The sequence below is a fragment of the Plectropomus leopardus genome, chromosome 1, assembly GCF_026936395.1.
Source record: "Plectropomus leopardus strain MGB_pleo_1.0 chromosome 1, ASM2693639v1, whole genome shotgun sequence".
In the NCBI taxonomy this organism is placed as follows: Eukaryota; Metazoa; Chordata; class Actinopteri; order Perciformes; family Serranidae; genus Plectropomus; species Plectropomus leopardus.
The window spans coordinates 38,504,560-39,657,147 of record NC_142176.1 but is presented as its reverse complement, the minus strand read 5'-3'; the positions used below and the strand labels follow the sequence as shown (position 1 = coordinate 39,657,147).

Below are 1,152,588 nucleotides of genomic sequence, written 5' to 3'. Positions count from 1 at the left end.
GGCCGTACGCGCCCTGACGCCGAATTGATCTTGCAAAAGAAGCAGGGTGGCAGAGCGACCACTTCATTAGTCTCCCTGAGCTACAAATCACCTGCTAGTGCTGCGGCACTCAGAGGGACCGCTGTTACCTATGCTACATTACTACAGCCTCAACAGTCTAAAGTGACCGCCCATTCACACAGCCATTATGAGTGAGTTATGAAGCGATGCAAAAATATTCTCTATACATCCAGCATTACTGTGGGTCAAAGTCAACACTACTACGATAAATGTGCGGGCTTTAAGTACGGCATAATCCACAAAGTGGAAAGCCCTGCAGCTGGAGGCTCATTTGTTTTTTTTCTTGTATCAGTATGTGTAACTGCCTCCCCCTGGTGAATTTCCTTTTTAAAATGTGAAAGCAAGAAGGAAGTGAGATCACTTTCTCTTAAACAAAGGACTGATGTGCAGTGTATGCTTTGATTGTATTTTTACTGTCTTCTGTGCTGAATGTGTATCACAAAAGACAAACACACAGAACACGATATTTAAACTACAGGTGTCCCTATGAAGTAGATGATCTGATTATATTTTGGAGTGTACTGCTGCATGATTTTGCATATTAAAGAAGAAAGACAGAGAAGCATTAGGCAGCTCAAGTGTTTTTTGGTTTTTTTTGTTTGTTTGTTTGTTTAATCAGCTTTTTCATCACATTGTTGCTCAATTGGCTCAGTTTCTTGTTGTAAGTGCACATGACAGTCTCACAGGACTATCTGACAGGACAGCCCATTCTCACTCGGAACTCGCTTAATACATCTGCTCTGTCTGTGCTTTTGGCAAACAAGCATGACGCCAAAAGCCACCTTCCATATGTAACCAGAATGCAGCTGGATGCCATCAGATGAGAATGCACTTGGACAGAACCAGTGGCGTTGGTAGTATATGCCAGAGGATGGCATCATGTCCAGCAGCTTGAACATGAAATGCTGACGGACACAGCAGATAATAAGGCTACTGATAATGACATAATGCAAGGAGTGTGGGTGTGTTTATAGAGTGGGCAGGAGGGGAGGTGGAAGGGTTCCACCAACAACTAACTTTCATGTGGGATTCCGGTGTTCACTTTCTGTGTGGAAGTTTTTTTTTTGTTTTTTTTTACCTTACCATGTTGTTTTTTTGACTAAGCCTAACCATCCTTACAGAGGTTGGTTGCCAGGTGCTCATGTTGTGTATACATAAGGACCATGTGCAGCATTATCCCACCATGTCTATTTGTTGACATCACAGTAACAGCATTCCAGAGTGTAAACAGCTGGCGCGGAAGGATACCTAGAACGTCATAAATGGATGCAGAAGGTCACTGACAGTGAGAACACATTGGACAGGATGGTCTTAGGACGTCTGAAAGCAATGGTGATTTTCCAGTAGGATTTAATTTTACCTATAGTCCTTAAATTTGATTTTAAGGTCTCTACACATTTTGTTACTTTGACCAGCATCCATCATCAAGGTCAACTATAAACATGTTCTCATCCCAAGTTTCCACAAACTTATCAGTGCATTTCTGCATCTACATAGTATTTTTCTGCGTTTACTTTTTCTGTTCTGAGATACTGCTACTGTGATGTCAACACAAGCACATGGTGGGATTACACTGAACAGGGTTATGTTTAGGCAACAAAAGCATATGGCAACCAATGCCAGGACATGAACAACAGCACATTCTCCTGCATGAAAGTCAGAAGCCCCTCCCTTTGTGCTCCTTATATTATGTCCTTACAGGTAGCATTTCAACCTGATGACATATCATGTGGATGCAACAGGTTCCATCCAGCTGCGTTATCAAGTTACATCTCCTGTCTGCATATCTAACGGACCTGGCAGGTGCAGTCTGGCCAGCGGACTGCATATATTCTGTCTGACCGGCTTCTTAGCTCCAGCAGCGTATCATACAGAGGCAAAAAGTGGATTTTGGCATGGGGATCTTATGCCATAAAGCTTGCAAAAGTGGTGGTATTGGACCACCTCAGAATGAAGTATAAGGCAGTTAAGGTGGCAGGAAAGAGAATTGGAGTCACTGCAAAGCAAACTAGGACACATCAGATTAGTACTTGGAGCATTACCCATTGCATATCAACTGAAGGAAGCCATGGCAATTGCAAAATAGTTAAGGGACCCACAGAGGAAGGATGAAAACATTTAAGGTATATAGACCTAGCTTTGAAGTTTTGGCTTGACACAATGTGATGGATAAGACCCCATTGAGAATCAAACATGGGTGACTGTATCAACATATTTTACAAGTCTCTCTGTCTCACACTAAAATTTAACCCCTGAGTTTTAAAAAAATAAAAAGGGGTCAGCATTATTTTTAAAGGTCTCCGTGTTAGGGTTTCAAAATGTCGGAGTATTGTAGTGGCTAGGAGTAAATGCAGCATTTGTTATAAATGAAAACATATTAGTCTGGATGTTAATGCTTGTACACTGTTTGGTCAAATTAGTTTTCAAAAGTTTTGAGTGCTGGCAGGAGCTCATGACTGAATAAACATGCCTTCAGTCAAGAGGCACGTGGCATTGTGGTTCAGTAGCAATACCTATAGGTCACCCATACACACAGTAAACAACTCCATATTATTCTGTCAAAATAGCAGATGACTCATGCATTTAGATGTTTTATTTCAAGCTGACTGAAAACAAGCACTTAAGCTCTCATGGGTGAAAATCATTACCTTGATTAGCTAATGCAGGTCACAGGTGTTGCATTAGTAAACATGATGGTGAAAACTTATCAGACACTTTCTAAACTGTCCTGACAGAAGCCTTATCCATTAGTTATTTCAAGGATGCTTAAACCAGTGCCACAGAAACACTGTTACAAAGAGGTGCAGAAAAAAAACTGTTAAAAATACCAACATAATTAATAGGTGTCAAGACAGCCATCATTAACACCTGATTTAGATCAGACTTTGTTATTTTACTAACTATCAGGAGGCAAAAGGTAGACATTCAACTGTGTTCAAATTATTAAACATTATAGAGAGCTGAAAACATGATATTACATTAAATCATTACGTATTTTAAGCATTTTGTATTGTATTTGTATATGCATTTTTTTCCTGTTTTCTCACAATTTTGAATACTCCGTCTGCACCCCGTTGACCTATGGCTGCAGCCATATGCTACTTCCCCATACAACATGTCTTCATGTGACCAGCTACTTCTCTTCACCTCACAGCTACGAGCTTTATCCAGATGACTTCAAGGTGTCATACAATGGTTCAAATAACATACTATGAAAATGCACACACAAGAGTTTGTATGATATCTTACGAATTAGCGCACCACAAATTATGTTACATTCTTAACCTAGTGTTATGTTATTAATGTAAAGGTACAGAGGTAAGATTCTGGCAAGTATTGTAAAGTTACTGTGGTTATGTTTAGGTGAAGAAACATAGTGAGGACGTACCTTAAAAGGACTCAAAATTCATTCAGATTGTATAGGGTCCTGAACACCCAGCACATTCTCTTTCCAAAGTCATCAAATACTGCCACTTTTGCAGTGATTTTGGCCTAAGATACCAGCACCAAAAACAACCTTTCATGCCTCCATGACACACAGATGGACAGCTTCAGCTGAGAACACAGCTGTAGAGAACCGTCCAGAGAGATCTTATACTGCTGTGCCATGGCTGCTGCCATAGCAGCATGACACGCCGTCTGTGCACGTATCATGAACTCGCTTGGTGCCGTTCGGCTGTCCGTTGGCATGCGATAAAAACACCATGGTTTTGTCCAGCCATGTTCTCAGCTGATGCCATCCAGCATTATTCTGTGATGAAACGAGTGAGTGTTGGACCCAAATGCAGTACTCTGATGCTCAGGGACGGTTGGTAATAAACTTTATTTAAACCAACACAATTAAAGTCAATACTGCTCAGAGTCAATGGTGTGGAAAGTTCGTTCTTCAGGCTGAGAGCCCAAACAAAGTCTCTGGGAATCCCACGAAGAGAAGACACGAACCTTGCAGTTACTGCAGCTGGAGAGCAGGAAGCCCCGTAGCCCGTCGAGCCGACAACATGTGGTGAATGATCGTCGTCGGTTGAGCACAGGGATAGTCGAGGGCAGGCAGGAGTTCCGTAACCAGGAAAGCAGTCCGTGAAGGCAGCAGTACCGATGAGGAGAGAGCAGATGGATTGTCGAAGCCAGGCGGAGGAGACGTAACCAGGAGAGCAGTCAGGATTCCGAAACGCCGAAGCAGAGCACGTGGTCAGGGACAGAAGGCAGGTAGGTACACAAGGAGTCAGGCGAGGAGGGAATGTCGGGGACAGGCAGAGTCGGCGTCGGAAGATCTGGCAGAATATCGCTGGAGAGTCTCGCATAGTGCTGAAGAACAATCTGGCAGAGAGTGAGTGTGCTGGAGTGGCTTATATGCAGGGTTGATTGGTGATCAGTTGCAGCTGTGAGGTGAGCAGGCTGTGGAGGTGGGCGTGGTTTGCAGGTGGGGTGAGCAGAGGGAGGGTGAGTGGAAAAGTACTGGCAGCAGAGGAGGAGGAGGAGGCAGGCAGGCAGGTATACACCATGACAGAACCCCCCCCTCAAGGGATGGCCCCCGACGTCCCAAAACAGGTCCACCGAAGCCGGGTGGGAGGTGGGGGCCAGAATTCCTCGGAGACGTCCGAATTGAGCCCACCGTCATCAGAAGAGGAACCAACCTCCGGAGGAGCCGCAGGAACCCCCTCGACGCCCCCAGAAGTCCCGGAATCAGGAGGGGGACGAGGAGCAGAGTCACGCCCCAGGGCGGCATGGGAGGGCTTTTCAGGGTGCTGACGATGAAACTCCTCCACCATCCGAGCATCCAGGACCTGTCGGGCCGGCACCCACGATCTCTCCTCCAGGCCGTATCCCTCCCAGTCCGCCAGGTACTGGAGGCCCCTCCCACGGCGACGTGAGCGGAGCAGACGACGTACGGTGTACGCTGGGGCCCCATCGATGATCCGGGGAGGCGGAGGTGGCTGGGAGACGGGCTGGAGAGGGCTCTCTCTGACCGGCTTGATCCGAGAGACGTGGAACGTGGGGTGAATCCGCATCGAGCGAGGTAACCGGAGCCGAACCGCCGTGGGGTTGATGATGCAGGCGACCGGAAAGGGACCCACGAATTTGGGGGCCAATTTCCGGTCCACTCGAAGGGGGAGATCCCTGGTGGAGAGCCACACCTTCTGTCCCACCCGGTAGGAGGGAGCTTGGGAGCGGTGGCGGTTGGCAGCAGCAGCATAGCGACCAGTGGCCCGCAGCAGAGCAGTTCTGGCCTGTGCCCAGGTTTGGCGGCAGCGCCGGATGAATGCCTCCACCTACGGGTACGCCGTGTCCTTCTCCTGTTCGGGAAACAGAGGGGGCTGGAAGCCGTAAGCACACTGAAAAGGGGAGAGTCCAGTGGCAGAGCTGACCAGGGTATTGTGCACATATTCCACCCACATGAGCTGCGAGGACCAGGAGGCAGGATGAGTGGAAGCCATGCACCGGAGTGCCGTCTCCATCTCCTGGTTCATCCTCTCAGCTTGGCCGTTGGATTGGGGATGGTAACCAGAAGACAGACTGGTGGACGCTCCCAGGAGGTGGCAAAACTCCCTCCAGAACGCCGACGTGAACTGGGGCCCACGATCAGACACCACGTCGGTAGGGAGTCCGTGGAGTCTGAATACGTGGTCCAGCAACAAACAGGCAGTCTCTTTGGCAGATGGGAGTTTTGGCAGGGGCACAAAATGTGCCATTTTACTGAATCGGTCTACCACTGTCAGGATGGTGGTGTTTCCTCCTGACAGTGGCAAACCGGTAACAAAGTCCAAAGAAATATGAGACCACGGACGATGAGGCACAGGGAGGGGTCTCAGAAGGCCGGCAGGGGCTTGGCGAGGGGTCTTGTTCTGGCTGCAGACGGGACAAGCGTTCACAAAGTCCCTGGTGTCCTCATCCAGGGTGGCCCACCAGAACCGCCGCTGTAGGACCTCCTTGGTCCGAGCTATCCCCGGATGACAGGTGAGTCCGGAGTTGTGGGCCCACTGCAGTACCTCCGACCGGAATCCCCGAGGGACGAACAGGTGGTCCTGTGGACATGAGCTGGGCCCCGGCTGATCCTCCAGTGCGGTTTTGATCCACTCCTCGATCTCCCAAGTGAAGGTGGCCAGGAGACGGGAGGGGGGAAGAATATTGTCGGAGTGAGGGGAGTCCTCCTCCCCCACAAGAAACTGTCTTGACAAGGCATCGGGTTAGACATTTCGGGAACCGGGGCGATAGGAGAGCGTGAAGTTGAAGCGGGCGAAGAAGAGAGCCCACCGGGCTTGGCGAGAGTTCACCCGTTTGGCTGAGCGGATGTACTCGAGATTTTTATGATCAGTCCAGACGAGAAAGGGATCTCTGGTACCCTCCAGCCAGTGCCGCCACTCCTCCAATGCTAGCTTCACTGCTAGCAGTTCCCGATTCCCAATGTCATAATTCCTCTCCGCAGGAGACAGACGTCGGGAAAAGAAGGCACAGGTGTGCAACTTCCCATCTTCTGCCGAGCGTTGGGAAAGCACAGCCCCCACCCCCACATCGGAGGCGTCCACCTCCACCACGAACTGCCGGTCTGGGTCAGGGATGAGTAAGATGGGAGCTGAGCTGAAGCGTTCTTTCAGATGCTGGAAGGCCTTTTCTGCAGCTGTGGTCCAGCGGAACTGGGTCTTGGAAGAGGTGAGGGCAGTGAGAGGAGCGGCTACCGTGCTGTAGCCTCGAATGAAACGTCTGTAAAAGTTGGCGAACCCCAGGAACCGCTGCAGCTGCTTGCGTGAGTCAGGTACAGGCCAGGAGGACACAGCGGACACTTTGGTGGGGTCCATTTCCATGTGATTGTGGCTGATGATGTAACCCAAGAAGGCGACAGAAGAGGTGTGGAACTCACATTTTTCAGCCTTTATAAACAGAGAGTTCTCCAAGAGGCGCTGCAGCACTCTCTGTACATGATGAATGTGTTCTTGCTTGGACCGGGAAAAAATCAAAATATCGTCTAGATAGACGAAAACAAACTTATTCAGCATGTCTCTGAGCACATCATTTATGAGGGCTTGAAATACGGCTGGAGCGTTAGTGAGTCCAAAAGGCATTACCAAATATTCGTAATGTCCTGTAGGAGTGTTGAACGCCGTCTTCCACTCATCCCCCTCTCGAATGCGGACCAGGTGGTAGGCGTTGCGGAGATCTAGTTTGGTGAACACAGTGGAACCCTGCAACAGCTCGAAGGCAGAGGCGATGAGGGGAAGGGGGTAGCGGTTCTTTACTGTGATGTCATTCAGACCTCTGTAATCGATGCAGGGTCTGAGCGAACCGTCTTTCTTTCCCACGAAGAAAAATCCGGCCCCAGCGGGTGACGAGGAGGGTCGGATGATTCCGGAAGCCAAGGACTCAGAGATGTAGGTCTCCATGGCCTCCCTCTCAGGTGCGGACAGCGAGCAGAGGCGGCCCTTGGGAGGAACAGCCCCAGGCAGGAGATCGATGGCACAGTCATAAGGTCGATGAGGTGGTAGAGAGGTGGCTCGGGACTTGTTGAAGACCTCCCGAAAGTCGTGGTAATCAGAGGGCACCCCGGAGAGGTCTGGAGAGGAACTGGAGCTGACAGACGGTGCGGGCGTGACCCCTTGTTTGAGGCATATCTGCTGACAGGAAGGACTCCATGACAGAATCGATCCCGTGGCCCAGTCTAGGTGAGGATTATGGCGTCGCAGCCATGGATATCCAAGGATCAGTGGTACGTTGGGGGAATCCAGAACGTGAAACTGGATGGTTTCGTGATGTTCACCTGCCAGGAGCATGGAGAGAGGGACGGTCTGGTGAATGACGGCCCCCAGTAGATGTCCATCTAGTGCATGGGCCGGTATGGGACGAGAAAGGGGAACCTGATCAATCCCCAGCTGACGAGCGAGTTCTTTATCGATGAGGTTGACGTCGGCCCCAGAGTCAACGAAGGTAGCGAGGGTGTGGGTACCCTCTTTCAACAGGAGCTGGACGTGGAACAACGGACGAGGGTTAGGGACAGAGTTCTGGGATTGGCTCAGCAGGATGCCCCTCTCGACTGCTGAGCTCTCCCTTTTACCGGGCATTTGGAGACAAAATGGCCGGCCTGACCACAGTAAAGGCAGAGGTTTCCCCGTCGGCGTCTTTCCCGCTCTCCCTGCCGTTGATTCAGCAGCCCCCCTGTAGCATCGGGACCCACGGAGACGGGCCCAAATACCTTGCGAAGCTCCTCAGAAAACGCTTGAAACGACGCACAGGCTGGTGTGCCCCTCTCCCACTCCGCCGTTCCCCACAGGCGTGCTCTACCCGTGAGGTGGTTGATGGCGAAGGCAACCCGAGCCCCCTCCGTGGCGAATGTGTGGGGCTGCAGGGCGAACAGGATCGAGCAGTTGGTGATGAATGGATTGCACCCCTCTGGATCCCCGGCATAGCGTTCTGGCGCTCCCACACGCGGTTCTGATGCCATGCTGGGGGGGGGGCGTAGAAGGAGGAGCAGGAACAGCGTGCTGAGTTAACGATGTAGCCATCTGTTGAACCTGGTTGGCTAACAAGGTTAGTGCCCGTTCGAGAGCTGATGCAGACTGACGAGCCTCCGCCACGTTGGAGGTTAGCTGAGCCTCGTGTTGCTGGAGCATGCCCTCCACGCGGGCTAGGCAGGACTGCAGAGCATTGGAGTCTGCAGGGTCCATGACTGGCCAGATTGTACTGAAACGAGTGAGTGTTGGACCCAAATACAGTACTCTGATGCTCAGGGACGGTTGGTAATAAACTTTATTTAAACCAACACAATTAAAGTCAATACTGCTCAGAGGCAATGGTGTGGAAAGTTCGTTCTTCAGGCTGAGAGCCCAAACACAGTCTCTGGGAATCCCACGAAGAGAAGACACGAACCTTGCAGTTACTGCAGCTGGAGAGCAGGAAGCCCCGTAGCCCGTCGAGCCCACAACACGTGGTGAATGATCGTCGTCGGTTGAGCACAGGGATAGTCGAGGGCAGGCAGGAGTTCCGTAACCAGGAAAGCAGTCCGTGAAGGCAGCAGTACCGATGAGGAGAGAGCAGATGGATTGTCGAAGCCAGGCGGAGGAGATGTAACCAGGAGAGCAGTCAGGATTCCGAAACGCCGAAGCAGAGCACGTGGTCAGGGACAGAAGGCAGGTAGGTACACGAGGAGTCAGGCGAGGAGGGAATGTCGGGGACAGGCAGAGTCGGCGTCGGAAGATCTGGCAGAATATCGCTGGAGAGTCTCGCATAGTGCTGAAGAACAATCTGGCAGAGAGTGAGTGTGCTGGAGTGGCTTATATGCAGGGTTGATTGGTGATCAGTTGCAGCTGTGTGGTGAGCAGGCTGTGGAGGTGGGCGTGGTTTGCAGGTGGGGTGAGCAGAGGGAGGGTGAGTGGAAAAGTACTGGCAGCAGAGGAGGGGGAGGAGGCAGGCAGGCAGGTATACACCATGACATGTGATGCAAAAGTTGGCTTTTGGCATTGCACACTAACGCGGGCACAGACAGAGCAGAGGTATAAGATGAGTTCAGAATGAGAACAGGCTGACTCCCCTCTCCGCTCTTTATGGTGGTGGATGGAAAGTAGCCCTGCTCCTCAAAATTCCATTATTACACCCAACGCAACCCCTAACTCAGCTAAAATCCCATTTCATTTGTATTAGATCTGATAGATATATATATTTTTTTCTATTTATAAGGTGGTACTCACAATTAAGTTCCTATGCTGCCTTTCTCAATGTTCAGTGCTCATGCAAAAGTACAGAGGTCGGCATAGTTGATGGGAATGTTTCGCTTTCAACTTTCATGCAAGAGGCTGGAGTTGCCCTCCCATCACTTTCTTTCTTTTGTTATTGTTGTTTTTTTTTATCCACAATTATGACATTTTCCAGCTTCACATAAGTGTTTCAATTGCCTAACCTTAACTGTTAACCTCAATCTTTCCCTAACTTTTACCATTCCCTAGTTGTAGAAAGAAAGACATTTCAAAATGTTGGTGTTGAAAGTTACAAACATTCACATGGAATGTGTTTTTTAGGGTTTTGTAGAATTGTCAAATATATAAATGTTGTGCGGCATATGATGCATTTGCAAACATACATGCGTGATGGCTCTTTAGGGTATACAATAGCATTCCTAATCTAGTGCCACATAGCAAATAGTGACAACTACCTCTCACTTAAGGATGTCACAAGAACCGATTTCTCTGTACCATGCTGGTGCCAAAATTTTGAAAACCTGACAGTACTCGTTTTTCTCTAGTACCATAGGTACCAGCGATGCAATTCTTCCAGACCTGACATTGCAGCATATACACAGATAACTCTAGGCCACGGTTAGACCAGAGCGGCCCTACTAAAAATGTTTCCTTTACGTTTTAAAAAGAATCTGTGTTCATATGATAACATTGTGAAAACGATCCTCACGTACACTGATCCACAAAAACAACAGAAAACTCAGTAGTATGCCTGCCAGGCCAGTAGCTGGCGGTGTAACGTTGTAATGACACACCATAAAAGAACACCATGCACATGCGCAAAGTGCGGCCTTGATGTCACCGTTCTCAATAGATCTGTGCATTGCCAGTTTACATGGCGACAGAAGGGGTTGCGTTTTCTAAAGATTATACTCTGGAACCCGGTTTCAGAAGTTTGCGTTGTCAGGCCCCCAAAACGCCGTTGTCGTGTGAACAAAATTCCAACCAGCAACAAAAGTTTAACTTTTCATGCAAGAACCGTTATGGTAAATGGCCTCTTAGTCTGCTGTAAAATGCCAAAGACAGATGTAAAACACAGACAAGCATGGAAGAACAACAACTCGTGGAAGACGATGACAAGTGCAGCTGCAAAGAAAATGTGTTTTTCTGAGGCCAGTGCAAACTCCTGGTATACTGACATGCCTACTTCCACTATTTCTACACCCACAATGAGTATTTAGGGTTTGATCCTAGAAATCTAAGCCCAACTTTACTTCCACAACACAATTTAGAAAGGATTTTAAAATTTAGAGTAACAAAAAGGGTTTACGTCAGGGTGCTTGCTCAGCACTGCAGCAGGCCTCTTCCCACTTTGAAACACACTACCACACCACATAATTAGTCCAATATTTTCTTTATTCTAGCAGGCTCAGAGTAATGATGCCAAGCAGTCATAGAGAAGATGGAGCACTCACTAAAGACTTGCTTTGTGATCTCTGAGGAGGCAACTTCACAGAGGCAGGGCAGAGCGAAACAAAGTGCGAAGGCCTTCCATGTACACAAATCTTGTCAATGGTAATTGATTGCTGCTGGTCACCCGCACAGGACCCGGGACGAAATCAAGTGGCTTCTCCATAAAACAATGTCAAATATTGATGATATTTCTCTTCCCTGCCTCTAGAATGAATAGCCTCATCCTCCCTGTAGTTTTGATGAATGTTTGTTATTGCCTTCCCCTCTTGTTGTCTTTCTGATGTCATTTTGCTGCTTTGCTGGGATGGAGCAGTCTGCATTTTTTTACTACTTCGCTACAACCAAAACCAGCACTGACGTAACATAATTGCTGACCTAACTTCACATCAATATGAACTGGATGTAAATAAAACTGTGTGTGTTTCTTCAAGGGTAAAACCCAGTTTTAAATAACTTGTTGCCATGTCCTTGGTCTTGCCTGTGTCTTTTAATGGCTGATATCCCTTTTTTGTTATGACAGTCTTCTCCCTCAAACAAGACACAAAAGACATGGTGCCATGCCACAAACACAGCTTTGCCGCCACAGAAGGCAAAATAGTCAAGACATTTGACTTGGAAATACACAAAGCGAATTCAATGCCTCTCCAGCTCCTCTCTGCCTTTTTTCATCTGTTTCATCTGTCAACATCTCTCTCAAACAAACTATTCTCCCCTCCTCTTATTGTGTGTTTAAACTTGCATGCCCCCCCACAGCCTTCCACACTCTATTCCCTCAACTGTCAGTGTGAGAGGTCTAAAAGCTCGTCTGGTCCACTGTTTCACATCAGAAACGGTTTGTGTGTTTGTCAGTTCTGGGTCTTTGGGAGAATGAAACGAGAGAGACAGAGATAGAGAAGGAGGGGAAAAACAACATATGGAGTTTATGATGAATGTCGGAGGGGACAGTATATGTTCTCTGTGATGATGGGGGAGTGGGGGATTTTGGAAAACATACTGAATGTGACACACACACACACACACACACACACACACACACACACACACACACACAGACCAGTAGAGACACACATACACATACATTCTGACAGTCCCTGTCTGACTGGTGCAACTTAACAAATGCATCAGAAGGATAGGCATCAATTATTCACTCCTCTTGGTTTGGAAAAGTGCGTATCTCAGTGTGTTTATGCACACACTGTGGGGTTTGGGGGTGGCGTGTTGGTGGTGAAAGGGGGGGTCAAACAAGTCCCTCAAGGTTAGGCCCATTTGGAAAAGGAGGCCGGGCTAAACGCCAGACAGCGATGATACGAGTGCAGCATTGGTCCAAAGGGAATTTGGACTCCGGCAATGGAAAGATTTGCACCGAACACTGCAGAGGCACAGGGTGGGTGGGTGGGGGTACTGGGTCTTAGAGACAGGGGATCACATTGTACTGATCCTGCACCAGGGGAGAACATGAAAACAGGGACAACATCATGTCATTGCTTTTTTTAAAAATTAAAAATTGTTGAAACTACTTTTACTGAAAAGCTACCATTGCATACATGATTAACACCAAAAATGTAATGAGCAGTATGCTGTTGCTTTATTATTGATGGATCTGTTAAATATGCATTGCATTTTAGGATTTTCAGGAGAAGTAGTGTCACGTGGCGAGACTTTTCTGGTAAAGTCAGGCATTGCAGGGCAAACAGTCAACCAAGTATCAGAACTCCTTGTCATGAGTGGTAGAAAGCCACAGTCTGGTAGAAAATGTTTTGGCACAACAACAATAATAGAGAAATTATGCAGCAGTTTACATCAATGTTTTGTAGTTATGACAACTTCTGACAAAATCATGTTCAGCCAACTAATTAGATCAAGTAAGTAATTTAGCTTTTCTTTCTGTTGGAAAGGAAAGTCAAGTTTATTGATATGGCACCTTAACATACACAAACATTAATGAAAGTGCTTTATATTCAAGAGATAAGAAAAAAAATCTTATTTTACTCTTACTGTTTTATAACAGGACAGGCACATTTGATATTAGTGCAGGCAAGTTTTAAAAACATAACGTTGTTCCGACTGTTTTTCCATAATATAGAGAAGGAAATGTGAAGATGTACTTAATTACCATAATATTGATAATTTTTTTTATTTTTTAACTTTACAGTGTTTAAAAAGGTAGGTTGCAAGAATTAGATTTTCTTCAGTGATATATCCCTTATTTTTCAACTCCTGTGTTTTGTTAACATATACCCCACTTCTGCTTTTGTGATGATAATAATAATAATAATAATAATAATAATAATAATAATAATAATAATAATAGCAAAATTGACAAATTGTTTCCATTTCATTTATTTTCACCTTGTCTATTAAGGTGGTTATGCTTCTCTTTGCCACAAACTGGGTTTCCACATTTGAAGAAAAAAAAAAAAAGGTTAAATGACCATTAAACATTGTAACTACACCAAATATGGAAATAATTTATGTTTTATCTAATTAAAGCTTGTATAATTACAAGTTGAAACAAGAATATATTCTTGACAAAATTCCAGATACTTAAAAGATTTTCTCAGTGAAGACTTTTCTTTTGTTATTGTTTCGGGAAGAGTGTGTTCTGTATTAATGTGGCGGGATTTTTGATTTTTTTTTTTTTTTTTTAACTTCAGTAGATAGAACAATCAGAAGTACACGCAAAGTATATTAGGAGTCATACTGCAGTACACTTTTTTTTATGCCAGGTTGGAATTTGTGCGATGCATCGTGGCCACTACTGTTTTGCTGTTATAAAGAGTGTAAGTTTTCAGTTTCACAGCACAATATGATAACACAGTAAAAGCCATTGTGGTGCATTACAAGTACATACCTTTTTTTCACAGTGGGTGTATTAAAAGCAGATTGTGATAACTGCAATTTTCTCACGTTGTATCTATAATGGCACATAATTATTTTTAGCAGTGTTACCTTTATGCATTATTTACTTGTAAGATGGTATATGTTAAGACAATTAAAATAATTATTAACAACTCAAACCATTCACACAGTTTCTTGTTCCTCACATGAAGACTGTCGAGCATGGCAAACACACAAACATACAAGAGTGATGCCCTGAGACACATGTTGCTAGGACACAAGCACCAAGAGTGGTAGCAAGTGGTCTTTGTTTGTGCAGTGTGTGTATATGACTGTATGAGTGTTTAAGTATATGCATGTATTTGTGTGTGTGCGTGTGTGTGTGTGTGTGTGTGTGTGTCCATGAGTGTGTGCATGTGAGTGATAACCCGCCAAGGAGACTCAAAAGAGGCAGCTAATGGACTCCAACCGCGGAGCGCTTGTCACACAAACATTTCTGCTGTCAAAGCAGTTTATCACACGTAACACAATGAGACACCCCCACCTCCCCCCATACACACACACACATACACACACACGCACACACACACACACACACTCGCACATATGCACACACTGTCCCAAAGCAGCCATTTGTCCCAGCTTGCAGAGAGTGGATGGGAGGGGAGCAGAGCAGAGAACAAAGGAGAAGAGACAGTCAGAGAGAACAGTTGTGTTTTCACAGTTGTTTTAGCAAATTTGATGTGACAACATGAAAAAGAGGGCGTCTTGGCACTACACTGCTCCTGACTGAGCACATACTTGACCGTATGAGGATCGAGGTGTGCACAAGACTTTTTTTAATCAGCGTAAATGTTATGTGATAAACTGCGGTGCAATCAGTGTGTTTTACCTCTGGATAGGAAGCATATAGGGATAGATTTCATTTTATCAAAACAGTTTTATACACCTCATGCTTCAATACAAATATCAGTCGTGGGAAATAATATCAGTTGAACCTAAAGTGCATGTACACATATGTGTGTGTGTGTGTGTGTGGGTGTGTCTAGTAGCTTGTGTTGATCAGAGAAACAAAAGTGTCCATAATTAATGTCCACTTTTAAACTCAGAAGTGCCTCAGTGGCGGCGCTCACAGGACAATACTGAGTTCACACATATAGTATATGCACTCACACATATCTCTCTCTCTCTCTCTCTCTCTCTCTCTCTCTCTCACACACACACACACACACACACACACACACATTCATAGGCACATACACAAAACATATATTATCTCCAAAAATGTTATGCACTTTAAGACACAAAATTTATGCCCACCTAAACCGAGGCCCAGTTACTGTTCACTTCACAGACTGCAGAAACTTGGAAACGTCCCTATAAACCAGCACCATGATGTAATTTGAGGGAGGGTCATTAGCTTGATTACACTCACCTGTGCCTTCTCAGGCTATAACAGCTAGGTGAGGAGTTTCCTCATCCACCCACTTCCTCCAGCAGACATCTACCTTGAACTGTTGGTTTTGGTTTGGTTGTTTTTTTCATTTCAATATGTTTTAGTTTAAGAAATTATAGACATTTTTTTATAAATCTCTTGTGTGGACTCTCTCCTTGGAGCATTCACTGAGCCAGTTTGTAACAGTTCAGACTGCTTTCCTGACGCCCAAACTTTATTGGTCAATGTAGTCAGCCAACAACTAGAACTGTAATGCTTCTGATATCCAAATCTTGTCCTGTTGCCTATAGATTATTGATATATGTGCATATATCTCTTTATAAAGATTAATACCATATGGAAATATTTTTTCAAATCAATTCAAATCATCCACACTTTGCTTTGCAACATTAAAGGACAGACTTAGCCAATGCTGCAGAATGACTTGTTTATTAAAAAAATAAATAGATACAAAAAATTACATCTTAATAAGAAGATGAGGAAAAGGGGATTTCTGGCACACTTAATGAAAAGGCCTTTGGAGACATTGAATTTTAGATGAGCTTAAAGCCTCAAATGTAGCTGACCAGTCACACATCTCACTGCAGACTGCTCTCCTAATGAAGACAAGCAATCATTCTTATCAGTGAGAAGCTACATTCAGAGACATTTGTGGTAAAACTGGTTGATGATGTACTGTAAACCTTTAAAACAATGTCCTCCTGAATCAAAGGCTTTCTACCTCTCTATGCAATCAAAAGAATGTTGCATTTTTAGTTCTTGGTGCAGTCACACGGTGCACTTTAGCTTTCCAGATTGACTATTGTAAGCCAAGTATACAAGTTAAAGGAAAATCTTGCTGCTTTTCTTGTACTGTAGATTAGGATATTTTCCTTTCCATCTAATTTGGCTCAATATATCCGCACCAAGATCTAGGATAAAGTCCCTTCCCGAGAGAAGATTGTCAGATATGTTTCACTTTATGATGCTAGCTCATGTTTTTACATTTTAACAAACGTCTACATATTACAGTCTAGAACTGTGTATAGTGCACTATATAGTGTGTTTGCCATTTTGTAGTGGTGTCCCAATTCTCTGCTGCTAATTTCATCCACTATACAGTGCACTATAAAATACCCACAATGCACAGCAAATTTGAGTGTACATACAATGTACACTACATTCAACTCCTGTCTACCACAATGCAATGTGGTCGTATGTTTCCGGGGGAAAAAAATCCATTCAAAACGTAGTGTCCGAAATCTCGTTTGGTTATTCCCTATATAGTGCACTATTTAATACACACTACATGATGAATAGTGAGTGAGTGAATGAGGGGACAGTTTCGAACACAGCTTAGGTGTCCCTCTGCATCTGCTATTAACATTCCGGGATGCCGCTACTGTGATGTCAACATAAGCACATGGTAGGACCAGACTCCCACAAGAAAGTCTATTGTTTGTAGGACCGATCTACCTCCTTGATTCAGACTTGGTGTGGAAATAAGTTTGGGCCAAAAAAGAATGATGATTTAAGCAAAATGAACATGAGATAAAGACAAATCAGTTTGTGTTCTACTTTGCACAGGGTGTGGAGTGTGGAGAGAAAGTAGAGGACCAAGTTTATGTTTTGTTGGTGCATCAGCAGAGAAAGCAATGCAGCATTTCAGGGCTCCTTGGTGTAAAAAAGTTTGCGAAGCCCTGATATAAGATCTAAACAGCAGCAGATGTACACGAGAGAGAATTACCTGCATCAACTGTTTGAAACATATCTCAGTAATCCGCACACTTTTCCCTGATTTTCTCTCATATCTCGATTTTGCATCTATCCCTCCTTTACCCCTCCTCTGTATCTTTTTCCTCAGTTTCCCCTCCCTACCCCCGTCCACCCTCCCTGACCCTTCATCTCTCCACCCTCGCTCTCTTACGCACACACATACACACACACACTTTCTATGCCTTTCTCTGCATGGCTGGGCTAATTGAGTATCTAAACAAACTAATTAATCATGGGTGTCCAGTGAAGACGGACAGGTCCAGAGAGGTGATGTTCATCAACTGCCCCCCTCCCCCTCGCCCATTTTGTTTCCTTAATCCCCACTTGCAGTTTATTTTGCTGAATGCACCCCCCCCCACCCCCCACCCCCACCCCCCACACACACACACACACACACTCTTCTCCTCCTGTCCCACCCACCTCCCTCAAATCTCTTTGCCACAGCCAAGGTTATACCCGTATACACACTCATTCACTATTTATGATTTTGCATAGAGGATAAGTGCCCCTTCTCACCCCCTCCCCCTCCCCTTTTTCCTCTTTTCCTCTTCTCTTAGAGTCAGGGTATCTGGGTACATTAATCAAAAATAATGAATAAAATGATCAGCCTGACAATGTGGCGTAGCCTCCCCTCGGTTTCAGGAGGATAACCAACCAACTTTATTAATCAACATTTCCTGATTAATTGTTACAAAGTGTCATCCATAAATTTCCCTTCATTTTAATAGTACTTTGGCCAACACTAACAATATCCCCCGTGACCACAGATTTATTGAGGCCTTGGCCGATTTAAGAGAGGAGGGAAAAAGAGCGAGGGAAAGCGAAACAGAAGAGGAGGTACGGAAAACAACATCCCCTTTAACAATGCTTTGAATGCAGGACTGAGGCTGTGGGTAGATTTGTGGCTCCCGAACACTTAGTCTTCAGAATTGGCCTAATGGCAGTTTGGTAGCTACAGTGCGGCCCCATGGAGCTCTCTCTTCCCTCCTCTCTCTCTCTCTCTCTGTCCCTCTCTCTCTCTCTCCTTCCCCTGATAAGGTGAGGCGGCGGAGTAAACCATTACGGGTGACAGTTTCACTTTTCTCCCCCTAATTACTTGTTCCTGCCCATGTGGCATTTCTTAGAAAAATTTGTTGAATAATGACCGGCATTAAAATGGAGGCTCTTAAGAATTTATATGCACCGCCTTAATTCATCATGTACTTTCTTTATCTCCTGTGTAGATTTATATCCTGGCGTGTCGCAGGGCCCTCTGCCTTGTGACAGGGGCCGTCATCTCCTTAAGGGCACGGCATGTATATCAGTGACTGCCCCCCCCCCCAAACCACCACCACCCCTTTCATCCCCCTTCTTTTTTCCATCAGTGGGCCTTTCTCTGCAGGTATAGCGCAGACTGCTGGGAGGATTTGTCTCTCTTGTCGTTTGTCTGTTAGGTGATTGGAGCCGTGTCATAGATTTCTGTTTATGTGTGCTAGTTTTACAAGTGACTTGTCCTCTCCACTCCAATTAGACTGCTTGCTGTGACATCTTCTACTCTAACTGTGGACTGACAAGACTTTTGGTCACAAAGGGACTGTCTTAATATCACGTCAAGTGGAGTTATACCTCCTGTAATTCCAACAGATGAATACATGATTGATTGAGCTGGGAAATGCAACCATAGACTGTATATAAAAATGGACAACCTGACAGCTTCCCCAAAGTGTAAGTTTTCAATCTCAATCGCCCTCTGGTGTCTGACTGCAGTATAGGTCATAAAGCCCGCCTCTCCGCGTTAGTGAATGGAATTTTGAAAGAAAAATGTTTTCGATTACCTCCACACGTGTGACGTTTCAGGCATTAGGGCTAATGCCCAAAATGTCACACGCGTGGGGGAATCAAATACATTTTTATGGGAGCATGTAATAGTGTGCGGACTTCATTTGTTCTTTCAAATCTGTTTTTGCTTGGTCCAACACCTTATCACTTTTGGATGTGCACGCTGCTTGAATTTTTCTCCGTGAATGGAATTTAACCAAAGATGGTTTCTGTCACTGAAGGTAGTTCTCATCACCCTCATGATTGTTCAAGTGTTTGTTTTTATGATAAGTTCAAATTCAATTAGTTATTAAATAATACAAAACTTCCACCTTGATTAACAGCTGTAAAAGCCAATCCATGTACTTGCATTCAGTGGAGCTGCTCGGGACTGGTTGGATGGGTGATCTGGTGGGAACTCCCCCACCACAGAGATCATTACTGCACAGACTCCAGCTCTGAGTGAAATCAAACCTGCAAGATGACAATACCCGTGTCTTGGATATTTTAACCTTACTTTTGCATAGTGGGGGTAAGTGGGAGCGTGTTGTCCATCTTTATAAACAGTCTATGTGTGCAACCACTTGAAAAGATGAAAAGAGAACTAAAAAGTATCTGGTAGCCTAAACATCCAATGTCGTTTTTCCACCAAAATTGTACAGCCTTTGTACAAAATGTACAAAGGCTTTTAAACAAGGGTAAACCCAATAAAAATAGGTTAAAGACTCATTTCCCATTGCTGGTAGATCAGATCTGTGCACACGGCTCTGCAGCATACTAGTATGCCTTTCTGTGTGCGTGTGTATGTTTTTTTTATTTTTTTTATTTTTTTTTTCTGGTGTGTCATAATTTGACATCATGGACAGGTCCAAAAATTGATAAGTAAAAAGTAGAAGGCAGCATTCATGGAGGCCTGTAAAAATGGTGGTTACTTGTTTTTTATATTAAAGAGGTTTTGGGGGGAGTTTTTCTGTTGTCACTGTGAGGGTCCAAGGTTGTATGCCGTAAAGTCGTCTAAGGCAAATAGTAATTTGTGATAATGGGCTTTATAAATAACATTGAATTGAACTGAACATTTCTTACTTAGTCAGTCTCTCTTTTAAACTTGGTGTTGACAAATTTGGATCAATGTTTTAGTGCTGCTTGGATGGAGACAGATGGCATGTCGTGGTGACCTGTCATTTTGCAGGTTAAGGGGCTAAGATTTACATGTTCACCCAAGCGTTATGTTTCCATCAATGCCTATCAGAGGAGATAGGTACCCTTGACTACTGTATAGTCATTTGACCCAGGTGTGAACGCATCGTGTAACCTTTCCCATTACATTAAAAAAGCCAGATGTTAGCTGGTTGACTGCTTTTGTGCCTGTGGAAAGCGACAACAACTTAGGACACTAAACTTGTAAAAGCAGTGTTAATATCTACAAACAAGTGACATATGCCCCTCTCTTCATGACAGCAGGGTTTTCAACCTGTGTATGGCCATTGGGAACATTTTCGCTTTTTGACCTGGCAGAGCGACATGTTTTGTGAGCTAGTGTGTTTGGAGTGGAGATTAAGAATATACAAGCTGAGGGCAGAGTCTGTGCATATAAATACACCCCCACACACTTCTAGTGGGTCATAAGTAATGATTGAGAGAGATTACTTTTGTTTGTAATTTGTCTCAGATTTTAATTTCACCAGTGTATGAATTCTGTAATAAGAGTAACAAAAATGTTCAAGGTGACTTTTGTGAATATTTTTTTACAGACATCTATAATATGTGTACATCAGTAGGCTGGTTTCCATTAACCCTCAAATTGAGCAAATTGAAATTCCGAATATAAAATATGTCTAATTAAGTATATTAGTTTAATAAAGACTTTATCTTTATTAAATATTTATCACAAAAAAAGTTCTTACATTTGCACAATGTGCTATTTTAGGCAATTTGTAAAAGCCATATTTGCAAAACTGCAACAGAAACAGGTTTTTTCACTTTTATAGGTCACATGATGTACAAACTCCCAAGAATCCCTCATATGTGGCCGCTCCCACATATAAGGGGCTTGCCTTTTCATTTTCAGTCACATAACAGGACTATATTGCATAGGAAATAATGACGACTAGTGCGGTGGCTGCATAATAAACCTGCTGTTTTAAACATCCATCTCAATGATTCTTGGAATGTTATTGTGAGAGCAGAAGTCATATAACATCACTCAGTGGAAACATAGTCATCTTGGAATTGTGTTTTATTGATCTTTATATCACTTAAGTTTTGCACAAATGTCCAATTTGTCCCTTTTTCTCCAGCAGAGGTGATGACTGTTTGTACTGAAAGGATCAAAGTGGGATCTAAAATATTGATACTCAAGAAACCACACACTACATGTGCATCCACATATAATAAACAGGCTTCCATACATGTATAATACATGTTTATATTTGTGTGTGCATACCCATTTCCATTGGAACAATGGCAGAAGTTCCAAGCTAACACATCAGAAGAAGATAATATGAACTGATGAAGACACTGAGTCAACCCTTGTTCTGTTTAACACAGGCTGCACTCTATTTTGAATACTCCAGGAGAGTATCCCCTAAGAACCATGTCCATATTAGATGATTTTGTACTTTATGATTTATACTCAGTGCCAATGTTGCCAGTGCAGCGGGTGATTTGCCCCATTTGTGGTGAAGTGAAAAGTGAGAGCACTGAGATAGGAATGGTCGATGAGTGTGTAGTGCATGTGACTGTTATGAAGGGCAAAAAGACTTTGCTTGCAGTCAGAGACCTGCAATTAACATTCACAGTTTCATTTTTACGTAAATCTTAACTTGACTTTTACCTTCAGACGCTTTTGATAAGCACTTAAACCTGAAAAAAAAAAAAGATTAATTTCCTCTGAAAATGTGGAAAAAATATAATATATAATATAATGGGATTTTTCTTGTAACTTTTGACCAATTTCTTGCTAATTTTGGGTTATTTCTTGTGACGCTGCTTGTCCCCTTATTCACATGTTTATGAAAGAAATCGAGCCAATTTGCTCAGGCTTTAAAGGGTTATTTACCTAACCTTTACCATTTACTTAAACCATAAATCAATTGCCCTAACCAAAATATTTCTAAGACCTTTACTATACTGTAGCACAAAAAGAAATATTTAAAAAACCTTGACTTCAAACATAATCCAGGACTTTGCAGAATGACCCAATATTTCTCAGTCTCAATCTCATTTTTTCTTCTTTTCTTTTTTTCAAGTACAAGACACTTTTTACAATTTTCTTTTGCACCTGACAACATGGCATCATCACATCAAAGACTATCATCACCAATCTTTGCATCAAGAAACATCAACTTCTCCAAAGTGTTCAGCTCCTAGTTTCTACTACATTGTCACGCAAACACAGTAACACAGAGAAAACTCACAGAAAGCATATTAGCAATACAAACCTACAGCAAACATGTAATTTTGTAACCAACTGTTGCACTATAATGAAGTGCAAGACTGTGTCGGTGAATAAATGTAAAACCTGGAAGTCAGCAGTAGAGGAAGTAGTAGAAGTCAAGCAAAAGTACTAGTACTAGTAACTTTAAAAATACTTAAGCAACATTGAAAAAGTACTCAGGTATTATCAGAAAAAGCTATCTAATATATCAGTATATGTATATTCAAGTCAGATAAAAATGTCTACAGTGTTATACTAAGAGTATTTTGTTAAACTATTTCTCATGCAAAAATATGTTAGCAGGATTTTGTAGGGGTGTAATGGGTTAAAGGGCTGTTGATTATATGTGCATTATATGTGCTTTTTTTTTGTTTTTTTTTACTTCAGAAATGACTGAGGAACATGACACCAATAGTTGGACAAAACAAGCTGATAAGTAAAAATGGAAATAAAATAAATGGCATAAAATTACTTGAATAATTACAGTAAAAAGCAGCACATTCTCACATTTGACACCAAAAGTGACTTAAAAGAATATAAGACAATACATTTTTTGCTGATCATCCATTTGTTTCAACTCAAATTAAATACTGTTGGGTAGTTTAATATGTAACAAAGCTATGATGCTTTGTTAAATCAGGAGTCCATCCCTTTACTGCATGCATGCCTTAGAAAAAGGAAGTTCAAGAACTCTTGCAGACAGCACCAGTAGTGCCATATTATGCCTTTGCACTTTTGGAAATAATGTGATGTAATAAGGTCATCAAGAATTGCTTCAATTAGTGAAGACTAAATTTATGTGAATAACAATACATGTTATTCAGATTAATTTGAAATACATTTGCATGTATTGATTTAAGCTAAAATCAAGCATAAATGGATGAATTTTCCAAAATACAAATCCAAAATACTGCGTACCTACACATTTTTCTGTAACAGAGTAAAAGTCCACTTCATCCATAAATGTTAGCTATCCAGTGTCCAAAGATAAAATATGAATCTTTGCTTCTTTCTTTCCTGTCATATAAATTGATAAAATTTATACGGTACCTGCAGGATTCACCTTCCTTTCAAGGTTTTTTTTAGTGTTACCAGTTTGCAAAATCCAGGCTCAAGTGTAGACCATATAAAGCATACATGTAAATTATATAAACCGTCCTCAGGTAAAAACCAAGTACAATATCTCCTGTCCAATTAAAGAATCCCTCCAGTGAATACATTCGTCTCTACGCTGAATGTGAGCCGTGATCCGATCAACCCACATGTTGGGCTCTTCACTTCGGGTGACATTAGGCCTTGTGGGAATCTCTATGCTAATTGCATGCAAATTACATAATAGCTGACACATTTTTGATGGGAACATAAAATGAGTGACATTATAGAAGTGCACTCACTATACATTACTAACATCACATCAAAGCAGTATAGTACATCTCATCCTCTGGGTAACAATCACAGTTATGCCAGATATTGTGCACAAACAATTTGCTTTTTTTATATATTATATAATCCCTCCAGGATTTCACAGGTTGTTTTTGTGATTGCTGCAACCTGAAATGTCTGATTTCAATGAAGCTTTTCTAAAAAAAAATGTGATGCACATTGTAATATTTTTAGGTGTATATTTATTACAAGAGTTTTTTTTAAGCTAGAATTACAATGCATGCACAATATTATATGATTCTTTTTTTTTCTCATTATTGGTGTCAAATAATCTAAAAAAAAAAAAAAAAATCTTAGATAGCCCAATGTTTTCTTTTTCAAGTCTGAGCCATCCAGAAAGCTTGAGAAACAGCAAGGTCAATGAGGAAGAAGCAGGCCCAACCTATAGTAATGCAAGTGATATACAGGAAGAACAGGTTACATTATAGATGAAGCAGACAAAGATAAGAGAGAGACCACCATATGCTTCACAGCTTCACTGTCAGGTGAGAGAGATACTGTGCACCCTGTAGCTCCATTGTCAGGTGAGGGAGTGCCCTGTGTGCCTCTGACAGTTTGACAGCAATTGTGACATTTTATAGTTTAAGTTAAAAAAGCTCCCATATATATTTAATACAGTAATCTGTGTTCAATGTTCTAAAGTGGTTTGTTAAATTTGGTTGTGCGTCTCAAATGATAAGTGTCCTCACTATGACAGATGTTAAAATTTCCCTGCTGTGTGCTTCAAGAAAGGGCTCCACTTGAGGTTAGCTATAGGATGGCAAAATTAGATGGTCGTGCAGAATTTACAGGGATTGGCTGAATTTGCTTGAATTGTTTTGACTGAAACATCATGATATCCTGGACGGACTGCTATCTATCTTTTGCTAGAACACAGTTACTATAATAATCCATTGTGTTTGTAGGGTGGTTATTTTCCGAAGAATTTATACATACGATCACAGTTATGGTAAAAAGAAGAAAAACAGTAAATATTTATATCAGGACTGCATAGAATTACAGCATAGTTACAGTAAAAAAAAAAAAGTCACAAACATCAAGGTTACATACACTTACAACACTTAACTATAAGAAATTATGAAATAGTTAAAAATGCTCTCATCTCAGATTTTGCTTCAGCCGAACGTTAACACTTTTGTTGAAAATTTTAATATCTTGTGTTAATTTTATTTCTGTTAATAGTGTGTTCCACATTTTAGAGCCTTTAATGGAAAAAGCTAACTGCCCCAAGGAGGTCTTACGATGTGCGATTTTACAATTGCTGCTTGCTGTAAACCTGGTGCTCCTACCACTATTTGTATTTCATGTAATAGTTTCATGATAAGAAAAGATCCTGTAAATAATTTTGGTTGATATAAACCGTTTTCCACACCCTTTGACCTTTTAAAACACACAGCGACAACCCAATATAATCAATCTGATCTCATGACTTGAAGGGAAATGTTCCTCTGCGGTCTTTCCTTTATGAAAACAACATCCTATGAATCGATCCTCGAAATGAATGATGGAGAAAAATATGATAATATACCCCAGGTAGTGGAAAACGCTTCTATAATTAAATGTAGTGATAAAAACAATTTATCTGGAGCACTGTTTAGATGCATACACAAACAAACACACAAATAGCAGCGTTGTATGTATCAATCAGGTATGACAGCGTTTAAGTGTGAGGCTGTGACATGACAGGAGCTTCCTGCCAGGAGGCTTGTCTTTCTAATGACAGCCACTGCTCTGGAACGGAGACAATCTGGGAGGCAACACACACACACACACACGTATATATACGCACACACTCGGCCTTTGCCTCGATCTCTCTCTTTGATAACTATCACTGTCAAGGAGAGACAGAGCCCAATGTATGACAATTTGTTCATTATCATAGTGAATAGATTTTCACAGGCTCCCCCGCCAGTCTGCCACTGGCGGATAGATGAATATCAAACAGGCCTCTCCTTTGTCCTAGGGGCCAAATTTAGGAAATAACATCTCATCCTACTCTCTGCCTGCCTCTCTCTCTCTCTATCCTCCCCAGTAGGACCAGTGACACCTCAAGTACCCATCACTCAGCCCAGTGTGTGTGCGTATGTGTGTGTGTGTGTGTGTGTGTGAGAGAGAGAGAGAGAGAGAGAGAGAGAGAGAGAGAGAGAGAGAGAGAGAGAGAGAGAGAGAGCTATTCGTGTGCAATACTGAGGAGAAATAAGGAAATAGCTGCAGTTGGAGACAAACACTCAAAAACTATATTCAACAAGACAAAATCCTTATGAGAAGTGGAATAAACAAAAGCCTGTTGGTACGGTACAAAATCTAAAATGTCTGTGCAAGCACTGTAAAGCTATGACAATACTAAAATTATCTTTTTTCTTTATCATTTTAGTCCCAAAATAAAAATCTGTAAAACCTGTTTTGACAAGACTACACTAACTTTCTGACCCAGATCACACCGCTCTGTCAACACTAGAAACCCTCAGCAAACTGCTACACACATCTAGTATTTAGAGGGCTTATTTGTATAGTGATTCGAGTGGTTTCAATGTGCTATGACTGGCCTGTGAGCGGGTTTGTTATACAGTAATTCAGTAAAAATCATTGAGTGTAGAAACATCTGAGCGGCCTCTGTGGACATTTGATTTCTCATGTATGTAAGGAGATTGTGCAAGAAGTGATGCGTAAGCACTGATGTAGGAGCCAGGAAATGAGTTAAAATGAGACATGCAAACTAAACTATGTGCTCATTTTAAGCGTCTCAATGGTTAAATTATCGTACTTTATGGCAATTCTGGGGTTATTGATCATACATTGTACAGAGGGCAAAATTATTCTACAAATATGCTAATTATCGTACATCTGGCAACACTGAGTTTTAGTGTTTACTTCAGTAACTTGGTAATATCACAATGTAGCAAATAGAATAGAATGTGCATATTGAGAGAGCCAGCTGACCAATCAGAGCAGACTGGGCTTCTCAGGAGGTGGGACAGAAGCCCAGACAGGCTGTTTCAGATAAGAGGTGCTGCAGCAAAGGGGAGCATGAGACACATGATATATATATATATATATATATATATATATATATATATATATATTTTATTTTTTATTTATTATTTTTTTTAAACTTTCAAGTATGTAAACTTATTTTTCCCTTCTGTGTTCTTGTGCTCCTTTCCCTGCACCCGTGTTTCTCCCAGCCAGCTGCACACCAGTCCTGCATCAGCCTCGTTAGTCCTTCCCTGCTCGTCAGTTTCTCCCAACCAGTCAGCTCCCTGCCTGTTCTTCTGCCTCATCACCTTATTTCCCTCACCTGAGCCTCTCGCACTTCATCCCTTTGTCATTCTAGTTTGTAGTTAAGTCCTGGTTTTCACTTGAGTCTTTGCTGGATCCTTGCTTTGGTTGTGTGGTCTACAGTTAATGTTTCTTTGGATTACAAAATTATATTTTTGAGTTCCTGCTTATGTGATCACCTGCTCTGCATTACATGACAAGCATATAGAGTATAGGCAGGGTTAAAAGTTTGCCTGACTGTGTCTGAAAGTTAAAAAAATCTGCCTATCAGCACCCATGTTGCTTAGCCATTAATATGTTATATCTTATTTGTTTGATCCTGCAAAGACCGAGTGGTTAGATAACAAGCTGCACTTTTACATTCTTAGAATGTTGCTGTTATAATGTTACATGTAAGTCAGCATTTAGCCTTAAAGAAACATTATTTGAAATGACAAACATCCTTACAACGTTCTTTGAACATTGTATAAAATGCTGTCCTAAAAGCATTATTGCAAACTTGTTGGTAACGTTAGCCAGTGTTGTGGGAACATTCTCTGCTCGCTGTGACTCCTCTCCCAGGATTACTGATTTAAGTTTATTTATTAACCATCTACTTGGTCTCATCATATACAAGTTTTTCTGTATTGGCTATAAAGGTGCATTTCATAACAGCACTTTCAATCTATTTTTTCAGGAGCAGAAACAGATTCCTAGAACTAAATAGCATGGCGTCTTGGTATTGTGTCCATCAAGGAAGCAAAAGGGTGTGTATCAGCCCTGTCCGTTCAGTCCGATCACACTCAGTTGACTGTGGTGGTCCATTATTAAAACCTCTTCTAGGACAGCAGACAGGATAGAGATCCTAGACCTGTCAGGACCTGGCAACACAACTATTGTCAAGTATTGTTGTTCTCATACACACTGGCAAACACAGTCAGACCTCTGTTTCTGTTGCATTAGCCATTTGAAACCTGGATCGACATCAGTTTTTTTGTCCTGCATTCTGATGCCTTTAACGATCTGTTTATTTTAACTTTTTTATTTTTATTTGCCTTATTTCCAGGTAATTTTTGTATCAATGTATTGCTAATTATTTTGATATGTTTTTGGAGCATGTCCTGTGAAGTTGCTCCTCGCCTACTCCCCATGTTTTTTTTTTTAAAGAAATCCAACCAATTTACTCAGGTTTCAAATGGTTAATCTATTACACACATATAATACAGTGAAATAAAGAGGGAACAGGAGGACAAACAGTGAAACATAGGAGAAGATAATGAGATCAGATTGAAGCCATGAGTTCATCACTTCTTCTCTCCTCTTCACACTTGATTCTCTTCTCGCCTTTATCCTCTCTGCATTGCATAGACCTATTTATGATAGCTGCTTTCTCAAGTACACACTCAGCCCGTGTAAAAGCCACGCCAACAATCCCTTTTACCTACAAAGTTTTTTTTTAGTATGAGATAATTTATGAAAATGAAAATGACTTTTTGCTCATTTTGTTTAATGTATGCACTTTAACAATTAATAACCCAAGCGCTGGGAGATTTTCAACTAAAGGCCATTAATTTGTATAAATCTGCCAAGCTCTGACAGCAAGAGATTTTTTAAACTGATCTGAGGGAAAGTGAAATTATTCTCTAGCCTCGGGTTAAATATTACTTTTCTCCAGGACTTCTCCAGGTCCGCCGGCTCCTCGCCGGTTTCTGACCTTGTCATTGATCTACCTCTCCCTCACTTGCTCTCTATCTCCTTTTCTCTCACTGCGTTATCTGTTTGCATTATTTTTTGCTCATTTCTTTGGTTATCAGGGAGTGTTTTGTTTGTGAGTGGCCTCAAGGCCTTTTGAAACAGCTCCTTTTGAATCAAAATGTTCCTCCTGCGATGGCTGAAGGAGGGCCAATATGTCCTCCCACCAACTGAAAAAAAAAACCTTTTTAAGTACATTCTGATTCAAACTATTGTACCTATTTCTGACCTTAAAGTTACATTTAGACAATTTAATGTATCTATTAGGGAAAGATTTTATAATGTCATTAATAAATCATATTTTGTCCCATTACTTTGTAGACGATGGAAGAAAAATAAAACAACTTGAACTTGACTGATGTTCAAGTCAAACATTCTGTATATGCAGCATGTTTACCATTTAAATTTTAGTTGTGACATCTGCAACCTGGCAGACACATCAGTTTCTTCATTATGTTGAAAAAGATGGCATCGCATATCTACCAAAGCTTATTTACTGCCACAAATTTGTACACATATAGGACATATAGGACATATATATGTGTGTGTGTGTGTGTGTGTGTGTGTGTGTGTGTGTGTGTGTGTAAACAGACCGAACTAGGGACATTATCATCACTTAGCTAATGACTTGGAATCCTTATTTTTTTTGAACAGCTTATTTATATAAGGTGACTGGAGCAAAATCTCCTCACGTATGGAGAAAAATTGTCTGTCGATACATTGCATAAACCAAAAATGCAAACTGTCCTGTAAACAACAGCTACAGTGTAGAATTTTTATGAAGTTTAATTTTAAAAAAGACAATCATCCCCCTCTGCGCAGTTAACATCACTCCAAAGGACAACAGACTTTTTTTTTTTTTGTTGCATAACAAAGGTGAAATTTAGAATGAGGTTCATTTATTTGTTTATTGTCCTGTCTATGGGAACATGTATTTTGGGTTGATCACTTAAACCCATGAGGGTTGGGCACATGTTTGTGTGAATGAATAAAGAATTAATTAAAATCAATGATAGATAGTATGTCTGTATGTGTAGATTTTATTTTATTTATTTATTGCAATTTGTGTGAATTGACCTTTGATTGTATATGTCATGGTCTTTTGCAGCTTTTGGTCTAAAGGACATGTTGATATGAATATCTCTTATTCTTTCTGAGACATGAAGAAAAAAAAGCATGAGCAACTTGGTATGAAATGTCTGACAAATTGCAAAACAAAATAGTAAAAGGTGATGAGAGATGACCTCAGCATTAGCAAAACAAATAAATTAAAAAAAGAGAAAAAAAGCGAGAAAAATACATTTAGAATTATTTTTTAAATTTTAATTTGGCTTTTTTTTTACAGGTAATTTCCTAGTTTTGATATTTTACTTTTTAAAAAGATTTTAGTTAATTTTATTGTATATATTTTTTATATTTTTTTCAATAATTAATCTAATATTTGGGTCATTCCTTGTTAAGTTGCTCATTGCCTTCTTTACATGTTTTTGAAAGAAAGCCAGCATGCTTAGGTTTTAAAGGGTTAACCCCTGACTGATGCAGACTTTTGCAAGTTCATGAACATTTCTCCATGTGTCCTCTAAACAGCAGGTTTTTTTGCACTTCTTTTCTTGGTAAAAATCTTTTGGCTGATGTATTTTATTTTTTTATATTTAGAATTAACCAAATAAGAACTTTGGCACTATTGCTCAAGCAATCACAGAAAGGAATAATGCAGACAGACATCCAAACCATAAAGGACAGAAAGATGTCAGTGTATTGTAATGTACTGGCACTAAAGACTGAGGGATCAGGAAATAAGTGATTACCAGCACATAAATACCCAAAACCAAAACTTAAGCTTCTCCCAAGATTTCAGTGTAGTGTAGTGTAGTGCTGTTTTCAGCCTTTTCACCTCTCTGCTGCTGCCGGATTTGTTATCTAGATCAGAGCCATTTAGAGCCCTTCATTCATCATGTACGCCAGATTTGAAACCAGCCAAACAGAGGCTACACTTGCTGCACCCGCCAAAACACCTCCACTCTTCTAGGTCAAGGTCATGGAGTCATTCTGGCACCAAACTGCTCAAAGATGTTTTCAAGAGAGAAAGAAAAGCAAATTTCAAACTTAAACAAAAAACAATAATAAAAAAATGCAATGCATATTAACCCTCTGAAACCTGAAGTGACATTGCAACAATTCTTGCAATTTCATTCAAAAACATGGGAAAAAGGCAATGACCAACTTTGTACGAAATGTTCCACAAATTTAGTAGATTTAGAAAAAGATATATATATATATATATATATATATATATATATATATATGAAAAGTTAAAATGTCTGCAGAAAAAAAAGAGAAAAAATGAAAGGGAGAACCTATATGTGTAATTATCCTACTTATTTTTTTAAACCTTTTTTTAAAACATTTTTTAAACTAACTTACTAATTTCTTACTATTGCTTGCTTAAACATCCTGCTTTGCTCTTTTGTACACAGATGACAACACATAGTTGGAATTTTGTTTATTGATGTAATAGTTTTGCCATTTTGACCCTCTTAGCTCTTCCAAAATCAATACACAAAGTAAATTATGCTTACAGCTGCATTGATAACACTCTGGTTACATTTTTAAAATAATAGTGAAGTATTAAGACATCCCTCTCTCTCTGAAGCACGCAGCTTTACATTTTCACATAGGGCTCTTTACTGTTAATGGAAGCAAGTAGAACTGTCTTCAAGTGCATCAACTCTATTTTTCATTCAGTTTCCTAATTTCCGTCCATCTCCCTGCATCCTCCGCGTCTCCCCTCCTTCTCTCGCCCTCTCCTCCTACCGATAGTTTTTTAAGTTCAGATTCTGAGAGCATGTCTTCATTAGCTGCATTAACATTCACAGGCTGTAGTAAATTCTGACAGTGAAAAGGTCCCCGTAACCTTTAGTTGTGCAGAAATTTACTTCCCAAGAAAATTACAGCTGGCACTGTCTTAATTAATGCCCGCTTTCTTCTCCTGAAAACCCCGAGCCTGTCAGCTGGAGGAGGAGATGAGGAAGAAGAAGAAGAAACTAGAAAAAAACAGAGAATGGAAAGAAAAGAGAGAAGTAGGGGAAAGGAGAAGAGAATACGGTGGAAATTTCACTCGGCTAAATGGTTTTACTTACAGATGCGGGGTGGAAGACAGTGCATGGGAATAAAAAGTGGGGGATCGCGGCAGCATTCACAATATTGCTGTTTCTTGTGTTTATGTGCAAGAGTGTCGCACGGACGCCGGCTATTCCCCCCAGTAAGTAGATTCAGATTCAAATCTACACTATCTCGCGCACAACTCCCATCTACCCTCTTTCGCTTATTCTGTGCTTTTTGTCATCCAAAGTGGTATGAGAGAGAGAGAAGAGAGAGAGGCGAGGGGGGCTTTGAAGGAAACTAATACATATTTTATCCCAGGCTATCTCCTGGGTGCAGATGCTGCTTTGTCCCAGGCCCTCAGAGGAGGAGAATGGCTAAAGAACCAGAAATCCATCTTCACACTGGGGAAGCACAGCATCGCAATCCTGCACTGATTGGGCCACAAGCAAATTAGAATAAATACCAACATCCATCTGCATGGCAAATACAGCGCTAAACACTGTGTGTGAGTGTGTGTGTGTGTGTGTGTTTGGTGGGAGGACGGTGCGCTATGTGTGAGAGACTTTTTAGCTTTTAATGGAGGGAAAAGGATCACGCTCAGTGATAGTTCCCTGTCCCTAATTGTCCAAGCGACCTACTCTCGTGACTTGATCATGTTTCTCTCTCACTCGGTCTGGGCATCCACTGTGTCTCCCCCGCCCTTTTCTACCTCTACCCCACCTGCGCTCCCTCACCCTCCATCCATCTCCGCAGATGCTAATTAGAGAAGTGAGTCACAGCTCTGTTGATAGACAAATGTCAGCAATAGTCTCCAGTCACTTGGTAATTGCCTGAATCAAAGCCGCTGGGAGAGCAAAGATGATGAGGAGACACGACATTGTACACTCTGAGGGGTGTCTGTCTGCAAGTCTTCTAGCATCTACAAGTCAAATCGTCCCAGAAATCACAGACTTTGTAACATTTGCTGAGAATATTGTGAAGCACTTAGTGTTGGAAAACTGCATTTGAGGTTTGCACCTGGGTGGAATTTATTAAACAAAATGTGTGCTGTCGAGGTATAGTCCATCTCCCCACAGGCCATACCTGCAGACAGGACCCAGCAATCAAAAAGATCATCCTCGGCTCATGCAGTTATTAGCCAGGTGTGTCAAGGTGAAAAAAAAAATAAAAATGAAGGTTTGGCCTTTTCCATTTTTTTTCTTTCTTACTTCCCAACAAGGATTGGGACTTATTTAAGGATGGGGCGGTCATGGTTTAAGAAATAACTTCTTAAAGGAATTAAAGGAATACGTCAGCCTCAAAATCATTTGTATACAAATTAACCGTCCATTTTCATTTCGAAGTCGCTTTTGCAATGCTTTAAGATCCCAACAGCAAAAGCCAGCTTTTGTGTCCGCATGAAACATTGATAGACAGCGTCAGCTGAGAACAAAGCCGGACAGAGCCATCTGCCGTGTTATCATATGACGGCAGCCGGCCAGACAGCCGTACAACACCTGCCGCTCGAGCATCACTCACTACAGGAGGCATCAGTTAAGAACACAGTCGGACAAAAACTGTTACTTGCACATGATACACCGCTGAATGGCATATATTGCTGCTGGTAACGACATCACATAAGGAGCACAAAGGTCCCTTTAGGGCAGGTGGAAGGGGGGGTGAATGGGTCCCAGAAACCCCAGACATTCAAGCAGGAGTTCGCTGTTTGCTTCCTGTCTTAATGTCATGAATTTTTTTACTTCACGTAACCATGAACCTAACCAACCAGCATGTATATTTGTTGACATTTTGTCATTGGTTGCCATGTGCTTGTGTTTTGCAAACATAACCACATGCTGCATCATTCCACCATGTGCATTTGTTGTCATCACTGTCACTGCATCCTGTAATGTAAGGAACAGACACCTCCCCATGACTCTTAAGAGGACAATTGGTTATGGACAACAAATGAATGAATGAAAGAAAAAGAAAAATCAGTATAACGTCAGTTTGAGACAATAATTGCATTGGTAGAAGAAAAGAAAAAACTTTGTCTTCAAGTGTGTTTGTTTAAGTTTGTTGTTAATTTAGAACCTATTTCAAATTATGGGGAACAGTAATATCACTTGGCAACAAAGCAGGAAAAAAATGAAATATGATATATTTACATCAGAAAATTTCAAAGTAAAACATTTTTAATTATGTACACATTACATCTTCTCTGGAACACAAGACAACCACACATATTGTTTTAAGGAATTAAACAGAACCAGTGTACTTTACAATACTGGTGAGGCGAGCGTCCCCTTTCTGTTGTTTCTTTCTTCTCCATATTGGCATTTTCACAAGAAATAAACTAATACATTTCAAGGGGCTCCCACTTTCTTCACAACAAATGATTAAAGTATGAAGAAACTTTATCATAATACACAGGCTCATTTGACGAAAGGAGCGAGTCTTGCACCCTGTGAGTCGCTGGTCATTATTTTGTAACACATCGAGAACTTTGGGGGCGTCTAACGTCAAGTAGTTAGGACTTTATTTTTAACAAATGGGCAGCAAGCTTCAGGCTACTTGTTTAGCAGTCCACATATGACATCTCCATTAGAGGAACACCCTGACCGCTCTGCAGTAAATTCTCATGTCTCCTAATTATAAATCTTTGACTCTGGCCTTAGTTAGAACCACGAGAGTCTCTAAATAACATCTTGTGCCATCAAAGGGCTCCTTCTCTTCACCCTTCCTGCTTTTGTGCGATTTGGTGACTTTATGCGACTTGTACACATTAACATCTCTCCAGCTGCACATTTAGGTATACCAATTATATCAGCTAATCAAAACAATTAGGAATCTGAGAATTCCATGTCAAGCAGTGAGTCAGGTTATTAAAATAGGTGCCTAATGAATGTCAGTTTAACTAACACCTGATGCGTTGTTTTTTGGTGTGTGTGTGTGTGTGTGCACGCGCGCACAATGCTGACTTGCAGCACCACTGTTGCAATAGAAAGATAACACAAACTTTCCAGTTTTGTTTTGCCCGTGTTGATGCTTATCAGCTTACTTGAAAAGCTCTTTGCTGCTCAACAAAGCCATCTGATCCCAACAGGACTATATATATATATATATGTGTGTGTGTGTGTGTGTGTGTGTGTGTGTGTGTGTGTGTCTTTACAGTGGAAGAAACTTAGATTATGCCTTGCCTTACACACACACACATACACGCATTCTCATCTGGCTCCGTGTGTTACCTGTGATGATAAACGGCCCCAGATTTTAAGATTCCCATTTCTAATTTTCTGAGTGGAGAGGCAGGACTGTGGCGATTGATCAAATTGGGTAGTGAGTTAAGCTCGACCCCCACCATCCACCCCCCTCCACCTCCACCGCCATCACCACCATCCTCTACCTTCCTTTACTCTTTTTTTTCTCCCCCTCTCTTTTTCCTCCTTTTCCTGCCCAAAGACCTTCCTAAAATATTAAACTGGAGTTATGAATGGTCACTGCAGCCCCATCTATTAATATCTCCAAAATTGACAAAAAAATGATGCATTTGCATTGGGCGGGAGAGGAGAATTAGAAATGTGGTTTGTCCAAGGAGCCAGGTTTGATGGATGCAAATTACTGCCTTCACCTGAATTACTTCATCGCTTTGACATTGCTCCCTGACTGTAAAACACTGACTGACTCACACTAATATTCTATGAAAAATTGGATTAATAAAGATAAATATATTTACCTGCAGTGAAAGGATGAAAATTATGTTACTATTGCTACCAGTTCTGGACAACTGACATATCTTTCGCCCATGATTAGCTTTAAATTAAAAAAAATAAGATAAAATAAATAAATCATCAAATTCTGCTCTTTTGGACTCATTCTGTAATAGCTAACACTGAGTGTTTTGTCAATGGAATTTGAATTTGAATTTGAAGTATGACTGGACTGCACGATGTAATGGCCTTAGAAAAATGACACCTTTGGCACTTAGATTGGTTCCCTATGAGCCTCACTTCCACTATTCCGCTCTGTCTCGTGGGAAAAAAAATGAGGGTTGATTTACGGCACAGAGGAAGTTTGTCAACCTTTGTGCTGCTTGGTAGCAATCCCCCGTTAACAAAGAGTACCAATGAATATTAGAAAGCCCACATCATTATGTAATAGGTATTACAAGCTTGTTTATTTCATTCTGATAGCAGTTTGCTTTGTCTCTCCTAAGTGACTGAGTCATTGGAGCTGCTTAATGTTTTTTATTTGTTTGTTTTTTGACCATTTGTCGTTACTACCTTTGTTTGCTGCTGTGAGTAAATACTTAAAAGTGACATTTAGAAATACAGTATTATATATTATACTATATATTAGTCAAATTATTTTCAAGGCTCTGAGGAAAACATAAAGAAATGTGGTTGTCTTCGAGACAGCAGTGCAACATTTATGAAAAGTTGCCTGTCTACTTTAAGCCAATATTCAGCCTGACATATTTGGTATTGAACATTTTGGGAATCTTTCAAATTATGTTGGATTGATTTGAACAAAGTTTGGTTGTGCGGCATGTTTGTACTGCATGGCTTAAAGTGTTAAATAATGTAGTTTTCAATATATATGTAGAAGAAATGAATGAATGAATTCTATATTATATAAATATTTTGAAATATGATATATTTACAGAAGAAAATTACAAAATAAAACATTTTTATATATGTGCACATTATTGTTAACATTACATGAGATTAAGCATGAATAGAAGGATATATCTTTATAGCTATAGCTTTGAAATACTTGTGTATTTTGGAACATGATACTAAAGAACTGTAATGGATTTTGGGATTTTATGCAATATCTGACAATGAAATGAGAGACGAACCTGAACAAGCTGTTATTTTCTGTCATATCATCAATTCAGAGAGTAAAAAACTATTCATCATTACAACAAATGAAATCTCAATTTTCTCTTAGTTTTTAACATTTTATTGTAGCACCATAAATCCCAGCCAAGGTAACTGACAACTCATTGTTGACACTACAGTCAGGACAAAGCACTGAAAATGTGTAAGAAAGTGTTCTCATTACACGTTTCTGTGCTATAAAATACTGATTTTCTACTCTTATTTACTTTTTTTTTTTTTTTTACTTACAAGTTTCTTTGTGTCTTTAGCTTCTTTTCATGACATTGCCATTGTACATATAAAATACATTTAAAAAAATAAAATAAATATAAAACCAAGCCTGCTGGTACCCTGTCTGTACCCTGTAATCAATCACCGTATGATCTGGGTAATTAAAAAAACACACATTTGTACCTCTTTGTTTGTTGTTCTTCCCTTTTGCAAACAATTAGGTGCCCAGTAAGTATTTCAAAGGGAGCATATATGTACAAAATATATAATTCATGTGCTGTAATCTAAAGTGTTACCAGTGAATTAAATATCAGGCCACACATATTTCACAAATTCCAAACATTTGTTCCTTTTTTCTTAAAATAAAATAAAATAAAATAAAATAAAATAAAATAAAACAGAACCTATAAAAGCATCTTCATATTCTGCCATTACAACAACGCAGTGAAGTTTTTATATTCCCTCCTCCTTCATCTGTGGCGAGGCATATTGATTTGTACCTACCGGTGTTGCTCGGATTATACATTCATACACAAGTTCTCAGCACGTAGTCATTTGTTGAGCATGCATCTCGCACACAGGAAGCTGTGAGGACAACAAAAAGCTTTGGTTTCCCAGAGGGGATTGTACAGAGTGGTGAGGGAGTGAGGAAACGGGGCGGGGGGGGGGGGCTGTAGCGACTGAAGCGACTTTGTCTCAGGAGAGGAGCTCCTTCGATCTGATTATTTGGGAAGGACAAAGTGCTTTTGTTGATGAACAGTCGCTGTGATATCTGGGAGTTGGGAAATCGATGGGACGCACAGAGCTCTGGCTCATTGATCCTGGCCCCGGCATTGACAATCCATGGCCTGGTTAGCTATGCGAGAGAATGAGGCAAAATGAGCTACTTGTGAAAGTGTTTCTCTCTCTTTGTTGCATGCTGTAAATGCGGCGCCGTTATTGGTATCATTTGTATTGACAAGCTTGGCTCGGGAATGATTAATAATCACCCGTTCCAAAGTTTGAGCACTGTGTGAATTTGTCTGCATGCATGTGTGTGTGTGTGTGTCTGATACAGGTAAGGAGTTTTATGCTAATATGCATGTTTGCCTCTTTTCACTTCCCGCTTTGAAAGTACGAGCAAAACTTTGAAAAAGAAAGTAAAAATAAAAGATGAATAAAAGTAACACTGCATATTTTGTAGCATATTTCAATGCAGGAAAGACAGAGGGAAAGAGAGAGAGAGAAAGACTCAAATCACTCAAATGAGGGCCTCTCATTATTGGGCCCGGGCGTTGTTTGTCCAGGCAGCTTTTTCCTGGCACCTTGTTAGAGATGTCCACGGCTGGTAATTGGATCCGTCTTGCCATTAGAGTGGAGCCTCAGCTGACAGACGCTCAGACCGGAGAGACGCTTAAATGACAAATGTTCTCTCTCCTTCTAAAACCTGAGTGTAAAGCTGTGACGTCTCGTTATCGTCTCTCAGACGAGGTTTGAGGGCTCTGGCAATCAAGCGGGCTGCTTAAATCTACGAGCCTACAGCGGCGGGGAGGTGGGGAGGGGTGACTGACGCCGTGAGAAAGCTTTAAGTAAAAAGGGAGGATTTTTTTTTTTTTTTTGGTGTTTGTGGGTGTTTGGTGAGAGTAGCAGGAGGTTTACTTTTCTTTTTAATCAAGGGCCATCTTCACCTGTAAAGTGAGCAGATATAAGTCAGGTCCTGAAACATTTACTGCTCTAACTTCCAGTGTGAACCCTAAAACACAGATTATCATAAGCACAGATATGCATCTGAAATGTCAAAGTGAACGATCTTCAAATGGTTTCCACAATAAGTATTACTTGTTCAAGATTACACATATCATGTATGTTTTTTAGGATATGCTTATAATGTACTTGTACATTTTGCCTTATGAACACAATTTGAGTCCATGTTACACAGTGTAACCAACACGTTCTTATTCCAAGGTGTCACATGTTGTCGCTTTGCAGTGGACTTCCGAGTCTACTTATTACATTTTAGGTATCCTGCTGCGTCTGCTGTTGACGTTCCGTGATGCCACTTCAGATGCACATGGTGGGATTATGCTGCACCTGGTTATGTTTAGACAACATAAGCACATGGTAACCAACGTGGCAATGTCAACAAACACACATACTGGTGCAGATGGTTAGGATTAGAGGAAAGAGGCACATGATTAAGTGTAGAAAAAACCATCAAATTGAAATGGGACAGTAAAACTGGACTCCTGCATGAAAGTCTGGGGTTTGTTGAACCCAACCACTGCCCCACAGGTGCCCTCACACTTCTTATATTACGTCATTATCAGCAGTGTTTTAACCTGACACCATTCTGTGGTGAATAATGTGCACGTGACAAGTCCTATCTGACTACATTCTCAAGTGATGCCACCAGTCCACGTATCAGGCTGACGCGGCAGGTGCTGTCTGGCTGTCAAGTGGAATGTCATAACAACGTAGCTGGTTCTGTCTGTCATCCAGGGGTATATCATGGGCACACCAAAAGTGCCTTTTGGTGTCAGGATTTTATGCTAAAATTACTGCCAAAGTGGCAGTATATACAGTAATGCTTTCAGACTGAGAACAGGCTGTCGTTAGCCAATAGGGTTCAAACAAGTATACTGTTAGTGTAGTGTTTCCTACAGTATTACAATTTATGTGTGGCTGTAAAGGAGTCCCTTTTAATTCTGAGTCCCTCCTCTATTTTCTGAGGTTTTTGCAGGTCCATGAATTCAGCGCGGGCAAACTCTTCATGAGGTTATCTTTTTAGTTTGTTGAGTCTGATGGATAATTGATCAGTAGATCCGATCAAAACTGATCTTATCTGGTCAGATCGATGGATGAAAGGAGCAGGTGCTACAGAGGTGAGTGAAAACAAATGTTTAGACCCAGTGTAATCGATGATTAAGTTTCACTTTCACTGCACCTGACATTCTGCAGCTCCCTCTGTGCTCAGAGTACACTCTGCACTCCAAGAATGTGAATGAATAACCAGATGGTATATATATATATATATATATATATATATATATATATATATATATATATATATATATATATATATACTTCAACAGCGCTCCCTATGAACGGTCCGGTTCCAAAAATAGAAAATCGAGATGGTGCCAGATGTTTATATCAGGGACGGCCGCCACAGATAAATCAATATGTGGCAAACATAGTTATGAAGAGATATGATAAATGTATTATATCCTTAATACTGGCATTGTAGGACATTTTACACTAGACTGCCTTACAATAAACAGCTTACAACAGGGAAAGGTGGATTATCTTGAGTAACCGGGTCATGATTTCTGGAGAGAAACATTGCTGTGGAGTTTTAGAGAGGGCAGACATCTCTACAGCAGATATCTCTGTACTCCGCAAATCACACCAAAACAATCTGGACTGATAAAAATCACTAAAGGTAAGATTAAATTCTGTGGGGTTTTTTGGGGGGTGGGGTGGGGGTTGAACTGTCCTTTAAGTAAAGTTCAGAAACAAAAACGTCAATTCTCACACATGAAAGAAAGACGTGCTTTAATTTCATGTTTCAGGAAATCTTCTATTCATCAGTGAAATGCAATGAGCTGCGTTTGTTTTTGTTTTACTGTATGCAAATGAAACATCGAGAATGAAAGGGCTTTCCAATTAAGTATGTTTGACATTCGTCAGACATGAGCTGGTACAAGCATAAACTCCCAGATCCTGTACAACCATTTCCATATGGATCATGACTGGATCCCACAACGTGTTGGTTTAAAGAAACAAATTAAAGACATTTAAATGTGTTTGTTGTGTGGAACATTTAGACCATTTCATGCAGAATTGTTGAAGATATTTCACACTGAGAAGAGTTAGATGTGAATCCATACTGTGCAATAACAAAAGCTTAGACAGCAGTGTGAATAAATTGTTGAATGAATAAACATTTTTATGTGAGAACTTTGTTTTACCTTCTATTGTGCAAGATAAAGCTTTAATCTGAACAAGTCAAACCTGACTCAGCACTTATAAATGCAAACTAATATTCAGCTTTCTGTAGTCTTGGCATGGGGTGGCTGGACTGTGCAGCAAGTGGCATTCACTCTCCTTTATTAGTGAATTTTATGAGTCTGTTGAGAAGCCATGTTTCTCATTGCCTGCTACCTGCTTTCTAATGCAAACCTAGGATTTCTTGATCATAAGCAACTGATTACATTTGACTGATTTTGTGTGTTTTTTTTTTTTTTTTCTGCTGTAGAATGTGTTATATACCCATGTAAAGATTATGGTTTTGATTAAAGGTATACTTTGCTGAGTCTAAACCAGATTTGACTCCTAAAAGTGTGGGTAAAGGAAATGTGGTAATTTTTTCTCTATCTTCACCTAGATCTCCTTGCTCATTTGTCAGCAAAAATCTACCAAATTTTGTTTGAACTACAGATTGAACTACATCTTTGGACACCCAACACAACCACTGTCACACAGAGTAGAAGCAGGTAATCAGACAGACCTGCCCACATCTCTCTCACACTCTGACCAATGTCAAACTGTGAGACTTGTGCCTGGTTCGGACTACAAATTATCAGCCCGATTACCAGTTATCAGAGAGTCGCTTTCTGTTCCCTCCCTGTAGAACTAGTTTAATACAGAGGACAGTGCGTTATTGACCAATGGTGGCAAGTTTTTTGATCTCTGAAAGTAATACCGTGTTAAAAAGTTAAGATTGTATTTGTTTACACAAGAAATAGTGTAGAACACTATATATGATACAAATTTTTGAGGTCTTGATGAAATCAACTTTAAGCTATCCATATCATTTTTTAAATAATTCTTTAGTTATTTAGTTGAGGTATTAAAAGAGATTATGTAAAAGTGTTGCTTATTTATTTCCTTAAATGTTCTAGAAAACATATTTTAGAGTACTGTTTGGCTGCAATATGATGACGTTTATGAAGTGGACACCATACTGTTTCCTATATTGGTTGAAATTATCATAAAAGAGACTCAGATTGAACTGTTAAATTAAGCACTGCTGCTCAAATATAAGCATATATTCTGTCACAGCATTGCCTCTTTGTGGCCTAAAACATATTTTGGCTTACTGTTTAACTGTAATAAGAGATCAATGGTAGCAGCAGTGATATATTGTTTTCAGATGAGCCAAAAGCATCTTGCTTCATGACATCGAGCAATGGGAGATTGGTCAGTGTGGCGCAGTGCATTCTGGTTGTTGTCCTTTCTCTTTTTAGTTATTTTTTTCTGGTCATTTTCAACAATTTCAAAAGCATTTGCATCTTTCATACTGCATAGACACTCCAGTTTTCTTTTTAATTTTTCCAGCAGTGAAGGACTTCTTTAAATGTTAATAAATAAAGTTAATAAATGTTAATAAAAAGTTAATAAAGTTAACATAAGGCAACCTAACCTTCACCAAGGGCTGTGAGTGTCTAAACACAACAGTTTCAACATGCTTATCATCATGAGCCTTTTCACTTTATGTCAGCTTTATTATTGTGCTGCAAAACAAAAAATCTTCAAAGAGGATTAAAAGCATTGAAGGCAGGGCTGTTGGAGGGTGACAAGTGTAAAATTCTCACTAAAACTTAAGTCTGCTTAAGGTTAAGGTGCATGCTCGACTTTTTTCCCCATAAAATCCCTTGATTGAAAAAAGAGTGAGAAGAGATGTTGGCAACATGAAAAATGGAATGTTAATGTAGAAAAACTCAAGACAGATAAAAGCAGTTGCATGTCATATTTACATATTTACTTATAAGCCCAAAGTTGGAACATGCATGGAAAACCTGTGGCAATGATTCCTAAATGTCTTTTATGTATGGAACCAATTGCATGTGTCAGACTGTTAACATCAATGACTTCTCCAGACATGATTATCTTGACTTGAAGTCTAAATATGGTGTGTACAGTCATAGATGACAACAGAGTTTGTATACATTCCCACTCCAAATGATCCAACCTGTGAGGAAGCTCCGGAGGTTAAAAATCATTCCAAATGGGCTCACATGATGTTCGTGTGAAGGTTTGAGAGACAGATCTATCCGAGGAGCAGGTATCCAGTTGGTCCTCTTCCTGTTGTTCGCCTGTTGTTATTGTCTCCCCCAGCCAGCTATGGTTCGGATTAGCATAACTGACGGGCTTGTTTACATCTGCTGTAATTAAAGCGTGTGCTGTAAGCCATGAGTCATGCTCCATCTGCACTATGTCATCAAATGAGAGACGGAGATGCCGATGGAGAGGAGGAAGACAGAGAGACAGAGGGAGAGGAAGACAAAGATAAAAACATCATGGTCAGAGAAATGAGCTCAACTGAATGCACACATGATTAAATCTTACCAGCCAAACCTCTTCCTTCTCTTGCATCTGATCAACCTCCACATGTTGAGTCTCCATGAAAACTATAGCTCCAGGTGATATGTTTGACTGACCTCTCCATAAAATAAATGAATATAAATTAGGAGGAAAACAGGATTTATTTTTCAATCAGTGTATCCAACTGGAGTGTATATATTTTTGTGTAAGCACTGGTATTTAACCATATGAATTTAAAGCAGTTTGTTGATCCAAACGACACAAAATATATACTTTTTTACTTACCTGCCTACCTTATCTGGCAAATGCCAGAATGGCCAGCCCACCTTGTGTGCCGCAGGCCCGCTTGTCTCCCCCCACAGTAAATAAAATCTAGACAGATTTTTTGGGGGAGTTTTTTAGCCAACTGTTGTTGGTTCGAAAATCCAATGCTTTTTACCATGACATCACCATGTTTCCAGCTGGGATTGTGCCATCAATACTGGGTATTTTAAGCCTAAAGCTAACCACATTTACAACTGTATTGTTAAAACACAGAGAAACAAAAAGTTTCAATGTATCCACTACACAATAATGCACAAAAGTACAAGTGTAACATATCAGTGCTTTGTAGAATGTTCATGCAAACTTACTTTTTTTTTTTCTTCTCAGGCAATTGGGTTTATTATCCAGAGTAACTAAGACATTGTTACTAGAAAAAATATATATTTAGATAATATAGATATTTTATTATTTTGTATGCTGTGAGCACCACAACTTACATTACATACGTATATCCTCCATTAAAAAACAAAAGACAAATTAAACCAATGCTATCTGCATGAATACCACCACTTGTGATTTGGGAATCTGGTTCATTAAATGTAATACTAATTTTGCATTTGGTATCAAATGTTAGATTAATCTGCATATTGGCATAATTTGGTTTGTCTCTTTTGTGTTGGTTTTTGCAGTGCTTTTTAATTTTTTTTAATTTTTTTTTGTCATTTCAAGGCAGCTGATCTTTTTGAAGCTGCAGATTCATCCTCAAAAGTGTTGAGAAGTCATCCCAGTGGGCCATCTGTCTTGACCCCCCCCCACCCCCCCAAACTGGAAGGCCTCTCCTGCACTGCGACATTCACGTATGCACATGTGCAACGTTCAAACATTCATCCTCATACTCTGCAGAGTGGGACGCACAGGGCTGACAAAGAGGGAGGAAGGAGGCTTACAGAGAAGCAGGCATTGCACATACAACTGGCTGCCTCACAGGCAGTGAGCACACGTGTGTTTGCATCATGCACAGCTGTCATACTGAACTTTTACACTTCGATACCCTTTAAAGTGCCTATATTTACTGTGTGGAGTGAACAGTGAGCTACTTGGGGTATATGCAATACAACTTTAAATAGATTCTCAAACAGTAACATGCATACCTTTTCTCTCTCTTCTTTCTCTTCCTCCATCCCTCCCTCTCTTTCTCTCTCTCTCACAGGCTAAAGGTAATTCTTGCGTTTCGCTCCTTGTTGTTGCTATTATCTGCTTTATTGAGCACAGTGTCCACTGTGCACAATTCACGGCCATTTCCATAAAGCAGAGGCAAGGGGGGAGATATTAGAGGAGCAGCAAATGACTCATGACTTGGGAAGGAGGAGGGGAGGGCAGGGGGGATGTTGGGCCTTGGGGAACCTAGCATCCACTTTACCTTACCTGCATCTCTTGTTCCACAGCGTCTATGCCACCCCGCATGGTCGTTGCATGTCGATTTTCTCTCCTCTATACTCACTTTCTTCGTCTGCTTCACCTCCTCCTTGGGATGCTTGCTCCCCTTTCCCCCTCCTCCTCCCTCTTTCTCCTCCTCCACCTCATCCTCCTCTCTACCTCTGCATTGCAAACTCCAACATTAAATTGTGATAGATGAAGAGCGGAGGGCATTCATACAAATCAATGACTTTAGTGTATGTGTCATTAGCCTGCACCACGCAGCCAGCGGTCAGCGTCATAAATCACGCCATGATCGGCTGTCTGCCGTCCCGCGCCGCAGCTGCGCAAACTGCATGCATTAGCCCACACCGGTGTACCGACCCGAGCTGCTTACTTTAAAACAAGTAATAAGGCAAGGGGGGAGGAGAGGTGCTCTGTGGAGCTTCCACTTCATGAAAGATACCATGGAGTCTTTAGTGACTCAGTGAACTATAGCTGATGACTCAGCTGCACAGCTTTGTGTGCACCACAACAGCCAGGTAATGATGCTATGGGACCTTTGGAACTGAATGCTTTTTGTTTGTTTTTGAGTATGATGGAGGTAAGACAGTACGCATCATCAGCATGATACATGTGCTATGATATAGGCAAACATTTTTGCAAAAACAAATAAAAAAACAAATTAAACAAAGAGTGAAGAAAGTGCTAAAACAATGTATTTTTTTCCTCTTTTTTTCTGTTATATGATTTTAAACATATAATATTTACATGCATCTTTTTTTTTGTTGGGATAATATCTAATAATTTACCCTTGTCACCTTTTACTGTTTTTTTGCAGTTTGCGGGACATTACTTGCCAAGTTGCTCATTAAGTTTTTTTTTTTTTTTTTACCATATTTTTAAAATATATTTAACCAATTTCATTAGGTTTCATAGGTTTAAATACTTGTGAAAGTCACCTGAACACAGTACTGTAGAAATATATAATATATCATTAGGGATATAGTTTTCTTGACAAGTTTTTGAGTATTTTTTTAAAATAATCCTTCCCTCTTTTTTAAAAACACATTTTTAGATACTTTTCTCCTTTTACTAATTTCTTGTCATTTTTGGGACAATTCTTGCCAAGTTGATAATTTGCTTTTTCCCCCCATGTTTTTTGAAAGAAATTAAACCAATTTGCTCAGGTTTCGAAAAGCTTGCAAGAGGCTTCTGAACGCAGCACAAAAAATCTGATGTCAATCTAGGTTTCAAAGGGTTATTATTAATAATATTTCAACAAATAAATTCAGTTAAAATCCAGTAAATGCAAATCTTTGGGAATAATAATTATGATTTGACTATGGCGTAATAAGCTTCAACAGCTGCCTCATGCTGACTTCTCTCCGTGGAGACTTCCCCTGCAGCGCAGCTATATAAAAGTTTGACTTCACAGCAAGAAGATTGTGGCTAAAGGCATCATTAATCAAGGCCACTGCTCAATTAATCAAAAGAGGAGAGTCCTAGTCCTGCGACCCTGCTATCCAAACCAGAACCTGGGTGTCAATACTGGCCTCAGGGAAGCAGCCAGCCAGAACCACTGCACCAGTCCCAGTCAATAGAGAAGCCTGCAGATCAAGCTGTCCTCCCACACTATTGTCCAGGGGTAGCAGTCACTGTCGTCGTCCACCGTGGGATACATCACGTCGCCCAGTCGGCGAGGGGAGCACCAAAGGCGGTGCGGCTGTAATGTTAATAATAAAAACTATATTATTCAAAGTGCTGCTTATGAGAAACAAACTTTTGTGGCAGTCTCCTTTTTTCTCCGTGATGAAGCACTGGCTGCAGGAGGTTGTGAAAAGCTAAAAACAGAAACCTAATGAGGTGATTATGTGATACTGCAGGAATGATACAAGTTGTGCTTGAAACAATTTATGTGTAATGATGTTTAATAGAGCTGTGAGAACGTATAAATGAATCATATGAGCAAAGGCTAAAGCAGACTGAACAACAGCCTTAATATAAAAAAAAACATAATTGCTGATTTGTTGTCTCAAAACTTCTCTGCAATAGATATGGATATGAGTAGTACGTATGGATATATCAGTGGTAAAATGTATGATCTATAATTTAGTTTGATAAAAAGTTCTATTTTTTTTGTTCTTTTTTTAAGATGTGAGAGGAATGTCATTAGACATCTGGCCAGTATTTATAAAGAAAAGTTCATTTTTTACACTTCAAACAGCTGCCTCTCTGTGTGTTTTAAGTCAGTTTATCGGGAAAAAATAAAGTTTGTTTACTCAGAGCCCAATTGTATAAATAAAATACCCGAGCTCTGCAGAATAACTAGCCAAGTGCATCTCATGGGAGACACTCTGCATTTCATCTAAGGAAATTAAAAATAATCATCTATTTATGAACAAAGAAAAAAGACATGTTCTTCCCTTCCGAGTTTGTTTTACAATTCTCTGTCTTGTAAGAAAGTCAAGGAATCAATTATTTTTTTCTCCCCCCCTCACCCTCTTTTCTTTGTGAAATTTAGTGTAAGTCACTCATTTATTTGATATCTCGACATAATTTGATCTCTAAAGACTTGGGGAAGGCTGCTGATGAGAATGTCTTGTTTTAGCTCTCAACATCAAGGCTTTTCCAACAAAAGCTCAGCTCCATCAAGACCTCATTAATATCTGCCTTCATTTAGAGGCAATTGGTGACCGTGGCCGCGTGACGACTAACCTTGTTAGGGAGTTGAGCAGTTGATTTAAGGGCCAGCATTCATGGCTCTTAATTTAACGGACTTAGGTGTTTTTTTTTTGTTTTTTTCTCCTTGAAATCTGAGGAAATGTTGTAACAATGTAAAAAAGGATCCTGTTAACCAGCTTGCAATTGTGATAGTTCTTAAATAGTCCTCAGGATTTTGGCAAATTTATTATTTCTTTATTCATCTCTTTTCAATGTCATAAATATATATATATATATATATATACAAACTGATTTTTAAATGTGTTTACATTATGGTTTTAATGTCCTCACAAAAAAAAGAAAAAGTTATGGAATTTTATTTAGTTATTTGCATTTTTTATGTCCTTTAGGCTAGAATAACATTTTTTTAACAGACATATTACTTTAAAAACAAATCATGAGCTGTTATAATGCTTGTAATATCAAGTATGCCAACATATATCAAATGGTGACCATGGAATTAGTAGCCAGTATCAGTATGTATTTGTAGATTTTTACCATTCCACTTTGAAAACAAAAAGGTGAAAACAACATACTGATATAATTTCTTCCATCAAATGTACAATGCACTGTAAAAGGAAAATACATAAAACAGTTAGTGTGCGGCCTGCCTTAATTTTTTCAGTTGACTGGATTTGAGACGACAATCATTACAAAATTACCTCAACTTGTGTTTTCCATTTCAGTCAACTTAAAAATTTAAGGCAGCCCAGAAACTAACTTTTTTAAAGGTAAAACAAATAGTTAATATTTACAGTGTGGAATAACATTAAAAATATGGTGTTATGGACCTCATCCTTTTTTAATTGTTTAAAAAATGTCATTTTTCTATCTAAGCATCACTACATTTACCATAAAAGGTCAGTTTACAAGGCTTTATACAATTAAAAAAATCATGCTTATATCATACTTTCAGCTTATATATAATGAATATTATTAAATGTATTATTTAACAACAGCAAATGATCAGAAGTTATTTTATATCTTAACCACTTGTCAGATTGTATTACATTAGCTTTGCTTCACTACCTTTAAGCATAAAAGGCCAAATCAACCGTTTGTCAGAGCATGTTTTTAAAAACTTATTTGACCCTTATGAGATTTTTATTTTGTATGAAGTTACATAAATATGTTCTTTGAGACCTCTTAAACTATAACATGTTGAAAAAAAACATGCCTACTTTTAAAAGTCCCACCACTTACAGCCTTCATGTCTGATTATGAGTGCTTTAGTTGCTTCCTGCATGAGACACACTGAAAAGGCAGACTAATTTAGGAGACAGCGACATCTAGTGGATTGTTTTAGCCTAACATTCTTAAACCGAATGTACAGATAGCTCAGTGAGGTTAAGTTTTTTGTTTTGTTTTTTTTTTTGTTGTTGTCATTAATATGTTGTGACCGAAAATGTTCTCTAACAAAAGGTTGAGCAGGACCTCATTCAGTAATTAGTAAACCTGAAATAATCTGTATATTTTTAGTTAGAAATTTAGTTATTTCCCACAGTAGTATCCAGTGCTATTATTCAAAGTTGTTGAAAATGAAAAAATGCTTTCGCCTAAACCCAAAACCCAATCACATCTCTGAATTATATGTTTGTCTTTGTTACTATCAGGTTGCCGTTGTCATTTTTTGGTGAATATATTTCCTTAATCTCCCGCTGTGTCAGAGAGCATGCATTTGAATCTATCTCCACCACTATCTCTTCCCCTCACTGCCTCCCTCGCTCCCTCTCCTCAGTCCTGGGGTGATATATGGCCATTGACACCATTAGACAAAGGTATTATTAGCAGATTAGGCAGAGCGGGGGAGCAGGGATAGGGACATGGACCGGGGGCCATGTTTCTAAAGATGCCAGGCCCGTCGTTGGAATAACCCAGCGGCCCCCTTAACCACCGGCCCAATTACAGCTGCATCGCACTCGGCACACACAGCGGGTCATGGAGGACAGTGAATAAATATTCTCACATTATCTATACTGGAGGAAGGGAGCAGAGCACACGCGGGCCCACGGGGGATATGGCTGGCCCCGTTGGCCCTCAGACTGAGAAGGTCTGGGAAACACAGAAGGAGCGTAACTTCAATGAGAAACAGATTTTTAAAACCAGAATGGACCTGGTGTATTAAGATGTCTGCCAGCTGGGTTCCAAAAGCTGAAATCATCAAGTAATGTAATAATTATGTTGTAAAATATTGTAATTTAAAGAGGAACTATGCCCATTTTCTAAATTCATGCATATTATTCTTCGATCTAAGACCGTCCAAAACTATTATTAGACAAGAACAACTCTCCCGCAAATCCAAAACCTACAGAGCTCGAACTCAAATGTGTGATCATATTAAGTTTAAAGTCATGTTGCATTAACAACAACAACAATCACATCTGGGGAAGCAAATGGCATTCGATTTTAATGACCCAGTGTGTGAAATCACTCAGACTTGAGAATTTTCTTTGTCATTTTCAGATGTTACTATAATTTTCAATGATGTACACCTAGACTTACCTGATGTTTCTACTGCACATGTACAGTGCTGCTTATCAAGCATCTTTGATGAACTAAATACTACAATACTTTCACAGAAGCTAAGCAATATTGCTGTAAATGGGAACGCAGCAAATTATTATACATTTAATTAAACCAACTGAGGTAGAGTTAAAACAGGGAAGGGAAGAGCAGAAAAATATTCTAAATATGGCGTACACTTGATATGATGTTGATTTTATTAGGTGGGCCATTTTTAAGCAGCTAAAAATTAACTAACAAGGGTTTAGCTTGCTCAGCACTGTATCATTTTATGTTCATAACACGGGGATTTTCTACCAAGAAATTATTGTAAAAGAACATGGAAAAGACTTTCCTTTACGTTTTTGAAAAAAAAAAAAATCTGTGTTCATATGATAACACTGTGAAAACAATCCTCGTTTACATGGATTCACAAAAACAATTGAAAATGCTGTCATATGCATGCAAGACCCGTAGTTGGTGGTGTAACTTTGTGATGACTCACCATATAAGAACACCATGCACGCGTGAAGTGCGACTGTGACGTCACCGTTCTGACAGGATCCGTGCATTGCCAGTTTACACAGTGGAAGGGGTTGCGTTTTCAAAACATTACAATTTGATTGGATTATAATGATGGCTAGTGCGGTGGCTGCAATAGAGATAAACCTGCTCACATCCATTGCCATGCTTATTATTATATTATTACGAAAGGAGAGGTCACATAAAATCACTCAATTAAAAAGCACTTGTGCAGAATGATAACACCACCTTATTCTAAACACTGACAATTATTTATCACTTTTAACATATAATTATATTTATTGATTGATTGAAATTGATTGATATCATGTCAAAATATGCAGCAATGTGCCAACAAAGACAGGGAAGAAAAAGACTGCTTGGAAGTAAGCAAGGATGTAAACAATACTGGATTTACCTTAAAAAAAAATACACTTGACACATTTGACAAGTCACAGTGGGCTTAATGATACAATTATTGCATTTTGGTGTAAAAAACTAAATGTTAACATAACATAAAAAAATAAAAAGAACTCCTTTAAGAGAATAGAGATTTGTGTTTGTACTCTCCTGGTAACATAATGAATAAAATAAGCAAACTGTTCAAACTGTAAGACGAGAGGTGATAATAGAAAACATAACTATGAGAATACATAATCTTACTGTGCTAAATAAATTCATTTTCTTCCCACAAAACATAATTTTTCTCTTATATGATCCTGAGATGACACACTGGGCTATGGTACTTTTGTTTTTAATTATTTCTAAAGTGACATTTTGTACATACAAGGCTTTCAGCTGACAGCAAGAGTGTGAAAGTCTCTATTTCTTTCTTTCTTCCTCTCGTGCTCTTTCTCCCCTTGTTTTGCTTTTATCCTTTTAGTCTTGAAGGAGCCTAATGAGTATGTGCAGAGGGCCTCTCTCTCTCCCTGCCCTTAAATCAGTAATTGGTTTCAGCGCAGAGACTGTCAGGAAATTAACACATCACACGGTGACAGCTGTTCATTTTTTTCTGCGGCATTCTCCGTCATGTGAATGGCCGCTGATTTGCCGGAGAACATCACAAATGAGTGGTTGCTAATCAAGGGGCCACTCTCAAGGGCAGAGTACTGCCCTCTGCTTCCATTCTCTCTCTGCCCTAAGTAAGCAAATAAGTAAGTAAAGAAATAATTGCGGCGTGCTGTGCATGTGTGTATGTGTGTGTGCATTAGCTCACAGGTGGGTGTATGTTGGAGAGACAGGCTGCACTATGGGTAATACTGTTACAGTGTTTACAAAGCTTTACATTAGTGATTCCATATATAAACAGGTTAGCTGTCTGTGTCTGCAGAGGAGCTGTATTTTAAATGTGTAGATGCTCATAAACAATTAATTAGCCACTGATATTCAGTGTGGAAGTCTTTTCATCGGTGATGGGAGAAGTTACTTAAAGGGGGTCTATATGATATTCAAAGCATTATTAAAGCAGCAAATGATTTTCTATGATGGCATCCCGAGCAGAAAATAAATTTATATTACATCTGTGTGTGTTGTAAGCAGAGGATCTCTGTTTATTGTTGTGGTTGATGGTCGGGGTGTGTATGTAAGTGCATGTTATTCCTGCATTTATATACAAAAGAAAAAAGTTGTCTCATATTGCCACTTTGCAGTGGACTTATGCTCAAGGCATCCTTCTGCATCTGCAATTGACATTCCTGGATGCTGTTACCATGATGTCAACACAAGCACATGATGGGCAACAAAAATACATGCCAACCAATGCCGGGAAGTGAAGAAACAGACTTGCTGGCATGTATGGCTAGATTTAGGGTAAAGAGGCACATGGTAAAATCTAGAAAAAACCATCACATCCAGACAGGAAGCAAATACTGGACCCCTGTTCCACTCCCAACAGGGCACAACAGCATAGTGCCCACTCTGTCAGCCATTCTTGCACTATAATCTGCAAGCTGCAGGATCAGCCACCTCCATGTTGAGAACCATGTGCAGACAACCACTAAATCATAGAGATGCTCTAAATATAATACTGATATTCTTTAAGTAAAAGTAGAATTTTCCAAGTACTCTGTTACAAGTAAAAGTCTCTCTCTCTCTCTCTCTCTCTCTCTCTCTCTCTCTATATATATATATATATATATATATATATATATATATATATATATATATATATATATATATATATATAAAAAACCAGTCGCCTAAAACATGTTTTTAGAAATTGTAGTTAAAAGTATAAAGTATAAATAAGTACCTCAAGAATCTCAACATTGCATATGTCATGATCCTGGGTTTTGTTAATATTTTGTTGTCTTTTGGACTTTGTTTTAGGGTTTTCTGTTTGTGTTTTTCCTAGTTTCATCATGGTCGGCCTGTTTCCTGTTTTATTTTGTAGGTTTTTCTTCATGTGTCATGCCTTCTGTCACTCCATGCCTGTTTCCCTCCTGTTGTCTGTCACACCAGTCCTGCATCAGCCTCGTTAGTCCTTCCCTGCTCCTCAGTTTTCGACACCTTGATTTACATGAACATACTTAGTCATTCAACACTATCCCATGTATGTGTTGCTGACAATAAAGCAAAAATGGAAGAAGTACTGGAATCCTTTAGACGCAGCTATAATAAACATTTTTTTAAATAACGCTGAAATGCAATGTGAAAGATGCTGCAAGTTCAAATTAGTAACTAACTCTTGTTAGCTGATAACTCTTGTTTTGATTCAGTCTGAGTAACTGTACCTGTACCTGTACCTGAATATTTTCTTTGCTTCACTATGCATGTACAAAAAAAGAAGACACCCAATCCACAGTAAGGCTTCCCTCCTGGGTGCCAGCTGATGCAGGGTAAAACACACTAAACCAAAAATCAAAGTTCCACTGCACACCAGGACACTTGGATTGCCACTATTTCATTGACAGATCCCCTTCTTGTTTTAAGTGTACTAGTGTTAATAAACAGTTTCTGTCCTGGTGTGTGCCAGAACTCTGACTTTTGGATTACTAAACATGTATTCATGTGTTAATTCAGCCTCATTCATTCTCATGCTGTCCCTCTTGACAGAGAAGCTCCTCATTGATTGGGTCTATTTGCGTGATCACTTTGCCACTGATAAGACTGCCATTGTATCATTGTGATAGCATCAGTGAAACACTTGAGTTCATACCAAGGTTACATGAAAAGCTCACTTTATAAGGTGACTACATTTAGATGTGTTCAGTAGTTGGCATGATCAGGAGGTAATCTGATCGCATTGGTTTGAGGAGATAAAACTGAATAAAGACATAAAACTTGATTAAATGATAAGGAAGACTTCCAGAGTCAGTTGATCCTTAACCGGTGTGTGCTAAGTATGTGATTTGTGAAATTGCTAACGAATCTTCTGGTCCTACATTTTATTTTTAATTTACATACTGATGATTTCCTTTAATTCCCACAATATCTCAAAAAGAAAAAGAAGAACCCTGTTGAATTTAGGCAAATCATTTAGATGTTGTCTCACTCAAAATCCAACCTTTTACAGTATGTTTCTGTATTACATTCTCAATGGATTAACTTTGAGACAGCCTAAAATGGAAAAAAGTCTGCACAGATGGTCTTTGCATCGGGCTTAATTGATTTATTAAGAGAACTGTGTTCCAGGACAGCGTCCTGTGGTGGTCTCATTCCAAATGAAGTTTCTCCCTGACTGCATAAAAGTTCTTCAGACTTCAGCCCTTGGGTGCATAAAGAATGCACATTATAGTTGTTGGGCCTGCAGAGCATGTGCATGAGAGTCCCTCTCATCAACCCCTTGCACACATTAGCAAGCACATAATGTCTCGATATGGCTGTTCAAAGACACATTAATGTGTTAAAAAATAATATTAATAAACTGACCTTTACCTGTACTATGCCTTTCTGGTCGTCTGACCACTCCAAGCGCTTTGACACAGGTCATATTTACCCAATGACACACACATTCACACACTGATGACCAAGGCTACTGTATAAGGTGTCACCTGATCAGTGACCATTCTCACACACTCACACACCAATGGAACAAATGGAGCAATTTGGGGTTCAATATCTTGCCCAAGAATACTTTGTATATTTGTACAGGATATTTAAACGTGCAGACAAGAGGATGACTTCCATTTGGATGACCCACTCTTTCAGTGTGCATTATGTGACCTGCACAATCACAACCAACCTAATTTGATCTGTGTTTGAAATGAAGAATGCCTTTGAGGAATTTTTCAAAACAACTGAGAAGTGAAGCGGATGTGAAACTTTCTGTTAAATCAGCTATCACAGTAGTACTAAACCAACTGGATGGTATATTTTCACTTAAGGAAGAACAATCAACTGCACTGAAAGCTTTTCTTCGGAAGAAAGATGTGTTACTCACGCTTCCAGAAGGATTTATTAAAAGTTTATTATCATAATAAACCAGCTCATGTCTGCGCCCTTGCTCAGGCCATATCTTTTTTTTTTTCAACAAAGGAACATTAATAACGCACATGCTGGCATAGATGTTTAGGTTTAGTCAAAAGAGGCTCATGGTATGGTGTAGGAAAAAAACAAACAAACATAACATTCAGACAGGAGATGAACACCTGACTCCAGAATAAACGTCCCAGGTTTGTTGGATCCAACCACTGCCCCTACCACCCACCCTATAGGGACCATCTTATGTTGTTACCAGCAGTGATTCAACCTGGTACCGTCCAGAAAGCTACAAAAGGTGGCTTTTAGCACTGGGATCTCACACCTAAAACACTGCAAAAGCAACAGTATTTGAATACTTTGAAATGAGAATGGGCTGGTCACTCTGTTTATAGATTGCACTCAACATTTTGGAAAGGTTACATGAGAGAAAAAATCATGTCTGTTGAATACAGAGCTAAATGTAATTACCCTTAGCACAAATATTGAATGTAGAGGTAAACAGCTAGCCTGGCTCTGTTTCATGTCAGAAAAGAAAAAAAAAAGCTTTATAATATCTCTTAAACACACTGTGACACAATGTCGTTGCTTGTTTATTTCATGCAAATAGTGTAAAATCTTAATGTAAATATGTGTTAAGAGTTAAATGCTGTTACAATTTCCAAAATGGTGTCCTGTTCCTTTAAAATGTTGCCAAATTTGTTTTTGAGTATTCCTCTTTTCTCTGTGACATTACTACAAGGCACTCTGCTCCTAAAATGTGTGCACATGGTGTGAACTGTACATGAACACACAATGTGGATATTCTCAGCACCCTCTTGTATTACTATTATCAGTATAATTTTGATTTTTTAAAATATGTCTTCTTTTGATTTTGAAATTCTTTATTGGAAACTATGTGTGTATATGTGGACTAGTGTGAGGTAGTGTGCGCTTGTGTGTGCATGGGCACATGTCTCAAACAGAATGAGAGAAAGTGCGAGTGAGTCCAGGACATCTTATAAATCCCTCAAAAACTACAGCCGGATAATAGCCCAATTAACCTTTTCATTCTTCCCCACTCGTCAGCGAAATCCTTGCCCTCATTCGCTTTTTTCCCCCCTAATAAAATGAACTCCTTTTTCTCTGCTCTCATCCTTCTCCACCTGCCCATGAGATCAGAGCCAAATGAAGGGTGCTTGACCCTTCACACAATAAGGATTCCTACAAACGTACAAAAATACCCAGGTTTTATTCCTCTGATGTGATTTTCTCCCCTAACATCTCCTCTCTTTGTCTACGCTGACCTTATTTATGAAGGTGAGTACAGAGCGTGGAGGGCTACAATACAAGGTTACAGGAGTCGGGGAGAAAAAATCCAAATGTGAGGACACTTAGAGGAGGATGGAGAAGGTTGTCTGAAGGGGGTGGCTGTGTCGTGGGTTTAACACCCACAGCGGCAGCGTGGACAATACAACCTGGACTGAGTTTTTAACTTAAAGCCTCTGGGAACCCAAATCACTAAAAACTTTATGAATATGTAATTTTGGGTCTTACATGCATGATAAAAAGCATAAAACACGATCAGACATTAGCCTCCATTTAAATTTGAAATGCTGTCATTTTAGTTTTTTTCAGTTTCCTAAAGCTGGGTTGATTTTTGGCGTGGTTATCCCAGATCCACAGTATGTAAGATAGTTAAGACAATCAAAAATTCAAAGTCAGGCGTTGGTTGATTCTAATTTAACATGACAAATTAAAATCACTCCCTGAATGCTCCTATTGAAAGGAGCATTCAGGGAGCGCTGTACGGTGGTAAATTTGGAGGGCTGTTGGAATTGACCGTTTGGTTATCGCAGTGCACTCTGTGAGTGTCAGAGCGCACTCTGGGCACTCTGTCTAGGGAGAAGGAGCAGCAAAGCGCCGAACAGAGTGAATGTGTGATGAACTCAACCGCTGGTTAATTCATGGAGAAACAGAGCACTCTGTGGCTTCGAACAGCAGCTCTCTCATTTTAGTGTAGAGCGTCAGACTGGATTTAGAAATGCAGCGGGCTAGACAGAGGGCTAGAACCAACAGGGCTGTATTAGACCACAGAGAAGCTTCTTTCTCCAGGCTGTGAGACTCATAAAGTCCTCCTTCGATGCCAAAAGATGTAGCACGATTTAGGGCAGCATCAGATGGCTACCTAAATAACAATCTGTATGGCTTGGAACCACTAGAAGTAAATTGGAAAATCTGTTTTTTTTTCATGCATGCATTTTAGTGATGGCTGAATTGACCCTTTAATGTGAATCAAGCAATTTTCGGTATTCTACTGGGGATGACGATCCATATGGGGATGACGATATATATATATATATATATATATATATATATACATATATATATATGTATATATAAAGAATAACATATCCTGACTTTGGTCTTTCGTTTGGGTCAAACTAATACATGAAACTTATGTATTGTCCATCTGCATTGTTAGCTCCTGGTTGGTTTCTTTCAGTTTTAAGTGGCCATTAATAACCGGAACACACAAACACACACGCCTATAAACATGGTAAAAAGAGAAACGCATCAGTGGAAAACATTACAAGGTCAGTTTGTGTCACTCAGTGTGCATCTCGCCGTGTCTCCCGGTCCTTCATTGTCACCTTGCTCATCCTCACGTCCAGCTCCTTTCCTCCGCTGTCCATTTGCTTTGCTCAAGCCGTGCTGCCAACCAAAATAATTACATTATTAATGCACCATAAAATCAACACGTAAGTTAAAAAATAAAAATAAAGCAAGAAATTCCAGTGAAAATGACTGGGAATTTCTTAATTTAATACATTGAAACATTTTCCCCTTGAAATTCACAAAGCACAATTTTATTGACTTTAATTTGTGTTTGGAAAGGTCATTGTGATACTACTGACTTAAAACGGATGTTTCAGATTTTTTGAAATGGAGTTGAAATACTTCGCCAACTACTGTTTGTAATACACTGACTGGATATTAGTACATGTGGAGGGGAAACAATGAAATGTATTTTAGCCATCTTAAAAAATGTAACACCTAAAAAAAATTCAGATTAAGTTTATGTTATAACAAGCATTTTCATCCCTTTACTGTTCTGCCAGAAGGCCTATTTCAACCATTATTGGCCTCTGTTACCCATCTATTCTCTTTTCAAAGTACCCAGACTCCATTGAGAAAAACAAGAGTTTTAGCTCACTGATCATGAGAGCTGCTGGTCTCCCAATGCATCTATCAGTTAGTTAATTTGTGTTCTAAAATACACTTTTTAAAGAACAAAGCTGAACAGAAACACAAATGAAACACCTGTTGAAGGTAGTGGTAGCGCAGCAGCTCCTGTGTTTAGCAATGTTAACCCTTTGAAACCTGGATCGTCATCAGTTTTCTTGTGCCTTTCCTAAGCACTTAAACCTTTGAAGTATTGGGCTAAATTTGTGTGTTTTCTTTCAAACAAAACATGGGAAAAAAGGAAATGAGCAACTTTGCATTAAATGTCTCACAAATGGCAAAATAAATTGTATAAGGTGACTAGAAAATTGCCTTCAAATTAGCTTAAGAGAGAGAGAGAGATAGAGAGAGAGAGGGAGAGAGAGAGAGAGCGAGCGAGAGAGAGAGAGAGAGAGAGAGAGAGTCATTGGAACATTTTCAAATTACTAAGGGAAAATACCCCCAAAACTATATTTATGATTATTATAATTATCAGAAATTATTATTTATTTATATTTATTTTATTTTATTTTAGCACAATTTCATTTTTTCGTTCCTTTGCGTTTTTTCTTGTGGTCTGGCTAATTTCAGGTAATTCTTGTAACTTTTTTACTAATTTCTTGCTATTTTTTGGATTTCTTTTTTTTTTTTTAGTTGCTCGCTGCCTGCTTTCCATGTTTTTGATAGAAATCAAGTCAATTTCAGATTTCCAGGGGGTAAATCAATGTTTTTCTCAATGACATCTGGCCCTGAAGTGAATCATATCACATCTTAATTTTCTAATCATTGAAAATATAAGTTTGATGGCAAGGTTAAACAGTGAAAATATTCCAAACCTAGCATACACTTAAAATGATATTGATTTTTTTAGGTGGGATGTTTTTTAGGTATTTAAAATATAATTGGTTGCTGGCCCCCATCCACAGCAGTACATTGCTTAGCTTTCATGTCTGACTCCAACCTGCTTCTCCAAAATGGGGACGTCCTGACTGACATCTACTGATTGTAATATACTGTCTATGAATAAGTACTCCATAGAACCCCACTTCAAAAAAAGTCTGCACTATCCCTTTAAAAGTAACATGTTGAGAGGTGCAGCAGATATACAGTACACATTATATGTATGTACACATGACAGATGTCAACTCTCATTACTAAGGACAAACAATAAAAAGAAAAAGGAAAGAATATATCAGCATTTTCATTCCCTTAGGTCCTTATAGTATGTGTGTGCTGAAAACTGTGACACAAAGAAGTCTGTTGTGTGTGTGTTTCTGTTAGTACGAAAATGTGTTTGCATGTGTGAGTGACACCCCAAGGGTAGAAAATACAGTTATAGCGGGAGAAAGAGACAGAGAAAAAAAAAAGGAGGACAAGACAAAGAAACAAACTGTGATATTTCTTGATTTTGACAAGCGCCCTGCCAAGGTGAAATTGCGTCTGATGCTCGTCTGTGGCGCGACTCTGCCTTTCCCCACGTCGCCCTGTACATGAAGTTAGTGTTGTTTTCAATCTCATCTCTTTTCAAATGTGGCGCAGGGGCCGCGGAGAGAGGGTGGCTGCCGTGCCTGGCGTGTTGGGTGAAATTGGACTGCCTCTCCCCATTATTGTAAACATCATCCCACCAGACAGGCACGCGGGTCGCAGGGACGCAGGATGAGGGGGCCCTGCCTTGGAGAGATCTGCTAAAACACATCCATTAAGGCCCAAACTATTTTTGATTTACATGTTCAGACTCTTTAAAACTGTCACATCCACCCACCCTCCGCCTGCCTCTCCGTCCCCCCACACACACACACATACAAGCGACTGAAAAAGTGATGTTTCTTTTCCTTTCTTTTCCACTCCTTCTCTCTTGTTCCCAAGCGAGGAAAAATCCCCTCTCTTGGAATCAAGGGCAAAATAGCACAAGCCAGCCTCCGTAGTCTGGTAAATAATAGGCAGCCAATCGCACATGTTGGTTTCTACCTCATTACAGTGTATGCACAACTTAATGACCTTAACGTCGCCTGCAATCATCTGTCACGGCAGCAATTAATTTCATCCAGGGGCCCATGATGGTGGCAGACCATTTAAAGTTTCTCAAGTCATACTGTAATTTATATCAGGGATGGGAGGGGGTGCATATATGACAAACAGCATATAATGCTAAGTAGACAACAACAGAAAACATTCATTAAGAGATTCGAGGACAAAAAGAATGAGATAAAAAAGAAACAGAGAGAGAGGTAGAGAGGAAAGCCAAGGTTGAATCATAATTAGGAGGATAATGTGGCTTAAAAGTGAGAATATATTAACCTTAACTCTATCTGGCAAAACAATATGAGAACAATAAAGACTTGAGGATATGAGCAATAATTACAACGATCTTTCTGTAACATGGCTGTGCAAATAATAAAATTGGGAAGGTAGTGTAGCTTTAGAATGTTAAAACATGAGCAAATCAAAAAATACAAATGTACTGTTGCAGTTATTAGGGATTTTACGTCAATAAACAATACACATTTGTGTCCAACTCCTTTGTAACCTGAATAAGCTTTCTTGGGCTGCATTCAGTCGTCTTTCTCAAGAATTTAACCCTTTGAAAGTGGAGCACATTGACTGTCAAATAAAAAATAAATATCATTCAGAATGTGAAAAGGAGGTAATGAGCAACAAAGACATGAAAGAAATGATTCAAGAAAATTTCAAGAAATAAGTGAAAACTATCTGAAAATCATTTTAAAAAAAATATTATAAATAAAATACAAGAAAATTACCTCGAAAAAAATGGTTAAAAATTAAAATAAAAAGTTAAATCTAAAATCAAAATTACATAAGAAACTTTCAAAATAAAATCCAATGGTTATTTAATATAATTATATATTCTAATTATTAATTATAAATATTTATTTTTTTCCCTAGCTGTTTTCTTTTTCCCAAAAATATTATTCCCTTTTCTTACTGATTTCTTGAAGGAACATTTCTTACCAAGTTGCTCATTGCCTTTCCCCCCATGTTTTTAAAAAGAAATTGCACCAAGGTGGTCTGGGTTAAAAGGGTTAAATGGTTAAGTGTGGATCAGAAACGAAGTTGAATCTTCTCTTCATAAAAATCCCCTCCGTTGTTGCTCTGGGCCTTCTAAAAACTCACTACATCTTCACTTGTTTTAAATTATTGCATTTTCATGAAAGTCCCATTTGATGTGAATTTACTGATGTTATGGCTTCTGCTACAAATATCTCAGCAAGGTGCGTCTGTCGCCACTAGGCAGCCACCATAAAGAACGGAGCAGTAGCAGGCTTTGTGTGGATGGAGCGTACTGTAAGTCATGTATGATCTGAATGATAACTCTGTGCAGCGTCTCACAGGAGATAAAATAAGTAGAACAAACAATTATATGTACTCTCTTCTTTGTGACCATTTAGGTTAAAAAAAAAAAGAAGAAAGACTTATTATTTCCAGAAATAATGATGATGTACCCCCAGAATAAGATAAAAGGAAATATACATAAAAAATATTTAAATACTATAAATGAACCAAAGCATTTTACAAAAACACCCTCCTAAGCATTCTTTAGTTAAGAGTGAACAAGAGGAAGAAAAGAAGGCAAAGGAAATAGATATTCTATAAGTGCTCTTTAAGTACATATGATGTGGAATATTACCACAATCCAAAGATCTATGATTAGGTTCCTTTTTTTTGCTAAATAAGAGTATATTACACCATTTATCAAGCCGAGAGGAAATGGTGACGTGTCTTCTGCCTTCCATTCATCATGATTACAGTGGCATCAGTCCTAGTTTGTGTCTTTGGTCATGATGCAGTTTCCCTCTCTGGATATGTTGGAGTGTAAAGGCAAAAGGAAGGGAAATCCACTGTGGCATGTTTGACTGGCACAACATAAGGTCAGTTTGTGGGTTTTATAAAATGGCCAAGATATGAACTCTTTGTGTGTGTGTGTGTGTGTGTGTGTGTGTGTGTGTGTGTGCATGTGTTTAATTTAAAGTCATGAAATTATTTGTTGCCACCCTTTTGGTCTTGAGAGACGGCAGGAGAAAAAAAAAATAATATCACTGAAGAACTGCAGTACACACTATTTCTGTTACACAGTGCTATTCATATACCTTAATTTGCATACGTATGTGTGCAGTTTCCCTGTATCTCTGAAGGAAACCTCATAATTTTTTATTTCCTCTTTCTTTTCATCAAGCATACATATTTGGGGATATGAATAAATTATTTGGATATGAAAAGATAATGCATTCTAAAAAGATACAGCATCACATATTTGCAGAATACTTAGCCCATCCATACATGGTGTCACATGATTGACACAATTTGTCCTAAATGTCATATTACTTCTGCTTATGCTTCTTCTTAGTCATATATTCTGAACTGAGAAATATGACACACTACCTCTTGGTCTCCAACCCAAATGTAGCTTATCATCTTTTGCAAACTGAGTGACATCACCGAGGAGGAGGCACTAGGGGCCAAATTCTAGGAACAAGACTGTAAAATAATGACGCCTGAGGCTGTGTTTATGATATGGGTTGTCTTATGTTTGGAAAAAGAAGACAAAAACAAACTATGGCTTTTCCACCATTTCATCTAGCAGCATTGCCAAGTTTTTGTTTGTTTTCTTTTTTCAGGATGTTATGTTATGTTATGTCAGGACTTTTTGCATCAACCTATGACGTTTTAGGTATCCTTGTGCATCAGCTATTTACGCTCTGGGTTGCTGTTACAGTGATGCCAACAAATAAACATGTGGTGGGACTGTCACAGTGGTTGAGATTAGGCACCAAAGTCACAAATGGTTAGGTTCAGGCAAAAGAGGCACATGGTAAGGTGTAGAACAACAAACACACATCACTTGGGAAGCGTACGCCAAACTCCCACACGAAAGTCCCATCTATCTCCCCTCCCACCTGTCCTATTTGAGCACAATTGTGCTCCTTATATTACATGGTTATTGGCAGTGTTATTACCTGACATTGTCCTTGCTGCCCGTGCGCGTTGCATGTGGACAGTCTGCAGCCACCCGGCTGTCCACCAGAGTACAGTAGCAGTGCCACCAGTTCTGTCCGACCGCATTATCATCTGACGCACGTCGCATGTGGATGCAGAAGGTGGTATTTGGCATCACTCTTGTATGCTGAAAGCACTGACAGAGCAACGCTATTTGAGGAGTTCATACTGGAATGGGTTGGATGGGCTGGATGCAAATCGCATGAAAAGCTGTAATCGGTAAGTGTTTGAAAAGGGTAGGTTATTGAAAGGACCATCTGTTTTTAGATCATGGAAGTATAGTATGTTCTTCACTACCAGTGGAGCCAGCTGGCAAACCAAACTCTTGCCAAAGCCAGTTGGCCTTCAGTGCCTTTCTTTGCTCTTTATAACTGATGTTAGTGCAGAATATAGGCTAACTTCATTGTTAGTTATTTTACACAGTTGCCTCTTCATGTTGTCACACCAACCACTTCCCATTCTGAACTCATCAAATAGTTTGTCAGTGCTTTCAGCATATGAGTATGGCGCCATAAGCCACCTTCCGTGTCTTCATAAAACCCACACAGATCCATCAGATGATTTCGCGGTTGGACAGAATATATATATATATATATATATTATATATATATTATATATAATAACATATAAATGTTATTGTTTTGTGAGAAGATAAACTTTTAGGCATGAGGATATGGCAGAAGAAAAAAAATTAAGCAGTTTGAACAATTTCTAACAATTTCCAAAAATTATATATAAATAGATACAGATATTCTTTATTGTGCAATAGCAGCTTTGTGTTACTCCACTAATATACACAGTGTAAACAAGACAGTAAATAACATGGGGCACTGTGTCAGCAAAGATAATCTGGACTTTAAAATGGGTGCAGTAGTGACATCAGCCCATTGGCACCACCTTTAGGACATCAGAGCATTTACTGTGGCATCATTTTTACTGGGTGACATACTGAAGCTGGAGTTACAGTCAGGATTCAGTTCAGTGCTTGAAGAAAAAGAGGTGGAAGGAAAACAAAAGGTTGCACCATTTCTTTATTACAGAGAGGGATCTTAGGAAATGTGCCCACAGAGCTGAAGGAATACGGATGCTGCAGTTCTGATTCCTCCCATCTCTGCTCTTGATGACCTTCATCCTGTTATCCACTGGCCGGAGTTCAGCCTCCACTCACACTAACAACCACATGCAAACTCACAGGTCTGCAGCTAGTTAGAGGTATCTGCTTGCATCATATCTGGTGTTAATCTGACCGATCCCCTCGCTGCCAACACATTTCACAACCATGCATGATTATTATTTGTCAACAGCTACAAAAAAATTTCCAGCTTTTTTTCCTCCTCTCCATCTCTGCCCTCTCTAACACATCCGGCTTTGTTCACAGAGAGATTGTTGTGCAGTGACAGTTTCAAAACACAAAAATACAAATCAGGCCTTTGAAATCGCCTGAATAGAAGTTGCCAGTATCAATCAATTCGCCCGCCGCTCATCCCCTATGGACTATGACAAAAACATCTATCTTATCGCTGCTGCTTGCAATGATGCGGTTGCAGCCTCTTCAATCTGCAATGCAAAATTAACCCCAGTTTAATACAGACGCCGGGGAGGAAAGTGTGTGCGTGTAGAAATTCGATATAAAACATCGAGTTCAAACCCTGGGTGTCGTTCCATTACTTGTTTGTGCCGTCCTTGAAGAAGCTCGCACACGTTACAGCGGCGAGTTATGAATGACAGCTGAAGAAACTGCACAGTCTGAGAGGGAGTGTGCGTGTTTCGAGCGATGTGTGTGGGAATGCAAAGGAGAAGTATGTTTAGCTGGCAAAAATGACTTCCTCTTTGATGAAAAGGGCAGCGGAGGGTTGTGTGGAGAAGAGAGGATTTGAAATTGTCTCCCAGTGATTGTGATTGCCAAGCGCAGGGCCAGGGCCATTATATCACTGAATCTTTGTTAAGCAGCCCCTGAGAGTGGCTGACAGCATAATTAATCTTACCATATGAACAAAGGGACCCACTCAATAGTACTGAGGACGCTTATTAAAAAAATACTAAACACACGCTCAACCCACCCCCCTCTCCATTTTGCCCCTGCTTTCTTTTTTTTATAAAAAGAAGGAGACACTGAGCTGGTCGTGTCGAGGAAGGTGGCGTCATTATCTTTTTGTTTATTATGATTTTTTTTTTTTTTAAAGGGGATATGATATGAGGTAGAGGGCGGGTGTTGGTTGGTTGGAGGAGGGGGCAGCACCTGGCAGGATGATGGATCATTTCGTGCGACAGTGAACGATATTAAACAATAATAGTGTTTATGTGATACCGCCAACCAAATAGTTTTAATTAGAAATTTTAGATTAGCACAATCTTTCGCCTCACGTGAATATTCAACAGCAAGGGGGATAAGGAGATAATGTGGTTGCGCGGGACACCACCACACACACACACACACACACACACACACACACACACACACACACACACACACACACACACGAACACACTCACAGCATTGTCCTTATCACTTGCTGGGCTGGCCTGAAGATGAAAACAAAATTATCATTTTGTCAAGGAGGATTTGTTATCAGACTATAGATATTTTGATATTCTGATATTGAAATGATTTACATTTTTCTATAATAATGCTAGGGACACTTTTTCAGTCACAGTAGGGTTCAACAGTACTGTTGAAATCACTATCCCAACATCAATAAGGAGATTTTTTTTTTTTATATTCATTAATCACCAAAGTAATACAAAATTCCATAAAACATGCAAATTGATGTTAAAAGCATATGTGCCACTGTTACTCTTTTTTTATTAGTATGTATACAAATTTAAGAACTAGATTTTCTTAAAAATATTTACAATATATTTGGATAATAGAAATTTGTTTTAACTTAAAAGTTCGTGTTAAGGCTGCCTTAAAATTTGATTGAATTTGAGAAGACATGTTGTAGTCATTTTGTAATGATTGAGTTTGTCTTCTCAAATTCAGTCATCTTAAAAATTGAGGGCAGCCAGGGCACTAACTCTTTAATGTCAAAACAAATACTTTCTTTTTACAGTGCGGTAATATTATAGGATGCTGTTAGTTTTATTTATTTATTTTGGGGGCTTTAGAATCCTCGTGGCTTTTGCAAAAACAAACAAAAGAAAAAGTTTTGTTGTAAGTTATCTAGTTTTTTGTGCAAAATAACAGCAGTCCAGAATGTCCAAGTTGACTTAATTGATTTGTTTTGTAGTACATTATTTACAAATCTTTGACGGAACAGATTATAAAACACAGTCATTTCTGTATTGTCTGTGTGCTGAGGCCAATAAATTTTGATTTCTGCCCTCAAAAGACTCACACCACTATTGAATGCTCGATTTACAATCTCTACTTTATTGCATTAGAACAAGTTTTGTGCCTAAATTGGCTGCTTGTCCAATACTAAAAATGTTAAAATTCCAATATTATGCTCATTTTCAGGTTCGTACTTGTATTCCGGGTTTATACCAGAACATATTTACATGTTTTAATTTTCAAAATAAAATATATCTTTCGCATAATAACTGCTTAAACATACCTCCGTTCAATCTCCGTCTGAAACGCTCCATTTCAGTGTGCTTTGATTTCTCAGCATTATAGCCAGGAATGACTATAATGGCACTGCGGTGGCAGTTTGTACATTTATATAGTAGAGGTGTGACATCTCAACTTTATGGAAGTCCTTATGGCTCATTTAAAGGCACAGTGTCTGAATACTGACTGTCCATCCCTCTTCTGATTGAGAGTTTTGATACTTTCAAAGTCTTTATATAGCACTTATACCTGCTTTGTAGTGATTGAAAAGAGATAATAGAATTCTGACTTTTACAATATAAGATCTTTAAAGGTTGTGTTCAACAGTGTTTTATTTTTCACATCTTAAGTTTATTACCATGAGCATGAAGGGAGCCCTGTGTTGTTTCTGGAAATAATATTTGAAACATACTGAAGTTGGCTTTTTTATAAGAATATAGAAATATGTTAGGATCCTAGCTGTATCAAGTGATGTATGTAGGGTGCCCAACCCAAGGTTGAGAGACACTGATAGTCCCTTTGTATTTTGACTTATCATGGTAGGAAAACAACAAGTGCTACAAATAATATGAACAATATCTGTATTCAACTGTCCTTGTAAGGCATGACAGTTTTCCAGCATACACAATATCAGGACCCGAAAACTGAAACAGCTAAACAGAATTCAGTTTTATTATTTACAGCTGTGCTTTTCCTACTGTGTTATGTCAAAATGTCCTCCAAGATGCTCTGCAAGGGAGAGAGACCACCCATACATGTAGTGGTACTCTGGAATACATTACCTCTTAACATGAAGAACTAATTCAGATGAAAACTCGGAATTAAATATTTAATCAAATTATTAATCAAGTAAAATACCAGAGATGTATGGCTCTATTTTCCTGAACTAAATCTACACATAGAGTATTGGTGTCACAGTTGGTCTTACATGGGAGCACGACGTGAGATCGACAGAGATGAACAGTTACTTCATGGCAACTATTATTAAGTTCAAAATTTCTCTCAAATTGCTTTAATCTCTGCTGCTTTAATCAAACATGTCAGGGCTGAGTTCAACTACCTTCCCTCTTTCTTTTACTTTCTTTTCTTCCTCTTCTTCTTCCCCCTTTTTTTTCGTTTTTCTTTTCTGGTAAAATGTCAAGTTTTATATGTCAAGAGGAACAAAATTCTCTATCTAATTAATGGTTGAGATCACTGCTGTAGTGAACTACTGGGGACATTCACATACAAAATAAAATGTATTTGAGGTATCCCAGTGTGCAATTCTCCAGAATCAAGCAAAAGATAAGATAAAATGAAATAAAATGAATGTGTCAGTCGTTAGAAACCATCACAAAAAAATAATAAAAAATAAAAAATGAATAAGTTGGTGTCCTATTTTGATAGCACTATGTTTTAGTGCTCGATTGAGGGTGCTTGTTTTTAGGAACATTTTTGATAAAATTCAGATTCATTTGTGAATCAACTACAGTGGAATTAATCACAGTCCTTCAACACAAATCCCCTTAATCCATCCTTCGTCTCTTCCTTTCTCTCTCTCTCTCTCTGGGCCTAAACTGGACTCGGCCTGGCTAAAAGAGGGGTGGAGAAGTCTAATTCATCAGAAACAGGTCACACACACACACACACACACACACACACACACACACACACACACACACATACACACACACGCGCCTAGCTACTAGATCATTTCTGCAACCACAAAATCACTTTAATATATTCCCAGTGCTACTTTTGAATATTAATAAAATATCAATTATTAATTTTGCCTTTGGCATGGCAAGATATACAAGTTTTAATTAGTGTACTGTACTCTTTCACAATTAAAAAAATAATTGATGTCCATACATGCAGGCATTTTGCTGTGATGGTCTTTCTTGTTGTTGTCAACAGAGGAGGCGGTGAGATGGTGCGGGCACTCTCGCTTCCTCCTCTTGTCCGCAGTTCAGTTGCACTCCAGGCCCGAGGCCATCAAGTCCTATTTTGATAAAGTGCAACATCAAAACAAGATAATGAGACAGATTCGGGGCTTTCAAAAATGGAGGAGGGGAGGGCTGTGGAAGGAAGAAGGGACACTGATGAGAAGGACAAGATTCTGTTTATGCTCGGCGTTCGGATGATGCTGCTATTCAGACGCACTGGACTGGACTGACCTCACCAATCGCCAAAGAGATGGTTATCAGGGCGGCTTGTTTGGCTTTAAAATAATAATACAAATTAAAAAAACATGCAGCACTTCATTTATTTACTGACCAAGAGGAACTTTGAATATTTCAACATGTGTACAGATGCAGTATGAGGAGGCCTCGTGCCTTTATTTGACCTTCCAGCATGTTAGTTAGTGATCCTCTCTCTCTCTCTCTGTTGCCTTTGAGTGTGCATTTTTCCTCGTGTGTGTTCAGGCGGGTTAAAGTGTGTGTATGTATCCTCTGCATGGTGAAGTGGCAGATGGAAGTATGAGAAGCAGGAAATCTGCTCCTGTCCATGTCAGTTCTGCTCCACAGAGCTCTGATAACTGAATAATAATCCTCCAAGTCTGTCTGCTGCTCTCTGCGCTCTCATTTCCTTCCTTGTACATCTTCTGATTGTCTCTTAAAGGTTTGTTCTATCCAGGGGTTTAATTTGTGCCAGATCCTGCCTGATCCATCACATGGAACAATATGCTGCTTATGTAGCAGGTGCTACACTACAGCTCAGTGCTGTTTATGGCAGCTGTCATGCTTGTGTTGTCCGGTGTGTCCACTTTAGTTCTGCTGTGCTTTACGACTTTTTTTCCTACCTTGAAGCACCAGTTTCATCCCTAACCACTGCTCTCTAAACAAATTGCCAAATTTTATTTTGCTATCTTCCACCACTTCAGCTGATGCATTTCTGCCTTAGACTGCTTATTTTGAGCCAAAAATCTCACTCTGTCCTTTCAATTCTTCATTACGATGTATATTTTTCTTCGCTGTTCCGTCCCCAACTAGCCCTGTAGTTTTCTCATAACATCTCTTATTAGCTCTGTACAATAAAAAAACAGCTAAAGAGGACCTATAATGCTCATTTCCAGGTTCACACTTGTATTTTTGGTTTCTACTGGAATATGTAGACATGCTTTAATGATAAATATATAATATATATGAAATATAAATATATCATAATTTCTGTCCTGAAACAACTTTATTTACCTCATGGACTTTAATTACATCTGGACACCAGACCAAAGATGAAGCTTATCACCTGGTGCTTATGGGAAAAAAAAAGCGTTGTGGCTTCCAGGTTTACTTCCTCAGTATGTGGCCTAGTGAATACGTGCAGCTGTGTTTCTCCTGCTGGCCCCACCAACAAGTTCCTGCCCGGCTCATAGACTTTACATTGTAATGATATCATGGATTTTTAAATGACCTTTCTCAGCTTGAGTTAAGTATTATAAAAATAAAACCTCCATAGCACAAAAAAAAAGTTCAGAATAGAAAGTTCCATAAATTACTAGTTGCAGTTTGGGGTGTTTTGTCAACAGTTTTACAGAGGTGTCCTTTAGAGTGGTGGCCTTTGGGGAAAATGCTTTTTGGACCGCAGGTGATTTTTTCACTACAACACAGCAAAAGGCCACTGGGAAAAACTGTCTGCAAGGCTGAGTGGCTTGATTCACCATCAGTCTGATACGCTCGGTTTTAGGGCCTATCTCTTTAAGCCCCCCCCTCCAAAAAGTCCAATCAGCTCCGACTGGTCTCTGATGGGTCTTCCATATCTTCACCATCATGGTAGCATGGGGAATGACTGTAAATGAGAATAGCGCCTCTGTGAACACTGAGGCTGACTACATTTTAACTTCCCACCAGATAAGTAAACTTCCTGGTGCTGCCATCTCTGCAGTCACTCTCCTCCCAGTGAATGGCCAGATCAACATCTACTTGGTTAGAACAAGCTAACACAACAGTACCAGTGGCTAACATCCAACACTGAGCCGTTGAATGGTCCCAACAAACACCTTGAACACCAAATCGGCTTGACTCTGTTGTTAAATCCATTCATAACCTTTAGGTAATGTTAGCCGTGTGATGCTTACAGTTGCCCAATCACTGTGTGAGACCGGAAGGACTTTTACCAACTATCCTCAGTTATGACCTCACACCCCTGTGGCAACAGCTACAACCCATACAGTCTGTCATGTGGTGAAATTGAGCACGATGTATTTAAGGGAGTAAGCAGGTCAGCATCCCAAGATGCCACCAAGATGTCCAAAGTTATACTTCACACCTCTCCATTCACAGGATGGGTAGGCTTATTGAATAAAGTACTCTATTGGAATCAGTATGACTTTGATGGTTTTGATATTACATTTTTTTCAAACAATATCCAGCCAGCCCTACTTATCTTTGATTAATGTATAACACTTATAGGACAAAAATTAACTAAATACCATAAGCTGTACATCAAAATGTTAATGCTATTTTTCAATAAATAAAAATAACAACTCAGTTACAGTCCAAGGTGCTGTGAAAACACAATTCTAATTGAAGGTGACCAATTTGATCATAAGTACACTTTTATCAACATGAAACTGGATTTTGCACAAATGACAGTAAGTTGATGTTTTGGGAAATCTGAGTCTGTAATTTAAAGTGAAACTATGCAATTGTGTAATATGGACAAAATCAATCAAATTAAAAATGACATCATCATCTGAATGTGAAATAAGAATATAATAGAGTAAAAATAATGATACCAACCATCTTTTCCTCCTCTAAGGGTGTATGTGAGTGTGCATATGTGTTGAGATTTTGCAGCAGGAGGCCTGCCACCTCCAACGATTGACTAACTGCCAATAACCCCACTCAAAAACCAATTTCAAAGCTCTTCTCATCTACTTGCAAAAACAGAAAACATGGAGTGGAGAGTAAAAAGAAATCTAGAAGCAGGGGATTTACGACACACACATGCAGGAGAGGAAAAGGAGAGAGTAGACAGGAAGAGGAGAGTTTCACAGACTGCTCTAATGGTGTTGGCATGAGATTTGAGGGTTTAATATTGCATGCAGTTGGCTTTTTTTCTTTTTTTTGTGCAATTGACCAACATGACATGCCTAACTGTATAAATGGGCTGCTTTATGATGATAAGATCACTGGCTAATAAGATATTTATGTGACATGCTGACGGATCCATCTCCTCCCTTCCCCGTCCTGCCATCTTCACGCCTCACCGAGCCGGTGAGGATCAAACGCAAATTCTCCAAATGGGGTCGTTAAATGGAGAGGAAATTTAATAAATTAATACTTTTTTTTAGAGAAGGAGCTAAAAAAGAAAGATGGGAGAGAGAGAGAGAGAGAGAGAGAGAGAGAGAGAGAGAGAGAAAGGGAAGAAGTTTTTTATCCCTGACAAACAGTCCAAGTGACAGAGTGTTTAGAATATTTTCTTTTTTCTTCTTTTTGTACCTCAGTCGTCCATTTTGTCCCACCCTCAGCTCCCTCCCTTAAGCCCCTTCTGGGTGTTTACACAGGTTGTCATTTGGGAAAGGTGTCACATTTGTCATATTGTAGTTTAAATGAGGATCTTGTAATTTTATCATTATGATAAGAATGAAGCAAAAGTATTATCAAAAAGGATGCTTAAAAAACAAAGGAATCATTCAAGACAGTTCCTAAAAACTAATTGCTTGGTGACCTGTATGTCTGATCATTGGATCAATTAAGACATTCTAACACATTATCATCCCAACTTGTCAAACACCACTGCTTTGTAAGTGAACCCACATTTCTAAATACTCCTGCATCTGCACTGGACCATACATGCAGGCTGGCAATTGCAGCTTCCTATGCGTTATGTAGTTCAATACACTTCTGTTTTGACAAGGAATCTAAAGTTTCTGCTTGTTGTTACATGATTACAGTCTTTTTCAAAATTCACTTACGACGTAGGTAAAAAACTTTGTTGTGAGCTTTATTTCATTAGGTTTAGGCAACAAAAGCATAATGGTTAAGTTTAGGCAACAAAAAGATGTGGTTATGTTGAGGCAACAAAAGCATGTTTAAGGTTTGGACCACAGAAGACTTGGTTAGGTTCAGACAACTAAAGGAGGTGGTTGATTTGAGGCAACAAAAGCACTTGGTTATGTTAAGACAAGAAAAGAGCACAGTTAGGTTAAGACAAAAGAAGCAGACGGTTATGTTTGGGCAACAAAAATGAGTGGCTACGTTTGAGAAAAAAAAGCTCATGGATAATTTTAGAAAACAAAAACACCGGGTTAGGTTGAGGAAACAAAAGCGGGCAGTTTTGTTTAGGTAACAAAGGCATGTGGTTGGGTTTAGGTAATAGAAGTACATCGGTAAGTTTATGCAACAAAAACACAGGGTTAGGTTTATGCAACAAAAGTGCACGGATATGTTTAGGCAACAAAAGTGCATGGTTAGGTTTAGGTTACAAAAATAAGTGGATAGGTTTGGGCAACAAACGCACATGGTTAAGATTAGGAAACAAAAACATGTGGTCAGATTTAGGCAGCAAAAACGTGTTTAGATATGGGCAAGTTTAGGCAGCACAAGCACATGGTTAAGATGAGGCAATAAAGGCACATGGTTAGGTTGAGGCTACAAAACCATGGTTAGGTCTGGAAACAAATGCATGTGATTAGGTCTAAAAAACAAACAAAAAAAACCATCATGGTTTGGCTTTAAATTGACATGTGAGATGATCAACTGGCCCCTGGGTGAAAGACTTTGTTGGACCCATCTGCCCCCCCCACCCTCCAGCCCACCCACCCTATTGTGTCTTTCTAGCTCCTAATAGTATGGCAGTTGCTGGTGGTGTTACAAACTGACATTGCCTGGTGTGTATCATACCACAATAAAAGGAGCCCCTGTACATCTGCATCTGACATAGACGTCCACTGAAAGCACGGCACGAGTTGGGATGTTGCTTGCTGCAGATCAATCCGCCTCTAAAGGCTCCTGTGTACGTCCGCGACTGACAATGGCATTACTGACAGAGCAGTGGTACTTGACGAGTTGGGAATGCAAACAGGCTGGATATTCCTAAGTTATCCTTCTACTTTGTCACTTGAAATGTTGGTGTAAGCAGTTTGGAACTTTTCAAATGATATTACAAGCAGAAGTTGTAGCTTCTAGTGAAATGAATTCACAGTATTCGGATGTGGGCTGAAAACTGTAAGATCAACATAAAGTGAAGGGTTCCCAGGCAAGCTTTGACAACAGTGTACACAATAGTCTGTATGCTCCCAACCCTGCCACATATCACTGTATATGCTCGTATACAAACACATCCTCAGGAGTGGAGATATCCAGAGGGCCCAATTAGCCAGAGACATGAAGAGAGACACAGAGAGAGAGAGAGAGAGAGAGAGAGAGAGAGAGAGAGAGCATGTCTCACTGCGACTGGCTGTGCTTTTTGTCAACTGCCAACCTTCATGTTTGACTACAGGCCGCCTGTCAGCTCCTGCATGGCATCCATAACAACTTGAGACATACAGAAGAGAAGCAAATGCACACACATGCAAACACACACACACACACACACACACACACACACAGTCAGAGTCAACATGGCCATGCTAATTAGCTTGATGCCGATAATGAAGATGCCTGACACGCTAACGTCTTAGGAGTGATGCTTTTCGCGAGCAGTGTAAACACAAGTATGACACCCTCTGACCCCTCCTCCCACGCAAACACACCCTCATGCATACACAAGACACTTAACACACACTTCTGGCCGCAATTTAGTCTGGCATACACCCCCCACAAACACAAAGATGCATCCCACACAGCCACTGGCAGCTCTCTGCTCATTGGCATGGCATTTAGCACATCTGGGTGTAATCACCCAATGGGATTCACACCATAAAAAGCGAAAGATTCCCAGCATAAACACTTATTTTGCACAGGTCATGGCTCTGCCTGTGACACAATGGGAAAAAGCAAGTGTTAAAGGCTCATTCACATTAAAAATAAGGAGTCTGGTTGAGTTCTGGTCATATTTGGAGGATTTTTCTAAACCCACATTGTAACAATATTATACAGTTATATTGTGTAAATTTTGATGCCTTTTTCAAATTCAAACAGTAATGCACAGTTTTTTTTTTGTTTTTGTTTTCAAACTACAGTAAAACACTGTAGCCAATATTACTGTAGCAAAAATATGCACAAATTCTAACAGTAATGTAGGCTACAGTTTTTTTTTTTCAAAGTAAAGTAAAACAGTGTAAATTTGTATCCTTTTTGGAAGTAAATTCTAACAGTGATGTACCGTTTTGTTTGTTTGTTTGTTTTTCCAAAATAGAGTTAAACACTATAAATATTGATGCTTTTTTGAGTCAAATTCAAACAGAAATGATTTTTTTTTCAAATACAGTAAAACATTGTAAATCTTGATGCTTTTTGGAGCCAATATTACACTGTTAACATCATATTATGTTATAGAATACTGCAATTGATTCAACAGTAATATAATGTTAAAGTAATGTACGGTATAAAGTAACGGTAGGATGTCGGCAACTACAGCTGCTAGTAGTTTACCATCAATTTACAGGAAAATTTGTTACAATGCAGGTGTGAACCAAGAACCTGTACCCGATTCCACCAGTGCAGCGTGGTGGAAGATCATTTCCGCTCAAACGGTAGTCTGATTGAAAACAGTTACTCTTGCTTGAATAAAATTCATGCGTGAATGTCACATCACTGATGGCACTCTTGCATTGTTAATCATGATTTAAAGAGGATCATTGTCTGCAAAGAGGACATAAAATGCCCCATCAAGAACAGCTTTCAATCCCAATTTGATGCCACATGCTTAAACATATCTTTATAGAGTTGGGTCCTGTCAGTTCCATTTTGGTTTCCAGGGGCAAAATAGCACCAAGGTAAACCAATCTCCTATTGAACCTTATACCTCTTTTAAAATACAACTCTCTGTATCACTACTGTAAAAGCATGAGATTGTGTGTTTTGGTACTTAAACAATACCTAAAGAATAATGAGTCTCCTCAAGGGAAATGATTGAGCTGATCGCGTCCCATTAATTTCAGGAAAATCATAACTTGTATGCAATGTGGCCAGGGTCAAAGGGTGCAAATTGACTGAAATCATAAAGAATTAAATATATGTAAACTACATAATAATGAACAACAAAAGGCTTGCTTTTGTTGTTGGTCTGCTTGCTTGGCAGTCATCTGCTCTGGTGTGGCTGCTCCAGTTGTTTTTTGGTAGCTTGCTTCTCTTCTTTCTGTCACTCTGTATGTGGGGTAGCGACGTCGCGTTGTAGAGCCTGGGTAGACAGTATTTTTATTGGGTTTCTCTTAGGTGTAAATTCGGCAAGGTGATCCCGTATGAACACAGATGGAGAAAGTCGTCAGTCACCACCCACACCTGGTCCTATTCTGCGGCTGATGATAGCATGAATTATTTGTAGGAAAGGCATGTCTCGCAAAACTGACCCTTTATGGACCTGTCTACAGATTCCATAATGGCGCTATGGTAATTGCCCACATGGATGGGTTTACCCAAGTGAGCCACTGATAATATGTTTGGGTTATCTGGTATCTAGGTAACCCAAGCATAATTAATGTGGGACCCACTTGGGTAAACCCACCATGAGGGCAGTTGGGATGGGTAATTATGGAACTCGTGGATAATCCCCGTATTGGGTCCATAATTTAACCTATTTACTACTCCCAAGGGTCCCACACACAAATGTTGACAAGGTGGACAACTACCTGAGTGAAAACACCTTAAAGACTGAAAGCAGGACAAACATGCTTCCAAAAGAGATTATAAAAGTATGCCATGCTCACATTTACATGACAAAATGATAACTGATGGGCCACCTAAGGCAAAACAGGTAATATGCCAAAATAATCTTTTATGTTCCACTTAGCTTTTCTGCTAGTGAGTGGACCTTGGGGAAAGAGCAACTTTATTTACAAGGTCAAGAATGAACCTTCACGCTCTAGACTGGTATTGTACATTACCATCTGGCACTTTAACCACTTTTATTGAAGGCAGAAGTAGTACCATAGCCAAGGCAGTCAGGGTAAAGGAACAAGAAAGGTACACTGCTGATGAAAACTCATAAAAGCAAAGAGTTCCCACCACTGATTTGGTTGTATATGTATTTTTTTAAGGGAAAATCACATTTCACAAGACTTGACCAAGACATAAAATGACAAGAATATTAAGGTTGTGTGCCACACTGGCAATGGTGGTACATTTTTTGAGCATGTGAGGATTTCATAAGATCAGAGCATGAACTCATTCAAGAGCACAGAAAGGTAGTTCATCAGGGCAAAGGCACCTGTTCTAGTTTTTCCTCTCAACACACATACATGTACAAACGTGCACAAACAGTCACACACATACTCCTTCACACACCCTCTCTTTAAATCTCGGGGGAGCTGCCTGTGTACTCTATATTTATTATCAGGGGTGGCACTGTTGATAGATGAGATACCTACTCAATTACAAGGGCACAACATTGCCTTTCCAAGCTGATAGGGTGAAAAACTGGCTCCTTTCTTCTTCCCTTCGTTTTTTTTCTATCCCTCCATCAAGAAGGGAGATATACAACAATGTTGGGAGATACATCTCTCCAATGTGCTGAAACGGCCTGCACACAGAAAGCCCATCACCATACAAAGGACAGACAGGAACGGGTCAAATGGGAGAAGCGGTGACTTCCTTCAGCGTAGTATCCATCTAGGAGAGATTTCTTGCTGCCTTGTACCCAGCCACGGCATAGTATATAAACAAACATGGGACACACACATTCACACACACACAGAGACACAAGCATTGGCTGAGTGCAGCTGCAGCCAGGGGGCCCACAGCGGCATTAATCTCCATCCAGCTGAGATTTGTGAAGCTGGGAGATTGAGAGGAGGCCGATGATGCCGGCTGTTTCAAGGCGGACATTTTGGAAGCATGATGTTGAGCTATGTTCCTGCACCCGGCCGGGGGGGAGGCATCGACATATAAAATGGTTGTAAATTTGCATTAGGCTCAATCCATCATCATAGGATGTTGTGGGGTGGGGGTGGGGTGGTGGTGGTGGGGGATTGGGAGAGACACAGAGGCGAAGGGAGAGACTGTGAAAAAGCAGGAGGTAAAAGAGGGAGGCGGAGGAAGAGGAGGAGGGCAGTGGTGGGGCGGTTGTAGAGGAGGTGGTGCACCATTGAGCAGGCTGCTCCACTGTATGCTGCGGTGAGGCCGGCCCTCTCCTCCTCTCTGACAGATTCCTATTTAAGTGACTGTGAATGCAACAATTCCACAAATAATTTGTCAACCCGTGCACAGCTGAACTGGCTCTGAACCCGGCTCCCTCACTCTATCCTTTGCTCTCTTGCTCACTCGCTCCCTTGCCAGCAACCACAGAAGCAAAGAGATATTTGAAACTGTACATAGTCATACACAACACAAAAAACAGTCCCTTATTGGCTGATTGCGCTGTTTAATTGAGGTTGTTTTCTTTTGTTTGGTCTACTCGTTGTGTCTATAATGCTCGTTTAATGGCCTTCATAAAAGATAGATTTGTTTTTTGTAATTGGGGTCAATCCAGGTTGGGGTCCTAACACCTGTTTCAAATGTTATCACACCATTAAATGGCCGTTATCATTTGTTAGCACTACTATTATTATACTTCAGAAAGGGCAGACTGTACCTACCAAGGACAAAACCAAAAGTTTAGGCTAATATAGGTAGGTTTGTTTTGTATCTGATGTTACATATGTAAGTGGACTTATGTTTGTATGATGTTATGTGTTAAACATTAACTACATGATGTTAGTAAGGTAGATAAGTAACACAAATAAAAACAAGTCAAAAATTCACTTTTGGTGTGATATGGGACACAAACAAAGGCTTCCTGGATAAAAGTCCTGTGTTTCTTCAACCCATTCTAGCCTCATCCCTATGCAACTTCACCCTTTATCAAGCACAACCTTGCTAACTTATTAAATACATGGAACTGTCACAAACTGCAGTTCCTTGAATGGCCACCTGAATTTGGCTGGTGAAATGCCCAATTTTACAGCAGAAATAAACATGTTTACAGCCTGTTACGAAAAAAGAAAAAGAAAAAGCTCTAGGTCTTTGTAGCTTAGTTATATATCATAACCATGGTGTAAACCTAAGTTCCCCATAGTAGCCTATAGTAGCTGTAGCTATCACTATTTTACTGTGTTTTCAGTTAATAAAAAATAGCTGTAACATTTTGGTAGCCTAAACGAGTCTTGCTCAGCCTTTGGTTATATGAAAAGACCCTCTAAAAAGTCAAATATTCAGTGTTTCTAAGATGTATATTTTATTTTCATAATTTTAAATCAATGTTTCCACTACCAAGCTAACCAAGCTAGCAGCCAGCATTAGCTTCACCCTATAATCCTATATGGTAACCTTTGGCTCTAAAAATCCAAACTGCTGGTGGGCAAAATGCCAAACTTGAGACTTCAAAAGTGGAGTACACAAACCAATTGGTTACATCACAAGTGCTATATCCATTATTTTTATACCATTTTTCTATTTAAACTACTTAGTCCGACAGTTCCTTTGCTAGCGTCATTACCACTATGACCACTAGAAGCTGCCATCTCGCAATATACATAACTATAGAAGGTAGAGTAGGGCCATATTAAATCAGTGCTCCAAAGGACATTTAATGGGCAGATAACATATGAATTAGGTGGTGCTGAGGTGTACTTTACAGGTTTTACAGTAACATAACTTGTGGATAATTTTTATGATTTAATCAGATGACAAAAAGAAATGAGATAAAAAACAAATGCAGGTGCTTCCGTACAGGGTATAAGGGGTCACTGAATGGTTTGGTAAGCATGACCACACACTGTCATGCTGATTACACGCATAACAATTGAGCAGGAGAGAAGCAGAGTTGAGTGTGAAATATTTTAGATATAACAAGTTAAAAAATGGAAGTAAGAGATGACCTCAGACTACTGATGATGTTTATTCAGTAGATATTTTACACCATACAGTGGGTGTCTGGAAAGGTGGAATATTAAGAGGAGAGAGAGCTGAGGGGAAATGGAGAAAAAAGGCCTTAAGCAATGACTTCAGAGGGCATAGCAGAAAAGGGGAGAAAAAAAGTGTTCATTCATCATTATTGTCATGGGCTTTGGCAAATGATAATAATTTGTCTTCATCCCTATTTTTAGACAATGAGCCACAATAGCCATTTTGGCCAGATGGGAAAGAGGGCCTGTGTGAGCAATACGCTACATTTTGTTTGATGTTCTTTATATGGAATTTCTTAATTAGGACTCGCTGCCACCAGTGTCTGTTTCTGGACTATTATTTTAAACATGCATGTAGTTCAATGACACATTTAGATGTATGGCTCTATATATAAATAGTGTAGGTAGACTCTCATTTCTTTTGCAGCATATTTATATGGATAATGTGCTTGATTTCTTACCATGAAAGTTAATAATTTTACTTATGCTTTGGAGCAATAGGGGGAAACACTGATGGATGTCAATCATGCAGCTGTATGCAGATACACGAGTGAATCTTTGTATTAATCATTCAATAAATTAATGGATACAGACAATTGAAAAAAAAGGACATTAGCTAACAACACACAAAACCATTAATACTTACAATAATTGAGTCCCTGAGGCAAATTGATTTCCCAAAAGCATATAGTATACCTATAATCAAACAGCTATGATGGACAGAAGAGAAATGTTGGCATGGGACATGAAAGCATTATTAAAAGTCAGGAGGTGTGTTGTGTGTGCTACGTGACGGCCCTGTGTTTGTCCCTGCTGAGCCTGTAGGGAGGTCACGGTGTGAACTAGGATGGATGAAGATAAATAGGAGTGGAGCAGGACATATGGAGGAGGTATAATTGACATCTAATGTGCATGGTGACCCTGTGACTCGCAGGTTACCACCAGGCCACAGCATAAACACACTGCATTATTTGACTGGGATATAGATGCTTTGTGAAAACTGCAATTAAATTACCAATTTCTCCCTATTGCTACACTATACACCAAAATGAGACTCCATGTTCTGCTGATGCAAAAGGCTTGGACAGTCAATATAATATATTGTATATGTGTAAAAATTATCATACTTCAGTGTCAACTAGAGTTGCAAATTCTAAGCACTTTCCTTAATCAATTAATTGGTCGAAATTAACGATCGATTGATCGTTATTTAAAAAAAAAAAAAACATAAAAACTTTGCTTATTTCAAGCAATACCAAATGCATTTTATCCTCAGTCAAAGCTCATGGCAACATATTTGATATATTTTGACAGTATTTCATTGCCTATCGATTAATCGATTAACTTTCAAATGTTCAATTATATCCTTAATGACCAATTAATCGTTCATTGATTTTGGGGATTTTTCAGCAAATTTTTGGGAAAGGAAAAATACTGTATCCCTCTGCTGCTCCTTATCATATGGATGCTTTAACTGAACTTTGGTTACCCTATCATCTATTTTCTTGAGTTTAATAGACAAAGAAAAGAGCCACCAACTGAAACTTTAGCTCATGAAATGCTTGACAGTTGATCCCAATAGCTCCGAATAAGGATTATCTCACAAACCCAAAACCCAGAATGGCACTGGATGTTTGTCTGAAATCTGAGTCAATTACTCTGAATAAAAAGCACTGGCAGTTGGGCTTTGGGGAGTGTGTTTCCATCTGTGTTGATGGGGAGCATATGGTGACAACAAATGACGAGCTCTGGTCAACAAAAGCCAAGTTATTGTTACAAAGTTAATATCCTCCCAATCTTTATGCATTATTAACCCTCAGCATGAGTTGGATTGTTTAGCAGGATTAGTGTGGTTCAGTGTAATCAGATTGGAATCATAATAATGAAAGTGAAATAGCATGCACATTCGGTATCCTTCTGTTGTTGATATTCAGCTGCAATGATTTCAATTTGAAATTCATCACAAGTACTTTAATGAGGCGATTCAATAAGGGGTAAAAGCCCAGTTCACCTTACATTGAGTCAGATCTAATTATTGCAGCAACACGTTTAGTCACTGGTGGACTCAATTCAAACTTCAAATGTGTCCCATTTTAGTAGCAAAACATTTTTGTTTTAACTTCCTGTTTAGAATTTGGGAGCATCTACAACAAGACAGTCCTAAGCCAGCCCAGTCTCATAGAAATATATGACATGAACATGTGGGCACAAAATGTGTAAAAAATTACGTGATGGCAACACATTAACAATGTAAATGCAAAATCGCTTTCTCTGTGGTGGTGGGCACACAAAATAATAAAAAGGGCAATAAAGTCTACATAGGGGAGGTGTGAGGGGTTTTTGATGGGTCAAAAACCATGGACTCTCAACCAGAAGGCTGCTGTCTTTTCCATCCAAGTGCTTGATGTGAGTACTTCACGTAAATACTGACAGTATGTAAGTAATGTCACCTATGTTTCTTATGTAGTTATTCAGCTACCATGCATTGTAATACATCATAACCCTTTGAAACCTGAGCTAAATGGCCTTATTTTTTATTTTATTTTTTTCAAAAAAATGGGAAAAAGGCAATCAGCAACTTAAGAAGAAAAGACCCAAAAATTTGCAGGAAATCAGTAAAAAATACAAGCGAATTGTTTTTTTGTTTTTTTTTAAATAGCAAGAAAAGGACAAAAACAGAAAGTAAAAAAACAAACTGGAAAATGCTTTGGCGGAATAAAGTGCTTGAAATAATTCTGTAACATAATATATTCAATATATTTAATGATAATTTTGAATATAGTTTTCTGGACATTCCTGAAGTTATTTTTATTATTAAAAAAACAACAACAAAAAAATGATTCATTTCTTGAGATTTGCAGACCATTTCCAGCCAAATTGCTCATTGCCTTTTTTTCCCTCTCTTTTTTTGTAAAATAAATCAAATCAATTTGCTCAGGGTTTAAAGATTTAAATACATATGAAAGGTATCTGAACATCGCAGAAGAAATGTGATCAAATATCCAACTTTCCTTGCATTCCCTACAGATCTGTTTTTATTATTATTATTATTATTATTAGTAGTAGTAGTAGTAGTAGTAGTAGTAGTAGTAGTGGTAGTAGTAGTATTCTTTGGATGATTGGTTTTCTTGGTTTGGGGGTTTCAGTTTACTGTGTTTTCTCCTCCTGTGTTCCCGTGCTGCCTCTCTCTCTCTCTCTCTCTCTCTCTCTCTCTCTCACTGACTCATCTGCACACCTGCCCTACATCAGCCTTCCCCTTACCTAGGCTTCTCAGCCCTTTTTCTCCACCTGCACTTCATCCCCTCATCAGTCCAGTTTGTATTGTCCGGGTTTTCACTTCAGTCTTTGTTTTATCCTTGTTATGGTCATGTGATGTTCAGTTGCTGTTCCTTTGGTTAAAGAGTGATCTTTTTGAGTTCCTGACATCTCCTGCATTTGTTCTGCCTGCTCTGCATTGCAATATGTTAGTTTCAAACATTGTAAGTGCCATAACAATGTACCTTTTAATGGCCCTTAATTAGGGCCATCACCACATATGAATAGGGATGGGCAGCCATGATCCAAGGACAGTGATTTGTTATCTCTATCAACAGCTCAGTCCAAAAATGAAATCTTTTACAATGTTCAGATATATGAGTAGAAGTTGTGCAACAAAATCTTTAATTCAGGCTGCCAAGATGTATGGGTCTTGGGGGGTTTTGTTGCTGAAATACTAATATCAGTTCATATTGCACCAACAACCACGCCATGTTCAAATTCACTTAAATCCCCTTTCTTCCCCTTTCTGATGTTCAGTTTTAATGAGCAGTTGAACAGGTGTACCTATAAAGTTTTTTATTTTGTTTTATGTTGAAAAGAAGAATACAGATAACGATAGAAAAGAATAATTCTCCTCAAGAGCAGTTAATTCCTCACGCTGAAATTGAAACACCAAGGCCAGTTGTTCCCCACTGAGCACAAATCCATCCTCCCTCCACGCTGTAAGAGTGACATATCCTCTGGAACCCTCCCCTCTCTCTCCCTCTCTCTGTCTCTGTCCATTTCTCTCTCCTCCAACATTATCCTATCGGCTGCATCACTCCGACCAGTAATTTATAACACCTCCACTGTAGTCTCCCATTCCAGGGATGTACCAAGGGCTCTTAAGACGCTATTGATTTTTATTTGATTAAATGTCTTGCTGGTTTGCAGCAAATTAGCAAGAGTTTAATCAAATCACAATCGATATCTACTTAATAATCCCCCAACACACACCTCACGCAAAGTCAGGTAAAATTCACAACTGAATAATAGGGAGGAAAGAGAGTCAGGATAAAATGGCCGTGTTTGCATGGATATAAGTGGCTTGCATGTTAAATAGAGGACCTGTTTGCAAATGTTGGGTCTGGTTGTTTGGTTACATTATAGTGTGTTTCGTTGTTCTACACAAATGTGTACATACCAGCCTATGTTTATGCTCTGCACGATCATTTCCCATTAAATGCAGTAAAAGTAAAATCTGGATGCCTGAATGAATTTGAATTCTCAACACCCAATCTATAAAATTTCTTATTGGGTAAAAATCCCTAACATTGCTTGTAATAAAAGTAAAAGTGAAAATAAATACGTTTTTTGTTTTATTTTTTTTTTTGGCAAGATTTGCTGTAGGGCTACTATACTGACCAGCCACCACTCACCTAATCAAATATCTTGATTAATGCCTAAATTTAACAAAGGATTTTGAAGGTGGAAAAAATATTTTTTGGCAGTTTTGACAAACTTATTAAGAAAAAGGATACCTGGCATTATTATTAAATTGTATGACAATTATACAAACTGTTGGTGAACTATCACCTGCAGCAGCATGCCCTCTACAACATCAGGAAGATCAGACCCTTCCTGACCCAACAGGCCACACAGCTTCTGGTTCAGGCTCTTGTGATCTCACGCATTGACTACTGCAACTCTCTTCTGGCAGGCCTCCCTGCATGCTCATTCAAACCTCTTCAGATGATCCAGAATGCAGCAGCACGTCTGGTCTTCAACCAGCCCAAAAGAGCACATGTCACCCCGCTGCTAATTTCTCTTCACTGGCTTCCAGTGGCAGCCAGAATCAAATTCAAAGCACTTCTCTTGGCTTACAAAACAATCATAAGAACTGCTCCAGCCTACCTGGAATCCCTGATCCAGGTCTACTCTCTTTCTCGCCCACTACACTCTGCATGCGAAAGACGCCTGGTGCTTCCAGCCCAGCACGGCTCTAAATCTCTAGCCAGACTCTTCTCTTCTGTTGTTCCCAAATGGTGGAACAAACTTCCAAACTCTGTGCGTTCTGCTGAGTCCCTTTGTACTTTTAAGAGACAATTGAAAACTCAATTGTTCCGAGAACACCTAGGCACTTAACCTGACTCTTCTCCTCTTTGCCCTTTGGGGTAAATTAAGTCAGAAGGTCCAAAACCCAGCACCTAATGATTATCTAGCACTGACAAAGTTGTGTGATGTTGTATATTGACTGTCATCGTAAGTAGTGATACTGAGATTGCTGAATCTCAGATGCTGAGATCGCTACTGGTTATTACTTTGGTTTCAAAAAAAAAAAAAAAGGGGGAGGGGGGGGGCACTTCTTCTGCCACTAGATGGCAATACCTGTGACCAATCACACCTGATGCACTTTTTGCACTTACTAAGGGTTTTTTCCTTAAGTCTAAATTCTTGCTTGTGTTGTATGTCGCTTTGGATAAAAGTGTCTGCTAAATGAAATTGTAGAATTGTAGAGAATTGTAGCAGTAGTAAATTATTTAAATATTTCTATATTTTCATTAGTCTAGTGCCCCGGATCATTGTTTCCCTGATACTGATATGATCAGGTCCTTTTGCTTTAACCTAAATGCCGGACAAATGTTGTTCACAGAATTTTTTATTAAGGTGCACAATTTAAGTCTTTGAAAATTGGATCAGCATCACTTTTTATGTCCTCAGACACCCTTTACATGCTGTTTAACCCTTCAAAAACATGGGGAAAATAGGCAGCGAGCAACTTGAAAATAAATGCCCCACAAACTGCAAGAACATAGCGAAAAGTTAAGAGGAAATTAAGAGAAAATTAGTAAAGGGGGAAAATAGAGAAAAAAAAGTAGAAAACTATATTCAAAATAATTATACATATATATTTTAAATTGTGTTACAGAAAATAATGTATACATATTTTTTTTCAATTTTCAGGAATTTTTTAAAAATGTTTTTGTTTGTTTTTAACTTTCTTTTTTTGGGGGGTGCTTATTTTCAGGTAATTGTCTTGTAACTTTTTATTCATTTCTTGCTACGTTTGGGGCATGTCTTGTTTAGTTGCTCATTGCCTTCTTCTCACGTTTTTTTGCAAGAAATCAAACTAATTTGCCTAGGTCTCAAAGGGTTAAGGGCATATTGAAGTAAACTGACTGAACTGACTCAAGGGAAGGCTTCAGAGTATCCCCTCGTTTTTTGTTTTTTTTATATATATAATACCAACACAAGGTGTTCAGGTTTTTTGGCATCTCTCAGAAGTCAATTGAACAGATTGAATGAGACTAATCTACAGCAATGCAAGTGGCTTTTTTGAGTCGGTTATTTATAGAACTCAGTTGAGTGAAGCTATTGCAGTATTAACTGGATCTGCTTGGCCTGCAATCTATAGCCGCGACATCTTAATTAATATTATTACAGTAGCATGACTAAGAATAAAGAAGAAGTAGAAAAAATATTGAGTTTTTTGGCTTTGTGGTAAATTATTGAAAATGCAAGAAGGCAGAAACAATGTTTCTCTGGACTTCACCTAAAACAAAGAGTGATGCAGCCTTAGATACAAAACACGCTGGTGTTAATGGCAAAGTTCAAACAATACAAGACATCTCACATGTTCTCTGATAGAAGTCACATTTGGACTCTCTCTCTCTCTCACACACATACACACACACACACACAGACACTGTACCTCCCACCCCACTGTGAATCCCCCCTCTAGACATCAATCATTTTTATTGGCCATCTGTGAGAAGGCCTTTTCGAAATAGTGAAGTATCACTTTCGACGTCGCTACCGATATAGTACAGGCTGAGAGGCAGTGACTGATGTTTTGGTGCTGGCTGATATATGCTAACGCTCACTACAAAATCCACAAGGTTTTATTATTTTAACAAATATTTCAAACATTATAATAGCGTAACTTTAAATGCAAATAGTAGAGTATTGCCCATAATGTGCAATACTCATATGAGCCTTTTCTCTTTAAAAAAAAGAAAACAGCTTTTATTGTGGTTATAGGTCAGGGTTTCAGTTACTTCACTGTGTGGTTAACCACATGTAGAAAAGCCATAACCTGCTTTACACAATCCAAGCAGAGCTTATGGGGCCTGACAAACCAGTATCCCTCTGTGTGTGTGTGTGTGTGTGTGTGTGTGTGTGTAGTGCATGTATTTGATATATTCAAATTACACCCACCAAAATTCTCTCAAAAAATGCAAAATCACACTTAATTCACTGAATGCAACAGGGCCAAAATGCCTTGTCAGGACTTGGTATCATCCAAGATCTCTGGAAACTGTGTTGATGCACACAATCCAGAAGGGGACATCCTCATTACAAAACAGCATTCAAGGGAACAGGCATACTTTTTTTTTTTTTTTTTTTTCAGGCATACAAATTTACATGATAACGGCAATGCATATATATAATATTTTCCCTGCTCCCCCACTGCGCTCCAGTGTCACACCCGTTCATAAACCCATCTTTGTCTCTCATAGCTGGTAAACACAATTTATCATAATCCCTACGATTTTAACAAAGGCTGTCTCCAAAGTAATGGATGTTCAATGTAATTAATTAAACCTGCTTTGCCCATTCCAAGCACTCATAATGGAAATGGAGAATATTGATATTGCAATTGACAGATATTATTATGCGTTCAAAATTTGATTTTGGCCCATGTTTTGTTGTAATTACGGCACAATCATTGCATTTATCACTTGGGTTGCTTTTGCCAGATTTGTAGATCTGACGGTAAATAGTTCACCCCTCACCCTGAACCCCCTGATTCAGAATCAGAATCCAAATGAGAAAGAATGTTTTTCAACTGCAAAATATGTACAGGACTTTGTTGAGGTTATGAAGCAGAAACAAAAGTTTTATCTGCTTGGACTGTCTTTTCTGAGGTTTGTGGCTCCAAATTAAAAGAGTAATGAAAAACACAGTGTGGACAACAGCGAGACGCTTGGTCGTAAACTGACACAATGACAGCGCTTTTTGTATTATGTTAATTTTTGTATTATATTTGGTGTATTGTATTCATTTTCAAGTATTTCGTTTTTAAGTATAGAAAACCTCTGAATCACTGCAAGATATTTTGCAAATAAATTTACCATTTAGTGTTAATTTCAGAAATAAAAACTATGACAAAAAAATTTTTTGTCAATGACCTTTTTTTCCATGACTAAGATAAGGTGCTGACAAACTCAAAATAAATAAAATAAAAACAAATTAATTGTTTTTCAATGAAAGGACAAGATGGGACTGAAATGTTATTGGTGGGCAATCGGACCATATACTATGAGATCGGATTGCCAAAAGGTCGGGAAACCCCAGTAAATAGTTGGCACCATAGCAGTGTCAGCCAACTAGCACAACATTCTTTTCTGTAATTTGGCTGTAAATAAGCAGCAGAGAGTAGTGTTTGACTGTGGATGGTGTAGCTGTTAAATGGATTGGTGGACCTTCTGGTTAAGTGGCTGTTAGCAGCATGCCCCACTTGTTAGCTACTAAAAAACAGTAGAACCGGACTGGATCATCCCAGGACTACACTCAGATCTCGTCCAGACTGTCTAAGGCTCATGGTTTGTTTGAAATATGACAGGCAGTAGGAGGCTCTGTTATCTGTGAGTGTGAGTAAAGAGTCTGAACTCAGAGCAGTTTTCTGTGGCAGAACTACAAGCCCAGCTTTAATCATCAGCTCTGAGAGGACATGAGCGTAAACCTCAGACAAACATGTTGCACCTTTAAAAAGATCTACAGAGGGGGGGGGGGGAGTCATTTTCCTCCTGCTTTTTAACAATGAGATCAATAAGTTAGAGTTTACAGTGGACCTGGGTACAAACAGTTATTTATGGTCTGAAAGTTTGAGTTTTTAAGCTTTTCAAATGATGATCATGAATGGTGTGCTCATAAATCATCCCTTAAATCTGTCAAAACATGTGCCGGAGAAATATAAGTTTGTAAATGTGTACAAATCATTTGTAGCTGTAGGAAAAAAAAAAAGTCTAAATTTAATTTAAAAAACAACCTGTACTTTTAGGTTGATTTCATTCCATTCCAATTTTCTGATATCTGTAGGAGCCTAATTTAGTTATCTGAAAGAAAGAAAAAACTTTTTTTAACAAAAAAGTAATGACTTAAAATGAACCAAAATGGAATAACTTTTGATGCTTCACAAGAGAAGAACACAAAACAGAACATAAAACAAGGCACTATATGTGTGAGGTTTTGGTTAGGCTTAAGCAACACATACACTGTAGTTAAATTTCAAGAAGGTTGTGTATTGATTAAGCGATACAAAACACCTCAGTTCTTGTGTTTTTCTGACTTTTTTTTGTTACACCAAGACTACGGTCTTTCACTATTAACTAAAGAGTGCCTCAGCGTACCCAATAGAATGTTTAATAAAGCTACTTTATTTACTACTAGAAAATGTGCAAGATATCATATTGTTGCAGCAAGCAAATTTCCACCTTGTCAATGCACATTTTACTTAAATATTAACATATAAGTAAAATGTTCTGTGACTTGCACACATTAATTAACAACATTTTTTTGTCAAATTTGACTTTAAAAATTCTACGGGTGGTATTATGCTTACTCAAAACAAATGTTTTGTATAAATAAAGCTTATTGGAGAGAGGATTGCCAAAAACTTAAATCATGTTACATAAACCATGTAAAATACAATACGACTCACATGCAATCACTGAGTTAGCTTATTATGAAACAAACAAACAAACAAACAAACAAACAAAAAACAAAAACAATAAATGGCATGCCTAATTCAGACAGTCAGTAATTCTGCTAAAAACCTGTCAATAAATTCAGTCAGACCAGAGCAAAAAAAAGCCTAGGATTCAAAGTAAGGAATATATTTCATAAAGTAAAACCAATGAATGATCAATGATTCAACAAAACCCTTTATTTTTTCCTAAATAACAGCAAGTGTTCCCTTCACATCTGCCATCAATCTTAGAGGCTAACATTCAACCTCAAACCTGTCAATAAATTCAGTCAGACCAGAGCAAAAAAAAGCCTAGGATTCAAAGTAAGGAATATATTTCATAAAGTAAAACCAATGAATGATCAATGATTCAACAAAACCCTTTATTTTTTCCTAAATAACAGCAAGTGTTCCCTTCACATCTGCCATCAATCTTAGAGGCTAACATTCAACCTCAAACTGCTAAGAGTGAAAACTTTCCTGGTTTTATTTCCCCTCTTATTTTTCTCCCTCCTCTGCAACAGACAAAGTCAACCTCAATTTGTGTCAAGTGCCATTTTAAGACCCTGGGATTAAAGCTATAAAGTGGCGTCTGTCAGGGTCTTTGACGCCCTGGGGCCCCCCGCTAACATCTGAGAGCCAACGTGCCGTTGTTGGGTATCATCTCCCATCATATCATGTCAGCGGTGAGGAGACGGGCCGATGAGACAGGCAGCCTTCACAGGAGCTGACAGGGCTGATTCACATCAAGAGCGCTTCATCCACAGCCGGGGTCAATCGAAGCTGACTCCACGCCTCTCTCAGCCAAAAGTGGAAATCCATCCCAATGTGCATCACACAAGTGTTGTAGGGGGGCTGAGAGACTGATGCTTGGCAGTTTATGATGAAGACAGGATGATGTTAAAGAGTGTGGGTGATGGGGTTGAGAGGAGAAGGAAAATGGAAAAGAAAAACTCTGATGTTTGATATCATGTGCCACACAGAAGATAGGGGCAAGTGTCTGCTCCGATTATTGGGAAATAGATAAGTTTACAAGCATTCTGATCCAGTAACAACAGGCTATAGAGCTGAAACACCATACAATTAATGATAATGGATGTAGTCATCCCCATTTTGACAAACCACTCTTTTCTTATTAGCTTTATTTTTCCTGTGCATCAATACATAGACAAATGCTGCCCTTTTTAAAGACACTTGTTACTTAAATCAAAAGAAAGTCACTCTGGTTGGTACTGGATATTCAATTTTTTTTCTGTTTATCTTCTTTTTGCTGTTGATTGGGGACCACAAAACAAAACAAAAATATATTTTTTTTAGAAGAGTGTTTTCTTGGAAGCCTCCATAAAATATGATGCAATGTCCTCTTGAGTGCCCATCCACTGATGATGCCGTGCCATACAGACTGCGCTACATAACTTTCTGTCCTCTGGTGGTGCTCTCCCAACATGCAGCCACTGCCCTTTCTTTCACTTTTTTTGTTTTTTGATTGTCATTTCTGCCCTTCAGACAGCTTGATACAAAAGCTTTCCAAGATGAAAAAAACAAACTTTTTTGGTTAGTTGTTGCGCCTAAACAGATGCAATAAAACGAACAGGAGAATGAGGGGGATAAAAATCAATTCAGTTTGCTTTAAACAACTGGTGGAATTTCTTCGTTTGTTTGCACTGATTTAAAGTCATCTGACTTGTGTCTTCTGTAGAAAAAAAATCTAATTTGTTGAGCTTTGAGCTTCAGTGGGACCGGAGCCTTCGAGGGACAGAGACTGACATACGACATCAGTCCCTATAGCAGCTGTCACCGCATCACTTCCTCCTCCTGTTTTTCTCCACTCCTATCTCCTTTCTTTTCTCTCAGTGTGTCTGCTGGCCTGCCTCTCCTTATCACTCAAGGGTCTGCTAATTCACCAGCAAGGTTGCACTGATAAGCCTCTCTCCCTCTTTTCTCACTGAGTCTCTCCATCTCTCTCTCTCGCTCTGTGGATGGACAGGTCCCAGTGTCCTCTAACATGTGTCTGTCTGGATGTGACGGTGACACGAGGACCTGAGGGTGATAGCCCAGCTTGGCCTTGAATTAAGGAGCATTAGAGATACGCTGATAAAGTGACAGTGTCAGTGCTGGAGAAGGGAGGTGAATGAAAAAAAGGGGAGAGAAGGGCTGGAGAAGTGTAGAGAGGTTTGATGGAGGAGGGAGAAGAAAAAAGAGAAAATAAAAGGAAACATGCCATGACTGTGACTGACTGACCACATATACAGTATACTTAGTATACTCATTTAGGCCACGTTTACCCGGAAACAATCCACAGAAAACATCATATAAAGGGGCCAACACACTGAGAATGATAATTGATGTGCCTCATTGCCACATGTCAATTAGCCTATCGCCCACTGCAGGTGTCAGATTTGAAATGCTGTCACCAGTGAGCCAGCAGTATTTTAGAAAAGGGCTTGTCTGCTTGATTTGTCTTTGCTAAAGTTTACGTCTCAAGATTTATGGAATTAAAGTAATACAAAAACACTGCACATGGACATCAGGACATGCGCTAAATAGGTCTGTCATAAGTTAAGATGATAAGAAGTTTTCAGAGCATAATAAGTATTAAATTAATTTTTTTTTCTCTCTTTTTTGTATTTTTACATTTTACATGATTTTTTTAAATTATTTGGATCATTCCAGTTGGTTTTGCATATAAATGTACCATTCAGTGTGAATTTTGTGAACAAAAGCTATGCTAGAAAATGTTCATAATGGCTTTTTTTCCATGACTTAGATGAGAAACTGACAAGCTAAAAATAGATCTTTGATAATAAAAGCTACGTAGAAATATATGTTTTGTTTTCGTTGACTAGAAGGATGAGTTGTGATGAGATCACATCATGTTGTGGTAGCTCGTACTAACCGAGCAGAGAGAGCAGGAGGAAAATAGTATCAAATGGCATCGCATTTTGTGCAATTTTCACATGTCCCTAAAAAATACATCACAAAAGACACCTCTAAATATCACAACATGCACCCTGAATTTGTAAAAAAGCTACCATGAAAAAAAACCCACTTCATACAGGTACAATCCCAAAAACAATCCTTGAGGGACTGATTTTTACTAATATAATTTTAGATAATTATACAATTATTATACATTTTCTTGTCGACTTGGTTGTTGAGTCCTGATGCTATTCCCCAAAATCAAAATAAGGTCAAAGTAGAGGCGCCTGAGCAAGTTGATGCACCTCATAGAGATTTTGGTACATGTTTGGCCATTTAAAACGATAGGTGCTCCAAAACACACATTAGATGCTTTTTAGTGCAATTGGGCCTTTAAGGCTAAATACTGTGTGTGTGTGTGTGTGTGTGTGTGTGTGTGTGTGTGTGTGTGCGTATGTGTGTGTATGTTTTACTGTATAAGCTTGCAACACAGAAAGCCTGCATGTGTTTGTATGTGCCTGCGAGCATGTCTGTGTCTGTGACAACAGCCTGAGGTGTTTTGTGTGTATTGTCTTAGAAATGGTTCGCATGTGTGTGTGTGTGTGTGTGTCTGTGAGAGAGAGAGAGAGAGAGAGAGAGAGAGAGAGAGAGAGGTACTCTTCTGGAATAGCAGAGGCTCTTTTCTGCTCTGTTTCCTTTCTGTTTCCATCGTTTAGCCGGAGTAAGAAGATCTGTCTCAAGGTCGCTGCCCTTTGTTACCCAGCAGCCGCTGTAGAAGTAAAGACAGGAAACCTACTACTTCTAAAGAAGTCTATTTATTTATTGACACTCCACACTGAGTATGAACCAAAATCATCCAGTTAAAGGGCTGAATAATGTATCCTGTAGTCCCTAGTCTTTTCCTTTTTCATTTTATATTTATGTTTTATTAGGATCCCCATTAGCTGCCACTATTCTTCCTGGTGTCCTGCATATTCTTAACATATACAATGCATGACATAACATGCACAACAATTGTATGTAACATTCAACCATACAGACAAAACAAAAGGAAAAAAAAAGGAACCATAAATGTGGGAAAAAAACAAAAAACATTCCAATAATGATTTTTTTTTTTTTTCAGTAAGATAAAAGCACAACTGCTTTGTTACATTCCACAGGCACAACAGTAAATGAGCACATTTTCCTTTGCCCCAAACCTAATTGGCTTTCATGTTTTGTTGTATGGATTTATGGTGTGTAGTAGTAGTTGTTTACTGTAACATTAAATTGAACTCGTCTTGCAGCATACTTTAAGTCTTACGCATTTACATTTTGGGGAAAAATGTTTTTCTTTGTTACATTTGGATACACTCATTTTTATACTTATGTTTTCAGTACGGGTTGTAATTGATATACGTTACATTTGTTTTCTAATGTCCTCTTCACTGGAACCAATAATGGCTGAAGGAACAGTGGGCGACTAAACTCATGGAAATCACTCACTCATGTATACTCATGTATGCATGTACACATTATGTGCATTGTATGACTTTTAACATTTGGATTATGGTAAACCTTGTGTGTGAATTTAGAAAAAATAAATTCAACTTGTACCAAAACAGTCTTTAATATGTAACTTATTTTCTACCAGTTCCTTATGTTGCCAGAAACAACAATATCTTTTCCATGTATCCTAGATTAGTGATGAATCCTGCTGTGCAGTGTCCTGAAGTTAGGTATCAGTTATTCATAGCAGAGCTGAGAGGTACTCAGGGTGGCCTTTTGCTAAAATGCCACACCGATGTTAACCTATATATCTACACAATGATGAGTGGAGCCTCAGCTTCCCAATAAAATAATGGAAAAGGCAGAAATCCATTATAAAGGCAAATGTTACCTTTGCATGAGAATGGTGATCTGATTGCTGCAGCCAGCAATGTGAATTATGGTTGCACTGGAGGCTGCTGCTCTCTTGTGCATGTAGAGAGCAATCTATACATCCTTGCAGTGTGTGGAACATCTTGCCTGTGTCAGAAAGGATCTGTGTTTGTGTGTATTTATTCAGATGGAGCTCCCTCACTCTCTCTCACCAGCGCCCTACCTCAAAATCTATACCAATGTTGCTCATATTTACATGTATGTCTATGGAAGCTGTCAGTAGGTAATATATACAGTCTGTTAACTCCTGAGCTCAATTGAAGGTTTAGCACTGTGGAAAGGAGCAGCACAGAAGCAAGGAGAGTTACTCATTCACTTCCTCTTCTATGTTTTCCCTGTTCGGGACTTCAAATATAAAAGCGTCCACTTCAAATACTCACTTTTTTACCTTTTTGGCTGCCGGCACAGCTTAAACATTGACATGATTTCGTGATCACATGATTAACCCTTTGAAACCTGGAACGACATCAGTTTTCTTGTGCTGATTTCAAACACCTTCCACAAGCTATTTGACTCTTTGAAATGCAAGCAAATTAGTTTGAGTTCATTTGAAAACATGGGGTGGGGTGGGGGGTAGTCTGGTGACCTGTCCAGGGTATATCCCGCCTCTCACCCAATGACTGCTGGGATAGGCTCCAGCCCCCCCACGACCCTTACGAGGACAAGCAGTTATGGACAATGAATGAATGAAAAGGTTTTAAAAAGCGGGGGGCGTTATTAGAAAATTATCCAAAAAACATTCATATCATAATCATATATTTAAAATATATATTTACAATTATGTAACAGAAAAAAATGTAGAAAATAATTTTTTGTCTTATTTCTAGGTCATTTCCTTTTCTTTTTCTGTTTTTAAGCCTGCTGATTTTTGGGCCATGTATTTTGCTCAGGTTTTAATGGGTTAAAGGGACAATTCACCCACAAGTCTTCACATACTGCCACTTCCAGTGGACTTTTGCATTTACATAGTTACACTCAAGGTCTGCTGTTGATGTTCTAGGATGATGCTGCCGTGATCAATTAAAGTGCATGGTGGGATTGGGCTGTACTTGGTTTTGTTAACGCAACACAAGTTCATAGCAACCAACGGTGGGACATCAACAAAAGCACCTGCGAGCACAGATGGTTAGGTTCAGGCAAAAGAGGCACATGGTAAGATGTAGAAAAAAAACTTCACATTCAAACAAGAAGCAACACCCGACTCCCACATGGAGTTTGTTCGATCCATTAAATATAGGGACCTTCACAGTCTTTATATTATTTCGTTACTGGCAGCGTTTCAACCTGATGTCATCCAGTGATGTGTCATGCAGACATAACAGGTTCAATCCGGTCGCATTCTCAACTGATGCTGACTGTCCACGTATTATGCTGCTGTGGCAGATGCCATCATATAATAACTCCGTGAACAGTTCTATTTGGACGCATTCTCACATGACACTCTCCAGCAGCACATGACGCAGACATGAAAGGTGGCTTTTGGCGTCATAATTTTACGCCGAAATCACTGCAAAAGCAGCCATATTAGTAGAGAGAGTAGTCTGGGTGTAAAGAATTCGGTTGTGAGACAATGGACTGTCATCATCTAATCAATTATGCCCCTAACTCTTCAATCTACAGTTTTAATGTGTGGCTCATTTCATTACATTGTGACCATGTTGCATATTTAACATGTGACCTTTTAGTCCAACATAAAGCTGAGTTCACGGCTACGCTTTCACCCTTTCCACTTACAGTGCCGATGTCTCTTCTTATCCTCAATGACATGTCAAATAAAGGAGTATGAGTGGCCCCATAGTTGTTGTGTACATTGCCCATCTGATCGTTGCATTAGCCCTAATCCCCTCAGCCTTGCTGCCGTAGGGGCTTGAGTGGATGCTTCAACTTCTGCGGTCAGTCCATTCAAATCTCGTCTCATGACTTTCCTTTTTGCCGCCTGCCGCCACTTTTAATGAAGCTCGCTGGCCCCTTTAAGTCCCTCTGCATTTGACAGTAATGTGACACGGTAATACCCAATGATGGGGCCCTCCTTCCATCCACATCACCGATGAATAATATATATCTGCCGCCTTATAAACATAATACATTAGTTAGAGGAATGAGATGTGTGTGTTTGTGTGACACCTTTGCGTGCACAGATTAATTAAAGATGAATATATGCACATTTCTACCATTCTGACTGACACTAAAGGTAAAAATAAATAGGTTATCAATGAATAATTGACTGGAGGACGGGAACACTCACATCTCAGTCGCCCCTCTTAACTCGCTGGAAGTGAAGTGTCCACTAGGTCATCTCGCTTTGTCTCAGACAGCCGTGTTGTGCAGATTAAGGGCGAGAGAAGGGGCATTACAGGGAGTGCTAATAGGCTAAGCAGTGTTTTCCCAGGCAGAAAACTGGATGGAGGAACCCTCTGCCACACACACACACACACACACACACACACACATACACCAAGCCTTCTGGGTGACAGGGAGTGTGTGGAAGAAGCCACTCGGCACACAGTGCTGACTGGCACTTTGAATCAGCCTCAAATGTACTCAAGCTTCACGTCACATTTGTAAGGTTGATTCCAGTCTCGGCAAGTCACTGCGTTCGCATACGCCTCTGTCCACACATTAACATCCAGAGCATCCACACACACACACACGCTTACTAATACTCTCACACACTCTGGCGGGGTGAGTTTATCCTTCAGTGTTTGACCGTAGTAAAGAAGCTGCCAGTCATTCGTGCAGAAGCTCGTAAATCCACAGGAAGAAGGAAGTAAAAGGGGCCAATTACTTTTAGATCTCTGTCCCTCTAATAAGCCTGGTGAGTCACATAAACTTTCACCTTCCAGAACCTCCATCTCTTTTACTGGGACACCTCCTGTAAGTGTGTGTGTGGCTGGTTATGTGTGTATTGTCTGCTTGTTCAAAAGTGTATTTGCCCTCATGCATGTGTATGCATATGATTTATTTGCATCAACATGTGTCTGAGTGTAACGTCTTTCTGTGTGTATGTGTGTGTGTGTGTTATGAGTGACCAGCAGTGTAAAGGAGAATGAAGGAGAGAGCAGTGTATTTTACTACAAAGCCGATCGCCAAATGAAGGAGGTGGGAGAAATTGTCCTGTCAGTCAGAATCAGGCCTCAGCTCTGTGTGTGTGTGTGTGTGTGTGTGTGTGTGTGTGTGTGTGTGTGTGTGTGTGTGTGTGTGTGAGCAGATAGGAAGTCCATGGCCTCACTACTGAAGCTTGATCATGACCTTGATGTCCACTTAACTCACTAACTAACTTCAGGACCCAAACTGACCTGCCCTTTACGTCCAATAGATCTATTTTTCCTGATAGATGCTGCAACACACTCTGTATGTGATCGTTGTTTGCTGATTTTATATCTTTTCTTAGAAAGTCATACTTGTGTGTAGAGTAAAACACAATGGAATTGTAAAGTTGTCTTTATAAATGACGTCTGTTATAGAAAGCATGTGATATGATGCAATCCTGTTAATTGTGGACCACTATGATACACCACAAGGTATAAAACAATTAATTGTCACGCCCAGTGTTTGTCGATCTGATATTGTGTAGCTGAAACTAACCTGATGCATCAGATGGGCCAGCACGTTGTCACTCCGAACTCGTCACACAGTGCCACTCTGTCAGCACCTTCCATGTCAACCTAGGTATCCTTCTGCATCAGCCATTTACACTCCAGGATGCCGTTACGGTGATGTCAACAAATGCACATGTGATGAGATGAGGCAACACGGTCCTTATGTTTACACAACAGCACGGACCATCACGATGGTTAGGATTAGGCAAAAGAGGAACATGGTAAGGTGTAGAGAAAACACACACACAAGCATCCACATCGGAAGCGAACTCCCACGCAAAAGTCAGTAGTTTGTGGGACCCATCCATCCCCCTGCCCGCCCGCCCTATGAGTGCCTCGCTGTCCTTATATTATGTGATTATGCAGCATTATTACCAAATGCCATCCCTCAGCATTTCACGCCCATGCCACCGGTTTCCTCTGGCTGTGTTGTGAAGTGACGGCGTCTATGTGCTTTGCATAGCAGCCATTCGCAAGCTTACAATAACAACACCACCAATTCTGCCTGACTGCGTACTTGTGTGATGCTGTCCGTGTGTGTTGCATATGGACGCGGAAGGTGGCTTTGGCATGACATTTGTAGGCATTGTAAGCACTGACAGGGCGCTATTTGACGAGTTCAAAATGAGAACAGGTGGGTCAATCAGCTTCTAAGGCAGAGCTAAACACATTTACAATGTAAAAACAAACAAAAAAAGAACCAAACAATTTTGGTTTCTCTAGCTAATACCCCCGTTCATGATAAGTGTACAGGGGACAATTTCAAGACTTAAAGTTCCACATATTTAAGGGTGAGGCTGCTTAAGTAACAGGCTGTTTGTGAGGCGTAGCTCCAATCTATGAGTCAGATCCACCCCCTTATCCACAGCTCCAGCATCTTGTTCAAATATGATCACCTCTGGCTCCATATACAACTATACAAGTATTACCCCATTTCATACAACTGTGATCTTCAAATGATGCCAAAATGCATTCTTCCAATCTGAGCTCTCTATTAAAAGCTTAAGTTACGTACGTATATATAAAAACAACACTGAAAACAAAAAGAATAACAACAACAACCTCGACAGTGACACATCCTCAAACAGTGATATAAGCCACCGAGCTCCTGGCTACAGACTTCTCCTCGCCCCAACCCCCGGCCCAGCTCTTTGAGTTCAAAAAGAGAGCGGAAGGGATGAAATCTGAGTGCCTTTGACACATAGCCCATCCATATCCCTGCTCTGTCACTGCCTTTCCACTCCTATTCTCATTAGGGTAATGTGATTTTACAAAGTGGCAGTAAGGAGGGGAGATGAGGCGACAAACCGGAGTGGCTGCTTGACGTCTCATTGCATCGCGACAACTCATCCCAGCGCCGGATCCCTGATTGGCGGTCCCGCTGAACGCTACTGAGTCGTGAGCAAACGTGTCATTTCCGAACATTATTTCTGGCGATGATGGTGACTCTGTCACCCAAATGCACACACGCACACACACACTGACACAGACAGGCGGAAGATAAGAACAGAGGGGGAAAAAATGGTCAACATGTGAGCAACAGCTGCATTGAAAAGCTTCTAAAATTAGAAATTAAATCAAGCAGCCTCAGCAAGGAGGAATGAAATCATATGTGAGGAATACAGAGCAAAGACTAACACACTCAAAGGACTTGTTAAACCTTTGTTATCCCTCTACAGGACATGAAAGCATGTAGGACTTGTGGCAGAGTCAAGTTTTTTCTCCCTTGTTATATGTTGATCTGCAGGGCTGTGACTGCATCTCATATCATTTGCCAAGAAAAAAACTTTCACTTATTCTGCTGCACTGGACCGTATATCCACTAAGTTTTACCTTATGTGCCCCTCACTTTTTTTTTTCCTTGCTTGCTTTTCACCCAGGCATTATGTTTGCCAACTCCTCAACTTTGCACTCAATTTATCTCATAATTTAATTTGCAGGTCTATCAGAAATTAACTAAAGACCAAGTGTGCACACTATTTGATTTCAGCGACCCCCATGGCCTTGTTCTAAAATCTAACCCCAGCAGTGTTTACAGCCCAGAGATCCCGCCGCTGATGGTGCAGAAAATTTGCTCAAACATTCACGATCCCCAGAGCAGGACTTTGAATGACTTTGGATGACTTACTAACCTTTTCTCTGGCATGTTTCCTTATACAATGATGCATATGATATCCTTGGAATTTTGTTGCCCTATGAGTGGTAAAAGAAGGAAGAAGGTCAACAAACTTTGGAGGTGAAGGTTGAGTTGCTTAAAAACAGCAGCTACTATGAAGATTTCATCAGGTGGTTTGGACATGTTGCTGCTGATGGCATCATACAATTACTGCAGTGCATTTTTTGAATTTGCATCAGAGTTATGTGTCCTGTTGGCTCTAGACAAGGTCCGCCCATCCAGTGCAACAGCTTGATCCAGGATGATAGGGGTTAACTATGTCTCTGTGAAGATGTGTGCAGTGCAGTCTCTGATTTCCCATTGCTGAGTGAGCCTCAGTCGCTTCTCATCCACTTTATTCTCCTGCGACCGGACATTAGCCAAAAGAAGGCTTGGTAGAGGAACAGCTCTCGGTCCAAGTCGGGTAAATCTTGCCCCGATGCCGGCTCTCCTACCTCTATCCATCCAACGCTTTCAGTTTCATTTCTTCCCTCTGTTCTGACATCAATGCCATTGGTGGGGATACTCTCAAGGTCTGCTGCATTTAGTCCAAAACCCACACAACTTTTCTCAATGTTGATAAGTGCTTCTCTATCGTAGAAAAGTCATGCTTCAGCAGGAGGGGCCATAGAGTGGAAAAAGGTGGTGATTAGTGTAGGTAGGAGGTGATAGTCCACAATTTCACTGAGAGATTGTGGAGCCAGAGTGTTTGTGTTTAGTGCTAATTAGCATATTAGACTGTTAGCATGCTAACATGGTAATTAAAGACAGTAAACATGATAAAGCAGCTGACATTGGCATTTAACTCAGGGTGTCATGATTTAAGGTTTTGTGTTCAATTGTGGACTTTTTGGGTTTTCTTATATTTTCATGTAACTTGTGTTCTGTCTGTCAAAGTACAGTTGCGTTACTACACAGCCACATCTCACATGTGGTATCAGTAAGTGCTGCTCACATCGGATATTTTTTTTTCACATTTAAACACACAACATAGTTTTTCTTTAAGAGAGTTTCTCTAGAGATTTTAGCAAATGATACTCAGGTACAATTACAGAATTATCAGATAATTACCTTGAATGATCACTCTTCTTGTGCCTCCTCACACCATTTAAATCTCGAAGGTTGCTGCAAACCACATTTTGTATATGTGAATTGTTCATCAAAAATCAAAAGAAAACAGGAAATACTACATTATTACATTTATAATTTATCATATTTATAACCATTGTTATTATTATTATGGGACAGTAGATACTTTAAAACTACAGAGTAGTAAAGCGAGCAGAGTAACTGACTGAATCTCCTCAACAAAAGCACAACACTCCACAAACTGTCAGCTGCAACTATGTGAAGTGTTTTTCCTCTCTCTTAACCCAAAAGCAGTTTCACACACTTTTAATTATGACAGACGGGACTGAGCACACACCGCTCTGACAGCAGCGTCCACTAATTGACAAAGACATTAAAGAAAGGATATACTAATACCATTTGTATATGTCCACCATTCTCTGGGGGGTTGTGTATGTGCTGTGCGCTGATGTATAGATGAATCCTGTCAGTGCTGCAGCCATGCAACAAACAAGCACACAGGCAGACAAACACGTGGACAAACATCAAAATATGTTGTCTCCCGCCGGGGTTGACAGCCGATGTTCAAATCACTGCGAGCGTTTCTACATCGCTTTGTGTGAAACGCAACTCAAACACGACCACGTTGTTGATTTAACTTTTAATGCTTTGCCCGTCGAGCGAGCACCCACATCCCGCCCCTATCCCAACTCCACCTCCACTCCTCCACCGCCTCCTTCAAATTAATTAGGGGAGACGTTTCACAAATTAAGTTTATTCATATTGTCTGTTCGCTTGCTGCGACAGAATAAAATAATTTAAAAAAAGACCCCTGTACTTTTATAGCCCTACTGTTAGTGCTAACAATGGCTGTCACAAAGCAGATTTTTTTTTTTTTTTACACATACATACACACACGTATTCCAGCTCCACCCCTCCATTTGCCAAGCAGGGAAGAAAGTGGTGGTGCTGGGGCTGGAGCTTGACTTTGTTAATCGTCAGACGACAGCTTAACAGCTTGTGCAACCGTAATTAACGCCGCTTGAAATAAACGTGATGGTTTGCAGAGTGTGTGTGTGCATGTGTGTGTGTGATGGGGGTTGAGGGGAGAAACGTAGGAGCGGAAGGGGTAGGTGGGAAAAAAAAGAAAAAAACAATGTGGCAGTTGTAAAAAGTTGAAGAGAATCAAATAAATAATTCAGACAAAATGCCTCATCTGTCGCCTGCCATCTCAGGTGCAAGGCCCACCTGACTGAAGCAGCGCTCCTCTCCCTCCCTGTCTCTCCCTCTCCCCTCTGGCTGAATAATTCACGTACCCAAAGAAGCAAACGGTGACTTATAAAAGCCATTATTATGTTTAATAATGACTAATACATGTCTAAAGCAGGGGTTGTGAGTGGAGGGGGTTGTGCTCATCGAGGCAGGCGAGCCTTTCAGACTGAGCCAAATGGACTGATGAATGTTAGAAATGAGCTTCATGTTGCAGCGTACAGCACAGTTAGGGCCAGTCTATGCATATTCAACAGCGGCCTTAACATTTCACATCTGCATGTTGGTGCAGAAGGTGATTCAAAACAAAGGTCAGAGTACAGGATGAATACAGTGGGAGTGAAAGCACTCATTCTGTTTGGAGTGACACATTTGTTTGATGCATTCAGGAGTAAAAGTTTGAAGAAGTACTGATATGTGTTGACATTTGCAAGACAGCATGTACATAATATAATCTGACGCTATCCGAACCCAGTTTGGGGTTGTCTGGAAAGAAGTTGTTTCAATTTGCGGTGACTGCTTTTCTAGGCATTTTTTTTCTGCAGCAGAATATGTTTTGGGTTTTTTTTACTGGCAACCACCTTTTTTTGTCACTACTGACTTTTGTGTCATTGCATGCGGGTGTTTTTTATTTATTATATATTTAACCAGGTTGGTCCCATTGAGATTAAAAATCACTTTTTAGAGGGAGACTTGGCCAACATAGTCAGCAGTAAAAACACACAGTTGCAGACGCAAAGGTAGAAGATAGACAAAATATAAATCACATGAACTAAAATTTTTTATTAAAAAAAGAAGAAAAGAGAACTATCTATGAGTCAATAGAGAACTTTGTGGGAGTTAGTTGTACAACCAGGCAGGCTAAAAAATCAACATCCCAAAAAATCTGCCTCTAAGTCTTTCATTTTTGGTTTAAAAACACCAAACCACACCAGCTCTTTGAGTTTCAAGTTATTCCGCAACAAATTCCAGGCTGAGGCTGCAGAATACCCAAAAGCCATTAGTAACCTGTCACTGCTTTTCAATCAGCTTTTGTGCAGCAGAATGTGAAGGGTTTTTTGTCAACTGTCACCACTTTTCCAGTGACTTTTGTGTCACAGAATGTGTATGTTGTTTAGTAATCCGTCACCGCTTTTTCCAGCAGCTTTAGTGCAGCCGAACTTGTTTGTTTAGTGACCAGACGCTGCTTCTCCAGCGGCTTTTGTGTCACTGAATGTGTGTGCTTGTTAAAGGCCCATTGCTGCTTTTCTGGCAACTTTTGTGCAGCAGAACATGGTTGTTTTTTGACAACCTTCCCTGGGTTTCCAGCAACTTTTGTGTTACTTGAATGTGGGTACTTTTTGTGACTTGTCAGCACTTTTCCAGCAACTTTTAGCAGATGAAATTTTTTTTTTTTTTTTGCAACCTGTCACTGCTTTTCCTGTGGCTTTTGTATGGCATATAATGCTTTTTTAGTGACCAGACACTGCTTTGACCACAACATTTTTATGACCGAGTGTGGGTGTTTGTCAGTGGCCCTTAACTGCTCTTCCTGCGGCTTTGGGGGCTTTTTTCTGGCAACGTGTCACCATTTTTCCATTTGATTTTGTGACACCAAATCGTATTTTTAGCCAAAACATGATCTTTCCTTTTCATAACCAAGAGGTTTTTGTAAAATTTTAACTTAGCCGGTACTTAATAATGTACAAATGTCACAAATCTTTGGTTTGCAAAACAAGTTATGCCAACATAGTAATATTATAAAATGTGCTACAAAGTAATATTAATATTATTAAATTGATATTACGCTTGTTATAGCACATATAACATGTTTGTTTTGGATTACATAAAAGATGGCACTTTTAAGAAATAAAAAAATCATAAGGGTGAAAAATTGGATGATCTAGAGTACACCCCTTTGTTTCATCGTAGCTTTGCCACTGACACATATTTTACCAATTATTCGCTTGTCAACTTCAAAGAACTGTATCTGTATCTATAAAACCAGAACAATTCACTGTGTCACATACTGAGCGATAATTGCTACATCACTGTGACACTCAAAAGTTCTGTTTCATTATTGTAATCATTGCATTTAAAAGTTGAATTATACTTAGTGGTGACTGCTGTGTAGTTTTCTACTCATGGTAATCATGACAAATGACAGCTGGGAAGTTAAATCTGATGATTCAAGCTGAAGATATCATCTATTGATACTGTTGACTGCTCTCCATGTCTCCACCCTTGGCTACTGAGCTAATGTTGCAATCCTGCTATAAAATGAAGACAACTCCATCTGTCAGTCTGTCTGCATCCATTTTTCTCTTTGATGGGTTGCCCAATCAATCTGAAATTGCACATGGCCATCGGTAGAGACTGACGAAGCCATTTGTCTCATTCAACCACTGCCCATGCCCTTTTTGTATAAAAAAATGCCTCATAAATAATGATGACTTGCTGCTTCTTTTGTCTGTGGAGTCAATGAGTGGAAACACCATTGCCATTGCAAACCATAATGTAGTCAAAGGTTGAATTGCATGTTGAATAACAGAAATAAAGCACTATTTTTTCATTCTCTCACAGTGGTTAAAAACCTGTTGTTGCAAAGTAGATTCAGATTTTTTGGGCCTGTTTATTTGCATTTTTTGCAATGTCTGCATCAACACATATGTCTGTGGTCTGCACAAGGTTGTGGCACGCATATCCCATTAAGTCTGCATGTAGTTGCAGTGCACATATCCCCAGGAATGGACAAGTAGCTATAATGTTAGACTGTCAGAACAAATGCTGCCCAGCCTTGAATCCACAGAGATCCTAATTAAAGGTGATTTACTACCTGTTAGCATGTTGGTCGGTATTCAACTATCTAGCTATCTAGCTAGTGTGCAAGAACGCATAGGGCTAGAAAATGATATACATGTCTAATACATTGTTACAATGGCCTAAAATTCCAAAACCTTATTTATCAAAAAAATATCCCATTGACAGAAAGGCCATTTTTAACAGCCTGTTACCCCCAAAACAAAGGCTTCAAGTCCTGTTAGTTTCCCTGCAGTGTCTGAGCCAACAAGCCTGATGTTTTTACCAACTCATCACTGCTTTTCCAGCAGCTTTGCTGCCAGCAAACATGTTTTCTTCCCGGTCACACAGGTGATTTTTGTGCTTAAACCTACCCACACGTTCACGACAGTGTTGTTGAGAAATGTAACATATTTGTGGTTTACAGAAATGTACAATTCAAACTTTTTTCAGGCGATTGGCGACTGCAAGGAATGTGTTTTTTAGGAGACATGCGACTTTGGAGAAATGGATATTTTTGGGGGGAATAACAAGCTGTTGGAGAAATTAGTTTTCTGTCCATTGATACTTCTATTCACATTGAAAGGCTTTGAAATTGTGGGCCATTGGAACAATTAGCAGACCCTATCACCTCAAAAGCAGTGGATGGGAGATATATTAATGCTGTTGTTAGAACAGCAGGTGGAGACCTGGAGAGTCCAGAGTGTTCTAAGCTATGGATGCAATCACTGTTTCTGTTTCTGAAAGTTTAAGTAATGTCCGACCACCATTAGCTCGTCTGCTGTGATTCATTCATCAACATAACAAACTGGTCATCAGGATAGGATGTAACTCTTCCTCCAGAGTGTGTGTTTGTCACACTGGTGCATTTGAGACAATGCTGGCTGAGGAAAGTAGTGTAGCATTTTTTAATTTCTGCCTCCACCTGGTACCGCCTGGCATGAGAGCTTTGTCAGTAATAACACTAGATGTTTTATTGACCTCAGGCTCATCACTCTGTAGCGGTTTTTGAAAAAAAAAAAAAAAAGATGAACTCCTTGCCAACTTTTTGAATATTAAAATGGTTCAGAGTGATGTCTCTCTTTGACAAACCATCTTTGGCTAAGCCTACAGACACATTACAGTTTGCAGTGCATGTTTACAGCCTCTCACAGTTATTTAGTAGTTTGGCTTACTCATTAGATAAATGTAATACATATTAAAAAAAAATCCAGAAATGAGAAGCCTGCAGATACCATTGATTTAATGGGAGAAAACTGGGTGCAGAGGGTTGCAGTGACATTTTTTTGTTTTAACAGGGTCATTGTTGCAATGGCTTACTCAAATCCTGCAAAGTTTTACACTACAAGATTCGGAATTTTAAAAAAATAAGTGAATATTGTTCAACACTGTCAGTGACACATTACTGTATAGCAGAAAACATCAAAATTCTTGATGAAGCTTGATAAAGACATTAAAGAAAGGATTGATAAAATCTACAGTTTTAACCAATTAACCAAAAGCATGGACATAATAAATGTCAACATTTCAGCATGCAACAATGAACAAGGGGCCATCTTTCTATGGACTTACTGAATGATAATTGTGGGATTTTCTTTGGTGCAGCCTATATTTTGCCATGAGATGCCTCATAAGCAAAGCTTATTTTCACAAAACTGATTTGCAATAATTTGTAATTATTGGAATAATAATTGTTTTCAGGTGAAAAAATTTTTGGAAAGCCACATAAAATTATTTAGGTTTTTCGGATATTTATTTCCAGAAATATATTGTATTGTGTTAGCTATTTAGGGTTCAAGGTTTGTTTGTTTTTGTTTTTTAAATGTTTAAACACAGTTTTGTGCATACATATAGACAAATACAAAGTCAACAAGCAATTATATTAGATTAACATAAAACAAATGTAAATGTAAAAAAACAATAATCAATATGAAACAAGTAGAAAACAAACAAAAGACAACAAATACAACAAATATTGCATTGATCATTGGGTTTAACTTCATTTCAAATACATTGTGCAGGTTGCTATTTGGGTTAGTGTTATTTATTCTTTCTGTTGTTTTTTCATTTTACTTTCCTTCCTTCCTCTCAACAGAGTGGCTTGTCAGATATTGCACTTTTACTGATCTTGTTCAGTGGTTGTCTTAAATGTGTGGTGTCTAGTTTTGCCTCAATTGAAATTCTTTATTGGATATATTGTAAAAAATAAATAAATAAATAAATAAAATAGTAAATTGTTGTTTCCCAATGCCAAATGTTATGACAACTATCATAACTTAACCCTGGAAAATGGATCAGAGGTACTGTATAGAATGCATTGCACTGATGGGTCAAAAGACAAAAAAAGTTCAAATCCACTTAAGCTCAACAATTCCCTAATACAAAATGGAGTATAATAAATGACAAAATGTTTTAACAATGGTTCTTTTGAGTCACCGTGGAAGCAGGAGACTTGCAGCCTCTCAGGCCTTCCCCACCTCCTTATCAGGGTTAATGTGGTACACATGCTCTTCTTGTTCCGATGAGGCACTAACAGCCGACACAATACACTCTGCTGTTTACACATGCATGCAACTCTTCTAATTCCAAATTATCTTCTTTACCTCTCAGGTTAAACGAAAAACAACAAAAAAAGGATGTTAAGATTTATGAGTAACGAGTGAGCCAAAGAAAGAAAGTGAGAAAGATGGGCGTAGGTGGGTGCAAAATACTTTAGCATATAAATAAACCAATTCATCAAAAGCTTTTTCTACAAGAATAAACACTAATTTTCCTGACGATGACCCTGACAAATGGCTGCTGGATGGAGAGTGAAGTTACTACACGACAGCATGTGCACCGCATTGTGGTCATTCCAGCGACAAGGCACTGCTCAGCCAAGCAGGCGACTGGTGAGAACACCCCACAGCCACCTCCACATCCCCCTCTCTCTCTCTCCTCCATTCCTCCTCTCTCTATCTCTGCTCTAAACATCGCTCGGTGGGGCTAATAAACGGCCGGTGTCAAAAGCGTTGTCAGTCCATTCTTTGCTTGTTTGGGTTCATCTGGACTAGTGGGGTGGTGTGAGGAGGTGTTGCAGGGATGAAGGGAGGAGGGAGAGGAGAAAAGGCTACATGGGGGGGAGGTGGCGATAGAGAGGAGGTGGAGGCGGGAGTAAAGAAAGTGATAGGGTGATAGAGGTAGGAGAGGAGGAGAAGGAGGAGGAGGATCATGGGTGCAGCTCAGCTCAGCTCAGCGGCCCGCCTCTCCAGGAGGACCGGCGGGACCCATCGGCCCATCACTGGCGCTTTATTGATTTCTACCCAGTGTGCTCTTTGTCAAAAATCAGATACAGTGCGAGCCCTCTGGACCTCCTCACCTTTTAAAAGCACACGGAGAGCCTTTTATGTGCTGAACCGAGGCGTTTGTGCACGTGTAATGGTGTGCGATTGTGTGTTGTGCTCTTTGTCTGGGGGTCAGAGGGCTCCGTGATGGACCAAGAGGAGAGGGATGAGAGGAGCCTCGCCTACTGCACCTGTTATTGCGCTGTGAGCAGATTTCTTACCGAGACAAATATGTTTTGATGCTTTTTCATAGCTAGCTGTGTGCTATCATTGTTTTCTTGGCTTGGATGCAGTTTGGGCTCATTTTGGAAGAACAATGAGAGGCACGAATTCTTGTCTTTTTAATTGTCAGAGATCAGTGATTCTAGGGTCTCTAAGTGAAGGCCAACAAGTTATCAGTTAAAGCAGGTGAAAAAAAAGATCAACACAATGATTTTTTGTATGATTCATAGCATCAGCCAACATCATCACAATTCATGGTCGGACATTTTTAGTTCCAAATATGACAATACATCTAGGAGAAAAAAAAAGAAATGGTACTAATTGTCTTATAAAGGAGGCAGAAGATTAAACCTTTTACCTCTATGGCCGAAATGGTCTGCCAGTGGCTGTATTGGTATTTTTGCTATATCTTTTTTCTTTTTTTTTTTTTTTTTTTTGCAGGATCTTCAAATGCTTCACACCTATAAAATCTGTAAAATCTAAGGTAAAAGGTCATCAAAGTCAATGATCCATAATAATAGATCAAAAATATTGTAACTATCATTTAAAAAAATGATACAAAATGTTTTTTATGAGATTTTACAAAATGAAAACACCAAAATATATTGATCCAAAACATTTTTAAATGTAGAAACATAAACAAAATATGTCTCAAAAATCCAGATTGAGCTTTGTACATTACTGAGTTTCTGAGATCGGCAAATTTTATAAGCAGAGTGCAAAGGTGTTGTGATGAAGCAACGCGTTTTCCTCCAAAGTCGCCACATATTGCCGCTTCACAGTGAACCTCACAGTGGTCTACAAATTAGGCTCTACGTATCCTTCTGTGTCTGCTATTTATTCTCTGGGGTCCCTCTACCGTTATGTTAACACAAGTAGGTGGTGGAATGACACTCAGTGTGGTTATATTTAGGCAACCACAACTCCCGCCTATGGGGACCTTCGTGTTCCTTACATTGCGTCATTACCAGCAGCGGCTCAACTTGATGCCGTCCAGCAGCATATCATGCAGATGCAACAGGTTTTGTCCAACTGCGTGCTTTTAGTAATGCTGAGTGTCCGAGTATCATGCTGCCACAGCAGGTGCCATCTGGCCTCCAACGGCATATAATAACACTGCAAATGGTTCTGACTGGCCACATCCTCAGCTGACACCATCCAACAGTGTATCAAGCGGATGCAAAAAGCAGTTTTTAGCATCGGGATCTTGTGCTGAATTCAGTGGCATAAGGTAGTAATGACAGGCCCTTGTGCATGCTTGTTACTATGTGCCTAAACTATGTACAGTACACTCTTTTTGTGTTAAGATAACACCAATATACATATTACCCAGAAATCATTATTCATCATCAAGTGTAAATGACAAAAATACCAAAGAAAACAACATACAAACAAACATTAGTCATTTGATTGAGCAGTTTTTGTCATAGTTTTAGTTCTTATAGAATTAGCAAATTTTGTTGTAGATTGCTACTATTTTTTATCCCTTGTGTTTACTAGTACTTTTATTTATTCCAAACCTTTTTAGTGTCTATAGTTTATTTTTCTTATATTGCTGTAATCGCTATTTACTTGTTACTTTTTCCGTGCTATTTTAATCATGTCCTGTGAAGCACTTTGGGCTGCATGATTGTATTAAAAAACAATGCATATAAAAAAAGTTTGATTTGATTTATTGGAAAAAAAAAAAATAAAAAATTCAAAAGCATTCATTCCTCTGGCACCACCATGCATTTTGCACCGCAGGTATCATACTGCAGACTGCAGTATGATACCTGCGGTGCATGTCTGCAGTGACATCATTACTACTTAACTATGCTTTTTGCCACAAAAAGAAGGTTACGTAAGGTCATGAGGTGGTGATGGGGAAGACAGATGTCTCAGATTTGTGCTGCAAAAAACATGAATCCTCCATCTACTATGGTTATTTTTTTAGATCTATTTAAACAGAACAGTTTTAAAGGCTCTAAAAGCAAATTAAAGAGAACTTAAAAAAAAAATAGGTAGATGTAAACTGGAGGAGCAGGGGGATTGTAGTGGGCGGGGGTCCACTGTCCAACAACTACTCCGCCCCTCAGCACCCTGACTGCCCCTCCACCCTCGACACAGAAAAATATTATGCAGCAGCCGGGCTTCCATTGAATCCCAGTGATTCATTGCCCAATTTTAAACTGCCAAGCTGTTAAATTGCATCAGGTCTGCCAAAATTCATTCCAGGACTACGGAGGAGATATGAAAAATTAAATGTCATCTCGGCTACAGTGGAAAACTTTTACCTCTCCTCCTAGTGAGGGCAAGAATATGCTAGATTCTGTTATGATCGATGGCCACGCGGGACTACACTTAACCTACTTAGTGATGTCATGTTAGGCTGCAGCGCCTGTTTACTTTCAGCCAAATGACAGGAAGGCATAAACTTTATCAGCCACTGACATCAGCCCCTGCTCTCTCTCTCTCTCTCTCTCCAATTCTTCTCTTGGTCTCCATCTTTTTGTTGGTTCACAGAAGCATGATTCTATTTTTCACCCCTCATCGAGTCCCCTGCATTCATCAATGTGAAAGTGAGTTTGCAGTGGGGAATGACTATTTTAAAGACAGAAAGAGAGAGAGGGGAGTGTATGCCCATGTATGAGTTAACCTCAGCTTCATATCTGAATTAGAGAGAGAATCAGAATCAGAATCAGAATCGGGTTTTATTGCCAGGTGCATTTACACATAAAAGGAATTTGACTTGCTGTTTATGTGCAAAACAATTAACACAAAGGAAGATTAAATAGTTATTTTAAATACATTAAAATGAATGGTTAATAATAATAATGATAATGATACTCATCATCATCATCATGGTAATACTATGATAAAATACATATATATATATATATATATATATATATATATATATATAATCAATGTAGGCCATGTTAGCAAAAAGTTTATGTCATACATGGTAAAGTAATAATAATAACAATAATAATAATTACAATAATAATAATAATAATAATAATAATAATAATAATAATAATAATAATAATAATAATAATAATAATAATAATAATTATTATTATTATTATTATTATTATTATTATTATTATTATTATTATTATTATTATATTAAAATACATATAAAAAAATATAATAATCTTAGCCATGTTAGCAATCTCATACATTGGCGATAATATATCCTATGCAGGAGGTAATGTTGTGTTAAAATGTGATGTCATTACCATATTGTTTGATGTTATGTTATATTACTTTGTATAACTAACAGTGTTAGTGTGGAAATTACTTGACAAAGTTGCCAGGTCATTGATAATATCATATCACACTGGAGTTAAATTTCTGTGCATTTGCTAAAGAACAGGCAGATAGACTTCAGATTTTTCCCATTAAACAAAATTCTGTTGTCTATGGACGCCTTGAAAGACATGCAAAAAAAATAAATAAAATAAAATAAAATAAAAAAGTTTATTCCGTACGTGATCCTTAGTTTTGTTGTAGTTTATATGCTGTATTATTTTGAAGGTTATCTCCCTATGTGTCATGTCTTGTATTACTTCCTGTCTATGTCTGTTTTCTGCCTGTTTTCTGTCACACCTGTCCTCTATCAGTCTCATTAGTCTCTCTCTGCTCTCAGAGTCTTTCCTGCACACCTGCTCAGCATTAGTCTCGTTAGCTCCACCCTAGTGTTTCCTGTCACACCCTTGCTGTCAGCCAATCACAGTGTTTCCCTCCTTTTTCCGTGTCCACCTCCTCTAGCTGTGTCTTGCTCCTGTGATTCGTTTTCTGTGTATATATACCTGTGTCTTTCTACTTGTCCTCTGTCAGTTTGTCTGTGTTCATTACTCTTTGTCTCTGTATTCATGATGTCTTTACCTGCTCAGTCTCTCTTGTCGTGTTTTGGATTTTTTCAGTAGTTCATACTGTGTTCGTTGTTTCATACTGGTTGGTTTTCATTTCAGTTTTGAATCTTATTTCTTTTGTACTTTAAGTTTATTGCCTCCCTGTTTTTGGAAATTTTGAGCAGCATTTAAGTTTGCTGTGTGTTTAAAACACCTGCCTGCCTGCTCTTCTGCATTAGGCACCTCATTTTGAACTGCCACATAAAAGCATATAGGAGGTGAACCTGTTTAAACTAATAATAATGAGGAGTAAAAAAATTGAGCAGACACAAAAAGCTTGTCAGTCTCCTGAACTAATAAAAAATAAAGTAAATAAAGTAAAGTAAATAAAAATCTCGGTATTTTTAAAATGAAGGTTCTTTAAATGTGTAAAAATTGATCTGAAATAAGATGCTACACCTTTACTGATTACCTGAATTTAGTGAAATGAAATGTAAAAGTTCCCTGAACAGCCAACAGTTTGTTTTCATTTGTTCGTTGCAGCAATCTGTTTCTTCTACATGTTTGGCGCTTTGCACTCATTGATAGTTTTTTTTTTTTTTTTGCACTTCACAGTGCAAAACCTCTGAAGAGCACTTCTCAACAAAACAGTCTGTCAATTTGTATCAATTTCTTGAAATTGTTGCTGGATGACATTAAATGGTTTAAATGTCTCTAACAGCAGAATTTTTTTTTTATATCCTTTCCATCCTGATATTTTTTTTAATGAGTGCATCTTGATGAGAGATCCCTCCATGATCTTCACACAGTAAACACTGTCTCTCCCTCTCTGTCTCTGTCTCTCTTTCCCTGCTCCTGCTGCTTTACGCACTGCGAGGCGGCGATATTTATTATTACGAATATCATTTGTATTAATCACCAGGATAAATGACTGGTTTGGCTATCTGAATGCCTCATTTAGAGAAACTTGGCTCCCATGTCATGGTTATAAATTACAGGCAGGCCTGTGTTTCACCTGAGGCTCTCTCTCCTCCTTCTCCTCGGCTCCAGTCCCCTCCTGCATGTACACACACATGTACACACACGTACACACACATAGGCTGTTAGTGTGTTTCACATGTCAGACACACTGACGACGACGTGCAGGTGACATCAGTTCAAGGTACAATGTTATATGCACACAGAGGAAGCATGTTCACACACACTGATGGTGTTTACATGCACACAATACTATATCCCAGCAACATGAAGAATCACATAGTGACTTTATGATTATGAATTATTTGATGATGTGCTCCATTATCTTGTCAATCAGTTCATGAATGATATACTCTTAATCCTACTGTAGGCTATAAAACACAAGTTTGTCTTAGCCATAAAATGCATACTTCAGAGACTCAAAATCATGTTTCCATCTAATTCATACATTCTAAAGTCCTTCCAAAAGGTCTTATAAGCAGACGCTTTCAGATCATAATCTCTGACTGTGAAAGAACCAGAACAGTAAGCACAAATTATTGGTCCTTTCACAGCTAGTTAGGCCTTTAATTTACTGAGTTTTCTCAAACTACAGTATTCTAACAACAAAAAGTGTTGAAACAAAATCCGAACTGGTTGAAAATCAAGTGTTTAATATGTGAAAAAATAAAAGGCATCTGAGGCTTATAATTTAATAATTTTGATTTATTCTTTATAACTCACTGAAGCTGAGAAAAACTGTAAGCAAGTAACAGGGAAATGGCTGATGAATAGTGTCTCGGAAAATGGACCTTGTACAAATGAACACAGTGTTGTCCTTTCATGTTATTTCTTATGTGTTAATATTATTTTTATGGATATTGTATTGGCTCTTCTGTCTCTAGAGGGTCACATTAGAAACAAGCCTGTGGGCAGCTGCTCCACAGTTGCAGGTGTATGTGAGAACTGTCTTGAGGTTGAGCAGTTTTATGAGTTTTTCTATCTGTGATTGTCAAATGTATCTAATCTAATTAATCTAACAAATCTATCTAATGATATTTTGTGCTGAGTGATCAAATATGTTTGGAAAAAGAAATGGAGATGGTCTTTGAGCAGTTGGAACAGAACAATGAGGGGTTAAACTGGGCCTGAGCCCTCTTGCCCTCAGCTCCATCTCTTTCAGTATCACAGCGTTGTCACATTTTTTTGGCTTGAAACATTAGCTTTCAGAATCTGTCCTACGCTGACCAGAAATGAGTTTTGTGAACCATAAATTAAATGCAAAAAAATAAAAAAAATAGTCTGCCACTGGCAGTGTATTTGGATATCTGTATAATAGTCTTTTAGGTCTTCACAGTGCTTCATGAAGGTGAACTTTTTTCTCCCCTTAAATTAATTTTAAGGTTTGTTTAACCCAAATTATAAATATATCTATTTGTCTAAGACACATTTCACGAATAAAATGGAGGAAAGGATACTTACTTTGTGACACATTGAGAAATATTAAAATTCCACAGCAACATCTCTCAGACACAGTACATTTGTTGCAACAGTGAACATCTAAAGAACACAAAGTCTGCAGTTTTCACTGTAACTATTTTCTACTGTAGTAATAGTACCTATGAAAACTGTCACCAATGTGATCTCTGGAAAACAGCCCCACCAATATTCAAATCCCAACCACCAATCCCATTGGACAATAACTCCTGTCCTCACAAATCCCAATTTGACCACTGAGTACAAACATAGCGGCCTGTTCTCCCAACTCATCAAATAAGGCCGCTTTGTAGGTGATCAGCATCAGATAGTGGCTCAGTGAGGTAGTATGGTAAACAACTTTGGCAGTTCTCAAGTTATTTTCACCAAACAGGAAGAAATGTGATTTCACTATTTTGGATAGACTAAAAGTGTGCTAGAATGAATAAAAAAATTACTTTATTTCTGTGCCTGTATCATTGACCCTTTGAAACTTGAGCAAAATTAGCTGATTCCTTTCGAAAAGCTAGGAAGTCTGCATACTGAGGGTGGGAGGGGAGGTGGATAACTCCATCAAACTCTGGATTTTCATCTGTGAGCTTGCTCTTAGCCTTCCATTTAAATGTTTAGCCAAACTGTGATATTTTTTAAACCTAATCACCTGCTTTTGTAGCACATGGAAATTAATGTCGCAATAAAGTGTTTTACCTGCGTTGTAAGTGTATTTTGAAAAAGACTGGTAGCATGTAACAAGCTGAAACTGTAAATTTTCTGTGAAAATGGAGGTGTATTTTGAAAAGACACAATGCATAAAGCAAGCATAAATTGACACACTTGAATATTAACAGACGCCAGAGGATTCCTGTAGTGCATCATGTTAGTCAACTAACGCAGAGGTGGTATATGACGAGTTGGGATGAGAAGGTGTTGACATAGCATATGAAAGGTGACATTGGAAGATATCAATACATTCTAAAAATACAATTTTATAACATCTGTGTGGAATAAATAAGGCCATAAAACATTATTGATGGTTAACCCTTTGAATCTCGAGCAACATCACTTTTCTTGTGCTGCTTTTAGACGCCATTCACAAGTATTTAAACCTTTTAAATCTCAGCCCATTGGTGTGATTTCTTTCAAAAACATGTAAAAATAAATTTAAATTAATAAATTTGTAAATATAGCAAATTATTTTACAAAAGTTAGGGAAAAATGTCTCAGCTAAAAATTATATTTAGAATTATTGTAATTACATTTTAAAATCATGTTACATCATTTTAAAAAATTTTTTTGTTAATTTCCAGGCAATTTTCTTGTACCTAATTTCTAATTTCTTGCTAATTTTTGGTTCATTTCTTCTTTTGTTGCTCACTGCTTTCTATCATTTTTTTTTTTCCAGTTGCCACTTCCCTCAGATTTCAAAGGGTAAATAGTATGCCCTCTAAAGTTCTATAACAAAAGTATTGTATGTCATAGCTTTAATATGCGTTTAATAACAGGTCTTTTCATGTACAGAGAAATGTTTTTCCATTGCCAACACCCATTACAATAGGGGCTAAATGTCTCCACAGACTTTATAAAGACCTTCAATCCAGAGATCTACATTACAGTTAATTAGATAAACTAAACACCAAACACAACTTAACAATAAAATATCAAAAAACTATATAATATTAAGTCAGTACTAACTGTAATCTGTAAGTTTAGAAATATTTGAAGTAAAGAGTGTGAATCAAAAATATTACAAAGTTATAAATAATAATAAATAAATAATAGTTATAAAACTAATATTCTTTTAGATCCTCCATTGAGTCACATATTTCTACATGTATGAGCAAATCTCTTCTAGAGACACACACACACACACACACACACACACACACACACACACACACACACACACACACACACACACACACAGAAAAGGAATATGGTACACTGACAGGGAGACGAGATTTTTTTTTTTTTTTTTAGATGTGTATACTTTCTCCCCCATCCATATGCCACATTTCCATGTGATTAAATTATTCAGTGGTACAAACTACAATTATGCTTTATTAAAAATTATTAAAAATTCTCGCCAGGCTCCGCAGTTGTGAAAGAATTTATTGCCTGCTTGTTTTTCTAATTTGCATCATTGATTCTGGTGTTGTTTGAAAAGCAGTGATGATCCCTATAACTACTCTCTCTCTCTCTCTGTCTCTCCCTCTCTTTGATAGCGATGGGATGTATTAGTAGTGTGCGAGGAGGGGAGACGAGGGGCAGAACGAATGGCGTTTTCCTCCATCGATAGATGTGCGGGCGTCTGATTTTATTTACATGTGTTTATCAGCTTCACGAGTTGTGGGAGTGTGTTGTTGAGTAATTTCTATCTATTTATTTGTTTATTTATTTATAAGCTTTGAGAAAGTCCAGAAAGTAGGATGCGGGCCTCATTACACCCCCTCAACCCCCCACCACCCCCACCTACCCCCACTCGGAAAAAGATAAAACCCCAAAGTTATGAACATTTTTGAACACTAAAATAAGGGATCAAACTCTTATCTGCCGTTTTGCTTAAAGATGGCATTTCCATATATTAAATATACATGTGGAATTTACACTTCAAAGTTCGGCCCATTACGTGAGCCATTAGTTGCACTTGTAACGGCAGATCCCAATGGCCAGGTTATGAATGATTTAACAGCGAGTTAGTGTAAACTAGATTACATATTCCTTCAAAGCAGCCGTCTCCTCAGCATTTTGGGAAAGGGGTGGGGGGGTCGCGTGAGAGATGGACGGACTGTTAAAAAGATAAAAGAGCGAAGGGATGACACAGAAAGAGTTGGAGAGACAGAGGAGAGAGAGTGAGGGAGTGTATTGCGCCTCTCCCTCTCATTGCGTCTTGAATCCTGAGCAATGACTGGCTACTTTAGCAATTAAAATCCGGGGCAAAGACACAGCAGCTTGCTTTGGCCCAGAGACTGGCCCATTCATCATCCCAACTGCCATAAAATAGCACTAGATGGATTCTTTGATTTTAGCTTTGGAAGAACATAAATCAAAATCTAAACCACGGCCTGTCACAAGCATCACCAGAATTATCCATTTGAGAGAGAGAAGAGCTCGAGAAGGGTGGAGAGAGCGAGGAGGAGGAGAAGGAGGAGGTGGAGGGGAGACAGAGCAGGATCTAGTCTCATTGTTTCTCCTCCTCTTTACAGACAAACCCTCACACCCACCACCTATCCCCCTGTGTGACACCCTGGGTAATCTATAAGTGTCTCGTAATGAGGCTTTTTCTACAGTTCAACAGCGGCATTCATCAAGCATTACAGAGAGGAAGCCTAATCTGGAGTGCTTTGTCATTTCTTTTGGGGGGGAGTAGGGAACCTGGATAAGACAAAACGTGAATATCACTTCTAATACAATGCTATTAAAGGAGACAATGTGTATCCACAAAGAAATAATGCATTTTCATAAAATTCTAGCCAATACTGCAACGTGCAGAAATGTGTACTTTTAAGTAGTTTAAGCATTTTCAGATGTAGTTCAATCTATAAATAATTTTAAAAAATGTAACAACATAACTGCAGTGAAATCAGGTAAATCAGCAATTCTTAACAGAAATGTACCCCCCAAAAAACAAATTATTATTAAAAAAATGCAGATTGTCTGAATGATTAATACACACAAAATAGAAAAATTCTGAAAAAATGAGTAGAGAAATATGAGGAACGTGGGTGGTTCCTAACATGTAGGGTCACTGAAAATAATTTGGATCACATGCTCACTATCAGTTCAATCATCCATAGGTTTTGGAGCAAACTACTATATCACCCATGTTAGGTAGAAATTACATTTCTATTCTACTTAACTGCTTTGCAGAACAGATTTGATATGGCTACTAAAAGAAAATGTTTCAGTTAAATATGAATAAAGCCATCATGTCTTACGCTTCAAGTCATTGTTGACTTCTCCAGTCTTCAACTACGACCACCATTTTAAAATGAATTTAATTTATTAGCACACAAGATGTAATAAAAACAATTGGATACTAACAAACATAACATGGTTGAGAAACCCAAAGGGGCTTTTAGTAAAAACCTCCCCTCTGCAATTTACAATCCAATCAAATTCAGTCATTTTCTTCTTAACATGAAAATATACCAAATAAAGTAGTGGTTATAATAATCATAAATGTAGCAAACACATACACATAACACATCAACACAACTAATACATTAACTACAGCTCAGGTGTTTTTTTTATGTTAGACCTAAATGAGAATAATGATGGACATGGACAATGATGGTTTTAATAAAGGGAGGATTCATAGTAATGGTCTTCTGTATGTCAAAGCATTCTGAATTTTCGGATACTTTAAGTGTCTAAACTGAACCATTAAAAAAAAAAAAAAAAATCCATCTTGCCTCAGTTGCTCCAACCCCTTCTCATTCTGTATTTGTCAAATATTGCTACTTGGTCAGAGATTTTGCCTATGCCAAAAGCCACCTCACCACTGGACATTCAGTTTGAACTGTTGCTGCTGACAACATAATACACAGAGCTGGAAAGTCTTAAAAAGGTGGGGAGGTATGGTGGATGAAAACACCAGACTTTCACCCTGGAACCTGCTGTTTGTCTCCCATGTGTTTAGCCATATCTCTAAAACTACCCACTTGCATTTGGAAATAACTGACATACATTTTATTATTATTAAAAAAAAAAAAAAGGATGCATCTAACGAGTAAAAACTGTACATTTTCGGTGCAAATGTAACTTTGCAAATGTAAGCAATGCATTTAACTGGCATAAATTGATAATTTGCCACCCTGTCCTAGAGGGTCAACAACAGACGCAGGAAGACACCTATGAGCAATATGTAGACATAAACGGCACTGAGCAATATATAGATATTTGACAAGTCATGACGAGAATGTGTTGTTTGTTACAGGTGGATATTGCACAGAAAACAAACTGCAGTGAAATTTGTGAAATATGTAGTCATTGAGAATTTTCTTGTTTTGTATGAACACCGCAGAGATTGAGCCAAAAACCAGTTCACTGAATGTCTACTAAAGCTCCAAAACAGAGTCAATCCCCATAGACCTCATATGTTAAAATGCCCAACTTTGCAGCAGAAATAAATGTTTACAGCCCAGTACAAAACACAGTTTGGGTTTCTAAACTAATTTCAAAATTTGTCAAGTCTTAATATTAAAAGTTAAAGTATGGTCACTTTTGTCCCTCAAAAATCCAACATGGTTAAGGCCGAAATGCCTAGCTTGAGGCTTAAAAACGACAGTCCTAAAACCAATGGGTGATGTCATAGTAACCATTTTTTTGTACAGTGTATGATATGGCCCTAGCCACAAAATCTAGACAGGGATTTCTGACTAAAACATCATTTTTTTAATGCTTGCCAAAAAAAACACAGGTTTCTTTCAGGTTAAACATAAAGGTGAAGTTTTGGTTGTATTTAATCCGTAAATTTTAGGAAATAGGTTGATCTATTTAACAGCATTCTTATCAAAATGAGAAAATATATTTTTGAAGTTAGCTTTAACACCTGGATCGACGTTGGTTTTCTTTTGCTGTGTTCAGACATCTTTCATAAGTATTTAAAACCTTGTCACCTGAGAAATTTGGTATGATTTCTTTCGAAAACATGGGGAAAAAACAGCAATTTTGCAAAGAAATGTCCAAATTGCAAAAAATAGGTAAAAGGTGACAAAAAGAAAAAAAGGAGAAAATGTCTGTTCTTTTTTGTTGTTGTTTTGTATTTTTGTTTCTTTTAAGTAATTTTCTTATCTTTTTCTTTCTTTTTTTTTTTTTTTTTTTTACTAATTTCTTTCGAATATGTGTTCCCTTTCTTGTTAGGTTGCTCATTGCCTTTTCCTGATGTGTTTCAAAGAAATCAAGGCAATTTGCTCACAACACCTTATTAGAACACAAAGTTCTTTCCATTTAATTTGTCACCTATCCATATTTCATATCTTGTTTTCCATTTCTAAGAACCATTGTCAGTGTCCAAATGAATCTGTGTGAGAAACAGAATTATATAATGGAAGAAACATTACACCGTTGTCATTAGCTTCACCACTGAAACGCTTGGATGTTCTGAGGCATCGCTGATCTGAAGCAGTTGGAAATGTGACCAAAATAGATGAAACCATGGGGCGTTTGAAACCTGTCTGATGTGATTCTCTGAGGAATGTAGGTCACTCCATCAAGTGATCCTGAATAATCAAAGGATGACGTCCTGACACAGGGTTTCCATGTAATGAGAGATGACTGTAACTGGTATTGTTTGCTGTAAAAATAGTTGTCTTTCATAAAATTAATACCGAGCCAAAGGAGGAAGAGTAGCTGCTCTTCATCCTCACTGATTTCCATCTTCCTTAGTGTCCGCTGATTTTGGATTGCTCCATTTAGCTTTTCGCTAATACGCCACTTACTGAAATTCCAGCACAAAAACCAGACCTCATGTGATACTGTAGAGAGGTCAAGGTTTGAGATTGAAAGAGACATTGACGGAGACATTTGTCATCTTCTCATCATGAGATGCTTTACTATAACACTTCACCACAACTGTTTAATAGTCTACTTTCCTTTAAGCTCTGTGTTAAATTTACTGTACAGAGAGCTTTCTACATTCAGCTAACTGTGAGGGTGTGAAAGGTCAGCGTGGCATAAATTTCATCAATGTACATGTGTGAAGCTTACAAATGTTTCCCTCAAAAATGTATGACCTCAAAAACTGCTTGCCAAAAGTGAAGAACTACGCAGATGCCACATATTTTGTACACAACTTTGTACAACAGCTTTTAGAATCAAAAATGAAAAATGACTTGCCTTTATGTCGGTTGTCACTGTATTGTCGATTCTGCCATGTATGTTAAACTTACAGGAATTGTAAATACGTTTCCCACCTGCCCACGGTGCAAAGATTTATATATATATATATATATATATATATATATATATATATATATATATATATATACACATAGAATGAAATAATAGGGCATAAGAAAGAAAAATATTAAAGACATACTGTAAATAAATACCTACATATGCTGTATAAAATTACTGTAAAAAATAGCAAACAAACGAAAAACAAAACAACAAAACAACAAAAAGCGACCGGGAAAGGGGAGGGTAGATTAAGGCAACTGCAAAATGACTCAAAGTTCAGTCAAAGCTCAGTTACAAATTCGTGTCTCTGTGACCCATCCACTAACTCAATCTGCCTCCTTACAAGAGGGAGAAATATGCATCTGTTTTTAACATTCAGGTAGCATGGACAGCACTGTACTACCAACAGGTTCCTGTCCCAACCCGTCGCATGGTGCAGCTTTGTCAGTGGACTTCCTCATCTTTATATTATGAGTTAGTTATCCTTCTGCCTCTGTTGTTGATGCTCCAGGATGCTGCTACCGTGATGTCAACAAATGCACATGCGGATGACGCTGCATGTGATTGTGTTTAGGCAAAAACAGCACATGCAACAACATGGTAAGGAGTAGAAAAAACATCAAATTCTTTCTAGAAGTGAACACTGCACTCTTGCCCCACAAGCACCCTTGTGCTCCTTATATTAAGTTGTTACAGGCTTGGAACAAGCTGATGCCGTCCTGATGCATTTCATGCATTTCAGTGACAGGTTCCGTCCAGTGGTGTTGTCAAGTGATGCCTCCTGTGTGCGTATTAGACAGATGCAGCAGGTATAATAACAACTTGCCGGTTCTGTTCGGCTGCACTCTCACCTGAAACCTTCCAGCAGCATTTCATGCGTACAGTAAAAGTGCCCTTTGGCATTGTGCACTTATGCCAAAAGCACTGCCAGAGCAGCGATATATGATGAATTCGATGTGAGAACAGGCTGGTAACAATGTAGCTATAAGAAATTACAAAATGGAAATTGTTTTGAACACTTTGATGTTGAACAGTCAGAGAATATTTATTTTAATTTGCAACAGTAAATGCATTTTGAAAGAAACAAAAAAAATATCACCAATTTATTTCTTAATGAATTAAATGTGTTTTCCCTGCAAGATCCACTTTTTGCAATTAAAGGACAATTGCTATTTTGATGGTTTTGTTAAGAGTTAGTGCAAGTGACTCAAGAAAGTACATGTTAACCTTTTTTACTTTTTTTAGCCAAGGCCATGAGCTTTTATATAAACATTCATTAGGGGATTGTAGCCTGAATTGAGCCACATATGAGACACAGGACATGAATGATGGTTTCTGGTGTCATCTGTCCACCCTGACCACCTCCCTGAGACTTGTGCGTAATGTTTAGCAGTCCGTGAATTGACTCCATTTACCCTACAGCTGGTATAAACTGTTGTAATTCCTAGTCAAATGTGAAAAAATAACTATTAAAATGGTCCCAAACTAACCATTGGATGATTGTTTTCAGTAGCCAATGTGATGCTGTAATGTCTGCGTGCCGAATGCACACTCATTCCTCCCATATGAGCAAATGCCAATTCCTTTAACATCTGATCCTAAAGTGTTTGGTATTGATACAGTTTATCAAAGTCAAAAGATCCATCCGCTTCCATCAGTCCACAGCCCTGCCAATTCTTGCCCGTGTGCCTGCCGGGGCCCGGGATTAATCTTGGAGGGATTCGTTTGATTTGTGGTCCTCATTTGTATGTCTGTCTGTGAGAAAATGGAGGACAGCTGTCAATGCAGAGGCATTTGTCTCTGTCATCTCCTCCCCTCCTCCATCCCCCGTCCCTCTCTTGCCTCCATCCTTCTCTCTCTCTCTCTCTCTCTCTCTCTCTCTCTGTCCCTTTTCAATTCTCAGTCACTGAGCACTCCACAAGGCGTCTAAAAAATGGATAACTCCACTGTCTCGCCCACTTAAGAGCAGATTCAATCAAAAATAAAGCAACACATAAAATAACCTATTTTAATTCCCCCCAATGCGATGAGGACATTCAATTACCTCCTTGGAAAGGCGCGTTTTTCATGGTGGCGACAATTAAAGTCTTATTTAATGTTTAAAGCATATTACTTTTCTTTATTACACATCTCATAACAAAGTCAGCAGCCATCAAGGTGCAAAAAGCCCCCTATCCTTTTGTTTTGCATTTTATTGCAAAAGCTCATCAAAGCAGGAGACAATGGGAGGAATGTGAGAGAGTGTGTGCATGTGTGTGTGTGTGTGGCTGAAAAAAAGAGGGGCAATAAGCACTTACAGGGTACCATCTAATGTTTTTTAGTTCAATAGCCTGCATTTCTTGCATTTGCTGTAGTGTATTATTAAGACTGTTATGGATGGCAAATTATGTTATGAAAAAAAATGTGTGCACAAAACAACACAGTGTTAAAGCTGCATAGGTGTAGGCTACATTACTTTTACATGATATTACTGCATTACCTTTCTGGATTACTGGATTACATCAGTGAGTAGAAAAATGGTGGGGATTTGACATTAAATGATAAGACCTTTTTATACATCTTTAACCACTACAAATGATAAACACAATATGATTTTTATTTTCTTCATGGGTTCAGTCTTACATGGGTAATCATTGACAAAATACACAAAAATAAATTATTGAAAGTAGCCACTGATGTGTGAAAGACCACAGGAAGAAGACAAAGTGCAAATAAATAAATACATAAAACATGAAAATAAAATAAAAAGGACAATAAATCATTAGACCACAGATAAAGAGATATTCCAAAAAAAGTAAAAAACAACAAACACACAAACAAACACAGACACAGAAATAACCATATGCAGCTTCAAGGTGCCACCATACGCTGCAGCACCTCGACCACTAAACCTCCTCTGTACTACAAAGACCTAGAAGGAGGACAAACAACACACCAGCAAAAGAGGGAAGGATAGTATTCTCACAGAGGGAAATGAGACAAGACAAGACAAGGTACTTACAGACAGTTATAAGCCAAGGGCGAGGCAAACACTGCCTGAGACCTGCAGGAGGAAAGTAGTCCTGCAATTATATCATATTTGCTTGGCAATTATTCTCCTTTATGATGTTTTTTTTTTATTTACTTTTTTATTTTATTTTTTTATCTATTTTTTTCAGATGTCAAACAGGTTACGATTCAACTGCACTGAACATGTTTGTCATAACTGTGTTTTTTTTTTGTTGCATAAAGTTTAAAAATATTCAGTTTTTCCAGTCGCTTTTGGTTTGTTTGTTTGTTTTTACAGGAAGATTCCGTGCGAACACAGAAGACAGGTATATGGGAAAATGAAATCATCTGAATTAAGTTTTGCACACTGTCACTACTGGGTTTACATGAAACATCTACATTGTCATGAAGCATAAAACGTGCAGCTGTAACAACACATAAAAAAGAAAAGCCAAATCTCAAACACCTAAAAAATGATGTTAAAGAATTCTTAACAAACCTTAAAAAAAGCAGAATTCAGATACAAGTACTGATTTTTGTATATATTCTTAATTTATATTTACTTTAATTTAAAAAAAAAAAAAAAAAGACAGACAAGATGGGAAAGCAAAATAAGTAATTTTCAACAACAGGAACAATTGAAATCAAATATATGAGAGGCAGATCAGACAAAAAACAGTCTGAGTGTTGAAACTGAAAATATCCTTGCAACCTCACAGATTCACAAATCACATATTTAAAAAGACAATAACAAACAATAAATTGTATTCAGAAAATATGAAGTAAACATAGTAATATTCTGCAACATATACCCAATATTTGAAGCACTTATAATGAAGACTTACGTAAACAATTGGTACTATAGTATTTAAATAAATAAATTATAAAATAAGTAAGTAAACATGTCTTACACATGAGACATGTTGGAAAATTGCGCCTTAATAATATTTTGTTATGCATTTAACTACAGTGAAAAAATATTTCCAGTCCGCTGCATGGATACTTATTCCTGCAGCTACATCACCGTCTAATTTAGATCTATTGTAGTCCACTTTCCTTTTGTCAAGACTAATCATCAAAGATGATAATAAAATGAGAAAAAAAGCACAAAAAAGGAATCACATGTAAAACTTCAAACACATTGTCTTTGTCCTCCACATGTGTGCCTGCACACCTGTGAAATCTGCATATTTTAACAAAATGTGAAAGTGTTTGTTTTTCAGGAGGAATCACCTCTCCCCTCGGCCCCCGAGAGCAGAGTGGTGGCCATGCCGCTGCGGCTTGGCTAGACCTCTCACTTCATTGGCCCAATGAAATACAGTGTTCATTAGGCCATTGATCAACTAGTCTCATCCTGTCACAAGATTACAGCTGGCCAGCGCACCCACCTACACACACGCAAACACACACTCACACACACCTCTGTGGTGAGACACAGGGCTGGTAAGTGGGGTCAGAGGTGACTTGTAGTAATCCATCTAACCAGCGTGACAGCGGCAGCTAATAAATCACTTATTCATCGTTTAATCCATCGTCTGTCGCTACCAAACTCCCAGAAAACAATGCCTTCACAGAACACACTCCTTCCTGCACTGCAAGCCCGCATCCATACAGACAGGTGCACCACCGCAGCTCACAGCCTGCATGCACACAAAGCTGTTCACCAGCAAAAATTTTGTATCGTTGACTTTTTCACATCAAGTCCCTATATCAAATCACCTCATGCACATGAAACTAACCTGACATAAATAATGTTAATTAGACAGGAAGTGATTTTTTTCTGGTACCGAATGGCTTCAATAACCCATAATTCAGCATTGTTTCAAATAATCCGAAGCTAAACACCAGTTGATCGCACTTTTCAAAGCTGTTTTACTGAACATATACAGCGTTTGTTTGTGTGCCATCTGGTAAATGCTCTCCAGGATGTTACAGATAATTGCAAACAGATGCTTTTTTTTTCCTTGAAATAACAACTTTAAGTGCAGAAGAAGACAAACAATCCAGAATCCCAAATACATTTTGTGCTGTCACAGAGTTGAAGTCTCCAAAATGAAACACAGTGGAAGCAGGTTTATTTTGAAAATGTGCACAGCAGGTTCTACTGAATGTGCGCATATTTAGCGCCTGATTGACTGAAACAGCAGCTCATTACAGAGTCAGCTGCTGGACAGCCGATCCAGCAGGCGGAGGTGGTGTGGAAGATGTCTCTCATAAACACTGTGCTAATCACAGCAAGATGTATTCATGTCTCATTAAAAGACACAGAAGTGAAGTTGTATCCTTTTACATTTCATTGATGGTCAACATTAACCCCCTGTTACAAAATATCTGAATAGTGTGCTCATTAATAATTATTGTACCTATTTTTTAATTAACTTTTTTTTTTTTTTACATCAGGTTGCTTTCTATCCCCTATATTGTTATTACACCATTCATTTTAAGATATCTGACTTGGCTCAGGTATGTAGGTTCCCAACTCTCTATCTGATGCCATTTAGAGGTGTTTTTTTTTTTTTTTGTAAAATAGATTAGTTTTATTTAGTTTTTTTTTTCTCCCCCACAATTTCCCTTATAGTATATGCTAATTCCAACTGTGTAATGTTTACACCAGCTATTTTAGAGTTGAAATTTTTGTGCAAGAAAAATGGAAGCCATATTATTGCTTTACCCTTTGAAACCTGAAATGATGTCACTTTTCTTGCTTTTGGAACAAATTGGTGCAATTTCTTAAAATAAAGGGAAGAAAATGCAATATTTAATCCTTTGAACTGTGAGGCAAGTGGTGTAATTTCAGAAACATAGGGAAAAAAAATAATAAGGAACTTGGTATGAAATGTTCCAGAAATTACAAAAATAGTATATTTATAAAATAATTTTAAAATAACAGTTGTGTAAATGTTTATTTTTTTTTTATTAATTACAAAAATAGTATTATTGTTATTCTTCTTCTTATTATTATTCCTCTTCTTCTTCTTATTATTATTATTATTATTATTATTATTATTATTATTATTAATATATATATTTTTTTGCTCATTCTTTCCAGGAAACATTTTAAGAAATATCAGAATATTATTTGGAAATTTAATTCCTGTAAAGAAAGTGTTTTAAACATATTTTAAAATGATACAGAATTTTCTGTTGGCAGAAGCACAAATAATTACTGAAATACACTTGCTAAAAACAAATCATATTCAAGTACACCACTTGAATACTGTGGTAAATGTACTTAGTTACTTTCCACATCTGGTGGCTTTGATGAGAGCATAGATAGGGAACTGAAGCCTAAATTCATCCCCAAAGAAACTGGCATTTGAAAGAAAAACAAAGCACCGGAAATATTCTCTTCATAGCATACACACTTCATAGCATAATTATATTTTTAGGTAGGACTTGTTTAAGGTGGCTAACATACATTTTGTCATCGACCCCCATTCACAGCAGTGGTTTCTCAAAACTGGGGGAATGCTGACTAACATCTACTGAATGTATGACACATTCTCATCCCAATGCCAGGATGTCAACACGCAAATGCTAAATGCTGCTGGTGCATGCTGTCATGGATGGTCAGGATTAGGCGACAATCAAAATTGTTTAGGTTTTGGGGAAGGAGGCACATGGTAAGGTGTAGAAAAAAAAGTCACATTCAAACAAAAGGGGGGAAAACCGAGCTTCCGCATCAAAGCCTGGGTTTGTTCGGTCCATCCACTTTACCTCCCACCCACCCTTTGAGCATGCTCATGAAGTGGGTGGGTCCTCATATTACATCATCACCGGTGCGAAAGGTGCCTTTTGGTATCGTGTTATTGTACCAAAAGCACTGACAAAGTTGCATTATTTTAAGAACGTCTGGTCAGACTGTTGTCTGCTTCTCCAAACCTTGGGCATGCCAACTGATATCTACAGTAATAAAATGACTATGGATAGGTATCCCATTTAGCCCCACTTAACCCTTTAAATTTTGCATATCTGGCAGAATAATTGATCAGGCTCCATAAACCCTCTATAGTACTGTGTAGCTTCTAGATTACATAACCATGTTTGCCATTTTCACATATACAATACATCCTCAATTATGTTGCAATACTTTAAAAAAGAGCCAGGGCCCTAAAGAAATCAATAGCAGGGTTTATATTGTAACATGAGTTTCTGGAGGCTTTGTTGAGTCTCAAGACAAGAAAATGAGCTTGGGGAGTTAACCAGAAACTGGGGGAAAATGTCAAAAAAAAACAACAAAAAAAACTCATTATTTGTATGATTGTAATTTTAACTAATTTCTTGCTAATTTCTTTAAATTCTGTTTACTTTGTCTATTTTATGACCAAAAAACCCAAAACATTACAAACAACTGGCATCATAATGTGTACCAGAGAGAGATTTCATCTCTCCATTAATTATCTGGGTAACCAGCTCACCTTGTAGAACATGCCAACACATTCTCATCCCAGCTGATCACATGGTGCCACTTTGCTGTCAGCTTCCGGGTCTACAATATTACGCTGTATGTATCATTCTGCTTCTGCTGTTGATGTTGAACATGCATCCCATGTATTAAAGTCAAGGTTTGATTCCAACTGCTGGGTGTTTGCTGCATGTCATTCCTCCTCTCTCTCCTACCTTTCTGTTAAGTCTTCAGCTGTACTATCAAATAAAGGCAAAAAAAGCCTAAAAAAAAAAATTTAAAAAAAAAAAAAAAAAAACTGAAAAAATAAATAAAAGAACATAAACCTTGTAGTAAATGTGGCCCAGTGTCTTGCTGCACTGGTGCTGAATGAATGGCCTTAGGTTAACAGGAATTATGTTCAACCAGGATGAGACTTAACTCCAAGTTCTCCGCACAGTTCACACGTATAAAAAAAACCCCTCCAGTCTTTTGAATTAAGACCGCGTTCAAAACCCATTGCACTGCCCCCCATTCCAGCAGCCTTAATTTGGTCTTCCTCTCCTCGTCTCTACCCATCGCTCCTCTTAATTCACGCTCTTCCAAAGCATGTTGTCTCACCTGCCAAGAGAGAGAAAGGGGAGAAGGAACGGGCAGGGTAGACTGAGAGAGAAAAGAAAAGAGAGGGAGGGGGTAAAAGGGAAAAGGAAAGGGAGCTGATCGTACAGTTTAATTACCAGCCCTGACTTGTAAGTGCTCTGGTGGGGAACTACACGACCCAGCTACAAGAGACAGCTCAGCTCCATCCCATTAGAGTGGGAACAGAAGGATACGCCGCCGCCTGTTTCCTCTCACTGTCCTACAGTTCCTCACTCCGCTCCGGCCTCCTTCTCTCCACAGTTTTCTCCTTTCCTTCCCGTTTTCTCGACACTCCCACTTCTATCAGTTAACTTTGTTTAACAGGCATGTGGAGTACATAAAATAATTGCTTGCGAGATAAGGTCTCACTGTGGCATCCCCTTGTCTCCGTGATTGAAAGTCACTGGGTTAAGAACATGAGTAAGAGGTTAACGGTAATAAAAATAGCTATTATGCATATATTCCCTTCCAACGTGTCACTCTGAGAAAGTGAGAGAGGAAGAGAGGGAGAGAGAAGGAGGGAGGGATACTGGCACCTAATTACAAGGAGCGCACTTGGCTGCTTTTATCAGTAATTGGACTATATAGCCCTTCATTATAATTTACTTTCTCCCCCAAACTGTGATAATGCAGACAAGCAGAACTGAGTGGGCCTGTTAGTGGCCCAGAAACTGACACCAGTTAATGGTTAATTATAATGACTAAATTAAAGGAGTGACGGTGAGAGGGCACTGGATAAAGCTCAGGCACTTAATTTAACAGGATCACTATCAGAGAAAACTCATGAGTTCAAGATTGGAAATAGAAGAGAGACAAGAAAAGAAAATCTGAGGAGAAACTGGTGAGAGGAAAACAACGCAGAGTTTATTTGCGTGGGTTTTCACTAGTTGAGAGCGAGGAGCCATGGAGGTGAATGTGCATCCAGGGATTAAGAGACCTTTAATTGTCTGTTGCAGACCATGATTGAAAACAGGGTGAAAACATATTTTCATTTGGGAGTCCACTCGACAGAATGCATCTCGCTTTAAGCAATTACTGCGCGAGACAATGATACACACAGACAGACAAAGAGCTGTGTCCGTGGCAGGATGGAAAGAAACACACTTGCATCCATTGAGCCCTTAGCTGTTTTGCCTACTTCTGTCTCTGTCGTATTTTACAACACAATGATGCCCAAAGCAATCTGATCATTCTGCATGACTTTTCAGTAAAAAGTACAATTTTAAATTCAACACTTTGACATGATTGTCCTCCTAATCCCTAGACAGCCATTTTAGGCTGGTCGCAACAGCTAGAAATTCTAAGGGAGCTTTCACACCTGTTCGTTTGGAGCAGTTTCAAAACAGGGAGCATTTCCTCCTTTGACCAGGTGCGTTTGTGCATATGTGAACACAGCAAGAGGTCGTCTAAAAGGGGTGGTCTCGACTTGCTTCCAATCCAACCCTAGAGCAGTTTGCTCACACTGTAACCATGGAGGTACTTGGACTCCAAACACCAGGGTTACTATCACACTAAAGAAAACATCTAATTTAAATGATTAGGATCAATTACGAAGTGGTTATGGTTGAAAGGAGAACCTTTTTATCCATTTGAAACCTGAAGAAATTGATTTGATTTTTTTTCAAAACATAGGGAGAAGGCAACAAGGAACCAAAAAATTAGCAAGAAATTAATAAGAAGTTCCAAGAAAATTACTTGAAAAAAGCAAAAAGAAAAAGTAAAAAAAAATAGACCTCCTCCCCAAAAAGAGGGTTTTTTTTCTCTGTAACATAATTTCAAAATATACCTTCAATAATCCTAAATATAGTTTTCTGAACATTTTGTGGGGGGTTTAAAACTACTTTTACTTATTTCTTGCAATTTGTGGGACTTTTTTTGCTCATGGATCCCCCCCCCCATGTCTTTGAAAGAACTAAAACCCCATTGCACAAGTTCCAAAGAATTAAATAATTTGTGAAAGTCAATCCAGATTTCAAAGGGTTGAATGATTAATGGACATGTCTATGTCGTGATTTAACTGAGTCATGACTTTGCAAATCACACTTAATCAAAGTTAGTCAGTGCAAAACCTGTTTTTTTCTCAAAGTGGATGGGTAAGACGTTAAAATGCAGCCTTTGTCAGGTTTAAAATTGTTCAGTACTACTGCTCAATCTGTCTGCACCATGCCTCTCTTTCTCACACAACACACGCACACATGCAAGCATTCCAGTACTATGAGAGTCAATAAGAATCTGAACTGTCAGAGGCCTGACAGGATTTTTACCAACAACCTCACCATTGATAGCAACACACTCAAACACGACTCCCCGTCACATGCAGAATATCAACTAAGATGACACTTGATGTGTATTATCATAATCGTGCGATTACATGTGTATTTCAGATTTTCCTGCTTCAAATGTGAAGCGTGTGCAAGTGTGTGACACCGCTAAACTCTCACACACACACTCTCCTCTCTCTCCTCACACACACACACACACACACACACACAGTAAATCCGCAGCTTTGTGTTGCTGTCTCTTTTGGTCCCTCTGGCTTTGCCTTAGTGGAGTGGCTGCCCCTCTGATCCTTTTGCATCACACATCATTGGCACACTTTGCTACCAAGGTAATCATCATCATCATCATCATCATCATCATCGTGTTCAGCACCACCATCTTCATCTTCATCATTAAGCTGGATCAGAATCATCATCTTACACCCTTATGAAAAAACAGCCCTCCTGGTGGCATCCACCCGCACACACATGCAAACATCCCTGCTCGCACACACACACACACACACACACACATACGAAGTGGCGGATCATCGCTGCAGCTCTTTGGCTCTCCTCTAAAATCCCCTGCACCATCAAAGGGAAAGGCCTGTCTGTCATTCATGGGGGTGATTATGGGACTGAGTGACAGGGGACGACTGACACTAAGCGGCCGGGCTGAATGCACCTCCGTCAGGCCTGGCAGGTCTGGGTGACACCGGGGGCTGGGCTGCGTCCCTCACGTACGGGGATTAGCCTCGCCAGCTGCCATCTCAGCGCCACTCTGCTCTCAATCACACTAAGTGGCAAACACACACACTCACACACAGGCAACACACGAGGTGACGAGGATGCATACAGTGCAGCAGCATGAGGCGGTGGGCACATTTCACTGTACGGACACACAAAGGTGCACGCATGTTACATGTGTGTAGGGTACAGTCATATACTGCAGACGCACTGTATTAGTTCATCTGTCACCCCAAAAACTACTTCAGTATCAAATCCTGTTTTCTCCATATAATCTTTTCCTGCTCTCTCAAACTTTTTGTGTGCATTTATTTTTTTTTGCAATTAAAGGCATCACTTATTTCAAAACTTTTGCAAGTCAGAGCCCATTTAAACACACATGCAACTCACATTCAGCCGCATGCTGGTTGGACGTGGAAGGTGGCTTTTGGCATCACCCTCATACGCCGAAAGCACTGACAGAACAGCACTATTTGGCGAGTTCAGAATGGGCTGAAATAGCTACATTGGGTCTTTACACCCACATAGCAAAATTGGCTATGGACATCATAAACTAATAGCATCTGCAAAAAAAAAAAAAAAAAAGGAAAAACAAAAAAAAAACCCAATAAAATGCAATTAAAAAGTACAATAAAAAGTACTGTATGCTGCCACATTTATCATGTCTTCCACAAGAAGGTCTGTATAAAACAACATTAAAAAAGCAGCAGTGTCACACACAGATGTGACTGCAACATCTGTGGTTCAAGTCCAGACAGCATTTCTTCATGCATGTCACCCTCTTTTCATCACCATAAGAACATCACATGTATAAGTGGATAACAAAGAGCAAATTAATTCATTAAAAAACAAAAAAAACAAAACACAGACAACACTTCTGTGATGATGTTTCCCAAATGACATGTTGCTGCAGATTTTTCTCTCCCCTCTAGGTCATGCCCAGTGGCGGCTGGAGGGTAACAAAAGACATTTTCTTTTAATGTTGCATTATCCTTTTCTGTGACATTTGGACGAACTCAAAGAAACACTGAAGAGTGCTTGAGTATTGTTAATCGACTTGGTGCAGGGTATTTTTTTGCCTTTTCTGCCATGATTCAATTCGACAAGGACGATACCTTCCACGCCGAGCCATCAGCAAGCCTCATTTCACCTCTCAATGAGACAGACCGTAATGAGCAAGGCTGAAACCCAGATCACTCCTGCCCTCCCTCTCCCTCGCTCCCTCTCTGTCCTCCTCTACCTGCTGCTTTTTAACTGTACACCTCACTTCCCTCATTAACACCTGAACACCATACACAGACCCCCCCCCCTCACTTCTCCTTCCTTTTTCCCCTCCCATTCGTAACCTCTCTAACCTGGCAGACTGAACACCTTCGGCTTATTCAGCAGAGTCAAATGCCAGTCTCTTTCTCTTCGACAGCCACTCTTCTGCTCCCGTGCACTCACATTCACACCTCGCCTACCTCCTGGAAATGGGATTGTCTGGGAATCCGACTCTGCCTTTCCTCAACAGGATAATTGAAAATGGGACTGCAAGGGCAAATACAAAAAAAAAAAGAGAGAAAGCAAAATGCCACGTTTTTTTGAAACCCCTCTTTACTCACACCCTGCCTGTTGATATATAAATGGGACCAAACCAGTGGCATCACAGGAAAAAATGTTTATTTATTTATTTATTTCTAACTTTGGAATCACGATATAAACAAGCAAAAACTATGTAAATCCCTTGAAGCTACAGAAGACAAGTTTAAAATAAGCCACAGTGGCTTTGTAACGTGAATTTTTGTACCATCAGAGTACCTCAAGTCTGAAATATCATCTCAACACAAAGCATTTAGCAGCGAACCCAGAGGTCTGAGCTAGCACAGCCTACAGTCAGTGTAACAAACACCTGTATACTTTTAGAATTACAGAATAGCCCATGATTATATGATTTATTCAAGCTCAATGCACAGGAATGATCACATGTGATGGAATAGAAATGACAATTTGTGTTGTAAAAAGTGTTTTTTTGCTGACAGACAGGCTCTCTCAGACTTTCATTGATTCCATAACAAAAGTTAACGAGGGAAAAAACTTTATTGTTTTTGCTTCTTCTGTTGTTCAGATTTTCAACCAGATGATGAATCTGAGAACAATAAAGGATAAAAGTTAGGAGTGATGCAGCTGAGTTTAATCTCTAATCTGTCTTCCGTCCGAATAAAACTCCTCTGATGTTGTGATGCATCAGATCAGTCCGATCAGCTGTAGCTGCTGATTGGATATTATCAACTGATATCTCATCATGGGGCTGTTGCCGGTCGGCAAAAGACTTTTGTGAGGGCTGCTCCCATGTATTCTCGCTTCCCTCTCCTCTGAGATCCTCTTCTCTCCTCGACTCCTCCGGGTGCATTTAAGCAATTGGGACATCCTTAAGACCTTTGGTCTTGCTCGATTTCCAGGTCAAGATTGAGGATGGATGAGTCGAGAAGGGATATTGGGACTAACCCTCTGTGTTTGGATATAGTATGGAGAAAAGTTCTGACGCTGCCATCATATCTGATAAAGGTCTGTTAGACCAAAACATAATTTTATTCATTCAATAAATATGTCAACAGCAAGTGGGACAGTGTGGGTGTTTTGCAACAACTTGTGATGTCACCAAAACCAACGATTGTATGTGTGTTAAGTGTTATTGAAACTGTTACAAGGGAAGACATGGCTGTACTCTTTTTCATGCCATTCCTTTTGTGTGTGTGTGTGTGTGTGTGTGTGTGTGTTTGTTTGTTTGTGTGCCTCTCCAGGTGCCACCCTCCTCTCCTCCTCACCATGCAGAGAGTGATTGAGCACACCTGTGCTGAATCTGCTGATCAGGAGCAGGCAGCATATAAAGACTGAAGAAGCCAACTGTCAGAGCCAGTGTGTTTGAGTAGCAGCTGTTTGCTGGATTGCAAACTGTAGAAACTAGTTGTATTGCACTGTAATCAGTGATCTTTACTCCCATTTTGGAGGAGGGTGAACTTTTTATGTGTTTGATTGAGTTATTAATTTGGTTTTGGTTTCTCTGATTTTAAAGAAAGTAGTTTTGTGTTAGATTTTGAAGAAAAAAATAAATTACACCTTTTTGTTTATTCACCATTTCTCACATTTTCTTTTTTAGCCAGTTTCATTTTTATTGTTACTCGCTTCATCCCTTGAGCCTGATAGGGATATGTTACAGTTCGGAAGCTTGTGCGAACATGACAACCTCCCCTCCTTTGTTTCAGCCCTGTCCATATTTGGAAGTTATTATTCCCTCAACATCCATTACCCCTCAGAACTGCCATCAACCCTGGAGTCTCCTAAAAGTACTGTGTGGTAGTGTGGTTGATTTGAGGGGTAAAATGAATGGGATTCGCGGTACAACAATCGACAACTGGCAGAGTAGTCGTGAGAGTTCAGGAGAAAAGAGCCACTGGCATTACTAGTTTGAAATGTAACAGTTGAAACCTGAATTATTTAGCATGATTCCATTCAAATACATGGATATGCAGTGAGCAGCTTGATAAAAAAAAATACCCAAAAATTAGCAAGAAATTACTAAAAAGTCACAAGACAATTACCTGGAAAATAAAGAAAAAAAGTTAAAAAGAAAAAAACAAACAAGGAAATAACCAGGTGCTAATCATGGCAGAAAAGGCAAAAAAAATACCCTCCACCAAGTCCATTAACAATACTCAAGCACTCTTCAGTGTTTCTTTGAGTTCGTCCAAATGTCACAGAAAAGGATAATGCAACATTAAAAGAAAATGTCTAATGCTAAAAAGTTGAATAATAATTTTAAAAGTATTTATTTAGAACTATAGTTTTGGGGGCATTATCTCTATTTTAAAAAATAGAAGAAAAAAATTCTGATAACCTTTTTCTTTCACCTTTTACAAATTTCTTGCATTTTGCAGAACATTTTTTTGCCAAATTGTTGATGCCCCATTCCCACGTTTTTGAAAGAAATAAAACAAATTTACTCCCATTTTAGAAGTTTACATGCTTTTGAGAGGTATCTGAATGCAGCACAAGAAAACTGCTGTTGATCCAAGTTTCAAAGGGTTAAACCGTAAAATGTGCAGGATTTTCTGGAAAGTTCTTTGCATTTGTATTGTATTTTGTTCACAGTTATTCAGGCAACCACATCTCACACATTCTTGCAGATCAGTAGCCATTGGAAAATTTGTTTGCATTGCATATTTCTGCAAATCATGTTGCATATTTAATATGTATCATATCAACATTCTAAAGTGACATAATATATAGGCTGATTTTTGTCAGGAAGTGGAAGGCACAGTAGATAGCACTGAACTGAGCCAAGATGCCTGCCAAGCTGCAGACCACTGTCCAATACCAACACACCACAAAAGGCAGACCAGACCACCACAGAAGGCTTGTGTGTGTTGCGCCTGACTATTACTTTTATGCACTGCATGGACCAGAAAGTGAAATAAGTATCCGTGGTAATGAAAGCAGCACACAACCAAAAAAGTGAAAGAGAGGGCAGCGTGTCTTGTGTATAGCATTAAATGGATAGTTGGATGGATTTTTGAAGTGGGGCTGTATGAGATACTTATGCAGTGTCAGACTGTGTGTTAGAGACAGTGCAGCTGGGGGTTGGTACGCACCCCATGGCTCAACATAATCATGTAGGGGTTGATATCACAACATGTTTTAGCAACTTTAAAAAGGCCTGGCTAAAAAATACAATATCAGTCTAATGGCGCTTTTCCACTACATGGTACCAGCTCTACTCTACTCTTACTCACCATTTTTTTGGTTTTCGCCACAGAAAGATCACGCCATGGTCACTCGAGGAGTTGCAAACATTCCTCACCTTGCTAGCTACCGAATGTATCCAGCAAGTGTGAGTCTGTGTGTATGCCAAATTACGGGGGAGCTCGGCTCCCCTGAGACGTTCAGTAGGAGCTCTAAAAAATGGTTCACTTTTGTGTTATAGATTATATATTTTCTGCACATACAGGTTCCTGAAATAATAAAAAATAGAAGTAATATGTCAATGTTGGGTGTTTATTCGCTTATTACATTCTATTTCCGCATATCTGTATCTGAACATCACTATTTAACTTCCGTGTTTATTCCTGCTGCGACCAGCTATGCATGAAGCAGTGCTGCGCTCAACTTCCTACATTTACGTAGTCACCTTAACTCCTCCTCATCTGACAGAAGGAACCGAGAGAGAGAGGAAATGTACCGGCGGGTATTAGTAGAATCTTTTTCCGCAGTGACCGCGTGCTGCTGCACAATTTATTAATGTTACATGTTGTAGTAGTGGTGTGCACCGGAAAATGGGGCTCCCCCAAAGTGGGAGTGTCCCACGGCGTTGCTATGACCAGCTACACTGAGCCAGTACTATCTCCTGATGGAAAACAACCCCTAGAAAAGTACCTGATACCAAAGGCGAGAAGAGTACATGGATCTATTATAAATCTGGATACAGCTGTGGGGGGGGGGCTCGTTCATTCCTATGAGAGCTGCTCAGTGGCACATGGAGCAGAGAAAACTCTTTTTCTGGGTTTAGAAAAGTGTAAAATACCCGGATCTACTGGCCCATAGAGCATGCATAGAAGTGATTAACGACAGCCGAACACGGCCAAGTGTACCCGCGCATTGACTCCAACTCACTGGCTTGCTCACACAAGTTACTTAAGTCGAGTGCTCAAAGCGAACAGCGCTCGTTCACGAGCATTCCTCTGGTACTAGCTTAGCTTATTAGCAACAACAGCTGATCGGCAGTATAATGACAGTGGTGCTGTCGGTTTTAATATTTACGTGATAATCAGATAATGGTATATTTATCTCTCTCTACACACACACACAAATATACATACAACTTATCAGGGAATCATATCATAATCACGACCGGAGAAATTAAATGAACAGAATCAAAATGTCAGTCACTTTCTGTAACCGCTTGTCCTTCTAAGGGTCGCGGGGGGCTGGAGCCAATCCCAGCTGTCATCGGGCGGAAGGCAGGGTACACCCTGGACAGGTCGCCAGACTATCGCAGGGCTGACAACCATATGTGAGAGCAGCTGAAGATGTGAATACAGACAGACAACCATACACACTTACAGTCACACCTAAAGGCAATTTAGAGTCACCAATCAATCAGAATCAGAATCAGAATCAGAATACTTTATTCATCCCAAGGGAAATTCTGTTCGTAACAGTGCTCCACTCAACAACAACAAACAGGTAAGAAAAACAAGACAATGCACATAGTGCACATAATGACAGAATAAACCTGACCAGCATGTCTTTGGACTGTGGGACTGTGGGAGGAAGCCGGAGACCCCGGAAAGAACCCACGCAGACACGGGGAGAACATGCAAACTCCGCACAGAAGGGCCCCCGCCCACGGACCGAACCCCGTTCCAACCGGGTTTCGTACCAGGGACCCTCTCTCTGTTCCTGCTGTGAGGCAACAGCGCTAACCATGAGGCAACAGTGCTAACCATGATGCCCAGAATCAAAATGTGTTGTGCCCAAAAAAATATAATAAAAGGTGGTGCCTTGTAACATCGCCCCGTGCATTATTACACAGCTCAACTTTAAGTAAATACTACGTTCAACACCATTTAGTAACTGTCACTAGTGCTCTGCACTGCTTCCGGATAACCGGTAGTTGGAATACAGACCATAGACACGATGTACGGTCTCTGATACAGACATGGTAAGATGTCCATATTACAGGCTTTACAGCCAACAGTGTATGGATGTGTTGTAAAATGTTAAAAATTATGATTTATGATTCAAAAATATCCATTACTACGGCCGGCATGAAGCTTGTGTTGTGTCAGGGACTCCAAGAGTTACATGCGCGTTCACGCGGTAGAGTCCCACGGGTCCTGTGCGCGTTCATTTTATGTCTGGAGAAATACCGAATTCCAAATCTTGGAAATTCCAAATCTCTCGGAAAATAGTGCATTTTACGTATTTAGGACTTAATGTTTTCAATAATGGCTATTAAAAAATGTGTTCCTTAAAGTTAGCGTCTCAAAAAAATTATCCAGTGATTTAATGAGGTCTCTTTCCCATTGTTAACCAAATGGGGAAAAGTCTTTCTGGGCCAGTGTGCATCATGTGACGCTGTAGTTCTACTTTCGGCCACTATGTAAATTTTGCTTCAGAGTGTGGTGCACTTCTTGGGGGCCTGGTAGAGTAGAGCTGGTACCATGCAGTGAAAAAGCATCATAAGATGACGCTGTATTGAGAGTGTTTTGAAGTTGAAGTTTTGTTACAGATCAGCCACTAAAAGCAATTTCTGAACCGAACAACTGATAGGTGTTGTGCCAGAAAGTGATCGTCTGCCAGAAACCGATTGCTGTCCACAGGAGCGCTTGCAACCTGTCAAAGCTGTATTGCCCAGTATTCACATCTTCAGCTGCTCTCACATTGATCATACAGTCGTAGCATATAAATATACATAACTTTATGTCTGTGGTAAGAGCATAGGAGAGCCTTTGTGGAACTTTAATGTTTCTTGAAACCCAATTTTCACGCGTTTGCGATTTATAGTTGATCATGTATGACATTTACATGATTACAGACAATATTGTTGTTCCCATTGTTTGTATGTGTTTAATATGTCTAAAATCTCAATTACATTTGGAAGATAGTCTATTGTACTTTACAGATGGGTAATGTAAAAATATGTATTATCTCCTATTATCCATATGAGCCTGTATTATTTTACCTGTTCTGTGCCTGAGATTATAACCACTCCAGTCCTTTTTATCTCCTTTTACCTGTTGAAATACCTTGAAGAGCCAATACACCACATAAAAATCTGCAAAAAAGTGATTGCAGGTCCTTGATGAGAATGTGTTGGAATATCAGGTGTAAATGCAAAGGCCCATGATCGGCTTTATGAAGTACCTTTAATATACAGTATGTTAGTATGGTATGAATGGAAAAGAGGAGTCCAAAGTGTTTGTTGTCTGAATATGCAGATATAGGGGAGGGAAGGGAGCAGAAATTAGCAAATATTTCAATTTTCATTGCAGACCGTTTTTGATTTATATCAATTTTGCCTTCCATCAGGTGCCATATCATAGAGGAAGGTAATAACCCAGAAATAACCTCGTTATGGAGACAGCACCGCGGTCTGGGCACAATGAACTCAGAGCTGAAGAATTAGTGACCTGGAAAGTGGCAGGGAGAGTTAATGGCATTAGCTACATCAGACACGCAGAGAGAGAAAGGGAGAAAGAAAGAGAGAGAGAGAGCAGGAATCATTGCCACCATCACAAAGGAAGGACGCATAAAAATTAAAATGAAAATAAAAGAAAGGATCCTCTGATGGCTCATTGTTCTTTTTCCCTTATCACGGTGCCTTTTGATATAAAGAACACAGCCCTGTTATAAGTATTTTACCATCAGCATTATTATTATCACTGCTGTTTGAAATAGAAGTGCAGCTATTCTTATTGTTTTTGAGTCTAATTAGTGGGAAATGGGGGTGGAAAAAAATGTAAAGTAGGCTGTTAATGAATTATTTCCTTTCATGTATTTTATAGCGCATCTTTTGTTGTTTGTGGATTTGACGTGCACACACACTTCACACAGTCTTTTTACCTGCTGACAGGCTGCGTGCGCTGTGTAAATATGCGTGAGTGCGTGCATGTGCTGTACAATGCGGTGACAAGATACGAGAGGAAGCACATGTTTGTTTGCTTGTTTGTTTGCAAGTCTCTCGTACATTAACGAGGGTGCACGAGTTGCTCTTGCTAATGTGTAAGGCTGAATTTTCACATGAAAAGACAAAACTGGAATAAAAACTGATACAACAATCTGGCAAACGAAGGCAAATGGAATTATCTGTATATCAGCAGCTGTTGGTCCTGTGTTCTTTGAAAAAAAAAAAAAAGTCCTTCATGTCTGCTGTGTTATCACTCCAGAAATGCTTTTGGACCAGGACGAGGACAATTAACGGCTAAAAATTCTGGATATTACGAAGTAATCACCTCTTTGATATCCGACATCAATACAACTTTGGACACTTTGATATATGAGCCTGCCTTGATGAGCCCAGTGAATACATTAAAAATATGTTTAATTAGCATTTCAAATCAGTGGCACTCAACTAAAAAAGAATATACAATAAAGGAGAAATATGGCTGAGTAGTGCTTGTGTGTGTGTGTGTGTGTGTGTGTGTGTGTGTGTGCGTGTGCGTGTGTGTGTGTATGTGTGTGTGAGGTGGGGGCGGGTGAACAAATTAGTCGTGGGTTTGATGAACAAAGAGACTGGCCTCAGAACAAAGCACGTGTTTTAGCCTTGTGCCTTTCACCTTCTCCATTCATTTTGAGGCCAACCGAATCAAAACGATCCTCCGGGCCTCCTTTTTTTGATTTCTTCATCGCTCTCATGTAAGGGAAAAAAAAAAGAAAATTCTGTCTCTAATTAATGTGACCTTATGAATTTTTAATAAAGCCAGATCCCTTCTTTGAAAATGCAGTGGGGAGCCTTGAAGTACATGTGTCAGTATTTGCACTTAGCTGCGAGGAAGAAAGGGGGAGAAAATCTGACTTTGGTTGAACTAGTTTTTGATGAATAACTGATGTACATTTTATCCTATTTCCTTCATTTTGATTTTCTTCACTCAGCGCACTTGTGCGTCTTCAGATCACTGGAAATGATTGACAGATCAAGACTGTTGGGGTAAAATGATTGCTATTGCCTTATTTATTTTATTTTTTTTCCCAAGATGTAATGCCATGCCAAAGATGAAGTTAAGATTTCAAACTGTTCAAAGTGAATTTCAGATGAGGTGTAATTCAATGGAAAATATAAAATGTCAGTCTCAATTCTGCACTGGGAGAAGAGAGGGATTCTCAACACTCCGCTGGCTTGCACACGCTCTCATCTGGCTCGGGCTACGCTCGGGCGTCTCTCTTTTCTATTCCTGTCCATTTTTCCTGTGCTTTCAGTAAAAAACAAACTAAAGAGTAGACACCTTGATATCAACCAATTCAAGCAGTTATCACTCTTTACATTTTCCATGTATTCGTATTATGTACAAATTCACTTCTGAAAATGAAAGTGTCAAAAAATGTACAGAAACAGAGATTTAGTTGTACACGGACAACTGTGTACAACTGAATCTGTGTGGGTTTGGTCCTGAAAACATGATAAATCAACAAGTTCTCCAAATTATATAAAAAAGTAGTGTTTCATGACTCTGTGTAAAAAAAACAATAAAAAAAATCTGTTTTATGATGTAAAAATGCTATGGATAAGATTTGTCTCAGCCCTTTGCTGCATGTCATTCCCTCTCTCTCCCCCTTTCAAACTCATGCTGTCCTATCAATTAAAAGCAAAAATGCCCTAAAAAAATATCTGCATCCACCCTGACCTCTTCAGCATATCTCACTCTTCAGTAATGTCACAGGCCTACCTCATTTGCCCGCATCATAATTACTATGTCCATGACAGGCCTTTGTCACTTCAGTGTAACATGTCGTTTTGGGGAGCTTGCTGAGACAACTGATGCTGTTGATCTTGGAAGGACAGTCTCTGATACATTTTACAGGTTTTTAATTAATGCTGTCTTTAGTTGGTCTGGTGCGGACCAAAACGGCGGTACGGAGACCTTCCTTAGGAGGTGGTCTCGGTACAGCTACCAGCGAACTCTGGTACGGTTTGTTTGTAAAGTGAAAGCACCCGACCTCGATCCACCCCAACTATCTGGCGTTACTCCACGAGTTTGAGCTAAAAAGGCTCCCCTAGTTCACTTCGCTTCACTTTCAAACCTTGTCGTTTGTTGAGAGTGGTACATACAAACGACAACGAATGCAACGACCAGCACCAGGAACAACAGGCGTAGTTGTTGTGGCTCCATTGTGCACATTTATTTCTCTTTACTTCTCAGCACTTCTTTTTCCAGTCAAGACCCGGGAGTCATGCAAACATGACACTATGCGCTTATTTTTCCGTCCGGGAGTCATGGAAACATGACGCTCCGCCAGTTGTGCGGCCTTTGGACCAGAGTAAAAACAAAGGTGTGTGAAAGCGAGCTGTACTAGCTGAAAAATGAAACAACGTATAATTTTTGCATCTGGTGTACACCAAGGGACTGCTCTAACATGTGAAAACTACCTCAAATGTATAAAAAAAGATAAGCATACATGATTTCAGTATCAAAAGGAATGCCATTCTCCGCCCAAACGGCTTTGTAGCCTATGATTCTGAAACATGTTAAATTTGCACGTTAGAAATGTATTAACATTTCCAAAGAGAAGAGATAGTGTACAAGCTGACTTTGTTGGTGAGAAGGGGGAGGGGACGGTGGATGGTGTGACACCTAGGTGAGACACCTGCCAAGCTGCAGCACACTTGTGACCACTTTTTGGGATAACTAAAAACAAAACTTGAGGAACCTGTCACATGCACATGAAACGTGGAGGGACAGCATCAGATTTAAACGCTGCCAGTGACGATGTAGCATAAGGAGGGTGAGTGCGACTATACGGCGGGCGGGAGGGGTGGTCAGCATCACTCCAGAAAATACACTTTGTTCTGGTTTAGTACACACTGAGTGACCTGTAAATATACTGAGCATCAATATTCTAACTTTATATACAGACTATATTATAAACTTAATAATTTCATGATATGTGACCCGCCTCTAGAAAACCAGCAACAAGTCGGCCCGGCACAAGTCGTGTAAACAAAAAAAATCGATTTCTTTTTTTTTCATTTCGTGATTTTTGTTTTTTTGCAGAATATGCAAGTTGAAATCACGAAGAAGCCGTTCCATGCTTCAAATAACAGTATTGGGGGCCTTAAAACCATAAACTTTGTATTTGAATTTGGGTTGTTTTAGGGGAAAAGCTGGTTCCTAGTTGGGGGTGTGGTGATACCGCTGTAAATTAGTTTACTGGATTTCTTTGGCTATTCATGTGCTTTTGTTCCTTTTCTCAGCCAATCAGCTGCACGTTAAAGAGGAACCACATGGCTACTTAAGCAGTCGCTCCTGCATTTAAAATAGGCTAGTAACTGTTGCTGCTACTTCTGGAAGCTGTGTGTGTTTTCATCATTGAATGAAGATGGAGCAGGAAAAACGAATTGCAGAAGAACTAAATCGGGACTGTCACAGCGCAAATATTTGGCAGTAGTTCTTCAAGATGCTTCTGGTCATGCTGAAGCTGATCTCACTTCTGATTCTGAACCCAAACTAGGAGATGAAACTGAACAAATTGATGACAGCAAAATGCTACAGCAGAAGAAAGGAGAATTCTCTCCTCTGGACACAGTTGTGTAGCCGAAAACTTTTTCCAGAGCTTATGTACAACATACGCATGGATTCTTTGGCGACCGAAAGAGAGTGGCAGGACATTAGAATAAAACAGGCTTACAGTAGTTACTTCTGAGATGACTACATCCACCAAGAAGCCTGTGACGAAAAGAAAGCACCCCTGAACTTGTTATCTGATTGGAGGCAATGAAGTCTGCAGGGCTACTTTTCAGTTTCTTATGGGGTTAGTTTTCATTAACGTCCAAATTATCTACGCTATGTTTGTGTTCATTTAAAGTCACATACAGAGATTACAAACTGTTTTTCATTCTAGAAGCTATCATTTAATAATCCACTGTGAGTTTAATAAATGTCCAAGTTATCTAGCTAGCTAGCTAGCTCAGTATTGTTGTTTCAAAATGCCATGATACACTCATTGAAACTGTGAGCATCTGCTATTAATTTGAATCATTGGAAAGCTTAGAAACTACACTTTCAGAATCTGTAAATAACTCAAAATGCCCCTCTGATGACTTGTTCCTGGTTTTTCCATGGCTGGACACATATTTATAATTTCACATACTAGACTATGAATAGGAACTACTACATTCACAAAACATATTGTACACAACACATACACATTCTGACACTGTCCTCAGCCTTTGCATTCATTATTATCTGTAATCATTTGGATGCATACATTCACACCTTTAATTGGCTTTTTCAGACAAATATACATTAGTGGAGCTCTTTGTCTATACCGAGTGTGTGTGCATATAGCAGACAGTCGCACTGAACTGCCATATACAACAGGGAATTTTCCAAATTCTGCTTAACATATGGAACTTCAAATTAATAAACTTTTATTTATTTATCTTTCATTTTTGTGTTTAACCCTGTGGGGTCTCTGTCTTATTTATAGTTGTCTGTATTGTTTAGGCAGGCATGCAAATATATTATGTATTTTACATATTTGGGTGAATGAAATAATGAAAGATGTCTTTGTTGGCAGCTTTGCTCCATTTGTTTATGAGAACAGAAAAAAGTATCTGTGATGGAAAAGCTTTTGAAAAAGCACTTTCTCTTTAGCAATTTCTTTTTCTCTCCCTATTTTCCTTCACTAGTTGACACTAATGGTCTCTTATAGCAACAAAGAGTGCGTGGGGGGCCTTTGGCTTTGGGTAGTCTGATAGGATAGCTGTCATTAAAACCAAAACATTAGTAATAGCTAGTAAAACTCAGCTATTAATCTGCAGCAGGCTCCAGTGTGGCTGCCACAGCTAATGAACATAGCGATCGGTGTATCTGTCCGTCTCTCTACCAACTCTGTCAGAGAGCGGTCAGAGGTCAAATGGCTTAATGCTGCATGTGTGGGAGGTGTGTACAGGGCATCTGTCTGAACAGCAGGTCGTAGAGGAGGAGTGAGCAGAGACAGAGAGGAGAAGGTACAATCTTTATGCTGTTAGTGTCTGGGCCACTGACACAACAGAAGACCATGGAGAATCATTCATAACAGTGCTTCCATGTTTCCCACAGAATTAGGCAGATTCAGCATTTTGTTTTTGTTTGTTTGTTTGTTGTTTTTTTTTTTTTTTTTTTGCAACTTGTGTGTTCGTGTCCCTTTTTGTGTCCCCTCTCTATATTTGCTTTGAAAGCAGCATGGGAACAACTCTTCTGGACTTTTTCTTTTCTCAGCAGCAATTTGAGGAGTTTGAGTCATGTGATGGATGACTGGTGCTCATCCTGCCAGATCGATGGATTAGGGGAGCAGCTGCTGCAGAGGCGAGTGACAGCAAACTTAGAACCTAGTAACCTAGTGCACCTGATTTTCTGCTGCAATCTGTGTCAAAACAACACATTCTCAGTAAAACTTGTCACATATCAGACATAGACGTAAATAGCTTGGTCAGTGCTATTTACGTCTACATATAATAGCCATTCTCACTCAACTCAACTCATCTTATCAAATAGCGCCACTCTTTCACTACTTTTGGTCTATGAGCGGAACACCAAAAGCCACCTTTTGCGTCAAACCGGAACCTGATTGGAAGACGTCAGATGACAATGCGCTCTGACAGAACTTTTGGCATTGTTATTATATGCTGACAGATGGCTCGATGGCACCGGGGGCATCAACATGCAGCACGCACAGGCGAGGTCACTTGAGAACAAGGCTGGACAGAACCAATTACGTATTTTTAACTGATGCCGCCCACCGGTATATCATACCACAGTGACAAGGGCCGTCCAGCTGTCCAGCTGACCAGCGGTGTGTCATACTGCCACAAATGGTCTTGTCTGGCTGTGTAAACTGACTCGTTTGCCAGTGTATCATTCTGCCACAAAAGGTGACTTTTGTGTTCAGACACAGATGCTAAAAGTTACCTTTTGCAGCAGAATGATACAGAATGATATCTTTCAGCCTCTTTGAACACAAATAGACTCAAAGACTGTGGAGCAACATATAATCAACCTTAAAAAGTGTGGAGTAATGAAAAATCAATCTGAATACACAAACATATTCCGATTGCGTGCCCACTGAACAATCAAGGTCCAAATTTATATAATGCATACATGGCAGGAGATGTTTTTATCATGGCAGGCCACCACAACTAAACAAATGAGTGAGAAACCTGCATAATGTTGTTAATTTGGAGAAGCAGACTCCTCCTTGAATGTCATCTATCTTGATTTTATTATCAGATCACCATCACGATCCTGAAAGTAACTTTTAACATCTCCCCTCTGGACACCTTGACCACCCTGCAGTTTCTTTTGCAATCTGAAAGGAAAATGTGTAAGATCTACAGCATGTGACTTTACCTAAAGTCGAGCTCTGACTGAATTTGTAATCTATAGGCATGTGTTATCACCCCCACCCCATGATTGTGGAGCTACATCACCCATAATGATAAATCAAGGTTTTTTTTTTTTTTTTGGTAAGAACAGGGGTACAAAAGACACAAAGACAAGCCTGGCACAGCTGGAATGGCACACACCCCCGCGCAGCCATCATCACCCGCTCGCCCCTCTCTGGCACTCTCTCCGAGGGGTTTATAATTGATTTAGGGGGCAGGCGATAAAGATCGATGTCAGTCTGCCTCAGCTGCGACACCAAGAGAGTCGCAGTTGCATCATGTGACGGAAGACAGCAGCCTATTACGGAGGCACAATCAAATATTTGTAGCATCCGGACACACTTGTTATTTATTCATGCTAATACAAGTATATTAAAGAAGCTAAACAGGGTTAGTGCTCCATCACTCACAGGGGGAATCAGCCGAAGCATTTATCAGGACCTCGGGTACAACTCCCCTTGGCCAAGTCTCCCTTCACATACGGCGTGCTAACTGACAGACTGAGGTGGATAATGGGCCCTGATTTGTATGCATAGGGTTGCCACTGTCATTTCTTTATGGTTGGTTTGCAAATAATGCATGATTTGGGACTTGAGCATCAAGAGGAGACTTTTCCTGTATGTACGGGTAGCCGCGAGCACACACACAAAAAACACACACAAATGCATGCACATTCACATCCGTGTGTGCACATTCACATATGCACACCCCTACTGGAATTCCTCTGCGGATTTTGCCTGTTATTGACGACACTCGCCGAGAGAGCGTCTTCATTAGGCAAACACTGATGCTGATGTGTGTGATGGATTTTTGTAACTACGAGTGTACGAACAGGAGCAGCCACCATTCCTCAACTGTTTTACACCATTAACAGCGCCTCCCCACCCTTTGTCAGCCCATAAAACCAAGACTTCAGATATATTATGTTTTAATACCCGCTTATAAAGGAAAACATAAAAATGCAAAATGCAATATCCAGGAGCTGTCACTTTGATAAACAAAGCTGAATATTGATCTGTCTCTAAATTGGAGCGTGGGGGGGGGGGACAATAATGTTAGATTCCCAGTAACATGAAATTACATGCTGAAACAGAGTGCGCTCTGCTTTGGCCTGTCACCATCCAGCTGTACAGCAGTTTCTCAAACGAGGTAAACCAGAGTCCCACAAAGCCAAAAGGAAGCTGCAGAATGAGTTACGCTAGAGCACAAACAGTCATTTTCTCCACAACAAATCCAGGATGATGGAGTGAGGTGTGGGGTGTACTGTGGATAGAATGAAACAGATGTGCATGTTGAATCAACCAGTTCATTAAATTATCGTTTCTAATCAATGGTGATAGAAGTAAATATCCATGCAACTTTAAGGTGCACAGACATGAGAGGCAGATAACAAAGCTCCAGCAACACTTCATTCACATCAGTGCATACAGTATAAATAGATTTATATATAGAAGTATTAATGTATTATTTTAAAGTGTAATAGCACACTTGTGTGTTTTTTTAAAGTATTTTTATAGTCTAACACAATTTGGAGGCACCATTTGGAAAAATACCTCCTCCAATATCAACACGTTATCATCCCAACTGTTCACATGGTGCAGCTCTGTCACTGGCTTTTCGCGTCTTTTGCGCCTCATGACATTTCAGGTATCCTTCTGTGTCAGCTGTTTGTGCTCTGGGATGCAGTTTATGTGAGCAATAAAAACATTTGTGATAAATGGGATTTTTTTTTCCAAATTGTCATTTCCATTCTGTATATTTCACATTTGTAATTTTAAATTTGACAGTTACTGGAAACTGCCTATTGTTTTCTGAAATTCCTCACAGTTTGACCATTTGTTTTTCACATGTACCTTCAAGGCAGTCTATCTGATAAAATAAAGCAGGAGGATTCCTGATATAACAACAATACCAGCTGAGTTTGCGTTGTAGTATACTTTTTATTTATTGTAAAAATCAGGGTACCCACCAGTGTTGCCAAATGTGCAATAATTGTCATATTTATACAATAATTTTGCCCTTTGTACAATGCGCAATCAATAATTCCAAAATCGCCATAATGTACGGTAATTTGACCATTGTGACACTTAAAATGAGCACTTAGCTTAGTTTACATGTCTCATTTTAACTCATTTCCTGACTCCTACATTTGTGTTTATGCATCACCTCTCATATGATCTCCTTACAAGCAATCGCATTTGGTGTGGGCCATGATGACATGAAGGTTCATTGACCTCCCACCATTTAATTTACCTATCGTATCCCGTGATTGTGCCATTATGCCACTGTGCCACTGTGTTTCTGCATTTATTTGTCTAATTCTCTTCAGTAGTGATGATCGAGTGGAAGATATATTTCATATTCATATTGACATTTTACATTGTGCTGTGTTGTATTTTTTAACTTTTTGTAAATGCTATTCTGTTTTTTTACAGGTGAGGTCTCTAGGTCCCACCTGCACATGTAACTGTTTTATATATTTGTTTCTGTTTTAATAAATTGTGTGAAGGCTTAGCCTTCACACAATTTATCCAGGAGAGTCTGTATGTCCCTCATGTGAAGGCCCCTCCGCTAGTTTCCTTAGCCAGGTTTCTCTGCTACTGCTGAGTGTTGTGTCATTGCAGGGCTGCAGACTTGATGAGCCCTAATCAAGTGTCATGGGACACACCTGGGTCTAGTGTGCCAGCATGCATATAAGACAGGCAGCAGTCAGTCTTTGGCTGGCAGACCTCCTCACCACTCTTTTGCTTTCTTTGTTTTTGCAGTGCAGCAGCCCTGCAGCACATTTTCACCCATCCATCCCCTCAATACTGACTCTACAGATTCATTGTGAACCTATTTGTGCAATTTGTTTGACTTATTCTGCTTACTTTAAGTCATTAAAACTTTTATTGGTTATTTTTTCCTGTGTTTCTCACTCTAACCTAAGAGCTGGGTTTTGACACTCAGATTTACACACTGCATCAACATTGCTACAGCAATGAGAGTTTGCAACTGGAGCGAGACAAATCAGCTGTGCAACATGCTAACACTAACTTCAACAGGCTAATCTGCAAAATACACAGTGAAACAACATAAAAATGGCAAAACTGACATTTTTCAAGTTTGAGGTTGATATGGTATAGGTATAAATCCATTCAGAGCTTTAGTTATTGAAGTTATTCTTGCTGTCTGCTAACCCTCATTGAGACAGTTTTCCAATTGTTTGAGGCAAAATAAAGTTAATTCACTGAGTTTTTCACATTCTCGGATGATGGGAGAACACAAAAACTGTTCTATTGGTTCCTGCAGCCAGCAACAATTTGTTTGTTTGCTCAAAGCATGTTACAAGGTACAAAATAGTGCATTTTCAAACAAAACTACACAGGGCAATGCATGGAGAAGCCAGTCTGGCTTTTTGGAATACACATTTTGTGATAGACAGAAAAAATAAAAATGTGAGGGTGTTTTTCTTTCTCATACTTTGGGATCTCTAGACATACTGGGCACACATATGTATGTTGAAAAGTCATGAAAAATTTCAACATTTTGAAGAATATGTGACAATCGTCTGCCCAAAACTCAACCTTCAACTGTGTTTTCACACTTAATGAGGATAACTTTTCCATGATTTGAATCAGAATTTGAAGTATTTCCATGAAATAGCCATACATGCATCAGTATGTCCAAGCAGCAGGTTACACTGATAGCGCTGACACTTTGGCCTTGTGTGTCAATCCATCCGCCAGCACATCTGAGCTCTTTAACCTCTGTGTATTTTGGTCTGACACCAGTTTTTGAAATGTCTTGTTCTGCCAGACCGTCTGATGGCTGTCTGAGTCGATTTGTCAGAAACATCCGGGGTGAAGCGATAACAAACTGCATGCTAACTCCCATGCTACCCCCTGCATGAAAAAAAAATCTCCCTTTCTCTAACAAGGCGTACAGGCCCATACCTAGAGAGTTAGCGCTTCATGTCTTCGACAAATGGACTTACACCTCTCCCTCCATCTCCCGCTCTAGCAGAGCTCAAGGAAGGCAGGCACCCGTCTACTTCCCTCCGTCTCTCTCTATATTAAATCGACCAATCAGGGGGTGTCAGTCATGCATCCCAGCTCGCGGCTGACAAGTTGGCAGTTGCGATGCAAGAGCGGTTCATTCATTCCGATGACACTCTGCCAATATCTGTATGGTGGAAGCCGCACGTCTCTGCCTTTTTGCTCTTAGTCAGTGGAAACAGATTCGCAGGCAGACAGGGAGGGAGAGAGAGGAGCATCGAACCGAGCAGAATTAAAAGCTTTGACTGTAAGTTTTCAGATCCGGGGTGTCTGACTTGCCAGTTTGAAGTGTGACTGATAACGCGGGAGGAAAGGAAACAGCTTGTCTTCCTGCCAGCAAAGCTCAATCTTTAATGTTTGTGGATAGCAAAGTGTAATAGCGTGCTTGTGTGTTTAGGCTTGTTGTAGAAACTTGGGGGCATATTGATGTAGCCAGGAGGGTGCTGAGCCTGAGCAAGGGTTGCTCACTGGGCTTGAACTGTTACCAGAGGGGGCCCTTTGGGGCCTCAGAGCATCACCAATAATCACAAACACAACCACCATGACATCAACTCAAAGTCTTCTGAATTCCAGGATAAACAGCCACACTTTACTCTCCCGCTTCTCCTGAACTCTTTCATTGTCATATTTATTGACACTTCTAATGAGTAGCTGTCAAGAGAATCGCATCAAAGATCTTCTTAAAGCTGCATTCACCTGATTCCAAACATACCGCCTGCATAGGGCTCCTTCCCAAGAATAATTCGAATAAAAACAGCACCTTCTGTACGGTATAGAAACATCACAAATAACGATCTCCTGCCCACATCTGTGAAGCAGAAAGTAAACTCTAAAAGTTGAAAGCCAATGTCACCACTAGTGATTCCTTGGAGTATTAGCTGTGAAGTTGTGGAATTGAAAAAAAAAAAAAAGCCAAACAACACCTTTTCTAAAACGTATGCGTCTAAATGCTGATAATTGTGTTTTCCAGCGCCGTATGTTTTTAGAATCCACGATGAGTTCAGATGCTTTGCTTCTAATGAGAGACCTGTCCCAAGTGGGTCAAAGCATTCTCGGTAAAACGGCTAATTAAGTGGCAATTAACCAGTGCTGTCTGCCAGAAAACTAAACATAGTCAGGGCAATTTAGTTAGAACGTGCCCAAATGGCTGCTTGTTAGTCCAACCACTGCAGCATTAGCTGGAAAAAAAATCACACAGATTCTTTTATTTTTCCTGAAATGAGATTAGAAAACTACAAAACAAAATTGATCTCTGACTTTACTCCTTTGAAATGATAAATGATTATGAATCAGGTCAAACAAGGATATGGGAGAGAGAGAAGGGGGGATGTGAGAAAAGAAAGGGATTGGACGCAGAGAAGGCAATACATGAGATGCATGTTTTGTCTTAAGTGGGATACATATGGGCCCTAACACTGGGTGACAGAGTGTGTGATGTTTTCCTATCTTTCATTATCAAGCAGCCGGCCCCGGCCGCCAGGCATTACCTGTTGACGACCGAGTGGACCACCGACCTGATGGACAGATGGATGGGATCGTTGATGAATGTCTGGCAGGTGCTTTGTCAGTCTGGAAGGCAATCTAAAACCCAGGGAGAGGGGAGAAACCACTTAGACTCCAGGGACACCTCTAGCGTCTCTTACACAACTCAAAATCCCACCTACCCCCACTCCTACTCCCAACAGCCCCTCCTTTTGCAATCAAATTACAGTCTTACATGTGGTATTAATGAGTCTGTTTCACAATGCTTTTGTCACCTATAATGGCAGGCGATGTCGCTCCAATATCAGCTGGGTCTAATTTAGAAAAATGCCCATAGAGGAGGTCAATCTCCTCTCTCATACGTGATGACTGATAGATCCAATACCTCTAGAATCAGATAAAACTTTGACAAATGGCCCCGCGCTGGCCTGAGCGGTGCTGAAGAGGACGGCAGGGAGCCGACTAGCTGCTGTGTCCATGGCCAGCCCTGTCGCTCTATCCCATCAGACCAGCTCTGGCTTTGATCAATGGGGCCACAGTTCAGACACACACACAGAGACAGGTCTTAGGCCCGTCATCACATGATTAAAAGGCCTAAAGGATATTGCTTTCACACCATTCACCCCACCAAAAAAAAAAAAAAACTTCATCAAAGTAACAGCATCCTCCCTTCACTACTTTTCACCTTCTCTGTTTTTTTTCTCTCTGCATGCAAATATGGATTGATTAGAGGACGCTAAGTAATATGAGATAGATTTCACCTTCCCCTTACTCATGTCCTCTCCTACTGAGCAAAGGGAGAAGAATCTCTCTCTTCTACTTGTTATTGTTGTTTTGCATCTAGCTCCAGCCACAGGACACCCGCTGCCCTAACCTTGCATTAATCACAGCCCGGCTGATAAATCGACCCGCCGATTAGCATGATAGATAGCCCAAAATGTAAATACAAGCACACATTGCTAATTGGCCCCATCTACCTGGAGACACATAGTTGCTCTTTCAACTTGGAGGATAACTTTGGCCTGGCGGGCACGGCTCTCGATCATTAAAGAGATGTAGAGTTATCATCTGTTTGTGAATCTCTCTCCTTGTACGATTTCTCTTTCGATTTTTCCTCCAGCTTTCTGTCCCCCCGTGTATGCTGATTTATACATTCGGTTTGTGGGGAAAAGATGGCACCTGCACGCTGACTGTTATAACGGATGGTATGGAAGGTAGTTAAGGGGCTAACATACTATTGATCAGCGGGGGAAATCAATTGACAGCACATACACACAAAACTGCAGAAGAGCATCTGACTACACACTCAACAACAGCAGTTGCAACACACACGTTTCTGTGAGACAACTTGTGTTTGTACAGGGAGAATGCTTGATGTTGGAGTAAGTTACCATCGGCTTGGCTGCAGGGGCTTGCGCATGTGTGTGTCGGGGTGTGTGTTTGTTACACGGTATATGAGGGGATCAAGTGTCTCTAGTTTCATTTCCTCTCACCCCTGTTTGCTCTGCCAAAGAAAACAAGGCTTCATAAACTCTCTGAGTTCAGCTGCGGAAATCTCCCTGTCTGTTTTGGCAGTAGACAAGTTATAGAGTTCACTTCCAGTTTCCGCTTTGTAAAGAAAAAAAAACTGTAAAAGGCCCTGCCATGGCCCCCTGAAGTAGGTGAAAATGAAATTAGATGATATCTTTTTTGTGGAAAGAAAGAAAGAAACTTTGGAGAATTAAAATTGCCAAGTAATCAATCCTAGCAGTCATCAGCCTAATAAATCTCGACATTATCAATCCTGATTCAAATATAAAGGAGATTGCCATACATTAAAACTGGGACTTCGTATAATGTATTTCTTAAATTTTCACTATTTTACAAGTTTTCCTTTATTGCACAGAGCACATTAAAACCTGCAATAACTGAGTTGGGGGGATAATTCTTTCCTAGTTTTCCCATTGTGATTTGATGCATTATAAAAATATTGATCTAAGCTGCTTCAAAGAGCAGTCTCATCTTTGCAGGACGAATTTAAACTTTAGCTGACGTCAAGATGAGGGAGCAAAAGCTTTTAAAGCACCTTCACTAAATAGGGTTTGGGGAATGACGTACATAAATTACATGTGACTGAAGGTTGCCTCTGAGTCAGGAGAAAACATATGACATCTTGACAAGGTATGATCATGATTACCCAAGATGGAGGAAAAAGTGCTCAAAGTGTGGCAGAAATCCCCAAAACAAAAACACTGACAGAAGAAGAAGAAGAGGAAGGCAGTAGTATAAAAATAGTTGGAGTAGCCTCTTACAGAAGAAGTAGTCAAAGTATGGTATCAAGGATGAATCTAGGGAGCCAGTGTGATAAAAGTGTGGCTTTTTTGGAGAGATGACACATTTGATGCATGGAATTAGGACAGTATTGTAATGTACTGATAAGCATCTACTTGCCTAAAGACACACTGCGAGTGTGGTGTTCAAATAGAAATCAATAATTGTGTTTTGATGCAGGAAATATGCAATGCACTAGGGGTCGACTGATTATCAGCCTGGCCAATCACTTGGGCAAATATCTGGCATTTTCCCAATTATCTGTATCGGTATTTTATTTTAATGTTCACCAATAAACAGTGCAAAGATAGCATCAGCATGGAAGGAACTTTTACTTTGTAAAACCTCAGGGATCTTTTGTTTATTTATTCATCCTTTATTTAAATTTTCACTTGACTTTATAAAAAAAGTTACAGGGAACTTGATGTATATGATGTTGGATGTTTCAGTTTTGATTAAAAATTTGACAAAGGCATTTAAACAAAGTTTTGTGTTGGAGTTTGTTATATTCCAAATTCTAAATATTGACAGAAAAACTTAATTTTCATTATAAATGCACATCGCTTCCAATATTGGTTATCAGTCTCATTAACTACTAATGATCCCTATTGGTATCGGCCCTAAAAAAAACAATATCGGTTGACTCCTACGAGGGGTTGACAGATTATCAGTCTGGCCGATTATTGGGGCCCGTATTTGGCATTTTGCCAATTATCTGTATCGGTATATTTTTTTAATGTTTGCCAATAAAATTCATTAATTAAAAAGTGCAAAGAAAGTGTCAGCATGGGAGGAACTTTTACTTTGTAAAACCTCAGGGAGATTTTTTTATTCATTGATTTTTTATTTGAATTTTCACTTGACTTTATAAAAAAAAGGTGCTGGAAACTTGACGAACATTTCAGTTTTGATTAAATTGTTGCCAAAAGAAATTTAAACAAGAAATTTATATACTATAGTCTAAATTTTGACAGAAAAACTTCATTTTTATTGTAAATGCATATCAGTTCCTAATATTGGTTATCAGTCTCATTAAAAAATCGAATTGAAAAAACAATATCCATCAACCCCTACAATGCACTGCCCTCTACATTTATGGGCAACGGAAATGACTTGCATGATAGACTGCAGAGTGAAAAGGAAAGTTTTGCATATGGGCAACAGAACTGTCTAAGCAAAATTTACTTTTTCTCTTGCTCTAATAAAGGAGGCTGCCGCCACACAGTGCTTACTGAAGATGCAGTTCAGTAAAACTAAGAGTAAAATTTCCAAATGCAGCCTGGAGAGTTGGATACATTACAACTTTTAAAGACAAACAAAAACTTTGTATGTAAATTTGGAGAAAATAAAAAAAATCTGGAGAAAATAAAGCTTTTATGTTGAGAGTCCCTTCCAGTTGGAATAATTTCCCTGTAAATATTTGTTTTCTACCTCAATTTTCCATATCCCAAAATGTTTTATCTTAAAAACAAAGATTGCAGCAACAAAACAAATAGCCAATGTAAAATGATACTCTACATGGAATTGTTGGCACAAAGCCTGATTTTGATTAACGGGAAATAGAAAAACCTACCAGCCCACCTGAATGTATAGAACAGTGTGATGAAACATATACATTAAGAAAAATAAATGATTTTTTATTGAGAAGAATGAGTTGAATGTGTTCTACCTGACAAGGTAGAATAAAATAATGATTGACTCTTCATAACACTGAAACAACTGTATTGACATCTCAGACATCCTTTTTTATTAGTATTCATGTAATTTATTGATCTTTTATTTATTTGCTTGTTTGCCTGTTATTTCTTTCACTAATTGTATGTATATGTCTATATGCACATGCTCTTTGCACTTAAGAATTTCCAGGCATAGTTGTTCATGTATATGTATTTTGAACAAAAAACAAAGAAACAAACAGAAGCTAAAAAAAAAAAAAAAAAGATTACTTGCTTTGAGTCCTCTTATTTAGTGCAATAAAACCACCATGGATAGCCTTTACCCATTTGGTTAGAATACCATTGTTTAGTCTATACAACCTGCCCCTCTTGGCTATGTTCACATTTGGCATTTTTGACTGCTATTGCATGAAGATGCATGCAAGTGTAAATTGCATATTAATGAATACCACTGACTTTTAAATTAGCATAGTGAAAATGTAACTTTTTCTCCCTGCTTCCCTCCTCCTGCTCTTCCAACATGTCTGCCTGTCTCGCAGCCACGGCAGCACTTATATCCTCCATGTGTTTCAGCCCGGTGAGGAAGCTCTTGTCTGTGACCACTGTATGCAAAACGTGGCATTAGTCACCAGCTAGCCTCCACTGACACGCCTGCAGTGTGAGGGAGATTAATGCCTACTCGGGACACTTTATTATTCTCTCTCCCTTCCTCTCTTCCTCAGTCTCTCTCTCCCACTCTTTCCGTCTTTCTGCCCCTCCAACCGGCCACACAATTAATTGTCTGCTGCGTGCCTCCCTCCTCTCCTTCCATTGCTCTATCCCTCCCTCCCTCTTTCTCTTGCCAGAGTGACAGATGTGGAGAGGTACATGATATGGAGGGGAGAGATGAAGGTAGGGATGTGTGTTTAAGTGTGTGTCTGTGTAGGTGGGTGTGGGTGGGTGGGTGGAGCAGAGCAGGAACACATGCTTTTGGCCTTGACAAGCACCTCCCATCCTTGGCCTACCCTTTCCTGCCATTGCACACACACACACACACACACACACACACACACACACACACACACACACAAACTCCCACTAACCAAGGCTGTCCCTGCTGGCCAAAGCTGTGGCAAGTTTTAGGCAGAGATACTGTATCAGTTTTATGACTTACTAGACTGACTGTGAATTTTATGTGACTTTATATTTTCAGAGTACTTTTCACACTCCACTTTTACTATAAAACCTCCATGGTGCTATTTTAAAGAGGTCTTTGAGAAAAAAAAGTGTGTCTCTATAAAGAAAAGTAAGTGAAGACAGCACAGCATAGTGGGAAGGCAAGTACAGTCTGACATCCAAACTTTAAAGTAAGTGTTGGATTAGTTTGTGTGACAACTTTAGACTGCCAAATGCATGTTACATTTTTGTTGTTTTTTGGACTAAAATCATGAGTTTGTCCATTACAGCTGACCCCATCAGACCCCATCCCTGTCTGGGAGTTGAGACACTGCAAGGGTCATGATGATTTCCAAGACAGAAGAGGAAGTAAAACATAGTTCTGCTGATTGTTGGGTTGGTACAAGTAGTCGGTCCGCCTGTCATTTTGGTCCAGACTAAAGTTTCTCAACTGCTACTAAATGTAGCATAGCATATAATGCTTCTCTTCCTTTTGGTTTCACGAGGCGGAATCTTGAAGACTTATTTGATTCCTCAATTATTACTCTAGTGCCGCAATGAGGCTGACATTCTTCTAGTAAAAAGTCAACAGGTATATATTGCTATGAAACATAGCAATATATACCTATAAACATTTCAGGTCTTATTGGATGACCATCCACTAAGACAGTAATGGCCATAATGGCTTTGGTCAATCCCAAATATTCATCTAGTGCCAAAAGCAGGTCAAAATTTTTACTTATCCAATGAAAAATCAAACCAAATCTATCATCTAACAGATAGATTTGGTAAAACATTCTTATGCTTCCAAGATGATGTAGCCTGTTTTTACTCTGAACTTGTCAAAAAGCGCCTCTTTCAATTTATGACACCAAAAGTCACCTTCTGTGTCCAACCAGAGCACAGCTGGATGGTCAATGTCAATGTATTTAACATGCTGCAAATACAACACCATTGAACTTTAGAATTTTGTCCAAGCACCATTTTTTAAGTTTGCATTGCAGTTATAAACAGTGATTAAACGGTTGGCTGGGTAAAACAAACTTGTATTCACTGGTTTAAGATCAAGCATGTTCTTTTACATTTTTACATACTAAACTGTTGTCATGTATTTAACTACATGGCAAATTATATAAGTCAACACCTATTCAAATAAGTTTATATTTTGCAACACAAATACATTACTGTCACTTCCAGATACACAGAGAAGTAAATGCTACCATCTACATTGCTCATTTTTTGGCAGGAGGTTGGTTGCAATTCAGAGCGCAAAATAAAAAAATCTGCAAAACAATCACGTTTTTTGGCTGAACTGAGTTGAAACCATCTCAAGTGCGTGGAAGTATTTTACCTTATCTATGTCCATGGCTGAATGGTAAGGAGGAATACAGGTAATGTTAGAGTGCATTACTTCCTAATAAATCACATAAACAGGCTTGCTTTTTGTACAGTGTCTCCCCCGTCTGAGAAAGGTTAAATAGTCCTCTGATGTTACATCTGTACTTGTTAAAGACAGAATATCTCCGATATGTGCCTTCATCTGTTAACCCCACACACTTAGCATACCTTAGTCTGCAGTGGCCATAATTTACGTCAAGTGGTTTGACAGGGAGACAAGACTAAGAGGGAGAGAGAAGAGGGGAGGGGAGTTTGAAAAGTAGCACTGAGGAAGCTGACAGGACGCCACACAAACTGTTAGCTATGAAAGCCTTCATATAACTCCACGTTTTCACAGAGAGATGCTGAACAGACGTTGCGTTTAACTGTACATGTACACCTACACACACCCCACTGATCAGAAAACGTGACATTGCGTGATATTTCAGCCATGAGAAGAAAAAAAAAAGAGAGAGAGATAGCAAACATCCTTTAAAAGTTGACATTAGGTATTCAGACGCCAGAGAGCAAAGTGCCGGCAATTAAACCAATCAATCTTGTTGTTGCTCTGGAGCCAACATCTGGTCCAGTGGTCCTGGTAGACCGCTGTCTGGGGGTGGGTGTGAGCATTTGGGCTGGACAGACACTTTGAGCTGTCCTTCAGTGATCTCTCTCCCTCTCTCAAACACACACACACACACACAATCACAAATAGAGAAATGACTAGAAAAAATGTTCAGATACACACACACACACACACACACACACACACACACATCCTTGTCCCAGGTCCGTATGGGCCTGATGTCAGCTGGTTCTGCTGTGTTGTTTCCTTTGTTATAAATAACAACAGGCCACCTGGACTCCTCCAGCCCGTTACCACTGCCCTGGCATATGTGTGTGTGTGTGTATGTGTGTGTGTGTGTGTGAGAGAGAGATAGAGTGTGTGTGTATGTATGCGTGTGCGCACACACTGCAAGGTCTTAATGATCCCCCAGGCTAGCTAGGCTGAGTCGAGGCTCAAAGCAGAGCAGAGCACCTCATCCTGGGCTAATGGGACAATGGAGGATTGCTTGCATGCGTTTGTGTGTGTGTGCATGTGTGTGTGTTAGCATGAGCATCTGCGAAAATGTAAGTTTATGTGTGTATGCATGGAGAGTGTTTACGTGCGTACACATGAACACATGTGTTGTACATATAAGAATGTTCATGCGTTTGTGTGTGTGTGTGTGTGTCTTTGTGTGTGTGTGTGTGTGTTAATGGGACGGTGGAGGATTGGTTGGAGGACTGACTGGTGGCAGAGACGGATGGCCTGGGACAGAGACTGTGCTGACAACCAGTGAATACGGGGCAACGTTGCAGAAAGGTCAACGCCGCACACGCACGCTCTTTTACACACACACACACACACACACACACACACACACACACACGCACACACACAAAATAATGTCAGGAGAGGAAAAATAGGGGAGGTGTAAAAAGTGTGTGTGCCTGGTCCCTGCTTATGTGACTTTCAAAGTTTTGCTGGTGTGTGTCCGTGCGTGTTTAAGTATGAATGTGTTTGGTGCATATTTGAGGGAAGAGGAAAGTCCTATTTGCATTAAGACCTTCATTCTGTAAGTCACAATTAAACTAATGAGTAGCTTGAGTGATTTTTAATGCAACAACTCTGCATGTATTTTAATACCCAGTTCCCAAATTAAAAAAAAGGATCATCGCATGTTAATGGAAATTGATGTACAGATGTGTAAGAAATAAGAGGGAAAACCTAAATAAATGAGTAGACAAATGCAAATGCTTTCATATAGGAAGCAATGGGTCATGGAGTGGTTTGATAAATCATCTGCTTTGGCCTTCACCGTCACTCTCAACCCAAATGAATGCTTTCTGAGCAAAAGTGCCAGAAACACCAAAGCACAACATTAGCTCCATTGATGTATAAAGAGAACTGAATACAGCATTGGAAGAGGTGCACTAGCCGGGTCATTTTGCAAGTGTTGTATATCCACTGATTTGCGGACGTCTCTTTCGCCATGTAACCTAACAGGAAAACATCTTTTTGGGCCCAATGACATCACATCACAGATGTTTTTTCCACTCTTGGGCCACCACAAAAACTGCCTTAAAGCCTAACACACTTACTGGGGACATGGCATGTTGGTCTAACATGTTTACATCTGTTTTTAAAGTCCAGTTTCAGTCGGACTATCACACTAATTCGACTATTTCTAACATCATCTGAATGTACTGATTGACTGCTGTGTGTAAAGTAACTTCCAATAATATTTATGCAAGTGTACAGCGTCCACTTTATAACCTGACACTTATCACTGTTACCCTGCTGATTACACTCATTCCAACGCCATTTGCTGATGCAGCTTCCTCCACCACACAAACCTCCTTATGAGGTATTTTGTGTTGTTGATATAACTAAGATTTACGCTTATGTATGTTTACTCGGGGCGATTGGCCCTCTCAGCAGAATCCTCGTTGCACTCCTCAGAGAGTGCCGTCAAACAGCAGAGACACCAAATCAAAATGGTCCATTGGTTGATGTGAATATCTGACTGACTTCCTAAGAACCTACACGGGCATAAGGCTATCTTCTTTTCCCATTAAAATATTCAGGAAATGGAATTGTTAACACTGGTAGTGTTCTGCTCTAAAATCATATGTTTTTCCTCCAGGTTTTAGAGTCTCTGTTTAACATGCAGTTAGAGGTTAATTCCAATATTACACTGTTTTGTTTTTAAAAATATACAAATCAAGGCAGTTTAATATGCCATAAATGTAAAGTTGGCCATTTTTTTTGTTATAGAATTAAAAAATAAAACACAGTCAGTGGGCAGGTTTCCATGACAGATTTTCTCAAAAATTAAGCAAAATTTTCGAAATGTCGATAAAACACAATAGCGAGATGACTGTGTTTCCACTGAGTGATGTTATGCGAATTCTCCTCTTGTGATAACATTCCAAGAAGCATGACGATGGATGTTCAAAACATTATCAAGTTTATTTTTAGTGCAGTCACCACACTCGCCATCATTATTTCCAATCCAAGGCCACGTAGGCATGCTATGCGGTTGATAATGGAAAGGCAAGCCCCCAATGCATGGGAGTGGCCATGTATGAGGGATTTCTGGGAGGTGATAGTCCACGATTTCACAGAGGAATTGTGGATTCGAAACTTCCGGATGATCATTTTTTGAAGAGTTATGTGATGCAATAACATGTCTTGTCGTGCCTGCTGCATCATGAGGGAGCCAGTTCCTATTGACAAGCACCTTAATGCAAGAGTAAAAACTTTTTTTCAATATTTTTTTAGAAATTGATGCATTTCCATTAGGCATATTTTATATTTGCAATTTCAAGAGTTCATCTTCATGCCTGCATTTATAAAGGTGTTTCTACAGTACTACTTCCTGTTTTAGAGCCAGTAATAGGTTCCCAATTATAACAGGACTCACATTCAAAGCTGGATATCTGACAATTCTGTGTCATTTAAAAGGTAAGCAAGCAATGTGAACTGTGAAATGCAGAGTACAAAACATTTTTTTGCCACCTTAGTTTCCTTGTGACTTCTGTTTATGGTTTGTTTCACTCTGATGCAACCATTTTTTGGTTAGTTGTTCACGTGCCATTTAGAATCTAAAACTCTCTACACGCTTTTCTTCCCGGCAGGAGAATGAAACAGTATATCTGATAATCCCAACACCACAACACTACACTGTTCCTTCCATGCGCCACACTCACTTATTGATTATAAAATAACACCAATTCGGAGATATGAAGGTGGTTGAGGAAAGGCTAATCTTCATGATCTCTGAGTTTGTGTGAATGTGTGTATGCCAGGGGGGAAGTCTCTGTGGTCTGGAGCATATGTCTGGCCGTGCTAAAGTCACAGGGTTAAGTAGGATTCAGACTGGGGAATACACTGCTGCAGATCTGGCACTAATACAGCAGCACGCTACCACCAACACATGCATGAGTGCACAGTAGCACTGAGGTGTCAGAGCGCTGTTTAGACCATAAACGCCCACATTAAGGCCAAACCACCATGATAATCTCACATACACACCTCTGTACTCAAAATAGTGGGGTGTATGAAAAATAACGATATCGCTCATGAGAGAGAATTACAGTGTTGAATGCAGTATTTGAATATAGTATTTTTTTTCAATGATTATAATTATGTGTATAGTATATTGGTTTGTGTTTGTGCAAGCAACCTACACACAAAATGGAAATGCACACACAAATGAGCTCTGTGTATGAACATAGTGATTAAATGTTCTGCTTTACCTGCTAGATTGTAAAAAGAAAAAAGGGATAAGGAAAGGCATACTAAGGGCAGGAAGGTCCCTTGTGTATGTGTATGTGTGTTTGAGTGTGTGTTTGGAGTTGTCCCAGCCTTAACATTTTGGTCCAGCTGGGTCAGTGTCCATCCTCATGCACCAACCCCCAGGCGGTGACATCCAGACCCTTGATCTCCATTTCTTTCTGCCACACAAACACATTTTCTGCAACCTGCAATAGATGATGATTGTAATCTAAAATAAATGAAAGGGAAAAACACAGGAGAGGGGAGGGCGGGCAAGCGGGTGGGGCATGGAAAGAGGACAGGAGGGACGGGGGGATCAGAAGGGAGAGAGACAGAGAGCATTATCACCTTGGCCGAGCATCAGGAGTTAGAAAAAAAACAAAAGAGTGGGAGAGAGAAAAGAAGGTCCACGGGCAAATTCATCTTCCCCTGCTACAATCAATCTCTGGCCAAAAGAAATACACAATAACTAGGCAGGAAGAGGCCAAGATTAATGGGCCACCGACATCTCCACTGACCAGCATCCACCTCCACCCAATACCACCTCTCCCTCTCTCTCTCTCTCTCTCTCTCTCTCTCTCTCCCTCTTTCACATGCCCTCTTTCTTTCCTCAGCCTGTCTCTCTCACCCCATCCCTCTTTCTCCCCTCACACTTTTGCTCTCCGTCTCCCAGAAAATCCCTGTACTTTTTTCTCCCCCCATGCACACCAGCCCCTCCCCCTCCTCCTCCTCCTCCCCCCACGCACACCTTGTCTCTGCCACATGCCGTGATCGATCGTTTCTGCTGACTGTTTAACAAGTGCATTAGCAAGCTTTAATGAGAGCGGCCAGTCACTGAGCAAATGCATGCAAGGGCAAACAAGGCCAGGCATGCCCACTAACTCTCAGCGTTCCAGCGTGGAGCAAAAGGGAGGAGTGGATTTCCCTCAACATGAGGATAATCTTTTGGACATCATTTAACTTTAAAGTTGTCTTGAAAGACATGTTAAATATCGAGCTTACATTTGTATATAAAAATGTTTCAGAAGACCACAGAAACAAGTCAGCAGTGGATCAACGACTGACAAACTCAACTAGAAAGTTATCTATACATTAAAAGAGTTAATTTGTTGTTTAGTTAATAATATTAACATATGGAGTGACATGTGAGGTGACTATTGAAACCAATAGTTCACGTTAGGAAAAATAAATGTGTAATGAGAACTCAAAACTAGGGAAAGGGTTCAAATGTTAAAAGCAAACAAAAGACTCCAGAAATTTCAAATAAGTGCCACTGAGACATTTTTGGACTGCTGTTCATTTCAGATATAAACTATTCCATATGCTTTTTTACTCTAAACTGTCACAAGAGGCAGGTTTCCATTCACCCTCAAATTGTGCAAACTGAAATTGGGGAATAAAATATGCCTGATGGAAACACAAACGAATAAATAAACAAACAAAAAAACAACTCCCAATTATTGCAAAAAAAGTTTTTAAACTCATGAAGTGGTATTTCAAGCGATTTGAAAATGCCATATTTTGCAAAACTGCAATGGAGACATCGTTTTGGCTTTTGTAGGTCACATGATGCTAAGCGCTTGTCAGTAGGAACTGACTCCCTCAGGCATGATGCAGCAGGCACTACAAGAGGTGTTATTGCATCACATAACTCTTCAAAACTTAAGCAGATAATCCAGAAGATCTGAATCCACAATTCCTCTGTGAAATCATGGACTATCACCTCCCAGAAATCCCTACCTCCAAGAAATTTGCTCCCACATATAAGGGACTTGCCTTTGCTTTTTCGACCGTTGTCAAAAGGCAGCTTTTGGTGTCTGGATCTTACACCAGAAGCACTGCAAAAGCAGTGGTATTTGAATGAGAAGAGGCTGGTTAAATATCCGGAATTCTGAGGAGGATAGTGGGGACCAGTCTATTTTTTCCATCTCTTTTGAGTTCATCCTAATTGCCTACCTGTCTATATGCCTGTTACCTGTGTGCCTGCCTACCTACTGACTGGCCTGTCAGTCTGCATACTTGTATCTGTATTTGCTTGTAGTGAAATGTAAACTGTTGTTATACGTTATACATGTTGTTGTACATCCATTGTGTACTTGTTGTGACCATTCTCGTCCTGGTGGATGATGAATGATTCATTGGCGGTTACCTGAAATAGAAATGCCATAACAGCTGTGTGTTTATAGAGTGTTTAACAAGGGCTTTGAATGTTGCTTAGCCAATCATAACTGAGGACCTGAGCTATCCATTTTATGAAGCATATTTTTTCTCACCTGTGTAAGCCATACTCTTCGATGCCAATTAAAAAAATATATACGGCTGCATGAAACCAAAATAAAGTGGCAGATCAAACCCTGGCCTTTATTTCTCAGCCCGTCCACACGCTCTGGTTGGAATACCCATTGACTGGGTGAAAATGACATTAGTGCTTTAATTAAACACTCTCCATAGAGATGCCAGAGAGTAATGATCCCCCCTTCAGACAAATGAGAGAGGAGTGTGAATATAAAAGTCATTTCTTATTATTGCTGCTAACAAGAAATTGTCACAACATCACTTATTGACAACTCCGACACAGAGATTCTTCAAGCCTGTTGTGTGGAATAAATGGAGGTGGAATGTAAAGGTGGCATCAGCTTTGTTCTTCATTGTTGTTTTAGTTATCACCTGTTTTTTTAATTTTTTTTATTTGAAGTTTTCTAAAAAATAAAAACCCAAAAGAATTTCTATAACTACCCCAACTTTCTGACCCTGTCCACTTTCTTGGATATTCATTTGAACTTTTCATTGTAATCAGTTATTTTATATATAGTATTTAATGTGAACCATGTCTCAACTATCCTGGTGTCACCCTTTGCTACATTATTTTACACAGCGGGGCAATAACCCATTGGAGGGTTATAATTCTAAAAGTTTTATCTATGTTTGTTTGGGTTTTTTTCTGAATCTAAAATGTATATGCCTATATTTTTGGATTATTATCACTGAGCATTTGTAAGTAACCTCTGTGGCATGGTGGAGCAATGGTTCACACTGTCGCCTCACAGCAAGAGGTTTCAAAGCCTAATTGTTGACTGTCTTAATGTGTAGATGTGAGCATGAATGGTTTATGTCTGGCGACCTGACTAGTTTGTAGCCCACCTCTCGCCCAGTGTCTGCTAGGATAGCCTCCAAACTTCCACCCCAACCCAGAGACCCTAAATAGGAAGAGCAGTTACGGATAATAGATGTATGGAATATTCTTTAGCAAAATAGACAATATGACTTTTTGGACTTTGGACAAACAACTTTTTTTTTTTTTTACTATTCAATGCATCATATTTTACAGGCTGGTTATATAATGTGTTGTATAAAAATGTTCTTAGTAACTCTAATCTAGATTATCCTCCAAAATATGGCTACAAAGCTTAATTGTCGCAAGCTTAAGCAATATTTACACTTATAAAAAGGCAGTGATCTATTGGCTGTTCTAGTGGCTGTAGTAATTTTGATGGATGCAAAGGAGGAAGTCAGGTGACTTAGTATAAAGAGTGACACATACAGAGGAGGTCAGGATGGATGGATTGGTCAAAAAACACAGGACTTTGACCCAGGAGACCCATGTGAAACCAAAAGACAGCATTTAGTTATTTTAACTATGTAACATCACTAAACTTGAGTTACATAACAAATGCCATTGTCAAACCCAAACCATGATCTCTCTTTAAACCTAACCAAGTCCATTTGTTACCTAAACCTAAAACATTACCACATGTTTAAAATTGCGACCTTCAGTGGTCATGAAAGACATTTTCTGTCATTTACATGTAAGGATGTGTTGATCTCCTGCAATCAGTTGGGGGATAATTTAGGAAACACCTCTGTTGGTTGTGTTGAGGCCTTAATACACCAAGCAAAGTGGTCAAAGTTGGGCTGTCAGTGAGCCCCCATGGCTCTAGTCTTTGTGATGTGTCCCGCACAGTTGGCACTCCTCTGCCCTTGTTTTCTTTTTCCCTACCAATTCAACATATTAAATCGGCGATGGAGATGGTGTAGCCTGTCAGTAAATGAAATCACTCTGATTGGCAGTTCAGCTCAGCGCAAAAAAAAAGAGAGGGAGTAAGATCAAAACAAACTTGTCATATTAGATCATTTTTTATAGTTCATTTTCCGTAAGCCATTGCACTTTTTAGCAGAAACATGTCCTGATGCTTTGTGTCATTGTTCACTGCCGCATAGTAAATATGCTTTGTTCGTACACCTTGGATTATGTTGTTGATGTGTTAACTGGCTAACTAGCATGGTCTTTTAGTTTCCTTTTTCAAATTAATGACAACTGCCACCTAATTATTTCCTCTCCCACATGCGCAGAACATACGTTCTGGCTGGCTTTTGGCTGTAGTCTCTACAATGTGTTCATGTACAACTTTTTGGCTTAGAAACAAGACACATGAGGCAACACAACAGTGATTTTTTGTCGCCGCTAGATCTTTGTGGCCTGGGCCTTTAAAGAGTTGTTGTATGTGTTGGACAACTTGTTGCTCTGTTGGATAAGTCACATGTGGAATACAAGCATAAAGCATAAAATAGGAATAGTAAAGTACTTCAAAAGTGTACTTAAGATAAACAACATAGCTACATTCCACCACTGTTGAGCACAGTAGGGGCATGCCTGACCACACTGGACTCGACTGGAAGGCTGCCTCCAACTATGAACCCTGTTCACTGAAGCAATGAGGATGTATGAGGTGGCAAAACCCAGCCACAGAAGGGAAGGAAACAGGATCAAGTGCAAATGAATGTAAGATCTGCTGCCCATGTAAAAATTATCATAAAGTAAACAACTCTGCAAAATGCAATATAGCATTGTGCAGTGATTGTATGAAATGCTTCTTGCTGTTTTTGTTATTTTCCCCCCAAAAGAGTGCTTAAAATAACACACATTACAAATCTTCAATAATCCTATCCTGAATTTTAAACATATTTTTATATTGTGCAAAATTATGAAGACAACATAAACTAAAGTACTGTCTGTATGTATTTTCTATGTATTGTGGGTGCAAAATACAAAAGTGTTAGTCATAGTGATTATATATCTGAAAGTTAAGAAACTGTAAATTTGATTGTAACACCATGAAAGAAAAAGTAGGTTTATACATTTTTTTTTTTTTTTTTCAGGAATAGGTTACCAAACACACCAACACACTAACCCACAGCTTTCTCAAAAACATCATTTTCTTCTTTATTTCCCTTAAAAGAGCTTATCTTCACAGAACTAGCTCTACTTACTGAGATGCACACCATAGATCCAGGGCATGATGATTTATGCCAGCCTAAAAAGGCCTGTAAACTCCACTATTGAATATAAAAAAGTAAGAAAACCAAGTTTCACCGGGTTTAGCCTGCATCGCATCTCGAGCTGGAATAAAAGTACAGGAGATAGCGAGGATAATAAATGAATCTGTTTGAAATCTATCTGTTCCTTATCAACATCATGGGAAAGCGCTACATTCAGACTTCCAATGGCTTTGGGTTGTGGTGAGTGTCATTATATATACTGTATATCAAAGAAATCATATCTGCTTCATTGTTTTACAGTGCATGCAGCCAGCTCCGCTATAAGTAACTGGTCCTATCAGCAAACACAGCCCCAGCTGCCCTATGGGAGAAAATAACAAGCCTACATGGTGAGTGTGTTCATGGCCACATTTGTTATCTCTGTTTTTGGATTTTCTATGTGCCTGTGTATGCGCAGTCTGTAAGTTAAGTGTGTGTTTGTATGTGTGTGTGTTTTTCCACGGGCCCAAGAGATCACAGAGAAGGCAAGGACTGGTAGAGAGCAGGTCCCCAGCCCACAGAGGTAAAAATTCATTTCTTGAGAGCCATATATCAACGGGCATTTGTTTAATGAGCGCCAGAGTGGAAAGATGTATAGAACATGTCAGGCGTCCACTTGCAATGCGTTGTGGGTAGCAGATAGCATCACAGAGTGTGACCGCTCACTCTGTCTCCCTGCTCGCCTCTTTTATCTCCAGCCTCCCTCTCCCCATTATAAATGAGAGACATAAGGGAACAAGAGGTAAAAATAATGGAGAAGAAAGGGGAGAAGAAAGAGGAAAACACACTCAAAGTCTGTCTGCACCAAATGTCTATACATATTAGCAAAAACACGCAAGTTGCAGGTATACAAACATGATGCAGAGATACTAAATCGGAAGTAAAGGGAGATGCACATATGCAGGAGCAAAAGTGGGAAGAAATTTGAAGTTTATGGAGGAAACCTGTTCTTTAGCAATCTGTCTTAGCGAGGTATTAGCAGCTGATCTGCATTAATTTGTTTTTTTATCAGTCACACCTCAGCATGAGTCTTACACACACACACACACACACACACACACACATACAGACACATCGGCGTGCTCCCTGGCATGCCTAACTAACCTGTATTTCCCCTCCCGGCAGATCCCCCTGCCTTTGTTAAGATATGTAAATGGGATGCATGGGGAGGACGTGTGGGTAATTAATTGTAACTGGGGGGATAATGTTGCGCTGTCAGAGATGTCTCTGGTTTGTGTAACATTTTTTAAGAGTAATGTGGTTAAACTGGGAGTGTCTGTTAGCGCTCAGTCTTAATTATACCGTGCTGGGAATGCTAAGGCTTAGCTAGCCTGCTCCCCTCCCTCCACAGTTCTTTGTCTATGTATGTATGTGTGTGTCTCAGCAAAGAAAGGGGGAAATATATTATGCCAACTTTGTGTGCAAACAAATGGAGTTCCTCATCAGCTGTAAAAAATGATTCTTTGAATGGAACAGGCATATTTTAATGGGAAAGATTTTAGTAATAAAATCACAGTGTAATGTAATATATAACACAGAACATCAGATCAGAGCGGCAAGAATCTTGGTTAGCCCAACAACGGAGTTTATGTTTTTAACAGGAAAAATCGATACAGCATAGTATTGTAATATTTTGCACGGCAATATTGTATCAATACACAGACACCAAGTATTGATTTTTTTTTATGTAAGTCATCAACATTTCAAATACAAATCAAACTTTTGGTAGCCTACTTGAAAAATAAAACCAAGTGCTTTTTTAAAGTCCACTAGATAAAATGCGCTGCAATAAAAATGACTTAAATAAGATGGACAGACTGAAAATGTATTATATAAAACAAATTTTGCCAAAGTTTTCCTTTGGGAACATAATTTGCAGTTGAAAAAAGGTAACAAATCACAATATACTGCAGTACTCAGTATATTGCAAAAGATTTGAAATCACAATAAAATTGTTTCATGACTTAACTATTGTAATCAAAATTGAATTCATTGGGCGCTTAGTGAATTAACATGAAGTTAAAATGAAAAAAAAAAGAAAAGTCTAAAAAGTCTGGACTTATTTCTTTAAAAAAAGTTGTAACAGTCCAGTCCAAAAAATAATGTAAATAAATGTTAAAAATGAAGAGCAGTAAAGAGGGGAGCGGTTTCTCTGGAGCTGTACCCACTGATCAAGTTCATTTTTGCTCTGTTTAACACAACCCTCCCCTCTCCGGCTGTACTCATGCATTGTTTGTGCAGTTTTCTACAAACATTAATGCACTAAAATTTGTATATATCATATGTAATCAGGACCCATTAATTTATGTATAACCCATGGATATGGGAAGGCTGCAACCATGTGAATAATGCATTGATAGGCGTGAAGAAGGATCCTGTAAACAGGCAGATTGGGGCGGTGGATAGGTCAGCAAACACAGGATCTTTCCCCAGGGCTTTTCCCAGGAGACCGCTGCTTGGAACCTCAGTTTAAGTTATGTCTTGGCCACATTTTCTTTTCCTAAACCCAACTAGAGCAACTTTACTTGCCTAAACGTATCCTCTGTAACTCTACTTTGAGAACATAACTTTACATCAGATATGTAACATAATTTATGGATGTTATTTTGAAGGATATCTTACAAACCGTTGTGTGTGCATTTTCATGGGATATCATATGAACCATTGTATGAGGCTACGTCGCCCCTCTTCAGCCCCAACTAGCGATGAAAAGGCTGATTTGTAGTTGTGTGAAGGCTCCACAAAGAGCTTACTCCATAGTTTATGCCACTGTGAACATTTATATTTGCACAGTGGTATGTCAGGGTCATTCTGCACCACCAAAACGTTAATTTGCAGAGGGGTTGCTGTGCAACTGTTGATTAAAGTTTGATTAATATAGCTTACAAGCATAAAACATGGCGTAAACAACATTTTTAAAAAGTCCAAAATTCTGCTTCATTAAAACTCAAAAGGTTCACAGACAAAAATGTTGTTTGCCAACACATTCTCATCCCAACTCATCAGATGGTGCTGCTCTGTCAGTGATCTTCTTATAATGTTTAATGTGTCCTTATGTGTTAGATGTTTACACTCAGAGATTCCGCTTCCGTGAGGTCAACAAATGCCTACCAATCCCACCTCATACTCTGCAGTCCAGCAACAGAGGACTTTATACTCTAAAAGTTTATAGACAAAAGAGATAACAACTATTAAAAAAAAATGGGAAAACGTGACTTTAGAAGACAGGATTTAATGGATATGGACAAAACTAAGTTACAATGACATACTGCTGCACATTGTAGTTTTTCAATGATCACAAATTATATTTTGAGTTCTCATGGATCCTGATCTGTCTTGGAATAAACCTCAAGAACATGCTGTTTCAGAACAACTGACGAAAAAAAAACTGTTGAATTAAAGATTGCATTGAATAACAGAAGCTAGTGAGATAGAGATTAGCTGGGACAAGACATCATGACTTTTGTTCTCTATGGCCTAAAAGCAAGTGGGTTCCTCATCAAAGTAATGGCGCACAGAGATTTAGACTGCACATACAACAGAAAATATGTGTGAACAATGATTGGGTGGGACAGCCTTTTCCATCTCATGCCATTTTCTCACAAGCAACAACACTTTCTACATACAGTGAGTCCCATCCCTGCAAGTAATGTCAACCACAACATGCTTTCTCTCTCACTCTCTATCTGTCTTCCCCTCTCACACACACATCAGTACGCACCGTCAGCTGAAGCATGTTAACCAGGGTGTGAAAGCCCATCAGAGTTTGTACTGTAAATGAAGTCAGTGTGTGGAGAAGGGAATGACAGTGAATGCAACACTCACACACAATGTGCACACACAAACACATTGTTTAGACTTTAATACACTGGAGCTAAAAGCTTATTCAGGTTCCTATTCCTAATGGCCTCAGCAACACTGTACCTGACACCAGACTGTGTTTGGGACATGCCACAAAATGTGACCTTTTCAGAAAGGAATGAAAAGCCTGCCAAGGACAAAAATGGTAATATGATTTTGTCAGTGTCTTTTAATTTCCTTTCTACTCCCCATTTAATGAAATGATTCCATGTATTTGCATTGGAATTTTGTAGTTTGTTTGAGTAACTTCAGTTTCTCAATGAAAGCCATTTAACCCCCCCCCCCCAATAAAAAGACCATATGGGTCATATGTGCAAGCAGCTTATTTTGACCCATATTTCCATTGGGCAGCGACCTCTAGTGGTTGCACTAATTATGAGGGGAGCAAAGGAGGATGTCAGGTGACATAGAATAAAGATCAACAAAGGGTGGTGTTAGGGACAGTGGATAGGTCAAACAAACACAGGACTTTTACCCCATGTTAAACCAATTATCAACATTCAGTAATTAAATGAGTCAAAACAGGACTGTAACCAGTTCACAATGCTAACCACATGTCTGAATTTTCAACCAGTAGTATGTGCACCTGTCACTGTTACTCTCCAATGGTCATGCTGTTTTGGGATTTGGGCCATATGTCTGTTGGGAGTCATTGAAAAAATGATCTCTGTTGCCCTCTCTAGGTTGGCCCAAAGCAAGGGAGTTCAAGTACCTTGCTCACAAGTGAGGGTAAAATGGACTGTGAGATCGACAGGCGGTATGGCACGACATCAACAGTGGTGTGATGGCTGTGCCGAATTGTTGTGGTAAATAGGGAGCTGAGCCTGAAGGAAAAGCTTTCGATTTTAGCAGCAAATTTAGGTCCCAGCCCTCACCTGTGGTCATGAGCTTTGGTTTGGGAAATGGATCGGGATGCCTCTACATCAGCTACTAAACTGATAAGTTGGCAACACTTCAAATGCAGTTGCCCATTTACATCCATATGCCAATTATAGAACCTGAAGTTTTTATAAAAAAAATAGTTAGTTTCAATTATTTGAGAAAGAATAATTGAATGTTCACATTTTACTGCCAGTAAAGTTGCAGATGCTCTTTTATCCAGACAGAGATATGAACAGAGAGACCTAGTATCATGTTTCTGCTCTGTGGAAACAATGAATGAAGCCCTCACATTATCTTGCCAAAGTAGTGGAACTCAGTCCTGATTAAAATTGGGGTTGGACTTCATCACTCTATATTCCTTAAATGCCCTATCCTGTTACAATTAGTTTCTCCTTGAATCAAATCACTCATCTCATCTGTCCTTCAATTATAGGGACAGCTCCCAGCATGGCGGGCAGAGTAAAGCAGTCAGCACTAAGAGCGTTCGTTTAGCTCACCTGTCCGTCAAAAACTGCCATCCGGAAGGCCTCGCCTATTCCTGTCATCTCTATTACGGCCCTGCCTTCTCAGTATCCTCTGTTTTGATGTGTCCAGTCTCAACCTTTTAATACATGCCAAAGTGTCAGTCCTTGTCTTATCAGGCTTACCTCTACTTTCTGCGCGCACGATGTCTCTTGGTCTCAGTCGGTGCCTCAACTTCCTTGATGTTCTTCTCTGTCACCCCAGTCTCCCTCCACTGCCAGTTTGACTCAGTTAACGTCCCCTGGATATGATGCCAATGAGGGGTGATAGAACATAAGGTGACAGGATGGAGCAGTGTGTGTGTGTGTGTGTGTTTGTGTGGTGTGTGTCTGGACAGTGCTAACTTAGTAAGCAGTGGCCAGTCCGGCAGTGTGTGGTGTGGTGGCCTGAGCACAGCAGGAGCTGTACTCGTCTTTTTTCATTCTTTCATGTGTGAGCGTCCTTCACCTCAGGGGACAGTCAGGAGAAAGATCAAAGAGACAGGCTAAAAAAAAAGGCTGGGGGGAAGGTGTTTGGTGGGGCAGGACTTTGGAGTGGTAAATAAGTGAACTAACAGAATGCCAGGGTCTACCCTGATAGACGCAGTGGGGAATTTGTACTTTATGTATTTTTTAACCAATGGGTTCATTGATTTTCATGTGGTGATAATCATAGTCATTACACAGGGCAGTGTTGTAGCTTATCAAAATAAGCATAGTAAATGCAAGTGCACTTTGCATCACTCCTTCCCACATGCACGCAGGAATTCATTTTTTGCTGAGGGGTGCTGTGCAGTATAAATACGTTAAATAAGTTTAAACTAATACATAATAAGGTAAAAATGTTACATATATATGGAACATAAAAAGAACCATTGCTCTATAGAAGTGGTACCAAATTCTCATATCTCAGCAACTACTAATGTGTACAATGGTATAACAATCCAACATGGACTCTGTAACTTCCTGTTTTATTTTGTTGTGTTATGTGTTTTTTCCTTGTTTCTGTGAGTTTCTTCCTCACTTTGTTGTGCACTACCTGCTTCCAATCAGTGAATCACCTGTGTCTTGTCTTTAAACCCTGCTCACTCGCTCACCTACTGCCAGTTTGTCTTGTACTCCAGTTATCTTGCATACCAGCCTTTCTCTTGGTGGTTTCTCCTCCATATGACTTCAGCTTGTTTTTTGACTTTTGAGTTTTGCTTGTTCACTTTAAGTTTTGCTGCCCAAGAATCTGAAAGAAACCAAACCCATTTGCTCAGGTTTCAAATGTTTAAATGCTTGTGAAAGGTGCCTTAATGCTACATAAGAAAACTTATTTCTATCCAGGCTTCAAAGGGTTAAGCAACTGATATACGATGTATTGATAAATGAGCTTTAGAGATGTTCGCAGGCTTACTTTAAATGTTTAACAAAGTCAAGCAGCTACCTCCAGTTTGTGTGCAAATCATGTTCTAGCTTCACCCTGACATAAAAGTGGCATCAGTCTTTTCAGTAGCTCTTGTAAAAAAAGAAAAAAAAAAAGTTCCTTTCTTCCTTTGAAACCTGAGAAAATTATTTTCTTTCAAACACAGGTGGCAATAAGCAACAAAAGAAGTGACCTCAAAATTAGCAAGAAATTACTTTAAAAAAAGTACACGAAAATTACCTGAAAATTAGTATTAAAAAAAGAAAAAAGAAAGGGAAGAGAACAAAAAAGGCAAACAACCGTAAAAAGCTCTTAAAATTTAGAATAACTCTAAGATATAAAAAATATATTTTTATATCTAAACATTTTTGCCTAGCTTTTTTTTTTTTAAGTTCCTGTGTTTTTTATGAAAAAAAAAAACCAAACCTGCACCACTTTGCTTAGGGTTCAAAGTTTTAAATACTTGTGAAAGTAGCACAAGAAAAGTGATGTCACTCCAGGTTTCAAAGGGTTAACCTCCTTTTAAAAGAAGCATTAAAGTCCCAGAACTGGGGGAGGGGGATCTTCTTATGTGGAATTCTGAAGAAGCCCTAAAAGCATAGCTCCTTGTTTCTTTCTTTTCAGCTTGGTTTATGAAGAATAATTTAGTTTCTATAGTCCTGACATGATTTGCTTACTGATATAATGTTTGTTCATGGTGTGTCGCACTTTTATTTAACAAGAAAAAGCCCTCCAAATCCCATAAAGACACGTCACTGAGACTGTTTCACTGGATTCATGCCCATAGCCGTACAGTCCCAGTGTGGGTCAGCCAGGCTCATATATCTCCCTGTGTATTTACAACACTTTCTGCATCACTCTCCTTGTCCCTGCCCAGGTAGCTGTTTTCCACCAAATGAACAATCTTTATAGACGTGCAGCCGCCATAACAGGCCTGATTTCCAGCACTGGTGTGGGCTGTGTAAGTCTCTGGGAATTGTCAGGCTTCCTGCTCGACAAATCAGCCCTAACATATGATGTTTGGGGTGCAATTTTTATTCCTGTTTGACTGGCCAACTACCCGGAGGTAATGGGATGTTGGGGGCGGAAAAGGAAAACTGCTGGCGGGAAATGCATTTGCGCCGCCCGTGTGTGTGTGTTTGTGTGAAGTCTGATTGATCGATGCAACGTCCGCTCTCCATTTATATCTCGCTTATTCAGGATTGGTTAAGTTTAGGAAAAATGATTCTGGGGGAAAAAAATGGAGGAAGAGAGCATGAGAGAAGAGATACAGTGGCAGATTACAATGAGGCAAGCTCGTACATCTAAGCTGGGGCTGGGGTGTCTGTCATGGAGGGGTAGTGAATTCTCTGTGAATGTTAAGTTATCTAAATGAAAATCAATAATGTGTGTGTATGCCAGTGTTTCACTAGTGAGGGGTGGCCGAGAATGAGGGCCGAAGAGGAGGGCAAGGAGGTGCCTGAGTGTGTGTTTGGCATGAGGAGAATGATCCAACTTATCAGAGACAAGTCAGTGGTTTAACATCAGCTATGTGTGGGAACTGTTTGTATTACATCAACCATATTAAAACATACATGGATGTGCACGTGTTTATGTGCAGGAATTTGCATATACCTGTTTGCATATCTGAACAGAAGCCCACTTCAATCCCTCACACATACCAGCCACTGGAGAAATATTTTGCCGGTCACGGTTGAGCACCTGCTCACCTGTCAGCATCTGTAGAATTATTTCATCCCACTGGCAATTAGCACAACGCTGGCTGCCGTAATGAGTGTCACCAATGCTGCTCAAGTGCACTGCTTTGAGATATGACTAATCAGGTGCAGCTCTGTGCTTTTCGCTCACTGAACGAGCCTCAGGAATTCCGCAAATCTTGTGGCTTAAAGGGAGGTATTTAGGGGTTTGCATTGCCACACATTTGTCTTAAATGCAGGAAATGTAAAAGAGGCAGCCCGACCCCCTGAAAATTTAAGGACCTAACTCATGAAATTGTCAGACAACGCAAATGCAACTTGAACGTTGAACCAAAGTGCAAGTTGTCCACTTTTTCATGTTATTAGCAGTGACAAAATGATAAATATTTTTATAATCTGGATATATTAATTGAGAATTTTTAAAGATGAGAATCACACTGCTTCTGTAAATCCAGGTTTCCCATTCCTGGAATGTATCATTCTGTATTATGTGGTTTTTTTTTGTTTGTTTGGGTTTTTTTTTTAATACAAAAGTTCAAAACTTGTCATAGAAATAAGTATGCTATTGGCTTAAAACTTACCGACAGTCAGTTTTAAAATGCATTACAGCTTATAGTTCCAGCAAAATGAAATGTCATTCCAAAAAATGTGTTTTTTTAAAGAATTAAAGAATTTAAAGAATTTAATACACACTTATTTTCTCATTTTGATATGTCCCACAAACAGTAGCTGATTTCTTTGCATATCAACTGGTGTGTGAGAACTTACAAATTATCCCTTTTCATTTATCTGCATGAATGTCAGCCCAGTCATTAACTGTTTATGCTCTGAGGTGCCATTACCTTGATTTCAACAAATAAACATAGTGGGAAGATGCAACATGTCTTTATGTTTACACAACAGCACATCGCAACCACCACAGACATCAATATGATTAGGATTAGGCAGCAAAGTTGTAGATTCCTAGGTTTAGGCTAAAAAGGCACGTGGTAAGTTGCAGAAAGAAAAAAACACAGGAAGTGAACTCCACACTTCTGCACTGAAGTCAGTTGTTTGTGGAACCCATCCATTTCCCGACCTGCCTGTCAAATAGCGCACCTTATATTGTGTTGTTACTCATGGTTCTGTCCAGCCGTGTTCTGTGTGTTGCATGTGGACATGCCTGGTGCCATCCAGCCATCCGCTGGCGTATAATAACAACACCATGGGTTCTGTCCAAGCCCTTTTTCATCTGAGCTGCACTCCAAGTGGATGTGGAAGCTGGCTTTTGGCGTCATGCTCATATGCCAAAAGCACTGATAGAGTATACGTATTTGACGAGTTTAGAGTGAGAACTGGCTGAAAATGTTTTTTTTATAGCCATTGCAATACCACGAGTGGGAAAAACGGTCTGCTTTCCTTGGGACCTGTTTGCAACCAATCCAGCACCCTATATGCTGCCTCCTTACGCAGACTATTTCCTTCTTTACTTTAAGTGTGGTGTATTACTTTTTGTTGGAATATTTATGAACGGTACATGAGAACAACCTGAGCGTATCCATGGTTTGCAGAAACGAACAGTGCAACACAAACATTTATTCTGACAACAAAACAACAAAAAAACAAAATGATCCAGTCCCCTCTAAAAGGAGTTAAGTATAAAACATATTCCACAGTCTCCTCAAAGTAAGCGTTCTAGAAGTTATTGTAGTGTCAATAGCACTACAGATATAGTTTACATAAAAATATGACTGTGTGCAGCTTTGGATGTGCTCACCACACACACACACATGGCCTGTGAGGAAGACATAGTTGGCAAGAGGACACCCGCGGGGCGGGAAAGTGGGAGTAGACAGAGTAGGACAGTGTATTAGGGAGACGTTCTAATGTTAAATCCCCCCCCCCATTCTCATTCCCCTGCTTTCCCTGCCTTAGTGCCACTGCTGCTGAGTGTGTGAGAGAAAGAGAGAGAGAAAGGAAATTTCTCCATTGCAGAGGCAGTCAGGCAGAGGACAGCAGAGAGGGAGAATAAATCAGCCCCAGTCTGGTCTCTGGTGACCACCCGCGGCAAGGGAATAGTGCAGAAAGACAGAGCAAGAGGAGGGAGGGGGTGTAGAGAGTGTCAGCAAGGGCTCGGACTACAGAGGAATAATGTCCTTTTACTGTATGTCCCTCTCCACCTGGCCCCCAGTGTGCCGTCCAAATCTACCTTCACTCATTCCATGTCACAGTCCCACCCCTTCAATGAACCCACTCATGTCTGCGCACACACATTCCTACACTTCCCGTGACAGATTAGAATTGCCCCAACTCCATCGGCCAGCAAAACAGTGTCTGATTTGGCAAATGGTCAAAGTGGCCATTATGTGGCAATAGAGAGGCCGTGTGAGGGAAGATCAGGGAGGGAAGAGAAGGACAAAGGGAGAGCAGGGGACGAGCGACAGATTAGCCCATTGAGAAGTTAGAAAGTGCACTACCTAACCACAGGAAGGAGACTGTTATTATAAGAACCAATCATGAGGGCAATCTCAAGGAGGGAAGAAACATTTTAGAACGACTGCCAGTGCACATCATATACTCATGTACGCAGAAATTTCTGACTTCTTTATTGCAGCATAAATATAGTTCTAGTCAAATAAAACTTTAAAATAATATATGTAATCGTGCATTTATGAGTGTGCATTTACGAGTTTGTTTATGTGTTGCAGTGTGCTTGAATGCATTTGAATTTACATTGTGTACATGTATATTGTTACTGCAATGTTTTATGAAATGCTGGGATGTAAACAGCATCAGTGTATTGATGCAATCCTTTCCGTGGGGTTACAGTATAAAGTAGAAATGGATAGAAGAAAGTTGCAGAAACATTTTTTCTAAATTATCATTTTCATTAAAAAAGAAATGTATACACGGTATTTGTTGCAAAGATAAAAATTAATCTTAATGTTTAAAGAATGGCCTAAGGTGTTTTTCACATTTAATTAGACAGATTTTGAACGAGCGTAGATCATGGTAGTGAGAGTATTTAACAGTTTGAAAACTGGGTAAATTTACTTGATTGGTTTCAAAAACATGGGAAGGCGATGAGCTAAACTAAAGAAGGAATGACACAAAAATGAGCAAAAAGTTAGTTAAAATGACCTGAAAATTAGCTGAAGGTTTTCTTTAAATAATATTTTAGATCTACTATTTTTTTTTTTTAACTTGCAGGACATTTTGTGCCAAGTTGCTCACCGCCCTTTTCCTGTTTTTTGTTTGTTTGTTTGTTTGTTTGTTTGTTTTGTTTTGTTTTTGTTTTGTTATAAAGGGCCTCAGAATACAACACAAAAAAGCAATGGCGATCCAGGTTTTGAAGGGTCAAGTGGTATTGAAGTTTCAATTGATGGACGTGTTTGGTGGAATTTTTCCTACACACACGCATGCAAACATGCACACACACACACACACACACACACACACGCACACACACTCTGTCCTGCCAGGTTTACATTCACAGTTTTACCCGGGCCTCCTCTCTCCCTGAGCTGTGTTTCATCTTAAGTGAGTTTATTGAAGGCAAGTCAGTGTTTTTTCTCCCTGAAAGAAAAGCAGGAAAGAAAGGCAAACTGAGACAGCCAGAGAGAATACCAGCCTATAGCCAACCCATAGGACACATTTAGTAATCCTTCCAATGATGTCCAGGGCCCAGTGATGGTTACCAGACCTGCAAATACCCCCACAAACGCACACACACACAATCCATTTTTATTGTATTTGGGTCTGCAGCGTTGTATTTCCTGCCCTCTCTTAGCGCCACACACACACTGCACTCGAAAACAAAAATCCATATTATCGACCGGCCAGTGTCACCACAATTATTCTTTTGAAACAGCCATTGAAAACAAATTACATCTGCACTGCGTTTTCATCCGATTGCTCTGGGTGAGCAATGCTCAATGGCTGGGTCGGCCCTGCCTCCGCCGACCCTCACACCCCTCCCCATAGGTTTGCTGTCTATAGCATGGTGCTGCTAACGACTGGTCTCTGTGTGTAAGAGTATGTGTACGTATATATATATGTGTGTGTGTGTGTGAAATAATCTGGTAAAGGTTGCCAAGGGAAAAAAAAGAACTAAGAGAGGTGGTTAAGGGTAACAAAAAATGTCAAGAAAGCATAAAAATTTTGTTGACTATTTCCTTAATACTGACAAAATACCATCACCATGATCAGTTATTGATGCTGTTTTTTTTTTTTTACAAATAAAAAGTCCTGCATTCAAAGTGTCACTGAAAAAAAAGTAGTGATATCAGGCATGCAGTTGCAGTTGAAGTATCAAGAGTAAAAAATAATAATTATAGTCACTCACAATGGCTATTGCCAAAGTTAAATTATTATATAAAATATTATTGTTTACTTATAACTGATGCATTAACATTTTTAAATCAAGTGTATATATATAAGTCTATCTATCTATCTATCTATCTATCTATCTATATATATATAATGGTTATATATTTTAAAATGAAAAACTATTTTTTATATGTATGATTTTTGCTTTCTAATTTCTTTCTACTTTTTGGGTCATTTCTTGTTAAGTTGCTCATTACCTTCTTTCCATTGTTTTTTTTTTCCCCTAAAACCTGCACAACCTCAGCTCAAAAAAAATAAACCATAATAATTGTTAAAATCATTGAAATGGTGTCATTAAATAAAATAATATGAAAATCAGACCTAGTTTTGTGTCAGATTTTTACTAAATAGAAACACAAAACTTACTGATCCCATTTAAACATAAAAACATAAATATTTCATTTTAAAGTTGATTTAAATGCATTCAGTTATACAAAAGAGATATACCATGTATCTTTTGAGATACGCTGCTATTTTGTAGCAGTGTCATTGTAATCAGTGTCAGATTATGGAATGGATTGATCACTCAGGCACTGTGGTGTTTTTTGATAACCAATCATTTTACTGAGCAGACAGCAGTTCAGATTATAAATAAGATAACTGCTTGTATTTGGGATACAACTAGTGCTCATTTTCATTATCAATTAATCTGAGATTTATATTCTTAATTTACCCTTTAAACGGTTATATTACTGTAGATCATTGCATTGTTATATAGAAGCTCGGATTAAAATGGAAACTAGGGGTGGCTTCATACCAGTTTTCACCAGTGTGTATATGTGTGTGTGAATGGGTGAATGTGACATGTAGTGTGAAAGCGCTTTGAGTTGTTGGAAGACTAGAAAAGTGCTATACAAGTGCATGTCTTTGTACTAGATTATCATGGCAAAAAGAGTTCATGATAATGATATTATTGGGCTATCTATCAACAAAAAATAATGATTCTAATGCTACCAGTTAAATGCATATTTAAAATTGTTCATTGTGAATTTAGTCTTGATTTTGGCAAATTAATTAGTCTCAAAATATGACTATAGGGAGGTGAAAAGAAAATCTATAAGCATAACTACAAAAGCGTAGAAAAATAAACAATTGCACTCAATGGACAGTGAAAAGGCAACCAGATTGTGTTGGAGGAGGGAGACAAAGGGATGAAAATAAGATGAAAACAGGATGAAATTGAAATGATTTACATAATATGAACATACATGTATTACTAATATGATATAAATATAGCCTATCATTTTTAAATATCACAGTCATCGATACTGGTATATTGCGACACCCCTAAAAACACTCAAATAAAGTATTAAAGTACCTTAAAAATGTACGGTACAGTGCTTGAGTAAAGATACTTTGTTACTCTCCATCACAGGTCATTAACACATGTAAAACTGCAATGATTAATAGATTCAACAGAAAAGCTTGATTTAAGCTTCTTTGCTTGTCTTGAATTATATTTAATTTAATATCTATTGGTCTAAAGGTTAGCCAAAACATTTGAAAATGACACTTTGGAATTTGGGACACTGGGATAGATATTTTACATTATTTTTATAATGTTTAATTGACAAAACAGTTTATTGAGAAGGTAATTTAAAATGATTGCATAATGGAAATAATCATAAATTGCAGCCCCAGTACAAGTAATCACTATGTAATATTGGATTTATATTTTGTTTGAAATCTAAGCTGCTCTCTGTTCAGTAAAATGATCGGCTGTCTGTCGTGTTAAATAATCATATATCGGCACTATCATTGATTATTCTGCGAGAGCCCCACTGAGGGGCAGCATGATTGCCAGCCCACCATCCCACCACCATTACATCTAACTGCGTTACTCCATCTAACAATATTAGCTCAAGCTCTGCAGCACACAAGCTGCTTCCAATAGCCTCAGTCCAGCGGTGCCATGTGACAATGGGAGAAAACAACAACTAATATCCACCCAGCACAGTTGGTAATTAATCCTGGCTCGGCTTCCCTCGGCCATGGAGTACAGCAAAGGCTAGAAGGCAGGATCCCTTTGTTAAGCTTTGACCACACAAGTCACCTCACCGGCCCTCCCGAAGCGGGGAAACGCCAACTTTGGAGTATTAAGAAAACCAATAGCCTTGTTGACATGAACACGGAGGCCTAACCCCCGCAGCCTCCTCATATGAAGCATTGATTTTTCTGTCCGGCCGCAGCACTAAACCCATTCATTCTCTGTGGCCGATCGCAACATTTGCGCGGAATGCAAGCGCCCTACACACACAGACACACAAACACAAACACAGACAACACACACAGAGTCCTGGCTAAATTCTCCTTTCATCCTCTCAGTCTTACCTTGGGGGTGGAAAGTTGAGGATTAAAGTCACCCCTCCTCCTCCTGGTTCCACCATCACCCCAGCACTGAGCACACACACAAACACACACACACACGCACACACACACACACACACACACACACACACACACACACACAGGTACATGAGTAAACATGCACACAGTATGAAGCAGTGCAGAGAGGCCAAAGGGGAGGTGAGGTTAAACGTGTTGGGGTGAAGCTGAGGGGAGTCAACCTCTTGATGTTTGGGATGCAGGTCACTGATTTACACCACGGGATTCTCTCGGAGGCAAGCAAACACAATAGCACGGCCCACCGCAGGCAAAACTCTTATCACACAGACTGGCAAAGGTTTCACGATTAGCCATCGCTCACCTCCACGGTTTAGTGGGGAGTTGTTGTCGGCCATTCTTTCTATGTCTTTCTCATTTCCTTGTTTTCTCTTTTTCCATCTTTATTGTCCCATTTCCTCAGTAGTGAGGATTATGTATGTCTCTCTGTCTCTTTTAACCTCTTCTTACCATCTCCTCATGCCTCACACTGCAATAAAATCTGCCCAGCAACAGAAAATGTTCATGATCTTTTTTTCAAGGCTTGATTAACCCTTTGAAATCTGAGCAAATGGGCTTGATTTCATTCAAAAGTATGGGAAGAAGGAAATGAACAACAAAAGAAGACATGACCCAAACATAAGCAAGAAATTAGTAAAAAAGTATGAGAACAATACTAGAAAATTAGGGTTTTTTTAAAGAAACAAAAAACAAAAAAAGGAAATGGCCTGCATAAAGTACAAAAAACAAAACAAAAAAATGTTGTTAAATATGGTTGTAGAAATATACATATATTTTTCACCTATTTTTCTTTTTTCCCTAGATATTTTCCCCTAGCTTTTTAAAAATAATTTTCTAAATCTACCAATGTCTTGAAATTTGTGGAACATGTCCCATCAAGTTGCTTATTGCCTTTTTACTGCGTTTTTTTTTTTTTGCTTTTCTGAAAGGAATGATACCAACTTGGTTGGGGTTCAAAGGTTTAAATACTTATGAAAGGCATCAGAAAGCAGCACAAGAAAAGTGATGTCACTCCAGGTTTCAAAGGGTCAACTTTAGCATCACATATGCCACTAAAAATGTAAGATGTGGACAATAAGTTGGACAGACAGATGTAACCGAAATGATCTGAATGTGTGATGTAAGACGAGAGATGCATAAAATCAAAGAAAAAGGCTGTATAGAATGGGGAGGAAGAACTATCATTTGCTCAATTAGCATTGGCACATTAGTAAAAGCACAATATCACAACTGCACAATTGGCTCGGCTCCCTCCAGGACACGCCGTGAGACATTCAGAGACATTAGCATAGGGCGAGCTAACGAAGAAAAAAGACGAAAGGAAAGGAAATTAAAAGAGCAGCACATTTTCAAAGCGTTGGTTGTACCCAATGTCATTAAACATTTATGGAAGGCTCCCCTCAGTATGATGAGCAGTTTGGTTGTAGGGAAGATGTGTTGCAGAACAAGTGTTGTGTGTGTGTGTGTGTGTGTGTAGGGGGGTGGGGGGACTCTTCCTTGAAGTGTTTTGTCTAATTTTCTCTGACTTTTATTGTAAAATAAGAATAGGAGAAAGTTTGCTAATTGAGTTACTACCAGAACTGGAACCAGCTATCACCTGTAAGTGACACAGTGGCCCATTTTGCAAAGAAATCCCAAGAATCCTAAAATCCCATTAAGATGTAATGAAGGTCCAAGTCTCTGCAAAGTGAAGGGAAGCCTTTAAGAGCTGTTTCCAAAGGAAAATCAACATATAGAAATACATAGTACACGTAAGGCAATTAAATTATATCTCGATATATGTAGTTTGCCATTTCTTTGATTTTATTTATTTATATAGACAACATATATTAATTTACATTTCTGTTGATGTGCCAGCATGAGCCAGCTGGCTTATTTCCAGCAGCAGTAACATAGGTGGTTAGATGTCGAAATGACAAGAAAAGTTACAAAACCTGCATGTACAAGACAGAAATCATGCAAAGCAACAGGAAGAAGCAAATGATTGATGCAACCAACCTGTTTTTTTGATGCTCTGAGCATCTGCCATTGAAGAGTGGGAAAATCTGCACAGGGTGGCAGGAGGAAAGGTGGTCAAACAAACTCTGGGAGACCACTGTTCATTTCCCATATGACACAAAAAGTGTATCAAGTTATTTTAGTAACATATATACACATGACGTATGTTGTATGATGTAAGTTTTAGTAACAAACATAATCATTTTAACCATGGTGTTACTTTACTTTTCCTAATTATGTGCACTTTTTGCGTAAACCTAAAGGAGCAAACCTAAAAATGACAGGGTTTTTTTTACCTATGTTCTACGTTGAAAATAGACTATATGCATTAAATGAGTGGATAGTGTATATTTAAAGTTTATTTTGATGTGATACGATGCATGTAATGGCCATAAATTCACATTTTGTCCATCAACGTCCAAAACAGACACTGGAAGCTATCACAGGCCATTGTTCATGTTCTTTTTTAGTTATTACATGAGCTGTGGTAGCAGCTGCAAGGAGCACTTAAGGTTTGTCATGTCAAATGTGGAAATAGATTGATTCCAGGACTTTTTTTTTATGTAATCCTTGGTGGTTTGGCACAGAAAGCTGATGGTTAAATTTTAAGCTGGCTTTGAGAAAACTCTGATCAGCTCAGAGGTTTCACCGAAACAGCCATCACCGCACATGTTTGACTTTTTCATAAAATCTGAGATGTGGATGGCGATTTAAGGTCTGAAAGCATGCTAAGGTTATGATTGTGCCATATTTGGGTCCTACATGTATTCTGGTTATTTTACAATGGCCTTGTTACCCTCAAGTTTGGTCTACTTCAGGCATTACCTGCAACTACGGAAAACAGAAATCCTTTTGTCTTCCCACAGTTAGTAAAAATACTCTTTGTTAATCCAGCCCATGCTTATTCTGAACTTAATGAGCATGGGCTCATTAAAAAAGTGTCACCTTGTCAGTGCTTTTGGCGTAAGAGCACGACACCAAAAGGCATCTTTGGCGTGCACATGAAATGCCACTGGACAGGAGAGGACATAGCTGGACAGAACTAGTCAAGGTGTTATTATACACTGGCAGGTCAGGTGGCTGGATAGCATGTGTGAATGAAACATGTCAGGATGGCGTCAGGGTTGAAACTCTGCCTGTAACAACGTAATATAAGGAGCACATGGGCACGTATAGGGCGGATAGGTCGCGAAAACCTGGACTTTAATGCAGGAGCCCAGTGTTTTCTTCCCGTTAGAGTTTGATGGGGTTTTTTTTCTTAAGCCTTAGCATGTGCCTCCTTCCCTTAATCCTAACCATCCATGACAGCATGTGCATGAATTTATGTCCCAGTGTTGGTTGCCATGTGCTGTTGTTGCCTAAACATAACCATGTGCAGTGTCATCCCACTGTGTGCATTTGTTGACATCACAGTAGCGGCATCCCGGAACATAAAAAGAAGACATAGTAGGATACCTGAAACGTAATATGTGGAAGCAAAAGTCCACCAACATAGTTGCATTAAGTGAAGACTTAAGATTATGTGTGTGTGTGTGTGTGTGTGTGTGTGTGTGTGTTAGCTGACCTTGACATTTTAAGACTTGCTGAAACCACATCAGCTAACTGCACAGAGGATCTACATTAACCATGGCAAAAAGTTTAAATTGAACCTTAAAATCAACATGCAGATAGCATGTGCCACACTTTTCAGACTAAGCAGAATTGGTGGTGTTGAAAAACATTTACTAATTCATGTGACTTAGTCTCAACACACTGTGACTTGAACTGTAGAAAAGTACAATACTTGTTCTTAAAAGTACTTTAGTAAAAGTAATATCAAAGATTTGTAAAAAAAAAAAAAAAATAGTATTGCACACAGCATTCAAAAAATCACCACTTGCTGTATATTCACTGCTGATTATTTCCCTCTGAATGTTTTAATTAACCTTCACTATCTTCCTCTCTGTTGTCTTTTCAGAGTGGCAGGCTGACACAAACCAATCAGTCCCTCCATTCATCTCTTTAGCTTTTCCTTTAATGCTCAGCCAAACTCTCCCGGCAGATCAGCCCTGGATCCACATCAAACTGCAACTCATCCACCTGCACATTTACAGACATACACACAATGATACTACACACACATGGTAACACATGCAGTATGGGCATATACACACGGTCATGTACACACATACTGTACAGACACCCACACACACACAAACACCTACCCATAAATACTCACACTTGTCTGTATAAACAAGAAAGCACATTCATATTAGAGGTGTTGAAATGAATCGTTTCTAAGATGCATCGCAATGGGGACGTGGACTATTCTGCATCGAGCAGCACATAATCAGTTATAGCCACGAAACATTGCTTGTTGATTTTTCAACAGTGGCTGGACAATAAGTTCTACAGTTAAAAAGAACTTCCTGGTGTCAACCATTAATTCAATGTTTAAACGTTTATGTTAACATTAAAATATTTGTTTTATGAGGAAGTACACAGCACCACATTAACTACTTGAAATTGGATGCAATTTTAGTATTTCCAGTTGTAAATACTACCGTTGTCTGCTGTATGTAGACTCAAGTCATTTTTTGTAATGTTTGCCAACTTCAGAACATTTAGTTTCCCTTCTTATAGCAGAAGATAGCTGCTGGAAGTGACAGCTAGACTGCAGAGGCATTAGTTTTTCTTTTTTTTTTGGAACATTATTATTTGATCTGTAAAGATATCTTTAATTAATAAAAAAGGGGAGTTCATATTTATCTAACTGCTTGTATTAATTGATGAAAAAGTAGTTATGAGCATTAATGAAAAATTGAGGAGGCAATGCATCTCAATGCATCATGGAATCGAATCAAATTGAATTGTTGATCATAATCGAATTGCATTGTGAGACCAGTGAAGATGCACAGCCCTAATTCATATACAAACATACTGTAGATAAATGACTACAGTTTTTTCAACAAACATATATTTGGCAATGCTGCAGTTTTATTTATTTTTTATTTATCAATTTATTGATTTTCATGATTACTGCCAGCAATGATGACCTTTACAATGACAATATTACCAAAAATTTGGAGAACTGGAATTTTCCCTTGAAGGTCAGCTGTCAAATATCCACCCAACTCTGAACATCATATGAACCCATTACTGAGAACATTTTTATTGTAGTTCTGTATGCATGTTTTATTGATGTATAGAACTGCTGTGTGACTTTCTGGGATTTTATGTGAGTCTCGTGGGTGTGAATGTTTTTTCATGTTATTGGAGCAACCCTACCGAAACAAATTTTCTGTCACTATGTGATAGACAATAAAGTTTTGAATCTTGAATCTTGAACTACCAAACTCTGTTCCTTGTTGTATGCCATTTTTTGCATTTTTATGAGTAATTTCTATTGAAAATCGTATGTTCAAGGAGGGGGGAACATGTTTTTTCCTCTTCTGCATCTCACTGTTCTCTCCTGTTGTCCACATCAGCTCAGCTTTAATTTTTTTTTATTGAGATAAAGGCCTCGGACCTGTGTGTGCCGTGTTAGATTCCACTAGTGTAAACAGCAAGAACGTGACATGGATCTTGATCACAGAATCGCTTTGGGGACGCGTGGCTCATGGAAGCAGATGCCATTTATTCATTTTATTTTCCTTCCTTCTCTTTTCAACATGCTGCGTTGGCCAGTGTAAATTGCAGATAGGGGGGAGTTCGGGAAAAGGCGGCGGTTGTTGCTGCCCTGGGATATTTATCCCTGGAAAATTTTCACTGGAGATATTGTGTGATCTCTCCTTAACTCTGACAGAGAAATAGAGAGAATGCTGAGGGAAAAATAGAAATTGTAATCACAGTATGCTTGAGGGAAATGCATGCAGCTCACAAGAGGGAGAAAAAAAGACCCATTACGTCCAGAGACTTTTTCTTTGTGAAGAACTGAAAAGAAACTAGCATTGCACTTTAAGTAATCAGAGCATGTACCACTGAGACCATAGGAACAATGTGTTAATGCAGCTTAATCTCTAACGCCAAGGGGATACACACCACACACAGTTTGACTAGATGTTTCTTTCCTGAACTCTGTATGCTGGTATTACATTATGGGAACAGGGATTTGGAATTAGGCTCATTCTATGAACATGAAATGCACCGTGATTTGCAACAAAGCGATACACAGTTGTGTCATCAATATAAAAAAGTGCATAAAGGAAGGAATCAGAGTCCGCAGATTGGAAAATCTCTGGTACAATGGGACCAAAGAAAAAAGCTTCTTTGTTGTTGTTGAGTTATCTAAACAGTATATTTTGAACAATTTACAGAGTCTTAGTCATGGCAATATTAGCTGCAATGATTAATCAATATTACAATTACAATTTGAAATTACTATGTATAGAAGGAAAGCTGTATCTTATAGTGATGATCCCACAGAAAATTGTCACACCACTTTGCAATTATGTTCTCAGCGTAATGGCTTTTGTGCTTCCACTGAAAGCCTGTTCGTTATTTTGTTTAGTTTTTAGTGGAAAAGGTCTAATTAACCCACTGAGCGCTATCCACATTGCACTCAATTTCAGACACACAGAGGTAATGACTAGGCTACCTGATGTTAGCTCAGGAGTTAAACAAGACCAAAAAGGAGCTAAGTAGGGAACCGATATTTTTGTTCATATGTACATGCCTACTATACGTGACTAAACACAACCAGAAATCTGCTCCCATTCATTTGCTATTGGAAGCTACTGATTCCCTGTACAAAGCATGCTGGGATACCTGCGATGCGAATCATGTTGGCCGCGTGAGGAGTGAGGAGGCAGTGACAATTTCAAAAATTCAAACAGTGCTCACATCAATACAATATCAATATATAATATCAATACAGCCACTTTCTAAAGAGCTCTAAGAAGGAAACAGAAAAATACCAAAGTGGCACATTCTCTGGTAGAGAGGGGGGTGGGATATTGTAGATGGATACAAGCAACCAGTGGAGCAGGAGAGACGTAAACTGAGCCAAACTGGCCACATATAGTGGGCATGCACCTTTATATTCTTTAGCTAGCTAGATGCACAATCCTTCCAGGATTTCGGGGCTGGTTTGGAGATTGTTGCAGCCTGAGATTTTTTTTTCTTCCCTGTCACTTTCTCATTATCGTTATTCATATTATTTTGGTAATATTATTTTATTTTTATTTTCTAAAGCTTTGAATCAAATTGAATTGAATTGCATTGCATCACATTGCATTGCATTGAACTGCATTGAACAAAGTGAAAAAACATACCATACACTAGCTTGTATCACACCTGGAAATGAAACGAAGCAATGGAGTTTCAGGATAATGTGGTGCATTCAGATGTTGGAGTCAGCAGGCAGATTTGGTAGCTGCAAGTGTGTGTCTCTCTGTGTGTATTTGTGTGTGACAGAGCAGACAGTGAGCAGCCGGTCCACAGACTCATAGACAGGGTGTAGGAGGTGACTGATGACCACCATCACATCACTATCAGCTCTCCGTAAGACTCAATAAACACACACAAACACACACACACACACACACACACACACACAGAGTAAACATGGAAGATGGAGCTCTCGAGAATAACCCAACATGGACGGAGAGGCACATCTGATCTGTGAAGCGGAATTTAAATCCAAATATCCTGCAAATAGCGTTACAAATAATTACATTTGGTCAGCCGATACAGCAGTTTGGATCAGCCAAGCTCAGTATTATTTCACATTTCAAGTAGGCTACACATAAAGTTCACCTGTTTTTGACTGTTCTCAAGATGCTGTATGCATGAATTGAGCTCCATTATGAGATTCATCAGATTAGATCTGAAAAAAACACAATCAAGGAAACAAATCATTGTGTGCGCAGAGGTCATTTTCATCTTCATTTCCTCCTTCCCTCTGTGGCATTAAAGCTGCTCACTCTCGAGTGTCAGCAAACTGCTCTTTCAAACAGCCCTCTGAGTGAATTACAATTTTCTTTTCTTTCCCTCTCTTTTCTCGCATTTTTTCGCTCTCCTTTTTCTGATGGGCCACTGAACCCTTTCCTTGGCTGTGTATGCACCAGCAAACATGCTGATACGATCTTAAAGGTCATGTTCTTTTCACGTTGACAGAGGCCTTCCAAAACTTTGACGAGGGGGTCCCTCTAAAGGAGAGCACTGTTACACCACAGCAGCAGCAGCAGCAACTCAAGCTGAAGCCACACTGATTAATGCTCTACATCAAAGCCCTTTTTCCTATTCAACCTGCATTTCCGGAGGTAGCCATGCTGAACCAGGATGGCCCATCAGCCCTGGTGTTTTGCGCTTCCTGATCGTATTCATTGAGACGTAAAAGGATAAACTGATTATCATTGATGAGCAGCATGTGGCTTTACTTCTGGAGCTACTACGCCATCCAAACATGTAAAATGAGCTAAAAGCTTAGTAGGTGTCCTTCTGATACACTATTGACGCCTCCATAACACCACAATTAACCCTCTGTGGTGCACATTTTGTTGAAAGTTGGTAAAAAGATGTATGTAATTTTTGTTTGTTTGTTTTCATAAAATACACCCAATATGCATAATTTAAAAATATATATATGTATGTATATACAGTATATATATGATTTTATTTATATTTTACAGTAGAGTTTTTGGGGCAGGCTACACTTTTGGGTATGTTATTGTATGTTGTATGTATGCAAATTGGCTTGAATTATTTTGGCTTTGAATTTTTAAATATGGGAGAAAAGGCAATAATCAACTTCAGAAGAAAAGTAAAGCCAAAGAGTAAAAAAAAAAATTTAAAAATCCTGAAAAGTAGCCCAAAAAAAAAACAAAACAAGGGGAGAGTAAAAAACAAAAGCAGGCAAGGAAATTATGTGACAATAAGTGCTTGAAAATGACAATAATTCTGCAACATAATTTCAAATAAATAACTATGGTGATTATAACTTTAGTTTCTGGATATTTTTCCCTAACTTTGAAAAAAATATTTTTTTAAATCTGCTATTTCTTGCAATTTGCAGAATTTTTCTAATCAACTTGCTCATTGTCTTTTTCCCCAAGTTTTCAAAAGAAATCAAACCAATTTTCTCATGTCAAGCCTGGCCTTGGATGACTCGTGTTTCTGTGCGAGTGAGATTTTTGTTTATTTTTTCCAGTCGTTTTTGTGTGTTTTGGCTGTGTGCCTGTTGAATGTTGTTTTTTCTCTTCCTTGTTCTCTCCCCACCCCCTCTCTGCACTCCTTCACTCTACTCACCTGGTGGCACTCATCAATCAACGCACCTGTCTACAATTAAGCCAGCAACCTACAAGAGAGCCAGCTCCACCATCATTCCCTACCAGATTGTTGCCGTGCATGGTTTGTTGTGTGACATGTCCAGCTCAATACAGATCTTCATCTTTGACCGCTAGCCGGTTTGTTTTTTGCTAAGACCAGTTTTTGGAAACATGAATCTTGCCTAACCTCAGCCAGTTATCTTGTTTACATTCACCTGCACAATTCACTTATTGTGAACTCTTTGTGAATTAAGGGCAAAAAGGAAAAAGGAGTTTATTGTTTAAAACTTTAGAGATAATTTTATTCCATACACATGGAAGATTTCCAAAAAACAACTTAAATAGAAAAACATTTTAAAAAAGGAGCTCTCTTCATAAGTTTGTTTGTCCCATAGTTGCCCTCAGGCAACTCTGTCCCACTGTGGAATAGCCCATAGAAATCAATGTGTTAATGAGCGTAAGCATATTTCAGCAAACTTAACACAAACAATCTATCAAACAAAACTCTCATAACCCTCTTTCAAACAAGGTAGAGAGTTATATTACGTTTATGTTTTTTATTTGTTTTACATTGAAATGCCTGTTTTCAGTTTCCTGGTGTGCATCTTTCCTGACAGACTGTATGTTGCCACCATCTTCTGTGTTGTTGCTTGGTTGCTTGCAGCTTGTTGTCTTCCAAACTTCTAAATTCTGATTCATCTAATAATTTTACCCTCTTCTTTTTTGGAGAGTGATAAAATGGAGGAAGCAAAAGTGGAGTAAATGGAAGAAAAGTGCATGCAAAATATGAGCATACAGACTCACAAAGTGCACCGTTATAGGATATTATACAGTGTCATAGCCTAAACTTTAATTAAACAAACATTATTAAACTTATCCAGGTTAATTTATAGGTTTAAAAATAGAACTTTGACTGTTATGCATTTGAACCGTATATAAACCTTAATACACTGTATTAAAAATTGTCATGGTGGGATTCCATAATGTTGCCTCAAGGCAACATTTGCATTTTTTTTAACAATTAACAAAACAAAAACAAAAAAACACATTAAACGATAATAAAGTAAACTTTAGTCATCTACTACTGTCATCCATTTTATCCAGATTATAAAATAACAGAAAAAGATGTTTTCAAACTATTTTTATGTTGATGGAGCTGAACCATGCCAGGAAGGCCCCAAAAAATGGACTCAACATAGCCTCCAGAAAGTCATAACACAATATGAGCAGTGCCATTGGTTTCCTTAGAGCCCTGGCTCTTTCCAAAAGAGGGATAATAACTTTTTGGTATATAGGATGTGTATCAGTCCAAAGAAAATGCCGTTCAGGTAGTACATGCAGGTAAAATGTGTGTGTGTGTGTGTGTGTGTGTGTGTGTGTGTGTGTGTGTGTGTGTGCGAGTGTGTGCGTATGTGTTTGTGAAGCTTGGTGTACATTGTTTGGTGCATGTGTGTATATGTTTGTGTCAATGTTGGACTCCTCTCACCCGACAGCTCCTCTCTTCCCTGCCTTGTTTTTAAAAGGCAACCATAATGGCCGGTAAGGACAGCCTTAAGAGCTGCTGGCAGCTTGAAGCTTGACGCAACCAAAGGTCATTGATTCCCCCCCTCCTCAACGTGTGCTCGCTCTCTTTTTTTAAACAATTCATCGAGATTTTGGCATTTTGTGAACACACACAGGACAGCTCACCGACAAGCCGACCTTGACAGCGAATTGGATAAATAAACCTTCAATTTAGCCGCTCTCCTCCACTCCCTTCCCCAGCGCAGCTCGCCGGCTCAGGCAGCGAGTCCCACCGGGAGCCTTCACCTATCCATATCGTTCAGCCCACGCTCGGCTCGGCTGGGCTCTCCCCTCCCTCTCTCCTAGCCTGTCTAGCGGAGCTGCCCTCAGTGCTGTGACAAACACGGCCTTAAAGATAAGCTAATAGCCCCCTTGCGCTCGAGTCAAAGTCAATCCTCGCGGCACGTCGGAAATTTAATGCCAATTCCATCTCTCAACCCCGTCCATCCCATTTCCACAGCCGACACCGTACCCTCCGCCTCTGTCTCTGCCTGCCTCCATCAAACCCTTTACCGCGAGACACAAACACACGGGGCAACGCAGACATGCACTGACATGCATGCAAACACACACTTCTCCATACCTATCAGATGGGCTTCACCATCCCGGGGGAGAGGCAGGGAGTGAGAGCACTACTCCATAACGGGTAATGACATGGCATTTAATGATACTGTCCAAAATGATGCGGGCCTCTGCCGACAGCTACGGCTGCTCTGCATGGAGGCCGTGCAGCCGTGGAGAGCCAGATAAGCTTGGCTGGGCCTGTTCCGTGGGTGTGTGTGTGTGTGTTCGTGCTTCCCTAACACGGCAGAGGCAATACTGTATCTTTCACTCGTCCTGTCACCTGATAGGGTGTGACATATGCCTCTGCCGCACACTGCCGTCATTCCTCCCATCGCCTCTCCACCCCCATCTCCTCTTTTCTCCTTTCATTTGTTCTCTCCTCATCCCTGTTCTTCTCTTATTTCTTTACACACTGTAAAAAAAGTGTATTTCTATAAAACAATAGCTGAAAGTATGTTCTCTTTGCAGCACTATAGTGTCAATGGATGATGATCATAAGGCTAATAACACAAGGTAGATTTATTAGTCATTTTTTTAAGCCAAGTCTAAAAAATGAAATTACAATTTGTCCTTGATCCTGCTACATCTTTGGAGTTGAAGGAGGAGTTGATTAAAATCACAAGCTGCTATGGAGAGTCCATTAGGTTGCTTGGGCATGTTGCTGCTGATACAATACAATTCCTGCAGTGCAATTTTTGAATTTGCATCAGAGTCTTGTGTCCTGTCAGCTCTGAATAAGGTCCATCCATGCAGTGCAACAGCTTGATCTGGGATGTCAGGGGTTAACCATGTCTCTGTGAAGATGTGCGCAGAGCAGTCTCTGATGTCCTGTTGCTGAGTGAGCCTTAATCGCATCTCATCCACTCCACTCTCCTGCGATGGGACATTAGCCAGAAGAAGGCTTGGTAGAGGAACAGCTCTCAATCGAAGTTGGGTCAACCTCGCCCTGATGTCAGTTCTCCTCCCTCTCTTCATCCAGCGCTTTCGGTTTTGTTTCTCCCCTCTGGTCTGACTGGCTGCTTGGTGTATGCAGATGGTGCAAAACCTCTCACGGTCTGCTGCATTCAGTCTAAACCACACACAACTTTTCCCAATGTTGATCAATGCTTCTCTATCGTAGAAAAGTCCTGCCTCAGCAGAAGGAGCCATGGAGTCAAAAAAAATAGAAAAATGTAGCAAAAAAGCAGCAATGATTTGAGGAGCTACTGGCTGCTGCATCTGCATGCGCTGTTATTGTCATAGACAGTCAACAGCCAGTCTGGACAAAAGAATACATTGCGTGTGTGTGTGTGTGTGTGTGTGTGTGTGTGTGTGTGTGTGTGTTTTATATGTTACAACCCTGCATCACATAGACATTCACACTGTGGTGTGAAAGTCACTTGGTGTCGCTTCAGTGCACATTTCCAGCCTTCAACACATCCAGAAAGCTATATAGACACCATCTTATCTGATCCTCTGCATAAGAGAGATTCAGCAGACAAAGTGCATATATTTCGAAGAGTGAGTTTACACCAACAGGCAATATTACACAGTTTAAAATGCACTGCACTGACTGTGTGGATTAGGTGATAAAGGGGGCTGAAAACTGAAACGTATGACAACGGAAATGTCATTAGGATCTGCAGTGTTAAACCAGAAGTGCTGGTGCTGATAGGCCTTATGAAGCACTCGTCAATGTGACAAGTCTCCCAACTCATACCGCCACATAGGTTGTCTGTTCCTACTCTCTAATACCACCCAATGTGGTTTAGTTTAGGAAAAGAATCATGATTTGGGTTCAGATATATGTGTTTGTTATATAACTTATGTAACGTCACATCATCACGTTATGTACTTAATGTGACGTGACGACAGAACAAGGTGATGTTAAGAAGTTAAAGTGACGTTATGTATGTACTTGAGTAAAAAAAACAATACAATAACTTTTGGTTTCACACAGGACCTGAACACGTTTCCTGGGTGAAAGTCCTGTGTTTTTTTCATCCACTACAGTGTCTTCCCTATGCAGACTTTTCTTGCTTCAGACTGTCATCTGACTTTACAATAAACATTCATTTCTGTAAGCTTCTTGTACAAACAGCCTATGGTGCTGTTTTTGGGAGAGGACACAGTGTAACTTTTAGAACATAAATGACAAAATCTATAGACAAATAAGAATTTAATTGAAAACAATCACATAATCTAATGTATAACCCCTCAGAAAGTGCAGCATTTTAAAGCCTTATTTCTTTTATACTTTTATATGTCTTGGTATGACTCTGATGGAATTCTGTCCCCTGATGACAGATCTTTATTAAGTTCAGCTAGTGGTGTGATAGGCCTGGTGGAATGATGACTTTCCCACTGGGAAAATCCACATGAACGGCCTTCATGTCGGAAAAAACAACCTGTCAACTGTGAAATAATTTTATAACACAAGTTGCCAACTTGACATGATGAATGCAAAAATATGGCAGGCAAAAGTCAATATTTGATCTTCAGTTGCTTGCTATAGCCAAGATCAAATTGAGGCAGCTGCTCTGCATGGGTCCAGTTTTGAAAATGAGCCAATTTCTGGACCTCATCAGACCTGTTAATGAACAACCAAAACTTGTAGTTTGACCTGTGATCAAACACGCTCAGAGCAGGCTGCTGACTTTGGCAGTGTGGGCAGAAGCTCATGATGCTAGTGTACTGTAAGGCTGCAGAGATACAAATGAATTAAATAAATGCTGAATATATACTTGTGTCTCCACCTGCTCAGTACATGCACAGAACTTTCCAAAATCCCAATCTTCCTGACAGCATGTATAGCACAGTATTTATATCCTCTGATATGATATGGGATTGAATAGAAACCGCTAGTCTATGCACCAGAAAACTCAGGAGCAGCGATCATTAAAATTTAAAGGGCTACCTTTTTTCTTTCTTTTGTTCTTTTGTTTTTTTTTGTTTTTTGGGGGGTTTTTTTGCACCTAAAGCAAATCAAGCCACCTTTGAGATATAAGTGGCCCAATTGCTATACTTTCTGTATTTTGGTAAAATGATGCTGATAAGAAGGACTACAGTAGGCTACTATTTGATTTTCATTTCTTCTGTAATGGTTCTTTCCCCTCTTTCTTCTCCATCAATTTAATCTAAGCCACATATGAAGCTTTTTTTCAGTGGTGGTAACAGAATTTATAGACACATTGTCTACCAATAAATATGCTAAAGTACTTGAAACAGATTTACATTAGCACTGGCCTGACATTGCATACCAGTGTACATAGGCCTGGTGCTTTTCAGTGTGTGTATGTGCATAGCCTGCATGCATGTGTGTCACCCACTTGACTGTTTCTGACAGCCATAATGACACCTCAGGGTGTTGAAAGTAAAACACAACCTCCAGCTAAAGCCAGTCTGGCTGTGATAATGAGTGGCTTGCTCTCAGCGCACTGACAGACGCAGAAGAAATCTGTGTAGGCAACTCAATCAGGTAATTAGACCGAACCTACAATGCCAGGTAATAAGTGTTTAGGTAGAGCTAACAGCTACCCTTCTACACCTCAGCGGCATTCAGCCTGTAGTAGGTTAAGTGCCACTTTCTTAAGAGGGTAGAGAGCGGGCGTATAGTGGAGTGTGTGTCTGTATGCACAATAGGCATACGGCTGTGTGTGTCTGTCTCAAAGAATTGGCATTACTCGGCATGACATTGATCAGAAGGTCCTATGTAAATACAGGCGTTAACAAGATTTGTGTTTGCTTGCCTGTGTGTATTCGTGTGTGTGTGTGTGTGTGTGTGTGCATGGCTGCATGTCAGGTGTGTGTATCTCCAGAGTATATGAAGCCCTGAGGGCAGCCCTGGGGCTCGCCTCCGGCATCTGTTCTTACACCGACAAGAGCAAGACACACTAAGACTGTACCCTGCAGCCAAGCTATCTAAACACACACACACACTAACAGAGAGTGGGAGCCCACTAACCTTTTCAAAAATCATGCATGACGTTACAAACAATTACAGAGAGGCAGCTTGGCATGGAATGCCAAGATACCGCAACCCTCATCTCTGTCTTACAAGGCCGCTGCTTTTCAAAGACTGCAGGGCAAATTCGTGAGGGGAAATGATGTAATATAAGATGGTGAGGTCTGGGAGTTTGTTATTCCTCCTCTGTCTTGTTTATGAATGCATAGATCAAATGTAACCAATGCCCACAATATAACTAAGATGTAACCATCTCTGCAACTTTTCCACAAAAAAAATGTGTAACTATAGCGAAAAAGTCTTTGTCTTCCTTGAACATCAGCCACCTTTAAAAGGTTAATGTGATCTAGTTTTAAACTTCCGTAAGTTCGGGAGACTCACATAAGTCAGATTTAAAGTTGAAATAGCAGACCTGAGATATCTTCACGTTTAGTCTCTTGGGTTCAGACACCAAAAGGTGGCATCCTACATAACCAATCCAATCCAACTGCCAGAATAAATGTGGGCATTGTGCATTTCTGCAAACCATGGATATTTACCATTTGTATGTTATTATGCACCAGATATGTTCAAGCTTCACGTTTCTCCACATTTCAGCAACATTGGGTTATGTGTAGGAAAAGATCATAGTTTTGATTAAAATACCCAGTTTTTGTGCCAAAATTATGTATGACAATACTGACAATGTCTCACTTAAAAACAACCAGTTTTGTTGTTTGTTGGTCTTGAACATTGGCCTGCATGCACTGCCATATTGCTGTGATGTCAACAGGACAACTCTATCTACATGGATCTCGCCCAAGTTTCAATTTGGAATCTAGACTTGAATGTCTGTTACATTGCACTTTTCCGAGTCAGAGGTAATTTTTTCTCGAGTTCAGTGTATAATGGAATGAAGCAATATACAGGAAATCAGAACTACGTCACTTTAGATATATTGATATGATGTATATAAAATGAACATATGTAATGTGCTTGAGATTTGCAGACTGTGGCGACTGAACTAACCAGTTGCATTATTTTGGTAGATCCTCCCTGGCTGGTGAATGCCCTCACAGTTCCTAACCCTCAGTTTGTAACTTAGGCTTTCTTTCCTAAATGTGTTGTTTCCAAGTCATTCTTAAGAGCTTCTCCTTTTCTTGCCTCCTGTTTTCACCTCCTATCCTCATGCACTCCTCTGATGTTTATATCACATGGACAAATAACTGTAGCAGGATTGTTAGAAATGCAAGCAGCTGACCCAAGCATCACAAATCAGCCTCCTCTCCCTCTCTCTTTTTCTCTCTTTCTGTCTCTTACTCCCTGTGTCCCTCTCTTGCTTTCATGTTGCCATCACTCACGAGGCTGAGCAGATATATTACAGGCAGAATTACTGGGTGGCTGACACAAATGAGGGAGGCCTGGGAACCTGAAGTGAACTAATTACAGCCTTGGCCCCTGTCCTTAAAGCTGGGGAAACACTTTCCTACACCAAGGACTGTTGTTACAGCGCAAGCTCTCTCTGCTGAAACAGAAACAAAGCACATACCTCCACTTGTGGGAAAGTGTGTGTGTGTGTGCATGCATGTAGGTGCAACTGAATTACAGATCTCAGAGGTCAATAGAAGATTTGCATCATTTTGCATTAAGTTTCATAAAGCTAATACCATAAAACTTCAGGTATAAGCCTCTCCCAATCAAACCCCCAGTCCCTTTTACTAGTCCTGTGTGGCTAAACATTTTGACAAATAAAGGCCTGTCTCAATTAGAGACCCAGTCTATTTGCCATGCAGTTCATTTTTATAGAAGTTCTTGGATGTATAAAACTGGGTTGTTGGCTTCCTGCTGGAGATAACATTAGTTAGCTACTTCGGCCACACATACAATATTTATATATTTAAACTTTTGTCAATATGGACAAACTACTCACAGTGTTAGCTTGGTACACCTCCCGGTCAGTTCTTCTTTTGTTGCTTATTACCTTCTCCCCATGTTTTTGAAAGAGACAAATAAAGCCAATTTGACCAAGTTTCAAAGGCTTAAATAAATAATTTAATATCATTTCCATCTTTGCTGAGAACTTCTGTGTGAAATGAATTAAAAGCCTGTCCCATATAGACGCCTATCCCAAATATAAGCCTGTTGAGTTCAGTGATTTAAGCAAATAATAGCTCAGGCTATCACTTGAAGTTTAACGGTATGTTATTTTGCTGTCTAATTTTTTCTAACTGCGACACTAATACTATTTCACAACACAAAGCAAGACAGTTCATCAAACTTCAATCAATCCTTTTAGAAGAAACCAACTTTCAGTTCAAAGTTTATTCATGAAATACACAAAGACCTTTAAAAGTATGAGAGATGTTTCTTTGAATCACAGTCATCAATTTTCAAGCCAACTGAAGGTCAACCATCAGTCACAAGGCAGGTTTCTTTTAACCCTAAAATTGGGCAAAGTGAAATTATGAATATAAATTACATTTTTTTGTAAATCATTTTGTTAGAATCATTTTTAGAGACCTGAAAAAGTAATAATTATTAAAGAGTAAGCACATATTTATTGACCATATGTTTTTTCTTCCTTTCACTCCTTAAAATCTTCTTGTGTTCCCCCAAATTTGCCTGGAGGTCTGGACCCCCAGGTCGGGAACAACCAAGTGCACCTGAAATGTCAGTTTCTCTCACTAGGGTTTGTAAAAACCTGTATGATAGTCTGACTTCTCACGTTTCTGCCCCATGTGACTCTGATTCAATTTTATTCCAGATTTTAACAAGAACATTTCACACGAGTCTACTCATGTCATAAAGGCAAACCCCCTCAAACCCCCTTAGATTAGATTACACTTTAAAACCCTCAAATAAATGACGGATAAACAAAAGTCTTTTCAGGTGGATAAGCCCCTCCTTAAGGCAAAGTAACCACCAAACCTATTCAAAATTAAATAAAAAGCCGTCTTTTGAAATAAAACCTCACTTTGCCAAAACCACACGGCAACTAAACAAATGATTATTATCACAAATAAAACTGCATTGGAAGTTTGGCTGAAATTGAGGATTGAAATCCTACCACATCAGACAGAAACAACTTCTGTGTAATCTGTATATCTAATAATGATACTAATGTAACCCAGATACTATATACAGATTTGTCCCTCCTTCCTCTCTTGCTGCTTCCTCAGTTCCTCCCTGTCAGCGCTTGCTAGTTCAGCTGGGGTTGGTTTCTCTGCCCCTTTTCTTAATTGGCGTTAAAGATGCCCAGGGCCCCAGAAACACACACAAAACCCAACACACACATACACACACACACACACACACACACACACACACACACACACACACACACACAAACACACACGCAGTGACTCTCCGCTGCTTTACAGTGGCAGAGGAGAGTGGCTGACGTGTGGGAAAATTAGCCTTGGGTGTAGAGAAAGGGGGAAAAAAAGCCTCTGAAGCAGTCCTTTGCGGGATAAAAACTGCAATGATGGCGAATATTCTGCTCTTAATTACTGCCTGTTTACTTTGCCCTCCCCCAGCCTTTTAACCCCCCCTACCAGCCACCACCCCCACCCATGTTTTCTACTTTCTCACCCCTCACCTCCCTCTCTTCCTGCTGCACCCCCAGCGGGTGTCTGCCACAGAACCTGCAACTCTTACAAAGGGGATAAAACAAAAGAAATTAAAAAAAAAACTTTGCTCCTAAAGAGGAGGGAAGGGTTAGTGTGGAGGTGTAGGTGGCAGACTTTTCCTTTTTGATGTAAGTCAATTAACAACACAGTAACTCATATTTAACAGCTCATCCCCAATAATCAGCTCTTGGAGCTAAAAATGTCTAAAACTTAGTCGTTTCAAATGGACCTTGCGCAGAATAATTATACCGTTTGTGCAGTTGGCGATCTGTACAAGCCACCATCACCTTCATCCCTCTATACTCCTCCCACAGACACACACACACACACACACACACGCACACACACACGCACAAATCAATCTTGTGGCTCCCTATTGCTGGTCTCTGAAGAGAGGCACATCTTGGAAGCCACAGCAGGGTTCACAGGTTCACTATTGACCCGGTGCATGGACTCAGACTGAGAGTACGAGTCCCTCTCTCTCTCTCTCTCTCTCTCTCTCTCTCACACACACACACACACACACACACACACACACACACACACAAACAAAACAGACCTACCCAGGCCATACCCCTGAGACATCAGACCAGGTTGCTTTGTTCTGGACCTTCCTGTGTACAGCACACAGGTAAGGTTTAGGATACCATAAAAAGGTGGTGACCATGTGCCTGACCATACACAGCATGAATCTAAGAGAAACTACGAAAATCACTCAAATTGCACTGATAAAAAAAAAGAAACAAACAACAGTAAAACTGGACTTGGCTTTCACCCTTGCTGGCAATATTGTTTAAAACCAGTAACTAGCATTTGCTGCGTGGTATACCTTTTGAAATCACTGGTTGATAACCAACATTTTCTCAATCCGAGTCGTCACATGTTGCCGCTTTGCAGCTGACTTATGCTTCTACATATTACTTTATACCTTTAAGGTCCCTCTGAGTCTTCGATTTTTGTTTCAGGATGCTGCAATGGAGATATCAACACAAGCACATGGTGGGATGGCGCTGCATGTGGTTATGTTTTGACAACACAAGCACATGACAACCAATGCGAGAATGTCAATAAAAGCACATGCTGGCACAGATGGTTAGGACAAGGGGCAGGAGGCTCATAGTACGGTGTAGAGAAAAAATATCACATTCAGATGGGAAGCAAACACCAGACTCCCACATGGAAGTCCAGGGTTTGTTAGATCAATCCACCACCCCTAACCACCCTATAGGCTCCCTTGCTCTCTTTATATTATGTTGGAATGGCTGTGGCTCAGAGATATATAATTCTTATAATTGGAAGGTCAGCAATTTGATTCCCAGCTCCTCCAGGCAACATGCTGAAGTATCCTTGTGCAAGATACTGCACCCAATACTGCGCCATTGGAGTGTGAGTGCGTGTGAATGGTTACTGAGTAGCAGGTGGTGAATGGGTGAATGTGACATGTCATGTGAAAGCTGTGTTCTCAACTGATGCCGACCGTCTGCGTATCATACAGATGCCGTAGGTGTCATCCGGCCATCTGCTGGCTTATAAGAACACTGTAACTGGCCACGTTCTCAGCTGGTGACATCAAGCGGCATATCATGCAGATGCAAGACGACTTCTGAAGGCGACAGGCTGACCATTGTGAAGTTGTGAAATGTGGCCAATAGTGTGTCCTGAGGAGATTTATTCGTTCGTATTATTTCACAAACACAGTTCATACACGCTACTGTCATGCCATTTTACATTATGACAATAAGTAAGGTGAGACCTTAAAAAAAAAATGTCCATAGCATACATATTTAAATCATATTTTTGTTAAATCAATCTACTTGATTTACCTTACGCAGCATTGATATATATTTTGTAAAACTGTAATGATTTCTACTATATTTCCTTTCATATCAAAATACCAAATGCAACATATGCATGTAATAATATATTTTCTTCCAGTTTACCAGGAGAGTAAACACATGTGGTCATGTAGTGTGTTTTTTCTCCTTAAGCTTCGTTCCTCCTGAGTTTTGGATGGTGGGTGGGGGTGGGCTTAGAAATATTTCCCTGTCCCCCAGTGTGCGCGATGCTGTATTAAAGCCATATTTCGCATCACACTTGGCAGATATATGGGGTGTCTTAAACAATATGAACTATGTGTTAAGAAATAAATTGCTTACACCACTAGAATTCTTACAGGAACACTTCAATCCAGACCCCCAAGACCATCCAGATCATTATTTCTTGCACATTTTCCCCAGTGCAAGCAGACATGGGTACTGATTGTAATAAAACACACTGTGTGAAGGTGGGGGGTCGGGTTGTGGGAAGGCTACCATGACAGTGACAGCGCTGCATGCCATTCATCTTCTTCATTTACACTCCAGGATTTCGGCGTTCTCAGCAGCGACTGTATTCGACATGCCTGTTTCAAGTCAACGTTGTTTTATTTTAAAGGCGGTTAATTTTAAGAGTTGTAGCCATATTTTCACTGTCCATCTGTCTTTCTGTGTGTGTAAGTATTTGTGAGACTTAGTGAGCACCTCCTCTCATGAGTTCAGTCAGGAGTTGCTGGGACGGGAAGCACAGAGGCCCATTTTGGGGTTTTGTGTGTGTGCTTTTGTCTGTAAAGGGATGCTGGCTCGAAGAGAGCAGCATGCTTTCTCCATGTTAACATGCCTGATGCATAAATCTACTCAACGAGCTATGGATAGTCGCAGAACCTGAGAGACACACACCCACTGTACACATTTAATGCATCCTCTCTCTGTCCTATTTGCTTGTGTTCCTCTGTGGCTTTACAATGCACAGCAAGATAGCCAACATTCAATTAATTCTACTGTTATGTTGCAGGTCAAATTGACCCAGTTCAAAGTTTAAAAATATTTTTAATAATTTTTGGAGCATGAAACCACACACACAAGAAAACTGTTCTCTCCTCGTCCAGGTTTCTTGTTGTAAAATTTGTAAACTTTGTTAAAAAGAAAATTAAATGTAGTTTTTAGATGTAAATTTGAATTTAAAGGGTCAGTTTGATACCTAACAGAAAGGATGAGTTGTTTGAATTAATCAACCTGACCCTGAACTTATTTAAAAAATGCTGGGAAAAAAAGAATTTGTTGAAACAAAAGTGGTGATGTCTATATATATATATATATATTTTTTTACAATTGTACAGAAAAACAAACAACAACAAAAAACGGTTTATTTGCAGAAAATGTGTATTTAAAGTTTATGCCACATAGTATGAGCTGCAACATAGTTTTTTTTTAAAATTTGATTCCAGCTCTTGAGTTCTCACCACTATATATGAAAGTGTCTAATTTTACCACAGCGGTCAGTGGGGAAATTAGACAAGAGAAACTGCACCATCTGCATTTTTGAATTTAACAACCCAAAGATGGTGATTTATGTAGTGTATGAAAGGTGTAGTGTAGGTACTACACTCAAACGTCATCCTAAAGTGAGCCACATGCTGACCTGTACACATTGTAGGGGGACTCTAAATTCACTCTGAGATGTTTTGTAGAAACTGAATTCAGCTCAGTGGGAAAGGAAAGACACAGGACAATACATGACCTGAGAGTTCTCAGCAGGATATAAAATAAAATGTTCAGCCTGATAGCCTTTTTCATAGTGTTATTCATATTCATTGTAATGTATTTTCTCCTCTTGTCCATTCCAAATGCTGTGAAACTTTTGGAGTTTTGAGGGTTTTTTTTTTTCTTTAATCCTTTGAAACCTAAGCAAATCAGTTTGATTTCTTTCACTGACTCAAAGAAACGTCTCTGAAAAATAATTCAGATGGGTCTTGTATTGTCACCTGAACATTATTATGAAAACTATTTAGTTATAGAACAAATGTGATTCCAAGACACAGAGTTAAAAAAACAAAAGCACTTGTGAAAATCCTAGAAAGCATACTGTGAAATGAATTCAGTGAATTCAGAATTTCCTCTGAAAAGGCCTAAAGTTCAAGAGCTGACTATCAGGAGGTGGAAGGTGAAGTGTCCCACAGCATATAAAAGTAACAAAATACATCAAGTGTCAGCCCCACTCTTAAGCCCGGTATACACTGTACAATTTTGGGCTGTCCAAGATGAAAGATGACCATCGTGAAAGAAACGTGGCCATATCTTTGGTCGTGGCTCTAAAATGGTGGTCCTACATCGGTTCAAGGATGGCTACTGTCACAGTTTAGCAATCAAAGACAGCCTTGAACAAAATACTGTCAGAAATATGGGATAACCATCTCACTGTCTGACCTACATCTATTGACCAACCAATCGAAAAGCAGCATAAGAGAACGCATTGATCAGTGCAAAACTGCTAAATGCTGAATACTTATAGATTCTAATACTTACTCCAAGCTCTCATTGCAAAATTAGCGTGCCAAGTTGGCCTCTTTTCCCAAGCCACGACTGCATCTACATTCTCCTCCTCCTCCTCATCTTCTTCAGACTTTTTTTGACTCAATAAATGCCACTGTAGCAAAGGTTCAATTAGTTTGTTTCCATTTTGCTCTGACTACTACAGCAGTGTAGATGGATGGGTCATGCTGATGGCGTTTTGTTCTTGCATACTGACGTCAATGGTTGTGGCCTGCAAATCAGTTAGTGATGTGATCGCACAGGCTGCATACATCAGTCTTGGTGTCATACCCAAGTTTATCGAGATCCATGTCGCAGAGTGTAGGTTGCACTAAACTTATAAGAAGGTGTCAGGCATATATTGGTAACTAGGCTAAAGCATGCACCTAATTTTTGAATGTCCTTATAAAAGACATAAGACTAAATGAGATGAAACAAATGAACATGGACAGTAATTCTATCTTAATCAATTATCTGCACCAACTACACTTCCCACAGTCAAATGATGGCAGATTCTTTACAAATCAGGGGGTTGATTGAGCTCAGTTCAAGATACAATTCTACCCTAACCACAAAACCCCTGACAAGCCATTTTTTTCCTCTTTGGTTGTCCTTCTAAATCTCTAAACATGTCAAACCTCATCCTAAAATTTGTTTAAGTGATCTATTTATCTCATATGCCAGGATTCCACTTTTTGTGCAAAGATGATAAGGCTCATAAAAGATGATAAAGGGACAGCGGTGGAAGGCGGTTCCTCTGGACTATAGCTTCCCATTCTTCACTGCCAAATTTAAACAAGCTTTAGATCACCAGCTGTATTCATCTGCGCCGAAGACAACTGCTAACAACCCCGCTCCACTCGTCAGATCTCAATCCCCCCAGAGATATAACACTCGCCTGTCTAATATCTATGACTCCAGCCGCCCACTCTCACTCCCCAAAAAGCATTGACTGATGTCGAACACCATCCAACACCCCCAGCACATGTCCCAAAGATTTTTCCACCCTGCCACTGAGCCCAAATCCCTGAGCAGCGCTGTTATGCTGGCTGTCAAACACCAACAACGGCTCTTGTTTTCGGCTGTTTGTTTCAATCTTTGCCGTCAAAGCCAGAGTGATGCTTTGTTGTGGTTAACCAGGGTTTGTCATTGTTTGGATAATGGATAAAGAAGAAGTTGCCTGGGGCTACAGGTGGTCTTGACCACGAACCATAAAGAAAAATTTACAAAATGCCCCTTATGGAAATCTCTTGATTTTAGGTTTTGTCTGTTTTAGTTTTTTTGTTTTATTTCTTGAACTGAAATGTCATATTGTTAAAGTGAATCTCAAGGATAGAATTGACTGTTGGTCAGGCTGATGCAGATCTGTTGAGGTTGAAAATAAAAAAGGTACAAATCTATCATTGAGTACTGCCTAAAATGATAGACGAAGAAGTCTAATAAAAAAAAAAACAACTTGAATTTAGGTGTAATATTTTCCAATTTCCGAGTTAAAGTTGCTTAGCTTTTTTTCATACCCACTAAATCTGTTACATCTATTGCCAGTCAAATTAATTGGAAAACTTTTGATGAACATGGAAAATCAATACGTTCTCATCTCATGTTGTCACATGTTGCCGCTTTGTAGTGAACTTCTGCTTCTATATATTATGTTTTAGGTATCCTCCTGCGTCTGCTGTTGACATTCAGGGATGGCGCTACTGTGATGTCAACAAATGCACATGGTGGGATGACATTGCACGTGGTTATGTTTAGACAACACAAGCACATGGTAACAAATGCACATGCTGGCAGAAATGGTTAAGATTAGGTAAAAATGGCACATGTTAAGGTCTAGAAAAAAACAGTACATTACACAGGAAGTGAACACTGAACTCCTACATGAAGGTCAAGGGTTTGTTGGACTCACCCACTGTCCCTCCACCCACCCTCTAGGCACCTTCATGCTCCTTATATAAGGATATACCAGCAGCAGCTTTTCAACTTGATGCTGTCCAGCAGCACATCATAAGGACACAACAGGTTTTGTTTGGCAGCGTTATCAATTGACGCCACCCAGGTACTTTTAAATTGGTACTACATGACCAGAGAAGCCAGATAGAAAGAACTGTGGCAACCTACAACTACCAGAACCCACTGTGCCAAACTAGACCAATCAGCACTCCTGCTGGCAGGTGATTTAATGTTAACTCATTCATTTGGCACAATGGTGGCTGGCTGATAACAAACTATCTTCTATTACAGTTAAATGATGAGCTAAAACATGTTTCAGAAAATATCTGAGGTGAGAAATAGAAAAAAACTGTAACGGAATCTTGGTTAATATTTGATCAAGACTTTTTGTTGAAGACCACCTGACATATATTGTTATGTTATACTAGTTATTTGTCATTGATTATACATTTTAGTATCATGAGGATTTTGATTTCCGCGTCCTGAGTTTTCAGCGCTTCTTTGTTGCCCTTATTTATTTAGTCATGTTTCTTGTTTTATTCTGTTATATTCTCCTTATGTGTAATTTCCTGTTTTTTTTGTTTGTTGTCTTATATTGATGACTTTGTTTGAGGGTTTTTCTGTTTGTGTTTCCTTGTTTCATGTATTCATTCATGTTTAATTTATATTCTGTTTCATTTTAAAAAGCAAGGTCCTCATGTGTCATGTCTTGTATTACTTCCTGCCCATGTCTGTTTCCCACCTGTTTTCTGTCACACCTGTCCCCTTATCTGTCTCGTGTGTTGAGTTGCATATTCCTTGCCTAACATGTTTTCCAAAACATGTTTTAGTTCACCGTTTGATACGAGATCTGGCTGGTTGCCATACTGTACACAGATAAGTCCACATTATGTCAGGCGAATAGATTTCTCAGGAGTTGTAGGCTGTGTCTTTCTACTGCATAGACGGCCTATTTTTGTGAGGGCCTTTCTTATGTCAGTGAAATACTTCATAATAATAGTGCTTTTTGTTCCTGGAATTTGGTTCTTGTTACCTGTTAGCACTGGAACTCCATCTTGTAAGCCTCCATTGCTTCTGCATTCATTTATCCTGAACTGTGATAAAGTGAAGGGGGTTTCTCTCTTGATCCACTTCTATACTCTTGTGTCTGTGGCAGCGCCATGGGTGGCGGGCAATACAAAGATGTGGAAGTACAGCCGGTAGTTCTTTCGAGAGCCCATGAAACTCCAAAAGATGACACAAAACACATCATCTAGCGGAGTTTCGCTTTGAGGGAAGCAGGGAAATCTAGGCACTGGTTAGATGAACAAAGGTCATCACAGGTCATTGACACACACTACCCACAGTGGTTACATACATACCAGTAGTTCCCTATTGTTCAGAATATGACAGTATTCTGAATTTGATTTGATTGTCATATAAAGAGCATATTCCATTTAAATATTTCAAATCAGGCTGTTTTCCAATTAAGACATGTTGGATACTCTGGTACTAGTCAGGTTTTAGAAGCATTGTTTGCACTTGTACAGCCATTTCAGAAAATTCATCTTAACTAGGTTTTTTTTTAGAGCAGTTTGTACCACACAGTCTCTCATTTGTTTATGGTTGGCGCCGTGCGTTGTCATGGATATGTTGTACTCAGACCAGCTCGCCAACATCTTGCATAGGGGTAGAGATGCATGCAAAAGGAAATCCCACAATTCTGGTTGGAGAAACACATTTAAAAGACTTAAAAAAGATATCAAAAGGTTTTTGATATGCGCAAATATCACGACACCGACCTTTTTAACAGGGAAGGAAAGAGAGAGACCAACAAGTCTGCCGCTGGTAGGAAATTGTGAAAAAAATCCAATTTCGATGCAAAGGATCATAATGACAAGCAGCTCCAGCTTTTTTTTTACTTTTCAGTATTTTGATGTTATAAACAACATGTTTACGGCACTTAAATCAGAGGATGCACGGCTGCATGTAAATGGGAATGTTAGTGGAATACTAATTTTCATTAAACGTGTAACCAGCTTAGTAGGAATATTGTCTTTTTCGGAATAAGGGCAAATAACTGACTTTTTTTTTAAGATTATTTTTTGGGCTTTTTATTGCCCTTAATGGACAGGACCGTTCTGAGAGTGAAAGGGGGAGAGGGGGCGGGGGGACATGCAGCAAAGGGCTGAGGCTGGAATTGAACCTGCAGCAACTACGGCAAGGATACGACCCTTGCACATGGGACACCGCTCTATCCACTGAACCATCAGGCGCCTTGACTCTTTTGTGCATGTGAACACACTCAGTGTTTTGATACAAAGTTGGTTGAAAATTGGTTTTGATTATCCCTTTGATGAGATATTGCATTTAGTCGTGGAAATTGGTGGAACAGCAGTGACGTCAGGACTTTAACTCTCTATAGGACTGACATTGGTGGAAAATCTGATATTCTAAAAAAAACAAGTGTTTCATCTAACACCCACGGTAATGTTAAGCTCGGAAGTGAAGGTAACAGACAAGACAGACTTTTTTGGCCACATTACAGCAAAGACTATTCCGAGAACCCAGTCCTTTTCCACCCCCAATATCCCCCTACATTTTCATAATTTTCTCCTTCTCAATCAAATAAACTGTCCTCTTCTCACCCCCCCCCCCCCTTGACATTATGAGAAAACAAAAGGAAGAGGAAAGAAAGGGGGAAGAGGGGGGGGGGCGGTAGACAGACGCGACAGAGGCCTCGGTGACATGCTCTCTCCAGACCCGCGGCTCTATTTCTTTCAAACCCTGCCAAACTTTTGAAGAGGCACCCTTTCTCTCAGCTTATAAATCGCCTCCCTATTCGCTCCATCAAAAAGAGCACAAACACACACAGACACACACACACACACACACACACACACACTTATCATATCGAGGCATACACACAGTATGCACACACCTCTCCAGGCTGCAGAAATCTTGGCAGATCCCCTCTGACAGACAGGCAGGAAGATCAGAGCGAGGTGAATGATGGAGAGGGAGGCAGAGGGAAGAGGGATGGAGGGGTGAGGGATAACAATCAAATGAATGACAGAATACAGGTGTTTGGGTTTGCTAGACAACCTCTTGGCTGCCTCCACTCCCTCCAGCACCCGATGGTATCAGACTACTCCGCCGTTATTGGCCGCCAGTCTCGAGAAGCCAGACAGCGAGCTTCAGCTGCGGTGGAGCAATGATAAACTGAAGAGCAGGAGGAGGAGGGAAAGAGGGGGGCCGGGGGGAGAAAGAGGTGTTTGACAATGAGTGAGAGAGCGAGAGCTCCTCTTCAGAAACATCCCTCCCTCTGTTGCTAACATTTGGCTGAACTTTCAGATGGGATCCTCCCTCATGACTTCTCCTCTGTAAGGTCAGACGGAGAGAGAGAGAGCAGACTGGAACAAGAAAGTACAGTAAAGGAGGTGGCAGAGAGAGGTAGCATTCAAACAAGAGAAAGGACAGGGGTGAGGGTATTACAGACTAAAAGGGATGTTTGGTGTGGTGATAGATAAGGGAATTTGGGTTAGAAAAACTGTCAGGTTTCACAATTTTTCTGTCAAAGTGGGCTAAAGATACAAGTAAAAAACGTTTTGCCAAACAGGTTTTCTTTGAACAGAAAACCAACATTGCAAAAGTCTCAGGAATGAAGATTGACTTACATTATCTGGCAACAAAAGCGAGCAACGATCAGAGTGAAAGTACAGTGCTGCCATGAGTGACTCAGTGTCTGGAAATAACATCTAAATTTATCCCACATGAAGCAATACAAACTTTAAAAGAGAGGACAAAGAGAAGAAGTGTAATGCAGTCTCAACTCTTTTGGTAGGCTGGTTTGAGTAGGCTTTGTGTTGGACAATTTTGCTGGACCTGGCAACACTGCTCAGTGGTGTTGTCATAGGATGGACTCTTTCATAATTGTTGGCAGTCACATCAATCAGCCAAAACATTAAAACCAATAAGACATGAAGTGAATTAAATTGATCATCTTCTTATAATGTCGTGTTAAGCTGGGAAACCTTGGAATTATTGTGGATGCCATGAATTTGCCTTTCGAAAAGTTGTTTGTGCAAAGTATAGTAAGGTCTTTAGACATATTTCTCCACATTTTATTGAACATAAGTTACTAGTTGATGGTTACACAAGTGACTGGACAGTGTATTTGAATTACAGACTACAGGGGAAAAGTCTTTGTTGATTCTTTCCTGTTGCTATAGCATATGAAGTCATCACCTTGCACTGTATGCCATTATGTAGATAAGAAGGAAACTGTTTAACTGCACACAGATAGGCAGACAAAACCATCCTGCATAACAAGAACATGAGCATTTAGCTTGAAGAAATCAATTTGGATAAAACATTGACCCCAGTAAAGATTAGAGACATAAACAGGAGGGAAGGAGGATACACATAATCCCCTTTCCATTCCATTTTTCTTTGCCTCTGTATTTCCTTTCTCTCTGCTGAATGCTAATTCTTTTCTGCAGCACGCCAAAGCTCACAATGGATAATCTGTATGGTAATAGAACTGCTTGAGCCCAACTTAACACATAAATGTGTCAGAAACTCAGTCGGAATACAAAAAAAAGGGAGAGAGGAGAACATGAAAATGAATCCCCTGGTCTCAAAAACCCTGCCATGATATTCAGAGGTATTAATTTCTAATTCCACATTTTCCATGTTCAGATGTTCAGGAAAGAGGACTAATAGCTGAAATTATATTTGGTAATAATTCATGCGGAGTGGACTCCCTTTGAGCACTGGAGGGACCCGGCTCTAATTCATCAGAAGGAATCAGATAACAGCTCTGTGATATCCGTGTTTTAAAACATCTGCTGCTTGCTCAACGTTTCATCAGGGAGCATGTTTCAAAAAAATATGACCAGAAAATCAATCAGACCACTGTAAACGGATAGGCATCAACACATTCCATGGTCCTGACGGTGGTATTATATTCATTTTTTTACAGTTGTTTGTAGATCGTGATATATTAATTATAAAATGTTCCATATATCACTCCCATGTCACATTTACCAAGACAAATAGATGAGTGTCCTGTTTACAAGCACTGAGGATGCACATGCAGCAGGGGGGTAGAAAACTCATTGCCACAATGTCATTATATGTTATGTTAAAGGAGCTGTATGCAACAATCAGAGCATATATATGATTAAATGTCTGGGGCTGGAAAGTCTGCAAACAGTTGGCTGAGCTTGCAGTCAGCAGCTAATGATGCTAACTCAACACCCAGTGCTAACAACAGCAATAGTGTTGAGTGGCAGTGCCAACACATTCTCATCCCAACTCATGAAACATTGCTGCTTGGTCAGTATTGTTTATGTCTACACAACGCGCTAGGTATCCTCCTCCATCTGTTAGTGACGTTCCAGGATTGTGTGTCAATTTATTCCTGTTAAATGCATGTCTTTTCAAAATAAACTTCCATTTTCACAGGAACTGTTCAGCTTATAATTGTTGCATACTGTCTTTTAAAGATAACTTACAACCTTGGTGAAACATCTCATATATATATATATTTATTTCCTTGTGCAACACAAGCATGTGGTTAGGTTTAGAAAAAAAAATCATATATTGGATGAACATTCCTTGGGGAAGCAAGCAGTGGGCTCAGGGTTGAAAGTAAGGGGTTTGTTGGACCCATCCACTGCTCTTCCTGCCTGCCCTATAGGAACTTTCCAGCTCCTTATATCATGTCGTGACCAGCACTGTTTCAGACCAACATACCACCATGACAGGCGCCATCCGACCACATTATAATCCAGGCCAATGTGTAAGTTGGCTTTTGTTGTCAGTGTATGACCCCAAAATCACTGACCAAGCCATTTGATGACTTGGGAATATGAATGGGTGAAACATGCACGCGCTGTCAACGCAGCTACTACAACAAACCACAGAGAACAATCCCTACAACGTAATATGGAAGTCCACTGCAAATAGCCAATATGTGACTTGGGATGAGAATGTGTTGCATACAAACAGAACTATGTCACTTTAGAAATGTTGATATTATACAAATGACACATACAAATGTAACATTGTTGTGATGTGCAGAAACACACCTTGCCTTTTATGGTAAGTGGGCCGGAGAATTGCATCTCAAAAACAAAAATCTTTACCACACACTACACTTTGACAGACTTGGCTCTTGTTACAGTAGCTAACAAGATAAATGGAATTCCGGTGAGAGCTGGCAGCTAGTAACAGTGATAATGCTAAGAGTGATTACATCAAGTTAATTCTCCCCTCACCCTGTTAGCATTAAAAAGCAATATTATCACACATGAATGTTCCTGCTTTTTCTGCCTGCTACACATGGTAAAAGAGCACAGAGGCTCTTACTGGAAAACAAATGTTTCTTTCTCACCAATTTTAGAGCAAAACTTTCCAGTATCACACAACATTTGTATAGCTAATCCTGGACTCAAAGATAAACTAGAGGTTTTCTTATTCTGGTTGTTTTAACATGTCCCACCCTTTACATTTGTGCATTGTGCGCTACAAAAAAAACCTCCCCATGTTGATCTCAACATGAGCTTTTGGTCAGCCTGGCTTATTTTCAACTCCATCATGCAGGTGCATTTTCAGCTGCAACATCAGGTGACTGCTCAGTACTAATGTGTAATTTTATATAGCAGCATTTCGCCCTAATGTAATGAGTATGGTGAGGCTGGACAGTAGCAGTGAAAAGAGTAATGAACGCCAGGTGAAGTGTACCAGAGCAAGCCCCTCAGTGTGACTGCAGCACTGAGAAACCTGACAATATGTATTGTTATTGTTACAGCAAAGTCCGTCGGGGCAGTAATAAAGTCAGGACAATTATATTGCTACAGGGGGAGATGCAACACAATTTCATGCTGCACCTACAGCTTAGGCGCTTTATGGGAAAACAATATCAATGGTACTGTCATCAAATATTTAAATCACGTGAAATTTAAGGAAATGTATTAAGTAGATTACACATTTTTAACATTATCACTGGGTCACTAATCTGAGGGATCACATGAGTTCCAGTTGTGGAGAACAGAACTACAAAAACAGATATAATACCCTGAATTGGCAGAAATTAATTATGCACTTTGATCATTATGAGCAATAAGAATTAAAGAAAAAATAATGAGGAGGACTATAATATAGGGTTTTTAGTGTAGTCTACATTTAGAAGTGCTGCGTGTGTAAAGATCTTCTCCAAGCTTTGAGGTTTGTATAGCCTCTAATATTAAGAGAGAGAGATAAAAAAGGGGGGAAGAAATATAAGAGGTAACAAAGAGTGGGGGGAGCCCACCACCACCTCCTCTCCCACCACCTACAAAGCTCGCTTTGTTAATTAGCCCGTACCACATCAGCGTTTTCAAATGAAACCTTTTGGATATGCCTCATCACAGGGAGATCTTGTCTGTTGGAAAGGAGGACACAGGAAAACGGAAGTGCGGAAATGAGAGTCCTTGCCTGTGTGCAGTGGTGGATGAAGCACCTGACAGCCATACTTGAGTAAAAGTACAGATATCTTCACAGAAAATGGCTCCAGTACAAGTTAGAGTCACCTATTAGAATATGACTTAAGTGTTTAAGTATTCCTTTCACACGTCTTTCATTATCATTTAAACCTTTGTACCCTGCACACATTGGTGCGATTTCTTTCAAAAACATGGTGGGAAAGGCACTGAGCAGTTTGGTAATAAATGTTTCACAAATTGCAAGAAATTAGTAGATTTAGAAAATTCTTTATAAAAAGCTAGGGGAAAATGTCTAAGGAAAAAAACAAGAAAAAACATATTTTGGGGTCATTTCTTCTGTCATCACTCATTGCATTCTTCCCATGTTTTCAAAAGCAATCAAGGCAATGCGCTTAGGTTTCAAAGGGTTAAAAGTACTGAAAGTAAAAGTACAAGTAAATACTATTGATAAAAGAGCAACTGGTTTCAATTTTTGAGAGTTGTGAAGTTTATTTCTTTGCAACATACACCACCTTAAAAATGGAGTCTACATAAATATTTCCATAACTATACCACATGATTACTGTAATCCAGTTTTTCCGCTTCTCCCATGCCACCATTTGCCTCTTCCTCCCTCCTTTTCTGTTTTATGGTAACAAAAATGCTAAGGGAAAAGTGTTTATGGAAAAGTACACATTTTGTTTGAGAATTGTAGTAAAGTGAGAGCTGATTAAAATATATAAACTCAAAAAAAGTACAGATGCTACCTTAAAAAAAATGAATCCTTTGAAACCTTGAGCAACATCACTTTCCTGCTGTTTTCAGATGACTTTCAAAAGTATTTAAATCTTTTAAGCCTGGACACATTGGTGCGGTTTCGTTCAAAACATGGGAAAAAGACATTGAGCAACTTGCCAATAAATGTATAACAAACAAAAAATGATGATCACAATTACATATTCAAAAGTATGTTACAAATTATTAGTGTGTGTTTTTTAAACTTTCTTTTATTAATTTCATCTTATATACTAATTTTCAGGTAATTTTCTTGAATTTTTAACTTTCTCTGCTAAATTTTGGGTCATTTCTTCTTTTTATTGCCTTCTTCATATGATTTTCAAAGAAATCAAGCCAATTTGCAACCGTTTCAAGGGGTTAAGCACCACAACAAAGTCTTATTACTTTGTTACATTACACCGCTGCCTACGTGTTCATCTCAAATTTTACTTGGGATATTTCTGTATGCATTCCTATTTGAGAATTATAGATTTGTGTATGACTGGCATCTTATTTGGTGTGTGTGTGTGCTAGTGTGTGCTTGTGTGTGTGTGTGTGTGTGTGTGTGTGTGTGTGTCTCTGTGTGTGTGTGTGTGCTAGTGTGTGTGTGTGTGTGTGTGTGTGTGTGTGCGCATGTGTGCTTGCACTAAAAAGGCCCACGCCTCTCCGCTTGTGTATACAGGCGGTAGATGTGTCTCACTTCTTAAGCAGCCCGCTAATCACACAAATTATTGCTTCCAATTAGCGCTGTGGTAGTAATTAATTCCCCCACTATCACATCGTTTAGCGCGCTTTCACACCATGGCACCTGTTTTCCCCCAATCCTGCCACCCCTGTTTGTTTATTCCATAGACATTATTTGCATTCAGAGGTTTAATGAACAGTTTAAAGTCGTGTGCCACAGGTGTAGGGATGTTCTGAAGGCACCAAGGGTCATGGACAATGGGACTACAAAGCTGGGGAAGACTCCCTCAGAGAGCGTTCCTTACACTAACAGTGACTGTGCCCTCCCTTCCTCCCCCACCTCTCTAATATGGATTAATAAAGTGATAACGCTCTTTGTTAATTAATATGAGCATGCAGTACTAATTACTTTGCTGTACGACAAGCAAGCTGTTGAACCCGTAAAAGGAATGGTGTCAGATCGGGCTGGCGATGCTACAACGCCGGGGCTGTGTTCTGACTAGTAATGGAGTACAGAGGGCAGACAGAGGGAGAGAGAGGGAGGAGAGGGGAGAGCGAGCGAGGTTTGTGAATAATCACAATGCAATCAAGTAGCTGTGATATTCATAAGAGCTGTTGAATATGCAGAAGAAGATAGGCTTTGCCAGTCAACAGTCAATGGCAGGCCCACACACACACATGCTGCAGAGATGAGGAGGAGAGCAAAGGAGAGCACATAATAGTTCTGTGGATGCTTTACAGCTGGCCAGGAAGGAATCAACTACTTTCAGTGGCTTTATTTGCTAGATGTGACATTTCCTGCAGTTTTGGTCGTGCCAGAAGGCCAACGCTCAGTCCAAAACTAAACTCTCATGCAAACCATTGGAGGCTTTATGTTTGATTGCTCTTATGACACATGGTTAACACTCATTCTAACTCACTTTGACTGACTTATGATTAATTTGATTTGGTTTGCCATAATGTATAGACAGTTCTGTAAATATGTCTAGGAAATTTGCCTGTTCCACTTTTTAAAGATATATATTTTTTAATTACAAAAAAAAGTCATCAATACTGCTGTAATGTCTGCTGAAAAAATACAGGTTGGAGGGGCAGGGCCATTAATGAGAAAACTGATGTCAAGTCCTTATATATATGTATATATTATCATATATACATACATATCATTTTATTTCTTAGTTTATTTTTATTTAGGTTTTTTTAATTATTTTTAAGTAGCTCTTATTTTAGTATTTATTATTTATTAGTTTTTTTAAGTATTTGTTTTTCATTATTTAGTCTTTATCATTTTATTTGCATTTAATTAATTATGTCCTCTTCTTATTATCTTATTTTTTGAATTTTATTACTTCATATTTATTTTTTATTTCATTTTATTTTGTTGTGAATAAGGGTGTTGTACTTAAATTTACCATTTAAAATTTACATTATATATATATATTTATTATTTTTTTTTTAATTTGCCTTTTTTTCAACAAACAAGTTCATGAATAAATAAAGGCTTCTGCATTTTTAAAACAGTGGAGAAGGTGTAGAAACAGCATGTATACATATGTAAAATTTACAGAAAGAATAACTGAACAGTTAATTTATTCAATAAACCAAGAAAAAATTATATCTTACCTTTGGTTTTTGGTCAAACATTGTTTGAGAATGGTGATGGTTGCATTGGGGGACGTGTGATTTCAGTAAATCTAAAATCATGGTTACAGACCTGGTTTTGAGGGAATGGGTGTTTTGTTTTCTCTTTTTTTACTAGGGTCCAAGAAGCACATCTGATTATATGACTATAGCTGCAAGATTGTCCCTTTATAGCTCATCTATAACTTACTGTTTTAAATATTCTTCATTTTTTTGGCAATTATTTTTCAAATAAATCAAAAGTCACACAAAAAAACTTTTTTTTTTTTAATTGAAGAGGAGGAGATTCCTTAAGAGAAGCAGTCTGATGCCGTTCTTTGGCAGTTCTTCAGTGGTAAATTACAGTACATGTGAGCAGGAACATGTAACTTTCTCTTGTATTACATGAACGGAGCGGCTCGATCCTCAGTTTGTTGCTTTCATAACACCCAGATCTGTTTCCTTGCACACTCCTCCCCCTACTGGTGTAAATCCATAATCTGTGGAGCTAACCATATGTTGTGTACTCATTAACATATTGATATCTGTTATCTATAATTCATGGGAACATGTTTTGAAATTGATAGTCAAAGTAAGATGCTGTATTTTGATTCTGCCAGGGTGCACAGGAAGCACATATTTCAGCTGTTTAGTTGCATGAACAGTAAAAGCAATATTACCCTTTTTTAATATGTGTATGTTTAAATGTGTATACGCTCTTAACATGGGTTCCTGCTGCTGTGTTTAACTAATGGGGGAAAAAAAGATTGGAAAGGATCAGTTAAAATCTGTGAGCCTTTTTAGGTGCTTTCATCAAAGATTATTTTACAAGGAGAGGGGGATAAAGGGATAAAAAGACATTACTTTTATGGATATTTCTGACAGTTTTAGACAGAAAATATTATTAGGAAGTAAAATTGACACTTGGAAAGATACTCCCAAAGAAGTGCACATCACTGCATAATGCCTTTGTCCCCTGCACTAAATTACTGTGTGTAGAATGAGCCCTTGTGGAACAAGTTTCTATAAGGTTGAGGATACAAAAATGTGTCCTTGCTTCATGCGTCTCCAAATTAAAATCTCTTTGAAGTCAGCAGCTAAAAAAAATGTTCCCATTGGAGTCAAGAGGAAATAAAGACAGCAAAGCACTTGTGTGGAAAAGTTTACGAAGCCTTCATTTCTTTTATGTATTAGGAAAAAAAAGAAATTACTGCCAGTTGAGAAGTAAAATCATGTTTTTATTGAGATAACAATAGAAACACTCGAAAATTACTGTCTTGATTTTTTTGCCACCATCAGTAACACAAATATCTAAGCGTAGTGGGTCAGACAAGGCGTAAGAAACAAGTTGCATCTCCCATCTACAGGCGGCTGCAGAGATGAGGAGGATGGGAAGAAGGAGGAGGAGGAGGAGGAGGAGGAGGAGGAAGTACTGCACCGTATGTAGTAGCCGAGCCAGTTTGATGAGAATTAACGGCACTAGAAGACGGTGATTTTTTGACAATGGCTATTAAGAATTAATCAGGCGAGCGCTCAATAATTAATCGTGCTTCCCAAAGTCCCCTATTAATTTTTGATCCTCTCCGTCCCCGTCCATTATTTGCATGAAATCAAACGAAAGTTCTAAATAATGTGCTGCTTGAGTGACAGCAGAGTCTTTATCCTGGGGAAAACATCTCGATGTAAAGCGGCCGGGTTAGAGGGCCTGTTGTTATGTGAACTGTTGCGCTTTAGGAATCCTGAGTTAATAAGAAGATATTTGACAGGACTGCTTAACCTCCTAAAATATCATGTTCATGACTCATTTATTGAAATATGGAGTCTTTAGATCATGCATTTCTTAAAATAAGTGAATGGTCTGTAAATAGGGTGCAATAATGTCACTTGTTTATAGTGAAATAGATGCTTGTTATTCATTTGTATGCATTTTTTAAAAAAAAGTTGAAGCTACATTTAAAGCAATAAGAAATAAATCAACCAAGAAAAGACACTACGTCTTAAAAAACAATAAATGTGAGACATGGCTGTGTGTACCAAAATTGAGATCTGCTGTTCAAGAATATATTGACAAACACATCTCAAGTTGTTGCCTTTAATAAGCTCTGGCTGAGAAAAAAAGCTGCATTCTCATTGTAATTATTCTATAACCACTGCTGGATTCCTTTGATTTATGTAGTAAATGCGTTTTTAATAAAAGTGCACAAGGAGAGGGGAAAAAAGAGAGCGGCAAAAAAAGAGACGAGAGGAGGGATGATGTGAGGGAGCGGGAGAGACGGGAGATGTTGACTGTCAGTAGTAGTCAAAGATAAATCACATTTTATCTTTGCTGCAAAACATTGTAATGACAAAAAAAAAAAAAGAACAGCTCACTGTCCGATAGTGGAAGTAGGCTAAATCATTACAACTGTCTTTTATCAGAGACAAAACTAATACCCTTGATTCAAAGTAACAGCAGAGCGGTCATTAGGGTATTATATGTAGCCTAAAGCAATGGTGTCAGCCTCCCTATGCTAATGGGACCATGCCCTGGAAAAATTAGCATGGAGCTCTCTGGGGCGCAGAGATCACCTTGCTCTCTCGCTCTCCACTGTTGTTCTCGTTAAATATAAAGAGTGGTGCTCATCCCCATTTTTAAACCCATGACACCTGCGTTTACAAAAGGAATGACACAAAATTACAACTTATTTGATTTTCATTTTTTTCTTTATTCTTTTGACTAAATGTTTTCATTTTCACAACTTGCAGGTAATCAGGGCAATAAAAAACAGGACGAGTTTATCACTTGTTTGGCACCTAAATCAAGTTACGTTTTGATTATACTTTACTTTACTTTAAAGTATAATACCTAAAATATCATGCTTTGTTAAAAATGATGACCCAACGGGAAGTACTGTAATTAAAGTAGTAGTTAATGAATTGTTACTATTTTTATAGTTGTTCATACTATTAAGTGTTTTAATGTGTTTTAATCATGTGTTTGTCTATTGTGTGTCCTAGGATTTTTTTCCCAAAAAAATACAAGTCATTTATCAATGCATCTGTGTTGTCCTTGAACCTCAGCTGCTGTGACAACTTGAATTTCCATGTGTGCAATCAATAACGTTTACCTTATCTTAATGTCATTTGAACCAGCTAATGTACAACTTTAAAGTACTGCTTACATGTAAATTAATTGATAATAATAATCCAGTTGCAGTATTATTCACTTGCAATTTTAGTTTTACCTCAGTAAAATATTTTAATATGTGTTTTACCACTGTTTTGTCACATTTTTTAAAATGACTGAAAGCTGCAAAAAACAAACAAAAAAAAAAGATCAACACTGAGTTTCACCTTATACTGTAATTTATAACGCATGTGAAAGGGATTTATTCAAAATCAACAGCATTGCTTTACAATGACAGTTGTTCCATATAGATACAATTACAGAAGCTCCTTGAATATGACACAGAAGTTGGAACTGTAGAGGCCACACCAGTCTATCCCGCAATCTGTTTTTACTGCACTACAATTTACATAACATTACTCATAAGAGAGGACAGTGCAGCAGCAGTGCATTAAAAAAAAGGACTTTTTTAATAGTTACATTTACAGTTTGATTTTATAAGTCAGACAAAATGAAATCAAAAGATCTGTTCTTTGCCAAATGCATGCATACTGAGCATATTCAGTCTTATGTACTTATATACACATACCGCACTACACTGCAAATTATACAAGGCATTCATGCTCATGTTTGACTTAACAAACAACATTAAGGATGACAAACAATTTGCCAATCAAGCCTAGGTTATTGGGCTTAAATTTAATTTAAACACTATATGGCACAATACAGAGGTGCTTTAAAACTGTCTCTGCATGTGCTGTGTGCTTCCATCTGTGTGTTTTCATGGCACCGGCAGCATGGAGCAACTCTGTGTTGCTGTGTGTCTGCCTGAGATATTGCCCCTCCTTGGTCTGTACATTCTGTGTGGAAGAATGCAGTTTTGTGTCTTCGTGTGGTAGAGGTGCATGATTGTGAATGTGTGTGTGCGTGTGTGTGTGTGTGTGTGTGTGTGTGTGTGTGTGTGTGTGTGTGTGTGTGTGTGTGTGTGTGTGTGTGTGTGTGTGTGTGTGTGTGTGTGTCCGTGCAGGAGGCTGTGTGAATATGAGTTGCAGAGTGAATATAGATCAGTCTCCCACAGGCTAAGTGAGATGGCTGCTGTAATATCCCCCAATTACACACAGATCAGCCCCTGACCAACCACCCACTCCTGTCACTGGTCATCACGCGTGTGTAAGTGTGTGTGTGTGTGTGTCAGAGCGAGGAGTTTGGGGATAGAAGGTGTAAATGTATGTACTCTCGGTGAGCGTGTTTAAACCAAACCTTTGAGCGCTAAATGGAAGATGGCAGCACTGATATAGCTCTCCATAGTAATCAATCCATTACAAGGAAAAGGTGTATATGTTTGTGTTTACATGTAGAGCTGAAGCTGCGTCTGAAGCAGAGCATCAGTGTGTGTGTGTGTGTGTATGTGTATGTGTGTGTTTGTGTGCATATATCTGTATCTGTAGGTAAATGTGTGGATGTGTTCTTTTCATTCTTGAATTCTTGTGTACGTACTGTTTGTATGACATGCATCTTTACCAGCAGGGTGGTAAGTGTGCATGAGAATGGATTTAAACTTGGATCTGTGAGGCAAAGCAGATTTATTGTAAAACTGACAAGATAAGACCCTGCCTAATTGTGTCTTAAATTTTCTTTTTTCTTTTTTCCCCCCTTTCACAAAATATATTTAAACACTTTTAAAATGTTTTTGGATTAAACATAATTGCTGCTTGCAATTTATTCTTTTTTTTCTTATTTTTTTTTTTTTTACAGTTTATAAGTGTGACAATGTTATACTAAGGCTGGGCAGTAAAACAAATTCATCACTATAATGAATCTCACACTGACTTAAATTTAATTGTACTTTTAACACATTTTAATGAAAGAATTGTCTGAATCCAATATAGTAACAACAGATAAGAGCTAAAACAACCAGATAAAATACACACCAGAAAAACATGTAAGCTAGAACAAGACCAGGATATGCTGTGTTCTGGTGTTGTGGTAATCCATGGTTTCTGGTTGTAAAATAATTCAACTGTAGTTTTGGCTGCAGTTGCTTCTGTTTTTTAGAAATTAAATCTACTACACACACACATTCATTAATGCCATCGGTGACGTTGATGGTGAAGTCCTGGAATGTATATAATATATAGTATTATAATAATATGTTGATAGAAATGTAAAATTAGATTTATACTGAAGACAGAAAGGAGGTTTGGGTTGATGGTTGGTTATAAAAAGCATGTTGGCACGTTAGATCGTGCACACAAGTTCTAAGCAATATTTTTGCAGCTCAACAACGGTCAGACAGATGTTAGGCTACTGTGCTGATGCAGCCCAGTCGCCAGAAGTAAATATTAACACTGCACATTATGTAAACAATGGAAACGTCACATTTTTATGTTTGATTGGTATCACGCCAGTGTTTCTAAAGTAACACACAATTCTTTATAGAACGGTTCTTATGATATCCTATAAATAAGCCCCCCATGAATGTTGTTATGACCTTAACATACAGTTACATAATCAACATAAAATTATGTAGGTTAGGTTTAGGCAACTAAAGTTATGCTGGTTAGGTTTAGGAAAAGACATATGGTGAGTACATACCTTAAAATTACGGTTCTAAATTTGCGTCTCCAGGGGAAAAGTGTGGGAAAGGCCTCCAGGGACTGCTTTCCTGTTTACTTCCTGTCAGCACATATGTACAAATTTAGGTGCATTACTATTCATACAAAAATGTACAAACAGTGATGTAGTTCAGATTACAGTAATATAAACTGACTTAAATGGGAAGTGGAAGGGATGGTGGTTGTCGTAACATCTATGTGAGACAGCTACCAAGCTGCAGACCAACAGAGACCAAAGCTCAACACCAACAAACAACAGAACTGGTTGTTTTTTAACAAAAAATCAGCAGCATTTCCACTGTGATTGTGCCTCTAAAACTGGGTATTGTTCAGCAGGATATTACTGCTTTTCAGCCATGACTGTGGCAGCAAAACCAGATATTTTAAGCTAAATATGATCTTTCCCTGACTATAACAAGTGGTATTAGTGCCTACACCTCACTACATGTTAACCAGTGTTGAAACATGAAGAAACCCAAAGCTTTAATTTATCTGCTACAAAATTACGTACAAATGTTACATACCCATGATTTGTAGAAACATACCACATTTAAACCAGTGATTGTGTTTGCTGAAGATGTTGATATTTCTGTTAATGTCTATGTGTGTGTGTGTGTGTGTGTGTGCGCGCGCACCCTCCTCCTGCCTGCTCTGACCTGTAGGCACATTACGTTATTTCTGCTGAACTCACAAGAGCTCTTTGAGATGCTGCGGTGATTGTAGCGGAAACTGGACATTCTCTCTCTCTGTTTCTCTCTCTCTCGTACTCTCACACACACACACACACACACACACACACACACAACAGCAGAAGCTGCAGATCAGTCTGGGGACTAGCCACTGCCGGCAGTGTCTAATTGCTCTCAGAGGAGAATGAGATGCTCGGAAGAAAACTGGTGCAGATCCACCTCCTCTCTTTTTTTTCATCTCATGTATTCAGCGGCCTTTGTTTTCTCTTTCCTCTTTCTTCCCTCCATGTTTCGGTTCCTCCCATTCTGCCCATCAGTTTGTGAGCGGCGACTCCATCATTCATTCTGATTGTGGAGTTAAGGAGAAAGAGTTGGAGATGGAGAGAGTTACAGAAAGAGAGCGAGAGAGAGAGAAGAGGGCCTTTATTAAACCTGCTGCTAATTGAGATAGCACGAAAATAATGGGGAGTGACACTTTAATGAAGACATGCTACGTGTTACCACTTCTTCCTTCCTTCCCCTCCACCACGGAGAGGAGGAGGAGGAGGTACAATGAAGAGAATAAAGAAGTGGGGAGGGATGAGGAGAGCATGAAGAAAGATTGAAGGAGGGTACGAGCTTCAACTGTTTTATTGCAAAACGAAAAAAAAAGAAGAGTAAAGACAGAACTGATACCGGCTCGCATCTCATGCTGTAATATGTTTTCAGTGGCACGTCAAAAGTAAGAGTTAAAGGGAGTTATGGGCAGGGATATTGTTCTATCACGTTAAAACACAATTATGTTTCATCAGGGTGATTGCATTGCACACTTGCAATAGACTGCTCTTTGTACTTTGCTGCCATGCAACATTTCTGTGTGTTTCTGTGCTATCCCCCCACCAGAAAGAAAGAACAAAAAGAAAAACTGTCGAAGCCAAAACAGGGAGCGCGATTAGAGAACGTATTCCCGGGTGAAATTCCTTCTATTCGGTTACGGCACTCAAAATCTGACATGAGATGACAATCATTGGATTTGGTCAGGAGGGTGATTTGAAGAAAGCAGCGCTTCATAATACGTCAATGCAACAGACATGAGGAAAACAATAAAAGCAGTTTTTTGGGGACTTTACACCTAATAACAAATCACAGACATTCAAGATTTGTTGTGGTGCATCATAGTGAGTGTTTTTAATGCAGTGAGGTAGAATGTGCTGCAGTTTAACAAATGTCATTCAAATCTATCTTTTCAAATATAATAGCAAGGTTTGACAATAGTGGTCTAAAGTGTTACATGGTTACTTTTAAAACATATTTCACTTGAAATTACTGTATACATGCCTTCAAATGCAATATGTAACATATTCCATTAGATTATTCAGATAAAGTAATGTATTCTAATACTCTGGATTTCATACAGAATAATGGAAAATTGTCTGTCCGTCTGGTTCTTCAATTTCCATGTCAAAAACCAACATGTTCTCACAAGTTATCATATGTTGCCTTTTGCAGTGGACTTCTGCATCTACATATTACACTCTAGGTATCCTTCTGCATCTGATCCTTACATTTTGGGATGTTGCCACAGTGAAACCAACACAAGCACATGGTGGGATGAGACTGCAAGTGCTTATGTTTGGGCAACAATAGCCTGCATGCACACATGCTGGTTGGGATGGTAAGCATTAGGGAAAGGAGGCACATGATAAGGTGTGGGGAAAAAAAAAAACATCCCAAGAACCCACTGATTTGTCCTCATACAAACAGAAACTTGCTTCCTTTACCTCTTCCTTGCAGTCCGCTAAGAAAGCCTTCTATCAGAACAAGATCTGTGTTGCTACTGATTCCAGAAAACTGTTTATGGTGTTTAACTCCTTGCTTTCTCCTTCAGCTGCTCAGCCTTCCACTACACTGACTCCAGACATGTTTTCCTCCTTTTTCACTGAAAAGGTGGCTGCAATCAGCAACCAGTTCTCTGAGCCTGACCGGCCCAGTCAGCTCAAATCCACTACTGCTGCTTCACTCTGCTCTTTTCACTCCTCTGACCGAGGATGAGGATGTTTCTTTGCTAAACCTAACCAAAGTAACCCAAAGTAACTGTTTAACTTCTTGGAAGGTCATTTATGGACTGCTAGGTCTTAGGATGTCATACAAATTGTTGTATGAGGATACCTTGACCTATCAGCTGTGTGCTCAGCTGGACACGGAACCACCTAAAAGATAGGTGAGCACTTTCTTACTTTCTACGTTTTTTACTTTTTAAACAGAAATCACACATTTTAGATTGTGATGCTTAGTGAAAATGACCAACAGCCATCAGCAAGTATGTTGTTATTAGCAATGGTCATTTAGCTCCATGGTGATCTCCCTCCATGCAGGTGTTAACTTATTTAGGTGTGTAGATAACTTTTCAATTCAACTTTACGTATCAGGTGTTCTTCATCCATTGTGGAGCTTTCAAAGCAAGCAACAGAAATAAATAGAAACCGGACCTCCGCAGCGCTGCGTCACTTCCAGCCAGTAAAAAAACACTACAGTCAAACTGACATTTGTGTTGCAGTCAGTTAAGACATGGTGTTAGAGCAAATAAACCGAACAGCAACTGTATTCAGAATACAACCAATTTAAACTGTAGTTGTAACAGAGCACTAAATAACACTATTACTTGTATTCCATTATTCCCCAACCTTGCATATAAGCCACAGGAACCATCTGTAAAATACATTTTGAGTTAGATTATGTGCATCTGTGTGCATTTGTGTGTATCCAAGCACCATGTTACTCAAAAGTTTCAAATACTGCAGATGGATGGGAGCAGTGTCCTGCTGAGATTGAAAAGTATGACTGGAGGATGACTGCCCACGCTCACCCCAATCTGCAAGCCACCAACCCTGACACACACACACACACACACACACACACGTACACAAACACCTACATACACACGACCATGCCTCCCTCCTGCACTGTGGATGAATATGAAATAAGAAAACAGGTATAAATATTTATGAAATGCATTATTCTTTGGCTTTTTTTGCTAAAGCAGAGGTGAGCATGATTTGGCCCTGTCTCTCTCTGTTTTGCACCCTCTTTGCAAAAGCCGGGCAATATAGAGTCACAGGCAAACCACAGCTGTTAACCACACACACACACACACACACACACACACACACACACACACACACACACAGTGAAAGAAAACACATAACCAAGAGCTTAACTGAAACACTGTATCTGTATGGGTATAAAGGTGCATCTGTTACGTCTGCCTGTAAAAGAGCTTTCTGGGAGACCTGCCAATTTACACAGTGTCAACCCCTCAGCCACTCACACGCACACACACACTGATAAATACACACCTAACTACATATAGCAACCCAGAGTGTACACATACACATACTGATGATTTGTGAAGAATTTAATGAGTTCTATGGCAGAAAAGCGCCCAGACAGTTTTCTCTCTTCGCGTTATCAAAAGGGTGGTGATATAATTTCAAACTTTGTCAAAAAATATGATCAGTGATGTCTAAATCCCATAATTTGTGATCATATAGTTCAAGAAACTTTGTCAGAAAGGGTCTATGTTAGCCAGGCACATCACAAAGCGAAAGAATTACATTTTGTTTTATATTTAAAGATATGTGTATTTTTTAAGATTTGTAAAATAGATCATACTATTCTTGATTGGTCTACAAAAGAAGCGTCATTTGTCAGTGGATCAGTTTCAATGCTGCAGGGTGTTACCACTCAGTCAGGAGCAGCCAAAGTGAGTTGTTTGATGAAGAGGTAACAGGTTGTACATCTCCAACTCCGTAAGGTAACAAACTTTACTCCCCAGCTCTTGTGGAAAACTACTGGGTCCGTAAGCAACAGGAAATCAGATGGTAGTTGCTCCTTGCATAATGGTGAAAGACTAACAACTTACTGACTTCTTGATTAAAACAATGTGAGGTTATTTGACTGCACAGAGGTACATTAGCTGCTCTGCTGTTCTGAGTAGTTGCTCAAGGAGTGTTTGCTGGTGTTACCACGGTAACCACAGATGTAATCTGGATTTATTTCTTAAAGGGCATTAAACTCCTGTAAAACACCAATTTGAGGCTTACACAAAGTGAATTGACTGCTATTCTTGTTGCACTTTTTAGTAAATGTACATGCATTTTAAAGATGAATTGTTTTTTTTTTCATGTTTGTCTAAATATTTTTCTTAAAAAAGATGCGCAGATGACTAGAACCGGGATGTATTAGCTGGAAAACACAATGGGGGCATAGCATTAAGCCCAAATTCAAGGTTGATAAAAAAAATTCCTTAAGCCTTTGACATGTTTTTTTTCCAGATGTTTTCCAAAACAAAGATGATAAAACAATCTACTGTAGAGAAAAACAAATCAATGACGACACAAATGTCTTTTTAAGAGCTTAAAATCACTTCAAGTTCCTACATGAAACTGCTCACAACAAGGTCTGTGGATTATAACAGGTTGTGATTTCTCGTTGTTGTTGTTGTTGTTGTTGTTGTTGTTGTTGTTGTTGTTGTTGTTTTGTTGTTGTTGTTGAAGAAGACATCTCTGTGGCCAGTATCTCCAATACTACAGATAAGAGGGCGATTTGCCGTTTCTGGGTTAACTGCCCCTTTAAGGATTCTAACTTAAAGAATTATTTCTTGGAGACAGGCAAGTACAGTAATAGATAACAACATGACAGAATGGAGAAAAGAGGAAGATTTTTTGAATCGCTCATGGTTTGATATGTTGCACAGTTCCTCAACCCTTTGAAACTTGAGCAAATTTCAGTTCAGTTTCTTTCAGAAACATGGGGAGAGGGCAATGAGCGACAAGACATGGCCCAAAAATTGTAGCAAAAAAAAAAAAGTAAAAAAAAGTTACAAGAAAAATACCTAAAACTAAACAAAAAAAAGTAATTATTATAACAATTATAAAATTATTATAATTATAAATATATTTTTCTGGACATTTTTTCCCTATTTTATAGGATAATTTTCTGATCATCCTCTCCTGTTTTTTAAAACTAAGTTTTAAGTAATTTTCTTTTTTCTTGTTGCCTTTTTTCCCCTTGTTTTTTTTTTTTTTTAAATATCCAACAAATTTTGCTCAGGGTTCCAAGGGTCAAATAGCTTGTGAAAGTCATCTGAATGCAGCACAAGTACAATGGATGTCAATCAGGGTTTCAAAGGGTTAATCACTAGCATCTGAATGTGTTGTGTGCTTGAATTGCATTCACTGCTTCGCTGCTATTGCTTGCGTAACAAGTAACTTAAGAGCAACTGATAAGTAGAAACAACCACCCCCTGTACTAATGTCTTATTCATTTATTTGTCTTGACTTCGCTTTGATTATGGATCAATCTCAGTGTGTCTGATCCCTCAACAGGCGTCTTCAAAAGGCTGCTCAACGTGCCACTACATGCTGCCAGTCAGTGGGATGGTGGTCTCACTCCCCTCAGTTGTGACAATAACATTTAGGATGGTGCTTATGAAAAGCTTTTCACCATGTTGTGCATCCAGCAGTTTCAGCTTGATGAAGACTGTCAGGTGGTTAACAATACTACAAATGTCAGTAAAATCCACATACACACTAATACAAATCATCCCGCAGCCGTGTGGGTAAAACATCCTCGGTAAACTGCAGAGAAAATAAAGTTATTACGTCCCTCTCCTCCCAGCCTCTGTGTCTTTCTTCTAATTCCTATGTCCTCCAGTGTGATGGTAAAAAATGAGGCTCCTTACGCAGCGAGCTGCAGCTTTTTTGATTGAAGTGAGTGATTTTCCCCGGCCACACACCTGCGTAAAACAGATGATAATGCTGTTGGAGTCATTTACTGTGACTTTACTATGATGAATATGAGCAGCGCTTTCTCATCATGCAAATGTGGCTGCGCAGAACCCCCCCACCCCCACCCCCTTCTCTGGGGAGAACTATTTTTGCAGCATTACAAAGAAAGATTACCCATAACCAAGTGATTCAAACTCTTTATCGGTGAATGTAAACTCGCCCTTTACTATTGCCATGACTGTTATTATTATTTGTTTTGGGTATAACACTATATTTAATATGATATTGTGCATTGCGAGGCCTAACTGTGGGCTGCGGTGCCACCATGCAGCCATACTTAGATTGATAGGAACACATAATCATTATTAGACAGTCTCCACTGTCACATAGCCTCTAGCTTAAATGTCTCCTTCTTTCCTTCTGTCTATCCCTTCTGCCAGTCTTTTCTCCCTCTACCTCTCTCCCTCTAATAGCCCTTCATTTCCTCTGCCCATTGCCCCTGCAGGCCACATGTAATACTCTGAGTGACCCGACTGGCTGGGAATACACCAAATTTGGTGTGCACACACACACACACACACACACACACACATACATTGATACAGAGAATAAGACAGTCAGCCTTATAGGTCTTCTTCCGCCACTAAATGTCACCTGTCAACCAAGACTGGTGGAGACAAAGAAAGGAGTGTGTGTGTGTGTGTGTGTGTGTGAGGGGTATCCAGAAAACTATATCTATATAAATACACACTGTGCTGCTGATACACAAGTTAAAAATACAGCTAACAATGCCTGTGAATTCACTGTTCCATGGAGAGATAAACAGTGATATAGATATAGCAATCATGAACAATTGAAAAACTTTATAATATTATATGGCCCTTTTATTGATCACCATAATGTAAACGATCACCGGCAAAAATCAAAAGCAACTTCTTTTTTTGCTTTATTATTCATGGTGTGTAGAAGGGTTGCTAATGAATTTGATTTTCTTTTTTTATTATTATTTAATTATGATTATTATTGCAAGAGACAGAACACCAACAAAACTAGTAAACACCAACATGACAACTACAACATGAAATAAAAACAGTGAAAACAGGTCAGTTAACAAAATTTATACAAAGGCTGACAATGTTGATTTGATGCTGGTGAAAGCGGGGTGAGCGTGTGGGTATGTTTGTGTGGGTGTGTGTGCAAAGAAAAGAAATATACTGTATATAATTGCAGGCTATTCCTTTTGTTGAATAAACAAGAGGGTGAAAATATTTAAGAATTTGTCATAGACTGCATTTCATGAAGTTTCCCCAATCTCAACAATTCACAAAATTTAAGCAATTATTTTAGTGAGTCTTTTGCCCCAGGTGTTTAAGGACTGCATTGCGGTTATTTTGTTTTTTTGATTAAAACACACTGAATAAACTGCACAGTAATATTTGACCCACCCTACTCTGTTAGAAGTCACGTTTCACAGTGTTCTGTGACATCACAATATATCATAGATAAATCAACAGTTACCAATTAGTGTAAAGTCCACAAATTATTATTTTTTTTTTTTTTATTTTTTAAGTTTTATGGCTGAAAAGTATACTAAAACATGTTTAAAAAAAAACAGTTGAGGCAGTCGACAGCTGTTTTAAAAGACTGCTTCCTGATTATAGTAAATATCATTAGAAGCAGTAGGACGAGGTGGAGGTGGATATGCTTTTCTTTTCACAGATTATTGGTCATGTACTTCTTTCAGAACATAATGACAGTTTCCAGCAAATATGACAACAAGTTATTTTTGTAAAACTTACTAACTGAAGCTTTAACTGTTGTTTAGCACATGCACCATTAATCTGGAGAACTACTTGTATACATACTATATCTGATCTCTTCTCTGGAATACTGATCCAATATCATCTCGCAAGTTCTGATATCAGAGCACACTTTAAGAGAGGTGCGATTACAATGCAACAAGACAAACCACACCAGGGATACAGCTATTCCATCACCGCTGCTATCTTGTTTCATCATTGTCATAAGCACATTTCTCTTCTGCCATTTGAAAACATATTACCCTTGCATGCTATCATAGATTTGATAGCAAGGAGCTCGACTTCCCTGTTTTGATATTTATAAATAGTTGCATCGGGGGATTGGACATTGTTCTCTCTCTCGCACAGGCGTCTGTGTGTGTGTGTGTGTGTGTGTGTGTGTGTGTGTGTGTGTGTGTGTACATGGTGAGGGATGGAACAGTGTGTGTCATAAGTAACTGACCTGGGACTCCCCCATGTTTAATCTGAGAGCAAAACAGAACTCATCTGCAGGCTGAATATTGAGTATCTGAGCATCCTTCTCTCTCTCTCTCTCTCTCCCACACACACATACACACACACACACACACAGATATGCCTATGTCAGTGTCGGGAGAATGAAAGTAATGTTTGCCTCTGGAAAAGCCTTTACAAAATGAACAAGAGGCTGGGTCTTCTAATAAATTACCCCGTGGGATATGAGCTTTGTGTTTCCCAGCCAGTCCTCCTCCACCTCTAAAACTACTTAATGCTCTCAGCTTTGACTCATACATTGTTCCCACAGTTTAAACTCTTGCTGTTGCCTTAAGATATGCTGTAGGTGTACGTTCACTCACTGTATTAGTCTCATTGTTGGCTCCAGCAGCCTCTGCTCTACATAGACTTCTACAATGAAAGTGAAAAACAGTGACAGTGATTCTTTTCACACAAGGTCCTTTATAAGAGTATGAACCTTTTTTTTTTTAATTTTCCTTTATGTAGATCAATCTTAAATAAAGTAAAGTAGATTTTGCAATTTTTCTAAAAAACTGAGGGTCAGGTATATGAAACAGCATAAGCCTTTCAGCCTTGCAGTTTGCACTCAGTTTGAATGTAAACAACCTCTGCATTCATTAAAGCAGCAATTTTCAGGAAAAGGTCTTGTGCATTATGAAGGGATAGCTCTAATGCTTGGCCCTGCTTGGTACACTGTGCGATTTTGTCTCAGACAAAAGGTGACCATCATGAAAGAAACATGGCGATGTCTTTGGTCATGGCTCTAAAACGCTGCTCCTATGTTGCACAGTGAGAGAAGTTTGAGGATGACTGTTGTCACGGTCATGCCATCAAAGACAGGCTGGATGAAATTCTTAAAATTCGCACTGTGTGACTGCTGTTATAACCTACATCTACGAACCTACAAAAATGCAACATGAAAAGACAGATTCATCAGTACGACACTGCTAAATGTAGATGCTAATACTTACTTCGAGCTTTTGTTGAAAATTGGCATGCCAAGTTGGCCTGTTTTCCTCAGCAACGCCCACATCCATATTCTCCTCCTTTTCCTTTTCATCAGATTTTTTCTGACACACATAAATGCCACGATACCACAATAAGGGCTTGATTTGTTTGTTTACATTTTGGTTTCCCCACTACCGTGACGTAGACTGATGACACACGTCAAAGACGTTTTGTTCTTGTGTATTGATGGACCTATGTGGTAGACTGAAAATCAGTAGGTGATGTCATTGTACAGTCTGCATATATCACACTTGGTGTTTTGGCATGAGTGTGACACCAAAAGTCACCTTCTGCGTCCAACCTGAACGCAGCTAGATGGTGTTACATGAAAACACACTCGGTCAGGCATTGTTATTATACACTGAAAGATGACCAGATGTCACCAGATGTGGCCACATGCAATATGCACAAGTGGCGTCAGGTAATAACATTGCCGGTAACAATGTTATACAAAGTGTGCAAGTGTGCTTATAGAGAGTGGGTGGGGAGGTGGATGGGTACCACAAAATAACTTACTCTTGTGCAGGAGCCTGGAGTTCACTTCCTGTGTGTTTTTTTTTTTCCTAAACCTTACCATGCGCATATTTTTCATAATCCTAATCATCGTGACATTCTATGTTGTGTCATCCCACTATGTGCATTTATTGACATCACAGTAACAGCATCATGGTAAACAGCTCATGCATAAGGATACCTAAAATGTCATAAGTAGACTCAGAGAGTCACTGACAGAGCGGCACCGTATGACGAGGTGGGATGAGAACATGTTGAACGTGGAAACTTTAATCACCATAATGTTCCTGTGAAAAATTCTCAGATGGGGTTTCAGCCTAATGTGAGTCTGCTTGAGGCTGTGTGACTTGAGAACCACTGTCTCTGAGCATCTGTGCATGTTTCATCTGCATACAGTGAAATGACAGGCAGATGTCAGCTGATACAGTGTGTGTCAGTAGAAAGGTATAGCAGAAGTGATCGGGATGGATAAGGGGACTGGCACAAGGAAAGAAAGTTTTTTAAAAAATGACTTTTCATTTGCGCCTTGCTCTTTATCTCTCCGTCTCTCTCTCCCCCACCTCCAGTGTGTCGTTCTCCCTCTGATCATTAGGAAGTTTTAATTAAAGACCAGAGGATTATTCTAGTGGCCTGCAGTCTTTCACCTTCTCTCATCATCATTTCCACTCCTTCACTCCCATTTCTCCCCTCGCTCTGTGGCTCTTCAGGTTATGTGTGTGTGCATGTGTGTGTGTGCATGTGTGTGTGTGTGCGTGTGTGTGTGTGTGTGTGTCAGGGAGCAGCATTTGTTAAAGAGCGGTGATCAAAGCTTCCACCTACAGTGCCTGTGATCTCTTTCTTTATCGCTCTCTCTCTCTCTCTCTGTCTCTCTCTCTCTGTCTCTCTCTCTCGCTCTCTCTGTCTGTCTCTCTCTCTCTCTCTCTGTCTCTCTCTCTCTGTCTCTCTCTCTCGCTCTCTCTGTCTGTCTCTCTCTAGGTCAGAAGCAGATGTCTTAAGTCTCCAACATATCAGGGAGTTGTGTGAATTAGTATCAGTATTAAACAAAGAGAGGATGCAGTGAAAGGTTTGTTCAAATGTTCAACTCAAACTTAAAAACATACATACTTAGAGTCTCACTGTTTTTTTTTTCATTTTTCATATTTTGCAGCGGAATATATATATTTATTTTTTTAATATCTTGCATGCCTGTTTTGGTATCATATTTTCACACTTTTTTTACAGCAAATATGGTGTCATACATTGGACGGCAGAGCCCAAAGCTGTTTTTTTTATAGATACAGATGTAGGCGAATGGATTAAATTATTCGTCTTTTTCATTTATTCATTTGTATTTATTTATTCACAAATAATACATTAGACATTTATATTTGTTTATGAAATTAAATATTGGCAAAGTCATCTGTGATTGGCTATAGAATGATTTAAGTCGTGCTTAAAAAGTAACTGGTGTTGACTTGTTGGCAGCAGTAAACGGGAAACACGTGTCAAGTTTCTGTTCATGTTTATGTCCACTTCCTGTTTTATTTTGAAATGTGTTATCATTGCGTTTAGTACTACTTTTGCTCCTGAGTTTTCCCAGCCCTTGTTGATGACCTCATGTGTTTCACCTGTTTCACTCACCTTTGTGTAATCAGCCTTTGTGTATTCAAAGCCCAGTGTTTCCTCCCCCCAATTGTCAGATTGTCATTGTGGCCATTGCATGTTCATGCTCTACAGCCTTTATTCTTGCCTCTGCTTGGATTTATAGACTGTATTTCTTATTTGATTTCCCTGAACTGATTTTTCTGCCTCTACTGGTTGCCTACATGTCTATGACCCCCTGATCTCCTCAGTAGTGAAACTGAAAAGTTGAAGCCAGCTGGACTTTGACTGGTAGCACGTCACACCCATCAGCAACAAGTGTCAGGCTTTAGTTTGTAGCTTCATTTCTGGAGGAGTCTTCTCCCCTCATACACTTGCCGATTCGAGTATGTACCCCTCATACATTTAGAGATTTCTGTTACAACTTGCCACACCAACTGGCCCCAACTCGTGCTGACCAGGGGACAGCCTGGATAGTCATGCAGTGTATCCCCAACTTCAGCCATGTGATAGTCTGGCCACCTGTCCAGGTTGGACCCTACCTCTCACTTAACGTCAGCTGAGACAGGCTCCAGCCCATCAGCAGCCCTAAAAAACATAGGGGGTTTTGGATAATGCTTACTAAGGTTAAACTGGGGATTTATATGAAGGTTTAAAAATTTGAATTGAGGCCCATGTTTAGCTACCTTTTTGAGATTCCTCTTGTTGCAATAAACTCAGCACTCGAGCTGTGCCAGCGAGTCACCACTCTCTCGAGGCTGGCTGATCAGTTTACCTGTTGATCATGTTCTAAAGCAATGTCATTGAAGCAGCAGTTGATAAAATAAATGTAAATATAAATTCTGATCTCCAGTAGTTTTATGTCAAGAATATTTTACTACAGTAAAACATCAGGGAGAGGGTGTGTGCTTTCAAGAAAGCAATGGGCGTATTATGTGAGTATTTCTGCACGGGGGTTTATGCATCATGTCTTTGCACTCAAATATGATGAACGCAGTGAGGGCAGGTTTAGCAGCTGTACAGGAGGGTTTGTGTAATTGTGTTGAAGGTGTATAGAAACTGCATACAGGGACTGTCAGGTGTGTGACTGATCCCAGCAGTACACACCCTGCAGGGAGTGGACACTTACTCCTGCTAAACACACCTGAGATTATCACTTTGTATGTTATAGTATGGTGACTGATATTGCAACACACTGCCATAGACTCCACTGCACTTGTGAGGACTTTTAACATCACCATCATTTTTCACTGAACTAGAAAAGCCATCACGCAGTTGTATGCTTCTGTACACCAGTCAAGTTTTACTTACACTTTACGTCCGTGTCTGTGAAAACTTCACATCTTCACACACATCCACACATCTCCCCCCCCAGCAGAAAAGATGAGGACTTTTACAATCAGCACAGTTTCAAGGTGGACACCCAAAATTAGTGTCACAAATTCAGTAACTGACTAAATGTCTCCCCCTTTGTTCCTGAAATATGAAACTGAGTCATGGCCAGAAGTGTTTTTGCAGAGCATTACCATGTCACAGTTGACCTCTGACCTCTTACATATAAAATATCAGAACTTCATCATTACATCCTCTGAGACATTTGTGTGAAATCTGACCATGTGAATTCTTGAGCTGTGGCCAAAAACGTCTTTTATAAAGTCATCATGACGGACAAGGTCATGGTGGGACATTTCATCATTGAGTCCACTCAAATGTTTGTGCCAAATTAAGGTGTTCTTGAGATATCACTTTTACAAGAAAGAGACGAATGCAAGGTCAGCGTGACTTTGACCTTTGAGCACCAACATCTAATTAGTTTATCCTTGACTCCACTGAAATGTTGTGTGAAGTTTGAAGAAATTCCCCCAAGGTGCTCATGAGATAACACATTCATAAGAATGAGATGGCTGTAAGGTCACAGTGACCTTTACCTTTGACCTATGACCACCAAAATCTAATCACTTTATCCTCGATTCTAATTGAATAGTAGTGCCAAATTTGTAGAAATTTCCTCAGAGTGTTATTGAGATATTGAAGATTAGGGAAATTCCATCAAGGGTGCTCATGAAATAATGCGTTTACAAGAATGAGTTGGATATAAGGTCACATTGACCTTGACCTTTGACCTATGACCAAGAAATCTAATCATTTCATCCTTGAGACTACATGAACGTTTGTGCCAAATTTAAAGAAATGTCCTCATGGTGTTCTGAGATTGTGTTCACAAAAATGAGATGCACAGGTTCACGGGCACCTTGATCTTTTACTACCAAAATCAAATGAGCTCATCCTTGAATCCAAGTGGATGTTTGTGCTAAATTTAAAGAAATTTCCTCAAGGTGTTCTTTAGATATTGTGTTTACAAGAATGGGCCAGCCAGATGCAGACATGCAGACAGACAACCCAAAAACATAATGGCTTTGGCCTCGTCTATCACCGGGGCAGAGGCATAAAAAGCAGTCTTTACCCTAAAACAAAGCTGTTAATATCATTGTCTTCCAGAAGTGGCAAAGATCATAATGTCCTCACTTTGGAGGACAAGAACATGAACACACACTTTAATCCCTCATTGTGTCACATCAACTATCCTAAAAAAAGTAGTTTATTTTTGTCAAAATCCCAAAGCCCTCAAGCACGCCATCCATCTTGAACTTCCACCCTCCATCAATTACATCGTCCACAGCGTCAGAGGACGACTACAGCAGACACCTAATCACACACCTTTAAAGTATTGGCCTGTCTGCACGCTTTGTCCCTGTGAAAAGAGGACAGGGGAAAAAAGAACAATGGGACAAAGAGAAATGAGGAAGTATGAGTTTGGTGTGGGGGGTGAGGGTGCTGTCAGATGCTCCCTTGGGTGTTTGGTATGGCAGTTGTCATAACACAGTGTCCAAAGGTGATTTTTAACTTTGTATCATGTGTAGTGAATGAAAAGAACTGAAGTCATTGTTTTACATCAATCCAAGCTGATATGTATTTACATTAAAATGTCAGTAATTACTTTGGGATCCATCCATCCATCACTTTCTGTTTCTATGTGACTTTGTGTGTCTGGCAGATGCGACAAACAAGTGTGTTTGTGTGCGCTTCAGTATGCACGCATGAGTTTCATGTCTCCACACACCGTTGCACCACGCACTCACACACTTCCATGGCCAGGAGGTGTTTGTTTCTCTTTTAAATGGGCAACACGCCATATGTGTGGTCATTAGTCTAAAGACCGTCCTTCAGCCGCACCAGAGGACAACGTGTCAATGAGTAGATTAACTAGCTACCGGTGTTCCCCGGCTTTACTAAAGGACCTTGAATTATAGCAACTTTCACTTTGTTTCGTTCCCATCAATTTTATGGAAAATATCACACAAATCACAAATGCCATGACCGATGCGTGGCTTTAGGGGAAAATACCCGAGCATTTGTTTTTAAGCATGCGACCACGGAAAAAAACTGACGGCGTTGCGGTGACGTGTTATTGCAGGAAGAGAGAAAATAATTGGAAACGGCGTTTCACGGAACATAGGATCAATTTGTATGTTTGCCTTAACTTGTGTTGCGGTTTAACGCGGAGCAAGGCGCTGCTCTTTGCTCCACTCAAGGTTTTTAACCCCTATTAGACTGAGGCCCTGCTGACACCGTGTCCTACTGTAGCTACAGTAAATTGCCAATTTGGAACCTTATATCTGCCCCAGTCCTCTCTGTGTCCATTATAGGAGATTCATTGTTTGGCCGCCGTGTCTCTGTCACACACACACATACATTACATACCGGCACACACATCCACCTTCACAAATACATACACACACAAATGCACACAATTATACTTCCTATCATATTGATGAACACCATAAAGATACAAACAAATACATATTGTTAAAAGACAGAAGACTTCCTGCTCTCAGGTGTGTAACGTGCATTAAAACATATACACAACCATCCACTATATTTTGCTGTTTTAGAGAGATGTACATAAACATTGTAATGAAACACATATTCAGTGGCTAAAAAGCTTTAGTCAGATTTTTAGTATGCTAAAAATTAAAGTCTATCTGCCTTTTTTTTTTACTTTCAGGCTGTCACAGACTAAGTGCATTATGAGTTTCATGGTTCTATCTCATTTTTGTTTATTGCAAATTGCAAATTGCCCCCAATCTCCCCTACTTGGGACAAGTCCTATCAAAAACATTTGACCTGACCTTAAAAAAATGAGTCAAAAAAAAAAAAAAAAGTCAACATGGACCATTTAATTATTGTGATGTCTATTGTTGGAACTCTTTCAAAAATTAAAGTCTGAATATCTGATAATGCACATTATACATTTATTGATTTTTTTGTCTTTGTAGTGTAACTTAAAAATGTAGCCTATGAGTTAAATTTTGGGTGTAGTTTAGTGTAAGTTCATTTGTGGTTTTTAGTGACTCCATGCAGTTTGGGCACATGACACAGTGATAAAAACTTAATCAGCAGCAGTGGCATCAATTCACATGTCTTCTCACAAAGACAACATGGACTCACACGCACAAATATCATCCAGTGGTCGCACAAATATAAAAACAGCACTTTTGTGTGAGCCCCCATGTACACACACATGCTCATACATTTAGTCCAAATAATTGAACCCCCCCCCCCCAAACACACACACACACACACAGAGGATGTGGTATCCAGTAGACACAGGGCCTTACCTGGGCCCTGCTAGTCCTGGGCCTGTCACTGTGTATGGACCGACCCATTTATCATGTAATCTGGAGGGGAGAATGGACGGGGCACTATCAGCAATCTGCTATTGATCCACGCCTGGGGCCCCAGCTATTGTTCATCTGTAGCCCTCGACTGGCACCCAGCATTAATGAAAGAAACTAAACAATGCATAGCAATCAGACACCCCCCAAATCACCGTCTCCCCTCTCTGTGTCTAAAGAGAGAGAGGACAGCAGCTGGTGGGGGGTTAAAGAAGAGAAACAGCAGAAAGAGATAGAAAGAAAAGTTTTTTTTTCAGTTTTAGAAGAAAACTTTTGTTATTATGTTTCTCTTTGAGAAGGTGTGAGCGGGGGGAGAAAAACACATTTATCATGTCAGAGATGGCGCATATCATCCCTGACCCTGAGCACCAGACGACTCAGTTGATATCGAAGACGCCTATTGAATAATGCTCAACGGCATCCTTAGCCTAGGAAATAGAGATGTATGGTAAATCGGTACAATTGAGGGCTCCTCAGACCATTTCGACTGGATTTTTGTAAGTTTCTGCTCTGAATATTGGCCAAATACTGACGAAGTTTGGGTGTTTTGGTCTTTGGTCTTTTGACATTTTCCTTATGTCTTTGAATGCAAGCTTGGCAGGGGTCAGGGAATGTATTTCATTAAACATGCACACAGACAGTTGAGTGGAGCTTGTTCAGTTATTTAAAATTATGTTCCTCAAGTTCTGTAAAGCAGGTATTGAGAAAGTTTTACAATCAACCCAAATACAGGAGAATTTCTGGTGGAGTTTCTATTCTTGATTCAGATGTCAGCTTGATGGATGGGATTAAAACAACAAAGAAACTCTGTTGTAAACAACAAAATAGGGCACCTGTCAGTGTCCTCAAAAACAACCCACATGATCATGTGTGCAGGAAGGTGGGTGCTGAGGGCTCTACAGCTCCCCCTATTGACAAGGGATAAAACAACAAATCCTGTAAATAGTAGGCTATTTTACCATGACTAATGACTATCTGAATCTTTGTTTTTTTTTAAAATTTTGAATGGCATATAAGGTGCCTGTAAAAAATATATATATAAAAAAAGAAGAAAAAGTCAGTTGATTCCTCCAATCTGACATAAAAATGTGATTGTGATGTTATTCTCATTCAGTGATAAGCACATTTCAGTCCTATAGATTCTTCACAATAAAAGTGCCTCATTATTTTTTTATGTAAACGCTTTTATTCTGAAGCAGTAAAATAAGGAAATGTTTTCATTGGCAGTTGCAGAACAGACTCTTGCACTGTCCTGTCTTCATGATAAAAATTTGCACTGCTACACTGTACTACACACTGTCTACACAACTGCAAGCAGTTGTGTAGACAGCAACTACTGCAACTACTTTTTAAAACTGTATGTACCACTATTTTTTATTCCATTTGTATTTTTTTGTACAGTATATTGATCTTTTATCTATTATATGTTATTCTACTTGACCTTTCATGCATGCAACTTTTACCCTTGTACTTACCCTTATACTGCTGCAAAACTTGAATTTCCCCTTTGGGGATCAATAAAGGATTATCTTATGTTACGTTATCTTATCTTATCTTATCTTATCTTATCTTATCTTATCTTATCTTATCTTAACAGAGGACCAAACAGAAACCAAAATACTAACAAATGCCTCATCAAAGAACACCTGTTTACATCTATCTATATCCCCATGGACTCACAAAACCATTCACACACACATACATACACACACACACTCACAGCATGTAGACAGATTTGCTTTTTCGAATGACTGAAAAGATGTTGCACCTGTAAGATGTAAAAGTGGACCCGATCTGGACCAATCAGGGTCCAGTGTGTAGGAATCTGGGCCATTTTCCAGAGCTCTTGTTTCCAGGCAGATGAGATGCTGATTTATCCATGGAGGCTCCATTGTCATGTTGCGGTAGGAAGTATGCCAGCCACTAAAGCACAGGACCCACATGACTCGGGAACTCATCTGTCGCTCCTGTCATGAAATAACAACATACACCCTGCACCAAAATATACTCAAATACACACAAAAAATAGGCTTATAGAGATTTATACAGAGACTAGTACACACACATAATGCCCATTTATAAAAGCAGACAGTGAGGAATCTCAGTTTACCCATACTGTGTTAGTGTAGTGTGTGTGTGTGTGTGTGTGTGTGTGTGTGTGTGTGTGTGTGTGTGGGTGGGTGGGTGTGTGCGCTGACATCTTAAGGATGTGTGAGAGAAATACTTGAGAAACTAGAACTTATTAGAAGAAAAGAAAGAAGATGGAATGTGCATTTAAAGGCTGTGGGAACTTATTTCTCAGCAAGCGTCTTACTACAAATGATGTGTTACAACAAAAACACACTTTTCTGCAAAAGTTAAAGAAGTTTTGGTTACTTCACATCAAATAATTCTGTATTCTTTTTTCTTTCTTGTCCCTGGTTTAACATGGGTGCGGTGCAGCTGGAAAATGGTGACATCATGTATTTGGTGCATTAATCAGGATTTAGCTACCTTTAAATCAAAATGTGATGACAGCTGGTGTGTCGCTTGGCTTTTATTCATTCAAATCTGTCGCCCATGCAGTCCCAATGCAGCAGATTAGTCCTTCTTAAACCTTAATCAGTATTTAGCATGCGGTTATTCCCAAGGCTAAAAAATGAAGCCAGTGAAGAAATGCAAAAAAACTGCAGTACCTCTAATGGCCACTTAGGGCTGGCTCCAAAACTGAATTAATCCCCACAGACCTCTATGTTAGAATGCCCAACTTTTCAGCAGATTTCTATAGCTAATTTCAACATTCATGAAAACTGTCTGGGGGATTTCTTTTTAGGGGCTCACCTGTTTACATTTAACAAATCTTAAAGTTATGTATAATTAAGGGCATGGCTGCTCGAGTGCCAGACAGTTTGCAAGGATTCGCTACAGTCTGTGAGTCAGATCCATCCATTGAATTGAATAATACCTAAATACTGGACCAAAAAGAGTGCCTATTCATTATGATAAAAACAACAAGTGTGCACAACTCCAAAAATCTCTCTTAGTATAAAAAGGTGCACCATTGTGGCAGACTGCTCTCATTCCAAACTTGTAAAATAGCTTTCTCTGTGCTTTCAGTGTAAGAGCACAATGCCAAAAAGCACCTTTCAATTGCACATGGAACGCCGCTAGAGGGCATTTGGTGAGAATGCTACGGGACAGAACCAGACATGGTGTTATTACACGCTGGAGGCCAGCAGGACAGCACCTACTGCGTCAGCCCGATATCGCACACAGGTGACATCACATGAGAACGCAGCTGGACGAAACCTATCATGTGCACCTGAAACATGGGGTGATGTTGTCACATTGAAATGCCGTGGGCAACAACGTAATATAAGGAGAACAAAGCACCTACAGCGCGGGTGGGAGGGGCAGTGAATGGGTTGAATAAACCTGGAGTTTGATGCAGGAGTCCAGTGTTCACGTTCCCGTTTGAATGTTTTTTTTCTACACCTACCCATGTGCCTTCTTCCCCTAATCCCAACCCTCAGTGCCAGCATGTGAGTTTGCTGACGTCCCAGCGTTAGTTGCCATGTGGTGTTGCCAAAAAATCACCACATGCAGCATCATCCCACCATGTGCTTTTGTTGACATCATGGTAGCAGCATCCAAAAACATAAAGAGCAGACACAGAAAGATATCTACAACAGAATATTTAGAAGTCTACTGTGAAGCTGCGACGACTTGAAAATTTGACGATGGCAAAAATCAGAAAACAAAGAACCAGCACAAGAGAAAATGTATTTAATATTGTGTGAGTTTTCAATTTGTTTCCTGATTAGCGCCTTTTTTATTCTAATGGAGTTGCTTTCCTGGTGCATGCACCAAAAAAGTTTCTACTTCAGGGTTTACTTCTGCGGTATGCACAAGAAAAATTGAGTATGCGGCTCATTGAATATGCCCAGTAGAGTTTCTCCCGCTGGCCCCAGCCATGAGTTCCCTCTCTGCTCATACACTTTACACTGTGATGATTGATGATTTAGAAATCGCTTTTCTCAGTTTGAGGAAGGTATTACAAATATAAACCACATGAAAAATTCACATAGAAGATTCATAACTGAGCTTGTTTGCAGTTTGAGGTGTCCTGTCAACAGTTTTACAGATGTGTCTTTCATAATGGTGACCTATGGGGAAAATGCTTTTTGGACAACAGGGGATTTTTTTCACTGCAATACCATAAGTGGCCACTGAAAATAAAATTGCTACCAAGCTAAGACGTTCTCCTGGGGGCCCGGATCCCCACCCCCAGCTCAAGCCTTTCATCTATGATCTCTTGTCTCTTTTAGCAGCTAGAGAGACACTCCCTCTGGAGTTTACCAAAACTGAGCTAAAAGAAGAGTGAATATTGCACTTACACTGGTGAGTTACTCCAAATAGAATAAAATAAAATTAAAACATCAAGCACTCTAGCAGCAACATTTTAATCTAAGTTTTAGGCATTTTAGCAAGCAACAAATGTCATGTTTTTTTCAATATCACTCTTTTTTTCCTGCCACATTCAAAAAATAAAAGCTTTGTCATACTAGAGCTTAGTCTGTCTGGTTGGTTGTGCACAATTCTCTATGTGGAAATAGTCTCTCTTCCGCTCTCTCTCTCTCTCTCTCACTCTCATAAAGCAGTGTGATTGCCCATAGCATCACCATCTGCCAGCTAGCACAAGGTGAAACACTAAGCACTCTAGTGGGATGAATGAGTGATAGGAGTGTGAGTGCTGCGAGTGTGTGTGCATTCCCACGTTATACACACACAAACACACACACACACACACACAAACGCACCTATCCTCATCGTTAACCCTGGTGTAAACAGCTCAGTCTTATCATTGCTGTGGTGACAGTCTGCTGGCAGGCAGACAGAGACAGACAATAAGTTAGCCAGGCAGTCACACAGAAAGTTAGTCAGTCAGTAAAGCCTGAATCACACTGTAAGATTTAGAAGCACTATTTATCCATGGTGATGGATTTTCAAGAGTCTGCAATGATCTGTGCAAATTAGGGCCGATCTTCATGAACAGTCAGCACGAATCAAGTTGCAGCTTGCAAGCTCAACATTAAATTTTCCTTCTGTCCAGAATAGATAATTGTGGTTTCCAGCTAGATTGTGGAAATTCTTATGGTAATCCTGCAGTTTTGCGTCAAATTCTTGTTTATCGATGAATACTGTGATTGAATGCGCGTAGAACTCATCCTGAAGAATTTTAAATCTTGTAGTGCTTTCCTGGCTTAGAGCTTACCACTTTAATAGAGTCAAACAGAAAAAGAGAAAAAAAAAACACAATCATTGTTCTCTGCAAGCTTGGTGGCAAAAATGTGGAGATCCACTGGTTAAATTCTGTGCAGCAAGCGTCAGATACCCCCTTGGCTCCTCCAGAACTCCATGTCCAAATATCACTGCTGTCAGGTGCAAAGCTCCTATCTCCAAAATTGCTATTTTTCAGGAATTAAAAAGAACTGCTGTGTTTTAAAAGGGTCCAATGAAGATAGGAGGTTTAGACATAACACAAGTTTTTTTTTTTTTAAATACAGTTCATTGGTTGAGAAATTGTAAAACCCACTGACAGACATAGAGGGGGACCAAGGGAATTAATTTCTGAAAAAAGTGAAACACAAAGGTGTTTTCTGATCTAACACCTCTCTATTGGCAGAACATTGTCAAAACTACTTTTGTCATGTTTGTGAGAGAGAGTAAATGCAAGACTCCTGTCTGTCCCCTCCTGCTCTCCATGATCTTCTTTAGTATACTGTTTTAATGCTGCTGAATTCACAATCCAATTTTTCTCATTAGCATACTTTTCTGCGTCTGTTGTCAGACAACGAAACGAGTATGAAGTTTAATTGCAGCTCATAAATACTATCTTGATCAGCAGTCATTGCCAAGCTGCTGAGCTGCAGATGAAATCGTTATTTTACGATCACTACATCGTCAGTGATCGTGCCTCACAGTGTGACATGAACAGAAATTTAAGATGGTTTTTCTTACGATTGTAAACTCTTCTGAGACAGCGTAACTTGTGAGAGGCCTCAAGTCATGAAGTCAGAGAGGGAGAAAGATAGACAGTCAGACAGGCAATGGAGAAGTGAGACAGTGGGTAAGTCAGGTAGACAGACAATCAGGGGGTAAGTCAGACTGATATGTATCCTCCCCCGAGGGCTCCAGGGGGAAGGGGCTGTGGGAGAGGCAGCAGCCAGGAGATAAGGCTCTCACGTGGGGCTGCTGTCGTGTAATTCCCCCTCTAATACAGCCGGGCCCTGGTTCTCAGCTCAGCCCTGATCTGCACAACCTCTCCTGAGACTCAGCTGTCACAACCCAACGCTGCCACGACTCTGAGCAGCAACACACACACACACACACACACACACAGAAAGGTGCTTAAGCGTTTGCATGAGTGTGTGCGTGTCAGAGAAGGAGAGCCAGCTCTGAGCCATGTGTGTCATTTTCCATGAGAAGCTCAGGCAGGTTGCGGCTAAAGCCAGACAAGTTCCTAGAGGGAGAGAGGATCAAGGCACAGCAAGGGTTACTCAGATCTGTGTGCTTACAGTATATACAGCTGTGTGTCGACTCTGTCTCTCTGTCTGACTGTGTGTGTGTGTGTGTGTGTGTGTGTGTCTGTTCTCATACATAGACATAAGGATGTGCTGTCTCTGTCTGCTGCAAAAAAAAGAGTCCATCCCAACAAGTTATTTTCACTTGAGTCCTCAAAGTCTCCACGCCTTCATAAACCACTGAGGCTGCCGAGCAAACCAGCCTTCTACTGGTGTCAAATCAGAGTACCTTGCTCAAGGGCACCTCAACTTTAGCAAGTCACCTTAAATTTACATGAAGAGACTGTGTTAATTATTAGTTTTTTTTTTTAAAGACATTGGACAGTTTAGGTGAGTCTAAGTCCAACCCAATCGTCAGAATAAATATTGGAATTTAAGTTTCTGAATGCCACAGATTCAGTTGTACAATATATATTATGGTTATGGTTAGGAAAACACGATGATCTGGAAATACATTCACATCTCAATAAAAAACATTTATTTTACTGATACTATGCCGCCTGGAAAAACAGTAATGGGTTGCTAAACAACACCCACAACTGGTGGGTAAAAAACTGCTAGAAATGCAACAATGACTTGCTTAAAATCAGCTGGTTTGCTGTTTGTCTGCCTGGACATCTTGGTTTTTTGGAGCCAAAAATAACCTTATATGGCCAAGAGGTGCTGTGTGAGGGGTAGATCTGACTGAGAAGCCCTATCCACAGCCTGTCTTTAATTATGCATAACTTCAAGCCTTCATAAAATTTAAGCAAGTTGATTTTTTTTTTAAATTTCACTTTGTGGCACTTTTGTATTGGCTTCATTTTTCCGCCCTGGAGTTTGTCACTAGGTTTCAATCAGTGGTCTGCAGTTTGGCAGGCATCTCACCTTGGTGCCAGGCCATCTGCCATCTCCTCCACCTATGGATGACAACATCAGCGTATATACTACGTCATTTTAAGAACATTATTAAGATGTTCATAACCCCCAAAAAAAAAAAAAAACTGGGACCCCAGATAAGAGATTGTTTCCCTTTCTACATCTGATAATAATCAGTGTGACCACATACACAAACTCAAATAGGTGGTAGTGTAAGAGAAATGATGCTTTGATAACTTAATATTATTTCTAATGCAAAATAACAGTAACATTGTAGAAAAAAAAAAGAAAAATGGTTTTGACCAAATGTTGTGAAAAAGCATTGTCATTGAACATACTCTGGAATAGGATTCGCTTTTCACCTGCCAGCACATTAGTTATGTTTTATTTGTGACTCATTGTTTGTGTTTGTTTGGGATGGGAGAAGGAATATGGGACTGCAGCTTCATCTGTATTGCTTGCATGTTCCTGGTTATTAATATGTCCCACATTAATAATCATATGTGACCATATTTAATGTTACATAGCTCCCTCTGGTATGGAGATATTACAACTGGCCAAGTCATCTATCATCCTCTCTCTGCACCCCCCACCCTCCCCCCCACGCACACACACATTCATACGGTATGATCCTACTGGTCAGCACTCACTGCTGCCACACGTTGTTTAATTATCAACATATCATGGAACCATCTTTTTCTCACACTTGCATACCACACTTACATGCATGCTCACGCTGCTCAACACAGCAAGATCTTACAAAGAGCTCCACTATTTTAGGTACTTTTACACCCACTTGCTAAATATTAGATGGCTATGACAGGTCCAATCACATTGCATGCAGAATTGAATTAACTGTTTTTAGATACAGATTGCATGTTACTACCAGTTGCAAATTTCATTTAAGACAAATTGACCCAGTCCAGCAGTGCTTCTACAGTATGCAACCCACATCCGTCATTATTCCATAAAATGGCAAATAAGTTCTGAAAAATAGGCTCAGAGTGTGGTTAACTGTCTACTTCCTTTTCAGAATGAAGCCGAGTGGTATGAAGACATCATCTTGTGTCGAACTACGGTATGCAGTAACACCTCTGCTCTGCTGGTAAGCATTCACAACTGACTTAAAACTGCAGCGTACAGTAGGATGATGCATAGTGCAGAAATTGGGAGATAGCTTCTAGTTTATAGTAAAAGCATCTGCAAGGAAAGGAGGGAGAGGAGGGCGGGAATGAGAGAGCAGTGAGGTCCAGATGAAAGGGAGGATTTTAGTGCGATTAGTGTTATTGAGAGCCAGTTCACAGACAGACATAAAGACTGTTTAACATGCAGACAGAGTGTTTAAGCCAGGGGATAATGACAGTGGATACTTGGTCCTCGCTATCAAATTCCCTTCTTTGATTTCACACATACCCTTTTTCACCAACATGGAATCAGTCCCGTTCTGGTTACCTCACCAAATTTTAACCCTTTAACACCTTCAGATCCTGCTGTAGCATGTTCCACGCTGAAGGGGCAGATCAGAAAATGTCTTTTGGCCAAGCTCTGCAGGTAATGAGGGAACACTAAAGGTAAGAAATGCCTGGGAGCGTAAGCTATTACTGCACTGTTTGTGTGACATGTAGGAGGATAAATATGATGGCAGCAGTCCAAGGATGGATTTGTAAATTAAGTTATACCAATGCAAAAGTGTTGCCTCTACTTTTTACTTCCATTGAGCGTTGTGTAACATCCTCAGGATTACAGTGGTTCCACTCTCTTCCAAACTGGTGATAATGCAGGATGCTTCACATGATAGCACCAAGGTTCCAAAAATCCTGAACCAGTTCAAGAACAAGAATTAATTGGTGGAAAATGCATTGCATGTTTGGGCACTGGGAAGTGAGTTGTTCATCATCTTGCTCAAAAACACTTCAACTTGTTGTTGAGAGAGGAGCAATAGTACTCATTAAGTCCTTGTGAGAGGATCAAATCATCAAAGTTCTGGTTAAAACTCTCAAATCTTTAGTCTCAAGAGAGAAAAAGAGACACAAGTGGACACAGACAGGACTGGATTGCAGCAGATAGCATCACCGAGCTATTTCCTCTCCCATCAGCCTCCAGTACTCCAAGAAAAAAAAGAGTTGATTTAAATCCTACATCACCTTCCATTGTCTAGTCCATCACTAACACTTAGGACTGTATCCACATTGCCCAATGCCTCACCTTCTGTCTGCTCTCACCACTAAGATGTCCTCTTACACACCAATGATGAGCCTGTTTCCAGAGTTCCAGGCTGACGCAAGGAGGCACAATGACATGCACATACTTTGGAAATGCGGAACACACAACAAATGAGACAGCAGATACAGCAGATATGGACACAAACACGCTCAGAGCAGACGTATTTGATGAGTTTATAAAGAGACCGGGCTGCAAACACATGCAGACGAAAACACAATTGCAAACCTAAAACCCCATTTACAGAAAAAAGTGGACATGTCCATAAGCAAGAAGCAGACAACATACCAGAAACATTGTATATTTAAATAATTAAAGTAATATCTAAAAAAAATTCCAAAAATGACAAATGTACATTCTACTACTGATAATCTTTAAGATTTACAGTAGCAATTAAACTGGAGACACTTCAAGAATTCTTTAAAATATCAGCTTTTATAAAGAAATCAAATCAAATCAAATTAAGTCAGTTAAATTTGTGGAGTTCAGAATCAGAAACTAGATTTAGAGGTGTTGCAGGTAAAGACCTGGCTGTGCCCTTTTTTAGTGCCTGCTTCCTATTTGCGTGTGTGTGTGTGTGCAAAGAGTGATTGAGCACACATATGCCTAATCTACTGATTAGGAGCAGGCAGTATATAAGGACTGCAGAAGTCAGATGTTGGAGCCAGTGGGTCAGTGTGGTAGCGTCGCTGCTGTGTGTTGGATTGTAGACCAAAGAATCTTGTAGTGCAGTCAGCGATCTTTCACTCCCACCTGGAAGGAGGGAGGTGAACTTTTGGTTAAATTTTAAATTATACATTCAATTCTTGAATGAACGTTTTAACATTTTTGAGGACAGTTTTTTTTTTTTTGCAAATAAATCACAACTTTTGCTCCTACACTTTTTTCTACACTTATTTCCTGATTGGGGGACATAACAGGAGGACTTAATAGTCCACTCAACATATGACACCCTCTTTCCTTAGGACCTTGGATGAGGCCTTTCTGTGCCTACACATGGTGGGAATGCCCATAAAGACAGATGCTATTTTCAAACCAACTGACTGATAAAAGAAAATAATGCACAGCCTGTTTAGACTGCAACCATACAGTGTTGTGAATACTGAGCCTGCTCTCATTTTGAACTTGTAAAATATCGCCCCTTTGTTAGTGCTTTTGGTGCAAGAGCACAACACAGATGACACCTGCCATGTCCACTTGATACTCACATAAGCAACTGCAGAAAGGGTGGAGACAGCAATGGCGTCAGTTGAGGTCATATCTTCTGATGGCCTGGATGGTCCTTCTCCAGTTTCTGCTTGATGTTCTTTTGTTTACCCCTCCTCACATCATTGTGGCTTTTTCTGCATTGCAAACTGTTTTGGAGGTTTCAGAAAATGATGACACCAGCACTGCCATGTCCTTACATACTTGCTTTTGCTCTGCTGCTTTTGGTGGATTTCTGCTGCTTCTGTAAATGATCTATCTGCATTCCTTCACCTTGCTCACAAGCAGATCGGTCCTCTCACATCTGTATTTTGCCAAATCCGTCATTTAGATTGCAATCTGCCAAGTCCGGGCTTTTAAAGAGTATGAGAGCTGACGCACAGATTGGTTAATTTACGTTCTGTCCAAAACATTCATATGACTAATTCAGAGTCTAAATATAGACCCTTTGAGTCATGCAACACACTTTGCACCTAGATTTTCCACTGTTTAACGAGCAAAATGGCACTCCGGTACGCCCTAAAGGCATTTGTGCCATGCTCTTTACACCATACACTACCTTAGTATTCTGCTATACAAAGGCTGTTTCAATCAGCAAAGACAGGCGGATGAAGTGAATATAACTGTTCTTTAAGATTACAGTTGTACAGAGCAGAAAAACTTGGCACTTGGACTTCATGAGGACATTTTGCGATCAAGGGGCATGTTAGCAACCAGGCAATTCCCCATGAAGTCCAGAAACTAGTGGTGGTGACAACTGATGACTGAGACTGATGGCTGATAATGCTGATGAATCAGCAAAGACTAGGCCGTGATGGGGAGGTGTACACGACTGCAGCATGAAAGACCAACTGACAGAGAGAGAACCTAAATTAAAGCAAGAAGTAAAAAGTACAGCTAACTCAATTTTTGACAACTACCGACAACAACAACAAGAAATGAATGAGCATGCCCGTGAGGAGAGAATGGCAAATGGTATGAGAAATAAATTACAGGTCTAGAATGCAAAAATATATTCTTCCTGACTGACCTTTCACCAAAGCAACATTTAGCCATGTATTTTAACCACTTCTTCTGTATTATGTCATACCTTCAGTTAGCCTTACTGCCAATTATAGCTTATGTTGCAGTTTTTTTATTAAAGACATAAATGTTTTGGCATGCACTGCCCTGGACTAAAAGTGCCCTATTTCAGTATTTACTGGATCTGCCATTACTATTGAATTGAAAATCCACTCTGAATGAAATTGTGACAAAAAATTCCAATGCTATACCATCTGGGCAGCAGTGTCCAATTTAAAGTGCCTGTCACTCTAATGCAAGTTTCAAAGCCACATTAAGCAAAACTATTATTTATGGCCATTTGGAAGCCAGCTGTATCCAATGCACAGAGGCATATAACCTGCTCAGAGCCGAGAGCACAATGAGCACCAGAATGAGTCATACATCCAGATGGGTTTACATTTGGAGAAAGACTCTTTCCTCCAGCCAGACCAAATGTGTCCATGTCGAGCTATTAGATACACATGCTGGTGGATCTGTAACAGGCCGCCGCCATTCAGTAGTTAGGTCTGATTATTGCATTGTCGGCTGTTTGAATTGATGCAGATGGTAAAGATTAAGTTAATAATACCTCTTTACACATAGCTTCCATGTTTTAGCCCATTAAATACTAATTGCACTAATTTATTGATTTCCTACCCTAGAGACTTGTTAGAAAATATGATCCATTGTTATGAACTTTGTATCATTTTCTGACAAAGTTCTAATCATCCTTTTGCTAAGAATTTACAACTATCCCATGCAACCCTCTTCCACTTCTCTACCTCCAGTTTTCATCACCACCAGCAACAGAATGTGTCCAGCTTTGGGTCCTTTTAATGAGCTCATATGGAGTCCTGCTTGCAGGTCACATCCATCGAGATATTTAGCTGCAGGATCAGTGGAACCACTTGTATGAACAGATTTATTCTTAAGTGGCAAGTCCGCATGATTTAAGAGAACTTGCTGAAATTACCACTTTAGAATTTTCTGTTGGGCAAAAACCAAATCCCCAGGCCTGTTGTATGAATCATGTACAGAGATTTTGCTTCTCCACAGCTCATGGTGAGTGTGCCAGGTCTGGAAATAATCCAGATTTTTAGATTTTATTGGCATACTTTGGCATGGGAGCTTTAGTAATTTTTCTAGGAAAGTTTTCCGACTCAAACAACTGTCTTTGTGCAAATTGCTGTCCAGGGGAACAAACCCTGCACTCAACAATGTAAAAATCACCTGCTGTATAATGGTCTCCTGTCCGCCTCTGTCAATGTCAAGCCCCACTATGTCATTGGCAACTTTGCTTTGGAAAGTCAATATCTACATTTTTATATCCATTATGTCTTTCTTGAACAGTACAACATGCAAATGCTCCCAGAATCAGTACATTTGAAGTGAAAAGCATGACACATAGGCAGATAGATCATGATAAGAGTTCTCGATTTTTGAATTTAAAGACAGGCGGCAAGGGTCAAAAGTGGGGAAAGACTCTGAAATGGTAGACTTATCCAAAGAGGTTTGGCAGAAAATAATCAAGCCGTGGGTCAGCCTACTGCATGTACGTCAGGCAGGTCTGAGGGCACCTGTTGGACAGGTAGAAAAAGACAATGAAGGGCCTGGGAAAGTGGGAATGTGGCCGATGGAAGGGTCACAGAGGCAGAGTGGGCAAAAAGAAACACATCTGAGGTTGACATTGTCACACAGCACCACTCTGACGATACATCATTGGAAGATGGAGCAGGACATTACGTTTCACACTGGTTCTCCTTTTATTAGGCTTTGATAACATTTTTTAGAATAACACTTGCCCATAAATAGACTAGAACAAGTAGCCTTCAGTCAAACACTTTGGGATGGGGTTCAGTATGCCAATGATCAAATGTACACCTGCTTATGAGCAAATCAGTTTCATCAGGTTAAAATTTGAGTTGACATCTGTTCACATCTGAATCCTTAGCAGTTCCAGTACCTAAAATTCAGTCTGGGTACCCAACTGTACCTTTTTTGGTACTTTAATGTAATTTCAAACAAGCTAGAAGTGATGTAGTACACTAAATGCAATTCTGCTCCTCTGGTCTTTTCTAAGAAAGCATAGAGCTAATCTTGGAGCCATCATGGAGCTCCATGTCTCCTGGCTTTGGAGTGCTTCTGCCTCCAAAGTTGAACCTGGTACCTCTATCTCTAAAGTTGAAGCCTGCAGCTCTGCAGAGCTCCGTCACCAGCTCCAAGCATTGAAGCTTCGTGGCTGGCTATGAGGCACTACGTGGCCCTTTTGCCTTTCGTCTAAATCCAGCATGTTCACCCAGATGTACTCTTGTACTCTCAGGGTCTGACATTTGGCACTGATGGATTTAACGTGAATCGATATTAGGTAGTAGTGCCGTAATTTGGTCAGTACCTTTTAAAAGTATTTTAAAAGAATACTTTCTTTTTACAGTAAGTATTCAGCCTGAGTTGAAATAAGTAATTTATGACAAGTTTGTGTAGTTAAGAGAGTCTGTTGAAAATGACTCATTCAAGACATCATGGAAATGTTAAAAGTGTGCCCCTCTTTCAATCTCCTGACTGAAACACACTGCCCTTGGCTGCCACACAGCAACAGTTTTAATGTTTGAAAATCATTATTTTTCACAGAACCTATGTCAGCTTATTGTTTGTCGTCTGAGTTAGTTTTTTCAACAAAACTGTGCATGCACCTCTTTCAGTAAGTGGATCTTGTCATTGAAAGCATCCTCTATCCTCTGTATGTTTTTAAGGCCTCATTAAAATGAACTGCAACTAATAGCATCCAAGAGTTTAAATCGATTTTAAAACATATTAATTTTTGTTCTTTTAAGTGTTTATCTTACTTTGTCGAGCCAGTGTAAATGTCCTCACACAAACAACCACAAAACAGACATTTGAACTTGCCAGATATTCCCTTCCCAGCATTCTCCACTGCATCCACATGAGGTTTTTCTTCCTGCTCCCACCTCATTCTAAACAGCCCAAGAGCTGTGGTCTTTCTCAATGCCGGGTCATTATGTTCACATCCTTTTATCATTTGCATATAGACAGTCTCCACAAATACCTGTAGTCACAACAGCACGCTCTCCTCAATTTGCTACTATATTGGAGTGCACACACACCCGTGCACGCACACAGGCACAAACAAACACAGATGCATTCACACACACACACACACACACACACACACACACAGTACAAGGTAGAGACTGTGATTTGTTTGTGACCTCCAAAACTTCTTTTTATCCGTACTTCTGTCTCATAAAAATGAGTCAGATCACACACAGATACAGCAAAAGAAGTGTCCAAACACACACACAGACATACATAATACACACACACACACACTTCTCTGATCATACAGACCCCAGACAAGGTGAATGAGAATTACCCAGAGGACCTTGCCAGAAACCTTCAGGCTGACACCAATGCCCTATGCAGCTTCAGTAAGTGTGTGTTAGTGTGGACCTACGCATGTGTGTATGTGTGTGAGGAAGAGCAACACATGTGTATGAACATGTGTGTCCTTTAAAATGTAATAGTGCATTTCAAAATCTGCTACACAAAGCACATTCTTAAAGTATGGCTTGTCCATTTACACAAACATTTGACGGGGTGCCTCCAGGTCAGGAGAGCTTTTTAAAATACATCACCTCTCTCTCTCTCTCTCTCTCTCTCTCTCTCTCTCTCTCTCTCTCTCTCTCTGTCTGGACAATGCCTGGGGCATCTGAAGGTTGACCTGTGTCTTCCCTCGCTCCCTCGGTCTTCCCCTCTGTCCACCGCTTGAACAGCAGGGTAGGGTCACCGTCCTTTTCTATTTCATCCGAAGATATTAGCTGTTTGAAAATGATAAATGTGACATTGGGAGAGAATCTGTTTAGGCTTTAATAATCAGAGAGAATGGTCATTGCCAACCCCCCACCCACACAAGCCTTCCACTAAACTTGTTCAGGGCTTGATGACCTTCCAGCAGGTAAAAACAAATTAAACACACAATGCTGTCTTTGAGTCAGATCTGCAATCGGAGGTTGTCTCAAGGACGAACTGGCTTCAGGCTGCTGTACACACACACACACACACACACACACACACACACACACACACACACACACACACTCTGACAGAGCCTCCATACCACACAATGATGCACCCCCAAAGATTCTTTTCTACAGCTGTATGTCTATTCATTTTCTTCTGCAAATTTACCAACTCTTAACAACAAAAAGGACATCCTGAAAAATAGCAATACCAAACAGCAATACCAGTAATGAATTCTGACTAAGTAAAACAAAAATAATCAAATGACTCAGTAAACAAATTAAGCCTACTTAAAGTGGATGAACAATTGTTAAGAATTATAAAGAAATTACAATGAACTTAAGTAACAAAAGACAGGAAATGAACAAGCTTTCAAACCTTAACTGCAAATTTTTAATTTGTCACGCCATTCCAAAAGCAAACACCAGCAGTTCTGATCTGACCTGTCCATAGTTGAGGTTTGGTCACGTTTAGTCAGTTAGAACTACTTGGTTCAGGGTAGTAATTTACTGTAGTCATGGTTAAAAGAAACCAATGTTGACCATAGGTAGGACATGTGACTGGAACCACTTGTCTCTGTTGTCAAACACTTTATACAACCAAAGATCAGTCATGATCACCACCCTAAGTGGTCCATTCACCAATAAGCACTGGAGATCCAAAGGAACTAGACCTCAAAGAAATGCGCTGGCACCATCCACTAAGAGTCAAAGAGCCAAAAGGTGGCCCATGGCACGACTTGGCAAATTAAGAAAGTTCAACTTTATGGAAATGTACCTTGACAACAAGCTGATTACAAACAATCACAGTAGTCTAGAATGTTTTGTAAAACTTAGATGTGTTTTTCTCCCTTCCGAGAAATAAAGAATTTTAAAAAACTTAGAAGAAAGCTGATGGTTCCATTTAGTGCCTTCTAGTGCAAACACTTTGTCATTCCAGGCAGAAAGTAGACACCTGTAAGATCACATAAATAACTTTGGAGGTATAACTCACTGCGTGACAACTGGGAGGAAAAAAGTATTGCTTTGACTTTTACACTAATGTTTGGATAGGGAACACTAATTGACCAAATCATAGAGTAATGTAGATAAGGCTGAGCTCACAGAATGGGCATGGGAGAGCCTGCCTCTTGGAATCTGTATGTTTGAAAAAAGCCTAAGAGGTTTTGTGATTGCATTACATCACATAACATATGTGCACAAGGGGCCACCGGCCAAGACAACATGAAAATTTCATAGAGTGGTGCAGAAATGACTTTTTTTTTTTTTTTGGCCATCCCAAACATTAAAAATACCTTGGTTACTTCAACAAAAGTGCAATGGGATTTTTCCATTGGATTTTATATTATTACAGAAAATAAAGTCTGTGGTGAATAAAACTATATGATAGCAACACACTGTAAATGAAACCATGTTTTGTTGAAGCATAAATGCAATCACCGGATCTAAAAAGCTACGGACGAACTACATCATGGTCACATAACCATCACACCAAGTATTCAAAGCCGTGTTTAGCAGCATGAAGTTCTGTACTTACATTATTATCAACCACTTTTTAAGACACGTCGTAGAATAAAATGTGAAAGTCTAATTTCACATTTTGATTTATTTCAGGCATCTTACCAAAAACCCCTTCAAAAAACACAATAACATAAAGACAACGTGCCCAAAGAACAGACATGGTAACTAATTTCCAAGTTTCAGAACTCATTTTTTCAGCAGTCTATTGTGGACTGATTTCTCAGGTAAGAATTATACAAAACTCAAAGTCAAAGAATTACATTGTTTTAAGGTTAGGATTAGAGGTTTGGATTAGATTAAAGTTTCATTGTGCATCAGCTGGGAAGTCTGTTAAATATGTCACACTAAACCATCATGGCTGTGACACCATAAATTGGCACATTTGAGTATTTGCTTGTGGATAAATACATTTATTTGTTTTGATCCCCATTAAACATATCCCATATCAACCCCTATGCCCAATTTTGTGTGATATATCCTAATGTAAGCCTAAAATTAGGTTGACAGATGGATGGAAATGCAGCTTGTGCTGTGGATGAAAATCATCGGAGGCATCTTGCAGATTTTACAGGCTGAGGCACACACCACTGCACTGTGGGTACAAATTTGGCCAGTATTTTTTTTTACAAAATGTCATGAGAAATGACAGTTCAAGGGTTTGTATCTCTGGTGCTTAGAAAAAAAAAAAAAACATATGATCAAAATGTTGGTTGTGCTTTGGATTACACACAATCATTTCCAGAACCTTATGTGTGACAGCCAAAAAAATGCAGGATTGCATGCGCACACACTCACTCTCTCTTTCTCTCTCTCTCTCTCTCAGAGAGGGTTGCAAAGAGTTGTTTGAAGATAAATAGCATTAAGAGCTGGAAATACACACATTCTGTTTACCTGTTTGCTGTATTCACCCACCGTTGCCAACAAGCCTTTTATTTGTTCTTTCATGTTCCCTGCTCTTATTTCATGCGGGAAACTACACCTCAGATCAAAAAGACGAAAGAACCAACAAGCAGCTTTGAGATATTTACACATGTTGCTGCGTGTGTGTGTTAAGTCACTGTCTTCCCACCTGTTTGACTGTGATGTCTTTTGCTGGTAAATACTCCACTGTGTTTAAAGAGCTAATCACTAACTTTGCCTGAAGGGGTTAGAGGTCATCAACCAGGAGTCAGCAGACGACCAAAGAAAGATCAAGGAGGATGTCCATTTCTGATACCAAAGACAATCCTTGAACGTAGACAGGGGTGACAGTTCCCCTGCATTCATCATGTAATCAGTATTGCACAAATATGCGAGGAAGTATTTTTTTTTTAATTAAAATGGTTTGATTATATTTCTGAAAATGTGGAGAAAACTTTAAAACATCATTTAGATCATCATGTAGCGACATAAATCTTACAATACTACACCAATTTTAGGAAAGCATGATGTTTATTTTTCACGTAAATGTAGAGTATTAACAGTGAATTTTTTTACACATGCACGCATAGAATGTAAAATGCCTGTATCGTCAGGCTTTACCTTAGGCCCCAGTTTTGTGTCGTGTATTATACGCCACAGTATGGGTGAAGGTGGGAAGGAGGAGGGGGATATTAAGCATCAAACCGAGGGCTGGTAAAATGATTCCTTATGAAAAGCTACAAAAGAAGAGGTGGGAGTGTGTTTCTGTTTTCCACCCCAACCACCCACCTTCCACCCGCCTCCACCCCAAGCAAAGACAAAGCGTGTAATAATTACAAGGCCAAGACACAATGCGGTGTCGGTTGTGGCACGGGGAGAGCTGAGCTGTAGCTATCACACTGGCAGATAAATTCAACGCACAATTATTCATCCGGGGACTATGGCATGTAGATTAATGAGTTTGATAACCCGGAGCTTTGCACTGAGCTCCAGCCTGCCGTCGTCATCATCCTCGCCTCGCTTTCTCTTTCTCTCTGTCTCCAGCTCACAGCTACTGATAGGAGAGCAACAGAATGGAGAGGTGGTCATCAGTAGGTGGATGTGTTCACAAGGACAGACAGATGAGGGAAGATGGGGGAAGTCCTTCAAGGCCAGGACATTTGGTTGGTACTCACTTCTGCAACAGGTTTGTTTAGGCATAGCACTTCAGTTATTGTTAAACTGACACACAGCAAGTGCAGCGAAATCCGTGTGTTTTATTCGTAAATTCAACTTGTGTTTTTTCCCCTTCCAAAACAGTCAGCAACAAGCATGACTTAAAATGCAACCCATCTTCTTTGTAGCTTCTGTGTTGTTCCCACTTTACGACCTCAAAGCACATGAACACAACCAAGTCAGAAAAATGACTTCCCAAAATGACTTCCCAACTCAGAAACAAGAGTGAGTGTTTAACAAGAGGTTGAAAGTTGTTTTCAGTATATACAGTATATACACATACACATATATATATACACATATATATACACATACATATACAAATACAAATATATATATATATATATATATATATATATATATATATATATATATATATATATATATATATATATATATGATATTATGGGTTTTTTTTAACGTAATTTTTATATTTAATCTAGGTCACTCTACATAGACAGCAGTTAACATTAATATCATATTACACTTAACATGTGATCAAAAATTGATATTTAATATGTGAATTAATTAAATTGAAATGAATTTCCCTTTACTAGTGTGAAGCCTTGTCTCCATGGCTGTCCAGTATATCCAGCCATGTCTCCGTGAAACAGGACAAACTGCAGTCTCTGTGAGCACACTGGCTGTTCACCAAAGCGGTCCCTTCATCCACCTTGTTGGCGAATGACCTCACGTTCCCCCTGATAATTGATGGAGGAGGGGGTTTAAATTCCCTGTGCCTTTCCATCCTTTCTCTGACCGACTCTCCGCCATGGTGTCACTATCTCCATATCTCCTCTGGTATGTGTGCTGACAGAACTCCAGCTCTGTGCCAGCAGCCCAGGAGCTGGCATGGATGTAAGCTACTATCGTCTCCAGGTAACTTGAACTCCACCAGTTATACCAGAACTAAAAAGTTGCAGTTGTGCACACAAGCTTATAGAAAGTGCTAGTGATTAAGGAGATTAGGAGTTTAAAGTAGAAAAGTCCTAAAATAAGGATAGTAACAAGAGAGGTGCTTCAACAGGCTGGTGGTCAGACTTACCTGTAACCATGTGACACATGAGAACCATTAATTTTCATTTGGAGAAAAGCTAATTTCATTCTTGTTTCAGTTACTACAGTATTCTATTTTTAGAACATGAAATTTCCCTTTATAGTTGCAGTTGTATCAGTTCTGATCACCGTTAAGACTACACAGCCAGTGATGTAAGAAGAGGAACACAAATAGGTGATGCAGATCCTTGTCGGTGTGGATTAATTGTGCGTCGATCTGTTGGTAATGCCTCAGAGCTCCAGCTCTTCCTCACTCTATACAGACAAGTGAAGGCGAGAGCTGTGCACTGGTGTCTTTATTTGTCTTTATTCACTGTTCTACTGTTAACAACAGCACTAAAAAAATCTGGATGCTGCAGTACATAACTCCATCAATGTTCGGCTCAGTAATCCACAGGGATAAGAGAGACGTCCATAACATATATTGGCAATAACTGTGTTTGTCTTATAATTTTCTTATTAATTAACTGCTTACCAAAAGCTGGTAATGTCTGTTGGATGACAGAATTATAATAACTGTTTGTGTATGTGTGTTGGTCTTTACTTGTGTGCTAAAATGAGAGCCTGCTCGTGTGCATTACTAACTGCTCCTTGCATGTTAGTTTAGTGTGCTGCCATTAGTTTGTGTTGGCTTGGATTTAAGAGTACATGTGTGTTTGCGGGTATGTATGGGTGTATGTGCACTACATGTTTATGTGCGTTGGGATTGTGGGGCATGCTGGTGTTGAAGGGTTTCTGTCCCAGGACGGCCATAATGGATGGAGACAGAGACTTCCCAGATGGTAGACAGAGGAGGGGACGACCTACACGGCAACCAACAACAAGAGAAAAACAAGATAGATACACACGGGAGGTGTGTGTGTGGGGGGGTGTTTGTGTGTGGAGGGGATAGCCAGTTTATGAAGCCACCAGTAGCTCTTTGTCCTTAAACAGAATTAAACAATCCATCGAAAGTATTCCACCATTAAAATCTACAGCCTCAAATAAGCTCGCCTAAGCTGTCTTAATGTGAAAACACATCTTTTCCTCTCTGTGTTAGCCTTCCATCCACATGAAGCCAAATACAATGGCTCCCCAGTGTGACCTTGAACCCTCAGAAGATCTTTATAAAATCCTCATTGCTTCTGATCTGACCTAAATCAGGTCTTATTCTCTACACTAGTGGTGCTTTACTTACAGCCCACAGGCCAGATCTCCTGATAGGGTACCCCCAACCATTTTCTAGTTCACGATTAAACTTAGTTGATTCACAATGAAAGTTGTTTTTGTAGTATTAGCATACATAAGGAGCCAGATCTCCCAATGTCCTAAAATCCTAGGGCTATCCTGAATTCCTAGAAATGTCTTAAAATCTTAAAAACATCCTTAAGTCCTAGAAATATCCTCAAGTCATAAAGTCCCAAGTCATGGAAATGTCTACAATTCTACAAACATCCTAATGTACCAGAAACATCCTAAAATCTGAGATGCCCTAAAATCCTAAAAATGTACCAAACTTCCAGGAAAGTCCTTACATCCTCAAAAGGTCCTTAAATCTTAGGAACATCCTAAAATCGTAGAAATATCCTAAAACCCTGGAAACGTCCTGAAATCCTACAAACATCTTTAAATCCAACAAACATCTTTAAATTCTAGAAACATCCTTAGATCTTAGAAATACTTACAGAGTTGCTGTGATTGGCCCCTGGCCTCACTTTGCAAAAGTGACCCCCAAGCAAAGAAAGTTTAGAATCCCTCCCCTACACACTTTGCATTTGGACAAACCCTTTATCACAAAAATATATTATTTAGTTTGTTTAGTACAAGAACACACACACACTGCTGAGGAAAACATGTATGAAGATAATCGTATTAAAAGGAGGGGTCCCGTTTAAAACTGCCCTGGTGTTAATGGACTAGAAGGATTCTTTCTTTCTGACAACTGCATTTATGCCGGAGAGACACAAGCAAACGCATATGAATCAGTATGCATGTATACACACTCAAACACACACCTCCTGTCAAACACACACACCATTTAAAGCGGTAAAGTGCAGTCTCATCGGAGTGGCAGGCAGACATCCTGAATAAAATGGAGTGGCATTAATATTAATACCAGTAAAGTGCCTTTATAATCAGACAGTGGCCTGTCAGCTGGCCAAGTGGGGCAGCTAGTATGGGGCAGCTAGCATGTCACACGTGTGTGTGTGTACACACACACGCACACAGTGAAGTGTTGCTGACTGAGAGACGCATGCATATAATACTGTACAACATGCAAATAACAACACACACAACATACTTTCTTACCCTGTATTTTACACACACTGTATGCATTGCCACATGCAAACAAGTTAATTTTCATGTACATAGTAACACACACGCACACACACGTACACAAACAATGGCATACCAGCTGCAGTTAGCAAGAGCTAACACAGAGGCAGCAACTAACACGCAACATTGAGCTCCCTCAGCGAGAATTTTTTTTGTTCTAAAAATGTTCTGAGAATGTTTAAATGCAACCACTGAATGTTTTACTAACATTTTCAGTGGCAAGTTTTCATTATGTTCCCAGGACATTCTTCTTAAACTTCGGGCAACATTCTCTATAAACATCAAAACATGTTTGTTTGTTTTTTTGTTGTTAATATATAATATTACATAACATTTTCATTTTACAAAAAGATCTGTAATCTCAGTCCTAAGTAACATTTTCTGAATGTATGCTTTGAGAACGTTCTCCCTTTGTTCTCATGTAACATTGTGTGAACATTTTATAAAAGAACATTCTTTGATCTGTCACGTCTTAGCATTTACAAAATATCCTCAGAATGTTGCAGTTGCAGTATGTTGCAGACATAGCAGAAGTGTTACGTCTAAGTCAACATTTAACCTTATAGAAACATTATCTGAAATGATAAACATCCTTAAAAAATTCTTTGAACATTAGATTAAAATGATTTCTTCAAAACTTTATTGCAACTTGTAGGTAAAGTTAGCCAATGTTGTGGGAATATTTCCTGCTAGCTGGACTGTTTCTCATCAGGTTTTTCGAGACTATTTTCCAATGTGGTCATTAAAACCTTGATAATGGAATTGTATTCCAAATATGCTGCATTCTAAAACAAAATTAATACAACTGGCAGAGGCCATATGTTTGGGTCGTAAAAAGCCCTAACATGAAATGTAAAGTAAGCTGACCCTGTGGCCACAGTAGGCCCTCTGAGACAAGTAAGGTGTGCAAAACAGATCCATGGACACAGCAACCACACATGCATTCCTACTTTTCTTGAAATCTGCGAGCTGATATGCCTGATTCATCGAATATTCAGTGTGCACACACCTCCCACAGCGGGGAACAGGCCTGGCTCTGAGGTTGTAAATAAAATACTGGCTGATGTTTCCAAAGAAGCTCCAAAGGGAGACGGGGAGCTCCAGAGCTGGCCGTGTCCATAAAACAGTGAAATACTGTGAGAGGTGATGGCAGGAGCTACGAGACAAGACGCTCTGAGCATTTCCAGATGGACCTGACCACCACCAGGCTGGAACACCCACCAAACTGTGGGGAGCAGGAGACCGAGAGGCTCCTCAGGTATTCACTCCCTCTGGAAGACATTCTGTTGGTCTGATCTGTGTTATGAGAACAATTGCCACTGTAACATTTTGTGGCCAAAAGATGAAACCTTAGAAATGGATCAGAAGCAAAAAAAAAAAAAAGCCATTGTGAACAGGAAACAGACCAGAACTAAAAGGAAACAGTGTATCTTTTTTTTCTTTTGAATGAAACAAATAAACTGAACTTAAGATGTAAAAGTGCCCTAATAAGACTAAAGTTTCCATTACAGATTCACTTGTCATAATAGTGCTTTAAATAGGGTATTTACATAAAATCTATGATGGCGCCGCTTATTCTGCTGTGATCTCTATGAAATAACAATATAGTAACTTTCTTGAGTGTTGCAGATGTCGATATGTTTATCGTTGACATCATGCGAAACTGTAAGTTTACACGATACTATTTCAAAAGGCCCAACTTTGGTGACTACAAAGTTCTGGAAATGCAATGATGAGCCACTAAAAAAAACAACTGTTTTTTTGTTTGTTGGTCAAGCTCAAGCTGTCTTGATGCTGGGTTTTACTTAAAGTATGTTATCTCATGGATTTTGTTTTGAAGGTTTTCTGTTTATAATAATAATAATAATAGTAATCATAATTATAATAAAGGTTATTTATATACCACTTATCAAAACCAATGTTACAAAGTGCTTTACACTTAAAATCACAAAGGACACACACAGGATTTTTTAAAATTACAACACAAAAGAAAAATGTAAAATCAGTGGTTGAATTATACTAGAAACAGTGCTGTGCAAGATTTAAGTGCAATTTCAGAAGTAAGGTAAAATATTTTTTCTTTTTTATTATCTTATAAAAAGAAATTATAGGAATGCCTTTTGATAAAAATACGTTTTTAAAAGTGATTTTAAAGAAGATCTTGTATTCATCTATGTTTAGTCTGGCTGTTTAATTTTGTAGGTTATCATTTCATGTTGTATGTTGTGTTTTACTTCCTGCCTCTGTCTGTTTGCTGTCACATTTGTCCTCTATCAGTCTCATTAGTCCTTCCTGCTTTCAGTCTTCCCTACACACCCAATCAGCATTAGTCTCATTAGCTCCACCCTAGTGTTTCCTGCCACGCTCTTGCTGCCAGCCAATCACTGTTTCCCTCCTTTTGCCCGTATCCACCTTCTCCAGCTGTGTCTTGTTCCTCTGATTAGTTTGCTGTGTGAATTTCGCTGTCCTTTGTCAGTTTTTCTGTGTTCATGTTGTTGTTCCCTGCTCTGTTTCTTGCTCATTCTCTTATGTTCAGTTTTAGATTCCTTCCCTAAATTCATCTCTGTGTTCATCCTGTCATCCTGCTTTGTTTTAGTTTAGTTTTGCTTCTTTCTTTTGTACTTTTTTTTTTTTTTTGGTGCTTGCCTGTTTTAGAGGCTGTCACCTGGATTGACGTCAGAATTCTTGTGCTACATATAGAAGCCTTTCACAAGCTGTTAGACCCTCTGAAATTGCAGCAAATTGGTTTGATTTCTTTCTGAAACGTGGGGAAAAAAGCCATGAGCAACTTGGAAAGATACGTCCCACAAATTGCAAGAAATGACTAAAATGTGAAAGGAAAATAACTTTAAAAAAGGGATAATTCAGCACTTTTTAAAAGTTTTTTTTTCATATTTTCACATTTTTTCCTCATTTTTGTTATCTTGCTTTTTGCCTACTGCCCATGTATTTGAAAGACATGAAACAATTTGCTCAGGTTTCAGAGAGTTAAAGCTCACATTTTGTGTTTAAGCCTCCTATCTGCCTGCTGTTCTGTGTGTTGAACTGAAACCTAACAGAAACATTGATCTGATAGTTATAAAACATACAAATGAAACATTCTCATCCCAAATCGTCACATGGTGCCACTTTCTCAGTGACCTTCCGCATCTTTTTATAAAGTTTTAGGCATCCTTCTGTGTCAGCTGTTTATGCTCCAGGATGCCACTACCATGATGTCAACAAAGACCTATGATGGGATGATAAAGCATGCTCCTTATGTTAACACATGAGCACATGGCAAATAGCACAGACTGTCACGATGGTTTGGTTCAGGCAAAAAAGGCACATACTGAGGTGTAGAAAAGAAACCCTCACTGTTTGACATAGGAAGCAAACACCACTTTCCCACATGAAAGTCTGTGGGACCCATCTACCTTCAGCCCCCACCCACCCGCTAAGGCCTTCACGCTTATTATTTTACATTGTCACCAGCAGCAAGTCAATCTGACGCCGCCCTACTGCATTTCATGTGCGGAAATCATATGGATGCACCTGGTGCCGTCTAGCCGTTCGCCAGCGTATGATAACACCACCGGTTCACGTTCTCAGCTGACGCTGCCCAGCTGCGCTCCAAGTGGACACAAAAGGTGGCCTTTGCACTGATAAGTTCGGAATGAGCATGATCTCTAACTACAGGGAATCCAGCACATAATAAGAGTAAAATAAGGTGTTTTTGACCGTTAAACCATTTAAACAAGTTATTTTAGAAACCTTAAATATGGATATGAACCTGAAATTGAGCATGAAAGGTCCACTTTGAATAAAAGGCCGAGACTAAAGGAAAAGAGGAGGGAGATGATGTAAATGTAGCGGTAGGCAAGAAAAGAAGAAATAAGAAAGAAATAGAGAGCATTTCTGACTGTGTTACTGATAGAATGTCAGCTCCAATATGGTGCCATGTGAGCGAGGCACTCTTGTCACTGTCTGTCTTTCTGTTACAAGCAGACAGATCCCACTTAAGAGACACGCACAGGTTCACTCTCACACACACACACACCTGCAGACTCACTCATCCACTCATGAATAAGTTCTTAAAGAGCAGGTGCACATCAGCTGTGATGTGTTCCTGCTAAATGTCTCCTCAGGAGGCTGTAAATATTCTATCAGCCTGCCTGTCATTGAAAAGGAAGAGTCATAATGAAGCATTAAGATCATTTTCTATTCATGTGACAACATTAGCCCCTTCTATAAGCAAACTCAAATATTTATCAGAATAAGAAATATATAAAAAACTCAATCAGCAGTGATGTAAAATGGACCAAAAAGATTAAAAAGGGAGGAAAAATAAAACACATGAAAAGAGGGCCTCTAATAATAGCACCCAGATTGGGTATGGTGGCAGCATTCTGGTTGGCTGGTTTTTATTGCTTGTTATTAGATCCTGGCAAAACAATTATTAATCTTATAATTTTTTCCTGCTTTTGCTGGTAACACAGAAGAATTAAAACAGTGCCCTTGGGCTGCACAGTCCTACTGTAGTGATTAAAAACAGGAAATTGTGATGCATAAACTATTAGACAAAGCCGTAATCAGATTCATTAATTTCCTTCATTTCTAAGGGCTCACAGGTTTCTTAAAGTGACACAGCCCTTAAAATAGAGATGCATGTGGAAATGTGCACTGATGACACCAAGCTTGTGCAGATAAGTATGCTCTGATTGTATGATTTCTATCAATACTGATTATGCAATATGGTGGTGCAAATCAGGGATTTATCTGCAGTGTCATCTCAGTTCAGTATAGCAATTAAGTGAGTATTACAGCTGTAATACAATTTCATTTGGATACAGTACTGGTTATTTAAAGTCTTAAAGTATCTTAATGAGCAACACTTAAGAAATTAAAGCTGTCATATGTAGATTTCTAGCACGGTGGTTGATGATGATTTGTTGAAAAGTGAGACAGCTCCAGTGAAAATTGGATTTCATTGCAAGGCTTTCAACACGCCTTTGTGAAAAAAAATCAGGTGTGAAATGTAATTTTTAAGTGCCCTGGCACCCCCACAGACATGTATAAATGATAGCCATGACAGCCATGATGTCACCCATTGGTTTGTGGATGGCCCTTATGAAGCCTCAAGTTTGGCACTTTTTTTTTGGAGGCAGATGTGACTATATTTGGATGAGAGGCTGGACTGTGGAGAAGCGAGGGGTGGATCTGACTCACAGAGACACCTTGCAGACAGCCTGTCACTCAAGCAGCCCCGCCCTCAAATATACGTAACTTTTGGCCTGACTAAAGGTTAACGGGTGAGTTATATATAAAAGAAAAAAAATCCCCCCCCTGAGCAGTTGTGTTCAGTTGTGAATTCTCTGGTGTACCAGGAATGGATGTATTATAAGGAATTGGAACACAGCATTAGGGGTGGGGCCTCGTTCATTCCTCTGAGAGCTATTGATTGGCACATGAAACAGGAAAAGCTCTTTCTGGGTGTAGAATTGTGAAAAATATCCAGATCTACTGGCCCAAAGAGCATGCATACTAGAAACTCACAGCAGCCGAGTTGTACATGTAGTTTTACATGTATGCAGACATTTATTTGCCAAAATTACATTTTTTCATGTGAACTGAAACATCTAACATGGAACTTTTTGATTTCATATAAAGAAAGAGATATATTCAATAAAAGCCGACATTCTGTAATAGATGCAGGTACATATATATATATATATATATATATATATATATATATATATATATATATATATATATATATATATATATATATATATATATATATATATATATATATATATATATATATATATATATATATATATATATATATATATATATATATATATATATATATAGTAACAGACACACACACACACACACTAAAGAGGAATACAGATGAGTGAGAATGACAGAGAGAAAGAAGCCCTTGAAAACCAGATGAAAAATTACAACTAGGAGTGACCACAATCAATTCTGAAACACTGCACAAAATTAATTAGGTTTCTGCATGGAGGGTGTGTGTGAGTGTGTGCGTACATATATGTGTGCGTCATTTGTCTCTGTGCTTCACCACTGCCACTATGCTGTTGAGAAGGCAGAGAGGGGAGAGGAGGGGGTTCAGCTCTCTCTCTCTCACCCCACCTCATCCCTCTTCAGCCCAAATGATTAACTACAAATTACTGATCTCACAACACAACAGCACTGGATGTGTGAGTGAACGTGTGCATGAGAGCCATACATCAATATCAATAACAGTGGCAACTAGTGACAAGTTACTCACATGTATTAGTTATATTCACAGATGCAGACAGCTACAGATGCACATACATGTAGGCAAAAGGCCAGGACGCAGCAGCATGTGGAACAGCACGTTTCTGACTGAAATCAGCTCATTTCTATGAAAAAGGCCCCAAAATATTTGGTTTTCGGTGAATATACATTAATTTTTGCCTTTGCATTGGACTCAATTTTGATTGGAGAAATATTCAGTGTTGGGGGCAAAGACTGAACGTGGAAGTGCATCATATCATCTATTGGCTATTTATTTATACATTTTATTCTGTTTCACATTTTTACTGCTTCCTTTTTTTTGACTAATTATTTTATACATTTCCCCTACTTCCTACATCATTTTGTTATTTTTAGTATATTAATTATCTTACTTTGTGCTGTTATCCTTTCATTCACCTCATAATTACTGTTTGAGTAATTTATTTTAGTGTTTATTTTTGTACTTATTTATTGTTAGTATTATTTATTTGTTTGTTTATTTATTTATTTATATATTTTATCTATAGGTTAAAAGCTGCTAATGCTATCATGACACCAGCTAACCACTAGCTTGCCAGTCACAGAACTCGCCAAGTAGCCCTGCAAGTGAAGCTAACAGCACCGCCTATTTTGCAAGATGTCCTTAATTATTTTAACCGCTCCACGTCCTAGTTTTACCAAAGTTTTACTCACATCAACACATGAAGTCACTGACACTTTTCTCTTTTTTTTTTACACAGATGTCTCACCATGTATACACACCCATTAACACAAACTTGCATTCTCACACTTGCTGTATCTTATTCTGGGCTACACACACACACACACACACACACACACACACACAGCGGAGAAGGTAGCGCTCATAGTGTCTTTCATTCAGCACTTTGCTCTGTCAGTAAAGATATTCCACTTAAAACAGCGAACCTTCTGAAGTCCTCATCAGAAGAGAAGTCCACGCTTTCATAAAGCTGAGACACAATTAAATACAAAAAAGATGCTTTTATCAACACAGCACTTCAACACACTCGCACACTCATCCATACACACAAACACCCTCCAGTCTCCTACCCTGTGAACTTCAATCCATCGCTCTAACTTGCGGACAAAAGGGACCAGAATTTCTTTGGAGTGCGTACGGACATAAAAAAACATGATGTCTCGACTTGTCGGGGAAGCGAGGGCCCAGACGGTTCCAGCGCTCAGGGGGCCTCTATGATCTGATATCTTTTTAATTAACGGTATCCCATTCAGCCACTTGAAGGAACAAAATAAAAAGGGAAAGAGAGAGAAAGAGGGAGAGACTTAAGTTTTGACAGCTCTAATTAATGAGCATGGAGGCAAAAAAAGCTAAAAAAAAAAAAGAAGAAAAAGAGAAGAGAAGATGAGCTGATCTCATGGCGGACTGGTGAAGGATTCATTAGACAGGCTGGTCCATCTGAAAGACATCAAACACTTGTCTCGCTCCCTCCTCTATACTTGTTTTTTTTTCTCTCTCTATTTTCAGTCTTTTCTTTAGACTCATAATACTTGATTTTTTTGCAGGAAAGTGATGGAAGAAAATGGAAAAGGAGGACATGAAAAGAGAAAGAGGAAGAGTGGCTGAAGATGTAAGAAAAATGAAAGGAGAAGAGAGGAAAAAAGAGGTGGGAGGGGAGAGAAGAGGGAGAGATGGAGGAGGTGGTGGAGGAGGAGGTGGGGGACGGAGCCCAGAGCTGCCTCTTCACAACAGGGGAGATGAATGACTTTTTACCTCTGGACACTGGGCCTTAATGAAACCTCCAGAGGCCAAACAATGGCATCTCTGACACAAACACACACACACACACACACACACACACACACACACACACACACACACACACACACACACAAACACACATTCACAAAAGCACACACTACATGTGGGTATACTCTCATGCACACTACTATACAAACAGCAAGAGAGATGGACATTCATGAACACACACACTCAAAGTATAAACCCCAGTGGACGTACACAAAAAAACATGCCAATACACAAACTGCCAGGCATATTCGCATGATCGCAAATGGACTCCGACAAAGCAGTGAGCAAACAATAAATGGATAAACACAGTAACAGAAAAAAACACACTCGCACACACAAATTCACTGCATCACACACACTGGCACAAAAACACAATCAGGCACAAACCGAACTCACACCTCTCTGATTAAAGCGGGACAGAGCAGCAGTGGTGCTTGTGGTGGAGACACAGTCGGAGACATGGAGGCCACCTCTGGTGAAGCAGGTCAAAGAGACCGAGTTCACGTAACCCTTTTACCTGAATCAACAGCTGTATTCTTGTGCTGCATTCACAAGCCTTCCACAAGCTTTTAAACCTCTGAAACATGAGCAAACTGGTTTGACTTCTTTCAGAAACATGTGGAAAAAAGCAAGCAGCAATTTGGCAAGAAATGTCCTGCACAATGCAAGACATTTAAGACATTTCTACAAGGTGAAAACATGAAAAGGGGAGAAAACATTATTAAAATTTGTATATATATATATATACAAATTGGGAGACAGAGACACGGAGGGAGAGAAAATACAATCTACAAGCACTAAAATTTGCATTTAAATAAATCATTTATATATTTCTTAAAAATATATATTTTAGTTTTGGTGTGTGTGTCACAGGTCATTTCCTAGTTTATTTTCTTTTTTAGGTAATTTTCATGTAACTTTATGCAAATTTCTTGCTCATTTTGGGTAATTTTTTGTTAAGTTGCTGATTGCCAATTTTCTAAGGTTTCAAAGGGTTAACAGCCCAAAATCCCATAATAGCAGCACGGCTGTAAACCTCCAATCTTCTGCCAGAGAGCCAGGATCTTCTATATGTCTGTAACCTGAAAGGATTCTGTAATTGTTTGTTGTCACTGTTTAAATTCTGCAAAGTCACGTAATTGTTTATTTTCCAGTTTCTACATGTTAGGTAATATATTGTTGCACTTATTCATATGTCATGCTTTACAGGCAATTGCTTTGTTTCAGTACACATTTGTATGCATGTGTCATGTTGTGCGGTGCTATGAAAGATACAATTGAGATGCATTATAGGAAATGTGTTTTTTGTGGCTTTGACCTATACCTGAGACTAAAGACCTATTCCCTCTGGACAAAAAAATACACAAAACACCCACTAACATATACCATCTGGCTTTTATTTTAGTGGAAAGGTTCAAATCAACATTCACTCCCAGGACAAATAATTTTGCAGTACTCGTGCATAGCTATTGGCTCCAGCTTCGATCGGATCCAATCAGCAGTGATGGAGATATGACATCCATGTGGACCCGTTAAATTTCACCCTTCTTGTGATACCACAAACTTCGACTGTTCCATTCCAAGTGGCACTCGAACACAATTCAAAATCATACAGCAAGACTAAATAAGTAACAGATATTTAAAAGAGGTAACAACCGTAACATTTTCAAAGGCTTCCATGGCGCTTTATTGTTTACTGGCCCGGTTTTCCAGCAGTTTTGTGATGCCCAACATGAAACACCAGAAAAGAATAAAAGAAAGGCATACCACTGGCAATGGAAAAGTCTATGCTATCACCAACAGTTTGCATTTAGAAAACCTGCATGTATGCGCTTATTTTGGTGGAATAAAGGTATAAACTGATATCTCAAAAGGCGGGTTTCCATTACAGATTTGCGCAAAACTTAAGCAATATTTTTTTTAAAACAATTACGAGATGAAATGAAATGAAATGATTGTTTCCACTGAGTGATGTTATGCGACTTGTCTTCCATGATAGCATTCCAAGAGGCATGGCGATGGATGTTCAAAACAATAGTAGGTTTATTTCAGTTGCAGCCCCCGCATTAGCTGCCATTTTTTCCGATCGAAGACGATGTAGGTGTGTTATGGAGCGATAATGGAAAAGCAAGCCCCTCCTATTTGGGAGCGGCCGTGTATGAGGGATTTCTGGTATGTGATAGTCCTCAATTTCACGGATGAACTGTGGGTTCAAAATTTCTGGGTGATCCTCTCAACTTTTGAAGAGTTATTGTATGCAATAACAATTCTTGTATTTTATATTGGTAATTTCAATTTGCACTATTTAAAGGTTAATGGAAACCTGTCTAATGTGTGGGATGCTACATTTCTGCAGTGCATCTTAAAATAAAGGGAAATTCTCTAATTTTTCAGTCTGTCCAACATCAGGATAGATGGAAAGATAGCCAAAACTATGATAATTAATTTCAAGTTTAAGTTAAATTTTCCACTAAGTGGTGAAATTACTAGGTCATATGCAGCACCCTATTTTTCTCTGTTTTCATCACTGATCATTTGCTGTATCCCATTACTGCATGACAGTTTCTCCATGAAGATCACAGAAGTTTAACATGAATGCTGCAATCCAGGAGCATTTGCCCTCTTGAAATTAAATTTCCTCATACTTCTTATGATGGACACAATGGACTCTTATGGGTCCCTCAAATGATTCAACTGTGGAAACAAATTGTCCTTGAAAAGCTATACTTGGTCCAAGTGTTTCCAGGTCGCAGCCCGTCCGGCTCAGTTATGATAATAACCTTTTATCCGCCGGACTGCGTCAGAACCGAGAGGGTTGAAAAGTTTTGGGAGTGACATGATTGATTCCTTCCAACTTCCTCGGCCTTTTCCAGACTACATTTGCAGAGTCAATCACCAGCAGGGAGTGATTTATTGGCACTGCTGGCATTTCCGTGGTACGCCGCCACTGCCTGCCACCGCCCGCCACTGCCCGCCCACCACCGCCACCTCCCAGTCTATCCATCCCTCCCTCTAATACCCTCAATTAATGCATCAAGGCAAGCGTCGGGTTATCGTTCCCCATCCTCCTCCACCCTCCTCTCCTGCACTCCGATGTCCCTCCATCCCTCCATCCCTCCATCCCTCTCCATCATTCTAAATTAAAGGGAGCTGCATGGGTAGCTCTTATCTGCTCTTATGAATATGCAGGCGCCTCTTATCCGTTGGCTAAGCGGCAGGTAAAATGGCTGCTTCAGCTCCACATATGGCATAAAAATGACTTTGTTTTTGGGGTTTGGATGGCAAAATGGTTTGGACAGGAAACACTCATTCACTCATGTTCATTTGACCTCTTCATCTGTGGCATGATGATATGTCATGAAGTAACAGTGTATTTCCATTAATTCATTGAATACATCCTGACAGGTGACTTTTAACCTGTCTTTTAAGTGATCTTTTTTTTTTCCTTCTTTTTGCTGTGAGTCCATAAAATTCTTCTAATACCTGTAAGTTCATGGGGGGGGGGGGTAAAGTAATTATTTTTGCAAAATATTATTATCGAGATTATTTGTCTGGATCTAAATCAGTGGTGAGATATAACCACTTCACTTATCACTTTAGTATTTTCTTTTCATGCATCTTTATACTTTTATTCCATCACATTTCAGCAGGGAATGTTTTACTTTTTACTTCATTTATCTGACAGTAACTATAGTCCCTAGTTACTGTACAAATTAAGATTTTTGCTCACAAAAAAAACAAGTACGGCTAAAATGATTAGTTGATTAATCACTTAGCCAGTTTACATATAATTAACCCTTTGGGCTTGATTTCTTTCAAAAACATGGAAAGAAGGCAATGAGATAAAAAATTGCAAGAAATGTGTTAAAAAAAAAAAGTTGCAAGATGCAAATTACCTGAATCTGCACAAAATAAGGAGAGAAAAATTACAGGAAAACATGTTTAATGCAGGACTTGTTTTTGTGACACAGTATTTTCAGAGCGTGGTATTAGCACTTTTACTTAAGTAATGGAACTGCATACTACTTCCCCCACTGATTTTATTACACTTTCACTACAGGAAATCTACTACTTTTGCCTTTTTTCCACTGCAATTTTTTTAAACATAAAAATATGAAAAGCCATGTTTTTTTTGATCAACTTTCCATGTTATAATAAAATCATCATGGTTTTTAATTGTTTCCTGATGTTAAAAAATATGAGGATTCTTTTAACCTACTAAGGAACTCTTAATCCTCCCATTTGTCTGATAAAATTCAAATCCAGTAGAATTGGAAATACTCTTAATGAGGAACATAACATCCAAACTTCAACAACATGAGGATATTTCTTCTGAATGCAGCTACAACAATAAGGAAAACCCCAAAGATAATGTACCTCCTTTGAGACCAAAGTGTATCCATATGACGACAGATGACAGATGGTGATTCAGGAACTATTTTTGTGGATTTACCATCTGTTCCATTTTACTCATCGTTCCACTTTTTTTTCTTTTTTTTCCCCACACATGCTTTGTGGACACTTTCTTTGCTGCTTCTTCATGTGGGCTTCTTTTTTTTTGGTCACGTGATGCATGTTTTAAGACTGTGACTGATCCAATGTAACAAAAGCAAAAAAGAAAATAGTGATCGTTTAACTGTACACCCTGAGAAAATGTATAAAATGAATAAATACATGAAGTAAAATGATAATAATAATAATAATAATAGTAATAAAAATAACATGCTATAACCATTGATATCAATGCAGAAAAAAATGCATTAAAAGGTAAAAACAAATGCATTTTTATTTCTTGCTTGAAGTTATCACTGCATTTACAATATTGACAATAACTGCTTTAAAATTTGTGTTTCTGTATAAGAAAGCTCAGCTTGCATGACTCGATCTCACAAAGACGATGAGGTAATAATTCCGTTCTTCACAGTATCATAAGCAGCAGATGCAGAGCAAATTTTGAATAAACCTTTTCATATGCCAACAGAGGGACATTTTAATAGTTTTATATCTGAAAGAAGAATGCATCACCCGTTTTAAATCGTTAGTTAAGTCCTGGTTTGAGGCACATCCAGCAATCAAAGGTACAGTGAAAGAAGAGAATGAAAGAGAGAGATTTTTCCTTCAACAAAAGAGAGCGAGGGCTGGGAAAATTACAGGAGACTTACTGCCATGGACAACAGCACCATCTATAGGATGTTAATGAAAGCAACAAAGAAAACATAAATTTAAATCTCTCCATTCTTGCTCTTTCAAAAGATCTTATTGTAGCAAAGGAAGCAAGGCAGATAGTAAGAGGGGGGTAATGGGAAAATGGAGGAAATTATGGAAAATAGCAAAGAAAGGACAAAAGGTAGAAGAGCAAACAAGACAGGGACAGAGTAAAGAAAGTAAGAGAAAAAGGAATGAAAGAAGAGAGAGAGGAAGGAAGGAAGGATAACAACGATGTTAACAGAGGAGAGGAAAGAGGGAAAAAACTAAAGTATGAGGGGAGAAGGGAGAAGGTAGTAATAAAGAAAATTCAAACACATGCTGAGAATATGTAAAGAAGAACTGAAGAAAAATGATTTTTTAAAAAGAAGGAAGACACTGTGGAAGGAAATGAAGAAGGAAAACCAGGAGGAAGGAAGTTGACAGGAGCGATGATGATGGAAAAGAAGAGGGGAGGAAGGATCAAGAGACTGGAGAAAAGAAGGGAGGGTAAAGAAGGTAATTTTACAGAAGCGTGGAGCTGCCAGGCCAAAAAAAAAACAGTTCAGTATTAAAATTTGCTTGTTATAACAAGATGTTTTTCATATTTTTACGACATATTTTCACATTTTTACAAGATACTTTCATGTTATCGCAAGATGATTTTCACATTTTTACAAAATGTTTCTTATGTGATAACAAGATATTTTCATGTTATTAGAAGATATTTTCACATTTTTTCACATTTTCACGTATATTCATGCTTTTACAATATATATTCATGTTAAATCAAGATATCTTCCCATTTTTAGAACATATTTTCATATTGTAACACAATGTTTTTATGTCATAACAAGACACATTTCTTATTTTGACAAGATATTTTCATGTTTTTACAAGATATTTTCACGATGTTTAACAAGAAAACCTTTCTTGTTAAAACAATATACTTATTTACCTTCTTATAACATGAAAATATTTCATGTTATTACATAAAACATTTCACAGTATGACAAGATAAATAACTTTGCTGTTAAAATAAGAGCATGTTCATGCTAAAACTTCTTGTTATAAAATGAAAAATTTCTTGCAAAAATGTGAAAAACATGTTATAAAAAGAAACTTTCCATGTTTCATGTTAGGTTTGTTTTTGTTGTTTTTCTCTGTTTCCTGGCCTGGCAGTTCTATGCTTCTGTGAAAGTTAACCAAAAAGGGGAAAGATAATGAGGAAGGAACATGTGGAATAATAATAAGTGCATAATTGTGAAGATCCAACATATCAAGGAAAGGAGTGTTAAAAGGAAGAAGAGAGGGGCTGAGGGAAAGAATCAAAAATTAGAGAAAAAAAACAGAAAATTGGTTCCCACTTTAATTCAAAGACAAAAAACATCTTGAAGTCATTGTTTGTTTAAAAACACATATATGTTTATCTTGTTTATTTGTTGCATTATCTCCTTTTGTACTGTAGTTGAGGCCTCCAGTAAGTTTGACACCTGACTGAACCTCCTCACCTCCCTCTGTCTCATCCGTTTGTCTCATTACCCCGCAGACCAAACAGAGGACTGTTCCATGTCAGGGGGAATATGGGGGGGAGGGAACGGATGGAGAGGGCCTGCAGGCTCTGTGTCACTCACATCAGCAGAGGTGTCAGTGAATTTGACATATGTCTGATATGTATGTGTAACACACACACACACACACACAAGCACACATTCATAAACACACACAAACTCTTCAATGCTTCTTCATAGCCAAGGGCCTACCGTTGGCTACTCCGTCATTTCACACACTTTAGAGCTGTAGCCTCAGGCAGCCAACAAGCCAACCCCCTGCTTCCAAACACACACACACACACATACATGCGAACATGAATAATAGGGGACTATCTAAGTGTACTATCCAAGAGGGAACCTTTATTAGCAGTCATTTTAAAAATACAAAACTAGAATTGAAAATTTACTTTTGAGGTCTTCTTTCACAATATTACTGCAAATGTGATTTTTACAAATTTTTAAAGAAATTGCCAAGAGGGACCTGAAGCCTTGTGACGTCTGCCTATCAAAGGGGGGACATCCATATACTGCAGTCAAACTGGTTTATCCTGGTTCTCTCACCTATAGAGTGCTTCTTTTTCACTAAAACTTCATTTGTATCTTTAAAAATGGGTATGTAAACTTTATTGCTTGCAATATATCAACATTTTTTGTGATAATAAATATTACAGAAATAATACTTGCCAAAGCAAAGTATATCTTTTAAAGAAGGCTCCCATAATCCTGTGAATTCAGTTTTATCTTACTATTTACTGTTAATAACTTTATTGTTGTCTTTGTTTTATATGTATAGATATATATATATATATATATATATATATATATATATATATATATATATATATATATATATATATATATATTTAGACCAGACCAATTGTAACTACCAATGTATCACCAAAAATTCAGAAAAATAAATCTATAAGCGAGTAACATTATACATAAAATGATCAATATATAATTACTTATTTTAATAAATAATATATTTATTTTAATTAGTTAATCACTATAAAATGATTTAACACAAGTCTGTGACTAATCCTTAAAAGCTGTTTGCTTCCAAAAGAAAGATCAAACTGTGACATGACAGATGAGCTCAGGTCCAGAGAGAGAAGTCAGTGGCGTTTCTGGATTTTGTTGAATCTGGCTTTCCTTAACATAGTAGAGTCTTAAATTGCATTTATAGATGCAGTGATGAACTGTGTCACTGTCAGTGGTTTTCAGTGTCCCTAAGCTCATTTTGTGATATCATGTTGGTATTTAATGCAGTGCAGCTTTATGGGTCAAAGGTCATGGCCATTCATTTTGGTTTTAGCCTTGTCCTTTTATGCAGAGAGATTTCTCAAGGTTCTCTAAATCTTTTCATGCTATTATAGCAGATAGTTAATGGATTTGAACAACAAATATCTTGTTTTGTAATGTATTCCTTTGTGTTCACAATAGTTTTTCAGTGATGGATGAAACACCTGTGTTTGATGGTATATTTAGCATTATCTAATCTAGACCCCATTCAAAGATGTTTGTTTTTAATGACTACAGTCTGTAACACATACTACACACACTGGCATGCAACATTGTCACAGTGCACAGAGAGTGTGCGTGAAGTGAAAGAGCACATAATAAATGTTCGATAAGTTCACAATGACACTCAACAGCTTTACAGGACTTTACATTCCAGTATTGTAAGCTGAAACTTTTCTTTAGCATAAAGTTTAACTGGTATGTTAGTGTTTTTGATGGGCATTGAAATGGGTGATGAGCCACCAACAACTCATCTCTCCAAAACCATCACAACAGGATACACATCTATGAATGGGCCTTCATAATCGACTTCTGTTTGTACTCTTTGAACTTTGCACTCTAAAAGAAAAAAAAAAATGTCCACACTCCATTTCCTTTTGTAAGAAAACTAAAAAGGAGTTTTAAATTAAATTATGTAACATCAAACTTTGACTTGACCTTTAAAATTGTTCAATTTCAAAATACTTACTGACCAGTTTTCACAAGTAGTGAATGTCAATCAAGTTTTCAATATACTTGTGTTCTCAGTCTGTACTTAAAGAAATGCAACTTGTTTTGTTGGTGCATTACAGAAGAAGGTCCACCCTTGGAAGTAGGATATAATGACATGAGTCCACTGTTGGCTGGTACATAATGTCACAAGTTCCTTCTTAGATAGCGGAGTGACATTCACTCAACCATGTAAAAGCACATACAAACATATTTAATAATACTTGTGAAAAAATCTCATCTGAATAATGTTACATTTCTTCTTCAAATATGATTTGTTAGTATGTTTGTGTAACAGAATATAAAGGCTCAACTTTGTAAGGCTGGCTTAACCTTTTATGGCTTGATACTGTATTAATGGGAAATTATGCCCATTTCTAAAATACATACATATTATTTCTATGATCTAAGGCAGTCTAAAAACATTAGTAAACATAGGGCAACTCGCTCCCATATCCAAAAACTGGAGTGCTTGTGATGTCATGTGATATAAAGTGTAGAGAGTTGCTCCATTGATATGAAATTGTGAAAGATTTTTCTAGATAACACTGAGAACAGCCAGAACAATGTTATAAGTATGTAGAACATTTTCTGTTACAGAACTGACAACACCAATATAATAAAGTTCATTTGGGTTTAAGGGATAACAAACATTCTTTGGTCCCCAAAATTAGGCTCTCGATGAGCAGAAGGAGCAGCTCAGACTTTATACTTCATGACATTACAAGTCTGAGACTTCTTTCTCTAGTGTCTAGATCAGAGATATCACACATACTAGCTGATCCCTTGGCCATGGAAAAACATACTTGGAATTCCTACTTTAGATGTTCACCTTTACAATGAAGGGTTTCCCAGAAAGGACCAAAACGATATAAAAGGTCAGCAATAGTATTTGCTGATTAATCATAAAATAGATTTATTATCAGACTTTTACTGGAAATTCCCATTAAGAAGTTATTACAAGCACAGGATCTCTTTTACAATGTATATGCGTGCTTTCAATTTATATGCATAAGAATGCATTTCTTTGTTGATCAACATTACAGAAAAAGGGCCACACATATAGAATGCGGCCGGTGGTCCCAAGTTGGCTGCAGTACATAATGACTTTACAAGTTCCCTTTGGATAGGACAGAGTGATATTCACACTCCACCATAGATTAATGAAAAGAAATAGAAAGGTGCATTTTGTAAAGAGAAAATATCTAATACAAAATGTATCTATTCAGTAAAGCTTCTCATTGTTTAGTAAATTGGCACCAGAAATGTTGCCATTGTAGCTTTAAAATAAAGGCTATAATGTGAACACAATTATAACTTGTCTTAGTATATTCACTGTGGCGTGACAGATGAGCTCAGGTCCGGGGAAGTTGGCAGTGTTTCTGGATTTTGCTGATATCTGGCTTTCACTTTGCATAGTTAAGTCTTAATTTGCATTTATAGATACAGGCTCCTTTTCATGCTATTATGATAGGTAATGGATTTGAACACCAAATATCTTGTTTTGTAATGTGTTCCATTGTATTCAAAATGAATAGTTTTTAGTGATGGATGAAACACCTGTGTTTGTAAGTGTATTTAGCATTATCTAATCTAGACCCCATTCAAAGATGTTTGTTTTAATGACTACAGTCTATAACATATACTACACACACTGGCATGCAACATTGTCACAGTGCACAAAAGAGTGTGCATGAAGTGAAAGGCACATAATAAATAATATAATACGATAAGTTCACAATGACACTCAGCTTTACAGGACTTTAAATTCCAGTATTGTGAACTAAACCTTTCTTTAGCACTTAAAGTTTAACTGGTATGTTAGTGTTTTGATGGGCATTGAAATGGTGATGAGCCACCAACACCTCATCTCAAAACCATCACAGCAGGATACACATCTATGAATGGGCCTTCACTAGTTATCTTCTGTTGACCCCATTCAAAGAGGTTTGTGCAACCCAGAACTAAGTTTTATTATTGTTATATCTATTTTTGGTTGTTTTTTGATAACTATAGTTGGTAACACATAGAGTTGTAAATTAGTTGGCAAATACAGGGCTGGTATACAACATTGTCACTGCAACTGAAGTGTGCATGAAGGCATGTGAGATTGCTAAAATAAGTTTTACATTGACACTCAACTTTACAGGTCTTTACATTTCCAGTGTTGTCAACTGGAAACAACTCTTTAGCACTTAAGTTTAACTAATGTTAATGTGTTTCTGATGGCCATTAGCGTTAAAAATTCAGACAAACAGAGCCACTGAGCCAAGATGCCCTACTGCTTTGAGGGCCACTTAATAAATAATTACCTTTCAATTATTTCAGTGATATTACATGTGGTTATTATGTCACTTCCCAGCAGATGTTTCTTCATGTGAAAAACATGTTTAACTCCTTTTGAATAGCTTGTAGTCAATTGTGCAATTGACGACAAATGGAATTCTGCTTGTATTTCTACTCTTTACAGTTTAACATTATCTTACCCAACATCCACTTGTTTAACACAGGAAGAGGAAAAAGCCATGTTTCAGTCAGATACAACATCTAGGATATGAAGTAAGCAACCCTGAAGCCCAATGTGTAATGTCCTCCACGACCATAACGACCATCGTCAGCTAGAAGAAACCATCCCCGCACTGCAGGAATCAAGGCCTGACAGATTTTCACAGGCTGACTTGCAGAATCAAACCCTCACCCACTGCAGGTCACTCACTTCTCAGTGGCAGCAGTCTCACTGTTCAACACTCAAAGTTAGGATCTGAGAATCATATGGGTGCTGGTCACTCCACCTCTTCAGTGTAGAAGAAATTACATATTTTTGTCCACTTCATCAACTGAAGGCCAAGTAAATATAAAATATAGCTATAAAACTGTGTGTGAATGTAATAAAGACAGATTGCTTTCTAAAGAATGCACAAAACCATTGAATCAAATGTACATAGATCATACAGAGATGAATAACATTTTTTCACACATATGAATACTCAGCCTCTTTTAGGGATGCATCTTACTCCATAAATGTGGTAATTTTACGTGTGGTATCATCTTTCTGAAGCTGGCAATACTGTATTATATAGGCATCATTAATAATTTGTTAACTGACTGTTAATTATACTTTTGTCAATACCTTGATAACCAATGAAGAAATGATAACTAATTAACTTTACCCATTATAAGTAATGTTATAGATTGTTATTTTATTAGTCAAATACCAAGACTTATACAGTCTTGTATAAATACATAAACTAAGTATTAATGGTTTCCAACTAATTTGTAAACCTTTGTAAAAACAAAAAAGTAAATTATACAATATAAATATCTCTTGGATAGATAGACCAAATATTTATAACACTTTGTTAACTAATTAATAGTTGGTTTGAAAACTGTTTATAAACATTGTTTGGATGGTTTCTATAAAGTTGCAACTGCTAATGGTAATAAACTGTTAAACTGTTAACAAATACCATGTGAGATCTTGAAATACTATTTGGAAGACCATTATAAAGTTGCAGTTACTATTTAAATCTTTTGAGTCACTTAATAAATAATGTCTTTCTAAGCACTTTGTATGATTATACATACATGTTTGCCCTTCATTAAATTTTTAATAGGTTACAAAAGTTGCAAAACAACAATAACCCACTACATTTATCTTTGGCTCAAAGTTGCATGTCAACATTGACTTTCTGTTCATATATGTTTAAAATGATAATCACACAATCAGGACACAAACATGTACTCTTGTAGCTCACCTATAAAACATTTAAAAAGGGCCAAATTAGTTTTACTCCATACAATCAATGACCATTGACAACATTTAACTATCTAGATAATGTTTGTATATGCTTTACAGAGTATCTAATTCTGTAGTATTTTTTTACCTCTTTAGTTAAAACAGAACCTTTTATTATAATTAGAATAATGAAATGTAAACTTGAGGCAATAACCTGTGCAACATCAAAATGGTATGTCATGAAATAACAGATGTAATCATTAGGTAACTGAATATGTTCAACTACTTAAATATCCATAATAGTACAAGTTTGAAAAAAAAAAACAGTATTTAAAATGGGAATTAAAGTGGAGAATTGTATACCTCTCCATTACAATTTCAGGGTGTTCTTCCCAATAATCCAGGGATGTTGTACTAACCAAGATAAGCAGTGTACTACTTATTAAACCCAGGATGGGAGAATAAGCCATGTTTCAGTCAGTCTAAATCAGATACAGCATCTTGGATATGAAAGTTAGCAAACCCCTTAGCTCAATGTGTCATGTGCTATGACAACCATCGTCAGCTAGAAGAAACCATCCCCGCACTGCAGGGAATCAAGGCCTGACAGATTTTCACAGACTGACTTGCACAGGAGTCAAACCCCTCACTCACTGCAGGTCACTCACTTCTCAGTGGCAGCAGTCTCCACTGTTCAACATTCAAGTTAGGATCTGAAGAATCATATGGGTGCTGGTCCTCACCTCTTCAGTGTAGAGGAAATTACATATTTTGTCAGCTTCATCAACTGAAGGCTCATAAATCTAACAATATATCTATAACACCATGTGATTGCTTACTTAATAATGCAGAGCACCACTGAATCAAATGTTTAACATCTTAGAGATGAACAACAATTTTTCACAAACAAATGAATATTTAACCTCCTTTAGGGATGCATTTCGCTCCATAAATGTGCTGATAATTTTACATGTCAGTGTCATCTTTCCTAAGCTGGCTGTTAACAGACTGTTAATTTCACTTTGTCAATACTACTTGATAACTAATAAATAAATTGCAACTACTGATGAGTACGCTGATACACTGATACACTACTGATGGTATATTGTTAAACTGTTAAAAATACCATGTAGTGGATCTTGACATATTAATGTTGAGGGCCATTTTAAAGTTGCATTTGCTGTTTTAAATCTTACAGTCACTTAAAAATGCTTTTGTTTCTCAGCGCTGTGTTAAGCATGCCTACGTTTGCCCCATTAAATGTTTTATAGGTTGAAAACTATTTATTTTCATATATAAGTTCAAACTGATTTATGACCAAACCTTTTAAATTTATATCACTGCAGCTCAAATGAAAAGGGTTCAGGAGGTGAAAAATGGACTACATAAATTCAACATTACAGATCAATATAAAACCTATGTTACAAAACTACAATAATCCACCATGTTTTTCTTTGGCTCAATGTTGCATTCTGACATTTTATTTCTGTTTCCTGAATATGTTTAACATGATGATCAGGCGATCACTCTTACTCTTTTAGTTTTGTTTTACTCCTATAGTTGAAACCAAACCTTTTATTATTATGATTAGAACAATTAAATGTTAACTTGGCACAATAAACTATGTAACATCACAATGGTTTGCCATGAAATTCATGTAATTATTAGGTAATTAAATATGTTCAAATATTTAACTATCCAGTAAAAAAGTACTACTTTTGTATCAGTATTCAAGCTAGTGGGAATTTGAGTGGAGAATTATATGCCCAATCTGTAAACTTTTAGGATGTTCTTCCCAATAATCCAGAGATGTTGTACCAGCTAAAATAAGCACTGTGTGCCACTTGCTTAACCAGGACAGGGGACAGACCCATGTCTCAGGCAGTCAGAGTTGGATGTAACATTCTAGCTAATATAAATTAGCATCTCTGAAGCTTAATATTGGGGCCTATTGACCATCGTCAACAACAAAGAAACCAACCCCACACTGCAGAGAATCAAGGCCTGGCACAGAGCTGCACACGCTGACCCCTCACCCTCTCCAAGGTCACTCATTTCTCAGAGGCAACTTTAAAGGCACATGGGTGCTGGACACTCCACTCAGTCAATGTGGAGGATTGTTTAATGCTTACATCATAAACTAAAAACCCTTTAAGGAATTTGAAATTCTTCATATAAACCAAAACTGTGTTGAATAATAATAAGTCCCTCTGGTCACTGCAGCATGCACACAGAGAGATGGCAAATCATTTAATCCAATACAAAATGAGTAGTCAGCCTCTGTTAAAGATAATCCATAAATGTGGGTAATTTTGCATGCCAGTACACCCATTTAAAAACTCTCAGTTCCCTCTCCTACAACAGAAGACTTTAAAGGTCATACAGCAGAGACAATCCAATCCAAATCTCTCAGCGTTATTTTTTATTTTATTGCTTGAAAGTGAATCCTATTTGATCTAGTTCTGCAGTTTTTTGTATTGTTGGCTGTTTTATATTTCTTTAGTTGTTTTAGTAGTTGTAGTTGTTTTGGTTTTCTTGAGATCTAGTAATGTGTATATACAATTTTGTCTGTCTAATGCAGATTTAAGATTAATTTAAAACATTGGAGAAAATATAAAACAAAACAAAACAAAACAACACAAGAAGTGTCATTTTGTACAGGCCAAGAGGGACAAAGTGTGGACTGACTTTCCTTTTAGAATTTAAAGTTAAAGTACAGCCAAAAGTACAGCCAAAAACCTATAGAATTTGAAATAGTTCATCTCAGCAGTTGAACAGAGGGTTTCAGAGGTTAATCATTCCTCTAACTGACTTATCCTGTAACGGAGACAAACTGATTGCTCACAAAACCTCCCATATTATAAATACCATTAAAGATTGCTCTAGTCATTTATATCATGATGGGTTGTCAATGTGTTTTCAACACAAGGTAAAAAGGAGCACACTATTAAACAACAGCCCAAAAACTTATTCAGGTGCACTGATTCAAAAAGCAATGTCACGAAAAACTAAAATGATATTTCTATCTCCAATTTCTAAAAAATAAATAATTTTATTATTACATTTTGTAAGATTATTTTCTTTGAACAATAATGCATCTAACTTCTTTTCCTATTCTTTTGTCATTTATCCATGTTGAAATGGAATGTCACTCTATACTATATATCTAAGATGGAACTTGTGTCATTATATACCAGCCAACAGTGGACTCATGTCACTTTATACAACTCAAGTGGACCTCTTTTCTGTAATGTGGAGCGACAAATAAAATGGATTCCTATAGATGGGCACACATACATTTGGATTTCAACCATAACAATAATGCCAAATTCAGCTGATTCCTGTGAATTCTGGGAGACCCTGCAATTTTGTTAAATCACTGCAACTATACAGAATTCTTAACTATTTAAACGGTTAAAATCTGATTTTCACTGTATGTCTGCCCACAACTAATCCACTCAGTTCCTCAGTTTGCCCTCTAAGTATTTCTGAGTGGCTCTGATGTTTTACAAAGAAGACTTTGGACCAACAAAGCTATTTTAAATTATTTGCTTCATTTTATGCAAATATTGGCTCTGAAAAGGCATCATTCAATGATGATGAAACTTTATTCCCTTTTTAAAAAAAAAATAACATTTTTGTTTTAATATTCTTTTCCCAATAGAAAAAAACTTTAAATCCTCAAAAATAAAACCTAAAACTTGCATGGCATTTTTTTGCTTGTAAAAACTGTTAAATGGAAGTTTTGATAAATCCATCCATATTCTCAAGTGATGCTAGCCACGCAAGATGTATGCAGATGTGCTTTCTTTCGTGCTGTCTGGCTGTCTACTGGCGTATAATAACAATGCCGCTGGCTCTGTCCGGCTATGTTCTCATCTCATCATCCTGCCATGATCCAGATTGATGCAGGTATGCCAAAAGCACTGACAGAGGAATGTATTTGAAAAGTTAACAATGAGAATGGACTGGGGTAGCTCCCTTTTAAACACAGTGTCAAGCTATAAAATGGTAAAGAACATCTGCGGCTGAGCCTTTATATTCAGTTACAAAATACATACTTACAGATCCTTTTAGAAGCAAAAAAAAATTACATGATTTAGTTTAGATATATTTACAAGTAACTTGTATGTACCAGCCAACTGTGGACCCCTGTTGCTTTATACTACACAAGTGTGGACCTCTTTGCCTGTAGAGTAGATCAACCAAATAAAATGCATTCCTGTGATTATAGAAAAAAAAACATATGTACATTGTAAGATTGACAGAAATCTAGTGCTTCTAATTGCATCTAAAACTCAAAGGGAGTTTTGGAGGATTGAGCTAATCTCAAGGTTAAGTTAAATTCTGATAATAAACTAATTTAAGCAATTCATTAAAATTAGTAAAGATCTTGCTGGTATTTTCTCTCCACATTTTCTTTTTCTACCCTTATTATTATTATTATTATTATTATTATTATTATTATTGTTATTTCTCCTTTCTTTAGATTTAAAATATTTCCTTGCCCTCTGGAAGCACATTGTAATAAAACAGTGTCAAGCTAGATGGTTAAGCCATCCACCTAAAACTGAGCCTTTATAGTTTGTTATAAAATATTAGTTATAATTATAATAATCACAGTCATTGTAATCATAGTTGAGGAATAATTTTGAATTATTTAGGTGAGATTCTTTTTTGTGTAAGTTTTATCTATCTCATTTTATTTATTCTTTTTACATGGTGGAGTGTGAGCGTCCTCCATGCTATCAGAGGAACTAATTGTCATTATGTACCAGCCAACAGTGGACTCATGTTGCATTATCCTATGTTTGGACATGTTTTTTCTATAATGTGCACCCACAAACAAATTACATTTCTATCGTACAGACTGAGTGTATATTGAGTATATTGAAAACTTGATTGACATTCAGTGCTCGTGAAAACTGGTCCAGGTCAGTATCGTCAGGGACTGAACAACTTTAAAGGTCTAGTCAAGGTCTGATGTTACATCATTTTACATAATTAAACCTAAAAGAAAAAAATCTTACTGCTGATCATTTTATGTAAAGGTTTATTCTGCTTGGATTATAGTTTTCTTGCTTTTTTTAAGGCTCTAAAATACTGATTTCTCTCCTGCCTTCTGGGTAGCCCTTTATTTTAATACAGTATAGAGCTTAAAACTTATGAAATCACCTAAAGCCAAGCCTTGAATTTTAATGCAAAGACTAATAACAAATCACTTTTCAGGAGACTGGTGTCTTTATTAACCCTATCATGCTATTTGTATCATATTTGATACATTACATTCTGTGGCCTTCATGTCACCCACATTAACATTACTAAAGCCTGTTTAACGGCCCATCTGCAGTCTGAAAGGCTGCTGGGGAGAGGAGTGTTAAAAGCGATGTGTGTGAATGGGTCGTTCAAATACCAGCTCCAACCAGGAGGGAGAGCTCTGAATATGGATATAAACACTCACACACACTTTGGTCCCCTCTTGGCAAAATCTGAAAAATTTCACCAGAGGCCATAACACATGATTTTATGATGATTTAGAGCATGTCCAAGTGGGGACTTAAAAAATGTCCCCTGTTAGTTTTGCCGTTCCCTGTTGGTGACTGTGTAACGATGAGTATGTTCCCTGTTATATATATGCGCGAGTGCACACACACACACACACACACACACACACACACACACACACACACATACAGCGGGCACAAACACAGGATCCCAATCCCACTAACATGCTCCCTTTAATGAGCAGCACACAGATATGTATGGACATGTTTGTGTGTTTGTTTGGAATATAGGCCAACATTATTCCTCTGAATCACACAAATGAGTCGTGAGTCCATCAGCATGGATATACTGTACATGTAAACCAGTATGGATGAGCGTGTTTGCTGTTTACCATCTGAGGAATGTGGTTTGTAGATCAGCATTCAAGCGAATCTGACTCAATTTCATTACATTTTGCACAATTTTGTGTCAAATATTCCAGATGAAACTGGTGAAATATGATTCTATTAACAAAAACTGTATCCTTTGATAAGAAAGATCTGTCCATCATTTCAAGATGTATTTTGTGATTCTTGAGAAAGATTGATATTTGAACTCAGAGACACCCCTCCCAAAAGTGCTGACTCTTTCCTGTTTAAAATAAAAGTCCTCTGACAACGTCTCCATCGACAGAATCCCATCCCTTGTTGACACAAGGCATTTTATTGCGCAACATTCGCAGGACCGTGCTCTTGACAATGCAGGAGCTTGCACAACTTCATAAAAAAGTTAAGTATATTATAATTTTGAAAATATAGTACTCATGGCAGCAGCCAGCCCTGCAGAAGCGTCGTAGCAACAACGCTGCCAGTGTGAAAACACCGCAAGTGTGCGAGACGTTGCAGTTGGGCGAGGTTGTCGTCATGCGCTGCTTACGCATGCAGTGTGTTCCAGGTGTTACACACCAAGGACATGTGGAGAATATTGAATTCCCACATGAAAGTTTTAGGTTTCTTTGATGCATCCACAACCCTGCCCGCCCGCAACAAGCTCCATTCAACGACATTCTGAACCGATACTGACCGTCTGTGTATTATTCTGCCATGGCAGGTGCCGTCCAGCCCTCCGGCAGCATATAATAGAACCACAAACAGTTCTGTCCGCCCGCATTCTCAGCTGACGACATCCAGCTGTGTATCATGCAGTTGCGAGAGGTGGCTGTTGGCGTCGGGATCTTATGCCAAAAGCATTGCAAAAGCGGTGGTATTTGATGACTTCGGAATGAGAATAGGATGGGTTTCTGAGACAAACAAAAGCAGACATTTTTAACAAGAGTTTAGGACCAGACATGTTTGCAGGAACCACATTGGGTATTTCCAGCTGAAACTAAAAATCAAAACAAGAATAAATGTAAAGGTTTGACATATCCCAGCATATGAAGCATACAAATGTAGCGTGTCTGTGGTTTGCAGAAAAATGCGAATTGTTCTGTTGATTGAGTTGAAAGGTTTGAAAACTTTTTTGTTATATCTGTTTTGGGTTTTTTTTCTTTTCCTTTTTTTTTGGTGTCAGAGGTATGAGAAGTAAAACAATATTAACTTTTTCAGAACATCAAGCCAAACAGAGCGTTATTTAAACTTACCTCAGTGCCAATACACCTGTTCCATGTTGTCTTGCGTCCAGTGATTTATTTATAAATAAATTCATATGACAGACTTTCTTCCACCTCAAACAGGTGTGAAAAAGTTTAGGTAATTATTTTAGTGAATTTTACCACTGGCATTCGGCTTATCTTAACGCTCCACTCAGTTACAGTATCATAATGTGCACAAAAAAATCCTGCATCAATTAAAACCCAACCAGCCTTACATCTTTTCTTCCTTTCATGCCTTAAATTCTTTACCTACAGGTTGATCACGCCTGACGCCTTCCCATTTCACGGTAAATAAAAAATAAAATTCTGCCACACCATTGCTGTTCCTCCTACTTAATACCGGCTTCCAGTTCACCCCAATTAAACATGAGCTCCGGCTGCCCTTTATAAAACATCACCTTCCTCATGACAAATTAAACATTACTATTAAAGCTAAAGATTGAATTAAAAGAACCTCTCTCTCTCTAACTGTTCTTCCACTCAGCAATAACCCCGGCTCTAATTAGCAGCAGGGCTGAATCTCCAGACTGATGTGGTTCAGACCAATTTGTCTGTGTTATTACCTGGGTGACATTCAGCTCTGCTGCTTTTACATATTTGCAGGGTTTATTCTCTAAAAACAGATTTTAGACTCTACAACAGAGTGAACTGATTTTGTATCTTCCTGTAAAATCCAGCTGGTGTAAAGCTGTCCTGTCAGCTTCAACCTCTGCCACTCCATTCACCTCTGGTCTCCATCATAACCAGTTGGTTCTTCTGGTGAGCTCACCAGCAGTCCTGCTTCATATCACATCCATTAGCATTGTTTTTCACCACAAGTGTCCAGACTCTTCTGGGCGGATATTTATATGCAGCTCATGGCATCACCACTGCTATAAAAAGATAGCGTCACAATGGGGTCTAATCAACAGACTCTTTGCATTTTTCTTCAACTTTTCCTATTGTGCTCAAAATATGCAATTAATTAACCCTTTGAAACCAACTTGGAAAGAAATGTCCCACAAATTGCAAGAAATTAGTAAGGTAAAAAGAAGATTACCTTAAAAAAAAGTTCAAAAAGAGGATTATTAAAATATGATCCCCCCAAATATAGGGGAAAAACCAGCAAGCCATATTTCTAACAATAATTCTATGTTTAAATTTGTGTTTCAGAGGTCATTTTCATGTATGTTTCTGTTTCTGTGTGGCTTTTTTTGTTTGTTTGTTTGTCTGCTTTTTTTTTATACTTCTTTGTGATTATTTTCAGGAAAAATAAATTTTCTGGAAACTTTTGGGGTCATTTCTTGCTAAGTTGCTTGATACCCTCTCCCCATGTTTTTGAAAGAGGTCAAAACAGTTTGCTCAGGTTTCAGAGGGTTAATTTAATGACTCTTTAAACTCTCTCTCAAATAAGACTCCTGACTGTCTTGATTAACATTAATAAGCATAAAATGGAACTCAAGGCCAAACTCTAACCATCAATGGTTTGCAGCTGTGGTTCTATTTGTAGGAGTACAGCTTATTTCAAATTTCCATTTTGATTTTTTTTCACAGTACATCATCATCCAGTTGTATGAAAATGTTCCATCATTGAGTGTCATGTGCTTTAAAAAAACACTTATAAATGTACCTTCTACCTTCTTGTGTTGCCTAAACATAACCACATGCAGTGTAAACCCACCATGTGCTTGTGTAGACAGTAGCAACATACCAAAATGTCAGTAGCAGACGCAAAAGGATACCTAGAGTGTAATATGTAAACACAGTGGTCCACTGCAAAGCAGCAATATGTGACAACTTGGGATAAGAGCATGTCGTGGAGGCTGTTTGGATCATATCCAGCCTGATGGAGGGCTCCTCTACTAACAGCTGATGTGACGGAAAATGTCAGTTCTGAGCAGTTTACTGTAGCTGCTGTGCAGATGCATGTGCATACTGTACATATTCATACATACATACATTGTAGGTGCCATTCATAACACTCAAGGTCACCTGACAAGGTGAAAAACACAACAGTAAAACAACAGATGAAATGAAGACACATTTAAAGTGTGTAAAATCATAATATATTCCCCAACTGTTGCAGGTGACAGGTGGCTGTGCCCTTTTTCATCTCTGTGTCTGTGTTCATTTCCTCCTCACCGTGCAGAGAGTGATTGAGCACACCTGTGCTTAATCTGCTGATCAGGAGCAGGCAGCATATAAGGACCGAAGAAGCCAAATGTCAGAGCCAGTTGGGCAGTGTGGGAGTGTGGGTGCTCTGTGGGTGCTCTGTGGGTGCTCTGTGGGTGCTCTGTGGGTGCTCTGGCTGTGTGTGGCTGTGTGTGGCTGTGTGTGGGTGGGTGTATGTGTGGGTGTGTGTGTGCTGTGTGTCTGCTGTGTGTCCAAATGCAGACTGAGGAAGCTAGCTGTAGTGCATTAGAATATGTGATATGTTGCATTAGAAACAAATATACTAATTTAAACCCAAACCATGATCTTATATTTCCAAACCTAAGCACAGTACGCGTGTAACAAGCAGAAACTGACACACCGTCCTTGACACTTGAGGTAAAATTCTTAAATGATGAATAGACCAGCACTTGTATAGTGCTTTTCTAGTGGTTCAACTACTTGTAGTGCTTTCACACTACAAGTCACATGCATCCATTCACACATACATTCATGCACTGGTGGCCAAGGTTACCACACAAGGTGCCACCTGCCGCTCAACTTTGAAACAGTCACACACCAATGGAACAGCCTTTAGAAGCATTTTGAGGTACAGTATCTTGCCCAAGGATACTTCAGACGGAGATCAAAACCACCAACCCTCCGATTAGTGGACAACCCGCTCTACCACCTGAGCCTCAGCCGCCCTCGAGAGGAGAGGACTACCCAGAGAATCACAGTTTGAAGTGTAGAACCACTTAAAAAAAACATCTGTTTGATGAGCTGGGAGTGAGAATGTGTTGGCTGGGGGCTTTTAATGAAAAATCAGGGGATCACCAAAGTAATGAGGATTCATCTTTTAGGCATCATGAATATCTGTACCAAATTTCGTGGTAATCCCTTCCATAGTTGTCAATGTACTTGTATATGTCAGGTTTGATGGTTGCACCAACCAACATTGCTATCTCCAAAGCAACACAGCTGGGTGCTAAAATGTGATCATAACTGACAAACTTTTTTTTTCTTTGTTTTTTTAATAGATTTTTTTGTTGTTACAATCATCCAACAGAAAGTCTTTTGTTCTCAGGAGAAAGAAAGAACAGTTGTTGGGGAATGGTCAGCGAGGTCTGATTCACAGTCCTAACCTGGTCTGAATATGGGCTCCATATTTCCTCAGCATTTGAACTCGGGACACATAATCATACAGTCTTATTGGACCATCCATTCAAAAATTGTCATCTAGCCCGCAACATAAAAGCCTGGGCCCCTGACCTGCCCACCTATGGCTCCATCCCCAGCTCTCACAGCATCTGGAAATATCAAATGCATAATTCACATTTCTGCAACAATGACCAGTTAAAAAACAACAACACACTCCATCTGAAGCTGTTATTGCTCATACTAAATCACACATGGCTGTACAGACAAATTGGTCTGACCGGAATGGGCCGAACTGGGCGGAAGAAATAGTCGTTCAATGCACGACAAACAGGCCACACACAGGACTATACCTGCCACACGCGCGCGCGCACACACACGCACGCACACACGCACGCATACACACACACACACACACACACACACACACACAGAGCTCTGGTTAAAAAGCCAGCGGCTACAGAGGTGATGAGCTTTTTTTTTTCTCTCTGAAGCCTAATGGAGTGTTTGCTACTATGTTTACTAGCCTTAAACATGTCATAAACAACGCTAATAGGGTCAGCTCTGCATGTCTGGGGTCAGTGCCAACATCAGTGAGAGCGAGCGAGGAGGAGGATCGCAGCTAGGCACGATAAAATCTCCACAACCTCCGAGCTTGTGCACTTAGCGTCCTCAGTTTAAGCTATGTGCATGTTGTATATCACGTGCAATATAAACTGTGAAGTGGGAAATATTGACTGTATGTCACCTGGTAAATGTCAAATATTGACATTTACAAGGACAATTATGAGAATAGAGGCACGGATATTCCTTACAAGTGTCGCACTGCAATAACATTCAAGGTCAAGGTTCAGGTTGCCATTGGATACACAGCCATGCAGACTGTATGCTGGTAAAAAAAAAAAAAATGAGGAAAGAATAAATGCTTCAGTATTCACTTTCAAAGGTTATTATCCAAACTGTGTAAGGATTATCCATATTGCATACTGGAGGAATGAAGTTTAGTGAGTTATCACACCTGCCATCAAGCTTGTTGCAATTATAACTGTGTGTGTGTGTGTGTGTGTGTGTATGCAGAGTGTGTGTTTTCCTCCAGCTCATGTCTAGACATGTATCCGAGTGGCCAAGATGTGCGTCAGTGTGCCTGACTCATTAGGACACATTAACAGTGATTTCATTGGGGCTGACGCCAACGTCTCCGTCTCATCCCAAATGAAAAGGGACGCAATGACAGCGCACACACACACACCAGAAAAGGATAGCTCCTTCGAAAGACGAGGGGGGAATAGTCCAAGCTGAAGAAACAAGATGTGTGTGTGTGTGTGTGTGTGTTTTCTTTTTTCATCTCTAGATAACAGAATTGCAGCGTGACAAACTCAAAACCCCTCGCTTTCCGCCCAAGGCCACGTTAATTGCATTAATTTGCTCTGACAATTGCACAACAGGAAAAGAAAAGACAAGGGAGTGGGAGTGTGGCTGGGTTGGAGTGTGTGTGTGTGTGTGTGTGTGTGTGTGTGTGTATGTGTGTATTTGGAGCTGAACTGCTCTTGTCATTTTTCAGCGATGATTAAATTAGCAACAAGAGTTCTGTCTGGCTATAATCAATCATTAGCCTCTCTCCCGTGCCACCCAATATCACCAAAACCATATTTTCCCCACTTGAGGACAAAATGCTTCTTGATTGTGTGGCACACTTGTCTATAAATATATCAGACAGACCAGTCGTTCCCTGCAGTATTGAGTTTGAGGGCTTTTTTTTTTTTTTTGCCTTTCTCACAACATGATTGTGTGTGTTGGGGGTAGGGGTGTAAATGTGTTTGTTTGGAGTGTGTGTCCGGGGTTCTTTAAAGAGTAAACATCTGTTAGAGCAGTTCTAGAGACAGATCAGTGACCTGAATACAACGAGGCCATGGCTGGCCAATTCAGCAATAAGAAACAGATCAGCACTTGAACTGTTAACTGTCTCCATCCTTTACCCCTTAATTTGGATAAGTAAAAACTTAAGTAAGAAATGATCAAATCTAGTAAATAAAGTATAAATTTAGTCTGCAAAAAAACATAACAGCTGCCAAAAAAATGCTAAGGTGGGCTTATTTTATTCGTTTCCATTTGTATTATTCTTTCATACTGTGTCAATTCATTGACAGATTGCACAGTGCTCATATGGCAGTTTCAGGGATGGCCCTAGACTTTCGGGGCCCTACGCAGATTTGATGGGGGGCCCATCATTGTCATTTGCTGACATTTTACATGTCACTGAAACAAAATGTGTGTTGTAAATATTAGTTTAAGCCCACATTTCGCTCTCATGGTGTTTATCTTTTTTTTTCATGACTAGAGGGATAGTTCTGTTTTATCCTGTCATTAAAGTTGTAAACACTGACACACGCTTTGATAAAAGGGGGGAGGCAGGGGGGCTTGCATTATATGCTGAGCCTTTGCAACTTTTGTGGTGAATGTACAAGTCCACCTTGCTCAGCTTGTAATACATTTTATGCATCCTTGGGGGCCCTCTGCTGGCTATAGGCATCCTTAAAGGCTGCTTAGTTTGCTTATGCATTGGACCGGCTCTGGATTGTTTCAACCAGCCTGCATAGACAACTAAAACAGCCTGACTTTTGGTTTGATGTGCCACCCCAAGATTGTCCACATATGGCCACCCCTGGTCAACACTGCTGGCCATACAACTGGCATGACTAGCGATTCTGCAATCCCAGCCCAGGCTATGAATTTTGTATACTGCACCTTTATGATATTCTTGGAAACAAAAAATTTTTCAACAAAGATTTCATCATTAAGTTTCAATCGAAAAAGGCAGACCTAGAAAAAATAGAAAGACAGTACCACATAGGAAATGTAATCTCTACAGTTCTACTCTTCTCTTTGCACTTTGTCAAATCTGTTTTTGATATGGCCATTCTCTTAAGTGCTAAACCACTGTTTTTCAAAATGATATCATATTGATATAGATCACATATTCAAAGACAAGTTTCATGATTCAAACTGATCTTGATAATTTTGCCCTTACCATACTTTTTCCTCCCATGAACGCAATCATTTAGTGCAACTAGTGCATCCCAGTGAGCAGCACAGAGCTCCATCCTCCTGAACCCGTACATAATGTCACGTCGGAACCCATATCAACTTGATCGTTGTGTTCGGGGTCATTGCTGATGGTGATAGTCAGACAGGGGCCATTGCTCGCTGTGGTGCCTTGGTGCCGTGGTGATTTGTAAGCCGATTTGTTCCTTTATTTCCCCTGGCCATACACATGCAGTCACAGGGCCTTTATACTCACAAACACACACTCGCACATACACAGAGTGAGCAAAACACACAAAGGCCCTCCCAGAGGACAATCTGTTCTGAATCGCATTACAGCTATTTCCCATTCTGTAGGTGGGGACTGGCCCCAGCAGAAATCAAATATTTATCATGTTGTATTAACCCCCACTGCTGCCCTTCACAAACACACACCATAGGTCCTTACACTGCCTCTACACACTGAATTCATTATCCTATTAGGCCATAGCTCAGGCACTGCGGCTGGTGTGTGTGTAAACAGATGCACATACATGAGAATGTGTCTGTGTGTGAACATACACACACACATACACACACACACACACACACACACACAGAAATTCTCATATAGCCAGTAGCCTGTTGTTGTTGGGCCAGTTAGCTGTAATGCAGTATATGTTATAAATAATATAAATCACATCTAGTTCTCCAACTGAATCCACATAGCTGTCAGTCTACTGTTGCTCTGATCAAAATATATAAATAAATAAAAATAAAAATAGTAGTATGATGCAAAATGAAAAAAAAATCAAGATATAAAAATATCTTCACCTGTTAAATAAAGAGCATATATATGACACAATCAGTCAGTAATATCCATGCACTTTGTTTCTGTCTTTTTCAAGGTGCCACTTTTATTTGATGATTTATTCAGAGTTTTATTTAGTGTGGTTCTAATCATGTGAAATTGAGTTATTGTGTCTTATGTTATTATTTTGTAGTTCACTGTTGTGGCTTCCTATACAAAATCAAGTTTAACCTCAATGCCTTCTTGGTCAAATAATGACGTAACAAAACATTTAAATTGTTTTGTTTTATATTGAGAAGATTAAGACCGAATTACATATATTTACAAGGATGACAAAAAAATGACTTTTTCTTCACTGTGGTCTTTAATGTACTACGATTGAAATGTCTATCTGGCAGGACAATATAGTATTTCCAACAACGACAAAATATAAAATATCACAAAATTGCAACTCGTTGAAGGGAAAAAAGAGGTGATACAACTGGTCTACACATCCAAAATTTTCATATCACCTACTTCTTATTATTATTTTCAAAAAATTACCTGAGTTCATTAATCAAGATTACAAAAAATAGAATTTTAAAATTGCTCTCTTTGCAAACAAACCAGGGTTTTGCAGAACTGTCACATGATAGTGTTCTTGTCTTGCTATTCAATCTCACCCACCACCCAGTCCTGGTCCCAGTTATATTGCAGTGGTATAGATCAGAGCGTTGAGCCACGTTATCAAGGTCACGACTAAATTTTGAGTCAGTCACGAACAAACCCCCATTTTATATCACTAAATAATTCATTTAAACCATTTTTTTAGATAAATGAAAATCTGAACAAACATCAGTGCAATGTCACCTCATACAACAGTTTGTATGATGTCTTTTGAATTAGAGCTGACAAATGATATGACATACATAATAATCTAATGTTAGTTTGTATTGCCTCTAATGAATAATGCAAGATACCTGTTTGTGAGGGAATTTTTTTTTTCTCACAATGTTTTTGCCTACCACTGGATGAGTTGATGTCCGTCATGTAGCAAATTTTATGAACAGCAGACTGTCTGAAATATGTGGGTTCCATGACAAATATAACCACCCTCAGTTCAGGAGAGGCAGTATACCTGCTTGGTCGAAAACAGTTACAAGTGTTTCTTTTTTTTTCCCATGATTGTATTTCATTTGTTATTTATGACATCTATTGCACGTCTGTCCATCCTGGAAGAGGGATCCCTCATCATCCTCTACCGCTCTTCCTGAGGTTTCTTCCTTTTTTTTCCCCCGGTTACAGGGGTTCTTTTTCTGAAGTTTTTCCTTTGATGATGTGGGGGTCTAAGGGCGGAGGGATGTCGTACACTGTAAAGCCCTCTTGGCAAACCATTTTTTGTGATAATGGGCTCTATAAATAAAATTGAATTGACTTGAATTGTAGGGGTCATTTTTCAGAGATTTTCCTGGAAAATAAAATGACAATTAAAACTTCTATAAAACGATCAATTCTAAAATTCTTATCAAAGTGTTTGTCTTGACTGAGGTGATTATCCAAGGGTGGGAGGATTCATATTACACTTTGTATCACTGTTCAGTTACTCACTTAAAATGTTGATTTATTATCCAAGCTAAGCATGTGTCATTGAAACCATAGACTGTATATAAAGATGGACGATACGCCCCCACTTACCCCCCCAAGTGAGGTTAAAATATCCCAGATATGGGCATTGCCATCGTGCAAGGTTGATGTCATCGAGAACCAGAGACTGTGCAGTAGTGATATCCACGGTGGGGGAGATGTCACAAATACACCATCTAACCATTTACTAGCAGCTCCATTGAATGCTAGCGCACGGATTAGCTGTAACAGCTGTCAATTGTGGCTTAAAATCCCCTTTTTGTATAATTTAATAACTCATTAAAACTGAACTTATCATAAAAACAAACACTTGAACAAACATCAGGGTGCTGAGAATTACCTTCAGTGACAGAAACCATCTTTGGGAAAAATGTATTTGCTGTTTACTTTGAGTTTTTTGTTTGGCCTATGCCCCATTTTACTAACATGGAGAGGCGGGCTCAATGACTTATACTGCAGTCAGACACCAGGGGGCGATTATGATTAAAAGTTACACTTTGGGGGAACTGTCATGTCGTTCATCTTTATAACTCCATGATTGAAACCAGCAGTCCACTGAGGACACATGGATGACTCCTGAGTCCGCATTCTCATCAAATAAGTGATGAGTCCATCTTAAACATTTTTCTGTATTTGTTTAACTTCTAAAGACACAATAGAAAAGTTTGTCTGGGTTGAGCGTTGAATACATCTGGATGTTTATTGAATTTCTGCAAAGCAGACATTTATCTTCCTCTGAGTTTCCCTGCCTGGACCACAGAGAGAGGACAAACACACACACACAATCAAAGCTGTCCTGTTTTTGGGGCTCTCCTGCCCTTCTCTCTCTCATCAGCTCACCTTCTCTCTCCAGCAGCAGCAGCAGCAGTATCAGTGGTGGATACATCACGCAGCCACACATTGTTATAATCAATAAGCTGGTTGTTATGGTGATCAAACTGCATCCTTTTTTTCCCTCCCTATGGCAGGTCAAGACTAATGTACCTTGTCATGGCATGTGATGATAAAGTGTCTTATTACCCAACAAGCAGGAATTTTAAGATTACTATGAATATCTTAAGGAATCAATCTGACTCTGTTCAGTCTGCGCTGCTTTTGACCTAGTTGGCGGAATGTTTGTTTGTGTGCTTTCTGTGCATGCTTGTTCATACATATTTGCAGTTGTGTGCATGTTTGTGTCCAGGAGCTACTCAACTGCTGAATGAAACAAATTGAATCATGGGATTTTTTTTGTGCGTGTGTATGTGTGTTTTTATGTGTGTTTGAGTAGTTTGCTAACTTTTCCTCCTCTTTGTCCTAAACTCTCCATACTGGAGGGTAAAAAGGCAATTAGAAGCAGTGAAAAACAACTGCAGCATCTCCCGCCAACATCCATCTCAGTCCTGCTGCTACAAAAGCCAACTGGTCGGGCCGTCCACCCCTGTTAGCTGCGAGGTGTTAAGGACAGATTTATCGATGTAAATATTTTGACTCCTTGACTTTGGAGATAACTCCAACTTTACGAGGTAATATTTCCACCCCGTTTCTTTTTTTACATTAGGTGAATATTGCACTTAAAACTCCACCATTTAATTATTTGCACCGGCCCAATAAACATGACTTTATGGTGTCCATAAATCACACAAACAAAAACACACTTCACACTGTTAATCTCACATATTCCACCATAAAGCAGCGTCTATAAAAAAAAGATGTGTTTTACACCAAATGTGTGTCGCTGAATACCTTAAGTAAATGCAATAAATGTGGCAAGCACGGTGTATAAATCTCACATGCTGCATGTTGTTAATTTGATACATTAGGCAATAATTTGTTATAAATAATTGTTTATTAGCCGGACCATCCTGGACCAAGGCCTAATGATATGTACTTTGCAAGTTTTAAGGGAGGTTCCAATCAGCGCACAACTTTCCAGCAGCAGGAGCGTTTATTAAAAGTAAAGATAAAATCATTGCAGTTTAAATATTCGTATAATTCAAGACAACCAATCATTAAAATGATGGAATTCAAAAAAAGGTTTAATTGCTCCTCTAAAAATGGATTTTAATACTAAGAGCGCACAATTTTTTTCAGATGTTTAAAATGTGATTATTCCCTCTCACACATAAGCATGCAGGGTTTCATATGGTATTACATTGGCCTTTAACCCTTTAAAACCTGGATCGACATCAGTTTTATTGTGCTGTATTCAGACGCCTTTCAATATAAAACTTTGAAACATGAGCAGATTGGTTTGATTTCTTTCAAATACATTAGAAAAAGGGCAATGAGCAACTTAGCATGAAATATTCCACACGTTGCATCAAAACATCAGTAAAAGAAGGCAAAAAAACAGTGGCTTTTTTTTAAGAATATCATTAGAAAATTTTCAGATAACTAGGAAAAAAGTCAAGAAATATATATTCATAGTTATGTATTTAAAATTAGGCAACAGGAATATATTTGTGTATATATATATATATATATATATATATATAGAAAGAGAGAGAGAAGGAGAGAGAGAGAGAGAGGGGAGAGAGTATGAAGTAAGAATTATTTATATTAAATAAATATTAAAATATTTATATTATTTTATTTTAGAACCTTTTTTAGGTCATTTCCTATTTTTATTTTTTTATTTTATTTATTTTTTTGCTAATTTAATTGCTTATTTTCTTGCCAATTTTTGGGGTCATTTCATTTTAAGTTGCTTGTTGCCTTCTTTCCATGTGTTTGAAGGAAATCAAACCAATATGCTCACGTTTCAAAGTGTTAAAAGTGTCATATTTTAACAAATAAACTCTTAAGTTCCACTGTGCTTACAGGGCCCTGTTTTGGTGGTAATAAAATTGAAAACAAATGGAATCTGCCAACCATGATGTTTGCAAACGTGAACAAGTAGCCCACATATGGCCCGCTCTCCACTATCTATTCACTTATTTATTAATTCGCTCCATTTTATTCACTCGCTCTCTTGATCAATAAGTAATTAATTTCCCTGGCTGAGGGAAAACAGGCCCTATAATGTCGCTAATGTCGCTCCTGCCTCCGACTTTTCTTCTTTCTTTTTTTTGTTTGAAAACTTCAAATTTAAATTGGAGAGTGAGAAAGGAAAGGCGATAAATAGATGTCTCTCGCCTCGATTTCTCCTAACAGGGAATGAGTGTTTCTTTGGCTGTGTTCTTCCTTACTGATAGCGGACAGCATCTCATGATAATATTGCATTTGTTTTGTTGGAGGGGAGCCAAGGACAGAGGAGTGGGAGAGCAACTTTGAATTGAGTTACTGTACAGTTAAGTTACTCTGTAGGTCTTTTTTTAACTTACTTTCAGCTTCTTTTTTTCATGGACATACTCAGGCTCTTTTGCAAAGTCAACTAAACTCATTTAATTTGAAGTGCACACAATAATTTGACTTCATTTAAGAAATTCTGAAATTTAAACTGTTGCTGCAATACATTAGACTGGGAAACTGTTCTTACAATCTGTACTCATTTTGCAATATGTAGTATTTTCTGATTTAAAAAGGGGATCATGGGTCCAGACATCCAAACCCTTATGCCAGATGACACACTTCTCTGAGTAAAACACATTTAAGACTTTATTTTTTATTTTTTAATCAATCTCACTCCTAATCATTCCAGAGACCCAGCAATTAATATTTGTCCTCTGTGGGGGACAAAACACAGAGGCCTTTATTTATAGCAACATCCATGCAGTCTGTTAGAACAGAACACATCCTCTGCTTTAGTCCCCCCCTTCCTCCCAAACAGGGTTTAAGGTAGTAAAGGAGATCAGTGATTAAATTTATCATAAGGATGTTTTTAATGTATCTCTTTATTTATGAGAGTCTGTTTTACATAAAGTTAAAAGTGCATGTTAATTTTAAACCTTTCAAAATGCACATTTTAACCATTTTCTATACTTCAGCAGACAGAGCACTGAGTGAGGCAGGACAAGTTTTCATGAAAATGATTGAGGAAAAGTCGGACATAGATTATTTGTCATATGCACATACACACACACACACTGTGTATAATCAGTTAAAAACATGCAGGTACCTCAAAAACTGTATTTCTTGAGCATGAATTTTATTATGTCATTCTGTACAGTTTTTGGAAAAGATTAACCCAATGTCAAGTGTTATAAAATGTTTTAAAACATAAATGAATTGCATTTTGAAGAAAAAAATATTTGTGAAATGTATCTTACAACTGTATTAACTCAATTATGTTCTAAATAAAAGAATCAAATCTTTTTATATCCAGGTCTCTAGGGATTAAAGCTTCTTTTTCTTGTTAAGTTCTTTTTTTTTTTTCTTGTAACACTTCCATGTTATGTCTCGTTGTGTGAAATATTATGTTTGGTCGTTGAATGTGTATGAGAATATGAATGAGAACAAATAAGCAGCATAGTACCTGTGTTGTCACAAAAAGATTTATTATAATCATGTATGTAATTTAACTTTCAGCCACTTTTACGGGTTGAGTTAATGGATCAAGGCAATGCTTATTGTGAAAAACTGCATGCCTCACCTAAACCCTAACTCTAACCCACTGATTCCTACTGAAGATTCAAATTTTTAAAATGGCTCACAAAATGTATACTTTCATTTTTTAAAAAGGCTCAGTGATTTACTAAAACAGCTGGGCATTGTAGTTTGTTGTAAACATTATTTAAACAAGAGATTAATCTACATTTGGTGCTCTATTGAGTGTGTCCAGCAGCAAGACATTGTCTGTAGGACTGACTCAGTGTCTGGCTGTATCCATGGTAATAAAGGAACATTTTACTCAAAGTGGTTAATTTATGTCTTTGAAATATTTTTTGGACACAACACTTATATAAATCAGGCTTTGAATACAAAAAAAACTTCAGACACATAGTATAAACTGAACGAGAACTTAAAACACCCAGAAAAAAAATTCTAAATTCTAAAACAGTAACTCCACGGTCCACAGCAGGTCCACCCTGGCAAACACACTGGCACGACTCGCAGCGATCCCCTCCCCTCAGCTGCAGCCCCGCACAGCCCGGGCTCCTCCAATTCCTCTGTAATAACATGATTCGTATATTTGATATGGCCTAGATAGATCATGAAGACGCATTATTCCCATTCCTCAAGTGAAAGCATTATTATGCCATGCTGTTGTTGTTGTTGTTGTTGTTGTTGTTGTTAGTGCTGGTGTTTTGGTGTAGAGGTCACTCGATTTTTCTTCTCCAGGTGAACCGTGGCCGTGAGATTGGCCGGGGCAACAGAAAGAGAAATCACAGCAGAGAGGAAGGGAAATCGGATCAGCGAGCACAATAAAGCAGCAACTCCAAAGAAAATGACCTGGGAAGCAAGCCACATGCCCACCTCTCACAGTGTGTGTGTGTGTGTGTGTGTGTTTGTGGAATATATTTTAAGGGGGGGAAGAAGGACTGCGATACATATAACTACAGGCTGTCGTTTTGTTTGCTCACTCCCGTGGCAAAATGGAGGACATACATCGTCTCTTATTGCCTAAAAAAAAAAAAAAAAAAAAGGAATCGGAAAAAAAGGGGGACCCACAATGCAATTCCAGTTGCCCTTGGGTGTGGCATGGCGCTGGTCACTCAGGGAGTGTGCCGCAGGAGTCACATGGCTCAGATGGATCGCATCAATTTGCTACAAAAACAATCGCCCCCACCCGTACACCTCCCTCTCCCTCTCTCTCTCTCTTTCTCCCTCCCTCTTTCATATATTCTTCCTTCTCATCCCTCTTTCTCTACCTTCTCTCACTCCATCATCACATAATAGAAGAGAAGAACAAAATCCACAGCCTGACCTCTCTCTTCATCCCCATTTTCTCACTTTTTCTCCCTCGGCTACCCTCTCCATCCACTCTGCACTCTTTCTTTTTGCCTCTCTCATCCTTTCTTTCCAGCATGTATTCTTTTTTTTCACTCTTCTTTTTTTTACTTACTTATTATCTACTTAATGCATATCTACTGCTTCACATTTACATATGAAATCATAATAAAATTTGATAACTCCATTCTCCATCAGAAACATATCTCTTTTTTCAATGTTTCATTTTTTTCTCTCCATTTTGTGTTTCTCTCCTCATAAATTTACATCACTTTATATCCTTTAATCTACTGGAAATGCGATTCACTGGTATGTTGAGAAAATAAACTCATGTTAGCAAAGGACATATCTCAAGGTTAATATTTTCAACTGATGATTGATATTAATAAGAGAGAAAAAATCATTGTTATTAGTGCTATCAGCAATGATATAAAAACACTCAATAACAATTTGGTTCAATTCATATTCTCTTTTGTGTTTCTGTCTGTCTCTGCTGTTCACCTGCCACTGACCTGAAGGCCACTACTGCCACCCTGTGGTCGTGTTTGGGACAGCAGAAGGAAAGTTCACAGTGTAAAACTGATGCCGATGTTGAGTCGAGGAGGAAATTTGCAGCACCAGATAACACAAGTTGAGGTTTTGTGTTGACATGATGAGTGTTTCATTTGTATTTCAGATTGATTAAATGACCTGTTTACAATACAGGGCTGAGAGCTGCATTTCGATAGGTGACCACACTGGTGTGACAATGAGATATGATGATTAGATTTTTGTGCCCTTGTATATAACCCAAACAATAAGCAGACATATCCAAAACATGTTATGTTTTCACTGATAAACTGTTTGTTAGTTTGTGAAACGGAAAGGGAACTGTGTTTCCCCTCTTTCACCACAACGGAAACGATTTTATTCTGATTCCTGCACATAATTTCGAACAGCTCAGAGCATTTTGACCAACAATATATGTAGGACTCAGAAAGTTGCTTCTCAGCTGAAACAAAAAAAACCAGCAGATTTTCCTTCCCCAAAAATATAAAAGCATGATGACAATCAGTGGTCATGTCATATTGTGTAGGTTGGAAAGAGATGATAGAAAAGCAACAATAGAGAAGTCAAGTGAGAAATCTTCAGACAAAAAAGAGCATGTAATTGTCTTATAAAAAGTTGATTCATGCTTGCTTGGGGGTTTAAAAACAAATATCTTTAATAACAGGACAAAAGTTTTCAGGTATTTAACGTAATTCATAATTTTTCTACTGTTTGCGGTGCATTGTGTAATGCCCTCCATTGATGACACGTCCACGATTACAATGAAAAACTGTATGAAACGCAAGCAGATTGCAATTTAAAATCGCTCTATTACTGTTCTTGTAGTCTTAAAGTGCAGTTATTAATGATGCATCTGAACAGTGAGTGAAACTATAAATGATGGGGCATTCTAAACTGCTTATTATTCAATATATATCAAATATATATATATATATATTATAATATTTCTGTTCATGTTTTGTTTAGTTTTGTTAAAAATGGGCAGGGTTCTGCTGCAAAAACCCAACTTATTACTGCACCTCAATTTAGAATGTAGCGTTATTTTTTATCAAAATGCAGTGGTAGTTGTGGGGTTGTTTTTCTGTAAGCGGTCCACTGTCAAATCTAAAAGCATCACACTTACGCAGTCCTGACGATGTAGATTAGCGCTAAACTCTTAATAACTAGTATGTGAAGATCTATTTTGTTTTTTTTCCCTTTCACTTTGTTCACCTTGTTTTAATGTTAAAGAGAAATCCCTGAGCTTTCAGGGGTTGTATGTGACAGTTTACAGTATCAAACAGCACTAACAACACATGAGATCACATCTTCAGTTTCTGAATACAGATGAACAAGTTTTTTTTTGGCACTAGTTTAGCACTGTGAAGTGAGGACACCCTTATGATGTTAGATGATGTCTAAAATTGGCACATTTCTTTTCTTTGCTGGCGTAAATCTTACAGAATCTTCTGCATCCATGGGCCTATAGAGAAGGCGCACTCAAGACATCCACCAGTCGAGCATGTAATTTCTATTTAAGCACTCTGCTTACTTAAATATAATTTAAAAAATTTAGTCATGTGGCTTTTCTAGACTTTAAAAAAGTTATCAGACCGAATGGATCAAATTCTGGTAGTAAAATGATTCAATTTACAGTTTCGCGAGGTTGTGACTCCGAACGATGTATCCACTGATTTATGGATGTCTGTTTCCCGAAGTAAGTCTATGGGAGACTTACTACTAAGTCTTTTAGGGCGCCATGGTAACACATGACTGACCTGGAAGTTTAAATTCAACAGTTTGGGCACAATGACGAATTCTAATTGTTATAATTATACATTTAAGAGTAAGTGACAGACAAAAAATGATACAAAAAATATATGTATATATATAAATATATATATGTATATTTTCAGCCCTTTTTTTGGCAGGTCATTTTCTTGTTTTCGTTTTTTTACTTTTCTATTTTTGCTTATTTTCAGGCATTGTTCTTGTCATTTTTGGCAAACTTGTCACTCATTTTTGGGCTATGTCTTGTTAAGTTGCTCATTGTCTTCTGTGTTTTTGGAAGACATAAGGCCAATTTGCTCAGGTTTCAAAGGGTTAAAGAGACTGATATTAAGGATGTCTCTAACTATATGGAGGTGGATAAATCTCTGGAGTTTAATTCAATGAATTATTGAATTCATGAATTGACATCAAGTAACAAGTAAAAGCACACACACACACACACACACACACACTCAAGGTCCCTTTACTAGCTTTTTCTATACCTTTCATGGTCTTCTTCATCATATGGAGTATGTCAGATGGTCAGATGGTCCAAGTGACACCTCAGCTGTCATCATGTGACCTGGAGCTTCACAGTTTGTTGTACTGGACTAAGTAAACTCTCCACTGAGGATAACAGTGAGAAGCAGCTGAAAGTCGACCTTAAGGTTGTTTTTTTGTTTTGTTTTGTTTTTTGCTGGTAAATTCCTCTTAATTTGCTATGTGTTGGGACCCACTGAGACACATATCTCTTTCAAGCAATGAGTCCAAAGCAAAGACATGTAAACACAAATAAATTAAACCTTCAGCTACACTTTTGCTTTTCCTTCTCCATGTTTCTTGCTTTACAGCTCCATAGTGTGTCCTCTCATTCACATTCAATCAATCCCTGCTCAGCCCGGCAGTTGGGGAAAAAATAATAAACCCTGAAATAATAGCTTAAACTGAAGTATTACTTTAATACTTCAATAGAAATAACCTGGTTCCAACATTTTGAAAGGAGCAGGCTGAGTTGCCTGAGGCTACGCTGTAATGTGTGAGTGAAAGTATATGGGCTGTCACTTCAGATTAGAGAACAGCCTCAGTGTGCCTTTGACGGAGAGGCAACGGGGGTAATAGAAGGTGGAAGGAATTACAGTTCATAAAAATCACATATGAATGGACACAGCCCACAATGAAAGATGTCATTTTCAGGACACGCTTGTTTTACACCAATTGGGCCTCAATTACATTGTGTGTGTGCGTGTGTGTGTGTGTGTGTGTGTGTGTGTGCGATGCAGAGGATTTGTGTTTAACATCTACATAAGGGTGTATGCTATTTCCACTGCAAATTCATCTACAATAAACTTTTACAAATAATTGGCTTGTATGGCTCTGTCTTTTGAGCAGTTTTAAGATTCCAGTCACCAAATATTTCACATGCCACTTGAAAACAGTTAGTGAACCTTTCTGTTAAAAAATATTGTTTTTATTATTATTATTATTATTATTATTATTATTATTATTATTAATAATAATAATAATAATAATAATAATAATAATGATAACACCAGCATCATTGTTAGCATTACAGAGAACTAATTTAAAGGATCTGGAATTTGTTAACTCAGTCTACGATGACAAACAATAAGACTTCAGTATCATCTTTTAATTATACATATCTTCATCTGCAGAAATATACGGCATCAGAAATAAACATAGTGCTCCTACCTTTTGCGGTAATGAAGCTGGTGAATATATACTACCAAAACCAAAGAAAAATCAACTTTCCCTTTCATTTTGGTGATCTTCCTTGTCTTTTTAAGTCCCTTCTTCTATGTGCTCTGGGATTGCCATCATGATGATTTACATATAAAGTCAAAAAGATCAGTCAGCATCATCCTGGGTCCGAACCAAATCAAAATGACCGCAAGGTCAGCAGACCATTTAGCGAGAGCAAGAAACCAAATTGCCCGAAAAATGCTCGACATGAAATGTTCCCCCTGACCTAAAAAATGTATCTAAAAAATAATAAAAAATAAAAGAGGGCGAGAGAGTAAATCATTAAAGATACTGGGAAAAAATATCAAGAAAACTTCATATATATTCTAAATTAGGTTACAGGGGAAAATATTAATTTAAATATCTTATTTTTATTTTTATCACTTTTTCATGCCATTTCCTAATTTCTTTTTGCTTCTTTCTTGCTAATTTCAGGTGAAATTCTTACAACATTTCTCAGCTCTTCTCAGACAGATTCCACAGTGTCTTTGTTTGTTTTTCAAACAAACAAACAAAATTAGATAAGTAAGAAAGAAAAATACCTCTACATATCTCTCTTTTAAAAATGTAAAATCTTGAACGGCATATTGCACTGTAGTAAAAGGTTGTGGTGAGTTTCCCCCTATAGTGCATTGTATTGGTACTCTTATTACTTAGCCTAAAATAAAATAAGATAAGATAAGATAAGATAAGATAAGATAAGATAAGATAAGATAAGATAAGATAAGATAAGATAAGATAAGATAAGATAAGATAAGATAAGATAAGATAAGATAAGATAAGATAAGATGAAATGAATAGTCTTTTGGTTCAAACATGTTGTTGCCACTTTCCTGTTACAGCATTCCACTGTGGATCAGGTGGAAACAGATCGACCTACAGAAGCATTGACCTTTCATCCTTTCGTAGTTAATGTTTACAGGGTTAATGATCATTTACAATAAATGAGAACATATCTCTACTTCCTTATGGCTTCTTGTGCTGGCTTCAGATATGACCGTAATCTACATGAGAAATACATCCTCCTCCACAATTTTATACAATAATTTTATTTCATAACATAGAGTTGCTGTTTTCAGGCAAACATTGTACAGTACATACACATCACAGTGTACTTTCTTCTCTTCCAAGTGTCAGTGAAATTTTAAAAAATAATGACAGGTTGAAGCAAGACACTAATTCAAGTTTTAGTATGTTTTCATGGTTGTGTTAAAAGTGAAAATATAAATAATGGAAAAAGGTCTGGTGTACAGAGAACAGAGAAAGCTGCTTAGGCAGATTAGGCAGATTTTTGGGGTGCAGTCAAAACATACAAAATATAAATAAATAAATAATAGTGTAAGTAGTGTGAATTATTGACAGATTTTTCTTTAATTATTGTTTATCACTATATGGTGAATATTATTATATTCATTATATTATTATAAAAAGAATAAAGGAAAACAAGGGATTAAAAAAAATAAAATAAAAAAATAAATGTTTCCAGGTATCTCCCTCACAGGGAACAGACTAACCTGCTACACCTCAATAAACACATTGCAAACAACCGTGAATACATAGTCTACCTGAACTTTTAAAGACAGACCTCATAACACAACAGGACAAAATACATTGGTCCTGTCCCACAGCCATGTTATTGTTCTACTGGAATTCTACTGTTCTACTGAATCCAAACTGGATTAAAGTACACATTTCCATGAAACCCACTGATGAGATGTTAAAGTATTTTTCAAGGAGACAGACAGTCATGCTCTGCCCCACAAAACATGTTACCTGAGCACACTTCCTTATTCTGGGCTGGTTAAATCACAATTGTTCAGATTCCAGGATGTTTTCTACAGGGAAATTTCAAAAGGCCACTAAAGTGTTGTTTTCAATTTAGACCACTAGAGGACACTGTCGGTCTCTCCCGTAGCCTGTGATCTCTCCTTATAAATTGCTTAAACCTTTCTGTCAGTGTCTCCTATCGGTTATTTTTATTTATTTTTTTTTAGAAGTAGGCTACATACTCTTTGTCAACACTGAAAGTTATCGGAGTGATTAAAAACAGTTTTAATAATTTGACAAACGGAACTGAGCTGCCCCAGGGCCACAGAATCCCTAAGAACTATTGCTTTCATGACACATTAATAACTGCATTACAAAATATTATGGAAAAACATGAAATTCCCTTGAAAAGTAGTAAAAAGAAAAAAAATCAAGTAAAATGAAAATAATATGCCAACTTTTTACCTGGTTGCCACCTCCTGGCACACGAACCGGCCTAAATTAGCAAAATGATGCAGCCTTTTTTTTTTTTATCACAGACTATAGTCTTGAGGATGGGGGAACAAAAAGCTCTACCTTATTCTCTGCAATATTCCATTTATTTTATGTACTAAACTCAAGTACAAGTAAGACATAAACTCTATTACAGCAAAAAAAAAAAAAAACATAAAAACCTAATCTAATGAGCACACATACCCCATACCTTTAAAAGAGTTGAATTAAGCTATTTCTCATCCAACTCTGCTGAATTGAAAGGGACTTGGCAGCATGCTCTAGTACGAACACTTTGCTCCTGCAGCCATAATCACATCAAATGCAATGCCATTTCAGTGTAACCAGATAGTCCTATGAATCTTCATATATATATTTATAGATATCTAGATAGATAGATAGAAATATAGAGACTATTTTAGGGCCACATTGAGGGAAATTATTTTATTTTATTTTTTTCAGACTTTAAGACATAATATTATGAGAAAACAAGAAGAAAACTTCCCATAGTGGCTGAACAAAGCTAACTCACCGGTCATAATCTTTGAAATTTGTGTTCATAATTTTGGGGGTATAAGCCTTGAGCAGTATTTCTCCGTTTAACTTTGTCTGTAAACGGTCACTTCATTTACATAATTTCACTCAAACCCCTGAAAGCACCGCTCCACAGTCGGAATCGGTCTTTAACGAGCAGCACTTAAAGGCAGCATCAGATAACCTGTCAGTCATTGCCCAGCGCCGGTCACCTGACCCAAACTCCAAGTCACGTGACTGATATTCCATCCTCGCCATTTTGCAATGTGGGAGAGAGGGAGGCCACTTTTTATGGCCAACGAATAAAACAAAGCAGGTTTATGTGTTGAGGACAAAGAGCGTCGAGCCTTTCCGTGTCAGTGAGTATGTTTTCATTAAAATACAGCCACGCGCTCCTCCGTCACACATTAACCGGAAAGATAATTAAAATGCCCTTGTACATTCATGTGTGCCACTGCTAGCACTGTGTGAGACTCGTGTGCGTGTGTGTGTGTGTGTGTGTGTGTGTGTGTGTGTTTGAATAGCAGGCAGCAAGCTGTGAAGCTAGCTGTGAAGTTAACAGTGCTGCCTTTCGCTCACATTTCGTGTTTTCTTTTTATTAAAATGTTTTTTGGGGTCGTAGCAGCTCCAGCCTGTTAGCTAGCATTAGCCGGTACATTTAGCCAAGTGTTTTTTCGGGGTGTCAGTGGGAGTTGGGAGGCTGTGTTCAACTTCATCCTGCAGGGGAGTGAAAGTGGATGAAATATTTTTAGATCCTGACATAACAGGTGCTCATCTGAGACTGGTTAAAGCACATGATGGTGCCTGTACTCACCACTGTCACATTCAGCCTCCTAAAAATGTATCAAATGTTCCACGGCAGGCTTAGTTTTTTATCTTTGCAACTTTACCTGACCATGAGTTGTTTTATTTGGCACATATCCATTGCTTGCAAAAGACATTTCTAATAGAGAAAGTATTTTATAAAGACTGAATTATTCTTGCATCCAGTATTAATCACACCAGGCCAGTTTCTGTCATGCTGGAGAGCAGCCAATAACTGTTGCATGTGGTGACTCTTCTCCATCTATGCATCCTACTGTTGTGATGCAGTCGCTCAGAAGCAGAAGTGGGAGAAAGAGGAAGGTGATTTGTGGTTAGAAAGTGAGAAAGAGGAAAGTTTTGGATTTGTAGACATAAAAGGAATTCGGCCACATGACTTATGCCTATTTCCCCTCAGGCTTAGTTTGTAAACAGATGCACATGGTGTGCAGTGTTTGCAAGCCTGTCTATTGACCAATAGTGACAGAGCTTATCATGAATGAGTTAAGCTATCAGGCTTATCATGGTGGTCATTTGGGCTACTTCCCTTTTCTTCTTAACAGCCAATGCCCTTGTTTCATCCTTGGTAAATACTGTAGTAAAATGTGTCAGTATGGGCAATTATAGATTTCTTTTTTTGGCTGAAAAAACAAAACTTCTTATAAAATATTAATAATTTTCTTAAAGGAAGACCACATCCTCATTTGTTAATGTAAGTAATAGAATCAGTGGTCACCGTTAGATTTTTGCCGTGTGTTTTAATTGCTTTTACTCAATTTATCTATGCAAAGCTCATGATGCCAGACTGACTCGCTAAATTATTACCTTTAAACCAGGGAGAACGATAATATCAGCATGTCATTGGTATCAGCTAGGGATGATAAAAATTATTTGACGATCGATATATCGGTTGGTAAGAATTTAATTGAACATGTGAAATTTAATCAATTCATTGAGAGACTATGTATTTCAGTTAAAATATATGCAATATGTTGCTGTGAGCTATGATTGAGGAAGAAAATGCTCATGATACTGTTTTAAAGAAATAAAGGTTTCATGATTTTTCAAACAGTTAATTGCTTAATAGATCGTTTATTTTACCCGTAATTGATTAAGGGAAGTGTTTATAATTTGCAGCCCTAGTATCAGCAGATATTGGCTTTAAAATGAAATACTGCCAACATGCTGATTTCTGCTGATGTAATAAACCAATGTATTTATGTATGTACGTATGTATGCTTGTATGCCTTTTATGTATGCACATGTGTACTTATATATATATATTATATATTCAATTTCATATATCCCTTCTTTAAACACAAAATGCTGTGCTAATAAAGCTGGGCAATAAGGAGAGAATCAAATATCACCTTTTTTTTTAATCAATATTTTTAAATTAATATTGTGATAGTAATGCAGGGTTTACTTTATGAGGTGGTTTTAAATGTGTTGGGATATGCTGAGTATTGCATTAAATAATTTTGGTATTTATTACCTTTTTCAACTGCAGATTATGTCATAATTAAGGCATATAATAGAACAGCTAGAACGGTCTCGCAAGTTCAGAAAATGACATTACTGTAAGGAATCCTTTTAAACCAGAAAAAGACAATCCCTATGATATTACAATATCCAAAGTCTAAAGTGATATCTAGCCTCATATCACAATGTCGATATAATATCAATATAATGTCCAGCCCTATGTGCTAACATACAAAGTGCAGAACACTAAATTACATGTTCAGTCCTCAAAGTAAAGACGTGTATTATTATTAGTTTCAGTGCTTTTTACTAAGCATATACTGTATAATTCACTGAACATGCAACATGCATTTGCAGGCCTTTTCTCCTTGTTTCAACATCATATCAAGGTATTACTTGCCCACCACTGGAGGTTTGAAAAAAGGAAAAATACATGCACACAAACTAGTCTATTAACAAGCCTGTAGAGATACCTGATATTGATAACTTAATATTGTTAGTAGCAGTGCTTTTATAGTTCAATTATATCAGGGTTTCCCACACGTTCATTCATTTAATACATCTGCAACCATATATTGATTTTATATTTTTGTAACCTGACTTGTCATAAGGAGCACTATTAGAATATGTGTGTGTGTGTGTGTGTGTGTGTGTGTGTGTGTTTGTGTGTATATATATATATATGCATATATATGCATATATATATTATATATGCGGTTTGGTTATGAATTACTCCTCTCAGAGGGCTGAGCGTACTGTGGGCACAGACGGAGCAAGCAGCACAATGCAAGGCTCGGTGAAAGTGAAAAGTCTAATATTTGCTTTCACTCCCTCTGCAGCAGCTGCTCCTCTCATCTAAACAGCTCTGATTTTAATTCAGTGGGAAACACAGTAATTCACAAGTGAACTTAAATTATATACAAATGTGTTGATAATCACAATTTTCAAGTCACTTATCAAACATCCTCAATTTCCAGCCCCTCAACTATGAAGATTGGCTTTGAGTTTTTGACCAGACAAATTAATCAAGTCTCTGTGGTCTCGAGCAAATTGTTTGTCACTGTTTTCTAGCATTTCAAACACAATGAACAGGTTGATAAAAATACTACAGGTATACCATAGACAGATATTCTATAGTGATTACGATTTGCTGTAAAAAAAATTTTCCTTCATTTAATAAATCATTTGTGTGAGTCGTTGGTGTGGATTGACAGATACAATTCTGGACTTTTCCAAATTTTACTTAAAAAAACTGTATCCATATTAGTAGCAAAGGATCACATCTGTTAAAACCTAGTGTATCACAAAGCACCACCCAGTTAACAGTCATTTCTTTCTTCCTGCTGTCTGCCAGGTCATGGAGGAGATCAGCAATGTAGCTGTGCTCATCACACAGTCCTCCGCTGCCTCCTCTTCCTCCTCCACTCCGTCAGCACTCCGTCAGGGATCCCTCTCTCAAACCCAAACCCAGCATGAGGTGGACGCCTCCCAGAGTTTTCAGCAGAAACAAGCTGCAGATTCTCTCATCCAGGTCATTGAGAAGCTCAGCAAAATCGTGGAGAAGCGGCCCCAGCGCCGCTGCACCTTGGCAGGACAGAAACGAGCCTCTTCTGCGGGGGGAGGAGGAGGAGGAGGTGAGGAAGGGGCCAGGGGCAGCAGAGGAGGCTCTCCCTACACGAAAATTAAAAGGAACTTTAAGGGGCAAGAGAGCGCAGAGGAGGTGCGATTAGATGGCAGCGCGGCTGATGGCGTTCTTCCTTCTGCCGTGTCAGGTGAAAGTAACGTCACCTCCATGGTCACGGAGGTAACCAGCAACCACAAGCGGACAGTGACTTGCTATCAGTGCAGCCTGTGCCCCTATCTCTCCCAAACACTGCCCCTGCTGAAAGAGCACCTGAAACAACACAACGAGCAGCACAGTGACCTCATCCTCATGTGCTCCGAGTGTCGATTTACCTCCAGAGACCAGAGGCAGCTCGAGGCACATGTCAGGCTGCACTTTGACAACGGTGGCAACCTGAGAAGTAATTCTACTCAGACGGATACCTACAGCCAGTGCAAAGAAGAGGACTTAGGAAGGCCGGATGGGGACTGGACCAGGAGCAGTGGCAGTATTGAAACTGAGGTAATCAAAAGTTCATCGGACGGTTCCAAGGAGCTACCACAGAAAAAGAAATGGTATAGCTACGAGGAGTATGGACTCTACCGCTGCCTGATCTGCAGCTATGTGTGCAGCCAGCAACGAATGCTCAAGACCCACGCATGGAAGCACGCTGGCCTAGTTGACTGCTCTTATCCTATCTTCGAGGAAGAAGAGGGAGTTTCCACAAGGAGAGAGGCAGCAGCTAACACTCCTGCAACCAGGGAGGAAATAGTTGTTCTTTCTCCAGTTCTTCAAGATAAAAGCCTGCAAAAGCTGCCCACTGCCTTCAAGCTCCAGCTCTGTGTGCCAATGGCTGTAGAGAACAAACAGCATGTGTTAAATCATCTGGTTTCCAATGAAAGTCCAAAAACAGAAGAAGAGGAGCAAAGTGTGTATCCTATCAAAGACCTGACTTCTGAGGAGCCCATGGTGGAGGTGCAGGTGACAACAGAGGCGGAGGCTGAGGTGGAGATTGGTGGTCACCATGATAGCACCTCTGTCACGGACAGCCTACTGTCATCAGCTCAGAAGATTATCAACAGCAGTCCCAACAGCGCCGGCCATATCAACGTGATTGTAGAACGCCTTCCGTCAGCTGAGGATTCAGTCATGGCTACTAACCCACTTCTGCTCAGCCCAGATGTGGACAGGGACAAGAACTTACTGGATGCCGAGGAGGAGGAGCGGGGCCATGTGGTGGCTGTTAAGGAGGAGGTGGTCTCTGACTGCAGTGTGAGTAGCAACACAGAGAGTCCGCCATTAGCAGCCGATATTAAACCCTCAATCAGTAGCGACTCTCCACGTGATGAGAATATCCCCCCAGCTGGTCGCAAGAGGACTCATTCTGAGTCGCTCCGCCTGCACTCCTTGGCAGCTGAGGTGCTGGTCGCTATGCCTATGAGGACCCCTGAGCTTCCCACCTCCAGCGCTAAGGTAAGTCTGAAGACAATTACAGCCCAGGCACAGAGCCCAAACACAAAACCGGTAGAGGTGACCTCAGCTGGACAGAAGGATTCTGATGCTGGGACGACAGCAGCTCTGTTGGACTTGGAGCTTCATAGCGAGGGCAGAGAGGAAGATTTAGGCTCCCTGTGTCTGGCTGAAGAAGATGAGGAGAGCCCTACCACTAAAGCAGGCATCAGCCTGTCACTGCTCACTGTCATCGAAAGGCTCAGAGAGCGCTCAGACCAGAATGCCTCCGATGAGGATATCTTAAGAGAGCTCCAGGACAACGCACAGTTCCAAAACGGAGCCGTTGCTGGTGTGGTCACAGGGAACGGAGCTGGGAGTTACATGTGCAGCATCCCAGGGATGGACGGGTTGGTCGCATCACCTGACGGTGGTCTGGTGGACTACATCCCCGGCAACGAAAGACCGTATCGGTGCCGCCTGTGTCGCTACAGCAGCGGCAATAAGGGCTATATTAAACAGCACCTACGGGTGCACAGGCAGAGGCAGCCGTATCAGTGTCCCATCTGTGAGCACATTGCCTCGGACAGTAAGGACCTGGAGAGCCACATGATCCACCACTGTAAGACCAGGATGTACCAGTGCAAGCAGTGCCCAGATGCCTTCCACTACAAGGTGAGGAGACGGCAACGCTCATGCACATCTTTCAGTCCTGACACTCAGTAATCAGATTGTTAAATAAATGAACTATAATGATTAGAGTTTCAGGGAATCCTTTGAGATAAGCTTGGCTCGAGGCTAATGGCGTTCCAAAAATGTGAAAGGGTTATATTCAAGGTTGTTCAAATACAAATGATTGAATCTGTACACATTCAAAGTTAGTGCAATGACTGAATGGCTTCAAAACAGTTCAGTAATTTCATATAATGTAGATTTCTTTGTTTCCAAAAAAAAAAAAAAATCAACAATCAAAAACACTTGTATTGGCTATGGGCCAAATTGTTATTTCGGGTTATTGCTATCAACCCAGAATTTCAAAATCAGTCAACCTTTTTTTTTTTGTTGTTCTTTTTTTCATCAACTGAATTACGAGTTTGAGCATTTTGTGGAGTTTAAAAGCAGTTTCAATGTGTTTCAATTAGTTAAGTCCTCTCATATATGCGCACACACACACACATACAGTATATACAGTATGTAAATAATAGAGGATTTTATCCATAGCACCTGTTTCTAAATCAAAGGAAATTGAGAAGTAAACAGGCGATTATGGTCTTTAATCACCACAGTCTGAGAGAGGACGTGACAGTTTTTAATTGTAACACAGCAAAGGTCACAGAGTATCTTATGTAATAATCTCAGAAGATAAATGTTTTGATTTCTTTAAAAAAATATCTGTGTTGAATACATACCCAGTATTGGCAGATTCTTTGTCTTTGCACTTGTTTTTGTGCTAAGATTGTATATGCAGAGAGTTTGACATCTGCAGTGACATATGTTAGTGTGTGTGTGTGAGACACAACACCAGCATTATTTTTGCTGTGAGACTTGTCTCCCGTCAGCATCTGTTTTTGTCTCACAGCCACCCAAACACTAAAGATGAGTTCAGACCTAAAGAGATAAGTCAAAGTACCAGCGTTTGAGCTTTGGTTTGATGATGAAGGAGAAGGAGAAACTATTGATCCTTAATGCTATCATGGGAGTCCAGTGCCCATGTGCAGCAGAGATTATTCATCATTCACCGAGTTCATCATATTATCCAGCAGCTTTGGGAGCCGGGCTAACAAGCTAATTGTGAAAGGAAAAGTCTGTTCTATTACACCTGTATGGCGCATCACTGACTCTGTTTAAATGCACACTAATATTCTATTATTCTGAATATGACAGTATTCCCAGTTTGATACTGATCATCATGTAAACAACATATTTTGTTTGGATATTCCAAATTTGGCCTTTTCCCAAAAGTTGCATTTTCCCATTAGACCATGGGATATGCTGATATTACTCTGGTTTTAGAAGCATTCTTTGACTACTAATATTGCGCTGCCTGTTTATGTTGTTATGGATACAATGTACCAAAACCAACTCACCAATAGTAGAAAGACGGTGGGGGGGGGGGGATGCATGCCCAAAAGAAAAGCTCACATTTGTGATTGAAAGGGAGAGACACTCCTATTTTGAAACATTATGAAAGACTTGAATATTAACATGTTTATAGACATACACAAACATCACAGTTCAGTTTGAGGGAATGAAAGAGGAAAGCTATTTTTGCACGGTCCAACAAGTCGCTGGTGGAAAACTTTGTAAAAATCCTATTTTAATGCAAAGAAGCAAAATGTTTTGCTAAACAACATGTAAGGGGACGCTAATTGATTTCATAGCTACATGTAAACAGGAATATTAGAGTTGAATATTCATTTTCATTAACCCTTTAAACAGTCTAGTGGGAATGTTGTCTTTTTCGGAATAAGTGTAAAAATATGAATATTTTGTCCGTATAAACATAGTCACTGAAAATCACTGCGTGCCAATCAACACTCCACGATATGCCTATAGTCTATATATTTTGTTGGGACTGACTTGTGCCAAACAGCATTTTGTCATAAAATATTTCAGAAGAAAACAGGTTTCTCATCTTTTTCTCCATACCTCCATATCTGCTGTGCCATTAAATGTATGTTGCATCACATAGAGGCCACAAAAGACCCCTTTAAATAATTAGACCAACTATTATGCTACATTTACTTATTTTGCCTTGTCAGCTATTTATTATCAATGATAATAATAATCTTATTCATAATAATCATAGTAATTTTAATAATAGTAATTTAAAAAATCTTTATTTGTATAGCACCTTTCATAAATAAAATGCAACTCAAAATGCTTTACATGCAGGAGTGCTAAAATGTAAAACCTGACAATATATATATAAAAAAAAATATATATATGTGTGTGTGTGTGTGTGTGTGTGTGTGTGTGTGTGTATATATATATATATATATGTATGTATAAATCAATAAATAAATTAAAATCATGATACAACACATGGATGCCATAATTTTAACTGGAAATAATTTAAAGGCCAGAGGTGGAAAACAAATTAAAGAAATATAAATTTAAAAGAAACATTAAACAACAAAAGTCAAATCCGTTTAGCTAGTAGATTAGTTTTTATTTTGCTGGCAGGTTGGTCCAAAGTTGGTAAAATATATATCTGAAAAGCTGTTTTGAATGTTAACTGCATGTATTCCAATTTAAGTGTGCATAAATTGTATCATTTGTGTGTGTATGTGTGTGTTTTCCTTAGAGTCAGTTAAGAAGTCATGAAAGGGAGCATCACAGCTTCAGCGGTGACATGGCAGCCCTCACACGGGTCACTGAAACAGTGGCCATGGCGGAGGAAGCTGAACGGGTAACAGACGAAGGTAAGACATGTTTTTATGGTCTCATTATGTATTAGGATATGAAGATAAGATAATTTCTGCTGAGATATTTACTAGCTGCCACACATCTTCATGAGAGCTACTCCTCCATGCCAGTGTTCTTGTGTTGCCACATACTGCCATGTGATTTTCTCAGTGTTTTCAGAAAGGTGTAGATCTGTTCCATTTGTTTCATCTCTGTTACAGAATGTGGTATGCAGAAGATGTATAAGTGTGATGTGTGTGACTACACCAGCTCGACATATGTTGGAGTGAGGAACCACCGCAGGATTCATAACTCTGACAAGCCTTATAGGTAAGTTTTTTTTAAAAAAAACTTGACATGCACCACTCTCACTAATAAACCCAACTGATACCATTTACTAGGGCTGTGTTTCGGTACTCGATATCTTTAGGGTATCGTCTGAAAAAAAACTCAGTACCAAGTAGTAATGAAGGTTTTCAGTCAAACAATACCTGCATTCCATCCCTTTTCTAACCAGATCTAGAATTTTTTTTTTTAATGTTTTCTAATCATTCTTGGATTTAATGTGATGTGTGATTGGCCCACTTCTGCAGCAGCTTCAGCTCATACAGTCTGTGGTGTGGTGAAGTTGAGCGCAGAGTTCAGTATGCCGAGATGCAATCGAGCATTGTAAAGTATGGCTGTGCTCCACTTTTTAAATGCACTAGTGTTAAATATCACTCGGATAGAGAGAAGTGGCATTGTCATTTTATGCAATGAATGCTTCTATGCTATGCTTTTATGCTTCTATTTAGATGATGGATATTGAATTTAGTGAAAACAAAACTATAACAAGGCAGCAAATGAAGAACTAGAGTAGTTTCGGTGTCACTGTACGGGTACTGGTAGTGATGCTAATATCATGATTTTTTCATCAATACCCAGCCCTTACACTCAAAGACAAATTTTGGATGATGTAATGTCCACAGTAGGTCTTAGGAATGTGATAAACAGAGGCCCCATGTTACGATATTATCATGCTTTTGTGATTTTAAATGTTTTGCGATATGCTGGTTCAGTGTTTCCCATTAATAACAAAGACTATGGCCGGCTGCCACTGTTAATTAAAAGCCGTATTAAAACAGCGTTGGGTTATTTATAGCGCAGTAACAGCAGAGATGCGCAGCAGAACATCAGGCACATAAAAGTGAAACTGAACCGTTCATTCTGCTGAGTCTAAAACTGTCTTTCACTAACAAAAATCTGCAAATACCTCCTCTTATCTATCTATCTGATCAGCTGTGAACAAATCAACAGATCAGTTTTCCACCCCACGAGTGACATTCAGCTGCAAAGGAGATAAAAGAACTCTGCCTGCTGCGCTGCATTCATGGACCTGCAAAGATATCGGACATTAGAGGGACACCACAGATAGAGTGACACAAAAACATCTATTGTGATCTATTACCTTTTTTTTCAACTGTAAATTAAGTCCCCAAAAGTAAAATTTCTCCGCATTTGTTTTATTTAATAAGATAAAGTTTTTCACTTCAATCATTTGTATTGGAGCAAAATGTGTCTAGTGGACTGAAAGAGCATTCAAAAGTTCAAAAGTTTAATTTGTGTGTGCAATATTAATAATTTATATACTAGATTTGTTGTCTGTGTATCAATACAATATTGCCACACAAAATATTACAATACTATGCTGTTTACCTCCTCCCCTATTAGGTTTTGGGTTAGAATTTAGATTTTTTTTTTTTTATAATAACAAAAGCTCTGGAGCACCTGGATAAGAATGGCATATCTTTCATATCTGTATGGGAATGGAACAAGCATATGAAGTAATTAAAAACATCAGAAACTAACTGATTTTTCTATCACAACTCCAGATTCAAGGACAATATCAGCATTTCATTTAGAAATACTGTTAATAAAATCAATGATTACTGTGGAAACAACAAATCATTGTGTTGTATGATGATACGCAACTATGGCACACAGTGAATGCTAGCATATACTGTATATTAGACTGGGATGGGACCTCAATGTTTCCTGTTCATTTTACCAAATGATACACTTAAACTAGTACTGTCGATATCATACTGTAGTTTTCACATAGCCAGACAAGGTAATATTGTTCTTATTACAGCATTTATGGTCATAGTCAAACATGCCATGATAGCAGTTCCAGTGGAAAGCACTTTGACACTGTTTGTGTTTCATTCTACCTCCTTTAAAAGTTTTGGATTTTGTTAGTTTTAGACGACAAACATTGTTGGTTTTGCAATCACACCGAGTGATATTTTTTGATTATGTTAACAGTAGTTGCAGAAATTACATATGACATTTAGCTGTAATGACAGGGCATTAATGAAGCAGACACCAATCTGTATTTTTTGGAGACTGATTGCATATTTTTGGGGACTGATTACACATTTCCTATCTGTTGCAAATTGGAACAGACTTCTGTGTTAATTATTTTGCAGACATTATCCTGCCTTAGAGGGGATTTAGATTAGGAGCTTTACATCGGTTTCAGAGATTTGCAATTCTTAGTTTTTTACTACATATTAGAACTGAAACTTCAGTCGAATGTCTGGTAAAATATTGATTCACTTAAAGTAAGTGAACAGAATATATGTTTAGCATTCAGTGTGATTTCTGTGGCTCTATTGTGTCCTGTGAAGTAGTGTTAGTGGTCACTTAATATTGCATTTCAGTTTTCAGTTCCTGTTTCAGCCAGAACCAGATAGTTGCCAGATTATGAGTCTCACTTTTGATCTGCTGGTTCCTATTCAAGTTCTTGACCTGTACTTGTTATTTCAGAAAGGTCCATTAGATGGCAGTACATGCCCGGTAATGCTCAGCCCAGAACAGCGATCTCACTATTGAGGCTCAGTCACACTCTCTCTAGGCGTAACTGACTGCTTCTCTATCCCCCACTCCGCATTAGCACTCAGCATTTGTGTTAACACAAGGCTGCCATGAGTTGTGAACACATTCAGATGTTTGCGTCAGCTTTCTTAACAGCTTGCTGTCGCCTGTGCTCTAAGGTTAAATGTACGTATAAAAATACACACACGACAGGATTTTTTTTCTGCTCTAGAAAAGGTCAGATACAATCTAATTGCTGTTTCTAAGCAGAATGGTAAACCCTCCTTTTGGCCAATGGTGTGAGAACAGAAGTAGAAAATATTCTATGATTCAGATATAATTATTATATATAAAAGTGCACTGAAAAAGATTAAAACGAGAGAGCATGCAAACTTGGGTAAGAAAGAAAATAGCTGTAGATGCCTGAAAAAAGCAGATCTGGCGGAAAGACAGCAATGTGTACTCACATGTGTAAGCACTGTTGCTTTTGTGTCTACACACTTTTACCCTCGCCCTTTTGCTTTCATGAGGATAGATGACATCATACTTTAAACATTATACTTTAAATGCTGACATGCAGAGATACTTTTTTTGCCTTTGCAAAGTGTTCGGATCTATCAAACTATGCGTTGGAGTCAGGGCCAGCACATGCACTTTTGCTGATCTAGGCAAGAAACAATTATGCCGCCCCTCTATTTGCAATGCACCATACCAGCAATAACACACAAAGGCCAAAAACGCATCAAGCAAAAAACAGCAACAACAAACACTAGATTGCTTACACGTCACGCAAATGGGCAGTACAAGTACTTAATATAAGTGTCAACAGTATCAAAGTATGCATGATTCATCATGCAGGCATTTCATAATAACTTCAATAACCTGGTTTTAAATTCCGTACAGCAAAGTGATGACTACACAAAGGTATTTCTTAAAAATAATACATCAGCTCTTCAAACTAAATAATACCAGTGCAAATCTCTCTATATTTAACACTTTCTGCAGTGGTGCATCCAACATATATGACTAATAGACTGCAACTTCATGACTAGAGGGCAAAGAAAGCTTACCTTTCAGAAGTACACACAGCGTTTTGCAAGGCCAAACTTAGGTCCAACTCTTTCCACTCGTGAAAACCTTACACATGCTCAACTGATTTTTCATAGTCACCAAGGATGCTTGACATATTTCCAAATCTTTAACACCGTCTCCTGAAAGAGCTTGCTTTCTCTCACTTCCAAAAAAATGTTTATAACAAAGGCACAACGCAACATCTTTTCTTGATGAATAAACGAGCCAGGGCCTTTTTAGGCTCCCTTTTTGTCAACATCCAACTATGATGAAACACAGAAATCTTTCAGACAATAATGTTCCCTGATCCCTTAGACTTGCATTCACATGTAAAGATTTTTTTTTTCCCCCAAAGACAGTCAAACTTGGTGTCAGTTGGTGCAGCTTGATTGACACGTTTCGACAATTCAGTGTATCAACAGAAAGTGTAGATTAGTATGCTAGGAGCCTGGACTTACTGCTTTTGGTTACTGTGTGATTTTACGCATGAATAGTTGGCACACATTTCGCCTGCTAAGATGCCGCCCAAGGCAACTGCCTAGTTAACCTATATGGATGTGTGGCCGTGGTTGCAGACTATTGACACTGTAATGTAGACCGAGACATTTACACGTAGTAAAAGAAAGCATTTATATCTAAAAGAAATGTTGAACTGCAAATTGGAACTGCAGTTTGGTCTATAGATGTAATGGCCACAGCACATGTTCTGTTGCTTTTTCTCTATACTTCAGCACATTTAACATGAAATTAAACTAAGACTGACATTAAGCTTTAATTACAGCACAGATGGATAATGACAGGGTTACTGTTTTACACCCAATCTGGATGTAAACACCCTCAAATTAAAGCTGAAAAAGTGCCAGTGTCCTAGGACTTGCAGACTGCACGCATTTACAATGTATTATAAACATTGTGCCACATGTTCAGCCTTTCATTTTACCAAAAATGTCTTGCGCTGTTTCAAATGTCAACGTGTATGCGCTGTTCCTTTGCATTATGTCTTCAGGCATGACTGTGAACACATGAGCTGTTGTGTGTCTGTTCACAGCAGCTGTGAGAGGCGTGTACCAGTCTACAGTCCCCTGCTAAAACACCAATGCAATACTTTAATAGGAGCTACAATATGCAATTAGTGGAATTAGCGTAAAAGGCCCCAATAGGCAACATTTTATGGTAATACAGATTGTCTCTGTTAGCATCTCAAATTTTGATAGCATAACAATAGAATGTGAAGGGAAGCCACAGACTGGACTAATGCTCATATTTAACTATTCCCTCCTTTGTTATTAACAGAGATGTAATTGGCATAGAGAGCAAAAATGCCCATCCTAATTATGTTTCAGGGACTAAAGCTCTATTGGTATTCATTGCTCTCTCCACTGAAATCAAATGCCAAAACATTTCCATTTAAAGTGCTCACTGTGCTGTTCTGTGCTGCACTGCACTAGATCATAAACCTTTACACAAGAGTCATTTGGAAAGGCATGATGTTGCTTATTGTATCTATATAAAGTGAAAGAAATTGAAGGGAGAGTATCACAGCTGCATTCTGAAGATGTCTGATGCCGCATTATAGGCTGTTTGCATCTGCTTATGATTACAATTTTCTGTGAATGTAATTATTTGTGGTGATGTGTCTGTGTTGTAGCGCTAGGGGAGACGCAAAGACGAAAAGCATCGCTGCTGTGCGACGCATTTTTCTGCTGGTTTTTCAGGCGTACATAAAGTTAAAGTATATTTTACTTTTCTGCTCAAGGAGCGGAGTCGCACCGCTTGTTAGTGTTACTTTTATCCACATGCACGCAGCCTCTCTCCACAGGCACTTCCTGTTTTTTCCAGATGCGTTTCCAAGGTGTTTTTGGAGCGGTTTTGCTTGTCATGATGCGTCTCAGTGTGATCTTCCCTTTAGTGGTCAGTGAATACTGCATTTGAACTTTTGAAGATTATATTTTGGGCTTTTTTTTGCCTTTGTTTGATATTACATGCAGCAAAGGGCTGAGGCTGGAATCAAACCCGCAGCCACTGTAGCAAGGATTTAGTCTCTGTATATGAGGTGCCCGCTCTACCAACTCAGCTGCTGGGCACCAAGCATTTGAACTTTTAATATGTTAAGGTGTTATCCTCTGGAAACACAGTGTGTAATTCAAACAATAGTCTGACATTTGCTAAATTAGATGTGAAGATTGAGCAGTGTTGAGTCTCTACAATAAATCTAAATCTACAACCAACTAGCGTGGCCTAGCACAAAGACTGGACACAGTAAACAGTTAGCCTGGCTCAGTCCTAACATAACAAAAATTTGCCTTTTAGCACCTCTAACACTCACTAATTACATATTATATCTTGTTTCTCCATTCCATACAAAAACTGGAGCGTAAAAATGCCAATTTGCTTTTTTTACAGGAGGTTATGCATTTGACTATGTCTTGGCTTAGAACAGTTACTTTCTGGTGTCTCAGCCATGCACCATTATATATGTTTGTCCCTTTGTATCATCTTGGGGTTTTTGTGGGTCTGTGAACGCAGCGCAGGCGGAGCTCTCCATGCGTTCCTTTTATTCCTCCGCAGAAGTCTGTGACCCGCGGGGTGAATAATTGATCCATTGACCTGTTCAGAACTAATCAGAACGATGGATGAGAGGTGCAGCTGCTACGGGCTAATGGAGACGTTTACACCCAACAAAGTGAACAGTTTCTATTTCAGTGCAGCTGATGTTCCACTGCTCCATCTGCACCCAGAGTACGCTGTGCACTCCAAGAGTGGGATGCAATGAAAAACCGAACAGTAGATATATTTTAACAGCGCCCCGAATGAGCAGCCCAGCTCCAAAAATAAGAAAGCTATTTGTGGTGGCACGTGTTGTAATCGTGGCAGGCCGCCACAAAACCATTGCAATAAAATTAAATGGTGATACAATTTCACAGTTAAAGTAAACCTAAACACTAATTTTAGTCTACTCCTGTACCACAAATGTACTTCTCTACTGTGTTCAAAACAGTTGTAATTAATCCAAATACAGCCTATACACTGCCTCCATGTCAGATTTTTGCCCACTCTAAATGTCTAAAGCTGGACGCAGTGTCTCAGAATGTCTTTAGGTTTGCCTCGTTTTCCTTCAGGCAAGGCTACTTTATTTTCAGCTCTCACAACAAGCCACAGGCAGCACAATAATTACACATAAATGTATTTGTTATGATGTAGTAGAAAGTTCTCTCCTTGTGTTCCAAATGATCCACAGGACAGTGTTGTTGGAATACAGAGATTGAGTAATCATACCACCCTGGCCATTGCAGTATTCTTGTAGTAACACGTATGATAGAAGCTAAAATATGAGGAAAAGGGGACTGATCAACATGCATAAAAATGCAATTATAAAAAAAAAAAGATAATTATTATGAAAGATTTATTTCTTTTTAATATTTGGAAAAGTAACGCTTCATCCAATTTAGTGTTAATAAAATGAATTTGAGCAATTACTCTCTAATGAAACAATGTTCTCTAAGACTGAATTGTTTTCTTCTTGGTCAGTCAGATCCATCTTTTTAGTATTCTAGCCCCAGTAAATCTCGCATTATCAAGTGCAAGTCTTTGTTTTGTCTGACTTTACTTTAACGCTGTGCAAGTGGCTGTGAGCGGAGCGTAGCCTCTGTCTGAAGACCTTGTGCAGCATTTGCCTCTGAGCAACTTAAAGGCCAGTTTCATCTTCCAACCGCAACATCCAAAGTACAACAAAGTCGAAAACATTGTGAGTTATTGTTTTTCTTAAAGTGGCAATTTCCTCTCTGTTTGGCTGTAAATCCCTTATCTCCCTTTAGGCTTCGAGTGTAAAGAAGCAAAACGAAGACCTCAAAAGGCAGAGTGTTTAAATGTTGACTCTTTGGACTGCTCTTTTAAAATTCTACAGCATAAACTTCTTAAAAATGCTGTACCATAATTTTTGTCAACATCTGGAACGATGACTTTTTTGACTGTTTCTTGCATATTCTATATTATAATGTTCTTCAAAATGCTATACCATGACCTTTTTTGACATTTGGAACGATGAATTTTTCGACTATTTTTTCCACATGCTATAGTATGGCGTTTTGCGATATACTATAGTATGACTTTTTTCAACATTTTAAATGTTGACTTTTTGGACTGTTCATTTGAAATTCTACACCAAAAAACTTCTTCGAAATGCTATACTATGACTTTTTTGACATTTAGAATGATAAATTCCTAGCCCATACCCTAGCCCCAACCCTGACCCCACATCCAAACCCTACTATGGTTAGCCATTTTTCAACATTTAAAATGTTGACTTTTTGGGCCTTTCTTTTGACATTCTACACTATAATATTCTTCTAAATGCTGTACCATAAGTTTTATTGACATCTGGAACAATGACTTTTCCAGCCGTTTTTTCCACATGCTATAGCATGGAGTATCCTCTCATACTAAACTATAACTTTTTTTCAACTTTTTCTTTTTTTTTTAAGATTATTTTTTGGAGGCATTTTCCCTTTTATTTATAGGGCAGTTAAACAGAGGGACAGGAAAGCAGGGGGAGAGAAGGAGATATGACATGCAGCAAAGCATGTAAGCCGGACTCAAACCTGGGTCACTGCAAGGCTTTAGGCATGTGGGGTGCACACTGGATCTGACGAGCTACAGGCTGTCCTGATCTTTCAACACTTTTAATGTTCCCTCTGTGGAGCCTTTCTTCCGCATTGTATAATATATATAATGTATAATTGTATAATGTTCTTCAAAGTGCTATACTATGACTTTTTTTTTTCATTTGTAACAATGAATTTTTAGACCATTTTTTCCTCATGCTATAGTATGCCGTTTTGCAACATACTTTCATTTGACTTTTTTCAACATTTTAACTCAACGCTCTATCTCCATGTTCACTCATCTCTCACCTCTGTTTTCTCCATCTGCCAGGTGCTGTAGCTGTGATTTTGCCACCACTAACATGAACAGTTTAAAGAGCCACATGAAGAGGCACCCTCAGGAGCACCAGGCCGTGCAGCTGCTGGAGCAGTACAGGTGAGAAACCTCAGACACAAATCCACCACAGAGAGGAATGATAGGAATGACCACTGGACCTCTGAGGTGCGAATGAAAAGCTGTACCTCACCAACAGAAGTTATCAGAATCTATGTGTCTCTTGTGGTGCCAGCAGCCTGGAAAGTTGAGAAATAAGCTTCCTTTTTTAAAGGTCAATTTTTATTTCTTTTCCATGGCAGTATACAAGGATATATCCCGTGCTTTGGGTTTACATTTAAACAAATAAATCGGCATTTTAGATAATCATATAGCTACTCATTACATTTGGAATTTTGCCAATTATCTGTATTGCCGTTTTATTTTAATGAGTGCTGATGAAATTAGTTAAAACTGCAAAGAAAGTGTCATCATAGGAGGAACTTTTACTTTGTTAACATCAGGGAGCTAGTTTTATTTATTCATTTTTTATTTAAATTTAGTAAGATTCATTTTAAAAAAGTTGCAAGGAAGTTGCTATATATGATGTTGAAAGTCTCAGTTTTGATTAAACATTTGCTGAAGGCATTCCAGCAAAGATTTTTGCAGTTTGTTATATTCCAAATTCTAAATATTGCCAGAAAGATTTTCATTTTTATTGTGAATGCCTATCAGTTCCAGATATCGGTTATCAGTCTCATTAACTACTTATAATCGGTATCGGCCCTGAAAAAACGGTATCGGTCGGCCCCTGGGTTGCATGCACATACTTGTACAAACATACATATACATGCTTGTACAAAGAAATACATACATCTTCACATTACAAATATATTTCTGAAATAAGCTTCTGATTGCAAGATTATTGGCTGGTGCTTGGAGAGAGAAGAGGAGTGATAACTGTGTCCTCCTTAAAATGTTACATTTCCTCAACCTTGAGCAAGGCGCTGATTGCTGATTTCCACTTATTCAGTCATCAGTACCTGCGAGCCTGGAATGCCCACGTTTCCATACGGCAGATATAGCACAGACAATGCTGTTCTTTGTCTGACGAGTGATTTAGCACCGCACATAATGAGGTAGGAGGAGGACATGAGAGGGACTGATTTGAGTAAGAACGGCCACAACGAAAGCATATTCTGACTATAACCCTATACCATTTCTTATTTTTTTTTTGGGGGGGGGGGTTAACATTAGACACCTTCGCTATTGTCAGCCTGTTGCAATATTTATGTAAATATAAAAAATAAACAGATTCCATTTAAAGAGTTCATTAAGACATGATCCATTACTCCTCTGATTTTGTGAAATGACTTCACTGGTGTGCTGTAAATCCTCTTTCGTTGCTCCGCTCTTCGTCTCTGCCTGTAAAGCTCAGTATCCCCTGTGGAGTCCTGAGTCAGGATGATTCCTCTTGATAGAAAGTAGGAGAAGGATTAGTCAAACCTCAGCAGGCATATTAAATCAACCTCGACTTGATCCGCTCTCACTCTGTCGCTCATCTCCTCTCCTTTTGTTCTTCTAATTTCCCCCCGTCTCTTCCAGGTGCTCTCTGTGTGGCTATGTGTGCAGTCATCCCCCGTCCCTCAAATCACACATGTGGAAGCACGCCGGAGACCAGAACTACAACTACGAGCAAGTTAACAAAGCCATTAACGAGGCCATCTCCCAGAGCAGCCGGTAAACAGATTAACTCGAGTTCAGTGAAATCTGCACTCTGTCTTTCTTCGAGGTTTCATGTCTGGATTTGCAAATATCGACGGTATATAAGCTGTTCTATAAATTAACACCTTTGACTGTAATACAATGACATGTAGCACTAGTTCTCACTAACTGTTTCTGAACATACAAATTCCTCTGAAATCATGTGAACTTTTTTTCATTTGAAGCAACTTTTGGATATTATCAGGCAGTAGATGATTTTTAGCTCTGTACATGTTTTGAACCATTTTTTGGGCTGCTTTGCAGTGTCAGCACTTCCAAAACTAGAACTCTGCAGGATTCCCCATTATTGAATCAGGCTTCCACCAAAAGGACGTGCACACACATCTGCATTTGTAAAACAGCCAGTAGGAACACCCTCCTCTTGAAATGACCTTTGATTGGCCAGTCCCCCATCTTGGGCGAGATTTTCTGAAAACAGCCTGAAAAGAGAGCCAAGAGCAGGTGTCTAGTTTTCTCTTAAACCACTTGAATCACAATTATGCTTGAAGTTTATTATGGGATTTTTGCTCAGTGATGCCAAAATCAAGCTGCCTACCCCAGTTTTTGGTTTGATTTCTTTCAAAAACATTGGGTGAAAAAAAACAACTTCAAAAGACAAGATCCAAAAATGAGCAAAAATGCTTTAAATAGTTTCAAGAAAATTATCTGAAAATAAGCACAAAATAAATAAGGAAAAAACAAATACCAACAAGAAATTCCCCTAAAAACTGCTGAAAAAAAGTATATATGTATGTTTATTTTACATATTTTTTAAATGATTTTCTGTAACATTATTGTTGATACAAAATTATTATAATTACAAACATGGTTTTCTGAAAATGTTCCCATATTTCTTCTTTTTTATTTTTATGATGTTCCTTACAGTAAAAGCCTAAATAGTTTATTCCACAATTTTTAGCACGCTATGTAAAAAGTTGCTGAGTGCAGCTTTAAGTGAAGTATTTTCTGCAAGTTGTACAGGTCTATAAATATTGCACTTAATTTGTGTGCCCTTTCAATCAATGCAGATTGTTAGATTTGTTTGACACTGGCACTAACAAGCTTTAAAAACTGCGGTGAGTCTCCTTTGAATGTGCAAATGTCTCTATTAAATGTATGCTTTCTTTTAACCAATAAGCTAATATTTGAAAAACTAATTAAAACTTAAGATGGCTTTTGTAAGACAGTTTAAATTCTGAAAAAAACATCTGACACTTGGCCACTTTTAAAGGTTAAATGAACATGTGTTTGTTCCTCACTGTACTCACTGTTCATGGTTTACAAGCCCAAAGAGTGAAACCAGTAACTGCCAGCTGTCTGAAAACACACGCTGTATCACAGGGATAATAGATTATGGGCAGTGAAGAACTTAATACATCAATCATCCAACAGATGTCAAAAACCAAGAAAAGTACACAGGCAATTAGAAATGGACCTCAGCGGGCCAACAGACCTCAAGAGTGAGATTTACAACTTAATCTGGCTCCCTCTGTTGTTGTGTTCTTCGTCAGTGATTTCATCTTTTATTTCCTTCAGAGCTCCTCAGAAGTTGTCAGCAGTGTTGGAGTCGATGGCAGAGCGTGCTGTGGTGGCCCCGCCCTCAAAGGACAGAGCAAAGGGCCCAGTGGAGCCACCCCCAGCACCCACATCAGTGACGACAACAACAACAGCAGCATCTGGCCTGGCTGTGGACAGCTCAGCGGGCTTACCCACACCCATCCAGGACCCCTCACAGTGGCCGGGTGAATCTCTGAGCCCACAGGGGAAGGAGCCTGCACAGCTCCAGTCCCAGACCCAGCCACGCACAGGCCAGGCCCACATCCCCGGCCCCGGCATGGAATACTGCGTGCTCTTGTTCTGCTGCTGTATCTGCGGCTTTGAGTCGACCAGCAAAGAGCGACTGATGGAACACATGAAGGAGCACGAGGGCGACATCATCAGCATCATCCTCAACAAGGAGCAGCAGCAACCAGAAGCACAAGTCGGCCTCCAAACAGCAGAGTGAGAGCCCCCTCCCTCTCTTTTCTATTAACACTGACCCTTCACTCTTACAACCATCTGCTGCCAACAAAAGTATTTCACTCTTGTTTCTTTACCTCAAGGTGGTTCAGTGGATAAAAAGGTGTAAGCATTTCACATCTATTGTACTATAGCAGCTCATTGTCATTACTCAGAATGTTCTCTGGTTAGGTTGGTTGTGGTGTCCAAGGGTTAAAAATGCTATTCAACGCAGACTCCTTGAATGGGTGTCGAGAAAACATATGAAATTATTTTCTGAGTGGCATATCCTTCAAAAGGAATGTAAAAAAAAAAGCATATATAATGAAAACAATGTTATAATCCATTAAAAAGACGCAAATGTGTCTGTAGGGAATTTATTTCAGTTTCAAGGGACAAGCCTGAGTTCGAATCCAAGTCTATTTTTCAATACACAGGGACAAGTTCATACCTCACAAAACCATACAATCCCTCAGTAAAAGTGGAAAGAACAGATTCACATATTTTCCAGTCTAATTCATATATTGACCGTAAGGCAGCTCTTTTATTGCTACTGTAATATTTAATGTATTTGATGCAACACGGTTGAGGCTCTAGCCTAGTTAAGGAGGTACGTGTTCACACTCACCAATGCCTAAAGGCATGGATCACAGCTTGAATATAGTTTAATATTTATCCGTTTATTTGTATGCATGTTTCTTTTATGCCATTTAAAGAGGCAAATGTTAATAATTATTTGCATTTTTGTATGTATGAGTGACTGTAATTTTACCTGTTGGGTGGTTTATAAAGAAAAGTAGCGTCTTTAGAGAAGACGGTTGTAGTTTTCAAAGGAGGAGCGGAAGTTGACCAGAGCAAAGTGGAAATGATTGTAGTCTCCCGACGACAGTTATGGGTTCAAAGGGATAGTTCATAATTTTTGAAGTGAGGTTGTATGGGGTGCTCACCGGTAGTCAGTGTGTTTCATACAGTAGATGTCAGTCGGCACGCCCCCAGTTTGGAGAAGCAGGCAGGAGTCTGAAACGAAGCTAAGCAACGTACTCCTGTGGATGGGACCAGCAGCAAAAACTATTGTAGACACCTAAGAAAAAATGATATCAGTTCAAGTATACGTTACATAGAGAGAATTTTCAGTGCTTAACCTTTCCGTCTGACACTCTGCTCTGACAGAGAAGCCATTAACTGTTTGCGTTCTCCATCCATGCTCGCATCAAGGCCACCAGATTTTATTGACCAAAACAGTTCTTTAGCTCGCTGAACACAGGAGCTGCTGGTCAACTGCTGCTTCAGTTAGCTGGTTAGTGTTATTCTATGGCTATGGTGAATCCAAACTAACCATTTGAACCATTTGGAACATGAGCAAGTAAGTTTTATTTCTTTCAAACACACAGGAAGACGTTGCAAGCTATTAGTTACAAGAAATTTACCTGGAATTTAGCATAAAAAAGAAAATAGAAAAAAAAAATTAAAATAACCCCAAACAAAAAACTAAATAGATCATATATTTAATAATAATTAAAATAATCATCATCATAAATATAGTTCTCTGGATAGTTTTCCCTATATTTAATTCCCCTCTTCTTTTTAAAACTAATTTGCAGGTCAATTTCTTAATTTCTTGTCACCTTTTCCTGATTTCTTGCAATTTTTGGGATATCTCTTTCCAAGTTACTCATTTCCTTTATAGCTATGTTATAAAATAAAGAAAGAAAGAAACAGAAGAAACAAAAAATAAAACAAAATTAAACCAGTTTTCTCAGTTTTAAAGGTTTAAACGCATGTGGGAGATGGCATTCCAGGTTTCAAAGGGTTAGACAAACAGCTCCTGTGTTGAGCAATGTAAAATTACTTTTATTCTCTCAATATAGTGTGGCCTTGAAGAGAGGGATATAACAGTTTCATTTTCCCATTGGAAATCAGTGTGACATTAAGGTACAGCAGTGAAAAAGCTCATTATAGCAAACACTTGTGTGACTTTTTTTTAGGTGGTTAAGATCAATTTTGTTGCTGGCCCCCATCCACAGCAGTACATTGCTTAGCTTTCATGTTGGACACCAGCCTGCTTCTTCAATCTGGGGAGCCTGCTGTGCGATATCTACTGTTTGTAATATACTGTTTATGGTTATGTACCCCATACAACCCCACGTGAAAAAAATCTGCACTATCCCTTTAAGGCACGTGGACAAAAGGAATGTTCCAAAGGGAAGTTAGCATAGGTAGGGCTGTTAATTTAATCGGTGCCTGAATATTTGAAAGCAGGAAGATGTGCTGAATCACCTGTTTTCACTTGTGATTGTGGTGCTCGGCTCGCTTTTAGAGTTGTCTTTGAGGGTATAGCCTGTTTTTTTAAGCCCATGCAATTTCCATTGTATATAATAACATTTTTATAATAACCTTTGCTCTTTCTGTTAGTGTTTTTAAAATACAAACTTTCTAGTGTCAAACTTGAAAATGGCCGCTGTTCCAGTTCAACAAACCTGACATACTAAGACATGGATGTGAAAATAAAGTTTGGATGGTGATATGTTTATTTCTGAGGTTTATTGGCACAGTTCTCCTGTGTGCTCTCATGCGATTGACGGGAGGCAGGAGTGTAATACTATCGTAATATCAGATCTTTCTTGTGATGGATTAACTCTGCGTGGAAGTTATTTTTCATAAAGAATGAACAGCAGCAGATGGCTTTTTTTCTGAAAGGACAAAAATTGAACCCTAATATCTCAGCTAATGCTGACTGTGCAGAGAAGTGGTTGAATGTGAGGATAATAATGTAGTCATCCACATGCGTGTTCGAAACAACCAAAATATGTCTAAATGTAGATTCAAACGGTGCCATTGGGACATGCTGCCATCACTGGAGAGCCTTACAGGAAAACATTCCTGTTTCTGCTGCAATCTTGCCAAAAAAAAACATCAGCATTGCATCTAAACATTGAAATCAGCAGCAAATTAAACATAGATTGAAGATAATTCTTTGTGTCTCAAGCGTTGTGTATCGCACCGTCCCATCAGGCAGCCATCAGCATGTGATCCACATACACACGCTGCACACGCTGAGGAAATTAAGATAAAATGGAATATCCATAATTCATCTCCCCTGCCTTCTTCACCTGACATAACAGAGTGAAATTGTGTCTTCACATATGTGTAGCATCGTGGCTAAATTAAATCTCAAAGACCTGGAATTCTCATTATGAGAGACGGGAAAAATTGTCCGGCTTTTAATTGACAGGGCCACGTGGCAGAATTAAGTTGATAATGTGTTTAAATCAAAAACTTAAATAAAAGTGGGACTTTACTGCTCCTCCTGAACGATTAACCTGCATGTAAATGAGCCGTGAGAATTAAATACTGGACAGACCAGACACACCGCAGCCCTCTGCTCTCTGTCCGATCATTTGTTAAACTGACAGCTCAGCTTACAGCCCAGCCCCCTCATCTCTCTGAGCCACCGTACTTACCATAGTGAGCACACAGTTTTATTTTCCAATGAGGTATTACTACCAAAAATAGTTTTGATAATCTGGCTAAACTGTTGTTTGTTTAAATTTATCTGATTGTGTTTTTTGTTCTTTGGTGCATTTGGAAATTTCATCATGCTCTAAAAGCTTAATAGTTGAATGGTGTGCCACATATTTTTGTTACTGTCAGCAAATCCCACAAAAAGACCAAAACCAACAATGCATTACTCCACTGGAACTCAATTTACAGCCTGCGGGCTACATTTTGCCAGTGATAGACTGCAGGGTGGCCTGCAAACAATTTTCTACTTGACAATAGACAGCGTTCCAATAACCCTCAAATTGCACAAATTGAAATTGGAAATAAAAAATGCAAATAGTCAGTTTAAAAACAACTCTGTTTATCGCAAAATCGTTTTTGTGCTTGCATGAGGTGGTACTTCTGACAATTCGAAAAAGCCATATTTTGTAAAACTGCAATGGAAACACTTTTTTTGGCTTTTCTAGGTCACATGATGCTATGGCTATGTGCTTGTGCAGTGTCTCTGGGACTGACATAAACTGCACTGTGGTCGTGTACAAGTGGTACAAGAGCGAATATAGAGGAATACGATATATCAGGCTCTGGATGCAAATACAATAGTATCACCAGTAGGATACATTTGTCATTGGCTTTGGTCTTTTCACAGGAGTTGTTGAAAATCAAAATCCAGGGGTGGTGTACTCAGTTTTCTAACAAAAAGACATGATCACCAAGGCTGCAAAAAAAAATAACATCTAAGCAGTAATAAGCTCTCTGAACTCTGGCTGCACGGTGCTGGTGTTCACAATAACTTGACACTGTAAAGAGCAGCAAAGTCAGCACTGCAGTGTGTCAGCCAGACATGGAGAAAAATAACAAGTAGTCATGATCTATGAATTTTTATACCGAGCTTTGATTATAACAATATAGTATTTTAAGTAAAGCAAAATGATGTCCGATATCTACGATTATTTTAGTAAGTGAAGACCATACTTGTACTGTATGGTGGGGCTAAATAACATCTTGGGTCGTTCCCCTGGTGGCAGATGCATTTAGGTCAAGCAGGATTTTTCATGCTGTGATATTTTCCATCTGCTGTCACAAATTGCAAAAGTGTGTCAACACAGGCAGCAGACACTGCGAGTATGAAAAGCAAGTGTCTGCTGCCTCTGAGAGCATTCACCAGAGCATTCACCACAGTCTGTCAGATTTAATTCACACCACAACTACAGAACTTTGTGCCAAATTAGCTTATTTAAGAGGAAAATAAATGTTTGGAGGTTTTTTGTCTTGGTTTATTGTGCCTTTCAGTTTGAGGTATTATTTGTATGTAAGCTAAAATGTTGACCTCTCTGCCAAAACTTCAGTCACATGTCTGCATGCTCTTGATGTAGATCCATGTTTTATTTTCACATTAGTCAGCTGGTGGTATTGAGGGCAACTATTGTGACATTTCACGTTGTGTATTATATCACACTTATGTAGGTTTTCCATATAATCCATTTTGTTTGTTTTATTCAGCAGTTTTGGCAACACTGAAACAATAAACCAAGTATGTGAAACAGCTCTTAAATTATTAACAATGAGCTCAAACACTTTCCTAATGTATTTTAAGTGTATATATTGTAGATGAATACTGCAGAACCTTAAAACTGACTTTTTTAAATATATAATCTATTTTTTAATGATCTTGTTAAAAAAAAACCCAATTGAAACAAAAAAAGTTTTAGAATGAATTTTGGCTTGTTCTTATTTACTCCCAGTCTGTTTGATGGATAACTGACAGTTTTAAGCTAATTATTGCAAACTGGGCTGCGTGCATTTAAACCAAAGGAGGCTGAAAAGATAACATGTCTGTCCTGATCAGTGTATTTTTGCTCAAAGTCAATTTTGTAATGCGGTTCAACATGGAACTGCTTCTGACAACAGTGAGACACTTGCTCTATGTTTATTTATTTTTAGAACATCATAGGCAGTATTATGTCACTACTTTGCCATTGTATTTTTGGTAATAAAGACTGAGAAGTAAATGACTGCTTTTTGTCTCTGGTCATGTTTGTTAGATGATTGGATGCCTTTGAATATTTAAATGCAATAATATAAATATTTAACAGTAAATTTAAGTAAATTTAACCTTTTTTGCTTGTTCAGACTAATCTAAATCAAATCTATTTTTTAACAGTTGTTTTGTTTTTACCATGTTTAGAAAAACATTACATTAAAAATAAGTATTGTATGATAATAACTCTACTTGCAAAGGTAGTAGAGCATTATAGAGCTGCTTAAATCCTAATTCATTTCTGTGTTTAAGGACTCATTACTGGGGTTCTCCATATGAGAGCTTTTAATCAATCTAGGTTGTTTTGGTGTGACGCTCACACCAACACTATCTAGACTGATAAATAGCACTACAGATTTCAAGAAAAATCTGCTAAATTTTTATTTGGGGATGAACTGTCCCTTCCTTCGGATCAGCACTGGCCCACTAAGACTGACAGCTTTCCAACCCTATCAGATTCATAAAAACAATAAATCATGTAATTCAGTGAACGACTTTGACTCTTGCATACAGCTGAGTATTTGACTAACGAGTCCTATGTGCTCTCACGGCGTTTGATTCAGATTCTGATCGTCCGACAGCAGCGCAGTGAGACAGACAAACAGACAGACAGACAGAACAGAGCTTCTCCTCACAACAACAACGTGTCTGAGTGAACAAACAGCCAAATATTCAGTGGTGGAAAGTAACTTCTTTAGACTTCTACAGATTACTTTGTTTTAGTTTCAAGATTAGCCAGACTTTGAATGGAATTATTTTAAAACACCAGGAGGCATAGCTCCAGTTGCTTGCACTGTGCTCTCCTTATTATTACCAGGGGCAGGTGTAGTGGGGGGCCTGGGAGCACAGGCACATTGCTTTATTTTCAACCTTTCTCTAACTGGGGATGTTGGCAGGCTGTTGGCAGCTATAGAGGAAGTAGGCCTACTCAAATAATGATAATATAATATAATATATATAATATAATAATAATTATAAATATTAAAAATGCATTATTTTCAGAATTTCAACTCCTTAAGGCCATGTTTATGCTATGTTTTTTAAAACACACACACACACACACACCGCACACACACACACACAAAATTAATTATTTTCAGTATGCTTCGTGCTTAGTAGATTTTTTTTATCATCACAGCCTAGGATATTTCAGTAATTAGCAGCAACATTGATTTGGATACATTAGTATTTTTTGGGCAATGTCAAAAACTCACACTCATATCACTTTTCACACAAAGTGCGCTTTTCAGAAATCAGGTAATAAAAAATATACATTTATATGATTTTCTACTTTTACTTAGTTTATTTTTTTTTAATCAACATCACTCCTTATCATGAATATTAGATATTCATTCATTTTTTTAGAATTTTAACCCTTTAATGCATCCTTGTTAACAATGTAAAAATATCATGAATAATTATAATACATTCGAAACAAGGACCATTAATTGGCATAATGAGTTGTTTTTTTTTTATAATACTTGTACCTTTACAATGTAAGGTTTCAAATGCATTTGTTTGATTTTCAGTGGAGTATACTCACAATGTGATAATTGTAGTTTTACTTAAAGGGACAGTTCAGTCCAAAATCTGAATACATATTTTTCCTGTTACCTGTAGCTCTGTTTATTCATCTAGATTTTCATGGTGTGAGATGTTTGGATATCTGCTGTAGAGATGTCTTCCTTCTCTCCAGTATAATAGAACTAAATTGGCACTCAGCTTACAGAGCTCAAAGCACAAAAAAAATTGAAAAACTCAATAGCAATGTCTCTTTTAAAAAACCATGACCCAGTCACTCAAGCTAACCCACAGACCTTGTGAGCTGTTTCAAGTATTTTTTTTAACTACACTCGCCAGCTGAATCACCACATACGTATTTGGCACTTTGAGCACAGAGAGCCAAGTGCCATCTAGTTCCATTATATTGAAAAGAAGGCAGACATCTCTACAGCTAATATCTCGAACACTCAGCAACTTGCAATCTAGATTGACAAGTAGCACTACAGGTAAGAGGAAACAAGTATTTTTGATTTTGGGGTGTGTCAGCTTAAGTGTTAGTGCTGAGTAAAATTGGAGTGATAGTGTTGGAAAGAGTAGAACTGTACATTATAAATCGAGCTGGTGTCAGCTGAAATAGAGGCCCTGAAAGAAATCTGTGTCTGTGTATAAAATGAAAGAAAATGCCAGTTGTACTGTCAGCTGAAGTGCACTGAATGCAGATAAACAGCAAAATTAAAGAACAAATGAAATCAGTGGATCTGGCAGTTGAAACAGATAAAAGGCATAAGGTGTTTAATGTGCTTTAGACCTGCACAGCTCGCTCTCGAAATAATGTTATAAAACTGTCTTGTCTTATGAGAGTGTAAAACATTTTTTCTCCTTGCTATTCTTTTATACAGCACTACTGCAGGCATAAGGTTAGGTTTTTTCTTTTGACAAGGCCAGGCTTTTTTACTTGAAAATATTTTAAACACTTCATTACACTGTTATGCAAGGCTGTTTGCAAGGTTAACGTTTAATTAAATTTCTTGGACACAAAGGGAAAAGAATTCAAGTGCAGTTAATAGACTTTCTTTTTACTCTTGTTCTTCTCCATTTTTACAATTATTTATTGAGTAAGATCAGAGAAACTCTTGTCAAACAAAGAATATACAAAAAAGTAATAAACGGAAAAACGAATGACAATAACAATAATGATATTATGGTAATCATTATTGTCACTGAGTATATACTGAAGAAGCAAAGTTGATAATTATGGTCACTGCTTAGGCAGATATTACAATAAAATATTACAAAATCATATTAATCATATATCAACATTGTCTATACCACAACATTGAGGGCCTGGTAATTAGATTGCGTTATGCAACTTGACTGCTGAGAGGGGAACTTTTCCTCTCTTATACCAGGAAACCACACACTTTCAGAATGTAGCTCCTTGAAGTCTGGGTAAAGTGAATTCAGAGAACTGTTTCAAAACACATTCTACATGTTGGAAACTGATTGTTGAAAACATGTTATAAAGACCCTTTATTATGTAGTGGAGTTAGACGATTGACTGTTTTTTCACCATTTTCCTGTTTTTTGGGCGGGCCTAAAACCAAAGCTGGATGATACAGTGGAGCTATTCTCAGCATAACCCCGCCCCTGACAATGTAGCAGTATAAAAACGAAAGGCATAATTAACATCGTCCCACAATTGGGTGTGGCCTCCGCTCCTCCAGTGGACACACCCCCAGCATTTCAGATCAGAGAATACTGTGCATTTTTTCATGATTTTGAGACCTTCTTTTACATAAGTGGAGATTTTTTTTGGTCATTCAAATTTGGTCAGGTGTTAATTAACACATCTTTCTGTGATGTGACAAACTCAGAACACATGTTAATTATCACTTTAAGTTAATGACGACCCTCTAGACCTGACTCGGATCCTGCAACAGAAATACCCCTTTCCCACCAAAATGAGTGTATATGTGGGTTTTTCAAACACGGGTAAACCTGCTAAATATAAATAGGCGATAGACTGCATTTGCACTGCCAGTGAACACACCGCTGGAGCACAAGTCAGAGGTCTTTGAAAACTTTTCAGTGGCTTCTTCTCTTTATATATCACTTTCTTATTCAGACCCTCTGTCAAACTCAGTGCAGATGTATTTGGATTGGTGTTTTAGCACTGAGAGGAAAGGGATGGTTATTATTGATGTTGCATTAGCAGGTTCTTTGTGCAGTGGGAATGAGGTTAAAGAAGAGCATCAGAACAAACACACAGCAGGACATGTAGTGGAATCAGGCCCTCCGACAGGGGTGGGTGGGTTAAAGTGTACAGATGACCCTGTCCCAGGGCCAAGGCTGGGCGCCATTGAAAGGGTGTGATAGAGGACAGCTTTGTCTTGAAGACCTAGACTATACAATACAGAGGGAATGCAAGAATACAAAGTCAGATGAGCCTGCTTGAGATATATGAATGTTTGCAGAAAGGTAAGAATGAAGAGTTTTAACCATATTTATGTTCCTAGACCTGAACCCAAAGCATTCATGACTGCCCATAAGTAATCCCATTCCAAAGCTTTTTTCTGCATCTAAGTAAAAATTGCCCAAGGTTTTGTCTGAGATGAAGTCGAATCAATGATGTGTGGTAGACATTTAAAATTATTGGAAGTTGGACAGCTTTTTATTAAAGCTTGATCCAGATGAACTAAATACGATAAGCACTTGTCAAATGTAACCAATAGCACTTCAGCAAAATAAATTGGAATTATTACTATAGCTGGAGCAGTATGAGAGCTCTTTATTACCTTTTAGAGGCAAAGTGATTAGGGCTGCTTTTTTTATCTCTGGAAAGATCCAGGAACTAAAGAGAAGTTGGATGAATAAAGAATTGTAGGGCTTATTAAATAGAGTGGATACCATTTAGGCCAGGGGGATTTGTTTTTAGACATCAGATCAAGATCAACTTTCAGCTCTGTTGGGGAGATAGGAGAGTCTAATTGTGCTACATGCTCTGAGGGAGACAGTAGTTCTATGGACTCTAAGAAAGCGTTTGTTGAATCTGGATAACAATTAGACTCAGAGGTGCTTCAAGTGGTCAAAGAAAATACCATGTATTGAGGGTAGAGAGTCATCACTGTTTTCAGTCTAAATGGCAATAATGGATGCTAAGTGTCCTAATTTTCTAAGACTCAAAATGAAGTAGTCTGCTTGGCATTTCAGCTGTCTTAGTCTTAGTCTTCTTGTTTTGCTGCCAAGTACTCAGATAAAGAAACCCAGCTCTTAAAATCTGATAAATCTTTCTATTATGATCTCCCCTTGAAATCCCTCTGCCTCTCCTGAGTTCCCTTGGTCTTTTTATCAGTTTCAAGGATGCTTATTTTGTCTTTAAGTCTATGGTTACATTTTCTGTTCAGAATATTTTGAACAATATGAAAAACAGATATGCTCATGTAAATGAGGCATAAATTCTTGGTTCTGTACACGAGATTTGTTGAAATACCAGCTACAGGAGTGGGGGTATCACACAGGAAGATACAAGCTGGAAAGTAATCTGATGGACTATGGAGTATACATGTGTTGGTAAAAAAGTGAGAAAATGAAGAAGAAATCAATTCTGGAATATGGCAGGTGGTGGGTGAGACAAAGTTGTCTTTGATAGTAGGATTTAATTAACGCCAGATGATCAGTGATGTTTTGTCTTTGTAAGAATGACTAATGTACTTAGATGAAAGATCACATGAGTCAACTTTTACCACACCAGCTCCTCCATTCAATTTCATCTTTATGATTGTAAGAACTCTTTGGGGCTCAGGAATATGAGATAACTGCATATTTTGAAATATATGAACTATGAACTATGAACATCATCTTATTCAAGTTCTTAAAAGACAGTGATACCTATGTTTTTATCCCTCAGATAATCTAAATATTAGATTTTTTTATTTGGAGAGTTGAGGCGTCCTGCATTTGTCCTAATGAGTTAAAGAATTACCATGTATCTGCAAAAAAATCTGAAATAAAGTTGAGGTAGGAAAAGAAATATCTATGTAGATCAGAAAAAGCTCAGTAAAAATCTAGGTTTGAACCCAGAGTTGACTCAAAGATGAGAAGAGGCAGAAGTGAAAACCAGGCAGAGGATATGAGGCAAACTTATCCAACAGAGCATCAGGCTACAGACCACTTGAAAACATAACAAGCAAACTCAGGCAGAGAAAATGTCGGGAGGCAGAAGCTAGGGAGGGGAATGTATGGAGGAGGGCTCAATTTGTTCTTATTCTGATATTTTCAAATAGCAATGCTTTGTCACACCCCCTGACATGTCATAGTGACACACAGGACACTCTTTAGTCTACCTGTGTGATGTACAGCTGATAAATACTTGATAAATTTTGTGTAGCAGCCATGGTTAGATTTAAAAAAGAGATCATGTTTTGTCTTACATAATGTAATGTGATGTAAAAACAGCAAATGCGTGACATCAGTGTGCGATGGCCCATAAGTAAGTTACATAAAGTTAAATTAACCTTTAGAAGCCTGAGCAAATTGGTTTGATTTCTTGAGAAGGCAATGATCAACTTAACAAGACATGGACCTAAACTCAGCAAAACATTAAAAAAAAATGCAAAAGAATTATCTGAAAATAAGTATGAGGTTATGTGTTTGTTAGGTTTGTTTTTGACTCTTTTTTTTCTATATATTGTATATATATACAATATATATATATATATATGTGTGTGTGTGTGTGTGTGTGTGTGTGTGTATATGTATATATATATATATTTTAAATTATTCTCCTCTCTTTCATATTGTAGGTAATTTTCTTGTCACCTTTTACTTATTTCTAATAATAATTTGATCAGCTTTCAAAGGGTAAAATAGCTTGTAAATGGGCACCTGATGGCAGCACGAGAAAACTGATGTTGATCCAAGTTACAAAGGGTTAAAACAACAATGACCATAGGTTTTCCATGTTTCCCATTTACTTTTTACCCATCCACCTCTTCTACCTCTATACTATAGGCTTTTTGTCTATCTTTGTACTACATTAGTTGCTTTCAGCTTCCAGTTTTGCTGTGGATGGCTTTTACATTGGGGTTGAAAGCCTTGGCGCATCTCATAAGGACTATCCCACACCGAGGGGCGTGACAAAGTGTCGATATTTGACGTTGTGGTGATGAGAAAGGGCAGGTGGGCCGTCAGTAACTATGAATGGCTGGAACACAGGTCTTACTGCGGGCCAGGGAGGAGTCACAGTATCTGGAACAACAAGAGAGTTAGTACATGGCGGGAGGAAAAGCAGACAATGTGGCTGTCACTGTGACAAGCTGCTGGTCTCTCATGATGTAGTCATTGCTAGGATTAAAGAGCAGGTGGACAGAGAAAAACAAAAGAAGAAACACAAAATGTAACCTTTAACAAGAAAGGAACAAAAGCTGTCTGATGGGAATGTAATTTTAGATATATTAAGGCAGATGTGCCACAAACAAAACCCAGGCCATAATGGGGTTAATGGCAGATACAAGCAAAGGCTATGGACAAATCAAGGGTGTCATTCAGATTTAAAGATATAGGTAGTCATGCTCGAAAAGGAATAAGAATGTTCCTATAGTGTTATATAATATCAAGTAGACTAGGGCTGGGTGATAAATCGATTTCACTGATTAATTCAAATTTGTGGTTTAGGATGATTTTTTAAATTGCAAATCTCAAATTTCTCCTCCGCCGCTCTTTTTGGGCCTCCGTAGTTCACAGTTGGCTGCCCCCTCCCCCCATGCTTACCTCACACACGATAACATTAAAGAAAGGATTAATGACAATGAAGTAGGGCTGCAGCTATTGATTATTTTGGTAAGCGAGTAATCTACCAATTATTCTTGCAATTAATTGAGTAATTGGACATGTGCACTGAAATGTTTTCATTAAATTACTTTTGCTTCATTAAGGGTAATAGTAATATACAGACAAGACAATACAACAGTATTAGGTCCCTTATAATGATCGAGCAACTAATTTCCTTTTCCTTAAAAAAAGAAATCAATGGTTTTACAGTGTTTCCCCTGGAATTTTTTTTAAGTCTGGTGGTGCGCACTGAAACACCCTAAACAGATGCGATGCCAGGGATGACTTACTGGCGTGGTAGGCTTCAGTCCGATGGCATAGGGGATCAGCAGTTCAGTTAATTGCATTCGAATTTTTGTTCACCCAGTATTTTCAATTATATATCTATCTATCTATGTATCTACATCTATCAGTCTATACATATATACATTATTACATTACACATATTCGCAGCGTTAGCTACCAGCGGATCAGTGTGAGAGTTTAATGAATCAGCTGATGTCTCGCACGGTAAACAGTGCTGCTAAACTAGTAGCACTTGAGACAGTCAGGTTTTGCCACGCCGTGCAAGTGTGTGTGTGTGTGTGTGTGAGTGACACAGAGCAGCAGAGCAGTGCCCCTAAACATTCACCCATCTTCAGAACCTAACGAGATTTACTTGCATTTGGTGCTCGGCGGGTGTTAATATTGGACCCAACTGACAGTTTTTACAATAATTTCAAAGCACAGTAATCACACATGGTTATCATGCTAATCACAATTTAAATTATATTACTAACTGTCAGGGAATTTTACCGTGTTTATCGTGATAGCCTGTAACTGTTACATCCCTAGTCAAAGGTCACTGTGACCTCACGATTTTGGCCATAACCCAAGAATCCATACACTAATTATGACGAAATTTCACACAAATGTCTAATAGGATATAATGATGAAGTGATGACATTTCTTATCCAAAAGGTCAAAGGTCAGCTTCACTGTGTCATCATAATTCAATATTTGGAAAGATACTGAATTGTTGACACTTTTCTTGGGTGCCCACTTTGAAACTGTGCCGATTGTATAGATCATCTGTGCTGCCTGGTTAGAGATGTGTGTGGAGCATCCATGTTTTCACAGACATGGATGTCAACTGTGTGACCAACTTGACTGGTTTCATGGACGTATACAACCGTTAATTCTAGTTTTTATAAATAAGTAATTACTCAGAGTCCAGCAGTGCAGTGATAAACCAAACTAGTACTTCACACACAAGCACAAACATATACACCCGCATACACATTCTCTTTTTTTAAAAGAAAAAAAAGCCTGTTTCTGTAATCCTTTCAGCTTTAAAATGAAACCCTGACTGCACACGCAGGAAGAAATCAGCCAAGTCTATTCATTTTCTTCACAGGATCAAGTTTTCTATCTAAACCTTTTATTAAGGACCCACCATGAAAGTGGAGGAAAAAAAGTGAAATGAGGCAAAGAAAGAATCGAGCATGAAGAGTAGTTGGGGATACTCTTGAATCAGTTCAGGGGACAAGAGTCTGCTTTTCAACTTGTTTAATGGTTAATTCCAAGATTTCTTTGCTCCATGAACCTTGTTTTGTGTTACAGTGAGTGAAAAAGGAAACGGATTTTTGATCCAATTGTGGCTAAAGGGATGCCGATTGGGGATACTGGCAGAGGCAAGAGTTATCTTTAATGGGCCATCTTTTTGCAGTTTCACTCTCTTGCTTGGGATGACAAGACTTAGAGAAATTAAAGGAGGGAGGAGGCATAAAGGGACAAGTTTGGACTGAGTGTAAGTGTACCCACAAGGAAATGATCCAAGAACCACAGGGACCAGAGTCCAAATCTGTTTTCTTCTCCAATAATCCTTCTTTCCAACAAGAGTCCAGCCAATTTATTTTCTTAAATCTCTTTGATAATCTTTGTGTCTTTCATGTAAGTCCTTACACGCTCCCTTCTGTTTAAATGCCCTGCACATTCTTCCACATTGCCTGTTTGCTGTCTCAAGGGTACTTGTCAAGGAAGGTGTCCCATTTCTTTGTGCAGTCATGGGTTGTGTACATATGGATGTGTAGAAGTAAGAGTTAATAAATCTGATAGATTTTAAGTGTACACTGCATTTGAATATTTGCTCCTCTTCACCTTCCACAACAGTTGATGGAGGCAATGATAGAGAAGCAGCTCCACTGTTCAGTGGAATAAAATTACTGTTTTTCTCAACTGAGTCTGGTGTTTTTGAAATAACGGCTTCAAATCCCCATCTGTAAGGGCTGTTTTACAGCAAGGTTAAGTGGTGAAAATATTCTAAATATAGTGTAGGCTACACTTAAACTGATATTAATTTTTTGAGGTGTCTTAAAATTAATCAGTGAAGGCAGAGTTTGCTCAGCGCTGTTTGATTATATGTATGTGACACAGTGGTTTTCTACCCCAAAGTTACTGTAAATAAACAGCTGTGATTTATCTTGCAGATAGTAAGATGCACCTACATTGGGGTTCACAATGCACGTATGTACCAGGACTTAGGAAGGTGTGAGGCTGAACTGTGTGTGCAATAAACTGAAATATGCCTTCAGCAGCACGGGCACTGAAGGATCAACTGGCAGAAGAGCTGCATCATCTGTAACCTGCTAAGCATACAGACTAGCTTTGTGCATGAATTATTTAACTTTATTCTTGGTTGTGGTAAAATAAAATATTATAGTCAACTCTTTAAAAAATGAAAACCTATTAACATGCTAACTGAAACCATAGAGTACTCAAAACTTACCAAAATAAAATTTAAAATATACAGAATATGTCTTTAGTTTTACAGTTTTTTGATTTGATTAAAACTGTCAACATGATGGAGCTTTGGTTTTATTGACACTACATGACTCAAAAATCAAAACTAGAACTACACATTTATAAACAAAGAAAAAACTAACAAAGCAAAATGATTGGCAGCAAAAATAACTAAACATTTAAGCCAAAATAGAAAATGTTAAAAAAAATCAAAACTGAATAAATCAAAACTAAATATATATTTTTTTAGATAAACAACTAATAAACTCAAACAAAATATTTTTTTAAAATAAATAAAACAATACATCAATAAACTAAAATGACAAATATTATCAAAATAATAAACACTAAATTAAGCCTCTGAGTTTTGGTCCACCTGGACTTTTTGTGTAATAATGCACTTAAAACCTCAGTCTCTCAGTGCACAATGAAGTTATATACATCTTTTTTTTTCAGGACAACCTGGGCTATCATAATATTTAGGCTGCAGTGATGTCACTTGAATGCACAAATAGTTATGAGACCATCAAGACAAAAGAAAAAACAAGACGGAAATTGAATTGTACAGATCTTGAGTGATAAATCACCCAGAGGTATTATGTACAAGTTTTTTTGCTGTAGAAAACCTTTCTCCTAAGTGTTGGGAATCTGAAAGTGAAAAAATAAACATTAAAGCTATTATAGTTCAAAAAATGGATACTGTTCTCTGAAAAAAGTCCCACCGTTTTTTTTGCAGTTGTTTGTGTGTCTCATTATCTGTGCCATTCTGCAAAGCAGCTCCTCTCTGTGATGCTGCAGAAGGCCACATCACATCCCTGACACTTCAGAGAGGGCCCTGATCCTCCTGCCTGCTCTGCTTGCAGTCAACACAGAGTTTATATCCATATGAGGCCCTCGTGCTTGTTACGCTGTCTCCTGATTTACCCTTGTCTCATTACAATTATTATTATTATCATTATTATAGGGACTACCAGCATTTATTCTAATGCAGGAGGCGCTGCTAATAACACAGAGTGATAGATACAGCAGGATTAGACCAATCACAATGCAGTTTGCTTCAGATGACGTCTGGCAGTGAAAGCGGATACAAAGCGTCGGTCGGTCTTCCGATTGGATGACAAGACCAAAACAAACCTCTGACCTCTCTCCAAAGGAACTATGGGAAATCAATATGGCGTTTAGCATCGATGCTAATATGCTTTTATCACTGAAATATGATTAAAATATGGACGAAAGACACCCAATACCGGATCTGTCATCACGGATTTATTGAACAGCATCCCGTAAAAACACCCGATTTCCAGGGCCAAATAAAGAGGCTTCTTGAAGAGCTACGCTGCATCGGCATCCCCGTGAAAGGCACAGCCGGGAGCTTCACACTGCCGAAGAAAGTAAGACGATCCGACATACGGTCGCAGAGTTAGGACACTTTACATAAAGTGGAACACGTTGTAGTCGCCGGCGACTACGTCGGGCTCATTTATTTTTGTAAGGAAAACTGGACGCCCATTTAGGTACAGGAATTACAGTGTATATAACAGTTCAAACGATTGATTATTTAGCCCGCCCATCTCCAGTCCCCCATATCCCCCAATGCTCTTAGCACAAAGGGTGGAGGCTGCGATGTCGTCAGTCGAGGTCATATATTCTGGCTTGGATGGTCCTCATCCCGTTTCTGCTTGATTTTTACGCTGAGCTTCTCCGTACATCGTTGTATGTTTTTCTGCATTTCAAGGCAGTTCTGGAGGTTCCAGAAAATGAGATCTGCACCGTTACGTCCTCCAATGCCTGTTTTACCTCTGCTGCTTTTGGTGGATTTCTGCTGCATCAGTAAATTATCTGTTTGTGTGCCTACACCTCGCGCACAAGCAGATCGGTTTCTTTAGCAGAAAACCTCTCGCATCTGTAATTTGCCAAATTCACAATTTACATTGCAATATGCCACGTCCTGGCACCCCTAGCTTTTAAAGGGCTTGGGAACTAGCACACAGATTGGTCTCCAACCAAAACATGCGCTGCAGATCTAGATGATCTGCAGCGCATGTTGCATAAATGGGATCTGACTGGAAAGCTGAGTCTCTTGAGTCCAATTGTATTCATGTGTGATGATGTTAGCCCAGATAGTAGCCATTTTATTGTAGCGTGACCATTTTTTAAAACATGACCTCTTTATTTAAAGTGACCTACTGTAACCCCTGGGATAACCAAAATCAAATGAAACTTTACAGCCACAAACAAGAGACCTTAGGTGCATGGCTTTCCTGATAATGTCTTCTGTGGGACATATAAAGTCCATCTTTGCCTGAATAAGGACAAAGCTTGTTTTTTCAGCTACCACAGTTCACCAAAGATGTAATGAAAGGATTCATATTTAAGAACAAAAAAAAAAGGTTGAAGTGTTCCAATTGCAATAAAACGTGTATGTATTTGTTTCAAAAAAAAAATACTTACCATAAATGACTGACGTATCAAATATGACAAAAAAAATTATTTCTATATATGCAATTTTTTTTTTCAAAATATCTCTGCATTTTGTTAAAAGGGCCCATAAACACTTCCGTGTGGGCCATGGTTCATTAAAGCTGGACGCTATATTTTGCACAGTGCAATTCAATATCTTTCAAACTCCACTCCCCAACTTTTTAAGGAGGCTTTCTATTAAAATAAGGTGTCTTGAAGCCCAAACTGAGATAACTGCTGACATTATCACAATTCATCTCTCAGACATTTAAAAGTCTCTTTCACAGGTAGTGGGTTTTATAAACTGTCCACAAGATTAGTAGCCGTCAACATGACAAGTAAACTGAATACATGGTTAAAATCCCTGTCCCTTCAAGAGGCAATGCTGGTCTCAAACATTTGTTGTGTTCAAACATAAATCAAGACAAAAATAAGGTATCCTAAGTTTGTATTTATTCTCAGAGGTGAAATTCGGTATTTGTAGCAATACAAGACAAAAAATGTGTACAGCTAAGTTTGATTTTTTAAATTTTTTTTAATCAACATATTAGAGTATTCAATTTTAGTTAAAAGGCCTTATTGCACAAATCACAATTTGCCACAGAGGGCTTTGCTGCATATGACATCCCTCTGTCCTAAGACCCTCACAACGCATAAGGAAAAACTCCCCATCAAACCCCTTTATCAGGGAAAAAAGGGGTAGAAACCTCAGGAAGAGCAAATGAGGAGGGATCCCTCTTCCAGGATGGACAGACTTGTAATAGATGTCATGTGTAGAGGACAGAGCAACATTATGAAATTACATCAAAGCATTTAACAAAATAATGAGAATTTAGAGACAGGACTTCATTTAACCTCTGAGAGAGGGGCCCCACTGGAGATCCCAGTGTAACTCAGGGACCAGATCCAACTGGAACTTGGAGATGGGGTCCTCAGAGACTGGGGGACTCTTGGTGACATGACCTTACTGGTACTAAGATGGGATCCCACCGTAACTCGAAGATGGGGCCCTCAGGGACTTGATAATTGGGAAAAGAACTTCACTGGAACTCAGGGATAGGACCCCATTGCAGTCTACATCTACAGAGTTGGAGCCCTATTAGGTGACAGCCATGGAGGTTTCATTCACAGACTGGACCCCACTGACACTCTGAGACCCTTTGAGAAAAGATGCCAGAGGTACTTGGAGATGTAACTCTCAGAGACAGGACCTCACTTGAACTTTGGAATGGAATCTCACTGGAACTCAGAGATAGGGCCCTCAGAGAGGGGACCCTCCGAGAAGGGACCCCACTGGAAGTCGAAGACGGGACTAAACTGCAACTCCGAAACAGAATCCTGCTGAAACTCGGAGATTCCAAGACAGGATCCCACTGGAACTCTGAGATGGGATCATCAGAGAAGGGACCTCACTGGAACTCAGGTACAGGACCCCACGGCAGGACGTCCACAGAGAGAGAGCCTCAGTAGATGACAGCCATGGAGGGGTGACCCCACTGGAACTCAGGAACTTGATTCAAAACTGGCAATCCATGACCTGACTACAGGTTGGAACCCTTGAGAGCAAAGCAGGGAGCCAGTGACAGCGTAGCTAAGGTGGAGGCAGGCAATGGGACAGTAAGGCAGGAGTCTGGTGGGAACAGGGAACCAGGAGATTGCTGGAGCTCAGCAGGAATAGCACGGGATTGCTGCAGCTCATCACAGACAGGAACTTTGGAGCGCTGCAGCTCAGCACGGTCAGATGTGTGCTGTTCCGCCAACTAGACTTGGCATCTGCCAGGATCCCCAACTTAGGTATAGACTTGGCATCTACCAGGATCCCTGACACTGGAACTGACTCAGGGTCAGGCGATAGCAGGGGGCTTAGCAGATAGCAGATAGTTAGCTAAATAAAACGAGGTTCCATAAGGTTTCATTGTGATATGTCCAAAATCAAGAGTAAGAAAATCTCGTTTTTGGTGTGAAAATTGAAATGTGTAGTAGACATGGAATTACAACCTGTTTAACATCCTATCATGACCTCTGATTGTCTTATAATACATAATTAAAATAACTGATGCCAAGATTATAGTAAATATTTAAATCAAAATATATTTTTTTAAATGTTGCTTTGCTTTTCCACCAAATAATAGAAAAGTATTGATAATGGTATTGAGAAGGACTCTGATTGTTAAGGGGTCTTGATAATGGTATTAATATAAATAAAAACTATTAATCCCCATCCCTATCGAAGGCTAGTCACCTCAGGAGCAAAACGTGATTGGAGGCTAGCAGGCTTACAAGGAAGTTGAAAGCTGTGGACCTGGGACTAAGGCTTGAGCTGGTTGCTGGGGACCTACGATTGAGGCTTGGGCTGGTTGCTGGCTTGACAGGCTCTGGGTTTCTTTGCACATGGTCTGGAAATATGATTACAGCACAGGACCCCCAGACAGGTGCCCAAGAATGGGTAGGGTTAAGGGCTGGATGCAGCTCAAGAGCTGATGGCTACATGCTCATGAATCCAAGCCATTCCGACTGTAGTGCAGACTGAGAGCTGGATGACTGGGCATGCAACAACCAGGGGGTGACCATGTATGCAGAAATGTGACAGTGGTTCTATCTGAGCCAATGATGGTACTGTTGCTCTTCTAAGGTGTCTTGCCAGTCAGGGTCTTCGACAAGACACTTCCTAAGGAAATCTCTGCAGCCTGGAAAGGAAGAGAGCAGGAGATCACATGTTTAATTGGTGGCTCAATGATTCATTGGTTAACAAGCATCATTTTCAAAGATTTAAAGATTTAGATGTTGATTTATTTTTTGAATAGCAGATAATAGTAACACAAAACACATTCATTCCATCAAACAAAAACTTTCAAACAGGTGCTTTGAATTTCACAGTGCTCATGACATTTATAAAAATTAGCAACATCTCTTTTCACAAACAGTGTACAAAACAGTGTACGAATCACAAATTTTAGAATACTTGATCTACAGCAGGGGTTCTCAAACTTAATATTCAAATGACCAAATTTCATTTTTAATCAAGGCCAAAGGTCCAAAATGATTGTTGATAAGGTAGTACGCCCTGTACCCTGGCCACTTGGCGAGAGGCCTCAGTAGCTCTCTCTTTCACTGTGTCATAGTGCTCACAAACAACTTTTTTGTTGATTCATAGGAAAGAAGTTTGTTTTCCCACCTTGGTATTCTGAGGACATTGCTGTTTGAAATGTCTGTGCTTTGTGTCTTAGTAGTGTTAAACATTTGCACTTTTCACAACTCCAACACATGGGCTTCGTGCTGGATGGGGCAAAATAAACATATTTCTCTGTCCACTCGTTTTTCTCTGTCAACTTTTTTTTCTTTGTACATTAGGACAGTGACATTCTGACCGTATTGGTGACGTAATGTGCACTGACAGAATATGTCATATGTGTCTCTTTTTTGTGCCCGCAGGACAGAACATGAAAGCCCGTTTGCCATTAACTAACTTGCTAATTTTGAATGGACCCCTGTTAGTCTCTCCTTTAACTCCGACATGCAATGAATTAAACATCATACGCTCGCTGGCTCCTAATAAGACAACATTCTACAAAACTAACAATTTATTGATAAGTATAAAACTTTTTTTTTCCAAAGTAGGAAACATACACTTCGTGATATTGTATTATTGCATTCCTAATACGAGGTGTGTTGCCATCCAGTCCAGATCCGGACCGGAGACTGGCCTTTAAGAATGATCTACAGATTTAAGGGAGCACATTTTACAGTGGGACTTTCTCTTTAAAAGAAAGTCGTACCACTGAGAAGTTTTCTCTCTTAACCCTCTATGGTACGCACTATGATCCCAGTTGGTAAAAAAATGTTTGGGGTGTTTTTTTGTCTTAAAATAGACCAAGTAAACATAATGAAGAGACATTTTCATAAAATATTATTTTTTTAATAGTTTTTAGGGTTCGTTGCCATATGGCAACACCGTACCATAATGGAAAGTAATGAAAACATGAGAGTTTTGTTTAAAATTGTATGTAACATTTATTTTAAAACTCATGTTATAGTATAAACAATCCCCAGTAGCCTGAACAGGCGTCAAGTAAAGTGTTACCCATTTTACACTCTCTTACTGGTAATACCTGTCACTTCACTTTCATCCTCACTGTCCTCCCTCTCCTCACTGTCTCCATTGCCCTCACTGTCTCTGTCCTCACTGTCCCCACTGTCCTCATTCTCTGGCTCATAATCTTCATCCGTCTCACTGTCTTCATCACTCTCACTCTGTGTTTCCAGCAGCTCATTTTCCTCGTCACTGAATTCTTTGTCATCTTCACTATCATCTAGTGGGAGGGCTAGTTCAGCCTTTTTCCACGATGTACCATAAAAAAAAATTTGCATTCATTCTGTAAATGGAAGAAAGATGTGTCAAATATCATCATATGCAATGTGGAAAGGACTCACAAAGTGCATTATTATAGTTTATAGACTATAGAAGATCAGTGTACACCAATGCAATTGCAAAGTAGGCCTATATACAAAATGTTATCAACATGCCAGGCTAGCAATCCATAATGGTACGGTGTTGCCATATGGCAACGTACACATTTTTAACATTTTCTATTATTTATTGATCGACTACAGTGCAAGAAACTACATGATAATGAACTTAACTAACCTATTGTTGAGTGTATATTTTTTTTCCCGTTGAAAAACTTCAAAAAAACACTTTTTTTGTTGAATTTTTAGGCGTCAAATGGTGAGGCTCCTCCCGTCATTGATGTCTGCAGAAAAGGGTTTCAAAATGGCCTATAGAAAGTAATGTGACAAATTTAAACACTGCTATTGGTTTACTTAGAACCCCACCTCTTTTTTAATGCATTGCATCATAACTTAGGATGTATTATCTGTGTGTAGAAGGCTTAAAATGGGGTTGTTGCCATGTGGTAACGCTGTACCATAGAGGGTATATCCACATGCTGTGTTTGTTGAAGAGGTGTTGCGGTTGAATTGCACACAATAAATAAATTGCAAAAACCTGCAGCAATAAATTTAATATTAATGAATTTACTAGCTACTGATGTCTTAGTCACAAACAGAACCTCTGCAGATAAAACTGCAAATCTGCATGACTAGATTTTACAAAAACTTCAAAAGTGTTGCAGTGCATTGAAGTTGGCCTGGTATGCTCTGTTTATAAACCATTCTGGAGGAGCTTTGGAGAAGATACCTAAAGTACACAAACAAGGAGGGAGACAGTCAGAGACAATCAGAATTCAAAAAACAATAATTTAGAACAGCATGAGAATCTTTGTTTAGATTAGATTAGATTAGACATATTTTGCCAAGTTGCTTACTGCACTCATTAATTAAATACAAAAGGATCTCTTAAGCTCCAGAATTCACTTTTTAAATTTGAGTGTTAGAGTATTTTAAGTTTGAGTATTTTGTGTGCATAAGATGAAGTTTCAGATCTTTAACATAGAGGTCCTGTGTGCATGATTTAGTGACATCTAATGGTGAGGTTGGAGAGGTTAAACTTTTCCTTTGTGCCAAGTGTGAAGGAGAACTACACTGGCCAGTGTGAAAATGCATATGTAGAGTCATTATCATTATTTGTAAAAGTCAGTGTTTCATCTGTTCTTTTATTACAAAGCAAACTAAACAAATCAAAATCAAATCTGGGCATATCTAACAGAAAGAACAAATCCTTACCAACAAAAAAAGGAATAAAGGGGGGAAACCCCTAAATATAAATAAAATACAACCCAAGTATGAATTAAATAGCACATTTTCATTAAAAGGGAGGTTGGTAGGATAGAATATAAAATTTCCCATGGTAATAATTAATACTTGCCATTAAAGATTGAAAAAAGTAATGTCCTTCATTATTCATTATGAACGATTTATCAAGTATCGGCCTTGTCTGACTCTAGACAGTGGTGGAGAATAGTCCTTGAAGTGCCAATGGAGCCTGCTAGTGCATGTCTAACTTTTTATTTTGATGTACCTGGTGCTGGTAGAGACCTGTCTCCTAATCACCAAAATTGGGAGATTTTGGCAATGGTTTACCACTCTCCAATACTTTTATTTTATCCTTTCCAAGGTGGGAAATGGTCAAAGTACTTTTCATACTTCAACATTGTTAGTTTTCTGTTGGTATGAAAAATCATCCTTTCCTTGATTATTGCACTGATTTTGAAACAACAACAACAACAACAACAACAACAACAACAACAACAACAACAACAATAATAATAATAATAATAATAATAATAATAATAATAATGATGATGATGATGACTTTATTTATATACTAGCACCTTTAAAAACAGAGTTTACAAAGTGCTTTGACAAACAAAACAAAGCTGAGACACACAGGCAGTGATACAACAACAGAAAGCCAAACAGACCTATTGAACACAAGTGAGAAGAAACTAGGGTAGTGTCAGGATAAAATTAAAACAAGAGAACAAAAAATGCAAGATGCAGGATGCATAATGTCAGTATAAAATAATACAAAGAAATAGACCAAAAACAACCACAGCAACAATAACAGCAATCAAATTGCAAATGAAAAGGAAAAAAAAAAGCAGTCAAATAGCCATTACAACTTTATTGTGCAGAGAGATGAATGCCTCCTCATCCTTCAGTCAGTTCTTTGACACAAGAGCTACTAAGATTTCAAGGGAAATCAAGGACAGGAGCACACTGGTTCGTTTACAGCTTTTAATTGTGCAAACAGACTATCATTTCAACACTGCTTTGCCTTCACCAGAATCTAAGAGAGCAGATAATAGAGTGGTGAAGGGATGACATATTTTTGTAGGCCAACCAGGAAGTTGGCATTGCACTGGTACCCTCATCAAAAACTTTATGGGATTTTTGAATGGGATTTGGGATTATTGCCAAAAAAAAGAAGCTTTCTGAACACAAATTTATGAAGTTTACACGTTTTGTTTAGCATGATAATCTTCACAGATGAACACAATTTTTGTTTGTTTTGAAGCGTAAATGAAATTGCCAGAAGCAAAAAGCTATTGTTAGGCTATACACGAACTACATTGCTGTTGCACGACTTTAACATCACAACTACAAACCTCAAAAATTCAAAACTCAGGTTTAATGGTTAATCCAATTCAATTTTATATAAATTAATATATACAATGCATTTTGTTATTTGATGATACTGTGATTTTATTCAGTTCTATTTTTATTATATTGAACGTACTATTCATTTTTTATACCATATATTATTGTTGTTTTGATAAGTATTTATTATATGTATTTATTTTAATAATTTATTTTTCAATTTTATTAAGTAAATTATATTAATATTTTATGTTATATTTATATTATATTATACTTCCACTGGATTGTTTTTTATATGCATTTATTTATTTTTTCTCATTTATTAATAGATGTTTATTATCTGACATTTCTCCCCAGATTTCTGTTATATTACACTGACTTTTGCACTTTTTGCAACGTATTATACAAGGAAAAGTGCTTGTTTTTATTTTAATAAATGTAATCATATTGTTAACTTATTCTGTGGCCTATAATATATAATTTTTTGCAACAGTATTTCTTAGTGTGACTGTTAAAGGGTTAAAAGTCAGTCACAGCACAATACTGGTTCCCAATTTACCATTAAACAAACAAACAAAAAAAACCAATACAACCAAACAATAAAAAATAAAAACCCACTAGTGTTCTCACATCCAGTCAACTTAAACTGTGAGGCAGCCCGTACTCTTTTAAGTTGAAACTGCTTCTCTCTACTGTTACCAGATATTTCCAGTGGACATATTGTATGGAAACAATACAAGCAAAACAGTTTCTGTGTTTCGATTCAATTTCATTTGACTTTATTTCAGAAACATAGGTCCACTGATATGTTTAACTGTAGTCGTAGCTACAAGGGAGACTCCACTTCTTTTCCACCTCTCTCGTCCTATTGTCCCCTGCCATCCGGAGAGATGTCTGTCCCTTCCAGCGCTCGTCTGCTTCAAACTCCTGCTCTTCACAAAAGTGACAATTTACACTTTTATTTTGAAGGCCGGCTCTCTTGTGTTCCGGTATTGTCCCGCGGTAGTGCGGTATGAAGCTGACCGATAAATTCTAACAGGAGGGAAAAAGAGGAGAGGAAAATGAAAGAGCGAGGGAAATAGAGAGAAACAGGGAGAGAGAGGGAGGTAGAAGAGAGCTGTCGGACCGTCCTACCAGCCGCTGCTCTAGAGGAGGGTGAGGCTTAAAAATGTATCGTCGGAGCAAATCGTTTTTTGTCTTTGTTGCTGTCAAGACAGAAAGAAAAGCTGGCGTCCATAACGGGGCGCGAGCCTTTATGCAAAATGCACATTCATGATAATAAGGCTGTAGAAGTGTGCTACACAAGAGGAGTTTCAATCTATCTTGTCGTAGTTTGTGGTATTGTGTGCCTCACTGTTCGCCTCACTGCTAGTTTCCTAATATTTATAAAGGGACTTGTATATTTGCTGTTTGGCGTACGCTACGTCCTGGTTTAAACACGGTAGGATTCGGGGAGTTTGCCGGTGATGTGGATGCTGTCGATGTTGATAGATGAGGTCTGGTGTTTCACGTTACTGTGGCCGCGACGTGAGCAGGAAATGCCGCTGTAAGCAGGCCTGTCCAGCCCATCTATCAGACTGAATGAACGTCTGCAGACAGTGAAGGAAAACAAACGTTGTTTGCTTTGGCTCAGATTGCAGTAGTGCACATGCTGTTAGTGTGTGGGTTGACACATGCCTGCGTATATGTGTGTCTTGTGTTAATCATATCTGTGTGCGTAATCAGACACAACCCCCTCCTGTCTGCTTGTTGCAGTGTTTCAACATGACAGCCCTGCGTCAGAGGAAGGGCAGCAAGGGGAAGGAGCCCCCTCTGGGTGCAGAGTTTCAGTCGCAACAGCACAACTGTTGCACCGATCATCATCCAGAGAAGATCTTGCATGGTGAGTGAGCCATCCTCCCACAACAGCTGGTTTTTATACACCGTTTTAGGGGGCAGCAACAATGTGGCCTAGTGATAAGGAAAGCGCCCTTTGACCGAGGGGTCAGCGTAGTTGGCAGCCATCCACCTTGCTGAGGTGTCCTTGAGCCAGATCTAGCTCCAGGGCAGTGTTCTGTATCTGACCCTGGCCTCTGACCTGCTGTAGGTGCGCAACGCAAAGAAAAGTTTTTCAAAGAAATACAACTGTTTCAAAACTCACTCTGCTGGTTAAAGATTGCACTCCTACACCTTTTGCGCCCATGCATATGCAGTTTAATTTTGCTTGAGTTGCAACCTCAGAGGACATCATGCATAATGAACTGAGGTGTTTTGTCTGCATTTTACAGATAAAAAAAAGAAAGAAAAGAAACTATCAACCCCTTAATGCCTGGATCAACATACGTTTGAATGTGCTGCATGCAGATAGCTTTCAAAAGCATTTAAACCTCTGACACCTTATAAAATTGGTTTGATTTATTTCCAAGAGAATCAAAAAGACACACACATCCCGTAGTGGGTGCTGGATCCAAGATAAACCAAAATGTGAAAAAATAGAGGTCTTCACACCGGGGAGCTACCCTTAATTTTATTCTGTGAAATAAGTGACGTTTAGAGCTAAAAAACGCTCTTCCTCAGACTCCCTAAAAATTCTCTAAATTACTTGGACCCCTCTTTCCATGTTTTTGAAAAAAATCAAGCCAATTTGCTCAAGTATCAAAGGGTTCAAAGTAGTTACTTGTACTATGCAGTCCCTTTCCCACAGCACAAAAAACACTAATGGTTTTTAACATCTGGCTTTTTTATTTCATTGGAAAGGTTACAATTGGAATTCACTCTCAAGTCAAATGACTGCAGGAGTCACAGGTTTTTATCTGCTCCAGCTCTGAATGACTTCCATTGGCAGTGATGGAAATACAACACCGCCCCCCTTTATCGGCGAGATGCAATGATTGGCTGTCAAAAAATACCGTCTGTCTCCAGTCAAGCAGCACTCGAACATCATTCCTAATTGGTCTGCACTGAGGTTGAAAGAGAGACTGAACATTTGCAATGGCCTCCATGCTGCTTCCTAGTGTTTACTAACCTGTTTTCCACCCCTGACCGCTTGACCTGAAGCTGTCTCAGTCAGCTGAGGGGTCACCAACTGATGATTTGGATCTCCCACTTTAGCCCTACTAACCACTGAGCGTGCGCTTTGCATTAATAGTGAGAAATCACTATTCAACACGGGAACAGATCTCAATACAACACTGGTCCCCATGTTTAAACAATATTGTGCCCTCTATATGATATCATCTCTTCAGTGTGGTCGGAACACACTTTTTATTTCTGATGTGGTCACATCGAACAAGGTTGTTCTGCAGCATCCACAATATGAGGACCCTGAAACTGAAGCCGCTAAGTGGAACTGAGCCATCATTCACTTCATAATTTACACCTGTGCCTTTCCCACTTTTATATCTCAGTGTCATCGGTACAAAAGCCCTGCATGAAAAATGTGTATATTGCTCATGTTTTATTTTTTAAAAAAATTATTCAAATTTCATTTGACACTACACAAGTATTTTACCAATATATAGTGGCGCTGCAGAGGGAGGATGTGTTTAATGATCGGTGGGTACAGCTCCAGAGAAAGCAGCTGCCCTCCACTGTGCGACTGTGTCCAACATTAAGTGTATTGTTCTGCATTTTAACACATATTTCAGGGTTGCTGGCTCTCATGCTCCTGGCGTGTGACACACGCTTTCACTGCCAGTTTCACGCTCTCATGACACCAAAACAAATCTCACACCAAAATATTGCGACAGCAGAAGTGTTGAACAATCATGTAATGCAGTGAACAACTTTGACCTGAGAATATAACTGAGTATTTGACAACCAAGCGGCGTTACGTTATCGTGGATCAAACAGATGATTGTCTGACAGCAGCGCAGTACGACAGACAGAGTGGAGCGCCAAAGTGTATGAATGAACAAACAGACAGATATTCAGCAGTGGAAAGTGACTTCTTTAGACTTCTAAAGACTATTTTGTTTTAGTTTCCGGTTTGGTCAGACTTCGGCTGGAATTATTTAGAAACACCAGGACACATTGCTCCGTGTTTCATCCAGATGCTCAAGCTGAGCTCTCATTATTATTAGCAGGGCAGACGTAGTGGGGGGCTTGGGGCCACAGGCACATTGCCATTGTCAACCTTTCTCTTAATTTAATATGAAATATCCCTAAAATATGTCTTCAGTGTACTCAGTGATAGTAAAGAAGTCCCTGAAGGAAAAATGTTGGGAACCTGGTTCAGCCATATACTACATTTTAATTTAGTCTTGTTTTGATACAAAGCTGGTTGAAAGTCGGCAAAGTATCCCTTTGATGACTTGTTTATGTTCCCGCAGGAGACTGGTCATGGGGGGCGATAATCTGGACTTCGGTTGGTTGGTCTGTGTCTGTTGGCCTTGGCCTGCTGTGCTGTATCTACATGGCCACACTGCATGAGAACGACCTGTGGTTCTCCAACATAAAGGTAAATGCCCATAATTGTTACAGTCTTTAGGTCAAGTCATTGTTTTCCTTCGAATTTTGTTGATGCTGCTATTAAGGAGTCAGTGAGGAGGGCCTTACAGAGGTGTGCCTTGGGGTTCAAACAGACAACTAGTAAGATAATGTAAGGTTGTCGGGTGTCTCTTAATTTTCTACATCCAATTGAATGTTTGACCATCTTAATAGGGGTCGCTGTGCCTTTTCGTCAAAGTTAATGTTGTTAATAATACCTGTGCTTATCCATCTACAACAAGTCAAAAAGTGTGCCGTGAAAAACAGTCCCTTGCAGCAACAGCAGTGGCACTACAGGCAGCACTTAAAAATTCTCTGAATTATATATTTTAAATAATGTCACTGAAAAAGGAAAAACAAAAAAAGTGAAGAAAAGGACTTTCTTTTGATAATTGTTTTTGTTTTTTTTCACTTTAACTTTTATCTTATTTTCGGGTAATTTTCTTGTAACTTTTTACCAATTTCTTGCCATTTCCAATTTTCAGCCATTTCTTGTTAAATTGCTCGTTTCCCTCTTGCCATGTTTTTAAAAGAAATCAAGCCAGTTTGCTCAGGTATCAAAGGGTTAAAATGAATGTTATTTATTCTATGTAGCCCATTTCCTACTAATACTTGTTAACATCTGGCTTTTCAGTCAGCTATTATAAGGATTAGACAATGAGACTGTCATTTATTTCTTTGTCAGTGACGGCGCAAAAAATATTATAGCAGGTTACATAGACATGAACAGATGCTTAAAGAGACAGTTTACCCCCAAGTCAAAAAATACATATTTTCTTCTTAACTGTAGTGTTATTCATCAGTGTAGATTGTTTTGGTGTAAATTGCAGAATGTTGGAGATAGCAGCTGTAGAGATGTCTGCCTTCTCTCCAGGATAGTGGAACTAGATGGCACTCACCTTGTGGTGAGCGAAGCACCAAAAAAGTACATTGGAAAACTCAGCAGCAGTGTCTTTTTCCAGAAATCATGACCTGGTTACTCAAGATAATCCAGAGACCTTGTTGTAAGCACTTTCATGTAGGAACTATTTTCCTTCTACATCTGCCAACCATATCATCGCACAGAAGGAAGCGTGCGTTTGCTCATAGACAAGAGGCTTGTGCTTGTGACAAGCTCATAAGTGGTGCTAAGTGAGCTGGCAGTAGATGCACTCCTTTTTTTGTGCAGTGATACGGTTGCTCAGGTGTTGTTCGGTTGAAAGGAAATAGTCCCCAAGTGAAACTGCTCATAACAAGGGCTAAGGATGACCTTGAGTGTATTAAATTGTTTTTACTATTGGGTGAACTATCCCTTAAAAAAAATCATAACATGATCTTTACCAAGAGTACATCATGTGCTCACGATCAGAGTTTTGACTTTACCAACAGACCAGCATCGCCTCAAGGAACTGCAGTAGTCTCATGCTGCTCTCTGGTCTAAACCATGTAAAGACACTTGGCTAGTGGTGGTAGTTGAACAGGTTAGTCAGTGTAAAACACTTGATTATTTCTCAAGATTGAGAAAAAGCTCACAGTGTTTTTTGGCCACGATGTAGTGTACAGTTTACTTATTAGTCTCGACAGAAAATTAGGTCCACGCTCAAAGGGTGGATTTTTTTTGCCACCTGTTTTTTTGTTTATCCTTGAAGTGTCTATTTTTAGATTCTGCCAGGTCCAAGGGTGAAATAATGTCCCATGGGATTTATTTTTAACCCTTCATTACCTGTATCCTGAATTCGAGCCTGAAAAAAAATGGAAAAGGCATAACTTTTAAGTTTACAAATGAACACATTTTCCTGTACAATTCTGTACAATTCCCAAGGAATTCAATAAAATTGCTGTTTTTTTTATGTCTAAACACATCTTGACTCTGTATCAGGACAAAAGGCAAGAAAACAAGCAGAAACTGTTTAAATCACATCTACAGTGCTGTGAAAAAGCATTTGCCCCCTTACCGAATTCTTACTTTTTTGCACCTTTGTCACTCAGCCATTTCAGATCAAGCAAACTTAAATATAAGTTTATAAGATAACTCACAAGTAAACACAAAATGCAGTTTTAAGTGCAGAGTTTATTTATTTAGGGAAAAAAAGCCATGTGAACCTACATGACCCATGTGAAAAAGTTATTGCCCCCTACACCAAATAACAGGTTGAACCACCTTTAGCAGCAACAACTGCAGTCGAGCGTTTGCGATAACTGGCAATGAGTCTTTCACATCGCTGTGGAGGAATTTTGGCCCACTCTTCTTTGCAGAATTGTTTTAAATCAGCCACATTGGAGGGTTCCCGAGCATGAACCACCTTTTTAAGGTCATGCCACAGCATCTCAATTGGGTTCAGGTCTGGACTTTGACTAGGCCACTCCAAAACCCTCATTTTGTTTTTTTTTTTAAGCCATTCAGAAGTGGATTTGCTGGTTTGCTTTGGATCATTGTCCTGCTGCAGAACCCAAGTGCGGTTCAGCTTGAGGTCACGAACTGATGGCCGGACATTCTCCTTCAGGATTTGTTGGTAGAGAGCAGAGTTCATGGTTCCTTCAATCACAGCAAGTCGTCCAGGTCCTGAAGCAGCAAAGCAGCCCCAAACCATCACACTACCACCACCACCATGTTTCACTGCTGGCATGATGTTCTTTTTATCAAAGCAAGGCCACACTTTTATCAAGCAAGTGAGGCCTGCAGTTGTTTAGGTGTTGTTCTGGGTTCCTTTGTGACCTCTTGGATCAGTCGTCGCTGTGCTCTTGGGGTACTTTTTGTAGGCCGGCCACTCCTGGGAAGGTTCACCACTGTTCCATGCTTTCTCCATTTGTGGATAATGGCTCTCACTGTGGTTCGCTGGAGTCCCAAAGATTTAGAAATGGCTTTGTAACCTTTTCCAGACTGAGACATGTCAATTACTTTTCTTCTGATCTGCTCTGGAATTTCTTTGGATCGCGTCATGATGTCTTGGGTTCAATATGGCCGACCTCACCCTGTCAGACAGGTTCTTTTTAAGTGATCTCTTGATTTGAAAGGTCTGGCAGCATTCAGACTGGGGTGTGGCTATGGAATTGAACTCAGTTTTCCACAATAATATGATTAATCACAATTGCCTCATCATTTAACAAGGGGGGCAATTATTTTTTCACACAGGATCATGTAGGTTTGGATAGTATTTTTCTCTTAACAAATAAAATCTTCACAGAAAAACAGCATTTTATGTTTACTTGGGTTATCTTTGTTTAATATTTAAATTTGTTTGATGATCTGAAACAGTTGAGTGTGACACACATGCAAAAAAAGTAAGAAGTCAGGAAGGGGGCAAATACTTTTTCACAGCACTGTATATTTTCTTTCTTTATTATAACCTCTAAGGTCCACTGTTGTAAAATTGCCACATCTATTTGAAAATGTAGTAGTACCTATTCCTGACTGAATATATGGTTTGGAAGGTTTGTTTTTTTGACAAATGCTTGTAACTGCATGGGAGCTGTTTAAAGTTTCAATAAGTAATACTCTGACCACTCACTAAATACAAGAGCTGAATAACCAAGAAAACAGGTTCATCATGATCTGCCCTGTTCTTCTAATGATTCTAATGAATTGGCTATTACCTGCCATAGCTGTAGGCCAATGATTTTATTGAATTAATTAATTAATTAATTATTTTTTTTTTTACATATGGACTAGATCAGTGGTTCTCAACCTTTTTCTTGTCAAGGACTCTTGACGAGATACACACTAGGTCATGGACCCCCATTTGATAAAATATTGCATCTGAAAAGATTTGGATTGTTAGTTCCAGACTTCCAGACAGATTTAGTTTTCAACTAAAGATGAGGAAATATCTGTTGATAACGTAAGACCAATAATCAGAGCAGTTGCTTGTACAACTCTTACCCACATTGGGTTCACTCCTATAGTGAATGAATTAGTGAAAATAAACTTTCCCCTTTTTTCTGGGGTTCTCTTGAACTCACTCAAAGACCCCTAGTTGGAAACACCTGGACTAGATAATACAGGTGTTATTTTTGGTATATTCTGAAGTCAGTTTGAACTAAAATGAGGCATGGTCATCATCCGAGGAGCAAACATGACCGGACAAATAAAAATTGGCAGATTTTTATGGGGAATTATGTAGGGCTGTAGCAAATTGGCCAAAGCTTTGAAGCTTCATTCATAATAATGACACTTGATTTCTAAATCAACATTCGAATATTGTACAGCTTCTTTTTGTTTCTGCATGTCTATTCATTCAGTTTAAACCTGGTATTTCTGCACAGTTGCAAATAAAGATAAGGTTACACCAATACTATTAGTTTTACATTATTTGTAGAATTAAATTTCAGTGGAGGCTGCAAAGGATTGTTTCCCACTCCTGTGATACAAACATTGCCAATAAGTCCAAAACATTGTGAGGTTCAAAAGTCAAAATCTTTTGAAAAAGATAGACATGCTCAACCAGTTTTAAAAAATATTCTGCTTCAATACATATTTATTGCCGTTTAGCCTTTCAAAAACACCATTTTTCACAGCAGTAAAAAGCTGTTTTCTCCCCCACTCGTCTCACACAAATTGAGACATGCACCTGTACTAACAGGGTGGTCTATGAGCAATCTAACAGCACCATATGTTACATTTATTCATTAAAGTAATTCTATTTATTAAGAAAAGTAACTAAAGAATTCTAATGGATGACTGTTCAAAGTGAGGATTTTTTAATAAGGAGTGGTTTTTTTTTGTTTTTTTTGTGGGGGTGATAATGTCTTAAAATATGACAACTGACATACAGAGCTTTATTAGGTACAGTCCGCAAATTTTATGACTTGCTCTTTATACCGGAATGGAGCAAATTAGTGTTGCTATTTACCAGAGTTGTGAATATTAACATAAATATTACGTAAATATTTATAACCAATCATTATCTGATGACTTGCTGCCAAGTCCTTTGTCCACTGATGCTGTTACATAATAAGTATGTAGACGTCTCAGTGGATTAGTAAGAACTGTAAACTTACTGCCTGTATATCTCCCTGACATTTGAACACTGAGTTTGTGCCAGCTCAGGAGAAAGATCTGGAAATGTTATACACATGGAGCCTTTTATGTCTTTTATGAGGCGCTTGTTAAGAAGCAGCAGAGATGGGTGGATTGATGTACCTGGCACTTTTATGTGGAGGTTATCTAAGGATTTGACATCCATTTGTGAGATTCACCAACCATATCACAGATGTGGATATTCACAGATGGAAAATCTCTGCTGGTTTTAACATTTAAAAGCTGAAAAGATTCCACACACATATTTTGCGTATCTCAAAAGGAAATGTAGCTGCAACATGAGTGCCAATCAGACACATCCCCTCAACCAGTGTTTGGTGTTAAAACACATCATAAACACTTCATCCTGAAGTGGGATGATTGTTTTTCCATGAGCTACAGCAGATTGATTTTCGAGGCCTTCAGATGAACCACATGAAGTCTTAAAACACCGGGACGACTGATGGTTACACAGACCTTTTTAGAGTCTGTTCAGTGTTTGTTGTACAGCAACAGAACATTGTGCCCTGCCAGAAGTGATGTCATTTTTAAATCCCCCTTCCAAAGCTTCACCAGTGCTCTCGTTCAGACTGAGATATACATAGCAGACTGCGATGTGGTTGACATGGCAGAACAGATCGCTCTGTCAGAATCATAACTGGGGCGAAATGTAAATGAACATTCATTTACATCTTTTGTTTTTGTTTTTGCCTAATTTAGCGGTGCAGTAATAGTCTTTTCTTTTGGTAGATGAAAGAGTCAACCATTGAAAGGAATGCAGGTCACACGGTGTGTCCTGGTTAGGTCTTATGTTGTGTGGTTTGCATATGAAGTTACGATACTATAGGATTCATTTTTGTAACAAAATGGCTCTGAAGGTTAATACCATAAGTAGGGGTGTCAGGTTTAAATTCCAACATTCAGATCCAGTCTAAGATCGTGTTGCAATAATATATATAGCGCTCCTAATAAATGGTCCTGCTGCAGATGTTTTAATCATGGCAGGCATTCAAAAAAATGAATGTGGGGGAAACCCTGACAGTTACGGCTACATAAATAAACTTTTCTGCAGCCATAAGTGAGTAGTGGTGAGGGCAGAATAAAGAAGAAATTAAAAGATAAAATTAAAATGAAAATAGACAACATCACATAAAAGCAAGTCTATGAAAATGGGTTTTAAGAAGTGATTTAAAAGAAATCACTGATTCTGCCAGCCTTATCTCCTCGGGCAGGTGGTTCCAAAGCTGAGGGGCCCTGATAGCAAAGGCACGGTCGCCTTTAATTTTAAAGCCTCAACTGTGGAGCAACCAGAAGGGCCCCACCCAAGGATCTAAGGCTGTGAACTGGCTCATTAAGGGTCAGATATGGGTAACATTTAGCCTTAATAAAGTGTAAATAGTTTAGCTATATTTAAGTCCTTTATTTATTTATTTTTTTTACATTTGTTTTAAAAACACTGTCTTTAGAGGGGTTTTTCCAATTATAAAAGATAATACATGTAAACAAAATAGTATTGGCAGCAAATATGGTATAACCTTAAAATGAAAAGGCAAATCGAAAACAAACAAACAAACAAACAAACAAAAAAAAAATAGGCAATGATAATGATCATGATAATAATAATTATTAATACTGGGATCAGTAACAGATGTTACAGCCGTCACAATGTGTAGAAATCTTGAAGATTACATGGGCTGCAATCTTTTATATTCATATTTCTGATTTGCCCAGACCCCACTCCTGTCTTTAGGTTTTATTGGTCTTAATTAACATTTTGTTTCAAAAAGTCCATGAAGCTCCCTAAGATATTCTCAAAAACTGCCAGCTTTCCTTTTGTAACGTATGTTAGTTTCTCCAGCAATACGTGTTGATAAATCCTTAGTAATATTTTACACCTGGTTTGTTCATATCATTTCATCCTATGGGTATTTGAATTCGCCCCTGTACAGTTGTCATGAATGTTGAAATTAGCTATAGAGACCAAACCCGTTTTTTGTTGTCTTTTTTGCACCAGACTGTAAACATATTTATTTCTGCTGTAGTAGCTGCATTTTTCACAATGTTGGCAGCACTAGCTGTGCTCACACTGCTAACGGTGCTTAAGGGTGAACATATCCGATAGCAGTTGTCCCTTGCAGCAACAGCAGTGGCAGTGGATAACAGTTGAGTTTCTTTCTGCAGATATTGCTTCAGATTTTGTAGAAGCATTGTCCTGATCACAGAATGGTCTTTCCTTTTTTGTGTAGAACAAAAGAATTGGAAATCAAACAAAACAACTAAGCGAGCAGGCCCTCCAAAATTTCTCCAAAACTCAAAATTTGTCTCATCTGTCGGTGGTAACCGGCAGCCAGGTGCTTCATCTGTTTCTCATGCAAATGTGCAACACATCTTGACCCACATAGAGGCAATCTGCACAGGATAATTTGTGAGTTTTTGTCACAGAGAGACAAAGCAGCACATCCACTTAATTGAGAGCAATCTGTACCAACACAGTTTGCGGTCCTATCCTGGTTTGTGCGTGCGTGTGTGTATGTGTGTGTGTGTGAGTGTGAAGGGAAGGAGCAGACAGATGCTTTCATTCATAATAAATGCAAGTCACTTTACAGGCCTGGCGAACATTTCCCTGAAATGTTCTCATATAAGTGGGCTCCTGGCTGACATCATCGCACATTGCACGCACATGTGGGTGTGCATGTGTGTGTGTGCAGTGTTCCCTTCTGGTAATGCTATCAAAGCCTCTGTCTAAGACAGCACTCACACAGAGCTGGCTGAATGTGAAAATGCTGTTTACATGTCAAAGCAATGTGGGTCCACATGAGGCTATTTTAGTGAGGATCTCTGTCAACACTAAAAAGCCCAAATAATAGGAAAACCGTTAAATCTAAGGTTGGACAATGATAAAATTTTTTCCGATGCCGTTGCAAAATTGATACTTTTGATACAGTGGCAATGCCTAAATGGTGCCTGAAAACAACGAAAACAAACACAAAATGACCATTAACGACACAACAAAGAGCTTTTTTTTTTGAGGAAAGCCACATTTGAATTTGAAATTGAACAATAAATTAACTCTTGACAGTTTAAAGCAGTGTTTCCCAGTTGGTGGGTCACGGGTCCATTCTCCATTAGCCATAAGTGACTCAAGAACATGTCAGATTTGTAAAAAAAAGGCACTAGGTACTTTATTTTGAAGTACAGTGAATTTTTGGCACAGAGCTTTTATTTTGAAGGCTGCTGTTCAGCTACTATTTTATTACCCTGTTCTAGGTATTATTTGGCCTATTAACATGCTGCGCCTTTGCAGTGTTTTTATTCCAATAATCCTGAAGAAATAATATGCACATAGTTGATTTCATTGCTTTATTTGCTCAGTTTTAAGTAATTGCACTTTACATTTGCAATATGTTTTATGTCTTTGTGATCTAAACCTACATGTTTCATACATTTTGTGAAATAAAATGAATTATGTGGCCGTTTGTCATATGTGGGGACCTTGAAATAGGTTCTGTCGACAAATTCATTTAATACACATAATTAAAAAACCCAAATCCAACTACAGTAATTGAACACTGAATAACAGTTGCAGTACTAGTAACAGAAAAATACATTTTGAGTTGGGATCAATAATTGTCTCCCCAACTCAGGAGAAACATGTCTCAGTTATCTGTTATCTGCAGGGATTTTCACTACAATAGCTGGTCTACCTTAACAGTCCACCTTAAGGGAGCCTGGTCAAATTAACTTCACTCCCTAATTTAAGGGAGTGAAGTTGATCTTCTTCACTTTAATCAGCAGGTGAGAAGAAAAAAACTGGAACTTGTTGGATCTTGAGGAGTTGTAGCATTTATTCACAGACAATTAGCCAAAACTGTACACACATTGCACTTCTGCGTTTAACTTCATATTTTCTGTAACCGAGTGAAATATTAGGAAGGTATGGAATACTACATACCGCCCAAGCTTAATTGGCACTGGGTTTTGGTGCCCAACCCCAGTTAAGACCCAAGTATATTTCATCGTTACTGCTTGTTGGACGATCAAAGTGCTTCAGAAATGTCCTCCTCCTACAGCATTCTAATGTTAGTTTGCTTGGGGGTTTGTCTGACAATTTTAGTAACTTTCCGAAATAGACATTTCAGCATTCACAGTCACCAGTCCACTAGTTTTGTGGAGGTGAGAAAAGAAGCTGATCAAAGCGAGTACAACACTATGAATGTTTTCCAGGATAGATTGGAAAATTTGTGTCCCCGGAATCATCTCCCCCAAAATGATGGCCAACTTTTCACTCTGCCTTCCCCCCCAACAAGTTTTATGAGCTTGATCTTTTGGCATAATGCAGCTCTTGGGCTTTGTTCAGACGACACTCTCAATCATTATAGTGAGGCCACTGCACTGACTCAGCAGGGGTGCTGACACAAAAGGCTTCAGTCGCAAAACAATTGATCATCTGACAAAATAGTCCAAACTTGCTCAACTTTTGTCTTCAACCAACAAGGGGCTGTGTGTACCAATCAAATTTGTGCAATAGCATATTCCAGCTAGCTTACTTTTTTTAGGTTAGCAAAGGTTTTTTTTTCAATGTGAATGGCATATTAGGTCCATTAGTCTTGCAGTTGTAGAGAGGGAGGATAAAGTGCTCTTGACATGATGGAGCTGTCGGCCAGTTTGTAAACATTTGTCTTTTTAACCTTACTGGTGTACATCCCATATGTGACAATTTTAAAGCTTGTGTTGGAGGGCAAAAACCTCCAGCTCAGTGTAGAAAGAGGGCCAACATTATGGAAAAAAGAAATATTTTCCTTTTTAGTCAGCATAATGTGACCATGCTCTAAATGCAGTATGTGCTATGTTGTCCAGCGAACCACTCGTGCACTTTTCCAGCTGTACCAAATGTTGTAGTATATATCACAGTGTTGATGATGTGGTTATGTCAGCTGAGGCTGCAGTTTGACCTTACCTTGAACCTCTAACTGTTGCTCCCTCAGCTAGTTCAGATTTTTTGTATTTTATTTCCCGCCTGCAGAGATCCACTGTCACTCTCTCTCTCTCTCTCTCTCTCTCTCTCTCTCTCTCTCTCTCTCTCTCTCACTTGCACCTATCCACTTACTTTCTCACACACACACACACACACACACACACACACACACACACACACACACACACACACGTTTGCTCTCCTAAGTGTGTCCAGGTCAAGTTGAATGGAAAGGACCGTGAAACATGCTGGAAAGTAATTTGGGAGTTTGGAAGTCTGTCTTCTTGGTGTTTGTACTTGGCGGTTGTTGCCGCCTGACCTCACCCTACATGACTGATGGTATCAAAATGTTGGCAGTCTGTGGAGAAGCTGTTGTTAAACTGAAAGGGGACTGGTTTTAATAATCTCACATGTGGCTTCCTCAGCCAGTGTGTTGCAAAGGGAATGTGGTAGCAGTGTTAGCCTCAGGTCAAAGGGCCTGCAGGGTTTATTATCAAGTTCTTCACACTGTTTCTCTCTGTCTCTTTCACACACACACACACACACACACACACACCACTTTTCTAATGTTTTGGACGTAATCCGATCTCTTTAATTCATCAGGTGTGAAGCCATGTTTGTGACGGCCCCCGAGCAGAGTAGAGCTTATATCATACATGTGCTTACGGCTTGACGCCGGTTCCAGATCCACAAACCCTTTGACAAATGTTCCCCGCATTTTCCGAATGACGTTCCAACTTGTTCCCCCTCGCTTGTCCCCACCCCCATTCCATCTTATTCTTTTCCTGTGTGCATGTGTGCTTTTATAGACAAGAGGTCACCAGTAGTGACTGTCTTTCCTCTCCCTCCCTCTGTCTGCTCCAGTTATCTACAGCCCAGCCTGTTAGTAGACTTACTGTGGCTCAGTCTTTAGGCTTGCTTTTCTCTTCAGACTTTGCTGATTTGTTGAAAAAGATTACTGCGTGTTTGTTGGAGTTCAGGGGAGGCAGATGTCAGTCCTTGTTAAAGCTCTGGATGACATAAAGCAGAGGAAATGCGGAGCAAGGCCAACGCTGGACGGACCCTCACTTGGATTCTTCAAGCACCATCAGAGAGACGGGAGTTATTCAAAGAGCCGTGAAGAGGAAATGTTAACGGAGAGAAACAGAGAGAAGAGGATCGGTGCCTTCTGAGCAGTGAGCTAGCTTTCAGGGTAATGAGCAATGTGTGAACTTGTTAACTAGGCCTATTCTCTTTGACCTTAATTTAAACTGAGGATTAGCCATCTCATCAGAGTTCTTGGTGAAAAGCCAAGGCTTGTTTTGCCTCGAGCAAACTCAAAAGAAGGATTGGGAAAGAAACTAGCTGCTCATTCCCTCGGAGAAAGCTTTTGCATATTTCCTTTGGCAAGGAACGTGAAGCGATTAAAAAGCTAATTTATTTGGACCGACTTCAAGAAAAGAAAAAACACACCGCATTTACATTTATTGCCATAATGGATTTGGATCAGTTGTATGGCTCAGCCCAGGAGCATGCTGTTTATCTACCTGAATTCAGCTCATCAAAGGATCCAAGAACTTATTGATAATCTCCGTTTTCTCAAGCAATGGAGCTCCGTAAGAGAGCAAAGCTGAGCAAACTGCAACATAATTCAGGCCTCTCACAGGATGCAGCAGCTGAAGGGAGATGCAGCAGTGACATGATGTCGGGGACAAAACGGTCTGATGCCTCACAGGAGGGCATTAAGCAGGTCTCTCTGCATGAAGGATCCGGTACTTGTTCCGGTTCAGGCATTCTTCCCCGGTGGCCTTGGCGACAGCGTGTTTCCATGGCAGCCGGGCTGTTATTAGCGGGGCTGCTGGCACTGACTCAGGCCTGGTGTGTCAATGCCATACACGAGAATCTGCTGTGGTTCTCTCAGCTCACGGTAGGAGTTATATACTGTGTTTATTTGAAACTTTGATTAAGAGAGCACTTTGCAGACAAGCTCTCAGTTACAGTCACAGCTGCAGTGTGAGTTTCAGGTTGGTGACATGGTGCAAATAAAAAACGTTTTCGGTGAGAAGATATATATGTTTTATTTTTTCTTCATTGCTTGCCTCCATTGTCCTCTTTGTTGTTATTAGCAGCCATGCTGAATGAATCCTTGATCCTTGACCAGTTCAGTTTATAGAATATCATATAAAACTATGTATATACAAAAAAAAAAAATGTTCTCACCTATAAGGCATCCTGCTGTGCCTCACTTGAGGAGAAAGTAGAAACTTAGTTTCTGTTTCAAAAAGGCACTATAACTCTTCAAAAAAACTGCAGAGAAATGCTTTACAACAGTATTACTAATGGGAATAATAGGATAACTCAATATATAATCATATTGGCCACAATAACAGTCATATCATTAAACAGTCAGTAGTACAACACAGGAATGAATCATAAACAGCACTTATTCATTTCTGAGTTCTCTTGTACAGTACTATCAGCAGATCACAGTATTCACAGCAAAAGTTCACGTTATTGTTTTTTTTTCTTTTTTTTTTTTTTTTTTACAGCATGTGCCATTAACATGTCACCAGTTGAGATCTCGTCCAGTAGTTGTAGGGTTGATGGTTCAGTCTTTATTGTCTTCTTGTCCTGACCTGTCATATCATAGTGTCTTGAGCAAGACACCAATTCCAACTTTCTCCTGATGGCCACCTCAGCAACATAAATGCAAAATTACAAATTCTAAAGTGCTTTGTCTGCTCAGTTGGAGAAATGCTATATAAATGCTGCCCATTAACAATTTACCATGCCAATCAGTCTTAAACTGACAAAAGAAAAATGGAAACGTCATAAGTTAAACAGGCCCTATGCAAAGTTTTGCATGTATGAGTTGGCTGGACCTGTTTCTTAACATGTAAGTGGCTGAGGCAGCAACTTGGAGCTAAAGTGTTGTGGAACTTGTTGTAGAAAGGAGCCGCTACGCTAATGTGTCGACGTCCAAATAGCAATATTCACAGTTTGAGCGCAGTACCAAGTTGCAGCAGTGAGTTAGCCAGTGTGAGACACACATGCACTAAAATGAAATGCATCCACAGCTTGACTACCTTACAACAGCAAGAGAATCTTGGAGTACAACACAGGGAAGTAGTGTGACTTCTGACTTCACTATATCTTCACATTTACTCAGCAAATAGTGGCTTGCTGCTGTAATAATGCTAAGAATATTGTATACAGAAACTTTAAGAGATGTCTTGCAAATATTGTCAATATTAGTGATAATAAAGTAGTCAAAGAGCATGAGAATATAGGTGTTGCTGTGATGGGACTTTGCTAAGGTTACTAAACTTCAAAGGCGTGCACTTTCCCACCCTCTAAGGTTCAACAAAATGAATTTGAGTCAGAACGATGTCAAGCACAGCCTTTACATGCCTGCTGTGTCTCAGGAAGAAGTCTAGTTTACACCACCTTTACGGGTGGACCAGTGCTGTGGAGGGTCCTAAAGGTGAAAACTTACTTTATTTCTATGAACATTGTTTTCACGCCTGGGGCTGTCATTGTGTTAACAGTGTCAGTCTCTTTTCTTTGTGATTTTGTTCATCATTTCTGATGTGTGTTGTAGCGAGCAACATAGAGTTAATACTAGTTTGTATCTAAAATGTTATCTCTGTGTTACAGTGGTTCTTTATTGTAATCCTCGGGTCTCAAAACCCTGCTTCTAAAATGCTCCAAATCCTTTTTTAGGGTGGCTGAAATAAGCTGTATTGCTGAGCCCATCCACTGCAGTACATTGCTTATGTTCCCTGTCAGACTCCAGCCTACTTCTCCAAAATTTGGGGTGTGCAGACCACCATCTACTGTATGTTATATACATTGACTATTGAGAAGTACCCCATACAACCCCACTTCAAAAAACCAAAACTATCCCTTTAAGGATTTTTGTGTCCATTATTTGTTTTAAATGGTCTTTTTTGTAAGGGATGAGCTTTTAATCATAAGTCATTACTGGAAAAATCTGACCTAAATGGCATGCTGATGGTACTCAGAAATATGCTTTGGTTTTTAATAAGCAGATTTCAAGATCACTTCAAATGACTTCATTCAGCTGTGGAGAGACAGTAATACTGGATACTTCCAGTTATGTCTCATATCCAATATGTCAAAGAAATATATCACTATAGTCAGAGATGGCATTTTTCAGTTGAGCACAGCTGTAGAAGTGGACATGATAGATGGCTGATTATGTTAATCTTCTGCAGCTGGTTGTTCACTGTTTGCTGTGTGTTTTTACCCCCCGGTGGAGCTGTAATGATGCATGGCAAACAGGAAATCTCTTGGGAGGACATCATCTAAGCATCTACACACACACACACACACACACACACACACACACACACGCACACACACACACACACACACACACACACACACACACACACCGTGTTACCTGTATTATTGTTACTGTCGAGGATTACGAGTGTATTAGCTGCTTTGCCTCTATCCTCCATGTTTCTGTCATGCTTTGCCAGGATATCTGTTTTCCATATTTCAGAAAATACAAGCCTTTGATTTCATACAACTTGAAATCCCCTTTTTGCTTTCAGGAAGTGGAGCGGGAGATCTCATTTCGGACAGAGTGTGGACTGTACTACTCCTACTACAAGCAAATGCTGCAGGCCCCCTCCATACAGGAAGGTATGCTCTATATTCATGGGGATATCATTTTTCTATCACACCAATACTGGCCTTTAATTGAACTGATCAAATATCAGCCAGTCCATTTATGTCATCTTTGATTTTATTAGTCTAATTTGCTTTTCATCTGACCTATACAGCTTTATCTATTCACAGTTGAGTAGCTGTAAAAAAACCTTTGCAGTCCTATCAAACTTTCTCCATGCTGAAGCCATGTGGACAGGACTCTATTAAGAGAGATACCCCCTATATAGTTTATCACCGGTTTATCCAAAATATTATATTGATTCTTTGTACAACAATGAGGGATGGGGTCCGAAACCTGGTTCTATTTAGCACCTGGTTGCGCTTTAACGTTTGAGCTTATTGATAGTACCGCTATGGAGTCCTGTGGGTCCTGTAACGTAACATTACATTTTAAGTCGAGTCACAATCTATATCCAGTCACTGGTCCGCAGACATTGATTGTCCGATAGAGTATTTGAATGCAATTGAATGCAACCAAACGAAGAAGAAATCTGGTGGCCAAGGGGGCGAACACAACCCGCATGGCCAAGCACATCAACATTGTACATGAAATTAAAGCTAAATGCAGTACCTTTGGCTTAAAAAAACTTCCTCAGCTCTGTCTTCTGCTGCTGCTGCTGCTGCACAGTCGGCACAGTCTTCATCATCATCCGCTCACAGCAGCAGTGGTAAGCACACCCAAACTCTGGAGCAAGTCCCGTCAGTTAAAAATAGAATTCAAATGTTGAAATCGGAATTGAAATCAGCAGAATAAGACCCAGTTAGTTAAATAAAAAAGGTTCCATAAGGTTTCATTATGATGTATTCAAGGGTGACTTAGTAAAATGACTATAAGGAAAAGGTAAATAAAATGTCATCATGATGTGTTCACATCATGAATCATAAATCAAGAAAAATAAGATTAAGTTTTTGGACAGTTTTTTGGGTGAGAAATATGTTTTCTCAGCGATATAAACGAAACAGTCACTCGTTAAGCAATAAAAGCAAAATCAACTCTGTTAAAAACCTATTGACGCCTCGTCTTTCCACCAAATAAAAGAAAAGTATTGATACTGGTACTGATAAAGACTCAGACCTTAATCCAAAAATTTACGATCCCCATCCCTAAAAATAGTACAATATCTGACAAAATCACAAAGTACTTTCTTTGTCATTTGTAGTTTGTGGTTTTTAAGAGGGAGAAAAAATCTATTAAAACCATAAACCAAGTTTGGTGTGATAATCTGAGATTTTATTTTTAGGCCATATCGCCCAGCCCTATATTATAGTTATTGCAGCATGGTCTTCAAAATTCAAAATGTCCAATCCTGACAAAATGGACATTGTTTTCTTACGTGGACAGAGACATCAGGTGGCTGTCTCTTCCCTCTCTTACAAGGAAAAAGAAACTTTTTCCTCCCTTTTTCCAACCAGACCAAACAAATCACTGCAGTTTCTCGTGATGCACAGTCTGGTCCGAGGGAAATTGGTCTAATTATTTGTTCCCATTATCATGTAAAATTCCTAGTTGGAAACAGGCCTAATTTTCCACTATGGCAAATAATTAAGCCGTAAGCTAATCAGTTGAGGAACTGGCTGACCTCTCTTTCTGTCTCACTCTGTGCTCACTTCTCTTCCTGTCAGCAGAACAGCTTGGTATGCACAAACTACAGTGGTTTATGGGTTAGGCAGGGAAAAGAAAAATGTAGGGATGGCATCATGGAAGAAATAAGAAAATAAAAGATTGATTTGGCAAAGAAAAAAAGGGTGAGATGGGAGAAAGTAAAAAGGATGGAAGGAGAAGGACGGAAAGATATACAGTAGACTCAAGGATGAGAGGCACAAGGACAGAAGGATGAAGGGGCTAAGAGAGGTAAGAAGGATCAAAATAAGAAAGGGAGGAAGGACAGAGGGAAGGACAAAGACAAGGGATAAAGCAAAAATGACAGTATGAAAGGAAGATAAAAAGGAATGAATGAAGCGGAGTGGGCCGTGTGTGTGGGTAGTAATGTGTACTTTGTTTATGGAAAACGGTGCTGGTTTTTATGGTCTTACATGGATCAAGAACACAGCAGTGATCAGGCTGACACGTCCCTGCCTGCAGCACAGACTCAGCTCTCTGCTGCAAGTTTGGTGTCACGCTTCGTTCCAGTCAAACCAAATGCATAATAATGATACTGCTCCCAGTGTCCAATTTGGAACAATGACAGTAGTGTGTGTGTGTGTGCGCACACACACTAAAAATAACATCAGTACCAGCCTTTTTGCATGGAATGATAATGCCATTGTTAAAGGATAATTCTGGTTTGTTACAACTTGGGTCATGTTTGAGTAGTTTTTGCCAGTAATACTTCCCAAAGTACTTTGCTGTAAATTACTGAAAAGCAATAAGAAAGGGCAAGAGAAATTATCCATCAGATAGGTTGTAAGCAAACCCTCAGTTTAACCTTGTTTGAAAGAGAGACCAAATGTGAATGGTAAAATTTTAACCATAGAAGTTTACTGACCATTCTGTGAATTGAGGGATTATTACCCTCTGATTCTACTGGGTGCTTGTTGATGAAGTTATGTCTACGATGCTGATTTGCTCCATCCTCCATGCAGCTTTGTATCCACCACGAGTGTCCGTGAGCATCTCAGAAGCTTGGTGTCCTGCCGACTGATACTGTAGACCTGCTGAGATTGTGCTTATTTTGTCATTTTCCCTTGATTTTGTTGTCATTTTTCCTTGAATTTTATGATTCTACCATTGCAGAGTAGACTACATATATAAATGCTTTCCTTTTCTGTCTGTTTCACCTATGTTTATTGATGTTTTTGCCCACTTTGCACACCACCATTGTCTAGAACATCCGCGATCGGCTTCAGAACAGACATTTCTGGTACCTTCAAGCAGGGCTACATAATTATTGCCAAAATCATAATCGCAATTACCTTGATCAGTATTGTGATCATGATCATTTATCATGATTATTAATTGTTTGTCAGGACAAAATATTTTTATTGCACTTAACATTTGGATAAACAGAACACTGCTCTCACTTCCATGTTGCGCTACATTTCTGCTAATGTAATAATCTTTGAATCAAAGTAAGACTCAAAAAAGCTTCATCATCACAGGCATTCAGTGCATCTTCAGTGGATACATATCATAGTATGACGCCTATACATTTTGTGGGATTTGAACTTTTTGCAGTGTCACCGTAAATCTGAGTTGACACTGGACATGAACCAGGATTAATGATAATGGAACAGTGACATTCGCAACGTTATTCTTCCTGGCCTCCATGCATTTATAGCACTGCAGACTGTGTTTTTTTAAGGTTATGTTGCTTTGCTGCGCAGACACAAGACCTGTGCAGGCCTTGCATATGGTTTGTTTTATCCCAAGAATAAACAATGGATGATTTTAATTTTGCCCGTCTGCAGTGGCAACAGCAAAGTTTTTTACAGGCTGCAGCGACATGACAGCTCTTCAGAAAAGAAGGCTGCTTTGAGTTTGGGGAATGCATGAGTTTTCTATGAGCGGGGCACAAATTTTAAACTACATTGTTGCAGCTGATCATGTTCATTTGATAGTTAGAAGTCAAAACAGTGACCCCAATTAATATTTGTTTAATTGTTCAGTCCTACCTTCATGTGTTCATATCGAAAAAAACAATCTGGTTTAACTGTTGAATTGTGTACAACATCAACCTGTCATCTGGCGTTTCTTTCTCTGTTTTATTTTGTCGTACCTGATGCCCCATTCTCCGATTTCAGCATTTATTTTGATGAGATAGTATCACCACTGATAGAAATAATGTCCAAAACTACAGATACAAGACCCAAAATGTAATGAACTTGAATCAGCCTTTTTAGCGTGCAATAACACGTTTTGGCCACTTGTGGGGAGCAGAAACACGCTATGAGCCTAAAACTGTAGTATTACCTTCTAAGTTAATATGGCAAACTTGTTTGAAAACAATGGTTTCTCAACACATCCAGCAAATAAGCAGAAGTAGCACTTGCCACATTTAATATCCAAAAGGTCAAAGGTCAACTTCACAGTGACATCATTATGTTCTGCAAAAACACCATTAATCAATACCAGGTGTGATTGTGACCATATTACACATTTATTTAGATTCTAAGGCGGTGATATCTGTAATCTTGGATGCCGACCGTGAAACTGTGCTGATTGTATAGATTTGTTGTTTAGCAGAGGTGGTATATGAGGAAAAATGTCATGCCTGCACACTTGTGTGGCACTCCATGCCACACAATCTTATTTAAAATAACGTTTCAGTCTTGCTTGAATCCTCATCAGGTAACATGTTTAAAAAGAGTAAACTGCACCTATATTCATCGATATTGCACACCAAGAGGCCGACGAGCTCTATGGTGGCAGGTGTGGTTAACCATCTGAACCACTAAAGGTGGCAGAATTGACAATCAACAATTACATAAATTACATAGAAAAAACAGCAGTGTCATGGCATTAAAAAACATCAAACATATCTTAATGGATAAAAACATTATATCAAGATTCTTTATATCAAAATCCATCATCAGTCTACGTTCCCTACGTTCAAAGTAGCAGAGGTTTTATGCCACTAAGATCTTGACGCATCTGCTCCTATGATCAGTTTATCCACATATCCCATATGTCATTTACTGTATGAAATAACTCCAGTGTTGTTATTTTTTTTCAATTTTATTTCATAATTTATTTTATGAAGTTACCTTTCGGTACATGCGCTATAAAACGCTGTGAGTACAGCTGATATATTTAGGTTTTTAGGTGAATAGCAGTGTATCAGTGCTTAGTTGTTTTTTTTTTTTTTAATTGAGCAAAGAAAGCAAAGTGTGAGGGCTTCCAATGAATGCATTGATGGATTTAGAAACCCTTGTGCTCACAGCAATTATAGAATTAAATCCAAGCAGAACAAACTGTGGTTTTAGCGGTCGACAGAAATTTTAAACACTCTCATTGTTCTTTTACAGTAGCATCATACTCTGTAAATTAGCAAAGTGAGCTTTAAGAAACTTTCATACCTCCTCTTCCCAATAATAATTTCCTAATATCAGTCAAAGTCACTGTGAAGACATGGTGGCATTTTTTAAATCGTGTGTGTGTGTGTGTGTGTGTGTGTGTGTGTGTGTGTGTGTGTGTGTGTGTGTGTGTGTTTCTTTGTGTGTGTGTGTGTGTGTGTGTGTGTGTGTGTGTGTGTGTGTGTGTGTGTGTTCCTTCCCAGGGCTCTCCGATTTGATCCATGACAACTTGACAGAATCCAAGAGGACCATTAATCTCCTGCAGCGAATGAATATCTACCAGGAGGTCTTCCTCAGTATTCTATACAGAGTACTGCCCATACAGGTAACACATCTCTCAGCTGTCATCTATTTACTGTTGGCTTGTTAAACACAGGAGATTAGAGTAATGACCGCCACACTTCAAAATGATCGACTGTCTCCGTGACTTTTCTTGTCATCTTAGCCTTGAAACAAATCGGTCTCGATGTGTGAAAAAAGTAAAAAATGATATCACACTCCACTATTTTCTTTTGTCATGATGATTAACAAAGTCCAGTATCAGGTTTTAACAAAAGCCCCACTCATGACTGAATCGTAATCAGAAATCATAATCAGAAATACTTTGATTGTGGTTCATTACAGTCGCTCTGATGCCAGCATAGAGAATTATTGCAAGTTGAAATAAGTACCAGCACAAGCACAAAATATAAAAATATTGTACCTATAACATGTTTTTTTTTTTTTTTTACTGTAATCTGTAGCTTTTATTACCAGGTCACTTTGCTGTGTTCCTTCTGCCAATAGAAATTAGCCTTTTGGCTACAATTGGGTGCATTTACATTTTATTTAAAAAATTTTCATTAATGTACATTGTCCCTCTATAACAAATAAAGGCAAATGAATAAATAAATAAATACAGTAAAAGTAAACAATAAGTAAATATTGAAAAAAAATAAGTATGTATAATATGCTGAGTATGTAAGTGTGTACAAATATAAATGTAAAGAAATACAGTAAAAGACAATCAGCAATATGTGAATATTTAAATTATAATATGGATAATGTGTTGAGTGTGTAAGATACAAAATGTGCCTACATTGCAATGTATAAAACTATCCTGCAAGTTCAAAATATAAAAATATAAGTGTGTGTGCAATAAATCATAAGAATATATCCAATATATAACAATAAGAATATATACAAAAAGGAGCAGGACTGCAACTATAATGCACTACATTAACTGTTCATGCCGAGGCTGTCTTGATTGCTATCAGAGTTAAGGCTAACATTAGCAACTCACTCCAGCTCTTTATGGATTTGGGGAAATTTACAAGCAGTCTTAGTGTTACTTAAACTAATTCTGACCTTTTGGTAGTTGTATCCCTTTATTTTTCAATGAAAAGTCACTTCAGCCGCCTTCAAGTTCTCGCTACTGTTATGAATAATAGTCATTTTAGGAGACTGTTAGACGTTTGAGGTGCTGTGGCATTTTACATTTTGGTCTTTAAAGCTGACATGGCTCGGTACACTTGCGCTTGTCACGCTGGAGGAAAAGGTTTCTATATTGGCATATCAATTAACTGAGAAACAGTTACTTAGCTGGATCTCAGTGTGACACGAGCGCCACGAAGTGAAATATCAGACCAAACTCTGAAAATGTCCCTGAGTGCCTGAATCACTCGTCATTGCAGTCATCTCTCGGTATGTTCATTTGCAGTGCCTAATGAACTAATGCTGTCTGTGTATGTGTATGTGTATGTGTGTGTGTGTGTGTGTGTGTGTGTGTGTGTGTGTGTGTGTGTGTTTGTGTGTGTGTTTGTGTGTTTGTTTCAGTCATATCTGGAGCCTGTGTATTTCTACATTTACACAGTGTTCTCGCTCCAAGCGGTGTATGTGATCGCTCTGTACCTCACAGCATGGCTCCTGTCTGGTTCCTGGCTGGCTGGTGGGCTCACTGGGGTCTGGTACATCCTCAACAGGTGTGTAATGACAGTGTGTGTGTGCTTGAGACAGTGTTAGGGGTGGGAGTGTTATGCTCCTTTAAGACATGCACTTGACTCAGTAAATGATATGGCAGTTTTACATGTCAGGGAAAGATGGTTAATTTTCTTATTTTGGATCCCCACTGAAGCCTGACGAACCATGTTGTTTAAACAAAGCCTCAAAATTCTGTGTAAACCATTTTTAGATTGCAATATTAGTTCAACAGCTGTTACTTATTTTGTGATGGGAGTGCATACAAAAACCCCCAGTAAGAATGAAAAAAAACAAAAACAAACTTACTTCTTCCATGTTTTTCCCTCTCTACTTTATAAGAGACATATTTTCCTCATTTTCAGGTTCATACTTGTGTGTTTACTAGGGCTGCACCTGTCAATTATTTTTTTCTCGATTGATATAAGAATTATTTTTCGATAAGTCTAATCTAATGACTAATGTATATATATTTTTTAAATCACTTTATTGACATATTAATTAATTTACCAACAAAATAAGATATCTAGTACTTGTCTCATTAATATTTAAATAATTTTGTGCAATTGTCTTCTTGATAATTTACATGTCACTGATGTTATGATATTATTATTATTATTATTATTATTATCATTATCATTATCATTATCATTATCATTATCATTATTATTATCATCATAGACCCTTTTTAGCATATACCAGATAAGAAAAAATAAAGGACCTTAAACTCAAGGATTGCTGTGAGACATTAATCAATTTCATCACTATATTATCACTGAGGCCCTCTCCCTGAGCTGGAGAATCAGCATGTTTTCATACGTAATTGATTTAAAATTTTAAATGGTTATGACATGGATTTATGTCACCACCGGAGTAGGCTAATGTTCATTTTGGAAAACCACCAGCGAATGTTTCTTTGCATCAGTTTGGGAAAAAGAAAAGAAGTGAAATGATTCACAGACTATAACAACAGTCACAGACTGTAAAAGTGCTCTGTAGCAATAGTTTAAGCTGTTTTCACACTCGTGCACAGCCGTTAAAGTAAACAGAAAAGATTAACTGGATGAATAACAATGTTAGGTGAAGCATGGTGACTACTACAAATAGAAACACATTCCATATGATGATATTCCTTATCTATCATGCCTTGGTGGGGACAAAATATGAACAGGACAGTGCTGTCTTGCTGCCGTCATGAGAAAATGCTCCGCAGTGCTTTCGCTTGGGGTTTCAGTGGAGAGCAGCTGTACCCTGTGGGAAGTCATTTCAGCTTGTTCTTTGGAAACTGTGCTCACATATGCATGAGACTGTTATCATCTCTATCAACATCATCATAGAGAGCAATTACTAATTTCACACCTACCATTATTGTAATATGACATGCATCTGTTTCTATTGTTCTGTGCCCCCCCCCCCTCCCCCCCTCTCTTTCTCTTTCCTTTTTTGCCATGATTGTATTTCACTTGCTATTTACGACATCTATTGCTCGTCTGTCCGTCCTGGAAGAGGGATCCCTCACTATCCTCTACCGCTCTTCCTGAGGTTTCTTCCTCTTTTTTTTCCCCGTTACAGGGGTTCTTTTTGGGGAGTTTTTCCTTGGGTGATGTGAGGGTCTAAGGGCAGAGGGATGTCGTACACTGTAAAGCCCTCTGAGGCAAACCTTGTTTTGTGATAATGGGCTATATAAATAAAACTGACTTGACTTGACTTGCTCCAACTGAGCACAGCTTACCATATTGCGACACACTGATGCACATTTTGCTAATGGACGTATTTCTGTAATCGATTATGTCGACAAATCGCCCAAGCCTTAATATTCATATGCTTTAATGTTAAAAAATACTTTATTTAACTCATATTGTCCACGCTCAAACACATTTTTTCACCCTGTGAGAAACACCCTTTTTAGCACCTGTCTCTTGAAAAAGCCCAGTTGTCCTCTGATTGATCTGCGTCTCAGGGTCTTGTGTATCTTCTGTGTCTCTGCACCATTATTGCAGTTGGGGTCTGACCTCAAAAGAGTATAGTGGGATTTTCTGCCATGATGAAACACAACAGGACATTTTCCAGGATTAGTATGATCCGAAATGGAGTAGAAATTAACAACATCCAGTACCAACACTACGTGTTTTCCTGTTGTTAGCATGTAGCTGTATGTCACAGTGTAGGCTACATATCTTAAAACTTGCAGGGTGCCTCAGGCAGATGACCATACTGAGAAATGTGTCAAACTTTGGCCACATTTAATGTGATCATCTGACGATTCCAAAAGGTACGCAAGTGATCAAACGATCCATGCCCTCTCCAATATATCTGACATTTATTGACTTACTTTTGTGAATGTGTGGTGGGTGTTTGTTTGTTTTTTAAATCGCTTTTTTAGGCCCTATGCAAAATCAGGGCATAAAACACTTATTCACACCTCTTTTTAATATATTTACTTAAGTATATATCATTAGTGACCAACTCTTGATATTATGCTGAAATCATTTATTTCCTTGTAGGCCTTGATAACTAATTTGATCACACTTCCACAGTGAAATCTCTTTTGATTTCTGCCCTTTAAAAAATGCCTAGCTGCATGTATGTGAAGATTTAATGCGTCCCCAAATCATGTTATTGCCTCAGATTCTGCAAATAAAAAACAAACCCTAGCTGTACTTCGTTTTCTACAGCAAAATGGGCTTTGATTTCTTTTTCTGCTTATTTAATAAATCCCTGTTTTAAAATAGTCATAAGCTTTTAATACATTTACATATTTCTATTTCACTTTGCAAGGCTTTGTATAAAAAGAACAGTCAAATGAACAGATTAAGCATTCACAAGGTCCTCATTAAGACAGCAGTGCAGTAAAGGTCACATTGAGTCATGATTTCTCCTACACAAGGAAAATCAATCATTTTAATGAACCACTTTAGCAGCAACTTTTTGTGAATAAGGCAATTTTAATAGTTTCTAGTTCTTTTATGTCAGGTGTGATGTTTTTAAATGTTTTCTTTTCCCTCACATTTGAATGAGAAAAAAAAGTTGCTCTAGAATAGCAAGTACTCCTGAACCTTCTCTCATGCCAGCTGCTCACAGAGTGAAAATCCAGCATAGACTTTACCCACAAAATAAATATTGTGTGTGTTTAGTGTGCTAAAAAGAATTCAATCAGTGTGTCACGTTCAGTAAATCACAAAACTGATAGGGAACTTCACTGGATCCATAGCGATTTATTTTCATGTAGTATGGTCAGGGTTAAAGACTCAGTGTCATTTTGTAAATACACTGCCTTCAAGTAGATAAAGCAGTTTTTTTCCTTATAAATCTAATCAAAGCGACTGATGTCTCTTGTGTCTCTTTCTGTCTGTATCTTGAAAGGAATACCTCGCCCACAAAATGACCTATTAAATACCTACTGTAAACCAGGTTTTTGTTGAATTTGAGAAGAAAACGTTGTGTTTTTCACATGCCTCCATGGTGAGGGAACAATCCACAAACTGAGAAAATACTTGATGAAGTAAAGAGGCCTGCATTTAACAACAGTAAAACTGTATCAAAACATCTATTTAAAACTGTCATACGATTCATGAAGTGTAAGTCTCATTTATCCAGGTGTAGCAAGAGTTAGAGTTAATGGATGTTTTAATATAGTTTTGCCACTTTTCTTCAATTTATCAATTTTTTATGGATTTTTGTATCAATTTTTTATTTTATTTTATTTTATTTTATTGTATTTTATTGTATTTTATTTTATTTTATTTATTTTTGGGAGGGCATGTTTTATTTCATTTAACAAAGACAGAGAGATGACAGTTCATTATACAGTTATTCCCACTTTCCTTTACGCACTCAAGCCTTTCCCTCCACAACCACCCTCTACCCCATGGCGAGAGTAACTAAGAGAGAAAACAAACAAAAAAAATTATCATTCATGAATAAATAAGACACAAAAACACATAAAAAACAAAAGTATAAAAGCAATGGAAAAAGAAAACAAAAACTTTTTCTAAGATTTACAAAGATAAATATGATTTGATTGATATTTTGATGAAAATCCAGTTGAAAATCAGTGTAAACAATATATATGGCCATATAGGACAAATGCATTATATCAAAGCTTTATCAACCACTAGTAGCGAAAACTGCTTTTCTTGCCATAAAATCTAGATGTGGCTGCCGTATTTTAAAATAGACCTGACTCTGAAATCTTTTTTTTTAAGCGATATTTTATTGAACTTTTTTTTCAATTAAAGTGTCCACTATGGTCATTAAATCACATGACTCATAATGTATGTACAGTATCTCACAAAAGTGAGTACACCCCTCACATATTTGTAAATATTTTATTATATCTTTTCATGGGACAACACTGAAGAAATGACACTTTGCCACAATATAAAGTAGTCAGTGTACAGCTTGTATAACATCTGTAAAGTAGTCAGTGTACAGCTTGTATAACATCTGGGAGAGAAAATGGCTAATTGGGCCCAATTTGGACATTTTCACTTAGGGGTGTACTCACTTTTGTTGCCAGTGGTTCACACATTAATGGCTGTGTGCTGAGTTATTTAGAGGGGACAGTAAATTTACACTGTTGTACAAGCTGTACACTGACTACTTTACATTGTGGCAAAGTGTCATTTCTTCAGTGTTGTCCCATGAGAAGATATAATAAAGTATTTACAAAAATGTGAGGGGTGTACTTAGTTTTGTGAGATACTATATATATGTATATGTATATATATATATATATATATATATATATATATATATATATATATATATATATATACACAGTGTGTCTTTCAATGTTCACTCCACCACCAGCCAAAATAAAAAAAGAGGGATGACCACTAAGAGCTTCCCATTATTTTTTAACAACATTGATTAAGGCTTGTATTTTGTCATTAGAGGAGTGAAAACATGGTAAATGATCCAGTCTGTTGCACTGAATGGGTTAAGTATGTGATTGTGTGTGTGTTGAATCTGTGTTCTGTCTGCAGTAGCCGGTGAAAGAAAGAATGTCAGTCTGGAAATGAGCATGTTTCTGTGTTGTTTTAATAGAAACAGCAACATTTCTGTTCTTGAAAGACAAATGCAGTCTTCCTGGAATTTACTGTCGAAAGCATAGTTGCGGCACGTAAATCCTGTAAAATTATAATCATTTCCTGCATTTCTGTTTGGGTGCAGATTAGATGAGATGGTGTTTGAATCAGTAAATTTAGAAGTTGTTGGCAGTCAGACTCTGTTATCTTTGGACAGGCTAGCTGTTTTCCCTCGTTGCCAGTCTTACAGACATGAAAGTGGTATCAGCATTTTAATCTTACTCTAACAGAAAGAGAAATAAGCAAATTTCCCATAATGTTGAATCTTTTACAACTTCAGAAAACTTTGCCATGATCAAAAAGAAAACAGCAGAGTTTGAAGTATATTAGTATTTCACTCAAAAGTCACTGAAGCTTGTATATCACGATGTACTACTAGGAGGTAAAAAGGAAACTCAGAGAGGTCAAAAACAACTACAGGGAGAAGATTGAGGTCAAAATGGGGCAGAACAGTGTGAAGGAGGTGTAGGGTAGGATGAAATGAATGACAGGCTGCAGGAAGCCTGCATCCTTGACACCCCCCCCACCCCACCCCACATATTGAGGCTGCATGTCTGGGTCCTCACCTATCATCTCTGCCCCCATTCACACCTCTGCTGGGGAACCTGCTCTCCTCCACACATTGAAAACCACCAACACCATAGAGAACATTCTTACCTCCCACACTCTCAGTAAACCCCGAACTTCAGAGGACGGCCCCCTCACCTTCCGTCTCTTGACCCAAAATTTACATGGAATAGCAAGATGCTGTTATCTTCCTGAGGAGTCATACAAGTATAATGAGGTAGAAATCAAAAAAGAACTGGACTGGTCTCATAAGACTGAGGCCATCTTCAGAAAGGGACAGAGCAGATTTGGATCTTTCAGCGGGTGTAACAAAAGATCCTCTACGAGTCTGTAGTAGTCAGTGCACTGTTCTTTGCAGTAGTCTGCTCTAGGGGTATCAAGAGAAACTATACGTTGGCACTAAGTCGAAGTTTAGTGCAGCTTCAATGTGCGACATGTATCTTAGGTACAATACCAAGTTTGATATATACTGTATAATAACATCATCAACTGAATTGCAGGCCACAACCTATGTTAGGCTACAGCCTATGTCCATAGATGTCATTACGCATTAACAAAAGGTCAGTGTGCGCTGTCCATCGACACAGGTGTAGTGGTAAGAGAAAAACGTAAACAAACAAATCGAGCTCTTGCTATAGTATCAATTATGTGTGTCGAAAAAAAAAGTCTGAAGAGGAGGAGGTGGAAAATAGAGAGAAGAGGGAGAAGAGGTCAACTTGGCACGCCAATTTTGCAAGTATTGGCATCAGTTAGCAGTTAGCATGCACTAGCAGAGTTGCGCTGATCAGTGCGTCATTTCATGCTGTGTTTCCTTTGGTTGGTTAGTAGATTTAGGTTGTAACAGGAGTCACACAAAGAAATGGTCATCCCAATTTTCTGACAGAATTTTATCCCAGGCTGTCTTTGATCGCACAACTGTGACAAAGGCCATCCTTGAACCTCGATTACTGTGTGATGTATGACCACCGTTTTAGAGCCACGACGAAAGATATCACCACGTTTCCTTCACAATGGTTATCTCTTGTCTGTGGCAGTCCAAAATCGCACAGTGTAAATGCGATAAAAGGAAGAAGAACTTGTAGAGTGAGGAGGCATTGGCAGGCCCCTGGGAAGTGTGCCAGGCTTTGAAGCCAATTTCATTGCGGTCAAACAGTGGAATTACAACTTCTGTGCCTGTCAAGTGATGCCATGTGGCCCAGCTTTTTCCATAGACTTACACTGGGAAAGACATGTATGAAATTAGTGGCTACATTTGTTTGAGGGCCAAAGCCCTTGTGAAATGACTTGTTTTCCCATCAGGATTAAACTCAGTCAGTACATTCACATTTGGAAAGTTAATGAGAGCCCTACAATTAACCCTTTGAAACCTGGGAGAATTTGTTTGATTTCCTGCAAAAATAAGGGTAGAAGGCAATGAGCAACACAACAACACATGGCCCAAAATATTGCAAAAAAATGTAAAAATATTACAAGAAAATTACCTGAAAATAAGAACACAAAAAAGAAAGAAAGAGAGGGAAATAAAAATAAAACATTAACAAAAAAAGACCCAAAAAGGGCTGAAAATTGGAAAAAAAAATACATGTATACATTGTTGTTTTTTTAACATACCATTAAATATGTAATTATAATTACAATTATAATCATTTCTGGACATTTTTCATGTATTTTGTTTTATTAACAATCTCTTTTTTTGTAAAAACTGCTTTTCAGGTCTTTTCTTGTCAATTTTTACCTATTTAATGCAATGTGCATTTCTTGCTAAGTTGCTCACTGCCTTTTCCTGCTTTGCCAGGGGATGACTTTAGTGCGTTACTTTATCGATCCAGTGATGCGGAAGCAGCGCAGATCATCTGGTTAATATAATACTGAATGTTGACATAAATCCTGTAGATTCATGCCTCGCTGAGCAACTTTTGTAGGCCCTTAAATGCTGTATCTAGGTCTCTTTAATACAACCATGGGTACTGAGGGGCTATTATACTCTGAGCGCTTTACAATTGGCATTTTTTGGGGTCATTCAGAGTTGAAAAATGTTCATCTTTGGGTAAAACGCTGCTCTCATCACGGTCATTTTTTACCCAGCCGCCTAATGACAGTGGAGGAGGGACGAATAGCTTACCACAAAGACCGTTTAAGATGGTCAACAAGTTGGTAAGGAAGGCCATATTGTGGTTGGGCTGGAACTGTACAGTGTGGAGGCAGAGGCAGAGAGAGGGATGGAGGACAAAATCAGAGCCATACGAGACAACACCTCTCATTCTCTACTTGATGAGCTTCTGCAGAGGAGCAGCTCGTTCAGCCATAAAATCATCTCACTCCGTGTAAAAAGGAGCGACTCAGGGGCTCATTTATGCCAACTGCAGTCAGTCTGTACAACAGCTATGGAGGCATCAGACTATGACATCACTTTGATCTGCCAGCCCCTGGATATTCATTACCTGTTCATCCTATCTTGTCTAACTCCTCTGGTTGTTTTACAGCTTCAGCACACAATTTACAGGAAGTTTGAATAGTGCAGTACTTTTTTTGTATTTCACTGTGAGTTGGACATTTTGATATTACTTAATCTATAAAACTGATTGTCACCATCCAACTTTCTCTCTCTCTCTCTTTCTTTCCTATTAGGGTAGATACAACTCGTGTGGAGTTCACCATCTCCCTGAGAGAGAACTGGTCTTTACCCTTCCTAGCGCTGCAGGTCGCCGCCATCACCTGTTACCTCAGGCCTCAGCTCACCGGCTTACAGCAGGTACACAAACTCACACTAAACCAAAGCTATGAGCACACTGATCGGCCTTGAACCCTCAACCCATCTGCTCATTAATCTAGCATTTCTAAAGGAGGCAGCAGGGTTGAGTGACCTCCGTATGTTGGTGTGTGTGCTTCCCTCCTCAGAAGGTGATGGTGTGGTTAATGTACGTGACGACGTTCTGTTTCTGCCTGACGTGGCAGTTCAACCAGTTTATCCTGCTTGTTCAGGCTCTCATCGTATACACCCTGGACTGTGTCGACTTCTTAACAACTGTACAGGTATGGCTACAAGACTGGCCGGATCGTTAAAGGGTCAGTTCCACTGATATTTAATACGAGCTGGATACTGGACTCCAAACTAGCGTCCATTCAGCTGACAGACAATTGCTTTGTTTTAGTTGGTGACTTAACATCTTGCTAGCTCGTTTGCCATGTTCATAATACTGTTGTTGAGCTCTTAAGAGTATATCTATGGCCCTTTCGTTGTTCATGAGGAGCTCATGCTCTGGTTGCAGTAACAATCTTCCTTTCAATTATCCTCTGAAAAAGATAACGTTTGTTCAGTATCTTTAAAGTTATCACAAATGTCAATGATTTTCTTTTGAACATAAAATTATCTGCCCTCCAATTTAAGCTTTGAACATTTCCTATAGCGTGCAGTAGCTTATGTCAGGGGAAGTATTAGTTTCAAAGAAAAATATTAGTTTATCTACCTATATCTATCTATCTATATATCTATATATCTATATCTATATCTATATCTATATCTATATCTATCTATCTATCTATATATATATCTATATCTATATCTATCTATATATATCTATATCTATATCTATATCTATATCTATATATATATATATATATATATATATTTTAGCCAGTATCACAGGGATGTTGCATGGTGTTTCTTAAACAATTATGAATCATCCATCCTGCCCTTGGCAGTGCAGGCACCCTAGAATATGAACGTCATTCTCAGTTTCATCTAGCTCATACAACAAAAAGTCTGTCCTCCTCCCTGCTCCCTATCTTCTTAATATTACAAAGTAACCTGTTCAGGAAAATCAACGACAAAGTGTTTTAAAGAAAATAAGGATTTTAACTTATTAGATCAGGGATGAGCGTGTAAAATGTCCCAAATTAAATATATTTTTCGTATGTCTCTGATTAGGCGTCTTAACAAGTCTATTCCAAAGATGAATCATTTGACATTTATCTCTGATTGATGTTCTGAGGTTCCATCCCGAATCTCCACTAATGGCCAAAACTGATGGACTCCCAAAAAAAGATTGAATAGCTCAAGGATGCTTAGTCTTACAAGTTGTATGGTCACAGATTCCCCAATAGTGCACTTTTCTCTTGCTGTTGTCTGCATTAATGCGACATAGAGGATACTGGCTGAAGTTTTACAGCATTCAGTTTGTTTGCATGTACACTTCAGGCCATTTAACTGGACTAGTGTCTTTGTCCCAGCATACAAGCAGCGGGGGAGAATCCATTTATTGACGGAAGTATGTCTGACCTCACCATGGCGGGTGGAGATATGTCCTCTTTTAGCTAGTTGCAATACACCTGTGTTATTTATACAGACTATGGTATGGATCGAATCACAATCGTAACTGTTAATTTACAATAACTTCTGGATAGAAAACCACTGTGTTACATACATACGGTATAATCAAACGGCACTGAGCAAACTCTGCCTTCACTTAAGCCACCTTAAAAAAACAATATCAGTTTAAGTGTAGCCTAGGCTATATTTAGAATATTTTCACCGCCTTACCTTGCCCTAAAATAGTCCTTACTGATGGGAATTTGAAGCCATTATTTCAAAAACACCAGACTCCATTAAGAAATTTTACTCCACTGAACGGCAGAGTCACTGGTTTACTGCCGCCTCCATCAGCTGCTGTGGTAAGAGGTAAAGAGGAACAGATATTCAAATGTTGTGTGCACTTAAACTGATATTGATTTTTTAAAGTGGCTAGTATGTTTTCTTGTGACCCCGTCCTCAGCAATACATCACTTGGCTTCTGTGCTGGTGTTGTGGGACTGTACTTTATTTTTCAGACAAGGGGGCGTGGCTAGTGTGTGATTTTTTTTTTTTTAAAGAAATATAAAGTCCTACCTTTATAAGTATGTATGTCCCTCACCTTAGGCAAAATTAAAAACACAAGTCCCTCCTCAGTGCTTACATTTAAAAAAAAAAATGCTTGACCCGTTTTACAGCACCCCTCCCCTCATCATAAGTAATGAACAGTCCCTATCCCTAACCGCCGAGGGAGGCCGGCGTGGCGACGAGGAGCACGTGAAGAACTTTTGTTCTAGTAAAGTCTGACTGAGGTGTTTACATGATGGAACAGCTCAACTTCCAATTGAATTATCTTAGTGTGTTAGTCCGATTTTGAGAAATTTGATTTATTCTGATTTCAGTCGGATAAACTTGTTTACATCTATTTTAAAAGTCCAGTTTCAGTCAGACTAACACTTTCTCTAGCATCATGTAAATGTACTGAGTATCTGTGTGTTTGTGTAGGTGACCACTCTGTACCTGGTTCAAGTGAGCAGTCTGCTGACTGTGTGGCTCCTCCAGTTCTGTAACTCCATGATACTGGGATCACTGGTCCTGAGCTTCATCGTGGCTGCACTCTTCATCAGACACTGCCAGGTTAGTTTGTTTGTGTGTGTGTGTGTGTGTGTGTGTGTGTGTGTGTGTGTGTGTGTGTGTGTGTGTGTGTTTGTATATTTCAGAGAATAAAAATAAAATTTTACAACTAAAAAAGCAGGCATTTGGATCAGAGAATTAATATAACACTGTTGGTGTATCAAGGTCCCGCAGAGGAAGATCCAGACAGTTGTGGTGGCTTGTTTACAAAACACAGATGGAAGATTAACCTGCATGATGTGAAGAGCCCTGTGCTGCAGTCTGTTTTTGCAGAAGTTAATTTCACTTTGTATTCTGGGTACACATTTTCCTGTCAGGTCTAAATGTAATTTAGTTAAATCAGATCTTATCACAGTAACAATTACAGAAACCTTTAATGTGACAGGATGAAAGTGGAATGGAGAGAGAGAGAGATGGAGGAAGGCTGAGAATCACAAATTGCAAAGAGCGATTTCATCTCTGGCGTTAGATAATTTGTATACAGTAACACAGTCTCTTATTGTGAAATGTTTTATAATATATCGGCATGTTTATTGCTTTGTAATATGTTTTAAAGGTTTGGACTGGAGTCATATTACTTTGATCAATCAGTCTCAAGTTATGAATCTGGTGACTTTAGACAAACGGCTCCACTTTAACTTTTGACTTTGCTTGACTTGATATCCTCCCTAACACATGTTGCTTTATGTTGTTTAAAAGAAAATGAAAAAAAAAAGTTTTTTCTGTTTGAAATGAAAAACTCCTGACAGATTATTACATAAGCTGCAGCTAATTAATATTAATGGAAAAATGAAACTTTGGGCTGCTCGCTGATGTGCAGGCTGGTGTTTGTGCAAGGCCAAACAGAAATTGTCAGACAAAAGAAATACACTCTGTAAGATGAGTCTGTTATCAGGAGTGGGCAGGGTGTTTTTTGTAGTCCAACAAGACCAATGTCAGTTAAACTTTCATTCCTGTGATCAGCTTAATAAGAATAAAAGCCAACATAAAGTGCAGACCTCATTTAAATCATTGCATTTTATTCCTCTGCAACTTCTGTTTCAAATGACATAGTTGAAGACACATGGATTCAAAGTTAGATTTGATAAATTGATATCTAATCCAGGGCTGTACATTGGGACATACACCTATGTTGCATGTGCTTCACAAAGTCTGCTGTAGCACCTGTTACAGACAGCTTTGCGCTGCATGTGTGAGACAGAGATGCTGGTTTGTTTTGAGGTGAGGCTTTGTGTGCTCGCTTGTTTGTGTGTGAGGTGAATTGATAGCACATTTCTACTCTGCTTGGTACATATAATTTATGCTGCGATGGTTAGACAGCGCCTGGGTGACGAGCGACAGGCTATGTACCCGCTGATGTGTGTTCTACCCACATTAGCCTGTTGATATGAGTCAGCCGTCACTCTGTCACTGTTAGAGAATCGAGTCTGCAGTTTAGTTCATACACTTCACTGATAAACCAGAGAACTGCATCAAAGACAATCCTCCCCTCTCTCCCCTCAAATACTTGTGTACTATACATGTAGCCTGTATCCCAGTAAGAAAAGGGAAGCAATAGCTTTAACACTAAGTTTAAACTTTTCCCTCAATAGATGGTATTTATAATACCTGGTTTTAGGGGGCACTACAGCCCCTTCAGCACCCTCACCTGCTTTGTCCATGTTATCGGCATGGGTGATAATAAATTAATAATACAGATATTCTACTTTTTGTCAGTACTGTGTTTAGTTTAAAGGATATGGGAAATTGCTTTTTAACCCTTTGAAACCTTGATTGACATCAAATTTGTTATGGTATGTTAAGATGCCTTTCACAGGAATTTCAACTTGATTCTTCTAAATTTGTGCTACAGTTTTGTGGCCTTTGCTACAAAACTTTCAACTTCTGTAGCACCAATGCATGTCCATCCAGTCAGTAAAAAAAATAGTAAAGACATAAAAGACCAAAAAAGAAAAAAAAGGGAGCACCCCACTTTCTTTGCTTAACTGAGACAATACTCAGGTCCCTCTGTTGCTGGCAGTGTCACTTTTAGTGACTAAAAAGAATTTAATGTGAAACTTCATGAAGAATATAATAGTGAATGTGTTAACTCATCTCTTGTTGCCATTGATGCAGTCCGGTCTGAAGACAGGAGGCCTGCTGGTTCGTCTGGGCAAACTGGTTCTCCACAGCACCATGGTTCTCCTCCTCACCCTCACCATCAACTACCTGGCCAAGGTGCTCCTCTTCTTCTTCTTCTTCTTCTTCTTCTTCTTCTTCTTCTTCTTCTTCTTCTTCTTCTTCTTCTTCTTCTTCTTCTTCTTCCCTGGCTCTTATCCTTCCTCACTCTTCCTCTCATTTTCTATCTGTTGCCCCTTTTCTCCTCACCTGTCTGCTCTGGTATTATTTTTTGTTCTCTCATCTCACTCCTTTTCCCTCCTCTGCTCCTCCTTTCCTTCCCTTACTGCTGCTTCATTACCCCTTCTCTTCCCTGTTACACTCCACCCTTCCACCTCTCTCGACCGCAGCCCTCCTCTCCTCCTCATATATTTCTAAAACCTGTAGGTATGATGTAAGCTCATCGTATGATCTCAGCTTAAATAACTTATTTATACATCTCAGCATGCTGATCTTTGGCCTCGACAAGATGACCTTATCTGTGTGTGTGTGTGTGTGTGTGTGTGTGTGTGCGTGTGCGTGTGTGTGTGTGTGTGTGTGTGTGTGTGTGTGTGTGTTTACAGAAAGCACTTCAGCTCAGATCAGACGAACACATCTTTAAATTCATCAAGTCAAAGTTTGCCTTGGGGCCCACGAGGTATGAACACACACTCATAGATGAATACACACAGTGTACACACACACAAACAGATCCGGGTGTTGTTGAACAAAGTCACACTTTACTTAAATGAATCCATATTTAGCCATAAGGATGCATAGTCTTACACAGAGAGTTCACAGTCTGCACCCCCACACACACACACACACACACCTCTTGACTTGATCCAGCTTGACTGTATTATTCACTCAGCACCAGTATTGTAGCACCTGGAGTGTTAGTGTGTGTGAATAATATATGCTGCGGTAACTCCATCAGGCCTTCCATCGATCACAGAGTGTGTGTGTGTGTGTGTGTGTGTTGAGCGGCTCAGCCACTGGATAGCTGCTCCGGGGTGGCAGATAACACAGCTCACAACCCAACACCACACAACTCGCCCTTCAATTATTCAGGAGGCTGGAAAATGCTATGCTCACACTTGGTTCTCTCTCTCTCTCTCTATCCCTGCCTCTCCCTCTGTTCTTGTTTCTCTCACTAGCTGTGACTTATTTCTCTGATGGTTTCTGTTTTTGTATGCCCTCAAATTTGTGATATCTCAATTCCAGGGATGGGACGATATACGATTTTATAGTAGATCATGATTAAAAAACAATAATTGTGAATATCGTGTCAAGCAGTATCAAAAAAAAACAAACTAAATGCTACACCGCCAACAAAGACTCTCTGCAAAAACAACCATTAGCATATTTCATATTAAAAGATGTCATACCATTTTGAATAGTCAAAAAGCCTAGCTTTTTAATACTGTTTTGATTTGTTATTTTTCACAAAAAGGATTTTCACCAAAAAAAGATGTGTCTTACCTGTGTTGCTATACAAGAATTTGTTTCTTCACCAAATGTAAGTGCCAGTGCCATTTTGAGAGTTTTAATAACATGGTGAATTGCAAGTATTTTTGACGGGATAATGGTCACTTGGAATTTTCATATTGTCCCATGCCTTCTTCATTCTTAGTTTGGTTACTTATCAGCACAGCTGTTGGCCAGAAGCAGCCAATGCAATGAGGAAAACATGAACTCTGAAAATATTCAAGTACAGATCAGTTACGTTAGAAAGAATGAATTATTTTTTTTAAATTCATGTTGTTTTATAGTTATTCAAGATTATTCTATCAATCACCAGGCATGTGATAAGCAACTAAATGCTGTTATTGGGAACAAAGTCCTTTCTGTTAAAATTGTTGATCCACTTCAGTTTTTTTTTTTCCAAAGTTGAAATGTGTCACTACTGCAGATAACTACACATGTACATCCCGAACTCATAGACATGGTTTTCAAAAGTAATGTTACACAGAAAGTAAAGTTAAAATTAGAAAACTGAACACTTCTTAGTATAGCTTGCATTCGAACAAGCACAAGAGAGAGGGAGATGCCCCTGCAGTACTGGTGATTTGTTTACTTCTGGTACTTTCTTGGATTTATGCATATAAGTGTGTTATTTCACCTCATATCAATTCTGATCTTAGTTTCGACTCTCTGCTCATGTTTGCTTTATTTCAAAAGTGCATTATTGATCAAGATCACTTCATTAAAAATATATTCTCAAACTACAAACATTCATGGAACCAAATTACTTACTTCTACCTTAGCCTGAATTAGTGAAGTCATATTTAAGGATGTAGATCCTGGGTAGTTACTGTAGCATGAGTGCCGTTAACAGAAATTTAAACTTCACCATTAGAATAACCAAAAGATGATTCACCACACACTGATTTATAGACAAGTGAGAAACAAGGCAATGAATGTGTTAGCACCAAATACTTATACCATAGACTGTTGTAATTACTAACAAGTAAGTTTGCTCCCTCCTTTCTGTGTCATCTTCATATTTTTTATGCCCCCACCACTTCCTCTTTGTTGGTTTCATCCCCCCTGCTGCAGGGATTTCGATGCCAATCTGTATCTGTGTGAGGAGGCCTTTGGCCTACTGCCCCTTGACACACTGGAGCGTCTGGCTGGCACCCTGCTGCTGTACCCCTACATCCTCTCACTGCTGCTGCTCAGCGGCATGTTGGCAGTGGCTGCACTGCAGAACCTGAGGTAGGCTGAAGGGGGAGAGAAGATGTCCTTGTGCAACTCTTTAAAACTCACTGATGTCACATGAAAAGAAGCATTTGGCAGCTCCGTGTTGGAGGAGGTACATGGCAATATACCCATAATGTTTCAATGAATCAGACAGTTGAAAGTATAATTTTCAAGTTTTCCCCTTAGCGTATTCTATTGATGTAAATTATCAGGTGGCAGCTGAGTGCTCTCCTCCATCTGTCCTTGTGTTTGTTTCTCTGTTTACAACATAACTGAGAGTTAATGACCAGTTTGGTATGAAGTTTGTGAGTGTGTGTATTTATCTTTCCAACAGAAGGTAACCTATTGATTTTTAAGTGACCTTATGACTTTTCTTCGATAGCACAAGATTCGGGCCAGACATTGGCTACAACAAAAGCACAGTGTTGACTTTAAGTACTAAACAACCTGAATATTTGTAAGGCTTCAGTGAAGGTCTGCACTTTTATTGCAACAAAATATTCTAAAATCAGACAGCTTGAATGTGAAAGGAGTGGGAAATTTTAGTGCCTTTCAGCTCCTACTGTTTTGGTTCCATCTCTGCTCTCATCAGCACCGTTTCTAGATGCATCAGGCAGCTGTTCTGTGTGCAAAAGCTTTTTAAGTTCAACACAGTGCACCACCTGTCCAACACCAAACTGCAGACAGGCACAGATAGTGACTAGCTGGTGAATGTAGTGAAGCATCAGAAAAAGAGCTAAATATACAGAGGTGGTGGAGACCAAAACAGAGCTAAAAGGACTTTATCAGGTGGCCAAAACATGACTCCAAATGAATGCTAATTTTGCTCTGCCTTTTATGTAAATAAAATGCTAACTAGTTTTTCATATCTACTTAAAAGTTGGTAATACGTGTATATATGCAGGTTTAACAAATTCTAGTGTTGAAAAGTTATTTCAGGCACTGGCTTCACTAGTACAGTGGATGTCAATGTTTTTCATGTCAAAGACCCCTAAATAATACACTTTAAGTCACAGACTCCCATTTCATTAGATTTCAGTTCCATCTAATAACATTTTGGTAATTAGATTTCATTTATTTATTTTACTTCATTTAAAAGGGACCATGTAGAGTTTAAAACATAGATGTTACCATTGATGCACTGTATCAGATTATATCTTAGAGCTAATTCATTAATTTGCAGTCCCTTAGCAGGTCAGAACAAATACACAGCACAATGACATAATACAAAGACGTACAAGAAGACAAAAAGAAAAGACACACACAAGACAAATAACACACACAATAGCACATGATATAAAGTCTTACAAATAAGAAGACACAAGACAGACAATACAACATGAAACTAGACAAAAAGCAAACCACTTCCAAAACACAGAATAAATACTACAAACAATAGTGCATCGCAAATGAAAGCTTGTCAAATTAAAACAAGTTATAAAGGCAAGAGGTCAAGGTCAGTGAGTACAGAGCTGAGCAGGTTTTAACCGTCTTTGATGAGGTTGATATGATTAAGACCAGAATTCTGTAGGTGTCAGCTACAGTTGGGGAGTTCACAGAGAAGAAAGTAAGACAGAATGGTCAGGTTTACGAATCTTACTCACATTGGGCCCAATTTTATTGTGAATAAAATACTGAAAAAAATATTCTTCATTTTCTTGGGCCCCATTGGTTTCCCTCAAGGACCTTTTGGGTCCTCAGAACCCCTGTTTGAGAACAGCACTAGCACACATGTCTTGAAACTGCCCGAGGATTGTTAATTATTGGACTGAAATATTCCAAACTCTGTCCAAGGTTTCACAGAAGCAACTCAAACCAGACCAAGTCCTGGCAGTGTTTGAATGAAAGAAGTTGATTTTGTTAAATTGGAAACAGAAAAACCCACCAGCCCACTGAACTTTGCTGAAGATGTGATGAAGCATTTACAATAAATAAAAAAAAAAACAAAACAATTTTCACTGAGAGGAAAGATGAACACGTTCTATTCGATATTGCTCGCTTTTATGGACTATTTCAATAGAAGAAACCCATGACTGATTATTGATAATGTGTTTTCTATGATAATACGATGAATTGAATTTAACTGATATTGACAATGATCTTTCTGACATCCTTTTTTTTTGTTTTAGGTTTTTTTCTCCTTTGCACTGATACAGTAAATGTACATATGAATTCAAAAGATGTGCACTTAAAAAAACCCTCAAAAAACTCCAATAAACAGAAAATGAAAAAATCAGTCGAGTGCAACTCATATAGACTGATATTGTGATTTATTTATTTATATATTAATCTTTAATTAACCAGAAAAAAAATCTTTTTTTCAAAAGTTTCCTGGCCAAGGCAGGCAGCAACAGAACTAACAGACTGACAACATGGAACAAAAACACAAAATCAAAATATACAGCTCCAAAGCAATGACATAAAACACGAAAAGGAATAAATAAACCATAAAAACACCCTGACATTGGCATGTAGAAGATGACATACAGAAGTCCTGCAAGAGTTCTTAAAACGGCCTTGAAGAACCAGTGAGTGCAGCTTAAAGTCTTTCCTGCAGAAGATTCCACATATATGGAGCTGCATACATAAAGGCTCTTTTAACAAACTCCATACAAACCCTGGGTATGAATAATAATAATGGTAATATGGATCTTAGTCACATGTTATCAAAGCTGAAAATCATGATCTTACAGATTTCTTGTCCTCATGTGTTTGTAGCAGAGTGATAGATTAGGTTTGCACTAAAAGTCAGCCACTATGTAATCCTCAAACTTGGCTGAAACTAAAATATAGTGGGCAAGAAAAGGAGTGTCATTGTAGAGGAGGGCATCAGGATGGCTAACATGAGTCAGAAACCCAGTGGTAGTCACTGTGCTCATGACTCTGCTGCACATCACTGCAGATTTAGTAATAGCATTATTGCTTCATGCTCTGGAAAACAGAGTATTCTACCAGCTGCCTTTCAGAGCTTCATTTGCTTGTGGTGCAAGGTGAAGGACCACATTGAACTAATCACATTAGCATATCAACTCGCCCTCTGCTGTTGGAGGGCGAGAATACTAACCTCATAGAACAAAGGGCTATTTGGCAATTCAAGAATTAATTCAATCCAGTTTACCTCACCTCACATACTAGGAAGAGCCAGATTGGATTTATATTCAAATGGAAGCCAGTGTCCGTCTGATTTGGTGCGGGAGGCCAAATTGTTGGAGTGACATCATTGCCCCCGGGCCTTTCTCTGTTTGTCTGCGTGCTGACTCCTGCAGACACAAACGGTCGTGGGTGTGCATCATTGCGTGTCTCCTTGTGCGCAAACAGCTAATGAAATCTGAATAACGGCTACTGAAATCTGAATAATCTGAATAATATCAATTCCACCCACCTACCCTTCTGCCTCTCTTCACAAGCGTCTGGCTGTAATGTTTTATGTATCACTGTTGTCTTTTGTCTCATTGCCTTTTTTTTTGTTTCTCAGCAGACCCAGAGGAGGTTCAGCTGAGGAGAGGAAAGGAGCTGCAGATGGGCGAGTGGTGGCTCTCCGTCCAGATGTGGCCTATAATCTATTGCATACACTGTTCTATGGCCTCCTGGCTTTCAGCACTATGAGGTGAGCTCATGCACACGTAATTGCAGGATCATTTGCAAACAGATATCTGGACTGACATACACTCCCAAGTAGTCACGTTGGTTTAATTCCCAGACAGGGACTCTTCAAATGTACTTTTGCACTTGAAGGCTTGATTCTTGATTGTGCATGCTCACGAGCAGATGCTGGGATCCTGGTGAGTGCCTCTCGAAAGCTTTTCACCAAGTGTCTGAGTGGTCCACTTTAGCCTTGATCAGCCCTCCACGCCAAGCACCATCCCACAGTGGCTTGTCTTGCAGGCCTTTATGCACTGCAACTCTGCAACTACATAGACATTACTCAGAGGAGCTGTACGTGAGTACGCAAATGCCCAAATCATATGTACTGGACATTAAACAGACTTTACCCTGTCAGTCTGTGTCATGTCCAATTGAGTTCATGTGTGAGTAGAGCAAGATATTATATGAAGAATTCACAGTAAGCAAGTGCATTTGTTGGTGATGTTTTTATCATCCACTGTTGAGAAACCGGAGGGATAAGAACATCCAAGGGTGAAAAAGAAGGGTCATTTACATCCTTCTGTCCATCCATCCGTTCTTATCAATGCATTATTTTCAGAACGCCGGATGTGATGACGTTCTGTAGTCTCATTTGACCACTTCTTTTAAGACACATAGAAGCTTTAAAGTTCGCAAATAGGGTATTTCGATTTATTTTATGTCGAAGAAGAAAACATGAAAGTCTCTTTAACTTGTGTTAATCACTGACTTTATTTTAGATTTCTAACCAAAAAACAATTAAAAAAAAGCCATTGACCTGGAAATGAGGGAACCCAAGGTGCTGAAATGCTAATTCATTTCTGAGTTTTAGGACTCATTACTGGGGTTCTCTATTTAAGAGCTCTGCCTTACGGAGCACATCTTTTCCTTCGGCCTGATGAGATATCCCTCCAACAGCAGCACCCAACAGCAGCACCTTCAGCACTAGTAACAGAAGAAAACAAAGTAGAATAACTTGGTCAAAATGACTGTACAAAAGTAATCTAAATTTATGCAATTTGCTTTGGAAAAGCTAGAAAAGACACCTTCCTCCGGCTGCTTACAACAGCCCCATGAACAATACTGCACGAGGAGAAATCCAAAGCTTATTTGGCCTGCTCTGCCTGGTTACAGATACTCGGTTATGATTAGGTATTCACTGTTTGGGGCAAAGGATTTAGCAAGTGGTCAACTGTGGTCACACAATGTCTTGACTGCATGTAACCCTTATGAGGTCATTTGTAAACCTATTCACGAAATTGGGCTGGGAAGATGCTGGACCATGTCACATGCCAAGTTGGAAAGTCAGAATGAAATTGCTATTTATAAACTTGAGTCACAAGCCTATAATGAAAAGTATACAGTACGTGGCACAGTTTACTGTGATGTATTTCACCCTGTGTATTGCTCCTTTTTCCAAAATTAGCCTCATTAGTCTTCTCTCTCATTTTTCTCATCTGTTTTTTGTTGCTTCTCTCTCCTGTTGGCACACACATACACGGCGGGCTGTTTCTGCGGTTCACCTAACTGCATCATCTGTTGGCAGGTTGTCTCTGTGGAACAGCACCACCACTGGGGCTCCAGTTACAGATGCCAGACTCTGGCTGTGGGGCTAGAGCCCTGACACCAGCGCTGGCACCGAGGCTTTACCATTGAACAGAAACATCTTTCTTGTGGTTGCCTTTCATATTCAGCCACTTCTTCTTAATTCCCAGAATGTTTCAGCTCCAGGAGCTGGCAGGGTTTGCTGCTGCTGTGACATGCTGGCTCCTGACAAATTTGCTCTTATTTGTCACACCAGAACTATGACCACCAAACAATATCGGCTGACTGGCCTTCACCTCTCCAACAGCTGCCTTAATTTTCCACTCAGTGTAGGTTCTCTTTTTGATATACAGTCTTTGCCCTCCATTTTCCCTTGCTTAGAAATGTTTTGTGATTCTTAAACATTTTCTCAAGTGTTTTGATATTGTTCGCTTCTGTTGTCATGCATTTGTATGTGTTTAAATAGTAACATCTGCCCCCCAGAAAATCGATTTAACATCTCTCCCTGCTGTAATGAAGTAGAGGTGTACTCCAGGGGGCAGTGGCATGACTTTTGGGTGTGGTTACAGGTGCAACAAAGCACATTTTAGCACTTAACTTGGTCAGAGGTACAGGTGGGATGAAAATATTGATATGGTTTTATATCATATACGTTTCTCTTGCAACATGTTATTGAAACACTGGAGGCAAATATCAATATCTTTACTAAATCATGCAGGCGGTCCAATCTGATTCTTCTGCCAGTTTGACTTACAAAAATCACCACTTCATGAGTCCTTGTGGTTGCTCTAATCAAATGGATTAGAGCAGAGTGAACGGTTTACATGCTGTGAAAAAGAAAACCACCTGAGGAAACAGGCACACAGTTCGAACAGTTGGTGAAAACAAATTTTACAATCAAAGTCTTCTTTTTAATTGAAGGTCTTGGCCTACTTCAGATTTTACAGCACAGACGAGACAAATAAAATCAGTTAAGACTGGAGAATATGAACTGAGAATATAAGAACTGTCTCATGCATGTAAATAACATGGGCAAAACAACACACATACAAAGCCACCCTATTTGCAAACAGCTTATGCTACCACAACTGTAATTCTGCCTACAATGAAAACAATGTTTAAAGCAAAGTTTCCTTGTTTTCCTTAAAACTCCAGAACTGTTGTAGGGGTATTTGTTCTTCTTCAGTCACACAGACATTGTGATGTATAGTAGACGATTGTCTCACATTGCAGTATTGCAGAATGGCTGTTTTGTGATACTGTACTTATTGTGGGCAACGTATCATGATAGTGTTATATGGTTAGCAAGTCCAGCTCTAGACAGAGGTTACACTAGGCAGGTTTGTATTACAGATTTGCGTAAAACTTCGGTCTCAGTCTCTTCCTCTGCCAACACATCCAAAGCCAGGTTTTTTAGGATGTCATGTGATTCTTTTTTGTACATCATGTGACCTATAAATGTAGAAAAAAGTATTTGCATTGCAATTTTGCAAAATATGGCTTTTCAGAATCGCCTAAAATAATACCTCATGCAAGTGTAAAAACATTTTTTTTTGTTTTGTTTTTTCAAAAGACGTGCCTAATGGCATATTTTATATTCATAATTTCAATTTGTGCAATTTGAGGGTTAATGAAAATGGGCCTTCTGTCTTGAATCTCTTCCCCACAGAGGGCAGCAATTCAACTGCTTTTGAAACAAGCTGCAACCTCCGAGGCTGAAAAATAAAGCTTATGTGGAAGTGCCAAAAAAGTGCAGGTCATCAAATGGCTACTTGGGGCTTGCTTCAAAATAGTCAGTCCTCATAGAACCCCATGTTAAAATCCCCAACTTTACAGCAGATATAAACATGTTTACAGCCTGGTACAAAAACTGGTTTTGGTCTCTATAGTTAATTTTAAACATTCATTACAACTATACAGGGAGTGCATTTCTATATAACATACCTTTTTATGTTTTATTAAGGCCCAAAGTTACACAAATATAAGGGCGGGGCAGCTTGTTGCAGTCTCTGAGTCAGATCCACCCCTCGATTCTCCAAAGCTATAACTTCTCCTTCAAATATGGTCACATCTGTCGCCACAAAACCAAAATGGTGGTGGCTACCCCATTTCAGGAGGTGATGTTGCTAAATCAGTCAATAAAAGTCAGTTTACAAAAGATGTTGACTATTATTATCATTGATATTGTATACTAAAGTTGTAGCAAAGCCTCAGAAATATTCAAAAATATTTCAAGGACATTATCAGTTAGTAATAGGAAGGTGCTTGTAGATGGCTGCTTTTATAGGAGAGGAGGAGTTTTCTGTTATTAAATGAAAAATCTCATGTGACCTCCAATTTGTTTCTGCTTCTTGATTTTTTACTAGGTTTACCTCATTAATCATTTTCTTTAGAACGTCAGAATACCAGGGCCTCTGTACTGCTTGAGCAACTATTCCTGTACTGCTAAAACAACCGTACAAGTTGTGGTATTACCCTACAATAATCAGTGGATAATTTCACTTTTGAGTTCTACATAATACCTTTCTGCTTCAGTTGTGGGTCTCGAAAACCTACAGTGTTGTATTTGCATAGTGCCTCATTATTAGCACTTCAGTGTCACACAACTACGTGGCATGCAGTTTTTCCCCATTTCACATTTATAATCATAAGCACAACAACCCTGCCAGACCTGACTCCCAGCTTTAATGTGTAATTGTCAAGTGTTTTTTTGTTGCCAGCATCATCAGTACATTTCTTAGGTTGAGCACATTTCAAGCTGCACACACAGGCTGCCATGCCTGACATCCATGACTCATTATTGTGAAAGTATAATTGTCTTTTAACTTTAGACTCTTTGTGACGACTGTCAAGAAAAGCACAGAGATTACAGTTGGAATCATTACTTCTTTCCATTGTACTAAAAGAAACCTTCAATCACTGAGTCAAAGAGAGAAGGGGAACATTCTCATATCTGGTTTGTTCATACCAACATGGAGACACAGGTTTTCTAAAACTTCACTTTAGTAGCACATTGTGTTCTTGTTGTAATTAGAGTATATGTGGTGTGCAGGATTCGGAATAGTATGGAATGGGCTGTAAATTTTTTTGTATACATAGTTCATACAAAGCATTCCTGTCACAGTCAGGAATTAAAGAACTGATTGAATTCACACAAAAGCAGACAAATCTGAAAGCTTTTCATACCGCAGCAGCCAGGTAGTGCAGAAACTGACACTTTTGATTTCAGCACTTTCTCGAAAATGCTGATGAAGAGCGAAAGGCCAAAAGTGCAGAGAGCCATTCGTTTCCATCAGACAGCTCCTTTGCATTAAAAAGTAGCGAGATTTATTTCCGTGAGCCTGCACTTCTTTATGCCTCCCTTCTCTCTCATGGCTCCATCGCTGTACCTGTCAACAATTTTTCAGCTCATTTAATTTTCTCAATCCTCCCTCTTTTAATGTGCTTCTTATTTATTTAGAATGCTAATTTATGTGCTTTCAGACCTTAGATAGACCTTTGATAACAATGCTGTGTTTTATAGACTAAATTAAGTTTAACCACATTGGAACAGCTTCACTAAGTCCTCCCTCCACTAAAGACAGTTTGGTTGTCCTATTTAAATATAATGTTCTTTAATGGCTTGAGGGAACATCCTGAAGTCCAAGCATCAGCATGAAAGAACAGCATTTTTACCTACTGTCTGTTTGTCCCAGGGTTCCCACAGATCCTTAAAATGTTTTAAAAGGCATTGAATTCATTCATCTAAAAAAAGACCTACTTGTCATTATACTGACTTAAAGTAATCATTAAAAGGTCTTAAAAATGCTCAGACATGGAAAGTAGGATTTTATGAATTGTTCTTTTTCTGTTATTGCGTTGTGAAATCTCAAAATAATTGTTAACATCTGTTGTTTCTTTTGTTAAATAATTTAATACATTCCTTTTCTTAAACTTGAAAGGGATTCCAAGCAGTGGAATCTCAAATGCAGATTGAAAAACACAAAATTGCCAAGAAGAAAGGCCTGAAATGCCAGATATATCCAACTTCTGTTGGTAAACCAAAAATAAACTTTAATAATAATATAATGTGTTCATTGTCTTCCATGTTTTCCACTTTCAAAAAAGGGTTATTTTCTCAACATTCGATGTAGATAATACAACTTTTCACTGGATAAAAAGGTAATGTTTTATGTTACAATAAACATTTGGGCATTAGAAAATTGGTCTTAGACTTGATGTCGAGTGACATTACAAATGTTCAAAAAAAGTCTTAAGTCTACCTTGCCTTTGTCTACAGGAACCCCGGTTTGTCCTTCAAAAATGATACAGGCACACACGTACACACACATCATCAGATATTTCCCAAATGTTATCAGTTTGCTGCTTTACTTACACAAAAAGTTTATGGTAAGAGGAAATGTGACCAGGTGAAACATTAAAAAAAAAAAAAGAAATTAATACCCAACACTGCTTGATATGTGTTCTCTCTGTGTCCCCCTCTCGATCCAGGATGAAGTATATCTGGACTGGCCACATGTGTGCAGTCGCGGCCTACGGTGTGTTTGGAAAGGAGTTGTGGACTCTTGTTCTCAACACTTTCAGCTGCAACACTAAAGTTCTGGTACGTGCTCACAACAACTGCACATCTAGCACACACATCATTTTTTGACATTTTTACATGTGACATATTTTTTTTGAAAACTACGTTCAATTAACAGAATAGTTGTTTCATCAAGCACATTTTATTTTAAAGCTTCAGTTATCAGTATTCCATATATATTTGCCTCCATGCTGGCAATAGCTGTGGCCGTAGGCATTATGTTTTTGGGTTGTCCTTCCCTTTCTTGTGAGTGCAACATCTCAAGAACGCCTTGAAGGAACATCTTCAAACGTCCACTTGGACTCAAAGATAGAATAATTAGAATTTGGTGGTCAAAGATAACTTTTAACTCATTCCTGCCTTATTCTCTTGAACGCAATGTCTAAAGAACACATTGAGGGAATGCCAACAAATTTGGCGCAAAGGTCCTCTTGGACTCAATAACAAACTGAATTGATTGTGGTAGTCAAAGGTCAAGGTCACTGTGACCTCATGTCCGTGCCATTGTCATGAACTCAAGAAACCCTTGAGTGAATTTCAGATGTGGCACAAACATCCACTTGGACTCAAGAATGAACCTCTTACAATCTGGTGGTCTAAGGTCAAAGCCACTGTCCTCATGTCTGTCTGATTCTTGTGAGCTTGATATCTCAGAAAGGTCTGGATGGAATTTTCTTAGATTTGGCACAAACGTTCATTTGGACTTGAGAATGGACTGCTTAGATTTTGGTGGTCCACACTATTTCTCTTGCCCACTTTAAATAGTCCAGTTTAACATCAGTTCTGTGTTGCTGATCACTGGATATTCACACTAAGGCATTCACTGTTCAAGTACCTCACACAAATGTTTTGAGCATTTGGAAAGAGATTTTTCTTTCCTCAGTTTGTTAACCAGATTCCGTCTGGTCAAGGGATTGGATTGAGCACCTTCCAATCAGAAACCAGCTTCTATAAGCTTCATTTCATACACATTTCAAGTGTATAGCTTGGCCAACTATGTTTAAGTCTTCCTGATCCAGCGGAAGTAGCTGTTTTTGAAGAGTACTAAATGATCTTTCAATACAAACACAATGTTTGTGTTTCAGTAACAGTAATGTTTTTTTTTTCAGTATCTTAGTAGTAGCTATAGAACCGTGCTGTCATTAAAAAAAAAAAAAAAACACCAAACACATTTGAGCAGAGGTAGCTAACATTGTGCCCCTAAGCGCGTGGTCGCCGCAGGGAGCCAGTGAGTCACCCTCGGGGCACTTTCTAAAAATAACTGAAACACTTGCACGTCCTTGTTAAATCAAAGCTTAGTGCAGCCATATACTAACATTTATGGTAAATACATTCAAACTGCCCAGACTGAGGGTAGCATCTACATGCTAACCCCAGATTTCTGAAAACAACTGTAAGATTTTATATTTCATGTTTTAAATGATAATTTTAGGTTATTAAAGAAACAAGGTGAGCAAATGTTCGAGGTAATGTTGGAGAACTGACTAGTACTTAGCTGCACCACTGAGTTGCTTTATTTAGTGTTTTTACCCATTTAAATCTCTGAGACCATTTGTTTTTGGAGAGGAAAAGACATGGATAATCCAGCCCTCAAAAAAAAAATGAAAATGATAATTACATTTGAGTTGAGGACATTTCCGACTACACATACACACACAAAATCAAGCATTTTTACTGTATTAATCTAGACATATTCCGAAGTAAAAGTCTCATAAATGTAATATTGTAAGATTATTGTAAGATTAGCAAAGCAATAATTAAACTTGCATGTTTAAATATATAATGTGTGTTTTCCCATGATCACATGGTAAAACATTATTAATAATAATTGTGAGGAATACTTAAGGGAAATCCATGAACAGAGACAGACATGCTTGTAATATTTGTAGCCTATTTAATGCATAAAAGTCTTTATTTAAAGTTAAACCAAGCAAATTTTGTTATTTAAACAGATTATATCAACAAAAATTAGCCCTCCAGGTGGCTCTTAGTCTTTAAAAAGGTTGCCCCCCCCTGCTTTAAAGCATCAGTGTGGAGCAGCCTTACAAGACCTTTAAATGGAATGTTCTTATTGTTCAGATCAGGAAATATGTGAACAAAGATAAAGTGAACATGACTAAGCTCAAAACGCATTGAGGTTCTAGTGACAATCAACATCATATCCATCATCAGTCTCCAGTGAGCTTGACACTGATCTGAACTGTGACAGCACTATTGTGAGACAGTCTTAAAAGATGTCCTTTTTTGCCTCTTTTCTGTGATTTGCTGCTTTGACCTGAAGCTGAATTGTCACACAGCCTTATGAGCAGTTGCTTTTGACTCCGCAGCCTGCACTCTGGCCAGGTGATAACATTGCCAGTGAGGCCACTAGGTGTCAGTGTGGTCATAACATGACAACAGCAGGGATCAGATAAGAAGTGAGCAGTGCTGCTCTGTCTGTCGGTTATCACTGTGTTATCTCATTCTTCCCTCGTCTTCATTTTGAGGTATAACTCTGACTCTCTCACTTTCTCCATTTGATTCTCTCATTTCATTATAGCTGTTTTCTGTCTCATTCCGCAGTTAAGGCTCGTCAGATACGCAGTTCCACTGTTGATGATCGGTTGCCTGTATTACAAGGTATGCCATCTTCTAGGTGGGTTATGTTCATCATTTTATTGTTGGTTTTAGTGCAGAAACGCTTGTAAAAACTGTGTGCGACGATATGAGAAAAGGAAAATACCTGAAATGGAAGTTATGGAAGAAAATGATAAGCAGTTGGATCATAACAGAAATAATTCATTTTTCCCTTTAAAGAGTCTAAATTGTTGTCACACACTCTATTATATTCAGCGAGGTAATACGGTGTTAATCAAGATCTATCACTAAGTTTGATGCTGTGCTTTATGGCCTTAATGAACGCTAAAACAGGCTTTACATCACCTGTCTCTGTTTGTCTCCCTCTAGTTCTGGCCCAAGCTGATGGAAGAGTTATCAGAACTGAGGGAGTTTTATGATCCAGACACTGTGGAGCTCATGACCTGGATTAGGTACACACATACAAACACCCACACTCACAGATCCAGAGCACTCATCAAATTGAAGCAAATCTGATTAGCTTGTTTCCGCAGATAAAGTTTCACTTTGTCTGATGCCCTTGATTAGTCTGTGTGTGTATGCGAGCATGCGTGTTTACATGTGTATCGGCGCTTGTTTGCGGGGGAGTCTGCCCGATGAGTGATGAGAGCCGATGGGTCTCCATGAATAAGACTCGCGGGTGCTGGAAAGGACCCAGCTGTTGGCAGAGCTACACCCACCTCGGGGTCTCGGCGGCCGGGCTTTCGATCAAGAGCGTCACCGCGATGGGATCAGAGATTGGGCTGTGATTTGGAACAGCTCTGTACTGCGGCTGCAGCGTGTGTGTAGTTTTGTGTTTGCACATCTGTGTGTGTCTGGATGTGAGGCGTGGGGCTTAGCAGTCTATAGTGCATACCATATAACAGCAGCTACAATGTCTGGCCAAGGACACATCACATCACATTCAGTCCGTCCTCCCATTTTTCCTGTCGCTTTTCTCTTGTATACTCCATTCAGACCAGCACAGGGAAGTGAGAATAGCTGAATTGATGCATGATCTGATGGGGTTAACGGGTATCATTCCTCCGTCAGACCTGTTTTGATCATTGGTCTGCACTGTGAATAGGCGTAGTAAGCTCAAAAGTCAACTTACTTATCAGTTAACAAGAAAGCAATTAATGTCCAACAGCAGATATTATCCACTGTGATTTATCCCCTTTACCATGTGCAACCACCACACGAATCAATCAATCATTTCTTCATCCTATGGAAGTGTTACAAGGTGCAACTTCATTGAAATGTGATCCCATTGTCCATCTAACTTGTAAACTGTAATTTAGTCCCTTTTGTGTCTTCTTCCATTGTTGGCTGCCACTTCCTTTACTGTCCATGTTTTTCTGGATGGTTCTGGTAATCCATGGTGTCTGGTTGAGGAATGATTCAATTGTCTACATATCCCGACCCCAACAAGACAGTTGCATGGTTGCTCCTCTCAAACATGGGTAGTGCCTCTCTGCGGCCGCCTCTGAAGTTTCAAACTTGATGGCATGGAAATGGGGTTGAAACTCAAACGATTTTTGAGCTTAGAATATTTGATAATATGTACTGGTCCCAAAGGTCAAACATGGACTTCCCATGGTTTTTTTTTTGTTTATATTTGATTTTGATCTGAGTTATAATATAAATGCATATTTTATTTTCTTGCTTCTATGTTACTCATAAAAATTAAAAAATATATGAAATAATGATCACCCAAAAGACTTGATGAGACCATCTTGTGATGGGATCATTCCAGACGTGATGCAGCAATTCGCAACTTAAAACAAATGTGGTCCAGCTGCATTAAGGTGGGTATCCAGTGTCCCCTTTCTTACTTCCTACCCCCATACATCTGTCCTACTTGCTTGGATCACACCCACCTTCAAACTCCTCAACTCTCTCAACTACATACTGTACCTGTCAGGTTCTCTGACTGCATCTTGTGTGGCTGTGGCGCTATCACATTGACAAAATCTGTCCGCACACAGACAAACAGATATGAAAACACCTTGCAATACTCAAAACTGCCTTTATGGTTGTTTCCACTATTAAAAGTTTCACCTAGACCACATTCCACCATGATAACACACACACACACACACACACACACACACACACACACACACACAGCTGTCATAACTGTGTCATGGCTGGTAAAAGTTATTGGGGTTCATATGAAAGGCCTATATTATATGAAGGCAGAAATGCCAGAAAATATGCCGTAAAAAGTCTGGATTGTTTGCACCAGTGAAAACTGTTACATACTTGTTGTCTGTGCAGTTTGCTGTGTGAAATGAGTGAAGAATGATGTGTTTAACCTGCTTTGTGCAGCAGACATATGTGAATGTGTAGATTGCACAGGATTATATAATTTATGTTTAGTTTTGAATAGGAAGCCTTTTGTGAATGTTTGCCTTTATGCACTCAGAGTCCTCAGTCGTACACACAAAGCATTCATGTCCCACCCAAACACACTGAGTCTGGATCAGCTTACAGGGCTTTCAACAGCTTTTACAAATGGTTTGCTAATAGCCATTATTTTCAACCAAAGTAAAAATCTTAAACTTTTTTGGGGGGAAAAAAATCCTCTGTCACTGTTTCCATGTTTTCTTTCGTGTTATACTCGTCAGGATGTTTAGACAACATTTTGATGATTGGCCAAAACTCTCCATCAAAACAAAATGCTGATTCAAAAGCTTAAAAGGGCAAAATCAGAACCAGTTAAGATTTAAGTCTTTCCCATAGATGATCACTGTAGTTCACGTCCATACTGAATTAGTCATAATTGAAAGCTCATTATTTCCATCCCATCATCATCAGCATGATGACACTGAGTGGACCAGATGTGATTTTAAAGAAATGGCCAATTTCGGTCTAATCCTATTAGACAGATAGTGGAGCAGAAGGAGGGGGAGAGGGAGATGGATAGGAAGACAGAGGAGGAGAGGTTGGGATTTTGAATGTATTTGTGTGTGTGACACGGGTTCCCTTCCCTCCGGAGCTAATCCCATTAGGCTGTGAGGATTAGGGGCTGCCTAGAGTTACCTTGGTTGGGGCTGAGAGCAGGGCGGAGCGCTAAGCTTCTTGCTGCTGCGCTAATTACATTCCAGATGAAAGTGTTGAGATGGGGTGGGGGGGTTCATGTTACGCTGTATTCTCCAGCGGAGGCTATTTAGTTTTACATGGACACATGATGAGAGAGTCTCAGACTGTGGCATAATAAGGGGCAGAACAAAGATTGGTACATGCATATAGAAGAGAGTATATTTCTGGGCCGACTGGCGTATTTATGTAAAGCTGCAGGGGACTCATTGCGGTAATTCTAGCTGCAGGGGATGTGTTGCGTGTATGAATCACATACGACTAATAAATTTTGCAGAAAAGGATTGAAAGTGGAAATGAAACACTGAACAATGTGACTGGTTCATTCAATTTTTCTATCTAGGTGAGATATGATTATACAATCACACTTGATATTCTCCTAGATTTGCAAGAAGTCTCAATAGTATTTCACTTTCTTGCCAGTAGGGGGCAGACATATTTCAGCAAATTAGTTGGTGGCATTACAAAAAATGGTTGTTTACTGGGAATAGGGATGGATACTGAAACCATTACTAAAGACCAGAGCATTGATACGCTCTGATGTTTCTTGTTTATTTAGGTTACATAAAAGTTATCTTTTACAATTTTTATCTCACCACTTTGTTTCTAATTTGCAACAAGATTAAGACATTAGTCTGGATTGCATTTTCACTCTTCAATCCAGATGAGACCTCTGTGTGTCGGAGCCCGCAGCCTGCTGCATGTGCAAGGGGCGGGGCAGGGTCAGGTCTGCCACTATAGCCACTTTTACACAGAGATCGCTATAGGGCTGTAACAAAGACCCTCCTTTATACCACCCCTTCATTTTTACACAGCTGTTTACAGCACTGTTCCTACCTACGTTCCAGTCTCAGAGGCAAGACCGCTCTGCCCCCTTCCTTCCGCGATCGGACATTAATACAGAATGGTGAGGCGGTCTAACAGCATGATTGTCTTAAACAGGCAGTGTAAAAATGCAGTTTCTGTCACACTCACACACAGGAGCCCTGCTCTCAGTGACTCACTCCAAAGCCTTATACTTCACAAGAGTTGTCGCCGACACCACTCGTTGCCACAAGTATGAGAGCTCTTTCGCATGTAAGGGCGAAAACACAAGTAAACTTCGCAAATCATCTTGCAAAAGTGCATCACATGCAGGTGAGAGATGCACAAGTTTTAACCATCTAGCTAGTCGTTCACCAACCATTACCCCATCCACCTCAGCCCTGAGGTTGCCATTAGTTGAAACCTGAGGAAAAACAGTGGTAGAGGTGGCTGTAAATTCAAGAAAATGTTTTAAAATTACCATACCTTATTTTCATACCTATACCCTTATTTTCTTTTTAATTTGAAACTTCCATACAAACAAAAAACAACTGACTTTCATCAGATAACAAAACATTTTGACATTTCTGTCAAAATGGAGGCATGAAGTTTCCATAATTTGTGGGTTTCTGTATTTACATCTTAATTCTCCTTCATGTCAGCTCAAGTTAACCTGAGAGGCAGCTGGATTAACAAGAATCAAGAGAGCACAGGAGAATCCAGCTCTGATTTGCATCGTAGCCTGAATAGCTCTACAGTAGAAACAGTATTGCCAAATCTCTACCAGTGGACACATTTCTACTGTCCCATATATGCCGTCATATTGCCCAACCCTATGCAGGAGGATCTTTGTTTGTTTTATTTTACTTCTTTCGTAATGAGGTAGCAATGTCCTTTACAAGGATAAAATCTTTTGAGTTTTTTCCCCAATACTTATTCCTAAAAAGACAATCTGAAATTAGAATTAGGATTCTGTTTAGGAAAGGATAGAGTTATAAATTTAAAAGATGAATTTTGAGATTGAATAAGGGTTATACTAGAGGTAAGACTACAAGAGCTAATGATACATGTCCTAGCCTCATGAGAATAACAGAATATGTGTGAAACAGGTTGGTGAGGAGATTATCATAAGGCCCAGAGGAATCAATCATGAGCCTGGACTTCACAGGTTTGAAGAACTGAGGGTGGCTTAGGTTAACGCGATAACAAGCGGTAGAGGTTCATCTTTGCACAACCATAATTCAAAAGTTTCCACTTGATAACAGCAGCGGCTCGACGGCTCAGCTGTGGCCTGATACTCCTTTCTAAATGGACAGTCAATAAATCAATAGCAATGCCTGGTTGTTCCACTGCCTCCAACTCTGAGTTATAGTTGTGAGTGTGCAGTTTTTAAAGTCACCAATATCGCTTCTGTCTGGCCCATGAGCCCAGCTTCTCTGCTCATCTATATCTTCAACCTTTTTTTGCACACTTGTGTTGCAAAAGCAGCCTTGTGTCGATCAACAAAGAAAAAATGAAGAAGTGCTTATTAGCAGCAGCTTCACCACTCTTCTGTCAGACATATGAACTCGATGCTGGGCTTGCAAGTCTTACATGTGCAGCATGAAGAGGAGCTGCTTAACACTTTGAAACCAGAGCAAATTGGCTTGATATCTTTCAAAAGCATGAGAAGAAGGCAGTGAGCAAGGAAAGAAGAAATGACCCAAAAATTAACAAAAAATTGGTAAAAAGTATAAGAAAAATACCAGAAAAATAGCAACAACAAAAAAAGCCACACAAAAATACAACAAAGACATGACCTTGGAAAAAGTGCTTAAAAGTTATAAAAATTAAAAATTAAAAAAAATAAATGATAGCTATATTTTTCTCCTTAGTTTTTCTTTTTTTGCCTAGATATTTTTCCCTTTTTATAAATTATTTTCTAAATCTATGAAGTTCTTGCAAGTTGTGGAACATTTCTCATCAAATTGCTCAGGTTTCAGGTTTCAAAGGTTTAAATACTTGTGAGAGGTGTGAAAGCAGCACAAGAAAAGGGTTAAACTCAGGAACATGTTCAGTATAAACACACGCTTCTAAGACTGTCAGGGATCAGATAGCCACAGTCCACACTGCAGTGCACTGCAGGCTAGAACTGGACTCAGCAACAAAGCTTGTGACATTTCATAGTACAGATGAGAATCAGGAATGGGTTAAGTTGTATTTCGAATGTTGCTGCTGGAAAGATTTGTTTGATTTTGACCATATGAGCCAAAAATAGAAAACAAGTAGATCAATTTCTCTCCTCTTTTCTTGTTTTCTCCCCCCAAACGGCACTCATCATACATATTTCAGCAAATACAGAGGTCATCTGATAATATCAGTCCCTTGTGAATCTTTGAATCATTGAAGGATTCCTTGTTTTTCTCCTCCTGCTCCCCCCTCTCTTCTTCTGGGTCGAGATATACAGTCTGTGGTCGAGAATTATGAAGGCTGCGGTGAAAATTATTAATGAGAGCTTTGACAGCAGTTTTGCTGCAAATTCAGGAAGCTCATCTAGCTACTCAGCATGGAGAGCCATTCAGAGACGGAGCAGGCTGAAATGAAAGAGTCAGCATATTTGAGTGAAACACACTTTGTTTATCACACAAGTTCTCACGCTTAAGCACGAAAATAGGTCATTTGTCAGGGCCTTCTAGAAGACCTTTATGGCCATTACAAAAATGACTCTGCTGACATTTTCTGATAGCAATATGGAGTCCCAACATTGACAAAACGTAGCAAACAGTAATTAGACAAGTCCAAAATATGTATGAATACATCAGTGAGTAATATTGTTGGTTAAATAATTTAAATGGAGTGTTAACAAGAATACACATTACCCTTTATCTCCAATCACTTTGTTAAAAAAATATGAATTAAAACTAAATATATTGTACTGTTTTATTTATCTTTCACTTTTCCCCTCAACTTCTTAGTTTTCCATTATTTTGGCCTTGACACATATTAAATCTATGTTTATTCCTCATTGTAATGTATCCATGCATGTCCAGAGCAGTGATTGGTCTGGTTTTGCATGCCTAGTTGAGAGAACCATGTGGCTAATGAGCTTAAAGGAATACATCAACCAGCAAATGACCTTTTGTATATCAGCTGCTTTCCCTGTGTGATTGTGAATTTATGACGCAGCTTTATTGTTCTTGCATGCCTCAAATGAACAAAGAATACAAAAACTGAATTAGATTGGATTAGATCTTTATTTGTCCAGAATGTGGAAGATTGTCTTTGGCTTCACAAAAACATGATGACATGGATTACAAACAAAACAACATTTAAAAACAAAGAGATTAAGAGAGCGCTTAAAGAAAATAAAGACATCACCACCATTAGCATTGTTCATTAATAGAAAACATTATTTAAAAAAAAAAAAGAGAAAAAAGTTAAAAATGTTAACATTATCATTTCATGAACTGACATACAGGACAGTATTCAAAAATTAAAGTTTCATTCCATATAATTTCACCATTTGCGCACTTAAAACGAAACCCTCATTTAATCCAGTGGTATGTTTAATGCTTCCATATCGACAGTACTGAACTGAAAGTGAAACTTGATTTATGCTCTTTTCAAAGCCAGACTCCATTGATGAAAACAGTATTGTTACCTTGCTGAACACGCAAGCTACTGGTCTACTGCTGTCTCAATTGGTAGTTTGTTTGTGTTGTTGTTTAACTTTGTATGTAAAATGACTGTTTTTTTTCAGTGGAGTTTGGCTTTGAGGAGAGCTTCGATAGGTTTCACTTGTGGTTCAGTTCAGAAAGTTCCGAGCATACAACTGGATAAATGAGACTTGGATTACACTGCATGAGTTGTTTCAATTTGTAAACTGGAGTGTGTCTATGGAGCCACAACTGAAATCTGATGGATGGCCATCCAAGGTTCCTCCAAATTATGATTGGCTGTCTGCCCAGTCAGTTTGAACTTTTTGATGAATGAACTAAATTTTTGTTTATAGGTGCAATTCTGTCTTAAACCTGAGAGGCAGTAATGTTCCAGAATAATGTCTAGCCTGCTAAGAAGCCACAGAAGAGGAAGCTGTTTTGATTTGGAGTGAAAATGTGGAGGGATTTTTTATTTAACATATTTGGTGTCACACTGATGTGTTATGATTTTTTAGGTCTAGTAGATTAAAGTAGGTATGGGTAGTGGAGACAAAATTGGTAAGTTAATGCTATGCTGACAAGTGTGCCCGCAGCAGCGCTCATACTTAATGTCACCCCTGCAAAAGTCAGTGCCCCACTTAGGCCACCCTAGTAATAATAGTCTGGACATGACACTGTTTGTGAACAAATGTTCTGATACAGTTTTGCTGCAGCTAGACCCCTGTGGCTTCAATTTATCATGAATTTTCTCTGTTTTTGGATTCTTAGCTCACCGTGCAGGCATGTAACAGGGTGGATAATTGCTACACAAAATGTCATTTGGGGCTTGAGTATTACTTTAACTTGAAAACAACGGCAGCTAAACACGATAAGAACCAGCCTTTTCAGCTAACATTACCTATTGTTAATGCTGAAGCTATTTTTTCTTTATTGAAACCACAGCAGCCAGTGTAGGTAATGTTAATCTTGTATATATTGTATAAAGCTGTAGCAACACAGTAAACTTTTTGAACAGTAGCTTAAGCTTTTTAGCAAACTGTTTTGGGTTTTTTATAATATTCTGTCTCTGCCTTCTGCCATTACTGACAGAGAATACTCATTTTAAAAAATGCGTATTGTTACTGATCAGATTGACCAGTCCTGTCAGTGTTCTGCTGCCCGCTGTCTCGATACGTTAAGCTCCTAACTCACATTAGGTCCCCAGATAATTCTAGTGCATTCAAAATCAAGCTCATTACTCTCTCTGCAGCTCAGACTTGTTTTGTACATCTGTCTCGTGTCCATTTGTCTGTCCAGTTAAAACAAATTACCTTATCCATTCTTGGGAAACATGCCACTACTCATCTGAAAAAAAAATCTTTCTGTAAAAATCCATTTTTCGCCTCTCTCTGTGAAACTGTATCCTCACCATTTTTTAACACTGTCTGCTCGCTCTTTGTCTGCCTCGCTCTCTCGCTCTCTCGCTCCCTTAATTGTCTTCCTGTCGTCCCGCTCTTTGTCGTGTTTTAAATTGTCTGAATTAGCAGCATTTTGCCTAATCCTTAAATGGGGAAAGTGCGGCACTGTGTGTGTGTGTTTGTGTGTGTGTGTGTGTGTGTGTGTGTGTGTGTGTGTGTGTGTGTGTGTGTGTGACATTTTAACTCAGAGATAGTCAGAAGGGGAGAGAGAGAGAGATGTCCTTGATCGAACTACATACCCCTCAATCAGAAGTGAGCCTTCAGTAGAAAATCTATGGCCTGGCACATTTTTAATAACTCTTCCAGTTAGGGTTGGGCCAGTGTGAAAATTTTCAAACCAGTTTGATATTAAGCCAAACACCGGACTGGGCCAGTTTACCAGGTTTCCAGCTTGACTCAGCAGGGGCGGCTGTGGCTCACAGGTAGAGCGGGTCATCCTCTAATCAAAAGGTCAGCGGTTAGGTATCCTCCAGGCAACATGTCGAAGTATCCTTGGGCAAGATACTCAACCTCAAGTTGCTCCCGATGCTATGAGTGCGTGTGAATGGTTACTGAGTAGCAGGTGGTACCATGTATGGTAGCCTCAGTCACCAATATGTGAATGTAAGTGTGAATGGGTGAATGTGACATGTAGTGTGAAGGTGCTTTGAGTGGTCAAAAAGACAGAAAAATGCTATACAAGTGCAGTCCATTTACCTTTTAGCAGCCGCTTTTCAGAGGACGTCTGACTATTGTACAGCATCGTGTAACACCAAAGCTCTCTCACTCTGCACTGAACCCATTAAAAATACAATCTTACGAGATGTAAACACACCACATAGCTATCAGCTGTGCGCTTCAGATCAGGCTGGAGACATAACCACTAAAGAGATGAGTGGATAGCCGACTTGCTATCTTCCTACATTTGTAATGTTACTTTTTCTATTAGAAAACACATGTTTAATATTGTGATATTGATTGCAAATTACATACAAGATAGCAATCAGTGAGTAACGTATTTTTAGCGATGGTCACTTACCTCAGCAGAAACTTTCAGCTTCCCGGAGATCTCCCTCCATCTCTTAACCCATTTGAACTTCATGAGTCAGCAGAGCTCCTTGACAACACCTTGTTAGACAGCTAACAAAGTTGTAAATTGGGCATAACATAGTCATTTTGTGACTACAGGTTTATCAGTTTTGATGGCAAATGCTGGCTTGCTCTTAAACATCTCAACTCTTTAAGACCACCCTTTCAAACATTTAAAAACCATTGACCGTGACATTTTAAAAGATTTTTTTTGTATTTTAATTGTATTATTTATTAGGGGTAGGGGGGGTTGACACAGCATAGTATCATGATATTTTGTGGTGCAGTATTGTATCAACACAAGAATGTGAAGTATTAAAGAATGTTTAGGTATAAATTATTTATATTGGAAACAGAAATTAATTTTTTTGTAGTCCACAAGAGTAATAAAATCCATTGCTTTTCAGTCCACAAGATATATTTGCCGCAAAAAAAAAGAAAAATAAATTGGCCCGTTTAGTTGGCACCTTGGCAACTTTAGTGCATTTATGAACAAACAGGGTTCTTACGGTCATGGAAATGTTATTTTGTTATGTTATGTTATCAAAGTTATGGAAAAGTAATAGAAAAGTAACATTACTGCAAATATATTTTCTGTAGCATTCAACATAATGTAGCTCAAATATGCATCAGTGGTTTCTTTACTTTCTCTCCACATTGCGTCTCTCCCTGCATGTGTGCCAGCTAGCTGGAATCATGTTTCAATAGAGTTTGAATCTGATATAATTCAAGCCATGCAAGTAGGGGAAAAAAGTATTATAGGTCATTGAAAAATCATGGAAAAGTTTTGAACTATCCATCAAAATGTGTGGAAACCCTGAACATATAAGGCTATTATGTTAATCACATTGTCATATACAAATGCAATTTTAGTTGGATTTAGCCTGTGATGTAAGCTACTTTTTCAAATTGCCAAAATGTGTCATAATGATAGATGCCAGTTCAGTCGGTTTGCATAAAATCAAACTGGTTAAGCTCTTGCACCTGACTGGACTGGCAAAACTGGAAATGGACCAAACCAAAAAAGTCTTGACAGTTAGTCTTACAGATTGTGAACTTTCCATCTAACTAGTGAATATATGTACATGGGTCTAATTGCATGCTTTATCAAAGTAGAGCTTTTTAATGTGGTATCTATTTCATCTGTTTGACATGTTTGCTAAAAAGGGAGATCATATCTACTGAACCTATATTCATATGTATTATTTTTTTGGAATTTAGCTATTTTAAACATTCCAGTCCAGTCTTGATTATGTGGAGCACTGCTGTCTCAGTGCCAGCACTGCTGGCAACAGCAAAAGCTACAGACATTCACTCAATACTCAGTTAATGTCATTATTTCATTTGTATAATGTCAGTCGTATAAGTTGATGAATGTAACTAAACTTGGAGGTAATGGAAGTGACTGTCTGGGATGCATTGAGTGATTAAATTCACACAATCAAAGACAGATGACAGGCAGAAATGGAAATGATCCACTTCTACTACAGGTCAGAGGGCCAAAACATCAACCCACACATCCACCAGAGAGTACAGAGTGCATATGTGCACATCCACTCGAGCAAATGCTTTTATCTCTTACATATGGCTTGTGGCTAGTCATTACTGTGCCACACACACACACACACACACACACACACACACAGCATACAGTAGGATATATGCAGCAGCCTGTGCTTAGGATTTCTGTATAGCTGGACTTTAATATCTATAATGATGTGTTTGCATGTATGAGCTCTGCTTATTATTGGGTCTGAGGCTCCCTCTTCTCCACTCTCTGTAAATTTGAGTGTTTACATATGTAAAAAAAAAAAAAATTCTGTGTAATGGTTTACTGGATGTGATGCTGGATGTATATTATTGCATGACCTCTGTTGGTAGAATGATTTGAATCTGAAATTTGTCGCTCGTGACTACACTCACTGTAACTAAGGGTGCTCTGATCAGAATTCTGGGTGCTGATCAGTGATTGCTGGAGTTTGCTGGAGATTGCAGTATTGGCCAGTTCCAATCACAGATAACAAGGTCTATTTAAATCATTTCACAGGCTTTGTGCAGTCATAGAAAACCTGGAAAAGTTATGGAATTTGATAATAGCAAATTCCAGGCCTGGAAAAGTTTTGGAAAACAAAATATACCATCAGAGTTTTTGAGTGGTCACGGAATTTTGTTTCACAAATCTGTATAAGAACACATGACGTGTTCAAGGACAATTTAAAAATCCAACAATTTAATTTCTGTTCTTACAGTTTCTGGCTGTGATAATGGTGCTATTTTGAGTGATTTTTAAAGAAAACATACCTTCCAAACCTGCGGGCCTGCTGGTTCACAAGGCAATCAAGCCTCGTCATGATGGAGAGAAAGTTGACAACAAGGTGTGTAGATTATCTTGAGTAACCAGGTTAAGATTTCTGTTTCTTGCTTGCCTCACAAAGAGCATATCTTGTTTTTATGTCAATTTCTTCATTAGTAAAACAGGGGTGAGGTATGTGTCATTGCTGCTTTTACAGACAGCTAAAATCAGTCTTGTAAAACCACACAGGACTGATGTCTCCAATCAGCTGTTTGATTAAAACGAAGAAAAAGGTCAGCCAGTCTTCCTGTCACATAATAGTTACACCTGAGGGTCAGAGTGTTCAGTATTCTTGATTATTTCGACCAGCGTTGTCAATCGTAGCTCTGTTCTCTCTGCAGGCACAAGTTTACATTAAACATGACCCCAAGGTTAACATTACAAGTAAAAGTTGCGTGTGTGTACGTGTGTTTTCCTAATAGAGGCCAATTAAAGTCAAGGTTGGTTACCACAAACGGATTAAGTTGCAAACACATACACGGCAAGTTGTCATAAAGCTTGTTAACATGCCAAATGCTCGCATGGTTTGCCCTCATACCCGCAGTCTTTTCTACAGTAACTGTACAGCTTTCGTCATCTCTTTGTGATTTAATTTGTCTGTACAAAGAATGTTTTTGTACTTGGTCCTGGTGGAGATAGCTGCTGTCCTTGAAGCCACATCTCTGAAAGAAACTTTTAAATGCCATCAATATGTCCCAATTATTGCAGCAAATGCAGAAAACAAAAGAATGCAGACTGAATAATAAAGCCAGAAAAAAACTAAAGCAAAATTCAATCAAACTTTTCTAATGACTGCATGCACCTGTGAATACCCTCCAAACCTTTTCATCTTCTTCAAACCTCAAACCATCGTTTTGGGGTAGATTTTTTTTGTCCATTTCCCTCTTCTCTCTCTCTTGTTTTAACCTCACTCACAAAGCTCTAAAACACACTGTTCATCAAAAGACTTGTTATGGTTTATATTATCTATGTATTTACAGCAGTGAATGATGTGTCCTTCTGTCTCCCTTCTCTCTCTGTTGCTCCACAGCACAAAGACCCCTAAGCGGGCCGTATTTGCAGGCAGCATGCAGCTGCTGGCTGGCATCAAGCTGTGCACAGGCAGAGTCCTCACCAACCACCCCCATTATGAAGATAAAGAGCTGCGGGAGAGGACCAAACAGGTACTGTAGGCTGCACCATACTGTCAGACATACACAGGGGTGTGGAAACAACCAGAGGGACTGTGAGATAACACAAACACAATAAATAGAAAATTTCAACTCCGAAGTAAATACTAGATGATAATTACTGTGTCAGCTATACAAGTGAGTCATGTTGATTTGAATGCCATTTCAAGCTTAAAGGGAATCATAGTCATAGCTTCAATTAGGGGCATGGGGGTTAGTAGTAGTGGTGTGGTTAGTGTGTAGGGTTGTAGAGTGTGCGTTGTTGTGGGAGGTAATTGTTCTTGTCCTAACTGAGGGAATGTGTAAATTTAGTGTTCAGAAGGAACTGCTGGAGAATAAATGTGTCAGATGGGTTATTTGGGCATAATGTGCATTTTTCTAATTCTATGTATTCCATAAACCATCCTTTGTATTTGGTAATATGAATATTATGTTGGATTTTAATAGTGATTTGCATAAGATTTGGATATCAGTATTAATTCCATGTAAAGAGTATTCAGCACCAAACATCCTACATTTGAACGTTTTTTTAAAAAATCCTATTTTTGTGTAGAGCTGCGTGCAGGTAGGAGTGGACAAAATATCAAATATACTCCTAGTATCTCAGTTTGTTCCACCTCCGATATATAAAATGGCTATATGGAAGAACATTGAGTATAAGTAAAAATTGTCATGTTCCTTATAAATAACCGGCGTTTCGGTTCTCTCGCTCACTCCTGCAGCTCTTGGCCTCTCACAGACACACACATACAAAGCAGGGCCTTTGCAGAGCTCCAGACGGTAACTATTTCATTGCTTTTTGCGACTATGAGATATGCAGATACTGTTAATATATGAACTGGGGCGCTGATAGTTTGTTTCCTGCTTACAGTGAATTAATCATCAAGTTTAATGGCCCTGCGTTAACAGTCTAACTTAATTTGTGGTAGTGGCGGTAGTGTGAGCAGGGGAGGTGTGTGTTTGCAGAGCTTCGATTGCGACTATTTAGTCACATTTTGCAACCATGGAGCAGGTGCGATTTGGAAATATTTGGAGATACTTGCAGTATCAGTTTAACTTTGTAGTTATGCTAAAATCCAGCTGTTGACAGGAAGTTCCAAGTGCACAGCAAAAACATCAACATTTCTGGCCCAAGATGAGTCTGGTCCTTCAAAATAAAAGCACCGTAGGTCCCACTTTAATTTATTTAATTATAACAATACTTTTTAAAATTTCATCATAAAAGTACTTTATTTAACTCTCTTATAACGGTATTTTATTAAATGTTATTAGTGTATTGAACTTTATTATATGGCAGTAGCTACTTTATTTAACTTTATTGTAACTGCAGTTCATTCAATCATTTTGTATTTTAGTAGTTAACATTAGTTTAGAGGACATTTAAAGATATCGAGATATATAATGTGTATCCGACATAGCCTTACAATATCGCAACATTTTAAAGTCATATTGCCCACCCCTACGTACAGGGTATTGCTTCCCTCAGCCCCCTTCTTTGATATCATGAGGTTAATTTTGGTTTAAATATTTATTTTCTGTCATAAATTGAACATGACAAATATATTGTAGAACAGGCATCACCAACTGCCAGACCTATTCAACTAAAATTCCAGTTACTAAAATTTTCTCCCAGCAAGGTCCGATACCTAAAATCATTATCACAATTGAACATTTTACTTCAATCACCATATATAAACGATTATTTGGCTTTTTCCTTTTTTTCTGTTGTTTGTTTTTAGCCCTCATAGTTCACTGACAGTTTCATTTGACCATGGTGTGTTGGAGTGTAATAGACATGTAATTTATTATTTTTAAACTTTAAGCGTTATATAAAAATGAAAAGCTCCATTTTAAACAAACTTCAGGTACATTGAATTACATTGTGCTGATAATAGGCCAACTTCTCCTGACTGCAGGACTCTGACTTGAACCTCTGTGAATCCTCTGTGAAATGTCTGTGTTATTAATCATTTTACTCAGGAAAAAAAAACAAATTTTGAGTAGGCCTACTTCTCCTATAGCTGCCAACAGCCTGCCAACATTCCCAGTTAGAGAAAGGGTGAAAATAAGGTCATGTGCTTGTGGCCCCAGGCCCCCAAAACATTACATCTGCCCCTGGTAATAATAATGAGAGCTTAGCACGTGCGGCTGGATGAGACACGGAGTGATGCGTCCTGGTGTTTTTAAATAATTCCATCCAAAGTCGAATTAAACCTGAAACTAACACAAAGTAGTCTGTAGATGACACTTTCCACCTCCACCTCTGCAAATCTGGCTGTTTCAGACACTTTGGTGCTGTGAGGAGAAGCTCTGGCCTGTTTTTCTGTCTCACTGCGCTGCTGTCGGACCATCAGCCGTTTTATCCGCAATAATGAAACGCTGTGGAAGCACATTCGATTTGGTTGTCAGACACTCAGCTGTTCTAGAGTCAAAGCCGTTCACTGCATTTGGTTCGTTGTGGCTCTATTCTTAATATCATTGGCTGTTCGTTTGTCTGTCAAAACATGGCTGGAATGCGTCCTATCCACATTCTATCGACTACGTCTCATATTTCAATCGAGAAAAAAGTTATTTCATGATTGACATCGTTATTATTTTATTGCCCAGCCCTAATGAGACTGTTTTTTTTTATTTGGCTTTTTTTTTGACAGGATAGGGTAGTGTAAAAAGGGAAAAGAGAGGGATTAAGATTGAACCCACAGCCACTTTCCTAGTGTATGGGGCTCCTGCTTGACCTGGTGAACTATTGGGCACCCCTCCTAATGGGTTTAATGACAGAGCGCAGCCATTACCGTGTTAGTGTGTGACACAAAATCACACTTAATGAACTGAAAGAGAACCTTTTCATACAGTCTAAAGCAGCCATAGACAGTACGTATTCATTCAATAATAGATAAACCACATTAAATGTTCATTTTTGACACTGATATAAACACAACTAACTGTTTGTGACTCTCCTCCTGCCTGTGCATCATGTCCTCACAGACAGGCAAAGTGAGTTTTGAAGTCAGTGATACAAAAAACGTGATGCTTTGCATTTTAGAGCTGAAAAATGGCTCTCACTCGCCATTCATTAACAATGTGACCATGCTGGAGTAGGAGAAGAGTATGGTAGGGATTTAGGGGGTGTTTTGACCACCAGAATAGGGTTTCTATCTTTTGGCTGCAATGTTGTGTCGTCAAGCATTCAGCGGACAAGTCTCTTTCCTGATGACTGATGTGTGACAGCTCTGACTGCCAAGGTTGCCATGATTTCCACTAGTTTTCCTCCAGACCCCCTCCTTTCTGCTCCTGTCTCTATATTCATGGTGTCAGTGGAACTTGGAGAAAACCACGACTTTTCACTCAAGGTAAAACACTCTCAGCTCAAGCACATGCGCTTTACCTCCACCTGACTGTGAAGTGCTCAGAGTAAGGATGCCACTGTGTGGAAATTTTTCCACCAGTTGAAGTCGCGCCAACACAGGTGTTACTGATAAAACTTAACTTTTTACAAGAAAAGATATTCGTGTATGTGACTTAATATTTGTAGAGCCTTTACTTCAATCTTTAATGTTGATCTTTAGATCTTCCTTTACTTTGGACAAAACATAATGCTAAAGTTATTGGGTGGAGCCTCCATCTTCCTCTTCATCTCCCTCCTCTCGCATTGGGTGCACTCTCTCCTCGAATATGACCACTTCATATTTTGTCATCCTCTTGGACGCTGCAACATTCAGGTCGTAGCCACCCTGATAGTGTGGGTCAATGAATGTCGCCTTGCGCCTAAGGTCCCGCTGCTGCTACTCAGAGGAGACACCTTCAGTTAATAATTGTAGCATCCATCCTCTGAGTAAGTATTGATAGCACGCTTTAGTAGGTTTCTGATTTGATGAGGGCAGTGATTTGGGGAAAAGAACGAAATGGGTTTGATGTTTTTTTTCAAAGCAAAATGGTGGTTGGCAGGTAAAGAAGTGTAATTGAACAAGAACATTTTCATTCCTTAGTTTATGAAAAAACTGTTTTTTTTTATTCATGTCATTGTTTATCATTCAAATTTGCAATGACGTGAGACTGCAAACTGAAAAATCTGTAAAAAATACTTTGTGAACTTTGTGACATGTAAGTTACATCAAACTGATGTAACATACAAACTGATAACGCACTGAAACTTGTGGTAACTACAAGAGTGTTAAAGTGTAGATACAGATCATTTGATGCTTCTTTTCTTTGTTGCCATTTCTTGTAGTTACATAAAACCATAAGCTATTGTTTCTGTCTCTGGAATCAAAGCCTTTTCCCAGAATTTGAGTTTTAATGGCAGAGGATCAGTATTATATGACTGCATCCCCTCATTCATCCGTCTCACTCAGTGCCAGTGTCGTGCATGAGAGACAAGGGACTTGTCTGCAGATGGGGGCCAGTGACCTGCAGTGACTGTGTGAATGAATATGGCGATCAGAAGAAGTACTTAGAACAATGTGCATCCATTAAGTCGGACTGAATAGTTAGGTGGGGAAAATGGAGCCTTAAAATGCTGTGCTCCAGTAAGGAGAAATAAATGGTGAGTGCTTCTTAGTAATGTACGTGAGACATGCTGCACAAGAGCTTTGTTTTTGCAAAGGGCTTTCATTAATGGAAAAATACACTCTCTAAATCAAACCGAGTAAATGATCAGTTGATTCTGTTTATTTTACTTATGCTGTTGTTTTTTAATATACTGCATCCAAACTGTTTTCAAATTTTTTTGTGAATTCTCTTCACATCCAAGATTGACTGGATTGTAGGAATTAAAAATATGAAACTTGACATCCAAAAAGTCTGATCACAAAACACACAGCCACACACTGCTGATGAAAAAGATGAAAAAGTAAATTAGCTTCACTGTTATTCATTTGTGTCTGTGTCTGTTTTCTCCACAATGAGCAGGATGTAATGTGTGGGTCATCTCTTGGGTAGATGAGCTTATATTTTGCCTCCCAGTGGGAAGTCAGGCGAGCTCAGCCTCTGGCCAGGCCTGAGCTTAGCATGGAGCTCATTAATGATCCACGACACTGGTGCAGACCTTCTGGGCTCTGTGTGTGTGTGTGTGTGTGTGTGTGTGTGTGTGTGTGTGTGTGTGTGTGTGTGTGTGTGTGTGTGTGTGTGTGTGTGTGTGTGTGTGGGTGTGTGTGTGTGTGTGTGTGTGCGCGCACGCGCAGGAAACTGTAAAATGCATTTTTAAACATTTGTTAGAACCTTAATGATGTTTCACAAAGTTATTCATTAGTGGACAAAGACCACTGTTTTTTTTTTCATTGTCTGTTTTCTGAATTAATTCACACACCCAGCAGTTATACATTCCGAATTGGGAAGCAGTTGCTGAAAATTAGTTGACATGCCCAATACATTATTTATGTACACTTTATTGGGAGGATTTTTGAGGGCACTATATAGCGCATAAATGTCACACTCAGAATGTGGACATTCAAATAAAATGCTGAGGGTAAATCTAGCGCATTATGTAGGGAAAAGGGAGTCATTTCAGTCACAGCCATGGTCTGAATTTGGTGTAGAAACTTGCACGTTGGTTTGTCACTTCGATTTTCCACGCCTCATTTAAACCAAAGCCCATTGAAACACTTCTGGCTTGTTTTGTCCCTGATAAACAATACAGTTCTTATGGGTCGTCTATTTAAATGTGTTGTTGTGTGAAATTATTATTTATTATAATTTGTTATGCTACAAAAAAAGATGAACCATGACAGATTTAAGAAAGTTGAACTCCGTTTTGTTTTAACACTTTTGTTTTGGTTCTCCCTCCGATTTGTTTTCAGCAACATTCTATAATTGAATCTAAACCAACGTTCATCAAAAATGTAATTCAGAAAATAAATTTGTCTGGTAATTGAGTTCCAGGAGAGAAGTTTTCTCCTTCCAACAATATTGGTGTTAAATTATAGAGCTAGATGATCTTTAGGGAGAAAAGCAATCAAAACTCCACACAAACATAAATAAACCCAATTTTATTGTGTGTGTGTTTTGCAGGTGTATCAGGTGTATGCTCGCCAGTCCCCGGAGGACGTCCATGACATCCTGAGGGCCATCGGGGCCGACTATGTGGTACTGGAAAACAGCATCTGTTACGAGCGGAGGCACCGGCGGGGCTGCAGACTGAGGGACCTGCTCGACCTGGCCAACGGACATGTTAGTGGCATTTGTTTATCGTGACTGTGTGTGTGTGTGTGTGTGTGTGTGTGTGTGTGTGTGTGTGTGTGTGTGTGTGTGTGTGTGTGTGTGTGTGTGTGTGTGTGGCTGCATGTGCTGTACCCTCTGCCAACTTCTGTGACTAGGTGAAAGCTCTCAGCCTCCACAGAGATCAATAGTCTCACTTCTCATCCCCGAGTCACTGTCTCTCACTTTCTCACCGTCGCTTGCTCTTTCATTCGCCATTCCCTCGCCACCTCCCCACCTTCTCCCCAACCACCACCTCCTCCCTCCATCTTGCCTTATTTTGATGTTAGATGCGGCACACTGGCTATTTGGATTACCAGAGGCGAGACAAGCCTCAGTCTGGCTGTCTGGCTCAGTGTGGTGTAAGACACATGAAACACAGAGCCGGTGTGTGTCTGTGTTTGTGACAGCGTAAATGTCACACAGCATACACAACACATCTGACATGTAGACAGCTTTATTGAAGAAACGCTGTGCTTACATCTGTTTGTTCTTCCCTTTCTCCCTTACCTTCCTTTGTTTTTTTCTTTCTTACTTTCTTGTCTTTCATTTTCTTTTCCATCGTTTTTTTTCTTTTTTCTTCTTTTAATTCTATGTCAATATCTATATCTCTCTATATATACTGTATGTGCTCTTCCTTTCTTTGTTTCTTTCTTGCTTTCTTCTCCTCTTTAAATTACCTTTTCCATCTTATCTCTGACTGAAGTGGATATGAGACTTGAAACGGAATCTGAATTCTACTCTACATTCTCGTGCTGTGTCTATTTCTTCAAACAGCAGGTGGTCCTAATGATTTACATGAATGAATATCAAAAAAGACAAAACAAAAACTTGCAAACTATGGCTTTTAAAGCCCTGAAAACCTGGGACTGTGTTCAGAAACATTGTGAGAATACTCCTAGCTAGCTCCTAACTTTGCCTAAAAGAATTCTAACAAGGAGTCCTAGCTGAGGAATGATTTAGGAAAATTCTGAGTAACTCTGAGCTAGGAATGGACAGAAACTTTTACCTTAACCCTTATTTCCACTGGACAAAAAACCTGCCAGCACCCACTAATATGCAGCTTTTTAATGTAGAAAGTGTACAGTCTGCATTTACTCCCGTGTCAAATGAAGCAGCAGTAGTCTGCAGTGGTATTTATCGCCTCCGGCTCCAATTGACATTGATGGGAACACAACACTTGGGGTAGACAGGCTAATTTCAGCTCTTAACAGGCGAGATTCAGTGACGCTCCACAACTAATTACTCTTTGTCTCCTCCGAAGCAACATTGACCCACATTTTTCTTGAAAGATAGACTGAATAAGAAAAAAAATATATAAAGAGAAGTAACCAATGTACATTTTTTACAGACCTCTGTCCATGCTGCTTTCTCCCTTTTTCCTGTGCTCCAGTCTGTCCGTGATCTTGAACAGACACACCAAAAAATCTCACACGCATACAAAGAGCACACTTGTCTGCTGCAGAGCCATGTACACAGTTTTGCTTTACTGGCAATATGAAAGCAGTCTATTAGTGGGTTTACCCATGCACAAGCTAATTTTAGTGGAAAAAGGGTATTAGTGAGGAGGTTTGATTGACCCTGTTGCCATAAGTGATGCCTTCTTTTAAAAGGTGTGATTGGTTGATCCAAAAGAAAGAAAGAAAGAAAAAGAAATTTGCGCTTAATGGGGCATTGAATTTAATGCCGCAAACATCTGTTAAATAAATGGTTAGGCCATACTTAGCCAACAAAAGGTTTGAAAACAGACTACTACTACTACTACTGCTACTTGTGAAATAGTCCATTCACATGCTGATAGTTACTATATATTTAGGGCCTGAGCACCTAGCAGTTGGAATTATTATTTTTATGCTAAATGTATCGCATTTATGGAGGTCAAAACATGCTCAAAAGTTTATAAAAACTTGGTACACATCTCCATCCTGGTGAAAAATTTCATATTTTGGTGGTTTTGCAAACAGGTGTGGCAAAATGACTCCACAGTGCCCCCTAACTTGTAGCCCCAATGACCAGTTTCACCTACAAATACGAAAATCTGTACAATTAGGTATCATGTCCAGACGTACAAAAAAGCCTCTTGGACCCACCCCCCAAACCCAACAGGAAGTAGGCCATTTTTAATGTTGTGCTCACTTTTGGCGCTTTCCACCTTTTGTACTCTTGCGAACTTGTCCTACAGGATTAATCCAATCGACTTCAAATTTGGTGTGTACAAACTTAAGCCCTTAGTGATGAAAACTTATCGAAGGTCTGTGCAAACTTTTACAGTTTTCCTGTGGCGCAGTATAGAATTTTGATGTTTCACCATAAAACAGGAAATTGCCTGAAACTTCATAGGTTGAGGGTCCGTCCTGAACACATCTGTATGACAATATCCACTATCTGTAATTGCGCCAGCTACTGGCAAAAGGAAGTAAGCCTTGCAAGACAGTTATGTTTTAATTTACATAAAATTTTCATGGTTTGGTCTACAAATGATGTACACCAAGATGACGTGGAATTTATGTGCCCTCCAGTGCCCTCTAGTGGGTGCTGGAAATACTACATCATGTAAAATAGGGTCCAGACTCTCTGCGTGCATTATCCGACTTTCACAGAAGTGAACAACCACATTAGCAGGAGTTCACCAGAACCCCGACATACATGGGGGTGTAAGGGCCCTTTCATAGCTGCCTGCAGCTTTAATTTTTGCTTTGGTTTTCAACTGGTTGGGGGAGGAGGGACATCTAGGTCACTTCTTAAATGAAGGGAAGGTTACCATCTACACATACAAGCCACATTGTTTTAATTAAAGCTTGTTGAAAATCAGCAAATTATAACTGTCATCTGGCATTCTGAGAATATTTTTACTACCTCTTTTACTACCCATTTGTATTTTTTTCTTTTGCCAAAGAAACTCTTTAGCCTGATTGATGATAGAGTGCTTGGCACTTTTAAAGAGTGTTGCTTTACAAAAATAAGAGCAGTGCAATGTTTTCAATTTAGATTTCATTTGTCTTCATGAAGCCCCTTAATAATTTGGTTCAGTAAATATCTGCCATCAGTCAGCCTGGTGAGGACAGTTTGGCCATCAGCTGCCCTTTTAGCTCTGCAGGAGCTGCTGCTGACCGACCCCTGCTTCAGTAGACATGACGATGGTAGTAATCACAAACAACCAATCACACTGGGCAACAAAATATGAAGTTCGTGACATAACAAAATTTTCCAGGTGCGTAACATTAAGAAAAAGAGTTGAGCAACACCTTTTTCTGTAAAATACGTCATTTCTGTTGAGCTGCAGTCATCAAATCAGGCTTCATGCCTCTTAAAAGTCCTCCTTCCAACTTCCTTTTTTTTTTTTTTACCTTCAGAGCTCTCTTAAGGGATCTAGACTTAAAAGCAAGGGGAAATTCTGTCATAGTTCTAAAAATTTCCTCACAAGGGGCAGCTCTTTGTACCAGAAACATTATGAAAATGGCCCTAGGTTTAAAATCATCATAAAATTAAAATCAAGTATTGATCCATGATATGAAATATTATATATATAACTAAATAAGTAACAATCAATTACTGAAAAAAAAAAAACTTCTTTACATTCTGCATCACAGTTTGATCAGGCTGGATTGGCAGTTTCCTGGAAACATGAGCGTTATGACACACTGTACCATGACTTTAAAAAAAATGTATTTTATATCACACCATTCTATGAGTTTTTAAAGGACTTTTCCATGACATAATATACTGTGACTTTTTAATGACATATTTTATTCTAACTTTTTAATGACTTTTATGGCATACTACACTAATTTTTCAAGACTTTTTTTTTTTTATCACATTCTATTCGATAGGCTGTGAGAGGCTGTCGGTCACCCTGCTGTTGGTGTTGGTGTTGGTGTTTATTTATAGCAGCTAACTGCCTGTTAATGATGTTTTGATTACCATGTCCCTTTTAAGGACATACATTAGTGTTAGCCCTCCGTCACTCTCGTTGCTAGTGATGATTATGTTTTCATTCTCTGTGCCATCAGATCATGGACGGACCAGGAGAGAATGACCCAGACCTTGTCCCTGCCTCCCACCCTCGATTCTGTGAGGCCATCAAGACAGACACAGCAGCTTACACTGCTCTGTTCACCAGGACATTCCAGAACAAAACCTTCCATGTGTACCGGATCAAGAAGAAACGCAAGAAAAGTGCCAAGAGCTCGACAGAGCCCAGCGCGACTCAGTAGCAGGAACAGGGTTGCAAGAACCCCCCCACCCCCACCCCACCCCCACCCCCCCATCCCGTCAGAGGCCAGAGGGGAGAGACATGGAGGAGAAGAAGAGATAAAAGCACTGAGTCCTCACTGTTCCTCTGTCTCCTCTGCACTGTGCCCAGCTGTGATCATGCCCATTATTTTTTTAATACATCGCTCTGTGAACTGTGGTGTTAGAGCAGTGTGCCGGTTCAAGCTTGGGGCTGCATTGTTTTAGTTAGTGGAGTGTGGAAGCACCTATATGAGTGCTGCTTTGGGCTATTCTGTGTTCTACCACCCACCCTGCCCTTCTCCCAGCTCTCACTGGTGCAGAAAAACAGACACAGAAATGACTTTAAGGCCTGTGATCAGCATCTGGAGCACCACAAGCAACTACTAATCAATTACTTTCATTTGTATAAATCATTTCTGCTCATCATCTGGAGATGAACGGTCACTGCTACTTCCAAATACAGTATTTACAATTATTGTTTTCTTCTCATGCAGGGTAGACCCCAGGTTCAGTAACATTAATCAAATTTACATCAAATCAAAATTTTTCTTTTAACACATTTAAGTAACACAAGTGATAAATAAATTGAAGTCAAAAGTTAAAACTTGACATTCAATACTCAATACATAAAACAAGCATTTACAGAATTACAGTGCATTACATACTGGATTATTGCTATTAAGCTCTTCTTTGCTAATGAAAAAAGGGAGACAAAACTAAAGATTTGATGAAATTACTAAATCTAGGTACTTTTAGAGTTTTTCTTTTACAAACATAACACACGTTGGGAAAGTGCAAGTTGCCAATGCAAATCTGACTTATATCTGTCATGAAGTTTTTTTTTATCAGAACTTGATAAACAAGCAAACTTTATGAATGTGCCATATTTGAATAGTGTTGGTTAAAACAGCAATGGGCTCTTTTTATATACCCCCAATTTTTTTTTTTTTTTTTTTTTGAAGATCTAACTGGAACTACCCAGAAAAAATATTTCTTGCATCGACTAAACCGTTCCAACTCGTGGTCAACAAGCTTTTTTTCATAGCTTTCAACTGCATTTGTGGATTGCTCTGTTGTCAAGGAAATTGGCACAGCAAATTCATGAATTTATCTGCATGGCTTTACAAAAGATTTGGTTAGAGATGCTTGGTGCTTCAGCGACTACTTGAAGGGCTAGTTTCTTTTGCTGGTAAGCTACCCATTAACAGGTTCGCCAGCTGAGACATGCTAGCATGACTTAGTCACAATAGCTCACAGAGATTCTTTTTATGTTTTTCTGTACTGTGCTGTGGCATTCTGTTCTCGGTTTTGTACAGAAATTCATTCAATGAAGAGTTTAATTAAAGTGGGGGAGGGGGACCTCTAATGAAGCTTTTTAATTGCCCAGGTAGCTTGGTTGCTTACCATTCCTTTTTCATGGAGCTGTTTACACTCAAAATAGGTGTTAAAGTGCATGGTGCCAAACAGCTAATAAGCTACAAGAGCTCCTTCCATTTGTGACTCTTTGGCTCTTTGTTCATCCAGAGTTTGGCACTGTAAGGCACACATTTGTGACTCAAGTTCACCAGAGTAGAAATTAAAAAATTCACATGAATTTACCTTACTTCTGCAAGCAAAGTGACTATTGGTGTGGCTGGGCTTTTGTGATGTCATCCACAGATGCTAGTGGTAAATGGCAAACCCTAGCAAACACAGAGATGTTGAATGTTGTTTGAGCGTCCAATCAAGACGTCCTGTTTTGGTTCAAAAATAGTTACAAAATTAAAATTGTGCCATCATCCATGGATATTACCTGACCATTAGCTGGCGTATGACATTGACACGAAAGGGCCTATTGAGCTGTTCGGTTTAAGTTTATGTACACGGTACGCATTCAACCGCTTAATACATCCTATGAACTGAAAATAAAAAGTCAATTGAGTATAAAAATAATACGCCAGTGTTGACTCAAACAGGACACAAACCCCAGTCTCCAGGGGTAAAGTCCTGTGCTTAATGGATTCATCCACCACTTTTTGTTCTTAACACTACATCACCTGACTTTCTGGCTGTTTATCTTTGAGAATTTCTGTGTTTTTTCTTTCAAATTCATGACTTAATAGACTGAATCACTGTGATGTCACGCTAACAACAACAATCACTCCCAGGTAGACAACTGGGATTGTTTTGAATTGCAGAGATATGTGAAATTGGCAGACTTTTGCATTTCTGTTTCCATTTTCAGCTGTAACTGTAACATGTAAAGATATATAGGTAAACATGGTGGTGTGATAAATGTGACATTGCTGCTGTGCTTATTTTAGGTAGTTTGTTGCTTCGCTTTCATCTTCGATATACCAAATCTACTAGCACACTAGCTTAACAAAGTACAGCTGTGGACAGGGCTGTAGTAAAATGTATTTTAGCAATCTAAAACACACATCAGTGTAATTGTACGCTATATTTGAACATTTGCTTCACTTTTTCACTCTTCTTCACTCTTTACCTTACACACTAACTGATCATGGCCGCTGTAGACCAGCTACTCAGTGTTATACTGAGTAAAATTATGTTTTTGTCAGTGGCGTTTGGCAACTTCAATTCATACTTTGAAAAGGCTGTCTAACAGCAAGGTAAAGCTGTGAAAATATTTTAAATATTGCGTACACGTAAGCTGTTATTGACCTTATGTTTTGGTGGGCGTTTTTTTAGCGGGCTAGTTAAGGCAGTGTATGCAACACAATTATTTTCTACCTGGAAGTTGTTGTAAATAAGCATTGTGATTCGCTCTATAATATCAGAGTATTCAAGGTATTTACATGTAAATTTGTGAGTTTGATCTTCGAGATTCTAAGTTTTTTCCCTAGCTCTGTATTTTTTGTTTTTATTTTTGTTTTGTTTTTAATCTACGATGGCCCTAATTTGCCGTAATACTCTTGACCTTGAAAATTGTTGTGATCCCAACTCAAGGTCCACTTACTAGCTTTCTGCAGAGCTTTCAACCACATCACACAGCCCACTAAAAGTGCTTAGGATGTACCAGATCCATCACCATGATAACTTAGCAAATTCCACCCACTGATGATGACTGTATTTTTGGTTGAAAGCTTCAAAAAAATAAAAAAGAAAAAAAAAAGAAAGGAACTTGAGCTGGGCATGTATGGTTAAACTACTATTTCCAGGGTCAGACATTATTGTTCCATATTGCTTTTTAGAGAAGTTTTTTTTTTGTTTTTAAGTACATTACTCGCCGAAAACTTGATGGTGTGCTGATGTCCTATGTGCAGCTAGTGGAATAAAAAGACAGCTGGGGGTCTTACCAGCTGTTGTATCTGTGAGGGAAAGCCACACCGACCAGTAGCTGGACTCTGTTGGCACTTTTTTTTGCTTGCCACATTTGGATCGGCTGTGATAGATGCTATCAATTACCCCTGAACAGAGACCGGAAATAATTTTGTTAGTTTCAATTCCCGCCCGGGTTGGAAACAGGTTCCACTGGTGCTTAAATGTGTTTTTGCTGTAAAACTGAGGTCAAAGCTGGTACCAAGTGATATTTGTGACATTGTTGTTGTTGTTGCTGTCGGCTCTGCGATTCTCATCAGCGGCAGCCTCAACCTTTTCACTCTCTCTTCTATCTCCCACACACACAGCCACAAACACACATGAATAATGTAAGTGGCGAGGAAATTGCAGCAGGCTGACAACGACGCTGATTCCCCGCCGCAATCCAAAATAGTTTGTGATAGAGAGCGAGAGAGGGGGCCAACACTTGCATATCAAACTGAGGCTTTGTGGTTGAAAAAGAAGGTGGGGAGGAGAAGGGGGGCGTGGGGAGGGGAGGAAAGGCTCATGTTTAAACAGCAGAGGAGAGATGAGAGCACGGATTCACAATGATCTGAACCCCCTTCCTCATTCTGTGTTTCTTCTTTAGAACCAAAGGGAAAAGCAGAGACAAAGAGGTGATTGAAAGGCTGGAGCCGTGTCTGTAATTATGGGGTGGCCAGTCAGAGTTGCCTGCTACATGAGCCATTAGGTTGGTTCAGCACACACACATATTTCTCCCTCTCGGTCTGCCTATATTTGTACACTTGTTAATAAGGACCTCTGTCTTTGATAATCAGCACACTCGCAGATGCATCAACACTCCTGCACACAGTTGTTGTGTTGCTTTTGAAAGTGTGCTGTTCGTTAACCGTGCCGCCTCATTGTAATGCATACCGATGGGATCAGTGTGGAAAAAGCACCACTCGGTCTCCCCCTCTCCCGCCTTCATATTGGATGTTTAATTTAGGAGATGTCTGATTGCTTTATTTGAGAGCGAAGTGATTCCATTATGTTTGTCTAATAAGAGTGTACTGATGTAATTTTTTTCAGCATTCTTAATTTCCATACATATTGGGATTAGTAGTTCATTGGGAGGCACGCTGTCTGCCTATGGTTTGTCTAAATGAAAAGGGTATGAAGAAATCCATTAACTTGTATGCAGTTGTAAAATTAAACTCGCAGCTTCATTTAGGCACCTTTTTTAAAAAGAAAACTCATCGATGTTACTGAATCAAATGGCACCACTTGGACTCTTATTTTTGCTTGTGAATAGAACAGTTAGAATAAAGACAGAGAAATTTAATAGAAATTCCTAATTAACCAAACTAAACTATAATGAGGGAGGGATAAAGGATAAATGTCAACGATATGTTGATATTGATCAGTGACTTATTCAGTGACTATTTTATAGCCTTGCTTTTATCTAATTTAGTTTGTCTTTTAATGCATCTTTTAATTTATTTATTTATTGTGGCCTGAGCATGTTTAATTCTGTTAATAGTACTATTATTTCTATGCTAACAGCTTATATTCTTTGAATTGTAGTTACTCTTACTGGTTTGTTTGGTAATTGTTTTTATCTGTATTTCTCATTAACGCCTACCTTCCCTTTAATATGCTTTTGCCACAGATCTCCTGTTTAATTCTTTGAATTTTGACTTTGGCCTTAGTTCAGCAGTATTGTTTGGCTTTTATAGTTATGTTGCAAAGCAGAGGCAAGAAACCCTTCTTGCTTCAGCTTTGCCTTGTTTGTCAAAGCACTTTGTATATTAAGTACAGTTTGCAAGGAGGAATGTGATTGCCTCAGACATGTGAAAAGCCATGTTCACGTTCAGTCTGTATATTTATTAGGTCATCATACCATCAAGTAAAAGCCTACCTATACTATCTATGCTATGATTTTTTGATTTTGATTTTTTTACCATTTTTACACAACTTTGGAAAATGTACTATACTATGACTGTTTTTCTGCTATTTTGGACAGTAAACTATACTGTGACATTTTTGGACTACATGCTATAAAATGACTTTCTTTTTATGCCATTTTGTAGGAAATGGAATAGTATCACATTTCTATGTCATTTGGATGACATACTGTAGTATGACTTTTTATTTAGTTCTTACATACCATACTGTATACGATTTTTTTAATGCCAATTTCGAAGACATTCTTTAGTATGTCTCTTTTATGCTATTTTGGATGATATAGTATAGTATTAAGTTTTTAGGCCATTTTGACATTATTATGATGTTTATGCAGTTTATTCATTATTTTTAATGTTTGTTTTCATGCTTTTTAAGGTTTAATCATAGTTAAAATGGAGGGCTTGGCTCCACACTATAAAACAATAAGAAATATGTGAAAAAAATAAGGGCGGCACGGTGGCGTCGTGGTAAGCACTGTTGCTCACAGCAAAAGGTTGGACCAACCTGGTTGGAAACCGGGTTGGTCTGTGGGCAGGGGCCCTTCTGTGTGGAGTTTGCATGTTCTCCCCGTGTCTGCGTGGGTTCTCTCCGGGGTCTCCGGCTTCCTCCCACAGTCCAAAGACATGCAGCTCAGGTTAATTGGTGACTCTAAATTGCCCTTAGGTGGGACTTTGAGCATGAAAGGTTGTCTGTGTATACATGTTGGTCCTGCGATAGTCCAGGGTGTACCCTGCCGTCCGCCCTATGATAGCTGGGAATGGCATCAGCCTCCCCGCGACCCTTGCAAGGACAGGCAGTTACGGAAAATGAATGAATGAATGAAAAAATCATTGCATACATGTACAGTTGTGGAGCTCTGATTGGTATATAATGTCTAAGTGGTTTGAAGAAATGTTTTACCTTTTCACTGTCTTGTCAAATGTTTGTCAAATTTGAGTTTGGAATCTAGAACTACACACAAAAATCTGAATTCATTTACTATCTTAATTTGTTCTCCCTGAACTGTAAGGCTATGTATTTCTGATTGACTATCTGATTTGTTTTTTTATTATACCCCATTCATATGTGATGATAATAGTATGAGAGCCCCAGCAGGCTCAGGGCCCCAACAAAGGCGAAGACCCACACACAGTGCATCCAGAACCAAGCCAGGTGACGCACCATCCAGCTCTCCACTGCGGACCGGAGCCACAGCCAGCTCGGTAGGAGGCCTTTATCCCAGCATGTTGTAATTGTTTGTAGATTGTGTTATCACAGGTGGTCCCAGATTTAGTTAAATATCAGCGGCAAGTAGTATCAGGAAGAATGTTATCTTTGAGGTGTGCCAGTTGTTATACTGATGGGAGGATCTGTCAGATTTGGATTGTCTGTTTTGTAGTCCGTGTCATATGCTGATTGTGTACACAATAGTTTGCCCATATCCGAGAAAAATCTGTTTGTGTTTCCAGAAGAGAGTCCTGTCATCCCATTGTATAGAGTTTGATTTAAGTATGTTTCTACATCAAGTCCATGACATATTGGTATTAGGAGTAGCCAGCAACACAGCAGCAGCATGTAAACTTTTCATTTGCCTGCATGTCAGATTTTTGAATGCCTTCCCTTAGTGGGCCGTTTCTTTGCGTCATTGTTAATCAGTTGAAAAGCACTTTTGAAAACAGTATTAAAAATAATGCGTAGCAGCAGGATAAGTATTACTAACTGCATTAGAGTGGAGCCGAATTAACCACCTCCATCCTCTGCTACCATGTTGATGTCGTCCAAAATGGCATAAAGGAACCTAAGTATAAAATGATGTCCAAATTGTCATTAAAAAGGGTCATATTATAGTTTGTCATCCAAAACGGCAGAAAAACGCTATCTTTTATTATGTTGTCCAAACGGCATGAAAATGTCAAAGTATAGAATGTGGTCCTACATGGCATAAATATGTTGTAATATAATATGTCCTTGATAATGGCAGAAAAATTCATATACATTTCATATTTCGTCCAAAATGCCATAAACACATTGCACTGTAGTGTTTCATTCAGAATGGTGTAAAGTCATAGTATAGTATGTCATCTGAAAATCACAAAAAACAAGATAGTATGTCGACCAGCAATGACAAAAAAAGCGACAGAATAGTATGTTGTCCAAAAATCATAAAAAAGGACATAGTATAGTATGTTGTCCAAAAATGATAAAAAATGACAGTATAACAGAAACTCACAAAAACATGATAGTATTGTATGTCTTCAAACCATGTCTACCAAAAAGTCATAGTATAGTTTTTCGTCAGAAATTTCACCAAAACGTCATAGTATAGAATGTGGTCAAAAGTCTGACTTAAACGTCATTGTATAGTGTGAGGTCAAAAATCTGACCAAAACATCATAGTATTGAATGTTTTCAAAAATCTGACATAAACTTCATAGTAGAGTATGTAGTCATAATTCGGACCAAAATGTCATAGTTTAGTACGTCGTCAAAATCTCACCAAAACATCATAGTATAGGATGTTGTCAAAAATCTCATTAAAACGTCATTGTTGTCTTCAAACATCTGACCAAAAATGTCATAATATAATATGTCTTCATAAATATCACAAAAACATCATAGTATAGTATGTCGTCAACAGTCTCACAAAACGTCATGATAAAGTAAATAGTCAAAAATCGGACAAAAAAGTGTATTATGTTGTCACAAATCTGACCAAAACGTCACAGTATAATATGTGGTCAAAAATTTCACCAAAACATCATAGTAAAGTGCATGGTCAAAAATCTGACAAAAATGTCATTGTGTAATATGTTGTCAAAAATCTGACCAAAACGTGATAGTTTAGTATGTCTTCATAAATCTGAACAAAACTTCATAGATTAATATGTGGTCAGAAATCTGACCAAAACGTCATAGTACAGTATGTTGTCAAAAATATCTCAAAAATGTCATGGTATAGTATGTGGTCAAAAATTTCACCAAAATGTGAAGTACAGTATGTCTTCCAAAATATCACAAAAACGTTGTAGTATAGCATGTCGTCAAAATTATGACCAAAACATCATAGTATAGTATCTGGTCAAAAATCTGACCAAAACGTCATGGTAAAGTATATTGTCGATAATCTGACCAAAATGTCATAGTATAGTATGTCGTCAGAACGGCGATGGACGAAATTCACAATGACGTTTTGGTCAGATTTTTGACGACATGCTATACTGACGTTCTTGTCACATTTTGGACAACATACAATACTATGACCTTTTTGTCAGATTTTTGCCGACATACTATACTATGATGTTTTGGTCAGATTTTTGTGCGCATACTATCCCATGCATTTTGGTCAGATTTTTTACCACATCTACAGTATGAAGTTCTGGACAGATTTTTGATGACATACTACACTATTACATTTTGGTCAGATTTTTGACGACATAATATACTAGTGTTTCCCACTAAAAGACTATGGCGGGCCGCCAAAGTCTAATTTTCCTCGCCATAGTCTCAGTGGAGCTGGACTGTTAATTAAGAGACATATTAAAAGTGAAACTTAACCGTTCATTCTGCTAGGCCAAAAAGTCTTTTACTTACAAAAATCTGCAAATACCTCCTCTTATCTATCGATCTGTTCAGGTGTAAACATATCAAGGAGATGAAAGAACTCTGCTTGCTGTGGAAAAAACTGAGTATGGCGTTTTGGATCTTTTTTCAACATGCTATATTATGATGTTTTTGGAAATTTATTTCAACATTCTATACTATGACCTGTCTCGACATGCTGTTTTATGTGGTTTTCGGTCATTTTTTGGACATGCTATATTATGATGTTTTTGTACATTTTTATCAACAGTCTATGCTATTGCCTTATCTTGCTTAGACTCTGTGTTAGACGGTATATGTAACTCCCATAAAAGGGAGTGAGGTAACTGTAGCTTTTGATTTATGCTTTTGACATTTTTATCTTTGAATAAAGCCTGCCTTGAGCAGTTTTAACCTTTTTTCTACCATTCCTGGGTGTTCGCCTTTTCATCCTTCAGAGAATGTGGTGAGTGTCTAAAAGACAAAAACAAGACAAAAAAGGAACAGGTGGCCGGAAAAAAAGGAAACTTTCAGTTTGCTGCTTGGCTTGTTTTTTATATTTTGACATTTTTCGCCATAGTATAGTATGATGTTTTCGGTTTTTTATCAACATGCTATATTATGGTGTTTTTGGCAGTTTTTTTTTTTGTTTTTTTTTTTACATACTATGATGTGTCTCAGCATGCTACTTTATGTGTTTTTCAGCTGTTTTTTTGCACATGTCAAATTTTAAAATTTTTTGCCGTGATATATTATGGCATTTTTGGTTGTTTTTCCAACATACTATATTATGGTGTTTTGGGTCTTTTTTTGCAACATGCTATGCCATGACGTCTCTCTGCATGTTATTTTAAGTGGTTTTAAACTGTTTTGGGACATGTCATATTGTGTCATATTTTGCCATACTACTGTATGGCATTTTCGTTGGGTTACTTTGCAAAGTTCTATGCCATGACTTGTCTCGGCATGCTGTTTTATGTGGGTTTTGGGACATGTCACTTTTTTGACATTTTTCGCTGTACTATGATTTCACATTTTCAGTTGTTTTTTTTGACATGCAATATCATGGAGTTCTGGGTAATTTTGCAACATTCCATGCCATGATGTGTCTCAGCATGCTATTTAAGTGGTTTTCAGCTGTTTTTTGGACATGTCATATTTTGCCATTTTTCGCCATACTATAGTATGACATGTTCGGTCTTTATTTTAACATGCTATATTATGGTGTTTTGGGCCGATTTTGCAACATTCTTTTCTATGATGTGTCTTGGCATTCTATTTTATGTGGTTTTAAGCTATTATTTGGACATGTCATATTTTGACATTTTTCACCATACTGTAGTATGGCATCTTCGGTTGTTTTTTCAACATGGTGTTTTGGGCCGTTTTTGTAACATTGTATACCTTGACTAGTCTTGGCATGCTCTTTTATGTGGTTTTCAACTATTTTGGGGACATGTCATATTTTGACTATTTTCGCCATACTTTAATAAGGCTTTTTTTGTCTGTTTGTCAACATGCATATTTTGCCATACCATTGTATGGCATTTTCAGTTGTTTTTTTTATGCTGTTTTGAGGTGTTTTCATATATTTTTGGGACATGTCATATTTTGACATTTTTGACATACTATAGCCTTGCCTTTTCGCTCATTTTTTCAACATGCTTTTTCTTGGTGTTTTTGGCCGTTTTTAAAACACACTATGATATAGCGTTTATCAGCGGTCCCTTTTATGCTGTTTTGAGGTGTTTTCAGCTGTTTTAGGGACATCTCATATTTTGACATTTTTGACATACTATAGCATTGCTTGTTCGCCCATTTTTTCAACATGCTGTATTTTGGTGTTTTGGGCTATTTAAAAAAAAAACTATGCTATGGCATGTCTCAACAGTCTCTTTTGTGCTGTTTTAAGGTATTTTCAGCTGTTTTTGGGACATCTCATATTTTGACATTTTTTGACATACTATAGCCTTCCTTTTGGCTCATTTTTTCAACATGGTTTTATATGGTGTTTTTGGCCGTTTTTAAAACAAACTATGCTATGGCGTGTCTCAGCAGGCTCTTTGATGCTGTTTTCGGGTGTTTTCAGCTGTTTTTGGAACATGTCATATTTTGACATTTTTGCCATACTATAGCCTTGCTTTTTCGCTCATTTTTTCAACATGCTTTTTTATGGTGTTTTTGGCCGTGTTTGAAACAAACTGTGTCAAAGCATGTCTTAATGGGCTCTTTTATGCTGTTTTGAGGTGTTTTCAGCTGTTTTTGGGACATGTCATATTTTGACATTTTTGGCCAACATGGTTTTATATGATGTTTTTGGCCGTTTTTAAAACAAACGATGCTATGGCGTGTCTCAGGAGGCTCTTTTATCTTTTTTTGAGGTGTTTTCATATATTTTTGGAACATGTCAAATTTTGACATTTTTGACATACTGTGGTGAGCAGTGACTTTAAACAGGACTGAAGACAGTGAACTTCTCTCATCTGCGAGGGCTTTTATTTCGAAAAGGCTCACAAGCAGGAAATCTTCAACAACACCCCGCAGGCTGGGGACCTGAGGCCATGGCGGCCAAAACCCGCCCCACTCACGGTTCCCCCACACATATAACTAATAATGAACAAGACAGGCAGAACGGAACAAAACTAGTAAATTACATTAACAACATAGAACAGATTAACTCAAATAAGCCCATAACATAACCCCAGAACAATAACCCAGCATGCCTTGCGGCATGCAGAATAGAGCAGCATAACAGCGACCCCAGGATCGCTACAATACTATAGCCTTGATTTTACACTCATTTTTTCAACATGCTATATTTTGGGGGTTTTGGCCGTTTTTAAAACAAACTATGCTACAGCGTGTCTCAGGAGGCTCTTTTATCCTGTTTTGAGGTGTTTTCATATATTTTTGGGACATCTCATATTTTGACATTTTTGCCATACTATAGCCTTGCTTTTCGCTCATTTTTTCAAAATGCTACATTTTGGTGTTTTTGGCCATTTTTAAAACAAACTATGCTATGGCGTGTCTCAACAGTCTCTTTTATGCTGTTTTGAGGTGTTTTCAGCTGTTTTTGGGACATGTCATATTTTGACATTTTTGCCATACTATAGCCTTGATTTTACACTCATTTTTTCAACATGCTATATTTTGGTGTTTTTGGCCGTTTTTAAAACAAACTATGCTATGGCGTGTCTCAGCAGGCTCTTTTATGCTGTTTTCGGGTGTTTTCAGCTGTTTTTGGGACATGTCATATTTTGACATTTTTGCCATACTATAGCCTTGCTTTTTCGCTCATTTTGTCAACATGCTATATGTTTGTGTTTTGGGCTATTTTTTAAAAAAAAAAAAACAAACTATGCTATGGCGTGTCTCAACAGTCTCTTTTATGCTGTTTTGAGGTGTTTTCAGCTGTTTTTGGGACATGTCATATTTTGACATTTTTGCCATACTATAGCCTTGACTTTTCACTCATTTTTTCAACATGCTTTTTTATGGTGTTTTTAGCCGTTTTTGAAACAAACTATGTCAAAGCATGTCTTAATAGGGTCTTTTATTATGCTGTTTTGAGGTGTTTTCAGCTGTTTTTGGGACATGTCATATTTTGACATTTTTGACATACTATAGCCTTGCTTTTTTGCTCATTTTTTCAACATGCTATATTTTGTTTTTTTTGGCCTTTTTAAAAACAAACTATGCTACGGCATGTCTCGGGAGGCTCTTTTATCCTGTTTTGAGGTGTTTTCATATATTTTTGGGACATCTCATATTTTGACATTTTTGACATACTATAGCCTTGCTTTTCGCTCATTTTTTCAACATGCTTTTTTATGGTGTTTTTGGCCGTTTTTGAAACAAACTATGTCAAAGCATGTCTTAATAGGGTGTTTTATTATCCTGTTTTGAGGTGTTTTCAGCTGTTTTTGGAACATGACATATTTTGACATTTTTGCCATACTATAGCCTTGCTTTTTCGCTCATTTTGTCAACATGCTATATGTTTGTGTTTTGGGCTATTTTTAAAAAAAAAAAAAACAAACTATGCTATGGCGTGTCTCAACAGTCTCTTTTATGCTGTTTTGAGGTGTTTTCAGCTGTTTTTGGGACATGTCATATTTTGACATTTTTGACATGCTATAGCCTTGACTTTTCGCTCATTTTTTCAACGTGCTTTTTTATGGTTTTTTTGGCCGTTTTTGAAACAAACTATGTCAAAGCATGTCTTAATAGGGTGTTTTATTATGCTGTTTTGAGGTGTTTTCAGCTGTTTTTGGGACATGTCATATTTTGACATTTTTGACATACTATAGCCTTGCTTTTTCGCTCATTTTTTCAACATGGTTTTATATGATGCTTTTGGTCATTTTTAAAACAAACTATGCTATGGCATGTCTCAGCAGGCTTTTTTATGCTGTTTTGAGGTGTTTTCAGCTGTTTTTGGAACATGTCATATTTTGACATTTTTGCCATACTATAGCCTTGACTTTTCACTCATTTTTTCAACATGCTTTTTTATGGTGTTTTTGGCCGTTTTTGAAACAAACTATGTCAAAGCATGTCTTAATAGGGTGTTTTATTATGCTGTTTTGAGGTGTTTTCAGCTGTTTTTGGGACATGTCATATTTTGACATTTTTGACATACTATAGCCTTGCTTTTTTGCTCATTTTTTCAACATGCTATATTTTGTTTTTTTTGGCCTTTTTAAAAACAAACTATGCTACGGCATGTCTCGGGAGGCTCTTTTATGCTGTTTTGAGGTGTTTTCATATGTTTTTGGGACATCTCATATTTTGACATTTTTGACATACTATAGCCTTGCTTTTCGCTCATTTTTTCAACATGCTTTTTTATGGTGTTTTTGGCCGTTTTTGAAACAAACTATGTCAAAGCATGTCTTAATAGGGTGTTTTATTATCCTGTTTTGAGGTGTTTTCAGCTGTTTTTGGAACATGACATATTTTGACATTTTTGCCATACTATAGACTTGACTTTTCGCTCATTTTTTCAACGTGCTTTTTTACGTTTTTTTTGGCCGTTTTTGAAACAAACTATGTCAAAGCATGTCTTAATAGGGTGTTTTATTATGCTGTTTTGAGGTGTTTTCAGCTGTTTTCAGCTGTTTTTGGGACATGTCATATTTTGACATTTTTGACATACTATAGCCTTGCTTTTTCGCTCATTTTTTCAACATGGTTTTATAGGATGTTTTTGGCCGTTTTTAAGACAAACTATGCTATGGCGTGTCTCAGAAGGCTCTTTTATGCTGTTTTGAGGTGTTTTCAGCTGTTTTTGGAACATGTCATATTTTGACATTTTTGCCATACTATAGCCTTGACTTTTCGCTCATTTTTTCAACATGCTATATTTTGGGTTTTTTTGGCCTGTTTTAAAACAAACTATGCTACAGCGTGTCTCAGGAGGCTCTTTTATCCTGTTTTGAGGTGTTTTCATATATTTTTGGGACATCTCATATTTTGACATTTTTGCCATACTATAGCCTTGCTTTTCGCTCATTTTTTCAACATGCCACATTTTGGTGTTTTTTGGCCATTTTTAAAACAAACTATGCTAAGGCATGTCTTAATAGGCTCTTTTATTGTGTTCTGAGGTGTTTTCAGTTGTTTTTGGGACATGTCATATTTTGACATTTTTGACATGCTATGCTTTTTTGCTCATTTTGTCAACATGCTATATTTTGGTGTTTTGGGCTATTTTTTTTTTTAAAAAAAAAACTATGCTATGGCGTGTCTCAACAGTCTCTTTTATGCTGTTTTGAGGTGTTTTCAGCTGTTTTTGGGACATGTCATATTTTGACATTTTTTGCCATACTATAGCCTTGCTTGTTCGCTCATTTTTTCAACATGCTATATTTTGGAGTTTTTGGACGTTTTTAAAACAAGGTATGCTATGGCGTGTCTCAGCAGGCTTTTTTATGCTGTTTTGAGGTGTTTCCAGTTGTTTTTGGGACATGTCATATTTTGACATTTTTGACATTCTATAGCCATGCTTTGTTGCTCATTTTTTCAACATGCTATATTTTGGAGTTTTTGGACGTTTTTAAAACAAGGTATGCCAATACGCTCTTTTATGCTGTTTTGACGTGTTTTCAGCTGGTTTTGGTACATGTCTCATTTTGACATTTTTGCCATACTATAGCCTTGCTTTTTCGCGCATTTTGTCAACATGCTATATTTTGGTGTTTTGGGCTATTTTTAAAAAAAAAAAACTATGCTATGGCGTGTCTCAACAGTCTCTTTCATGCTGTTTTGAGGTGTTTTCAGCTGTTTTCGGGATATGTCACATTTTGACATTTTTGACATACTATAACCATGCTTTGTTGCTCATTTTTTCAACTTGCTATATTTTGGAGTTTTTGGACATTTTTTAAACAAGGTGTGCCAAGGCATGTCTTAATACGCTCTTTTATGCTGTTTTGACGTGTTTTCAGGTGGTTTTGGTAAATGTCTTATTTTGACATTTTTGACATCCTATAGCCTTGCTTTTTCGCTCATTTTGTCAACATGCTATATTTTGGTGTTTTGGGCTATTTAAAAAAAAACAAAAAAAAAAAACTATGGTATGGCGTGTCTTTTATGCTGTTTTGAGGTGTTTTCAGCTGTTTTTGGGACATTTTTACATTTTTGCCGTACTATAGCGTTGCTTTTTCGCTCATTTTTTCAACATGCTTTTTTATGAGTTTTTTTGGACGTTTTTAAAACAAACTATTCTACAGCGTGTCTCAGCAGGCTCTTTTATGCTGTTTTAAGGTGTTCTCAGCTGTTTTTGGACCATGTCATATTTTGACATTTTTGCCATACTATAGCCTTGCTTTGTCGCTCATTTTTTCAACATGCTATATTTTGGTGTTTTTGGCCGTTTTTTCAACATCCTATGCTATGACGTGTCTCGGCATGCTATTTTATGTGGTTTCCAGCTGGTATTTGTACATGTCATGTTTGGATATTTTGTTGCCATATAATAGTATGCCATTTTTGGTAGTTTTTTCAACATGCTATATTTTGGTTTTTTTGGCCGATTTTGCAACATCCTATGCAATGATGTGTCTTGGCATGCTATTTTATGCGGTTTTCAGCTGTTTTTGGGACATGTCATATTTGTAAACTTTTGAGTTTTTGACATGCTATACTATGGTGTATGGGGCTGTTTTTGCAACATTCTTTGCTATGACATGCTTTGGCATGCTATTTTATTTGGTTTTTAGCCGTCATATTATGATGTTTTTGGACATTTTTTTGACATTCTTTACTATGACTTTTCTCGCCATGCTATACTATGTGGTTTTCAGCTTTATTTTGGATATGTCATATTTTGACGTTTTTTCACCACACTATAGTATGGTAGTGTTTCCCATTAATAACAAAGACTATGGTGGAACCACAAAAACGCTGGATATTAGAGTGACATCAGAGACCATGCCCCATAGATACACCCCCCAAAATACCCAAAACAACAACATATTATAGTGTTGTCTACCAAAAATCACCCAAAACGCAAAACGTCATAGTATAGTATTCATTCATTGGGTTGTGTGTGTGTGTGTGTGTGTGGGGGGGGGGGGACATGGTATAGGGCATGGTATAGTATGACATCCAAAAATCATAGAAAAAGACATTGTATGGTACGTAATCAAAAAAATCATAAAAAAAACAACATAGTATAGCATGTTGTCCAAAAAACAAACAAAAAAAAACGGCATAGTATTTACGGCAAAAATAACATTGCATAGTATGTTATATAGTAACACAGTATAGTATGTCATCCAAAAATTATTAAACAGCATAGTATAATAATTCATCCAAAAACCATAACACAATTTCATAGTATAATATGTCGCCCATAAATCACTAAAAACAGCATAGTATAGTATGTCCTCCAAAAATCATTAAATTTCATTGTATAATATGTCCTCCAAAAATCATAAAACAAACCTCATAATTTAATATGTTGTCCAAAAATCACAAAAAACAACATAGTATAGTATGTCGTCCATAAATAACAAAAATGAATGAATATTTTATTTCGAACATGTAAACATAACATAACAGGAAAAAGAAAAAGTTATGCATTTACAAGCAGACAAAAGAATTGAATATACAAAAGAAAATAATAGAAAAAAAAGCTCAACATTTATGATTTGATTTACATATCCAAAAAGGAGTGGGAAGAAGTGCAAACTTGTATAACCCCACCCCTTCTCCTATTCACTGATGGTTAATTATTCAGCTTCCCTATTTATATACCCTGTACAATATTCAATTGTCTAAGGCTTGCTCCAAGGCACTGTACGGATTTCTAGCACTTATTTCTAATACCAATATACATATTATTAGAAAAATATTTATCTGAATACAATATATAAACTCTCATATGTAATTCCTCTATACTACTTTTTTTTGTCTTAAAGATCTTTAAGTATGTATACACCAGTACAATCAAAGAAAAAGAAAAATATACCTGAAGGTTAATGAGGAAGAGACAAACGACACAAATTAATGAATTAATAAATGATGAACAGTACAGAATGCGGAGTGATTTGTGAATTAAAACCTGCCTTGCTTTATCTAGTACTGCAATACTTCTTGATACTTGTTTGATGTGTGTTGATGTGTGATGTGTGATTTCGAGTTTATTTCATCATCCATTATAACACCAAGAAATTTTGTTTCATTTACTCTTTCAATATTATTACCATCTATTTGAACATATACCTGTTTACTTTCTCTCCAGTTTCCAAAGAGCATCATTTTTGCATTGTTTTGCTTAAGTTTGATGTTAAATTATTCTAATCAAACTATGTTTTTAATTTCTGCAAATCATTGCCAGAGCAAAAGATGCTTGTATTATCAGCAAACAATACAGGCTTCAACACTTTGGATATATGGCACGTCTTTAATGTATAAGATAAACAATTTAGGGCTCAATACTGACCTCTGGGGGACACCACAAACAATGTCTAAATATAATGAGAGATGACTTTCCATCTTAACAGACTGCCCTCTGTGAGATAAGTTGCTCCTCACCCATTCCAAAACGTTACACCTGATGCCATACCCTTCCAGTTTTTTGAGTAATATGTAATGGTATAAAGCTTTATTTAGATCAATAAATATTCCTGCTGCAAACTGTTTTTGTTCTATGAAGTTAGTGATGTCTTTTACTGAATCTAATAATGCTGTGATGTAGATCTTCTTTTTTTCTAAATCAATCCTGACATTCTGAGAGAAGTTTGTGCTTATTGATGAATTTGTCCAATAAGCTACGGAAGAGTTTTTCAAGTATTTTAGAGAATTGTGGGACAAATGAAACAGGTCAGTAATTAGTGAAGTGATGTTTTTCTCTGGATTTGTATAATGGAATGACCTTAGCTATTTTCATATTGTCAGGAAATGGGCCGGTTTGGAATGATTAATACAGATGTATGTGAGTGGCTTTGAGATCTCATGAATAACCTGTTTCACAATAATCATATCTTCACAGTGTTTTTTGTTTTTACATTTCATAACAGTGTCTACAATTTTACTCTCATGCACCTCTGAGAAAATTTGAACTTACGTTTCAGTCTATGCAGTTCTCATTCCTCCGTTCAGAAGTCATCTGCTCAGCGATTTTCCTTGCTAAGTCAGGTCCAGTACTCCAAAAAAAAAAATAAAAATAAAAAAAAATAAATTATTAAAGTTATGCACCACATCTTTCATATTATGATTTTCTTTGTTGTCAACAATAAAATATTTTGTGTAACCAATATGTTTAGAGTAATTTCTCATAATATTATTTAGTAGTTTCCATATTTCTTTGACATTATTTTTATCATCTAACAATTTATTATAACAATCTTTCCTACTACACTTATAATATTTGATCATTTGTTTTTATACTTTTTTAGAAAGATGTGTATAGTTTTGTATCCTGTTAACTTCTTTTACAGGGCAGTGTTTATCATATAATTCTTTGAATATCTTAATATATATAATTAATTTATATGCCATTATATGCCATTTATATGTCATTGTAAATTATATTCACGTTTTGTACCATTAATTCATTTTGAAATGCAGTTATTGATTCTTCTGTTCTCATCCTCCTGTATTCAGTTTTCTGATATGGTAGATCTATAATTATAATCATATCTTACAAAAACTGGTAAATGGTCGCTTATGTCACTAATTAGCAGTCCGCTTATCGTTTTGTTTTCAATCTTGTTGGTGAAAATATTGTCAATCAGAGTAGCACAGTGGGAAGTGATTTTTGAAAATAAGTTCATACTGTATATTATATTGATAAATTAATTTGTCATTATTATTATTATTATTATTATGTGATTATTTGGGTTAAGTAGATCAATATAGTCTCCACAGAATAACTTTACTTTTTGTTTTTGTTTTTTGTGATAATTTCTTCCATCCAGCCCATAAACAGTTCTATATGTGAGCCTGGTGTCCGATATATAAATATATTATGTTTTTATTCCTTATAAATTTCAACTGTTATGCACTCAAGTGTATTGGTAATAACAGTTATCATACTGTCCAACACCCTGAATATACAAATATGTTGCTACTACTCCTCCACTTTTATTTTGTTGATCAATAATTCACATCCATCCAGCTCAAAGTCCATCCCTTTGTCCATGTTGATCAATGTTTCTGATATGGCGATAACATTGAATGGTTGAGTAAATTGTTGCAAATAGTCTATGATGTTTGTGAAGTTTGCATACATACTTCTGCTATTAATGTGTATTATTGCCATCTATATTCATTTGAATATACTGTTCATCTGCAATTGTTGTTTGTGGAATTATTGTCCGGGTCTATTTTGTGCTCGATATCCTGTAATTGGTATATTGAAACGTTTGCAGCCCATTAATCTATTCAGACAGATTGCTTCTGTCTTCAGATGTAAATGAATGAGTTCTTTTTGAGTGTGTCATGGTTGTGCGAATAATGTTGTGTTACCTCATGGTCCAGCTCATTGTGCTCAATGATATTTGTCCAGCTCTTCGATGCTTCTCAAAACCACATCATTGGCCTGTTTTTTTTTCTATTTTTTTGGATAGCGTGCTTTCATGGCAAAGTCTGCATTGTGCTTTGTGAGGTGCTTGTTGATGTAAACATTTTATCCTTTAAGTTTCCTTCCTTGTTTTAGCAGTGAAATTTGGTGCTTTCTATTCATAAACCTCATGATGACAGCTGGTTTATCGTTGCTGTTTCTCCTGGGACAAGGGTGGCATACCTCAATGTCGTTACAGTCCAGCTCTATGCCTTTAGATCCCTATCCCTTTCTGTTGCAGCCTCACAGCAGAAACCTCCTCCATCAGACAGAAGAGCGACTTTTAATGTCGTCATCTTCCTCTGCTGACGGCGCCTTCTCCAGACCCATATTGCCTGGTTGTGCTGTTTGTTATAGCACTGTCAGCTGTTAGCTGGCTGGTCAGCTTTTAGCTTAGCGGCTAGTTAGCTAGTTCACAACTAGCTCCGCTCTCATTCTTTCAGTCCTTATTCAGAATCGTTGTATTTCACCAAGCCAGGGTCAAAGCGAAGATCGCAACGTTCAATATCCGAAATCAATGGTCAATAAATCCAGAAAATAAGTTAGACGCCAGCCATCATAACACAGAACACACAGCAACAATGACCTCTGTACACACAGTAGTAAATATATATAATAGCATGTCTTCCAAAAATCATAAAAAACAACATAATATAGTATGTTATCAAGAAATCACAAAGAATTACGTAGTATAGTTTTTGCTACAGAAATCACCAAAAACTACACAGTATAGTATGTCTTCCAAAAACCCCCCAAAACCCCTAACAGTACAGTGTCATCCAAAATCCCCCCAAAAAGGATGTAGTATAGTATGTCATTCAAAAATCACAAAAATCAACAGTAAATTATGAAAAAACATCTGTAGTATTAAAGAAGACCCATGATAACTGAGGAAAAAAGTTACCAGGAAAGCACTGATGCAGCCATGAACAATATCTATCTATCTATCTATCTATCTATCTATCTATCTATCTATCTATCTATCTATCTATCTATCTATCTCTCTCTATATAAACTATTAGAAAATATTGTCTTAATTCCTAGATAGTACAGAATGATGATTTGGCTGTTACTAACATAACCTTTGGATAACTGCAATTGTAACTTGAATTGATGGGTAATAGAGGAAATTTTCTATGAAATTCTAGTCTACTTTCTGTGGAAATACAGTTATTTCAGAGGGAGTACCAACATAAACCAGTCACAACTACTACTACTACATTTATTCGGTCATCATACCATTGAGTAATAGTCTATTATATCTATAATGAGAACAGTGGTATTAACGAGCTCTAAAACATTGATTTCATCATGGCCTCAAAATAGTCTGTTGAGGCTCAGGAGGTCTTTACAGCTACATTGTCATAATCTTTTTAAATAGGCTGAAAATCATATTTTCAAAAATCTAATTGGCTTAAAGTTTGAATACTGTGGAGGTGTAATCAATAAGAACTATAGAGTGTAAATGCAGCGGTTAAAAGTATAGGCATCTGCAGATATTTTTGTAAACATGTTACTGGTATCAGAAATGTTCACATCAGTATACCCTCACTTTTTAGTCTGTCTTACTGTTGCATGTATGCTAATGTTGTGCTATAAAGCATATGTATGCAGATTACAGAGTGCACAATTACTCACCGTGCGAACAGCAGTGATTGGCGTATGACGCATTTAGGTCGCAGAAGTGGCACTCAAAACTTTTTTTTTTTTTTACTCTTCAGTTTCTTCTCTCAGATGCAGTCATGATTCAGCACAGTCACTGGTGCAAACAAATGAATTTATTGAGAAAAAAACAAAAACAAAGCAAATACAAAACACTTACGTAACTGTCCAAAACTCATCACCATCTTGATGATAAAAAAAACACATGTTCGGTTTTATTTCTTTTATTTTCTCAGTAGCTGCACATTTTAAATTTATGTGGTGCTTTCTTTGACAAAAAGCAATAAATGTAATTAATCTATCTTTATATTTACAAATGATGTAAAAACATTAACTTTGTTCACAACATGTCTGCACCTGCAACACAACATTTAAGAAGCTGTTTTATGGTACAAATGAATGGTGGTGGGGAGTGACAGCTGCAGAGAGAGAAGTGTAGCATGAAGCATCATCCTTCACCAGTCTGTGTGGCTCAGGCTCGGCCCCTCTCTACTGAGGAATAAAAAAAGAAAAAGCATCCCTCTTTAGGAAATCCCCACTGTCTTTACAAAAAAATAAGAAAAAGCCTGTGTGTCTTACCTTTCAAGCATCATCCCACAGTGGACTGAACCCTCACCTGACCGCCAAGTCTCTTTATTTTTAAAAGCTGAATTGTTGCCCTGGCTTTTAAGAAAATAGCGTGTTTCTGGAAAGCTGCAATCTGGGAATCGACTCCTCTGTCGACTTTCTTTCTTTTTTTTTTAAAGTACCCGCAATCCTTTGGTTTTTTCCAGCATGACAGCAAGCCATCAGCTCCTATTAGGATTAGTGGCCTGACATGTTTTCACACACTCCTACCCTTTAACTGCTCTCTGCCGACAGGCTCGGCTCTGCCAGCGCCGAGAAGAATAAAAAGAGCATGATGAGAGCGCTGCTGTGTCTTCCAGCAGAATACAGTGCCTGAAATGCCAGGAGAAGCCAATCGGCTTTTTGGAGGATTGCAGGGAGGCAGGGTGGGTAGTGGTGGGATGAGGTTAGGACACATGACTTTTATATTTATGCCATTTGCTGTGCAACAAAGCGTTTCAGCAGAAAACCACTGCTCCCAGCATCACCTCTGTCTCTACAGCTCCCTTCAAAGCCACTAAGCTCCATGGTGGCACATTTCACCGCAGAGCCAGGCACGGTAAGATGGTTCCTCCCTTTCTTGTTTGCTCCCTGATTCAGCCCTCAACCCTGCAATCATCCCTCTTATAAAAGGTGAAAAGAACAGGTCCTTTCCAAACACCTCTTTCCCGTCACCGCTTTATTATTCCCTTCTCCTTCTCTTTACTCAAATTGTTCTCACCGGTTTCATAACAGCAGGAGTTTTCGAGTTTAGGGGAAAAAAAACCATCCATCAAACTGATGTAAAAAGGAAGGCAAACAACAGGAACAACTTCACAACTTGGATGGTAACTGCACACTTATTATTTTCCAGCAATTTCAGTCCATTTTCCTTCAATCAGGAATAATTTAGCAAGGGACAATAGGTAAATGCGTGTTTAAAAGGCCTATGGCATGTGTATTACAGCTCAGAACTATATGTTAATAATCACTATAAATCTCCTGCATCCTCCTCTTTCCGTTTGTATTTATTAAGCAGTCACCTTGGAAAGCCATTTGACATAGTTTGTATTCTACCGTGAAATCATCTGTTAAAATAGTCTCTCGCAGCCGCCACATTTGGTATGCCTGAGGAAGAGCGCACGTGGAACAGAGCAACAGAGCAAGTATTTCCTCCCTCCCGCAGTCCGCACGTCCGCTCCCATTTCTTTGTTACAAAGCTGTTTGAATTTTTGTGTACCCTCCCCTGGGTGAGGAGGAACGCGCAGCGGAGGAGCGCGGATGAGAATAGGAAATCACATGAAGACGAAGGCGCAGTAGTAAGTAGAAAGCTTGATGTCTTACAACCCACGGAGCATTGAAACTTGAAACATCCAACCAATACAGAATTACTCAACCCAGTGAAGGACACATTACCAGAAGAAAAGAAGAATAATCTCACCCTGCAACCCAGTGCTGGTCGGAGCACTTTTTTTCTCTTACAAACATTGACAGAAGCTGTGTACAGCCAGGCAGCGAGAACACAATGTGTCCACTATATACTGAAAATCCAGACACACGGGCTACTCAGAATGATCCCACTCATCTTCACTGCCGCATCATGGAACAGCTCAGAGCAGGATATAGCAAGAGTCCTTTGTTTATTTACAAAGAATTCATTCAGCAGCAAGGTGCTTAAAAATACATTTTATGTGGCATTGATTCGCTCAGGTACAAAAAATAACCTGGCCAAAATATTTTGATTTCACATTTGAGGCCTTCAGCTGACACTCATCCAGAGCAGCTCACAATGAGTGGTAGAAAATAGAGGAAATTTGGGGGTTTTAGCGGCTGTGACTGGAACAGATTTTTCTGACAGTGAAGCTAAGCTCCATCATGATGAGTAGCCCGGCTACAAAGTGACGTTCTGAAGCCTTTAACCTGACTGGCAGGTTTGATAATGTCTGCTCCTGCAAAATTTTGTCGTCTAAGGTAGAGGAAGTGCAGAGCGACAGGCTCTTTTCACAGGGACACTTTCATCTGCCACCATGCTGATTGACGGGGCTCATCATCCAGTAAATACAACACCTTCTGTGTCAGTGAGCGAGGGGTGTGGAGAGATCTCTCTGTCAGTCAGTCTCTCGCTGTTTTCCTGCCTCTGCAGTCGCTGAGCATCCGCTAATTGATTGTTTTGGGATGGCCCGCTCTCAGGGTCCGATCAGTTTTGACATGTGTGAGCTCAGAGGTCGCTGGCCTCGGCTCGCTCGTACAATGCCCGCAGCTTCTCGAAGCGAGGCCCCCACTCCCCGAGAGTCTCCTCCCTCCTCCCCTCTCCTCCTCCTTCCCCACTGCTCCCTCCATCCAGCCCTGCCGAGCTGAAGGAGCTGAGGGAGCCGGCGGGCGAGCCACCTCCCTCTGTGGAGAACACCTGCAGGGAGTCAAAAGGCCCCGTGTCCGGATGCTGGTCGGCATCGCGGATGATCTCGCACAGGTAGCGGGCCAGGTCCTGGCTGGAGAAGGACAGGGAGCGGCGCGCTAGCTGGGAGGGGCGGGCCTGGCCCTGCGCAGGGAGTCTGGTGGGGGGGACGTCCCTGCGGAGGCTGGTGGTGGTGGTGGCAGTGGAGGTGGTGGAGGCTGCAGAGGGAGGCAGAGTGGTGGAGCTGGTGGTCCGGCTGAGGGAGTCCAGTGGCTGGGCGGAGGGCGGGGCAGGGGACGCCTGGTGGAGGAGGTGATGGTGGTGGTGGAGTGGAGGAGGAGGGTGGTGCAGGGCTCTGGAGCGGCAGTACTGCACCGACTGCGCCGGGCTCGGCTGGAGAGACTTCTGCAGCTCCGCCATGTCGTAGGCGTTCTAACCACACAAATATACACGTTTATTCACACACACACACACACACACACACGGAAAGCAGAGGGAAAGTCCCAGTTAGAACAGAAACTGCAAAAAAATGAGAGCAAGCAGAAGAATGAGCCAGAGTGAAAGACAGAATGTTTTTGGGGGGAGATGAGGCAGAAAAGAATGAAATATGACAGAGAGAGAGCAGAAAAATGAAGAGAGAGCAGAAAAACAATCAGCTCTCCCCATAACATTTACTGTGAATGTTCCACCTATTTAAGTTTCCAATCTATCTCCATTTACTGTCTCACAGAAGTCATCGTAATTTTATCGTATGTGAAAGTGTGAGAGGGAGGCCGAAGAGATAAAAAAATATGAGTGGAGGTGATTGAGAAAGGAGATGGAGGGTTTCTCTCTTTCTATCCATCTCTTATATGAACTGCTGCGCTGGGGTTTAGGAGCCGCCATTACTTTCATATATACTCTAACAGCCTATCACTTTAGTGCTAATGTGATTCCACCAAATCTGTAACCACGGCAGCAGAGACAAGATAAAAAAATAAACGGAGGGATGTAGGAGGAGGAGGAAGAAATGATACGCACAGAGGAGGTGTGGGTCGCTTTGTAAAACTGATTATGTGATGAGTGGAAAGTGCTGATTTTATTCCTCCAGAGAGTTTTCAAACAAGACTCTTGAGAATTAACTGCAGCATCTGCTCTGCTATAGGTGATCAGGACCGTTTGTGTGTGTGTGTGTGTGTGTGTGTGTGTGTGTGTGGGGGGGGTGAGAGAGAGAGAGAGACAGAGAGAGAGTTTTGTATGTTTGGCTGTAGGTGATTTATAGTACAGAGGACAGGACTTTTAGGGTTTTGGGGGGACTGACAAGGTGTCGCAACAATCTGTGTATGCAAGTCATTTTTCTACTGTGTGTATGTCTGTGTGTGTGTACGTGTTGCAACATGTGTTTGTCTCGATCAAAGGCGTGATATTATGCAAGCTCTTAAGTACTGTTGAGTGCTTGTGGGTTATAGTGGCTGTTGGAGAGAGGAGATAAGGATTTTGCGTGGGCCTAATTAAAACACTAGAGCGTGCGTGTGTGTGTGCGTGCATGCATGCACGCACACACACACACACACACACACACACACACACACAGAGTGAATAATTCTATTCCAAACTGAATTGACTCGATCCACAATAAAACTGCTACCTTGCATCCACGACTAAGCATTTGCAAATAAAAGCTATCTTAAAAAGAGTGCAGTTGGAAACATTTCACCGGCATGACAGCACAGAGTGCAACATTCAGTACAATAGTGTATCACATGTAACATTGTAGGCCTATGCTTGCAAGAAATGTGGGTGCGTCAATTTTGTTTACATAAATATGTTAAGTATGTTCATCAAAGACCTTTTTTGCATTACAAAGGTGATACTCTGATGGACTAAAATAAGTCTTTGATATAAAAACTGATAAAAATGTATGTTTTGTTTTTTCGTTGCCGAGACGAGATGAGACTAAAATGTTAAAGTAGTAGTTAAAAGTAGTGGTGTATTGGACCATATGAGCAGTATGCACTGTTGGGAGGGATACTTTTAAAAAATCCATTACAGATTACTGAAGAAATGCTATAAAATGGAATTTGTAATGCATTCCATTAGTTACTCAAACTAAGTCATGTTTTCTAAATACTTTGGATTACTTCTGGAATACTTCAAAATCAATCATCTAGCTGAGCTCATTTGTGTCCTGTGTTTTCCTGTATTAAACACAACAGCATGAACAAAAACAACACCAGATATGCAACTGCACATAGTTACACGCATTGCACACAACACCTATTGCACTCACCCAGTAATAAAAACACATACTGCACACGCCCAGTAAAAACAAACAAACAAAAAAAAAACCCTTTAACTTCATGACTCAGCTGTTTGCAGAGCTTTCCAAGCGAGCGATAGGAATAAATAGAGACAGGGCGTCGGCCAAAAGTCAAGCTCAAAGCAGCCAGCAGCCAGTTAACATTTTAACTGAAAACAATAATATCGAACTGGTGGTGGCTCGGGTCACGTTCAGTTAGATGACAGTGTTAGAGCAAATAAAACTAGAACAAATACCGTAATTCCTTTCAGCAATCTATTTTAAAGACAGTAACTGTATTTAGAATATCACCAATTTAAACTGTAACTGTAGCAAAATACAGTTACTCATATTTTGTGTTCTAAATACTTAACTTAGTGACCAGTGTTACTTTAATTCCCAACCCCGGCAGCTTGAGATCAGAGCACCCTTAAATGGTCAGTGCCGGATTGTTTTGCTAGCTGGCAAATAACCCTCACACCTGAACAGCCATTAGAACAAGTTGCGAGTTGATATTTCGCAGTAAATAAACAGCTGTGTGTGTCTGACTGAATGGTGAAGCTGTTGAATGGATTTGTTATGTTTTTTTGGTTGCAGCTGTGGCTGTTACCTTGACAGGCAGGTCTGTGGCAGGGCTGAAAATCCAGTTTTAATCATTTACTCTGTCAGAGGACATGAGTTTAAACCTCCAGACTAACATGTTGCAGTTTTAGACAGAAACTCACACTGAAATAAAATACATATTTATATATTTAGCCTCTCTACAGAAAACCCGGGTACAAATATTTGTCTAGTTATCTCAAATTATTTATGGTCTGAAAGTTTAAGATGTTGAGCTTTTCAAACTATCAGGAGTAAGAGTGTGCTTCAAATCATCCTTTAAACCTGTCAAAACCTTGCTAGAGAAATGCAAGTTTGCAAATGTTTAGGAATAATATTCATTTGTAGAAAAACTTCCAACACCTTTATAAGCCCAATCTAATTAGTTTACAGTAAGCAAAACATTTTGACTGAAAGTAATGACTAATAGTTGATTAAAATGCAATTAGGTTTTGTCCACTAAAGTATGAGATCACTTAAATTTGACAAAAACTAATACTTTTGCTAATGATTGAGAGTATCTCAAAATTACCATTGCTTCTGCGTTAAGGTGAATTTATCCTCCTAAAACTAGTCTTTAAACCTTCCTTGTAACTGTGCACGACACGTGTGTGTGCGTGTGTGTGTGTGTGTGTGTATGTGTGTGTGCAAGCGGTGTACCTGGTCCTCCTCCCCGCCTCCCTCCTCGTCATAGTTGAGGACGTTCTCTCGGATGTCCTCCCAGCCGTCGTGGTGGGCTGAGACGTGGTAAACGCCCTCTTTGAGGCCTTTGTAGCTCCTCCAGCGAGTGTAGAGGAAAATGCCCAACAGCAGCACTGGAGAAAAGACAGAAAGTTGATGGAGACTAATCAATGCAGGCATTAGTATTACAATCTCAGTGATTAAAATCCTGCAGCCAGTTAAGGAATGGCCCCAAAGAGAGGTGCTGTTTGATGGAGTTGGCCTTGAGTAACGTTTGCCAAAAAATGTGAGCAGAAATGTGATGAGTTGGAGGGTTCAACTGATAATGATGTTTTAGGGTTCAAGCTAACAGGAGTTATTTTACTGCTGCTCTTTGGCAAAATATATTCAAGGATTTCAAGGAGTGTTTGCAACAGGTACCTTTTTACTCAAGTGATGTGTTGGTGGCCAGAAGTACTTTACACACACACTTCAGTCAAAAACTTTCCAAGCAACACCCCCCTTATCTTATTCTATTTACTGGTGGAAAGGAGAAGTCAAAGACTCCCGGGGTTGGCGAAATTGAGTATCTGTGCGTCCCCAGGAGACCAGTTCTTCCTGAGCCGCTGTTTTTGGAAGCTGAATTGACAACAACAAACAAACTGTGCCCAAGACTCAACCTTATTCACTTGTTGATATGGTAACTGTGTTAGCAAACAACCTATTTACAACTCCAGCCGATACGGAACAACATTAGCATTTATTTGGAGTCGTGTTTGTGTCTACAGCACTTTTTTTGATGCAACAAGAGAGCAATTAGTCGAGCAGTTAACAAAAATGGTGGTGGTTAAATGATGAGAAGCTGCAACCTGAGGTGGAGTGCCAGGTAACCAGAAATCAGAATCAGAAATACTTTATTGGTCCACAGGGGGAACTGTGGTTTGTTGCAGTCACTCTGATGCCAGCATAGAGAATTATAGCAAGTAGAAATAAGTGGACAAGAATGTAAAAATAGAAATGTACAAATACAAATACAGTAATAGTAACCAATTAGTACAATATGTAAATATTGAAACAAAATTAAAGATTAAAGTGTGTATAATATGCTGTGTATGTAAGTGTAAAAATCTAAATTTGAAAAAATACAGTAACAGACAATTAGCACTAATATGTGAATATTTAATTACAATGTGGATACTATGCTGAGTGTGTAAAGTGTGTAAAATATAAAAAAGTGTGTAAAATATAATAATGTGCTTTATGCTGCAATACAATGCATAAAACTACTATGTAAGCTCATAATAAAAAAAATAAAAAAGTGTGTGCAAAGCTACAATGAACAACAGAGAATGTTGTTATTGTAAGAATAATAATAACAATAATAATATATACAATACAATATAGAGCTGGAAGAATATATTGCAACTAGATTTTCTGACAGCCTTTCAAGCTTTTGAAGGGTAAAACTTGAAATGCAAAGTATGTAGGCAAGAATTTGTTTACCATTTACCAACTTCCCACATGGCAAACGACTTGAAATGGGTAAGTGCATAAAAGCTATGGTGACCATTCTGCAGTTATCTGGGCAGAATGCAGAAAATAAGCCTCTTCACATGGCTATAATATGATATGTATATCTCTGCAAGGCCCATCACATGCACAGTAGCACAGATGACTCCAGCTTGTCAACATCAACCAAGAAAACTTTAGGCCTGTGAATATGATTTAGGATACAGGGTTTCATCCCTTCAGATCCCCCATCCATTCCAATAGACAAATCTGCTCTAGGATGTCTAGATCTATGACTGCTGCTGTCTGACTCCACCAAAATGCACAAACTTTTTTTATCGGATGTCTTTAAGGTAATCACAGTGTTCCATGTTATCTATAGTGGACTGCAGGAGAGCAAGCCCCTTTTTAAAACAAGCATGGCTAACTGTGAGGAAAGGAGGAAAGGCCAGGCACATTTAAGTCTATAAATCATATTGTTAAAGTACATAATTTGAACATAAGACATTAGAGTGTCACTGGAAAATGAACAGGAAAATACTTTAAATGGGGAAATAGTTACTGACACAATCAGTTATAATGTATTCTATTGATTATGATCACTTCTATCTATCTACACATATCACTTCACTTCTTTATAAAAGAACAAAAACCCAGAAATTATTGACATATGACTGCATTTTGAGTACAAATCCATCATTACAAATCATATAGTATTGGAACATAATTGCGTTCTGAATGGGTTGAGAAACCAATAAAAACTCTGGAGCCAGGGTACACTGTACGTAAAAGAGACACCGCTATGCATGTGTTGTTGGCAAAATATGACAGAATGACAGACACGGTTATAGAGCAAATTAAGCACAGTGCAGTAGTAACTTTCACCACACACATTTGGACGTCACAGCAAATGGAAGCTTACATGACAGTGACTGCCCATTTTATTACACATGACTGGCGACTGGAGGAAATGAGATGGGGGGAGAGTCACAATGCAGCAAACATCGACTGAGCAAAGTCATGGATGCTTTTGACATTCCAGGAGAAAGGCTAGTGGCTGTCGTACTGTTTAGGCATTTTTTAAAAATGATATTAAAGTACAGATAGATCTGGAGCACAATTTTTGTAAGACAAACTTCTTACTTTAAAATTCATATGAGGAATTAAGATGGTTTATGATATGGAAATAGTGCTTGTCAAGAGTTTTAAATTTGATTTAATTGAGAAAAAAAGTCTGCATTTTCCAAATTTGAATAAAGGAATATGCTCAGTATGTGCATCTATCACAGGAACTTTTCTTTAGTCTATTTTTTTTCTCTCTAAAACAACATTTAAATTATGCTGGTCTCCAGTGACTCCTGGAATAACAGTAATGACGCATTGTGTTGCAATAGTAACATACTGCTTAAAGGTTTCATTCAGTTTCCCCTCTATAATGTTGGTCAGTGACTTAATAGAAGAGCTCGACATAACTGGCTAAAACATATCAGATTTCCAATTATTAAAGACTATTACTCACATGAGGCCACTTAAAATGCAGATTCTTCACATCCTCATTCCCTTACAATTGCCAGTTTCTCTATGGTTAAAGGTAATTATAACTGTGTGATTGGATGACAGGCCTCGCAGGCGTAGAACGTTAAGTTATCGCCACTGAAGGCAGTGCTGACAGCGTTTGGTTGTAAATTACATCCGTAGATTCAAAGAATGCTAATGATGCCCTGACCAATGGAATCAGACACAATTTGTGGCCTGACGTTTGATTAGAGCTACTCGTGTTCCCGCTACTAATTGACAGCTTTAAAAATGTGAATTAGTCACATTTAACGTGTATGCTGATGTCAGGAGGTGTTAAGCTACAGAACTCAGGAGTATTTGCTTTAAGTTTCACTTCAAAATGCTGAAGTGATTCTGTTCAAGTAAAAAGCAGATCACATGCATCACACACCAACGGGCACACATGCACACTTCAACCAATCTGCATATATTTCCCTCTCTAGCATTGCAGTGACCTTTGCAGATGTGTAACAAATCCCCAGTGTCTTGTCTCATCCCTTTCACCTCTTGCCTTAGTTAACACTTTACAATTCAGTAGCCCCTCCATATTAACCTGTTTTACACCAACCCACCCACACACTCACTGTTCTCTCTGCCATTATTTTTTCCTTTTAATTCAGCTGAGCTTTTTTTCCCCTCTAATCAAACAGCTGAATCAAAAGCACTTTTTCCCTGCAGAACTGCAATAGGAGCAACTTGTAGAATCTGGTGTGCAATGTTGAGATAATATTTAATAATCCACGACCCCATATCATTAATTGAGCCTGACTGAATTCTTTTTGGAGTCATTCTCCTTTTTTTTCAAATCTATTTTTGAAAACACTGCTCTATACATAGGAGAGCAGTGTTTAATCACATTTGAGAGCAGCAGCATTCACAAACCGCAAACGAATTCGACTGGCAGTGCTATAAATACCCTGCCTGCTAAAATCCTATTAATCTGAGGTAAGACATCAATGTGAAAAAATCTGCGATTTTAAACAATTCAAATGCATCTTTTTAACACTTAGTGCTCCTGTCTCTCCTTCTTCATCAACCTCTGCTTTTTCTTCTCTAATCCACACGTATTTCTTCTACATCACAACTAAAACCTGGCAGCCAATCCATCATGTAAGCACACCAACAGACAGCACTCAAACTCCCCGTGAATTGATAACACCCCATTAAACAGCCCACCCTCTGACAACTCTGTAAGAGTAAATTCACTCAGCCAGAAACCAGCTGCACAGTACAAGAGGAAAAATCAATATTCATTTACTGTCAACTTGTCCCCCTCACCACAACTCCAGTGTCTGACAGATTTATAAGATGAAATTGTTTCAAGAGATTCACTGTTTCATTTTTAGAGTGGCATTATGGCTTTTAATGGCAGCGAACAAGAAGTAGGGAAAAAGATAAACTGTGAGACAGACTTTGTTCTGGCAGGAGACGTGTCTGACTGCGGCAGAGAGTGGCCTTGATGTTAGAGAGGCAGTGAATTGGCAAAAACAAGGTCACAGGTTCAGCCCCCTGCCTCGACTGCAATGGTCCTCATTTACTGTGGGGTGCCCTGAGCTTCCCAGAGACAGACAAACAGTGTTGAGGAGCAGCTGGTCAAACAGCCTCAAGGTTTCCAAACTAATGGATGATATGAGGCTTGATTCCTTACTGCTGGATCATATTAAATATTATAAATGAGCTATCTGCTGACAGAATGAGACAATGACAGAACTCATTATTTAATAAATTGATAAATTAATACAAATACAAAAAAACAAAACGTACCATTTCCATCCACCCAAAAACTGCAAAATGCACAGCAGCAAAAATCAAAGCAAAGCAAGTCCCTGTTTTGTTTTGTTAGCATGTGCAAGAAGACACATATAGTATCTCACAAAAGTGAGTACACCCCTCACATTTTTGTAAATACTTTATATCTTTTCATGGGACAACACTGAAGAAATGACAACAATGTAAAGTAGTCAGTGTACAGCTTGTATAAGAGTGTAAATTTACTGTCCCCTCTAAATAACTCAGCACACAGCCATTAATGTGTGAACCACTGGCAACAAAAGTGAGTACACCCCTAAGTGAAAATGTCCAAGTTGGGCCCAATTAGCCATTTTCCCTCCCAGATGTCATGTGACTCATTAGTGTTACAAGGTCTAAGGTGTGAATGGGGAGCAGGTGTGTTAAATTTGGTGTTATCGCTCTCACACTCTGTCATACTGGTCACTGGAAGTTCAACATGGCACCTGGAGGATCTGAAAAAAAGAATTGTCGCTCTACATAAAGATGGCCTAGGCTATAAGAAGACTGCCAACACCCTGAAACTGAGCTGCAGCACGGTGGCCAAGACCATACAGCGGTGTAACAGGACAGGTTTCCACTCGGAACAGGCCTCGCCATGGTCGACCAAAGACGTTGAGTGCATGTGCTCAGCGTCATAGTCAGAGGTTGTCTTTGGAAAATAGACGTATGAGTGCTGCCAGCATTGCTGCAGAGGTTGAAGGGGTGGGGGGTCAGCCTGTCAGTGCTCAGACCATACGCCGCACACTGCATCAAATTGGTCTGCATGGCTGTCATCCCAGAAGGAAGCCTCTTCTAAAGATGATGTGCAAGAGAGCCCACAAAGGTTGCCACTGGAATCCTCTCCACTCCCCCATGAAGACATCATGGGGTTGGTGGATGTTAGAGACCTTGTGCTCCTCCTCCTTCCGTTTGAGGACGCCCCACAGATGCTCAATAGGATTTAGGTCTGGAGACATGCTTGGCCAGTCCATCCCCTTTACCCTCAGCTTCTTCAGCAAGGCAGTGGTCATCTTGGAGGTGTGTTTGCGGTCGTTATCATGTTGGAATACTGCCCTGCGGCCCAGTTTCTGAAGGGAGGGGATCATGCTCTGCTTCAGTATGTCACAGTACATGCTGGCATTCATGGTTCCCTCAATGAACTGTAGCTCCCCAGTGCCGGCAGCACTCATGCAGCCCCAGACCATGACACTCCCACCACCATGCTTGACTGTAGGCAAGACACACTTGTCTTTGTACTCCTCGCCTAGTTGCCGCCACACATGCTTGACACCATCTGAATCAAATAGGTTTATCTTGGTCTCATCAGACCACAGCACATGGTCCCAGTAATCCATGTCCTTAGTCTGCTTGTCTTCAGCAAACTGTTTGTGGGCTCTCTTGTGCATCATCTTTAGAAGAGGCTTCCTTCTGGGATGACAGCCATGCAGACCAATTTGATGCAGTGTGCGGCGTATGGTCTGAGCACTGACAGGCTGACCCCCCACCCCTTCAACCTCTGCAGCAATGCTGGCAGCACTCATACGTCTATTTTCCAAAGACAACCTCTGACTATGACGCTGAGCACATGCACTCAACGTCTTTGGTCGACCATGGCGAGGCCTGTTCCGAGTGGAAACCTGTCCTGTTACACCGCTGTATGGTCTTGGCCACCGTACTGCAGCTCAGTTTCAGGGTGTTGGCAGTCTTCTTATAGCCTAGGCCAGGCATGTCAAACTGGTCCACAGGGGGGCCGGTGTGGCTGCAGGTTTTGTTTCCAACCAAGTAGCAGCACACCAGACTTGACTCATTTAATCAACTGATCTCCGTCTTCAGACAGTTGATTGGTCAAACTGTGTGCTCTTGGTTGGTTGGCACAAAAACCTGCAGCCACACTGACCCCCCTGTGGACCAGTTTGACATGCCTGGCCTAGGCCATCTTTATGTAGAGCGACAATTCTTTTTTTCAGATCCTCACAGAGTTCTTTGACACCAGGTGCCATGTTGAACTTCCAGTGACCAGTATGACAGAGTGTGAGAGCGATAACACCAAATTTAACACACCTGCTCCCCATTCACACCTGAGACCTTGTAACACTAATGAGTCACATGACATCTGGGAGGGAAAATGGCTAATTGGGCCCAACTTGGACATTTTCAATTAGGGGTGTACTCACTTTTGTTGCCAGTGGTTCACACATTAATGGCTGTGTGCTGAGTTATTTAGAGGGGGCAGTAAATTTACACTGTTGTACAAGCTGTACACTGACTACTTTACATTGTGGCAAAGTGTCATTTCTTCAGTGTTGTCCCATGAAAAGATATAATAAAATATTTACAAAAATGTGAGGGCTGTACTTACTTTTGTAAGATACTGTATATAAGCATACGGCAATGCAATTTTAAAAATAAAATCTATTGATGGATTCAAGCGATTTCACTGATAGACACATGTTGGTGATCAAATGGCACAAACATAGTAATTCAGCAGCAAAAGGCAAGAAAGAAGAAGACGGCTAGCTAACATTAATCTAAGTGATGCAGGTTTTAAAATAGTTACATACAATGCATTTTGGGCAAAAAGAGTGGGCAAGCTTGTAGCTTACTACATACTAAATTTAAATGAAATGGTTTCCAACACTGAAAGATGATTGCAACGATATTCATCCTATCCTCTGATTGATATTGAAACACAAGCAGTCAGGTGATAATAAATACAACAATGCTTTGATTTGAACAGGACACACACACACACACATATATATAATATATATATATATATATATATATATATATCTCAACTAATCAACTATTCTTTGAAATCCCTGCTACATACAGTTACTTCCTACAACCTACTACTAACTAATTGACTTGACTATTTGCAGCCTTGCATTAATATCAGTGATTTTTGAGTTCCAATACATTTTATCTGTTCTGTTTGATTATATCACTTATTGAAAATAATAAGATTTTATTGTTGGGTACTTTATTTATTTCTAAACTCTGTACTTGGCTCTAATTTAAGCATTTATTTCATGTAAAGCAACTCTGTTTTGAAACTTGCTGTATAAATAACATGCTTATTTATTAATACATCAAAATATACTGTATCTCCAGATTCTTAAAAATTCCTACTTTGGAATAGCCTGCACTGTAAAAAGTTGTTCTCTTTCAGTGTGACTGGCACATGGCTGATTAGGTTAGAAATCAAGATGTAGTATAAGATACATACACCCTAGGATATGTGGATGCTCAAACAAGCAAAACACTTTACATGGACTCCATTATGACTTTCTCTCCCTCACTTGGGTGTGAAAATATACAGCAAAATCCAGCATGTGAACAAAAACACACAATGAAAACTGATCTCGAACTGCTGTGAGGATGACCGTACCATACTGCAAGAACCAATATGCTCTGTGAATTAGAGCTTGTACCTATATAAGGGGGAAAACAGCCTATAGATAGACTGAAGCAAAGAAACTGCAAATATAAGAGGTCTGTTACTGCTTGGTGTAAGGTGGAGTTTATGTGTTTTTGTGTGTACACCCCACTCCCATTTGTACTGTGTGCCTGTGTTTGTGTGCGTGTTTGTGTGTGTAGAAGTGGCTAGTGTGGGCTCCATGGGGAAGTGAGCGAGGAAGCTGGAGGTCAGGGCATACAAGATGAATCTGCCCTGTTCAAAGGCCCTCTCTAGAGGGCAGACAGAGAAATGGAGAATTTGATCGGCATTGTGTGTATTTGTGCACGCGCGCGCACGTTTGTGTGAGCAAGCCTGAAAAGAGAGATTATGTGTTTATTTGTTTACACTGCCTCCAAGGTCCTGTGGTCTCTTTGACCATCACTCTTCTTTTTTTTGGGGGTTTAACTTTCTCACTCTTTCCGCTTAACTTGTACTCCTTCCTTATACTTACCCTCTCTCAGTCTAACCTCCTTTAACTAGATTTTTTCTTGGCTTTTAACAACAACCACCATGATAGGTCAAACCCCTAAGCTACTCCTGAACCTCCAGAAGATGCCTTGGGCTATCTGCACCACTCTAGATTTTACAAACTCCCCCCCTAAACCAATCCACTTCCAAATGTCATTGCCACAGTCCTAAAAAGTTCCGGAGCTGTTTGAAATGATCCAGTTTTTAAGGAACACATCCCAGTTCGCAATGACTTTTGCACACATTTTTAACTACAAAAGGGAAAATGTCTCAAAAATGAAAAGACAGATGTCAATTGAATGTCCTGCCGAGGCCGCTAAAAACATCTAACACTGCTCCTTTATTTAAGAGCGGACGCAGAGTGAGGCAGTGTGCGGCTAACTGATGAGCAGGGAAATCCATTGTATCTCGAGCAGTTCAAATGGCGGTGAATGAGTGTGCTTGTAATGGGATTTCCAGTCAGACAATCAATAGCCAAGCTGCATCGCAATGAGATCAGAGTCTATGAGTACATCAACACAAGTCAATAATATCATATGGATTTTAGCCTCATCAAACTATAATTCTGTTTACTGCAGTCATCTGTTTCTGCAAGCTCGATTTATCACTGCTCTGCTTCTCCCTGTTCTTTTCTCTGTGCCATCATTTGACCAACTCAGGATTCTTTAGGCCAGCGCCAATACGTTTCTGCTAATAACCTGCTTAAAGTGTAATGACCTTTTCGCAGGTTTCTGGATTAAATGACTATGTCTACGGGAAAATGATAGAGCTGAGCAATATCACCGACTGCTTATAGGTGTTGAGTTTCTTTCAAGCTCCCACACTGTTTAGGAGCACAAACCATCACTCAATTGCAGTCTTCGCACAGACTTTCATTCCAAAAGTAAATGTGTCCCCAGCGGTTTTTCTGAATTTGTGTCACCGTTTTAACTCAAAGGGCAGTAAAGCTCTCCATGGAAACCTAATATAATACTCCAAAGCCAATATCTGTCCAATATATCAGCTTAGTCCACATCTGTTCTCTACCTTTTGCTCTATTGTTGTTTTCTCAAAGTAGCTGTGCTAAGTGTCACTTTCTATCTTTTCTTCTCTCCATTGGTCTCGTTATCAATCTAATGGTGTCCTTCTTTAACACACTGCTCCTCTTCTTGTAAATATAGTCTCAATAGTGTAAAGCTTGTTTCTCAGCTGTGCTCTTACAAAGATGTTGCTGTGAGTAGACCTTTATACTGACATGCACACCACTTTCAGGGACATGTTAAACTATAGCACACAAACTGGCAGGAAGGGGAACTTTTGCACTGCAGGTGTATGGTTTCAGAATAGGTACTTCACAAAGCACTAATAATTCTCTGTGTGTATTTTCCCTATATACCTCACATCGGCATGCGTCTCAGATTGCTGAACTTTGTTGTTGTTGAGTTCAGGTGTATATTCACATCCTAGGGCATGTGGATTTTTAGTTTGTCCAAAGCAGCTATGGAGGTGTTCAGAGATGCATTTGGTCACATTACTGTTAAAATATAAATGCAATGAGTGTCCAGTCCAAACAGCAACTGCAGAGATGAATTATCAATGGACGGTTAAGTTTTGGAAAATGTACTCTCATCAAAAAATGTGGTTGCAGATTTGCAATCTGCTGTTAGCGCTGTTAGCTTGTTTACTTTATCACATGAATGTTAATGTCACACTGAGCCCCGTTCAAACTGTAAAACTTTGCATGAAAAAAAAAAAAAAACACAAAACAAATCACCAAATATTTGTATTAAATAGCCAAATCTAATTTGACTGATGTAATTCTGAGTCAGGTACAGCTCTATTATTTTCCTCAGGAGTTGGTTGAAACCAAAACAGAGCTAAAAGGAGAGTGAGTAAATCACAGTGCCAAACGAATGCTGATATAGCATCTGGTGGATTTTTAAATGGCCATCTGTTAAGGACGGTTTTGTGGATACCTGGCCCTTATGGGACCTGATAGGTTGGGCCGGGTTTGGACCAGTATTTGCAAAACATGTTTGGATTCAGGTTGTGTTTAGCCTATGACAGACATAATATCATTGTTGTGCTAATTCTTGTTTAGTGCGGGGCTTTGTTATTTATGTGACGACCTACGAATGCAAAGGCTATTCCACACAGGAAAATATTCAAGTAAGTTACTGGAGGATGTGAAAAAAAAAAATGTCATCAACTAACATAACCTGTCTTCAGTGATGTCCCAAGCAAGCTCAGTGTACTTGCCTGCACCGTTCTGGCCATTCTAGCTAGAAGCAGCAACGGCGAGCAGAGCTTTAGGGTTACTTGGAGAGTAATTCAGTGGACAGGGCAGCAGTAGATGTTGCATTGGATGCTGTCATCTTCTACGAGAACTCCAGATAAATCAAGATGAAGATGAAGATTAAACATATGCAAACATTAATACTATCATTTATAACTGCTAATAACATTGCATAATCAGCTTTACTGGCCAAGTATGCTTACACAAACATAATGTGTGTGTTTTAAAACAAATCTACTGATATAAACCTATATAAAACAATACCTTTTGACGGTCATTTACAAGGTGCTACATGTGTAATGATTGTATACAGGCAAGCTGTAACCATGGTAACAAGAGCATGGCAGGGAGAAACTCTGCAGCACATTAACTGTATCAGGCTCGGGTTGGGTTGGGACAATAAAAAACAGAATGCATGTTGGGTTTGGTTAGGGCTCAGTTACTACTCTGTCAGGCATGGGTCGAGTTCAGACAGATCATATGCACCCAAAGCAGCTTGTTTCATTTCCATCAAGTGGCAATCAGATCAAAAAAGAAAGTATCCAAACATGTGGCATTCATCTTTCAATAGGATCTGTTTAAAAAGGACCTATTGTGCTTTTTCTTATTTTCTGTCCTTTACACAATGTTACAATGCTGGCTGCTGATACTAAACATGGCCAAAGTTTAAATAATGACCATTGAGTACTGAGTACTCTGTTTCAAAAGTTATTTTCTACTTTCAAGACCAGCTGACATCAGCTAGTGACTAATTTCTTTTTATGGTCATCTGCTCCAAGCATATGACTGCAACTACTCACATTACTTAGCCTATACTGCTACATATAACTACTTGCTTACATCAGCCAAACCTAATCTTAGTTGCCAATATTACTTATTTTTTGTGGTTATCAGATCATATTACTGCTGGAACATGTCTGGTGTGTGAGGACTTTGGTTTTTAAGCTTTTATGGGTGAATTTCCATGGTAGAATACGTTACAGTCATTCTCCAGCTACAATGACAGTGTAGAGAGACTGAGATGGGCTGTTTTGGGACCTACTTTAACAGACAGATGTGCAAAAACAGAGCATTTCAGTCAGAGGTTAGACATTTTATACATTATTGTTTGTTATAGTGGCAAAAAGATCCAGCAATTGTCTAAAGAACATTCAGATAAAACAACTGGTCATCAAAAGCCTATGATGCCAAGACAAGTGAACACTGGGATGAACAGCAACACACAAGTGCAGAGAGAAGCATCAACCCACTGACTTTGGGCAGTTGGGGACTGAGCAGAAGTTTTCATCCTAACAAAAAAACCAAACACCTGCGACCTGAAATCATCCAAAATACCATCAGCAATCATGCTTCCTACCCTATCCAACACATTCTCTATGGTGCTTAAAAGCAATGCTGCATCACATATACTGTATGTGTTAAGAGAGAGAGAGTGGGAGAGAAAGAAGGAAGGAACGAAAGAAAGTGCCTCTCCAATCACCTTCATAAAAACCTCCAGTTACCCAAGACACACACCCACACACGCACACACAGACTCGCACACACCAAACCCTTAACCTATAGTCAGCCCGCAGAGTACATTTCCCAGCCCCCCACACGTTAGCAAAAGCATCAGAGTCATGTTTCATAGAAAAGTAGATAAACTCCACCATAAGGCACGCAGAGATCATTCTCTTCAAAATGGCTACTGGGTCTGTAGGACCCACAGCCCTGATCTTGATTCTGCGGCTCAGCCACATAGCCAGCTTTGCCTGACTAAACAGGAAGTTCAGCAGCACAATGACTGCCCTGAGTACACAAGGCCCAGGATGAAGCTCCCCACACAGGAGGTCTCCCAAAACATCACACACAAACCCTTGAGGAAACACAGAACACCAGTGACTCTGACAGTGGTCAAAAACATGGCTAACACTTTCAGACACTCCACATGCTGGCCCCCTCTAGCTAACCTCAGGGTTGTGCAGCAGCTTCTGTGCCGCCTGGACCCGAAAAGCCACGATTTGTCTCTCAAGGTCGATCAGGCCCTGCCCCCTCTCTGGTGCAGGCAGTTAGAGCACTACAGCCTTCAACCAGTGATTTCCAGACCAGAAAAAGTCCACAATTTTTTTCTGGATGTCTGCCAGGAAGCCACTGGGAGTATTAAGAACAGCCAGTTGATGCCACAAGGAGGAACCCACCAGGTTGATAATGCACCCTCCCCCTGTAAGATAAGTGAGGTAATAGCCACTTCCACCTAGTCAGCCTTGCCACCATTTCCTGCGCTACACCCTCCCAGTTCTCACTGACCCACCTCCCTGTGCCTAAATACACCCCCAGCAGCTTAAGGCCAGCCTCGCCATACTGCAGTCCACCTGGTAACTGTGGCAAAGCTCGGCCCCTCCAAGTCCTACACTGCAGTTCTTCACTTTTGTCCCAGTTCAACATGGCTGAATCAACCCTCTGATACACAATGAGGTTGTCCTCCACTGCCTAGATGTCCTCTCCATCCCTGACAAAAACGGTCAGATCATCTGCATAGGGCAGACACACAGATCGGCCTGTCAATCCCAATCTCAGGACAAGCACTTGGCAACCATTTTGCAGTCTACAGAAAGCAAAGCTACAGGCCTCCAGGTCCTGAGCTTGCTTAAGTCCCCTTTCTTTGGCAGGAGAGCCAGAACTGCCTGCTGGCAACTCAGGAGAAGCTTCCTCACCCTGTTGCACTCACGAACAACACGAAACACATCCTGACCAACAATGCCCAGAATGCCTTAGAAAAGTCCACCATCAGACCATCAACCCCTGGGGCACGGCCTGGAGTCACCTGGGAGACTGCTTTGGACAGCTCACCAAAGGTCAGAGGGGAGTCCAGGTTAGTTCGTTGTGTTAATGAAAGCTGGAGAAGATCCTCCAGCAATGTCTCTGTACACACAGGGTCACATAGTTCAGAACCATACAGTTCAGAATAAAACCGCAGCAGGACAGCATCTCCCCTATCACATGTGACATGCCTGTTTGCTAACCGCAGACAATGCATTTGCTCTTGTTCCTAAAACTTCTTCTCCAAGCCAAAGAAAAAGGAGCTAGGAGCATCCATTTCTCTCAGCATGGCAAATCTAGCTCCCACAAGCATGCTCTTTGTTCTGTCGTGGAGGCAAATCCCCAGATCCTTGGGCAGCTCTGAAAAATTCTTTCAGAGCCCCCCACTATCACTCCCCATCAACTCAACCTCCACCTGCCCAATGCTCCAAAAGTCTCAAGGGCCCATCTGGACTCAGTTGTGGAAAAGGCAGTATACTGCTGACAGAAAAGCCTTATCTGGGCCTGACTTGTATCCCACCACTGAATCAGGGACTCAAACTGACCCTCTCTCTTCCTCCAACTCTCCCAAAACTCTTAAAAAACTGGCGCAAAAGATGGCATCTTGTAAAAACTTTACGTTAAATTTCCAATAAGCAGAGCAGCGGGGCCCTAGTGAGATAACTAAATGTGCAGCTACAAAATGGTGATCAGTAAAAACAAACTGGGCAGATTCAGCTTTCTCTAACCTGTTGCTATGCTGACTGAAAATATAAAGGCGGTCAAGCCCAGCTGCACTTACCCTGTCCTTCAGCACGTTGACCCAGGTAAAATGCCTTGCTTGTGGGTTCGCCATGTGTCCACTAAATCACTGGCCCCTATTACATTCCTTAAAGCAGCTGCAGACCCAGGATGAAGCTCCCCCCACTTCTATCCACGGTGGGGTCCACAGTGTAGTTCCAGTCACCCCTAACACCAGCGCCACATCAGGGTTCAGAGCTTACAGCCTAAACAACACTATCCTTTCCCTGCCTGTATTAGGAGCATACATGTTAATGAACACAAACTCCCTGTCCTGGATGCAAGCGCTCACCAACAGCAGCCTGCCTTTTCACACCTCCCTCTGAGAGAGGACGCTTACCCCTAAACCTGGAGAAAACAGGATTGCCACCCCTGCACTAACATTTGTGCCATGACTCATTACCAAGCTCCCCTCCAGCTGAACCTCCTGTCAGCCTAATTACCAACATCACTATTCGTCTCTTGTAAGAACATGACACTCACATTTTTATGTTTAACATATTTGAAAACCAACCCCTTTTTTACCCCATCTCTGGTTCCATTAACATTGAGGGAGCGTACACATAGGACCTCCATGAGAGAGAGGAGGAAGAAAAAAAAAACAGAAACCAGAAGAGAAGCCCCACTGGCAGATGTGATCCATGTGACTTATTCATTTAACGCCAAACTAAATAATAAACTTTTCCTCACATTAGTGACCCATTTATTCAAACAAAATGTATTCCTGGGTGTCATCAGAAAAGAGTCAGTACTCTTAACAGTGTGACTTGTGGATCTCAGGAACTTCTCTTTGTCTGGGAGGAACCCCTTCAGAGAAAGCTCTTTTTGTTTTTTGTCACTTTCAGGAACTGGCTGAGCTCCTTCACTGTATACAGCTTGTCCTTTCCCTGCCCCTCCACCTCAGAGTCAGATACTGATGAGAACTCATCATCTGTCCCTCCACCCTCAAGCTCCATCTGATCCTCCTCCACCTGCTGGCTCCCCTCACTCACTAGACCACATCTCCGCCCTACAACAAGGGTCTTATCCTGAGCCAATAGCTCCCCGAGGGCCCCCCCTGTTCCTCCACTGTGTCCTTCACCCCCTCCACAGGCCCACCACCCTCACTCACCTCTCCAAAACCCTCACCCAGCCCCCTCTCCTGACTCTCCTTGCTCCGGCCCTGGCCCACTCTCACCTGTCCGCCTGGCTCCGTCAATAGCCGCCTGCTCGTCCGTCTCCTCCACCCCGCCTGTCCCTGCCCACTGCTCCGCCTCACTCACAGCAGGGCCCTCATGTGTAGCCTGCTTTAATTTATGTAAGGCTTCTCCCTCTGCATACTTTGCATACGCACACGGGAACCTCTTGTGTCCGATGTCCCTGCACTCAAAACACCCCTGACTGTCAATGTTCGTGTAAACACCTGTCTTTGGAGCCACAGGACATGCTTCAGCCCTGGGTCTTTACACCCAAGAGTGATTGGCTTGACCCGCTGGCAAACCTCCCGAAATGGAGAAGTTCTTTTGCCAGAGCATCGATTTTAATAGCAACCCTCATAGCCAGAGCTGACAGTGGCAACATGGCTACCATAACCCTGTTTTGCCCAGATACCACTTCTTCAGAAACACCACCACAGCTTTATTCATCCTCGATGCATAAGACAGATTATTGCATCAAAACATCCTCCCCCGTGATGCTGCTCTCTGGTACACACATCACTCCATGACGGAGAGACATGCCCCCCCCCCAAATGCGAGGCCATGCTGATCGCAACACATCGTCTCCCCTCCTTCCCAAAAAAACACTATAACCCCCCTCCCTGCTCCATCACCCAACGTGTGTACCACTTAAACCACTAAAATAGAAGAAAACTCATCTCAGTGTGCAAAAAGAAAATAAAGAAAGGAAAAAAAAACTAACCAAAGGAAAGGAAATGGACGAAAAGCTTAGCGCAAACCCTGCACACACCCCCCTCCCCAGGAAGGAGTCAGGAAGACAGAGACGGAGAAAGAAAGAAAGAAAGAAAGAAAGAAAGAATACCTATTTTTCAGTTCATGGGGAATTAGGTCATGGGTTGTAAAAAAAAATCCTTAGATATAAGATAGACACACACTAACCTGAACAAAATATATATATATTAAGTTCTCAGCATAATTGGGAATGAAATTCTCCAATTTTAGAGCACAAACTTCCATCATTAAGACATTACCTCCTGAACCTGTGTTGGTCAAGTCCCAATAGGAAGTCATAATGATGGTTCTCACAGGGTACAAGAGCAGCACAGGAACACTGGGAAATGATTTCATTTAGACTGTAAATGCATTTGAAATTATGTTGTGTATATTTTTACTTTGTGGAAACTAAGCTTATTTCCTTAGTGAGGAACTCAGTTTGTGGGTGACTCAAGATGAAGAGTTAACTTGGTTTATTTGAACTTTGTTGAAGTTTGTCACTGATGCAAGTTTGCTGGACTTTTGCCTTTGACCTATCTTATTAGCTGCGATTATGAAGATAACATTTCTCCAATCCATCTTAACTGTTCACAAGGACGCTAAATAAATGAATCCAAAATGGTGCGCTTTTAAATGCCCCAAAGGAATCAATCAGGAAATAACTTCATTGACTTGTGCAAAGATGTTCTGCCTGCTTTAAAGTGCCTCATCTGCCTGAAATATAACTGAAGTTCTTTTTAAAACTTTTCTTTTTAACCTCATTGAGAAAAATATTTATTCAAAAGATAAAGTTTAGCAGGGCAAGGGATAGTACACTGAGTTAATATAATTTACAAGTAAGTAACCTAAGTGTGACCCAGGTTATTTTCTGTAGTTATGAATTACAGTTGTCCCCTAAACACCTCACCGGCAATCAGCTGACATTACAATTTAGCGATTTTCTCTCAACCTCCCATTTGCCGGCTACGGCAGTGGCAATAACAGTTTTTATGTCCAGCAGCTCCACATCACAGCCTGTAACAACAATATCACACAAGGCTATCGTTTCAAAATCAAAGAAAGCATATATTCGGCAGAGCACTAACATGAGAATGTGGCACTATCAGAGCGGCCATGAATGATCTCTGTTAAAATCAGCAGCAGGAGGCTCTTAGATAGGTTGTGTTCGTATGCACCAGCTGTGTCCCCTAATGTTACCCTGACGTGGGGCCAATGTGTGCAGAAAGATTATTTGATTTCCTTATGATAACAAGAGAAACAACGGGATATGGATATTCAGTGCTAAAAATTTCAAACTGAATGAATTATGTAAGGATCACAACACTCTTGTTAACTGGATTAAAAATTCTTTCTGATTGGTTCCATTCAGGTCAGTCTTTTCCAACGGAGGTGGTTCCATGGGGCGTTTTTATTCTGAATGGGCTATTAATCTAGTTTTTAGTGGAACATTATGGTCATTGTAAGTGCACTTATTGAGTGAGAGGCAGGACAAATACTGTATGTAGGAGAACTGGATATAGTTCCAAGATCATAGAATATTAGTTGAGTACTTGCAGACACTGAAAAAGTGCTTCAGGAGTTTGTGTTGTTTTAGATTTTTAAGTCTTTCTTCACGTACACCTTGTTGTGATGTGGCACTTTGGGACTTTCTACAAATGTCAGTATTTTTGAAATATATGGTAAATAGTGTTTTATTATTAAAAGGATGAAAAGAGTGTCTGGGGAAATATAAGAAAAGCTTATTTTTTTGTGTCAGACAGCTGCAGGGGTGTGCCCTGTCTGTCTTTGAGTGACTAACGTTATTGTTAGAATGTATGATGCTCAGGAATCACTGCACAGCCCAGTGAAGCTCCTGGGGCTCCGGTACAACCTGGACAGTTTTGTTAGAGGGCTGACGCACATCAGCAGAAATCCACATTCACTTAACCTTCATGTCAGTAAACTACGGAAAAGGGTCAGAACATGCATTTTCCTAAACGCCTCACAGACTGAATGCATACATTAACCACTTCACTCTCCTTTCACAGGAAAAAGAGCAGCCTTCCCTATCAGACTAATTATCTTTGACTTACATTGCCTGAGTTGATAATAATGTACTCACGTACTCCTCAGCAGTACATCCAGCGCCACATGAGTTAAGTAGGTATTAATGTACTTTCAGCTGGAGAGATCTGGGTATTCTGTGGAATATGAAGACAGATTTGGTGGGAGACTCAATAAGGGGCTACCTATGCTGTGTTTAGTCAAGATTAAAATGGGTTTGGGCCCTGAGCTTGCTGCTGCGCTGTTAGACCACTGCCGTTTGAAGCACTTACACAGCAAAGATTAACTCTGCTCTAATCATTTAAGTGAAATTGACTATGTTTTGCTTTTTGGCATTGTACGCTGATTGTCTGAATTTTTTGTGTGTTCATCTTGATGCTGCTGTTTAAGGCAGATCTCTGTAAGGAAAAAAAAGATGGTGAATTTAAAGCCCAAAAACCACTGTTAAACTGTTCAACTGCACTTGATCAGACAAACTAGCACATCAAACCTTTGTTGCATGTTACGCTGCTTTACTGTTTGTAAGGCATGCTGGTATTAATAAACTATTTTTAACCCTTTTGGTGCTATTACTTGTATACCTTTACTCAAATAGGATCTTTAACAACCTTTTATTATATCAGTGTTTCGACACTGGAGTATTACACTGACTTATTTTCACAGATATTCGTTGTTTGTTAAACGTGGTTAATACTGTTTTACTTAGTTAAAGATCTGCCAAATAATAATTTGGTTTTCTCAAGTGTTTGATATCGATCAGCAGAGGAGAGCGTCATGGTTTCAAATATTGAAGGTTTGAAGGCCTGTAGTGAACTTTATCAACACTTTAGGAAGAAATTAGATCTAGACAGTTAAAACAGGAGAAGTGATAGAAGGGAGGAGTGTATTTTTCCTGCTTTGACGGTCAAGCACCGCACCCCTTTTTTTCACAGGAGTTATAACCACAGTGAAGTCGAAGGACTTGGATCTTTTGGGGTCTTTTTTTTGGCTTTTTTGGCTTTTTGGCACTTTTGGCACTTTGGACTCTTTAGCTTGTGCTGTAGCCCTGAGATGCTGTGAGCTGCTGTTTATCTACCTTGAAAGAGAGAACTTTTGAAAATGCCCATGCTTCACGTGTTCTAAATGACGATTTAGAACCAGAGGACTTTACTAGAGAGAGACTGAGACAAAGAGAGACTTCGAATGAGAGGAAGCCTGATAAGCTGTCATCGTGATCTCATCTCAGCCACATGAGGTCTCAGAAGATGATCCAGCTGTTCATGAAGAGAAAAAGATGGAGGAAACAAACTCAAGTCGAGTTTGCAATGTTCAAACCGACCAAGGCCAGCCAACCGAACTGCACGAGCGTAACCGAGCTGCCCGTCCAGTGTCCTCACAAAGGCCACACTACAGCTTTCCAGAACAAACTGTTTCCCTGGCATCAATACTTCTGAGGAAGGTGAAACGATCTTTCCTGTGCTATTATGGGGTTGATGCTCTTAAATGATAGGGACACACAGGAAGTGTTAGACCGAGGTTAGGATCTTCCATTAATACAATTATGGGTTATTCTCTGATCAGGCCTCTTCTTTATCTTTTCCTTCAGTGTTTTATGGGATAGGTTTCCTCTCTGCTGCTGATGCTTGACATTGCCTTTTCTTTAATCTTAACTTTTCATCTGCTTGATCATCTTGCACTATTTCAGTGCACCTGATCAAGTCCAGATGTCACACCTAATTCAGTTCCTCACTGGTTTTCATCCCCTCATTTTTATTGTCACTTCATTTATGAGTTTGTTGTTCATTTAGTCATTTTATTCACTTTGTGTCTTGGTTGTATTCACTGTTTCATCATTTATCCATACTTACTCTTAAACTCAGTCATTTGTGGTCTTTTACAAGTAGTTTTGATGTGTAGTGAGTAGTTCAATAAACCTTTCATTTATAAAGACACTTGATCTTGTGATGTGTGTGTGTATGATGTCAGGTCCTTGTACAACTGGAAAAAGAACTCTGTACCAAACCTGAGAGACTTGAGAGTCATGAGACTAGATTAATCTATAAGGTAAAATGGGCTATCAACCTTTCTATCTTAATGGGTGGTGCTCCGAGGTTTTAAACTCTAATTTTTAATGTAAACTTATTGTTCCTGATAGCTGAAGTTGAGTCTCATTACTCCACTTCATCTTTATACCAATTCATGTTTCTGAGTCATAATTTTGCATTATGAGTTATAGGTAAGGATTTTCGGCATTGATTTATTAATTAATTAATCATTTTAATTAATTGCTAATTAATTAATACATCCCCCATTTAAACCGATACACCTGCTCAGGAAAGCTGGGAAAAACACACAACAAAGAAGAAAGGAAGGACACAAAACAAGCTAAAGGTATCAATTAAAGAGTAGAGTACGTATGAAATGTACAGCGCTGAAAAGGTATCCACGTTGTCACCTTTCAACATGCAACTCGTTTGCCACATGCTAACGTGTTTGGTATATAATGTAATTGGTCAACTGGCAGAAGGTCCAATAGCAACTAGCTGAAAGGGGGCATATTGCTACTTACTGTGGCGGAGTCAAACATACTTCTGTCAATAAATTGATCCTCTCCCCTTGCTAGTATACTGGGATAAGAGCAGTAGTCCAACTGAATGGCCTAATTGGGGTTTAACTGTAGCTCAACTTAACTGTGCAAGTAAACATACTGACTGTAATCCACAGCAGCTTGTCATTTTAACTCATAAGAGTCTGCTCACTGATTGCTTTGCACATTGCTTTGAAATAAAGAGATTTGTTTGTTTTGAAGCTTAGCAAATTCAAACCATCAACAGAACCAGCTTTTAGAACCAATGACCCAATTCATAATCACCTTAGTTAAACGAGATTTGGCTGTTCAATACAAATATTCAATCATTTCTTCTATTTTTCCCTTATGGAGTTTGAACAAGGTTTGGCGGGACGTTCAGGGAGACAGCGACATTCACTTTATACAGTAAACAAGCCCAGTTAGCCCTCCGAGCTGATGCGCGCTAACTATACTAATGATAGATCCGAAATTAGCTGCACTGACAGACAAAAAATTATTAAAATCAATACACAACTGCTCGACTAGAAGAATCTCAGTCGACTAAAGGGTTTGATATTTTGATTTTTTCGACTTCTGTGTACGGGAAGAAAAAAATGTTGATTACTGTCATCCGTCTCAAACTAAACCTGCTATTTTTCTGAAATGCAGCTCTCCATTAATTAGGGACTACTCTACATATGTTAGTTTGAATCTCCCTCATATACTTAAGTGTTTGTTCAGTCCTCTTTCAAACTCTCAACGGTAACCTTGGAAACATATTCACCTTGAAGGACTCTGGTGTGATTGAATCAATGCAGCAATCACTGAACTGACTGCTTGGCTCATCTGGGAGAGGAGATTGTACGGATATATTCAGTATGTGACTCATTGACCAACATCTGTGTCCTTAATCTGATATCCTTTTTTAATCTCTGCGCTCTGAGTCCATTTGAATGCTTAAGACCCCATAAAACCACCATAGTGGCGGTTTGGTATGTTAGACAGTGGGCAGTGTTTTAAATATTTAACAGGGGGGATGACCCTGCCCCCTCCCACCCCCATACTGATTCTGAATTGCCTGTGGGAAGGATGAGCATGTAAGAGTCTGTCCATTCTTGATTAAGCTGTGTTTTTGCTGACCACTTATGTGAAATTACTTCTCTTTGACTTTTTTCTCAGTGTTGTCCCACATCTTTTTTTTGTTGTTTTTTTTCCCTCTGCGTGTGTGTGTGTGTGTGTGTCATTCACTCGAGACACGATGCTTATCAAAATGCACAAAACTGATTGGCTAGGAAGCATCATTTGAGATGATTTATGCCACTGGTCTGTGAGTTTTCAGGGCTACAAAGGCTTTGCCAGTTAAAAAAGAAATGCATTGTCAAAATTTAATAATTCTCTATAATTCATTGATTATAGGTCTGGACATGGACCACAGTCTGCCTGTTAGTGATCGTTGAGGGTATGGAGAGGAACAGCATGTTAAAACATTTTTCTTATTTTACCAACAAGGGGGACAGTGTCCCCTACTCACATCGCACACTTGTAAAACATTATCACAAATTAAAGGGCTTGCAAGGTTTTGAGACATATTTTCTGGTGTCTTAATATCAGTAACTCAACTACTTGCTCATTTTACATCTACAGTTATGAAAATTTAGAGCTAACTATAGTCAAATCCTTTCTCAATGACTGGACAGAGTGAATGTCTGCTGCTTGTCTCTAGGAATTTTAGGCTATTCAGCGATTGCTGTGATGGTTAACTGGTGAATGTACCAGAATGTACCATAATGGCAAGTTTCAATGCTTGCATTAAGCCATCTGAAAGATTGACTGTTTAACTGAAGAAATTACATGATTTATTTTATAATTCTCACTACACTTTCCATGTTTGCTTGTTTGTCTTAGGCGATCTCATGAGGGCCTGTGTCCACATAGCATTTTTTTCTTTTTTTCTTTCTTTTCCCCCTTTCTCCTGTTTGGCTGTTTGGTGCACTTCAAGTATAAAATCTCACCAGTAATGTCACTTTTAGCTAGGCTACTGTTGCAACAGAGACAGAAAAGCCCATCTGTGGGAGCAGATCAGCCAGTAGACACTGGATGTGGCTGTTGACTTTGTGCTTCACTGTACCGCTGTGAGTTTGATGTTCAGTGTTTCGACAACCCTCTGTTATTTTAGTCTGACGTTTGCTTACTAGCTTGTGTTAATGTCAATATATTGTTGTCATAGAAACAAAACCCACTGCAGTGCATTATAAACAAAAAAATTGCTGGGAGTGCGCTCTAATGACGGGCTGGGAAGAAACTCTCCCCACCACCCTGCCACTGTTTTTCTGCTTGAGAAAAAAACACTAGGTGGACACAGGCCCTCAGTGCACCAATAAGTTGACTGGAGGAAATCACATTAAACCTGTAATTTACCAAACTAGCTACTTCACAATGAAAAGTTGTTAAACTACATCTCTCGATTTTTTTTAGCTTGTCAACGTAAAGATACTTTCAAAAATTAGTTCAACTACATCGAAACTTCATCACAGGAAATGATCACAATCTGAGTCTGGAGTCTCATATTGTTAGACAGAGACACAACTGAACTGAAGCCAAGTAAAGTGAAAGTGTGCTTGATACAGGGAATAGTGCAGGCCAATCCTCTCCTAGGCAGCCTGAGGATGTGTTTTAAGGAGAGGAAAGGGAGCAACTGTTTGGGTGGAATCAGGAAAATGCTAAACTTTAAGGGAAAGTCAGAGTATTTGATCACAGACATCTTGGTTGCAAACCAGAGGTGGTTTTAGTCAAAGAGCGAGTGATTATCATGAAATGACAACTGTGGCCATTGAGCTGTTGAATTGTGCCTGATTGTATGGAAAAAAGGAAGAAAAGAAAAACAGAACAAAAGGTCATTAGAATACAGAAGTAGTTACCTACTGAAAAAGCTACAGAGATTTGAACGCAATTAAATAAGTAATTGAACCACATGTAGTTACCTATGTCCCAACACTGCCACTAAATGAGTTGAAGCGTATTTAAATCTGTATATGACAGGTTGAAGCATGCACCACTACCTTTCAAAACATAAGCCTTAATGATTCTTTTCACATCAGCATGGCCATGGGGGTCACCATGACGTTAATCATGTCATCTTACTATGTTTGACTCAGCTTCTGTGTAGTCTCGCCTCTCTTTATGAAAGAGATCTGCACCACAGATGCAGGTAAGGACATATGCATACTGTAATGCAGTATTGACTGCAGTAAGTATTGACTACTGGACTTGTGGGAAAATCTAAACGAAAGCATAATTCATTTCATAATTGTTTCCTGATGTCAAATTTGTTTAACAAACTGCAATCTGCAATCTAATTACAGCAACGACAAAGTGTGGCTCCTAAGAGCTTAATGTTATATTGGTAATGTAAAAACATAACCAAAAACAAAAGTGCCAACCTCTGTTTTAGGTTTTAGATTTTAATTTTAATTTTTCGAAATGCTTTTTTATTACCTTCATTTATCATTTTCAAATTAAAAGTTTATTTCCTTCTAACATGTTTTCTATACCGCCTGACCATAAATATATTAGTTGTGTTGAAAGTTTTATTTACTTTTTACTTTAATTTCATCTTAAACTATCCCCGAAGATTAGTAAAGATGAACAGTTTATTTTCCACTGGATTGAACATCCCAAGTTAAAGTGATAATTTACTCACAGCAGTTCTATGTGTTGCTATTTAATAGATGCATTAAACCTGTATTGTTTTCTGCAAAAGAAAGGAGCAGGAAGGGCCTCGGAGGGAATGTAAGGGAAAGTAAATGATTCCTAATGGTGAAAAAAATTCGAATGTCAATATCAAAACATCAGTAATAAATTGAGTTAAGAGCACGCCACAAAAATGTTAAGATAGAGAAATAGCAATTGAGGCTTGAGGCGAGGGCGAGGAGGTGCATGTAAAGAGGGGATGATATTTACACATAGCTATAAACGTGTAGAAGCCAAAATAAGCACAGAGAATAAATGAATTCTCATTGTTGAGCACCAAATCAATATTCAAGCTACACGATAAATTCAAAGGGCTAGGTTATTAATCATTGATATTGTCAAGAGACGGCCGATCGGACTTTGACTTGGCATGTAGCCGTGCTGACATTTCTCAGCGAGAAACTTTGTGCTGAACTCACAACCCCAAAAGAGAACCCTGGGGACCGTCCCCCGGTCAGCACTGCTGGTCTCTCAGTTCCATCATTGGAGGAGTAAAAGAATGACTCAGAGACTGCTTTTTGGATGAAATTGCTCAGATCAGGGGCATCAACTCAACCTCATTAATAAGGAATGGCAGTCAATACATCTAATGTAATCTGCTATTTTAGTTTTCAAAATGGCGAAAAGTATTTGGAAAATATGGATGCACTGATAAATCAGCTATACATCGGTATCAGCCGATATTCGCCTTGTTTACTGTCAATGGCCCATTGCTAAAGAAGATGGAATTCTCTGATGGCACTGGACCATGCTTTTCTGTTGTGTTGCGTTAACTTTTTGCAGGCTAAAAAGCAGGGCTCGAGACTAAAGGCCTCCATCACCCTTGAGAAAATAGAAAAATATGTTTGGGAAGAAGAGAGATCTTTCCTGGGATGCCTTCAGGAGGAAAGGATACAGTAAAGTCACTATCAACGAGTCAGAGGATGCATCTATTGTTTCTCCGATATAGCAACATGTTGAATAAGGAGGTGAGCTAGTCAATGTTAGCTGTTAGTCGCCTGTGGACAGAACAAACAGCTCAAGTTACACCGAGGTACATTTTAATGCATTCAAGCTCTATTCAGTAAAAATAAGTATTAGGTGAAGATAAATTGTAACATTCTCATTATGTTTTTACATGTAATCTTGTAAAAGGTATTTTTTGTGAGAAACTTGAATAAATGCAACTGTTTGAAGGAGAAATTTGTAACTGTTTTCGAAGCAATATAAAATGGATATTAGATGGGGAATTCTGATATATTATGTATAGTGAAAAGGCTCATTAAAATATTATTTATTAATGACTGATTGATTAAGGTTATTTTTAAAGGTTGTTTCACAGACTAAATGGCTTTTTAAAAGTTTTGTTCTGTTTTGTTCGGGGGCTAAATAACAACAAAACAAAATCAACAGAGCAAAGAAAGCCAAACTCTTATCTTAAACATCAATTTTGGCCCTGATTTTTTCCTAATTCTTGCATTGCATCCCCATTAGAAAAGCAGGATATATGACATAAAATAAACATCTAAAAAAGGTAGCATCAGTCATAAATGTTCCATAAGTTTAATTCATTTTAAAAATTATTTCCGTGAATATTTTTCAGTTTGAAGATCTTATCAAAGACTCTACAGCCTTCATATTAACAGCTCTGTAAGCTTTGAGCTAAAAACTAACATCGGCTTGCTTACATGGTCCCAATAGCAATGCATATTGACATTTAGCAGGTAATCTTTACCATGCTCACTAAATGAATTGACTGTGTCACCATGGTAACATTTGCTATTCAGCATGTAAAAGTCAAATTCCTAAACCAAAGTATTGGACATTTGAAAACATCAACATGATGACTATAGGAAAAGACAGGGGACACCACAGATATTTAAATTTATAGTGTGGGGAACTTGAAAAGCTGCACAAACATTTATGGCAATCAATCCAATAGTTATTAGAGATATTTCAGTCTGAACCGAAATCCAAGTCAAATGGCTGTGATACGGTTATTGCCAAATTTTGATGCATACACCCCTTCAGTATGTAGCCTCACTTTTCAGAGTTGACCATTCAAGACTGGACAATAAGATCAAAGAGAATGACCTAATATGAATTCTGCTTTAGAGTAGATTTTGTCTTTAATCTTCACCCATCATAGCCTTCTCAAAGAACAGCCAATTTTTCCTTCAAGCACTGCATCAAGAGAGTTGCTGCCCTCCTTTTGTTCTTGCTATTCAAACATTTGGAGTCCGTACAAGCAATATTGAAAGACAGCTTTAGAAAAAAAAAAGTCTCACTTGCTGCTATTTAAATTTCAGACCGAGGAACGCTTGACCGATCGAGCACGGAATACTTCACCGATTGAAATTACTACCAAAGCCCTTGGAGCATTGATCTCAATTTCTGCAGGTTTGGGTAAACAGCACCTTATACGCCTACAAATCAAGTAATTAACACTTAAAAAAGAACTGAGCCTCAGCAGGATCAAGGTCAGATGTCGCATTTAATAGGAGCCCAAAGCCAAGTTTGAAGAGAGATATTGTGGAATGAAGGTGAGGAGAAGAGAAAGGAGAAATGATCATTTGAACAGCGTCTGTCTGGTCTCAGGGTGGGAAGGAGGTGCCCTCTGAATCACCAATGAGACATGCAGACATGGCCGGCAGCAGTGTGACATTGACACCATCCTTCTCAGTACTACGAATCTCCTGCTTCTCCCTTCTCTCACTGTGTTGCGCGCTGCCTCCGCTTTGTAATCTTTTCAGCTCCCTCTTGTTTTCGTCTGGTATTGTGCTGTGTCCTGTTTTATTCTGTACTTCTCTGATCTGTTTTCTTCTCTTGTACTGCGCTGTGTCTCATACTGCTCTTTACTGTTCTGTTGTATTGTCCTCAATTAAACAAGGGGAACATGTCATCCTACTGACAACTCATTCTCCGTGTACGACTGTGCCCGAGGCACTTTCTCAGCAGAGGATCCTTTAGGAATAGGAACACAGAGATAAAGGTACAGGAAGATGAATATTCAACAAGCAAAACAGACAGGCAGACAGCAAAAATGTGGATTTGAACAATAGACAACCAGACAGCAGTGTGTTGCAGTCCATCCACCCACAGGCCACAGGAAATGCTTGCACAATACAACTCCATAAGTTTACTAGCTGTAGTCATAACCTACGATTCCTCCGGTGACTTTCTTGCCTTTAACGACTTTTATATTCATGAAGCCCTTCCTTTGGACTGTGTACGTTACTTCCTAATTCAAGGGTTTTCAAAGTGTGACACAAGGCTGGTTTCCATTTTAACCCTCAAATTGTGCAAATTGAAATTGCAAATATAAAATACGCCTAATGGAAAAATGTCAATTTCATAAAAAACAACTATTTAGTGCAAAAAAAAGTTTTTACGCTCGCAAAACTGCAATGGAAACACTTTTTTGGCGTTTATAGGTCTCATGATGCTATGGCTTTGTGCTTGTTAGTAGGAACTGACTCCCTCGTGATGCAGCAGGTGCTACAAGAGCTGTTATGCATCACATAACTCTTCAAAAGTTGAGCGGATCATGAATCCACAATTCCTCTGTGAAATTGTGAACTACCGCTTCCCAGAAATCCCTCATACATGGCCACTCTCACATATAAGGGGCATTCTTTTCCATTATCACTCACATAACATGCCTTGCCTTGGATTGGAAATAATGATGGCTAGTGCGGTGGCTGCAATAGAAATAAACCTGCTAATGTTTTGATAAACCATCACCAAGCTTCATGGAAAGTTATTGCAAGAGGAAAAGTCGCATAACATTGCATGAGAAGTTGTGTAACATCACTCAATGGAAACGCAGTCATCTTGCAAATGTGTTTATCAGTATTTTGAAAATATTGCTTAAGTTTTGTGCAAATCTGTACTGGAAACCTACCTACTGTTGGCCCCCTCTCCCATAAAACCGGCATGTACCAGTCCCTTACATTTAACTCAGCAACTCAGCAGTGAAAATTGATCACCTGTAGTTATATTGCATTGTTTTAACTAATGGCCCTTAATTCTTATCCCAGTTCTTTATCTCTCTCTCTGATTGTATATTGTGAATGCAACTATGTGTGTTTTTCCGTGTGTATTTTTTTGGTAGCTTTAACATGCTGCTCTTCACTAATTGCCCCTTGTGGCATTAATAAAGTTGTTTGAACTGAATTGAATTGAATAGTTGTCTAGCCTTCTTGCCAGTGAGATAATGTTCTACGTCTGGGCTGCGGACGGTATGAATGGTTCTGACATTTAAGATACTCCCCTTAAATGCATTAAAGCTCCCATTAACCCCATGTTTTACCTGAGCTTGCTGGTTTCACTAATTTGCACAAAAAAAGGATGTGGCTGCACTGAGAGATGTGCGTGAAGATGATGAGTCAATGCTAAAAGGAGACCCAATTATTACATCCAATTCAACATGGAGTATGTTGTCAGGTTCATGTTAGTGTGATTACATTGTCCCTTGGGTCTTGCCATACCTTGAGCAACAAGGCTCTGAGGGTAAAGTAAAGTGCTAATTATCAAAGAAACGTCTAGTACATCATTAAAAAAACATCTGGAACACTATTTTCATCATCATTATAATGTGCGTGTGTGTGCTTGTGTGTGTGTGTGTGTGTGTGTGTTGGGGGGGGGTGGTGTTCAAGAGAGATTTTTTTTACAGGTCTGGATTCCAGGTCTGTGCTGTACTCTGGCCTTTCTACAATATAAAGTTTTCTATCTCAATTTCAAGTAAATGAATTCATGTGTTAATGCAATGATTTCTGTTGTGTTTTTTTTCTTTTTATGTAGGAGTCTTATTTTTCTTATTTAAAAAGTTGTTTTTCATGATTTTCAAAGGTATGCATCCTTTAAGTGTGTGCAAGTGCTAGATGTGGGCTCCTGTCTGACAATTTAAACTTTTTAAGACATTTTTTAACCAAGTTTTGACTGTTTTTGAGACAAATCGTCTTTTTCTTATTTAATCATGGCAGGTGAGCATAAAGGTAAGTAGTATGTATGTGGTCCAATGCAGAAGTACGTTTTAAAGAGGAATGTGGTTTTTAGAGTGAATTAGATTAATCCACATCTAACCAGCCAGGAAGCGTAAGTAAAAAGTACAAAGACAGCGTTAGGTTCAGTGGTAGGTTTAACGATTTGTAACATCACAAACACAGACTTATATGCAAAAGAGCTTGACTCATTGGATAAAATGTTTGTGGCAATTGAGACTTCACAAATTCAAATTTAAGACTATTTGACTTTAAAGCGTAGTATTTATAAAACTTAATCCAAGACATTTTAGGGCTTTTAAAGAACTTGAGGACACCCTGGTCCAATGGTTAATATGCAGCTTTAATTTACTATGACATTTTTTCTTCAGTGACACTAAAACATTTTTGAATTTTATTTTGAGGTTATAGGGTTTGCTGTAGTGGTGGTGTGAGTGTGGTAAGGTGGTGGGAATCGGGATGAAAAAATGATGGGAACACAGCTTGGTGTACAGCTTGGCCACATACAGCATGTGCTGTATTATATTGTGTTGCTGCATCTGCACAGAGTCTGTGTGTCCTAAATGTTTACAGTGGAGATGGTTAGTGGTAAGTTATTATGAAAATAATCATAAATAAAGCAATAATGAGAACAGACCCCAGGCTGACAAATACCAGAATTTCCCTTTTAAGTCCTATGGTGGAGTAATTTCTGATCCTGGTTGGGGTCCTCTTTCACACTTAAGCAGGTTTGTTTCTTAGGGGGAGGTGAGATTCTTATAAGCACACACAAACACAACAAAGCCCCCCTGCTGTGCAATTATCCGCATATTAGTGTATGTGGAACATGCAGTAGATGCAATAGCTACCTAGTAAGGCCATGAAGCAGATGCAGATGGCAAAGAGGGAGCTGAAGCTCAGGCCCACTTCCTCCCTGTAGATGGCCAGTGTTGTCTCGCAGTGGCGTCCTCTGTAACCCTCAGGGCAGTGGCAGGTGAATTTGGAGGGTGACTGGGCAACACAGGTCCCCCGGTGACAAGGCCGTGTAGCACAGAGGGTATAGACACAGGACTTTCTGGTCCCATTCACACGGATCATGTGGCCTGGAGGACATCTGAGGAGAGGGGTAAGACAGGGACAACGGGGGAGGGGAAAGAGAGAGAAAAATGAAGGAATCATAAACAATGTTAAGCCCATTATTGTTAACTTTGTACATAAATGTCCAATGCGGTATTTCCAAACCATTAAAATGCACTTTTTTTGTAGTGATAATTTGAAAGAACTTTTAGATACAGCAGAAAAGGAAGGGAAATCTCTAACAAAAAAAAAAAAAAAAAAAAAAAGCTTTGAATTTAAAAGAGCTGTATACAACATTCAGGACATTAATGTAGCAGCAAAATACTGTTTGCTATGTCAACATGTAATGGTGTTATGGTATCGTGAGAGAAAAACGAAGACACACTCCCTCTGTGTGTGTTATTATCAGAGCTTATCTGTGTTTTTGTTTTGGTAGAGCATCCGGCTGTTAGCTCATGCGAGTCACTATGTGTGTATCCCACTGACTAGTTAATCGCCACAGTAATGTGCTGATACTCAGGTTACTGCTGATAATGCTGTACAGGCTATGATCCATAACTATGCTCAATGTCACATACAGCTCCCTTAACAAACTATCACTGAACTTCAGACTGAATTCACTTGAAAAACTAAATTCAACATTTTTGGGGTATCAGGCAAAAAATCCAAAAAGCAGACACATGATTGATGATATTGGAATAGGAAGAGTGTCTGTAATTACATTTCTGGGTGTGATAATGGATAATAAATGATGCTGGAAACCACCTATAAATTATATCAAAGCAAAAGTTTCAAAGTCATTTTCCACACTGTATAAAAAATTGGGGTTTTCTAACTCAAGCTTTCACACCGCTCCTTTTTAGTCCCAGACAAAACCTGAACCAACAGACCAACTGTTTATTAAATTAAAGACTCAAAAATTGAGAGATTTTGTCAGCTTTAAATGGCACAAATCATGTATGAAGTTAAATATAAGTTATTACCTGAAAAGTATCCAAATGTTTGAAATGAGAGAAAAGTCGATATGTACTACTGTCGTAGTACTACTATACAGTCATGTATAAATTTCAATTCCAATTTCAACATAAACATTGAGATCGCTTAGTTGTGCATAACACCAGATTTTGATTAAGTGAATGTGTAATAATCTCTCTGAGGAAATGTGTTGTTACCAAAGCAGTTTCAGCAGCATCAAAGAAAAACACAGCATGTAAACAAAAATAGAATAAAGAGGGGGATAAAACTAATCATATTGGACAGCTACAGTGTTAGAATATAAAATGGAGATGAATAGAGGATAAAAAAAAATGTCTTTTTGAATGTTTATTATCATTTCACAGTGTGAAAAAAAAGTGAACCCATCTCCTTGAATCATTCCACAGACACTCACCTCAACAGAGAATAAACTGGAGGACATAAAAATGCTGACTGTGGCACTGGCGGTAACAAGGATGATTTTATGCAGACAGGGGCACATTTTCTGCCTCACTTCAGAAAGCACCACTATAATTAAAAGCTCATTTGGGTGTAACAGCTCAAACAAACATTTTACGAGCCCATTAATTCCGTATCCCTTTCAATGTCTGTGGAGCAGCTCCAGGCTGTACATTTTGATGACATCAGAGATGAGTCTTGCCTCTGGTCTCAAGAGATTCCTTCATGCTTATAAATATTGACTCAACTTTACTATGAAATAGCAGCATTGTATTCAAGAGCACTCTGTAATTTATCTCATAATTGTTCCTCTTCCAAAGTAAAACTCATCCAGACAAGATATTAAAGGGTTAACTTACTGCATCAACTCTGTCTCCTATGAATTATGTTCATATGCAATAAATTCCTTGAGCAATTCACATTCACTGGTAACATTTTGGAGGTTTGGGTTGTTGGATGGGGGCGGTAAGTGTCTTGCTTTGACTTCCTGTATCCATAGATATAAATAAAAGTTTTATCATGAACAATGATGGAAAAACACTTTTCCATGAGAACACGTTTCTTGTTTTTATGGTACTGCATAAAACACTTACACTTGCTTTAGTTTCAGTAGTTGAGAGAGATATTTAGGTCTAATTTTTGATGATGATACGTGTATCATCAGTTTAAGTAGTTGTAATCATATAAACCTCACATTAGATCAAAACATATACTGAAAATGCCATGGATGATACACTATACTTTTGGGAAGTACATTCTGTTGGTGAACAATTACTTGTACTTGTTTGTGTAACATTCACAACTTCTCTCTACTCTCCATCTTGGACAACATGCAGGTGTTTGGAGATGTAACAGTGCCGAATGAGTGGAACACACAGTAAAGTTTTTTGCCGCTCTACTTAAGATTGGCTGCATAACTTACGTAAGGGATTTACTGATTGTTTTTCCAGCATTTTAACACACACTACGGTACATTTATTCCCATGAAAGCATTCAGGTAGGACTCCTCTGGCCTAGTTTGACTTTTGCCGTAAGGGCCAATACAAATTGGAACAACTTGTCCAAGACAACCAAAGTCAGAAACCATTTTCATAACACTGTTCAAATTTAGAAATTACTATTCTTATTGTTGATTTAAATAACAGCTATCTTGATAATGAGACAAAGAGAGAGAGAGAGAGGGATGCTGTTTGAAAACCAACATTTTAATATGTAATTAACTGTGGGTGGGATTATTGTACCATGACAAATGCTCATCTTTCAGTATTCATTATGGCTGGTTAGAATCTGTGTAGGAGTTGGATGCCTATCAGTCAACAAATAACACTTCTCTTTGGCTGATCATTTCAACCAATTTTCACCAAAAGATCAGACGATTTTTAAAGAGAAATCTTTGTAATTTTAATGCTGTCACACAACATGTGTTTTCTGTTGCACCTGAGATTATGCTTTTGATAACAGTCAGTGAAAACAGGAAAATGAAAAAGAATTGCTCATCCTGCTGCAGATCAGCTAGGGTGCCTTCAAATTATAATAATAACAAAATTGTGCACTGCAAAGGAGCTTTTTAAAACTTTTATTCAACATTACTTTTTGTTTTTGACAGCTATACTCCAAAACTGACCAGCGCTAAGACCTGCCCCTTTCAGTTATTGCTGCGAGGCATGCTTCATGTATTAGCATGATACTTTAAGTTATTATTATTAAGCAAACCACTTTGACATGTGGAAAAATGAAAATCATGGTTGCTACATTATGACTGGCTGATTGCTGTTTAGGTAAGGTATTTACCAGTCAACTGAATACTATAACCTTCTTTATTACATTAATATTCAAAGTAATGATAAAACTCAGTTTTGTGTTGTGTGCAAAACTGCCTTCTTTTTACATTAAAATCAAAAGTAACAATGGAAAATCACTGTTTTTGTGTTTATTTGAGCCCAAAGGAGAGGGGTTATCGACACAACAATATGTTTTTATCCAGCTATTTGGCTGTGCCTCCTTGTGTATGAGGTATCAAACACTTGGGCTTGTAGGACTCGCTGCCAACTCTTAACTACTCTCTAATCATTTTCCAAGGTTTAGGTCAAGTGGTAAAAAGAGAACAAGACGAACAAACAAGCATGGTGGGGATGGAGGGGGAGATGAGTGTGTATGTGTGTGTGAAAATGTTACATGGGTTAAAAAAAAAACTGAGCAAGAGTGAGAAAGATGAGAGCCATAAGAACCAAGAAATAAAGGAGAAGAGTGCGAAAATGAGAGCCATTGTAAAAAAAGTAAATACATTTTTAAAATGGGTCGGTGGATGGATGATGTGGGTGAGTGGATCAGAGGAGTGGGGAAAAAGGTACATGCAAGATGAAAAGCTTGGCTGCACAGACTGAATTGAGACTGATGTTTCCAATGGCAAAAAAAAAAATGCTGAGATTAGTGCATGTGGATAAGAGCACTTGGTGTTTGATTCAGTCTGTGCCACAAGAGAGGGTTGTTAGTTTACTGCGGCTTTTCATCGCATGACATTTTCCATTTCCTGCTGACAAACAGACCTACCCTCAGACAGGGAGTCATACAGTAGTGCATGTGAAATGTTGATCAAGCAAAAGTGAGAATCCCATCAGGGTCAGAGGGCTGGTATAATAATATTTTTTTCACCTACGACATTTTAGGCGTTTAGCTTAGTGACTGAGCAGATGGGGCTTACTGTGTTATTCATTGCCTTTTTAAGAAGGACATGAACACACTGGCTCTAGTGGGAATTTAAGTTTTAAAGTCTCTCTGAGGCCATGTGCAGACTGACAATCACCACCACACCACAGTCATAGTGGAGTGGGGGTGTTATGACAGTGAGTTCTGGCAGAGAGACACAACAGATCCTGGCTTCACTTTCTCTGCAGTGTCGTCATGAGCCGCACTTACACTGCCTGTTCAAGGTAGGAATAACAGGCCATTAAGCCGCCTCGCCATTCTGTCTAAATGACGTCCATGTAAAATGTAAAGCCAGACACCATGGGCTGCACGGGTGTGACTGTTAGAAAAAGCATAAAAAAGCAAGTCATTTGTGGCATAACTTAACCCCTCGAAGCCTGAGCAAAGTGGCTTGACCCAAAAAATAGCAAAAAATAGCCCAAAAAAAAGCAAGAAAATTAACTAAAATTTGTAAAACAGAAAAAAATAGAAAATTAATTTTAAAAAAAATAAGTGCTCAAATATAATATAACTTTGTTAATTTTTTTTGTCCAATATATATATATATATATATATATATATATATATATATATATATATATATATATATATATATATATATATATATATATATATATATATATATATATATATAATATTATATATAATTTTTTTTTACCTTGCTTTTTCCTTTTTTCCCCTAGACATTTTCCCTAGCCTTTTTAAAATATTTTTCTAATCCACTAATTTCCAACGATTTATGGGGCATTTCTTATCAAGTGGCTTATTGCCTTTTTTCCAAGTTTTTGAAAGAAACTGGACCAATTTGCTCACGGTTCAAAGGTTTGAATGCTTGTCACTTGGATGTCCCTCCAGGTCTAAAAAGGGTGAATAAAAAAATGGCTGAATAAATCAATTAAAGCCTAAACTTTAAAACAATAAAATAAAATAAAAGTGGAAGTTTTCGGAGACCTTTCTCACCTTCCTGCACTAGGGTTTGTCTCTAAACCCAGCTACAGTTGAGTGAGTGACTGCTTATGCTGCTGGAGCACTGACGCACACTGTCATGTCTTTCCTCAAAAAAAAAGAGACGAAAGGGATAGAACGCAAAATGACTTTGTTAAAATAAAAAAAGAAATACATTTTAAAAAATTCAAAAGGTGTGAAAGGACATGCAAGATAGGTAGGTAGGATGTGGTACCCACAGAGACTGCATTTGCATAGAGCCCAGATTTTGGTGCAACACCCCTGGGTGTCAGCCAGCAAGTCACCCTGCTAGCTAATCATGTTTACTTCAAGATCACCAAGGTAGAGAGAGACGTTGTTGTTGTGACAACTTGCCAAAGCTGTAAAGTCCTCCCTCAAAGAGTATAAACTGTTCCTGCTGTGTCATTATGTTTGATAAGCCTTCAAACTGGACATCCTGGTTTGTATTTCATCCCCTCACCAGTAACCTGTAGCAACATGCACGCCAGCACAGCCTGAAATAACTCAGTCTGCCATCCAAATGCAGAATTTCTATTTTTATGCTAAGTGATGCACACAAATTATTTGGTGCATTTGGAGTTTATTTGGACAATTCAATTGCCAGAATCCAGCAGACACACACATGTGCACAGGCTGGTTGAAATAAACGTGCGACGTCACATGGAGCACTGTAGGACTGACTTTGAAGCTGCTACACAGTATATCTCCTCTGTCAGGCAGGCTGAGGGGGAATTTGAGTTCACATGACACTCTGCCTATGACTAAGAAGATGAATGAGTCCACTTGCTCATTTGTTTTTCAAAGAGCAGATATCAATTTCAAATGAAAACCAAATAAACAAATAATTTGTAATGACCTTTAACCAGTCTGGAACTTAGAGATTGGCTGGCAGTCACATCACATTTCTTGTCATTTCAGCCTGTGGTTTTCAATCAAGGACCTGAGCAGCCAGGGACAAGAAAGACAAGCGAATTCAAGCTTTGTTTGTACACTAACATCCACAGTCCCTCAATGACAGTTAACCAGACAATCGGGCATGTAGAAAAAGGTAGAGTAAGGTCTGAAAGACTGCATTTGAAGAGTTGACACATTGTTAGCTGCAGTCAATTTGTGATCTCTACACATATTATCCAGAGTGATCATCTAACGCTCTGACCCTCCGAAAGAGTCAGAGCGGCTGACACAATCAGTAATCAACTGGTGCTTCCACCAGAGCCAAATAACATAGTAAACAAGTGCAAACACAGCAGTGAGTTAAAATTGTTACGATGGAAAAGATGAAGACACTTTTTTGTTCATTCACAGGCTGCATCAGCGATGGTGGGAGGGACGTTCACCACTGCATCTCACAGTCAACCCACTGATACAGTTCCACATCAATTTTATCATTAAACATCATTAGCGGGCAAATTCTGCTGGCTGTTTTATAATATCTGACAGTGCACAAGCATTAATATAACAGGAAGTTATGTTTAGTTCCTTTTAGTTAACATGCTGAGTGCAAAATGTTTTGCTATATATTTATTCATTTTACGCATACAGTTGGCATAAAAATCCAGAACTGGTTATACATTTTATTTGATGCTTTATAAGTCCCTGTTGTCACTGTCACTTCAAGTGTTACAATCACCAGATTGCTTTCTATCATGCTGCCTTTTTTCTGATTGTTCTTTTTATTTAAACGGACAATAATTGGGTGCCACAGTTTCCTGTAGACAGCTTCCTTATGCATAGATAAGCAACTGCTTCCTGTGCCATAAAATTATTGTAATGTAATCTTACATTTCCATGGCTTTACAGTATAAGAAAGTTAGAATAGAGTCATGGGGAGGCTTTTTCTTCAACACATTTCCTATGTTTTCACGTGAGTCAGGACGAGGCAGTCACAACGTGCATTTATGTGGCTATGGTCAAAATTAATGCCATGGTCAAAAGCTGAACTAGGAATTCCGCCATGCTGATGTATGCCTCTGTGAACAAGTCAAGTTGAACTTACAGTTTACATCCATGTCTGTTAAAACATGGGTGCTTCACACATAGCTCAGCTGCACAGCACAGCTGACCTTTGACCCCTCGGATATAAAATGTTAAAGAATCGTCTGTAGATTCTTTGCGACTTTTGTGTGAAACTGTCAGATAATGGATTTTTGAGTTATGGCCAAAAACATGTTTTCTGAGGTCACCATGACCTTGACCTTTGACCTTCAACCACCATATTCTAATCAGGTCATTCTTGAGTCCAAGAGGATGTTTGTGCCAAATTTCAGGAAACCCTTACGGCATTCTTTAGGTAATACGTTCACAAAAAATTAGATGGATGCAAGGTCACAGTGACCTTGACCGTATAACACCGAATTCTAGTCAGCGTATCCTTGAGTCAATGTTTGTGCCAAATTTGAAGAAATTTCTGCAAGGTGTTCATGACATATAGCTTTCACAAAAATGAAACAAAAGCAAGGTCAGCTTGACTTTGACCTTTGACCACCAAAATCTAATCTGTTCATCCTTGAGTGCAAATGGATGTTTGTGTTAAATTTGATATTGTGTTCACAACAATGGGCCGGACAGACTGACAACTCAAAAACATAATGCCTCTGGCCTCTGCCATCGCCAGCATGGAGGCATAAGAGTAAGAGTGAGTTGGTTAATATGGAGCCCCTTTGGCGTCACGTTAGGAAAAAAAAATAATTAAAAAAATCAAATTGTAAACACACTGACTAAGGCCCTGGGTGTTATAACTGTTGGTAATTTTCACTGGTTTTGTTAAAAAAATGTCAAAGTAAAACCATGAGTACAAATCGTGACTGTGAGAGCATACATCACAAAACCATTTGCACACATTTATGCAATTTTTTTTTTGTTCGACCATGTGAACCCAGAGGGACTTGGTAGGTTTTAAGGCATGTGTCTTTATGCCTTTGTGTCAAATTGATGTCCAAGTGTGAATGTACTGGAATGTGCAGTTACAGTCATGTGGTGTGTGTGTACCTGCATTCGTGCACTCTCCACAAGTCAACACAGGTGAAGGGGGGGCTACACTGGTTCCTTTTGCAGGAGTCTGACGAGCACCCAAGGGAGAGGCCTTGTACGCTGACCTGGGAAACCCCATCTCGCGGCTGGCTGTCAAGCGGCATGTAGCGACCATTGAGGCGTATGTCCCTCATGCAGCCTGCAGGGAGAGAAATAGGAAAGAGCTCAATTGCAAAAGAAATACATTGTTTTTTACCTACAAGTACACAATATTGAATTAGATAGAGTTTTTCCTAATGTACCTGGTAAACAAATGAACCATAAGTTCTTGATAGATTACTGGCTCCAGTTCTGACACTCACAGCTTAAATACACCCTGTTTTGTTTGTGAAAATGTTTCATTGAGTTTCTTGGGGTAAGGTGTTTATAGCAGCATGTTAAAATGCCATTCATACTGTTCGAGGAAATCTCTGCAGGCAAAGATTTGCATACATGTTGGAAATTGTATAATGTGCTCCATGGTGCACTGATCGCTGTGCTGTTTACACATGTCACTGCTTCGCTGCTTCTCCTGAGACACTGACCAATGGGAAGTTAATATATTTGAAAGGCTGTTTGCAAAATGCTACACTCAGATAACAACACACATTGCAAATGGGGAGAGATGTTTGTAAGGTCTGCAGGACCTGGATCAGTGATACTTAATTTATTGCCAAATCTGACCCCTGATAGGATGCCAGGTGTGTCCTTATCTATTTTCTAATTCACAATAAAAATAAGGTGATTCACACTTGGAATTGGTTTAGTACTTTTAGTATACATAAGGTGTATTTTGATACTGTGCATGGCACAGCATCAAAATAGAGCTTGTTTGTCAAAAAAAGTGCCAGTGGAGGATCCCACACAACCTTCGACAGAAGTCCTAACTAATGTCCTAAAAGCCTAGAAAGGTCGTGAAATTGTAAGAATATCTTTAAATTCAAGAAATGTAATAAATCAGAGAAATTTTGTTAAATTCTAGAAAAGTCCTAAAATCTGAAAAACGTCCTAAAGTCCTTAAAATATCCTAAGATTCTCTAAAGGCCCTAAAATCCCAGAAGTGTTCTAAAATCCCAGACATTTCTTAAACTCTGAGAAACATGCTACAATCCTTGAAATGTCTTAAAATCCTAGGAATGTCCTGAAATCTTAGAAACATCCTAAAATCCCGGAAACATCCTAAAATCCAAGAAATGTCCTTAAATCTTGGAAATGTCCTAAAATCCTTGAAATGTAATTATTCATTAGGCTTTGGGTCTTGGTTTCATAGGTTTGGCCATTGTTTCTATCATTAATTACAGCAACATGACAGAGGTTTGGTAACATGGTGACAATGCTAAACAGGAGAATGCGTAGACAATCAGACACATTTTAATTAAAGGTTACCCAAAGGACAAGGTTGAACAATACAATCCTTATCCAAACTTCCCATTGTTAGCATCCATCAAAATGTATACACCGATTGACCTGATTCAGAGAGAAGGAGCTGTACACTACATTTAGAGCAAGATCTAAGATTCAGAGTATGAGCCGGGACTGTCGCACACAGCTCTCAACATGGAGCAAAGACGATCTATACAATCACCGCAGTTTCAAGGGGGGCACCCAAAATTAGTGTCACCAATACAGTATGTGACTAATATCTCCTCTTCTGTTACAGACTTCTGCTTTTAAATTATGGACATTAAAATGTTTTTGTAGAACATAACTATGTCACAGTTGACCTTTGACCCCTTAAATACAAAATGGCAATTCTTCTACATATCCTATGAGACCTTTGTGTGAACTTTTGAGAGTATGAATGGCCAAAAACATGTTTTATGGGGTCACCGTGACCTTTGATCTTTGATCACAAGATTCTATTTATTTTTTCTTGAGTGCAAGTGGATGTTTGTGCCAAATTTGAGGAAACTCCCTTAAGGCCATCTTCAGCTATAACATTCATGAAAATTAGATGGATGCAAGGTCATAGTGACCTTGACCTCAAAACACCAAATTCTAATCAGCTCATCCTTGAGTCAACATTTGTGCAAAATTTGAGGAAATTTACTCAACATGTTTATGAGATATTGTTTTCACAAGAATGAAATATACAAGGTCACCCTGACTGTGACCTCTGACCACCAAAATGTAATCGGATCATCCCTGAAAATTTCCTCAAGGTGTTCATGAGATAATGTGTTTACAAGAATAAGACGGATGCAAGGTCACAATGAACTTGACCTTTGACCATCAATATCTAATCAGTTCATCCTTGAGTCCAAATGGATGTTTGTTTTAATGTAAGGAAATCGCAGCGAGGTGCTCTTAAGAATGTGTTCACAACGATGGGCCGGATGGAGGGACAACTCAAAAACATAATGCCTCTGGCCTGAGCTATCTTCTGCAAGGAGGAGTGTCATTGCCATGACGAAGGGGTACTTTGTTCACAGTGGTGTTAGGGTGGGTGATGCATGTAAAGTAGCATCCACATGATTGCCAGAACACTGTCTTGTAAAGAGATGATCATAGTTATTAATTTCATCTGTCAGTGCTTTGAATGTTTTGGCTGATCAGTGTATACAGCATTGATATTTTATGTCTAGACTCCGACCTTGGCACTTCCTCAAATTACCCATCTGTGGGTAATCAGGGGTGTCTTTGACACATTACAATCAGTTGTGAATGCTTTGATCGATAACTTTGTCCTGATTGTCAGATATGTGTCCCTTACAGCTTTTTGTTCTCATTATATTCTTAAAATTTCAGTAGCAATGCTGTTATTTAATTAAATTAGTTACTTTCACTGTCACTCCTAAAATAAGCTTTCATTCAATCAATTAATCAACCAATAATGGCTCAACAACCACCAATAATTTTACTGACCTTGAATTCTCTAAAATAAACTCTTAAATACATGACATGAACGTAAAATGATTTCTGGCTTATTTGCATAGGTACAATAAATACACTTTTTATTTTTAAGATTATTTTTTTGGGCTTTTACTGCCTTTAATTGATAGGACAGTGTGAGCGTGAAAGGGGTATAGAGAGAGAGGGAGACATGCAGCAAAGGGCTGAGGCCAGACTCGAACCTGCAGCCGCTGTGGCGAGGACACAGCCTCTGCACATGGGGCACCCCTAAACACACTTCTTTATCCTGGACTACCAGCTGATCTAGTTACAAATAAAATTGCAACTTGCACTGTGCTGAGTTACTAATAACTCATATTTACACATTAAACTGAAATCCAACTCAAAATATAAAAATGCTTGGTGCTGTTACTGTAGAGCAGAGTACCTGAGTTTTGATTACCAGTAGTAAAGGTAATGTCTAAAGGTCTTCCAGCAATTATGTCTAAACTCTGTGTCGGTAGTGTTGCAAAGGTTACCATGAAGCAACAGAGCAACACTTGAGGACATGTTTCTGATCTTTTTTTTTAATGTTTTCATCGCTTAATTACTGAGTTGGTATATTCAGTTCAACATCTCACTACCCCTCTGCCAGTATTTGAAAAGAGACATTAACAAAAGTAATTGCAAATACAGACACGGCGTCACGTACACCCTCCCTGCCACCATCTATCACGTCTGGCTCTTTTGAAGGGATATGCTTTTAAAGTCCATTTAATAAACACACGCATTGTCTTTTACTGCCTGAGGCACAGCTGTCGAACTCCAGGGAGCTCTCTCTCTCTGTCTCTTCCTATCTGTTTCTCTTTCTCTCTCTCTCTGCGTCTGAATCTCTCCATAGTTATGACCTCTTTCTCTCTCACACACTGCTATAGTATCTTGCCTTTTTTAGCCTAAATCCTAGACCTTCTTTTCGCTCTTAAGACTCTATCAGCGGCCAGTTCTCACACCGAACTCATCACATAGCTCTGCTCTGTCAGTGCTTTTGGTGTACGCGCATGATGCCAAAAGCCAACTTCCACATCCAACCAGAGCTGCTGGACGGCATCAGATGAGAATGTGGGCAGACAGAACCGGTGGTGTTGTTTTGTATGCTGCTGACGTCACATGAGAACATAACCAGACAGAACCAGTCGTGTGTTTATGAAATGCTGAAGGACAACGTCAAGTAATAACCCTACCGGTAATGATGTAATCGGTTGCTATGGCGATGGCAGCGCATGTAGATACAGCAGCCAGTAGCTCCTCGAATCCTTGCTACTTTTTGACCATATTTTTCTTTTTTTTTTTTTTTAACTCTATGGCACCCTCTGCTGAAGCACAAGTTAGAGAAGCACTTATCAACATCAGGAAAAGTTGTGTGGGGTTTGGACTGAATACAGCAGACCATGAGAGTATTCCCACCAACGTCATATGCCAGCAACCAGTCAGACCAGAGTAAAGAAATGAAACCGAAAGCACCAGACGAAGAGAGGGAGGACAGCCAGCATCAGGGCGAGGCTGACCTTAGTTTGACGACCAACTGGCTAATGTCTGGTTACAGGAATATAATGGATGAGATGCAATTAAGGCTCACTCAGCAACAGGAGATCAGAGACTGCTCTGCACACATATTCACAGAGATATAGTTAATCCCTAACATCCCATATCTAGCTGTTGTACTGGATGGGCAGGCCTTGTTCAAAGCTGACAGGACACAAGACTCTGATGGAAATTTTAAAAAATGCACTGCAGGAATTATATGTTGCCACCAGAAGCAACATGCCCAAGCGACCTGATGGAATTTTCATAGTAGCTGCTGATTTTAATCAACTCATCCTTCAACTCCAAAGATGTAGCAGGATCAAGGACAAATTGTAATTACATCCTAAATCCTGTTTAAAAATTTACCTTGCACCTTGTAATTCAAGGAGCATGAGTGCACTTATAGGGAGGGTGGATGGGACCCACAAACAACTGACTTTTGTACGAAGAGTCCAGGGTTCACTAGAGTGGACGTGTGTTTTTTATGTTTTTTTCTATACCTTACCATGTGCCTCTTTTGCCTAAACCTAGCCAAGTGTGACTTTGTTGACTAATCCCAACCACCGTGATGGTCCACATTTAGTAAACATAAGGACTATGCTGTGACATCACCATGGGATGCATCATCCCTCCATGTGCATTTGTTAACATCACAGTACTGGCATCCCCCAGCATAAACAGTTGACACAGAAGGATAACTAAAATGTCATAGGTAGACATGGAAGGTCACTGATAGAGCAGCATCAAACTTAAAATTTACAAAAAAAACTGTATAATGACTCATTCAGAAATCTGTAAAAAAAAAAAAAAAAAAAAGCCAAATCCTTATGTTTGGTGATAGATCATTCAGATTTTGTAGCCTGACCCATAGAACAAGCTAGCAATCAGTGCATGCTGCTGCTGTTTCTGTTGATTTATTCATAACAATGGAGTGATAATGTTAAAACTAACAGTTTAAAAAAAGGGTTCAGCATTTTGGGAAATATGCTTATTCTTTTTCTCGCTGAGAGTTAGATGAGAACATCATTTGTATATCTGTGTAAATATGAAGCTAAGACTGAGCTAAGCTAAAAATGGTTAAATTTAGCTTGGCATAAAAAAATCAAGAAAATCAGGGGAAATCAGTAGCCTCTACAGTCTTTACAAAAAAACTAAAATGTAAAAGAAGAACCAATTCATTAAACAAAAATTTGCAAATGCCACCCAAACGTTAAAACAGAGATTGTCCTCCCAAGGACGAAAGCCGAAGGGGCACTTGCCAATTCAGCAAATAGGGAGGTCAGGATGAATGGATAGGTCAACAACATATGAGACATGAGTTTTACACATAATTCTTTCATCCATACCATGTTTCCTAGCCCTTGACAAAGTACTTCATCTAACTCTTTGTGCCTAAAGCTAACCAAACCTTGACCATGAGTCATAGGTAAGAACCTACAAGGATTGTTCACAACTGAATCTCTTGAACGTTATTCGGAGTCCTAATGAATGATTTTTGTTGTTTTTTTGTTCAGCATAGAGTTAAATAAGAGGTCAAATGCAAGACAGAATCTTTTGTGTGGGTGAATCTAAAAAGATATTGCTTCAAGGACACACACAATCGTGCAAACTTATTGCAACAAAACAGGCACACTTGCTGATTACATCTTAACAAAAGCTCTTCTTTTACACTTAAACTAACATCTCTCTCACTCACACATACAAATAGTATCGCATATGCACAAACACACAAACACACACACACACACACGCACGCACACGCACACACACACACACACACAATCCTTTTACTCCGCAGCCCCTCCATACACCCAGCTGTGCATACTGCCATCATCCCAGCTAACAATGAAGATGCATTTAGGAGAATAAGCCATTAAACTGTCATATCAATCAACCATTAACACATATAATGTCACAATCCTCCTTTGAAAAGAGTATGTAGAATGTATGACTAGATAACAGGACTTATTTCTGGTAGCACTTTCCAGGAGGAATTCACATGCCCTGAACCACACTATCTTCGTCACTGTAACACACAGCAAACACATCATATTATCTGGTACTCCCACACACACGGGATATATACAATTCGGCATGAATAATGTTTGGATTGATTTTAGCATTGTATGGCGTCAGTTCTGTACTGAGAGGGACATCCAGGAAGATTGATACTGTTGTGTGTTGCAACCCTTCCCCATTCTCTACTGAAATGTTTACCTCTTTACAGCCGGGCACTCATCTGCCAAAGATTTTAAAGGAACACTATTGAACGACACACAAAATAATCCCTTTTTTTGTCCTACTTTTGAAAAATAAATCTAGCAGTGCTCTTCTGTACAAAATAATAAAACATGGTCCTTGGCAAAAGCACCAGGGTGAGTACAAACAAGGTGATAATTGGGATGGTGTGCCATCACCAATCCTAGCCATTAGAAATTTAAAAGAATCTAAATTATCAAGCACTTTGGGTCTCCTTTTTATGTGATATTCTTTTCTTATCTATTTGTCTACTGAGAGAAGAGATTGTTAAAATCCTCTGCCATGTTTGTGTTGCTCAAAGTATTTTTTTGTTTTTGTTTTTTTTTTTTCAACTGGTGTTATTGCCAGTACTTAAGATAACATTTTCTCTAGCAGCTGGAAGCTAACCTGGGTCAAACTGACCAGTAAGAACCAGGTTCTGCATAGATTCAATCTTTCTATAGCCATAACCACTTATCCTATTAAGGGCCACAAGGGGGTTGGAGCCTATCCAGGCAGAGGTGAGAGATGAGGTCGCCATAGAGACAAACAACCTTTCACACTCACAGTCACACCTACAGGCAATTAAGAGTCGCAAACTAACCTATGGAAAGAAGTCGGAGAATGCTGACAGAGGGAGTACATGTAAACTCAGCACAGATGGGCCACTCCACCAAAGGTTTGAACCCCAGAACCCTCTTGCTGTGAAGCGATAGCGCTAACCACTACACTCCGCTGCTGCCAGCTATCCCTTCCACCAACTTGGAGCTGGTTCCGTTTCTGTTCCCGCACCTTATTTTGAACCGTTCAGAGCATTTTGAGGAAAAATAAAGTGGCCTGAAAACCTGAACCTGAAAAGTTGGTTCTTGGCTGGAGCCAACCCCCTCCTCCCAGAAAAAAAAGAACAGAACTGTTTTTTCTTGATCTGAACTGTGATGAAATCAGTGGGCACATCATATTTTGCATGTTAATAGGAGAGGATAGAAAAGGCAGAAATGGAGAAGTCAAGTGAGTCACTGACAGGAAATATGTGCAGTGGTCTCATTAATAGTTGGTGTATGCTTGTTTTTTGGAGTAAAATCAATTATTTGTAGTGACAGAACAAAAGTTTATCTGCAATTTTGCTTCTACTGTTTCGCTTGTGCATCCTTCCATGCCTTCTGTTGCCTATACATCCTTGATTACAAGGGTTCCACTCAAAGCTGTTGGAAACACAGGCTGGTTCACTGGGTGACACTAAGGTTCCAAATATCCTGAACGGAACCGGTTCAAGAAGCAGAGCTATTTTGGTGGAAAAAAGGGTAAAAATATACCTTAAGTGTCTTAAACCAGTTTTGTTTACATTGTTTTTTGCTGTGGACCATACACTTTCAGATCATATCAACTGACTCCAGATGGGTGTAGAAATCAGCCTGCTGTTTGCAGTCTCAATAACCATTGGCCTTCCAAGCTATCACTTTCTTATCCTATTCCTGTGCCTGTAGAAGGTGTGACTGCATAATAATGGAGTTTTCTTCCCAAGTGTTTTCCTCTCGTTGTTTTTAGCACTGTCGGAACATTGTTGATTCAGTGCCATCAACTGAGAACATCGTGGGTAGACAGGAAAATGAACAGGTGAAAGCAGCAACTTTACAGAGCTGAGAAGAAATAAATGACATGGAAGTATTCATGCACTGCAGCTCAGAAATCCTCATTAGTGAGGCTGATTCAAGATGTATAAAGCCATTATTTTAGTGCTTGTAAAATGAAGTATAGGGCCATTATTCAGTCTTAACACAATTCCAGCACTGAATGTTTTCACTAATGAATTGATCAAACTAGTTGGGCATATTTTAAAGCTGTTATGTATGAAGATGGCAACACATAAAAAACAGAAGGGAGAGCAGAAGGAAATGCAATAAAAACAAAACTGCTATACTCAGGCAGCTGTCCACATATGGTAAATCCTGAAGTTCGAAATTTAGGAGGTTTTGTTAGAAATGTCAGCACCTGCACATGTAATTGTTGGTATTGGTATTATTCTGTGCTATGGAATGTTAAAAATTTCTACTTATTGTCCAGTTAACAAGTTGTCCTTGGGTCTGTGGCTGCTCCAGCTGCTCCCGTGCCAACGCACTTTACAGTTTCAGAGTTTGAATGCAAGCTGAAGTAAAGTGTGCTCACACAAGGTAATACTGCAAAGAGCTTGGAATTCAGCCTACAGTACTACATGTACGTGAGGGGAAGGCAACAAGCAACTTAACAAGACATGGTCTGAAAATTTCCAAAATAAAAGTTACAAAAAATTATGTGAAAATGAGAAAAAAAAAACTTGTGCTTAATATTTATATATATATATATATATGCGTGTGTGTGTGTGTGTGTGTGTGTGTGTGTATTTTTCCTGTAACATAATTTTGAATATAAAATTATTGTTATTATTCAATATCATAAATTGGCGGGATATTTTTCCATATCTTTTTGCATACATTTCAACCACCACCCCCCCAGCTTTAAAAAGGTCACATGGCCTGTGAAAGGCATCTGAAAGCAGCACAAGAAAAATGATGTCAATCCTGATTTCGAAGGGTAACTGACAGAAAATTCAGTGAAAAGCGTTTGAAGCTTTCTCAGATAAACACTTGCAGATGCTCTAAGCTCAATGTGCTGACGTTACCTACCCTGAAAGCTCTTGTTTATTCCAGAGGGGAAGGTGTTTCCCACCATCACCACAGTGGGGTCAATGACGATTTCTTTACTTCGGCCCCGTGAGACTGCGACCTCCCGCTGCCCTCCACCACCATCCAGTCGCAGCATCATCTCGTTGTCATGGCGATCTAGGAAAACCTCGTGCCATTCACCGTTGTCCAGGCGATAGGTGGGTAGTGTTAGGTTGTAGTCCCCATCCCCGAGGTTGTAGAAAACACAGAGGAGGCCCTGGAAGATCTTCAATTGGAAAGAGGACAGATAGTATGAGGCTTACAGGTTCAGCTTATCTTTGACTTCAGATGTTTGCTCTTGAATTAAATGTGTTATTTTTGTGAGCCAAATTTCAATCGCATTGCCACATCCTAGGATATTGTTGCTGGTCAAACAAATGTGTGATTGATTTAAATAACTAATATTGACCATTCCTACCATAATGAGTCAAAACTAATAAACTGGTTGCAGCAAGTTGTTAATCAATCTATCCTGTATCATTCTCTGAGAAGGGAATAAAAACAAATACTCACTGGTTAGCAGGCATTCGTTGATGCAGCTACATTGGGAGGTTTCCCATTTCTGCTTTTTCCATACGTTTTACTGTATGTGAAGAGTGTTTTTTTGTTTTGTTTTTTAAATATTATACCATCCATCATCAAAGGAGCCAGATATTCCTTTTTTGCACCTTTGAACCTTTGTTACTATAAATCATGCAGAGATTTATAAAGAACAGTGATGATGAAAGGTCCTATGGTTATTAATCAAGGCTGTAAACTTCTGGTCTGTTGGTAGATATGCTCTTCTCCGACCAAATTCTCTGGTTGTACAATCACTGGTGTTACTTCAACAAGGCTGAATGTACGTCACAGTGTTTCTTTTTGCAGCTGAAAAATGACAGATGTTGTTGTTTAGCATTTGTGGTACAGCTGATGACAATGACAAGCGCAGCGTTTTATCCAAAGTTAAGAGTTTTTCCACTCTCATTTTTAATAGATATATATATATATAACAGAAGACATGAAGAGATAACCTGCGGATTTGTTTTCCCATGCACTGATCAATTGTTTTAAGAGTAGAATTTCAGTCGAAGGTTTTCTTTTGTTGATTACAGCCATTTCAGAAAAATAATCATAATTGTCAGATGAATGACCCTAATTTTGTTTTTGTTGCAGTCTTATCATGCCAACAGACTGTGTGTAGCATTATCTTCCATCCAAGTAAATAAATTAAACAGTTACTTATAGCTTAGGCTTAGAATAAAGAGAAATGTTTTAATACCAGGCAGCAACCTGTTGACTTTGGGACATTTATTTATCACAATGAGATATCTGCAAACAGTTAAATCCTTACATCAAACTACAACAGTCATATTTCCACAGTACATGAAGGCCTGGCAGATGACCAAAATAAACATGTAAGCCTCCCCAGCTTTGGCTAAGCGTGGCCACTGGCATTGTGTTGTATGCTATAAGTGCACTGGTCTAACACAGCAAAACCAAAACAAAACACTTGAACAAAATGGGGCAAAAATCTTGGCAGGTCCAGCTTGAGTTCTACATGTGCACTGTCATAAACTGATTACAGTAGCATAATTGAGCAGAGACCATGCATAATAATCATACATCTTGGCACAATATCAAAAGCATCATTAATAATATTCAATGTTTTGTGAAATACAAAAAGTGACTGCAGTAATTATTGATTAAATCAAAGAATTGGAACAATTTCCTTCCAAAGCACATCTGCCATCTGTCTCTTTGAGCTGAAAAAAGCACCAAATGTAGTTTTTTGATACTTTGAGTGGCACAAATGGCATTCAGCTCCTTTGTTTCCGGGACAGCGGCAGAAGTCTCAGCGGCACAGATCTCAAAACCTCAGCAAATCAATTCAAAACCATCTACACGGCAAGATACCACTGAGGGTAAGTAGGAAATATGTTGAACTGACTCGAGTCCAAGTCTCTGCTTTTAAAGCTAATAGGGATTAGGAGAAAGAAAAGATTTTACTTGGCTGGTAAAAGACTGGATCAATAGGCCAATTTGGCCAGAAAGCCAGATCAACTCCCTGGGGGTGAGCAAATACAGGGAAAATGAAAAAGGCCTGTATAGTAAACTGACATTGCCACTGTTCTATGACGGTGCAATCTAAAGTAAACCTCCTTATAGAATTAATGGAAATATGAAAACACAAAATCGCCATGATAAAGGTTCGAGCTCCCAGCCACCTCTACCCCAGAATTTTGTCTGCTAAGCCATGTCCACGCGACATGTTTTGCAATAATATGATCACAAAGCACTGAGGGGAAAGCTAGTTGTCATTTGGGCTATTGCTATGGGCTGAAAATAAATTTTAAATGAGGCAACACAATGGTAAAGCTGACATTCTAACTTACAAGTTGTTGACTTGTGCAAACATGGCCTGCTGTCTCTCTTAGACACTCTCACACACACACACACACACACACACACACACACACACACACACACACACGCACACACACACACACACACACACACACACACACACACATACACACAGAAAGTCCAGCTCTGAGATGACCTCTTGTTTATGAAAAGTGAGAATGAGGGAGAAAATAAACACGTTTACACAACAAGCTGTTTCTTTCTGCCCTCAGATCCATTTAGGCTTGGCTGTGATGATAATCGCATGTCTATCACAGGGCAATATTCATTAAAATAAATCCGGGAGTCTGTGTTTCTTTCTGTGCGAGTGTGTGTGTGTGTGTGTGTGTGTGTGTGTGTGTGTGTCCAAGACAATAAGTCTGACGGCCGTTTTAAGAGAAATAGGGTAGTGGGTGGGTCGTCCTCATTTCAATTTCAAACCGTTTCCTCCAAGTGTCCCACTGAGCATAATTTTCTCCCCTCCATCTTTCTCTGCCATTGCTGCCACGTAAACAGAGGACTGAGATGAGAAGGGCAGAGAGACAGAAAGAGATGTGAGGAGAAAGGAAAAGTGGGTGGCTACCATTAATGCTCTCACTCCTTCTCCACATAATAAAGACAAGTTTTTTGGGGAGAACTTTGCCAAAAAAAGACAGAGCAACCATCACCTGTCAGCTCTCGTTGCATCCATCTACCAATTTGTAAACTGTCTTTTTTTTAAATCACTGTCCGCCATATCAAGCCCCTCTCTTTTCCTTTTTCCATCCATGTCTCCCTCAGACGCTCCTTTTCTTCTTGAAGCAGGAGGGTAAAGTGCTGGACGGCTCCAAAGTTGTTCCGTTGGAGAACCGTGGCTCATTTCAAGGCTGTGTGATGAAGTATTAATTATATTTAGAATCCACTGGGGCAGTGCTTTTTTAACCAGACACACTCACAGCCACCTGATTTTACCCCCAATTAAAGCTGAACGGAATGGAGCAATTTGACTCCTGCTTCGCTCCCTGGGTGGTGCATGAGTGTGTGTGTTCGCGAATGTGTGTGTGTGTGCTTGCAGTAGCGCAATACACTAGGTGTGCATAAAGGTGTGTGACTCCATTTTTGAGCAAACAGTCCCACTGCAGGGACAGTATGGTTCCCCCAGATGCTTCCCGTGACAGACTGCTCTCGATGCTGCAGCCTTTCGTCGCAGCAGATGTGTGCCGATGATGTGTTAATCTAACCTCCTCTCATGATTAAATAATGAGTGCAAATACAGATTATGTGCATATATGACTTGGTTTATGCAATTTTTTCCTCACCTTAAATTATACTGGGAAATGAAACCGATCTCTTCCCTCATTACTGGCAATAAATATATACATTCGTACTTTCTCCACTCCTATTTTCTCACCTCTAGAGATCTCACCTGCAGTCCCCTGCTTTAGAGAATAGATATTGATTTGATCATAAAATATATATATATAAATAAAAAACACCTCAAGCTCCAGTTCGGCCTTGATCTGAGGCATTGTTAAAGCAAAGATTCCCCATAATTTACAAGTAATTACCTATGTTCCTGAAAGAACTGTGTAGTCTGGTGCCATATACAGAGAAAGTTGGGACAGTGGACCCCATTCACCAGAATCTTTTTTTCTTAAATTTGCAAAAAAAAAAAAAAAGCATGTGTTGCTGCCTTGCCTAGATTCACTTAACAATTCTCATTACATTACATAACATTATATGTACAGGCATTTAGGCTTTTAAATTTCATCTGTGTCTATTCATACTGGTGAGGTATATTGTAAACTTCATCTCAATAAAGTAAGATATGAGTAAAGTAAATATGAGACATGGTATTTTTTAGCTTGCAACATTCATTTGTGATGTCAAAAGTGTACACTTTAATGATTAACAATGCACCTGTAAACTCTGTAATGACTCCCACCACCATCTCCACTGGAGGCAATAATAACCATTGTATAATATGCTGAACTGTTGAATAATAATTTCCTCTGCGTAGTGTTTATTAATAAGCTTCATTCTGTACTTTTTAATAATATCCTCCAATCTTTCATACAGTATCTAATAATAATGTGCATTATGTACTCAAGTCAGTGCCTGCCTATAATATGAAAAAACTGAAAAAAAGCTTCAGAAGGAAGGGAGAAAGGAAATCCAGTTAACATCACAGCCAAGAGGAAATGTTTTGGTCGATTAAGCTGGGACTCATGGTCCAAATGGACTTAATACTGAATCTTATGAGTGATAATTCAAATAATGAATTTGTATTATGGTCTACAGTTTTCTTGTTTTCATCAGTTGTAAGTAAATCTTAAATTTGGACATAAAAAAGTGTTTGTTTTAACCACATGTTCAACTGTACTACCTGCCAAAACTGACTCAAAATACATGTTGTCTTCTTTAATGCTCTTGTTATGTCTTCACAATGAGGGCAACTGAAAATAAAAGGACAGTCAGACAGATGCCAGCAAACCTGAGATGTGGGAAGCACAAATGTGAGATGGAGGAAGAAAAAGAAAGGAAAGAAGTGATGATGGAGAGAAAAGAAACTGAAATAATGGGGAATAAAGGGTGCAGCTTTACTGAGCTGAGAAGCAACAGCAAAATATCAGACTTGTCAAACCTGCATGCCGACAGCACACCATTAACCTGCAACATTATTCTACCTGACAGGACATCCAATTGCTGACTGATTCTGATCTTAAATTAAACCTCCACCTTACAGTCTGCCAGTCTGTAGTATTCAGTGTCATTTATTTATTAAATTTAGCCCACCTTCCTGCAACCTGCCTGTCCTCTATAAATGTCAGTTAAGAGCTTCCCTTCATTACATAGACTGACTCTGAAAAGGTCATAGTATTGGCATATATGCTTTCAGTGACAGTTGTACTCTGAAATTAGAAAGCCACAGGAACAAATAAAGAAAGACAAATACAGGTTCATTATTTTAAGACCTGTTTCCAGGCTTGTGGTTGAATGATGAAAATAAGCTCCAATGGCACTATGTTATTCACCAAATTATTAGCTGCTTCTGGTGTCCACATCTGTCAGGGAGCACATCGCAGGGGGTTTAAATATACACCTTAATGGCTTGAATAACAGCTTGAAATAGACACCATGGTGAGCATAACAGTCAATGAACTGAACAGTGGACACAGACTTTGGGGTTTTGGTGCTTGTGTGATAAGTTAATGATCAGTGAGGTCTGGGCACTGCAGTAGATTTTTCACTTAACATAGGAGTTAAAAATATGAAAAAACAAAACTGTTGTATGATACATGTTATTTGTTATATATATCATATTTATTTATATGACACTTGCTATATTTTGGGGGCTTAATGAGAACATACAAAATGTAAGAGAGAACATATGCTGTCATTTAATGCATACTGTTCTCATACCGAGGGTGTTAAGTACAGCATCCTGCTCTGAGGCCCTCAGCTGGTGTTATTTCCAACACATAAAGCACCCTACAGCATCTGTGTGAGACGCACTGGGCCTTCAGCTAACTCCTATGTAAAATCACGAGCTGATTTTTTTTTTTTTTTTTAACCACATAACATAGTTACTGGCCTACAGTTTGATATACACTGACAACAGGGAAATACGACCTGCCACCATAACTATGTTTGTTGGACAATATATTATCCCATAAAAAATTGCAACAACATTTCCGTCATTTTAGAGACCATTTCATACCAGTGTTATAATAATAATATAATAGCTTTGTGTATGTGTGTGTGTGTGTGTGTGTGTGGTGGTGGTGGGGGGGGGTGCATCGTATATTTATGCAATCCACAAATACATTACATTTTTTGGTATATGAGCTGAGTTTGTCATCTAGAGGTGCATGTGATGGTGGATAACAAGACTCCTGCCAGGCTACAGACCACTGTTTAAAGCCTGTTTGATGTAGCGATCATTGCAGTTTTTCAAACAGCTTTGTAGTCACCAAATGTCTGTTGACATATTCTGTTCTGAGATTTTCCATGGACTTCAGCGCTGAAATACTCATTATTTGAATATTTTGGAGTGAAGATGTTCTTAAGCTCTCAATGCCTGTGAGGTTGAGCTGATCTTTTATATGGATTTGGATTTTTGCTTTCTATAAATTGCCATTTAATCAAAGCAAACTACACAACTAACTACTTGCAGCATTTGAGAAGAAACAAATGTATCCTCTCATTTAAGAGTTGTTTCTTTCTAATTTATCCATTCTTGCAAAAAGATTTAATCCTCATAAGGAGTGCAAAAGCAGAATGTAGAAAGTCAAAATACTGCAATCCGAAATCCAAGAGAGGAGAAAGAAGCTCAGAGTAAAGAAATGTAACATCCCCAGCTAACCATGTTGTTGGAATGCAAGTCACACGCAAACAGCAGAAACAAAGGGCTCCTCACATTGTGAGTTTGCAGCCAGCCAAGAGTAACGCATGCTAATTCCTCCCTCTGATTAAAAGCAAACAGAACTATTACAGTGAAAAACATAATCCTAGAAGGCAATATGGTAATATTTCAGTCAGAGAACATTGCAGGGTTTCCACTGTTTCACTGAAGGGGGCGGGGGGGTACTTTATAGGATTACACACATTTCCACGCTGTCTCCACCCTGGAATAAATGCACTATTTATGGTGGATAAATAATGTGAACCCGTTCCCCATGTGGCTGTGCAGAGGGAGCGGTGTGCCATTTAAATAAGGTTCTGTATGTAACTTTCAGAAAATCCTGGTTATTAACAACATCGTTGACCATGGAGAGAAATGCAGTCAGCACCCTGTTGCTCGTGCTTCAGCTCTGTGGGTGCGAGCAAGCAACTGGGCATTGACCAAGTAACGTGACATACATGAGACTGAACGTGACTGATGGCATTGTGTTAATAGAATGCCTGAAAACAAAGGCTGTTGCAGCAGGGCTCCACGGTGAAGCATTTCCAAAGTACATGTGCTCCCAAATGAATAACATTAGGATCACACAAAGAGTATTAGGAGCACAGTACAAATTGTTCCAATACAGAGTTTAATAAACCATTAACTGCACACATATTTGGCAGGAGAGAATACAGTGAGGGCAGCCACGATGCAGCGGTGGTCAGCTGTGATCTCGTGTCCAAACATTGTTCCAAACCAGAAGTTGGTTCTGCAATACATTTTTTTTCTCTCTCTGTGAGTGGCTGGTAGGGGAAAACATTTTTTTTTACCGGCCAGAATGACAAATTGCCATTTTTGTTTCATATATAAATTTGTTACAGTGCATTTCATTGAGATAATAATGTTGAGGGCAAACTTAAACAAGATGCCAGAGCAAAATCTGAAGCAAAATTTTTAAAATATATTAAACAAAGCATCACACCAAAGCCTCAGTATGTGAATAAGTTCCCTCTGGTAAGCACTGATGTGCTGCCTATGTCTAGGGATTTTATTGTGAAAGGTAAGAAGAGAGCAACAGACTGGACGTAAATGATAGTTTAGTGGATCAGCTGATGTCCGGTACAGTACACAGTACTGCAGCGCTTGACACAATCATGTGTCACTGCACCAAAATGTCAGGTGTGATCACCAAAAATGTGACTTTATGCGTGGGGGATCTGCCTCCTGTGTGGCAGATTGCCTTCCTACATTTACTCACTAAATGAAAAATGTACTCGCATATGGTGCTGGGTGGGTGATCAGTTTGGACCCTGCTTGTGAATGTCCCTCACTCAAATCCTCTTCCCCCTCCCCTCTTCACCGGGAATAAAAATGAACAGGCTTTATGATAAAGTTAGTGTTTTTGAAGTTGGTCTCACCACATCCTGTGTCAGTCATTACAAATTAAAAGCCCTCTAGTTAAAAAAAAAAACTTCTGTTACTCGCACACTGTGCTCCTATATTATTTTTCCAGTGTGCACATATCAATTTTGAGACACAATTTCAAGTAAACTGCTTGCACTGTAGAGCAAGCTACAAGGTGCAAAGTAGATTTATTAGTAATATTTGAACAGTTTTAAAAAAAAATGTTTATGTGTTTTGTTTGTAGTTGAAGGAGTTATACAGTCTCACAGCCAGGGGAATTAAGCCCAGTGCAGGAAACAAGAAAGTTTGGGAAAGGTCTCAGTTTTAAAGTTACATTACAATCAATTCACCTATAGGCAACAAAAAAATCTATGAATTGATATAGAACGTTACATACAGAACCTTTAATAGGATATTTGGGAGTGGGTGGATAGGACTGAGACAGACAGATGGCAGACAGGGATCAGAGGAGAGGTTGTACTGTAACAGCGGCTGGTATCGATAATAATCATTGTTTCAGACAGTGATGTTGGATCAATACCTGTGGTAACAGCGTAGGATGAGAAGCAGAGCTAGGAAGGTATTCAGTGCTCCCAGAAAGAAAGTCAAGGGGGGAAAGGATGGAAAAAAAAGACACAGAAGGAGGCTAGCAAATAACAAATATGAGCAAGCAATTCAAGTGTGAGCAGAGCAACCAGAGGGAAATAAGAGTGGGAGAAATGAAGCCTTAAAGACAAATAACCAAATAATACAGTTAATGTATTCCGTCCGTGCAGCTCGCTTTCAACGTCAATCTAAATCATCTGCACCGCTAATACACCGCATGAGAACCACTATTTTCTTCAACTATAAATTCAGATTGTATTAAAGCCTGACAACACTTTAAACTGAGAGTATATTTATGGTACATTGCATTAAATCATTTTATCTAAAATGCAAGACAAAGCAGAATAAAACACAAATCCCCATTTAAAGGAATAGTTCTGCAGTTTGGGAAATTCACTAGTTGGCTTTGTTTTCAAAAGTGAAATGAGAGAATTAGTGGAGGTACAGATCAGTATTGGGAACAGGATCTACATTCTGGTTGTGCTATGGCTCAGTCACAGTCAACAGCCTATAAACATAGGCATTCGTGTAAATTCAATTGCAAGCAGCTCATAGAAAAATAGAAAATGGTGATGAAAAGAAATTATGCATTTCCACCAGCAGGTCGTTTCAGAAGAGTTCGGTATGCATTTTTTCAGTTTCCATATGAAAAGTTTTGGATGGTACCTTAAATATGTTTGGAACCGTTCCCATTTTTGGTCACCCCTCTGCATGGGGTACCTAGCACACAGATCCAGTACAGGTGGAGCTAGAAACACTGCAGTCTGTTGATTGTACAATAGAGAACATAGACTGCATATAAAGTGCTCCCACTAAACCCTGCTGTGCTTAAGTGAGGCTGAAATATCCAGGATATGGGTGCTGCCATTTTGTGCTGATTATGTCATTGAGACCTGGAGTCTGCACAGTAGTGATATCTGGGGTGGGGGAGTTACCGCCAAAACACCCGTCTGACCAATCCAAAGTAGCTGGATGGATTGGCACACACAGCTGTCAATCATGGCGGAAAAGCCCGCTTTTTTTTTTTTTATAATTTAATAACTCAATAAAACTGAACTTACTATAAAAAACAATCACTTGAATAAACATCAGGGTGATGAGAACTACCTTAAAAGTGTCGGTATCTATCTTTGGGAAAATTCTTTAGCAGTACTTAGAGTTTTCAGTTTAGCCTGTGTCCCAGTCACTAACATGGAGGGGAGGGCTTTTTGGCCTATACTGCAGTCAGACACCAAGGGGCCATGGAGATTGAAAAGTTACACTTTGGGGGAGCTGTCATGTTGCCCATCTTATTTACAGTCTACGGTAGAGAATAAACACCTTTTTTAACCAATGCTCATACCATGCAAGTTTTCATACATTAGTATACTATAACTATTAAATGAAAGGCTGTTTTGCAGCCTCTAGCAGCAGCAGCAGACTGAGAAAAAAATAAGTTAAGTTCGACTGCTGGCAACTTTTAAGGTAGAATGCTTATTTGAATTGCTACTCAATGCATTAACACACCTTAAATTTTAATATGACATCTTTTAGCACTCCATCTGTTTTTATTGTCTCTCTTGGATGACATACACTTTTTGTGCTGTTAATTACCACCAGATTGTGTGAACGGATGTTCTAATCCTCATTCTGAGAAAAAAATGTGTCGGGGTTTGTCACTCATGCGCTTAACCCCTGCTCTCGCCTGACAAGGCGTTAATGCACTACCAGCTATTTATAAATGTCCATAGAGAGAAACTTTATGTTTAATACATATCAGCTGATACAACTTAGTTTATATATCAGTTTTATTTTTTAATTATTTATTTTTGAATTCTGGATATTCTACTTTTTCCTCAAGCAAAAAAGTCTCAGAAATCTCAGCCCCAGAGTGACTTGCACAACAGGACTTAAACAAAAATATGTGGGAGGAATTGCTCCCACTATTGCTCCCACTATGTGGGAGGAATTGTTGTCACTCTCTCCTCTGTCCAGCAGCACTCATTGTATCTCCTTGTTCCTTAAGAGTGAAGTCTGCACCCTGTTCATCATCCACAGAATTTGGCTGCAGGGCGACTTTTTTATAGCAGACAGAAAAAGCAGTGTATTGACCAATATATGATCGCCATATATTTTTGTTTAAGTCCTGTTGTGCAAGTCACTCTGGGGCTGAGATTTCTTTTTTGCTTGAGGAAAAAGTGGAATATCCAGAATTCCAAAATAAATAATTAAAAAATAAAACTGATATATAAACTAAGTTGTATCAGCTGATATGTATTAAACATAAAGTCTCTCTCTACAGTACTCTCTGTGGTGGAAATGCTCCACAGATCTAGGGTCTAGGTACCGAGTCTTAAGTACTTTTTGTTCCAAAGGTAATACGCTAAAAGCCTTTGGTGAAAATGCAACTGTAGTGGTCAAAAAAGACGCTCTGAAGTTGGTGCTGATGGCCATTACCACACATACAGTTGGGCTCAAGTGGACATTGGTTATAAACATATAAAAAGAAAATTAGCTATTAATTAGAGCTAAACAATTAACGTGTGTTTGTTTAACCAGCAGATTAATAGCAATTGAATGCAATAGCAGTTGGTGGTTTTAAAGGACGACTTATTGCTGTAAGTTTGTGATAGTTGGTTATTCGCCATCACCACAACAATACAAGAGAGAAAGCTGAAGCCAGCTTCACTCCTTCCTGTATTTAAAGTGGGATAAACACAACACTGAACGGACTGTGTGGCTATTGAGACTGCTAATCCTGAACAAAAAGAAAACTTGTAATTTTCAAAGCACCCATTGAGGGTGAACTGCACCCTTAACTTTGCTCCTGTGGTATTTGCATTTACTTAAATTAGGTAATATGCAGACATCTGCAAAATTGTCCCTTTTTTATGCAAATAAGCCTCATTGTAATAAAAGTCCAGTTCTCAAAGATCAAAGCTAACAGCCTAATGCAGTTACAGTTAAATTATCAGCTTCTTCAGAGACACTATATCCCAAGATGGCACCTATTCAGCCTGATGAGAATCGATCGCCTGGCGCATATGCCAAAAAAAAATCTAGCTTCCGGGTTTACTTCAAAGGTATGTAGCCCACTGAATATGTGCAGTAGTGTTTCTCCTGCTGGCTCCGCCCCCAAGTTACAGCTCAGCCCAAAGACTTTATGTTGAAATGAAGTCAGATTTTGAAGCAGTTTTTCTCGGCTTGTGAAAAGATTTACATATATAATGAAAAATTAATTTTAAAAAAGAGTCATAACTGACCTCATTGCAGTTTGAGGTGTCCTGTCATCAGTTCTACCGATGGCTCTTTTGCAACGGTGGTCTATTGCAAAAATGCTCTTTGGGCCACAGGGAATACTTTTTTTGCTGCAATACTGTGGGTGGCCAGTGGAAAAATATTGGAAGCATGGCTGAGCAACGTTCCTGGGGGCCAGACTTTTCAGTGATCAAGGCAACAGCGATAATAGCCAGGTGAAGGCAACTCACCAGTCAGGACCCGTAGCTTGTGTTCAGAAAATTTTATTTTAATTCTTCTGACATTTTTCTGTCTACTGTGTTCTTGGCACAAAGGCAAAATTTACACTTTGCCAAATGGATCATTGTAATCTGCAAGTTACATAAAGCTGCATATCTTTGTGGGCATGTTTGAATTGTAATTTCATTAGCGTAATATCTTTTGTGGTTCTGACAGAGATGAGACAGATAGCAGTTACAAGTGATGCCCGAATCATAGTGCTATCAACTGCTCCAATTCACTCTGAATTTGCCTGTGAATGCGCAAGAGCTGCCAATGACAACATGTGTTGCAACGTGTTTTCATCCCAAGTCATCACATATTTCTGCTTTGCAGTGGACTTACACGTCTATGTATATGTATTACACTCTAGGTACCCTTCTGCATCTGCTGTTGATGTTACGGGATGCACTACCGTGATGTCAACACAAGCACATGCGGGGATTATGCTGCACATGGTTATGTTTAGGCAACAAAAGCACATGGAGACCAACAGTGGGACGTTAACAGACGCACATGCTGGCACGGATGGTTAGGATTAGGCAAAAGTAGCACATAGGTGTAAACAAAAAACATCTCATTTATACAGCAACTGAACACCGGACTCCAGCAAAAAAGTGTTGTTTTTTTTTATCCATCCATGGCCCCTCCCAACCACCTGTAGGGACCTTCATGCTCCTTATATAATTTTGTTACCAGCAGCATTTTAACCTGACACCATCCAGGATTGTGCAATGCGGACAGGTTCTGTCCAGCTGCGTTCTCAACTGCTCATCTGCGTATCATGCCTCTGTGGCAGGTGCCGTCTGGCTACATATAATAACACTGCGGATGGTTCTGTCTGGCTGCATTCTCAGCTGAGGACACTCAGCAGCGTATGAAAGTTGGCTTTTGACATCGGGATATTACAGCAAAAGCACTGCAAAAGTGGCGCTATATGACAACTTTGCAATGACAATGGGCTGGGTGATGATATGACATAAATGAAAAGAAGTGTAAGCTAGTTATCCTAGCTTGTGTCTTGACACACCGAATTATGTGGGCCTGTTAAAAAAAAAAAAAAAGGATAAAATACCCGTATGTTCTTTAGTCACTATTCCTTTCATGGCTTACTGGGGCATGCACAATATGCAGCATGATGCGATAAATAATGTCAGCTTTAATAACTTTCACAGGGACATTTGGGAAAAATCTTTGTAGCTTTGTCAGGTGTTATTGTGTTCAACTGCTTTTTTCCTGTTTACAACCTGTTTGCAACCGAGCTGCTCGATAGGAAACATGACAGCCATAGAAACTATGTATTGTAAGTGCAGTTTATGATTGAAGAAAATGACTGCTGTTACTTTATAGGATGGAAGGAACAGGAGACATATTCACTCGATTCAAAATTGTGCAAAAACAGGTTTGTTTTTGTACACAACCAAAATACACAAATACCGAAGCTTTCAGTCTTTTATCACAGTCTACCCGCCCCGCACACACACACACACACACACACACTCACAAAGCACTCTTACCTCTAGTCGTATGTATTCACTCTGCTCCTTCGAGATGAGATTTAGGATAGTGCTGCTGTGTTTGCGGGTTCGAACCAGGACTTGAACCCATGTCCTCCGAGCCGGCAGCGGGGACGCCAGCTGGAAATGCGCATGACTGTGCCCATCAAAGGAATACTCTGGGACCTCTGGTGTTGGTACACAAAGACAAACACACACAGACAGACAGACACAAAAGTCAGATAGTGCTATTATTGAAAATAAACACAATTAAAGTTTTAAAAGCAACACAGGACATTTCATCCAATTAGACCACGCTTCACTCCAGAGGGAAGTGACCTCACTTAACTTCAGCTGAATCCGTTTCACAAGTCCCTAAATTCTCCTTCTATGCAGAGAGCTGGTGGCGGGACAGAATATGCAAAATACTCAAGATAGAATATGTATGTGTGGTTTAGCTTGGGTTATGCTTGGTTCTTCTTTCTTAGGCCCCCGTTCCCAGAAGTGGATTTTGTGCATGCCAGGCAGACTAAACCAAGCACACCTAAAATGTTTTCGAAGCCATTCTTCCATCTCATAGCGTATGCAAGTTAAATTTTTGTCCGTTGATCGCTTCCACACCTCTCCCTCTTTGTCTCTCTCCCATGTAACTTTGACAAAGTTGAGCGGTTCATGAAATCCTGCTTGAAGGCAATGTCAGATTGCACAACTCTGGTTTCTCCAAGGCATACGATATGCAACTGTTTAACCGTATCTTCTCAAAACTCCATCTTGAGTTTCACTACCAACAGCCACAGAGCTGTTTGGTTGGGATTTGTGGACATAAAGTCATATGAAAACCATCAATTTTAAACTTATATTCTTTCCTTTCATAGAAAGAAAGATCATTCAGTTGTGGTTGCCTTTTGAAAGCAACTGCGACAAAAGGAAAAACATGAGAATATTTTCTTTCTAAGCTGTTTTCTTTCCTTTTTTTTTTTTACTGCTCTTTAAATTTGTTGTAGATGCTCTTTCTTCCTATTATTACCACGCATCTTATGGGAAGAGAATGCAGAGATAAAAATGGATCCAATAAGTATTATATCCAGTGCAGAGCCTGCAGTGGGCTTTAGATTGTAACATACTGTTGAAAATGGACTGAAGGCTGCAGTATGGCTTGTATTACGAAAGCACATTTCTGCTTTTTAGTCTCCTGATTGTCACAATGAAAGAGAGACAACTACTGTGATTACTGTTTCAAAGCAGCAAAATCCTCCCTATCATTATGTTAAACCACTGTGCAGTGTTGTGGCGTTTGACAAACTTTCAGTTTCATGTATTTGGTACCCATAACTGGATTCTTTCATGTGCAATAAAACCCACACACTAGACTCTTTTATGTGCAATAACACTTATTTATACTGACAATAATTAATACTCATTTGCACTGTTAAATTTGTATTGTTTTTATCACTGCTCATTCTTAGATTCCATTGTTTTTTTATTGTATTTATTTGTTACTTTTACTGTTGTAGATACAAGTGTTTTTTTGTTTTTTTCAGTGCTGCTTTTACCTGGACCCCAGTACTTAGTTTTGTTCTCTCTTTTGTACCTCTTGTTTTGGAATAACAACACACCTTTTTATCTTGAATTCCCTGAAACAAAACATACCAACCACCCAAGCCTCTTTCATTTTTCTCACAAGATTTTTTTTTTTTTTTTTCAGTCTGAAAGTCAACTAAGTGAGTAAGAACATAATGTTGGGTTTACACTGAACAAAATTTGTCTGTTTCACAATTGTCATTGCATCAGATTAGGCAATTAAGGAGTCATAATATTTTGCCATGACTGAGCCAAGAGACATGGTAGACTACACATTTTGATCCCCAACCAATCAAAGCTTGCTGTCTTTCATGATGTCAATAGCAGTGTTCATGATGTTGGCTGTGCTGTGTTTAGAACAAGTTTTTAAAAAAAAGGAACAATGACTGACCTTTCCCCACAGTTCTGCCTGCAGCACCAGCAACATCTTAATTTTCACATCATTTCTCTTTGGCTTCACCACATTTATAGCTGCACATAGAAGAGGGCTCTGTCCTCCTATTGGTCAAAGTTTTGTTTTGGTCTGTCCGTTCGACATCACGGACAGACCAAAGAACTACATATACGATACTATACTATACTATACTATACTATACTATACTATACTATACTGTATATATACAAAATATACTTTAGCTAAGGCATCTCCAGGCATAATCTGGGTATGTGGCAAGTTCAAAACAGCATTCAGGGGCTGTTCTTTAAAAGAGTAACTACACCCGCCATTCTAGCTTGAGTGCCTCCTTTCTGGAATGTGAAAAAAAGTCTCAAAAATGGGCAGGGATGGGAGGGGCGCTAAAACACACCCAGGCACCCAATGATGCTATCTCTCGATCCATAGCATCCTGCGCAGTGGGTGGCAAGAGGGAGGTCGCAGGGTAGCAGGGGTGATGAAAGCACCAGGACCAGTCAATAGCTTTCGCTTTAACACCTTTAGAGGGCAGTCACTATGCATAATTATAACACACACACACACACACACACACACACATATACATACATATATACATATGTATGTATGTATGTGTGTATGTGTGTATATGTGTATATATATATATATTGCTTTTCAACTAAAAAAGTGGTTAGGGGTTCTTTAAATCTCTCAGTAGAGAGATAAAATAAAATTATGGATGACAGAAAATAAGGGAGAGAAAGACGCACCAAAAGTCCCCTTCTGGAGTTCAATCAGGGATGTTACATTACATGGTGGGCATTATAACTCCAAAGCCAATAAAGAGGATATTTTTTTAATTTTCATTTTCTTTGTGTTGCCAAGTTGCCAGGTATTTTCAAAGGCACCTACATGCAATCCAGATAAATCGCAGTCTGCAAGTGAGAATCCTGTTTAAAAAAACGCACATCATTTTTTCCTTGTTTTTCAAAGTTTGCCAAAATCATTCATGCGCCCCTGGTTGGTCATTGACTCCACAGCTTGCTGCCTCTTTAAACATATGAATCATCGAAAATATGGAGAGTGATTCATTCAGATTCCTTCATTCATACATCTGAGACAGTCTTTTCAGAGTGCGACACTGTGCGGTTCACAAGATGAGAACCAAACAAGACTGTGAGGCCCGGCAGAGAGTGCTGCACTCAGCAGAAAACATCTCTGGAGGTGCTCTCCTCAATCTGCAGGACGTGCACAACGGGTGGTGCAGGAGGGTTATTAAAGATCCCATCTCAATCCAACAACAGTGTCTTCCAACTGCTGCAGTCAGGCAAACGCCTCCACAGCCATAAGGTCGACACAGAGAAGCTCACAAAGAGCTGCTTTCTTCAGGCAACAAGTATCATTAGTATGGATGCTGCTGAGGGTCTGCATGCTGCTCTCTGAGTATGATGAGAATTACACAAGGATGATGAATAATCCACTAAGAAAAAGGCAAGTGCTTGACCTACAGTATATACTTTATGCATGAATTTACAAATAGAGTACATCCCACCTGCATGCAGTATGCACTGTATACTGTTAATATTAGAAAGGCAAAGCTGCAGGTGATAACATAAGTAATTTTGGTGTCTGCAGTCCATTCAATCCTCTTTTACTATTTCAGGTAACACATTTACAAAATGGGAGGTTCCCACCTTTAATCTTTATGAAGACATTCACAATAAATTCATGTCGGCTAGATTTAATACAGCACTGGAGACTGACACTTTACACTGCAAATAAAACAACTGGGTTTACTCGCTTCGCATCCCCGAGGCTGTGAGCGAAAACAGCCTATAAGCTGTTAATGCTTCTTATTTTACCCTCTTTAATCTTCAGATGAAACTGACCATCTCATTTGACTGTGCTACAAAGCTGGAGCTAGAAAGGGCAATGTGCATTTGCAAACTGTGCCTATTGTTAGTGTGATTATAATATGGCCTTTAGATCCACATATTTAAAACAAATAATAATGGTATCATTATTCATAATTTACATAGTGAGGTTCATATCTGAATGCTGTTTCAGGTGAGAAAACATCTATTTCATCTAATTTTTGCCCTTTAAGGCACATCAGTGAGCACTCCTCTGTTGGTATGAGTCAGAAAAGCATGATTTTGTGCTCATTCTCAGGGGAATTATCCAAGGGACAATCTGCAGTCTGATTGATGGCTTTGGATCAATAGTTTTGCAGAAAAATGGGGAAAAGTAACAAAATCACTTTTGCACCAAGTGCATATAACATAATATCAATAGCATGAATGTCACAAAATGCATAAAATATTATTTAGTACTTGTTTAAAATTGAGCATAATTAGTTATGTTTAAAATCTGTGAAATACTACCATCATTGTTTGCAGGATGATGTGCATAACAGCGTCTGTTTTGACACTTGCTGCTGCAGCTTGGGTTTGCAAACTTGTTGTATAACTGTCTCAATAAAGTAGATTTAAACACAAAACTAAAATTATGACTATGCCACCACAACTCTACCCAACTTCTGCAAGCGTTAAGCCAAGGATCAATTTATTTTTCTGGGACATGGGTGATTTAGTTTTGTGCTGATGGTGCAATCTAACACAAATTTTATGTATTTCTTTATTACATGAGTCCAAAAATCTTTGGCTTACCCTCTTCACACTGGTGTCCTGTGTATCCCGGCACACACTGGCAGCTGAAGGAGCCCCACTCGCCGTGACAGCGACCCCGGTGGCCGCAGGACGGATAGCCCATGTTGACACAGCTGCTGTCAGTGGTCAGGCAGCCCGGAGAGCTGGACTGCGAGTCGGCCGGGGAGCCCAAATCATACAGCTGAACGCAGTAGATAGAGGAGAGGAGATGAAGGGTTAGAACAGATGAGGGGGGGGAGATATGGGGGTGAAATGAGAAGGGGATGGAGGGAAGATGAACAGAGAGAAGAAAGGAGAGGAGGAGATGTGAGAGAACAGCATTAGAAAGGGAAGAAAAAGCAAAGTGGAGATGAGAAGCTGGGAAACGGGGAAAGTTGCCAATGGACAGTTTGTGACAAACAAACAGGAGAGAAAAAAGCAACATGACAGAAGAGAAAGGGAATTGGGGAAGACACAGGACAGACAGGTAGGGGGTAAGTAGCCAGAGGCAAGAGTCAGAGTTTTTTAAAGAAGAAAATAAAGTCAAACAGAGTGAAAATGGGGAAAAAAGGAAACTTTCAAACGTGTTGAAGGACATGGGCTCAGGGTACACTGTGGCCTTCTCTACTTTTTCAGTCTTTCTTTCTATACCCTCTCTGTCTGTCTCTTCCCACAGCAATGAAACCAAACACTGGACAAATCTTCTAACGGACAAACAGCATGGCCGCCTGCATAGAAAGCTGAAAGGACGAGGGGACCTTGAACACCTAAATTTGTGTCCCTCACAAAACCATGCCATAAAAGACATTAATATGTTCAATCTCGTCTCTGCCGAACCGAACTTTATGAGATCTGTTGGAGCTGCGGTGAGGACGCACAAATACAAAGGATCGTAAAAACTGACTGTGAGTCACGCCGCCCAGGAGTTGCTGATTGGCTCTGACCTCCAGCAAAAAGGCATCTTACTGGTTGCTGACCTGTAAAAGCTACAGCTCTTTTGTCTGGACCGATTGTGTTGATTGCGGAAAAGTGAAACACAGATGTTAGCAATCAATGACTGAACAACACATCAAGATGTCTGCAATTGATTGGACTATGTATCTGTGTCACTGTGGTGTGTATTTTTGTTTCTGAACACAAAAAAATTGGACAGTTATACGAGATGAATGCAAAAATACACCTGCGTCTGCTTAAATGACAAATTTTGGCTTCTGCTGAGCGGACTGACATACCGCCACACAGAGACGCCGTAGGATGCCCTATTTGCCAAGATTAATTTTAGGTGTAGGGTATGAAAATATCTCAGCCCACAGGATGAGAAACACAAATTCTACAATAAAACACAGAGTATACAGCTGTGAGTGTGTTGTGCAGTGAGCGAGGTGATGTGATGGAGAGCGACATGCAGAACACAGGCTCAATGCCAGGCTGAAAGAGCACAGTATTTGAATGTCAGATTAACACAGTTTGGAAAATACAGATGAATTACAAAATACATTAAATCCTAAAATACAGTGAGGTGTCTTAGTAATGTGTTGGGTGCCAGGAGAGCTTGAGTACTACTTTGCAAATGGGCAAAAGTTTGGAGACATCCCAACTTTGTACCCATATGTGATTGATGAACTCCTCAGTCCAAAACCATAACAGCCACCACTCTTCTGGGAAGCTTTCCACAAGATTTTGGAAGCTGTCTTCAGGGATTTGCTCCCCCAAGACCATTCGTGAGGTTGGACACTAGTGCTGGCCAACCAGGCCTGGATCGCAGTTAGTCCAGTTCATCCCAAAGGTGTTGGATAGGGTTGAGATCAGGACCAGGTCAAGTTATTCCACACCAAACTAATCTTCCTTAATAGACCTGAATTTGTGCACAGCTGCATTCTCACCCCTGAACCAAGCAAAGGGACTTTACCACAGAGTTGAAAGAACATTATGTCTAAAATAGTATTTTCTTTTTCTTAAGATTTTTTTTTGGAGATATCCTTATCATTGAGTAAACTGACAACCCCAACTGACATGTTTTAGAGATATTTCCTCATGCATTCAATGCATAACAATTAACAGTAAAGAGTAACTGATAAGCGGTACAATTTACTTAAATGCCTAACTGCAGAGGATTTGTGCAAAAATGACTGATTATGATGAATTTTGAGCAAATTATCTCCTCTGTATATTGCTTTAGTTTTCCTGATATTTTAGGAACTCTATAGCATTATCTTTATTACCTATTTTAAAAACAATTTTAACAATCAAACATACTTAATAAGCTTGTTTTTTGGAAAAATGTGTTTTTTAATTTGTTTTTTAAAAACTTTTTTTTTGCTTAACCACTGTTATTAGCTAACTATTTTTGTAAAGCAGGACGAGACTGTAGAGACTGCAGAAAGTAGAGCATCTGTTAACAGCTCGTGTTCAGGTATTCACTCCGCGCATCTTTCTTTACATTTATATCGTGTGTAACGTGCACAAATAGAGACAAAATGAGCTTAGAGTATGAATGGAAGGCTCTGTCTGTATCCATATTCTTATTCAATGTTAAAAATATTTGAACCTTAAGAGAATCGATATCTAATGAGAGGAAAATCACATCTCATTTATTCCTATTTTTCCATGAAGTTGTACTGGAATACATTGAATCATTAAGACCATGATTTTCCTGAAATAAACATGCAGCAGCAACATTTATTTTTGCAGAACTATGACGACTGTTTTTAGCATTGGTTATGAATGTTCCACAATGTCTGTTAATGTCAAACTTTCTGCTGAGCAACAATACAAATCCAACTTCAATTTAAAGCTACTTGCATTCAAAATACCAGTAGCCCAACCTCTGTAATGGCAAACCTCCATACTTAAAAAATGGAGTGACAGTTTTGTCAAAACAACCCAAAAATTTAAAGCGGTAATGTTAGACTGAGAGCTGAAGGGAGACAGACAAGCAGAATAATGACAGGACGAGGATGGAGAGTTATAAAAATATAGCGAATGACAGCCAGAGGGAAGACACCCAACTCCAGAATAGAAACATAATTATAAAATTAAAAAAAAAAAAAAAATCCTGTCTCTTTTCCTGGACACAGCCTCACGTTCGCCCCTGCCTTCAGCCCTGTCTACTTTGCTGTCCTCTTCATCCACACTACCACACTGTTTCCACACTGCCATGCATCACACTTCGACAGGTTTAATGGAGGAGACACAGACCTGACACGCTGCATCTCTTTCTGGCTCCAAAACAGAAACATGGAAATGTAGAAAATACAGAGATGCCCAAAGGAAATACAGTACAGGCCCACTCACAGCAGACACAGCCAGATTAATCAGAGGATCTAGTAATATATCAATATATACTAAGAGACACAGTGAAGCAAAATCACAAAAACATCAGGACACATCCAAAGAAACAGACACATGCAGAGTATACAGCAGGTGTGCCTATCAATGCCAACTACCTTTACCATATCGCAGGCACACACACCTCAAGGGAAACTGATAAAAATGTCACACATTAGCACATGCTGTGATGATAAGAACAACACCACCAAATAAACAAAAAAAGAGACAAAATAAAAAAAAAATCATACAATGCCGGAACATGTCCATCAACATTATTAATCATCACTACGCCTACTGTTGCTTGCTCTTTGGAGATTTATTATCCTCATGTCCTCCCACACACATCATGCAGATTTCTCTCATTAGTACATAGCGTTAGTGCAGCCTCCCGCTACGTCTCCAGCTAAGGTACACCACACCAACTGCAAGCCTTGAGCATTGCAACAGGAGAAGCATGTATCCCCTAATATCCACACTTTTGAGATTTAACAACTTCATAGAGCTTCAAAGGTCTACAGGAGACAGTTCTGAGTTCTAACCTGCCAGCTAGGTTTAAGCCCTTCTGTGCTGAGTTCCTCTCTGTGCCTGTGTGGGTTTTCTTCAGGTGCCCAGGTTAGGTTATTGGTGAATTTCTGGTAGATGTGAATGATTGTTTGTCTCTATGTGTCAGTGCTGTGATGGATTGGTGAACTTTCCATGGTGTGTCCTACCTTTGCCCAACATCAGCTGGGGTCAGCTCCAGCATCCTATGACCCTCTAAAGCAGTGAAACTCAGCTTATGGCTTGCAGGCCAAATCTGGCCCATGATTAAGTGCCGGGTGGCCCTCCAAAATGTCCTGAAATCTCAGAAACGTCCAAAATTCCTAGGAATGTGTTGAAGTCCTAAAAATGTCCTTAAATCCTAGAAACATCCTAAAATCCTGGACATGTCCTGAATTCTGAGACACATGCTAAAATCCAAGAAATGTCCTAAAATCAAAGAAACATCCTTAAATCTGAGAAATATCCCAAAACACTAGAAATGTCCTGAAATCTTAAAAACATCCCGAAATCTAAGACATGTCCTGAAATCCTTAACATATCCTGAAATCTTAGAAACATCCTTAAGTCCTAGAAATGTCCTTAATTCCTAGAAAAATCCTTATGTAGTGTAATGTCATGTAGAAAAAGACATATGGGGCAGCTGCAACTGTCCCCTGGCCTCTTGTCATTTTTCAAAAGTGGCCCCCAAGCAATGCAGGTTGAGTATCCCTGCTCTAAAGTTAAGTAGGTATAGCTGGTGGATATAATATATGAATGGATACACATAAAGTGTGTTTATGGAGGGAACAAGATTACAATTCTAACAGCCACACTCACCATGCCTAGAGGCACTGTGGCTCCTTACACCTAACAGGACTGCTAGACAAAAGTGGTTTGAACTAAGTGACTGGCAAAGTAACTGACAAAAGCTCATACATGCACATACACAAACTTGTCACACTGTTGGATGGAGGATGGATCCCGACAGCATGAGTGGGCGACCACAAAAGAGCAAAAAAATACATGACTACACACTCACAAAAACACACATACAAACACACACTTATATACAGTTTAAAAACAAACATTAAAATAGAAGAGAGAGAATAGAACATTTTGTCTAACAGCTGACAATGACAAGAACTCCCACACACTGTCCCGTTCATGCATGAAATTTATTTGATTACAGTGTTTTGGTCTGTCTGACCTTTACCAGGTATACTGGCAGCATCACAGCACTTCCATGTACTGGAGAAAGTGTTGGGAAGGTTACTTTTGAAATGTAATAGCTTACAGGTGACTAGTTATTCTGTTAAAAATGCAAAAAGTAAAGCAACTACATTAACTATGTCATCAAAGTTATACATATATATGTATATATACATGTGCTTTACCTTTTGATGACTTTTCTAACATATGTTTTAAACTGGGCAGTAAAGCACAAAAATGTCTACAATAGGCCAACATTTTTTTTAGAAACTGTAATTTAATATATGTGTGTGTATATACATATATATATATACACACACACACACGTATATATACATGTGCTTTAACTTTGTTTCTTTATCTTTTTTCATTGTTAATTTAAGACTTGACACATTAATTGATGGAGGTCTAGGTGATCATCAGTCAAATCAATCTTTGTAGTCCTTTGACTGGATGATTATCTATCAATCTATATCCATCTATCCATATTCATATATATATATATATATATATATATATTCATATATATATATATATATATATTTTTTTTTTTTCCCGTGATTCTGCCCATATTGTAATCTGATAAATATTTCAGCAGTAAAGGAGACAGTGTGCGGTAATTTTTGTTATTGTTTTCAACATTGCACCTTCATCTGACGCACCTGTTACACATTCAGGTGCACAGAAATATTGTTTTTAAAAATTAACAGCTGGCAGACATTTCTATTAAACTTAGAAAATTATGCAATTATATGAGTGAGTGGCACCTGCCCCATTAGTGTGCATACATACATATGTATGCTGTTTGTGATGATACTGATCTCATTACTGCTGGTGGTGATATTGGAAAGCCGAGTTTGGTGAATTTGTAGTTGCAGAGGCAGTTACGTTTGGCTGTTTGCCTTTAATTTGATCTTCCACTTTACACCTGGCTCTGTTAGTTCACCCCAAAACATGGCTTTGATCAAATGTGTGACTCAGCTTTAATATAGTCCTGCGCAGCAAAAAAGCATATCAGCGCTGGTCGTCTTTTTATAGAACATGCATTTATCCCAGATTGTCCAATTTACCATTTGAAACCCCAAAAACATTAAAACCCAGTCCAGATCAGCTCCAAAAGTGCCAGTGGTTACTCTATTCTCTTGAAATTAAGCAGTCACTGCTGCAGTGTTCAATGCTGTTGCAAGCACTAATTTAGCAAGAAGAACCTGTCAAAGCTTCTTTTGCATCCCATGAAAGTGTCATAAAATATGAGAATCCATGCTCCTCTCCCAATCTCCTTCTTTGCACAGAGAGTGCAAAAATGTCATTTTTAGTTTCCAAGTATTTAGATGCAGAGTACATTTTACACCAGGTGTAAATTAAGTCTTAATCGCAATGTAAGCAACAGATGCAAGCAAAGAGAGTGAGAAATTATCACTCGAGGGACAAAAGTAGTAGTGCTCCTCAAAGACTGAAGTGTTAAACATTGCCTATTTAGAGCAGTAAGCTTAAAATCTTTCAAACATAAACATTTCTTTTCTAAATACCAGTTATGTCAGGCAAGACTCCATTTTTGACTGGCAGGGGTGAAATTTATCACTTAGTCATAGGTTTATTTGAAGCAGAGCCAAAATTTTAAGCTTTAGAAGGCAGCAGGTTCACAAAAGGCTATCATACCTGGGGCCAGTGTTCATACAGAAACTGTTTGGGTTTTGTTGGGGTTGGGCTCCGATTGTCATGGTTGAGCATAGAGTCCTTGACTTTTTAAGTCCAACAGAGCAGTGGAAGGTTACTTGAAAGTCCTGACTTGAAGTCAGATTGGGCAGAAGTGGAAAGGTTTTCATTCAATTTCACCCTTGGACGACACGTATGTAATATTTGAAAGCACTTTGAGGTTTCAGTTAAAAGCGTAAAAAAGCATCTCTTACATGGCACAAGGGTACTGTGACTGTAGAAACCTGCTATTAATCCATTTATCAGCTAGAGTGCAGGCGTGAGTTGGATTTAGCATGAATGCTGGTGTGCTAATGCTTGTGTGGATATGTGTGTCATTGACACAGGTACAAGTGTGTTACCTTGCTGTCCACGATGAGGTTGCGGATGCAGCCGGTGAAGTGTTTGTGCTGAAGCTGAGGGTAGATGTAGGGAATGTCCTCGTTCACGCCACCGAGCTGGAGCACCTGGCTCATGTTCAAGTGTCTAAAAAACACACACATATGGGAAATATTGCCAATCGGGGCTCATATTACACATAATACATGCACTGCCATATCTATATTATGTGGGTACTAACAACCTTATTCACAGCAGCCATTTTTGCTGGTCATAGTTGGAACAGCACAGGTGAAACTGTTAACATTAATAGTGGCTCAGTTCCATTTTGTGTGCCAATAAGCTATTCCAACGAGGCAGCAGGCACGATGCCAGGACCTTCCTTAAATGGAATGCAGCTAACATTAATGCTAATAAATACACATGTGCTTTTACTACTAGGACTGCTGTGAAAAAAGGTCTATTTTTTAGAAAGAATTGAAAATCCAAAGCTACGTCATGAAATTGTAGACACATAGGAACTAAAAAAAAAAAAAAATCAATCAGACATTTTTTGGCATTCCTTTAGTTTCCAACCACCTCATTCTAATCAAGCCTTTTACCTTGGATAAACCAAACATGTCAGCCACAAACTAAAGCTGTTACAGCTGAACAAGCAGTAAACACAACACATTGTCATATTATTGCCTTATAAATTTTTGGGGGCAAATATGCTACTAGTAATCTAGTGATTATTGCCTTATAAATTTTTGGGGGCAAATATGCTACTAGCGATCTCTTAGACATCAAAAGTACTGATATGCACAGCTTTTTCTTAAAGTCCACAATACCATCAAAACTTAATAAAATCTCATATTCTAGAAATTTATTTATTATAAGCCCCATCAGTCAACGTATAGTTTATAACTAGTCAAGAGAATCCATCAGACACTTGACACTTATAATTCATTATAAGTCACATCTATGCTTTATGACTGTTGATGTAGTGTTTCATCAAGCATTATGTGCATTTATGAGTGTGTTCATAAAGCATTATGAATACATTAGAAAACACTATGAATGCCCTCATGATGCAATATAGATGTGGCATTCATAGAAAGTGTTACCAAAAAAAACCATCAAATTCAGACGGGAAAACACCAGACTCCTACATGAACGTCCGGGGTTTGTTGCAACAATCCACCTATAGATGCCCTTTTGCTTTTCTTATTATACTTGACATATCATGCGGATGGGAAAGGTGGCTTTTTTTTTTTTTTAAGATATCTTTTGGGCTTTTGTTGCCTTTATTAGATATAGCGTGAACGGGGGTGACGACATGCAGCAAAGGGCCAAGGCCAGACTCGAAACCCGGTACTGCTTGGGGAGAGGATACAACCGCTGTACATGGAGTTCCCACTCTACCAACTGAGCCAGGCACCCGGGAAAGATGGCTTTTGGTGTCTGGATCGTACAATAAAAGCACTGTCAAAGCTACAGTATTTGACGGCTTAGGAAGTGAACGGGCAGGATATATACACTGCGACATACTTCTAGTGGGTCATAAGTGATGAGGTATTACTTTTGTTTGAGCCAACACATTGTTTATAGGGAAAATCCCGCACTGTGTATTTTTAAGATATGCACTTTGGATTTTGTTTGTGCACAAAAACAGTTTGATTAAATATATTAATGATTTTAAACGTGGCCCCCCATACTGAATAACCTTGACACAGACATTCTCCTTCACATCCCAACTCATAAAATCACACTTGAAATATGTGTGTGTATGTGTGGATTCAGGTGTTTGTGTGTACCTGTCAGTGTTGGGTGTAACGCCCGTCACTTCACAGGAAGAGTGGTCCTCAGTGGTCAACCAGCTGCCTAGTCCTTCCATTTCCATCACAGCTGCCCCTGAACAGCGATCAAGGGTGAAACGCACTTCCTGGAGAAAACACACAAAAAAGTACATCCTGTATGAAACTAAAAATCTCAGAGAAACTCAATGAATGAATGTAGCCTCTGTTTCTCTGTATTTCCATAATGACATGCCTCCTGTTGCTCTCAAGTGTTTTTTTACCATGAACACTTAAGTGGGAGCTGCTTCTCTAACTCACTTTTCCTACATTAGTGCACATTACTCTGCTGCTATCCGCTATGTTTCCTGTTAATGCAAAAACAAGACGTCACATCTTGAACCAGCATATTCCAATAATTGTGCAATTTGTGTATACGAGTAAAGAGAAAGGTGCTCAAGCAGGAGCCATGACAACCTATTTCCAAACAGCGAGAGCAATTTACTACAACAAGTAGTTCATTCTCATTAACAATTGTCCTACTAATAGAGACTTTTGGCTAGAGAAGCAGGCAACATTAAAGTAACAATAAAAGAGGGATCAAACACACATATTCATCTGATCTTTTTGGACATAAGTTTAATTTTTGCTTTCTCATACAGTACATTACAGTTTTTTTTATTAGAAATTTGATCCACAGGTACCCTGACCGCCAAAATGACCAAAATGATATAATAATTAGTCTTTGTGTATTAGCATGTGTTTCTAACCATTACAACCATGACAAAACAAATCACTTCCGAGTTAATTTTTTCACATTGCTGATAAAAGCTTTCATACTTGTTAAAAAAAATAATATTATATCTATCTATATATCTATATCTATATATATATATATATATATATATATATATATATATATATATATATATATATATATACATATATATATATTATAATATTTGTGCTGCAATATTTATGTCAGATATTTTAGGAGGAACGAATCCCCCCAAACCACCATTTTTAGCAATATATAGGGGTATTTAGTTGTGTTTTCAAGATTTGAGTTGAAAAATGAGTCACTATGCATAAAAATATGCATAGCGACTGCCCTCTAAAGGTTAAAACTTGGCTTTTGCAGTTGAGCTTTGCTAATGTCTGATCCTTATAGCAGGAGCCTGCTTTCATCACCAACCCTGTCGCTGCCCACTCATCAGCTACTTTGTGGGTTTTGGGAGGGGGGACAGGGAGGTGCTGTTGATTGAGAGTTAGCACAACTGGATGATGGGGCATGTCTAGGGCCCCCTACCAGCCTTGCCCAGTTTTGAGACTTCAAAAAAATTTAATTCTACAGAGGAGGCACTCAAGCCAAAAGTGGGGGGATTAGTTAGTCTTTCAAGTTGTAAGTGAGTTTAGGGCACAGAGTTAAAACCTAAAAAAAGTATACCAGTTTCTGAAACTAAAAAGTTGCTGTTCATACTTTGAATAATGCTTTGTAGACATAATAAATTAAAAATGGGCCAATAACATTCCTGTATTCTTATCCTATCTCTCGTGGATTTTCCATGACGTTTTATGAGTGTTTCAGTTCAGGTTAACCAAACTTTTCCAAGAGCTCCTTTCAACCTGATGAACACCACCTGTTCATGAGTAACTGCACATTCACAAGAATTGATCGCTGACATAATCAACCCCCTCCCCCACACACACACACACAGAAAATCAGCCTGTTCGGCTCCGTTTCTGAGCAAGGTTTATTCAGAAAAATGTTACCCTTGAGTACAAATCTGGGTTTGGCAGCTAAAATTGTTATGGGAAGTGGTGTTTGAAACATTAAAAAAAAAACAACAACAAACAAACCAACAAAAAAAGAATTACTGCCTGATGGTAAGATGCATCTAGTCAAGTTTCAGTTTACAGCCACATCCGTCCAGACTCTTATGTAGCCATGATAGTAGACAGTTCTTCAAATATAGATCTTGCTGCAAACAACAAACAAACAAATACAAATACATACAAATTCGAAAACTTGGATGTTTTACACACATCTTCAACCCAGCAATATTAATGATCTATACAATCAAAGCTTAAAATTGAACACCAGATTAGTGTCACCAATTAATGTTTGACTAAATGTCTCCCCTTCTGTTCCTGAGTTATGGTGTTGAATAACAACCCGAGAAATATGTTTTTGCAGTGAAGTTGACCTTTGAACTCAGGGATATAAAATGTCATCACTTCATTATTTTATACTGTTAGACATTTTTGTGCCCTTTGGGAAATTTTGATGTTATAAGCATGTGAATTCTTAAGTTACGGCCGAAACTGTGTTTTAGGAGGTCACCTTTGACCACCAAAATTAGTTCTTCCTTGAGTCCAAGTAAACGTTTGTGTCAAATTTGAAGAAATGCTTTGAAGGCATTGCTGAGACATCATGCTCACGAGAATAGCACGGACATATGGATGGACAAGCCAAAAACATTAGAAAAAGTAATTCAGACAGCAGTAATTTATATCCTGTTGTTGAAAAACTGACAAAAACATAAAATGTTTAGCATAATCAGTAGTAGTATTAGAGAGCAGTACTGTGACACAGTATAGACAGTATGCAATGTTACACTGTCGGGGACAACTGAGGATGTTCCCCTAGACAGCAACTTGCTTAAAGACCTTGAAACAGCTTTCGCAATGAGAGAATTTCCCTAACTGCTACTGAACTGTGTAATTTGCCACACCAATAAAACCATAGAATTAACATTAACTCTGGGGCACTTTTTAAAAAATCTTTAAACAGTGAAATGTAAGAGGAATATTCCCTACTCCAAGCTCTTAATTTTACTTTAAAACAAGCATCAACAGGGGCTTAATATGCCTGCAATATATACCTGCTGTGCCAGCTGATTGCTCAGTAGCATCAATTAGGTTGACGATGTCACATAAACAGTAGAGGTTTATAGGATTTAACATGCTCATACTGTATGCACTAAAAATGTCAGGTCTTTCCAAGTCTTGGGACCACAGGCTTGACATCTGCAACTGCATCAGTGTAAGTTATTCGAATACTGCACTGCATGCCATCCAGTTGTCATACTGTACAGCAACTATTTCAGACAAAAACAAATGCTTTGGTTCACCAATATCTGATTCTTTGCTAAATTTTAGATATTGTTAGAAAACACTGCATATGGTTAGATGGCTAGATTTTTGGCTGATGAATCGTTATGTAAATCTACAGCTAGCAGCTCTGTCCTTGCTGCTTTTTATTTCACAGGGTCATACAATAGGGTGTCCCTGGGACGACATTTTTTTGTAGGCCAACCCAAAAGCTAATTATTATAGATAATAGAAAAAAAAAAAAGACCCAACTCTTTCGTAAACAAACATTAATGATACTTACATGTTTTGTAAAGCAAGATAATCTTCACAAATGAACACCACTTTCAGGATTTTTGAAGCCTAAATGTAATCGGCATAAATAAAAAGTTAATGTTAGGCTATAACGAACTACACTCCAGTTGTGTCGCCACCGCTCAGAGGCTGTAGCGCAGTGTTTGGAGCAGTTTGATGTGAAACTTTCTGTAGTCTCATTTAGCCACTTTGTTAGCAACCGTCTTTTTTAAGACACATAAAAGACCGTTGTGAGACAGGTTAGCTTTGGGGCAGCTGTCTCAGAGGTAGAGCAGGTCTTCCTCTAATCTTCAGGTTGGAAGTTCAATCCCAAGCTCCTCTGGTCAACGCGTCGAAGTATTCTTGGGCAAGATACTGAGCCCCAAATTGCTCCTGATGGCTGTTCTATCAGTGTCAGTGTGTATGAATGGCACCTTGTACGGTAAGCCTTGGCCAACAGATTGTGACTGTGTGTGTTAAAGTGACTCGTAGTGTGAAAGCACTTTGAGTGGTCAAAATAACAAGAAAGTGCTATACAAATGCAGGTCCACAGGTGGGGCATTTACTGACATATTTTATGTCATATTATATTTTATGACAAAACATGAAAGTCTCTTAAGCTTGTGTTAACCACAGACCTTATTGACGGCTTCTAACCAAAAACCCATTCAAAAAAGCCATTGACTTAGAGACGAGGGAGCCTGAGGTGCTGAAATGCAAATCGGGACTCATCTGGATGCACATCTGCCATTCTGGACAAATGAACAGATTCACGTGATTGAGACAAGCATTGTTATGATGCAGAATAATCCCTGTTGCAATGACTAAAATGTCAATGAATTATTGTATTCATGCAATTATGAATAATGATGTCACATTAGCCAAAGTGTTGTTGCATTCATGCATTGGTTTGGCTGCCCTCATTCTCAATACTGAGCAAAAGCACGCTGTGTTTGTGCATGCGTCAGTGCAAAGCCAAACCTAAAGAAGTTATGTCCTTTCATGAAAAAGAAAGTGAATGAATAAAAAAAAGATCAACAAAACTGCTGCATTTCTGTCACAATGATCGCATGGTATTGAATGGAGCCGTTTGGTAAATAACACAGATTGTACACACATTTTAGTGGCAGACTAGTGGCGAGGCTAGGTTCCTGATGGCATTATTAAAATGATTAGACTGCACTTTAGGTGGTGTACACAGTGTCTTTTTGAAGGAGGGGTTGGGGAACATTAGGAGTCTTTGAGTAACCAGCTAAATGAAGCACATTTAAGTATGTCGTGAGTGTGATTATTGAGTTTAAGGTCCGAAAAAGGGTTTTGATGGGGCTGATATGAAAAGGCTTTTAGTTTGGCGGAGTGCTGACAAAATTCTGACTCAGTCCTATGCTTTTACTGAAGTGGCCCTTATCAATGTGGAGATGAGTTTTCCAGAACAGGGTTTAGGCAGTCCAGCTGCTCCAAGGTGTCGTAAGCTGGGAGTGAGACTGTAAAGCTTGAAGCTTTCAGACTGGGTTACATCAAAGACTCTAAAAATAGCATCAGCGACTGTCTTCTTGATATTTAAGAGGTGCAAGAGCTATAAGACAATGGTAATGTGTGAGTCCTTGGAGGTGAAGAGCTTTGCGTGCTCCCCAGTCAAATGAAGATTAGCTTAATTTCACTCTAATTTAATTCACCAGACAGAAGATAATGTCAAAGGAGGGCCATTGCAATAATTTGTCTCGCTCTCACTGCCATTGTCTTCCTTTGTACTTTACAGTTCAGTTACTTCTGCAATACTATATCACTAAGTAACACCTTACCCATATCGGTCCCTAATAACCATATCAGAGAGGTCTGGATGGAGCTAAATGGGTGATATTTGGTGTCTGTATCATGAAATGATATTTAAGCCTCAGCTGCAAAGTTAATATGGAGAGAAATGTGTTTATGTTCATAACAATGTCAGGAATAATTCATAGATTGTATCTAATGAGAACATTTAGACTGTGTGTTGTTTCTCGCATGAGGCCCATTGTGTGATATTTTCAAACAATTTTTTTCTTATTTTTGATATTATATTGTAATATATTATATTTTGTCTGTATTTTGTAAGTACCCATTGCTTTTTGGGATTCACTAATGTTTTCACTTGCTCATCTCTCATGTAAGAGAGCACTCCTACCAAGACAAGAGAAAAACATTGTGTGTTCAAGGTTCACAAATTGTTGTTGTAATGATCATATATAAAATGTCCGATGGTCCCAATCTATCAGCCAAACCAAGAAATCAGTTAACCTCTACCAACTACCTGTATCAATGTGTTTACTGTGGTGCTCTTAGAATTATGCAAAGAAAATGGCCAAACCTAGTTACATAAATGACATACAAAGTTTGAATGTGTAAAAGTGGCAAAATGCTGAACATAAAGATTGCCCAATGATAGGAAGTATAATTTCCAACATGCCATCTGCAGGATGTAAAACTAAACTAAAGCAGCAATCAGTTTCGTGCGTCTGATTAACTAAAGCAAAAATCCAAATCTTTGGCTAGGTCTGCACAAAGTATTATGAAATGTTGGGGTGTAATACTACCTCTTTATCTGTGCATCACTCTTTTTGGGATATCTTACAATAAGGTGAAAACTGGAATCATAACCAAGCAATGCATTTCTTGTAAAAGCAAGTTTTGACTCAGATTAAGAGGAATTGTGGCATCTAACATTGATCAAAAGTTACACTGCCTCTTTGTTTTTTTCTCAGTTGAGAGTAACATACAAAGCAGCAGTCACACTATATTCTTACATCTTGTATGATACCAAAGACACTGTTACATCCACTGTCAGTTTTTTCCAAAAGCAGGAGACAAAATCAGCATCTCAAGTTGACCCAAGTTGAAATGTCTTTTCCGAGACTGCAGTCAACAGACACGCCCTGACTGGATACAAATTTTCACTATGCATCTTTTAGCATGTAGACAAGCATGTATTCAAGAAGCATGCAAGTTGTGTGCAGCCAACCGTTTCCCAGTAAAAATGTAGTTGCCAAGGCAAGATTCTTTCATAAGTACCTGCAAACTGCATAAATTGATGTCAATCTGAGGCCAAAGGTGTGGGTGGATGTTCAGTAAACCATCACCAGTGCAGTTCAGCACTACAACCACAACACTGTGTTAGTGGTTTCACACCTTTCTTTTTCTGCCTCATCCACAGACACGTTCAGCACTAGTGTCCTCTACTTTAAAAGAGATTATTTGTTTGAAAGTGCCTTTGTGCAATCTCAGAGGACATAAAGAAGGACTTAATAACAGCAGCTGAAATGCACCTGAACTCTCCCCAGTGACAGCTCAGAAATACACATTTTAATTTCTTTCCTTGTATAAGTAAGTGGCAGGTCTTAGCTAAATTAGGGCAAATAAGGTCATTCATCTGAATGATCCATTTAAATTGCAAGCCATATTACATCTGTTTAAAATAGTTTAATGCAGGAAAATGTTTGATATTGGTGACGGCATTAAGAGTGTGAAATTGAAAGAAAGAAAAAGAAAAACAACATGTTTCCACCTGCCAGTATAGCTCAGTGTGAAGACACTTTATACTCATCTGCTAAATAGCTTAATATATGGTGGTATGTGTAAATTAGGTGAAGCGTCCTACCTTGCTGTTGCTGCGGACATCTAGCCGATGCCATCGTCTGTCTGCCACATTCACGTTGCCTGGCAACTGTAGCACCACTGTGCCAGAGCCATGGTTGATCTTTAAGGTGGGGGTCCCATCTATTAGCTCTGGATGGAGCGAGATGAAGAGATAGACAGGGAGGATTGGTGAGAGGTGAGGTTATTTTGAAATCATTAGACTTAAGAAATATTAAGTTTTGAGAGCTGCAATCAAAAGTTTTCATTTAAAGATGTTGACAACAAATATTTGGTGTCAGTATTCAAGACTCTGAAACAGCGCTAAAACCATCTTAAGTAACTAAAACATGCCAAAGACTAATTTAGTGTAAAAAACTTTTAACCCTTTAACCTTTAACAATCACACTAAGAAATACCTTTGCAAAAAAGTATACAACACAATAGACCATAGAATATGTTAACACATCATAACATCATGCATCATTTTTTAAGGAGAAAACCTCCAAAACATATACCTTGTATAATGCATGTAAAAAGTGCAAAGGTCTTTGTGATATAATAGAAATCTGAAAATTAAAGTAACCACATACAAAAAAATAAATAAAAATGAATAAACAAAAATGAAAAGGTACAAATTCAAATAAATCTAGTCAAATAAATCTTTAAAATAAAAATGTGGTAAAAGACAAATAGTCAATTTTACATGATAAAAATCTGAAAATAACTAATAACTTAATAAATTAAATAAATAAACAAACAAAATCAATTTAAAACATAAACAAATAAAAATAAATATAAATAATAATGAATCTTGTTAATCTTTTTAATCTTTTTAAAATGTATGGTAGAAAAAACAAAAGTAATAATAAAATTGAATAGAATTATAATACTAAAATCTATCCATGTAAAATGAAATTAGGTTTTGCCAAGTTTTTAATACAGCAATTTGATCACAAAAATAAACGTCAGCCGTGCGGTTACAATGCCTGTTAAAGGGTGCTGACAGTGTTTTAGATAACTTCGCAGATATTATCTCTGAATATTAACTTTAATGAGGATTATTGCACAGAGCTTGTGGTCAAGTCATCTTTTCTTCACATCTCATGGCAGTCAACAAACATCAGACACAAGTTATTACATTCTATTTTCTGACTTACTCAAATGGGAAATTAAAAGTTAATGAAGTGGTTAAGACTGCTTGTGGGCTTGGTACTGTGTAAGGAATTATGGGAAAGCATGTCTACCAATCAGCACTGGCAATCCATCACCATGCATGCTGAACTTCAAGAGTTCATGTGGACACATAACACTGAACACTTTGGATCGCTGTGTGTCTGCTTACAGTACAGTACAGTGTGGTGGCTGCAGTGACCTCTCGCTTTATGCTTGTCTTCAAAGAAAATCAGAACAGACTCATTGCTTTCTGAATGTCAGTTTCTTGACATAAATAAGTCTACTTTAAGTCCTCTAGTTGTTTCCACAGAATGGCCAAATATTCTCAAGGGACCTTTTTTACTAAGTCAAAAACATAAAACTGATTATAATATTTTTTTTTCTTCCTGTATGTTGGAGTTTACCAAGGTGAACGAGAGGGTAGCCTCCCTCCGACTTCGGGTGGGGGGACAGATCCTGACTGTTGTTTGTGCCTATGGTCCAAACGGCAGTGCAGAGTATCCACCCTTTTTGGAGTCCTTAGAGGGGGTGCTGGAGAGTGCTCCTTCTGGGGATTCCCTCGTTCTGCTGGGGGACTTCAACATTCACGTAAGCAACAACAGTGATATCTGGAGGGGCGTGATCGGAAGGAATGACCACCCCCGAAACTGAGTGGTGTTTTGTTAATGGACTTCTGTGCTCGCCACAGACTGTTCATAACAAACACTATAAGGGTAGGTCAAGCATAAGGGTGTCCGTATGTGCACTTGGCATCAGGACACCCTAGGCCGCAGTTCGATGACGGACTTTGTAGTCATGTCGTTGGACTTGCGGCCGCATGCCTTTGACACTCGGGTGAAGAGATGGGTAGAGCTGTCAACTGATCACCACCTGGTGGTTAGTTGGCTCCAATGGTGGGGGAGGATGGAGGTCAGACGTCGCAGACCCATTGTAAGGGTCCGCTGGGAACGTCTGGCAGAGTCTCCCGTCAGAAGGAGCTTCAACTCCCACCTCCAGGAGAGCTTCGACCATGTCCTGGGGGAGGCTGGGGACATTGAGTCCGAGTGGGCCATGTTCTGTGCCTCCATTGTTGTGGTGGCCGAGCGGCAACACCTGAACATTGGTGGACTCCGGCGGTGAGGGGTGCCGTCAAGCTGAAGAAGGAGTCCTATTGGGCCTTCTTGGCCTTTGGGACTCCAGAGGCAGCAGAAAGATATCAGCAGGCCAAGAGGAGTGCAAAATTGCATGGACATCGGGTGCAGTGCCTCTGGACTGGCAGACCGGGGTGGTGGTCCCTCTTTTTACGAAGGGGGATCGGAGAGTGTGTTCCAACTATAGGGGGATCACACTCCTCAGCCTCCCTGGGAAGGTCTATTCAGGGGTACTGAAGAGGAGTGTCCGCCGGATAGTCGAACCTCGGAATCAGGAGGAGCAATGCGGTTTTCGTCCTGGTCGTGGAACTGTGGACCAGCTCTGGACCCTTGGCAGGATCCTTAGGGGTGCATGGGAGTTTGCCCGCCACATGTGCTTTATGGACTTGGAGAAGGCATTCGACCATGTCCCTCGGGGAGTCCTGTGGGGGATTCTCCGAGAATATGGGGGTATCAGACCCCCTTGATACGAGCCTTCCGTTACCTGTATGACTGGTGCTAGAGCTTGGTCCGCATTGCCGGCAGTAAGTCGGACTCGTTTCCGGTGAGGGTTGGACTCCGCCAGGGCTGCCCTTTGTCACTAATTCTGTTTGTAACTCTTATGGACAGATTTTCTAGGCGCAGCCAGGGTGTTGAGGGGGTCTGGTGTGGTGACCTCAGGAATCAGTCGCTGCTTTTCGCTGCAGATGATGTGGTCCTGTTTGCTTCATCAGGCCAAAGGCAACTTTCAGAGCTTAAAAATGAAGCCAATGCTGAATTGCCAAAAAGTGCAGTTCCTCCTATTGGCCACTAGAGGCTCGCTCCAGCAGCCAGTCAGTATTCCATAAACCCCCATGTTAAAATGTCCATCTTTACAGCAGAAAAAAACATGGTAACAGCCTGGTACAAAAAAACAGTTTTTGTCTCAATATTCAATTTGATCATTCCTTACATCTGTATGGGGGTACATTTCTGTACAACTCAATTGAATTTGATTAAGGCTTAAAGTTTTGCATAACCAATGGCGTGGCTGCTTTGAGTGACATGTGCGTTCCATCAGCTGACGAGTTTGAAAACCACTGTCAGTGTAGGTAGTGTAAATATGGCGTAATCCTAGATTCACAGAGTAGCCTGAGCCATAGCTGTCACCATTTTAGAGTTTGTTTTTTTTAAGTTCCTGAAAGTTGACTAACATTTTGGTTACCTTAAAAGACCCTCTAAGCAGTCGTGTATTCATATTTTTCAAAGTACATTTTGGTTCTATGGTTTTAAGCCCGTTTATTGCTAGTAAAAAACAGTCTTACCAAAGTTAATAGCTGTAAATACACTGTGCTGACTAAGCTAGCAGCTAGCATTAGGGTTATCTTCACACTCATGCTCAAATATGGTCACTAATGGCTCCATAAAATAAATGAATAAATAAGATGAAATAAAACAAAAAAACATGGGGATGGCCAAAATGATAAACTAAAAGCTTCGAATTGGTCTACAATCTAATGCTAGCTACCTCAGTTATTTTATACAGTCTATGGTGCTGAAGTCTTTCCTATCATGACTCATGCAGTTGACCATTTCATTGAGCACTGCTCCCTCTTTTCATTTATCCACACTCTGTATTTCCTGTGGCAAATATGTGTATTTCTTATGGCAAAGCTTGAGACAACAGAGTGATGTTTTTCTATTCAATTCAGAGAGTATAGAAAAAGTTCAATTGTTGATGCAGTGACTTCAAAAAAACATATTGTAATTATGTTGTTTTGAAATTATGGTTTATGTCAAGAGTGTGGTTTGTCTCTGTTGGCTGTATTCAATTAAAAATAATAATAGGCCGTCACCGTTCATGTCCAATAACTCATTCTTCCTAATTTTCCCTGCTGACACCCTGAAGCTACCCTCAGCACCCAGTGTGTAAATTAGGGATTCAGTTTCCACTAAACTATTTGAACTAATGTTTCATTTTGAGCGCTCCCGTTTGGTGCTTTGCTGGTTAACTCCTAGTCTTGAAAGCTGGAGCAGTTACAGTATATGATAGAATTATAATAACACCGAAACAAAACTCGAGTGTGAGTTCCGCTAACTTCTGCACTATGACATTTGTCTTCATGCTTGAGTCAGTAGAAGTTGGAAGTCAAAAGAAGCTGACAAGAATCATATTCCCTTCTTACTGCTGTTCACTCTGCTGTGTGTCTGACTTCAGCTGAGCTTTCGTCATCCCTCTTGCTGCATCTCTTGCAATGTCAGTCTGTCTATCAGAACTCTTTCATCTCTAGTCTCTCTCTTTTACCTCCTGCCTGGCTTCACTCTTTCATTAACTTTTTCACCGTAACTGACATTTTTACATTGGGCTGCTTTCAAATAACACTTTCGACTGACATTTTGCTTTTCACTGTGCTTTTGTGAGACCCGTTTTCTATCACGTATGGGATGCATAGATTCTTAATGTCTGTCTGCAGTAACAGTATCACCACCTTCTCAAATGATGTCATGTCGTAAATCTTCACCTTGAGCAAGAAGAAATTAGGTGTTGTTGAGTACATGAGATGCGGCTCTACTCTAATTGCCTTGTCAAGGCTGGGATGTGCCATTGTGATGAGTGCCCCATACTTCATTATGCTGCCTCATATACAAGTAAAAAAGAAAAGCCAAAGCCCTGGCTATGTAATTTTTTCAAGCCACAGTGACTGCAAGTTTGTTGTTAGCCTCTCTTTTCCTCTCAACTTTCCGTCAATTACCTGCAAGTTGATTTAGCCCACTCAGGCTGCAAGATGAGTTGCTGCTGCACTTCAGGAATGATCCAATTAATTTTAATACATTGGCTGAGGCCAGACAAGTGACCAAAACGAATAGAGCAAATTCAATATATCAGTTCAATCCAAAGCCTCCCTTCTTTGTTTAACTTGTACTTTATCGTCTTTAGGCTCTACCTCACTCTTCGCACATTTCAGTGACCTCATTCACTCCTTGCTCTCATTTCCTGTCCTGTCTGGGACCCCTCATTTCTTTTCTTTTTTATCTGGCACATCTCTGTCTTTCAATCTCCATTCTTCATGCTACCCATTTCCATCCCTCAGGGAAATTTCCCTCTTTCTTGAACTCCAATGTGTGCTAATGGTATCACCCCAGAACCTCTCTTTGCGCCAGCACTGGTGCAGCAAGATATTTCAGAGCTGGCAGTTCACTTAGAGCCTCAAAGCACACCTGCGTAAGTCTTTACCTTTTCACAGATGAGCATACTTGTACACATGAAATGTGTGTAACGGCCCCGTGTATACTAGATATAGCTTTGTGCAAAAAAGTGCACACACACACATTCACACACCCAAAACCAGTTAAAAGGTAGATTGACCAACCAACCGTCTGGCACGGCTAAGGAGCCTTCTTGTCAAGACTGACGTGACATTTTCCCGTGAGATGAAGACTGACTTCACAGGTCTCAAAGGAGAGGAGGGGAGAAGTGAAGCAGTGAGGAGCGAGAGAAAAATCAGTGATGGGGGCAACATGGAGCTGTGAGAGTCAAAAGTAAGTCAGCAAAGGAAAAAAAAAAAGATGAGAAAATCGAGGAGAAAGGGACATGGGGAAAGTAAGAGTAGAGGAGGAGAAACAATAGTGAGGACTTAGAGAGGAGAGATTAGGAGCAAGTGTGATTGAGCATAAAGCTGGGATAAAGGCCAAGTTATGAAATGGCAGATGACAGGTGGGATGATGGACTATGAGGTAAATAAATGAAAAATGAACAATGCGGAGAAGACAAAAGGAAGCAACAGGAGGTGATGAGCAGAGAGGAACATGATGGATCAAACAGAGGACAAATAGGAAGCAGATGGAGGATGCAAAGAAAGAAGTTGGGGATAAGCTGAAGTCCTCATCAAAAGAGTCAGAATCAAGCGTTTTCTTTGATTTATTCATTTTTTAAATTATTTTTGTTAATGAGTGAAACAGGCTTGCAGCAATTAAAGTTGTTTGTACAAACACTATTATGAAGCAGAATTATTCATCAATGATGCCAACTAAAATCTGTTATGAAACAAGATTTTTTTTTTTACCAAGTGCTGTTTTTGTACCCTCCAAAAACTATGAGTTGTGGCACTGCAAGCCAGGGAGATCATGCCTGTCAGTTCTAATCAAATAAATTTCACTAAACAGCACTGTTATTTTAAACAACTTTAACCCTTCCTGTTTTCACTTCCAATTCTTTAATATAACAGCAGTCACAGTGGGCATTTTATTGCAACACAAGTTCGTTTATTTTTGATACTTTAACTACAACATACTGACAATATTCACATTTACTAAAGTAGGATTTTGAATGCACTATTGTTTAACCCTTTAAAACCTGGAGCAGAATCACTTTTCTTGTGCTGCTCTCAGATGCCTTTCACAAGTATTTAAACCTTTTGAATCCTAAGCAAATTGGTGTGATTTCTTTCAAAAACACGGGGAAAAGGCATTTAGCACCATGGTAAGCAATGTTTTACAAATTGCAAATTGAAAAACAAGGGGAAAACTATATTTATAATTATAATGATAATATATTTAAAATTACGTTTCTTTGTTTATTTTTTGTATTAATTTTCAAGAAATGTTCACGTATTTTTTTTATCAATTTCTTGCAAATTTTGGGGTCATTTCTTCTTTTGTTGCTCATTGCATTCTTCCCACGTTTTTGAAAGGAATCAAGCTAATTTGCTCAGATTACTAAATTGTTAAATATTGACACTTGGTCAGTAACCCTTTTGTTGAAAAAGACAGAGGAAAACACATTTGTTTCAGATCAACCCAGAGGGGACACTAACAGATGAGCAGTTGCTGCCAGAGTAAAGATTTACCTGGAGTCAGTTTATTTGTGGCCGACAACTTCGCACAGGATTTGGGGCACCTGACACAGCACAGCAGCACCCCCCTGCTGTCCCGCAGTTAGCCTACTGATTTCAATTTGCAACTTTGCCGTACAGTCTGATATTGGTGATGTTTTTAAAGCTATGTAGGGTTATGCATAGAGTCTCAAATGCTCTCAAACGTCATCTGAATAGCGTTGTGAGGTTTCCCATCAAAGTGGAGCATGATAAGCACTCAAAATACTTTTTCCCAATTGCTGGAATCCCCAAACTGTGAAGAGTCATACACAGTAGGTATTCATGCGCATATTCAAGCCCCTGCTAGACATGAAGATCAGTTTGCGAACAGAGAGAATTACCATTCTCAAATCTACTTTTAGAAAAATGTCTCCCTTTTGTTTTGCCTATTCATCAAGTGGTGTTTTTGGACATTAAAAGTCATTTTGAATGCTTCTATTAAACATCACAAAAAAAAAAAAAATCCTGGGGTGATGTTGGCAACTGTTAAATTTTTATTACGGATTTAAACTGTACTGTAGTAAACAGCTTTGTTTTTTGTTTTTTTCTTATCTAAATAATCAGTAGGAGTTTAAGTTGTTAAATTGTTTAAGACAGTCTTGCAACTGTCAAACAATTTACTTGACAAAGGGAAAATAATATCTTAAAAGAACCCTTTATCACAAAATCTCAAGATGCTTTATGCAACTGATTTTTAAACATTTGTTTCAGATTGGAGTTTGGGATAAAGTTTAAGTGCTGCCATTACTGGGGATGCGCCATCTGATCTGTTGGATTGGTATCAGGCCTGATAGTGAACTTATTAAGTTGATCGAGTATCAGTCAGACATGATCGATCCCGATGAAATATTTTGGGTTTTTTTCTGTGCTCCAGTTATTGTGAGATCATTTGATGTGTTAAATCACAGCTGTCAGCTTTCACTTGCTGCATGTGCTTTACATCAAATGCATTTTAATGTTAAGGTATGGGAGCCCTAGTTTCATTGGCATTCAGCTAACATGACCAAAGGTTAACTGTGTTATGTTGTCCAGGGTATATTTTCTACTCTTTTGCTCAGACACTTGTTTGCAAACATTGCATGGATGGAGTTATGTTTGATCTAACTTTATGTATGAAAAATCTTAAGAGGAGAGCAGCTCAGAAAAATAAGACAAGACATTGCATCTTATCAACAACAAACATTCGTTAACTAGAGTTAAAAAAGAAAACCACTTCAGAGGAGCTCTGCAGGAATAGTCGAGCAGGGGGGAAAAGAGAAAAGTCAGATCCGCAAACGTAAAATGCTTAGATAAGGAGTAAAAGCATGTAATGAAGCTGAAAGACATCGTTCCTCTCAGCTGTCTGTTGACACACCAAAACAGCAAGCGCAGCATCGGCTTTGATCAATGTCCTTTACCTCAAATTCAGCGATGTGTGCAAGGTCTGTATTTATTCAAACCAATCAAGTCTGATAGAGAACTTAGGGGAGAAGAGAGAACTGGTATCAAATATGTGTTTACACAAGGCCTGAGTTTAAGGTTGGGTACAAAAACTTGTATGACTGGTGCCTATCAGATCGAATTATAAAAGATTTTGGTTCCAGACTGTGCGAAACAAGTGCACTGTTGTAAGAACAAAAAAAAAAAAATGCGTATGAGGTAAGGAATATAAAGTTACACATAACAGTGCTTTGTTTGTACAGTTTAAGCTATTTGTTGTGAATGAATGCTCTAAATCCTCTTTATCCAAGCCAAGTTCCTGTGTCTTGCTTGCCCCCTGATCACTGAAATGGAAGGGGTTAGCCCCAAAATCAGCCTTCCACTGGAACACAGCCAGGCTCACTTTAAGATCCAGTAGTAAAATTAATCAAGATTTAGTGGCATCTAGTGGTGAGAGGTCTAACGTTGAGCCACATGATCTCTTCCTTTCCAAAAATACCGACCTGGTGATTTAAACCCATAAAAACACTGAATAAAGCAGTTTTACATAAAAAATCATTACTTTTTTTTTTATACATTGCTCTCGTTGTGGAGGGACTCCTAACTGTTGTGCCTAACCCCAAAATGTCCTGATCTAGAGCCAGTGTTGGGTTCATCCATTCTGGGCTACAGTAGAAACATGGTGGTGGTGGTGGTGGTGAAAAAAAAGAAAATCCTACAGCCTTATAGCAGCATAAAATCCTGCCTGTCAGCATCCCTATGGCTAGCATGAGAACTGCTGAACTTCTGTCTTGTTGCTTTGGTTAAGTTAAATAGAAGTAAAGTGAGTAAATGAGCTACACAGACACATACAAACAGAAATGGATAAATAAGAAAGAAAAAGAAAAGCTGAAAAGTTGAGCTGGGTGTGCAGCAGGCTGGCAGGCCAAAAGGGAACATCTTCATAGAAGCCAGCACGCCTTTTAAATGCTCTGGGTGTACCAGGGTTAGGACAAGACTTTGCTCTTAAAGGGCACATCCAAACGACCAGGCTTCTTTTCTGCTACTCATACGTAATTCATTACCTCCTACTCTAAGAACGACAAGGGGGAGAGAGGGAGAGAGAGAGAGAGAGAGTATGCTTTGTTTGCAAGGAGAGTTTCAACTCCAACAGAGTTTGGGGCTCTTAAATATGAAAAATGTCCTCTTCTGACCGCCTGAGGATACACAGGAGTCAAACCGAGAGCATATGGACTGCATAAACAGCATTACAAATCACACTGCAATACACATACACCCACCAATCACCCACACACACACACAAGCAGTCATATATACACTAATGCCCACAAAAGTCAGCCTGTGTACGAATCAGCAGGCGATGCAGCAAGTGCAGAGCAGTGAGCTTCTTGTATAAACGATCTGTCAGCTAGCTAGCCAGCCCCACAGCCGATGCATATTGGATCTCTGCAACCAGCAGCAGTTGCTATTTGAAAGCAGTTGCAGTGCTAAGCTGGGGGTTCTACTCCAAAACAACTCTGTGGAAACTGAACGTTATGCCAGAGTGAATCTCTGTGTTTCTGTGTGCTGTTACTTTCTAGATCGCTTTTCTTCCATTTTTATCTAACTACAGTGTTAAGAACACATTCCTGTTTCGTTCACAGGAAAGACTTGAAAAGCAAGTAAACATACACACACACACACGCACGCGCACGCACACACACACGCACACGCACACACACACACACACACACACACACACACACACACACACACACACACACACACACGCGCGCACACACACATACACTCGCCAATTCTTATCTGGCGTCGTACCGGCAAACTTTCTCCATTCTTCAAGGGTGTTGTAATTACACAAATTTAATTTGTCTTGTTAATTTGTCTATTGATTGGACAAGCACTGGCCTCTGGCTGGTAGTCTTTGCATGCATGTATGTGTGTGTGAGAGTAAGAGAGTCCTGTGTGTTTCATCAAGCACCTCAGAGCAGGTCGAATGCTTCCAGCCATGTTTGTCATTTATTGTTGATCTCGCTGGACACAAATCATTACCGTGACAATCACTCTTACTAATACTGAGGTCAAAGTGTGTCACTGCTGATCATGATGCTAAGTGAGCCAGTTACATAGTACGTCATACCAGGGGTATTGATAAAACTGTCTTTATCTGACAGTGAAAAGTACAAAGCTTGGGCAAATTATGTAATGCACCTTTCTTAATATGTGTTAACTTTATTCCAAACTAAAATTATCACCTAGTGATTGCATGTCTCCAGTCAATCAGTCAAGCTGCAGTTATACTTCACAGACATGTCTGTAAAAACATGGATACTTCACACACATCTTCCCAATGGCAGCAGAAAAGATCTATTAAATGAACTCTTGAGTTATGGTCAAATTTAAGGACATTCCCTCTAGGCATTGTTGAGATATTACATTTATGAGAATGAGACAGATGCAATGTCACAGTGACCTTGACCTTAAACCACCAAAATTTAATCAGTTCATCTCTGAGGACAAATGGACTTTGACTTTGCCCTAATAAAAAGAAATTCCCTCACAACTTTCTTGAGAGATCGCATTGACTAGAATGGCACAGACAAACGGACAACCGAAAAACATCCAAAATTGATTTACTGGTGTCTCCTGGAGCCAGCTGCACCAGCTGGTCTTAATTAAGCCTGGTCATAACTAAGTTGATCTTTGTTAAGACCAGTCTTTTAAACGGACTCTACATTTTCAAACTTCAAGTTTTCAGTCCTAATCTCAGCTACGCCCAGCCTTGATAATTCCCTGCAACTATGGCTGTTGTTGAGCAGAGCCTGTGTTGCTAGGATACATTAAAATACTCCCGCTGTCTTGCTAATGCATAGCTAATTATTTATCATTTGCTGCAACGTTATTTTTTAAAATCAGAGAAAAAGAAAAGCGACTTTCATGGACACAAAGATTTTATAGAGCTGTACAGGAAAGACGTGTATGTGTTTGACTGACGGCAGCTGGCATGTGGAGCTCCACATGAAAAGAAAGAAAAAGGAAACAAAGCTGGCCTGCAACTCTTGCACAGACAGAGTGCTGTTAGCAGTGGTATTGAAAAATAAGGACCACACGAGCATCTAAACGGACCAAAATGACATTTGCCGATAAGCTTGCTTGTCAATGCACAACACACATACATTCAAAAGTACATGCCATCCAGTTTTACTGCATTACATGAACACCAAACACAGCACACACAGCACATAGCCACAACATATTCCACCTTTAACATGTTGGTAAATATATATGTTACTGTTGCTTAATGTGCTGCTTTTGACCAGCTAATTAGCTTGCTATCTTGCTCCATAACAGACATTTGTGGTGCACTTTTCACCGCTGAGCACTCGACAAGCTGACATGAAGGACAAGATGAGTGTGTTTGTATGTTAGCCAGAAAAAGAGGAGACTTTAGAAGGAACGCTAATGGGGGTTGCTGTTCAACTTTTGTGGCTCTTATGCTGTGTATCAGGCTGCTAATATAAAGAAACAGTTGAGATTTGCAACCAGCCCATATTAAGGGAAAACAAAACTACAGGAAATCAATGAACCTACATAAGAAGAGTCCAGTCTTTCTTGTCAGGTTAGCCATTTGCCCCAATGTCCAGTCAATATCTAAGCAATTATGCGAATTTCCCAAAATGTCTGTGGGTTTAAACATGCAGAATTTGCACACAGCTAACTGACAGGCAGCGTTGAAAGCAACCAACAAAATAAATAGATTATAGATTTATCCATCTAAAAATTGTGAAAACTGGCTTGTTGCTGCGGAATCCAAATGAACTGATAGCGTTTAGCCTATATCAAATAAAAATAATCCATAACTGAAAAGACGCAGACATTACTTTTCTTTGGCAGAGCTGTGTTTTTTGTTTTTTTTTAATTCATAAAGACAACCATACTTTCTACATGCATCCACAATGTCACAGGATGGGGAAAAATATATGTGCTATTTGTAATGACCATGAAACATTGATTAAACACACATTTCTATGCAGTCAACAAATCATATCCATCGCAAATCTGACATGACCTTGCGGTGATAGAGGTATAAATACCCCGTGTAAGTATATAACAGATCAGATCAGCACTGAGAAACATCCCCCAAGATAGTGACAGGTGGCAGTGATAACGTCAAAGTAAATACCCGTCAGATAGGCTGGTGGGGCAGCTAGGACAGTGTCATACTTGTCAAAGATGTAATGACAAAATAGAAGCAAGAGCACGTGTTCACCGGGGAACTTAAGGGCCATAAATATACCCAGTGGAAGTGATGCATAGTAAATTCCACTCAACTAAATCCTATCTTGACACAAGCTGGACACCAGCCACATGTTAATAGCAGGGGTCTCTTTTTGTCCTTCCAGCACTGCAGCTTTTATGGACACATAATAAAAAGAATTACCTCGCCTGGTTACAGAGTGACACCCGCTCATGTGTTTAATATCCCTTGTGTAAGCCTTGTGGAGGAGAGGCAGCTTTATACAAACAACTGTGCCTGTGTGCTTGTGATGTTATTAGCTGTAAATGCCTATTAGCTGTTCTAAAGCACTGGTAGTTGATAATGGTTTCCAGCTAAACTAATGATAATGGCCATGTAAATTAGCATGAAAATACACTTTGCTGTAAGGGTTGGTTGCATATTGGATTCTGTTATGCTGCTTTTACAGCAGACTCCATGTGTAGCAGCTACAATATCGGATTTACCAAAAGCCAAGAAAGTTCCTGCAAACCAGTGTGGGACTAAGGATCCACTGATCTGGATCGATGCATCAATTCAATGATCAGCGATCCAATATCTAGGGCTGTGCACAACTTAGAAAAGTAGAAAAGGTAACTACGCTAACAACGGTTCTTAAATTTAAAACAACATTTTCTGCCAATACTACATATCAAAACTGTATTACTTTGCTATGAGCTGTAAATTCACCACCTCTAATTAACAGACGTGTTTGCGCAGATACAGCTTAGTGAGGCTGCTACATTTGTGCTTGTTTGTGTGATAGGTTGCACTTCATGATCAAAGGTTGCTCTACACTCATGAATAATATATCTGTAAAGTATTGTTCGATGGAACTAAATATTGTTCTTTGAACTGCTGCTGCTTTTGTGCTGGGAATTTGCTCCATGCATAGAAATGTGCAACAAGAGCTTAGCTTGGAACAAAATGACTCTGAATTGTTCAACAAAATGCCTTCATGTAAATTTCAGGCTCCATAAATTAATAAACAATATTTACATGCTGCTGAAGTAAATGGGTTGAAGGGAACATCCGTTGTTCTGATCCTAACGAGAACACCAGAGGTCAGTTTAGGTATGGGCATTATCATGTCTTATATGTGCAAAAACACCCAAACTACACTAGCTCTGTTATTACCATGTAATCTTCTCTCCCTAAGCGGCCGCAGATTGGATGTAGAACACAGTTATGTTCCCAGGGTGTGTTTGTGTGTGTGTGTGCGCGTGTGTGCGTGTGTGCGTGTGTGTGTGTGTGTGTGTGTGTTTTGAGTGCTTTACACCTTCTCTGGTCTACACAGCAGGGCTGGCTTGGTACAGCTGCCCTGCAGCAGGATAAAGGGTGACTGAGTGGGCGGCTTTGGAAAAGCAAACCAGCATCTAAGAAGCTGAAGGTCTCTGTGTGGAAATGTGTGTGTGAAGCAGTGGGAAATATGATCAGGCTCAATAGGCAGCATCCCATAACAAGGCTTAATAACAAGGTGAACAATGTCTCTCTCTCACACACACACACACACACGTGTGCGCACGCACACACACACACACACACACACACACACACACACACACACACAATAGTGATGGTGTCAAAATGAAAATTCTGGAGGTATATTAGTAGTTTTTCATGTACCACTTGACATTCATGAATCAAAAAGCAGTTCAGGTTGTACAACAGTCTCCTCAGCCTCCGTTCCCTCAAATCCATATTTCACCTCTCGTTTCCTCTGAAATTATTCTGTAATAACCCTTTTTAGACTAACATATCAACTTGAAATCATGCCACAGGTGCAGTGCAGCCTCCCCTCACTTTCTACTTTCTAGCACAGCTCTTGTACTTTTAACACATTCATGTCGGGATGAGACCCTCAGCATTCAGTTCACCACCTGTTTGATTTTAGAGAGATCACCCCATTTTGACTGATTCCTCTTGTAATTATGCATCAATCCACTCTGGCTCTTTGAGCTTCAACTTGAGGGCCGGATGCTTGATGCCGTGCGCTTAGGTTGAGGTTGAAAAGAACGTCCTGTTCCTTTGTGCCCACACTAATCATATTATTCAAAAAGTTGTTGTTTTTGTTGTTTTGTTTTGTGTTTGTTGTTAAGCTGCGTCAGCTTAACGTCAAAATAAACAGTCAGTCCATCAATGTTGTGCTTTTTCCCTTATGCTCGTCTTCTTTGTTCTTTATGCTGTTTGCTCACTGTTACACTGATGAAGGAGGCTCACTGCCCTTCTTAAAATCTAACAGGAAATAGTGGTGTGCCATATCATATCATTCACCATTATTTTGGTATATTATTTAATGTGATAGGAAAAAAAATAATATCCTGATAATGGCAATATTCCAACTTGCTGACATAATGATGTTAGGTGTACCATTAAACATACCAAAAACAAGCATGGCTGAGAGTGAAATTGCTACAAGTGAATGTTGTTGTTTACAGACTACAGAAATGAGAGATTATTTTTGTTTAGGTTTTACTGCATGTTTGAAATCAAACTGAGAGGTAAGACTTTAATACTTATTTTATTGCAACTGTATGTTCTTGAAATGAATAATAAAATATTTCTGGTTTTAATATTATTATCATTATTATTATTATTATTATTATTAGTAGTAGTAGTAGTAGTAGTAGTAGTCATGTCATGTCATCAAGCATATTGTTGAAAATATTGTTGACATATTGTCATATTATTTTAAGGCCACCACTAACAAGCATGCAGGATTTATTGGTTATTTTTGTTTTGTTTTAGCTTTAATAGCTTTTGGCCTTTATATGCTTTGTGACTGGATGTAATCTAATCAGCTCCCCTGTAGAAGGAAAGTGAGGCTCACTGAAAGAATTATTGTTAGCTTTTATACCATTTTCTTTTTTTTTTTGTTCTTTTCATGTGTCTCAATTGAACATACAGTGTGCAGTATACACAATGCTTTCCACATGTCTGACTGTCTCATATTTAATATGCTTTGACAATATATCTATGAATAGTTTCTAGAATACTTCCTATGAATACTGAAGTACAAAGTTTGTAGTATAGGTGGGCTTTTGCAATATATGGTGCCAATATTATTCCTTTTATTAAAAATCAGATATTGGTCATTCATTGTTGTTCATATCTGATATGACAGAGGTTCATCCTGGACTGTGGATGGTGCAGATTTTTAATAATATTTGTATATCAGATGGCTTTGTGCATTTGGTGTCTCAGCACAGAAAACCTTTGTTGTGTGCATACGGATGAATTATAACACTCTGAAACCTGCCTTACCTTGTCTAAAAGAACCATTAAATAAAATGATAATAATAAAGTTAAAGTTAAATTAGTTAAATAATTATCATTAGTTGTTAAGGAGGTGGTTGCTGTTTGGGAAATGTTTGTTTCATGATGGTCCTAAAAGATAATTCTGGTTTCTTCACACTTTATATTCTACTGTCTACTGTCTGGAAAAGGTTAACAAAACTCCAAACTTATTTCAAAGAGAAAGCAAAGGAGAAAGTTAAAATTACTCCTGTAAAATTTAATTCGCTATAAGCATATATCAAGTACAACTCTGATCTACCATACCAATATTTTGGGTTTGCTGATTTAGGGATCTGCCTCCAAATAACATGGATTAGATAATATGTCTAAAAGGCTTTCTTACAATCGGTCTGACCACTTGTGCTTTTGCTCATGTGATCTGCTTCAGAGGTCAAATGGCCTCAAAAGTCTCACTTTCTGTTTGGTTTTGTTAATTTGATTAATTTCACATTTGTTACACCACTAAATGATAAAATAAACTAAGGCACATTCTGTATTATAAGCTAATGTTATGGACCCATCTTTACTCTTAAGTTGCATTGCTTTGTAAATAATCTAATTAATAAAAGCTGTTTGATCAAACTACCACAAACTACTTTAGTAGTATAGTAAAGCTGCCATAGGACGCTTGATGTATATGCTCTGAACCATGGTTCAAAATATAAAGGAGTAGCTATGGGGTCTCGTCTCCTTGAAAGAGAAATTAGCTCCTGAGTCCTCATTTAAGGACCTAAAGAAGGAGCTCTAACAGACCATCATTTTCGTTACCTTTTTTTTTTTTTGTCAGTTTTTTTGTATGTGTTAAACATGAAGTTTCAATCCTATATTTTAAGGTTGTTGGCACAGTTTGAAGCATATGTTGTAGCAGAGTGAGAAAGTGAGGGAGGATGAGCTCAGAGCTGACAGGTGTTGATTATCAAAGCAGTGGAGGCGGTATAAATGTACAATGTAGATTTCACTTTGACTGTGAATAAACACTGCAGCCCCTCAAGACCCAAGTACAGTTCCCTTGTCTTGCTGGGTAAAATGTAGAGTCTCAGCCCCAAAGTGAATATTAGCTTCAGCTCTGGAGGCTACAACTACCCTGAGCCTTGCAACTGTGATCTGAAGTTGACACAAGACGTATTTCTATTTGGCAATGTCATTGAATTGGCAGGTCAACCCAGCCATGCAGACTGGCTCCAAAAATATAATAACAAAAACCACATTGTAAAAAAAAAAAAAAACCCAGCATGCTCCTTTAAAGACATTAATAATATCAACAGTCATTATTGTGTATAGACACAAACATTACGGGTGCAGATGATTATGTATCAACAGCTTCCATGTGCAAATACTGGATTAAGCCTTAACGCATGATCATAACACTGTTTGGTACAATAATAGACTTACATACATGTGCATGAATGCATTCATGCAGTTATTTTAAGCTCCAGCACAGTCTTGTCTTGCTGATGGATTTCGTACATGCAGTGGGTGAACCTTGAAACAAGTTAATTAGAGCTCTAAATATGTACAGCCTGACTCTAATTGCACAAGCACAGTGACAAAAGAGCATTAACTCGCTGAACCCATTAACTCTTTAGGATCCAATAACACATGCTAGCTGGCTTTCAGAAGCACACAGAGCCTCTGACACCAACCAAAGCTGAAGATATAACGCAGGATTTACACTGCAAACCTGCTTATAACACACACAGACACAAATACACAACATGTCCGGCTCTCTGGATGGACCTCACCTCCCACACATATTACTTTGGCAGTGATGGAACAACAGCATCTCTCTCAAGAGAGAGGACCAATGCAAGGGAAGAAGTAGCGAGAGAGACAAGTAGGCGTTAGTCTCTCAGATTAAAACAGTAAATATACCAAGATGTACAAGACATTTTGTTCTCGGTTTCAGTCTGTCTATAATTCCCGCCTGCTGCCCTCAATTCAACAAGCTTTATTGTCTTTCAACTTCAACAATATTGCCACAGCAACAAAGGAAACGACTGACATTTTCCCTCAAGAGCTGCAGATGTAAACCTGCCGAGGCTCAGTTCACACACACGTACAGATCTATATATCATAGTGAGTAGCAGGAGTGTGTGCAAGTGTCTGTCTGCTGCACATCTTTTCCTCCTTTCCTAAATTAGCATTTGTGTAAAAACAGAATTGTATAAATGGGAATCAAAGCAGTGCACATCAAAATGCATGGGGTGTCAGCTTTAATAAGATCAAAATCACAGAGTGTATGTGTGCAGATTGTGTAAGAGCGACTGTCACTGCCTAATCCTCAGGTCGTGGCAAGTTAATACACACAGGGAATTAAACCTGAGATGGATTTCCGTTTTTGTCTACAAACAATCCTTAGTCTACAGGCTAAGTGGAAGAGGGAGTTTGGAGGTGATATAGGGTGTATTTCTGCAGTCTGATCATTTGTTCTGTCCATTCCTGTTTCTGTCTTCCCGAATGATGACAACATATACAATATACTGTCAGTCAGCATGTCCCTTTATAATAGTCTCCCAGTGTTTCTCTCTCTCCCTCTGTCTCCCTCTGTCTCCCTCTGTCTCCCTCTGTCTCCCTCTGTCTCTGTGTGTGTAAGGGTTTGGTCACAGCAGGACTCATTTACGCATCTTTGCTAGTGTTAATTTTATTAAAATGTTTGCATTATAAGGCCACTACAACGTCACTTCACTATGCCATCTTTGCATTTTTACATGGACCCAAAAAATTGCAGCATCAGTCTGCTTCAGTGTGTAATTTTTAACAGCATGCCGGCATTGTGGAAACACAAGAACCACAACAGGCATGATATTTAAAGGGATAGTTTGGGATTTTTTTGAGATACTTATGTATAGTTATTGTACTACATACAGTAGCTGGTGGTCGGCATGCTCCTGGTTTGCAGAAACAGGCGATGCACATGCCCAAATGTAAGTATTACCGTGTTGCACAGAGAGGTTGATATCGAAATGGATTTTACTCACTTTAAAAAAAGACCTACCTGAAAGAAACAATATCAGTCTAAGTGCATGCTTTATTAAGAGTGTTTTATACAGTGTGACATAGCCCTACCTTTTGGCACTACATGTTCTCCGTGTATAACTTCTGTATTCCTACCCAGAGGCCTAGTTGATCCATGCACTGTATTACTCTATGGGATTTCTAGGTTTCTAAAGATTTCACATGAATGTGTCTTTCAAGGCTTTTCAAGGAAGAAAGAAAAACTGCTGTGGCCAGTTACACTAAATATAGACATCAACACTTCACCTGCAAGACTGAGATAACTGTTTTTACAGTGAACATTTATCTCAGGATTATATAAAACCAACAGAGACACTGGAGAGCAACCAAAATTACACTTAATACCCACAGATACATGAAACCACTCACCAAGCACCAAGTAAAGTGCAAAGTGCCGATATCTTCTGATTCTGATTCTGACTAAAAGATCCTGAGGTTGTGTTGTTACCAAGTAAGGCAAGCAGCAACTTTCTGTGTTTACAGTCCACAGTTAGCTTCAGCTTCCACCGCTTTTACATAAGTTTCTCCTCTGTCTCATTTTCTGCCCATTCAGTCTCCTTTCCTCTCTGTAATCTGGTTCATTAAGTATTCCTTTGTCTCCACTATGGGCTCCATTTCATTGCTGCTGTCATAATACTCTTATATTTGTTGTGTCTTTCATAAACGGCTGATAGTTTGACTCAAACAGCCGACCGCCGGCTTGATACCATGGTCCGCTCAGCTAGGCTTGTGCACAGGATTACGGAAATTAGATTGTTGAAAAATGTAGCACCAAAAGAAAGGGCTGTGTGACGGCGAGATAGAGTAGTAAAAATACTCTAAATATAGCATCTGCTTAGACTGATATCGTATTTTTTAAGGTAGGCTTTTTTAAAACTGGCTAAAACATGTTTTAACAATGGCATTAATGTTGCAGTAACAGTCATTTACCATCTCTGTTATATGACTGATTTCATCCTCTGCTCGGAGGGTAAAGTGCTCCCAAATCTCAACGTTTTTCTAATTAGTGGACATTTTTGGCCATCTTTTTTTCTTTTCCAATTTCCTGCAGTTGGTTGCACACATAACATGTTGTCAAAGCGTCACACCTGTCCTGCCTGCTGTCCTTTTCACACATAAACCATTGCAGTGCTGTTACTACCTCCCCTGCTAGCTTAAAGGGGAAAAAAATCTGTCCCCCAGTTCCTCCATCATATCTTTTATACAGATCGGTGAAGCAGAATAACAGCGCAATATTCCTGTGTAAAAGTGAGTACAAGAGTAAAAGGGGCTATAGACTCATGGGGACATGTCGCACAGGACTAAGACTACATAAAAAAAGATTGCTGGCAAAATTAACATTATTCAGACTTGGTGATATTATGAGCATACTCACAGGGCTAGATTATGAATTGCTGAGCACTGTAAAATCTGACAAGTTGAGCTTACTTAAAAAAATCTAAGAAACCAATTGCCTTGGAAATTTAAGTAAATATAACTGTTAGTCTTTATACGTACATTATATGTTATTGTTAAGTTTACTTAAAATTTAGTCATATTTACTTAATTTTGAAAAGTTGTTGCAACTTAAAAATTTACTAAAATTTACTTTAAACTTAAAAAGTTTAATTAAATCAGTCTTCCTAAATTTTAGCAACTTCAGTAAGTTATTGAAGAGGAAAAACAGCTCTCCAAGTTAACACGGTTTCTAACAGCAACATAACTTATTGTCTCAACACAGACATGAAGTTATTGTCCTGTTACCATGGTCACTAATGGCACAATAAGCTCATCCATTTTGTGAGATGAGAAAAAAAAGGCCTAAAAGATGTATTTGTGCCATTCAGTCCTGTGTCATAACTGTCAGCAAGCCCTGCCTATTTGCTGGAGTCACAGTAGCTCCCAGAGGTTTATTATTTTTTCTTTGTACTAGGCCATTTACTCCTATTTTGTTCTCAGCATTGGACACCATTTCATTCAATAAGGAGTTTTATTAAAGAGGGAAAAAGCTGCATCGCTGGTGGGACAATAAGTTCACATAACTGCTGTCTCATAATTGTCTGTCAAGAGTTCTTCTTTTATGGGAACAGTTTATATTTTAACAGAGTAGGTTAAATAAAAGAGATCAGCAACACAGTTAACACACTATAACAGCATTCCCCTGTTTGAACTCTCCAGCTCTCCGCTCCCTGAAAGGTCAGCACTGTCAAAACTGCTTGCTTTTAGTCTGTGGCACAAATTTGCTTTTCCAAGTTAGTTTAAGTTGAATTCCACGGTGGATTCCACTGGAATTTATTGATGTAGCCGCTGAATTTTGACAATTTAAATGCTGGTGCTTGACACTAGGTTGGTTTCCTTTAACCCTCAAATTGCACAAATTGAAACTGCGAATATAAAAGACACCCAATAGAAGCTTGTCAAAAAAACCCTCCAATTTATCGCAAAAAAAAGTTTTTAAGCTTGCATTAGGGGGTATTTCAGGTGATTTTAAAAAGCCATATTTTGCAAAACTGCAAAAGAAACACTTTTTGGCCTTTCTAGGTCACATGATGCTATGGCTATGTGCTTGTTGGTAGGAACTGGCTCCCTCAGGCATGATGCAGCAGGCGCATAACTCTTCAAAAGTTGAGTGGATCATCTGAAAGTTCTGAATATACAATTCCTCTGTGAAATTGTGGACTATCAGCTCCCAGAAATCCCTTATACATGGGTCCCATTATCACTCCATAACACAGCATTGCCCTTTATTGAAAAAAATTCAACAAGTGCAGTGGCTGCAATAGAAATAAACCTCCTAATGTTTTGAACATCCATCGCCATGTTTCCTGAAATGTTACCACGAGAGGAGAAGTTGCATAACATCATTTATTGGAAACACAGTCATCTTGCGATTGTGTTTTATCTCCATTTCAAAAATATTGATTAAGTTTACTGCAAATCTGTAATGGTAACCAGCTAACTACAGTCCAGCTGTTTGCATTTTTTTTTTCCCCATATATACCCCCACCCCCACTCTCTGATGACCTCAAGAACCCCTTCATCACCAACCATCATGCTCCAAATGATATCAAACTGGATTTAATTTAATACTATTTATCATAAAGACCAAATCACATTTATTTTCAATAACTTTCTGGTAGAAAACCTTTGCATCACAAACATTAAATCAAACAGCGCTGAGTAAATGCTGCCTCAGTTGGTTAGTTTTTTTGCCACCTAAAAAGAAGTCCCATCAAAGAAAATGAGTGTGCACATATGACCTTTGCGACAAGTAACTGAGGCCGTTATCTCAAAACCATCAGGATCCATAGACAAAACAGTCATTTTACCTCCCAGAACACTGGAGTTTCTGGATTACCACTGCCTCAATTAGTTAGTGCGTAAAGTACAGCAGATAAAATATACAAATTACGATAAACTTACACCAATATTAATTTCTTCAAGTGGAAAACTAGGTTTTTAGCTAGTACATTGCTCATCTTCCCTGCCACTAAGATTTGGTTTATCAGAGACAATATATAAACATCACAAAGCACTGTTTATCTTTAAACATTCCAGTTACTGCTGAAATGATAACAGAAATAAACAAGTAAAAACATATATCTGCATGCAAAATTGGAGGTGGAGGTGATTGTTGTTGTCAGTGCCATGTCACAGTGAGTTGGTCTATACAACAGAACACTTAGAATATTTTGTCAAACAACTGAATTCTCTATGACTGTGTTTGATCAACTTTTTTTTCTACATGTTAAAACACAGCATGAAGTCACATCATTCCATCAAGTATTCATTTGTCATCTGAGTGCTCCCTCACACTAAGGACATTTGCCTGCTGCCCCATAAAGGTCAAATTAATTATATACAAAGTTAAAGTAATTTCCTCCACCTCATCTCAGTAACATTAGTTGTAAAATGGGATGAGTTTTGAATGAGAGCCAGATGGGATATATGTTATTAAGCTTGAGATGTCTCCTACCTATGGCCATGAAGTCCTCTTGATCCCAGGCCTGCAGCTGAGCTAAGGGTCCGCTGTACAGCAGCAGTCCATCAACCACGTCTGTGATGAACTCAAGCGACACGTGGCTCTCAAAACAAGGCATCATGGGAGGAAACCAGGCATAGCCGTTGCCGTGGAAACTGTGCTTGTTCTGCTGGCACTCAGGCCCCTCGAACTGAGCTGGGCATTGGCACCTTTGGGAGAAAAAGAAATGAAAAGGCCAAAATTACATGAATTAGTGAGGGCAATACATATTCTTTGAGGTTTTTTTTATGCAATTACTTGACAATTTCATTTTCTTGACAATTTGGTTACTTTATTTGAATCGAAACAACTCCCATTTTTTGAACCACTTACTGTATTTTGTTCTTTCAACTCTTTTTTTCTGCACTCCGTCGCTGAAAGTCTAGTTGTTTTCTCCTCTAAGACAGCCTTCTCCCCTCGGCTATCTCTCTCTCAATCCATCTGTTTCACTGATGCAGATGTTCTCATTAGTGGCAGAACCACAGGGAGAATCACTACATCACTAGGAAACTCTTCTCTATGTATTTCCATTTTTATGCATCCAAGTGCTTATTTATCCTACTGCTCAAAATTTCACCTCTCACCACCTGTCTTCAACAAAGTTTCATCCTCTGATTTATGAATACAAAACCTTTCTCTTATTCGTCTTTGTTTCAAAGCTTCCCTACATGTTCTAGGCTCTTATCGCAACCATACCATGTGATCATTTCTTTTTTTTTTAAACATGTGGCTCATTTATCTCACCCATTCAAAATATATATTTTAGTTTTATACATGGCATTTGGTTTAAGGCTGATTTTAAACAAACAAAACAATTAGAAGCCAGATATTTTCAAAGGAGCAAAACTAAAAGAAGCCCTCTGAAATTCCAAATGTGAAGACTTGTTGCATCCAGTTGGGTTTAATGTAGAAGTATAAAGCAACAAAACTAGTAAAGTGAGAGTAAAGCTGATTGTACAGAAATGTTTAACACTAGCTTAAAAGAAACATTGTGATAGCTGTGTCCACAGCCACATAATGGGCACATGGTTCACACACTCACCCACATCATAACCACGTGTTCAGTTACCTTAATTTGCAGCCACTTAAATTACATACAACACTCAGTTTAAAATGAATTTAATAGCACTTGATGTAGTTCACATTGTTTTGTTATGTTGCTACACGTTTGTGAGTTATTAACGTCTTTGAATTACCTGAGTTTGAGTGTGTTCACTTCCTGGTTGGAGTTTGCCAAAAGATGGCACTGAGGGCAGAGCCTGTTTTTATCCAGAGGGCCATCCCACGGATCAAACCAAGAGCTCTGACATCATGGGGGGAATAATTCTCTGTTTTAGTTGTTGTTTAATTTGGCCTGATCAGCCAGTATATATGTTGCCCCAGTGTCTCATTCTGTTCGGTCTGTAAAGCCTTTGTTCTTGTGTTTTGACTGCTTGGTCCATAACAGACATAAAATACCTTGCTAAATACCCAACTTGTGAACTTTGAAGTTTTTATGGGATTTGAAATGAACTGAAATTAATCAATCAATGAATTAATTGGCTAGTTGACGCGTAAAAAAAGGGTTTGTAAAATCATGATTGACAGCCATGTGTGGATAGGTGTGCTCACCATCAAAGGTGCTGTTCACGATTTGGTTAATTTCCACTTCCCAATAACAACTGTGCAGCCTCTGGCTCCAAAAGCACAAGATGTGTTGCCTATCTTTAAAGAAAGTCTATTGTAGAAATATAAGTCATTTTTCCAGATAATAATCATAGTGTCACGGATAGTAGAACTACTGTTAAGAAACTTAGAAGAAAAGATTTGTTTTTATCTGCCTTTTATCTATCTTTGAAAATATTATTAGTGTTGATTGTCTATTTACTGGTGTCAAAACAACACTGGAGCCTCTCAGGGGCCCTCCTGCCTGTTAAAGGTTTGTGCAAATATGACTGTCTCAAAATACAGTAACTGCACTGCACATTGAGCACTGAGCTCCATCAAATCTGTGTGGACTTTTTCATTTTATTTCACATAATAAATCTAAACTCTGTGAGGTGTCACTGTACAGGAGATACACTGAAAGGTGCATTCATTCTCACCATCTGCTGCCATATTTTGTTATTTACTTTAATGAATAGAAAGGTTGCATCCAGGCACTGTGCACATAATAATGCCACTACAGCAAATACTGTGAAACATTCCATTTAGGCAGCAGACATTTGACAGGAGAAGAAAAATCTTTTAGAGAAAACAGAGTTTGGACTTTTACTTACAGTGGAATACAAATGCTTTGACAGATTTGATGGAGCTCGGGGCTCATCCAGAAGACAGCTCCTTCATTTCAAATGATTTGAATGGATAAACATGAAATCTCTCTGTTTCAGCTTTTCTGTCTGAAGAACAGACTGTCAACTCAAATTAGATCTTGACTGATCCTGCTGAAGTGACGGGGCAATTAATGATTATGAATAACTAATACTGTTGCTGTGCCACATGCGTCAAGTCTGCACAGCCCATTATTAATTTGGAGAGAAGTGATTTGTTCCTACTGCTTAGTGATGGCTGAAGCTATCACTGGTGATGGAAAAAGGAGGGGCAATAAGACTTTCTGTCCCCTCACTTTCTGGTGCAATGGCTTGGTAACTTTATTAACATGAGCTTTGCAGCGCGGTGTGGGCAGATCACAGCCAGTGGCCCCTGCCAAGTGATTCATAAGCACACCAAACACACTTTTTGGTTATATTGTGACCAGGCTCCATTGTAGGCACATTATGACACACTTGGGTGAGATCAGAAAAACTGCATTACTAAATGTGGGTTCAGTAGAGGCTTAGGTACTGTTTAGAGCATTTTACATGCTTTTCATTCTTAATTTTTTATTCATTTTGGCCATGTTTATGCATATGGCATAAACTTAGGCAAGGTTGTGTGCTGTGCTGTGATAATAAAACATATACTTTTCATGTAGTATACTGAAAATAATTATTTTTGTGTGTGTATGTGTTTCTACTTAAAAACATAGTGGCATTATGATAAAAACCTGGAAAATTCTTCTCAACTAATTAATATTTAATATTAATGATTAGGACAGTAGAGATTAATATTAATGTGTAATATTATTCAGAGCTTGATTTTGAAAAGCGCAGAGCGATACAATTGCGTGTAGTAGTACATCAGGCCCTAAGGGTTAATCACAGAGCTCTCCCCGCCACAATGCACTGACAGTTTGGGAATCATGTGGAGAGTTTTCCTCTGAGGAAACTTGTTGTTGTCTTGGACACAAATAAAGCTTTGAGTAATTCACAATTTTTTTTAAAGTGTTTCAAGGCATCTATCTCCAACATGGCTGTCAATGTGCACAAGAAACTGTGATGAAACTGTTTAATGAAAGTACATGTTTGATGTGCACAGGGGGTTCTGTGGTTATTTTACAACACTGATACTGGGTGCACAAAATGTAACCAGCGGATCTGCAGTATCTGTGTGCAGCATCACTCCAGTTAGAGTGAAGCTGGGACAGATACCTGCTGCCTTCAAATGACTGTAAAGAGAGTCACAAGTGCAAAGGAAAGGCCTTCAGTATTGTACTAAGGAGCACATATACAGAAACATAAATGCTGATGTTTACATGTTGAAAAGAACGCTTTCCTGCGCCTGCAAGCTATCATACCATAAAACTACCACAAACAAACAAAGATGGAGCACACAGTGAAATGACATCACGAGACATAATCTTCATTTTTTCCTCCTATTTGACCTCCTCTTCTTAAAGTGATAGACGGCGGCTCATGCCATCAATCTTATTAAATCAAAAGCATGAATCAGTAATTTGTGTGCACAAATCATTAAATTGAGAGCACTACTGACTACATAGTGTGCATGCAATTCTTGCATGTTCCTGGATTTCATTTGTGTTTAAAAAGAAGTAGTATTGGCAGACAGCACCATGAAATAGACTATACTTTCCTATTAATTTTCTCAAATCGCAGAAATTGAAGAAGCTGAATTTTTGTGATCATGTCCAAACTACAATACACAAAGAATCAATTTTACATTTTTCAAACATAATCAGTAAATAAATCAAATAACACGTACATATTGTAGTTCAATTGGAAATTGTCACTATATATTGCAATCGTGCACGTTTTATGATGTTCAAAATGCATTATAGTCTTGAAAAGGACTAAATGAAGCACAGAGAAGCATCCACAGTATAAAGAAGTTCTTGCTGTTTAAGTACATGAAACACCTTACTGTAGTTTATATTAGTGAACAGTTCTCTTCTGTATGGATGAAATATCTAACTGTTCTGTCTGTGACAAGACAAATGCACCACAGAGAAGCAGAATTAACCCACAAAATAATCGGCGAACGCTGATTTTTTTTTTTTACCTTTTCTATCGGTACTCAAGGCTCTACACAAACAGCAAATCATATTCTCTAATTTATGATTCTCAGCATTTCTCCTTTCACCCTCCTCCACTGAGTAGTTGTAAATGAATCTGATGAGAAAAACTTCCACTGTTTCGGCTAAATAAAAATTCCCCCCACATAATCCACCTGTTGTTAGTAATTACAAAATATACTAATTGCACACACAGCCTCCATCCTGACTTCACTCACAAACACACAGCTAAGAGAAAAAAAATATTTCTCCTGGGCAATTGCTCTGCTCCTAATACGTGAGTTTTTCATTGGTTTACCTCATTCACACTTTAGCTGTTTCTCAACATATTCTGACTTTTAGCTCTGTGGCTCCTGCAAAACCACACAAAGATGTGTGTCTGCAATATCATGTGCATTCACAGATGCACACACACACATCTCATTGGTGTTCTGCAGACAGCTCATTTCTCATCCAAGTTGTTCCTTCGTTGTCGCTGCTCATTTTCTTGCATCTGCTCTCTCCCAGGATTGAAAGACGACAGACGAATGCACACACGCAGTTAGAAATTACAAAGCTCACGTAAAATACATGACGCTTTTGCAAATAAAAACCGGACATGTCGTTTCTCTGCCTTGAGACACAGTTCGCATGAATAGAAACATGTTAAGGGGATGCTAATAAAATGTGCAAACACAACAACAGAGTGAGCAGAAATGAAATGGGAGGATATTTAAATGAGAAGACATGCATGTGCTTGTATGTCTGTATTTTGGTGTGTGTGTTGCAGAGTGCAGTACTGAGAGTCTGTGAAGTGTCGCTCAACCTAATTGTCCCTTTGGTGTCACTTAAACTAAATATTCAATTCCCCTCACTTTATGTGTGTGAAAATGTGAACTATAATGATGATTCCGCTATTGAGCATAAATTTCCCTTTTTTTTTTTTTTTTCCAGAGAGGCTAAAACTGCTTTCTGACATATTTGTGGTAAAAAAATCTAATCTCTTCCTGATTGTGTCTCTCAGCTGCATGGCTGCAGAAGTATCTGGTCCTGATCAGTTCACACAGCTTTTATACATTCTCAAAGTTGAGAACACACAGTTAACCCTTTGAAACCTGGATCATCATCACTTTGTGATGTGTTCAAATGCCTTTCACAAGCTATTTGACCCTTTGAAATCCAAGCAAATTGGTTTGATTTCTTTAAAAAGTGTGTGTGGGGGCGGGGAAGCAATGACCAACTTGGCGAGAGATTTGTAAAAGGCGAAAGAAAATGACCTGAAAATTTGCTTTTACAAAAGGAGGAGAATTATAAGAAAATAGTCAAAAAATGAAAATAAATAAATAAAAAAGTTAAGAAAATATCCAGAATAATATTTATAATTAGTCTAATTATATATTTTTTAAAAAAGTATGTTACAGAACAAAAAAGTATACATGTTTTTTTTTCTTTTTTTTCTGGTAATTTTCTTTTCTTTTAACTTTTTTTTGTTGCTTATTTTCGGGTAATTTTCTTTTTTACCAATTTCTTGCTTGGGGGTTAAATTCAAAATAACTTGCTAACAACTTGCACTTTAAATAGCTGTTTGAATACTGAATAAAAAAGAGCTCAGAGCTTTTACTCATTACAATAAGTAATTTAAATTTCCATTTTCCACAAACTGTGACTAAACAGCTGATTTTGGTTTCTGGTTCATTGATGTAGGTCTCAAGTACAAACAATATCTTAAGATATTTTATTGATAGGAAAATTTGAAACTGATTGGCAAACGACCAGACTGTTAAAACTCGCAGCACGTGACATCAGCACCTTGCAGGCAGTATTGGACACTAAGACATTATTTAGAAAAGAGTTTTATTTGTGTAAATACTTCTTTTAGCGACGATCAATATAAGGGGTTTCAATTAAAATCCAGTAATTCTGCTTATTATTCCCAGTAATATTTCTTTCCCCCACATTTAAGTTGATTAAAGGCACCTTTGATGGAGCATGAGCTAAGTATTAACAGTTATTTAACAAGTGATGCCGCTAATTATTTTTGCTGTTGAGTAATTAGTACAGTTATGTAAATATTTTGTTTTTTTTAAATAAGCTACTTTTAAGGTGTAAGCACTGCATAATCCAAATCCCTAAACAGAGAAACATACTGAACATGAGGTAATGTAGACAGTATTTAAAACACAGATGGGACAAAGCAATTGCTAACAACAGCTGTCCTTCACTAATAGTTCCACTTCTCCTCAGCCTGTATTGTTACACAATACATCCCAGACAACACCAGGAGTGTGTTTAGACCTTGTATTAGCGTGCATTTTGGTGATCTGAACACAGGTGGACAGCTGAGTCACATCACTGTTTACCCCTTGTCTCCTGCTGACCACTCTCCTGCTAGTCTACAAATGTTGAGTGTTAAAACTATAAATTAATGCTAGCTAATGTTTATTTGTTTTTTCTTTTTCTTTTTTTCCCCAACCTTCCTTTGTTTGAATACTTCCTATCAAGACATGACTATTCAATGTTAAAAAAATACTTCCAGAAGCTCTACACCTTTAGACTGTTCACAAAGAACCACACATTTATCAGGCTGTGTATGAGTGTGTGTGATTGATGGCACCAAGAAAACATCCATGCCTGTATTTCCATTTTGGCAATGTCATCCTAATTCTCCGAACGCAAGACAATCTGAGACATAGTTTTATTCACAATGGCCAAACCCTCCAATCCTCTTAAGGCAGCTTTGTTTTGCTCATTCGCTGTCTGCTGGGAATTGTGTTTGTTAACCAGGAGCTGTAATCCCACCCCAAACCCCCTCACTCGCCTAATCTCATTATTAATCCCAGTGCCTCGATTATCTGCATGTTCCTCCTTCAATCTTGGGCCGTAATCTGTTTGTGAATGTTGGGATGTGTTTGAGTTTGGGTCATATCTGAAAGCCTCCGGTATAGAAATCTTTCTTACGGCAGTTTTATCTTTTATTATCTCTTATTGTACTGACGTGTTATTTTGTCTCCCTTCGCTTATCTTGTGCTCTCTTATTTTTTACTCTTCTCTCCTTTTACTCTTTTCTCTCTGCATTGCTCTGCTGTAACATTTTCCTAATTTCCATAATTTTTCTTCTCCCACTTCTATCCTCATTTTCGCCATCCCTGACACCCCATGACTCGCCTCCTCTCCTCCTCTGAACCTGGAGAATCACACAGCAGATGTTACAGAGCTCAGGTACCGGAGTGTGATTGAAAATGTGACAATCATACGGCATCTGTGTCTCAGGGTTGACACCTTTGCCTGCCTTGCCCTGTTCTCCACTGTCATCTCTTTGGCTGAGACTTTACAAAGAAACATTTTTGGCACTTTCATTCTGGTCCACATTCACTTGTCACAACAGATATGCAGCATGTGGTATTTTAAAAACAGCAAAAACTGCATTTAATCATTCACAAACTCATTTTTCAACATTTTCATTTATGTTTAGGCTGTTTTTCTCTCTCTCTGCAGTTTAGGGTAGGCGTTAAGAATAATATTGCCAACAGGGAAAGATTTCACTGTTCAAAACACTGAGTTTCAAAGGATTCCAGAAGTTTCAATTAAAGCAAAATGTACTGTTTATACAATATAGGAATTTAGTAAAATCTATGTAATCATGCCTCATCAGCAACATCATAAAAATGTGAAGTTCATCCTGTCTAGTCTAGTCTATCTGCTCTGTCAGTATGGTATCCAGGTAATAATCCAGACATCTTAACATGCAAAGCAATGCAACATTGTTTGCAGATTAGATGAACAGAGTGAATGGGAGGTGGAGAAAAATGTCCACATCTCTAATAACTGTGTATTTGTCTGTGTTTGCGTGCATGTGTGTAATCCAGGGATTATCCAGTCATCCTGCTCTGGACCAGTGGTGAGCCACATTACACGCTGGCTCCTGCCTGCCAGACTGAAATCCTGCACTTTTCACTCACTGCTTCTAATTAAATGAAGCTGAAGGGTAAAATTAACTTCTACAAGACATAGTGAGAAAGCTTGGTGGACGTGTGTGCGATAAGACATTGTGTTCATCTGCTCTCACATATGTTCAGAGGGAGTGTGTACTGCATGTGTGTGGGGGGCTGAACATGCTTATCCGTGCTGGTACATCAGGGTTAAAAAGTATTTGAACATCTTAAGCACAGCACACCTGCAGTAGCAGCCGCTACAATGATTTTTTCTGTGAAAATTCTGCTGAAGTCTGATGCATGTGTATGGGCTTCACTGGTTCCCTGCTGGTGTATGGCAAACAGAGACGTTGCTCTGCACATTATCATTTCAAAGCTGAAATCTGTAATTTATTAAAGCATTCATCATAATTAAAAGTAAAAGTCAAACTGAAATGATACTTTTCAGTGTCACAAGGTGGTTGGGGAAAGTGTCTGTGGAGTGGCAGATCAGTCCGATTTTTAAAAAAGGGGACCCCAAATGTGTGCTCCAATTAACAGGGAATCACACTGCTCAGCCTCCCCATGGAAAGTTTGGGGAGGAGCAATGTAGATTGGATCCTGGTTGTGGAACAGTGGATCAGCTGTGGGGGGTCATGGGAGTTTGCTTATCTAGTCAACATGTCTTTCGATGACATGGAGAAGGCTTAAGATTGTGCAAGTCCTTGTATAATCAAAGAGAGAGCTGTTCTTGTATACTTGGCACAAAGCCAAGCGTGTTTTCAGTGGGTTTGGCCTCTGCCAAGGTTGTCACTCGTCCAGATTGGGGACCTCGGAATTGCGTCTCTGCTTTTTGCAGATAATGTGGTTCTGATGGCTTTATCGGACTTTTACCCACAGCGTGTATTGGGGGTGGGGGGTGGGGTGCAGCTTGAATGTGAAGCAGTGGGGAGGTGAGTCAATGCCTCCAAGTTTGAGGCCATAATTCTCCACTGAAATACATGGCATTGCTCTCTCTGGGTTAAGAGTGAATTACTGCTACTGAACTGAGAAGTTCACATAGCTTAGAGTCTTAATCATGACTGAGCCCTAAAATGAAGCAGAAGATAGACAGGTGGTTTGGTGTGGTGTCAGCAGTGCTGTGGGCATTAAGCCGGTTTGTTGTGGTAAAGAAGGAGCTGAGCTGGAAGGCAAATACCTCTTTTTACCAGTCAACCTACGCTCTAACCATTACCTACGGTCATGAGCTTTTGGTAGTGACAGAGAGAATGAGAACACGGACTGAAGCGGCCAACATGAGCTTCCACCGAGGATGGCTGGGCTCAGACTTAGAAATAGGGTGAGGAGCTACAACACCTGGAGGGAGCTCGCAGTAGAGCTGCTGCTCCTCCCGGTCAGAGGTGCCAGTTGAGATGGTTCCAGCAACTGACTGCGATGCTTCCTGGGTGCCTCCTATCTGAAGCACTCTAGGCACATCCAACTGGTAGGAAGCCATGGGGTAGACCCAGATCATGCTGGAGGGATTATATCTCATCTGACCTGAGAATGTCTTGGATCCCACAGGGCAAGATGGAAAAGATGGAAAAGGTTATTGCAGAAAGATGTCTGGAATGCTTTGCATAGCCTGCTGCCCCTGCAACCTGGCCCAGAATGAGTCGATGATAATGGACGGATGGACGGACGAACGAATTGATGGAAATAAACATGTTTTGTTGTATTCTGCCACAGCATACAGATCTGCTGTATACTTGATATGAACGTTGTTTTTTTTTAAGAAAAGAAAATTCCCCCCCACAATTGAGAAAGGTATGCTGTATGTTTTGTGCTACATTCAGCTTTGTGATAGCACCCGTGTCTGTCCATATACAAGTGAGAATGATGTTTTGTCCACATAGATACAGTTAATAATTTAATTTCAAATTGACTTGCACAAAGCAGTAACTGTCAACACTCTATCACTGGCTGACAGTGACACTGACTAAGTCAGATAACAGCTGCAACAGAAGACAAAAGACAATTCTGACTTCAACCTACATCAGCTTTTATATGTCCTCTCTATCAAAAAGCATGGGCATGTCTTGAATTGCTACTTGGCTTGCCGAACGAGCTACCAAAAAACATCCAGTGAGAGAGGTGCTAACATAATTTGTTAGGCTGAATAAGTAATTAGCCACTCAGTTGTAGAATATTTGTTAGTTAAAAAAAAACTCGGCTAAGTAAAAGAACAGTCAGTTGGTCAAAAGTATGGCTCTTATTACTTTGCAGCCACTGCTTAAAAATCTCTGCATCGAGTTAATTTACTGTTACCAGGGCAAGTTTGATCACATTGAGTCGTACACGTGTTGACTCGTGTGTGATCACAATTTTTATCACAGTGATGTTTGACTGTAAAGAGGGATGTTTTATAACATTTCAGTTAGACTTCAAACAGGGATATTTACTGTTGCGGAACATGCTGTCTATGTGCTGCTATTTAAACCCACTGCCAGGTGGTATCTTGTCTCCTTTCAGGCTGATAATTCCACTTGCATGTTCAAACCAGAACCAAGAAGTGATACAACTGGGGTCATTTTGGTAGTTTCACCCAATTACATCAGCAATAAAAGAAAGATAGTAGACACATTTTTAGGAATTAAGTGGCGTGGCTCTTTGGATGGCAAAGACAGTCAATCGAGCAGACGTTTGGTCGGTCGGTCGGTTGCTTTGGTCTGGACAGAAATTTCTCAAAACCTACTGGATGACTTTACATGAAATATTGTACAGACATTTGTGATACCAAATGATGATCTTCTGACTCGCATCACCAGCAGGTTGACATTTTTTCCTTTTAGTAAAATGTCTTGAAAACGGCTGTATGAATTGCAATGGAATTTAGTACAAATGACCATGGTGCCCAGAGGATAAAACCTAAAAGCTTTGATGTTCCTTTAACTTTTCATCCAATGCCACCAAGAGCTCAAAGTTCCCTTTTATCCAGTCAAATGTCTCAAAATCTAGAGGACAGACTGACATGCATTTTGGACAGACATTAACAGTTGCTAAGAAAAATATCCTGAGACTGATCCCCTGACTTTTCCTTTAGTTCCACCAGCAGGTTGGCATTTGTGGATTTTATTAAAATGTCTTGACAACTATTGGTTTGGCGATCACATTAATGCCAAAGTATTTACAAAAATTTATGGTATTCCTATTTTTTTTTCAGGTCTAGCTTGTGTTAAATACTAACCTGCGGCTAGCTGTTCAAATGAATTTGCATTATCATCTAAACTTGTGTGTTAGTATATATAGCAATTAGCTTTAGTTCTGTCTGCTTGACACTTAGTAATATCTCCCTGAAAAACTAACATGATACCAGAAAACAGAAGTTGCAGTGCTACAAAAAGTTAAAAAGAAAAAAATGAAAATAAAATAAAGCTAACAAGACTACATCGAGGCTGACTCTGGATGGTTTTGCAATCTGTGTTGAAATCAAAACATCATTTTGTTTACCTAACAACTCTGGAGGGTAACAATGTAGAGAATATTTCATCTTTATTCTTGAGCCATTGCCAGTGTGAGAAATGACTCTTCATTTCATCATAACATTCAAATTCTGGAGTAACAGTTGAGACAGTGATAAAAGCTTAGGTCCAGGCATTGGTGTTTCATTTAATTGGTTGCAAAGAGCCCTTCACTTCCACCATTAAAGATCCGAGCCTGAGGACACGCAGAGCATCAGGCTGAATTACACAAAGTTAAATAGGGTCACCATGTCTTCTCTACCACTAGAAGCACCAAAGAGCTTATTTCATCATCATGTTTGTAGATAAAAGGATTTGTTGAAATGCTCTTACCCCACTTTTGGCCTTGTTTACAGAGTGATTTATGCTAATGAAGACACCCTCTTTTAGTTCACTTGTTTGCCGGGGAATTCGAAACAAGAACTGGCAGGATGTGACAGCTAACATGCTAGATTTTTCATCTAGTAGGAGGTTGTGAAAGGTTTGTTTCTATTTATAACGCGAAGAAACACAGGAGCAAACAAGAGCTGTATATGCTGAGTTAGACTCTGCCAAGTATACTTTGAAAATTTCATTTTTCATCTGCAAGTCAGACTCCATAACAGAAGGGAGGCCAGGCAGTTAAACCCTGTCAGGAAAGGCAACACTGATGTCTGCATCCACGGAGGCCTTGTAAACAAAATGCTATAAAAACCAAATGCTGAAAAATCTGAGCCCCTGGCAGTTGATGCTAAATTGAAGCCTGTGCTTTTATATAGGCAATGTGGGGGAAATACACTGCAGTTTTGACAATGAACCATTGGATGAAGGACACGTGACTAGAAGAGTGAAATCTTGGATTTAATTGTCGTACTGTGGAATGTAAGAAAGGCCAGGGAGGGTAAACTGTTTAATATTCCTTAAAAAAGCTGCTTTGTTTGCTGGAAGCTAACCTTTAACTGAACTGTCCAGTTTGTGTTATTTCCAGAGCTTGCAGTTGAGAATAAGGTTTCAGAGTTTATGGGCCTTTCATTTAACCTTTAAAGACAAATCTTGAAAAGAAAAGGGACGGCAGATCGAGATAATATGACTGAATGATCCCATTCAAAATCCTTTGCATGAGCTCACACACTGATTTACTGTCTATATTGAATCTTCCAACGGTATTCAGGGTTTTGTTTGAAGTGTTTTAATATCCCCTCTAAATCTACACTTGTCCTCTAAATTTGGCACACCATAACTATTACATGGGGGAGGATTTGTAAGTTTTGTCTCATATAGACAAATATAATTTCCAGCAATCTCCTTTTCCCTTGTACATCAGCTTGACATTGTGGTATTACCCTTGTATCAGTAATGGTGGCTTCTCTGTCAACATGTCAAAGCCTCAAAGAAAACTCTTGTTCCATTTTCAGCTCATTTCCTGTCTAGCTCGACTTGCTTTTCATGCTTAAGTCTGCATAATTTCCATTTTGCTCTTTTGCTGGGCATGCGAGGGCCCATATGGATGCCCAATACATTTGTATTAAAGGATAAATGCGACAGCCATTCAAGTGTTGAATTGCTGCTTGAGGCCAGGGAGACACATACCAGCTTGGGCATCGGGAGGTTGGTACTAATAAGGGTCTTTTTTTGGCAAACCGTCTCCAGCTGTCTCCACGTAATTTTCCCCAGATTCTAGAATCCAGGAATATAAAGGCCGGTGTGTGTGTGGGAAGAGTTTGATGCGAGGTAATGTGAAGAGTAAATATAATCTTGACGTATCTGTATTTCTTGCTGTATTAAACCATTCTGGTGTTAATACATTTTTTAATACATTACGTGAAGATAGCCTGAAATGAAATTACTGATTATAGAAAGAGTAGCTGAAATGTTCCTCAGCATTCTTCTCTTTTAAGTAAGCCTTGTACTTATTGGTATATCCTCTAGGAAGTTAATTTTAAACTTTGAATCCACACTCCCTCCTCTGTCTTAGAAAAGCAGACATTCATATTAAAGGTTTTCATGAAAGTTGTGGCCCTGATCTAAAACAGACTTTTGCAAAATACAACCAAACCTCACAGTAAAGGCCCAGTTCTAAATTGACCAAATTATAAATAAACCTCAGCTACAGTGTGTTTGACCAAAACAGACTTAAACAAAAAGGGAGCAGTAAAACTGACAATTGTGTTTTGCCCTGCCAATTAAAATGAAACACACAAGTCTTGCTTTCACTTCACCATTCAGTCCGCACAGTACAATCTCCACAGGGAAAATAAAGGATCAATTTACATCACAAAAAAAAGTGTTTCCCTGGCAGCTATGGATAGCTATCTCCAGTTACATTTGAGTATCAGTGTAATTCTCTGCTGTTACTATTCCCAGGAGCAGATATGGTGGACGGTTGAAAAACTACAGTCACTGTGGAAACTGTGGTCATTGGTATGCTCCAAAAAAAAAAGAGAAAAAGCGACAAGAAAATGTTACACTGTTGTGCAAGGCAGTAACGATGAAATTACAATGTGGATGACACTTCTGTCCGAGCACTAAACATTGTTTTACTATAGTACATATAAAGTCTGAATCCCGAATAAGATATCCTGCGTGCACTTTGCAAGTGAGCGGCCTGCTAGGATATTGACAGACAGCAGCCACCCCAGCCAGAGTCTGTTCACCCTGCTGCCATCCTGGAAAAGATATAGACATATCCGCAGCTTCTTTCCCCAGGCTGTGAGAACCCTAAACGAGAATCCTCCACTGCCGTTTTGATATTTTTTTAAACTACTTTAAAAAAGGACAAATCTACCTTGTACCTTGCAGTTCCATGGCAGCATTGGGAATGTTGCATTTCATCCACATCTCTGTCAGAGACTTGATGCAACACTTCTTCATGCCCTGCTGCCATTTTACTCTCAGTCTTAGCTCGTCTATTGTGTTAACAAGTGATTTGTGAGAAGGATAGTGTGTCCCCTTTGACTGAGTTGGGTGCCCTAGTCTTGTCTTGGTTACTAGGAAACAATTATGTTTGATTAGGTTCTACAAGGACCCCTTGATTTAAATGCGGCTAACTTGCTAAGCTATGTTTCCGCTGTTTTGAGCAGAAATCAAAATAATAACCAAGGATATAGTTTCCGATGAGGATGGAAAAAAAAATGTAAATTTTGGTTCTTCTCACTTTTATTGTTTCAGGTCGATGTTCTAAAACTAAAATCATCATATGAATGTGCAACTAATCCAAATAAGACGAGAGAAGTCTTTGGAAAGATCTTGATATTTTAATCTGAGTTGCTCTCAGTTATTTCACATGTGCTGATCTGAAGTCTAATTTAACTAGTTGGAGGTTTTATGCTGTATGCAACCTGAAAGGAATACTAGCTTTGCATTGCACAGCTCAAGAAATGTATTTGTGCAATATGCATTTTGCTGATGCATGTACAGTATATAAAGAGTTTTTTTTTAAATAAATGGTAGTGACTGCAGTCATGTAGTGCCTCAATGACAGAGTTCTAACTTTGCCAAACAAAATAAAGGTGAGCAACATTACATTACTGTTCCAATAAGCAGCCTCAAACATACTAGATGCAACTACATTCTTATTGCACTTTGGCCAACACTGCCAACACCTCACTGTTCAAATTCTAAAAAGTTTCAGGGATGCTGAGCTGTAGCAGCTGTTAACAACTGTAGCAAGGTTAAAAAATTCCCTTCAGCATGAATAAAAATACTAATTGCAACTTCATTTTAATTCACCTCATCTTCAGTTGCAACACACCAGTGAGAAACAGCATAGTTTGCTCTTAATGAGCAAAATAAGTGTGAAAAGACCTGGGAGTGCAAATTAGAAGCTCAGCAGTTATGGGATTATTGCAACATTTGCTGCCACAGTATTAAATAAAAGTTTCCTTTAGTGGCACTGGGCAGGTCGTTCGTTTTGATGTTTTTATTTCTTTCACATTTTTTAATCACTGACATCAGTTCAGAGAGAGTTTGCCTCTAAACTAAACACAACACAGGCACACTCGTACACTGTGGCACACCAACACCACAGGCATTTCCCCTTCATCTCTCCCTCACAGTCTCAAAAGCATTTGCTTTGAGGTCATGTTCACTTCTTCATTTCCTTCTAATTTCTCCATTCACTTCCATCTTCTCCCCTGCTCTCTCTCTTGTTAAATATCATACCAGTCTTCATTAACCAGAGCCAGACATGACTGAATGCTGGAAATGGATGACTTGTTGAGTTTAGGCTCAAGAGCATTGAATGTGATAAAAACTCATTGTCTTTGTGTTGGTATTTCTCTAATTCATACCATTGAACTTCTTTGCAGTTGGGATATAAACAACATCAGCCAAATTGGATTACTACATCACTTCTTTCCTACATAACTTCATCTTAAAGAAGTATTTCACCGATATAAAGAAGGCCCTTACATTAAAACTAGGCTGTCCATGCAGTGGAAAGACACAAACACTTTTGAAATTGTTACTACATGACCAGCTAAAACACAGGAAAAGGAGGCTTTTGCTCAAGAGGTAGAAAGCCTACAACTACCAACATATTACCACCTTATTACCGCACCTGCTGGTGGGTGACATGTTGTGGAAACAATGGCAGCCGGTTGGAACTCCTATTAAAGTTGAATGGTAAGCAAAAACAGGTTTCTGAAAGCATTTGAGGCAAGAAATATGCAACTCAGTAACAGAGTGTTGGTTTATATTTGATCAGCGATCTCTATATCTTTGGCCTCTGCTTTCACTGTGAAGTAAGCAGTATGATGCCCATTTCCTGTTTACAATACGTTTCTGAAAAAAATTTAAGCAAAAAATAGGCAGTGCAGTAACAATATCTTGATTTACATCCAATCAACACTGTCTAGTACAATGGTTTTATCGGATGTGGTCTGTCTTTGAAAGACAGAGAGAAAGGCGGGTGTGTCTCTTGTGTATGTGGCCACATGAAAACGTGCAGGAACAGCCCGTAGTTGGCGCAACAGCACGAGAGCTACTGGTGTTGTGCCAAAGGGAGTGATATCTAGGCATCTAAAGATCATCATACACAGTTTATCTACACATACTACCCAAATGGTTTTGATACAAAGATGGTAGAAAATCAGCAAAGTAGCCCTTTGTGCTTTGCCCACTGTAGTGCCCAGCCATCAGAATTTTCTCCCTGCCCAACTGTTAAAAGAGTTCATTTATGTTTACCACAGTTATCAACCACAATCTCCCATTAAACCAGTCACAACCCCAAACACGTCATGCAGGTGAAACCAACCTGTAATCCGCTCATGGAAAGGAAACTGATGGCGTTGTGATCATTCCCATGGATGTGTGTGTGTATTTCTCTGTCTGAGTTTATCCAAGAGTTACAGCATTTAAAGAGTTAAAGCTAATAAACGCTAAAGCTAATATTTTTTTTTTTGTGTGTGTGTGTGTGTGTGTGTGTGTGTGTGTCAGATCTCTCACATTTGGCACCAGGTTTCCTATTTTTCTACTACAACAAGCATTTTTTTTTCCCAAATTCACTGATGGATGTATACTGTAACTTGTGCACTGCACATGCAGCCTGAATCCCAGTAAGAAAAGGGAAACATGATAGTTTGAACACTGAGTTGAAACTTATGAGTTGATGTTTTTTTTTTAAATTTTTTTTTTATAAAACCTATCTTTAAAAGGCACTACAGCCCCCTCCACACTCCTACTTCTTCTGTCCATGCTATGTACATGCATAACAATATTAAAAAAATAGCCTTAAGATATTTAAAACAATGTTTTCCTTTTTTTCGAGTTCTATATTTGAAAGGTTATGGAAAAGGACTTCTTGAACTTGCCCCAATGGAATTTAAACTGTCTCAACGACCACAAACTTATTTTATACTTTTATTCTTGTGTTACAATGCTTTGGCCTGTGCCATCAAAATTTCAATCTCTGTAACATCGGTGCGATGTTAAAAAAGTTCACATACAGTCCTGTTATCTCAGCTGTTCATTTCATCAGATCTTTAGGTTGTTGTGTGTTCATGTAGGTCAGTTCTGCATCGGCACAGAGACCCCACAACAACAAACTCATGTTTTTCCCAGCAGCTGATGGACAGAAATTTTAAATACTTTCTTGTAACACTGCTTTCAGTGCAGAGTGGGCTACTGGAAACTAAATGGGCCCAGCGTTTGACCTAAAATATCACAGCCCTGGCATACCGCCAGACCAACGAGACCCCCGTGCCAGGCCTAAACATTTGCAAAGTTTGCATAGGACGGCAAGTACAATGTATTTTTTGCCCTTAGGAGCTATGAGCCATGACCCGCCCTAACGTGCCTCTGATTGGCTAGTTTTCTGTGCCTTCTTTGGTTAAACTGTGTTACAAGAGTGGAGTGGCTTCTTTAGAGACAGGGAAGTGTGTGTATGTCAATACAAGTGTGTGTACTGTATGTGTGTTTATGTTTAATCCATGCACTTTCCAAAGTGCATGGATTAAACGCTGATAGTGACTTCACTCATTTCACGTCAGTTGTGTGACACTCAAAACAATTTATCCACTATTTTAGCACGGCAATCATAGACCGAAGCTGCAGCGAGTTAGAGGCTCGCTGCTTCAAGCTGCGAAAAAAGTCACAGACATAACAGCAGCGAATCCTGTCAATTTTCAAAATAAAACACCCTGTGCAGATTGTTTTATTTTAATAAATCAACGACAGCGAGCAATGACGTACGGATCTACGCATGTGTAAACAGTGATGTTTACTCTCACTGGCAGAATAGGCGACGGCAGGTTTACATTACTTCAGTGGGGAAAAGGCAAAGAAGGTCATAGATGAGCTAAATGACCTTAGTACCACCACCCAAAAAGAAAAAAAAACTGTAACACCCACTCCGATATATTCACCTTTTTGTCAAGTGAGCCAGGGAACAAAAACAAAGATGGGAAAGGAGAATGATGCCTTGGTGACATTTTTCTCAAAGAGTGAAGTGTAGCAGTGAATTATACATACTTTTTACTATTTTGAAAATATCTACAGATTATTCAGACATTCTCTCCTGTGTTCACTTTGAAATTGAATGATTGAATATTTCAAAGCAAATGATTAAATTGCTGATCCTCTGTGCCATCAGACTGAAGCCAACCACACCAATAAGTCATCCCAGGCGTCACATATGTTAAAGGTTTTATCGGTGTGTACCACCCAGCATGAAAAAATTCAAAATAAAACACCGTGGGCTCATCTTAAGGTTTGAAAAACTCATATTATATTTATAGGCAACTGTAAGTAATAATTGTACCAATTTTCCATAATTTAGCTACCATTCATATCATAATCGTATCAGTGCATTTCTCCAGTTTAGTGTAAGTACCAACATTGATCCATCCAAGAACAGAATTAACAGATAATCCAACTACACTATCCATCATGTTACATATTGAAGTAGAATACATCCAGAATGACATGGATGATGGCATAATGTTGAAAGGGCTTGCGAGATATAAACCATGTGGCAAAATTTTGTGTCATTTTGAAGCTGTCATGATAGTTGCTTTTGTACAATGTGAAATGAGAAGTGGCAATACACTTATTTTTATACATTAGGATATTCCATTGTACTGGAGTGGTGAGCGATGCTGCACAAACAGTGATGATACCGTTATTTTGAACGGCAGCAATGTGCTAATTTTCCTGTGACAGTTGCACTATGCTAATGAGGTTAATAAATGGACATGGAATAGTTTTGTCATTAGAAAATGTCTTATTTAACTAAATACAGACAATGCTAATATATGGAGATTTATTGGTGCTTTATGTGTACTGTGCTGTAAATAACTCAAGTGCTGCAATCTGTGTGGCAGTTTTTCAGACCCAATGGCCCTCATAATGAGGCTTCAGATGAAGACAAAGGTTAAAAAAATTATCTCAAATTTTAACCTTCATGGACAAGCAACAACAAAGAAGATGAAGAGGAACAGAGAGGAAAGAGAACAAAATATAAAGAGGAGAGCCTCCAGTAGTAAAATAATAAAAAAGCATATTAAATCTGTTCCCTATATTGATTCAACTGTAATACACTCACTAAATAACTCAAAAAAGGGGGGTACAATTATGTCCAAAAAAAGCCTTTGTGCAATCTCCTTTTGTCCAAGTTCACCCTGTCTCAATCTGTTGTCCTCTTAAACCACAGTTACACTCTGGGATTCAGCAAGTAATAAAAGCTAAAATCATTTTAGTGACTTTTTAAGAAAACCAATGAAAGAATGAAATATTGCATGAATGATATATATATATATATATATATATATATATATATATATATATATATATATATATATATATAGATATATAGATATATATATATATATAGATATAGACTAATAAATGAAACAAACTTAATACATACATTAATGTGTTTTTACATATATCCATGCTGGGAATTAAGTGTCAACATAATTTTTCAGTAAAATTAATCCAAAGCGATACTACCACATTTACATCTTAACAATTTCAGAGTATTGTATCATCGTATTCATTTATTCATATGTCTATTTTTAGTCAATTTCCATTTTAGTCATATCTGAGTTGCAAGTTGTCTCCTGTAAATGATTGTCTTTTTTGGTGTGATAAAGTCAGAGTAAAAGGAGAATTGAAGAAAAAAAAATCTGTTTCTGTTTGTAATTCTTGCACACTCTCCAACTTCAGAGCATGCACTTATCAACATTTTGTAATTGGTGACTATAATAATGTAACAGGAATAACTGGAAAACTCATTTGTTGTATAACAAGGAAAAAGTTTTTCTACCTCTCAAGTTATCTCTACCCCTCAGGCTCTATTTTGGGTGTGGCGGTTATTTTTAACTCACCTGTAGCCATGCTGAGTGTCCACACACACGCCACCATTGAAGCAGGGGTTTCTGGGATATGCAGTGCAGGGCTGATGGGACTGCTCTCTGCCTGGGCAGGAGCACATGGCGGTAGATTCCACTGTCACAGACACAAGACTCATGGTCCCACAGTCCACGACCGTTGGTGTATCCCGCACATTCAAAACATTGGTGCAGCCGCCGGCCCCAGCACACTCTGAGCTAGGACACTCATCAACTCGGACTTGGAACACGCTGACCTGCAGAAATGACTGCAGCTAGATGGAGAAAGACAGAGAAGAAGAAACCAGATATTGGCTATTGACATGATATCGGTAAAACACAAGGTAAAACTTTGTTTGTACTTTTATTGTTACATTGCGAGCGTTATCTTCCTTTTGAGTAGTACAGTACAGGGGTGTGTATCCTCATTGGCAAAGGCTCTTATACCTACCGGTAGGAGATGCTAGTGCATTGACAACAATCCTCCACCAGCTTCTCACCCACAAACACCTCCAACTGTGTTCAGTCATGGGCACAGAGAAGCCAGAAGCACTATAGTTTAGTAATGAATCCAGGTTTCTGCAGTAGTGGGCGAGTGCATTTTAATATTTTATATAACTTTATTATTCATCACTTAAAATGTAATTTTAAAAAAGCCTGGATTTGCTACCACATAATGAAACAATACTTGTTAGTACTTGAGTAAGTGTCCCTTTAGGCTCAGGAGCTATCACAGTATTACGGTACACAAAGGTATTTAGAAATCCTGATGGTATGATGTTCAGCACCTTCAAAAATAAAAATGCTCCTCTTACTATTAAACGGATATGGAGATGCTGTACTGAAGATGTATTGTATGTAGTGCACAGCACAAGACACCAGAGGTCAGTCTCTAGTCGTGGAACAGGCAGCTGCACTGAGAAGGAAGGCGACTGCGAGCGCTGGGGTTAGGGCTAAAAAAGCTAAGAGAGCTGGTGGTGAAGTAGCAAACACGCTGCTTGAGTGGTCGCCATGGGCACCAGGTAGTATACCTCATACCCCTGTGAAATGTCAGGAAGGTATGGAGGCATGTGAGTATAGATAACATAAAAAGCCTGCTTCCCTCAATAATAATTCAGAGCATATGTGCCTTTTATGATCTAGGCATGATAAAACACTGTAGAGCTATTATAGTAAAGTAGCTTCAGGCATGACATATGCTCACGGTTTAGCCACTGAAGACTCATGGTTTGGGTTTAGTTTGGCTAAATCTTTTGTTGTTGATTTTTGGCACTTTTTCTGTTTCATTTTAGTTATTAAGTTTAATTTAAATTTCCACAGTATTCATTACTTCTACTAAAAAAGGCATGAAAAAGAGTAGATCTGAATTTTAGTACATTCTGATACAGTCAGGAAGTATGGAAGTCAATTTTCATCAGTGAGATTAAAAAAATGAATTGGCAACTTTTAAAATTTAATGACTTAATATCACAATAACTATTTGAGAGTTTCTCTTATATTAAAATAAAGTTTCTCAATATTGTCGGATAACATAGCAAAACATTGAGATAAGTCAGTCATCATGTTGTTATACTAACTAATTTTGAAATACTACATCATTATTTTTCAGAAAGTCTTTTATTATTTTTGGATACTATGGCATAACACTGAGATAAGTAAGTCATTAAGGTGCTATAACAACTCATTTTGAACGACTCATTATTTTTATAAAGTCTGTTATTATAACAATGAGATATTTATATTATTTTGAGCTACTAAGATATTATTGTTAGAAAGTTGCTCATTAGTTTAAGATATTAGCTCATTATTTCAAGAACAATTATCCATTATATTAACTTAAAGGATCATTTTTCATTACAATTGGAAATGGACTTCAATAAGGAAATATATACTGTGATACCACATTTAACTGTAACACAGGAACATACTTTAGATGTAAGTCCAACATGAATGCAACAAACATGTTAACTGCAGATAGCAGGTAAGCTCTTGATATGTCTGACTGCTTCCCAATAATCTGTGAACATACTTTGATTTTTAATCAGTATTTGATGCATTCCATCTGTACCTGAGCAGACATCCATCCATAATATCAGCTGTTACTGTAAGTAAGTACTGTTGTAAGTGCAAATGTATGCGTAGAAAATGATGTCTGGCTAATCTAGTTTAAACAGACCAATAAACCCATGTGTATACACAACAACACAGCGATTAACAACAGAATGCTGATGGGGAAAGTGTAGGTTCAATGTGAGAATGTATTACAGTACAGTAGGCAGTTTGGGTCTAAGAACTCAAGCTGTTTTTCTGCACTAGTTCCTGAAAAAGTGGGCTAAAAGGTGATGAGGCAGAAAGGAAACTATGGCTCTCCAGGTTGAGCGGTTTGATAAAGCGCTGAAAGGGAAAATGGAAATGAAATTGAATATGTACAGCAGTATTGTGGAGGAAGTGGGTATGTGTCGCTGTGTGTATGTGTGTGTGTGTGTGTGTGTGTGTGTATTCGGATGCGCTGTCCTTGGCTGGTTAGAGTGACACCGGCCAAAAGGATTACTACAGTTTACACACACATGCTTTTACTCCTGTAGAGAAGCCATGCACGCATAGACACACATCTATGCAACACACAGACACACAAACGGAGCCACTCAATGTGAATCTTGCTGAACCGAAAGAGGGTGACTTCATGCTCAATGTTCTGGACTGATTGGACCTCAATCAGTGTGACTGGATTGTGCTCACTAACCATGCAGTTCACATCTATTCCACTTATTCCACCAAATGGCCTGTGCCGCAGTGGCTGTGTCTTTGATACAGGTTGTGTTTATGGATCATTGATAGGGCTGACTAATGTCTTAAATCAGTTGAGCTTTAAACACTGTGCATTTGCCAGTATGAGTAGTGGTGGATCCTTTCAAACGATCTGCTTTCATTTGACCTACTGTCGTCATTACTATATTCCCTCGATTGTCAAATCGGACACAAATGCTTCTATTCATTGGTTTTCCTCGGCTGTAATGCTCCTGTGAGTATGTACAGCCTTGTACATATTAGATTAAACACTGAGGGCCTTGTGTGGGCATGTAATGATGGAATGGGGCCTATGACTTATCATATACTTTATCTATAAACCTTCTTTCCAATGCTCTTTGTGCCAGTGGGTGTGACGTGATGGTATGTTTGGCTTGACTGATCAACCTAATATACTGGGGTGTTGGTGTCGATTGCTCCACAGAAGGGATTTGTTTACAGTACAGTGTAGTGTATAAAATGATTACTGTATAGTAGGTGTTGAAGGTATGTCCAATTAATGTGCTTGTGTTAAGAATTGCTGTCCTGAAAACCTGTTAAATCTATAAAAGACATGATACAAAAATGTTTCTCTGACAGTTAAAATAAAAATGTAGAAAACAAATAAAGGTACAAGAAAACTAAGATAGCACCATGCTCCCCAGCAATGTATATTCAGGTATAAGACACACTGTCTTGCACCTGAATGTAGGAGAAAATATTGTGAAAGGCTATATCAATTTGGCAAGAAAAAATAGATTTCTGTGTTTGGAACATCAGTGCTTAGCCTTTAAAATAAGGCAAAATTCTCACTTTGTCATTCAGAACAAGTCCGGTGGAAAGGCAACAATCCAATGTTGTCCACACATACAAGAGACATGGAACTGCATTCCATGGCACACGCCTTTATTAAAATTGATGTAGGCAGTAACATAAGCACATAAGCAAGTTACAGTCATTGTTGCTTTAATCCCCATTTTTTAGGGGATTTATTGAAATAATAAAAACAGAAAATAATGCTACCCTTACACTTTAAAGACTTCACTTTACAGTTTTATTTGGATGCAGTTACATTTATTACCTGCATATCTGATCACAGAAATTATACGTACAAGTAGGGGCTGGGCGATAAAACGATACCGATATCGATCACGAAATAACTTTGAAATATGAGAATTAGTTAATAGAATGTCGATAGGACGCATTCCAGAAATGTTTTGAAAGAACAAAACGAACAGCCAATGATATTAAGAATAGAGCCACAACGAACCAAATGCAGTGAACGGCTTTGACTCTAGAACAGCTGAGTGTCTGACAACCGAATCGAATGTGCTTCCACAGCGTTTCATTATTGCGGATAAAACGGCTGATGGTCCGACAGCAGCGCAGTGAGACAGAAAAACAGGCCAGAGCTTCTCCTCACAGCACCAAAGTGTCTGAAACAGCCAGATTTGCAGAGGTGGAGGTGGAAAGTGTCATCTACAGACTACTTTGTGTTAGTTTCAGGTTTAATTCGACTTTGGATGGAATTATTTAAAAACACCAGGACGCATCACTCCGTGTCTCATCCAGCCGCACGTGCTAAGCTCTCATTATTATTACCAGGGGCAGATGTAATGTTTTGGGGGCCTGGGGCCACAAGCACATGACCTTATTTTCACCCTTTCTCTAACTGGGAATGTTGGCAGGCTGTTGGCAGCTATAGGAGAAGTAGGCCTACTCAAAATTTGTTTTGTTTTTTTCCTGAGTAAAATAATTAATAGCACAGACATTTCACAGAGGATTCACAGAGGTTCAAGTCAGAGTCCTGCAGTCAGGAGAAGTTGGCCTATTATCAGCACAATGTGCTTAAATTTACCTGAAGTTTGTTTAAAATGGAGCTTTTCATTTTTATTTAATGCTGGAAAGTTTAATAAGTAACAATAAATCGCGTTTATCACACTCCAACGCACCATGGTCAACTGTCAGTGAACTATGGGGGCAAAAAACAAACAAACAAAAAAAATGCAGAAGGCAGGAAGCAAAAAAAAAATTCATTAAAATGAATTGTTCATTAATCGTAATCGAAGTAGAATGTTCACTTAATCTTGATCTTGATTTTAGGTATGAGTTTCGGACCTTTTCTGGGTGGAAATTTCAGTAACTGGACCTCTTTGAATTTTAGTTGAATAGGTCCGGCAGTTGGTGGTGCCTGTACAGTATATCTGTCATGTTCAGTGTCTGACAGAAAATATATATTTAAACCAAAATTAACCTTATGATATCTTCATATCTCACTTAGGAACCTTTAAGCTTGACAGAAATAGTGATTTGATGTATACTGTGATATACTTCGATATTGACTGATATGAAAAAAAGATAGCGTGATAAGACTTTTTTCCATATCGCCCAGCCCTACATACAAGGCAGTGTGTCACTTTTATAAAAGGAGAGGGCATCTGGTGTGTAAAGTGTACCATTTAGCCAGAATAAGGTAAGGAGCCATATGTTGAAGGTGAAGGTCAGCAGGGTGGTGGGGGATAGGTTTTAATGTTGTACTTTGAAGTAGTTACAAATGCGTTATGTATTGTACTTTTGAAAACTTTAATTCTGACATTGTTGGAACTTCGTGGAGAGTGATGGTAAATGGACCTCTGCTTGTATAGGGCTTTCCTAGTCATTTTGACCACTCAAAGCGCTCCACACTTTTAGTCACATTCGCTCACTCAAACACACACACACACGTTACACACTGGTGACTAAGGCTAGCAAACATAGTGGCACCTGCCACTCAGTTTTTATACATTCACAGGCACTCACACACCGATGGAACGACCATCAGGAGTAGTTTGGGGTTCAGTATATTGCCCAAGGCGATTAGATCTTCACCTCTGAGCCACAGCCGTAATATCATCACAGGTGCAAAATGGAACCAGTATTTGGCCGACAGAAAAAAAACAAACAAACAAAAAAACCCATCTAGTTTCTCTAGATATTTTCCTACATTTCTTAAAAAAATAAAGAATACCTATTAGCACTGCAATCACTTTAAACTGACTGTTACAAGTTGAAGTATAATATTTTTCCGACACATTTTTACATTTGTTTCATACTCCAAAAAGTCTGGGAGGAGAAATACCTCAAAGTAAGAAGCTAAAAAATCAGCACTGATGGAGAAATGTTAAAAAAAAAAAAGACTTTCGGTCAATATGTTTTCTCCTCCTGTAGGTCAAGGTCTACGCCGCCTCCTTCCCAGCTCAGGACAAGAGATCCTTCAAATCCTTGACATTAAAAGCCAATGAGGCACATACAAGTAGTTTAGAAATGTCGACAGTGGAAGAAAGAGGAAGAGATAGAAGAGGAGTAGGGGGAGATTATTAGGGGTGTAGGAGACGCAGGGAGTACAGACATGAGGGAGACATGTAGGGGTAAGGGGTGGGTTGTGGTGGAGTCAGCGTCATGCTCCGTGTCAGTTGGTTAAAAAGCTGTTGGGGAACAGCACACAGGTAAACCTACAAAAATCATTTGAGTTTTGAGTTTTGAGTTTTGAGTTTTGTTTGCAAGCTCCAGACTCCATCATATACAGTGTTCCCACACATTTTCATGGACAAAATTTCAATACTTTTCCATGACTCAGGACTCATAAAAAAAACCTGAATTTTTAAATAGAAAATAAAAAAGATGACAAAAATGACCAAAGATGACAGATTTCAAACTCTATTCAAACATGATTTGAGCTACCATGCATACAGGAGGGGAGATGCAGAACGCAACAGAGAGTAAATGAAGACCATAACCCCCCGTCTGTTTTCAGGTTGGGCTGTGCTCTGCTTTGTGTCATTGTTCTTCTATGAGATAGATTACATTTTGAAATATATATATATATATATATATATATATCCCTGCTCAACAGTCTCCTCTAAATGTGTCTCTCCATAAAACACTTTGTCCTTCACTGGAGTCTTAACCCCAAAGTATACATGTTTGGAAATGATTCCCATCTTTTGAACACAGTCTCCCACATGTTGAGGAAATGTACAGCAAGGCATACATTGGATCCTTCAAAGGCAGAACAGTGTGTATAGCACTCAACAAAAGATCAGAGGGACGTATTGTGTCTTGGACTATTGTTCCTCTGCACTGAGAAGCTTTTACAATCCTCTCCCACTGCCCTCAGGGCCACATTAACAAGATGAACCTTGGTATCAGAGAGCCATACCAATGATTTTTAAAAAGTCGAAAACCAATGTAGTGTCATTAAAAGTCAAGCGGAGCGCACCAGATTGAAAACACTGAGGGATAACTTCCATTATTGAGGGAGAGCTGAGAGAAATGGAGAGACATAGGGAATAAAGTCTTTTTTTTCAAATCTCCTACTTCTGAGGCATTACTGGAGAATTGAGAACATTAATAATAAGCGCTGCTTCATCTTCTGCACCCCTCCCCCCTCATTCCCCCTCTCCTCCTCCACCTTACTCCTCTATCTCTCCAGCTCTCGTTCACCCTCTCCATCGCCACGCTTCACATCTCATTCTGATCAATGTCTTCTTCGGAGAACCTGGCTGAATTCAGATGAAACGCTCGGCGCTCTCCTCACAAATCACACCTGAAAGCCTGGGCTACCTCTGCGCTTGCACATCTCCCTCTCCCTCTCTGCTTTTCTCTGCTGCCGTGCTTTTCTCATCCTTAAAACTTAATCATGCACTTGCATGCTTTTCTCCACATCTGTAATCTTTCGCCTCTTTGCTTCCTCGAAAATAGTCACATGAAACAAAGAGAGGGTACCCGGGGAGAAGCAAAGAGAGGGGCAATGGGTCGAGTGGGGTCATTGGCCTGAACTGACCACCATGGCCATGACTGAGCCGTGCACTCACACTGTTTCCGCCCCTAACAGACACACACATGCAAATGTAGGCTGGCTCATCATTCCCTCTGAGGACACCGGGTCAAGCTCTCTCTCTCCCTCTCTCCCTGCTGCTGAAATGCTTACAATTTAACTTTCTACGGTTCTCTATCTCTCACACACACACGCACACGCACACACACACAAACACAGGTCTCGTACTCCCATTCAGACTTTTGAAACGTGAAATGAGGTCTGACTGAAGCCAGCGGCCAGAGAGTGGCGGTGTGATGAAGTGAAACGTTTGTTTTTCCTACATAATGATATGCTTTTTATGTTTTCAGTTTTGCTCAGCCTGCCCTCTCCAGTGGGTGAAATGTAATTTATTAAGACAATGTATGACTATATGTGGGAAGATCTAATTTTACACACCTTTTGACAGACACAGTTCTGATGGAGTTTTAGGTTGTTTTTTTTTCTTCCCATGACTGCAACAGCCAGCGTATTACAGACATAATCCACACTGTGCATTTCTGTTAGAGTCAAATTGGGTTGGATTTAAAAGGATGTTCCACACTCATGGACTATGAAGAAAGTACAAATAACAGTTTTTTTTTTTTTTCCTGAATTGGCCCAGAAAAAAAAAAAACTGTCCAAGACAATGGTCTGAATCAGGCCCCATTTCCCCCTGTCCTAAATAACAGAAACCGTTTGACTGCTTATTCTAGGTAGAGGATGATCTGTAGAGACCAACATATATCACTGACACTAAAGAGAAGTCAAAAATGGTCACAGCAGGGGGTCTGTTCACACAAACTATACAAGCTGTGTCTTTGTCAATATGAGTTAGTCTTTTTGGGATAAAGGGGAGAGAGATGTGGCATATGAATCAACCATCAATTAAGAAACACCATTTAAGGTTTAGCGTTTTTAGACAAGGTAGCAGTGGGATTATTTATCTCTGTATTACTATTTTAATATTTTTTTGTTCCAAAGACACGCATGTCAGGGTAATTGGTGACTCGGAATTGCCGGTATGTGTGCATGTGAGCATGACTGGTTGTCTGTCTATATGTGTCAGCCCTGCCATAGTCCGGCACCCTGTCCAGGGTGTACCCCGCCTCTCACCCAGTGACAGCTAGGATAGGCTCCAGCCCCCCATGATCCTTACGAGGACAAGCAGTTACGGATAATGAATGAATAATTTGCATCTAAGTGACAACACTATGTGAATGCAAGTTAGTATGTTCCCAAACATATTTACTGATGAACTTTCAAACTTTTCCATAATTTTCCCCTTTACCCCATTTTATGACACTATTTAAGTGGTTTAAAATAGGTGGGCCTGTTTAGCGATACAGCCATACATTTTTAAACACACATCCTCCAAGCATTTGCAGATAAGCAAACTGCTGGCACTTGCTAACTTTCACTAGGCAAGTTCCCATTAACCCTAATACTGCACAAATTGAAATTGTGAATATAAAATACACCGAATAGAAACACATCAATTTCGAAAAACATATTTCAGAACACTGCAATGGAAACACTTATTTTGTATTTATAGGTCAAATGATGCTATGGCTTTTTGCTTGTCGGTAGGAACTGGCTCCCTCGGAAATGGTGCAGTAGGAGCTATAAGGGATGTTATTGCATTGCATAACTCTTCAAAAGTTGAGCGGACCATTCAGAAGTTTTAAACCCATAATTCCTCTGTGAAATCATGGACAATCACCTGAAACCCATCATACGAGGCCGCTCTCATGTGTAAGGGACTTGCCTTTCCATTATGGCTCCATAACATGCCTATGTTGCCTTCTATTGGAAATAATGACAGCTAATGCGGTGGCTGCAATAGAAATGAAGCTGCTAATGTTTTGAACATCCATCACCATGCCTCCTGGAGTGTTACTGCAAGAGAAGTCACATAACATCACTCACTGAAAATGCAGTCATCTCGAAATTGTGTTTTATCGACATTTCGAAAATACGAAATACGCTTCAGTTTTGCAAAACTGTAATGGAAACCCACTAACAGGCTCATTAGACATTCCTGCTGCCAATGAGCTGCATATTCTAATAGACCAGACCAGTACATGTGGGCACTTGTCAATATGTCAAGACCACAGCTCTTTCTGGGGGATAAAAAAACCCAAAGATCTTATGGATATCAATGCAATATGAGATGTGTTTGATTTATAACTTTTGCTTTATGCATTTATTTCTTCAAAAAAAAAAAAAAAAACCTTGCCTGAAACCAAATATACATGATATCTTAATAAATGAAAGTGGATTGCTGTCATGTCCTGTCAGAATTTCTCCGTCCAATTGGATCAATGACCTGACACACTGGCTTAAAGATATCCAGATAGCCACATTCAAATTCATTTTGTATTTTGTAGTAGGGGTATTGGAATATATACCATTCAGTTATGCACTGCACCCAACTGTCAGAGCACAGAGCACACTCCAGAGAAAGATGGAGCAGCAGAATGACAGGTGCAGTGACAGTGAAACTTAAATGTTTATTGTGCTGGGTCTAACAGTTTGCTTTCACTCACTCTGTAGCAACATCGATCTGACCAACTCTGACCTGATCGACTGCTCAATTAATCCAACCTGCAACTCAAACTTCTCAGTTTTAGAGAGGGAACAGAGAATGACAAGGAAGGGAAACATGCATACATAAACACACACACACACACACACACACACACACACACACACACACACACACGCAAACACACACACACACACACACACACAATTAAAAAACAGGTAGTTTGAGAAAAAATAATTCTAAAGTCTGCATTCATAATTGCAACCATGACAGGCCGTTCCTCTGTCTGGTCAGCTACGCACCCTGATGCCCTATTAGCAATCAGTGTTCTCTTTATTGACTTAAAAACAAAAAAATTCTAGTGAGCCATGCTGAACAGATAATTACAACACCACATAATCTGAGAGGTAATGCGTTGACAGCATGCTGAAAAGGAAAAAGAAAATACTTTGTCTACTTTTGCAAGCAAAATATAAAATGTGTCCTTTGTTTGCATGTGTAAAATCTGCTATTAAAAGGGTCGATTAAAACAGATATCACATCCAGACAGGACACACTGAGACACCTTTATATAAAAAGACAATACACAATAGAAGCCACATTAAAAGGAGCACTTGGGACTTGATGGTGAGGACTGCATCAAGGCTGAAAAAATAGATATAAAGTGCTGTTTGCTGAGGTACCAAGCTGGCTTCAAAGAGTGGCTGTCCTTACTGATTAAGATATTTTACCACAACGGGGAAAACGGTTTTCTATAGATGTTTTTCTTTGCGCAGGGGACTCTGTTTCTTTGCTCTGAGGGCAGCAGCTGAAAGTGGTGATTGAAGAGATTGCTGTGGTCGTCTAAGATTTTGCCTTTGAAACATTGGTCTGCTTTGCCATTGTGATACAACAGTGGGGTTTGTTTGCAGTCCCTAATTGCAACAGAAATTGCTTATAAGACCTGGACAAATGTGGTGAGTGTATTTACAAATACAGCTACTAACATAACCATGACAACAAAATAGCGATAGCAGTATGAGCACAGTCTCAAACTGGTACTTGCTTATATCCAACTATTTCTTCATGAGCTTATTGTTAGCATAGCATAAAGCTGCCCAGGGTTGCAGGATAACAGGTTAATTAAAAGTGTTCAGTGTGACAGTTTGTAAGAACTACTCGGTCCTACCTTTTATCAGGGCCTTCTATGGTAGAGACAATGTCTCAAATTCATTGTTCTGCTATCAGTTGTGTAGATGCCTGACCTTTGTGTGTTTTCAGTTGCCTGTGCATTTCTTTTTCTTGATGAGGACATGGCTTGAGATGTCTGGATGATTTTTATGCTGTGATGTATTTTTGTTTTTTAATATCATGGGTGTGTTTATCTTTGTTTTTGTTTTGTTCACATATACTCACCAGAGGTGAGAGAAGAGGAAATAAGTTGGGGAATAGGAGGGGTCAGAGTCGCTGTTTGGGAAGTTGGGAATTTCTGCAAAAGGACTTTAAGTGTCATCTGCAGACTGTGGATTTATCCTATGTGTCACGCCTGAACCTTTGCTACCAGTGGGACCTGTGTGGAGTTTGCGTGGCTTCGGTGCTTTGTTGGGCTGTGGCGGCTCCACACTCATGGACCAGACTCATCAAGAGGACTTTTGGAGGATTGCTTTCTTTTGTTTTCGTTTGTTTTTTGCCTGCCCAAGCATGGAAGCAGCTTGGACTTTGTCGAGGGACTTTTGATGGACATTTGGGGAGGACTGTGTGTCAAGCGTTTGTCGGGCTTCCTATGGTGAGGCTTCCGCTATTGTTTTCTGTTGTCTCCGCCTGACGCAGGCGTGATTTCAATGGTATTTTTTTCAATACAAGATAATCTAAGCCTTCCTATGTTTTCTTTCATTAATGTAAAATCACATAGCACATTTAGACACCTAAAATAATGGAGTTTTCCCCCTACATTTGAAGCTACATCCAGATACGTGATTCAATTCCAGCTGATCAGATCTGATCCGCCCGCAACCTGTTTTTGTAGTGTGTGTATTTTTTTTTACTTTGTGAGTTAGTTTGTTACAAGTTGTCTGGCAGTCCATGTGACTTTTTTGACAGCTCTTGATCTGTTCAAAAGTAAGTAATATAAAAACCTTAATAAACGAGACCTTTTTTCTGGTTTGAATGGGACCATACAGTGACAAAAGATACAGCAGAAAGTATTGTGACACATTTTCCGTTGTTTTACTCACGCTCCAGCTCACTGGTTTTGAAATAAAATGACTATGAGGTTAAAGTGACAACTCTGAGTTTTAATTGGAGACTTTTTATGTTCTAACCAGAAGAACTGTGAAGGAACTGTAGCCCTGTTTATGCACACTCCAAAATTTAAAAGAAGAAAAGAAAATAATTGGGAAAGACTGCATAAAGTCAAATAACGTCATTTAATTTTTGGTATCAAATCCTCTGCAGTAAATAACTTATTTTTATGGAAGTATTTGACAAAAACAGACATCAGCACAGACTTGTCTTTGCTTGTTTCAATGGCTCATTGCCTTGAGTCCTCTTTTCAGGAAGTCCTAAAAGCATTTCTGTTAATAAAACTCTCAAGTTGAAAGTGTTAGACACTGTATCAACTATGAATAAAAACAGAATGCAATGGTTTGCAAAGACAGGGTATTTCATGTTCAAACTGCAAACCTTTTTGGTAAATATATCTACTTATTCTGTATATATATGTATATATTCATGTATGTACTCATTCATGTATATGTATATGTAATATGTAATGTGTATATAAACAGTATATGTATATACATACACATTCTATTTTAAACAACCATGACTGGGGCCCATTGTGCTGCTACTTTGTGTCAAAATTAGAGGAGTACATATCAAAACATTACTACAAAAAGAGCTGCTCAAAGATGTAGATGGTACATAAGTCGATCAAACCCCTAGGTGAGTTCACCGCTGTTGTGCATAAAGTGGTTGGATTAAAATCTAAACTGTTGAAAGCAGATAATGTTCATTCAGATAGGTGGAAATGGCTCAAAGAAAATCCAATGGAGAATAAGCAGCTGTTCGCTGGTAAAGAGAATTGTTCTCACAATGCTTCCATACCTAGAGGGGGATCATTTACTTGCTGGCACTTCTTAAAAACATTGTAGTGGGCATTTTGCACCTGCCTTTGATCTGCTTAAGGTTTCAAGAAGTGCTCCTCTAACTCGGTTTTCTTCATTTTTCACATGCATATTCCTGCCAATGTCCATGCATGCTGATGCCAGACTAGAGTCTGTGATTTATTTTCTTCTCAGAACTGACTAACAGAGTGCTGTCTGCATCATGTCATTCTCAGTTAGGCTTTAGTTGACAAATGTAAATGACTTGCAACTGTCAGATAATAAACAGTAGTCTGAATAGCATATTATTTAAGGGTATTACCATAAAAGCTCTGAATCTTGCAGAATTTGGGGCTGTGAAGCAGCTCTTCCTGTCAGTTTGTGATGCTAATGTTAGCTCAAGCTGCTAGTATGAAATGTTGTAAACAGAGTCATTTACAGGGCATCCATCAGATATCATTAAGCTAGTTTTATATTAACAGAGGCGACTCATCAGCAGTATGTCATGCTGACTTCCCTCTGGCTGATTGGTTTGAAAAATAATTTTAAAAAGTTAACTGTTGCGCTTTCTAGGTGTTTGATGATATTTAAATCACTAATACTGACCTGGAGTGTATTCAAAAAAACTAAACATAAAGCAATCAGAATTCAAATTGCAACAGGCCTTTCTCAGGTGTTACCAATATCATTGATAATGGCTTGTTTTATTCAAGTGCCCCAAAAAGCTGACATTAAGCCAGCATGCACAACGCCAGGACCCTGAGAAACTATGATATGTGAAAATGACCCCGGTGTAAAAGGCCCATTGCAGTATTGGTCTGAAAAGTTACAATCTCATAGTCATAGGTTTATGTAGGTTAATACTGGGGGTTTGTGGTGTTTCTGCATTACTGCAGTGTTTATAGTCAGTAATAATATAAATGACAAATGTGCATCCACCACCTGAGGTTTTAGTAAATAAACTACACTGTGGGTGATCACTTATGACGGATCTCAACACTGTCTTTGTATTGCCATTCTAACAAAGTATTAGATTTCCAATGCAGTGGAGATTTGTGCATGCTCATGTTTTTGGTGGATGGTGAACTGAGCACATCTGTTTATGTGTGCATCAGTGCTGTTCACTCTTGTGACAGTTAACCACGCTCATGCACTGTGTTTTGCAGCGCACAAAGATTTATTGCACCTAGCATGCTGGTATTGTGTTCAAGTCTGTTTCCTTGTAAATTAGGGTTTCCCTTCTGATAAAATGCATGGCGTCCCCTCTGTGGTTAAGTAAATGAAAAGATCTGGTTCAGATTAAGGTGAGGGGAAACACTGATGAGGAAACAATCACAACACCAGCATGGCAGGTGCAACTGATAGTTCAGACAACACAGCTACTGGTAACATTACTCCGGACTCCAGTTCATTTTTTGCCAGGGGTTTTGTAGGTAAATCAATACAGACGCCAATGGGGAAAAAAATTCTCACATTAGTATGCAAGTTGTGCTTGCCAGGTACCACCAGTCTCAGGAAATGTCTGCAGTTAAATAATGATTTGATTTTATCTTCATAATAAAAAAAGAAAATTTAAATAATTTCCTTTCATTTCATTCTACTTCATTTTTGTGAATGTGAATTTAGTTCAAAATTACATTTGTCAACTGTGAACTAGTTTATTCCAATCTGTGTTAAGTGACAACACTTGTGAAGTGTCTGTGTACAACACTGAACAGTATATCCACACATTTATAAAACTATTAGTTTGTTAAGGGGAAAGATCCATAAGAATAACTTAAGGTGTGAAGAGCTTCAGAAAATCTGCTCTTCATAACATATTGGATACTGGGGCATCCCAGTAGTTCACCTGATAAAGCATGCACCCAATGTACTAAGGCTTAACAGTGGTTTGATTTTGACCGACATGTCGTCCCATGTCCCTTTCGTGTCTTTGTTTGGCTGTACCCAACATAATCTACCAAAAAAAAAAAAAAAAAAGATAGCATAGCATGTATGGGCCAAGTAGAATATCATGCCCTACTCTGTTATTAAAAAATAATAGAAAAATAATTAGAAACAGGTGGAACTGGATTGTATAAATGAAGGGAGCAAAGCTTTCATTAAAAGCAACATCAGAAACAGCAGCTTGAATGGTGGCCCATCAACTCTGTGTACTAAATAACATCATGCATGTATATTTATTCATTCTTACAACTATAAATGTGCACTGATAAGCTTCTGCAATCAGCTGAAACCACCTGGATTAGTGACTTATTTCATTGGCTCATATAGAAACTCTATAAGAAACGGGTGAGATGATCAGTGTAGGGCAAGGTACGTATTGCGCAACGTCATGTCAGTGAATTCCACTTAGTATGGCACATCTCATGGCTAATAAATACATACATAAATTTTGTATACATAAATACAAATGCTCAACAGACTGTAATTGTTTAGGTGTAGTACAGTATTCCACCATAAATTAAAAATATTCAGTTCGCCTAACCTGCAGGTTAACAGATATCAATTAAGCTGCTCTACTTCAACAGATAACCAAAGAAAGAAGAGCCAAGCTCATAACACTGCACAAAAATATGCCAATCAAAATGTAAAAAGACATCTTTTACTGAGCAGTTATGGAAAAGAAGTGAGGTTGATGAGTTTGGAGGTAAAAGAGTTAAAGGTCTCTGTCATTCACTATGTGAATTGTCTGCTCTTGAATGAGACATGATGCAGATGAAAATGGCCTAAATCCATCCATTTCTCAGACACTTTAAATGCTCACTTGGCTTTGGCATCTTGTTTTCCTATCATGCACAACTCTTACCAAAGTGGTGGAGAATAAACACAGAAAGCTGTCAGGACAAATGAGCATCAACATATTGAAACATAAATACTTTTGATGTTTTTGTGTGTCTTGTTTTATGTCCATTGGCCTATTAAGGCTACAATGGAGAGTTGTTTTCAGGTGAGAGATCAGAAGGAAGTAAAGGACCCAGGTGGGAACAAAGAAAACTGTTGCTGCAGTGCTTATAAAAAGCAAATAATGCCATTCAAGCAGGTGAGAGGGGTTTCCTTCTTTATGTTGTATTAGACAAACAGATGCTTTGTTGTCCATCTCGAAGACATATATATATATATATATATATATATATATATGCACACACAAGCATATTCATTTGTAAAAAAAAAAAAAAAGTTAAAGTGTGCTTTTCCTTAGAAATAACCAAAGGTGAGAAACAGTTGATTGATGACAGTACTTGTTCACAGTTTTTACGGATGTCAGAGGTGTGTTGTTCTAAAAGTTACTTGTGCAGGGTGAGTCCAAGATATTTGACACACCGCTCTGTCTTAACAGTTTTATAACTGCTGCAATTGGGTTTGTGTACTATCTTGTGTGCAGAGACAATGTCCCACATTTTGACTGACATATTTGATTTGTTGGAATTTAACGCAGGCTCCAGCCAAAACATAGCCAAAGGCAAAACGGCTGCCTGCAACCAACAAGTGTCCCATATGGGATTTCATGGTGGCACACTCATTTAGTGCCTTTATAGTGCACTTGCTGACTGACGTGCGGTTGGTTGAATTCTGTTATGTAGACTATGTGCGTGTCATTCACGAGGTTGTGCTGTCAATCAGTCAAGTCTAGAGTGGGAACACAGTCACCAACAGATCAGCTTACAAAACCACCAGATTGTAAGGGATTTATTGTGTCTGCCTGAAGTATCGATATGGATAAAAGGCTAAAGAAAACAGCGACCTACCTTTTGTTTGTGTGCGGCCAGATAACCATGGATTTTCTCCGGCTGAAGGAAGGAGGGGCCACCGTGCACAGCAAAACGAACATCCAGCATCCGCTCCTTCACATCCATTAGGCTAAAGATGTTGACATCATCAGATGGAACGGAAAGCATCTCAGACAGGAAGTCCACCAGCAGCTCGTAGCGGCTCCGATGCTTCCCTCTCAATTCAATGAACTCTTTTGCTGTGATGTCTGAGAAGACACACACACACACACACACACACACACACACACACAATATTGAAATGGTAGACTATATAGAATTGGCCTCATTATTTCCACCCCTGCTCAAGGATAAATCCAATTATTTTCAAACTGGGCCCGAGTGCTCAACTAAAAAATAGTCCAGAACACTCAAGACTGGAGCTGTGATGATAAATTATTGAAAATGGCTCACTTTATCTAACAAAATCTTTTGTTTGGTTGGTCATTTGGGGTCTGCACTGTAAGTCTGTTTGTGTGTGTGTGTGTGTGTGCGTGTGTGTGTGTGTGTGTGTGAGTGTGTGTGCACATGAAGGTAGTGACTGGAAGTTGGATTTCAATGCCTTACTGTGCCAGTCAAAGGCAATTATGCTCTTATTTAAAGTTCAATTTCTAATCATACTCCACATCAGGCTCTTGAGGAAAAAGGGAATCTTGTTTCCCAAAAACAGTCCAACACCGAGTTGTATGTTTAAGCAGCAGATTTGACAGTAATATCCACAGAAACAGGTGCAAAGAACAAGGTCAACTTTAAGATTTATCTATTGACCCTCATCGAGATAAAGAACTGGTCGGATGTGTCACGGTTGAGATCAGGCCAAAGACCACCAGGAAAGAGCCTGGCACCTATTTTAACAACTTTAGGCCAATGTTACCCTCAAGCTACCCCTTCATACACTTGGGCCTCTAGTCTGGGTCCATGTTTAAAGCAGTAATGCTCTAACAAAATATAGGGCAGTTCACAGATAGGGATTTCCCCTCTCTAATCACTTCCAGACATGAGGAACTGCATGGCTGCAGACCTAATTTGATGGTTGCGAAAATGTGGACTTGAAAAGTCAGAGGCAGAGACGACAGTAGGGAAATGAAAAAAAAAAAAAAAAAAGCTTCTGAAATGGCAATGGCAAAGCTCATAAAGCCAATAGATTTGAAGAATGACTGGTCTTTGGTAAAATGTTGGTCCTCAATTTTGGCCAACCTGAGTTTAAAGATACAGGTATGTGCTGGCTTTGTGTTTCAGTTTTGCTTTTGGAGAACTCGCTTAAACGTAAACTATGCAGAAAGTGTTATCGCCAGCACAAGTTAACGTAAAAGCTAACCCCAGATTCATTCCGCTTGGTGTTTTGCTTTGCTATATTTGCATTTTTTCTGTGCTGTGTCAGTTATATTTTTAGCTCACTCTTATATGTGTGCCGCTTACAGTCTTATGGTTTATGACGTCTCAACTTCACCTGCGCACTGTTCTGCGAAACACCTCAAGCAGAGCAAAAAAAGAAGAAAATGGTAAAATGCAGACCGAGGGTAAAGTCTCTGCTGATAAATACACAGCCATACGCACGCACACACAAACACACACACACACACCCACACACACACACATACACACTTTAAGTAGATTGTAAATGACGATTGAGACTAACTACTTTTGTGTAATTCTGTTCATTTATTTATATTTTTTTTACAAGCAAATCCTGTATTGTATACCTTTAATGCAAAAGCACTTTCATCACACATAATACCTGTTTACCTGTTTAAGTAAGGGTAAAAAAAAAAGAAATCCCTAATAGCTGTAACTGTTACCAGCCATTACAATGCTGCAATGGCTGTTATCACCTTGTAAGTCTGTGTGTGCGTGTGTGTGTGTGGGTGTGTGTGTGTGTGTGTGTGTGTCATTACGGCGAAATGTGGTCCTGGTAAAATCAATTGCAGCAGAAAGAAATGTTGTTTTTTTCCCAGATACCATTACGGGTCCAAATTGCATCACACACAGGCAGTGAAATACACTGTTTACATTTGTCTATCTCATAGTTCATCTCCAGTTACCCCATCTATTACAGGTATGTTATAGTCTATAACAGTGAATTGTTTAAAACAATGCTTTTAAAGAATGTTTTGCATAGAAAATAACACTATATTATTTCTGCTCTTATTTTTTTATTTTTAATGTATTTTTTTCTCTTGAACACCCTGAAAAGAACCAAAAGGAATACCGTTAAAGTACTAGATCGATAAGCTGTATCAAAAAGAGTAGTGTTCCCATTAAAATCTTAACAATACCCATCTGTAGTCCCTCCTATAGTTGTGAAGAGATCCCTTTCTGACGTGAATAATGTAAGAGACGTGGTACTAAATACACAGTCCTTGTTCTCAGCAAAAATGCATTCTGAAGTTCAGCTAAAGCTAATACAGGGCTTCAGCAGTCGATTATCAGGTGGGAATCTCCAACAGTTAGGGTCTTGTTAGTGTGAGATTCCCTCCTTATGAATTCATAAAAGTAGAATTCAGTGCTGAAAAAGACACACAAGGACAGTGGGTTTGCCCTATGTCTTACATTAAAATCACATTAGGACATTAGGAAGAGATCTCTTCTCAGCCAGCATGAACAGGAAGAGCAAGTACTGTGCCCAGAAATTGTCTTCTTATACATGTGGGCATGTGGGTGTTGTTTTAAGACAGACTTGAAAAATTGTGAGCCTATTCTGCAGCTTGAGGACTGATTCCAAGGACTAACAAAAACTGCCCTATGTCATAAAAATATCTTCATAATCAGCATTCTGGGACTCAAACTGGTTCTCACAGAGACAGAAGTACAAGAACACACACACACACGTGTATATATAGAAAGGGTTGGGCATGGTGATTAGGTTTGTGAGTGTGTAGAGGGAGACAGAGCCTCGGCATTAAGAGACAAAACGGGGGCTCAGAATGGGCTCAGTGGATACAGCGTGAGGGATCGAGGCTAATGTCAACTCCCATCAGTCAGTCCAGCGGGAGAAACAAGGACACAGGCAGACAGAGAGACAGTCAGGAGGGATGGGGGCTGGGGGGAGAGGGTAGTAACTCCTAACACAGAGTGGCAGCCTTTGTACCTGGCTTTGATCCAACCTCACAATTCACGACTGCTTTCTCCTTCCCAGAGGCTTCATTGGAGTCGAGGCAGTGCTGCACAGACTCACTCCTGCCTGCAGACTTGTGATTCCACACAAATAGGTGCAAAAAAGGGACAAATATACTACTCATATAGTAGTATACTATTATGAGAAAGACTGAGACAAAAAAGACACTATCATGCTGGTCTTCCAGACATAAGCTTTAAAGGTGCTCTTTGGAACAAGTCAAGAAATTTAGGGCTTTTTTGAGGACTTTTGAAGTTTTGAGAACTACCCTGAAACATATCTGAAAGGAACTAACAGCCTCCACAAAAAAAGTAAAAAATAAGCAGATGTTACTATATTGTCTCCACTGAAAGTCAACTGCTGCCCTTTTCCATATGATTCTACTCAAGAAATACATTTATGCTTGGGAAGTGACAAACAGACAATTTAAAGGCAGAGAAAAAAAAAAACTACTGAGAACAAATTAAATAAGAAAAACAAACCACTGCAAAAAGTAAGGACTAAATTATCCTAGTTTGAATATAAAATGAAATGTGTTTATAGAAGTTTCTGTACTCTGCCTTTCTCAACTTTGTATCACAATACAGACAAAAACAGGTAGCTAATGAGGACGATGAAAACACACTGGTAATTAGCATATTTGTGTGCAGCAGTATGCAGATGGCACTCTGCTGAAACATAAATCTTTCCTCCCTTAACTTTATTCAATATGGACTGTTTTTGATGAAACAATTACTATTATTCATGATTTATTTTACTTTCTCATGTAATGCTGGAGGAGAACCAACAAATGTTTAAGATTCAAGAGTCCTGAGGGCAAATATACCTTTGTTTACATGACTTCAACTGAACAGAATACACTTTCAGTGTCTCTGAAACTCACTGAAGCAGATCGAAATTTGAGCAGGCCGAAAAGAAATGGTTGGCAAAGAGGACAAAAAAATGTGCATCTGCCCTGTGATTTAGACAAAAAATGTATGGGTTTTTACTTGGCCCATGCTGCACCCTTCCACCAAGTTTTCTGAAAATCAGGGGAGTGCTTTTTCTTTAATCCTGCTGACAAATAAAGGAACTGAACTGCAACATAACCTCCCCAATGGAGGTAATGGACTTAATATAATTAAGTCCTTAACACTTTGTAGGTGTATGTGATATCTGTCTTCAGGTGAAGCAGTAGTATGTCTATTTTATTACTGTCAAATCTATCTATGTACTCTGTTCCACTGATTTTATTTCAGGACTCCACTTAGTGATTAAAGGGAGAGCTCAGGGGAATAGTTTCATCCTGCCCAGAATCAGACAGAATGGTTGACTTCAGTTTAATCTCTGTCAAGTCAAAACACCAAATGAGCCACAGTTTTGACCACAAAGACCGCTGTCAGTTTGACAGCATTGTAAATTGAAAATCTTTTGAGTTCTGGACTGCCAGTTAGACAAAGCAAGTGATTCAAAGATGTCACCTTGTGCTTGGATTAACTGTAATGGGTGTTTTCTTCTGACATTCATATGTAGTAAATCAGAATGCCAGGGATGTAGTTGTGGAATTCAATCATTTTGGGAAACTTGGAAATTGACAAAAATGTAGCAGAAGTTGTAATATTGTGAGCTTTATAGCATGTTTACACCTGGTATCAACATGTGTTGGACGGATCATTATGTGTGTATGTCTACTCACACCTGGTATTGGCATGCGTCCCCAGTGACCGCTTTTGAATAAATCTCACTTTCCTGCTTTATATACGAATGGACTCGTATGGATTTCATTCACCCTCATTAGGAGACTGCTGCTGCAGGAGAGTGAACTCCCTGCTAGGGACAGTTTGTGTGAGTTGGTTCACGCACACACAGTGGCAGGGCTAACTGTAAGCATCACACAGCGAGCGTTATCTAATGGTTGTTTACCAGCTGAATGACAAAGTCAAGTCGTTTTGTGTCTGTGTTGGGACTGTTTAGTAGCTGCTGTTCTTGTTTTATTAATTTTATATACAACACTTATTTTTTACTACAGAGGTTTGGTGTGGTGCTTTCAGGCGTGCCCCTGTACCCCCCTCCCTTCCTGACGTTGGTCAACTCGACAGAGGAGTTTTTGCTTTTTAATTTTTTTTATTTTTGGAATTTAATCTTAATTAAATTTTATATTTATTAATGTATGATTTATATTTATGCAGATCTCAAATTCTTCTTAATTCCCTTAACAGTCACAAATTGTATTGTATTATGTATTTAATTAGAATTATTTTCCTATTCTTTTATTCCTTTGATCATCATTTTTAAATTTTTTATTCCCTCTTTATCACTCCACCAGGTGAGCTACCGGCAGCCCCAATTAATCATAATAAGATTAATTTATTATATTGAACATTCAGAATGACCCCTAAAGCAATAACTACAGAAGGGTTAGATTTGGTCGGCCAAATGCTTTGTTACTGTAATTGACACTTGAAACCTTTTTTTTTGTAAGTATGTCTCCCTTTTGTCAATGACTAAACTAAAGGTGAGATTCTCCGTCCAGGTGCATTTATTTTTTAATATCATAGATAAACAAATGTACACAAAAAGATAACAGTCAATTTTCATATTCCTCATGACCAGTAAACTGGCTTCGATGGGTAAAATGGTGCACTGCCCCTCTGATTGGTAATGGAAAAAGTCACTGCTTGCATTAGGGCTGGCCGATACAATATCGCAATATTTTTAGGCAACATCCCGAAACAAATTATATATTTTGATATTTTTAAGTCTCCTCTAAACTACTGTAAACTACTAAAATAAAAAAAAACTCATTAAATTAACCACAGTTACAAATGAAGTAGCTACTGCCATAAAATAAAGTTACATAAACTACCAGTAAAAAAAAAAAAGTTCAATAAAATACTGTTATAATGTTAAATAAAGTTAAGTATAAAGTTAAATAAAATACTGTTATAATAAAGTTAAATGAAGTTTTGTTAGAATCAAGTAAATCAAAACAGAACCCATGGTGCTTTTATTTTGAAGAACCCAGCTTGTCTTGGTTTGGAAGTGTGGATATGTTTTTCTGTGGACTTGAAGAGTCCGGTCAACAGTTGGAAAGTGTAACTGTGGTATGACAATTCATCCACTGCAAGCTGGAAACAAACTAACAGCTCTTCAGTTCATAGATTGATAGTATTTGCAAGTCATAGTGGTCCTCCATTGTCTAAAACCACGACTAACACAGACAGTCACAGGAGCAACATGAGTGACGACTAAAGGGTGAGATCAATAAAGGAGGTGAGAGAAGTTTAAGGTCTCACATACAATCACTGCAGTAACAACCGCGGGTATTTTTTCATCTCTGTGTATTGACACCCTGATGAACGAACTTCTTTTTGTGTTAAAGGACAATCTATTGGCAAGAGTAGCTGACTGTCCTTCTCTCTTCATCTTGAACACATACTGCATCAGTATGAAGTGTTTGTACTTATCATGTGCTTATGATTGTGCTTTCTCCCTGAGCACTATGCATTTCACTCTAAGCTCGTGTTTTATAGACATTTCAAGGACTTTTTGTTTACCACAGTTTTTACCTTTCCATCAATATTGAGAGAGAGAGAGGGGGAGTGGGAGAGGGAGGGAGCCTTAATCTCAGCAAGGCAGACTTAACTAGTGCTTTCTTTGTGCGTCCTCATTGCATTCCACATTTGTTCTTGAAATGGGATTTAGAATGTCAAGGAGGGTGTAAGTAATGCTATAAGTAGAATATTTTCATAATCCCCGAGACTGAGAATCAATGAGACTGTTTACTCCAAAGCTCCACATGGAAAAATAAAATCCTGGAAATGGCTTCTGTTACATATCCTCCGCACGCACGCACGCACGCACGCACGCACGCGCACACACACACACACACACACACAGTTTTGGTAGCTTGCCTACACCTCAGGATGATCTCAAAGTCATTAATCCTTGATATTACATTTTGCTTTGAAACCTCAAACTTATATTTTTGGTGAGTTTGTTCCTCGCTGAACAGGTTTAAAGTGATTTTGACACTGTATTCACAGCCGTGGCTGACACCCGTGCTCTCGAGCTCTCCAGTTAAGTCCCTCTGTTACAGCCAGGGCATATTAAATCAATACTCTGTGCAGCTAACAGCCCTTTGATGACAGTGGTGGCATTTAAACATTCTCAGTGAAGTGACCACCCATTAGGGATAGGTTGTTGACAAACTTAACCTTATTATTCTAAATCAAGTGGATAAAAAGTAGTTTCAATTGCAAAAACAAATCAAACTGAGGGCGGTTCCATAATTTATCTTAAACACACATTTGCTCGTCGGCATTTTGCGAATGGATTTAATTCCCTTACACAAATATTGAAATGTGGGTACCAGCTGTTCTCCACCATACCGTCTCTGGGTTTGTGCACATTAATTTACCTCAGCCCCATTTTCAGAATGAGGAGCAAATCCTTTTATCTACTTATATGAGGCTTGACTCTCCCTTCCGTCCTCTCCTTTCTCTCCCTCGACTCTCCTCCCATCTTTGGAGTGCACCCTCTGGCCTCCCCCTCTGCTTCTATTTCAATATCTCTGAAATCATAAAAATCCTTCAGCCATGTCCCATTTCTCTAAAGCGAATTTAATCCTGAGCAGACAGCCGATGTGCTGTACATCAGGTAATGATGGATGCTGCTCAACATGTGAGCAGAATGTGCTGGCTGAGCAAAACCTCTCCACTAATTATTTTGCCAGCATAAGTAATAGAAACAGGCTTTTCTGTGTGTGCGCCAACGACAACTGAGATCCCATGAGTCAGGGGAGAGGGATTAATAATGGGTGTAATCTTTTGCTAAGGAAACATCTTTAACTGAGAGTGTGACAGTGCTGTGAAACACTGCAAACAACACGAGCAAACACTAATCAGTGCTCATTAATTTTCTATGACTGGAGACAAGTGCGCAAATAATGACCACATTCTCCAACATTCCCTTGTCAGCACTATTAAAGGGATAGTTCAGACTTCTTGAAGTGGGGTTTTATGAGGTACTTATCCATAGTCAGTGTATTACCTACAGTAGGGTCCCCTCAATTTGGAGAGGTAAACAGGAGTACAGACATGGAAGCCGAGCAATGTACTGCTTTGGATGGGGGGCAGCGACAAATTTATTCAAGCCATCCAAAAAGAAGGCCCCCCTAAAAATATCAATATCAGTGTGTGCGTTGTTTTGGATTTATTTTCACTATTTTACCTTTTTGTCAGAGAGCCCTTTTACAACAGGTGAGCCGTTAATGGCGTTACATGTCTGTCTACGCTCTCTTCAAAGTCAAAAGACTCCACTGACAGAAAACAGTAATTTAAGCTAGCTAAACAAGGGAGCTATTGGTCTACTGCTGCATGGATCAGTTAGTTTGTGATATGTTGTGACTTGGGTGCATCCAAACAAACCCTTTTAGTCACAGAAATATCGGAATGCCATTAGATGTTGGCTTTTAAATAAAATATCAAAATTGGCCAACATGCTGATTTCTGTTGATATCACAAACACACATACACACGCATGCACGCACGCACACACACACACACACACACACACACACACACACACTGTATATATAGACAAAGTGAACATGTGCAAAACATCAAACCTCAATTAAAGTATTTTTCTTACTTTGCACAATGAACGCATAGAACCTGCATGTTGGCAAAAAAATCCAATATAATGCATTCCTAGGTACAAAATAAACTAACAAACCTACTAACTGATTGAGGCAGTGGTAGACCAGCAGCTCCTATGTTCAACAAGCTAAAATTACTGTTTTTGTCAGTGGAGTAGGGCTTGGAAGAGAGTGATATTATGGCTTTATTACCAGAAATTACAGTCTGATGGCAAAGTAAAAACATGATAATAATCTATTGTATGCATTAATGTACTTTTGCCGGCTGCACAAGAATTTACCCCTTGGGGAACAATAAAGATTTCTTGAACTTGAATATGCCATACACTTAAACTATTTTTTTTGTGTGATCTTTAGGTGGCTAAAATACAATATGTTGCTGCCCACTCCACAGTAGTACATTCTTTAGCTTCCATGTTGGTACTCCAGCCTGCTTCTCCAAACTGAGGACATACGTAATACACCCACTATGGATAAGTATCTCATACATCTAGACTTTGAAAGTTTTAAATGATCCATTTGAGTAAGTACAGTTTTCACCTTAAGGCAACATTGACTTTTATCAGCTAATCCCAAATTGATGTCGCTGAAGGTCCTACCTGTTGCTGTAATAGCATGAAGGGGTCAAGCACTTTTGCATGAATGTCAAAACAAAAGGGACACAAAGGAGTAGCGGATTAAAGTCAAGGAAAGTTTTTTGTGGACCTGAGCGTATCAGGATTTACAGTGTCAGCCCTAATGAGGAGAAAGGTCAGTTTCAGAATAAGTTATTACACTCCTGTGTAATGTTCAGAACTATGACTTAATTGCCCTTTACAGAATTCTGCATAGATATCTGGTCTTCACCGAATCCACTCAAGACAGGAAGTATGAGTGCTGTTAAAAGGGTGACTAAAATAATGTACATTCACTCAGTACACTTACATGCACAGTCAAGCTGAGCTACAGATGTAGTGTGATTTAATTGGACTACTGTCCTCGTCCCAGTATACAAGCACTGGGGGAGTCGATTCATTGTCCAGCTCTGCCATGGTAGGTGGCGAAATGCTCCCTTTCAACTAGTTGCTGATGGACCTTCTTCCGGTTGGCCTATTGCATCACATACCGAACAAGTTAGCAATTCACAAATGGTTTCATGTCAAATGGCAAAAACATGGATAACTTATATGCACTGTATATTTCATGTGTACTCTACACTTTACTTGGTGCCTTTGTCTTGCTTTGTTTTCTTCCCTTCTTCTTTAGTTTTTCCCGGCTTTCTTTTTCGAATTTAGGCTGTTAGACTGCCGGGTCAAAGCCTGGTGCAGGGACTGTGGAGCATGCGTAGAACGCCCTGGCCAGTTTAGGTCAAGTTGAGGTGTATACATCAAAGACTAAATCAACCCCCAACTGCATTATCTTGGCTTGTTAGTAGGACTGAAATCATACTAAGAGAAATTTCTCAAAGTTGGAATTCAAAAATTTTAGTTGGACTGACATAATATTTCAACTTTTTCTGACATCATGTAAATATACCGATTGATAAAGGATTGCTTGACTGTGGTAACTCAATAAACCAGACAAAATTATTTGACTGTATCTATATCTTAACTCTAGGGCCACTGGCTAGCTTTTAAGCACAAATTGTGTATTTGTGTCTGTGTAGGGTCAATCTTACCTGCCAAGCGGAGAGACCCTGAGTTGTAGATCGCCTCGTCTCGCAGTTCTCTTACGTGCACCGTGACAGAGGACACAGCATCTGGCCAAACTCCGTCAGACACACGAACCTGGAATTGATAGACACCTGGTGGAGCATTCTCCTTGATGATCAGGAAGCCTGTTCGCTTGTTCAGGATAAAGTAACTGAGGAAAGAAAAAAAAACAGTTAAAAGAATTGTACACTCCCAGCATTTCTGACCTATTGTTCTTCATCACACAGGCCGAGCCCTGTGCAGGCATGAATAACTTTAACCTCTCACCCTCAGAAATCAATACACTAAAAATTTACAGCCAAAGGCTAATCTGGTGAGCACAAAAAAAAACAAGTCCCTCACCCCAGCATCCACTTTTATGCAGTGACTTAAATGGCAATCTTCCACACAACAGTTCCTTTAAGGAGTATTTACTAATAATAACCAACACTGAAGAATTCTGCGATGACTGAGGTCATTGAAGTCGCCACCTCATGCAGCAATCTCCCGGCTAGTGCAGATCCCCAGAAGGCTTGAACACAATTTGTACAGGGTGCAAGACTGGCTGTTATGTTTTCAACATCCAATTTCACTGCAGGCGAACAGAGCGACTGCTGCGTGGCCCAGCCTAAGTTATTTTATAATGGCTCAGAGCCTGAGAGGGTCAAGCTGCTGAATCCATAGGACTGACCGCTGGCGTGGTACCAATTAGTCATTAGACCATTACCGACATCACAGTGAGTCTTCAGAGATCTTTAGTCTCAGTTATTTTTCCATAAAAGGTTAGCGTGTTAGCTGGCTGAATGGACATAAATGCTCAGTATGACTGCATGCTTAGTCCATTCAGCCAGAGTCAACTGGACCCAACACAATGCAGCATATTATGGCTCGTTCCTCTCAGGTAGTGACTCAGATTACCCAAAGGCTCTGCTGTTGGTATCCACTGTTGGTGTCCCAGCAGGGCATGCAGCCTTCTTACAATTTAACATGAAAAAATGTTATTGACATGGACCCTTTTTTGGGGGGTCATATGGTTTGGCTCATCCTTGGTTTTGTGCAATGTGAAAATTTCTAGTATCTCTTAGGGTGAGAAGTAGAAACTCAGCCCTATTTGATGGCTATGCCTAGGTTAATTTTATTTATGTATTTGTTTTAATTTAACCTTTATTTATACAGGTAATCTCACTGTGACAGAGTGTCTCATTCTCAAGAGACCTGTTTCCGACAACATACAATATAACAACAATTAGTTAAAAAAATACAGATTTATCAATGCAGTGCATATAACATTTAGGTGAAAGTGCCAAGTGGAAGCAGATTAAAAATACTCAAAACAGGAACACGTTTCCAAAAACACCTTTCCCAGTGCCCTTAAAATAAGTTTATAGAACCCTAATTAAGAATTAAATCCATATCAGATGTTTCCACGCCTCAAGATCTACATCCAACGCAGATGTTCAGTGCCAACAGAGTAAGTAGTGTGCCCTTCATGTTGTGGGATGAAAGGTTGGGGTGACGCATGAACATGTAGCAAGTCTGACATTCATGCAGGAGACTGGAGTTTGCACCACATCATAGACCCTGGCCATGATCTTTTTCGAACCTTAACCAAAAGTTTAAGTTGCTTAACCCTAACTATAACATAACAATGGTTAATTTAATAGCCACAATCTATCTCCCACTTTAATCATTCTGTATATGGCATGGTCTTGCATTGTAGAAAGACAGAATTTTAAAAAATCGGCAACAGGCACATATCAGGGATGTCCTGATAAAATGTTTTGGTCTTGATCCCATTCAGACACCTTTCATTGGATGTGTGCTGATACCGATGCCTATATGTTGCACCAATATATATTCCACACACAAAAATAACTGCAGTAACCTACTTAATCCAAATACTGGAATCCCTGGTGCAAAATGTTTAAAAGCTAAAATCATTGATATAAGATGGAAAGTTATACACTCACATTCCTGAAATCAATGCGATTCAAATTCTTTTGGGGTCAGGTTGTCTGTAGAAGACAAAGTATGCTGTTGATTATTTTATACATATCATATATTTTACATGATTGGAAAAAAAAGATTGCTTGTCCTAAACAATTTCATTGAAAATGTTTAATAAAGAGGAGGAGATGTGTCTGTTTGAGCTGTGTGATATAAAAGGCTGAATGCACAAGTAAGTCTCAACAGTGTTTCCCTGTCCAGTTGCCTGCAGAACTTGTTCCAACAGTTCAAGACGAAGACAGACAGACACAAATACTAATTCATCCCCTTTAGCCGTATCTTCTACTTAGTGTTTTATTCTGTGTTTTGGTGTTTACTCTGTTTTCTGCTGTAAACCAGTTGCCCTCTGGGACAATAATAGAAAGTGAGAGGAGACGATGCATTAGGGAGAGGAAGGTACGGGGGAAAATGAGACTGACTAATAGGCACAGAGACATGCAAGGAAGCAATTTCACTTGAGCCTTGTCTCCGTACTCCCCTAGTACAGTAAATGAGCTCATTCAAGTTTAATTACAGTGGAAATCCAAGACAGAACCTTGGCAAATCAAATAATAAACCACTTGTAGAGACAAGGGCCACATTAAGTCATTTTAAAGCATACGCTGTGCTGGGGAGATTATGTCTTAGGTCTAGCACTTAATTTCAGGTTTGACTAAGATAATTTACATCTCTACAAAAAATAACAATATTTTCCCACTTGGTATTTCCCAATTTGCTGAAGCCTGCTTTTTATGCCATTATGTCAATTACTTACACTATCAGCCACATTTATTCAAGTCAAAGTAGGACACTTGCAGTTAAACTTTTCCATAAGATGCATTGATGTGCTACATCAAAAAAAAATAAATAAATAAAAAATCATTTCTGTGCTGTTTGATTAACAACAAAGGAGATACAACTATAATACAACCTCTTGATCCAAAACACCAGAAATCGACTAACTTAAGTACACACACTGTGAACAATAACTGTGGCTGATTTGAAGCACTGAAATAAAAATATATAAAGCAGACCAGAATGAGCTTTGATCAGCTCCGCTCTGAGAAAATCCAGTACAGCAGCAGTAACACAATGCGTGCTGAACTTGACTAAGGTTTGAAACACCAAGAGATGAGAGCTGTCATGAAACGTTAATACCTCATAGTACACCCAGTCCCTTATACAGGCTGAACTTTGACTTTGAGAGAAAAAGGAGGAAAGTTTGTCATCTTGAGTTGAGCTCAGTTTTGAAGATGAACACTAAGGTGTCGTGGGGTGCCACTGTATGTGATTTTTGGCACTTCTGTGTGTGTGCATTTGGGCTAGTGTGTAAAAATAAAAAATGTATCTGCTCTGTGTGGCAGAGGGATGCCTTGAGGAGGCCATTTTCAGAAACAGGCCAGAGCCTCCACATCCTATCGCAGAAAACCAAGTAAAGCAGCAAAGACTGAAAAACAAGGAAAAGTAATGAATCACCTGAGAAGGATTGGAAACTGGACAGGATGGTGAGGCAATAAAGGAAAAAAAAAGTGGTAAAAAGACTGGACATAACTGAAGAAGAAGCGACAGAATTATGCTGTTCATCAGGGACGTAGGACTCTGATTGCTGACCACAGTGCCAACACAAAATTAGGCCTAATATCATCACTAAATGTATACAGAATAGATGGAAATTAAGTGTTGTGATACATTAGTTACAAATGCAAAAAGGCATTGGGAGGCAGAAAAGAAGTTATTGGATAGCAGCAGGGGCGTGTTTCGGGCCTGGCTATTGTGCTATAGCCATAGGTCTTTTTTATCAAAACAAATGCAAACACTGCGTTGCCAACTTGAAAATATTCTTGCTAGATTTATAGCAATGTGGGGCGCCCAGTAGCTCAGCCTGGCTTCAGCCCTTTGTTGCATGTCACCCCCCCCCACTTAGTCTGTCCTATCATTTAAAGGCTAAAAAGCTTAAAATAATCTTTAGATTCATAGCAACTTTTCGGACCCTTTTAGCGATTTGTTGCTGCTCTGAAAAAAACTCAGTCTGGGGCTAGCAGCACAGCCTCTCTCCTGTGAGCTCATTGGCTTTCCAAAGCTGTGGTGTGTGAGCTGCTGCCCACCTCCTCAAAGCCAAAATAAATTGTTGCCAAACGGCACACATCAAAACAGCCACAACTATGATTTTCTGTGTACAATCACTATACTGACGTAATATGGCTCAGGGGCATAAACGTAATGTGTGAAGGCTCATTTGTACTCCCTTTACATATGAAATTTAGCACCTAAGTTTCCAACATTGTAAATGTCAATGCCCTCATACTTCCACGCATCCTCTATGTTGGCATAAATAAAGCCAATAGATGGCACTAGAGGGCGCAGTCAAAAGTTCCTGACAACAGCACATGAGGCGTCAATGGAGGAGGTCGCAATAATGGACAGTTTAAAGGAGGCAGCATTTTAGATAGCAGTGAGCTGTGAGGCCTTTCAATACATCGCAACATGTTGATGGATAATTCTTTTCACTATATTACCGATTCATTCTGTTTCAGCATTTTTTAAATGTATTTGTTGAGTATTACTGTTGTATCTCGCTTGAACTACATAACACCATCCCATGATCTCTGGTGGTACTGCTCTGTTTCATTCGCAAATCAGCTGAAATAAACGCAGAGTACGGACAGAAGGTTCCATCAGTATCTAATGCTGATCAAAATGAGCCATAACACAGGTGTTCGCATCACTTTGAAAACTATCTCTTGACAAAGTATAGATCATCAAGATGCGCAGACCCATCATCTAGCACTAAGCAACAAACACTGCAGGCCATCAAAAGCATTTGGCCAGCGCTGCCTTCGAGAGAGATGATGATGGCTCTTTGACAGCCCTGAGTACGAGCCTAAAAGAGTGCAGTAAAAGAAACACACAAGGATACTTTATTGACTGCTTTCTGTTTTCATAATCACCTACTGAGCTTGTTGACTCTGTCTGGAAAACAAGCAAATATATATATATATATATATATATATATATATATATATATTATTTTTTTTTTTTTTTTAATAAAAAGGTCACCTTGACTGTAATTGCAGGTTCAGCGGAAATACATTCAAGCTGTAATATGATAGAATATACTGTACACATCCACAGATTGCTTCAATGACAAACTGAAACTCATCTGGCTGATGAGGCACTCACTTGAGACTATTCATGACACAGTTCTGATTAGAATATATTAGTTTTCCTAATTTCAGTTCAATGTTATTATACAGCCCAATACCATAAATAACAATTTGCCTCAAATGATATTTATATTTATACATTATACAACACCCTCTGTGCTTAGACCCTCACAGTGCAAAAAAATGGATGTTTTATGTCCAGAACTGACCAACATAATAAAATTTAAAGACAATGTAGATGACAAAATGATGCATAAACAAAATGAATACAATGCATTTTGTACAAATATGGTAATTAGTGGTTAGTGTGTCTGTGTGTGGATGGCCCTCTGCCTAAATCTGTGTTACAGCTCCCTTTCTCCTCTGACGTAAGTCAAATATGTGAGAATTCCAACATGAATGGTTCATGAAGACTTGCATTATGTACCTTGGCACGTGTCCTTCAAAGACGTATGTCTTGTTGTCCCAGTCATCAGGGTCAGGAGAGTAGACCTTTCCAAGCACTGTAGTTGGCATACGACCTGATAACAGAAAACACACCAGCTTATCAGTTGACCACTACATCTGCACTGGCCTTCCTTTTATTCAGGAAAATGTGTAAGAGCAGCTGTTGATTCTCAGCATGCGTATCTCCATGTATTTAAGTGTGTGAGTGTCTGTATTACTAAGACCCTTGAAAACCACTACAATAGGCAAATCAACAGGCAAACACAAATAGTACCAACAATGGAAAAAAAAACATTTTGAAGAAATTACAGGCTTGGATGTACGTGTATCTGGCTTCATTCACAATTACCTTTGAGCAGAGGGAAATGCATAACAGAAAATGTTGTTTGAATGCACAATGATTACAATCATGCTGTAAGAATGGCCGTTGCTTCCATTCTCTCTCCTTCAACTCCACACTCTTTGTGGGAATTATTCTGAAGGTACCCTTGAAAATTTAAAGGCAGACTCTGACATGTTGAATTCTAGCATGTTGTCAGGCATTCATGGCTTTCAATGGCAAAAACACTGATAATGCTATTCTATTTTCCCCACAAGTTTAGGTGTAAGAGTACGAACACAAGCTCTGGATTGTGACAAACAGATGAGTCAAAAAGGTCTTTCATTAGTTGGTGATAAGGGATGCAAATACTTGTTATTTTTGTAGAGCTGGTAATATTTAAGTCTAGAAAGGCCTGACTGCAGAACTGGTCAACAAAATAACATGTTTTGAATACAATTTAATCCTGCCAAAATTATGAGCAGGCGTTTTGTGACACAGTATCTTAGAATCACTATAGTCTGAGCCTAGATACTTTACTATGTGTGTACTATGTGGTTTGTTTTATATCTTTATTCTAGACGTGCAATGGGTTCAAGGGGAACAAACATTATAGATGTGATTAATTGCATGTCAAATCAAGCAATAACTTGCCTTTGTGATCCTTAGAATAGCACCATGGGAGTCATTTTGACTAACAACCAATCATGCAGACAGGGATAATGTGGTGACAGTGGGTGGACTGAGGTAGAGGTGAAAAATACAATAAAAATAGTCTGTGTGTCTCCAATACTTACTGCACACTGATCAGAAATTAATTGGCGAGCAGTGTCAGTTTCACTTACAGAGACAGAAAACTACTTTTGAGATCAAAGTTCAAAATGTGCTTGGAAAATGTGGGCGCGTTATGTAAATATAGCTAGTCTTTGAACAACAAATCCTAAAGACAGAGAGCTCTCACCTCTGTGACTATTGATGAATATTTTCTTCTCCCCAGCCACATGAGCGTGATCATTCTGGTCACCGATGGTCACTGTCAGGGTGCTGGTCACTGTTTTGGCTGGATGGCCGCTGTCGCTCATGATAATAGGAATGAGGAACTCTTTCTGGCGCTCACGGTCAAACGTCCTCAGAGCCGTTAGTGTCGCCGTGCCGTTCAGGTTGTCCTGGAGGTAGAAGTCATTGCTGTGGCGATACTCTGAGGGGACGGTGAAGTGAAAGGGCGGGCCATTCTCTAGAGAGTCCTGGTCCACAGCTCGGAGGAGTGTTGATGTTTGGTTCAACCTTACTACCTAAACAAGAAGGCAGAGCATGAGAGGTTGTGGCTTGCTAAGGTTTGTTATTTTTATCATCCATTTCTAAAATGAACACTTGTTCTACTTTCCTTCTTCCCAACTTCCTTCTTTTCACCAAATCATATCGTTATATCATTATGCTGAGACCAGCTGATCATTAGGCGTATCTCTCATTGCATGTTAACCCAGTCCAACCTACCTGTGGTCCGGCCACATTCTCAAAGACTATTGGTGCGTATGCCGCCTCAAACTCTGGTCCGTTATCGTTTACATCCAACAGCGGCAGCTGGACTGTGGCGCTGCCTGTTAGAGGTGGAACCCCATGATCGGTTGCCATGACGACCAAATAATGCTGCGATATCCTCTCCCGATCCAGAGGGCGTGCTACAGATAGTGCACCAGTCTGGTCAATGGTAAAGAGCCCATCGGGATCAGAGTCCTCTGATAGGCTATAGGTGATGTCGCGGTTCTGTCCTGAGTCAGAGTCACTGGCCACCAAACGTGCCACGCTTGTTCCCACACTAATGTCCTCAGGCAGCGGAGCGAGTGAGAGGAGGTGTGGAATGAAGACAGGAGCATGGTCATTATAGTCCTCCACCTCCACCACACAGTGCAGAAGGCTGGAGAAGTCCAGGTCTTCAACCTAAAATGAGAACCTCATATAGTATCACATGCCATACAAGTGCAGCAGAGGGAAGCTTCTGTCTTATCCGCCAAAACAGGCTGCTCTGCAATGACTCCAAGGCACCCTGCAGTAATTGTGATTGTAAATAGTTATCTTTTCTTTCTGAACAGTTTTATGATGTTCTGTGAAGTCAAAGGTTGGAATTTTCCACCAAGAGTTGCTCAAAAATAAAAAGAGTCAAACAATGGTCTAAACAGTCGTGATCACACTCCTTTTCTTATTTCTTTGCATTCTTAAAGCAGCATCACACCATCCGTACATCAGTGTGCACATGTGTGCCGCAGCTGCTGTTTATATCACTCAATAGCATTTCTGTTTATTTTTCAACAGCTTTCTCTAACTGACACCAATGTGAGAAGTAAGCTGGTGGAGCTTTATAGTTCTTGTTGGTAGCTGACATATGACACCTTCTGTGCCCTCTCTGACTGACTTTACAGTATATTCTCTACCCCTTGTATGTCTTAGTCTTAGGTTTTGACAGAGACAATGACAGCTTGATTTGAGGGATTTAGTAGCGCCAGTACCGGTTCACCCAATACGCACACTACGCGCGTTGCGTTGGGCCCCGCAAGCCAATAGGGCCCCGTGGAAAAAAAAAAAACATGACGACGTCACCGTCCGTCGTGCGCGTGTCCCACATTCCGCATTCCGCATCAGCCTAGCAAGAAAGCGTTTAGCACGCCACGATCATTGACTGTATAAGGCCACGATGAAGCGGAGTTATCCCTCCGGAAATGAAAAAAGGAGGAAGAAACAACATGAGAATGAACTGCGGGAACAGCAGTCAGGTAACTCTCATCTCTGGGTGGGAGAGTGGGAGGGACTTGTCTGTGTTTGACCTACATTAACAGGGCAGTGAGCCCTGGGTGAACCCCGGTCTCTGTGTGCATCTTGTTGGCTTCTATAATTTTAGTTGTAGTGTAGTTACAACTGCATTTAGACAAAATGGAAAATAATGGATAAATATTGACTAAGATTGAATTCTGTTTGCTTGGATAGCCCACAGGCAAAAATCGATGCAGATATCTTAGTAAATAAATAAAATTTGTGAACTTTTAATGGTGAGTTATTTCAAACATTACATACATGCATAATACTGTATGATTGTTTGTTTACACATTTAGTTTGATTTGATTTGGTCTGAATTTATTCGTAGTTAGACCAACAGGTGGCGACAGTGCAATATGTTTAAAGGGGGGATAAGTGGAAGCGCTGGGTGTCAGGTGCGACTGTTGAAAATTTTTGGAGTTCAGTTAGAAGGGCCCCTTAGCAGAATTTTGCCTAGGGCCCCATGGAGGTCTGAACCGGCTCTGAGTAGCGCTAAGGAAAACAAATAACTTTAAGGTTAGTGCTTATAAAATTATAAAATTATAAAATTTCTCAAATTTTTTTCAAATTTGAATTTTTTTCAAATTTTTCAAATTTTTTTTTTTCATTTTTTTTCTTTAAGTCTCAAAACCTTTCAGGAACATACTGTGAATGCGAATGAACCCAAACATCAGATTCCTTCTAAATTCCATTTCATATTTTCAACACTTGGATATCAAGAACCAACGCACTGGTCATCATCTGGCTTCTGCCAGTTTTGATTCAGACTCTCTCTTTCTTTATTTCCCTTTAAGATATGCTGCACAACTGTCACTTAAGGTTCCAACCACAAAAGTTAAGTTAAACTCTCTGAATTAAAGAGAGAAGTTGACTCAAGGTAACCCTCAATGGTGCGCGACTTTGTGGAACAGCTTCCACATACCTTCAGTGTGAGGTTGAACCTCTGCTCGCTGTGTCGTTCATAGTCCAGACGTTTCTTTAGCCTCAGGGTGCCGCGCTGCTCCTGCTTGTGACTGACCATGTAGAACTTCTGCTCTTGGTCTCCAGCCACAACACTAAAGGTCAGCTGGGCATTTTCTCCAGTGTCCCTGTCCTCTGCAGCAAGCTCCAGGACCTTATCACAAGCAATAATATTATGTGAACAAGGCAGTATTTCATTGGGACATTAGCTCGTAACATTTTTGACACATTAATTTAGATCTCTGTGAAGTGGCGGTGCATTTTTGACAATAGCAGAGTCGCAAAGTTTGAAACAGTGCAGAAGTTGTCATGACTGATGTGTTACATAAACAGCTGACACACAGTCTCTAGCACACATCACGTTCTGATTTAGTTTTGTTGTCATAAAGGAAGCAGCACCATATTGGCTCTAGGTTTCAGTGCCCAACCCTTGGCATACACTGTGTTCCCCAAACAAGGTTGTGGAGTGAGTGAAATAAGAGGGGAAAGAGTTTCTACAGAGCACACTGTCACCTATTTTTGTTTGCCCAAAGACTCTTTCATGAGCCTGACTGCAAAGTTATCAGAAACCCTGGACCCTGCTACAGTCAGCACTGCTGTGAGATTCTATACCACTGACATGTAACTGCTGAGCTCTTCCATAAGGCAACCGTTTTCTGCTGGAGTCAACAGAGATGAGCAGCCTGGCATTGGCTTTATTAGAACAACAGAACACCTGACTTGTATCTTGTAAATGAATCAAAATTGCTCACATGAGCCCAAACACATTTCCTGCTATCTGTTGTGTGGCCCACCCATTTAGAGTCACAGGTGCCTTGCTAACTGTTGTAACTTTGCTACATTTTCTTATATAATGGTGGTCTGTGGCAACAATTCTTTGTTTGTTTTTTTTTAATTGAGTGGTGGTGCCAAGTCTAGTTCTCTTTACATCCAGTGTTTTGCTGCTGCTCAGTCAGACATGTATTTCAGTTAAAAAAAAAAACCTAGCCAGAATTCAAAGCCTTCTTAAGATAGTCAGGAGCTAAATAACTTTGTGCTATGCAATAGTTTAGAAGTATTCATACAGTCTGTCTATTAGATTGATCTGAGCCATAGCCAGAGTATATCTTTGAGATGAGCTCCTTTCTTCTTCTACAAAAAAATATCTGAGTATCTGTGGCTTGACTTCAACACCAATCTCTAGTCTTGTGTTCTGCCACATACAGTCAATGTATGACATGGGAAGCTAAAGCAGTAAGCTACAAAGAAATGAAAGCTGCAAATGTCTGCAGAGTTGGGCTCTGAAATTATGATTAAATTATGATTAAATATCTCATTAATGTGTTTTCAGATTTGTGAAGATACCAAACGCTCTGTTATATATATGATGCAATCTCTTTAGTTTGTTTCAGTCAAATAACAAACAGGATTGCAGCAGCTCTTCTATGGAAAACCGGCCACAAAGGAGCTGCTTAAACTGCTTTAAACTTTACAAAAACAAACAAAAAAACCCATTTCTTAGACAGATGCCCTCAGTTGTTTATTGATTTCAGATTTCACCTGTTGCCATTGTTTTCATTTTTTAAATCTTGCAAGATATATTGTATCTAAGAAAGTCCATGAGTTACATTTCAAATCAGGAGTCAGGCACCTCAAAAGGTTTGTGTCCTAACTTAAATATTCTACTGAGAAGTGCTGCGCCTGCTGTAAACAGGAAGCTTTCTTAGGGTTTAAGGCAGACTGCTGAGTTTGCTTCCTTTGATGTTTTTTGTATTACTCTGTTGTGTGTTGCCTTTCTGGGAGATATTGGACACTGAAGTATAACAACATCCACTACCAAGTGTTTACATGTACAGAGGTAATTTAAAAGAAATTAAATATGGTTTAGGCTTCGGTTAATAGTTATATAAAATAAGATAATAAAATAGTACCTCATTAACTTGGGCATTAAGTTCAGCTCTGACCCACCTCTGCATTGGGCTCCGCATTCTCAGAGATCCTGGCCAGGCACGAGTGATCAGTGAATCTTGGAGCATGATCATTCACGTCCTTGATTTGAATGGTAGCAGTTCCAGTTCCCGTCATCCCTCCTCCATCTCTGGCCTCCACAACCAGGAGGTAGGACTCAACCTGCTCTCTGTCCAGACCGCCCATGGCTACAGTGATGGTCCCTGTGGTGGGGTTGATCGTGAACATTTCTGAGAAGGTAGGCACTCCTCCCACCTCGATGTTGGTGGCATCTAAACTACCCATAATCCTGTAGGAGAGCACAGCGTTCTGTCCTACAGCTGAGTCGTCCAGGTCGGTGGCTGTCATCTCCATCACGGACGTCCCCACGACCGAGTTCTCTGCTACGTCTCCGTGGCAGCTGGGAGAGCAGGTGAAGACGGGCGCATTGTCATTGATGTCCCACACATTGATGATGACGTCGGTGAAGCCTGTAAGACCTTCGCCACCCTCATCTGTGGCCAAGACGACAAAACGCCACACGGCACGCTCCTCGCGGTCCAGGGTCCGCTGGGCGTAGATCTTGCCTGTGACCTCATCAATTATGAATTCACTCTCGGCACCCTGGCCATGGAGGGAGTATCGCAGGGCCTCCTGGTCAGCGTCCTTATCTGGGTCAGACGCTGTTACCTACAACATCAAAGGGACAGTGAGACAGAGGAAGATGAGAGTGTAATCACTTTTTTTTACACTATTTAATTATTGAAATGCTGCTGACTTGGAGTGATATCTTGACTGGAAGCACTTCATAACTGCTCAGTGCAGTTATGAACTCCCCGGTAGGTAAACCTGGCAGAGATCCAAACTCCTCAACCCCAACCCCCACCTCTCCTGCCTCTCTTCTTCTGTCTGCTCTGTCTCACTCACCCTCAACACATCAACAGCAATTACACTCTGGGCAGGCCAAAGATGGTTCAATTTAGCACCATAATTGCTGTGTGATGTAGAGCCAAAATTAAAGTGTGTTTTTTTTTTTTTTTAAAGAGTAAGAAATGTGCTCTTACATATGATGAGAGAAAGGAGAGCACCAGTCTCAATATGAATAACTTCATTGTTGTGTCTTGTAGAGACATGGTTGACAATAATATTCAAAGTGAATTGTTAATTTAGAACTGTGCTAATCAAGTTGCATTAACACTTGTTAAAACACGTGTTCTTTTCATTAGGGTGATTTCTTATAAACCACACAGATTCAGGGTTCAAGCTTTACATCCAGCCTGAGCTACATAGTAATAAATAAAGACAGAACTAAATTAGGATGATCTCAATCTGAATTCAACTTCTGACATTTAAAGGCCAACTACACAGGATTTTCTTTAAAAAAAAAATAAACATAGACTCATACAAGAATAATCTTTCTCAATCAACACTCATGACTCACTAGAAGTGTGTGGTGGTGTGTTTATCTGCAAAGACTGTGCCCTCTGCCTGCATGTTTGTATATTCTTATATACTGCTGTGTCGGGAGTTTGTAGAGACCAGGTAGTAGCTGCACGCATCCAAGAAGAAGCTAAGAAAATTGCAGACACAGCGCCAAGGAAACAAAAATACAACAAGGCGAAATTCCATGCAGACAAAGCTCATTGCAAAACAAAAGTGAATCTGGGCTTGGTTTCACTGAAGGAGAGGATGGGATGAAGAATGATGCAGAGCTGGCCTGTTTTTTGTTGGACAAGTAGGTGCCAGCAGTTAGCATATTTACCTTCCTAACATAGCGACTTTTCCATTACAACAAATGTAAAGTTCCCACAATGGTTTCCTACACTGTCTCCATGGTACACCCTTAAAGAAGCTTGTAGGAATAAGAGAATTGATGGACTTACGGCAAAAGACAAATACAATATTAACAATAATATATCAATAAATAAAAAAACTGAACAAGTGTTTTTTTTTTTTTTTGCTGTTCAGAAAGACTAAACAACTCTATACACATTGAACAAAATGCAGGATTTTCAAACAAAAATGTAAAATATAACAATATAAAATGTATATTTTAAAGTTGGTCGGTCGGCAGGTCTTGAGTGTGCAATTGATTGTTTGTAAAGTTCAATTTCCTTTTGCTATAATTGCTATGCCTGTCAGACTTTCCATGTTCACAACAGGAAGATTTACCACTTGAAATGTTGAATATTTTTTTAAATAACAGGTCTGTTCCTGACAGAGGAACACAAAAGCAGCCTTTTCCATGAAGCTGGCAACTGGCAACACATACATGCATGATTTCGTTGATTTACTTTATTTAACCTTTATTTAACCCAGGTCCCACTGAAATAAAGAATCATTTTACAAGCGAAGGCAGTCAGAAGTGAAAACACAAAGTTGCAGACAGAGACACGAAGAGGGACAAAACAGTTCACTAGCACTTAAATTTGCATTACAAGGGAACGATGAGTCAAAAGTGAACTTCCTGGGAGTCAATTGTATAACCAGGCAGGCTAAAAACATCAACATCCTTTAGAATCTGCTTCTAAGTCTGTCATTATAGATTTAAAACATTTAACGAAACCAGCTCCTTGTGTTTCAAGTCATTTTGCAACAAATTCTATGCTGAGGGTGCAGAATACCCAAAAGCCCTTTTTCCAATTTCTGTCCTAGAAAGAGGTCCTGAGAACTCAGTGAATACTGTCCAGTATTTTTCTGCGTGACAAAAACACAAAGATAGTGTGGGAGCAGTACAAGAATTGCCCTGTATATTTAGGCAATATTATGCTGAGGCTTGCATTGCTGTGTAAAACTAGTTAATACTAGTTTTAAAGGAGCAAGGAAGAAATGATAGGTCAAACTCATTTTGCAGGGTAATGCAAGCTGTTTAGCTTGCATAGTTTTGACACACAAGACAGGTTAGATTTACACTTCAACAAATGGTCAATGCATGTGATAACACAGACAATATGTTAAGAAAACAGATGATTGCACAAACATTCACAAACTCTTTCTATAATAATTGGACAGTACCTGCAACACAAACACCGGTGAGCCATCCAGCTCCTCTGTTACGCTGCCGTAGTACTCGTTAACGGTGAACACCGGAGCTTCGTCATTCTTGTTAACCACGTTCACCGTCACAGTTGTGTAATCTTCCCATTTCCCATCTGAAGCCAGGACATGAAGCTTGTACCTGCACATAAGTTTCAGCTTTGTCAGGGGCTTTCTCAATATAAGCAGCACTAGATCCAAATTGAATTAAAAAAATTTTCTTAAACTTAATGTTTACAATCTATTAAGGCATAGCTCATCAAAAGTGGAGTTAAAAGCTAGAACTGCTGTCTGATTTTTATTTATTTTTAAGTTTCAGTCCTTTAGTGTTTTCGTGGCTTGTGTTTTTTTTTTATCTATTGTTGGTTTTTCATCTGTTTTTATCTGTTCTTTTAAACTTGTTTTTATTGTCTTGTTGCGTTATTCTTTTTTACAGTGAGCTGCTTGGTGCTTCAATTTCCTTCGGGATTAATAAAGTGAATCTTATCTAATCTAATGTAATCTAATCTAACATATACGGTACCAGAAAAAGAAATGAAGCAATACGACAGGAGAAAAGCACACTATATGTGTAAGGTAAATCCTTTGACCAACATTTACTTGTGTCAAAAAGCACATATTTGTGTCTGAAATGATTCTTTCCCTACCTTTTGTTCTGTTCATAGTCCAGAGGCTGAGCGATGAAGATAGTGCCCACCTCTGGTTCTACATCAAACACCCCTCCCGTGTTCCCTGATGTGATCTGGTAGCGCAGCTTTGCATTTCCACCTGCAGAACAGGACAAGATGGATAAATGATGAATGACAGCTTGTATAAATTAACCTTAGTTACTGACAAAGCAGCATATGGTTAGTAAGTGATGGAAAAAACAGGCCAGGAGCGTACGTCTTGTATTTGTAGCATGAAAGAGCTTTGGTGGATTGGAAGTCCCCATCTAGTCTATTGCTGTCTGTTTCTGTCAATCCACCAATCCGTCTTCCCTAACTGAGACGGATAGCATCAGCTTGCTTTAGCAGGCAGACGGGAATCAGATATCGAGTGTTTGGTGTCATCTGATTGTTATGAGTCTTTAAACAACAAGCAGCCTGTGCCCTTACAAAGGTGATTACTATACCAGCTGCATTAGAGGAGCATCCTCATGAAAGGATATCTATGAAGAAGTAAAATTGTAAAGCCGTGCACAGAAAAACTAAAGCCTGACCAACAATTTGTATCAGATGTTTACACCTCAAGACAATAACCTAACTGAAGCTTACTGTTACACAAATAAAGAAAAAAACATGTTCAAGAAGAAAACAAGAAAAAGGAATGCATTTTCATTTGATGCAGTTATTTTTGGCATACCTGGAACATCCACAAACTAGAATCAACACCTTGTGGTTGTATGTCTCCAACAACCAGACAAGTTACTGTTTAAATTTTGGGATTCACCAATGTTTTCTTATTTTTGCTTTTCTCTTAAGAGAACATTTTTCGAGTGGTCCAGAGCACTCAAAAAATTGCATTGATGCATTGATCCCAACGACTGTGATTTCAGTTACTGTGCGTCCCTCTGCTGACCAGAGGATTACTTTACTGCTTAAAGTCCTAAAATCTGATTAGATTATGAATTTTTTTTTTTGTTTATAATGCCATTTGTCATGCTTAACAGCATCGTTCAAATATTAATGATTCAAAGTTTTGAAATGATTTGAAATATTTGTCTAAGACCAAAGTGATGACTTTTATAGCAAATTTAAGTTTAAAAATCATTACGAATTATTAGAAGTCCATTAAGACCCAATTCAATAACAAAAGAAAAATGAAAACCATGGTATGGACACTTTTATGGTTTATGGTTTTTATGTATCAAAAATACTCAGTGCAGGTGTTATATCTTCTGCTGCTAAGGCTCTGGCTGCTGTTTTGAATATTACCATTCAACATTTGAAGCAATTTTGCTTCAAAAATTGCTTTAAATTTTGATGCTTTTGATTATTGCCATCAAAAAGTTGGCAATAATGGCATTCAAGATGTGTTTTTTGAGTGAAAGACAGATTAAAAGCCAGAAAACGTGATCAAAGTACTGAATGGAACGTCACAACTGTTCAAGGTCTTCAAGAGAAAATAGGAAAAAAAGAAAAAATAGAGATGAGTCTTCAACTACTACAAACAAAATACATATACAGCACACTATCACTGCATTTACAGCTTCTGTTAGGCTGTGTGCACAAGCTTAATTTCACCTAGTTTCATTACCATACTTGTCTAAAAAAACAGCATGAGCTCTCTTTAGAACCAAAGATGTGTCTACGTGCCTGTGTTCAATCACAAAAATGCTGCTATCAGGTTGTGTTGAATAGTCCTGAAAACTGATTACGATCCAGCAGGTCTTTTATTGCAGGTACAAGTGCTACAACTAATGTGCACTTATTAGCAGAGGAATGCCATAGAATTTAAATTGATGGTGTTTGTATTGACATAGAGGTATGTAAATATTCAGGAAAAGTAGCATTCCTGCACAATATACGAGCCAGGACCAACATTAATGAAGCTGTTAAGTATGACAAATGGTGTTATGAACAAATAAACTTAGAATCTAATCAGATTTTAGGACTTCAAGCGGCACAGTGCTGTTGCGTTGTCTCCCATAAGTCAGTAAAATTACAAGAATGCTTGAACACAAGCGGAATGTGGCGATTTTCATTGAATAATTAATAATCCATTGTTCCAAGCAATTGAAAATCATATTGCTGTGAGGTTACCCCTGCCTTCATCTCCAAAGTTCTTTCCACACCTCACTTAATATCTTTTTTTAAAGATGTGCAAAGCATCTTTAATAAAGTCTATTAGCTGCTGATCAACAAAATGTTCCCCCTCAATGCAATTACTGGTAAAGTGAAAGTCTGCATTTCAATCACCATTGCATCTACCAACCCTCATGTTAATATGAAAGGGAAAGGAGAACCCTCTGAAGACAAGATGAGATTTGCAGCTTATTAGCGAGATGAAAGTCAAGGAAGGGGAGAGGAGAACACACTAATCCAGATCGTTTTGTACCGTCTGTCTGTTGGCATTTTAAATGAGACATTAGGGGATATATGCAATTGCATCCCTGATTTTTTCAAGTTGTCTCAATCTCTTAAGTATTTAGAAAAGTGCTGGGACCCAAAGGACAACAGAAATGGCACAATGGGTAACACAGTGGTTAAAATAAACAAACAAATGGAGAGAAAATAATTGTTTTTTCCCAGTTGTACCAATTTTAAAACTCTTTTCATCTCCCTAGGTACTGTACTTTCCTGAAAGTGGAGTAGACAGATGAGAGCAGGAAGGGGAAGAGAGACACAGGCACAGACACAGAGGGCTGACAGGTGTTTCTAATCCCAAAGACATCAAACATTTCACTTTATATATGGCATTTCAAGAGAGATCTTTTATACTTGCTCCATTTTTTATCACCATTGTCCGCCCTGAACCATTATAGGGATATTTTGCTGACTTTCAACCAGCTTTGTATTAGGGTGGTGTATAAGGGCGGCACGGTGGCTCAGTGGTTAGCACTGTTGCCTCATAGCAAGAATATCCCGGATTCGATTTGCATGTTTTCCCCATGTCTGTGTGGGTTTCCTGTGGGGGCTCTGGTTTCCCTCACCACCATCAAAAACATGAACATTAGGTTAATACACCTGTCTGCACCTCTGACCAAGGCGCTGGCAGAGGATTTGACATCATGAATATTAAGGCTGTCAGCGTTAATCTGTTAATTGGGATGTGATTAAGGTCAGTAATTAACTTTTTTATTTTTTTTTTAATCACGTTTAATCAACATTCCTGTCTTTGAGAGGCTGTACCGGGGTTCAAAGCTAGCATGATGATCATTTGAAACTAGAAGATCTGAGAAATCCAGTGGTACCAACCATGTCATGCTAGCTTCTTAGGAAGGGGGATAAATAAGGCTCCAAAATTAGGCAAAATTTTGGCGATGGAAAAACAACATGGTCATTTCAAAGTGATACCTTGACCTCTGACCTTAAGATATCTGAATGAAAATGGGTTCTACCCATGAGTCTCCCCTTTACAGACATGCCCACTTTATGCTAGTCCCATGCAGTTTTTTGCTGTCATTTGATTCCTAATCAAGAAAATCTGGTAAGACCTGCTTCACCTTGTCAATATGGACTTAAAAACTGTTTTGTAATGCAAAATAACAGGATGGAAAACAAGCGATTACAAATTTGATATTTTGCAATTAAAAACATTAATCATTTGATAGTCCATATAAATATCATTTTAAACATTGCAAAATAATATATCAATCAAATATTAACAGTAGTTAATAAGATGAATAAGCTATCTCTCTCACACTTGGAAAAAAAACATATAAAATGGTAAAATTAGACAGTGACGATTAGATTATAAATCAATCATTTTTTTACTGCACTGCCTATTTCTGGCCTAAAATATCTTCAGAAACATACAAATTTACTGCCCTGTTTAGCTGTAATAGTGGGTGTTTGTGAATAGGAAGTGGGCGCGATACTGTTTCCTGCACAGTGAAAATGGAGGCCAAAAACTGAGATCAAATGGTGACACTGGCAGCACTGAGTAAATGTAAACCAAGACTGTTATTGCATTGCCTATTTCTAACCTCAAATTTTTTAGATTATTGTCTAATACGAGATTGTTTGTTGCCAGCTGGCCACCACTGGGTGAAAGTTCACAGTTTGCATTACATTAACCACCAGTAGGAGTGTTAATTGGTCTGGTATGGCACAGTGCATTCTGGTAGTTGTAGGTTTTCTGCCTTTTGAGCAGAAGTAAATGCCACAGTCCTTTTTGTCTTTTTTTCTGCAGTCATGTAGCACCAATTTCAAAAGTATTAGCATCTTTCTACTGCACAGATGCCCGTTTTATGTGGAACCCCTTGATGTTGGTGAAATACTTCTGAGAAGAAAACAGATACAAATGTACTGTAGCTTATAATAACATAGATAAAAAGGAAAAGTTTACAATTTTACAATTACAATTTTTGTGTACATGAACTATGATTCGTAGATTAGGTGTAACAATTGTACATGCTGATAAGCAGACAGAAAACCTGATACGGACAGAGCACAGCCTTGTAGGAGAGGACACTGTCATTTTGCTGATGACATGCATTAAAAATATGTTTGTGTATGTGTGTGTGTGTGATGACTTTTATATATACAGCATAGCAGAGCACAATGAATAACCTTCTTACAGCCAACATAAAAAAATTATTGCTTACTTTAACTCATTTTTGTCATGCTGACAACAACTAATACAAACATGCAATCAAATTTTAACTGGTTCTTGGTAGCTCCCAAGAGACTTACTTACAGTTCTTACTGCTTTTTTTTAATAACATTTCCTCTGATGAGCTAATATGACTATCTCGAAGGCTAAGTAGTTTATGTAGTCGTTTATTTGCAAATTGAGAAGTGACTGGAACATATTGAGCAAAATGATCAACAGCTGTTAAGTGGAACATGCTGTCATAGGGCATTAGTGGATGTCTCAATGCATTTTTTTTTTTTGTTTGGTTGTTTTTTTGGGTTTTCTGGGGGGGAACAATCACTCAAACTATTGAGTTTTCTGTGAGTCTAAGGTGGCAGCTGCTGTCCTCTTCCTCCTCCACCTTTCAAGCCTACAGGAGGTGAGAATTTGCTCCTGAAAGATTTTCAGTAGAGTGTTCTTTCAAGGGACTATATATGCAGCATTATAGCACATTCCTAAAGATCTATGAGAATTTATGGAGATGACTCAGTTGAAATGGCCATATATTTTTTTACTGCAAAGGTCTTGCTAATCTTTAGTTTCACTTGATTCAATAAAAAGACACCAAGGTCAGAAAAACATTTTGTTTTAGGAAGCATTTATACAGATTTCATAAGTTGGTAAGAGCACTGCTTATGTTGATCAGGGGTGGAGTGAGATGAGCTGAAATTTGAAGATTTCTAGACTGAAAATGAGACATAATGTGACCTTTCTAAATCTGAATATTGACCGGCTCTGGCTTTCAAACAGGATTCTCAACAGCATGCTTGCAGGGAGAATTCATCTGGACGTGGTTTAGACTAAACGCCATCAGCAGAAAATGCGTGAACACCATTGCCAGTCTCTAACTGGCTGAAATTCAGTTGGTTTGAATAATGATGACAGCTTAAAGTGTGAGTACCCTTTTCAATCAAACACTGACTTTCAATTCCTCTGTCTTGTTTTACATAGAGCCATTGCTTCACAGTCGGGACAAGTACAAATTTCACAGGCGAGCCATAACAGGCACAAAATGGGCCCCAGATGCCAGCCATTTGTTCCAACTCAAAAAGGAATAAATAGTGTCTGATAGTGCAAGGTAAAAATATGTACTCATGCAGGCTGAACTAAATACAGTGAAGGCAGCACACTGACTCAAGTACCAGGTTGGTAGAACAAGCGCTCTACCAACACAGGGACACAAGTTCAATCCCAGCAGTGGAGTTTCCACCTTGGACCCTTGTATACAATTTCAACATGAGCCACGAGCAGTAATGAGCACAAGCATTTATAATTAGACCTTTTTCTTTCATCCATCTCGCACACATATAAATGTATATTATCCCTTGGCTGGAAAGCCAGATGCATATTAAGCTTGCAGTCGTGTTTTTGTAAGAGCAATATATTCTTTCACACTATTATCTGCTGCTGAATCATCACTTGAACTTTCCTTCACATCAGAATTTTGGATCTGCTTTGGTATTCAGTAGTTATGTTTTCTTTTTAAAGAGAGAGAAAAAAAAAGGTAAGTTAGAGAGAGAGCATCTGGCTGCAACAATGGCTAACATGAACAACTATCACCAGACAAGGTTAGAAAGCTTATATTTGTGTACACTAGTGAGAGCTTTTCTGATGTTATCGCTCTCTTTTTCATACACACATACACACACACACACACACACACACACACACACACACAGGTCCACTACTTGTCTTCCTCCCAAGAAATTACAGTCATACGTAAATGCAGGGCATATTTTCAAGTCCAATTTTAGTTGCATCATCTCTAAAAATAGTCACACAAAGTAACGAGATGTTCTCATTCTGGATGTTGCTTGTGATCATCTTTCTAATATGACTGCATTATTAGACAGTATAAAACAATTTAATATATACAGTCCAGCAGACTAAAACTTGTAATACTAATACTAGGTACTATATAGTTTGTTCTGTCGACGTTCTGAGACAGACAATAGGGATCCTGACTAAAATGTGATTTCTTTCAAGGACACCCAGGAAGTAGTTTTCAATGTGTACTGCTGCCTTCTCTGGTTCTGTCACAGCATAGCATAATAAGCGACATATATGGGTGTTAAAGGTCAAACACTCAACATGCACACCAAAGAAGCATAAAGAAAAGTGTAGCTCATCGTGACAAGCTGATTATCTTCCACAAGGCCAAAAAGCTCAAGTGCTTAAGTTAAAAACAAAACAGCTAAAAGATTTAATTAGCTAAAGTAAGATTTTAGTCTCTTTTATCTATTTGACCTCTACTGGTACATTTTACATTTTTACTGAGTACGACACGATACATATTCCTCATGACAGTTTCAAACACTGATCAACTGCTCAAAAGGTGGCCATATCATAGCACACAAATGCAGCAATGCACCAACAAATACTGTGCAGAAGAAGAATACCAACTAAGCCAACAATTCTGTATTAAAAATATTTTCAGAAAAAACTGTCTGCAAATATTTTATCAGGAAGAAAATACATTTTACTAGGGCTGCGTAATTTGGCAAAAATATGACTTTTTCTTTTTTTTCAAATTAATCAATATTGATATTACATTATATAAAACTGCCAGTTGGAAGAGAATCCCAATAATGACTCAGACCTAGATAAAGCAAATGGTTCATTAGTTAAAGCAATATTAAGCAACTTTTAGTTGATTGTTGAGTCTCATTCCCAAGTTGTCAAAGACCGACCCTTGAGTTGGTGCTTCTGTCCGACCATCAGCCAAACATGTTGATATTTGACAACCTGAAAATGAGACTCAAAAAAATCAATTTAAAGTTGCCTAATGTTACCTTAAACATTAGAATATACTGAATTACATCTAATTAAACTTCAAACATACTTAAAAAAAAACAGCACAGTTATTTTCTTCTATTATAACTTAACAAAACAATGGTGTGGTTTCAGGGATTACACCTTTTCAGGTGTTGGCAAAGATAAGTTGTGTCTCAGGTCTTGGCTGGCAGCGACCGATGTTATATATCTCAAACTGTCTTAATGCGCTCTGTCCCTTATAATGTCCAAACCACTTTTAAATGAATGACTTCATGGTAGCTACTTTGTCAACAATTTCCTCAGCTTTTGAGGACAACAGGAGTTCACTTAAGTGTTCGAGGACTTAAGCGTAACAAGCTCTGTGTCTGTGTAAAACAAACCAGACGTGGATTAAGAGGAGGCAGCAAGTTACAGCAGACAGAGCTACCAGGAAAGCCGTCACAATTTAAAAGTTTGTGTTGATCAGACTGTCGCCCTTTTGCCATCTTATGGATGATGAGTACTGACATAGGTGATACCATTTAAGTATCTTTAAGTCTGTTGCGCTCCTCATGCTGTGTTCTCTGCTCTACAGTTAAACTGTGTCCACTTTGTGTGTGGAGTATAATCCCACCCATCTGCAAACGGCAGCGACACAGACAGCAGAGAAGACAGACGACACACTGACTGGCTGTTGTTGCGCTATTTGTCGTATAGCAGGCTATTGGACCCATTGATATCCAGTAAAAATGTCCAAACACTTATCAGCGTTATCAAGATAAATGTCCCTATGGGGATCATTTTTTTTTACCTGCCAATACGTTTTTCCAAAAGGACACACAATGCATTTTGATCAGTAACACTGCTTACAAATCCAAACTTTGTTCACAAGAAATCTCCACAGGGCACCTTTAAGGCTGCTGCTTTATCAGTCCCACCACTCAAGAAACCCCATAGGCAGTGATTTCCACCTAAAAGGCTATGATTAAACCCACTCAGCACCGCAACACCAGACTACCGACACGGTCAGCAAATACCTGGTGAAGAAATCCACACCAAAATATTTTCCTTAGGAGTTGGTGGGCAGAAATGTGAATCCATATAAATAATATGTGGGTCTGTGTTGGCTGGAGTTTAAGTGCAAACTGTTTGCCAACACTTTAGCCGTAACAACTGCATTTATCCAGTTAACTCTGTTCTGATAGCTAAATAAAGAGCCATCAGCCCCACTTCCACAATTCTTCTCTGCTCTGATGAAGTGGAACAGTTTTTGACTCTCATTCAGCTGTATCTTGATGTCTGATGCAGTCACACTTCTGTTATGCAACCCCTGGTCACTTAAAATGAGCAATTATCTTTTGATTTTGCTGTTGATCTATAACTACCGGACCTTTTCCGACAGATTTCTATCCAGTTACTACATTCCTTTTGATAGTGTAGGCTAGTGCTCAGCTTGAAGAGTTTTTTTTTTTCATTCCATAAAGAAATAATGGCCTTGTCTTTGCTGTCAGGAGCTTACAATTGCCTCTGGCCATGGCAGCTGAGTGTCTCGCCGTGCTCCACCACAAACCTAAATTGTTGTATTTAAAGGTCTTGGCAAGCTCGCCAATCCTAATGAGGATTCTTAATTAGTGCTCTATTAAAGGCAAGTGCACTGGAAATGTCAACCAGTTAGGCGTATGTAACTAATACAAAGTGTTTAAAGGGACAATTCACCACAAAATCTAGACTGTTTTGGTGTGTTGGGGAGTGTTGAAGATACTCTTCTTATTCAAGATTTTTTTTTTTATTTATTTTTTCCCAACCAAACTACACCAGCATATCAAATCACTACATGTGCATGATGATGAAGGTTCTCCAGGTCATGGTATCCTGCTATTTCATTGGCAACTCAAACTAGTCCAGTTGCCAATGTAACAGCACTTATGGATACCACATGTGCATCAACTGATGTCTTACCTATCACAACTGGAATAAGTAACATTACAGCTCAGCCAAGGAGGAAGCCATTAATGTTCACATCTCGTGCTGTCCTGAGCTCAATCCTCTCGTCCATGAGCAGATGAACACTTCCTTCTGCAATGTGATGCAGTTGGCAGGTGTAGATTGGAGGAAAGACAACAGTCACTACATGTAACTGCTCACAACGAGATCTGTGGATTATCTTGAGTAATTGGGTCATGATTTCTGGAAGGAGGCAGTGCTGTTGAGATTTTCAGATGTATAGACTAAGCGCTTTGAGCAACGCAACCTGAGTGCCATTTAGCTCCATTATATTGGAAAGAAGGCAGACATTAGGCCAAGGCCAATATCTCCAACACTCAGCAGCTCAAACCAAAACAATCTAGATTGATAAATAGCACCACGGGTAACAGGGAAAGTATGTATTTTTGATTTTGGGATGAACTGTACTTTTAACAATTTTAAATGGAAAAAAATCTAAATTCTTAAATTCCGCTTAACGTCAAAAATCTTGAATCTTACTTGTGTTGTCCCTGGCTCTAATCAGGAAACCACTGAACGGACGGGAATATATGGAAAAAGAATGTGCACCCTTTTTACTTGAGATTATAATTCATGACATGAGGGGCAACCATGTGGAAGAACGTGCCACAATAAACCTCGAGTTAATGGAGTCGCTGAAGCAGCTGACAAAACTGAGCACCACATTCTCAAGGTAAAAAGAAATGTTTGATAATTTAATAAAGTAGCCAGTGTTGATATTGAAAAACTGTTCAAAATACAAAGAAAAAGCAATGCCAGAGGACTCCAAGGACATGTACCAGCTGCAGCTGGCTTCTCAGTATCTACAGGGGTGCAACATCTTAACATTAAGAAATGTTTGCCTGAAGGGAAAAAAGCCCAAAGTGGTGAAAGTATTTCAGCGCTTGAGAGCTTTCCTTCCTCGAAAGGTTATACTGAATGGGTTCTTCTGCAGTTGCTGATTCAAACTCTGTGGTTTTCACGACTACATGACATGTTTTGTAGTGCAAATCTTTTTTTCCCCTCTCAAAGTAAAACGGGGTCAAACAAAAGCAATGAAGTGAGTTGTTTTTCTGGAGTGAAGGAAAAAAGAAACACTTTTTAAATGTTTGAGTAAATGTGGTCAATTATGGACTAACAGTACCAGCCCCACCATCAGTCCTACACTTTCCATATGGTATCTGCATCACCCTATTCAAAGAAACACACGCACCTATTCAAGTATGCATACTCCTTTATCCATGTCACCTACCTTCGTCCCCATCGTTGGCACTGACAGTGAGAATGGCGAAGCCTACATCAGCGTCCTCATCCACATCAACTTCATAGGATGTCTGTGCAAACGCTGGCTTGTTATCGTTCACGTCACTGATAAAAACACGAACATATGCTGTGTCTGAAAATAAAAAGATAAGAAAGAGAGAGATTCAGAGAGAGAGAGGAAGGCGATTATAAACATGAGGTTGTTCTTATTCTGTCAACGTGAACATGAACATCTGTCTATCTCTCTTAAGATAGCAACAATTTAGTCACTTTTCACCAGCACGCATGCTCACATACACACATATACATAGATGCAGGTAGGGAAGTAGACATTTGTTCATGCACACAGACGGAAACAAAAATAACATCCTTTTTTTTTCTTCCATCCACCGTTGTCTTCCACTTTTCTATTACATCTGTCATCTGTCTCCACTATTTCTGTCTATTTTACCATTAAATCTGGCTGTTTCTTTTTCCTTCAGCATCCGACCGCAGGCTGAAGCTGAGTACAAAGCACCCTGGGGGCATCAGTGTATCGCTCAGCAGTTGAGCAACCCAACATACTAAGCTCCCTTTGATATCTGCATCAAAACGAGCATAATTTGCAATACACGCTTCAAGATGAGATAAATTATTCAAGCCAGGGTGGAAGAGATGGTATACAGTTCATGGCACAGATAGCAAACTAATGCAGCCCTTGCAGCTATAACAAAACAAGTCGCAGATGCCAGAGCTTTGCACGTGTTCAGAATCTGTCAGAGACAGAGGGAGAAAGGTGGGGAGGGATAGAGGAAGAACACAGAAAGTGGATAAGCAGATGTAGCAGCCGTCCTCTCATCCTCCCTCTCATCTGTTAATGCTGCCTGCTCATCCACGTTTTCACACTTCTACAGACATGTATGTGTTAAAATCACACCCCCAGCCCCGCCCCAGACACTAGCCAGGAGAGCTTGTTAACTGCCTGTGAAAACTCTGCCTATCGAGGTTATTTTTGTCATGACTTGATTCTGTTGTCTCTAGTTTGTAACTTGTAGCTTGGTATGTGTGAGTCTATTTGTGCAGATGTGCAAAGTTATATACAGCAAATCTACACCCCCCCATGTAAGTTTTCTTTTTTTTTCTCATTTTTTTTTTTTTTTTTCAGATAAAACACAAGGGTCTGCACCTCGGGGATTTTGAGTAATGTTTAAGCCAATGTTTATGCATCAATAGGACGAGGTCAAAATCTAGTAAATGGCTGGACAGTGTATGAAACAATAGAGGACTTTAATTTGCTATGTTGTTGCAGTCCAGCCAAAAAATGCAAATGCATCTTAAAATAAAGAACAACATATAATCACCCAGCAGAAAGATCTTGCTTTCTCTGGCAGTAAACCCACTGATCGAGCTCCTTTTTACTCCATTTAACACAACTCTCCCCTCCTCAGCTCTGGCCAGTGATGTAAAGGCTGATTTATAGCAAGTGCCCTGCACCTATGTGAACATTTTCACCATAGATGTGTCATGATTTATACTTATGCGGAGGTTTTTCTTGGTTGTTCAGCAATTACACCATCTAAACACCATCTAAACACTAATTGGCAATGGGGTTTCTCTGCCACTTTGTTGAGTGGTGTCTGATACAACTAAAACACACATAAAACATGGCTTAATAGCAACAACATTAATCAAAAGTACAACATTTAGCTCTATTATAACTGACAATGCTCACTGACAAGACCAGCATTTTATGGTGGACCTGTTTTCCCCACATGTCCAACATGCTAACATTACTGACACATTCTTATGACATCTCCCATTGCATAAATTAGCCAAGCAGCCAGTGAACTTTTCCGTCTACTCAAATAAAGCCTGAGATAAATTACACAAAAGACTTCAAATGCTTTAATTCTTTGCAATTTATTGTTTCTTATCTGTGAAATTCACAAAGAAAGCTTTGCCTCTACCGAGGGAAATGGTTTTCAGTTGAAATAGTTGAAATAAATAGAAGGTTTGTGTCACCACAGCTCTGTCAGCACCTATTCATTCACATCAATAGGGAAACACCAACACACACATTAATGATCACTCCGACCAATGGCATGACTTCATCACTGACTCACAGACAGACTTTTGCAATTATAGGGATGGCCTCGCATTCTACAGGCCAGCCAAAAAAAACAGGTGACACAAGCCAAATTTAGTGTGAATTAACTAATACTGTTACATGCTTCCACTTTAATTTAAAAATTGTAAGAAATAATATAGAAAAAAAACACAGCTCTTGAAAATAACATATAATGAAATAAAATGAATGGAATATGTTTATTAGCTAGCTAATAAAATTACATAAAGTTAAATCAGTACTTGTACAAGTAAATATTTTAGACAAAGTAGCCCATGGGAACATTTGGGGGATAAGTAAGCATTTACCTCAGGCTTGCCTGTTATAATAGTTATCAGTGTTATGTTTTTGAAAAATATTCTAAAGTGGGAATTCATGACATGAAGACATGAAGCTTCAGTATCGAGCCATGCAGGTGAGGTATCCTCACATAACCAAAGCGATATCAAAATGCAGGTGAGCGCACAATCAATACTTTCTCACAGTAATAACAGTGATGAGAGCTGGCAGCCCTGCTTTACACCACTGTGGGAGCTAAAATTAACTGAACACACTCTGTTGGTGAGAATTGCAGCAAGGTGATCATTATGGAAAAGTCGATCCATCCAATGGAATCATGCGACCATCGTGCTATCGTGACAGACAAGTTCAATTGATTTTAAAAGGAGTTTGTTTGTTGCTAATGAGTTAATGAAACCCTAGCAAGTATTTCTGTAAAGCTACTTCTCAGGTAGAACTCTATTGTACAATTTACTGAAGCATAGAAGATTTTTAAGAAGTTATCAAGTACACAAAGATATTAAGATATAAGTAGGCTTCAATCAATCCAAACCAAAATATACAATTAATAAATAAGCAGTAATTACAATGAGGACTGCTACTGAATGCAAGGATATAATGTTTGTGTGGGGACTTGTTTCCAATGGAGAAGGTAAATAAACTGTTATAATTTTAGCTTGCTTAAGTACAAAAAATCAGCAGGAGGCAAAATCAGATATGCTGGTACTTAATTTTAGGGAGTAACAGCTCTATTCAAACAATAATCACAAATATCCTGGAAAACTTCAGACTGCATTCATTTCATAGGAAAAAGAAGTTCTTGCTCGGAGATTAGTGATATTTTAGTAATATTTTATAAGGGTGGCCAGATGGGAGCACTGAAATTCTTGGGGTGGCTCACCAAAACCAAAAGCCATAACTAAACTTCAGGTATCATGCTGTTGAAACAATAGGCTTGAACACTATATCAAAATGTAAAGTTAAGGAATTTAATACTGATTTTTTTTTTTTTTACAGTTTGTATTATTAATTATCTGATGTGTATAATACCAGTTGAGTTAACATTTTGAATTGAACTGACTGTTTAATAAGTTATGTTGGCGATTTATTGCTCTTCAAACGGGCTTTTCCTTTTCCTTAAAAAGACAAATATACATCATATACATCAAATATACATCATACATATACTTAGATTGTAAGGAACAAAACATATACTGGAAACAAGCCCACTCATCTTTAGGGAAGACTTATGGACAGACCCCATTTTCATTCAGATTTCTTGAGGTGCAAGTTCAAAGGAAACCTTGAAACAAATGACCACCCCTTTTTTTCTCTTGCCAAAATTTAGTCTAATTCTGAAACATTCCTCAGCCCCCTTCCCAACAACAGAAAGCAGTTAATGCATTACTCGTCTTGTTTCCCAGAATACCACTACCTTTTCACTGGCTTAAATAATGAGCACCCCACAGCCTCTTAAAACAGTAATGTTGGCTTCCAATTACATTTGCCAGGGGGGTCCAGATATTGTACAAAGGGGGGGCACAATACTCTGGCATGTCCTTGGAGGCCCCACTGTTGGAGATCACGGCTTTAACAGCAGAATTTGCTAAGCTGTAACAGAAGGAAGCCAGATATGAGAGAAAAACATTCTTTGATTTAAGGAGCATCAGGGGATAAATCAGATTTATATCAATTCTATCATTTTAAAATTAATTATTAATATTCTTCGAATAAAAAAAAAACCAACTCATTTCTTCAGCGATTGAGGGGAATAGTTTGGTATTCTGCCTTCAGTTTAATGAGAAAGGCTACATGCCATGCTGGTATGCTGCCATGCTCATATAAATCAAATTTTAATTTCTCTATTTTCTGTTTGTTTTAGAGCAAAGAGTAGAGATTTCCTAAAGATGGAGTTTTAAGGCCAGCAGCTCTTCAAGACGTGAGATTTTTTTTTCAACAGATATGATGTATGAATCTGTATTAAATATCTGTTAATTTTCCTGTCACCCATCCTTCTTCATGCCACCCCATTTAATATTCATAAGACATAAAAAAACAAACTCCCAGCTTCACTGCAGTCTCTCAGTCTCTGCTCTCTTTAATATTTAACTCCTGTTTACATTGCCACAAATGTCGTAGTGAGCCAAACCTGGAGAGAGGATCTGTTAATAATCTATGATCATATTTATTAAAAATATATCCTGGTCTGTCTTGCTGTTTATTCAACACCTCTCTCCATTCACCCATCTGTCTCAACATCTGTTCATTTCTCTGCGCCTCTCTATTCTACCATTGGAGCATGTATGCATTTCATCTGGCAGCAAATGAGAGAGAAATGGAGAGATGGAGCAAGAGAGGGAGACAGACTGAGAGAGAGAAAGATGGCCTTTGGTCATTCAGCAGGGAGAGATGAGCAGATGTGGGAAAGAGACAGAAAGAGGAAAACAGAGATTATTGCTGCCTTCAATGAAGATTTGGAGCTTTAAATGAAGTCTACAGAGCAGCTGTCTGCAGCTCTCTCCCCTTTTGTGCGCGTCCTTCTTTTCAGTCAGTGTAACGGCGGCCACCATCACAATATAAACAGGATTACAACACCGCTATCAACACAATCTTAATCATTTCTGCAATTACATCAATCTGTTCGTATATTTACATGAAAGCTGAATATTTAACAACCAATATAATTAAGTCTTGTTTAAAAATGAACTGCTACTACAGATCATATCTCAGAAAAACATCACATAGGTGATATAAAAGTCTGACAACTATTAAGCTGGACTGTTATCTTTGTTTAGATACATTTTAATTAGGGCTGTGTAGTTTTCCTTGTGTGTAGATGCACTGATAGCATGTAATGTAACTGCTTTAACTGCCAAATAAAAATGTTGAAGAAAAGCAATTGAGGTAATTCTTAATACAATAAATGGAAGATATTTTCAATGCTAACTTTAACTATACAATTCCTCCGTTGCACCTTTTATACATACATTTTGTGTTCTTTTAATCCATTTTTTAGTTTATATTTTTTATATCGTTTCCATATTCCATTTTATGTATTTTTCTTTGAAGTTAGTATTTTTTATTTTTCCTCTATGTTAATTGTTTTGCACCAAAAGTCAAATTCCTTGTGTGTAGATGTGCTTGGCAATAAATAAAAAAGTATGTGGACAGCCCTTCCAATTAGTGGTCCAGTGCCAATAGGTGCTTAAAATCAATCATACAGAAACAGAATCTGAATTTAGAAACATTTGCAGCAGAATGTGCAGAACTGAGGAGCTCACTGACTTTTGATTTGTCAATGTCAAAGATATTATGGATCCAAAAAGTCTGTTTGTCAAATTTCTTCCCTGCAAAATTTGTCCATTTTAGGAGCCATGACAGTTCAACGGTGAAGCAGCAGGCCACACAAGCTCACAGAGCTGGACTGAGTCACACCAGAATTCCAAACGGCCTGCAGAAGCAACATCAGGACCATGGTGGTTTGTGGGGAGCATCATGACATGGATTTCCTCAGGATACAAGCCTAAGATCACCATGCTCAGCACCATGGTTGTGCTGGTATAAAGTACAGCCAGATTTAACTCTGGAGCAGTGCAAATGTCAAGACTGTAATACTGATTCATGCTTTATGAATTGAAAAGCTGGGTTTGACATAATTATATCAGAAGAACAATGTCTGTCTGACAGCACAGTGCAAATTTAATTCTCAACACCTTTAACATGAAGCGGAATACTGACTGCGAGCCTAGCCTTATCAGCATCGGTGGCCAGCCTCACTAAAGTCCCCGTGGCTAAATGGGAGCAAATCCCTGAAGACAGGCTCCAGAATCAGATGGAGAGCCTCTGAGAAGCAGCAGAAGTTTGATGAGACATCACATGAGGGAGTGACGTTCAGGTGTTCACCAACTTTGTGGGCTACAGAAGTGGCTATCCCTTTTTGTAAGATATGGCTGCACATTTTTGGAGTACCGGTAAAAACCTGTTGGGGGTTAGTGAAATATTAAATGTTGGGGGTGGAGGGAAAAAATCAATACAGAATAGTGTTGTGATATTTTTGTGTGGCAATATTGCAGTTACACAGAAGCCAATAATATATATATACTGTATATATATATATATATATATATATATATATATAATTCTATAAATTATTATTATTGCAAATAGAAATTAAACTTTGGTGGCATGCTAGAAAAATAAAATTGATTACTTTTTCAGTCCACTACATACATGCGTTGCTGCAATAAAAATAAAGTGAGACGAAGAGACCGAAAACTTATTAGATAAAACAATTGTTGACAAAGTTTACCTTTGGAGATATAATTTGTAGTTCAAAAAAGGTATTGAATCTTATTAATAAATGTTATGGCAATATCGAAACAGGTTTAAAGTAGGGCTGGGGCAGCGTGTTGAGGTAATCGACGTAATCGATTATGTGAATACATCAATTCACATTAAGTGCGTCAGTGCATTGCACCGTTTCACAGAGGCACGCGTAATGTGAGTGTGAGCAGCGCCGAGCATGTTGTTTTTTGTATCGCCGCTCACGTATCAAGTTAGAGCGTGCACACTGCTCACCCGGGCAGCTCTTGTCAGGCGTGTCTGAGCTGCGTGTCAGCTGCAGCACATCTAGAGAAACAGTGGCTCTCCGTTTTTTTATGTCTGACACTCGCGTTTGTTGACTCTAAACCACTTTATACTGCAGTTTAAAGTCTCTCTGTCACAGAGATGAGGAAATACAACGATGTTTGTTAACCTCAACTTCCTTGCTTCCCTTTGTGTGGACAGAATGCCATCAGTTGCTGACACAATGCATTTTATTTTGAAACATTTACAGGATGGGGTTGTCAGCTGTGCAGGAGCTTGTATAACTTCATAAATGAGTGGAATATGTGCTTATAAATATGAAAATACAGCACTCATATCAGCAGGTATGCCTTAAGGCCCAGTTAAAGCTGTTCTATTTTGATGCAGAAAGAATAGACTAGTTATAATTATTTCTGTTAGAGAAAAGTTATAGTGTTATTCAAATTGCACTAATTTTACTGTAAGATGTTTTGTTGGACTGCTAGATTTGAGGTTTGTTACTGTAACAAAGAGTAACTGTTTTTGTTAATCCTCCTGAAAGTGACTTGAATTTTACATTGTTTTATTTATTTTGCTGTTGGATTGCTAAATGTAGATTGCACTACATTCCTTTTACTTGAGTGGAACAAGCTCTCGTATTAATTTTATTTTGGAGGGACTTTATATCAGACTGTAAAACACAGATTACCAGTTAAGACTGGGCTATTTTTTGTTGGGTAATAATGCCCAAAATGACAAGTTTTAAAATGTTAATTTCGGTAAATTCATTGTTATATTAATCGGGTAATAGAAAAATAATAGTTCCATCAATAAAAAAAATAATCGATAGATTAATTGATAAAAAAGTAATTGGTAGGCGCAGCCCTAGTTTAAAGTTGCGATAATATTGTATCATGACTTCAGTATTGTGATAATATCATATCTTGGGGCCTCTGGTGATTCCCAGCACTATTAAATGTCTATGCTTAAAAGTCTTAATTAATAATAATAATAATAATAATAATAATAATAATACATTTTATATATAAGCGCCCTTCTCAGCACTTCAGTTTCACCTCTATATTATTCTATATTCCTCATTGCTGACTGTCATAACACAGTGTCAGTTCAACCTAACTACCTCATGGCAGCTTTTACAGTACAATTACTGTTCTTGGTGCTAAAGCAGGACGTCATGATACTGGACAAACTGCCAAAACACAACAGCAAAAGAGCTTAACCATCAGCTCAGTCGCAGGTTGTTCTGTGAGGTGTCAGCCTAACTTACCAGAGTTGGGCTGTCCATGTTTGCCAGGCCGTGCAGACTCCCAGCCATCCACAGACTGAACCTCCAGTAGGTAGGAGCTTTTTGTCTCACGGTCAAACACAGTCTGTGAGTAGATGAATCCCAGCTCTGGGTCAATACGGAAATACTGGTGGTCTCCACTACGATCCTCCAGCAGGGAGTAGGAGATCTGGTGGATGGGGAGTTGGTCCAGACACAATTATATAAAGGGTCAGGTCCTTAAACACAGTTAAACAGTTTGGATATTCAAACACAGACAGGATGCATGTATTCAAAGAAATCTGAGTTGTAAACACAACTGAACATGCAGAGAAAACAGCATTACCACTTTGACCACTCTGTGTGTGTGTGTGTGTGTGTGTGTGTGTGTGTGTGTGTGTGTGTGTGTGTGTGTGTGTGTGTGTGTACTGTTCTCACCCTGCCATTGAGACCCAAGTCGAGGTCAGTGGCCGAAACCTGGAAAACCAAAGTTCCTGATTCTGCCCCTTCAGTGACGGAGGCCTCGTAGATGGAGTTGGTGAAAAATGGAACGTTGTCATTAACATCTGGAGAAGAAAGAGGATAATAAGAAAGAGTCTGCTTAATAAATGCACAAAAAATATTGCATTTTATGTTTGCTGGATTCAACAAAAACATAAAGTAGATGACTGATGGGGTCTTTGCAGGACCCATAACTGCTTGGAGTGCTCGGCGGTAACGTCCATCTAGCAATCTCCATACCTGCTTTTTACCAACAATTGGCTGTGGTAGCAGAGTTATCAATGAAAGGTATACTTCACCCCACAAATTACCATTTGTTTATCAAGCAATCACTTTGTGTTACACTAAACTTGTGAAGAAAACTTCTTCTCATGTAAAAATATCTAAAAATGGAGGAAAATTTTTGATGAATTGTAGTCATAGGGGTCTGTGTTTAACAACAGCAAAAACTAAATCAAACCATCCGTTTCCAAACTCCACTACAGCTCTTGCAATTAAATCCAAGTCTCACACATCCTGTCATATGCTCAATGCTTCCACAGACTGTATTGAATAATGGACGTAGCTATTGTGACATCAGCCATTGGTTTGTGGACTGCAGTTTTGAAGTCTTGAGTGTGGCATCTGTCATCTTGGTGTTTTGGAGCCAGAAATGACCATATCTGGACGAGGGGCTGGTGCTGTGGAGGAGCGAGGGGTGGAAGCTGAGGACAGGCAGCCCCAGCCTTAAACATGTGTAACTTCAGCCTTTTATAAAATGTTATCAGAGACCAAAACTGTTTTTTGTTCAAGATGGAAAACACGTTTATTTCTGTTGTGTGGTTGGCCATTTTAACATCGGGGTCCTCTGGATTGACTCTGTTTTGGAGTAGCTATGTGATTACCTGCAGATTTTAGCACCTCTACATTGGCTTCATTTTTCAGCCTCAGAGGTTGCCGCTTGTGTAATTCTCAAACTGACAGCCCTTTCTGAAAAGGAACCGAAATAAAAGCTAAACTTATCTATGGTCTCTTCAAAGCAAGACTCTATTGACAAAACCCTTGCTAAACACAGGAGCTGCTCGTCTATAACTAGCTCAGTCCCATAGTTTATTTCTGTTATCTTGCGGATTTACAAAAGTCACACAATAACAAACAAACTAAGTGATCAAGACAGCAGTAAACCACTGACTCCCATGCTCAGCGAGGTTAAATTACTGTTGTTGTCAGTGGAGTCTGGCTTTGAAGAGAGCATATATACGTTTTAACTTTTAGTTCACTACCCCATCACAAAGAGAAAAAAACTTAACTCTTTTTCACAAATTCAACTTGACACAGGTTGAGTCACTTATATAGAAATGGTCATTTACAAGGTTAAGTATTATTTTAAAAAGATAAATTATTACTTTTTAAAAGTATCTTACATTGAAAAAAAATTCCAAGTACAATCTTGGATTTTCAAAGGGGTATTATGTCTAGTCTACCACACTCTTCTCGCTCTGCCAACAAAGTTAAGCCACATTTTTCAGCTCATGCATATTGTTAAAGGGTTACTGCAGTTCAATTAGCATCTTTTGCTGAAAATTATTGCCTTTTGGAAAACAACACTTACTTGCCACTTATCCTAGATTATTTCAGCTCTAGTTCAAATGTCTAAATGGTTCTGCTAAAACATGTCTTTGCTTTTGGACCAGAATGCACCAGCATGGTTTCTGGGAACACCAAATACACAGAGCAGATTTATGTGGCTGCACCGCATTGACTTCCATCACATTTTAGAATTAAATTTAAGATCCTGTTAATGACATTTGAAGCCCTTCGAGGTTTGGATCCCTCGTACATTTCTGATCTTTTAACCCCATACTTTGTAACCTGACTCTTCAAAAGTGCTGACAAAATCCTTCTAGAAGTTCTGCAGTGTGACTCAAAACAAAGGGAGATTGTGCTTTTACTGTTTTAGCTCCAATATAATGGAACACGTTACAGTTAACTTCAGTGTATCTTGTCTTTACTGAACTTACAGTATGTTGAACTATGTGGAAAAGAAAATAACTTTTTAACTGTTGTACAGCGAAGACGTACACAAATAAAGATTGCATACTACTACCACCACTACAATTAATAGGTACAAGGTGGATTTATTTGTCTTTTTTTTAAAACATAGTTTTAAAAAAAATAAAAGAAATTTGCCCCTAAATCCTGCTACATCTTTTGGCGAGTTTATGAGTCTCACAGCCTGGGGAACGAAACTGCTCTACCACTACTACTACTACTTCTACTACCACTACTACTACTACTTCTACTACCACTACTACTACTACTACTTCTACTACCACCACTACTACTACTACTACTTCTACTACCACTACCACTACTACTACTACTACTACTACTACTACAACTGCAACTACCACTACCACTACTACTTCTACTATGACTACCACTACTACTATTAGTATTAGTAGTAAAAGTAATTTTAATAGTACTTAAAAAACTTGAAAATAAGGTCACTTTTGCCTGAACCCAATAAAACATAAACCAGCAAGACACTGCATTAGTCAATTAAATATGTGGAAGCGCTACTTTCGAGTAGATATCTTTTTATTGTGAAAGCCATATTTCTCCTGTTTACCTTGCAATCACTGTAACAAAAGATAAAATAATTGTCGATGTTACAACTTGCCAGAGTTGTAAATTTTGAACCGAAACCAGTGATCAGTGGTTTTGCATCCAGTAGCCTTCAAACTCTTTGATCTGTTACTGAAACTGAACTTCCTGGATGCTATTTCACTTCGTCCTAGTACCTGAAGCAACACACCTCCACAAACGCAGCCCATATGTATTGCTCTAATGCAGGGATGTCTGCAGTCTGAGCAAAGCTGAACTGCATTTTCTATGTGCTGATGAAATTTCCTTTTTAAATCAATACCTTTCTATTTTTCTGAAGCATTTTTAAGAGTAACTCTGTAGGTACTGAATATATTTAGGGAAGAAATTGGCAGCAGATATGAGAGTTACTTATTGTTGGTGCACATTGGCCTTCTGTCCTCCTTTAGATGCAGCCATGAAGCATCCTGAACTGTGATTGATTTTGGACCTTAATAAAGAAACAAGCCTGTAGCTATTGGAATAAAGGAGGACATCTATATCCCATACATACATTGTTGAGATTTGGCTGTTGGAGGGACTTAATAAGATTTCATCCTAGTTTTTTTTTTAATTTAACTTGTTTTGTGGGAGATATCATTTGGGAGACAAGAAACATTTTAGGGGATCAGCATTAGCACCATCCCTTGCAGGTTATAAGTTTCCTGTCGCTCTCACAACTGACTTAATAATGTCATTTTTGCTGTTTTAGTTATTTGTTCAAGCTGTGCTGGCGTCAATAGCACAGTCAAAGCATGCATTAGGCCAATCAATAATGGACACAAAATGTGCCTTTTCTTACATTAGTCAAAAGGGAGTTACATTATTCAATAAGATAAAGCAGGTATTACCAAGAAGCACTGAGACAGGAGGTGAACTCTGAAGTTTGCCTGAAAAGCAGAAGCCAAATTTGAACATAGTTGGTATAAGGCCAGAAGCATTACAGAAATGACTTGAATAGAGCAACACATTAAATCTAATGCTGCTCCCTGTGCCATTTTTTCCTTCCCTTTCTTCTGAGCAAATGTCTTAATCTATGAATTAAAAATGGGGCCTTAAATCCATTACAGACCTCCCTCCCTTCCTCAGCCGCAATGCCTCTGGAGGAGTCAAAGAGCTTTCTTATTAAGACAGATAAGCGAAGGGGGGGTGTAGAAGAGGGACAGAAAGGCAAGAGAAGGGAGAGGGTCTGTGCGAAATAATTATTTCTCACTGGATTAAGACCAATTTGATGGAATGGGGTGTGTGTGTGTGTGTGTGTGTGTGTGTGTGTGTGTGTGTGTGTGTGTGCGCGTATGTTGCAAAGGGGATTAAATTCAGGGGAGTTTGGGGCGTGTGGGGTAGGCAGAGTTATTCTGAGGAGAGAGGTCAGGGACTAGCTGACACCGTATTTAGCTGAGAAGATGCCGGTTTAAGCCTAGTTACCATGAGCTGCGCATTAACTAAAAGAATGACACCTGACTAAAGTCACCATATAAAGAAGTACCATCAAATTATGATAGACATGATATAGTGATAAATCGGTGAAAAAGCATGTTCTATGGCAAAGATGGGATAGAATAAGAGAGCAACTAGACTTGGAGTCCCTGGTGGAATCTCTTAGCAGAGGAGGCGAAGCAGTGGGGTTAAACATATATCTTGCACTCTTTGACTCATCACACTCACACCAGCTGGCGAGCTCTGTGAATAATTCAGATTTGTGTAGCTTTCGATTCCTAAGCTTTGAATCACTCTAATGGAAAACGTAGTTGGACTTGGAGAGGGTGCTATGATATGATTTACCCTTCTGTTCGTCCAAAATGCACTTCGTTTTTTACTCTGTCCATGTTTGGTTATGTGGCATATGCAGTTTAGAAAGAGCTAGTACACTGATGAAGTCCATGTTGAAAAATAAGAATAAGAAAGAGAAAACAGTAAGCACTTAGACAATAATTACTGTATTGATTCAAAACAACTTAGGTGATAATGATAAAAAATCACTAATGTGTGTCACTAACATGTTCATGGATTGTACTTTTTAAATAAATGAGCTGTCAGACCTTAACCTTTTCAATGTGGTGATATGTGGGAACCATTTTTTTTTTAATTGGTCCAGTATTGAGAAAGCACTGCAGCTGGCAGCCGCTGAACAAGTTGAAATGTTACCACTCGCATTGTGTTTTTGCTAGTGAAAGTATCAGCTTGTTATTATGAGAATCTGGTGACATTATAGAAAGAACCCTGCAGAGAAATGCAGACTTTTCCTCACCGTATGTTTGTTTTACTCTGTTTTATGACCAAGCCTTGCTGAAGAAGAAGTCTTTTTCTGAAATGCAGCAGTGACATGTTGCAGGAAGGTGGAAGAGTGGTGAGAGTGGTGAGAGTTAGATCGAGATAGGATTGCTGCTAGTAGTTTATTGTGTTGGCGTACAGAGAAAGAGAGAGATTTCCACTGTTGTCTACTTGTGTGAAGTCACTTCTTATGAGATTTTAGTCTTCAGTCTTGAGCCAGACTTGGGCACAATAACAGACAAACTAGCCAAAGACAAAGAAAGAAAAAAATTGACTGTAGGGTCCTTTCCATAATGTTGGAGGGAGCGCATAGTAACAATTTGAGCCTGTCATTGGAAAAAGCAAGCGCTTTCTAAAGAAATAAACTGACAGTGCACATATACCTCGAGGGTAGGGCTGGGCGAAATGGGCTGATACTTAAATAGCTCTATTTTGAGGCAAAATCTCGATACACAATGTATATCTTGATAATTTTTTTTTAAATCTCCCCAAAAGCTCCATTACTGCTAGAACTGGGAGACAGAATCGAACGTTACTTTTGTACCCTCTTTGATGTGACAATTTCTGATCAATAATCATTAGTAATGCAGATAATGACGAAGTGGGTCAAGGCAAGTATTAAAACAAGTAGAACTGATAAGTTGAGAAAAGTAAATCACTTGACTATATATCAGGTAAAAACACCATTTATTCCATATCCCGATTTAACAATATTTAATATCTAAGATGATATATAGTCTCATATCTCAATACGATATAACATTTTTATATAGCCCTGCCCAACCCGAGGGATTTCACTGTATATTTAAAAAAAATGTTGTTACCACAAGAGAAGATTGGGATCAGGTTGAAAAATGATGTAGTTTCCCTTTGACTGAGTCCAGAAGCCATTCAGTTTTTCAGTCAGCATGGCACCTAATGCTGCTTTAGACTGTTTTTGTTATTTATGTTCTAAAATGTCCATTAAGGTCACTGTGCAAATTAATCAAGTAAAATAATTTCTATTCTTCCATTAGCTTATAACTCAGCTGTTAAAAAACTTAATCATCAAACACCCAATTTGTCCTCTATTCCTGCAACCTTTGATAGTCACACATGAATCCCTACAAAACCTTTCACTTTACACAACAGCATCATAAAGGACACCATTGGGCATTTGTAAGACATACTTTTTTGATGCAATCAACTAATATTTATCTGTCACAAAAACACATTTATTCCCAAAGTTTTTTTTTTTCCTTCTCAATACTTCCTGTGCTCACCGACAACACATATTTTGCACATCTGTATGACTTTTGTGTTTTCTCAAACGTCTCCCTTTTTCCTTTACGCCTAGACGATATTTAGATTGTAATCTTAGTATGAAAGGTGTTTAACTGCATATTTATTAACTACACATCCATGTTTAATAAGTAATAATGAGTTTCATGTTTAAATGTGATAGCACGAAGTGTTGAGAAAACACATTGTGTGAAAACACGATTCACATTGAATTATACAGAGGCACAGTGGTACCCACAGATAATGTAATGCATGGTGGAGGAATGAAAACATACTTCAAACTAAACAATTAAAAAAGGCTCACCTGTAACATTGACATAAACCGTGGTGAATGCTGCCAGTGGCACAGCAGCAACATTCTGAGCTCGAACCCGCAGCATGAAGTTCCTGGTGGTCTCGTAGTCCAGGGGCTCTGCCACAAGGATGGAGGCCGACCCGTCTTCTCGGTTCGGGGTCAAGTAGAAACGAACCGGCATGTTGGTCTCTGGGACCATACCATCTTCCAAGTTGTAAGTTACCCTGGGATCTCCAAGTGGGGAAGTGGCTTTGATAGTCTGTTGGGAGCAAAGATTTAAGTCACATTTTCAATTTCATTTTGAACAACCAGGAAAATTTTTTGTAAATCAACCTGTTGAATGAGGCTATGGAACAGTTTTAATGTGGAGCTAAAACAATTTTCAAACATGAACCAGTTTAAAATAATGTATAAAAACATGATTTTCACGAGGTACAAGGATGAAGAGGGGGTTTGATAATGACCAGATGTTTGTGGGGCCACTGTTCATTTATTTGGTTACTTTATTATTATTTTTCCCTAGTTTATCTTCTTGTTTTTGCTGTAAATAATAATGATAAATTGTGGATATTTGATTTTGAGTATGATACTGTATGCATATATGTTTACGTTATTACAGTATAGGTTTAAATTAATAAGGAAGCTGGTTGATTAAAATTCAAAGACTTATGGAGAAAGGGTGGGATTAAATATGTTTGTACTTTTTCTCACTCCTTGTTGAATATGTACACCGAGTCATCATGTTTGATCATTTCTTTTGCTTTATGTTTTTCATTGTCTGTAAATATGTTGTTTTTTTTTTGTTTTGGCTGTCTGCTTGTTTGTATAATTATTATGTTTTTGTTTACATGTTTGAAACAAATTATATCAAATCAAATATAAGATGTTCCTCCATTTTAACCTGAACACCATTGTGGGACTTTCAGTGATGGTCTACAGCCAGGACCGGTCCCAGCAAAAAGCCATGTCAGTTGTTGTTGATGACATGAGGTAACATAACATTAGAAATGAAAGCTACACTGAAAGTTTCCCTGTTAGTCATCCTCCCAAATAAGTACAGACATTTTTAAACCCGAAATAACCTCTGTCAGCAGTAGATAGCGATATATAGCCCTGTATCCATGCTAACATACAGTGTATACTTTGTCATGTAACATATTGGCAAGTACTTGTATATGCAGTTGTCATTTTTCTTAAATTTAGTCACCCTGGATCACTTTTCTATTTTAAGTAAGCAATGACCAACAGAATCTTAAAAACTAATGGTTGTTTAAAGATAAAGATGAAGATAAAGATAAACTTTATTGTCTGTCCCAATCAGTGACAGAAATTCTCCTTTGACAAGGCTCCAGCAAAAAATATAACACATTATTAAACACACTTAAGACACATTCACACTCACAAAGCACAGACATTAAAAAGCAGCAGCAGATAAAAATATATAGTGGAGTGTCTATTTCATTTTGGTCAGAGTGGTTTTTGCAGAGGGGTTTGACAGAACTATTGCATGTTTCCAATTATCAATTTTGAGAGCTGGAAAAAAAAGCTGAATGCCAGTACAGAGCCTAAGGACAGGAACACAAAGGAGGACAGCTGCTGCTGCGCTTCAGTGGAAGTGTGCTTTCTAAATAGTGAAACATGATCTGCCCAGTGAAAAAAAAGTGTTTTATAGCCCATGATAATAAACACTAAAATATTAAGGCCGTAAGTCTCAAACTGTTAGACGAGACAACAACCCACTAAAATCCCATGGGATCAAAGGGAAATACACTCTGCTCTTCATTCTGTATTACCCATAAACTAATTAAGGAAAGGATTCACAGCTGATGCCATATACACCCCAATTAAAATCAAAAATGCCATCTCGGACATGATGCCGCTTGCCTAAGGGTGACCTAGCCGTATCCATTCAACCTGCAAAGCATAGCAGTTACAATAATGAGACACCCTATCAGGCATGCAGAATTGGCAAACATGCCTGACTACTGTATGTGCTGATTTAGGCCATAAAAGCCTCAAATTTCCATGGTGGAACTATTACAGCCTGCTGAGAGTCATCGCATCTTTGCATACCAGCCAAATAAACACTGAACTACCATCTCGATTAATACACTGCACTGCAGGGACCACGTTCTCCCTTTCCCCTCGCTCTATCAGCGCATCTCATAAACACATTCACATGTTCACACACAAGTATTCCCATGTAAAGCACTCTCCTCTGTCTTTTTATTTCCGTCTCTTGGATTTAAATATTCATCAGCAACTTTAATGGACTTAATTGCTTTCAAGAGATCCTTAGAAAATGCTGTTGATGAGATGAAAACGTGTTAGTGGCATGAGAAGGCAATGCCTGGGAATAATCTAATGAACCGACACTTGAGGATTCATTGTAACCAGTGCTGCTCGATTATGGCAAAATCATAATCACGATGATTTTGGTCAATATTGAGATGACAATTATTTACCATGATTACTCACTGACTTCATTCACTTCAAACATCAGGCATCTATTAAACTTTAAGCAAAAACTTGTCATTTTAATCGCAGATTTTATTGAACTCTAAATATAATTTAGCTGTCAATAGCTCACAGGCCAGAATTCTCACTGTAAAAGTTAAAGCACTTAATAAGAAAAATAAATATCACAAATGTTAGTAATGTAGCCTACTTTAATGCTTCACTGTATGACTCTGACCTGTTTATGATTTCCGAACTGCAGTTTTTGCGCATTTATACAGAACAGGCACATCTGAAGGCACACTGTTGTCAGGCTCAAGCCCTTTATGTTTTAGTTTGCTATTCTTTACAATGTACAGCAGTGGCAAAAAGTTTTGAGAATGACACAAATATTAATTTTCACAAAGTCTGCTGCCTCAGTTTTTATGCTGGCAATTTGCATATTCCAGAATGTTATGAAGAGGGATCAGATGAATTGTAATTAATTGCAAAGTCCCTCTTTGCCATGAAAATGAACTTAATCCTGGAAAAAAACATTTCCACTGCATTTCAGACCTGCCACAAAAGGACCAGCTGACATCACGTCAGTGATTCTCTCATGACATGTCATGTCACGCTGACTGAGTTAGAATAACAAACTGGAAGCTTTAAAACGAGGGTGGTGCTTGAAATCATTGTTCTTCCTCTGTTAACCATGGTTACCTGCAAGGAAACACATGCAGTCATCATTGCTTTGCACAAAAAGGGCTCCACAGGCAAGGATACCACTGCTAGTAAGATTGCACCTAAATCAACCATTTATCGGATCATCAAGAACTCAAAGGAGTGAGGTTCAGTTGTTGTGAGGAAGGCTTCAGGGTGGCCAAGAAAGTCCAGCAAGCGCCAGGACCGTCTCCTAAAGTTGATTCAGCTGCGGGATCGGGGCACCAACAGTACAGAGCTTATTCAGGAATGGCAGCAGGCAGGTGTGAGCGCATCTGCACGCACAGTGAGGCGAAGACTTTTGGAGGATGGCCTGCTGTCAAGAAGGGCAGCAAAGAAGCCACTTCTCTCCAGAAAAAACATCAGGGACAGACTGATATTCTGCAAAAGGTAAAGGGTTTGGACTGCTGAGGACTGGGGCAAAGTCATTTTCTCTGATGAATCCCCTTTCCGATTGTTTTGGGCATCCGGAAAAAAGCTTGTCCGGAGAAGAAAAGATGAGTGCTACCATCAGTCCTGTATCATGCCAACAATAAAGCATCCTGAGACCATTAATGTGTGGGGTTGCTTCTCAGTCAAGGGAGTAGGCTCACTCAAGATTTTGCATAAGAACATAGCCATGAACAAAGAATGGTACCAAAACACCTCAGAGAGCAACTTCTCCCAACCATCCAAGAACAGTTTGGTGACAAACAATGCCTTTTCCAGCATGATGATGTAGCACCTTGCCATAAGGCAAAAGTGATAACTAAGTGGCTCGGGGAACAAAACATTGAAATTCTGGGTCCATGGCCAGTAAACTCCCTAGACCTTAATTCCATTGAGAACTTGTGGTCAATCCTCAAGAGGCGGGTGGACAAACAAAAAAACACAAATTCTGACAAACTCCAAGCATTGATTATGCAAGAATGGGCTGCCATCAGTCAGGATGTGGCCCAGAAGTTGATTGACAACATGCCAGAGCGAACTGCAGAGGTCTTGAAAAAGAAGGGGCAACACCTTAATGTAATTGTCAATAAAAGCCTTTGAAACTTATGAAATGCTTGTAATTATACTTCAGTATACCATAGTAACATTTGACAAAAAGATCTAAAACACTGAAGCAGCAAACTTTGTGAAAACCAATACTTGTGCCATTCGCAAAGCTTTTGGCCACGGCTGTACAGTATTTGCCGTCAGGTCGGATATTAGCAACCAGCGATGAACACTCTAAAGCATTAATTAATTTTAAATTATTACTTTGGCATGGTACAAAGCTGCAGTGTGAGGCAGCCTCAACAGTAGGGAGAAGGACACATCTTCTAGTCTGTTTCTGTCTGATTCTGCTAATCGACACACTCAGGTGAAGGCATTGTAAATGATCGCTGGTTATTTCTACATAATAAAATCCTTAGAGGGTCTAAAAAGTCACTATATCTAGCAAGGAAGTTGTCACGTTAGTAACAATGATCGCTGTCAAGGAAAGGGATGCCCCAGATTTTTGACACCAGACAAAACAGAAGCATCATTGTGAAACAATGCGGCACAACAATCATTTCATCTTGTTTTCATTATTGTTAGAAACAAAAATCTTAATTGAAAATAAAATTCAATCAGTAGTCCAGCCCTACTCATAAGTGCACCAATAATGAAGCCTTATCAAAAGCACTGAGGCTGTTTTTAAATGTTTGCATTTTCCTACAGCTGTAGCTCCCCTGCCATCCCACAAAGTTGTTTCAGTTACATTCTTTTTCTGCTCAAAAGTGACTAAAACTGCTTGACATCTGTAATAAAATTTAATTCATCATTTAAAGTCTCTTATTAGGCAACACCACTGAAATATTTTCAGGAAGTATAAACATGTGTGTACATGTCTGCGTGCTTACAGTTGTGTGTCCTTTTGTGTGTGTGAGTATTTTTAGAGAGAGTGCTGGCTATAGCGTGTTTATTTCAGGAGTGTTGCTCTCTGTAGGTGCATGCCTGTGTCTGGATGCCTACTTGTTTATTCTTGTTTCTAATATTATTTATATGTCATTGCGGATGTGATGATGCACTTTTTTTTTCTTTTATTGGATTTGGAACAACATATTGCTGCACTGTAGCTGCACTATACTTTCATTTCTGTTTTTTTTTATTTCATTTGTTAATAATTTTGTCTTGTTTTTTTCATCTAATGTCATTCTATTTTATATTTATCTTTTTTTTAAATTCTGTATTAAATTGAGCTCTAATCCTTTTTGCCTCAGTAAAGCACTTTGCATTGAGCCAATTATTATTAGTTTTTTAACCTTTAGTTATTCACTGTTTCACTGAGCACCAAACACACTTTTGCACTTGGGGTTAAGGGCTTTGCTTAACGGTGGTAATGAGGGAAGAGAAAGCACTTCTTTATTTCTTTCCTCAACAGGATTTATCCTGCTTGTCCGCTGATTCATCATCATGAACGTTATGCGCTAACCATGTAACCATTACACTACTTATATTTCACTTATGGTACTTAAAAACATACAGAAACTGATCTATATACTGATCCCTGCAGTAAAACTATTACATTTTTATTATGCTTACAATTAATCTGACTATGGCATTGTATATATTCTGACTTTCAACCTTATTTGTGCTTTATTGTTATCTTAGACTTTTCTGTTTGCATTCTTTCAACTTTGCACCCAACTGCTGCACAGCAAATCACCCTAAGATAAATGAGGTTTTATCTTATCAAGCCTGCGACTGTTTCTCTGCCCTTTAGGCCACCACAGCCTCCTTGTCTGGAGATGCTGCAAAGTAACAAATGCCTTGTTTATTTTTGTTTGTTTATTTTATTTTTGTGTTGAAAATGCACAAATATGTTATACGTGTAAGGAAGCAGAGATAAAGAGACATATGGGTGCATTTCTATGTGTGTAAACTACCACCCTCCCACTCTGATGTACCACGATAGGTGTGTCTCGGACAGTGTTTTCTGGTATGACCACACTGTAGCTGTCTTTGTCCCACTGTGGAGGCTGATTCTTCACGTTGGTGATGGTGACGGACAGCTCCACTGCACTGCTCCTGTTCCCTCCGTCTGTAGCCACAATTTCCCTGGTGATGTACGTTCTCTGTGGCAAAAAGTGCATGTAGGTCAAAAGAAGAGGAGAGAGGATCACTTGGTGGTGTGTTCTCAAGTTGCAGATTAGTGTGACAAAGTGATAATTATAGCTTCCTTACAGACTGAGAAACAGTGTGTGAATCTAGATCACGCAGATTTCAACAGGCAATCCATTTTTTCACACATCTGCGTGGGGACAAACTGACAAACATACTTTAAGATAATTGTATTGACTGAAGTTGTATTGATTGTCCCACTGCAGAGTAGCAGAGTTTTGTAGCCCTTACAAGAGCAATTAGCTTTAGCCACTACAATCAGTGGAAATTGTCTGCTTTAGTAACTAAAGAAAAAAACTTAACCAAGAGACTGTGGGTTACTTGGCGTATGCTTGAGAACAAAAACAAACTATGATGGTAGAAGTTCACTTTTTTCTCTCAGTTTTGTTCATGGCCTTCTGCTTTATGCACCATGTGATGAAGGCCCTTTACACATTCCATCCCTTTAAATGTGTTTCAAATTCATGAGTGAAAGAATGGATTTTTCAGAGCCAGTTTTTTGCATGCCCTGAAATTAATTTCCAAGCTTTTTTTGTAGTAATGTAGTTTTAAAGTTCTATCTTTGCTGCTAGCAAATAACACAAGTGAGATTGTCACATTGGCAAAGCCTGAAATAAACATGTAGGCAGTGCCTGCTTGTGTATTATACTTTATGCAGTTGTACTCATTAGTGGGAAAGTTTTCCATCTTCAAACATGGATATGTTTTAGTGAACCATTCTCTCAGGCAAAAATACTGGCATGGTGCCATGTGTTGGTGTAAGTTGCAAGGTGCTGAGGATAGAGACATTCATTCCCCTGGCACTGGGGGATGATGAGCTGTTGCTTTTTGGGGCTTAATCACTGTGGCACTCATCTGAGGCACAGACTTGTTTTGCGCACAATACGTGGCAATTTCCTCTATTGCTTGTTCATGTTCCCACCAAGATTGTTTTTCTTGCTGCTAGTGAAGCAAGAGGTTAGAGGCAGTGAGATGAGGAAAATATCAGCAATGTTATTTCTCCTGATGCCAAAGGAAAGCCAGTGAGGACATTATCACATATTCAGGCTGCCAGTCTGCCACTGGCCACTGGACTTCTGCCCCCTCACTGTCAGCAATAAAGTGCTTGAATGCAAATATGCTTCTGGCCACAGGAGAAGTGGCATGCTGTTTTAGTTGCAATCTGACATTCATTGCTAGAATCTCATGAGTTCTTGAGTGAAGTTAGGACATTCCTAATTTTCTTGTAGTGCTTTTGTGCCAGTCTCAGCGGTCCTGCAGGTGTATTTAACCCTCGAGGTATCCTATCATCTTTGTGAAAAAGAATCCAAAAAGGTGAAAGACTGCAAAGCTTACTCCAACTGTTGCTGTGCGTATCTGCCACACTGAAAAAAAACAGCCAAAACACCTCCATAACAAATTGTTTGATGTAAGATTTTAAAATAGCAAGCTGAAACGACAACATTGGTTAGGTGTTATTCATTTGCACATAGTATGTGTGTACCTGAGAAATGGGCTGGTTGACATACACCCAGCCTGTCAGCGGGTTCACCCTGAGGTACTCTGGCTGTTCACTGGACATAGAGTATGTGACGGCTGCATTGGTGCCAAAGTCATCGTCATGAGCTGCTACCCGCAAGAAACTAGTCCCGATCATTGTGTCCTCTCGAAGGAAGTCTATTGAAGAAAAAGAAAAGGTGGTCTTTATGCCTCAGTGGTTCTATAAGGCTTTAATTTGAAGACTTTATACTTTATTCATTCATGTTACTTCAGAAAACACAAGCAATGAAGAAAAAGCCTTTTGACTGACAAAAACAACAACAACAAAAAACAAAACAAATCAACTCATTCAAAAATAATCCCTGTCAGTCATAACTGATGACCAACTAGCAGTTTGTGACGGTGTATTTACCAGCATGGCAGGTGTTCTGCCCTCTACCCTCTTTTATTTATTTTGAGTGTGTAGCCTCTAACCAATAACAATGCAGAGGTGGAGCCAGGAATTTATAAAAAAGATAGTGATCTCGTATTAGCAGCATCCAAAAATTACGGACAGAGTAGTTTAAAAGATATGCAAATAAAGCAAGTGAAATGCCAAGCAGACGAAGCTTGTTCCAAAACGGGAGTGAGTCTGGGGTTGGCTTTTACTTTCACTGGTGAGCGCTGAGGAGAGGAGGGGGATGAAGAGTGCTGCAGAGTTGGCCTGTTTTCTGTTGGACAGGTAGATGCTTGTGGTTAGCTGAGTTGGCTTGCTAAAGTATCGGCTCTTCCATTACAGCTAATTAAAGTTCTTACTGAGCAGCTTGCAGGGTACATACAAGCAGCTTAAGGAGGAGGGGCCGATTTAAAAGTTGTGTTTCCAAACAGTAGAAGCCAATTCCTTCATATTATACCTTTAAAAAGTTCTGAATGTAACACTCGAGCACTGTTATAGCAGCAAACCACTATTTGCTTTGTCGACATATAGTGGAGTAATGGCTCTCTGAGCAAAGAATAAAGTCATGCTCTGTGTGTATGTTTGTAACCCAAAATTCTCTGTGGTTATGCTGAGCCAGTCCGGCCACGTGTGCATGTTAGTGCAAGTGTTTTTCACACTGACCAGCTAGTCGCCATCTCGTAGCACTGCGCTCATACAGCAGGTACCGCTGATACCTGAATGGCTCTGTGGAAGCATAGCACCCAACCTCTAGTTCCCCCTGGTTAACACTGTTAGCTCTGTCAGCACTGTTGCTGTTGTTAAGCGCTACTGTATTTGTAAAGTTAGCACTGTTAGCTGCTCGCCACAGATTTGCACCGGATTCACACCGGACACAGAAGCAGTGCGTGACGACAACCTCGCCAAACTGCAGCATGTTTCATGCTTGTGGTGCTCACACTGGCAGTGTTGTGCAGTGACGCTTCTGCAGAGTTGTCTGCTGCTATGAGTTCTGTGTTTCAACATGTCTGAGCACTTCAACTTGTCAACAACACGGTCCTGCAAATATTTCAACTGTCACTGTCTACAGACATTGTCGGGGGCTTTTATTTTGAAATGGAAGCAGTAGTTAATGTAAACAGACATTTTTGTATTTCCTCATCTCTGTGACAGAAAGAGACTTTTAAACTGAAGTAAAAGGTGGTATAGAGTCAATATAATTATCAAAACATCATATTAACCTCTTGTGGCATGTGGAAAAAGTCAGCAAGCCACCATTTCTCTCGATTTGCGCAGCTGACACGCTGCTGAGATGTGCCTGATGAGCACTGTTCACACAGGCAGTGTAGCTGCTCTAATTTGTTAACACGGGCACCAAAAAAAAAATAAATAAATAAATAAATATTCAGAGATGCTCACACACTGCTTCTGCATCCAGTGTGAATCAGGCGTAAGCCAACTCCGTGTTGAAAGGCATGTAGACAACTCATATACTTTGAATTTCGCACAAAGCCCCTTTAAGAGACACATTGATTAATTTGACAAATAAGCAGCATAAAGAAACACTGCAAATACAACAGAATGAGAAAAAATGATAAAATACATAAACAAAGCATGCAGAAAAAAAAAAAGTTACATCACAACTGAGCCAAGACACATTAGTAAACGGCTAACATTGGGTGCAACCAATATCACTTGTCATATCCAAAAAATGCTAACACATTTGTAGCTTATTTTCACATTCATGTGGGGTTTATTTTTGTTTTGTCAAAATAGAGAAGATGCATTTCTTCATTTCTTGATTTTTGTGCATTTTCTTGTGTTTTCTTATTGTAAGTTTCAGTGAATTGAGCTCTCTGAGTTACCATACTTCACACTTCAATTATACAAATATCCACTTACACTCATATCGGATGTTCTCAAACTTGGGACTGTTGTCGTTTTGGTCCAGGATGAGGATGTTGAGCTGACAAATGCCAATCAGTGGGTCAGCTGCCTGGTCAGTGGCAGTCACTGTCACTGCATACTCCCGCTGGCGTTCACGATCAAATTTCCTGGCTGTCACAATTACTCCTGAAGACACAGAGATAACGAGGTTGATCAGACAGCTAAATCATACCAAATACCACTTGGTCTCATGTCCCCTGAGGATTTGCAATTTAACACTAAAATGATTTCCTCTGTTTGCCTTGAAGCTAAACTTTAAAGACAGCAGAGCAGATGAGAAGCAGAATAGGAGGGGGAATGGGAGTTTTTCAAAAGTAGTTATCATCAAATCCAAAGAGATTTTTGTTAATTAATTATTTTAGAATCTATTTTAGACATTTGCAACATTTCCTGCTTCACTAAAAATACTGTTGCTTTTGAGTTGAAAGGTATGTTTGGCACTTGTTATTCTTTATCCTTTGGCATTGCATCTAAATCTTTCACATGACAGAGAAGCTTTACTACATGTAAACATGCAAGCACAACATGGAAACCTGCCCCGTGCACCAGTTCTCTCCAGTTTTTGGTCTTGGGATTGTTGTTACCAACATATTTTCCTGGATCCTAAATCAAAGACATTATTACATTGTACACAGGTTTAAAATTCAATTTGTGAGATATTTGACTGCATTGTATGAATTCCTGTCAGTATTAAATGGTTAAGTGTGTTGATTTCTTGTGTACCACGAAAAAAACAGTATACTATTATGATTAGTACATCACACTGTATATCTATGGACACTGTAAAAATACAGTACGTGTGATTTTTTCAGAGGGGGTGACAATGAATGTGATACCTATTAATTGATTTTTTTTTCTACTTGTGTAAAACTTTTACAAAATCACTTGGCAAACACACTAAGTAGGAATCTGCATCTTATGAAGATAGTGATTTTTTTTATGTGAAGAACAAACATAAAAAAGAGACTGGCTTGATTCCAAATTCTGCAAATGTTTATAAAGAAAATAATGTGTTCTGGAAAGTTTCAGCCCTGCACTTTCAGAGATCTACATTAACTTTTTTCATCTTGTCAATATTGTTCGATTAAAAAATACCAAGCGGTGCATTTCATGAAGACAAAAAAAGAGAAAAACAAGCTGTCATGTGGCTAAGGCTGCTTGATTATTATTTTAATTTTATTATTTTTTTATGATTCCGACAAAATTTCAGAACTGAAAAATACAGTGATTTAGGATGAAGTATGCTTCAAAGACATTTTAAGTGGGGAAAAAGTGTAGTTTCTGGTTTGTGAATGCTAGTCAAAGGTTATGAAAACATTCTTTAGTGAGAGTTGTTACTGTGTATCTATTGCAGCCAACAGCGTTTGAGTTATGAATCTCTATTCTAGCTGCAAATTGACAATCACAGTTAAGTTATTCAGTCTAGTTTAAGCAAAGTTTTAGCTTTAAAGTGTAGACACCCATTACAGAAAGAATTCAGCCTGCAAAAGAATCCCCTCTGGAATAAAAGTGTGTGTACTCTTCTTTACGTGTATGACCATGCAAGTGAAAATATGTGTGTGTGTTTCAGTACCGGTGTCTGGGTGTATACTGAACGCCGGCACAGTGGAGTCTTTGTGCATGAAGCCGTATGTGACCCTGCCATTGGAGCCCTCGTCAGCATCCACAGCATGAACTTGCAGAACGAACGTCCCCGCTGGCTGGTTCTCCAGGACTGATGTGCTCTCTCGGTACTGCTGACACTGTGGAGAATGAGACAGCGGGCAGAGGTAGGAGGAAGAGAAGATCACAGTGATGTAAGTATGGAGAAACTTAGATCAATACTCCATTCTATCAAAACTGTAATCAAGAGTATGTGGGAGGAGGTAGAATGTTATTCATTTTGAAAGGACAGATTCAAGGTTATTTACTGGGACATTTTGATATAATAATGAAAAATACAAATAATGAAAGAAAGTACATGTCTAATTCCTGCACCATTTCCACCCATTTACTGTCTACATTTGCTTGTCCTGTGTAAGGTAGATTGTGATGGTGGGTTCAGGGGTCTTGAAGCCTATTCCAGCACCCGCTGGAAATGGTATTGGCAAAGGTGCTCAACAGCTGCTTGATGCTGTGCTCGCTGTACTTTGGTAAACATGAAAAATGTGCTGATCTTTTGGCACCTGCTTTGTTAAGTGCTGTCCAAAACATGTATTTCTTTATTGAAAATGGGGTATAAACGCTTCACAGTAAGGCAGCTGTGTACCAAAAAGTAGCCGCTTTTTTAGCTACATAAAAGATCAATCTGAGTGGGATGTTAACAAATATTTTTATATGAATTAGGTACATTTCTATCAGCTAAGTGAAACCTTTTTGGAATTAGTCCACAATAAAAATGGAAACACTTTAAAACACTTTCAATTTTTTTTTTTTTTTTTTTTTGCCCATGCTAATTAAAGGAGCTTTATGCAACACTCAGAGCATGTGGATTAATCAGAGTTAGAGCCACAGTTGTCTGCACAGGGCTGTCAACATGGAGGTGGCTGAGCCCGCTAGCAGCTAATGGTGCTTATAGTGTGAACAGTGTGGCAAAAGCACTGACAGAGCTAATGGTGTTAATATGAGGTGTGTTAACAGAGGGTGGGTGAAACGCTTTGTGGGTTTCTGCGTCCATTTTTACGGCTGCATTATTACGTTCTGGCTACCACAACAAAAAAACAGAGAAGCTCAGATTACAGAACACACACAGGGAGTGTGACTTCATTATCTGCTCAGGACGCCACTATTCCACTATCTTTACAGAGGACATAGTTAGTTCCAAGTTAATGCTCTGACTATGACAAACAACTCCTTTAAGACCAACTTATGTTGTGGCATGTTTGCAATTTTACAGTCTATTTTATTGCAATATAAACCACTCCTATAACTACAATAGGAGTTGTATACTGTTGAAAGTAGTGACAACTCAATAGTTGTAAAAGTCAGACACAGACAGAATTAAACATCCTGCATACTGTATGTGTAAGCAAAATGATTAAAAACTGAATGCAACACATGAACCTATAAGAGTTTTATCTGTACTGCATGCATTCAACACCTGTGTCTCCATTAGAGTACAATTCTGTTTAATTGAATAAAGAGGATTTAACAGGAATTCTTGTCAAAACAACTTCTATTTATGTGGAAAAAAAACCCAAAAACCCATGGATGTGCATACTAAAGATTTCCATATGCACTGAAGCCTGAGTTCTTTCTTTAAATCATGTTGTTTACCACATTTTTTAATCCTATGGTACTTCAAATCCTGCACCTTAGCACTCTTCCTATCTTCTATCATGCGACAATGCTTTACCTTTCTCCAACCTTTCCATCTGTAGTCATCAGAAGCTTTTCTACTTTTTGCCTCCAGTGCTTCACATTTTGCTTTATACCCCCCGCAGTTTACAGAAGTAAGCCAGGTGAGGGATTGCTGGTTTGGTATGCTGGTTTGTATGCAGGCTTTCACTCATGCAATTCATCAGAAGGGTCAAAGAGAGCGCTTTGTGTCACAAATGTTTGTTCAATGTGAATCCCAATGTGTAGACCAGACAATCAATATAAACAAGCACAAAGAAAGTTTAAACACAAGGAGATGTCCTGATCGCAGTGCCTCCTCACCAATTCTTTGATTTGCATGGAAAAAATCTCAAGGCGCATAGTGTCTGTTTCTTCGCTTCTTCTCCGCTTTTGAGAATAATTTCCAGTGAGAAACACGCAGTCTTTACTTAGAGGGAAGCACAGAAATCTTACTGAAAGCTGTGTTACACGAACAACATGAAGCTCTATATCGGTTAAACCAATGAGCCTGTGGTGAACTACCAGAGGAACAGAAGGTCCTATGTCCTGGTTGTTATCCAGGGAGAGAAAGTTAAGAGGGTGGACTAAATGACACAAAGTCATATTCCTTGTGTGTGCTCACATTTTGTCCAATAAAGTTAATTCTGATTGAACACAAAGTGGTAGCCATAACAGTAGCCAATATCTGATATACTGATATATATAACTCATGTGGCTGATAAGCAATGCCTATCTTGATATGTCCACTTTTTTTCCCCCACCTAATTTTAGTCAAGTCGCTTCTGTAGTGGAAATCACATCATATTATGCATTGTCTTATCATGATGGCCCAACAGCAGGTGGAGACATTAAATACAACACTTGCAGAAATCAGCTTGTCGGCGTATACCAATATTTCATTTTAAAGCCAATATCGGCCGATACTGATGATGTGCCAGTATTATCATGCAGCTCTAGTGTGGATGCTTCACACAAATCTTAAATTAACAATAAAAAATTACAATAACCAGTTTCAAGGTGGAAACCCAAGATAAGTGTCACCAATTTAGTGTCTGACCAAATATCTCCCCTCCCGTTTCTGAGTTATGGTGCTGAATTATGGCCAGAGAAGTGTTTCTGCAAAAATGTCACAGTGAATTGGACCTGTGAGCTTTTCAATATAGAATGTCAACACTTCAGTATTTAATCCTTGTAGACATTTGTGTGAAATTATGTCATAGTTAGCACACAAATTCTTGAATTATGACCACAAATATATTTTGTGAGGTCAGTGACTTTTGACCACCAAATCTGGTCAGCTCCTCTTGAGTCAAAGTGGAGGTTTGTGCCAAATTTAAAGAAATTCCCTCAAATTATTTCGGAGATATTGCTTTAGGGAGAACGGGATGGGCAGACAACCCCAAAACATGATGCCTTCAGTCACAGCTGTCACAAGCACAGAGACATAAAAATGTATGTGGATAAACCCATATTAGCGCAGGTCACAGAGGTATTGAAGGCTGATAAATGTAGTCAAGTCTGTTAGTTTCTGTAGTCTACTATTTGTGCCACTGGGAAATGCAGGATCCTGCCTCCTTGTATCTACCTCTCTGTGTATGTTTCTTGCTCCTTGTGTCTTGGATCACTGATCCAGCTCTGAGTTGCAGAGAAGCTATAGTGTGTTATAAGATTGGGCATCAAAACAAGATAAAAGGGCCTTTCTGCTTCAGTGTCCTGCTGCTGGCTGCCAGCGACAGAGGAAACACCAACTAACATCGGATGTCTTTACTAACTGAAAAACCAACTCAGCCTATTTTTACTTTTACTGTTCCAGAACTGCCTTTTTCCCTTGGTGTATTTGTCCACCTTTGACCAATTGTACACACATAAACTGCTGTTTGTCCACTTTTTCTCTTCCATCTGTTGTTGTTTTTTTGGATATATATGTTTCATCTGCTTCATTTATTGTTTTTTTCATCCTCAGTCATCTGTTTTACTTTTGATTTTTTTTAGGTGAATTGGAGGTCAGGGGTTTATTTGTCCGTTGCAATCAGCATTGCGCCCACAGAGAGAAAAGAATGAATCATACACTTGGAGTATGATGCCAGCAGGAGATTCCTGAGAGAGACAACTGCACATACAGAGCACATGAAACACGGTGGACCAGGAATTCCTCTCTTTTCTTCTTCTCTCTTTTCTCTTGGCTCTCATCTTGTCATCTGTCCCTCTGTTTCTTCCTGCTAAGAGGTGAAGCAGCAAGGGAAACACTTTGGTGCTCACTTTCCCCCAGGAGAGACTGAATAAGGTTTACTCAGCCAAGCCAGCGCTCCTAATCTTGGCTCGCGATACCTCGGGGGACTTGAAAAGTCACCTCATTTAAAATTGAGACATGGCTGGAAAAAAGGTGGAGACATAGCGCTTCCAGAGTGGGTCGGTCGGGATTTCTCCCACATCCCTCAAAGCTTTAATTAAAAGACTGAGATGATGTAGGAGAGAGACGAGAGAGCAGAGACGAGGGTCAAGTCGGCTAATCGCTCCTCCAGAGAGGAGAGATAGAGGCTAATAAACAGAGGACGTAGACAGACAAAGAGAGGGAGACAGAGGAGTGATAGAGCACAGTTACATGAGCTAGATGGAGACAGAAAAGGGAAATAGTAAAGAAAATGATAGAGTAAGAAGTCACTGAGATATATTTAAAAGTCCAGAAAGAAGACCATAAAATGGCATGGTAACCAGGTTAGCACACAGCACTACCTTTTCAAGGAAAAGCAGATATTGAGCAAGACTAAACAAGGTTTAATGATGTGAGCGTGCCAATGTTTGTCTTACCTTCTCAAAAACAGGCTTGTTGTTATTCACGTCGTCCACTCCCACGATGACCTGAGCTGTGGATGACAAAGGCTGAGGTCCGCCTGAGGCGTTGTCATCCGTTGCTGTAACATTAAGGACATATTCAACACCCTGGAGGTGTGGGGGCGGGCTGGAGCGCAGACGGATCAAACCTGCAACCAAACATAAGGATTGCCATGGTTAACACACGCTCATCCGGCTTTTATTTATAGATCATCAATAAGTACTGTCTGTCTACATGTTTAATTTCACTGCAACTATTAAAAGTGGATCCGGGATTTTGCAATGTTGCAATTGCAAAAGTTAACACCAAATTCAGATAATCCCTGTGAATTCTGCACAGCCTTGAAATTTTTTTCCAATCACCACAACTTTATGCAAATAGTGTATTGATCTGCGTCGTCCCTCCTTGCCTCGCTCTCTTTCTGTTTACCTTGAGACTACTGCCGCGCCTGGGACACAATCACACACTGACTGTTGGATAGCTGTTAGCATCACAAAGCTAACGTTTCCCAAACATTCATTTATAGTTGTAATGACAGAGTCGAGTTCTTGCATTAAGGTGATGCTCACTTACCTTAATGCAAGAACGTGAGGCCCCCCGCAGCTAACTCTGAGTGGAGCTTTCCTACATTACAGAGCAGGTGAGCTTTAACATCTTTCATAGTGAAGATACTTCAAATGCACAACTAAATTCAACATACCATTTTAGAACACTGGGTACTGGATCACTGTATTCAGTAACTTAGGGGTTCTAAACTTCACAAACTATAAAGCATCACACCCGCTGTCAAGCTGTTGGTGGCACACCAGGCTCTCCCTCACCTGACAGTGAAGCTGTGAGGTGTAAAATGGTCTTTCTGTTTCATTTGATGCTAAAACTACTGCTGTGTCTGCCTCATCTGTGTTCATTGTGTTCCTCCTTTAGATCACTGCATTTACAATCAGGTAGGAAAACTTTGCAGCAGTAAATATTTTCTTTTGAATATTTGTTTAATTTTATGTCAATACTAGCTCTGACAATGCATTTTTTCATACTGAAAAGAAAAAATTTCAAAAATCTGTGTGATGGTAGCAAAAAAAGCCTAATAATATTGCAACATGAACTGCATTTTTTTTTTTTTTTAGAAAAGCTGCCATCAAATCATGAATTTTAGGCCACAACAATCACAAAACAGAGGTTTTAGCCAGGTGCAAAGGAAAATCACCAGTACCAAAATGATAAGAACTGTGACTACAAAAAGCATTTCCAGTCCTCTCCTGATGTATCTAATATCAATTTACCAAACAAGTATTGAACAACCAGAACCTAAACTTAAATGTGATGTCTTTGATTCAAAGTAGTCCCTTCACCTCTCATCTAAATCTGCTATCCACAACCATTTTATTTTACATGTGAGGCTGGGAATGGATACGGCACCTATTGGTTTGACATGCCTGGATGCTTCATTGTGAAGCTAGCACTGATTAGGAAGAGGATTTCCTCTGTTTCTCATCAACTAAAAGCAGTTCTGTTTCAGATGAGATCTTAAAAAGGTTGAATTAAAAAACGCAGCCTACTTCTTGCATTATGTCCTGCCTCCTGAACCCCTTGCCTAAACCAAACAGAGTATTTCTAGAAGATGACAACACAACTGACATGACAATCTACTGTGCTACATGTGTGAAGGGGCAGTTCAAGAATACGTCCAGATTAATATTATTATTATTATTATTATTATTATTATTATCATTATTATTATTATTATTATTATTATTATTTACCAGTTTTGTTAATTGTGGTTTCATTTACTCAAGAATAATATACCTTTTTGGTTGCCAAATAGTAAAAAGCAACAGGTAAGATTTCTGTCAAATAAGGTAACACAGACTCATTGCCTTTACTGCACATGGACTGATCGTGCTGTCGTGCCTAGCTATCCCCCAAAGGCCTATTCATAGCCAGGAAAAACCCTGAAGCCTAGGGTGTATATTATGTACCAAGAGAAAGAAGATTGCTGCATTACTTCAAAATCTTGTGTCTGCAAAAGCATTGGCCAAATGACTGCAGCATAATGGTGTGTTTATGAGGCCTTGCAGCAAATGTGCCCTGTCTATACCCTCATTGTCAATCTATTTAATAAAGGTTAAAACGCCAAAAAAAATCTTACAAAGTTCAGTTTACAAACTCTTTTTGTTGTTTAAAGGAAAGTCACACTACCGATTGTATCTGTATGAATGAGTGCCAGCAAGGTAGTAAATTGGACTCTTCCATCATTACTGAGTAAACATGAGTAAGGGTCACTTGCCAAAACTTGCTAAAATGAACATTATTGTAAGATATGAACAGCTCTCCTCAAATGCCAGAAGATGAGCCTTTTAGGTAGCATCACATAAAAGAAAGACACGGAATTTTCAATTGCTAGAGATCATTGATCAGCTGTGGGTTTGGAGTGGACACAGCACTGACAGCAACCTCAAGGTATGAAATCTAAATGAAGTGATGAAATAATCCACACAATCAACATGATACCAGAGTAAAGTGAGAAGATTGAAAATAGTCCACATTATCTGTCACACTGTCTGTGCTGCTGCAAAGGCACAATAATTTCCTACAATGAGAAGAAAAAAGCCAATCCATCCGAGAGAGAAAGAGAGAGAGAGAGAGATGTTATTGGTTAACACATACATTCCTATTTTAGTTTTAGCTCTGAGAGAGATTGCATTAATTATGGCTACACAACATATGAATAGTTAAATTGATTGGTATTCCCTTTTAGCGCCATCATTCTGGCATTCCATTTCATCCTCTGTCTCTCTTTCTCTTTTACTGACTCTCTCTTTGAGTCCAGTGTAGGCGTCTCATCTGCATCCCACTCTCTGCTTTGAATGACTCTCCTCCACTCTGTATTCATCTCACCCTCTGGTGCTCTGTTTACTTTGTATGTGTGTTTGTGTGTGAGAGAGAGTGTGTGTGGGCTAGAAAGTGCGGACACACTTATTACATCCTCCTTATCTTCAGAGGCAGGGGCAGGTGCTGTGGCTGTGGCTGTCATGTGTTCACTTGGTTGCTGTTTCACAAGGGGCCCTGGAATTGGACTCATATGTACACTTATCATAGATATGTATGTGTGCTTGTACTATTCATCCTATCTCTGTTTACCAGACCAAAGGAACTGATGAGACAGATTGCAGCCAGACGGAGCATGATTTTCTTTTCTTTTCTTTTTGTGTGTGTGTGTGCGCGCGCACCTACTGCACCAGCATGGTACGTGCAAAAGGAAGATTTACATTATATTGATTTGCAGATGAGTCTTTGGAAATGATTGATAATGGAGACAAGACAAAAGCAAAGACAATTTCTGCTCTCCTCAAGTTAAAGCTGTACAAACTCAAAATTTCTGAGCTGCACATGTACAGTATGTCCCTTCTGTTTGCCTTTGAGTGTGCGTGCGTGCGTGTGTGTGTGCGTGTGTGTGTGTGTGTTGTACAAGAGATGGAAGATTGCCATGGAGGGGGTGTCTGCCTCGAGGTGTTTGTCACAATGGCTGGTTCCCTGGCACTGCTGTCCATGGTTAAGGGTTTGTGTAGGGGGTTGAGTGTGTGTTTGAGAGAGAGTGAGAGTGAAAAAGTGTGTGTGTTTAAGAGAGAGAGACAGTGTGTGTGTGTGTGTGTGTGTGTGTGTGTATGTGTGTGTAAGGGAAAGGGAAAGGGATAAAAATAGACAGGAAGAGAAAGAGAACGAGAGGGAGGTAATATGATTCCAATTTGTAGACGTAGAGGTGTAAGAGGAGGAAGCGCTGCCTCAAGAAAGATGTGTCATGCATAATGTCTGACACATAAAAATACATAAATATACTCACACACACACACTTACGCAGCAAAATACACACGAGTGCACACAAACACTTATACAAACCCTGCTGCAGAGGTTTATGCCACATATAATAAAGTCCAACAATGACTTTTTTTTTTTTTTTTTGAGGCCAGACTACAGCCAGCCAACACTATGCAGAGAAAACTGTAGGGCTGTTTTTAAAAAGCTTGTGTGTGGATTGTTATTATTATTTCTCACATGCATTGCAGTTTTCTGTTAAAGAAGTGCAGATTTTGTGGTAAACACAAATCCACCACATGCATGCATTTTTTTTTTTTTTCTGTTTTCAGTTCTATTAGTCTCGCAAAAATGTGCTAATTTTCACGACATTCTGTACACAGCACAGTTTGAATATGGTGTGTTGGATCAGAATTTTGATATTCTTTTTGACTGTGAAACACAAAAGGTGCTAGTACTGAAAATACACGTGACATAATTCTTAAATGCCAGAGGGCGCTTTCACACCTACAGTTCGATAGACTTGGTGTGATGAGAGGTTAAGTTGTAACATTGTTGCATTTTTCATGTGGTTCGGTGAGCGTTCACACTGCACTTTGAAGAAAGCAAACAACATGAGCAGCTGACAAGACAGAGAGTTTTCAAGCATTTCACTCTTTGTATAAGATGATTCCACAGACGACAAGCACAATACGGTCATAAGAAGTTATGGATTAGCACTGTTTTTGGTCAACTTCCTACATTTCTGTTAGATCGCGTTCTCCTCTAAAGTGAACCGAGCTCGTGCATTTGGACGCAACAGAGACAGACATTTATAAGCGGTCTGTACCAGAGTTCAACTGAGCTTTCATGACAACTCAAACCAACCAGACTGTAAGACAGTGCTCCACGATTCGTTTAAAAAGGAACCAAACACCTCCATTGTGAAAGCAACCTAAATTCTTATAGTTTCTGGAACAGCAAAGTCTTGCAGCCTTGCAGAAGTTACATTTTCTTATATCTTCAGTTTCCTAAAAATGCTACGACAGCGTATTTTATATTATTTACAAGACGTTTGTATCACTGAATTATGATCCTTCCTTAACCATGCAACTCTGACACACAAAAGAAGCAGATGACAAACAGGAAGACATCCATGAATCATTTATAGGAAAAGTTAATATTAAACCACAAGGGCATGCAGGCTGTGGTACATTATTAAAACATACAGTATCATAGTGCCTTGCTTTTATGTGATTGTTGTTCCCAGCCCTCATGTTGGTGCACTGTCAAGTTGAAATGAAATCTGGCTGAACAGACCCAGATACTACTTATGTGTTGGTCTTTTTTCTAATTCTGAGGAGGACTGTGTAATGTACAGATACATTGATATTCCCTTGTAGTTCATCGATGAAAAATTATAAAAGCATAACAAAAGCAGAAAAATAAGCAACCCAAAGATGGTGCCCTAAAGAGTTGTAGACTGCAGATTTTCCCAGCCCCTGAGCCACGGACCCATACTGGTCCTCTGAACACATGATATGTATACAGCATCTATACCCCAATGGCCCATCAGCTGAACAATCAATTATTTTTCTAACATGCAATAAAGATCAAACTGAGCAAGCCAGAGTTGGTACCATAACCACTTACTTTTGGTGTGCTAATCATGCTAAAATAAATAGAGTTCACTGCACCGGATCCAAGAGGAATGTCCTATCATGCCATCGGCTTTGATGCTCATCAACCAATCCTAATTTACCATCTACACACTTAACAGAACAGGCTTCTTCAGTGTATTCCATACAACCAACTACTCCTGCCAGCTGCTTTTCATTGGCCACCGGGGCAGCATATTGAAGTCTTTATTGGTGCCAATATGGCGCTGCACCTGAGTTTTGATACTAATACCAGAACAATGTTTTGTTTGATACATAACTTTGAATAATATATACATATTTTTCCCCACAAAACCCTTTGTTTCTTTATTTGGCACCTTTTTTTGATACATAACAGTAGAAACAAACAGGAAATGTAGGGGTAAAGGAAGGGGGATAACAGACCTTGGACCTAGCCTGGCCGCAGCTAATGGGTATCCAAGTTAACACACACACACACAAAAGAAAAGAACAATATGTAAAAAGGTACCTAATTAGACTTGTTATGTTGTTTTCACATAGAATGCCCAGAAAATTCACTAATCCACAAGGATGTTTACTTTTTTTCATTTGGCATAAGAAGCCAAAACTTCAGGATTTCAAGCTGTATAAGATGCCTCCTATGTTATGAAGAATTATTTCATTAAAGGTAAGACGCTATTGGAACAAATGTACAAGATGTAAGCTTATTCATGGCCTGGAAAGAGCAGATATGAATGACACACAATTTGTACCTCGACCTTTTGACCTTTTGACACAGTAGAAAGCTGTAAACTTCTTTATACTTTTTGTATAAAGAAGTTTACAGCTTTCTACTGTGGGGTCAAATATACAGTCAGTAGAAATTATTTATTATGATGAATTACACAATAAAGATAGTTGATTTCAGTATCAACTGGAATATAACTGGAATCATTTTCAGCATGGTTCTGTATGAGACATAACCCACCAATTACCTGTACACTTAAGGCTGCATCATGTTTCTTTGTATATAAACCCTGACTCTTGCTTTACCTTTCCTTCAGTACAAACAATGAAGCCTGCGTATGCAATTTACTCTGCTCTTTCTTTCATGTGGATCAGGTATCTAATTATGGACACTTATTGGACATGAGTATTGCTGACATTCAGCTGAGGTTTGGCCATTTCAGCATCTCCATGTATGCAGGCCAAATCTCCCACCTGGACGCCTTTACTACAATGAAAAAAAGCAATTTGCTCATACTCTGAAATGACAGTGGCCAGGATGGTGGGCTCTCACTTTCTAATTATCCAAATGTAAATAGGCCATTGTATGGTGCATGGCTGGGGCTGATAGGGGTTGCATTGTAGAATGGGTTTACAAGAGATCATGATAAATAAATTTAAAAAAATTAAAAATCACAAAATGGAGGTAGAATGAGACTAAAAATAGAACGACTGCTACAGAAAGAGAAACAGACCTAGGTCAACAAACAATGGTCACTGTCATGGACCTGCTGTTTCTCCTCCTCACCTGTTGCCAGTAGTTTTCCACTCACCCTCCCTCTGCTCTGCTCTACCTGTTAGCCACGCCCACTGCTGCAGCCTGCTCTCCCCACAGCTGCAGCCCATCACCAATCAACACAGTATTTAAGACTCTCCAGCCCGCTCACACTCTGCCAGATTGTTCCTCTGCATTATGCACGTCTTTCCAGCGATTACCTACCAGATCTCCCGTTGCCGACTCTGCCTGTTCCTGACCTGCTCTCCTCGCCTGACTCCCAGTGAACCTACCTGCCTTCTGTCCTCGACCACGTGCTCTGTTTCGGCGCTCTGGAAATCTGACGGCTCTCCTGGTAAAGACTCCTCCGCTCGGCTTCGACGTTTCTTCTGCCTGATCCCTGTCGGTGCTGTTACCTCCGCGGACGGACTTCCTGGTTACCGAACCCCTGCCTGCTCCCGACCATTCCTCTGCTCGATCCCCGTCGGCGTTCCAGCACGTGTTGACGGCTAGTGGAGCTACGGGGTTTCCTCCTCGCCAGCCACAGTGGGTACAAGCTTCGTTTCTTCGCTTCGTGGGAAACCCAGAGACATTACTAGGGTTGTCCGCTCGAAGAACGAACTCTCTGCCTGTAAGCTGAGCTTTAATTGTACTGGTTTAAATAAAAGTTATTACCAACCGAAAGAGCGTTTTGGTGTACTGCATCTGGGTCCTAAAACCACCCGTTACAGTCACAAAAGATAAATAAGTAAATTAACCACCCATTTAGCTGCAAATTATTTCAATACTGAAATTAATGCTGACATCAAATCTCCATGAGCCATTATTATTAACAGCATTTGGTACAATAGGTGGTTAATATTAGGGTTTGGTACCCAACCCCAGTGCCATTCATGGAAACTAGCTCCTATATGAGTGGAACCTACAGAACGGAATCATGACGCAGGTATCAGTTCCAGATAGTGTGAGTAGCGAGTGTGCTGCCGAGAGAAAAAGAGAACATGTGTGCTTGGGTGCCGGTGACAGAGAGGACCTGCAGTGACCGAAGAGCAGAGAGGTGAAATGTAGCTGTGTAATGTGTGAACACTTTAGGTTATTTGTCAGTAAATTAATGCTTCAACTCCTCAAGACCCAGGACAAGTGTCTTTGTTTTGTTTGCCATCTACTGCTTACAGCGAAGGGGATTAGCCCCTAAGTTTTTGAGCTAAGTTAGCTTCCAATTGGACCCTGATCAGGCTCCTTTTAAGATGGACGGTTAAGGTGGACTAGCTATCCTCGCTGCAGTAACATTCTCAGTCTCTCCTAAACAGATAATGGAGGGATGTCCGGCTGCTGAGTCTCTCCTAAGGTTAGGGAGACAATAATTATTTTGCTGTTATTAGTACTCTGACTGTTTAGTGTTAAACTGTTGTTGCTGGTTAAGGTTTTATTGATCATGTGAACATGCCATGTGAGTTTGTTCATAGTGATTTGTATTAATTAATATTTATATATCTAAGTGTACTTTAAACTGTTAAAAGGTAATACATTTAATTTCAAGTTCAAATTTGCCTTTTAAATAAAAGCCATTATTTCACATTGTTGGCCATTGTTTTGCACTTTTTTTTTTTTTTATCAGTTCAAGCAGCAGTACCTTTTAAAAAGCATAGTTTTGGAACCAGTCTAGGAAAACACCCAAACAATACTAAACCCTTCTAAATACACAGTAGGTGCTATTTTTGTGCATATGTTAAATGTCAAGGATGCTTGAAAACTGCTTGTTAGTGCTGTAATAGAGCATAGCCATACTATGAGCTAAATGCTAATTTCAGCATGCTAAGATGGTGTTTAGTGTGTTTACCATGGTTTACCTTGGTAAACACAAAGCACAGCTGAGTCTGTGGGAAGTGGCATTGGTTTTGCAGGAGATGACCATAAACCAACCAATGGATCACAATTTATCCTAAGGGGGACATAAATGTTGATACCAATTTAAGAACACTCCATCCAATACATTTTGAGATATTCACTTAAAACCGCAAATGTTAACATCAATGTATTTGACAAACAATTAGATGTTTGAATGGGTGAGCATAATGCCATAAGCAGACTGTTGGGAAAAAATCACCAACGTCCATAAAATTCATCTTCTGGGGACCATAAACATTTGTATGAATTTCAAAGCAATTCCTTTGATGGTTGTTGAAACATTTCAGTCTGGATCAAAGTGTTTGACCCATCAACTATTCGTTCATCCCTCATTTCCACTGCACAAAAAAAACCCTTACAACTGTTTACTGCTGGCTTTTTAATGCAATGAGAATGTGTTCGCATTCACACCTGGGTCAAATGACTGTAGTAGTCAGAGGGTTTTATCACCTCCGGCTCCAATTGGCTTTAATGTGATCTCAATGCTCATGTAAATGGTGTAATTTCAGCTCCATAACTGGCAAGATGCAATGATGCAACATCATTAATTATAATCAGTCTCCTCCTAAGCAGCGCAAAAACACTGATTCAAATACATCTGCAATGAGTTTGAAGGAGAGACTGAATAAGTAAGAGATATATGAAAAGGGAAAAACCCATTGAGAAGTTTTCAAAGACCTATGTTCCTGCCATTTACCTATCCCCTGTGACGTCACATGGACACACCAACAAAACAACCCCCCCTCCCCACACACACACACACACACACAAACACACACACACAAATACTGACAGAAAGGCAGTCTCGGGTTCATCCGCAGTGGGAATGCAGTCGATAACCTATATTTAGCGAGTTTGCCCGTGTTTGAAAAACCCATGTGTGCGCTAATTTTGGTGGGAAAGGGGTATAACACTGCTGTCTCTGGAGCCACACCCCTAACATGGTTAAAAACAGATATACTGGGTTTGATTTGCCTCCTCCATGATGCGATTGAAGTGATTGGAACCCTAGCTAATCTACAGACCTCAAAGTGTAAACTTTCCATTGTAACTACTTTCTAATGAAGAACTTGTAGTAGTACTGTTGATAGCGTCCTCTGTTAACTTTCAAGAGTAACAGGGGCATGGTCTCTGGAAAGACAGGCTGGTAAATTTGAATGTATTTTTTAATGCTTTGAGGATCACAAATCTAATTGCATTCACCTCGATTGTGCTGATGTGGAATGCAAATGTCAATGGCTTATATGCCCAGGTTTTGACTCAAAGATTTCTAAGTAACATTAATAATGCTAGCAGTGACAGCAGAATGGAATAGGCGAAACACGAAATAGAAGCAGTAATCAGTTTTATTTGGATTCCAAACATCAGAAAGCTGGCCCCTCGTGGCCCCTAGAATCATAAATTAGAATAATAATGAAAAAAGGCATGTATATCCCTACCAAAGATGCATTAAGAATGTAAGCACTCTTCCACCCGTCTCTCTCTCCACCCACGCCGCTCCAACAGTGCCGCGGAGTGCACTCATGCTTAATGAATTGAGACAGAAGGCCAGATAAATGTGACCAGTTCAGTAAAGGCAGCAGGCAGACACAGAAAGAGGCTACTGCCTGCTCGCTATGGTACATATACAGGGAGCACCAGAGGTGCCCTGTGGTCCAATCCCTGCTTCACTCTGCCTCTGGTTGGCATAAACATCTAATAGGGCCTAAAAGCCTTAGATGAGAGCAACACATGCTGGGTAAGTGGTTGAAAATGGGACATGGAAAAGGTTTTAGGACATTCTAAGAACAAAGCATACAGCAAGCGTCTGTTCTAATCTGTGAGATATGTGTCCCTGCAGTATGGGTTATGGCCCTGTGTATGTGCATAGCTCTTATTGTGGGTGTATGTGCTGGTCTGTATTACTGTGGATGCATGCTGTGCATACATGCTCTGTGTGGAATTCTGTGTAGGCCGCAAATACAGGTGTTTCTTCATGCTTATGGTCTGTGCTTTGTCTGTGCATGCCCGTGTGGATGAATTAAATCTAGAATTAGCTCTAGTCAGACTTTAGTAAAACTGGGTTTAAAATTAGCAAACAACAACAAAGCTGCCATGAAATGTCCTGCATACTGCAAGAAGATTTTAGATACAAAAAATATTTTGAAAAAAGTTCATTAAAACTGTCTAGAAAACTATATTTCTAGTTATCATAATTATATATTTAAAATACATTTACAGAATTATTATTATTCGAAGTACTTTCTTTCAGTCAGTTCCCTGTTTTTGTTTTGTGTGGTTTTTTTTTGTTTTTTTTGTTGTTTTTTTTTTTGTTACTTTCCCCATTGTTTTTTTTGTTTGTTTTGGGTTTATTTTGCTGATTTCACATACTTTTCTAGTACTTTATTTTTCCTAATTTTGTGCTATTTTTTGGGGTAATTTCTTCTTAAATTGCCCATCCCATGTTTTTGAAAGCCAATTTACTCAGGCTTCAAAGAGTTAAGCTTAAACCATGATTCAATCAGGTTTAATAATAATAATATTACATTTTATTTTTAGATCGCTTTCCACAATACTCAAAGACACTTAACAGAGACAAAAACAAAGTCAATTTAAGTCAGGAAAAAAACAAGCCAATAACAATAGGTATAAAAGTTAATATTTGTGGGTGTAATCAAGCCTAAGACTGTGTTTTTTTCCATGTCTACAAATGTTTCTCTGTGTGTGGGGGTGTTGCCACTAACAGGGCCAGCACATATCATGGCTTATCAGAGATGGAGAAGATGTTTCCTCGGGGGTCAGCGAGCAGCCGTCACTTCACATGAAAGCAGCCAGAAGGGAGGAAGTGGAAGGATGAAGCATGGGATGGGTGAGAGACAACACAGAGGACTCGGGACAAAGCAGGGTAGGGGGTAGGGGGTAGGGGGTTAGGTTAGGGGAGAGGGTTGGAGGAAGTGCTTCCTCAAGTCAACATCATGCCAACTTGAGACTGGAGTTAGGAGAGAAATAGGGAAGAGTGAAGACAAGGGATGAGAGATGGAGTGACAAATAAAGAAGAGGTTTAGAAGAGAGGGGAGTGGACTTGTGAAGGAGAGAAAAAGAGAATAGCAATGTATTTGCCAGAGGGTAGCAGGGACAAGAATGAGGGCAAAATAATGTGGGTTTGTTATATAAAGCAGGATCAGACACAGGTCAGCACATCAGACCAAACACAATAGATGGAGGCGAGCAGTTCAGGAGGAAAGACTAAATAATAGAAATAAAACAAGACAACAGGACAACTAATGCTACCCCTCCACAGGTTATCTAGGAGTCTTCACTGAAAACAAACTCACCTCCCTCTCAAGGAAATAGTCTTTTCCAAAATGCCATAAAACTTGGCTGAGAAAAAAAGGGAATGATTGAAGCTCGTTTATTGGCGCCAACATTTCCCCTTAGCTGTCAGTAAATACTTCCACCCCTTGGAGGAGGGTGAGTGGGTGTTTCTGTATTTATGGGTTTTAATAGGAAGAGCGTGATCATCCTATTGACCGTCCTGCTCAGATCCTAATGGGCACCTTAAATCTCAGGGAAACACACTGTATTCTGGGGTGAGTTACAGGCAAATTAACATGGAGAGGGAGGGCCGGCAGGGCTGCTTCTGCTGGAAGGGAGGAAAACAATCGCTTGAATGATTGTCAGACATTTAGGATGAGTTAGGGAGGGGGCAATGAGAGGGGAGAAGAGGCAATAAACGATTTCATCAGTAGCAGAGAGAGAATGAGGTGGGTTGGAGAGGGTGGGCAGAATCCAACATGCTTGCCTTCCATTATGAGAATCATAAAATAGTTTTAATGACCAAATATTGGGCTCTTTGAAACAAGATACTGGATTATATTACAAGCATTATAGTGTCACACTTTGGCTCACACATTTTGAGGCAGACAAATTGTGTAGTGCATTTGGTGTTTATCTGTATTAGGCTTACTGCCCCATGTGTGTGTGTGTGTGTGTGTGTGTGTGTGTGTGTGTGTGTGTGTGTGTGCATGTGTGATTATGACTGTCATTTGATGTACTGTAAATCTATCATTACTGAAGGTTTTTTTTTACTTTACCCTCATAGACTATTTGGTGCATTGTACGAGCTTTTCATTCTTCATTTTTTGATAATTTTGGCTGTGTTCATGCATATGGCATACATTTTGGCGTGATTGTGTATTTTTCTTTAATCTTGTAAATGTCAGCTCAGCTCCTACAATAAGTCTACAATACACTGTGTAAACAAAATTGTAACATTCATATGTTAAGTGCAAAAAACTGTGCCACTGAAACCCATTCAAACTGCAATTTCTGATCCCAAAGCCATCAAAGCATAAAAACATGCATCGTATTATTTCTGGGTGTCATTTTGGGCTTGTGCCTTGGAATTTGTAATTTTTACTATTTTCCACCTGATGATGTGCTGTATGACCCTTTTAACTCACTTGAATGTTAGCCGTCTACCCAAATCCTATTTACTGTATTTTTTATAATAACACTGATACAGTATAATTGAGTTGTCAAACCGAAACACTTAATCAATTAGCTGATCAACTGAAAATCTGTCTTTATTAATGGATTAAATGCTTCAAGGATATGTCTTTTCTTATATCTCCGTCCATTCCAATTTTGCCAGCTTGTTAGTGGCCTTCAATCCCAACCCCATCCCTTCATATTAAAGACATGGAGGTGACGTGAACAAGTTTTATTTTTATTATTTCAAGTGTGCATGCATGTTATAAGTTGCACTTGTGATTTAATAGAGTGCACTTGTGCTTTAGCGCTGGCAGCATTTTCCCCCAGACGCTGTGTGGATTCTGATGACGGATGAAGAAAGACTTACATTACAGGAATTATTTCTCACATTATATTACACATCATATATTAAACAAATCTTGCAGATTTTTTTAAATGCTTTTTAGGATCCACACTGGTTATTACTGCCATTAATTATTAGTTCAACAAAACTGAATAGCAGAAAAAAAAATGAGAAAGTAAGTAGTTCTCTCAGATTCATATTGTCAACTCACCAGTAAATTATTAAAGATAAAAGGAGTTAGCCCTATACATTACAGTTTTCTTTAAAGCAGTGTTTTTAGGTAGAGCCTCCCATGCAGGCATGTCTGATGTCATAACAATGTCTATGGCTGGCTCAAATATAAACTGCCATTTAAAAAAGTCCATGCCAAATTTGATGTGATTTTACCAATTTTTTAGAAAATAAAAAGGGAAAGTCACCTGGAGATACACTAGGGCACATTAAGGATATCCTCAAACATGAGGAAAATATGAATGTGTTAAAATGCATTTTGAGGTTACTTATCCTGCACAGTTATGTACAGTAGCCTAAAGTACAGTCACAGCATTTATAATCTTAATGAGGAACATTTTGAGCCTAAATCCACAGAAGACTATTTGACAACACCCTGCACTCTGGGAAGTTGGATCAAACTTAGACCAGAAATGGTTAAAAATGAATGCATAAATCTAAAGCCTTTCTCGGCTGCATCTTTCTTATCAATTTCCATTACAGTCACAACAACAGGATATTGATTCTGGACTGAACTAGGTGGTCAGTACAGTAGCTGACTATTGGCTTAGTTAATGAACCATTAATCAGTTATTATTACTTTTAAATCAAAAGATGAATCTGCAGTGAACATAATTAGTTGCAGCCACCTTCCAGTATTATCTCATAAAATTATGTTTAATTCCATTGATAAACTCTAATGATAGTGATAGTATGGATTAGCAGATGTACGGCTGAAGTGATCAATGTACGTTAAATGCAAATAATGTCAGCAGATGACATTAGCATCTAAACCGCAGAGAAGACAGCATGCACATGGAGTAATAAGCAGAAATTTTGCAGGCAAATTGGAAGATGTCCTCTAGACAGACACACAGACATTTAAATTTGCCTTTACACTGAACTTTAATACAAAGCTTGTCGGTTTGAAAATGCAAAGTTGAAATAAAAAGATAACCTTTAATAGGCAATGACGGGCAAACATTTTGGCAATGTGACCAAATGCCCAAGAGTCAAAGAATATAAATGGCAAAGCAAGCCTGTGCTCATCATTTGATAGCTGATGGAATCAAGTTATATGCTACAAGTCTTCTCCCTCCTCGATAAAATGACCGCTACAATCAGCTGACAGTGAATGTCATTGCTGGTGAACAGAGGAAATTGTGCCTTGAAGTTCTAAGTAATTGAATTTGTAAAAGTCATCGAATTACCCTATAATACGATATGCAGATTCAGAGGGGGTTGCAATTTACAAAGGGGTCAAACCACTATGAAATTGCCCCACCCCACCCATTTATCTGGTACACACACTCACACAGACACACACACAGAGCGTCATTAACGCAGTTTCCTATTTCACATTGCTTCTGGCATTGCTGCTCTTGCCTCAGAGGAAGTTGAGATGTGTGACTATAAACCTCAGACGGTATTTTGTTACAAAGGCACCGTGGAAACGCTCCTCACAGTATGGCTGATTATTCTAACGTCTCCATGACATGACCTGTCAGGATTTAAATATCCTTGACAAATCTTCTTGCAGTAAGAGGAAGGCTGGTGAAGCATCATCGCCCACAGAATAGTGGATACAGCGAAGGACATAAAACTATACTATACACATTATATGAAGCATATTTTCAGGACGCCCAAAGGCATGCTTGACAAACTGCAGAGCTTTTACATTTATACGGTGTACGTAAATATAGCAGGGAGGTCAGAGAGTAAAGCAGGGTGAAAATAACTGCAGAAAAAAACAATCTTTGTGGAGATATCAGAGTTTGCGCATAACGGTAATTTACGTGAATCGCACAATAACAGGCCCCTGAGCAGCCTAACGTTCTATTCTGATCTGTTCTAATAATAGAGCAAGGTAATATTATAGGGCAAGTGCAATACAGGAAGGCCATGTAACTTTCTTTTTTCATCTGCAGGTGACATCTAATTTGTGGTACCAGTTTGGACTGTCTTGTGTTTTTCATGCTGTATTTTTTGTATAATAAAGCTTGTGATTGCAGCTTTGTGTAGTACTGTAGCCCAGGACAAATTTCCCTCAGGGGACAATAAAGTTTATCTTGATCTTGCAGTGACAAACAGAAAGACACATTTGATTAATATGTTCATAAAAAATCACAACAATTATGACAATAATGGGGAGGGAGAGAAGAGGAAAAAAAGGCTCCAAGAGGGCATTTCCGGGCCACTTCTCACTCCAAAATTTTCAAATACATCCACTCTGTCAGTGCTTTCAGCATACAAGCGTGACGGCAAAAGTCACCCTTCGTGTCCTACTGGAATGCGGCTGGACAGCACCAGGCCCCTCCACATACAACCCACATGGACAGTGTCACTTGAGAACACAGCCAGACAGAACAGGTTGTGTGAGCATGAAACTCTGAAGGATTGCGTTAGGTAATAAGTGTGCCGGTCACTATGTAATATAAGGAGCATGATCGCGCTTATAGAGCAGGTAGGTGTGGAGGTGGATGGGTCCCACAAAAACTGACTTTCATGCGGGAGTCAAGAGTTCGCTTCCTGTGAAGATGGTTTTTCTATACCTTACCATGTGCCGTTTTTGCCGAGACCTAACCATCTGTGACTTTGTTGCCTAATACTAACCATCATGACAGCCATGTTGGTTGTCACGTGCTGTTACATAAACATAAGGACGTTGCAGTGTCATGCCACCATGTGTATTTGTTGACATCAGAGTAGCAGCATCCTGGAGCATAAACAGCTGACGCAAAAGGATACCTAAAACATCATAAGTAGACGTAGAAGGTCACTGACAGAGCGGCACCATGTGACGAGTTTGGATAAGAATGTTTTGACAATTCTCGGGTCAGGCCAGAGTTATAGGGACTTTATGTTCTTGTTTGAAAGGGACCCTCTCTCACCATAATGTCCCACTCTACACCATTGCCAGAAAATCCTCCCCAGCTATTTGTGCACTGTCTTTGCATTAAGATGTCTGTGTATTGCCGTGCTTGAAAAGTGATAAAAATGGAAATAAATAAACTGGCAATAATAACAATTAAATTCCATAAATACTTAGTTAAATGAGAACCAATGTGCAGATAAGAAGAACAAAAGAAAAAGGGCAGATGATTAAAAATGCAGCATGTCTGACCTTTTTGGCTGTCAATGATAAAGTTGCCCTCCTCGTTTCCTGTGGTGATCTTATAGGTGATACTGTCACCATCTGGGTCCTTCGCCAGCACTGTGGCAACAAGCGTGTTGGGGCCTGCGTCCTCCGAGACGAATGTCCGATATCTGATAAAACACAAAGTATTACACAGTCAACACCTTGCCTTCACTTCTCTGTGTCAGGACACATCTCCTTACATGACTGTAAAGGTGGAAATGAGTTACATTTGACAATTTTGTTTCAAATAAGTTCTAATTCTAATTCATGTTTGACCAGTGGTTCAATACATCAGCAGGAAGAACAAAAATGCTCATATGGAAACAGGCTGCAATACCCATATAAAAATATCAATTTACATGAATCATAGGTGAGTCACAAGCAAATGCATTTACAGAACAAGCAAAGGCACCAGTATGTTTGCCAAATTATAAATTAGGTCTGGGCAATATGGCTTTGATAATAATAAAGTGATATTTTAAGGCTATATCACAACCTTGATATTTTTAAATGTCCTTTAAACTAATGTTAACTCATAAATTCCAAAATTACTGAATGAACTGCAGTTACAATAAAGTTAACATAGCTACTGTAATATAATAAAGTTAAATACCAGACTGTTATAATGACATTTAAGAAAATGCAGTTATAAAGAAGTTAAATAAAGTACTTTTATAATGAAATTATAAAAAAAAAGTATTGTTATAATTAATCAAAGCGGAACCCATGGAGCTTTAATTTTGAAGAGCCCAGCTTGTCTCAGGCCAGAAGTGTCTATATTTTAGTTGTAGACTTGAAGCTTCCGGTCAACAGTTGGATGTTTGCATTAACAGACAGTTAAAAAGATACTATGGCGCCTTTAACCATGAGGATTTATTTACTGTGAGTGGGCAACAAACAGCTCTCCAGATCATATATTACTAATATTTGCAAGTCATACTGGTGCTGCGTAGTCGCAAAATGTGACTAAATAGACACAATCGGGGCTCTGCAAATACGAACACACACCTCACGACAGCCACTACCACTCATTTTGACTGTTAGGGCAGCACTATCAAACTTGACAACTAAAATCACTCTAAGCTGGAAACTAACAGCTCTCCAATTCATATATTAACAGTATTTGCAAGTCATAGTGGTGCACCACGGTCGCAAAATGTGACTTATAAATAAAAATAATAATGATAATAATAATAATAATAATAATAATAATAATAATAATAATAATAATAATAATAATATTAATAAATGATCACAGTCTGGAGTTCTACAAAAGCCCTGCTTTTTGTACACGTGTGTGTGTATGTGTGAGAGGCGATGAAACAGGGGAGAGAACGAGGGAACCCAAACACCGGTGGCATATAACAACGTGACAATTTCCACTCAATGTTCACGGTATAGTCATTTTATATATCGCATGTGGAACAAGCCACAATACATCGAGTATAGTCGATATATCGCCCACTATACATTATAACCCCATTAGTGTCAGTTCTAATTTAGTCATTCAGTGGACTAAAAAACAAGGGAATAAATGGTTACAAAATGTTAAAAGCAAAAATATGAGAGTGGAAGGATTAAAGACCTTCTGGATAAATCCCACTGCATGTGCCACAATAAACAGCATAAAAGCCTCAAAAACCACATCTCTGGTCATGTTCGCCTGAGATATTATGCCATTTCTTCAATCTGAAATGTGGTAAATACAGCAGGTCATGACTTTTTTTTCAGTCTGCTGAGTGATGGCTGGACCAGTGCTTGTGTTGCACACTGTGAGCAAAGAGAATTTCATCAAATGTTTACAACTGCAGCCACAAAAGTTCTAACTGTGACTTTCTCAAAAGGTAAGTGGTTCTCAGCTGTGATCCTGGGCACACAACACTGGCATTCAGAAATGGTTTCCAACAAAAGTGAACAGACTACATCTACTAAAAAAAAATCTACAAGTCAAATGTCATATGTTGGATGTGAGAGGTATCTTTTCTACACATAACCAGTTTCTTGTAACACCAGCGAGTTAATTGCTTTCATCATGAGCACCAGATGTTAATCAATCCCTGAGCAGCTGTAAAAATACAAACCAGTTAAGAGAAGCAGCATGCAGAACTACAGTGGGGCAAATTCAAAATAACATTAGAAATGCACTTTTGGAAGACATAAGGAAGGTTTACCACCAGCAGCACAGACATCCGACTGCCCACACCACCCAGCCTCCATTATAGAATACCTGCAATCTAACAACTTTCCGGGTGACAGACTGAGAGTATTGAGTAGGGGGGAGGCTGTGATATCAGTTTCCCTTTCCTGTGATAAGCCATAAAAACAAGACGGAGTAGGCAGTAGAATTCAATACATTTTTTGGTTGTGTTGGTGTTTTAAGGGTGTGTATGTGTGTTTTTGGCTTCTTTATCAGTGGGCAAGGGGAGGGGGAAAGAGTGCATTATTGACATAAAGTACATAATGTTTAGGTTAATACTTGTATGTAAGACCCTGACACACCAAGATGATGGTTGGTCGTTGATCAACATTGTGCCACTGGTGAAGTTTGGTGTGCCTGGGCATTAAGGTTTCTTCTGTAACATGTTAACATGCTTTACTGACAAAAAAAGCTTTTGTTTTCCTCATACTGTCTGTGCTGAAACACCAGTATTCACTTTCTGTCTAAATCACATTCTACCATGAAAAAGTACCACTAAAAGCTTCTAGACACAAACAGACATGTTCCAGCAGAATTCTGATCCAAAATCTGGCAGAAGTCAACAACATCCGCAAAAAAGATGACGTTTCCCACGTTAGCATGTATCAACATGCAGCAATGTAACACTTGCAGTAGCATAGTGCAGTCACAAGTTGATGTCGGCTTGTCTCTAAAATAGAGAAAATTAAAAAAAAAAACATTGGAAAGAGTATTCAGAACAGTCTGAAACCTTTTTTTGCCTACAAGGATTACTTTAACATGCACTTACTTCCTTGTCAGAAACTTAAACCACATTTCATGTACACATCTGACATTGTGATATCACATATATGACAGAAATACCCACGCACTCCTGTGGTCCATATGGCTAAGGTTAAGCGAGGTCTGTATTTTGCTCGAATATACTGATTTTCACCCCAGAATATGATGCACAATTTAACTACAACTTTACTCTTTGACACAGAAATGCAACACAGCACCACTAGCAGAAATGTACTGTGATGAACTCCTTTTCTTTCCTCTCTTAAATATTGTCACGTCATCCATCTAATCATTTGTTGAGATTTCGCTTTTCTGATGGATTTGAGAATGGGTTTATATGATGCGTGGCAAGGTGAGCCTCCCACAGCCAAAATACAATCAACACTTTCATGTGGAGCTGTCAACACAGCCTTCATAATTCTTGACCATTAAAGAGACTGGAGAAAACAAAAAAACCTTAACACTACTCCTAAAATACTGCTAAAATTGCCAAGCTACCAATGCATGTGGAATAAGGTTACTAATTTGTGGTGGAATTTTTATTTAACAAATTAAGCAAGGGATTAAGATTACAGACAACCTCCACAATTATTACAAATTACTACACAAGTAATGCTCACCCAGTGCAATTTGATGTTTAAGGCATTTCAGCATTAAAAGATGCTTTCCTGAGCAATGTACAAGAGTCTTATGATCTCATATTTGTGCAACAAACAAAAGCACTTAACCAGAAGGTCAAATACACAATGCTCATGCAATCCATCATTTACTATGATATAGAGAGTTACTTAAATGCTGGGACAGATACAAAACAGAACAAATGCTTTCACATTAGAATAGAACACATACAAGGTAGGGACTTGCAAACAAGATGCTTTTTAGAATGATGTATTCACAAAGGTGTGCATTTATTCATATATATATATATATATATATATATATATATATATCCCATTCAAACTAACTTGCCTTGACATGCATTTCTCATCTCTCATCAGCCCACGCATACCAAACTGAGCTCAGCTTCTTGCTCAGAAATTCCCCTTCAGTTTTGTCTTTGTATCTTAGAGTAGCACTTTGAACTTCAGCTTTGAACTCCCTTTTGGCCTAACACATACATCTCTGAACCACTGGTGTGCTTGAAAGCAAAACTTCTCTTGAAAGGCTGGCCTTTCTGCCTTGTTGACATGAGGTTCCCACTCTGCATTCTTTGGACATGTTTCAGCTGTCCTTGTGGGAATAGTAGTTTTAAACGCATCATACACCATGCCAGCCTCTCTGGGTCAATAGTTACACATCAAGAAGTACCTTGGCATTAGGATTAAGGCATTTTAATAATGAGATGTTATTCCAAATTTCGAATGGAGTACCTCTGCACTCTTCTAGTGTTTACATTAACACTGATTGATGAAAGATGATGACTAATATTCAAGCTAATATTCAAAGACAACTTGTTTTTTTTAAAGATTGAGCTTAACAATGATTTAAACAGTACAACACCAAATATAATATTTTTTTGCAGAAATGCAAATTGGCTTGTCCAAATGAACATGTATAAAGACTTGTGACTTGTTCTCAGACTATGACTTGTTCTCTGTGCAGTTGCCATTGGTTTAAAGGTGCATTATGTAATTTCCAGCCATCCAATCCAACAGAATGGGGGCGGTATTTCACCTTTTAAATTTTGGTCCACTACAGTGTCCATGCATTTGCAATTTACAGTCATCACTCATAAGTAAAGGCAACTCATAACTGACAGCAGAGCAAGAATACAGCCGGTAAAAATAAGGCTGCCATCTTGTGGGGTCCCCCCTGTCTAGTTTTTCAGTGTCATGCAGAAGTCTTACACAGATTCAATACGCAGTATACAAGATTATAACTACTGCATGTACACGCTTTGCACACATATCACCAAGGCTAGTATTATTAACAATAAAGCTACTCACGCAACTACAACACATCTCTGTCTTGGTCTCTGTCTTACTGAGCCAAGCCCTCATCCCCTACCTGACCAGGTTTTGGGGTGTGGCTGGGCGGGAGGTGGCTGAGTGGTGTCTCCACTGCGCTTTCATTGTTATTTCATGTTAAGACGGGAAAAAAGTGAAACAGCACCACCCACAAAGGCAGGCTTTCCCAGAGGCAGTACTTTTGTGTATTCTTTTTTGCGAATACATTTTTTGCTATTTAAATAATGAATACAAACATAGTACACTTTCAAATCGCATTTTTAGTGACAATAGCGAGTGAAAAAAAAAAAAATTAAAGATTTTTCAAGAGGCTTTCAGGGGATTTCAAGTGTCAATCAAAGGATCTCAGACAGTCCAAGACCCCCCGTATTTCTTACCCTGCTTACCAATCTGAAGGAAACATTGCAGGTTCAGCATCTAATCACATCTTTTTATTCTCCAAGAGCTGTCTCCAGCGTCGGAAAGCCACATCAATATTTACTCTAGTTTTGCTGTTTTTGACAGTGTTTCTTACACACTGACTAACTTCTTCACTGCAACTTCCAAGCTGTATACGTTGACTCTATTCTCCAGCTGGCTCAACTTCTTCATCCTCTCCTGCAGCACACTAGAGGCTGCAATGACCCACTATTGCCACTAAAGCCAGGATGTATTATTACAGAAGGGATGGTCCGTCCCTGGCTGCTCAGCAGTAGATATCTCTGCAAAACGATTAATAGGCATCTTTGACATACAGTCAAAGGTGTGACCTCTTCACACTCTGTTGATAGGGTTAGTTCATTTTTTTAAATGTTAGAAACTAAATTAATGTCCACATCCTCCATAATAATAATAATAATAATAATAATAATAATAATAATAATAATAATAATAATAATAATAATAATAGTTTTCATTTATATAACACGTTTCAAGCTCAAGCACGAAGTGCCTACCAAATAAAAAGGTTTACAGAACAAATAAGATGCCAGAAACCCATGTAGCCCCTCCCCTGCCCCCTTATGACATGAGCAAGAGTAAGAACGTCAAGAACATTAAAGCACATATTATAAAACAGCATTGCGCACATAAAACATGAGGGTGCAAGTAAAAAATATAATTTCATTAATAAGTAAATAGAATGTGGAAAAGAGAATTAAGCTCATTTAAGCAGATAAAAAGATAATAATGTACCTTTAACACTTTGACACTTAACAAGTGTCACTATCATAACCTGAGGGAGTAAGGCGGATCATTGCATTAGAGATGGAGACAGTGAAAAAAATGTGTCCTGTTGCATATTGTGTTTAAAGCTCAAAGTAAAAGATGGATGCTTTTTGCTGCCGTTTATCAATCATTACCTGCCCACATGTGCATGCACAGTCAAAATGCAGGTCTAGTAACTCTGACAGCCAGACATAAATGCGTATCCATCTGTCACTCCTCCCTTGTGACAAAGCCTATTCATTTTTCACTGAAAACAAGGCACTCTCATTAGGAGTTGAACACTGTGATCATGTTCTGTCACTGCCGTCTTTCTGCCTCAACAACTGTTGGACTAGTTCTGCCTGGGAAGATCAGCAATGTGCCACTCGTTTGCTCTGTTTGTAGAGTGTTGTTGCAGCATTTGAGTAATTTCAGCTTACACTCTGCAAGCCGCGCACTTCCCTGCAGATCGATACAGAAGTCAGGCAAGGGGAGAGGCTGTGCTATGTTTCTTTATTATGTAGTTTCTCTAAGGGTACATAGGTTGCATTGATCAAACAGCTTAAACTTGTGGTCTAAGGAAGCTATTTGAAAGATCATTAGATAATTGCTTGTATTTATCTCACCTGAGAGCCGAAAAGAACTAAGGCCTCCTTGTGCTTTTCTGCCTGCAATTTGATGGCTAAATTACAGATGCTGTCTGTGCAGTTGAATTTATGCATGACTCTTTCACACGGGTTACTAAGCCTCTTTTGTCCTGACTCCCCAAATTAACTCTACTTCTTCATTACAGATGCAGACAGAGTAATCATCATAGATTCAAAGGGAGCTGGCTAACAATTGGGCCTGTGCCTTAGCCCGAGAACCAGACAAATCTGCAAGCTCATGTCTTATTTGCTCTGGCAGATGCATCTGGTCCCTCCTTGGTTCAGACAGATTTACAGCGGACCTGGCCCACTTTGGGCTAATCACAAGAAATGGGCATTGGCATACAATGTCCAACAACTTGCAGGGCCTTGGCGCTTTACGCATAATGCGTGATGATGTAATATTTGGCGCATACATCCTTCATGGGAAAAAAACTACCAAAAGCATAAACATAGATCAGAGAGAAAGAGAAGAGCCATAGAGTGCCCCAGGTAGAGATGTAACGTTAAATAAATTTTCATATCATGATTATCATGACCAAAATTATCACGATAACTGATATTATCGCAAGATTGTTGAAATGTGCTGGAAAATGATCGAAAAGTACTGAAACACCCCCCACAAGTGGGGTATTTACTGACAGATTTTATGTCGTAGAACAAAACATGAAATTCTTTTTAACTTGTGTTAACAGCAGACTTTAGTTAAGGTTTCTAACAATAAGCAAATTTCCAGGTTTTAGAACTCATACCTGTGATACTCTATTAAGAAATTCAAATCAAGGATTTTCAAAACCAATAAAGATGCCTACAGCTGAGGTAGACTTACTATTGAAGTGCTATTTTTTAGGGCTGCACCTAACTTTATTATCTTTTTATTGATGAATCCATCGATTATTATTTTTTGATTAATTGATTAATCTATCAATTATTTTTTGATAAATCGATTAATCTATCACTTTTTTTATCATTAATCAAACTATTATTTTTCTATTACTCGATTAATTTAACAACAAATTTACCGTAAACAACATTTTAAAACTAGTCATACACTGCAGGGCATTATTCCCCAACAAAAAATAGCATGTCTTCTGGTAATCTGTGTTTTACTGTCTGATATAAAGTCCCTCCGAAATATAATTAATGGAAGAGCTTGTTACACTCAAGTAAATGGAATGTAGTGCTATATACATTTAGCAGTCCAACAGCAAAATAAATAAAATAAAACAATGTAAAATTCAAATAACAAAACAGTTACTCTTTGCTACAGTAACAAACCTCAAATCTAGAAGTCCAAAAAACATCTTACAGTAAAATTACAGTAAAAAGTTTTGAACTGTTGGTTACAGTTTTTATATACATTTTAAGTACAAAATAATCAAAAGGAAAAAATAAAGCTATTAATTGATTAAGTAGGATGATAAGTGTGTGACTTGAATTTGATTATTGACTTTGGAGATGGCAGTTTACAAAAAACACCTCCCCACAAGGTCTATTAAATAGTTGGTCTGGAGCTTTTGATTAAAACACACTATCTTCTCAAGAAAATAGCACCTGGGTAAACTATCTGCTGTGAGCAATTGTGTGCTACAATCTCCAAACAAATCTCCAGAACAACTGCTAAATGGACTTTGTGTTGATACTGTTTTGTCAGAAGCAATGTTTGCTTACTTAGAGAGAGCTGACACTGTTGTAACCAATGTTTCCACATCTGCCTTGCCAGAGAAATCTCTGTGACATAACTGTCAACCACTCTGCTCCACGAGAATCAACGTGCCACCCAACATGTGTGATTGTGCAGACTGTGCATGCCAACAAGAGCACTGATTTCACATATGTGGAACAAATCCACTAACAAAACAAAACTACCAAATGTAGTATGTCTGCAAGTGTTAACTCAAAATATTAAAAGTAAGTACACTGAAAAAGATAAGATGTACACACAATTCCCAATAATGACAGGGCAAAAAGGATAAATTCACAGCCTCTGTGTCTTTAACAGCATAAAAGCAGACCTATACAGTACATACATTGCTGGCCATTACATTTAAAATATTAAGCCAAGCATTATGTTGATTTCCAAACTACATACTGTGTAGATAATGATCCTTTGCTATGGCACATTTTTCAAAAGGCATTTTAAGGTTAATCTTACTTGACACTTACATCAACCTAACTTCAACAAATACCTCTCTCTAATGCTTTGAAGCAGATGCTTGTAGGCGTCTACTGCATGAGAACTGCTGTTGCGAGTGTCTGAGAGAGAGAAAGGGAGAGAGAGGAGAGATCAGGACAGATCACTGAGAGGAAGCAAAAAGCCAAGCAGTCAAGGAGCAGTGGTACGCCCTTCGCAATTTGGGCTCTACCACAACTCTAATTTGGTCAGATCAATGCTGCAGTCAATTGAAAACCAGCACAAACATATACCACAACAAACTAATTACTTTTTAACCTTTTTTGTTTTATTTTTTGTTTTAATTCCGTTGATCTGGGGAGAAAAATAGATGCGTCCCTTAGGCCGGTGCCTGATGTCAGTTGTGAAAATTAATTACTGAATTTAATTACTGAGTTCATTTAGTTTATCCAGATAAGGCAGAAATGGAGAATAGAGGAAAGAGAGTGGGTAATGGACTGTGTCTGTGTGAGTGTGTTGTGAATAGTTGTGGGTCAGGACAGTCAGCTGATCCGTCCAACTGCTGCTCACTGATTGTTTTATTTATTTGCTGGAAAGCAGCCTGATTCCCTATTAATCAGTGCTTACAATAGTATGTTTCCATTTGCTTGTTGAATTACGTGGACGCAGGGGTGGATGGGGCTGCTGGCGAGCAGCAGTAATAACTGTATCAGATGTGGCTGCAATATGGGCACTGAAGCAGCAGTGTTTGCTATAGCAAGATAATAAGTGAGGGCTCTGACATTTTAAATCTGGCATCTTATTAAAATGGGGGGTTAGATATGTGTGAGATAAGTGAGCAGAGTGTTTCATGTGAACCAGTTTATGAGAGTTGCCTCTGTTAATAGTCCCATGTCTGCTGGGCTCCTGTGTGTTTACCCTTATGGAGTTTGGAGGCTCAATGTGCTGAATCTTCAGTATGGTTTTTATAGATGGGAGGTAAAATAATCACTTACCGGGGGCTAAATAGTCGACTATTAGGCCATTTGATCTAAGGAGTCTGATTCAACTGCTAATCTCACAGTTAAATAGTAGCAGTTGTGGGAAAATTTGGTTATGAAAATAAAGACTATTCCATTAGGGCTGTGTAGGGGTGCTAAACATCTGGTTTTATACAGAATTTGCATGGTTTCTACAAATAAATTAAAGACTATTTAACTAACTGTCATCAATAGGCAATACCTGAAGAGTCGTATTCGACTGTGGAAATTGTTTGGGGATAATTCCATCACTTTCTAATATAAACTGTGTGCTAAAGCCAAAACTAATAGAATAACCTAAAAAAAATGGTCAATATGTGTACTTTCCCACTATTATCCTGATGATGATGTTTACACTGAACATAGAGAAACCTGGATATTTGTATGTGTAAATACAATTTTAACATCATGCAAGTGTGTGTGTGTTGGTGCAGCAGTGTGTTTGACTCTTCTGCATCTAGCCACTCTCAGTTATTTCTGTAAAGACAGAGTTGTCTCTAAAGGTGTGGATGGATTCTCTTGGCTTTAAAACTGGATTTGGCCGGAGTGACAATCTAATTTATCGGCATTGCAGGTGCAAAACTTTAACTTTAATTTTTAGCATGTAGGTGATACATACACCTACAGACTTAACCATTATATTTTTGTCTTTTTATTTATTTATTCTTTTTAACATACTTCATATGCATCTACACAGGTGGCAGATGTTGGTTAAGGTGTTTATATGCCAAAGTATCTCACATGCTACAGAAAGCATGATCTGGCTTCTGAAAACCAGGTAAGGACCTAAGACGTTTATAGGCCTGCCCCCACACTGCTCAGGTGAGGTCAGCCCCTTAAAGAAAGTAGATACCAGCTGCCAAGCATTAGGCATCCAAGAGACACAGCACCAAACAAAAGCAAATATAGCGAGGCAGAACACTAAATGGGAGTGACATGGTTTTGAGTGGTCATAATTTCTTGTTTTTAGCCATAGATTGCATATCTTAGAGCCTTTTGTTGGGTTCCGATGTTCATGAGTCAGGTGATGAAATTGTTTTCAACCAACTCACAGAGCTAAAGTTAATTAGGCTGCAGCAGCAGCTGATATTATCTACCGGTGACAGTTTTCATTTGAGCCGGCAAACTGACTGTCCACGACTAAAAATGAGAAGCCTGCTTTTGCTACCTCTGTGTGAAAAAAAGGTCCCACTGTCTTGGGAAACGACCTCTAATTTCAAGCTGTACATCTGGTACTGCTGTCATTGTAAACTGCATTAGTACAGAGTGAGCAGAGCTGGAAGCCTGACAAGTGTTTAGCAACACCTTCTGTCCTTTGTCCGTCTCAAACACCTGAAATCAATTCCTCCTGTTTTATCATATCATAAATAGTTTTAATAGAAATTTTTTGCACAAAATTGTTATCATGGAAAAATGATGTTCTTAATCTCTGAAGTCACAGAAACAAAAAAATACAGACATAAACACAAAAATACATACATGTAAGCTCCATAGACACACATGCAACAGCGGGAGAAGGCTTCCAGGGTGGTTTCCGTGGCAACAGGCAGGTGATGGTAGGTACAGTAATAAGGTCCTGATAGCAAAGTGACAGCATATAGATGAAAGCCCACTATTCTGTCACTCGGCAAGAAGCAAGAGCCATGCAGTGAAGAGGTAGATCTGAGAGTTAGAGTGTAGAACTTGTGGAAACATGAAAAAACAAATAGTTCTCTTTTCATTTACTTTCTCTTTCCCTCCATTCCTTCTTTCTCACCATCTTGCACTAACCGTCAATAACAAACATCACGTCATAGCCAGTTTCAAAAAGAAAGTTGCAATAACACCGACTTACACTGATAAGTATGATTTTTAGCCTTGCAGTCGATAATCACTGTGAACTGGCAGAACACACACTCTTGTGCAATCACACACATGGATACTCATTATCGCATGCTTCCAACTCCAAAAATCGATACAAATAGGCCAGATTTTCTGTCTCGATAATGATATATTTAATGACCTCTCTCTTTTTTTTTCATCTCTGTCCATCACATGCATTGACCCAACACACAATTGTGCGCAGTCTCTCCCACTGCCACACTACCCCCCCCCACACACACACACACACACACACACACACGCGCACGCACACAAAGTAATTCCCCTCCACCATAAACATAAACACATGCATATCAGATGCATGATGCATGAATGCACTTTATAACTACATCACTCTGTACATACCAATACCCCGCTTTGCTGGGACCTTCTCAATTACTGAGTACACACACATTCTGGAACACACGCAAGAGTGTGAGTGCAGGCTCGGGGCCTCCTGAGGGTGCTGGTGGGCATGGCTGATTGACCCTGCCTCACCAATCTGCCCAGCTCTCTGCCAGAAAATCAAGCAATTAAAAGATGCAGGCACCACAGCAGCACTGAAGGGGGGTGAGGTGGGGGGGCACTGGAAATGTGGGTAACGGCAGCTGCGATGTTGAATTGGGAAGCAGCTGTGAGGAGCTGACCTGACAAAGCAGGACACACACACATACACACACACACACTCTCTCTCTCTCGCTCACGCACACACACACACAGCTTTGGTTCTCTGTACTTTATATTCTTCACTAATAAATTGGTATGCAATTTATCCTCACCCATCACTCAGGTGGAAAGGCGTTAAGGTCCGACTCCAAAAGTCTTGAGTTCATTTTATTCAGCCTCTCTCTATGTTCACCATACACGCTTTAGCCTGTTATGTGCAGAGCCAGACTACATTTAGATGTATTTAAAGTGTATCTTTACCAGATAGTGACTGAACATTTTAATCAAAAGGAGAGAAGCGCAAATGAAAGAACTGCAACATTTTCCTCTAGACCCTGACCAAATAATTTTGCCAGACAACAGCTGAAAAACCACCAGGGCTACATTTAATGAATATTTTCAAAATTAATTAATATCTGGGATTTCTTCTCACACTCAGAGTGTCTACAGGTATCAGATGCTGACATTGACTGCTTTTTAAGACCTTTTCAATATAATATTTAACCAAATTTCTGTCTGATTTTTGGACAAAACATATTTTTCATATTCAGTCATTGCAGGTTAAATATAAAGGTAAGTACAGATGTAGTGTCATGCAGAGGTAGGTTTTATGTATGACTATGGTTATTAGAATGAGTTAGGTTAAGATACATTTTGCTAAAAGGTAAGAGTAAAGATAAAATCAGAAGACTATTAAGTTTAATCATAAGTTTAAACATCTGTAACATCAGAAATATGGACTTTCACACAAGAGAGCTTGACTGATTTTGACTAAAAGAAAGTAAAAGATGGATAAATACATTTTGATTTTTAAAAATGTGGCAATTAAGACCTCAGAAACTCAAATTTAAGACAATTTAATGACTTTTAAGGCCTAATATTTGTATAATTGAATTTAGGACTTTTAAAGGATCTGCATACACCCTGTTCACACTATATCTGAAAACCCAACTGTATGCAGCAACTCAAAAGTTTGAATGGTATATATGCACCCAAAATGGCTGCAGACTAACCTAGTTGGATCATTCTGGTACTCAAAAGAACTTAACCTAGAGAGGCTGACCCAGATTGTTTGTCTGCAGCAAGGGATCCTGGGCAATGCTGCTAACAACTAAAGTACAGCAGTATAGCATGGTGCAGTCGTGTGGTCCACCCTCAACAGCACAGACAAATCTAACACAGACTAAGAGGAGCTTATAACAGCTTTTGCATTTAAAGCTATCCCAGAGTTTCATCAGAATACTCAGTTTAATCTCCTTAACACTCACCAATTGCATGAGAACCAGAGGTTTAGAATCTCGACTCTTACTTACACGTGCTGGGAGAATTCAGGTGATTCATCGTTGACGTTAGCCATTCGAATGCGTACTGTAGTTGTGCCAGTTCGAGGGACCTCCCCCTTGTCAATGGCCATCACTACAAACTCGTACAGGTGGTTGGGCCTCTCGTAGTCCAGAGGCCCCGCAGGGAAGATGGTCCCATGAGGGGAAATGGTGAAGTCTGGACTCAGGGTGTAGTAGGTCAACTCTGCATTCTCTTCGGAGTCGCAATCATTGGCTGACACTAAAAATGATAACATAGAAATGAAGAGTAAATAAAAAAGAAGTTAGAGGGACAAATCAATCCCTATTTTTTCCTTTCTCTTCGAGGTATCGACAAATGCTGCGTTACAGCCAAAGTTAGAGGTTGGAATTTCCCAGTTGAAAGTTCTAACTTCCGACCGTCGTGCGTTTCATGTGTACAATGCCAAATGTTCAGAGTTGTCAGGAACACAGCATAATATAATGGTGGATTTAAGTGATTTCTAACACTAACACCATTACTCAGGCGGTATTTTCAAGAATAACACAGTAACGCCAACTATGAAACAGGGGTGTTGATTTGTATCATGGTCAGTTTATGTATGTGGCCTACATGAGCAGGGGTGTTATTCAAAACAACAGCATAACACTGGTTAGGAAATGGACATTGGAGAAAAATTACATTCCTGTTAGCATTTTTGTCCACAATCCTCACAAAATCAACGCCAAAAGTGTCTTGTAGTAGAGTAGAGAAGTAAAGTCCTAGCCACACTTTGTTGACTTTATCAGTCAACAAATCTGCAATGCATAATTTCTTGTGAGTACAATAAAGGTGATTAGAAATCAGGAAAATATGAAATCTTACAAGTGAAATTTCCCTGAGTACAGCATGAGGATTTCATGGGGATGAAGTAAAGTGAAGTTTAAGTTAGTTGTTGGAACAGTTTACAACAGCACATTGCAGTACAGTTTTAGCTTAAACTGAATTTTGCTAAGAAGTGTTTCAAATGTCTACATGTAACCAGTTGTTTCAATAACATTTAAATGGCTGTATTTCAGTAACATTCTAACGACTGCTTTTTAATTACATATCAAGGACTGTTTTTCAATAACATTTCGCCGACTGTATTTCAATAATATTTCAATGACTGTTTTTTAATGACTGTATTTCCATAACATTGTAATAACAGTGTTCCAGTGATATTCCAATGTTAAAATGGGCTTACACATTGTATTACTTCAGCAATGAATGGGGGCAAGGGCTGGCCTCCACAAATAATGGCTGTGCAGTGACTGAGCTTTCCTTTGAAAAACACTGGTACAAACACAATGCTAAATCACTATGCCCCCCCGCCCCCCCCTTTTCCGTCCTACTTCGGTTTCTTTAGAAAAAATAAAATAGCATCAGAAATCAGTTGCAACAAATGCAGTTCTTATGGCAATAAAGCATTCTTAATCCTTAAGTCCTGGTGAAAGAGAAAATAGTAGCTGCATGTACAATCTGTCTTTTATTGATGTAGAGCCAAGTTTTTTTGTTTTTTTTTTGTTTCTTGTATTTGAGCAAAGGCACTCAACATGAGCGGTAGATATCTATTCACTCCTCATGCTATGTGACCAAAGTGAAGATTGTAAAGCAAGTGCTGCCCCCACTGACTTAAATGTTCAGTTCCATAACACAAGGGGAGTAAGTGTTTATTTGCTCAGCATGCATTGAAAGGACTGTCATTTTGCAACATTTCTGTTTCTACATTACACATTGGGAATCCATGGAGCCTGGACTCACTTGCCCACAAATTGATTGCCTTGCTAAAACTGAAAAGATCCACCAGGGATTTGAATAAGCATATTTTCCGCTAACAAGTCATTTTGCCATCAAACTCTCAATTCTCCAATTCACCTTACATTGCATTTGGCTCGTGTCCATACACACACACACACACACACACACACACACACACACACACACACACACACAAACACCCATGAAAATAAATGAATACATACACACTTACATACACACATCAGCACTTTGTCTGACTTTGCCTAAACTAACTGTACCTCTTCATTGCTTTGGGAAAAGAACACACTTCAAATTTAAAATTTTAACAAAATACCAAAAAAACAAAAACGTCTTACTTTAATGAAAGACAATTTTATAAACGATGTCAGTGTTTATTCACATAATTTGTTTTATTTCATTATGTCAGTACCAGTCCAATTTTACTTGGAATATAATAGATTAATTGATTTTGTGGTAAAAGTGTTGTGGTATTAAATAAAATGTTTTTTTTTTTTGACTGTAGCCTCCAGTCTTTCATCATCCTGAATAACCATCAAATTAAACGAAATCAATTATTATTTTCAAAAGAAATCTTTCTTTATTAAATTGCAAGATGAAAGTGCCCTAAACCACAACGCTGCACTGCAATAGAGAACAACGTCACATTATTACTAATAGGAACACTAATATAATTTAGGTTGAGAGTACTAAAGAAGTTCATTCATTCATTCATTGGCCGTAAGTGCTTGTCCTCTTAAGGGTCGTGGGGGGGCTGGAGCCTATCCCAACTGTCATTGGGCAAGATGTGGGGTACATCCTGGACAGGTCGCCCGGTCCCCGCTCTCTTTCTCTTTCTTCTATGTCATTACTGTGATATCATTGTTTTTTTTTTTTATCTATTGCACGTCTGTCCATCCTGGCAGATGGATCCCTCCTCAGTCGCTCTTCCTGAGGATTCTACAGTTTTTTTCCCCTGTCACAGGGTTTTTTTAGGGGAGTTTTTCCTTAGGCGATTTGAGGGTCCAGTGACAGAGGGATGTTGTACGCTGTAAAGCCCTCTGAGGCAAATTATGATTTGTGATAATGGGCTTTATAAACAAAATTGACTACTGCAGGGCTGCAACCAATTATGCTCACTTTTAAGGTCACAAATTAACCTAACCTGCATGTCTTTGGAATGTGGGAGGAAGCCGGCGACCCCGGAGAAAAACCGCGCTGACACGGGGAGGACATGCAATCTACTATCGACACAGAAGGCCCCCCCCACCCTAACCCGGGTTCAAACCTGGGAACCTCTTGCTTTGAGGCGACAGTGCTAAGCACTACACCAACGTGCTGCCAGTGCAACAGAAATGACAAATCAAAATATGAGGATGCTTTCACACCTAACCTGTAACCTGATGGACCCATGTTGTTGATGATTATGGACAACACAACAGTCAGCAAAACTGTCCAAAGAATCAGTTGCCCATTCGTCTGAATGACTTTGTGCTTACGACTTTTGGGTCGTTAGTAATGAGCCTGACAAAAGCAGACCAAATTGACCAAACTGCATCCCAGTAAGTGTCACAGGAAACAAGACACGCTAGACTTATCAACACTGGACCTTTACTTTCGTTCACTCTGTTGGCATCATTTGACATAAACTGTCACATAACATTCTGAATGGTAAGCATGGACAGAATTCATTAGTGTTATTTGTTTTAAAAAACTGCACAAAAATCTGGAAAGCACAAGGGGAAAAGAGTGGATGGCAGGCTGAACGTGAAAGCTTATAGTAAACAAGTAAATTCCAAAAGCAATGTTATTCAGCCAAAGGTTTTTCAGCTGCTAGATGATAAGAAGAAATTATCTCAAAAGACAGAAGAAAAAAAACACTGTAATATATTGTCAACACTGTAAGCAGGATGGATGTTTCATCATTAAATTGCCATGAGCACTGGTTTAGAGCTGCTAAAATAGCTTCTCTATATGTATTATGTCACACTGCCTTCTTTTTAGCAGAGGAAAAACTACAACACTCAACTAAAACTGTATTAAATCTCATGTGGAAATGGAAATTTCATCCAGAATTGGCCACTTTTTACATTATAAATGATGGTGTTTGTAATGTCTTTTATTTAGATTTATGGTCAGATTTACAAACTGGATAAAGTCAGTTTACTTGTGTTTACTCTGCACTACTGTGTGGATTACAAGGACTGACATTTTTCTGAATTGTAACTGAAATGCAGCTGTTTTGCTGCTGTAAAGTGATGAATAACCTCCAATATCCAAAGACGATGGGTAGAAAATGGACTGCAGCACTAGTGTGCTGGTGCCTGGCCTACACTTCCTTGCAGTGGCCAAACACATGTCACATATGAGTCAATATTTAATTTACTAAGTACAGATTTGTACTCTTCAGAGCACCGTTTGAGCATGTATTTATCAGCAAGTCCTTCTGTAATCTTGAATCAGCATTGTTGTGCTGGCATCACTACATGGGGGGGGGGCACAGTACATTTCTGGCTGCATCCCCCAAGTCTGTCTGGCACATAATGATTTTGTAGTGAAGATGGAAACTGCAGGAGCCTCAGATCTCTATGGAAAGCGAGATAATTGGCTCGCTTGGTACTCTGCACTTTTTTCCCAACTTGGCGAAGTAGACATTTGTCCACTCTCACGATGGAACTGATTATGGGATTACTAGCACATGATTTAGCAAAACGATGCTGGATGCCCATTTCTCCCAGCTCATTTAATTTAATTCTGTGCCTTTTAACCTGTTTAATCAAGTAAGGGGAGAAATGAAGCATTTATTTTTGGGAGGTTGGGTGGTTGAGCTTTAGGTGCACTCAGAACTGGAACGGGTAGAATTGACTATATTTATTGTAACATGCATTCAAGCATTTCTGTTTTAAGGATTTTTTTTAATTTAATGAGAAAAACAGAAGAGCGTTTGGCAAAGGAGCATTCCGCATGGGCTATTTTCCAGCTCACCAAGTTTAAAAGCTAATTGCCTAAGTTCAAATTTGAAAATTGGGGAGTTTCTATTATACATATACTGTTTTAGATATCATAATAAACAGGAAACACTGCAAGATGTTTAATTTTAGTACTGGGAGCTCTTCGTATCCTTTTTCTTTTTTGTTTATTTCTTTTTTAACAAAGATACTCGCAAGGGTACTGACAACCTTATACCAACCCAAACGCTTTAACACATACATAAACTTGGCAATGCACACACACACACACACACACACACACACACACACACACACACACAGGAGCAGCACAGCAGGGTGAAATTTTTCGCCTCCCTTAGTGCACCTTCTGTGCCACCTACACCATACACCTCACTCCCTCATTCACTTATTAACTTTCCTCATTTGCCATGATGACAAAGTACCAATTTGTTCAATACTTTAATTTATGACGAAGTCCTGCAAAAACAGAGATAGTCGCTTCAGTCTCAGCTGCGCTTTGTGTTTTTATTGCTAATGATTAGGGCTGGGTATTTTCAAGAACCTCACAATTCAATTTAACTTTGATTCTTTGGGTCATGATTCGATTTGATTAGATTCGATATTGATCCGATTCGATTTCGATTCATTTCGATTCAATATTGATCCAGCTGCTTCGATTTTGATTCAGTTATGTGTGTTGATGTCAGAAATACCCAGATAATTCATTCGAATACCATCTGATGTGTGTTCAATAAAGCGTGCATTATCTGTATTGATTTAGAAAAAACTGACACCAAAACTTATTTTACCATTACATTATTCTTTATTAAATGAAAATTAAAACTAAAATAAATTTAAAGTACAGAAAAGTACACGTTTGCCTGAGCCGAACTTAACAAAGGTAATAAACATTTATGCGGGATTTATCTACCTGCATTTGTGTGTGATCCACAGCTTTAGCGTTAGCAACAGGTTGCAAAACATCTGCATGGTGTCGGCTGAAATGGCTACGTAGGTTTGTTGTATTGTTGCAGTGTTTTAACACTGACTCACGAGGCTCACACACGACTTAACTACTATCGACTTCGCATGTCCAAACGTCACTTTTTAATGTTGTCGGCGCTGATTTTAACACACTACTACCTCACGCTACTGTCACCATTTTAATGAATAACAATAATAAAAAATGACAATACTACTATAATTGATACGTTGATCCTAATAACTGTAATTTCACTAACTGTGCGTCCCTATGCTGACGGTGTAATTTAACCAAGTACATTAACTCAAGTACTGTACCTAAGTAAAAATCTGATGGACATTTACATTACTTAAGTATTTTAATCTCATGCCACTTTCCTATTATACTCCACTACACTTTAGAGGCAAATATGACAATTTTTCCTCCACTACTATTACTAGATCACTACTTTATAAGTTAGGAGTTATGTGCAAAAACCATATGAAAATATACAAGCGCAGCTGAAACAATTAGTAGATTGATTAGACAATTAAGTGCAATTTGCAAGCATGCACTGTGCACACATGAACTATGACATTCATTCATTCATTCATTCATTCATTTTCCGTAACCGCTTGTCCTTGTAAGGGTCGCGGGGGGGCTGGAGCCAATCCCAGCTGTCATTGGGCGGAAGGCGGGGTACACCCTGGGCAGGTCGCCAGACCATCGCAGGGCCGACACATATAGACAAACAACCATACACACTCACAGTCACACCTAAGGGCAATTTCGAGTCACCAATTAACCTGAGCTGCATGTCTTTGGACTGTGGGAGGAAGCCAGAGACCCCGGAGAGAACCCACGCAGACACGGGGAGAACATGCAAACTCCACACAGAAGGGCCCCCATGAACTATGACAATTTAATTAATTAATTATTTTTTAGGTAGATTAGATTAGATTAGATTAGATTAGATTAGATTAACTTTATTATCCACTTTAGTGGAAATTTGTCTTTGGCTTCGCCAATACATAATATTACAGACAAAAACAAATCATTAGATACATTAAACCATACAACAACAAAGAATTTGTACAAATAGACAGGAAACAGCAGCAAAAGATGAGAATATTATAACCTACAGAAAATGCACTTAGGTATGTACCTGTTCCTGTATATCTTTAACTGTGACAGCGTATTCAGTGGAGTATCTGCATATTCACTCAATGTCTAACTGGCTAGTGTCATATTGTACCTACTACATGCTCAGTGTATGCCAGTCAGCACTTCCGTAAAAGTCACTGTCTAGCTCCGCATTGTTATCACATCCTTGACGAATGTTTTGTTCCCATTTTACCTGTGTATGAAGCATCGAAGAATCATAATTACAAGCAAAATAATTATCTTTTCTCTCGTCTTTTATGGCTTTTTATGATAAATGTTGAATTGTAACAGGTATAATAAGGTACACTTTAGCACTTGTCTAGCTTTTCTGTTGATCTAGTTGCTATGTTTGCTATATCTGCTCTAACATTAGAATAAACTCATCATTTTTGTGTTTGTACTGAATGGATGTATGGCATCTGTCTTTTGATATAGTGGTCATCATGCCGTGCTCAATAGCTTTTTCATCTTGTACTTGTGGTGAGTGCTCTTTGCTAATTGTTTTAGTTGGCGCAGATTTTTTTTAAAGTACTTGATTCATATGCAACATGTCTTTGTCGCATACTAAAATGCTGTGAGTACTGTGACATGGCATACACAAAACACGCAACCCCTTCTCACTCTCTCAAGTAGAGTTTTGGCAAAGCATATTCCCATGAGCAGCAACAACTGAATAAAAGTATTAGGCCTATACAAGGAAAAAATGTTAATGTCACTACATCTCTTCTGTGTGCTGATCTACTGACGTATTCACATGTTAAAACCCTTAGTAGTTTAAGTACTATGTATTTAAAGCATAATTTGTTATTCCATTTATATTTGGTCAATTTGTTATGTTTTTTATTATTATAATTAGTATTATTTTCTCACATCTCTAATAAAGCAAGCCACTGCATTGGAGAACTTTCCCTATCCCAAGATCACAACACAGTCATGGTTATAAACAAATCACTGTTTAGAGGCAGCTCTTTTTTTTGCATTTGAAATGTTTTTCCTTTTGAGCTGCCTCCTAATGAAAAAGTGGAGACTGCTGCACAGTACAGCTAGCTGGAGTGACAACGTGTTATGGTTTATCATCACCCACTTTGTTCTTTAAAACACAAGTGTTGCTGAACTTTGACATTGTTTTCCAATCAGTGATGGGAAGGTTGCTTTAAAAATGTTACAGATTACTTGTTACCCAGTTATATACAAGGAATGTAACTACTTTAATTATTTAATTTTATCAAGTAATGTAATTTACTACATTTGATTACTTTTCTAGAAAATATTTTATATCAGGCATTAAAGCTGAGCATTTCGATGTTGACAGCATTTTCACCTCCAGTAAACAGGTTTTACACTGTAGCACATCAGAAAAGACTGTACAGTAGGGTTAGAGCCCTCTTCCTGAAGACAAAATATTATTGATTTTCCAGCACTGAAAGTCGCTCTCGTCCTCTACATGGAAACCTGCCTTGGTGTGGCTCGCTATGTGCAGGGATGGCAAACTCAAGCTGATTATTTATTTATTTATTTATTTTTTTATTCATGTTTTTATCAGACAACAGAGCATAAGAATCATTGACTACAACAATCATTACATCCATATAGTCAGCTCTCTGTCCTTATTTTTGTTTTTGGTTTTGAATAAGCAAAACAAACCGAACTACAAAACAGCTAGCACAAAAAACAAAAAAAAAACAAAAAAAAAACACAAACAAACAAACAAAAACAAAGTGCCTACAAACTTAACTTGACATCTGGGTATACTTGACTCGTGACTTTCACATCCAATACAGAATATACCTAACTCACAATATCTCACAAAGCAGATGCATCCTCTAAATATTGCAAAAAGGGACCCCAGACTTGGTTAAAGATATCTTCTCTCCCCTTAACTCTATAAGTTACCTGTTCATATAAAGCCATTTTGGTCATTTGTTCAGTCCATTCTTTAAAACAACAATCAATAGATGACTTCCAGTGCCTTAATATTATCCTACAGCCTGTTGTGGTGGCTAGACGCACCCATACTCTCTGTCTTCCAGTTAGATTTATGTTATCTGGTAAAAGACCCAAGATACACAAAGCTGGCGACTTAGAAACATTAATATGAAAAAGACCATTCAAGAGCTTAATGATCCCATCCCACAAGTGATCATTTTTTCCACATCCATACAGCATATGAACTAAAGTCCCTATTTCTTTCTGACATTTCCAACAAGTATCTTTGTCACTCAAGCTGATTATATTGACACACTATGGCTGGGAAATTAATCGAAAATTAATTGAAACTGACATTCTGAACCTTTAACAGTTGTAATCTTGCCCACATTGGTTATTTCGCCTTTTTTTTTTTTATTTTAAAATTCTGTTAATCCCTCACCATCCTGGGGTTGCTGACTCTAGAAATACAACTGAGTATTTGACAACCAAGTCGTGTGTGCTTTCACAGTGTTTTATTATCACGGAACAAACAGCATATCATCAAACAGCACAGCACAGCAAAAGAGACAGAGTGGAGTTTCTCCTCACAGCACTAAAGTGTCTGAATGCACCAACAGCCAAATGTTCAGCGGCAGGAAGGGACTTTTTTTTAAACGCTACAGACTAATTTGTTTTAGTTTCAGCTTCAGTCAGACTTGTACAGATTATTTACAAACACTAGAACACATCGCTCAGCGTCTCTTCCAGCTGCAAGCACTGAGCTCTCATTATTATTATCAGGGGCAGCTTTAGAGATCTGGGGGCCTGGGGCCACAGGCACATTGCCTTATTCTTAACTTTTCTCTAACTGGGAATGTTGGCAGGCTGTTGGCGGCTATAGAAGAAGTAGGCCGACTCAAAACCTTTTCCCCCAATAAAAACAATTAATAGCACAGAGCAGAAGTTCAAGTCAGTCTTACAGTAAGAGGTTGGTCTGTTATCAGCACCATGTACGTAAATTTACCTGACGTTTGTTTAAGATGGAGCTTTTGATTCTTGCATTATGCTGGATAGTTTAATAAATAATAATGCATAATGGTATTTGTTACAGTGCAACATACCATGGTTAAATTAAAGTGTAAATGTCCTTTTTATTTATTGGATAATAACACTGGATAATTTAATGATATATTGACTGCCAAACTATGAGGACAAAAAACAAAATAAAACAAAACAAAAAAGAAAATAATCATTCATTAATCATGTCCAATAAATTGTGATATTGATTTGAGGTCATATCACCCAGCTCTACAACACACAATTTTTTTTTTTTTAATTTGCTGATGAGAGGCAGTGCAAACAAGAGAACCAATCAAAAACAATGATTAAAAGTGCATACTGCCAAAAGAATGGAGCCTGTCTGGACGCAGAGACAGCTTCTGGTAAGCCATCCTAGCCTTGTTGGTTTTGCACTCAAATGTGTTACAAAAGCTTTGCTGACTTACCTTGTGTACAGAAATATATGAAAAAAGGCATTCACGCATGACGAAAAGATGCAAAGCCACAGAATAAATGTTATATCTTAGGTAAAATCTTTTTACTTAAATAATTATGTCTGGATTAAACTTCTTTACAATCACCAACATTTTGATTTGTAACTGTAATTTAATTACACTTTTTTTTTGATTACTTACAGATTATGATTAGATTCATTTTGCAATTAAATTATGTAACTACTTCAATGTGACCAAATGCACAGGCAAGCATATTGCTTTTTTGTGACAAGTTGGTTTTGCCCAGCCATAGGTAAGATAAAAATATATACCTTTGAAATTCACAAAATTGATAAAAACAGACTTGACTTTTACTTTAATTTGCACAATTCAATTTTCAGTTTTACTCAACTAAATTCTCTCTGCTACGTGCAATGTCAGCTGTTAAGACAATACGACTATTTTCACAGGATACAAAGTGATTTAACAGTTCAGCTGTTCTGTTTCATTTAGTGTTACACTGTGTGTTTGTAAACTGTGTGTATGTAACCCATTTTCCCCTTAATCAAATACGATATTTGAGTAATGGTGATAATGATGGTGATGAGGATGATTGTAATGATGCCAGCCAGAACACAGCACAAGTGTAAAAACAACAAAGCTTTGTATTGTGAATCCAACCCAAAAGTTTTCTGCCTGCAGCCTGAGTTAATGAGCACTTCCAATGAGGTGTCAAAACTGCAGTCATTAATAATTCACGTACTGCATGCAGTCTTTTATTTCCCTGCATTTTGTTCCTGTCAATACTCATTTGTAGCTCTGTTGGTGTTTCCATTTTTAGCCAACGGTAAGCAAACCTGTTTATTTTATTTGAAGCATCACTTTGTTTTGAGCTGTGAACAGAATGATCTTGAGCTGCTTTTAAAGTGGAAATATTGTTTTATTCGTTGTGCAATTTGAACCAATTGTTACGCTTTAAGATATTGAATTTATTTGAAATAGAATGTGCAGCCTTTATGCAGAGAGGTGTGAAATACTTTGCTGTCAGTTTTGTTGGCAACCTGTCAGAATCTGAAAAAGAGGGCTTCTCAGTGTTAAGTCACACTGTGCAGATCAAATTGTGATAAGTCAAACCCACAACAGTTACCATTTCCATTTCCTCACATAAGATGAAACTTAAGCGATCCCTGTGTGGAAATTGGGTCGTTACAGGAGAGGAGAGGCGAGAGCAGCTGCACTGATGGAAGTGCCGGTGATTTCACGGCTGCCAGTGCTGACAAGTACCTACTCAGTTTTCTGACCAGTCAAAACACATGAATGTTAAAAGAGCTCAGCCACTCTTGTTTCGCTCTGAAAGCCACTACAGCAGGGCTTCTAAAGCATTTACATAACACAGACCCCACACAGGCACACATTAGCCCACTGAGCTGCACCTGCTTTAGCTTTACTTCATGGGACTCATAAGGAAAAATATGGCGTGTTTTTTAAGAATTCCAGAATTTTACAACCACCTAATATGAATATAGCGAAAATAAAACACCTCTTGTGATTCACTGGGTTTATTCATTCAACCCAGACTGGAAAAAAACACACAGCACTGCAGCACACTCTCCTCAATAACATCATGATTTATGCATTATGTACTGTGTTTATCAGGTGTGTTTAAAGACAATCTTAATTAGAACACTAACATTTTTAAATTGCGTGGGAGTTTTTTAATTAGTGAAGTTAAATGGGAAAATAACACAAGCACAGCTTCCTTTGGTGCTTTTGTTTATGAGAACACATAAGCTATGAAAACAGCAAAGTGCATCTCCAAATCCCCCTTGCAAGTACGTTCAACAGAAAAACAACCACAAATGGAATGGAATTTTTGGTGTAAAATAATGTCATTTGATGTTGTCTAAAAACAAAAAGAAAGAAGTGCAGGAAAAACTAATGGGGATTTAAACAAGATGGGGGCTTTGGGATGTTAGACGATCTTTTGTGATTTGTACGGATGTCTCACCTTGCAGCAGGGACGTTGCTGTCGTCACAGTCTCTGGGACGCCGTCCTTGCTGTAAATAGACTGGAGGAACTCTGGAACGCAGTCGTTTTCATCCACAATAACAACTCGGACCTAAGAAAGAAATAAGAAGGAGAAAAGGGAAGATGGAGAGATAGAGAGAAACAGGAAGGAAGTCACAGAGAGAAGGGAGGGGCTTGGCATGAGTAAATGACTAGTCTGACCTTCATCACAGAGACTTTTCACTTAATTGTGGCTGTGCTGCACAGATTTGATCACTGCCAATTGCCATACAATACATGCCAATACATGTTAGATGCGTGTTAAACGTCATGTACACGTGGACAATGATAACCTTACAAATTGTAGCTGATGCAGTTTTTAGAGCCAGGCATCACAGTTTCCCTCTACCAGCTGCACTCTCCATGGAATGATGCAAACATCTGGCTGTTTCCTTTTCAAAGAGCTCTTTTTTTGACAACATACCACACTTTGTAGAAAATCCAAATGTTCTGTGCAATTTTAACATTGAACGCTTGAAGGCTGTTAGTCTCATGCTTTATAAAGGTTTAATCTGTTAACAAACATATCTTGTGTTGTTCAAATCTAAAAATAATCAAGGTTGTAACTTACAGCCTACAGATGGATCTAACAGGATGCTATTATTTTTTATGACTTGCCGTATATTCTTTGAAAGCTGCTGGAAACTTTTGACTTGACAGCATCTTTTTTTTTCACCACCCCCTGCTCCTGCCACCTGATCTCATCTACTTTCCAAATGCATTTCATCTCCAACAAGCTATCAAACACACACAAATTCTTGTCAAAAACTAAAAACTATAGAAAGAAAAATATATTATAGTGTAAGACTAAAAATGAGTGCAGAGTTTCTGCATCGCTGTTTTCATACATGTTTCAGTAATACTGTTACTGTATCTACATGCTAAAACTGCCCAGGCAATCACAAGTGGAAATGCTGGAGATTAAAAGTCACACTGGGTTGGTGTTATGAAAAATTTTTAAATCTGGGATTACTACTTCAGGCACTGTCCGGAATTGGTTTTCTTTGGGTCCGGAGTCGTTTTCATCTGTGAGTAACCCAAATTAACCCTATCCTTAACCAAAAAAAAGCCTCATCCCATCCGCCTCCAAAGGCATGCCCTGACCCTGATCCCTCTGGTTTATTTACCCCTCCTCAGCGAGGAAGCTTCTGTGGAGACGCTTCCTTCAGTAGGTCAGTGGAGAATGCAATCTTGTGCAATTTTTCAGAAGCCCTGAGCTAACGAATGAGAGTGGATCAGTGTGCAAAGATGAATTTGTATGGTGTGAGCATGTAGGTGTGTGTTTGTGTGTGTGTGTGTGTGCGTGTGCACGACACACTGGGCTGCTGCTCAGTTCATTAGGGGCATGAAGGCAAACACAGCATCTTCTACCAGATGTTGACTGCCTGCTTGCAGCAATCAGGAGGAATAAATAAAGACATGGGCTGACCCCCAGCCCCACTTCTACTCTTCCATATACCCACAGCAGTATAGACAAAAACACAGCTGACCACTCTCTGATACACACGCGCACACGCACACACACACACACACACACACACACACACACACACGCAAACACACTGTGAGTGGTGTGTAAATACCACTGGTATTAAATCCTGGTAGGTAAGATGAAGTCCTGTAATATCAGTTAATCCTTCAGCAAAGATCAGCTCCGAAGCAATGGACAACAAAATAAAATCTGACCATGTCAACTCCCTGAGGTGATTTGTGTGTGTTTGCTAGTGACTGTTAATCTCTGTTTGCCTGTGTGTGTGTGTGTGTGTTTGCATGGCAGAGAGTCAGCCTATGTGCCAGTATGATGGGGAATATCGAGGGTTCGACAAGACATATGAACAAATAGTACATGTGTGTACGAGGCTGAGGGAAAGCAAGATTGAATAAGAGGAGAGGGGAAGTCAGCCGTAATAAAGCAAGATGAGCTCAAACACACACACGCACACATGTGCGCGCACACACACACACACCTGGGGCAGCTGCAGACAGGTCTCAGGCTGGTTAGGTAACTAATGGTGCCGATGAGCTATCACTCCTGCAGGGAGAAACTTGGAAACTACCTGCAAATTAAAGTCATGCTCAGTGACTCCAGTCCACACAAATACAACACCTCTGTTCACTGTTGTGGCAGACAGAGACAGATTTCTGAGAGGTAGAATAAAATCAAAAGCAAAAGGACAGCTGAACAGGAACCGAAGCGATGGCATTATTTCTACAGTCTTTTTTTGGAAACTAATTAACACTGTCATTTTTTTTTTCTTTTTATACTGCTACTGCTATAGTCAACTTTAAAACTATAACAGGAAAAACAGAACGCTTTAAGTAATGAGATGCTGGGGCTTCATAAGAAGAAATTCCCTACTCTGAAATCCTCACTTATTTCGTTTTAGAAAGACATTTGGGATTTTTGGTATTACAGAAATGAACCTTTCTAACTGCATTTTAGTAAAAAAAAATCTTATCTTAGGATAGGAATTTAACTATTAAAGAACTGTCTTAATTTAGGGATTTCCCAAGTTAGGAATCCTAAATTAGGATGGCATAGACCCTGTCCTAAATTCAAAATAACTGCCAAAAATGGCAGCAGTACTGTTGTTCATACTAAATGACAAAGACAACAGCAATCAACAAGTAATTAACAATTAAATAACAATGAAGAAAATTTCCCGAAAAGGTTGGCTTTTCTCTCCTCCTCCGATACAATTAGTTCCTATGACCCAATATAGTTCAAACTGAATGCCCATTATTTATTGTCCATGACAGCGAGCTGGCTAGCCAGTGACAAGTGAGAGTGCTGACCGTATAATGGCTTGACCGTACCTACTGATACATTCTAGTCAAAGATACGGGCAGTCTGTGTACATTCTACATTCTAAACATAGATACAAGCATAACAGAATGAGTGGAGATTGAAAAATCAAATTTCCAGTTATATCAATGATGTAATAAGTTAGGGTGAGATAGGAGGTCTAAAATAGGATAGGACACAGCCATTAGATTAGGACTTGCTTCTGTTATAGAAGGACAGGATTTTTCCTCTCTTTGAAACTTAAGATTGCATGTACAGCAAGAGCCTCCAATCTAAGCAGTCTAAGGAGAGCTGCATTATTATATATAAATATATATAATGGAGTGCCCCAGGGATGACCTTTTTTTTCAACCATTGCATAGAGTTTTGATTATTGCAGAACATAAGCTCTGTAGCAAACAAACCTTCGTGATACTTACACATTTTGTTAATCAAGAAAATCTCCACAAATAAATAACCTCCCTCATGATTTTTGAAGTAAATACAATCGCAAATGCAATGTAAAGCTTTAAACAAATGTAGCGATCCTGGGGTCGCTGTTATGCTGCTCTATTCTGCATGCCGCAAGGCATGCTGGGTTATTGTTCTGGGGTTATGTTATGGGCTTATTTGAGTTAATCTGTTCTATGTTGTTAATGTAATTTACTAGTTTTGTTCCGTTCTGCCTGTCTTGTTCATTATTAGTTATATGTGTGGGGGAACCGTGAGTGGGGCGGGTTTTGGCCGCCATGGCCTCAGGTCCCCGGCCTGCAGAGTGTTGTTGAAGATTTCCTGCTTGTGAGCCTTTTCAAAATAAAAGCCCTCGCAGATGAGAGAAGTTCTCTGTCTTCATTCCTGTTTAAAGTCACTGCTCACCACATTGGTCTCAGAAGTGGGATGGCGTCTGCCTGACTACGAATGGAAAAAGATATCGAAGAACTTCAATGAGCCATCAACAGAAGTCTCAACCGCCTGTGGACCATGGTGCCGCGAGAAGAGCTGGCTGGCGGAGAGCATGCTCCCGATAATCCTGACGGCTCCAGCACACCAAGAGCTCGTCGCCCCCTAGCGGCTAGATGGAGCGTCGCAGATGGCGGAGAAGAAGACGTCGTGCTAGCCACTCCCGCCGCATTCACCGTCATCAAGAACACTGCCGTCAACCCCGAGGCTAACGCTAGCCTCCAGCCGCCGGCGACGGAGAGCGGAACGACAGCCAGAGCCCCCAAGCGGAGAACGCCGGCCAAGCTTCCCAAATACAGCGGAGAGAGAGCTCGCCCCGTATCTAGCTCAGACGGAGCTAGCAGCGCAGCAAAACGGCTGGAGCCCCGAAGAGACGGCGATCAGCCTCACCCTCGCGCTTGAAGGAAAGGCAGCCCGAGTGCTACTGGACCTCAACCCGGCGGAGCGGCAGGATCTACGAGCACTAACCACCGCGTTAGAGAGGAGATTCGGCGAGAGCCAATCAACCGATGAGAACCGGGAGCAACTAATTAGCCGCTGCCGCCGAGACGGAGAGAGGCTGGGAACCTTCGCCGCCGATGTACAACTACACGCCCGTCAAGGTTACCCTCACTTCGACGCGGATGTCCGAGCAGAGCTGGCCCTCCATGCATTCCTGAGAGGTCTCACACCGGAGAGACTCCGACAACACGTCAGCCTCGCTTCACCACGAACCCTCGGCGAGGCGCTGCAAGAAGCCGAGCGGGCGGAACGCGCGCTCACGCCCCTGGCGGCCCGGCACCTCAAGACTTTACTCCAAAGCCGCAGGTCAGAATGGCTGAATGCGGGAAAGAAGAGGAGAGAGAGCGGGAAACCAGGTCACCGGCTTCCCCGCGTCGCCGGCGCGCCGGATGCTATAGATGCCACGAGCCTGGCCATCTCGCGCGGAACTGCCCGGCTCCAACTCCGGGAAACGAGAAGAGAGTGGCGCTGTGAGGGAACCGCCACTCCAGATCACCCTCCCTCGCCAAGGACAGTGCACGCTGGTGGGTCGGTGCGGCCATGCCACGGGGCTGTACCTGCCCTGCCTTCTCGACAACCATTACTGCCAAGCATTAGTAGACACTGGGTCTACCATCTCGCTAGTGCGGCCGGGCCTCCTCCCCGGCACGACGGGCTGTCCCTCCGCAGCCTGGGATGCCACCGACGTCAAACTACTGACGGTCTCCGGTGAGAAGGTCGACATGGGCGGGAAGAAGCTGCTGACAGTACGTGTGGGTGGCCGGAGCGTGAGACACGAGTTCTGGCTCGCTAATATCCAGGCCCCGTGCATCATTGGCTTGGACCTGCTGAAGCGCTGGAGAGCACGCATCGACATCGCAGGGGAAAGCATCGCGCTGGGGCCCCGTACCCTTAAGCTTCGACCAAGCGAAGCAGAACAGTGCACGAGAGAGCGAGAAAACGGCTCCGCCACCGCTGAGCGAGAGAGTAGCTCCGCCGCCGCTAAGCGAGAGCAGAGTTCCGCTGAAGCCACGCCCCTCTCCAGCCTCCCCACGTCGAGACCCTCCGCACCGGCAGCCCCCACGCCGCTGACCGTGAACCCCTCCGCGGAGACCGCTGAAGCGATTGAAGACCTGTGGCAGCGTAGCAGTGAAGGGCTAACTCCACACCAGCAACAGCAGCTGAAGGCGCTTCTGGAGGAGCACAAAGACATCTTTGCAGCCAATGTTAAAGACTGCAGACAGACATCGCTGGTCCAACACCACATAGAGACCGGAGACGCACAGCCCATCCGTCTGCGTCCCCACCGGCTCGCGCTCACCAAACGACAAGCGGCGGACGAGATGATCCGCGAGATGCTGGAAGCCGGAGTGATAGAGCCCTCCGACAGCCCCTGGGCCACGCCAGTCGTACTGGTGAGAAGAAAAGGCGGTGGTTGGCGGTTCTGTGTGGATTACCGGCGGCTAAACGGCGTGACAAAGAAGGACTCTTACCCGCTGCCCCGCATCGATGATGTCCTCGACTACATCTCTGGGTCCAGCTGGTTCAGCTCCCTCGACCTCCGAAGCGGCTACTGGCAGGTGGAGCTGGCCCCCGAAGCAAGACCGAAGACCGCCTTCACCTTCGGGCAGGGGCTGTGGCAGTTCCGGGTCATGCCGTTCGGGCTCTGCAACGCACCGGCGACATTCGAGCGGCTGATGGAGAGAGTGCTGATGGCAGTCCCCCGAGAGCGGTGCGTGGTGTACCTCGACGACCTGCTGGTGCACGCTGACAGCTTTGACGGAGCCCTCGCCAATCTGAGAGAGGTCTTCGGACGCATCCGCGGGGCCGGACTGAGACTTCATCCCGGGAAATGCCGTCTGCTGAGCTGAGAGACAGAGTTCCTGGGGCACGTTGTCAGCGCTCAGGGCGTGGCCACCAACCCAGCCAAGGTGGTTGCGGTCCGGGACTGGCCGAGGCCGGCGAATGTCAGTGAGCTCTGGAGCTTCCTGGGTCTGGCATCCTACTACCGACGCTTCGTGAGAAACTTCGCCACCATCGCCAGCCCCCTTCACCGCCTGACAGATAAGGGCCGCCCCTTCGACTGGAACGACAGCTGCACAGCCGCCTTCCACAGACTCAAAGCCGCGCTGACAGAGGCTCCGGTCCTGGCTTATCCCTCGCCACAGCAGCCGTTCATTGTGGACACTGATGCCAGCAACGACGGTGTGGGGGCGGTGCTCTCGCAGGGTGAGGGAGAGGCGGAGAGAGTCGTGGCCTACTACAGCAGGGCTCTGAGCCGGGCGGAGAAGAACTACTGCGTCACTCACCGGGAGCTGTTGGCGGTCGTGCTGGCGCTGCGCCAGTTCCGGCCGTATCTGCTGGGCCGCCGTTTCCTCCTCCGCACAGACCACGCCTCGCTGACCTGGCTGATGAACTTCAAGAGCCCGGAGGGGCAGGTAGCCCGCTGGCTCGAGATCCTCCAAGAGTTCGATTTCGAGATCCGACACCGGGCGGGGCGGCAGCACAGCAACGCTGACGCTCTGTCCCGGCGTCCCTGCGCAGCGGCCGAGTGTCGCTACTGCCAGCGGCAGGACGAGCGGGGTCTCGAGGTCCAGAGCATGGCAGCGGTGAGTCTCACACAAGAAGGGGGGTTGGGACCCTCACTAACCTTTTCTGAGTTACAGCAACACCAGACTGCTGTCGAGACGCTGGCCCTGGTCCAAAGCTGGCTGGAGGCGGGGCAGCGACCGGAGTGGTCCGAGGTGTCCGCGGGAGGACCTAAGGTGAAGGCCTACCACTCCCAATAGGGAAATGTCGAGTCCCATGGGCGGCTGCTGTACCGGAGGTGGCAGGCGCCGGGCCGGGGTAATGACATCCTGCAGCTGCTGGTTCCCCGGGCACTCCGCTCTCAGGTCCTGCATACGGTCCACGGCTCGGTGGGGGCCGGTCACTACGGGATCGCCAAGACCCTGCACAGGCTCCGGGCGAGGTTCTACTGGCCAGGCTGCCGGAAGGACGTGGAGCTGCACGTGCACTGCTGCGACGTCTGCGCCGCCCAGAAGGGACCGAGCCAGCGGTCCCAGGCCCCGCTGCAGCAGTACCTGGTGGGGGCTCCCATGGAGCGAGTTGGTGTGGACATTTTGGGTCCGTTCCCCATCACCGAGGCCGGGAACCGTTATGTGCTCATGGCTATGGACTACTTCAAGAAGTGGCCCGAGGCGTACGCGGTTCCCGACCAAAGTGCATCGACGACGGCCGGGAAGCTGGTGGAAGAGATGTTCGCTCGCTTCGGGGTCCCAGATGAGCTGCACAGTGACCAGGGGCGGAACTTCGAGTCCCAGGTCTTCGGAGAAGTCTGCAGGCGCCTGGGTGTCCAAAAGACGAGGACGACGCCACTGCATCCACAGAGCGATGGGCTGGTGGAGCGGTTTAACCGCACCCTGGCCACCCAGCTTGCCACCCTCACCAGCCGGCACCAGAAAGACTGGGACCGCCACCTGCCCCTGGTCCTGTGGTCGTACCGCTTCGCGGTGCAGGAGTCCAGCCAGTGTACGCCGGCGGCGCTGCTGTTTGGCCGGGAGATCAGGACGCCAGTGGATTTGGTGTTTGGTTCCCCCCCAGAGCCTGAGATTGCTGGGGGAAAAGAGATGGACTACTTCAGAAGGCTGAGGGAGCGTCTGCACACAGTGCACGACTTCACGCGGCGAGCTCAGTCCAACGCTGGAGTCCGACAAAAGAGGGTCTATGACACACGGTGTCGTGGACGCGCCTTTGTTCCGGGCCAAAAGATCTGGGTGTACTGTCCGGTGAGAAAGAAGGGACTTTCACCGAAACTCTGCACACACTGGCAGGGCCCTGCTGAGGTAGTGGCTCGCCTCTCCGAGGTGGTCTATCGCGTCAGAATGCCCGATCGCGGACGTCTGGTGGTGCTGCACCAGGACCGGCTCTCCCCTTACCGGCCTCTGGCTCCGCCGGAGGTTGGGGACGCCGAGGAGGACAGAACTGAGACCGATGACATAGACTCTTTGCCAGGAGCGGCTACGGAGAGCCCTCGTCGTTCTACTCGCCGCCGGAGGCGGCCTGGACATTCAAGTGAGTTTCTGTTGGACGATGGGGTTAGTGGGGACACTTAAACCCTCGGGTGGGGGCTATGTAGCGATCCTGGGGTCGCTGTTATGCTGCTCTATTCTGCATGCCGCAAGGCATGCTGGGTTATTGTTCTGGGGTTATGTTATGGGCTTATTTGAGTTAATCTGTTCTATGTTGTTTATGTAATTTACTAGTTTTGTTCCGTTCTGCCTGTCTTGTTCATTATTAGTTATATGTGTGGGGGAACCGTGAGTGGGGCGGGTTTTGGCCGCCATGGCCTCAGGTCCCCGGCCTGCGGGGTGTTGTTGAAGATTTCCTGCTTGTGAGCCTTTTCAAAATAAAAGCCCTCGCAGATGAGAGAAGTTCTCTGTCTTCATTCCTGTTTAAAGTCACTGCTCGCCACACAAACTAAACCATGGGCAAATAAAAGCCTCAAAGTTAGGGTATTTACTGATGTATTTTATGACGTAGAACAAAACGTGACAGTGTCTTAAGCTTATGTTAACCACAGACCTAAATTCAAGGTTTTTACCAAAAACCCATTCAAAAAAATCATGGACTTTGAGACCAGAGAACCCCATGGGCTGACATGCAAAATCACTTCTGGGTTTTAGGACTCATTGTTGGGGCACTCTGTGCCAGAGATTGCAATTTTATATTGGTTGTCATTCTTAAGAGGGCGTGTCTTATGTAATATGTGCCAGCCTTAGGACAGACACAGGGTGTTGTGGGTTTAGTTTAGGTCTGTATCTGAATGTTAATCTAAATGAACTGAAACCAACATGATCTCAGTGCATGTTTGCTGGAATGAGAAGAGGACAGGATTAGACCTGAGCAGGGCTGGGAAACCATGTAGTTGAGTAAAAAGTATTTTACCAGTACTACCTGTACTGTGACAACTCCAAACCTACAGAGTGAACACAGCAAAGAAATAATACATAATGTGTCTTGATACAAAAAACCCAATGGCAGATTTTTTTTTTAATTTTTTTTTTTAGGCCTTGATAAGCTAAAGAAAAGATTCAAAATGTCTCACACTCCAAAATGAGAAAATCCAGTCACACCATCATCTGGATAAATCAGTCTTCTCAATCCATAAGTATTGAAGAAGTGGAATAGAACAGAAAGCTCCAGGGAAATAAGTGTCTACAGGATCATTCTTGTAGTTTAGAACTTAAGTTTTAAGCTATGAGCCTTTGCCATTTAAATATTATTAAAAAAAAACAGCCATATCAAAGGCAAAAGAGACAAAGCTTTATACCCTAATTTTAACTAGTGTCATATTTAAATGTATATGTGCTATTGCATGGAGCAAAGACATTGCACCGATAACTGCCAGCTACGAATCAGGCAAGCTTGACAAGGAGAGCCAAGTCAGAGCTGACAAGCGCTGGTCTTTTCCAAGGTGTGTAGGGGTGATGCCCTCAGAGCTGGTGAGAACATTAGACACAACAAGATGGAGAGGAAGGCCATCTTTGTGGTCAGGCTGGAACTGGACAGTGTGGAGCATGAAAGACCATATCAAAGACATCCTGGACAACACCTCTCATCCTCTCCATATTGAGTTTTCACAGGCTTCATTCAGCCACTGAATCATCCCACCCCGGTGTAAAACAAGAGCGCTGCAGGCACTGATTTGTACCTGCTGCCATCAGACTGTTCAACACCAATGGAAAGCACAGTCTATAACAGCACACAGCACACAAAGCCATTTCTCTACAGTGTCTGGTTTACTCGAGGCACTCTAGACCTTTCCCTTTGCACTGTCTCTCTGCTGGAGTGATTATATACCTTGCCAATCTGTTGATATATTTATTTTGTATATATTGTAATTTAAATAAGTGTGGCCCAAATCAATTTGATTTGCTGGTTGTTTGCTGTGGTACAACAACCGCATACAACATCGATGACATCTAATTCCTTTACATAATTCAGTATCACTGTGTTTGCCTGGGTACAGACCTTTGAATCCACCCACTCCGCAGAGTTGAAATGGAGTTCAACGCGTTGTCTGATATTGCGTCTGATTCAGCCAAACTGAGTGGAAAAAAAGTAAGCCTAACAAATCATTTAACTAGCTTCCAAATGGAATGTGTCATCAACCTTCATATTGCTATTGATAAACTTTCAAAGTCCGTGTAAAGTGAATTCAGAGATTTGTTTCAAAACACATTCTAAGTGTTGGAAACTGATAGTTGAAACCATGTTACAAAGACCCTTTACCATATAGTACTTAATTGTGGAGTTAGACGGTTGACTGTTTTTTCACCATTTTCCTGTTTTAAGATTTTTTGGGCGGGTCTAAAACCATAGCTTAATGATGCACTGGAGCTATAGTCAGCATAACCCCGCCCCTGACAATGTAGCAGTATAAAAACCAGAAGCATCATTAGCATAGTCCCGTGATTGGGCGTGGCCTCTGCCGTGACATAATCACAACACATCACAGCCTGTCCTATCACATACAATATTATATCTGATCTTCTATTCTATGTTATATTCATTTATTTACACTATAAGTCATGAAATGGATTATGGTATGCAGTATTCTTGTACTGGCTGACACCAAAGTCACTCTCGCCTCACATATGCCTTGCCACTTATCTTGGCTTCTCTTCAGTTTCAGAGTTGTTTTTAAAATTTTATTGATCACTTTTTAAAGCTCGTCTGGTTTCTGGCCCCAAACAACATAGCAGACATGTTAACCCCATATGAGCCTGTTCGCAGCCTTAGATCCTCGGCTAGTGCCCTTTTTGCCATTACAAAGTCGAGGCTTGAATTTAAAGGTGCCTTTGGCACCAGGTCTACTTGGTTTTGGAACGACCCACCTGAGGAATTAAAGGTCACAGAGACCTCTCAAAACCCATTTTATTGACTTACTTTTATGTGATGTCATCTTTTTATCTTTTTTTTTGTAGCAATTTTATCATTGCAATTGTTGTTATTTCCTTACTTCTTCATTCTTTTTGCTGTATGTATCGGCAGATATGTTCTCATGATCATTCCTATCTCTATTTCTTATTTTAATCTGTCTTCTTTCTGATATGTTGTTAATCTTGTGGAATTTTACCTCAATTTAGTTCTTTAGTTCAATATAACTGTTTGGCTTTTATTGTGGTGTTCGGCTTCTAATGACATATTGCCTCTGTGTTTCCTCTCTTTTGCTTTGCTTATTATCAAAGCACTTTGTAATCACTTTTTTTTAAAGGTGCTTTATGAATAGGTTATTATTATTATCATCATTATTGTTATTAGTAGTAGTAGTAGTAGTAGTAGTCGTTGTAGTTGTAGTATCATTATTTTATTTTTATTACTATATTACAGACTCATACTATGTCTCATATCCCATTATCCCATACAATATCATAAAGTACAACATTATCCTATGTTATGTTAATGTACTACATTGACTCTTGCATTATATACTATAATATATGTATTATATTGATACAGATGAACACCATTACAATATCACATTATATATTAGTCTGGTGTGTACTCTTCAAATAGACTTGTTGACTCTGCTGCTATTAATCCCACAACAGTCATTTTAATCAGCACAATTTGCTTGACCAGGTCATTTTTTCTCTTAATGCGCTTAGAGTTTCTATTTTATCCGCTTAATATTTTAGTTTATGTACCTCTAATTATTTATTCATTCTACTTTCTATACCAATCTGCATTTAGTTCTATCCTCATGCTGCTGCAAAAGCTAGATTTCCCCAGTTGTGACCAATAAAGATGTATCTTGCCCTACCTACTTTTTTATCCTATCTTGTCAGTTCTAACCATCAGCACATCTAATGAACAGCATTTTCACCTGGCTTTTACTTACTCACATACACAAAACTTGTTGTTTAATGTTGGAAATGTTCACGATGAAAGTGCTTTCAGGAAAAGACTATATAATGTATTTGCAATATGAATGCAAAATGTAACTTATTCCAAGGAATATTCTAAATGGTACTATGTCTGCTGTAACATATGAGCTAAAACGTGGGCTACCGTACAATCAGTCTACATGAACTACATTTTTAGCATGGAGCACTTGGGCTAATGTTAGGTACACCTGGATGGTTTGCCTGTTTGTGTTAAAATGTAACATGTCAGTTAGCCAAGAAAACATCTTAAACACAACAGCATAAATAAAGATCTTAGCATTAAGATTTTTCTTTAAAAAATAATTTAAAAAAAAAATTAAAACAGTAGGGAAGTAAATAGTATGAATATTTAAACAGCGGAGTGTTTATCTTGCCTCGTCACTGCCATGCCCTATAAACCACTTAACATTTGTTGTAGCCATTCTGCCCTCCATTATCCTCTTAATTGTTCCAATGTGATTTAATGATTGGTACCATAATTCTGTTCAGGAGGCAGAAAAGAGCACATATGGGGGCATTAAGGCTAATATAAGGCACAGAGCATTTGTAAAAGGTTTACCCTGTCAACAAGATTAGCCTGCACAACACCACTTTTCCACTGCTGAAACAGAGTACTCAGTATTAACCAGTAAAATATGGGAGCCAGAATTCAAATATTACAAAATGTTAATCTTATAGAACCATATAAATATTTTTTGAGATGGTATCACTAATTTACCCCACAAATCAACTTCATTCAAGGATCATCTTAAAATAAAACAAAATAAAATGAAGTATCGGTGCATTACACACACACACACACACACACACACACACACACACACACACACACACACACAGCACAGTTTCTATCTGGTGGTGCACTGCACAGACAGAGAGGCGGCTGTGGGGGCAGGGGTTGCAGTGTTGAGTAGGTGCTGGCTTTTCAGCGCTGATGGGACTGTACATGAGGATGTTCAAAAAGCTTACCCAGGCTCCAGAGGGCAAGCAGAGGGCTGAGGAGGCAGGCCACAGGGCAGCGTGGGCTGAGCAGGGCACACACCAACTCCCTACCAATTCATTTCTTTTGTTCCATTTTTCTTCTTTCCGTCTCTTCTCACCACTGAATCTAGTCATCCTCCTCTCATTCTACAGCTTTCTTCTTTCTCTGTCTATCTCCGTACAGGCTGTTGGTGCTCTGTGGTGTGCAGGGGCCCAGAGCAGAGCAGTTGAGGACAGATCGGTTCAGCAGGACATGTTTAAGCCCGAGGCCAAAGTAATGATGGAAACCAGACCAGATGCATCGATGCCTGCAGCGGTCAGCCGCTGTTCTCTCACTTCCTGACAACATAAGGAAATCACTGGGAATGCCAGCGCAGTCGTTCCAGATAGACAAGTCTATTTGAGTTTGACTGAAGACAATACTCAGTCTAATACTCGACATGAACAGTTGTCTCATAGGTTGAGGGTTTTAACCGTCTTTTACAATCAGTTTAGGTTAAAGGCATTCTACAACAACCCATGTGGCACTGATGAGTTCAAAATGCCTCCTATTAAACAAAAAAGAGACCAATCAGGACGCCTTAGAACCAAACAATCATTTTAACTGCCACATCCACAGCTATTACCATCCATACAGCAACTGTAAATCAATAACATTAAATCTAACAGCTTTTCAGCAGCCTTAATGCATGTCCAGCTCAAGGACGTTTCAGAGCAGTCTGGGATTTTATGACCATGTGTGGTTATTTTATTGTCTGTAAGATATATCATAATCACCACTAGTGACCACGATTCAACAGCCGTCTTCCAGCCAACTATCGCTGCATTGAGTCTACAATTCTGCCCAAGAAGTATGTGACAGTAGCTGGGTATACACCAGATCAAAGTCAGCCGTGCTACATGAGAAACAAGTAAAAGGACATCATCCCACTGGTAGAAGACTTATTAATTTGATGACTTGTCAGATAGAGTTTATAGCATGCTGTACAGACTGTGGAAGACTTGACAAGACAACCTTGTGATGTTCTTTGAGTTTTGAAGACTATCAAATCATTGAATTTGACAGTGGAACTGTGACTTGGATTTCACAACTCACATATAAACAGACACAAACCTCCGCTGCACTGCTCATGCTGTCCAGGCCCTCGCTGGCTCGCACTAATAGCAGGTAGCGATGCTGGTCGCTCTCGTAGTCAATAGGGCGGGTCAGGCTGATTTCGCCAGTCTCTGCTGAGATGGAGAAGAGACTGCTGGGATTGATGAGAAGGCTGTAGCTGATTGGTTTCTTCTGGAAGGACACAGCAGGTGTGACCAGGAAACTGGGAAGACATGGAGAAAAGTGTACCATTGACTGTCTGCAGGGGCAGAAGACAGCAAAGAATATATCAGCATGGTTAGAGTTAGATGTCTTCCAAACATTCTGTGGAGGACAATTTTGTATAGCAGATAGGCCTTTTACACTTTGAGAATGTAACAACCTATAATCTGGAATTATCGATACTCAAAACCGAAGAACCTCTAAGGCTTTTGTCATAGGATCTGCTTTGACTTTCCATTTTGGTGACATTATGGATTTATGGCAATAGAAAGGTGACAGTGGCACAAATATATTTACACACAATGGCCATCATTTATCAATGTAATGTGCGAAACAGCGCAGATCCCAGAGCAGAAATCATCTTACTACGGGGTTCCCATGAGCTTTACGAAATTTTGTTATCTTGCTGATCACAGTGTAGGAATGATCAGACATTGATAAATGTGGCAGTTTAAAACAATTTGAATAGCCTGCCCCAATACATTCCCAGTTTAGAGGCCTCGTCCTGAGAGGTTATGACATGGAGAGGCATAATATGACCAAGAGGAGAACATTCTCTGAACTAGAAATGGAAACTCTGACATCCTAAGGTTTGTTCTGTTTGACAGCCTAAAAAGTCAATCAAAGGAAGGGCGAAAAACTCTGCATGGAAATAAATCACTGCTGTGGTCAAGCCCATAGCCTACAAAATATTAATAATATTCATATAATAATGTTTTATGACAATATTCAAATAAAAATTAATAAATGACCCAAACAAAGGAGTTTGTGGCTTTGCATACCGAGTCTGCTTCTATCTCAGGCAAAACAGGTGGCAGAGGTGACACAGATACACCACCTGTGATGCAGCTTCCATTTATATCCACATTAAAAAATGCCAAGCATTGCATGGAAATAACCACGCACCCAGTTTTCTGTCGTAAGTTTGTTTCGTAAATGAGGGTGAATGACTTTTTGATACGACTATCATTAAATTCATGGTGGGTCTCCTACTGCAGTAGGAAGTTGACAGAATGGAGCAAAGAGTAAACGAGACCAGCACAAGGCCAGCGCTTACCCAACTCTCCAGTGCTGAGTGCCTCCCTCGAGACAGGAAGGCTGCCCCGAGGGATGCATCAGCAGCACCCGCTCTCTCTGCTTCGTACCGTCAAACAGAGAGGTGCAGGTAAAGAATCTGATGAGGGACGAAATGCAGTGTGCAGCTCAACCTTTTTTTTGTCCTCTTGCTTTTATTTAAGTTAATGACAAAAACATTTGCTACAGAAAACATTACAAGATTTTGTGAATAAACACATAAACACATAACCAAACATTACTAGACATAATGTTAACTTGTGCAAACTGTTCACAGCCTATACAGAGAAATAAATGACAGGGCAGCAAAACATTTAAGAGGCATATTGTTGATCACAATATCTCTTGCATCTTAAAACCCATTCTTTGTAGTGTGAAGTATGTTCCTTAGTACCACCTCAGGTGCAGTGGGCAACAATTGCTGCATGTTAAGTTAGGGAATGTTGAGTTGTAAGACTTGAGTATAGAAGAGGGAAATGGACAGGAGCAAAGACCGCTCACATATATGCAGAGTAGTCCGGATGTAAGTAGATTAGAAATAAGGCTCAATTCCAATATGAATGGAAGAATAAGTTGGTTAAATTTAGTCAAGTGGAGGAGATAAGATTTGATTAAAGTAGATTTGTGTACACCAACATGGACTGTAAATGAAAAAAAGAAGTGCAGAGCACATATCTGTATACCAGAGTAAAAGTAACTGAGCAGGTTAGAACTAAATAGAGTGAGGTCTTGGTTTTATAAATGTAGCTGAAAAAAATTATCATAGTATCAGAATACATGTCCAAATGCAGGTACTATACCACTGTATGAAATGGAAAATGTATGCATAATCCAAACTTCAAGTTGGACAACAAGCAAAAATCATGAAATAATGACACGCTATGTCCATATATTGTTACAATGACACAAATAATCACGAATTGATTAGAGTATTGATAAAACCATGTAATGTTAAAATAGAGCTGTTAAAAATATATTAAAATACCTGACAGCTAATGAGGAGTAGAGTAGAGAAGAGAACAGTAAAGTAAAGACAAGTACATTTCTGTACACAGTGTCCAGAGTGCTTTAAGAGGGGCGGAGGCATACAGGTGTAAAACGCTGAGCTGAGTTGTTGCTTGTTATTTATTAGACATGCTATCTAACCCTCACACAATTTCCCTGATGAAAGCCGTGTAAACAACAGACTGGAGTATCCACTTTATTGGTTTGCCAAATGTGTCAGTCAAATAAAGGAAGCTGGAAGGGGATAATGAGACCTATCCAAGGACACAAGTCCTAACTGTACCACTGTAGTCAGAGTCTGAGGCTGTATGTATGTGCATGTATGAGTGAGGATCCACACTATAATGTGTGAAGGCATGCAGAAATGTGTATATAATGTGACATGCATATTTAGACATACATCACACCGATACACTACATATGAATTGTGTAGATAGCATGCATTCCATTCATCATGGACCACTGCATTACAAAACAACAACGTGTGTAAGCGATGTACAAATCAATACTTAAAGGCAGTGCTTTTACTCGTGCACTGCATATCAACATGAAGATGTGTTAGCACTTCCAGATCATTTTTTTTCTTTAGCAGTTTACTGGCTTTGATACACTCTGCAGATGCAGACTTTGTCTATATTTGTGGTGACTTGAATAAACGTATTGCAAACAGAGATCATTTTTGCAGATGATATTTTTCTTAGAGTTGTAATGGTCAAGGGTGTAAATAAAAACGGAAGCCCTGTGTTGTTGTTTTTTTTAAATATTCTAAAAACTGTGTGCTTTAAGGGGTTAAATCCAAAAAATTACAACTTTACTTCTATTTATGAGGGGTAAAGTTGTTGCAGATTATAGCGTGACATCACCTACTGACTTAAAATTTGTCTTGAATGTAATGTCCACACACCATCTGATTTTGTTGAAAGGGTTGGATATGAAGTAGTCATTTGACTGATAATCATAGCAGGCTTCCTGTATGTGACATTTAGAGCATATCAATGATTCAGTGTCGTTGTCTGCACTTAGCCTTCAACATGGATGTGGCTGAGCAAGCAGTTAGCAGGTAACAGTGCTAACAAGGGCAACAGTGCTGATAAACGGCAACCTCTGTGCCCAACACAAAAGTGCCAAAAACCACAGTTCTTTGAATGGCCATTTGAGACTGGCTTCTGAAGCCAGTCAATCCCTCAGTCAATCCCCATGTTAAAATGACAAACTTTATGGCAGAAATAAACATGTTCACAGCCAGGTGCAAAAACATTTTTGTCTATTTCTTTAGCCCAGGGGTGGGGGATATATTGAAACGTGCTTGTTCAACGTGCAACACACAAAATGACTATATCACGAACAGCAAGTATAAAAAAACGCACAGTTAAGGATGGGCCACTTTGAGCGACAAGCTGTCTGCTAACAGTGTTCTTCTTCTCCCTTCACCCCTCACTTCTCACAGCACCTGCCTTTTGCCCTTTTGCCCAAATATGGTCACTTCTGGCTACAAAAAAAAAAAAAAAAACAAGATGGCAATGGCCAAAATGCCAAACTTAAAGCTTCCAACAGAGTCTACAAACAAATGGGTGACATCACAGTAGCTTTGTCCACTATTTTTACAGTGTATGTGCTGACAGATTGTGTAATTGACGGGGGAAACCAAAAAGTGGGTGCTTCTGAGAGGCCGCATTTTGCGGCAGTGGATTGGGACAGGTTAATGAGTGGTAACTACTATATGAAAGCGATGCAGAGCAGTGGTGACTAGCTAGGCAGTGTGATACACTGGGAGCCACGTGCACCATCATGCCTGGCCAGACTGTCTACCACAAAAGAGAACAGAGATGTTCTGATTACAACACACACACACACACACAGAGTGTGACTGTGACTCTGCTCAGGACGCCATTACTCCTCTATATCTTTACAGAGCTAATCGTTGTTTATGCTCTGAATGTTGCATTAATCTTCTTTAATAACTTTTAGAAGTAAGTTATAAGAAGGAATGGAAACTTTCCTGTTAATTTTCTTCCTTCTGAGATGTGCTGTTAGCCGCTTGTTGAGGTCATAGATCAACTGGAAAATGGCCAGAAAACTCAGGATAATGTGGAACATAGTTATAATCATCTTTATGACCTTCTGTATCATGAAATACAGAAATTCTCTGCAGTGTTAGGGTTGTTTTGTGGAAGCAGTGTAGAAAAAAATCAAACTTATTGGAATTAATAACTAAATGGGTTATGGTTAAACTTAAGGTCAGCAGAGAAAATGTTTCTTAATTGTTAGGACCAGAGCAAAATACGGAGAAAAAAAAAATGGAAAGAATCCTGTCAATTTAATTTCGATAAAAGGTTTAGGTTATTCAAGAGAGGACCAACTCTCCAGTTGGAGCAATTACAAATTAGCCATCCACAGCAATTTTAGAGTAAAATACATAAGCTGGATCCATACAACAGCAAGCTGATTCCAATGGAGATATTGTTGGAAAATGGTTAGTATCATTTGAAAGGACTACATACTGATGAAGTGGGGAAACCGAGTGTAATAATCTATGCATGTCATTGCCTTCTCTATGTATTAGTCAGTTCATAAATGACATCTGAAAATTTAAACATGAGCTTAAAAACTGGATAAGTAATACAGCAAATAACCCAAACTATATGCTGAACAGACGTTAAGTCAGGTGACTCAATGACACAAATCATTTTTGCTCAGACCAAAGCATTGATGCGTGTTATTCCATGCAAAAGAGCTGATTGGCTGGTCTGATCTTTGTTATCATAAATGCTAAAAGGCAGCAGGTGTGGGTAGAAACAAGTCTGCAATCTCTTAAAAAACATTTTTTATGTTAATATTATTGTTAAAAACAACTGAAATATAGACACATGTTGTGAGCAGATTACACGAGCATCTTACGAGTGTTGTATTAAAAACTATTGAAATAAAAGCTAGTCACCTCTTATATAAAGATGAGGGTGTGCACATCCTTGCACTAAGCAACAGCACTGGGACATTACATTTTATGTATTTTTTTAATTAATGTAACCTCGTTAAAAGAAAAACAATGGTAAATGAACTTAAAGGATTTTTATATCATGACAGTGGAGTCAGCAATTAAGTCAAAGTGAATGTCAAACAACCACCAGTCACACCTGATCACAGGTCACAACACTACACCCAAAATAACTGTTACTAAATGAGTTGATACATAAATGAATCATCACATACATCAATCACAGCACTCTATGATAATTCCAGTGTTGGCACCCATTAACAGACAGTGTGGTAGAAATGTGACTCTACCTCAGTTATAAATTATGTTCATTATTTAGGATATATATGTTTTTTGTTCTTTTTTTTAGTTTATCTCTCCACGTATTGACTGCAGCAGCAAAAGCGCTTCAAACACGCAACTTTTACTTTTAAGGACAGCTGTCTGACTCTCAAATTCCTTGTTCAATTTTTATTTTACAAGTTAGGTAATAGAACAAGTTGCAATGGATAAAACTTTTGTTGCACAATTTGGAAAGGTTAAAAAGGAAAAAGCAAAGCAGCATCACAATTACTTTTCTGGTTTAAGAAATAAAAAGCAACTGAACCCAGTGTACATCAATTCTGGAGGTCATGGAGGTTATCTTAAGGAAAGGACCAAGCATTTTTTTTTTGCTTTTTTTTAATCTCTGCATGTGTATGTATAAACTCACGGTTGTCCTTCAGGAGTGTTTTCTGGGATGGCGATGGTGAAGGAGGCATTGGTAAACTGTGGTGGCCGGGCTCCAGCCACCACAGAGACGACGACAGGAGCACTGCGGCTGCCAAGCCGGTCAGCAGCCACCACTGTCAGCAGGTATTCCCTGTCCCGCTGCAGGGGAAGGCCCGTTGTTCGCACCTGGCCGTTCTTCCTGTCAACTTCAAAACGACCATCACCACCTGCAGATCAAAGCAATATGTTTGCTCTCTGGAGTACCAGTTCCATTTCTATTAAAAAAAAATATATCACCTGTTTCCACATCCATCACTAGTGTAGTTTGTTTAATTACACATTTCCAAGTCCCCAACACTTTTTTTACCGAGATGCCATAACTTAACTTGTAGCATGAGTTTTGATGTATCACACATTAAAATTACTGGATTTGTTGAACAAGATATGGGAAAGCAATAGATCAAAGACAAGATAAAAATAAAATCAATATGCAGATAACAGTAGAACATAAAAAGAATACAAGCTAATACAGGTTCAAAATAGCTTTTTATGTATAATAGATAACCTAGTATGCTGTTGAGGCAAATGATACCTTCAAAAGCAATTTGAAGGAAATACTGAAAACACTGAAAGGTAAGAGGTGAGGTAAGATAGCTGTAGATGCAATTAAATCCTAGATATCAGCAGGATATTGGTAAGTAGAGTGATTTTCATTAAAATTTTCAGGAGATAAACTATAGAGATGCAATGGATTTTGTCATGATGTGAGTTGAAGCTGGGTTGATCTTGACCCTTTTCTTCCAGACTTCTGTCTGTGGTTTCATGTTGAGAATGCTTTCAGCATAAAAGGAGAAAATAGCAGTATCCATAACAAACTGCCTAGGTTACAGCTCAGAGTCATGCAGTGCAAAGGACTTCAAGGCAAGAGGCAGTGTAAATACTGCTGCTGTCAAGAGCTGTCAACAATACTGTAAACGCATGCCGAGTGTGTGACAGTAAGATGCTAAATATGACTGGACAGCCAGTTTTTCAAGTTGTTGAGATATGAGATGCAAAGAGCAGAAAGACTGAAACTGTTGAAATCCACAAACTGCCAGTAAGGGGTATGATAAGACTTCCAAATAAAACTTTTGTAAATGTGATGTAGTTATCATTTTTGACTCTGTGTGATAGAAGGCATCCTACTGAGTCTGATTCACAGTCAATCTTGCCTTCACAAAACAATTAAACCAGCATCAATTCAAATGACTGAAAAGTTTAGTCTAGACACTGACTTCAATGTTTATGTTTTTCTTGTCGTTTCTATTGTCAATTCATTCTCTGTCACCCCACGGGGAAAATTGGAATGACTGTCTCTTTATAAACAGTGGTTTAACAGATTCCAAAATGGGCAGAAGAAATCATTACATGGCAAACAATAAGACAAGCAATTATTTTTTCGTTGTGGAGAATTGAATTACATTACACTGGAAAAATAACTACATGTACATGAAATATTTAATGGCTCAGTGGAGGCTCAAGTTTCAATGAGCAACAGAAACAGACTTGATTTAGCATCATGGAAAATATTTATAAAGAGTGTTGATCTTGATACATTTATTCCCAAGGTATTCTACACCCCAATGATGAAACACTCCTCTAAAACCAAGCAAACTGTTGATGTAACCCAGACCTTTTTTGAAATGGGAACACCTATGGTGAAAACCTATGTTCAGAGGTTTTGTATATAAATCTATGTACTAATCTAAGTATTTTTATTAGTAAACACACTTTTTTTTAACAAGTGTGTTCTTTCCAAACTTAAAACTCTTTATCATAAAAGCTGAAATCTTATGACTTCAGATACAAACCTAGTGGTGGTGCCTTCCACAGGGTTAAGTACATTTGTACTTGTCATAGCAGAACGGGTCCTTTCAAATAAAATGTTTAACATTAGGACATGCAGGAGAAAAGAAAAAATAACCTACCATCAGACAGGAAGTACTCCACTTCACCGTTGTTCCCCTCATCCCCATCCTCAGCATGGAGCTTGTAGACCAGCGAGCCCGCAGGGGCATCAGGGGAAACCACGGCAAGGTAGGGAGCAGGAACCATGGTCCATTCTGGAATATTGTCATTTACATCTGTCACAGTCAACTCCACTCTGACCAAGTACCACTCTGGACCTGAAAAGAACAGGAGGGAGAAGAGGACAGTTTAGAGAGGGTTAGTCACGGTGACTGGTAAACCAATTATAAAGGCAGACACCATGTTTGATACAGTTTTTGCACAGTGATTTTAAGTTTATGTAAACTTTTCTTTGTTTGTTTGTTTTGTTTCTGGGAATAAAATGAATGTAAGGAACAAACCATTGCAACACATGAAGTAGTGGTTGAGGAAAGGGCATTTCATGCTTACAGTGAAGCTTGCAATGCTTGCAAAGTTCAGAAAGGCATCCTACTTGACTGGCTAGATCCATATTTTAGCAAGCAAATATTTGTCAGAGCAAGATGTGGGTTTGTATAATAAATTTACAAACACAATGCTGCATTCACAGTTACATTGTACCAAACAATATGTTTATGAATTTGGTAAGGGTACAGCCAATATAGGTTTCCACATTGGTCTGCTAGTCAAATTCAATACAAACAGATGGATGCCATCTTTGCTCTCATTAGTATTTCTTGTTTCTTTATGGACCATTTAGGAGCATTTCAAGCATCCTTGTTACACACAGACATACCAAATAGCTTGGTGTCAAGTTTAGACAAAAAGTGAATAAGGTTGTGCTCGCTTGTTGCATTATATTCTTAATTCAAATGTAAAAGTGAAAGGCGTTTTGTTTGTTTTTTCTTCTTGTGTGTCTTAGAGAGTTGTTTGTCTCAGTGAAGAGCACCACTCTGTTCTTCTCTGTCAGCCTGACAACTCTTCCAGCAGAGCAAACCCTGTGACAGTCAGCCAGCAATAGCCTACTCTTTTACTCCAACCGCCTGTGCTGCCCAGGAAAATAGACCATCATTACAGCAGTTGCTATATACTAGCTGGTTAAAGTAGCACTGCTGCCAGCTCAAAAAATAAATATGTGGACAAATCAGTGCCAAAAAGAAGTGGAGGAGAGCAGTTTGTACAAGTCTAAAAACTACTGTTGTGCATGCACAGTATTAAGTATTTCTCAGGTAGGAAACAAAAGCAAATGCTTCCCTGAAGACAAACAAACCTTTAATTTCGTTAATGTGAAGATTTTTTTAAATTTCTTTGTCAAAAAAGTAAACAAAATTTTTAGGTTATGAAGTTTGGGTTGGACAAGACACTTGAAGAAGTTACCATGGACTGGATTAGAAATAATACATTTTACCCCATTTTTTGACATTTCATGGACAATATTAATTAATCAAGAGGACAAGGCCCATATTATTAAGAAAAACTATGGCTGGTTGCAGCCATTTACTAATTAGGGTGCTCTGGATTTACAGCCTACTACACAAAGCAAAGCTCTGGTGCACCATAGGGATAAGCACCATGGACAACTCTTTAATCACGGCATGTGTAGTTTTATATAAGGCTCGGGCGGCATCTCGACATTAGGGTAAACCAGGGTATTGAGAAATCCCTAAGGTATATATATTTTTTAAAAATATAGACACATATATGCAGGCACTTCTCTTTCCACAAAACTCACTGAATGTGGTGCACAGCGCACACCACCAGTCTCTACTGGAACAGAGCTGAGCTTAAAGACACCGCAACACTTCGTGGTGCAGGGAGAAGTTACAAGACTGTAAACAGACTGTGGCCAGCAATGGCAGAGATCAATGGGAATGACAGCATGTTTTTTTTACATCTAACTTGGTAAATTAAGCATTTACGTCCAACAAATTGGACCTAATGATTTTTGGAAGAGTGGATTTACTAACAAGATTATGAGCAAGAGTAACCAATAAGGTTTGGGTGCGCTTTATTTAGTTTATCTCGAGTTTAATGAAGTGTCTTTTATGATAAACTGCGTCAAGTCTTTAATGACCGAGGGAAAGTTGAATTCAAATGTGCACAGTTGTATTTATCTTTTTTATAAGAAAAATAGGTGTGAGAATTACTTTTCCAAACATCTTGTGGGTTTCTATTGTGTATTCATTTGTCTGAAAAGCTAAAAGTGAAAAATTAAATATTACATACCGCCCAAGCCTATTTTATATCACTGTAACTGTATATATCACACTATAGTAATTGCTCTGTCAATTCAGTTAAGAAGTTTAAAATATCTATACTATGCTTCATCACAATGAATTAATTTCTCCTTTCTTATTTAGAACCTCAGTACTAACAAAATTCAAGTGCCTGACATGTGACAACACTTGGGTTAAAATTTAAAAACTCTAAACAGTAAAACTACAATTCTTTCAAAATGGAATCTTTGAGGCTCCAGAGAACAATAATTTCAGGTGTTACAGGTTTCTGTATTTACAATTTGCAAGATCGCATGAGGACTAAACCCTGATATACTACATAGCCTGCCCAGGATTGCTCCCGTGGTAAAAACGGCATTGCCAGATCTCTACCAGTGGATATATTGCTACAGTTGCACAATATATAACATCATATCACCCAACACTCTTGCACCACATATTATCAATGACTAACAATACCTTGTTTCGGGGATAAAGTTAAAAACGGTCCTTTATATAATTCTGGTGGAAAATTCAAGTTTTGTGCAACCAGTGATTAAGCAAAAAAAGGGAAAAATGCACAACAATATGTCATCTGGTATTTTTTTCTCATCTGTTTTTATTCATTTACTCTGGCTTCTCTTTAACTTTCATCTCCCTGTATATTCCTGAATGTGTCATGTGGACAACATACAATCAAAAAAATCTGAGAGGAGGCCATCTCTGCATCTCAACTAGTAATTATAATCAGTGTTGCACTATCTGCACCCGCAGTAAACAGCAATCAAATTGACACTAGCAAAACACACTATGGTCCCACACAGACCACATCAGTACACCCACTCACGCACACACACACAAAGAAGACGCTGCACAGCAGTGTTTGCTGATCGCAGCAGGGGAGCAAAGGAGTACTTTCAGGGCTGGAGCCCGAGGCTGGCTCTTTGTTATGTCAGTTTTGGTAGCTATTACACAAAAAAGGGGTGATTCTTATAACTAACTCTGCTACACTTATTGCATTTAGTGATGGCTGAACAACAGGTCCAGATGATGAATATACTGCATCTTTACGTTTCACATTCTCTGGCTACAAACTCAAGTAGTGAGCGGAGAAAATGCTTTTTTGATTGTACACTGAATGATGAGAGGTGGATAGAAAAACAAACAGAAGCATTTCCAGAGTAACAGGGTGCAATTAAGTAATATACAGCACAGCCAGAAAAAGAAGCTGGGAAAATGCGAGTTGAGTGTCGCATGAATAGGATTAAGAGTGAAACACAGAGGCTGAAAAATGACCCTGCGGTTGTTATAGAAACAGCAGAACAACGAAAAGTGGAAGATGGAAGAATTAAGAAGCAAACGAAAGAAGGAAACAATGAGTAAGCAACTGCATAAATCAATGGCATTAAAGAAGACAGGGAGAGAGGGAACATTGGAAAGAAAAACGTAAGCGGACATCAAAAGAAGACACAAGAGCAAAATTAACCAGCCACATCTTACAAAAAATAAAGCAATACACTTGACTCTGGGGTTCAACCAATGTATTTGTTGATGATCACTCTCTCCCTCTCACTCTCTCTCTGTATCTCCCCCTCTCTCTGTCTCCCTGCCTCCCTCCCTCCCTCCCTCCCTGTGGTCGTAACAGATTCAGAATTAATTGGCAAAAGGACAATGCAGCTTTGGGGAAGAAGGGACGGCATTACCCAGATAATAAATCACTGGGCTAATATACGGAGCACTATGCCAAAATGCATCACACACACACACACACACTCCTTTCTCACTAATAACGATCATCAGTGGATTAGTGGCTAATAAAGGACCATAGGGAGATACAGCTTGGTGCTACTGCTATCCCTCACACTAATGCATCTCACTGGATCTAATGATATGCTGCAATCCCTAGAAAAAGTGGGACCTGCAATTACTAATAATGCTACCGAAGGCTTTCCCGTGCCCACTGACCTCATTTGCTCCAATAGGTTGCAAGTCCACCCATTGCTACATGTTAATTCTCTCACAGCGCTTTCTTGTTATCTCATTCTCAGAGCACATACAGTATGTAATAACCATATGCACAAACACCCCTAATTAATAATGTAGGTTGTTTTTTTCTACTTTATGTTAATTGTGTTATGATTACAACAAGAAATTTAACTATGGTCATGGTTGGATTAAAGCTGTACTTTTTTTTTATTGCAAAGCCTTGCAAACATTTTATGCTGTGCCTGCCTTTGGAAGCCAATTAAAAAAAAAACTTGTTGTCGGCAGCATACGTTTCTGCAAACGACTGTTATGTTACATTTGTACATTTTATGTCAAGTTTTGTAAGATGACACACACGATTTGAAATTGACACCAGCCAAGAACCACAATCTGGTAGATTTTCTGTTTTGCGAGTAAATCTCAGAAAGCTATCTCTAACAGGGTCAGGTAATTATTCTGAATAGCCATGTAATAACAGCAACTATTCTCCAGAATCTCTGCTGCATTTTATTTCATTCAGGGGCACACTGCTCTGCTGCTCCTAAACTGCTCCTGGGCCGTCTGTGTCACACATCTAAATGGTGCAACTAAACCTGACTGTCTCGAGCGCTACGAGTTTCACTGTATGGGACATCAGCTTATTCACACACTATCCCTTGCCACCAGTCTGCTGGAAGCTAGTGTTGTGCCCAAACTCATCAAGGGAATAAAATAAAAACATGGAGGTCCCATAGTTTGAACCAAGATGGAAACTCTTTATTCCCTGTGCAAAAAATTGAAGTTTAACAGTATACACTCCACTCCATTCACATATTGATTATTGAATCATTGAAGTATTATTATTGAATGATTATTGAAATACTCAATTGGTGTTGGTATCATTTTAAAGGTACTGGTATAATAATGTTTTAAATAATACACAGTTCCAATAGTCGGAGAGTCAAAAAGTTAATTTTGGATACTGGTGACATAGTATGTGGGCTGACTTTTACACTGAGAGCTGGAAGAGATGATGGTTGGCGTGTCACCAGATGCCTGCCACGCTGCAGACCACGGTTCACGACCAACAAACAACAAAACACTTTCCTGCAGAATTATACTCAAAAAATAAGGGTAGTTTTTTTAGCAACATGTTACTTCTTGGGGATAATGCCATAAAAAGCAGGATTTTTTTTAACCAAGACAAAGACATTAGGTTTGGTAAGTGTGTTATCATGTGTGACAAAGAAAATGACCCTAGGCTCAGATTAGTGATCTGACTTAATGACTTAAATTATTATTATTTAAATAGCTACAGATTCAATTTCTGTTAACTGGCTTATCAACAAATCATTTGTGCTCTTTTTGCAAGACCTGCAAAAGGACTTTGAGGTGAGAGGAAATGTAGTGATAGAGGTGGATGATTATTATAAAACTGTCTGATCTTATTATCCCCTTCAGCAAAGCAAAAGACACTCAAACTAAAGTGACTTCTTTGGGTCAAGAAATAATGAGGTTTATAGAAAATGGGGTCTTACTTTTAAGATAAATTGGCATACTCAATACTACTGCAATCTCAAAGAGGCTATCATTCATCATGACCTTGGACTCATCCAAGGTATCACTATTAATGATGTGTTTACAACTGAAAGCTAAATGCAGCACAAAAGCAAGAGCTACAGTTAGTCTATTAGTCTTGAAAAACAAGTGTGGATATGGTATTAATACAGTTGGTGCTGGAAATGGCAAGAACTTGTATCTGTTGCCAGTTAATTTCTCCATAAATCAACAAATCAGTTTACCTATAATTGGATTGACTGCTCTATGATCCATCTTATGAAATAGATATATTTTACTGTTTGTAGCCTTTATGGAGCACTGTCTGTTCAAAGAAGGTTAGAACCAGGTCAGCTCCTTGACTATTCTTCTTCTAAATTAAAAACAAAACAGCTCTTCATACATAAGCAGTTAGAGGAATACATATTAAGAGGCACTTTAATAAATCCATTACTTTTACAAGTAGACATTAACAATAATAATAATAATAATAATAATAATAGATAGGACTTATCTAGACACACACAGACACTTTACATGGAATTGAAAATATATACCATCCTTGTTGGGTGATACTGAAGAGGTTACAAAGAGATAGATAGAAAGACATAAAGAGATTTAACTTCTGTTTCTGAAAATTCCCAACATACTTGGGATATTGTTATATAGTGAACCTGCTAGTTGAATGACTATTAGTTTTTTATTTGATGTCAATGCACTTTTATTCATCTTGGCTTGTTGCCATCAAACTTATCATTTCATCCTCACCTTCATATCTGTGAGGTCTATAAAATAACCTCCAACAGTTCAGATTCTAACTCTAATTATCACCACAGGAGGTTATATGCAAGGCTAACTTTGAGTAAGCCTTCAACTCTGTTGCTAACTACAGACAGAAAGGGCCTCATTATTCAACTTTATTATTGCGGGTTTGCTGATCAACTTATATGTGTCCTACACAGACAAAAATCTTAGCTTTTCTGTCAGGAAGTTTTCTCTCACCTCTGGGCAACTTCTTTCACTCAATCTTCAATGACTATGTATTTTTGCTTTCCTGTGACTGATCTTTCTGGAAATCTGAGGTGTGAAATACATTCACTACAGTTCTAAAATTTTTGTCTTCAATGAGTCAAAGGTAACTTTCCAACTGTGTAGCCCATTCTTGCCTGCCATACCTAACATCAAGTGAAAGATTCAAATAGAAGCCTAAAGCCAAAAACTGTTTTGAATCCAACTTCAGGCTATGGTATAACCCTAATGTTAGGCAAGATCTCCCAAACTGACTGCATACCCAAGGTCATTCTGACACAGATCCTTCCAAATATAAATATCCCTAAGCTTTTTGGGGAACCTCAGACTCTAGTGTAGGAGTACTTTCCTGTTGTTGTTGAAAACAACTGTCAACACTATAGCAAGTGGGAGGGATGGATTTACAGGGCTTTAAATGTGATTCTCTCACTCAGTGGACTAAATCACATGCACTCACACATCTCCTCCCATTTCTCAGGCTTTGATCAGTTTCTAATATAGTGAATGCAAGCTGCGACAGACCTTGCAGTCTACAGCTGTTTGATCTGACAGACAGCAAACTGTCTACCCTGCTGTGTCTCGCCCAATCATGTGGACTGTCTCTTTCACAGCAACTGAGCTGTGACACAAAACCATCAGAACAGTGCGAAATCAGTTATTACACCCATTATATCTTAAAACTTCCAGTTCAGGCTCTATTCAGGCTTTCATGAAGGTGGAAAACATGTCATATGGGCTTACTGAGCCTGATAAAGTTGTACATAACGAAGCACAGGCCCAGTTTGTGTTTTTCCAACCAAACTGTAGCACAGTTTTTATTTCTATGGCATCATTGTCCTCTCCCTCAAAACAAAGCTTGAAAATAAGAATAACACTTTTCAAACTTACACTGAGGTTTGTGAGGACTCATCACGATAGATGAACAGCAGCTGCCTTCTCGATATCTCACAATAAATACATAGTTTGCTTTATATAATTGAAGCGAGGCAAGTCAGATTATATTTGTTTTTTTTATTTGGCCTATTCTTAAAAAAATATGCCGTTGACATAATTTCATTAAAATAAACATTTCTCAGTTGTGTGTGCGTGTGTGCCTGTGTGTGCCCATGTGTGTGCATATGTGTGTGTGTGTGTGTGTGTGTGTGTTGGGGTTGGCAGAAGGGTGGCAACTTGGAGTTAGTCATCAGGCTCACCCTCGATGTCCATTTTTATTCACTACAAGGACAGACTGCTGTTTTTATTCATTTATTTTTTAATATGTCTTTTTTCATTGCTTGGGTATTTCTGGAACAATAAATCTGCCTAAATTAGAGTCAAAGTGTAAAAGGGTTACCAAGCACAAACAGAGGTTAAAAAATGGCCCATTTTATTCAAGGGCAGAATTGGTTACCTATAACAAAATATAAAAAGTAACTTTTTTTTTTTATCGCCAACTTTTTGGACAATTTATCATAGGTTAATGCCATTTGTTTAAAATTTGAAGAAGCTTTTTGTTTTTTGTACTCTTTGAGTATCTAAGGTTACATTTCTGAACTAAACAGCTGTCAAAACTTCATTCTTTAGAACCATGTGATGCAGCCATTTCAGTTAAGCTATTTTGTTTTTTTATTTCCTCAGAAAGCCAGAAAGGTGTCATTTTTTACTTAACACCTGCAGCTAATTCTCAAGCAGTACAGTATTGTTTTCCAAAGCTGATCCACAGTATGGGATCCTAGCCAATCTAGGCAGGTTTTGATGGATCAGTATTAGCTACATTATTCCCAATCCATTTCCTTCTCTTTTTGTTTGCTTTATGAGGCTCAGCAGTCCAGCTACAACAGATCAGACTGGATAAAGCATTTGGAGGAGGATTGAGTATAAAACTTTATTTTAATTAGTCCCATATAACTCAAAAGGGGCAAGGGATACTTTGGCAGAGAACTGCATAAACGGACTATAAGTACATTTAACTGCCTTTGAAAACGACTACACAGTTTATACATACTGTTTACTGAAAGCATGGATTATTATTTTTTTGACACTTTAAAAATCTGTCCCCTTTTGTCAGCACTTCTTTTCACAATAAGTAAACCTGTCAGCGGGAAGATAAATGGTATGATGACTGTTTAGATTGTTTAGGATGGTGAGTAAATGTAACTTTGATGGCCCCGTTGCGGTCAGGTAAAATTATTTTACTTGTGTTAGGCTGGTGTAAAAAAATTGTGTCACATTTGACTCAACAGCCACGTCCAAGTGGAACATAATGAGACTGAGGCAGACCACAAATGCAAGAGTAGTGACCTCATTCTGCTTGGTGGAAATAATGCACTTCTAAAACAGTTTATCAAGAGCTAACAAAGCCAAAATAAAAAGAAGCAGAGAGTGAAGCTGCACCACAATCAGTAGGACAACTGATATTGCTTTGTCTATATTTTTTGGTTCACCTACGGCTTCAAATCCAAATGTTGCCATTTTGGCACAGCGTAGTTTTCTTTGAGACTAATTTTATAATGTCTCCTTTCATCGCCCAAAAAAAATATGAACAAACACAGCATGTGGCAAGCGCATCCTTCCTCCTCTTACCTATAGTGCAATTTGATCTCCTTCATATTGCCAACTTTGGCTCACCAGTAAATTGTGCACACCCTGTCAGACACTAGTGGCACCATTAGTCCATTTCTAAACACGTTATTATGTTAATCTGGTTGTCCTATTGCTTATTACTAATGCAGTATATGTTGGATTATGTGCCCTGAAGCCATCAGCACAGGTTGCCACAATGCTTCATAATGACAAATCCAAGTTTAGGCAGTTTGCATAAAATCAAACCAGTTTACACTGGTACAGCAGACCAGACTAACAGATGCAGAAATCAGCCTGACTCTAATTTTAACACAGTGAGGATGGCTTCAGATTGTCTTTTGTTTACATCAAGACATGACTTTGTTAATTACATTTCATAAAGCAATACAAATGTGTATTATCAGTGGATTGGTCAATATGACACTTCTATACTCTAGAGATTCTGCTATCCCATTTAATTCCTCTGCAGCCCGCTGTGGCCAAAGTTTTAAAAAATAATTAGCAGACTGCTTAATGCCAGCATTGGATTAAAACGATTTTTGGATATGAAGTATGTCAATTTTATTTTGGTATTTATGGATTTACAGGGTTAGCCAAAAAACAAATTTCAATCCTGTTATTCCTGGTTATTATCTACCCATAAAATCACACATAAATTTGCAGAAAATGTACTGTTATACAATATATACTGGTATGGCAATATATAATTACATATAGAGGATCTGAATCGTGTCCAATGAAATAGGTTACAAAATTCTATAAAGATAAACTGTTAACTTGCCATATTGGTACAGCGTTAACTGTTAACTCATAGAGATAAGTTTGGAGATTTTTTTGGTTATAAATGTACTAATCTTCTCAGCATATGCATCGCAACATTTTTACAGTGCAGGATATTACATTTACAATATCCATTGATCAAAGTCTGGCTGCAGACTTTCTGGACTAAATCCCAAATATACACTGACCCTAGAAACACGATGTGGGATCAAAACTAAAATTCCATGTATGCACAAAAGCAAAAATATGCATTCCTATGTGTAAGTAGTTTAAGTTTATTTTAAGTTTATTTAATGTAGAGAAGAAGAATTTAAGAATAAGATAAAACCATAAAAACAATATATCAGTTTATTCACCACTGCTCTATGATGCTGCTAAAATAAAACTCAGAAAAAATGACTGACATAATGTGCAATATTTTTACAAATGTGTCTTATAATATAGAGTCCCAGCAGGTGTAAGATTCTATTATTTCCAGTGGTTTAGTGTTTAAAAAATCACCTTAACAAAAGCCACAATATCAAATATCAAATAATATCAAATAATCAAATACTACAGTACTTGTAGAATCAAAATGAATTTCGAAAAAGCACTCATATCGTTGTAGCACTAATGTGTACCTGCAAATAAGTGTGTATGGTAAAGGGCTGTACCTGACTCAGACTTATGCCAGTTGAATCGGATTTGGCTGTTTAATATGAATATTCGATGATTTGTTTTGTTATAATAATAATAATTATAATAATAATAATAGTTTACAAAAAGATTTAACGGGGCTCCGCAGGAAATTCTGTGTGACAGTGGCATCCTCGTAATATAATAAACAAGCTAAAGGTGCTAACAATGGATCATAAATGTGCAGCAACATCTTTTGCCAACACTGCACATCAACAAAAGCCAGAGATTGAGTCTCATTAACTTGCTGTGAGCTGTAAATTCACCGCTCCTTCATCTTACGGTGTGGTCTCTCGCATTCACTCCATGGCAAACTCTGGTGACCAAATGTCTCCAGAAGTACAATGCACAGAAAAAAAAGACTGCTTGACTTGAAGCAGTCTCAGTCGACTGAGGGTCTCCAACTGATGATTCAAGCCTTCGACTTTCAAGAGGCAGCACTAGTATAGTATCATATCTATGCATCATTGGATTTGACTATAATCTCTGTGAGAAAATCGCTTTGCCTAGGAGTGCAGTATGAAGCCAATTACAAAAAACATGGCACCAATTCACTGAAAAGTACACATCTTCAGCACATTATTACACAGTACATCAAGGAAACCACAGCAAAGTGTCACCACAAACAGGACATAGACACAATCAGACTAGATGGACAAATAAGTATCCAACTGCTTCTATCATTTCAAGAACACAGTTATGAGTCATATGATTCCTTCAGTAAAGTGCAAAGGGACAGCGCCAGCCAGATGGGCTTTTTCAAGTTGATGTTAGTGCTACACAGTATGAGTCAACTTTACAGAGAGCAAAGAAGATAGCAACAGGGCAAGGAACTCAGTCTTTTTTTCTGTTGGAGCTGATGTTCTTGATGAACCCTTTTTGTGTGTGCATGCTTGTATGTAAATACAATTTCAGTCATTACACAGCATGTTTCTACACAAGTAAGTGAGCATGTGTTTGTGAACCAAACACTGGGATGGAGCTTGAGGATGACGGATATGAAAGCACTCAGTTAACAGCTGATGAATCAAACACATGTCCCTCCTTCTCTTCCTCTGCTCTCCTCCAGTGACCCCAATCAGCATCTTTCTAACACTCTGCAACCTCATTTTTTCAATCTCTCTTTCCCCCTCCTGCTCTACATTGCACTGACAGTACTGAAGTTAAAATACAGAACTCCTCATTTTAATGCCCCCCCCCACCCCACACCCCCTTCTCTTACTCTCATCTCTGTTTCTCATTTAGCATTAACATGCAGCACAAACTATTCCAGTCTTTCAGCCACTGAAGAAGAGTTTTATTATATCTGACAACACCTGCATTGTGAGTGTGTGCGTGTGTGTGTGTGCGTGCATGTGTGTGTACAGTTGTGTGTCCTCGATACACACTCACATATTTGAAAAAGGAAGAAATGGAGTGCGACAAGAAAAGTGACAAGGAAGAAAAAGAAAGAAAGAAATAGAATAGGGAAGAAAAAGAAAGACCAACAGAGAGAGAGACAGAGATAGAGAGAAAGGGAGAAAGGGAGAAAGAGAAAGAGAGAGAGAGAGAGAGAGAGAGTACAGCAAAGAAGGCCAGTTTTAAATGTCTAATTAAATGTCCTCTGTGAGGATTACAAAGGCTATTTGGCCCTCACTGGTAACTGTTCCATCCATAATCTGTTTAAATGGAAAGCTGCCGCCGTCTTTGTGACTTTTTCACATTTTTACACGGAAAAGCCAATTAAATCCAAGGGATGAGAGAGAGAGAAAGAAAATCAAGCTTTAGTTCTTACACTAATTGCAAATGATACAAATGGTTAGCCAATAGTTTCACTGCTTATTCTTCCAGCACAGCTACTCATAATTGAAAATCTTCACACTGCCAATATTGTGCTCAAACAAATACACACACAAGTTGGCATGCACATTTATAGCAACACAACACAGTCACAGAAGTGCAAGAGCTAATTCAAAAAGCGATGTTAAGGCTGGCCAACATCAATTGAAATCAATATCACAATTAATTGTCGCATTTACATCAGTAACAACGAATGAACTCAGCATTTTAGTTGCTGCCATCAGGCCGCAGACTCTAAGTCTTGAAGGCTAAGAAGAGCAATTACAAAACAATCCTTTATCCCATCAGCTGCAACCATTCTCAATAACAGCCTGTTTCAACAGGCCCCCTCTCCTCCACCCACAACCAGCACCAACACTTACTTTATATGAAGGATATTTATATATTTATTGTTAAATATTGCTGAGTATTACACATTGTTTTCATGTTTTAATAGAGTAACATGCCAGTAATAAAACAATAGACTTTTATGACTGCCACTTGGTCACTTAAAATTATTGGATGCATAATTGCTGTATATCTGTATATTGTCTTGTATGGTATGTGTTGTCACGCCAGGGCCGAGGACAAATTCCAATGTTATGCTAATCTAATGGACAATAATGTAGATGAATGAACTACACTCGTCTTTAGGCCTAATGCACTACTTTTTTTTCAGCATGGCACATCCCTGAGAGTCACTATTGGGTCTTTATTGACATGAGTGAAAGCAGCAATGATCAAGTGAGTTCATTAACCAACAACAAGAGACTATGGACACAGGATATTTTCTTAGCCAGACAGCTGACAGTAAGAATATGGTGGGAGGAGGATTTTTTTCCCCTTTTTTATTGATTATTTCAACACAGGTTTGATGTTCTACTAAACTGTGATAATTTTTGGTCATAAGTCATAAGTAGTAGTAGTAATATCATTATTTAGAATTCATTTATCGTCATTTTTTTAAAAAAAAGAAGAAGAAAAAAGTATAATCAAATAACGCAGTTGATTACAGATTCAAAATAGCTGTGTCAATTTTCCGTTGATTGCACAGGCCCAGCATTAGCTTAACAAAGCCAATAATTGGTCAATCCCTTCATGAGATTACTCTACTTACCATCTGGATCTAGGACTATTTTACCAACTGTGATACCAGCTATTGTTTACAACCGCCGCTGTGTTGCTCCAGTTAGAAGGCATTAATCTCGATACCCCAGGTGACGCAAACCTCACAGCACAATAGGAAGACAATGTGTCCCTATTTAACAATCTACTAATTACTGAATCCTTTAATTAACTAAGAACTGTCTAATTTAGGTCAATGTGTGTGTGTGTGTGTGTGTGTGTGTGTGTGTGTGTGTGAGAGTGAGTTCAATTTACAGTTCAACTGAGGTAATCTCTATGATCTCCAACTTTACCAAGTCCTATTAAGGTGTGCTGGGGATTACAGCCTTCTGTCTCCTGTCTCTCTTACACTTTGCATGACCATTCAGGGCATAGCAAAGATTAAAATGAAAGCCAGTGCAGCATTTATTAAGCTAAAGTTTAAAAAGCAGCAGCTGTTCGCACAGTGCCAAATGCTCAGAGGGAGGTTGGCTGATGCAGTTGCCGTGGTCTAAAACAGAGAGCAAAAGCCACATATTATCTCAGTCATTATGCTAACAGCATAATGTCAACTGATGGGGAAAATCTTAAACCCATTTTTTTAGTCCAAACTAGAGTTTTCTTCTTTGTTTAAATGGTTCCCGAACACAGATTTTTGTTGCCTTAACTCAAACACATTTTTCAAATTGTAGAAAAGGTCCCACACCAACACATTTCGGCAAACAAAACTTTTGCCATTCAATGCCACTGAACCAACAATAAGAAAAAAAAAATTACTCCTGTGAGTTAAAAACCACACTGCAACTTTATCACCATGAGCCTGATATGAGAGAAAACTCCTTGGCACCTCAGCCACAATAAAATGTTGGCATTGTATCTTTCTGCTAGGGATGCACTGATCCGATAACAAGATCTGATATCGATCCCGTTTTTTTACAAAATAGCTGGATCTGGTATCGGTTGATTAGGCAGTTCCATTGGGCCGGTCCAGCAGTGAGTGTGTGCACGTGACAAATTCATGCATCCACTCTGTCTGTGTGAGCAGTGCTGGTCAGACTTGTTTCAGCTGCTTGTCAGCCGCAGTAAATCTAGAGAAACAGTGGCTTGCCGATTTTTTCCGCATGCTGCGCGCAGTCGTCAGAGGAATAGTGCAAATGGTGTTTTGACGATTACACTGACTCTATGCAACTTTTTCCTGCAGGTCAAAAGTCTTTCTCTGTCACAGAGATGAGGAAATACAGAGATGTCCATTTTACTCAAACTCCCCTGCTTCCGTTTCAATATATAAGTCAAAAGCTTACACGACTTCGTACTTGAGTGGAATATGTGGTTATAAATGTGAAAACACAGTACACATAGCTGCAGGCAGCCCTGAAAAAGTGTTGCAGCCACAAAAGGTCGATGTGAACACCACAAGCATTTGTTTATTCTCAGGTTCAGCTGCTATATTTTATCTGAATTCCTGTTTGCACTAAATATTTAAAAATAAGTTTGACTACCGTTTCTTTGTTTGATCACGTTATTTTAGCACTGTATTTATTCTCAGTTTCAATTGCTATATTCTATTTATTCTAAATCATTTTAAGAAATTTGATTCCTTTTTATTTTGAATTTGAATGCTGTTCGAAGTTGCTGCTGGTGCACAACTGTTGTCATTTTAATAACACGTTTATAAGTAACAATTCAGCACACTTATATCTATGTGCTAATTTTTTACATTTGTTACATTTTTGAGTATTGTTTAAGTCAAGCCTGATGCCTTTAGTCTCTTCCACATGGTGAGGTATACAGTTTATTAATTCAACAATGGTATTGGATCGCTATCGGGTATCGACTGATACGCAAAGCCAAGGTATCGGTATCGTGACTGGAAAAATCAGATCGGTGCATCCCTAGTCTCTGCAGACAATGAGTTACATTTGTATGTTTTAAATGTATGACAATTTAGATTACATGTATATGAGCCGATTTGGTAATCCAGAAGAGGAAGGGATGGTGGATGGCATGACACCGAGGCAAGAGGGCTGCCAAGCACCAGTCAGCAGCACACCACTGTTACCAGATTTTCTGACAATAGTACAGGGCATTTTTCAAAAATTGGGGACATTTTAAGCACTGTTTGTAACAATAAAAGCAAGTGTTTTTGTTTTTTTTTCTTCCCAAAAGTTAATCAAATTCCCAGCTGTGTTTGTAGTGACAAAAGTGGACAATTCTTAACGAGAGTTTGGGACGTTTCTAGCTGTGTTTGTAGCAACCAGCAATTTTTAAAGCAAAAATGCAAAACATTCTTTAATCACGGTTTTATATTTGTGAAAGTTTGCTGCTTTTCTTTCACTAATGTGATAGTTAACTGACTAACTTTCGCACTATTGGTGAGATAAAACAATGGATTTAGAAGGTTGCACTGGGCTTCAGGAAATAGTGAAAGCCAGACTTTTGTCACTTTTTTCTGACATTTCACAGGCCAAAAGATTAATTGATTAATTGATGGGAAAATCAGAGATTATTAGATTATGGCCATAAATAGTTACACACAGACATTCTTTTAAATATATTTAACTTGCTTAAACATATCTGCTAACTTTAGGTTCAATGTGTGCTGAGCAGCAGTATTATATAGAAAAACCTAAGAAAAACACTAAAAATCTAACATATTGGTGATTCTCAGTCATTTCAGGTCATTTCAAGAAGCCCCTCAAATGAGCAATGAAACATCTTCAAGAAACTCAAGTAAGTCCTGTTGTATTAAGAACTAAAATCATAACAACAATACTGCAAACAACCCAATAAACAGATAGTCCATAGCACTCAAGATCAAGATGAAAAAATAATAGCATGCCTTGTTTTTTTTTTTATTTCATGTGATATAAAGCAGGCCTATGTCATGTCATCTTTGTTTTTAATGTCTGAATTTCATCTTTTACTCTTACACACCAAAATGCAAGATAAAAAAAAAAAACAAAAACATTTACTGAATGACTGAATCATGTCAGAATCTCAGCTGCTCTCATCACCTTAATCTATTTTATCCCTTAAAGATACACAATAAAGTCAGTGCAATCAGTTTTCATGTCCGCGAACGACATTATTTATATACCAAGTCCTATTTGATCACACAAGGCTTTAATAGCCTAGCCCTGTAGAAGAGCTTCAATTACAGACAAAACATGTCCGCAGCTCCCCATCACTCCCCACAAATCTGCTTCCCTCTCATCACATCAGTAAATCAACCATTTCATTAAACAGAGCTTAAGTGAAGACACTCACAGACCTGTTTTTGATAAATGCATAATGGTGGTGAAGGAAAACACGTGTCCATAACAATCCGACTGCCTCATTTCATCTTGAATTATTATGATGACAATGAGGAATTACAGTGTCTAAATTTGTATTACCATTTGTGTCATCCCAGAGAGACTGGGTCTAAAATGCTCTTTCAATATAAGCTCACCAACAACTTTGGTCACACTATGTTCTCTAAAACATTGTTGATTTAGTAAGTAAAAATACTTCTATATCTGAGGATGCATGTTTGAGTAGTTTGTTTTGTTTGTCTTTACCTGCCAATTTCCCTACCTAATAAAAATACTTAGCACTCAATTGGTACCAATATGACAAAATTTGGAGAACAGCAGAACACTCGACTAGCTTTTGAACAAAAAAACATTAGCCTTAGGTAAAGTTCGGCTATTAAAAAAAAAACACTGAAACAAAACAGGTGTGGCAGCATGTTAACCAGCTAATGTTACAGTCAGGAGCATGACAAAGTATTGCCAGGACACACAACAGCTGACTGGTGCAGAAAGCTAACTCAGATACATGCACTCACCTTAACATTATCGTTAGCCGGTGGAGCCTCCTTGCTAGCTAGCTCCCTCCTTGCTCACGATGAAAAGACTAATAAAAACTAATAAATAATTCCAGTTTCTTGAGTTTGAAATTATATTCGTCCAGGTGTTGCTATATAACACTACTCTTAACTGTTGAAACATCACTTTTTTTGCTTGAAATACTGCAAAAAATGTCTTGGTCACTCAACAGGACAGTTGTTCTTCCACTTGCTCAACACCCTACTAAGCACAGGACACGCGCTGGTCCTTTATGGTGTGAGTTCAATTTCTGCATGCCTGCCCACCAGGGTGCTTAACCCTTTGAAACCTAGGCTTGGCTTCTTAGAAAAAAATAAAAATAAAAACATGTTCAGTTGTCAATGCACGATTTAAGAAGAAATATATAATTATGATATATTTAATTAATTATGAAGCTATCTTCATGTAATGAAACATGTACCATGGACTATTATGCATCTTGTTGCAAAGGTGTCATATAATCCCATGAGGGATGGGCCACTACGTGGCATGACACTAAAAAAAAGCACGCATTCATTCATTCATTCATTCATACACAGTAGTTCTCAGGACATTTTGTTCTAGCTTTTTTAAAAATAAATTTCAAAATGTACTAATTTCTTGCAATTTGCCATTTCTTGGCAATTTGCTCATTTCCTTTTTGCCGTGTTTTTTAAAGAAATTAAGAAATTGCACCAATTTTCTCAGGGTTCAAAGGTTAAAATACTTGTGAAAAACATCTGAATACAGCATAAGAGCAGTTATGTTGATCCAGTTTCCATATATATATATATATATATATATATATATATATATATATATATATATATAAGAAATACCCGCTTAGCAACACAGGGAGATCATGTTGTTTTGTTGTCATGTTGTTTTTTCAATATTCATATTCTTAGCTAAATAGGTAGCCTACCTAATAGCCTGCTGTAATGTAATATGCTTAATTTGTTAGCTGTCAGTGGAGAACAAATGAGAAAAATCACCTAGTTTTTGAGTTCTAAAGTAGGCTATGAAAGATTTCGCTTGGGGTTAAAATCCTCAAATTACCAAACAGTGTTCTGAGGAGCCAGGAACTTATGAGATAAGAATTTATAGCTTTCTATTTCTGTTAAGTTGTGACTTTTTTTCAAGGTCTTTAAAGCATATTTGCTTGCTGTGTTGCTTGGTTTGTTTTAGGGCTACAACTAGTGATTTTTTTTTTATATATTAATTTATCTTTTGACTGTGTTCTTGTCTGATCACTCATTTATTTGGTGTATAAAATATCAGAAAATAGTGAAAAAAATGCTTGTTGTAGTTCTCATAAGCCAAGGAGATATTTTAAAGTGTTTTAACTTCACTAACACCCAAAGATCTTCAGTTAACGGCCATACAATGTTCTTTATGTGAAGGAAAAACAAAAAAAAATATCACACTAGAGGAGCTGGAGCCAGCAGAAGTTTATCATTTTAGCCTGACAAAATTTAAAAACTAATACCAGATTACAATACTTATTTTTTCATTGATTGATTAATTACATTACTGTTGCAGATGTAGTTTGTCTGATGACAATTTCGTATTTTTCAGTAACTTATTAATTAAATTACTGTTTCAGATATAGTTTGTCTTATGACAATTTCATTTTTTTTTTAAATACAAAAAGTGGAAATCATGATGTTTAACTGCTCCTTTACATTGACTGACATTCTTAGATTAGCAACAGAAAACATCAGATATGCAGTTGTAGAGTTTTGTCTTTTGTCGCTTAGACTTTAGAGATAGAAATGGTGAATAGGGAGGAAAAGCCAGATATTCTTTCCACAGTCTCTCTCTTTCTAACTGGTTCTCCTGTCAAGTTTTCTCTGCTGTAGTAGAAAATGGGTGTTAATTGTTTCATCTCTCATCTGCACTGTGTTCCAGCAGTTGCAGAAGCCTAGTATAGGGTGAGGGTCCCTCAGATAATAAGAGATAAAACCATGATGGATCTGGCAATCTGATTGTTTGGGCTCACTGGGAATGGCAGTTGCAAACCAGTATGCTCTACGAAAATATGTACTCTGGTCCAAAACCTTAAGGCTGGCTTAGTTCATCTGGGAGAAAAATAAATGCAATGAGAGTGCAAAGGAAAGGAAAACCAACAATGAAAGAGAAAGCAGGCAGGAGAGCAAGTGAGTAAAAGATAAGAAACTGGGCAAATGATGTGGGTTGATGTGCATATGCATAGTGAAGCTGCCATTCGACTGCCTTTTCCATTAAACTAGGCACTTAAAATGAACAGTGATACATTATTTTTTGCTAGTTTTTAGGGTATAAAAAAATCAAATGTTGGACCATGTGTTCACTAGAGTGAAGTACGACACAAATAGATGGCTATTGTCATTAAATGAGGCAGGTGGGGGAGGTGGCTTCAAGTCAAATGCTACAACCCCCCCCTTCACTTTTCCGCAGCACCATAATGCCAACAAACAGCACAGCATGAAAGCGGCTAAACGGATTATTAAGCGGCTTATTAACGAGCAGGCGTGAGAGGATTAGCCGTGTTGCTTTGAAGTCAATCTGAGGAAAGAGAAATTGACTTGGAACGCACCACCTCTCTTTTCTCTCATTCACTTTTTTCTCTCCGCTTTCTACCCCTTTTTCTATTTTTGAGTTAATGAAAGTGGAGGGGAGAAAAAATCTCAGCAGACTTAGATGAGCGTGAGCAGTATAGAGAAACCAGCTCACCCACTCTGGAAATCATATATTAATCTATATCCAGCATTACTTTAGCACATTTTTCTACCTCTATTCAACTTCTGTTAATCATGCTACCTCTGTCAGAAGGCAAGAGTATTCAAATCATCAAACTATCCTTGAAAATGACATCCTCCTCATTCATTGATGAGGACCATTCAGATGTTCAACACATTAAGTCAAGCGTCAAAACTTAAAGAATGTATAAGGATACTGGGTCAAAAGAAAAGCGCATTAATTTGGAATGTCTCTTGATATAAACATTTATATCACTAATAATTGCTGATGTTAAGAGCTTCATTTTCCTTCACCTTTGAGCTTGAGAGTTGATTCACCCTGAAGAAAGCATGTATGCTAACAAAAATGGTGCTGAAGGTCCAAAAGCAGTTTTTAAAGGTGTTATACAGCTCCTTTGTCAAATAATGCTTTATAGAACCATCAGAGGTGCCGTAGTGCTGTATTGTTTTTAAATGGCTGAGTATAGAGGATCTTCACTTATACCAGATATTATCATGTACAAGTCAATATGCTTTTAAATGACACTTTTACTTAACATATGAATGGTTATTAATCATTTCATACAAAATATTGGCTAAAAGATTCAGGATCCTGTAGTAAATTCTTAATGAGAAAAACTATATTTCAAACCTGGAACATTTTTCATGCACACAGGGGGCAAGGAGGTTGAGAGACACTCCTTAACAGAGTAACAAATACACCCACTTTTGGATTAAGGGCCTCCTTTCCGGAGTGTGAAAAAAGTCTGAAAAATGGGCAGGGATGGGAGGGGGCGAAGATACACCCAGTCACCTAATTGTACCGTCTGTCAATCCACAGCACCTCCCTGCTCCACACACACACAAAGTAGTCAGTTGGTGAGAGGGCTTAACAACACATGGCCTAAAAAGTGGTAATTAAAGCAGGCTCCTTCTACCACGAACAGCTCATAGCAAAATTCTATTGCAATAGCAGGTTTCAGCCCAGCCCAGATGGCAGTCGCTATTTATATTTATATTATGACAAAATATGTAGAATTTTCATACTTTGCACTCAAATGTCAAAAGTTGGACCTGAATCAACACTTCTACACATATATACATATAGATAGATACGTACATATATGCAGAACATTGAATAGTGTTTATAGTTTGCTCAGGGACTATTTGGTTGGCAAAAGTAGTTAAGATGAAAAGTTTTAGTGGTTGAACTTCATTTGGTTCATACTATGTCCTCGTTTTGCTTCCTCTCCCCTCTTTTTCTGATTGAAAAGCCTTCCACACACACACCACACACACACACACACGCACACACACACACACACACACCACATACTTAATATAATAAGAGATTCTAAGCCCAAAATTATTCATTTTAAAAATTGTTGTCGTTGTTACTGTTACTGTTTGGCTTTTTTTCTTGTTTTTTGTCTAGTTTCACCGTTTGTCTTGTGCTGTGTCTGTTCATTAGTTTTTATATTGGTTACTTGTACAGTTTGTATTCATGTTGCTTATTTGTATAAATAGATTGCTAAAACTATGAGCCACTGCTTTATCACTGACCGTGTTCTGTGGGTTATGGGAAGTAAAAAGGATGCTGTTTTTGGAAGATGGTGATGCTGATTTCCCTAAAGGAGATTTTTCACTGCTGTGTTCACTTGAAATGAAATCCCATTCACCTCATTTATGTTGTGGTGGAGTGGGAAATCTTAAAAACTGGTCTCTCAAAATCCAAACAAATAAAACCAAATCTGTCTCCTTTAAGCCCCCACTGGGTGCATGCAATCTTTGACTTCAGACAGGGACGCTACGATCACACACACTGGAAAATATTGCTGCAGCTGGTCTGAAGTCTTGATGACATTTGATGTCTTCAGTCTTAAAAGTGTCCAATCTAGTTTGCAAGTTGGGTCCAGTCCAATTAGTGCAAAAACTGACCCAGAACAAATAATTCCTTTCTATCTTGTTATCCAAACTGTCAGCAGGAACCAAACCCTCACTGAATCACCCCTGTAATACTGTATGATTAAAAAGAAGCCACATTATTCAATTTTTAGACAGATATGAACTTCCTTTTGGTTTCCATCATCACCAAAATTCAAAATGATTCTAATTACAGCGGCAAAAGACAGTAGGAGTTAAGAACACCCATCCCTATGCCTCTGAGAACCAGTTAAGTCGCAGTTACAGTTTATATCCATGTCTGTGGCCCTTGGCAGCAGAGAGGATCTATATTAGCATAGATCCAAGGTAAACACCCAAGACCAGTGTCACTAAATTAGTCTCTAACCAAATTTCTCCCCTTCTGTACCTGAGTTATGACATTGAGTAATGAACAAAAGTGTTTTTTTTGCACAATTACAATTCTGTTATAATTAGTGTACAAATTCTTTAGCTATGGTCAAAAACATGTTTTGTGAGGTAACAGTGGCCTTGACAGTTGACTTTTGACCACCAAAATCTAATAAGTTCATGGTTGAGTCCAAGTGGATGTTTGTGTCAAATTAGAAGAAATTCCCTCAAAGTGCTCTTGAGATATCACTTTCACAAAAATGAGTGGAATGCGTAGTCACAGCGAACATGGACCACAAATATCTAATCAGTTCATCCTTGAGTCTACTTGTATATTTGTACCACATTTGAAGAAAATCCTTGAAAATGTTCTTGAGATATAGCTACACCAAAAAGGGACAAATGCAAGGTCACAGTTACCTTGACTTTAACCACCAAAATGGTTAAAGACGTTTGTGCAAAATTTGACAAATTCGCCTTGGAGTATTCTTGAGATATCGCATTCACCAAAATGAGACAAACAAGGTTACAGTGACCTTGATCTATAACCTATGACCACAGAAATCATACAGCTTCATTGATAAGTAAAAGTGGACGTTTGTGCCAAATTTTAAGAAAATCCCGAAAGGCACTATTGAGATAACGCATTCACTAGAATAAGATAGATGAGGTCATAGTGACCTTGACCTTTGACCCTTGACCACAAAAATCATATCAGTTGATTGTTAAGTCGAAGTGGACATTTGTGCCTAATTTGAAGGTATTCTTCAGGTATCATGTTAAACAGAATATGTGCAGGTAACCCACAACCATAATGCCTCCAGCCTCTGCCATCTATCAACAGCAGGGAGGCAAAAAAAAGACATGGGAGGCAAGAAGCTTGACTTTTGTTCAGGTTTCAGATCACCATCCTCCAGCTGAAGTGACCATACCAGACACCAGCATTTTATCTGCACAAATAAGGTCACTCAACAGCGTCTCAATGAGTGGGAGTGAAATGTGTATACTCTGTCGCCAGGAGTCTTCCCAAGAGCTGCTTTAAGAAAGCACTCTGACACATTTGGAGCACTTACATAGTTTCTTTGCCCATAGTGTAGCATCCGATATGTGAAGTCACACTATATAACAGGTAACTCATTATCTCATTTTTTTTTTTCTGTTTAGGGTGAAGGTATACGTGAACGTAATCCTCCCTAAGCACTATGGTGTTTTGTGTTGTTTTTTTTACAGCATATCCTTGTCACTAATTAGTGTCATATTTGTTATTTATTTTATTTTTACAAAGCACTGTTCACTTTACCCCAACACTGACGCTAATCAGCACTCTGATATGTTCCGGCAACAACTTCCAGTGTTTGTAGGTCACCCTAATCACCTCCCACTATGAGGCTTTGGGGCCCTGTGTTGACCATATCTGTCTGAGGGGAGCACATCACCCGGGAAGCAAAGGTATACAAGGTTAGCAGGGTCACTGCATTGCCAGCCCACATTTCACTGAACTTAAAAATAACTCACGGCATATAGAAAACATCTCAGCCAGCCACACACAAACCTGCTGTCTACAGACAAATACTGGGAACACTTGAGAACACTTTACTGAAATTGGCCCTCATTAATCATCAGTGCAAAATAATTTATTATAATTCAAGCAAGACATATAACACACAAATGAGAATATTTTACCAGGAACCTGCATAGTTAATAAATTACATTGAAATAAATGTAAATGTTTCATGTTTGTTTATGTATGTCATACATCTGTGCTTAATGACTTGATAATCTGCAGTGCAGATTACTATACACAGAATGTTATGTACTTGAAATAGCACAAAAAGAGCAAAACACTGTTTTTGAATACCAGTAAATATCTGACCCCTACCATTCAAATGCACATAAAATATTTATTGGTTTCAGCCAATAAAAATCCTGCTTGAAGTTTGACATTGGCCAAGATTCTGTTAAACCGATAAATGCTATTTGACACAAGCCAGCATGGCACACAGACAGCCAGAGATGTGAGTTAAAAAAATATTTCCATCTTTTCAAGGCTCTAAAAAATATTTTCTGACACAACTTTGTATGTGGTCCTGATTATGGACAGATTGGGCACAGATATGCACATAAGAGCAAGACAGAGCCTCTGTGGTTGTTTAATGTCCATTTAAAATAATTTTAAATGGACTCATCTTTTTTAGTCCCACTGTGGTCATGTTTTCTCTCCTTGTAGTTGTTTTGCCCATTTTTGTAGTTTATTTGTGTTTCCAAGCAGTTCTTTTGCATTTCTTTGTACTCTTTTTTTGTGTCTTTGTGGTCATTTTAAGTCTCTGTGGATGGTACTTATAAATTTCAGTGAAATTTTGAAAGGGCCTGTCCCCGGTAGGCCCTTTCAATAATCCAAAATAATCCAAATTGCCTTAAATTAGACAGGGTTTAATCCAAGAAAAAGTGATTTATCTGCACCAATAATGATTCAGCAATACAGAACACACACACATACACACAAACACTAACACACACTCTTAAATTTAAGATATTTTATGTATGTATGTATGTATGTATGTATGTATGTTTAAATATATATATATGTATATATATATATTTAAATATATATATATATATATATATATATATATATATATATATTTGTGTGTGTGTGTGTATATACATATCCAATTGAAATGCCTGAATATGCTAATATGCTTCAAAATTATTCATTGCTCTTTAAAAGGGCATACTTGCATTATTATTCTGTTATTATATTATCATTGTATCAATGGCATAAAATGGAAAAAATGACAAAAAATTTGTTCATTGCAATTAAATCTGCGACAATATATCATCCACAAAAGAGTTATTGTGACAGGCCTACATACACAGTTGATTTTGATTATTTAAGTCATTATTATTCAGTCAAATGGTCCATTTTATTGTGCATTACAAAATATAATAAAGGCGTGACATGAAAAAGTTGATTTTGTCTCATTTCTACATGGTAGAAAGATAAAACTGGAAAAATGAGACATATTCAGATCAGTGGGGTTTTTTTTAACCATGTTATAGAGGCTCTATATTTAATTAACCCACTAGTATCATAAGCGCTTCAGACACTAAGCAACTTCTCTCAGTATATGCATGGCTGAGGCTGAAACCCAATATATCAATAAGGTCTCAGTTTTCAGGGCCCGAAGAAGGTGAATCTTTGTTTACACTCATTAGTCACTATTGATTTAACATGGACCCATGTGAACTAATGGCTTGGAGTATGATTTCATTGTTCAGTGAGCAAATGTAACACAGAGGCGCATCTAAAAAGCCTTTGCGCTGCACTGCATTCTCTGAAATGTTCAGTCTGCTGCTGACGGAGATTAAAGCGCCCGACTATTGTGTCAACCTGGCACATCTGAAAGTGGATAACCGAGACTCAAGTCCACTTCAGCTTAGCTCACCCTGCTGTGATCCAAGATTAGCCACCTTGCAGAGTTAAGACTATTTTAGAATTTAACCCACTTAACCCTAGGCTAACCAGCAGAGGAAGAAGGGGGTTTATTTATTAACCTTAAGCCACCCAAGAAAGAATGTGCCGTGAATTTACAATGCGACTGGTGCTGACATGATAAAGCCCCCTCAAAATATAGTATCTTTTTTTTTTTTTTTACTGATGCTGACTCCGGTCTCCACCGTACTATGATCCAACTCCTGCCTCCAGCTTTGACAACCTCACCAAGGCTCAAGGGATCTATGTCTCCCTTCCCACAGTCTCCGGTGAGAATAGATATGCCATGTCATTGCATCAGCATCACTCAAATCACAAGTTTTTATTATTATTTTTAACATCATCTACATCCATGTCAGTGGGTCTATCTGCCTTTCCATCTGTATGGTTTGGAGCGATATCATGTTTGTGTCTCACTCATCTGCGTAGAGTGATGCGAAATGGCAAGTCGTCAGAGCGACAATCCGCTGTGGGCGAGGAGTGTCTGTCATTACAGAGGAAGCCAGTTGTTCAATGTGTGTGTGTGTGTGTGTGTGTGTGTGTGTGTGTGTGTGTGTGTCTGCGCATCCCACCGTGTTGCCAGGCCAGAAAATGCTTGTGTGTGCGAGTGTGTAAATTCAAGTACATGTAAGGACAACAGGATTTAGTTTTACCCAATAAAGCTCATGTGCAAACTCTAAACACTGGCACAGCTGATGCCCTCCAACACAGTCAGACACACAGAGCAAAGTGGACCCACGCAGCTGCTGCATCTTCTAAATTGTTCCTCCACATGTATGATTGCTACAATGAAACACACACTTGGATAAAAGGCAAGCAATTTATTCAAAGAATAGAATAAAATTGTTCCAAAAATGTATATAATTTGCATAAAATGCAGTCAAATTGGTGCAGGTTATGTTATCAAACTGTGATAAGTTATAGCCAATAGTAAAGTCACAGTTAAATTGTCATTATTTAGCTGTGTTGCATAAGTCAATGCGCGGAAAGACAGAAATAAAGAAAGAAAGGGAAAGAAAGAAAACATTGTATTTTTCATAAGAAAAACTAATTATGTAAACTTATATTAATTTGGTAACATTATTTTAAATTTGTCATTATGATAACTACCCATAAATATAGTTTTTCCCTATGATTTTCTTTTTCCCTAGACATTACCCCCTAGCCCCAATTTTCTAATCTACTAGTTTCTTGCTTTGTGAAACAATTCTTACCATGTTTTCCCATTGCCTTTTTCCCATGTTTTTTTTTTTTTCAAGAAATTGCACCAATTTGCTCTGGGTTTAAAGGTTTAATACTTGCAGAAGGTGTCTGGAATCAGCACAAGAAAAATGACCTCGTACCCAGTCTCCAACGATTGAAGAGGTCAGTGTACAGCTGAAGACACAGCAAGATTACTGGAGCAAGCTGGCCCAACAGCATGGTGTGTGTGTACGAGACGTTACGGGGGGACAAGTAGAGCGACCACGAAAAGCGAGTTAACCAGGGTAATGGTAAAACCTGCAACATCTGTTGTTGTTGGAAACTAAAGCATTCAGTTCATGTTGTGACCTGTTAGCATCTAGTACTGTACAGCTATAAGGTTCTGTGGAAATAAAATCCCCTAAACCTGAGTAGAAATAATGTTAGCAGAGGTACCTGTGTAGCAACAATGATACATTCTGATACAGTAAATGTGTAGTTCGTGCATCCTGTAGGTGCAGCAGCGGCCTTTGTTGATGTGTTTATCCTTGTGCTGTACAGAAAGTAAGAGGATTTATGTGTTGCCAGTTGTGGTGGCAGGGCTCATTCTGTGGTTAATAAATATCTCCAGAAAGATGATTTTAATTTGTCGGGAATGTTAAAATGAAAAGATAAATGTGTTGTATTGGTGCATATAATGCAGAATAATAAAAGATAACTGAAGTTCAAGTTCAACAAGTAGCAAGTTATTTTAACAAGTAAAATGTATTTACTGGCACTAACCTTGATAACTTTTGCATGCATTTTCTGTCCACACTCACACACAAATATTGCAGTATAACCCAGTATCACCACATACTACAAGCACTCAGATGACACTGCCATTGTAGGGCTGCTCAGTGACAATAACTCCATTACATTACTGCCTATCAACTTTCTGTTTCATTTCAACCGCCCCACCCCCCCACCCCCGGACAGGTTCCCACCTCTATCCATAACAAAACAGTTGAACAGGCTACCCATTTTAAAAACCTCAGACTCACCATAGACAATAAACTAACATTTGACCAACACATCACTGATATCCACAAACAGTCCCAGCAAAGACTCCATGTCATCTGCAAGCTCCGTACTCTCTGCTGACCCACGCCTTCTGTCACTCCTATACAACAGCATCATTCAACCCATTCTGCTGTACTGTTCTCCCTGTTTTTACAACAGGATCTCCATCACCAACAAGAACAAACTTACAAAAATCACACACAACGCATCCAAAATCATCAACCACCCCATTGCAGACCTTTCAGAACTCAACCACAGAGCTGTCATACGCCTTGCACGGACAATAACCAAGTTCTTGGATCACCCCCTCACCCAACACTTCATACTGCTGCCATCAGGCCGCAGGTACAGAACTTTGAGGCGGATTGCTGCATTTAATAAGTTGTGACCTTGTGGCAGTCCTCGTGTGTGATAATGTATGGATATATTGCTTGGGAAGAGGTGAATTATGGTGTTTGAGCATTGTATGATTTATGTTATATGTTACATGTGACAGATTGTGGAAACAAATTTCCCTATGGGACAATAAAGGCTATCTGTCCATCTATCTATCTATCTATCTATCTATCTATCTATCTATCTACCTGCCTATACACTAACAGGCTAACACCTCACACATGTTACATGTCTATTACCTGGCAATGACACAATTAGTGATGGGTGAAAATGACTTGGAGTGAAAACAAAGACTTTTCTCACTGGCCCGTCTGCTGTTATTAACAAAGAGTAGCAACTGAAGTGAATGAACGAGCCAGGGCCAATTAATTGGGCTCAAGTAGAGACCTCCGCCAGCCTCAGCCAGTGGTGCATTCATGTGCTGCTAGGATGGTCATTCTTTTGACTTCGGTGTGTTCAGAGGGTTTAAGTTGTAATATGGACATGGACACCACAAAGAAGATGTGATAACGCAGAGCAATGGATCAGATGAGTCATGATATGAACTACTTTTTTCACAGGAATGCAGCACAAGGCTAGACACAATCTAAAAAACATGATCTCATGCACAATACAATCACTTCTAAGTTTCCACATAATGTGCTGACTTGTATGACTCTAGACTCTTTGCCAGTTCTTCAGAAGAACACATTTGGAAATAAAATAAAAAAAAAAAAAAAATTGGTACTGATGAGCTTACTTCTAATCTCTGCTTGAGGATCGTGGCTCAGGGTTACATTAGCTGTGACTCACATAACAGACCCCAATGTCTGATCAAACTGTTGGCAACAGTTGTTTTGTGGCAGTCTAGGTGCAGGGTTTCGACCAAGCCCCCAGGAAGCACTTTGAAGCAATTTTTTTGTAGTGGCCAAATCATGGAATTACAACTCCTGAGTCTGTGACACGATGACATTGTAGGGCTGCCCCTTGAAAGTAGGAGATTTGAATCATCAGACAGAGACCCTGTAGTAGACTAAGAAGTGGAGCAGTCGATTTTTTGTTTTTTGTCATTGTTGTTGTTTACCAGGCCGTGTGCTGTGCAGTGTACTTCTGGGGTCAACTTTGCTGCAAAGTGCTCTTGGTCGTCACGCTTATCTTGGTAGGGGCTGCAGTGGATGCAATTCAGTGGATGCAATTCAGCAGACGTGATGCAGCAGCACAGAGGAGTAACTCTGCACTGTTAAGCCAGAGCTCCGAGTTAACATTATTTTCTCTTTTGTCCTCAGAAGTGCTGAATCTACAGCTCACAGCAGCTTAATATGACACAGTCTCTAGCTTATGTTTGATTTCTAGTGTTAGCAAAAAATGTTGTTGAACACTGCGGATCTGTTAGCTTGTGTACTATATTACATGAATGCTGCTGTAACACTGAAGGTCCTGCTAAGCTGATTCAAACTTTAAAACTTTTAATTAGAAAAAAAGCCCTGAATCATCTAATATTTGTATTTAACTTAACTTTTGCACTTGTCCTGCACGAGTGTCACAACCCCCCCCAAAAAATTACTCGTTTAACTAGCAGAATTTGATTTATTTGGTCCTACAAAAGTTGGGAATTCTAGAACTGCACAATTACATCATTTTATCTTCATTCAAATCAGTGGAGCATTAAACTGTAAATAGCCACTTGGCCAGCAGAAGTCTCTGGCACTTGCTCTATGGGCCCAATAATGCGGAAGCAGCACCTATCATCTGGATAATTTCAGACCCAAAGAGAGAGCTTCTTTAGCTTCATACACCACTGAGTAACTTTCATAGGCATGAATTGGGGTTGTGCCTTCAATGCTGTATCAAGGATTCGTAATACATCCAGGGTTTTTACAAAGAAAGGATTTCTGGAATGAATAAAACTTAATATTCTGGTTCCACTGCATCAGTTTGTTCCTTTTTTCAACCTGTCAAATGTGATTCAGACAATGTTAAAAGAAAAAAATCGAAAAATTAGTTGAGTACTCTTTAAGGCTTCCTGCATGCGCCTGACTGACTATAAATGTCGCTGTCCATGGTGCTGAAAAAGGTGTTGATTTTATTTTAACTGTCTGTACACCATGATGCAGATAAAAAATACATAAAATACGAAACATAAATGACACAAGCAATCCAATGGAAGCATTTAATCTGCTTAGAGTCATCATATTAAGAACAGTGCATCATAAAAACACGGCCTAATGTTCAGTCATCACAGTCTTCAAGCACTGAATTTTAGATGACACATATTACTTGGTGGAAGTAGGTATAAACAAAAAAAAAAAAAAAAACTGAGTGTGCTCTGAGTGATGTCGCTGTTTTGAGACAGACATTAAGCACAGACATTAAGCCCTTAAGCACAAATTGAGAATTCGCCTCAAATCACTTAGTGACAGGTCTTATTAGCTTCTGCAATAGCAGGAACATCGACAATTCATGCAGGTGTTTTCACTCTGTCAGGGACTCAGCGTTCTCATATCAGATCTCTATCAGCAACCAGAAATTCTCTGTCAAAGAAGACAAATAACCGACTACAGACAGACAGAGGACAATATGGAAACAGATAATCAATAAAAATAGCATTTAGGCTACACAGGGGGACAAATGTGTATCTTGTTTACTAGATTCAAGGCCACACTGACAAATAATGATAAAAAGAAATATAGTTTGACATCAGCAAAAGAAAAAGAAAAAAGTCTAGTAGCCCACACTTCTTTCCATCAAAGAGCTCTGCAGTGATCACTGTGACGGATATGTTGCACATCATTTCTATCTGGGCGATGACACTCTTACATGACAGAGAGGAGGAAGAGGAGAGTGAGGAGGAGGAGGAGGAGGATGGTAACAGAAATTGGCAGATGTAAATCTGCTGACAGATACATAACACTGAGCCAGTTGAGGACAGAGCAATAATATTTTTTAAGGAAAAAAACAGAGCCAAAAAGAGCCACTTCCACCAAAAATGTGATGGTCTATTGAAGCCATCACAAGCACTCTTGTATCAGAGAGACAAAGTTAGAAACAGAAAGCAAAAAATGCCGACCACTTTCAGCACAGTGGCCTTTGTCACCTAGATCCTGCACTTAGATCCTGCAGGATCTAGGTGCAGGATCACAGCGCAATGACGGAGGCCACTGTGCTGAAACATGTTGGCATTTTTTTCCTTTCTTTCTTTCATTTCCTAACTTTGTGTCTTTGATACAAGAGTGCCTGTGACCACTTCAAAAGACCACTCCACTGCATTTTAGGTATGCTGTTTTTTTTGTTGTTGTTTTTTTTCCAAGTATTTAAAACACCACAGAGCACCTTGTTTTACCGTAACAACTTGACATTCACTGAACACGCCAGTCTCCATTCAATATTTTTTAAGGATTTAAATAAATTGAATTGCTCCTCCGGTGGTTTTCCTCTTTAAACGCAGTTAATGTAATTATTTGGACTTTAGCCAATGCAGAATTTTACATGTACATACTTTCACTTTTTGTGGGTCAAATTGTGCGTGGTATTCTCGGCCTGATGCATTTATGGAACTATCGCGAGGGCCGAAGTTCAAGCATTTCGAGAAGCACACTTTATTTTTCTTTTGTCCTTGGAAAAGAACAAGTAATACAAACTCTTCTGATCAACTTGAGAAACCGACTGATTGCCACACAGGTGACAACAAACACCAGCATTGATTTCCCCTCCACCAAATTAATGATGGAAGAAAGAACTGGTGTGAAAACGGCAGTTCACCTCCTGTGGCTTGTAATCTGCTCTCACTCATCTCTCTAACTGCAACCTTCTCTCTCTTTCTCTTTCTTTACTCTCCTTTCAGTGGCTCTCTGTGCAGATGACTAATGCTGCAGCTTTGCAATAGGTTAAAGGCTGGGTTTGTGTTTCACTGCATGCCTGCCTTTTTACTTTTATCATATATCTTGAAGATCAGTTTAACCCTTTTAAACCTGGTTGGTCATCACTTTTCTTGTGATGTGTTGAGACACCTTTCACAGGTATTTAAACCTTCGGACATAGAGCTAATTGGTGAAATGTCTCTCAGAAACGTGGGAAAAAGACAATGATGAACTTCACATGAAGTGTGCACAAACTGCAAGAAATTATGAAATTTAGAAAATTCTTTTAAATAAAGCAAAAAAAAGATCAAATTACATAAAAACATTTTTATTATTTTATTATTTATTGACCATTTTGAAGCAGTTTTCCAGTTCATCCCCTTAATTAATTAAATAGTTAATTTATTTAAATTTTCTGGGTTTTTTTTTTTGTGTTGTTTTTTGTTTGTTGTTGTTGGGGTTTTTTGGGGATGGAGGGGGTTTATTTTCATGTAATTCACTTGTTTTTTTCTTTCAAATTTCTTGCTAAATTCTGGGTCATTTCTCCTTTACTTGCTCATGGCCTTTTCCCCATGAATTTGAAAGAAATTAAGTAGGTTTGCCCTGGTTTCAAAGGGTTTTAAGGATTTAAGGCACTCACATTTTCAAAGAGCTGTTTGAGGGTTTAATACTTGATTCCAAGGTTAAGGTAGGGCTGGGCAATATAGTATTAACAGCGATATAGTATATTGTAATGCATCAAGAGTCAACCATACAATGTTGTCACAATATTAATATCAAGATATTTGGTTAAACATATTGAGATCTTTGATTGTCTCCATATTGCAAAGCCCTCTGTAAAGATAAACATTTGGTCTAGATGAACAACAGCAGCTCCACCAGAACAAGAGCATTCTTCCAACCGTCTTGATCAAGGCTTCATCATTAACCAACTGCTATATGTTACTCGATTTAGAACTGGTTTTTAGCAGCAAAATGAGTTATCACTCTTGATTTGTATCAAAGTTAGAAATTCCAAGATCGTGAAAACGTTAAACCACACTAAGGTAGGTTTTGTAATAGGTTAAAAATCTGTAACCACATATTGCTATTGTAAACAACAGCAATTACTGTCAATGATACTATCATGATGATGAATTCGCAACAAAGATTAGGGACATTGTTTGACTTGAGTTCAACATTTGTAAAAGATACTTTGAGGAAGTGTTGATATTATTTGCTGCTCATGAGCAGGCCCCCAGAAAAGCTGCTTAGCCTTGCAGCTATTTTTTCCTAATGGCCGCATTATTGCAGCAAAAAAAAAAAAAAAAATCCCCTGCGGCCAAGAAAGCATTTTCCCCAAATAGCTATCATTATAAAAAAAGACACAGGACACCTCAAACTGCAAACAAGGTAAATTGTGAGTCTTTCTGTTATGAATTTTTGGATCCATGGTGATTTTATATTAGTGGTACTTTTCTCATGCTGAGAAAAGTGATTTAAAATCTCAAAAGTCTATGAGCTGAGCGGGAACTCACAGGCAGGCCAGTGGGAAAAACGATATTGTGCAAATTCAGCAGGCCGCATATTGCAGAAGTAAACCAGGAAGCTAGAAAACTTTTTCAGCATATGTACCAGAGGAGCAACTCCATTGGAATGAGTAGGTGCCATATTGGGGTCCAGATTCTGGACAATATTGTGGATCTAAGGTTATCAGGCTGTTGTGAGCCCACAGTATCACCTCTACCAGAACAGATTTTATTGACTTGAGGGATTACTGTTTTGCATTTACTATAATATTTGACACCTTGAGATTTTAATAAATGTGTCATGTAGATGAACAACACGTTCTCAACCCAAGTTGTCACATATTGCTGCTTAGTGGTGGACTTCTGCATCTACATATTACACTCTTAATATGTATCCTTCTGCATCTGCTCTTTATGCTCTGGAATGCCGCTAACGTGATGTCAGCAAATGCACATGATGGGATTACGTTGCACGTGGTAATGTTTAGGCAACAAAAACACATGCTGGCACGGATGGTTAGGATCAGGGGAAGGTGGCACATGGTAAGGTATTGAAAAAATCCCTATCACATTCAGATGGGAAGCGATCACCAGACTACTGCATGGACACATCCACCGCCCCCCCGCCCGTCCTATAGACGCCCTTGTGCTTCTTATATTATGTCGTTACCGACAGTGTTTCAACGACATGTTCTCAAGTGATGTGGTAGATGTTGTCTGGCCTTCTGGCCATCTTTTGGCGTATTATAATAACAACGCAACAGGTTCTGTCTGGCCACGTTATCACCTGAGGCTGTCAAGTGGTGTTTCATGCAGACGCCAAAGGTGCCAACAGAACCAATTAACTGATCTGCAAGGCCAGTAATGTTTAGGGGGTGGAGCTAGACTCTAGTGTCAGAGAGCAGGATGCTGTCAAAGATATGTATCATCTTGGACCATGTCTCTCACTCACTCCATGATGCGCTGGTCAGTCTCAGGAGCACATTCGGTGTCAGACTGAGATGCTGCAGAGCCAGAGGAAGTCATTCCTTCCTGTAGCCATCAAACTTTACAACTTTTCTGACACTCTGAGTCAACTGGCACTCGGACTTAATACACACATCTACAATTAAAATTCCATTATCACTTTTTTATACTTAAAATGTGCAACAGGGTTTTAAAGGTGCAATTTATATATATATATATCACTGTCTTAACTGCAATTTATGGTTGCAATATTTCAACCACAGCATTCCTCTGTGCAATTACACAAATTTGCAATATTTATTTCCAACTCTTAAATGTAGGCTAAATTTAACTTATGACACATTTTGTATATATTATATATATTCTTATTATTATTCTTACTTATGTATATTGCTGTTGTTTATTGTAGCATTGCACACATATTTATATTTTACATTTTACATTTTAGTATTTTTCTACATTGCACTGAAGCATAAGGCACAGTTTATATTTTACACAAAAAGTGGGGCTAATTTCTATGAGTGAATTTCTTTACATTTATATTTTTACACACTTTACATACATAGCATATTATACAGACTTTTATTTTTTTAATACTTATATACTAGTGCTAATTGTTTACTATAACTGTATTTGTATTTTATACTTATATTTTTATAAACTTGTGCTGGCATTTATTTGTACTTGCTATCATTCTCTATGCTGGCATCAGAGCGACTGTAATGAACCACAGTGTCTTCCCAGTGATAAAAGTATTTCTGATTTTGCCGTTGCGATCTTATGCCAAAAGCATGTGTTTTACAAGTCTGTAATGAGAACAGGCTGACATGAACTTAAATCAAACATTTTTTTATTTATTCCACTATAAATCATGACAGCACATCTAATTATTTTTGTATCACCCTGGTTATCTTGAAAAATATACATCTATATTTAAAATTGACAAGAGACGCTGAGATGCAGATAAATGGGAGATGAACTATATGGGATAGAAGAGGTTAAGGTAGGGTAAAGTTGAACAACACTTATGTGGATCTGCTCACCAAAACTGGGAAGGCAGACCAATGTTTGTCCATCAAGCTCCTCATTCATCACAATAAAAGGACAGTAGAATATTAGTGATTGTGACTGTACTGCAAGGATTCGGCCAGGTATGCAGTCATGATCCTTAAGGTCAAGGTTTAAAGATAATTAATGTGCAATGAAAACCAAGGTCCTCACAAGTGTAGAGATACAAATGTGTGTGTATGTGTGTGTGCATAGACCAATAGTCCCTTGGCGCCATGGTACAGGAAAGCAGGAATGCAAGAAATAAAAACAAAAAAAAACAATGTTAATATATATATATTATATATAAAAACTATGGAGTCAGCTTTTCAGAGAATCAGTTATAGACGTACAAGGACTCTCTCCAGTAGTTTTAAGCAACATTGAAGAGATAATGATATATATGAAGTTCCAAAAGTACAGAGTGTAAATACTGTTTCTGAAATTGAGGATAAAGCCAATATGACAAAAACGATGTGCACTGTCATAACTTTAAATGACAGAAGCAGTGCAAAGTGCAAACACACACAAATCAGCACATAGTACACGCTCGCACACACACACATACGCACACACACACACACACACACACACTGAGTCCCTCACTGGAGTCCCCCAGGAAATGGCCATCACTGTCAATTAGGATCACTCTGCACAGTGGCCGACGTACTTCACTACAGAAAACCATCTCTTGCTTTCTCTTTCTCTGTCACTCTCACACACACAAAGAACAAAAAAAAGGTAGAATAAAATGAGACACACATATTATGAATAGCAAAAACCTCATGGGATGCTGAGTCACTGAGAGCCCATTACAGTTCCACTGAGACTGAAGATGGTTTACAGGCACTTTAGGCTCTGGGAGCGCAGACAGATACACGTGCGCGCACACGCACACACACGCATGCACACGTACACGCACTCACACACACACACACGTGCACGCATGCTTACTTTAAACAAAAACATGACATCATGCACACACAAACTCCATCATCCAATCTACCCAAGGAAATGTGCAGCATCTCTGTTTGGATAGTGCAGTGCAAGACACTGGAGGCACTTTAATATATTTTAAATTCAATTGTGACAATAGTACAGCCCTGTCAGCTCTGGACACTGGAAATAAAGATCGGGTTAGATACTCGTACGTTAAAGCTGCACTGAAGCAAGACTTTGTGTAATGATACGCCCCTCATGTAGGTCTAAATGGCCACAGCAGCCTGCAACACATAACCAATATGCAATAACTCTACGTATACTAACAGATATGTGGTGTCTGATAGCTCCATCAAAGCAGGACTGAATGTAGATGTGTTGTCTCTCTCCTTCTTGGGCAATTGTTTGAACAGCAGGTTGGTTCGGGTGTCCCATATGCAGTTTACTGACACTTCCTCTCCCACTGACACCCCTTACTGGATCTCTACAACACTGTCTCAAGAATAGTGTGGGATAAACTGTGAAATATTACATAGATGATAGTAATGTGAGTTCACTGGGAAGAAAAAAAAATCTGGCATGGAGCACATAAAAAAAAGTTTGAGCTTCCCCTTTTCAAACTGGTTTTCTGTAGCGTGAGTGGTTCAACAAAACTTTAAAAAACTTTTTTAAAGAAGTACTTGTTTTTCTCTTCTCTAAGTCACTTTTACAGTCTGTGGAGATCCGTTTAAAATGTTTAGCCATGCAACATTTAAAACTTCTTTATCCTCTCAGTGCACATAAAGTCTAAAAAAAGCTATTTCAAAAAGCCATTGCAGTGAAAAATTACATTGTGCCCAGGTAACCAACAACAATAAAACTGGGCAAAGTGTTTCGATATCAAAACAAGTCTCAGATGGTGAAGTATTGCTCACCTCGGCCTGATTTTCATACCATTCTGGCAACATTGGTGCTGAATTAATCACCAAGTAAAGTCAGACCAAGAGACTAGAATGAGACATTTTATCTAGCCTAGCTTTCTCAACAGTAAAAATCTCTCAAACTACATCACGCTTCTCCTCTGTGCAGTGTGTTCGCTCACAACCATTACTGCAGTTTTGCATGAACAGACATTTTGTAACAACCTGTTTTTCATTCTATTTTCTGTTCCATATGATGAAGACTTAGCACTAATACAGTCAGTTGTAATACTTACTATAATATGTCATGGTGATGTTTTTGACGCATTACTTAACATATTGATCACATTGACAAAATGGGGTTCCCGTCATGTTGTATCAGTAGAACTGTAAAATAATGAACTGCAAAATAATGTGCGGGTTATATGTCTGGGATCTGGACATGTAGCTATATACAGTAAATATTGATATTTTAGGATTTTGGTGAGTCAGTTCTCTAAAATGATGGATGTGCAATATGTATATTTAACCTTCAGTTTACTAAGACTTAGAATTAATTGTGTTTAACTGTACATATTAACTTTCATAACTGTACACAGGTGGTTCTCAACCTTTTTTGTGTCTAGGATCCCTAAACTGATACACATTAGGTTCACAGACCAGGGATCTCCACCTGAAAAGTTTTGGCTGTTAGTTATGATTAAGACCAGAATTAATTTTCAACTCGACCTGCAACAAGCGCAATGATGAAAGCAAAAAATAGTCTTTTGAATTTTTTTTTTTTTGTCACCCCACAGCCAGTTACAGCCATATCATATTGTGAGGAGATACTAGTGGAGGAAGTGAAACTGTGACTCTCTCACATAGCGTTGACTTCTAGAGTGGATTAAATAGTGAAAATAAACTATTTCCCAATTTTCCAGGGAAGTTAACTTTGTACAACTGAGCCCAGAATAATTTCCCAGAGAGACAATAAAGTATATCACATCGTACGATATTGTACAACATCATATCATTTTGTATTGTATTGTATAATATTGCATCGTAACGTATCATATTGCATCACATCACATTGTACCGTACCGTGTAGCATCGCATCATATGTTATTACAGTGATCTTTAGAAGGATCTATATAATCTTTTGCACTTTGTATTGTCATGATGCATTTTATATTTTTACATATTTATGATCCGAACAACTGAGCCTGGAAGACAATAAAGATGGAGACAATAAAATATATCACTTTGTACAATATTATGCCAAAATGAACTATATCACATCTTTTCATATCGCATCAGATCATATTGTTTTGTATCGTATCATACCATACCATACCGTACCAGGTCCCATCGTATAGCTTTGTCTCATATTGTATCATACCGTACCGCACCGTACCGTACCGTACCGCATCGTATCGCATGGCATCGCATGGCATCGCATCGCATCGTATCCTATTGCATCGCATTGTATCACATCGCATCGTATCGTATCATATCGTATTGTATCGTATCGCATCGTATCGTATCATATCGTATTGTATCGTATCGCATCGTAATTGTATTGCATCATATAGTATCGCACTTTACTTATCATTTACTAGCAATGATCTTTATAATGATCTATTACAACCTTTTGCACTTTGTACTGTTACGATGTATTTTAGACTTTGACATGTTGACAGTTAAGTTGAATTTCATTTTATATCCAATGTAAAAAAATTATCTGTTCATTTTCGGGCTATTAGCCTTCCAACTTCGAAAAGTTCAAAAAGTCACACAACTAGTCAAATCGGAGGAAACTGACAATGAAATACAAAATATGAAAGCAGACTGTCAGGCAAATGGGCAGAACAACATTTATGCCATTTCTACTTGGGAACAAAAAACAGGCACCCCAACACACACACACACATACATACAGTAGATAAACATAGCCACAAACCACATCATTGTTCTGCCTTCTTCACACTCCGTGAGGCTTTCTTTCCCCTGACACTTCTCTCTCTCTCTCTTTCTCTCTCTCCCTCTCTCTCGCTCTCTCTCTCTCTCTCTCTCTCTCTCTCTCTCTCTCTCTCTAGCATTCTCTCTCTCTTGTCACCTCCCTTTTTCATCTGTCTATCGCCCACCCACTGTGCATGGGCAAACACACACACACACACACACACGCACACACACACACACACACACACACACACACACACAGACACACACACATCAACACCTCCGTGTCTGCACTTCTTTCTCGAAGAGAATGGCATAGAGTAAACACACAAAACACCATGTCTGTTTGTGTGTGTGCGTGCGTGTGTGTGTGTGTTCTTGCAAGTAAGTAAACATGCAGTGAACACTTCGAAATCATGACAGCAAAACAAGGAATGAGAGAAAGAGAATGAAAAATTGAGTCTTTGAAGGAAACTAAAAATGTTTGAGTGTATCAATGGGATGCATCACATTCCCTGCACTGTAACTAACACAGACAGAGACACAGACACACACACACACACACACAGGTGTACACTGAGCTCAAATCAAATGTCCAGATGATGTCTATCTGTTTTAAAAGTTTTCATTTTGTAATTATTATTATTATTTTGTATTTTGTTTCTACTCAGGTCATCCTTGAGCCCAAGTAGTCATTTGTGCCAATTTAAGGAAATTCCCTTCATGCGTTCCTGAAATGCAATATTCTCCAACATTAGATGGGTGCAGGACTTCGATATTGCCCCCCATTTCTAACATTGGAAGCACGTTTGGAAGGGATCTCCAGTGTAAACAAAAGGATCAGAAAAGCAAAACCTGTTTCACAGTGTATGTGACTATTGTTTTATGACTCCATAGAAAAATAAAGGTTATAGGTGCAATTATGGAAGAAACTGAATAAGAAACTAAAGTTGACTTTTAGTCAAAAATGGCATGCCGGCATCACTCTCTCATATCAAGGTCACAAAAGAGGTTTTGCAATGCCATGACAGCATCATGCTGCTTCCTTCTTATGTATGCATATGTAAACATATGCATACATAGGGTATGCTATATATATATATCTATATATATATATTTATATTGTAACCAAAAATCAGTGCCATACTAACATCACTCAACAACCATGTTACATGACTCTAGTAACCCAAAGCATTATGTTTTTTTCTAAGAGTATAACAACTTTAACCAAATGTTTCTATGAGTTTGACCAGGACACAGCTGTGTGTCACATACAGACATCAAAGGATGCATCTCATAGTGACTCAAAAGGATGCCTTTAGTATCACTATCACACATTGGGGGTGGGGGTTAGTAAGCGTCAGTATTGAACAACCTGCGATGAAAAAGAATTGTGACAGAAAGTATGTTTTTGTCTGTGCACTTAGGTGGGTAAGTGAGTGGGGCTCAGCTGGAAAAAGGTGATGTCATGGACTTAAGTGCACCAATCAGGATTTCACAATATTTGAATCAAAGTTTGATTACAGTTGATGGGTTTGCTCATATTGCCTAGAGATAATCAATCACATCTAATCGAATCAAACCCACACAGTACCAATAATTAGCTGAGTGTTAGGAGGGTTAATTATGAATAATTAATGTCGAACAATGCAATCTTTAAACTCTTCTTAAGTCATGGATAATGTTAAAGAGAATTGTGTATGAAACCATAGAGAAGTCAGGAGCTTTCAGGTAATCAACTCTGAAACTGACTGCCAAAAAGAGGCAAGATCTAGTCTCATTTTCTTTTTTGTATGTTAAAAGCCATGCTGCTGCACTTTTTGTACCACACTATTTTTGGCTCAAGCCTCAACACAATGAAATAAATGTAAATGTGACGATTTAAAATTACCTCAAGACAGGAAAGACCTGATTTTTGAGATGCTCCACAGTTGGAGGAAACTGCATCTGCATCGCATCCCCCTCCTTTCCTCTCGCTAACCTCCAGCATCTGCTGGCTACCCCGACCATAGATCCCAACACCCCAAGCCACACTCCCATTTTCGTACCATTGACCCAGATAAGTGTGAGTGAACACTATTGTTTAGAACAGCAGCCCGGGTAATTTCACCATTAGTCTCAATCAAAGACAACCAGCCTTTGGACCTCAGGCAAGTGTGTGCATGTGTGTGCGCGCCGCTGGACGTACTAGTGTCTAAGATAGAGTAATAAGACACCCCCGCCATCATCCCGGGGCCGCAGAGCTGTAGGAAAAAAAAAGATGAAAAGAAAATGAAGGGAGAAATAGACACAGAAAGCAAAGGGAGGAAGGAAGGAAAGAAAGGTGGAGGGGAAGAAAGCAAAGCCAGGGGATAGAGCAGAAAGATAGAGAGTTAAAAACAAACAGGGAAGAAGCATACATAAAAAAGTACAGATGCATGAGTAGAAAGGGAATGGGGGCAAAAATGTGAAATGGAGCACCTTAAAACCATTATGTTTACACACTGGTGTCGGGCTACACTCTCACACACACACCACTCAGAATAGCTGCTGGGCATTTGGCATCTTAGTGTTGCAGGATTGTGTATCTCCCACTTCTCAAACCATTGCACCATGCAGCCTTAATCTGTTATAGGCCCCTGCTTATAACCACAAGCATAAACGCACACAACATTTCCCTCTGGCTAAGTAGTATGTAGGTGCCATGGGAAATTCTGATGGATTGCGTGCAGCAAACACACACACACATACACACACACACACACACACACACACACACACACACACACTAACAAACAATCAGGCAAGCAGTGAACAGGGATGGACGAAGCTTATGCGACCTTCGGGGGTTTAGCCGCTCCTTGGTTGTATTGCAGCTTTTAGGAGCCCAGGGATTTGATTTAATAAAGGGATTTGTGAGCTGGGAATGGGAGCAGGGTGGGAGGAAGGAGGGAAGAAATGAAGAAGGAGGAGGTGGCAAAACAAATGGCACAGGGGAGGGAGGATGAGCGAGGATGATGATGATTGCGGTTATAATATTGATGAATGATGATGGTGCTGCTGGTGCTGATAGTGATCGCTATGTTGACTGGAATAATGATGAAGATGATTATAATGAAAACAGCAGCAATGATGATGACACTACTGCTGCTAAACGATGATTTCGCCAGTGGTTGTGATGGTATTAAGGATGCTAAAAACTCGCCCCTTTCACACACACATTCCACAATACTGCTGTAGAGAAGATGCTACAAACTTTGCTCTGAGTGCATAAAACCGTCATGTGTGTGATTTTAGATATCATGCTGGTGTTCTGGAAGTTAAAAAGTGTGGGTGCTTTCATACATAGTCATTCCAAGCACCAGAGCACACTTTGGCTTAAACTGGACCACTCATAAACTTAGAGCACTGTTAAAATATACTATTATACTACACTCTTGGAGTAGCAGAGCATCCTCTGGCACAAACTAGACTATTCCTAATTCCGGAGCACTGTTGAAACATAACATTTTGTTATTCAGAGCAACATACTTTTGGAATGGCAGAGTACATTCTGACACAGACTGAACTACTTCTATGTTCGGAGCACTGTGTAAAAATATTATTTGGTTATACAGAGCAACACCCTCTTGGAGAGGAAGAGCACACTTGCACAAACTGGACCATTTCTCAATTCAGAGCACTATTTTAATATGCCATTCAATTTTTTTTTTTTTTTGTAAGGGCACCACCACTCTTAAGAGCAGCAGTGAGTACTCTTGGCACTCTGTTTGAGAAGATGGAGCAGCAGACCGCCAAGCACAGTCAAAGTTAATTTTAAGTGTCCATAAATCTGTATAGAAAAAAAGTGAAAGTGATACTTAACTGTTCAAAGATTCATATACAAACAGAGCATTTTAATTCTTTAAAAACACTCTCATTTTAGTGTAGAATGTCAGATTGGATTAACAAATGCATTCCGTGTGGGTGCACGCAAGATGCCTTCATATTCCGTGTTCGTACCTTTTAATACAGAACGGCACAGCATTCCTACCTCGAACAAGGTGTGTAAAAGGGGCTATTAATTGCAGTTCTTCCAATAATGACAACTGCAATGATGATGACAATAATGATGAGAGGGATGGGATGAAGATGAAGGCAGAGGATTCAAGGTCTGCGGTAAATAGAAACTAAAATTTCCACAAACACATAGACTATCTCATCCTTTCTACCTGAGAATAATACTAATTAATTTTGCTTATCTTTCTTGTATCGTTTAGCATGAAGCTTGAGCTTTAACACTACACATTAAAATGACTGAATAATATTTAACATAAGCATCGCAATGGGGAAATCATCCATTTTTACCACGCAAAATCCCTGGAAAGTAGACTTAATGGTAGACAGACAGGGTGTTTTTAGGACACTATCAGTGGGAGGTTCAGACAGCATGTCATTTCATCTTCTCGAGCAATCATTGTTCTTTGCTCGGCAACAGGGAAGTCCCATCAGCCCGTGAGCCGGTAGACAAGAACAAATTGGATTCTAATCCCCCAAAATTACTGACACACTCCCACACACACACTCTCTCTGAGTCCCTTTCAAATACAAAAAGGATCACAGGTTTTAAAAAGCAAAACAGGTCTACTTGAATTCATAAGCGGTGCTTTACTTGTATATGTATACTGAAAGTACATCTATAACAGGACAATACCGCAAATACCCTTTGTAACAAGGCATAGCTTCTTTTATGCCAGTTTTGTTTGATTAGATTCCAAAGTAAACCAACTTGTTTCAGTCATTTCTTTCACATCAATAAGGCAAATAGTTTTATTTGGAGTTTCTACTAGAACATGTTAACATGCTTCAATGGTCAACCCACACACACACACACACACACACACACACACACACACACATGCAGGCGCATATGAAGAGCCACACGCACATGCACACACACACACACACACACACGCACACATACTTTTTCCTCATACTGTCAGTGCTGAATAACCTGGATCCATCCCCCCTCTGAAATGCTCCGTTTCAGTTTCTGTCTCATTAAACTCCCATCCCAGAAAAAGTCCAGTCTGCTTGATGAGCATTTATGGGTCTTCTGAACCCCGGTATTTCTACATCGGCATTGAAGCAGGGTGGATGAAAGTAATGGGGTACTTTCTACCTTGAAAATAATAAAATATTCTACACCAAAATCCTCACATACAGCAAACTGGAGGAAATCACTATGTTTTTATATATATTATAATTATATGGTTTACTTTTTTTTTTATTTTGTAAGTACTTCTTTCAAGTAATTTCTTTGTTGTTGTTTTTTAAACTTTTTTCTTTTCTTTTTTTTCTTCCAATTTTCCATCAATTTTCTTGTACTCTTGTTCTTTTTCAAATTTTTAGGCCATTTCTTCTTAATTTGCTAATTGCCCTCCTCCCATGGTTTTGAAAGAAATATAGCTAATGCTCAGGTGTCAAAAGGTTTACAACCAAGATTACATTTTTCCCAGATTAATTTAATCTTAATTAATTAACTTTATTTAGCAGTGTTGGGTACATAACATTAGCACTTGTAATAGTATGCCTGGTGTGGATGATTATATACAGATGTTAGATGTTGTCTCAGATGTAGAAAAAATTTGAATTACAGTATTTGGAACGGTATGAAACCTGAAGTTTTTGCACATAGGGATTATTTGACCACGTTTATTGTAAAATAGGGCTGGGGTGACGTGTCGATGTAATCAATTACGTGAATACATCGATTCACACTGTTCAGCACAGCACGCCTCATGAGAGCTTGAGCAGCGCCAAACCTGTTGTTTTTTTGTTTCGGCGCTCATATTATCAGCGATTGTCAGGTGCGTCTGAGCTGCGTGTAAGCTGCAGCACATCTATAGAAATGGTGGCTCACTGTTTTTTTTACGCGACACTTGTGTTTGTTGACTATATCACTTTATACTACAGTTTAAAGTCTCTCTCTGTCACAGAAATCAGCAAATACAAAGATTGCTTGTTTACCTCAACTTCCTTGCTTCCCTTTCAACACAAAAGCTATCTGACTGTGTCTTTGTGGACAGAATGCCATCAGCTGCTGATACAATGCATTTTATTTTGAAACATTTACAGGATGGGGTTGTCAGCTGTGCAGGAGCTTGTATAACTTCACAAATGAGTGGAATATGCACTTAAGGTTGAGGTTTGTTACTGTATAAAAGAGTAACTGTTCTCTTACTTCTTCTAAAAGTGATTTGAATTTTACATTGTTTTATTTATTTTGCTGTTGGCCTGCTAAATGTATATTGCACTACATTCCTTTTACTTGAGTGGAACAAGCTCTCGCATTAATTTTATTTTGGAGAGACTTTATATCAGACTGTAAAACACAGATTACCAGTTAAGACTGGGCTATTTTTTGTTGGGGAATAATGCCCTGCAGTGTATGACAAGTTTTAAAATGTTATTTTTTGGTAAATTCGTTGTTATATTAATCAAGTAATAAAAAAAATAATAGTTAGATCAATAAAAAAATAATCAATAGATTAATTGATAAAAAAAAATAATCATTAGGTGCAGCCCTATTATAAACATTAAGTGACAGCTGCCAAGGCTGACAAAAAGCCAATGCAGAGGTGCCAAAAAATGCAATTCCTCTAGTGGCCACTTGAGGCTCCAAAACAGGGTCACTTCCCATAGATTTGCATGATAAAGAGCCCAACTTTACAGCAGAAAAAAAAAACAACATGTTTACAGCCTGGTACAAAAATGGCTCTATGATCTATAGCTAGTTTCATTCATGATAACTGTATGGTGAATTATTCTATAACTCACCAGTTTACATCGGCCCAAAGTTACAAATTTTTAAGGCTGGGGCTGCTTGAGATGCAGGCTGTCTGCAAGGCATTGCTACAGCCTATGAGTCACATCTATCCCCTTGTTCCTCCACAGCTCTACCCTCTCACCCAAATATGGTCATTTCAGGCTCCAAAAGAAGTAGCTGTGTCTATTACTGCTACAGATTATGATGAGCATCCAACACTGTATCATTATGACAAAAAAATAAGGAAAGCACAAAAGGTCCCCTTAACTATTCAACATGCCAGGGATCAATTTTCTGTGTGACTCATTTTTTTTTTTTTAATGTAAATCCATTTGGTATTAGTGAAGTTTTCACAGACAACTGCCTCCCCAGGGTTTAAAACACATTGCTGATTATTCCAAAGGTCCCTTACTTTTAAAATCATTTCTCGTATGTATTAATTTGCTTTCCTTCTTTTACCTAAACTTTTCTCCTCCATAACATCAATGAGGAATATATTTTGACACTCTGGGATCAAAGAAAATGAAGCAGGGGCTGTCACTTTAATAGTTAACATTAATTCCTAAACATCTGTCGTAGAGTGACCACTAGCACTAATTGTACAAGTACGTGTAAAAATGTACAGTCAATTCTACATCTTAACATTTGGTCAAAGCAAGACCATGCAAGACAAAAAAACAAAAAACAAAAAAGCAATTCCCTCTTGGCAGAGTGGAGTTAGTTACAGCTGAGTAACTGACATTACGAAATCTTTTTTGCTGACTTTTTGTAACTTTTGCTCCTGTGCTGACCCATTTCAGTGGGTTTTCTCACAAGAGTAACATTACTGTACTGCACCAAGTTTTTTATTTGCTGCTTGTGGTTTCATTTCAGTTGCTTTCAGTTCAACACTGACGTTCTTGGAATGTCAATACCGCGATGTCAACACAAGCCCATGGTGGGATGACGCTGCATGTGGTTACGTCTAGGCAAAAAAAACACATAGAGACCACCATTGAGACATCAAACAAATGAATGGTTAGGATTAGGCAAAAGAGGCACATAGTACGCTGTAGAGAAAACCCATCACATTCAGAGGGAGGGGACCACAGACTCCTGCATGAAAGGTCAGGGTTTGTTGAACTCCTCCTGCCCTCTATAGGGGCCTTCATGCTCCTTATAATACATGCGTTCTCAACTGACACTGCCTGTCCGCGTATCATGCTGCCACGGCAGATGTTGACTGGTCATCCAGCAGCATATAAAAATATCATGAACAGTTCTGTCTGGCTGCATTCTCAGCTAACATCACCCAGTGGCATATCATACTGATGCAAAAGGTGGCTTTTGGTGTCAGGATCTTAGGACAAAAGCACTAACAAAGTTGCGGTATTTGACAATTTCGGAATGAGAAAAAGCTGCTCAGTCATGTTGCCTAATGATAATGATGTTTTTAAAGTAGCTGACTCATGGAAAGGATGGAAAGTACATGTGCCACTATCCTGTTATGGAGAATTTTGACCTAAACGACCACTGTTGAACAAAAGTTTGAGGAGTGCTTTCAGGATCAAGGGTCACTAACTGTCATTCTACAACACATGGGTGAACATAGAAATGCAAGTTGTGGTCCTGTTATGTTACACAAGAAAAAGATGTATGTCCAAAACAAAATATTTTTTTTTCTGATAGAGTAGAATAGAAAAGGAGATGATGAGTTTTATAGCCTGAGGAAAGAAGCTGCTCTGTGGTCTGGTGGTACGGCAGTATTGCTTGCCAGACGGCAGCAGGGTAAACAGGCTGTATCTGGGTGGGAATTGTCTTTAATATCCTTTGGGCTCTGTGCAGGCACTTTGCCCCACTGGTATCACTGATGCTCAATAGATGGGTACCAATGATGTTCTGGGCAGTCTTATTTGGCCGCAGCAGAGCATTACTCTTAAAACCATGCCAATTTGTAATGTTTCCAGTCAGGATGCTTTCAATTGCTCCTCTACAAAAAAAAAAAAAAAAGCTTTCCTTAGTTTTTTTTAAATACTGCTGTTTCTTACTGGGTGATGTTTGACCATGTTAGGTTTTCTGTGGTCCTGATTCCCAGGAACCTAATACTGATCATTTGCTCTCCCTTAGCTCCTTTAATGTAGAGAGGGGTGCATGTCTTTGATCAGCTCATTGGTTTTGCTGATGTTGAGCTGTAGGTTGTCTTCTGCGAAGATTCCTGACTTTCTCTCAATATGAATTGACATTGTTGTTTGAAATCTGGCTGATGATGTTTGTGTCATCTAAAACTCCAGCTCCCTCCATGTCAGAGATTGGAGTCATGGGTGTGCAGAGTGAACAGGAGGAGGCTGAGCACACAGCCCTGGGGGGCTCTGATGTTCACTAGAGTGGAGGAAGTGTGACCGCCATCAGAACTGCCTGGGGTCTGTTTGTAAGGAAGTCAAATATCCAGTTGCTGAGTGTGGTACTCAAGCCCAGAGTGCTAAGTTTGCCAATCAGTTTCATGGGGAAGATTGTACTGAATGCTGAACTGGAATCAACAAACAACATTCAGGTGTTGTTATTTTCAAGATGTGTGAGGGCTGAGTGAAGGACAGTGGAAATGGCATCCTCTATGAATCTGTTGGCTCTGAATGCACTGAATGAACTGCTTAGGGCCCAAACTGGCTGGGATGCTGTTTGTGTTTTTTTTTTGTAGTCATTTATACTAGACACTGTGGACTTTTTAAGTTCAGGGATGAGGGTGGCTGTCTGCAAGCAGGTAAGAACACTCTCCTGTGATAGTAATATGTTAAAATGTCAGTTATCCTATGAGGAAGATACAGTTAGTCTACTTGATCATTGGTCTTGCGTTAGACCAAATGTATTCAGCCATCCAGCCTTCATCAGTGCGTACAAAGGGGAATGCAATCACTAATTACTATGACTTCACTCTGAGTGGTCTCACACAGAGCCTAAAAGTCAATCAATGAGAATGTTTACATGCACAAAATAGTCCAGTTTTTCTCTTATTTTGAAAAAGACAATATTCCCACTAAGCTGTTTACATGACTAATGAACACAAATATTCCACTAACACTCCTGTTTACATTCAGTCATGCATATTCCAATTGATGTGCCCTAACAATTCAAAATATGGAAAAGTAGAACTGGAGCCACTTATAATTTTACTTTGCATCAAAATAGGATAAAAAAAAAAAATCCTACTAGGGAGGACTTGTTGGACTCCCTTCACCTTCTTGTGAAGGTCAGTGCTGTGATATTTGCACATTTCCAAAAACCTATGCTCACATCTCTCATAAAGTTCAAAAGCATGAGTGTTTCTCCTTCTGACAAGAAATGTGGGATTTTCTTTTGCATGCATCTCTACCCCACAGCTTTGCAAAATGTTGACGAGTTGGTTTGTGCACGACATATCCATGACAACACACAGAGCCGACCATAAACAGATAAGAGGGAGTATGTTGCAAACTAGGGAAAACAAACAAATAAACAAACAAAAAAAACAAACAAACAACTGAGACACATATTCCGCATTGGCTGTATACAAGTCCAAAATGTTCCTAAAACCAGAACAATGGCCAAATTCTGAATATTTACATGGATTATGTTGTTTACATGACCTGCATCAAATTCAGAATATTGTCATAGTCTGAATAATGGGGAAATATTGGTATGCATGTAACCGTAGCCACTGCTGAACACAGAAACTATACATTTTTGCCTGACGCCTATTAACTCAGACATTGAAAAACCGAATTACAAAAGCACCATTGTAATCACTGTGGACCAGAGGTTTCTCGCTGTTCATTAAACAGACCAATCGTTGTCGAAAATATGTGAGATCAAGCAAGAGAACATTTTATCATCCAAAAGATTCATCATTTGTATTCAAACCACATGTAATATTCAACACAACATAGTTATGAATATTTTTCACTTTATTCCTTGCAAACATAATACTGCGGTGACCTACAAAAAAAACTTTTAATAAAAATCACCACAGAAAAAAAGATTAGTTTTGGGTGGAATAAATACATGGTCTGGACTTTACAATGCTACCAGGTTTACAGAAAAAGGATTAAGCTATTTTCCTCATTCATGCAGAAAGATGAGGGTTTTTAGGTGACAAATCCAATAACAGTGCCATTGTAAAAGCAATTTTCCATAATTACCACCTCTGCGGTCGAGTCACACTTTTTAAATTCCAATACATTTTAGATCCTCAGTTTTGTGTCATTGTAATACTACAAGTGTTGTCATGTCCGCCTGCCTACTTGTGTGTTTTTATCTTTTGAGTGTTTGACCTATTGTGTTTGTTGCATTGACAGTATAGAAGATAAGATTATATGGGTAGTGTTGTTGCTGATATGATCTGATTATGTACCCCTTTCCTGCATATGAGTCACTGAATTTGTCATTTTTCACCATATTGCTGCATGAGGTTCATGATCTACATCATGAATAATGCATGCCTCAGGATTAAGTGTGTGTGAATCCTCCTTTACCAAGTGATCTCCCTGACTTCTTGACCTGATGTATGTAAACAAAGGAGGATGCTGGAAAATGTTCTTCTATATTCTGTCAGATGATGGAACAATCCAATGCTTCATGACTACAACCTTGATAGCTGAACTGAATGAATTGTAGGTTAAAACAGTAAAGTCTTTTTGTTTTGGTTTTCTTGAGAGACATCTTTTTTCTTTCCATTTTGTTCACAGTTTTAGTATCTGAGTGAAGGGATGACTCTAAATAACCCCTTTCTCTGAACTTAAGCAGCATTTTCTTCCTTTGTGAGGTGAATTCATCTTCTGTACTGCTAATGTGTTATAGCCAGACTCACAGGTATACTTCTTTTCAGGGACAACAAATGGTGACTCTAATGGCAATAGATTGTGTTCGTCTGTGTCTTTTTTCAAATGGTTTTGCTTATTCCTTTTCCATCTTCGACTAAATTAATATCCAGAAAATGTACAGATTTAAAGCTCATTTCCATAAAGAAATAGATTTATTCAGCTCACAAATTTCAAAAGGAAAAAAAAAACTTTAAAGTTCCTCTTCATTGCCTGACAACATCATTAACACCAATCCATCCATTTTTATCTGCTTATTTGGGCCTGGGTCGTAGGCCGAGCAAAGTACTCCAGACATCCCTCTCCCCAGCAACACTTTCCAGCTCCACCTGGGGGACCCTGAGGTGTTCCCAGGCCAGATGAAATATATAATCCCTCTAGCATGTTCTAGGATCTACTCCCTGGCCTCCTACCAGTTGGACTTGCCCAGAACACCTTTAACATAGACATAGATGGACCTGTTAATCAAAAGCTTTGCCGTGTGGCTTTGCTTTCTTGTCACCACAACAGTCCGAAGGATTGCTGCTGATGCTGCACCAAATCGCCTACCCATCTCATTCCTCCATTTTAACTTCAATCATGAACAAAATCCTGAGATACTTAAACTCTTTCCCCTGGAGCAGCAATTCTCTCCCAACACAGAGAGGGCAATCCACCAAGAACCATGACCTCAGACTTGGAGGTGCTGAATCTCATCCTAAATGCTTCACACTCACCTTCAAACAACCCATGCATGCTGGAGGTCACGATTCGTTGAAGCCAACAGAACCACATCATCCGCAAAAACCAGGACCCCGTCCTCCTGCGCCTTGAGATCCTCTCCATGAATATCAGAAACATAACTGGTGACAAGGGACAACCTTAGCAGAGGTCAACACCCTCTGAGTGTAAGGGCATAGCTCCCAGTTTGGTCAGAAATCATAAAAATATCATTTATAAATCTGGAGAAATGCTTGATAATCTGACTGGTTATTATTGTGAATGATGTCTTCCTCAAACTTGCCCATTAACAAGCACACACATGCACAAGCAGAAGGGGAACCCATTGCTACCTGAACAGTTTTAGATAGTAATCATTCACAAATAAACCACAAAAAACAGTTACGACATCAACTAGCTAGTTGGCACATGACCTTAATACACAGACAGGGATGTTATCAGGCCAAGTAGTTTCACTCATATTCACTCTCATCAGGGTTTTTCTCACATCCACTGTGGATACAAACAGCAGCCTGTCCTCTGAGGGTGGTGCATACTTAACAGCTGACTCTTTGTTGAGGAGATTAAAGTGAGTATAAACGGTGTTAAGCTCATCTTGCATTGTGGCCTAACACACGATGGGGCACTCCTGCTTTTGCAGCTACTGACATTCTGGATCGCCTTCATGTACTGTGTTGTTTAAAACCTGAGCTTTGTGAGCACATTATGAACCACTTACACAAGATGAAGCTCCAGTGATCCTGCACAGGTGAGGGTAATTAGTTAATTGACTCCATTCATCAGTCATAGCACAACATGTCAATGAAACAGTGGCAATTAGATGAAACCAATAATTAAGTAAAGCAATCACAAAACTCGTCCTTTAATAACATGCATTGACTATCTATGAAATACAATCCATGTGTGAAATATTAAATCAAGAAGATGGTCACGAACCTTGGTTAGAGTGTTTTTAGACTACACATCCAATAGGCTTCACATTATTTAAATACTGCACACAGGTGGTTTAAATGAGCTTTGTCTTTTCCTGACATAGACATGCTTATTTGCCTTTGTTCCTTTTTGCCCCAGATTGTTGCAATGTACTGTTTGTATAATTCAGTAAATCTACAGCGGCTCGGCTCGGAATGGTGCAACTAAAATTTTGAAAAGGATCAGCTGTCACCCCAACAACTGTCTACCTACAATGGTTGCCAGTTAAGTTAAAAAATTATTTAAGATTATTTTTTAAACTTTTGAGGCTCAACAAGGTTTGGCCCCAAGTTACCTTACTGAGCTACAGAACCTTAAATCCCCAAGCCTATCTTTGCTAGTTGTCCCTGGGTCAAGGCTGGTGAGCAAAGGTCCATCAGGGTCCGTAGCCTCTGGAATGATCTATATACAGGTATCTCTCTCTCTCTCTCTCTCTCTCTCTCTCTCTCTATATATATATATATATATATATATATATATATATATATATATATACATATATATATATAAATGCAAAGCTTATTTTCTTATCATAGTTCTTATCATGGTTTTTGTCACAGTAACTATATTATTATTAGTGGTTGCAGTTTCACAAATGTGGTAAACATTGTGAAATTGTTGCAGTCAGACCAAAACTATGTGGTTGGGTTTAGAAAAAAGATTATGGTTTAACGTAGCATAGTGTAACGTAGCATAACGTAAAGTAAGGTAACGTACCGTATCTTAGTATACTGTACCGTACTGAAACCGTACTGAATCTTGATGCATCTTAATGTAATATAACTGAATGTGATAAAACATAATGTCACGTAATTAAACATTACATGTCTGAAAAATGACTAACTAATGTTTTTAATTAACCAAATGTTTACTTTTCCTCTCACACGTGACATAAAAACTGGTCTCCTGGATAAAAGTCCTTTGTCTTGCCATGTGGGGACTACATTTATTACATTGCCTGGTTTTGGTTTTTTTTTGTTTGTTTTTTTTGTTGTTTTTTTTTTTTTTGCTCCTGTAGTAACTTTCATGGCCACTAGAGGCTGCCATCTAACAATAAACATACATTTGAATCAGAAATATTGTTTGCACATGTCATCTACGTGGACATATTAGAGCAGTCTCGATAGATGTAATGCAGTCTGTACAGACCCACACATATCGAAAGACATCTTATCAGGCATAATAATTAAAAACAACTTTGTTAGTGGTCAAGGGCTGAGCAAGGCCTTTAATATGCCATGCAGATTTGATTTGATAATCCAGTCACTAGAATTACTCTTAAACATCATCAACATGTGGTTAAATGATATTTCTGCATTTTAAAAAAAAAATGCTTTTAAATGTTCTTCAAATATAAAACTTATTTTTTCTTGCCCTGGTCAACAATTTGTGGTTTGTGAAATGTAGTTTTTTTTCTCTCTCCTCTTGATAAGAGTGCTCTCAACCACTTGTAAAATTTTCTCTTTTCTCTTTACCTTAGAGAAGAGCAAAAATAAGAAAACACAGATGAATCCCAAAAATCAGTGGGCACTAAAAAAATCAGAACAAATACGAGCAAAAATAAGAGAAAACTTGCTTTGGATAAGTTAAGGTTCCACATTAGTATAAGGAAAAAATGTCTTCCTATACGGAGGCATATATATTTTAACAAAAACACAGAAATTACCATAGCAAGTAGACAGGGCATGCATGTGCAAATATGCTTACATGTGAGTGTGTGAGAAATGATCCAAGACTGTGCACCTTCTACATCCAGAGAGGGGGGAGGAGGTTGCTGGTGTAATTGCATTTGTGACACAGAGGAAGACAAGCTGACTGGTTGCTTGTTACAAAGTTGGAATGAGCTGGAAGAAACTGCAGATGGAACTGTCTCTCACATGTGTTTGTGTCTGTGTGTGCAGGGCTCTGCTGGAATTTGCCCATGACCATTTAGAATGATCCCGAAGGCTCTGCTCTCCTCTCCGCTTCTTTCCTCTCTTTTTGTCTCCCCTGTTCCTGTACAGTCCTCCCCTCTCTCCTTGTTGACTTTCTTCTCATCTCCTCTCCTTCTCTCTCTCCTCTCTTCTTCTCCTTTTGCTTCTTGTCTCCTCCCCTCTCCTCTTGTCTCCTCTCCTCTCTTCTGTACTCTCCCCTCGTCTCGTCTCCTGTCCTGGTCTTTCCTCTCTCTCTCTTCTTTACTCCTCTCTTCTCCTCCCCTCTCTTCACTCCTTGTCTCCTCTCCTCCTTTCTCCTCCCTTCTTCTCTTCTCAAATGTTATCTCCTCCCCTCTTCTTGTCTCCTGTTTGCCTCTTTCCTTTCTTTTTGTCTCCTCTGTCTTTATCTTCTCACTTCGTGTCTCTCCTTTTCCTTCATCCATCCATCTATCCATCTTTGGAGAAAAACATTTCACAAACATATTAAAATGCTTTTGATGCTGCTCTCCCTGATTTGTGGAGACACAAGGACTGTGGCTTTGCTTTTCATATCTTTCCAGCCAAACACTGAGCTTACCAAGAATCGTACAAAAGGCCTGTTTACTTTCTGTGACCAAAACAAAAGATGAGTATTTTCTATGGTTGCCTGGTCCATGCTTTAATGATTTGTTTTGTGTATGCTGTGAATATTTTTCCGTTGACCTTTCGTTGAATTTGTTTTAAGTTTCACGTAATTCATTTTAATGGTCAGGCAGTGAAAAGTGTATGAGCGCATAGGGTTACACAATAGAAACTCAATTATTACAGCACACTGAAAGAGGGCACCCACTGAGAAGGTTTTTGTTTTGCTCCAGTAAAGTGAATAGACTTTCAGCATCTCCTGTACTGCACTTTGTACTGTAGGTGAAGTCTAATTGATGCAACACACCATCCTGATTTCTCACTGCAGTTTCTCCTCCCACCTCTCAGCTCCATTCTCTCCTTATCCCCTCCGACATGTGTCCTGTGGCCAGCAAACCTCCTGCCTAAGCTCTACCTCTTTCTGGTCAGCACTTTTCTCCTCTGATGTTCTTCTGTCTCTAAATGGTGTATTTTTTCTTTCATTACGTGCTCTTTGTTACCCATTCACAGGCCATTTCCCTTCTGATGCTCTGCATTGGAAAGGAGAGAAAATAGTGTTACTATTCAATAGAGGAAATTTAATGAAAGCTTTGTGCCATGGCAAGTGCTGCGGTACAATAATTCATCAGTGTATCCACGAAAACGAAGTGACTCACAACAGAGATTTTTTCTTCACTGTTATTCATTTTTTTAATTAAACAGTGACCGAACAACTCTTTGTTCTGTAAACATCTAACATATAGTGCAATGTTTGTTTCTCACGACTGGTTTACTTAAGCAATATTACACTTGAGGGTGTGCTTTAATGTCATCTGAGCACAACAGTGACGTGGTTAGGAGGTCTGCAAGTGTCACTGAAGTGCTCAAATGATGTTAAAGCACACCCTCGAGTCTAATATTGCGATTATACGACTATTACCAACAAAATAAAAATGTGCAATTAAAATGTATTTATGTTTTGGGGCAGTTAGTCTCAAAATTAAAACATTTTTTCCAAGGAAATACACCATGTCTGGCTAATTATTGGAAAGCAATCACCCACACCAGTTGAATAGTAATGAAACCTAGTTTACTGTTTCAGTAAGTAGGCCGACCCTAAGCAACAGCCTGTAAACATGTTTTCTTGTCCCTGTTGAGTCCTCAGCCAACTTGTGCTAATGCTTTCTAGAAATTGTGGGGTTTCCCAAACTAAATAAATACACCAGATATAAACAAATGCTTAGCTTGCTCAGTCTTATTACGACTAAGATATCTGCTAACAAAAAAGATTTTTCCACGTACAGATTTGATTACTCCATCCACAAACTTAACCTGTATTTTTAAGCTAGTGTCAAGGCACAGCTGATGGAGGATGCCAAACCTTTCCAATTTCTCAAGAGCGAGGTAAAGTCCAAAAGTCAAAATAAATGAAATAGACAGGTGCTCATCATTTCCTAAATTCACAACATGTTATCTCACGGAATGCTCTGCTTCAATCCACATTTGATGGTGTTTAGTCTTTCAAAAACGTTTTTACTGTGGTTCCAGTAACTTGGCCTATATTTCCCATCATGTCTCATGCTGGACTGAGTAGGTTTTACTGTTTTATGTTTCAAAATGCAAATGTCACTTTTTGTCAGTGTTTATAATGTGTCAGAACACGGTGGTTTGTGTTGGTTTTTGTCATCTTTGTGTTAGTTTATAGTTTCCACTATTATTACATTTGGCTGTTTCTTTTCATTATTTGAGCCGTAATTCACTGATGCTGTGGGAAATTCTTAGACACCAAGTTATCAATGCATTATGATACCACCCTAAAATGCTCCTTGCCACCCAACTGATGGAGTATTATTTTCAGTCATGAGGAAGTACTGTCATGCAGATTTGAGCACATTCTAGATGTCTTTTTGACCAATCAGATTGCTTGGTCAGAAATATCTGTATAATATTTGCTATTAGCTCAAATTTGCACACAACCTTCCATTCTGAGAAACTCACTCTGCAATCTACAGTCCATCTTTTTATTGTTGTTGGGTTCAAAATTAAATAAAACAAAAACTTTGCTTGTCTTTCACTTGTTTAACCCTTTAAAACCTAGTTCAACATCAGTATTAGCATGCCGGGTTTAGACACCTCTAAACTCCTTTGAAACCTGAGCAAATGGGTTTGATTTCTTTCAAAAACATTGGGAAAAAAAGACAATGACCAACTTGGCAAGAAATATCCCACGACAACACTGTTGTTTAGTTGCTCATTACATTCTCCCCATGTTTTTGAAAGAATCAAATCCAGGCTTCAGATGGTTAACTTACAGCTGTGTTAATCTTCACATTAACTTATTTCAGGCATAAATTTGCACGGAGCTGGAGTGTGCTTCTGGCATCACCGGGTACAGTCATATGTATCTGAATTCATAACAATATTTTGGGTAGTTTAACTTTTTCAAACTGACAATTCAGTGTCATCCTGCTAACAAAGTACTCCTTCTTAACTAAGTATGCCTTCTTGTTCTGTTTTTTTTAAAAAAAAAGAAAATAATAATTAATAAGAATAAAAATAATAAATTCTAATTCAAAGCAGAAAATAATAAACCAGAGGTCATATGGAGAAAACAATCAACCCTCACCTAAATCTAATCATTTGAGTGAATCAAAAAACGAAACAAAAACAAAACAAAACAAAACAAAAAACAATTGTGAAGATTCTGAACAAGCCCTCACACAGCACAGTACAGCAAACACTGTCAGTGTGCACATCAAATAAAGAGCAGCAAGAACTTAAATATGTGCACAGTGATTCATGGCAACGATGTGGACAGAAGCTTTGCACAGCTGAGTGTGGTCTTAAGGTCAGAAAATATGTTCACATCATATCGTTTTTCTGTCACATCACACTGAAAGCTACACCAGATGGCTTAGAATAGATATCTGTATCTCCTCTCTGTTCTATTCGATTCTATTCATTAACCAGTGTCAAATTGGCGCAGTGCAAACACAGAATGATTCATTCACTTCCTTTGAAGTGCATGTGCACGTGCATGTGTGTGTGAGTGTGTGTGTGTGTGTGTGTGTGTGTGTGTGTGTGTGTGTGTGTGTGTGTGTGTGTGTGTGTGTGTGTGTGTGTGTGTGTGTGTGTGTGTTGTCCGCACATCTGTTATCCTGTCAACATATTACACCCGGGTTATACTTCTCACATACACACAAACATGGAAACCTGAACACCATCGCACACAATAATAACAAGTTGCACATCTGCACTCTGATCATGTCCCCGCCAGGCAGGCGTACAATCAAAATTTAACGAGACTGATCCATCACACAACCGCTGATGCACACACACACACACACACACACACACACGTAGCACACAGATAATCTAGCTCCATAGCTCATCGGCCGACTTGTTTTTTTAATAGATAAACCTTGTGTGGTGTACTTTCATGTGCATTCACATTTCATATGCTTTCTTTGACAAGACAGGCGAGAAATATGTTCAGAGATTTAAAAAGCATTCCCTGCTCTAACACCTAAAATTATACAAGATAACATTTTTGTACTTACTCAACATACAGTATGGCACCCTTCCTACTGGTATTTTGGGTTTAACCCTTTGAAATCTTGGCGAATTGGCTTGATTTTTCTTCAAAAACATTGGAAGAAGGCAAAGAGCAACTTCCAAAAAAAGAAAAAAAAACAGAAACTAAAAAAACAAATTATAAAAAGTACACAGCAATTACTTGAAAATTAGCCCGTCTCTTTGAGCTAATTTTCTTTTTTTTTCTCATCGCTTTGTGTCTCTTTATGGTCATTTTAAGTCTTCCTTGTTGGAACATGTTAATTTGACATTTGAAATTTTTAAAGTTGAGGAATAAAATATACCGATTATGATTCTGAAAAGGGTGATTCTGCATGAGCACGTTTACATTCATTTCGATGAACATGCTTTTTCACTTGTGTGTCGAGTGAGTTTCTGAAGGCAGTATTTGTCTTTCTTTCTTTTCGTTGGTATTGCTTCTTTTATTTAAGTAACGGCTTGTGGGTATGTAAACGTAGATGGATGGTGCTCGGGCAATCATATCCCAAACTTTGCTGTCAACATGAACTATAATGTCTTGCTTCTATAGCATGCAGAAACTCACACTGGTGCACACACAGTGGTGCCAGTGAGAAACTCATGAAAGGCATGACATTTGTATGAATTTATCATTGTTAAAACAAACTAAATAAATAAATATAATGTTGGCTAGATAATCTATGAACACACAAACCAGCATTTTGGCAGGAGCAAGCGTCTTGCTATTCCCACTTGTAAAGAGCTTTGTACTAGCCAACTTAATTTGCACCATTGGATTTCAGAGCTGAGTTTTCATACAACCAGTCTGAAATATTGATCACTGCAGTGAAAAAAGATAAAAAATAATTTAAGTCTCCTTGAGATTCACATTCCTTAAACTCATGCCGTCTTTGTAATTTTACATTGAAGCCAAAGTCATCCTGTTAAGGAATAGATACATACCATAGCTTTAATAGAACAGGCTAAATAAACATTAAGGCATAATTGTAAAGGACTACTGATGTCAATTAGCAGTCCTGCTAACTCTGGCATACTTCCATTGATATTTATGCTAATGTCCACTAGTATGCTGTGTCACATTTAAATAAACATTAAATTAAATTAAATGAGTTTTCACCACTTTTGATTTGCTCATTACAAGATGTGGCAGCGCTTGCAGAAAAATACATAGGAGTCCGACCTTCCTCAGGTAAAGGCGGTTTAACCTTTTAAAACTTGAGCACACTGGCTTGATTTCTATAAACTAAAAGAAATGATGAAATTATGATATTAATGAAATTATTATAATTCTGTTGCATAGTTTTAAATGTGTAATTATGATAATTTTCTTTAATTATGAAAGTTTTCCTTATTTTGTTTCTCTCTAAATCTACAAATATCTTGTAATTTGTAGATTCTCTTTTCAAATTGCCCAATGCCTTTTCCAGCATGTTTTTGAAACCACTGAAATATGCTTAGGATTCAAAGGTTAAAATACTCGTGAAAAGTACCTGAAAGCAGCACAAGAAAAGTGATGTCACTCCAGGTTTCAAAGGTTTAATACACTAAATACAACATCTTGAAATATAGAAATTCTGTTTTTCTTCAATCTAAAGCATTTCCGAAATCAAGCAGCAAACACCAATACAATGCAAGCACAACAACAAAAAAGGTCACTGCTATCAGTATCCAATATACTGTATATCCAATACCAGAGCAGCACAAACATAGTGTGACCTCTCTCGTAAAGTCTACTTTGTCCATCTACTGCAGTGGCTAAGCATCTGCAATGCAGTGTGATTGGTGCTGAGACAGATCTGCAGCTGTAACCTTCTCATCGAGCTTTGAAACTGAATATTCAAACTTTACTTTAAGAAACAGTCATTACTGGCAGGCACTAAAACACTTTGGCTCTAGACTTCATTGTTAGACATTTACAGGTAATTAAGAGCCCTACAGCCAATCAGACATTAATATTCATTCAAAAACAGTGTTATAATTATCAAGCTTCACTATTGCTTAGAGGCCAATTACTCACACAAGGGTCCTTTGTGCCAAAGCATACACACACGCACACACACACATACACACACACACACACACATACACACACACACACACAAAAAGATGTGCTGTACATGCAACATGTGCACGACATCCAAGGAGAGTGAAGTAATAATGAGTTTAGATAAGTTTTACTTAAAAGCTGTAATATGTGATCTACTGTATTTCTGCAGAATAAAAAGATATTGTTTTGTGTCATTTCTGACATGACAATGGCTCTAGGGCTGGAGCATTTAATAGATCTTAGTTTGCCTGATTTTCTTACTGCTGAAAAGATAAGACTGTTTCTGGTCAAGCTTCACTCTTTGCCTATTTTAAAAGAAGTATATACGAAGATGTATTGTGTTTCTTTTTTGATGATCTCTGAACTTTTTGGAGGGCAAATAATTGGAGAAACTTGGCTTTGATTGTGAATAATAACATTTTTTGAAGCAGTACATAATGTGCCTTTTGTATCACCCCAGAATCCAATCTGAAATGGAAATGGAAGAAAGCTTAAAAATAAACTTGACAGTGCTAGGTCCCCCCTTGTCAAAATTAACTACAAAAATTGTGAAAGAAAAAGAAGTGTTTAAATGTTCCAGTGAATGGGAATGGCATTACAGCTCAGAGGATGGGCCTATCATTTCAACTTCATCAAGGCCAGTATTTTTCACATAGATGGAGAAAGATAAAGAAACTGAACTAAAATCTGCTTATGAGAAGGAGAAATAAACTTCTCTATGGGCTAATGAAAGACATTCCCTTGGGTTGCTGATGGTTAAAATAAGTTATTTATTATACAAGGAGAACCTTGATAGTTTTGAATGGCCTCAGATGTTCCAAAGACTGTAAACATAAAGATTTGAAAGTTTCTTTGTGACAGAATGAGAGCAGTGATGAAAAGGATTTACACATTGGACCCCAATTAAACAACTAAAATCTTTCAGAGGGCAGAGCACTAAAGGGAGGACTACAAAGCAACATGTTTTCTCAATACGTTTTCAGTGCTTTGTTGGCCTATGTTTTATACAGTACATAGGTTTTTATGATTGCTGCACAAGCCACCCACTCAACACAGAACTGCACATTACTGCAAGTCACTGATGTGAAGCACTTGTACATTGTAAGTTTAAACTTTACTTTTCTTAATGTTTCGACAACAGTGTGGTGAATGTGTGGTCGTGTTCAGGCACAAAAAACGCTTAGATCATGTTTTGACTCACATAACCACTTTTTTTTTTCCGCACAATCACAGCTTTAAATGCTGTCAGTAGGCAGGTTTCCGTTAATCCTCAAATTGCATGAATTTAAATTACAAATACAAAATACGCCTAATGAAAACCCGCCAATTTAAAAAAAAAAAACTTCCGTAAAATATTTTTACACTTGCTACACTCGTATTTCAGGTGATTCGATAAAGCTATATTTCAAAAAACTGCAATGAAAACAATTTTTTCGCTTTTCTAGATCATATGATCACGATGTGCAACACCAGGTGGCCGTAATGCGACTTTATGGATGCCAACCACCATTAAACGCAAAAAAGAAGAAGAAAAAGAAGAAGAAGAAAAAGAGGTACAAAAAAGAATGTCACATGACATTCTACAAAACATGGCGCGCTATGTGTGGACGCTGGAAGAGGCCGACATCTTCTTAACTCTTATACGGATTGTCATGGTTCCTGCATTCTCCTCCTCCCCCTCACTGCCAGTGTTTTTCCACTCACCTCACTCTGACCTGCTCTACCTGCCAGCCACGCCCACTGCTGCAGCCTGCTCTCCCTCAGCTGCAGCTCATCTCCAATCAGTCCGGTATTTAAGACACTCCAACACGTTCACTCACTGCCAGATTGTTCCTCTGCATTATGCACGACTCTCCAGCGTTTTCCTGCCAGATTTCCCGTTGCCGACCCAGCCTGTTCCCGACCAGCTCTCTGTGCCTGCCTCCCCGTGTACCTACCTGCCTTCTGTCCCCGACCACGTGCTCTGCTCCGGCGTTCCGGAAATCTGACGGCTCCACTGGCAAAGACCTCACCGCTCGACCACGACGATCCTCCTGCCTGCTCCTTGACGGTACCGTTGTTCCTTCGGACTGTTTTCCCGGCTACGGATCTTCTGCCTGTCCCCGACCAAGATTCAGTGCAATCCCCGACAACATTCCCACACGTGTTGTCGGCTCATCGAGCTACGGGGTTTCCTGCTCTCCGGCCACAGTAGGTTCAAGCTTCGTGTCTTCGCTTCGTGGGATTCCCAGAGACATTGTTTGGGCTAACCGCCTGAAGAACGAACTGAATATCTGTGGGCTGTTTTTCGTTTGTGTTGGTTTCAATAAAAGTCATTACCAACTATCTCTGAGTTTTGGCGTACTGCATCTGGGTTCTAACCAAGCCTGTTTCAGTACAATCTGGCCAAACATGGACCCAGCAGACTCCAACACTCTACAGTCTCGTCTAGCCCGCGTTGAGGGAATGCTCCAGCAGCACGAGGCACAGCTCTCTTCCAACGCGGCGGAGGCTCGTCATTCTGCTTCGGCGTTGGAGCGAGCATTAACCCTGCTGGTGAGCCAAGTTCAACAGATGGCAACCACGTTAACACAGCATGCCGTTCCTGGTTCAAGTCCTGTCCAGCCGGCTCCCAGCCCGGCGTCATCCCCCAGTTCCGCTCCTGAACCCCGGGTTGGGGCACCCGAACGTTACGCTGGGGATCCAGAGAGCTGCAATCCGTTCTTAACCAACTGCTCCATCCTGTTTGCTCTGCAGCCGCACACGTTCGCCACCGAGGGAGCCAAAGTGGCCTTCGCTATTAATCATCTCACTGGCCGAGCACGACTATGGGGAACAGCAGAGTGGGAGAGAGGTACACTAGCCTGTGTCTCGTTTCAAGCCTTCGCAGATGAGCTATGGAAGGTGTTTGGTCCCGTGCCTTTGGGTCCTGATGCCACCGGGGGGCTACTGAATCAGCGACAAGGAAGTCGGACAGTCGCCGACTTTGCTATTGATTTCAGAACTCAAGCTCGACAGAGTGACTGGAATTCGGCAGCCCAGTGTGACGCCTTTCTTAATGGGCTAGCACCGTATATCAAAGATGAATTGGTTTCGTTTGACCTCCCTCATTCGCTCGACGGTCTCATTGAACTGACCACGAGACTGGACAGGCAGATTCAGGCGAGGAGGAGGGAGCAGCGCCTGGAGGGAGGTCCTCACCGGCTTCCTGGTCACCAGTGGGGTTCTCCACCCACCACAGCGCTTCCAGCGGACCCGATCCAGGGAGGGACGGAGCCCATGCAGGTGGGTCGCACCAGGCTGACATCAGAGGAGCGTGAGAGACGGCGTCGGGGACGGCTCTGTCTCTACTGTGGACAAGCTGGACACTTCGTCTCCTGTTGTCCAGTAAAAGGGCAGGCTCAGCAGTTGAGAGGGGCATCCTGCTGAGCCGTTCCCAGAACTCTGTCCCCAGTCTTCGTCCCCTGTTCCATGTGCAGTTTCTGTTGGGTGAGAAATCTCACACCCTTGCCACATTCATAGACTCTGGGGCTGACGTGAATTTGATTGACGAGGAACTCGCTCGTCAGCTGGGATTAAAGCAGGTCCCACTACCACGCCCCGTCCCAGCCAACACTCTGGATGGTCATCTCCTGGGAACCGTGACTCATCAGACCAATCCCGTCTCCATGCTCCTGTCCGGCGAACACCACGAGACCATCCAGTTCCATATCCTGAGGTCCCCAGAACTGCCTTTGATCCTCGGATACCCCTGGCTCCATCGTCACAATCCTCATATAGACTGGTCCACCGGCTCGATTGTGGCATGGAGTCCCTCGTGCCAACAGATCTGTCTCCAACGGCCAAAACCACCCAGGGCGATCACCCACTCCTGTGCCACCCCAGATCTCTCAGGGGTGCCCACAGAGTACCACGACTACAGGGAGGTATTTAACAAGGCCAGGGCCACCTCTCTGCCGCCCCACCGTTCCTATGACTGCGCCATTGATCTTCTTCCCAGAGCTGCCCCTCCTAAGGGTCGTCTCTACTCTCTTTCCGCACCTGAAAGAGAGGCCATGGACACCTACATAAGAGACTCTTTGGCTAGCGGTATCATCCGGCCGTCCTCATCTCCTGCCGGGGCCGGTTTCTTCTTTGTGGGAAAGAAAGATGGTTCTCTTTGGCCCTGCATTGACTATAGGGGGTTGAACGAGATCACTGTGAAGAATCGTTACCCCCTCCCTCATAGCTTCAGCATTTGAATTACTACAAGGGGCAACCATCTTCACAAAACTCGATCTTCGCAACGCTTACCACCTGGTCCGCATCCGAGAGGGGGATGAGTGGAAGACGGCCTTCAACACTCCCACGGGACACTATGAGTATTTGGTGATGCCGTTCGGGCTCACCAATGCTCCTGCAGTCTTTCAGTCCCTAATTAACGACGTTCTCAGAGACTATCTCAACAAGTTTGTTTTCGTGTATCTGGACAATATTCTGATTTTTTCCCGGTCCAGACAAGAACACATCCATCATGTTCAGACTGTTCTGCAGCTTCTCCTCAAGAACTCCGTTTGTGAAGGCGGAGAAATGTGACTTCCACGCATCTTCTGTTTCCTTCCTTGGTTACATCATCGGCCACAATCGGATGGAGATGGACCCTGCAAAGGTCTCCGCCGTGACCTCATGGCCTGTTCCAGATTCCCGCAAACAGTTGCAACGATTCCTGGGGTTTGCCAACTTCTACAGAAGATTTATTCGTGGGTACAGCACGGTGGCAGCCCCCCTCACAGCACTTACCTCATCCAAGGTTCGATTCCGCTGGTCTCCTGAAGCTGACGACGCCTTTCAACACCTCAAGGGGCGCTTTAGTTCTGCTCCCATTCTCCTCATCCCCGACCCTGAAGGACAGTTCGTGGTGGAGGTCGACGCCTCGGATGTGGGGGTGGGAGCTGTCCTCTCCCAACGCTCGGCTGAAGATGGGAAGCTGCATCCGTGCGCTTTCTTCTCCCGACGACTGTCGCCAGCAGAGCGCAACTACGACATCGGCAACCGCAAGCTACTGGCGGTCAAGTTGGCGCTGGAGGAATGGCGACATTGACTGGAGGGCACCAGAGTACCCTTCCTCGTATGGACCGACCACAAGAATCTAGAGTACATCCGAACTGCCAAACGACTCAATTCTCGCCAGGCTCGTTGGGCCCTATTCTTCGCTCGCTTCTCATTCACCCTCTCATATCGGCCAGGTTCCCGTAACATCAAGCCCGACGCTCTGTCCCACCAGTTCCTGGAGGAGGAAGAGGCCTCACCCCTCCCTGACAGCATTCTTCCTGCCTCTCGACTCCTGGCATCCCTCACCTGGGAGGTTGAAGAACGCATCATGTCGGCATTGGAGCAACAGCTGGGTCCCAGTTCCTGTCCCCAGAACCGCCTGTTCGTTCCTGAAAAGTTCAGATCAGAGGTGTTACAGTGGGCCCACTCTTCTTGTCTTACCTGTCATCCTGGGATCACTCGTACCAGGGAGGTCCTGCAACGACGGTTCTGGTGGCCCACATTGGTCAACGACACGAAAGACTTTGTGAACTCCTGTCCTGTCTGCAACCAATGTAAGACCCCTACCCAAGCTCCCTTCAGCCAAGGAGACCGCAGGGTTGCTACTGGAGCATGTGATCCGGTTGCAAGGCATCCCTTCTGATGTGGTCTCCGATCGGGGTCCCCAGTTCACCTCAGCGTTCTGGAGAGAGTTCTGCCGGCTCCTGGGGGCGTCCACCAGCCTGTCCTCGGGGTATCACCCTCAATCCAATGGGCAGACAGAACGGATGAACCAGGAGATGGAGACAGCGTTGCGTTGCATGGCCTCTACTCACCCTGCCTCCTGATCATCGCAGCTCCTGTGGGTGGAATTCGCCCATAACACCCTCCAGAGTTCCGTCACTGGGCTCTCCCCCTTCCAGTGTGCTTATGGTTACCAGCCTCCTCTGTTTCCCGCTCAAGAGAGGGAGACGGCCTACCCTTCGGTGGAGCATTTCATCCGTCGCTGTCGCCAAACCTGGACCCGAGCCAGATCCACGCTGTTACGGGCTGCGGGTCACTACACCTCGGTGGCTAATCGTCGCCGCTCCCAGGCCCCCTCCTACCGGGTGGGCCAGAGGGTCTGGCTGTGTACCAGAGATCTTCCGCTGAGGGTGGACTCCCGAAAGCTGGCTCCGAAGTTCATCGGTCCATTCCCCGTCGAGAAGGTCATCAACCCAGTGGCGGTTCGTCTGAAGCTGCCTCGTACCATGAGAATCCACCCCACGTTCCACGTCTCCAGGGTCAAACCGGTCCGGGAGAGCCCCCTGCAGCCGGCCTCTCAGCCGCCTCCTCCTCCTCGACTCATCGAGGGGGCACTGGCTTACACGGTACGTCGGCTCCTTCGTTCCAGGCGCCGCGGCAGGGGTCTCCAATACCTTGTTGACTGGGAGGGGTACGGTCCGGAGAAGCGGTCCTGGGTTCCGGCTCGGCAGATCCTGGACAGCCAGCTCATTGAGGAGTTCCACCATCTCCATCCGGATCAGCCGTCCCGTGCAGCTCCCGGTCGTGGGTCCTCCGTCTCTGCCCGTCCTCCGTCTCCTGTTCCTGGACCTTCTGGGTTGGGGTCCTTCCCGATGGGTTCCGCGTCGCCGCTGGGGGTTGGTCCTCCTTCTGATGACGACGGCGACGACGTTGGTTCTGACGGCTCCAAGGAGTTCTGACCCTCCTCCGGGCCCCCTCCGCCCGCCCGGCTTCTGTGACCCTGGTTTGGGACGTCATGGGCCGTCCCTTGGGGGGGGGGGTTCTGTCATGGTTCCTTCATTCTCCTCCTCCCCCTCACTACCAGTGTTTTTCCACTCACCTCACTCTGACCTGCTCTACCTGCCAGCCACGCCCACTGCTGCAGCCTGCTCTCCCTCAGCTGCAGCTCATCTCCAATCAGTCCGGTATTTAAGACACTCCAACACGTTCACTCACTGCCAGATTGTTCCTCTGCATTATGCACGACTCTCCAGCGTTTTCCTGCCAGATTTCCAGTTGCCGACCCAGCCTGTTCCCGACCAGCTCTCTGTGCCTACCTCCCCGTGTACCTACCTGCCTTCTGTCCCCGACCACGTGCTTCGCTCTGGCGTTCCGGAAATCTGACGGCTCCACTGGCAAAGACCTCACCGCTCGACCACGACGATCCTCCTGCCTGCTCCTCGACGGTACCGTTGTTCCTTCGGACTGTTTTCGGATCTTCTGCCTGTCCCCAACCAAGATTCAGCGCAATCCCCGACAACATTCCCACACGTGTTGTCGGCTCGTCGAGCTACGGGGTTTCCTGCTCTCCAGCCACAGTAGGTTCAAGCTTCGTGTCTTCGCTTCGTGGGATTCCCAGAGACATTGTTTGGGCTAACCGCCTGAAGAATGAACTGAATATCTGTGGGCTGTTTTTCGTTTGTGTTGGTTTTAATAAAAGTCATTACCAACTATCTCTGAGTTTTGGCGTACTGCATCTGGGATCTAACCAAGCCCGTTTCACGGATAACAATTCACGCAAGAAATTACGGTGATATTAGATTGGCGTTATTGAGTGGCTACAATAGAAATCTGCTAACCTGCTAATGTTTTCAACATCCACCGCCGTGCTTCTTGGAATGTTACTGTGAGTGGAAAGTCGCATAACATCGCAAGAGAAGTTGCATAACATCACTCAATGGAAACACAGCAATTTAAAAATATATATATATCTATATATTTTTATTTAACTTCTGCACAAACTTTGGTGGATGATTGCTGATTGAAATGCCACCAATGTCGCAAATGTTTCACGGAAAACACCTGCTTTAGGGGGCACAAATGCTGCCAGCTTTGCTGCCAACGTCTAAATAAAAAGCACCCGCTTTTATTGGTACAATCGTTGCTGGAAATACTGCAGATGCCTCTCTAAAAAAACACCCACTTTTGTTGGGCCTACATGTATTCTACATGTATACATTACTGTAGCAAAAAGGGCATGTTTGCAAAAAGAAACAATACCAACATTTTCGTTTTGTGACTGGGCTGACATAGCACATATAAAGAAATGCTGTCAATGCTCATGACTGCTGTACTATTACAGTGATATGCTGTGTCTTCAGACATTTAATGTTAACACACTTACTTATAGTACAGATTACTTTGGTAAGGCCGATTTACCTAATCTTACTTTCCCTGCACTGATATACACAACATCAAAGGAACCTAGTATAAAAATCAAATGCTATGCTGAAGTGCCACAGAAGTTGTGACGTCAGGCTGAAGAACATGACTTGCTCACTTTCCATGCCTGGCACAACAGACTACCTCAAAAGGTAGCAGCTGTAGAGAGTATGGAGCAGTAGAACTCCCTTATTAAAACATACCATCAAAAAATCTAGATCCTTTGGGGTGTTGAGGTGGTGCATGCAGTGTACTCACATCCACCCCTGAGAGTTGTGTGCATGTCATTACCCTGTGCTGCTCCTGTCTGTCCTCTATTCAATTGGTGCAATAAAGGCAAAAAATGTCCTGCAAACACCAGAAATCATAGTTCTGCTTAGTAACAACAGTTCTACAAGCACGGCTTGAGACCGCTGACTGGGCTCTATAGTGTTGGCATTTCATTGTTTTTATGGATTCACTCACTGCATAATTTAGGAATACAGGATTTCAAGTTTCTTTTTCTCTGTATACTGATTTCAATACCTCAGCTCAGGGTTTCTGCCAATACAGATATCAATATTTTCTTTTCTCCACATTTAATATCTATAGACCACAGAGCGTGGGACACACAAAGAAAAAAATAAAGTAAGGTACCATGAGGCCGGGAAATACTGTGGTGTCAAAAGCTGACTAAAAGGTCAGCATCAGTCACAAAAAACATTTGTACTGCACATGCTCAATCAGTTAGACATAGCCCAATCAAATTCAAAAATGCCGTTAGCCCCTTGAAACCTGAGCAAAGAACTTGGGAAGAAGTTTCAAGTTAAAAGTACCAAGAAACTTATCTGAAGTTTAGCACAAAAAAATAAAAAACAAAATAAAAAAGGTAAAAAACAACAACAACAACAACAACAACAGAAAAATAAATGAATTTATAGACAAAACATTTAATAATTATTATGATAATTATAAGTATATATATAGTTTTCTGGACAGTTTTGCAGTTTTTATTACAATTTGTAGGGCATTTCTTGTCAAGTTGCTCAATGCCTTTTCAGTCATGTGTTCAAGGGGGGAAAAATCAATTTGCTGAGGTTTGAAAGATTAAAATGCATGTGACAGGTTCCTGAACGCAGTTAAAAAAACAAAACCAAAAAAGTGATGTCTTTCCAGGTTTCAGAGGGTTAAAAGGCTGCCCTTACCCGCCATCTGTATCTTGTCATCAGCATTGAGCTGTACCGCTCATACTGAAGCATGTTGAAAAGGGCAAACAACAGCATGCTTTTTCTGCATGAACTCGCCCACACCCTTAATGCAAAAGGTCATACATAGTTAGAACTCAAAACTATGATCCTAACCTTTCCTCCAATAAACACACAGCTTTGGTAGACAAAGAACTTGGCTTTCCTCTCAGCTGAGGGGAACGCAGCAATGTAACCATGATTGACAACAGCTTAATGCTTTGGCAGCATGATCTCATTCCTGGTAATATTTTACTGCTTGAGCATAAGCCCCGGTATTACTAAAATGTCACAGGGGGCATCCTTTTGCATGTGTTTTTTTTTTTTATACAGAAGGGATCGGCATTAAGAGGGGTTGTGTGGTTAGGTTTCAGCGACAAAATTCCTTGGTTATGGTTAGGGAAAGGTTGCAGATGTTGTTAAAAAAAAGATGGCTTTGATTGTCACAAACGCCGCACTGTTTGTTGGTCTCGAACACCATTCTTCTACTTCAGTCCAGTGTTTGTTGGACCCACCTCACTTCCTGCCCACTTTAAACGAACTTTCATGTCAGTTACACTACATTCGTCGCTCTAAGTGTAGAATCATGATGTTGACAGGTTCACATTGGTTTAGAGCCTAGTGCATCTCACACAGATGCTAAACTATGCCCCATTGTTCAAGATCTTTTTTGGACGCCCAGGGAGTGCAACACGTTCTCATCCCAAGTCATCACATATTGCCACTTTGCAGTGGACTTCTATGTCTACATCATAGACTGTAAATAAAGATGGATAATGCGCCCCCACTTATCCCCACTATGCTGAAGTGGGGTTAAAATATCCCAGATACAAGACTTTCTATCTTGCAAAGGTGATGTCATTGGGAGCCCTGCATTTGTGCAGTAGAGATTTCCGCGGTGGGGAGTTCCCGTCCAAACACATGTCCGACCAATCGCGTGCAGCTGCATTAAATGCGAGAGCGTGGATTGGCTGTAATGGCCGTCAAACACCACGGACCCCCCCCCCACCCCACCCCACCCCCTTTTTTTTTTTTTTATAATTTAATAACTCAATAAAACCGAAAGCTGATCATGAAAAAAAAAAAACACTTGAACAAACACCAGAGTGCTGAGAACTACCTTCAGTGACAGAACCTATCTTTGGGAAACATTTATTTATTGTGTACTGTCAGTTTTTAGTTCAGCCTATTACCATTCAATAACATGGAGGGGACCTGTACTGCAGTCAGACACCAGGGGGCAATCGAGACTGAACAACCTCACTTTGGGGGAGCTGTCATGTCATTCATCTTTCCATACAGTCTATGGTCTACATATTATGCTCTGTTATCCTTCTACTATCCTTCTACTACTCCTTCTGCTATTGATGTTTCAGGAAACCAATACATATTGGCATGGATGGTTAAGTTTAGGCAAAATAGGCACATGGTATGGTGTCCGGGGAAAAAAAACCCAAAAAACATTCAGACAGGGAGCAAACACCAAACTCCTGCATGAAAGTCCAGGGTTTGTTTGATCCATCCACCACATCCCCCGCCTGCACAATAGAGACCTTCAGTGTTTCAACCTAAAGGTTGTAATTTAGCATCAGCCAAATTCTGGTAAAATTTGTGAGGGGCAGCTCAATTTGCTTTTCTTACCAGCCAAAAAAAAAAAAAAATACAAACAAATAAAAAACAAACAAACAATGGTAGTCAACTGAGTGGCTCGCAGATTTTAGAATCCACCAGCCACAGTGGCAGGTGGATAAAAGTTAATATCCAACCGTGGTGAAAACGCTGCAGCAGCCTGCATCTGCTACATCTTCAATGTACCCGCAAGTTTAAGAGGCATCATACTAGTAGGGATGAAGTACTTCTGCATAACACAGAAAGCAGCTCCCTTGGAGGGGTCAAAAAGCACACAACCAGACGCTGCAAGAGGCTAAGCTGATTTCCACACCATAAAAAAGACAGTAAGAGAGTTAATTTCTTGATAAGTTGCTGCAAAGGAGGCGTTTCCATAATCAGAAAAAAACAGTCCTATTCACTCCTGGCCCTTTTAACAGGTGTAGCACTGCTCTATAGGCAGATGGCTGCAGTGCTCCTTCTGCCCCACAGCAAGAGATCATCTCAAATACAGCGGCCTGTCCCTAAGGGGGCTTGTCCAAGCTGGACATTGCATTATGACCACAAATTGGGCAAGCTGTTCTGAGGATCATCTGGATTCCATTTTTTTCATTAATCCGCAGCCCCCCAGCCACTGGGGACTGGATGCTTCGCAGGTGATGCTTGTGATTTCTCATCTGCATTTTCAGCCTGGAAAAAATCTTTTTAGCATGTACTTTATGCATGCAACCATGGCAACCAATGGTGCACTCTGTGGACCATGATCTATTCTCTGGTCTGGAACTTGATATGGAGGTCACCCAGATAAAGGTGGACTCCATGTAACTGTGCATATTTCCAAAATGAACAGTCACATATTTGAAGGGTTAGTCATTTACAGAGGGAAAAAAAACATGAAATGGCAAAAGGTCAGCTGGTGAAAATTTGATAATTTCACAAAGGTTGTAACAAACATTAGCTCTGCAGTGAATCCAACTGTGGAGGTGACATGAACCAAAAACATGTCACCAAATATTCATAATGTAATGGATCAAGCTTTCATTACACAACCGAGGACAGACATTCCAATGTGATTCATTAGACAAATGACAGAGTGTTCTCACACACACAGTCAGTGAAGGTACGGCGCCTGTTTAGTGATGATGATAACGACTTAGCCAATTCATTATGACACTCATAAAAGGTTTTTCTTTTTTAATTACAGCGTCATGCTGATGACTCTATGACATTTAAAAAGCCTCTAATTATTCTGCACAATGGAGGGACCATTAGAGGGGCAAAACCAAAAGCAATTTCAACATTTTAACACGGCCTTGTGGTGCCATTCACAGTTTGGCTCGCAGCAACAGATAAGAGAAAATGAGGGGAAGGTTTTTCAATAACTCCAGCACATCATCAAAAGCAGATCATCATCAAAGTTCATAGATTTCCAAAAGTAAATTTTGGATTAAATCAAAACTGACATTCAACAATGGTTTATTAAAACCAAAACCATGATTTTTCCCTAATCTGAACCTCTTATTGTAACTGCAACGCACTTTTTTTTAAAGCTAAATCACAATGTTTCCCTAACTTAGACCAAATGCTTATTTTACCCCAAACCGTAATCCTCTCCTAAATCCAGCCAATTTTTTTTTTGTCCAAAAACCCAACCAAATCTTAACCTTTCAATAGTTGCCGCTGTCAAATCATGAAAACTGATTGATTTCTCAACGCTGATTTGTAACTATTTCGGAATGCAAAGGCAAATGTTCCCGTAGATCAGAACAACTTTTTATGTGTCTTTCTTGTACTTTTTTCTCTTGCATTCATAATAATTCCAAAAAAGAATACACAGCCACCGGCAGTGTGTTTTTCTGGATAGGAATGAGTCATACAAAATTAACTAATAATCCAACTGACAAACACAGGCACAAAAAAAGAGGCAGCTGAACAGGTTTGATCTCAATTTTGCTGAGCGTCACTGCTTTGTAGTGCAAAACAGCAAACATCAACATGAATGAGTTGAAATTACCACATGAATGTAGGCTTCGGGACCTAATCATACAAATGTATCTTTGTGCAGAGCTTTTAGCAATTAAGAGAGGTAATGCTGTTTGCAGTCCATGGTAGATAGATAAAGTTAATGGTCACAGCGCTGTATCGCAGAGGAAATCAGGACTGTGGGAGAACGATCAAAAAGGTGCCAGCTGCTCCGGCCATGGAGAGCTGTTGGTGCAAAAACTCTGATCTCAGCTGCTGTGCAGAATAAAGCTTTTTTTTTCCCAATGATTACACTCTGTACTGTACTGTAATGCAAGGTGTTTAACAAGCTGTGCTACATACGTGGTGAAAACTGCAGCGCTTTCTATCTAGAAAGCACCTGAGAAACAATTTGTACTTGTTGGCAGATGTATTGTGAAGGATAATGAGTGTTCAGACGTCACTTGCTGTCTGAGGCTTTTTGACAACAACATGCGGAATGCCTTCTCTTCTTCTGTGGCTCTTGTCTGTTTGGTAGAATCGGATAAAAAGACATGGCACTGCAGACACCTACACCATGTAAACAAATGATTCTCAAGGACAGAAATATGAATTCTCTCCATGAAAAACAGCTTATTGAGTCATCAAAAAAAACTAAAAAGCAAATTGATTATCCTAACGTGGTTATGGCATGTCTCTATCAAAGACTCCCATTATTATCTCTTCAAATGACAATTTTAAAAGTGCAGCACACTCCAGACAAGATGAGTGTGCTTAAAATAAAAAAAGACCTAAATTAAGAAAATGGAAATTGAATGAGATGACTAGGTCTTGTTGAGAGAAGATAATTTAAAAATGCAGGCAAAAACAGTGGATAAAGAGATCATTTAATTAGATCTTGCTTCAAACACACACACACACACACATTAGTTAGAAATTGCAGCGAGAGACCAACAAGTCAACGTCTGTAATAATCTGAGAGCTATTTTATCATTTTATCTCGCCTCTCTGTTGCTTATCATATTTTATCGAGCTCTTTTTTTCGAGAGACACTGGGCAATAGCTTTGGCAGTGTATTTAGAGGAAGAGGATATCACACATTCAGGTCCATAATATACACACACACACGCACACACACGCACGCGTGCACGCACGCACGCACGCACGCACGCACGCACACACACACACACACACACACACACACACACCACCTACACTTCAGAGAGCATGAGGGAATATGGAAATGCAACTGATGTGACTGGTTGGAGGAAGAAAGTGTAAAAATAAAAATGGATTAAAAAAAAAAGACAAAAAACAGGGCCAGTGAAAATGACTTGCCTTGGAGAATCGAGCTTCAGTGAGATCCACAGTCGAGTCTGTCTCCTCTGATTGCTCTTCACACGAGATATCTCATGGCAGAAGGAAAGCAATCCGTGAGAAGAGGCCAGCGTCACAAAGCGGCAAGAGACTCGGTGCAATCAGACAATAGATGCAAAATGCTGTGGGACCAACTGAATGCACTTCAAACAACACCCGAGAGGGAAAAAAAGGAAGAAGGAAAAATGCAACTCAACCGACGGCAGCTGGGGCTCTTAAGCAATGTAGCATCTCACCCCCCCTAAAAAAGGAGCATGGCACTTTGATGTTCAGAGGCAACTCTTCTCTTAATACACTGCTCTACTAGCGGCTGATATTATTGGAGAAGACAGATAAAAGGTCTGGAGGGATTTTGACAGGTAGACAAGTGCTGTTTAACAAGGCAATCTACAGGGCAAACGGTTCGATGTTCCCTGACCGCATTGACTCTTCATCCCTCTGCGACAAAAAGGCTTTGAACTCCTCTTTCTCTCGCACGCACACACACACACACACACGCACACACACAGAACCATGGATTTATCCCCTCGTACGAGGCCATTAAGTGTCTGAACTGGCTGTGTCTGGGAGGCTGGATCAAGGACTGTATTTTTATTTTTATTTTTTCTCTCTAAACCGTGAAAAAGAGCTATGTTGCAGCTGCTACAAGTGAAACTTCTATTTACGCTCGCAAGATACTTCCCCAAAAGATACTTACTAAGCACCGCAGGGTCAGCTCAAGGTCAATGTGAAAAGCTTATAATGGCATCAACAGAGGCAGTATGAGCACAGATTTATCTGCTTGTGGTAGCTGGTGAGGATGGCAGGCATGGAAGTGATAGCACATTCAGTTCCACTGAAGATGAATGAAGATTACAGAAAGTAGCATCACTGTAACAACATAAATGTACTATACAATGGTTTTGCATCAAAGGCTTTGCTGTGTAACATTTGAAGGAGTTACTTTTCACACTACCCTGCTTTTACACAACTGAATAACTGCATGCTTTTAGTTATTTCATTTTTTTTTCTGTTGGCTTGTTTCTTTCAAAAACATGGGGAGAAGGCAGTCAGTAACTAAAACAAGAAAAGTCCCCAAAAATGCATAAAAAACTAGTAAAACATAATAGAAAATCACCTGAAAATGTGTTCAATTAAATATTAAAATCAAACAAACAAAACAAAACAAAAAAAACAAGACAAAGAAAGTAAAACAAATAAACAAAAAAATTACTGGGAAAGAGTGTGTATAGATTTTAATAATTCTGCATAATCTGTATAATTCGATTATTTTAAACATAGTTTTTTCCTACCCCCCATGTATTTCTCTCGAGCTTTTATTAAAGTTATTTTCTAAAGCTATTCATTTCTTGCAGTTTTGCAACATTTTCCACCAAGTTGCTCATTGACTTTCCCCACATGTTTGAAAGAAATCCCACCAGTTTGCTCAAGGCTCAAAGGTTTAAATACTTGTGAAAGGCATCTGAAAGCAACACAAGAAAAGTGATGTCACTCAAAGTTTTATAGGGTTACTGCCTGCTCCCCCTGTTGAAGAAACAATTGACCAGTGAGGACTCATTAATCAGCTGGATTGAATGGGGCAGAGTTCCCACAGTTATGGAATTAGAAAAAAAAAAAAGTTTTGGAAAAATGATGGAATTTTTTGTGTGTAATGAAATTGTTGTAGGAAACTTTTGTGGATAACTCTGCGTAATGTCACAAAACGACACATTTATTTTCTGTAGCTGTCCATGTGACTTTTATGTGTCAGAGTGTAATGTTTTGTTTGCCATCACGTATGATTCTTCTTTTTTCACTCTGCATTCTGTCTCTCCCTTCATGTATGCCAGCTAGCTGAAAAACACCTGGCAAATGGGAAAATCAAAAATATATATATTAGTGGTTCTTGAAAAGTCATGGAAAAGTTTTGAAACTGTATCCATCTCATTATCTCAGCTCATTATCTTAATACATTCATGCAAAATATTGCAATAAGTGACAGTGAGATCAACACAGCTGCACAGGTGGTTTAGAAACCAGAATCACAGCTTTGTGGTTGTATGCCTCCTCGTACCAGTCAAGTTGCAGTCAAATTTTACATCCATGTCCATGACAACATGGATGCTTCACACACATCTTCCCCACAGCAGCACAGATGACCTTTACTGTCAGCATAGTTTCAAGATGGACACCCAATATTAGAGTCACTGACTCAGTATCTGACCAAATGTCACTCCTTATGTTTGTGAGGCATGACGTTAAGTAATGGCCAGAAAAGTGTTTTTGCAGAACATTATGATGTTACCACTTTATCATTTCATCCTATGAGACATGGGTGTAACGTTTTGTCTCAGTTAGCCTGTTACTTCAAGGGTTTAGGCCAAAAACATTTTTGTGAGGTTGCGGTGACCTTGAACTTTGACCTTGGACAGCCAATTTCAAATCAGTTCATTTACCAGTCCAAGTGCATTTATGCCAAATTTGAAGATATTCCTTCATGGTGTACTTAAGATACTACTTTTATGAGAATGTGTTGGATGCAAGGTCACAGTGTACTTTGACCTGTAACCTCCACATCCTAATCAGTTCATCTGCGACTCAAAGTGGATTTTTCTGCCAAATTTGACGAAATTCCCTTATGAAGTTTTTGAGATAACAAATCAACAAGAATGAGACAGATGAAAGGTCACAGTGACCTTGACCTTTGACCATCAGATTCTTAGCAGTTTATCTTTGAGTGCAGGTAAATGTTTTTGCCAAAATTTGGAAAAAAACCTTCAGATGTTCTTAAGATATCATGTTCACAAGAATGAGACAGAAGGGGTCCCAGTGAGCATAACCTATGACCACCAACATCTGATCAGTTTGTTGTTGAGCCAAGTGGATTTATTTTTTTTATTTTTTTCCAAATTTGAATGAATTCCCTCAAGGAGCTCTTAAGATAATCATGTTCATGAGAATGGGATGGATGGATGGATGGATGGATGGATGGATGAATGGATGGATGGATGGATGGATGGATGGATGGATGGATGGATGGATGGAAAGATAACCCAAAACATGAAACAACTCTCAAATAATGTGCAGAAACTGCTGCTATGGTCGACAAAAAATTACTAATATGTCACCAAAACCAGAACCACGATGCAGACTGATAAGAGAAAGAGGGAAGGAAATGAGAATGCAATCTGTTATCATTCCATTGTTTTTCAGGGCCAGCACCGATTATTAGTACTTAATGTGACCAATAACAGATATCTGGAACTGTTGCATTTACAAAGAGCACTGATTGTGACAACAGCAACAAAGCTTTTTCTGCCATCACTGAACTTGTCTCATCTGTTTTAACTGCTTCTCCAGCCCTGATAAAGCCTCCATATTTTACAAACCAAACACATACAAAGAGTTTATAAAATATGATGGAATGTAATAAATTAAACTATCCAGGTCCTGCTCTCTTCTAACCAACAGTGACTACCTCTACAGCCCTGGTAAAGCCTGCAGCAAGCCCCACTGATCCAGCCTGCACTCTGCGCCTCTGCCAGCAAATGGGAGAAAGCTGGAGGTCAGCAGGGTCCATGCTCACTGCGCACAGCCAGGGGCCCTCTGTAGGCTTTCCTTCTGTGTCCACATACTCCAGGATGTGAAGCTGTGGACATCATGCCCCGGCTCTCTGAACATGTGTTCGCTATGACTGCATGAGCAACGCTTCTAGATCATCCATTGATCCATTCTCATCAACCTTCTTATTACCAGCCTCTCCGTGGCAGAATTTGATGCTGAGAGCAGCTGACGCAGTATAAGGAGTGAGAAACTCAGCATAGGGTGTGTGGTGATGGATGGGTCAAACAAACACAGACCTACACCCAGGAGACCTATGTCTGGTGTGAAAGCAAAAGCCAACATTGTTTTAACGTAGCATCACTTAACACTTAAAAAATACTTATTTTAAGCCAAACGCCTGTTGTTTTGAAACCCAATCAAGTAGTTTTATGCCTAAACCTTAGTGAGACTGTCTGAGAATGTTAATCATGTGTTATAACATTCATTCGGGAGAAAGCTGTGTGTGACATGCAGACCCTAAAAGATGCCTTTTGACAACCTGGGAAAGCATTTGGTAGAGCACATTTTGAGTCTATATCTTTTGAGTCTATGTCTTAATGAAAAATGTGTTGAATTCAACTTAACCTGATTAGGCTATCTCTACCATGTGGTTTAGGAATGTTATGCACAAAAAGTCCACTTCATGTCGCCGTGTCTTTAAATTATCTGCCTTTTCAGCTCGCCTCCCACAGGATGTTAGTAACAAAAATAGTCAAACTAGACATGAGGGCTCAGAGTGGTGGGATTTACAAAGATGGGCATTTTTACTTAACATATTATAGTTTCAGAGGTCTTATCATACAGATTTATAATACTTCATACAAAAAATAAAAGTATTATAGAGTCATATAACTTTTTAATAACATGCTCCACCAAACAGTTGATTGGGCCTTCTATGCTTTAGTGATAAAAGTGAAGCTAGTGAAATTAAGATGGACTATTTACAAAGATATAAATGAACTTCTGATCCTTCACTGTTGCTAATTGATACATTTAATGTTTTTCATTATATATGTGCTCAAACAATTTCATAAGTATTATTTTCTTACTGTCTAAAACCATGTTTTACTAAATAGTTGAATTATCCTTTTATGGTAAAAGTAGTGATGCTGAGATAATAAAGTTGAATTTTAAGAAATAAAAAAGCATGAATATTGAATTTTGGTAATGCCATATATTGAATTTAAGTCAATTTTATATTAGGTGAAATACATTTTCAGTATGACTTTTTTTTCACCATTTGTGAGAAATTTTCAAGGTAATGTTTTTGTAAATATACATTGAAATAATACTTGTACTGGTAGTACTACTAATTAGATGGTCACAAACTGAGATGTGTTGGTATAATATTACAAGCAATATAACAGTAAATAATTTGTGATTTTTTCTTTCAACCATTTGGTAGAGGCCTATATTTAAAAAACTATGGGCTCTGTTAAAAATTAATGATAATAATAATAATAATAATAATAATAATAATAATAGACCCAAGGACTTAAAAAATGCAAATAAAAAGTAAAGACCCCATTGCCTTTTTTCTTGGTGAGTACAAAGGGATACAAAACAATGTGACAAGGAGCGCATGATATTGATATGCAGATGAGATGTTAAAGTTTCTTAGAAATATAATTCTGTCTGGATTTATTAGCTTCTGAAAAGTGCATTTCAACCAAAATGGACCTCCATAAGATAAATAAAATATCTTTAAAGTCTGCTTTCTCTGTTTCCTCAGAGGTCAGATGTAAATGCTGCACATTTATATATCAAAGATCACTGAACTCGAAGCAAAAGCAATGTGTGAATTTACTTTGTCTCTGCGAGAAAATCCACTAATCACTGAGATTCCTTTGAAATATTGATTCTGGCACAAAAAGTTGTTGTTAAAAAGGCTGGTGTGCCCGAGCCCTTATACTAAAAAGCAGCTCATCATCTGTCTATTCCAAAGTTATGAAAAATACAAAATACATCCCTCTCTCTGCAGCGGAGGATTATTTTCCCTGTAAAGACTTATCAGACTCAGAGTGCAGCAAATGTAAAAGCTCTCATGAACTAGCTGCAGGCTGAATTATTATTGTGCTGTAGCAGCTGCTTACACACCATAGCAAAACAGACCAGGAACATTTCACAAATTGTGACTTTAAGGAGAAAAAAAAAAAGAAGGCAGATGCAATTGCATTTTCTTCTTCAAAGTCTGAGGCCTGCAGAGGCATTTGTTGGTCCTGTAAGAGCCTTTTTAGAGTGTGATTGTCATGACGTGAAAACGTGCGAGTGGGCGTTCTCACAAATGTATGTTGTCCAGACCTCACCATCCGTGGTGAGAATTTCATGCTTCGTGCTCATAGCCGTGTGGTGCACATGTGCACGTGCACCCATGCATAAGTATGTTCATGCCTCCGAACGATCATCCGCATCTCCCCGGCCGTTGCGGTGATGAATGACTGCGAGGCAGCCATTAACGAGTGCGCTTGACACAGAGAGGTCACGCTGTAAAGTAGACCCCAACGTGGCGTGGCTACGCCATCAGTCACGGTCGGCGGGTCAGACGGAAAGCAAGTGGGACACGCTTGGGCCTCAAACAGATAAACGACTCCAGCGCACCATGGAGGCAGTCATTGTTCTGCTCTGGACCATTGCTTTCCTCCCTCCCTGAATAGCTGGGTGTGGGGAGGGATGGACTATTATCTGTGGGTGGCAGTGAAAATAGACACTTACAGCATGTGCACACACAAGGAGAGCATGTGTATGTGTGTGAGCATGTATGTGCACTGTCTTTTTCTTGTGACAAGCTGGAGAATAAGCCGTCAAAATAAATTGGAATGACTGGCAACTCATTTCCCACAGAGAGAAAGGGGGGGGGGTGCAGAAGACAAGACAGGAATGAAAGATGAAGGGGAGGTGAGGAGAGAGAGGAGACAAGAAGGTGTGAGAGAAAAGAGGCGAGGCAGGAAGACATGGGGAGCAGAGTGAAGATGTAGGAGAAAATAAGAGGGAAAGGAGAGAAGTGGAAAGACAGCAGAGCAGTGACTACCTCTGAAAGGTCAGTGTCTCCTCTCTTCATTTGTCTCTCTGATTGAACTTGCCAATTAGCCACAGAGCTGCTGCATTCTGCACAGTGGATGGGAAACAACCTAATCAGGGCTTGGGAGAAGATAGAGACAGACCGAAGGGAAAGACATTTCAACAGGGTATAGTTAGAAAGTACCATTCATTCACATTACTGCGATTGCACTTAATTTCAGTTATTCAGCCATGTTTGCCTGACAGTCATTCATATTGGAATAGAGATGGATTTGATTGAGACCAGTTGGGAAATTAAGTGCACAATAGGCAAAAGAGAAATCATGGAAAGAAATGAAAAAAAAAAACAGATGGAGAGATAGAGATAGAGAGAGTTAGGCACCCCAGGTCGTTCAAACACTGACAGGAAGACAGACAGCAGATCGATGATGAGAGGATATAGTCGGCCGACGCAAATTGGCATGAGGAAGGAGGAAGGAAATGAGGAGGGACATGACAGAGCAGAATGTAAAACAGACAGACAAAAAGCTCCGGGTCTGACTGATGTGGAAGAACATTTCTGGAAGGGAATCACAGGTAGCTAATATTGTGTATGCACACCAACTGCATTAAAACGTAAAAGTTTTGATTCCCGTCAGGATTTGTAAGCTTCCAAAGAAGTGTTTTGTTCAACATAGGGCTCTCCAACTCTCCAGTGAAAGACTAATACAGTCCTTTCAAGGTTGACAGCTCCTTAAAGAACAATTTCAGCCTTTAAAATGCGAGCTATTAACAGCAGCTACTTTCTACTCAGGTTTTTAATTGTGTTTTTGTCTTTTCTCAAGCACATCTAACACATCAGCCTTAGTTTTTACAAGAGTTCAGGCCAATGTTCAACAAGCGTGCAGGGAGAAATTTATTGTATAAGAGCAAGAGAGTACTTTATCTCCCAGCAGCAGCCAATAACACAGAATGCAATGCAGCCAAGAGACTGAAAAGGCCTTCAGTTAGGAGGCGGGTGTCTAACTTGATCTGGACTGGAGAAACTCTTCATCTCTGGCTCTTCGTATCACTGAAGAAGATGAGGCATGCTGAGGTAAAGTGGCTAGTCTGAAAAGTGAAATGCAACATGGCATTACTCCAGAAAATATCTGTAACTGTTACTGTCTTTATTTTTTAGCAAAGCTAGCAATGTGGCTTCAGCAAGGTCAGTGTTGCTTAGTGTTGATGGTCCATCACTCACAGCTACTGGATCAACCTAATCGCCAGAATTTTATGTTAATATGTTATTTTGTAGCCAATATGTTAAAACTTTAAATTTCTTTACATTTTAACAATGCTGTGTTCATGATTAGGCAGAAAAAAAGCACCTGGTCATGTTCAGGAAAAGATGCCAAGGAGGATGCCGTGGTTTGATGCCACATTGCAGCTGATATGCAGCAACATCTCACTTAAAAACAATCGCCTTTGGTGGCATATTGCCGCTGAAAACAAAGCAATGTCTCACTAAAAATCAACTGGTTCTGATGACACAATTATTGCTGTAAATGCAGCAATGTCTTGCCAAAAAACACATTTTTTTGATGCCACATTTGCCACTCAAAAAAGCATCGATGTATTGCAAAAAGAAAGCCTTTGGTGGCACAATCACAGTCATAAATGCAGTGATGTCTTGCCAAAAATCAGTTGTTTTTGGTGGCAAAAATGGCACTGGAAACGCAGCGATGACTCGCTGAAAAACACCCAGTTTTGTTGTTGGTCTCAAAAAACTTTGCGCCAAGGTGTCACGGCATCCACTGTCCCCTCAGCCTCCAAATGATAAAGTCAGCTCATACACATGTCATGAGAACTGTGTCACTTTAGAAATGTTGATATGATATGTATGAAATGTATAAATAGGATTTACATTTACATTTTTTTTAGGCTGAATGACTAAACCATCATGAAATTTCAGCCAGACAATGTTTCCCAGAGGATGTTTTCCACTGACTGTGGTGATCCTCTGATTTTTCTTCCAACATGACATTGATGTTTTTGACAACTAGGATTGCCATTAAAAGCTGGTACTGATATTTAACTTCTTTAGAGGATGAATACTAATGACAATGGCGTTTGATGAGGTCATAATTTTTTAGGAAGCATTACCAACTTGTTTTATACTTCCACCTACTAGATTGGACTGGCACAAAAAGCATTAATTTTGCCATGAAATGTGGTATAGATATTCATGTCACTATCATGAAAACATCAGCACATTAGCATTGGAATCGTAAATGCATTTAGCCCAAATCCTCCTATGCCTCAGTACAGTCTAACAGTGTGGCTATAGACTTCTGCTGTCTTGTTGAAATACAATATATCATTGTATCTATAAAGCCAATCTAGTTACTTAGCTCAGTCAAGGATTGGCCCCCTTCATATTAAATGTTCATAAGAAAACACTTCTATTCAATTTTTTGGATCAAATATAATAACACTCTGGTGCATTCCGGTACATTCATTCAACTGTGAGAAAAGTAAGAAAGAAAAAAAGCCAGTGAAAAATTAAATTGTGGAAACAACAAGGATTGAGATATGATGAGAAGAAAAAGGGGGTCTGAAAAAAAAAGATGAAGAGCACAAAGAATAGGGACCAAAGAAAAAAAAAGGCAAGATGAATAATTGGATAAAGTTGAAAAATCTCTCAGTCACAATTCGCCGTCTCTCTCATATTCTGTTATCCAATCTCTTAACTGCATCATCACGAGCTGGATCTGAGACAGAGATCAAGGGCGCTAGACGTAAAAGAGAGAGAGAGAGAGAGAGAAGAGAGAGAGAGAGGACAGAGAGAGAGAGAGGAGAGAGAGAGAGAGAAAGAGTAAAGTTGAAGCAGAAAATAGGATTCACCAAGTCATCTGTTCCCTTCTTTCATTAAACCATCCATCCTCCACCCATTTCCCACTTCTCTGTCATTGGATAGTGTGTAACATACAAACACACACACACATATGCGCACACACAGTCATTGATGGGCTCTAAGCATTGCTGTGATCTCTCAGTCAGTGATATCGATCTACCCCAACTGGCAGCCTCTCTTTCTCTCGCTCCGACACACACACACACACACACACGCACACACACACACTGATAGGAAGATGGTGATGACAGTGACAGAACAGTCTCATCTGTGGCTGCTGTGGAGAACAACTGGCTGGCAGATACTTTGGTGACATATGTTTGTGTGTGTCTGCATGCGTGACCGCATCTCTGTGTGTCTGTGTGTCTGCGTGTGTGTGTGTGTGTGTGTGTGTGCATTCGTGCAAGGTTAGTAACAGCTCGGTATTCTGCGTGCAAGCAGCTTCACGGGTGATGTCTGCCCCTACATTGAGTTGATATCCAAACACAGACAATAAAACACATTTCTTTTTAATCTTTTCAATTTTCCTCTGCCTGTACATGAATGTATTACAGCAATTAAAAGCGTGGCCCCTTCTCCCTCGCACTGCGTCTCTTCCTCTACATTGAACATGACTGTACAGCAGTAATTAAGAGTGTGTTGTGTTACACACCACTGCTAATCCTGCAGAGCCAACTCAATCCACTGTGTTAGCAGATTACTGCTCACGGCATGGGCTCTTGTTATCGTACTTACGTGTGCGCGCGCGCGCACACACACACACACACACACACACACACACACACACACACACACACACACACACACACACACACACACACATGCCACAGACACCAGAAATTACACACACAATGAATTGTTTATGTGCTAAAGTGGGACTGCATCTTCTATGACACCTTCAGTCTGCAGTTACATTACCCTGACTATGCAATTTAGGATGACAAGTGTTCCCTAAATCTTTTTGAGTATGTTCATTGTGCGTGTTGTATGCCTGAGTTTGCAGGCTTGTTTGTGTGGAGCCGGCAGTGCTGCTTTAAAGGGGCCTCTGGGTTTACAAGGGTCCATGTTTTCACTCATTCACATCAAAGGCCTCACATATATGTTTGATGTGACCTTCAGAATGTCCTCGCAAGAGCACATCAGTACATTTTCAATGACAATATATGTTTATGTATATGCAGCAAAGGCCTTAAGTAGATAAATAAAGTGCGCTTGTTCATCTGGAGCAAAGGAAGGAATAAGGTGGTTGTTACGATGGCACGGTGTCTGGTGATGTTGACACAAATTGTGCAGAGAGAGAGAGGGATGGGGTTGTCTGGAGGTTATATCAATATATCAGACTTTAACACGTTTCCTTCTGACAGTCAACCGTTACAAAACAAGTATATTTTGATCCGACATCACATTAAAGGAATACTTCACCCACCAAATTAAAATTTGTGTATCATATACTCACCCCATGTTACAATAAATTTGTGAAGAAAATCTTGTTTTCCTCACGTCTCCATGGTGAACAAACAATACAAAAAAATAAACCAGAGGAAAGTCTTTATGAATTGAGGTCATAGGGGTCCACGTTTATCAACAGCAAAAAAATCCTTTTGAAAACTATCCAGTCGTATGCTCAGTCCCTCCCAAACAGACAGCCCTTTCCAACTGGGTGTCATGCTTCTGTGTCAGGTCATGTTTTTGTTATTTCTTTATTTTGTCCATTGCCTCTTAGTTTTATTTTGTTCAACTCTGTCTCATGTCATTTCAAATCCCTGCTGTGTGTTCCCCTAATGCATTTCACCTGTGTCTGATTGTTACACATGGACCCCTACGCCTTCAATTCATCATGAATTTTCACAATTTTTGAAATCTTTGTTTATTAGGGGCATGCAAGAAAAACAAGATTTTCCTTACAAATGAAACATAACACAGGGTGATTAATTTATAGGTTTAGGTAAAAAATAACTTAGTCAGCTTTAGGGAAAGACTGTGCAGATTTTGTGGCTCTATAGCAATACAGTACAAAATGTGATTAATTCATAATTCCCATGGCTGCTGGGGAGTAACAGGGGGCTTGTCAACAAAACCTAAACATAATTTTGTTTTGGGGCATTTGGTAAATCTTGATCTTTTTGCTTTCATATTTTCTCAAAGCAAGCTATCAAAAAAACCCAAATTGGTATCACATTTGATAATGATATTCAGGTAGTGTATTGACATAAAAAAAGAAATACAAATGATACAGAGTCCTAGTTTTGACACATTTTAACACTTTTTTTTTGGTCATGACTCTGGATTGTCATTTGAATCCATTATAAGTACCGAAATCCAAGCTAACAAAAGCAGGCCCACTCTGAAAAGCAGCAAGCTCCTTTCAAAGCCTACAGATGGTGAGTATTTAATACCCTATATAATTCCTTTAAGGTCATATTGTACAGCTGAAAACTCATAAGTCAGTATTCATAAGGCTCCCAACTTGCAAAAGTACATTACTGTGGATCACCTCTGAGTAACCTTCAGTGCATTGTCCATATATCCTTTATGACACCACCTATACTCCTGCCTGGTGTAATACAGGTGATGTGTTAACATCTGTGAGTGTATGTACTGTATATCAGTGCTAAACCTGGGAGGGAACTATAGTATAAACCTATTTTTCTCTGGTGCTGTTTTGTTCACATGAAAAGGAGAAAAACAGATCTAAAAATAAAAGCTCTGCATTGCTGAAGCAGTTTGAGCATAGTTATTCCCTCTGTTGAGTTAAAGAAATGTCAATACATTTGAAAAAAAGTAACTTCAGAGTTCACTTTATGTTCAAGCAGCGCATCTCAAGTGAAGGAGCTGTGGAAACAGACTCCGGCTCTGGAAAATTCACGGCAGGATTTCTAATACTCTGGGGTGGAGGGCTGACCCATAAAAGTCCTGCACCGGGGCCTGTTGTAACTGGCAGCCCCCGGCCACCTTCAGCTGTAGTGAACCTTTAGAAAAGTGACTATACAGATCTGCTTCTGGTGATATTGTCTGACTTGAAATCCCATTGACTTCTACATAACAACCTTGTTATAAGCTTATAATGTAGGCTTTGAGAGTGTTTCATGAGACCCTCAAGTCATAGCATTGAGCTATAGACCAGCTTGCAGTGCTTCAAACGAGGCTGTAAAAAATCCTTAGAGCTGGAGCTGTAAGTGTGGAAGTGACACTGAACTACCACTTTCTGAGTTCTTTACTTAGTTAAGGAGCATGTTGCCTTGCTGTCTGCTTTTTACATGAAGATGACCATGTATGAACTGACATTTAAAGGAACAGTTGACCTCAAAATAAAAAATAAAAAATGTTCTTCTTATCTGTAGTGCTATTTTTTTTAATTTAATCTAAGTATTTGAGATATTCAGCTCGTTTTTCATGCTCATACTAAAGACGTCAAAAACCACCACTTTTGTGGTGCTTTTGACGCAAGATCCTAACACCTAAAACCATCTGTTGCGTCCACACGATATGCCGCTGGGTGAATCAGCTGACAACGTTGCCGGACAAAACCAGTCGTGGTTTTATTATACACTGCTGACAGCCGGATGGTCAGCCTAATACAGGGATGGGTGATGTGACTTGAGAGTGTGGCTGGATGGAGCCTGACGCGTGCCCATGATACCCCACAGAATGGTGCCAGGTTGTAACACTGCCGGTAATGACCTCTAGGGTAGACAGCAGGGCCTGTGGATGGGTCCAACAAACCGCTGACTTCTATGCGAGAGACTAGTATTTGCTTTCCATCTGCATGTGATGTTTTCTTCTACAACTTACCATGTGCCTCTTTTGCCTTATCCTGAGCATCTATGCCAGCATGTTGCCATGTGGTTCTGTTGCCTAAACATAACCACATGCAGCCTTATCCCACCGTGTGGCTTGTGTTGACATCATGGTAGTGGTATCCCAGAATATCAAGAGCAGACACAGAGGCATACCTAGAGCATAATATTTAGACACGGAAGGTGTAAACCTCCTTGGTTGAGCTGTAATGTTAGTTAGCTCAGTAATGATTGGTGAGATAGCAGTAGATACACACTTCCTTCTGCGTGGTGATATAGTTGGCGGGTGCAGTTTTGGTAGAAAGAAAATAGTTCCTACATGAAACTGCTCACAACAGGGTCTGTGGATTATCTTAACTGAGTCATGATTTCTAGAAAGAAATATTGCTGTTGAGCTTTTAAAACTCAAGCTGATAACTCTACAACACCCAGCAAATGACACTAAAATAATCTAGATGATAAATAAAACTTGGAGGTGAACTATTTAAGTTTGATTAAGTCCAAATAGAAAATACAACAAGCTATCTTTTTGTGCTGCGGTGTTGTATGTTGCCATATCAACACTAAAAACTAAATGATCCAAACAGGCATGCTTTATTGTAGGTAATTTCATACCCAGTGTACTTGAACTACATATAAAAACAAAGAGGAAAACATTTTTTGAGGGTTATTTCATCGCTACTGCCAGACATTGACAATTCTGCAAAACACCAAATTAAATTCAGCGCCAGTGTTTTTATAATTCCCCTGTGGTGAGTAAAAGTATTTAGCTTTAGTTAAGGAAAAAGTAAATCAAATTAAATCAAATCAAAACTTTATTTATAGAGCACTTTTCATACATTTAATGTGGCACAGAGTGCTTCACAAGTTAAAAATACAAATATAAAACAACATCTAAACATCAGGTTAACGGTTTGTGACACAAAGTAAACTCCTGCATGAAAGTCAGACAGGCTGAACTCTCTTTCCCGAGCGTAACACCTCCTGCATTGACACTCAGCGCTGGCACTGGATCTAAATCGTGAGGTGTGTAATCATCCAAAATGAGCACAAATCCTCAGATGCTGGGTGTTTAAATGGCTGGTTAATGAGTTACCTCCTTTCCTTCTCTTTTCACTCCTTTTCACTTTAACTTTTCTTCATGGCAATGTGCCAGTTCTTTGGTGAAGAAATAGCGCTCTCTCAGTGTATGAAACACTTCAGTGATTTTAAACGAAGAGCCACACAGGATTAGTAGCGGAGCACGGGCAAAGATTAGCTGCAAAAGAAATTGCAGTGAGTTCAGGAGCTGACATCTCCACAATCACTTTTTTTCTGGATGGAAATTACACTACGGCCATGTGTATTCAGTTACAATGAAAAAAGGTTCCCACTTGAGGAATTTTCACTGCCGTCAAATAGCACTAAGCTCATAGCACAAGTCCTTTTAAATGCTTTGATGATCCAGTACCTTATTTCAGGCCAATGTCTGGCACCCCAAGTTTCTGATCAGTGAGGCAAAAGGCAGCTGTCGCGTTTTTGTTACATGAACCTGCATGCGACACAAGTTCTGCAAACACTGACACCAATATTACACTGTGCTGCTCAGCCGCTACTGATAGGACCCTTTCCTGTGACTACCCGCCCATTTAGGTGAAGTCGAGTTCACACTTCCAAGATACCATAACAGGTGCTGACAAGAAAAATAGAACCTGTGAGTATATAAAGCTAAAAGCAGATCACAAAGTGCTACAGAAACTGAGAAAAGATAAATGTCTATTGCTTCAGAACTTCATGGCAAAGTATTTCATCTATTTATCCTGCTCCTACTTGGGGTCGACCGATATTGGTTTTTCAGGGCCAATACCAATTATTAGTAGTTAATGAGACCCATAACCACTATTTGGAACCAATATGCATTTACAATAAAAATGAAAATCTTTCATCTTTTGTCAATATTAAGAATTTGGAATAACTCCAACACAAAGCCAGGTGAAAATTTAAATTAAAATGAATAAATAAAAATAGCTCCCTGAGGTTTTACAAAATGAAAGTTTCTCCTATGCTGACACTTCCTTTGCACTTTTTCATTCATTAATTTTATCAGCGACCATTAAAATAAAATAACGATACAGATAATCGGCAAAATGCCAAATATGGTACCCAATAATCAGCTAGGTCCATAATCTGTCGACCCCTAGCCCCTACTCTCCTTTAATATTAACAACCTGTGAAAGTCTCATTGTTGTATGGAGGAGATGTAATCCTTGAGAGCATTATATAGGTGAAACAAACAATTTAATTAATGATCCACATGCTTATTGTGACTGAAAAGACAAACTTCCAACTCCCTCCTGAACCATTTACTCAGGTACTTTCTCTCTTTGTCCTTTCTTGCATTCTCCCCGTCACCACAGTAATAATGTGCGACCACTACAGCTCCGACCTTTGTATCTCCTGTATTGCTCGCTTGTATTGCGGCTATTGAGGCAGTCAGCTAAAATGTAAATGGACAGTTCTCTTGCAGATGCGGCTATTACAGAGGTCTAATTTAACTGATTTGCCGTCGCACTCTGCCCCCGGGTGGAGCGGTTACAAGCTGATGGATGATCTGACAAACAACGTGGTACATGATCACAGTTCCGATCTGTGTTGGTGGCTACTGTGGCGGATAGAAAGAGGATGCGCACTTGTGGGATTTTAAAGTGTGTGTGTGTGTGTGTGTGTGTGTGTGTGTGCGTGTGTCTGAGAGAGAGAGAGAAGAGAGAAAGAGTGTGAGAGACAGAAAGAGTGGCTTCCAACTGTCTTTAATCAGATGAACTGCGTTCCTCTGGTTCAGACAGGAAATCAATCACAGTGAAGCACACCAATCACTACTCCTGTTTGGATGAGCCACGTCATGTATAGAATGTGTGTGTGTAGTTTTTTAAAAAATCATGTCTAAATAAGTCTCTATTTTACAGTCTCTCCAGGATTTCACGGCCTGTTTTTGTGATTGTTGCAGCCTGAAATGCCTGAATTCATGGCAGCTTTTCGAAAAAACTGTGATGCAAGTTGCAATATTTTTAGGCCCCTCCTTTTATTTTGCAATGAAAATGACAGGGCAAGTGAAAATTGCTAAAATCGTTGTAATGTTGTCTCAGATTCTGAGCTCAATGTTATGAGTGTTAACCCTTTGAAACCTGCAGCAATATCACTCTTTTGTGTTGTTTGTAGACACATTTCAAATTGTGTTCAAACCTTTGAGCAAATTGGTTTGATTTCAAAAACGGGGAAAAAAAGGAAATGAGTAATTCAGTAAGAAATGTTCCAGAAATTGCAAGACATACATTGATTTAGAAAGTAATTTTTTCAAAAGATGGGAAATGTAACAATATGATATAACAAAATTATGTAATTTTTTAAGAACTTTGGCAGGTCATTTCCTTTTTTTTAAACATTCTATTTAGTCCCCCCCCCCCCAATTCAAAATCAGGTCATTTTCTTTTACTTTTCCATTTTGTTATACTAACTTATACTTTTGGGACATTTCTTTTGCTCACCTAATTTCCATGTTTTAGAAAGAAATCAAGCCCATTTGCACAAGCTTCAGTGGTGCTTCCAATGAAATTAGAATCTATATGTGACAGTAGGGGGGTGGATGGGAGGGGGGCTGACAGCGTGCTGCTGAAGGACTGTGTCAGTGAGCTGCTGTCCTCCTGCTCTCTCAGCCCAGCCCGAGTTAACACAACAGCAGCAGCGAACACCAGACACCGTGCCATTAAACCCAAAAATGTCACACCAACAGCAAAACGGTTTGACTCATTAAACCAGTTGATAAACACTGGGTCATGTTAGCCATGTGATGCTAACAGTTATCTCTGACAGAGTGTGTGTGTGTGTGTGTGTGACTGTGCCACAGACACAGTAGTGCTGCCATCATAAACACAGAGAAAATACACAGCATGTTGCTCTACAATGACATGACATTTCTACTTATTTATATATATTTTTTGAGATTCAATTTTTTTTATTAATTTTGTCTTTTATACACAAATACAAATTATATAGATATAAAAGGATCCACAGTCAGAAAAAAAACAAAAAAAAACCAATATCAAACCACATTAGACAAGATAAAGTAGAAGCAACTGCAAAAAAGAGAAAAAAACAAAACATCCACCCCAGCACTATGATCTCTTCACATTTAATATTACATAGTTAAATTTGTGATAAAATGCAGTGATTGGGAAAAAATGCAAGGTTGTGCTGAATTCACTGGGATTGGCTGAATTATTTTGGCTGAATTTGTGGGATTGCAACACCACAAATAATTTTGTGCATATGTGTGTGTTTGCACTAGACTGTTGGCATGTGTGACTGCCACGACAACTCTTTTTTTTTTTTTTTACATGTGTTTGTATGTGTGTATTAAAGCAGTGGTGTATGGAAGGGGGGTGGAAGACATATTCAGACACTGTCTATTGATCTGTTTGACAGTCTCCTCATGTCTTTAACACGCTGCTGGATTGCACAATCACTCACATTGATAGCATTAGCCAGAGAGAGAGAGAGAGAGAGAGAGAGAGAGAGAGAGAGAGAGAAGAGAGAGAGAGTGAAATGAGTCTCCCTTGGAAAAAACAGTGACACTGAAAGAATAAGTGAAGAAAGGGTGAATAAAGTAGGCATATATCACCAACAGTGGTAAAATGTAATAGGGTGAAAAGAGCAGGGAGGGGAAAGGATTGGGATGAGAAAAAAAGGAATGTGAGAGAAAAAAACAGCAGGTGTGGACGTCGTGAGAGATAGATAGCAGTAAGGGATGAAAGAGGGCATGTGAAACCACAGGGAGAGAAGAGAAGAAAGGGGAAATATAGGAAGAAAATAGATTTGGTGCATGAGGTGTGGAAAACAAATCAGACAGGACGCTTGTGTGCCGTTTGATGGTCTCCGAGTGCGCAGTTGGAAGTGTGTATGTGGCCGTGACAAGTGCAAACACACACAGACACAAGATGGAAAGCAAACACTTCATCATGTTTTACATCGTGGGGAAAAAAAAGAAGGAAATATGTATGTGTATCCATGAGAAAAAAATCGAGATCTAGAGGAAGAGGAGCAAAAAGGAGCTCTCCTGTGTGCTCAGCATATTAGAGGAGGTGCTGCGGGGCAGTGCTCAGAGAGGGGGAGGTCTGACAATACACAGGCGTGCACACTCGTTTGATCCGTGTGCTGACCCTCACACTCACAATTACACACAGACACACGCAGACATTAATTGATCCCGCTGCAGCAAAAGCAGGCAGAAAGGCTCAACATGAGGAAGGTGCCCTGTGGCCTCTACCCACACACAAATAAATAGGCTTCTCATATTACAACAATGTACGCTTCAATTAGAAAGCAGCCGGCGATATGACTTAAGCATGGCACACGACCTTCACTGAGGAGTGGGAGGCATGGAAGAAAGAGGTTATCAACATCTTAACATCTAATTTATTTTAATAATGTGTTCTTTTTGCCATTAACCCTTCTGAGTGAGCGCTGAAGGATTTGGTATATACTCCCAAAATCTTTCTATAAGCAGTGAAGTTTATCACATGGTCTTTAGTAAGTCTTTAATCCTATAAAACCTGGATCGACATCAGTTTTCTTGTGCGTCACATGCTTTTTGCAAGTATTTAAACCTTTAAAACATGATTTCTTTTAAAAATGTGGAGAAAGTCCACAAGTTGGCATGAAATGTCCTGCAAAAAAATGATTAGAAGGTGACAGGAAAATGACCTAAAATTTAGCTTAAAATACTTAAAAATGATCAAATGACTTGGGGAGAAAAAAATAAATCAATTTATATTTATTACTTTATTTTGGTAGTTTTTTTTTTCAGGTAAATTGGTTTGTTTTTGTTCTCTCACCTTTCTCTCCTTTTTATTTTTTGCTAATTCAGGTAATTTTCTTGCAACTTATTATTTATTTATTTTATTTTTTTTTTACAAATTTCTCTCTAATTTTGGGGACATTTCTTGTTATGTTGCTCATTGCAGTCTTTCCACGTTTTTAAAAGAAATCAGGCGCATTTGCTCAGATTTCACAGGGTTAAAACCTGCTCATGTAAAAAACACCCACCAAGGTGATGCAACTGCCAAAGTCCCTTGGCTCATTTTCACGCCCAGTTGGTTTAAAGTAGTTATTTTGAGCCCTAGAGCCATTTTCTCCTTAGCTGAATTTGTTTGGACAAATGAGAGTCCAGGATACACAGCAAGGCTCAGTGAAGAAGCTGGTCAGACTCAGGGTGTTTTCCAAGCAACCTTGGAGCAATTAGTTTGCAGTGCAATGAGAATATATGAACCAAATATTGACACTAAAAGCGATGATCTGCCCCCTCTGATACTGACTCAATTCGATTACCACCGAAGAACGTGTTTGCAGAGAATTCTGCCTAGCAGTCGCACTTTTCCTAATTTGGATCAGAGTAAGTGGATGATAGATTTGTAAATGTTCTTGTTTTTGAGAAAATCTCTCACAAAGGTATTTATTTCAACAGCTGTGTCAAACCTGTTCTCATTCCTAGGTCGTCAAAAACTGACGCCTAGTCATGCCCCTCTGTGTGAAGGCGATGCACGGAGCCACCCTTGAGGTCCTCTATGTGACGCAAGGCTGAAACAGGTTGTATCACGTGGTTAATGTGTGAAACGGTTTAGACAACAAAACTGTTTTGACTTAGGAAAAAGGATCATGTTTTGAGGTGAAATAAGTAAGTTTGTTAGGTAACATAACATGATACATACATAACATAACATGACAACCTCCATGAGAGAAAAAAGCCAGACAGCGGTCCTACTGAGTCTTAAACATAAAAATGAGAACATCCAGCGCCAGCAGAAGGATGTAAAGAAAAAGAAGAACCACAGTAAACCCACTCAACCACTGAGAATCCCAAACAAGCAGGAGAAGAAGAACCAGATTAAAGTCTTGTTTTGTTTGACCCATCCAGCCTGTGAGGACTTTCTCGCTCTTTATTCTACCTCAGTTGCTCTCGGCGTCACGTTTTGCTACAGGTATTTTTTTTTTTTTTTTTAAACCCTTTGTTCACCATTTAGTGTATACATATAACCAAATACAAAGTCAACAAAGTGGTGATGTGGGTTTATGTCCGAGTTAGCTGGAGACCTGTTGCATTCCATAAAGATGCTGTAGGTTGCCCTCAGTGTGGATATCACATGCCAAGGGGTGTGAAAAAGCTTTGGGAATGAGAACAGGCTGGCTGCTTCATCTACCACAAAACATCACACCTCAGGTAATGTCACACAAGAACATATTAGCGGCAGATTTGAAAAAATACTGCTTTTTGATTAATTGACTTTCTCAACGTTTTCGTATCATGCACACAAAGTGCCCAATGGTCATGACTTTATGAGACGAAAAAAGTGCAATTGCACTGGTCACATATTGCATTCTGTTTCATTTCAAAATTCCAAATTTTACGGCTTGGTCTTAAAAAAAAGTATTCAGCCTTCTCTCCCAATCTTGACAAATACAATCTGCAACAGAATGTTTTTTTTTTTCTATCTGAAGCATGATTCAATTTATCATAGTTATCCAGTCAAAATAAATCAATCAAGAATTTATGTTATTTTACCCAAAAGCTCATCACTTATGTCCTGTTAAACAGGACAATGTAATAAAAAAAAATGGACCTCATTCTCAGTTTCACCCAGCTCACACAACAAACAAACTCTGTCCTCTGAAGTAGCATTAAAGCTGCCGTGTAACTGTGCACACAGGGTTCTTTGTCTTTTTTTTTAAATTATATGTCACATAAACTTTTAGATTGTAGCTGCTCGTTATGAAGCAATAAGTCAATGATATTTGTTTATAGCATATATCAACAGAGCATTTGTCTCTATAACTGTTAAACTTCCGCTCTGTATCTCCTAGATACCACAAAGTTACCAGTTCTGGAAAGGGAATGACACATTGTTCAAATAAAATAAAGATTTCAAACTCATCAGCCCATGCAGGGAAATATGTAATCACTCAAAGAAATCTATGTGTAATATGGGGAGCGAGCTTTTCTGGCAAGATTTCAGCAAACAATTGAGGACAAAACTGTCCACAGCCCATACTATTTTTGTAGCAATGACAGATGCTGCCAAGTAGTGAAGGCAGAAATATGAAATTATGGCAAATGTAAAGCAGTTGGAGTGCAAAACAGTGGATTATTTTTTGTTTGTTAACATATACATACACATGCATTTGGCTAAGGGCTACTACATATTATTGAATCAATTTAAAGAATAAATTAGTGATTTTTTTGGTTCAAATAATGATGCAAAAGGCAGCATTATCTATGTGTTTTTCCAACTGTTACTTAATCAGTTCTCATTCCCCATTGATTTATTTTCTTATTTTCACTGCCAATCCTGGCAAATGCTGCTTGTTCATTGGGAATTGAACCGCTAAGACTATGCTGGTAAGATATGACAAACTAATCCGTTATCACAATAATGGCAGCACCTTGATAGCAACATGAGGCAGTCATTCATTTTCACTTGTTTAATTTCCTTTTGATTGTTGTGTTCTGAGTCAATATTCCCCATATCAAGGCTTTATCTTGCAATTACCAACAGTAAGGCAAATCAATGCCATATTTTATCTTGGTGACTCAACTATCAAGGTTAGTTTCTATACAACAAGATTTTTATTTCTTTTTTTATTTCAAGTTATTCAGAATCACAATTTAGAGCTGAGCAGCTGAGGTGGCCAGGAGCATTTCATTCAATCTGACAAATACTTCCACTGTGAAAAACAAATTACTCAACTCTCAAAAAAGTCGACTTTCATACAGTAATGCCCCCATTCACCTCTGAATTTCATTCCCCACTTTAGGTATAAGCATTCATTAATCCATAAACCATGACAGGCTGTGATATATTGAAATTAATCTTCCAGTTTCTCGAATCACTGAGGTATTATATAGGCCCTCTGTCTGTAAACAAAAGAATAAAGCCGGCCTAGATTGGTTCTAACCCGATGCCCATTTTACTTGCTTTTATTGGCTGCAAGCCGTATTCATGAATGCCAACCTGCTATTTTCTGCTCTGCATGTTTGTTGAAGAGCTAAAACATGTAATAACTGCTAACACAGTAATCACATAGTTTCTTCTGTTGAGGCACTGAGCATTAGGGATGCTCTTTATTTCATGCTTAAAACTTTCAGTTGATGCAAAGACAGGCTTTGTAAAAATGAGTTTAAATGGCACATGGGATATACAGAAGCAGGAGGAAAAATCAGGTGAAAAAAATAGAAAAAAATGGATGAAAAAGACAAAACAAAAGCTTGGGGGAGCTACATGATAATATGGATTTGGTATTAATAGTTGCTGGCACTCTAATATCTGTCTCACTGCTTTACTTTACTGGCATTTAAATCATATGATGAAGGTCAGCGTGAACCAAACACTGCAGTTTGAACTATGTACTAATGTTGAAATATGCTGATTATAAAATGGTAACATGTCTGATGAGACTGGTGTTAAAATATATAAACGGTAGGTTGTAACTCAAAAGCACATGCCTGGCATTAAAGGAGCGGACGTAAACTTGTAAAACGGTCAAATTTCCATTAAAATTATGCTAAAAATCTAATTTATTGCTGAGAAACCAAAATTGATCTTGGCACAAAATGTTGATGTCAATTACAATGAATAATTCATAATGATTTTTTTTTCCTGGAAGACGTAAATATGCAAATGGACTAACACAATTACACTAAGGACCAGAATCACAGGTATTTCTGTCCAGCTTGTCTGTCTTCCCAGGAAATAAATGAATAATCAAGTCATTAATATCAAAATTTTGCACAATTGTCTGTTGTTGGTTGGTTGGATGGATGAAAGACGGATGGACAGATGGATGGGGTGTATGGGTAGGTAGGTAAGTACGTAGATAGATAGATAGATAGATAGATAGATAGATAGATAGATAGATAGATAGATAGATAGATAGATAGATATCTATAATGGCATGATGTTAATACTTCATCTCTCCTGCACGTTTCACTTTGTGTTTTAATTTTTTTTATTTTATTTTAATCTATATAAAGTAGACATACCACACACACGCACACACAAAACAAAATGTTCTTGCGCTTATTTATGCATCAATTTTTTTATCCAATGGATTGATGTTGATTTGAGTATCATTACTGATTTTTCTTTCTTGTTTATTCCATGCCAATAAAGCAAACTGAATTGAATACACAGATAGATGGATAGATGGATAGATAGATAGATAGATAGATAGATAGATAGATACAAATGTCCAGATAAGTTGGATCAGACATTAAACAGGCATTAACCTGCCAGATTTCTAATACAAAGTCAGTGTAGTGACTGAGCCTGCGTGTGGTCAGAGTGAGTGAGTCTAACTGGAGATTTGGGAACTTCTGTCAGAAATGGCCAAAGCCAAAATCATCACACAGATTTGAGGAATAGCAAGACTCTGTTGTTTCCTGTGTTCTGCAAACTCTACCGTGATCCCACCACTTACCTAAACTAAACGGACTACTTCCAGCAGGTGCAGGTTTTATTTCTAACATGGTAAATGAAGGATTCTTTTGGAGTTAGCACCGCACACCTATACTGTCATATACCGAACACCCCTGTGGAATTTCAGGAAGGTATGAAAAATTAGATACTGCCTCAGCCTAGTAAGAATATTATTCAATGCGTGACACTCTCGGAGGGCAGAGAGTACTCTGGGCACAGACAGAGCAGAATGGCAGACACAGTGAAAGCTGTTCATTAAATTATATAGAATGCTCTATTTCTTTGAACAGCAGTGCACTCATTTTAGTGTTATCCATTGTTCTTCCAACCTACTATAGAAACCGGCTGTATTACTATGGAAAGTGTGCATCCTGCAGACCAGCGCTGGATCTAAAAGTTTGCTTTCACTTGCCTCTGCAACAGCTGCTCCTCTAATCTATTGATCTGATCTGACCACAAACTGGTCCACTGGTCAATTCTCCACCTTGTGACTCAAACTCCATAGAGCTCTACTGAAGAAAAAGAAAATGGCAAAATCCTCTGAATTGGAAGAGGGGATATGAGATGATTACAAAGGGACATGCGCACACACACACACACACACACACACACACACACACACACACACACACACACACACACAAATGCCCTCCTCATCAGCTACTGCCACACATACATCTGTGGGGAACACTGAGGTGGGAATGCTTCTGACGCAGACAATCTCCGGAAACTCATATGAGTTGATATGAGAAAACAGCAATAGCTAGATAGATAGACAGATACTATACATGCTAGTGCAAGTTGTTTTTCCAGTGCTAGCAGCAGGTGTGAGGGCTCTGCTGTTTTCCAGCTCTTGGTGTTTGTGAGCTGCCATTGGATGCCTGCTACAGTGATGGTCACTGCCTCCTGTTCTGCGAGCCTGCAGTCATCTGCTTTCAGGTCCGTTAAGCACAGACCACTGGTGTTATGTGATGACTCTTTCTCACACCTTTCCCATCACTGATCAGTTACAACTTTTGGTGGTTTGCCTCTTGGTTTGATGCTGCACTACAGTAGCCCGTGAACCAGTGAATCTGCAAGCTCATATTTCATTTTCTGAGGCAGATGTGTCTGGTCCCACTCACATTCAGACAGATTTCCAGCCAGCCTCAGATCCACCAGGCCAGTGACAGCCATGTATCTAATATGGCATGGGTTTGATCCAATGAATGACAACTTATGAAGTCTTTGCGCCTTACACAAAATATATGTCATTTTTGGCTTGCATGACCTTGCACTGGGGACACTATAGCACACATTAACCTTCCTGATGAAAAAAAAATAATAATAATAATAAGCTTGAAAAGCTTAAGATGCTTAAGCTGGTTTACCAGCTTGTTTGACCAGTTAAGGGTATGTTTTTGCATAATTTCTGATGGTTTAGCTGCTTGTGATGGTCATGCTAGCTGGTTTATCCATTGAAGATCCTGTAAAATTGAAACTAAATCAATCTCCTCAAGTATGGATAAATTAGATAACAGTTTAATGGGGGTATTAAAAGCAAAGGGCATTAATCAGTTAAGTCTACTGTCATGGGATGGGATAGATTTTTTTTTATATTATGAAAACAATGAACTGGCAAATGACCATCAAAGGCCCCTTTGGCATGTCCAGCTTGATAGGCTGGCTACATCAGCCTGACAGGCTATTGGCCCACCGAGCTAAACCATCGAAGATCAGCAAGAACTGAGTCAGACCCATCAAAAACCATCTTCGACCAGCTAAAACGAACTAAAAAAAAGCAACCAGCATTAGATGTTTTTTTAGCTGGGTTTTCCAGCAGGTCTGGCTTAGTAAAGAGGAATACTGTTGAGGCATTGTCTAATTAAAACAACCTAGATGGCTGCAGCTGGTGTGGAACTCTGTGCCAGAGTACTATTTTCAAATTCTGATGACAAAAAGCAAACGCTCATTCACAGACCATTGTCTCTGCACACTGTTGTGTCTTTATATTTGACCATCACTCAGTGCTATGTCACGTTTTGCTGATCTGATTGGTTGAAAGTCTATCCAGTTGCGTCCAAAGGCGTTTTGATCTATTGTTTTTGATAACGCCCCTTGGAAATCCAAAATGAGCTGAGTGGATACACACTAAATTGCATTTGCAATTTGGTCTGGCAAAGCCAAGTTAACACTACAGCTGGTTCCTGGGAGAACAAGAGGGAAGTGTAAGAATTACACATGGACTGTTGGACATAATTAAACTAGCTGTAATAAAATTAAAGCTGTGTGACATTGGCGTATGCTAAACATGAAGCTACAGCCAGTTGCTGATTAGCTTAACTTAACATATAGACTGGGGAACAGACGGGGGATCAGCTAGCTGGCTACTCAGTTTACTTATCTGTTTTTGTAAAGACTGAAACACACAAGATATGGTAGGTAGGCAGATTTCATTAACCTTGCACAGCGACAGGCTAACTGTTTTCCCATGTTTCCAGTCTTTATGCTAAGCTAAGCTAAGCTAAACTAACTTTTTTCTGGCTGAAGGTCCATCTGTTACAGATGGGCATGACATTGGTATCAATCTTCCCATCCTTCTCTCTGTAGGAAACTGAATAACCAAATATATAAAATGTCAAATTATTCCTTTAACCAGATTCCAACATTTCATTTCATTAAAGGAAAACTAAACCAGTTGAAAAACAATATATTTGTGCTGCTGATTGATTCAGGTTCAAATCTTGACACTTGAGTGCAAAAAGTATTAAAATTTCACATACTGTGTTATAAATATGCATAGCGACTGTCCTCTAGAGGTTGAAACTTGGGTATTGCAATTGAATTTTGCTATTGGCTGATCCTGGTAGCAGAAGCCTGCTTTCATCACTGACTGAACCCCCTGTCATCATTCTGTTGCCACCCCAATTGACTCTTAGTATGTGTGCGGGGGCAGGGAGGTGCTGTGGATCAAGAGGCGGCATGATTGGGAGACAGGACATGTCCTAGTCCCCCTCCCAACCATGCCTCCTTTTGAGTCTTTTTTTCACATTTCAGGGAAGGGGCACTCAAGCCAAAAGTGGGGGGTTTAGTTACTCTTTAAAGGCAGTAAAACTTATACATGCATTTTTAGACAACGTTCTTTCTCTACGCCTTGATATTTTATCCCAGTAATTCATTATTTAGAATTTAACATTCACAATTCACAATATGATCAAGGCTCTTTGGTGCACTGCTCAAGCTGTTGTTCATTTCATCTCTTTTACTGTAGTTGAGCGGTTCAACCCACCATATGTCCCTTTTAACTTTTCTTCAACTAAACCTGTGCCCTTAGAACAGAATTTATCCCTTTGGCCTCTGCTTCTCATGTCTGGCTGCCAGAGCTGTAAGCCTTTGTGCAGCTGCCTCCAGGGCTTTGGTTATGGACAACGCATTGTACGTCTTTACCAGCCAGGTCCTGTCCTTCATCACTGCATCACTCTGTAGTTAAGCCAGTGTACTAACCTGTTCACCTGCTGTCTTCATATTGGGTCCCAGTTTTAGTTTCAAAGACACTATGGCTTTGGCTATAGCTTGACTTTCTACGCCTCAAACAATCGGGCTGCAATGAAAAAAAACTTTGAAAAATATACAATTGATGCATCAGTGCAATGACTGCTTACTTTGTGCATAATGTTACTGACGGAACAGATTTTTTAAATGTTCTCTGAAACAAGCATATCTTAAAATGGAAATTTGTGTTCTGTGCCTAAAATGTGTGAGGAATCCATCCCCACATGTGCATGGCAGATAAATAGACGTAGTTCTCTGACACTCATATAAAGCAAAGGAAGGAAACATTGTCAAGTGCCAGGTAAGGATACCTGTAACATTTGCCTGCAGCTCTGATGACACAGGTTCTATTCGAGATTTATGATATGTTGTATTCCGTTACTTGTTCCTGGCATGGCAATGCATCAGAAAGACTGATATATCTGAACAACTATCAGATGGATTGCCATAGAAATGTAGAGAAATATTCTTGGTCACAAGGGTATAAATAACCTACTGACTCTGGTGATTCCTTGACTTCTACTCTAGCACCAACAGTTGGTCAAAACTTACATTTTTGTTTAATATCTTTGCATCTGCATGATGGATTGGTAATCTTTTTGGTACAGACAATAAAGTTCCCCTGAATTGATCATCATAACTCTGGTGTTCCATTAAACCTTTCAGCAGGTCAAAATTTTACTGTGTCCAGTACTTTGGGTTGAGATCAAATGCTAAAAACTAATGACATTGCAATCAGCTTACAGCTATGCCTGGTGTTTAGTGATAATTAGCAAACATTAGCATGCTGATGTTGGCATTTAGGTCAAAACACTGTTGTGCCTCAGTACAGTCCTACAAATTCACTGATGTAACTAATTCTTAGTCTAATTAATAGGCTACCAAAACCTTAGCCCAAACTTCAGCCAAAGAAGTCTGACTGGAGGCCATTTCAAATGTTTGCTACGATAATAGCAAATGTGGGTGGAGGACTTCAACTTGACACAGCTCATGTCAACAACAATTTTCAAAAAACGTGAAGAGATCTCTGTTGTAAAATAGCATGAAAACCTAAACGTATGTTCAATGTAAGTGCTACCCACAGATAGGATATTCTAGTCTGACACTTAATCTAGTCGTTTTTTGTAAGCATTACAGAAGTATAGATTATGCACTTTAAATTTAAAAAAAGCAAATATTTACATCGCAATTGGAAAAAAAATGCAAGGTGTTCAAGAGGCAAAATCCAAGTGAAACACAACTGTAACAAATGTATTTTTCTGGCAGGAACACTTCTCATACACCTCGATTCTTTAGGTGACAGGTGAGCTTTTTAAACTCCAAAAGGTTTCTTTTGTCAGTGAGTAGAGGAAGGTCCTTAACATTAAAAGCAGTAATTTTAAGAGGTGATTTCTGAAAGGTGAGAAATTGAAATGGCTACCGACATGCCTAGTTGCTCATATCTGACATTAAACAATGAAAAGCTCTGAAAGTTCAGCATTGATGGATTGCAGGTCACTGCTGAATCAGGGCACAAGCCTGTCTCTAACCATTTTCAGTCTCAGACAATGTTGGCAGTCTATCCTGGTTTCTGCACTGCATTTGGGCCTGGATGCAAATCTGCCAAACTGGTCCGTGTCACGAAACATTTAGAAAGCACTGTTCTTACAGAACAGATGAGGATAAGCTCTAAGTGTTTCTGGTAGTGACAGATGGGGGAAGGAGTGAAAAGTCTATTGAATTTACTTCCATCATGTTTATCTTTTGTAAAGCCAGTCCAAGGGAGAAAGATGATAGCTTAACACGACTTTAAGACCCCCTCCAGTGAAAATCAAGTTTTTATCCTTGTTAACATGTCCATATCAATTTATTTTATTTTTTTTAGGCTACAAGACATATCAAGAAGTCTGCGGTGGCTGAGAATCTGACCTTGGAACTGTAGTGTAGCAATTAGAGTCTCAAGAACATGGATTCTGACTTACAGGTTTCATTACATAACAAACCAATGGAGCTGAGCCCATTACATTATGGTGAAACAAAAAGGCATCAGAGGGGATAACTTTCACAATAACTCATCGGATCTGGGGATCAGGAGCAAAGTTTATCTAACATTAAATGGACTTGCACTTGCAAGTGCCTTTCTAGTCATTCGACTGCTCAAAGCACTTTCACACTTCTTGTCATTCACCCAGTCACACACACATTCACATATTGGTGACTGTGGCAACTGTGCAAGGTGTCCCCTGACACTCAGTTTTGAAACCTTCAAACACACTCGCATACTGATGGCACAGACGCCAGGATCAACTTGGGATTCAGAATCTTGCCCAAGGGTACTTTGACATGTGGACAGAAGGACTCCACCACGGACCTTCCAATCAGTGGATGACCCGTTATACACCTGAGCCACAGCCACCACATTTGCAACACATTAATAGTTGTTTGAAAATGTAGTCAAGCCAAAGGCTCATGTTATCCATTACGATTTACAAGCAGAGGGTTATGTGTTTGATGAGCAGAGTAAAGGTGAGCATAGACACTCGAGCTGCAGGTGAGCGGCTGAGGGGAGGGGTTAATTTGCATATTCATAGGTCTGTGCATACAAAATGAGACAAAGGCGTAGAGTTACATCTAAGGCATTCTAGGCTTGAAGAGATTTTTTTATTGAAAAAAAAACAACAAAAAACTGATAAATATTTATTTTTGATGCAGAGAGATGAGTTTAAATCAATGCAAGGAGAGGAACTAAGAAAAATAACACCACACATGTCAAAAGACTACTCACTTTTTCTGTGTGTTTTTCTGCGTGTATATGTTTTCTTAACTTCATTTTTATACTTTAACTCCCTTTAATGTTTGAGCTTCAACTGATGCTTTAAGTTCATTCAACTGTTCAGCACATGCACTTGAAATACATCTCACCTCTTTCCAGCCTTTCCATTTCAACTATTCAATTACTTTCTGTCATTCTGTTTTCACTCCTATTTCAACCCAATTCAGTGCTTCAACCTGAGGAACAGCATTTCATTTAATGCCTCCAAATTCAGCTTTTACTATCATAGAAGACATTTAAAAATCTCTGAAGGTTAAACATGTTAAGCACATTAAAAATGTTTCACATGCTTTGTTTCTATTGCAATTTTTCTGAAACAAGCATGCATTGGTTTTCTTTTGATAATCTAGCTGTTATTATGCTCTTCATCCAACATGCTGCATTTAACACTTTTAACTACCCCCTTCATCCGAACAAACTCTGTACGACTGAGCTGTTGAGCTGTCTCATTTTGGGGTACCAAAGAGGGAGTAACAGTGTTTTCCATTCCTCTCTGTGCTCACAGCAGATCATACAGTAACGCTCTAGCAGCCATTGAACCACAGAACTATGCCAGTGAAAGCCAGCAATTCCACAGCACATTTGACAGTATCTGAGGCTGAGAATTGAGATTTCAACGAACTGCAGTTGGCAAAGTGTTGGTGAAAGATTTGGAGTCTTCAACCATTAGAGGTGCAGAACAATAACTTTCTGTCGAAGCAAAACAAAAAAACAATCCGAAATGCCTCTGGAAGCTAAATAATTGCAGTGATGGCAGTGCACAGTAACAATTCGATGTTTCCTCATGAACAATTTACATAAAAGACTCAAAGGCAATGGAAAAAAACAACATCAAGCATCATTGGGCACTGTAGAGCGTAATGGGGAACAGAGAGCAAGCAGTTAATGAAAGTGTGCTGTGACATGCAGAAACCACTGGATGAGCTGATCTTTGTGTGCTGACTGTGTGTATCTGTGACTGTGGGTTATGTGGTATTTTTTGTAAGACACCAAAAAGAAGTGCAATGAAATGAGCCAAAAAAAAAAAAATTCAAGTGTCTTTACGTTGCCTTTGTGTGGGTTAATGCAGTTACACATCCATGTGGACTCATTGTGTATGCATACATGTGTATGCATAGGAGGCCAAAAAATTGCTATTTATGCTTTTTGAGGGAAAAAATGGATGCAGACTCCGTTTCATCTCGATAAACCAAAGATAAGTAACATTAAGCTGCTAACAGGCTTCCCTCACTGCCATCTGTCTGGATATGGAATGGTAATTTGGCAACCGAGATATCACAATAAGCACAATGTTGTATTTTGTGGATGAATTTACAGTATGTGTGTGTTTGCAAGTGTGTATTGGTGTGTTTGTGTGTGCTAGAGATGTCAAATAATTGGATGCCAAAGCATTTCATGTGCATTTTCATGACTGTGAAGCTTAAAAGCACAGTTCATTTTGATCACCGTCTTAACACACTTTTTGTTAGTATGTGACGATGTGTATGTATGTGTGCGGTTGTTAGCGGCAGAAATCTGTGTGAGATCAGCCAACAGTTGTCTTGATTAAAGCCAGCTGTTTCTCTTCATTAACTAAAATCCCAAACAAGCTAGAACACACACATGCACAGGCGATCTGCACACATCCATGCACAGTCTTTTGAACAAAGAACGGGCACGTAATCCTGAAATTCTTTTTTTTTTTTTTTGGTTCTGTTATATTTCTATCGAGAAAATGACAGATCTTAATTGCAAAAAAACAAATCATGTTCACGCTAAGGCACTGAAACGCTAGTGATTTGTTTTGAATCATATCCATAAACCACAAATGTTTATAAGTAATTTAGGTATGTTATGAGAAAGCTTGTATTAGAAACTTTAAATTGCGTTTGATTTGAACAGTGTGTTGCTTTAAAATTAGCACAGAATTAGCATGGTGAGTAAAAAAATATGACAGCAGATGTCGGGACATATACAAAAAAAAAAAAAGAAGAAATTCCTATGTATAATCAGCTAAATTGAGGAAATTAACTGTATTGTAAATATTATACCTAAAACAATTTGAAGGGAGGCAAGCTCTGTCTTTAATGACACAAAGATGCAGCTCTGCTACAATGCGAAGGCAGATTCTCTTTCACATATAAATGTATGAGCGCATCTTTACACTTGGCATGAGAGGAACAGGAAATAATTAGAGAGGACAAAAGAAAAGAAAAAGAATTGAACCTTTCACCACACTGATGTTGGCAAAGCGGCGACTGATGCTGCAGTCTGCTGGCTCAAACTGGATTTCAAAAATACACTTCACATAACTCGCAGAGGATTTGTAAATGATGCGTTTCACATCTCTGACTAAAGTTAAGAAGTGTCAAACGGCTGAGTATAAATACTGCAGCAATTTGGAACAATCTGAAGAGGCTGTGCTTATAGAAAAATGATGACAACAATGAAGTCATGTTTGAAACAAATGGAATGAGTTTAATCTCAGTCAAGTGGCAGATATTTCTTTTAAGTCTCTAACAAGCAACGTTTTTGATATCAACACAAAATCAAACGTCTCCCCCTTGATGTAAAAGATGCACTGATACTGCTGATCCCACTGAGAATCAACACCCCGGTTACTTTGTGCAGCTTTGGGTTTGTTATTTTGGTTTATCAATGTGCAACGGTTCACATAGCAATAGAGCATGTTCTACAACCGTACCAATGAAAATCAGTGGCAAAGAAATTCAAGCATGGTAATATCCAGCGCTAGTCAAACATGTACTGGGGGTTTCAGGAGTTGGCATCAAATCAGACATAAAATGCATGAGAAAAATTGGACTAACATCCCACATGTGCCAAGAGTCCAGTGGAGTGCCTTTTGCTTTCATCTTGGTATTATATATTTAAAAAAGTACACTCAAGCTAGATCATGATACAAACTTTTATTTCTCTACTCTTTAAAATAATGTAGGTCTCCTGTCACAAAGGCTGCCAGAACATGTGATCAGTTTTTGCCGCAGAAGTGCATTATGATCATTATTTTAAGTGACATTATTATTTTATTGTCTATTTGATGCAGTGCTGGCTAGATAAGATAGTTTTTAGATAGAAAGATAGCTGGTTAACAGAAACATAGCAAGAGGACAAGATATGTTAAGAACTAAGTAGGGAAAGAAAAATTGGTGTTCTCAAAAAGTGAAAGCTCTGAAAAGGGACTTGTGTGTGACTGACCACATGAATCATTTAACTAATTATTGCAAATTAATAATTTCATTAATCATCATGCCAACGGGAGTAACTGCAGTCAAGGAACGGTGTCAGACCGGCTGTGTTAGAGTGGAGGAAGAACCTTTGGGGGAAATTAATGGAGCACTCACTTGGTGCTCCTCTAAGTGTTGGCACATTATTAAACGACTTGTGAAAATGAAGCGTTTGGGATATAAGAGGCTAGATGTGCACAGAGAGGCACAGGTTTATGATAGGAAAATAAAAAGCAGGGAATTGTGCTCTTGTTTGAAATGCAGAGCAGCTGTGCAGTAAAGGGAAATCCTAGTGGAAACAGTGGAGAAGAAAAACCTAGGAGATATTTATGCATGCGCAAAGGCAAGCTTGTTTTTGTTCCTTACTGTAGGAGGATGCGGCATTAGCACTTATTCATTTCCTCCTCGTCTTAACCATAACCACTTCATGCAGAACTCCAACCCTAAACATTTGTATGAGGATGCTCTATACTTACAAGAGTCTTATGTTAGTTTACCTGTGCTCTTTCAGGTTACACCCTGGGGATTTATACCGCCTCCGAAAGACCAACTATTTACTATGTAATGGTGTACCTTGTAGGGGTGTTCTGGCCCAAATTGGGTGTGAGTGGCGCTGCAAAATATTATTATTTCTTCATTATCAATTGATCAGCACGTTATTTCCTAAATTAATTATTTTGTTAATAAAATATCAGAAAACAGTGAAACATCTCCTTTGTCATTCCCAGAGCTCAAGGCAACATCTTAAATGATCATTTTCATCCCAACAGTCCCAAAATCCAAAACTATGCAGATTATTGTTACGTATAACACAGAAAAAATATTTACATTAAGGGACTTTGTCCGCATAGCGTTTTTTTTGTGTGTGTGTGTGTGTGTGTGTGTGTGTGTGTGTGACCGTCATCATCTTTTTAAAATTGTTCCCAATGACAAGAGAGATGTGGCCACATGAGCATTGACATCATTGTGTCTCTCACAAAATTAGAATATAAGGGCACATTTTTTGTATTTGTTTTTTAATTTGTGTGTGTGAGCATCCCTTGTCATCATTCTGTGTCCCTTCTCTAAATTCCGACTAAAAACATTATTTTAGGGCATTTTGGCCTTTAATAAAATGACAGCTGCAGACGGACAGGAAAGGAGGAAGAAAGAGAGAGAGAGGAAGACACGCAGCAAAGAGCAACTAGTAGGAATCGAAACCCATACTGCTGCAAAGGACTCAGCCTTCATAGGTCTCCACCAGGTGAGCTAGAGGTTTCCCCAAATTTGGATGTTTTTGCAAGCCGTAAACATAGCATGGGCAGAACTTCTCATGAGCTCTTTTTTTACCCTGCAGCAATTTGAGAAGTTTGAGTTACAGGGGGGATAATTGATCTGTCAATCTGGTCAGATCAGATCGATGGATGAAAGGAGGAGTTGTGGTAAAAAGCAGACTTTTAGACCCACTGCACCTGACGTTCTGCTGCTCCAACTGTGCCCAGAGTACGCTCTGCACTCCCAGAGTGTGGTGCCTCAAATAACTGAACAGTATATATATATATTCCATTAGTGCTCCTAATGAACGCTGGGATAAAGCGCTCCCCAGCAACCTGCCACAGCTTTTCATCCAGAGAGAAAGTGCAATGTGAACACATGTCCTAAGGAACATGAAAACATCAAGTTTTTGGATTTTTTTTCGTTGATCGACTAATCAATAAATCGACTTCTCAGTGCAGCTCCAGATGTGAGTACTCACAATGTTTTTTATAACCACACACACAAAACTGTAACACTGCTGAAGTTCAGCAGCACTTGTGGAGTGGGCAACTGATGCAGACAAGAAAAAAGGGTTATCTTAGATTCTGATATGTTGTGCTTCCAGCCTCACAAACACACACACACACACACACACACACACACACACACGTCTGTCCCTTGAAGGATCAGGTCAGAAGCTCTCTCTCTCTCTGTGTGTTAAACTGTGCCTCCACTCAAACTAAATCCCTAGAGTGAGAGTGAAAATGAGAGTGAGAAAGTAAGAGAGCAAGAAGGAGAGAGGGAGAGGAAGCGAGACAGAGAGACAGACAGAGAGAATGAGATGGGATTACAGGGATAATGCGAGCAGATGGAGGGAGGTCGAGGCTCCAGCAGGACTCTCCACTCCAAACGGATTAAAAGACTTCAACAGAGCTACCGACAACCCAACGGATGCTGCGTTCCTCGCGCTCGAGACACCGAGCTGAGCAGGGCTGGCCCCCCCTCCGCGCCGCCCGCTGCTAAACCCGGAAATGAGAACCTGCCGCCTTTCAGTGTGACGCAGTTAACAGTTAGGTCATGGAAATTAATTTCAATCTACTGCCTCTCTCTGACTTTCCTATCAAACTCATAAAAGGTTGGGCTTTTTTAAAAACCCATCGGTTTAGGTAACATTTACGCCGATCCCCATCTTTAAACTTTTCATTAGCATTGCATCCTTTCAAAGCAAAACACATCAGATCTACAAGCACCTAAGACGCACGGAAGATTCAATCATGCAAGCCAGCAATGGTCACAAAGGGATTTGGCCACATTACAAACAATATGTCACGTCTCTAATCCTCAAATGCATTAAGCCACTTTACATTTAATGTATAACTCATCCTATTATATCTGCTTGGATTTAACTGGATTACATATTAAAGTGCACTTTCTATGCACCAACTTTCCTTTTATAAAAATACTGATCCTGTCACTGCCTCTCATACATAGTATTTGCATCTTTCTCTTCTCATCAAAACTGACAATAAAACCTTGTTTTGTTTTGTTCCTCCTCTACCAATATCCTGACTATTTATTTCTGACAAGAATGTTATTTTTTTTGAGCTGTCTCCTGTGTTTGATTCCTGTTAATTTGTAAGAAAAAAAAATATAATAACGCAGTCTGTCAAAATAGAACTAAAAAACTAGTTAAACTTTTGACAGGGAAAAAACATCATCGAATGACGCATTCCATCGGCTGGTGAAATATGTTCTACTTGCTTGAAATTGAAGGAAAAAAAAGTTTGGAGACCTGCCTATAAAAAGGCATCTTGCCCATAAGTCCCAAACTGAGTGCCTCCTTAAAATCAAACAGGCGCTCAACATCTTCTGGTGCTCTATGAAGGAACTCTCGGAGGATGCTGTAATACTGCAACAGCAAAGTGTCACATTCGACACTGAAAACTTAATAGTTTTTCCATCAATATTAGTGTGTTTAACAAATAACAACATTGTTACTGGAAGAAGTGTTAATTAGCATCATGTTCCAGAAGCAGGCTCAGCTTCTTTGCTGCATCAGGACAGTTCACGTAAACCAATAGGTCACATTGATTAGGTCACTCTCCCAGTCAAATGCTGTTAACTGGTCTTAATGGCACAAGCTGCAGCTACAATTGTTCTTCCAATTAAGTTATACAGACAGACGGATAGATAGAACATTGTGCAAACTCATTCAGTGGTTTATACACTCCATATTTTATTCTCCAGTGCTCGGTGTCACAGTCAGTTAGCCCACTGCTTCATCCCTCCACATATGCATTTATTAATGTGAATGTGGCTGCATGTTAACTGGCTCTCTGTCTATCTGCTACCCGCTTCATCCGCAGGTGATAATTAACCTGTTGGTACGGTGGCCATAACGCACCGTGCGTCTACACTGACATCCCAGCATCTGTTGCTGCTGGCAGCAGCAGCGGCGGCGGCAGACACATTTGCACTGCCCTAATTTATCCAAGCACATGAATCATCATCAACACTGATGAATGTCACTCAGTTTAACCTCTATTGTAAACACCGGGCGCTCTGACACTGCTTAGCCTGATCATTCCTGGACTGGAGGATCGGGCCTGGTAAGGGCGTGGATGTGAGGCCGTCTGGGAATGCTGATGCTGTAAACTGAGGTAGAGAGGTACCTCGGCGGGTTGCTCTCACTTACCACAGCCATAGGATTTTTAGTTAGAAACCCACCACAGCTACCTTTTGGTTTCCTTATACCTCCAATACACAGCCCACATGACCTTACACCCTGATGTCAGCATGCCACACACACTGGCTGTCCTGTGACCCTAAATAAACAGTAAAATCTAAAAAATGTATTTTACAAGAAATATAATTAATAATAATAATAATAATAATAATAAATACAATATCAATAAATAAAATGAAAAATCTACAAAACGTATTGCCTTGGAAAATTTTGAGTTCTAAAATTGAGTTTGATGAAATTGAGTTCTATTTACTTAATTTTGTGAAGTTGTTGCAACTTAAAAATGGCTGTTGAAATACGTCAATCTTTCTTAATTTTAGCAACTTCTGAAAACCAAATTCACTGTGCCGCATATTTCTAATCCACTGGTTGCAAATTAGTCATACTAGTCATACTCTTAATCATATTAATAAAGCAGAACTTGCAGATCTCCTAACTTCATCATGGGCGAATCCTCTTTGTGATGATCAAGTTAAGTCAGACTAACTTGATTTACTTAAGTTGCCAACACTTAGAAAGAACAAGGTAACATCACTTGTCATTTTTAGGTTGCAAAGATTTCATATTAAGTAAATGCAGCTATATTTTAAGTAAACTTAATGCTTAGATAAAAAGTAGCCTAAACATAAATTAAGATTTTAAGTTTTCTGTACTTTCCCTTTTAAGGCAATTGGTTTCCAAGATTATTTTAAGTAGGATCAACTTTTCAGATTTTACAGTGTGGTTAGTAAAGTTTCAAATACAGTCCATGTAGGACAAATTTCACCAAAGGGATTAATCAAGTATAACATCGACACCTTTTATTTCTTTTATTTTTTATTTCCAAATACTTTTATTTTTTATGTCCAAATATATACTGTATCTGGTCCAGTGGATTCCAATCTCGAGTCCACGGACCCTGGGAAATAATTTAAGGGAAGTAAATTCGCTTTGCATAATGTGACAAAATCACCAGCACTAACGTGAAACAAGTTAAAGCTCTATGTAAAGCCACCCTCCCTCTCCGTGCGTATTTACGCACAGAATACAATTTGACAAATTCAACGACGGGATGCAAAGATTTGACCATGTTCATATATCGCTCAGCGGGCCTCAAAGTGAAAACACACGATACAAGAAATGTGTGCACAAACCGTCACGTTGAGTACTGTCTCTCACTTTCTCTCTCTCTCTCACTCACGCTCTACCACACACACACACCGGGTTGCGCGCTCTCTCTCTCCCGCGTGTGTTAGGTCTCTCGCTCACCTCTTTTATCCTGAACTTTGACGGTGATCTCCACCAGAGGCTCGGTCTCTCGGTCCAGTCTCCGTGATATGACTATATCCCCGCTGTCCCGGCTCACACTGACCGGTGAGCTCTCCACGTCGGGCTCCACCAGCTCAAACGCCGGTGACTGAAACCTCACCGGGTTCAGGTTCATCACCACTGAACCGATCCCCGCATCCTCGGACACGTTGATGAAAACGGGGCTGTCTGATTCCAGAACTGACCTGGACCTTCGCGGGGGGGCTTTGATTTGCGATTTCCGTTTTACCGTTTGGTGGTTCAGCGAGGGCGCCGCGGGCCACTGCCGTGGGTTGATCTCAACGACAAAGCTCTGGCTCGTGCGAGGCGGCCACCCGCGGTCCCTGGCAAACACTTTAAACTTAATCGGTTCATCCAGACCGAGGATGGAGTCCACCAGGAGAATGTCTCCGGTTTTAGGCACCGCGTAGAAACTCCCGTTTTTGGGTAAGGCGAAGTAGATAAGCTCCGCGTTTTTCCCGCTGTCATCGTCCCGCGCGGTGACCGTGTAGATCGCCGTGCGGAGCGCAGTGGCATCATCCAGGCTCAGCTTTACATCGGCACCTGGGAAGGTGGGCTGATGGTCGTTGGTGTCCAGGACGTCCACCTTGATGTTCGCCACCTCGGCGACAACCGGAGACTCCTCTTCTACTTCCCGGCAGAGTCCCGCACATTGCCCGCAACACAAACCAAGATTCAGCGCGTATTCAGCCCGCTCTTCCCTGTCCAGAACTCCAGAAGTCTTCAATAAAATATGTCCTCGTTTGTGGTGCGCAAAGACGCGGAAATTCTCGCTGCCGTCTCCCAGGAGTTTAAAGTGCGCTGCTAATTCCCCGGTGCCGCACAGCCTCTGCGAGTTGAGCCGCTTTAACGGGACGCTCAGCCCGTTGACCCGGGAGCCCGGGGACGAGTTCTCAAACACATGCCCGTGAAAGAAAGGTACCTGCTCCACGGTCCCGTTCCCCTGTGCGCACGAAACCAAAAAAGGCAGAAACGCGACCCAAATCATGACTGGATATCTCATTGGCTCCACTGCACTAAAGCGCTCGTGCCACGCCGAAATCCATGGATGCACTCGTTCCTTGGGGGTATTTCTCCTCTTTCTCTTTATGATCCGAAACTTCCATCAAATTGGAACACAGATTTCTGTCGGCGCCATGCTTCATTTCGACGCAGGAGAACTTTATCTCTGTGCGTTGGTGCTGTGCGTCCTCCTCTCCTGCTCTACACTGTCTGCTGCCTCACCAGCAGCGCTGTCTGTCTGTGCGCGTCCCAGGAAAAAAAAAAAAAGCTTCTTACAGCTCGAGTGCGCGCTTACCTCCATTCCCTTTCCTCGCTCTATTTTTTTCGTGCGTTGTTTCCGAGCGACCTCGCACAAGAGATTGCTCTTAATCTTGCGTTTGAGTTGCTGCAAACTGTGCGCGGAGACACACCGGCTCGCTTTATAGATGAATCACATCCCTTATAATAAGAAAATCAGTTTTCTTTGCCAGTGAAATGCGCTGGTGAGACGTGGTTCATCACGGGGGCACCATACGGAACCGACTGTTTTTACGCATGCATTGCCAAAGCATCCAGCGCAGTGCATCTGTAACAGACTGATGCAGCGGTGACTGACTCTTCTCTTGGAAATGAACTTCTCAGCAAAGAAGCTGCGAGTCGAATAAACTCGTGCGCGCGCACAAACACCCACACTGCCACCGCCGACAGCGTGTCCGTGTGTGTGTGTGTGTGTGTGCGCGCGCGCGCGTCTGTTTGTGTGTGTCGGGGATCCTCAGGGAAACAACCCTACCTCCCTTCTCCCAGTGATCAATGTCCAGTCTTGCACGTCCAGATCCATCACTCCTCTTTCCAATAACACGTCAGTCCATTGGATTAAAATAATGTAAAAATCGATCATTTTAAAACACCTCCAGGGGGGCAAAGAGAAAATAAAGGCTTACAGCTACAGGCAAGGACTCCAGAGCTGTCTTTGTGTCACAGAGAAGTGCCCTATTTGAACATGTTCATCACCCACTGTTTTTGTTATGGAGCTTTTGGTCTCCAGGGGACTGTGAGGTCTGTGTGGGTCTGTGTTGCGGGCAGATCTCCAGCAAAATGAAGAACAGTCTTGAATTTAATAAAACAGATATTCTCTCTCATAGGCTGTATCAGCTTTCACTTTCATATCTCTCCCCACATGTAGACAGAATTCAATACCACATAGAGGAAGGTTCAGAATCTGTCCAGAGTGTCCCTGCTAATAAATCCGAGACTGTCTGTGGAACTGAAGCATGCCGTACGGCCATTAGCCCATCCAAAGCACCAGTCTTCAATGTGCTTTTTGTGCTGTTTGAACTCCTACTCACTAAAACAGTGCAACCTGTGCAGTTTTAAAAGCTTAAAATCAGCAGTCCTTGGATAACACAAGTTCCGGGCTTTACATCCAAACTCTGCTCATACATTCAGTCAAAGTTTGCTTTTGTGTGGGACTGAATTTCCATCGGTGTTTAGCATAACATTTAAAATCCGGATGTGAAGGTGAACTCACTCTGCAGTGTTTCAAAAGTGAATGATTTGGATGTCAAGGGATACACACAATTTAGAAATCATAGACAGTTTATCAAAAAAAAAAAAAAAATGTGCCATGGGGAATGATTTGAAGATTGAGCCATGACCTTGATTTACATTTCATCATTATAACACACACCAGGCAGCCAAAACATTAAAACCACTGACAGGTGATGTGAATAACATTGCTCATCTCATAACAATGCAACATTCTGCTGGGAAACCTTTGGTCCTGGCTTTCATTCGGATGCCACCTGACATGCTCCACCTACCAGACCCATCTCTAGACGGCTTTGAATGGGGGAGCAGTTGGACATTCTGGTGGGTAATATGTCCCAATACGTAATATGATGTTATTCCTTAGGCACGCATGCTGGACTGTTTCATGTTTTTGACCAAAGTTTTTTTGATAAACAAGCTAATTTTTGTCCTTTGATGCATTATGGTGGCGATACTCTATACTCTATACTATACGATACTAATTTATAGCCCACAGGCTAAATCTGGCCCCCCATAGGGTGCCGGGTTGCCTCGCAACCATTTTATAATTCTCAATAAAAACAAAGTGATTCACACTAGGAACTGTTTTTGTACTTTAAGTAAACATAAGGTGCCGAGTACATAAAACAGCATCAGAATAAAGCTTGTTTGTGAAAAAAAGGTCCAAGCTCAGCCCCTATTGTCCTAAAATCGTAAAAAAAACATCCTAAAATCTGAGAAACGTGCTAAAATCCTAGAAATGTCCTAAATACCTAGAATTGTCCTAAAATCTGAGAAATGTCCTAAAATCCTAGAAATGTTCTAAAATTCCAGAAATGTCCTAAAATACAAGAAACGTCCTAAAATCTGAAAAATGTGTTAAAATCCTAGAAATGTCCTAAAATACAAGAAATGTCCTATATCCTAGAAATGTCCTAAAATCCTGAAAATATCCTAAAGTCCTAGAAACATGTAATGACAAGTTGGGTATCCTTGCTTTAGTGACAATAACTGCTCAAAGTGAGACTTTTCTAGGCTAAAGACACCTATGTTTGGTGTTAATTGGGCTGGTATTGCATTTGGAAAGGCAATGACCCCCCCCCCATGCCCATGCCTAGAACTGGCCTCGCCACCCAAAAACTGCGACAGACCAAGTGCCCCTCTTATGGCAACAGCACTCCCTGATGGCAGTGACCCCCTGGCAAGACTGTACACCATGACACGCCGTTAAAAACTGCTCAGCAATGGTTTAAGGAACGTGACAAAGAGCATAAGGTATTGACCTGGCCTGTAAATGAACCAGAACCCAATCTGATCAAGTATCCATGGGCCATGCTGGTAAACCCCCCTTGCAGTCCACAGGATTAAAAGGATCCGCCTCCGATGCCCTGGTGCCAGGCACCACAGGACGCCCCCCCCAGAGGTGCTCATGCCTTGACAGGTTAGAGCCAAGTCCAATCCAAGGAGCCCCCACTGTGGATCAGGACTCACAGATACTCAATCAGATTGAGATCTGGGGGATTTTGAGGTCAGGTTGACACACTGGGCTCTTTGTCATGTCCCTTGGCTCATTCCTGAGCAGTTTTTGCAGCGTGCACTTTCCTGCTGGGGGGCCACTGCCATCAAGGAGTGCCATGAGTTGCCATGAGTGGGGGTGCCTGGCCTGCATCAGTGTTTGGGTGGCTGGACTGTGTCAGGTGGCATCCACATGAATACCAGGACACAAAGTTTCTCAGCACTACGTTGCATTGTAACAAGATGATCAATGTTTTTTTTCGGTGCATACCTCAGGCATGATCCAATACACCTGTTCAAAAGAAATGACTGAAAACAAGTGAGTGCTGCATAAGCAGCTTGTGGCCTTGGCTACACTTGATGTTTTTTCCCCACTTGAAGCACATCTAATCCACCAGTGAGCTGGAGTAATTTCCTTTGTTTAAAGCAGCTTTACCTGCTCAAAGAGATAAGTAACCACACAGTAATCATATCAACACTAATTATTATTTATCTTAGCCCACAGGCACATTTTTTTCCTCCTTGTTTAAAAATACTTGACAATTTTAGATTTATGAATAATAATTAAACCACATTGTAATCACACCATGTAGACCCAGGAAAACAATTTAAATTAAGATTTTTTTTTCTGTCAAGAAAGTTAGCACCTTCATGGATTTGTTATGATGTAATGCCCGATAAAACATTATGCCTCACAGTGGGAAAAAAAGATAGGTCAGTTGAGTATTATAAAATCTGCAGTGGAGGAAATTTACTAATTCACTCAAGCAGTATTTACAAAAATACAACTTTGCACAACTGGGAGCTACTTCTATTTACTTGAGTCTATTCTTCTGCAACTGTAGTTACTCCCTCTCATTTCAGGACTGACACACAAACCACATAATCAATTAATAAAGTGCAATACATTACTATTGATTAACCCTTTAAGACCTGAGGAAACTGGCTTGATTTCTTTCAGAAACTTCGGAGGAAATGACAAGAAAAAAAATCCTCACTGAAAAAGGTTAAGGTAAAAACAAACAAAAAACAACAGCAATAAAAATAAGTAAATACTTAATTGAATCAAATAATATAGATAAAATAGTTAATAATAATAATATATTTTTTCCTGCATTTCTTTTATTATACGCTATGTTCTTATAATCTCTCTCTCTCTCTTACTCTCGGGACATCTCTTGCAAAGTTGCTTATTGCCCTTATAGTTATGTTTCCAAAATAAAACACATCAATTTGCTTAGGTTTCAAAGGTTTGAATGCATGTGAAAGGTGTCTGAATGCAGAAAACTGATGTTGTTACAGGTTTCACATGGTTTAACAAGTCAAAAGTGCATGAAGCTGTTTTATTGTCTAAAGCTGCTCTGAATGAATGATATCTCCAGAAGCTTCACCAGAAGCTTTTACTTTTGTTCGTCTGACAGCAGCAAAAAAAGATGTTAGCATTTCGTTGGCAGCCTCCTCATTCTCTGTCCCAGAAACGCTGGCTACAATCTTTATTGGATATAACATATATGGAGATGTTAGTGACGCGAATGCATAATACCAAGCAATCAACCATCTGTGCCTGGGCTTCCTTTACAGACAGTAAAAATTTTCTGTGTACACCCACCAGACTCTATATAATTATTATTAATTTATCTAATTATTTTTTTCTGTCTTTTTTATTTTTTATTTCTTAAGAAATAACTCCAATTTGCTTCAGAGGTTTACATTCTTGCGAAAAGCATCTGAATGCAGCACATGAAAAGTGATGTCGCTTCAGGTTTCAAATGGTTCAACATTTTATTCCTAAACTTCTGTATTTTACTTGGGTAATGAATTCAATGTTATGATGTGATTTAAACCCATTACTTTAAGTTGTATTTAGCATTTTACAGTATGGTATTGCAACTTTAAATTCTGACTTATCGATAGTTCTCTTTTAATTCAAATTTTAGTGCTCATGAATTATAATTTGTCCCCCTGTGTCTCCGTCTACATCTTTGTGTTTTCATTGCTTACTGTCTTGGTCTCCCTTGAAAAAGAGATTCTTAATCTCAATGGAACCAATCTGGTCAAATTAATTAATTAATTAATTAATTAAAGGAATACTTCATCCACAAAATCACCTTTCTTAAATCAATTAGTCGTGCCATGTGTGGCGAGAGGGGGGTGATGAGGTTTAAGAGTTTTTGGTCAGATGATACACCAAACCGACAACGCCACCTGGGGAGTTTCACCCCAGGAAATAGGTTTCATGCAAATTCACCGTTAAGGCACGCAGTTCGTTTCACTCAAGGCAGGAGACACGTTTCTGTACAAACAAGCATGCTCTTTATTTTAACAGTCAATTTAAAACGCTAAAACACCACTCACACAGGGACAAATCAGGGGGGACTAATTTAAAGCTGAGGCTTACCGGGGTGCGTGGGCTACCGACTGATGCGGAGGATCCCCAATCAAACATATAAACACTCAAACACACACGTGACGGTCACACACAACACACACTCTGTGAGGATACCCAAAACCCAAGGGAGCACGGCACACAAGAAAGGGGGGGAAACCCCGCCACCAGGTCACCACCACCACCACCGGACCTCAGCAACTAAAGGGAAAACAAAAGGAAATTAGTGGGGTCGCAACAAAATTCAACAAACAAATATCCAAAAATTATACAAATCAGAAACTAAACAACACAAACTACCAACCACAAACGAAAGAAATAAAGACAAATACTGAAAGAATAACCCTCTGCCCAACCAAAATGTCAAAACCCAAGAAATTAACAAATTAGGCCAGCAGGCAGAGAAACTAAGTAAGTAATGAGAACAAAACAAAGAAATAAACAAATGTGGGGAGGGAGCTAACCTCGCTATTAAATCACTGCATTAAAATTGTTAAAATGATGGAGATTAAAACCTTGGCGCAAACAGAGAAAACAAAAGAAAAGAAAACAGAAACAAAGCAACACAGAAAACAAAATAAAACAGAGACAAAGCAGCAGCGGTCCCCCGTAGCTGGCGGCTATATGTTGCTTTAGTTCAAGCCGCAAACCCGGTCCGCCGGTGCTGACGTCACTCACGCACTAGCGGCAGACGTCACTCACGCACCATCGGCAGACGTCACTCACGCACCATTAGCTGAGGGATAGGGATCTGAGGACCCGATAAATTTATCATCACTAAGTTTACATGTGCATAAGAAAGGCAAGGAATGCAGGAAGCTACCTACCAGTTAGCAGATCGACCACTATGACACACGCACACCAAAAGAAGAGAGAGAGGGTACCGCGCAGCTACCAGCGTCCATCTACAATCAGGCTAAAGTTAGCCGCGGTAATGACCAGTAACCGTGTAACAGGCAGAGAGGGAGACACTCACCACAGCAGGCCATTCAGGTGACACACACACGAGCCTGGGAAGCACCAAGTCGGCCACTCTGCAGCACAACACACAATCATTAGCTCCATGCTACGTGAAAAGCAGCAGGTGAGCAGACAAGCCGCGTTACCTGTCCGAAGCAAAACGTCCGGTGCGGAAATGACGTCACCCGTCAGGAACAGCGAAAGAGAGAGCTGGCAGGGAGGGATCACCCCTCTTATGGGTGAGGGCGCCTCCGGTGGTTGGCTGTGCCATTGCCAATTAGGCATGACAACTCACAGCTGTCTGTGCTGCCACACATGTAATGTTGAATTCATGAACAAACTTTTTCTTTCCTTGAATATCTTCACATAAAATAGCAAATATATGTATTGAGTGACTGATTGGGAACAATGTTTAACAACAGAAAAAAATAAAAATAAAATAAAATAAAAAACGTTACAAACTCTCGCAAGACTTGCAGCTAAATCTGAGTTAGCAAACAACTAGGTAAATGAGACATGCATCCAGTCGAAATTCAGTACTTCACAAACATATGTAATTTCACCAAAAAACCTTGGTATTGTTGTCTGACCTTGAAGAAGGCATATTGTAAATGTTTCATTTACAATATTTTAGTTCAGTTTAAGGGTTTAAGCAAAAATGCATGTGTTTTGGAAGTACTGAGCATACGCCTGGATAAATAAGATCTTCTTTTTTTTTAGGCGTAATTCTCCTTATTTTAAACTTATTTACCCTTATTTTTGACTTTTAGATTATACCGTGTGACCATTTGTAAACAGATGTTTCGATGCAGTTTTGCTTTTGATAAACTTAGACCTTAATCAATCAATAAATCAATATGTTTGCCGTTTTCTGGGGAAGCATACAAGGGAAACAAGGTTTTCTTTACAAATTCAAGGTAACGCAGCATGAAAAATGGTGAATGGTGAAGTATTCCTTTAAATAATATATACGTCTTCTCACATTGCAAGTATTACAGAATTACTTCCTGTACTAGTTATCTCTCAGCAGACAATTATATAAAATAGAGGTTACATAAGTGGGGTTGTTCGACTGGATTTGAATCTCATTGACTCATTAATTTTGACAGTAAAATTATTTAATTAATTTGTCATGAATAGAAGAAAAGGAATTGACTCTTAAAGAATATGATTTTTTGACTTGATGTACCCTGGACCTTTATGAGATCCTACCTGCATAATACATTTTGTGCAAGAGCTTTGTGTTGTACTTTTATCACACAGTGTTCTATTTCATTAAAAAGTGCAGTACAGTTTGCAATGTATTGTGGTATTCTGTATCGATTTGTTTTTTTGTCCTTGTCAAAAATTTAATTCTATTAATAGATAAACAAGTGATATTTCTCTGCAATATAATGTATGTGTCATATGAAGCGCATCGTCATAAACAAATTTTCAAAGCAAAAACATGCAGAGGAGGAAAAGAGAGCGACAGACAGAGATAGATTTGGTCAGCTGTTAAGCTTGACTGTGGAGTAATATTCCCCACTGTGGCAGTGACAACGGCTCAGTGAGCACCAGACTGAATCATCTCTTCCTCTCATCTCTTTGTGTCTATGTGTGCATCTTTGTGGGATTTAAAATAAAAACTCAATATGTATAAAGCATCCTCCCCGTAACTGTTTGCTTATTCATATTGCAGTCATGAGCCTGTCAGTATTACAGACAGCTTTTCAGCTGATCACGTCTCTGGAAAAGTCACATATTCTAGTCCGCAAGCCAATGGCCATTTGAAGACACGAGTACTGAAATCATATGACAAACAACACTGTCACACACTTGCTATTAAACTGGACTTTTTCAAGCATTCTCTGGGCTGAAATGCCATTGGGCAAAATAATATGATTGCAGTGCCACTTTACTTCAGCACAGTCAAGGAGGTTTGGCAGGGAGAGCAATGTTCAGAGGGTCAAAACACTTGTGGGTTTAAGTGCTTGTAACTCAGTCCACCTGGCAGAATAATGTCTCTCAAATAACAGCAGCACAAAAGAAAACCCAAGGGACAGTGAATGTATTTCAAAACCCACTATTTTTACTATCTGAAGTGTGTAAAAGATTCCATGTCCAGGTGTTTTTCTGATTCATTACGTTTACATGATAAAAAATAATTCTGTTAGTGTGACTCAAACTGGACTTTTAACATACATGTAAATATGTTAGTCTGACTGAAATTGTACAAAGCCAATTTTTTTTGAAGTCGGACTAACACACCTAGATAATGCAGTTAGGGGTTGATACTCTTTCATGTACACACCTCAATCGAACCTTAACTGGCTTAGGTGTTCTGTGCTCCCCACACTGGGCTTTGGCACCTGGAAGTCAAACAGCATAAATTCGCAGAAAGCCAGCAAAAAAAAAAAAGAAGAATGAAAAAAAAACGGAAGACAGACAAAGGTGAAGAGTAAAATGTAGAATACTTAAGATATATAGATTTCCGAAAAGTTATCCATGTTTTCACTGTTCGACATGCAACCTGTTTGCCACTTGCTAATTTGTTTGGTATGTGACGTAATGGGTCACCTGCACGAAGGTCCCATAGCAACTAGCTGAAAGGGGGCATACCTCCAACTACCATGGAGGAGTCAGATATACTCTGTCAATAAATCACTGCTCCCCCGTTGCTACAATACTGGGACAAGGACAGTAGTCCAATTAAATGGCCTAATCAAGGTATAGCTGTAGCTCCACTTAACTGTGCATGTAGACATACTGATTGTCAACAAATCTATTGGAAAGACCTGAACTAACAATTTGTTTCTACCCAGTCTGTGGTCCCCAGTCCACTGGTTCCCACAGAACAAATAAGTCTTTAAAACCAAGCGCAATAGTGTTGGGGACTATTTAGTTAGCAGTGGATTAATATACATTTGTTGCTCCAGTGAGAATTTTGGGGCGATAGGAAGTAGAAATTACTCATATCAAGCACAGTGCTTGTGTTCATGATAATAGAGGAACATAATAGCCAGTGCGATTGGCTGATTAGACAATGGATCAGCTGCAGAGGGGAATAAGTTATATCAGGCTTTAGAAATGCTTAATGCTCTTAATATTTGAATCAGTTGTCAGGATGAATATGTCTCTAGAAGTGTTATTTGCAAAAATGTGGGACACTAAAATTCCCAGGACAACGAGAATTATGATAATTTCAGTTCTTTCATATTTATGTGGTATCAGGTGACAAAAATATAACTAATTAAAGTAAGACTGATCATACTGTAGACTTATTGTGTCATATGTGCTGTCATGTGCAATCTATCAGACTGCATCATATGTCAGTGTTGGATGTCACTGAGTGGACCAAATCACATTTCTTTTTTATTTGAAAAGCTAGATATCAGCGTATTTCTCAGTAAGAGGTGAGAAAATTTATATTTTGTATTCAGAGTTGGCTGCAGTGACATTCAGTCAATGGTATTGTAACCCTATCATGAGAAAAAAAAAGGTGGCATTGTACATTTCTGCAAATACAGATACTGTACATTCAGACATTATTGTTCAGCAATTTAGTAATGTGGTTAATGTGTAGTTAGCTTTAGGCACAATATATATATATATATATATATATATATATATATATATATATATATATATATAAAAATATGGAACAGTAGACACTTGGTGAAAATATAATATATGCGCCTGGCTTCACTTCGAGCCACATGATATAAATGTTCTCATCCACACGTCGTTCTCATTCCAAATTGTAAAATGCTGCCATTTTGACAGTGCTTTTGGCATAAGCTCAAGACGGCAAAAGCCACGGTTTACTTTCGAAGAAATGTCACAGGTTAGTTACAGGTGAGGATGCAGGCAGAAAGAACCGTTTGTGGTGATACTTCATACTGGCGGACGACTTCTGCCGCATTACTTGAGAGTGTGGCTAGACATAACACGTTGTTTCTGCATAAAATGTTGTAGGACAACGTCAAGTTGAAGTTAACAACTTTGGAATGGGGACTGGCTGGCTGTCCAGGGACATTCCATACAGAAAATATGTGTGAGCCTTTAGCTTGGTTTGGGTTTTGTGGTTGGTTTAAAGCAGCTACCTTTTGTTGGCTTGCTAACATTAACCGCAGCTGCCAGCATGCAGGAATCACCTGGGTTAGCTGGCATAAAACACAAGCATTTTAATTCTACAGTACACATACTTAATACACAAGGAGAGTAATGCACCCAATTGTTGTTTACTAATGGGTAGTAAGTGAAGCAAAGCCATTTCTTCTTAAATGAGTTACAAGCAGTTAGTAATTTATCACAGTTTGACCAACTTGCCCGTCAAGAACTTAATTATATTTGATCTGGTTCAATTAGGTTCCTTTGTATCTCAGCAGCAACTTTGAGAAAACATTTAAAGTTATTCAAAAGAACATCCAGATGTAGCATCATATCATCATTGTTTCCCCCCTTCTAATCATGAATGTGGCATACCAATACTGTCATATTAAGATCCCTTGGCTGCCCTTGTCATAAAGTTTGGCCGCCTCCGACAGTGAGCAGCAAAGTGAGAATGGCTGGCACTGAACCTGTCATCTTCCATTCATTATCATGACAACTGACAGACTGCGCTGAGGATCATTCAAATCCATGCAGACCCACTAAATCTCAATAAAGTGGAACGTCAATCTGGCTCTGGCTCTACCAAGCAGTTTTCACGTTTGGGGTTTGTCCCCCTAGAACAAGAACAAGCTGTTAGATTGACACAACACACACTCCCCTAACTGCTATTGATTATTCTGCCCACCCATTTTAACAACCTACCCAGTCCTAATTCTCTTTCTATCTTTGTTTGTCCCCCTCTCGCACTGTCTTTCTCATTGCAAAACCAAATTTCAATTAATGGATTATCAGCTGTGGAACACTGTTGATCCCCCGAATCAGGCTCTTTCACAAATGAAGTATCAGCTTGGAGCCCGTTGAAGATGCACACACGCGGGAACAGATATAGCATTGCTGGAGTTTATAAAGTACTTGGCAGAGAAAAAGGAGGAAGGTGTGAGTTCATTATCCAGACCTACAATTTCTCTCTCTCCCACCTGCAACAGGCTAGCCATCAGGGGAAATATCTTGATAGGACGATAAAGAAAACAGAGGCAGGGAATATGCTCAGTAGTCCATTGGAGAGGCGCCAATTGGACTTCGCTGAAAACACAATCTGGAGATCCACTGGGCTGTAAATTGGCTGGGTATAATGTCAGTGTGTTTGCTTGTGTATGTTAGCTTGTGGGTGTGTCAGATAGTGAAGAGGAACACTCGGGAACACTAGCCTGGAGCTTTAAGTCTGCTAACCAAGCAAACAAACAAACACATAGTTCTGAATTCATATCTTGTTTGTCATGTTTACACATGAGGTTTACGCACTGTTTGTTGGAAATGTTGAATCTTTATAATGTTACTGCACACAGTAACATTTTTTCTCATGTAGGGGATTTGTTCGATTTCAAGAGCAATTGAAAAAGAAATGATCCAAAAAATTAGCAAGAAATTAGTGAGAAGTAGAAGAAAATCAATAGGGGGAAAAAAAAGTGAAAAGAAAAATAAATAAAATTAAATAAAAAAACACAAAATGATCTTACAAAATACTTTACATTTATAAGAATTTTGTAACCTACTTTCCAATATATAATTATGAAAATGATATAATATAATAATTATATATAGGTTTTCCCTAGCTTTCTTCTTTTTTTTTTCCCCCAAACATTTTTTCCTAACTGTTTTCTAATTTCTTCTAATGTCTTGACAATTCTAACCAAGGTGCTCATTGTCCTATTTTTCATGTTTTTGCCCCCCCCCCCAGAAATCACACCAGTTTGATCAGGGTGCAAAGTTTTACATACTTGTGAAAGGTGTTTGAAAAAAAACACAAGATGAGTGATATCGTTCCAGGTTTCAAAGTGGTAAAACTGAAAACAGTTCTTAAAACTGCAATTTAAAACTGGAGTCAAATGCCTTTTATGTGTACACACACACTTGGCCAATAATATCTGATTCTAAAATTGCTATCATCATTGAATAGTTGCTCATCGCCTTTTTCCTTAAGTGTGTGTTGGGGAAGCTTCTTGGTAGCATGGAAACACTGGTATGAAAATTCTGCAAGCTCTCTGTGCACATATTTGAATGCGGCTCCAACGCCAGGAGCTACTGGGTACAGGCTGAAACAAGGCTAAAAACATGGTGCCAGTAATTTTTCAAAACAACTTGGCATGTTGGGGCTTCAGGATACTTGGATTACTTTGGAAGAGGAGCATGGAGACATTTCGTGGTTTAATTATGTATCTTTTTAATGCTTGAATCCTGGACACCATTTGCTTCAATTGTTTGGGAGATGGGTGCAAAGTTTTTACCCTGTGAAACTACTGCAGTGTTTTGTGGACTTAAAAACATCATCCAACTTTCCATTGGCATGAAGCTGAGCAGATAATAACCTAATTTTCTTTTTTAGGTGAACTGTTCCTTAAAGAGAAATATATCTATTGAGTGCACGAAAAACATCCTAGATCTTTGTAACGGTTTGATGTTGCGGGAACCAGGTCGGTATGACAGGGTGAATGTGAACCATGCGAAGAACAAAGCCCACTGGGCTTGACGGGAGTTGAGTCTCTTGGCTGAGCGGATGTACTCGAGGTTCTTATGATCCGTCCAGACGAGGAAGGGGGTCTTGGTACCCTCTAGCCAATGTCTCCATTCCTCCAACGCCAACTTCACCGCCAACAGTTCCCGGTTGCCGATGTCATAGTTCCTCTCCGCCGGGGACAATCGTCGGGAGAAGAAAGCACAGGGATGAAGCTTCTGGTCCTCAGCAGACCGTTGAGAAAGGACAGCCCCCACGCCCACATCGGAAGCATCCACCTCCACCACGAACTGTCTCTTGGGGTCCGGGATCAGGAGAATGGGAGCCGAACTGAAACGTCTCTTGAAGAGCTGGAACGCTTCCTCCGCGGCCGGGGACCAACGGAAGGGGATCTTGCAGGAGGTGAGAGCAGTGAGAGGTGCCGCCACCGCACTGTAGCCTCGGATGAACCGCCTGTAGAAGTTAGCGAACCCCAGGAATCGTTGCAGCTGTTTGCAGGAATCAGGAACTGGCCAGGAGGTAACCGCTGAGACCTTGGCAGGGTCCATCTCCATGCAATTATGGCCAATGATATAGCCCAAGAAGGGGACAGAGGAGGCGTGGAACTCGCATTTCTCTGCCTTAACGAAGAGGGAGTTCTTTAACAGGCGTTGCAGGACTGTCTGGACGTGATGTATGTGTTCTTGCTTCGAGCGGGAGAAGATTAAGATGTCATCCAGGTACACGAATACGTATTTGTTAAGCAAGTCTCTGAGCACGTCATTGATGAGAGCCTGGAAAACGGCCGGGGCATTGGTGAGCCCGAAAGGCATCACCAGGTATTCGTAATGTCCCGTGGGAGTATTAAACGCCGTCTTCCATTCGTCCCCCTCACGGATCCGAACCAGGTGATAGGCGTTGCGGAGATCCAGGTTGGTGTAGATGGTGGACCCCTGGAGCAGTTCGAAGGCGGAAGCGATGAGGGGTAGAGGATAGCGGTTCTTTATAGTGATGTCGTTCAAACCCCGGTAGTCGATGCACGGCCTCAGGGAGCCATCTTTCTTGCCCACGAAGAAGAACCCTGCACCGGCGGGAGACGAGGAGGGCCGAATGATGCCGGAGGCCAAGACGTCCCCGATGTATGTGTCCATCGCCTCTCTCTCCGGTGCCGACAAGGAGTACAGGCGGCCCTTGGGAGGAACAGAGCCGGGAAGGAGGTCGATGGCGCAGTCGTAGGGCCGATGCGGAGGCAGTGACGTGGCCCTCGTCTTATTGAACACCTCCCGGAAATCATGGTACTCAGGGGGTACCTTAGAGAGGTCTGGAGTGGAACAGGAACTGGCAGGCGGCACGGGCGTGACGGTCTGTCGAAGGCAGATCTGGCAACAGGAGGGGCTCCAACCCAAAATGGACCCCGTGGACCAATCGATGTGGGGGTTGTGACGGCGAAGCCAGGGATAACCGAGGATCAGGGGAAGACTTGGAGATCTCAGAACGTGAAACCTGATTGTCTCGAGGTGCGTGCCAGACAGGAGCATTGAGATGGGTGTAGTCTGGTGAGTCACTCTCCACAGGAGATGGCCATCCAGAGCGCTGGCCGGTATGGGGCGGGGAAGAGGATCCAACTCAATCTCCAGCTGCCGGGCGAGTTCCTCATCAATGAGATTGACGTCGGCTCCGGAGTCAATAAAAGTAGCGAGGGTGTGAGATCCCTCCGCCAGCTGTAGCTGGACGTGAAACAGGGGCCGTTGATCAGGAGCAGAGTTTGAGTTCAGAGATCGGCTCAGCAGGATGCCCCTGTCTACTGCTGAGCCCTCCCTTTTGCCGGGCACCGAGAGACAAAATGGCCGGCCTGGCTACAGTAGAGACAGAGATTTCCCCGACGTCGTCTCTCCCGTTCTTCTGGCGTCAGACCGGTGCGACCCACCTGCATGGGCTCCGCTCCCGAGGGGTTCTCTGACAGGGGACCAGGGGTAGCGGGTGTCCCATGCTGGCGGATGGAGACCCGATGATTAGCTCCCTCCAGGCGTTGCTCTCTCCTTCTGGCCTGGATCCGTCTGTCCAACCTCGTAGTCAGTTCAATGAGCCCATCCAAAGAACCAGGGAGGTCGAACGAGACCAACTCGTCTTTAATGTACGGAGCCAGCCCGTTGAGGAAAGCGTCACACTGGGCCGCCATGTTCCAGTCGCTCAACTGGGCTTTGGTCCTAAAGTCAATGGCAAAATCTGCTACTGTTCGGTTCCCCTGTCTGACTCAGGAGGCTTCCGGTGGCGTCGGGTCCCGCTAGGACTGGTCCGAAAACCTTTCATAGCTCCTCCGCGAAGGCCTGGAAGGAGGCGCAGGCTGGCGTGCCTCTCTCCCACTCCGCCGTTCCCCACAAGCGTGCCCTGCCGGTGAGGTGGTTAATGGCAAAGGCAACTCTGGCTCCCTCTGTGGCGAAGGTATGTGGCTGCAGGGCAAACAGGATTGAGCAGTTTGTTAGAAACGGGCTGCAGCCCTCAGGATCCCCGGCATATCGTTCAGGAGCCCCTACCCGGGGTTCGGATACAGATCTAGGAGTTAGCGCCTGAGGTGGAGCAGGCGAGGCGGGAGCTGGAGCAGGAGGGGTGTGATGAGTCAGCGTGGTAGCCATCTGTTGTACTTGGGTGGCTAATAGGGTTAGCGCTCGTTCCAGCGCTGACACCGATTGGCGAGCTTCAGCCGCGTTGGAGGTGAGCTGAGCCTCGTGTTGCTGCAACATTCCCTCCACGCAGGCAAGACAGGACTGGAGAGCAGTGTTCTCTGCTGGGTCCATGTTTGGCCAGATCGTACTGTAACGGGTGTGGTGTGGACCCAGATGCAGTACACCGGTAAACAGGACTAGTTGGCAATGACGTTTATTTAAACCAACACAGATAATGCACGAAGGGAGGTGAAGCAGTACTGACAAATGTTCGTTCTTCGAGCGGAACGCCCAAACAAAGTCCCTGGAGAATGGACGATGGGAAGAGACGAAGCTTACTGCACTCGACGCCAGTGAGGATGAAATCCCGTTGTCCGACGAATCGGCGACACGTGTGGAGGTGCCGTCGAGGAGAGAGCGGAAGAGTGGTCGGGGACAGGCGGAGGTTTCGTAGCCAGCGGAGCAGTCCGTGAATGCAGCAGTACCGATGGGGATCAGGCAGAAGAATCGTCGGGGCCAGGCGGAGGAGTCGTTACCGGCAGAGCAGATCAGGAACGCCGAAGCAGAACACGTGGTCGGGGACAGAAGGCAGGTAGGTTTCCCAGGGAGCAGGCGAAGAGAGCAGGTCGGGGACAGGCAGGGTCGGCTTTGTGAGATCAGGCAGGTAAACGCTGGAAGGTCTTGCATAATGCGAAAGAACGATCTGGTGACGAGTGTGTGTGCTGAAGAGGCTTATATGCTGAACTGATTGCTGATGAGCTGCAGCTGAGAGGTGAGTGAGTCGGGGTGGCAGAGGAGGTGGGCATGGCTAGCAGGTAGAGAGGGTGAGTGGAAAAGTACTGGCAGAGTGGCAGGAGGTGGATGAGAGGCAGGAACCGTGACAATCTTTAGCTTAATCCCTTAAAAAATGGGAGCAAAAACAAAAGTGGTGCATTTAATTTATTTTTTTTTAGTTTATATATAATTTATGAATTCTCACATGGTCACACTTGTTGACAGGACAGGGTAATTTAACTCACAGTCTTTTATAGTCTGGTATTGTATTCAAAATTATTCCAGCAACTTCTGGAATGTCACTGAACAAAATATTGACAGCTCTTGGCATTTTTGGGCCCTACCAGTGAGGTGGATACAAAAATACTGTCGCCTGGGTAACAGTTGTACCTTTGCATCAACCCGCTCAAGCCAGCACACTGGACAGGACACTCCAGCTTCACTTCATGGAACTGACACTGACACTGCAACTGCTCAAATCGTGAAGAATATCAGAGGTCACGTACTCCGTGTCACTACACCAACCTTCTCTTTTAAGTTTTTTTTTTCTTTTTTTTCACTTTTTATAAGATAGCAATGGCAGGAAAATAAGGAGAAAGGGTAGGTGGCATGCAACAAAGGTCCCTGGCTGGATACAAACCAGGGCCCACATTTATCAGCAGATAAATAATAATTGAGTTATTGCACATATTTAATATGCCACCTGAGAATCAGATTTGTTGCATGATTGGTGTCAAAACCTACAAAAGTAATCTGTGACAAGTACTAGAAATTTAGTGCCATGCCTCATCTTGTGTTATTGGGAGATTTGGCAAACCATGCACTCTGCAGGGGGTATGTTTTCAAACAGCATGCTGAGACTTTTGGTAAGAGCACAGTGCCACTTTCCAAAACAGTTAGAGTTAGGACCTATGTCAGAACAAGTAACAAACGCACACAAACGCATCCCTGTGCACATCCAACTCTTGTCCAACTTGGGATGTTTGGCCATCGGCACACTCAAGCGCAAGGTTGGATAAATAACCGGCATTTCACAGCCATCAATGAGCAGGATCATTTAAGAGCAGAAATCCACCAAGAATGAGTGCTGATGCCTGGTATGAATTAAACATAGCGACTGTTGTTTTATCAGATTCCACACTGCAGATGATAAATGAGACGTTTACGTCACAGCATTACACCTGGTTGTCTCTCTTGGAAAACATGAGGATGTAAAAAACCTTGACACGCCACCTTATATCACCACTTCCTTTGACTAATGCAAGCCACAAGTTGTCATAGAGACATTCAGGCTGCAACCATCCTTTCCCCTATTCACAGGCCAGCAGGTCTACCTGAACCACAGGTCTTGACTACATGCTGACTGTAGGAATAGCATATAGGTATTGCAGAATGCCTATCCTGGTGTTGGTTTGAGTATAATTTGCACACTTTTTCAATGATTAATTTTATCAGCAATACTTAAAACCAAATGGCAATGCAGATAATCAGCAAAATGCCAAATATCGGCCCCGATAATCGCCCACGCCGATTAATATTTCTGCTGATGGGTGCTCAAAACAGTGTTTTTTTAAAAAAAAAACATTAAGGTCATGAATTGTATGTTATGTATTCATGTATATGTATAACTGCACCAACATAATAAAACTTAATGAGGTGACTGCAAATGAACAATAACAACTCTTAATAGCAAAATATAACTTTGATACAGCCAGCCGTCACTGGGAGCAGGCTACACAAACACACACACACACACACACACACACACACACACACAAAAGGAGTGAAGCAGCAGCTACTAAATATTCTCTCAGGAGAAGTTTAACTGGCAATATAACTTATACATCAGCAGGAAAAACAAAACAGGGCTGGAGAGGTCAGGAGGCCACATGAGCACGACTCTACATGCAACAAACAGCTCTGTCCATGCTCCTGAAATTTTAGCAACCCTATTCATAACATCTCTCTTGGCCTGACACAGGCAAAATAGTTATCAATCAATTCATCACGAACCATACGCAATGAAATGCATTGACACATAATACTCAATGCTACCAGAACTGTTTAGTAAAAAGGCTCACATGAACACAAATCATAGGCAGAGTGCACAAACAACACAGACACCTCCATGGCTGTGAGACACAGCTGCCACAATACAGTCATAACAAATGCAACATATCACTGCAGGCTTCAAGAGGACCGTTAACAAGCCAAACAAGTTAGAAAAGGCTACCTAAGCCGGTACACACGCATGCAGTAAAATACAATCCATTAACCAACAACATGTAGACCCACACAGCAGAGAAATAAAGTGGATTTGTTATTCACTCACCAAAGCTGAAGGGGCACTGCTGGAGGCACTGGGGGTGCCTCCAGTGGACGAAGTGGACGTCACACCTGCGGAAACAGTAACATCACTCATTATTGTGTTGATCACAAGTCTTTTTAAAACATGCAGTCACAATGCGCTTCACAAACACATGTACACACACTTAAAATAAATGAGTGAATGAGTTATTTTATAAAGTTTCAATAAATTACAGTATGGGACACAGTAAAATGAGGGACAAACAGCACCAAAACAAACAAAGAAAAAAACATGTGGAGTCGCTCTCTAGGAAGGCTTGCCTGTGATGGTGGGTTTTTAGTGGACGCTTAAAACAGTCAAAGGAGTCAGCAAATATGATGGACTGGGAAAGATTGTTCCAGAGGGTCAGGGCTAATGCAGCAAATGCATGATCACCTTTGTTTTTGTAGTTGGAGTTGGTGATGGATAAGAGGCCAAGATTTGAGGATCAGAGTGGTAGAGAAGTAAGGAACAAGGAGGTCGTGCAGTGTCTTGTATGTAATCAACAGGATCTTGTAGTTTAAAGTTCATACATAGTTGGCAGGTAATCTTATATTACTTTCAATGGCACACATTGGTGCAGGGTCTTCATCAGTGCCTATGCATTTCACTCAAGGGCGTGTCAAGGTAGTGGCCTAGTCACCCCTTGTGCCATTTATGTGGTGTCACTCCCTTGTGTTGTGATTGGTATGTCTATTGATCTTTTAAACAGAACTGTAAGCAGAAATATAAGACTGCAATTTTAGTTATTAAAGCAGGGTAGTGGTGACAAAAAATGGTAAATGAAAGCTATGCCAACATGCATGCCTTCAGCAGCGCTTATACTTAATGGCACCTATGCATACGTCAGTCTGAACGTCAGTCTAAAAAAGTCTGAACATGTCTGAAGCAGAGCGAGCAAAAAACGTCTGGATGCACACTTCAAGTTTAATAATGTTGCTAGCATGATCTAAAAGCTATAAACATCACCGCTGAACTTATAGAAGGCAGGATCCACTTGACTGTTACTGATGTCTCCCATCAAAGGCAGTAAAGCTGGTAGAGGAAAAATGTGAGCTGCTCAATACAAACCTCATGCAGCATCCAACCTCCAGTGGAGCTGGACAGGCCTACAGATATTCTTTTTTATATATTGCTGTACATTAGTGTGCTGTATGTTCGAATGAATCATTTTGTGAGAAAAGCAAAGGACTTAAGGGCAGTCAGTCAGAAAACTCCACCCAACTGAAACCGATGGCTCCTCTAAAGAGCGCACATTTACAAGTAAACCAATCATCATTACAGCGTCGAGCAGTTATATGACATGACTCACCTGTGCTGAGCTCTCCATCAGGCTGCTGCTTCTGTGCTCTCATGCAAGTCCTAATGCTTTATTCAGCCACTTTCTTCCAAGCTTCCCCTGAATGTTCTGTTTTTATGCACCACGCAGGGATTATGCACTCCTGGTCCAAGTCTAATGGAAGTGCAGCCATAAAAGCAGATCCAGCCATCACTATTGCTATGTTTTCACCATCAATAAACCTTTTAATATGAATGTATAAGTATGTGCATATAGCTGTTGCTTCCATGTGTCATGGGCTACATCTTCATGTTTTTTAAATGCTGAAAACATAGTAGTCATCATAACAGAGCACCTAATGGAGCATAAGAAGGCCTTTAGAGCATCAACCTGGAAAGCTATAAAAATGAACTGTATTGCCTGTCAATTTCAGCAGGCAGGACGTGGAAACTCAACGCTCTCCAAACTGCTCTGACTACTAATGGAGCCTCATAATTCCAAACTCTCTGTCCGCTTGCTTCGGAGAATAGAGCAGAAACTCAGTGGATACAATTCTGTTTTTACTTCCTTTTAATAATGCATGAAAGCGAATAGATTCATTTTCCCTCTCTGTTCAATATTTAAGTGCACAAGGCTAGCGCTGATCCTCAGTGAATCTGTGCCGCACTGAGCACCTCAGTAGGTGTCCCAATATCCCACTCTTGCTTCTCTGACACCATCTGAGACAGAGGAGTAATACTGTATGGACTCCCCGAGTAAAAGCGTACTGGGCCAGTGGATCATATCCACAAGCCGGCGCTTTTCAGGATCAGCCAGCAGGGGTATTAAACAGACATGGTTATCTACACTGTAAAAAATGACTGTAAAATTAAAATTATCAGGGAAGTGCTGCAAATCATGACATCATAAAACTAAATAGAAAAACAATGAAGCAGTGTACAGTTTTATATTTTATAATATTTTGTAAAGCACTGAACCGAGCAAAACAGTTCAATTTAAAGTAAGCCTGGGTCCTACATTTCCCACAATGTACACGGACACACACACAAACATCATCATGAATTACGATCTCTGTGACCGGTAAACTGAAGCTGACGTATTTAAGTGGTGGAGTGGCACTTTAAAGCAATTAAAAATTAATTTCAGTGGTTATAGACAAATTGTCACAGATTGTCATTATCAGACTCCTCTCCTTTAAAAGGGAGATTTTTTATATTACAGAAGAAAAACATGTTAGAGAGACATAATGACATTTCTTTGTAGAATTTACAGATTTCTGTATTTTTTTTAACTTAAAGTGTATTACATATTACAAATTCATTTTTTATGCTTTACAGAGAAATATGCAGTTTAAAAATTACAATGGATTTTAAAACATCTAAGTGTTACATTTGAATCATCTTTAAAACTTGAGCTTTCCTATTGATGTTCACTCTAAAAAATTAATAATAAAGTGTTATTGGCATAAATATTAAGACATTGACAAAAAAAAGTCATTTTACCTGTCAATAACAGCTATTTGAAATTGAAAGATAAATAATTATGATTTTCTAATGTGTAGATTTTCAAATATTTATTTATATGTCCACCTAATGTGGCTGGTTACGGAATTGCAGAAAATGTATTTTTGTCTTCCAAATGGACAGTGTAAATTTTAAAGTTTTCTGCTATTTGTAAGAAATTGAGAATTATGATAAGAGTAAATGAACACTGATTATATGTTCTCACTAGAATTTGAAACCTTTTTTTTGATGGATTAAACTTATAGTCTCTTTGGGGAAATTGGGAGGATAGTGTTTCAGTATAGGAGTGAAATAATAGCAAGTTGTTAATGAATAGAATAATAAAAAAAACATGAAAATGTGCTTATTAAAATCCTTTCATGGACAATTTGAAATGTTAATGCTTTGTGGTCGCTTAAGTCCCTTAATGATAATATGTATTGATGGCTGTTGCTACAACAACCCAGCCTCCAACCGCAGATGACAGAGAGGAAACGTGTGTAGAGAAGAGGTGATGTGAAGCGGGCTTAATGCAAGCTTAACTCAACACTAAGACTGAGTCAGGTAGGTCATATTCATGTTTAAACCTTAAAACAAAGTGACATCAGTGTTCTTGTGTTACTTTTAGATGCCTTTCACAAGTATTTCAGCCATTGAGCATGGAGAAATTGGTGTAATTTCTTTTGAAAACATCGGGGGGAAAAGGCAATGAGCAGCTTGGTCAGAAATGTTCCACAAATTGCAAGAAATTAGTAGATTTAGAGGATTATTATAAAAAAAAGAAGCCAGGGAAAATAAAATGAAAAAAAGCTAGAGAAAGCCAATTTGCTCAGGTTCCAAAGGGTAAATCCATAAAATGAAAACAATCACATGAACAAACAAACAAACAAACAAACAAACAAACAAACACACAACAACTTTGTGGCTGCTTGTGGGGATTTGCAAGTGAGAATATTTACAGGATGCTGTGGATATACCCCTCATACAGTAGCAACATGTATGCTTTCCATAACAGCCTATGAGTGTTGTAAGACAACTTTAGCTCCTGAGAATTTCACTTCCATTTAAAGCTGATGGACTTAAAAGTGCCAGATTTTAAAAAAGAATTATGAAAACTGGGGCAGCAAAGATCAAGACAAATATATCTACCTGATATACTAATAACCAATAAATGCCTCTGCTGGTGGATGATGTAATGCGAACTCCATTTGACACAATGGCAGCCGGCTGGTAACAAATGATCTTGTATCCAACGGAGTGGACGTCTGCACTGGTTAGATGGTTATCACAGTTAATTTACACAAATTACCCACATGGTTTTGTTACAGAACTGGTTGAAAATCAGTGAAGTATCCCTTTGATACACTTTCACCATATATTGATGCAGAAAAGGTACACATTGGTGTATAAAAAAATCAATGGAATGTAGTAAATTAAGTGTTTGATGCTAAAAACGTTCTAGCAGAGGACCCTCAGACCCTCTGCTGCATACGTGTCTATACCAATGTGGGAACAAAAGCTATGCCATGGGCTGGGAGATAAGTCAAGCCCCCGAACCTGGATCTTACATTTCCCACAATGCACACAGACACACACACAAATATCATCATAAATTAAGATCTTTGTGACCGGTAAACTGGAGTTGACATGTTAAATTGGTGGAGTGGCACTTTAAAGCAATTAAAAACTAATTTCAGTGGTTATAGACAAATTGTCACAGATTGTCATTAACAGACGCTTCTCCTTTGAATGAGAGCTTTTCATATTACAGAAGAAAAACATATTAGAGGGACAGATTGCAACTACTTTTCACTGTTATCAAATGCTTTTTTAAAAGTCTATATTCACTGTAACTCTTTTGTTATTTCTCTATTCAGAATTTTGGATTTCATGTAAATGTTTTTTACTAGTTATGACAAAATAATTTACCTTTTTTTTTTTTTTTTTTTTTGAATTTCAATTTCCAGTAATGCTCACACTTATTGAAGGGCAACAGAACTTGTTTGCCTCAGTGTGCCTCTACATCCCTATTTTTTTTTTCATGATGACATTTTATTTATTGATTTATTGTTTATATTTGTCTATTTTTCTGCTTAACAGTGTTGACTCATTTTATTCTATTATGTTTGGAACTTTGGGCTATACAATAACATGCCACTCTCTCTACCACTAGTAGTTATTATGTTAATCACTGTTCATGTATTTAGTGCTCACTCTAAATATTTTTCTATCTCTACATTCTCACTCAGAATTAAAGCCCCATGTGAATGAGATGTTGGACCTTCTGAGACTACACGTTTGGAAAGCAGCTCTACAGGGTTAAGGTAGGGTCAGTCTAATAGTGTCATATTTTATTTTTCATTTTAGATTTGCTGAGCATGGCTGCTTTCAGGAGTGTTTTTGAAGTAGGGTGGGTTTTAGGTAGTCAATCTAACCTATCCTAAGACTGTGAAGGGTAAATAACATTCTGAAAATGATCCCTTGCAATATTTCAGGTTATTATATTTGGCAATATCTTTCAACCCTTTGAAAGTTGTGAAAGGGTTGAAAGATGTCCCAAATTGTCTTTGGACAAGTTTCAAAAACATGAGAAGCCTTAGAAGAATCTTAGAAGAAATGACCCAGTAATTATCAAGAATATAGCAAACATTTCATGAAAATTAGCCAAAAAGAAAAACAACAAAAATCCCCAACCAAACAAACAAGCAAATGATGAAGTAAAAAAAAAAACTAAAAAGACAGCTTAAAAAATTTAAATATTCAGTAAAAATAATTTTAGATATATAATAAAGATTATTAAGCAAGCAGTTATGTTTCTCTTGCTTTAAAAAAATATAAATAAAAAAATTATATCTAATTTCTTGCCAAGTTTCCAAGGGTTAAGGCTACATGAGTTGGAAGAAGGTGACCATTTCATTGTGTGCTATGAGTAAACAGCTTTTTATTAAATAATTGGACTGCCATGATTTGGATTCTTCACCTGACCTCCTGGCCTTACTTTGGTGGTCAATCTTAAAATGATTTAGTGCAACAGAAAACCAGTTTAAGTCTGGTGGGGCTCTTTGCTGCACCTCTCGCTCGTTTCCTGTCACCTCTATACGATCGCTATTAGATAAAGGTTTAAAAAAAAGCCCCAAAAACCCAGCCGGCCCAATCACACATGGCAAGAATGGCTAAAAATGGCAATGTCGAGCGCACAGAAAATAAACAGAAAATGCTGTTTATTCAACATATGATGTAGTTACTTGGTAGTATTCTCACAGTATTAGAAGTACTTTTTAAAGTGTTATGTTATTGTAATTTCATTTTTGCCTTCATTATCTTTAAATATTTGAAATGCATTCATTAAGATTTAGTCATATTTGCATGCAACAGACTGCAGCTGCTGCCAAAAGCAGTTTGTTTAAACTGTCAGTGTGATTGCTTTTACAGATAATTCCTCATAATAATCTTGTTTGCGTAACAAGTCACTTAGTTGTGGAATTACCAAGATAATTTGTTTATGACCTGCTGCTATCAATACTGACTAAACCAATTATGGATGGAACTCTGGTTGATCAGATTACATTGAAATTACAACATGACTTTTAAATTTTAAATTGCAATGCACGATTTGACAGACAAATTGCTAGGCTGAAAATGATGTACGTCGTGAGCTGGTAATTGTGGATGAGGATACAGGCCATCCTGAGGACATTCAGTAATGAAGAGAGTCAACTTATAATTATTTTAAGACTTTTCAACTGGACTGTGTACATATTCCCCATGGATGTCACCATCTCTCACCCGATGGTTTGCACTGCATCCTGGGAGAGTAACTCAAGCCAAAAGGCCTAGGCAGTACAGAGTCATAGATTTTTTTGAGGTCACTCTGCAGCTGCCTGGTGTTGGTTGCATGTGATTTCATCAAAGTAGACACAATGGATCATTGTTGGGTGAAGCACTTCAGAGCAGAGGTAATTCCTCCTTGTTTTTCACATTTTTCACAGTTTTGGAGTGCCTGGATTTTCTTCTTGTTTATCCTGTTGGTTCCCGTTTTCCAAGTTTTTGACCTACGTTTGATCATAGCCTACAGAGCAACCAGTCATCTCTCTATTTTCTCATACTGCTTTTCCATCTCACTTTCACATTTCTGGTGTGTTGTCCACTGAAACTCACAGCAATGGCAAATATGACACATCATAATTTGACTGCTACCAGCAAGGTTACACTAAATGCCAAGTAACTAAGTTAACCTGAGGCATATGTGAGGGGTCTGAGTTTGACGCATTATCCAACAGGGTTGTGCATGAATGCTCTAAAAGAGCAGTTTAATTAAACATGCTCATATCATGAGTGAAGTGATCACTCGAGACAGTTGATGCTCGATTTACAAGGATATACTCCACATGACATGCCAACATAACCAGCCCGTTCTCATTATAAGCATGTAAAATAGCACTGCTTTATCAGTGCTTTTGGCGTAAGAGCGCAATACCAAAGGGCCCCTTTCTTTTATTCATGAACCAAGGGCTGGACGACGTCAGCTGAGAACGTGGATAATTATTTTACGCCGGCGGACAGTCACAAAGAACCTGGTGCGTCTGCACAATGCATACACAGGAGGTAACTTGACAGATAAAACCTGTTGCATGTGCATGAAACGCATCAGGACAGTGTCAGGTTGAAATGCTGCCAGTAACAGCATAACATAAGGAGCCCAGAGGGTGCCTGTAGGGCGGGATTGAAGGTAGAACAAACCTAGACTTTGATGCGGGAGTCCCGTGTTTGCTTCTCCTTTGAATGTGATGGGTTTTTTTCTACACCTTACCATGTGCCTCTTTCCCCTTATTCTAAGCATCACATCCCAGCGTTGGTTGCCATGTGCTTTTGTGTCCTAAACATAACCATCTGCAGTATCATTCCAACATGTGCTTGTGTTCAAATCAATCAAATCAAATCTTTATTTGTATGGCACTTTTCATACAAAGAGTAACACAAAGTGCCTCACAGAGATTAAAAACAATAACAGAAATGAAAAACATCAATGAAAATCAAGAAAAATACAGACAGCCTGACCCTCCCACCCCCACCTAGACGTACGCAACAACACACACACAATCATGTAGATATTCCCACACATATTCGCAAAGGCACCCGAACATCCACCCTTACCACCCACACACACGCACACATACACCAACACACACCAATTGTTACTAAAGAGACATGGCTAGGCACTGAGACCTGAGGCGAGGGAGAAGCTACCTTTGGGGGCCAACCTCACTGAGAGAGGTCACGGTCCAGCACCGCCGGGGCGCCGCCACAGAGACCATCCCAACCCGGGCGGACAGGAGTGCCCGCACCAAGATGCCGAGCCCTCTAGCCACCCGGGCCGAAACAGTCCACGGTACAGCACCCCCAATGGTGGACCAGAGACCACTCCCAGTCCGGTAGGCCCCGATGAGGAAACACTGGAGCTAAAAACTAACACAATAAAATAAGGTAAAGAACATAAAACCTAAGAACGTAAGGGACTGAAACAGTAAAATAAGACAAAGAATACAAGTGCACAGTAAAATAGATTAAAGGTTATAACCGCTAATAATTAGATAGATAAATAAATGGGAGACTAAAACAGTGGGATAAGATAAAATAAAAAAGGAGAATAAATAAATAAATAGTTAGTTAGTTAGTTAAAAGCCTGATTGAAAAGATGGGTCTTGAGCCTCTTTTTAAAAACCTCAACACTGTCTGTGATCCTGAGGTTCTCCGGGAGGCTGTTCCACAGACGGGGGCCATAGTAACTGAAAGCCGCCTCCCCATTTCTTTTAGAGCTAACTTGTGGTATGGTTAAAAGGCCAGTGCCGGAGGACCTCAGGGTCCGCGAGGGTTGATAAGGTAAAAGCAGCTCAGTTAGGTAAGAAGGCCCAAGACCTTTGAGACACTTAAAAACAAGTAAAAGAACCTTAAAATGTGTTGATCAGCAACATCCCAGAACATGAAGACCAGAAGCAGAGGGATACCTTAAATGAGACATTTAGATGTGGAAATCCACTGACAAAGCTGCAACATGCAACGACTTAGAATGAGAACGTGTTGACATAACGTACAACACAACACTGGAGGGCAAATCTTCTAAAAGTATTCCTGAATCCAGTTCATGTGGATATCTAAAGGGGTTTCATGAAAAATCCGAAAGTTAAATCTTCTAAAGGAAAAAAAAAACTAATATTTTCACGTAAATTGTGCCTGCCGGGTCTTAAAAAAACGTGAGCAAATCAAGTCAGCAACATCGGGAACAAATTAAAAATTAGACATTTGAAGCATCCAAACAGTCTTGAGAAATATCTGCATGTGAATAATGATCACAAGATTTAAGTTTAATTTAAAAAAAATGGAAGATGAAGATGAATGTAAATTATTTCATTTTGGGGGACCTGGTTTATTATTTGAGCTCTAGACTGTGAATATAAACTACTTCATTTTGGTGTGAACTGAACTTTCAGCTAACTGTTGACACACCACTGATAGTGTATGACATGAAAGCAGTTGGAAGTAAAAGTATGGCAATGGGAGGCAGAAGATTTAAATTTTGGGCAACTATGCTTAAGAGGCAACAGTTTAACACACGTCCTGAGGGGATTTTAATCAATGGAAGACAAATGCTCTCATACAGCCTAAAATTATTTGTGGATGACAAACACTTGTAATAATCACAGTTTGGTGCAGACTGCAAAACCTATCATTAGAACCATTGTGCTAATAACTTTGGGACAATAGTTGGGGCTTTTTGGATACACATGTGTGTTTGATATGACCCACTGTGTATTGGCTGACTTGTTGAATGGTTTGCTGGTTGGACGAGACGGGTTATGTGACTGGCAGAGATGATAATGAGCTTTGGCCAAACCCTGTGATTTATATTCCACATCCTCCTGACCATTTCACACATGGTGTGCCATGTTAGTACACCAATACAAGTGAAAATAAGAAATGTACTTGAACACATGCTTATTTAGTTTGCAGCCATGACCGAGCACTCCTCTTTACGTGTCTTTAAAATAGAATCTGTAGAGTGTGAATGACTTGAATGACTGAGCTTGGTGAGGTCAGTGAGCATTGCTGTTGCAGAGCTATAGACCCATTCACATTCTACAGCAAGAGCAGAGCTGATGCACACCGAGTTAACGCCGACTGTTTATACAAAGAGCATTACCGACTATTATCAAAAATAAATCTTGCTCAGGAGACAACTGTAATGGGACTGAATATTGACCGCATACAATATAAACTCATGTAAAAACACTATTTTGGGTCTCAGAAAATACTCTGAATTGAGTTTATATCCCAGCATGAACTTTGGTTCTATGTTCTTAGAATGTTAAAATGCAAAGTTCCAGTAATGTTTTCACCCGCAAGTTTTCTTTTAGTTCCCAGAACATTCTTTAGAAAGGTAGTGTAACATTCTCTAAAAACATCCTAAAAATGCTTGGTGATAACCCTCTAAAAATGTTTTTTTTCTAATGTTATGCCCTCAGATTCTTAAAATGTTTTAATGTTCACAGAATGTTATTTTAGAGTTAGGCTACTGTGCTTTCAAATACAAATACAAATACAAATGATTTGTGGAACCCCAGCTAGCAATATTAGGTTCTTAAATGTTCTATGAATCGTACAATGCAACCAATGCAATGTTTTAGTGACGTTTCTAGCTGCAAATTTTCTTAGTTCCCAGAACACTCTTGTTAATGTTGTCTTATTGTTCATAGTACATTTTCATTTAAAAAAAAAGAAAAAAAAAAAGCTCTGTAATCTCAGTTGTTTGCTCAATTGTTACAACTTGTAGGTAATTTTAGCCAATGTTGTGGGAACGTTCCCTGCTAGCTAGGATGTCAGGCTGTAAATGTTACTGATTAGTATTAAAGGCCATTAAGAATCAGTGAAGCCAGTGTGCAAAATAGAAGGGGGCTCAAAGCATTAATTCACACCTCGGACGTCAAGATGTCAAAACCCTTCTTAATATTTATCATCATCATTAATAATTTGAATTTACACGTGTTGGCATTGCCAGAGACGATGTTATTGTTTTTGTTTGTTTGTCGTTTGTCTAACAGGTTTGTGTTTTACACATGCAATTGTAAACTTTCTTGTATATGTTAAATCAAAAAGTGAAAAGAGGATTTGATGTCTTTTTTTTCATAGAACTTTATTTTTAAGTCAAATGTATTTGGACTTATTTATCCAACAGAGAATCAAACATTTGGAGATTTGCTACTCAAGGGGAGTTACCAGTTACATTCCAGTGTTGTATCATAACATTTAAATAATGAATTGAGGCATTCAGCCTGAGACAGCTGTTCTCAGTTTTGCACATGGTTTTAGTGAGGTGTGTGTGTGTATGTGTGTATCTGTGTCATCAAGCAAATCTGCACAGGAGAACACACAAGTAAATGTACAGATTGCCCTCAAAATTTTAATATGTTACTGCATTTTTATTTATTTATCTGTCAAATTTTTAACATTTATTTAGTTCCTTGTAGTGTGTCCCTACAGTTTTTGCATGTGCTGCCCAGAAGCTTTACAGGTGCAGTGGCTGCAGGACTCTAGCCCAGCTTTGAGTCTTACCCAACCAGCAGAGGTTAACATGGAAGCTTAGATTGACAAACTGTGCTTTATGTGTCTTTCTGCCTCTGCTGTTGACATTCCAGGATTCCACTATTGATGCCGGGATGTCAACAAAAGCACATGTTAAGATTACGCAACAAAAGCATTTGGTTATGATTAGGCAACAAAAGCACATGTTAAGATTACGCAACAAAAGCATTTGGTTATGATTAGGCAACAAAAGCACATGACAGCCAACGGTGGGAAGTCAATAAATGCACATGCTGGTGTGGATGGTTAGGATTAGGCAAAAGAGGCACATGGTAATGTGTAGAAAGAAAACATCACATTCAGACTGGAAGCCAAGAGCAGACTCCTGCATGAAGGCTGATGTTTGGTCAACCTCTCCTGCCTGCTCTATGGGGACCTTCATGCTCCTTATATCACATTGTTACCAGCAGCATTTCAACATGACGCCATCAAGCAGTGTATCATAAGGATGTGGCAGGTGCCGTTTTGCTGTCCGCCGGCTACATAACACCGTGGACGATTCTGTCCAGACGTGTTCTCAGGTCACACCGTCCAGCAGCAGATCATGCAGACATTAAAGTTGGCTTTTGGCATCTGGATCTTACGCTAAAAGTACAGTAAAAGTGGCAGTAATAGGAAATCTCGAAATGAGAACAGAATTGTAAAAGTTGTTCAGTCTCACCTATGATTCACACACATGCACACACACAAGTTAGCAGCACCAGCAAACAGAAAAAAGGCAGTGATCTTGGGAAATGGACTCATGGCTCTGCTTCAACTGAGAGCCAAACGACAGTCCACCAAAATTTCTGATATAAGAAATTCATCCAAACCTACACTGGCTGTTAGGGAGTGTTTGATCAGACCATGATTTATAATCTCTTCCTCCTGTACACCGCAGGGCAAACAGTGCACCATGAGGCTAAAATTTGGTCAGATTCAAAAAATGACATGTGGCTGAAAAATCGGGTCAGAAAAGGGTTCAGATCGTACAGTGTATGTCCATCTTAAATATTCAAAGTCAAATCTAACACAGTCTGGCACATTTCTAAATATGCTGAAAAATGTAAATTAAGAAAAATGTCCACAGTTATCCTACAATGTGCCAAAAGTTCTTAATATATTCAGACAACTAATGCCTCTCATTAAATATATCTTGTTGTGATTTGAGGTCAATAGGGCCTCAGGATTGGTTTTCAAGCAGGTCAGAAAGATGCTCTGCTTAACAAATTCAAATCCTTGCATTCTCTCAAGGACAACCTCATCACAGTCCTTGAAACTTTTTGCATTTCTGTCTTTTTCGCTATATTTCCCCCGAAGATCACAAAGCATTACCGCTGATTCGGGGGAGATATTTGGGCCAGTGGGCTCCCATGTCGTTTCTCTGGGACCATCACCATCGTCATCATCATCATCATCATTGCTGTGATGGGACTGTTGTTCTGCCTAAGTGACTCCATTTGGCCAATTAGCCCATCGCCAGGAAGTGCTCCTCTATTATTTTTCTCTCCTCCGCTTGATGAAACAATGTCAGGCAGAGGCATTTGTTAGCTGATTATACTACCGTGACATTCAACCGCATGACTCTGTTTAGAGCGACAAAATCTCATAAAACATGTAGCGGAATGAGAGTCGACAGTTGGTGATAGATTGAGGGAGAGTGAGGGGGGAAAGACAGCGAGAGGACTCAGTGCGTTCGCCCTTGGCTCCATGCGGCAGATTTTACAATAACAATTAGAGTGTGTGAGATATAAAAGCTAATGATCAGGTCTGTCATATTTGCATATGCAAAGAGCAGTGGGCTGATTGCTTGCACGAAACGGCACTTAGAGAGCGTAATTAGAGAAGTCTGGCGGTGGTGATGTCGACAGCCAGAACAGTGGAGAGATTCCCTCTTAATGAGGCTTGTCACGGTACGCTCTGCCTCAAGTCTCTGCGCCGTGACACTCACTCACACACACACACACACACACACACACACACACACACACACACACACACACGTTTACACAGATACACACACAAACACACACTTTAACCCCTGTCTACAGTCTGTAACCCAGTTTAGAACACATTTCTACTTTACTTACTCATGAAAGTCTACAGCTCCACAAACACTCACAGAAACACACACTTTCAGCCCTGTCCCCAGAATAGAATGCTGGCATTGTACATTTCTGCAAACCTCGGATATGTTACACTTGTACATTACACACTTATTATATCAGCATTTCCAAAGTTAGGTAAGTTAGATGACATGTATAGGAGCTGAGTTTCTCATCAGATGTTGGAGGGCATAGTTGATGACCTGACACCTCGGAGAGATGGCTGCCAAGACGCAGAAAGCAATAGACCACTGTTTCAACAAATGACAAGAACAGTTATTTAAAAGACACACTGGCGTATTTCCAGCAATGTTTGTCACTACAAAAACTGGTATTTAATGACATATTGCAACATTCCCAGCCATGTTTGTCGCTGCAAAAACTGGTACTATTTATGACATATTGCAGCCTTCCCAGCCATGTTTGTATTTAACTACATGTTAGGACTTTCCAGCAATGTTTGTTGCAACAAGAGCGGGTCTTTTTTAACACCACCTGAAGACATCTCTAGCCAAGTTTGTTGTGATGAAAAGTGGGTATTTTCTAACAACACATTAGGGCATTTTCAGCCAAGTTTGTTGCGACAAAGGCGGGTATCTTTTGACAACATGTAGGGATATTTCCAGCTATGCTTATTGCAACCAAAGTGGGTCTTTTTTTTAACACATCAGGACATTTCCAGCCATGTGTGTTGCAACAAAAGTGGGTATTTTTAATGACACATCAGAACAGTTTTAGCTATGTTTGTTGCGACAAAAGCAGGTATTTTTTAACAACACATTAAGATATTTCCAGCCATGTCTGTTGCAATAAAAGTGGGTATTTTTTTTAACAATATGTAAGGACATTCCCAGCCATGTGTGTTGCAATAAAAGCGTTTTTTTTTTTTTTCTAACAACATATAAGGGCATTTACAGCCATGTTTGTTGTGACAAAAGGGGGTATTTTTTAACACTGCAAGACATTTCAAGGCATGTTTGTTGCAGTAAAAGCTGATATTTTTTAACAACACATCAGAACATTTTAAGGTATGTTGTTGCAATAAAAGCTGATATTTATTTACAACATGACAGGACATTTCCAGACATGTTGGTTGAAACAAGAGCGGGTATTTTTTTTTTTTACGACATGTCGGCATGTTTCCAGACATATTTATTGCAGAGAAAAGCATCATGTTTGTTTAAGCCAAAACGTGATGTCGTCCAAACCTGAACCAAGTTATATTTGTGCCTAGTAAGCCACTGCATTGTCATATCATAAAATTAAAAAAACTAAAATGAAAAGAAATGTAAACATTCAACATATCAGCTACATATGAAATGTACAAATTAAACTTGGTGGTTTGTAGAGATGTTCAATTCCAACAATTACTCTGGAGATTGGATTGACACTTTAAATCAAATCAGGCACACAGGCAAAACAAACTCATACAGCTGTGTTAGGATATTCAGTCTAATTACAGGACATGCTGATATGGAACAGAGATTCTTCAAACGTCTTCCTCTTTCTCTTGCTGAAAGGAAATGATGATTTTTTTTTTGTTTATGTACAAAAATATTTTCTTTGCCTGGCTTTCTGTGGGCACTCCAATGTCTAAAAAATGTCTTTGCCGATTATTTCTTTTGTCTCGTCATCCATGCTGGCCGTCGCTACTTCCACTGTTTATTCCAAACAAACCACAGACTAAAAACCTGTCAATTCCTCAGTGGTGGAGAGTTTTTTACTGGCTACCAGGCACTTTGAGCCAGACTCATAAAGCTCTGTGGATATTCATGGATTAATAACTGTATTCACAAAAGCAGAAGTACACATTTAGAAACTCCTACATTCCAAGTGTGCTTTTTTATACTTCTCAGTCATTGTTAAATTTTGTGAACATGTCCCAGAATAGCTCCCACCCTCATAGCTGTCATTTATGGATGTCCACACACATCATTTTTATCTGGTTTTGGCATAAACTGGGCTTTTTCTGTCCTTGGTCCCTGCAGCACTGCCAACCAAAGCTACTTTGTCAGTATGCACAGTCATTACAGTACCTTACATGTATATGCCTGACCAGCAACCTCAACCTCTTGTGGTCTTATGAATAAGGACTGAAGCCTGTCCAACCATTACCAGACAAGAAATTCAATATCATTTTCGTTTCACATCTACTGAATTACATTCAACGATCAGTGGCAACATTTAATAAAAAAATTATCTTCCTACAATATCTGTGCAGTGCAACATCATCATGGTTATGGTTTGGAAAAGATCAAGCTTGCAGCAAATTGACTATGGTAAAGGAGGACACATAGGCAGCAAAAGTTAACCCTTTAGACTCTGGACACACATCAGTTTTGTTGTGCCAAGTTAATTGATTTGATTTATTTTGTAAGGAGAGAAAGGGAAAAATAAACATGGGAAAAAATGCAAAGAGCAACTTAGCAAACTGTCCCAAAAATGAAAGTAAATGTAAAAACACACAAATTAAATAAAATAAAAATAATATAATAAATACATAATAAAATAATAAATACATAAAAGAAAATGATTTGAACAATGGCTGTGGGTAAAAAAAAAAAAAGGAAAAAATGTACAGAAAACTATATTTATAAATATTAATATTATATACTGAAAATTATGTTCATGGAAAAACAAATGTTTTTTTTTGCACTTTCTTGAGAAAAGTTTCTTGTCTCCTCTTGTTTTTTACTTTTCTGTTTTTGCCTATTGTTAGGGAATTTTCTTGAAACTTTTTAATAATTTCTGGCAAATTTTGGGGCCATTTTCTGTTAAATTGCCCATTGCCTTCTTTCCATTTTTGCAAAATACATCAAGTCGATTCGAAGTTTCAAAGGGTTAAGGAAACATCATATGCATGGGTAAAAATTTATTTGTGAAAAGATATGGAGAGACTGTGGTCACGGTTTGAGGTAAACCATTTCTGACTGTTAGTAGGTAATGGAATGGAAACAGCAGTCTTCCATTTGTTTATAAAATCCAGTGTGACCACACTGGCTGTAAATGTACATTGTAAAATATTACATGTGTAGGATGTGAAATATGCAATTTTGTTCTTTTTATTCACCAACCAAAAGGCTGTTCTTTTCTTACTCTTTTCCTATGCACCATTTCAAGTGAATTTTTGGCTCATTCAAGAAAAACATAAAGCTATAAAGTCACGATTATTACTATCAGTCCTATATCATAAGCCCCTGCCCATGCATCTCTCTCTCACGCGTACATCTTTGCTGGGAGAAGCTACCACATGACAAAGGGACGGGAAAGAGTGAGGGGAGGAACCACAGAAAACACATCTTAATGGATATTTTCCTTTCCTCTGAAACATCATCTGAAGCAGTCCTGTAACAACTTTTTTTTTAATGGCATGAGGTTAACAGGTTAGAACCGCGCTCTCAATTGACGCCAACCATTCACATTTCATGCTGCCACGGCAGGTGCTGTCCAGCTGTCAGCTGCCATATAATAACACCGTGACCAGTTGTGTCCATGGGCATTCTCATCTGACGCCATCCAGCCGTGTATCATCCACATGATACACGGCTGATTGGTGGCTTTTGGTGTAAGGCTCTTACGCTGATTTATTTATTTATTTATTTATTTATCATTTTTTAAAATGTATTTATTTATTTTTCCTCTAAATTAATTAATTTTCTCTCCTGTCTGCCTAACCTTCTTTCTGTCCTTCTTATCTTCATTTTGTTAAATAATCTCTATGTTATTGTCTCCTCTTTTTTCTGCTCTCTCCCATGGATATCTTCGTAAGATAAGCCTTCAACCTACAGACATGCACACGCGCACGCACACACACACACAAACATAATCACTTACATACAAACTAAGCTTTCTGTCAAATGTTACCTTGTTCCCCCACTTGTCTTGATCCATTCTGTCTGTTTTCACATTGGTCACTTGTGTTGAACTACTGGTTTGTCACTTGTTTTGTATTGTATATTTCCAAGTTATTCATAAAATAAAGGGGGGAGGAAAGGATCAAAACCACTGCAAAAGTGCTGACACTGTGAAATATTTGTAAATGAGTGAGAGCATAAATAACAGTCAGAACAAAACTTTAGCTATTTACCTTCAAAAATCCACATAAATCTAACCTTTTACAAAACACAGAAATATCTCCTCCTAAGCAAAGAAACCAACCTGGTACTCTAGAAGTCTAATCCTCCAGGGGGCATATTCTTGCCACAAGATCAATTTCTCTCTACCTTTACCTTTATCAATCTGTCTCTCCCACCCTTTGCACTCCGCCTTTCTCTTAATCCATCTCTCTCTTCTACCTTCCCATTTATTTTGCTTTCACTCAATCTATCTCTCTCTGTCTTTTTTACAACCATTTATCTCTCCTTTCTTTCCTCCATCTATCTCTCCCCCTCCTCCCTATCTCTGTTTCTGCGGGTATTAAAATGCCTCATTTAGATCCATTTGAGCTCCTACACCGCCGCTTTCATTGCCTCGGTCAAAACTAGAGAGCATCTCATCAGCTTTGTGAAGATGAATCTGTCTGTCCTCTCTTTCCCCTGTTTGCCTCAGCAGAGAGATTAACAGATTATCCCTCTCTCCTACTGAAGAATGTCTGTTTGTCATGTTAAATAAAGGCGAGAGGTGGAGGGAAAGCAGATTTGGGGTGTTGCTAGAGTAGGTGTCATTAGATGGGGTCGAAAACTTGAAAGTGTGCTTGTAGCTTGTGTGCCCCACCTCCAGAGGACCGGCCACGGTCAGTATCTGAAGCAGACGCAAGGAAAATCCTGATCAGAGTGAATGTGAGTAAAATCGACATGTCAGTCATCATATGTTGCTATTTTGCAGTGAACTTCACCCTACTATATATCACACTCTAGGTATCCTTCTGCGTCTGCTGTTTATGTTCCGGGATGCCGCTACCGTGATTTCAACACAAGCACCACATTACTTCACAGGACTCAGTTTACCACTCTGCACCCAGATTCATTACTGGTAACAGTTAATCCACTCATCATTGCATTTTATATAATAAGGTGGGCTGAGCACCTTTATCTGTCAAAATAGATATGCACTGGTTGCTTTTCATTTATAAAGTCTTCAAAGACAACATGCCACAATACCTCAGCACTTTACTAAACTGGTCACATACGAACTGTTCTGCACGTTCAACTTACTGCTTAACGCTCAATGTGCCGCAGACAAATACTGAATTTGGAAAAACTGCTTTTAGTTTGTCTGCCTCATCTACCTGGAACAAATTACAACATACATTCAAACTCAACACATTGGCTACTGAAGGCCAGTTTAAAACTATGATTACCAATTACTTCGCATTTAAATATAACTGTTTTTAATGGTATTTGGCCTGTTGTTGTTGGTTCTTTGTGTTTTTTATGCATTTTGTGTTTTCTGTGCTCTCGACATCAACGAAAATGAGGGCTTGCCATCAATGATTCACCAAGACTTAAATAAAGGTTGAAAGAACAAATTAATTATTAGCATGGGATTACACTGCACACGGCAGCACATGGCAGCCAACACTGGGTTGTCATCAAAAGCACACGCTGACACAGATGGTAAAGGTTAGGGGAAGGAGGCACATGGCAGAAAAACAAAATAGACTCCTGCATGAAAGCCCAAGGTTTGCTGGACCCATCCACCTCCCCTCACACCCACCCGCCTTATAGGGACCATTGTGCTTCTTCTATCGCGTTGCTACCAGTAGCGTTTCAACCTGACATCATCCTTCTCTGTATCATGCGCACCCAACAGCTTCTGTATGGCTGCATTTTCAAGTGCCGCTGCCCATCCACCTGTCATTCTGCCTCTAACGGTTCTGTCAAGCCACAATCTCAGCTGAAGCTCTCTAGCGGCATATCATGCATGCGCAAAAGGTGGCATTTGGCATCGCACACCTAAAGCTCTGACCAGGCAGCAGTTTTTGATGAGATGTGGCTGGTCAAATTGTTGGGCTAATATCATCTCTGACTTTAACATACAACTGATTCAAGACTGCCATCATCCCTGTGATTAAAAAAGTCTGATGCGTCTAGTCTCAATGGCCACTGCACTGTGGTACGTACCCCCATCCTGCTGAAGTGCTTTGAAAAAAAACTGTTCTCCAGCACATCAACATCCCAGCCAGTTTGGACCCTAACCAGTTTGCATTCAAAGCCAACAGATTCACAGAGGATACCATTTCCACTGTCCTTCACTCAGCCCTCACACATCTTGAAAATAACAACACCTGAATGTTGTTTGTTGATTCCAGTTCAGCATTCAGTACAATCTTCCCCATAAACTGATTGGCAAACTTAGCACTCTGGGCTTGAGTACCACACTCAGCAACTGGATATTTGACTTCCTCACAAACAGACCCCAGGCAGTTCTGATTGGCGGTCACACTTCCTCCACTCTAGTGAACATCAGAGCCCCCCAGGGCTGTGTGCTCAGCCTCCTCCTGTTCACTCTGCACATCAACCACTGCAATCTCAGGCATGAATACTTCGTTGTGAAATTTGCGGACAACACCACCATCATTGACCAGATTACAAACAATGATGATAATTCATATCAAGAGGAAATCAACAATCTAGCACAGACAACAACCGACTGCTCAACGTCAGCAAAACCAAGATCGTTGATTTTAGAAACAAGGAAGTGAAGGCATGCACCGCTGTCCAATCAACGGAGCTTGGGTGGTGCAAGTGTTTTAGGTTCTTGGGAACCAGCATGACAGAGAACCTGACATGGTCAAACATCTCCACCCTGAAAGCTCAGAAATGGCTGTAGTTCTTAAGAAAACTTGAGAAAGCATAATTCCTGTGCCAAGTTCTTGTTAACTTTTACAGAGGAGCAATAGAAAGCATCCTGACTGGAAGACAACACCCACCCGAGCCACAGCCTGTTCACCCTGCTGCCGTCTGGCAAGCAATAGAGAAGTATCCGCTGCCATACCACCAGACAACAGAGCAGCTTCTTTCCTCAGGCTGTAAGACTCAACTCATCCTCCGTTCACTACAATAACACCTTTTTTTTTCTTGTGCAGCATAAAGGGACTACAACTTGCATTTCATTATGTAACACTTGTGTTATAGAATGACAGTAAATGGACCTTTGTACCTTTGTGGTGTCCTTAAAAACACAGATGATGTGCATTTTCCTGTTTTTATCTAGTCTCTTCTGTGACTTACCAGCTTTAATTCAGGCTACACAAGCAGCAGCATAACAATATATAAACAGCAATTCACAGACAATGCAATTCTGAAGGTTTCTGTTTGTTTTTTTTTTTTCTATCTCCTCTTCATTTTGACCTACTTCTCATTATTAATTTGGTCTGACAGTGTGTCAAGCTTAACATTCACAGATAGTGGATTGCTGGTAAATTGTCTTTTTCATACAGTAGTCTGTATTTTCAGAGAAAGTACTTTCACTTCATGGCAACCATGAAAATTTTGGAAATGCAGCGACCAGTTCTGTCTGGCCACATTCTCAACTGATGCCACCCGGTTGTATTTCATGCGGACTTGAAAGATGCCTTCTGGCATCTTATGCCAAAAGCACTGACACAATGGTGGTCGTTGGTTGATTAGCATCAAAGTGTTATATAAATTGCTCATTCAGGCTTCAAGACAGTCTTACAGCAGAATGTCACCGGGTCTATCCACAATGCGTTTTGGCCATGGCACAACCTCCAGAGCAATTCCCGGATGTTCGAGACAATGCTGGCGATTCCTCAGGGTGTGCTTTGGAGCGTCTCAGCAGAAAATACTTGCCGAGTATATTTATGCGAGAGGTGGACAGCAGTCAGGTCAAGCTGCAAAGAGCAGATTGTACCAGGCAGGAAAATAAGCAGCAGTGCGTCTAGTCAATTTTCAAAATAAAATGCCTTGCACTCGGGATCATGTTTCACTTAACTTTACATCCCTCAGTATTCTGTCCAGCAGGAGAAACAATGCTCTAATGCTAGCCATTGTACACGGAAAAGACAAAGAGCAGATAATAATTAAGAGCAGAACTGTATTTTTTAACAAAAACAGTTAAAATCTCCTATATTTCTACTTTGTTCATGACTGAATTATTAATTATTCATCTGTTAAATTATTAAGATGGATATGTTTTAACTACAACACAGCCACAAATCTTAATCTCTATTCCATGTATAACTGGATTTTTAAAAATACTAATCTGTATAATTATCAAGAGTATGATGTTGTTTGACTGAAAGACAGCAAAATTTCCTTGATCGACTTCATTCATGGCACAACAAAGTCGGTAAAAAACATCAATTAACATAATTTAAACAAACAGAAAAGGAAGTTATTTATATGTGTAGCCTACTCAGCCATGGTAGAGTCACAAAAATCAGGGAAAAATGACCACAAAATCAAAGGAAAATGCCGAAATAAGCACAATTTCAGCAAGTCTACAATATCAGCCGGCAAAACGCTCTGCCTCTGAAATGCTCACGGACGCTCACTGTAGGATATAGAGCCACTTGGAGGATGGAGCAAAACAGCGTCGCAGACATAATGTCATCGACACGCTGCCGGTGGAATAAAGGCGTAAGTACATCCAACAAGTACGCTGGTGGTGCCTTGATGATGCTTGTAATGGTGTTAACTAGTCCAGTGATTGATCGCAGGAGGCTGAAGCAGTCTGTCCAGCTGAAGAAGGCCTCTGGCATCAAGGACTGAGCAGAGACATATCACCAAGCTGACAGAAGAATCTAAGAAGACCTTATCTAAAGAAACAACAGCTTGGATGTGAGGATCACTCTCAGGTGTTTTTTGTACTTGTTGACTCAGGGGGGAAGCAGGTCATTACGGGGGCTGAGAAAAAAGGATGATCTATGGTATCGACATCATCAGACAGTTTAAAGTAATACTCAGAGGAAACCTTCAGCAGTCAAGGACCAAGGTCACAGTGACTAACACTGTGTCTACACAAGAGGAGAGCAGCATGTCAGCAGAGCAGCAGCTTCTGTCCTTCATTAGAGTCTACACAAGATGTGTTCTGCCACAGTACTGCTTTGTAAGGTCACCCACATTTTGACAGTTTTTGGCAGTGCTTATAGCCCAATACACAATCACTCTAGTTACTGTAATGTATGAAATATAAGAAAAAAGAAAAAAAAACTCAGTTTGTTATGTGAGGCAACTTCCTCAGGTCATCCCCCCATCAGTCAGTTGAAACAAGGATCACAAAATACCATTTAAAGAAAGAAGTGTGAGAATTCAGGAAGCAAGTTTGCTTTCTCGTTGAGCGTTAATGAAAAGATCAGCAACACTTTTTTTTTTTTTTTAATTAATTAAATTTTTTTTTTTAATTATATTTTGGGGCTTTACTAGCACATATATAATTTTCTGCACACCCAGCCCAACCCTGCAGTTGCAACTGGCCTGGTGCAGCATGAAAACTCTTGTCAAACATTTATGTACTATTAAGGCCAGAGTTTTTTCTCTCTCTTATGAATTGTTTTTTTTTTTTTTCAATTTCTGTGCAGGCTGTGGACAGTTTGGATGTTGCACACTGGGGACATAACTGTGAGATCTGCTGACTTTTTGCCTCCAATTTTTGAATTGGAACATGGTTAGTATCTGCACCTGTTTGAATTGGTCGAGAGCGCAATCTTCATTATGAGCATCTTATTCTGTCTGTGAGAGGGCTGTAGTTGTAGACGACCTGATTACCATTCATGTTGTTTCATTCATGAGAATGTTCTTGTTTTTATCTTCTTACTCCCTCTGCTGCTATGCACTCAGCATGTGCAAATAAGGTGCATGCTAAGTGTAAATGTCAACAGTGAGATGGATAATGTAGCAGGCATACGAAGTCTAAAAAACCAAGATGTGATGCTACTTATACAAGCACACATTTTGGGCTAAAGTGTTGAAATGTAGGCCGTTGTGTACTCGCATTACATCAGACAGTTTGTGTGAGTGTTAATGGTGATAATTTCCTAGACACTGATGTGCTGTGTTGATGACAAAATAACATGAAAAACATTTTTACTGTTTAAATTAAAATAAACAAAGTAAAAAACTAACAACAGCTCTATGAAAGTAATTCTCTAGTCACATATCTGGTAAAGTCAATGAGTGAATCTGCATTAATGTAATATTTTACAGTTCCTGCAGAGGAGCCTAATGAAGTTTCAGGCCATTGGCACAGAGAAGCAAACCCTCATTTTGGAATAAAGGTGACATCTGGTGCATTACCAATCAGACTGCACGGGAAACTCCAAAATTACAGGAATGGGTAGAGCAAGTTGAAGTTGTAAATATGGGCTGACTGGCTGGGTTGGGTAGGGCTCGGGCTAGGAGTTAAAAAAAAAAAAAGGTGCTCTTTGAGGGGTGTGGGTGGCTGTTTGGGGCAGGGTTAGGTGGGGGCTTCGTCAACTCAGGCTCAGTATTTTATGTGAAGATCTGCGATGGGCAAGGTTTGAGCTTCAACTCACACTGGCTGGTTCGGATCAAGTTATAATTTTTTTGGTCCGCTGACAACTCTAAATTAAGTTATCTTTACACAATACATCAGTCCTTTAAGTTTCTAAATATACAGACATAATCTTGTGCACATCAATATGAGCAAATAAAAAAAAAAAATAATACTTCAAACCCATAATATGAGAAACTGCATTAGTGTTATTGAGTATTTCCATATAATTGCAGGATGTAAGCACTAGTATTTTCTTTTTTAATCTTTATACTTGATACCTATAAAACTTGAATATTCTGTGTATTTATGTAGGTAAAACCATTAGTAAATAAATAGAGCAACTAACTATATTTAACAATAATGGCAGTGCACTTTCATTAGCTGTGTTAGCTACATAAACTAAGCAGTCTAACTCAGCTGACATAATTTGTATTATTGTTTTTTTTTGTTTTGTTTTTTTTCCTGAAGTTGTACAAGTAGTGAAGTACAAAGGTAACTTTACATGGAAAGTAAGGTCAAAATAGAAAATTTAACACTTTGGATTCAAATGTAGGCAATGTGTATCATAGGAAGATACCATCACAGTAATGGCGGCTTTTTACCTCAAGTGCTTTCCCCGATTTATCTGTACTGGAGAGGACTTGTGTGATTGGTTGCTGGTATCAAAACTAAATGCCAACAACTTTTCTAATACTTCCTGCAATGGGAGTCAACATTGTCAGTGAACATCATTAACAATGTAGAATAATTACATGTGATGATAGTCATTGACTGGCTTCAAAATGATCCAGATATAAGGTGGAATTGTTGTAAATTATTCCACCACTACAAACTGTGGAATACTAGAACCATCCAGAAACATGGACAATCATAGCAGCAGCCAGTAATGTAAGAAGACACAAAGAAAGACTAAATGCACAAGTTAAAGGAGCTGATGGACTCACATTTCACTCGATTTATACCTTGTATAATACAATATATAAATGATTGATTAAATGAATGATTACTTTGGAAGACATTTGCAGAGCTCCCCTCACACATGCACATTAGATACAGTATAAGAAAGCCAATCATAAAGGAACATTTTTACATCAAAAGAACGACTATTTCTATCTCTGTCTGACAGTTGAGAAATTTGCAGTGATAAGAAATGTAACCATGAATCACTTTCTCCTCATTGAGGATAATTCTCAGGAAATGTCAAAATTTACTAAAAAATAATAGATTTAAATAAGTGCACTCTAAATCCGGCTCACAGAATAATACCAATATAAAACAACAGAAATCATCTTATGCTGTCACTTTACTTTTTGGTTTACTTTATTTAATTTGGACAACACAGAGGTATTACAATTGTACACTTTTGCACGAGAACCAGATGTGCTGTGTTGAGGGTTTGCAATAAGATGCTAATATGCAGCACCTGTCTACAAGTGGCTTTAATTTTTATTTCCACTTTTTAATTCTTTTCTGGTTCTCAAGAACTTTTTGCTGTAAAATAATAACAATCTTGAGTCTATGACTAATGCTCTGCTTTGTATTTTTGTGAAAAGAACACCTTTTTGGGGAGACGGATGTTCATCATATTTGTAGTAAAATAGTTGTATAAAAGGCATGTTTCTGAGAGGTTTAGCACCAGCTCTCCAGACAGAAGCTCACACATACAGCTTTAGTTAGTAGCTGGTGTTGACCTTGACTTTATAACACCTCAGTGGGCCTTTGTGGATGTACAGTATGTGTGTGTGTGCGTGTTTGTAGAAGAGAGAGCTCACAATAAATCAATATACAGATTTTTTTTTTTTAAATCAAATTAGAGCATGCAGTACACAGACATACATGTCTGGATGTTTTACTTCATACACATACACTTTAATTAGGCTTTTGAGAGTGTGACGTCCCGCAGCCATGGAATAAATAGAAGAAGCCTTAATCTCTTCCATACATCAAACTGTACATCCTAACACAGTCTATTAGAATTCATTGATGTGTGCGTAACAATCCTTCTTCAAGAGTGATTTTACTTAAGTTAAATTGGGTTAGTTCATTTCATAATTGTTAACTAAATGAGAAACATAGGACTACAATAAGACCACATACCTAAACAAACAAAACAGGTTATTTTTTATTGCCTTACACAACAACTCTTCAGGGCATTTTCTGTCCCCATTGGCAGGACAGCTTTGCTACTAGAGTGTAATGCAAGTCCTGCTTTCATACTACCACAGACATGCACTTGTGGTCTGTCTCTTTATAACCTATAACCACGTTTTTTCCCTAACCTTAACTGAGAAGTTTTCATACCTCAAGCCATCCAAACCTTAACCAGTGAGGAGATATCAGATCAGAAACCAATCATATCAATCATTTTTATTACGGTCACAAGTGTTTTGGAAGTCATTGACAAACATGTATCTGCATCCTCGTATGAGGACATTACATTTTGGGTTTGCTGCACAATATACTTAATTTTCCTTAGACCTGTTGTCCTTGTGCTTGGACATTTTTTTTTTGTGTGTCAAAACACAATACTCTAATTCATACCAAAACAAGATGGCAGCCAATCCCAACACAAAAGTGGACTAGATACAAAAAATGATCAGACTATATGGTTGAAACTTGGTTGTTTATGCTTAATAACAAACACAACCATTTTTAGCAACAATAACAAGTTTACATGCTGTTAATAAGGAAGTACTCATTTAAGGACATTGGGACTGTATTGTTATACTTGCAGCATTTCACACGGGCCACTTAGGTTTGATAAACTGCCTCTATAGACAAAAAAGGACAAGAAAAATCTGCAGAAATATAGAGCAAGAAAAATCCCTACAGAGTCACAAAATGAAAAAAGTCATAAGGCTTTTTTTGGTATGTTCCATTTTTTGTAATTGCACAGCCATTCAGGCATTGAAATGAAGAGTTTTTAACAGTTTTAGACTTGAACAGTGACCCCTAACCCATAAGGTACAAAACATTGAACAAATGTTGAATTGTTCGCTTTTTTGTTTTTTTCACATGGATATCCAGGCATTTTTTTTCCAAAACCACTTACTCCTCAAAGACAATGCTTAGTTTCTTATACTTACCAGGTCCTAGAAATCCCAAATAGCTAAGAGAAATTAAAGATACATACCAAACTAAAGTTCGAGTCTCTGGAGGTTATGACAGGGATACCAGAAACACTTGTAGATTGTAGTGGAGGGCAATGGCATAAGAGGTACGGAAGAGATGATACTGATTAGCCAGTATCTATTATTTAACTAAAGGACAGTGTCTGACTGTTACATTGGCAGAGCAGTTCAAAACTAAGCCTCTATGGCTAGTTCATTCTCATTACCAACTCCTAAAATACCACCACTTGGTCAGTGTTTTGGGGAGAATGTGTTGCCGTGATCAGTGTTTTTTTTTTTTGTCTTTTCTTTTGGGGGGGGGCTCAAAATGTCTGCTGAACATATAATAGAAAGTGGAAAGTGGGATGACAGCCATCACTATCAAAAGGAAAGCATAGTGTTGCCATCCTCTGAGCAAAGACTTTCCAAAATTTGATCTTACTTTTGTTATCATAACTGAAAGCAGCCATCGATCAGTGTCAGGAAATATACAGAAGCAGTAGACCATGAACATCTCTTAGATGATCCAGGGCCTCAGTGCATCTAAGGGGCCACAGTCTGACATGGCGATAACTTTGGGAGGTGGGGTCTTTAGGGGTACATTTCCCCCCCTAGGTTAATTCTGCCATGATTAGATGCAGGGATTTTGCCACAGTTCCACAGAAGTGCAACAGAAAAAAAAAAAAAAATCTCTTTTTCCACCAAGTGTTGAGCGCAGAGTGCACAGCAGTGTAGAAGCAGTGTCCCGTAACTGCCGCCTCGGCCCTCAGGTCTGATCACCACTCAGCTCAACCATACCGCTACTTCACCAAGAAATATGTGTTTGTTTGTGCGTGTAGGCCGGCCAGATGCAGCACCACAGCTGGTGTGATTCTTTTTTTTTTCTGCAGAGTGTGGAGATATATTGAACTTTTGAAGCACCACAGCACAGATCAGCTAACTGCAACAGTTGACGAATCATTGCAGTGGTGTCCCAGCTACCAAAGCTGCACACCCTCCTACTCTGTGATGAGACTTGTCTCGCCGCTGCTCCATCTCCCCGTCTCAGCAAAAAAGCTGCAGCATTGTCTTCCTATTTACTAGCGCCTCTCTGTGAACAGCGCCCTAGGATCTTTATACACTGCTGCTCCTGAAAAAAAAAAAAAAAAAGGTTTGATGCAAATCTGTAATGTCAGACTCTTTATTTCCCCTTCTCTCTTTCACTCTCTCTCTCCTTATCTTGTTACCTCCTATTTCCCTCTCTTTACATACATAAACATGCAGAGATGACACAGAGTGATACATTGCATATGCACAGCTCACATGTAACATCATACAGTACAGAAAAGTGCCAGCACGAACACCCCCACAACGTACAGCCGATAAACAATAGGCAGCTCTTCAGTACAGGCACTATTTGTCACTTCCTATTTCACTGCTGCTTGGTTTAATCTTGGCCTAAGGTGCCAAATGTATTAAATCCACTAGAATTTACTTGCAACATGCTCTGCGGCTTCTCTCCAGCACAAAAGCACAAGGGCAATTTTCATATGTGTAGGCCGTGTAGGCGAACCTCTTCACATGTATTTCACATTGTAGAAAAAAAAAAATGAGCAAAGAGCTCCATGCAGTCACTCTACTAGCCAGAGTAACACTGGTAAAAAATGTTTTTAATCTTAACATCCCTTGGTATGTCTGCTGAAAACTTAAATCTTCAGCAAGAGGATCAATAAATTGTCTGTGTTTTTTCTTAGAATTGCTCCCCCAAACTGCATACAGTAAGTAAAATGAAGCTAAATCATCATGTTTTGCAAGCAGCAGTCATGCCTGGAAAACTGCCTACACAACATTCCTTCAACATGTAAAGTCCGACATAAAAAATATTAATTTAATTTTGGTCACAAAATAAAACAGCCTGTTCTCATTCCAAAGCCATCAAATACTATCGCTTTCACTGTGCTTTTGAGGTAAAATCCCGACACCAAAACCCAACAGGTTCTGTCTGGCTGCAGTAGGATGGCCTAAGGTTGCAATGCTGCCAGTAACGATGCAATATAAGGAGCAATAAGGGAGGTGGATGGGTCCAACAAACCCGGACTTTGATGCAGGAGTCTGGGGTTTGCTTCCTGTGTGAATGTGATGTTTTTTCTACACCTTACCAGAGGCCTCCTTTCCCTAAATCTAACCATCCATGGACTTTGTCCATGCCAACATGTGTGTTTGTTGCCAAGTGCTGTTGTTGCTTAAACTTAACCACATGCAGCATCATCCCACCTTGTACATTTGTTGACATCACAGTAGCGGCATCCTGGAATATAAAGAGCGTCTGAAGAAGTACACCAAAACGTAATATTTAGACACAAAAGTCCACTGACAAAGGTACATACGTGATGGCTTGAGATAAGAACATTTTGGAAAAGCTCTCATTTTGAAGTAAAGTAAAATAAAGTTAAATCATGTGTTGCAAGCAGCTGTTGTGCCTGGAAAACTACCTACACAACATTCCTGCAACCAGTCAGACAGAAAATATTAATTTCATTTTGCTCACAAAATCGAAAAATGGTTGGTTTGTATTTTGGCATGAATTTTCATGTAAATGTATTTTGGCATTAAGTCAGACACAACATACCATTATGAGTGCATGAGTGACAGCTCAAGAGGCGCATACACATAATTGTGCTCTATTTGGTGCTCTCAAAACCACGGGGTTTAAGGTGATGGAGAGTGTTGTCAGAGTATTAGTTACCACCCTGGCTTTCAGCACACAACCTCACACCCTTCCAGAGAACTATCAGCTCATTATCCCCACATATGCATGTACACACACACACACACACACACACACACACACACACACACACACACACACGCACACACACACACGCACACACATGCAAACACGCACACACAGCATCTTCCTCACTGGTGGCAGGATACTGATAGTGTTGTACAGACAACTAATGAGAACGTTCTTCAAGTCCATAACCTTTACCTGAGAAACGGTGCGTGTTTGTGTGTGTGCATTCCCTACCAGGGCCTGATATCTTGACAGGTGGAGAATAGGTTGCCATTCAAAAAGAAAAATAACAATAGGCATTTATGGTTTGTCAGCAAATTGAATCTGTAATGGAATGTTTAGAAACGAAAAAGAAAGTGAATGCTTTTCTTTCTTTGCTCTGGCTCTGCTGTGTGATGAACACTGTTACTGCCTCATCAAGTAGACCAATTGCAATATAGAAATTAATGTCAAAATTAGATTGGCTGGTTGAAATACCGTTATCTGGAACAAATAAGTTTCTCAGCAACAAAATTCTGCATCTGTTCAGTCAACAGGGTTTCTCTCTGTTTTCTCCTCTCCTCTACTGCATAGATCCTTATTTCTACCAACTTCTGATTAAACCTTTTATCCTGTTTTCTGCATATTTTGAAGTAATCGAGCGCAAAGCCGATGTCCCAGTCAACCGCTGTGTTGCTTTGAGTTCTAAAAATGATTTGAGAACATCATTTACCACAAGCACGTTATCCCATTTTTATAGTTTGTTTGCTGCAGTGAACAAGCACATGTTGTTGGACCCACACGGTTTGAACATTAAGTGAAAATAATCCAATTATATTATAAATTCTCACTCATGCCTGCACAACTCCTAAAGAGAGAGCAGCATCATTAACATGAGTGCAAGAGGCTGCTTCTTAGCATTCTGCGTTGGTTTACGGATGTTTAAGGTGAAGCATGTTGTCGTATATGACCGCAAAAAGGTCTTAAAGGACGGTCAGGGTGGATAGCTGGGTTTTCATGACTGCTATCTTTCTCTAAACTATGGAATCCCAAGGTGTTAAAAAAATAACACATTATGAAATAAATGATAAAATGGATAAATACTGACACAAAATTGTGAAATTTTTTTAAATATTTGTAAAACTCAGCTCATTAGTATGAAATCCACCCACATGCCAGGAAACAAATGTTGGCATTGCAAACCACAGATATGTTATAATTGTATGTTATTTTGTAGTGGATATGTGAAACTTTGCAATTTTAACAACACTGTGGTTGATGTGTGTTTAGCTTTGGGCACAAAATGGTTAGGAAAAGACCATGTTTGGCTTTATATACCCAGTTTGGGGGGCACAATTGCTGCTGGAAAACAGCAACAGGTTGCAAAAAAACACCTATTTTTGGTGCCTGAAACATCGCTGGAAAAACAGGCTAAAAAAAACACCTGGGTTTTGGGGCTGAAATGCAGCAAGAAACACAGCAATGACTCACTGAAAAACAACAGGCTTTGTGTTTTTTATTTATCTCAAACAGTGATCTGCAGCTTGGCAGTTATCTTGCCAAAGGTTCACACTTTCACCTCACATAAGCTTTCATTATTTTGCCTCTTTAGAAATGTTGATATGACACATATGAAACTAGTAAATGTGGAGAAACAAATAATGCCAACATTTCCTCCTGTTGACTAGGCTGATGAATCTGCTCAGCAACATCCAGTTACAACAGGGTTTGCCCTGTCTATGACCTCTTTGCCACAGGATAAAAAAATCTGCTAACACCAACTAATATCTGGCTTTAAATGCAGTGGGAATGTGTACGGTCGGCATGCACACTCAGGTCAAATGACTCTGCAGTAGAAGCGGTTATTTATCACTTCCAGCTCCAATCGGCATGGGAACACAACACCTGCGTAAACGGGGTCATTTCAACCAATGAGATACAATGATATGTGATCAATTACTGTCCGTCTCATCCCAAGCTGCACTCAAACATCTTTCCAAATGAGTCTGCACTGAGTTTGAAAGAGAGACTGAATAAGTAAGAGATATAGAAAGAGAAGAAACCACTGAAAAGTTTTCAAACACCTCTCTTCCTACTACTGTCTACAGTGTACCTGTTCTCCTGCCTATTTGTGACATCACATGGAAACACTAACAAAACAACCCACACACCCACACACACGCCAGATGAAAGAAAGGCAGAGTAATTTGCTGCTAGGGTGTACACACTTGCAGTGGGAATGCAGCCAATTGCCCATATTTAGTGGGTTTACCTGTTTTTAAAAAAACCCAAGTGCAGAAGTGTGCTAATTTTGATGGGAAAGGGGTATATCTATTTTTGACATGATGAAAAATGGCTTAATAAGATGAAACGTTCACAGTTGGTTTGTAACTGCACTTATGGTGTTTCAAAATAAAACGGTGCACCATAATGCATCGACGACAAGCAACAACCTCCGGGGTTAAAAAATGAAGCCAATGCGGAAGTGCCAAAAACTGCAGTTCCTCAGAAGGCCACTTGGGGTGAGCTCCTAGACAGAGTAAATCCTCACAGAACCCTTTTGTTAAAAAGCCTAACTTTATGGCAGAAATTAACATTTGCACACTCCACCAGCCCCCAACAGCTCCACCCACTTATCCAAATGTGGCCACTTCTGCCTCCAAAAAGACAACACGGAAATGGCCAAAAGATCAAACTCGAGGATTCAGATCAGCAGTCCACAAACCAATGGGTGACATCATGGTAGCTACATCCACTATTTTATACAGTCAATGACTGAAAAAAGCAGTCAGGTTTTCAATATGGGCAAAACTGTAAACTAAATTTATAAGATGCATCATTTGCTTTTCTCTGTCAATTTTGATGCCATATTTACATATTAAAATTCATTTGCTGTGTATCACACTTCTGAGATTGCTAGTCCAACAGAAGTTTCTTCTTAGGATGATCTGATCTGAACTGTCTACCCGTCATCATCATGGTGATGAGAGAGCAGCTATTAATGTGAGGATGTAGCCCAACCCTACACACCTCGCTGTGTACTATAATGGTTTCTGACAACCTGAGATCAAGGCACACTTGGCTACACTTTGCACTCTACACATTTTAGCAAACACAAAATTGCAATCTGTTTTTTGAGAAATTGCATTGACTGTGTCCTTTTTGTCCTTCTTTGCAGAGCTTTGAAAAGAAAAGTTTACCTTCTCCCTTAAAGTCTGTGTTTTGCTAATCTCCAAAGTTTACTTAGTTTTACAGCTTGAGCACGATCAGTTCAGCATGTCTCCAATTGTAGGTGTCCACGCAATTCTCTCTCCTCTTAATCCCTTTCATGGAATTTTATGTTTCGGCTGTGGTACCTCCACTCACAGCAGGAGAGCTAACAACTGATTTGTATGCCGCTGCGATCTGCCAGTTATTTCCTTTGGAGGATCAACAGAGCAGCCTTGTCGTACAACAAATTTGGTGTTAATGGAGGGCAGGATCAAGAGACTGACAAGAGAAATGGAGTATAAACAGTGTGAGAGGGCCACAAATCCTGTACTTAATCATTTTGTAAAGAACACAACCTTAATGATGGACCCCTTGTAGCTGTGGCTCTGCTTTTTCTGTTGAGGTATAGCTGGGATCCTGGCTTGAAACACCCAACTCAGCTATTTGAAACTGAATTCCACTAATGATAGTTACTGGATTAACTACTTATTAAAGATATGGGATGGTGACAGCTAGGTTGGAGACTTGTAGCATTTCTGACCCGATTATTATGTATTCTGGGGAGAAGCAATGGAGGGAAGGAATGCAAGGGAGAGCATTAAAACAGACCTCTCCTGTTGATTTATGAAACCAAAATCTGCATAATTGCCCACTGTTTTTAACAGCCAGAGGAAGTATGTCTTTGAGTAAGCCATGGCTGCTGCATGGCTGCTGTGTTCACAGGCACAACAGGCAGCACATGGATATAATCAGAAAATAATCAAAACATAAATGAGCAAATGTTCAGTCTGAAAATGAGTTTTTTTTTCTAATATTAGAAGATTAGAAGAAAGTGTAGCTTTGCGAGTCACACAGAATTATCAGGGTTTGATGAAATGGAAAAGTTTGATGAAGAAGAGCCATCCCACCCACATTTTGACTAAATCTCTTTAGGTCTTCATGCCTTCGCCCTCAGCTACTGCAGGGAATTACAGCATGTCTGTTGTTTTCATTGCACCACTGTGTCATGTGGGATAATGTGGCGGTTGGTCTCACCTCAGGTATTTGAATTGCAAAGCTACCACTGGCTTGAGTTGTACAAGCTGTTTTGATAAATCAGGGTTAAATGGATTGCATTTATATATCGCCTTTCTAGATTACCAGATTTACCCCTCTTTTACCCCACAAATTCCAGCCCGTTTTCACTCCGCAATCGTCAAAAAGCAAAGCTCTGTCAGTGCTTTCGGCATACAAGCGTGATACCAAAAAGCCACTTTACGTGTCCAACTGGACCGAGCGTCAGATGAGACCGGACAAAACCGGTGGCAGTGTTATTGTAGGCTGGTGCGTGGCCGGAAGGCACCAGGCATGTCTGCATGCAACAAGCACGGATGGCGTCACTTGAGAACGCAGACTGACATCAGTCAGACATCGATGGCGTTCTTATTACATGCTGGCAGGCGGCCTGATGGTATCAGGCGTGTCTACATGCAATGTGGACAGGCAGTGTCACTTGACAATGTGGCCAGATGGAACTAGTCGGGTGCAAATGAAACACTGAAGGACAGCGTCATGTAATAAGGCTGCCAGTAACCACGTAATATAAGGAGTGTGAATGCTCTCATAGGGCAGGCTTGGGGGTGGGGAGATGGATGGATCCCACAAATAAACAACTTTTGTGCTGGAGTTTGCTTCCTGTGTGGATTTATTTGTGTTTTTTTCTCTACACCTCACCATGTGCCTTTTTTGCTTAAACCTAACCATCTGTGACTTTTTTGCTCAGTCCTAACTATAGTGACAGTATGCGCTGTTGTACAAACATTCGGACCATAATGCCTTCTGCATGCTGTGACATCATGGTAACAGGCTGTGTCAAACCACCATGACGTCATTCCACCATGTGTATTTATTGATATCACCGTAACAGTATTCCAGAGCGTAAACAGCTGATACAGAAGGATATCTAAAACATCACAGACGCGGAAGGTCCTGGCAGAGCGGCACCATGTGACGAGTTCGGAGTGAGAATGTGTTGCAAATTCATATACCAATGGTGGCACAGCTGCCATGCAAAGCACTATTGTGTCTATCAGGAGGTACCTGGGGTTCTGTGTCTTGCTCAAGGACATTTTGACAAGCAGACAGGAGGAGACAAGGACAGAACTGCCAGCCTTTTGATAACAAAACGACCCGCTCTACCTCCTGAGCCACAGCCGCCAACTGAGCTCTGGTCCAGGGCACATAGGAATTGAAAATACAGTGTGTGTTGAGGCAATCCATAAAATCAAATGACGCACAGCACAGTGAGTTATTTGACAGCTTGTCGGTAAGGCCAACTACAACTGAAACACTAATATTTGTTGACAACCATACATGTGGATGTTTGGAAGACAAGTCAACTATATAGAGGTGATCGTTAAATGACTACTTGCCCCTTACATTATATACCTACACAGCTCCAACTCTTGTCCAAATATGGTTTTTTCTGGCCCCAGAAAACCAACATGAAGACGGCTGAAATGCCAAACTCGAGGCTTCAGAGCACCAATTCACAAAGCAGTGGGTGATATCACCATAGTTACTGTACATCCATTATTTATCCAGTCTATCATTAAGACATGCGTTTTGAGATTTTATTCAAGTTTTGAGGCTGTGTTTACACCAGTACACTGGTGGCAAACTTTTAAAATCCTTAAATCATTATGATTATTATGATATTACTATTTAAATGGCATGGCTGAAGGAGCATTTAATGTTGGGAGCATTTAATGAGTATGAAGGGCTGCATGTATTAGTATATTATTAATTTTCATCAGCCATGTAAACAGCCTAACAGGAATATTGTCTTTTTCTGAATTAGAGCAAAAAACGGAATATTTTGTGCACGTAATTGAAGTCACTGAGAGCTTAATGACATGCGCTCTTTTACACATACAGAATTTGATTTCAATGGTGTGGGCTATTTTGAAGTAGTCTGATATGTTCATCATAGTTTCTTTCAACATTGTCCGTTTTCTAATATTATATTTGTAATTAATCCAAATTTTCATTAAAAATGTTATATTTGTAATGTGTATTGTTTCCCTTGAGCCAGCATCAAACCTTTGTTACTCTTCCCTGACAATGTTGGTGGATTTTTTTTTAATACATTTTTTTATTCACTTAATTATTGTCAAAAGAAAAAGCTATTTTGATGCATATGGATTTTTCCAGTGAGTATTTAACAGCCTGTCAGTCACAGATCAAAGTTTATGATGCTTCACTAGAATTCCTGATCATCTGTATTCTGCTCAAGAAGCGGTAATGGCACATTTGCAATATGCATAACTTAAGAACAAGTGCTAATCGTATATGCTCAGGCTTAATTAATTTTAAACGCATCAATCATAGATCATCTCTGTAAGCAAGCCTGCGATGCTTGTGATATCTCAGTTACCGGAAGATTCATCTGTTTCCGCTGTGTGACCACGATCCAACAAACAACAGCTCATTTCAAGAGGGAACTCACACAGCATGACGATAAATAAAACAGAAAGCATTTACAGCTGCATTATCTCACGTTTCTTTTCTGCATTTTCTGTATTTTAAAGATTTAAACTTTGGCGACGTTTTAGACTGTTGAGTCGTGCTGGGCTGTCTGCCACACTCACACCGTGATTTGTAATTGCAATTTGACTTTCCTCAGCAACTGGCTCCTGTTCAGTGACCAAACATACATCGAAGTGACAGAATCTTTACTGAGATGGAAGATTTACTCAAAAGACATGTAAATTGTTAAAAAGTTATTTTATAAAGGTTGACAGACCAGCTTTTTCAGACCTTTTTTTCTTGTCAAAAAATAAACAAAAGTTTGCATGCTTTCTAAACAATAATCTCCTGTATACCAAAAATTCTGAAATACAGGCCTCTATTTACTCAATTGCAGAGCGAATAAAGGCCTTTTGCTTTTCATATTGTTGTCTCATTTTGTTTTTCTGACCAGGAAGAACTCTGAAATCAGAACTCTGCTATTTCTCAGTTTGTTTTTGGTCTTTCTTCTTTTTTTACATACTTTTTATTATTACGTGCAAATAACTACCAATAGAAATATTCCTATTCAATCAAGCAATCATTTGTCCCATGGAATGATTGTGTCAATTTCCCGGTGTATTTATTTCAGTGTAAATCTTATAGTGTATGATGTCATGAATAATGTATGAGCTGTGGAGATGGTGTTAACACACTAAAAAAGACTTTTGTTGATTTTAGTTTGCAATAATGATCTAATATTACAAAAAAAAACAAAACAAAAAAAAACAACAACTGCTAGGGTTCGAGCTCAGTTGGACTTGGACAGCAACTAGGATGGTTAATAAAGGGATAGCCTGACTTTTTTGGGCCCCTATCATGGCTCTATCATGGCATTGTTTTTTCGAGGCTCATTTCACGTCTACATGACTGTTGTTGAAAAAAGAAAAGAAAAAAATCAATTTATGTGCAGAGAGTTTTGAGAGAATCTTCATAGCGTGCATGGCTTAGAAGAAAAGAAGTCTGGGGTCTTTATAAATTCAGGGCACATTTTATCCACACATCCACCAGGATACTTTGTGAGTCTTTATCATTCTACCTATGTCCTTGGTGTGTGTTTGTTTGCCAGTGTGTTGCAGTCATTACCATTTCACTGTCTGTCCGGAGTTTGTTGTTTTGCTCTCACTGGGCCCATATCAAATCTCCATGTCAAAGAGAAATAGCGTCATGTAATTACTTGCTCCTGCTTACATGGGCACACACAAACACAGACTTTGATTACAACCCATATCTGCTTTGCCTTCACTGAGCATTTGCTTGCTGGTTAGCAAATAGTTTATCCCCACCTTACTCCCCCCAGCCATGCCATCTTGCTATGGGCAAACATGTTTCATTCCCTCCTCCATGTCTGCCTTTCAGTCTCTGTGTGTGCCTGTCTCTGAAAGACACACATACCGTGCAGTTGTAAAATTGATGCGCTTTCCCTGAGAGAAATTGTGATGTACTGAGTTACAAGAAATTTGACTCAAAACAACACATTTTGAATACATAATAAAGTCTCAATTTCACATAAAAAAGGGTCAAAAAAGCATTTGCTGTTAAATGGTAATAATGTGGAAGTCCATCTGTTGACACGATAATAGCACCTTTTTTTGTGGATGTGGATTTTTACAAAGGTTAGCACAAAAGGTTATCACCCTCTCGGAAATACAATAGCCATTGTTTCTCTGTGGGTCATAGGATGATTAGCTGCTGCAATACAATACAATAGCTGGTTCCATTTTGGACCCATTTCATGCTTGGCAAAATAAGTGGATTTGCTAATCTCAGACACTATTCAACCTTTTATTTGTCTATGCTGTTTTTTTAATTGCAAAGAGTAATGCGCAAAACATACAGGCAGCAGGCTGGTCATTTTCAAGCAGCGACGAAAATAAACAATGTCATCAGCTACATATTATATCCCCTTTAGCTTATTAACTTTGAGGTTAGGCAAGTAACCTGTCTGTATTCCCTCAAAGATCATTTGTGGGGAACAAGAAACATCACCGCTATATATTAAACAGTGTTTTCAGCAGAATAACAATCTATGTGTGGCAGCAGCTGAAAATAGGCTTGGGGGGTTTAGCAAACTTCCCTTTTTTTAAAAGTTTCAATTTCATTGCTCTGGCTGTTCTACTGTTCCGTGTGTGCCCAGAGTACACTCTGCGCTCAGACAGTGTGGTGCAATCAGTAAATGGACTGAATACATATTCTAATAGTACTTCTAATTATTGATAATTAAATTAAAAAGTTTGATCAATTATTTACATTACATTGTCATTATTATTATTATTAATGAGAATATATTATTTTCATATTATTAATTATTATTATAATACATTTTTATACAGTTATAATATATTGTGTCCCTGATTTCATTTGGGATAGTAGTTTCTCCACATCCAAAAAGAGAGATGACCATACAATACTCAAAGGAGTGAAGTGTTAGCATGAGTCTTTTTTTCATGTTTCATGTAATTAATCTGTTGTTTCCATCCTCTAATGTCAGGTTCACACTGGTCACAGAAGTGCCGCAAAGTGTGCCAATTTTTAGTGGAGCACTGCCCAATACCTTTCACCGTCTCTTTGTAAATACATTTTTATGTAACTCTCCCAAACCTTGTTGGTCAAGTGCAGACACCGGTTTGCAGAGAGCAGACAAACCCAACAACAGCCAAGTTTCATTTTGGCCTGTTATCAAGTCACTCACGGAATTACCGTTAATTAGCGACAGCTGGTATAATCTGCTGCCAGTGACATTTGTCATTTTAACCAGCAAAAGCAACAGTCTGTGATAAAAATGAGAAGCTGTTACCGGAATGTTGTGTAGACAACTCTTTTCCAATGATAATTAGCGTCTGAGCTATTGAATCTGTGTATTTTGCCAACCTCAGTGTCAGGACTCATTTTAGCTCACATATATAGTGCAATGTTTAAACTGTAGAGCCAGCTGTGGTAAAGAAGACCAGTACAGTACAGTACAGTCTGATGACTAAAAACACCAGATTGAGACTGACTTTTTTGTTGTTGGGTTCTTTTTTTTAGCCAATACCATTCTACTATAATTCAAAAAAAGTTGGAACACTGTGTAAAATGAAAATACAAAAAAAAGAATGCAATGATCTGAATATCCATTTTGACCTGTGTTCAGTTGAATACAGTACAAAGACAAGATATTTGATTGTTCAAATTGATACTTTTTTGTAAATATACACTTATTCTGAATATTATGCCTGCAATACATTTCAAAAAAGTTGGGACAGGGTTACAAAAGACTGCTCAAAAACATGTGTGTGGAACATTCTACAGATAAACAGGTTCATTGGTAAACAATGATAGTATTGGGTATGAAAGGGACATCCTCAAAAGGCTCACTAGTTCACAAGCAACAAGCTAGGCGCAAGGTTCACTACTTAATAAAACTGTGTGGGCAAACAGTCCAACTGTTTAAGAACAATGTTTAAAGCGAAAGCCATACGTCAACAACATCCAGAATCACCGCCAACTGATTCTGACTGATATCTGGGCCTGAGCTCATGATGAGTTCACGTCAAATTTCTTTTGGCAGTTATGAATGTTGTTTCCTCCAGGCTAAAGAGGAAAAGGACCATCCAGATTGTAACATCTGTGAAGGCACCATGAATGCTGAAAGATACATACAGGTTTTGGAGCAACATATGCTGCCATCCAATTGATGTCCTTTTCAAAGACATTCCTGGTCATTCCAGCAAGACAATGCCAAACCACATTCTGCATAAGTTACGACAACGTGGCTTTATAGTAAGAGAGTGCAGTCACTACACTGTGGCATATTTTCTTGTATTATGAAGTGCACAATACAACAGTGGAGTAACCGGACTGTTGAGTGACTGAAGTCTAATATCAAGCATAATGGGAATTAGTTTACAAATTTCACTTTCAAAATTTTAGAAATTAGTGACTTCAGTTCCTAAATACTAAAACAGTGGTAAACATGTAAAAAAAAAAAAAAGAAACAAAGAAAAAAGAGATGGAATTAAAACAGAGATTGAACACCAAGCACATGTCAGTAGCAGGACTTCAGGAAGGACTAGAGTTGTACTTGGGATGATTACATTTTGTTAATCTGACATTTTAAAATAATGTTATCTGTTTTGTAGTCTTTGCTTGACTGGTTGGTACGCCATGATTGAAAGATTTGCTATCGTCACATTATCCTGGTTGCCAGCCGAATATGTTTATATTTGAAGTTTCCCATCTTGGCAATAATTGCTTTGAGAAAAATACCTGCTTCTTTGAATACTAATTCAAAGACAAATAGCAAATAGGGAACGCTAAATAGGAATGGAGACAGAAGAGGCACTAGTGAAAAGAGGTGAGAGAAGGAGAAAGCGAAAGGTATATAGAGAGAAAGCGTTAAGGCTGGGGAGAGGCAGGGAAAAGTGGCATGTGGAGGGTCTGGGTTTGATGGAGATGGAAAAAGAAAAAAAGAAGGCCGTTTCAGTGAGAGTGATTGCATTGTGAGAAGAGGAGGGGTTTACCAATAGAATAGAGGATGGGGAGGCAAAGTACTCTGTAGCTCCAATAAGCCTTTCTTTATCACACAGCAGTGTTTTATGCAACGGTTGGTAGCCTATATCAGTGTCTTGGGTAATAATGAACCTGAATGAGTCATCTCAACCATACACACCCTTCCATATTGTAGCCATCTATTTCTGAAACCTTTATTTATCCGGATAAGGTCAAGCTTAAGGCTATTTTTCAACAACAGTTTTCTTCACTTTCACTCAGTAAATACAAATTGAAGACCCTACAACAGATTTCCACTGGTTTTTGCTCAGAGGGGAATTGGGTCACTAATCACTGAAACAGTCACAGAAAAAGCTGCTTTGTTTGAAATTGCCTGTTAAAAATGCACACACATTTTTCCCATTGCAAATCACTTCAAAATCACATGTGTATTGACAACCGGGGACACAAACAGGTGTTATTATGGGCTAATTTCTCAAAAATGGAACAGAAGAAAAGCAACAAACTGTGGGCTTAGAGGCTCAATGCCATCATGTTGTTTCAGAAAGGAAAACGAAACAACACAGTCATACTGAACTAATGGCCAAATGAAATGTGAAATGAGCACAATCGTTTTCTTTTGTCTTCTTCATCACGCTCAGCATGTGCATACAGCATTTCCTGTGTATTCCAGGAGGGATTTTAGGGGGGAAGAAATCAATTCACATAAAACTGTAATTCTTATATCTATGATTCTGAACATTGTTGATGTATTAAACTTGGCAAACTCGCCTCTTTCTCATTCCCAACACCCCAAATACTGCTACTTGGTTGGTGAATTTGGTGTCGGACACCAACGCAAAAAGGCACCTTGAATGGCAGTATGATATACCACTGGGTGGCGACATTTTGCCACCAGACTGCATCATGTTAAAATGCCGCCAGAACATTTGTGGGCAGGAGGGGTAGTAAATGCATCCAATATACCCCAGACTGCACTTTAGTTGTTTAAACCTTTTTTTTTTTTTTTTTTTTTTTTTGAGATTGTTTTTGGGCTTTTTGCCTTTATTAGATATGACAGGATAAGCGTGAAAGGGGGAGAGAGAAGGAATGACATGCAACAAAGGGCCCAGGTTGGAATCGATATAAATACACATTTCTGTAAATATGGCAGAATAAGCCAGGAACCTAGTTTTTTTCATCTGTAGTCCTTGGCCAGGTGTGAGTTTGGCAGCGTAAAATTTAAGAAACAGGTTTAAGAACAGTAATTATAATGTAAAGCACATCAGTTATGGTAAAAGCAAAACAAAGATTGACATAAGCTAAACGCAAGAATGAGCAACAATAAAAGCAGAATAAACAACAGTTCAACATAATGTTAATTAACAATACGGAATATCTGAAATGACATTACAGCCTCTCAGAGACAGATATGCAAAGGCAGATATGGGCAAAAAGACAAGAGTAGCACTAAGGTTAGCCAAACATCGGGGTCATTTAGCAGTATGCAAGTTGTGTTTTGACAGACATTTCTGAATGATAAGGCCTCCAGACTAGTGTTAACAGATTTGGTGGTTTATAAGCCATGTTTGTAACTGTCTGGGGAAGAACTGGTAAGTGGCGAGTTCCCTGATGTGGGCTGGTACAGTATTTCATTCAAGTGCTGCTTTTATTGAAAAGAGATAAAGCAGCAAAGTGTGTGTGTGGGGGGGACAAAGCCATGAAAAATTCTATAAATCAGACATATAGTGTCTGATTAGGTTTTCTCTGCTCAGAATCTTGTATTTTTCATGTATGTTGCAGTTTGTTATTTGTGGTGAAAACCAATAGGTTTTTTTTCCGCAAGGCTTTCATGGTTTGTTTATTTAATGATTTGAATGGTTTCAAAATTGAAGTACTTGCCTGTGACCAGCTTGTTAAACAGTAGAATGTTATAATCATAGCATATTGTAGTCTTGGTTGACACGTGAGTCCTCTTAAATCTGAAATTTGCTAGGTTATACTTGACCATGTTACCTTCTTAGCCTGAGTGGTAAAGTAGAGATTGAGGGTGCATTCACACCAGAGCTGTTTGGTCTGCTTTAAAGAAACCCTGGTTCCTTCCCTAGGATAGTTCGGTTCGCTTGGAGTGGTGTAAAAGCTCTTTCAAACTCTGGAGCGGACCAAACGAATAAACTCTGGTCCACTTAAAAAGGGGGGTCTCGATCAGTTTCCAAGTGACCTCTGGTGCAGGTCGTTTGTGGTGTGAATGAAAACGAAACAACCACAGGACTTTATAATGGGAGAAATGTAATTTTAGCAGGTTTTCTACAGCTGAACCAATAATAAATCAGAATCAGAATCAGAATCAGAAAAGATTTATTGCCAGGTATAGTTAAATCCACCTCCTCATCATGAAATCTTTTCCTGATTTCACAGTTGATCCTGACAACGCCAACCCCACCTCTAGGGGCACAGGCAGCGCAGCAGCACAGCAGCACAGCAGCGCAGCAGCACGTCGTGGGTGCACTATTACATTATTATCAGCTATTAAAACAGTCGGTCAGAAGTTTTACAAAACTTAAGCTTATTAAAACAAAAGGGCAGGAATGTCTAACTGGCCTCTCTGTCATCAGTGTCAGCCATCATAATGACCTGATCACCGATCTCTCAGCAGGTGATGCAGAGGTTTGTCTCTGTAGAGTCTCCAGCAGCTGCTGAAAAATGCCTATTATATAGTTCTTCTGTAGTGGAACATATATGCAGAGTTTATATAGTTTTGTGATTTGTCTTTTATAATGTGTGAGCATAACAACGAAGCGATTACAGTTGCACACCCACAGCAGTGACAACATGATTGATGTGCAGTCTAAAAACAGCTGCCTAATAATGCTGACAATCATTTTCTTCCTTTCTTTACGAGCTCTTTGCAACACCAAAGAACATAAATATAAACTCTCTATAAGGATAAAAGTGCAACATGAACTTCTGTCAGTCACATAATTTGATTTCCCTGCATGGGTCCTGTTGATGCAGGATGACAAATGCAAAAACTGTCCAATCAATGGTCACCTGTCAGTCAGCAGAACCTCATGTTTACTCCTCTTGGTTCATTTGAGAAAGTGCAGTGTGAAAGCAAACAAAACCAACTTGAATTGCAACAATGTTGTAATTTCACACACCCCAATTGGACGGAGTCCCCACACTATTATGTGTGAAAAGGACCTGAATCTATCATGATCCCAAGGTATCTGAATTCTTTGACAACTTCTCGTTATTGTCCAAGCACAAGTATGTGTGGCTCAACATTACTGCTTGCTTTCTTGGGGGGTGTTTACATGGCAGTGGTTGTGCATAAAAAATGTTTGTGTGGTTTGGCCTTTCGTTAACACGGAAACAGCATTTTGGGAGCCAGAAAACACAAACTTTTATATTATATTATTATGCATATTCCATGCATAATGCTTATGAGTGGACAGGGGCCCGCTTTGGAAAACCTTATCCCCCTTTGCATAATTCCTTATGACTGGCCAGCATACAAGCTCTATTTCAAATTTCTCGTCACGTGCACAGTGTAATTTCTGTGCCCAGACTCTCTTATCCTTTATGTACATATATAAATACAGGCCATCCAGACCATAACATTTAATATCCACCCCTCACACCCCACATAAAGTTACACTTAAAACACACATTACCATATCCCCTGTGCACTTATATGTTATATTTAGAAAAAGTACTCAGTGCATGTGGGAGCCTCAGCGATTTAGCAGCCTGACTGCGTGTGGGGGTATAAAAAATAAATAAAAAAAAACTTGCTGGGATCTGATTGGCTCCAATGAAGTTAGAAAATTAATGAACTGGCATTTTCATTATCCAAAAAGCTTACAATTAACAACCATGTTGCTAGTGTTCGGCTAATTTTTTATTGTGTTTTTAAATAAATAGTTTAATTAAACCACAGACTAATTAAATGCTAAATTTTCTTACTAACGATCTGTTTTCACAGGCCACTCTCAGCGCCTCCTGTGAAAACAATGGTTACATTTGCTGTAAAATATGTTCCCGCCACACTGCGCTGACAGTGGCAATCATTTTGTGAAGAATGCAAAGAAATTCCCGCAGGTCCTTCATCTTAATCGGTCAGATCCCCCAATCACTCAATCCCCCTGTCCCGTGTTGTCGGACTTCTTGATTCGGTAAGCGACAGCTGCTACACTACACACACACTTTATCTCTCACTATGTATTCTCCTCATCTCCAGAGAGCGTCGTTCTGTCACTTCCTTCCTGCAGCCAGCCTTTTCATCTTCTGCGCTCACATCTTTGTCACACTCACTCCGCTCTCTCTATCCGTCTCATTTCTTTCACTGTATCTCTCTCTTTCATCTCTGACCCTTTCTCTTCATTGGGTCATTGATCTTTATGGCGCTCACCTTGCTCTCCGCTGAGCTCCCTTCTTCAAAATCCCTCCTCTTTCCCTTGCTTGACCTTTCTTATCTGTTTTTTGCCTCTGCCTCGGGTTCGTTAAAGAATATCAAAAAGTCGTTGTCTCTGTCGTTTCTCTTTCTACCTCTGTCTGGCCTCTGTGTCGCTCCCTTTTTTTCTGTCTATGTCTCTCTCTGCCCTACAGATCATCCAGTTGGGCCGTCTGCCAGGTTATACTAAACCTTTGCCAGCCAGGTGGCACTCATAGATAAAGAACCCCTGTGTGTGTGTGTGTGTGTGTGTGTGTGTAAGTGTGTGTGTGTGTGTGTGTGGGTGGGTGTGTGTGTGTGTGTGTGTGTGTGCGCACGCGTACGTGAGTGTGTGTGTCTGCACTTGTAGGTCTAGTTGATTGTGTTTATGTGTGTGTCTCCCTCTATGTGTATGTGTTTGCATTTGTGAATGTGTGTTTGTGTGAGTGAGAGAAAACACAGTGAGAGAGAGCTTTGATTCCACTGCATTTCTCTCCTGGAGGCATTTGCTACCTTCTTCCAATCTCTCTGTTTATCGAGCTAAGATGCTCTGCGAGAGGCTGCTGAGGCAACTAGATAACCCCCCTGCAACACGCGAACATACACACTTTCCCCCATCCTCCCAGCATCCCTCTTCCCAGCATCCCTCTCAACAGCCAAGCCCAGTAATAAACAGAAAAGCACACAACCCCCCCAATAAACACCCATGCCTCTTCACCTGCAACAGCCTCCCTCGACGCCCGTTGAGTGCAGCGCTATCCTGAGGCGGCGTGGCAGGCGCACATAGAGGCTTAAGATGTGAAAGGGAATGGAAAAAAGGGAGGAGACATAATAACAGACTATCACCAGACATCCACCCTCCTTTTGCTTGTCATTCAAACGCCGTCTACCAGAAGACCTAACGTTTTTCACTCAGAGAGACTCTCACACTTTCAGCTGCCAAATTGGGTTTGCGCCTCAGTTTTACAAAGTGAAGCAGCTGCCAGATTCTGCCGAGTTGGCTCCGAATCAAAAAGACAAAAAAAAAGAAAAAGAAAAGCAAAATAAAAAGCATGATGATTCGAAAGATGCAGTTTTGACTAATTTAAGGAGGAATGCCTGCAGATCTGTTGGAGGAGAGTTGTGTCTATATGTCTGAAGGTCTCTCAGAATATTGATTGGGACTGAAATAACTATTGCAGCACTGGTCGCCTGAAGAAGACCTTTCCAGGGAAAATTGGACATGAAATGGGTCCCAACAATTTTCTGATTAACTAGCAGTGTCTGTAAGTGTGAGCTTGTCAATGCATGACAGGAGACATCATGGAAAGTCCAGAAAATTAAATTCAAACTATTTGGACAGGTTGTGCAACAGGCTTTTGTCTGGCAGTTATCTCTGTTTTAGGATTTCATCAACATGCCAATCAGAGTAATAGAAAAGCAAAAAAGCAAGTAGACCGGTTAGTGATGTACCACAGAAAGAAATCCTAAAGACAACAGTAATAAGAGGTATTATTATAAAAGTATTTTTTTTTTATTCAAATCAGGTTTGACTTTATGCAAATCTTATTTCCATATTTTGCCTCTGGCTGGGACTGTACCTTTCTCATGTCGAACCAACAAACTGACAAAAACAAAGTGAAGCCAAAAAAAGTTACTAAAACTTGTGAGCATGTTGCAAGTATCTTGCTTCATGTAGGTACAACCACTTTGGTAGATACTAAACAGTTGGGCTCCAATCCTAATGCACTGCAAATTTTCCAATAAAATGAGTAACAAAATTTGATTACTGCAATATAGGCCTAGATATTAGGGGTATAACGATACATCCTTTGTTCCAAGGCATTGATTTGTATTCCTGCGCTCATACTACATTAATAGGTAAATGGCAAGTCATCCTTTTAGTGTGACTTGTATTGATTAAATTAATTTTTCAAGGCATAAACTGATTGAACTGTTTTAATACTAAGAATTTGCACTTTTAACACATCAAGCATTGTTATGTGGATGTTTTTTTGCACTTTTATTGGTAATAATTGTAAACATTACTCCAGTTCATTCTCCCAGTCACTGTTGTTCTGTTCATGCATATTGTGTCAGCACTTCAGATAGCCGCTTCAGATAATGGTGGATAATGGACGGGAAGCACCAGATCAACAGAGAGTGAGAGATTTTTAGTCTACATTTGTGGTACAAGGTATGTACTAATTTCCTCCAATTTGTGGAACATTTCTTACCAAGTTGCTCATTGCCTTTTCCCCTTCATGTTTTCTTAAGCAATCAAGCCAAAATGCTCAGATTTCAAAGGTTTAAACACTTGTGAAGGTGTTTGAATGCAGTACAAGAAAAGTGATTTCGGTCTAGGTTTCAAACGGTTAAAGAGAAAAGTGAGAGATTGATGATCAATGATGGAAATGTTGATGTTGTTTTTCAGTTATCTGTGTAACTTTGCTGAATAAAAAATCTGGATTATCACTTTTAACAGCAGCAGCAAACAATAACAACATACACTTTCTTTTGTTCTCTTGCATTGGTAATGTTTTTAAAAGATCTGTCAATCAAATCATGCCTTTAAATGCACATTTTGCCTTTAATTAAACTCATTCTATTGCATATTTTGGCATTTTGGCAACGCATTGCTGCACACACTCATACTCATACTCAGGCTCAAATACAGATGCACACACAGGTGCAATCTTTGCTTGCATGCCGGCAAAATGTGAAAGCGGTGCAGCACAAGTCAAAGTCAGTGTGTTGACGTTCTCCTTATCTATCCTGCAAGCAAGTAAATTCATCTTTAACAACGGCACATCTCCGTCTTGCCATGACTTCATATTTGACAGTTTTTTTAGCCACAAAAAGCCAAAGGAGGAGCTCCCTGACTGGCTTAGAACTGAACTCAGACTATGTGTGAGTGTGCGTGTGTGTGTGTGCGCGTGTGTGTGTGTGTGTGTGTGTGTGTGTGTGTGTATGAAGTGTGTAGGAAGTGTGTAGGAAGTGCGTCTGTGTACTTGTTTGTTATCCTTGTGTGTGACAGCTTAGACTGACTTCCAGACTTACCAAGAAGTGAGGCAGTTTCTCTTATGGTATGTATATAACTCAGGAAAAACACAATTTCAAAGAAACAAACGCTTCATTGACACTGTGTGCCACTTGTTTGCCTTGTTTGTAATCTTGCCTCCTCTAAATTTACTTTTGTGTTGAGTATTTTGTACGGATAGACCTGGAGCGAGTTCTCTATTTATATATATGCAAAGGGAGAGGAGAGCAGAAGATAGAAATCCATCAATAGAGGTACAGAGTGAGGAGCAAAACCTGAATTCGATCTGCACCACCTTAAGCCAGGTACAAAACACAGCACCAGGGTCATCAAACTGATCCAGAATCAAATTATTCATCTTTATCTCACCAAAGCATGGTGACAGATTGTTTCTTATTTGCTGGAACACAGTGTGCAAGGCCAGTCCTATGAACCCAAAATTCTGTGACTGAATAAGTGAGTGAGTGAGTGAGTGAGTGAGTGAGTGAGTGAATAAGTGAGTGACTGAGTGAGTGAGTGAGTGAGTGAGTGAGTGAGTGAATAAGTGAGTGACTGAGTGAGTGAGTGAGTGAGTGAGTGAGTGAGTGAGTGAGTGAGTGAATAAGTGAGTGAGTGAGTGAATAAGTGAGTGAGTGAGTGAGTGAATAAGTGAGAGTGAATAAGTGAGTGAGTGAGTGAGTGAGTGAGTGAATGATGAAGTTGCAGCATTGGTCAGTGTGACTGAAGGTGTGCTGTTGCTGTTTCCTCATTGGCCATTGTTCTTTCATAATAGGCAGGACACGGTGGACAGGCTGACAGGCACTGACAGTCTGTATTACTGTATTCCTCATTTACCAGTGTAACTAGTGTAACATGGCAGCATGGTGGAAAAAGCAGCTAGACAGCTAACGAGCCTTCAAGGGACAGGGGTGAGAGAGGATCACTTCATCAGTTTGTTTGAGGACCAGTCGTGTCTGTAAGAGCATTACAAAATGGTCTTACCTAATACTAACCAACTAACTAACTAACTAGCTAATATGTGCTACAATGTCAGAACAGGTTGTGCTGCAGTTATGAAGAAAAGAAGACAAGAAGACACCGATTGAAACTTCAGTGAATATTACGTGTTACAGTGTTGTACCGGGTTCTGCCACAATGGCAGAATTCTCCATTTGGAAATTGCAGCGAGAGGCTTATTCACAAACTAATGACCAAGGGCAGCGCGCCATCTGTCAGTCACATAGAGACATTCATCCCAGGGTCCGACCAGAGCTGCGGAGGGAGGATGTGCTATGTGATGGAGTCTAACGTTAAGTGTACTGTTCTCCATTTGTAGTGGACTGCCTTGGCGTGGTCATTACATTTGTCCCTCTGAGGAACTCCAGAGCTCAATGTCCCCTGGGCAAGTGGGGGACACGTCAAGAGACACTGTTTTACGAACCCAAAACATCCAACAGGGGGTTGTTAATTAACTTAACTTATACTCCCTGGGGATGTCTGTAAACACGCTCTGGCTTCTTAAGCCACAGGAAAGTGTTAGTATCTGACACCCTCCATCCTGACATATGGTGGAAGGTAAAGCACTCCGAAGGTCCCATCAGCATACCACAGGATGTAAGGCATCTGAACGACCTCCTGGGATCACCCAAGCAATACCAAACAACCATTGTATTGCCTCCCCTGCTGAGATAACCAACTGGTCGAACATTGGGTAAAGTCATTATATAACCCTGTGTTGTGATAAACATCTGACAGAATGACTTGGACCAAGGTTGTAAGTTAAAATTTCCCTTCTTCCCTAGTCTTTGTGACTGGGGGTGAGGTTGTCTCCATGCTTCAGTAAACATATAGGAGCACCTCCCATTCTTTTCATCTCATGTAATTTGAATGAGTTAGGTAAAGTACGTTTTATTCCCCTTTGTTATAATGGAGCTATACTGCCATCTAGTGGTCTTAGTTATTAGTAAGCTCGTAACCAACTTTGTAGTTATATCGTATTTTGAATTCATTGTATAATGTTAAAAGTAATCCTATATCTAAGTAATCACAAGTTTCTTAGGATCCATGGTACAATGTTATGTTATGCGTGGTCACATATTTCACAAAATTGAGCAAAGGATCTTCAGAATCATGTGTTACGTTATGAATTACTTTTGGGTCTCCTAACGTGCATTTGAAGTTACTGTGATGAGACTATAGTGGTGAGGAGATACGTGAATTTATACACCACGGGTTAGATCGCGTAATTCGTCATAAAGTTCAGAGACATAAATGTCTCCTAAATTACATTAGGTCTTTTAGAAACTTATACCAGATGCGCGATCGCTCGGTGCAAAAGTTCGCTAACTCCGCCTTCCATCCGCACCCCCAAATCGAAAGATAAAAACTGAGTGACTCTCTCTAAAGTTAGCTCAGAGCTCTCTCTCTCTCTCTCTCTCTAAGCTCACTTTTCTCAAGGCTTCTCCTTTTCTCTTTTCTGAAGTTTTTCTTCGCTCCTTTTTACCGCGGTGCGTCTCATGCATCCGCGCTCGCAACTTTTCTTTTCTTCAATTTTATAAGCGGAGCCGCAACAGCTCACCAGAGCTTTGCTGAACTTTAACTTTTGAAGCCATTTTCTTTTAAATCTTTTTTGACGCTTTTCTTTATACCAGTTTTTGGTCAGTAAAGACACTTTTGGTAATTCGTTTTTAAGTAAAATCAAATTAATAATTTAAAGTGACTCCCTCAGACCAGTGGGATTACTTTGATTATTTCTGCGAGTTTTAATTGAGAAGGACACTCCGCGATTCGCCATCAACTCTGCCACGGATCTAGAAGCAACACCTGCTGCACAAACTATCAGCATCCGTTGCCTGCCCTTAAGGACTTTGTTTAAAGACTTTTACCGGTTCGCTGAGGCGAACACCGAGGCCAGTTAAAGACCGCCGCACACCGACTCCACCTGCCCGGCCGCCGCCGCCTTTCAGCGGGTCACCTCGTCTGGAAGACGCGCCGCAGCTCTCCCCTGGAGTGACGCGAGGACCTGGACCTCCCCGGAGAAGTCTAATCAAGTCGACAAAAGTAGGCAGAATAACATTTTCTAGTGATCAGAGTTGATGTCGTATAGCGAAGCTTTAATGCCAAATTTCTAAATTCTACGTCACCGTTCAGTGCGCATCCACGCTTTAGACGGTCACGTATTTCCTCCACTATCATCCATAATTAATTATTTACATCACCTGAACATACATCACGTAGGTTCCCTTTTATGTGTTCACTGTCCTTTTATATGTCATACTATTTCATCTATTTACTCTTCATTTTATTAGTCTAAATAAATTATCCTCATTTATCGCCAAGTCGTTGTCTGTGGATATTATTTCATGAGAGAAACAAGATCAATGTATACAGAATAAACGGTACAGATTATGAGATTGATTAAAGTAATGACATGTCTTAACACTGTCACAATTTAAGATTTAATTTTCTCCTGAATGGAGAATGGTGCCCCTTTTACTTTAACGAGTGCAAAATCCAAATTTTAGCGTAGTTATTAATAACCGCTACACCATTTAAACATGTATTTAGGCTACATGAATTTTGGGCTGGACTGCAACAATGCATTTCATTTACCTACCTTTGAGTCCCAACCCCACTATGGGTCGCCAAAGCTGTTAAAAAAACACAGTAGGCCTACAAATAAATTTAAATACAAATAATAAAAAAGTGTTGCAACATGCTGCAAACTATATACTGTAGCTAGTAGTTATTACTGACGATACTGGACTATGCTGACAATGTTTACCACAATACCTATGAAACATATCTTCAACCCCTCAATGTGATCTGCAAAAGCCTCTGTAGATTTATTCCAAAGTTTCCCTTTCAAACTAATTACTGCTCAATGTATGAAACTTTTAACGCTTAAAGACATTACCATAGCTCCTGTGCAATTTTAAATGTATCCATTTTAATTTTCCCTCTAATTTAAAACAACACCTAACACAATCTATGTCCTCATATTCACTTAAACACACTCAACAAACTATTTTTTTTAGTTCCCAAAACTATCAAAGAAATTGGCAGAACTGCTTTTAAATTCAAAGCTCCCTCTGAGTGGAATGGTTTGCCCACAAACATAAGAACAGTTAAAGCTGTAAAACCTGGAGCATGATCACTTTTCTTGTGCTGCTTTCAAATTTCTTTCACAAGTATTTAAACCTTTGAACCTGAATTTGATTTCTTTGAAAAAAAACATGGGAAAAAACTTTTTTTTTTTTTAAATTTTAAAATAAATTTTCAGGTAATTTTATAGTTCTTGTAACTTATTTCTTGTTTATTTTCCTTCCTACCTTCTTCCCATGCTTTTAAAAGAAATCAAACATTCCTAAAACATCATGTTGCTGTTTCAAATGGTGATATCTTCCTACCCTCCAGTATTGTGAGGCATGCTACCACTATTATTATCATCATTATTATTATTATCATTTTGATGCAACAGGTGTTTTGTGGCATATACGTCCCTTTTTTATGTGCGGATGTTGTGGGCTTATGGATAATATGGGGATGAGTTGATAAATGAGAAGCATTACATGCTGTATGATGTAATTGTAATTGATGTAATTGTTTCCATTGTAAAGCATCTTGGGACCAAAACATTGACTTAACTTTGTAAATCCACATTACGTTGGACATTTGTCAGTAAATGCATTGATGTAATTGCATTAATGATTTAACTTGGAGACTTTTATATAAAAGCATTCAATGTTAGTGGCAGACTTTTAAAAAAAAAAAATTAATAGTCTTTGAATATATATATATATATATATATATATATATATATATATATATATATATATATATATATATATATATATATATATATATATATATATATATATATATATATATATATATATATATATATATATATATATATATATATATATATATATATATATATATATACATACACCTCACTGTGGCAATTTCACCAAATGATATCATACATATCATACTTCCTTTTTTGAGGGGCAGGGAAATGGTAAGTAATTGCAAGTTACTGGGGCTTTTTCACAAAAGCCATTTTGCATGTCACAGAGGGAAAAGCCCAAGTCTGAATAATACAATTAGCCTAACTCCCACTGAATTCCATGTGGCTGCTTCAGATTCACAGGCCTAGTATTGTGCATGCTGGGTCACTCTCAGGGCTGACCAGGACACTTGAATAAAAAGGAGCCATTGTTCATGTTGTTAGCAGCACCTGTGCTTTTCCTACTAAGAAAAGTCCAGATTTTGATTAAAGGTTGCTTGGAAAAAGAACTGAGCTGAATATGAAACACTCGACTAGAGTAGATGCAAAAGATTAAATACTCTGTGCATAATAAGAAAGATATGATAAGCCCTTGTATGTGGTAGCTGTAAAGTGTGTTAATGCACTTAAGCAGTGAGTGTTTGTGCCAATGTAGATGTTCACAACAGGGACATACAGCAAGAAGCAATCATCAGCCGTTCCCACTCACTTCTGATTCTTTTTAATTTTTCTTTAATATTTAAGTTTTATCTATTTTATAGCATAAAATAATTCTGTTTTGTTGGAAGCATCCCAATAGTCAGTTGTCTGTAGCTTCCAGCCACGACTCCGATAATTTGTTCTGCAAAGTGCCATTCAACTAGACATTTTTTTCTGTTTTAAGAAAAAAAAAACATCTTGTGCAAGCTCTTATAAATACTGATGTGTATGTGTGTGCACTGCAGTTAATGTGAGTCGACAGGCTAAAAACAAACTATATGAATAAAACATGGAAGATAGTCTTTTCATCTTCGCTCTGCTTTTCTAATGCTCATTACTTTGGCTGCAGTCTCTTTCTGTGTCTGTTTTTGCCTCTTTCGCTTTCTCTCTCTCTTACTTCCTCTATATCTCTTTGTTGCTGCCTCTGTCTCTGCTTCAGACTTTCTGTTCAGTCACACTAGGCCCAAGGGCACAACCTTGAAACCCAGGCAAAGTGTAGCACCTTCATTAGAAAGTTTTTACAGTCAACGGATATGACTTAAAAAAAAACGTTTACTTTGGTACTGCGCCCCACTCCCCCTTACTTTTTCATTGTTGTGAAATTAATACTGTTATTACTTTTACATTTTTTCTGACTTTTCCCTTACTGTATAAATTACCATATAAAGTGCCTTTGAGTACATTTTAAAGCATGATATAAATAAAGTGTATTATTATTATTATTATTATTATTATTATTATTATTATTATTATTATTATTATCATTCCACTGAATCTTTTTAATCTATTATTTATTTTCAAAAGTGACAGTTTATCGGGTATTTCTGAGTGCATAAAACATTTTAAATATCTTCAGGGTAAAAATAAACCAATTAAAATATGACAAATTTAGGTTTTCTCTCCCATGTTTCCTCCTTTTCTTTCATGATTGTATAAATAAATAAACTGGAAAGCACTCAGAAAGCACATACCTGTGCTGGGCCTGCACCATCCTCTGAATGTGTTATTTTGTTTCATGGAATTTATTTAATTTGCATCTGAATCTGAATTAAAAATCCCACAGTAATATAATGACGCTGAGTTTCAGAGAATGTCTAAATCCTTTAAATGTTTGGGCTTTTGTAGGACAGAATTTTTCAAGTGACTAAAGAGGTATGGCAATAGCCTGACTTTATCATCAATGACATGTGTTTCAGTTGGATATGGCTTTTAAGAATTCAGTTTTTAAAATAAAAAAAGGCACCAGAAATATGGCAATGTTATGACTGAGGATGTCAAGATCAAAATACAAACGGCCTTATAAATGGAAGTGCTGATCATGTCATCCTTGGTTTGAACTTTCTTTCAGATTTGATTGACTTATTGATTTCTCACAAAGTCAGAATATACAGTGAAAGACAACAGAAAATAGCCTTAACAGAGGCAATAATTTGAGTTTCAATTGCAGGCACTTGTTAAATAAATGAATTTATGGTAAATACTTTCACACTTAGATTTTGTGGGAAAAGCTATGCTCTCTGAAGGAGCTCTCAAAGATTCTGAGCAGCAGCGAGGATTCCCCTGAGAGAGCTAATCCCACTCAATAAACACATATAGTACATGGACAGCAAACAGCATTTAAACAAGCATATCTGCAGACTAATAGTGAGAATTCCAGATATACTGGTCAATCTGTACACCTTTATGAATGTTTCTACAAAACTGATAACCACATGGCCGTGAAGAGCCCATGATGGTGAATCATGGGCTGCCAATAACTTAATATAAGCATGACTTTCGTGCTCTGCCTGAACTAAAGCTATGCTTTATTTTCATTATGGTTGTAAGTTAGGTCTCGATCAAATAAAAGTTTAAGTAACAAGGAAATATGAAAAAGTGATCCCTGTCCATCTATTTTTGCATCCAACCAAAAAACAGTTTTCAGGTTGCTTATCTTGATCAGGGTCTTTGTTGCAAAAGAGCAAAAAGAACTTTTAAACTTCCTAGCAACTTCAACTGGTTTCTCCTGATTCATATGCACTACCAGGCCAACTAAAAAGCCATTTTTACAAAAATTGACCCACTACAAAGTCCCTACATTATGCCACCTTTGTGTTTTTACACAGAACCAAACAACGGTGGCATCATGAAAGCAAAAGAAGCGTGACAGGTGTTAAGTTTAACACAACAGCGTCTGCTTCCAGTGTGACATTACACATGTTGGCAGTCCTTTCTTCACAATTACACACAATATGACAATAACAATCCTTTACCGTCCCTGTTATATTGCAGCCAATCTCATCTTCTGTTCGGAGGGTATGGAGCTCCTGAATCTCATTCTTTGCCCAATTTGCAGTCATTTAGGGTCATTTTCTCCTCTTTGTGTTAGCCACCAACTGCTATCAGATGCTTTTTAATCTCCCGCTTTGGGTCACATGCATAACATACTGTGAAAATGTCTCACCTGTTCCGTCCATAATCCCATCCTGCTGTCTCTTTCACATAGACCTCAGTTTAGCACTGTTACTACCTCTGGTACCAGCTCAGAGATGAGATTACTCTGTCTGCCAATTACACAATCGTGCCTTAGTAAAGAACAGCAAGTCAACATAATGTGTGATATTCCCGCCTTGAACAGGCAGTGTACAAGAAGCTAAAGATACCAGACCCTATAGTATTTCCTGGGTTGTAAGTCTTCATCCAATGGCTGTACCTGTGACACCAATGGAAAGAGACCAGAAAGATTCTCATCAGTGCCCAAATCACAGTGTGTTCCCACCAGAGCTGATCTCCTCACTCCATGACAGTCATGGTCAGGGTCATGGTAGCATGAGAGCTAAGCTTGCAAACTCAAAAGTGCAGCTCGTAAATAAAGAACTTGGTTATAGAGATGAAGTGATCTAGCTTTGTCATTTTTGATACCTATTCCAATAACTCAACCCAGGGTATCTGCCAAGTGCTGATCTGACATCAGTGGTCTCTTTTTCATTTTGATCGAAGGTCACTGAAATCATTTTTATGTAAGGTAATATGAGGCCAGGGATTTTTGTGTGACTAAAACTGAGTAAAAAGCTTTAAAGGGATGCTTTGTTGATTTTCAACCAGCTACGTATCAAAACAATGTGGGCAGTATGTGTAGATGAACTGCGGTAAACTTTCATCCATATAACCAGGGCCTGGATATCCCTCCTTGCCCCACAGCGAAACACTACCAAATGACACAAATTTTTTTCATTTGACCCCGTTTGGCTTGCTCTTGGGGCTGTTGCTCAAACTATAGGCTGTACTTCTGCATTTTCATATTGCCACCAACCATGCCAACCCATAGACTTAAATAAAACCAACCCTTCTGCTCCCACCACAGACTCAGAAAGTACACAGCTGATCAAGACACCCACCAACACACTTTCTCTCAAACTCAGACCGAAATCAGATCAAACGGTAAAAGTGTTTACCGTTTCAGTGTTTTCAAAAAGATATTTTAATACCCCATTTTGCCATAATGGTGAGAGTTTGTGAACAGGAGGTGGGCTCCACACTGTGTCCTGCACAGTGAAAACGGAGATCAAACAGTAAACTAAGCAGAGCTAATCAAATATAAACCAAGATTCCATTACTACGTTGCATTTTTCTCGTGTTAAATGGTTTCAGAAACATGTTTCAGCTTAACTGATCCAACCAGCTGCCATTGTTTCACATCAAATGCATAACATAGGTAGTTTTAGGTTTTCTACCCCTTTTGAGTCATGTAGCCCCAATTTCAAAAGTGTTTGCGTCTTTCTACTGCATAGACGGTATAGTTTTATTTGAGGGCCTTCTTTATATTGATGAAATACTAATTTAAAAAAAAAAAAAAACAGGCACAAATATAATTACAATGCCACTGTAACTGAGTTAGTATCAGGGCCACAACCAATCCTGATTATTAGATTGATCCATTGGTTGGTTAAAACTTTTTTTTCTTCATTGTTTGAAAATGAAATTACTGTCTAGGTATTGCCCATTTGCTGTTGTACTTATTATCAACCTTAGAAACCCTTATTAATGGGGCACCCGGTGGCTCAGTGGATAGAGCGGCACCCCATGCACAGAGGCTATGTCCTTGCAGCAGCAGCTGTGGGTTCGACTCCAGCCTCAGCCCTTTGCTGCATGTCTCTGTCTCTCTCTCTCTCTCCCCCTTTCACACTCACACTGTCCTGTAAATCAAAGGCAATGAAAGCCCAAAAAAATCTTTTAAAAAAAGAAAACTCTTGTTAATCAAACCTTGGTTAATCTGTATTGACTGTGTAAAGTAATGTGTGCAATCATGTAATGCCAAATGGCCAAAAAAGACGAGAGCATCTTTCCTTGAACAAAGCTATTCTCTCTCAAGTCTGAACCCCCTTCATGTTCACTGCCATTGTTGTTCCAACATCTGCTGGTATGATACTCCCCATGTAAAGCTGTTGGTTAATGCATCAAAGTCAGGATTTTGCGCTATGGGTTTCAAGTCCTGGTTTGAACTTGAAGCAGCTGCAGAGGAAAAGATTTTGTCAGCTCTGAAGTCACACAAACTCAATGGGAGATAATAATAGGCTGCCAGATGAGGCCTTACAACTGAAAAATGTATTCCTTAAGCTTGTCCTTAATCATTATAGTAAGAGTTCTCATATTGTGCCGGCTGCCTTCGCCTTACGTCCGCTCTTTTTCTGTATTAAAGGCCAAAGGTTACGCTGTGAGAAGGTCCATTATCATACAGTTTTTAGAACAGTATTCAAGATCGCAGCATGCATCAGGGTTGCTCCTTAAAAGTCTTAATGCATTGCACCTTTAAGCTCTTATCTCCAGGGAACCTCTGAGAAAGCCTCATCTGTGCTAAGTAGCAGCAGTATACCTTTATAGAATAAATTTTAAGGTTTATAGCCTTGTGTGTGTGTGTGTGTGTGTGTGTGTGTGTCTGTGTCTGAGGGAGAGAGAGATAAATAATTTAGTTGAATCAATGCTCATTGGGATAGAGGCAGCAGGTTACAGGGCATCAAGGACAGGCATTAAAAAATTCAGATATATCAAAGACATGGCAATAGAACTTACTTTCACTGCATTTGTTGATAACTTGTGGTCAATACCAACAGATCAAACAGTGAAACCTCTCCCTCCATATCTATAATATACAAAATGCATAAATAACATAATTCCTCCTAATCAATGCTTCAACACACTTTTTTTTATGCTGATGATACAGTTTTATATGCCCCAGGCTGCACCCCAGCCCAGGCCCTCACTCGCCTTCACTTTGCCTTTGATGCTTTCCAGTTATCACTCCTTATCACAGACTAGTTTTGAAGTGCACAAAATTTTCAACCTCTACCGGTGACTCTTCACTTTTGCTGATTCATACAAATACTTGGGAATATGGCTTGGCAGCAGACTATAATTCAACATTTGACTCAAAACTTAATAATCAAACTAGGTTTCATGTATAACATTAACGGATGCCTGTCTTCTCCCAACCGCAAAACTAGCATGGGGCCAGCTTTCATGTCTGACCTTGACTATGAAAATATTCTGTATTGTCATGTTGTCCCATCAACCACTCAACAAATCATGGTGCAATGGTTCTCAAACCACAGTGGTGGTATGTAAACTCTCTCTAGTGGTACATGGAGGAATTGCCAAAAAACATTTTTAAGTGAAGTATATGATTTATAAATCTACCTTCTACCTTCTTCCGCCTTCTATTTAATTATAAATATATTTTAAAGATGAATCGATTTACATTTTTAGCACATTTTCTATTGTATTTAACCATTTTTCTTTTCTTTTCTTTTTTTGGCTATTTTCCAGGTTATTTTCTAGTAACTTTGGAAAATGTCTTGCTAATTTTGGTGATTTCTCATTGACTTCTTGCTTTTGAAAGAAATTAAGCGAATTTACTCAAGTTTTAGGCGGTTAATGCAATCCAACTTCTTCAACACTTCCAAAGAAAATATTGAAACTATGAGATTCCTATAGTGCAATTTAAAACAAGCGTTGTCGTTTTGTACTATTTTTTTGTTCTGATATCAACCCGCTAATTAGTCATGGAGTACACATATGTCCATGATTAGTCAGGAGCTAAGCAGGGATAAAATGATCGGTTTCTATTGACTGCAGTCATAGCTCCAAATGGAAATTGAAGAAAAGTACAGATCAGGAGGGGAATATTTCAAGCAGCCCTACTGAAACTGAAGTGGACGACAATCAACAGAGCACATTGCTAATGGCTAAGCACTGTGTGCTGTGGTGTATGAGAGTTGTGTGGAATTGCCAGTTCTAGTGCTGTTTTTTGTACAGCCTGGCTGTGGCTGTCAACAGTCAACAAGAAATACCTCTCTGATTAGGGATAAAGCTGCCTGCTGTGTGAATTGTCTGTAGCTGAATAGCATAGACCCATGCTGCCGTATCCTAACATCAGTCACAGTGATGGTCTTTGGAGAGCCTAATAATTTGTGAGGTGGTATGAAGTTTTGTGTGCTGTACCATTTACCAGAAGTTATACATTTTGTACATTTTTGAAATGTATCACAGGGTTAGATGACTTTTCTTACAGTTAAAAAGGAATAGCCATCTCATATGGTATCCATTTGTAAAGCTCGTCTGTTGAAGATACCAAACTACATCACAACAATCTTCCATTTAAATCTAACTACAGAACAGAATACAGTAACTACTTAACCTTAGATGTCCCTTATATATGCAGTTATGTACACAGAACTGGTTTCAGGTACTTTGCACCTCTTAAAGAAAACTTCCCTAAAACTAGAGTCTAACATTCCCTTTGGAGATTTTAAAGCTATGTTATTTGATTTTTATTATACACATATATATATATATATATATATATATATATATATATATATATATATATATATATATATAATTTTGTAACTGATTTGTTTTAATTCTGCTGGGTAGTTATGTTGTTTCTGTTTTGATGATTTTGTTATTGTGAGTGTTTCTTGCTCTCTTAGAAAAGAAATCTCAATCTCAGTGGGGCTGCCTCAATGAATAAAACTTCAATTAAATATAGTTTACCTGCAGACACACATTTCAGGCACTTTACTTTTTTGGCTGATGTTGTCTTGTGTATGCAGGGAGATGTGTGTGCATACACAATAAACAATGACAATGAATTCACTCTCACACACACACACACACACACACACACACACACACACACACGTACAGATATTACAATGATTTTAAAGAGCAAAGGATTAATCCGGATTTGATTGCACCCTCGGTATATCTCACATTCCTCTTCCACAACAGGATTTCAACACCTTTTTTTCATCCCTTGCTGGGTCGCTTTTATATGACACAATGAGGAACTAATCTGTTGACCATTCTTCAACCTTTTTCATCACACTCGTATATGCAGATGTGGCTATCCAAACACACAACAGCTAATGGCCGGAACACGCTTCTCCATTTATAGACACTGGTGTTTACTTGTAAAGTTGTATGGATTTTGGTTTACATGTCAGATTAACTTCCTGTGTTCATTTTTTTTTCTAAATCAGTTTGTTTGACATGCAGGGTTAAACATGCAAATGTAAAACAGACATTTGGGAAATGGAGCAGTATTTGGGTGTAAAATGTTGAAATACAAAGAACAGCACTGAAAATCTGATACATTCAAATCCAATTTGGAGAGAAGAGTGTTTCCAGAAGGTTTTAGCTACAATGGCAGAAAGAATGCATGTGTTGCAGTTTTCCGTCTTTTTTTATTTTCATTTTGAAGAATTCATCCATGGGTATTTGAGTTTAAGAAATTCAGTTCACTTGAATGACTTGTTAAGAACAAGTAGGAAATCTAAAACAAACAAACAAACAAACAAAAAAAAAAGAGCACAGAAAAATTCAAGGAAAGAATTTTTTTTAACTTCTATTCTAATTAAACAGAGAAATACAACATACCTTGTCTGGATTTAAGTCTCTCTAACGGAACTGACTCCCTTAATGGCTTTTCAATTCATCAATAAACACACTTCAGTCCAACTCCACCAAAACACAATTGAACTTACCAAAACTATCCAAGTTTGTCAACAAGTGCTAACTCTGATTTGGTCAAAATAAACCCTTAATTGGTCAAGTTAGATTAAAATATATGTGCGCTCTACTGCTGGCTCTTTCTACTACTGCTGGTCATTTTTTATTTATTTTTTTTAACCAGTCCTTTAACTTGTTGCATTACTTCTTTCTCAGCTCATGTGCTTGTTCCACCAGCAGAGACTGACCTCTGGTGGTTTGTGCTGTGCACATTTGTCTCAATACAGCATTCCCGTAGCAATTTAACAGGAAGGGGATCATCTGTATTTTTGACTGTAGTAAAAATCATACCATCAGGATTTCAAAAATACCCTGGTACACCATAATACCATGATACCACCAAGGCCTAAATGGTGTAACTGCCAGTTTGAAGGCCTATCAGACCCCAAAGCCGCCAAATAAAAAGTTCTAATTATGTGATGGAATAAGAAACTGGTAAACCTTTTCACCTATTCATCCATCCAGCTGTCAGTTTTTTTTTAAAGATGCCTATCACCACAAGACACAGCATTGCTGCCACACAACTGTTGATAATACGAAAGGTGTAATTATGCCTCACATACACGACAATTGAGGGTTTTTTTGGGGTTTTTTTGACTCCTTACATTTCTTCTTTTAACTATGTGAAAATCAACCTATGAACTAGTTTGACGTGTAGGTTGACAGCTGGAAGGTGTTGCACATCAACTCATCTGCGACCTACACTCACCCTTCATTACTGAGTTGTGGATGTGTTGTTGGTTTTTTATAACAATAATTTCAGCTATAATAACATGGTAGACATGTGCACTTAAATATTTTTAATTGGCAAAGGCAAATAATTTCCAGATAATGTTGCCTTGTGTTGAGGTAAAAGTTAAGCTGGGTTCAAGCACTGTGCCAGTGCAGGGGCTGTCTCTTTTCATTCAGCGCTAATGACAGTCTGAACATGGCCTAACCTCAACATTGACAAGGTCCTGAAGACAAGTCCAGTAATTGCTATAGTTGTAAAAAATATAAAAAATAAAAATAAAAAATCAGAGAGGAGTTTGAACTTTGGTGGTCTATAAAAAACTATTGATATTGGAATAAAAATTAAATTAAAAATGGTGCCATCTCTAACGAATTGATGCAAAGCCACACTGAGGACTGTGAGTTTTTAACAATAGTTCTACTACTTTGTTTCTTTCTTTGAGCCTTCAGTTATGCATTTTTATGTGTTATCCTATTTGATTATATTGTGAGATGATCTAAAGGTGAACATGTACAGACAAACAATAGAAGAAAGGGAAATGTAATAAAATCATTTGAAATCTTACAGATTTTACACCAAATACCTTGGATGAGCAAAATCAAAGACTTGCTGCAAAAAAAAAAAAAAAGTGTCAAGCCTTTTTCTTTCTGCACTAGTTCTGTTTCATTGCTGCCCATGTGTAAGTGGAGAATACACAGCGAGGATCATTTGAAATAATGAGGCAGTCTAATGTATGGTAAGCCAAGCAGGAGGCTCATTTCAAGAATGTTTGAAAAGGGATCAGTGCGAGAGCAATTTCTCAGACTGATAATCGCTCCAAAGAGCATCTGCAGCTGTCCGGGATGTGCAGGCCAAACAAACAAGTCAGGAGAAAGTAAAACCAATATGCACAAGCCTGTTGCACATACAGACGCAAACAGGAAGACTGACACCTGTCTTTTAATGACAGAGAGAGAGAGAGACAGAGCAGCAGAGTGAAAAAAAGGCACCGAAAATGACATCTATTTTTTCTGATAAATTAGGAAGAAGTCTTATCTTGCTTTTCAGCGTTGTTACTTGACAAACTCACTGGCTGGCAACTCAAAACCCATTTCAATTAGAAGAGACATGTTTGTACAATCGTTCATTATTTCCTTTGTTTGGTCTTTCCGTCAATGATTCTATTTCTGCTTTATTATATAACCGTGGTGATGTAATGAATGAAGAAGATGGGATTATTGTTTTTGTCCTTCCTCTTTCTAAGAAACAAAGTCTATCAGACAGACAGAAGGGCAGAATTTTCTTTATTTTGTTTTGTTTTGGTGAGACAAATGCATGTGAAGCACTGGCCAAGAGACATTATAGTCTCTTATGGATGTGTTTATTGGAAAACAAGTCAGTATCAGTAACTCTTCGGGGCCTGAGTCATGTCATGGCTGCTTTTTGAATGATAACAGCTTCATGTTGGCATGGTATTGTAGTGGCACTGGAGACTGGCTCTGAGTCCAGACATCCTGACCGTGATGCCAGCGTTCATGTCTCAATTTCTGGACGGATCAGTGAGGCTCAGAGACAAGGGATATGGGGAAAGAGATGGATAGGGTGAAGGGATGCAGGCTGGTGTGCGTGTGCGTGCGCAGGGTTTGTACAGATAGGGGCATGTCGAATTCAAGGACTTTCAAGTACTTTTTCAAGCACTCCTTTTTATTTTCAAGGATGAAATAGTTTTCTCCACAACCATCTGTTGCAAAAAAAATGTGCAAATTCTTTAATGAAGCAAAAATGTCTCCAGGGCCAAATATCAGTTGAATATATTTAAACTGCCGCTTATTTACTACCAAATTACAGTTTAACACTGGTGTTAATGTCTGGCGCTGCTTTGGTGTGAGTGTGTTCCAGCAAAATATCCCGATGCCGACTATTTACTGGTGTTTACCATATGATTTGCGATCATTCAGCATTAGCAAAAAGTTGCAACCACAGCTGTTCTTTGCTTCCTATAACATTTATCGAATACGTTTCATAAAATAATTTATCAATCTTTTCACCTGTCAGTTAAATTCAAGAAGTTTTTTAAGGACTAAGTTAAAAATGGCTAATTTTCAAGATATTTGCTGACTTATATTTCTGATTGTTGAATTCAAGTACTTCGACAGAGTTCTCGCATGTCCATAAAAAGTCTTAAAAGGCATTGAATTCTTTAATCTAAAAAAAAAAAAAAAAAGGCCTTAGTTGTTACTAAAATGTCCGAAATCAGTCTTTCAAAAGTCTTAAAAAGATTTTAGGACATGAGAAGTAAGATTTTAGAAACTGATTTTTTTTATTTATTTATTTCCTGATGATGCATTGTTAAATCTGAAAATAACTGGTAACATCTATTTTTTGTTAGATAATCTATCAAATTCCTCCTCTTAAACTAGTAAAGATAGGAATCCAGATAGCGGGATCTGAGCTGTAGAGTGAAAAAGACAAAATCACCAAGAAAACCAGTCAGATAATGCCAAATATTCCCACTTCAGTTGGTAAACCAAATAGATTATTATAATATAATGTTCATTCATTGTCCATTGTCCATGTTTTCCACTTTAAAAAGTTTTTTTTTGTGTTTTTTAACACTTTCCTCCCTTTCATAGGACAAAAAGTATCTTGTTTTATTTTACAATAAACATTTGCAAAATTGTACAGTTTTGATTATTGTAAAAATGGTCTGCAGATAGCATTAAAAAAGCCTTAAAAAGTCTTACCCTGGTGTGTGTGTGTGTGTGCGTGTGTGTGTGTTCGCAGGTGTGGACACACATTGGAAGATTTGTCATACCAGTGCAGTTACTAGCTACTAGCTCATAGTTCTGAACTGTAACAGTTTTTTTTTCTCTGATAAGACTTAAACTAAACTCGCAGGACCGACAGGGAAATGAACCAGGAACGCTCAGACTCAAACTCTCACAATAACTTCTTTTGTGCTGCCTTTAAGCAAACTGCTGAACTCTTCTGACCGCTCCAGTGGAGCTGCTCAAAGGCCAACTGTAGAAGACTATGATTGTACAAAGCAGCTGTTAGATGTGAAGCTGGGCACTGCCAAAGGAGTTCTTTGTCAGCGTTCTCTATAAAGTTTGAAAACACTTGGCACTTCTAGTCTGAAACATAGTGGTGTGTGCATTCACTCTGGGTTAACTGGAACTCAGGCTGCTGGTGGGTGCAAAGGGGTTTAATCGTGGAAAGTGCAATCTAGTTTTAAAACAGAATTCTACATTGTATTTGCTTTGTCAGAGAAACTAACCTCTGTAAATCGACTCTAATGCTGCTGACCATGATGTTTTCTGATGATAATATCCCACATGCAATGGTGTATCTTTAAGGAATACTTAATCTGCCTGCCTAATTAGCATTTGTCATGAACTCACCCTGTGTCAGGTTGAACTAATGGAGAAAGTTTACATTGCATGTCGATACCAAAATTGAGAAATATTCTTAATGAATCAAAGGGATAGGTGTCTGCATTTAACAGCACAACTATATACAGAGATCACTTAAAGTAGCACCTATCAATGCTCTTTTCAAAGCCAGACTTAAAGAAATTTTATTTTTTTACCACGCTGAACACAGGAGCTAATAGTCTATCCAATGCATTCTCATCTGAGTCGTCATATATTGCTGCTTTGCAGTGGATTTCCATGTCTACATAATACGCTCTGGGTATCCTCAGTCTGCTATTTTCATTCCAATATGCCGCTATTATGATGTCAACACAAGCACATGGTGGGTGGTGGTGGTTTAAGGGAAGGAGGCATGTGGTAAGGTGTAGAAAAAATCATCACATGTAGACGGACAGCGAACACCAGATTCTTGCATGAAAGTCCAGGGTTTGTTGAACCCATCCACTACCCATCCCACCCATTCTGTATGCACCCTTGTGCTCCTTATATTACATTGTTACCGGCAGCGTTTAAACCTGACGCCATCCTGCACTTTAGTGTTTTAAGGGGTTAGTTTGGATTCAATAAAGTCACAAGAAAACAAAAACAACAACAACAAACAGCTATTGATCAAGACAGTGGTAGACCAGCAGCTCCCATGTCCAGCAACAAAATTACTGCTTTGGTCAATGGAGTCTGGCTGTGACAAGAACATAGTGTAACTTTTAGTTCCATTCCCCATCAGGTAGGACCATTTGGGAAGCACTGAGCATAGGAATGGATGAATGAGACTTGGATTATACCACACAAGTTGTTTAAGTGTTTGTACGCTAATGTTTTGATGTAGTTTCGCTGTTGTTTAATGTGGCCCCCTTACACATATTCCTCAAGGATTTTCTCTGTTTTTGGATTCTTTGTTCACTGTGGAGGCATGCCAGAAAGAACTGTTTTCTTCATGTATTGAAGTAATGTGAGGTGAGTAGTTGATATGCAAATAGAAATTTTGTGGGTGAAATCTTCCTATCAAAACAGCCACACATTATTGAAACAGAGTTCCTATCATATACTTCTATCTGCAGTAGCAAAGCTGCAATACTATGGTTATAATATTTACCTCCTTAGATATTTCACTGAAAATGTGCCATGTGCTGTAGAGCTGGGGAACGCACGCCTAAAAATGGATCCTTCGCTGGAACAAATAAATCCAAAACAAATGACAGAAAATTCCACTTCTTCACAATCCCACAGTTCCAAGCCTGTGGTGCTGAATCCAGCAGCCTGCTTTTGCAATATCACACTGATATTTGACAAAGTGATAGACACACAGACACATCACTTCTGCGCTGTATGACTATTATTAATATTCAAGGGAGAGCATCTCTGTACCTCTACCTGCCACCCACCCTCTAAACTAAAACCCCTTTATTTCTATAGTGACACTCAAAAACATCCCAGTGCCCTTTGGGGAATATGCCAACCCAGTGATGGGCCCTTCACATAAACTCTCTCAGCCTCTCCGTCTCACGCTCATGCATTATCTCACACACACACCGGGGACCCCGATGTATATTTTGTGACGGTATGTGCTATTTGCCAAGCATGCATGTGTGTATTCTAGTGTGCGTATTTGTGTGCACAATTCTTGCATTATTCATTAATCTCTTTGTTTTTAAAGATTCTCCCGTCAGACCACCAGTCTACTTGCATTAAGGTTAAGACTAAGACAGGCTTGCACACGCACGTACACACACAACTCAGCAGGTATACATTTGAATCCCAGCTTCATTAGACAATTCCTAATAGCTGTGGTAAAGGCACAGCAATTAATTGCCTCCAGTGCAAGCACTGTATGCCTGAGGGGGGTATGTGTACTGCCTGCTTGCCATTAGCTTCACTATCAGGTACATACATGGGAGGGTGTTTATTACTGATAAAACACGAGCCTTTCAAGTCACAGTGGTGAAACCTCGTATGCCGCCCCCCCTTGTACGCAGCAGGTTAATAATGAAGTTTTGAGCTACTTTAATTTGGAGCTTCAAACTCACCCAAGAGGTGTGTGACAACATTTTATGCAAGCCAGGTATGATATTACTTAGTTGCAGGTGCAAGTCATGAACAGTATATTAGATTACCAGTTAATCTCATGCTTTCATTCTTCACTTTATATTAGTGCACATCTGTATAGGCGTCATGCAGGCTGTCCTCATCAGTGGTGTAATAACACTAAGTACTAATACTTTGTTACAATACTTGAGAATTTTTTGTAGTATAATTATTTTACTTTAGTGTTTATATTCCCATCAATATTCACTGTAACTGCACTACATTGCTTTAAAAATATGCTTAGGATATAGAAATACATAATTAGTGAAGAAAAAAACTTACTCTCGGAAATAGAAATTAAGTGGAGAAAAGGTACTTTTCTTTAGTTTTACTCCAGTATCTATGTATTTCTATATCCTAAGAACTGTCGTTACTTCATTACTACAATAAAAAAATGAAAAGGTTTGGCGAATCAGCGGCCCTACCTTGCAAGTATAAGACTATGTTCAGATAAGGATAAGTACAGAGAAGTGCTCTTAGAGCTGCAGATAAGTTTAGATTATCAGTCAGGCCCAGGCTGCATATCAGAACAGATGTTACATGCAGCAACATGAGACAGACTTCATGATGAAAGAGGAAAATGGAGTCCCATAGCAGAAAGGGTGAGTAATGATTCAAGGAGATAAAGATTTGTGACACGTTAGCTGTCAACACATTCTGACTGCATGTTATGTTTTGGGTATGCTTCTGCCTCTGCTCTTTATGTTTCGGGATGCTACTACCGTGATGTCTACAAATTCACATGGTGGGATGATGATGCTTGTGGTTATGTTTAGAAGGAAAAGCACATGAAAACCACTGCTGGATGTCAAAAAACGAACAAACAGGCACTGATGGTTAGAATTAGGAGAAGAAGGCACAAGGGAAGGTGTAGAAAAAAAACAAACAAAAAAAAACAACAAAAAACATCACATTCAGACAGAAAGTGGACACTAGACTCCTGCACGCACCCATTCACCGCCCCTCCCACCCACACTATAGGCGCTCTTGCGCTGCTTATAATACGCCACTACCTGAAGTGTGTCAACCTGATGCCATCCTACCACATATCATGCGGCCGCAACAGGTTCTTTCTGGCCGTGTTCTCAAGAAATGCCCCCTGTCTGCCAATCATGCTGCCGGGGCAGGTTTTGTCCAACCCCATCCAGTGGCATATCATGTGGACACAAAAGGCAGCTCTTGGCGTCTAGAATTTACACAGAAAGCAATGTCAACAGTGTGGTATTTGACAACTTTAGAATGAGAACGGGCTGGCAGGCCTGTTTTAAAGAGTTAAGATACATTGTAAGAAAGTTACTTTTCACAAACCCAACCACAGTAACGTCACTTGCCTCAACCTAACCTCCTAAAATTAGTTTATTATGTAACTTTAAGGATATGACATCATTCCTAAGGTGCTAAGCTATCATATGCACTGTTGTATGATAATACATTCCCTCGTGGGAGTTGACAGAAGAAACAAGTGGGATTGTTGTCCTGAACCATAAACCCATAGGGACCAAACAGAGTGCGTCATCAGGCATGGAGCAATTTTATTAATAAGTCAAAAGTAGAGACCAAATTTTACATTTTGGTACGGCTCCTTGGAAAACAAATAAATCAATGACAGGTGGCTCCTTTCCACCTTTAGTGGGATGTGGCACACACATGTGCCACATCCCACTAAGCTCCAGTTTGGAAACACTTCACATGAATGAGCATCCCACGTGTGGCAGCCAATGTGTCATACATCTGATGCAGTTCCAAATGGTCACAAGGTTCTCGCTTTGGAAAAAAAAAAAAAAAAAAGATCAATCAATCACTCAAGGGAAAATGAGTCCCAGTGTCTCAATAGACATGAAGTCAGTTGTATGCTCAGTCTCAGCCCCACCAAGGTTTCACTGCTGTAACCGCTTTTGGAGTTTTTGCACAAAAAACTGACAGGATGTCAGTATGCACTCAGCTCACAAAAAAAAAACAGTTTCAAAATGTCCTTAAAATACTTAAATTATTAATTATTTTCTGCCAAATAAACACAAAGTAAGTGATTCCTCTCATTAGTCAGTCATTTGCACAGTGCTTCTTTATTGTTCAGCAGTTGCATCATGCATTGTGAATTTTGAGTATGCTGGCCTTATTTTCCCCAAGATGATCAAAACATTTTTGTTTTTATCTCGTCTTTTAAGAATGGTGCAAAATTATCCCACTCTGCTGTATTCTCGTAGCATGTGCTTTAAACAGCTCTGTCAAATAATTGATTGTACACAACAGAGTTTCAACAGGAGCTGTGTATGCAGGTTCAGTAACTACAGAAAAGGTTTCAGGCAGACAAGGCTGAAAGAGAGTGGCTACACTGAATTGCCTAATTTACATGTAAAACCTGCATAACCAAAGCCTGAGTTGAAGCTGTATATCTATATAATATTAAACTTTTAATATAAAAATAAACAGGTGGTGCTGTGCATATTCTTTGTATTTTGTAGGGGTTGGAATTAATGTTTTCGGGACCTGAACACAGTTTACAATCTATAGCAGAATGTTGGGAGAAAACCCTGTATCAACACAATGTCAGCTTTTAAGACGTTCAGAAAAACTGTTTTTTTAAACACTTGCTGAAATTGCATTTTTTAAATAATCCATTGGGTTTTCATAAGGTTTTATGAGCCTTTAGATGAGGATTTAAAAGTCTGACCACTTTCAGTATGTCCTTAAAATTGCAGCGGCTGAGGGATACGTGTGTGTGTGCGCGTGTGCAGAATTATTCCCTGGCAAAAATTGTTCACCTGCATAAAGTCTTGGCTAGGGTCCTGCCGATAGTTAAATGTGTGGTAGCTAATGCATTTAAAACTGCTCTCGATAAAATTGAAATGAAACATGCCCATTCACGAGGGAAATACTACTAGAAACAGAATTTGAGTGAAATCCAACTACATGTTTTTATTCGCACTGGTAAACTACACAAAATGCCTGAATGATTTGCCCTCCTTGACAGAAACTAGACGCTCATTTTCTTTTCTCCACATGGAATAACAAACCAAAAATCTCATGTTATAATCAAATGATCGCAAGTGCTCTCCAGAGCAACATAAAGCCATGGAAATGAAAAGGCATTTTTCCTTTTTTACACTACAATATGCCCTTTTTGTCTGGTTAAAAAGCAAAGTGGGGCTAAATTTCTCCCCAGATTACCCAGATAACCTTCAACAATAACATGCCTTGTGCAGTACTTCCAGTACAAACAAGGCCCGCATCATGATATAATCCATCCAAGTAGCTGTCCAACAACCGTAGACTGCAAACAAATAATGAACGTACAATGGCATCACTTACTGGCATGTGGAAACCCATTTTGAACCCTTTTGAGTTCAGTATGTTGGCCATCATCATCTTGGATTTTTGATGCCAGAATTGACCATATTTGGATGAGAGTGTGGAGCTGTTTAGGGGCCAACCCGTTCTCATTCTGAATTCGTCAAACAGTGCCACTCTGTCAGTGCTTTTGGCCTGATGCCAAAAGCGACCTTCCGCGTCCACATGCAATGTGCACGGACGCTTCAGCTGATAATGCAGTCGGACAGCACTGGTGGCGTGCACCTGAAATGCTAAAGGACAGCGTCAGGTAATAACGTTGCTGGTAACCACATAATATAAGGAGTGCGATTGCGCTTATAGTGCTGGTGGACAGGGCGGTGGATAGGTCCTACAAACAATTGACCCCCCCACCCCCCACAAACACACACACACACCACTGGTACAGTTATCATGGGGGGCAAAGTTTTGTTTGTTTTTTATGTACCTGGCTGTAAGTATGTTTAATTCTTCTGTAAAATTGCCCATTTTATCATATTTTCTATTAATTGCTCCCGGGGAACGTTTTTCTGTAGGCCAACCTTGAAGCTAACTGGTTTCCTTGTCAAAAAGTTATTTCTATTAATTGCTCCCGGGGAACGTTTTTCTGTAGGCCAACCTTGAAGCTAACTGGTTTCCTTGTCAAAAAGTCTATAGCATTTTTCCACAGGATTTGGGATAACTGCAGAAAATAAGATCTGTGGTAAAAAAAAAAAAAAAAAAATTGGTACTTCATGTGTTTTGTTCAGCAAGATAATCTCCAAAAAATGAACACTACTTACAGGATTTTTGAAGCCTAAATGCAATCACCAGAAGTAAAAAGCTAATGTCTGGCTATGAATGAACCACACTACAGTTGCATCACTACCACAATGAGACTGTGAAGCCGTTTTTGGCGCTGTTTGGCTTGATACTTGCTATAAATTGCCTTTTTTAAGACAAGTAAAAGCTTAAGAGCTTAAGAGTTCACAGTGGGGTATTTACTGACGTATTTTGTGTCCTAGAACAAAACGTCAGAGTCTCTTAAGCTTGTGTTAACCACAGATCTTTTCAGGCTTCTAACCAAAAACCCATTCAAAAAAGCCTATTGATTTTTAGATGAGGGAAGCATCTGTGGTTGCTGCTTAGCAACAACACCATACAAGTTGTACACCCTGTGTCGCTGAAATTACAAAATGTTGCTGTAAACATTTTAACACAGCTCTCAAAATGTGAGCCCTTTTTAAAAAAAAATATCTACCAGCTCAATATGAGCAGGTCAAGCTCAGATACATTATTTTTATCTCTCTACTTTTCACGATTTTCTTGAGTGAAATAATTGTGTTTTCTTATATTGATTGGAGTTAAACTACTTAGTCCATATTTATACTTTGCAAGAATTGACATTTGTTCAGAGAAATACCTCTATTGCATAAGACTTTTATGTAACTGAGACCTTTTTTTAGAGCGGGTTTGCACTAGTTACTTTGTATTTTCATGAGCAAGATTTAGTTATTTGTTTTTCATAGCCCTCTGCCAGCTGGAGCACTGGTTTCCTTTGGGCAGGTGGCACAGGTTTTCTTTGCACAAAATGAAACATCCAAGATTCTGTCTCTGGACATTAAGCCAGTTGTTGTTCATCCTCCACTCACTTGTTTTGAGTCCAACGCTGATCAAGGCCAATATCTCACCAGCAAGGACCATGCTGCAGCAGAGTGATTTATAAAGGTTTAATGACAGGAGGTGTGTGTTGAGGATGGATGAACTAATGTGAGCAAGGAGATGAACGTCGTGGAAGGAAGTTGTCCTTTGGAAGGGACATACGAGGGGAAGGAGGATGAGACTCAGTGTGGGGGGATCTGCCCATGAAGTGGACTCACCAAAGCCAATTACAGAATCCTGCAGCACCAGGAGAAGGAGAGATGGAAGAGGTATGCGAAGGATTGACTAAGATGGGATGAACGTGGAGAAGAGCTGGTGGATAAATAAGAATAGGGATGAGCAAGGGGAGGGATTGGGAGAGGGTAATGGATGAGAACAGGGAAAGAGAGGACAGGTCAAGAAAATAGACAACCAGGGAAGGTTGATCAGGTATAAGTAGGTTTGACTGGTGATTAGAGGCGGTTGAGGCATGGACCTCCCCCTGAACCAAAGTGAATTAGTTCATGTCATCAGTTATGAGGCAACAGCTGCGACTGGAGGCTGTATGTTTTCGAGTTGTCTGTATGTACATCCATCCATCCATCCATCTGTCTGTTTTATTCTTGTGCACAAAATATCTAAAGAATGCCTTGACTGAATTTCTTCAAATCTGGAACAAACATTCACATGGTTGCATGGATAAACTGATTAGAATTTGGTTGTCAGAGGTTACTGCGACCTTGTGTCTGTCTCATTCTTAGGAGTGCAATATCTCAAATAGGCCTAGAGCGAGTTGTACTCAAATTTGGCACAAATGTCCACTTTGACTCAAGAATGAAGCCATTAGAGTTTGGTCAAGGGCACTGCGATCTCCTAAAACACATTTTAGGTTAAGAATTCATACGGTAATTATGAAAAAAAAGAAGTGCGATGTGATGACATTTTATATCCAAGAGGTCAAAGTCGACTTGCAAAAACAACGCAACATCCACATGTGAAGCATTATCAGCTGTCATTTGATTTTTATTTGATTTTTGACATTTATTTTGAACATGTAAAAAAGAAAATAGAGATTTTTTTTTTTTTTGCGTTATGACATAAAGCAAAAGAAATTGTCACATGATGACTTGGTTTACGTATTCGAATAAGGAGTGAAAAGAAGTACAAAGCTTATTTAATCCCACCCCTTCTCGATAAATCTTTGAATTTTAATCAACCAGCTTCCTTGTTAATTCAAACCTATACTCTAATTAATGAAACATTTATGCATACACCCACACACCCCAAATAAAATATAATTTTACATTATTATTTACAGAAAGAGGGAAATAAACAAGGAAAAAACAAATATTTAATAACCAAATAAATAAACACTAACCCATGTCAAGAGCTGGTGATTGTCTAACCCCCTCTTCATCTTTGTACCTTGTGAAAATTATTATTATTATTATTATGTTTTTAGACATTATTTTAAACTGGTTTATGGTTGGACACCACTGTAGCTCCATATTAAAACTGTTCCATAGCTTCACTCCACAAATAGATATACAAAAAACTTTTCCTGGTGGTACAAACATTGTAAGTTTTGAAATTAAATTTTCCCCTTGAATTATAATGCCCTCATGTTCACTTAATAATTTTTTATAATATTTTTATTTTTAATTTTTAGCCTTAAACCTAATTTGTGCTGTTACAAATTCCATAAGATCTGTACTTTTTAATGACATGGCTACATATGAGTCAGGACAGACATGGATGTAAACTGCAAATGCAACTTGAGTGGTTGGCGGAGGCATACAACTGCGAGGTGGTAATTTGGTGGTAAGTTGTGGCTCAACATGTTCAACTCAGGTTAAAGGCCACACAATCACAGTGAACAGAAACATGGTGGCTGCTGGCTAAAGGTGCTGCTAATGCATCAAACCCCATCTACAAGCACCACACTGTGTCAGGATTCTGATTTAACATGCAATTTGTGTTTGTGTTTCTGTCTAGATAAGGCTTAGATGCCCCCCCTGGAGTCAGGATTTCATAATATGATTACATATGATGGATACTGCTGCATGCAGATTTCAATAAGATGACAAGTGACAGAAAGGGAGAGAGAGACAGAGGTGGAAACAAAAGATAAATAACCTTTTCTTTTTTCTTAACTGGAGACAGGAGAGACAGCCAATAATACACAGCTTGTTGATTAATTGATTGTACTTTTATGATGGCCTTTTGCTCAATGATTTATCATTCTTCAAGACTGTCACCATGCTCTTTGGCGAACAGATGCTAAAATATTTCATGCTGATGAAGCTCATTTAAATTTGAGAAACAGAGAGGGAGAGGAGCCAAGGGTTATCTGACATCTGCAGTGTCTCTGATTTTTAAACAAACACAGATCAACAGATCAGCCAGATGAAACAAATGTGAAAAAGATTCAGTCACTGCGCCTGTGTGTGTTTGTGTGTGTGTGTGTGTGTGTGTGTGTGTGTGTGTGTGTGTGTGCGCGTGTGCACATTTCTGTTTTCACTTATCTTGCTTACGTGCAAACCAACTCTAAGCGTGTTGTGCTGAATCCCCATTTTCCTTTAATCTTCACTCCCAGTTTATGCTGAGATGAAGCATAATGCACATCAATCAGGAACACATACACACCAATGCGTATATCAAAGATAAAATTAATGATATCAAACAGAGTTATAAATATGCAGATTATGTTCTTAGCCGTTGCAGCCTGGAAACAAACACATGCCATGTTTGCAATCACGACAAAACACATTCTAACACAAACAAAAACTTGGAGACAAAAATCCAATCACATAGTTTAGTCACTACTTGAACTACAGCAGTGTTTCTGGTTGAAGTCCAGTAAAGTTCATTCATGAAGGATTAAAAATGTGTGTGCTTTTTTTTCCCCCAACTAGCACTTGTAAAACATCCTGTTTTCGATGTAGTTCTAAAAAATTCTATTATTAGGTGCTCTCTGAGCTTAGAAAAAAAGCTGTATTTCTTTAAATTATTCCTGCACTATTATAGACATGGTAGCTTTATTTAGGGACGCTACTGTATTGCTTTGAATAGAAAAGGCAAGACCTCTACTTAGAAATCAGAGTATCATACAAAAGCTTGAAGATGTTCCCAGTGTGCCTTGCATGGCGATGCTTGAGCTGCTTGACTGGAATGTATTTATAAAGTCTCACTCACACTTTTTTCTTCCTCTTTCTCTCACGTACACACACATAATATGCCTGGCTCTTACAAGGACACAGCTCAAAGCAGGCTCCACTGTAAAATCCCATGGAGCTCTTACCTTAAAATGGGCTTCATAATTTACGTTTGTGGTTGTTTTAAACTGAGCTGGGTCCAAAAACATTTGGTAAAGGAACAGAGCTCATAAAATCTACCAGCTTTGACACAACAAAGGACATTAAAACAGTTATTGCACTTCGTCTTGGGTGTGATATTATTTCATATTTAAGGGCATCCTTGAACAAATAGAAGACTGCTTATGCGACAATACTGCAAAATGCTTGGAAATGATAAAGAAACCACTGGGAGAGAGAATGAGATTAGTGCGGCTGTGGTTTTGTGACTTGGGATGTCTGTGTTACGTGTGCGTAAACTGCAGAAATGTCTGCTGTAATGGGTCATGTGTTTACCCTGAATAATGTGCCAACAGGAGCTGAGGAAACTGACAAATCCAGAGCAGCTGAGCAAAAACTGTAATAATATCAGACAACTTTCCTGGAGTACAAACAAGTCAACATTTGAACACCATTTGCAAAGTTTGAGGCAGACCTTTTAGGTAAACATATTGTCTGTTAATTCATTAAATTGAAATTAAATTGTCGGGTATTGCTCATGGCCTCATGGCTTGTCTAAATAGACGGTGTTTAAGCTGCGTTTTTTAGTCATCTGTCTCGAGTGCTCTGACGAAAATGAAATGCTTCAGTCTTAATCAGTACAGCTGCCTACACAGGCTTCATAGCTGCTCATGTTTTCTTGTGCTTTATGTACACAGCTATGACCAAAAGCATGATTTTAGTCTTCACGTTTATTCTCTTCTGTTTTTTTTTTTACAAAAAACTACAATTTGTGTAAAGGGTTTGACAGGGTGTGGCAGAAACATTCTCTTAATTTTTTCTTCTATTTTCTCTTAATTTTCTGGTAAGAGAAAAAATAAGAGAAGTCAATTCCGGATGCACCAAATTTTCCTAACCATCCAAATCTGATATGACCAGGTATGCTCAATGATGAATTCCACTTAATCTTAGGGCACCTATTAGCACAGGTAACACCCCCTAAACACTATATAAGGCCAGGTTTTGTGCCATGTGCACATGGTACATGGCCAAGACTGGAGAGATGGCACCAAAAAAGGCTGAAATAAGAACCTCTGCTCAGTAAAACTGATGAAGGTTTAATAAACTTAAACAAAGTAAATGTGATTTCAAGTAAAGTATTAAAAGTAAAAGTGCACATGCAAAATGGTTAAAATAAATGTATTAAACTAAAATAATAAAAATATTAAACTACCTAGTAGCATACGAGAAGCTGGAACCATAAAATGTTTTAGGTTTTTTTGGGCATGAAAAATGATTTACACACTGAAAGAAATAGTTGCAAATTCATGTTTTAATTAATCAACTTATTTTATCAGCTGCACTTTATATGTTCATATTTTTGGTTTGTGTGCAAAAATCTTAATTTGTAAAGTAGTTATCAAATAATAGCAGTGGAGTAAAAAGTACAGCATTTCCATCTAAAGTGTAGTGGAGTAGAAGAAGAAAGTTGCATGAGATTAAAATGCTCAAGTAACATGAATGTGACCCCAAATTTGTACTTAAATACCTTACTTGAGTAAATTAATATAGTTACACCGTCAGCAGAGGGACACACAGTAACTGAAATCACGGTAATTAGGATCAATGCACCAAGTAAAGTAGTATCTCCGTGAAATTAAATAATCCAGTCATTATGATACTTCTAAAACCTTAATTAAATTTGATTAAATGATACCCATGCATTTTTTGAGATGTTCCTCAAATATAAGAATTTAAAATTAAAATGTATTTCCTTTTGTGGGACAAGAATTTGTGGTCTGTGAAAACAAGATATTTTTCTCTTATCTTGGTAAAAGGGCTCTGGACCATTTATAAAATTTCCAATTACCCAAGAGAAAAGCATACCAAGACCCTGAAACTGAATCAGCTAAATGGAATTCAGCCATCTGTAATTTTAGAATTTAGCCTGATCTTTTCCAAACTTTGACATGTCAAAATGTCTTCAGCAAAAAAGGCATGTTCCCAATATGTTTACCTTGGTATGACAACAGGGTGGCTGAAATAAGCAGGTTTTCAAATCTGTATAATCTATACGATATTAAATGGATGCAGCATCAGATTTGTAGCCAAGCTGGACTTCAGCATGACATGATCATTTCATGACATATTAAAGAGCTGTCTCTCAGCATTTGGTCTCCCCGACTGCAGTTGGCCCAGAACTGACACACACTCTTTTTTCACCTCAAGAACACCCTAATTATTTAAAAAAAAAAAAAAAAAACAGATATATTTAATATATATTTCAAATATTTTATTGCAACTTTTTTAATTTACAATTCTTGGCTTTTTTTCTTACTGTGTTAATTGTGAACCCCATATACTAGGACACATTCCTTGTATGTGAAAACTTACTTGGCAACAAATTTCTGATTTTGATATGTCAAAGGACTCACAGAAGCCATCTGGATAAGCAGAATGGACACATTTTTTGGGAAAAAAAGAATTAAAAACTCAGAACATTAATGAATACACAAAAAAAACACTGATGGATGTTTGTGCTTTAAGTATGCATGTGTGCACGGGTGTCTCCCCCCAAGGCAGATTGACAAGCTGATCCATATTAAGAGGGTGTTTCATAAGCAGATGGTACTGGTAGCTCAGGATTTGGCCTTCTGAAACTCAATTTGGCCCATAATTGGACCAATTAGTCTTAGCCACAAAACATTATCATGCTGTACAGGTACAAATCTGCTCACAAAGACAAACAGACACCATAAAGGTTCACAGAGGTAGATGCACTCATACACAGGCAGCTTAGAGTTTGAGAAATGTGGGCGACATTGTCTGGTGTGTAGCAACACACTCACTGTAGGTATGGGCATGGAAAACAAATAATGCAGCACCAAGTCACCAACCTGTCACCACAGTGTCTGTCCTGTACATGTATGTCAAATCAGTCCTTATGCAGATGATACTCTTTCATACACTTCTGGTAAAAACTTGAAAACTCTCCTTAATTTAACTGAAACAGACTGAAAGTCTTGTTTTGGGGCTGACAGAAGGGGACATGGATGGTTCCAACAAGCACAGAACACCAATGCTTATGTCTTGTTTGAAACTTAACAACTTAACCTTAACTTAAAAGTTATTTTGTCATGTCAGTCATTAGTCACATGAGGTGAACTTCAATCATGACATTTTCCTAACCCTAACCAAGTAGCTTTGTTTTCTAGACCTAACTGACAACCTATTCCTTTTTTCTTTAGGTTTATTTTTTCTTGACTTTGCCTTTATTATGATAGGAAAGCATGAACGAATGAGACAGAGAGAGAGAGAGAGAGAGAGAGAGAGAGAGAGAGAGAGAGAGAGAGAGAGAGAGAGAGAGAGAGGATGACATGCAGCAAAGGGCTGCAGGTACAGAGTCAAACACAAGGCCACTGCAGGCACTACAGTCTTTGCACATGTAATACCCATGACACCAGGTGAGCTAATCGGTGCCCCACTACTGACTTTCTTGGTCCTGTGACTAATGTAGCTTTCTGTCGACCCCTTGCAACAAGATAAAATGCAAAAGTCTGGTCCCTGAGCTATTATAATAACACAGGGAGCTTCTGTCCAAGCATCAAAACATGACCAGCAGGGATGAGATCACATCGGAAGGAAGTGCTTTGTTTCTGTACCACGCAGAAGTTGAGGGAGATGGTTTGGATGGTAGCCTAACATTTGTTTACTGCTTAATTAAGAGAACAATCTTTCCATAACCTAAAGCAAATGCTTTGTGTGCCTTCACAAAGTAATCAATAATAACTTAGTTGTTATGAATGGACATTGTAGTGACAATAACTGAAATAAATACATTATTAGCACTTTTAAGATGTGTTGAGTATGATTGTGTCTTTGCAGATACCTTGCCTAAAAATATTTCATCATTACCCTCTTAACAAATATACTGTGGGCAGCATTGCATGTCTTTATGTCTTTACTCTTGTAAGTTAGTTAGCATGAAAGCATATTTCCAAGAAACAGGTAAAACCTGCTCATATTATTATTTGATTGTGCTTAATACAAACACAACCAAGGCTGTTCGATAGATAAAGAGATTTCAGATCAAATGTTGCTTGTTGTGATAACATCCATCCAGGTTTGAATTGATGAACATAAATGGATAGATTGTCATGGCCTATTTTTCTCTTTTTCCTTATTTCATAGTCATATTACCATCTATTTGACATTTGTATATTTACTAAATGAATATTAGGTAATGAAAAAGACTTAACTATTCACTATTTACTGTGTAAACCTCAGCAGCCTCCCTGTGCAGTATCTTCAACACATAGTTCTTTCACTTTTAAAAAATCACTCAAACCAGCCTATGAAAACTTTGAAATCATCCTCTCCCAGGCTCGCGACCAATTCTTCTGCCTTTTCCCTCACTAAGGGCTTGCTCAAGGGGGCATTACACAACCAGGCATTATCAATCCACTTGATGATAACGGCTTTAACCAAAGGTGTTTTTCCTGTGCACAACTGTTTTCTGTCATCATGACTACCTGCCATAAACTTCAAGAAGTCTGTTTTTCAAAATAACTTCTTCATGTCATGATTTCAATGTGTATGCGGCACCAGCCTCAGGAGGCCAGCTGTAAGCAGCTGGATTACAGAGAGGCAAAATGCCATGGTGGGAGCAAAAAAAATAAAAAATAAATAAAAATAAATAATAATAATAATAATAGTAGTAGTAAATAGAATTGCTGTAGCTACCTTTTTTTTCATATGTCATGTACTACAAGGCCCAAGATGTAAGTGTACCACTTGAACACTATGACTTTATTATTTAACTCTTTAAAACCAGAGTAAATTTGTTTGATGTCCCCTAAAACATGGGGAAAAGGCAACAAGCAACCCGTGACATGGCTCAAAAATAAGACATATAACATCATTGTAAATATAAGATTATAATAATTATTTTTATCGCTTTTTGGAAGTTGTTACCTATTTTCTTGATATTTTTGAAATAATCCTGCCCTCTTTAAGAATTAATTTGTAGGTCATATTTCTAATCACCTTTTACTAATTTTTTGCAATTTGTGGGACACTTCTTGCCAAGTTGTTCACAATGTTTTTCCCCATTACCCCAAAGAAATCAAGCCAGTTTGCTCAATTAAGGGTCAAATAGCCTGAACACAGCACAAGAAAAGTTGATCCAGGTTCCAAAGGGTTAAAAAGCATTTGTATAGGGATGAGTCTGTCCCAAGCTTTTGATCTGCAAGCAGTAGATCACTGTCACTGATCACCATAAGCAGTTTCCACTGTACATATTTTTGCATCTGGTTTGTTGAAAAATTTACATTCAATTATCATATAGAAAACTTTGTGAGTAAACTTTTTTGCAGAGACAGAGGCAAACAGCTTGCCTCTGAGTTAAAGGAAGAGGATTGTTTAAGCTGTTTTTTCTCTGAGTTCTGGATTATGCGGATGTAATTTATAGACAAACTGCTGCCTCCACACTTACCCCCTCACATTCTGTTCACCACTCAGCTCTTAAGTTCATCACTGAAGACAGTTATAATAGCCATCACTGATGAGGTTGGCTGGTTATTTTTGGCATAATGGCCATTGGTATTTATCTGCAAAGCTGTTACCATTTTATGTTTAATGCTTGAGTTGAAACAATTATCCAGAGTTCCCATGCGTAATGCTGCAACCTTGTACCAGAACTGCAGAAATTAGGCTAAGTCGGTATGCAATATTTCATACCTTCCTGAAATTTCAGAGGTAATATGGTATATAACAGCATAAGTGTGCGCAACCCCCATCCTATTTACTTTCAGCTTTTCAGACTTAATATACAATGGAAATGCACAAAATGTTAAGAAATATCCTCACATTAATTTTCCCCATTAAACAGAGAAATACAACTGTATGCATTTCGAATTCAATTTTCTCTCGGTCATGAAAGACTGATGAAGCTTAATTTTCTCCTTAACTCATCATAAAACACACTTCATGCAAACCCAACAGAAACTCATGCAAATCGTCTCGGTTACTCTTGCTATTAATCTTTTAGTAAATCAAGTTTTAACAATCACCAGCCGTGGTTAGGTCAAAATAAATCCTTAATTTACAGAGTTAGATGGACTGGTCTCAGTTGCTGGCTGCTGCCTGTTACTCATCCTTCCACCATTACATGTCGCAGTGTCTTTCAGCTCATCTGGCTGTTCCACCAGTAGAGGGGGGGGGGTGAGCTCCAGTGGTGCACCTGTATTAATGATGGTATTAAAAAATATACCATCAGGATTTCTACATACCCTGGTATATCAAAATACCATGATACTGCCCAAGCGTAGTAGGAGTGCTTTTATTAATAGCACAACAGTCTGATGAAATAATCAGCAAATGTATCTAAAACTGTAAACACTTTTTCATCCCTTTAACTACTTACTACTCAAAATAATCACCCAAACTTTCTTGTAACTGTTAAACTGAGCCAGGCTTATGTTTTTATTTTGTATAAGTCAATAAATATGTGATATATTTTTCACTGTATATTGTTTCCTAGGAGCACGGCATTTAAGGGGCACTACATTACTCCTACATGGAACTGTATAATATGTGACTAATTTCTGTTGGATTTAAGGAAGAATAAACCCTTTTTGTTTACTTCAGTTTGTGATATTTCATAGGTCTTTGTGGCTATGCCCCAGGGAACAGTCCTGGAGTTGCCTCAGCTGGATTTTGGAGGAAAAATCCCCCCCAACTTAAGAGACAGTAAGTCTTATTTCTGCAATGTATCCAAGTCTATTAAGGCTGCTGCCTGTGGAGAAGCCTCTTGTCTCTGTATGATTGAATATTGGTGCAGTGGGATTCTTCAGGAGCTGGACACAAATGCAGATACAATGAGGCTAAGACAGATGGGAAGGTTAAAGAGGTTTTAATGAAAAGGAGTGGAGGGGCTGGAGCTCAACAGGAGAAGGTTGACAGGCAGCAAGGGAGAACAGACTGGAAACCTAAAGGAGCGAGCAGATTGCAGGGAAAGATTGAAGGCCACTGAACAGTGCTGTCTGGAGACTGCTGGATACTGGGATGAGGTAGGCTACATGACAAGACTGCAGGTGACCGATAAATGTACGTAAATTGACTAAAGCCGCTTTCGAACAGGAATACAAGTGTTAGTGGACTGTAAAATATTTTAGATATCATATAGATTTGTGTTTTCCTGGCCACCTGAGGGAACCAGAACAAGCCGTAAACAACACTGATATATCCCAGCCGTATTTAATTGATGTTACAAACAAATGATAGTTAGTTGTTTGTTTTAAATTTAGTAATGGCTTGTTTGCTTCATTAGTGTTATTTTTTTGGTTTTAGTTGTCATAGATTAATAGCCATTCATTCATTCATTCACTCAATGTGCTGTAATCACATTACATTTGGAATGCAGTAATGTGTCGCCTTACTTCAAGAAATCACATTTTTTTTCAAACAGTTATGTCATTACTCCTGTCACGTGTTCTTTAATTACAAAGGGTGGATAGAAAAAAAAATCAAACGCACCGACAACAAAAGTGCCCTCTAGATATCCTCTAGCTATCCCTCTGTGTCTGCTATTGATGCACCATGATTCTGCTACCATGATATCAACACAAGCTCATGCTGCACATGGTCATGTCAATGTCATGGCATTAACAGCACATGGCAACCAACCAGGACGTTGACAAAAGCACATGCTGGCACGGATGGTTAGGATTAGGAAAAAGGACACGTGACAAGATGTAGTAAAAAACAGCACATTCAGACAGGAAGCAGCCACTGGATTCCTGCATGAAAGTTTGGGGTTTGTTTGATCCATCCACTACCCCTACCACCTGCCCTATAGGGACCTCCAATCTCCTTATTCAGTATTACGACGTTACCAGCAGCGCTTCCTGATGCCGTCCAAAGGCTTATTATACAGACGCGATAGATTCTGTCTGACCACGTTCTAAACTGATGTTGCCTGTCCGTGTATCACGCTGCTGCGGCAGGTGCCATCCAGCTGTCCGGCCGAGTATAATAACACCACGAACAGTTCTGTCAGGGTACCTTCTAAGCTGAACCCATCTAGTGGCGGATCATGCGGACACAAAAGGTGGCTTTGGGATTTGGGATCTTACTCTGAAATCACTGCAAAAGCCGGGGTATCTGATGACTTTGGGATGAGAACAGACTGGGACAGTCCTGTGCTGACTCCGAGGAAAACAAAAAGTCTGGCAGACGTTTTGAGTATCTCTTCATGAGTTATAACCACGGTTTTCATGAAAACCATGTCAAATACGCTGGAATAGTTTTCTATAAAGCCATGATGAGCAAACTATTTGAGAGTGTTTGACCTCATAAGTACCATTCATATCTCATGTAAATGTGTAGTTTTTTTTCCCCTTTGCTGCAAACTCAGTGCTATTGCATGTCCACTGTAAACTGCCCAATTTCTTGTGTTTCAATATGTGTGTTTTGCGGTTCTGGGTCAGTGTGAACCTGACACTATTTTTTAATATGACTATGGCTACAAAAATATAATCCTATGCCCTTTTTTGGTAATATTCAAATTTCCCATTTCTATTATTTATGCAATATTTTGCAACATTATCATTGCTATCAATTAATCAGTGCTGGTAAGTTCATTTATATGATATTTGTATTGTTTGTTGTATTTTGTATAACAGTGTACACGTCAGTGTTCTTTAGCACGGAGGCAGCTTTGCATTTACTTTTATGCATTATAATGGTTTTAATATTTCTTTTTTCATATTTAAATGCCTTTGTATTTATATATTTTACTCACAAGACATGTGCAGTATTATATGTAATGTATTATTGTGTCCTTGATGCATCACTGATTGCACCTGTGTGTAGTTCTATTGCCTGAGGGGCAATAAAATATTTCTTACCTTATCTCACTTTATCATTGTATTCCCAAATAGTTAAGCACTGTAGTGAGCTGGTGTCTATCAGGTAGGAAAACAGTCTACTTGTGCACTGATGTGATGTATCTCAATAACAGGACACAAAATGCGTCTCTTTACATGCAAAATCTTAGCGATACACTTAGAAATAAAAGATGGCTGTCTTGAAGTTAAAATGAGAGCTCCCATGAATAGATTAAAAAACAGTAGGTTATTTTGACTAACTGGGGTGTGCAAATTGAGATTGAAAAAGTGGATCATGGCATGCAAAATAAAATAAACCAACCTCTCTCTTAGAGATAAAAAATTAGTACAGGTGGGGCTCTACAAAGGCAGGAAGTTGACTTGTGCAGGGGAACAGAGGCAGGCAACAGTGGAAACAGGCAGTGAGTCCAACAAGAGTACTAAGACTACTGCAAATCAGAAGTTCAGGCTGTCAGACTCAGAGTTTTAAACTTGTAAAACTGACAGGGGATGGCCAGAGACACTGTCTGTAACATTCTGAAGCCTTGAGAGGCAGCTGGGAAGTAATCAGGGAGATGCAGATGCAGCTGGGGTTGAGGCATCCCACCGCAGACTCAGGAACTGTCAAGCGATACAATGAGCATGACATGACCTCAGTAAATGTCAACTCTTGCTCTTTCAATCTAAGGAAGTGACATCACAACCTGATGTATGTCTCTGTTATCAAACTCCATTGTAACTATTCTGGAAATAGAGTCAGTATTTGACTCCAGATAAATAAGAAACAACCAAATATTGCCATGTGCATTAGGAGTAGCTGGGCATTAGTTCCTAGTAAGATTGGTGAATGTTTTGGGGGGGTTTTGGCTTCAGAGGCACTGCCGCAATCTGAGCAGACAAAGACAGACTTTATTTAAATGTCAGCTTCTTCTGTGTTTTAGTATGTTCAGTTTGGGTGTTGGTGTGTTTGAGAGCGAAAGAGAAAGAGAGTGAGAGGGTGAGGGGCAGAGTAAGGTCACGCATTGTGCATCTAAATCTTTGAGAGAGCCGGTGTGTCTACAGTATTTATTTTTAGATTTCTTTCCTCATGTTTTGTTCTGACATGATTTATTAAGGACTAGGAACTGTCAGTCTCTCATCTCATCCTCTTTGTCTACAGTCCTGTTTCTCTTTTTTCCTCTTCTTTTAACATGAAAAGGGCATTTTCCATGGTACTATATTTATACATCTTATATTTTATTTTCTGAGGAATTTTGTAACAGACTAGCAAAGAAGCCATGTTTAATGCATGCGGCTGCAATGTTTCCTCTAGATCAGAATTCTTACACTCCCATTTACCAAGTACCGAAAAAAACTGTATTTGGAAATCCTTATGGGGTGGCAAGCCAAAACCAAAAGCATAACTGAATTTCAGGAATTCTATTTTGCTGTGGTTGTGTACGGGCTATGAAGAAATTTAAAAAAAAATCACATATTATAATTTAATGTTACTTACTGCTATGCATAGACTAATACCACTACAATTAACATTTGAGTTCCACAACAATTCTTATTTATGTGTTCAGTATCAGCATGCATATATATATATATATATATATATATATATAAAATGTCCAAAAAAGACAAGAGCTTAAATTTGGAGGAGACCTTTGACTGGAGAGAACAAAACATTAACTAGGAACAAGCATTCTCAAGTTTAACTCTTAACCCTCATTTCCACTGAACAAAAAACCTGTTAACATCTGGCTCCTAAATGCTAATAGATTCCATACGATTGGCATTTATATCCGAGTGAAGTAGACAAGGGCTTGTATCACCTCTGACTCCAATTGGCATCAACAGAAACACAACGCATGCATGAAAACAATAAATTCAACTCCTTTAACTATCGTGATGCAATGACTCGTTGTCATTAATTACCATCCATCTCCTCCTAAGCAGCACTAAAACACCTATATGAATATATCTGCACCGAGTTTGAAAGTTTTCAAAGTCCTCTGTTCCTGCTGTCCTTTTGTCTACTGTTTACCTGTTCTCCAGCCCGTCCGTGATGTTGCACAGACACACCAACTAAACAACCTGGACACATACATAAAAGCTGACAGAAAGGCAGGCTCGTGTGCTCCAGCAGTGTCTTCTCTGGCAGTGGGAATGCAGTCTATTGCTAAAATTTAGCAGGTTTACCCATGTTTGAAGAACCCCTGTGCATGTGCTAATTCTATGGGAAAGGGGTATTAGAGACCCACCATAGAGCCATTTTTGTCTGTTTCACAGTGGAACTGGATATTTAGGGGAAAATACCAGCTTAATAGTATCTGCCATATGGAAGTGGTATACCTCATCTGAGCTGCGAACCTGAAGATAATTTAAGATGCTGCTCAACACTGAGTGTCAAGTTCTTCTCGTCCCAAATCTGTGATAAACACTGTGTTTTAGTTAGGTGCCTATTAAAATTTGAAGCCCAAGTCTTATCGTGGATTAGAACATGATGACTCAAGTATGATGGCCATCGCTATGCTCTGTTCTGTCTCTTAAAGTGTTGCAGCATTTTCTGGGTTGACAAAATTTGTTACATAGATATGGTGTAAAATACAACAATATCTGAGAACTCGATAATTGACAGAATTGCGCAATGTAGGAGCCACAGAGCAACAAAAATAAACCAGATCAGTTCACTTTCACATCATATCACCAGGTAATCACCTCTGTCATCATTCTGCAATAAACGGGAACATCACGCAAAGATACAACATTATTTGGACATTCACTCATTAATTGATTATGCATAAAGAACAATATTTCCACCTGTGCAAGTGACTGTATTGTACTTTTGAATTTTATTGGCAGTCACAACTGTCAACAACCCTTCCAACATGCCACATTAAAAAAACAAGAAATTGAGGAAGACCACAGAAAAATCCATACCTTGATTTGTTGTCAAAAACTTTTGACATTTGGAGATTTCTGGAAGAATTTCTGTAACGATTGGATGGTGAGAATGAGGCTTGAGTTGTATCACAGGTATTTAGAAATCCAGCAATCTAGCATGTACACCGCAATATACCCAAGTGAAATTCTAGTAAGGTATGAACGTATTAAATATTACATACCACCCAAGTCTATAGCAAGCACTTCTGTTCAGGAAATCTCTCAGAAATCCCCTTCAATCACTAGTTTGTGTTTGTAAAGTTTCATGAGGCTGTGATTCTGGTTCATGAAATCATAAATAATCATAATATTTACTCACAAATACACTATCATACAAATGCGCACGCACACACACACACACAAAATAAAAACAATCAGATAAGCAATAAAATTGTCCGTTAATTAAATTAAAAATAATAATAAGTAAAGACTGGGGTCAGATGTGTTTCATTTATGTACATAAACTCTGCATATGCTTCTTCTCACACAAAAGCTGGTATCCTTTAAAATGGATCATGTGATGAGAATGTGAACCACACTGAGTGCACATGGTTTTTAAAAGCCTACTGCAGATGATATGATAAGGCAGGGATGAAAAATAACTTAAGAAATGGAATCTCGATTGTTTAAAAAGGGTTGTTGTTTTGCACTACATGGAGCAATCTGCATAATGCTTATTATAGGCGCTTAAATTACTTTTGTGTAATTACTTTATTTTAATAAGAGCACAATATGCTAAATAATTGATATCCTCCCTGATGTTTGATGTCGATGATTAGAAATCATTGCTAAAGATGTTTCTGAATGATAATATGGGAACGATAATAATCTCTAAATCTTTTCCTGTTATTTAAAATGAAAAACTGGTGGGGCAGACGGAAGTATTGAGTATGGCAAACAAGTGATGAAAGGTGTCTAAATCAGTTCCTACGCCCTGTTACACTGCCCACTTGAGGCAGGATTATCACACTCACATGCCATTTCACCAATATGTAAAAACAGTACCATTGTGGAATGAGGGGAAAAAGCCATTTTGCTGACTAGGCAGTGCTGATCTTTGCACTGATTATAGATCTCACAATAGTATTCAGAAATATATTTTACTGCCGTGTTTAACTGTAATTGCGAAGGTTTGTGTACAGGAAGTGGGCACCATACTGCTTCCTGCACAGTGAAAACAGTGGCCCAAAACAGTGAAATTAAGCAGAGCTGATCAAATATAAACCAAGACTCCATAACTGAATTGCATATGTCTTGCCTTAGAAACACATTTCAGCTTACTGTTTTACTATAATACGAGATCCGACTGGCCGTCATTGTTTCACATGGACAATTCCACATTACGTCACCTACCAGCTGGAGCATTTATTGGTCTGATCAGGTGCGTAGTATTCTGGTAGTTGTAGGGTTTCTACCTTTTGAGCAAAAGTACCCCTTTCTCTGTTTTCTCTAATCATGCAGTTCCAAATTTGAAAGCATTGGCCTCTTTCTACTGCATAAATGGCCTAGTTTTATGCAAGGTCCTTTCGGTAAAATATTTCTTTAATTGAGGCCTATGTAAAATGGACAGCCAACATGACATAAGCATAGGGGTGACGTTTTGATGCTGCGTTATGAGTGCCACAGAGGTTTAAAAGTGTCTGCAAATTGGGTTAAAAATGAGATTCAGGAGCTCCTTTACCCCAGAGTGGTGGTCGAGATTAACTACCACATAATAGAGGAGGTAAATGATTGTTATTGATTGTGATGATTGTTATTGTTTCAAGAGTGCTGCAAATGCAAATGTTATATGTCCCAGTAAAGGCAGATGCTGTCGTGTTAACGTCACGTCCATCAAGCCTCCTTTGCTTCCACAATACCAGCATGCTGTGCAGCATAAAGAGGTGACTTTGTAGCAACCCAATAGCTCGATGGCTGTATGAGAAGGGCTTGTGCCTAACTGTTGGAAGGTAAACCAGGTTTGCTCATGCTCTCACAGTTCTGCACTGATTGAGATTTATAAAACTGACCCATAGAAATTCACTGCTTTATACATCTTGTGCAAAAAAACAAACAAAAAAAGCAATCATTTTAATGTCCTTGGTCTTGAGTTTTTGGTCATTAAGTGCACCTTTTATGCATTGGGAGTGTGTGCAGTCGTACTGTGATCCTGATTCTGATGTTTGAAAGCAGATTTTCAAAGTCAAACAAGCTCATAAATCTACATTAGCCTGAGTTATACCACAGTCGACCATCAGCCTTTTACTGATGTGTTAATTATATAGCAGAGTATCTACTGTAACGTGCTGAAATCAGTAATGAAAGGGTGAAATACTGAATGATGATCAGTATTCATAACACACTGACTATGTAATCAAACGCAAATTAGCTGATTAATGAGAGCTAATTATGAAAAAAAATGGTCAGCGAGCTTAGTTCCATGCAAACATGCAAACCTACCCATAACTGCAGATTATTTTACCTCCATGGTGATAACAAAAAACATACTGTAAATCATGTTCCTTGGTGCGTGCATAAAGAAAGAAAGAAAAACGTGGCCGACCTTTTATCCTCGGAGTAGAGGCGGCACAAAGGAGAGACGTTCCTGTAAGGGATCATTCGAGTACATTTGAATTCAGTGTAGAATTTAATTAGTCAATTCAAACAGTGTGTGTTAGCGCCTGGTAAGTCTCGAAACACCTCTAATTTCAATAAATGTCACAATCCATTTTCTCAGTCCTCTTTTTATCTCATGTAAAAAAAAAAAGCCTGTTCAAGAAATTTACCTCCCTGCAGCTTTTAAAGACCTTTAAGCAGGAGAAAAAAATCCTTTATTCTTGTGATCTTAGTTCAATCAGTTTTGTAAATTTGAACATTTCTATCCTGAGGCGTTGAACCCAGGAAAACGAAGCTTTACTGTGTAGTGTCATTAAAAGACAAAAACCTAGGGGTGCTTTATTAAAAGAGGAATTGCAAACTGACAATGTACTCTCACACAGATCCAGAAAATATGCCCCTGGCTGTCAAACACTTCAGCAATGGAAATATTTATCAAATATAGGATTCATCAAACATGTTTGCTCCATCTTATGTTGTGTATGTGTCCATTGTTATGCGCCCATCTTTATTAATTGTTACTGTTCTTGATATTTAGATTACCTCAAGCATTCTGGATGGTTTCTTTGTTAACTTATCAGACTGAAATGCTGCTTCATGTTCACATTTTCACAGTCTGACATTATTTATTTTTAGCTGGGTTTTTTTCTAACCAATCAGTAGTGACTGATGCATCCATCATGTCTACAAAGGATGTAGGGATGTGCATCCAAATCTGTTATTCAGTGAAGTACAAATACTGCTGGGGAAACTAACATTAATTGTGCCCAAAGTTGCTTGTAAATATCCAGAAAAAAATGACATGTCTGTAGGCATTATTGCCATACAGATGTGCACAAAACTTAAGCAGTATTTTCAAAATGTTGAAAAAACACAATTTTGAGATGACTGCTTTACACTGAGTGATGTTATGCGACTTCTTCTCTTGCAATAACATGGTGATAGATGTCCATAACATTAGCAGGTTTATTTTTATTGCAGCCACTGCACTAGCTGTCATTATTTCCAATCCAAGGAAACATAGGCGTGTTATGTGACCACTAATGGAATGGCAAGCCCCTTATATGTGGAAGCAGCCATGTTTGAGGGATTTCTGGGAGGTGATGGTTCACAAATTCAGAGGAATTGTGGATTCAAACTTTCTGGATGATCTGCTCATCTTTTGAAGAGTTACGTGATGCAATAACACCTCTTATAGCGCCTGCTGCATCATGAGGGAGCCAGTTCCTACCGACAAGTACGTAGCCATAACACCATGTGACTTGTAAAAGCCAAAAAAAGTGTTTCCATTGCAGTTTTGTGAAATGTGGCTATTTCGAATCGCCTGAAATACCACCTCATGCGAAATAGAATGAAAGTTTTGTCTAGTTGTCGAGTGAGCTTTTCTGAACCTGCCCGGGATCCGCAGGGGGGTGACACCACAGCACACATCATACATCACGTAGGGTTGTTGCTTCACATGTGCATAGATACGACGGGCAATACACTTTTAGACTATTTATTAATTATGTTTTATTGTTTATGCTGTTTTTAGTTCTATTATTTTATTGTCCTTTATTATTTTTATTATTTTTATTTTTATTGTCTTTGTACAGCACCTTGGTCGACTCTGGTTGTTTTAAAAGTGCTTTATAAATAAATCTGATTGATTGATTGATTGATCATAGTTCCTGGATATCCCTCGAAGGGAACTCGGGAGGAGCAAGACGAAAGCCTGATGTGGCAGCTAGATTTCTCTCAAAAAACCACAACCTATACATCAAAATGAAGCTTAAAACTTGTAGCTTTAGCTGCAGTCATGTGGATGTATTTACTACATATCTTTACTGTAAATTGGTTCTATTTACAATGCAAAACAGAATCTTTCCATTTATATTTCATAATTAATTAGACCTTCAGGCCAAAATTAAATCATTTTGATGCTTTCAAGGCACAATATTTGTACTGACATTGTCATTTCTCTATGTCGAGCTAAAATAACCATACAGCTGTGTCACTCTCACGTCTCCACAGAACTGTTTCAGTGCTTGAGAAAGGTCTGTAATCACCATATTACCATTCTGCTATATGGGGGAAAAAAGAACCTCTGGCCTGTTTGTGTTTCTCTAAACCAATCACAATCCATAAAGTTAGGTTAAATTTGGGCGATGGATAAAAAGCATGGCCATTTCAAAGTGATTCCTTAACCTCTGACCTGAAGATGTCTGAAAGAAAGTGGGTTCTATGCACAGACTGTCTATAAAGATGGACAACATTATAGTTCCCCCAAAGTATAACTTTTCAATCATGATCGTCCCCTGGTGTGTGGCTGCAGTACAGGTCATAGAGCCCGCCCCTCCATGTTAGTGAATGGGACACAGGCTAAACTAAAAACTCAAAGTGCACATCAAATAAATTTTACGCAAAGATGGTTTCTGTCACTGAAGGTTGTTCTCAGCACCCTGATGTTTGTTCAGTGTTTGTTTTTTATGATGAGTTTAGTTGAGTTATTCAATTCTATAAAAAGGGGATTTTCCGCCATGATTGACAGCTGTGAAAGCCAATCCATGCGCTCACATTCAATGGAGCTGCGCACGATTGCTCAGATGGGTATTTCGGCGGGAACCCAGATATTTTAGCCTCACTTAAAGGGGTTAATGGGGATGCGTTGTCCATCTTTATATACAGTCTATGGTTCTATAGATACCCATGAGTCTCCCCTTTACAGAAATGCTCACTTTTTATTAGTTCCATGCAGTTTTCTTGCTGTCATTTGATTCCTGGTCAAGACAACCTGGTTAAAATTGCTTTGTGGATGTCAAATTGCAAATTACTGGAAATGTAATTTTGCATTTTTTTTAAAATATGAGTAATAGCAATTAACTATTAAAATTCTGTGATTATTCACAATTTAAAAAAAATATAATCACTTGACAGCCCTACTGGAGATGTTTCTAAAGATGTAGCAAGTCAACTCTGACTGGCTGTGTCAGAAAACATTGAGTCTGGGCTTTTCTAAAGTGCATTCACTTGTTGTGTTATCAGTTGTTCATCCTATAAACAATTCCTTATCATCAACATGACATTTTCAGCATGTAGGGTGTTATCTCATGCATTATTTCCCTAACAGAATATATTTTTACAATGGTAACTTGCAGATAGTAAAATAGAAGGAGAATGTTGGTAGCCAGCCATGGTCAGTTTACAGTCACAGTCTACGTCTGGTAAGTCAGACTATGTTTGCTATAGTCTTTAGTTACAGCAATATGCACATGCACAGTAGGTAATGGAATGTATGTACATTTCGAAGAGAGTTCCACGATAATTACGATAAATGTTTTTTTTCTCCAGTACAATTATCAGAGTTCTTTGTTAGAATAAACACCAGAAAAATGCTGGATGAATAACAACATCTGTGGTTTAGGTTGTTAAGTGATGCAAACATGGATATTGTTTTGTTTTTGTTTTTAGTGTTTCTGTCCCTTTCTGTCCCCAAAATTACACCAAGTCCCCAGTCACCCTGTAAGAATATTTCACACCTCGGTATATTTGTCCATTCAAATACTTTGTAAAAATCAATTTAAAGCCTTCCTCACATGGGGATGGTATTATTCTGTAACATGTAAGCCCATTCAAGTTTAGCACAGTGTAAAACAATACTCATTAAAAAGATTTGGACTGGTGCTGTCCTACCATCATATTTTGTGAAATGTCAGTGGTGCACATGCTAGTTCCTTATTCAAATCTGAGCCCACAGGTCGTTAGCATAGCTGCCAGTTTCTTCCTGCCAAATCTGAGTTTACACATAATTACCTATGCATGATTAGCACACGTGCAGCATTCCCGCTGTGCAATCTCCATCTCTTGCCAGTGGTTGGTGTGTATCATCCAGTTGTTTTACATGGGGTTGTAGCATATAATCAGAAGTGTGACAGCCTGAATTAATGAATTTAGCATATTGAGATCCAGGGCCAGCAACAAACATAAACACACACATTTAATTATAAATTTCTTTGAATTTGAATCCCTTTTTTTTGCACAAGCACACTACCACTAATCTTTAACCAACACTGTATTTGTGATTCATGGCTGCTATGTTTATGTGTTGTAACTGTGTGGAGCTGAAAAGAGGTCAGTGTTAATATTAAGTAGTCTCTGAACCTTATGTGAATGTGTGCGTGTGATCACTTAAGTCTTAAAAGATTCAGTAAATAGATAGGTGCTTTTTCTCTCCTCTACTGTGTCTTCATCTGTTGATTTCCCAAGTGAGTTATTACAGGCAGATGAAGAGGATGTGGATCACCAGCCGTGTTCTCTGAAGACGAGCACCAGCTTAACCGCCCAATAACTGCATTCTCAATATTGATCAAACACGAGTGCTGCACAATCACGCATGGTTTAAAACACAGACTGCATGCGTGCATCTGTAGCAGAGGAGAAGGGACAGAGACCAGGTATGAAGTGAACAAACACTGCAGAGGATGATAGAAGAGAGATTTTTGATTGTTTATGGCTCAGTGTGTGTGTGTCAGTGTGTTTTGAGAGGTGCACTGGTTGTAATTTGCTGCAGCACTGCAGTGGTGAGGTGGGTAGTTGCTCTAAGAGCAGCCATCTCACCTCACTCATTAGAGGGAGTAATGAATCGCTGACTGTAGATCAGTGTCAAGGGTCTACTCCACTCTGCCCACTGCATCAGTGTGCCGTGTAGGTGTGTGTGTGTGTGTGTGTGTGTGTTATTGTGGATGTGTAGATTTATGTTTGTGTCTGTCAGTATGTGTGCATGTCAGAATATGTGAGTACCTTCTTATAGGTGTTATTTATCTATGTGGTTGTGTAGGAGCAATATTGCTACATTCTCTTACACACACACACACACGCACGCACACACACACACACACACACACACCTCAGTCACACTATACAAATAAACCTGACTATTTGCCTGACTGAAATCCTTTTTCATGCCTCATCTTCCCTCGCTGCAACATTACACATGACTTGGATGCCATCTTACATCCGTCTGCTGCCAGTATGCAGAGGTGGGAATCCCAAGTCACATGCCTTGACCGAAATGAATGAATGAATGAAGTTGCAAATCTGGGAACTTGAGAGCTGTTTGATTAACACGGATTCACTCGACCTTGACTGCAGAAATATGACTCAAAGGACTTGACTTTTTAACATATTCAGCCTGAGCAAAGTGGCTTGATTTCTTTCAAAAACATGAGAAGAAGGCAATAAGCAAAAAACAAAAAAAAAAAAACACCCAACTCAAATCAGTAAAAAGTACAAGACAATTACCTGATAAAGAGATGAAAAAAAAGAAAAGAAAAGGAAGAAATCATCTGCCTTAAAAAGTATAATAATTCTGTGACATAATTTTAAATATGTATTTTGGATAATTTTAAATATTGTTTTTCCCTAGCTTTTTTTTTCCCTAGCTATTTTTCCCTCTGTCTATTTAAAATAATTGTCTGAAACTATTCATTTCTTGCAATTTGTAGGATTTTAAATTTTTTTTATTAGGTTGCTTATTGCCTTTTTCTCTTGTTTTTGAAAAAAGTCAAAACAATTTTCTCAGAGTTCAAAGTTTAAATACTTGTGTAATGCATCTGAAAGCAGCACAAGGAACGTTATGTCGCTCAAAGTTCAAAGGGTTAAAATGAATAAATTCGTATTTTTTAGATATTGATAAGTTATGCTTTAGTTTTGACACATGATGGGATGATTTCTATTGCAATTGGCACAAACCTGACAACCTACAAGGACCTGGCACACCAGAGCAGAGGAACACAGGGAGTGAATCCAAAAATAATATAATTTAACTTTAAACAATATACTGGAGATGATTATACTAGACAACAGCAGTATGGAAGGTCTGCAGTTCAAAAATCAGTGACATAGCCACCACAACATCCAACTTCATCTGGCACTACAAATCCACAAAGAAACTTAAGTGAATGTGCCTCTTTAGGTAACTTTCAAACTTAAGCTTTGCTCACCAGAATTTCATATGACTTGACCACAGGCTGTAAGAATAATGGCCGTACCAGGCTGTAAATATGTTCATTTCTGCTGTAAATTTGGACATTTTAATATGAGGGTTTCTGGGGATTGACTGACTTTAGGAGCCAGCCTCAAAGAACTGCAGTTTTTGCCTCCTCTGCATTGGCTTCATTTTTTAGCCCCAGAGGTTGCCACTTGACTTGTGACTTACTTGACTTATAGCACTGACTCAACTTGACTTGTTTGATTCTCACCAGAGTAACTTGGGACTTGTTAAAGACTTGAAGGATAACACTTGACACTTGCGTGTGAATTGCATATGTGTAATTTATTCCCACCTCTGCCAGTATCCATTATAGCCCTGTTCAGGGCAGGCATGTCCAAAGTCTGGCTCTGGGGCCAATTGTGGCCCCTCAGATAAATTTTAAATGACCCTTGGCTTGTTATTAAAAATATACTATAGGTGCCCCCACACACACACACACACATTATTGGTTAATAAAGCAAGATTACTCTGCTTTTTTTGTTCGTTTACCTTATGATGGCAGGACTGTCACAGTTTGTAGTTTGTAGACAGACACCAAGAGGAACTTAGCAGGCAGAGCTAATGTGTTTTCATTAACAGACAACAGACAAGCAAATGGTAACATAACAGCAGGTTTTTCCTGCTAGGTAGCAAAAAAGGCCAAAGTAAAGTGCCCTCTGGTATTATTACATTATCTAATCTGGCCCCCATTCAAAAAGGTTTAGACACCCCTGAGTCAGGGTCTCCACTTGAAGGCAGGACCAGAGGGCTGAGTTGTGCCCCTCTTGAGATGTCCACATATGGCTGTGTCTTTCATACTTGTGCATTGTGCATTGTACAGAGATTTTTTTTTTTTTTTTTTTTTTATCAAGCCCACAAGTGGTGCAGATCTGAACCTGTGCTGACCTGTGTCTCTCCAGGGAGAGAACAGTTTTTAATGCCTTGATCCAGTGAAGCAAGCTAGTAATGACAGGCCCCGGTGTGGGCTATAATGATGGGCCCTTGGACTCCACAGTTACCAAGCACATACATACCCACACACTTAAATATGCACGCACGATTATCTATAAAAGTACCAACTATGTGTTGGATTTTACAGAGGGAATGTGTTGCCCAAGCGATTGAATTTGAAAAGTACAGAGCTAAAATAGTAAGTGAACAGAACCATGGAGAGCGCTGTGACAAAATTCTGAAACGCAACAAGCACCTGAGAGCAGAGGAGCTGTCCATTTTACAGTGGTGCTGAAATGACTGCAGACTTTTTCAGGCATTTTTAGCACAATAACCTCATAACTCACAAGAGCAGCACTTTTCTTTGACATCAAGATGAGCATGAGATTGTAATAATTTAGAGAAAAGAGAGCTGAAATTTATCAACAACAACACTATGTCCGAAAAAATTGGCCAGCTACAGAAACATGCACACATACTGTTTTGCTATCACTACTTTTGGTGAAGTTAAAATATGCCTTGCCAATCTGCATTTCCATCATCAGTTTAGATGCACTGTGCCATGCCAAATTGTGCCAGAGATGAACTGGCTTTTCTTCATACAAACAGGTCTACTGATACAGCATGGCGGAAGAGTAAAGCAGAAACAGCCTCAGTGAGATTATAAAAGAAGGGCTGCAGACAAAAAGGCTCTTAATGCACGTCTGCACACAGCTCACCTCCAACAGGTACACTTCTTTTACCCGTGGTGCTGTGTGATGGAAAAACATCCACAAAAATAACAGAGGACTTTAGCCTGCTGCTTTTAAATGTCACCGCTTTAAATCCCTCATCAGTTAAAGACACCTTCAAACACTTAGCCCTGTTGTAATGGCTGAGAGGCCAAACCGAATCAAACCAAGCCAAGCTAGCCCATGACTATCAAAAAGCAGCAAAAGTATACCCACAAAAGTATACAAATACACAATGAAACAGGTGCTCGGGGGTGACCTGACTCTGAAATAATAACCTTTTAAACAGGGGCACGGCGGCCCATCAGTTGCCACAATATTTCTTGAAAAGGCACTTGTACTAACCTATTGGATGGCAGCCGACAAGTCTTGTGCTGTGCAAAATAATCCATAATGTCCTTGATGTCCCGGGCTCTAGTGCGTCCAATGAATAGGACAGCCAGCCCACTCAGCCTCTCCTGCCCCATGCTGTTCCTCAGGTGAGTCTTAATCAGTTTCAGTTCAGAGAGGAAGCGCTCAGCTGTTGCCACTGTCACAGGTAACGTCAAAAATAATAGCAGGGCAGTGCTCACCTCGCCAAAAGTAAACGTTACGGAGCAATGATCCACAATCAGCATCTTGAAATTGTAATTCCTATGTCCCTGTTGTAGCACTCAGACAGATGTTTTGCCTTTTTTATACAGCTCATCACCTGCCAGCCGAGGAGTCATGACGTGCAGGACCTCAAACACGCCAGAGGTGTTTTGCATATTGTTGACTCTGTGGGAGAGCTGGTTGGTTTTTGTGTCCAGAGCCAGTGTTAGCATCACATTCACAATGTGCCAAAAGAGCGCCATAAAACGGACGTCCCTCTCCATCTGTGCATCAATGGTGCCATCGAGTTTCTACTGTTCATACACCACAAAGGCTCCAAAATGTTACTGAGAGGACTTGTGTTGTTCAAAATGTCACTTTTCTGTAAAGAAAGAGTGAAGTAGCCGTGGTTTGTCCTCCTGCTCTTGTTCTGTATCACTGGCACCTACTGGTGTCACCTCAACCTGATCCTGCTTCGCTCATCTCCAGTGAGTGTTCCTGCCAGGGTCGGGACATTTGAGGTGCTGAGTGCAACTGAGCTGCCTGGTTCTCCCTCCATCTCTTACTCATGAGGCCTGCAACAGAAAATATGTAAAAATTAAGGTAATCAAACAGCCAGCATTAAATCAGCTATTAGTTTGTTTACCATAATCGAGAAAAGGATCGTGATGTCAATGGTAGTGAGCAGCATGAAGCATTGTGGGACTTTCTTACACAAAAGCTATGGTAGAGACAGAGTGTCATATCAGTTGGCAGTAATGCACGCAACTGTTTTTTGCCAACCGTCAATTAACACTAAAGAAAAAGAAGACGTTGTGGTTAAGCTTATCCCATAGACAGTATATAAGGGCTGGGCGATATGGCTTTGAAATAACATCACAATATTTTTAGGCTATAACACGATACACAATATATATCTTGATATTTTGAAATCTCCTCTAAACTACTGTAAACTACTAAAATACTAAATTAATAAATGAACTACAGTCACAAAAGAAGCAGCTACTAGTCATAAAATATAGTTACATAAACTACTGGTAAAATAAAATGTAATAAAATACTGTTATAATGTTAAATAAAGTAAAGTATAAAGTACTGATATAGTAAAGTTAAAAATATATATTTTGTTATAAATAAATTAATTAAAGCAGAAACCATGGTCCTTTTATTTTGAAGGACCAAGATGAATCCCAACATTCAGTATCGCTTCCCAGCTTCTCCATGTTTGTTTGTTTTGGTGCTGCACATTGTGTAGACTGACACACAGCATTATCAGATGACATAAAAGAAATAAATAATATAGCAAAATGAGAAGTATTATGTCGTCATATCGCACAGCCCTACTGTATACAAAGATGGACATGACATGGCAACTGTTTGCAACCATCCCCTCCTGTTCTTTTCTCTCCTGTCTTTTCTTGCAAACGCTTTTGTGTCTTAATGGCGCTTTATGGCCGGAGTCTTGTTGTCTTGTTACATGATCAAATAGAAACTTAAGATTGAACAGCAACATACACACATTACCCGGCAATCATTACATCTAAATAAGACATAAATACCAAAGAAAATAAGAAAATATAAATTTGATTGAATAGCTTTCAATTGTCTTCTTTATAGAATACATAGAGTAATCTATACATTTTTTACATAGAATAATCTATAATTTTGTTATAGTTTGAATGCTACTGACTTTTTTATAACACCATGCTTGACATGGGTTTACATATTTGAGGAGATATACGTATATCAAATGTTATCAAGTGTATATCAGTAATAGTAGGAGGGGTTTCTTGCACTGTCTGTACTTCATGCTCCTACCTTGAACTGAATACATCTGGAGTTTAATATGATACAGAAATTAAGTATAATAACATATCACTCTACCCAAAACTTAATGCAAAGTGAATATTCTGTCCACCAGATCCTCATCATCATGGCTTGCATACTACCTGACAGTTAATTCAATTTTCAGATTTTCATTGGCATATTTCAGGACAGAACTCATACAGTTCAGTACTCAGCACAGTAATTGTTAGTAAAATTATCTCACTCTGACAGCTGCCTAAGGCCTTAATGCACTTTGCTGCTGTCCAATAACGACCTCTGCTCAGCCTGTGTTGCACCCCACAGTGAAACATCATCTCCTGTAACCTGGAATATTCTCTTGCCTACTATCTCTTACCTTGACAACCTCTGATTAGTCAGGAGTCATTTTACTTTACAGAGACATTGTTTAACATCTGACCATATGTCAGACCATATCCTCTTTCTCCAGCCAAGTCTCCACTATAAAATTCTGGCATTTTACATAAATATGTTACATTTGTACATTTCATACAGACCATACCAATATTTATTGAGTGGGTAAGTTCAGAAGACATGTATATGAACTGAGTTTGTTCTGAGTGGTCACTTGGTTGGTCACTGTTTGAGACCAACTAACGACAAAAACCAGAGGAAAACCATGCTGACACGAGGAGAACATGTAAACTCCCAGCCAGCCAACGCGATCAAACCTGGAATCTTTTGCTGTGAAGCAACAGCACTAACCACTGTGCCACCCTGCCTCCTGTGTTTCCTCAAAATGGAAACATAACATTTTCAGCATATCTGCTACATATGATACATATTTTTCACATATGAAATTGCTATTTATTTTTCACTTCACACTTAGAATACTACTACACACTATGTGTGTACTGCAGTTTTTCTAAGAGCAATTACCCTGTGTAAACTGTCCTCATAGGCCACACTGGTATGCGGGACAGAAAGCAGAAGTGTATACATAGTCTTTATTCTTACTGTGAATAGTAGTATTTTTTACTTTATTTTTCAATCATTCTTTGTGTACTGCATTTTCACATTCTCACAGGATATCATAGTTTGTATGATATCCTACATATCTGCAATTTCATCCTTACTGTGAAATTATGCAATTAACCCATTAGACCCATATTATGGTGGATCTATTATAAGGAAGTCGCATATTATAGTGAAATACGAGCCTATCCCGACTTCATCTGACGTCATGCAAAAGTGGATGACAATAATCGCGAGATTTTTAGAGCCAGGCGCCGCAGTCGCTTTCCTAGACTGCTATGGGCTGGCCCTCAGCTGATCGAACCAGTGTGGCGAACTTGGCGGCTTTGTCGCTATATCTAACGACTTTCCAAACCCCCTTGGCGACTCAATGTGTCAAAAGCGACCAGCAACAAATCTAGCGACTTTTTTTCTGGTCATCTTGGGAATGACTGTGTTGACAAAGCTTCAGCAAGAAGCATCTAACACGTCCCGCTCTGCGGTTCACATTACAACCGAGCTCACGAGAGCCGAGTACAGCCAGGGTGGCTGCCCTCTCCTCCTCATCATCACTCTCACAGCACTGATGCAGCCAGTCTGACCAGCAGCCCCGCAGTCCCGACCTGCAGCGGACTCCGTGACCGCTCTGAGAGCTGCCAGCCCTGCAGATGAATCAGCGTGTGCAGCTTACGACCAATCACAAATGATGATTTTGTACAGTTACAGCAGAGACCTTACGTTTTTGTTTAAATATTCACTCTTTTTTAGTTTCACACCCCAAAATCCCTCACGCAGTTCTCTTTGCCTCAGTCAGTCTCACTCACACACTCAGTTTCTTGTCCCTCTCCTCCTTTGGCCAAATATAAGCTACAATGCCATGTTTTTGTTTTGCTCTGCATTCAGTAGGTCACTAAAAAAAAAAGCTAACATTATAGTTTTATGGCAACAAAAACAAGCTTGTAAACACATACATAGTTAGTTTGTAAACTACCTGGTCAGCCTTTTCTATTAGTTTTGCCTCTAAGGATTTCATCTTATGCAAATTGGTTGATGACGTCATCTACCGACTTCTAGACTTTTGGGAGAGCCAATAGTGACTTCCCTTACAGACAACAACGGATCGAACACATTGGTTCAGATGTTAACTTATCAATATGAAGTGTCATGAACTTTTTATTTTTGTTGAATTTCAGGGATTTGGAATTGATTTGTCATATTTGAAGGTTTTTCTGTTGACAGAGTACATGTTGTGACGGATGATGTTTTGCAGTCACAGAGATACATTCATCATAAACTAGACAGAGTCTATTGTATATTATTTTAATCATTTTGAAGAAAGAAAGAAAAGAGGGATTAAGGATTAAACAACAGAAAGACTTGTGGTCCGTAGTCTAAGTGAGATGTGAGGATTCTTAAAATAACGTTTACAGATGTGGAGCTGACTGTCAGGTATCTGGCTTGATCGCAGCTTTTTGTCACCGCCCCCTGCTGCGGCTGCCTGCTCTTGCACGCTGTCCAGGCGAAGCGCAGTTCAGCTCGAACGAAACTAATTGAGTTATTGAGCAAACATGGCCATTTGTTTGCTTCCAAAGCATTTGGAGGAAGCACAGGGGGGCTGACAACCCTACCTGCGTTAAGAAAAAACTTCCCTCAGTGGTAGTCACCCTTTAAAGCGTATTATTTTGTGTTTTATGATCTGTGTCTGCTATAATTAGTGAGCCATCTGAAAATGCAAAGTCAGATAAATACAACACTCACCTCTTCCTGGTTGTCTCCTTAGCTGGGGGTGGGGCCAGAGCACCTGCTTTTAACCTCTAGGGGCAAACCATTTAGGCAAAGGGGGGGAGTAGGGATGAAAACTGATTGATGTAATTATTTTGACTATAAGTGTAATTAAATGTATTAATAATAATTTCTGTGTATGTAAATATTCATTTTATTTGTATTCTATAATAACTTTCTGTTTCATATCACAGTTAACTTACAGACGTTCAAACTGGCAGGGATATTTATGAATTTTGGTGCTTTACTTTTTGTCGGAAAACATATAAACAGTGCATTAGAACAGCCTGGTTCTGGTGTCATGTTGTGATTAATGTTTTTTCTTTTTGAGGTGTGAGAAAGTCCTTTTACTTTTTTAAAAACATCTTTGTCAATAACACTTGCCCACAAATGGAGTTCAACACTTTCTATCTTCTAGTTCTATAGAATTATTTTAGGGGTGTCAATCAGGCTATTAGTCAAACCTCATGAGTACACACCTATATAAAACAGATGGCATTCATCAGACTTGATTTATTTTGACAATAAGTTTGTGCAGTTAAGAGAGTTTGGTGAATCAGACTCAGAACACTCATACAGTATGAATAAACCTCAAAGAAAAATGTAAACGATGGAAGGACACAAATAGGAAAATGTTCTTACATTAGGCCCCAAAAGCATTGTAGGAGGAATCACAGTTTACAAATGAACCCCATGAGGCCTAGAGCACCATCACGTTTCTTGTGCTGCTTTCAGATGCCTTTCAAGAGTATTTAAACCTTTGAAACTTGAGCAAATTGGTGCCATCTCTTCAAAAAATTACTAAAAAAATAAGATGTGAAAAAAGGCAACTTTACAATAAATGTTCCACACATTGCAAGAGACTAATAGATTTAGAAAATGTTCTTAAAATATAGTAAAAAAGGGAAAAATCTAAGAAAAAAATAAATTAAATATATTAAATATATTATAAATATATATAATATTATTAATTATGTTTTAGAATCTAGAATCTTTAGAATCGTAAAATACATTTTAAATACTTTTATACTTTTATATTTTTTAAAACTAATTTACAGGTAATATTCTTGCATTTTTTTGATAATTTTTTGCTAATTTTTTAGGTAATTTCTTCTTTCATTGCTCATTGTCTTCTTTCCATATTTTTGACAGGACCCTATTTGCTCAGGTTTCAAAGGCTTAATGTCGATGAGAACACTGGATTTGCACAGCAGTGCTCACAGCTCTCTCTCTCTCTCTCAAAAAAAAAAAAAGGTTGGTGCTGAAATTGCTCTGCTGTGTCATCAACCTTCTGCTGAGCGTCAGTCCCACTCATCCCTCAAAGTGTGCATCTGTTTGTCCTGTTTTGTGTTTGTGCGCACCTCTAAGCATGTGTGCACAGATCTCATAGGAGACTAGTGATTCAGAATGCTGGAGATTTAATTAATGATTTGAAACAGCTCCTATTGAGGGCGATCATCACGTCTGCTTCAAAGCTTCTAATAGGTCCTCTCATTTCAATTGGTGGATTTCACTCACAACTCCTGAAATGACTGTTTCAGCTGTGGAGAGACATGGAGCTGGAATCAAAGGCATGGATCAATTATCCACAGTTACTACAAGAACACAGCTTCAAAGGATACACATCAGATCACAATCTCTGAGGGTTATGCCTTCTCCACCTCCTCTCAGATTTCACAAACACACATACAGGGAGAGAAAGAGAGATACATATGCGTGAGGTGTGAAAATATTTCATTTTTACATTATCTCATTTGATATCACTAATGTCATCAGAAAAGCAGTACTTATTTGATTAATCACACTGATGAATATTGTCATTCATAACTGCACATAAAGTATTAAAAGTGGTTTATGAATATGACCCACTTAGAGAGGAAGATGCACAAGGAAACAGAAACAGAGAGGATGCGGCGACTATGTTGAAGCACCCTTGAAATCAAATTAATGAACCTTGTGGAAGTGAAGGCAGTGTCACACATCAATACATAGAAGAAAGGAAAGCATATTTCTGCCGGTAATGGAAACGTGAACAGTGAGCAGCATTAAAGAAATAACAACAAAGTGAAAGAAAATACATGAATGGGGCCTGAGCTGTGAGGCGTCGAACTCTGGCTCGCTGCAATGCTCCGGTTTCAGAGGAGAATAAACGAGGCTGAGAAAAGTGGGCCTCCAGATGTGACTCCTTGTTCTTACGCCCCCCTTGGCATCATCTTCTGACGGCTGGAATGTGTTCAATTATATTCATAAATATAGGATAGTCTCACAGCTGACAAATATAGACTGGATTTGTATTATTTAGATGCAACCTGGGAGGAAAATTACAGCGTGAATATGCAAATGGGTTAAGAAGATTAAAAAGATCAGCAAAAAGTAGGAGTGTGTATGTGGCATGGCAGGGCTGCACAATAGTGGGGAGAGGAAGGAGGAGAAAGAGAGAGAAAACAGAAAAGTGGAGAGAAGGAGATGGAAGAGGAGAGGAGATTATGAAAGATGGGAGGAGAGGTGGGATCAGAGGAAAGGAGACAAAGTAGGAGTGTTTGAGAAAGGATCAGAATAGGACAAGAAATGGTGAGTGGAGTTGAAACAGGGTGAAAGGAGGAGATAAAAAAAAAAAGAGCAGAGGTGTTATCTGTAAAGAGGAGTAAAGAGCATTATGTGCAAGGAGTGATCCATATAACGGGCCTGCAAAGCTCTTTTCTTCAAGAGCGGAGTGGGCCAGGCGTGATGTTGATCTTTATTGTCCCTCACTTGGACGTCTTCAAACTTCAAGCACACCACTGCCTCTGCACACATACTCTGCTATCTCAGTTAAGTACAATTAATCTCATACTGTCAGAGTGAGAATAAAAAATAACAGGGGAAAAGAGAAAGAGTCGTTTTGAAAAAAATCCGATAAATAAATCACGAGCAAGATGCCCTCCCCTCTTCCATTGTTTTGTTTTTGAAATTAATGTAAAAAAACCAAACAACTATTTCTAACTTTTTCACAGCTAATAGATGAGTTACCATGGCAACAATACGTAATTCTTCCCTGTCTTCTCTAAGTGTGGCTCCTCATTACTATGGTAATAAACATATCATCTGGTCTGCATCGTGGAGACAGATTGGCAGGAGCCATTTATGTTCCAGAAAAGCTATTGGTGGTGGGGCAGGGTGGGAGCGGGGTCGACTGAAGAACTGACGAGAGATGGCGAGACAAAGGCTGTGTGGAGATGAAGCATAAGATATGTGAGGCAAAGAAAGGAGCTGTGATGTTCAAAGCTTTCAACAGTTGCTATCGCTATCCAGATGTCTTTCTATTGAGTCGTTTCATATGAAATATGTTCAGCAGGATGTTCAGACTGCACTGTTGGTTTTTTTGGAACTGTATGAAAGTTAAAAAAAAAAAGTCTGTGATATTAAATTTTCATTAAATATTCAAAAGAGTCTCAAGAGGAGGACTAGATCCATTTTTAAAGTGAAAGAATCACTGTTTCACTATGGTGCTGCAATCCCCCAACCGTGTTCAGAACACAGAGATGCATCTTCCCAGCACGCCATTGGTTCAATTGACCTCTATGGGCTACTTACGCTCTATTTATTCATGCACTTGCAGTCAGTTCAGAAATAACTTTCCAAGCATTTGAAAATATATCTAATAAGCCCTGTTTTTTTCTCACATTGCACAGCCTTCGGTGTGCAACAAAAAAGCTGTGTTAAAATCAGACTTTCAAAAGCAAAGATCAATCAAACAGAAATCCCTTCTTCAAGCGGAACCCTTGTAATTTTGTCAATACATTACACACTACGCTCTAGAGAGGGTTTTTTTTTTCCTTTTCCAATTCTCATAATAAATCAGTGTGTTGCTTCTTTTAATATTGTCTCAGAAGACTAAATTACCCGTACTGTACGAACATCAAGAGAAACTGCAACTATCCAGCAAATTAGAACTCTCACATAACTCTCAAACGCAGCACCACTAAAGCTCTTAAAGCCTGTCTTAACACTTTGATTCTTCTGAACATAATAAAACCTTTGGGGGGTTGCTGAAAAGTATTGTTTATAGATACCAAAGGCTCAATCACTTTGCAGGCAGCGGCTGAGGTTCTTGGCTTTCAGAAATCAAATCTCACTACCGGTAATCTGTTTTGAAGCAAAACCTCCCCCTGCATGGGAACTTCTGCTTCCAATTCCCCACTCTCCACCTAATTGTATTTTTAACTGCTCTGTGATTGAAGATGGTGCGACATGTGATCAAGGGGAAGTCAAAACACATTTCGGCAACAAAAGCTAAAAAACTTGTTTTCAAGCCAACAGCGGCAAATGACAAGAAGTATTTTGTGCCTTGACAAATTATCTCTTCAGCAGATATTTCGGTGGGATTTGTGCTCTAATTAGTTGGCTTATTTGTCTCTATTGTGACGCTGTGACTGTATTATTTGTGTCAATTACCGCTGTAGCTGGAGGAGAAAAGAGCTGTGTGCGTACGTGGAGAGTGTGTGATCAAGGCTGTTGTCATTGGTGAAAGTGGATAGAGGTCAATTGAGATCAGGGAGAGACAGACACATTGTAATCTTGAGTCCTGCTTAATTAGCCAGTTGTCTCTGGGTTTCTACCAAATATGTGCTTGAACAAATAATTATGAAGTGTTTATATTTATCAAAATGCCCTTTTCTCAAATGATAAAATATTTAATATTTTTGAGGACACATTCTGAACCCGGTGATGTATACAGTATATTCAAATATCTAATATCAAATCACAAAATATCAAATGTAATTTAGGGTGACAAAGGGGTGGTCCACACCAAGAACAATTACTATAGTTTTAAAAGTGCTTCTTACTTAAGTGGATGACGCATCACAATTATAATGACAAGGAAAGTGCAGCCTGTTCTCTCTCCAAACTTGTCAAATACATCTGCTCTGTCAGTCCTTTCAGCATGCTGCCAAAAGTCACCTTCCACATCCATCCAGAACATGGCTGTACAGAACCAGATGCATGAGCATGATATGCCAAAGGATAGCGTCAGGCAATAATGCTGCTGGTGAAAATGTAATATGAGGAGCGCAAGTGCGCTCATGGGGCGGGAGTGGTGGTGGATGGGTCCCACAAACAGCTGACCTCATGAGGGAGTCCAGAGTTTGCTTCTGGTGTGGATGTGAGGTTTTTTTTTCCCTACACCTTACCATGTGCCTCTTTTGCCAAAACCTAACCATCCTCAATTTAGTTCCCTAATGCTAACCATCGTTATATTTTGCATTGGTTGCCATGATCTGTTGTGTAAACATAACGACCATGCTGCTTCATCCCACCATGTGCATTTGATCACAGGAATGGCTTAAAGAGCTTACACAGAAAGATACCTAAAATGTCATTAGTAGATAAGGAAGGTTGTTAAAATGATACTTTCAGTTTATTGTATGCACACCGAAAATAATAAAAACACTTGATCACAAAAATAAATAGCGAGCTAAGCATCACTGTTTACAGAACAGTAGAGGTCATCTGTTGCAGGCGTTGACAGCCCTTAACCCTGCACATCTAATAATGCTATTTAGACCTCTTTACAACCAGAAATTCTAACTTCAACGAATTTAAGTTTGGTGAACTCTGCTACACTTTGGGAGGGGGGAGGGGGGGGGGGTCAAATTTCAACTGTTAGTGACCAAGCTAACTGGCTATACCTTATTTTCTATTGGGTGAAGTTAAATGTAGACATATACATTTTTAGAAAGCAGAGATGAGAGCTACAAAGACTTTCTTTGTCACAAACTGGCTCAAGGAATATGGGGCACGCTGGGAGTCTACACAAGAGGTTTAAAACAAAGCAATTTGTGAAAGTGATATGAACACAAAACAAAAGAAAATGTGTGTAGATCAACAATGTCAGCAATAAAAGCAGTGCATGGATGTGTGTGCCTTCAACACAAAGGTACATAGCCAAAAGGCAATGATGAAGGACGGATGTCTGCTGTAGGAATGGAGAGACAGTAAAGAAATGGACAAACCTTTAGAGCACCGAAGGCCCAGGTGAACAAGATCAACCTGACTGGCCTTTGTTGTCAGCCTACTGCCTGCTGAAGCTGCCCAGTCCCAAAACTCATTGGCTCATGATCCAATGACAACAAAGCCTTTGGAGAGGCAGTGACCAATATTTCCATAGATCTGGCCAAATTGACCGCCGTAGACTGAAAATTAAGAGCGAGCAACGCGTTTCACCTGTAGCTTCTTAAGGTTCACTCAGTGAAATTACAAGAGTATTCACAGGTATAGTAAATACACAAATCACATGAATACATGAATCACATCAGTAACGTCTTTTTTCTCTTATTTTTCAATTTTTTCAAACTGTATGAATAACATTTTTTTTTTAAGTGAGCATAATTCCAATATTTACAAAACATCAAAAAACAGCAAAGATTTCATGACTTATCATAATCAGTGTAACAATACATACAAAATAACATTTACAAAAACATCAAGGAGCCTAGAATAGTTAATAGAATTACAGATTACACAATTTTATCTCAATAAACTAACTTAGATAACTAACTTCTATCCAGCAGACTAAATTTCTTAAAAAGGATAATCTACCAGTCCTACAGCTGTCCCTGTGTCTCAAGACAATCACACCGGCTGTACACGGAGAGTTTTGTTCCCTGTCTAACTGCTGTTTCACTGTGACTTCACTAATGTCCTTTTTATTTAGTAAGTCCCACAGTGTGCTCCTTTTCTATAAATCCTCTCCTGTCTTTGAATAACAGCTTATTCCTAAAAAAACATGTCACCCACCTGAAACAACTTAAGGTTTTTAATAAACCGTAGAAATGTTTATGATTTCATGAAAACAGATGGAAGGAAAGTAAAAAGTAGATTTGTTATTATCTGCGGTAAAACATGAGCAGAGGTGTCACACTGGGCTTAACTAATCACAGTGTGGCTACGGTTTCGTGTGGCAGAATGTCTGAGAAAAAAAAATGCCTCATGGTGTTCTGGGCCTAATCTGTTAATGAAGGGTATAATTATGCAACATCATCAGGTAGAAAATGAACCAGTTTCTAATCCCACCCACCCAAGCTTCCTCATTGAAAGAATCAGTGGAACCAATTGGGGGAGTGCATTGTGGGTGAAAGAGCCAATTGAATTTAACACCCCCTCCCTCCTCCCAAGAGACAACACACAACTAACCCCCCCCTTAAATGTTATTGCATTTACAAATCCATTAAAATATGTCCTCATTTTTATCTTTTAAATCAGTAATTGGAGATGCCAGCACTACACAGTAGCTTCTGCAGCAACAGCTAGTTGATATAATTGCAATGTACGCGTGACTTGAGTATAATACCAATTAGCTGTGTTACCTCCTTGAAGAGCAAACTGTGTCCAAATAAACACATCTTAATTATGCCCGCAGAGAATAGGAGTTGGAGAACACACAATTAAAGTGGCTAATTAATTCAGTGTTTTATCATCACAGTTTTTTTCTTTTCATTTTTTTTTACCCTTCTTGCTTTACGCCAAGAATCATGCAACTAAAACATTAATAAACTGTCCGTCCCCTCCACAGGACGTTGGGTCAGTCTTTGTAGTTCGCTGTCCTGGCAGCTATTAGCCTCTATGGGCTTAAGAAAAGGGGACCAGTAAAATAAAAAAAGAAATAAAGTGCCACTCGCTGAGTTTCTCTGTCCTAACCACACCAATCCACTTGGCTTCAAATACTCCACCAGGCTTGAGGGACTCTATGTCCATAAACCCTCAAAGTTGATAAAGTTTCATTTTGTTTGAGTTAAATCTATATGTTTACTCCTCTCTTCTCTTGCCTTCTGTTCTGCCTTCACACCACCACCAGCTGGGTTGCAGGATCCTTAAAAAAAACAATATTAGCAACTTTGGCAAAGATCTCCTCCACGAGAGTCCAGCTGCATGCTTAACCTCCACTGAATTATCAACAGAAAGGCTTGGGCAAGGAAGTATGTTGGGGACTTGTGACAAGGTGTAAAAGTGGCCTCAGGAGGAGGAATCAGTTTAATCTTACCAGAGTCATTCAAAGACCCAGACACAATAACATAAGTGGCAACAATGGCCAGCTATTAGGTTACCTTACATCACCTGTGTCTTGGACAAAAAGTTGCACTTTAACACACTGCAATCGCTACAGCCAGCAGCCAGCTAGAACATACATTCTGCACCTGTGTGGGAGAAAATACCTCAATACCCGCATACAACAGTTGTCTGTGTTCGTTTTTTAAAAAGGTTAACTGGAAGATTGACGGGACGGATTCAAGATGCTAGTTAGCCAGTTAGCACATAAACAATACAAACTGGATGCTGAAAGAACAAATGCTTTTTATCATGTGCCAGTGAAAAGATAACATTATGGAATGTTTTTGCCAAAGAGCTCAATGGTAAGATAAATAGCAAAAAAATGTACAACATATATGAAGTTTATTTCGATTTTATTTGCTCTTGAATTTGGCAGTTTGTTTTCCTCACTTCCGTTTTTCCTTTCGTGAACAGAGCTGAACCGCACATTAGCGATCACAGAGTGATTTTAGTCACAGAAAGGCTCCGTCATTACTGACCCTGGATCAATATGTGTATGAAAAAAGCAGACGAGGACTGATGAGGGCAAATGTTCTGGGACACACTGCAAAATCTAGGGCAACAGTTGCTCAGTGACGGCCCGACACTGATCAATGGTAACTGTCGGCTCTTAGAGGGCGCACAATGGTGACCTGTTAAGGGTAGTGCTTCCTAACTGGTGGGTCACAGGTCCATTCTGAATAAACTGCAAGAGATTTATGAAGGTGTCCAGTTTGTACCAAAAAAGAAAAAAACAAAAAACAAAATGTAGTTATTGTGAACTACATTGAATTTCCAGAGCTTTTATTTTGAAATGCATTCTGTTTACTCGTGGCAATAGTTTTATTTCTTTGTAGTCTTCGCCAATGCGTTGTTTGCATTTTATGAAATAGAATTAAATATATTGTAATTTATTGACTGTGTGGACCTTTAAATCATGGACCCTGTGGCTAGACCAGTTGGGAACCAGTGGTCTAGGGTGTACCCTGCCTCTTGCCAAACTGTTTCCATGAACGTATTCTTATGCACAATTTGAAGTTTTGTACTAAAAGGACATATATGGAAACAGCAGAATTAATGTACTAAATTGTGCAACAAGGTTTGTACGCTCGTTTCAGGTGGTTTTTGCCATCGTTTCTGGCAGATTAGCAGTGCCTAAAGCAGTACCTTTACCACCAACTTCTGAGCTTAGTATTTTTCACCAGTTGATTGAAATGCATCAAATACACATCTGTTTCTTGCAACATTTTAAAAGTTGAAATTCTCTTGACAATTGAATGGAAATACAAGCATTGTGTGCTGGGATCAGCTCGAACCCCCTGTGACCCTCAAGGATGAACAGGTGTAGCTTATTAGAGAACTGAGCCAGTTAACCATCTCTTCATTGCAATTGAACATCTCTCTATGTAAATACAGTTTCATTTGATAATTATGAGATACATGTGATTGTACAGTAAGTGAAGTGAGCTTAAATGAGATAATAACCAGACATTCCTGAGCAGTCTCAGTCTGAGAATACAGAAGTCTGTGAATAGGCTTACACCAGATCAGACACACAGTAGGCCGAGGCTCAGCCAGCGCTGTACAAATGCAGGTTCAAAGTGTCAGTCCCCAGAGTGTCAGCTGTGCTCTTGACATTAGGTTGTGAAAAGAAGTGGATCACATACAGTAGTGAGTCAATGTGTCTCTGTGGCTTTGTGAAATAGCATAGTGAAAAGGCTTGCATCAGAGAGTGACAGTATACTCACTCTGTGATGCAAGCTTGTGTATGTATTATTTTATTTCAAGCACCAATTGAAGGACAATTCAAGGAAGTACTACAGACAAATGAAAGCCTCATTTTTAATATTGTTTTCTGTGACTTCTTGATCTTCCAAACAATTATTCTATACTGCTGTCTGAAATGTTCTATTTTCAATGCTCAATATCAATCACTCGAGACTCCTTAATGTCTTTAAAGTGATTTACAGAAATAGTGAAGTGATTTTGACAAAAAGGAGCCAAAAAACCCAACAAAAACCTGGCATTTCAGCCCATTCTAACTCCTGTACAGTGTAATCACTTCATGTTAGATAAGGATCACTTAATCACGTTGCATAAAAAATATTTTTTTTTTTGCAATTTTAGTGTAGAAACTTTGAAACATACCCAAGTTACAGTTAAAAAAAACAACAAAAAACCATTGAATCTGTGTTGTTGTTTCCGTCTATGTGATAATTAGTGCTTTCCTGAATTGTTGGATATTAAAGCTTCAATGAGAAATATCAGCAGTAATGCAGCATTTGTGTTACACCGCATGCGTGAGCAGCATGTGAAGGCAACCTTGCCTAGCTGCTGCGGCTTCCACGCTTTGTAGTAGTTGACACAGACAGTGTTGTTGCGATGGTGCTGCTGTATTCCTTAATGTCTGTGATGGGTATAGACATTAAAACTAGTGAAAAGAGGTAAACAATCTGTATGACCATTAAAACTCCATGTTCTTTCTACTGAAGAACACGTGCATCACGTTAGAAAAATTGGCGAGACTCTGTTACTCTAGAAGTTCAGCAGCCGAGCAGCAGCCACGCCACGCCTGAGCAGTGCTGCTTATGCTGGCAGTGTGGTGGCAGTGGAGACTGGTGCCAAACTAAGCAACAAGAGGTTCTGTGTCACAGACTTGCTGATCATTTAGGCAATGTAGCCGGACAAATAGCCATTTTGTTAGCATGCAGGTCAAAGTAACATAAGCCACAATAGCTAGAAACATAAACACTTTACGACGGCTAAGCTGTTACTTAAAGTCTTACTTACTTAAAATCTACCTCACTCTTTTGACATCATGCTAGCATATCTGCAACCGTGTCAAAGGTGGTCAAATAGTTGTAGTTACAAATCTAGTCCTTATCTGAGAATGATTAAAATGAATGTTGATGCTCAATAAATTATGTTGTATTTCTATTTCTTGATTTATGGGCTTTTGGGGATTTTGGGGGTAATGGTTTAAAAAAACAGAGCATTCACATATAGATTTTGACACTGATTTCCATATGGGTCAGACCTTGTAATAATGTCATCTCCAAGGCCTGCATAATTTTTTAATCTGCTATTGACTAATTGGTCTAAACTGCACAGTTCAAAAAGAGATGCAGTAGTTTCTATGGCTCCTCAGCATCTGTAAGTACAGTATTTGGTCAAAAAGAGATGTAAGTAACATTTGCCTAGTTAGAGAGGCTACTAAAAAGTAGTATTGTATAATACAGCCATCCCCTGAGAGTATCCGCCATCACTACTCTTGCCCTGAGAAGTACGTTGAAAGTCTGTCAGTTCCCCCTACTTAATTTACATCATTAAGGCATTAGTGTGCAGAATCAAGATATGGGGGGGGGTTGCATGCTTATTAAAGACGTGTAGAAATGCAAATGCTCACGTTATTATCCAGATCACATCTCCAGATACCACCTTTTTTTCTCTCTCTCTTGTTTTCTAGTTACCTAACTAAGCCTTATACAGTGGCACTGCCCAACAGAGATAAAGTATCTGTGTGAAACACAAGGTTTAATGTTTTTAATTACCATAGCCACAAGAAATGGCAATAATTGTAGATAAAATACTCAGGGTATTTCAGTATTGTTGAAATGCATGAAGCAGCAATATGTAAGAGAAAGATTAGGGAAGGTCATGTCATGCATCATGTCACCTCCCACTAACAGTAATCACAGTACCTAAAGGAATTTCACATAAGCCTATTTGACTATATTTGAGTGATTTTTTTTAGAGATAATAGAAATTAGTATTTAATACTTGATTATGGAGCAGATTATTGCCTAATCAGTGTTGTGAGCTCTCTGTCTTGTAAAACCTGTGTATATGTTTGCTGTTGGTCTGAGCTGCCCTTTTCCTCCTCTGAGCAGCCTGGCTCTGTGTGGTTGGCCATGGACACAGCATCATGGAGAACTGAGCAGCCAGGCTGGCGGGCAGAGCGAGCGGGGGCCTTTATTGATATGCTAATGCTGTCGTTCATTAGCTGTCTTTAATTAGAGAGTGTGCTGCTGTGGGCTTCTGGCTAACTGCAGCCACCAAGACCAGGCCACTTATCAACAGACAAGAGAAAAACACCATCCCCAAACAGCCTGGGACATAAAGCTTTGTTTACACTTGTGTGAGACACCATGGCATGGGGCTCCATAGTTGGCGCCAGCCACAAGCATGCACAGGGGGGTTAATGCTCATCGCACTGTATGTTGCAAACACTTAGCCGTGTACAAACAAAATATTCTGTGGATGAGCAGGAAGTTAAGTGTTATTGAAAGAACATTACTAGATCTACTGTTCCTGTTAATGTTAAAGTACCGCCAAACATTGAATTTGAGTACTGTAAAAATAACTGTTACTTACCTCAAAAATTACCACTTTGTACCCAGGTTGCTATTCTTTCCACCAGGCATTTTTTTAGCCTTTGCAGAGATCTCTTATGTTCTTCCACACCATGCAGCAAAAAAAAAAAAAAAAAAACTCTTCTCTTCCCAGTGTGGTGGTATTTCTTTCTAATAATTTCATAATGATTTAATAATAATAATAATAATAATTTGACTGTACCCTTGGTCTCTCAATGAAGAGCTATAGAGATGCCTGTACTGGTGAACCTGCTCAACCAGTCTTCCCCAAGGGTTTCTAAGTTCATAACAGAAAGTTACTGAAGAATACATTGCATGTGCAGTGGGCACCTACTTACAAAAATTCAAAGGTGCATGAAGAATGTTGCAAGAACTTTCAGAGCCTTCATGCTTAATGTGAAAGACCAGCCCTTTTTCATTCTGAAGTCATCAAATACAGCCACTTTTCAGTCATTTCAGTGTAAAATCCTGATGCCATAAACTTTTGCATCTGCATGATACGCCCCTGGTCAGTATCAGCCCAGAACACTGCCAGACAGAACCATTATGGTGTTATGACGGCATCATGACATGTGGATGGGTGGCATCAGGTGATAACGTGGCTGGACAAAACCTTTTGCAGTTTTATGATAGGCCATGGGCCAACTTCAGGTTAAAACACTGCACGTAACAACATAAAATAAGGAGTGTGAGGGTGCCATATAGGGCGGGCAGGCAGGCAGATGGGCAGGCAGGCAGGCAGACGGGCTTGCAGGAGGGGTGGTTGATGGGTCCGACAACCCTGGACTTTCACCTGGGGTGTTGATGTTTGTTTCCCTCCTAAATATAGAGCCAAACCATAATGTTATTCCTAACCCTAACCACATGCTTCTGTCGCCTAAACCTAACCACTTATGCTATAGCCTAATTTTGACCAGGTGCTTTTGTTGATGTCCCAGTGTTGATGGTGGTGTCCTGGAACGTCAACAGCAGATGCAAAAGGATACCTACAGCGTAATGTGTAGACATGAAAGTCCACTGATAAAGCGGCGATATGTGATTACTTGGGATGAGAACATGTTGGATTACAAGTACGTTGATACAAAAAAATATGGATAATGAGAGAAAGGATTTTGAGGATAGTAAGACAGAGGACTATTGGTTGATTTTAAAGATTAAGAAGTAGGAACAATATTGTATCATTCTGTGCAAGAATAACAGGGTATAGACTAAAATGCAATTCTGTCTTGCTCAGTAAACAGAGAAACCAATCATATCCTTGGCACAGTTTGATATGTTGCAGAGCAGCTTTATCACTTTGCATATTAACCAGGGCCTATGTTATTTGACTTTAGAAACCAGTGGCTCTCAACAATGTGCATTCACAACTGTAATTAGCCATTGGGAACCACACTCTCAGTCTTTGTTTAGTATTTTACACTGACCTTTCCTTGCACTTCATCGACTTATCGGCTGCATGTCTCATCTTATCAACTAATGTTTGTAAATGTAAATAAGTGCAACGAATTGGTAAAATGTGCCAGGTGCTGCAGGAATGGAGTCTGAAAGTTGACCAATTGATTTGTATGTTTGTACATTTCCCCTCAGTTTGACCCCAGCTGGAATGACAAAGGTGTGGAAAACCTGGTGACAGCCCACTACTGCCTTCCAAAAGTGTATCATTATAGTGAATGTGAATCCAGACATATAATTTGACATGCATCCACAAATGTTGGGTATTGCAATGACTCGAAGAAGCTTTATTTGTAGCCACCACAACTTCGAAAACCTGGGCTTCAACACAACAGATTCTCACCCAGAGTAAGAGCATATAGATAATGATGTCACAACATGTTTCTCAAGAGTATGATGGTGATTTTAGGCATGGCTGGAATAATTCTTAAGGGGCCCCAGGGCAAAAATGAACCCCAATTTGGCTTAGTCTGTGTTGTATGTTGTATGAAGGCTATGCAATAACCTTCAAGTGCCCATTACATATAGCACACATAGCAAACAAAGCATGTCAAGCTTAATCATATATCGCCTGGAGCAATGCTGAAATACCAAGCTCAGGTCTGCTGGGTTGATTTGGCGGCACTTGTAGATACTGATGGAGCAAGTGCAGTTTAATACTTAAGCAAACTAGCAAACTCCTGCTTTTTCGAATGATAAAATGCAAAAGCTGTTGGTGTATCGGTTTACAGGGCAGCAAAACAAAGTCACATTTTTTTATTAAGTCAATAACTGGCCCCTTTCCATCATGCCACCAGCAAACATGAGCTTATTTTTAATGCTGTGCACAGAACTGGTAGTTCTTCAACCTAGAAGAGGGAAGTAAAGTTGGTTACCCTGCTGAGGTGTGAAACTTGTTACCTGCAGCTCTTCACCTACCAGCTCACTGTGGCTGCTTCTGACTTTTTTGTTACTCCTCGCAATATTTAAAACTAATCTGTTGTCAAAAAAATGCACAGGACTTTCATATTTTTGATTCACTTTCAGTATCAATGTCTGTGACTGAGACTGCCAAACAATAAAAGTCAGCCTGTGTTTTGCCACTTCAATTCTTCTAATTTGTACTAGCAAACATAGGAAAAGTTTGGTTTGTATCACCAGTAACTTAAAGTATTTTACTGATATAAAGAAGGCCCTCACATAAATCTAACCTGTCTGTGCAATCCTGGCCCACTTGTTGTTAGGTGCTAATGCTTCATCAAACTGTAACTAACTGTCTGATTTTTCTAAAATCAAAAAAGTGAGAGAAGCAGACAAAAGAGTCAATAATATAAATATATCCAAGATGTTAAACGAACAAAGCAGTGAATGCAGGTTAAGAAGACAGATTGAAGCTAAAGCTTACAGATCATAGTGTAAAAGTGAAACACCACATCACCTGGTGATCAAGACAGTAGGCAGGTTTCCATTACAGATTTGCACAAAACTTATTTTCGAAAAGTCGATAAAACACAATTGTGAGATGACTGCGTTTCCACCGAGTGATGATACGCTCATGATAAAATTCAAAGAAGCATGGCGATGGATGTTGAAAATATTAGCAGGTTTCGTTCTATTGCAGCCACTGCACTAGACATCATTTTTCCCCAATCAAGGTGATAATGGAAAGGCAAGCCCCTTATACATGGGAGCGGCAACATATGAGGGATTTCTGGGAGTGATAGTCCACGATTTCACAGAGGAATTGTGGACTCAAAACTTTCAGATGATCCACTCAACCTTTGAAGAGTTATTCGATGCAATAACACCTCTTGTAGCAGCTGCTGCATCATGCCCGAGGTAGCCAGTTCCTACAGACACTCTTTGTTGCTTATAAAAGCAGAAAAAATGTTTCCTTTGCAATTTTGCGAAATATGCCTTAATCGCCTGAATTACCACATCATGTGCGCATAAAAACTTTTTTGCAAAACTTTTTTTTTTTAACTTGATGTGTTTCTATTAGGCTTATTTTATATTTGCAATTTCAATTTTCATAATTTCAGGGCTAATGGAAACCCTCCTTGTGAAACATTGTTCCTGTGAAGCACTCTAACAATTACTGAAAAACAAAAACGTCTACACATTCAGTCTGACGTTGACTTACTTCAGGAGCTAGCGTAGCATAAAAGTGCAAACTTGAGTTGTTATGTGTAGTAATTAACATTTTCTCCATCAAACCTCTCTGGGTAACAAGTATTACTATAACACGAGCCTTAGGACTGACGTTTAACCATGACAAGCTCAAAGTCCACAAAACTTGCCTGGAAATGAAATAAACGTGAAAAGATTGCGTGAGATTCTATGGAGCATGGCTCTATAGTTGTTGAAGCTTGCCAGTGCTATGCTATTATTAGCCAGTATGTGTTCGAGGATGGAAATTAACCAAGGGGCAGTTGCAATGTCAGAACAAGACTGATAAAATATGCACAATGTAACACAATTGCAAACCCTTGTTTGAACCTTGGTTCAGACTTTCAGGCCCAAAGAGCTACAAAAATAAAACCCAAGTTGTGATAAACCCTAGTTTTCTTTCAAACTTGAAGTTTAAGTAAAGAGGGTAGACATATGTTGCTGGTGAGGCTGATAAAAATCCACTCTCACAAGTGGACCCTGAGATGTCCTACCAAGGCCACCGTACATGGGACTCGTAATTTGAAACACTGTCGAATCTCAATAATATTTCTGTTCTAGTATATCAGTAAGAACCAGACAGTTATAATGTATGCATGGTTCTGTGTTTGTTGTCATCTGGCAGTGTTACTCTTCATAGATGACTTTCTTGTATTGTTTTTTCCTTGTCATTCACTGTTGTGGACATGCTGTGAGAGCATACAGCACGTCATTTACCGAGACAGGCTTTCCTCCATCAAGACTCGTTTCTTTCTTCCTCCTCTCCCGTCCCCACTCTTCCTCGAGGCCACTCGGTATGCAGACAAGACACACTTGATGCGTTTTTTTGCAGTGAGCCGAGGTATTCTGTGATTTCTGATTTGGCTTTCAGCAGCTTTCAGACAAAGGAGGCGCCATTCTCCCTGAAGCCTGACAGCCATGTTGGGATATGATGAGAGCCACGAAATGCAGAGACGACCGACATTTTTCTGTCATCCTCTCAGACACCAAAACTCAGGCATTCTTTTCATCTCCGGCAACCTTGCTTTGTTATTCTCTCTCTTGATTCTTCCCTTTCTCTTCCTCACACGCACTCCCTCTATTTTCAGTAATATATACATTTAAACATGAGATCTGACTCATTCATTGAGAGTTCTCGCAGTAGGCCACATATCAGTGTGATAATCAAAACATGTCACTCTGTGGCCTTGTTGCTCCATGATTGGAATTCCATTTCAGCACAAGCAAAACTAGTGCTCTTTATTCCCCTCCTTCCTTTTTGTCTATTCTGCCTCATGCTCTATTTCTTTGTATGTTATCTGTTTGTCCACGTTTGAAGTCAAAACTTTTTTTTTATTTTCTAGAGGGTCATGAATGGATGAATGTTTTTTTTTTTAGAATTTGGTGTCTCCAGTTTTCAAGAGTTCTTGTGGTGCATTCAGATACTTTTCGTAGGTATTTAAACCCTTAAATCCGGAGAAAATGGCATTTTTTTTTTTTTAAAGCATGGGGAAAAAAGGCAATGAGCAAGCAGGAAAAACCGTCCTGCAAATGCAAGAAATTAGTAGATTTAGTAGACTAGAAGTTCTTTTAAAAAAAAACAAAATTAAAAAAAATAGGGGAGAACTATATTTCTAATTATCATAATTATATATTTAAGTGTATTTTACAAACTAATTATATATTTTTAAGCTTTTTCCCAATGTCATTTCCCTGTGTTTTTTTTTCCTTTCTCTCTCTCTTTTTTTTTACTCTTGGCTTTAAGTTTGTTTGTTTAGTTTATTTTGAACGGATTTTCAGGTAATTTTCTTATACTTTTTTTAAAAAATAATATCTTGCTAACTGTGTCATTTATTCTTAAGCTGCTAATTGCCTTCTTCCCATGTGTTTGTAAAACAGACCAATAATCACAGGTTACAAAGGGTTAGCATTAGTAAAATGTTTAATGTGACAAATGGAAGGAAGGAAAAACAAAAAGAAAAAACAGCTTGGATGAGAGAGAGAATGAAAGAAAGAGAGAAATAAAGAAAAGAGAGAGAGATAAAGAATGAAAAAAATGAAAGCGTTTCAGAGGCATTGCCAACATGGTACTGGATAAAAAAACACAATCCATACAAAATGTATGATAGTTTCTAAAAGCAGGCTTCATACACAGATCTATCAGATTACACAGTTGATAATATATGCAACTGTCTGATCTCAGTCAGATATAGTGGGTCTCCGAACAAACAATTACCAAGGGAACCCAACCAGAAGTGGGACATGAGCAATGAGCACAAATGACATACCTATAACTGGCGTTTATTTAAGTTGCAACTACACTCATTTTCAAAATTCATACATGTTAATCCTAGGGTCTTAGACAGTCAAAAATATTACTAAAAATGAACTCTCTCCCAAATCCCAAAACTATAGGGTGCTAAAATTGTAATGAGGAATGGAAGAACCCTGTTGCAGCACACAGAGTAGGTGAGTAGTTGGTAATGACCGTTATTTAATCTTTTGACAGGCTGGATGGAGCAAAGGTGAGTATAATCAGGTTGCAGGTAAGTAGGGACAGTTAACAGTTCTGGGTGTGTTCATGGGTGGAGCAGTGTTCGTGGGGAGACTGGTGTGAGCTCATGTTTACAGGTGATAGTTCAGAGTTTGAGTGGGGGGATTGTGACTGTGGAGTGGACTGGCAGGTGAATGTATAAGGTAAGTTGCAGAACCAATTACAGCAGGGAGCTTGTGGGATAAGCAGGGACTCCAGGGGGAGGCAGGGCTCATGGTCAAGGAGGAAGCAGAGTTGGTGTCAGTCAGGCAGGCAGCTCTGCGGGATGCTCTGAAGATGCCCGGAAAATGGCGATCTCTCTTGAAGGAGCTGAAGCAGTAGTGCACAGGCAGAACTCATGGTCGGAGACAAAAGGCTGTTAGGTTTACTGAAGCCCCCAGGAAGTGTGCCACCCTCTGAAGCAAAATTTACATAGTGGCTGAAAGTGGAATTACAGCATCACATGATGCACACTGGCCCAGAAAGACTTTTCCCAATTTGCTTAACATTGGGAAAGAGATGTCCTTAAATCACTGGATAATTTTTTTGAGACACGTTGACTTTTCAGACCGCATTTTTTGCATAGCCATTATTAAAAACATTAAGTCCTAAAGACATAAAATGCGGCATTTCCGAATATAGAGAAATTTCTCCAGACATAAAATGAACACACATTGGACCCGCGGGACTTGCGCATGTAACTCTCGTCCCTGACACAGCACAGGCTTCATGCCGGCCGTAGTAATGGATATTTTTTAATTGTAATTCATCATTTGACCATCTTACAACACACCCATACACTGTTGGCTGTAAAGCTGTAATATGGACGTCTTACCGTGTCTGTATCAGAGACCGTATATACAGACTACGGTCTGTATTCAGACAACCGGTTATCAGGAAGCAGCGCAGAACACCAGTGACAGTTATTAAACGGTACTGAAGGTAGTATTTACTTAAAGTTGAGCTGTGTAATAATACACGGGGCAATGTTACAAGGCACCACCTTTTATAACCTTTTTGTGGGCACACTTCTCACACGTCTTGATTTTGTTAATTTGATTTCTCCGGTCGTGATTACAATATGATTCCCTGATAAGTTGTATGTATATTTGTGTGTGTATGTGTGTGTATAGAGAGATAGATATTATCTGATTATTACATAAATATTAAAACCGACAGCCTAGCTATCGTCATACCGTCGATAAGCGGGTGTTGCTAATAAGCTAAGCTACTATGAGAGGAATGCTTGTGAACGAGCGCTGTTCGCTTCGAGCACTCGGGTCATCTGTGTGAGTGAGCCAGTGACTCGGAGTCGGTACTCAGGTACAGAGGTTGCGTTAGGCTGTCGTTAATCACTTCTATGCATGCTCTATGGGCCAGTAGATCCGGGTATTTTACACTTTTCTAAACCCGGAGAAAGAGTTTTCTCTGCTTCATGCACCACTGAGCAGCTCTCATAGGAATGAACGAGGCCCCGCCCCCACAGCTGTATCCAGATTTCACTATAATACATCCATGGGTTTACTGGGGCAGAGACAAGGAGAGGTGGTCAGAAGTGAGCCGAGTCAAAACCAGGAAAACAATCAGGTCAGGCATGGAAGCGAAGATAATCTGGCAAAGAGTGAGTGGAGTGAGGCGGCTTAAATACTGGCTTGACTGGAGATGAGGAGCAGCTGGGAGCACCAGGTGGAGGTGATGAGGCTGATGAGGGGGAGTGGCTAGGTGGAGAGAGAGGTGGGGGCAGAGTAAATGGAAAAATCCCACAGCAGCAGGAGAGAGACAGAGCAGATTGTGACAAAAACTCAAATTTGTGATGCCATAGGGTATAAAGTCTGGAGTTGTTCCACAGCTATTATTGCTGGCGCTGATACCACAAAAGATCTCTTGTTCTTGAACCGGTTCCACTGGGATTCTTAAAACCTTGGTGTTATTTACAGAACCCGCCCACATTTCCAGAATTCTTATAATCAAGGCTGCAACATCAACTCAGCAACTTCAGGATTTTACAGGATCTAATTGTAATATTTCACAACAAATTACTGTAAAAATGACAGTGATAACACTGTAAAATTGACTGTGCATTTTTAATAAATCACTGGCAACTAGTTGCATTACTTTCACATTAAGTCACTATATATATTTTATAGTGATTCATTATAAAATATTACCGTTACATCCCAGAAAATCCTGAAAATAATCAAGTGTAAGGATACTGATAAAGAGGCTCTCCCTTCACCTTAAAACTGTGATGGTTGGCTATGAATAAAGATGCAGTGATGTGGCTGCACGTGTTCTACCTGTAAATGTTATATATTACTGTCTTAACCTGTTTGTTGATTTATTCAACTTTTACTTCATCATTCTCTGCTCAATATGATAACCAGCTTCTTGCCCTACATTCAAAAGTTGCAGCTCTAAAAGAAAATGCACCCCTAGACATTCTGGATATAGTTACAGTATGTGCCCTTTTTCTGGATTTCGTGACTGGTGACAAACATCCTTGGCATGTCTAACATAAAGGGAAGTTAGACGTGTCAAAAGATTGTTGAATAACTGATATGACATGTTTATGGGATTCAATATCGGTTTAGGCGATCTGGCTAATTTGCAGGATTGAGGTGAGGAGGTGTTAGTTTTTTTCATTTAAGAGTAAAACAATTCTGATTATTTATAGAGCACTTATTAAAATCAGTGCTGCAAAAAGTAGGATAAAGGTGCAGAGATAATTAGAAAAGAAGACTGAAGCCCTCTTTGTACAGAATAGTATTACCTACATCGAGTGATTTGTATTACTTGCCATTAATTGCTAAGGTTTTCTGTGATCTTAATCCCATGCAAATGCATGTAAAAATCACCTTCCATATTTTACCAAACACAGAGGTCAGGTTATAAGATTAGTTCAGTGCACATTTACATTTCTGTGATATGGGGTCTTTTATTGTTTGTTTGTTTACTAAGATTATATGTTTGGTCCATGCCTTTTATGCCTCTTTCCTAGAAGTATTTTCAGAAACTGCATTAGCAAATTAAAATGTAAGTTTTGACAGTGTTTTGGGTGCCACTGCATGAGGCCCATCTCACTGCAGCATAAGCATTCGTCTTACACAGCAATCAAACTGAGTTTCTCTTCCAGTGCCTGTTTTTCTTCTTCACACTTATTGCTGTTGTCGTTCAGGAACTAGATGTTGTGAAGGGCATTGACATCATCTGGGGGATAATGTTTGTACATTTGAGTGAATTACAGACTTTGTTCATCCCAAGGCCTGCTTACTTATCCTTGCTTATCCCGAGGAAAGTTCAGTCAGTATTTGTGAACATGAGCTGATGTCACTCAAAGCCAAAAACCAAAGTAGTCAGTCTTAAACCTGTGATGACATCAAGTATAAAGTTGGGAGCTGCTCCATAGACAATTGATGGGAGATGAGGATGATAAGTATGTGGACCAACTGAACATTTGTTTTCTTCTGTCTTTCTTTTTCTTTCTTTCTTTCTTTTTTATTTTTTATTTTTTACCCCAAATGTGCTTTATTGGGTGTGAATGCATCTTTATAATTATTATTCTTCAGCCCACTTTTTTCAGCGCTTCATAACTTCAACACGACTGCTGTCATTCAACTTCTTCATATCATTCATACTTTCTGAAATGTTCAACGTTTTTCTGGTATTTTTCCCCATTCATTTAAATGGACGGAATGTTCAAACATGCCAAAATTTCCACTTTTTTCAAGCATTCTCAAAACCCTTATCCTCCTTCATACATTCACCCAAAAACATTATTCCACCTTTAAAATATTTCACATCATGTCAATATTCAAATATCTATTCAAATTTCAAGTATCATTCATTACTTTTGAAATATTCAAACTTGTTTGAATCTTTGTCAAAATTCCAATTTCAAGATTTAACATTGTTGTCTATGGGAAAGAATGTTTGACCTTGAAACACATCACCTTTTTTCAAGCATCTTCAAACTTTCTTTGCTCCTTCATACTTTCATGTTAAAATTTCATTCCACCTTTAAAATATTACACACATGTTTTTATTAGAGAAATGATACAACTTTTTAATATCTTTTATAGTTTTTGAAATATTCAAACTTGATTGAAACTTTGTGAAGATGCCAAAATCAAGATTTAGCATTGCTCCTTATGGCAGAGAATACTCACAGCTGGAGTGAGGGACACCAACTGGCAGAGTGCAGACAGCCTACCAAACATTTCTCTTTAGCTTGCCATGGTGTCTACAGCTGTTGCTAGTCACACACCATCATTGGTGAGTATATAGTAAAAATTGTGCTCTTTCTGACAATGTGACTTTGGAACCAATCGGAATTACAGAGCTCCTACTGTGAGCCTGAAAGGAAAAAAAAAAAAAAACACTAACTGCCCCATATACCTCCATGTAAAATGAGTCAAGAAATCTCTTCAGAGCAGCAGTTCATGCCTCTCTTTAACCTCTGCTCAGTCTCTCATGTTACACTTTTCAGACACAAAATTTACACAGTTATGTTCCTCTGGCTGTCATCTCTCTAGCAGTATATCTCTGAAGTGTCCTGGAGGTATTGTCATTGACTGAGGGCTAGTTGTTTGAGAGTGGCTGTTCGCCTCAAATCTTTGACATTAACAGGCCGATACAGGACCTCACCCAGTAGTGACTGTTACCACGGTAACATGCGGGGCCTGCTGGAAACACCAACATTCTGACACAGACACAGACATGCACAGGATTTGACACATGACAAAATCAAACAACCTGCTCCTCTGTAAGCAGTTTTAAACCTAAACCAACACATTTAAGATACTGTTCTGTGAATTTTCTAGATATTATTCAACCATATTCAAACTAATTAGACTCCTTTACACACTTCAACAACTCTTATCACTTCACCATCTTCTAACAAATTTAAACAAGCCTTTCAGTGTAGCAGGTGCTTTCAAGAGGCTTTAAGATATTCCACATGAAGAGTATTATTCAATATTTTAATGACATTCATACTACTTAAACCCATTCCAACTTTTTTAGATATTCCTATTACTTCACCATCTTCTAACAAATTCAAGCAAGCATTTCAGCTTGCTTTTCAGCAAGCTTAACATGATTAGTATCTAATTCAATGTATTTTAAACTTTTTTTAGGTATTCATACTACGTCACATTCAAGTCATTCAAGCAAGCATTTCAGCATAGCGTAAGCTATTCATCATGAGCATTGCAGTGTTTCGCTCACGATTGCAGCATAGTAGTTTTTAGATTCTGGAGAGAGTTGTTAGTATTAATCAATATTTTGGACTGTTTTAAAACATATGAATAACATGTATGAATTTTGAAAATGGGTGTTATATATATATATATATATATATATATATATATATATATATATATATATATATATAAAAGGTCAAATTAATTACTAAATGATTTTAAAAATCACCATTAAAAATTGCAAAAGTGCAGACAAGAGCTGCAAAAATAAAAATATTATTTAAAATGATTTAAAATTAAGTTTAAAATATATTTGTAGTATAATATAGTAAAAACAAACAAGAAATTAATGGCGGTGGAGTGTGTGTGTGTTGGACAGAGATGGCAAGAGATACAAGTAGAGAGAGATATAGGGTGTGTATTGGTGTTCTGTCTGGTTCTGTGTATTAATATCACTGACAGCTCTTTTTTTTCTTCTTTTTTTCCCAGTTTCTGCATTTTGTGATGTGCGTTGTACCATTATTTGCATTTGCTTAAAATTTGTCAATACCAAAAGCTACATAAAAGGTTTTGAAAAGGCTGCTGAAAATGTTTGGCCCATTGACATTTCCCGGTTTTAAAATACAGCCCGATTGAATAGCCTCGCCTTAGGCCTTGCTTGTATAATATACTTAATATACCTAACTGACCCATATTTTCAGAAATGGCTTTCCAATAATGGATTGTCTCATTGATTACAATAATGGGGAGCATCACAGCATGGTATGGAAACAGCATGGGACAGAAAGACTCTGTTAAGAGTGATTCATTCAATGGAGCATATAATAGCAGGTGCATAACCCCGTGTATAAAAGATGTTTACACCAGGTGCTGAATGGAAAAGGCCACTGCTTTTTCTACCTGTTGTGGTCTGAAAGAAAGTATCAGCGCTCAGGAGCTCAGAAAGAGCTCCCACCCTTAGGCCACTAGGATCCTAAATGAGGTCACTGATCTCATGTGACAAATAAAATAGATTTATCAATAACAATAGTTTGATGTTAGATTGTAGCACAGCGGTCACTAAAAGGCTTCAGCCCAACAACCTGGAAAAGAGGTGCTGCTTTAATAACTGCAAAATCATTAGTGTGACTGATGATGCATGACTCTTTATCCATTAATTTACATCAATAACATTTCCCTCCGATCTCCATCAAAATCAAATTAAACTTTTAATATATGAAATTTGGCTTTTATTTGCTCATGGACACGGGACACATACTGTTTCTGTCAGTGCATGAAATTATACACAGCAGCTGTGGCTTTCCTCATCAGAACAAAGGAAATTGGAAAGGTTCAGAGCACAAAATAAAGTATGACAGTTAGAATGTTAAATTATGTCACTGGGTTTCTAAGCTTCACGTGTCACATGTACACTTTAAAAACCTTCATGGCATTATTCATGAGTGTTTTCCTCCAGTTTCATCCATTGTGTGTGGTGTCAGATAAAGGGACGTCTTTACACCTTTGATCTTCAAAGAGACAAAGTGGACATCACACACACCTACTGCACTCTACTTAACCATCTCTAAACAAAAAGGGGTGTGAGAAAGAGGTAGTAGGCATTTATCTACATTATTATCTACATATTTCACCATTGTTCAAAGTCCAACATCAAAAAACTGAGAAAAACTATAATCAATAACATGTAAGCTCAATCTTTAAGAAAAAGTAGCAGCCAGGAAATGTATAAGCATCTATCACAGATATTTGTTTGTTACAACCATTACTTAATGCTCATTCGCCATGTTTCGTCTAAGAAGCACCAAGCCAGTCTCTGATGACTGGGGAAGTTCACTTTGTAAAAGCAACTATGAGCTGTATTTATGCCCCCAAAACCAGAGGGTAAACGAGCAGCACTATTTTAAAACCAGCTCAGTGACACAGTGAAAGCACAACTGGAGGCTTATGTTCAGTTTTCATGAGCTGTCGCCGTCTAATAGGCTTTTTCAGGAAAGACGCGAGAAACAGAAGAAGAAACTTTCCAGAGAGAAAGGCATGAATATTTTGTACAAGGACTTAGCTCGACATCAGTCCTTAAAGTCTTACCCACGTGCTTAAAATGGGCTGCTACTCACTGCAGGACTTGTGTATTGTATTCTTTGGTGTACTGTGACTCTTGTCCACTCTTGTACACTGGCACTTCTCACAGTCACAAGATGACACAACAGAGCTTCGAAAGTCAAATCTTACATAACCAAATGCAGGCCAGGAGCTACAAGCTAACATGTATGACTCTCCTAGCAGTGAAGAGCCTGTTGATGTAAAGTTTGCATCAGCAAAATCACCCACGGCTATCGCCCCCAACCGCCTGATACACCAGCCCGTTCTCATTACAAACTCTCAAGTAGCGCCGCTCTGTCAGTGCTTTCAGCGTATAAGTGTGACATCAAAAACCACCTTCCACATCCAGATGCAACACACACAGATGGCGTCACATCACAATGCGCCTGGATGAAACCAGTCACGTGTCCATGAAACGCTGAAAGACAGCATCAGGTAATAACGCTGCCGGTAATCACGTGATATAAGGATCGCAAGTTCACTTAAAGCGGACTGTGAGGCAGGCGGTAAAAATAATTATGTCATTAAAATAATTACAAATGATAGCGAGTGACATTAAGGTAAAATTAAGGGAAAACCAAAGGAGTTCACATAATGTGCTGCAGGAAAAGAAAAAGAAAAAAAAATGACACTGATAGAGCTCATTGACAGGAGAGAGAGAGAGAGAGAGAGAGAGAGAGATGCAGCAAAGATTGTTATTGAACCAAGGCCAATGCTAACAATTAGCCCTCATATATGGGACGCACACTCAGCTAGAGGGCCCCTGCAGATACGACACATCACAATAAAATGTTTAATAAATTTAATTTTTCTTTAAAATAATTCTTGATCATATTAAATTGAGTGCAAGAGGTAACGTTGTCAATGAACAATTTTCATTCAACTGTACCTTGTCCGTCATGTTTGATGCAGTTGTGTGAGTCACAGTTAAAAACCTAAGAGCATGACTCAGAAGGCAGATGAACAAACAAGGAGTCCAAGCAAAAAAAAAAACAAAAAAAACAAAAAAAAAAACAAGAATACAAAATGATCCAGGCAGCCAACCAAGTAACAAGGGGTCAGGCTGAGGCAGAATCCAAAATACAGGCAGGGCGAAAATCTAGATAAAAAAATCACAGAGCAGATATGAAATGCAGCAAAGTTAAGGCACAGGGCACAAAGATAATCTAGCAGACATCTTGTGACCAGTATATATACTAAAGAGCTAATGTGGGAATGAGGAACAGGTGAGTGAGTGTACAGACAAACCATGTGAATAAGTTAACAAAAGTGTAATTCAGAACCATGACACGTGGAGGCTGTACCACTATGCGAGATTAGTGTTTTAGCAAAGTAAAAGTAACTGTATTGCCCATTTATCGCCCTAAAATGTTTTCAGTTTTAGCTTACTGTTTTGCTTAATTCAATCATTCAGTCATTTTTTACCAGCAGACCTGCCAAATCATTTCTTGTCAAAAAATGGACAAGCTCCAAATACATCAACCACCTGCAATTTGTTTATTTTTACTGCATACAATCTTTTATGAAAAGATCTTTTCAGCAGTGAAATAAGCAGTAAAGTACACATTTTATTTTCAGATAACATTACATCTGACAACACATTTATTTTTCACTGGCCTGAGCAGACAACTTCATGAGGCATTTCACTGTCCCAAACACAAAGTTAACTTACCCAGGTATGTGTTAATGTGGTGCCCTAAATACCTCGATACCACAGATGACGATTATAAGCACTTTGGTTAAATTTTGTGAATTTTTTCCCTGTTGTTAGATAGTAGCTGCCTTAACCCTTTGAAACCTGGATCTACAGCACTTTTCTTGTGCTGCTTTCAGACACCTCGCACAAGTATTTACACCTTTGATACCTGAGCAAACTGGTTTGAGCTCTTTCAAAAACGTGGAGAAAATGGCTATGTGAAACTTGATAAGAAATGTTGCACAAATCTCAAGAAGGTTGGTGGATTTAGATAATATATTTTTTGTTACAGCCAGGGAAAAAAAGAAAAAAGCTTGGGAAAAACTGTAGTTATAATTATCATAGCTACATATTTAATCACATTATTATTATAATTTTTAAGCACTTTTTCAAAGGCCATTTCATTGTCATTTTTCAAAACTGTCTTTTTTTCTTTCTTCTTTTTAACTAATTTTTGGGTAATTTTCTTGTAATTTTTTTCAAATGTCTTTTCAAATTTTGGGGTCATGTCCTCTTTTGTTGCTCAGATTTTAAAAGGTTTAAAAAAATAAATAAATAAAACTGATGATTGGACCCAGTCGTAAGTCAACTGATATGCTACCTACTTCTTTGGAGCACATGGTGAACCTTTAAAAATTGCACCTTGAGCTGAAGGGCATTTTTGGGCGATTTACCTTTTATATTCGGTTATACAGTATGTGCACATAGGTGTCATCAGAAAGTAGGCATTTAACACTCAACAGCTATTCACCGTGTGTTTATTTGCAAAACTTGCATCAATGAACATAACATCCATTTAATTCAATGTTAGGACTGAATTAAAGAGATCTAGGATTTAAACTTTGGGTGACTTCATATTTTACTTTGTCTGTGTGCTGCTTTTCTGTGAATAAACCACAATACTAATTGATTTCTTCTGGTATGTCATTCAGCAGCTCACTACCAGTGGTGTTAATACTGAGCCACACCATTTAAACATTTAATTAGACGACTTACATGAGAAGGACGGAGAGGCAGAGGCACACACCCACTCACTTCTCGTTTCACCATTTCAGCTAAGTGCGCACACACACACACACACACACACACAATCACACACACACGAGACAGTGCATTGGGCTTACAGTCTCAAGCTGCTGCGAGTTTGAATTAAGCGTGCCTGCCTCTGATTAAGTGTGGCCCACTTATTTTTAATTAAAGTTTCTTTGTGTGGTTGCATGCCTGTAACGTGGGAGTAGGTGTTAAGTAAAAGATGTCCTTGCTCTGTCATTGTGGTTTAATCAAGACAGGCTGACAAGATGTGGTTGAGTTAACCAATAGACGCTTATTCACAGCAGGTGATGGCCTGCAGCTTTTGTTGGTTTTTGTTTGAAACTGAACATAAATCTCCAAGAACAGATAAGAGTATAAAATGAAAAATGTTGTCAGTTTTTATGGAATAAGTGCTACTGCATGCTTAAAAAACAGATAAGTTCCTTCCTTCTTTTACTGCTTTTGTGTGTGTGTGTGTGTGTGTGTGTGTGTGTGTGTGTGTGTGTGTGTGTGTTTGTTTTAAATGTATCCATCTATTGCTGTGTTCCCATTGTAGGCTCACAATAAAATAAAATAAAATCAAATCAAATAACATAAAATAAAATAAAGATAAGATAAGTTAGATAAGATAAGATAATCCATTATTTGTCCCACAATGGGGAAATTTGCATCATTGCAGCAGCCAGGTGTGTACAAGATACGCAAGCAAAAGAACAATGAAAATAGTTAAAAATAGTTTTAAAAAAAACTCAAACAAAAAACAAAACACAGGGTGCCAAAATGTGAAAAGGTAAAAAAAAAACCCAACAACAACAAAACAAGAAGTTGCCAAATAGTAAAAAGGTAAAAAAAAAAAAAAAAAACAACAAAAAAACAAGGTGCCAAGCTCAACAGTTTAAAATATTTACAGTACACCAGTTGCACAGATGCAAGATAAATGCACGAGTGAAAAAATTCCACTTTTGGTATGAGTCCAGTTGGTGTATGTGTGTGAAGCAAAGCATAACCTGACTGCTTGTTTGACTCCCTCTTAAACACCTCATGTGTCTGACATATCTGTGTGGAAATGGCCTGTCCGTGGGAACGCAACATGTAGCATCACCGCTCCATCAGCCTCAGACCGACTTCTGCATGTGCAAGTTAAAGGACTTGGGTGCCCCCTACCAGCACCCAATGCAACAAATCTAAGTTTTACTCACTCTGCCCTGGTTTCCACCTCCGTGAGAACACTACAACTCTTTGTCATGGGCAATGACCTGGATAAAAGGCAAATGAATTGAAGTGGAGACAGCACACTCAGCATTCACTTAGGGAAACTGTAGATGTCCACAAAGGTGTGAACAGGACCTGGTTTACTTTCTCTATTCTTGCCATCACAACCATTCTGTGTATAGTCGCTTACTTCCAATGTATAATTGAGCAATGCTTTTCCAACACGCTGTGTCTGTTATCTTCACTTTGTTATTAATGATGCAAGTGTTTCTAGTTTTACATTTATACTATTGCCCTCAGGGATTTCAGTATTAAAGTAAGTGACTGCTGCAGTTGTGTAGTGGTAATTTAACAGCGTTTAACACCAGTGGTTTGCAACTTTAACTTTAACTTCTTTAAAAGTGCTTAATGTTATTTTAATTTTGTAACATACTTTTAAATATGTACTTAGCTTTTTTCTTTTTATGTTGAAATGTTCCCAATTTAAAAAAAAAAAAAAAAAAGACAAAAAAGCAGCACAAGAAAAGTGACGTTTGTCCAGGTTTCCAAGAGTTAAAGCAAAGCTGTGTATACTCACAATCTCTCATCACAGATTGGATTATTTTATCTATTCACAATTTTATATCTTGTTGATTATCTTGTGCCATTTCAGATTTAGAGGTCTGGACCTCCAGGTTGTGAGCTAGCACTCTACACTTTTCTTTACATCACTTTCCCTACAGCCTGAATGTAACCAAGAGAAACTGTTGTAATTGCCATATTTTATTATCTTTAGCTTCCAAATAAGGTGTCACTGCTGTATAAATGTACAGTTTAATTTATTCTAACCCTGAAAACCCACACTACAGAGTAACTTCTCTGTTGTAACAGATAATTTTTAATATTGTCATTGTGGTTCCTTTTTTGGTGACTATAACTTAGGAAAACATACACATTATATTTTATTATATTCAATTTCTGTTAATACATTCCACTAAATACTGCACACTGGACTTTTAAATTTTAAAATATAATCCAATAATTGGAAAATTATTTTTGCCAAATAAGTTGAAAGGATATAAAATTTGCTTCACATTGACAAAATGGAACTTCAACCTCTCCCCCATTGTTAAACAATTATTTTCAAACATAGCTGCAATATGTTTTTTTCTAGTATTCATGGTCATTTTTTTCTTACACATTTCTATACTATCTAAATGTAATTGTGCTTTTTTTGGAACAATTATGATGATAACACTATTTTCAGCACCTTTGGTGACCTACAAGTCACATGACTGCAGTTTTAAGAAAATACTGTGCAGTTTGCCTACTTAGGCTGCTGTACCTAATCAGTCACAGCAATTGTCATTACACCAACTTATTATTATTATTATTGATTTATTTTAGCATATTTAATCCTCACCAACTCAGTTATATAAGCTATATATTTATTTACTGCTAAAATATTAAGAATGCTGTAAATCTATTATTTACAATATCTGATTTATTAATATTTTTGTTGATAAAATTACAGCTATCCTGTTTCATGCTCCACTGTGAAAGTATCAGTGTCACACTGTTATTATTTCTTAGGTTAATTGCCGACAGTTCTGTCCTCTGTGTACCCTGTAGTGATCTTTATAAGGCATACAGACAATTCACCCACTCTTCACTCCTCTCAGCGTACAGTATCTACTGAACTGTGTGGGCCTGTTTAGGACCTAAACCTTATTTCTTTCTCAGAGAATAAGACTCGCTTCCCATGGAGGTGCACAGTTTAAGTACAACTTTTATTAATACTGGAATCATCACAGTGCGTTTTGTTACATTAGCAGTGACTAAAGTTAACAAAAAAAGGGTCAATTTTACAAAAAGGAAGACAGAAAAAGAAAACCTTATCATCAGCGAAAGAGGCGAAACAACCTTGTAAATCAATCCACAATAAATAAAAGAAGAAGAGCAGATGAGCGGAGAGAAAGAAGAAAGACAAGACCAAAGTGCCTGCAGGGCTACGCTGGGAGGGGGGGGGCAAAAAAGATCGGTTTGTACCGAAACATAAAGCAGATGTCACAATGTTATCCTTTGAACAAAATAGCCCCATAGAAATGATATCAACGTCTCAATGGTGAGCTGTGGAGAAATTTCCTAGTAGAGTTCATTTGGAGGCTGTAGAAAAAGAAGAGACGGACAGCGAGCAAGCGAGAGACACTACTGAGAACTGGAGTATTGACAGTAAGACATTCAGTTCAGTGACAGTGGTGGTGGCACCAGGAGGCCACTTTGGCCACTCTGTTCTGCGTTGCTGTATGACAGGAAGTTGCAGCGTGTTTCATCATGAGCCCCTGGAGGACTTCAGCAGACCATCGTGTGTCTTCTGTGAATATACCTTGGTCATGTTTGCTTCAGACGAGTGTGTGTGTGTGTGTGTGTGTGTGTGTGTGTGTGTGTGTGTGTGCGCAGTGTATTTCTTCAGTATTAGACAGCAGGAAGGATTGACAGATTGTGTGTGGGAGGTGGGAGGGAGGACCAGTAGGGGTCTTAACTAAGTGTCCTTGCTCAACACACACATACATGCACACACTTGTGCTCACATACATAACGTACACACACTCAATATAACCTGGGCAGATGGCTAAAGGAGTGGGATTTACATACTGTACATGCAAATTCACAATACTTCTTTTGGTCTGATCATAAATACAACACAATCTGTCACTTAATGGCCATCATGGGATCTTTCTCATTCAGCAAAAAGACGTTCAGCATGTTCAAGTATTTCAAGTCAGTGACATTTTTAAATCATATTTATTGAAGACCGACAGTAAGCTTCCTGTGTGTAGACATTTGAAAGGAAGGCAAAGTTATGAAGCATTCCACAGCAAAAGTAATGCCATTCTCCACAACATTTCCACATAAATTTGTAATGGTGTGTTCCTGCTGCGAGCAAATGCTCACGATGGAAGTCTGCCAATTTCCCATAAATCTGAGTAACCAGGGAAACTGGATGATCAACAAGTTTACTGGCTGGGAGAAGTTGGCCATAGCTGATTGTTCATTAACTATCAACAGAGAGCCTAAGCAAGTCTACTTTTATTTTTGTCATGTCACATCTGGCATCAACAACACAACACAGTGTTGACTGCAGAGGCTTAAACCTTCTTTGATCTCTGGAACATTATTGTAGAAGTCTACAGAAGGAATTCAAACTGTGGCTGGAGAGTGGTTGATTACTGATGCGGTAATGTGAGGTTTAACTGGCTTGCAAGGGATGTTATGCAAATATGGATTTAGTATCACCTCCTGTGTAGTGCCAAAATTTAGTAGAAGAAGCACATCCACAAAGAGGGCAGAGAACAGTGGAATTAAAAGCAGAACCCATGACAGTGGCTACATGGGTTGCTTAGTTCCTGCAGTAGGAAAAGTGCATATACAGCTGCATTTGGAGCCTAAGGACCTTTTAAATCACTCCCTGTCTTATTATTATTATTATTTAAATTATTATTTTTAAAGCATTTTGGTCATACAAAGTTTTACATTAAAGATCCAGTGTGTAGGATTTAGAGGGATGTATTAGCAAAAATTGAATATAGTAGCCATAACTATATTTCATTGGTGTATAATTAAAAACTCAGATTTGTTGTTGTTTGTTGTTACCTTATTGGTTACCTTAAGTTGGTATGTACTTTCGGAGCAGGTCCTCTTCCACAGGGTCAGCCATGTTTCTACAGTGGCCCAGAACAGACAAGCAAGACTGGCCAAACAGTGGCTCTAAATGTGGGCATTCAAGTTTTCATGTTGGCCACTGTAATTCCTCTACACACTCGGCACCCGTGAGAATTTTAATCGGGTTGCAATTTGTAGCCTCACCACTAGATATCACTAAATTCTTCATGTTAAACCTTTAATACTTTGACATTACGAGATTGGTTTTAATGTGCGCGGACAGTCAGGCTGTGTAACTTTTGAAAGAGGAAATAAATTATTAAACACATTTCTCCATTTTAAACTTGGACTTCATAGACGTGAACAAATCTTTCCTCTGTTTAATACACTTTTTTCCTGCTACAGCCTTGTTTGGTCTTTGTTTAGCAGTATCTAATATTAGCAGCTTTAAATAGATATTAGTTTTGTTTACTCTACACTTCTTGACTAATTGTGCTAATGTTCTATAACAGTTTTATTATTTAGCAACAAGCTGCCACTTGTGGCAACAGGACATCTGTTCAACAAAAGTTGCCTACTCTCCCTTTGAGTGGATTTTTACTTAAGCCAGTTAAGCTAATTTTATCAGAAGTACCAATCTTTGTTGATTGAAATTCAGTGTTTTGAATTCTTACTAACCATGTGCTTTACACACCAGAAGATTTCTAATAATGGAAAAAAAAATCTGCTCACACTTGTAAGTTTCTTTGACAGAAGCTCACAAAGAAACCATCAAAGTATTATAAGCTGCCTTTGAGATGATGACAAAAAGATGTTTTAAAAAGCCTGATCAAAATTAATTAAAATGTAATCTAGCACTGTCAGGCATCCAGCTGCTCTCCTTGAAGCCAGCTCATGTTACCGTGTACAGCGGGGAGACATTCACCCTGGCTTATGCTTCCAGCCCTTCCTGGAACAGCACACCCAGGACCCATCATGATACCACCCGTTAGCCATTACCACACACACACACACACACACACACACACACACACACACACACACAGTCAAACCATGGCGCACATGCATTATGACATACGGACACACATGAAGAGAAGGGAAGGAAGATAGCAAAGGGGAGACAGACTGAGAGAGAAGCAGAGTTGAGCTCATATTGACTGTGGTGTAAATAAAGACTTCATCAGAATTATGTTTCATTAGCTTTGATGGGCTGCGAGGCACAAAGAGACCAAGTACAGCCGATGGGACTCTCATCATGACAGGCATTATTTCTAACCTGTCAGCTAGACGGCATCCGCGGTTGAATCACCCATGGGTGGTTGTAAGTAAGACAAGAGGAAGATAATAGAGAAAGAGAAGGCAGATACAAAAGTGTGAAAGAGTCTCTATACATATACGTGAGTGTTGAAACACAAATTCGATAGTGGTTTAATCGGTGGAATTTGCACACCTCCAGGCTTTTCAGACAACGGTGCTGTTGAGTGTTGATGTCTCAATTCTACCGTGGTCCCACCATCTCACCAAGTTTTCATTAAAAGTTTAAGGAATCGTTCAACATTTTGGAAAACTGGCTTTTTAGACAGTTTTATTTAGTTAGTTAGTTTTTCTTGCTTGAATCTTTTCAATGAGTGCCAGAAAACCAGCAGAGACTCTTGGCCCCTGGACAAGAAACAATCCAGCACAGGCTGTTCTCATACACTGTTCATACATTTTCTTAGAAAAAAAATGCACAAATTTTTATACATATCCGATGTAATCATAAGCCATTAATTTGTGTATGCCTTGCCAAATACCCCAACGGTACTAAAGAAGGAGGTGCTTCTTTGAGGAGGCAGGTTGGGATACATAGGACTTTCCTCCCGGAGACCTATGTTCAGAACAGTGTGAAATTGGGGCTAATTTTGAGTCATTTCAAGGTATGTCATCACCATGTTTTTTTTTCTTAAGCTAACCACGGTACCTTTACTTGCCTATGCGATAGACAGTATAGTTGGTGAAAATTCTTGGTCATTCAGGTCATGGTTATTCTGAGTTCTATATCATAGGCAACTAGCTTGCTTGAATTTCTTGAAGAGGTTTCACTTCTCATGGGACTGACTGGGAGTCTCCCAACCAATCCATTCTCAACTGAAAAAACCTTAATGGTCAGCAGTGAAACATATTCAAGAAACTTAAGCAAGTCTAGCTATTACACTTAGAGCATACTGTAGACTGTATATAAAGTATATATAAAAAAAACAAAATTTCTCAGTCACCCCCTGGTGGCTGGCTACAGTATAGGCCCCCTCCATGTTAGTGAATGCACATGGACCAAACTAAAAACTCAAAGTACATGTCAAATAAACTGATCTTTGTTCAAGAGTTTGCTTTTCTTATTAGTTTGGTTTTAATTCACTATTCGATGCTATAAAAAGGGATTTTGACGACATGTTTGATAGTTGCAGGTGCCACCAGGTGTGCTTACGATTGGTCAAACGACGGGAACTCCATACCATAAAGATCCACACTGCTCAGACTCTGGATCCAAATTATGTCTTTACTGGGATATTTTGGCATCATTTTTGTACAGTGAGTTTAAAGTGAAGGCGTGTTGTCCACCTTTATATATACAGTCTATGGCCTAAACTTAACCACCATAACTAAATTTGTACCGAATTTAATGTCAATTGAGTAACGTCATTTGTGGGGTGCTACTTTGTAAGATGTCATACAAACCATTGTTTGAGGGTACATTTTCAAACACAACACCCGATACAACCACAACTTATCCTTTCTACACTTCAGTTTTTGTGTGTATTAAACAAAATATAGTGCATTGATAAGATGACTTTGGAGGTACTGTTAGATGTGACTTCAGACAAGGTCAGGCTGGCTCATAATTACTAAACTAAGCTAGTAATCTGCTGGTAGGCATTTCCAAATATGTCAAACAATTCCTTTAACATTTGTCTACATAAGCTGATATTAGTCAAAGATACGAATACTCAACAGCACTATAGTCTGTTGGACTAGTTATATGTATAGAAACACAGTATTTTCTGAAGTTATTATTTCATCTTTTAATCAAGTGTGCTGTTTGTAACTGCTTGTGACATGAAAGAAATGTACCTTGTTTCATTTGTGTACTAATCAAAACGCTGTCTCGCTTACCCGCTAGCCTTGCAAGGCAACAAGACGGCTAACAGTAACAGATATCAAAACTCAGAAATGTCACTGAAAGTTCAGACAGGATATTTTCAACCTTTAACTCAATAAAATTATGAATTGGATGTTAAAATGTTACTTTTTACAGTGCTAGTTTCTTTCTGACATGCTGTACAGTAGTTAGAACTGTGTCATTTTCTCAGCTGTGGAAGTATGGATTGTTCTGTGTGTGTATATCCTGTGACATATATATGTTTGTGTACGCACGCATGCCTGCACGCATGTAAATCTGGATATGTGTATGTTCCAGTGGAGCATCCTGTTTTCTGTGCAGCCCTCGCTTTTTCCGCGTGCCGGTAGGCCTAATTCTACCCACATACACATACACTCATAAAAATGGGCATATTGACACATCTGTAGCGGAGTAGTTATTTCAGCTTGTTCAGACAGTTAGTTCAGTACACAGTTAATTCAGCATTTAAAAAAAAAAAAAACATTATTGTTTAGTTAGATAACTTTTTGTGCTGTTAACTGGGCATTTTAAAGGAAAATAGCAGTGTTGAATCATACTCTCATGTCACACTCATTCTAAAGCCAGTGTGTGCAGTTTAATCTTGATCACAACCGATGTGAAAACCCCACAATATTAGCATCCTGGTCTTGTCCTGAGTTGTTATCCATCATTTGGAAATAAGCAGCATGTCTGTTCCGCAGGGCTTTATAAACCCTTTAATCAAGCAATGATGTACTGAAGATAACTGGCAGTGAATTTAGTTGTTAGCACTAGAATTAATACAACACATACACATTCAGACTAGTGGAGTCAGCTCTAGCAGTGTCCTTGGATGTATAGTAAAGGGTCTCTAAACTCCAAATTATACCTTTAGAGCCATGCAATATGGAATAGCACAAGCATCCTGGAGTGGACAAAACAGTGGTATTTTCCTTTAACATCCCCACACTGGAACATCATTGTGAATGCATGTACATGCACACTATCTCTGTATTGCTTTCCTACTGTTTCAACTTCATTCAGTTGCACAAAAACAAACATATGACATTGCAACGGTTCAAGCAAGTCAAACAGTTGGATGTCCCCCCTTCACCTTGCAGTACATTCAGCGTATTCATGTACAGTGTGACTTCGGCAGGTGGTCTTACACAAACTCTTCAGATTTTTTGACCCGAAATGTGTTCTTTGGGGGGGGGATGGAGTCCAAGCCCGCTGCTCTCCCCTTCCACCCTCTCACCCAGTCAGATCCATCTGATACAACACGCAGCATCCACATGTGACAACACACATACATTAGTCCCACCCCCCCACACACACACAAAAAAAAATCCCCCTCGCCTCAAGCACAGTTTAAATGTTCAACAAAAAAAGTGCTGGCAGAAGGTAACAATGTCTAAAAACTGCAATCATTCTCCTCTCTATTTTGTTAAATTAAATTATAATTTTCTTTTTTAAATGGCCACAAATATGTTAACAGTGCTCTATCCAAAATTACAAGTTATAACTAAAATAATAAAAAAGGGTTTGTAAGAGCGCTGATGTCACTGGCTATGGTCAGGTCACTGCTAGAAGAGCGTACAGACATGCTGATGAAAAGTTCACCAGCCAAACAAGGACACACTCACTCTCAGCCCAAGCATCCTACATCCATATGTTACACAGCTTAGCAGTTTGTGTTACAACTGGAGTTGTTTCCTCTTTTTATATTAATTAATTAATAAAGTATCCAAACAATACTGTAGAATGACAAAAATAATTATAATACTGAAACTGAATTTTCCATGTAGTATTTTCTAACAAACCTTTATACCAAATCTGTGCGCCTGATTCTCATTTACAAGTACAGCACATACAGTACATATTGTATGAACAGGCAGTGAAATGCTTATCCCACACATGTCTTCCTCTCTCTGTCAGCTTCACAAGTCAAATTTAAAGCTTCCTGCTTCTTTGTCATCATCAAACAGGCTTCACCTTTCCTCATGTCATTTCATAAATGATCCTTTCATACAGCTGTGTCCTGAGCTGAACTGGGTTATCTGCACTGAACTGAGTTGAACCGTGGTGTTTACAGTTCACAGCCCCGTCTCCTAGAAATTACGTTCAATTACTACTTATGTGAAACTGTAAATGCATTCTTGAGGGAAACATACATTGAAAGTTTTCTTTTACCATAATGAAGATATGGAGCTGATAAATGTACCTGGCAAGTCCCAAAAATGTTTTCATTTGTGTTCTGCCAAAACAGGCAACTGTGCCAAACACTATCCACACATAGGGACTAAAGCATTATTATTTTTTATATCAACTTAACTAAAATCACAATCTTTCCCTAACTTTACCCCAAGTATTATTGTTGCCTAAACCTGAGACAGGAGTCTAGAGGTTAAACTCAGGTTCTGGTGTCACAGTCCTGCACTTTGTATGTATGTTCAAAAAATATTCTGCGTGATAATGAGCCACTAATTTGCGCATAAGCCGCATACTTTGAAAGGGCGCAATTATATGACCAATACACAGTGAGGACTAAAGAAGGAAGAGGTCCTGACCGGTCCATTCAGGAGGTAAGTTGGGGTTTTGGATAGGACGAAAATCATCTTTCTTCTTTCTTTTCCTAAATTAAACACAGTAACTTTATGCTTACTATGTAACTTTAAGTAGGTAACATCATTCGTGGGGCGCAATTTCATAGGATATCACACTAATTGTTATGTTTGCATTTTCGTAGAATGTCTATCTATATCTATGAACGCAATTTAGTAATATACAAATATAATTTCTAGGAGACAGGGTTATTACATAACAATCATTTAAAGCACCTAATTACTGGAACTACATTTACTTACTGTGGTTGCATAATTGTTGGTTTAAATGCTTACATTTATGGTGACACCACTCATTAGTGACCAGTGTTGGGCAAATTTCTTTAAAAATGTCATAATTACTAATTTTATATTATTTAACAATAATAGTAGTCAATATGTTTGTTACTTTCAGAGAAATCCTACCCTCAACCAAAGTGCCTTTTTTTCATATTTTTTCTCCTTTGGTAACATTTTTGCAACTATAATTCTCTGTACTAGGTTATTTGTATGGTGTCCTCTAATCCTTCTCTCAAAACATGGGAAGAAAGCAATGAGCAACTTTAGAAATGGCTCTTAAATCTTTAGTAACAATGAAATTATCCCAAAATAAGCCCCTAAAAAGTGAAAAAAAAGCAAACAAAAACAAAAAAACATGAAGAAATAGTTCCTTAAAAATTAGAACTTGACATTTCCCTTGTTATTTGAGAATTTCCCAATTTAATTTATTTATTTATTTTGCAGGGCATTTTTTACCAACTTGCTCATTGCCCTTTTCCCCATGTTTTAAGAAATCAAACCAAATTGTTCAGTTTTCAAAGGTTTAAAAACTTGTCTAAACACTGCACAAACAACTGATGACAATCCAGGTTTCAAAGCGATAAAATGAAATTTGAGATTGTTGTCGTTCATTTTCTAAAGGAGGAAGATTTTATCTGGAGTCAGCTTGGGGCTGAAGACTGTTGTTCAGCTATGCTCAAGGTTCGCTTTCCCATAATGCAAAAATATACAGTATTTATAGGTAAGAATATATTTGAAGATAAGCTGGTGTGCTGATATGTATTTGCACATGAACATGAGTGAAGACTACTCTGTAATATACAGTATTTTGGGCATTGGAAATACAATCTCACAGCATTCAGTGCTGAAAACTACAGAGTACAATAATGCCACACAACTGTATCCAATGTCCAATGAACGTAATATATATGTGCAAACATATTTCAAGTCCATCGTTGATGTAAGTTTTGTTAAACCCAAATACATAAAAATATATTGTCTCTCATACTGTCTATCTTCATTATCTTAGTGTTTTATCTGTCTAGGTTTTGAGATTTTGCCTGAACTGTAATACAATGGAGGGCAGTTAGATATCTTTAACTTAGACAAATAAAACCTAAACTGTTTGCTTTTCTAGAGAGATTTTTTTTTTGTCATCTGGGTCATACAATCCTTTAAAGCCTAAATCCAAATGTAGTCTGGCCTATCTATGTAGTGTATTTTTTTACATTATATGCTCATAAACCAGTGCAACTACATCATTAAAAAGCTTCACAATCCACAGCAGGCGATGGCTTTAAGAACCCTGAAGAGGCCTGACGTCCAATCCATTTTTAGATAAATATGTTTGCTCTACTTTCCTATCCCATCTCTCATTTGACCAATCACTCCACTTCCCCCAGTCTCTATCACTTCCTCTTTGTCCCTCCCTGTCCTCTTCTTCGCCTTCTACAAATTAAATAAGTTCCTCAGGACACAGTCTTATTGGCAACTATCTCTCTCACTTACACTCTCCCTATCATATAGTATGACCACAGCAACACCTAGTGGTTATTGTCCATACTCTACCACATATCAAAGTGCTTACAGTTTTTTTTGTTTTTTTTTCAATATTTTAGTAATCCATTGCCTTCACCAGAAAGAGACTGGGACAGGGAGAGAGACAATGCCAAAACTGGCTGGGCATGAATTCACAGTCGATGTGTAATTTAGAATTCCTGATGATTGCCTGAATGTGACAAAGGAGAGCCTACAACCCCCCCACCCACCCCATTGATCCTCTCCTTGTAAACAAGAAAATAAAACACATTTATTGCTCCATTTCTGATTCAACATTTTCTCTCTGGTTCTAGAAAATATATATGAATATATCTATACGCCTGGATTACTTCTTGTAACTTCTCGTACGGTTGTAACAAGGTAAATGACGTCACGATATAAACAAGAAAATACACGTACGACACACAGGAGAAAAAGCCCTGCCCTCGTTGGGTGACCAGCTGTCCTGCAGCAGAGCTCTACCAACCCCCCTCGCACACAATCGATCACATGTGCTCGCATTTGCCCACATGCATACACATGAATGCACGCACACACTACACAGAGAGAGAGAGGGGAAGGGGGCACTAGCACGGTTCAATGCCAACAGTATTTTTTTTAGAGACTCTTTTACATTAGGATGAACCAGAGAAGCCCTCTGGCTTGTTAGCTCCCCGTGCTAATACCAAAGCTTCAGTTCAGTGGGCTAATAAGTACAGTATGTTGCTGCTGAGACAGCCTGGGTTCAAATCCAGCTGGTCACATGGCACTCTGACCCCCCTCTCTCTTTCTCGCCCCCACAGGGCCTTCCTTTAGTCATAAGTCTCTCATCTAGGATTTGGGTTAGTTGGAGAAGAGGATGGGGAAGGGTATAAATTGACAAACAGAACCCAGTCTCTCTTTTTTTGCCTTTTTTTTTTAATCTTATCTGTTTTTCCTGCAAGTCTTTTCGTCCCTGGGTGAAGGTGTAGAGAAGACAAACATGCGTCCAACACACACTAGTTATAGTGGCCTGCTAGGAGCCTGTCAATATTCAGTATTTCACTTTTAATTGTCAGCATGAGTTAACATTATTAATGTTGTTATTATTATCATTATATTATATATCATTTACTCTAATGGTGTCTTTTAAACTTATTTTTTGTGTATGTTTTTTTCATTCCTCTTCTGTTATATTATAGCTTTCCCTACATAGTTAAGTGTTTGTGTATGTACTAGGCGGTTGGGTTGCACCACACCAACACCTGACTCCCTACTGGCTGACAAGTATCCTCTTCCTGCTTCTCCTCCAATCACAAGATGCGCGGTGCTGAGCGGTCGTTGGAGACGGTCTTGCGAAGGCGGACTCCTCTCCTGATGGTGGTTAACATGTCACCGGTCCCTTCTGCCCCCTCTGTCCCTGTGTCGGTGGGGCCAGTTGGCGGCAGGGTGGGGTCATCGGGGAGGGCTGGGAAAGGAAACTGCCCCTCTCCAAGGGCATGTGCGCTGGCAACCAACTCGCCAATCTTCTCTACTAGGCTGTGCCGATTGGCCGCGATCATCTGATCCTCCTCTGATCCGGCCCCTGAGCCTGTTACCATTGCAAGGCCTCCATGCTGCTGGGCGTAGACCTCTAAGGCCGCCCCTGATCCCCAGGCAGTGTTAGGCAGGCTGAGACGCTTCGGTGACGCCTTCACGTAATCAAGCGCTCCTTGTGCATCCTCGACACCGGTGAAGAAAACGCACTCCTCGCTGCCCACGCGTACGGGCACGCCACCTGAGTGCCCTCCACCTGCGTACCCACCAGATGCGCCAGGTGAATGCGAGTCTCCGGGAACAGTGGGTGTCTTGACAGGCACAATGGGTGGTCGGATGGGGATTGGCCCCGCATTGGACAGTGTGCGCCTCACGCCTGGTTTGGTAGATGGGGTTCGGCGGATTGTGGCAGTGCCTGGAGTACCTGATCCACCTCCAGTCCCGCCAGGTTGACCTGGTATCACATGACCCCCGGGACCAAGAACCCCACTGGGCAAGCCGGCTGTACTGGCTGGCCGCTTGGTCTGGATCATGCGCCGGTAGTTCTGGGCAATGTTAGAGTGGCGAGGAATGGTTGAGGACTTGTCGAAATCTGTCTGTCCATCAGGGCCTTCAGCATCACCGTTCACTGAGTAGCAATCATAATCTGAACCTAACGTGGGAGGGAAAGCGAAAAAAAAAAAAAAGTAATTGAGGAGACAATTGGCATCACAAAGGAAAGAGACAATGTGCTGTGGTTACATTCTTGGATTCACACAGGACTAGAAACTTCATTTGGGTAGAGTATTTGGATAAAGAAAGCCTGAAACTGACAGCAAGCATTAGGGTGCAGGAACAGATTTAATTTTATTTAATCTCATCTTTATGTAATTTAAATCATCTCCCAGCTGCTGTCAAGGAAACTGTCAGACCAGTCATATACTGTGCCAGCTGCTTGGATGATTAAATGGAAGATTCACCTTGTTTGATTTTGGTAACTAAAGACAGAGGTTCTAGGGAAAGAGATAAAGTCAAAATGGTGCACAGCTTGTAAATATTGATATTTCACTTCAAAAAAAATTCATAATACCATTCCTTGACAAGTTGCCTGTCCTGAGTTTTTATAAAATATGAGATACTGAATGTATCTAGGAGAAATCTGATAATTGTTGGTGTTTTAGGAAGAATCCGAGTGAAAGTTGCAGTACCTAGAGAAGTAGTGATTTCATGTTTCCTCAGAAGCAAATGGATGATTCCATGAAAAAAATGCAACTTCCACTTGCCTTTTTTTTCCTTAGTTTTTTGTGACCTTGCAAATGTATGACCTACAGCAGTCACTGACATAACAAACAGAGCCAGCCAATAGCAAAGGTATACTAAACAGCAAGCTCATAAATGTTAAATTGTATTTTAAAAGAATTAAACGTATGCTCTGTTGGTTGCAAAAACAGTTAAAGATCATAATTATTGCAAGATGAGATCAGTTTGATGAAATAGGGTACTTCATGTTTCAGAACAACTTTGATGCTCCATTCTATGATGACTGTGGGTCAGGAGGTAGAATAGTGAATGGTAAAAGGTGAATGTTTAACTGATGAGCAGTTGACACCTTGCAGCGCTTCAGCCACCGATGTATGAATGTGTCTGAATGGGGTGAATGTAGCAGGGAAAATGCTTTGAGTGGTCAGAAGACTAGATAGGCACTGTACAAATGCAACTCTATTTACCATCTACATTGTTGAGGTTCCTGAAGCACTAAATATCATTGTGTCACCGCTGGAAGAATATGCTAGAAGTGCGTTTACAATATCCCTACCAGATCAAAGTTCTATTGACACTTATAAAATGAAGGACCCATTACGTGATATATGATCTGAACATGCATTTTAGTACATCACAGACAGTATATCACAAAATGGATGGAGTTACGTGACCTATAATTGCATGGCTTCCAATGAAAACTATCTGCACAACCATGATTAAAGCATTTAAGAAAAACCTTTGCATATTCATCTGCAAGCCGAGGTTGCGACAAATGCCTCTTCAAACAGCACTGTTAAGGAGATTTTGGTTTCAGATAGGACACAAGCCATGTTGTACTGGGTCAAAGTTCTGTGTTTGTTTGACCAGTCAGTCCATAACCCAACCACCTCCTAACATGTACATTGTCACGCTACATTGTTACTACATCACCTGACTTCATCCTTTGCTCCTTATATATGAGAGAGGACAGCTTGCATTACATAGTTCACCTGATCAAACTGTATAGTATACAGTAAGAATAAAGGGCATACAGTAAGAAAATATAAGTATGAAAAGTGAATGAAAACAGCCTGAAATGAAACTAGCTCACTCTGAGTGTGTCAGACATTAAGAGCATGCAAAATATTTGAAGTTGTTTTCTGCAGCTTGGTCACTGCATTTCAGAATAAGTTCATCAGTGAGTGGGAGCTGGCCTGGCACAGGACATTTTATATCTAGAGGCTGTCATGTAATGTGGAGCAGGCGGATCCAAAGGCGGGGTACTGCAGGCAACTGGAACTCAAACAGATCTGTATTCCAGTTTGGAGCAGGGAAACAGAAAACAGAGCGTCACACGACTAACACAAGGATCCAACTAAGACATAACTGAAAACCAGGACTTAGTGTAAATACAAACTAGACTAACGAGTGGATAAAGTGCAGGTGGAGAAAAAAGGCAGGTGAAGGGAATAAGGTGATGAGGCAAAAGAACATGCAGGGAGCTGATTGGCTGTGAGAAACTGAGGAGCAGGGAGGGACTAACTAGGCAGCTGAATTGCAGGTGTGACAGAAAAGAAAACAGGCTGGAAACAGGCAAAATGAGCAAGAACTAAGGACACAGGGAAACCACAAGGGACAGTGAGAACAGGTGAGAGGAAAGGTGAAACTAATTCCACCTTATCTGCTCATCTGTGCATGCAAGCCCTGACTCTCCCCTGACAATTGCTGCCTTCACATGCTCCTCAGAAATATCGTACTTCTCAGTTGCGCAGTCGTAATTACGACATATATGCATTGAAGTGTTCTGGTCAGAATAAAATCAATAAACATGGACGCTAGAAGTAAAGTAAAGCTGTTATTTGTGTGTTTTTTTTGTTTCCACTTGTAATGATGACTTTGAAGGGCCTTTCATGTTCTTGTAAATAAGGTAATTACGATATTTCTGAGGAGCACATGAAGGCAGCAAATCATTGATTATATCATGATCATTTTCTCACTTACAACAGACATTACTATGAAACATGAATATATCTCTTTTTTCGGCCGTAAAAGCACAAAACCAGTAATTCGTGCATTTGACAAAGAGGAGACATTTGTTCTCATGTACACCTTTCATGGCTACATGACTTCCATAGCAATACAATGCACAACAGCTGACTCCATCTGTACCTCCCACGCTATATGTTCCGCTTGACTGACACTCTGGCTGGACTCTACTGCTGCCTTTAGAAATAAAGTGTTCCTTCAAAAGTGCTTTACCAATTTTGTGACTATGCAGGGAAGTAGAAGGCCAAAATGTTTCTGCGCTTTAGTGGATTAAGGTGGATCGGAGAATAAAGTTTCACCTTGTGAGGGGATTGTGTCTTCGGAGCAGGATGGGGTTGTGGTCTCTGTGCTGTAGCCACTGGAGTACTGCAGGGAGTCTCTGCTGCTCTTCTGCTGCTCCATACTCAGTCCTCGGGTCAGCACCATGGCCAGGTCACTGGCTGCTGGAGAGACCTCCTCTCCATGCTGAGGACATACATTGAGAGGCCACATTGGAATAATGTTGATTCAGCCAGTTTTTTAAAAACTTAATTCAAACTAAACAGAATTATCCCAGTCCTTTTACTAATGAAAAGTGGGATAATAATTTAAGAATCGGGTTATCACTACAAACATAAATGTACTACTAATTCAAACTACTACTACTACTAAAACACATATAAATAACATGATTATACTATGCACTGTAATAATAATAAGTCTACTTCAAATAAAACCTCTGCCAAGTCTTGCTTATGACTGTCTAGTCATTCAACACATACTCGTGTTTCACCCTTTTTTTATTATATATGAATATGATATATTTAGTTAGAATATTTATTTATGATTAAATTGAAGTTCTATCTATTGCAATGACATAGTATAATGCTTCTCAGCTGGACCAGAAGAAACCTGTTGCTCCAAAACCAAGAGAGAAGCCAAGACTGAATATATTTAAAATCAGCTTCAATTATTATTTCTGTAGTTGATATGTCTCTAGATTTTTACAACATTTTTTTGGTCAACATGCTGCTCCTCAAATGAAAACAAAGTAGTGAAACAGTTTTTCCAGCATAAAATGTACCACCAACTCTTGACTGGACGGGCTTATGTACACCCTATCATTTAGGGTGTACTGTGACAGTTGAGGAGTCCAGGGCATGGTCATAATGTCTGCAACCATTAGTTGCCTGTTTACAAGTCCTTCTCATGTTGACACCAATTAGCTGGATGTTAACATAGGGTTAGTGCAGTTAATTAGTATGCAATCATTAAAATTATTAAATCATTAAAAGTTCTGTTAGTGGTCTAACATGTGCTTGCATGTATGTGTTGAGGTAATCTTAATGCATGTGCAATTACACTGCTAATTGGGCTCATAGTGGGTCACACTCTGAGGAAGGCAAGTGCACTACTAATACGTGTTGCTGCACTGTTACATTGCATACTAAACACACACACACACACACACACACACACACACATTCATATATATATATATATATATATATATATATATATATATATATATATATATATATATAACTTAGTACATATGGCAGATCAGCCTGAGCAAGTCATCGGCTTATCAAACTTACTGTACATTAATTGGAGGAAGTACTGCTACCACATCGGATTGACCAGAATGACTAGCATGGCTTACTATGGCTTTCCTCTCTCTACATACACTTTTACACATTTGCAAAAATTGCTTCACACACAACTAACCTAATCTATTTTTTTTTGGTTTGTCCTACTGTTACTTCACTTTATCTCCAGCCTGTTTGTCAGCACCGTCCAGTGTTACCTTGGCAGCGATGGTGGCCGGGGTCATTCTTGGTCTTTGTGCATCATCAAGGTGTGATGGGCCGGCATATCCCTGGGAGCTTGGTGACATCTCGTTCTCCCTCAGTCTATCGAGAGGTTCCTTTCTCCTCTGAACTGCTGCTGCAGCCACCGGCTGCTCATACTGACCTGCTTTGGACCAATCCTGAGGAGGTGAGTTAAATGATTAAACAGGAAGTAGCAGGGAGGGTTAGCAGGAGAGACTTGTCCGCTATCCAGCAGTTTGAAGCCCTTCATCTGAGTGCAGAAAGAGAGGGCCTTTTTGGGCAGATGTGTTTGGGTGCTTGGAGGAGTGTATGTGCGTGAGTGTATGTGGGCAGGGGCCTTTTTGAGCATTTGATTGTGTTTATGTTGATGAGTTTGATTGGTCAGCTCTCCACACCTGGTTAGTTTTGGCCAATCTCCAGTCAGTAGATTGCAAAACTAGAGAGTGGGATAGGGGACGCCAAAATAATGTGCATGCACACACAGCATATGGGGATGAATACTTCAAGCAGCAAAGCAATGTGGTTATAAATGAGTTAATTGGGTGATGAAAATTAAAAGAAAAAAAGCCCCATGCGTTAACTGAAACGTCTCAAACTGAAACTGAAGAAAACGGTGCAACTGAAGAAATGGCAGCGAATGGAGAACAAACCTTCCAGATAGGAACCTTTGATGTGGGAGAAGAGGAGCTGGATCCAGGGGGGCAGTTATAGGGTGGGGACGCAGGAACAGGAAGAATGACAGAGAGAGGCCTGGTGGAGCCAGAGTGAGAGAGAGCAGGGCGGAAGGTAGCGAAGGATGTGCCAAACTGCGGGATGAGAGACATAGTCACGTCATCAGAGACAAAGACTGAAACAGAGACTAAGAGAGAAATAGAGACAGCCGGCTGTGGAGGAGGATCACTGGGCCCAACACATGAGAATAAGAACACATGTATCCACACTGATGAGTCCACAGTGTGAAACAGAAGAGCAGGAGCAGATTAGCAGTAGATTTTACAAAAGGAAGAGCCATGAAAACACAATTAGTCACTGCTCTCTATGCATCTTAATGACTAGAAGAAGTAAGTCAGCGAAGCTTTGAAATCCTACATTTCACAGCTACTTTATATATGTGTGTTAGAAAGGTCATGGGATGTGTTAAAGCAGTATGCATTAATAATCAGATGAAAAAAGCATATCCTTGTTTCTGATGTGTTGATATAAGACTGTCTGTATCACAGCAATATTAAGTACTGGTGTAGCCAAAGTGTAGAAGACAGTCTTGGATGGTCCCTATAGAAAAGCTTAGGGTTGCTGCTCAGAAGTGTGGAATGCAAAAATATGTATTTTTTCTTATTACTTGTAGTGCTGTTTATCAGTCGAGATTGCTTTGTTTTGAGTTGTGAGCAGAGTGGTGGAGACATCGGCTGTAGAGATGTTTGCCTTCTCTCCCATATAATGGAACTAGATGGCATGGCTTGTGGTGCTCAAAGCGCCAAAAAGATACATTTGAAAGACTCACTCACTGTCCCTTTTCAGAAATCATGAATCATGATTACTCAAGATAATCCACAGATGTTGTACAAATGTTCATGTATCATTTTCTTTTTAACAAACTGCACCAGCCAACAGTATCACCGCACAGAAAGAACAACCTGTTCTCATTCGGAACCCATAAAATAGCTCCCCCTTGACAGCGCTTTTGGCTAAAAGATACTTTTCCTATGTGCATGAAACACTGTTGGATGAGGTCAAGTGGGAACTTGGCCATATAGAGCCAGTGTTTTTATCCACCAGCAGATGGCAAGATGGCACCTGCTGCATGCCCATGAAATGCGGCAGGATGGCGTCAGGTTGAAATGCTGCCGGTAACAACGTAATATAAGAAGTGCAAAGGCACCTTCAGGCTGGTAGGAGGGCTGGTAGATGGGCCCTACACACCCCTGACTTTCATGCAGGAGTTTGGTGTTCGCCTCCTGTCTGAATATGATGGGGTTTTTTTTCTACCCCTTATTGTACCACCATACTTACTGTGCCTTCTTCCCCTTATCCTAACCCTTTTGCCTAACCATCTGTGGCAGCATGTGCGTTTGTTGACATTCTGGCATAATTTTCCATGTGCTCATGTTGTCTAAACATAACCACGTGCCATCCCACCATGTCAATCTGTTGACATCAACAGCAGCATCCCGCAACGTAGACAGCAACATCCCGCAAAGTAAAAGGAAGATGTAGAAGGATACCTAAAACGTAATACATTAACGTAGAAGTCGACTGCAAAGTGGCAATATGTGATGAGTACAGGGATGAGAACATGTTGGAAGGAACCAACTGTGATACAGTGGTAGGTGTAGTGTGTCCAAAAAAAAATAGTTCCTTCATGAAACTGCTCACAACGAGGTCTGTGGATTAACTTGAGTAACCGGGTCATAATATCTAGAAAGAGACATTGCTGTTGAGTTTTAAATGTGTTTTTTTGGCACTTTGAGCACCACAAGCTGAGTAACAAGCTCATTACTGCCCCCCGAGGCCACAATATGAATCAACTGCAACTGCAGTTAGCGAGGCTTGCTGTCCAATTGAGTGTTTTTCCTCATCAGAAACAAGGGGCAGCAATGAGACGATTCCATATTGAAATCTGTGCTTTAGTATTTTTATTTTAACTGAGAAGCAATGGGACTGTTTACTAGTAGTGGTGCTGGGAATGAAACCAGCGATGCTTATGATACTGTTGCTGTGAATCAAGGTACAAGGAGTCAAGTGCAGTGAAGTGGTAGAACTTTACGAAAAAACCCAAGATATAACCAACAAGTTTAATATGCAGAAGAAGACAGAAGGTTGTGTGATTGTTTTTGCAAAAGTTGCGCAAGATGTGGATATTGTGCACGCAATCCATCTTGACAATGCTTGTTACTCAAATCGGAGATGTATCACAAACGTACTGCCTTCAGATGGTCATAAAGGCTGTTAATCAACTGAAAGAGAAGGCAGTCATATGTGCAAGCTGTTGCCGATGACAAATGCTGCTTAAAATCCGACATGAATATTTACTTTGCCTGACGAGCATCATTGGCATTGTATTTATGTTGCAAACAGATGTGCGTACTGGTCAGAGCATGTATAATGAAAGAAAAAGTGACAAGCTCTCTAACATAAATAAAATGAATCTGTGATTTTGGAGAGGTTTATGTAAGTTTGTCTACACTAACTGAAGAGGTGAAAACATCACAGAATACAAGTAATCCAGCATACTTAGCTGTTGATCTGAGTTGGTGAGTGGAGGAAGATGCAAATGGATGCAAATCTTAAAACCAAAATTGTAATTGTCACTGAATTGTCAGTGACATTCTGTGCCTCTCCTATCATCCTAGCAGGCCACCAAAATACACGGATATGCAAAACATAAGTGAGGAAATTGTTCCCTTTGTACTAAGGATAACACCACTTTGGATTGTCTGCAAAAATTCACCCTTTGAGTTTAATTCCTGCAATAACATGCTGTTTACCTAGAATACATGGGAATACATTTATTCAACAAAAAAACTCAGGTCTAAGTTGCTTTTTTACATATTGTTCCCTCGTAGGTTGATGGTGTTTGTTTTCATGTTGGTTGATATTGTACCACCAAAAAGCATTCTCTGCTGGAGAGCCCATTGAGCCCCCGGAGAGCTACTACTGTCTGTTCATGCAGGTTTCCCTGAATATCCAGGTGTCAAAGTCTCCCATTGTTTTCAGAAATCCATTAAACTCCTAAAATGAAACTCCCACACCTTTGTTAAATGTAACTCATCATTTCAAACAGCATGTGTCTCATAATTCTGGTCTATAATGAGTTTATACCACCACAGTCATCACAGCTCTAGTTCCATTTGACCAGAGATGAGTGTTTGGGTTTGTTCATCACTGCCACCAGAAAGCATTATTGGAGAAATGAAAATATTTCAGTTAAAAAAGGTAATTATTTTTTTTCAGTGTTTTAATGGATTTCTGAAACTCCCAATAGTCCAATTTGGGTGGAGAAAACTCACTGCAGAACAGATGGCAGTATCTTCTGACCGTAGCAAATACAGTACATCAGAGGGTTTAGACATTCTGTGGACTCTAATGGGATGGAGCATTAAAAAAAAAACAAACTAAACTGGCATTAACCTTTAGGTCAAAAATTGGAGCTTATTGTCTTATCACAACCAATTTATTTGCTGTTGATGCCAAAATTAAATTTTTGGTTTTGAACTTAGAATTTTGACCCAAATTTGAAAAATTTGTTTTGAGCTCAGGCAGGATTATTTTAGAGATAGCAGCTGGACTCAAGGATTTTTAAAATTTTATCTCTAAACTCTACAGTCAGTATTTCAGACTTAGAGTTTACTGAGATTTGGAAGATTTCTCAGTATCAGAGTCTTAAATGTCAGTTTTCCTCTGTTTGTGCCTGATGGAATTTATTGAATATCCTTATCTACAATATCAAAAAGTAACTAAACCCTCCACTTTTGGCTTGAGTGCCTCCTCCCTGGAATGTGAAAAAAAGTCTCAAAAAGGGCAGGGAGGAGGTGGTGCTAAAACACGCCCCCCGCACACACAAGGTAGTTGGTTGGAAAGAGAGCAGGGACTGGGCGGTGACAACAGGACTTGGTAGGTGATGAAAGCAGGCTCCTGCTACCAGGATCAGCCAATTTCAATTACATTGAAATAGCCAAGTCTGGTCTAGTATCTGCTGCCGAATGACTAGACTACACAGCAGCTTCATTTTTCAGGCTGCAAAAATCCTAAACTCCCCCTTCAACTCCAAATGACGTAGCAGGATAAGGGACATTTTAATTTCATTTTTTAAACTACGTTTTGTACGTTCAGTTTGGTTTGAGTGTTGTGTGTTGTGTTGCCAATGAGTGTTGTGAATGAGAATACTTACAGTGGTAGGGGAACTGCATTCACTGACTGACTGGCATGTTTCTGAGGCCTCTGACGATGCTGAGCTGGATGACTTCTAAAGATGGAAAACAGAGGAAAATAATATTTATCCATTTATTTGCCAACATTGATTAAGAGTGCATATGTTTGTGTGACAAACAGTTAAAAACCCAGTAAAGTGAGATCATTCTGGCTGATTTTTCATCAGTTTAGATAATCAAACATTTTGTTATTCTATTCATTGTGGGAAAGCAATGCAACAACATTTTTTAGGCTCATTACCACGCTAACTATTAATTTGTGTAGATAAATATGTGTGTGTATGTATGTATGTATGTATACCTGGCTAGTGATGTCCGAGGGCATGGGTGAGGGGGGCTTGGAGTAGATGTTTGCATCCTGGGACACAAAGCCCGAATCGTGGGAGGAGACACTGCTGAGGCGGTGAGCAGCAATTCCTCCCGGTGGTGGGGGCTGATGCGGCAGGCTGCTGCGGTAGCGATAGGAGGAGGAGGAGGAGGATGAAGTGGGTGAGTGGGGCTGGGAGCCTCCACCACCTCCACCAGCACCACCACTACCACCTCCCCCTGATGAACGGGAGGCACTACTGTGGGCGCTGTTGACACTGCTGCAAGGGGAGGTTGGAGGGAAAGGTGCAGAAGAGCAGGGGGAGGGTGGAGTGATGAAAGGGTGAGGAGTGTGAGGGAAGGATGAAGGCAATGATTGCCATTATGAAGTAAGGACAGTATTTAGGGGGAGAGAGGGTGATTTCAGGGATGCGCCGAAATGTTGGTTTGATTTAAGAAGACGCAGTTAAAGAAGAATTTGTAAGATGTTAGTTGTTATTGGCGAACAATGAATTGATGAGGATGGGCGGTGTATTGGAGGATTTTGTGATTGGTTGATTGGTGAGGGTTGAAGTTCCAAAGTATTTCACAGCAAGTTGTTGGTTTTGCAGGTTAGTGTTAACCCACGAAAGGATGACACATTAAAGTTGCGCACCAGGCACAGGTAAAAACAGCGTCCCAAGAGAAGAGAGGAAACCAGGTAAACAAGAGAAAGAGGGCAGATCATATGAGTGCACACAAACAAGACACACCGAATAGAAGACAGACAAGTGGAGAAAGAGACAAGTACAAAGAATGATGGTGGTGGTGAAGGAAAAGGGGTGGGAAAAAAGGGCAGGAGGGGGAACAGAAAGTGTGTAAGCTTATGAGGATTCAGGGCACACACACACAGAAACACACACTAAACACTGCAGGCAAAAGACTGTGAACTTGCATGCTTTAGAGCTTCGCCTTGAGGGCGACTGCTACTACATGCACACACTGACAGAGACTGGTTCACACACACATACATCGAGTGATGTTTTTCAGACAAAGAATATAAAAACAAAAGATTTTTAGTTTCTAGTATTCTAGTAGTATTTAGAGCTGGAGTTGTTCATATGCTGATGATGCTCTACTATTTATGTCAAAATTCAATGTATTGTATGTACAGGTTTGATCAAATGTTGATAAAACAAATCCATACTATCACAGAATGTTTCTGTGTCTGAAGGTCAGAGGTCCCACTAAACTGAAGATGACTGGACAAACAGTAATGATGGACTGACGCACAGGCGGAAGGACTGACATTCACGGTGGAAAATAAACGTCAGGGAAGGCTCCTCTTTCTTAAACCACTGCAATAAATACTGCAGAGCAAGCACAAGATTTTGGTTAATTCTTTGTGTACATGTTGGTATTTATGTGTGAGTACCTGCACATGCTGCTCTTGCGGGAGCCAGAGCTGCTTGGGGATGAAGGAGGAGTCTGATAGGACCAGGTGTAATCTGACCCCTTAAGATCCTTAATTACCTGCAAGAGAGAGAGTTTGTTTACTATTTGTTTTTTTTTTTCTGTTTCCTCTGTGCTAGACATGTTGTGTATGTATTCCACCTGTTCACTAGCTGGGGGCAGTTTGTGAGGATCGGTCGTCAGCACAGTGAGGTCATCAATGATGGCCTGGAGGTGGGTGATTTCTCCCAGCATGGCAATCTCTCCATTCTGAAAAACATGATGGAACAAAACTCGAATTTGCTGCTGACCTCACTATTTTGAAAATAAATTTTTTCCTTCCTAAAACACATCAGATTTGTGCAATGGCACGTCAGGTGACGCAGCCTACAACTCCTGTAGCATGTTAGACATGGGGAAAAAAAATGCGGAGAGCTGTACAATAATTAGTGTATAACTTTACCAGATTTCTCATTAAATCTCTTAGTAATATTTTTATAATACCTAACCCTTTGAAAACTGAGCATACTGGGGAGAAGGCAATATACGATAATGGAAGAAATGACAAAAAAATTAGCAATAAATAAGTAAAAAGTACAAGTAAATTACCTGAAAATTAGTAAAATGCTGTCATACCTCATAATTAATGAATTTTGATAACATTATACTGCTGTATAAGGCCAACATGATGTGCGCAAATTCATTATGTCTCAGCCTTAATGGTAATATTTCAGAAAACCTCATGCATTATTGTAATTTTAAGATTAACTGTTATATTCTTGTCCAAAATAATCATAGTGTGATAATTTGATGCCGTCACATCTTTTGTTTACATGAGACTGAACCAAACCTATGTCAGTTACATTGCAGCATGTTGCCTCCCAGTGGATATCAGGTGTAATGATATATATATATATATATATATATAAATATGTGTGTGTGTGTGTGTGTGTGTGTATCAAAAAGTGCTTGCCCCCAGTCCATCCATCTTTCCTTCCTCCCTTCCTGTCACTCTACCATCACCCCTCCTCCTCTATCTCCTCACCACAACAGGCTGAAGGAAGCCGATGAATGTGCAGAAGCGACCCCTCTCCTCCACCAGGGCCCGGCGCACTGCCTGCTTCTCTGTCTCCTCCATCAACAGGCACATGTCAGTCACATCCTGCATGGCACTATCCAGCTGAGGCTGCAGGTCCACTCGTCCTGGGTTGGGTAGTGTGTAGTGGTGGAGAGAGAAAAAATATGAGACAGAAGAGAATGAGAAAGGCATCAGGACAGGGAGAAGATGATGGCAGTGTGATGGAAAGAGGTGAGGTTTTCACCAGAGGAGGTGGATGAAAATGAAGTAGGAAAGAAAGATGGAGGGGCAGATAGAAGTGAAAAGGAAATGTGTGTGTGGGTATGTACAGAAGGAGGAAAAAAATACAAACACAATGTGGGCTTGATGCGGTAACTCTCCACCAGCCTCTCTTTCCCATAATGCACTGCTTATTCAACAAGCCACTAGCATACATCATGGAACTCAGACTGAGTGAAACAATAAGCAGCAACACCTTGTTTGATGTTTTGGCTCAGTACATTTTAGTTATTCTGTGTAAACCAAAGTGCAAGAGCAACATGTGTCATTACAATATAATAAACTAATGCAGCATTCATGTGATGAAGAAGGTCATAGTTTCTGAGTTGGGAAGTCATTCTTCTGACTTTGTTGTGTTCATGTGCTCTGAGGATGTAAAGTGGGAATAATGTGGAAGCTACAAAGAAGACGGGTTGCATTTTAATGCTGAGAGCATTAAACAAGAGTTTGATAGATGTTTCCAGTTTATTTATATTTTTTTATAAATTTTTTTATGTATTTTATATGTCATACATTATATTTTTATATTTAATCTAGGTCACTCTATATGGATGGCAGTTAACATTAATACCATAATCAACTTTACATGTGATCAAAAATGGATATTTAATACGTGAATAAATAAAAAAAGTTTCTTACCATTGACTAAACATTGACTTTTGTACGCCATCTTTATGCATTTATGACATCAAGTTGGCAACATGTTTGGTATGTAAAATAATATGTCAACTGGAAGGTGACATAGAACATGGTCCAGGTGACATGGTCCAGTAGAAATTAGCTGAAAGGGGGCATATGGCCACCAACAGTGGCAGAGTTGGACATACTTCAATAAACGATTCTCCCCTGGTGCTTGTGTACTGGGACAAGGATTAACTAATTCCAATTAGCTGGCCTAATAAAGCTATAACGTAGCTCCAATTAACTGTGCATGTAAACATACTGACTGTGTCAGTCAACACCCAACATAATGCCATTACAGAGCCAAAACACAAACAATGTGTGTCTGCCTTAAAACTTCAGTTCTTGCTATAATTGCACAGGAATCACTTAATGACAGAAGGTAAGACATAGGTGCATAAGTAGGTGTAGAAAATCTAAACCCAGCTACTGTCAACAGTAAAAAACAAGAAATGCAATCAATGGAAAGCAAGGCATGAAATAACTCTTTGTAGTGTTACAGCATGCAAAAAAAAAAAAACCGTTAGCGAAGTTGTCTGCAGTAATGGAGGCAGAATGACAGACAGTACGAAAGAGAAAAGGGTAATGGTAACAGCTACAGAAATCATGCAGGAGTCAAGGAAGAAGAAGTTAAATTACATCATGCATTGTCAGAGGTGAAACAGCATGACTCCAACTCCTCAGACAACTACGAGCTACAGAAGCTGAACTCTAATCTGTCACCAGAAGACAAAACCTGAAGTGAAGCCTCTCCAGGAACCATAGTGATGCAACTAGATTTCTAAAAAGAGTCACTGAAGCTGGTTTTACAGATTTTTCCAAGAAAAAGATAAGATACATGGCCTCCTGTCAGTGATAATGAGACCAACTCAAAGAAAGCCTTTTGCTGCATTAAATGAAGCTCAGGGGGGCAGAAGCTTCATGTTCAACGTATTGCAATTAGTTTGTGGTAATTGAATTTGTTAATGTTGTATGCAACACAAAAGCATATTTCAATCCTTTTCAAATTATAATTCCCAAACGTTCCTTTAGAACACAGTATTAATTTATTGCTCTTCATTTCTTTTTAAATCATTTACGGCTTCAAAAAGGGTTGTTTTCAAAATGTGTCTTTAACTTTTTCTTTGTCTTTTTTTTTCATAATTTCTGTTTATATCCCCTTTTGTACTTTGCTACACAAAGGTCGCTCTCTCCGCTCAATGACTTGCGCTTATCAATCATGAATTCATCAGCAGAGTAATCACAAATCAGTCTCGGTGACACTTGTGGTCACTGCAACATGGCTGTGTGCACTGCATATAGCTGTCGAAGCTCATGTCCTCCGAGCTAACATTGTCATACTCATGCTCAAATTCTACTAAATATTGACCACTTGGCACAAAAATATGATTCTCCTCATCAGTTGCTGAAGGCACATCTTTATTTTTTGAGAAACTGTTTTCAGAACCTTTGAAAAAGAGACATTCCTGCAAATGTTGGGTCTAAGGAATGTACAAACTTTGAAAATAAAGTCCTTTGAAAAACAATGACTCACTGAATAAAATGGAGGAATTAGAGTGTAATTTAGCCCTGGAGTGTCTGAAGACCCACTATTTATGTTAAACTCAAACTGCAGGGGACTTGCATCTGCATTGTCAGCCAGTTCTCATTCAGGGGGTCAAATATGGCGAGTGATCTGGTTCTGATGCATAAGGCCCCCTTTGATATCTGTATTAGACATGCCAGGCTTTCATCTAACTCCCATGTAAACCAATTTGAAGCAGTGACATAGTATAAAGAACCAGAAAGACTACGCAGGATAGAAAGAGAGCTGGTGGATGGGTCAAACAAAGGACTTTCACCCAGAGAATGCTGTTTGTGTCCCGTGTAATATCAAAAGTCATTGTTTTTTTTTTTTGTTTTTTTTTTTTTAAACTATGCTACCTAGTCAATGTCATGTGATGTATGTGACGTATGTAACATGACATACTCGTTAAGTTACTTAGTGGGATGTTGGTGAAGATTCTCAGTCATCCAGGTCATGGTAATTCTAGGTGCTATATCATAGGATAGACTAATGGATTTGGACCTGGACTTATTTCACCTCTCATCCAAGCAGCTTCTTTACTTTTAACAGATTAGTCAGGAGTCTCAAGCTTTAAACCCCCCGTGACCCTTACAGAATCCTTAGGGTCACATGTGAGTCACTGACCCACCTAGCCATCGTGTAGGTTGTTAAGGTCAGTAAAGGTTCACTGCCACACAGGGTTTCAAGCCCTACACCACTGACTATTCTGTTAGAACAGAAGAAGCCGCTCAGATAAGACGTGAAATATCTTCCAGAACCACATGCAAGTGTAGTTGCCTATGATATTGCACCTAGAATTATTCAGAAGGATAGGTGACACACGTACTTATATAAACACAAACGATTACCATTTTTCGAAACCCAACCAAGTAGTTTTGCTGCCAACAGCTTAAGTAGTTTGGGGGACAAAACCTGCATATCCTATAAAAGAAGCTTGTTTTTAAAAGACACTGTGCATGTCATGTGTCAAAATTGACAAAACGTATACTAGAAGTTCCCATGAACAACACCAGGCTTTGAAGCCAATTTTGACCTAGTGGCCAAACCATGGATTTCTAACTTTTGGGTCTATCATCCGGATGCCACTGGGCCCAAAAATACATTTTCCTATTGACTAACACTGAAAGAGATGTCTACATTTAAGCAGATAAATTGTTTTGAGTATCAAATGCCCCACAAAATGACTTGTTTTATAAAGTTAGCAGAGGGCTAAACCAAAAGCTGGTGAAGTCTAAACCACCTGATCTAAGGGCCATGTATTGCAGAATATTCAAGTTATCTTATATCTGGGATGTCAAACATTTTTGGCTCCATGCACCACTGAGCAACTGTCATAGGAATAAACAGGGCTCTGCCTCCAATTCTGTATCCAGTCTCTTTATATTGTATCTGTGCATCACAGGGTTACCTGAGGGGTCATACTTTGAAGTGTAGGGCCACAGACCCAGCTGCCATTTTTGAGTTGGGAGTGAGAGCATGTTAGCATCGTTACCTGATCTTGAGGCCTAATCTTAGAATCCGGGCTTTTGATACTTTGGTTTACAATTTGCTCATGTGGTCTATTTTACCAGATAAATATATGCTTAATCAATTACCTGGTGGATTTATCTTGGCCCGATTGCCCTGAAGACTAAGACTATGACTGCATATGACTGTAAAGTATTCCCTAACTTTTCATGACCACTGGGAACTCTTGAATCACAAAGGTAGTAATAACCACAAAGTAATATTGCAGATAAACTGAGTTCAGCTAGGTTTTAGCTTCCACTACACACATGCCTGTATGGTAATGTGGAGGCAAAGGTTGAGAGTGTGAGTTAAACAGGAGATGATGCGGCAGAGCTGTAAGCGAGCGATAGGCTAATACTCACCCTGGATCTCTATTACAGGGGTACAAATACCACAGGGAGGGAGAGACAGAGAGACGGTGGCAGTGAGAAGGGGAGACCGCAAAAGGGAAGCAAAATAAGAAAAGAGAAAGAGGGGGACAGAAAGAGAGAGGGGAGAGAGAGGGAGAGAGAGAGAGCAGAAATAGCAGAACTCATTGTTAAGGTTAGTACAAGGAAGCCATCACAAGACAGCCACAGTGCCACATGTTAGAGCAAAATAACATTGCCGCTGCAACCAAAAGCTAAATCCAGAAATAATAATATCACCAAGCACCAGCACTGGCAGGGCTAACCAGACACACTCACAAATATAGTAGCAAGGTGCACCACACTGTTTTGCTCTCAGTTTGACAAAACATTGTATTTGTTTAGATTGTTTATGTATTTATCTAATTCTATATCGATAAATATAGATAATATATAAAACATTATATATTACTAATGTTTTACATAAAATAATAACAGGTTTAAGTGAATAACACAAGTCACAGCAATAAGGTTCTTTTTAAGAAAAGATAGAATATATCTGTAAAAAATAATCTAATCTTGTTAGCAATTTTGCAGACGCTGTGTTTTTATGTATTCATCTGCCCAGCAACTGAATGGAAGCGGCTCCAGAAAGACAGCACTAATTATTGGCTGCTGCATTGCTGAGTGAAGTGTTCCAGGACAAATGAGAAAAGAGCTGCAATTCTACTGAGCACCACGAGATGGCAAAACAGACCAACAATTCCTTTGACCTACACTGTAGAAAGTCTGTGGTTCTTGTACTCAGTGAATGACTCAATTTTCTGTATGTTTGTGTTGGTTTTGAATGAATCACTGTAGTTTGAGTCTGTTTTGAATTGCTTTTAACATGCATCCAAGTCAGATGAAAGCCATATATCAACATCTAGTTTTGGCCCTGGAAATATTGCTGTTTGTGTCTATATTGCATTGTATAGTGTCTATATTGATCAGCACCACTAGCAACAGTAGCCATAGGGATAACAGTGATAAAAATGAACCTAATGTGCGAATATCCCCAGTTACAGCACAGACGCTAGACAAAAACACCACTGATCCTGCAAGAATTGATGCTGTCTTTGTGACATTGCAAAATGTGACCTCTAACAATGTGATTTTCTGTCTTATGTGAGAGTAACCTGAGCTCAAACACCTGACTGTTACCTTTACGAGCCTTCTTCTGTAGTTTCATGGTGTCAGATGACTTTTTCTTGATCTCATGGCGTGACCTCTTGTACTCTTGAAACAGAATAAATGAAGATGCTTTAGTAACAGCAATCTGTGTGAACTCATATTATCTCGCATTTACAATATCGACTTATACAGAGGTGCTCCAGAAGCTATAAAACCAAGAGCTCAGTGATAAAAATTCCACATTGATTGGAGAAAAACAGTGATCCTTAGTGATTACAGTCAGCATTGAACAATGTTTTATGTGTCAGTCAGTCCAGGCTATCAGTGCAGTAGATCTGAAAACAGTGAGCTATATATAAATATATTATATTATATTATATTATATTATATTATATATATAAAAATCAATTTTCTGTGCAGTCTGTCAGCAATCCATATATTTATGATCTTATCATCTTGCAAACATGGTAATTATGTTATGAGTAACATCTGAATCCATTGGCTATTAGTCCTGTGACAATGAGCCTGTGGGGGCAATGCACAGTTTACAACCTCTACTAACAATGCACATAATCAGTATGCTTCAGCACGTGACAGAGTGGGTTTTCCCTGATCAAGCATGTGTTTTTGCAGTTTCCAACACTTAACAATTAGTGAAATGTAGCAACCAAAAAGTAACTTTCCCTCACACAATTTTATGGCCCATTATATTAATATTATGTTAGCAGCTTCTTTTATTCATCTGCATTTATTTGCAGGTATCTATTTATCAAAATCAGCTAAAATGAGTGGTGCGTGGAAGAAGAAGTTGATCCAGGTATTGGCTGTTTTCACCAGATCTGCAAAATACTGACCACTGCTCCCACAGGCTTATTGTCGTCTGACCAACGACTGATTGGTTCAGAGACTGAAACTTTTACCAATAATACTCTTAGTCCCTTATTCATTTGTGCGCTTTTAGCAACACAGAGCAAAAATAAATGGTTTCAGAAAAGATCAGTAAGCCAGTGGAATTTCAATTCCCCATGTGATGGCCGATGGTTCAGAATGATAGTCCAAAAACTGTGCAAAGAATGAGTCACCTGTTAGTTTTTGTTTTTTTTTTAACTTTTTTTTTTTTTAATACTTGCTCTGGGCTAGCTACAAGTGTGAAAGCATGCTATAGCTGTGATCAGACTGCTAACAGCACTACATTGAAACATAATTTCAACCACTACATACGTCATATCAAAGGACCTGACACAAAGAGGTCCATCCAAAAACAGGTACAAACATTGACCCTGGCTCAGCTTTTGCAGCATTATCCTAAATTGGCAAGTCAAATACTTGCAAGTGCACCTCCCTGGTAGATTTCATTATAATATGAATTGGGGAAATCAACAGTTCACTTTGGGATTGTTGAGACAATAAGGTCTGACAGTTGTAAATCTTCTCTCGAACTACTGAAAACAGCTGTGTTGAGTTTGGGGGCTAATTAACTCACAATGCTTTAATGGTACTGTTAAAAAAATACAAATACTTTTTAGAGTTTAGTTAAGTGATTGCTTCGATAATTGACATCAAGAGATATATTGTCTGAATTAACTTTTCTTTAGTCCAACCTTTATAGTGGTCAACAAGCCACAGTGCAGCACTTCACAAGGAAGTAGGTTTGAAAGGCTACTTCAAAAAGGAGGATGTGGGACTAGAGCTTAGTAATACAGCGGTTTTATGAATTAGCATCATGACCTTCGATGTGTGTTTACCTTTGGCATGATCCTTATCCAGCTGGTTGGCTGTCTTCTTCCAGTCCTCAATCTTGTCCTGGAGAGGAGTGATCAGGCTCTCCATCAAAGCACTGCAGGAGACATTCAACAAGAAGGAACATTACATAAGAGACAGAATGCCAATAAATACAATAAATACTACTTTGTTTCAGTGAAAATCAGAGAAATGTTGTTATTGTGTGTTTTTTTGAAAAGAGACTTGATGTGACTTAATGTAAACAGTGGTGAAACCCATTTCCCGACCACCAAGTTTCTGGAAGGAGATCCTTACACATTTTTCCCTCCACAAGTCATTTCATTTTGCAATTTTAATATCTGGAACATGGAGCCCCCCCCCCCATCCACACGTGCATACATACAAATGCACACACAAGAAATGGAACATGTGCACATATACACAAATACAGACAGTCTTCAAAGGGACCCCTGTCATTACCATGGTAATAGATTATCATCATCATTATCATCTCCATCAGTATAATAGCCTATGCCTTGGAAAAGTCATTAGAGAGCATGGAGAATGAAGTAAAGGTAAACAATGGTGGAAAACAGACTCTTGGTGAGGTTTCCTGAGTGGTCTGAGTTGTGCACCAGTTGTTGTATTACAGTGCAATGTTCCCAATGGGAGCCATACAGCTGACAAGAAATCCTCAAAAAGCATTTGCCCCAACCTAACTTGAAAAACGAGGTCAGCTGTAGATAAAAACACATGAGATTTGACTTCTATAAAATCCCAATTGGCTACAGCGTAAAGGCCCTGACACACCAGGCTGATGGTCAATGACAGGCCATTGGTGCATGTCTGTCGTCCTAGTTTTTTTTTGTGTGTCTCACATTGTTGGCTCTAGTTGGTCCTTGTCGACCTTTTGTTGGCCTATTCAGCATGTTGAATTGGCAAGGGAGTCAGTGGAGCCTTTCAGTTAATGAATCACTCTGGGAGTGAGGACAGCAAACAAACGGCTAAAGTTAAGGGGGCATGAAATTAAAACAAACTTGTTATCTTAGGTAAGATTGTGCTTTTAGCCACTGAGCCATTGAGAAACGGCTTACTGGCTAATTGGTGTCTTCAATCCATCTTGTCAGTCTAACGGTTTCCCTTTTTGAAAGATAAATACTGACCACCACCGCCTGCTGCTATGAAGAGTTCTGTCTCACACAGGTAATAACAGAAGTATTTCCCAAAGAGCCCAGTAGAAGGCTCCACCTGTGCTAATAGAACCAGGGTTACTAGGGTTACTAGGGTTACAATATCTAAACCTTTGTTATTTCCTCTCACGTGGGTGCAGAATGTATGTGCTAGTTGGCCATTGGTGCAACTGTTTGGCTGAGACACAGGCAACAAGAGGCAACCTAACAGTTGGACTTTGTCACAACTACATCTTTGGCTTTAAGGACAATAATGGAATCAAAGGAATCAAAGTAAGGAGGTTCAAACAGTCAGAAACGGTGAAAGGAAAGAAAGAATTGACATGTATCTTACTTGGTGAACTGGCGGAGTTTGGCCTCAATGCTGCGATGCCTCATGCACATCCTGGTCAGAGCTGAACCGATATCCCTGGTTGCCCCTGGAAACACAAAATAGCCAGGTTCATATGATGAAATGCACACACAGACATGCATACACATACAGATGCTAGTCTTATTGCACATTTATCACCGTAGGCCCTTTTTTTGTTGCACAGAAACCACACAAAGCTAGGATCAATATTTACATTACAGGCATTAGTATGCTGTGCAAAGTAACTGCTGGTAAAAGCATTGTATTCCTCATCAGATGAACGACGACCAAGCTTTTGTATCCTTTTACATTTAGCTAGTATTTACACAAGACCCCAGTCTGCCTCTTGTAGATACTACACACTCTCCCTTCTTCGTCCAAATAAAGTAGTGTCTCGTGAGTGTGTGTTTGTGTGAGAGCCAACGGCTCAGGGACCCAGATTCGTGAGCTGCTAACCTGCAACTGTAAACAGCAGTCTATTTTAAGCTAGAGTAGACCCAAGTGGAAAAAGCTGACCCTGGAGTTAAAGTCAGTTTAACTGATGGCAGACACCACTAACTTCCAAACAAGGTGCTCAGAGCTGCTGCTGCTGTACAGGTGGAAAGCCAGCAAGAAAAAAAAAAACTTATTATAGCTTTAGTCTCATGTAATGTTCTTAAAGACTCCAGCAGAGGTATGGCTTATATAGTATGCAGTGCCTTGTGAATACTATAATCACGGCTGCCACTGAAATGTACACACTGGAAAATTCAGATTAAACAGCAGCCAAATGGGATTTCCTCAAGAGACACTGTTTATCATGAGGGCTTAGACAGGCTTACAGAGAGAAATACAGGCAGTGCAGAGGGTGGAAGGTTGTTATTCCAAAATGTTTTGCACCAGATTAATATTTTCATCTTTATTTTCACCAAAACTAAAAAAATTCAGTGTTTGGAAAAAAAGAGGTGGGTGGTAACTTCTCCGAAATGATTCACTCAATAATTTCAGTATAAATGATGGAACTTTTCCTGCTACACCTTTCATGTACCGTGACCACATTATTAAGGAAACAAATCAAGCAACTGAATTCTTTCATTAAACTGCAGCATTTTTTTTTCAGCACTCTAATTTCATCACATAAATGGTGTATATTTGTAGTCTCACTAATCACATGGGTGCCACGTCATTGTTCCGACAGCTCATAACTGTGCAGCCCAAATAGTCCAAAAAATGTCCCATTGAACTGAAATGCCATTTTGTTACAGCCCAGTATCCTGAAAACAAATGTGCAGGGGACATATCATCAAAAAATACACTACACATTAATTAATAATTACATAGAATGACATCATTGGACCTTGCTTTTATACCATATCCCATCCTACTTTACCTTGGATTGTCTCACCCTGTTATCCTTGCTTTAACCCTAACCATTCTCATACCTTATGCCTAAATCGAAACCAACCCAACCGACCAAGGCAATGAGTAAGAGTCAGTCAGAGGCAGAGTAGGGCAGGAAGGTCCAATCATGTCATCATACATAATAATTAGTCATGTGCTTCTTTTTGGGAGAGTGTGTAGCATATTTTGCCCTTTGAGGCAATGTATGGTTGTTTTCGAGATACTGGGCTGTTGGAGAAATGGAATCTTGGTCCTATGTGATGTTTACCTGACTATTGGGCCTTCGTAATTATGAGCAGTTTGAACAATGGGCAGTCCCTGTACCACAACAATTTTTGGCAATATCGGCTGGTCCACCATTTTGGCCATTATATTGTCCCTTCCTATGTTTAGAAGTACGAAATCTGGACATCTCTACATATGTATCATCACAAAAGAATCAGTTGAAAGAACTTTGGTAACATCATCTAGTACTAAAAAAAAAGGCATTAGCATCATCCTAAACTTAACTTTGCATTTAGTTCTCATTAGCAAATGTTAGCAAGCTAAATTGCTAAACTAAGACAGCATTCTTAATGTCACCTGCTAGACATGTAGCATGCTAGCACTATCTTTGTGAAAATATTACCATGCTGAGGTTAACATTTAGCTCAAAGGACCATTGTGAAGAACAATTAGAATCCGGTTCATTGCCAAGTAGCCTTTCACACAAGGAATTTGCTTTGGTAGTTTGGTGCGTGACAATAAACATATTGAATAAAACAAAACCAAGAACTACAAAATACAAGTAACATTTATATTTTTTTTAAATAAAATACAATAAGAATATGAAATTATTATTTTCTAGAGCCCAATATCACAAATCAGATTTTTAAAAAAATGTTTTTAATATATATGTTTTACAAGAATAAAACTAAAACCTCTGTTTGTTTCACATTAAAACATTAAGAATATGATGCACACTTTGATTACCAGTTGTTCAGGGTGATAGTTCATATGCAGTGTGTTGGATAAAACCACATTATCTCACACATTAGATTTTGTAAATCTCAGCATGGGATTTCTTCTGGATCTAACTGAAAAATAATGATCCTGTGCTGCCCTGATCTGATCAACATGCCTTTATCATCAGCATCTTAATGGTAGCTATATTTACTAGTTCAATTTCACCAGCAAGATCAAAACCAGCAATTCTCTGTTCAAAACAATCATAAGGCACATACTCACATGTTACCATGTACCCATACACTTACTAATGCCAAACCATCCCCACACACACAAACACATACACTTACACTGTGTGTTGTTCACATCCAGAGAGAAGTGCTCCATTCATAATTAACAAATTCCTCCCTCACGCCTCCCGTTCTACCCGGCAACCATTCATTAAAGCAGAGCCACCCTCCCCCAAACACACACATTCATATACACGCACACACACGAACATACACACACACACGCTTCAAGTTTACACCATGCATGCCAATCAGTTGTATAACTGACACAGTATTATCTGTGTGTTGACAGTGTCATCTGATGCCAAATCAATAAGTGGATCTTAAACTGACATGGTGGAGAGGGAAGCAGAGTCACACAACATAAATCTGATGAAGAGAGAGTGTGTGTGTGATTTTGTTTTGAAGGAAAAGGAGGATTGGGGGAAAAATTAGAGAGGAAGAGATGGAGGAGAGATGAGAGAGCGTGAAGACGAGAGGGGTCGCTTTGCTCATTTTAATGAGCTCACTGCTGGCGAGAAAAAACATGGGACTGGAGTTTTAGCCAAATGCGTGTGCGCATGTGTGTGTGTGTGTGTGTGTGTGTGTGTGTGTGTGTGTGTTTGTGAGTGAGTGAGTTTTTGATCTCTGCATTTATGTTGGTCCTCTTCCTGTTTGTCTGTTATTACCCTGCCTCTCAGACTCCATAGGAGATCAACAACTAGATGAAGGGCAGCCCAGAACACACTCACATCTGGAATACAGCTACTGTGTGTGTGTGTGTGTGTGTGTGTGTGTGTGTGTGTGTGTGTGTGTGTGTGTGTGTGTGTGTATAAGTCAGTGTTCATTTGCTTCCAATGCAAATCAACATGTTTTAGCACTTTATCTGAACTAAAAAGGCCCAGCAATGGCTCGAAACATGTTGTCTAGCATGCTGTTTCTTGCAAAATAAGCAAAACAAGTAAACCTGCATTTGTATCAGTTCTGTTTACCTGCCTACCCCTGTCTATGAGGGATGAAATGAGATAAAATGGGATGAGATGAAATGGGATAATGAAAACATGCTGTTTGCTAGTATTGTTGAAATATTGATTTGGCTGGAAAATTAGGCCAAAAAAGAGCTGAAAGGAAGACAAATTTAATATATATATATATATATATATATATATATATATATATATATATATATATATATATATATAAATGTGATGTAAAAAAAAGTCTGTTGTAATAAGGCAATGTGTTTTTGCAGAAACATCAAAATTAAATCTGTGATACTGGGTATAATGTGAGTTGCAATCATCTTTTTTTTCTTGACACTAGATAAAATGACTATAAATAATGCAAAGATGGTCACACACAGAGAATTATCACTAAATCACCAATACCAACTCTTAGGAGCATTCTTTTAGTTTGTTTTTTCTTTACTTTTTGGTTTACTGTCACTGTTTTCATCAGTGGTGTTTCCAGATGCAGCAGACAGCTTTTTTTAGTGAAAAAGCTCTGATAAAACCCTGTACACTATCTGCCCAGTACTAACAGTACAGTGGAACATTTAGCAGTTAAAGACATAATTAATATAAGAACAATAAGATATTCCCATAAGAGTGGATGGAGGGCTTAAAAGTACATATGTGTAAAAAAAAACTCTTTCTCTGACTAAATTAGATGATTATTTCAGAATTCTGAAGTAGTGGTCATCGAAAGAAAATAGAAGATAGAAGATAATAATGGTGTAAATTTTAATTTTTTTTTCTAAATTTACAAGATAATTATCTTGTTTTGCTCTAAAACGACAGTTTCTTTTTGTTAAAAGTTTCTCATAATTCTGAGATAATCATCTTGTTAATTCAGAAAAAAAACAGCAAATGGATGCTTGATTTTGTTAAGTGGATGCATTACACTGGCATATAAAGAAGATTAAATACTGAACACACATTTTTCTAGTGCCCACATTTCTTCAAATAACTGCTGCTCTGTGTCTGCTGTCCGATGTGAAAATAAGCAACGGTTGCTAACAAATTCACTATACCAACATAAAAGTTGATAATATGTCTGCATTTTTTCCACTGCCCCCAAGTTAATGCAGGTTTACCAAATATAATAAGCAGTACATTATTTTGAAAAATGGCAATATTCTGACTATTATGTACACTGTATGTACATTGATCTAATGTTCAGTAAGCCTTCTCTGGTTCTTTTTATCTAAAACAAAATGCAGTAATCATCTATAGTATATGTCCCACAAAAAGCAAAGACATTGTAAAAACCTGCAGCTAAACAGAGACATAAAACCTGAATGCAGCTTCCATTTTCAGTGTGTTTGGAAATGGAGGTAAAAGCTGAGTTTAAGGCAAAAAGGCAGAGCCATGGGACTTTTTGTAATCCTAAAATACATAATTTTTTTTCTCTTAATAAAGTGTGCTAGCATTCTGAGATAAATCCTTCCCTCCCGACCTAATTTCTGTTTGTCAGTCTGTGTGTCTGTGCGTCCAGCAGAGAGCAGGAGGGACTCCCTCCAGGGAAATATGACTTTACTCTTTTTCCTTCCTCTCCCCCTCACTCGATCTCCCCTTCCTGCTTTTGATCTGCTTCCTGGCTGCAAAGCTCCGTGTAAAAAGACGTGTGTCTATGTATGTGTTTGTGAGGGACCCACCCAGACAAAGTAATGAATACTAGCCTTGTACTGTAGCTTCAGTGATGTAGTATGGTTTTCTATTATTTCTGCATAACACTTATATATCATGAAAAATGTGATTATCTATTGTAGTAGATGCAGCAAGTATTTAAATTATACCTGAGCTGTGTGTAAACTTTGACCAACACAAAAGTAGTGCCATAATGTTAGTATTTTTACATGCATTTCTATATATTTGCACTTTTATCTGTTGGAATCCTTGACTTCCTATCTACTTTGTATAAGATCATTATCAGTCTTGTGATATTATCTTTTATATTTGCATTTTATTTGTTTAAATATGTTGTTATTGCCTTGACTTTAGATCCAGCTGCTTTATATCATTATGTTAATCTTTAAATCTAGAAAGCCTTTAGTCAACTTGAAAAGTATTAAATATTATTACTATTATTATTTAGAATATTAACAACATCGGTGCATATAGGGGACTATCAAACATAACACACCTAATAGTTACAAAATTAGAATTGAAATTCAACAATGATATGTGCAGACCTGATAAGTAAAACAATTCTAGAGGCAATATTCTTTATCAGTAGGCTATATATAGGACTATAACACATACATTTTTTTCTGGTCAAATTTTGTTTTTTTGGTTCAAAACACATTTGATCATGTTTAGTCACAGAGCGGGTAAAGTGTTAGTCTACCCAGTGAATGGCAAAGTAACTATTCTTTCTCGTCACCTAGCAACTGACTTAACTGACAGGTTTGTTACGGTTTCCATGACAGCGCAGATCTTGGCCTGTTGCTAAGGTGAGAACGAGAATGTTTGTTGCTAAGGTCAAATTGTCTGCTGCTAAGGAAACGCATGTCTGAACGTCACTGCAACAGAGAGAGAGAGACTGAAGGACAGAGAGGGAATACCACACACACACACACACACACACACACACACACACACACACGAACACACGCAGTGTGCAGTCACACAAACACACACACACACACACACACACACACACACACACACACACACACACACACACACACACACGAACACACAAACACACACACACACACAGTAACCTCACTCTGAAAACCGGAAGAGGGTTTAGAGAGAGTGGGAACAGGAACAGATAAACCAACATACGCATATGGACACGCACACACACACACACACACACACACACACACACACACAATTCTGGAAATAATAACTAAATTACCAAGATTGCAACTGTTTTCTTATCGTGTATGTACAATTACCCTACTATGCAACCAGTGACCATTTAAGTATGTATTAAAAAGAGGACATGGAAATGCAAAAAAACGAATTGTTTTTTTTTTGTTTGTTTCTTTCGTTCTTTTCATTTTCATTCTTTTTTTTTGCATAATTTTTACTATCCAATAGCCCTCATATACTCTGTCCCTTCAACAGAGTAGCAGGACTGCCCAGGGACCACCTCATCTTGTTACTATCCTGGAGTGATTACATTTACTTTATGATGACGGACACATCCTCATCAACACACATATATGCTGCCGTATACTGTTGCTTTCCCAGAGAATATCAATGAGCCTCTTTAAACAGTCTGCTCTCTAATGATAACATTCTCTCTCTCTCTCTCTCTCTCTCTCTCTCTCTCTCTCTGCCTGGGGCATCTGTGGCCTTCCCACCAGTGCATCTCCATGGCAACTATTATCTATGATCTTGCAGAGGGATTCATCTGCCTCTGTGTCTTCATTTGCTGTGCAATGCAAGCAAACATGCAACTGCAAAAGTGGTACTGATGATGTATTTCACTCGGCTAAATGCACCCAGCATGTGTGTGTGTAGTGTGTCTAGTCTAGTCATATTTTTATGTTATACAAGGTGACAGAGATAAAGTCACATTTTATTTCACATTTCATACACGATATCTAGGTTTGATATACTGGGCCAGCTCACAATTAGATGGGGACAAACACACATAGGACACACATCCTGACACACACACATACACACACACGCACACACACACACACACACACACACACACACACACACACACACACACACACACTACGCTATCTTCATAACTCAAGCCTAATTTCACCTCAAAGCAGAAGGAGGTTATTTGTTGGAATGTACTGACATGCAAAGGCTTTTATTCATGTTAACATAATGGCAGACATCACAGTCTACTTTGGATATTTGCTTTGTCAGGCAGGTTATTACACCTAAAGTTACAGTGACACCAGCCGCAGTCTGCGACTTTGTGAAAATGAAGCAGCCAATATTCTAGCAGTGGATCATACTCTGTTTTGTACAATATTACCAAAATTAAACCACAGCATGTCTCTTCTAAAGTCTTTAAAGCCTTTGATCGCCCTGCACAGTATTTCTTACACACATCATAACCGTGACATCACATCTGTTTGTGGAGGAATTTTGTCGGCCAAAAGGCTAATGTGTTCTTATGGCCTGATCCAAATGTGATATAAGCCTACATGTATCCGCAATAGGCTAATATTGGCCAATATGTCAGCCTGGTCGATCTCTTGGGCTAGCCCTATAATAGCTATACCAATAAAAACACAATCAGTGTGCATTTATTTCGAAGCTGTGACACAGTCAGCTAAAAAGCACTTTGCAACCGTAATGAACAGCAGCCTTCTTCCCAAAACAAAAACCTGTCTGCTGCTCTCATTAAATAAGACGGCATCTGTTGTGTTAGCTGTAAGGTTTGAAAACACACCAGAAATGCAAACCCAAATATTTCTTGTGGATTTCTATGTTTATGACCATATATTCTTTCCAGCATGTCAATAACTATGCACTATAATACTTAACTGTATGATGCAAGCAGTGGGGGATAACCCTGTTATATTACATGACCATACACCAGAGAGAAAGGTTGTGTTTGGTGACAGACTTCTGTAGTCTTGTTTAAACTGTAAATTTTTTTTTTTAAAAATAGCAGGGTGGTAGTAGCTCAGTCCGTACAGACCTTATACAGTCTAAGGCAGGGACTTGGCTTGGGAACTGATGGGTAGCTGGTTCAAGTCCAGCACAGTGATGCACAGGTTGTGTACTTCAAATGAAAATAAAAACAGAATTAAACCCCAAGTGGACAAATAAAGAAGTAATTTGTATTTAAATAATAAAATTAATCACTTTCACTTGTCAGTGAAAGAGTTTAGAAAGAGTAACTGACAATTCAGCATAGTATACTTTACCATGATGTGACATCACATACGTATGTAACTAAAACTAACTCAACATTGACTTTCGGTTTCACAATGGACACAAATATTGGTCTCCTGGGTCAAAGGCCTTTGTTTGTTTGACCTGTCCATCCTTCCTGTCCACCTTCCACCTTGTTTCTCTTTATACTAAGTGACCTGACCTCTTTTACCCCCTTCAGATGAGGGAGGACAGACTGCAGGACAGAAGTCACATCATCACAGCCTACTGGTTCACGATTATGTGGGTTATATAGGCTACAGCGTTTAATGTCTTACTTTAGTAGATATAAGCAACACGTTCTCATCCTAAGTCATCGCATATTTTGACAATGCAGTGGGCTTCCACGTCTACATATTACTCTCTTTGTAACCTTCTGGATCATTTCAACACAAGCACATGGTGGGATTACGCTGCACATGGTTATGTTATGGTAATAACTGCACATGGAAAGCACCGTAAATGCACATGCTGCCACAGATTAGGGGAATGAGGCACACGGTAAGGTGTAACCCCCTCCCCCCCCAAAAAACCCCAACACATTCAGATTAAAAGTGACTACCAGACTCCTGCATGAAAACCCTGGATTCCTTGGATCCATACCATCCATCGCATATCATGGGCATATGACAGGTTCCGTCCAGCTGCATTCTCAAGTGACAGCATCCGTCGGTAGGTGCCGTTAAGCCATCCGCCATTTCATAATAACACTGGGACCAGTTCTATCCGGCTGCACTCTCAACTGACGCCATCCAGCAGTGTATCATGCAGATGCAAAAGGTGACTTTTGGCGTCAGGATCTTACGCCTAAAGCACTTTCAAAGCGGTGGTAAATGAATGGAATGATAACAGGTAGGTATAAGTACAAACTGTACATAAGAGCAACCGCGGCGATAACATAATCACTGGATACTGGCAATAAGGCACTGTTTAAAAGTAGTTGAAAGAGAAGAAGAGGAATGGAGGGAGAAAAACAATATCAGAAATAGGAAGAGGAAAAGGAAGTAGTAGGTGGTATAAGAAGGAAGAGGAACATGGAGTTGTGGATGATGGAGCTTTTGTGTCTCGGATGGCATAACAAGGAGGGAGAGTTAATGCCAAAGCAGGTGAGGCTGTGGTTGCCAAGGTTACAGACGTCTGCAGCAGCCGCCCATCTGTTCCCCTGACACAGCATCTCTGCGGTGACACAGCAACAATGAGAGAATGGGAGAGAGTTCGACCAAAAGACAGAAAGACAGGCAGGGAGAGACAAAGAGGGGCAAAGACGGAGGTGAGGAAGAGACAGATTAAAGAGAGGGAGACAGGCAGCAGAGAGACTGCAGTTGTAGCAGCGCCAGATAAAGCAGAATAATTCATGAGGCCTAGATTCTCCTCTCACTATGAAACCAAGTCAGAGATTGTGCTTCCCAGACAACCAGGCAACCAGTCACCCCGACCAAAACAAGCCACCAGTCTCTGATACAACGGCATCTACACACTTAAGTGTATTCCAGGGTAAATCCTGTGCAGCAAACCTCAAATACCGCATGCTGCAGGAATGCATTACAGCATGAAACATTAGACTTAAGCAATAAGCCACAAGAGGATGTGGTTTGGATGCATTTTGGTTGAGGAGATAACGAGTGATAACAGTGTAAAGGCTCATTATGTTCACTAATTAATAATGTAGCTTAACAATGTGGTGAGTAAGTGATGATTGTGACTTAATAAAGTGATGAAAAATAAGGTCCTATAAGTAGCTTTGTCCAATAAGGAAATTAAAACATAATTGTCTTTATGTCCAGTTTACACAGATACCCTAAACCTGTTGCAACATATCACAGCTCCACATGACTAACTGTTGACTTGTGTGCCGTTACAGCCAGAGCATCAATTTTAAATGAGCTCATGGTGAGTATGTTTACCTGTCTGCCTTCTGCTTGGATCACAGGCAGCAGAAGTAAAGGTTTTCACAAGTAATAAGGCAAAAGTATGCTCCACACAAATGTAAAAGGCTTCAATGGACTCATAAAATATTACCACTTGGTCAGTGCCATTCATGTCTACCTACAACGCGCCATGTATCCTGCTGCCACAAAATGTAGTTTTTGGCGTAGGTGTCTGATGTGAAAATCACTGACCAAGCAATGATATTTGACAAGAATTGGAATTAAAACGGGCTGGCTGAACTCTATTAGCAGTTTGTTGGAACACATCAATAAATTTTACAAGATTTTAATGGATTAGGAGCAATGTAAGCAGTGTAAGTGACCCTAAACCAGTGATACTCTACTAGCAGTACCTTGACACCCTGTTTATATTAAAAAAGATGTCAGGACACATAAAAAGCATTAAAGTAGAGCTTGTTTATTGACAAAAAAACTCAGGGGAGATCCCCTGAACCTCCAATGTCCTCACATCCTTTAAATGCCCTTAGTACAGCTGACCTGTCGGGGGCTTTTACAACTGGCCCCTGTCCACCTGTCATTTTGCAAAAGTGGCCTCCGTGCAAAGCAACTTGAGTATCACTGCCCTACACCTTATATCAGAGGTGCCAAACTTTTCGCTGGAGGGCCAAAACTGACACTTGATGGTGGACCATGGAGCTAAAGCAAACACCAATTGTATGTATGTTGGATTGTTAAAAGACAAAATGGAACTGAGATCCCATTTGCCTTAATTTAATATCCTTTTGTCCAAACAAAAATATCTACATCTCCATTTTTTCATACCTCAAAATGACTTTCTGCGCAAAGTTTTGATCTGCCAGCTGTACTCAGAGTGTGAAAAATAATTCTGAATAATTAGGGGCCCTATATGTTTAAAGATAATTTCTACCTCTCAAAAATAGGTTAAGTGCCCAGCTTAACTCAACAGCAACTGTAACCTGGTTTGACCTCCAAATGCTTTTGTTCAAACTTGAACTGGGTAATTTGTGAACCAAATTCCTGCTAAAATATTTTAGACTTCAACAAGACTGTAAGTACAAGTTTTCCTGTCAGTTGGAAATTCTTCTAGTTGACAGGAATTGACACACATATGCACACACACACACAGACACACACACACACACACACACACACACACACACACACACACACACCACAACATGCCTGCTTTGACCTCCGACCTCCTCCCTGTACCCATGGCAAAAGGAGGTCATGGCGAGGTCACTTCCTGCCAAAAGACATCTCTCCACCCCAACTGCTGTTGCCATGGTGACAGGAGGATAAGACTGCCAATGACAGTTGGACTGACGCACGCTCTCAAGGCTAAACTAGAATTACTGCTTCACAGTCGTATTCCTCCGCGAACTGCTCAAGTTGCAGTGACAGTTCACATCCATACCTGTGACATCATGTATGCCTCTAACACATCTTCTCCTAGACGCACAGAAAAGCTATACAGTCAGCACAGTTTCAGGACACTAAAGATTTGTGTCATCAATTTGGTTTTTGAACAAATGTCTCCTCCTCTGCTCCTGAGTTATGGTTCTGAGTAATAGCCAATGTTTTGTAAAACATGATGATGTCACAGTGAAGTTGACCTTTTGGATATGAAATGTCATCACATAATCATTTTATCCTATTAGAAATGTGTGTGACATACTGTCATAACTAGTGTATGACTTACTGAGTTGTGGCCAAAAACATGTTTTGTGAGGTCACAGTGAGCCTGACCTTCAACCACCAAATTCTAATCAGTTCATTCTTGACTCCAAGTAGTCGTTTTAAAACCACATTTAAAAAAAAACAAAGCATTTGTTTCATCTTTCTTCTCTTTTTTTTTGAATTTCTCATTCTTTTGCAAAAACATATTTCCAGTGTTACTTTTTTGCTCCTTATTTGCCATTTTCTGTTTTTACTTTCCCACTGGAACATGTTATAATTTGTTTAATAACAAAATTCCTATCTTTTATAAGTTAGGGCAGAAATCTGAAAATCAGAATCCCATCACGCTGGAGAATGTGACCCAGATGAGTGCCTGCGATGTTGAACCTGAAAAAATTGCTGTTCTTGTCCAGTCTGGTTGATTTCCACGGCCAGTCAGTTCCGTCATAAAATAATGTGAAGACGAAAAATCTCTTTATCTGTAGCACTGATTTTCATTCATAGGGTGAACATACAAAATATTCAAGTCATTTTTTTGGTGAGGAAATCCAGCATCGTATTGCTGATTCAAAAAAACTGAATGAAATTCAGCTGCATCACAGTGTAATGGGATACCTGGGAGTGAGGAACCTTTTTAGTTCAATTTTCGCTCATTTGTCTAATGAGAGCTGTTCCAAAACATCAAGTAAATGCAGTGTACAGGAGCGTAATCTTAGCTTCTGTACACTGTGAAGTGATTATAGTGTATTCAGCCCCGATTATCTGCTATTAATGCCTTTAAGTACTCAAATTAGCCTTTACGGTAATTAGCACATAAAGCTATTTCATCATGTAATCTGTCATAAGGACATTCTAAACATGATAATAGGCTACCTTCTTTCTTTTTTATTATTTATTTGATGTTTTTTTAGAGGGGGGGTTGGGTGGGGTGGTTATGATTTCTTTTAAGTTAAAAATGAGCAAGTGAATACAACAATACTGCAATATGATACAGCAACTTTTAAGTGTTTCCTTCTAAAAAAAAAAAAGAAGATAAATATTGGAAGAAGTGGCTGAGAAATTGTTATGGATAAATCGTATTGTGCAATAAACGAACACACACATATTTTTTGTTCACAAACACGGTCAGTCACTGATGATGACGTTGCAGCAGTAACTGTTGCTCCTGGTAACGTTGTAATATGCTGGAGATGCTGGACATACTTAAAGCCCTATATAACATGCACAGCTTTGCAATTTAATCCAGTGCAACAGTCTTGCAATAAACTGTACCTTTGCTTTGTTCATTTATGTTACAATGTCATATTTATGATTTAACTAGCCTGCACTTGAAAAAGACATGCTTATCCTGCCATAAACAGTTTTTCAATAAAAATAATGTATGTTTGAGAAGATTTTATCCATATCAGCCGCTCTTATGGGGCAGACAAGAAGATGGCAAATTGATTGACAGAGAAGTAGGATGACACCAGAGTGAGGAGAGAGCTTAATGTATGTTAAGATAAGTCACCTTTAGAGGCCTAAATGTCTTTGTATTGGACAGAAAGGGGTCAAAGGTCAGGGCCAGAAGCTTGATCTCAAAGGTCACTGGAGACATCTGTCCTGAGTTTAGATGTGTACTGTTGTTTAAGGATAACTGCATGTTGAACACTGTTTTTTATCTCAGTCTTGCTCTCTCCCGTCCTCTCTGTCTCTTTTTAAAACTCACAGATTCCTGTCTAAGGGAGAGATGTGTTACTTTCCTGACTCAGGGGAGAAACTTTCTAAACAACTTGACAGCTCAAAAGCACCAACTTTAAAGTGTAGAAGCCATAAAACAGCATTGCAAAAGTTTTCTGTATACTGGTGTTGCACAGTATTTCTTTAAAGTCACATACAGCTTCATTTATATCCGCTTACTGAAGGATACTCTGTATTTTCTGTTTAAAAGGGGTCCTTTTATGCTTGTTCATATTAAAAGAGCCAAAGTTTCAAATAATGAGGTGCATGGTCATGTAAAAGTAATCTCTGTGAGGAAAAAAACATTTGCTTTTGATCATTCTGAATATTCTGTTTTCAAGGTACTTTGAAGACAAGCTGCCATCAGCTAGTGATGGATTTCTTCATACGGTCATCTGCTCCAGGCATGCTACTGCTGGTGCTTACATCACATAGCCTACACTGCTACATGTAGCTACATGTTAACATACAGGAAACTTGGTTGCTGATATTGTTCATTTGTCCCTGATTTCAGATTAGATTCCTGCTGGTACATGTCAAGATGTTAAGATTTCAGTGATTTTGGCATCAGATTCTGATGCCAAAAGCAACCTTTCGCGTCTGCATAATATGCTGCTGAGAATGCGGCTGGACAAAACCATTCATGGTGCTATTTTTTGTCAGTAGATGGCCAGATGGCAGTATGATACGCAGAAGGTCAGCATCAGGTGAAAAGGTGGGCGGACAAAACCTGGTGCGTCCGTATGTAACAATGCTGGACAGCAACAAGTTGATGTCATTTAAGGAGCATGAAGGTCCCTATAGGTCAGGCAGAGGGGAAGTGGATGGGTGTAATACCTAATGTGTAATATGTAGATGCGGAAGTCCACTGCAAAGTGGCAATGTGTTACGAACGTGTTGGTGATATGACCCAGGATTTAAGAGATATGCACTTAAACAGAACATCTCAGACAGAAAGTGAATATAGATGATCAGCAACCCAAAATACAAGTATGAACCAGAAAATGAGCTCTTAAACATCACAACTACTCACGGCCACTTCAATGTCAGCCCTAATAGCAATAAATGAACAGAAAGTATTTGTTTCATGTCTTTTAATTTTAAGATCTGACAAAATGACCTGTGTAATACAAAATGTCAGTGTCATTCCATCTACTTTTGACTGAATGTCATTTCCAATGCTGTTTGATCTGGGCCTCCACCATTAGGGTTCATTTTTAAACCCTGAGATTGTGATGATTGGACATGAATTCAGCACTTCACTGCTAACAACACCAATACTCCATGAATGCAGAGACCATTTGGCAAAACACCTTAACATTGTAGAGCCCACTTTAACATCATGGAGGAAGCCCACTGCCCGACAATTCCCTCACAAGCCAAACACACATGTACACACTCAAAGCTGAGCGCCTTGGACCCATTACGATACAGGAATCAGCAGGATCCTGTAGAACAGTGAGTGTGCTGGTGTAATGGTTTAGAGTGGAGTCAGCTGGGCCTGGGAAAGCATGCACATTTTCTGGCTTTGATTACAGAGGCTTTAAATCTCTCTGACACACATACACACTAACACACACCAATATACAAAGTGACTACAGATACACACTAGTTCCCCAGAGACCACTGCAGGACTGAACTATAGGCCTCCAGACAGGGCATATTTACTCTAAAAAAGGGGGTTGTTGGCAAAGAACAGATTCTGCTGCTAAAAATACCAACAGAGAAAGTGAACGCAGGCGGGACAGACTGCTCTGACATTACACAAGAAACTGTGGAAAAGAGAGGAAGAAAAAAGTTAAGTTCAGGTTTTCCACTGGATCTGTCTGCCTGTCTCTGTCTACCACTAAGGAGAACAATGAGTGTTGTAAAGTAAAAGTTGATAGATATAGGAGTGCTATATAAACAATTCTGAACAAAGTCTAGCTAGCATGGAGGTTTAGCCCTTTGGTATGGTAAAACCATGTCTGTGTCTTCGATGAAAACGCAGTAGTTATTGTAGTAACATGTAGTAAACGTTTATCAGACAAACATTTAACATGATCATATTATAATAATAATAATCTGATGAAGGACACATCTGTTCTCCTGAACTTAAGGTAGTTAAACTGCTCATTTCCTTGTTTGTTTCTTGTGTTATCAGTTTGGATTGCTATGTTTGCTCTACTGTGCAATTTTTACCCTGTGGTTCTGCTGCTTTTATCTTTAGTTTTATCTCCAAAAGGTGCTTGAGGTCCTGAAAGCCTATTCTTGATCAAGTACCAGCCAAACTATTAAAACCACTTACAAATGAAGTGAATAATGCACCACCCACCCAAATATCATCCCCTCTGTGACAGGACATAGGACCTCTGGGGGTATCCTGTGGTATATGGCACCAGGACATGGGTGGCAAATACTTTTGAGTCCAATGGGTTGTGAGGTGGGGTACCAGCACGTCCAACAGATGCTATATCAGATCAGAATCTGGGCTTAATTGGATGCCAGGTTGATGCCTGGAGCTCTTTGTCACATTCCTTAGGCCATGCCCTGGTAGTTTAAGCAGCATGGCATGGTGCATTGTCCTGCTTGGGGGGCCACTGCCATCAGGGAGTGCTGTTGCCATGAAGATGGGGTGGGGGGGTTACCTGGTCGGCAACAAGTTGCATCAAGTTGCATCCACATGTATATCAGGACCCAAGGCATCCAAGCACAACATTGCACTATAATGAGATGATGAATATTATTCATATCACCTGCCAGTGGTTTAAATGTTTTGGCTGATTGATGTACAGTATATAACAACATCAAGTGGCTGGTGGGCACTGAGGTGTTTGTATCTTGTGTTTTTTTTTAAAGGGTGCTTGCCTTTTCAAATTTGTGCTATAGACGATAAACAACATTGTTCCTATAATTTTTAAATCACATACTAACTTCTGCCAACTACAAGCCAATGACGACAACAGTACCTGGAAAATGGCCAATCATATTTCAGCAGAGCAACAGGCAATCAGCCCCATGTGGTGACAAATTTGTGCCATCTGCTTCTATTGCCAAAGGCTTTGGATATAATTGGTGAATATTGGAAATGTGATGAGGAAAATGGGAAATGTGTGGAGAAAATAGGGAGCAGAAAAATGATTGGGCTAAATTTGTGCCGAGACAAAACAAAAAAAAAAAAAATGAAGAAGTTGACAACTAAACAACTTTTTCTTAGTTGCATTTTATATCATGAACTGATTCTGGACAAAGGAAAAACACAAAAAGCAAGAAAAAAAAAAAAGAAAAGCAGGAAACTGAGTCCCTGCAGCTTCATGGTTGATGACCTTACTAATGCATCATAAAATGCCTTGTCTTTATCATGGAAAAGCAATATCACCAACATTATCATACAGTGCATTACTGTTTCAATACCCCTTTACTCTAATCAAGCAACCTTGCACTGACACAAATCAATGAAAAGCAAAATCAATTGAAAATACATTTGCGCACCTTGGCAAACTGACATTTTTCCTCTCATCAATATAAATGCTGAAGTTTGAATATCAGTTTTAGGTCTTATATCAGCTTCACATCAGTACCTTATTGTGCTCTGTAATTGTAACACCAGGGCATCATCTAAAAATTCAACATCCAGACCTGAAAATGTTATCCACTCATCATAATTTTGCAAGAATCCTGAACAGTAAACAAAGACACTGTTTGATGCCAGTGTACACGGCAGACCTTCTCTCAGTACTGGCTGCTGGGTGGCTGATTTTCTGCGCTGTCTGGACCTCCAAACCTCTCTAAGAGCTCTCACTGCTCTGGTTAATACTAAGAAAGCCGCTCTGTGTTACATTTAAGTGAAATCATATCTCCGTAACATATTTTTGTCACTCTATTGGTGCATGCATCATGTGTTGAGATTATCAACTGTCCATTATTGCGAGCGCTGGGAAATTTCTACCCTTTGTACTTGCAACAGCCCAATAAGGAATAAACATTCATGGATAATGAACAGGAGGTTATCACTACAGACAAGTGAGGTATTTTTGAAATGTCTTTTCAGATGACTCATGCAATCTAGTGCAGATTATTTGTTTTCCCTCAAAAGAAAAAGTAGAATTATTGCCTTGTAGTTGTATGCCTCTGCGTACTAGTCAGGTTGCAGTTACAGTTCATATTCATGTCTGTGAAAACATGGATGCTTCACACACAACATCAGCCCCCTGCAGCACAAAAGATCTCTTCTATCAGCACAAGGTGAGCACCCAAAAACTAGTGTCACCAATTCAGTATCTGACCAAATGTCTCCTTTTCTTATCCTGAGTTATGATGTTGAGTAATGGCCAGAAATGTGTTTTTGCTGACCTTTGACATTTTGGATATAAAATGTCATTACTTCATCATTATATCATATTAAACATTTGTGTGAAATTCTGTCATGATTAGAGTATGAATTATTTAGTTATGGCCAAAAGTCTTAGTGAACATTTGTGTCAAATAAGGGAAAAAACAATATCCCCCAATGTGCTATAAAGATATCAAGTTTACAGAAATTACATGGATGAGGTTACAATTACCTTGACCTTTGCCCACCGAAATCTAATATTTTATCATTGAGTCCAAGTGGACTTTTGCCAAATTAGAGAAAATTCATAGTGACCTTGACCTTTGTGCCATTACCACCAAATCTAATCAGTTCATTGCTGAGTCCAAGTGAACGTTTGTGCTAAATTTGAAGAAACTCCCTCAAGGCGGTGTTCAAGTATTGCAAATGGGATGGACAACACAAAAAAATAATTCCCCCAGCCATGCCTATTGCAGATGTGAAGGTATAGAAAATATTGCCATAAGTGGAAGTGAAGTGTTTGGTTTTTTGCACAAGTTTACCATAGAAAATCTCCAAAAATGATCTTGGAATATCAATGTATTTGAATCTAGATGAACACCCTCTATGCAGCACATATCTTCAAGAAAATCAGATTAAAATATTGTGACATTTTTGGAAATATGGACTGAAGAGTTAGATTGGAAGATTGATACCAATCTTAGAGTGTATCAGCACTATAAACATGTAGCTAGAGCCACCAGCTGGAACTATAAAGCACACTGCTCCCAAGACTGATGCAGGCATCTTTGTCACAAACAAGATGATATATCTGTTCTTGTTGCAGCAGTTTTGACCTTTCAAACTGAATATTTTCACCCGCAATCATGTGTTCTTGTCAGGTGATATTTTATTGAGCAAAACAGGACATACACAGGAAGGTCAGGGGTCAGGGAGGACACTCTGGAGGTGGTAGGGAATCTGGGTCTTACTCAAGGACACTAGAAAGGTTGTTACTTGCAGAAATGAGCTTTGATCACTGTTCTAACATAAAAAGGGATGTTTTTTTTTTTTTTTACAGTATTTGTTTGACTTTGTTTTCATGTACAAAATACAGTGGTTTTTACAAAAATAATAAAGACAATATTCTTACTAAGCTTTTTACGTGGCTAATGAAAATGAGTATTCCACTAATAGCTGTTTGCATGGAGCTCTATACATACCAAATAATGCTATTAAAACCCAAATAATACCGGCATATCCCACGTTGATGGATGAAATTTAGCAATTGCGGTAATTCCGGCATATTTACAGTACATTGACGCTTACTGCTGATATGTTGATTAATGTGTACTGTCCTTGTTCAATAAACAAAATAAATTAAAATAAATAAATTCATCTTATTTCTTAATCAGAAAATGCTACATTTGGAATAAGGCCTAATTCAGAGACCTGTATCAAATTTATAATATTGTCACATTCAGAATAAGAGGGCAATGATAGTGTGCATGCAAATGTACCGGGAGTGATGAAACTTCAGTCAAGTCAACTGGTATTTCTTAACATACCCTTCAGGAGAAGAACAACAACTGAGAAAAATCTCCCACACATGAAGCCCTCGGGGTGACCGTTAGTCATGACCTCCTTTACACGTTAGTTTGCATGTAGAGCACATAGAGAGGCTTGGAAACATGACTAACATACATGATCACGCCCCTGCATGGAAAAGGTGTTTGGAATTCACTGCTCATCCACACTTCATGTCACTGATTACATACCGCTGCAGAGAGCACACATGCTCTCTACATACCTACTAAAACACAGCTTGGCATATGCTTATATGCATGTAAAATGTGAGCACGACTTCTCACACATTCTTAATAGTGCTCACACGTTAGTATGCACAGTGGCGAGCATGCATTCTACAGATGGTATCTACTGTAACATGCAGCATGCCATCTGCATGGATGCATCATATGAGTTGCTTGAGGGAAACGGGGGCTGTCTGTGTGTCTGGGTGTGTTGGAATAGCAAAGAGTATTATACACATACACACACATAGGCTTATGAATGGATTCTAACCCTTATTATGGTTATAATGCCTTTTTAATCTTAGACTAATACATTCCAGACCAACACATATACCACGTACATTCACACATGGATAACTACTGAATACTACAGATTAACCATATAAACCAATCCCTTTTTTAACCCTTTAACACCTGGATCGACATCACTTTTCTTCTTTCACATGCATTCAGACCTCTGAAATTTTAGAAATTGATGGTCTTGTTGACGAGAGATGTTTCACAAACTGAACAAAAGGGGATGAAAAGAAAATTATCTGAAAATTAGCTATTTTGTATGATCGAAAACAAGAGAAAAACACCAGGAAAACTTTATTTCTAATTATCTTAATTATATAAAATTGTGTTACAGATTTTTTTTAATCAATTTTTCTAAACACATTCTTTTAACTTGTCTTTTTTGGTTTATTTTCATGTAAGATTTTACAAATGTCTTATTTCTTTCTGGGCCATTTCTTGTCAAGTTGCTTGTCACCCTCTTCCTATGTTTTGTTAAAGAAATCAAGTCAATATGCTTTTGTTTCAAAGGTTTAAAGCATTTTTGTATTCTAGGGTTACAATCTATCATGTAATATGGGTAAATTTACTAATATGTGTAAGGATAGAGGGGGTCGTATGCTATACATATTAGTAAGCCCTTTGATGCAAATTTGAGATTTTGGGCTACATAAACAGAATCACGTTCAATGAAATGATTGCCGTCATTCTGCTTTTGTGGCCAAGTCTTTTTCAAAAAGCATGCAAAATATATACACATATGCATGTAGTGAGTCGGCATAAACAGTAAGAGCGGTGCTGTCAGACCACAGTTAGGCTTGGCTGTGCTGAGTCACACACTGCAGTAGACTAAATATAGCATTGTGGGTAATGTAGTCTGGGCATCATGTATGCTCCTCTGCCTCTCTGCGCACTCCTGACCCCCACAAAAAAGGCATCACAGGGAACCAGATTGGATGAAAATTAGCAGAATGAAAGAATAGTTATCTATAGTAATACCAATTTTTGCAGACAGATTTAGCATAGAAGAAGGATACAGCAAAGTCAGGGAAATATCAAATAAGCCTTCTCTTTTGCTAACTCACTCACACACACACACACACACGGTCAGGAGGTGACAGCGTGTCCCCGAGTACACTTTAGTTTGGAGCAGACTGGCTGGCAGGAGGTCAGGTATTGCTGTGGGAAAGACTGCTCTGCTGTTACTGCTAATGTCTCTCTCTCTCACTGAGTCTCTCTTTAACAGTCCTTCCATGCAGTGACTTTCAAGAGAACTGTTGACACATCATAACAAATAATAAGCAGCTTAGGATCATTCCCATCAGCTCGCTTAAGTAACGAACAGGCTTCTTGAGCACAAAATCATGTTGCCACAGACTAAACAAAGCACACAACCTCTATGTTAACACTGTGTGACAAAACATCAACTGCATCCCCTCAGATGACCTTGATGAGATTTTTGTCGCACAAGGTCAAGACCAAATTTCCATGTTCAAAGATACTACGACTGTTAATGTATTATAAAAATGTGTGGAGGAATATGGGGTAAGACAGAGAGCCCCAAAACATAACACACTGACATCTGTGTGTGCCACTGTTGCCATGGAAATACAGCCAGTGGCAGAGCTGCAGCACAGAAACAGGGATGAAGGGTTGGGTAAAATATTATGAAGTATACACTCCAACCTGTATGGACACGTGCACATCATGAAGGACAAATGAAGCATGTACGTAACAAACATGACAAATGCAGGACAGAAGATGCAAACATGCCGGAATAAAGACGCTGTGGTGTATTTTCAGAGTTTTAAGAGGAACCAATGCAAAAAAAAGATTCTAATCTGGTTGCAGATTTTGGGCTATTTTCATCTTCTTTCATACTACTGGAAAGAAAATACTCATTTAGGTGTTTATTTTAGTTCATATTTATGTACTGGAAGTTCAAGAGCTGAAAAAAAAGAGCTGATTCACTTACAACTGCAGATAATCATTACTATATTTAAACATAATATTTCAGAAAACTAATATAAAAAAATATCTCAATGTCAGAAACCATCTAGGGAAGTTTCATGGTTCAAATTTTACTCTCTTCATCTGGGGTGTTTCCCCTTAAAAGCACATTTTCCTGTGGCTGACAAACTCAGATGTTTTTGAGCATCTGAGGTGCTGGAGTATATTCACTGGTATTACCTAATAATGTGAACCGCTAGTTCCACTGTTTATTGTTACAACCAAAGATACAATTTATTTATTTTAGTTATTTTTTCTTTATTTTACCAGGTGAGTCTATTGAGAACCAATTCTCATTTACAATGATGACCTGGCCAAAAACATGTACAACAGTCAGCAACCGCTGCCTTCACCAAACTTTTAAAAGATGAGAGTGGGATGAAGGAGGTGAGTTTTAGCGTCTGTTGTAATCGGTTCCAATGATTGATGCCGTGAAAACTTTTAAAAGCAATGGGTGGAGGACCCCATTAAGGTCAGGGAAAGGGCTGTGTGTGTAGGTCTGGTCATTACGGTCAGGGCTTACAGAGTAATGGAGTCAAACATGGTCAATGGAGGGCCCTCAGAAGAATACCAGTACGAGGGTGTGTGCATGTGTGTACAGCTGAGCCAGCAGCAGCCACGCCAGTTATCACGCCTGGCTGATGGCTGTTAATGCTGCAGATTAACACCCAACTCTCACTAACTCGAAGCACACACATGCACACAATATATCAAGTTCTCCCTATGTGCAGTGTTGCCACAATGTTTTGATAAATTCAGTCAGAGTTACTAAATCGTCCATGATGCAATCAAAGAAAACTTAATGAAAACACTGAATTTAAAAAGAACAGTAAACACAACATTTAGGAAGAATATCACTGACTTTCCACCGCAACACACACACATACACACACTCTCTCTTATATGCATACCTCTCCTCACTTCAGCCTCTTGTCTCGTTAAACAGGACTTGGCGTCAGAGCAGCAGGACTCACTGAGCTCAGCTTCCCATGCCTACTGAGAGAGTAGCCTGCATGTGTGTGTGTGTGTGTGTGTGTGTATGTGTGTGTGCGCACAACAGAGCATGTCCTGTGTTGTTGACCTCTGGGACAATACTGCACTGTGACATCAGGAAATGTCCTTAGAGAGCTGCCAGGGACTGAGAGAGGAGGCATGGAGGGAAAGGAAGAGGGCAAAGAAAGATTCGATGGGGGAAACGTGTTGGGAAGCAACAGGGAGCAGAGGGGAACGAGAGAGGAGAGAAGAGAGGAGTATCATTTAGGGTGAGTGATGAGGGTAGAGGAAGCACAGAAGAGCTGGATGGGTGAGAGAAAAGGTCCATGGAGGAGAGAGAGAGGGATGGAGGGAGGAAAAGAGACGGGGGGCTGTGGAGAGGGAAATAGATGTACACTGTGGTTGAGGCTTAATTAAAGACAATAATGTTTTTTGTAGCCTTCCACAACACCCAGGCCTCTCAGCCATGGCCTACTTACAGAGGGAGAAGAGCTGGTGGAAAAGAAATAAAGATTTTCACGAACTGAAAAAGTGCCGCTCCAATCAACTTCATAAAAACTAACTCACCAACAAACATGCTCACACACACAAAAGAAAGAAAGAAAGAAAGAAAGAAAGACATCACAGTTTATACATTGTTGTGCAAACACACAGTTTCACCAGTGCATTCTCATCCCAACTCGTCAAATACTGTTGCTTCATCACTGGATCTACACATCAAAATATAACACATTCTGTACCCTCCTGCATCAATTTTGGACATTCAGGGACAGCATGTGAATTTATGCTCACTGCATGCATTGTATCTTTTCAAAATACATAGCAAATGTACAGTTTCTGCTCATTACATGCATACAGTCTTTTTAGGTTTATTTCTTTAAGTTTGGGCAACAATAGTGCATTGATAGGTTTAGAAATCAACATCATGGCTTGGCTGTTGTTACAAATGCCATGAAACGTCAATTGATATATGTCACTACCGACACATAGCACTAGCACACTATGTTGTTATTAAAATCACTCCATTAACTGTTGTTTTCAGGCAGGAAACAAACAGCGGGCTAAAGGCTGAAAGTCCGTAGTTTGTTTGACCCATCCACTCAGCCTGTGCGTTTCATACTGCCGAGGATGCGGTGGAATTTGACAAGTTGGGTTGTTGCCCACTTTGTCAACAACTCAAGCTACCTGATGTGTATCATGCTGCTATGAAAGGAGCCTCTCTGTACCTTTCTCAGACACCAAGATCACTGAAAAAGTGGCGCTATTTGACAAGTCGGAAGTAAAAATGGGCTGCTTTTCCTTTCACATCAGGATTATGACTGAATATTATATGCACTCACTGTAGCCTGTTCTTGGCAGGTTACAGTACTTGAAATTGTAATCAATGACTCACATATTACTCAATGAAAAGGCCATTATATATCTAAGTAATTAGCTACATTACTAATTTCTGCAACAGGTAACTGCTAAACTGATTACTCAGTCAAGAAAAAAAAGTAAATCTGCAAATATTTTAATATTCAATAAATCATTTTGTCAATTTTCAAGCAGAAATGCTTAACAACTGACAGATTTGTATACTTTTGTTTAGTGTTTTACTAAACTTAATGTGTCTTCTGGTTTTGGACAGTTGGTTATATAATTTAAAAAAAACTGTCTTAATGGATAACCTCCAGCTGTTAGTGCGCACTGTTTGTCATTTTCTTACAAAAAGTGATGCACCGAAATTAGTACATATCTCACATAATGATGAGCCAGTACTTTGTGCAGAAGCCATGTATGCTGAAAGGCTTTGATCACATGACCATTGCATTGATGGTAGTAAAAAAGGAAGCAGTCCTCCAGTTAGAAGGCCGGTTAGGGTGGTGGGAGGGTCACAGCACACAGGACTTTTCCTAGGAGGCCAGCGTTTGGAATTGTGTATACCTTGCCATGTTTCTTTTCCTAAACCTAACCACATAAACTTTAAGTTACTTACAAAACTTAATGCTAAGTACGTGATGTCATTGTGGGATGCAAATTTGGAGAATATCATAGAAATTGTTGTATGAGGATACACTGATCACTTTGTGCTGTGGGAATATTAATATTTCTCTCGTATTTTGTTGTATATAGGCACACATTTTTTGCCTTCTGTCTAAACACAGTAATGCTTATTGCCTAAAAGTGGCACTCACTTTTTGTTTTTACCTCCAGACAAAATGATGTAGCTTAATGGTTGGCTTATTGGCTTATTCTCTGACTGTCCTGATGGACATTGAAAAATGAGACAAACTTGAAAAATGAGACAAACTTGAAGAAAGGCAGACAGTTAAATAACAGATTTAGATTATATAGGTTATAGATTGTAGGTCACAATCTATTCAGTGCAGTTAAGGTGATTAATCCTCATGCTAACCCAGTTATGCATAGCACAAAACCCCAATTCAGCCACTTTGGTTGCATGATCAACTGTATCAGATCAAAAGCGTCTCCAGTTGACCGTGAATGGCATGCTATCTGTGAAATGCAATTAAGCCGTCTTGCTCAGATTTCTCCTCTCCTCTTGGCAACAACATGGCTATTTTTTCTCTGCCACCACTTCCCTCTCTTTCTCACACACTCACGCTCTCTCTCTCTGCTTGTTGCCTGGCAACCGCGCTCGTAAATGTGATCCCACTTGTCTGCGATTGGCTGAGAGGACGGCCGATCCATGTCAGAGTGAGAGCGAGAAAAGGGGGAGACATGCATGCATCACACACGCAGGAGCTATAAACAAATATCACACATCTGAAAAGAGTATTAACCTCACGCATGCTCTATAGGGCAAAACCCACTGCCCAGTGTTCCCATTGCATGTCATTTCAACAGGCTGAACCGTACATGCATGTATTTGCATGTGTGTGGTCACAATTGCTTCTGCAGTGCCTTCATGTTTACATACACATGCCAGTGAGATAATGTGCATGCATGCCAGAACTGTATGTGTAGGGGCTAGAATGTGTGTGTGTGTGTGTGTGTGTGTGTGTGTGTGTGTGTGTGTGTGTGTGTGTGTAGTGGTATTAACTAGCAGTTGGTCCTTGCAGGGGGGTGCCAAGCTGCGAGCTGAATAAGGGAAACCACTCTTGCTGAGTTGCATGTGTGTCTGTTTGTATGCACTGTGTCTGTGTATGTAGCTGTGTGAACTTAAGTGGCCTCACATCTGAGTGTTACCTCTCTTCCTCCCACCCAGGGAGTCATAAGTGCAGCCAGCATGGAATGCCCTGCCAGGCAGCAAGCTAGTTAATGAGGGAGTGTTGAATACCGTTTTATTCTCCCGAGTGAACACACACACACACATGCACAAACATACGCGCATGCATGCACAGACATACACAGCAGGCAAGCTTTAAAGCAAAGGCAAACAAGCAGCATTTTTATTAAAGTTTAGTTATTATAGTGTTTTCACAATTGCCCTCTGCAACAATATGCCTCAGCACGTTGTCTGTCACATAAATTACAAAATGATTAACAATTACATTATGCCAAATTAAGCCAGCTGTAACAACTGTACACCAAATGTAACGAGCAAGAGTGAGTAGTTAGCTAAAAGTTATGGATACATGGTTGACACAGTTAACTAAAATTAATGGTTATATAGTAGAAACAATTTGCTAAAAGTAATGGGTTAAATAGCTGGAAGTAATAAATATATAACTAAAATGGCTTAAGATACATGGTTGATATAGTGAGTTTTAAGTAATGGATAGGTATTCATGTTAAAAGTAGTTAGATCAAAATAATGAAATAATATGCTAAAAAGCAGATAACCTACATAATCAAAATTGTTAGCTAAAAGTAATGGATACATGGTTGAAATAGTTAGCTAAATATAATGTCTTGGATAAATGGTTAAAAAAATGATAGCTAGAAGTAATGGCTATATAGATGAAATATTATGTTAAAAGTTGTGGGTACATGGTTGAAATAGTAAGTTAAAAATGATGGATACATGGATGATAATAGTAAGTTAAAAGCAATGAATGCATGGTTGAAATATTAATCTAACAGTGATGAATGCATGCTTGAAATAGTTAGCTAAAAGTGACGGATACATAGTTGAAATAGTAAGTTATAAGGGATGAATACATGGTTGAAATATTAAGTTAAAATTAAAAGTACTAAATGCGTGGTTGAGATAATAAGTTTAAAGTGACGGATACATGATTGAAATAGTAAGTTAAAAGTGATAAATGCATGGTTGAAATAGTAAGTTATGTGATAGAAACATAGTTGAAATAGTTAGCTAAAAGTAACAGAGACATGGTTGAAACAACTAAAAATGCAAATAACATCAAGCAAACAACAAAACCCACCTAACCAGTGACAGTAATATTGCATAAAAATGTATTGTAACAATGTCATTAACCTGTAGTTAATAGTCTTTAGAAATATCCACTAAAAAACAATTACAGCAATCACACTTAAAGGTTAGGATACACGGTGTGAAGACAAAGCGAGAGGAAGAGGTGTGATTGAGATGGTTTGGACGTTTGCAAAGGAGAGATGTTGGGTATATTAGGAGAGGGATTCTGAAGATAGAGCTGGCATGCAAGAGAAAAAGAGGAAAGCCAAAGAGCAGTTTTATAGATGTGTTGAGGGAGGAAATGCAGGTAGTTGGCGCAACAGAGGAGGATGCAGAGGGCAGGAAGAAATGGAAACAGATGATCTGCTATGGCGACCTCTATTGGGAGCAACCCTAAAGATGAAGACATTTTGGGACATGAAGAGTGGTGTTGATGAATCTGACAGGGCTGTGGGTTATGAGTTTAAAATAAAACGCTGGGAACAACTGACTTTCTAATCCACAGCAAAGACACAGGCCTGCCGTTGAAGACTTCCTCACAATTCTCCACAACAGTCTTCTGTCCGTTTTTATTACTTGCTTCACTCAATGCTGTCTCAACCATGGACTTCTCTGTCTTTTCATACACTCATCACTCCGTTCGTCCGAGGTCTGGGACAATCCTCAACTGTTGCTCTGCATCACTCCACCACCATTTATACACATTAACTATCAATCTCCACACAGCGCCACTGTGCCTCAAATTTAAGTTTCTCTATTCACAGGAAATCAATGTCCTCCTCTTCTTTCTGTCAAGTTTTAAATGCCCTGTATGTAGTAGTTTAAAACACCAATAAACTATTCTCAAATTAAAATTCCTACCTTGGTAAAATGACTGTAAACACACAAGACCACGGTCAGGAACACTGGCAGCCGCTATGTCACACCAGTGGTATTATTAGTGGTAATGTTTCTCAAAATCAAAACCACATTTCCCATAAACTTCATTGCTTCCTGCCCCCAAGCTCCTTCCTTTGGCTTCACCGAAGAAGATAAACATGTTGGAAATGAGTTTTCCAGCCTATTTTCTCTCCTTTCTGAAGCTGAGATAAACCTTAGCCTTGTTTCTGCCCACTTGTTTCGTGGATAAACTAAAATGAATCACTCTTGTTTTCTTTATGTAGCTGGAGATAATTTTACATCACCAAGTGTATAGGGTGTGATAAAAAAACAACAATCTGCCTGTTTGGCATCATCAGCCAGAAAATTATGGAGCAATGTGGCTACATTGGATGCAGTGTTGCACTCTTTAATTTGGGCCTTTTTGACTCACAAACAATGCATTTTTACATCCCTCAAAATTGTACTTTTCTGAAATGCTCTCAAGAATGCATAAAAACTACCAGATAATTATATGAATAAAACAAGTCAGATGTTCTCAGTGACTTTACTTAGATTTATTTAGTTAGATGTCTGCATTGAGTGCCGCTGGGCCACAATCACATCATTATTTTGTATATAATCTCTGATAACAAACATTTAGTGGATGCATACCATTCAAGTTTGTGTAACACTTAACATCCATGTCTGTAAAAACATGGATGCATCACAGACATCTTCCCTCTGCCAAGATCTATACAATCAGCACAGTTCCAAGAGGGACACCCAAGACCAGTGTCACCAATTCAGTATCTGAACAAATGTCTCCCCTTCTGTTCCTGAGTTATGACAAAGTGTTTTTGCAGAACATTATAATGGACACATTAACTCTGACCTTGGACCACCAAATTCTAAGCAGTTCATTGATGAGTTCACGTGGATGTTTGCGCCAAATTTGAAGATATTCCCTCAAAGTGTTGGTGAGATATTGTTTTCAGGAGAATAGGACTGATGGACGGACATAATGCCTTCGGCCAATGCTATCGCCCAGTGCGGAGGCATTAGGCCATTAGGCCATGCGGCAGGAGTCCCTCTGACTTTTCAGTAATTGGCTAGAATTTATTAGAATTTATTTGTGAAATATATGCTTCTTATAGTTATGTATATATATATATATATATATATATACATAGCATTTGTGACTCATATAAAACCTCTTTATTTTTCATCTTTTTGAATTTCCTTGACATAGTGGTTGAAACTATTTTACTATTCCTATCTATGATGCCAAAAATGGTTTGGTCCTTCATGCTACTATGAGATCAAAAGTTTGACTTTCGGCCGGCCTCTCCCCTCTCACCAGTAAAAGTTGAAAATGTCCCGGCATCAAAAGTCAGAAAGTTATCATGATCATAGGAGTTTTGTCATCTTGAAAAGTTTGTGTCTGGAACAAGTGGATCCAATGTTGGTTCGAAAAACAGGCACAAAAGTAAAAGTACGTTTTCATATTAATTTTCTCCTTACCTAAAAAGTTTGTGATCTGTATCTTTCGATCTTTTGGAGCACCTTAAGCTTTATTGATTTCCGCCACAAGAAATGGTCTTATGTTGCATTCATGTGATGTGGGAACACCTGAGTTTCCAAGTATCCAGTACAGAACCTGTTGTTCAAGTATATGTCTGTTGTTGTTATTCCTGCTGTTTTAGTGTCTTTTTGGACATTTCTGATTGGTATCCCAAAACTGACTTATTTCAATTCATGTTTAAAATGCAACCAACCCTGTCTTGGAGAATACACTGTTCTCTTCCAACTGTCATTTTACTGCATTTCAAGTCTGAAGCATAAAGGGTGATTTTCGTATCAATATGCACGGGAGCGTGTGTGTGTGTGTTTGTGTTTGTGTGTGTGTGCATGTGTATGTGTGTGCATTAATAAGATTTATGATATTCATTATGAAACCTTGCATTCAGATGCAGCCGAGAAGCCTGGTAATAAAAGCACCAGACATTCTGTACCATCAGATCATCATCCTCATCTCATGCACACACACACACACACACACACACACACACACACACACACACACACACACACACACACACACACACACACACACACACACACGGTGGCGCTTTACAGCTCTCCCTGGTGCCAAGTGTGCATAGTGAGAGTCCTGGGATTGACCCAGGTTTTACTGCTGCTACTGCAAAGAGAGTATGTGGAGTTGAAAATAGAGAGAGAGAAAGAGAGAGAGAGGTCTATAAAGAGATGCATCATTATTATGAAACTCATAGACAACACCATAATTGTCATCATGGGAACAAAGAGAGAGAAGTTAATGAGTGAAACAGTAAAAATGGAAAAGAGGTGCAAACGCTTTTCTACAGAGATTCATATAATGTTTCCCCTCCACAGTATTAAAAGACAAGCACAGCTATGACCTCTCTCAGTACTGCTCATGTTGCTAACTTAACTTTACATACTGTATTTAAAGTCGAAACCTGTTACAGGAATTGAGAACCTTCTGATGAGATGAATCTAATAACACTAGAGCTACAACACCTCAAAGGTAAAAGGGTGCAGGGACGAGTAAACATAAACTGAAAGTATGATGCCAAATATTCAGTAGCTCACACATCATCATCACATTGTCATGTGGTCCTCGCCATGCAAGACATCATAACAATGGCATCCTTGCATGGCTGAGGAGGAAGAGGGTGGTGGCAGAAAATTGCATCCATCATCCAAAAATGCCCAACATGGCTGGTGTGGCACAAATGAACAATTATATGAGTTTTTTCAACTTTGTTTTCCTTTCTCAATATCTTTGCCTATGCAGGCTATACAGTCTGCAGTAGTCTGTGGTTCTTGTACTCTGGTTGCATCACACATATGCCCTTTATCACAGTGTCATATCAGACAAAGCTCTGGGGCCGGTTAGCAAAATGAGAAAAACAATAACACTACAAGATCTCACTCTGACTGCTGTGCTCTCAAAAGGTCATACAAACTTAAACTGAAGCTAAAAAGTGTCTTTTTTTCATCATCATCATTGTGCCTGTTTCAGATTAATATAAATAAAATCATCTGCACAGAGAGACAAAACAGAGTCTGTGGTCTAACTCAATCATGACTCATCAAAAAGGCCAGTTAGACCAATAAATCAAAACTACTGATGTAACATCGGCCTAATTTGGACATGTTCCCTTTTATGTGGTTTCAGCTTTTTCAGCAGAACTTTCTCAAACAATTTCCAGCATGAAGAAAAAGTGACACAAAATCATTACTGTAAAAAGTTTAAAATGAAGCAAGGATATATATATATATATATATATATATATATATATATATATATATATATATATATATATATATATATATATATATATATATATATGCATGAGTGTGTGAATATGTGAAAATGCCATGTGTGACAGTCTCTGAAGCAAAGATCGAGAGGAGTTGTTTACAGTGCAGAATAGACAGGTTATTACTATTATTAAGGATCACCGCTTGGTTAGTGATTGTGGCAACAGACACCACACGCTAAAAGCTTTCACTATGGTATGATATCCCTGGCAGACGGCATAGTTTAAAATTTTGCAATGATATAATACACCGCTGGGAGGCATCAGTTTGAAACGCTGACAGTGACAATGACATATAAGGAGCTGAAGACTCCCTATGGGGCGGACAAAAGAGGTGGTGGATGGATCCAACAAACCCCAGACTTTTAACCAGGAGCCTGCTGTTTGCTTCCTGTATGAATGTTAAGCCAAACTGTGATGTTTTTTTTTTTCTAAACCTAACCATGTGCTTGTGTTGCACAAGGAAATAACACATACAAGATGTTTTTACCAGTGTTTATTTACAAAAAGACTACATGAATCTAAAGAGCCAAAAATGTACATTTCCTCTGAAAAGGGAAGTGTGTTTTGAAAAGGCGCAATGCATTTAAGAGGCATAAATTGACCAATCATCTGGGAACATCAACAACACATGCAGGAAGATGCCTAGCACGTTACATGCAGGCGTGAACGCCACTGACCAAGTGGCAATATCTGACGAGCTGGGATAGGAATGTGTTGACCACACACACACACACACACAAACAGGGCCTCTGGCGTGTTGTGTGTTTACTTATTTTACTGGTATGCTGTCTCATACACACACACACGCATGCAGCCAGTCCGCCCTGGGGAAAGTGAATGTTTGGGCTATAAGAGGGGAGTAAGGAACACATCTGAAAGTGCACTCAAATTCACCTCTCACCAGGGAATTGACAAACACTCACACATTTCCTCCTGGATTTCACCACTTGCTAAATCTTTCTGTCTCACACACACACACCATCAAAAATGCAAGAAAAAACGTTTCCATCACCCTCCATATTATATCCTTAAACTTTTTCAGCTTTAGAACACAACAGAAAATATCAGGTGCCCAAACACTGGGTCCAGCAGAAAATCAGGCATGGACGTGATTCAGCAGAACAAATAAACCACGAGTCGCACTTTAGCGGGACTATTTGCAATTGGCCACCTGACACAGTATGTGATCTAACGTGTAGCTTTGTTCAGTATGTGTGCCATCACTTGTGCAGGATTTTAAATTACTACACAGAAAACAGTTACAATAAATACTGTAACATAACATGTTAACCTAGAGCCACACATTTTTAGACATGTTTGCTACATTTTTCTTTATCTCTGGGGAAAATTTAATCTGAAAGTTGCTGTGTTTACAAATATTCTTCCATTCTTCCGGCCCATATCCTTATCCAACCCCTGGGGAGATGGTTAAAAGGGAAAGAGAGACAACCCAAGAACAAATTAAAGCAAACTCCATCCAGCAAAGCTTTTTTCACATTATGATGTATAAAGTTTTAACCCGACTAAGAATCTACAGCCATGCTAGCAGCTCACTGAAGTTGTACTATGGCACAGCAGTGCTTTAAATTAAATGCTAATGTCAGTATGCTAACATGCATAACATAGAAAGGCTTTTTGTAACAATGTTATTACAATTTGCCCTCAGGGGAACATTAGTTTACCGAATGACAAGGCATTCTAATATGTATTTCACTCAAAATCACAAATGTCAACTTCATGGTGGTCCACAGGGTAAGTCAGGGATCACCAAAGGGAGAGAGATTCATCCTCTGGGGACCACGTATGTCTGTACCAAATTTCATAAAAGCAGGATGCGGGGTTTCAGCCACAACTTCACCTATTTCCAAGGTGCATGGAGAAGGGAAAGAAGTCTAAAGAATTCAGATCTCCAGCAAGTGTTGTCTTTTCCTGATTTTAAAGGCAGCTTTACAGCAAGAGTGCAACTAATGCTCTTTTTTTTCTTCATGTTGATTGCTTATTCAATTAATTCATTATTTTGGTTAAAAATGTCAGAATATCATTTGATTGTCTCTGTATCGTTTTAACAAAGTGCTGCTGTAATTTGAAATGTCTTTGTACCAAGTTTCATGACAATCCATCTAATATTTCTGTCTGGACCAAAGTGATGGACCGACAGACATCTCTAGAAAAAAAAACCTCAAGTTTGTCTCTCTTTCTGCTAAAAATGTTCCAAATAAACAGAGGAAAAGAGTTTTTATCAGTTATGTAGCAATACATAACTAACAGAAACTGTTCCAGAGTTTCATGACTGTTGATAAAGTGCTTCAGTAAGCATTATGTGTGCTTATGAGTGTAGTCATAAAACATTATGAATGCATCATAATTCACTAAGAATGCTCCCATAATGCATTATAGATGTGGTCTTCATACACAGTATTACCAATATCATCAGTGGCTATGCAGTGGATTGTAAAAAATACAGCCACCATGACTCCCAGAAATATTCAAAATCCAAAAATAATATTCAGAGAGCCATTTTTTTTCCCTTTTTCCAACACGCTGATGAAGACAATTCACTTCACATAAAATTTAGTTGACATGCTGACTGGAAACGCAGCCAACACAGGCTCATAAATGGGAGCGTTGGTACAAGAGCAGAGCACAGGATCATCAGTACCCTTTGGGCTCGATTCACACACACACACACACACACACACACACACACACACACACACACACACACACAGCTGTAATAAGTGGCACATTGATATAGCAAATGGCAGGAAGACAGAGAGCATTATTATTGGTGCTGTCTTCTGCCTCCATCCATTTAACAAATCTATTAGAGAACATCACACACTGAGAAAGAGCAGCGATTGTGCAGCAATCTGACAAATGGACTCCAGCAGGAATGACTCATCAGTATGAAAAGTACAAAGAGCCTCTGATGCACAGACCGCATCTTTGTGCCAACATCATTTATGTTATATTTCTGCCTCTGTGTGTGTGTGGCAGTGGTAGCGGCATGTGTAATGAGCTGACAGAGCTTGGTGATTTCCTGCCTGGCCTGTAAAAGCAGCACGAGCTTCTTCCTGCATCCTCCTCTGTAGGATCCCACCTGGGGCCGCACACACACACACACACACACACGTCAGCATCACATAGACTGTCTGGCGACTGCAACTAATAAGTCACAACAGAAGGAGAAAATCCCTGTGTTACAGATTCTCTCCTCTCTTCCCACAGTGGTACGATAGTATTCATATGGCCTTCAGCGGGCGGTGAGTGTTTGTCTGACCCTCTCAGCTCTCAGCCCACACTCCATTAAAACCAGCGTCCAGCTTTAAGCCCACGCAGGGAATATCAAGAGTGTCAAGCCAAAAGCACAAAATACAATCCATTCACCATAATTCTATCAAGTTCAGTGAGTTTTTTTGGCTGAGTGTAGCACAGGAAAAAAATATATTGTTGAGCATTCAAAATATCGAGGATGTGTGTGCAGCAGGGGCAGAGAAATAACTCTCATAATGTCATGGTTGCTTCATTATGGACATTTTAACTAGTTGGAAATGTGGTAAGTTGCTATAAACCAGTCAAAACATTGTTTGAAGGTACATTTTTACGCCTCCTTGGAACATTTCCAACACTTCCCTTGTTCTGGCTAGCTAACAGAGTTGCAGTGACAAACAGCAGCTTTTTAACAATTAAAATGCTTACCTGAACACAAACCCCAACACAAAGTTAGCTCAACATGTAATGAGAAATGAGTTGCCAAAACATCAACCTGCGCCACAAAATCAAAGTGCAGAAGTCGCCCCTTACTCAAGTGATGTAGTCGACTGTTTAAAATTGCTTGCATTGTTTGCAGACTGCAAAATTACAGAAGTAATTTACCAATATCAAGAGGGTTCTCACATAACACAAGGCTCTCTATGCAGAGAGATGCACATACTTCAGAAATTATTCATTATTAAAATTACATCAATGTTTTAACAAAAAAAAACTAAAAAAAAGACAGATTTCAGGATTCTGATGCTTCATACATAATCAAATTTAAAGGTATACTGCAGGAGTGACGGTTACTGTTTGTTAACGCATTTGCTACCTATAGTCAAAGCAAAAGCTAACTCCAGGTTTGGCATGTTTGGCATTTGGCCTTGCTATATTTGTGTGTTTTTTGGCAATTTACCTCTTGGATGCATGCTTCTTACAGTCTGGCACCTGCCTGCTACCTTTTAATAAACCTCACCTGAGTGCTTTGGGTGTACACACCCATAAATGTCCCAAATTAGAAAGAAAATAAGAAAATACTGACAGAGGGCAGAGTCTCTACAGATAAATACACTGGGACACACTGAGAGTGAGTCATAAGTGATAACTGAGGGAGATTACTTTTGTTTGACATTGTTTTTAAAGGAAAAATCCTGCATCATATACCTTTAAATATCTGACAAACTGGCATAAACTGTTACCAAAGAGCTGTTTCTACCAAAAATACATGTATCTGCCTCCAAATACACATGTTGTTTACATCACACTAGAATGCAAAATGAGCTTCCCATTGTATTGGAAAGTCTCACAAAATATATCCTGTTCCAGAAATAGCTTTTATTGACCTCTCTGAGATACTTCCATCATTTTTTATTTTTTTTTGTCTCTGTAAACAATGCTGTGCCACCGCTTTGAAGTTTGGGACAAAGTGTGCCTTTAGGCTGTTGGAAAGACTTTCATCATCTACAGGAGAATTTAGCAGGCTGCTAGATAATATCTCAACGACATAATGAGATTCCTAATAGTGCTGCCATGTGGAGGGCGCTTCACAAGAACAAAACACAACACAGCATTGGCAAAGAGACATGGTAGCTCTCTGAACACACACACACACACACACACACACACACACACAAACACACACAGCTGTTATCCTACCTCTGGTGTTGGTAGCCATGTCTGCCACCTTCTGAAAGGCATCCAGGAAGGCCACAGCAGCTAGAACCGTGGTTCTAGATGAAAAGAAAACACGTTACTTTGGATACATTTGTATTATAGTAATGATTTGCACATTGAATGCTCAGGTTTGGCACTGGAAATGCAGTGCAGGCATATTTAATTTGGTCATAGACTTTAAAAATTATAGATTGTATCTGTTAGTATGTTGTTACATCCTGTTGATATAAGTTTTATTCACCTCTGTAACCTTTAACTCTCTGCCCACATCTACAAAATGGTATCAAACACAGAATTATTCTCTTTGCATATTTTATGTAAATACACTTTTTTTAAAAAAAAATTTTGAGTTCATATTAAAAGAATACATGTACCCCATAATTTTGGTAAGATTTATCAAGTGGCAGCCCATGATTTACGTGATGTCATATGGTGGGCTAAAGGCTTTTTTCTTCGATCCAGAAAAAAGTTAATTATTATGCAAATCACCAAACCTCTGGAACTCATAGAATTAACTATTGGAGTCAGTGTGAGTCTTTCTTTTTCCAAAAATATTTCATTCAGTGCACAGTAAAATATACTCTAGAAATTATTTCTCCATAGTCAAACACAGTTTGGAACACTTTGGAAAAACTGTTGTTATTATTTACTTATTTATGTTTTTCTTGTCAAAGAAACCTACCGGAGCTGGGAATGCAGCTTAGTGGCCTTGGCACTGAAGTCCTCCCACACAGGATAGGAGCACTGGCAACACAGAGACAACAATACTTTTTAATGTGTAATTAATATAAAAAAAGATATTACATATTGAATAAAAAAAATGTATCTGGCATGGCGAAACAGGTGCCAGGAAAAAGACAAGATACTTCAAATGTGGGGAAACATTTTGAGGAAGGCACTATGATGACACTTTTCTGGACTGATGAGGTCAGTAGTCTGAGGTGGCTCTATAAACACGTATGTTACACAGTGTCAGTGTTTCTCAGCCAATTGATTGGATTTACTAAAATTTCAAGGTCACATCACTTTGCTTCCATCTTTAAATTCTAGAGCACAGTGTTTTGTTTGGACCGGATACTGAACCACATTAAACTGACTCCTTGTCTCCTTCTGGTGTATTATCATTCCTCTGTTCCTTGTTCCTCTCGCTTCCTTGATTTATCTTGGAGCTACACTTCATATACAAAAGTAGTTCCTGGCTAAGCCAAATCATGAGAAATGCACAGTACACTAGCTTGGAAACACAACAGTGTGACATTTACAGTACATTTACTCAATGACTAATTGCACTTGAGTTTTTTCAGTTTATAATAATTTATACCTCAACTCAATTTTGACCCCGCTACATTGTTCTGACAATATCTTAGTTATTTTGCAGATTAAAACTTTATTAAAATATGAACAATTGTTACGGGTTGGTCAAAGAGTATATACTGTACAGTAGGTTAAATATGTAGCTAAACAGTTACTGTAGTCAACAGATTGATCAATTAGTTGACCAACAGTTATTTCTTGAAGTCCTCCTCAAAAATGTGCTTTTCTTCTTTTTCGTTACTTTGAAGTTTGGGTGTGTGCAGAGTTTTGGTTGGACTACTGAACGGGCCTCCCAGGCACAAGTCAAGGGCCCAAAGTGTCAGGCCCCCCCTGGCCTTAATCTGCAAAATGTCACTCACATTAACACATAATGAGCACGAAGAGAATCAAAAGAGTCAAAAAATGACTACAAAGAGACCTAAAACCACAAAAAGATGCAAAAGATGAAGAGAGTATTCTGAATAATGACTAGTTTAATTAACACTTTTGCATTTTGCTAATAATACATTTGTAGTTTCACTTCAGTGTTTTGTTTTTAATTGCACTGAATAACAGTTCATCTATTCCCCCTTATATAAACATTTCTGCATCTCACGCTTTGTTCTCCTCCTGTACCTCTTTCCCATTTACAGCTTCTGCCGTCACCCCAATTTCCTATTCTCTCTTCCCAAAAGCACACACACACACACCCAACTCTCTGCTCCATTGGCACCCCACATCTCCAGCTTATTTTCACACTCTCTCCACCTCTTCCTTCATCCCCCAAAACAGCATCCTCCCTCCCCTCCTCTCCTCTTCATGCAGCCTTCTAATCCAGCCACCAAAACACACACACACACACACACATATATACTGATCACTTGACAGCCACTGGCATCAGGCAGCATCAAAGGGTCTGACTGGAGCAGCAAGGATTGCTAACACAATTCGAAGCTGAAGCAGTGTTTCTAATGGATGCTGCTCCCCCCTCTTCCAGCCACCCCGCCTGTAGACAGGATGACTGCTCTATCACACACCCCCAGCCTCAGCACATATTACATTATACTTGATCCAGGTTAACCTATAACCCTGTTAAGTGCCTGCAAATTGTGTGCATGGGGGTGGGTGGTTGTATTATATTTATAGTGTATAGTATGAAGTCCAAATATCAGGAACAGAAACAGAAAATCTGCCAAAATGTAAGAAAGAAACTTAAGGAAATGCAGAAAATAATGAAAAAAAGCAAAGAAGGACAATAGGGAGGAAATGTGTGTGTTTGTGTGCGTGTGTGTGTGTGTGTGTGTGTGTGTGTGCGTGTGTGTGTGTGTGTGTGTGCCGGGGGTGGGGCATCCTGTAGTGATGTCAGACTGGCACAGGCAGTAAGGGCTGTATACTCTTTGATCTGGCCTGTTTGATGTGGTTTAATTTGGTCTGAAATCACAGTCCTATTTCCCCTTGGTACCAAGAGCAACCCCCTCCTCCATCCACCATGCACACACACACACACACACATACACACACACACACACACACACTCATCCTGCTCCCTTGCCTTGCAGGTTGTTTGAAGTGCCCTCCGCCCTCCTCCTTGCACACACACACACACACACAAACACACACACACACACACACACACAGATTCATACACACCCACTAGCAGCCCTGCATCTCATTGGCATATTTCAGGTAAAAGAGCCTGGTGGCAAGTGACCAAGTGATGATTGAGTGTGTACATTATGTGTGTGTGTGTGTGTGTGTATGTATGATTGCTTCCTGCTCCTGTACCTGCAGGTCTTCCCCCACTGTGTCAGTGTGCTGCTGTGAGGTTCTGTAAGGAGCCAAGACATGGATGATTACCTGGAATATTTCACTTTGACCAAACCAAATTAAAAGTCACCTGCTAAACTCAGTTTAATGTGATGGTGTAGAGAAGTAATGCAGCAGCACTGTGAACATGATAAAACTAGAATTACAGCCTCGCGAACTAGTCGTTACAGTTTACAGCTATGTCTGTCCAGACTCATAGGTAGTCATGCTTTGAATGTTGCTGCAAAGACATTACATATTCTAAAGCATGGATGCTGCACATCTTCAACCAGGCAGCACAGAAGATCTCTACAATCAGCACAGTTTGAAGATGGACGCTCGAGACTGGTGTCACCAATCCAGTATCTGACCAAATGTCGTCCCTTCTGTTCCTGATATATGACATTGATTAATTGCTAGAAAACGTTTTTTTTAGAACATTATGATGTCACAGTGAAGCAGGCCTTTGATCTTTTGGATATAAAATGTCATCACCTCACCATTATATCCTAATAGACATTTGTGGGAAATTTTGTCATAATTAGCACATAAAGTCCTGTGTTATGACCATATTTTTTTTAGGTCACAGTGACCTTTGACCACCAAAATCTAATCAGTTGATTGTTCAGTCCAAATGGACGTTTATGCCAAATTTGTAGAAAGTCCCTCAAGGTGTTCTTGGCATTCACAAGAATGGGACGGACAGATGGATTAAGGGATGAACAGACTGACAATATCACCATCTGTGCAGTTTGTTTTTATTTACCTCAAACAATCAATAAATGCACCGACTGTACAAACATTAACAGCAATGTAGCTGCAACATACTCACCGAGTCTGTGTGTGGGACTGTGCCTTTGTCTGTATTTGTGTTCTGTGCAGACTTGAATTGTCTGAGACTACACCAGAGACTAGGGTGACCATATTTTCACACCTCCAAACCAGGATCCTTAAGCGGATCGCACATTTATGCACAAACACATGGATGTGCTCATGATTGCACTGTAGATGTTTTCATCAGGTACATGGACAAATATTTCAGCACTCGGCACACAGTTATCATTTGGGACAGAACCACAGCAAGAAAAAAAAAAAGGTTTTGTCTCCAAAAATCCCAATCCCATATTTGATTCTTTTTGCTACTCAGACAACTGCAGAGGACATTTATTAAAAAAAGATGATATGAAACTTGCAAATTAAATGATGAAGTGTTAGATTCTAATAAAATGTGCTGTATTACATCTAGTATGCATGGTAAACCCCACGAAAACCTTTGATTTCTGAGAACAACCAAAGACATCAAAGACTTTGGCTCTAAGGGTACTCAGGTCAGATCATAAATTCAGTCAATCTCTGGTGCACAACGCAAATATCATAATTAATTATTTTCAACACTCCTTTGATGTAAAGTTAAAGATCTGTGTGGTGAAATTGTGGGAATAATCATACAAAGACAGGGCCTGTTTGTCCAACCTCAGTGGTCTGTTTTGCAAATTCTTTTGAAACATTTCATTTAAGAAGGTTGCAAAGCTCTCAGCCTGCGTGCTCCATGCTCCATAAATGTGTCTGTGAGTGTGTTTGTCTCAACCAGAGAGCTCAAAGGCCGTGGCGAGAACCACAGCGCTCACATGATTGTAAGACTTGAAATATCACGATGGCCGAGGGGCAAATACATCAGCGTGTGAGAGACAGACCAGGAGACAGTGAGTGTGAGAAAAAGCTTTTGGATTGTATACTATTACATCACCACTTCCTGTGTCACCAGAAAAGTCAGCGGGGCATGCATGATTACTTCTTGCGCACCCACACACATACACATACGGAGCCAGACACAACCCGATTCAACTCTGTATAAAAAATATATTACAACTCAAAATGTATCCAAGCTTTTTTCCCTCCTTGGTTTTCTGTATCAATTTAAATACTAGGCATATCAGATTTAGGCACTCAGTGTTTCAAAGGGTGAACACAACCATGATGTTTTTTCTATGCTGAAAATAGGCAATATTCCCTGCTTTCTACCCTTCACCTTTCCTTCTTACGTTACACCCTCCCTTCCTTCCCAATTTCTTATCGCTTCCTCTGTCATACTGAAAGTGACGAGCTGTGGTGCTGCAAAGAGCTGTGGAAATGGCAGCGTGACAATCAATCACACCTTCTGTAGTGTTTTTATGCATAAACTGAAATAGTAATCTATGACTTCTATTTCACTCATGGACCTCAACCCTTGGAGAAAAAGCTAGGGAAAAACTATATTTTTAATTTATCATAATAATATATTTAAAATGACGTTACAAAATTAGTAGATTTTTTTCTTAGCAATTTTCATAGGCCATTTCCTTTTTTGACTTTCTTTTTGCATTTTTCTTTCTTTTTTTTTTTTTTTTTTTTCTAATTATCAGGTAATTATTTTGTACTTTTTACTAATTTCTTGCTATTTTTGGGGGATATTTTTCTGTCAGTGCTGATTGCCTTCTTTCCATATTTTTGAAAAAAAAATCTCTTAAGTTTCAAAGAGTTAAACAACCATATAGGCAAGCAGCAAACTGCCTTTGGACAGAACGATTAGGGAGGCGCCTTGCAGCGTTGACACTTTTGGTCTGGCAGTGACTTTAGTCCCAACCTTAGGAACATTTTTAGACTCCTCCTCCCTTAGTTCTTCCTTCCTCCCTTCCTTTCAGTGACACTTTGTGATGTTCACAGAGGTATCTTGATAAATATATTTTGCTTCCTTTCCTATGTTCCTTTTTTACCCCACCCTTACTCCCCAATACATCTAGTGCTGCCTCTCCCCAACCTTAGTATTGTTCAATAAAATGGTTTACAAGCTCTGTCCCCTAGCTGATGATCACTGGCTATTAGCAACTGAACTCTCTGACTGCTTTTGCTTTTCCCTCCCATAATTTACAGACTTGCGGCATAGTAATAACATGTTTCAGCAGGGAATGCCATACATTGTACATTTCAGAATAAGCTGAAATAAGTGGTACTATATGTAAAGAAGTTTAAAGGAGCTCTACACAATATTCAGAGTAGGGCTGGGCAATATGGCTTGAAAATAATATCACAATATTTCAAGGCAACATCATGGTATGCAATATATATATAAATATTTTTAAATGCCCTAAAAACAAATTTTACAACTAAAACACAAAATTACTGACCTGCAGTTACAGTAAAGTTAAAAAAAAAAGTAGCCACTGTCATAAAAAAGTTGAATGTACTACTGTTATGACATTTGATAATTAAGGAAGTTAAATAAAGTACTTTTAAATTAAATAAAAAAATTATTTTTTTAAAAAAAAGTTGTTATAATTAAATAAATCAAAGCATAGTGCTTCTATTTTGAAGGACTTTTCTCAGGCCTAAAGCGTTCATGTTTTTGTTGTGGAATTCAAGTTTCCAGTCAACCGCTGGATGTAAGCGTTGACAGACGGTTAAACAGATATTGCGGCGCCTTTAACCGTGAGGATTTATTCACAGTGGACAACATAAGTGCACAACAGCTATCCAGATAGAGCAGAGAACAAAAATGTTGGTGGCTTATGAAAATGACATGACAATTTGCACACCATGTTCACGATATAGTCATGTTATATATCAAATGTGGAACAAGCCACAGTATATTTGATATATTGTCCACCACTAATTCAGAGTATTGATACAGACGGGTTTCCCACTCATTTATCTATTTGTGGCGGGCTACCACAACTAAATCATGCACTGCTACAAATAGAATTTTGAAGCTAGACTGGTTATTAGGAGCGATATTGGAAAATATAGCGCACAGAGACGGCACAGCAGAACATCAGGCGCATTGGAAGTGAAGCAACTGTATATTCTGCTGAGTCTAAAAATGTACTTTTACTTACAAACTGCTCCTGTCATCAATCCTTGTGATCTGATCAGCTGTGAATGGATCAAATATCCACCCTGCAAAGGAAAAACTGCTAATGAGAAGGAAAAAAAAGAACTCAAGGAGAGTTCTGTCTGCTGTGCTGTATTCATGCGCCCTAAAAAAATGTCAACATTTTGAGAGGGAGATGATACAGAGGGAATAAGCCAAAGAACATTACGCAAACAAATGAAGGATTCAACTAAGTCTGAACTGAAAACCAGGACTTAGATACAAACTACACAGATGAGAGGATGAAGTGCAGGTGGAGAAAAACATGGGAGAAGCTCAGGTGAGAGGAATAATGTGATGAGGCAGAGGAGCAGGCAGAGGAGCAGGCAGAGGAGCAGACAGGGAGCAGATTGGCTGGGAGAAACTGAGGAGCAGAGAGGGACTAAAGTGGCTGGTGCAGGACAGCTGTGTAGATGGGTGAAAGAGAGAAAGGCAGCACAGGAACACAGAAGGGGAAAATCACATTAAACAAGTTATCACCAAAAACCAAGAAAACATAAACTTCTTAATAATAAGTCAACTGACAAAGACAGTCTTTCTAATAAAGGCAGCTTAAATGAGTCTTATATACACTGGACCTGTTTTGTCAGAAGTGTAAAGACAGATAGCTAGGTTCTTAGCAACATTCATGAAAAATGCAACAGAAAAATGACAACAAGCATGCATGAGACAATGCTGTACAAGTTAATATAAGTTGATTTCTGTGTATCAACTCTTAAATAGACATTCATTTGATACATTTTAAAACAAAACACAGGAGGTTAACTTGTCCTACTAAACACCAATACAAACTATAAATACCACCATGCAGTAGTATGCCTCAATGAACCAGTTAAGTTGCAGTAACATCTTACATCCATATCTGTTAATCATGAATACTTCGCACGCATCTTCATCAAAGCAGCACAAGAGATCTATCTCTAAGATTAGTGTCACCACTTCAGTATCTGACCAAATGTCTCCCCTTCTCTTCCTGAGTTCCGATGTTCAGTAACAGTCAGACAATTCTTTTTGCAACACTCTGATGTCACAGTGAAATTGACCTTTGACATTTTGAATATCAAGTGTCATTATTTTATCATTTATTCTATTAGAATTGTGTGTATTTTTGTGATAATTAGTGTACAAATTATTGAGTTTTGTTCAGAAACATGTTTTGTGACTTTGTCACAGTGACCTTTGACTACCAAATTCAGACCAGTTCATTGTTAAGTCCAAGTGGATGTTTGTGCCAAACTTGAGGAAATTCCCTTTATTGCCTTCATGAGATATCGTGCTCACAAGAATGAGACAGACGTTTTCACAATGACATTCACCTTTGACATGTGGCCATTAAAATGTAATCATTCATCCTTGAGTCCATGTGGACGTTTGTGCCACATTTGAGGAAATTCCCTCTAGTGCCTTTGTGAGATATAGTGTTCACAAGAAAATGAGACGGACAGACAACCCAAAACCATATTTCCTCTGTCCTCAGCTATCGCCGGAGCAGGTGCATAAAACAGACATCAGATATGTCACGTACTACAATAAACATAACAAAATAACACCTCTCCACAGCAAGAAATTGAATTGAATTGAATTCAATTGAATTTTTATTTAAAAGGGACAGCATGTTAATAAAGATCATTAGAAAAAACAAATGTAAATATGCCGGAGTTAGTAGAACTGCTAATTTACATCTGTGGTCCCTTGGCAGGAAACAGACAATATAAATAAAGAAAGAAAAAGGAAAAAAAAACAAAAAAAAAAACAACAAATAACACAACAATTCACAAAAGTGAAAGAAGTCCACATCACGCAGAATATGAATGGAGCAAAAACAAAATGGCAACTCCTGATCAGGCTCCAACATGTTTGCATTTTGGTAAACCTGCACCAAGAAAAGTGATGCTGCATTTGTCTGTTTGCTGCACAGATAACAATCACCCAATTTACCTTTAACAAAACATTTATTCACGCTGATTATGGGATTATGAGATTTATAGACATTTATCTGCATTTAGTATGAGTGTGACACTTGTGTTTTCTTTAACGGAGTTATGACTGAGAAAAAGGGGGTTGTATCAATTAGGTTCTCTTATTTTGCTTGTATAAAAATAAAAAAGTAGGCAAAATGCGCTTTACCCTCCTCATGATCCCTGTCTTAAATCCAGCAGTGTACAGGGACCCTTCCATCTTCCTCTAACCCTCCAATAATAATCCCTCATCACTGATACCGAGCGATATATCAACTATTCCCTCCCATTTCCCTCTTACAGTCTTTCTTCCAGTAATCCTCCGTCTCATCTGGTCCTGACTTTAGACTCTGGGGTGCTGTCAATAGTCCTCTGGCCTAGTTCTCAGAGCACCACCAGTCCACCCAGTCTGCCCAGCACTCTATTGAGAGCTCCACTCCACCACTCACTACAGTGGATGAGAAGCTTACTGTCTCCTCTCATTCTTTTGTTCCCTTTGTTTCCCCCACAGCAAGACAGAAAAACAGAGGAAATCCAGCAAGGGAGACAGAGGGAGAGGGAGGACGGGTGGAGGCAGGCAGAGAGGGATGTGCGGATTAGCCCGATTTTTTGTTGTATAATCGAGCCAATTCACACGTTAAAAGAGAAATGCGAGAACCAAACAAAAGGGGCTAATTTCACAGTGCTTCAAATGCATAATCTACTGGCTGGGAGTTTTCAAAAAGAGTATCACACTCATTTTTATCAAGGTTGGGGATGGATGTATTGTCCATAGAAAAAAAAAACAATATTATTTTTCCCCACTTCTCCCAAAAAGAATGATGCTGTCTTTTGTCTGTTCTGTAGTCAGCCTCACCAGCCAATGATATAGTTTCCCTTACTGTACATACTGTAGATACTGTCTTGATGTAAAATACTCAGTACGTTTAAATAGTGTTAGAAAAAGATGAATTATTGTGTTAGCTCGACTAAAATTGGGCTTTTAAAATATATGTTAACATATTAGTCTGACTAAAATTGGACTAAACTGAATTTCTCGAAATCCGACTAACACACCCAGATAATTCGATTGGAAGTCGAGCTATTACGCCATCTCAGTTGGACTTCAACTGGACTCAGCATTCTGTACAATAGGGACTGTTTGTTACTAATGAGAATGGAAGAGGTGCTGCAAAACAGGTCAGGCATTAAAAAATGAAAGCACTAGGGAGGGACTTAGGTGAAGGACATTTTATATTATATATATTTCTTTATTTTTTCATCTTTACCTTCAACAATAGCTGATGGAGACAGTGGTAGCAGCAACTCCTCTATTCAGTGGAGTAAAATGACTTTTGATTTTTTTTTTTTTAATTTAATGGCTTCAAATCTCCATTGGTAAGTGCTGTCTTATGGCAAGGTAGAGTGGGGGAATTATTGAAAATATAGCATAGGCTACACTTAAACTTTATTTTTTTTAGGTGGCTTAAAACTAATCAGTTAAGGCAGAGTTTGCTCAGTGCTGTTTGATTACATGTACCTGATGCTGCGTTTTTCTACCCCGAAGCTATCGCAAATAAGCAGATTGTGATTGTGATTGTGATCTGGTCTATATTATAAACTGTGTAAATAATATAGTTTTATTGCAACTATCTGAAAGAGGGCATATCTTCACCTGCTGTGGTGGAGTTGGACACACTTCTGTCAGTAAATCGATTTTTGCACACCTATGTCGCCTTTGATTGTAAATAATGATGGCTAGTACAGTGGCTGTGATAGATTTAAACCTGCTGATGTTTTGAATATCTAGGTATCTCAATGCTTCTTGGAATGTTATTGTGAGAGGAAAAGTCACATAACATCATAACATCACTCAGTGGAAATGCAGTGATTGCACAATTGTGTTTTATCGACATTTCGAAAATATCGCTCAAGTTTTGCACAAATCTGGAATGAAAACCCACCTATCGGTTTCTTCAGAACACGATCGATCTTTCCTTACCTAAACCAAGCCGACTAGAAAGAAAATGGATGGATGGATGGATGGATGGATGACCAAGCCTTAACTATAGGGCTAGTTGTTTTTTATAAAAAACAGCTGAAGAGGAAATAATATGGAAGAGATTATGACACACTTGATATCAAGCTTTAAAATTTGGAAGAAAACTTGTATCACACAAAAAAGCATTCTGCAGTATGAGATAAGTGGAGTCATGATTCCCTCTACCATGCTGAGTAAAACGCACATCGGCTGGCACTTTGTTTCAAAGGGAAAAGGATCAGCATGCAGATGAGGAGACAGAGGCTGCCTCGCTGCATAATTGATGAAGTGCAGCAGCTAATTCCAATCTAAACATAGTGATGAGGGGGAAAAGGAAACCATCTGTGTGTTGTTGTGTCTCTGCGCGGCAAGGCCAGAGATCATAGACACCCTATCAGCAAAACATCTGCCCAATAGGACGTCTGCATCAGGTTTTGGGCAAAAAAAGTACTTAAGAACGTCATGTAATAGTTCCAGATGCGGCTACAACCATTTAGCTCTTAACCCATCTAACCTGAACTGTGACAGTAGCTGCAGCTAAGAAAAGTAGTTCATGGCAAAGAGCACCCCAGCAATTCAGCTCTGCACTTCAAGAAAGTTGCAACTATGAAAAAGACAAATAAAATTGCATTTGCCACCTTACAGTTGTACGCCTCTGTAAACCAGTAAAGCTGCACTTAAAGTTGAAATCCATTTCTGTCCAGACACATATGAAGCCATGACATCTGACAGTTATTAAAAATGGAAGTTACTGGAAGTGGATGTTTCTGCCAAATTTGAGAAAAACCCCTAAGACCCTCTTGAGATATCACATTTACATGAAAGAGATGGACCTCAAGGTCACAGTGACCTTGACCTTTGACCACCAAAATCTTATCAGTTCATCCTTGAGTCCAAGTGGATGTTCGTTCCAAATTTGAGAAAATTCCTCTCAGGCTTTCTTGAGATATTGCATTCACAAGAATAAGACAGACATGAGGTTGCGCTGATCTTGATTTAACCCCTAACATGTAAACAGTTAATCCTGGATGTTTTAGGCAAATCTGAAGAAATCTCCCCAAGGTGTTCTTGACATATTTCTTGAGAGCTTAATATTATAATATTGTAAGAGTGAGATAGATGCAAGTTCACAGTACCACCAAATTCTAATCAGCTCATAGTTCAATTCAAGTGGATGTTTTTGCCAAATTTGAGGAACTTCCCTCACGGTGTTATTGAAATATTGTGTTAACGAGAATGAGTTGGACCCAAGGTCACAGTAACCTTGACATTTGACCACCAAAATCAAGTCAGTTTATCATTGAGTTGAAGTGGACATTTCCTTGAGGTTTTCTTGAGATATCGCGTTCACGAGTATAGGACAGACAGACGGATGCAATTACGAACATACAGACATTCCGAGACCACAATACCACCGGATATGGCTGTAACCAGTATGGGGGTATATAAAAAGTCAAAATCAAAGCACATGTATGTGTCAAGCTCCAAAGACACTTCATACTACGTTTCCCAAAATGCTGCCTGCTTGGTAAATTCTGCATGCCTGCAATTTGTAACATAGACTTTTCATAAAAATACTTCACATTCAAGTCGAGATAACCCTAATGACACCATCAGTCACTTTAGAAATCTCCTCCAGAGCCACAGACACCAGTTTTCACAGCTTTAGTAGCACTAACCATGGCAAGTAAACTGTTCAGCTCTATGTAGCTTTCATGCCAAATCTGTGTTTTACACGTCAACATAAATATTCAGGCATAAATCATGAAATGTAGAGAGCAATTTACACACAGCGCAGACAGCTCACTGATAAAAGAGAAAACCATGACAAGGCCATCTACATTATCTATCATTGGATGGTATGTTCACAAGCAGCCATCAATCATCCAGGCTCTTAAAGGTATAAATATCTCACTAGGCCTTTTCTTTCCTCTCCTTTGTTGAGCTGAAAGTCATTATCATCTGCACTGCTCCAATCGTGTGAAAGGGCTGTGGATGCAGGCTGAAGGTGCGTCCGTCAGACCACTTAGCGTAAGTGACGGCAACCGTTACTGCGACCTTCATCACTTACAGAGATGATGTATGCAGAGATGAGGAGCAGAGGAACTTGATGATGGCTAAACCTGATGAAACCCAATCAGGAGACGGTGTGTGTCCTAAAATCTCAACACTGTGAGCACATAACTTAAAAACCTATGAGGCAGATCATCATTAGAGTCTAATTTAGTAGTTGAAGCAGTTTGTGGCTTTAGAAGGGATACTATTGACCTCCAGAATTCCACTGTGCTATGGAATACAATATTACAGTTACGTATCAGGAGGAATCAAATCGAAGGAAAAAGTCAGAATAAGGATGCACATATTGATATTTTTACATTACCAAAAATATGTAATGTAAAAGGGGTTGCTTGTAGAAATAAACCAGAGAAATGTCAATCAACTCCATGGGCCCCCATCTAGTGTCTTTCAGCTCATTGTTTTGGTTGTATAGCCTGCAACTTCACTGTTCTGATTCAGTCTTACCACTTTCATCAACCTCAGTTACTTAATTAATTGCAGAAGGCAGCTGTTTTCAGTAAAGTTGGTTTTGATGAACTACTTGTCCAGCACCAAACAGCAAACAGACTAAGTTAGCAGATAGTTGGTAAACATAACAGAGCATGTAACTGTAAGGTTGAGAGCAAAACTGAGCAAAAAGTATAGTGAATATGGACTAAGAATCACCATAAATGGCAGGGAACAGAACTCCAAATTAATTTAAAAATTAAGTTAAAAATTAATTCCCAGTGCTACTCCATACCAGCTGATTAAGTAACTCTGAGATAATGCAGGCAGGTGAACCAAAAGTCAAAAGGTAACCACACCGCAACAGGAACTTGAAGAATACCATATATATTTACCAGATTCTTGAAAAAAAGATGAATCCAAAATAGATCTGGTTGACATAAAACTCAAGGAGCCAAGACGAAGAGCAAAAAGTGAACAGCAACATCATGGAACATTGACAATGAACTGACAAGAACCAAAAGGATGAACAGATTTATATATTTACAAAGAACTAATCAGGAGAATGAGACACAGGTGGAGTAGGCAGGGACTGGCATGAGGAAGAAAACACAAGGATAGGTTAACAATGGAGAGACAACAAGTGTAGGGTAGGTAACATAAGGGTTGAGCAAATGACTAATACAAAACAGGTGTGTGGAGAAAACACATGGCAGGAAAAGCACATGGGAACGACATGAAAAGTGAGGAAAAGGTACGTGGACAGCAGGAGTAGTGAGAGACAGGTGAAACCAATCAGGAAACAGACAAAAACTAATGCAGCAAAACACACAAAAACCATAAGTGAATAACATAAAATAAGATCACAATCAATAAAATCACAACAGAGGACCCAAAGACTAAGTTCTCAAGATAACAGACAAAACCCAGGATTGTGACAGTAATAAGGTAACTGAGTTAGAACAGGTTATCCATAACAACCTCATAACAATCTGTATGTTAGTGTTGTGTTTCCAGCTTGTTACACTGCCCCCAAGTGACCTTAAAGTATCAGTTAATGCGGCTTTAAAGCTCCAGTAGGTTGATGTTGATGGACGTATGCCGCAGCCTGCAATTCAGTGGGCATTTTCATAATACAGTCTGCATACAACAAACTTGCTGTCACACCCAAGTTTATAAGTTGTCACACAGTGCAGCTTTCACTAAACTTGTATGGTTGCTAAAATCTCAGTCTGTAGGAGGCTTTAGATTTCTCTCTGCCACAACGCAGCTGAATTAAATGATCAGCTCATGATTAAGCAGCTTCGGGAGTTCATAATGAGTTGATCATCTGAATCAGCTGTGTGGGAGCAGGGAAAGATCTAAAACATGGAGGACAAATGGCACTCCAGGAGAGGATTTGGAAATGCTGTTCTAGATTTTCTAAAGCCTGAAAACAGAGTGAAAGAGGTGCAGAGGTCTTGTGTTCTCTCTTACCGCTTAGATTACAATGTACACATGTTTAGTATGGTATTTTCAACCACTGATGCCAAAATTAAACTGCCAACTGAGCTTCAACAAGTATTTTGTGTATTTAGACTATGACTTAATGACTGATAACAATACTGATATTTGACTTTTTAATCTGATAACAATATCTCATATAATACAACAACATCACATTTTTTTTTTTTGATTGAATTTCATAAAGCGTTGTAACTAGGGTTGCAAATTGTAAGCACCTTCCTTAAGTGATTGTTGTTAAAATTAAGATTGGATTCATTGATTGTTATTTGAAAAAAAAAATAAAAATAAAAACAGTGCTTATTTCAATAAATACCAAATCTGTTTTTTCCTCAATCAAAGCTCACTGCAACGTATTGCATATACTGTCACAGCATTGCATAGGCTATCGATCAGTCGATTAAATTTTACACATCTACCGATTAATCAATCATCCATTTATTGTTAGTATCTCTAGTTGTGACTTGTCTGGTGGACACAATGTGTAAAAAAACCACACATTTTGTAAATATACCTCAAACACTTATTTCGCATCTATGTACTTAACATTGCTTGTCACTTTGAGCTGACATCCATGCTAATATCTATTTATCTGCAATGTACTAATTGGCCCATATATCTTTCTGGCTTTTCAGTCAAGCTATAATTTATACATTGAAATCTTTCTGCTGTGTGCTCAGAACACTTTTCAAAGATGATATAGTATGGACTGACTGTAGCATAATGTCAAAATCTTGCCAATGTTGGGGTGTCCCTGGCCCTATGTATTAGAGGATGTTCAAATGCAAAGCACTTTAAAACAGATGACAGGAAGCAAGGCAGGGCTGCACAGCAATACAGTATGATGTGAGGCTGAGGCTGCCTGTGCTGATGGAGAGGAGGGGCGGAGTTTCTTTATGGCTGAATGCAGATGCTGCATTGTAAATTTTTCCTCTCTGAATTGCTCTACAGCTGTACCATTCTGCTCAAGACTGCAGCTTCTGGCATGAAAGAGGAAACATGCATTAAATTCTGTATTCTGATAAATTAACGCTTACTCAGCCTGTAGATTGATACCATAATCATGCAAGTCCCCACACATGTGTAAGCACAGAATTTAATCAAACCTATCTCTTTATTTAAGATGGGGTATATAGAGCATGAAGATAATTTTCTGTTTATTCAGTAGTTTATTTTTTAAATGAACAAGAGAATATTGATTTGCCACATTCATTGTTATTCTCTGTCTCTAGCCTGTTCATAATGATCAGAGTGTTTTACAGTGAACAGCTGAGTGTGATGAGAAGGCTTTGACAGGCCTGACAAAGGGTTCAGTGAGAGAGGCTGTCTTGGCTGGCTCCCAGCAGCCTCCATGCCTCCCACGACCAGTCCTCCTAATTCATCTCCACCGGCTCTAACGAGCCCCGGGGCCCTAACTACCTCCGAGATTTTAACGAGTTGTAACGAGGGAGATGCTCCTTTGCAGGGATTCGGCTGGCATTTTGGCAACTTTTACTTACGAAACTGAACTGAATGCTTTTACGTGGTTGTTTTTGTAATGAAAAAGTTCCAAGGTCATCTGAATCATTAAAAAACAAAACCATGCATGTCAATAAGGTAATTTCCCTTAACATGCAAGACACACCAAAACCTGCCTCCTTTCTTCTTTTGTGGTTTTAAAAATTTGCTTTTTCTACAAATTAGATTCTTTCTTCACCTTGTCCTATACTTATGAAATGAATAAAAATGAAAAAAGTGAAATACATCTTTCACCTTCAAATTGAATTTGCTGTAGAAATTTATTAGATACAAAGATGCTGCGGCATGTCAGAGTCAAAATATCCTAAGGGTCCAAAACCGCAGCTTTCAGAGCAGCCAAATGGCTAACAGAAATAAATTCATTTGAATGGCTGTTGATGAAATAATTGTTAAGGGGGTGAAGCAAATATGTGCAGAGTTTTTGCATATCACTTTTGGTTAAATTTGACTTCCCAATTTTTGCATTTGACAATTGCAAACTGTCTTGGAGACTATCTTTGGGGAAACAGAAAGCCAGAGTCAATAAACGAGTAGCCTACAAGCTGCGATGCACCATCATCTTTACATATAACCCTGCTTCGGCAAAGGAATGTTGCAAACTGATAAAGATAGCATTCATTTCTAAAATATGTACTCGGTTAAGATGATTCAGGGGCTTTCTTGAATCAACTGTGATGCTCTGCAAACTAAGGTTTTTTTGATGCTGCAACATTTGTGCTTTTTTTTTTTTAATTTGCTCAGTTAGCATTCACAATGCACTTTTTGTCAAGTGCACCAAACATAGAAAGCAAATGTCACGTGGTCAAAACAGTCACTTGTCTATTGGAAAGGATATCCAAGTGAAACTTATCAACACTTCCTGGTCTCAGAAATAATGGAGCAACCCCAAATGTATGCACTACTCGGTTTTCTTGTTTTACTCTGATGTTTCTATGACTCAAACATTTTAGAAGAAGGCAAACAATAAAAATGAGATGGAACGATGTCAAGAATCACATTCTTCACATGAGACAGTAGTGAATGTGGGCCGTGATGACAGAAACAGTCATAATGTGTTGTCCTTGTTACACAGACAACAAGCCAGGTATAGTCATAATAAGTTATGAATTGACACAGTTTTTTGGTTCACTTCTTATATTTGGGTTCTCACCAGTGTCAGCCATCCACTTTTTTGGATGGACCAGAATTTGATAGTTTGGCGCCCACCAGAGCTCGACTGATAGCTTCCACACCAACCAAAACAAAACGGAATATTCGATCTAATTTGGATAAAATGCATTAAACAGCTCAGTTGTGAAGCCACCTTTAAACAGAATGGAACCATTATTAATGCTATGAATAACACCTGAACTCTTTCCCTTGTGACGACTCATAATGTAGGTCTGATGGAACTGGACTGCATGGACATAACAGAAGCCACAACAACGAGAGAACAGTCACTGTCATTTTCCTCCATCTTTCCACTGACACGCACCCCGGCCCTCTGTTTTACAACAGCGCTGTGGTGGGAAGTCCCCTGGACCACACAGACACAAGCACAGCACAGATTGGACTAATGATATGCTTCCACAGAGCATCTTCAGTTCTGAAGCATGGCCCAGGACTTAATTTTCAAAGGCCTTTAAAGGGCCGGACAACAATAGGCAGTCGCTGTGAGGACATGACCAGTTTACTTCCAGTTCTCCTGGTTTGTTGATGTTGTTGTTTTTCTAGCTTACTGGGGCAGGATTTAATATAACACACACTTGTATAATTTTGCACACAAAATGTGGTTTTCAAATTCAAATTATATCAATAATTAGCAGCAATACTAAGAAAAAAAATCATTATTTTTTGTGCAGCGTCAAATACTTAGCACTCATACTGCTCTGCACATAAAATGTGCTCGTCTAAATCAGGCTCTAAAAATTATTAATTAATTTAGTAATATGATTTCACTGAGTTTATTTTTTAACCCTTTAAATGCTCGGTTTTTATCAAGATACTACTATGTTTTAGATGAAACAAACAAAAAACAACTAACAAAAAAAAAAAAGATTATTTTCAAATATGCCAAATATGATAAAAATGATGTAATCGGGTGGAAAATAGTAAAAATTCCAAATTCCGAAGCAAAAGCCCAGAATGACACCCAGAAATAATACAGTGCATGTTTTTATGCTTTGATGGCTGTGTGATCAAAACTGCAGTTTAAATGGGTTTCAGTGGAGCAATTTTTGCACTTAACAGTATGAATATACACAATCTTGCCAAAAATGTATGCCATATGCATGAAGCCAAAGCTAAAATAGACAAAATTATCCCAAAAAATGAAGAATGGAAAGCGCAAAATGTGCCAAACAGTCCCTAAGGATTAATGAGTAGGCAAATAAGTCTACAACACGGTTTCCATGCCATCAGTCTCATTCCCCAGTACTGATGGTATTTGTTTAAGCGGTAGAAAAATATACAAATGCAACATTGTAAAAATTAATTGTTAAATGAAAACTTAAAGTACTTCATATTCAACATGTTTTCTGATTAGTTCATTCTTTCAACAAGCACTCTGCAAACTACAGAGTCATCTGACAACCAGGGCAACTGTGTTGCAATAAAGTCTTTATGACTGAGTGACAACCTGCCTACCAATCTGTGGCCTCTGGGGGCATCAGATAAAAAGGCTTTCTTTATTTAGACATAATGTGACCATCATGGCCTGAATGTCAAGTGCAACTGTATAATGAATCTAAAAAAATAGGTGCCACTCCTCACCCAGATGCTACCAACCCCCTATGAGGCTCGGTAGCAACTAGGGCTGACCCAAATGCTTCAATGATTTGATTATTGGCGTGGTATTCGACGTGACCCCAAAATCCCTAATAGTCCATTAATTAAGAAATACTAATCCAATACTATTCACGATGTATCAGCATTGATTATTATTAGTCATTCTCAGACAACGACATTTGAAACTCTCCAGTCGAGAATTATTTAAACTGGGACAGCTTAACCACATCGGATACACTTGCAAAATGCTGAAAAAGTCAGGCATGTGAAATGTTTTAAAAGTGTGCCAGATTTGTTTTGCAAAATATAAGTGTGGCATGTTTTTACAGAACATTATGATGTCACAGTGTAGTTGACCTCCGATCTTTTGGATATAAAATGTCATCACATCATCATTTCATCCTACAAAACATTTGTGTAATATTTTGTCATAATAAGCTGATGACAAAACATGTTTTGTAAGGTCACAGTGACCTTTGCCCATCAAAATCTAATCTGTTCATTATTTTGTCCAAGTGGATGTTTGTGCCAAATTTGAAGAAATTCCCTCAACGTGTTCTGTTTGACATTTGTGTGAATTTTTGTAAGAATAAGCATTTAAATCATTGTCTTCTGGGCATTTTTTTGGTGATGTCACAGTAATCTTGAACTTTGAACACCAAAATCCCATGAGATGAGTCCAAAGAAAAGTTTGTGCCAAATTTGAGGACCTTTGACCACAGTAATCAGTTCATCCTTGAGTCCAGATGGATGTTTGTGCCAAATTTGAGGAACTTCCCTCAAGGTGTTCTAGAGAAATTACATTCACGAGAACAGGACAGACAGCCAGACAACCTCAAAAAACATAACACCTTAAGACACGGCTTTCGACACAGATGCATAAAAATGCCAAAAATTAACAGACTCCAGCTTCTCTAACATGACTTTTTGCTGTTTCTTAAACCTTTTTATTTCAATAACATTTGGACTGTCCAAAGAAAACAATCAATTTGAATATGTCAGCTTGGGATTGTGGACATCGCAACGACTTTCACTGACATATTGTAGACCAAATGATCAGTCAATTAACTGATAAATAATAGTCTGATTAATTAATAATAAAATTGATCCATTTCAGCCCTAACACACTGACACTGCCAACCTGTCTGACAGGGTTTGAGAGGATCTGCAAGAAAAATGAGAAAAAAATGCACAAACAGGTGCGCTAACATGACAGAGGCACACCTGTAGGGCAGATTACACTTTCAGTGTCAGCAGGACATAAATGTCATCATCTGCCCATGTCTGCAAGGGTCCACCACATTCATCTATCCATCAGTTATCTGTAACTGCCTATCCATTGCACTGTCACTGGGGGCTGGAGACAATCCCAGTATACCCTGGACACGTGATAATTGATCATTTTCTAAAATGCTCATCCCTCAAACTGGTTTTTAAATGCCTTCAAAACTTAACACCAGATATTTTATGCAAATGTATCAGCAGGCAAAATAGTGGTAGGAACACCAGGGGCGCAGTGGCAACTGTAAAATTGCACATTGCACCTCCTTGGGGCAGACAGCTTTTTTCCATAAAAGGCTCTAAAATGTGGAACACACTACCAACTGAAATAAAATTAACACAAGACATATGAAAGCGCTTTGAGTGGTCAATAAGACTAGAAAAGTGCTATACAAGTACAATCCATTTACCATTTATCATTTGGATTTTTAACAGAAGTGTTAATGCATGTTATTATATGTAACCTTAATACCTTACCTTTCTCCTTTCTGTCTTTACTAAAAGGCTACCTAGGGACAGGAATTGGAAACTAGCAATAGCTATTACATATATATGTGAAACATCAGTTACAGCTTGTTTGTAACAGGCTGAAGGTGTACTATGAAGAAACTATATAAATAAATAAATAAATCCCAGAGCTGACACATAAGACAGACAACCATTCATGCTCACATGAAGCCCAAAATTGAAGACAGATTGCACGCACTGACCAGCTGCCAATTGTTTATGTGTAAACACATCAGACACCTGAAGGAGCAAAAACAGAACCAAACGCCTTCTGCTGTACATGCTCACGTCTGTTGGAGTTTATCCAGCCCTAAAAAAGCTTAAAGTGAGCTTGCTCCAAGTGGGGTTTGTGGTCTGAATATATACTGTATGTAAATGAAATATTGGCAGGAAGTGATGGGTAATAGAGGGCTATGATGTACAACAAAGGTCCACTGCTGGAACCGAATTGAAGTGGGGACTTTCCAGGCATATGTTAGCACTCTCAACAATTCATCCACCAGAACACCCCAACACCAACATTTAATGGCATTTATTATTTGTTTTATTCTATTTGTTTCAATAACTTTTTGGAATTTAACTTGTTTTATACACAGAAACTGTACAGCCAGCATGTAGCACAAGTCATGCTACAGGGCAGACTCCTTCATGAAAGAGATGCTACAAGTCTGTGTGTCGGACGATAAGAAGGCCTCAATTCATCATCACAAAAGTGTTTATTCAGGGAAACTTGACAGAGCATTAAGCTCTTTTACAGCAACCATGACTTCACATCCGGTTGGCTAAAAGGATATATAACATATGATTGCAATAATACGATAAAGTCCATAAAAACAAATCAGTAACGCCAATGTCTGTCAAGAATTAGAGATGGAAATAAAAACTTTAAAAAGATGAAAAAAAGTTCAATAAATAATAAACAAATCTGCCACTGGTGAAAGAAATATAATTAATTTAATATTAGTTCAATTTTCACTTGATAATATCATGGGAATATTGAAGTCCTTATTCCCCATATTTTTATAGCAGTGCTTGCTATGAATCAATCAGTGAACATTTATAACAGTACAGACACAACAGTATTTAGTTTAGATGTTTTTGGTTTTGGGAAACCCTCTCAGTCTACTGACAATATTCTCATGCTTCTTATTTTGAAACTAGGGCTGCAACTCACTATTTTTAATATAGTCATTAAGGTTGTCTATAAATATGAAATCACAAGATGCAAGGGCTAAAAATAATGTCTTCAAAACTCCTTATTTAGTCTGAACGACAATCTTAGAATTCAAAAGGATTCAATTTACAGTGATTTGAAATGCATAGCTCAATTTAACAGCGTAATAACAGCAAAACTATGCTGTCTGTACAAATGGGAGCATTTGCATGGTTTAATTTCTATAGTAAAGAAACAAGTATGTATACTTGTTTCCTAAGTACCTGTAAATGCAATAAAAACTGTATTTTAACTCCATTCAACTGATACTGCATGTGCACATCTATAGCTGTATATCTGAGTTAATGAGTGGGATTAATTTGGAACTACTATATAACTGCAATGTAACAGACTTTCATTTGCATGTGTTTGTGCTGGATTGTTTAAAAGCCAATTCTGATTGGGTTCAATATATGGAAGTTTAAAATTATATTTCTGATCTTCTACTTTCTCAAACATTGACAAAAAAACATGAACAACAAGAGTGATGCTGGAGTTTTAACACCTAAACTAAAGCACAGTATATCTTCTGTGTATCTATTTGCCACATTCTATATATTACACCGCAATTTAGAATTAGAGCACAAATGCATGAGCTAATATTAGGCAAAAAAGAGGACTAACATGGTGAAAACAGTTTTTTTAAAAAAAAAAAAAAAAAAAGCCTTTCACTTCTGTTTCTTAAAGGAGCAGGACATCATATTCTTCTTTATTCCATCCTGCTGCGACAGTCAACAAAATAATACATGTAGTCAGTAATCCCTGGTCCATATAGCAAGCTGACCGTGAACATGACCTCTACGTCTCATCATATTACCCCTCTGTGACCTGTGTGTGTGTGCATGTGTGTAATTCACTAGAAAGTTGCGAGACATAGCCTCAGGGATACACATTGGCAGACAACTACATGATGCTGTTACAAACACACACACAGACACATACACCCAATTTACTCTACGAGCATATGGGAAGGTTTATACTGTATATTCGAGATAGAACACATCAGTATTCAATGACAATTATCAGGTCAGTGCAACAAAAAAAAAACACTGTTTGCATATATCATGCACACACATAGAGCTGACTCACAAGAAGTGACTGCTTTGCTTTGGGTGGAAGATCTGCTGAGGAGAGAAAGAGGAAGGGAGGACCCGAGAGGAGCAGGAGGAGGAAGAGGAAGGTGATGGGGAAAGAGGAAGAAAAAGTGCTTTCTAAACAGCATGGATTCAACCTGCTGACATTGGCAGACAGCAGCATTTTGCTTGGCTCCTGTCTTGAACATGAGCCTGCATGACACCAAAAAACACTAAGTATCAGGTCCACAAGTGAGGATGAAAGCATACAATAAACTTGGGGTGGCAGGATGGCATGTTGGTTATATAGGCTGTCTACAAACCGAAGGTAAAGGTACGACTGAATGCTGCAAGGATGTTTAGACTGACCCTGCATCCTATCTCCAGGACAGAAATGATCTTAATATTAGAGAATATTGATAATCCTTGCTGGGACTTCTACATTGCAGATGTATCTGTGTCACTTAAGGGAGCTGCGCAAAATCTGACAATTGGCCGCAGGTGATGTTACTTAAGTCAGAGCCAGTTGGGACTGAAGACTACATCTTTTAAAGCAGTCTGAAAATAATCTGGGGATATAGAGTTAGATAGAAGCCAGCTCACCAAACCTCTGTAGCTCCTCATCTGTGCTTTATTGGCTCAAGGCTACATTAGCCACTACAAGCATAACACACAGAAATCTCAAAGTTGTTGGCTGTCTAACTGCATTGTAGATAATGTAAGCACTAAGGGTTTACCGATACTGTTTTTCCAGTGCTGATACCAGTAGGGATTATTAGTAGTTAATGCAACCGATAACCGATATTTGGAACCGATATGCATTTGACCCAAAGGTGACATTTTTAATTGTTTATTTAGTCTAATCAAATCTTCAGTTAACTATCCTATATGACAAAAAACAACAAAATGTGATCCCAAACCTTCATCTAAATGGGAGACAGTTTAATAACAGTATGCATGATATTTAACAGTTTGATATTATAGATATTTGAACATTCACACGAGAAATCTGTCATCAGTATACAGCAACCGATCAATTCCACACACTGCACCCTCTCTGGCATTTATACAGAGAGTCTGAACAGGGATCTTGTGGGGAAAAAAGGGCAGAAAGTTTGCATGTCAATGCCTAAGTCCTGCATACACCTAATAATTAAAGCTGTCAAAACCAGCCTGTTTCCAAGAACCAACAAAGAAAAAAACTATTAATCCGTTTGTTCCTTCTGACGAATGGCTTCTTCTTTGTCAAGTTATAAACATCGATTAAAGCCACATTGTTTGCTGTTGAGTCAAAGGGAGTTTGAGGGCTGATGACTCAATGATTCTCATCCACTCTCTGACATTCATGCAGTGCATCCTTGGGGATTGGGGAATCGAGGTTGTAGTGACCCATATATATCAAGAGTGAGCTGGATAGCATAAACAAGACGACCATTAGACACCAAATGAATAATAGATGAAGACAGAGACAGTGTGAGAGAAGGGAAGGCAGGGAGACGCCTGTAAGGTGGAACTTCTTAACCACTGATTCCCCAGTTTTATTCATCATTGCTCTTGTTTGAAAATCAGCGCTTGAGAGAATAAAAGATCTACAGGATAGATGATTATAATGATATCATGTTTTCTGCCAATGATTTGTATTTAAATGAGTAGAACTATTTTAAGTTCAGCAAAGTCTCCATGCAAACCTTATCAATCTAAAACACTTCTACTGCTAAGAATAAACCTTTACCTGCGGTTACGGGGTGATTCAACAAGAGGCATTTGAGATGTAACTCATGTTTCAATAAAAAAATACACTGAAACAACTCTGACATCTCACAGCACCACAAAACCTCTCACTTTATTCCAGCCTGCACTCTGTAAAACAGCAGTACAGATGCTGTGTCATAGGTGCTGATGTTGCTATGCAACCAAACCACACGGTTTTCAGAGAGTAGAACATTTTTTCAAGTCTGTTATCATCTCAAAATCGTTGTATTTGGCAGAATAGTGATTTCCCATTAGTAGGAACCCTTAAAACTGCCTTGATTTATGATCTGCATGGTTGGCGCATCCCATTATACAGCTCTCTGAAGAAGCTACTCCAGAGTACAGATGAATGGCCTGCATAGCTGGAACTGCTAATGCTCTATCATAGGATAATAAATGCTAAATATTTTCATCACTGCCATGTCTAAAGTCCAGGCGCTTTAGTTAACAAGTGTTACGCCCATGATACTGAACATGCAGTTCATGTGGACTGAATTTAGTCAATTTGATGTTGTTTTAAATTGTTGGACTAGTCATAATTTCCCAGAGCCCACAGAATGTCAAAAAGCTTCTTGTTCTGTTCGACCAAGAGAAAAATAAAAAAAATTCAATTTACTATCACATAACGCAAAGAAAAACAGCAATAACAGTTTAGAATCTCGAACCAGGGAAGGTTAGGCATCTTCGCCTGAAAAAATACTTTGACAGTTAATTATTAAAGTATTTTCTACTCAGTGAAAATGATTCAGTTAATCAATGATTCATTTCAGTTCAATTTTTTTGACATTACAAAGACAACCCGAGTATTTGCATCACCTTCTCACTCTGAATTCCCCACATGGTGCCACTCTGTCAGTGACCTTCCGTGTCTATGATGTTTTAGGTATCCTTTGGCGTCAGCTGTTTACGCTGCCATTATGGTGATGTCAATAAATGCATGTGGTTGGATGAAGCAGTATGGTCCTTACGTTTACGCAACAGCGCGGATTGTAATGATGGTTAGGATTATTGGCAGCGTTATCACCTGATGCTGACCTTCAGTGCTTCATGCGCACATGACCGCTTTCGTCTAGCTGCGTGCATGTGGATGGGCCTGGTGCCTTCCGGCTGTCCACAACCATACAATAAAAACTCTACTGGTTCTGTCTGACTGCGTTTTCATCTGACATCCAGCACCTTTCGTTGAACACGAAAGGTTGCTTTTGATGTCACACTTGTACGCCAAAAGCGCCAGAGCGGCGCTATGTGATGAGTTCAAAGTGAGAACGGGTCGGTATTTGGTATTGGTATTACACTAAAGGATCTTAAATATAACAATTATCAAATGACAGAACTCGTAAATCCAGAAAAAATATAATAATAATTGGTTTTATAGCTAAAGGTCCACTTGCACCCAACATATAGTATAACAATCGGTCAGTTTTCAGAAGACTAACAGTCAGACTCAAAAATTTGTCAAACATTTTGCTCATAACACAAAATCATCTTATCTGACCTGTGCTCCCATGGATCTTTTTACAAAGTTGCTTAATACTGAGTGTTCTGATATGCTACATACACTATGACAGTTAATACTGCATCTGATTGGCTAACACTAGATTTACACAAGTCTTGAGGCCCAATTCCAATTTCTTGCATATATATACTGTATATATGTGTGTTTCTGGCACAATGTTTCACATGCCATATGCAAGCTGCTGTTCCTAACTGGACTGTACACTGAACTGGCTAAAAAATAAATAAATAAAGTAAAGCAAAAGCAAAATGCTGAATTACTTTAACTGGATTGAAATGAGTCAATATATTTACTTTTCTATAAATACCCTTTGATGGATGTGTCCGATTAATATTGATTTGATATTCAGGATCATACTTGCGTATCACCTCCTCCTTCATGTCTTACAGCAAGCCAATGATCTGTTCTTATGGCACAATAAGAGAAGTGCTGGCCATGACCTCTATCACTTGGGGTCATACAGCTCTAGTGATGAAATGCACAGAGTGTAGAGGAGAACAGATTTGTGTTTGATATTCAGAATGGCAGAGACAAAGACAGAGAGAAGACATGGGTTGACAGGCAGACAGAAAACTGCATGGGCGTCTGAACGGCAGACATATTGACAGAGACTGTATCATGAAGCATTTGATGGACACTTTTCAGCCACAGCATCTCGCAGCAGCAGAGGCAAGAGCGAATCGGTGCATTTAGCCTGGGTGGGTACTGGACCATTAAAGCCTGGCAGTAGCTGCTGTGAGTGCCATGCTGGAACCATCAAGCTGCAGAACCACTGACTGACAGACACACCGATTATACAGACAGACAGACAGAAAGGCAGGGAGACTGGGTGTCTGACGGCTGCGCGGCTTCTCACGCTTTCATGTTTTCCTGCCAGATCAGCCTGACACAAAATCAATGACGCTGCACTCTCATGGACACGCACTGAAAAAAAGGCGAGAAGGACGGGCCGAACATGCAGCAGTCATGCATGTAGCTTCCGGATTCTCAGACCCAGGCTTGACGACGGTGATGATGATGAAGCATCGCATGTAATTACCCACCTAGGTTTCACATGTAACGGAATGTGCCAACGTTGTTAGTGTGTGGGTCCATTACCGGACACAAATTCCATTTTAAAGGCCTCTCCAATGTGCCCCACAAACCCATCGAGGTGAATGGAGTTCATTTAGGCAACGGACACAGAGCTTTCCTGAGAGTCACGGCGCTCATACATGCAGCACACACAACACACAATAAATGCGTAACATGGCAAAATGTGCCCAACGCACAGGGAGGAAAAGCGAAATAACTGTTTTTAGTGTGTGTTAGGGGTGTTTGTAAAGAAACGTGGGTGAGGATCAGAAGAATGTCCGATGCCTTGGCGTTTACATGCGCAGCCAATATTCTGGGGACGGGGGGGTCGCACCAACAACCCATCGGGCCGCAGCATCACTCAGTAAAACGCTTACTCTTAATCTCAGTATTGAAAAGCTAAAATCAAAATATCAAGGTGTGTGTCCTGATATTATTTCAACATGATTTGGACTGCAGGGAGGAAAGCACATGTGTTTAAGCGCGATCACACATCCAGTGAAACGTAAAAGCCAGCTTTTATTTACCTTCATGTCGTTGACAATCGCCTGGAATAGACCCCCGAGGGCCCCGCATTCCTTCTCCACGGTCTCCATGTTTGCCAAATCCACCATTCACCGGAATTTACAGAAGCGCGCACCAACTGCGCGCTACCAACACTCAGCAGGAAAAAAAGAAGATGAAAAATATATTTCCACAAAATCACGACCGGGCTCTCCGGTTTCTCCTTCAAACCGGGAGACCGACACTAACGGAGGGATGCAGCAAGAACAGGAGGAGGGAGGGAAGTGGGGGAAAAAAGAAAAGATGCCGAAAGAAATAGCTTGCTGCGGTCTCTTCCAAGCGAAAGGGAGATGGGTTGTGAGAGAGGAAAGATGGTCTCTCTCTCTTTCTCTCTCTCTATCTGTCTCTCTCTCTCCCCGGCTCTGGGTCAGTCAGGCGGTGAGACGTTCAGATGCCACCGGGACGACCGCTCTTCTTGGCGCAGCCAGCGCTACGCGGAGTCGGTGGGGACGCATGTGAAGGCAGCGGAGAACCGGAGCGGTGGATCGCCGTGTGTGTGTGTATGTCAGGGTCTGTGTCTGTGCGTTCGTGCATGCATGTGCGCGTAGGTAAAGGCAGGCTGTGATTGGTGCAGAGGTGGTGGGCTCAGCGGTGCGGGGAGAGCAGCCAGTAATACGATCCATGCAACTGCAAAGGAGTCAAAAAAAGGAGGCTGGACCACTCTGGACGGCCTGTCACATGGCCGCACGCACGCACAGACACAGCATACACACACACCCCGTAGACCACCAGTTAAAATTCAGCAGGGGGTTAATGTCAAATAGATCTAGCTACCAGAAGAGTATGTGCATGTGTGTGGGAGTGCGTCCTGATGACCCTGATTCATTTTTTTAATAGTATAACTTTCATAACCTTTTAGTGACCTACAAGGACTCCCAGTTAGCAATTTTTGGTTCTGAGAATGGTACAGTGCAACTGCTGCACTGTTTAGTAAAGTTTTCAGCGGTATGTTTTAAGAAGTTCCCAGAATGTTCTTTTTAAAGTTTTGGTAACATTCTCTATAAGCATCAACAAATGTTAAAAAATATCTTTTTTCATTCTATGATCTGTAACCTCTCAACATCACCAAAACATCTTCAGAATGTTGCAGTTACTTCTTAGTCAGCATTTAACCTTATAGGGACATTATTTGAAATGATAAACATCCTTAAAACGTTCTCTGACCTTTAGAATAAAAACGTTTTCTTTAAAACATTATTTCAACTTTTAGCTAACATTACCCAGCATTGTGTGCTTGTTCCCTGCTAGCTGGGCTGTTATTTTAAAATAATATACATGAAACTTCCTTAAAACGTGGTGGGATTGATTTCCTATCATTTATTTGGCTTACTAATACAGAACATAAGCTACGTCAAATTATGACAGCAGGTTGGGATGCAACGCAGTAAACTCGCACAGCTAGTTTCACTCTGTTTTGACTGAAATCTGTTGAGCTGGGCTTTGTAGGGGGGGTCTGAAAAAGGGGAAAAAACAGCAGCAGAGTTTGAAAATATTTTATTTACCTATTTATTTAATTCTTGATTTTATTTCTAAAGGGACAATGCACATTAATAAACTTTGCTGTAAATGTGCCAGTGTTAGCCCTTGGCTAATTTTCAACTAGGTGTTGAGATAACCACTCAAACAGAAATACATGAAAGCCTGCAAACAATTAAAAGCATGAATTAAAACATAAATGAAATGAAATAAGCCAAGTGGTTCGCATGTTATTCGACATGACAGGATATAAACAATTAACCAATTAAACAGCAGGCAAGACCGTTTTGCACAAGATATAAGCATCAGCAAACAAGGTTTGTGGGTCTGTGACTTTGGTGCCTAATTCCAACCATCGCGACAGTCGGTACTATTGTGTGAACACAGGGACCGTGCTGCTTTATCCCACCACATGCGCACATGTTAACAAAATGGTAATGGGCTGCACTGCGTCACCCCAACTTGATGTCATCCCACCACATGCATTTGTTGACATCATCAGCATTCCAGAACGTAAACAGCTGATGCACAAGGATACCTAAAACATAATTGACGTGGAAGGTCCTGACAGAGCAGCACAATGTGACAAGCTTGGAGTGAGAATGTGTTGTAGTGAGAATCCATTCTAACCCCCTCCCTCGGGGCAAAAAAAAAAAAAATGTCCTCTTGCGGTGGAGACACACACCAACAGGCAAGACCCTGTAAAACTACCTTGAGTTTCTGCAGTGGAAATGGGTCTACTATGATCTAAGGGTCTAGCTCAGCAGTTCTTAACCATAGGTGCGGGGACCCTTAGGACACCTAAGAGAGAGCTCTTTGGGGTCCATAAAGAAATGACTTACATATAGTACTTTGTTTCTTCAAAACTATAGTAGTAGCACAAAAGTCTTGATTCCCCAGTTGAAATTGTTGTGGTAAGCTTTTTTTTTGTGAGACAGCCATTAGCTCATGTCAGCTATTTCCACTATTTCCTGTATCAGTATGAGAAGAAAGCTAAGTTCTCCTAAATCCCCTCAAATGCAAACAGAGTTTTGGCAGGAGCTGTGTTTGGAGGACTGCAGAATGTTACAGTTCCACTCACTGGACAAGATGTTTCTAATATAGAACAGTTATGTCACAAAACCTGCAATGTACTAAACCTAAGCCCACAAGTCCACAGCTGGCACTGGCTCTGAAGAGGGGACCCAGCTAGCAATTTTTGGTTCAAAAAATGTTCTGACAATGGTGCAATGCAACAATGCAATGTTTTAGTCATGTTTTCAGCGGTAAGTTTTCTTTAAGTTCCCAAAACGTTCTTCTTGAAGTTAGGTTGACATTTTCGATAAACAGTAAAAAAAAGTTTTATTTTTTGATTCTTGTTCTTCCTTTTTTCTTATGTAACATTGTGGGAATGTTTCATAAAAGTAACATTGTTCTGTCACCTCTCTGTCATCTCTCATAACATAGCATCTTAGTCAGCGTTTAACTTCATAGGGACATTATTTGAAATAATAAACATCCTTAAAACATTCTTTGAACATTAGATTAAAATGTTTTCTTTAAAACATTATTGCATCTTGAATGTTCACTTTAGTTGTACTACTTTTACTACTACTATTTCTACTACAACAACTGCTACTGCTGCTACTGCTACTACTTCTACTACTAGTGCTACTGTTACTACTACTAATCATAATAATAACAATAACAACAACAACAACAACAACAACAACAATAATGATAATATTAATAATAATAATACAAGTAGTATTTTCCAGTCCATTTTTGATCAACTATTACCTTTGCATACTTTCATACAGAAACCATTCAAATGTCAAAATGTGATGCTCTTCAAGGACATTTATGCCTCTCTTTTTTTTCTACATCTTATGCCTCACAGTATTGTTATTATTATTTTTTTTACTTTTTCAATTAACTTAATTTTCTTCCTCTGACACTTTTTCGTTTCTTTAAAGCAGTTCAGCTTTAATTTTGGCCATTTCTTTTTCATTTTGTCATATATTTCTCTATTTTCAGCCACAATTCTGAATTCATTTTAGCTTTAAGCATTCACATGCATATTCTGCAGAAAATGCGTTTTCTAGCTGTTAATAAAATAATAAAGTCACATACAGTAGCACATCTTTTATTTGCTGACATATTCATTCATTTGTTTATTTTAATGCGCATACAGTGATGCAGAAAAGGGTGTCATTTTGTTTCAATAATGAGAGTGAACATATATTAGTTTTCTGCATCAACTTACTTTGGAAATCTATTTATTTATTTACAGGAAAACACTAAGTTTAGGTAAATATGAGGCAAAACAATGCAGTAAGACTCTAAGGCATTCTGTATTATCTCTATTAAAATATTTATTATACTGTAGATCAACTTTTCTCATTTAATGTTATCGCTGCTAACACAAACATCTTGAATGGTGTGGTTCCACGCACACTTTGTGTAAGCAGCACCATTAGAAAATATTATAATTGCCTGGGTGGTGCAGAAAAAAATATATACTCTGGGAAAATGTACTTTTTTGAAAATTATAACAAGAACGTCCCGACCGCTTCGCTGGAGCAGGACTCATCCTGAAAACGTTTTTTTTTTTCCACTAAGTAAACCAGAAATCAGGGGCAAAACAGCTTGACATGTAGAAATCATTGAAGGTCGCTTACCGTTAGATCCTCATCGATCCTGCTATCGATGTAAATAGATCTAATTGATGAAGTAACAGGTGATGCGCCACGTGCGTAAAATGCGCACAGCGCTTCTGTCAATGTGCAGACGCACATATCGACCCAGCTGCTATGTGATGAATACAAATATTTAACAAACTCAAAAAGAGGAATAAAATAGATACACAACTTTGCAGTGAACCTACACATGCTCAGTGATGGTACACAGAATATGGCTAATTACATTAAAATTGAATTTTGATGTGCATTTAAAGTGTTCTGGAGCAAAGTAAAAGAGACAAAACTTAACATAGTTAGATGTAGGCAACTCAGAGATGGTCAAATATAAATAGTAAACATTCCACGTGCAGTTTGTAAAACAGTAAGCCCAGGTGAGGTTGCAGTGGGCCCATATGGCTCAAATATTTGCAGAAACCCCAAATTAGGCCTTGCTGTTCAGACACTGTGAGTGAGGAGGCAGTCAGGTGTGCAGGCTACATTTTCACATTAGATATATATATATATATATATATATATATTTTGTTTTGTTTGCTTTCATACTACCCCCACTCCCCTTGTCACTTAGTAAACAAAACATATGCTACTGAAGTAAAAATGAGTACTCGTCTTATATTAATAAAAAAATAATTAATTAAAAATGCATAAATTGCAAGAAGATAAATTTACCTAAATAAAAAAAAAGAAAGTAGCTAAATATAAGCAATCAAATGGCTGCCTTTCAAATTATACTCAGACAGTTTCAAACATAGACATAAATACATAGATGCTGCAATGATTGTATTGGCCATACGTTGCCCCATGTTGGATGTGGCAGGTCTGCCCTGTTAACAAATACAAGTAAACGTAACAACTGTGGGTTTTCTCAATAAAAAAAAGCCCTAATGTTTATATTTAACTGATTTTGATTAATCACATTTTAATATTCAATGCTTTATAAGTACTAATAATGACAATCATTTAGACCAAAAAAAAATAAATAAATTCTGCAATCAAAATAAGTCACTGCAACTGGCAGCGAGTCTGCTTTATTTTCTTTTAGCTGTGAAGTGATATACTCCATGACAGAAAATATAACAGTCTTACTTTATTGTATACAATAACATTTCATGGTAAAATAAATGTAAACTTGCGGCAGGCTACTATTATAGATATGCACAACATATTATGCAAGTCAGTTGTATTTACACAGTAAAAAATAACACCCACTAAAAAACTTTGAAATTGCTGCCACAGTTTGCATCAATTTTATTGATTTAAATTAACATGTTTTTATTTTAATTCAGTGAACAGAATTTAAGAAAAATAAAAACGTCCATATTTTTTTGTTTCAAATTGAGTCTATTTTGTCATTCGGTTTTGCATGTAGAAATTATGTATCAGGAAAGAATAAGTGCTTTGTGTGCAGATGACAAATAGGCAGGTAAAGGAAAAGAAAAAAGCAAAAGAGTGATTTTAATTTGAATTGAATGATTTTATTAATTCATGTGAAATTATTCAAAATGCATCAGATTTAATAAAGACTATTGGCTAGGGATTTGTAAATAAATGGTTACTCATATATGCTAAATATTTCTACTTGATAATTATGTCTTCAAACTGAAATACCATAGCATGGGTTTTTATAGTGTACTGTGCGTCATTCTGACATGAGTGTGTATTATAGTCGTTCTTCCTGCGAGACCACGACTACTGCAGAGTGCCTGCACGCAGGTCTGAGAGACCCAGGGGGCCTGCCACCCGCAGATTGTGTCTGTGCTGCAGCGGTGACCAGGTAAGATATCTGATTTTATATTTTGGATAGAAAAAATGTTTTTGTCCTACATTGTTCTCAGTGTTATCTGTGTAATGAATGAACTCACTGTAGTCTGACATCCTCTTGTCTGTTTTTGACCTTCCCCAGGTTCGGACTTCTGAGCTGAAGCACCAGCCCTTTGCTTCTGCTGCACCCCCTCCCCAGAGGAGGAAGTGGAGCTTTGTGGCTCGTCCTTCCGAGTCTTCTGAGACTCCTGAGGTGGTCAGTTTAGTTTCTACTCCCGAGCCCTCCACCTCAGCTGGTGACTTTGCCTCTCTTTTGAATTTGGTCCCTAGGCCCTCTGCCACCATCCCGCCTGAGGACCTGCTGGCATGCTCTGATGTGGCCCTGGGCCCCCAGCCCTCCACTGCTTCGCCGCCTGACGACGCCCCTCTGGTGATCCACAACCGGTCTGTTGAGGAGTACCAGAGGATCTACCACGAAGTTGTGGATGGCATGCTGAGGTATGCTGTCAACATCCTGACTTTTAAAATCAGATAATCTGCTTCAATTATGATTATATTAGCTTTTTAATCACACGCATCGTTATGCCTTAATTTGTGTTTCCTCTGCTCCTCTCAGGTACAAGAATGGCCGACCAAGCAGCGGCTGTGGGAGCGTCTGGAGCGTCCAATGTTCACTGAATCAGTCAGTAAGGACGGACTGGTTTGTGTGGACGTGTCATACGGGGCTGGGGACCACCCCCCCCCGTATGACGTGGACATTTCAGGTGAACCAAAGCCCCGGACACCGCCTCATAAACGAGCTAAGAAATAAACGTTTCTTACTTAAGCTCAAATATATAAATATGTAAATAATATTGTCACGTTAAGTTAAGCATTATAGTTTCAATTTAAGTATTATAGTGTTAAGTTAATGGAGTTAAGTATTGTAGTTTTAAGTTAAGTGTTATAGTTTAAGCTGAGTAGTAGCTGTGTCCTGCAAGACCTCTCCGCCTTCGTCACTCTGCTGCAGAGACAACCCTATCCAAGTCATCTACTGCCTCCACCCTCTGCCAGCAGCCACCCAATTGCTGCCTGAGCATTCACCTGCTGTCTCTGGTCTCCTGCCCCAACATCCACAGTAGCCACTAACGGCCACATTCAGGTTTAAACTTCGCCAGCTACAGCCTCTGCCAGCAGCCATCGCCTCCACCTGCAGATTCTGGCAGACAGCTGATACCAAACCTTCATTTACCACCTCTAAAGTGTCCTGCTCCACCTGAAACCAAGAGCCTCTCATGGCCACCTTAACTTTTTGAACAGTGCCATCTTCAAACCTCCACCTACTGTCTCTGCCACCTACTGTCTCTGCCAGCAACCTGCAGCCACCGCCTCCACCTGCAGGTTCTAGCAGACCACTGCTGCCAAAACTCCACTTACAGCCTCTGCCAGCAACCTGCAGCTGCCGCCTCCACTTGCAGATTCTGCAAGTGGAGGCCACCAAACCTTGATTTACCACTGCCTTGTAGTCACCCTATTTTTTATCGTACTATCTTCAAACCACCACCCACTGCCTCTGCTAGCACCCTGCAGCTGGCGCCTCCACCTGAGCCTTTATCAGCCACCGTAACTTTTTAAATGGTGCTATCTTCAAACTGCCACCTACAGCCTCTGCCAGCAGCCTGCAGTTGCCTCCTCCACCTTCAGGTTCTGACTGACATTTTGGCCATAACCCCACCTGCAGCCTGTGCCAGCCACCTGCAGATTCTGGCAGACAGCTGCCATTTTACCTCCACCTACAGCATCTGCCAGCAACCTGAAGCTGCCGCCTTCACCCGAAGGTTCTGGAAGAAATCTGTGGCCAAAACTCCGCCTACAGCCCCTGCCTGCAATCTGCAGCCGCCTCCACCTGCAGATTCTCGCAGATAGCCTCTGTCAGTAACATGCAGGTGCCGCCTCCACCTTCAGGTTCTGACAGACAGCTATGGCCAAACGGTCACCTGTAGCCTCCCTGCAACCTGCAGCTGCTCCCTCCACCTGCAGATTCTGGTAGACAGCTACCATTTTACCTCCACCTACAGCCCCTGCCTGCAATCTGCAGCCGCCTCCACCTGCAGATTCTCGCAGATAGCCTCTGTCAGCAACCTGCAGCCACCGCCTCCACCTGCAGATTCTGCGAGACCACTGCTGCCAACATAGAACATCTGAGGTTGAAACTTTTTGTTGTTTTCTCCAGGCCCTGTTGGACCTCAAAAACTTTAAGATCCACCAGAGGCTGATCAAGGACCCACCTCACCTGCCCAACCCCTGCACGCTTTCTTTTTCTCTCTCTTCCTCCCTATAATATAATATAATATAATATAATATAATATAATATAATATAATATAATATAATATAATATCTAATATAATATAATATAATATCTAATATAATAATGTATATATAAGTCTTAACAGCAGTTTGCAAAATGTAAAGCAGTATGTTAAATGATTATATATATGCACAATAATAACAATAATAATAATAATAATAATACACAGAGGTGTTAGCAATGATAATACAAATACCAGTAATACTAATATTACTACTCCTCCTACTACTTCCACAATATAATATAATATAATAAAATATAGTGTAATATAATAACCCCTCCGAGAACCGCCACCTTAACGTTGTGGAGGGGTTTGAGTGTCCCTGTGATTCTGGGAACTGTGTTGTCTAGGTGATTCTGGGAGCTCCCAAGGCAAAGTAGTGCCAGGGGAGGGGCCAGACTAAGAGCAGTACAAAGAAGACCTAGATGAATACTAACTCTTGTTAATATCACCATGCTTGTAGCATAGAAACTTCAATTCTGTAAAAGCCTCAATCAGCTAAAAACATTTTTTTTTTCTGAGGCAGTTCTTGCATGCGTTGAGATTGTGGAGTTGATGGTATCTCTCAAACCTGCATGGGAAAGTAATCAGTTATTTTTTTTCTTTATTTTCCCCCTATTTCTTCATTTTTTAAATACTTTTTCCATACATTTTTATATTTTTTTATGGTTTGTGATAGATAGTTGATGTCCGTTTTGATGTGCTGTATTCAGTATAGTATTTTTTGTTGTTTTTGGTTTCTTTTCATGGAGACAAGCGAGAGTATCAGAAAGTGCCAGTCAACTCTGCTCTGACTGGCCCAGTCTGATTGATTCAACCTGAGAGCGGATTGACTCACAATCAAGCAGATCACAATCACCTGAGATAAACGTGCTTGTGTCTTTATATTGCTTGCTCTGCTTTGTGATCTTTGCTTTGTGAAGATCTCTGTTAGATCGAAAAGTTGCACAATTAAAAAATTACTGGTAGCTTTTAATACAGTGTGCAGATCTTTTGTTTGATTTCATCTTGGGGCTTTTCTAATATGGATCTGTTCCAGTGTCTTTCCTTATGTTTGGCTTAGGTAAAACAAAGATAAAAAGATGAATCCGCCACATATTTTACATCCATAGACCAATGCAAAAAGTATTGTACTCAGAACAGGCCCCCAGGGAGTCAGTCAGACTAATTTTAAAAACACCAAAAGACTTTTTTTGCTATTAGACATACATTTAAAAAAGAGGTATCTGTAAATCCATTGTTTGAGTATCACAACCCCAGTAAAAAAGATTTTATCAGTTTGGTACAATAAAAGTCTAATAAGTCAAATAACTTCATCCCCATTCAAGTTAGTGGAAAGCTAAATTTGAAGTTGGCCACTTGGCTGCCATAAGTCTTTCCTGCACCTGTTCTGTGGGTATAAAAATGCGGAAGATGCAGGTAATTTTACACCCTGGAAGGCAAACATTTTTGGCTTCATAAGAAGGACCAGGCGCTCCAACCCTGTATCCAGTTCTCTTTATAGATCCATAACTTGGAGTATTTAAGTAATATGATACTGTAAGCAAGCAGAGTGATGCTTCAAAGGTCAAAGGTCACAGTGCCCTGGATATTTCTGTGACCACTCATGAATCATGTCAGGGAGAAGTGCTGGGAAATGAGACAGGAATAGATAGTGGTGGATAGGATCCTTTTCTTGTATCAGACTCAGGCAGTAAGATGTTATTGTCACATGAGAGCCTCATGATGATTTCAGAACGTGGTGTCTTAATGTTACATTTTCATTGGAAAGGCCTTTGTGGCAAGCTGAAGGAACCCCAGAAGTTATTAACTCGACTCAGAATAAATGGAAGAATTCCAAAAATCCAACTTGAATCTCAAATTTCACACAACACACAATGTTATTTACACAAACAAACATGCTCAAACCTCATGCCAAATTTTCAGCATCCTGAGAGAGACCTCATATGGTTACTGGAAAGGACACTCCCATGTGGGCATCTCTAGTTTGTGTGTGTGTGTGTGTGTGTGTGTGTATACCATATGTGCACTCTATATGTTTGCGAGCATTAACTTGGGTATGATGGTCCTCTGTTGTAACCTTGACAGAAGGAAGGATGTAATCCATATCACATAGCCAGTGCTTTTTTGTCTTTTCTTTGCTGTTCCTAAGCGTGAAAGTGTGTCCTCTACACAGTTGGCTCACACACTCTCTGGCCACCGTAAAACCCAGCAGATTTACCGGTTCCCTCAGACTTGGCAGAAAACTGAGGAGCACGTGTTCAGTGGCAACAATATCCTCCTTCGGGTCTCATTATCTCCCACAAGGCCTTTCCTGAAAGCACACTTCAAAGAGTCATGAAAACAGAGTGGCTGTATTAACAGCTGTGTATGGTAAAGTGACAGATTCCAGACAGGTTAAATCAATTTGACAAGGTTTTACTGCATTCCTTACTATGGACCTACTTTCTATTTGAAGGTATCTCACATGCAGCTACTGAAGGGGCAAACAGTCCTGTCTGTTTCCCTTCATACAAATGAAAATCCTGGTTCATTTTTTTTTTCACTTGTTAACCTCTTGCTATTTAGCTCTCTCTGACCAGTTTACACTTTGAACAATAGGACTTCCATTTTCTGTACAACAGGCATTTCTTCACACTAACTAAATACTAAACTGTAGCCACTTGGTCCTGACCCTCAGTTGCCTAAAACCAATGCCCCGAAGAGCACCCTTTTTGTGTTCAAGCAACTGAAAATGTGTAAAGAGCGATAAAGTCGATGTAGAGCAGAGGGGAGCGGTTTTGGAAGGGTCAAGCAAACATTGGACTTTGACCCTGGAGACCAATGTTTGTGTCTTGTGAGTAACCAAAAGCTAGCATTCAGTTAATTTAACTATGCAATGTCTCATCTCATGTGTTGGAACAAACAAAATTATTTTAACCAATTCCTGATTTTCTTCTAAACCATGAGCAAGTAGTTCTGTTGCCGAAACAAAGTAAATATATGCCACTTTGAGTTAATTGTATGTAACAAGAAGAAAATGTACATTTCTTTATGAAACTGAAGTTTATTTTGAAAAAGCATTATGCATTGAGTGGAAACTGACATCCCAAACTGACACAAGAGGGTTACCTAGAGCATCATAGTTTGATGCAAAGAACCATTGACACATGGGGGTCCAGTGATAAATTACAGCTAGTAGCAGTAATAACTGAATTCCAGACACCAATTTGGCTCTAGCAGTTAGAATAAAATGAACACTGAAAGGGTTGCAGACCGACAATGGACAGCATAGATTAAAATCACAGAATCCCCCCTCATACAACTAACATTTACACTAAGAAAGGATCATCAGTATATCTGGAATTTTTGCTGTTTGCCTGCTGTGGAGGGGCGCTGAAGTCTTAGTGGATACACATTGTACATGGTGGAAATGCTGAATAAAATAAACCAACTAAAGTGAGCCCAAAGTTCTCATTCACTCCTTTAGTAGGCTGTCATTTAATCCACTCTCATTCTCAATGCTGACATTTATTTTAAGTGATCAGTCAGCTTATTAGTGCTCTCTCAGTCCAAGGTATCAAGTGAACTCTTTGACTATTTCAGAGTCAAACTCTCTGTCTTACAATCATTTCCAGGGCATAAAATACAGGCTTTTTAAAAAAAACATTTTTGCATTAAATGGCTATCTGTTGCTTTCTTAACCTGTATTTGAGCAAAAAATCTGGACCATCTGAACCTGCTGATAGTTACAACACTAAAGCATGAGAAATAAATTAAGAAAAGGGAAACATTTTCCCCTGTGCCTTAAAATGTGTGTGGTAAAATTGTGCAGAAGATAAGGACAGTGGGTTTTCAAAGGGTATTTGTACATACCCTAAAAATAATTAGCATATAAGATGATTCAGTTGTCGCAGTGAATCACAGATGACAAAGCTGGACCTGTATGGAGTCGGCGTAGCATGAACATGTTTCTGTTTTAAGAGACAGATGTAAAATACAAAGAGGCTGAGTCACATCCAGCACAGAGGAAGCTTCAGCTTGTCATTTTGAACCACTGACTGCAGTCCCCTCACATAATTTGGATACATAAAAGTCTGTAAATGACTTCAAATGTTACTGTCACAAGCTTTAAGTTTTTGAAATCTATACCAATGTCAGTCATTACTGATAATGTCTTAAATATATAAATAAATGTATTTAATTAATTTTTTTCCATATTTACCACCACATTACTTACCTTAAAGGTTTATTGACAAACATAGATTATGATGTGCATCATAGATAGTTGTTTATTTTTTCCCTACTTTTTTTAAATATAAAATAACCATTAGAAACATCACACACTGTAAAATCTGACAAGTAGATTTTACTAAAAAAATAAATAAATAAATGGAGGAAATCTTGGCCTTAATAAAATAAAGTAAGTAAGTAAGTCTTAATTTATGTTTACTTTATATCTGATTGTTAAGTTTACTTAAAATTAAGCTATGTTTACAAAAATTTGTTGTTTCTATATATATGGATTCTGCTGGTTGCAGACTAGTCAATCATATTTGCATTTTCTTAAAACATGTTGACAAAACAGAACTTCATTTGCAAAATTCTTTGTGATGATTCAGTTAAGCCAGACTAACTTGATTTACTAAAGTTGCTTACACTAAAGAACAAGATAATTTCAACGTTCGTTTTTAAGTTGCAACAACTTCACAAAATTAGGTAAAACAGATGAATTTAAAGTAAACTTAACTTTAAGATATACAGTGAACAGAAATCAGGATAAAAAGTCATAATTTCTTATATTTTTCAAGGCAATTGTTTCCAAAATTATTTTAAGTAAAATCAACTTGTCAGATTTTACAGTTCAGATATAGTTCTTCTGTGGTGAGTATATATTTTTAGAATTCATGTTGTGACTCAATGAGTTTGGAGTGAAAGCAGCTTCCAGCTCTGTGTTGTGGTGGACCCTGGGCAAGGTCAAGGGTCAGATGTCAGCTGACCGTGAAATCTGCTGACTATACACTTCTTTTGAGAGGAAGCGGCAGCAGAACTTGAGCAACTGATGCTGCCGACTGAAAGCAGATGTGAGCAGTTCTCAACAAAGCAGTGCCTGGCAACATGTGAGCTCGTTTGGGCGTCATCGGGCAGGTTGCTGTTTTATCATCAACTGGAAGGTCTCTCAAAGAAAGAGAACTTTTGGTTTTGTTTTGGCAAAAGAGGAACTAAAACTGTCAGTGACCCTTGCTACAATTTAATGGCGAAGAGCTGATAGGATATGTTAATTAAAGCCATGTATGTGACTTTGGCTGGTTACTGAATAGTCACAACTTTGGTTTCACTGTTGATAGAGCAAAAAATAAAGAATGAATAAATAATACTAAATAATCTAACATGCTGATACAGGAGGCAGACACAACATGAACACACGAGACAAATAAAAAGGAGCAGCTGGTGATTCCATTCACATCCCAGTATGCTATTATAGGAATCACACCTTATGGTTTACATCCAGTGCCAACATTCAGTGCCAGTGCAGAGAGGAACGTGCCCTTCATGTAGGGAGGCTGAGAGTCAGGGGGGGTTGAGCAGGTAGATGGGTGTGTAGTTTGTCCACCCTTCTCTCAGGAGACCTTAGTTTGCATCCTGTGGCAGATCTGTAGTTAAGGTTTTCTTTTGTATTAACCATAACCACAATCTTTTACTAATGTTAACTCAGTGTTTTACTTGCCTAGCTTCACCAAAGGGTAAAAAAGTTTACAATGAACGGTTCCCAGGATGTTGGACCATCTTAATTACCAATTATTTGTCAAGTACTCACTTGGTTTGTGGTTTGTTGTCACTGTGTAAACTGGCAATGTGTGGATCCTATGAGAACGGTGAAGTCATGGCCGCACTTTGTGCGCATTATGTTTTACACAAATGGCTATACTTGAGAAGGAGGACAACAACAATAACAATGACAGACTACAAAGCCGTGTTTGTGCTGCGACTCTACTGACTTTATTGACCTGTTGGTTCTCGTGCCTGCCTTCATTATTGTTTTGATGTTTGTATAAACTCACCGCCCTGCAGAAGAATGCCTTTAGGCGCAGGCGCATGGTGTCCTTCATGGGTGTGTCATTACAAAGTTACACCTGCAACTACTGGCCTGGCATGCATACTTCAGTGTTTTTGGTTGTTTTTGTGGATCTGTTTACACAAGGATCGTTTTCACCGTGTTATCATATGATTTTTCTTTTTAAATTGCAAAGGAAAGACTTTTAAGTTGTTCCTTTGCAATTTAAAAAGAAATTGCCCTACTAATATATATATATATTTTTTTGTTATTAGAAGGGCCGTTCTTGTCTAAACGTGGCCTAAAACTTAAACTTAGACTGTTTGGGGCAGTAAGTGCTGTTAACGGCTGTTACACGATCAGACTGAAACTAAACTTCACGTTGAAAACACTCTCACTACATTGACACCTTATTCGGATATTGTTTTTAAATTGGCTAAAACATGTTTTGGTATCAACCTCTCTATACATCAGGGTAATGCTGAGCTGTGGGATGCACGCCCCATTTGTCTCTGCAAACCGGGAGGGCCCCGACCGCCAACTACTGTATACAATACACTGACTATACATAAGTATCTCATACAGCCGCACTTCAAAAATCCACAACTATCACTTTAAAGTTTGAGGTTTCGGCAGTTTTTTAGAGCTAGTGAGGTGAACTCGTCCTTCTGAGCTCCATTGACCATTTCAGTGGAATTGCACTGCTAGACAACAGCCTGGGTCTATGTTTACTTCCTGTCAACTGATGTCACAAATATTCACAAATACTACAAAACATTCCAACAGGAAATACAAGATGACTTGTTTAGATTATTATAGATTTAAACTATCCACACAAACTGAATTAACTATCTCAGAACTGAATTCCATTAACGTTCTGGATAGTTTTTTAGTTTTTTTTTCAGGAAAATTCCTGAGAAAATACTTCAGGCAATTAAAAAATAAATCTTTATGAAATCCCCTTCAGTGTCTCTCAACTATGAAATGAAGCACTACCATTCTATAATTAAACAAAAAAGGTCTAGGTGCTGACAGAGCCCTTTCTACACTGCCTGAAATAAAAATCTACTAAGTCTAAGAAGAAAAAAAACTTTAAAAAGCAAAATAAAAAGATCTGTGCAGAGAAAATAGCACAGTAAAGTAAAAACACACTCTGAGGTGTGGTTATCTCTCTGTACTGTTTCTCATATATTCATGAATCTTCATTTGTCCCTAATGTCCATAATCCTGGGATGCTGGAAAACAAATAAAAGAATATTAAGAGTGGTGCACTATTTTCTGACTTCACCCCTCCATCTATTTCATTCATCTGATTTCATCTTACATTCTCTCTCCCTTTTTTTCTTTGATCACGCTGTTTCTCCCTCATTTCCAGAGTCACTTCCTCTCTGTGTGCTGAGTAAGCCTCTGTGTCTGTCAAGTGTCAGAACAGACAGAATGCACAGATGCACAGAGGATAGAGGAGAGAGAAGGAAACAAAGATTGGGAAGCTCTTGACAGGAGAGACCCCAATTTTTATTACCCTACTGCACGCCTCCTCCTCCTCCTCCTCCTCCTCCTCCTCCTCCTCCTCTTCATGGCAGAGCAGAATGTAGGTCTGCGCTTGCCTACAGCCATCAGCAACAATCAGTTCTGCCCCAGTTACTGACGCATCTCACAGACTAAACACACACACATACACACACACATACGTCACAACACAGAGAATTGCACACAGAAACAGACACACTTACAATATGCTTGCAGAAACACACGCAAACAGAGCAGTCTCAGAAGAACACACACACGCTGGCTTACAAAGGCATGATCTGCAACATGCTCGCACAGACATACGCAAACATCTGAAGATGATCATGTCTTACGCTTTTACACAGAGAGGGGATTTGGATGAAGAGGTTTAATACTCCTAATTAAAATATTGTGATTATTGTGCAAATTAATCTGATGCAGACTCACACATGCACATCCATGTACACACACACACACACACACACACACACACACACACACAGACACACATGCACACACCAGTCTGGTCCAGCTTAGTCTGCTGACTGCGCCTGCTGAAGTTGCTGTAACTGCTGAAATGTGAAGAATGTGGACAATGTTTTATAGCAAATTCACAGAATGTAAATTTATTTAAAAAAAAAAGAAACAGATTCAGATAGAAATATTTTTTAATAACAGCCATTGCAGTCAACATACTGTAAGTGTGCATTTAAAGTTAAATTTTTACCACCTCAGAAATGTATGTTTTCAGTTGCCATAAAGGAAAATATATACTCTACAGAAGAACTATAGAAATAAATATTCTCTAACAGTCTGTCTCTAGTTATATCCATAGAATGTAACGTACCAGGACGTAGCTACCATGACATCATTCATTGGTATGTGGACTCCTGTTATGAAGCCTCAAGTTTGGCTTTTCAACTGTTGCCATTTTGTTTATTTGGAGCCAGAAGTGACCAAATTTGGGCAAGAGTCTGTGGCAGAGCGAGGGCTGGATCTGACAGAGAAGCGGAGGACTCCATCAGCAAACAGCCTGTCACTCAAAGCCCTTAAACATGTCATGCATGTTGAAATTAGCTGTGAAGACCAAAACTGTATTTGTGCCATATAATGGCCACTGCCCAGTCTCATTGTGTGCGCTGCCTTGGTATGTGAAATGAACTCAGCACTGCCTCCGGGTCAGTTCTTGAACAAAAGCAAATGCTACATGTGGTCCCCTTTAAACCTTTGACCTTTTATTTCATAATAACACACTACAAAGTGAACTGTAAATGCATTGGGTTTTGTACTGGTGCTAACAGGACTTGCTGAGGGCAGGAAAAACATGGTCCACTCCCACGACCTTGGTTATTCGAACCACTGTTAATCAGTACCAAAAACAAGAACAAAAGAGGTAAAATCAACCTTTTTGTGATAAACCAATCTTACAGCATTTGTTCTCTGAATTAAAAGAAAAAAGGATCATCTCTGCTTATATGACACACTTTTTCATAAACCACCTTGAGCTGTGATTAAAGGTCTTCTCTGTTGGAATTTCTCTAAATAAATCACTGTGAAGTGAATCATCACGATGCCCATCTGGGCTGCTTTCAAAAGGTCCCATGAGATGGTCTGTGTTTTTGTTTCGTTACATCCTGTCAACACGATCTCACACACATTACCTCCCCTTCCTATATATTCTAGGAACGCCCTTCTTTTAGAACAAGCAGAGCAAGATGTGACCTGTGTTGTATTTTGTGACATTACAAACATGAAGGCCATTGTTGTCAAATGAGCATGAAAATTAATTGTCTCAAGTATTCATTTATCCATCTATTATGTTAACATGGTCTCCAGTTTTTTGTGGATTAAGAGATTGATATCATAATGTTGTTGCTGCTGGTTCAGCTGATACATAACCTTGTATTAATGTTACTGTCAGTAAGGTGGTTCCATTGTTCAGAATGTTCTTTAACTACACTGAAGTCTTTTCTGGTAATAATAGAATTAATATACCCTACTGATTCGAACTTATGAAAATGACCAAATTACAAGTTCAGATGAAAAACAAAAAAAGAAAAAAACATACAAATAATTTTAGGAAATAATAGTTATGTTGCTTATTTGTATCATTATTTTATATCTTTTTTGATGTTTTTCTGTAACAGTCTATCCATTTATTCACTTTCTGTACCTTCTTCATCCATTAAGATTATGTTTAATATTGTCATATTAACGGCATAATTCAGCTCTCTCTTCAACAAATTACATTCACTAACTACTAATATGTTGTGGTAATTACACAGCCTTAAGTAGGCTTCAACTGATAGTACGCTAATGAATCTTGAACACACGCACGAGAACCGACAGCGTTAATAAACTCAGTACAGTCAGCAGCACAAACGCAGCTCGGTAACTTTTGTTGTTGTTGTCCTCCTACTTGTGAATGACTAATTGCCTGAAACACAATGCGCATGTGCTAAGTGTGACCATGACTTCACCATTCTCACAGGATCCGCGCATTGCCAGTTTACACAGCAATAGAAAGGGTTTTCAAAAAATTATACTCTGGAAACTGGTTTCAAAAGTTTGCTTTTTGGGCCCATATAACGCTTTTATCATGTGAACGAAAGGCCAAACCGTGACAAAAGTTTAATGATTCATGCTTGAGCTGTTGCTATGTAAATGGCCCCTGAAATTCGAAACATGGCAGCAGAATGGATCAGCAGAGCCTCAGTGTGAGCACCTATTGTGAGGAGGTGAGACACTTCATTGGCAGCCAGTTATATTTAAAATATGGGGAACATGGACACATGTAAAGCAAAATAATGGATTTTAATGTTAGATGACAATGCTGACAGTGAGGGTAAGGAGGAGAGGGGAGGGAGACATTTTACATCAGGACAACAGGAGAGAGGATCTGCTCTCATTTATTTTTCACTTTCATTTACAATAAATTATTTAAAAGCCATGTTGCACTGCAGCTTTGATACAGCATGGGCCAGCTTCATAAGACACTTAAACACCAACAAAGCCACACACACCAGCATGCACAATCCCAGCAGCACATGTACACACAATATTCATAAATTCAGAGTATTACGTACATGCACACACTGTTATGCATACAGACACACATGCACTGTCCCAGGGGAGCTGATTAGGGTAAGATTTGTCAGGCAACTCACCCTCCCACCCGCATATGTGCTCTGCATACACACACACCGCTGCCTGCTCTTTTTATACTTATCACACAAATACACACACACACACACACACACACACACACACACACACACACACACACACACACACACACACACACAGAGCACATACCCTCCTCCATATAAAATGAGAATAATAATAATAATAATAATAATAATAATAATAATAATAATAATAATAACAATAACAATAATAATGGCAATGTTTTTTTGTACTAATCTATTCAGTTTGTTAAAAACTATGTTGGAAAAAGAGACCAAAAAAACAGATGTACTGTATATGTATTTGTGGCAATTTCATGTTAAGGCATGGTTAAAGATAAAAAATAAAAATAAAAAAAACACAATTTGAAAGGAAAGTTCACACCCCAAACCCAAAATACATATTTTTCCTCTCATTTGTAGTGTGATTTATACAGTCTAGATTGTTTTGGTGTGAGTTGCAGAGTGTTGGAGATATCGGCCATAGAGTTGTCTGCCTTCTCTTCAATATGTTGGATCTAGATGGAACTCAACTTATGGCACTCAAAGACCCAACAAAATACATTGGAAAAACTCAACAGCAAGGTCTCTTTCCAGAGATAAAGACAACTCAAGATAATCCACAGGTCTTGTTGTGAGCTGTTTAATATAGAAACTACCTTTTTCTACTGTACTGCACCCACAAATCATATCACCACCCAGGAGGAAGTGTGCATTTTTATTCATGGGTGTAGTTTGATAGAAAGAAATAGTTCCTGCATGACACTGCTCACAACAAGGTCTGTAGATTATCCCAAGTAACCAGTTCATGATTTCTGAAGAGGGACATTGCTGTTGGATTTTCAATTGTATCTTTTTGGTGCTTTGAGCACCACAAGCCAAGTGCCATTTAGTCCCATTACATTCAAGAAAAGGCCAATATCTCTAACCAGCCCGTTCTAATTCTGAGGGTATCAATTACCAACCCGTTGTCACACCCCTCGCCATCAGATATCAATGCCAAGAGACTGCAGCTTTAAACCTTTCAAAACCTGAGCGAGAACGGTAATGAGCAATGAAAAAAGAATGACCCAAAAATTAGCAAGAAATTATGAAAAAGTACAGGGAAATTTCCTGCAAATATGCATTTTAAAAAGAAAAGAAAAAGAAAGTTTAAAAAACACAGACATGAGCTTGAAAAAGTACTTAAAAATCATAATAATTTCATAAATTATTTTAAAAAATATTGTTATGAAAAAAATAGTCCCTAGCCTTTTTAAAATACATTTCTTAATCTATCAACTTATTTCAATTAGTAAAAGATTTATACTAAGTTACTCATTGCTTTTTTCCCATGTTTAAAAAAGCGTTCAAAGGTTAAGATATCTGTTGCCAATGTTGCTTTAACAAAACATTTTGGTGCCCAACAGAATAGACAGAGATAGCACAGCTTACATCTCATTTACAATCAGGCCAAAAAGTAAGGAAGTTATCTTAACATCTACAGAAATTCCAAAATGTCAAACAGGTTACCAAAAGTGTTCAAGAAATGAGCTCCCTGAGAGTAAATTGGTACATTTTTTTGCATCAAACTTCAAATTCCACAAAGTAACAGAACGTACCAACAGCACAAAATCTCTTCTTTGTCTCAGACACATTGTAAAGCGCTGATGTCTGCTGCTTGGCCCAGATACATCACAGTGTCTGGATACGGCATAGCAACAAGGCATCTGATCAAAGACTATAGGAATGAAAAGAGAGAAACAGAATAAGGACTGTGGGAACGCAGACAGAGAAAACTGCTGGAAAAACAAAAACAAGGGGAATCGCTGAGGGAAATAGGAGGGAGATTAATAGATCTAGAAGAATAAAAGTAAAGGAAATTTCATCAAGATGATGCTGCAGGAGAAGTTCTTCTGCAGGGAACCAGCAGACCTGGAAAAGAACCAAATCAAGATCACGTTCTTTTGTCTTTTTTTTTTCCAGTTTAACCATTTTAAACCCAAGCAAATCGGTTGGATTTCTTTCAAAAACAATGAGCAACTTAAAAAAACATGGCCCAAAAATTAGCAAGAAATTAATCAAGTTACAAGAAAATCACCTGAAAATAAACAAAAACAAACGTGTGTGTCTGTGTGTGTGTAATATTGATTTTTCTTTCTGTAACATTATTTTAAATATATCATTATAATTATTTAAAAAAAAACATAAAACTGGACATTTACCCTAGTTTTTGATAATTTTCCTATAGTTCGCCCCCCTTTTTCAAAACTATTTTTCAAGTCACTTTCTTCATCACCTTTTACTTGCACTTTGTGGGACATTTCTTGTCAAGTTGGCCATTGCCTTTTTCCTCATGTTTCTGAAAGAAATCCAACCAGTTTGCTCAGGTTTCAAACTGTTAAATAGTTTGTGCGAAGCATCTAGACACAGCACAAGAAAACTGATGCTGAACCAGTTTTGAAAGGTTAAGAAACAAGCAATATCATGCTTACATTTCTGAAATAAAACCTTTTACTGTCCAGTGAGCATACGGCTGCATTTCTAACCAGCGAAGTCAGAGCCTTGAAGATTTTCAGCAGTATGTTTGGTGCTGATTATATAAAGAGGATATTATGATGGCGGAATGTCTAACGTAGCACAAAAATCCACAACAAAGGAGACAGGAATGTATCCCCTCTCCCAATATTAGAGCCAGCAGTGCAGAGAAAGAACCCCTAATCAACTGTTCACATTTCAACACATTCCAAAAGTGGAAATAAAAATAAACAGGATTCTCTCTTCCTCTCCATCATTTTTCTTTGCCTATATATACACATGACTAAGATATGATATAACACTCAAATGCGGTCAGTGACTCATTTAATTCTCTTTCTTTCTCTCTCTGCTTTTTTTCTGCTCTTTGTTTTTGGCAGGTTTAGTCCATAATCCAGCATTTGAGAATCCACTCTGAATACACTGACTTGGATGTTTAACAGTGGATACACTGCCTGAGAGAGGTTTGTAAAAAAAAAAAAAAGTCCGGAAAGATCACAAATATGGGCTCCAATGCAGCTCAGCCTCCATTCATGGCATCATGACGTTGATATTTGATATGGCAGGCTGGCTGGAGAAAATGCTCTGCTCTTCCAGGATTCCCATACATTTTTAAAGACAACATTGCAAAAGGTCTCCATAATATATTTTTTCATGACTATGCACAATATATAAAATGAAGAGAACTGTTTAATACATTTTACTCCAAATGTTTTTTATATTACTAAATATGGTCAGAAAAGGAGCAGTAGAGCTCCCATAGTGATCAAGTGACATTTCTTGGAATGTTGGCTTTCAAAGAGTTTTGTTATAAAAATTCAGATGGGATATTTAACTCCCTATATGGACTTTCAAAGCAGTATGAACAGAGCTCAGTATAGACTGTAATCATACATAGAAAGCAAGTTATGTGCAGTGTGGATCCATGATACAAATCTAAATTGGCTGAATTTTTTTTTTTTTTTTTTTTTTTTTTAGCTGGAAATAAATATAAAATTTAACTGTCACTTTTCCTTACATGGACAGGCGCTGCTGGTGGTGATATCAGTTTTCATGAGCGTTTCATGACTTTGGCCTGTACAGCCACTACATATTTTTCATGTTTCTGTTACAGCTGAGTGCTACCCTCTAGTGGTTAGTTAATGGACATGCACCTGAAAACAAACACACACACACACACACACACACACACACACACACACACACACACAGACAACATTTATCAGTGACAAATGAACAGTACTTTTGAAATGTTATAGCTTACAGAAAGAAAAAAAAACTTCTAATCAGTACTGTAACTATTTCAGGTAGCCTACCTAGTTGCTTGTAACATGTAACCTAATCACAATGCATAGGGAAGGGCAGAATGAAAAAATATTAGAGAACAAAAATAAATGGTAAAGAAACTGTCAAAGGACACACACTCATACATTTGGTTGATTGGTTAGTGCATTTCAAGGCTTTGCATTTTAACCCTTTCAAACATGAGCAAATTGGCAAAGAAAAATAGAAAAATAAAAAAAATAAAACAAAACAGCAAGAAACTGGTAAATTTACCTGAATTTATCAAAAAAAAAAAAAAAAGATAAAATAAATAATGAATTAAAAACAAACAAACAGGAGGTGACCTGCTAGAGGTGCCAAAATAAAACTAAACAAAACAAAAAACAATAATGGAGTCTCTCTCTCTCTCTCTCTCTCTCTCTCTCTCTATATATATATATATATATATATATATATATATATATATATATATATAAATCAAACTAATGTGCTCATGATTCAAAGGTTTAAATTATCGTGAATGGCATCTGTAGGCAGCACAAGAAAAATGATGTCGAAATTCAAAAGTCAAAATTCAATTAGTTGTCTATGAAATGCTTGAAGGAGAAACACCATTATCAGTTAACCAAGACAAGGTTGTCTTTTTTGTTTTTCTTTAATGATTGGTATCATCGTAATATAACAGCCTGTTACAAAATATAGGATGTCAAAGGCCAGTATTGGACCACACAACAAGACAATAATGACAGCTGTTTCATAATGTTGCCAGTTATTGACTCCGTTTAAACCATTCAACCACCACTCTGTCTGTCAGGTGGTAGTGGCTCCAGTTAGTATTACCCAATCAGGGGCCAGTTCACTCCCCAGGCCCGCCTTAGCACGGATGTCATTGGTTGAATATTAATAAGTAGTGGCGTTATGGGCGGAGCCTGTGTGGCTACGGTGAGTTTTGTCCAGCGGTTACATGATAACCAGCACCTGGCCAGGGAGGAAAGAAGAGACAAGCAGGCTGCCGCTCCTCTGACTGTCCGTAACCTACAGGTGAGTTGAGCCACGGTGTCATAGTGCATCTCTACAGGAATAACAATCCGGTAAAACGTTTTTTTAACGTTTTTTAATGTCCATATCCTCGGTATTTTTAGGTAGCACCGTTAAAAGATGTCGTTAGCCGCTCGTTATGAAAGGTTGCTTCGTCACAGAAATAGCACGTTCAAGTGCTAAAAGTCATTTTGTTCAACACAAAAAAACACGGAAATGTTTCGTTTTTTGACGTTATGCAACGGTGGGCTGCCCCCTCCCACTTCACATATTTGTTGTGAACATGCTGAGCATCGACATGTTGGACAAAACACAGGCTTTTTGTCTTTTCAACTAACACGCCATAGTTAGCTACTGTTGCAATGTTCGAGCTTTAGTGTGCACGTTATTTTTCCAGCCGTATTACCTTTGTTCCAGAGGTGTGTGTGTGTGTGTGTGTGTGTGTGTGTGAAAGAGAGAGAGAGAGAGAGAGAGAGAGAGAGAGAGATGCAGTTGCAGAGAGCCAAACTTAATTGCAGCTCGAGAAATATGGTATGATCAGTGTATTAGAACCTGCTATATAAGCTAGCTTTATCAAACTGACCTCCACTCAAGGCCATGTTTGTTATGTCACATCTCCATGGACATGAACCTTAACTCCCCAATTATCTAATTTTCTGTTCAGAAATGTGTGGCTTGTGAAGTACAGTACTGTCAAAGCACATTTTTACATTTGTTTTTAACATGGAACAGTAGAGAGAACAACTATTTTAACATTTTCTAATACAAGCCAAATATACCGATGGACCTCAGCACTGTGTGTGTGTGTGTGTGTGTGTGTGTGTGTGTGTGTGTGTCACTCACTGTTAATAATTTGTTTATGTGGGTGATGATGTCAAATTTTGGATGTTTGAGTTTGACTTTAGGGAAATATTTTGTGCAGTATTGGTTTGATTTCAGTTTTGTTCCTGTCAGCAAGTGCAGCTCTGTCTTGATTTTGTCTTCTTGCACTGCTGACAGAACTCTCTCTCTCTCTCTCTGTCTCTCTCTCTCTCTTCCCTTCTTCTTTTGCTTTCTCTCACATGAACTATTATTATGATCATTACTGTACTTATAACTCACTCAGTTATTGTCTTAAATCATAATCAAATACATTATTATTCATTGGTCTTAAAAGGACTGTAATAGTGTTCAGCATAGTACATAGTACAGCATGCTGCTGATTAACTGCTCTTATTAACCTGACGATCTGAACCTTCAGCAGAAATGAACGGTGCAGGTGCCATGGAGGCCACCAGGAAACGAAGCCAGCACAGTGCCAACGGGAAAACATCTGAGCAGGAGGAGCAGCAGCCAGCGCAGTGGGGGAGAGCATGGTGAGTTGATGTTATGTCACAGGTTGCTTAATGCTATTCTGCCAGCTACTATACTTCACCACAGGTTTATCACAAATTAAGATTAGACCCCAGACTCACTTAATCAAAAACACTTTAATTGAAGGGAATAATTTTAAATAACTGCAAACAACTAAAGCTCTATGTTTTGGAGCCACCTGCTAAGTGGTTTACTCAAAAGACTTAACCCAATATCATCCAGTCTTTTGGGATTATGGCATGTACATCCCTCGTGAATGATATCTCAAGAGCAATATCCTTTGAGTCCAAGTTTGTGTTTTGTGTTTTTGACACCAACTTGGATTCAAGGATGAACGATAAGATTTTGTTGGTGAAAGTTCAAGGTTTCTTTGATATAATTAAAAAAACAAACATGTTTTTGGCCATAACTCCAGAGTTCATTTACTAATTATGACAACATTTCACACAAATGTCTTAACAGGACAAAATGATGAAGTGATGACATTGTGAATATAAAAGGTCAAAGGTCAACTTCACTGTGGCATCCCAATGTAATGTAAAAAAACATTCTGTTTGTTACTCAGTGCCATAAGTCAAGAACATTTTGTCAGATACTTAATTGGGGACATTAATGTCGGGTGTTTGACTGTGCTGACCGTAAAGATCCAATGTGCTGCCGGGTTTAAGACGCGTGTGAAGCATCCATGTTTTCGAATCTATAGTTACAACCAAGTTGTCACGATTGTAGTTTATTTTGGTTTAGGTCAGAGAGAGGTTAGAGGAGGGTGAAGAGATGTGAACTTGACAAACAGGTGCAACTCATAACCTGAAGTTGGTATAAAGCATGATGACTCACAGGGACAGTTTTAATGTTACTAGTTACACTAATACTGTTACTGTGCATTTCCTGTCAGTTGAGTTGAGATGTTCACTGTAACTGTGTAGGTGTATCATGAGCAAGCACGTTTCCATAGCAGCTTCAGTGCTCCATGTGTCTACACAGATGTGTTCAGACTAGGGGTCAACAGATTATTGGCCTGACCGATTATCAGGGCCTATATTTGGCATTCTGATGATTATCTGTGTCCGCATTTTATTTGAATGATCCCTGTGAAATTGAGTAATTAAAAAGTGCAACGAATGTGTCAGCATGGAAAAAAACTTTTAGTTTGTAAAACCTCAGAGAGCAATTTTTACCTATTCATTTTTTGTAAATTAAAATTTTCACTTGACTTTATTAACAAAAAAGTTGATAGGAACCTGCTCTATATGATGCTGAACGTTTCAATTTTGATTTCACATTTGCTTAAGGCATTTAAACAAAGTTTTGCATTGGAGTTTGTTTCATTCTAAATTCTAAATATTGACAGAAAGATTTTCATTGTTATTGTAAATGCATATTGGTTCCAAATATTGGTTGTCGGTCTCATTAACTATCAATAATTGGTAATGGTATCAGCCCTGAATAACCATTAGTAGTACTGAATGTAGGTTACTCATATTTGAGTTAAGAGCCTGATACATAATCACCATATGCCTGTAAAACATTTATTTGCAAAATAAAAATACAAAGCCTAAACTGTCATGATTGAGATAAAGGTTTTGAGCTGTCAACACCAAACCATTCCTGGGTTTAGAAAACATTTCATCTTCTATCTCTTAATTTCTCTTTTTTAGTAATATTTGAAACATCAGGACCTCACAGTATATATTCAGAGAAAATCATGTTCATGAGACTAATTTCTCTGCAATATATGTTTAAAAAATACACAACCACAGTTTGAATCTGCTCAATGATGTCCAACTTCCCTCACTCTGTATCTGTATGTGTGTCTGGTTGACCCTCAGGGAGGTGGACTGGTTTTCCCTGAGCAGCGTGATTGGTCTCCTCTGCTTTGCCCCTTTCATTGTCTTCTACTTTGTGATGGCCTGTGATCAGTACCAGTGCTCCATCAGCCAGCCTCTGGTTGAGCTGTACCAAGGAGAGACCACGCTGCTCTCCATCTGGGCCCGGGCACCCTCCTTTACTTGGTCAGCTGCCAAGATATACGCCATATGGGTGTCCTTCCAGGTAAGGAAAAATTATTCCGGGGGTTGCAACCTGCAGAAACTGTTCTTTGCCTTCAGAATCATAAATACTTCATTCATCCCCGCGGGTAAAATGTGGTTCGTTACAGTCGCTCTGATGCCAGCATTGGGAATTATAGCAAGTAGAAAAAAATACCAAAACAAGTTTATAAAAATACATAATATAACATAGAAATACAGTACTAGTAAAAAAAGGCACTGGGATGTAAATATTTAAAAATAAAAGTATGTACAATATGAGTATGTAAAGTGCGTAAAAATATAAATGTAAATAAATTCACTAATAGACAATTAGCACTAGTTTATGAATATTTGAATGATAATATAGATAATGTGCCGAGTCTGTAAAGCATGTAAAATGTAAAACTGTGCCTTATGCTACAATGCATTTTCTAAAACAATATAGACACTTAAGCTTTTGCCCTACATTGAAACCCTTTATGTTAACCTTTAGGTGTTCCTGTATATGTGTGTTCCTGATGTCACTCATAAGTTTGTCCCTGGATATGTTGGTGGAGTGCAGGACGGAGCGCGGACTCCTGCTGGTAATTGATACACACACACACACTCTCATCAGTCCGTAACATTTGTTTGATTAAGAGGTCCAGTTCGAAATCAGTGTGACTCAGTGCTCTTGTGAAGAGTGATAGAAAACAAAGCACTTAATCCCTCTTTAAACGTTTTCATCATCAAACCAGATAGTATTTTGTATTGAATTTCAACCTCTTGTGTTGTCTCCCCATTTACTACTTAAGGCCTGATTAACAAGTATGAGATTAATGGGCTGCAGTGTTGGCTGATCACTCACGCTCTGTGGGTTGCCAATGCCCAGTATTTCCACTGGTTTTCTCCCACAATTGTCTTCGACAACTGGATCCCCCTGATGTGGTGCGCCAACATACTGGGCTATGCTGTGTCCTGCTTTGCTTTCATTAAGGCCTACTTCTTCCCCACAAACTCTGAGGACTGGTGAGCACTGATACACACAAGCAGATTTCTACAGTAGATGAATGTTCTGTGTGTACTTGCAATATCTTAAAGGTGAACCAGTTCTGTACTAGGTATTAGTACACAACTGTAGTAACTTGTTTCCACTCTATTTTTGTGTGATTCTGCAGCAAGTTCACAGGAAACGTCTTCTACAACTACATGATGGGCATCGAGTTCAACCCTCGTATTGGCAAATGGTTTGACTTCAAGCTCTTCTTCAATGGCCGACCCGGCATCGTAGCCTGGACTCTTATCAATCTGTCCTACATGGCAAAGCAGCAAGAACTGTACGGCCATGTCACCAACTCCATGATCCTGGTCAACGTACTGCAGGTGAGGGTGGATGAATTTTAGAATTATATCTGAGCAAATATGTGTATAGAAATTTACACTAGGCAGGTTTCCATTAATCCTCAAATTGCGCAAGTTGAAATTGGGAATACAAAATAAGCCTAATGGACACACATTAATTTTGAAGAGAAAAAAAATGTATCGTAAAAAGTTTTTACACTTGCATGAGGTGGTATCTCAGGAGATTTGGGGAAAAAATATATATATATATATATATATATATATATATATATATATATATATATATATATATATATATATATATACGTACTTAACGTGTTTATTATTTTTTCGCTTATGTTGAAACACTGCTTGTCGAGTGACAAAAATAGATGGACAATTGGGTCTTCTTTGTTTTTCTGTAGGCCATTTATGTGTTGGATTTCTTCTGGAATGAGGCATGGTACCTCAAAACCATTGATATCTGCCATGACCACTTTGGATGGTACCTGGGCTGGGGAGACTGTGTCTGGCTGCCGTACCTCTACACACTGCAGGTAACAAATAGGGGCACAAAGTCTGTCACAATACAATATCGATTAGACTCTGTTTAGGGGCGTGCAAGCGATATCAGACAATTGTCAGTAACAGAAGAAGCTGCCACCCCTTTCTTTTGCTTTTGTCCAGAAAAAAGATAAAAAGAACATATTAGTAATTGTAAATAATAAAAAAATGGTTCATTCTGTCAGAAAACTATTTCTGGGTAAAAAACTTTTCATTTAAACTCAGACCAGGATCTTTTTCCAAAAACTTTAGGGATATCTGACTTAAAGCCCTGACAGAAAACTTCTCCCAGCAGCCATTAAAGCCATTAAAAGTTAGTCATAATGATGAAATCATGTCTTTTATGGTCCATAGCAGCATCGTGTGTAAATACCTCTTATTTTGTTTGTTTTGTGGCTGTGTGGCTTTTTTAAGATATAATATCACACTCATCTACATAGAAGCTGTTGATGCTTTTGCCATCTAATTCAGCTTTCAAATTGAAGCATCTAAATCAAACTAAAATGAAAAAGAATATAATGATAGTGTATTTGCACACTCTAGTACTGATATTTAAATAATATATCACTTGAAGTGTAAGTAAATGTGCTCTGGTTCTGCAGGGTCTGTACCTGGTGTACCACCCAGTCCAGCTCTCTAACGCCCACGCCCTGGCTGTCCTGTCGCTCGGCCTGGTCGGTTATTACATCTTCCGCTCCACCAACCACCAGAAGGACCTATTCCGGCGCACCGAGGGCACCTGCTCCATCTGGGGGAGAAAGCCATCGTATATCCAGTGCTCGTACCGCTCCAGTGACGGCGGTATCCACCACAGCAAGCTCCTTACCTCGGGTTTCTGGGGAGTGGCCCGGCACTTCAACTACACGGGTGACCTGATGGGTTCGCTGGCCTACTGCGCTGCCTGTGGCTTCGGACACATCCTCCCGTACTTTTACATCGTTTACATGACCATCCTGCTGGTGCACCGCTGTGTGCGCGACGAGCACCGCTGCAGCAGCAAGTACGGCAAGGACTGGAAACGCTACACAGACGCCGTGCCGTCACGACTCATCCCTGGGGTGTTTTAGAGAGGGGAAGAGAGGAAAAGGAGTGGGAGGAGGGAGACCGAAAAGTAGGGTGGGGGCTCAGATTAAGAGGAATGGTGTAACAAGATAAACATGAGGGTTGTGTGTTTTATACGCATCAAGAATTCACTACAATGATAAGTTTTGGCAAGATACATTGGAAAATATGTATTTCCTACATGTATACATAGCTGTACGTGTTTATGCAGGTACAAACTCTTGTCTCTGCCTTAGTAAAGGCAGTTTTATACACCACGCTGCTGCTTTCCTTTAACACATTTTAACAACAGGACAATATATCTTTGGAGCTAGTTAGACCAAGCACAACCTAAACCAGCTGAAGCCAAAATCAGCTCAGTTCTGTAGTGGACTGGAGTCCATGACTGTTCTACACAAAGCTGTGACATTCCCATAATGCAGTTTGATAGTCACTTACCAAGCAAAACATGGCTGCTTCCATTTTCTCAAATATGAGAATTTAATGTTTTATGTCATTGTATATGTAACACCTTTTTTTTGTTTTTTTTATCTGAAAAAAAAATAATTATGATCTCAATTAGCACTCAGGTAGCCTGTGATGGGGGCGTTTCATTATTCTTTGCATTCTCTGCATTTTTAGACTAGATGATTAGTTATGGCTGAAAAACATATATTCATTATTCAATACCGACGATAATGTTTTGCTGTTGCCCTTGTTGGCTCCACTGGCCAGAGCTGCTCCATAAATAGTCATGTAATCTTTGTTTAAAGGCTGTCTGAATGAATTGTCTGAACTTGGATTTATTAACTCATGTTCATTTTTATATCTGACTGCAGGGGAATATTTGTTACGAGGGAGTTAGGTGAAGTAATTGCTTATATTTTTGGTAAGATTTTCTCTCGTGGTTGAGAGCAGCATGTTCACATATATCAGCCTTGTTGTACACATAGTTATAATAATAACAAAAATAATAACAAAAAACTTTATTTATATAGCACTTTTTTAGACATTGTTACAGAGTGCTTTACAAAATCTGAAACCAGACAAGAAAATCAAGACAGTTAAACGGCCAACATCAAATAAATAGGAATAAAAACAAAAATTGAAAAGAAACTAGAAACTAATGCATCTGAGGTTAGTAGGCATAGTTCTATATTGCAGAGTTTTAAAGAATCATTTGACAATGAAAAAACGCTTAAATTTAACATATAAAAGCAACAAAAAGCACTTTCTGTCCTCTGACATTCGTTACACCTGTGAAGCATTCTGAAAACTAACTACAAGTTAGTTAGACCATGACATTTGCTTTGTGTTAAGGAAACATGTTGATTTTAAGTAGAGCCATGTGTAAGCTCCATGCTAAGAGATTTTTTTTTTTTCATGTCCCGTCATCACGTTTGTTCCATGTTTGTTTTGATGTCCTCATGCCAGCACTGCCTTTCTTATGGTGATAAAGTGGCAAAACAAACTAATCTTCTTCGCTGACTGTTTTTTTCTCTCTACCCACAATGTGTCTTTTGTTAATGACATTTTCATCCAGTCTAGAATTATTTATAATTATGCTTGCTATTGCTAATGATTTTATTGATTAATCGTGATATTCTCCAATTTGATGACTAGTCAGTGGTCTAAAGGTGGGGTCATTTTTATGTTTACCACTGGGGGGCAGCAGATGACAGCTAGCAGATGAAGCTAGAGTTGCATTTGTATATGCGTCTCCATAGCTGGCTTAGGTTTACCAATCAGTCACCTTTCAATATCTTTTCTTTTTCTTTTTTTTTTAACAAAAGGTTATTGTCATTCACCCTAACCACTACATAATTCTCTAAATGTACTTACTCTTTGTTATGCAGAAACACTAACTGTACTCTCACCATCATTTAGAGCAATTTATTCTCATCTACAAAATTGTCTCAGTAATTACAAAAAAATGAATAAAAAATAAAGACTAGGAACTTCATCTTTAATTTGGAATATTATGACCAGGTCTTCACTCGGCAAAATAAATAAATAAATCAAAAAATAAATAATAAAATAAAATAAACTCTCAGTCAACTGCACATCCCTCGGACAAGACAATGGTAGCTAAAGGAATGTTTTTACACCATGAAAGGTAAAGAACCCCTTAAACACACTAACATTCTGTATATGAAAATATTAATATTAATATCAGCTGATGCAGATCGTGTGATCAAAGCTTTTAAACAGCTTCTAAATTGGCCTTTTCAGTTGGATTGTTCTCTCTACTTTCCAAGCTCAGGAGTGAATTTTGAATGTGAGCTTTTAAGATTTTTAATTTATATGTTGATCCTGGATTTTTGGTAGTATTATCTTGTCTTTTGCACTCAAACTAGATTGACTAGGGGACGAAGTGAAGGTGGAGAAAAACACTGGAGAAGCTCAGGTGAGGGGAATGAGATGATGAGGCAGAAAAACAGGCAGGGAGCTGATTGGCTGGGAGAAACTGAGGAGCAGAGAGGGACTAATGAGGCCGATGCATGGCAGCTGTGTAGATGAGTTAAAGAGAGAAAGGCAGCACAGGAACACAGGAGGAGTAAACTGCAACCCAAAACCAAGACAACACAGTCGTCTTAAAAATAAACCGACCAAGTAAAAACAAAGTCAGACTTACAGATAAAGGCAACCTAAATGAGTCTTTGCACTAAAGCCAGTCTTCTTAATAGTTGGAAGAAATCAGGACACAGCAGACTGTGACACTTAAGGGGGAGATTTTGTAAGATTTAAAGCTTCTGTGGCTTGAAAGAGTAGAAAAACACATATTATATCAAAGCTAAGTGTCTCATTAGATATCTACAAAAATCTGAGTGAAAATAAATGTTCCTGTTAGAAAACTGAGTGGACGTGGCAGATTATGTCTTGATTGACACCTCCTTGGATCCCACCTTTGTCAATTGTCTCTCGTCTCCACGACGACAGCCACAGAGCAAAGCAGAGTTGCCGTGGTACAGCTCTATCTGTTCCAGCCCTCTGACTCTGGCTGCGCTCCTAAATCCAATCTGATGCTCTACAATAAAAGGAGAGAGCTGTTGTTCAAAGCCAGGCAGCGTTCTATTTCTCCATGAATAAACAAATGGTTAAGTTCATCACAGTTCACATGTTCACTCCATTTGTTGCTTTGCTGTCCAGAGTGCGCTCTGACACTCCCAGAGTGCAATGCTCTGGATAACCAAAGGGTATATTCCAACAGCTGTCTGAATTAACCAATGATGCAGTTTGTGCTGCAGTTCCTGTTCTTGTAATGTGCTGTGTTTACAAAAAAAAATGAAGAAAACTCTCAGCTGAAAACATTACTGAAACACTGCATTGTACCATTCTCAGAACATTTTTAGGACCAAAAATTGCTAGCTGGGTTTCCTCCCTAAACCCTATAACCTGGATTTTTTGAAAACATGTTTATCTGAAACTATACCAGATTCCTTGATATCACACCCAAAATTCACTTTTTTGCTGGATCATAGTAGGTGAAGAAAATGCATCTCATGTTCTGACAGCTTGTTTTCAAGTGTGTCAGCAATCCATTGCACCTGGCAGCCTAATATGCCACGTAAGCACCCGCCTGCTCCCTGAACCCCACCATCAGTAGGTCTCCTGTCACTGTAATGATACAAGTTATGGATGTAAATCATTTATGATAATGGGAAACTCATTGATCCCCCTTGCCTTTGTTCAAAGCCAATGCAATATACACACCAGATTCATTGCATTGCATTACATGGAAACGAATTACAGATCATTCTCTTTTCAGGTTAATTGATTCTCAAATTATCCCTGAAGGCGAGGAAGTGTTGCGTGAGATTGAAGGGGTTCGGCCGCTGCACGGCCGAGTTCACTCTAACTAAGTTGACAAATAGCTCTCTGTGAAAGAAGTGGAAATCTGAAGAAAGGGATGATCTTTCTGTGACGACACTAAAAGCTAGACTATTGAATTTGCAAGTGGGGATCATGCACCCATCCATATAAATGTCCAGTGTACACAATAGCCATATTGTGGAAGGGCCTTTTTTGCAGCTGCGCATTCATCAGCAACGAGGGGGCAGGTGGGGGTCAGGGAGAAAGAAATAGACGCAGCAAAGTGGGGAGTTGGAGCGAATGGCAAAGAGAATGAGAGGCAGACAGAGAGTGAAGGACATGGGGTTTAGTGGAATGCGATATACAGAAAGCACAATGGGATACTTGGAGTTGGTGCCACTCAGCCTAAGTTGGCTTGATTTCCCGAGAGGCCAAATTAGTTTTTATTGGAAGTTTGGGGGGTAAGAAACTTGTGGGTGAGAGCCATAAGCCGGGAGAAAAGGGGCACCTTGGAGGGAGTCGAGCACATGATTTGTCAGCAAATTGCGGGCACCAGCGATTCACATGTACCATAAAGTACAGCAGACCTCTAAAAAGCATTCCAGGCCTTTAGTGAGACCTAATAATCACATCGCAGTGGATGAGGTTAGAGAGACCGGCTGGTTGTGGTTGGTGGCAAAGGAGCAATTTTAGCTGTCATAATGTTGATCTCTTGTGCTTGGGTTTGATGGTTACATTTATTGCCAGTGTCTTTATTTCATTCCTGTACTTCAAAAGCCTTGCAACAAAACAAGCAACTAAAGTTTTAGCTCTTCAGAACCTTGATTGTCATCAGTTTTGTTGTGCTGCTTTCAGATGCCTTTCACAAGCATTTAAACCTGTGGAACCTGGGAAAATTGGTTTTATTTCTTTTGAAGACATGGAAAAAAGGCAATGAGCAACTTGACAAAAAATCCTCAACAAATTGCGAAAAAAAATAAAAATAAAAAATAAGATGACAAGAAAATTTGTTGAAAATTAGCTACAGGGAGATGATTAGATTTTACAAAAAAAGTCCAGAAAACTATGTTTAGAATTCTTATGTTACAGAGGAAACATATCTACATATTATTTATTTTATTTCATTTTATTTTTTATTTTAATTTTATTTTATAAAGGTCATATTCTTATTTCTTTTCTTTTCTTTTCTTTTCTTTTTTATTGCTTATTTTCAAGTCATAGTCTAACTAACAACTGTGTAACTTATTACTCATTTCTTTCTAATGTCTATCCTTATTTAGTTGCTCATTGCCGATTTCCCATGTTTTTAAAAGAAATCAGGTCAATTTGCTCAGGTTTCAAAGGGTTAAGCTGCACTAGTGGTGTGGCTCTCAAGATGGCAATGTCTGCTGGTTAGTGGTCCACAACTTTGGTCAAGACTAAAACAATTATTTAATGGATTGCTATGAAATTCTGTATTAACATTCATTCTTCCCAGACAAAGTTTCACCAGCATGAGGTGTGATTTGCCTTGTAATTTGGACACATTCATGTGAGCATTGTAACTGTCCATACTGTTCCATCATTGGATGATTCCTATAAAAGCCATAAAAATGTTTCCATTGATGTTTTGCAAAATATAGCTTTTTCAAATCACCTGAAATACCAACTCATGTGAGCATATTTTTTTTTTTTTTTTGCGCTAAATGGGAGTTCATTCAAAATTGAAATTGGATTTATATTCGCAATTTTCAATTTTTGCAATTTGAAGGTTTTTGGAAACCCGCCTACTGGTTTTAATTGGATAAAGATAAGCCCAAAAATGTTGTGATATTGTGGCTTTGGAAGTCAGAGCTTCAGTCAGTCACAGTATCTGTCCATCTTCAATTTAGCAGCAACCTGTACTTTATGCCTCCAGAGCAAAGTCCTTAGCCTGAGGCCAGACAACACGTCCCCCCTAAACCCTAAACTAAAATTCCTCCTCTATTGTGCTCCTCCAGTCATATTGAAACAGCTCTTAAATTGAGAAAAGGGGTCCGCCAAAATAAGCTGACAGAATCCTACACCTACATTTTAAGGCTTGACTTCTTGTAAATCACAGAGAGGGTTGAATTAAAAAAGGATTAGGAGCTGAGAAAGAATTAGAGGGATTAAAAAGGATTCCCAGGCTGCACCACAAATCCATAGCTGATGTGGTAAAAATGATTGGTTGTAGATGCTACATACTCATATTAACAAGGCTTGTGAGGCGTGGAGGCACCCTCTTCACACATCAGCGGCCACACCAGCAGGAGCTCAGGCAACAAATTGCTCATATTTTACATGTTTGGGGAGCAGGATTCAAGGGCCTGAATTTCTTCAGCATCTCTCGTGTTGATAGTCAGACTCCACTTGAGAACAGCTTGAATCCTACATTGCGAACGTTGAGCCAAATTGAGCTTGACAGAGCTGCAGGGGAGCCATTGCGGCTGTAGTTACACTTACACTGTTTACTGGATTATAAATGATACTGAGAGATCAACAACATTGAAGTTTACTCCTAAAATTACAACTGGAGGACAGAATGACTTATTTACTTCCACTGAACTCACAAACACACACGTGAACAGAGCAAGGATTTGTTTAACATGTTGCCTTGTGTGTGTGAGGGTGTGTGGGGGGTGACAACCAGTTGTCCAGAGGGTGGGGAGTAGGGTAAAAGATATAAACTGGCATTGAACTCCAGAAATGAGGCTGCCAAACTGGGCAGAGCTCCAACACCAAGGACCCCTCTGACAAAATTTACCCAACCACACCAGGCCTTGCCCAATGCAAGAATTTGGGATATAAGCTGGCATGGCATTCAGTGACAAGGACAGCCACTGACAGTAATTTGGGAGTTGCACTGATGTAAGTCCCAATGCAAAACTATCAAGTCTACACACTATTTTAAGCAGAATCAAAAACGTCTTTTTTTCATAGACAGTTTCTGAAATACAAAATGAAATACACGTGCTTTGCTTCTCAGTCTTGCATGGTACATATGCAGTTTTAAAATGATAAAGTGGGCATTTTACCACTTGAAAATCTTTTTTTTAAACAACTGGCACTTGATTTCATACAGAGGCAGACAAAAGCAACCTCTCATTTCTAGTTAATGGTTGCTGTCAGATTTTTTCCTGCGTTATGCAAATGAGCTAACGTGAGGTTATAAGCTGTGAACATGATATACATATATTGTGCTGAAAGACTGAAGCTGATGTTTCATACTGTAGAGAAGACATGGAAAGAAAGACACAACATTGTTCTTGTATAGCAGCGTAAAGCTGGCTCGACTTAATATAGGAAGAAAAATCAACAATTACAGTTGTATGCCTCTGTGCACTAGTCAAGTTGCATGTTAAGATTACATCCATGTCTGTGAAAATATGGATGCTTCACACATAGATCTCATCAAATCAAATTTGAAAATTCCCTCAAGGTGTTCTTGAGATATGGCATTCACAAGAGTAAGACAGACAAGGTCACAGAGACCTTGACCCTTTGACCTATGACCGCCAACATTTAATCACTTCAGCCTTGAGTCCAAGAAATCTCTCAAGGAGTTCTTGAGATATTGGGTTCACAAGAATGCGACGGATGGACAGACGGAGAAGCTATAAAACGTAAAATCACAATGTCATGTCATCCTACCATAACTGTGCTTAACGCATAGGCTGTATAAATAATGGACATACTCTCCATGACAGTACCGATTCGTTTCTGAAGAGTCTTTTCTAAGCTCAGTGGGAGCTTACCGGCAGTTGCCTGACACCAATCAAAAAAATTGGCATCCATATTTTAATCAGAATCAGTATCAGAAATACTTTATTGATCCCCGAGGGGAAATTGCCTTTAGTTACAGATGCTCCCATTCTAAAGTCTTAAAAGAAGTAGGAAAGTGTGGAATATATCAATAAGTGGTCATATCTAAAGTTTGATTTCTAACTCAGAGCTGATAACCTACGTGACAGGTACAGTGGTCAATTTACATGATGTTATTTAAGTGCATATTCAACAGATTCAGCGTGAACAAGAAAGCACTTGTTTGCTGTTGGGAGGGACATGATGTTGGGCCTAGGTATTCAGAACGACTTCAGAACGTGGATGTGCTGATCAAACCCCGGAACCCAGCTTCAGGAACCCTGCTCATCATTACATACTTAATAACAGAACGATTTTCACATGTTTTCACTGTAAATGGTACGAAAAAGTGCTTTGACAACTAACTTAACCATATATGGCCAGAGTTGCTTGTAAGCTTTTCCAAATACAAGATAAAACTGGAGGCGGCTAACACTAAAGACCAGCCTAAACACCCTGCTTTCTGTTTGCATATCTTTGCAGAATCATAATTCCTGAGAAACTCAACAAGGCTTCACATCAGTGAGGGAGAAACTGACATTTCAATTGTTTTTGTGCAACTTTTTTAACAGTCATCACACTTCAGCCTCTTAAACTGCTTATCAAGTGGCACTCAACCAAAACTAACAAACCATTTCTGTAGAAGAATGGTCAAAATAGCATTAATAGTTGTTTAGGCAACACACTTCCTTCTCTTGTGAGATTCAGCAAGACACTTAATCCCTAATAGCTCCAGGACTGCTGCTCTACAACTGTCCCTGACCTCTGACCTCAACTCTTTTCCAATGTTAGCAAATAAGTAAAACCAAACTGCCGTGGCATCCTCACAGCCTCCGGCTTCTCTCAGCAGATCTACTGAATGTGAAGCTGTAAAGAGATGCTGAATGAGCCCTGCACTTTTCCCTTATCAATTAGCTGACTGGTCTGAACTGGATCTAATGATAATTGAAGCATCCACAGCGCCTCACACAGCCACTAATAGCTTTCTCTTTAATAAATCAAAAGGGCCGATCGCTCTTCCATTACCTTCAATCACGCTTGCCACAATCACACACTATTAAAATGCTGCACTGTATAGATTATACACGATGACAGCAATCCAATCCGCCGTCTTTTTCTGTTATCTGAACCAGAGGTTGAATTTAACACAACGCTTGGTGTGAAGTCAGCATTTTAGTCACATGTGCGTCTCATTCCTGTTGCCTTTTGTTTGCAGACAAATGGGGTTTCTTGCTTTGCCGCCCCTAATACCAGTCCATTCTACTAGCCATCTTATTGCTGAGCCCAGCTCTTCCTCGCCACATTATTAGCTCTGACCTTTCCCAGTCGGCTCCAGCGCTGATATGGAGCCAGAGAAACTCTGCCAGAACCTGAGCCAGAAATAAAAAACACATGTTGCATTTTATGAACAGTCCCACCATGGAACTATGTAGTGATGAATACAACTCTGTGGGGACTATGAAACCATGCGAGGCTTTACACACACAGCGAGCCCATTCCCATCCACACCCTGAAGCTCTATCTCATCAGGAACTCCGGCTGTCTATATGTCACCCCATCCCTTCACAGCTCACTTATTCCCATTCCCTTCTTCACCTTCATCCAACGTGACACTTCTCAACACATGCTCTCGTCCACACCCTTAAGTTGACCTTGATCTCCCACTCTGTCATCACCATACTGCATCGCTTATTTCTCACACTGCATGAGTCCTCCTGTGTCACTGCTATCATGATTCCTCCTCACTGTAAAAATATATTTGTTTAACCCATGAAATTTGGAACAAATAGGCTTAATTTCTTTAAAAAAAAACAAGAGAAGAAGGCAAAGAGCAACTTAAGAAGATATGACCCCAAAATTAGCAAGGAATTAGAAAAAGAAAATACAAGAAAATGACCTGATTATTAGCAAAAGAAAAAAGTTAAAAAAAAAAAACAATTAACCTGAAAATCACCTGAAAAGTAATTCTTTTAAGAATATATATATGTCACTACAGCATAAATAATTCTAGTTATACGAATTTTTCTTTTCCCCTAGACATTTTTCTCTAGCTCATTAAAAAAGATAAATAAAATAATATATAAATATATATATATATATATATATATATATATATATATATATATATATATATATATATATATATATGTCTTCTATATATATATCTTGCATTTATTTTACCAGAACCTTTTTTTTTTTTACCAAGTTGCTACTTACCTTTTTTCCCATATTTTTTAAAATAAATAAATAAATCAAACCACTTTGCCCTGTGTTCAGGCTGCTTTATATTTTTTAAGTTGACTGAATTATAGTTGAAAAGTTGTGATAGTTCAGTCAAAAAACGAAGTAGCTGTGACACGTTTTAAGTTTAATTTAAGTTAAAGCAAATTAATTTTTTTCTGTGCTCTGATTCCTCTACTCATTCATGATCAGGTCACCTTTACTCCCCCTCCTCCTCAATGTCATCTTGTGGTTTTAGGAGTTGTATCCGTTGTTGCTACTCAGCTCTTTTCTGTCCACTCAGCAGCTTGTGATTAACTGGTGACCAGTGGATGTTAACTCTGTGTATCAGTAAATATGTCTGTTGCTTTATTGTCAGACACAAACATTCTAAAATGCACAAAAATTGTAGACTATCCCTCCACTGGACTGTGCTCCTACCATTGATATCTTGGCTTTATATACACCTTGAAATGAAAATGCCTCTTTTATCCAAAATGTGTCCATGTGATTTATCTAGATATTTAAAAAAATAATGCATTTCTTTCTGAAAAAAAAAAGAATAAATACATAATAATAACAATAATAAATCAATAAAACAACAAAAAACAAAAACATTTTTCAACCCAAAAAACTGAATATCCACCCAGGCAAAGCCAGATGATGCAATTATGATGAAATTGTGATGTTGGTATTTCTGCTGGCAGGAAATCACTACCAACAGGAAGTCCAAACTGCCTCCTTCACCGCAGGGAGCAGTGGTCGAGAGAAGTCAAGTCAAAATCAACTTTATTTATGTAGCACTTTACACACAGCACAGTTGATCCAAAATGCTTTACAGCGTGCACAGAGGAAAACAAAAGAAGGAAACAAACACACAATAAGAGAAGAAAACTTGGAGTTAAGAAAGTTGATAATGAACAATAGCACAGTAGTAAAAGCACATGGTCACACAGAGGCCATGCTACCTGTTTTCTGAAAGGATAGACCCTCAGTGATGGAGGAGCTGTTTGTTTTTCATATAAACGAAATCATTTTTTTCTGAA

At 39.2% G+C, this 1,152,588-nt stretch overlaps 5 protein-coding genes and 1 pseudogene across 11 annotated transcripts; 4 read left to right on the top strand and 2 right to left on the bottom strand.

The window, feature by feature from the left end:
- The first annotated feature begins 315,636 nt into the window (after positions 1-315,636).
- On the top strand, positions 315,637-342,303 carry znf507 (zinc finger protein 507). Its single transcript, XM_088081032.1, has 7 exons — positions 315,637-315,800; positions 319,079-321,451; positions 324,084-324,201; positions 324,406-324,514; positions 333,044-333,148; positions 334,631-334,765; positions 336,326-342,303. Exons 2-7 carry the CDS (start codon positions 319,082-319,084, stop codon positions 336,792-336,794), a joined length of 3,306 nt encoding a protein of 1,101 aa, XP_087937158.1. The 5' UTR covers positions 315,637-315,800; positions 319,079-319,081; the 3' UTR covers positions 336,795-342,303.
- A 20,658-nt stretch (positions 342,304-362,961) lies between these two features.
- Positions 362,962-449,543, top strand: dpy19l3 (dpy-19 like C-mannosyltransferase 3). 3 transcript variants are annotated; one of them, XM_042484517.2, is made up of 19 exons: positions 362,962-363,116; positions 363,717-363,843; positions 366,272-366,399; positions 380,962-381,052; positions 386,296-386,417; positions 387,908-388,053; positions 396,334-396,457; positions 396,604-396,738; positions 398,999-399,130; positions 401,243-401,344; positions 401,848-401,921; positions 403,823-403,981; positions 407,442-407,573; positions 413,627-413,738; positions 416,280-416,336; positions 416,664-416,746; positions 429,765-429,897; positions 435,910-436,068; positions 440,106-449,543. In XM_042484517.2, the coding sequence occupies exons 2-19, from the start codon at positions 363,726-363,728 to the stop codon at positions 440,307-440,309; spliced, it is 2,211 nt and encodes a 736-aa protein (XP_042340451.1). In that variant the 5' UTR covers positions 362,962-363,116; positions 363,717-363,725; the 3' UTR covers positions 440,310-449,543. The 3 variants fall into 3 exon arrangements, with proteins under 3 accessions (XP_042340451.1, XP_087937149.1, XP_042340445.1); XM_088081023.1 differs by lacking the exons at positions 362,962-363,116; positions 363,717-363,843; positions 366,272-366,399 and adding an exon at positions 377,224-378,305 and having other exon boundaries at positions 407,445-407,573; XM_042484511.2 differs by lacking the exons at positions 362,962-363,116; positions 363,717-363,843; positions 366,272-366,399 and adding an exon at positions 377,224-378,305.
- A 12,411-nt stretch (positions 449,544-461,954) lies between these two features.
- Positions 461,955-860,234, bottom strand: LOC121943534 (neural-cadherin). Of its 2 annotated transcripts, XM_042487073.2 has the most exons (37): positions 858,967-860,234; positions 744,837-745,034; positions 742,871-743,096; positions 736,902-737,106; positions 722,570-722,681; positions 710,320-710,569; positions 696,555-696,697; positions 679,563-679,735; positions 675,010-675,178; positions 673,392-673,562; positions 671,079-671,251; positions 669,382-669,549; positions 663,320-663,569; positions 656,776-656,903; positions 656,341-656,527; positions 648,093-648,236; positions 637,471-637,591; positions 636,803-636,965; positions 633,809-634,477; positions 631,824-632,015; positions 629,588-630,031; positions 629,055-629,385; positions 627,755-627,848; positions 622,165-622,349; positions 611,734-611,963; positions 594,730-595,007; positions 574,101-574,315; positions 551,029-551,156; positions 544,029-544,156; positions 542,256-542,379; positions 535,159-535,339; positions 530,539-530,705; positions 516,727-516,991; positions 507,392-507,572; positions 499,090-499,334; positions 468,370-468,524; positions 461,955-465,263 (listed from the first exon to the last, which is right to left on the bottom strand). In XM_042487073.2, the coding sequence occupies exons 1-37, from the start codon at positions 860,027-860,029 to the stop codon at positions 464,655-464,657; spliced, it is 8,865 nt and encodes a 2,954-aa protein (XP_042343007.2). In that variant the 5' UTR covers positions 860,030-860,234; the 3' UTR covers positions 461,955-464,654. The 2 variants fall into 2 exon arrangements, with proteins under 2 accessions (XP_042343007.2, XP_087937142.1); XM_088081016.1 differs by lacking the exons at positions 461,955-465,263; positions 468,370-468,524; positions 499,090-499,334; positions 507,392-507,572; positions 516,727-516,991 and adding an exon at positions 518,047-520,016.
- A 163,479-nt stretch (positions 860,235-1,023,713) lies between these two features.
- Positions 1,023,714-1,112,146, bottom strand: mtss2b (MTSS I-BAR domain containing 2b). 3 transcript variants are annotated; one of them, XM_088081001.1, is made up of 15 exons: positions 1,111,476-1,112,146; positions 1,083,939-1,084,000; positions 1,083,239-1,083,312; positions 1,046,606-1,046,690; positions 1,045,105-1,045,196; positions 1,043,390-1,043,464; positions 1,037,771-1,037,928; positions 1,036,888-1,036,995; positions 1,036,709-1,036,806; positions 1,035,290-1,035,575; positions 1,034,949-1,035,023; positions 1,030,711-1,030,866; positions 1,030,036-1,030,218; positions 1,028,549-1,028,714; positions 1,023,714-1,025,634 (listed from the first exon to the last, which is right to left on the bottom strand). In XM_088081001.1, the coding sequence occupies exons 1-15, from the start codon at positions 1,111,560-1,111,562 to the stop codon at positions 1,024,760-1,024,762; spliced, it is 2,580 nt and encodes an 859-aa protein (XP_087937127.1). In that variant the 5' UTR covers positions 1,111,563-1,112,146; the 3' UTR covers positions 1,023,714-1,024,759. The 3 variants fall into 3 exon arrangements, with proteins under 3 accessions (XP_087937127.1, XP_087937129.1, XP_042340387.2); XM_088081003.1 differs by having other exon boundaries at positions 1,035,290-1,035,437; positions 1,111,476-1,112,145; XM_042484453.2 differs by lacking the exon at positions 1,030,711-1,030,866 and having other exon boundaries at positions 1,111,476-1,112,144.
- Positions 1,112,147-1,117,074: 4,928 nt separating this feature from the next.
- LOC148190466 (uncharacterized) lies at positions 1,117,075-1,118,238 on the top strand (annotated as a pseudogene).
- Positions 1,118,239-1,135,229: 16,991 nt separating this feature from the next.
- On the top strand, positions 1,135,230-1,143,123 carry dhcr7 (7-dehydrocholesterol reductase). Of its 2 annotated transcripts, none has more exons than XM_042484428.2 (8): positions 1,135,230-1,135,343; positions 1,136,584-1,136,695; positions 1,138,523-1,138,745; positions 1,139,217-1,139,307; positions 1,139,518-1,139,731; positions 1,139,881-1,140,085; positions 1,140,469-1,140,600; positions 1,141,210-1,143,123. In XM_042484428.2, exons 2-8 carry the CDS (start codon positions 1,136,586-1,136,588, stop codon positions 1,141,672-1,141,674), a joined length of 1,440 nt encoding a protein of 479 aa, XP_042340362.2. In that variant the 5' UTR covers positions 1,135,230-1,135,343; positions 1,136,584-1,136,585; the 3' UTR covers positions 1,141,675-1,143,123. The 2 variants fall into 2 exon arrangements, with proteins under 2 accessions (XP_042340362.2, XP_042340355.2); XM_042484421.2 differs by having other exon boundaries at positions 1,135,231-1,135,343; positions 1,136,581-1,136,695.
- The last annotated feature ends 9,465 nt before the right edge of the window (positions 1,143,124-1,152,588 follow it).

Excerpts from the sequence above, each read along its gene's own strand:
- znf507 (XM_088081032.1), top strand. The coding sequence starts at position 319,082 with ATGGAGGAGATCAGCAATGTAGCTGTGCTCATCACACAGTCCTCCGCT. Across the intron at positions 321,452-324,083 it reads CAGATGCCTTCCACTACAAG|AGTCAGTTAAGAAGTCATGA; the intron begins GTGAGGAGACGG and ends TGTTTTCCTTAG. Across the intron at positions 324,515-333,043 it reads AACTCTGACAAGCCTTATAG|GTGCTGTAGCTGTGATTTTG; the intron begins GTAAGTTTTTTT and ends TCCATCTGCCAG.
- dpy19l3 (XM_042484511.2), top strand. The coding sequence starts at position 377,985 with ATGGAGCTCCGTAAGAGAGCAAAGCTGAGCAAACTGCAACATAATTCA. Across the intron at positions 416,337-416,663 it reads TCGGTTGCCTGTATTACAAG|TTCTGGCCCAAGCTGATGGA; the intron begins GTATGCCATCTT and ends GTCTCCCTCTAG. Across the intron at positions 436,069-440,105 it reads TCGACCTGGCCAACGGACAT|ATCATGGACGGACCAGGAGA; the intron begins GTTAGTGGCATT and ends CTGTGCCATCAG.
- LOC121943534 (XM_042487073.2), bottom strand. The coding sequence starts at position 860,029 with ATGAGATATCCAGTCATGATTTGGGTCGCGTTTCTGCCTTTTTTGGTT. Across the intron at positions 671,252-673,391 it reads TGAGAACATCCGATATGAGT|ACTTCCTTCGAGAGGACACA; the intron begins GTAAGTGGATAT and ends TTTCTTCAATAG. Across the intron at positions 516,992-530,538 it reads GTGAATACATACGACTAGAG|ATCTTCCAGGGCCTCCTCTG; the intron begins GTAAGAGTGCTT and ends TTCCAATTGAAG.
- mtss2b (XM_088081001.1), bottom strand. The coding sequence starts at position 1,111,562 with ATGGTGGATTTGGCAAACATGGAGACCGTGGAGAAGGAATGCGGGGCC. Across the intron at positions 1,035,024-1,035,289 it reads CCTCGGACATCACTAGCCAG|AAGTCATCCAGCTCAGCATC; the intron begins GTATACATACAT and ends TTCCATCTTTAG. Across the intron at positions 1,025,635-1,028,548 it reads AGACACAATCCCCTCACAAG|GTTCAGATTATGATTGCTAC; the intron begins GTGAAACTTTAT and ends CTCCCACGTTAG.
- dhcr7 (XM_042484428.2), top strand. The coding sequence starts at position 1,136,586 with ATGAACGGTGCAGGTGCCATGGAGGCCACCAGGAAACGAAGCCAGCAC. Across the intron at positions 1,138,746-1,139,216 it reads CCATATGGGTGTCCTTCCAG|GTGTTCCTGTATATGTGTGT; the intron begins GTAAGGAAAAAT and ends GTTAACCTTTAG. Across the intron at positions 1,140,086-1,140,468 it reads TCCTGGTCAACGTACTGCAG|GCCATTTATGTGTTGGATTT; the intron begins GTGAGGGTGGAT and ends GTTTTTCTGTAG.